This window comes from Tachypleus tridentatus, chromosome 11 (assembly GCF_004210375.1).
Source record: "Tachypleus tridentatus isolate NWPU-2018 chromosome 11, ASM421037v1, whole genome shotgun sequence".
NCBI lineage: Eukaryota > Metazoa > Arthropoda > Merostomata > Xiphosura > Limulidae > Tachypleus > Tachypleus tridentatus.
In genome coordinates, this window is record NC_134835.1 from 74,968,933 (window position 1) to 76,059,798 (window position 1,090,866).

Here is a 1,090,866-nt window from a genome sequence, read left to right on the forward strand (position 1 = left end):
ATTCATATATTTGGTATTTTGAAAGTCTATTACTTACCTTGAAAGCAAACCACCCCAACCCTTCTTTGTCAATCTGGTTGACAATGATAAAATGAAAGCTGTTCTTTGGTTTTTGTCTTTTTTAATTGTTCCATTTATACACTACTTGCCTACAAGTTTTTGAGGCAACAGGTTAACTTATTTTATTTACCATTTTTACTTAATCTACAATCATATGGTTAGGTATACCGTTTATTTTGAAGTTCAGAAATCATATATTTTTGACAATTTCAAACACTATTAAGATAAAGATTTTTTAGATTGTTAATCGAAGATCAGATATATGCAGTAATCACAATATGCCTTTCTGATTATAAAATGGGAAGTCTTCATCTATCAAATAACTTAAACAGAAATTCAACAACTGCAAACCAAACTGTAAATAAAACTGAAAACCAAGTTGTATATAGTTTTTATTGATGTAAACCATGATTCAGGAAAATGCAAAGAAAATCTCTAAAAACACTTTATTCAAACTTCTCCACAATAAGATAGAGGAGCTTTCACAGAGTAAATGTACATCTTTTTCCATGGAAGAGGCCAATATCATAACTCCACGTGACTATGACTTGTTTCTAGAATAACAAAATTATAAATAATCAAAACTAATGTAAAAAAGATTAAACATTATATCAAACCAGTTCATCATTAGATTGATATCCATGGTAAAAATTAACGAAATAATATTCAATTTTACTGGGTAATTCACACTAGCGAAAATGATCCATTTGTTAGGAAGTTTTTGATAATTAACCTAAATGCAGTTTAAGGTTTACTGAAGAATCTATTAAACAAATAATCAGGAACCTCCCTGATAAACATCCCTGGCTATATATCCATTTTAAACCTACCCGTTTTATGAAGTAGTTGTGTTTCATTTAGTTGCTTTTCCTCTAGGTAGGCTTCAAATAATTGTTTAATTTCATCATCATAGTCAGACCATTCTGGAATAATTCTTCTTGCACTCACTAATTTTGATTCTTTTGTTTTGGGATTATTACACTGGAGAATAAATAAGAACAGCTGGTATTCAGAGAGGATAACAACACTAAAATGGCTGTGTTACAGCTGTAATGCAGAGTAATATCAATGGAAAACATATATAAATAATGATGAAATATAATTAACACTACTACAAAATTTCTGGACAACAGTTTCTCATTGTTCAGGGCTTCATCTGTCTGTGATATGGCTGAACTAGTTAACTACACTGTTTTCCACCAAAACAAACAGCAGCAACTAATAATACAATAGAAATTATAAACTGTGGCACTAAGAGTTAGGTAATGATGTAATATTTATAAATATTACACTATGTAACACAAATTTTGTTCCTGGGTAGTAAGTGTTATTTCTTAATTGCTTATGTTGTAAAAGTACAGAAAATGTACAGAAATTTAGAAATTAACCTATTTTCTATGTAAAAACAAGCAAATTTGCACATTTTCATTTAGATAAGGTCTGAATTAAACAATATATGAATCAAAATTTACATGTATTTATACTAAAGTTATACAAAAATGTTTAGAAGTGAGCAGTTTCTCGAGATTTGCAACTATAATATAAATTGCTTTCACATATCAGCCCCCAAATATAGTCTCCCATCATGTTTTTGTTATATGCTCCCAGGTCACAAAAGTAAAATTTCAAGAGAAAAATTGGTCTTTTCCATTTACTTTAGACATAAGCAATTGGGAAATAACACTTTCTACCCAGGAACAAGAAAAAGTAAAAATTTTGTTACATGGTATTATTGTTAAATGACTGAAAGCTACAAGATGTTACTCATAAAAAAACATACTAAAATAAAGTTGTCAAATGTGTTTATAAACACGTTTGATAACTTGAATACGTATTTATAAAGAATACTAATATGGGATGGATGATGTCAATAAGGAATTATTTATAATATTATTTATATGGGAGAAAATATGCTAATAACAAAACATTTATAAATAGTAACATCTAACCTAACCTAACTATTTATAACATCTTTAAGCTACCAAACCTTTAATATAATAGTTACATTTGAGAGATCATGGTTGAAACTGACTGAAACACAGGCTGCTCTTAGTGCACTCTTTATCGTGTGGAGATGCTATATTATAAATGATTAATTCCTATAGGACCAAATATGAGTACATATTTTGAAAACATTTGTTTTTGAATCTTCTTCGGAATAATCTTTCTTACCTTGTAATCGAGAATATTCATTTCAAAACTCACTATCTAAACTCCCGCACATCTCTCAATCAGATAGTCATGGATCCCTCTGTGACACTTACCTTCACTTAACTTGCAAAGTTCACATATCAATCTTTCAGATGACATCATCAGACAGATAGCCGAAAGTGAAATGTAAGGATATGTGTAGTTATCTGTAGTGTATCCCAAAGTTTTACTTCCACAGTGCATGTGTCACTGACCACAATAAAGGTCATATGTATGACAGTTATAACCATAAACTGAATTTTATATTTTGAATGAAGAGAAAAAAATTATATCTCTGTAAATATAAATATTACAAGCTTCTGAAAAGCAAGTTTAATAGGTTTGCTACGAGGTCTTCAACTTGATGTGGTGTTGCACAAACAGAAGATGTCTTAAATGTAAAGTCATTTAAAAGTTTATTATACTTATCAAGTATGCAATTTGTATGACTTGTTTGAAACACATTCAATTTATAAGACAAATCATTAAAATATTATATAAATCATCATTAAATAAAAATTATTTTAGGAGACTATTTAGATTTTCATAGTATCGTTATATCAATCAAGAACAAAATAAATAATGTCTTTTTCAGTTTAGTATACCAGATGATCCAGAAGGCCACTGACAGATAGATAAGTCAGAAATGGAGAAATGTATGAAAATATTGCCAAGTACAGATTGGTGTGTTGTGAGTATACTCTATAAAAAGGTTAGTGAGGTAACTGAAGGTCAATTTCAAGGTCATGACCTTTGAAACTAATTAATATGCATCATATGCCAAAAATATCAACTGCTAATGTATGAACAATAACAAATTAAACCAAAAACTGCCACAAAAAACAACAGTTACAAGAATAAGTGAAGGTGAAAATATCATAACATAATAGCTTTTTTGTCAATACTGGTTGGTGTTCTTGTTCTGTCTACATAGTAAATGAATCTGTACTATGAGGTCTGTTCAAAAAAATACGTGGACTGTTTGAATTGAACGGCTCCAGTTGGTTCCAAGGGAATCCGCTTGGTGTCGCTAGATTCGCACAGATCAGCTGATTACGACATCATTTCCCGATTGCAGATATCTTCATTTGTGTATTAGCTACGCGATTTTAAGTGAAGTGCGATTTTTTCGTTTGGCGGATTTCAGAATGAATGACCTGAAGAACAACGACTTGCTGTGAAATTTTGTGTTAAACTTGGAAAATCTGCGAGTCCTTAGGTTTGTCAGTTTCAAGAACTGCTTGATCGTTCAGAAGAAGATGAAAACTTCAAAATTGTCAAGGATCATAATCAGGTGATGAATCATGGGCTTATGGTTATGACATTGAATAACAGGTGATGAATCATGGTCCAAGGTCCAATCCCAATGGATGGGTGAAACATCCCCAGACCCAAAAAAGCTCGCCAAGTTCGATCCAAGATCAAGGTGATGCTGACAGTTTTCTTCGATGCTAAGGGTGTTATTCACCACGAGTAACTCCCTGAAGGCTCCACAGTGAACCAGACTTACTACACTGAAGTTCTGAAACGTCTGAGGGACGCTATCTGTCGCAAAAGGCCAGAAATGTGGAGGAGTGGCGACTGGTTTTTCCGTCATGACAACGCTCCAGCCCATTCAGCCCTCAGAACTCATGAGTTTTTGGCCAAACACTCGATCACTGTTCTTCCCCACCCCCCTACTCACCTGACCTTGCTCCTCGCGATTTTTTCTTGTTCCCCAAACTCAAAAGATCCTTGAAAGGAAGAAGATTTGAGACGATTCCCGAGATTAATACAAATGCGACGAAGGAGCTGGAGGACATTACAAAGAAGCGTGGACTGTTTCAGTGACTGTTTCCACAAAGGCTAACAAGTGGAAACACCATTGGGATAAGTGTGTGCATTGGGGAGGAGAGTACTTTGAAGGGGTCCCAGACCTGTAACTTCTAAATAAAGTATGTTTTGTTTTATGATGTCAGTCCGCGTATTTTTTGAACAGACCTCGTATTTAGTCACTGATACACATTTCCTATCACTGAACATGAAGGATTAGAGTCATTTAAGAACTGTTCTACATACAATCTGACAGCAACCTGGATACTTTCCATGCAATCGGACCAAATCTCTGCCTCCCTAAACTGTTGCAAGTCACTAAAATGCAAGTACTATGAACAACTACTATGATTTACATATAAACATTCTGCCACATTTTGTTTCCATGAAATCTTATGGACTTGTCGTTGTGACGGACTACTGGTTAAAAACCAGTCTTAAGTTACTCTGTAGCATAATATTTTTTTTTTTTTTTTTTAACTTTTAATTTTTCCAACCTTTTGGGCCTTTCAAAGGTGCAATAATTTGTTTATGTAATATAATTTATCTTGTACCTCAAACTTAGGTTTGTGTAACAGACTTTGCAACAGTGAGATTTAAATTTTATGTGGTACAACTATGTATGCATGGAAAGGGTTCCCTTATGACTGTTATTCTTGGAAAGCAATTTTGATAATATTTGGTTTACAATGTTAAATTTAATATTGACATTTTGGGTGTATGATGCATACTAATAATGTTTCAAGGATGTTATTTGAATGACCCTTCATCATACTGTCACATGTTAGACCCACTTGTGTAACACATAATTATTTTCCTACACCTTCCCTATTCTTGAATTATTTATGTGTGAACATCTGAATAACCTTCCACATGTAAATATTTCTTTATTACACCTTGTTAAGCTCTTTCATAAAAGTATTTATTGACAGCCTTACCAAATCAATTGTCTTTGCATACTGTTTTGACTCATCATCACACCAGGTTTCACACCACAGCCACTCCTGTGGTAGAGATTTAATGTTGACTTGATGGATCATGTTGTTGGGCAAGTCCTTTGGAATAATCATCACATGTATGTTATAGTTATAAAATATTTTGTCACTTTTAACATACAATAATAATTCAACTTTAATACACTATAGGATCTCAGCATTTATTCATCCTCCTATATTAACAAACAAACAAAAAAAAAAGAACAGTAAAAACTATAAGGTATGGTTCAGAGGCATCATCAGACCAACAGAGGGAACAAAGGCACAATGTTTACACAAAATGTGTTAAAACAACTGGCATGTTACACTCCTACTGCAAAAAATGCTAAAACATGCAAAATATATAATGTAAATGCAAACTTGTTTTTTACTTTTCATGTACTCATTTATGTTCATATTGTTGTTTTACAATATGTTAGAAAACACAAGAAATGGTATTTCTAATAGTTTTCATTTTTAAAACTTCTCAGATCAGCCTTAAAGGCAAGATGTTGGCTTAAGCTCTGCCCCACACTAACAGGATTACATGCCAATTTCAGTAATATCATCCACATACTTTTAAAGATAATGAAAACCTTCAATGAAACTACATAAAACATTATCCCCTTGGAGATCTTTAATGTATTTATTATCAACCATATCTCTGGCCAATCTATTTCAGTTAATTTGGTTGGATTCTAGTCTAAAATTTAGAACTAGTCATGTTTAAACAGTGAGACAGTTACATTCCAGGATATAAAAGTACCACACAAACAAAGCAATGAAACAAACAATTTGAAACCATCTTTAATATGATCACAGAATATAGTTAACTATTATATCTACAAACATGTTTAATAATCATTGATGAACTTTGCATAAAATTAGCAAAATCTATAGAATATTACACCAAACACTATTTTACAAAATGTTCTAAGCAGCATCTTTCTATGAATGTAAAGCTGAAAAAAATGTAATTATTTTGAAGAAGGATATCTTCAATAGTTCAAAAAATTACTTTTGAACAATTTCAAAACCTTCTGTGCTTCAGTAATCAGACTGTTTAAGTTACCCCTGAGTTTAGCTTACAATCAAATGTAGCTTCAGTTAATTCTATTTAAGTAAGACTTTGTATCAGTCATATTTATATTAACACCTTAAGAAAGATAACATTTGAACTCAAATGCAGCTTTACCTGATCCAAATTAGACAAACTGTTTGGATCCTGACTTAAACCTTGGTACTGGCCACGGAGTCTATCTCCAGCTGCAATCCTTCTGAATTTTTTTAAGTCTACCACATAAAGAGCACTGTTAAAAAAACAAAACAAATATTTTTTTTTCTATGCAAAATAAAAAGAGCTGATATGAAATTAATCATACTGGTGTAAAATGAATTAAAAATAATTACACATTTTTAAATGAGTTTGTGTGAAGAACATCTATATGAAATTACACATGAAGACACCAAACAACTTGAAGAAAAATTACTAAAATAAAGATTTAAGGAATTAATATTTATACCATAAAGGAAAGGTAGTAAAAAATTATATCTACAAGGGATGACATTAATATTAACCCTTTTATTACTATGTTTTTGCTTTCCTAAAAATTAGGAAATCTGATGAAATATCAAGAGTATTATATTCAATTTATTTATTGTAAATATTTTTTTAATAAAAGTTCACAAAATCACATATTACTGGATTTAGTCTAAAGACCATTTCACAGTATGCCCATATAGTTCTTTGGGAACAGAAATAGCTGAATCAGGGGCCACATTTCTTCTTTCAACTTACTTATTTTCAATCATATTTGTTTGACTGTATTAATCTGATGTATTATTTCCTTTATTTTTAGAAACAACCCTGATGAGTAGTGCAGAGAAATCATGACATATGCACCTTGTAATATGTAGTTAATAGAAACATCTTTTAACTGTTTTTCTTGTTGTTCATGGTTATTACACTTCAAGAAGTTCTGCATTACAAAGCAGGTTGAGCTACTCATTCAAAAATGATGAGAAAACTATTCTCATAACAGTATTCTCCAATTCTGAACAAATTTTTAGTAAAAAAATAATTCAACAGTTTGATTTTTGTGGGCAAAAAAAAAAAGAGTTGTAATTTTAACTAAAATCTTGCCAAATTTTGTGATGATACATTTACTACAATAAAAGTTATAGTATATACAGTTTTATGGTTACATGATATTTACAAGGTTGACAAAAATGATCAAGCCTGTGTGTGGAGATTTGTTTGTAAAAAAAAAATCTAAAAAGTACAAGCAGTCTTAAAAATATGTTATTCTTACAAATCATTTTACTATTACTATAATAAAGTTATGATACAATTATCACTAAATTTGATGACTAGATATGGTTTGAATAGCCTTGAAAATGTTCTGAAAATTACCTTTATCTATGAGATTATTCCTATGAAACACATCCTACACTTTTCATTTCAAACATACCTAATATGATATTTTCGATTTCCTAGGTGACTAGCCCAATATCCACTCTTCCAAAATCTACAGTTTTATAAAACATGTTGATATTATATACATTACCTTTGGTAAAATACAATAAATATGTTTATGACAACACTAATTCTAAATAGTATTTGAATTTGTATGTAGCTGTTAACCTAATGACTTCTACTTTTTAGGTAAAAAGCCTTTTTTTCATCTAGTGCCTTGTAACAGTAAAAAGACAGATAAGAAAATAAACTTCCTAAAATGGTATGCTACAAAACATTAGTATTATATTCAGATTTTTAACTTTCATGTACTCTTCTCTACATGTATTAATCACATGATGTTTAAAATTCATGTAATTATTCTTCTCTATACGTAACAAACTTTTGAGTCTATTCACTCAGAAATAAAGTTGATCTTTGGTTTCTAACTTCTGAAATCCTAGTTTCTGTCAGATATGCACTGTCACAAAGTGTCTATAAAATTACAATACCTTTAAGCAACAGCAAGTTTATGAAAGAGTGTTTCACATCTCACACTCATACAATTTTTATAATTTCAGTGTTTTCTGTCATGAAACATTTTTGTTCTTACCAGGCAAGTAAATATGGTTCTTCTAAATTATGCACATTTTTACAACATAAACATTCACAGACTTTTAAACAAATTATTTAATATTTAATGCAAATTTGGTTATGGTAGTTATCTAACAGCTATTTAAAACAAACTTGACAAAAATACTGTTATAATATAATACACTCTAAATAAATTTTTCATAAAGGCTTCTTCCTCCATAAAAAGGATATATATAACTTGTTATTTTGTCCAATAATCCATCATAACCAAAGCTAAATACATATGTATGAAGAACTGTATAACTGTCATGAATCAGTACAAGTTCCTAAATTCATTACTTATATTTTTAACATTTTGACATTTTTCATTGTCATTTGAAAACTAATTAGAAATATGTATATACACATTCTTAAACTTACAGGAAGCACACAAACAAAACCTACCTGTATCCATCCATGTCCCTTCTACTCTCACAGAAAGGGGTATAGCCATATGGAGCTCTTCCAAGATCCAAATCCCGGAGTTCTTTCAAATCAGCTCTTACAACCTGAAATATTGCAGTCAGGTTTTATGCAATGAAGTTTTAAAGATCCCAATTTACAAGTGAAAAAAACTTGAGCATATATGTTATATTTCAAATTAAAATTTCTATTCCATAAACAATAACATTATCTAATCATGCAGTACAACTTATAAAATATTCTACAAAAACCACAAATGCTGGATCTAATTTTTAACACTGAAAAATATAGTTTTCACTGTACAATTCCCCTTTCATTTAGATAAACATCAGTTGTTAAATCTTACCAAGTTCTACTGCTTGTTTCTTCTAAATATATAATTTGCAAACAGAATAGCACAGTTTTAGGTTGTAGTTAAAATGAGCAAATTTGACATAATTTCAAAACCTCAAAAGCTAAAAACAAATACAGATAACTTCTATGAACTCTAATTACAAGCTTTCTTATAAATATGAATTTGAGGCAACTACTGTGTTGTCTCAATCTGTACATGGTTATTTCTGAAACATTTTAATCTTTCACCATGGAAAATGAATATAACTGATGGAAGGTAAAATTGTTATTGACAGTGAAAATTGACTTTTCTCAAGGGACATCAAAACCTTTTCTGCTTACAACAGAAAGTGACAAACCTCCATGAGTCTGAATCAATTGCTAGACACTAGAAGTGCTGCAATTTGGAAGCATGATTTGAAAGTGCAAGTATAAATAATTTCTCAATGAAAATAAAGTATAGAACAACATTTCAACCTTCACAGGTCATCTTCAGATGACTTCAAGATGACCGAAGAAGGTTAAAATTTTGTTCTGTACTTTATTTTAATTAATGTTTTATACCCATACCAGCTGTTTTTAGAATAGATTTTTACTTCAAGCGGGTTTCTTGTCACCATGAAACAATTCTTCAGCCAGGACCCCAGCCCCCAGATGATGCAAGGCTCCAACACACAAATATCAGCTTACTACTGTTGTATGTTTCCTATCATTTTATCCAATTATCTCATAAACAGTCCAACACGGTAATGTACTTTTTTGAGGTGCTACACATTCAATTAAGGTGTGTGTAATGAACAATGTATGAACCAGCATGTGAAAAAATTTAAATGAGAATTTAATTTCTTGTGTTGTATTATTTTTAGTGACTATAACTTTACAAAAATCAAAATTACGGAAAGAAAAAGATTAGTTCTAAGGATGAATAAGAAGTTCATAAATGTTCACAAATGAACAATGTTGTGTCCAACAAAAAATTATAAAAGATTAAAATCTAATAGTGCTTATGGGTCATTTAAAACATTGTAGAGAACTAGCATCATCTCCACTCTGAGTACTTTTAGTAAAGATTTACATAAGGCTGAACATATGGCTCTATGTAATAACAGTTCCTTTGATGTTTTGTATATAACCTCTATTACAGATTTCAATTGTATGAAAGTGTTCTGAATGAATTCTACTAGTTGTCTTTTTTACTCACCTGGTCAGCATCTACAAATATTATTTTCTTCACATCAAGAGGAAAAAGTACATCTAAGAACAGAATCTTGTATCTGGAGAAAAGAAAGAAACAAGCTTACATTCTGGGCAGAAGCAGGAGTACTAACTTCTACTGATATGTAGTTCCATTATTAGCTGTCAGTAAGAAAAGAGACATTATATTTGTTTATTGTCATGTGACACTGGACAGGTTCCTACAAGTGTCCTTATATACAAGTAGATACTTACCTTGTGACACATATACTTTTATACAAGTAAATAACTACCTAGTAATATGTGTCCTTTTATACAAGTAGATAATCACCTAGTAATTATTCCTTTGTAAAAGAAGAACAAGTGAATATCTAGATAACAAATGACTACTTACTTTTTAGACATATTTAAAATGAAACAAATTACTAATGTAACAGATTTAAAACCTATTTAACTTGTATCTCTCGATGAACTCCACCCAGAATAAAACCAACCTTATTCTTACATACTGCAACAATTATCTTACATAAAGTAACATTATTATATCCAACTTTTTTGTAGTTGAAGACGAGCAACAATTAAATAATAAATACCCAGTACTTCCATTTATTTTCACATAAGGTTATTCCATGTTACTTACATTGATTTTCTTTCTAACATTACTGGGTCTTAATATCTTATGTTCATACATAAATCAATAAATGTTCAAGAAAAACTTTACAGAATGTTCAAAAAAGGAATAACCTTATTCAACAAATTTCATATGGAACATACTTTAAAAATGAAAGAATGCACGATACTCACCCCCAAATAATACGCTGTTTTTCAGTTTGCTGATTCAACCAGCGAGGCCACTTATACTGAACCAGTTCATATTCAAATCCATACTTTTTAGACATGTAGGGCAAGAAATCCTTAGAAACAAAGAAAAAAGAATAGCAACTTTTAACATTTATCTTACAAAACCACTATATTTTATGGAAACTCAATTTATGACTTTGTTTAGGGAAGTATAGCCACAGTTTTTCATTATGTAATAAACATATATTGATTTGTTAGACAAGTTACCATTTATTTTCTCTTTCTAGTAAGAAACCCAAACTAGACACAGCATATTTATATGGCTAAGCTTGATTATTTCAGAAATAGAGCTAACCACAAAATAAACAAAGTTAATAAATCTTATGACTGTTACCAAGAAGCATTGTTCTTTATTCAACATACTAAACATGTTGAGTAATGTAGGATATAATTCAATCTGCCCAGAAATAAGTCATAGGTGAAAGGTCAATATTCTAAAGCATTTTTACCATAATTAAGTAAAATTTATTAAATAAAATTCATCCATCATTATAAAATTAACTTTAGTACAAACTGTTATAGAAGACTAAAGTTTTGGTTTAAATGGTTATGCAAGATTAGAAACATTACACTCATTACACTAAGAATAATTACACAGTTTATGAACTTTTCCATGTGCATATTTATAATATCACTAGTAGAATAACATGCTACACACACATTTTAAAAATGGAAAAGTACTCAGAAATGCACTGATGCATGACTGCTATAAAAAAACACAATATTTATTAGTTTCTACTATTGATTTCTGTTTACAAAACAGTCAAGCAGATGTACTCCAGTACTTACTTTAATATTTGGAGAGAGATAGTTTTTTAAGAACCAGAACTTCACTGGAGTTTTTGTGTTCTTTATTACACTCAACATCATAATTCTGTAAACAAATAAAATATATATATACTGTCATAAGTCAGTATTTTTTGTCTTTGAATGCTATTTATAAATGACATTTAAAATAAAAACTTTAATTGAACAGTTGGTAGTTTTGGTCATTGTGAGAAGTAGAAAGAGGGTGTTCCTCAATATTAATAAAATGCAAACAAATTTAATAATTATATTTAAACAACACATATTTCTATGAGCACAGACTTTTAACTGGGAATAAAACCTAGTATTTTCATTAGATAAACATTATTGTACAACTAAGAATGGTAATGCAAGTAGTTGGTACCAAGATTTCTTGAAAAAACTTGTTTTATTAGTTAGTACTCATAACAACATATTGGCACAGTGGAATCAGAAGAACCAAAGTTCTGTAAGTTTAAAACATCACACTTATCTGCACAATCTATTTTATAAAGTTTTCATGTTAAAATTTAAGTGTGCAACACACTTTAATAACCTTTCATACAAATGTCCAGAAGTCAGGGAAAAGATGTTAAGTTAATCCATGTTAACATTTAAGTGTGTAAACACCTTAACAACCTTTCATACAAATATCCAGAGCCAGGGAAAAGAGGTTAAGTTAATCTGTGTTAAATTTTAAGTGTGTAACATACCTTAACAACCTTTCACACAAATGTCCAGAAGCCAGTGAAAATGTTAAGTTAATCTGTGTTAAAATTTGTGTTACCTTAACAACCTTTCATACAAATGTCCAGAAGCCAGTGAAAAGATGTTAAGTTAATCTGTGTTAAATTTTAAGTGTGTAACACACCTTAACAACCTTTCATACAAATGTCCAGAAGCCAGTGAAAAGATGTTAAGTTAATCTGTGTTAAATTTTAAGTGTGTAACATACCTTAACAACCTTTCATACAAATGTCCAGAAGCCAGTGAAAAGATGTTAAGTTAATCTGTGTTAAATTTTAAGTGTGTAACACACCTTAACAACCTTTCATACAAATGTCCAGAAGCCAGGGAAAAGATGTTAAGTTTGTCTTCCTCCTCTTCATCTTTATCTTTCTTTTCTCCAGAAAACTTACTGAAATAAAATACATAATCACAACGTTTAACTTATATAACTTTCTTTTACTTTTGAACAATAATATTTAGACTTTAGTGTGCTAATCAAACAACTTAAACTACATGAATGTAAACAGTTGAGAAGTCTGGAAAAAACTAGCTGATGAAAAGAAAGTTATGTAAATGTTAGATAATGTCAATAGAGTAACATATGTCTTTTACATTAGATATAAGCTTTGTCTTTGAAAATACATGATGCATGAACTCTAGTAACTATTATTATAAATTTCATGTAGTATTTCTCTAAAATTCCATAAACATTTTTCAGACTTTCTCGAAATATTTTCATATATTACTTCAACAGCAATGTGTGGAAAGACTGTATACTCTTGTTAAATAGAGATTCTATTGTTTTAGAGAAAAACACATTTCACATAACAAGGAAGTGTACATTAATTTTCTTTAAAAATTCTGGTTTTTAATAAAAACCAGAGATTAATCAAGAATAATTTATCCCCACATGTATCTTGTAAACTAACATTTAATAAAAAATTTAAAATGAATGTTCATTTATCTACTGCAAGCCATGCTCATAAAGTTTATCATAATTTCATCTTGATAAATGTCCTTACAATTACAAAGAAAAAGATCTTTAAAAACCTGTCAGTAATACTTTAACAAACACAAAAACTCTAACATTACTTTAGGAGAACAATCAGTTTATACAAGACTTATTGTATTATTATATAAATAACATGGAAAGAAGCTACATGCACCTCTGATACAAAATGGTTTTTAACCCTTTTGGAAAAAACTAATATTTTTCAACATTTTTAACTTACATTAAAAAAAATCTTGAATTAGGCTTTTCAATCTTAATAACCAATCACATTGAATTAGTAAAAGAAATATCATAAATATAAAGTAATTATTACTGCACAAACAATGCAGGGTAATAGTTAAATAATCTGTACCTGACTGAAAATGGTTGACTATTTCTTGTACATCGTATGTACGTTATCCTTTCACGAGCAACCATTACTTGAAACACATACATAAGTAAGAAATAAATAGTTTCCTGTTTCTATGGGATACAGTTCACATTTTGTCATGTTTTCTCTATAACTCACCTATATAAATGGTCTGTTGAAACGTATGTTGGAAACTTCCAATTTATTATTTTACTTTTACAGATACCTACATATACCTTATATGGATGTTAATCCCACCATGTTTATGCAATCAATTTACAAAATGAACTTATGTAAATGTTAGTCCACTTCTTGTTAACTGTTCAACTATTTTGTTTAGCTTAGAATTATGTTTTTAAATTTTCTTTGTTTTTTACTCATGTGCACATTAGCAATAAAATGATAAAAGAACAAATAACTAAACATTACACATAAATAAGCAACAGTGAATCAATTACTGAAAGAAACAAAGATAGAAGTGAAGGAAATATACATAACAATTTTCTTACAAAAATTAATGAATATTATAACTCTAATTTTACACATCAAAACAGTAACATTGCTACTACATGTTAATATAAAAGAACAACACTGATAGCAGTAGATATAATCAAAAAGTAATAATTCACATTAGTGTACAGTCAATGTAAACAGCAAAAAGGGAAACATTTCCTCTATATCAAAGCTGTTACTATATAGTATATTAATGTCAATACCTTGTATGGATTAAACTTTCAATAAAGACATTTATATACAAATGAGATTAATATGCTGAATTATTAAATGCAAAGACAAAATAACTTAAATCAAAACTTTTGAATTATTAGGTAAATAACTACTCATTTTGGCAATAATCATAGTGAAAAAAATGTATTTTAAAGGTCTGGTATATTTAATATATGGCAATATGATTAAAATAATCACTTCCACATTAAAAAAAAATACAAAGAATTGAATTACAGGATTAACATAATACATTATGAATAAAATATTTAAAGAAATTATAAGACAATGAGGTAACTGTGGTTAAGAAATTCTATTAAATATTTGTGACATAAACAACCATGCAATCACTGAGGGTCTAATTAAAATATACAGAAACTATTTATGTTAAGAATAAAAAGTATTAAAAGATGTTAATCACAAAGACTGAGTTAAATATAACACAGTTATATACAGCAGTTTTCTACAACACAAATCCCAATCTATGGCAAGGTTAGTAAATATACAGACTATTTATTTAACAAAAAAACAAATGAAGTTCTTAAATCGAATAGATCTCAGCTGCATTTACTTCTACATCACACAATTCACCTACTTAACATTACAATAAAATTATAGTTTGCTATGGAAATAGTCTTCTGTTGCTATCTCTTTATATACTAAAACAATTAGCCAGGTGGTAATATTTGTATTCTCAAAGTAACATACAGCAAGTAGAGAAAAAAACAAAGGCCACACATGATACTTAATATTATTCTCCAGATGTAAAAACATAAACACAAATAAATGTAAAATCACAGAAATGACTACTATCTGCTCTTAAAGATACCTCAATAATTAAACACTCAAACCAATACAAAAACCATACACATGGCAGACCACCAAAAGAGAAGTTTATATCCTCCTGAAGTAAATCACAATAATGAGGAGAGTTAACACAACTATAAATTTATAATTCATATAGATAAAAATGTCTAATGAATGCATATTCTCAAAGCAATTTTCACAAACAAACAACAAATCCATCTTATAAGATGGATGCAAAACTGGTTAATCCATTTCACAATATAGGTTTCTTGATGTAAACCCTATTTGAACCTTGTTTTTTTCATCATTGATATTTCAAGTTAGTCCAAGGTTATGATAGCTGACATTGCTTGAAGCTATACATATTTTTTTCACTATATAAGAAGTATGTTTATTTTAATGAGATGTGTACTTAACATTGCCTGACTTGAAAGTTCCCCTCCTCCCAATAAAAATCTAATTTGAAAATGGCATGATACTGACTGAAACATGAGCCAACACAGAACGTAGCATTACACTTGTATCGAAGCACAGACCTTAAAAATGAATAGAATGGTACAAGTTTGTTCAATCAAGTAAAAACACAAACAATACTTCTATTTTGTAAATAGTGAGGAACAGGATTGAAAAGGAAATGATGGTGGAATGATTAGCATCATTGTGGTTCTGAAAGAAGCCTAGTGATAACATCCAGATGTTACTAGTTCCTTAAATAAATATCAATTACAAGTAAATTCTGAGTTACATGTAGTCTAACAATGACTTGTTTATTTGTAATTAAGCATACAGCTACACAATGAGCTATCAGTACATGTGCACACCATGGATATCAAAACACAATTTGTAGCATTACAAGTTCACAAACTTACCACTGTTCAAATGGGGAGGGCAGGCTGATAACAAATTGAAATATATATTTTTAAGCCTACACCCATCTGTAGCAGATATCTTGGAGACAATGGACAGAGTACACAATAAACAATGATTTGCTTAGTGTAACTCAATACTTGAAGCTAATCAGCATAACTTCTTACAAATTAAGCACATTTAATTACAAAGACATTTTTAAAATAACAGTCTAGAAATAAAATAATATATTAGTAATATATCACTGTTTACTATACAAATGGGAAATTAAGATATATCAGATCAAAACAGTCCCATTCTCAATATTAAATAAGAAATATTCTTGATGTTGCCAGTTTTTAATTCTCATAGAATACTGTTATATGACTAAAACATGTTACTCAACAAAGGTTTTTCCTAAAACATTTAACAGTAAATATTATACAACAGCACTAAAACAGGGTTTATACAGATGATGTCACAATCACATGACAGCAATGCTAGAGTATTCATTACGTAGTATTTTTTTGGGGTATACCTAGACTGGCTCCTAATGGAAAGTTTTTAATATCTTTCATTAATTATACAAACCTGCTAAATTATTAGCTCTTGTTAGTAAAGCTACACATATTCTTTTGAAATGACTTCTTTAAAAGTATGGTACCCATAAAATAGCCACCATGTCTGCTGAGACAGATCAAAGAAGTTGAACCAGACATTAATCCTTACTGGATTGGAGAGGTGTTACGTGTAACCTCTAACAATTTACCAAATTATATGTTACTAATTACAAATTTCATATAATTTGATTCAGTGTTTCAAAACATTCTCAATTTCTGATTTTCACAAGTCTTTGTTGTGAGACACTATCTTAAACAAAAAAAAATTCTTGTTGATAAGAATGTTCCAATTTATATATATCCAGTCAGTTTGACAATCAGAAATTTCATTTAGTACTTTATTTTACTGATTGCAGTTATCATCACAAATAAAAAGAGGGTAAAACTGATAAAAATTTGTAAGTGACCTACGATCTCACCTTCCAAAATGGTAATATCAGTTTTGCTGAAGTACAAATACTACTGTTTGAAATCAAGTTATATCTAATAAATATAGCTTGTTTTTAATTAATAGGCCCCTCATGAGCCAGTGGGAGAGATTCCTATGGAAAAAAAATAATTATCCAATCTGATTTTTCTTAATTTGAATAGAAATTAATAGGCATTTTATTGACTAAAAAAAAGGTATTTCCCATGATCTTTTAGCATTGGGGCTGCAAAATGTAATCTAAAGTGGTAAAGAAACTGAAATCTGTCAGTGCCTTAGTAGCTTAATGGTCAAGCACAAGAAGCACAGAAGTCTCCAAATCACAGACAGAGGTATTAATTTGTTGACTGCCAAGTATTTCAGCTGCTACAATACAACTCTAATGCTTCTTCACTTTATAACTTTTTCTGTGACACCATTTTGGATTGAAAGTGAAACAACTTGTAAGTAGGTCAAATGCATGTATTGTGCTGAGACCTAGCATTGAAGTTAGGTATTATTGAGAACAAATTAACTCATCCGTGGCACTGTGTTACCGATCGCCACTGAACAGGTTAAAGAACTGTTTAGAACCACTTTGGTAGATATTATGCAGCAAGCCAAGTGCAATATTATACCTGTTGCTACTTCCAAAGTGTTCCTGTATGCTTATCTTACTGTCGACTATCATGATACTTCAACCTTCCCTACTGCAGGTGAAATCAATCGTGTCTCAGTTGAAAGCTAAACATTAAAACAAAAGTTGGCAATTGCTTGATTGATGATGCTGAAAATTTGGTTTTATTGATATATATTGAATTCCCTACCACGGGTACCAGCTAGTACAGAAACTTGAGGATGCTGTATTTCACTTAAACATTTACAATTAACAAAAACTTATCTCAAAAATATATGTCCAAAACAACTATTTTTGGAAGTTTCTGGATTGAACAACTTTTAATATTCAACTAACTGTAGCGTAAAGACACCTCTTGGTTCCAGATGTACATGTTAATAATACATTTCTTTATGTGTATCATTTGAATATGATAATCTTTACAATATTCAAAAAAAATAACTACTTTAGTAACCTGAATATTTTGACATTGCCTGGCATGATTGCTTTTCAATCTTACTATAATGGACATAGCATGTACATATGTATCTAGGTATGTGCCCAAAACAATAAATACAATGTGGCACCATCTACTGAATGGCATCACCAACAAAAATCAATAAAAAAACTTTGGGATAAAGGTCCAGTGCTGAAATCAAAGCTGCACAAACACACTAGTGAACTGAAGAAAATTACTGGTGAAAGAGGTTACAGTCCAAAACAAATCTTCAAAGTGGATGAAATGGGGCTTTTCTGGAAATACATGCTAAATGGAACATTTACTTTTAGGGAAGAGAAGTCTGCATGAGGCTTTAAAAGGTCATCTGATTACCTGTGAGTGGCAATGCTGCAAATTTTGAATGAAAGCCCTTACTAGCATACAATTTCAACACTCCAAAGAGTCTAAAGGGATATGTGAAGCCTAATATGCTAGAGGTTTGAAAATCAAATAAGTAGGATTGGATGAAGTATTTTTCAAGATTCTGTCCCACTGTTGAAAAGAACTGTGACAAACATAATACTGCCAATAAAACATTGCTCGTCTTAGAGTAGTGATTCTTAATCTGTGTCTCGCGAGAGATTGGCAGGTGTGCCATGGTGTTTTTGAAACACATTCAACTTTCTTGGGATTTTACAAGCAAGTTGAACACATCAGTTAATAAAAGCTACTATAGAGACACTCTGAAACCTTCCAAAACATTTGATGGTTTTCATTGAACTTGAGCACTGAGAAGTTCATACCTAAATTTCATTCTCGACTGCAACAGTTCGACTGTTAATTTAATTGTGGTGCAACAAGCGCTTCGTACGTCATAAATGATGCATCAAACAATCAAACTGCTTTCTGGAACACGTTCTCATTCTGCAGTAAGTTACAGCTACTAAGCTGTAGGTAAGAATTTTATATCAACTGCAGAACTTCATGCTTATCATGTATGAATTAGCTTTATCATTTATCCATGGAAAAATATTTAAGTAAGTCTGATGCTGCAAAGGAGAATGTGTTGAATCAAACGAAAGTACAAAAACAAATACATCGAATATGGTTTTATTGCTTTGGAATCAGAACATTCTCAATTACCATTCTGCCTACTCTGCAATGCAGCTATATCAAACGAGGTGCTTGTTCCTAGCAAACTGAAGGAACACTTGGAAACAAAACATTCAGCTGTGAAGGATAAACCAAAAGAATACTTTGAGAATTTTGCAGCTCAATAACATGAACAATCAAGGAAGCTTGTAAAATACATGAAGCTGCTCGAAAAAAGATTGATTGCAAGTTAAAGGTTGCTCAATTGTTGGCAAAATGCAAGAAAGTGTATACAGGGGCTGAATCAATCATTACGCCAGCATTAGCAATCATCATTGAATCTATGCTTCGAACAGATGCTACCAAAAAGATTAAGCAAGTTCCACTGTACAATGACATGATTTCACACAGAATTGTAGACTTGTCATCAGATTTGAAGGATCAAGTTTGCGAACACTTCAAAGCACCTGACGATGAATTGTCTCTGCTATGGTCTCTTCAAGTTGATGAATCTACTGACGTAGTAAAAAGGCTCAAGTTCTGGCTTTTGTTTGATTCATAAAAGATGGAAAAATCATAAACAAATACTTATTTTGCAAAGATTAAAAAAGTACAATGAAAGGCCAAGACATTTTTGATTGGCAGTCTGTTATGAATCAAGTTATTCATGTGGTGAATTTCATCAAGTCTCGGCCACTTCAATCTTGACTTTTCTCTCTTCTCTGTGAGGCAATGGATTAAGACTACAAAAAGCTACTGTATCACACTGAAATCCGATGGCTTCTGAAAGGAAATGTGTCCAACTAAAAACTGAAGTTATTTCTTTCTTGGAGGTTAAGGAAGCAGGTTTTGAATTTTTTTTCATGATGAGATCTGATGGCTGAAGGTTCAGTTTCTCTCTGACTTGTTTGACCAATTATATTCTCTGAACTTAAGTCTCCAAGGACCATCTGAAAACATTATTATTGCAACGTCCAAATTGAAGGCCTTCACTGAAGAGGTGACGCTGTGGAAGAATAAGATCTCAAAAGGAGTCCTTGATCGTTTTCCTTCTGTTAACAAATGTCCATCAAAGAAGAAAATTGTCCCTCACATTTTGAACACATCAAACGACCTATAGTCTGCACTAAAACATTACTTCCTGTCACTTGCTGTCAACAAATATAACTGGGTGACCTATCCATTCGGAATCAACGAGACAACAAATCTTACAACTGAGGAAGAAGAACAGCTCATTGATTTACGAAATGACAAATTTTATTAGTCATTGTTTCCTGAAAAGAGCTTGGATGAGTTTTGGATCTCCATTAAAAATTCACATCCTGCAATCAGTTCAAAAGCAGTTGAAGTTCTGCTTTCATTTGCATCTTCGTGGTTTTGTGAAATTGGATTTTAGCATTGACTGAAATTAAAGCCAGAAAGAGAGAGAAGCTTCTTACAGTCGATGATGAAATGCAAGTTTGTTTGTCTACGTTAGAGCCTTGCTTCAATTTGATTTGCTCTCGGAAATGGGCACAAGCCGTCACATTGAAAACATATGTAAAAATAAAAAGTTTTGATTTTTCTGCTATACCACAAAATTGTTAAAAAGCCTTAGAATGACACTCATGGCAAAAGCAAGTGATAGTATTGTCAATGTGCAGGTGACATTAATATCGCTTGCTCTGGCCGTAATTTTTGTTCTAAGACTTTTTAAGTTAACTCTTCTGTGTTACGTGTATCTAAACATGATGCACAATGACATTATTTTCGCTTGCTTTGGCCATGATTTTCATTCTAAGGCTTTTAATGCCAGCTGTATAACATGTACCTAAAAAAATCGTTAAGACTTTCCAGGTGTGCGTGAAAATTTTCTGATTGTCGCAAGTGTGCCGCAAGTCAGAAAAGGTTGAGAACCACTGTCTTAGACAATGCACCAAGATACTCAGCGAACTTGAATAACATACTCATAAGGTAAGAGTTGAGTACATTTCCAAGAACACAACTGTATTGCTCCAGCCATTGAATCAAAGGGTTATCTTCAATTTCAAGAGATACTACTCATGGAGAACTTGGAAATAATTGATTAAAGCTACTGATGAAGAGGATAAGTCTACAGCTTGTGATTTCTGGAAGAAATACAACATTATGGATGCAGTATGCATCATCATCAACCAGTGAGATGAAGTGAAAGAGTTAACTATGAATGGCATGTGAAAACATATGGCCAGAGGGATCCTCCGAGCAAAAAGTAATGGTAAATTCACCAAGACATTGTAGTCCCTGCAAGACAAGTTAGTTTTGAAACTATTATTGTGTTTAAAAATATATTTTTATGTTCATATGGGTGTTTTTTATTACTTTTGTAGATCAAAACAACTTCCATAAGAACAGATCTACATTTAACATGGGAGTCAATGGAAGATAAGGTTCAAGTTACAGAAGCATTTATAAGAATACATCCCTTCTGTAAAGCAGGGATTAAACATAATTGTTCAGACCACATGCTGTGGTATTATATATAAAACCATGGCAACAAATGGCCATAGTAATTAACTACTGACAAAGAAAGACAATCATGCAAAACAGAAAACATGAATCATCATATTTCAAAGAGACAACACTGTTTTAGGAAATATAAACCCACAATAAAGTACAGGAAGAAAAATACTATAATAGTAATTACAAACTACGACAGGTGCACTATTTACAGGTGAGCTCACAGATGGAAAAATCTAAAAGTTGTGCATTTTTCTATTCTCACCAATTACGATATTGTTAAATATCTTGGACTATGTACTGATTTCTACAAGTTTTATGAAATACACATAACATTTCTGTATTTAAAAAGGAAACAATTTCCACATGTATGTCCCAATTCAGAAACAAAGACTTCACCTATTGTTACATCTGAATAAAAGAGAATCTCTTGATGTCCTCATCACATGTTTCAATATTTCATAAACACCACACTTTTTCTAAACCAAACACCTTCTTCATGGTTTATATGACAAGGTTTATGTCACAACATAGAAGTGTAAGATTTATGGATGTAGAACAAAAAAATTATTTTACTCAAGGCAGTGAAACAAATATTCAGTAAACAATGGTGCAAGTGCTATAATGGCCAATGGTAAATAATTCTGATGCAAGAACTCCTATTAAAGTCAATATTTAAGATGTAATATGGGGCTGCTTTAGACACAAAGCATGACTACATACTGTTAGTTCAACATACATAAGTATGCTTCCAAAGTTAAAAAAGCACAGCAGCAAAAACATTATAGCTTGTTCAGGTGTCACACATAAAATTTTATATGAGAATTATTTTAGTGCAGTGTCCAGCATTACACTTGGTTTATGTAACATATGCAACTACTCTACCATAAATTATCAGATTTATTGATTGTCACATTTGTAAGAATTTCTACTAAATATTATATATAAGTACATACTTTTACATTTACTATAAATTAACTTAGATAGGTGGTACTTTATGAAATTCCAGTTAATTCAAACTGAAACACAGCATAAAAACTGCAAATTTTACTTAATGCTGCATAATTATTTTACATATTAATTAAAAAAACAAACTTTGTTTAACATAACCACCCTTCAAATTATCAGAAATATAACTACTGTGAATATAATATGTAACAAAGCTGTTTCTTAACTTTTAGAACCCATGGAAAGTCACATAATTTGGTAGTTAATTAAAAAAATTATACGAAATGTGAATTTATACATTAATTTTCCTGAAGATTTTACTGTAAGCTCTGTGTTATTATCTTTCATCCCTCATTTCATATCTGAAATGAGCTCCCAAAAGTTCAAGAAATAAATCTGCAATGCAGTCAAAACAAAAATCAAAGTGTTCTTTTTAATAACCTCAATAGCCATGCAGATTAGAAAGCTATAATTTCATTTTCACATTCATGCAGTTGTGTTCCAAGCTAACTTGAAACAATTACATGCAGAACACATGCAGCCTCAACTCTTGGTTACATTAGAACATAAGAGAGCAGAAACATATACCTGTAAATTTCGTTCCAAATATTTCTCCACTCTGCTACAATTCCACCAATTACTGGCATGCTGCTTGCAAATTAATGATAAAACAAGTAAGAATAAAAGTCTACCCTAAAGAGAAATAAACAAAACTACCATCACAAACTTAAATCACACACGCATGCTCACACTAGGTTTCCTCAAAGCATATATTTTTTACCATAAACAGAAATGTTACCAAGTATGCAAAATATTTCTCCTTTTTAAATGTTGCTTAGTGTTCACATTTTTTTATTAGTTTTTCCCAGAGCCATTTAGAGAGAAACATCCAAGAAAATACATACAAAAATCCACCTTTTTATAAGTAAGAATCCATTTTGCATGAAGGGGTTGGGCCAAATACCTGGATTAATTGAAAGGAAGTTGTTTGTTTCAAAAATTAAATAAAGTTGCTTAAAAACAATTAAAACACACCTACAAATAATACTGAAGATATAGAAAGAGCTACCAAAAGTACAGAATAAGAAAATTAAAGTAGGTACAACATCTGCATGCATATATATAGTGTTTTAATAAGGTTATAGGAAACTATGTTATAATACATAATTTTTGACACATTTACTAATTTCCTTCTTTTCAAACTTCAGCTCGATGAGTTATTTTTTTAACAAGAAAACTGAACATAATAATATTCTGGAAAATGAAATTATACATAGCACTGTTTATGTATTTAGTTAGTTTACAAAATATATTTCTCACTTATTAAATCAAGATATTAACCACAACATTTTATGATTTTTTACACATATTTTTTCACTGACAATTTTATAATACATGATGGGAAACCAAGTTCTGGAGAAACTTAAACTATTGGACAAATCTTTGAAGTTACTGTTATGAATAATCAATATCAGCTAATTATTATAAGTGAACAAAAATATTTGTAACCATTTATATATTTAAGCTTAAAAAAGTTAAATTCTTTTAATTCAATGTCCCTTCTCATGTTATTATTTTCTAAGTTACAGGGTGTCCATATTATTTTTATCCCCACCCCTCAATTTCCTACACCTACAAACTTTGCCTCATAATCCTTCCTAACTAACACCACTTTACCTTACAATCTGATTACTAAGAATAATAAAAAATCCTGAACTTCCTTTGCACAATGGTACAACAGAAAATCCTTCAAACAAGGACAGTTCAATTAAATGGTAAGCAATAAAACATAGAATGTTTACACATACAGGATTATTCAAGCTAACCCACAATCAAATATAATGAAACACATAATTATCACCTCATAAAGTAGCACTGAGTGACTGGCCAAGATTATATTAATATATACCTCATGTAGCCAAGCAGCATGGTTTGCAGGTTCCAAAGATAAAAAGAGCCAAAGAAAGAAACACATGTTCAAAAGATGAAAACCTTAATATGAAGAGACATGAGCAAGCAAGGAGAGTATTTGTGATACTAGTTCACTAGTATTTTTCAACCTTGGGTATTACAGAAATGCTGTACTTTAACATTTTGGGTACAAAGTACACTTAATGCAAAAAATTCCAGTCTTCCCTTGTTACCATTCTAATAAATTTTCTTAAATAAAAAAAAGCTTTGTTTAGCATAACAAAATGAATCTAAAAACACTTGTACATGAATGATATCCTCAAATCTTTCACTACTACTTCATTTATAATAAAACAAATCAAATATCACACAAAAATTTTTAAAAGGGTGGGTTAAGACATTCACTTTACCTTGTTATCGAGTTCCATATGCCCCCATTATCACTATCATCATCGTCATTCAATAAATCTTGATGTAGTTTTCCCGATTTCTTGTTCACCTGTATAAACAAGTCTTTAATAAACATTTGAATTAACTATATATATAGCTGGGTCAAAGTGCATGTTACAACCATGTTTTTAGAGTTATATATATGACATGTAAATAAAAAACTATCTTCAACTCAAGTTAACAAACATGACATCAAAATATAACCTGAATTATAAATAATCAATAAATTTCTTAATTTTAAAAGAAAATATCTAAATAAATTCTTAATCTTCAGTTCTCTCTAACAAGTGACTCTTCTTTAATCCAAACTGACCATTCTCGATTTGTTCTTCTTCCCTTATAAAATTATTTGGGTGTAAAACCAATAACACACTTACACCATAGATATTGTTAAACCATAACAAAAAGTTGTAGTTCCTGATATTCATTCTTAAAGAAAATATAGACAAAAAAATTCACATTTGCATGTACTGCCCCTTTTTTCCAAAAAGGTCAATAACTTTTCTCTTACATTTGCTGTTTGATTAGGTATACCAAATAGAAAGAACTTTACAAGATCCATTAAAAGGACAATTTGCTTAGTTGCTAGATTAGGAAATATTTAGTTTCAGTATTTACTTTGCAGTATTCTGCTTAGACTGGGCTAATGGAATTTTTTAACCTGTTTATATATTAGTTAGAAAGTCTGTTAAATTGTAATAGGTTTAGAACATTCTAATTTTAGTTAATGATAATGCTTTATGTTCTAAGATGAATATTTAAAAGAAGTGGACCATCAACACTTACAAAAATGTATGGTTAAGAGTACTTTGTCTATCCATGCTAAAAGAAAGGTCCAAGCCCAGACATAAGTATTAAGTTTCTTGTTTTTATTTATTGTTATAGCAGTAACTAAAATATAAAAATTAAAATAATACAATTTATATGAGGAAAATTAAATGAAATAATTTATCATGATACTCAATATCCTAGCACGTGCACAGTGTGGGTTAATTGTAATTCAGTTGTAAAATGCATGTTACCCATCTGTTTGTTTACACAAAGCTGTGTACTGTTATAAATGGTTTTCAGCATATTATGTGATGAGAGTAACTGAAACTATAACATAGTAAAACTAAATAGTTTTATGGTCTACTACACTGTGCAGTCATTCTAAAAAAATAAAGGGTAAGTTAGGTATATTTATTTTTCAACTTTTCATACTCCACACTGCTGATCTTGCTTCAGTTAGTGTTAAAGTAAATACATAAAATACATAATTTTACTGAATTTGTTTTATTTATACAGAAGGTTCTATAGGGTATCTAAAAGAAATATAAATACTCAGAAAAGAAAAAAATAATTTCTATTTTTAATATCAAAATCATTTTGCACTCAAGATAGTAAAAGACAGATAGACTGATATAGTAAACTCTAAGACAAATCTTTAGTAAAATATCTTAATAAAAATTATGATTTTTTGTGCACAATCTACTTGTAATATTTATTGAGAGATTACTAAACTTCCTGGTCCAGCATGGCCAGGTGATTAATTCACTCAACTAATAATCCGAGGGTCGTGGGTTTGAATCCCCATTATGCAAAAAATGCTCATCCTTACAGCCGTGGGGGCATTATAATGTGACGGTCAATCCAACTATTCGTTGGTAGAAGAGTAGCTTAAGAGTTGGCAGTGGTTGGTGACGACTAGTTACCTTCCCTCTAGTCTTATGCTGCAAAATTAGGGATGGCTAGTGCAGATAGTCTTTGTGTAGCTTTATGTGAAATTCAAAACAAACCAAATTTCCAAAAGATACACAAAATAAATTTGACATTACAGTTACTATTGCTATGTATACACAGCTTCACAAAAATTGGGATGGTGCAAAGCACAAATGTTTTTCACATACAGTTAATTCAATATATATGGGAAGAAACAGATATATTTTCTCCAACTTAAAGTATACTTTGACGTAAAGAAAGACAAAAATATTTCAATTCAAATTGAAATCAATATTTTCCTAATCTAAAAGTGTACTTCTACAAATATATCCTCACACAGAATAGCTGTCTTCCTACAAGATTTGCATACCATTAGCCTTGGGGCAACCCTAAAAGAGAAAGAATATCTTGTGCAGGAGAAGGAAAATTGCAAAGCATCATGACTAGACATTCCATACCTTCAAGCAAGGAGAAGGCTGAGGTGAAAGTTGAAGAAAACTCCCAAGTGGATAAGATACTGGAGTGGGTGAAAAAAAATACTTTGATAGCTACTTGACTAGCTACCCCAAACAAGTAGTCTCCTGAAGAAAGAGTTCCTCCTGGAAATGGGCTAAGAGAAGTCAATAATCCATGTAAAAGTAGAATCATAGATCCAGTCTTTAAAGATAAAACAAATGCACTCATAATGAGGTTGAATACATAAGGAATCAACACAATGCTGAAAGAACACATACCTGGAATACAAAATTTTTGTTGATGAAGCAACAAAACATCTGGAAGACATGGCAATCAGTATGCAAAGGAATGCATACAAAATATCAACCTTGGTCATCCACAATTTGGGTAAAAAGGACCAATAGAGAGGAGGAAATTTTCCACCTTAAAGTGTGGAACAATATGAAAGTGATTGAGAAAGGATGAATTAATTACTAGATGCCAGCCCCTACTTTTCTTGGGAACCACAAAGAGACAAGAGTAAGATCCTGGAGAAGGATAACATACCATTTGTGACATGTTTGTCCAAAAGACCCGATACTACTTCCAAAGACATTGAAGACAGGATTTGTGGAAGGAAAAAATTAAATAGGATGAGAATTGGAGCCTCAGTCTGTGGGGAAGGTCTTTGAGAATCCATATCTGAGCACAAAATAGTAATCAGAATCCTGCAACCACAACAAATGAATTTTCAATGTCTTCCTAAGGTTTGATTTAAAATTGAGAAGGAACAGTTGAAGAACAGATGGTAACAGAAGGTGCAACATGCATAATGGACATAACCAAATTGCACAGTGGCTGTCACTGTGTGCCCAAGTTAACAATCCTTCTGAAGCCATAGATGAAATAAGCCCCAAGAGTGAAATTTATTCACTCACATGGAGTAGATAGTAGAAGTTACACTAACTTGTGCAAAGTATAACAAAAAACAAAATTTTATTAACTTGTGCAAATGTTAGCAAATTAAAATTAAACAAATTTCAAAAATATCTGTTTCATTCAGTGCCAAGGAAAAGAAAAGTAATCACCACAAGGGCAAGTACCCACAAAATCAGTGATGTCGAGAAACCCACTTGTTGAGAAATTTATATGCAAAAACGGCTCGTTTGGGTTGAGAAAATATTTTACATAGAAGAGCGAACAACGTTTCGACCTTCTTCAGTCATCGTCAGGTTCACAAAGAAAGAGGTAACTGACCGGAAGCTGACCACATGTTTGAAAGGGGTTGTGTAACTGAATGTCAGAATGTAGAGGGCTCTTCTATGTAAAATATTTTCTCAGCTCAAACGAGCCGTTTTTGCATATAAATATAAAAGTACCCACAAAGAGTTAATGCACATGCAAGTTGTGTAGTGCTCCTATTGGTAGAGGGTTTTCATTACCTATAATTCACCAGCACAGTTCCCACTGAAATAAGTGAAATCAGGTGGGAGCTTCATTGAGCAGAGTTGTTATTATCTCGAAAATATTAAATCACACATACACAAAAGTGCTTATCATAAGATTTTAATTTTTAACAATTAAAAATTACTTTTTCAAGACTAAAATACAATTCTAAGAAGCAAAGTTTTATGTAAAACTGAATAAACTTTTGTAAAGTCATGCAAGTGTGGAAATTAGATGTTATATCTACTATAAAGAAAATCAACACAATACTTGGTGAACAATCCAAATTCTCACTTTTGAATGATGTTATACTTTGTTAAAACTCTTTTCAATGAGTTTTTTTTTATATTACATTATTCAGCTTAAACACATAATAAACTCTAATACTTGGAATACATATTCAAGTTTGTAGGAAAAGCAAGCAGAGTATTTCAACCTACCCGCACTTTAATCACATGACTCCTGAAATTACTAATGATAACTGCAACATCTTTTGAGCCTGGTGGAGAATCTGTGCCTTCATGGCTGAAACACAAAGTTCGATTTCAGACGATTCAGTTAAATCATATATTTAAACACCACTTCTTCTAAGAAAATAACTTGTAACACCAAGTGTTTGTTAGGGAGTAATCAATATACATATATTATGACTGAATTTATAATGATATCATATAATCTTAAAATATATCTTTTAATTAATTTAAGTTTCTGTGTATTCCACTACTCACTCACAACATAAGCAACCACCCACTCAACTACACATGGCATGTTTTAGTAAATATAAAACCTATGAAACACATTGATGATAAAATAACTAAAATAACATCTGAAAGCCACTGAATCACAAGACTAGTAGACAATCTTAACAACAGAAGCATCTAAAGAAACTTATGTTGGATAATACAGTATAATGACTACTGACAGAATGGAAACTCTACCTTAATGCAGGAGTATAAAAAACATGTACTAACTTAATGTTAACTTTACCTGAACTTGATTCACAGATAAATGTCTGTGTTGCTTCTTTTTACCAGATAAACATTTGTAGTTTCAGCAGTTACAAAAGGCAGTGTAACATGAATTTATATACTAACCTAAATAAAAGTGTAGAAATTTTGAAAATACTTTTTGTACAAGGAACAAAATGCTTGAAAAATGTTTCTTCTTTATTATTAAAAAATCTATTTGCCCTCTCTCTGTCCCACAAAACACATACAAAGAAAGTAAATGATAAAGTTTAGACATTTGCTTTTATTTATATTCATACACTTAGGTGCATAATAAAAATGTTTTATTTTGGACTGACCAAAAATCACCATAAGCTAAACGTTTTGAGACTAGTCTTCAAATCTCCTGATCACAAGAACACACATGATTGGAAACACTTAAATTTAAGAAAAATATAATGTATTAAACAAAAATGAGGGTTTGGAAGAGCGGAATGTATGAATATGCCAGGATATCCTATAAAACACGTTCAAATTAAGATATGATTAAAAGTATAAAAAATGGAATGTTTCTGTGATCTACACTCTGAAGATGTGTTAGGGTATCAAAACATGTTGAGCATACTGGTGACAGTAGATCAGTCTCAAACAAAAAATTATTTTTAACTGTAACGTTTAGTTTCTTGTCATTTTATACAAGTATCCAAAAAACATTTTGAAAAAAATGCTCTATATTCAGTTTTGCCATTTTGAGGAAAATGCTTATTTGTTGATTTCACAAAAGATACTGTGAAGTTAAAGTTGTTTCACATCAAATAAAAACCATTACAAATTACTATACAAAAACTCAAAAAATGTTCTGTTATTTACTTGAAACAGTTTTACATGATTTTGTTATTTGTGAATGGATCACTTGATATACATGAATCTTTTGAGTCAAAATACAATATCATAGGTAGCTCAATTTCATGGAGTTGCTCATATAAAGTATTTCATATTGAAACTCTTCACATATATTCAATCACATATTTTGTGGTTTTCAACTTTTAGTCATTAAGTTTTTACAGCACAGCATGAAGAATATCCCAAAAATAAACTGACAAACCATGATTAAAACTAATGCCACTGTGAATGAAAATGGTGTTTAATATAAACATACATGTATATATATATTTAGGCTTACACTAGCAACCTTGATTCTTCCAAAAGACAACATTTACAATAAAAGCATCCAGCTGATGTATTAACCCAGTCTACTCACTACAACTTATCTGATTTTTTTCTATTGAAAACTGTATTTTGATTTTAACCCTTCTCCTACAGGTCACAGGTCAAAGGCCATGTCATTTCTTTTGTTGACTTGCATTCAAACTTTTGTTGAACTACTATTTTATAAACTTATGTCAATAACTTTGGAATCAAATTGTGAATTACAATTTAAGCTTTAATATTATATATACCAGTTAATTTCTTAATTTAAAAGTAAATAGGAAAAGAACACACCTAAATATAGATTTTAATGAGTCATGTGGTATGTTGAATGCAGTACTGTTTAAAATTAGATATTTGTGATGTAAAAAGTCCATAGTTTTGTACTAATTAGGAACTGAAATTACTAATATTAACAAGCTATAATATAAAATAAGAACCATATACCTCTTTATTTTGTTGAGATATGATTTATATATTGAATCAAACACAGTGGCCTCATTCACCTGCTTCCATTTTTAGAACAGTCACTGATTTCAAGATTTCGTGATGTATGTTGTGTGTTTAAGTACACTCAAAGTTTCACATTTTTATAAAAATCTAAAAACATCTTAGTTACTAAGCTTCATAAATTATAGTGGAATCCTATGGTATCATTATAGTTATTTATGATTTTTTGGTTATTCAACTGCATATATAAAACCTAAAAAAAAAAAAAGTTTAATATCCTATACATGTGAAATTTTAAAAGCCTTAGCAACCTATGTCCAGCAGCAACCAAGTTGAAAGGTCATACATAGCAAGAGATACTTGTTGGCTTTACTTCTTGATTTATTGTTCCATATTTTACAAAAAACAAGTTGAATAATTTATTTCCAAATAGTAATTATCTATATACACATATAATGTATAATTGAAACGTGACTGTACATTACAAAATAACAGCCCACTAAAACTCAGCTAAGACAGGAAAGACTAAAGATCAGTCTTATATTATTGGATTCATAACATAAGTGTGTGTACACATAAGAGAGTTTCATGAACTTTTCTTACCTAACAATCTCATAGATATCAGAAGAGCGACCCTGCCTAAGACGTAACAGCCAAGCACCTGGTTCTGCTTTCAATTGGAAATATCCCTGTAAAAATAAGCATTTACATTAGTTGACAGAGAAAGCAAATAAAATCACATCTTATTCCCAGAATTAGGTTTAACTAATAAAAACACTAACCTTTATCAACAAGTGTGGACATAATTGTATGAATGAAAATTCAATTTAGGACTTCTTAAAATATTAAATACAAAAATTGTATATACGAAAGCTTAAAATTAAAGAAGAGAATGCATCATAAGGAAGGACATCATAAATTTTACACAATATATTTACAAAGTTTTGATGAAATACAACTAAATATAAATTCATGTGAAAAAAGAAACATTGGGACATAAATTATTAGGTGGGTCATCATGTAATGTGCCCTGGTTTTTTTAAAGAGGTACTAGAGAAAATAAGATTCAAATTGTATATTGGGTACATCATCTATCCAGTTTAACCTTAGCTCCACTCACTTTTAAATGTGAAAACCACTTTGTTTAGCTACAAGATTGATGTTATAAGTATTGTTTAAATAAGAAATATAGTCATTTTTCTTGCATTTCTGCTACATAGTATTTGAAAACTATGCATATCCAATCTTGTTCTGGTTTTTAAAATCTTTTCAGTATTGAAGCATTATCAATATTTCATTAAAAAAATTGAATTAACAATCAAAATCTTAAGTTGTAACAAGAGAATAATTTAGCTAATAATTAAGGTAAAATATTAATAAAAAGCAAATACTAAAAAACAACAACATAAATGCAGTGGTGCTTAACTTACCAAATTTGCCATTACAATTGTGTCCACCATTACTGGTGTACTGTTTGTTCCAAGAGTAAATTGAAGTCCACGAGGTGGGTTACCGGAAGATTGTTCAAAACAGTGGCCTGTATTGAACATATAAAAATAGACAGATATAAGATGATTTCTTTTTTTTTGTACTACCTTTGGCTGACTATTTTAAATTATTATTCTATCTATCTGTTTCATGCTGTGATACCATTGGTAAAACATCTGGCATACTCTCATTTTATTTTTTCAGGACACAAAAATTCTTTATTATGAACATTAATATTTCTTTCAAATGCTTTGGTAATAAATGACTTTAACTAAATTTCTTTAATATTTTAAACTACTGGATACCAAATACTGGCATTCTAAAACAAAAGATCACCAATAATTTTAATGTTTAATAAACCACTGAAATAATAACAAGAAGATTTGAACATAACAAAGAATAATATGTGTTGTTTTGTTTTTTATTATATTAATACTAATGTAATAAAACATGCATTGTACCTTCTAGTAACAAATGTTCAAGTTCAAACTCTGCATACACATGGCTTTCAACCTGAAATAAGGTCAAATAAATATTTTAAATTGTAAATATGATTTCATGATCCAATTAACAAAGTGTACAGTAAGCTTCTACTATATATTTAATTTAAAACTTTTGCTACAGGCATCCTTTTCTACAAGTCACAAGGTTTAAATGAATTACATTCACAATCTAATAAACTAATTTCTAATCATAATACATGATTAAAGTAGGAAGAAAAATGTAGTTAACACAAATTTTAATATTATATGTTTTAACTTTTTAATATTACAAAATAATATAAAAAAAATCCTAGTTTGAGAATTGTTACATTTGTTATCCACATATATCCTCTCCTCTAATGTACTTACCACACATCCAAGAAGTACAAAATTTAATGTAAATTACTCCTTATAATATTATAATCTCTCAGGCTAAAATAATTTTTATAGCTTTCAATCTTTTTTGATTACAGAACAATAAAACAGAGAATGGCATGCCCACCTGTTAGCTCCTTACAGAAATTACCAACACTTCTCTATGATGTTTGAAACTGTATTACTTGTAATCATTAGAAAGCGATGATTTTATTCTATCAAAAAACATATTACACTACATTGTCATCTATACAGAGAATCGTCTGTTTCACTTCCAGTTTAGACTTCATTCCAATGAGAAACACCTAAACAAGATTAGCTGAATTTTTAATAACTCTTGTCACATAGTTAGAAAGCCACAAAACTGTAATAGTTATGGAGCATTGTCTGCCTTTTGTATGTTACTATTCTGTGTTTTTCAATGCATCATTTAGGTACACAAAAAAGTATTTAGTGCAGTAGTACTGTTAACAAAGCAGGGTTAAGAATCACAATTACAAATTTTTAATGTTAGATTAGACAAAATAAATAATAATAACTTTTTATCAGGAGTAGTTCATGTAATATGTAATTCAATAAGATAATGTGGACTACATGTTCACCATGCGATTTACAAATTATATGATGCAAATTTGTTTTAGTGGTTACAAGGTTGAACAAATTGGCCAACCTCACATACAGTAAAGGCACAAAAAACGACAAACTCATGAAATACTTACGAAATACATAATCAATTTAATCTATCTCAAACACAATGTCTTCAAAACAAACCATTTTTTCTTTGTCTTCTAGCTCTTATTGTAAAAGTGAAACTAAAGGTTACACTACACAGTTATTAATTAATTATTTGTTAGTCCAAGGAAGAGCCTAGGGAGGTGACAAAAGCTATTAATAATACAAATTTTATTTTGTTGGAAATTCACACTTTCCAGCTAAGTTGGTATCAGACAATGTTTTTAAATGCTACTAATCTGAATAAAGAAATACAAAAATCACATAAAGCTCTGATTCTAATTTAAATACACCTAAATCATAAACACTGTAAATTAATGTCTAACAATATAATTAAAACTAACCAAATGACATATATATTTATATTAGAGTATTACCAGTAGAGCTAACAGTCCTGAATCTAACCCTGAAAGGAAAAACCAGTACTTGAACAATAACAATGCAAAGTTGTATAAAGTTTCATACTCATAGTGCAAGACTTATGAGAAAAGAGAGGTGAGGATGGCTTGTAGTCTTGGATAGTTCAGTGGGATAGAGCAGTAGACCTGATAATCAGTGATGACGAGAAACCCACTTGTTGAGAAATTTATATGCAAAACCGGCTCGTTTGGGCTGAGAAAACACTTTACATAGAAGAGCGAACAACGTTTCGACCTTCTTCGGTCATCGTCAGGTTCACAAAGAAGACCTGATAGCCAAAACTCTAGGGTTCAAGCCCCAATCCTGAAGTTTCTTTTCACTTATCAACCTTCTTGCTTATAAAAATGTTTCTTCAGAAGTGCACTCATTAATTCATATATTCCACTATGGTTTACAGGTATATTAATGGTTGCTCTAAAAGTAAAATAGAAAGAGAAACAACTACAGCTTTGTACCTGTTCTAAGTGAATGTTATCCAGATCATACGGTGACCTAATTACTTCTACCAACCAATTCTCAGGTGTTACCATAGCCAAGGTTAGTAGTGGAGAAGTTGGCATGTTAGAGAAAATGGCTACAGGTCCTTCCCCTAATTCTTCTTCAGGACTAAACACTGGCTCTGGCTCCAACACCAAACGGAAAAAACTATATGGATTGTAAAACCTTGATTTATAATATCAGTAATTATCAGCAACAATAATATTATATAATACATATATATTGATGCATGCCACATACTGATTACTCTATAAATCTGTAAATGTTTTGCAAAAGAGTAAAAATTGAGACTGACCAGGCTTTGATATATTCAATGTTGAAAGACTCATTCTTCACTGTTTTTGTTTTGTCAATATTAAAACTGGCAAAATTTTAATCCTTTGAGTGTGTAATTAAATTCCAGGTGGGTTCTTGAAAAGTGTCAACTATCCACTAAAATATGAAATTTAAGAATTTGAATTTTTAGTACTTTTTTCAATATCAAAATCTACTAGATGTGGTTTTGCTCAGTGATCTACACACAGATTCTTGTACTATGAGGAAAACATTTTGTGATACTGTGGGTAAATCTGCTTGTAAGAAATACCAGAAACTCATAATCAACAAATAAACAAATTAAAATTGTACTCTTTTTCAGTTTTTATATTTCTAGAAAATGTACACAAGCTCACAGCAAAATGTGGCACATTTTAAACTTATGATGGTTAAGTTAAAGTACACAATGTGGTAAAACAGCTTTTCTGGTTAATAACATCTGTGTTCCTACAGTATTATTTATAGTCTACCAAAATTACACTCAAACCTATGATGTTGAATTTCCACAAATAAACATATTAATGATGCATTTGAAAACATGTTGTAATACTTGAAGTACAATCAAACACCAAGTACCTTTTTAAAGGCATATTAGAATGTTTTTCCACACAGTTCATGAATATACGGAACTTAGCATTAATCACACGCTTCAAGACCATAAGCAAGGGAGCTAGCTTCTGTGCTCCTCGGGAGACTGGATCAACAACAGCCAATACCTCATGAGCAGGTTCTGTTGAATCTGCTGCAGGTATTGTGATAACACTAATAAAGAAATAAAGAAAAATAGAAAAATTGTACTCACATAAATAGCAAAAGCATAACTCTAAAACATAAGATTACACAGTTTTAAATAAAAAAATTATTCCATGAAATCCTATCTTAAAATGCAGTATTTATTCAATTACTAAACACGATAAATAGTGCTGCATGAGAAAATTTATGCCATTTAAATATTTATAAGAAAATTCTCTACTCCAAATGCATTTACTTTTTTTTCACCTTCTTGAAAACTTATTTTAGAAAAATGTCAAAAGTGAAAATGTCTTTAAATTGTCTAGGCTGTCAACTAAAATAGCCATTATTTTTAATTCCAGATAGCACTGAGACATATCATACCTTTGCTTATCACTGTAAAATTTAACATCATGTCTGACACGATTTGGGGGATTGGCTAGTAATAACGATGCAGCTTTCATCAGCAGCTCACTACAAAAATAACATCATAATATTTTACAATTCAGACACATTTCAAAATCAAAAAAAAGGAAAATAAGAGACAGTAGCATACCAATTACAGTAAAAGAATAAAAATAAATAAAGGTGAAATTATTTTCAAAATTTTCATTCTTATAAAAATTTGTAATTTATTTCCACATATTCATGATCCATAAATGTTATGAACAACCTCTACAAGGTAAAATTCAGCCATTACTTTTGTGGGTATAATTTCTTAGTTTTGACAAGTAAAAAAATCAGTTTTTTTCCTAATAAAAAAAATGTTCACTTCACACTTACAATACATATAGTAACAAAAGTTTACAACTTAGAGCAATAATCTCTTCATAAATTCTAATATTTTCACTTCACATCACAAAATTATCTCCGATATATTACACAATCCACACAAAAACACTGGCAACATCCCAAAGTAGTTTCAAACAAGGCTTGCACAGAATTATAAAAAAATTGAAGTTAATTTTCTTTTAATATAAGAATGAAATAACAAAGCAAAAAAGAAAAAATATAATTAAATGTTTTTTCCAAAGTTAATGAATAGAATGCATTGCACTCATACCCAATATTTATTTGTTTCTGATTTTCACACTCAATTTTCAAAGTTTTTGATTTTGTAAATGTTCTTATTTTTACTTTAAAATTTTTAAACTGAAATCTGAGCATTCTCCTTGTTCTAAATTTGATTGTTATTTAACAGTGTTGCAGAGGTGGATAATTATTTGTCCAATGTCTTCAGGAAACTCAATATCAACAGGTGCACCCATACAATTTCAATGTACCTGAGAATTGTTCATTTTAATAGTTATGTCATATTGTAAAATTACTAAAAAGACATACTTTAAGTGACAAATATTGCACAAACTTAAGAACTTCAAACTTGAAAATCCAAAATTATAAGGAGAATGATTTGATAACTTGACCAAGTCATAACTTCTTCATATCTAGCTGAGAACAAGCTATAGTTTTAACCTCATGACTTCAGGTAATCTAAAAACAAGTTAAAAATTCAACCTACAGTTTGGAATGAGAAAAGCTAACAAATTTACCATAATATCATTTTTAACTTCCAGTTAACAAAGAAATACACAACTACTATTCAAACAATATGTCATATTCTTAAGCTTTTAAATTCCAATTAAATTTATTTGAAACATCTAGTAGACCAATATAGTGCAAATGAAAAATAATGATAATCCAAACATTTTTAGTAGGTACACCTTTCTTGTTTATGTGAGTTGATAACCATACTATCAAAAATAATGTATTTCTTGCCTTACAAATTTTTGTTATACTCTCCACCAACTTAAAATCTTATTACTATTTTTTAAAATATTTTTTTAACACATTGTTTGTTTTAAAAAGCTAAAGCATATTAAACTTGTTTATTTAATAAGGAATTATATAAAATATTAATCAAAAGTTTAGGGAGAGGAGTACGTCTATAACTGAAAACTTTTGTGGACTGCATCTGTTTGCTGAGGACAACTTTCAAACTATCAGCTAAGAAAAACATGGTGAGTTATAGATTTTAATTTCTTTCTTCTATAATATATCCTATAGTTCTCCATGTTGGATCTGATAAAGACTTGTAATTGTTGTTTCAAACATCATTCTGAACATAAAAGGCAGATGTAACCCATAAAAGTTCTAAGCCAGTACATCAAGTTATTTTTAACTTGCATCTGCAGCATAAAGTAAAAGAAAACTGAGTTAATCAAGTTCTATGCAATGTCTGGAAAAAAACAGCAAGCCAAAAAATAAACAAACCCCTCATACATCTCAAAACATACATAAACACAAAAACAGATGTTTTAGAAAATATAACAAAAAATGTTTATATTTTGCCTTACATGCAATATTGTCAAATAATTAGCATATTTCAAAAAAAGCAGCTATTGTTGATTTTTATCACAAACAACTAAAAATATAAATTGTCAAACACAAGTATACTTTCTAGGACAATTAAGTTTAATCTGTAAGCAACTTTAAGCCTTAAATACTGCAATAAAAAGACTTTTATCCAGTTTACCATTATGCTATTAACTTTCAATCACAAAACTAAAAAATGAATATAAGCAGTTATACTTTTCTTACTTATAAAGATTAGAATGTATTGTTTTGATTAGGTCAGCACTATTTATACTTCAGCCATAAACACAATAATATCTCATAATGTTAAACCAGCTTAGGAGTTATGAAAAAAATTAAACTTTATAAAATTAAATAAATTAAACATTCTAATTAATACTAGTTACAAAAGTAATGATAAAGAATTAACCCTTTAGGTGCTTTTTTTTAAAAGTACATTGATGTTTATATAAAATGTTCAGTTAGATCGAGTTTATCCTCTAATAAAACATTTGATATGGTCAAAGACACACATGAAAACAGCTGCTCAGTACAACTTGAATATTCAAATTATGTACTTAATTTAACATAACTTGCATATCTGATTTAATGTTTGTTTGGAATTAAGCACAAAGCTACATAATGGGCTATCTGTGCTCTGCTCATCATGGGTATCGAAATCTGATTTCTAGCAGTGCTGCTAGTGGGCTTTATATCTGAAGATATAAGAAGTCCAATATAGACACCATATCTGATTTGACACAAATCACTTAATTTCACAAAAAAAGTTGAGTTATTATTTACCTTTCACATGTTGTACTTATTGTTAAGAACCCTTTCAAATAAGCAAGTTATTTCATATTTAGGCCAGTTTTAGGAGGTGATTTGCAAATAGAGAAAAATAACAAAAAAACATGAGCAGTTACTCTTTCCTTGTGAACACAGGACTATCACCTTTTTTTGAGAGGTAAGACAGTAGGTTTGAAAACTAACAGAATGCCACAGTGGTCCATATTCACAGTACCACACAGTCCTGTGTGCTGGTTAGACAGTCCTCAGCAAAGCATACACTTGTCTAATAACTGTCTATGTATGGTGCCATATTATAAAATAAACTTATAAGTGACTGGAACATTATCACCATCCTCATTTGCAACATTTTCAATTTTACCTGCAGAGTGTAGCCATTCAAAAACATACCTACTATTTTGACTCAGATAATACAAAAGCCTTGAATCACCATTTATACAATTTCTTAGGGTTGTACTGGTTTAAAACCATTCATCCTTTGAATGCCACTGTCATTTCTTCCAACACCAATTCCTTTTTTGGACCAAAAGGTTTTGTGAATTTGGGAATTATCATGTCAGTGTGGATGCACACTGAATAACCTGTAATGATAAGAAGCACTTCTATCAACTTGATAATTACTGTTTGCAAAATGTAGGAAGCTCACAATCAATTCATCTCTATCCTTAGTAAGGACGTGGCAGAAATCAAGAGTGTCAGTTAAACAAAATGTGTCTCAGTGATCCTATATCTTGGGTTAATTCACTAAGCCCACTGTGTTGTGAAAAGCAAAGAATGCTTTCACCTGTTGAGAGTTTACAGGTATCTGTTAACTAAATTGTGAATGTGGTTTCAAATCATTATATTCCTTTTATACAAACTGATCAGTATAAGTTTGTTTCTGTTACAATGTGGTCAAACACAGCATCATCCAGGAATAATCTCTAACAAAACTAATAGGGTCTGCATAATTTATATTCTAGTCACCTCTTTGTTTCTTATTATCAAAGTTGTAAATCCAAGGCCAAAAGTGTTCATCACCCACCTCCAATCATTATTTGCACCAATAAGTCCATAGATAGTTTGACTGCCATAAGTTGATCACATAAATGTGAAGGTTGGTGTCTCTTACAAAGCCTAGTCATGGGAGGACGTTTATTTGTAGTTGTAGACGCACCTGTATGAGCAATGACAACATGTATATATTACATCCTGCACCATGTTCCCATGATCTGAACTTGAAATTTGATCCTTTCAGAAACAAGAACCTTGTAATCACTTTCAATGTCACTATTATTAATAGTCTCCATGGACTCAGCATTGTCATTTCTGCTAGAATTGTCTGCATCAGTATCAGTCATAGTACCAATCACATCATGCTAAAAAACCATCATCAAGTAACTTGGTAACGAACCCAAATCACTGCCAGCTTTTACATCTTCAAATATGAAAACACTGAAGAAATTTGATGCCATTTTTGGTTTGTTTTTTCACAAAAATTAAACAATTTCAATAGCAAATAGTTTTGATTTTTTGAATAGTAACAAACACAATGTTGGATATGAATCAAAAGTTGAGATTATCATCTGTACAGATTAGGCTTTTCCTATTAATTTTGTGTGTTCAATTTGCATTTCTAGCTGGAAATTCAAATATTATTATGCGGCCATCAAATTGCAACAAGTGTGCTTAAAGGATTAGGGTTAGTAAAGTATACTTTACAACACAAACACAAAGTGCAAAGAAAAAAGTTAAAAATAATTTTAAACTATTTTTATTGGACAGTTTTTGACTCAATTTGTTTTAAAACATTTTCTGAACAACCACCATTTTTTAAATTAAGATCCCTTACTCTTTTAGTGTCTAGTTTTTCTTACATGTTTATAAAATGCTAATTTTTCATATATATTTATAATAATAAGAAAGTGTATCAATTTCTTTTTTCAATTATAAAATTTCATTACTTAAATGTGGTTTCACAAACAAGTTTCTTAGTTTAACAAGTCCACAATTATGCTACTAAATATTTTGCAAGGCAATCTTCTAATGTTAAGAAGAGTGCAAATATTTTTTTCAGATAATTCAAAACACTGTTAAGTCACAACCATTTTTTTTTTTACAGATTATTTCAAGATTAATAATATAAATTTAAGAGAAAATGTTTAACTTTTTCAACTGTGTAATAACTTAGTTTGTTCATACTCAATTATCAATATGACCACAAATTAATTTCCAACTAACCTGTCTTGTCTTCCCATTTCCGGAGAACTCTTCAGTTCCTTACCAAGTTTTGTGCCATACGTATTCATTGAGTATTTTTCTAGGAGACTGAAGTCATCTTCACTGAATTTCTCTTCTTCATCAAAAGGACCATAAACCTGTGATACAAGTTTTTAACTGTTGAAAGAATGGGTAAAATAATACATATCATAATAACTACCTGACTTGTGAAATTATGAAAGTATTAATCATAAGTTGTAAAAATTCTGTTAAATGACTCTCTTCAATTTTTCTCATTATCAGACACTGATATATCAATTTATTACTTAAATACTTTTCTTTTTTTAATTAGATGTTAAGAGGTTTATCCATATAAAATCAACCTCATTTTTATATATATAAAGATTACATGTGTGTGTGTATCACAGCAGACACCCATCTTTGACTTTTTTTATGCTTATAAATTTTCATGATAAAAAGGGTAATGATACTTATACAACATTGTTTATTATAACAGAAGGGGACACAGTAAAAATATTTTGCTCTATACCTAGAAATTTAAATCAATAGCTCCTTTATAAATCTTCATTTTACTTTCACTCACTCTGCCATTAGCAACAACTGCACGTCTTCCAGATGATAGCCCAAGAACATTTTTACTGAAGGTAGAGTGTCGAGCAAATGTCTCTGTCACATCACTTTCTAATACTTCCAAGAATGTTTCTGTATTCATATTCTATTGGACAAAAAATGTTTTAGTGTAAATATCAAATTTTTACCATTAATTTCTACTATAAATGTTATTAGCATTTCAGAAATGATCATTATTTCAAGGAAGAATAATAGAAAATGCTTATAATAATTAGACAGCATTATGATTACTAGAATTACACAAAAATAAGCAAAAACTTGTAATATTAATTACATAAAGAATAAACATCCATTATCATACCAAATACTTTCATACAGCTCTCATTTGATATTTTAAATATAACTTTTGAATTCTAAATTCCTCTTAATATTCGAGTACATTTATAACCTTGAGTGGTTTTTCAATAAAGGTAAACTAAAATGAAAAACTGAGTTTTATATATTAAAATGAAAAAAGGAAAGATGCTGTCAGTGGCAGTAAAAGAAACTTGAAACTTAAATATGATTATTAATTCTGGACAATAAATAAACACTGTGAAGAATATTTTAAAGTTTATCAAAGTGTAGTTTAGTATTGTAATGAACAATGTTACAACTTACACTAACTGCAAAATCTAGTAACGTCTTATTTCCTGCCTCAATGGCTTTAATATTTGCTTCCTTCAATAATTTGTTGATGAAAAGCTTAGCAGTGTTCTGCTCCAGGCTGGAGAGTGCCGAATGAATGGCTTTACTTATAACACCTGGCTTTAATGGTATGGTTGGGTTAAAGATGACTCCCAAGCGAACTTCTTGAGAAGTTTTCTAAAAATTAAAAGTAGATAATACTTGTCATTTTCTTTTAATTACAGTAATTACAAAAAAAATAGATTTTTGACCAATACATTATAGGTAAGAGTGCAATTTCATAAGCTTGGTTAGTTGATTGGTTGGTTTGGTGTTTTATTGCACAGAGCAACTAGGCTATCTGCACCAAACATCCAGTAAAAAGTTAAAATAAATTTAGTAAAACTTATAAAAGGAAATTAAGGTAAAAACAAATCAAAGTTAAAGAAAAAGCATTAAAACAAATATTTACATCTAATCTACAGTGGTAAGAGAAAACCTATAGTAATACAAGTTGTAAAGGACTTTCTGTAGCATAATTGTAATTATCATAACTCGCCAGGAAAACTAACAGGTAAGTTCAAAAACTACCACCAGTCACCTGAAGTTGGTCTTTCCAGTCCTGGTTTTGAGTTATTTGACCTTACAGCCATCTTCTAATTTCAAATCGAACTGGATGGACTTTTGATTCTTAAAAGGAAATCACATTAAGAAAGGTCTAGTGTACAAATTAAAAAATCTTAAATAGCATTAAAAAGATGAATGCCTTGAAAAAAACTAAAAACATTTCCAAGGTGGACAGTACCACCATCACCAATAACACTGTCTAATGTTATGAATAAGCCTTGGAACATATGTTTAAAATGGTGCCGTTGTTGAGAGTCATAACAATAGCAAGACAGTATAATGTGGCTTATTGTGACCTAAGTGTTACACAGACAACACACTGGTGCATCAGTCCCAGATAAAAGAAAACAATGAGTTAAAAAACTGTAACCAATGTGTAGTCTAGTTAGAACAACTTACTCTTTCTGATCCTTACGAAAGCAAGATGGCCAAAGTCCAATATAGGATTTTATTAAGAAAAGCTTGTTTTCAAATTGCTCACTCCAAGTCAGCTGCCAACTGGCACAGAGACAAGCCTTGAATACAGGACCATAGTTCATGTATGGAACAGGCACAGTGGTGATAGTGCCAGAGCAGATAGATTTATCTGCAGTATCAATGAGCTCATTCCCACAAATACCAACGAGGCCTGATATCCAGAAAAACTGGATAGAAGTAGATGTTAAAGAGAAGTGGGCCAGTTGGTTTTGAATATTGGCAAGAACAAGGTGTGAACTAACATGAAGCAATTCCAGGGCCAGTAGAGAACTAAGCGAGTCAGTATAAATAGTGCAGTTTGAGTAATGCTTAGCTTCTATGTGATCTAGAGTAAAATAAATGGTGTACAGTTCAGCAGTGAACACAGAAGCTGTAGAGGGGATTCTGCAAGGCACCACCAAAACCAAAACAAACCATGGCAGACCTCACACAGTCACCTGATTTCAAACCATTTGTATAAATAAGAATGGAAGGATAGTTTGAAAGATGTTCAGCAAATAACACAGTATTTCCAATTGGGAATGTCTACTTTTCTCAGATGACTTAAAGATAGGTCACATTTGGGGACTGGAAGAAGCCATGATGGGATGGATTGACCAGTGGATACAGCAATATTATCAAAGGACAGATCCAATTCATCCAACTACACCTGAATACAAAGGCCAAAAGGAGCAATGGCAGATCGTCTGTTCTGAAAAACTATGACTCACCAAGAAAGGAAAACACAACCCCAGGTGGGATGTTTTGGAGAGGAACAAAGTTTCAAAGCATACAGAAAGACAGTTGCAAACAACAGAGATGCAAAGAAAGTTCATGAAACTCCATGTATAAGTTCTGAACTGGGGAAGTGCGGAAAGCCTCAGTGCAGAGCCGAAGTCCTTGATAATGAATAGGATCCAGCACCTTTAAGGCCAAGGTCCTAGCAGAGCCATAGACCAGTGATCCATACTCTAGTTTTGATCAAGTAAGAGCACAATATATCTTTAGCAATAAACATTGATCTACTCCCCAACTGGTGGAAGAGAGGACACGGAAGATTTTCAGTGCTCTTGTAAATTGTAAATTTGAACCATAGCTGCTTGATGTGTGGTATAAAAGTCACCTTATGGTCAAAGATAAGCCCCAAGAACTTTGTCTCAGGGACAACAGGCAGCAAAACTTCACCAATCAGGGCAAATACCCTATTGGCAGCAAAAGTGCATGCAAATGGTTTTATAGAGAAAGAAGTTAAAGCCGTTTGCTGTGGTCCACTTCAGTAAATGATTGATTTAGTGTTTTATGGCACAAAGCAGCGAGGCTATCTGCGCCAGACATTCGGTAAAAATGTAAAAATAAAAATAAATAAATAAATGTAGTAATAGACATAAATGGAAATGAAGGTAAAACAAAAAAGTATAAAACCAATGTTGACACCTAGTCTACAATGTTAAGATAGAAGGCAGAGTATAAGAAGTTGTAAGGTATTTACTCTAGCAGAAAGGTAATGATCATAACCCGCCAGGAAGATTAACAGGTAAGTTCAAGAACAACCGTCAATCACCTGAAGTTGGCCTTTCCAGTCCTGGTTCCAGGTTATGTGTCATAGCAGCTATTATCAAAATGTAAAAGAATAAACGTTTTAAAAGACACTCCGCAAAATCGTAATAATGAGTAGCCAAATGTCCAGTAAAAAGATAAAAGTCAAGTAAATGGAGTAAAATTTGCAAAAGTAATTGAAGATAAAAGCAAAACAGCAATTAAAACAGAAAATGGCGTAAAAACCAATGCTGACATCCAGTCAACAAAGTTGTAAAGAACTACCTGTAGCAGAATGGTAATGATCGTAACCCGCCAGGAAGACTAACAGGTAAGTATAAAAACCACCGTCAGTCACCTGAAGTTGGTCTTTCCAGTCCTGGTTCCGGGTTATGAGTCAATATGGCCAGTACTAAAAAGTTAAGTAGTAAAAGTGTGAAATAACATGCAGCAAAAGTATAATAACAACTCGCCAGGATGACTTATGAGTTGTTCAAACGGATAGTTCAAACAGGAGCGTTAGTCACCTGAAGTTGGCCTTTCCAGTCCTGGTGTCGAGTTATTTAATGTTCTGGCCATTGTCCAATGTCAAATTGAAGGAGAGAGATTAAAACTGTAAAAAAGGAACCACAATTAAAAGGTGTAATGAATAAATATGCAACACTTAAATGAGATTAAAAGGTTAATGGCCATTAAAAATTAAAAACATTATCAAGGTGGACAGAGTCACCATCACCAATAACTCTGTCCAATGTTACAGATTGACCCTGGGAAAAATATGTTTAAAATATTGCCGTCGTTGAGAATTGTAACGAAGGCAAGAAAGTAAAACGGGCTGATAGTGATTTGAGTGTTACACAAACTACACATTGGTGCATCAGTTCCAGATAAAAGAAAATGATGAGTTAAAAACTGTGACCAATGCGTAGCCTAGTGAGAACAACTTCCTCCTTCCGAACTTTACGGAAGCTAGATGGCCAAAGTCCAATTTTGGGTTTGATTTGAAAAAGTTTGTTGTCACGTTGCTCATTCCAAGTGGACTGCCAGCTGGCACGGAGTCGAGCCTTGAAGACAACACCATAGTCCATGTACGGAATAGGCATAGGAGTGATGGTGCTGAAGCAGACATATTTAGCTGCCATGTCTGCAAGCTCGTTCCCCGCCAATACCAACATGGCCTGGTATCCAGAAAAACTGGATTGAAGTAGCTGCTAATGAGAAATGGGCCAGTTGGTTTCGAATATCAGCGAGAATAGGATGTGAGCTAACGTGTAGCGATTCCAAGGCAAGTATAGAACTAAGCAAATCAGTATAAATAGTGCAGTTGGAGTACTGCTCGGCTGCAATATGATCCAGGGCAAGAGATATGGCATACAGTTCAGCAGTGAACACAGAAGCTGTAGAAGGGATTCTGCACGCAACTACTGACCCATAGCAAACCATAGCAGAGCCCACTGAATTACCCGATTTGGAACCATCTGTATAAATGGGAACTGAATGACAGTTTGAAAGATATTCATTGAATAAAAGACGGTACTTCCAATCTGGAGTATCTGCCTTTTTTAGGTGACTGAAAGAAAGGTCACATTTGGGGGCTGTAATAAGCCATGGTGGGATGGGCCGACCTGTGGAATCTGCAATGTTATCCAAGGACAGACCCAATTCATCCAATTGCTGCTGGATACGAAGGCCAAACGGAGCAATGACAGATCGTCCGTTCTGAAAAAGTACTGCCCACCGAGGAAGGAAAACACATTTCCAGGTGGGATGCTTTGGTAAGGAATGAAGTTTCGAAGTATATTGTAAAGATAGTTGCAAACGGCTAAGGTGTAGAGAAGGTTCATGAGATTCAACGTATAAGCTTTGAACTGGAGAGGTGCGGAAAGCCCCAGTGCAGAGTCGAAGTCCTTGGTGATGAACGGGGTCCAGCATCTTAAGGTCGAGGAATGGCAGAGCCAAAGACCAATGATCCATAATCGAAGTTTCGATCTAATAAGAGCACGATATACCTTTAACATTGAACAGCGATCTGCCCCCAACTGGTAGAAGAGAGAACACGGAGGACGTTCAGTGCTCTTGTGCATTTGACCCGAAACTGCTTTAAGTGTGGTATAAAGGTCAGTTTACGATCAAAGATAAGCCCCAAGAACTTGGTCTCCGGGACCACTGGCAGCAAAACTTCACCGATATGAAGTTCAGGATCAGGGTGAATACCCCGTCGACGGCAAAAGTGCAGGCATACAGTTTTGGAGAGAGAGAAATTAAAGCCGTTCGCCAGAGTTCACTTCCGTACACAATTGAGGGCGGTTTGTAGTTGCCGCTCAATATATCTCATGTTTGACGACTGACATGAGATGTGAAAGTCGTCGACATACAGCCCATTCGCAACAGTGAGAGGGAGTTGTTCAGTGATGGCATTTATCTTTATATTGAAGAGTGTAACACTCAATACACAGCCTTGAGGGTCTCCAAGTTCCTGTACAAAAGAACGGGAAAGTGTCGAACCCACATGAACTTGGAATCTCCTGTCCATTAAAAAATTTTTAATAAACAAGGGTAGATGGCCACGTAACCCATATGTATGGAGGTCTCAAAAAACGCCATACCTCCATGTTGTGTCGTAAGCCTTCTCTATGTCAAAGAATATTGATACAAGATGTTGCCGGTTGAGAAAGGCTTCTCTGATAGATGTTTCAAGACGAATTAGGTGGTCTGTGGTGGAGTGCTGTCGACGGAACCACACTGGGTGGGCGAGAGGAAGTTGTTTGATTCAAGGAACCAAACAAGACGAGCATTAACCATCCTTTCTAATGTCTTACAGAGACAGCTCGTCAAAGCAATTGGACGGTAGTTTGAAGGAATCTTGGGATCTTTCCCTGGCTTAGAGAAAGGTAAAATAATAGCCTGGCACCAGGCATCAGGAAAAACATTCTCCTGCCAGATCCGGTTGAAAACAATCAGAAGGACATCAAGAGAAGCAGGAGATAGATGGTGCAGCATGTCATAATGAATATCATCAGGTCCAACAGACATACTGGCAGACCGATGAAGGGCCATTTTTAGTTCCACCAGGGTAAAGGGACAATTATAGTCAAAGAAACAGTCAGTTCGAAAGGAAAGAGGTGATCGCTCTGCCCGAGTCTTGATGGCCAGGAAGGTGGAGGAACAAGCAGAAGTGCTAGATACCCGGCAAAAGCTTTCACCTAGAGTGTTAGCGATGTTCCGAACATCAGTCACCTCCTGACCATCACAGAGTAAGATCGAGAGGGGGATAGAATTGTAGTGTCCATTAACCTTTCGAATCCTGTCCCACATGATCTTGGAACTGGTGGTAGAAGATATACTGGTTGTGAACTTAATCCATGATATCTTCTGGCTTTGATGTCTCACCCACCTAGCATGTGCACGGGCCCGTTGGAAAGCAACCCGGTTTGAAAGTGTGGGATATCTACGAAAAGTATCCCAGGCCCGCTTTTGAGCCTTCCGTGCTAAGTGGCAAGCAGGATTCCACCACGGACGAGGATATCATGGAAAACGTGTCGAAGTTTTAGGAATACACTGAGCAGCTGCATGTGTAATACAGTCAGTTACCGCTGCTACACAGTCGTCTATTGATGGCTGATTTACGATGGCAGGATCAAGTTCTGCGAGAGCAGTGAAAGTGGACCAGTCTGCCTGATCCAGCTTCCACCGGGGGCACGCAGGTAGGGTGGCATCGACCACGGCCAGTCTCTCTCAAAAGGATCGGAAAATGATCACTGCCTAGTGGATTACTGTCAACCCTCCATGAAAAATGGGAGAATAATGAAGGGGAGCAAACTGAGAGATCAATAGCGGTAAAGGACTGACTAGGTGCATGAAAGTAAGTGGAAGAACCAGTATTGAAAAGAGAAAGATTGTGATCAGAGAGCATCCGCTCTACAGATCGGCCCCTCCCATCAATAATAGCACTTCCCCAGAGGGGATGATGTCCATTAAAATCCCCTAGGATTAGAAATGGAGATGGCAATTGTTCAACGAGAGCATCAAGATCTGATTGATCATATGTCTTTCCAGGGGACAGGTACAGAGAACAAACAGTAATGGTATGACCCAAGGAAACACGAATGGCTACAGCCTCCAAGGGTGTGTTGAGTGACAAAGACAGGGTGGGTATGTGTTGATCAACCAACAGTGCCACCCCTCCATGTACTCGACCATCACACAACCTGTTATTTCTGTACAGAGAAAACTGCCGAATGGAGAGAGTATCAGCAGTTTTGAGAAATGTTTCTTGTAAAGAAAGACAAACAGGATGGTAGGAAGCAATCAGCATTTTGATATCATCCAGATTAGAACGTAAACCTCGACAGTTCCATTGTATCAAGGTGGCCATTTTTTAAGAACGGGTAGGTGAAGTGGCTGGAGAACCCTTCGGTTTACGACCACATCTTTTTTCTTTACTGTCTTTAGTCGGAGGAGGTCTATCAACCTCCATGGATCCTGCTCTGTGTCGGGTGGGCAGGTTTTTGTTATTGGAAGGGGAATCCAGTGACTGAGGACGCAAACGAATAATTGTTTTGTCTCTTGTGGTGGGAGAAAAAGATGTATCAGAAGAAATGCCTGTATTTGAAACTGAAGGACGTGGATCTTGAGGTTTGTTGGAAGGTATGGGAGGAACAGAGATAGGTGTGGAAGTCGATTCATCAACCTTTTTAACCACGGAGGTCAAAAGGCTTTTCATTTGTTTTGAAAACGATTCTCTTGGAGGCACAGAGAGATCTGTCTGCACTCCCACTGTAGTTGTGGAATGAAGTGCAGCAGCATATGTCCGAGATGGAGTTGTGGACAGCAATTTCCGAGCCTCAGGATAACTAATGTTATGTGTTGTTTTCAAACGCTGCACCTCTTTTTCCTCCAACCATTTTGGGCAAGAATGAAAGTAAGAGGGGTGAGAACCATTGCAGTTTACGCAATGTGGGTTCATGTCACAGTCATAGGCATCGTGGTCCTTGCCTCCACAATGAGCACATGTCAGGGAACCACGACAGGATGTCTTTGAGTGGCGAATCTCTGACATTGGAAACATCAAGAGGGTTTGGTATGTATGGCGAACCCTGCAAATGAGATAACCTGCCTTGATGGTGGCAGGTGCACGTGGTGAAGTAAATGTTAAAACGAGGGTATTTGTTGGCAGTGTAATTCCATCTTTGCAGTGGAGATGCCTCACCCAGAAACTCCTTGAGTGGAGAGACCAGCGAGAATCTCTGACTGGAACGTTCTTCAAATCCCTTTCAACAATAACTCCTCGTGAAGAATTCAAGGTAGCATGGGTGTAACCTCAATAGGTATATCCCCAATTGCCTTTGAATTCAAGAGGAGTTCACTGTGTTGGGATGTGGATGTTTCAACCAATATGTCACCAGATCAAGTTTCTTTACTGATTTTGGAGAGCCAGCAAGTCCCTCTAGTCCCTTTTAAATAAAAAAAGGGGACATTTGCCCTAAAGGTTTTTCGAAAGAGAATGTAATATAAGAAAATGAGGTACATGTGTTACTGATGTTGAAGATTGCTGTTCTGAGTATTCAAGACGTGGTCGCTACCCATTGACTGTTTTTTACAATTTTATTTAAATTTTTAGAGGATCCATAGGAAAAGAAAAATTTCGGTACCCACTGACTCCACCCACCATAGAGCCCTACAAGGGGATGCACTACAAAGTCACGCAAGGACAATGCAGCAACGCCAGGGTTTCGTGAGCACTATACCCAAACACCAGCATCAGGCACAATGTCCACAACACCCGTTGAGAACTTCCAACACTGGTACTTGGTTGACTCTAGCCCAAGTGGACCAGCCGATTGACCCAAGGGGGGCCACCCAAAGGCCTCCCGTCTGCAGGAATTCGAGGCCAAAGTGGTGTGTTAGGGTTGGACCCCTCAACCACCAGGATCCTCTCCTCCCCTTCACGGGTTGCCACGCACGGCAAACACGTGGGTGGATGTTTAGATCCCAGAGAAGGTAACCTGATAGAACAGAACCTTCCTGGGAGATCCCCTCACCAGGTACAGGAATCCACACTGAGGGGCATTTTGTTTGAGAACAATTGTTTTGAGGCACAGAGAGATCCATCTGCACCAACACTGTAGTAGTGGAACAAAGTGCAGCAGCGTATGTCCAAGAAGAAGTGGTGGACAGCAACTTCTGAGCCTTAGGGTAAGTAATGTTATGAATCGTTTTCAAATGCTTCACCTATTTTTCTGCCAACCATTTAGGGCAAAAACGAAAGTAGGATGGGTGAGAGCCATTGCAATTGATGCAATGAAGGTCTGTTTCACACTTATAGTAATTGTGGTCCTTGACACTACAACGAGCACACGTCAAGGAACCACAACATGACGTCTTCGAGTGACCAAACCATTGACACTAGAAAAATGTGAGAATGTATGGCTATACCCTGCAATTAAGATAACCTGTCATGATGGTGGCAGGTTGATGTGGTGATGTAAGTGTCAGAATGAGGAAATTGGTCAGCATCATAATTCCATCTTTGCGAGTGGAGATAAGCCTCAATGCAGAAACTCCTTGGGTGGAGAAATCAGTGAGAATCTCCAACTCAGGGATGTTCTTCAAAGCCCTCTCAACAATAACTCCTCATGATGAATTCAAAGTAGCATGAGGTGTAACCTCAATAGGTACAACCCCAATTGCCTTTGAATGCAAGAGGTGTTTACTGTGTTGAGATGTGGATATTTCTGCCAATATGTTACCAGATTGAAGCTTCTTTACTGACTTTGGAGAGTCAGCAAGTCCCTCCAGTCCCTTCTGAATGAAAAAGGGAGACATTTGCTCTAAAGGTTTGTGTGAAAGAGAATGTAGGATAAGAAAATGAGGTACAACAGGTTGAAGATTGCTGCTCAGAATCTTCAAGATGTGGTCATTTATCTATGGACTGTTTTTCACTATTTAAGTTTTTATTTGGAGGATCCATAATAAAAAAGGGACATTTCAGTGCCCACTGACCCCACCCACCATGAAGCCCTATGAGGGGATGCACTACAGTGTCAAAAAAGGATACTGCAGCAATGCCAGGGTTTCATGAGCACTATACCCAACCACCAGCATCAGATACAATGTCCACAACACCTGTTGAGAATAACCAACACTGTACGTGTGTTTGGTTGACTCTAACTCAAGTGGACCAGTCAATCCACCCAAGTGGGGCCACCAGTCTACAGGAATTCAAGGCTAAATTGTTGTGTTAGGGTTAGACCCCTCAACCACCAGGATCCTCTCTTCCCCTTCATGGATCACCACACATGGTAAACACATGGGTGAATGTTTAGATCCCAGAGGAATTTCATAAGAATAGTACTCAAAAGTTTTATCAGTCATTAAATAGTTTAAAAGTAGTTAGTTTTTCATCCAAGTATTGTAATTACATTTAAACACTTCTAACACCAGTATGCTATCTTCACTTCTAAAACTGTATGTATCACAGTTTATATTTATTTTACTTACTTTGTTGTTTGTTCATAATCTCATAAAAACTCTCACCCACACTGAATAGACACTAGAGTTCAAATCCGTATATCAAAGCCTTCTTTAAACTTAATCTAAAAGCAAAGTTTTTTACCAAGTGAGCTAGTGCAGAAGCAAACAGAGCTCGACCTTCTGGCAGGTCATAATCAGCAGCTATCCAAACAGTTAATGGATGAAAATAAACTCCCTCCACTATAAAAATGAAAGAAAATATTTTCAGTATTCTTCAAACAAATTAGTAATAAGAAAAACTCATTAGTAGACTAAAAATTTGTTTTCACTGATGCTAATAATGGCAATAAGACATCTTATGTAAGACATGCATCCAGTACAGGTCACTGATTAAAATATTTTTTCTGCAAGAAACCACAAAGAGTCAATCTCAATCTCATATTAAGGATGACAAAAAACAGTACAATATTATTTTAAAACAAAAACACTATACTACAGGAAACAGAGAAAACACTAATTATATGTAAAATAACAGCTTTAGGCATACAGCTGAAACATTAATTTTTGCTACTGATCAAAATAAATACCTCTACTGATTAACCCACACAGTCAACAACAATCAGTGAGGTAAAAGCCAGCATTTAAGTACATTTTCCTATCTTACCTCGTTTTGTAATATACTTCAGCTGTGCAGAAAATGTTGTGGCCATGTCTGCTACATTTAGGGAACTAAAATCCTCTACTGTAAGATCTTCAACTGAAAAAATAATTCATCATCTACTTGCCTTATATAGCAATATTTTTATATATAAAAAAATAAATCATAACCTCACTTTCTTAAGATTAAAGTTCTGGTTAAAATATTATCTGAAAATTAATGAATTTAATATAAAGAGCTCCATAGATGATATAAGTAAAACAGTTAATTTAAAGGATATTAAATTGTCAAATATGAAAGTTTTCATGCAATCCAGTTGTATACAATAAATACACATGCAATAATTAACATAATTATTTTATGATGTGGAAAGAACAGAACTTTAAGGTCATAATTTGCCACTTAGAGAGACTATTGCCAGATAAAAAATAAATTTTAATCCTATTTAAATAGAAATTACAAAAAAACCAACTGAAGTAGTGATATTACCTGTTGCTTTAAGTACTATATAATAAAACTTTGTTTTAAACCCACCTCTTAATATTTTCATAATTTTAACATATTTTCGTTTTGTTTTTTTATAACTTACCAACTCTCCCAGTTAAATCAAGGTAAGTACCATCTGATGAAAGGATTTTCTGATTAAGTCGAGGCATAACATTTTTCTGGGCCATTAAAAAGTCTATGACCTGTTCATGGTCTGATAAATCTCCCTATAAATATACAAAACATAATACAATAATTATTATAATATTCTGATTGTTTCATACACCATATCACTTTCAAATTTCTTTGTTCTGAAAATCTCTTTAAAAGTGATGTGCATTTTAAATTTAATGATAATTAGAAAGGAGTGAATATGTTTTAAAAGAGTTTATTAAAAAATCAAACATGTTAGTGTATGTAAAATGAACTATAATAAAAATGTATAAAATATACAGAAAATTTAAAATTTTCATCTCAATAATGTTTCTTCCTGCTTTCTTTTCTTAATCAGAAAGCTACTCCAAAGTTTCTTCTGACTCACTATTACATTCTGAAGTTGAAGCATTGTCATCACTTGATTCACTTTGTCCCAAAGAATATCATTTTGCATTCCATATTCCACATTGAATAAACAACATTTTAAAAACGATTTTCTAATAATATTGTCTGGCACTTCTTTCCAAGATTTTGAAATCCACTCAACTTCTGTTGATGATGATGCCTTTTTAATTTTTCCACTTGATGTCACAGAAAGATTGTCTTTTTCAGCCAAGCTCCATAATGCTTACGGATACAATTTTCAAAGACTTTTTAATGTACACATCAAGAGGTTGTAAATGACCTGTCAGGTATTATCACTAGATCACCGGTTTTGTTCCTTAACCTACTCTTGATTTTATCAGAAAATGGCCATGAAAAGCATCCATTACAAGCATGATCCACTGCTTTAATAATGCACCATGCCAATGTTCCTATACACATCTCAATCTCTCTTCATTTAACTTTAATATGATCCATGAATTTTATTACACCTTTGCAAAAATTTTCTTTTGGCAATGTTTTTATGGTGGTAATTTATTTCCATCTGCAGTTACACATGGAATGACACTATCTCTTAACTTTCATAACCAGTGGATTTGACTGTCACCTGTTTTTCTCCTTTGCCATTTACAGTGTAGTTGCATGGCATGTCCAAAAAACTGCCATTTCATCTGCATTACCAGTTTGGTTTAAGGAATATTGATTCCTTTAGCACAGACCAATAATGTAACATTGATATTCATTAAGTTTTGTTTCAAAATCTGATGGTATTTTGTGACTAACTGTTGTCCTTCACTGTAACGATAAACCTTCTCTTTTCACAAATTTCTTACACCAGCCATGACTAGCCTTGAAAGAAATACCGTTATTTCCTGCACCTTCTTTTGCTTTTAATATTAAGACTTTTCTTGTTACAGACAGTCCTTTATTTCATAACTCTCTGAAATACTTTAAAACAGCAGCATCAGTTTCAGAATGTCTTCCATTTCTTGGGTCAGAAAATGACTTTGCATTTTTCTTGCAAGAAAACAATTTAGTTTTCATACCATGCCAATGTTGTACATTTGCCTCACTCGTTGTATACTTTTTACAGGCTGCATGATTCCCAATCTATTTGATGAACAAACTAACTTTTCAATTTAGCATTGTACATAAAATGCTTTTCCATGGGACAAAAATGCAATAAAATAGCATCTAAACAACAGAAAAGTCAAACAAATACTGAAGATGGTGATATCCAACTATACCACTAAAATGGCTGACATTGGCAAATTTGATATTTTGTATGTGATTTTAGTCTTTCTAAGCTATATAGTCCAAATTGTTACTTGAGACAAATAAACTTACCAAAATTATTCAATAAGTAACATTTCTGCAGAATGTAGGTAAAGCATGCCACAGAGTTCAGAAAAAAACTTTCCTACATATTCTGTCTGGGCCTGTTTAAGAATAATCTTGACTGTTAAATACACTAATGATGCACACAAACCTTTTCAAAACAGATTTTGTGTATATTTAGAATTTTCCTCAGCCATTATCAAGATCAACAGAAAACTAAATCTATAAAAATAATTTTGGGTTTCAACATAAACACAAATCCATACTTATGTTCTTTCTCTCACCTTGTAGACACTCTTCTGTATAAATGGAGTTTGTCTCATGATTTCAGAAAGAACTGCTTCTTCAAACATATCTCCATTTAGCTAAAATAATTAAATATGGTTTAGAGAAAATTTTCAAAAAATAATGATTTAACAGATGTTAAATGATGTTAAACACTACTTTATATGATATACAACTTTATATTTTTATAAGGACAATTTTTAAGTCCTGTTGTTATTACACAATACCTTCTAGCCTCTGAAACAGTTCTATTGGACAAAATTTGTTAATACTCCATTTGAAGTACTATAAACGAAATACTAATGATTGGTAAGTAGCTACTTTATAAAAATGTGATATATAAGATAAGATGAATGTGCATTAATCATCTTGTTATGAGTATCTTTTAAGTATATGAAACAAGAATATAATAATAATCTTTTCTGTAGAAAAATAAATCTTATAACTTAGGAACCATAATTTTAACCTTTGCTTTTAATCCTTTTGCCCCAAATACCATTTACTGAGCATAACAAAGTTTTAGTGTCTGATATTCAAAATTTTATTAAAACTACTTTTAGTTGACATTATACCAATTATCATAGTATTAAATTTTAGCTAACAATCTACATTTTAATAGTATAGACGTTTTATGTTCTTAATGTTATTAGGCAATATTTAAAACTCTTGGATTTTCTCTAGTGTAACTCATGACACATTTTCTCAAGGTATTTTCTTATCTCTATTTTATCAACCCCTACCTCACAAGAAACTACAAAATTAAACATAAAAGTGAATTGTACTTCATATGTATTACATATCATTATTTCTGGTTTAATTTTCATTCATTTTGTAAAACTGAAAACTTGCTAACAATTAAATGGGTGGTGTTAAGCAAAATTGTTACAGTTTTACTGATCTGCTCAATGCTACTTCAAGTTTAATGATTTAATAATCTCTACATAATTTTATATAAAAATCTTCTCTACACATTCATTTTTTTAAGTTCAAAAAACTAATAATCCATTCTTGTCAACATTAAAAGAACAAATAGCTTCTTCTTGTGTCCAATCAACAGGGCAAGAGGGAAAGTTACTATAACAATCTGTGTTTGAAATGTGACATTTTATGTTATTAAAGGTACAGTTTTAAAATTTAACACACCTGGTGGTATTCATTAACTATTTTTTATTGAAGTTAGGCTGCCACTTTAAATTAAATTAACAAATATATATGCATACATATATAAATATATATACATTATTAAAGGGAAAACATTCAACTACTTTGATCTAAGTATTTTCTTTTCAGAATATTTATACCTATTTTACTTTCATCTGTTTAGACGTACTCACAATTTCAAAAAGGTATCACATATTATAAAATTGTTTTTTTAATTTTGATCAGTAAAGAGCTTCTTACATATTTCTTTTTCAGTGGTACTCCATTGATTAAAACTTGAGGAGGAGAACCAATTCCTGTTCTTTCAATAAAATCCCAAGCAAGCTGTCATAACAATAATTAGAGAAATATTACAGAAACAAATTAATAATGAATTCTGCAGTTCTTCACAAAATAGTATGCAAAAAATATTAAATGTGTTTGAAATGCTTTTCTTGGAGTTCTGATGACATGTCAAATGAGTTACAATACAATATAAACTCTGCTTGCTTTACTAGTTTTGTCTCAAAAATTAAACAACGTAAGTCATACTAAATTTTTATTTACCTGAGTTAGTATATTTTTGTCATTTGTGACATGAAATAATGAAACAAAAACCCTCCATATTTTTATATCAATACAAAATAAGTAAATACTGAAATATGTTTCAGCCACTTCAAACATGTAAAATTAACTACAGTAAGAACTCAATAAAGGATATTTGCTATTGAAGTTGCACTTTAATATGTGATGAATAAAAGAAGACATGCAGAATGATGTTACTTTGTACAACTATCATTTCTTATTCATTTTTAGAAAAAATAACTATTTTCCTTTTTGAAAAAGTGCTTTTTCAAATCATGGAAATGGGTATGACATTTTACACTTACAAACAGACTTTATCTCTAGCTATTTCATAAAACTTTTACTATAGGATTTATGAAAACAAACTTATAGATTACTTTAGCAGTTTTTTATATCTTTATTGATAACTAATCTCATTAGTTGGTGATTAACTAAAACATTTTAATTAGTTTTTTAAATGTTAAAAATGCTCTTTAGACACATCAACTGCAAATAAAACTCATGCATCAGCAACAAAACTACTGAGACAAATTTTAGATGAATATTATATGATTTCAAGCATATAAGCTTTGACCTAGGCTTAGTGAAATTTTGAAAATGAAATAAAAAGTTTACTTCTCCACTGTTCTTAAACCATTTAGTTATCAAATAAAATACTGTGATTCTACTTTGCTGTATTAATTTTGAGCTTAATTTGGATGTTTGATTTGAACTATTTTTATATTATAGAACAAGACATCTCCACCAAAATACCTTTCTTCCAGTATCATAGTCAGAATCTATTCCAAAAACTATGTCCATATCTTCAGATGGATATCGTGACTTGAACAAACCTGTTACATCTTCCACAGTTATATCTTTGTCTCCGATGGCAACATAAACCTACAAAATAATTTACGCAATATCATAAGATATGATGGTTACAAGTAATATCAGAACCAATTTATTTAAGAATTATACTCATTTTAATACCAACAAGGAAAAACAATTGAAGGTATAATAATAATAATATTCATCATAATACTGCAGTTACGATTCTGATTGTCCTGTAAAACCAGAAGATTGCAGCTGAAATATTTAGTATATTTCAGTATATACTATCCCAGTCTAGAGCAAGGATTGTATAAATAGGTGACATAATGAAGTATAAGCTGATGATTTATCTTTAACAGCAAATATTTGACTATTACATGCATGACAATTATGTCTATGGCACTCATTCTATTATAATGCTCCCAGTTGGATTTGCATTTCTCTCTCCCTTTAATTTATTGATGAATTTTAACTGAAAACAAACTTAAGCTAAAAATGTGTTAATTATTTTTGAAGTGTTCATGCTGAAGATGAAATTAGAAAATTTCTGAAATGTCTATGGAAAATTTTATAATTTTGGATTAACAATTTCATTAACACTCCTACGAAAAAACGTTTCTAGTCCTGATTTCTCCAAGCCCGTTCCCCTGGCTATGGTTTCGCTAGATAGTAGATAGGGACAGTGGGAATCTCATTAATCCATTCCTTAATGGATTTAAATAGCAATTTCATTTAAATACAAAATTATTAGCCTAATATTAATAACCTTTCAAGTTGCTCTGGGGCCTATTAGGCCCCACTTTTCGTAGGAGTGTTAAAACAACAGTGAAATGGAATGTGCTTGTTTGCAAACCAAATTACATCATTCAAAACATATCATTGTTTAGTGTTCCCAAGTAAATATATTTACCACTTTCCAGTGATAATTGTTTGAGAAAATGAGATAAACATAATGGTTGAGACAGTTTGTTCCAATAAAAATGGGTGATGTCGAAGCAGTGAAGTTAGACTTTTAAGGACTTTTTATGACCTACACATAAAAACCATTGATTTTCCATAATTTCCAGTACTGAGAAACATGCTTACAATCTTCCACAACTTTCTTGAACTATGCAAACCTTAATAACTAATGAAAGTATCCTGAAGATATTTTGCTAAAATTTCAAAATAAGTATGAAAAGATGAGCAGATTTGGTTTTTGAAATATGTTAAAAAACTTGCAAGTCTATACAACATTAATGCAATAATTATTTTCAATGTAGTATAATACCAAACACCTAAAACTTTTTAACAATCATGCATAAATTATCCAATCACACATTCACAATAATCCTTCAAAAGATAATCTTACTGAAGTGTTATGAAACATTACTGGATTTTAAAATTAAATATTAAACATTCAATTCTTCTTAATTACATAAATGTGCACTTTACATATAAAACTTTCCAATTCATTACTGTTAAACTTAAAGAATTAACATTTGTACAGCACATACACAGTTATACTTAAAATAATTTTAACTCTTTCAGTACAGGCTTTGTTTTTTGGGACTGACTTGTAACCATTTTGTGCTTATTACAGTTTTCATTCTATTATTTTTAAATTAGTAACCATACGTTCATCAAATTTTACAGATTACTAGTAACCATTATGAGGCCTTTATACAGAAAATATCAGGTTTTTATTAAGTCTTAAGATTCGTTAATCACTATTTTTCTTGTGCCTTTTTAAAAAATTTTTGCACAGTATTTTTCTTTTGCCTCATTTTTTCTTCAAAGTGGCCTCTCTAACATGTAAAGTAATTTTCATTTTGCATGTGAAAGATGTGAAATTAAATTTCTTTTATGTTTTATATATACATCCAAATAACCAAAATATCACAAATTATACCATTGATACCACAAAATTCTATTGTAATTTATCAAATTTAATACTAAACTACATTTGTATCAAAAAAACACAAAATCACACAGAGACTAAAAATTCTGTTTACCAGCTTGAAGGTTTGTCTTGAAAAAAAGGAAAAATGTCTGAGAAAATCACTGAGAGAACATTCTGAAATTCCAATTGGTTATTGTCAACTCATATGTAGAAGTATATATAAGAGACCATTTCCAACAAATGGAAAGAGGCGAATGGGGCCACTCTGTTTGATTCACTCAGTGATTGCTCAGCAAATAGAAAAGATAAAAGATTTTTATTTTATGTTCTATCTTGTCAATATTGGTGATTTAAGTTCCTAACTTATACAAAACTATCTATACACTTTGTTTTGATGTCACAAATATATGATTTTAATCAGTGCTGCATTCAACATATGTCAAACACACAAACACACAGAAATCAATGTTTAGGTGTTTTGTTTAATATTTTTTTAAATTAAGAAATTAAATAATGTATAAAATGAAAATTTGAATTATAATCTACAGTTTGATACCAAACTTAAGGATGTAAACTTGTAAAATAGTAGTTCATTAAAATTTTGAATGCAAGTCAATAAACATGATGTCATGGCTTTTGACCCGTGATTTGTCTGGAAAGGGTTCAAAACTATCCGTGAAAGAAAAATATTTGTTTCAAAATTTTATGCAAAGTTACATAAGGACTATATGCTCATGGCTATCCCTAATTTTAAATTGAGACTAGATGGAGAAAAGCTTACTCAACAGCAACCAACATCAACTTTTGGGCTACTCTTCATCTGATTAAACAGAAGAATCCAAAAGCCACTCTTATGGCAAACCAATGGCTCCAAATCATAACTCCTTGAATTCAGGTTAATGATAGAAAATAAAAATAAAGATTTTTATGTTAACTATTGTAAACATGTTGACTGCAGTAAATAAATTAAATTTAAGCAAAGATAAGATTCGATAACAATACAACACCTTGAATAACAAACATTTTATCACACACAAAAATAAAACAAAGGTCAGGTAAAAACAAAAGTATTTATAAAGTTCACAGTATAATAATGAATCATACAATTAACTAAAAGGGAAAATAAATTTATAAAATCAAACTAAGAAAATGAAGGTAAAATAACATACATCAGTGATAAAAGACAGTCCTTCATATGCTGTTTTGTCCTGGGCAATGAAATTGTATGAATTCAATAATGCTACCCCAGGGTCACTGAAGCCATCAACTGATGCATTGGAATTCACAGCAAACACCAATCCTATCCTAAAAAATATATTAAGATATTTGTAGTAATATTAAAAACACAGGATAGACATACATTTGTGTATATAACAGAAGCATGTTATAAATATTTCAAGCTACATGTGTAGAACTTCCTGAAGATCTCAGTATTTTTTTAGATTAAATTACTTTTTTACCTGACGGGAGCCTTGTGCACATAAAATGATTCTGCGAGCCTGTAGATGTCTCTCACATCACTCTGTGAAGGATCAGCCACTATCACCTGAAAATGTAAGATGTTTTATGTTTATATTTTTAAAATTTTATCAAATACATGGTTTATTCTAGCCCACACACAGAAAAAGCATTCTAGTTAAAATTCCAGATGGTTTAAAGTTTTTACACATAATGACATATAACCTCTAATACAAATTTAATATAAGTTAAAGTTCAATTACATATAGTAAGTTGTATACGAGCATAAATGTTTAAAAATGATTGATCTTAAATGTTTTGGCCATAAAATTAATAACTTGCTAATTTTACTAATAATTCTTTAAAATATGGATACTCTTTGATATCTATTTGCATCACTGCTACATTTAGGTTTGTAATTGTTCTGGCAAACAACTTTACTTGTCAAAGTTTTTTTTTTTTGACAGAAACAATTTCAAAGATTCTGACACCTATAGAACTTTTAGTATCAGCAACTGCATGACTGCTGAAAAAGCAACGTTTTGAGAAAGTTTTCCCCAATGAATGTTAAACATTTAGTAGGTTGAATAATGAATGTAACTACAATGGAAACTAAAATTAAAAAAAAAATTACCAAATGATATATGTTCTTTCTAACATTTCGCAGCATTCCTGGGTATGATGGTCGAAGCAAATCGTGTATGCTACTAGGCCAATTCCTATACTGTTTGTCTGATTCTATATCATTCACATACTGTAACATGAAAAAAAACATGTTTTAAATCAATCGTAATATTAAAACCATAACAGTTTGTTTCATAAAAGTTTTCTCTGACCTGTTTTCATTTCAATATAAACTGTATATTTCAGATATAAGTGATAAATAAATTACCATACATTCAAGTATTCCTTCTGTCAGAACATGTTTTATAACTAGTTCACAGTGAAAATACTGTTTTGTTTTCATTACATAATTCAAATTGAAAAGCCAAAATAAACATTGAGAGAATATATAGATTAAAATCAATAGGTAATAAATGTTGTGCTTAACCATTTGTTTCACCAATTTCAATTGAAAATCACAGGATATTTGTAAATCTTAAAGTAAGAAATGTTCTTTCAATTTATTAATTGCAGACAGAATATGTTATAATACAGATTAAAAATTTTAAAGTTAAATGTGTGTTCAAATAACCAATAAAGACTGTTACATTTTGTATACAATTTATTTTAATCAATAACAGTTAACATTAAAAAAAATCTTTGATCAAAATAATTTCAAATGACTTTGGTTCAAGTAATTCTATGCAACCAATACAATGATCAATCATTTTTCCCAACTAACCATAACAGCAGAATCTCTGATGTCCACAGCATAATCCACTTTGTCTTCTGTCATGTCAAGCTTTAAAAGTTTTGAAACAGCTACTTCCTAAAATACACACAAATAATAAAAGATACAGTTCACTACATGTCTGGATCATTTGTAGAGTCAGAGATGTTCATTAGGCTAATATGAGTTAGGGTTAAATAATACCCTGGATTGATTAGGCACATTTGTTCAAAAAGTAAATTCTGAAACCTACTAAAAAACCTTTAACTAATAATAATTATTACCTTATACATTTCATGTTTACCAGAAGTCAAGCAGTTTTGCATAACAAACTGGGTAAAAACCTTTCTGAATGATCCACAATCCTTTACTATCATTAACTGTGAATAAGCATACCCAATGTTACACAAACTAGATATCTACTTTGAAGTGAGATACTGCACAGGTTTTATGGTCCACCATGTTTTTACAATATTTACGAACTATTAGAATAGCGTACAATTATAATTAATCTCAACTGGACCAGAGATTACCTTCCAGTATTGTGTACACACCTGTAAAATAAACTTTAAAATTAAAGTAAAACTAATAATTCTAACCATAACCACTTCAAATATAATTTATTACTCAAACTTTTGTTTTATTTAAATATTGATGTGTTGTCACTTTGTAACATTTTCCATAATTTGCAAAAAAGAATGAAAATAATTTAAATTTACATTATGCATAACTCTGGTGAATCTTGTCTGTAAACAATATACTTATAGATATTTTCTGCCAATCAGATAGTTTTCCTTCTATTTATCCAAGTTTACTAGTACAGTATTTTGTTCACAACCTTTTATGACCATACAGCTCATGGTCTAAAAAAAAAACCACTAGTGAAGAACAAACACATAGCATGCGTGTGTATAGTAACTAACATTTAATTCTTGAACATTATGGAATACACATTATATTTTCAGCAAGCTATACTGAACAACATAAAATATTACATACAAAAATATAAAAATTCCAATATTTTGTAAAGAGTTATTAAAATACAGAGTAGAAGGATAAAGTCAACTAAAAATACAAAACAAAAAAAGATCATGATAAGCAATTTATTCTTTTTTCAGTTTCAATTTCACCTGTAAAATAAATATTAGGGTGTCTTTTCTTGACATCTAATTTAGCAAGTTAGATAACCAGTTTACAACAGCTTTTTATCATAAGAAAACACACAGGCTTACCTAGCTGTTTCAATAGTTTTATTCTAGACTCCTCAAAATGTAGCCTAAAATTCAGACTTCTCAACAGAGCAGATTACATCTACTCTGATTATCCCTCTACTTCTACCAAAAAAAAAAAAGAGCTTACAGAATATTTTTAAAAACAAAGGCTATCCTATCTCTTGCATTTTATTCAAGCCCTAACATGTTTGTTCATTTCTAACAAAATTGACCCCCCAAAGAAACCATATACTGTAGACAAATACCTATCATGACCAATCATCCCCTTTTTTACATAAAGTTTCATACTGAAGTCTTTTATCCATAGGTTCAACTTTGAATGATATTTAAATCATCTTTCAAAATTTAAAATCCATTTAGGTTTAAAACCTGTCACCTACCCCTATGCATTCTATCACACACACACACACACACGCGTGTATATATACATGTATGTAACCTCTATAATGCCACTTATATTTCATTACAGTTATTCATAAAATATAAACAGTTACTTTTAAAAACGTTTGATATTCATTGAGACGCTTTACAGATCTTGCAAATGAAATGTAAAAACTGAAAGATAATAAATAATTTTATACTGAACATAAAAAAATCACCTTGTGGGTTAACTATTAAGACTCCAAGTGCAAATAACTACATAATTTTTTATTTAGAAATAATAGTACATTTTTTTTTCTTTTCTAAAACTACAAACTTTTAGGAATGTTCCTCTCAGATTTGAAACAATTTCACCAACAAATTTTATTTTTTGAATAAAATATGAAGAGAGTTATGTTAGCTGTGAGTCAAATCCAAAGATAGGCCTGAGAGGATTACATTACACAAATTTCCTACACTTATGTCTGTTTTGAATAATTTTTATGATACTGTTACAACTATCACACTATCCTAGCCTTTCTTATTTTAATTGACTTTATTCCTTTATTTTAGTTACTCTATAAAAACACGTTGAAACTTTTGAAATTTTTATCTTTTTTTAATATCTTATCTTCCATATAACTTGCTGAAGATAAAACGTATATTCTGAAGTGTTCGAGAACTGTTTGTTAACATGCATGTATCAAATGTTTATTGTTGTTGTTGGCATTCTACTGCTCAACATTAAATTTTGATCCTTGCTGAATGAATATGTATCCACTCATGAAACTTTGCTCTAGAAAAACGACAGGAAAAGTTCAAATACCACTGGACAAAGTAGATTATAAACTATTTACATCATTTGAATGAATAAAGAGGTTTGAGAAGTAACAGTAATTTCTAATTTAATGGTAAAGTAATTAGGCTTAACTTGTGTAGAAAACAACAGAATTTAATAGGATATTAAGAGAATCTAAAAATGAACCACAAATATTGGTTCCTTTACAGCTTCTTTACATTCCATACATTCTTTGAGTCTTTGAAAATTTTCTTCTGGGACTAAAACGTCAGGAATGGCCAGTTGGAGAGTACAGTTGGTGAAGGCAAAATATTTCAGTAACTCAAATGACTCGGATCTTTATTTACTGAATATCACAGTTAACTTTGTCATATTCAAACAACATATGCAAGTAAAATAACTTATCACTTATGGAAAATAAATACTTAATAGATTTAAACTTATCTAAACCCACAATATTGTTACTAACATGATCAATGGAGCTGTGATAGGTCAGGCTGTAAAACAGTGATACATATCTTAAGTTAGTTTTCTCCGTTTTTTATGATTTACAGCTATAACTAGTAATATGTTAATGGTCGCCAATCAAGATAAAAGTAATATACATAAAACTGAACTCTTAAAACAACAAAAAAATGAAATTCTAAAGCAAAAAGGAGTATTTTTCATTTTTTTTCAAAACATTCTGTACAAGTTTGAAAATTTCAAAATGCAAAATAATAGAAAAGTAGATAAAACTGGGTGATTCTTAAAAGTAAAACCATGCACTATTCATAAGTTTTATTAAGTTGCATGTAATTTGAAAAATTATTCATCCTGCAAAAAAGGGAAAAAAGAAATTAGTGTATGTCAATTAATGAACAAAAGACAGCTTTCCAGCAAAAATAAAAATCTCAAGCACAGAATTTAACACGTACAGGTATACCAATGTTATGTAGACCCTCTAGAAGTTTGGTTTCCTGCTTCAGTACTTGCACGAGTGAGAAAACATCCGTGATTTCCATGTCAAAGTACATGCCATTGATAAAAAGAGCCACATCAGAAGGTGCCAAATTATGATGCTGCATAAACATCTGGAAATACATAAAAATAATAAAAAGCACACAACAATTAATATACATTTTCACTATTAAATTTTTTTGTAAGCCAAAAAAAACACTTTTCACAAAAAATGTCTGATTAATACTGAAGAACATAAAAAGCATGACATAAATGAGATTTTTTATGTATTACATTCACTGAATAGTTTTCCTGTCACACCATACTGGAAATCATTGCAAGATTTTAGCTATAATTCCTAAAGTTTTAATCTGATAACAAATACTTCAAAAGTCTAAAAATGTATACAACAGGTACACTTTTTGATTGTAAAAATTTTAAAACTGAAATTCATAAAACAAATACTCTAATAAAATGAAACTTTTCTGCTGCCACTCAAAATAATGCACATGCCTCCATACCAGATACAATAAAATGCTTATTAAAAAGTGATGGAAAACAAGTATACCTTACTTTAAGAATTTCATTTTATTTATAACATTAATTGATGAAAAACAGCAAATACATTAAAACTATTTTCACTGCAACTTAAGTAAAAAATTGTATGACAATTATATTTTAAATTTAGTATTTAATACAATGTTAAGAACCACAATCTGTAATAATCTTCCTTTCAAATGGTTTCTAATATAATTTGTCAAATCTTTATGATACATAAAAACAGTATTTTCAATATAACTATCTGTTAAAACATTAAAGACTGAACAAACCTGCTGGTTTTTATCAATTTCTTTTTTTATCTCAGGCTTAACACTTATGTGGACAAGGGAACGAGCTTGGGTTGGAAAGTTTTGGGCAATATCTTGCATCACTTTTAAACTTTCCTCCACAGGTGAACTGATGATCTTCTGGGCAGCTTGTAAACTAAGTTCTGTTCATACAGAAAAGGTTAAATCTTACATCTATAATGAGACTAAAGTCTAAACAAAATGTTTTTCATAGAATAATACACAAGCGTCACTCACTCAAAAGTTTGGCACGTTATTACGATTTCTCTAATTATCTTTTCCTTTAACAGTTTTCTGTTGAAAAATGCCTTTTTGGTTTCAGTTACTTTGAATTATCTATCACTTTACTGGTTTGGATTTCTTTGAAATTTAATAAAAAAAGCAATAAGCACCCTTACTTTTTTATCCTAAATTTTAATTTTTAAGAAAGGATCATCAAATTAACAAAAAGATCACAAAATATAACAATACTTTCTAAATTCTGAAGCTATACACTTTTATTCTCGATTTCATTTCATAAAAAGAAATTTTCAGGTTGCCAGAAATGTTCTAAAATGAGATGCACATAAGAAAATAATTGCATTTTTTCCACTTAATTCATACAAGTGTCCAATACTCTGATGCCAAGTCTATCTACTGCATACCTTGCAATTCCCAAACTTTCAGTGTTGCTACCTCTTTTGTGCTATCAAGTACAAAGTTTTTGAAGTTTTCAAGTTCAGTCTTTTTCTCAGGATACAGGTCACTGTGAATAACATTACAAATAAAGATGCATATACCATTATTATTCTCAATGTTAACATCCTATACTATATTATGGTACATTATTTAGTTACTCAAAATTTTTTTCTACATATAACAGCAGCAATTTTGAAAAATACATTTCTAATTATGTAATGATATAAGTAAATTGCTCAAGAGTAATATTTTAGAAGGATCATAACCTTTTAAAAAGACTTATTAATTGCAAAAAAAGCATTTGATAGAAAAGAAACTTATTGAATTTTCATAGCTTACAAGAACATAAAAATTGGTAGCAATTATTACTAAACATTATGCATTTAGATTTCAAAAACATTTATTACTGCAAAAAGTAAATTGTGATCAGTGATGTGATTTTTTTATATTTTTTTTCCATAAAAGACAGGAACTTTTGTATTCATATGTCCTATAATGAATTACAAAGCAACATAATTTCTGAACAAACAATGGTAAAGCTGTGATAAAACAAATTCATTTGAAAAATTTCTAGTTGTAATGTGGGTATTCTACATGAAAGATGGGCATCATTACTTGTTCTTCTGTATGAAACCAACTAGTGTTACTAATTTATTACAGCTTTTCTACATTGAAGACCAGTGTCACTGCTGGTGCATCTGCGTGAAATATGTTAGTGTTACTAGTTGTATTATTACAAATTTTATGATTTTGCACAATGAAAGGCTAGTATTGCAATATGATCATCTATTTGAAAACTTCCAATGTTACTACTTTTATTGCAGCTTTTCTAAGAGAAAGATCAGTATCAGTACTTGTACATATATGTGAAACCTGCTCGTGTTACTTATTTTATTCAAGTTTTTCTATATGAAAGACAAGTATCACTACTTTTACATCTGTGTAAAATCTGCTAGTATTACTAATTTTATTATGACTTTTCTATGTGAAAGACTGGTGTTACTATTTATATACCTGTGTGAAACCTGTTAGTGTTATGAGCAAGTTATGTCCTTGAATGCAAAGTTTACCTTAATTTGTGAAGACTGTGAGTACAAGATATTTCAAGTTAAGAGGCACTTAAATGAAAGACAATTAAACAGTGACATTAAAAGTTTATTTATAGTGGTACCACAGGTACCACCTAGTAATTTTAATACATTTTACAATTGGCATATAAAAATGGAAGACAGGCACAACAATAAATATAATGCTGCATAAGTACAAAACTTATCATATGAAAGTAATGGATGAGGAGAATATGTCAAAGAATTATGACCATCTTCTACACAAATAACTCATATACCTTCAACTTGCAGTTAGTACAAGTGTTTCTTTGAGACTGTCAACTGATAAGTAACAATAGAAATTTATAAACTTTCTGAATATGCATTTAACTTACCGACACAGCCTCGGCCAATCAGACCAAACTTGTAACAACTTGTACTTGTTACAATTTACATACTAGTAACTTCTCATATATTAAGTGTATCTTCATAAAATTGGGTAGATTTTTAGTAAAAATTACAAAGCTTTTGCACATGAAAAGTCAAACTTTTTAATAAAGTATATTTTATTAACATTTGTTCGTGAAATTGTCAATTATTTTTAACTAGTGCAAAAGCAAAGTGATTTTCATTCTGAGATTAAAAATACTTTTTTTTGTCTCAAGACTCATATTTTACTTACATAACCTATGGAACCTCCTAATTACGAGGTTTCAAAGTACGTAACCTGAGAGTTAACTGTTAAACATATCCTATAAGTTTTCTGTGTTTATTTTACTTTCAACATCTAAAGTTAAACCCACTATAAATAAAGCTGACATCACAGACTGTCTCAGCATATGTTTTGGCCCATCACTGCACATAGCACCTGTGATACAACACCCTCAACAGCAAGAATGCAATGGGAAACAGAAATATGTGATTCATACATGCCCTCCCTCCATGAACACAGTATTGGACTAAGTGGCTTATGTTTCCTACAACACTTACAAAAGAAACATCCAAGGGTAATAAAATTACAATTAGAATGTGTGAAAACATTAATAATATGGTTCAAAGTTGAGCTTGTCCAATAAACATTGTAGGTTCTGAGCATCACTGATCCATTTACATAGCAGGTGTTTCTGTACTAATGCTTATCTATTTGATGTCTGCTGAATTTCACAACATTATGCATGGTGTTATTTAGATACATACTTATAAAATTTACTACCTCCTTGTGTTAAAGTTGTCAAGTTTTGAATGTGGTTTTAGATTTACCTCAATTTAGACAATCAGAATAACACATGCAGTAAGGATAACTATGTATTGGCCTACAAAAGTATACTATTTTGGCTACCATACATTACATATGTACATATACTTATTACCATTTACTCATAAATGTTTAAATTTTAGTTATATTTCTTAAAACATAGAAAATAAGAAATATATTGAAAAACAGTGATTTTGTGTACACACCCATGTTATGAAATTATGCACTCGAGCATATGTACTATCCTAAGCCCTGTTTAAATTGTGATTGGGGTATGTAGAAATAATTTTTTTTAGGCTTCAAACATTAACTTTTGAAAAATAAAAAAATATCAAATAAAATTACTAGTATACTCAAAATCCCTGTAATTTAATAGAGTTTATAAATGAAGTATATGTGGGCTGAAAAATACCATTCCTATTCAGAGAAACAACTTATTGATCACACACCTACAGGTTCAGCAAAATTTTGTCACACATTTTCAAGTCACTCAAAAACAACTGTCAAAATTATGTACAGGGGAGAATTCTCTTTCTATTGGTTATAAACTTGAGCTTATAATTGGCCTGCTTAAAAGCAGGTGGTATATGAGAACTTTCAAATGATTGGTTTGAAGGGTGGAGCCACTCTAGTAGATTTGCTAAATATATTGATGTCTTGGCAAATCATAGAGATGGGAGGTTCTTATTTTATAGTTAACTTGTCTGTATCTCAAAATTCAAGTTTCTAATCCATTAGATACTTGTACATGTTGTATGATTGGTGTAATGAAACAGAAACTGAGCAATAAGACAACGGACATGTTATGTGACACAGAAAAACTGATAAACATTTTTTCTTTACATTTCCTTTTAAATTAGGTAATTAAAACATATATAATTTTAAGATTTAAATTATAAACTATGTTTTGATACCAATCTCATTGACCTAAGTAGCAAAAATGTTATTTAATAAATACTTTGAAAATAACACTCCAAACACCATGACAGAGGTGAAAGTGTTAATGATGTTCTCAACATTTCATGTTGACTAAACTGATATATTGAAAAGCAAGTTCAAACTTAAATTACTAAAATAAGTAATTCTAAAGTTAACATTTTCTTACTCTGAAAATGTATTTCTGCTAAGTACTTACCTTGCTCACCAAAAGCTATCTCGAATCTAGACTGCTCTCTAAGCATTGCCTTTTTTTTTTAAGTAACAGCACAGCAGTCTTTTATACCCCATCAGTTCTGCACCATTTCAGAATGTGACTACTCTCCACACTAGTGCAGCTAGCTCTCTCTGCCATTTCAGAACATGCTTCACTTTTGAGAACTGTCAGGTATAAACCAGAAACACTGGTATATTAGTTTGGAGAAAGGGAGGGAAAGTGGATGAGAAGAGGTAAGTTTCTGTCAAAAATACATTTTCATTGTAAACAAAGGTTAATTTCCAAAACAGTGTCACACCTTCACTCACCTGAATCTAGAGTCTCATACTGCAAAGGTAGAGAGGCTGGTGAATACACATAACATCTAATCAAGTGAAAAGTGATCTCACTGAGAGAGTTGATGCACACGAATATAAAAAGAAATCACACACCTGAGGGGTATTAGCACTACTTTTGGAACAGGTACACTCTTCACTCAGTAATTAACAAAAAGAGAGATGGAACTGAACTGGCAGGCACCGATGCATTCAGGAAAGAACAGCATCATATCAGTGGAAAAGCACTTTATAACCCTGACTTGAAACAGCAAGGCATCATGGTGGAAGTGACATTGAGCCTGTATAAGTATGTAAATAAAACTGCAGACAAGTGTGATCTTCTAGGTGAAACATCCTGTGGAAATTCCTCGTATAAGATATTGTAACCAATAAGTACAATTCTTCTAAGTTAAAAAATATCCAAGAGAAGAGATTTTAGTCAAGTATAGTCCACTTGGACAAACATTTCTAAGGTAAGCATCTTGAAATACATTGGATTATGTTGTATACAGTCCAATCAGGCAGAAAACATCAAATGGAAGTGACCTGCATAATAAATTTTTGATCAAAAAGTTCAGTCTGCCAGGTCAAAAACATCTTGGAAAGTACCTTCATTGCTGAATAATACTGTACAATTCACTGTTTGGTGCTGTAATAATTATGACAACTATAATCCTCTTCTTGCCTAGTTGGACATGTGGCTAGAAAGTATTATTTTGTTTTTCAAAACCCACTCAGGAGGAAACATCTAAGATCCACCATTTCAGTGACTGGCAAACAAGCGTGTGTTCCATTAAAAAAAGAGAAAAAGAAAAAAGGAGGGTTACACACTGGGGAGTCTAGAGGAGCACTACACCAAAAACATTACAATGAGCAGCTGCAATTCTTTATTTCCAAAAGCATATAGATCCCGACTGTACAAATCATTGATTAGTTGGAATAGCCAAAAATCACCACCTGTTTTACTCACGAGATCCATGACTAATGGTCCTTCATAAATGAAACAAGTAATTATTAGTGAAAATATACATATATATATATATATATATGTATATATATATATATATGATTCACACACTACTGGACAACTACTGCCAGTGATCTTATGGAATTATTCATAACTAGTGTAAATATAATATGAAATATACTTGACCAGGCAACACCCACCACTAGGTAGGATCATGAACCAAGATAGGTATCAACTAAAATGATAAAGTAATATACCAATTTGCTCTACATAAAGGTAAACATACATGCATAGAATCACCACAGGAGTAAGGGGATACCTGTCCAAGGAAGACATGACCATGTTGTGCAGTTATGTGTAACGACATATCAGTTGTACACACCCCAGCCTGAATGATCTCTTCCAAAATCAGGAGATAGTAAGCAGCTAAAAATACAATTAGGTGACAAATTGGGTGCAAAGACACACTGTGCTGATGGTGGCTTCCCATGGACAAATCAGAATACACTAGTCATACAAGTTGATGAAGCCAACCAGCAGTGCAATAGGGAACAGATTATAGATCACTCAGGGAATTTTTGGAATAAATACTTAGATGGAAACAATAACATGAAAAGAGGCAATATGAGCTCCATGATATCTCAGATAAAAAACTGGACAAAGAAGTCTATCCAGAACTGAATGGGAGTACAGGCAGGAAATGAAAAGTATAGAAATAGAAGAAAAAAACCAAACCACCTTCCTGGGCAACAACAGATCTTTGGGGAATGAAGGCCTGATCAGGATAGAGTATGACATAAACACTGGAACACTAATTGCAAACAAGGAAAGAGAGGAAGAGGAATTAAGCAAAAGGTGGTAACAAGGAACATGTAGCAATGGGTTGAAATGGAGAATTGGACAGGACATGAAAGACAAAACTGAGATACAACATGGCAAAACAAAGGGTTATGGATGATGGAAGTTGAAAGGAACAGAAAAGGAAGGAAATAACAGGAGGAGAAAGGTTTCTGGAAACAGGAGAACCAGGTGTTCAACAGAGCAGCCTTATAACTAAAAATAGTTGACATGGACAAACCCTGAGCAAACAAACACAACTCGGCAAAGAACTGTGAAAGATGAAGTACTAAAAGACAGGAAGGGCAGAAACCACGGCAAATGAACCAAGGTTTGAAGACAGACCACTGCCGACTAAAACAGGAAAGGAAAGATGCTAAAAAAGAGGTGAGTCCCTGAACTAAAACAAAGGACCAGACATAAGCCATACATAAAGATGGAGTTTGGTGATGTCAAAGATGAACTATATCCAACTGTAGTTGTCAAAGAAGAGACTGGAAAAGATGTAAGGGCAGGAGATGACAATCCAGTGAGGGCCAGAACAGAGGGAACCACATCCAAGCAGAATGCAAGAAGGAATGGTTTGAATAAGGGAAAAGATTCTGGAGAGAAGTCTGATCTAAATGTAGGCATATAGGTAAAAACTCCTTCAATCCTAAATGAATGCAACTACTCACACAACTGAAGGGTGTGGAATCAGAGACTAAAATAAAGGAATTGTGGCATTTCAACGTGAGTAGCAAACACATCCACATGTGATGTTTACAGTTTATAATACAAAAACCAAAATAATCTTAGAAGAATGGACCCACTAGATTCATAATACCAGAATATGATGTGCCGAGATCACCACATAATGGGCACAGGCCCTGTGAAGAAGATTCAGAGACAGAAAATACAGAGATCTGGATTTGGTTTCCCCCCTTGTCTGGTGTTATAATCGATGACAGTGGAATAGTTATAATAAACCACAACCATCCATTCATCAGGAGTGGGAAGAAATGATACAGAGCCAAACAAACTGCCAAAAGTTCCAGGATATTGAAAGTGGAGAGTAGCCTCCTCAACAGATTATAGACCGGAAATCTCTTAGTATTTGAGGAGAGTTCCCTAACCCATCAAGGAAGCATTCATAAGCAGATGAAACTCCAGAAAAGGTGGAGGAAGGGGAGCCCGCACCACCAATTCCTCGTTGAGCTAACAATCTAGGTTAGCCCTGATCCCAGGGGCATAGATAATGAGATGGTCTAAGGGATTGTTGTAAAAGTTCTACTGAAGGAAACATGTGTAAACTCAGTCCAAAAAAATGAGAGCTTCCAAGGAAGCCATATCCTCAAAAAGGAAAGAACAGTCATGCAGTGAGAATAGAAGAGGGTAGAACCATTGAAATTGCCCATTTCATTTTCCTGAGCCAAACTGGAGAAGGTTTGACTCAACAAAGATGAGAGTTGAAGAAAACACTCCAGTGGAATAAAAAATTGTATAGAATTAAAAATGGCTGTCTCCAACTGAATTAGAAAACCCTACCTGATTAGCTTCTCACAGAAATATACAAGTGTGATTGATCAATGGGTATGAGAAGGGGTAATAGGAGCCAGTCATTCATGAAAAGAGGAGTCTGAAGACCCAATGAGCAAAAATGAGGGATAAAAGAGCATATCACTCAATGAAACACAGATTTGATAAAGTACTGAACAGCAGCACAAAGAACCAGAAAAAACAAGTTTCATAGACAAACCAAAGAAATCTATGTGGCACTGAAGCAAATGGAATGCAAAAACAGGTATCCATCATAATGATCTGGTCATCCAGAGTCCCAGGAAAAAGCCCCTGAAGTGAGAGGTAGGTCTTAATAGAGAAGCTAGGTGGTTCCAAATAAGAGTTCAATCAGAACAGGTCTCCAATCTTATCTTTCAAGAAACAACAATTAAACAGGAATAAAACTAACTGATTGGTTAAACTTAAGACCCAAACTCCCTGTGAACTAAAGCCTGTACTTCCACAACAGACATAACTGACTCCAAGACTTAAGGACTTGTGTCAGTACCATTCTTTAAATTTTGTGGGAATTTATTATCTGTCATATGTTAAATCTCAGATTCATATGAGCAAATTAGAATTTGGAAAGCAGAAATATTTCAAAAACAAAACAAGTAAAAACAACAGAAATCAAAAAGGAAAAATTGAAACTTGGTGTTCAAAATTGATATAAATTTGTGATCAAGTACAATCAACATTTTTAGTAATACAGAGAATGAGTTAAAACACGTCTACGCACTAGACTGCCAATTGAAAATGTAAGGAATGTTCTGGAATGGTAGAGGGAGCTAGCTGTACTGGTGTGAATGGTGCAGTATCATTGGTGAAAGGTAGTTACATGATCAGCATACTCTGAAACGGCATGAAACTGATAAGGTATAAAAGACTGGTGTGCAGTTATAAAAATAAAATAAATTCTTAGAGGGTAAGACAGAAACAAGATTGGTATGGGTGATAAGAAGTAATAATGTTTCAGAAATACTTTACTACTGACATTTGTACATAATGCAACACTTATTTTTGCAATTTTAAAAATCAGAAAAAATCCAATTTTCATTTTTACACAGCACTGAGTTTTATTTTGAAACAATGCATTTATCTTTTCTTTTGCCCATCCTAAGTTAATGAGAAAGTATCATCTTTTAAAAATATAATGATTCATGTCTTGTTTCTCATGTAATTTCTTTACTTTATTAGTAATTACTACAGTCTTCTAATACTAATATTTTATAGTATCACAATGTGATCCAAATAATTATTAATGAAGCTCATCTCTGAAAACAACCTGAGCTAAAAGCCAAATCCAATCAGATAGAAATAATTAAATTACACCTATGTCACTGTAAAGTTAATAAAACATTCTGAGCAGGAATTGCAATAACTTGAGATATTAACTACATGGAGGAGTATTGTGGGGTGAAAAAAGATTCTAATGAAAAGTTTACAGTACTTAATAATATCTGACAGAACTAGAAGCTTTCTTACACTTTCTCAAGGCTGTTCCTTTTATTCCTGAGCATACTTTCATGAATTATATTTGTTTGAAAGCTACAAAAATCTTGGATGACAACACTTCAAGTAAGCTTATTTACATTCATCAGTATGGTAAGCAAAAATAAAATGTTTCAGTGTCACAACACCTTATTAACTACCTATTAAGTTTATATATTCAAATATCATAATTAATATAAGAACTTAATGTTTGGGTGAAAATAGATCCCATTTATTGGATATAAGTTGATTTCAAACAAGAATATTGTTAGCAAAAATCATTATAACTAGCCTAAGATGAAAAATAGGGCACTGATAAATCTTTGTTTTTCACCATGTTGTTTTTTTACTTATAGCTTAAGTAGTGACTATTTCAATCAGACATTTCTTAATGCAAGATCAATAAAGTTGACACTAATGGGATATATAATATAAAACTTCTAATTAAGAACAAACAAATTTAAGTTCTAAGATGATAAATGAAAGGAAATATTTTTAATGTTTCAAAAGAGTCCCAATAAAATTTTGGAAATTTCACAACCCCCAAAAATATACAATTAATTAAAATATATGATTACTTTTCAGCATATACTATTTAAAATATTTGTAGCAAGTTTCAGTATGAGAAGGAAAGAAAAAAGATGAGTGACACTATTTTATTTTAGAAGTGAATAAAATCTTATTTTTTCTATTTGAATTAATATACAACATTAAAGTATTATGAAACATTCTGCTACTTACTGAAGTTTTGTAAAAATAAAACCTTCAACTTCATCTGGTTTGTCTTGTTCTTCTTCATTTTCATCTATTTGTTTCTCATCTGCAAATATGTCATTTCAGAAAGAGTAATTAAACATACAATACAAACTCTGCATATTTGTATTTAGCAGCCTATAACTGAGACCACTGGTATTTAATATTTCTTAATACTTGTCACTATTTCAACACAACCTTGCCATTTCCTTATACAAAAAGTACCTGTTGTAACTATCTTACAATAAACTCATTTTTTTGAATAATGAGTTTCTTACAAGATAATTAGAAGAGGTGCTTTTTTAAATATTTCTGACTGACCAATTACAGCAACTTTTAAACCATGGGTCACAACACTGTAAGGGAAGGAGGATAACATGCAACTAATATCCTTGTTATTAAACAAATTTGAGGTGAAAATAAAATTAAGAGTGGGCTACTTGTAAATGTAAAGTGCAATATATTTCTTAATTTAATATCACCTAAAAGCTAAGCTGTTTTATGAAGAAAATCAATTATTTTTAAATGCAATAGTATTCATATCTATAAAAACAGACACATTTTATTGGTTAACTAACAAGTTCTATCAGAAAGATTGGCAGACTTTCTAGTGTTACAATGACAGCAAGTTTGTTATACGAATGTTAATATAATACAGGCAAAAAAATTAACTTATTTTTGTGATGGATTAATTTATTAATTTATTTATTTAATGGTAAGAAAGGTTGAGAGAGAACTTGTGTAGAGAAGCAGATGGATAGAAGTATAACAAATGAAGCAGAAAAAAATGAAAATGCTGCTTTTCATATATGGTATCTGAATGTTTGTTTTGGTTCAGTAGAGGAACTAAAGCTTCAATATCTTCCATGTAATGGAGTTTGGGTCAATGATGGCCTAAAATCCAATAAACTTAAGAAACAAACAAAATATGGCACAGGAAAAATTAACATACTGTCTCACTGCAGATTGCAAAGATCAAAAAAAAATGTTGCTAACCAGCTTATCTGCCTTTCACTATCACAATTCCACAGTAAGCCATGTGCTGGTTGAGAACCAACCCAAGTTTAAAACCAAAATTCCACACTAACACCTGACATAGTGGTAAAAAATATTGTAAAAAACAATTAGAACAAACAAAAGAAAAACATATTTCTTTTATGTTTTTTGCTGTGTTTCTATCTATAATGCGTGTACTGTGCTTGCTGTACAAGTCAACTCGCACAGTATCACCGTACCATATGTACTAATTTATATTGTTATAGTGATGAGCTGCTTCAATCTCAATATTTTTCTGAACAAGGCTTAGGGCAAAAAGTTTGAAAATCATCAATTTAGATTTTAACCAATAAAAGTGTAATACCTCAACCTAAATTAAAATGCAGAGCCTTGCAAATTTTATAAATAATCATATTCCAAACACTCTTGCTGAGATTATCACCTTTACCATTTAACCTGAGATTAGCAACATTTTTTTCCTGGTCCTGGCAGTGAAACAGTATGTCAATCATTTTTCCAATGCTATATTTAAATTGTGTTTATGAAGTTATTAAATTTTAGGCCATCATTGACCAAAACTTTATTATTTTTTACATTTACAGATAAATCAGTAATTGAAAATAAAAAGTTTTCCATTAGTAAATCTGAATATTATATTTTATCAAGTCATAAAAAAACAACTTGTGTACAAATTAAACTACTATTTTTGTCTAACTGTTTCAATTAAGAAAGAAAAGCCAAACAAATTCTTCATTTTAGACAATAATTAACTGTTATCAACATTACAAAGTATTTTTATGTACTTCAAAAATGATCTTTAATTTGTTTGTTTCCAATAATGAAAGATTAGTGTACAATTTTTTTACTTTGTTCTCACACCAGAACAAAAAATTAAAGATGAACAGAGAAAAAAGCACAGCTACTATAACAATACCTGAACAGAATTTTGTCTAATATTATTTTGAACTAGAGGATGGTGTATAATTGTATGGTTATGTCTTATTTTGATACTTTTCTGATGTAAATTACTTTAGTCTAACACAAGTGTATCATAAATACTCTTAAAACTCTAACAGTTGTAAAACTATTATATTTTTGACTTGGAAAATAAAATATCCTCATTTAGATATATTCATGTAAATTTCTTCAGCAATCAGGAACCATTCTTGTGACCAGGATGTAAATAGTTTCAAACTTGCATTATTCCTTATCTCAGATTTAAGTTACATGAAGTAAATGGCATGTGCACTTTGTATGGATGGAGGGAGGGGGTCACAATCAGAAAACAAAGCACTTTTGTTATCAGTAATGGATTGTTAATAATAATAATAATACAAAGAATAAGTAAGGTGCTTTTTACTTTTCATATTATTGATCTCCCATTGTTATTCTAATTAACTTATTACCTTTCAATACAGACATATTATGAGTTAAAAGTGAAGGAGTGGAACAACAATTTATATAAGACAGTGTGACTAGAAGTTAAGTTAATATCACGTTGAATGCGTATAAAGAGAATTTTTTTCAGTTTAATACTTATCTAATACATTAAGTTTTAAATGGAAACATCAACAGTAACATGTTTATGATTTGAAATTGTATTTGGTCTTTTTCATTGTAATCATAGTTCACTTTCTATTGATATTACTATTTTATACAAACACAGTTTATAAATACTATTAAATTAAAAACTTTAGTTGATTATAGCCTATACCAACTTCCTTACCAATTGTTTTCATTACAAACCTTTTCTTTCTTACACGAACTACACTTGTGTTTTCCAAGACACACAAAAGCATAATATTAAAAAAGAATTACTCTGATAACTTACTTCAATCAATTATTGGTAATTAAGATTCACTAAATCTTTTAAGTACATACACAGTTCAAAGTAAGAACTTGTTAAAATTCATACCTTTAACTTGAGTGTCATCCTGAGCTTTGTACTCTGTACTCTTTATTGCCAGCTCTACTCCATAACCAGAAAGCTTTACTTTTTTGTTTGAACGTCTCTTTTTTATATTAAAAATAATAAATACAATAAATTATGATTCTGTAGATCATTTTCATAAGAAAACTTTTCATTTGTTTTTTGTTTTTACAATTCATTCCTGATAAGCAAGAATATTTCAAAATACTTGATTTTCTTTAAATTTTTGTACATTCTTCACATAATGCTAGTATCACAAATGTCTTCTCACAGGTAAACTAGTGAATTATGTCAAAGTAAACACACTAAGAATAATAATAAAAAATGTATTTAAAAATTGAAATAAAAGTTCTTATTCAACTTCAATAAACTAAATTGCAAATAATCTGAAATAATACTAATAACTAGATACATTTAGTTTCTTGTTTTAACATGCAGTTGATAAGCTACAGATGGACATTTAGACTTTTGGTGTTCAAGTTAGAATTAAATAACAAACAAACACTAATAAAGTATTTTTGTACCAAAAAAACTTGCCTCTAAATAATGTTTGACCAAGCAAATGTTGAGATAAGGGGTTAGCCAGACTCTGTTCCTATTACACAAAATATTAGATGCACTCACATTTTCTCAGGTACCACATTCAGCTACTTTATGGATAGCAACTGAGCATCATTGAGCCTTCCTTTGTCGTTTTATTGACAAAATTTGTGAGAACTACAAAATATATGGCCTTATACAGCTGAGAAACCAGATATAGGTTTCATTCTATCATAGTCCGGAAACTAGTGCAAATTTGGCTACACTGGTGGGTAATTATATATATATACACATTACTGCAAGTTCAAATTTCTATTGAAAATAAAATACATAGAGCACCAGAAAGCTTTGTTTACAAACCAACTCACCAAACACATTTGCTTAACTTGCATACTATGCATTAATTTTAAAAATCACGTTATGTTACCAGACAAGCAAAAAATATAATACTTTTGTTTTAGTATGCAGAGTCTGTGTATTACATATGAAAAACTTTGTTCACTGTGGCTTACTTTTAAAAAAAACAACTAATCACTCACCCTAATATAGTGACGTAACACATAATCAACTTCTTTTTTTTCAGCTTTGGACTTCAGATACTGATGAAGCTCTATAAAGGATGGAGTGCCTATTTCACTATATAAAATTACTGTAACAGGAGCTGATGTGGAACCTGGGTAATGGTGATCAACTTGATAAGTATCAGCATGAGATCTAGAAAAACATAAAATAGTCCTGGGTAACTTACTTTGTCAAGTATCAATTTATGTTTGAAAAGAAAATATACTAAGCTTATTCCATCTAAAACTACTTTTTAAAGACATTACTATGAAAAATCAGTGACCTATATTTGATTGTCATTCTAATGGAAGACAAGTTGTATTTAATTCTGACTTATTAGCTTTCTAAGCAACTGATTATGCACATCAAACTCAAATTTGTCATTCACCTCACATTCACCAATTCTTAAGGCTATGAAAAGCATATACAGAGATTTAAAACTTATGGAAGTAAATATATATTTTCCTTTCAATTAGATGGTTCTAAAAACCACAAACAAATAATAGAGAAGCATTTTTCCCAAATGTAAGAGCAGAGTATGCTAACCAAGTTTCTAAAATCCTGTTAAAAGCTTGCCTGGTGGTTAGAGTGGTGTATGATCATTCTTTACAAAAAGAAGTATTCATACAATAAGATTTTTAAATACCATAGGATCAAAGAACCTAACATTTTAAAGAGGAAAACTTAAAAGTTTTTTATGTATGTGAGAAAATGTGCTTGAGATGGCATTTAGCATAATAAACAAGTGAATACAGATGGTGATAAAGAAAGTGAGCATTTCTAAGTGAAAGAGGATATATCAGGAAAGTGATTCCTATTAGACAAACAAAGAGCTCAAATTCCACAGAAAGAAAATGGGTAAAGGAGAATGAATCCCATGGTGTAAATGACTAGGACAAGATGGACTGCACTTGGTAAGTCATCTATATCCTAAACCTCCTTGCTGGGTACTGACATCTGTGTGAGGGTAGGATGAGGATCATACCATTTTCACGTTAAGCCTGAAATAAGGGGTGGGAAGAAGAGGGTCAGATAACAAGAACTGAACCCACACTTGGCTCCAACAGGAACAAATGAATCACCAGATGAAAAAGAGTGGATTGTCATTGGACCAAAACTACCCTCAACCCCAAAGACTTCAGGATCGTATCAAACGCAAAATTTTGCAAAAATGGGGCCATCCAAAAGCCCCATGTATATAATGAGTCAGGAGATGGGCCCTTGACAATATGGCAAAACAACTCAAAAGGTCCAAACAATAAAGAAACCATGTTTGCACAGCCAAAGCCAAACATAACAAGTGGGGCAACATGGAAGTAAGGAGGGAGAAGATGCCGAGAAAAACCCTTAGGGCTCTTTTGAAGAGTCTCAGGCAGGAATTGGATCAAGGGGAGGTACTTTAAAGAGTAGTCAGAGTAAGACAGAATACTGGGCCTTGGTAAGATGAATAATAAATATGGAACCAGCCCACAAAACAGGTAAAACTAAACCCTAACATTTGTTTGTCTCGTTATGGACAATCTGCCCTAATAAGAAAGAGTGGACTGATCCAAAGCCCATAATGATTGAGGCATATTAACACTGTCACCCAACTGAGAGGCAAAAATGATTCACCCAATTTTGCTTTCAATGAAATCTCCAATCTTAGAATTCAGTTACAAGATGCTATACTTGGTGATTTGTCTGACTTACTCTTAGCTTCTCAAGTACTAGATATTATGGTCACAGAAACAAACTGATAGGCAATAGCTGAAATCAACAAACAGTGACCATCACAAAGAGAATTATGTCTAAAATACTGGAAGAATACAGATGCAGCAGAAAAGAAAACATTTTCAGCCTTGTTGATTCATATGGGCCCCAACAGTTCACTTACTTTGGAGCACTACTCAAATACTGACATTTTGTACATTGTTTTAGAGTGGTGTTATGAACTACAACTGGTTTTAAATGCTCTTATGGTTTTGGCATGTTGCACACTATTCCCAACCTCATGATGGTCACTTGTAAAAGATACAACCTCTCAATAACAAAATGATTTATATTTATTATATAAAAGAAAGAAAGATTTACATCAACAAGTCCATGGTAGTTTGACATGGAAAGATTTTGTCTTGATAGTATAAAAAATTAAAAACCACAAATATGGAATCAGATTCTATAAGCTATATGAATCTCAAAGTTTGGTGCTGAAAGTTCACATATACTTTGGAACTGGTCTTGATTATGATGCCAGCTTGGGACAGGCTGTGGCTGTTGTATTTGATCTGTTGGCTGATTGCTTGGACAAGGATAATGTTGTATGTACAGATAAGTATTAGAATTCTGTGAGTCTGGTGAAAAAAAACTGACTATACACTGACATAATTATTTTTAACTAATCTCAAGAGGTTATATTTCATTTTATTTTGTCTTAATACCTATTCTTGTCATGGACAATATAAAAAGCTACCAACTAAGGAAACATATGAATGCTAAAACAAAAACAAAAAACCTACTTTTTTGATTCTGAAGCCAATGCTGTTTTTAACTCTTCTGGATCACAGATAAATAAATCTCCTCCTACTTGTGCCACACTATCACAGTCGGAAGGAAAGTGAGTACTCTTAGCTATCTAGAAAATCATTTAACATTTCCTGCTGAATAATACAATCATTAATTAAATAAAAATGGAACACTGAGTATTTCTAAAACAGATTCCATAGAAATCATTTTCAAAAAATCACGGTACTTAAAAATATCCATTCTAAAATTAAAAGTTAGCTGAATACAAACACCAGTTTCAAATAAAATTTAATTCTAGAAATAGCAATCTGTTAACAAAGAAAACATTTACATGCTCTCTTACAACTTGTAATATTTAATATTAATAAAAAGAAACTAATAAATATAGACAAGTACATTTTCAGATCATGTGTACCTAAAATAAGATTAAGAAGTTCTGAATTATAAAGGGGAGAGTGTGAAAAAAAACAAACCCACTTTAAGTCACAAAGTTATCTTCACATTTCTCCCATATTTGTTTTTGTTATTGTGGGCTGGGAATTAGTAGACATGTCTCCGACTTTTGTTAGTTTAAATACAAACAAGTTTAGAATGCTTTTTATCATTTATAGGCAAACAATTTTATAAAAGATGTGTATTCCTCAAAATCATTTAAAAGTTCGGAATGCTTTTTATCATTTATGAGAAAATTAATTTTATAAAAGATGTGTATTTCTCAAACTCATTTAAAAGTGATATATAACTACTTTTCTGCAACCCTTCCTAAAAATAATTGTTTTCATAAACTCAAAATATTTACCTGATGAAACATTTCTATTGTGGGAGAATACACTCTTAGAGCAAAAGAGAACTTCAAAAAGGCCAGTTTGGGAGGGGACAAAAGCTTACTGGCAATGTCAATTACTACCTCATACTGTTGTTTAGCTGTTTCTAAAAATAACAAACACAAAGAGTATTAAAACAACTTTTGAATAGTAGGTGGTAGTACATTTTGTACAAATATATACATGCTTTTCAAACCATATATATAAAACCATAATACTTTAATTCAAAATTTGCATTCCCTCAGTCATATGTTTTCTTGAGAATAAAATAAGTCCCAATCTTCACTAGTGTGAAATTTACTTTGGTATCTTATAATGCAAACTATTTGAATATAACTACCAAATTTATAAAAAATAAATTATCACTATTCAGTAAAACTCAAATTAACAGTACACAACTGTAGCAATTTATAATCATAACTTGAAAGTATTCTATACAATGTAATTTCTAAATTATGACAAAGTTACTAATTCAATATGTACTACAGATATGCTACAAGGTTAATAATATATCTTTTACTAAAATAGCTCGCTCAGCATCAAAGTAACCATATTAATAAACCTATAAAGTATGTATGTGTGTTTTCTTTTAGTAAAGCCACATCAGGCTATCTGCTGAACCCACTGAAGGGAATTGAACCCCTGATGTTAGCATTGTAACTCCGTAGACTTACCACTGTACTAGTGGGGGGGCACACCTATAAAGAGCTTGATACATATTCTAAAATATTTTAAATGTTTTTGTATGATAAATATCAATACTATCTACAGGGTTGTTGCTATGGTGGGCTGCACAGAAATCATTCTGCTCACCCAACATTCATGTGCAATGTGTCTACTGCAACCCAACACCAAATATCACCGAGAAAAATGTTCACCACAAGCAGGCAGTACAATTTGCTTAGCAGTTAGTTTGTTAGAAACAAACTTTTCCTGAAAAGTCACAGAGCAAACAACCTTTTACAATTCAATAAAAAATTACTTGTTTTGCAAAGTAACTGTGTCAATAAACCTCAAATTAGCTTGGTACATATGCTAAAATGTTTTAAAGGTTTTTAACTGCTAAATACCAATGATATCTACAGGGTTGTAGTTATGGAGGGCAGGGCTGCCCACCCAACACTCTTGTTTAGAGTAACAACTGCCACATGGCACTAAATATCAGAGAAAACGTTCACCATAATGAAGTGTATAGTTTCTTTCATAATTAGCTCACTGGACACAAACACTTTTCCTGAAAAATCAGATAGCAAATTACCCCTGTGCTAGAAAACTTTTCAAGAGAAGTCACAAGTAAAAAAAAACCTACATGTAAAACTAAACAAATGATCCATGACTTGCTAATTCACTTGACCTTAGCAATGGAACTTCAAACAATACAAAAAGCCTATTTTATGTGTTGGATAAAAATATCTTCAAAATTTTACAAACATATAAAACATAAAAGTATATCAATGTGTTGTTTGCCTAAAAATGTTTTTAATCTCACTGAGTCTAATTTGTGTCAATTACCTGCTGTTATTGTTAGATCAATCATAAAAAAAAACAACAAAAAACTTGGCTCAAAATAAATTTTGTCTGTGTCTTTAATTTTTGATGCTCATTGTTTATCTTATGATGCATTTGCTTAGTGACCACTTGTATGGAGTGTTTTATTGGACTTTCTAAAGGAATTCACAAACTTTCAAAGTAATTGAAATCATAAACATGAAAATAATACCCTTTTTTTTGTTTGCCCAAAGAGGGGGATATGATGATGGCAGCAGCCCCAAAGTTGTGCATCTATTGGCTGGACATATTTTATCATCAACCACTCAAACCATCTGAGCTACAACCCTGCATACACTGTGCAAAATACCTTTGCACTCCTTAACTCTCTCTATAATGCTTGGTTGAAATGACCAACCACGTGACTTCTTTGTACTCATTTAAAGTGGTTACAGTTTTGATACTACTAACATTTAATATAGTACATGTATCTTCACAAAATTTGGTAGACTTTCAGTAAACATTGAAAATCTTTCACATGCAAAACAACATCAGATTTTACTAGTTACACATTTTTAAATATTACATATTTTTAAGAAACTAAAAAATGATTTGTCCATGAATATACTGAGTTTCTTTTACTAGTCCAAGTGCAAAGTGATTTTTATGTTATGATTAAAAAAAAAACTTTTCTTCATCTCAAAAATTAAGTTTCATTTGCATAATCCACAAAATATTCTAAACATGTTTTAAATGTTTGTTTTCAGTAAAACTGAGCTGTTACTTTCTCTACTTTCACTAGTCATAATAAATGTACTCTGCTGTAATTGTACTTTGATGGGTAAAGTGACAGAAATCAATTGCTTTATCATTCATTTCAACCTTTTTTTCAAGCTTTCAGATTGACTTTGTACAAGATTAACTCTACTGCTTACAGCAATGCTGGACATATTGTATTGTAGTTCTTTATTCCATGAAAGTACCATCTAGCTGTTTCAAAAGCTTGTTCTCTAATTTTCAAACTCTCTTTCGCTTCTTTGAATGTCATACACTGATATTGCAATGCAAGTATAACTTTTCTTTGGTAGAGTTTGTTGTACTTTGTTAGCAGATGAGAACAGTTTTTGTATCATCATATTTCTCATATCATTTCCAACTGTGTTAAAAGACCATCAGGATCTCTCAGTTGTAACACTGTGCACATAATCCTTAATACAGTCATGCAGAATGACTGTTCTTGACAAGAGCATTGAAACATCATATCTTCCATCAAACATTTTCATTTGGAGAATTTGATGTAACAATGGACTTAATACCAAAAAACTGCTGAATTAAATATACACTGTTCCTGTGCTCTGTTGAAGTAGTTTGACAATGCTTTGGTTTCACACTTAGAGATCTTGGATAATCTGTGTTTTATCTTCTGTGTCACAAAATCCAAGTGATCCTCAGAAGTATCATTAGAATTTCCATCTTTATCACTCACCAATGGAACAGAGTAATCAGTTCTTCCTTGTTTCTTTCGTTGTGCCTTTAATTTGACCTACAACTGCTTCCCAACTGCTTTGTGTGCTATTTTAACCTCTTGATCTGAGCTGTTGCATTCACACCGATATTGAGGGCATTTCTTACAAGTTCTAACATATGTACTTTGAACTTACCAGTCATTTTCTTCTTTTTCTTTATTAACATTGCCTTATCAATAGAAGATCAGTACACTTTCACACTAAATGTCAAAAGTATGTCCATATGTGTTTTGCAGCCAGTAATGGATCCAGTTTTCAAAGGGTGTCACCTATATTTGTTCAATTAGGTTTTTGCAAAAATGTTAGCCAATAAACAAACAATCCAGTATAGCTTGAAAATTTTGGTTCTGCAAACTCCTAGGTGCCTCATCAGTAGAAGCATTGTTAATGTTGCATTATAAAATTAAGAGTTTAAAACTTATATAATATTAAAATATGGATAATTAGCCAACATTTTTTGCTGTGTTAATTGATATAACAAACAAAAAGTAGTTTAATGAAATTTTGAATACAAATCATTAAAAATTTCATCGTATGTGCAGTAAAGAATGGTGTGCAGAAAGAATTAAGCAGCAAGTCTAACCAAATCAGCAGTGGTTTCACTGCTTATCTTTATCATTTTGAATACTTATAAAGTAGAAATAAAATAAGCATTTAAAGGAAACCCAGTAAAATAATACATCTAAAAATATGCAATGCAATTGTCTTAAAAGTTATTATAAACAATCTCAACAAATATTTTATCTTTAAACAAATGTGTTAATGTAATTTAAATACTTATAAATATATGTAAATATAAACTTGTAAATAACAAACCTTCTCTGTTAGAAACTTTATGTACAACTATGTAAATATATATGGGCAAACAAGAGATAACCTTTCTCATACAAATTACAAATTTTTAGTTAAACAATAGACATATTAATTTTAAAAGGATAAACAAGCAATAAAAAGAAGGGCACACATGTATACAAGTTACATTTTTCAAATCAGTAATTAAATACAACTTACTTTGCTGTAATGCTCCAGGACCAAGCCTAACAATGCTTTCTACATATTTCCAGAAATAATCTGGACTATCTTCAGCTAAATACTCACTGAAAAAAGCAAAACAAGTACTTTTAACTGTGCAATTGCAAATCCAAATTTATCATCACATACTACATACATTATAATACAAGGATTCAAAATAATTTTTGATATTCATTGAAAACTAACCTAGCTTCCAGATATAAAGGAGTATCCAACCATTTTGCATCAAGTTGCACTGTAATTGATTTCTGACTTTTTGCTCTAACATAGCTGAAGACAATTAGAAAGATACACACCTTCAGTCCTGTTATTTCCATGACCTATAAAACAAATACAACTTACTTTAAGACTAAGTTAAGAAATCATATTGTAACATTTTACTTTTATAGCACCAGATAAGATTAAAAGAACATGCCACAGTAACAAGTTAATAACATGCATATTTTTCATGAAAATGAAGATGAGCAAAATTATCCATTATAAAGACATTACTCCTTATTTTGGCATTTCTTTAAAAAAAAACACACAGAATGACAAAATGATTTACAAGGTAAACATGACTAAATATGTTTTTAAGAGGGTTTAAACATCTACATGTATAAATCTGTTGCAACAGAAATTGTTGAATTCATTCGAATGTCTTGATTAGTAGCCTATACAATTAACAACACTAAATGTTAATTTACTTTTTAAAATTAATAAATATTAAATACACACTAGATTATATAATATGTTTTGGCTGCTAATCTACTTCAGTCTTGATGCAAGTCCCAAGAAGAGCTGTTTCTGGCTGGTATTCAATCTTAAGTCTTCTTGATAGACTAGTTCTAAATACATTTCTCTTCAGAACTTACTGAAGGCAGTACCATATTAGCAGCCAAAATGTAGAAAATAAACTGATCTATAATTAGTATCCAGGAATAAGAAACATATTAGTAGCTCATAAGCAGACTTAGATGATAGTATATATTACTAATGATTGTTACCTGAACACCACAACCTTACTGTAAGTAGTTATAAACCAGTATAACAGTATAAAAAAACATCATATGCCCTTCTATTCGAGCCAATGTCCTCATCGTGTTCTTATCAAAAGGATCAGCATGAACAAATCCTTATATTTCATCTTCTTAGTTTCTTTTGAAGCAAATCCAGCTAAGCTTTCTAAAACTTTCTTCCAAAGGATTGATAGTATAAACATCTTTCTCAATAGATTATCTTTGTATTTCACATATTCCCAAATAATGTAATTTTACTGATCCAAATTATGGAAAAATTTAAAGATGCAACATCAAATTGCTAAGAAAACATTCTGTTGCCTGTTCTCTCTTTAAATGTTACAAAGCTGCTTATACCACTAAACCCTGAATAGGTAGGTGTGCATATCCATTACACACCAACATCAAGCCCCCTGAGAACCTGAAATCCAGGTAACAGTAGAAAGAGAGCATAAAAATGTGATGGGACAACTCCAGTCCAAACTTGTATCACATGAAATCTGTTGTACAGTCCACAGTTGGAGTTGGGCCCTTAGCAACCACTTGTGTGAAGACTTATGATAGTTGGTCCTGCACTGATCCAACACCAGTCCACCTTGGAACTGACATACAGACAGATATTGTATGGAGGAAAATTGCATGTATGGAGGAAATAGTCATCTACGCCAACAGAACACCACTTCCCAACTCTCAACTGAGTGAAATGTAACCTGAAAACAAATAAATGACAAGGACTCCCACATTCCAGGAATAATGCAGCAGAGTAGTCTGGAGAAATATAGCACCATAAGACAATGCAATGAGTGACCGCAAAACCCAAATTTGAAAAGCAGGCCAGTGCCAGTTTATTCAACTAAAACTGGAAGGATGAATGGCAATCTTTAATCATGACAGTTCATTCATGAATTGGAATAGTCTGGTGTGGGCATTATTTATGAAGCAAGATGCCATGAGCCAGCCATCAGTGGCCTTGTGGAACACTCCATCTCTTCAGTGTGTGTTATGAGACCTGTAAAGCTATTGGATGTAAACTGCCAAATGATCCAAACAATTAAGGAACCATGTATGAAGAGAGAAGGCTGGAGAAGATAAGCTCACCAATGTGGAAAAAAGAAGGAAAATTGTGAATGTAAATGAGAGAATCAAAGCTAGTGATGAGTGAAAACTATACGTATAGAGGTAAGCTCAAGTCAAGAAAAATCTATTACGTGTGAGAGGTTAAAGTACTGTATAAAAATATTTGTCATCAAAAACTCTAATTAACTAGTTGATTATTTTTGTGGCAAGCAAAATAATTGAAATTTTGATTAAGCAATGGCGAACTAAAATAATCATAGATGTCAAGCACCCTAGCAAATTGACTAAACTTTGCCTTTAATTTTCCAATCTCACAAAAACATTGGTGTGATTAGAAACTTGTCTTCTAGTTATTATGGTCCAACTCAAGGTCAAGAAAACTTTCAGGTATGACTTACCAACTGAAAAGAGTATTTCACCTGGAATATATTGTGTTACTAATACTTTACCATGTGATACACAGAAATATTCTGATATCAAAGATGGTCTTATTTGTGAACATTCTGAAGAGGGTATAGTTGATCAATCTTTGCTCTCAGATTTTAACAGATTTGTTTGATCAAAAGTGTCTTAATCACAGTTTGCTACACGGATCTGATGATTTTTCCAAAGCTTCAACTAATATAGCACTAATTTATCATATTTTTCTCACTTGGATGAAGAAGTAACTTTGCTTCTTATGTTGCCAACATATGATCATCTTTAGTCATCTCCACCATCTAATTGTGATGTTTATTATCTTAACCCTTGCAGCTACCTTCCAATTACAAATGAATGATCCTCCCACACCCTTTCCATCCTAACTGATTGTATTCAACTACAGTGGACAAGTCTTCTTGGTAAGGGGACTATGTGAAAAATTACGTTAATATTATATCTTCCTTCAGATGCAGGTGTTGTTTAATATATATAGTTATTATAAGAAATACAGATATCATCATACCACTATGTACTTATTACACTTCTATTAATAATAACTTCCTTCTTTCATTCTGTACAATCATCTTATCTAAGTTTAACCTACAGTGTGTAATGTAACTAAACAGTCACATGGTGTTTATGTTTGACCTTTTCACTGTTAATTAATATAAACATATTACACCACTGCATGCTAAGATGCAATACATAAACAAAAAAAACAAGTGAGTCATTACAGGTCATTACAAAAGTGACAAGTTTATTGTATATATGGTTAATTATTATTTGCACTTTGGTATTATTCTTGGGAAGTGATTAGTACTGTTAATCATTCTTTTGTATAATATTACAAATAAAGCTTTTAAATGTGCAAAATAAAACAAGTCTGGAAAAACTAAAAGAAGGCTTGACAAGTACATTGAGAGGTTGAGGCTGGATATAAGTGGATAGATGTTTGTTGAAAGGGTTGGCCACAAATGGAGTAAAGGGCCCCATCACGTATGCCAGATGTTATGAATCTTATAAATCTAGTTGCAAGAGTGGGATTTTTTTTCTTCAAAAACAAATATCAAAGCTACAGTATATGGAATTACTAGCTTTTCCACCATGAACTGCCACTATTAATTCACTGATAATGATTTTGTTGAAAGTTTCAAGCTTTATATATAATATTAAGAGTACATGTGTGGGGATAACAAGAAACTGTTGGTCTATCTTAGCATCTCAGCTCTCTCATCATCTAAATTCTAAACTAAAACTATTAGAATTAATTAATAAACCCTTCAAAGCCAGTCCTTATCATTTATATATTTATCAAGCTTTATCTTAAAAGTTAAAAATCTTAAACTTCGTCACTTCGTAGAGTGACTATCAATGTAAATAAGTTAAAACTGTAATTTACCGTTCACCTGCAACATGAATTTTTAAATTTAGATCTAACTTATTTACTGTCCTCAGAACTTATGATTATGAGTGAAACTAGGCCAGGAAACCAAGTATTACTATATAATATAGATATAATATAGTTATCAGCAAATTTTTATCATTGCTAATACTACTAGTATTACAATTAGTGAATTACTGAATTAGTATTACCGGTACTACCTTTTCCAAACTATTCTATTTCCAGAGCATCTCTTTATAATCTTTAATACTGCATATTATTTAAATATTAAGTATACATTATAAAATTTAAACTTATTTCCATAAAATATATATTATTACCATTGCCAAACGTATACCATATAAAATCAGAAACTTAACAGTATATAATTACTAAACCGCCATTCAAAAACAGGCTCGCATTCCAAAAGCCGTGGAGACTTCTGATTAGTTATATTCATTGATAAAAGCTAAACCTTAATACAGGATATATAAAAGTTTAACAATGAAAAATGTTATTAAAATTATCATTTATTTAATAAAACCTTCAACTACAGTCCTTTAGATAAATTAAAAATGTACTAAAATATAAATGGGAAACCCAGTCTGTCATTAGATTTACCACTTACCACCCAGTCATACCGGTTTTTCATAAAGATTTTTTTCAGCCGCAGAATTATATTTTAACTTCCTCATTTTTAAATACATCATGCCTTAATGCATCCCCTATATACAGGCCGAGTAAGAAATGATTCAAAAAATGAAGAATGTTTTGATAAATACATTTATTTGTCAACTCTCTTTCTCTCTATATCCAGGTGTTTGGGTATATATATTTGTATACCCAGGAGGGTCAGATACACTAGACCTCTTCCTCCTTCCATTACTTAGTTGGAATGGACTGTTTAATATGTTTAGAGTAAATACAAAATGGCGATGTTTATTTATATTCTTCTTTCATTTTTTATTTATTTTAATAAGTATAGAACGTAGGTGGCCTGTTTTATTTTAGCACTATTTTATTATTATTATTTTAAATTTGATTTTATCTTAAAGATCTGATGTACAAGTTTAACGGGGAGAGGTGTTTAGGTCTCTCTTCATCATATATGCAATATCTGTCTAGTTCGCATAACAACTCATTATTTTCGCCAATTTTTATCAAAATATTTTATTCTACTGTAAAGAAGTCTATTTGGTATCGTTGGTGTATTTGAGTAATTGTGCATGAACTTTGAGGAAGTGGTTTTAGGTACTCTATATGCTGATGTAATTAGTGTATTCTGTAATGCTTGGAATTTGGTTTGTATTTGTTTTTCACTTACATTGATCCATGCAGGAGCTGCATAGTCTATTACTGGTCTGTTTGTCAACTGTGTTTGTTTTGTTTGTTTGTTTGAATTTCGCGCAAAGCTACTCGAGGACAATCTGCGCTAGCCGTCCCTAATTTTGCAGTGTAAGACTAGAGGGAAGGCAGCTAGTCATCACCACCCACCGCCAACTCTTGGGCTTTTCTTTTACCAACGGATAGTGGAATTGACCATCACATTATAACGTCCCCACGGCTGAAAGGGCGAGCATGTTTGGTGCGACCGGGATTCGAATCCGTGACCCTCATATTACGAGGGTTTGCATCCCCGTCGCGCTAAACATGCTCGCCCTTTCAGTCGTGGGGGCGTTATAATGTGACGGTCAATCCCCCTCTTCGTTGGCTAGCACAGATAGCCCTCGGGTAGCTTTGTGCGAATTTTAAAAACAAACAAGCAAACTAATATATACGAATACGCCTTACTAATTGTATTGTTTAGCTACTAAGCGGGGGCCCGGCATGGCCAAGCGTGTTAAGGCGTGCGATTCGTAATCTGAGGGTCGCGGGTTCGCATCCCCGTCGCGCCAACATGCTCGCCCTTTCAGTCGTGGGGGCATTATTATGGTACGGTCAATCCCACTATTTGTTGGTAAAAGAGTAGCCCAAGAGTTGGCGGTGGGTGGTGATCACTAGCTGCTTCCCTCTAGTCTTACACTGCTCAATTAGGGACGACTAGCACAGATAGCCCTCGAGTAGCTTTGTGCGAAATTCAAAAACAAACAAAACAAACTTTATTTGATTTTGTCGACATGATTCGCAGTGTGAATAGCAAGCACTTCACCAGTGGCTCAACAGTGGGTTTAAGAGCTTACAGCGCTAATTATCAGGTTTCGATACTCACAACTGATAGAGAAAAATAACCCATTGTGTGACTTTGTGCTTAATAACAAAATTACAAATAAGTGTTCATTATTTCAAAAGTAAACCATAAAACGTTAACCAAATATATGCATTATGTTAATTATTCGCAATTCAAGTTTTCTAATAGATTTAAACTTAATTCAAAATAAGACAAAAGGAGTTTTGAATCCTTATGGTTACCTATATAATGAATATAGGTTAGAATAATTCCTCTCTATGTATAAAATGCGCAATCACTTTGTTTATTGTGGTTCTGTACATAAGATTCTTTGTTTTACCATAAAACTACGCAATAGTCAATCTGCGCTGAACCTGTACATTAGAAAGATATATTTAGTCAGTTTTGTATATTTCTGCGTACGCATTTCCCGAATAGTAGTTAGATAGAACCTACTAACTGGAGGTTCGAAAGATGTCATATCTTATGACATAAATTGTGTGTCTCCTTCTCTGAGCTCTGACATAGGTTTGTCAGTAAGTTTGTTTAGAATTATGTACAAAGTTACACAGTGGGCTACCTGTGCTCTGCCTACCACAAATATCGAAATATGTTTTTTAGCGTTGCGAGTCCGCAGACATACCACTATGTCACTGAGGGTTATTGTCAATAAGAGAGATAAAAAAATGCACAAATCTTTAACACAATAATTTTTTATTTAAAAACATATAGTCAAAGAACAAGCACAATAAACAGCTTCAACACAAGAGTAAATGTTTGTTATGAGTAAAATGAACACGTGAAAGTAATATGAAGAAACACATGCAAAATCTGTCTTACCAGTTCAGCGTAAGACATTCCCTATAGTTCTCCCCCAGTATAGTGGTAAGTCTACGGATCTACCATGCTAAAATCAGGGGTTCGATTCCCCTCGCTGGACTCAGCAGATAGCCCCATATGGCTTTGCCGTAAGAAAACATACACACACATTCCTTGTAGGCTAAAATAAATTTACTTTTAATGTCAAGGTTGGTATTACAAAAAGATTTACTCTACAGTTAAACAAAACGAAATGCTTAGTCGGGTATGCGAAGAAAAAAAAATCTCTACACAGCAAACCTCAGTGAAAATAACTTGTAAAATAATTTAAATCTCAGTGTTCGTAACAGGGAAGAACCTGGCTTTAGGTAATAATATAAGACAACTTAAAAATCCGCATTTTTTTCACATACTGAACTTTCACACTAGGCCAAGAGCTACATTCACTCCAGTCTATCTTAAAACATTACAATGAAGTAAAATCACATCACCTGGTAACTCCGATGTGAGAAAAAAACTCCTACTGGCCAATCAGGAGATCTGACTGTCATATTGAATTATGTATTTGAAGATCCCTTGGCACTAAAATGAACTGAAAGTTTTGTTTGTTTTTAATTTCGCGCAAAGCTACGCGAGGGATATCTGCGCTAGCCGTCCCTAATTTAATAGTGTAAGTTTAGAGGGAAGGCAGCTAATCATCACAACCCACCGCCAACTCATAGGCTACCATTTTACCAACGAATAGTGGGATTGATTGTCACATTATAACGACCTCACGGCTGAAAGGGCGAGCACGTGTGGTGTGATGGGGATTCGAACTCTCGACTCTCGGATTACGAGTCGAGTGCCTTAATCACCTGGCCGTGACGGTCCTGAACTGAGAGAGAGGGAGAGAAATAAATTTTGAAAAATGTACTTATTATCTAGGAGGTAATTAACGAATGGTACATTCATGTGCTACAACAACATTATTTAAGAACAATTCTGAAATAACGATCCTATCGTGATGATGAAGTGCAATTAATAATATTTTACATTTAAAAATTATTCAATAAGTATTATCCTATTGTAACGTGACGACGACTCGCTTCCATACTCAGAATTTTTGTTCTACACGTTATTAAAACAGAAAAAACAAGAAAATTGGTTATAATTATGGGGGCCTACAAAAATATTTTCAGGGAAGGAGCGAAACATGTATGTAGGAGATCAGATTTTACAGTGTAAGTCAATAGACTAAAACAATATGTGTTACGTAAGTTCGCAAATTCGCATGTTTTAAAAAAATTACTAAAAATATTTAGTTTAACTACAATGTTGAGTTTACATAATAAACATAATAATACGTGCATTGTTTGTGTGAAATGTAGGGAGAGCAAATGCCTTTCTTGTTCTTTCCTGTGGACGCCCATCTTTATAACTTGCGAAAGTTTTATGTATTTATTCTATATTATCGACAAGATTAGTCCTTCTCATAAGTAATAATTTTTTTAGTGGTGGTATGTGCGAGATAATACGCCATATTACGACTAAGTGATAATTTAATTTAAATATAGTCATTCTTTACTTGTCTAGTAAGTTCTCAATCAAAAAGTGTTGTCTAAACTTATTTCCAGCTTACCGTTTTGGTTGTATGATATTACCGACTGATTGAATGAGGCCTTTCGCATAACACCACATTTCACCAAACCAGCTGGGATAGTATGTCGGAAGGAATGATTGAAACACTTATTTCTATCAGTAATAAAAAAAAATGGTTCCCTACGTTCTCTAAAATTACGGGACTGCTATGCTTGTGTTCGTAGAAACCTTTTATAATGTAAATAAAGGACAAAGATCTGTAAGCAAGGTAACCTATATATCTAGACTTTTATACCGTAACGATAACAGGTTGTATTAAAAGAGCCTTTACTTTGTTGACAAACATAAATATCACCGGTTTTTATGTGCTATGGTCACCACAGATATCCAAACACGATTTTCTGCGTAATAAGTTTTCAGACTTCCACTGAAACAAAGAATTTGTTTGTTTTTTTAATTTTGCGTAAAGCTACTCGGGGCTATCTGCGTTAGCCGTCCCTAATTTAGCAGTGTAAGACAAGAGGGAAGGTAGCTAGTTATCACCACCCACCACCAACTCTTGGACTACTCTTTTATTAACGAATAGAGGGATTGACCGTCACATTATAACGCCCCCACGGCTGGGAGGGCGAGCATGTTTGGTGCGACCGGGATTCGAACCCGCGACCCTCGGATTACGAGTCAAACACCTTAACACGAAACAAAGAGTGAGCCACCCAATTTGGTGTATGTGTTTAATTATGATTATCTGTCTGTCTCATTACGTATTTGGGTTGAACGACCATTAGGATTATATGGCTAGTAACCTTTGTAAAATATGTTCATTATTGTTGTAATATTGTTATTTTGCTTGGTAGATTCTTGTAATTTATTTGGTGAAAATATTTCGAAGACAAGTCTACCTAACAATAACAGTTTATTCCTTCTTTCACTACTTTCATCTTATATACACAGTCTTGTAGGCCTAAGTTTACAAATAGTGTTTGAACAGAAATAACTCACTAATGGTACTCTAACTAATGTACAAATAAACGTACTTGTTTAATTTCATGACTAATCGCTACCCAGTGGCACAGCGGAATGTCTGCAGACCTACAACCTAGAAACTAAGTTTCTATATCTGTGGTTGGCAGAGCACAGATAGTCCTTTGTGTAACTTTGTGCTTGGTTCAGGACAACAATAACATTCGTGACTAATCAACCAAGAAACTGGATATATGCGAAAACTATCATTGATACTAATACTTCAGTGCAATTAAATATTTCAGTGTATGCCTGACACTCTACCATCTGAAAACTGACTAATGTAACGTTTCACTAATTCTAATATTTGTAATATAACCTTACTCCTGAACACTTTCTAAAGTCTTTGGGATACTAATAAACCAGAATATTGTAGGTATTCTGAAACTCACTAGTTCTTAGCGCAATGCACCCTGTATTTAACGTCTAATATAAAACATAAAAATATATCTTACAACAATATAGTAAGCCAGCTAGAGTGAATTAAAAATTCTATTTTTCCCCTAATGTAATGAATAAAGCAAAAAAAAAAAAAAAAAAAACACACACATAAAGGTATCAATACTGAAAAAAAAAAGACGAGCTGTTTTCAACTATTCTAACGATAGTTGTTATATAATTCATTCTAATGATGACGGATATACAACATTGGTAGTTTTACAAAAGTAGATATGAAATTAAATGGAGGGGTTCAACCCCCATGACTTTCTTTATGCCATCCTATCACTGACTGATCAATATATGTAAAAAACATATAAGGAACACATATATACACGTGCTTAAACAGAAGATGACGATGTGAGTGTCACTTTCTAACATGAATTGGGTACTTCTGACAACAAATATGTCATTTGACATAACTATTAACACTTCTGACTACAGATATGTCATTTGACATATAACTATTAGAACTTCTGACTACAGATATGTCATTTGGCATATAACTTTTTGAAAGGTGCTCTTTCATTTAAGAGAACACACATTCTCTGACCATTAATGTAACATGGTATCTTGGCATATCCATGGTAATTATTGTAAAAAATATAGTATTGAAAAATGATATTGTGCATTATCAGATGTAGTTCACATTTGATGCGTAAAGTTTTTCTGACTCTAAGGACAGAATTTTGTACTGAAAATATCTCTAAACAAATATTTATTATATTTTGTTTTATTTGATTGTGGTACAAACAGTTACTAGTTTGAGACAAAGATGTTTCTGAATGTTGATATTTAAAGTATGTTTTTTTCTCCAAAAAATGTCTATTCTGCAGTCTAGTTAAGTCACGTGCCTCGTAACAACGTCACAATTAAATCAGACAACAGGCTAATCGAATAAATTTTTACAGCACAAAATCGTACTAAACTTTTCAAAATTATTGCGGACCAACTGCACCAATGACGTATGATGGTACGTGTCACATCTGATTTATTTGCTTATTTTTTAATTTCGCGCAAATCTATACGATGGCTATCTGCGCTAGCTGTCCATAATTTAGCAGTGTACCACTAGAGGGAAGGCAGCTAGCCATTACCACCCACTACCATCTCTTGAGCTACTCTTTTACCAACTAATAGCGGAATTGACCGTACATTATAACGCCCTCAAAGGGCAAGCGTGTTTGATGTGACTGGGATTCAATCCTGCGGTCCCCAGATTGCGAGTCGAGCGCCTGGCCATAACATCTTATATACTGTATTGTATTACTCAAGTACTGCCCAGAAAGAAGCGTGCGTATGGAGTGGTAGATTTTAGTTCTCGCTCTTAATTTGAAAATAAAAAGTGTAGAAAAAAAGAAAGAAAATATTTTATTGTAAATATAATTCTATCGTAATTCATAATATAACAGAAATATTCAGTGTTATATTATTTTAGTTATGATTATACTATGACTGGAGAAACATGTATAATGTACAAAGACCTAATTGAAGCCTAGTAGCAGAAACAGTACGTTATAATACTAACTTGGGCATCTCTGTTCTATGTCAAAAAGTTACAAACGGAAAACTCATAAAATCATGTAAAAATTGCAAAATGGACACACAAAAGTCTAGTTCAGGGTATACTATTGTTGCTGAAAACCTCAAAAATGTAGAAAACTAGACAGACCAAATAGTGGATGTGAAATAGAAGAGATTCTTGTCATTCACAATACACAGAGACAGTAAAAGTGTTTATGATAAATGAATAACCAGAAATTTTCTTAAATCTTAAAAGAAACAAGTTATTTCAAATGAATATCCACTTAGCCCTACAAAGAGATATTCAGAAGCCCTGTGTTTTCTGTGGACGTAACAGAAATTTTGACACATACCATGCTTTGCCAGTGTTCCATGCTAAGGCTGGTTGTCACACAACATCATTTTTTTTATGGTAAAAGTTCAGCATGGGAAACATGGCAGACCTGCATAGCAGTGATAGAAACATTTATAGGACTATTAAACAAGACAGCGTATGCTCAAATGCAGACATTAGAAATGTTTGTCATTATGATGCATAAGTAAGCCTATGAAGAGACAAGAATAAGTAAATCAAGCCAGAAATTATTTAAAGGAGACCAAAATATAGATAGCATCTTTCCCAACCACTTATGCCCTCTTACAACACAGTAAGCATACAACATTAAAAAATGGATAGAAGAATCAGTTGTAACCTATCCCTGATATGCTTGTGTGATAAACATTTATATAAAGAAACAAACATAAACAAAACGCAAAAATTAAAGAAGCCTTACTTATACAACAACTTAAACCCAAAATAAACCAATACAAAAGAACATATCTATCTGATAATACTTATATAGATTTGTTTGTTTTTTTGAATTTCGCACAAAGCTACTCGAGGGCTATCTGTGCTAGCCGTCCCTAATTTAGTAGTGTAGGACTAGAGGGAAGACAGCTAGTCATCACCACCCACCGCCAACTCTTGGGTTACTATTTCACCAACAAATAGTGGGATTGACCGTAACATTATAACGCCCCCACGGCTGAAAGGGCAAGCATGTTTGGCGCGACGGGGATGCGAACCCGCGACTCTCAGATTACGAGTCGCACACCTTAACACGCTTGGCCATGCCGGGCCCCTTATATAGAAATAAGTTCTTCTGAAAATACCATACCCTATCCCGCAGATTCAAACTGAAAACATGACGACTCAAGTATTTGGTATCCCCTATGACTAACAATATCTTAGGCTACAAAGGATAAAAATAAACGATTTGGTACTCCTGCAGTAACATATGTGTTATTTGGTGTGTATGTCAAGCCAAATTAAAAATGCATTAATTTATTCATATACAAGTAGAAATATATATCACTTATTTTGTTTTTTATTTTCATATTTCTCTAGCAAATGCTTATTTTTAAAACATGAATAAATAGTTTAATATAAATTATGTAAACGTCATAGTAGATTCATTTTTTGGCTAATTTTGTTGTTAATAAACATGTGAAATGTTTACAATTGTACTTATTTGCTTAACGTGATCAATGGTTGTTTCAATTGTATTTCTAGCTTGTGTTGTTGATTCCAGTAAATGATGATAATTGTTCTAATTTGAATTTTGCTGCAAATCTTATGATAGCAATAACAGTAATAATAAAAGTAATAGTATATTACAAGATTGCCTGGAATGTGCTTAGTAGTTTGTCTTTTTTTTTTAATGGACGGGTAGTGTACTACGTAAATTGAACTGAAACTACCTCTAATCAGATGAGATCTAGGAGTTACGAAAAAATACCTAAAGTAATTACAGGCCTCTGATAATAAAAACACAACAAAAATAATCGTTTTTTCTGCGTTTAATAACACTTGATCTCTTCTGGTCCAATTATTTCTTTTTACAATTTTGCCTCCACCATAAAATTCATAAAAACGTGGTATCACCTGGTGAACAGATTTATCACTGAAGATTAAAGAACATCAAGTTATGTTTCCAGTGTAAATATTCTGTGATAACAGCTAAAGAGACGTGAAAGACAGAGTTACAGTATGCACGTATTACGACTGTAAGTCATTCATTACTTTGCAAAATGAATATATATTTTTACTCGTACATATTTTGTATAATGTTCTCGGAACAGAACACGAATAATTTCGAAAACATCAGATTCACACAACAGTTACACTAATAAATAATTACACGCACATTAGAAGAAATCCTGCACACTAGCGAAATTATACACAGCCGTCCTTTGATTTTTTTTTTCTGACTGTTTGTAGATAACGTACTTTTTATTATCTATGTTTACTTTCTGTTGCTGCAAATTATCTAGATGTATACGAATACGTTTTACATCCGTTCTGTTTTTGCTGAGGAAGGTAGATACCTCGTCATATCAGAAATAAAATGGGCGAAGTTTGCGACAGTAAAGTAACAAAAAGATATGAAATTCCCTTTCATAAGTCCTGTGAAGAGATGGCTGTTGTTTAGTAGTACTACATAAGAATTTCTTGGGGTATCTATACTTGAACTAGATATGAGGCTTATAAATATGTTTGTCCTTTTTTTTAAAATCAATTTGTAATTTATTGGTTTATCGCGTCTTAAGTGATTAAAATTAAACATATCTGATTCTTAGTTATAATGATCTAACGGGAGCGTTGTGAATTAGATATATTTATCATATCTGTTCGTATCTAGGAAACAAAACCTAGATTCGGTCATAAAATAGAAATAGTACAAGTCAAACACTCCAAAGTCCTGTAGAAACATACTGTGTTTCAAAAAAAAGAAAAAAAAAGGGAATGTTTATAAGTCGTTGTGATTGGTCCAAGTTCAGCTAAGATGAATTAATTGTAATCGTTAATCTTCACATTGATTGTGTTTTTACTAAGGGTGGGTGGGCACAGTGGTATGTCTATGGACTTATAATGTTAGAGACAAGCTTGCGATACCCGTGGTGAGCAGAGCATTCATAGCTCACTGTGTAGCTTTGTGCTTAAAGTACAAATAAACACTAAACAAACTAATGTTGGTCAATGTTTGTTACTGAAATATAATGTGAATCCATGATAAACTATATTTAAATACCAAAATACTGAGGTCGTGTTTGTTCTGCGTCTAAACTCATTCTCGTATCAAAAATAAAAAAATAATACAATATAATTTTAGGATAAACTGATCTAAAAATTTTAGATTCAACATAAGAGTTGTTTCAGTGACGAATGTCACGCACAATATGTTTGTGCTTGTTATAAAGGCATATTAAGCTTGAGTTTCTGCAAATTTAATTGAACCGGATTCAATAATGCATACACGTTTTTTAAAAGATTTTTCATGCACTAAAATTACAACATCTCTAACGACTAATATACTTTAATATTGCTTGTTGTTCATGGGAAGCCATATCTACATAGTATTGAAACGATTGGATTTCGTATACAGTTTGATTATTTCCATTAACGTTTCGCTACGGAGACTTTTTATGTTTTGCAAAGAAGAACGTAAAACGTGACACCAGTTATTCAGCCATTGAGATCAGTCCCTTCTCAACAAGCTTCAACTTCTCAAGCCAAAACGTCCCTCGGTAGGTTAGTGGTAAGTTTACAGACTTAAAATGCTATAATTCATGATTCGATTCCACATAGTGAACAGAAAGTAGATAGCCTATTCTGTGACTTCGGACTAAAACAAACAATCTTTGCTATTAATAAGGTACCTGGAACACGTTATACTTCTCTTATTAAAACAAACAAAATTTAAGAAAACTAAATAACAGATTTATGGACCATTAGTTTAAATAAATTCACTAAACATGATGAGACCTCGAAAGAGGGGTGTTGCTGGCTATTAGAAAGATTGGAGGCTTGAACTTCAAGAGGTGGCTACAACTCATAATTAGTGAAATATAATCGCATCGCGATGTAACATATTACAAGATAAATTAAAAATTGTAGTTTAAAAACATGCAAATCTTAAAAAACTAAGGAAAGAAAACATAGCTGGTTTTGGCTGAATTTTGCGCAAAGCTACACGAGGGCTTCTGCGCTAGCCGTCCATAATTTTACAGTGTAAGACTAGAGGGAAGTCAGCTAGTCATCACCACCCACTGCCAACTCTTGGGCTACTCTTTTACCAACAAATAGTGGGATTGATCGTCACATAATAACGCTTTCGCGGCTGAAAGGGCGAGCATGTTTGGTGTGATGGGGATTCGAACCCACAATCCTCAGATTGCAAGTCGAGTGCCTTAATCACCTGGCCGGAAAGAAAGCTGGAGATACTATCTACATTATTAACTTAAAGTCCAAACATCTATTTTGGGGGCCCGACATGGTCAGGTGGTTCAGGCACTCCACTCGTAATCTGAGAGTCGCAGGTTTGAATCCCTGTCAAACCAAACATGCTCGCCATTTCAACCATAGGGTGTTATAATGTGACGTTCAATCCCACTATTCGTTGGTAAAAGAGTAGACCAAGAGTTTGACGGTGGGTGGTGATGACTAGCTGACATGATAGCCCTCGAGTACCTTTGCGCGAAATTCAAACCAAACCAAACCTATTTTGGGCCCATACTATTACCTAAAATTACATTTGATGGAGCCAAATAGAGATTTATAGTTTGAGTAAATAACGTCGACAGTATCTCCAGCCTTGTTTCCTTACCTTTTTACGATTCCTATTTACAGGTTTTATATTCCCAATTTTTTGCTGGCTTTTTTCACGCTGAACTATGGGCAAAAGATTACTATATATCCTAACTAACTCTATACATTGTAATGAAAATAAACATAAGTGGTAGGTATCTGTTACAGTTCTTGATGATTTGCTGTAGCTATTGACTATTTGATCGCATTAGTTCATGATCTAAAACGTTAAGCAGTAGCTGGCGATTGTCATGGAGATTTGTTTGAGAATACGGTTAGCATTTATAGTTTTTGTATACTAATTCCTCTATATATAATGCATAACAATGAGCAAATATATGCCTAGACTAGCGCTTAACACTCCACTAAGCACGTATAAAATTTTACCAGTAGAAGAATAGCCTTCTTTTAATCAAACTTGTACATTTAAAACATGCTTTAAATTCACCTTCGCGTCTTTTAAAATAATTATGGTACATTATTGTTTGAATTCATTTTTACTACTATTTCTATATCATTTAGGTTAAGAAAAGTTTTTGTTATTATTAACTGTTTTGTGACTTTTTTCCTGACCGAATGTTGGTTAATTTATGAACGTCTGTAACAGAATTTACTCTTATGTGTAAATATTATTTTTAATCCTACACTTCCTGCATAGTATAGGGGTTGACGCCTTAAAGATACCGATTGTATAGTGTACAAAGCAAAGAGTGGTCTGCATGCTACTGGCATCTAATGTTATTCTTTTTGCCCGAACTTTCTATGAGGGATTTGTGCAATTTCTTGCGACCTATATTACAAACCACTATCGTGGTTCATGATAGTTTAAGTAATATAGATTTAGTTGCATGTTTAAAAGATTCTAACTGTTAAACTAACAGAAGTTCTCAGATACTATATATATATATAACTGCCTTTAACGTGAAAGATGTACTTTATAGAATAATTAATTCTGATGTCAACAAGAAGAAAATATTTTCTTTTAGCATTTCCTACTATTTCTTTGATGGAGTTCACCTAATAATGTGTTTGGAAAGATACGACATTGCACGTTATAATAATTGCATTGGCGTTGTTGTTTTTGTCATTGTAGCTCCTAATTACAATCTTTACAATTTCCATGGGAAGTCTGTTCTTCAGTACCATTGCTTATTGTGATAGTACATACTATTACTGTACAACTGCAGATAAGAGTATATAATACGTCATTGATACTTGAGTATGGGAGCAGTTTATGCTAATATAATAATGAGATGTCAAACAACAATTTATAAGCCTTATGGTTTGGTTTGAATTTGGCGCAAAGCTACATGAAGGCTATCTGCGCTAGCCATCCCTAATTTAGCAGTGTAAGACTAGAAGGAAGACAGTTAGTCATCACCACCCACCGCCAATTCTTGGGCTACTCTTTTACTAACGAATAGTGGGATTGATCGTCACATTATAATATTATTTCCTGTTCATGGAAAGAAATGGCTGTAGTGTAATGCTTACTTTACACAAGAATGTAGACAGCAATGTCCTTCAATGTAAATCAAGCGGCATCTTGGTATTAAGCTTTACCCTGTCTCTGAATGAAAATGAAAGTCACATGTGTACTGCTAGTTGCTCTGAAAACGGCTATGCAGGTAACATATGCTGTACAATAATTTCACAAATCTTACGAACGTGATTACAAAGAGAAATATCAAGAACATAAGTCTGACTTTTCTAACTGAGAACGATACATTGCAGTCAGGGCACAATAGGAATAGTGCCTAGGGCCTACGAAAACTATGGATCTATGAAAATTTTCCTTAAAAGTTAATTTTAGAGAACCAAAAATAATGAGCATAAAAACATGAAATACACATTTTTCTGTAAAAAAATTATTGAATTTTTAAGCTATGCGATATATTTTTGTATATACGCATTAGTTTTGTACTCACATTCACATAAATATACAGCCGATATTTAACTATTGTGTATCCACACACATAAACAGCAAGTATACATTATATGCATATAAATACTTATATTTCAAACCAGAATTTATAACTTATATATCTACAATTTATCTAACTTTTGGTTTAACTTATACGGGTGGTGGGTCCTTCGAACAGAAGGTGCCTAAGATTGATAGAGGTTTGGAGTCAATAAATTCAGATGCTATTTTCATAAGAATTTCTATATGAGACAGTAATACTGGAGGACATGAGTTTAACACTTATGTAGATGAACCTCGACACAACTCCAGCTAAGGCAGCGTAATTCAAAAGAGTGTTTGGCTTATGGAATGCTTTATTTTCTGGCATGGGAGAAGATGCTAGAATTGATGAAGGTTAAGAGAAGATTGGGTGAGTATTTTGGAGATTAGAATTAGATATATGAAAATGGGTTTATATATGTAATTTGAAATGCCCCCTTCTTACCCCTCAAGAATGAAATGAGGCCTTCCCTCACATTACTTCTTCTGTTTTTAAATTCCAAACTTGTGTAGTGGAACAAATGAATTGGCCTTTTACATCTGTCTTAACACTCAGAAAATTAAAGCTTTAGTGGCTTACTAACATTGGCTATCACACAAGAAATCCATCTCATTTTATACAATAGGGTTCTTTTGGATACAAAAGATATGTCTTTTCCAAAGTTGTGCACTCCAAATATTGAAATTCATTGCTCATGTTGTTGCTTTTCCCACCATCTTAGTGTCATCAGTAGTTTTAAAAATGTTAATATCCCAGACATTATGAAAATCATTAACATAAATAATGAACAACAAATGTCTGAAAACAGACTTCTTAGAAAGTCCATTATATATTTCTTCCAACTGCAAAATTTCTCATTTACTGGCATTCTTTGCTTTAAATAAATTGTTGATTTTAACACCAACTTCACAAGTATCCATTTAATAATTCGTCTTTTGTGAGGCATCTAACAAAAGGCTTTTTGAAGATTGGAATACCAACACCATCCAGCGTACACTCATCCTTAATACTGGAAATGCTAAACAAAAAAAAACAAAATATTCAGAATGTAAAATAATTATTTATTTTATTTTTTTGATGGTAATATATAACTAATTAAGTGCTGACTTCCAAAATATTTTGTAAAGGGCTTATAGTTGATAGTTATCAATACTTTGTAAATAATAAACTGATAGTGTATAGAAAGACTTTAGATGTTCCTCAAGTGAGTCAGTCATAAATTTATGGACTTTAAACACTAAAATCTGAGATTTGATCCCCTCAGACAGAGTAGAAAATAACTCCTTGTGAAGCTTTGTGCTAAAATAACTATTTTTTACACTCTTTGAGTTCAGTACAATATGTAAAAGTAACCAATTTACCATTTTACTCTGCATTCATTTTTACATCTTGTTATTAAACAATGCAGTGCAATTGTAGGTTGATATGATTTTCTCACAATGATTAGATGTAAGTTTTCATTATCAAAAGAACATTTATATATGATATTAGTTTTTGTGTAGCTTTGGTTTGTTGTTTTGTTAAGGTGTAAAATAGCACAATAACAACTGACATTGAGGAGTAGGATGTGTAAACTAATATTTTGAAACCATCTTTCATGTTATAAGCTTTTTTAGTTATTTTAATGAAATGAAACTTTATTGTTTTAAAACTTGTTTTATTGAATATTTTTAAGGCTTTATATTAAAAGGAAGCACATGAAAGAATACTTCAAATTCAATATAATTTTGAAACAAAGGTTTTATGATACTGTTTTCAAAAGTTAGTACTAAGAAAATGTTTTTGCATTTATCCTGCTTTCAGTACAAAACATTTTACAAAGACAATATGAGCATGTCTGCATAGATACAAAATGGAGGGATTAGCAAGAAATTTCATGCAAGTCTAATAATTTTATTCTAGTAGAACCATTAGTAGCTAAGAGAAAGGCTGTGCTCTTATACTATAATAATAGAAGAACTTTAACACATGCTGTAAACTTCAAACATGGGCCCATTTTCCATATAAAAGAAGTAGAAAATTTCCTGTAGCAAGAAGTTCCTGTTATTTATGTATTGTTTAGAAAATGTTTAACTGCTGTCCAAAGTAATCCTGTTTGTAATCATGAGTAGCCATATTATAAAATTTTATTACTTTATTTCGAAGTAAACTGCAAACAAAGATAATATTTTTGTCAATTCAACCCTTTCACAGTATTTTCATTTTTTAATGCATAAAAGAATATAAAATGAAATAATTAGAAAAAAACAATTGTATGTATGTGTGACTAGGATGCTCAAAGTATATTACTGATGGAAGTGTATTCAGATAGCTTACCCAACCAATCCTACACTTTGGATTACAACATATCATTGAGTTACTTGATCTCACTTTCTATGTTGATGTAAATCAAATCTAGTATGATGGATACAGAAAATTCATGGATTAATACTCATGTTGCATAGGACAGGAAATACTGTACATGTATTTTTTAGCTGCATGGAAGCATGAGCCACATACTGCTTCCTATTTCCTGTAGTAAACCTAGATAAAAGAAATATGTCAGAATTTATATGTTTTGTGAAATTGTGACCTTCAAATGCTTGGGAAGAGAACATTTATACTCTCTGTATGTAAAATATTAATATTTGATGTTTAACATGAACAAGGTTTATAGCGTAGTGCATGCCACCTATATATTTGATTGTGACTGAAAGAAAAAATTAAGTTGTAACCTGCTGAGATGTTCTGTTAGTTATGTTATAAAATGTTTTAGGTATTTATTTAGTTTAACAAAAATCAGTTAGGGGTCTGTTTATACTAGCTTTTTTATGTATATACTTATCAGAACAATTATTCATAACATTTCTTATTTCTGTGATTTATATAAATAAACCAAAAAAATTATTGTGGACACTTTCTAAAGTGTAAGATTATGAACTTCTTTTTATAAAAGAGATTAACTTAGGATAAGTTTAGTGTAATGTATGACATTTGAAGAGTAAATACATTTTTGTATTTGCACAGATCTACCTTGTGCTACATAACAACAAAGTTGAAAAGCTAGAAAAATAAAGGAAACATGGGATTCATAGCAGGCATTGCTTCTAACACAGCTACATGTGTGATAAAAGTTCTAGTATATCTCTACGATGTATGTTCTTTACCTGTTTATATTCTTCTTCAGCATCCTTGGACCAGATGGAGAAAAGCATCAACTGTTTGGGTATGCTCCTTTTTTTTCATACATTATCATTTATCTTGCTTTTTTACTTTGATCAAGTGTATGATCTACATATGATTTTTAAATATTTGTAACAAAGCAAAGAACTGAACTGTTATAGGGCCAATCTTTTTTTGTTGTCATTGGTGGCAGATCAGGGTTGGACAACTATGACTTCAGATCTTGTTGAGCTTCCAACATTTTAAACATACCTAATATTAAATTTATTTACAGCAGTCACAATACAACAGTACAATTATTCTAAATATGTGAGATTTACAGTTTTAACACAACAATTTTGCTGCCAAAATAACTTCTTAGTTCACACAAAAATGCATTAAGATATTCAGTGTCCAGTATTATTTACAATCTTCTCCATTATAAGACATGTCTAGTTATACAGACCTAGAAGCCCTCTAATGTTCATAATTTCTAAATCAAAGTAAGTTATAGTTTGCACTACAATAACATTCATTTTACAGAATGAAATAGGAAACCCTGCACTTTATTGAGTAGATCCTCCACAGTGAATACTGCATTTAGGATATAATGGCTCTATTTCATTTTCAGTCTCCACACGTTCTTGGAATTTGCTTAACTACTCTAAGAAGTTAAATATTTTCTGAGTATAACCCTCACAATGGGCACTTTTTCCTAATAAACTGTTGCCCTACTCACAAAATCATAAAACTCAAACTTGCCAAAACTATACTATACACACTACAACAATGCTGTACCACCATGATATAACATATCTATATTTCTTCTAGGTTAGAGAAGCTCATTTCTTAGCAACCCAACTTTTTATAACTCTGTTTAATTTACATTTACTTGTGGAACACAGCAACCACTAAATATGAAATGTAACTATCACATATTATTATAACAGTAATAATAACAACACAAAAGAGATACTATAATATTGTAACATTTTAAGTGTAGGTTCCATCACATGTGAATGTGCCGAGCAGTGCATTTTTTTTTTACAGGATCTGCCAAAAAAGCACATCAGTACTTTCTATGACCAGGCAGGAAAAATAAATAAGATATTATGCAAATATCATTTTTTTCTAATATAATCAAATAGTTTTATTTATGTAATATACTGTACATATAGTGCTTATATAATCAAATGTGTTACCACCATCTGTAAGCATTGTTAAAAGAGTAAAACAATTTCTGTTGCTATTTTGTTGTTTATTTGTTATATTAAAAAGTTTTAAACATCATAAAATGGACTCTTGGATGAGATGAAGTAACAACTAGAAAAGGTTGTAGAAAATATAGGAGAGTTCCAGAACCATCTTATCCCAAAGAGAAAAACACTGCTGCTAAGTATATGTACACATATGTGAGCAGATTAGTTTTGCATAAAAAATACATTTACCATAGGTGTTGTTATAGATCTATAAAACACCTTTTACTTTCTGTGAAATGAAGTGCAAAATCAAGCATTGTTTTCCCTTTGAGAATTATATCAGTCTTATACTAAATAATCTGGCCTGGCATGGTCAGGTTGTTTGGGTGCTCAACTTGTAATTTGAGGGTTATGGGTTCAAATCTCCATCACACTGAACATGCTTTCCCTTTTGGCCATGGCAGCATTATAGTGTGACGTTGTTAAAAGAGTAGCCCAAGAGTTGGCAGTGGGTGGTGATGATTAGCTGCGTTACCTCTAGTATTGCACTGCTAACTCAAGGATGGCTAGTGCAGGTAGTCTTTGTGTAGCTTTATGTGAAATTCAAAACAAACAAACAAACTAATGGAATAATCTAAATTGGAAGTACACTTTTTCTGTAGGTGAGGTTTGGCTGTTTAAAGTTAATAGCTTCTAATTTTTTAACAGTTGTATTTCTTGATCACAAAGTAGTAACATGTTTCCTCTGTTCACTGATAAGTAATTTCAAAACAGCAAAATTTAGATGCTTTAAATGGGTATTTTTGTTCATACTTATATGTTTAGCTATTAATATGTTTCAGCAATTTATAAAATAAATTACTGATTAGTGAGTAATTATTGGAAAGTGAATTCATTGTTGAACATTTAATCATTTTGAAAATTCTTTATCTTTACAAACCTATTTTTTCATACACATATTCTAGGCCAAATTTCAAAAAGAAGATGATCCATCCAGTCCTATTGTTAAAATTTCTACAGGAAAACGTTTTATAGCAAAAGATTATACAGTGGATAGTCTTTTTAAGTTTGCTGTAGAGAATTATGCATCAGCTAAGGGATTTGGTGTTAGAGAAGTTTTTGGAGAAGAAGAAGAAAAACAAAAAGATGGAAAAGTGTTTAGAAAGGTTCTTAAAAATTTAAGCTTTTTTCACATTGTTGTGGTTTTAGTAATTTTGTCAGATAAATGCAAGATATTTTGGTTTGAAGGAACTAGTCAGGTAAATATCTTACTTAATACTTAAAGGACAGTGAATGTTTCAAATACAAAATCCAGAGTAAAAAAAATGGTAGAAGTAAACAGTAAATTCACCAATTAATAAGTAAATTGTAAAATTTTCAACATATACTGTATTAAATTAAAGAATCTTTGTTTGGTATCTTTCTGTTCTTCACTGATTAAAGTTTTAGCAAATGTATTTGATTAAATATTTAATTAAACATTATAACTATTTGTATGTGTTACACATATTTTCAATATGGTAGTCAGCTCAGTTGACTAGTGTAATGTTCTACAATTTCTAATTTGTGGTAAAACCTGTTAGTAGATCAGAAAATATTAATGATATGATGTCTCTTAAAATATTCATATTTTCAGATTTGAGAAACATAAATTGAGTTGGAAGAAATATTGTTTACTTAGGACATCATGAGAATTATTTTGAGATGCTCCCTTAGAATTTCACATATTCTTTTGGTGTCACTGAATTTACACAGTCAAGTTTCAAGTACTGGAGAAAAAGAAGTTTTTAATTGTATATTCACTTGAGTAGGCTTGAAACATAAAATAAAATATTCCATGATTCCTTACAATCAAACATTTCTAAGTATCAGTTACTAAATGCTATTATTAACAGTCTACTTTATTATGTATTTTACTCACTGGGCCTAGGATTACAAAACTGTTTTTTATATTGTGAAACATAATATAAAATGTTTGTTTTTTCTTTAAAATGACTAATAGCTAAGCTTGGGGGACTACAAGTGGTATTCTTATGAGGAAATTGATGAAATGGTGGAGAACTGCAGTAAAGGTATCCTTCATTTAGGGCTAAAATTCAAACAGAATGCTGTGATATTAGCTGAGACATGTCTTGAATGGTTTATTACTGCACTAGCTTGCTTTCGAATTTCTGTCCCAGGCATGTGTAATTTGTATATTACTATTATATGTAAAAAAATAATGAATTATGTAAGGTATCAACTGTTGCAAAAAATTGAAAACAGAAATTGCAGGTTTTACAGTAAGATAGTATTACAGAGGTAATTATATAATTTACATGTAAACGTTTTTCATATTTATATGGTCAAATGTTTTTGATTATTAATTTAAAACCATGTACAACTTATTCAAGTATGTTTCATTATAGTTTTAGTTTGTAATCTGTGTTATTCATTTTTATTTTTTTATCTGTACTAATATTTAGTACTCATTATGTATAGTTGTAGAAAGTTATTTTTCTTATTCATGAGGTTTTGTATAAAATAATTAAAAATTGTTACTTGAAAAAAGGAGAATAGGGATTGTTAGAAAAGTACAGGGACAAGCAGAATCAAAATGGAAGGATTACAGTTTCAATCTTACAACTAATCACTCTAAAAAGTAAATAAACTAAGCTGGAAATAATGTGTAGATAATTTTCTTAAGCTACAAATCTTTATTTTGACTCAATGTCTATAGTAATTATCAATTTTAGTGGAGTCAAAATAGGGATTTGTATCTTGAAAAATCCTTGCATTTTAATTTGACTTGTTTCTGTATTTTTTGACAATCCATATTTCCCTTTTGAAATTAACAGTTTTTGATTATCATGTTTAAGATTTTTATGTCCATTTTTTTTGAATAAATTTTAAATATATGCATATATTTGTATGCATTTAATTGAAAGTTATATGTTTTTTAATACTTTACTGCTAGATTGGTTTTCTTTTTCATGCAACCATTATATTTATTGAGCCAGGTGGTTTTGTGTGTATACATCCATTTAACTAGTGTTGAATACAGAAGAAACATTGACGACAACACTGTGTATATTATGTATTTATAGCTGTGTAAATCAACTTTAAAAAACAAACAAATGACTTTTTAAATATGTCATGAGCACTTGCAGTGTTTCATAAAGTATATATTTCTTAGCAAACTAAGAAGACCAATAGATTAAATAACTACTCACAAGAGTAGAGAAATCTGCTATGATAATTGTTTAATGTTATAAAACTTGCTGAAATATTGCAGAAAACCATATAGAAACAAAATACAATTGTGAATTTGAGAAACAATAAAGAACAGTCAAATTGAGGAATGGCGAATCCTCAACATGCCATTTTCGAATCAATATACTATAAGTTTCACAAATTATTTTCCAATTCATGCTCATTAGTAAAACACACCAGATTTTTCTGATGGTAGGAAGTGAAGGACTTAGATAAATCCTTCAGAGTGAAAAAATGAGGGTGCTTGAATGAATTTTAAAACTATCCTATGAGATGCTCATTACAGCATTTACTACTACTGTCCAGGTTTCAGTACAATAACCATAGCCATATTTTTTGTAGTGGCCTGTAAATAAGGCTGGAGACACTGTTATAAACGTATACAATGTTTATTCTAATAAAATAAAGCACTTCCATCTGTTACAAAAATGGAGCATTTGCAAGTAGTATAATGGTGCTTAAATGGCTTCTACATTTCTGTTATTTTTTAATTGCTTTCAAAAATTTTATTGATAGTGAAGAAGAAACTAGAAAATTTTAGAGGGTGGAAATTTTGACTTTCAAGAAACAACTTAAGAAATAACCTAACAACCTTCTCAGAAGTGCATTTACTAGCTGTGCATATATTTTTATACCATATAACTAGCTGTTTCTGCTGTAGGCTTTGGTACTTGAATGGCTTTGAAAAGAAATTTTCCAGTAGCAATGAAAAACTGATAAAATTTCTCAAGATACAAATAGTGCTATGGCCTGTACAGGAGTTTTTTTTATTTAGTTGGCTTGCCCAAACGTGAATAGAATATTCATAGCCATTTTTTTAGTAGGCTTTTGAAATAAAAGTAATAGTAATAAGATGAATTTTGTCTAACAATTACAAAATCAATTTTTTTTGCTATTATATATATTTTAGCATCCTTAGTCATTGAGTGTTGCTTCAAGAACAACTCTGGTTTTTAAGATGGTTTTTATCTGTATGTTCTGTTAGAATTTTTGTGAAATTCCTATTTATGAACCACTTTTGTTGTGCATGATTAAAGCTATAACATAAAATAACCTTCTGAAAGTTTCAGTTCAAAAGCTCATCATTTTAAAGTTTTATGGATTAATGTTTGCATGATCTGTATAGCTATATTTCACTAGCTTTTGTCCTGTTCTGTGATTATAATTTTAATTTTATAATATTTTACTGTTATCTTTTGGTTTGGCTTTAAATAGCTTTACATTATATGAATATGTGTGTGTGTTGTAAAAGTGTAATTTTATAAATATTTCAGTTGTTACACTTTATGCTTCCTTGGGGGAAGAAGGGATTGTGCATGCTGTCAATGAAACTGAGGCCAGTCTTTTAATCACCTCACTAGACCTAATTCCAAAAATTAAGGTACCCTTTTGTATATATATATATATATGTATGTGTGTGTGCATGAATTGAGAGGAATTATGTTAGCATTATTTCTTCCCTCAGATGTTGGCATCTGTTGGCACAAAATACATGTATTAACATACTGTTTTTATATTTTTATTATATTACGTGTCCACAATTTCTGTAGATAAAAACTTGCAAGTTTCCTATTTACATTTTGTGCAATTACCTTGTCTAAGCTTAAACGAGTGTATGATGCAGCTGAACACTGTTGTATGACAATGGATTTACAGTTATGTTATACAAACATCTGTTGAGCAATGGTGTGTAAATACTTTACTTCCAAGTTACATAGTGTTTTCTTAATACAGGGTTTTTTTGTAACACTTGCATACAGACATTATTACCATATATAAGGCAAACTTATTTTGTCCGATCATATTTACTGCTTGAAATGTGAATGCCACAAGTTCAAAGTTTATGAATTGTCTTGGGTAATGTGCATTTATTGGTCTTATCAAGACTGTTGTAGATGATCTGGTTACCATGTTACACTTACAGACAAAATCACCACTTTGATACCTGAAAAGGAACCCTCTTAAGCAATGCCTCTTTCATCTTTACTTTATACTTATCCTTGAAAATTCTCTCTTTTTCTGTTTGTTTTTCCCTTATGATATCACAACAACCTAATTCAATGTAGGATTTGCACTTGCTTCTTTGTATTTATTGTTCAACATTCTTTTACCTTTCAGTTGGACTTTGTTTAATGATAGTTATGTTAACTAAAATAATATTATTCGCATAGAGCTTTGATTGCCTTGTTGTGCAATTTATTTATTTACCAGAATATTCATGATGCTGAGGATAAAATATTGACATAACCATTCAAGAAATGACAGTTGCACCTGGAGTTAAACTGTTTATTCACCTCTGCAGAACAACAACTGTTACCTTGCACACTATTACAAAAAAGTTTTGTGAATGCTTCAAGCCTTGAATGATGCTCTTATTCCTACATGTCTTAATGTGCACATGTGTCATCCTATTATATAATCATCATTACATTATATCCCCCCACCAATTGGAGAATATGAAATTTTGAATTTATATGTTCCAATATAAGTATGATTTGAACTTTCTTCAGTTTGATTTTCTTTTAAGCAAAATGTATACTTTCTGTTTTCTGTTCTTGTTGTTTTATTTAACATGAGTTTTTATTTGTTGCTCTTCAACTTTGTCATTAGGTCTATGCAATGTTGTGATGCCAAACTCATTTTAATTATTTGAACTTGTTCTCAGAAACAATCAGACATAAAAGAAATGTCATTAAAAGAAGCCAAGTTTATAATGTGCACATTTTTTATTACAAAAGGTTGAGAAACACTGTTTTGCATAAAATAACACTGAACATTACTGCTCTCAAAAAACAATTACCATATTTTTTATATTTTAATGTTCCAGAATGCAGCCAGTGTTGAAAAGTTGAAAACAAGTACTTAATTTCTTTGAAAAGGGACTGAAGGCTGTCTGAAGGGATACCTGTTTTAACCACTTACACCACAACACAGTAGTGTGACATCTAAAATGATGTCACATAAGGGGCGCTTAACATTGCGATTTGTGCTGTTGTAATTTCAGTAAAATGTGTGCATGCTATAAGTCATGAGAAATATTATGCACACTCTAGGCTACAACACAGCATGATGTATGAACTTCAAAAGAAGAAACAGAAATATTTGTTACTTTTAATTTTGTTTTTATTTATTCTTAAAGTAGTACACTTTTAAGGAACCTGCAAAAGTACATCTAGTCACACATGAAATTTTATATGTAACCATATATAAATAATTGATCAATCTCTCTTATGAATGAGTCCAGATTTCTCTAGAAATGTCACATTCTCTCTGTTTTGTTGTTTAAATCTCTATTTTAATATTTATGTGAATGCACCAGTTTTAATTAGCTGATATATATGTACATATTGTACCTACTTATTAGCAAGTCTTCTTTGTTTTTATTAATTTAAGTTATAGTTCAGTGTTTTATTGTTTTATTTTTGGTTTGTTTACTAACTATTTAATTTTAATTTTACATTTATATAAACACTGTAATAACTAGTACTGGTTTATAGTCAGAAAATGTATGTGTGTATACTTGATTTTAGAAAACACTTTCTCAGTTACCAAGCATCAAAAACATGGTGTTCATAGAAGGACAACATAAGCCTAATTTAGAAGGAGTCCCAGAGTCCTTGAGAGTTCTTTCATTCTCACAGTTAAAGCTCATGGGACAAAATGATGACAAAGGTTTGTTATTATTATAAATATTACTCTTAGTGTATATTAATTTTAAGTCATCATTGCTCAGAAATTAATTGTACAACCATAATAATCTTGACGTTGTTTATAGTGTACCATTTTTATGTTGTTCTTTGATCAATGAAGCAGAATATCTTTTTTGATATGTGATAGATTTTTTTTGGTGTGAAGACATTAAGAATCTGCAAAGGAAATACTATTTTAATACATGATGAAGAGATATTATTAGTAGTGTTGCTATAGAGGAACATTTGGATCATCACTCTCAAAAACTTTATTCATTTGATGTTGATGTGTCCAATATGAATTAAATAAGTACAGTATTTGATTTTAAAAAAAGATAAAATTAGAAATTCCAACATAATTTGTAACACTAGAAAATTAGAAATTCCAACCTAATTTGTGATACTGGAATATTGACCTTAATATAAAAATATAAAAATGGTCTGGAAAAGTTGAATTGTGTATTTGAATGTTCTTAAAAAAAGATGCACTCCTTCATGGGCATTCACAGAATTTCTCCTGGGAGAAGGAGCAAAGTAGTGTAAAATTGTGAATTGAATACAAATTTATATATGTGTGTTGAATGAATAAAGAAAAAATTGTTATCATTTTCCAGGCAGATGTAAGTGCCCCTCTTGACTCCTTCTGTAGATGCCTATGAATTCCTTTTAAACCCTACATTGTAACCAAAAGTTCTATTCAAGATGGAATGCATAAGAAACTTTAAATAATGAATAAATGATAAAAGTTTTCAATAATGGAGTACTGAGACTTATTAAAAAAGGTCAAGACATTCATTATTAAGGATAAGAGGGGCTAACAAAATTTCTTAGATGAAGACATAAAAAAATGACTTTAAGAGCCTTAAGCTTCTATGAAGTATAGAAGTGAAGTTAATGATAATATTGAATATTTATAATATTTACAAATAGAAACATTTTTGACATGAGAAAGAGAAACCTCAAATGTTTAAGAATGCTCAAGTAGTGTTTTAATAAATGAAGAGAAAAAGATAAGGTAAGGAAGAGAGTTCTTAGCATTTTATTTTAATCAAAAGAAAGTTGTTTTCATAAAATATTCAGGAGACTTGAGAAGGAATTCTGAGGAACTTTCAACACATTGAAACATTGTTGGACACTAGGAAAATTTCTTATGATTCAACAAAAGGTACTCAGGGGAATATGAGAAATTTGAATGCTAATAGTTTCTTAATTAAGTCATAAATAAGGTATTGAAATTGATTGACAGAATTGATTTAGAAAAGTATTTTAGAAACTGAAATATACTAGAAAATGCTGAATATGTTTTTGAAAGGAGTTTTATGTTTTGTTAGTATTACAAACATCTATCTTCTGATAACTGGGAGCAAATAGTTAATAAAAGAATAAATATGGAATGTTGTAGGCTTGAGCACACTCACATCTTCTCCTGTTTTTCAAATTTCTAATTTAGATTTACTTATTAGGCTTGGTAACAGAGGTTATATGTAATAGAAAACATAACCTCTCTGTTTTATGTGTTCAAGTTACTGCAATTGCCAGTTTGTCTTGCACCCTTATTTTATTTGCTTGTGATATTTGGTAGTGGCAATTTTTTGACCTACATTTATATATGTATATGTGTGTGTATGCAACTGTGTGTTTATGCTACATATATATACACACACATTTTACATCTATAAAAGTATCACAGAACATTTTAACGAATTGATTTGGGTTTTAGCACTTCAAGGTAAAAGTCCAGCCCCAATGATTTAGCCATAATTATGTACACTAGTGGATCTACAGGCAAACCCAAAGGTATGAAATTCCATTTCCTATTTCTATCACACTAGATTTTTCTGTTAAAGGTTTATATTATATGTCCAGAAAAATAAAAAAAGATAAACAAATCTTACTGACATTTCTTCATAAATCATAATACTAACTTTCAAGATACATTTATAAAAGTTTCATCCAGATTGGAACCTTTGCATACTTGGTTTGCAACAGTATTATGTTTTGTTGTATATTCTGGCTATTTTATTTTTAATATATTAGTGAATCTGTACAATGATTTAGTCCACTGTTGGTACAGTGGTAAGTCTAAGGACTTACAATGCTCAAATCAGGGGTTTGATTCCTCTTGGTGGACTCAGCAGATAGCCCAACGTGGCTTTACTATAAGAAAACACACACACACACACACACACAATGACATATTCCACAGACTTTTTACCAGCAATTATCAAACTTGCACTTACAAAGTTGGAGGGAAACTGCTGAAAGCTTTGGTACTGTTAAAATTTTCTGCCCCTATCTATGTTCATGTTTGTAGAGGCTATGATCAAAGAAATCCTAACTATGTAACAACTACACTGTAAAATTCAGTAGTTGTAAGTGATTAAGGCAATAGAAATACATAAACAAAATTTTATTGTTAAGATTTCTTTCTTTTCGTTTTAAAGCTGAAATATATCATTTTATTTTGTCTTTGAAACAAATTATTCCTGATAATAAATTTTTATTACAAAAACTAAATCATTCTTTTGTTTTTGCACTTTTAAGTTTCATAAAATGAATATTTATATAGGTGTGATGATTACTCATAAGAACATTATCAGTACCTGCAATGGGTTCATGGAGGTTGCTGAAGATTTAAGGTAAATATTATATATATATAACATTTAGTTAAACAATTCTCATTTGTCTAAGTTATATAAAATGTTCCAGAGGGCCAAAGTCAGAAGTGAATCAAGCTTATCAGAAATTATGCCTGCTAAGAATGAAAATTGTAGCAATGTAGGCTTATTTTTATGCAATGTCTAAGATATTAACGATTTTGTTTCTTTCTAAGAAGAATTATCTTTAAACAATTTATAACTACTCCATAAGTCCCCTGCTGGTCCAGCAGTAAGTCTATGGATTTACAACACTAAAATCAGGAGTTTGATTCCTCTCAGTGGATTCAGCAGATAGCCCAATGTGGATTTGCTATAAGAAAACATAAATACACACTACTTTATCATTGTGTTTATTATTCTTCATGTAGTTCATACTCTGATTCGTGATATCTTTTCATTTAGAAAATTCTTGAATCAAAGAACTCACATGCTCCCAGAAATTTTGTTCTTATGTAACAATATTTTTAGTGAAAATATTTCACTACGTAAGTCATAGTGTCAGAAATAATTTGGTGTTTGTTTTATGGCATGCTCTTTCTAAAATGGTCTGACATGTCCTGATGTTCAGAATGCTTGACTTGCAACCTGAAAGTTGTGGGCTAAAATTCGTGTCATACCAAATGTTATTTTTCTTTTAATCCCACTATTCATTGGTAAAGAAGTAGCTGAAGAGTTGGCAGTGGGTGGTGTTGCCTAGCTACCTTCCCTTTACTCTGTCAGTGCTAAATTAGGGACATGTAGTGTAGATAGTCCTTGTGTAGCTTTATATAAAACTCAAACCAAATTAAAACAAACTTTCTAGAACAATGTTATCAATTTTTTTTTGCTTTATGGAAAGTTGCAGACCAAATGTTTGGATCCTAATTTTTTTTTTAAATAATGTTAAGTACATATTTTTATAGTTTCTCTATTCGTATTTTGAGATAATTTCAGCTCATGTGCTGTGACTTTTTCAGACCAGGAGATGTTTATATGGCATATCTACCCCTAGCTCATGTACTGGAGTTAGCTGCAGGTTAGTTTCATGTACTTCTGTGTTACCTGTAATTTATTGGAAGTCGACATGTTGTACAGTTAGTCATTATGATATCTTGAAAATACTCTAGAAAAAAACATATATCACAAGTCTTGTCATTAAAACATAAATAAAGTGTATAAAAAGAAGGGTCTTGGGAAGAATAACAAAAACATTTGTTTCTTATAAGCTTTCAACCTTCAAAGAAGTATTTTAATACAAAATTAAAGTAGGCTGTATATTAATTATATCATAGACAAGCCTATAAGTTTGAAACACAGTTGTTGCAAAATGCACAAATAATGTTGTTTACATAGTTAGGAAATCTTGATAAGCACTAAATCAGTTAATTTGTACATCAGTATGTGTATTATGTCTCTTTTGTGTAATTGAAAAGCTCCATGAATTTTAATACAGTCTTGTGAGTGAAATAAGTTAATACTTATCATCAGTGATATTTAATTGGAGACATACAATTAAATTTTCTATGAAAATAAAGATATTCTGTTCTCATTATTGCACCAGAGTTTTATGTTTAGTTGAGAGGAAGGATGACTTCTAAGTGAAAGAACTTGTTATCCTTTTTAACTAAAGGGTAATATTTGTGATAACAGTACAGTATATCTTATTAATATCTGATACTTCAACATGCTATCAGTATGTAATATGGAGTCAAGAGTACTGGCTTTGTTGTGCTGGTCTCAATCAGTAAGTACCTACATGAAAATGAGGCAATGCTATCATATTTCGACACAATTATAATCAGTGGAGAGTTTTTTTAACCTTCAAGTCTCATGTTTTTTTGTATATATAGGAACAAAATATCTATCTATTATGCTCTGTATCTCTTGAATCATAAAAAACATCATATAAAATGCTTCTTTTCAAGAGTACATTACAGGAAAATTATTCACTTTTGTAATTCCTAAAATTTCATAGTAATATCCACATTTATTTGCCAGTCTTCATATGTGCTGAACAGTCAATCTGAGAGAAAACCTACTAAGAAGAAAAATTGTTTTTTTGTGAGGGGAATTTGATGAAAAAAACGTTATTTCCTCCATTTATTGATTGACAGAAATATTTCAAAGATAGAAGCAGAAATGTAAAAAATGCAGAAAGAGAGGAACATGTTTGAGTATACATTTATTGTTTGTTTTTTGTGTTATCTTTTTTTCGTATTAGTATTGCAAACATGCATGATTTTATTGTACCATGTCGAATAAATTGATTTGATTCGTTATCTCACTTTTGATGCCTCTTATAGCAATCACACAATTAGTGCTTACTTAGGTAGTGTTCTTTTCATACACCCAGTGAAATGACACAGAAGGTGATATTTAGTGTAAACAATTGCTGTAGCTACTTATCATATCTGAGTGCTCTGTTATGCTGGATGCACCAACTGGATGAAAAACCCAAACATTTTTGCCAGCAGTGTGTTGCAGTTAGTCTTCTTTGGCTAAAAACATGTGCAGTGCAACGTTTCTTACTGAAGTGACACATGGAATGGCAAAATATTATTGTAAACAACCCAAAAGATCAGTAATTTCCAAACTGTGTGTCATGACAAATTGTTAGGGGTGTTTTGAGAGTCTTACCATACGGAGAATAATACAGAACTTAAAAAGCTGCAAAACAAATATTGCATATGAAAGTAAGGGTGTCATGCAAATCAAGGTAACCATATTAGAGTGTGGTGAGTGAAAGATGTTTGGAAACCACTGGATTAGACAATCATATTGAATATATGCTGTGTTCCAAACCATTGGGTTCACTGCAAATTTTTTAGTTATTCATTACAATTTTTAGGAAATTTCCTATTGTGTCAGTTTGATATACATGTTTCTCGTTTGCTTTAACAGTTAATATATTTATTAAAATTAAAATGTGTAAAGTAATTTATTTCTTTGTAAGTGTGAAGAGTAATCTTCATAATTGGTCATAGTTATCGTATATTAAAGTACATTATCATAATCTTCAAAATGTATTTTGGAGAACTTGTAAACATACCTAGCAGCAGTTTATCTACACTTAGAAATCTAGCTCAGTATAAAGTTTTCAATATATGTAAGGATAGACAACCATCATATCCATGATTTTCAAGTATCTTATTATTATTAACACTTTCAAAAAACTTAAGACATCATTTATCCATATTATGCACATGCTATTTTAATAAAAACAATTTTAACTTTTTAATAACTATTTGTAGCATAGATGGATACTTTTCAAAACTTTTCTAAGCAAAAAAAGTAAAATGTCTAGAAAAATGTATGAATATGGTGTTAAAGGAAATTATTCCTAGGAATAAGAATGGAAGAGGATTTTAATATATTTAAATGTCTTTTTTTCTTCAATAGAATGTTGCTTCTTAGCAGTTGGAGTTCCTCTTGGTTATTCCTCTCCTTTAACAATGACAGATAAGGTAAAGAAATTTGATTTTATTTTTCCTATAATCAAAGAGTTGAACAGGAAAAGAACTCATCTTTTTTATTATATTTTCAGCAACCATATAAGGCTTAGAAACTATAAGAATATCCATGCAGAGCAGTAACAAATTTACATTACTATAGAAAGATTCTGTGGGATAAACATTTTAATTCAGAACATTTACTTATTGTTTAGAAAATACATCATTTGAAAATTTTATTTTAAGTAGGATATGCTCAATTTTTTTTAGAAATTTTGAAAACCTAATAAATATTTTAAAAAAGAAGATTTATAATTATTTTACTGCATATAATTTTATCTTGTGTAGTGAATTCTAAGGAACAAATATGTTTGGAAAATTGAATTTTAATGAAATTCAACTTTTTTGTAGTCCACTGCTGTAAAGAAAGGCTGTAAGGGTGATGCTTCAGTTTTGAAACCAACGGTTATCTCAGCTGTTCCTGTGAGTGAAAGATAAATTTCTTATAGAATTTATTTAGTCATTTGAAGGCACAGTTTGTGTTTTAAGCTTAGAATTATAAACTAGGCATTTTCTTTTACACAGAAGAAATATAGATTTATAGTCACTGTAGTTTATATCAACATTACAAATTCTGCTTTAACTAGAAATCACTGCATTCAGTATTGTATATTGTTTTCTGTAATTGAAAAAAAATCCTTGTATTATATGCATAAAATTAAAAACATTAAAGTTTCCTTTAATAATTAAAATTCATAGTGTTGATATCCATACAAATTTTGATTTATTTTACTTTTTTTATCAGTACAGAACATTTTAATGTAAGACGTTTCCAAGAAGTACCTAAAATGTTTATTTTAAAGCAATTAACTGCTGTACATTTTACAACTAATAAAGCAATTTAAAATCGAGTCTGTTTAGTAACAGTATGATATTCATTTATTGATATATTAATTAATTTGGAAAGATAACAGTGCAATATTATTACTAATGGTATATCATTTATTTTGAAAGAAAATGATGAATAGTGCACTCTTATTTTTATTTTCGTTATTCTTAGGTTTTATATTTAACCCATTCATTAGATGATATTTGAAATTTAATCTTGTCTTCTATAATTTGTAATTTGCTTTTCATTTGTAACATTGTTACATAAAAATAATTTCTTTTAGTTAATACTAGAGAGGATTCAGAAAGGAATAACAGAGGTTATCCAATGTGAGGGAAACTTCATCAGAAAATTTTTTGATTTTGCATTGAAGTACAAACAGAGATGGAAGAAGTGGGGGTTTGAGACACCCATCCTAAATTGGCAAGTTAATGATAACCAACTGTAGAATAGTTCAAGAACTAATACATTAATTATTAATACCTTTTTTTTTATTTTCTTAGCTTGTACATTTCATGAAAAACATATTAAAACACCAAAGTTTATTCATGTAAGCAGAAATTGTAATACATTATACGCCAACTACTTTTAAGTAAAAAGGTATGGTTTTGTGTAATTTATTTTAATCATTTAAAATATGTCAGATTTGTAGGTAAAAGTCTTATGTGCACATTAACATTTTAAATGTACTATATTTTTACAAATGCTTAGTATTATATTTGAATGTTAATACTAAAAGAAGGTATTTTCAAGTGTTAAAATAAATTAAAATTGTTATCCACAAAGTTTCATTATCATCAGATTTTTGGCATTTCTTACTAATCTTAAGAAATCACTAAAGAAATACCAAACTTTTCTTTGGTTTATTAACCTTGAAGGTTTCTGTTCAGAAGTATCAAGGACTTAGTTGGTGGGCGACTCCGTGTTATTGTCTCAGGTGGTGCTCCACTTTCTCCAGACACACATACTTTTATCAGCACTTGTTTAGATGTGTACTTACTTCAGGGCTATGGACTCACAGAAACCACAGCTGCAGCAACTTTAATGGAAAGTGAGTTTCAACACGAAAATAGCGTTTCTCTGTGTTATGTAAATTAAACTGCTTAAAACTGAGTTTCTTAGTAAACCTTACATGTAAGTTTGATTCTAGCATTTGTTTCAGTAATGTTAGATAGCAGTTCATTACATGCTGTTTGGTATTAAAAGCCATTGTTAGATTATATTTTCCTGTGGTTCTAAGTGACAGAAAACATTATGTATTCAAGCATTATTGGATAATTTCCATAATTTATTTTGGATGGCAACATAACATTATTTTGATTTAGCCATTATTAAAATGAAGTAAATTTTTATCTGATATTACTACGTTACTTTTTATTATTATTTCTATTTTTTTAGTGTCCTAATGAAAGCTTGAATGTACTTTTTAAAAAACAAAATCCTTTCTAATTAATATTAAAATGTTTGTTCATAGTGTAAAAAAATCAAGTAGATATTTCTGAAATATTAAAAACTTCTTTTGAGTTGTTATATTTGTAAACAGAAATGTAATTTTGAGACTTAGATGTCATTAATTTATGCAATGCTGAGTATGCACCATCTTATCCTGTATACCATGTGACTTATTTCATCAGTGTTAGAAGAACGTATAAACCCTGCTTTTTCATCATAGCCAGATTTTATTAATGAAAATTCATGATTTTAACTTCACTATAAATTCTGAAGTGAATGTTATATCTGGTGATAGTACTTCTTAAAATATCATGAATTTTTCTATTATTTGAAGCCTTATGCATGCAGTCAAGATGTGTGCAAAGAGATCCTGCAGTTCCAATATTAAACACTTATTGATAAATGCATTTGAGCTATATTAATGCCTCTTTTGGTTTTATCAGTAGAATGTAGAGAGTTAATCTGTTCATTGCACTTTTGGGCTTTTTTTTTATACTTTATTTTGAGTAACCAAAACATTTGTTGGTCTTCTCCATTCACTCAATTTCAGATTTCGGTTGTACATGGATAGTTGGCTTATTTTTAGCTTTTATTCTTCCCAGTTTGTTCATCAAGCTCAGTTGAACATAAAGGCAGCCACATTGCTTGGGTGGATGATCCACAAATTGCAAGCCTTCATACATTTCTGTGTTGTACACTGAGTACCTAAAGCATGATTGTTTCCAAATACACAGTAGTTTTATTAGTGGTAGGTGCAGAAAACAAAAATGTTATCCCCCCTTGAGGTATGCCCATTTATGACACTTTTAGTGGAACTCTGCTTCTTGGTGGTATCTCAATTCAGACCCATTTTCAGGTAGGATAATTATTTGTATCATTTGTGAACCCCTCCAGATTTGTTTGAATCAAAGTTGCACCAGGTTTAGCTAACTTGTTTTTAAGTTATCAGGAAAAATAGTGGCTATAAAATTGTCTTGAACAGATGAAACCTTAATACTGCAGAAGACATGTTGATGACACATTTCTTGGCAGAAGACACCTTGATGATACATTTCTTGGCAGAAGACACCTTGATGATACATTTCTTGGCAGAAGACACATTTCTTGTTTTTAAAAACAAATCTGATGCTTCTGAATTTCAAAATTGCTCAAACAATCAACCCAGAAATATTAAATTAATAATAGAATAACAAACTATTAATATTTCACCTTTTCATTTTTAGATATCAAAATAATTATCATTGGAAGAAGCTTAAGACTAAGTGTCACCTAAACTGGCATTAACTGAGCAATATTTTCATTTTTGAGATGATACTACTTTTTCTCACCCAAAGCCACTTAAAATCACTTTGATTTTGATTTACTCTCTAAGTATTCCTGAAATTTTTTAACAGCACACCAGTCTTTTATACCCCTTCATTTTTGCACCATTAAATGCTAATCATATGATTACTCTTCACCAATCATACCATACCACCTGTACTAGTACAGGTAGTTTCCTCTACCATTGCATCACAATTCTCACTTTCTTAATTGGTGTTTTAATGTAGAGATGTTGATTTTTAACTCATTCCCTATCTGACTACAAGATTTTGATTGTGGTTGATCATAATTTCATATCAATTTCAACTTTTTCTGTTTGACTTCTATTGTTTTAGAAATGTTTCTGTTTCCAAATATTACTTTGTTCACATGAATTTGAGATTTAACATGACAAATGTTGAAATTCCCACCAAAAGTGGAATACTAGTACCCAGGTCCCAGGGTGAGTGATATCTGCTGGGGAAGTACAGGCTTTATTTCACGTCTTATATTTGGCTGATGATTCTCCTTTCATGTTGTGATTTTTGTGAAGAGGGTTATAACACCTACATATGCTCACACCATAAGCTATATGAAACTTTTATGCTGTATTTGGGCTTTCTATGGTGGGGTTTTCCATTCCTTCATCTTGTACTGAGTGTCATCTATTTACAGACACTTTCCTGGTGGGCTTTTCTCAATACTCCAGATATTTTGGGTTGATAGTTAGATTACTCCAACTTCGTGGTTCTGTCTTCCTGTTCTTGATGTTGCCATTTGGGTTTTCTTTAGCTCTATATGCTTTATCAAGTGGTATATGTGTGTGACTAGAGTATAGTTCAATTGTGCAAACAGTCAGTACCTGTTGCTCCATTGCCACCTTTTCCCTGTGTCTTTATAGGTTTTGGTAAGGCTTTGTGCTGCTTTTCATTTTTTGTTCTAGGTAGAATTTCATAGTTTTGCAGGTTTGTTAATTTTCTGTACTTTGAAGACTTTATACATTACTACATTTTATCAATTTGTTACTAATGAGTACTTTCTCTCAGTATGTTTAGTTTGTCTTTGGCTACACTTTGTGACAATTCTGTGGGTTTCTGTCTTCTGTTTTGGTCTCTCTCTATCCATTTCCTTGGAATTGCACCTTGTCCAGTTTTCTTCCTAGGTCTGTTCAAGACTCACTACACAAAATATTTTACTCACATTTATTTGTTTTCTCCAAAATACATGGGAGATTGAAGTTCTATCATAAGTCTTTTCCAGGTGTATTCTTATCTGGAGACGTTGTGCTTCACTCTGGAGTCCTGCCTCTCACTTAGTTGGGTTTTTTGCCTCATTGTCATGCCATTTATCTTCAGTTCATCCATTTGGGTTCTGTCTTTCAGTTTTGGATGTTGCCATTTGGTTTTTCTTCAGCTCTGTATATGTTTTATTGAGAGGTATGCTTTTGCATGTCATCTTCACTCACTACCTCTTTGGATTCCCTACTACATGGATGATTGGCTGCTACTTGCCTCTTCTCATGCCAGTCAGTCATTCATACTTGCTTGCTTCTTTGAGAACATACTTAGCTGGGGTTTATCATCAAGTTAAAGAAACCTTTTACCATCCCATCCCAGTATCCTATTAATTTAGGGTTTCTCTTTACTTCCCATCTCAATCAAGCTTACTTTTCTCCACTTCGGTTCTAGGATATAGAACAGGCAGTCACAAAAGTCCTACTTTCTTCTTCTCTCTCCCTGCATGAAAGGTTACTTTTCTTCTGAGGTTGTAGGCTTCCTTGGAACCTCTCATTCTCTTATGTCAGGTGCATATGTATTCCCTTCATTAGATACTTCTTGCTCAGTGGAATTTCCTCAAAGAACTCTTGGAAAATTCCATCCTTCTTCCATCTGGTTCCCTCTGCTCTGGCTCTTACTGAAGTTACTGCCCATGTCCTTATCATCCTTACCCCTCTCCTGACCACTTGTTAAAAAGCTGCAAATGGACATTTATCATCCCATTGTTACCACACTCCAACCTCATATGTAATTTTTATTCAGTCCAGAGTCTGAAGTAATATCAATGCCTTTGGTCTATTGGCCATGGCTTATGATCATCCTACCTTTCTATTCCTCACTTGTCCCAGTTCTGCATCTGGTTGGTTGTTCAAGGTTTGTTTGGTTTTAACTGTTGCTGTTTTTAGGGCTGTCTTGTCAAACACCTTCCTTTCTTATACTTCCAGTGCCTTCTTTTCTCCAGTTATTTCCCTCTTATTCACATTCTTTACTCTGGTCCATGTTTCCTTGATGGAGTGTTTCTGTAATACCACCAGCCACTTATTCAGTGGTATGTATATATCTATATATATATATATTCTTTTATCACTACATCTTATATAAAAGATCATTATTCATGGATTTAATCGGTGAAGCAGATGGGATATTTTTATGATCTTTACTGACCTTTGATTCTTACAATTAGGTTTTTTCTGCTGTTCAAGATAGATATTGCAGGCATGCAGTCTCTAGTGTGTCATTCCTCTGGACTCTCCAGTGTGTACCTCCCCTCTTTTTTTTCCAGTGGAGCATGAGAATTCTTGCCACATCCAGTCCCAAGTTGCTGGAGTGGTGAGCCATGGAGGTTTCCCTTGGAGTGGGATTTCTACAATAAAACAAATTCCATAGTTATATTTACACACTTTGTGAGAATAGGGCCACTGTTGCTATATTTCATATCATAAAATAAAATATTCCAAATCCAAGGTGCTTCTCCCATATGTGTTTTGCCAGAGTAGACTGCACTTGTTGATTTTGAAATACAAATATTATGGAAGGTGCTTCCACTGAATATTTTCTGCCCAGGTGAACTGCACTTAACATATCTGATAAAACACAAGGCACTTCTCCTGGATGTTTTGCCTGGGCTGACTGCACTTGTTGTTTACAAATTAATTTTTTTTATGCAAGGTGCTTCCCTGGATGTTTTGTGCCTGGACATAGTGCACTTCTTGATTTCTCAAAATATTACACTCAAGATCTAAATCAATCAGTCTTATACAAAGTTCTTCTTTTTGCCTGGGCTGACTCCACTTGTTGATCACACAATCTGTTACATACAACATGTAACATGAAAATAATATTATGCAAGATGTTTCCACTAGATGTTTTCTGCCCAGGTGGACTGCATTTGACATATAACATGTTTCCCTCAGATGTTTTGCTGGGGCTAATCACTCTTGGCTTTCTTAATGTAAGTTGAAGTTTCTTCCCCTGGATGTGTTTTGCTTGGGCAGACTGCACTTGTTTATCTTACCTTATTTATGCAATGGGCTTCCACTGTTGTTTCTGACAAGATAGATCACACTTAGCATAATCTGATGTGTCCCAAGGCACTTTCTGTTGATTGTTTTGCCCAAACAGACCACACTTGGGCTATTCATATACATTTGTAGTCCTTTATCCATAACCATGTGTTCTTATATCTGATTTCAGGCACCTTCATCAAATGTGACCATGATTGTGTAACATACTCATGCTTGTTACACATGTGAATATCATCTGTATTACATGACATGGTGCCTGTCTATTAAGTTTTGTATTATGTTTCCTTACTTGTGACATGGTGCCTGTCTATTAAGTTCTGTATTATGTTTCCTTACTTGTTTTTTTTTTTAATGGGCAAAGAGCATACCTGTTTCAAAAGTAGTGCTATATCCCACGGGTATGCCTTCTTTTATATTTTTGGCAAACCTGTTCTTTCATGGTGGTTGCTCTCTGCTTATTTGATTACTTTTACACCTTTACCAGCCTCTCTACCTTTGTAATGTGGAATTCTAGTTTTGGGTGATAAGTACTTACTTTCACTTAATTTTTAAGGACTACAGTATGCTCTACTCTGTTGTTTAAGATTGCAGCATGTTGCACTCAATTATTTAAGGAAGACTGCAATATATCGTACTCAGTTGCTTAGTATACTGCATGAAAAATCTTTCCATGTTAACAGAAGCTGATGGAAAGGCCAGTTTTTATGTACTATTCTGTCAACTTTTATACATATTTCCCCAAAGCAGATTATTGTTTTACATTTCTTTTGGTGCCTCAAAATATTCAAATGGCACACTTGCTTGCACTAAAAGATGTTCAAAATATAAGCTTTCCATCCAGTAAAAGAGTGAAAAAAAACAATAATATAAATATTACTGGAATCCAAAAGACATGTAAGTAGGTTACAAAAAATGAATGTTTGTTGAAAAAAAGATGCAAATGGGCAACAAACATTTAATTCCTGTAAATAAAAAAAAACTCTAGGTAACAAAAGTTGAACTTCTGCATATCAAAATATACTAATATACAAAAAGTGGTCTTTTTAGGAAACAAAAGAAGCAAAAGAGACCCATATATGAACTTTTAAGGAATAACAGATGCAAACAGATCAAAATTCAAGTATTGGTTTTCAAGTGATACAAACAAGTAGTGAAAACCATTTTTTTATTGTAAAAATTAATAAAAGTCAACTTTTGATTACAAAAAATATGCAAGTAGGTAAAAAAAAATTTGGTTGCAAAATAATACAAGTGATAAAAGGCCAGTTTTTGATTGTCAAAAGATAAAACACGTAACAAAAGGCAGATCTTATGTTATCAAAATGTGCAAACCAAGTATAAAAAGGCCAGCTTTTAAATGTAAATAAATGAGAAAAGATAATAATTAGTTCATTTTGGCTATAAGAAGGATACATATTGGTAATAAAAGATCAAAGTATGGATGCAAAGAGGTACAAAATAAATTATGTTTATTCTAAGAGACTTTAACTATGTGAACACTCTGAAAATATAACTTAAACATTATAACGAGCATTATAAAGTATCATATTATAGTGCTAAGACACTTTTTGTGTTATGCCTTATTATTTTGTGTTGTAAAATGCATGTTTAAAATAAATAAAATTTCAGTAAGGTGCTAAACACCTTTACAAAAAGACTTTCATTGAAACTTCAAGACCAAAAAAGTAAAATACCCACACATGGATACTAAATTTCATGTTTTTTATTGTTGTAAAAGTAATGAAAATATAAAAATTATAAGTAAGTTAGATAAGAAAAACTTGACAAATATGAACACATTTTACAAGCTCAAAATTTGATTATTTGTGTAAAGTTACTATGCTGTGATAATTCACATTGTTATTAATGTAAATGGTAGTAAAACAATAAATGATGGAGATGCTTAAATTGTAGTAGTTTTGGATGTATAATTCAATAGTGTGTACTTTTCTGTAATATTTAACAATTATTCTAGGAAGAAAAAGGATAAATTATGTTTATTTTATACTTTTTATGGTGGTAACAAGACCAGTCAAATAGATTGAGTCTGTAATAATAGAGAAACATAGGATGTTCTAGAGATGATGCAAATGAAATCTGAAAATGAAGAAAGCGTTTTTGATTATAACATTACGATTACCTTGCACTGAGACTTGTAAAACTCTGGCTTTATAAATTTGTAGATAATTCTTAGTAAAAAATACTTAAAAATTACATAGTGGTTTCACGGCTGATTTGTCAAAATGATTAAGTCCATATAAAGTGGGCCAAGATTGTAATATAATAAATTCATTTGTTTAAAATCAGATTTCAAGATATTACGTCCAGTTGCTCAAGAACTTAATGTACTGAACTCAGTTGTTCAAGATTGCAATATATAATATATTGCAGCAAATCTAAGTTCTTTGTGATTTTTGTTTTTCAGTAAATGATCTAAGCATTGGAAGAGTGGGAGCTCCAGTCGCTGACTGTTTCATTCAACTTAAAGACTGGGAGGAAGGTAAGGTGAAGTAATATAGGAGATAATGAAATACAAATAACATGCTCTTGGTTTTGTAAACTATTGTTCCTTCTAAGTTTCTTTTGTCACAAATAAATTATTTTAAGTCAAACTTTCACAGTGTATTATACTTTATTCAGGGTGATTTTAGTAAATTTTAGGTTTTAAAAGACCAGTTAGCAAACTTTATCACCTCTGTGGTATTGTATTTGCCAGTGAAATAGGAAATATTTTGTTGGCACTTCTTTGTTAAAGAGCAAATTGAATTATATCACTTTTATAGGAAGTTTACTGTGTAAGAGAATAAACAGACGTGAAGATTCCCAAAACTTAACAGAATTAATTTATGTACAATATTTTCAGTAAAATCTTGATGAAAAGAGTATAAAATTGCTTGGTTTTGATCCACATTCAGTCTTATTAAAATTAACGTATTTTTAATCATATCACATACAAACTTATATATCTTATGTCTGTGAAACCTTTGCTGTATTACGATAATTTCCACATAAGACTATTAGAAATTTCCATGTGCCTCAGTTGACCCAATCAGAAAAGGTGGTCACAAGTTTTCTTGTTTACTGAAAGTTTAGTTCTCTTCTTGTACAATTATTAATGAAGTTTGTATTGTTACTTTTAATAGTGAGAATCATTTCACTCACCCTTAATAATGAAGTCAATTAGTTGACTCTTGATAGTGAAACTTGTATTTGAGTCCTGATAATATAATTCACTCCTTAAACCCTGATAGTGGAGTATCCTTCTTACTTTCAACAAAGAGGTTCCTTGATTGTGGTTGTGGACTTCATCTGTTATATCCATGTCAGAGAAGCTCATTACTTGTCTGTTAATAGTAGAATTCACTTCTTCTATCCTCAGTTCAGAAGTTTCATGAATATGATGATAAATAAAATCAAGAGTACTTTTTCTAATAGAAACAATACAATTTTTTTTTTTATTTTCAATTTATAGTTTCTTATTATAGCTGGTAATGTTTAGCCTTACTATTTTTATTCCTAAGGTTTGTTAACTTATAACCATGTGCAAAGTGTTAGTGTATAAAAATAATATTTCTGAAAAGTATGTTGTAGCTATTCCCATTTATGAAGCACAGATAATTCCCTTGTTTTTAAGGATTGTTAACTAATATCCTTGATTATCTTTATGAGGTGGATATTCTGTATGGGACAAACCTCATCCTCGGGGAGAAGTTATTGTAGGTGGGGACAGTGTGGCACAAGGCTATTACAAAAATGAAGAATTGACCAATGAAGCATTTTTTGAGAAAGATGGAATTCGCTGGTTTTTTACTGGTGACATTGCTGAACTGTATCCTGATGGTACCATCAAAATTATTGGTAAGAAATTTAGATTGAGTTATTCAGGATTTTTGGCAAAGACATTTAACCTCTCACCCAGTCATTGATAATTTGTTTTCTTCTCCAGATCGCAAAAAAGACTTGGTAAAGCTCCAGATGGGTGAATATGTTTCTTTGGGAAAGGTAGAGACTGAGCTGAAGAGATTTCCACCTGTGAATAACATCTGTGTCTATGGAAATAGCTTTGAATCATATGTGGTAGCATTGGTCGTACCCAATCAAAAACATTTGCATTTTCTATCTGTTAGCTTGGGCAAAGAGGACCTTTGTTTTGAAGAAATGTGTAAGGACAAGGATGTTATTGCAGAGTTTCTAAAATCTCTAACAGAGCACTGCAAGAAAGGTATAGGTTTTGTTTTAGCTAGAGAGAGTATTTTGTAGTGTGTCATTTTAAGTAACATAAATTAAAATTGTAAGCCAGGAAAAAGAATAAATGGAACTGTATATCAGACTTACAAAACCAAAAAAAACACATATAAAGAAACACCAACAAGTTTTGGCTGCATATCTTGTTTCTGAAGATAAATTCTAATATGTCCAATGTCTGAAAATTTTAAGTTTAGCTGTGCATTGCACATATCAGCCCTTGGAATAAAAAAATAATACATTATCAAGACAAGTGCAAAAAGTGAATACAAAAATACGTTTTGCACTACTAAGTGTGGTAAGATTAACTTCTTCATTTGAAAGTAATTAATTTACAGAAAAATCAGAAAAACTCCTTACATAGATACACATTACTTCTGACTTTTATATCTTAGTAATTGTTCTCTTATTTTTTCTTAAGGTGTGGACTATACGGTATAAACTACATTTCAACAGATAAGACTGTGCTAAACCATAAAATATGCATTTCTTTATTGTTTGATTTAAAATGTAAGAAATATGCATTTCTTGGTTTAGTAAAATCATATCTATTGAATGTACTTGTAACTGATAGTCCACACCTGTAGAACATAATAAAAGTGATATGTATGTTTCTAAAGAGTTTTAGATTTTTCAACAAATTACTTACCTTCCCTCTCCAAGATGATGTGTGACATGATATACTGATCTTAGATCAAGTCTAGTAATTTATTCAGTAAATGGCACTAAATATAAGAACATACTTTCATATAAATCATTGAAATTTAATGAATAAAGTTTTATTACTTTAAATTCAAGTTTTCATTACACATTTAGAACAATTTATGTTGATTTCTTTTTGCATGTAAAGACACATTAACCTCAGTGGGTTCCATAAGTACAAATATAATGAAAATATTACATATTTTAAGGACTTTCTGAATACTCCGTATTTTTCAGCATCTCATAGCTTCAGTTTTAATAGCCAGTGACCCCTAAAAGACACATGAAACTGCAAAATGGCATCTCATGCTATTTTTCAAAGAAATTTAAATTTTTTTTAGCCCTATGTTTGGTTTCTCCAAGTTTCTTATCTTTGACTTTTATGAGTTGATGAGAGCTGGCATTGTTTAAAACTGAAATTTTTATTGGCTGTTATAGGCTAATGGAAGCTGCCATTGTTCAAAACTGAACTTATTATTAATATTTAGTGGTTGATAGGAGATGAAATTCTTTAAAACTGAAGTTTGTTATTGACATTTATGAGCAAATAATAGCTGAAATTATTCGAAAATAAATAATTAATTGTATTTTCTTCTGAAGCTCAAGAAGATTTGTTTTTTACTAAGATTAGTGGCCTGGCATGGCCAAGCGCTTAAGGCGTGCGACTCGTAATCCGAGGGTCGCGGGTTCGCGCCCGCGTCGCGCCAAACATGCTCGCCCTCCCAGCCGTGGGGGTGTATAATGTGACGGTCAATCCCCCTATTCGTTGGTAAAAGAGTAGCCCAAGAGTTGGCGGTGGGTGGTGATGACTAGCTGTCTTCCCTCTTGTCTTACACTGCTAAATTAGGGACGGCTAGCACAGATAGCCCTTGAGTAGCTTTGTGCGAAATTCCAAAACAAACAAACTAAGATTAGTTATTATGAAACATTTTGTTTGTTGGCAAACACTGTTTTATAACAAAAGACAATATTTGATGGGAGATGGTTGAAAGTATTTACAATTAATTTTCCATTATATATATATATATATATATCTTAGTTTCCTAAAGGTTAAAGTAAATAAAAAATCTATTATAAACTTTTCAAATACATTAATAATCATTTTTATTTTTAAAGAAAGTTTTATAAATGTAAGAAAATGTTTCCTTTTTGTTTCAGCAAAACTTGGACGAAATGAAATTCCCAAGAAGATAAAGCTGTGTTGTGAACTATGGACTCCAGAATCAGGGCTTGTAACTGCTACATATAAACTTTGTAGGAATGCCATAAAACAATACTACAAAGATGATATTACTGCTCTTTATACTTCTAATTGACATCATTTGAACATTATCATCATATTCTTTCCCTTTTAACTTGTTCAGAAGTGAAATCAACTTTTTAGTTTGATTACATGTTTCTAGACTGTTGTTAAATTCCTTAGATTTTGTTAGCACAAATTTAGACTACTTGTGCAGTTTAAAAGAAATAAAATGTTGAAATTTTAAATACATTTAAGTTTAGCTGGGTTTTACTTATTACTTCATATAACTAATTTTTTGAGAATTCATTTTCTGAAAAGAAAATATAGATTTTTATCAAAAGTACATGTTCATGAAAGTTGTTAGAAATGTTAAATCAATTTCTTTTTCCATTCTAAACAAGAATATAATATTTTGAGCTTCCTGTACAAGTATCAAGTGATATTCTACACAGATATGCAGTATGAATTAATTTATGTTGTGCACAATAATAAGTTCTATCATTTTTTTCTGTTTGGGGTAGAAACTGCTAATCTCGTTTGCTTGTGCTAACAAATACTTGTGCATCTGCACATTCTGTTATCTTAGAGTTTTGTTGCTGTAAGTCAACCGCCATTAATGCAAATGACTAAAATCTAAAAATGGTCTGTTTTTACTCTTGTGTAAAGCTGCAGTGAAAATGTTAAACGATAGCTCAGGTGACGTTTTGCGCACTCATTCGAAAAATGTTTCGTTAAATTTGAGAGGTTTTGTTAAACAGCTTTGCACATGTAGTTTATATTCACACCAAATGGAACTCCTAACTGTAGGTTGTAAAAGTCAATTTGTGTAACCAATTTGGAAAAAAAATCCATAAAAAGGTATGTATTTTTAATCAAATAACATTTTTGTGCTATTTTTACGAAACAAAATAGGATGAAATTCAATTAAAATTGGAGACTTTATATCTCAGATATTTCTTAATGGATTATCTTGAAATTGTGAAGTAAGATTCCAGTAGAATACATCCATTGAAAATATCGTTTAGGTGATTACAGATTGAGCTTCAGAACGTGGAAAATCGTTAAACTATCACTCCTGTAAATAACACACGGTGTGTCCTGCAAATTGTTTTGGCCACACGTCACAGTGTTACGTGTGTGTTTTCTTATAGCAAAGCCACATCGGGCTATCTGTTGAGTCCACCGAGACGAATCGAACACCTGATTTTTGCGTTGTAAATCCATAGACTTATCGCTGTACCAGCGGGAGACCGCGTGTCTTGATAAAGAGTAATGTATTATTAATCCTTACCTTAAACTTAATTTGTGAATGACTTAAGTAAGAGTGGTAATAATTGTAATACAAACTCCTGCATATAGCTCATACCATAACAGTTTTTAAATGTATTTAATAATAATAAACACAGCTTTATCATCAGAAGTTTGTCGAACCTGGTCATCGCTGGAAAGGCGAAAAGTTTGGTAACGAAAGCGTTTCTTTTACAATATTTTACTGGAAATGCTTGACATCTTGTTAATGTTCTAAAGTACAGCACACAGAATGTTTGAAAGAGGGATTCTATATTACCCGAAGCACAATCAATATGCAAAGCATTCTAATAATAAGGTTTTTTTTTGTTTGTTTGTTTTTTTGAATTTCGCACAAAGCTACTCGAGGGCTATCTGTGCTAGCCGTCCCTAATTTAGCAGTGTAAGACTAGAGGGAAGGCAGCTAGTCATCACCACCCACCGCCAACTCTTGGGCTACTCTTTTACCAACGAATAGTGGGATTGACTGCACATTATGAAACACCCACGGCTGAAAGGACGAGCATGTTTGGCGCGACTCGGGCGCGAACCCGCGACCCTCAGATTACGAAGCGCACGCCTTAATGCGCTAGGCCATGCCGGGCCCTCTAATAATAAGGGGACCTAGAGGCATCCCCACACAGAAGATGTGTAGAAAAAAATAGGTTTTATGAGATTAAATCCGGAAGTAGTTTTGCTTAAAATATATTTTAAACAGTTGCATGGCTGTTCACGTGAAATCCACAAACATCTTGAACGTTAAATACCACAGTTAGTTGCATTATAGCTGTATAAATATATATTTTTTTACATTACAAAAATAGGGGTTCTGTTGAACACTCTACCCTCCCTCCGTACTTGTGTGAAATCCAATAGTTTAAATACAGTATAGGAGCTTTATAAATTAAGCCCGCCAGTGGGAAAGAGCACAAACAAAGCTGCACTAGCGCCACTAAATTACGACAGTATTTGTATTTGGAGATGTTAAAATTTCCAGGAAAATCTTTCAGGATGCGAAGGTTTTCCGCACAATTTTTTCCTTTTTTTTTCTGTACAGCGCCTCTACCTTCTAGAACATCCTTCTATTCCAGACAGCCTAATTAACCGACACATAGGGTGAAATATTTCGGCAGCGCTGGATATAGTATATATGGTGTGGTGAACACATTATTATTATTATTATTTCATATCACTCACAAGTTATTGTAATTACAAAAATAAAATTTTCGATAAAGACGGAAAATAAAAGTTTACAAGATAATTAACGATGAGCTGTCGAATGGTTAACATGGTTAACGAATGTAATATTAACGTTAAATAATATATATATAACCTTTAACTCTTCCCCCCCCCGTCACACCAAACATGCTCGCCCTTTCAGCTATGGGAGCGTTATAAGCGACGGTCAATCTCACTATTCGTTGATAAAAGAGTTGCCCAAGAGTTGGCGGTGGGTGTTGATGTCTAACTGCCTTCCCTCTAGTTTTCCACTGCTAAATTAGGGACGGCTAACGCAGATAGCCCTCGTGTAACTTTGCGCGAAATTAAAAAAACAAAACAAACAAACATTTAAAGATTTTTTATTTTTATGTCTAAAATTTTAATGGCTTAGTTGCTTTTCACCATAAAACAACAAACCAACCAACCAATATTTCATTACTTATCTGAAAGTTAAAAATGATAAATCTTGAGAATTTAGTAGGTTTGTTTGTTTTGAATTTTGCGCAAAGATACACGAGGGCTATCTGCGCTAACCGTCCCTAATTTAGCAGTGTGAGACTAGAGAGAAGGCAACTAGTCATCACCACTCATCGCCAACTCTTGGGCCACTCTTTTACCATCGAATAGCGGGATTGGCTGTCACATTATAACGCCCCACAGCTGAAAGGGCGAGCATGTTTAGTGTGACCGGGATTCGAACCCACGACCATTAGATTACGAGTCGAACGCCTTAACTCACCTGCCCATGCCGGGCCCAAGAGTTTGATAAGAGGAATACTCTTCTTGTTTTTTTTATGGCGATACACAGGGTTCAACTGACATGTATTTAATGTCACACATTTCAAGGTTAAAGCGAGAGCTATATAGACGTTCCCGTGGTAGTGCTGTGGAGAGCACATGTGTATCATGGCTCTGAATGAGTTGATAAAATACAATATTCACGAAGCATAAAATTATACGAGCTTTGGTGTGAACTGGCTGTTACTAGAAGATCAGGGTCTATGTTGAAGACGAAGAAAAATATATGATGTAAAGCGAACGTGTAAAAAAATTTAGTCTTAATTAACGAACAATACTGAACGTTCATACATTATTCCACTTCTTAGAACTTCATACGAATCAAGGAGATGTAAAGAAGTTCTTGAGCTTATCAAGAGGTGTTCACTTCATTTGAACATTTTCACAAAACAAGCTGACAGATTTTTTATGATTTTGTACATAGTCTACTATAGGTTTTCTCTCCTCAAATTTGAAATAAAGTATAAAAATAAACTAAAACAAGCGGTGTGTGTTTGTGTATAGTTGTATTCTCACGCGAAATTTATGGATTGCACAATCTTAATAAAAAGCGTGGGTTCGCGCCCGCATTGCGCCAAACATGCTCGCCCTCCCAGCCGTGGGGGCGTTATAATGTGACGGTCAATCCCACTATTCGTTGGTAAAAGAGTAGCCCAAGAGTTGGCGGTGGGTGGTGATGACTAGCTGCCTTCCCTCTAGTCTTACACTGCTAAATTAGGGACGGCTAGTGCAGATAGCCCTCTAGTAGCTTTGTGCGAAATTCCAAAACAATCCAAACAATAAAAAGCGTCCCCCGCTAGTACAGCGGTGTGTCTACGGATTTCCAACGCAAAATCAGGGGTGCGATTCCCCTCGGTGGGCTCAGCAGATAGCCCGTTGTGGCTTTGCTATAAAAAAATACACACATACACACTTAATAAAAAGTAGGCTTGCATGTTACACTTGTAGAACCATCCTATAAACATTTCCTACAAAGTTTACATTCAACAAGACAAACATACGCTATATTATAATCCTCTAAAACGTTTACATTTATCAACTTCCTCCAAGTTTATACAGATTCCATAAAGGTAAGTTTGTTCCTTGCTTATATAAAATGTATATAGTTTTGGTTCGTGCAGTAGACCCCTTCCATTCTATATAAGCCGAGCAGGGTTTACGTAAAAAAGAACCGAAACTCTGACAAATGTATATGCTTATGTAATAATAAATTTAGTTATTGAAATAAACTATTATTTAACCAGTAATTTAAACATTTTAAGTAAAATATAATGTTAAATTATTATATTTGGAAATCTTTTTAACCACTAATTTAAGCCCCTTGCTAGTACAGCGGTATGTCTCTGTATTTGTAACGCTGAAATCAGCAGTTCGATTCACCTCTGTGAGCTAAGCAGAAAAACACACACCTAATAATTTAAACATTTAAAAAATATATGGAGTTAAATTATTATTTTTGTAAAGTTCTTAATCGATAATTTAAACGATATTTTAAATAAAGTCAAATTACTATATTTCTTAAAGTTTTTATTCTTAGTGGATATTATTTCACTATTTCTCTTTCACGAAGAAACTTCTGTATATTACTCAATTCCTTGGATATAAAATCTAGAAAAGTTCAAGAAACTCTTTTGTAAGAACAACATTGTCAAAGTATGTTTAGTTCTCATGTCACATCATATTTCATAACCAAATGGTGCATATGGTGACCTGATTTTTGTTGTTGGAAGAAGGAGGGGGTGTTAAGGTTACAGCAGCGCGGTGAACATGGATGGGAATTATGCTTCGAACCTGGCGCCTGCTTGGAGTGAGTGAACAGCTGTTTCAGCCTAAAGACAAACACAGACGAAAATCAAGAGAGAAAGAAGATTAAGGACAACCGGTTTAAGTCCAAAGTTATTAGAGCGTGTGTGGATTTTTTAAAATACTTTTTACTTGTGTTACTGAAAACAGTTGCATAACAAGTGAAAGAAATATGTACGGACAAAATTTCTTTATTTTGCATATAAAAGAAGATTTAAATTTCCCATTACTTTGTTTTTTAAAAAAAAGAGAGAGAGAAAAATAATATAAGCATCCTTTTCTTTTTAATATTTATTACATATGGTTCCAGTTGCCTGTTGTAGAATTTTTGCGCAAAATTACGTAAAGGGGTCTCCCCTTGGTACAGCGGTAAGTCTACGGATTTACAACGCTAAAATCAGGGGTTTGATTCCCCTCGGTGGACTAAGCAGATAGCTCGATGTGGCTTTGCCATAAGAAAACGCACACACACACATACGTAAAGGGCTATATGCGCATTGGCGTCTAATTTTAATTATATTAAATTCTGAGTGAAAGTAAGATTATTTGTTTTGAATTTCGTGGAAAGCTACACGAGGGCTATCTGCGCTGGCCGTCCCTGATTTAGCATTGTAAGCCTAGAGGGAGACGGCAACTAATCATCATCACCTACCACCAGCTCTTGGGCTATCCTTTTACCAAGGAATAATGGTATTGACCCTTACTTTATAACGCCCCCACGGCTGAAAGGGAGAGTATCTTTGATGTGACGGTGATTCGAATTCCTGATCCTCAGATTACAAACTACATGGCTATGCCGTATCTAAGTTTGAAAGAATCTAATAACATGTAAGCTACACTATTCTGGTATATCTTGTCTCGACGAGGCCTTTTGCTCTAAATTAAGGCTCGTCAGGTAGTGGTCAAGAAGTTTATTATGTCATCAAACTGCTTAAACAACAACAATTTCGTTGTGAACTAAATTAAGTTGAAGAAATTTAATTTTATTCAAAATATTACACATTACAACTAAGTATCTGAAAGACAAAGGGAAAGAAAACTCGTCGACAGCACCCATCGTAAACTCTCATGTAACTTTAATCGAACAGTGGGATTGATTGTTACTGTTCCGTAAAAGTGTACTCAAAGTCCTAAAATGCGAGTCTAGTTCTACCAACGTTACACGAGCGTCAAATGTTAGGACTCACAACAACAGCTGTTCCGATTAATGGATTGTCTTTGTATTATATTAGCTTGGCTATTTTATATTCAGTTTAGTTAAACAAAACTATACGGTATAATTTAAATCGTATGTATTTTTATAGGACGTAACATGTTTGAATGAGCTTGTGTTATGTACAGTAAACATGCAAACAGAAATGCCTATAATATTATAAAGTAATCTGCACCAAAAATAATAAAAACTAATATATATCAAACATGCTCGCCCTTTCAGCCGTGGGGGCGTTATAATGGTACGGTCAATCCCACTATTCGATGGTAAAAGAATAGCACAAGAGTTGGCGGTGGGTGGTGATGACTAGCTGCCTTCCCTCTAGTCTTACACTGCAAAATTAGGAACGGCTAGCGAGTAGCTTTGCGCGAAATTCAAAAACAATATAATAAACGCTTCATTAAGTCTTAAGTCTATGTAATGCAATAAAGACATATCACAACATAGAAGGTTGTTGCGCAGGTGAGAAGTAAATTGCAAACGGCTTTCAATATAAACAAATAATCAACAGATTATATAAACATGTAACGACAGACATTGAGTCTTTCTTGTGATGAACATGTTACGAAGAACATTAAAACTAATATTAAGTCTAAAACCGGGTTTCGATATCCGTGGTGGGCAAAAAACCGATAGTCTATTGTATAGTTATACACTTAACAATAACCAAATTAGTCAAACAACTTAACATGTTAACTACTCGGTGACTAAGCGGTAACTTTGAGGGCTTATAACACAAAATCTGGTTTCGATACTCGCAGTGAGCAGATCACAAGTAGCTCGCTGTGTAGGTTTGTGATTAACAACAAGTATTGTTTGTTTGTTTTGGAATTTCGCACAAAGCTACTCGAGGGCTATCTGTGCTAGCCGTCCCTAATTTAGTAGTGTAAGACTAGAGGGAAGGCAGCTAGTCATCACCACCCACCGCCAATTCTGGGGCTACTCTTTCACCAACGAAAGGGGATTGACCGTCACATTATAACGCCCCCACGGCTGGGAGGGCGAGCATGTTTGGCGCGACTCGGGCGCGAACCCGCGACCCTCAGATTACGAAGCGCACGCCTTAACGCGATAGGCCATGCCGGGCTCTAACAACAAGTAAGCAGACTGTTTTGTTATACTTCTTTAATATAACGTCTATTCACACCACTTTATCTTTTCACACTCTTTTGCTTCCTTGTTTTTCACACAACTCTTCGCTCTGCTGTTTCATTCTGCGACGTTGCTTCACTGTTTTATAATATTGCATCACTGTTTTCGTCCAGATTTTTTCTCTGCTGTTTCATCACACCAACTTGCTTCACTCTTTTACAATATCTCTTCATTCTACTGTTTCGTCAAACGTTTTGTAATTTACTATTTTATGAAATAACTCTCTTAATATTTATAAATATTTAGCCACAGTATTCAACTGTTTTTCTCATCGTTTTCTCAAGTGTTTCTTCACACCTTGGCATGGCCAAGTGTGTTAAGGTGTGCGACTCGTAATCTGAGGGTCGCGGGTTCGCATCCCCGTCGCGTCAAACATGTTCGCCCTTTCAGCCGTGTGGGCGTTATAATGTAACGGTCAATCACATTATTCGTTGGTAAAAAGTACCCCAAGAGTTGGCGGTGGGTGGTGATGACTAGCTGCCTTCCCTCTAGTCTTACACTGCTAAATTAGGGACGGCTAGCGCAGATAGCCCTCGTGTAGCTTTACGCGAAATTCAAAAACAAAAAATACAATCCTCTGTAATAATATGATACCAATAGCGTTATTTTGACGCTATTATTTTGGTTTTATACTGAAAAGAAAGAAGAGGAAACTATCTTTGTAAATTTATGCAGTTTATTTCACTTTTTATACATTTTATCTTTATATTGGTTGATTATTGATTCATTTATTGTAAATCTTTATCGTGGATAGGCTTTTATCGCTCAGGCTTTCTCATTATATTGATTTACATATTTATATATTAGAACATAATGAATAGATACGTTTCGGGAATAGACGTTAGGCATACAGAACATATGTTTGTATATTTATACATTTTTGCATTGTTATATTTTTTGTTGTTTTAACAATGCACATGGGTGGCAATTATGCATATATGTAGACATTACAAGAACATCATGATCATGTTGTATAGAATATAAACATCTTAGACTCACGCATAATTACAAGTTAGACCTACCGTAGCTAAAATATTTTCAACTGTTGCATGTTTGGAGCTGTTAGAGTGTACACTATTAAAGAAGTCGTAAAACAAAACGTAATACAATAAATAACATAATTTATTTGTCACTATATTATCGTTATTATCAATTTAATGTTTTTTTCTCTCTCGTACAAGATAAAATGCATAGTTAAATATGGACCTAAAGAGGCGACTAGGTGTAGTACATTTTTTAGAATATAGTCTGGTTGAAGAAATGGGTTTTGTTGAGCAGTTAGTTTCCTAGCAACGAAAGTAGCAGAGAATCAGTAGTTGGTTGGGGTGGTAGATGGGGCCATTTTCACTGCGTACGTCAAGTCGGTGTCAACTGTAGATGGCAGGTATTTGGTTATTTGTCATAAATAACTTTTCTCAGCATCTGCTTCCCCAGCATTGAACGTCACAGACTGCGAGAACGAGGTTATGGATAATTGTAAACACTTTAATAAGTTATCAAAGCTTTGTATCGAAGAAATATTCTGCAGGCTATAATTCATCTAATTTAATTTACCACTCTCCCCCCAAAACCAAAACCAAAACCAAACGCGTTGCTTGGAAAAGCTATTATAAGATTATATTTTACGCAATTACTTTCATTTTCTACGTGGACATAGTTTCTTTACTTACTCAAAGCATTAAGTAACTTAAAGTACCGTATTTTCCGGTTAATAAGCCGAGGCCGAATAAGCCGAGGCCAATTTTCAGCTCTGAAAATGAGGGTTTTTGCTTATTACCGCCCATTAAGCCGAGGCCATTTTTAAGAAGTGACAAGTTTCTTCAAAATGATTTCTTAGTCTCGTTTCAGCGTCAGCATGCATGTTGTGTGTGATCATTGGCGTTCTGTAGTAAAGCAGAACGTGTCGTATTGAGACAGAGATGGAATCAATATGTCATTCGTTATTGGCTCCACTCACTGTAATTAGGTAACCAATGAAATTCCAGAATTTTTACTCAGTAATTAAAATCACTAACCCACGGTATAAATACCCGGGGTATGTAGTGGGAGTTTATCATTGTACCGTCAAAAGCCAAAGATGTCTACACCTGCAAAAAAAAGAATGCGTTGTGATGCTGCTTTTAAACTGAAAGTAGTAGAGCTAGCCTTAAAAACCTCAAATATGAATGCCGCTCGCCATTACTGTGTGAATGAAAAACAGGTCCGTGAATGGAAGAAAGCAGAATGTGTGCTAAAAGAAATGTCGAAAACAAGTAAATGTAACCAGAAAAATCAACCGAAGTGGCCAAAACTGGAAGAAGATGTAGCGACATGGGTGAATGAAAACCGGCAGAGTGGCCTGACTGTTACGCGTGCCCAGATCCGTATTTTTGCATTAAAGTGGGCTGGTCGAAATAAAGAAAATTCAAGAGACTTTAAGGCAACCAACAGCTGGTGTACCCGCTTCATGAAGCGACACAGCCTTGTACTTCGAGAGAAAACGAAGATCGCGCAGAAACTGCCAAGTGACTTGGATGATAAAATCACCTCGTTCCAGAAATTTATCATTCATCATCGCCAAAAACACAACTATCCTCTACAAATGATTGGGAATATGGACGAGACTCCGATTGTTTTCGATATGGTTGGAAACAAAACCGTTAACAAAGCTGGCGAGAAAACCGTTTGGGTTAAGACAACGGGCCACGAGAAACAACGTTTCACTGTAGTCTTAACGTGCTTTGCTGATGGGACAAAATTACCGCCTATGGTAATTTTCAAAAGAAAAACATTTCCCTAAGAAGAAGAAATTTCCGAAAGCAGTGATCATCCATGTACAAGAAAACGGATGGATGGATGACGAAGGATGCATCAAGTGGATTAACGAAGTGTGGGCGCGTCGTCCTGGCGGACTGATGAAATCTAGATCTCTGCTCGTTTGGGATATGTTTAAGTCCCACCTGTGTGAAAACGTTAAAGCCGCGATCAAAAGATGCAATACCGATATTGCAGTTATTCCCGGTGGGCTGACATCTGTGATACAGCCCTTAGATGTGTGTTTAAATAAACCTTTTAAAGACAGGCTCCGTCAATGCTGGAATGAGTGGATGGTTTCCGGCAATCAAAGTGTTACTGCTGCCGGAAATATGCGCGCTGCATCACTCGCTACCGTCTGTGAGTGGGTCGTGAAATCGTGGGACGATATTAGTGTTGAAACTGTAGAGAAGTCATTTAAAAAATGCAGCATCTCAAATGGAACGGAAGATGATATGTTGTGGTTGGACAACGACGAGGAAGACAACATTCCACTCACTCAGCTAATAACACCAGAGAATGACCCGTACGACGACCAGGTCTCTGCCGAGGATTGGAATCTATTATTTGGTGCTTCTGACGATGAAGATGATGAATTTGATGGATTTTAATAAATTTCTGAGATTAAAGTGTGTATTTTTTTATGAATTTTGTTATTTCTATGAATACATGTCATTCGTAATGTATAGACCTTTTTTCTATTAATAAATAAAGTTTATTCAACTGAAATAACTCTGTCGTATCTGTGAGATCAAAGGTATGATTTTGGGGCCGATTTTGGTCTTCGGTATTTTTTGGTCCAAAGCTATTAATGATCGGCCAATAAGCCGACCCCCAAAAATCAGGTCCAAAATTTAGGGCCAGAAATTCGGCTTATTAGGCGGAAAATACGGTATTGTTTTGGAATTCGCACAAAGCTACTCGAGGGCTATCTGTGCTAGCCGTCCCTAATTTAGCAGTGTAAGACTAGAGGGAAGGCAGCTAGTCATCACCACCCACCGCCAACTCTTGGGCTACTCTTTTACCAACGAATAGTGGGATTGATCGTAACATTATAACGTCCCCACGGCTGGGAGGGCGAGCATGTTTGGCGCGACTCGGGCGCGAACCCGCGACCCTCAGATTACGAAGCGCACGCCTTAACGCGCTAGGCCATGCCAGGCCCGAAAATACGGTAATAAAAAATAATCCACATCGTGTCAGTTCTTAGGCGTATTGATTTTCGCCAAGTATCTTGGCAGAAGTATTCAAATATTCAGCTTCTTTAATTGTATAGTAACGTAAGAACCGTTATTTTCAATATAAAGTGCAACGTGATTGTGATACGAAAACAAGTTCATAGCGAGAGTGGTAGAACATTAACATTTACTTTTCATAGAAGACGCGCTCGAAGTTACATTAATCTAGATATATGATCTTAGAAGTGCTTTATACTGTAGTGTATTCTCATTTCTACATGGTTTTAAACTTGGCTGAAACTAATTTAAGCATTAGAATAGTTTCTAAACATGTCCTGCACAGTATTATTAGTAATAAAAGTTTGTAATGATAGCAAAGCAGTTGAAGGGCACGTTCAATGACTGTTTTTAGCCAAAATAATAGAAAAAAAACCTTTGACTTTAGAGTAATTTTCAGAAGATATATCTTACTGATAACAAAAAACTGCGTTGTACTTATAGTTAGACGTACATGGGAAAATTACGCTTAAAAAAACATGGGAGTGTAACGGAAGCTAAAAGGCCTATTAAGGAAAAGCTACTGCAAAGTTTTAGCTAAACGGCAAACCTACCGGAGGAATAGAAACAGGATATTTTGGGTGTTTAATACCGTGCATTTGATCAGCGTTAACGAGGTGTCATGAGTGTTAAAGTATTACCATGACAGTTCCCTCGAACTTGAGGCCCGGCATGGCCAGGTGGTTAAGGCATTTGTTTCGTAATACGAGGGTCGCGGGTTCGAATCCCCGCCGCACCAAACATGCTCGTCCTTTCAGCCGTGGGAGCGTTATAATGTGGCAGTCAATCCCACTATTTGTTGGTAAAAGAGTAGCCCAAGATTTGGCGGTGGGGGTGATGACTTTTCTCTAGTCTTACACTGTTAAATTAGGGACTACTAGCGCAGATAGTCCTCGAGTAGCTTTGCGCGAAATTCAAAAACAAACAAACTTTCGAGCTTGATGTATTATTAGTATCTCTGCCACGTGATCTGCTAATAAACCAATCAGTAAATATTAAAGCTGTTATAAAGTTTCTCCATTAGTTTAAAATGGACCTATTTTTTGTCCTTGATCACATTGTAATTAAGCAGGTAAATTTACTGAAAGGACTTTATACACAAGATTAGCAAGTAATCCTATGATGAGGAGCAGGTGACAATAGGTACATTAGTTGTGGATGGAATTAACAGTTACACTTTATCTTATGACAAATTCCCAAACAATTGTTACCATAATTATAATATTTAGAGCTAAGATAATGTACCTTAATCGCGCCCCACATCGGGGCTACATACAGCCACGAACTTTACAGCGTGTACTGTATTAGAGAAAAGAGGGAATGCGAGAAAAAATGTTGACACCCACTTTTATCACCCAACTTCGTTATATAGAGTGTGATGTAGCTGATGAAAATGTATTGTACAGGTACGCTATAGGAAAACAAACTGGCTGATATACACATCGTAACAAACGTTTTTATGTGTATCCGATATAAACAGGTGAATATAGCTCTCACATACAACAACAAAAGTTCCTATGTTTGTCTACCATTAAAATGTGAATATACCTGTCATATACAACAACAAAAGTTCCTGTGTTTGTCTTCTATTAAAATGTGAATATACCTGTCACATACAACAACAAAAGTTCATGTGTTTGTCTACCATTAAAATGTGAATATAGCTGCCATACACAACAACAAAAGTTCCTATGTTTGTCTACCATTAAAATGTGAATATAGCTGTCGTACACAACAACAAAAGTTCCTATGTTTGTCTACCATTAAAATGTGAATATAGCTGCCATACACAACAACAAAAGTTCCTACGTTTGCGTGATATTAAAATGTGAATATAATTACCACGTAAAAGCTCCTCTGTGTGTCTACTATTAAAATCTGACTACAGCTGTCACATACAATGACAAGCGTTCCCATGTGTATCCACTGTAAGTAAGTTAATATAGGTGTGACGTGCAATAAGAAACGTTTTCGTGTGTCTGTTGTACATAGGTGTATTTACTGAGAAACTTTCTTATTTGGATCTACTGTAAATATTCAGAGGAAAATTAGCTGATAGAAATGATAGAAAAGTTTCTTCACTTTAAGGAAGACGAGGTAGCTGAAATTCTATGGCAACAAAAACAAGACAACCTAAGGTTTACTTGGAGGTCTACAGTAATGAACATTTGTTATATCACATAAAACACCAGTAACTACGTAAGTAGAACTGTTAAGAAATTTGTCTGTTTCTGTTTCTTTATTTTATAGCAGCATGGTAAAGCAATTAAATCTACATTAAGCTGAGCTCAAGAAATATAAGGTTTAGTGTTTATAGATAATTATTGTATATAATGAATACTTCAGTATTTTTGTTTATCTATTACCAACACAAATGGATAATTTTGGTAAATGTCCTAAACGTATTGGTGTAAAAAATATAGCTACCTTCTAAAATATAGTAAAAAGTGTTGATTGAATTTAATATGCTGACATAACGCTCAAGACAAAGGATGTCTTCTACGAAAGAATATTTAACAATTGGTTATGTTGTTAAGATGAAATATAGTTACTAGTTTAGTTTTGATGACGTATTGATTAAAAATGAGTTACCGGTTTAAGTGTTCCCTAGTGGCACAGCGGTATGTCTGCGAACTCCCACCGCTAAAAATCGGTTTTCGATACCCGAGGCGGTCAGAGCAAAGATAGCCCATTGTGTAGCTTTGTGCTTAATTACAAACAAACAAATCGTTTTTCGTAAAGCATATTACAAGCAGAATTACAAATTAAAGTATTGTCAAAATACGCTTCTTGAGACAATAATTGGTTGCGAAAGACAGCATTAAGGGATTTATAGTAGTATTGCATTAAATTTCCATATATATTCTATATGAAAGATTACACTCCAAGATGTGTTTTCTTATACGAATGTAAACACATGGAAACGTGTCGTTTTGGCATTTGCTTCTTGCGATGTTATTAGAGGTTAGTTTTTCACAATAATAGAACAACAGAATTGTGGCCAGTAAGCTTTTTAATAATGCTATGGAATAAAACAGTAGACGTTTGTAACGTCCAATTAAATAATTCGTCTAATGATTGCTATTCATGCTCAACTAATGAGCAGACCAAAACTAGGGCTAATGAACTTCTTGAATTACTATATGCTCTAATTGTTTCAGATAAATTCAAAACGAAAGACAGCTTTATAGTTTCGAAATAACAAACACAAAAATCATTTTTACTCCCCATAATATGAAATACTGTAACATTCATTCCAGAGCTTTTGTTGTATGAAGTAAGAATTCTAATTAATGGAAAACGAAGCTCGTGATTACTTAGATTTCTACTTTTTAACATAAGTTTGTCTTATTGAACTTCATCATATTTTCATGTCCACTTTCTACGTCTAAAATGTTAATAAGCTACGCTAGAATAGTAATATCTTAATAAGCTACATCATACGAAGGTATATAGTTGAGATAAGACTCGTTTCTACGTACTTGTTTGTCGTTTCACATTGGATTTTGTAATGCGAATAAGAGTAGAAACTTCTTCTATTTTCTGTGTAGAAAATCAAAGCAAGAGGATTATTACCGCTATTTTTGTGGTTGAAGAATAATCATAGAATAGCAGAGGTTTATGCAAATCATCAGAAAGCAAGACTGTATCGATCATTTGAATTTAATACATTTTTAAGAATAATATCTCAGTTTACCTTCCAGACGAGAGATATTAATACCTTTGTTATTTATTCTTTAAATTATATATTGAATCTTCTCTATCAGATATAATAATATTCCACTACACGATCTTGAATCTCTATCAGTTGACTAATAACTTGCACACTTGCCAGTATAATTAAACCTTTCAATATAGAAACTTGAGGTTTTATCGTTTTTATTCGGTAAGTTGCAATAATTTATGCGTCAATACTTTATACAATTAAATCTGAAATTTAAAATGTTAAGTCTAGGAGTTATGAAGGAAATACGTTGTGCTAGAGACATACTGATTAACTTTGTCCTGGTAAGATATAAGTTTGTGGTCTTAAGATGATGAGGGAAAAATTTGAAATAGAAAGATCATATTCAATGTTGTACAAAAGGAGGGTCAGGGGCTATTTTAAGGAATGTTCAGAGTTACGCAAACGGTAGGTTAAAATGTTTACCACACTGCAATGTCCCTTGGAGGTTGCTGATCATTAGTTTACATGTTTATTTATTTTTTGTAGATTCGTTTTTTTGGAAACGCAAAAGTCGAATTTTGCTCATAATGAAAATGCTTGTTTATTTGTTTTCTGAATTTCGCACAAAGCTACTTGAGGGCTATCTGTGCTAGCCGTCCCTAATTTAGCAGTGTAAGACTAGAGGCAGCTAGTGATCACCACCCACCGCCAACACTTGGGCTACTCTTTTACCAACAAATAGTGGGATTGACCGTACCATAATAACGCCCCCACGGCTGAAAGAGCGAGCATGTTTGGCGCGACGGGGATGCGAACCCGCGACCCTCAGATTACGAGTAGCACGTCTTAACACGTTTGGCTATGCTAGGCCTATGAAAATGCTAGTAAGATCACACATGTTCTGTTATATAAGATGTTTATGACAGTTTTTTTCAAAGTTTATCTAATGATGCTAGATTCTACACCATAGTATAACGTTTGTTATTATACGTAAAATGGGATGTATGTGTTTAGAGGAAAGTTTGTGGTTGTGTAACTGTCCAGTATGTACATGCAAAAATGCAAATACGCAAAATTAATTCTCCAACTGCACATTGAACTGTTAGAATTACACAAAGATGTCTGAGGTGCACGTTAAAATAGCCCCATAAAGGTGTTACCATGGCCTCCAAACCTTTGTGTTAATTATATATATTCTATGGATTTTCAGTTTTTAGCGTGTACAAAAAAACAAATTGGTTTCATTGTTGTTAAAACAAAGCTACACAATGTAGCCAAGGGTTTGGAAAACCAATTACTCAAGTCTACGAATTTAAACTTCAAAAAAGTCGTTTTGGTTTTAATAGCGAATTTTCCATAATTCAACTAAGAAATTTAGAAAATAGTATTCATTTTTCTCCATCATGTAAGATTTTTTTTTTTTACAAATAAGGAAGAAAACAAAAACAACATTAAAAGACAATTAAAATTTTATTAAACTTGTGTCTGAGGTACATTCTCTAAAAACGTCGTAACTTTTAATTGCTTAAATATCCTACCCATAAGTCCTTGTAATTTTCATCTCCAACTCCTACACATTAAAATCTAAAGTTAACATTGAGTTAAAACATTATAATTTCTATTATCCACATCTTACGATTAAAAGACAACTAAAGCAAAACTATCGTATAACACTATGTAACAATATTTTTACGTTTTATTGTAGGCATGGCCAAGCGTGTTAAGGCGTTCGACTCCTAATCCGAAGGTCACGGGATCGAATCCCGGTCGCACCAAACATGCCCGCCCTTTCAGCCGTTGGGACGTTATAATGTGACGATCAATCCCACTATTCGTTGATAAAAGAGTAGCCCAAGAGTTGGTGGTGATAACTAGCTGCCTTCCCTCTTCTAGTCTTACACTGCTGAATTAGGGACGGCTAGCACAGATAGCCCTCGAGTAGCTTTGCGCGAAATTCAAAACTTTTTCTTGTTCCTGGGTAGAAAGTGTTATTTCCTAATTGCTTATGCCTAAAGTAAATGAAAAAGACCTATTTTTTCTTCCAACTTATTTTTGTGACCTGGGAGCGTATAACGAAAACATGATGGGAGACTATATTTGGAGGCTGATACGTGAAAATGATTTACGTTATAGTCGCAAATCTTGTAAAACTACTCACTTCTAAACATTGTTGTTCATTTTTGTATAACTTTAGTATAAATACATGTAAATCTTGATTCATATGTTGCTTTATTCGGACCTTATGTGAATGAAAATGTGCAAATTTGCCTGTTTTTACATAGAAAATAGGTTAATTTCTATATTTCATTATTCAGGTCACAAAAACAAAGTTTGAAGGGAATAATGGCCATTTTCTGTACTTTACAACATAATCAATTAACAAATAACACATACTGTTCAGAAATAAAATATGTGTAGCATAGTATAAACAAATGTGAAGTTATCCCTTATTATTCCTGTAAGCTCTTCAAAAGTTATTGATAAATATAAGTACAATTTTCTTCCTGATTTGTTTATAAAGAAAGCTCTGGTTATAAGATTTTGTGCTTTTCTTAATCGTTGTGAGACCATCAGAATAACATGTCAGTTAAATTTCAAGTTTTATCGCGAAGTTTATTTCCGTAAACTACACAGAATAACTATCCTATAGTTTATTTTATCAAATTTTCCCTTAAGCAAATATGCAAAAAAAACTTTCAATAATTTACACTAAAAACCGAATTACTTTACTCAGTTCGCTACAATGAAATAAAGCTTTCCATATTTTTTGTATGCCTTTTAATATCAGTATAATTTATCTAGGTTAATGCTATTGGGATATTTATTTTACCATAAAAACCAAACTATTTAGCCGAATAAAAATACAGTTTCTCATGTTTTAAAACCAAAATCCATCGTATTTTCTTGAAAATAATAATATCAAATTTAATTTACGATTAAATTACAAACGATGAAAGCTAATTAAATCTATTAAATCCTTTTGTTTGTTGAATTTTGTGCAAAATAACTCGAAGACTTTTTACTATAGCCGTTCCTAATTTTGAAGTGACGGACTAGAGGGAAGGCAGTTAATCAACAGTACATACCGTTAATTGTTTACAACGAATAGTGGGATTGACTATCTTATTATAACGTTCCCATAGCTGAAAGGGCGAGCATTTTCAGTGACAAGTTTTGATCCCGCGACTCACACATTGAGAATCGAACCGAAAACCCTCTCTACAAATTGATCGAACGTGTTATCCAAAGAGACATACCCAGCCAAGATATTTACGAAGGAACCTAAATCTTACAATACCAGATAAAACATTTTGGCTCAGATTAAAACATGTCAGCTTTCACTAGTTTCGTTGTCTGCAACCGTAATTTGGTTATCTCTTTTATTTCATGTTTCACATGGTTTTTATACATGAATCTGCTGCCGAATGGAATAAGCTGTAACAAAAAATCGTTTGTTTGATTTTTTGTTTCCTTGTGTTTTATACTGTAAATATGAGTCTGGTGCCAAATGACTTACTTTATGAAAACTGTATGTTTTATTTACTGGTTACACAGATTTAGACTGCAGATAAACCTGCTTCCAGATAATTTAATTATTAGTAAAAAAATGATTGTCTGATTTATGTCTTGGTGCTCTTCACTTGGTGCTCAGCGGTAAGTGTGAGGATTTGTAACTGTAAAAACCGGTTGTTGCCGATTTTAAAACAAATATCCAGATTTTACAATGTAAACACGAATTTACTATCAGTTAGTTTGTAAGGTAAAAATATTATACTGTTTTAAACTACATATCATTTTATATTTTTTGCTTTATTTTGTGAGCGTTTTCTTATTGTTAAAACAGAAGAAGCATTGTGAGTTATTACTCTAATCTTTTAGTAATTTGATTTACCACCAAAATAATCCCCAGTTTGGATAACCTCTCCATTTTTCTAGTTTAATCCATATTTATTTGATTTTTGGTAAGCGTGGCTCGGTAACTTCGTGCTTTGTACTCGTAGTTTAACCAGATGCTAGCTGGGATTAACTTGCGAGAGACTAGTAAGGGTTATTGGTTACCATTCTTATCCTCTTGTGTCATTAGAACCGAACTTCGCAAATAATTGTCTTAAGTAACTTGTGAAAGGTCGCTGAGGGACTTTATTTCATTGTAATTTATTAGTTTATAATCATGGTGATTTGTTTGCCGCTAACTTTCCCTAATGTAAGCCAAAAAGAAAATGGCAATTAATCATCATCACCCACCACCAACTCTTAGGCTACTATTTTACTAACGAATAGTGGGATTGACCGTCACATTCTAACACCCTCACGGCTGAAAGGGCGAGCATGTTTGGTGTGACGGGGATTCGAACCCGCGACCCTCGGATTACGAGTCGAGCGCCTTAACCAAGTGGTCATGCCACGCCCAATTATGATTATTATTTTAAATTGTTTGTGTTTGTTACTAACAGCACGAGCTACAATGGTCAGTTTGGAATATTATATCACAAACCACATTTTTATATGTGTATACTTGAACTTCTTAAATGTTATTCAGTGTTTATAAATACATTCAGTGTACACCACTGCACGTGTCTTGCATATGTTTTATTACACAGATGCGTATACTCGCGTACATATACAACCGTACACATTTACATATATGCCTTTCCGTTTACAATTTGCTGATTTGACAGAAATGTACTTATTAGTTTCTGCTTACGTCTAAAACTTTTGTAGCTCATTTTACCCGGATGTCATAATTGGTTTGCCTTCCTCTCTTATTAGCCTGTCTTTATGGTTTCGAACTACAGCTTTACGTCAACCCAATCAGAAAAGCGCCGGGCTTTATACAGCCCTTAAGTGTAAGAAAATAGTCGAAATATGATACATTCGATTTGTTTTCTCGTGCATCGGTTTTCACCTTGAACCCCGCTAACGTTTACACACAGGGTTGCCTACCTCACGTTTGGTACACTCCGCTAATGTTCACACACAGGGTTGATTACGTTTGTTACATTCGTGCTCATACAAATGGGAATTTTATCTCTGTACTTTTTGTTCCTGCTGGCAAAGAGTCAAAATGGAATGTGATACAATTTTGCTGAATAATTTGAGAGTGAAGACTTTCGACTATACAATCTCGCAGAACATCAAATAAGCAGTATTTTAGATTCAGTTTTATGAAAATTGTAACAACAGGGTTGAATAATAAAATTTTAAATTAATTCAAAATAACATGTTTTTTTCACTTTTTCGTTTGCTAAAAGATTACACAGCTTGAGAACCTCGCAATTCTCCTGATTCTAACCGAAAATTATTGAAGGACATGAAGATAAAAATACATCATTCCTTCTTCCCAGAAAACTATGCGAAACTTGACAAATAAAAAAAAACAAACTCTTAATATTGTTCCAGCCAGTAGTGAGAAGCTTCAATTAGATGTAATTTAAATTCGATCTCTCTAAGGAGATTTATCGTGAGTGAAGGAATCGGAGAAGTAAAAGTCCTTAATAAAGATCCAGTTTTTGTACGATACCGAGTTGGGTTTAATTCTAATCCTTTCCTTACAGATAAATAAAAAGTTAGATAGACATAGTTTAAGTTTGCGTTAAAAAAACACACTAAACCATATCAAAGTTTTAATTTTATATCACTGAAGCGTTCAATTATATATATGTTTTAGATATATGCTCAAATCTCTCCACTATGAACATAACGATGGTTCCCGAGATGAGAATAAAAAACATTAAACAAACAAGATGGTTGTGCCAATAATGTGTATCGTTATTCATACCTGGGTGTTACTGATGTTACCACATATTAAAGCTGGTACTTCACTTGAGCGTTATGAAATTACACGATATAAAACTTATAGTTCACTTGAGCGTCGCGGATTTAAACGTTATATAAATTAGTATCTTCTTGCGTTTTACGATGCTGAATAAAGTGAGTAATAAATATATGTGTGTTTTCTTATAGCAAAGCCACATCGGGCTCTCTGCTGAGCCCACCGAGGTGAATCGAGCCCGTTATTTTAGTGTATATATTTATCGCCCACCACGAGTACTGTATTTGATTATATTGGAATTCTTGTGTAAAACTATACAAATAGTTGTCCTTCCACAAACTGGTTAAATTTTGAGCTGGTAAACTGGAGGAAAGGCAAATATTCAACACACCCACCGTAAACTGTTTGCTCTTTTTGCTTGACCACTCGGCTCATATTTTGATGGTGACGTGGTTTTTTTTAAGTGCTTCATCATACAATACAGCTAAAGCAGAAATGATAAAACACGACTATTTAACATTATGGAGACGACTTTTGGATAGAATTCTGATATTGTGTTTTTAGAGTCCGAAGAACAAGTTGTTTGTTTATAGAGTGAAGCTACATTGGGTTGTCTGCTGTGTCCACAGCTAGGAATGGAAGTCCGAACTTTAGTGCTGTAACTCCATAGGTTAATCGCTGTCTCACTGGAAGACCTTTTGTACTTAAAGCATCATTATAATCTTATGTTGAATTTTGGAACATAAATTATTTTGTGCGATCACGCCACTTCACACGCGGAACATATAATTAAATATTTCTTCACATAATCATATAACCACGTTTCTATAACATATTTAAATTAAATTAACTGTTATGACTGGCTGATTTATATCCTTCACTAATTTATGTCAATGGAAAAAAAACTTGTAAAGGCCTAATTATATATATATATATATTTCTTGCCTGAATATATATATATTTATACACACAAATGTACATTTATTTCTTTTATTAGAAACTGTAACGAAACTTGGATTTCTGCTTGTCTTTTAGATTCTTATAGCAGCGTTGAACATATGGCTATGAAGAATTATAAAAAAAATATTTATTATGAATAATATGAGTCGTTTAGCATTTAATTATAGATTTTTTCTTTTATAAAAATATAGAAGAATATAAGTATTGTTGTTGTTATCTAACTGACAACATTTGTATGAATAATATGCACTACTATTTTCATTTAAGTGTTGCGAATTTGTAAAACAATACATATTAGGGATCTGATACTTATATATCATTTCCACTTTTCATATGGTTTTAGCATAAAGTTTTTAAAAGTAAAGGACTGCATTAATTCTGATTGTCTAGCTAACTGCTTTTGATAAGAAACACTTAGGCTAATATTCTATAATGTACTTAAAAATTCGGGACTTTTTCTTATTTCTTTGCCACACGTTTCTGTTAATGTGAAAGGTCACAAATAATTTCAATTTTCAATATATGTTGTCTTAGCTGTGAACATAATGTGAAATTATATAGACCCCTTTGAACTGTCCTCAAAAGTTTAAAACTTTTTTGTTTACTCAACAGGATAAAGAAAGAAAAGCATTATGCTATTCATCTCAAAATAACTTGGTGAAACGGTCTTACTTTCTATTTTTCAAGTAAAGTTTGAAACCTAATTATATGAACAGAAGCATGTTTCAGTTTTCGTTTCGTTCGTTTTTAACGTAAAATCCTATCTTGGTACGAATCAATAGTTCGTGATGTGTGTGGAGTTCTAAAGTATGATATGTTTCAATACTATGTGTCACATTGCGGTGACTGTTAGATTACTCTGGCGATGATGAATCGAGGGTAAAAAAAATATGCTGGTTTATATGCTTCAATCCTGGGCATTCTAGGAGAAGTATGAATCATATCAACTAATGGAGTGAATTATGTTATCACTCCTTTTTGTTAGACTACATGTATGTGTCTACACATTTACTTTTTTTTGACATCGTAAGGGCAGGTGTGCCATAAACTGATCTCAAAAACCTGTCGTGTAGATACTGCAACATAACTAAGACGTTAATCTTAAAACTGGAAAAAAGCAGTTCTTTTATTTGAAATAAACGCTTACGACGTTCAAAATCTGGATTCAGTAAGGAGCGGGAAGAGCAAAAACAGGTTTGTGCTTAATAACAACAAAATAAAACCTAAAAAAATAAACATATAAGTTTTAGCTTTTCAATCGCTCTTGTATAATTTTAGCGTCTAAAATATTTTCAAGATAATACTTTTGTACCGTAATCTATACGAAGTTCCAGGAATCCTAAAGATTTTATCAAATTTGATTTTACTCTATTCACAATATCAAAACAACTTAAAATGATTTTAGCTTTTACTTCATTTAGTCAGGGAGTCAATTATAAATTTATTTTTTCGCTAGAATACAGCACATTCAGACTTGTTTTTATAACCATGTAACCGTAAGATTGTCTGTGAAATACTAATTTCAATTCACTTCCTCTCATACACAGGAAGAAAGACTAGTCTTGTTAGTTATTCACGCCACGAAAGAGAGAATTTTTCTTCTAAATTGAAAACCACGATGTGAAAGAATTTGAAGTGTAATAGAGCTCAGAGCAATGATGATGTTTTACAGATACCATACCTTAGTTTAATAATAATTTTAATAACAATATCAATTATTCTTTTTCTCAATATAATAGACTACCTTTGATATTTAGCTAGTCCTCAGGCTCAGCCATCAAGGAACTATTTCTACCACTGACTTACACCTTTACATAAAGTGTTGTTCTTCCACGCATGATTTTCTTTCATTTAGAACATTTTTGAAGTTAACCTACTTGTTTAACATTTCAAGTGCTTTGACTGGCTTTATTATGGTTTCCATGAATCGAAACACTGAAGTAACTTAGGATTCATAGACTTTTATGGATATTAGTTCAGTCACTTCGAATTTAGATTCAAAATGGAGAAAGCGAAGTACATAATAAAGACAAAGAAGGTGACGAGGACAAAAAAAAATATTTCAATTTATGAATGTCGAACGTTTCAGAAGACATTTATTATGTCATTAGGCCCAGCACGGCCAGGTGGGTAAGGCACTCGACTCGTAATCCGAGGGTTGCGGGTTCGAATCCCCATCACACCAAACATGCTCGCCCTTTCAGCCGTGGGGGCGTTATAAAGTGACGGTCTATTCCACTATTCGTTGGTGAAAGAGTAGCTTAAGAGTTGACAGTGGATGGTGATGACTATTTGCCTTTTCTTTAGTCTTACACTGCTAAATAGGGGCGATTAGTGCAGATAGCCCTCGTGTAGCTTTGCGCAAAGTTCAAAAACAAATAAACAAACAAACATTATATCATCAGTGAGGTTTGTATACAAGATGTTTCAAGACTGTTCGTTTGGAATTACATAAAGGTAATGCGTGCTAGCCATTCACGAAAACAAACTGATACATTAGAGAGAAGGTAGATGGTAAACAAGCTTGTCACATATGCTTATACATTTTGTAGTATTTCAAAGGGTAAAGATCGTGTTCTGGTTTGAAGAACTTCTATAACACTCTTGGAAGGATGATAGCTAACTCTTACTCTTTTAACGCAACTATCACTTCGACGTGCAGAGCACAATTTTAAGGCAATCTAACGCGAACCAGGTGTGTGATGGTAACTCAGCGCGGATGAAGTAGAGTACAAAAAACACTTGAAGGTTAATACGTAGATAAAAATGACACTTGACCTAACCATCATCTTTACCTTAACTGACTGGTAGCTTATAATAATTTGTCTTTCCCTTCCATAACAAACACAGTAAATTTTACTTAATAACTTCAAGCTTATATAATATCTGCACTAGTTTTTATTTTTGAGGAGTATGGCTGAGAGAACGTATAAAAATAACATGGACAGGTATACAGTGTCCGAATTCACGCATACCGCCTGTTCATATTTCATTAGATTAGTTATCCAGGATAATTGTTTTATAAACCATCACTAACATATCTGACCAAGAGGACCAACATTGCTAAACAGCGCAGAATTTCGATTAAGCTTCACATTAATCAAACTTATGCTGAATTTTTGATAGATCCTTATTTTGGTAGAAACATTTTGTTTTCAAAAACTATGTCCAAAGTGGCAAAAATACTGTGTCCTTTGATTAATACTTACAGGAGGATTTTGACTCTAATACTATCATAATTGTGTAATAATACTGAGCTGTTATTTGTATGTAGACATAAGTAAGTGTAATGGCACGTAAGTTGTGCCTTAGATGTTAACAACTTTTGAAACATAAAGGGTTAATATCAATGGTAAAATTACTTATTGTTATAGTAACATTCAAGACATACCTCAGGGTTGATATATATATATATTTATATATACAGTTAAGCTGGCATGATATCACCTGAAAATCAAGATATTTGCACTTGTTTCGAAATTATAATCGTTCGATCATTGGATGCATTTGCTGGTAGTCTACTTCTACGGAGAATTGCAGTAGAATAGAAATATATACATAATTAACTCCGGTTAAGTATAGCGTACATTATCTTATTTACATTACGCTCACATTTATAAGTTTTGTTTTGTTTTATTTTTTTAATTTCGCGTAAACCTACACAACGGCTGTCTGCGCTAGCCAGCCCTAATTTAGCAGACTAGAGGGAAGACAGCTAGTCATCAACATCCATCACCAACTCTTTGATTACTCTTTTACCAACAAATAGTGGGATTGATCGTTACATTATAGCGCCCCTACGGGTGAAAAGGCAAGCATGTTTGGTGTAACGGAGATTTGAACCTGTGATCCTCAGATTACGAGCCTAGCGCCCTAGCCATCTGGCCATGCCGGGCCCATATTTATAAAAAATCTATGATTAAAAGAAAGGAAAAATTAAATAGTGTATGAAACATACTATACCTGCTTTATTCAGTACTGACGAAGCTTTTAGCTCAGTATGAGATCGGATACTACAGAAACATGCTATTTTTATCATTAATCACTTCTTGATGTGTTTGTTTTGAATTTCGCGCAAAGCTACGAAAAGGCTATCTGCACTAGCCATTCATAATTTAGTAGTGTAAGACTGGAGGGAAGGCAGCTAGTCATCACCACCCACTGCCAACTCTTATAATGGGATTGATGGAAACATTATAACGACCCAACGCCTAAAAGGATGAGCATGTTTGGTGTGACAGGGATTCGAACCCTCGACCCTCGGATTACGAGTGCTTTAACCACCTGCCCATGCTGGTCATTTTGATGTGAATCAGATAAGTTGGTGAACAGTAATTATCATGAATTTAACTTAAGTCATCGCACATCAGAGTAAGGTTTATGATTTTTATGAAAATCGAATTACTTATTTATCAAAATACCAAATTCTTAATTATAAATATTATTTATTTTATTAGAAATAACGCTACTCATTATATTAAAAAACAAAACAAAAGAAAGAAAACTGACGAACCAGTAAGCTTAAGTCCTAGAGCGGGAAAATGAGCACGGTGACAACGGGAGAAAACTATGTTAATAATTACTAGAAGTTACGACCATTCTGGCAACATTGGTCACGTGATCTATTTTATCGCTTGTGTAGCAGATGCATTGTACCTAACTTTACGTTTGTAATCAGAGAAGCGTAATCTAGCAGATTTTATGCTTCTAATTACAGAACGAAGGATCCACTATTATCGGTAACTAACATAACTCCAAAGCACTTATAACATTTATTCGACGACAGTAATTTGAAAGGTTGCCAAAACAGGTAGGTGAATGTTCATATACTTTATACCTGTCGACTAAAAATATTGTTGAATATTCTCGTTAGAGAATGTAGTATTAACATAACTTAGTGTCTCATACTTGCCAAAGTAGAACCTCTAGCAGAGGAAGTCAAGCCAGTATGTTGGTTCTGTTGTTATCCACTTAAAAAGCGAACAGATTTTAAATTCTACTCGCTACAGTTGCTGTGGTAAATGGAATTTATAAAATGTTTTACATGCTTTGACTCACTGAATGTAGGAAAGCAACCTGGGGAGTATTTCATGAAAGAATAATCTTCTAGTATTAGTGTGTGGAAGTTTACTATGTTAACAGAAAGAGGAATTCTCTAGTGCTTAACATTGTAACGATTTTCTTCTGGAGTGTTTTTCTTAACTTTATTGAACTTCTGACAGTGGAAAATACTCAAGCTGAGGAGGCCTAAAACCCCCTTTTGTTGGCTTTACAGCAAAGTAACGTGATTGAAACGACACCTGTGCACATTTTGGATTAAACAACTTGGAATAACAGGAAAAGTGTATACTATTTATGAAAATCAATTTTGATGCAATGTTCCATAAAATTCTGTAGGACAAATAGAAAATTTTGTTGTTATTCGTAGTTTATTTATTGGGCTTAAATATTTCAGTTATTGTTTCAGGTACCATTTTATTGTGAAAAAATAAATTGATTTGCTCAATATTAAGTACTGTGCGACTAAAAATATTATGGATCGTTAAAGTATTGTTTGGTTTTTGAATTTCACGCAAAGCTACTCGAGCGCTACCTCCGCTAGCCATCTCTAATTTTTCAGTGTAAGACTAGACAGAAGGAAGCTAGTCATCACCACTCACCGCCAACTCTTGGGCTACTCTTTTACCAACCAATAGTGGGATTTACGATCACATTATAACGCCCCCACGGCTGAAAAGACGAGCATGTTTGGTGCAACAGGGATTCGAACCCGCGACCCGCGGATTACAAGTCTAACGACTTAACACACTAGGCCATGCCGAGCCTCGCTGAAGTAAAGATAGTCTAAATCAAGTTATACAATAATATATGAAAGCTTGTAATATACATAACAATAAAATGATAGCAGTGCAAGCAGTACTACCAAATAATTGTGTATACGAGAAAAATAACACCAAATAATAATATCAAAGAGAGGAATTACCACTAAAAGTGATATCAAACGAAGTAGTATCACCGAACAATAATTTCAAGGCGTACTAGAATTGTCTAATAATTTCGAGAAAAACAAAACAAAAACACCAAACAATCAAGTTCAGCTAAATTATAACATCGAGCATAACATTGTTGCTCGGTATTGTTATCATTATAATACTCTTTCTAGCATTATTAACAATAATGACAGAAAGGGTATTATTACCAAATATATTATAAATAGTACCAAATTAAACAGTATTACAGAACAACAACCAAGTGTAAAATCCATATTTTCTAATTATTAAAAAACATTGTAAAAATAGAAAGGTTTACAGTGGATGAGCGGTAATTATGCGGGGATTTAACGTGTAGCTTTGAGCTTAACAATATACAAACAGACAAAAACAAACAAAAATCTGAAAGTATTAGGTTCCGCTGTTTACGATCATGTTTCCTTAGTTGGTGATTTTATAAAACGAAAAACATTCATGAATGAAATTGCGATAAACGTGGACTTCAGCTCACAACTTTAGTATATAGTATTAAACTACGACTCAGACTGTTTCATCCTCCATTCTACGTAGAAACTTAAATTTATTATTCATGTAATTTTAGGACCCGCCATTAGGTAGACATGGGAGTTATTACAATAAAGTTAACCATTGAACTCAATATTGGTAAGCCCTTGAAAATGACAAAAGTGCTTGTTAAACGTCGAGCTGTTTCATTTTATGTATTTTTTGATGGCGTATACATTTTAGAAGAAGATTCGAAAAGTTTTATTGTCCCAGCATTTTCTTTCCTTCTTATTATTTGATTGCAAAAATTGCCGCTAAGCGGTTGAAGAGGTACCAAACTACAATTTTGTTGCGGTCTTCGAAAGAAGAACATGTTACCATTATTGTGAAACTCTTTTTTTGGTTTCAAATATTGCCCATAAAATACTTGACGACGCTGTCTACATTTGAAGTTTTCTCATCGGTGGTTACAAGATTCAATTCTTATTGTATTTTGAAAATGATTGAAGCGGGAAAAGAATCGTGCTTCTATTCATTAACTCCAGAATTCAAATGTCATCAGTAAATGAAGTTAATGTTACAGGAACGATAGTAAAAATTTAAAATAGTTTTTGGGCTTGACATGGCCTGGAGGTAGGTAGTTCAAATTTCAATCTTTCAGTCGTGTGGGTGTTATAATGTGACTATCAAATCCACAATTTGTTGATAAAGGGTATCTAAAATGTTTGCTGAGGGTGATGTTAACTAGCTGCCTCTCATTTAATTTATTACTTAAACATCAAGAAGAGATGGTGCAGATAGTCACGGGTAGCTTTGCGCATACTTGAACTAACAAACAAGTAACAGGATTTTGTGTTTTTCAAGTTTTGACCTTATTGTTGATTCAAGGAAACAAAGACCCAAAACCCATTGAAATGTTACAAAATCTCAATTGAATTTTGCTTTCAGAGAGTGATAAATCTATTTTCTTGTAAGTTAAACAGTTTCAAGTGAAGTTTCTTGTTCCAGGTCACACACTTAAAAATTGCCCTAATATTGTACTTGCGGCTGGTGATGTTGTTCTTGCATGTTTATCATACAAAACTTCCGTTAGACATAATATTTAGGAAAAAAGGAAATCCAACTGTGTAATGTTACGTGCTTATGAGATAATCGTATCTGGCCTGGTTAAAAGTATCGATTACAAAGCTATAGTATTGAATTGTTTAGTTGAAAATCTAATATAAAAATCCTAGTTTCGTAAATTGAAAAAACTTTCAGCTTCTCTTTAGGATGCCTTCAGGAGTTCTCATTTTGTCTACTTCAGAAAATTTGTTAGTCTCTGTCTAGAAGTAATGTTCAGATTTCATTATTTTGTGACTTCGTAAGTCACCAGTTTTCTTCAGCTAGTTACGCTATTTATTGGTGTATCCACTAACTCACTATTCAAATACTTATTTAAGTATTTCAGTATGTTGATTTGATACTCAGTTCTTCAAAAATAAAACTTTGAATATATTGTAATTTGGTTTGGTTTGAATTTTGCTTACCGCGACACGAGGGTTGTCTACACTACTCGTCCCTATTTTAGCAGTAAAAGACTAGAATAAAAGCAGCTATTCAACATCAACAACCGCCAATCCTTGGGCTCTTCTTTTACTAACGAATAGCGGGATTGATCTTCACATTATAACGCTTCTATGATTGAAAAGGCGAGCATATTCGGTGACGGGTATTAGAATCCATGATCCTCTGATTGCGATTCGAGTTCCTTAACTACCAAGCCCTGATTGTAAAGGAACTCTAAGGCTTAACAGGTTTATTGCCATGTTGCTAGAATATTTATTTATATTTCTATTAAAATCATAAAGAAGGATACTTAATCAAGATTTTCATTTAAGAAAAAAAGTTTTGAATTTTTAAATTTTGCAGTAAGTAAAAGTTTTGATTGAAAACAACTTTTTCTCACCAAAAAATAATTGATTTCGTGGTACTGAAATTGATTCTATACTATTCCTACCTGTAGTCCTATTCTGGTATGAAACACATTGACACAGCTGCTCCTAAACGTTGACATGTTTTGAATAATTAATATAAACTAGTGTCGAATACACTTCAAAATATTTTTTACCCATTTTATTTATTTCAATGTTGAAGTGTTTTCCGTAAAATCTACTAACTCTGAAATTTACCTCAATTTTAATTCTAATTATTTTAAGTTTCTAAACAATTTGCTATTCAAACCTTGGCTAACAAAGTAAAAATGTAAAGAAATGTGAATAATTTAATGATATTAATAATGTTTTAAAAGTGAATATAGGAGTTTGTTTAATAAGGTGTGTGAATAATCAACATATATATTCAAAATAATGGAAGGAAATGTACTGTTACACAGTGGCCAGGCATGGCCAAGCGCGTTAAGGCGTGCGACTCCTAATCTGAGGGTCGCGGGTTCGCATCCCCGTCGCACCAGACATGCTCGCCCTTTCAGCCGTAGGGACGTTATAAGTAACGGTCAATCCCCTATTCGTTGGTAAAAGAGTAGCCCAAGAGTTGGCGGTGGGTGGTGATGACTAGCTGCCTTCCCTCTAGTCTTACACTACTAAATTAGGGACGGCTAGCACAGATAGCCCTTGAGTAGTTTTGTGCGAAATTCAAAAAACAAAAAAAACAAACTATTACACAGCAGAAATATCATAATAACAGAATATTAATTTACATAGTATATAACGCCCATGCTGTCGAAAGGATATATATATGTATATAGCAGTAGGCTAGGTGACACTATACCATAATAACACGGATAATCATTTTTTAGCAAATATTTCTTCATTAATTCTATAGGGTACTGCACTATTGCACCCCCTTAAATTGTACCCATATATGTATAAGACATATTTAATAAATGTAAAAACAGGCTCAGATGTCACAAAAATAGACATTTTCAGAGATAATTACAAGCATTTTACTAGATGGCAAGCCTCTAGAACACCAACTATGATTTCACACATATTTTCTTTCCTCCCTGAAACAGCGAGCTCAGCATGACCATGTGGGTAGGGCCCTCGACTCGACTAGTAATATTAGGCTCTCGGGTTTGAATCCCTGCCGCACCAAACATGTTTGCCCTTTCAGCTATGGGGGTGTTATAGTGTTACGGTCAATCTCACTATTCGTTGGCAAAAGAATAGTCCAAGAGTTGACAGTGGGTGATGGTGACTAGCTGCATTTCCTCTAGTCTTTTACTGCGAAAATAGGGCGGCTAGCGCAGACAACTCTCTGTAGCTTTGCGCGAAAATTCAAAACAAACAAACCAAAGCAGTGCCCCATTTATAAAACTATACTTATACCCCTGCACTTTATATGCAGAAAGTGCTGGCAACGAGGTCCTTCTCAGGGTTTATCAGATGAGACTGGATGTTTAGACCAAGGCATTGTGTGTTGCCTTTGTGTTATATTCAAAATGAGCCAGTATCTCGTAAATATTATAAGTACATTTAAACCAAGTATTTAGTATGTGTTTCGTTCCCAGCTGACCTTACAATATCAGTATCCTTGAAATGCAATATAACTTACAAGAAACTAAAGACTAACATAAAAGTTAACCCTAAAATTTAACCATAAAACTTAATAGAAATAAAGTAATAGTGAACAAATAAATAATTTTAAGTAATGTATTTAATATGAATGTAGATGCAGAAAAATAGCTATAACTGAATAATGTAACTACTATTAAAACATTAACGGAAGAAATAAATACCTTTTGTGTAATAAAGCTCTATAAACTAAAAGTTGTAACAAAGTTTTCATTGGTGTAATGTGGTAATATTAGAAATTAATGTATGTATAAGGCTTCTGCTAATGTGTATTTGTAGCAGTGTCTCTGTATATAGAAAACTTGCTTTAAAGTTTGTGTGTATACGAAGCTTGTTTTAACGTCCATGTGCTGTTAATTTCATTTTTAAGGAAACTGAAATTATTATTTAACATTTATGGGTTTTTGAGACTTTATTTTTCAACTCAATGTTTAATTGAAATACTCTTGTTGTTAAATATGTTTTTAAGTTCTGATAACATGCTACTTTGTAAATATCAGTTTAGTACTGTAGATGCTAACGATTCCTGGGCGTGTCTAGATGAAATCTTAGCGATTTTGCAGGTATTAGATCTAGAATTTTTAGTATGGATGACACTTTATGCGCACTTGGGTTAAATGGTTAGATCACAGACCTCCTGGAAATTCGGTTGTAGCCATTTATAACTCTGAAGTACTAACGAAAAGGTTAGGGAGCAGAACCAGCCGTTATAAGAGCTACGTGTAACTTCGTTAACGGAATAATGGTATTAACTGTTACTCTGATATTATGCCAAAGGCTGAAAGTGTGAAACGTGTTCAGAGACTTCATGTATCGAACCTTAGACTCTTCGATGTTTAGACCAGCAGTTTAATCTTTAAGCCACTTATGGGTGTAACTGCTCAATTGTAAAAAGAACCAAGTTATTTAGAAATGACAGCGCTATTTTTTATGCGATTTCAAAATTACAAGGAGTTACGTTCTTACAATTAGTTTGACGATAGTTCTGACGTCAACACATTCACCATAAACTATGTTAGATAAGCTAGAAGTATATTGCCGTATTTAAAGAAGCTAGAAAAAGGACAAAGACATTTATTCAAGTTCATTATACTTTCCATTGCCCCACAATAAATTCAACATAACACCATAGACGTCTCACAATAGGTCATCATTCTATTGTCTTCTTTAAAGTGCATATAAACTAAAGAAAGCAAAATCAGCTACTAGTTCAATGCAGAAATGAGAAATTAAATTACAAAAACAAGAAAGAAAAAATCCTATAATGTTTTCGTTTTGAAAAGTGTTAGTGATTTGCTGTCTAATATTGTTGACTATTGTAAACATTAAGAATGTTATTGGTCTTTTGTCTAATACTGTTGACTATTGTAAACATGAAGAATGTTATTAGTCTTTTGTCTGATTTTGTTGACTATTGTAAATAAACAAGCAAAGCAACAACAAAATAAAATAAAATAACTGTTTCCAAAAAGCAATTATTATAGAGTCGGTAGAGTCTGTAAGGTAGGAATAGACAACGTACTCATTAAGCATAACATAAATATAGAAGCTAAAAATATAAAAAATGACAGAAATTTTTAATTTAAAAGATGGTTGCCACTCGTTTTTCTCTGTTTCTCTACTCAAAAGCCCTCAAACAAGGCAAGGAATTATCGCTATGATACCAAAATAGAAAGTGAACAACAACCAAATCGTTCACGTTTCTTCTCGCTTTGTTCGAGATAACTCAAAAAGTACTTTATCATTAACATCAGTTTAAACTAGCAGTAATTTAAATAATTATAATTCTAGTTATGGGGGTCCACAGAAAAGTTTTTGAGGGTCAAAGTGTGTAAAATTAAGAATTGAATAAAAATTTCCTATACATATGCTGGATGAATAAAGAAAGAATTATGTTTTATATTTCCCAGCGAAGAACAGGCCCCCTTAAGGACGTCATTGATTCCAATGTGAATGATATTATCACTATCCCTTGAAGCTGGTTTGTTTTTTGTTTTGTTTTACAAATATTTGTTGCTCCTTTACAAAGCTTAAGTATAGGATGAAACAGAAGTTACCAGCCTATAACAGACGAACATTAGATGGCTGTAGCAAGTAGAATACTTAATGCTTTGTACATTATACACTAGGTGTATTTATGGAGCAAACCTGTGTACTGTGCACGAAGTGAAGGAGTAATAAAAATGAAAACATAATATTATAGTTTATTACACACTTTCGTAGAATACATTAAATGTCAGTCAGAGAAAATATCACAATAAGTAATAAAAACATTTTGTAAATGAAAAATGATGTAAGGACTGCAGTGCAAAAATAATTATAGTAATATTGTATATAGTGAAATATACTCAACAAAATAACCAGTTTCATCAACTCTTTCGGTTCAAATACCTTAACAAATACATTAAGTGAGGAGCTATAACTGTAATTATTACATTACAGTCACTGAAGAGCTATAACTGTAATTATTACATTACAGTCACTGAGGAGCTATAACTGTAATTATTACATTACAGTCACTGAGGAGCTATAACTGTAATTATTACATTACAGTCACTGAGGAGCTATATGTAATTATTACATTATAGTCACTGAGGAGCTATATGTAATTATTACATTACAGTCACTGAGGAGCTATATGTAATTATTACATTACAGTCACATAGTTTGCAAAGTTATTTTATTTCCTATTTTGATCTGAAAGCTTCTGTTTATTTAATATGAATTATGCAATGTTTTAACAAAACACGTGTTTTGTTGTCAGTTGCTTATTTTATATGACTAAAGTTAAACGAGATTCTATTACGGTTGGCTTCTGTTTGTTCACGATAATGTAAGTATAGAACATAATCCTGAAATACTTGTAGAGAGACAGAAAAAATACTTGGTAGGATCATAGTGGTCATTCGTTTTTGTTTTGTTTTAACCTCAGGGGAATCTTTTTTCCTTCTACCAATGTTACTTAATTTTTTTCCAAAGGGGCCATCTCTGTTTCAAAGATAGAAATTTTTATCATGTTTTTTAACAACAGAACAGTTAAAGGATTTTCAATTATTTACGTACTGTGATATCTCATGAATTTGTATTTTTTTTACTTTAGAGGAAATGATGTTTCCGGAATTCAGGCGGTTTCTCACTAGGAATATAATCTTTCATAAAAATCCTTTAGAAACAGGGATAACCCAGCGGGCTTCACGTGTTCTGACGTTGAACAAAACCCCTGTCATTAGCCATATAGTTACAGATAACGGGAGGTGGAAATGCTTCTATTCACGTCTCTCGCTGAAAGCCTACAGAAGGCTCGGTATGTTTTGTTAAATTCGAGTTCTTTTATCCTTGTTATGCTAAAGGGGATCTTGCTTCGTCAACGTATACATTACCTACTGTTACACTAATAAAAAATGAATGTATGAAGTATCTTCAAGATCACAGAATGTCATTACAGCTTACTATAAATGTCAAAACATTCAAGTTCAACTAAGAATGGTATTATGAGCTCACTGTAGTGACACACAATGTAATAACAACAAACAGTGCTAAATAATGTAATATCAACGATTAGTATATAGCAGTTTCACGAGCTATGTTTTACAGAATTACCTTAATCGTTTTTCTACAAACTAAAACGTGGAAATCTTATTCTACACTTTATGCATTATGTAAATTATTATTATTTTGAATGATTATTATTAACAACAAATGAAATCTATTATTTCACTCGCATCACAAATAAAACGATTGACAATGGAATTACAAATTAGTGGATTAATTTTTTTGAACGGTTTGTTTAGAATTTTGCGCAAAGCTACACAAGGGCTATCTGCGCTAGCCGTCCCTAATTTTCTAGTGTACGATTACAGGGAAGGCAGCTAGTCATCACCATTCATCGCCAACGCTTGGGCTACTCATTTACCATCTAATAGTGGGATTGGCTGACACATTATAACGCCCCCACGGCTGGGAGGGCGAAGCATATTTGGCGCGACGCGGGCGCGAACCCGCGACTTTCGGATTACGAGTCGCACGTCAAACTCTGTAGTGAATGCTTTTTATGTAATGCAGTAACATATGTAAAACAAATAATACAGCAAAGATTTCGTTGGTGTAATGTAGTAAAATGGAAAAAAAATCGTTGTACTGCGATGGTATATAAATCAAAAGCACGAATACAAAACCACAAAATTGGATGTGCTGTGCCCACGTCGGTTGTGGAAACCCGACTGATATAGACACACGCAAAACAGTACAACAGTAATACCTTTATTCTCTGGTCCGGCATGGGCAAGTGGTTAAGGCACTCGACTCGTAGTGTGAAGGTTGCGTGTGTGTGTGTGTTTTTCGTATAGCAAAGCCACAAAGGGCTATCTGCTCAGCCCACCGAGGGGAATCGAACCCCTGATTTTAGCGTTGTGAATCCTGAGACATACCGCTGTACTAGCGATGGGCATGTGAAGGTTGCGAGTTCGAATCTTCGTCACACCAAACATGCTCGCCCTTTCAGTCGTCAATCCCACTATTCGTTGGTAAAAGAGTAGCTCAAGAGTTACTCGTGGGTGGTGCTGACTAGCTGCCTTTGCTCTAATATTACCAGCAAATTAGGGACGGCTAGAGCAGATAGCCCTTGTGTAGCTTTGCGCGAAATTCAAAAACAAATCAAACCTTTATTTCATAGAATTGAACTTTAGAAAAGAGTTTAAAACAAACAAAATATGTATAAAAATTCTGAGTACATGTTACACAGTGAGTAAGTCAGCATAATTTTATGTCATATTTATCGTTCATGGAACAAACGAGCAAACATAAATTAAATTAAAGGAAAAACTTATAACACGGAAATTAAATTTCAGATTATGTTTGATAATTCCGTCGTATTAGCCTGACGGCGCTGGATAAACCTAGAGAAATACAGTGTTTTTTTAATACTAGAAATGTTATAAAATACACTATTTGTTTTATACACAAACAAATCTTTAAATGAGTAATATGCCAAAAAAAGATTGAAAATTGAGAAGCTAGATATCTTACATAATGCATTGATAAAAAGCTAGCCATTAAAGCTTTCGTAATCTTCAAAGCCTCAAATTCAATATATAAAGCTATTGCAGTGTTCGAAGTAAGCGATCAGATAATAAAGAAAAGCACACGGATAATTAAGTTGGAAAGGTGAGTGTTAATTATATTTTCACTTAAATTAAGATAACTTTCTTAAACTTTTAGGTGAAGTGTAAAATTTCTGTAAGGAATATCATGTGGAATGGGTTTAACACACACTATACTGTGATAAAATGGTAAAACACGATCATATTACAAAGAGGAAATGAACAAAGTTCATTAGTTGAAAAATACTTATTTACGTAGTTAACTCACAAATGTATAATAATTTTTACTAAAACAAATATTGTAATTTTATCCTTCATTTAAAACGTGTTTGAGCGTTTCTTTTTTGCAGGCTATACATTAAATGGAAAGTGATATCATGAAACACGTTTTTATATCAAGAATACACTTCACAAACAGTGAAAAGCCATGTCAAAATGGAGTTCGAGTTTCGAGTATCGACATGTCAGATAGATCGTCCCTCAGGAAAATGAGCTTAATGGGAAACGTTTTCTAACGAGCGTCACTACGGAAGAAAAGGAAAGAGTTGTAGTTCGTGAATGGAAGTGAGGCTGAATTTGTTCCAGAATTAGGGCATGACTCAGAATCAAAAACAACAAACAAGAATGTGTTGAGACGAACGTCAGTGTTATACAAAACTTCAGTACATAGAATACTATTAAACACGGTTTTATGAGTCAAATTTACTGTGATATTATTGAATAAAGCACGTTCACATCTTCCTGTATTTCATAGCACGTAACCATTAAGAACACATTTCATCACCTTTGAATTTTATGCATGACTGAAAAGTTTAGGCAAGGGCCTAAGGAGAAAGTAAATCGTACACACACACACACACACACACACACACATATATATATATATATAGCTTAATATCTGTGATAAGAAGAACCTAAATTACAGACTAATTACAAATCTTAATTATAGGTTTAAAAAATCCCAAAAATTATAGTATTCGTTGTCGTCAGATGGAGCAGGCAAATAAGGTTTTTATGTTTTTAGAACAAAGACACGATGGGTTACATGCTGTGTCCATCACGAGGAATCCATCCCTAGTATCTAGTGTTTTAAATCTGTGAACTTACTTTGACTGTCTCATCGAGGACGATTGAATATGATAGTCAATATCCATTTTATAATTTAAGAAAATGAATAACTATTGCATCCAAGAATGGACGACATTTTCACTTAACATAATTTCCATAATTGCTTTGCCTAATATAAAGTGTAAAATAGTAAGACAAAAGAGAATGGAAATGCACTCTGGTTATGATCTTCAACATTATTTCCCAGTAAGAGGGCCGAAGACCGCCTGGAGGAAAAACCTGTTTTAACAACTTGCACCATTACACAGTAGTGTGTTGTTTGTCAATCAGTTAGTAGATACTAAAATAACGTCGCATAAGAGAAGCTTAACGTCGCAATTTGTAACGTAAGTAAAACATGCGCAGACAATGAATCACGAGAAGAGTTGTGCATTCTGTAGGCTATAACACAGGATAACATATGAACTTCAAAAGCAAAATATAAAAATATTTATTACTCTTAATTTTGATTTTATTTACTCTTGAAACAGAAAACACGGGATTCCTGTGGAACTACATCTGGTATCAGTAGGGCATGTGTATTCTTCTTTTTAAAAATAAGAAAAAAATATGTTTTGAAATTCGTAATTTTTATAAATTGTTGATTAGATGATACACATAGTTTTAGGTTAGAGTACAACAGAAGACCCTTGATTAGGTGATGTAGACTGTTCTAGGTTAGAATACTTTCATGTTGATCCACAGCGCAGTATCAAAGCATTTTCACTTCAGCAGGTTCACAGATCCATCTGTTACTCTTATCACGTATTTATGATTCTCACCATTATAAGTATCACTGTAAGAAGGTGTTAAATGTGTCTGTGATTCTTCTCAATGGGCAGAGCAAACGTATAACGGAAACATTCTTAGAAACAAGATTTGTTCAATTTCCATTAAAAAATCTTTTGTTGGGAAACATGTTAACACTGAAAACCAAACTGAATTTGCTTACCTACACTTTCTATATCTTCGTACGACATCTCATTTTGACGTGCAGGTATAACTACTTAAATGGTTACTTTCTGTATTGTGCAGACATGGAAAATTTAATTTGAAACACTTGATTTTAAAATCCTACGTTTTCTTCCGGTGACACAACAGCAAGTTTGGCGACTTGTAATGCTAGACTTCGGGGAAGGCACAGCCCAGATAACTAATTAATTAGACAAAGAAATAGAAATTCCGAAGACAGACAGTAATTATCCGTTTGCTGAAAGAGAAGGAACTGAGAAGAAAAAACAATAATGTTTCAGCCATTTAAATAAATAATAGTTTGGATAAAAATAAGGAGAAGGAAACAAGCTAAGTAATTTCTAGGGTAGTAAAACTGTACAGGAAATTTACTGATGTACAAATTGGAAAATGCTAAAATAATTAATTTTTGAAGCAAAGTTTGAATAATGGTTGAAAGCGGTATCTTAGAACAATGCTAACTGTAGAATACTTGGTGAATTAGATCAAACAAAAATGTATAGAAAGGAGGAGATATGTTAAACTATCAACACTTAAATCATTAAAAATGATTATAAACATAGTGTTTTCTTGATGATAAGAAACCCACTTAAAGCAAAAATGTATCTCAGAACGGCTGGTACGCGTATTAACACTCTTACTAATAACGCAGAGTTCTGTGCTTTATTAGTATAAGTATTACTACCCGTATCACATGTTCTGAGATACATTACAGCATTGTGTTTCGAGTGTGTGTATTTTCTTATAGCAAAGCCACATCAGGCTATCTGCTGATCCCACCGAGGGGAATTAAACCCCTGATTTTAGCGTTGCAAATCCGTAGACATACCGCTGTACTAGCGGGGGGTATGGTGTTTTGAAATTTTTCGTTTGTTGATTAACAAAATATAGTTTCAGGTTTTAAATAATTTCTCTGAATCTCTTTGTAAGGACTTTTGTTGCTAAAACTGTATTTAGTCGCAAGAAAAATATGTAGCTTTTGAACAAGTTTGCAAGTTAATTTTCGCACAGTGCACTGTCATTAATAAGAACTAATAAATTTTGACAGTATATAGAGGGAAAATAATTTTGTAGGTGGATGTGACAGTGTATTAACGCATTTGTCTTCATTATGAGAACATTAACATATTTAACCACAAAAACTACAATATGATATGACTATAATGATGTTCAGAAGTTAAAGTACGTGTTACTATACGTGCATAGAAGTTAACGTACATCTATTACTCTCTTATGAATTTTTGGAAGTTAAAGGACGTGTATAACTGTGTGTGTGCGTAGAAGATAAAACGCATCCACAACTGTGTTTTTGAAGAGAATTTAAGGTAAATTTAGTGTGTCTCTTTGCAATTTAAGCTAGTTTCAATGGCTATGTGCCCCCCTCTTGTTGATCAGTGTAGAGTCTAAAATCTTATGACATTAAAGATCAGGGTTCGATACTCGTGGTGGTCACAGAACTGATAGTCCAACTGTGTAGCTTTGTACTTATACAGCATAGTAGAACGTCTACGTGTAAAACATGATTTATTTCTGTGTATGTAAAGTATGATTTATGTCTGTGTACGTAAGGCTTGTTCTAATTAAACTTGATACAGACCTTGTTTGAACATCTACGTGCATCTAAAGTTTATTTTATTGTCTCTGTGTATATAAAGTTATTTTAATGTCTCTGTGTACATAAAGTTCATTTTAATATCTGTATGTATATAAAATTTATTTTAATGTCTGCGTGTATATAAAGCTTGTTTTAATGTATGTGTGTATATAAAGCTTGTTTTAATGTATATGCATGTATGAAGCTTGTTTAAATGTCTAGGTGTACGCAAAGTTTATTTTAATGTTTGTATGTACATAACATTTATTTTAATGTATCTATGTATATAAAGCTTGTTTTAATGTCTGTATGTATATAAAGTTTATTTTAATGTCTGTGTGTATATAAAGTTTATTTTAATGTTTGTGTGTAGATAAAGCTTGTTTTAACGTATCTGTGTTTATAAAGCTTGTTGAAATGTCTAGGTGTACGCAAAGTTTATTTTAATGTTTGTGTGTATATAAAGTTCATTTTAATATTTGTATGTATATAAAGTTTATTTTAATGTCTGTGTATATATAAAGTTTTTTTAACGTCTCTGTGTGTATAAAGTTTATTTTAATGTCTGTGTGTGTATATAGTTTATTTTAATGTCTGTATGTAAATAAAGTTTATTTTAATGTTTGTGTGTATATAAAGTTCATTTTAATATTTGTATGTATATAAAGTTTATTTTAATGTCTGTGTATATATAAAGTTTTTTTTAACGTCTCTGTGTGTATAAAGTTTATTTTAATGTCTGTGTGTGTATATAGTTTATTTTAATGTCTGTATGTAAATAAAGTTTATTTTAATGTTTAAAGCTTGTTTTAACGTATCTGTGTTTATAAAGTGTGTATATAAAGTTCATTTTAATATTTGTATGTATATAAAGTTTATTTTAATGTCTGTGTATATATAAAGTTTTTTTAACGTCTCTGTGTGTATAAAGTTTATTTTAATGTCTGTGTGTGTATATAGTTTATTTTAATGTCTGTATGTAAATAAAGTTTATTTTAATGTATGTTTGTACATATAGTTTATTTTAACGTCTCTGTGTGTATAAAGTTTATTTTAATGTCTGTATGTATATATAATTTATTTTAACGTCTCTTTGTGTATAAAGTTTATTTTAATATGTGTATGTGTATAAAGTTTATTTTAACGTCTCTGTGTGTATAAAGTTTATTTTAATGTCTGTGTGTATATATAGTTTATTTAAATGTTTGTGTGTATATATAGTTTATTTTAATGTCTGTATGTATATAAAGCTTATTTTAATGTATGTGTGTATATAAAGTTTATTTTAATGTATATAAAGCTTATTTTAATGTCTGTGTATATATAAAGTTTATTTTAATGTATATAAAGCTTATTTTAATGTCTGTGTATATATAAAGTTTATTTTAATGTCTATGTATATATAAAGTTTATTTTAATGTATATAAAGCTTATTTTAATGTCTGTGTATATATAAAGTTTATTTTAATGTATATGTGTGTATGAATGTTGTATAAATGTCTAGATGTTTGTGTGTATATAAAGTTTATTTTATTGTCTCTGTGTGTGAAGCTTGTTTCAATGTCTAGGTGTATGTAAAACTTATTTAAATGTCTAGGTGCATGCACCGCTTGTTTTAATATCTCTGTGTGTATGCAAAGCTTGTATACACAGAGATACATTAAAAAAGCTTTGCAAACGCCGAGACTTTAAAACAAGTTTTGTATAAAGCTTGTTTTAATGTCTCTGTGTATGCAAAGATTGCTAGAATACAGGGTCTCTCCCTCAATAAGCGGAAATTTTGCATCAGGGATCATATGAGAAAAGTTCGATGAAAATTATACAGGATATAGTATCTGATGAGATATGAGATTACATTTTACAGTCTTCAAATCAGACAAACCTTAAAGAGTTTTCACTGGCCACAACATCAGAAGAAACCTATAGTTAAAGTCTTGTTGTGTAATCGATAGGTCTGCTGTGTGAGCCTTCTTCCTCTTTCACCGTTGTTGCATCTCTTTTTCAGACCAAAGCCCAGTAAATCTTCAGAAGCTTGTTTTCAATCCTGGTGACCGTGACTATAGTTTTGCTACTCTTTGGCATGTCAGCATAAACTACCATCTTTACATCAATTATCTACATGTGCAAGGCTCCTAGATGTTCGAGTTACGACTCGTGTTGCCTTGTGGATGCGATTACGATGGAATTTTTGACAGTCCCTAAGACAAAACTGTCCGTCAAGCCCAGAAATGCTGTGGTGGTACTGAACAAAATAGGTTTAGTGCTGACTAGTAATGGCAGTACCCTTGGGCTCGATCAGAAGGTCAAGAACAAGGTCTTCAGCCTCGAACAAGGTCAGAAAAAGAGACAATTCATGTGTTTGACCATTGCTGGTGAAGCAATGATATAACTTGGAAATTGTGTGTCTTTCTCTTTGACCACTCATAGTTCTTGATTGAAATAGGTAACCATAATATAAATAACATATATGATTACAACCAGCTCCGGACTTACCAACGGTATGTACAACACCTCCAAAAAGTTATTATCAGAATTTATTATTTCTCTCTCTATCGGCACCCCAGTGGCACAGTGGTATGTCTGCGAGCTCCTACCGATAAAAACCGAGTTTCGATACCCGCGATGAACAGAATGCAGATAGCCTATTGTGCAGCTTTGCGCTTAATTTCTAACAAACTACCACTGAAAAGACAACTTCGTCTCTGGATGGGGAAGAGCTCCTTTATTACTGTTTGTGTAAATATTGTTTTAAATCTATGTGTTAAAAAAAAGATTTTAATATGCGACTGTGCGTAAAGCTTGTTTAAACATACATACATATATAAAATTTGATGTAATGTCTATATAAATTTAAGAAAACAGACCAATGTTCTGTTGATACATACAGTATGTTCCACCAACAATACAACTATCCCTTATTCTTACAAATAGTTGTTTGCCTACCAATTATTCTATGTGCACATAGAACTTGTTTTAACGGCTATATGTGTATAAAGCTAGTTTTAATGTCTGAGTGTGGATATACGGCTTATTTTAATGTCTATATGTATGTAAAGCTCATTCTGATATATATATATATATATGCAGAAACTGTCTTGCCGTCTATACCTATATGGATCTTGTTTTGATGTCTGGGTGTATGTACATCTTGTTTGAATGTCTGTATATATGTAAAGCTTGTTTTAATGTTTGTCTCACCTAAAACTTGTTTTAACGCGTTTGTGAAGCCCATAGTTAATGTGGCATTACGAAACTGGGTAGCATTGGCCATTTCTTTGTACGAATTTTAGTATTCTTCTGTGAATGATTGCATTAGTCCAGTTGTTAGGAACTCCTTGATACTACAGTCTTTGTAACCACTTTTACGGAGTTATTGTGCCTCCATGTTTACATGCCGCCAGAAAGAACAGAAGTGCATGCACTAAGAATATTTGCTAAGGGTCCATTCCTTTCACGTGCATGATAACAGTATTTCTTGTGTTTATATCAACAAGTATTAGAAACAGCTTGTAAGTTGACCTTCATTAGGACTGAACTTCGCAAAGATTTCATTCTCCACGGAATGTTCCAAGACTCATTTAGTTATTCAACATTTATTTAAGCACCTTGTTAGGCTTGTCTCACAGCTATAGCCAACTTATCTTCTTCTTTTACTTCTGTAATTTACTGCAAAATCAACTTCTGTCGATCTTTGTCACTGGAGAAAACCTACAATGTTTAGTTATGCAGTATATACCGTGGTGCTCCACATTTCTATACTTCAGTATTGACTCACCTCTTCCACTAATGCATGAACGAATTACTTTTGTCCTGGTGAGACATCTGGCTAGCATTCTTGATCACTGGGTCTTTAGAGTCTCTCAGGGTCTTAAAAGATCTGGCTTTAGTCACATTGAACTCCTCGACAATAAACCTTACCAGTAACGGTAATATTGTACAGATATTGTAGATGGTAACATAAGTGCGACTATTACGAAATTCAAGCCATCTGTCGACACACTTATCTTTTTTACACACCATTGTCTATTTGTGACTCATAGCTATCGCTTGTATGACAAGAGGCCACATTATTCGTAGTATGAGACCATACTGCAATAACTAAAATTTAAGCTTCCTAGATAAACCAAACTGAATAAATTATTTAAACCTTTCATGATTATGTATCGCTGTCTCTAGAGGTTTCTTGATGTATTTCAACTCCTCTGTGTACCAGTGTCCTAGAATCTTTACTAGTCGCCCATGAATACATGAAATCACTACTCTACACAACATAAAATGGAAATCGACTAATTTTCTTCTTTTCAAAACAAGGCTTTTCGACTTTCTGGTTTTAAGCTTTATTCTATCCTAATCCATGAACTTCTCAAGTTTACCCAGGATTGATTTTACTAGATGATTGCTCTTGCTGAGAATGGTGTGGTCATCCATGTTTGTACTGATGGCAGCTCTTCTGCAACGTCCTACCACCAGATCTGGCCCTGGTTAAAATTTACGTTGCCAGTAAAAACAAGATTGGAGAAATGCCACAGCTTACCACTATTTAAACTACCAGACTTTGCAGTTTTATTGCGCATTTCTTGGTTGAAAACCACATATGGAAGTTTTTGTAACATTTCATAAAAAAATTCTTCATCTCTCTGGTATTCACAAGTATGGTATTCACATAGCAAAATAAATCACTGTAGTGGAACAAGCCCATTAATATTGGCAAGGTTGATCTAAACAATTTTTATTAGTATTTATTCAGATAATAGTAGAATGTTCTAAAAGTTCTGGAAACCTTAGTATTCCAGCTTTTTGAACAGATGTGTTGATCAGGCTAATCACTGTTAGAAATGATGAAATATTCTTGAGTATGATTCCAAACATTATCTTTACTTCTACATTCAATAGCGATATTAAACGGAACTGACTCAATGCGCTAGAATCGTAATCGTCTTATTTAAGAATGTACAAGCCATTAGATAAGTTCCAGGAAAAGGAAACTACGTCTCCTAGAAAAACAAACAAACAAAAAATTTCAGTCAACAGTCTCCAGAAGACCTTTCTAAGCCTTTCAAATTTCTTACAGGCTTTGTATGTAACTCCGTTTGGCCCTTGTATTGAAACTGCTTCCGTTTTATCTTACAAGTTTCTTCAACTCAACAAGTCTTAGAGTCTCGTCAAGTTGGCCTCACTAAACATGCAATGTCAGGTATTGGTATTTTACATCGCTGGTTTGAAGAGATGTTCTTCAAATGATCCTCAAAATCTTGCTGTAGTACATTCAGTTCATTACTACTGTTCTGATCCTAAAGCGTCTTTGTAACATGAAGGGTATTCTCAACGATAGCTCTTTTTGATGGTTCGATTTATTTTTTCTTTCATTACGATAAAAAGAAGTTCGTTTAGTTATAACATGCTCTTAAAGCTCTGCAACTCAACTTTTTCTTCTGGGCTGAAGATTTCATCTTTTGTATTAGCTTATCTATTTCTCCAATGTCTGCTTGGTGTTGGAGCAAAAAAGCCACTTCCTCAGCTTAATAATTTCAACGCTCACTTTCTGATAATCATAAGTCAAGTAACTCATCACTTCGAACTTCCTATTCGATGTCCTAATAAAAGTGTTTTCCAGCATCATGTTGATATCTACAACATGGTCATTTCAAACCTTCTCTTCTGCAATTACTGACCACTCCAAGTTGTCCTTCCTCCCAAGCACCTCTTCACTTGTCCATATATTTAGGATATTAACAAAGATTTTTAAACCTGATTTTACGTTTCAGGAGTATGAAGAACATTACTGAATCTATGTACTATGTATGAGAGTAAATAACATTAAAATATGTTCATATGTGTAGGCGTATGAAGAACATTACTGAATCTACGTACGTATGTATGAGAGTAAATAAGATTAAAAAATATGTTATTATGTGTAGGAGTATGAAGAATATTACTGAATCTATGTACACATGTATGAGAGTAAATAACACTAAAAATATGTTTATATGTGTAGGAGTATGAAGAATATTACTGAATCTATGTACACATGTATGAGAGTAAATAACACTAAAAATATGTTTATATGTGTAGGAGTATGAAGAATATTAATGAATTTGAGCACGGGTGTAGGAGTATATAATCTGAGCACGGGTGTAGAAGTATATAATCTGATCACGGGTGTAGGAGTATATAATCTGAGCACGGGTGTAGAAGTATATAATCTGATCACGGGTGTAGGAGTATATAATCTGAGCACGGGTGTAGGAGTATATAATCTGAGCACGGGTGTAGGAGTATATAATCTGAGCACGGGTGTAGAAGTATATAATCTGATCACGGGTGTAGGAGTATATAATCTGAGCACGGGTGTAGAAGTATATAATCTGATCACGGGTGTAGGAGTATATAATCTGAGCACGGGTGTAGGAGTTTAAGGAACATTAAATAATCTGAGCACTGGTCTAGGAGTTTAAGGAACATTAAAGAATCTGAGCACGAGTGTAGGAGTGTAAAGAGGATTAAACAATCCGTGAAGGTATATAGGAGTATATATTTGTGTACTTATGAAGGAGATAAAGAACGTTTATGAACCTATGTACGTATATAGGAGCTATCATGGATTGACACTGTTTGTAATCTGTTTCCATTTCTGATGATTCACAAATGTTGTTTTTTGAGTTACTTGGTTAATATATGTAAAGTAATTGCTCTTTTGAAAACATAACTTAGCAGTTGATAATTGTAAAAAATAGCTATTTACTCTTGATTGTTAAAATGTACAAACAAAGATATATATACAAAATTATTTATGTATTATGTGTATCTAAAAATTTGTTTTAATGTCTACCGTCCTTACGAAGCTATGCTTTCTCCGGTGGGTCTGCGGTAATCTAGAGGGCTTGAATTGTTAAATTTCAGGGTTCATACTCTATCTTTGATCCAGTACAGATAACTTATCTCGTAATTTCGTATGTATAACAGAAACGAGAAAGTCTATCTTCCATATGTAAGTATAACAGCCTTCATTCATTGTTATCGTAAATTAGATTTTCACCACAATAAATTGGTCACTCTCAACTATCAGAATTTGAGACAAAAATCAAATTTACGCCATAAAAATTTGTTGTACAAATATTCTGCATGGTACTTAAGTGGTGTGAAAGCGGCATATTTGATACTCTAAATGTAACCTACGAGCACACCCCAAAGAAAAAAAAACACTTTAATATTGTCCTATTAGACATTACTATACGTTATAGATATATCTGCGGTTGGATGAATCATAGATAGGGGTTTATTTAAATATTTGTAATGTCTTATTGTTCTTGGTTATTGTACTGGATGACCAGATTTGTTTCGATTCAAGTGAAGAAACTTTAATTTATGAACATTGTGTTCGTACGTATATCTGACAGTCTGCTGTTAATTAAAGTTTTCAACGTTCTTTTCGGGCTGTTATAGACTGATGCAACCAGTGGCCGCAAGTTTTCGAACAGATACTCCACGCTGTGAGAAAGCGGGGAGATAAGTGGTGTACGCTTGCGCGCGAACAGCCGCTATTTTAGTATATATCTGTTGTAGCAGGATTTTCGGAAGGCTTCCGAGAGACAAGAAGAAGTAACGGCTTTATAGGCGTGTCAAAGACAACACTTCTCGCCAGTTGTAAAGTTTGAGGAACAATTCAGTAGTAGCTTCATATGACCTATATAAGTATGGCACTCTTACGGTTATTGTTTACTGTTACTGTGGTTGTTGTTCAGTCTGTCGATGGACACAGAATTAATTCGATAAAACCACGACCAGAACTACATTCGACGTTACCAGTAGCTCAACAATACCGTAGCCAATGTAATCGACAACCTCTAGGTTACAACACCCCTAAAACACCAGGAGACAACGGATTTCAAATAAATATTTCAGGAGAACCCAAGAAGTACGTTCCAGGAAAAGTTTATACAAGTAAGTAAATCACACATGCAGTTGTTTTATTTTAAATTTGTTACGTGTTATATGCCAGTTCACAACTTTTACGTAGTTAAATGTATTGGAACACAAAGTCATTAAAATTAACGTATTGATTTTAGGGAACGGCTTCCTTAAATCACAGAAAGAACGTAATACAATATTAAAATAAAAATATCACCTGCAGGACACTTTACAAAAATCACTTTGAAAACATTGGAGTTTTGTGAGAAATGGCTGTTGCTTAAGCACAAAGCTGCGCTATCTGTGCTCTGCCCCCACAGGTATCGAAACCCGGTTTCTAGCAGTTTAAGTTCGCAGACATGCCGCTGTGCCACTGGAGGGCATTGTGAGACGCACATCAACGTCGAAAATTATTGTATTGTTGTTGTTTTTTTAATTAAGCACAAAGCACAATGGGCTATCTGTGCTCTGCCCACCACGGGTATCGAAACCCGGTTTTTAGCGTTACAACCCCGCAGACATACCGCTGAGCCACTGGAGGGCAAATTTTTGTGACTTTAATGAACATCTGGAAAGACAATCAAATCAAATAAATTATAGTGCAAATTGTTATTCTAAAATTGGTGATTGAATCCATATTAATATTAAAATTATTTTTTTACAAAAATAAAAAAACCTTCATTCATATTAGTTTAATTAATAAAGGTATTTAATAATGCAAGTAATCAATAAAACTGAAAGATAAGCAATTCAGATTAATTATCTTAATCTATTAAAATATTAATTTTTTAATATGTTAATAACGCCAGTAAGGAGAATCACGCTAAAACATCGCTTGAAAACGTCAACCCGATCAGGTTAGTGTTGTTCGTCGTATCAAACAGTACAGGTGAAATGAACTTAGTTAAACCTAACTTTTAGAACATGAAATGCAAAAACTGCTAATAACATTTAAAAAAAAAAACACATTGTGAGCAATAATGTGTAGTAAACAAAATATATTCAATGCATAAACGAAATCTCAAAGTTATATTATTGTAGTAATTATTCAGTTGGGTACTTGCACAATAGTGTTATTATATAAATATATATACACGATAAGACTTGCTCCGGGTTCAAATTCCCGTCACACCAAACATGCTCGTCCTTTCAGCCGTGAGGGCGTTATAATATTATGGTCAATCCAATTATTTGTTGCTAAAAGAGTAGCCCAAGAGTTGGCAATGGGTGATGATAATTAGCTGTCTTCTATCTAGTCTTACACAGCTTAACTAGGGGCAGTTTGCACAGATAGCCCCGTGTAGTTTTGCGCGAAATAAAAAAAACAACAACAAACACAACAATAAAACTACTATCGCATGTCCTGAAAAAAAAAGTTTATGATGATTACGTAATTTCATATTTTTAGGTAGGAACTATAGTACCTTTCACAAAATCTAGGAGCTCGGAAGAATTTGTTTTTCCTTCAATAGCATTTAGGTGATGAGTGTCGTCAGTGTGGATCAGCATTCAATGTCAGGCTTTTAATTCATGAGTCATACTGCTCGATGACAATTACATTTACACTAGGTAGAGTGTCATCCTATCAATACACTACCTAAGTTACACCAAATCACAAACAGCAATTGCTGCCAAAGTCGTACTAACAATATACCATCTCTCAAAATTCTGTCTTGACATAACAAAGCCATTATCAGCTTTACTGGATTGACAAGCCAAGAAAGTCCCTAAGAACCAGGACAACGTTTTAAGTGCTTTGGTAGATCTAGAGTATAGCTAATTCGACCTGGTTTGGAAGAAATGAGTTGCCTTTTGTCACTTTTAGTGATAATAATAAAATCAAATATTTTGACAGCGGAATTCAAATTTGTGTAATCTAAACTTAAGGAAGTAGAAACAAAAACTGAAACGGTATGCGATAACGCATGTTTCAAGTCACTATTAGACATCTTGCCTAACAACTTATTATAACACTTTGCATTAACACGTGAAGCACAGTTTTTGTGATCCATGGGCCAGGTGTGGTCACCATGCGCAATTTTAGTTAGTGGTGTAAATGAAGCAGTTAAGTTGTAGAAATATTAAAGCACAGGAAAGGAATACGACGAACAGATCCTTTCCATCTTAGCCAAAGAGGTTATCATTAACGTTCTTTGTATGGTAGCCTAGTATTACGTAACATTTACTTGACTCTGAGAGGAGAGAAAGTTTGTTTGTTTTTAATTTTGCGCAAAGCTACACGAGAGCTATCTGCGCTAACCGTCCTTAATTTAGCAGTGTAAGATTAGAGAGAAGGCAGTTAGTTGTCACCGCCTATAGCTGTCTCTTGGGGTACTTTATAGCGCCCCAACGACTAAAAGGGCGAGCATGTTTGGTGCGACCGGGATTCGAACCCGCGACCCTCAGATTACGAGTCGAGTGCCTTAACCACTTGGCCATGTCGGGCTAGGACAGAAAGTAATAGTACATGGGACTGTGCAACTATTCCCCCATAACAGTACAAGACCGATATTGTTTTTGCTCTTTGGAGTTCATTTAACAAGAAAAAAAAATGTTGTATTGGGTTTCCTGTTATACATTTATTTTAATATATATGTTTGTTTCAGTTTAATGCATGCAACGTATATTGTTAAGTATGTTTGCGAAAGTCCCACCTGTTCCCTAAATTTATAGAAGATTCTCGAGCGTAAGAATCAATGTTGTACGATGTATGTAAAATACTAGTGTTATTGCCAGCTGAACGTTCAAGAATCTCGCTTAATGAGTATGAAAGGTAGCTTACGTGACACGCGGTGAGACAGTTTAATATTGTTGGTGTGCTACAGTTGGTATACTATAAACCTCGGAAGGTATAATCGGGAAGCCATATATATTTGATCAGGAACGTTTATAGATTTCGAATATTATAAACTGTTAACTTCGGTGAATTCACTTCCAACGTTAGTATTTCTGCGAAGGCATCGCATAAATTCAGCGAAAACAAAACAAAACTTACGTGTGAAGGGATAGTTAGCTTCGCGTTAAGTGAAGTGTACCTGTCCATCAGTACAGACTTAATTCGCTCACAGTGAATTGTCGATAAAAGATTCAGTTTCATACCAGATAGAAGACGCGGTATTGTTTGTAAGTTTAGAAAACTGTTGTATATAAATCAGTATTTGTAATGACTATTATTATTGATTGTATATTAAAATATATTTGTGTTAAGAAAGAAAACTGTTTGTATCAGTCTTGTTAGCAGATATCATAAATTTCATACATATCGAAGTTCAAAAAACTTTTAAATTAAAATTAAAATTTCTGGCTGTTTGAAAGCGTAATACGTAACGTACATAACTAATAAGTCGAAGACTTATGGAGGATAAACTTCCCCCCAGTGGCACAGCGGTGTGTCTGCGGACTCACACTGTTAAAAACCGTGCTTCGATACCAGTGGTGGGCAAAGCACAGATACCCCATTGTGCTTAATTCAAAATAGTCACCCAATCAAAACCGAGATAAGTTATAATACGTAAAATGTTAACAGTAAACATCTTGGGATGAACCATCTGTTTATATCATATGTTGATAAGAGGGATCATGCAACCTGCAACAATTTTTGGCACAAAACAAAAAAATGAAATTTCCACATTATATGTTATATTATTTATCATACTGATTACATTTCAGTTAAAATAGTGATTTAATTTTCATATTACGTTATTATTATCTTTATTTTTTCTTATACAATTTCTCTGTTATTTTTGATACATTCCAGTGAAGATCTTTCATTCACATTTAGCTTTGATTTCTTGTTCGAATGGTTGTTTCTTTTATTAATCTGTTGAAATGGGTACTTTTTGTGTATTGAGAAATTACATAAATTCTCAACCCATATTTATGATATAGCTACCAATACGTGGAGACATTCATGTATTTGCTTTACATTTATAGTGTTTATTATAATCAGGTTTTAATTCCCGCTCACTAAATACATGTTTATTAGTTGAAATTATGGTTTTTAACGAAAATGGACATGAACGATATTGTAGTATATCATGCAGGGGCGTAGATTTTTTACACCTTATGAAAGGAGGGGGGGGGGTGATTTTTGCAACCACTTATGTTTACAGACAATTTGCAAATTGGTAATCTCTGATTACGTGAACCTGAGAGCTGTAAACATGCAGTCACAGAGTAATCTTGTTGCCACGATACTTGCATGTATACTTAGGACTACTGATTGACACTTACGAACTATCGCTTAGATCAAAAAGCTTAGAACCTGAGAGCTGTAAACATGCAGTCACAGCGTAATCCTGTTGCCACGATACTTGCATGTATACTTAGGGCTACTGATTGACACTTACGAACTATTGCTTAGATCAAAAAGCTAAGAATCTATATCAAAGATGTATATTTCGGCTACTGAAAAAGCCTACATCTAGGCCTAATTATGTACTTCGATTGGTAAGAACACGAGAATCACAAGAACAAACACACTATTTGTAGGCCTGTGATGCAATAAAACAATTTAACAGACCAAACTATAGGGGGATGATTGTATGCACCATACCCCCCATTTCCCCAGGATCTACGCCCCTGAGTATATGCTTATAGAAGCTGCTCTGTAGTGACGAGTTATCACATATGGACAGATAATAAATGTTCCCTCTTTCAAGTTATATTAATTATTAACAGTCACATTTAAATAACATTGAAAAATAGGTCCCAAAGCTATGACACCCCTTGTTTTATAAAATGCCAAATCACTGTCGCCGGTTTCACGACCCCTCCTATAAAAACATGGTCTAAAAAGATCCTAAGATATTGACTGTTAATATCTCTTCTCTTGATAAATAAACTTTAAGAAACAAAAACAATACTGTCATGGGAGTGGTGGTGCACGGTAACCACATCTGGCCCATGGACTATTATATTACATTTTGTCCTTTCAGAGCCAAATAAACGTTACGTAGACTAGACTACCATACAAAAAATGTTACTGATAATTTCTTTGGCTAAACTGGAAATATTTCGTGTTCCAGTTCTGTACTTTCATCTTATTACAACTTAATCACTTCATTTCCACTTTCTTTTTTATCCCTTTCGTTAACTTTTTTTTTCTGACTACTTTCTCTATGAATATTAGTATATCTGATAAACTGTTCTCTATCTTTGAGTTGAATCTCATGTTTTTGTCAAAATTTGGCGGATGGGTAGTCTTAACGTCTGTAAAGAATGTTTCACTAAGTAACCTTAGAGCAAAAGTAGGACACTGGTGCAAAGACTGTTTATTGTGTTGCTGTTGTAGTAACGCTTAGAGTGGCTATAGCTTATTAGATTATTCAAATGGAGGACTAGGATACAGATATATTGGTTAGTTAGTGTATGGTGCCGTTTACTGACGTCTCGTGTGGATCCAGTTCATTAGGTTATTTGAGTACAAGACTAGGATGTTCTTTGATTGGCTGTTTATTGTGTATTACCATTATGAAGACAGCTGAAGACACTACTTTATTAGGTTATTTTAGTGAAAGACTAGGATACTTATACAAGTTACTTTATTACATGACTAGGATACCGGAATATTGGCTGTTTATTGTGTATTACCATTATGAAGACAGCTGAAGACACTACTTTATCAGGTTATTTTAGTGAAAGACTAGGATACTTATACAAGTTACTTTATTACATGACTAGGATACCGGAATATTGGCTGTTTAACGTGTCGCTGTCATACCGATATCTGAAGTTGGTATAGTTCATTAGGTTCTTCTAATCAATCTAATGCAAGACAAAGATACTAGCCCAAGGGCTGTATAATGTTTTGCCATTTTACTAAGTAGCTCTTGGCTGTTATATTATTTTAGCGCAAGGCTAAGATACTGATGCATTAGCTTGATAATGTGTCTTTACAATTGATATATTGACTTTGCAACTGATATATTGACTTTACAACTGATATATTGACTTTAAAACTGATATATTGTCTTTACAACTGATATATTGACTTTCACTACATATGTACTCGGACGAAAAAATGCTTTACAGACTGAACAGATCACAGGATGAGAGTTGTATGTTTTTACAGCTAATGTATGAAAGTTCAAGAAATTTCGGAGGTATCCGCCAGTGGAGCAACGGTGTGCTGCAATTTTTTTGCAACTCAATCATTTGCCAGTCATACCTGTGACCTATAATATAAGTGACTGACAATTCATATGAGCATTGTGCAGTACAAGACATTTCACTTTAATATAGAGAAACACACATACGAATCAGGCTGCGTTCGACATTAGTTGCTTAAATTTGGAATGATAATAAAGATCTTTCCATTTTCTCATGAAAGAACCATTTTCAGTGTTTGAAGTCACTTAATGTTATACAAAGTGCTACATCGGAGAAACTGGAAGAAAATTGAAAACCACAATTTTCGAACATAATAAAAACATTCCCATGTTTACTATCATTGCAACTAAAAACAACAACAACAAACAAACAAAGTTTATCCATACAAAACACTAATTTAAACAAGGAACCAAACATTAACAAACACAAAATAAAGTATCTTAATTAAACAGAACAGTTCTACCCCAAGCTATCATCTCAGAGTAGATCGGTTTAGTTTGTTTGAAAGTTCGCATAAAGTTACACGAAGGTTATCTGCGCTAGCTTTCCCTGATTTAACACTAACTATTGGACTATTGTGGGATTGGCCGTTGCTTTAACACTCCAACTGCTGAAAGGGCGAGCATGTTTGGTGGGATGGATATCTGAACCCGCGACCCGTAGATTGCGAGACGAGCGCCCTAATCCTCTCAGCGTACCAAGATACCTTTACTAAGCTGTTAAGCAATCTTCATTCGTGTGATCTTTTTGTTCCATATTGTACAGTAAAACCCGTCTAAGGCGGAATGGCCGAGTAAAACTTCTGGCTTTAGCAGGTTTTCCGGCTAAGACAGTGAACATGCATTTCCTTGATTATATATAACTTTTGAGCGGAACGTTATACTTGCTTGACTCAAGGGAATTAAGACGTTTGTGAATAAAGTTATTGTACTGTTTGTGCTATATTTATTAGTATAAGAACAAAAATAGACATTCAAAATATACATAAGTACACAAAATATTAATTAAATTTATTTGAAGAAAGTGTCCAATTTCAACGGTTTCGTTGTTTTAATGGGATTTCACATGTGGTTAAAAAGAGAACGCTAATTCTACAGCCTTTTTGTGAAGTTCATTTTCCCCCTTCATTTTTGCATATAATTTGATAGCGTTAATATAACTTAACACTTGTGATGAAGTAGGAATTTCTATTTCCTTACTATCTTTTCCATTTTGTTCATCTTCTGAATCTCTCACACTGTTACCATCCTGCGATTCTATTATAGATTTTAAATCAATTTCATCAGTTTCTGTTAAGACATACTTGTCAACGTTCACAAAACTTTCCGCGTTCACAGAATTATCTGCATCAATCTTCACAATCAGTGTTTGGATTTTACTAGAATCGTCATAACAAACAACTTCTCCACAATCTCTGCCATCATCAAGAATAAATACACAGTTTTGAAAGCACTTTATTACGCATTTGACTGAATGACTTAAAAAGCAATTGCATTTAACATGTCAGTTTTCACGGTCATTTCAGATGCTCTCTTACAATCGTCCATGTTTACAATAATATGCTGAAGCATCAATTTTCTATATTTCAATTTTATACACTGTATAATTCTATTATCTAGTGGCTGTAGAACTGATGTTGTACATGGAGGTAGAAAGACTAAACGAACATTTGAAAGTTGAACTTTTGGGTGACAAGTTGCATTATCTAGAAAAAGTAGAATATTCCTCTTTTCTTGTTCCATTCTTTTGTTTAACTTTTTTCAAAAATTCCTCGAATTTTGCACTTGTCATCCACGTTTTAGTATTCGCTTTTCATTCCACAGGAAGTGGATTCTTCCTCAACATTTTTCACTTTTACCTATAACCCATGGTTTCTCTAATTTTCCGTCAGCAAATGCGACCAAAAGTACAGTCAATCGTTCTCCAAAATAATGACGGCAGAAAAAAACAGCCAGAATATATTTAACCAATACTTACTGTAACAAAATGTCCGACAATTTATTAATAATTAAACAAATTATTAATTTAACAATAATTTATTAACATTTAAAGAAATTATTAATTAAATAACAAATGTATATTTAATTAAACACAATTTTTCCGCCTTGCTCAGGTTTTAATTCTACTTGTTGATAGATGAAGTAGGTGAAAGATGGTTTTCCAAACATGCTTGCCCTTTCAGCCGTGGGGGCGTTATATTGTGATGGTCAATCCCACTATTCGTTAGTAAAAGAGTAGCTCAAGAGTTGGCGGTGGGTGGTGATAACTAGTTGCCTTCTCTCTAGTCTTACACTGCTAAATTAGGGACAGCAGGCGCAGATAGCCCTCGAGTAGTTTTGCGCGAAATTCAAAAAGAAATAAACAAACAAATAAGCCATCTCTAAACTTTTATTGTGTCAACCAGTTTAACATTGTGGGAACGAGCGTTATTATCTGTTACACTCAAATAAATGTCAGAAAGACCAGAAGAACAATAAAAACAGTGGTAGGATGTGGTTTATATAATACGTAGCATTATTAGTATTATTCTGCATGATATAAAAGTTGTTTCCCTCACCATGATTTATACCTGCCTATAGCTCATGACTATTTATCAGTTGCCTTATTTGTATAAGAGTAATTTATATTATTTTATAAACTGGACTTTTCGGGACTATGTTACAAGTTTCGATTAGCTCTGTCTTATGTGTGCATGTATGTTCTTCAACTGAAAGGCCTTACAATCTAAGTCAGTGCTATACTGACCTGATCGCTGTATTAGAAGCACTTAAACAGTTCAATTTAGCGACCATTAGCTCTGGATAGTCTATAGTTAATTATATACTATGATTCAGTATATAATAGTATACTGAATTACTTCTAAATACACAGTGAGTTCTTAAAGCTTATACTAAACTTCCCGTGAGATAACAATGAATATTGTAATAATATGCTACAAAATAAATTGTTTGTAAGTTAGAATTTTTATGTTATTTATTATAATATCCACATCAGATTTATTTTCAAGTTCATAACCCCGACAAAGGACACCTCAGTTGCAGAATAGAAAATAAGATATACAAGCTTGAGGGTAAAACAGCAAAACATAGGGGTTGAAGGGTACAAGCTATAACAACACTTGTGGTCACTCACAAGGATTTGTTTTTTAATTTTGCGCAAAGCTACTCGAGGGCTATCTGCGCTAGCCGTTCCTAATTTAGCAGAGTAAGACTAGAGGGAACGTAGCTATTCATCCCCACCCACCGCCAACTCTTTTACCAACGAAAAGAGGTATTAACCAAAACATTATAACGCCCCCACGGCTGAAAGGGCGAGCACGTTTGGCGCGAGGGGGATGCGAACCCGCGACCCTCAAATTACGAGTCGCACGCCTTAACCCACCTGGCCATGCCGGGCCCCAGTCACAAGGTATTTAATTCGGATTATTTTGAACTTTAGAAAATTTTCAAGTTGTAAAGAAAATAATAAAAGCTTTCCAATTACAGAGTGTTAAAACGTTATATTAAAATGATTTTTAGTATACAAATCACCAAGAAATGTGACAACTACAAATGACGTACAGTCGCGGTGGAATATTTTGACATTGCTTGGCATGATAAGTAATATAAAGGCACTGAGAACAGAACGCTTTGTTGGTTGTTTTATAGCGAAAAACAACTGTGCTGTCTTCGCCAAAGTTCATGCAGACAAAAATACACGCAACAAGTCATATCCCGTCATGGTAGACGAAGTGTGATGTTTTGTAACAAGAATGAATCTACCAATACAAAGTAACTGGCAAAAGATGTTCACATGCCTCAGACTGGGGTACGCTACACAACCAAGCAGGACCTCCGTCCGGAAAAGAGTTTGTTTGTTTTTTTGAATTTCGCACAAAGCTACTCGAGGGCTATCTGTGCTAGCCGTCCCTAATTTAGCAGTGTAAGACTAGAGGGAAGGCAGCTAGTCATCACCACCCACCGCCAACTCTTGGGCTACTCTTTTACCAACGAATAGTGGGATTGACTGTCACATTATAACGCCCCCATGGCTGAAAGGGCGAGCATGTTTGGTGCGACCGGGATGCGAAAACGCGACCCTCAGATTACGAGTCGCACGCCTTAACACGCTTGGCCATACCGGGCCCCGGAAAAGAGACACGAGTTTCGCGTACACGAATTGTTTCTATGACATATCCGTTTAACCATCACTTATCTCAAGAACTTGAAGAAGTTGTTTATGCTGTTCCCAATGAAGACATACTTGAAAAGTCTTAATCCATAACTTTGTTATGTGTCTGCTGCATTACTTTGTTGTCCTTATGTACTTTCATTCCGAAATATTGTTTGAAACTCGTGTAACTGCTCTGTTACTAAATTTCTCTTGACTTTGCAGCTGTGTAGGTTTTGTACGAAGCCTACTGAGTTCATATTAGATAGAAAAATCTATTTTCTCTAAAAATAAAACCTAACTTGTGAAACCTCTACATTTATTGTTGTATGAAGTTTACGTTGTGCGTCATTCTCGACCGTTAACTAAGCTGGCCTGATGAGAGCTGAAATAACTTATGTTGCAGTTTGTTTGTGTTTGTTTTTGAATTTCGCGCAAAGCTACACGAGGGCTATCTGCGCTAGCCGTTCCTAAATTAGCAGTGTAAGTCTAGAGGGAAGGCAGCCAGTTATCACTATCCACTGCCAACTCTGGGGCTACTATTTTACCAACGAATAGTGGGATTGACCGTTACATTATAACGCCCCCACGGCTGAAAGGGCGAGCATGTTTGGTGTGAAGGGGATTGGATCCCGGGACTCTCAGGTTACGAGTCTAGTGCCTTAACCATCTGGCCATGTCGGGTTTAGGTTGCAGTGCTCATCTTATCTTGGACGGTTTGTTACATCGTTTGAATTTAATGTTTCTTGTTAGTTTTGAACCATAAACTGCGGATGAGTTTATTGGTTTAATAGTAATTCAGACATATTAAGATCATGTACTGTGACACCAAAAGAAGGAATGTTTTAGGTTTCTTCGGTGACATCTCTGTATGTTAAGAGAAATAACAAACCTAAGGAGATGTATTTATAAATAACATAATCACTACTCGAACAAACTAGATCAAGAGGTTTCATAAGATGATTCTGAGTTATGACTTACGTTAAGGATCTGGACAATTAATGAAAGAAAGGTAATGGATTGTTTGAAATATTTCACGTCCTTGACTGAAGATTTATAAAAAAATATAAATACTATTAATCAAGAATTTTTAGAAAAGGATTATTCTTTCCACAACAAGTTAGGTTTTTAAGGACGTTTTAATTGTTCAAATGAATGAACTGCATCAAAAGTTTTTACTCATTCTCGTTGATAAAACCATAAATAATCTTCTCGACGCACCTCACGTTGCTGGAAGTAGTTGTTCTATTCAAGTGTAAAAGTCTAGACAAATCTCATGAGTATCTACATACAGCTTCAAGTAATTCTGATACTGGCATTACCCAGAATAAATTATTTGTTTAATTTTCTTCTACAGAATTCCTCACAATTGGTTCGATGTTGTAAGTGAAGCAAGTGTTGCACAACTTAGTTGTCAATTAATGCTAAGCTGTTTTTGTCCATGCGTACTTCTGTGACATGATATAGGTTATAAAAGTATTGAATATACACGCACAAGGAGTATCTTTTTCGCTATGTACCAAATATATGAGTTGCAACAGAATAAAGCTGAAATTAGTGGGTCACAATGATTTCCATCTACTATTTAAACAATAGCATAGATGGTACTCATAGTACACATACTCTGAACTTGATATATTACACATTATATATCTATCTATCTTTGAATAACAATACAATTTTAAAAGTATTTAGCTCACTTATATACTTGTACCACAATTAGATCCGCAGATTATACACATTTTTTTTTTTTAAGTTGGTCAACTGTTTTTCAAATCCAAGTTAAATGATAGCCAAGACACTTATTTATCTCCCATTAATTTTGTGCTGAAATGTTGAATTATGGTATGGAATGAATTATTTGAGTATTCAAGTATTAACGAACGAACGAATAATATTTCCAGTTCAATGATTGTTGATTGCTGATGACCTCCATGCGTGGTAAAAATTATCAAATGAATTTGATAAACTGGGAAAATCGCCACTTTTATTCCTTAAGATGGACAACTTAATTCGAAATCATACATAGGCTCCAGATATATAGGCTTACTGTAAATAACCAATAAGCTACCGTGGTCCAACTAGTGGTGGTCGCATAGGGCGAGGCAAGATAATCATGTGGTGTATTTATTCTTAAACATACCTCAACAGGCCCAAAGATGGGACTATTATGAGTATACCACTGGTATTCAATAACCTTGAACTCCCACTGTGAGTTAGATAGGAGACTAAAGGAAAAAAACCCGAACAAAAATACCCACAAACAATACGCCTTGACAGAGCGTCAGTAGTAGCAAACACTGGTCCTGAATACGATGGAAGGTTATAACGTTCAAGACCATATGGAGGAAAAATATCTTAGACGTTCCAAGATTAAACCTTATAGGTAGTTAATGGACCAACAGAAGGAAGACAGGCAAAATCAAAATCAACATAAACATTTGCACACATAATATCAGAATGCTCATAACATATGAGGGCCTAAACAAGTTACCTGAAAAATTAAATGATTTCAACTTAGGTACCATCGGTCTCAGCAAAAGAAAACGAAGAGGAGTAGAAGTCATCCAAACCGAACAAGAGATCTGATTATATGACGTGAGGAAAACAGAGGAAAATTCAAATGTTATAGGATTAGGTTTCCTAATTCATCCAAAAGTAAAATAATGTACTGAAGGATTTCACAAATATTTAAATAATTACCTAATTTAATTTATATTTTCAAGACGAATAAACCATAATATTAGCTTAAATCTGCACAACAACACAGAACCACGATAATGAGAAAATAAAGTTAATAAACAAAGAAGTAAATGAAGTACTGAAACACAGGATACAAGATTGTAATGGGAGACTTCAATGTTAAACTCTGATTGAAAGAACCAGGAGAACCATTTACATGCACAGTTGGATTCGGTATGGGAGAGAGAAATGAAAGCGTTAACAGAATGTTGGAACTTGTCAAGAAAGGAAATGCATCACCTTGTTCAAGAAAGCAACAGAACAAAAAAAAATAATAACTGACATTAGAGAGTCCTAATATCACAACTGAAAACAAATCAGATTTCGCATTAACAACCAAAGAGGTACCATGAAAAACTGTAATGTTATCACAACAATAGATGTTGTAAGTGGCCATAGAATGGTACAAGTAAACATCAGCACATGTTGAAAACTAGGCATACTTAAAATACGAATACTAAAAACAATAATAATGAGCTCATAAGTACTCAAAGAGTACAAGGGCGCTATTTAGAAAACCCCAACAACAGATTTATAGCACTTAGGAACATAGAAATGGAAATAGACGACAGATGTGAAGAACTCTGTAATATCATCTAGGAAGAGGCACTTAAACTGGACGAAAAAAGATAAAGCTACGAAAACATAAAAACGAAACATAAAAAACGAAATGAAACCAAAAATAAGCTAAATGAGGAAGAAGAACGAATACATAACAAACAATAGATTATTGATTCTAGAAATATACGCAACAAATGTAAAGGATATACAGGAAATAAAGGAAAATAATGTAAGTAACTAACACAGAGGTATCACCAACTGGAATTAGAAAAGTGGAAAAGATCATGAAGTATCTGAAAATGAACAAATAACAATGGGCAAACTTGAGCCGAGAATAAATAATTCTTGCAAGTATTTAATATGCTTTTTAATGAAATTCTGAAAATAAAGCGAATTTACTAAAAGTGGAAGGAAACCAAGATTGTTATACTTTACAATAAAGGAGGAAGGAAAGAAAATGAGAAATCACAGATGAATTAGTTTTCCATCGCACTGGTATACGATTTTCATGAGAATAATTTTCATAAAAATAATGGAAAAAAAGTGCTTGATGAGAATCAGCCCAGGGATAAATCAGATTTCGGACAAGAATATCAACATCAGAGCATCTACAAGTAATGAATCAACTACCAAGACAAATGAGTGCAACCTTCCCCTTTGCACTTCCTTTGTCGACTACAGTAAAGAACTACGAAACACCGGAATAAATGAAACATACATTAATATATTAAAAGGCACATATACTGGCGCAACAGAACAAATATATCTTGATCAGGAAGTATTATCAAAGATAAAGATAATGCGCGTCTTTCGGCAGAGAGACTTCGTATCATCAAAGCTCTTCAGTGCTATCTTAGAAATAGAGAACAAATATTCAAACATACAGAATTAGAAAATGATGGAATCAACATAGATGGAGAAATGTTATCCAATCTGGTGTTTGTAAATGGAGACTTCACTTTTAATGGATTTTGTATCAAAAAGAGAAAACTACTTGAGTGTAATGTTTTTTGAAAGTAATAGAAAAGGACTTTCAATGTACAAAGGTAAGACAAAATACATGATAAATTTTGACAATGAAAAACGATATAGGAAAGAATGGCTGTAATAGGAGTAACAGGAATATTTGGACCAAAATTTAAAATGAGAGATACGATCAAGAAGCAGGATGAAACTTTCTTGGAAGATACGGTAAAATATTTTAGTATTAAACAAAACCAATATCATTAAAGACGAAAGTATTTGACCCATGCAGCGTGCCAGGGGCGTAGATTTTTTACACCCGATGGGGGGATGATTTTTGCAACCACTTATGTGGACTGTTCAATTTGCAAATTGGTAATCTCTGATTACGTGAACCTGAAAGCTGTAAACATGCAGTCACAGAGTAATTTTGCTACGATACTTGCATGTAACTTAGGCCTACTGACTAATACTTACGAACTATCACTTAGATCGAAAAGCTTAGAAGCACGCCTATATTAAAGATGTACATTTCGGCTACTGTAAAAGCCTACATCTAGGCCTAATTATGTACTTCGATTGGTAAGAACACGAGAATCACAAGAACAAACACACAATTTGTAGGCCTGTGATGCAATATAATAATTCAACAGACCAAACTGTAGGGGGGATGATGGTATGCACCATACCCCAACCTAAAATGAAGGGGGGATGTATACCCCCATCCTCCCAGGATCTACGCCCCTGCAGCGTGCTAACAATGGCTGTCAAATCTGTTCGAGCACGGGACCACGAAGGATGATCGAAATAAAAATGCTTAATATTAAATTAAAAGACAAGACAGTTGGAGAAGAAATTAAGATGAAAGATATCATAAAGTTTATTGGTAGAAGGAAATAGAAATCGTGTCTCCTTATTAACAGAAAGGCTTAAGCTAGATCCTCACCCGAGAGATTAGCATCTGTAACATAGAATAAAACCAGGTAGTAATGAGTATCTACAATAACCATGACAACAAAAGCAATAACTAATGAAGAATTGGAATTAAGTGATTTTGTAAGCTCTAAACCATGGTAACAGAAGCTGTTGCAAGAAAATTGTCTACCTATAAAACAACAGAACTAAAAAACCTAACTATTTCACGCCGAGATATTTATAAAAAATCACAACAACTAAGAAATAAGGCAGTTTCCTCAAACTAATTAAGGAATATTAGAACTATCTTTATCATACCTATTACAAGGCACAATTACTGTTGTTATGTAGGCGGTATCAGTGCGTTTATTGTTATACAAAACAAGCGTCAGGTGACTAAGCACGTGAATTGATATGTAAATGTCTGCTGTTGGGTTTTGCGTTTATAAATATCCATTCGGTACTACAGACTTTATAGTCCAATAAACTACCAGAAAACGTGTGTTAATGAGGTATATAATCATCTCGGAACTAAAACGCTGGTCGTTCGTTTCATGGCAACAATAATGGTTGCAAGACAAGATTGCTTCCCTATATCGTATAATATTCATGTTGTCATTTCATAGCAGCGCATAAAGACTGACATGGGTATAATAATGATCTCCTCCAAGACCAATGTGTCACCCATCCGCCACATGCGTAACTTTCTTACATGAAATTGAGGTTGGATCTGGTCCCGGAAATTTTCCAAATGTTTGTCTCGTATCTGGTTGTAACATGAAGCGTGACTCACTCTGTAGGAAAAACATCTGTCCACATATTGTTTGACCAATCCACGTGTTCTTAGTAGTACTGAAGAGGGTCTGTTTTGTGGCGGTGGGTTACAAGAACTACGTCACTGATCGTTTGACATAAAGGTCCATACCTGTACAACTTGTGTGTGTTGACTGGCTTCTTGCCAATTTAATTGTACCTATATCAAGTGAATATCCAAATGGCTTTCTAATGTCCTAACACGATTCACCTTTAGTCTGAATTTCTTCGTACACTCTATTTTGTTCAACTTTCATATACCGCTGTAATACTTATGTTTTTTCAGTATAAAAGAACATTCATTACGCCTTAACTACTTTGAGTTGTATGCAGATTCTATGAAAACTGGCCCGGTATGGCCAAGTAAAGCGTGTGACTCGTAATCTGAGGGAGGGTCGCGGGTTCGCATCCCTGTCGCGCCAAACATGCCCGCCATTTCAGCCGTGAGGGCGTTATAATGTGATGGTCAATCCTACTATTCATTGGTAAAAGAGTAACCCAAAAGTTGGCGGTGGGTGGTGATGACTAGCTGCCTTCCCTCTAGTCTTGCATTGCTAAATTAGGGACGGCTAGCACAGATAGCCCTCGAGTAGCTTTGTGTGAAATTCAGAAAATAAACAAACTATGAAAACTTTAACTATTTTGAGTCGTGTGCAAAATTCTAGGAATGCTTTAACTATTTTGAGATACGTATAAAAATCTATGAATTTCTTAAGGCGTCAATGAAAGCTATGAATGTCTTAACTATTTTACGTTGTGTATAAAATCTATGAAATATTCACTGAAAGCCTCGATTTTGATTCAATTAAAAATGTTGTGGCGATAATTAGGAATCAATTTCCTGAAAGAAACTTGGGTATTCTTCCGCATTTTTAGGAGCGTCAGTTGATAAGATAATAACGAATAAACTTGGGTATTCTACCGCATCTTTAGGAGCGTCAGTTGATAAGATAATAACAAATAAACAAAAATTGGTAATATCAAGCCAGATCGACAGATTGATTGATCGATAATTAAAGAACTTTGTTTTCCTAATATTATAATACTGAGTTTAAACATAACGTATAAACAAAAACACAACACATTTATTTTGCAGTCTTCCTTGAACGTTTTTGTGTTGATACCTTGTACTCAAACATCTACTACGTGGCTTCTGCACATTCAGGAGTAACAAACAGTTTTTATTTATATGCTTAATTTTGCGCAAAACTTGTATCTTGGATTCAAACTGGTGATCAGTTTTATATGTACGTCACAGATTCATACGTGCACACAGTGACAAGTGAAATACATTTTCAAGTGGGAGGGAAGAGGAATGATTGCTTAACTAACAACAGATAAAACGTATAGTGAGTTTCTATACAATGTTCAATATTTTGAAGTAAGAAAACAAATTATGGTTCATTCATTTTTTTCTTGTTGTAGGCGTACAATTGTTCTTTATTTTAGTTACTAATCTTTTTTCAGTTGTATCGCATGTTCTTATCTGTCATCAGATCAAATAGAAGACAAATACATATTTATACACTTATAAAGGTAACTTAGTTTAAAAATATATATATTTTGGGGCAGTTATGAATCTCACATTACAGAGTACGTGTTACAAATTACGTTTATATATAAAGCATACTTTTGAAACTCCCTCTTTAAGCTTCCTGTAACCGACATTCGAAATTCCACTCCTGGTCAAATGGTTCGTAGAAGAGTCAGTCGCTAGCGTATGAACGTGTTGTGTGCGAATTCCGTGCAACAGATAGTGAGAAGTGAATGCTCCAGTTGTAGAAACAAATCGCTATATTACCGTAATACGGCTTTGCTACGCTCATTGACGTTTAATGAGTACAAGTGAGAGGGCGACACTGTAAGTATTCAGAGCACGTGTGCTTCGGAAGTAGTTATGCTAATAACCTCTTTTCTTTCACTTTCTGCTTGATATGTTTGGAAAGCAATACTCAGGAAAGTGAGGAAAATCTTTCATGATTTCACTGTTAGAGGAAGTCACGCGAAGCATATCTTATGAGCGTTGTGCAGCATTTGGTCGCATTAATCTTTGATATTCGAATAAAACCCAATATACATTTGAAATACCCATCTACATTATACTACACGATAAGAATATGATGAGAGACTTGAAATTTATTTTGTCTATAGAGTATCCAAGGAAATGATGAATTTAGATTTTGATAACTTGAAACATTGTCTTTGAATTGTTTTGTTTTATTACTTGTTTACCTATTTCGAATGCTTGAAGGTTTATATTTCATGTAAATCAAACAAGATGCGCAATAATGCGCTAAGCCTCAAAAGTGAGTGTATTCAAAATATATTTTATAATGCGTTGTGAATGCAATGAAATGTTTGAAGAATTTCCGTCCAGTAGTTTTGAAGTACAAAGCACTTTACATTAACGACACCAGGAACATAACCTTTTGTGTACTTTATCTTTTATAAGAATTTATTAAAAAAACGTTGCCTGTTTTACTGAAATAAAACCATAAAAGTTACCTTAAAACTTATTTCTGTTCTAATAATCGTTATTGTAATTAATTCCACAAGCAGGAATTGTCAAAAGAAGTTAATTCTGATGGGTGGTGTGCCCCCATCGTTGTTTTGGAATTCCAAAGTGTATGGTAACTTTCTCCAGGTGGCGCATAATCGTTACTACTTTGTACCTCTTCGGCTATTTTTTGTTTTTATTAATTCTGTCATATACATAAGATGCCCTTAATTTTCATCGTCTAATTTAAAATAATCTGCCATCATATTAGGGAATAAATATGGTGTTTCCCTCAAGATATGTCAATCAAATAATCGTTTAAAATTAAATAAATGTCCATATGCACATAAACCAGGATACCTCCTATTCACCTAGTGTTTTATATGTTGCATTAAGGAAGGTAATATATGCTTTAGCTTTTGATGTATAGCTTTTGCATATTCAAATTTAACTTAATGCGAATAACACGCATTTTTACAGTTATATAAAAACAATATTTGTGTTATCAGTCGAAAAGCTACATCTACCACGTGGATCCTGCACATTCAAGTGCAACACACGATGTTAGTTTGTTTGTTGAATTTCGTGCAAAACTAGTCGAGAGCCATTTACGCTAACCGTCTGTAACTTAGAACTGATAATTTGGAGGACCAATTAGTAAACACAATCTACAGCCAACTCTTCGACAACGCTTTCTACTAAGGAAAAGTGGGATTGACCATTATATTATGATGCCCCAATGGCTGAAATGCTGAACATCTTCGACGATGAGATTCGAAAACGCGACCCGCAGATTGTGAGTCGAACTCCCTTTAACCACACAAGATTCATCTTAGCGAAAATTAGAATTACATTTCAGATGTAACATACCATATTTTCTCCCGCATATTCTAGCAATAATTTTCAGATGTTACATATAAGATGGTTCTATGCGATATATGATGCAGGGTATTTCCAGATGCGGGCCCGGCATGACCAGGTGGTTTGGGTGTGGGTTCGAATCCCCGTCGCACCAAACATGTTCGCTCTTTCAGCTGTGGGCGCGTTATAAGGTGATGGTCAATCTCATTATTCGTTGGTAAAAGAGTATTCCAATAGTTGGCGGTGGATGGTAATGACTAGCTGCCTTTTCTCTAGTCTTACATTACTAAATTAGGGACGGTTAACGCAGATAGCCCTCGTGTAGGTTTGCGCGAAATGCAAAACAAACAATTTTTCCAAATGCTACACGTAAGTTGGTTCTATGTTAATTGTACTAGAAGTGTTCTCCAGATGTAAGAAACAAGATGGTTCTATTTATTTTTATGCATGAACTGCTTTTCAAGTGAAACCTGAAACCGGAGGTATCTCGGTATGAACCAACTTTGTGTTTTGGAATTTCATTTAATTTTGTTATCTTTTATCAGTCAGTTAAGGATCAACTCTAAGTTATCGGCTGTTCATCAGAACCTGTAATTATTGTTTATTTCATTTTTTATCACGTAGATTACACAACTATCTGTTACTTATTTGAATATTTACAAAGGGTGATTTTAGTACCACATATTGTACTTGAATAGCAGAAACATATGAACACAGAGGCTGAAAACGTTATATTAAAACGATTTTCGAAGATCACCCCGTAGGTCCAGTTAGTGTTGTCACGTGTGATTACGGTGTTTATGACGAGCATTGCAAAATCCCTATTCGTCAAAAACTGAAGTTTCATTTTATTAAACTTGTTAAATGTTTCAACAACATTTTAATCAAATACTGAAGGATTAAGTGAACATTTATCATCCAGTTTATATAAAATAATACTTAATACTATTTGCCTATATATTTCTGACCCAGTTTCAATCTTATGCTAGTGTCTGCAATACATAAGTTAGGTATTTTTATCCTATGTAATCATAACACGTAACGCTTGGAATTTATTGTCATAAAATACAATGTGAAAGTGGACTATGGGTATAAGAAACGTAATTTAAAATTATGACATATTAACTTGATGTTGGTTGAAATATCACTTACAGAACATTCACACGTTTTTTACTTTAAACGCACATGCACATCTGCGTTTAAATTTCTTCTTTGCACTTCAAAATTGCTGTACTTCTAAACTTTCCTTGACACATAAAAATGATGTATGTGTGTATGCTTCTTCTTTGAAGATCATGAATACTGGAAACTGAATCCTTGAATGACGTGTAGCGACTGCACTTCAAGTCATTCGGCAGACGTCTTACCAAAACCCTCTAAAAAACCGAAAGAGCGTATTCAAATAAACAAGCAAGCGGTTACGTTTATTTTAGAGTGTTTGCGTTTCTTACGCAATGCTGTATTTCAGTATGAATCACGTACATATTTTCTCATGCCATGTACACAGTGCACTTGTAACATGCTAGTTGATGTCTGTTTTACTAAAGGAAAATAAGAAAACAAAGTACTGACTAATAAAAACACATTAGTTCCTAAAAGTGTTGTTTATTATCATTCAGATAAGTCCTCTCGTTCATGGAGAGAACAAGGTTAAAAATACTTAACGACACTTAAATTAAGTCAAATCAAACTGCTTAGGCTTCGACCTGTTGATTTTATCTTTATTGTGTCTCATTACTTCACGGTAAGATTGATGAAAAGTTTCAACAAACCTTTTTTTACTGGCCATATACGAGTTTCCATTAAAAAGAATATAACAATATCTTTACCATACACCTTGAATGTCAAACGCCATTAATTAAAGGCCTCTTTCTCTTTGTATTACTGCTCGTCAACTCGGGAGGACATGCAACACATAAAAAGCCTCGGTCGTAACTCTATTGGTAATAACCTGGTAGGAAAATGATTAGCGGTGAATCCATATAAATAAAATAGTATTGTCTGTTTATGTTAATGTCACTAATTCGCAGAGTTTGGATGAGATCTTCATCAAAATTGGTATCGAAGTTTATTAAGTCCATACAGGGATACGTACAAATATTCAATTTTGCAATTTGCGTTTTACCGTTTTTATAGCAATTTTATTGCGTTTTATTTACTAATATTTGCCTCCTTAAAAATGGTCCTTTACCAAAATTGGTATGGAAGTTTGTTGAGTCTATGTAGAGACACGTGCAAATTTGATATTTCACATTTTGTGTTTCGCAGTCTTTATGAGTATTTATGTTTTTTTTACAATTACTTATAAGGGAAGCAATTTTTTACGTCTTAAAATTTGGTTTGGTTTGCTTTGAATTTCGCGCAAAGCTACTCGAGGGCTATCTACGCTAGCCATCCCTAATTTAGTAGTGTAAGACTAGAGGGAAGGCAGCTCGTCATCACCGCCCACCGCCAACTTTTGAGCTACTCTTATACCAACTAATAGTGGGATTGACCATCACATTATAACGCCCTCACGGCTGAAATGGCGAGCATGTTTGGCGCGACGGGGATGCGAATTCGCGACCCTCGGATTACGAGTCGAGTGCTTTAACCACCTGGCTATGCCGAGCCGTACATTCTGAGATAACCCTTCATTAATCACGAATTTACATGAAACCTGTCCAGGGTACGGGTTCTCCAGCTAGTTATAAATGTGGTCTTTTGTATGTAACTTGTATCAGTGCTTTTGAAAATAATCTGATAAGTTCGACGGTGTATGCCAGGGTATTTGCTGTAATCTAAATTTATTTTTTTTAAACATTAATTGATGAAAGATTTTTGATGTATTAGTAATATACCTAAGCCTAACCGCAAAACATTCTCTTTTTAGTGTTTTGATGAAAGTTAAATCAATTTTCTATTACCTATTGGTGTAAATGTATTTTTTTTCACAAACGTCCTAAAGAACATACACACTTTTCAGTTAATATATGGCAATTAATTAGAAAACAATTTTAAAAGGAAATAAAACTTGCAGGTTTGAGATACAACAGTAAAATATATATATACTGTATATACAGAGTTTAAAGTTCATTTGGAATAAGTTCTGTGTAGTAGTGATTTTTAGCTGTCAGTGAATAAACTACAGTAAATGATCTGAAACTTTATATCTGATAATACTCTCTTATTTTCTGCTGCGTAAGCATTTAAACATGTTATGTGAGTATATGTACTTACACCACACGTCAACAGTTTCGTGTTCATTCTAAATATTGCATAACATCAAAAAGGAAAATACTTCAAAGAAATATTATTTATTTATGGAATTTTACAGTGAAATAATGCATTGTTTATAGTTTATTTTTTCTTATTGTAACTTTTTGGCTGAGTGCTTCAAGAACAAATAAGTCTTAAAATAAGACTTGCATAGCACGTTCGCTCATAACATAAATGCGCAAGGAAAATATTATGTGTATATATGTATACACAGTTAAGTAAGCTACAAGTTTCTTCTTGAACATATAATATAAAAAGAAAGAATAGCATGCATTTTACACAGAATATCAAAATCTTAGATAAAATATAATTAGATTTAATTATGTATAGAAGATTTGTTTGTTTTTGAATTTCGTGCAAAGCAGCACGAGGGCTATTTGCTGAGGGAAGGCAGCTAGTCATCACCACTCACCGCCAACTCTTGGGCTACTCTTTTATCAACAAATATGGAGATTGGCCGTCGCATTATAACGCCCCCATGGCTGAAAGGGCGAGCATGTTTGGTGTGACAGGGGGGAAGAGTTAAAGGTTGTATACGAGGGCTGTTCAAAAAATACGCGGACTGTTTGAATTGCGCGGCTCCAGTTGATTCCAGGGAAATCCGCTTGGTGTCGCTAGGTTTGTACAGATCAGCTGATTACGACGCCATTTCCCGATTGCAGATATCTTCATTTGTGTATTAGCTACGCGGTTTTAAGTGAAGTGCGATTTTTTCGTTTGGCGGATTTCAGAATGAATGACCTGAAGGAGCAACGACTTGCTGTGAAATTTTGTGTTAAACTTGGAAAATCTTTTCCAAAACTGAAAACTTTTGCTATGCTTAACACGGCTTACGGTGATGTTGCTATGAAGCGTACGGCATGTTTCAAGTGGCATGAACGTTTTAAGGATGGTCGACAGCCCATTGAAGATGATGAGCATCCTGGACGTCCTTCCACGTCAACTGACGACCCACACGTCGACAAAATCAACACCCTGGTGCGGGCAAATCGACGTCTGACTGTCAGGGAGCTTGCTGAAGAGTGTGGGATATCAGTTGGATCTTGTTACGAGATTTTGACCGAAAAATTGAAGATGCACCGCGTTGCTGCGAAATGCAGCCCTCAGAACTCGTGAGTTTTTGGCCAAACACTCGATCACTGTTCTTCCCCACCCCCCTACTCACCTGATCTTGTTCCTTGCAATTTTTTTTGTTCCCCAAACTCAAAAGACCCTTGTAAGGAAGAAGATTTGAGATTATGGCAAATGCGACGAAGGAGCTGGAGGACATTACAAAAGAAGCGTACCAGGACTGTTTCAACAAGTGGAAACACCGTTGGGATAAGTGTGTGCGTTGGGGAGGAGAGTACTTTGAAGGGGTCCCAGACCTGTAACTTCTAAATAAAGTACATTTTGTTTTATGACGTCAGTCCGCGTATTTTTTGAACAGACCTCGTATATATTATTTAACGGTAATATTACATTCGGTAACCATTCGACAGCTCACTGTTAATCATCTCGTAAACTTTTATTTTCCGTCTTTATTGAAAATTTTATTTTTGTAATTACAATCACTTATGAGTAATATCAAAGAAAAATAAATAATAATGTATTCACCACACCATATATACTATATCTAGCGCAACCGACCCTCAGATTATGAGACGAGGGCCTTAACCACCTGGCCATGTAGAGAAGGTAAAAAGAAAGTAAATAAATAAGTGAGAAAAAATGTACCAAAAGAAATAGAAACGAAGCCACGAAACAAATATCCAACATCGTGGCACAAACGTAGAGTAGGTAATAAAAAGCAACAACAAACAAAAAATAACAAAGTTGAATAAATAAGGCCATATCGTAATATAACATATTTTGTAAACGATAGTCTGCGACACCAGGCAAAACTAGGAAAACATATAAGAAAGATATTAAAATTTCATATTATTTGTGTTTTGATATTCATTGGATACATTGGATTGTATGGTGTTTTTACGGTAGAACAATTTTATCTGTTATATATATGAAGCCGGGTGAGAGTTTTTCCAAGCAAGAGAGAACTACTAGTGGAAAAGTAAAAATGTATTACAATTTCTCGGTTTATTTATTTTGAATTTTGCGTAAAGTTACACCAGGACTGTCTGCGCTATTTGATTTTATAGCGGTGACGTAATACTAACCATATAAATACGACTGATTGAACGAAAGAGATTTGAACATCTGATAAGGAAAAACAAGAATTTTAAACAGTTTTTATGAGAGGCTGTTTTGCACGTTTATCTTTCATAGTCTATTGAATATCGAATATCTCATTTATTTTATTGACAATAAATATTTTTGTTTCTCTATTTACTCTCTATGAGTCTTATGCTTAAATACATTTAACGCTTTCTACATGCCAACCTAATATAGAAAAAAAAAAAATCATTCCGGAAGGTGTCGGTTGTCTTGATTAGATGGAAAGAAGACGTTTGCCACTGTTTTCGAGGTCTAACTCGCTGAACCGGACCCGTGACCTGGCCTGAGACCATGAAAGCCAACAGGAGAAGTTAACTTGTAAGTAAAAAGTAAAGCTATCCCATGGGTCCAAGACAGATGAGGAAAGAATTTATTCAAAGATATCCCAATCAAGTTGACATACCAGCTGAATCAAAATTCTTCAATTGAGTAATTAATTGATTACTGCATGAAAAATGAAAAAAATGGACAATTTAGTATCGTTATCCTTAAAAATGGGAGAATTGTAGCCACGTATAAGAAATAATTGGTTTCAGTATTTTGTGGAACTGACAGCACAGTAAAACCCCGAGATGTAATGTTGAGTCATGACAAGATGGTTTCCTTTGCAATTCTCAAATTGAAAATTCCATACGGAATTTAAAATTTTTCCATACGGAAAAAAATACGGGGACAGTATAATGCCCAGGATGGTATCCCCATAGTGTAAGCTATACAGATTTCATCATGTCGTACTTTCGTTAATTTGGTTTTATTCGTTTCAGGAGTTGTGCCAAGCTTCACTCATCAAGATCTATTAAAATAACATTAAATCGCCGGTTTCCGTCATGACTCCTTTGTTTAGGGCCCTCCAGTGGCTCAGCGGTATGTCTGCGAACTTACAACGCTATAAACAGGGTTTCGATATCCGTGGTGGGCAGAGTACAGATAGCTCATTGAATAGCTTTGTGCTTAATTCAAAACAACAACAACCTTTGTTTAGCATCATAGACTTATTACTAAATGATGCTAAGCTGGCTCGTGTGGCAGTTGTTACAATGAAATCACAGTGTAAGGTAATTGAATTGGTTGCTTCGCCAAACCTCGAGCACGTCGTGTTTCATACGCTGTTTGTAAGAATGCACAAAGTGCATATTGTCGTAAACATAACCAACAAATAACTTAATGAAACCAAAACGGTAAATCGAAGCATTCTACTGAAACACGAAAAATAAAATTATTGTAATTTGTGAAAACGAGATGAGATAAAAAATCATTTTCCCTAATAATTTATAAACGCTACGTAAACGTAGCGTATTAAGGTTTGATCGTCCGTGTTAGGATTATTCACTCAGGTATTTATGTCAAAGGTCACCTGATAATCAAAACTTTGAAAGTTTCAGTTGGGAAGTGACTAGAAGCAACATGGAATGCCCAAGTTTTTATTATAAAGTACATTAGTTTATAAAATATACACATATATTTTATAAAATCGCCAGAGAAAATATTAAAAACTACGTGCAAGTTCAAATTAAAACAGATCTTTGACAATTATATTAAAACGTACATGCTAGTCAGCTATGTTATAAAAAAAATACCATAAATGACACGATGGTAGACAGACAGATTCGTCTAAAAAACTATAAAGCCAACCCGTCAAAAGACATAACTATATTAAAACTTTAATTAAAATAAAGTACAGAACGACGCTTCGACCTTCTTAGGTCACCTTCAGGTACATTTCTACTTTACGTGAGTTCCTAGTCATCACGAAAAAACAGAGCTGAGCAGAGTAACGAATCTGTTCCAAAAAATAACAAATTAAGTCATCCTGTCTGTCTTTTAGAATCAAAAGAAATTACTTTTTTCTCCATATAATTCTATAAAAATATGAAGTGACACTCGTGAAGGACAAGCTCTTATTCCTATGATAAGTACCGAATTTAGTTTTCATTTATTTATTCATAGTATTACTGCCGTAATAGACAAGTAACTGTAGAAAAACAAACAAACAAAAAAAGAGACAAAAATAACTACATAAATAAGTATCTATATTTTAAACCAAACACAGAGAGATTAAAAGATATACAACTGGTCATTTTTATTTTAAATAACTTGAAGTTAACCAGTCATATTGTGGAATTATATAAAAAAACTTTTCGGTTTGTTTTGGAATTTCGCACAAAGCTACTCGAGGGCTATCTGTGCTAGCCGACCCTAATTTAGCAGTGTAAGACTAGAGGGAAGGCAGCTAGTCATCACCACCCATCGTCAACTCTCGGGATACTCTTTTACCAACAAATAGTAGAATTGACCGTATATTACAACGTCCTCACGGCGGAAAGGGCGAGCATGTTTGGCGCGACAAGAATTCAAACCCTTGATCCTCGGATTATGAGTGGAGCGTCTTTTTAATTTTATAAACGACACGCAGAATGTTGGATTTAATAACATTAAGTAACATAATCTTTCAGTTTTTAAATTGTTTAGTTAAACATGCCAGGTATGATGTTTTATTTTAATTTAAATATCAAGATTAGTTTGTTGGTTGGTGTCCCTTGCGCGTGCAATCTATGCGAATGAAATAATAAAGGCCATATCAGCGATACGGGACCTTGATATTTACTATAATACTCGTTCACTTTAGTGTGAGTGTATACATATATACAGTGCTGGCCAAAACCTTAAGGCCAATGAACATAAAGAAAAAATATGCATTTTGCCTTGTTAGACTCAACCACTTATTTAAGTATAGCTTCGAAAAATGAAAATAAGAAAAAGGAAAATATAAATAAAAAACATTTTTAGCATTTAATAGGGAAAATGTGAACACTATGAAATTAGCCTAAATACTAGCTGGTCAAAAGTTTAAGACCATACTGAAACGAAACGTTAATCGGTAAACACATAAACGAAATTTAGTCATTTGTGTTCAGGCATTAGCGTTGTCAACATCTCCCACTGACATTTCCTGTGTTACATTGGGTAAAAACCTGGCAAAGGCTAAAAATTTGACAGAGTTTGAACGTGGCAGAATTGTCGAGCTGCAAAAGCAAGGTCACTCTCAATGTGCCATCGCTGGTGAGACTAAGCATAGTAAAACTGCTGTTGCAAATATCTTTAAAAAATCCTTAGGGTTACGGAATTAAAATTTCAAGTGGTCGGCCCAAGGAAATTTCGCCGGCGTTGAGCAGGAGGATTCGACGAGTTGTCTGACAAGACACCAGCAATCGTCGAACCAGGCGCAGAATGCAGCTCAAGAACAAAAAGACGGCATCTACAAGAGAAAGGCTTTAAAAACCGTAAACGTCTTCAAAGACAACGCCTCTTTCTACACCACGAAACAGCTTGGTTAAACTTTGCTGAGAAGCACCAAACATGGGACGTAGAAAAGTAGACGAGGGTTTTGTTCTCTGATGAGAGAAAAATTTAACCTGGATGGTCCAGATGGCTTCCAACGTTACTGGCACGATAAGGATATCCCACTGGAGACATTTTCTACACGACACAATGAAGGAGGTTCCATCATAATTTGGGGTGCTTTCTCCTTCCATGGAACAATGGAGCTTCAGGTTATACAGGGGCGTCAAACAGCAGCTAGCTACATTGGCATGTTGGAGAGAGCTTTCTTATTGACTGAAGGCCCTCGCTTGTGGTGAAATGACTGGATCTTTCAACAAGACAACGCTGCAATCCATAATGCCCGCAGGACAAAGGACTTTTTCATGGCCAATAACGTGATTCTTTTGGATCATCCAGCGTGTTCGCCCGAACTGAACCCCATTGAAAATGTTTGGGGGTGGATGGCAATTAAGTCTATAGAAATGGACGCCAATTCCGAACAGTGCATGATCTTCGTGAAGCCATCTTCACCACTTGGAATAACATTTCAGCCAGCCTTCTGCAAACGCTTACATCGACCATGTCAAAGCGAATATTTGAAGTTATTCGTAATGACGGCCGTGCAACTTATGTACTACTGCGATCTCTTGTAGAACATTTCCTACCCTGTTTGCAACTACTTTTTGGTATGGTCTTAAACTTTTGGCCAGTTAGTATTTAAGCTAATTTCATAGCGTTTACATTTTCCCTATTAAATGCTATAAAAGGTTTTTTATTTTAATTTTCTCTTTATTTTCATCTTTTGAAGCTCTACTCAAATAAGTGGTCGAGTCTAACAACGCAAAATGCATATTTTTCCTTCATGTTCATTGGCCTTAAGATTTTGGCCAGCAGTGTATATATACACACATACATATTACACGTGATACACGTTGAAGTTGTTTCTACACATGAATAGGTTTTATCTGAAAACTGGAAGTACAATGCTGTACAAACTGTAGATTCAGGAATTCAGCACTTGTGTATGATTAAACATTGCATTTACTTGATATTTTATATACCCATATGGAAGTCTTTATTTTGAAGTTAGATCAGTTTTTCTTTTTTACTGTTGTTGCTCAGACCTTACAATTCAAATATAATATGCATTGTGTTATAATAACAAGTTGATAAACTGTCAACTTCCAGAAAAATATTGTTAAAAATCTATTTTTTAATGTTTCAAAGGTAGGATTAACGTGGATTACATGTAGAACTACGTATGAAGTAACATAGTGTTATAGTTAGTTTTATTTCTCCGACGTTTTACTTGTTTGAACAGAAAGTCGGGAAACATAGGATTTAAATTTCTATCAAACTCTTAATTCAGTCTGTAAACACAAGTTTCCAGAAAGATCTTCTCGATGGTCATCAACCCTATTTGCTTCAGATGTGACTCGTCTCACTGAGAAGAAAGACACTTTGTTAAATTAATACACGATGTCTTATTTTCAACTAAGGAGCTTTAAAGTACAATAACATTTTTGTTACGGTTTTCTTATACTGAAGAGAAGAGTGCGATTTATAATTTTTTCTAACTCTGATGAGGAAATCATAACAAGATCTAGAAAGTTTAACACTTCTTTAAAAATGTAAATTCCAAATTAATTTCCAATGAAATATCGTCAACTGGTTCACCAGTATATCTGAGGGCTTATAACGCTAAATATCACATCAAACATTTCGCCCTTTTAGCCGTATGGGCGTTATAAGTTATGGTCAATCCCACTATTCATTGGTAAAAGAGTAGCCCAAGAGTTGGCGGTGGGTGGTGATGACTAGCTGCCTTCCCTCTAGTCTTACACTGCTAAATTAGGGACGGCTAGCACAGATAGCTCTCGAGTATCTTTGTGCGAAATTCCAAAACAAACAAACAAACACTTTCTTTCGTAAGAGAAACATTTATTGTCAAATACCAAAAACAACTGAATTTAACTGTTTTATGATGCACAAAATATTTCAACTACAATTTCGAAATTAGTTGCTATAATTAACATCAAGCAGATTACAAAACTTAGGTTTAGTTTCATAGTAGGGTTAACATTCAATTTTCGTCTGTTTGACAGTCTTTGTACGAAAACACTCTTAAAAAGACAACGGTTAATAACGTTAGGTTCGACACAAATTATTAATTTGTGCTTTTGTCACACTTCTGTAAAGTTTTTAAATAATGGTGACACATTTTTGATACCGCTAAACAATTAAATACCCCTCATTGTATCTCATATTTCAATTGATTAGCCCCCCGCTAGTACAGCGGTATGTCTTCGATTTACACCCCTAAAATTAGGGGTTCGATTTCCCTCGGTGAGCTGAGCGGATAGCCCGATGTGGCTTTGCTATAAGAAAAACAAACAAATCAATTGATTAAAATATTATAGAATATCAAAACACAACGTAAAAAAATGAACTGTTCGATTACGTATAGTTTTAGATTAAGCAGTATTTTGAAGATTAAAAGTTATTCGTAGTAACCACAAGGACTTAAAATATTTTGTAATTTTATATTTATGGACTATTTTATAATTAATAAATATGCAATAATAGCAATTGCACAACATCTAAAGAAAAGCTTTTATCACCTTACCTTGATGTAAGGAAGAGGGTTATTTCAAGATAAGCTTTCTTCCCCATTCTTTGGACATTAGTAAATTGTACCCGAACATCAATCGAGTTCATAGGTCAGTATTCGTCCGTTAACAGAAGTTGTTATCCAGTAATGTGATTATCAAATAATTCTTGTACTTTGAGTGCAATCAAAGAATTCGGAGAGACAATCTTTCCTCATTCAACAGTCCTGGCTTAGTATTCCGTTCCTTCTACTCTTTATTATCAGATTTATTGACAATTGGACTCATAAAATTGGACTTCAAACCGATGAAGTCGTTCGCATTGCTTAATGGGAATTATACTGCGCTTTAAACGATGTATGTACAAATGCACGTCACTATGGATGTATGTACGTTCGTGAGTTATAATCTGATATGACGGACCCAAAGAAATAAAATCACATTTAATTATAAACAAAAATCGTACAAGAGAAACAATAAAATAGTGTTTTATAACACTAGAGGGTAAACTCGTATTTCGTGTTAGATGTATGAACAATATTTATTTGACTACTGAAACAATGTTTAAAAAATAGGAAAGGATTGTTTTGGAATTTCGCACAAAGATACTCGAGAGCTATCTGTGCTAGCCGTCCCTAATTTAGCAGTGTAAGACTAGAGGGAAGGCAGCTAGTCATCACCACCCACCGCCAACTCTTGGGCTACTCTTTTACCAACGAAAAGTGGGATTGACCGTTACATTATAACGTCCCCACGGCTGGGAGGGCGAGCATGTTTGGCGCGACTCGGGCGCGAACCCGCGACCCTCAGATTACGAAGCGCACGCCTTAACGCGCTAGGCCATGCCAGGCCTAATAAGAAAGGAAACACGTGTGGTATTATACGAGTTGAAGCCGGAAGATTTTATTTCATATATACATATTAGGAGATAAATTCTACAAATACTGCTGTTGTATTATGTAGATAGGCATGAATGGAAAACATCTACTTAACAGAATATGGAGTTCTTGTTTTTATACTTGATGTAAACAAGTGTAAAATTCAGAATGACTGTAAGCGAAATGTCTCTATGCACGACATCGTGTTTGTCTAAATGACTTGTCTTTGAATTTTATCACCCTCTTAGATTAAGATACTGATTTTTTTTTCTTGGCCAGTTTCGTAATAGGCCCAGCATAGCCAGGTGGTTAAGATACTCGATTCGTAATCTGAGGGTCACGGGTCCAAATCCCCGTTGCACCAAACATGCTCGCCCTTTCAGCTGTGAGGGCGTTATAATGTGACAGTCAATCTCACTATTCGTTGCTAAAATAGTAGCCCAAAAGTTGACAGTGGGTAGTGATGAGTAGCTGTCTTCCCTCTAGTCTTACACTGCCCAATTAGGGACAGCTAGCGCAGATAGCCCTCGAGTAACTTTGCGCGAAATTCAAAACCAAACCAATTTCTTGATAATGCGACGCTACAAAATAGTGAATTTTTAAAATTACGGTGTCCGATGATGTATGATAAAAATAATTTGTCTTGTTTGGCACTTTTTTTATTATGTTTTTCTTTTCCTTCTATAATGGTATCAGCTCTTTTTATACTTTCCTCTAAAGTAATAACAAAGTATCAAATGTGTTACACACTAATACCGTTAGGCTTAATTGTCGATTTGTAGAAGCTTGTATTGAGATAGTTGAAAATGTATAATAGCTAAAAATAATCTCTTTTTAAAACTACTGTATCAAGACGTTGGAAATATAAACTCTCCTGTCTCCACTTCACTTAGTAATCTTTCCCTTCATTATGGTATCAACTCTTTTCTAAGCGCCTGCAGTGGGCAGAGCACAGATAGCTCGTTGAGTAGTTTTGTGCTTAATTCCAAACAAGCAATCAAAAACTATCTTTTAAACTATAACACAAGCAAAATTACTAACTATCTAAATAACTATCACTAACCACGGAAATATTTCACATACAAGATGCTCTTCCGCAAGTTCCTGTAGCCTACAGAGTAAATAATTCTTCTCGTGATTCATGGTATGCACATGTTTTAGTACCGTAATGACAGTACAAACTGTAAAGTTAAGATTCCTTTATGTGACGTAATTTTAACGTCTACTAAATGACTCATAGAAAAACACTACCGTACAGTTGTGCGATCAGTTAATATAGATTGCCTCTAGGCAGTCTTCGTTTCCATTTCGAAGAAACATCGTCATTCCTTTCAGTAATAGTAACAGACAATTATATTTAAGTAGTAAATTGTCACATTTTTGCAGATGTATTTCACTCCCCTAGCGGGTGAACCTGTTCTTCACATGCGAAATATGTTTAAACTTTAGACCTGTCAATTTTAGGCAACGGTATTAATCTGTTCAGAAGCGTATAATAGTTATAAAATAGTGAAATTTTAAAATGATAGCACTAAAAATATAAAAATGAACTGTCGTAATACTTTTGTTTGTTTGTAATTTTTGTTTGTATATAATTTAAAACCTGTAATTATTTTCTTTCTCGCAATGTGTAATCTATAAAGCATCAACGTCACACCAAATATACTCGCCCTTTCAGACGTAGGGGCATTATTAGTTGGTGAAAGAGTACCCCAAGAGTTGGCGGTGGGTGGTGACGACTAGCTTCATTCCCTCTAGTCTTACACTGCTATATTAGGGACGGCTAGCGCAGATAACCCTCGTGTAGCTTTGCGCGAAATTCAAAACAAACCAAACCTAATTTCCGATTTTTAAGCGCCTGTTGGATTTTGTATTGAAATGTAATGGTACTGCATTATTTATAAACCACGTAAACGTAAAGAGTTAACTTCATGTGTTTCCTTGTGCATTTATTTGTTACTGAAATAACTTTTTTTAAAGTTAATTTTATAAACGCTGCAGCTTTGTACTTGTATAGAACAATGAACGACACGCGAAATCCACTTTTGCACTCGTACAAACATAAAAATACAACTTTACAATGTTTGTTTGTTTTGGAATTTCGCACAAAGCTGCTCGAGGGCTATCTGTGCTAGCCGTCCCTAATTTAGCAGTGTAAGACTAGAGGGAAGGCAGCTAGTCATCACCACCCACCGCCAACTCTTGGGCTACTCTTTTACTAACGAACAGTGGGATTAACCGTCACTTTATAACGCCCCCACGGCTGAAAGGGCGAGCATGTTTGGCGCGACTGGGATGCGAACCCGCGACCCTCAGATTACGAGTCGCACGCTTTAACACGCTTGGCTATGCCGGGCCGCTTTACAATGAACCATTAACAATACTGGGTTTTGAAGTGAGCTAGTATGCGCGAACTGAGTTTCTTTCTTTTAACTGCACGGATGAGCGCAAGTTTAAGTAGCGATTTAAGTAAGATGCTAGAAAGTGCTCTTGAATACACGTGTATGATACTTTGTTTTTTACGATTTGCTTTTCCGAATATTTTGTATCGGGCCTTTCAACGGCAAGACAAAAGATAACTCGAGAAAGTTTAGCATAATTTAATACCTGACAAACAGGCTGTTTAAAATAAAGAAGGCAAAAGAACAGCAAACTAGATGGCGAATACTTAAATGATAGTGTAAAACTTGGTAGAATTTAAAGTGAAAAGAGTTTAGCGAAGCTTATCTCTACTAATTTAAATACTTCTTTTCTTTTGCTTAAGCCCCTCTCCAGTGGCTAAGCGTCTGCGGACTTACAACGCTAAATCCGGTTTTCGATACCCGTGGTACGCAGAGCACAGATAGCCCATTGTGTAGCTTTGTGCTTAATTCAAAACAACAACTCTTACTTAATTTTCAAATGATAGTTCATATATTTTTAATTTTCGCGCAAAGCTACACGAGGGTTATCTGCGCTAGCCGTCTCTGATTTAGCATTGTAAGACTAGAGGAAAGGCAGCTAGTCATCATCACCCACCACCAACTCTTGGGCTACTCTTTTTAGCAACGAATGGTGGGATTGATCGTTACCTTATAACGCCTTCAAGGCTGAAAGGGCGTTCATGTTTGGTGCAACGGAAATTCGAACCCACGAACCTCAGATTGCGAGTCGAACGTTTTTACCCACCTGGCCATGCCGGGCCTGATAGTCCAGAGGGAAGACATCAAGCCAACACCACTAACCGCCAATTCTTTGACTATTCTTGTAACACCGATTAGTTAGATTTGATGCACTCGTTTCCCCTAAAGTAGGCCCGTCAAGGCCAGGTGGTTAAGACACTCAACTCGTAAATCGAAGGTCGCGGGTTCGAATCCCCGTCACGCCTAACGTGTTCGCCTTTTCAGCCGTGGGTGCGTTATATGTGAGGGGCAATTCCACTATTCGTTGGTAAAAGAGTAGCCGAAGAGTTGGCGGTTGGTGGTGATGACTAACTGCCTTTCGTCTAGTCTTACATTTCTAAATTAGGGACGGTTAACGCAGATAGTTTTCGTGTAGCTTGCGCGAAATTCAAAACAAATCAAACCAATGCCTCAAAGTGCAGAAAGCGAAGAAAACTTCAGAATGTCATTTGCATATTTCGATGTCTTAATCACTGGACCGCTCTCACAGCAAGAAGTATACTTTATACACAAACATCATTTAGTTTTTCATCAGTGATGTTATGATTGTTTGTAAGTATTTTCTTCTTAAAGTAAACTTATTAAAAAAAAACAAAACGGAACAATAAGTTTGTTTAGGTGAGTTTCTTTACGTTTTAGCATGGTTAGATTTATGCTCGGTCAAATATAAAAAATAGCAAATGAATATTCTATTCAAACCTACTAAAACATTTGCACAGGTCTTAGGACTTTTTTCTTATTTTTGAAGGAGAATGAGAGGTTTTATCAATGTTCTCATAGTTGCTGGACAAGTTATTTTTGAAGTCATTTAAACACGAAAGCCTACAGCAAAAATGGCTAGGTATGCTGTGCCAAAATATATGCACAGTTACTAAAACAACTTCTACGAAGGTTGTAAGACTATTTTTAAGGTGATTCTTGAAATTTAATATTCCACCCTCTAAAATGTTTGAACTTATTCTTCCCTGTCAACATTAGTCCTCCAAAACCATTAAACAATCGCAAAAAGGTGAGAGCAACTTAAGCATTGTTATACTTGTCGAACATGTTTCATTTTCTACTAGTTGGAAACATTTTGTTTTGTTAGAGTAAATAATGCTTGTATTCATAACGGTTATTGTTATGAATGTATGTTTTCAAACCGCTACATAGAAAAGGCTAGAATATGTTACTGGAACCCGGACAATAGTAATGGATGCAGTAATGAGCATATCATGGAGGAGTTACAAAATTAATTCAAGCGTTTTTGTTTTTACGACAAGAAGAATTTCTTTAAGTCTTTCTCTTTCACCATTGAAAAAAATTCATTGTTTTACTAATGCGCAGGAACTGGGAACTAAAATCTGCAATTTATAGCACATTACTTGGAAAGTGTCACATTGCCAGTTCATTATTTCTGGAGTTCGCTGTTGTACTTTGTCACTTCATGGTTTTCTGCGACAATTAAATGAGTTTTCTCACAGCAAACGATTATATTTCTCTACTCTTGTGAGTGTTGATTCATTCTATTGATTTTCCTACTTGATGAAATTGTGAATGCATATTTTATTATTAACTTATACATCCACATACATATATTGCAAGCCGCGATATTTGTCCGATCGTTTGTGTCTTTCTTTTTAAAAGCTTTGCACGCAAGAAAAGCTCAATATTCACTTTGAAATGGCGGGAGAACAGGTACGAAATATGTTGGTACAGAATTTTGTTTCTAAAGCAGGATATTTTACACTAACTTGTTAGGAATTAATCACTCTATTTTTCACATTTCAAAACGTGACGTAAATTAAAAATAAAGTGTAGGTTTACTGCATGTTATTGTTGAGTAACTCATGAGTGAAATGCTTAAACAAATGCATTTTGTAGTGGGCGATATAAGTAGATAAGAACTTGAACTCTGAGTGACACCAAGAGTGCAACATAATTAACGTTTTTAAAGTCCATGAAATAATTTAAATTAATAGATTAATTTAGACTTTTTCTGCCACTGGGGACGCTTACATTTTGCTTGTTATTCATATTTTTTGTTTCACAAGCTTACAGCATAATCGGCTGGGTAGACTGCAACAAAACATAGACAGATATACTTACTATATGGCAGTGGCTTTCAAATAGTGCGTCTCGGCGAACTCACAGGGGCAACGTCGAATATTTCAAATTTTCGAGGGAAACATAGCGGTATTGACATTTGTACGAACTATTAACTCGAGGTAGTTCACAATTTTAACATTAAATCGTGTTTCATTCCTTTCGATGACGTTCTCGAATGTTTGAGATGTGTTTTTGTTTACTTGTACTTTCGGCTACGCCCGTAACTTCTCGAACTTTCTTCTATTTTGTATACAAATACTTGTCGACTCTCCGGGTCCGTCAGCTATAGGAATAACTGAAGGATGTTATGATCAAGTATCTGGTGGTGTAGCGAAGTTTAGTAAATTATTTTGTTGATATTTTTAGTCCTTGTGCACAAAAATGGAAAGATTTTTTTAACATTAATAAGAAGTGTGGGAGTGAGGAAAAAAATGGTGAACCACAAACCAGTGGAAAAGTTGTGAAGAAACAGAAATATCGGAAATATGGCGATAGTTATCTAGATCTTGGTTTAACTTTGGTAGACGTCATGAAGAATGTCCGCAATGTGTATCATGTCTAAACGTTTTGGCTCCAGAGTACATGCTTCCAAGTAAACTAAAATGCCACTTAGAGACCAATCATCTTAACATGGCTAGTAAATCCCGTGATTATTTTACCAGAAATTTAAAAGAATTGAATGAACAAAAAGGTACATTTTTGAAACAAGCAGATAAAGTCGCGAAAGGTAAAAAAAGCAAACCTCATATCATTACAGAAGAATTGATTTTACTGGCTGCAGTGGATATTATGAACATTATGGTCGGTGAATTTGCGGGAAGACTGCTTTCAAAGGTGCCTTTATCCAACAATACTATCAGTCGTAGAATCCCACAATTAGCCGAAGACTTCAACAATAAGCTAATTTAAAAAAAACAAAAAACACGAAAGCGAAGGAATTCAGGTTACTGCTAGAAGAGGCTGTTATGCAGGATTGCAGGCATTTATACGAAGCAAAACTCTTGATGCACTGTGAACCCACTGCATAATTCACAGGGAAGCCCTTGCGTAAAAGCACCTGAGTCCTCCACTGAACTTAGTCCTGGATTGTGTGTTGAAAGTAGAGAACTTTATAAAAAAATCGGCCACAGAAGGCGAGGTTTTTAAAAACCTTTCTGAGGATATGGGATCTGAGCACACATCTTTGTTGTACTACTGTAGCTCGCAATAGCTCTCCTGTGGGAATGTACTGACTCGTGAGTTCGAATTACGACAGAAACTCTACTCTTATCTCGAAAAAGAAGAACACGAATGTGTTAAAAATTCTTGGATACTGATTTTTTTTGTCAAAATTAGCATACCTGTGTGATCTTTTCGAAAATCTGAATGTATTGAATCTCTCTCTGCAGGGAAGCAAGCAACACGCATCTTCTGAAACTCGCAGAGAAGGTTTCAGCTTTCATAAAATGTTATTACTACGGAGAATAAAAATGAATGAAGATGATGGAAAAGACTGTTTTCCCTTGTTGCAGCAATTTGTTACATCTAATAAAGTTGATTTGACCCACAAACTAAAATATGTTTTTGAGAAGCACCTAACACAGCTCAGTGATTGGTTTGAAAATTAATTTCCAGGAGAAACGAAGAAGTTTACATGGATCCAAGACCCATTTAAGGCTAAAGCCCCGTCTGTATTTACCTCTGCGGAAGAAGAAAATCTTATTGAGCTGTCTTGTGACAAAACTTTAAAAACAAAATTTGGCAGCATGAAACTAACTGAGTTTTGTACATCAGTAAAATATGAATATCTGTTACTAAATGCTAAATCTCAGCGAATCCTAATTTTATTTGCGACATCATATCTCTGAGAAGCTGGGTTTTCGGCGGTTGCTGTGATATAAAATAAGTACCGCGCGAAAATCAATGTGGAACAGAAAATGAGGGAAGCGGTGTCCAATCTGATTCCAAGTAACAGGCGCAGACATCCCCTTAGTAATTGTGTTTATTTAAATATGAGATAAAAATATTATTTTTACTTTCAATTTACGTGTAATATTCTTTCAAAGTTACTACGTTGTTAGGACATGAATACTTAAAAAACGGAACTGTTAGATTTTTCTTTTTCTCTCTCTTCTGGCGCCTTTAAATGCTGATACACTAAGAGCGCCATGAACCGAGAAAGTTTGGAATTCGCTGCTATATGGGATGCTCTGAATTTCGGTGATGAATTTCAAAAGTAGATTATATTTCGTTGAAAGTCGATTTACAAGGCTATAAATACATAATATATGTGATATTGTTGTGAGCAGTTTCTTTTGTACTCGACGCTTGTTACACGCGTGTTTACACGAAATCTCATCGAACAAAACTACCTGGCTTATTAAATAATAGTGGGTGGAAAAAACGCTGATGCAATACTAAACTGTTCAACTGAATGAATATGCATGTATACAGCTTAAAATGTATTCTCCATAAATGGACATAAAACAACTATGAATTTAAAAGCGAGATAAGGACGATAGAAAAGTACAGAAACAAGTCGAATCAAATGCAAAAATTATATTTTCAACTCTACAACTATGTTGAAAATAAATAGTGTTTACATTATTTACCCAAGTTAGAAATCCGTGTTTTGAATTCTGTGTTGAACTTGTCTACAGTAATTATCAATTTTAGTAGATAAATATGGGATTTGTAGTTTGAGAAAATATTGTAGACATAGTTTCCAGGCTAGTTTGCTTACCTTGTTATAGCCAAAATAATCTTTGCATTTTGTTTGAATCTCTTCTGTAGTTTTTTTTTACGATCCCTAGTTCTCTTTTTAAATTAACGGCTTTTTAATTATCTTGTATTTGTATTATCTACTGGCTACGCAGCTTTTGAGTACGGTCACTTTCTGATATTAAATTTTATTTAAAGTAAAAAAAAAAGTAAACTAATCACGTATAAGTAAGAAAATACCTTATTCAGAAAAATAAACCCAACTGTGCACGGCGGCATGTCTGCGGACTTACAATGCTAGAAACGGGGTTTTGATACCCATGGTGAACAAAGCGCAGATAGATCATTGTGCAGCTTTCTGCTTCACTTCAGAACAGAAAAATAAAGGTACACTGAAATAATCTTGGAGTAATTTGAAATTATAATAAATTCACAATATTTTGGATACGAGTTTAAAAACAATATCGGTACATTCATGGTATTATAATCACGTTTCTGTACCATTGGTCACCACGTGAAAACTAAGAAATACGTTGCAAACTTGAGGCCTTAACGTTAAATATTTATCATTATATCTTCCTCTTTTCAGTACCCAATTTGAAACATAATACAGTTTCTTGTATATCGAAAATATGCTTCGTGTTATCAGTTTTCCATTGAAAAAAAAAAGCGTAAATTAATCATGAAAACAAATGCAATAACTGTTTTTACTGGTTTTCAGGCTCATCGTGCTACTATATTAAGAGAAAAAAACAACACAAAAACTGACGTTTTTTGACACAATGAAAGACAAAATCATTGTTATTAATTACAGCTTGCCAAGTTCGATAATAATTTTATACACAACAATTTTATTTTGTGAAAGAACGATACTTTGTAATACTTTAATCGAAATATCTTAGAATTTGTTTCCGAAGTTCCAGGAAAAATACTATATTAATAAACTTCTATTGATGTTTTTAATAGAGTTAATTGAAAATGTTTCGCACAGTTTTTGAAAAATTCTATCAACACTTATAGGGTCATAGCTTCTATCACTGCTACTGCTTTTAATTAAATACATTTTTTTCGTTGTTTTTATCTGTGATATCATATATTAATAGCACGCCAAGCACTTGTGTAAAAAAGTGCCTGGTTTATAACGTTAGAGATGGTTAGAGTTGTAATGTACATTCACGTATTTGTATAATTAAAAGCATGCAGGTTTGTATGAACAGAGACAACGGACCAATACCTCATTTATGATTTACTTTCGATCACTTGTTTCTTGACTTGATTTTTAAAAATGAATTCACCCATTAACAGTTGTAGCTCACTATATGCTAAGCTAACTTTGCAGATACTAGCTATAACGATGGTAACTATGCTATAGAAACTAGCAAGCTGTAACCAGTAATAAAGATTTTGTCTTTTATTGTGTTCCTTCGCTAGAACTTCAATAAGTCTTCGGATATACAACGTTACAATTCTGGGTTTGATTCCACTTGGTAGACACAACAGATAACTCGACGTGACTTTGCTATAAAAAAAAGCTTTCATTGTGGTTTTTAACACTTTCAATGTAACTGAGTTACTTTTAATATAAAAAAAATATCGATTAAAACAATCTTCTAGAAACACCACAAGTAAGAGAACTGTGCTTAATTTTTATGAACTGTTACTTGGATATGTTTTCCGTGATATTATCTAATGAAGAATTCCTGTATCGCAGAATAATCATTTTGAATGTCGCTACAGACGCCATAAAAATATATATAGTGTTTATATGATATATCTTTGGGGGGGATTCATGGGACTGGCTGTCCTTAATGGTTTACTTTTGTTTTAAGTACAAAGAACAGTAATATTTATATCAACATTCTAGTGTACAGCTCAATGCATTGGCTCAGCGTCAATATAATTTTACCGACTGGAAAATGCCAAGAGCCGGGAATATAACTCTCTCTCACAGCACAATGGAATGAGAATCTCGAATGTCTGTACTCTAATAAGACCAGATTCTCAGGTCCAATTATTATGCGTAAAAATTTGGGCTCTGTGGCTAACGCTGTACATGTATAGAAGACAATGACGTTAATGAAATTAAGATAAACATTATCCGTCCATTAATGATGCAACCTAATGGCCCAGCGGACTTACAACGCTAGAAACCGAGTTCGATACCGTGGTAGTCAGAGCACAGATAGCACATTGCGTAGCTTTGTGCTTAATTCAAAACAACAGTAACAACCATTCATTCTTTGACAGATTGTTTAGAGAGAGTATTCATGATTAAACGTTGTAGAATGTACGGCAACTGGCTGTTGTGGAGACAGCGGAAAGGTGGAAGACTTTCGAAACGTCATCCTCTACACTTGTGTCTCCACAACGGGCAGTTGTCGTTCATTCTACAAAGTTTCAACAACCATTCGTGATAAATTTCAACCCTTTAGGCAATATCCTGTAGTATTTGTGACATAAAAATTACACTTCTACTAAAAAGAAGGCCAATTTAATATTTTAACATTTAAGAAAATCAACCCATATCGTCGAACTATCGGGCCCTCAAAGTAATGGGCTCTGGGACTAACGAACCGTTATAATACACACGACTTAAAATGGCCTATGTACAGCAAGCGCCTTTTTAGACAATCTATTCGTCCGAGTTCCTGGCATCCGTATACTTAGTTACATTTTATGTTTCATCTTTCAGTCTGACTGGTGGTATTAAGTTAGTTTTAAAAACGATCTCTTTGTCTCTTCTACTTGATTAACTGACCACCAGGGTGCATTAGTCAAAGAGCTCAGTCTAACTGAGATGAATAATATTTTATCATAATCTGTGCATGACTGTGTACTGTGAACATGACTGTGTACTGTGAAATATAATAAGAAACATCGATGAGTTGTTTAATTAGGTGGAAAAAAAGCTTAAACATTGGGTAGTGTGTGTTAAGTAATTTTATAAAGCACTAAATGCATCTTCGTATTATGTTTAAAATTAATATATATATACATACACCTATACAATACATTCATTGTTCACAGGCGATTAAATTGAACGCTGTAAAACAATAATGAACTTAATATAAAGGCAACACAAATGTAATAAAGTTGGAATACAAAATTATGCCACTCATGTCACCATTAGTTCATATTGGATAACGTCTGTTATCATAGTGTCCAAATGAACTGGGAACATTACCTCTATCAGACAAAACCCAAACGCTAGTGTAAAACACGCCGGCAATTTAAGAGAACCAGTCAAAAGTTAGGGGTTGAGTGCTTGAACCCACAGCGTCTCACCTACAACTGTCATTTGCAGGTGAGAAACCAGTTGTGGGAAAGTCACCTTTAATATTTAGAAACATCTTTAATGTAGAATTAAACCAAGAGCAAAATTCTACAAAGTAAAATTTCCGACCTCCACCGTTTTACTTGATATTAATACATATAGTAATGACATTCTTATAGCAGAAATGAACCACGCTAAATTTTTACAGATCCCCCAATCTGCACCATTTTATTTAATAATTAATGACGTTAATTAAACAAGAAGAAATACTCTTACCGTTCAAGACTAAGCCGGGTGAGCTGGGACCTAGCCATCAATATAAGTAATATATATTGCAACTTTTGGAATTACCGAAAACTTAAAATTCAACTGAAGGACAAATTCGCTAGACTGGATATTTTACTTCTGCGTATCACTCCCCGGTTCGGCATGGCCAGGTGGATAAGGCACTCGACTCGTAAATTGAGGGTCGCGGGTTCGATTCCCCGACATACCAAACATGTTCGCCCTTTCAGTCGTGGGGACGTTATAATGTGATGGTAAATCCTGCTATGCGTTGGTAAAAGAGTAGCACAAGTGTTGGCGGTGGGTGGGGATGAGTAGCTGCCTTCCCTGTAGTCCATGGGTGGACAAAGTTGTTTGACGTAAGAGCCACAAACGATAAACTTCAGATGTTTGAGAACATGAATAAATATTACACACGCGTGTTTATTGTTACATGTGCTTTTTGTTACATAAATATTAATAAATACATGTACGTAATAATATTTATTTACGTGTGCAGTTTTTAAACTGTTAATTTATATTAGTTTCAATAACCACAAAGTACACATATGTATATATCAAATGTTTTCAAAATCCTGACTGATTATTGTTTTAACTATATTGAGCGTATTTAATACGGTAATGAACTCCGAAAACATCTAAGAAAATTATGCAAATTTGCATTTCATTAACAGTAAATGAGACTGCCAAAAATAAAAGGGGTAAAAACAGATATTTTTAATGATATTTATTTGTCTTAGTAAATACCTGGTCAAAACATGGAGGAAAATATGTAAAACAATAAAATTAGAGATATTTTAATCCGATACAACCTTACAAAATATTAATTTTATCATAATATTTTTCTGACACAAACAGACATTGATACAAGTACCAGGTCTTGTGAGTTTTCATCTTCGTTGTGAGTCGTTGAAACTCCGGCTGAAATATTGTCAAGGCTGTACGAATTAACTCTGTCAGGTGTTGATTTGTAAGGACTACACGATGCTTCGACTTCATAAACTTCATTATAGAGTACAGTAATTCACATCAGTATGTTGTGCTGAAAATTAAAATGAATCGCACACTGGTTTTCTTCAGTTCAGGATATTTTATTTCTTGAACTTGCTTCCAGAACTCAATTGTAGAATGGGATTAATGGATCATTTTTAGACCGAGGTCTTCCTGTAGTTCTCTTAGTTACATTTCCACAGCAGATGATTCTGTAACCAGAGGTTCAAGAATTGGACAACCATCATTGATCACATGAACCATGAATGGACTTACAAGAAAGGCAAAGCAGGGCTTCAGCTTCTGCAAGTCCTTAAATCTGTCTGGGAAATTATCAAGCAGTCCTTGTAATTTATATTTGTATTCTTCCAGTTTCTGGTCTTTTATTTCAATATCAGGGAATGTATTTACTCTCCTTTTGAGATTAGGAAAGTAACAGAAGTTTCTTGAGAATATGTCTCTTTGAAAAAGTCTTATTTTATTTATTGAGTAAAATCAGAACAATCTTATCTTTATCCCCTGGAATGCCAAGTTGAGAGTTTGTAGATGATTCATTATATCAGTAAGGATATCTTGGTTCCATTCATCATTTCCCATTGAGGATAGAATCTTTTCTTTTCTTTAAGAAAAGTAGTTATAGGTTCCAACAGATTCACAAACCTACTTAAGACATTGCTGATTGACAGCTACCTCACAATGCAGTAGAAAGAGACATCACTGGGTTTACCTTCAAGCTCCAGTTCTTCAATAAAATTTTTGAATTGTCTTCCCACTTAAGCGTATGAAATTGACAATTTAAAGAACAAATTTCACAACATCTCTATATTTGAAATATCTGGCTGCCAGATGTTCACAATGAATAATGCAATGAACAGAGAGAAACTCTGAAAAGCTGGGATCACTTTTCATAAGTGCAATTAACCCTGCATTTTTCCCCATCATTGCAGGTGCTCCATCTGTTGCAACACTGACGAGTTTACCCAGTGGAATATCAGCATTTATGAAGGCTCTGTCAAGCGCATTTTTAATGTTAACACGAGTTGTTTCTTTTAGTACCACTAAGTCCAACATCTCTTCTTTCACAGTAACATAAGAGGAAACATAAAGAACAAATACAACTATTTGTCATGAGCTAAGTTGAATGTAAGGGAATTCTTTAAATCATTTTGCATTTTGTCTGCAACATCAACACTGGTCTGAGAGATACGTCTCTCTGTAGTGTGGCGTGAAGCTGCTGTTAGTGCTATTAATCGCTGAAGTTTTGTGTTATTTGGATCTGACACTGCATCAACTTCTTAACAAATTCACCATCAGAATATAAGCGTTTAGCATGAGCAATATTCCATGATATAACAAAACTAGCTTCAGTCATCATAACACCTTTCTTATTGAATGTTGTAAACAGTGTCTGCTGGCTATTTAGTGATGATTTTAACACAACTAACTTGTTTATCCGTAATTCTGGTTTCGGTGGATAATCAGACGAAAGGTTTTTGTGATTTGTTTCAGAATGGCGTTTCAAGTTACTGGCTTTCTAATGACTGAGTAACACATTGAAAATAAGACACAAAGGTTTACCTCCTCTAACGGTGAATGCAAAATCTTCCTCCCATTCTGGCTCAAAATTTCTGTTTTCATCTTCATACTTTCGCTTCTTACAATTTGATGACACCATCTTCCTTCACAAAAGTTTCACAGACACTTCTAAAAAATTAAAGTGAAAATAAATAAATTCTTCCAACACGCGCAGCGCAACTAAATTCTACAGCGCCCAGTATCACACTAGCACTGTTAATATCGCTGCCCGCAGCACTGCCACATACGCCACAATTACGCGATCGTAAGCCACGCCCACTAAAACCTACACTGTCAGCACCGGTTTGTATGATTACTGATTTTCCAGCACAATTCCTCTGTAATCCTTGCTGATCCGAAATTTCTTTAATCCCTGATGCAAACCTTGCATTAAAATTAGGATTTAAATTCTTAACTACATTTATTCACCATGAACATTAAACTTACGTTTTAATCCAGTGGACTCTCAGTTTATACCCGGTAAATAATTATAAAACTTGATTTTTTTATTTACCTTTTATATTAATTGTGATGCAAAAAGGAGCTCAGTCAATATATTTCCGCGAACCGCACACAAAATGTCAAAGAGTCGCGGTTTGGCCACTCCTACTCTATCTAGTCCTACACTGCAAAATTAGGGATGGCTAACGCAGACATTAGTTTTACGCTAATTTCAGACTAAACAAGATCAAACGTATCAACCTCCAAGTAGTACAGCGGGGTGTCTGCGGACCTAAAGTGCTAGACACTGGGTTTCTGTACCCATGGTGGGGAGAACACATATAACCCTTTGTGCTTAAGAGCAACTTATGTACTATACTATATTCATATTTATTGTAAAGTTGGTTTTCGTCATCGAGGGTTATTTTGGACAATACGTTTTGTTTTACCGCATATAAAATTGTTTTAAAATATATGTTCAGTTTTGTTCCTTTTGAAATTCAGAGTGTAGAAAAGCGCTTGATTAAGCAGTTTTTCTTAAGAATTACTTGTTGGCTTTTTCGCTAACATGGGCACCCCGCTAGTACAGCGGTAAGTCTACGGAGTTACAACGCTAAAATCAGGGGTTCGATTACCCTCGATGGGCTCAGAAGATAGCCCAATGTGGCTTTGCTATAAGAAAAACACAAATACACACACGCTAACATGTTGTTGTTCTGATTTATGTAGTGCTAATTTACCAACTCTTTTCTATCACGCTAACGATGGATATATATTTTTTATACCTTTGTCACTGTTAGTAGTATTTTGAAAGATGTAGATTATCTTTATTTAATATGTGAGTATGTATAACCCTCATGAGAGTAAAAATAAACGGATTCCTAACAGAAAGTTTTGTTTTGAATTTCGCGCAAAGATACACGAGGGCTATCTGCGCTGGCCGTCCCTAATTTAGCAGTGTAAGACTGGAGGGAAAGCAGCCAGTCATCACCGCCCACCGCCAGCTCTTGGGCTACTCTTTTACCAACGAATAATGGGATTGACCGTTACATTCTAATGCCCCCATGGTTGTATGAGCAAGCATGCTTGATGTGACTGGGATTTGAACTCGCGACCCTCAGATTACGAGTCGAGCGCCTTAACAACCTGCAACCTGGCCATGTCGGGCCAGGACAGAAAGTACGTAAGCGCAAAAGCATTAAAGAGTCGTGCTTATGAAATACATGGGTTTATATAGGAAGGAAAACTACGTTTAGTTGTATAGTTGTCCCGGCATGGCTAGGTCCTTAGGTCGCTCGACTAGCAATCTACGGATCGCGAGATTGAATTTCTGTTTCACCAAACATGCTCGCCCTTTCAGTCGTGGGCGAGTTATAAGGTGATGTTTAATCTCACTATTCATTGGTAATTTAGCAGCCTATGAGTTACTGTTGGTAATGACAACTAGTCTTACGCTACTAAATTAGAGACGGCTAGCGTAGATAACCCTCGTGTATCTTTGTGCGAAAAAAAAAAAAAAAGCTGCTTAGTTGAATTGGAAAAACTAACGTTTAAATCATTATAAAGAACGTGAAAGCAGTGAACCCGTGAACTTTCTGTTACTTCTGGGCTTCTTTAACAGAAGAGAAAATAAAGAAAAGTGAAAATAATGCCAACATGTTTTATATACAACTTTCATGATGGGCGTTGTCTTGATAAATTGAAGAGCTGTTGCACACCATCTCAAAATTTTAGGTTGGAGGAGAGTGGATTGCCAGGTGTGAGGGGAATGTTTTGGTGGATATAGTGATATCTTAACCATTAGGAATAGTGTTCTGAATTTTAGATGTTATAGGAATGAAACCCAAACAACCACTGTCGGTCCTACCATTGGTGTCATTAGACCTATTTATAATTTAATTGACAATAACACTCAGTCCCACAGTACAATATGAAACTATTGTTGCAGGACCTCACACCCCTAGAAACTTATAAGACCATCACGGATTTAAGGTATACAACAACTAGATTCAACAGTTAACAAAGATGGAAAAGGCCTTGGTGAAGGAGCGAGAAAAAAAAATCACCCGAACTCCAACTGAGATTCATTGGATGTATGTAGCGACGTTGTCGGGATGTGTTTGGCCACTTGAGTAATGTGTGTGTGTGTGTTTTCATATAGCAAAGCCACACGGAGGGGAATCGAATCTTTGATTTTAGCGTTGTAAATCTGTAGACTTTCCTGTGTACTAGCGGAGAACATCAGTTGGAGAGGATAAATTTGTCATTAAGAATAGAATAAGCATTTTGAAAATACTAATATTTTGTATTTTATATTCGTGATTCATTGTGTAGCAGCACATGCCACAAACTATTAGTATCAGTTGCGAAGCAGTTCTACTCGGCTTGCAATTTTATGTTGTGTGTCTTCTTTAAAATAGGTTTTAATTTTCATCAACATTTTACTAGTTATAATAAAGTTTTAACTACGCGCTAAACACGTGTAAATAATTGATTAATCTCAACTCCTTTCTGCCCATAGTATTTATTATCAATCAATGTGGGTTGGATTTTATTTTTCTAATTTCAAAACCACGCAAACAATAAAAGCTTGATTTAATTAAAGTCAAAATTGTTTATACTTTAATTTAAAATAGTAAAAAATATCTAGTTTGTTTACACTGGTTGGAATAATATAGATTGTAGTGTTCTTTGAAAAGGTTTTTACAAGGGTAATAAAATATGTTATTTTTTATTATTTAAAAGAGACACATTGATGGTAATTCTTGTTCTTCCTCATACCTCTGGAAAGACTAGAAGAACCATGACTCGCTATTGAAACAGCTTTGATGTATTGTAATCATTACTGTCAAATTACAACATCATCTCATTCTTGTAGGCATTGTGCAAAGTCACTCAAGCAGAACATTTTGGTAAATATATTAATATTAATGTAAGGACTAGTTCCTAAAGAGCAAAGATTAACATGGAAAACCAACTAAATTCGGAAAATATATAATGGTAAATACCTGTTTTGATCTTCAATTATTGAAACGCAGTGTATCATATATCATGAGAAAAATATCGAGTATTTCTTAGAGTTAGAGTATTTAGACTTTCTACTTTTTCTTTTCTAAAATAAATGGTTATTAACTCTTTCAGTTTTCCTTTAATATCACAGTTTCCCTTCAAGGAAACAAAAAACAGCACAGCATCCAAAAATTTACCGGTTTTACATTGGTGGTCGAGCCCGAAGTGCTGGAAAACGACTTTGACATCAGCAGCAAACTTTCCCCAAATCCAGGGTTTTTTCAGGTATCTAACCAGTTTTTTTACATTTAATGTTTTTTGAAAGCATTTTGGACAGAAGTTTAAAATTCCAATTCACATCAGTTGTAAACATGATTCACATCATGATTGACATCAGATGTAAACATGATTTACATAATGATTGACACCAGATGTAAACATGATTTACATAATGATTGACATCAGATGTAAACATGGTTCACATCCTGACATCATTTGTAAACATGATTCACATAATGATTGATATCAACTGTAAACATGATTCACAGTGGTATTTAACATGAAAAGCATCAAGTGAGATTGATTGTAATTAGAAAAGTAACAGGTTTTATATGTTAATGGTCTTACAGTTGTTTGGAGATGCTCTGTCTAAGTTCTCAGAAGAATGCCCACATGCTATTGTCCATACTTCAATCATTCCAAAATCAGAGATTCAGGTGATGTGGACAGCACCCCCTTCATCATCTGGCTGCGTTGTTTTTAAGTAAGTTGTGTTTTTCATTCACAAATCCACAGCTGCGATAAATTTTAAAATCTGAATGATAAACCTTTTTCGCTAACTCTCTTACCGCGAAACTCACACGTAGACCATTTATCTCAACCTTCCATACTCCTGGTGGATGATAGGTAAATTTATTAACGGCTTATAATGATAATAAGAGGGCAAGTACAAATCTCTCCTGCAGCAGTATGTGTTTCTTTTCATAAATTTTCGCTACCTTTACCTCATTTTAAAATCATGATTATATGTAAATCTCGACCTTTTGCATTCGTAGTTTGCTAACACTGAACGAAAAACAACAACATTGCTTTTAACTTTGTTTTAAAGATTTATCTTTTTTGACGATTGAATCGCAATTCGATGGTGGTGGGTTTGAATCCACGACACCGAAAACACTCCTCTTTTTCATTTATAAAATCGTAGCTCAAGTGTTAGCTGTGGTTGGTGATTTGTTGCTGTTCTACTAGTCTCTTACTGCTAAATTAGAGACGGCCAGCGTAGATTGTAGCTTCCTTATAGCTTTGCGCGAAATTCAAACCCAACCATTTTTTTCTTTTGAAAACCCAGTGATATGTATGACGCATAAAATTTGGTGATTTACTGTACCTTATATTATACATGGGAATATTTAGCTTCCCATTTTTCAGTGTTTCTTTGAAATGCTGTCACTTCTCCTGAACGAGTCTTACGTTTTGGGTAATTAGTTTCATATCTAAGCAACTTGAAACCGTCTTGCGTAATGTAATTGAATCAGTATCGATTTAAAGTAACGTTTCTTACGTTAGAGCATAGATGCTGCAGAAAGATCAACACATTTTTATATACTTATCAAGTGTATTATTTCCGTCACTCTTATGCAAATCTGGTAAAGCACTGTGATTTGAAAAAGCTAAGAAGGTGAAAAACCGCCACTTTCTCAAATATAAAAACTGTAGAAATATGACTTATTAAAACATGCAAAGTGTAGAACTGTAACATTTTATTAGGCAATAGGCAACAAAATGTTACTTCTTAAAAACATAGATTTAAAAGATATGATATGTTTAAAACACACTGAGAGAAAAACAGTGACTTATTTTAAATTAGAGGCATATTGTTGTATAGTACAAAACTGCTAGTGTGAGATAGGTACCTTAACCTTGGATTTTTCTAAGTAGAAAACAGCTGTTGTGTGAATGTTGCTTTCTTTCAAAAATATTTTTTTATTTAGTAATGCTTTTATTCATACAGTGATTTCTTGTTTCACTTCAAAACATGGACATAACTAATTGAAATATACAGCATTAACCCGTTTACAGTTTAAAAAGCTGTGCACGCAGACAAAACTCAACATTCACTTTTAAATAATACTGATGTCAAATTTCATTTCAAAAGCAGGATATTCCATACTAAATTGTTAAGAATTAATCACGCTATCCATCACATTTCAAAATGCGACATAGCATAAAGAATAGAACTGTAGATTTACTGTATGTTATATATGAGTGACTCTTAGCATCATGAGTGAAATGCTTGAACAAATACATTTTGTAGTGGGCAATATAAGTAGACCAGAACTTGAACTCTAAGTGACACTAAGAGTGCAACACAATTAACGTTTTTAAAGTCCATGAAATAATTTAAATTAATAGATTAATTTATACATTTTCTGCCACTGGGGACGGGTACTTTTGCTTGTGAATGTCAAAGCAAAGTGTTGGGTAACTATTGGGTGTCATGTTTAACCATGACACGTGGATAATAAGTTTTGATAAGAAGAGTATTTTGACGAAGAAAACTGGGAGAATATAAAATGTGTATATATATTTAAGTGCATTAGCTGGAGAAAAATATGTTGGAAATTATCGTTAGATTTACTAAATCTCTTCTGTGCTCTCAATGAAACATTAGTTATATTAAGTAACAAAAATTCATTTGATACACTGATTTGACACATTATTAACCTCCTTTCCCAGTAATGACGAGAAAACCCACTTGTAGAGAAAAATATATTTGTAAAAACGGCTGGTTTGGGTTGGGAAAATTTTTTCAACCCAAACTAGCCGTTTCTACATATATATTTTTAACTTCCCTTTTAGCCCAGCATTTTTAGAACATTTCATTTATTTGCACATAAAGATAGGTTTACCATGGGAACACTGTATTCACCGTTATAACCCATTCAATGACTGTGCTATAATTAAACGAGACTCCTTTCGAATCTTGCGCAGTTTTGTCACAACACTCAGCGATTCCACTAGAATCAAACAAGAATTCCTCGAGCATCGTGTAGACTCTTAACCATGTTGACTCTAAATTGTTTTTGCAGACAAAAGCTAGTCCAATCGGTAGTAGATAAGAGTTCCATGAAGTCGCGAGTCAGATATGAAGAAAACAACAAGAAAAATATCGGGCTTAGTAGACCTAACTTTTGCTAGAATTATTTTTGAGAGATGTTTGATGTTTTTAGGTGTGTGACGGTTCAAAATATTTCCAATTTTACCAACCTTTTGATTATGTGTGCTATCCTTGCTAATTTCTAACTTTAAAAATATTTATTACTTTAACTACAACTGAAAACGTTTTTGTAAATCTTAAATATTGTCAGATTTCACTTGTTTCAGAGCTCTATGTATCTTTCAGAGCAACGATTCTGGAATTCAGAGACGTGTGGTATATGGATGATGGAGGACTGACCAAAGAGCTCTGTGAAGAAGGTGAAACTTCTAAAATTTTCACTGTTTATACTGTAGAATGTTCATCAAAATATCTGGTTTTTCTTTCTGATTTCTCAAGTGTGTATTTAATTCCGTACCATTATCGTAAAATATGTAAAGTTAGAACCCTCAAGTCAAGGTTACAATATATTTCTGTAAGGTATACATGTATACAAGAAAAGAGTCATACTTGAAATATGTAATTTATAGCTTTTTAAACTTAATATTATATATATATATGTAATTTAATTATTGATGATGCTTGTTTGACGTCTTCACTCTTTAATCCAATAAAATTTATGCTTTCTTTCCAGCAAAATTCACTTAGTTTATTTCGCTGGCCTATATATTGTAACCTGTACATGAATTTCTTTTCTGGAATATAATATTACTTCACTTTATGGTTATTAACTTTATTCACTTAAACCTTTAGATGTATAAACCTGATGCTGAGTAATTTTTTTTTTAAGAATATAATATAATTTTAAGAATGTATTCCGCCAAAGGGTACCGGAGATAAGTCTGTTCAGGAAGCGATAGTTTGATTCGGTCGCTAAGTACCATTACTTAATGGCTATTTTTCTATACGAAGATTCAAATGTTTCAAGTAATTCAAAACAGAATACGACTGATTATTATTAAAATTTTCTTAATTAGTTGAAATTAGAAAGCAACTGAACATGGTGAGCGATAAGATAAACCTTTGTGCATGAAATAAACTCTGTTTATATTGATATTCCATTTTTACAAGTATTTTATGAATCGTAAAAAAAGAAACACGCCAGAAAAGGAAACCGTAGATGAAAATAAAAGTTATTTATAGGTTTTTATAAAATAATATTCCGACGAACGACGTGTTTACAGTTAAACGTAGCTACCAATATTTGCACGGTACTTTAAAGTTCATAAATGAGAGGGAAAACTCTGACTGATACACGGTAGCATGCTTGCATTAAAGCCACATGGAAAATAAACTGGCACACAGTAATGCTGAAAACCTTTGAAAAGAGCTGATAACTAATTATTCATAACACATCATCACCAGAACGGAAGTAGAGCACGAGAGAGTACGATAAATTTGTCACGTGCCTTTCTGTCTATTTTGTTTTTATATTATTTTATTTTATATAAAAGTATCATATTTGAAAAATATTTACCGAAACTTCATTTTCATCTCGTGTTCTTACACGATTCCAAATACACTACTTTATATTACAAGTATAAAAATGCATTCTGGAACATGAACTGGATTTTCTCATGCATGATATCGACCAAGCTGCTGGAAAGAAGACTCAAGGTTCGAATCGCGATGCGCTGCGCTTACAGCTATAGGAACCTTATATTTGTGACAGTTAAGGTAGAAGCACTAATGCTTTATGGGCTTTTTCTTTTCATACATACTTTATTGGATAACATTTTACATTAAATTCGATTTACTTTTAATAAATAAATTTATGCCAGAGTGGTCTAGTGGTTAGTCTGTCGGGATGCAGAAAAAAATGTTCAAGGCTTGAGCAACGATATCTCGTACTTTCAACTGTGGGGACATTGTAACTATGGCAATCAATCCTGTTATTCGGTTAAGATTATTCAAATAAGCTGTTCTTCAGTGGCACGGCTGCATGTCTTCGGACTTACAACGGTAGAAACCGGGTTTCGATACTCGTGGTGGGCATAGTACAAATAGCCCATTGTGTAGCTTTGTGCTTAACTAGAATCAAACGTATAAAATACGGTGCTGTTAACTGGTTATCTTTTTTCTTATTAGGCTTGATAACATGAACTTTAAAGAATCTGTTTTATTTGCCACAGAATGTGCTGTTCAGGTTGAAAATATCCAGTTGTCGCCACGTCATAATACATCATAAGTAACAGTCAGAACACAGTGATGATGTTAGACAACAACATTCACAATTTTCAAATATTTTTGTCACAACAAATTGTTTAATCACAACACAATTTAATAAATGCATGAGACGAAAAGCTATACAAGTTTAGTTTTGTAACATATATATATTAGGCAGACTGACAAATCATTTAACAATAAGTTTAGAATGAAGATCTACATGCATAAGATCTACTGTATCGAAAAGTTCTTGCCTGTGTTAGTAAGATGTAACTTTGAACTTTCAAGCTCTGCGTAAGATATACTATATTTGAAAATTGGCACTTATACCAGTCAGACACGTAACATTTAACAATACGATTATAATTTTCCAGCTAAGCATTAGATGTATTACAACTGAAATATTGTGCGTGAAGCTTGTATTGCTTTCGTGACATAATGCGTTTCAATTTTTTTTTCCTGATACTGTCTGTACTTAACGTAGGGAAACACGACATTAAAAAAAAAAATGTCTGTAATAGGTAACACAACAAACAAACGTTCTTGTGCACGTGGAACGTGATCATTACGTTCTACCATTGTACAGTTTACTATACTGTCACGTGTGCGTGTACACGACTTGAGATGTTTAGAAAGTTATGTTTTCTATGCCTGAATATAGTTCAAAGTACGAACCTTACTTCGCCTAAATATTTTATGAATTCCTGAGTGCTTCTCTTGGTACTAGAACTTAGCATTATTAGATTGATACAGTCAACAAAAAATCAAAATTCTTTAGGAAACTCCATTGGATCCAGATTGGATAACACTTTCCTGGAATAAAGTGTTTAAGAAAAAAATTGTAATATTCATGAAGGATCTGAAATCTTCTACATAGGAATTAATCTAGGAGAGATCTTATAGGTTTATCGTGAAGGGAAAGCTTTCGGCTACCATCTGTGAGATATTTAAAATTGATATAATCTAGGTTCACGTCTATGGGTGCTTGCCAACGATTCGTTAAAAGTTATATCTCTTTATTAAATAAGAACTACATGACTTCATATTGATGACGTATGGTGCTGTCACATATTTTAATAATAATTATGAAAAGTTATATTACGTGTATGGTATAACAGTAAAGAGAAAATATCCGAGATTCCTGAAAAGTGTGAAATGTATGAAGGATCCATAAAGTCGTTCTTAAATAATCTACATAAGAACGTAAGTTTTACACATTTATGAAATGTTCAAGAGTTTCGACCAGAATTTACAACGTGAAACATTTCATGTAGTAAAGAAGATAAAAAGAGAATACAACTTTCAGCTCCTTACTAAAAGAACAGATTAATATGTACTATACTGATAATAAAGGTGTGAGGACTTAGTTTTAAACTAATGTAGTATCTTGACCTTATTTGAAAGAAGAATGTTATAAGGTTTATATGTATATCTGTATTGTTAGGTACTGAACAGTTTAGGTATAATTGAATATCCTCCAGTAATGTTTCCCGCTGGTACAGCGGTAAGTCTTCGGATATACAACGTTAAAATCAGGTTCGATTCCCCTAGGTGGACGCAGCAAATAGCCAGACATAGCTTCAATTTAAGGAAAACACACAAACTTTTCAAATGCTTTAATATAAGTAATAATTCTGGGATTGTAAGATGTTATTAACCGTGGCTGAGAGGCTCTGGATTTTTTGTTTTGTTTTTTCCAAGTATAAAATTTCAGCTCATAGCTCCGTCATCTCCTAATGGACTTGAGATACAGTTACAATTTTGGGCTCATGCCGATAAACCCATTTGATTGATATATTTATCTGTGCCCAAGGTCTCGTAGATTAATTTACTCTAATCCTGCCTAAAAGAATTTCAAGTGCTGCAGCTACTGAGGATTCCTACTCGTAATTTTTGAATCAAGAGCATGTAGACCATTAATGTATATGTTTTAAACGTATCTAACTTTTACCCACATTAAAGAATGACAAACCTAGAAAATGTTCTTTGGGGTTTGATAGATGTAGTCGAGCTTCTGTTATAGTATAGAGCTACTTTATTTCGATGTTTCGACAATCAATACTATGTAACATTGATGTGATTACACATTTCAACAGTTCATACGTAGGAAACTGTATCATAACACTGATGTGATTACACATTTCAACAGTTCATACGTAGGAAACTGTATCATTCGAATATATAAACGATTACTTAGCTGAACTAACATTTATGAATTACCAGGAAATAAATTATGTAATACTTTTTGCAGAACAGGAAATTCGAAACGGGCAGTCAGAGGTCATTGATGATTGTTGCGCATGTGACGAAGCTAAATATGAGGTTGTATTTGAAGGTTTGTGGTCCCGACACACTCACCCTAAAGAATTTCCTTCTAGTAAGTGTATATTTACCAGATTTACTATATATTAAAAGGGTTTTGTTTGGAGAACAAATGTTTGAATGTTTACGATTATTATTAATATCAGAAAATAAAATTAACCCAGTAATAAATAGTTAATTTAATATACTTTTCTTACTAGGATTACACATACAAAGCCACAACACCAAAAAGGTGTAAAATTTATAAGCACTAGCTTATTGCTATTAACAAGTGTTTCGGCCGTGTGGCCCGGCATGGTCAGGTGGTTAGGGACGATTGATTCCTAATCTGAGGGTTGCAGGCTCAAATTCCTGTCACATCCTCCAAGCCGTGGGGGCATTATATTGTGACAGTTAATCCCAGTATTCGTTGGTAAAATAGTAGACCAAGAAATGGCGGTGGGTGATGATGACTAGCTGCCTTTCCTCTTGTTTTACACTGCTACCTTAAGGATGGGTAGCGCAGATAACCCTCGTGCGCGAAATTCAAATAACAAACAGCTTTGGTCGTAAGTAGGTAAGGGCATATCATGACAGTACACATTTAAAACACATAGGTAAATTTACTATTAGAATTTCTCTTCAGTAAACATAAAGTAAAATCCTGATTCGCGACACACATTTAAATCACTTTATGTACGAAATGCTTTGGAATTATAAACATTTAATGTTATTTTGTACAAGTTAAACCTACATGAAAAATGTGTGTCACATTCTCAAAATTTAGCGGGATTTCTTTGTTAGAGTCTCCCATATAAAGTTGACAAAAGGTTTTCACGAATTTTTAGGATATTTATCAATTATTTAACGTTGTAACTTTGTCAGAATTTCCCTAAATTATCTTGGGACACGTTTAAGGAATCCGTATTAAAATTGTATTTTGCCTTCTGGTCTTTACGGCTGGAAAACTCACAATATACATGTTCTATAATAGTTCTTTATATTCTTACTTCCAATAAAATTGACTATCGACTCAAGGAAGCAACCACATTTTTACCTTTACGAGAAAGACCAAGTTTTAAAAACATCTAAACAGTTCTAAGTGAGGTACAGATATAGCGCTTGAAAGACGTTATCTAATTTAAAGTAAACCTTAATATGTAATGTTTAAGTAAGTACAACCTACTTTCTTAAAAAGACATTCGTTAAATCTGTTACAATAGCTTATCATATATTTATTTAAAGATGTATTTTAATCATTATGCGTTTAATTTTCTACGATACCGCAGTAGTTTGAATGGCGTAATTTAAATACTTTTCTCAATTTCTTCAGTAACGCTTCTATAAGTTAGTGGTTTCTTATATATATAGATTTTCATATATTTTTTAAATGCTATATTCTATAAAAACCTCTCGTGACTCAAAAATATATTAGTTTCTTGTTATAAAACCGAATGAAATTAGTTAGAAAAAATTATATGATTATTAAACTAACTGGCTGACTAGAAAATAAGTTACCGGTTAAAAAAACTACTGGCTGACTAGAAAATAAGTTACCGGTTAAAAAAACTACTGGCTGACTAGAAAATAAGTTACGGACCATTTGGTTCTTCAGAAAATACAAGACCCCTGTCCTTGAAATCAGAATTTAAGCCTATCCTTTATTTTTAAGGAAATCAATTATTTTGCCTCTTAAAGCCTTATAAAGTGCTAACTTCCACTACTGCCACTACTCATTTCTTAACCGTGTTAAATGAAGTTTATCTCGTCTTTTCTAAATCACAAACTTTCTTTCTCTCATCATGTTATACTTAAGGCACAGCACAAAGAAATAAGAAGCCTATATCGAATCCCAAGTTTCCTTGATTTTTGCTTTTAATCTGCCGTTCCTCTTCTATCAATTGTCCTCAAAACTATCTGCAAATTATACCCAAGAAAGTAAAATCTCCAAGTGCAACGCACTGTGTATTTCTAAGTATCTTATAATGTTACCTCACTTACCCCTGAGCTATCTCACTCCTTCTAACCAACTGAAGCTATTATTTCTTTTAATTACATATGCTACCAATATAATCATTCCATAATTTCTTATTTTACTAAAACTAATAAACTAAAACTTTCCCTTTCCTAACACCACTAAAAATCGGGTTTTCAAACTCTTCTTGGGCACAGCACAGATAGCACATGGTGCAGCTTTATGCTCAACAATAAACAAACAAACATCATGTACGCTACAAAAGTTGAAATTAATAAATGTTTTTCTTATTTCTGTGTAGACAAGTAAGTGAATAATATCTGTCACCCCGTGGGTCAGAGTTGAATTTACACACTTACAGATTCTCAATCTTAAGTTAGATTCCCCGCAGTGGTTGGAGTGCAAATTGCCCAATATGGAGCATTAAGAAAGTAACATTAATATCTGAAATAAAAGTGTAAACGATTTTTTTCAGGTAGACATAATAATAATTAATAAAATAAAGGAATACTTCCTCACAAACTATTTTACTGAACAGAACTAAAATGTGTAAAAAATTGTAAAAATTAGAGATACAGGTCGATTTTTTATGAATTCTTCCGTATTTATGCTAGTCACCTTGTTTGGTACTAACATATCTTTACCATATCGCTTTTTCAGTCAAGAACGTAATCAAAACAGCAAAAACCTATATTGTTGCTTTTGACTAGTTATACAAGATTCAAACATGACGGAAATTAAACGTTTAGATGATAAGGTGAAACCATTGTGTTCAATAGTACTTTTATATCAAAAAAGTTTAATGAAATGAGATTTATTTGTGTAAACGTACGAAGCCATATTTGTATAGCATAAGTCACGTAATTCTCAGAATTAGATGAAAGCCTTTAGTTCTATTCCTTATTCACATAGAAAAGAAACTAAAACGTTTCGTTGTTGTTGTTTTATCGTATATTAAATTAATCTATTGGAGCTTCTTGCTTATATAAAGTATTTCCAATACTTTTCATTTGTCGCTATTCTTCAGTACGAGGTTTTTTGCTCTACTAAGAAAACAATTGTAGAAGATACAAACTAGCTTATTGATGAAGTAGTGAAAAGAACATCTTGTCTATACCAAACCACATCAAAAGAAAAGTAGTAAACATAATTCTGAGGACCGTTGTTGAAATGAATATTTGTACTAAAAATAACAACCAGGAAAGAAATGCTGTCATGTTTCAGATGCCATTTAAACAAATTTCAAGACGTCTAGATAATAATTAATCTTATAAACGAATTTCAACGTCAAATTGCTGTTCAAAGGAAATCTTCTGTAGCATTACACGTTTATTTTACTATGTACATATGTTTCAGTTTGATGTATTTGACGTATATTGTTGGATGTGTATTGCGCAAGTCTTGCTTGTTCTATAAATTTGTAGAAGATTCTCGAAAGCAAGAATCAATAATGTGTGGTTTGTGTGTTTTCGAACATTGTTGAACGTTCTAGAACCTTACCTTAATATATATAACCAATCCACTAAGACAATTATTAATATTGGTCAGTTATAGTCAGTATATTATAAGCTTCGGAACCTATAACTGTGATTAACACTTATTAATCAGAAAACTACAGAATTTGACTAGGAACGTTTATAGATTTCGAACATTATAAACTGTTCAATTTCAGTGAATTAACTTCGAACGTTAGTATTTTCACGAGGATAATAAATATCTTCATTGGTAAAATGTCAGTGACGTGAGGCCAGCCAAGCTAATTAGCTTAAGCGAGGTGTAATAGTATCAACTCAGAATTAATTTGCTCGTCATGGACGTTGATCGTTGATAAAATATTCAGTTCCAGAACGGATATAATATTCAGTATTATATGTAAGTTTGTAAAACTTTTGTATATAAATCATTATTTGTAATAACCATTATTATAAATTGTATTATTGTTTGTATATTAAAAGATATTTGTGTTAAGAAAGAAAACAGTATGTGTCAGTCGTGTTGGCAAATATCATAAATTTGATAGTATCGAAATTCAAAAAACTTCTAAATTAAAATTAAAATTTCTGGCTGTTTGACATCATAAAGGCCCGGCATTGCCAGGTGAGTTAAGGCGTTTGACTCGTAATCCGAGGGTGGCGGGTTCGAATCTCCGTAACACCACATATGCTTGCCCTTTCAGCCGTGAGAGCGATATAATGTGACAGTCAATCCCACTTTTCGTAATACCAAAAGTTCGCAATTTAATGAATCTGAGATTCGTCCTGTATAAATTATAATATGTAATACTTCAAATAACTTGTAAAGTACAATGCGCGTCACTTCTTTATTAAAATTGTGTTTTAAGCTTAGAATTAAGTTTTTCTTCTGTATAGAATCATAAGTCTTTTAACAAAACAGTATCAACCTAACCGATGCCTATAGCTTTGTAACTTCTACGAGGTTTCTATAGTTATTTATTCAGGTGTAGTGACAAATTAGAAGCATTTGTTCTTCAATTGTTGTTGCATATAAAACCAAATGTGTTTGTGTGTGTTTTTCTTATAGCAAAGCCACATCGGGCTATCTGCTCAGCCCACCGAGGGGACTCGAACCCCTGATTTTAGCGTTGTAAATCCGGAGACATACCGCTGTACTAGCGGGGGGCATAAAACAAAACGTTATTTAAATTTCCATTATAAAACACGTGTATCGGGTTTATTTATCGCTCATGGTAATGATAAAATAACGAAGATTATTTCTACACCAAACATTATGATACTGGTACAGTGGTAAGTCTATGAATTTACAACGTTAAAATCAGGGGTTTGATTCCCCTCGATAAACCCAGCAGATAGCTCGATGTGACTTTAATATAAGAAAACACACACATAGTAAAGTCCTTTCAATGTTTGTTCAGGCCGTGTTTTGATCGTGTCGATTATGTTTTTTGGACTTTTGTATTTCTGTTTATTGTTACTTTTTCTATTCATAAACCTGAAACATACTTTCTATAATTTATATAGAAACATACTTTACGTATAAACAGTTTATATCCAAATATATCTTACACGTGAACACTGTTTATTAAAACTATAAGTCTGTATTCAAATATTTAACCGGTTAAGATGTTTGCATATAAGATGATTTTTGACATTAACAATAACAATAGTTATCAGAAAATAAAGAAGATAACAAAACCATTGTGTATCCTCCTTTAACCCTAATTAGTTCAATTTATGGCTGTGTTTCAGATGAATGGCTGACAGAATTCTTGGATATCATTGGTTCTTCACACACAGCTGACTTCCGTATGTGGGAATACGGCGGTTATGCTACTGAGGGTGTACGTCAATTAGTGGAACTGGGGTCAGCCAAGAAGCTTGAATCTGAACTCAAAACTGAGGTATTTGTTTCTTTATACCACGAGACAGATGTTAGATATATTAGCCCCTCAAGTTATGTTGTAATTACATGTAAAATTGCAACATAAAACATTGCAATGAAAAGTACGACCGGTTATGGGAGCGTCAGGGTTTTCTTGTCTGTGAAAGTGATGATAATTTACCAAATTGTATCTGTTTGTCAGGAAGAGACCAGGCAAGGCCTAGTAGTTTGGTGTCCTTAAGTTTATCGCCTGTCTACTATTATAGGTAACGGTACAATATCACGACAACTTCCTTTGATTGTATATCTAGTTTTAGAGTCTGTATCATCTGTGATTGGCTCAGGTCTCGCAAGTTCTGCCCACGTGATGCACATGTTTCCTAATTATTGGTCTAGCTACTGGCTGCTAGGGAGTTCCAGAAAGTCATAGAAAGGTTACTCTGAGTTAATAAGATCATTAGTAGTTATTATTCTGGTCTTTTCTTCAAGCAAAATTCGTGATGAGTGAGGCTGCAAAGAATATAAGCTCCAATAAATATTATGCTACACAAAAGGAACCGTTATGAAAATTCTCACATTAAGATAAATTGTGGGTTTATTCTATTGTATGGTTTATTTTATTATGGTATCAATGAACAATAAAAATATGTCTGGCTATCGATATTTCTCAATTTTTTTGATAAAGCTCACTATCTCTCTCTCTGTATATATGAACTGAATGGACGTGCACGAACCGTAAATCTTAGCATTCACGATTTCAATCCCGTTGCCCAAAACACGTTCCACGCTTTGTAACTATAGCTTCAGTGTGAGAATGACGATCTGTCCAAGAAATAGAAACTGACGCTGTAAGATAAAACACTCTCTAATTTATCAGTTCAACATCAAACACTACTTGTCTAGCTTTGAGGGATAACTCTAAAACAACAACAACAAATACTTGTCGTGTAGATTATATGTTGGTTTTTTTCTTTCTAAATTAGTACCAGTAGTTACGAATAGAAATCTGTATAAAATAGATTCAATTGTAGTATAAAAATATTCTAATAATATAATTTTGTCCATAGGAAAACCACCTGTGTGTTTTATATCATAAAAAGTGTAAAGTTTTAATGATACTTTAGTTAAATGTAGTCACATATATATTATATCTTGCTTACTACCTATTCATCATGTTTCTCTGCATAGTCAGAAAAAATCCGAACCATCATCAAAGCAAGGGGGCTACGGTATCCAAATTTAAACGGGAAAACGTTTGCTGTATTTCGAGTAGACAAAAGACACCACCTGATGTCACTACTGAGTAAGCTAAGCCCGAGTCCTGATTGGCTAGTCGGGGTGAGTGCTCTGGAGTTGTGCTTGAAGAACTGTTCCTGGGTGGCCAACAAAATTATGAATCTTTATCCTTGGGATGCCGGAATAAACGACGGATTATCCTATTTAGTAAGTTTAAAATTGTATCACTATTTCATAAAAGGAAAATGAATGACTCTCATTTAATTTTCAAATTTCTTAAGCATTTCAAATGTAAATACTCAATGTATTTTACTGTTTCTAATGCATTTCATAAGTTAACAATAAATTGAGTTGTATTTTAACAATTTCTCAATACCACGATTTTTTACTTGACAATGGTTTCATAGCAACTTCATTCTACGGATAAAAAATATTTTAAAAATTTAATTTCAAAATCAAAACAGAAACAGTTTTGAAGTTTGAAACTGCCAGTATTATTTACAAATTGGAAAGTGATAAATAAATAAATAATTTCATGTATTTTTCTGAATACGTGTTTCTAAATGCGAACAATATTGCATTAATCTGAGAAGTGGGATCAGTGCTTCTGACTCAATGTAAGTGTGTCAGAGCGGGAATCGAACCAAAACTCTGTAGCATCGATAACAAAGGGCTGGATCTTGCTCGGATTTTACTTTTATTTCTTTGCAAATTTTAAAACGAAAATTAAAGAGTATATTATCCGAGTACTATTAATTATTTTAGTTTTATTTTTCTTAAATATTAACTTTAATTAAACACATAAGCTGAATACATTTAAACTTAAATAATATTTATATATTACAGAATTGAAGAAAAAACAAAGATAACTATACGTTTCACAAAAACTTCGTATATTCACGACTCTGGTTTTTCCAGTAAAATCATCATCTGATAATTTACTGGCGGAACCAGGGACGTGAATATATGAAGATTTTGTGAAACATGCAATTGCATTTTTTCTAAAATTCTGTGATCGTGTAGTTTCATTAAGTACCGACGATTTCAAGTAATTATATATATGTGTAGTTTGACTAGTTTCGAGGGCTAGAGGTGCTTAATTAGCTTTTCTTAATTTTGAACTGATATTCAAGAAGGATAGCAGCTATCAAGAACACTCATCGGCAACTCCTGGACCACACTTATATCTGATCAAGTAGTGAGATTTAACTATCACTGTTATAGCTCACCCTCAGTACCACAGTGCAGAATGTGTTTTGGGGATAAGGAGACGCGAACCCGTAACTTTATGGTCTACAGTTCTAGAAACGTTTATCAGATGGCCACGCCTGGAATATAAATATATATTCATATCAAGAGAGAGCTTTACTGGGAAATTCGAAAAATAGCAATAGCAGGTACGTTCTCGTTAATTCCAGACAACATAATAACTTAATCGACACGGCCTATATTCCTTACAGTCTGATTCATCTCCAACATTACCTCAAGAGAGAATCAAGAGAATCACTTCTAGTGACCCTAGTAGCCCAGAGTCACCTTTCTATGACCCTTCTGGAGTTCCCATGAAACCTGTTGCAAGGTTAATAATTACGCGACAAAGGATTTATGAAAAACCATGTGTTGAAACTTCGAGTCCTGAATCAAGCACATATGAGACTAATACCGAAACTGAATATGAACAGGGTAAGTTGAAGTATTGAGCTATTAGGTAGAAATGATTTTATTTCTTGATTGAGTCATGAAACGTATGATATACACACTTGTCTGTTACTAATGGAACTCATGGTACATATATCTTTCTGTTATCAAGCCATGGAGGCCATGATATACATACCTGTCTGTTACGAGATTTTCTATATGTGTATGTTTTTCACGTTTTTTAAATATTTATTGTTAACTTAGAGAAAAACTGTACAATGTTTTTCGGTAATTATTAAAGTAAATTATTTCCATTTTTTGAAATACAAGTATATATATATATATATATATGATTTGGTAAAACGCAACAGACAGCAGGTGTGTCATATTTTGCAGTATTTATTTATGACTAAAGTTTACAGTTTCTCTGTCTAATTATCTACGATCTTTTTCTAGAAAATACACAGGGAAGCATTTTGTTAACGATTTTTCAAATAGATTAGTTACCGTGTAATATATAGAGTTACATTCTCGGTCTTATCGTGAAAGATGTTTCTAATCAGTGTTCTTACTTTCTCTACATTTGTCTTTACCACAGAGGTAATACTCTGGTTTAATAGTCCAGAACATAGTCTCGCGTCTTTAGGATTCGGGCTATTAGCGTTCCTGGTCTTCTGTTGGGAACATAAAAATGAGTCAAAAAGAAAGTTCCAACTCTTTCAAAACCTTAGTTTAACCACTGTTTTAATCCAAACGTTCTCAAACCACTACTGAAAGTGCTTTGAAAGTAGTTGCTCATTACAAACATATGTTTTGTCATTCGATAAAAAGAATGACTTGAACCAAGTGCCAGTTCCCTTTAAAAGTTTCGGTTGGACTTCGAACATTAGTCATTTCAACATTTTCTCTTACGTCATTAATACTGGTGTGAGCTCTGAAGCTGTTGGTAAATATCAACATTTTATATTTTTTACTGAAAGTTACAACTTTAGGATTTTAATGTTACTATTCTATTTGTTATTGAATAATAGATTGTCTTTTATTGTCTCACAATAACTTTAGGAGAAACGATAAACAAAATCCTACAAAATAGTAGTTACTCCTATCGCATTTTATGTACCGACGAAAATGAACCGAGTGTTGCGTTGTTGAAAGTTCGTGATGAACAGAGTTGCGCATTGTTGAATGCTTGCTTAAGAAAATAAACCACATGTTGCATTGTTGAATGCGTGCTTGAAAATGAACCGAGTGTCGCATTGTTGAATGTGTATTTGAAAGTGGACCGAGTGTTGTTTATTCCATTGTTACACATGTGCATAAGAAAACGTGTAAATAATATTTCTAATACAGTGACTTGCTTTCCTACCTTTTTATTTTTTAGCTGTGTAAGATTTGTATATATATATATATTTTTACAACCAAGATTTTGTAATTATATTTTCGTATTAATGAAGCATTTTGTTTCGATAAAAATAACACAGATTGTAGTTTTTAAAGAATTAGAGTTTCGACCTGTGAAACTTATATTGTTTCATTCGTTGTTAAGGCAGTAAAAGATTTTGTAGATCTTGTATACACAACAAAAATGTTGTTTAGCATACTTAAAGTGCACCATTATTATTTTACTGATTGTACGTAAAAGCACTATTACTGTCCTACTGATTGTACGTAAAAGCACTATTACTGTCCTACTGATTGTATTGAAAACATATCAATACTGTTCTATCAATTGTACTTAATATGCACCGTTACTGTTCATACTGAGAGTTAACTATTTTGTACTCAAAAGCACTTAGAACGCAAACAAGTTCTAAATTACTTCATAAAACAAGTTTATGAAATAAACGTGTATGTTGTAAATGACGCATTTCTTGACACAATCAAAACTGCTTTGTTGTATTTATTAAACTACTTGAAAGTGTGTGCTTTAGTCTTGATTATTTACATTAGCACTGAACGCTAAAATATTTTGGTGATGAACATACACATGTGCTTTTAAAATTAACACTTTTAATGTCTTCGTCTCGAGTTTTACTTCGGGAATAAAACTGAAGTTCTGGTCTTTGGAGGCGCCATCCAATGAGTTCAGATGGAACAATAACATAAGGATCACAGACTCTTACTCCCCTTTGTCATTTTTAAAAACTACATCTTTACATGCGTAAAGATAGGATTTGTTTTTGTTTCACCGCTAAATCTCTAACTTCTGTGTAAAAGAATGTTAAACATTTTACCATATCTTGAAACTAAAGAAGTTTCAAAGATGATTAAAACGTCTTAATATAGTAAGTATTAACAACAGCTTACTCACAGTGATGTAAGTATTAAACACAGGTTACTCATTGTTATGTAAGTATTAACAACAGGTTACTCATAATAATGAAAGTATTAACAACAGGATACTCATAGTGATGTAAGTATTAAACACAGGTTACTCATAGTAATGAAAGTATTAACAACAGGTTACTTATAGTAATGTAAGTGAAATTGTATTTAGTTGCCTTTCGAGAAGATCCGCTCTACCCTAACCTGACTGAATGTATGGTATCACAGTGGACAGAATATACTCCGTGTAGTGTTTCGTGTGGACATGGATCACAGCTGAGAACCAGAACCTACATAAATGAACAAAATGCCCGGAAAATGGAATGTGTTACGAAACTAGTAGAAAATAAAGTTTGTAATATTGTTTGTGAAGGGTAAGCTACTGAGTTAACATAAATATAGCGACATTAGGTTAAAGTTTATAAATATATTTAACTAGTGGAATAGAGTTTTCTTTAATTTACCATGCTTTTCTAAAATATTTTAGAATCAAATTAGTTAGCTGTAGCATAAGATACATAGTTTTAGACTATTTTTTAAAACTCAAGTACTTGCATTGTTTTCGCTCGATTCTTTTTAATACCAGTTGATATTTGGTGTCAATGTGAGAAAGTAATGTTTTCATGGTGGTCTTTTTTTCTTCCTCTATTATAAGGAAATTAAATGGTGGCATTTCCTTTGCTCTTTTTATGCATGTTTGTTCTTTAAGGAATATTTTAACAAAGTAGTTACAGAAAACTCAGCCGTTATTAACAGTTCATGGCTTCGCTAAATGTTGGAAATACATCTATTACCAAACATTGCTCAGTTTTCTTATCATACCATTTGAGCTTAAGCTGCAACATCTATGGTAGGTAATTCATTAAGTTAGTTTCTGCTAACCAGATGTCTTTAATGAGCTAACGTGTCAATTTGAGCTGTTATCAGTGGGAATGTAAAGCAACCCATCCTCTGTGAAAAGTGATCACGTTGCTTCTGTGAATGTATAATCCTAAATTATCTGATAGATCTATCATATCTGGTTTGACTTTGTGCACTAACATAAATCGTGTAAGCAATGCACTTTCTTCCCTTAAATCAATAACCCAATAACCTGGTTGCCCAGTTTTCTTTTGGTTTATGTTGTCACGTAAGGGTACATTTTCAGCTTCATTTTCTTCAATGGGTCAGATATGGATAATGGAATCTTTGGAAGAAACTGCTGGGTTCCAATTTTTTTACTTCACCAGAGAATTAACATCTCTGGCAAGTATATCACACTGTATTTCTCCATCTAACATTTTATTGGAATACCTATTGATGAAGCATTATAAGTGAAATGACTTCCTGAGTAATACAGTATCCTTCTTTTATTTTGTGTGAATTGGTGAATATTTTGTTCATTGCCAAAAGTATTTTGATCAAAACATTGATTTCAAAGATTTATGGTACACTGAGAAACTACTATTAATATTCATTGAAACCAAAATGGGAGATAATACTGAAATGTTGTTTCTAAGCATCTTAAAACTGAAGATAAATAGAAAAATAGATAACACCTATTGATCAGTTTGGATTTCAAAATGGCCACTACACATGCCTTAAAAAAAGATTAAGAACACATTTCGAAATTTCATTTTTTAAAACTTGTGAAATGAATCTCAGTATTGGTTTTAACAAAAAATATAGTCAGATCCTAATTTCCTACCTCTAGCATAATACTACAAAGAATTAAAATTACTATCCAGATAGTATGGGATCGTCAGAACAAATAATATACGAACATCATCTTTTACTGATGGAAGTATAGTAAAATATAAAAAATGAATTAAACATCTGCTCTCAGAATTAACAATGTAAACGATGTACTATCCTCAGTTGATGAATTATTTTGATCCAGTACTCAACTAAAAATTCCCAGTAAAAGAAAAAAACAACAATAAATAAAACATTATGTGAAGCAGAGATGATTCAGAAGTATTTTCGTATCAGATGGTGATTCAGTACAGCACAAAGACAAAACTAAAGAGGATACAGTAAGATTATTTGTAGGTAAAAGAAGTAAACCTGTTATATCAAAAATGGGAATATATAAGTAAACAAAGAGTTGTTACTTTAGTTGATATTTCCACATTAACTACAAAAATAATCACTCCATCACATTCAGGTTACTCAAATGTTAAGAAGGTAACGTGGAGAATAAGAGAACAGTTGGTTTAATAACAAAAATGTTTACAAGCATAAAAGCTAGTCATTTTGTTAATTTATTTCAAGATTTGGAACTTTTTCACATCAGAAGCAGAACACTGTATCAGTGTTGTTTGCAGAATGTGTCAAATATTAAAATCAAAGAGACCAGAACAGCAACCTTCATCCATCTTCTGAGGAAATGGTAGAAAGGCATAACTGTACAAATTAGTTAGACAGTTATGTGGATGAACATTACAAAGATTTGGGTTATTGAACAGTGATAACTAAAGCTAAAAGCAACGCATTAGCATAACTTGTTTGTAAAAAAAACAACTTAAGGTGTTATTGGAATTTCTGCACTCACGACCTGAGAACCGTCACTTAACAGAGTATGCAATGAGACTAGGGAAACTCATTGATGCTATACATGACTTTAATCAATAAAAACGTAAATCAGCCAGTGATACGATTAAATATCGTTATGGTGTAAATTCTAAAAATACTGTATTTCACATTTCTGTCATTTTATTGCTGTATATTCCACGTTATAAGAGCGGATGATCTCTGAATATGAGTAGAAGCTGGAAGGGTTCTGTGATGTTGTATATAGAATGAAAAGGAAAATTTGTCCAAGTTAAAGTCATCTCTCATTATGGTCTTTGGAAATATATCGACGAGAGAACGTACAACTGGCGAGTTTCAAAGAAGATTTCCCATATGGTAAGTCAACATGTTGATAAGCCACAGGTTTCTCTTGAGACCATTTTCAAGGGATCAACAGACATGAAATTCGTCTGTTGAAATGGCAAAGAGAATCGACATTAACTTTAGACGAATTTCCTTTGACAGCAAGTTTAGATAAAAGGGTAGAGGTAATCCAATCCTCGTCTCAAAAATACAAAAAATGGTTGAGGATTAGACAGTTTAGGAATATTAGAGGAATAAAGAAAGAACATTTTGTTTCTTTATTTAATTAACGATTGGCATGTTTGAAGTTGGAAGACATTGGAAAAGTAATCACTTTAACCTTTTAATTTTTTTTATTAAAACCCTTCTGCTACATATATAAGGCAACTGGCATCCGTTTTCACCTTTGTTTTATCTTGAATACACTGTCTAAATCGTTGATTAAAGAACACTTAATCCATATTTGAACTGTTTAACATGTTATTCATGAAAGTATTTCTGAACTGGTAGTAACGTGAGTTGTCAAACAAGTGACTGGAGTGAGTGGACACCGTGTAACATAAGTTGTGGGACTGGTGCACGAACTCGTCGCAGACACTACATGAATATAGTTGCTCGCAAGGTTTGTCGGGAAAATTTAGTGGAAAAGGGAACATGCATGGAAGTTAACAGTTGTAAGGTAAGGCTTAAAAATGAGTACTTCTTTTAATGTTTGTAACTGAGATCCACTAGAATAAAATGTTGTTCTTAATTAACTTATTAAACGTAAATCAAGCTATTTTGTGAACGTGGAAGAGCAGCATGATAAAGGAATTAATTTTACTCCTGAAAAACAGTAGTCAACTATTCGAAAACTCTCAAGTCTCTGAGACTTTGAAAGTTACCCAATTTATTTGATGATTATTTGTGCTAGTTCTTTCATTATGGGTTATTGTACTGGAATATTTATTTTATGAAGTTCGTACTCAATCAACGTACATTTACAAGTTATCTAACAGCAGATGCAACTGCTTTTCACGAATCATCCAACAATAAAAGCAGTCTTTGACATTAACTTAAAGTATTTTTAACTGCTCATCTGATACTGTCCCATGGGGAATCTTGAGAGGAACTACGTGTGATGGAAGGAACGGGGATCCGAACCCGTGTTTTCTTTTTTAGAAAGGCAATGTGCAGCCACCCAGGCCTTTTCAGGTCTCCCATGAAGTAAAACATTAGGTTAGTAGCCGAAAAGTAGATTAAAAGATTTTAAAATAAATAGAAATTAATTAGTGATTAGACGTTTGCAAAGATGTTGCTAAACATGGCGGTGAATATTTTAATATATTTTTCACAAGCGTCGCCACAATAGGCGAAAGTTATATGTTGAAATAACTTTCACGACTGACTTACTAATAAGCACAAAGACAATTTAAATATGTGATGTAGCATAATACAGAACTGTAGAAAATATTCTGTACATTCAGATAAACACCAAGTGTGCTGTGACCCAGTGGTCTGGGTGGTCCCCCTGCACAGTCACCTGCGGGAGGGGTATGAAGTTTCGCACTCGACTTTACTTGATCCCCTCGGCACTCGCTTTCTGTAACACAGAACTCATGCAGAAAACAACATGCGAAGCAGAAAACCCGACATGTATCTCTCATCTTCTTGATGCAAAGGGTGAGTACTGGTATTCACTAGTAAATATTCAGTAAATAACTTAAAAAACGACACTCGTATCTATTTACCAGTAAAATGAATACAATGTTAAGATATTACAAATAAATAGTTGTTAAAAACACATGTAGAGTATTTTTAGGGCAAGTCCCTGTTTTTGATAAATATTATATATTGTGTAAAGTTTTAGCGTCGTGTTCAGTACTGGTAACTATGATATACATTCAGTGGCCACTTTATTAGGTACATCTGCTCTTTAACGCAAACAGCCAAACAGCAAATCATGTGGCTGGAACTCAGTATATGCAGCATGCAGACACGATCAAGAGGTTCAGTTGTTGTTCGACCAAACATTAGAACGGGGAAGATTCGTGATTTAAGCGACTTTGACCGTGGAATGATTGTTAGTGCCAGACGTGGCGGTTCCAGCATCTCAAAAACTGCTGACCTCCTGGAATTTTCACATACTACAGTCGCTAGAGTTTACAGAGAATGATGCAAAAAAACAGAAAAAAAAAACATTCAGTGAGTGGCAGTTTTGTGTGCAAAACATCTTGTTAATGAGAGAGGTAAGAGGAGAATGGTCAGTCTCGTTCAAGCTGACAAGAAGACGACAAATACTGAAGTAACCACTCTTTACAACAGTGGTGTGCAGAAGGGCATCTCTGAACGAATAACGCGTCGAACTCTAAAGCGGATGGGCTACAGCAGCAGAAGACCACGCCTACTTTCACTCATGTCAGCTAATAACAGGAAGATTAGGCTACAGTGGACACCGGATCATCAAAACTGGACAACTGAGGATTGGAAAAACATCACCTGGTCTGATGAATCTCGATTTCTGCTGCATACAGGTGGTAGGATCAGAATTTGGCGTAAACAGCATGAATCCATGGCTCCATCGTCCCTTGTGTTAACAGTATAGGCTGCTGGTAGTGGTGTAATGGCGTGGGGAATATTTTCTTAGCACACATTAGGCTCCTTAATACCAATTTAGCATGATTTGAATGCCACAGCGTACTTGAGCATTGTTGCTTACCATGCGCATCCCTTTATGGCTACAGTCTACCTGTTTTCCAATAGCTACTTTCAGCAGGATAATGCGCCATGTCACAAAGCACGCATCATCTCAAGCTGGTCCCACAAACATGGCAGATTTCAGTGTATTCCAATATCCTTCACATTCCCCAGATCTGAATCCAATAGAGCACCTTTCGGATGAGGTGGAACTGGAGGTTCGCAGGACGGATGTGTGTCCGACATATCTACAGGAACTGCGTGATGTTATCGAGTCGTCATGGACTAAAATCCCCAAGGAATGTTTCCAGCACTTCGCTGTATCCATGCCACGAAGAATTCAGGCTGTTCTGGAGGCAAAAGTGGGCTCTATTCGGTGCTATGTAGATGTACCTAATAAAGTGGCCACTGAGTGTATGTTAATATCTTGTATCATATCTAATTGTAATGTCCGTAAAATTCAGCATGTCATAATTTTTACTCTATTATGTTACACGTTGAATTATAAACATGTAAACAAGCTTTTGTGTCAAATATTTTCAGTGATCATACCTCTGATGTTATTATATTTAATATAATTTATGGATATTAATTAACTGTGTGGAACCTTGTAACTGTAAGCCTAGCTACAAAATTCTAGTAGATTATAACTTACCTTTAGTAGCATTGTATATGTTAATTACCTCGTAGCACAATGACATATATACATACATATATGCCCACTTTTAAAAAGACATACTTAAAAATTCCCCTTTCAATAGGACTAATATTAGTTGACATTATAAAACGCTCATATGTCCAACAGCGTCGCTGAGAAGTGATACTTTACCTATTGTTTAGAAATTTTATAAGTAGCCTAACATTTCGGGACAAGAACTGTTTCGTTACTTACATCTTGAAAACTGTTCTTATCAGATGTTAATTACATTCCCTGATTTGTGGAAAGCAACAACTGATTCAGTTAACTGAGTAAGCACTTGTGTCTTTAAGTTCAAGTTAAAAAATCTATTAAACTGTAAAATGTACTCTATTTCAGGGTCTCTTTTTATTATTCTTTTCTAATAGAAAATTTTACAATTAGATAGATCACGTTTACTGTCAGACAGTTTCCAGTTACCACACTAAAATTATGGTAATCTAACCAGTTAGCTTGAGTGATTGGTACTAACACACCTACATAATGCATCATATTTATAGAAATATGTATATTCTTTTGTTTTACATGTAACACGGCAAGCAAAAAGTTAAGAATTAGGAATATATTAGATCGTATGGGTGAATATATATACATAATGCAAATTTCAGATCATTTTCCATTTTCTCTGCACAAATTTTTCATGAGCAGTTTCTTGATTAAATTTTAAATTGATCAACATTTTGAGTATTTATAAATTTATGAATATTAAAATGTATAGTGTTTCAAGTTTTATTAGAATATATAGACAGTGGCATTAAGATATAACCATGATTCATGCCCCCCGCTAGTACAGCGGTATGTCTTCAGATTTACAACGCTAAAATCAGGGGTTCGATTCCCCTCGGTGGGCTGAGCAGATAGCCCGATGTGGCTTTGCTATAAGAAAAACACACACACACCATGATTCATTTTAGTTAGTTAGGTTTTGTGTATTTGTTCTGGTGACTTGTTCTAACCTTAAAGATAGAGTTTGAAAAGCAGACGATACAGATATTTGTACGATGTTCCAAGGCAAAACTTCAACTATTCTACCTTGATTTTGTTATAGAAGCTCTATAAGTGAGATGATCTGTTTTTTTCTTTGAAGTTGTTATTGAGACTACACAATTTTTTTTATATCAACTTTATTTTCGTTTATGTTTTCTTCACTTTTCAGAAATCTGCACGATGCAGAAAGATATGGGCCCTTGTCGAGGTTTGTTTAAACGGTGGTATTACGATACAAATAAGCAGTCTTGCGTTCAATTTGTCTACGGTGGTTGTCGTGGCAACAAGAACAATTTCAACAGCTATGTTGATTGTAGAAGAACATGCGAAGACATGCTAAGAGGTATGTTATAAAACTTACATTTATATATCTTGAAGTAATGGTGTACTCGAATGTTGTACTTGCTGCTGTTACATCTTATATTCTACTATTTAAACTTTGCTTGATTATTACTCCTTTCCGAGAAAGTCGATAGTAAATAATTTTTATACTGAAGTAAACGTAAATAGAACTCAGCAAATATTTTAAAGGTGTAAAACGTAGAAACTAGACTTATTTTTAACTTAAAAAAATCATTTTCTAATTGTATTAACTAGTTGCTTTATTAACTACTAACTTTACTTCTGAAACTCCAGAATAAAAATACTCATGAAAGTCACAACACACCTTCATCAATGAGAGCAAACAGACTAGTGTTTAGTAGATACCAATTTAACGTTACGTTTTGGCTGTACTTCATTGAACATCCGGCATATTAATTTCAGTCTAGTTTGTGAAATTGGCTTGTAAAAAAGAACAAAACAAACAACAACAAATCAGCCTGTAGTGCCGAATGGTTCTTATGTTGAGAAGTTTAGGGATAATAAAAAGTAAAGTGAACTCACAACTATAACTTTCAAACAGTTTTGATTCGATTATATATTTATTGAGAATTCTGGTGTTTTTAATCTCTTTAATAATTAGGGGGTACAAATTCTTTCATGATTCTGATGGAAAATGAAATATTTTCTAGCGAGGTTTCAAAGTACATTCTCTTTTAAATCAATTGTATTCGAAGTTATTTTATATTTAATTTTTTCTATAGTTGCACTTACACAAACAAACAAACTAAAAAACCCGAGAGAAAACTTACCGTATTAGCCAAAGATTAAAGTTTGCGCCTCTTTTTTCTCCAATTTTTTAGACTTTCTTCACTCCTTCAGGTCAAAGTTCACATACAAAATAGACAATATCCTCATTCAACTGGAAAACGGAGAAATGTGTGGTGTGTGAGAACTCTTCTTATTTCTAATTGTGGTGCATACAACACGGGCATGCTTAGTTGCTTGGTAGACAGTGCATCCGGGATTGCTCGCATGTTGTTATGACATTTCTATGCATACTTTTCATTAAGTTTATTTTATAGTGAAATAATAATCACAAGTGTTAGTTACTGGAATTACCAATACACTCTTGAACAAAAACGTGTAATAGACACGTAATCACATTCTTACGAGTGTAGTCAAACGTTTGTGTTTCGTTGTTTATGACACTTGTAGTCTCTTCTGTTGACATCTGTGGACGTTACAAGCATGTTTTCTTTTAAAGACGTTGACATAGTTTTCACTTTCTTCCTATTATTGTTTTGCATGAATTGTATTATGAACTAAGATTTGTTAAGATTATACGTATATTGTAAGTTATTGTAGATTTTTTGTTTGTTATTCTTTCAGGATAAAGAAAAATGATTGTAGTTTTTATCTCATATTTATTAATATGATATCACGAGTGAAGTTCTGGCTTTTTTATAGGTTCTACAAGATGACTACACACTCGTTAGAGTTGTTAAGATATTCATTGTTAATTATAATTAATTGAATTATTTCAAAATTTATAATAAACTACAGTTGTTTAATTTCTGTTTATTGTTTAAGTTAACAATATATTTATTCCCAAATAAATCAACACTTTATGCTGGTTTCTCTCTCAAAGGTTATTTTAATAATAATAAATAAATATATTTATTATTGTATATAAATCACCTTAATCTAATAACTAAATATTTTGGAAAAGTATGAATCTATTACAACTGGTTTTCCTTTTGTCTAAGAAATTTTAAGAACTATTATATATTTTCAAAGCAAATGACTTTTAACTAAGTATGAATAGAACATTTATTGTTCGATGTTTTATGTCTGCATTCCTAAACGAAATTTTTTTTGGAATATTTCATTCTTAGATAAAAAACAAAACAAAAATCATCAAAACGGTCTATACACAGTATTTCTTAACACTATATGCGTTACCCATAATACCACTGAAATCTCTCAGCTCTGAAGTATCTTGTGGCTTATTGGCGAAGACCTTCACCTGCAATCGAAGGTAGATGCAGTGCATACAATATGTAAAAAACCAACAACAGTTCATTCTACTGTATTCTGCTCACAACGTTTCTAGAACGAGATACATATCTCTGTGTTATAGTTTATAGCTGTTCGTTTTTTTTTATATTTGAGTACTTTGTTTTGACAGAAGATACTGTTTGAATACTTATTCACAGAATGTCTCTCTGAATAATTATTCACAGAAGGTCTGTTTGAATATTTATTCACAGAAAATGTGCTTGAATACTTATTCACAGAAGATGTGTTTGAATACTTATTCACAGAATGTCTGAGGAAATTTTACTTCTACATTTTTCATTCTCAGAAATTAGAAGAATTGTTTATATCAGTGGGTCATCGACAATATCTTCGAAATACTTTGTATTTCGTTATATATCAATTATATTGATTCTGAATAACATTAATATTTCAATGAATCATCTATGTTATTTTCAACTAACACTGTTTATTAACACATCGTATGTACTATATAAGACAAATATTTATTAATACATCATCTATATTATATATGACCTACATAGTTTATAAATATACCATCTATAATGCTTCAAAATAAGAATTATTTCCAATATTTCACTTCCAGTTCCTCTAAATACGCTGGCGACGTCACCGAGCAGAGGTTATAGCCAAAACAGTATGCAAGTAATTGACTGCCAGGTTTCTGAATGGTCAGAATTTAGTTCGTGCAGCGCTACCTGTGGTAAAGCACGGAAAAGACGTTACAGAAGAATTGAGGTTTATCCTCAAAACGGAGGCGCTGAGTGTCCTAAGAAACTTGTACAACGGCGGAAGTGCAAGAACAACCCTAAATGTCGTATGTATATATTGTTAATTAATTACTACTGAATAAAAATGTTACGATAGTGAACAATGTAAACTAAACATGAGAAACTATATGTATACAGAAGTTTAACGACACATTTTAAGTACAACTTACATATTCTTATATAGTGTACCGTCGCTACAAATACAAACTGTGGCACAACGGCGACATGTTTAATACCAAGATATTTGGTTCGCGACGTATTTCAACATTCAACAGTTCAATGCGGCGTGTGTTTTTTCTTATAGCAAAGCCACATCGGGCTATCTGCTTAGCCCACCGAGGGGAATCGAATCCCTGATTTTAGCGTTGTAATCCGGAGACATACCTCAATGCGGCACAAGATAAACTTATGACTGTAGGATTATGTCACAGCTTTTATTGAAGAAGAATGTTTGTATAGTAAGATTGATAAACACTGTGGAGCCAAAAAGAAAGAACCCTCTGACACAAACTTTCATTCAAAAAACAACAAACAAGGATTTGAAGTTGAGAAAAACACACAATCAAGATCTCACGGTTTTCCAGTAAGTCCTCGAAATCAACGACTGTTTTCACGAGAAAGATAATGGAAGAAACTGGAATTACGATAGCCTTTGTCGATGATGTAACAGCAATATCTTTATTTGAAATTCAAATGGCTTTTGTAAGCTTAAAGGTGATTTATAAACCGACGTGTTCCTATAGTGGAGGCTCGGCGGAAAGTTTGTCGAAATATGTGGTGTAAGACTATCTTCACTGAACCTTATTACAATGGTGATTGTGCTGTCGGGCGAGAAATAGTGCATAATTAAGACCATAAAACTAAGCACGATCTACGATATCGGAAGTAGTTATGGATACATTACAGGATCTGGAACATCGTTCTCTTAATGTGTCACGAGTATCTGATATGTATCTTTCTGATGCATTGAAGTAGTTAAGAATTAAAGGATATCATATATAAGTTATTTTATTATTAACAGTAAAACTGGTCAGACAGGTTAACGGCCGATGCGCATAATACTTATCTTTTTATAGAAACATAATGGGTAAAGAGGATGGTCAATTAATAAAGTAAACAGTATATCAAAATCTAGATGGGTCTTTCCAAATGCCAGTTAATATTATGTATAGTAGAGTGGGTCCAGAAACAAACAACCCAAAACAAGGATTGGAGTTTCATTGTGATATCACATGTGATATATAGATATATTTGGTTTTGCTTGTTATCTAGCATGACAACCTCTTTTACGAATTATATTTCAGTGCTGATTTTACATTTTTTTTTTTTTTACTTGAATGTAATCTTTACCTTGAACAAAACATTGACAGTTCTCTGTTTCCAACTGCCAGGTATCTAATACTATTACCAGTTTGAGTGTAGCGTCTATGATATGACGTGTAGGTGATTTTTTAAAATGCACTGCGGTGTCATCACAAGAAGAAAATAATGAAATTGGTGACTTTTACACATTCGCCTCTAGAAGTGCAGTCCTTTCAGGATGTATTTTTAATGGTAGATAATTATGGTACAACATTAATGGCTCACAAAGCACTCACTCTCTATTAAACAGAAGTTGTCAATACAGAAACCCTCTCAGTAATGATGTATAATATTGACATATTGTACTTTTCTAACTTGTTTCTAACCAGACTCAACCACTACCCTGATTCCTGATCAATCATTCATTACACTATGTAACAACATTTTTACTTTTTCTTGTTCCTGGGCAGAAAGTGCTATTTCCCAATTACTTATGCCTAAAGTAAATGGAAAAAGACCTATTTTTCCCTCAAACTTTGCTTTTGTTACCTGGTATAGTATAAAGAAAACACGATGGGAGACTATATTTGGGGGCTGATACGTGAAAGTGATTTACATTATAGTCGCAAATCTTGTAAAACTACTCACTTCTAAACATTTTTGTTCATTTTGGTATAACTTTAGTATAAATACATGTAAATCTTGATCCATATGTTGTTTAATTCAGACCTTATGTAAATGAAAATGTGCAAATTTGCCCGTTTTTACATAGAAAATAGGTTAATTTCTAAATTTCTGTACATTTTCTGTACTTTTACAACATAAGCAATTAAAAAACAACACATACTACCCTGGAATAACATTTGTGTTACAGAGTGTTATCAGTTCGTAGCTGTGAAGGTTAGTACTCAATTGTAACTTGTAACAATAAAATGTATCGGTTTGTATGTTTAAACAATTGTCAAATCACTTAGTACGAACCAAATCTACGATAGTGAACCTGATTGTAAACTCTAAATGGTTGAATAAAAGACCTTTAGTGCTGTGTATAATGAAAGCGGTTGTTGTATTCTGTTTTGTGTGCTTATGTTGTAATTACATTTGTTTTCTTATGCAGCCAAGAATGCAGAACAGGAAGATGCGGGTAGGAAAATATATTTACTTATATCAATAAAGAAAGTTATGGCCCGGAATGGCCAGGTGGTTAAGGCACTCGACTCGTAACCTGAGGGTCGCGGGTTCGAATCCTCGTCACACCAAACATGTTTGCCCTTTCAGCCGTGGGGGCGTTGTAATGTGACAATCAGTCCCACTTTTCCTTGTTAAGAGAGTAGCCCAAGAGTTGGCAGTGGGTGGTGATGACTAGCTGCCTTTCCCTTAGTCTTACACTGCTAAATTAGGGATGGCTAGCGCAGATAGCTGTCGTGTAGCCTTGCGCAAAATTAGAAAAAAACAACATTCAAAGAAACTTATATTGTGGGCTTCACAAAGATAAAGTTAACTGCCTAGGATCTCTTAATGAAATAAATCGTACAGTAAAGAAAAATAAAGAGATATAAATACGGCTGATTTCTTTAGTTTTTTCCAAAATATTTGAGTAATTATTTAATATTACATGTATACTTGTACAGTGTCGAATCAGAAACCAGATTATATGAAAATATTTGAATATTGGTCTATTACATCATTTATAATACATACTGTTCTTAGAAGAAGAAAAACTGCACACACTTATATGTTTACTTTACATTCAGCAAAACTAATAGTTAAACACACTTTCAGTCATCACTCGGCAAGCTGAGGACTTTTTATGAAATATGGGATGCTACAACTCTTTGTTGAAATAAGACCCATTCATGAAAACTGTAGATTTGCTGTCACTTATTAACATTGTTACCGATACAATATTTTAAACATTTTTTCATGAAAATTCATAATTATTGTAACTATTTCTAAAATTATTAGATAATATCACTCTGTGTTAAACTATCTGTAATTAAATTTTGTGCCATATTTCAATACACTTCTGTAGCTGTGGATTGCAAGATGACCTCTTGGAGTCAATGGTCCTCCTGTTCAGTGAGTTGTGGCCCAGGTGGCTTTCAGAAGAGAGTTAGACATATAAAAAGAGAACCAAAACGTGGAGGTTTTCCTTGTAAACCTTTATTAGAACAACAACCTTGCAATCAGGAAATGTGTCATTATTGATGGTAAGTTTATGTATGTCCTAGATAACTGAAGATAAAGAATGATGGCTTTATTTACATTTCTACTTCGGCTAGATAGCTTTATATGATGTTTTAAAGAGAAAACTGTTTCTATTTCTTATACAGTTGTATACGTCTATGCACCTAACGGATGGTTCTGGTGTATAATCTTAGCAAATATTGCTAGGTAACAAAATTCCAGAAATCAGTATTAAAGTTTGCTTTGTTTTTCAGATTTTACGTAAGTGTCATTATGTTAAAATTATCTTAGACTTTACATGTAAACAACATGAGAACTCCAGATAATGTCTGCTCAACCCATAAGTCATGGCAGGATTAGAGGAAAGTATCACAGGCATTTTCTAGTGGAAAACTATCTAGAACCAAGTACTTTTAAAAAACGGTAATAGTGAGGTTATAGTAATATAGGGCTATTATGATGATGAACGTATATGCTACACATTCTTTCAACAAATTTGATTCTACTCCCTTAAAACAGCCGAGGTTTTAATTAATGTATTATCTGTCTATCTATATATATATACACAAAACTCTGTAAACATATAACACGACATGATTTCCAAGGAAACTGAAATATAAGTAGATTGTTAACAAAACAGTAGGTACAATGTAACATAACATCCTGAATTACGTTAATTGAAAAGAAGGAATGCTAGGAGCTTCCAGAAATATAGAAAACAAATAAATATAATAGACACACCATACGTTTAAGTGCCATTTTAGGGCCCATTCAGTAATATTAAGGTCTGGTAGAGATACATATAAACTCCATTGAGGAGCGCCGAAAATGACAAACATTCAGTTTATTAAGAAGTCTTGGAACGCTGAATAAAGTATTTGTAAAAATTACACAGTGACCTTCCCGTATCCACACGTAAACGAGCATCATTTGTATTATTATATATATATATGTTCAAATACGTATAAATCATTTTTAACTAAAGTTTCTGTCGTGTTTCTTTTTTCAGGTTGATTAACGTGTCAACTGTGGACAAATATTTATAAACATTGTTTGTTCACTAGCATTGTACATAGTGTATCATTGTATGGCATTCATACTGTGTAATCGTATTAGAAGAATTTCCCGAGCTGTAGACCCTGTGGATTGTAGAAAGATACATATCCACAGTAATAAAACATTCAGAATTATAAACCTTTATCGCTTTTTACGATTTTTTTATTTAGACTTAATGCCTTCAGAGCGAAACTTCATAAATGAACCATAACATTTAATACTAGTAGTTCATGATTTTATGGTATTATGTACACTAAGAGTTTCAAATGTATTTAAGGTTAATGGTAATAACACTTCACAACAAAGTTTTTGCTTCTTGAACACTGTTGAGTGTTCTTTATAGATTTTGGCTGCTGATAACGAAAATCACATCCAAATTTGCCCATCACGTATCGTTTCATCGAAATCTTCACTTTCACCAGGACATTGCTACAATGGAAAAACGATATCAGGGTAACTGGAATCCGTCAATGCTTGCTGACTACTGTTGGATACTGCAACGTGATGCACCGGACATTGAATACAAACGAAAATCATGAGCAAAACACTTTTAATTACGTTGAACTTAATAGCGTATTAGAAACATAAACGAAATTAAATACATTATTGTCGGTAAACAGTTAACTGTCTCTTTCTCAGAGTTCCTACGTGATGAAGCAAAACCAAAACTATATTTGTGCATATCCACCAGATACCTGTCACAATCAGCAAAAACTTTTCAGGAAGCAAAACTTTAAAAAAAATTGTTGTGCAGTGTAATATCAGAAAGGAATACGATGAACCGTCCAAAACGTTTAACACTATTAATTAAGGAGGTGTATCTCACCATAGTCGATACGATGCATATCTAGATATTGATACCATGATAGAATACATATTTAGATATAAAAGTTTTACAACAGTTTGATACAAACTCTGTCGGTCTTGTCTGTATTTTATTATCTATATTATTAACATTGTCTTATTTAAATAGTTCACACATTACAGTTTTTAAATTATCAGGATTGATCAATTAAATGGCAGCTGGCAAGAAAAGTAAAATAAAGTTAATACCTGTTCATCCATTTTGTTATAGTTAATTTGTTATGTTACTTTGTATGTAATGTTTTTGATAATAGAAAGGACGACAACATGTACTACTTAACACTAATCATCCTTCATCAAATCATTAATTTTGAGTAAAAATAGTTTATTAGAAATTCTTTTTTTTATGTACAAAAGACTTATAATGTCCACTGAAAGCTTGTCAAATTTCGTAAAGAAACATAAATCATGTCGAATCGGACGATGTATCGATACAACCGTATCACGACTTCACGATACGACACTTGTATCTTATCACTGTATTGTTATGCCTTTACAATTAATAGTCGTTTCACGGTATTATGATACTGAAAGATATTTAAGACAAGTAATAATAATCTGGAAGAAACATGATAAATCAACCACGACGTTTACTACTAGTAGCCGATGTTTCGCAGTATTATTAAATACAATGAAATCGTTCAAAATATTTAATGATATAAATTTTGTTTCGAATATTTGGTATGGTATTTTGTGATTGGTTACAGATATTAATGTAATTAATTTTAATATTTTATTTAAATTTATTATTTGAGAAAAAACCCAAATTAGACTTGATACAGAAATCACCTTATGCTAGATTTCTCAGTTTATAGTAAGTAAATGAACAAACATCACTAATACTTGACATATGATTTATTAAAACTAAAGTTTGTTTAACTTACAGCATTGCATGTTTATGAACTTGCAAAGCTAGTACCTTGCACGGTATGGCGAGATGTCTAGGGCGCTTGACTCGAAATATGAAGGCTGCGAGTCTGAAGCCCCCGTACCTACGAACATGCTCGCCCTTTCAGCCGTGGGTGCGTCATAATTAACAGTCAGTCCCACTGTCTGTTAGTAAAAGAGTAGCCCAAGAGTTGGCGGTGAATGGTAATGAGTATTTACCTTTTCTCTAGTGTTTCACTGCTTAAGTAGAGACGACTAGCGCAGATAACCCTCGTGTAGTTTTGGGCAAAATTCGAAACAAGCCACAACCTACTTTACACCAATTATCTAATTTTATAGATGTTTGAAAATAGTGAGGTCATATTAAGAAATAGAATAGTGTTTATGAAAAACAAGTGCCTAGCGGTTAGAGTGCTCAATTCGTAATTTGAGGGTCTCGGGTTCGAATCACCGTTACTTCCACAGTGATCACTCTTTTAGCCTTGAGGTGGTTGTAATGTAACGGTCAATACCACTATTCGTTAATGAAAGAATAATCCAAGGGTTGGATAGTGTGTGGTGATGTCTAGCTACCTTCCTTCTAGTTTTTCATCGCTAAATTAGAGATAACTAGCGCAGATAACACTGGTGTAGCTTTAAGCGAATTTCAAATGCAAATAAATAGGTCAGACATAAGTAAGTCTTCGGGAACCGAAATACTAATTTAAAATTTTAATCTAAGATGTTACGCTGTATGCTAAAATGAAACACGTTTGTTATTTCTTGATAACAATTAATAACTTCTTTAAAAAAATTTAAATTTAAAACTTTTTCACGTACAAGTAATGTATCTGCGCTTTTCTACCTGGAGGTTCTTTTTCTAATTTCACTACATCCAGGAAATACTGAATATTACAAGTTAAGAATACGAAACGAGTAAATTAACACTTCATTATGAAATTCACAAGGAAAGGCAAAGATAAAATAAAGAGACAAATTGATTTGATATTTTGTTTGTTTAGTAAACATTTTTCATGGTTAAATGTACAAAAATAAGTTTCATGATAGTACATATCTGAGCATTGAAGAAGTTTTGTCCTACTAGCCATTCATGACATCAGCATAGAAAGAAATTGTAAGAAAATAAACTTTATGTCGAATATAACGCTCAAATTAGATATATTCTATTTCATATTAAATGGGCCCGGCATGGCCAAGCGTGTTAAGGCGTGCGACTCGTAATCTGAGGGTCGCGGGTTCGCATCCCCATCGCGCCAAACATGCTCGCCCTTTCAGCCGTGGGGGCGCTATAATGTGACGGTCAATCCCACTATTCGTTGGTAAAAGAGTAGCCCAACAGTTGGCGGTGGGTGGTGACGACTAGCTGCCTTCCCTCTAGTCTTACACTGCTAAATTAGGGACGGCTAGCACAGATAGCCCTCGAGTAGCTTTGTGCGAAATTCCAAAAACAAATAAACAAAACACACTTCATATTAAACGCATCTCGCGTTTTAAACACGTAGACAACATTATGTTAATTATGCTAATCATTGTGGCATGACATGCAATTTACTAAGTAACAGAAGGTATCTTGTTCGGTTGTAACTGATTCATCGACAAGTGTGGTTTACAAGTGGTTCACGTGTGGTGGCGAATGCGATGTTCATGTTTATCCAAGATTTTTTAAGCGGGTTAATACATGTGATTTTCTTGACAATGTTTTTCAAATTAATTTCATACAATAATGCATAGTGTATTGTTGCATTACTTTTTCGTAACAGACAACGTATACTCGGGTGAAAATGCAGTATAGGTAGCAATATTCAGGTGTTCTCAAGGCGTTCTTTTGCCTCATAAAAGGAATCAACACACACATTTAACAGACACCCTTCAGTATAAACACAACCAATCACACCACGAAACTTTCAGCCATTCATTTTACCCCCTCTGTTCTCTAAGCACAACATGTTGTAAACCATGTTGCTCTTGTTTTCTATCTTTGCATCTGAAATGAAACTTCTAGAGCGAGTTATGGTCATTTTTGCAATGACTTGGAGAGAGGTAGCCAAAACCATCTGACCACTGACGGAACTGGTCATTCTGGAATACACTCTTCCATCAGTGGTTAGTGGGCAGTTTTTGTTTTGTTTCCTGGTGAAGACACATTCTCTTTCGATTGCCGCAGATGAGAAGCTGTGATGTTAAATGTCTATAGAAATACATCACCATAATGCCATTATACTATCACCATAATGCCATTATACTATCACCATAATGCCATTATACTATCACCATAATGCCATTATACTATCACCATAATGCCATTATACTATCACCATAATGCCATTATACTATCACCATAATGCCATTATACTATCACCATAATGCCATTATACTATCACCATAATGCCATTATACTATCATGCTTCTTTGAAAGCTGAAAATAAACTTACTCTTACTGGTTGTCACGCAGACTAATCGTAACATGAAGACATTTCTGTGTTTATAGCAAACATCTGACTTAACATGTAGTCAAATGATTTTTTCATATCCTAGTCCATATCATTATCATTGATATGTGGGGCCAATAACGTGATAAGTTGATGTTTAAGAAAGTTATTTCTTTTGGAGTAATTTCTTTCACTGCATATGTGTAGTTTAAGCTGTAAACACTTTTATTCAGATAGCTTTTATCATTATAATATAGAAACAAAAGAACAATAAATAATATGATTTATATTTTGTTATAAGACCCGGCAAGGCCAGGTGGTTAGGGCGTTTGATTGACAATCTGAATTTTGCGGGTTTGAATCCTTGTCCCACTAAACACAATTGTTCCTTAAATCGTGACAGACAATCCCATCATTCGTTGGTAAAATAGTAGTTCAAGAGTTGGTGACAGATGGTGATGACTAGCTGCCTTTCCTCTAGTCTTAAAATGGTAAATTAAGGACGGCTAGCGCAGAAAGCCCTACTGTAGCTTGGAGCGAAATTCAAAACAAACAAACAAATCAACCGTGGGCGCGTTGTATTGTGACGGATAATCCATTGGTAAAAAAGTAGCCCAAAATTTGGCATTTACTGTCATGAAAACCTTTTCGACATCATTAAACCATTTCCAGTAGGTTGAACTGTTGTATCAACACAAACAGGTCTAATTTCACTGCTAATAGCCGCCTTCTAGTATTGCGCAAAAGTCAAAATAAGCCAAATGAAATACGTAGGAACCCTTTATTTTTCTCTTCCAGCCTATCTAATTACCCAAGGATCTCACTGTCTTCTATTTTCCTGAAACAAAATATTATGTGATGTAATCGAAGTCGCTCTTTAGATAATATCTTTCAATACGTCGTAAAAATTTTAAAAGATGTGGATAGCATTGATGTGAATAGTGCGTGAATATGTTGAAGAGTTTTATGTATAACATAATCTTTTCTTAGGTAGACATAGAATTCTAATGCCAGAAAACCTTTATTTACACAAAATATACGGATAACTTAATATGTAAGTAGAACCATTGTCAAAAAATCTGAATAACATTACCTCTTTCATCGAAATGTACGTGTAACTGAACCAGTGCTCTGTGTTTGGATGAACTTAAAGAAAAATCTATGAAAAGATTGAACAAAGAGGAAGGAACAACGGAAACAGAACTGGTTAAGTTTCGTCTTGAGAACAACGTAGTTCTAAGACTGGTTCTACTTCGTGTGTTATAACTTTTTGTTACACAAACCACACGTAACAAAGAAAACTTGATACTTCGTGTATGGAATTATAATAATAAAAGATAGATAACTTACATTTATATATGTTTATGGAAAATACAGTATTGTTATTATAGGTGTACGTGCCAAAAAATACATGATTTGTGTAACAAAACAATGTAAAATGTGACCATTTACACAAAGTATAAATGGTATCGCTTTAAAATATAAAAAATGGTTGCGGTTATGGCACACCAAAACATCGAGAATATTCTGATTACTAGGTGTAACAGATGCAAAACTAGAAATCAAGTTACAGATTAAAAACAATTGTTAGGGTCTGGGTTCTTGAACCCTAACAATCCCCATTATCACTAACACTCACGTTTTATAGCAGGTTGTAGGCGTGATAGTTATCACTAAACACATAAAAAAATATAAATTTTAATCACCATCACCCTCCGTTATTTAAAAAAATAATTCAACCTCCACTCTTTTTCATAGCTTTAATAGTACATGATGTTGTAAAACTGTGGTGCTATAGTAATATATATATATATATACGAAGTTACAAACTGTAAACTCACTTTTCTTGCTATCTTAACAATAATATAATCTTTCAAGAAACTTGGGTAAACTGAGTTAAGTTAGAGAGAGAGCAAATGTGGAAATCTTAGATACATACAGGTGTGTAGATGTTATGTATACAAGAAGCTAAAGATTAGGTTTATATATATCTATGTAATAAACTATAAAAGTACCATATTGAACCACTAATATGGGGGACTGCAGCTAACCAGCAACAATATGCCATCATTGAACCAAACTGATTGATATTTTATGATTAACCATAGCTGAAAGTGTTCAGAGGCGTCACATCGTGAACCGTAGACCCTTCGATCATTATATATGTAACACGTTAGAGTTGAATTTTAGCAAGCTCGAGATTTCGTAGAACTCTAAGATAAAGTATATTTTAAACAGCTCCAGTGTTGCTGTTAGAAGAATCTATTAACAATGACATTACATGGAAAGCAATTAAAACTTGTTTACTACTTTTTTTATCATTATATTTCTGAAGTTTGAGATAGTAATACCAGTGGTTGATAGTAGCACACTATACACACACATATACATACGAAAATTAGTTTTATATTTAAGTATTAGAAACATAAGATTTGTTTGTTTGTTTGTTTTTTGAATTTCGCACAAAGCTACTCGAGGGCTATCTGTGCTAGCCGTCCCTAATTTAGTAATGTAAGACTAGAGGGAAGGCAGCTAGTCATCATCACCCGCCGCCAACTCTTGGGCTACTCTTTTACCAACGAATAGTGGGATTGACCGTCACATTATAACGCCCCCACGGCTGAAAGGGCGAGCATGTTTGGCGCGACGGGGATGCGAATCCGCGACCCTCGGATTACGAGTCGCACGCCTTAACACGCTTGGCCATGCCGAGCCCATAAGATTTGTAAAAAATAAAATAATGACAGCATTTCGAAATATGAACATTCCTCGAAGATCCTGATGAAATCATAAAAAAATTATGTATATTCCGGAAGATTCTAATTATATATAGCACTTCGCGCATTAATGAACTTTACTGACGAATAAAGCATCTTTTCATAAAAAAAATCAGATGCTCAATGCTATCTCATATAAACACATAAGTTAAACAAGTTTATTTTTATGTTTTGATTTAAATCTATGTACAGAAGCTTTAATACTTACATAAGCGTGCTGACAACCCGAAACATGCTTGTCAGTGGACGCTTTGGAGGCCCATCTTTCTTACCATTTTTGTCCTTTCAACCTTAGACACGACATGGAATTTCCCTGTCAGTTGTTTTCTTCTCATTTTTTCCATTCATCTGTATCGAAACTTCAAAGATATCTTTGAAGAAGAGTCAGCAATATTCGATTGAAGTTTATTTTGTATTTCTCTTTCTGAAGGTGAATGGCATGACCAGGTGGTTAGGGCGATAGAATCACAATCTGAGGGTCGCGGGCTCGAATCCCTGTCTCACCAAACATGCTCGTTCTTCTAGTCGTGAAGGCTTAATAAAGGGACTACCAATTTCGCTATTTGTTGGTAAAAGAGTTTGTTTTTTTTTTGGAATTTCGCACAAAGCTACTCGAGGGCTATCTGTGCTAGCCGTTCCTAATTTAGTAGTGTAAGACTAGAGGGAAGGCAGCTAGTCATCACCACCCACCGCCAACTCTTGGGCTACTCTTTTACCAACGAATAGTGGGATTGACCTACATTATAACGCCCCCACGGCTGGGAGGGTGAGCATGTTTGGCGCGACTCGGGCGCGAACCCGCGAGCCTCAGATTACGAAGCGCACGCCTTAACGCGCTAGGCCATGCCGGGCTCAGGTAAAAGAGTAGCCTATGAGTTGGCAGTGCCTTCCCTCTAGTCTTACGCTGCTAAATTAGGGATGACTAGCGCAGATAGCTCTCGTGTAGCTTTGCACAAAATTCAAAACAATATTTTCTAAAGGCACAGTACGTAACACACATCTCAATGTTCTTCGGTTAAGGATTGCCTTGTTTATATTTTGCGGAAGCTTAGCCATGTTGAAGTTACTCACTAAGAGGTCATATTAGAAATATAGCCTTGAAATTACATAAAAATAGTCCTAACAGACACGTAGCTTAAAAGTTGTACAGTAACAGGACATGCTCTGAACCTGGTCTTAAAGCTGCACAAATGGGGGTTGTGCTATAATCCTAGTCTTAGAGTTGCACAGATGGAGATTTTGCTAAAAACCTAGACTTGATGCTGCAAGGACGTGGTACGTGCTGGAAACCTAAACATGACGTTACAGGGATGTAGGTCGTGCTAAAAACCTAGCTTAAAGTTGCAAAGATGGTGACCATGTTAGAAACTTAGCTTTAAAGTTGCACAGATAGAGATCTTGCTAGAAACCTAGACTTGAAGCTGCACGGATCTAGTACGTGCTGGATACCTAAACATGACGTTACACGGATGTAGGTCGTGCTAGAAATCTAGCTTAAAGTTCTACCGATGGGGATCATGCTAGAAACCTAGTCTTAAAGTTGCACGGATGTAGTATGTATTGGAAACCTAGACATGAAGTTACACAGGTGTAGGTCGTGCTAGAAATGTAGACAAGAAGAGCAACAATATATTTTTTTCTACATCTGGGATATCTTTTTCTTTAAGTTTCAAAATCTTTTAGATGTGAAACTATATTGATTTAATTCTTATAATAAAATTGAATAAACATTTGCATAAGTGTTACAAAAAATATATTGTATAATATATTTTCTAAAATAAGGCGTCGTAGAAGGAACAGTTAAAACCTTTTAATTGAATAAACATATCTAAGAATTCATTAAAATTGGTAGATAATGTCAAGATTAAGCCGTGTCCGTAAATAAAGAAAACTTCATTTACCTTTCTACATGCGATTACTTCGAAGTTTTTTAGCCTAAATTATGCTTAATAAAATAATAGTGATTTCAAAGAGTTAGTGGTCTGCTAACGTAAAGTAATCTTCGCTCTGTTCACTATTGGGGACTCGAATTCTAGACTTGAATATTGTAAAAACAATTTCAAAGCGAGAAAGTTAAGTAATCTCAATCAGCGTAGACGTAAATTAGTGCTACTTTGTCGATGTTTTAAATGCAGTAGGGTTTATTCTAGCGAAACACATCGTAATATGTATCTTGTATGCATTTTCAAATGCACTGTCAGCCTGAATACCGTTTTATTGTTTTATTGAAAAACAAATTTGATTCCAGAGCTGTGCTTACTAAGAAAAGGTTTGGGGTATTTCTATGTGTGAGGTAAATTATATCTTAAAGCCAACAGGTAAAATAAGAAGAATCTGTTTCCAGTTTTTGTATTAAATATAATTCGATAATTACTTTATTAGTAGTGTCCTCTAGTGGAGCAGCTGTAAATTACAACTTTGATATTTGACGTTCGATTCCCCACGGTAAACATTAAACGTTTAAAAACGTGCTAAGTGAATGAATTCAACTTATGTACTTGTATGAAAAAGTATAAGCAATTTAGTGTTACAGCAAAGCATTTTAATAGCTTGGAATTACATTATTCAAGGTGAATGGGGGATCATTCTTTATGTTTAACAGTTGGCTGCTATAGAAACCCCCTCATTGAAAAAGATACAGTTTGGGACTATAAATGAAAAGAAAGAAAGAAAGATTTCTGTGAAGGTAACTTTTAAATAAGGATTTTTTTATAATTAATTGGCACCATTGTATAACCTTATTATTACATACATTAATACAAGGTAACAGCACGTTGACTAGAAGTTTCAGTAGTATTACCCTAAAATATAAAATTTGTAATAAAATTCCAAAAGAAAACTCTTCACAATAAAAAACTATTTACAGTGGTACCTCGGTTTTTGAACGACTCCCTTCTTGAACAATTCGGTTTTCGAACATATTGTTTGAGAAAAAAATGTTTCGGTTGTTGAACATAAACTCGGTTCTCGAATCAAGCTGTCGTGGTCCGAACCCCCAAAATAACCCGACTGATGACCCGAACGACCCTTTGACCATTTTTGGCTCACGCCAAGCTTGCCCAAAACTTTTACCCGCACCTGTCGCTCAGTCCACACCCCCGCTGAAATCTGCTGAGAACGTTCTCGTTTTTCTTTTTTTTTTTTTTCTGAATATTCTGATTAAATAAGCCACCATGGGGTCAAAGAAGGATAATGAAAGCAGCAAACCAAAAAGAAAAGTTGTTAGAGCCACAACAGAGGTGAAAAAAGATCTCATAGCGAAGTGTGAGAGTGGTGTTTGCATGTCTAACCTTACTAAACAGTTTGGTACGGCGAAGTCTACAGTCTGCACCATACTGAAAAATAAAGAGGTCATCAAAAGAGCTGATGTTGCAGAAGGAGTGACAGTGCTTACGAAACAAAGATCACAAACAATGGAAGAGGTAGAAAAACTGTTGTTGATTTGGGTAAACGAAAAACAGTTAGCTGGTGATAGCATTTCTGAGACCATCATTTGTGAGAAAGCAAAGCAGTTACATGCTGACTTCCTGAAAAACACCCTGGAACGAGTGCTGATATAAATGATGCCTTTAAGACTAGTCGGGGGTGGTTTGAAAAATTTAGGAAGAGAAGTGGCATACATAGTGTGGTGAGACATGGGAAGGGTGCCAGTTCTAACAAAGATGCTGCTAATAAATTTGTTAGGGAATTTAAAGACTATGTAGAAGCTGGGGGTTTTATTCCCCAACAAGTGTTCAGCTGTGATGAGACAGGCCTATTTTTGAAAAAATTCCAAAGAGGACCTACATCACCAAGGAGGAGAAGTCACTGCTAGGACACAAGCCAATGAAGGACAGGCTAACTCTATTGTTATGCTGTAATGCAAGTGGGATCTTAAAACTTAAACCTTTACTTGTGTACCTTTCTGAGAACCTGAGGGTTTTTAAGAAAAATAATGTCCTGAAAAGTAAACTAAATGTCATGTGGAGGGCTAATAGTAAAACATGGGTAACCAGGCAATTTTGTATGGAGTGGGTCCATGAAGTGTTTGCCCCAAGTGTAAAGAATTACCTTACGGAAAAACAGTTGTCAATCAAGGCCCTTCTTGTGATGGACAATGCACCTGCTCACCCATCAGACTTGGAGGACGGATTAGTGGAGGAGTACAGTTTCATTATGGTGAAGCTCTTGCCCCCTAACACGACTCCTCTTATTCAACCCATGGACTAGCAGGTCATATCGAATTTTAAGAAACTCTACACCAAAGCACTGTTTCAAAGGTGCTTTGAAGTGACTTCTGACACAGAGTTAAACTTCAGAGAGTTTTGGAAAAAATCGCTTTAATATCTTCCATTGCTTGAGGATAATAGACAAAGCCTGGAGGGAAGTGTCTTTGAGGACCATGAACTCAGCCTGGAAGAAATTGTGACCAGACTCAGTAGCAGAGAGAAATTTTGAAGGCTTTAAGACTGAGCCTGTTGTCGAGGATATTGTCTCACTAGGCAAGTGTATGGGCTTGAATGTGAGTGGTGATGATGTGGAAGAGTTGGTGGAAGACCACAACATTGAGCTCACCACGGAAGAACTCCAAGACCTTCAGAAGGAGCAGCAACAGAAGGCAACTGAGGAAGTGTCTTCGGATGAGGAGGAGGGAAGGGAGGATATTCCTCGTTTACTAATCAAGGAAATGTGTAGAAAATGGGGAGAGTTACAAAGTTTTGTGGAAAATGTTTACCCTGACAAAGCTGTAGCAAACATGACAATGCCATGTCTTACTTCAGAAACATTTTAAAATGCAGGCAGAAACAAACCTCATTAGACAAGTTTTTAGTGAGAAACAGGTCCAGTGAGTCTCAAGCAGGTTGTAGCAGTGCAAAGAGACAGAAAAGAGAAAGAACCCCAGAAGGAGAGTTACCTGGCGTTTTTATGGAAGGTGGCTCCCCTTCCAAAGAATAATAACCCTCCTACTCTCCACGTTTCTCATCACCTTTCACTGACGCCATTAACTCTCCTCAGCATAGGTAAAGTACAGTTAAATTTTCATTTATTTTTTTATTGTGTTTATAGTTTTTTGTGGTTGACTTTATGCATGTAAGTATTATTATACAGATATAAATAAGTAATATTTTTACTTCAAATGCTTCATAATGCGTAATTTTTGGAGGTCTGTAACGGATTAATTTAATTTACAGTATTTCGTATGGGAAAAATTGATTCGGTTTTTGAACAGCCTTCTAGAACGGATTAAGTTAGAGAACCGAGGTACCACTGTATTATTATTAACGTTTAATATGAAACAATAAACATATATTATAAAGTAAGTACCAGTGAAAAAGTCAGAACATACAAACATTTCACAAGTAATTATACACCTCAAAGGCAGGGATATCTATAACGAAGCGGCAGTAAAACTAAAACGTCATATTTTTTTGTAAAATGAAATTGTTTGTCCATTTTACTTCCATTTACAACATCACGTGTGAGCTGAACAAATTGTGCATAGAACAATTGTGAGAAAATCAAAACTTTCGAAGATGCATTATGATTGTTTAGAACAAAACTTATTGGTTCATGAAAATGTTTTTTGAATGTTTAAGAGTAATTAGTAAGATACATTTTGAAACCGCCTGAGAACTAAATCTATTATAAACTTTTGGCAAATGTTATTCTCATTTCAAATACAGTTTACATACAATTTTTAGTAGTAAAGACAGCTAATCAATCTTTCCACTAATGACTGGAAGTGATGGTTTTACACCATCTTCCATAACTCATTAGACAACGACCCTTCTTGGAATATAAACATACTTGAATACCAGATTAGAAAGGAACCGCAAAGCTTTTATGGATAAAGTATATATAATCTGGTAGATATACTAAAGCATTAATTTAAGTGAAATAGTACTCAGGATTTAATAGTTTTACGAAACCTTTTAATAAGTTGTAACAGTTTAAAACTACTTTATTCATCAGTATTGCGTATAACATAGAGTGTATTTCAATAATCATAAAACGAAGGTTTTAACCTGATCATTAGCATTAAGAATATTGCGAATTTTACATGTTTCAAAAGTGGAGGGATATTTATCTTTAAAATAATTAAATATGCCAGCTAATAGTTCAAAAGATCTGTAATAAATCATCATTGTGCAATATGAATTATCGAGATTTTTATGTCAAGATTCTTAAAAAAACAGTATTTACTTGAACTTTATCAAGTAAAAGAAAATAAACTCATTTATGAAATGCGAAGCACGAGTTTTTTTGTTTACAAAGGACACATTAAAACTTCAAAGAACCTCTAAACTTGTGGTATAATCTTTACAACTTCAGAACTTTTAATTTAACAACACGATATAATTTGATACAAGGAGTTAGGAAAAAAATCGGAATGAAAGCTAAATTTATCACAAACATCAGCGTGACAATACAATAATTACAAATTATATTTAACCATAACTTACAAGTGAGATCAAGAAATATCCAGTTTATTTTCTACATACTCATATAAGCTTTCTTATTCTAGAATCGTGGTGTGTATGAAATCATGAAGTGCGATAAAAAGCACAAAGCATTTATCTTCTAGCAGGGAATGTTATAGGTAATCAGTAAGATAAGTGACTTTAAGAGAAAATAACATAGAATTATCAACCTTCAGAGCAACTAAATAAGACAAATGTAAGTTAGACCATCTAGTGAAGAAATAAAAGTAAAACAAGCTTCAAAAGAACCAAAGAATTGCATAGACACTAAATTGCATTTTTATTATGGGGATACACATATAAAACGTGCACTACAGTTTTCACAGAGATTTAACAATACGAATACTATTGGTAAAATCCACACTAATTTTATATCCGTATTAATATCCCAGAAGTTCAATTTCAGTAAGAAGCGGAGTCTGTGAAAGAAAAGTAGGACACTGCATCTATCGTAGTCTCAAGGTAGCAACTGTACACATTAACCAACTGTAATAGTGACATAAAACAAAACTAGACGAACACGACAAAGTTTTCGAAACTTCTTCCAAACAAGAGGTAGAGGAAAAAACCTTTTAAAACATAAACAAGAAATTCTCCAACAATATATATTTTTCGATTTGAGATGAATCTTTGTGTTTTGGCATTTAATGCGTTATATATAGTTTCACTGCATTTTGAGTAAAGGCACGGTAAACAGTTCTATAGGACAATCGTCTTTAACTAGAACTCGACCTTTCTACCCTACCAAGGGAACTGAGCACAGCGAGCAGTCTCAACAAGGACAGAACCAGATAACAGTCAGCATTAAAAACATAGGGTAAGAAACTAAAGTGGTAAGACTGAATATTTTGTGAGAAAATGTTCTACTTAATGAAGTAACTTTTAGGTACAGTAGAAGAGTTACAGGGAAAGTAACACTTACTTAGACCGTCAGCACTTGTCAAGTGCTTCTGCTACTAAACTCTACGGAAGTAAAAATATGAGCCAGTTCCAGTATCAAGACTTGAAGGTCAGCCTCTTGAATAAAGTTGAGAACTGCTTTCTCTAGTGAGCTCCCCATAAAGGATAGTAAGTGTTGAAGTCCTCCAGCATAATAGTTGACAACATCACGAATTAGCCATAACAAAAGTTCAACACTAAAAACAGTACAAAGATTACACTATGTAACAACATTTTTACTTTTTCTTCTTCCTGGGCAGGAAGTGTTATTTCCCAATTGCTTATGCCTAAAATAAATGGAAAAGACCTATTTTTCTCTTCAAACTGGGAGCGTATAACGAAAACATGATGAGAGACTATATTTCGGGGCTGATACGTGAAAGTGATTTACATTTAGCCGTAAATCTCGAAAAACTACTCATTTCTAAACATTTTTGATTAACTTTAGTATAAATACATGAAAATCTTGATTCATATGCTGTTTTATTCAGACCTTATGTAAATGAAAATAGGTTAATTTCTAAATTTCGTTGTCCAGGTGACAAAAGCAAAGTTTAAAGGGAATTATGGCCATTTTCTGTACTTTTATTACATAAGCAATTAAGAAACAACACATTCTATCCAGAAACAAAATTTCTGTTACATAGTGTTATATATACAACAAAGGAGCTAAGCCTGCGGTTAACTTTTAAACCATCAAGAGGAGAATAGTGGGACTGACCGTCACATTATAACGCCCACACGACTGAAAGGGCGAGCATATTTAGTGCGACGGGAATTCGCACTAAACATGATCGCCTTTTCAGCCGTGAGGGCGTTGTGATGTTACGGTCAATCCCACTATTCGTTGGTAAAAGAGTAGCCCAAGAGTCGGCAGTCGGTGGTAATGACTAGCTGCCTTCCCTCTAGTCTTACACTGTTAAATTAGGGACGGCTAGCGCAGATAGCCCTCGAGTAGCTTTGCGTGAAATTCAAACACAAACATCCATGAGGATTTAACTCTTCAATTTTACTTTCTTTTATATTTGCTTCAATATGACAATATTACATTTCATCGAGAAACGGTTAATGGCTATATTGCCAAAACCTGACCAAATCTGCACATAGAGTGATACATTAATTTGCATACAGCAATGTATACAGCTATTGCGACAAAAGACTCAGTGCCGCCTAGTGTCAGGCGCTTTGTCTAATTGTGAAAATAGTAGTACTTAATTATCTTTAAGGAATTGTGAGCCAAAGCTATACATTAGAAACTCAAAAGAAAGATTAACTAAACAAAAAAAGGAAGTGTGTAAGTAAGAACAAAATAACAATTAACAGAAATGGTAAAATACCAACTCATATGTATAGAATGTACTTCTGCTCGAATGAATTGAATAATTCAGATTTAGTGAACATAACTGACCTGATCTTTGGAGGTCAGAGGTTGGGATCAAGTGAAAAAAATGGTAATGGTATAATGAACCTAATGATTTTTATAGAGCGAACGTAATTGTTCCTGATCTAATAAGGTTAGTGGTTCGGATCTAATGTCTCTTATTTGGTAAGATCAGTGGTTGAAACCTGGTGAACAGAATGGTTATGATCTAACGCACAAAATGGTTCTGATCTACTGAGTGTAGTTGTTAGAAGCGGGGATTTAGTGAACAGAATGGTTCAGATTTAAAGAACAAAAGAGTTGTGATTTAGTGGACAATATAGTTGTTATTTAGTGAGATAAGTGGTTGAGATATGGTAAATAGAATAAAGTGAAGTCAGTGGTAAACAACAACCAGAGCCAGTGAACAAAAGTGTTCTAATCTAGTGACGTCAGTCATTGTAATTTAGTAAACAGAATGGTTTTATATAATGAGATAAGTATTTGGAATATGATTAAGAGAATAGTTATTGTCCAGTGAATCCAGTCGTTCGGTTCTAGTAAATAAAACAGTTCTAATCTAACGAACTCAGTGATCCGAATTTTATGAACAGAATGACTTGTATTTAGATAGATCAGTGATTGAAATTTGTTGAATGGAATGGCTCTGGCCTATTAAATACAGAAATTCTATTTTATTAAACAAATGAGATTCTGCTCTAGCTAACATAGTGGCCTTAATCCAGTGAATAAAACAGATCTGATTTAGGAAATACAACAGTTCTAGTTAACATAATAAGTATATTTTAATAAAATCAATATTTATGATTTAGCAAACTAAATTCTTTTAACCCGGTATATGCAATGACTGTAATTTTTGAAATTTTCAATTAATTGGGAAAGCAAAAGTATTACTTCAATTGCTTTAAATGACAAATCCCATTTTATATGTTTACTCTAAGGTTTGTTCTTGAATTTCGCGTAAAGCTATACGAGGGCTATCTGCACTAGCCGTCCCTAATTTATCAGTGTAAGACTAGAGGGAAGGCAGTTAGTCATCACCACCCACCGCCAACTCTTGGGCTAATCTTTTACCAATGTATAATGGAATTGATCATCACATTATAACGCTCCTACTGCTGAAAGCATGTTTGATGTGAGGGGGATTTAAACCAGCGGCCCTCAGATTACAAGTCGAGTGTCTTAGCCACCTGGCTAACTGCCTTTCCTCTAGTCTTACACTACTAAATTAGGGACGGCTAACACAGATATCCCTCGTGTAGCTTTGCGCGAAATTAGAAACAATTCTAGTTGAAAAAAACACCTGACAAAACTTTTTTTTTCAGTTTAGAAAATATAAAGAAACATAAGCCCTTCAGTGACTTATTACACTAAAAACCGGGTTTCGATAACCGGTAGATATAGCACAGATAGTCAATTTTGTAGCTTTGTGGTTAAATATAAATAAACAGAAAAGCAGGTGTTTAAAGTAACATAAAAAAGGTTTAGACAATCAATTTAGAGCAAGTTCCAATCACATTAGACTGGACGTTTTGACCTGCACGTTATTCTTGCACGTCAGTCTGATTGATGTGTTAAACTTGCTTGTTCTATCATTAAAATGTGCTTAAAATATGTATTTAAATTATTTTTTTAGAAAGACAAATAATTATATCGTCGAAGTTAATGTACGGCTGAAAACGTAATGAATTTGACTTAACTTATTGTATGTACATGATTGTTACTTCAAATGGGAACAATAATACACATATTCACACGTGTATGAGTGTTTTCCTATAGCAAAGCCACATCGGGCTATCTGCTTAATCCACCAAGGGAAATCTAACCCCCGATTTTAGCGTTGTAAATCCGTAGTCTTAACGTTGTCCTAGTGGATGACACACGTGTATGATAATTGACGACTTTTAGAATTCTAGAAGGTAAGATGTTTCATATCTCAGTTTAACATGTTCAACAAACTACTTCTAAAACATGTTGCTCATTTGTTTTAAGCTAGTTTAGTGTTGTTTATTGTGAAAAACATTTTACATTTCGAATTGAATCATCTAAGGAATGTTGTATACCATGAGTACGGAGAAAATAGTTTAAGTTAACCATAGATGTCGCCAGGGTAAATATTTGCACCCAACGACACACCTTTTGAACCTCAATTGTGGAATATTAAGTCTGTCAGAAACAGAGTTACGATTTCATGTTCATAACTTCTTTCTTTCAATAATACATTTAGTCAATCCAACATGAACTTTGCTATGGATCATCTTCTGGACTGCTGATGGCTTAAGCTCACTTAGGTCTACATAATTTCATAATCAATCGTGTAAAGTCACTTAGATTTTTAGGGTGCAAACGTAGAAACCGACGAAACTAACAAGCTTTTTAGTTTTTTATCGTTGTAGTTTGAAGTTAATCAAAAACTGATTTAAAAAAAATATTATGGAAATCATATTCATTCGTTAAAGCTGTCATTATTTTAAGATTAAAAATAAGGTAAATTAGATGTTTTGAAAGACGAAACGAAATTAAAGTTATTTAGATATACATATTTCTATTTTTACATAAGTAAGTAAAATTCGAAAAGTTTTTAACTCAGGTCATAAGTCTCTAGTAAATTAACTGTGATATTACATGTTATATTATTAGATTGTTTATATAAATCTTAGACCAAATTTTTGTGTTGGAATTAGAATTTTTTTTTCATTACTGACGTTTTTCACCTTTTAATAAACATTTAATGATTAGTAGAAATAGAAGTTAAAACTGGATTATATTTATAATTTACTAAGATCAGTTTTTACTATCTTGTCAGAAATAAGTTGAAAACCATCACAAGCAAGAAGACAAGATAAACCTTTGGAATTAATTTGTACCTAAAATTCTTTCAAAATAGTAGGTATATGACATAACACAGACAGTGTTCATTATTGAGATAATCTCATAGCTTGTTTGTTTCCAGTCAAGCACAAACCTACTCAATGGAGTATCCATGCTCTGCCCACAACGGGTATCCTAACCCGGTTTCTAGCTGTGTCACTGGGGACAATCTCATAGCAAACCAACAGATACCCTAAAGAGCTGGAAGGAAATGGATTCATTCTGCCTTAAAATAAATCGCAATAGGCATATTAGTTTATAAAACTCAACATTTTCTGTGATAAAATTGGAATGAAACCATAGCGTGTTACTAGATGTCCATCTTTAGTGACTGGCGCATACTTTATCTAACGTTATTCTCAGTCAGAGATAATTTTAATTTTAAAAGGTGAAATGTCTTATGTCACTACAAACATGATTTTAAAGCTGACTGGATTTGACTCTAAAACCAGAGATTTGGATGTACCGATATCTCTTCGTTAGATCAGAATTATCTTGACTAAGCATTTCAAAGGCTAAGATGTAAATGTACTTTGTAGACCGACAGCAAACTGAACACTTAGATATTCTTTTTATTTAAAGCATTAGTTACTGCTTGTTTATAATTATTTAGAACGCTACACAATGGGCTACTTTACGGATATAGAAAAACATTTTTTAGCGTTGTAATCCGAAGAAGTTGGGAGAAACTTTGCGGTTTCTTTTTATGATAATACGTTTTTCTTTATCGAACTTTTTACTTGCTTTTTTTGGAACCACTTCTCACACGAAACCTGGTATATAGCAGTGTAAATCCGCAAACGTATCGCTATGCTATGGGGGGTTATTAATTAGCGTGTGACTGTAAGTTTCTGATATTGTACATACTTTATTCTAGGGCTCTAGCATGGCCAGATGGTTATGGCACTCAACTCGTAATCTGAGGGTCGCGGGTTCGCATCCCCATCACACCAAACATGCTTGCCCTTTCAGCCGTGGGGGTGTTATAATGTGACAGTCAATCTCACTTTTCGTTGGGAAGAGAGTAGCCCAAGAGTTGGCAGTAGGTGGTGATGACTAGCTGCCTTTCTTCTAGTTTCACACTGCTAAATTTGGAAATTCTATAAACAAAGAAAACCTTCCTTTTGATTTAAAAAAAAAATCCTGCTTTCTAAACAATTAACATATATATATGATTAACATATACGGTGCTATGAAATGTAGTATATATATATGTATAGATAAAGTGTGACACAAGCATGTTCAATGATATAAGGGTTAAGGCTCTTTTATTAAGTCGTTTTAATCTTCTGTTTCATTTTACTAGTTCGTGATGAATAAAGTAGACTAGAGCTAAGAATAAAAGTCAGGGTGGTCAGACATGGTCAGGAGGTTTGAGCTCTTGACTCTCAATTTGAGGGTGACGGGATCAAATCTATATCCCACCAAAGATGCTCGCCCTTTCAACCGTGAGGGTTTTATAATGTGTTAGTCAATCCCACTATTCGTTGGTAAAAGAGTTGACGAAGAATTGGCGATTGGTGTTGTGACTAACTGCCTTCCCTCTAGTTTTACACTGCTAAATTAGGGACGGCTAGCACAGATAGCCCTCGTGTAGCTTTACACAAAATTGAAAAGAAAAAAATGGTACAGGTATTATTCACAGATGTGCTGCACATAGAAAGACATATCGATGTTGTAACTATCTAATACCAAGGAAAGCTATCTGTCTGTCTGTGTCTCCTTCTAAATTATTTGATTGACCCAGACCGAACTTGTCTTGCTAACTTATTATTCTAAAAGCAATATAAATTTATATCAAACTTTTCTATGTGTTTAAAAATAATAAAAATTTTTTTTAGAATAACTAGTATATCATTATTGTACCATCTATTGTAAATAATTCAGTTTGATCAAAAATTACACCACAAAATATTCTAGAAGTCAAAGATTGTAAGTGAAATATTTAGCATTTTGACGGTTTTCCATGATAACCAAAATTTACAATATTGAATCTGCCGTCTTGTTTTTGTCAAGGTTTGAGTGACGGGTGCAATCCAGATCTTGTTCTCCCTTCTTTCTCTTCCCCGCTAGTACAGCGGTAAGTCTATGGATTTACAACGTAAAAATCAAGGGTTCGAATTCCCTCGCGAGACTCAGTCGACAGACCAATGTGACTTTGCTGTAAAAAATCACGCACCTTTCTTTATGTTTTCTATTTTTACTGATAAATGGTGGAAGAGAACTTCACAAAATCAGGGTAAAACATTGATTCCACTTCCCTCTTCACGGCCATTTCCACGAGTGTTATGTTATAGGACTTTGCGCTTCATTGCCACTTCCCTCAACTGGTTATGTAATAACACTGCGCAAACAATTCACTGGTAAGTCGTAATTTTTCACTAGATCTGTTTATCAGATGCGTATTTCACATGAGTGTTCTATGAATATACTTCTAATATTTTTGTATGTTTGTTTGGAATTTTGCGCAAAGCTACTCGAGGGTTATCTGCGCTAGCCACCCACCGCCAACTCTTGGGCTACTCTTGTACCAACGAATAGTGGGATTGACTGTAACATTATAACGCCCCCACGGCTGAAAGGGAGAGCTGGTTGGTGCGACCGGGATTCGAATCCGCGACCCTCGGATTACGAGTCGAACGCCTAAACACACTTGGCCATGCCGGACGATGTTTGTTTGGAATTAAGCATAAAGATAGCTACCAATTAGGCTATTTGTGCTCTGCTTACCACTAGTATCGAAACTCACATAGCAGTGTGAGTCAGCGGATATACCTCTGTGCCACTGGGAGCCACACTTCTGATATGTTAATCTAGGTTATATTGTAAGATCTGGTTATACGTGGCCTGTTTAGTATGGATATTGTTGTATTGTGCCTTCATTTTTTAGGTGGGGGAAAAAAAAAGAGTTCATTATCAAGTGAATTATGTAACGAATTATTGGTTTTAAATATTTCTTAGCTGTTTCAAAAGTAGAGTAATGCTGTCTCGCTGATTTATAAAGTTTTGATATTCTCTGTTGAAATCGATAAACGTGTTTTTGACTGCTTCCATTACAGAGTTCTTTTTTGTATACATGAGTAACGCTACTGGTGTGTTTTGCATATGTAGTTGCGGAATATTTGTTGTTTGAGCATTCGTTTGGTTTGTATTTATATTGCATTGCCGTTCATTGGTTCTTTACAAATGTGGATGCGTTTGTTTGTTTGTATGAAATTTTTTTTTTATTGGTTGTGAACGAACTGTTGCTGCACAGGTGTACGAGGGTTGTGGGCTAGTTAGATGAAGTCATGGGTTGTGTTATTGGAAGTAGTGGTGTTTTTCTAGTTGAATTCTGTTTTTAGTTTATTTTTATGTATTGTTTCTGTGGTTGTGGTGTTATGATGTATCGTGTAGGTTCTTTTTTTATAGGCGGAAAATCTTCATCTTCTTCTGGATTTAGTCCGTGTTTTAGACTAGAGAAGGTCAGTGTTGACCTCTTCCCCTTTTGTAGAAATTGTTATTTTGTTTGCACTGTTACTGAATCCTAGGTAATAACCCTTGTTGTATTATTTACAATATGTTAAATGTTGTTCATTGTCCGCAGTTTTAATTAATTTTCCATTTACGTGCCACGTTCAACTCATCGGGTAATATTAACATGTATATTTTACGAGGTTAACTTATGTATGTTCGCACTATTAGTCTGTCTTCACAATACAGTTCCACACATCCACTGTTATACACATACAAAACCATTTCAAAGTAGAGCTGGGATTCAGCTAGCCTAACACAGTTTAACCTGTAACTTTTTTATTTATGATGTTTATAGGGGAGAGGTACTTAGGACTTGGTTCATCATGTGTTATGTAACTCCCTATTTTGCTTATCAGCTCAATATATTTTAATATTTTTTGTATCTTGCGTCCTGCATAATAGAATAATTTTTCATCATACAGGAAGCATGAGACTGGACATGGTTTTATTATTATTATTATTAAAACAGTGTATTATTTCTTCCGTTAATGTTATATGATATGTTGTTTGTCTCGTTTCTTGGAAGCCATTTTGCATTTCCGGGACTGTTTATTTAGTTTCAAGGTAATTTATGAGTCCGTTATTTATGTTGTTTTTTTCAAGTTGTCTTCTAAAACTGCTTGTTAAGCTTATGATAATTTATGAGTCTGTTATTTATGTTGTTTTTTTCAAGTTGTCTTCTAAGACTGCTTGTTAAGCTTATGATAATTTATGAGTCTGTTATTTATGTGTTTTTTCAAGCAGTTTTCTAAGACTGCTTGTTAAGGTTATGATAATTTATGAGTCTGTTATTTATGTTGTTTTTCTCAAGTTGTCTTCTAAGACTGCTTGTTAAGCTTATGATAATTTATGAGTCTGTTATTTATGTGTTTTTTTTCAAGTAGTTTTCTAAAACTGCTTGCTAGACTTGTGATAATATATTTTTGTTTGTGGGTCACCGGTTATCGTATTTTTTTGTTTGTGGGTCACCCGTTATTGTATATTTTTGTTTGTGGATCATCGGTTATTACATATTTTTTGTGTGGGTCACCTATTATCATATATTTTTGGGTGGATTACCTGTTATCGTATATTTTTGTTTCTGAGTCACCGGTTATCATCTTCCTTCCTTTATTTTGTTGATTATGGCAGTGTTTGGTTGGTAGTAAGCTTGGGTATTGTTTACTGATATATTGGTGTACCTCTGTCAGTTGTTTTTATAAGGATCTCTTAGATTACTGAAGAATACCCGTTTATATCCAGGCTCTTAGTGGCTGTTGTGATGGGTTCATGTTCGAGAAGCTATACTAATACCTCTTCATATTTCTTCCAATTTTCTTTTTATAGTTAAAATTTTGTGTATGTGTACGTGGTTTGTTTGATTTTGGTATTGTGAGAGGTCAAATACATACACAGTTCTGGTATATGTTGAATCGTTTAGTACGTAGGTATCTGAATTTTGCAGAAATGATAATAGACGTATTCCATTAACATCTGTGGTTCTAGAACTGAAAAATGTGTTGCTTTTTCTATCAAAGACGCCTATAATAATATATTTGTTGTTGTGAGAGATGATGAGAATAAAGATATTGCTGCTATTTTGTTTTCCCGCCCTTTTCTGATTCACACTACTTAACTTCTGGTTTATATTAGGGCTAGAGTAAGCGTTTAAGCCTGAATTGGAGAAATTATTTCATAATTAAAATACTTGAGGATATTTTTATGTAAAATTCTGTTTTCCATAGAGAAAAGATTTTAAGATTATTATAAAATTTAATGCATTAAAAGCATTAAATTCAGACAATAGAAATCTTAACCACATCTCAACTGTGAAACGAACTGCTTTGAACATAAAGTACAGCAACTTCTTTGCTATTTTTGCCAGGTTTCTCGACTTGATTCGTCACTTCCGATCCACTTCTCTTGTCTTACAACTATTTTATTATAAAACTTACATTAGTAAAAGTCCTTGCAGAGACTTTACTATTTTTAGAGAATATTTCGGTGTTTTCGTGCTTTCAAGAGAAAAAATGGAGGATTGCAGTTTCTTAAAATAACCTGCAAAACTTTTAAGGAAAGACATTTAATATGCATTACAAGATATTCAAACATAAAGCCCAGTAAGGACTTTGATTTCACCATTGCTTGTAAACTTTCATCAAATCTGCTAGGCTTTCACCAAGGGTAGAGCTGGGTATGAATGCAATTTGCCTATCACAAAATTTGTGAAATTGCACACCTACTTAATTGGTAATGATATGATGTCCAAAAATGTGCTAAGGGCAAATATATTCTTTGAATCAAATTTCTACATTTCTTTTATTGTAGACTCACGAGTATTTTTATAGTTACTTAAATATAAATTCCATCATTCTTCTCTCTTTTATTATAAGTTCTACAGTATTGGTATAGTTACTTAAAGATACATTCTAACATTTTGTCTTCTATTGAAAGTTCTACAGCATTGTTATATTTACTTAAATATAAATTCCAACATTCTTGTCCTTTATTATAAGTTCTGCAGTATTGGTATAGTTACTTAAAGATACATTCCAACATTTTGTCTTCTATTGAAAGTTCTACAGCATTGTTATATTTACTTGAAGATAAATTACAACATTATTTTCTTTCATTGTAAGTTCTATAGTATTGCTATAGTTACTTAAAGATACGTTCGAACTATCAAACTTGTCTTTTATTGAAAGTTCTACAGTCTTGTTACAGTTACATGACAATGAATTTCATTATTCTTTTAAAAAAAGCAACAAACACATGTTCTTTAAAACTTTTACATTGCAATAAGGTTCGACTTACTTGCTCAGTAACTGGAGTATAATTTTTTTTTAAATGAGAGTTATTATTAATATTTTTTTATTTTTGTGTTACTTCCCTCTTCTAAACGTGAATTTAATTGAAGTAAATTGATTTATTATAATTCTCAATTGTGATCGATATTAGTGAAATATGTCATGAAAAAGATATTTCTAAAATTTACACATCTATAAGTGCTTAATTTTTGAACTTCAATTGTAAATTTTGATAAATCAATTTAAAATTTTGCCCATAGTTTCTTTACCCTCGTAGAATAAAAAAGAAGAGAAAAATTTTCGAGAGTCTCAAGGGGAGCCTCAATGCTAGAGTGAGGGTCAATGGGTAACGGGGTCTCTTAAGCGTTGACTGAGTCGATTCAACTGAAAATTTATATTAATTTGGAAATTTTTAATTTGAGTTCCTATAGGTTGACCAAAATGGTTTCTAGTAGCCCTAAGAAGTGTATACTGATTTACCTGTAACTTAGCACAGACATGTAAGGGATCAATCAGTTAGAACAAGTTGTGTATGTAGGTATTCAAGATTTTGATACTGGGATCTTTTGATAAGGAATCGGGGATTATGCAGATTGATTCAAGGCTGTTCGGACTTTCTGAAAAGTGTGAAGAAAATCTAAATGGTCGCTCAAAACAACGTGTTTAAAATATTTTGCGTAATTGTTTTTTTTTTACGAATTATTAACTATTTCTAGTTAGTGGAAATTTAAAAACATCACAGCAGTTTTTTAGACCCCCAACAGAAAAAAACCCATAAGAAGCACGTACAATCTTTATAATATAATTTTTGTGTCGTAAAATAGTACTAAAGTAAATATATATGCTGAGGAATGAACAATTCACATGACATTTCAGACATTTCACATGACTTAAACGAAGCTCAAATGATAGTTTGCAAGCTACTCTACAGAGGACGCTAGGCTCAATAGGTTTAACTGGAATTATGCTCTAGAATAGTTTTTGAGAAAAAGATGTGCTACCGTGAAGCTGCATCTCCTTCTGTGCTCCAGAGTTAACACTGATAACGTGTAAATAGTGCTAGAAGGCACGATCTTTAAGTTAACGGTAAGTGTTTATTGATATCGAGTTCCAGGGTAAATACTTCTTCCCTTTTTTTTGTTCAGTAACATCATCAGAGTTATTTCTTGCGTTGCTAAAGCCAGGCATGTCCGAGTGTAACCCAGCGAGTCTGATATTCAAACAGTTTTGACCAGTTTAAAATAAAACAACTTTCCGCTCCTCAAAATATAAATTGTAAAATGTAATCAGTTAGGAAATTGAAATCCAATCCAGAAATTTAACTTCTTATAAACGATGCTCTTAAGCTGGTATACTTAAAGTTTTGTGATTTTTTTTTTCCAGGTTATGCTTCATCTCAAATGTTTAGTAACATTTTTTAGGTACGTACAAACATCCAGTCCGTATATTACTTTCTATTCATTGACGTTTCTCTTCAAGAAATTCTTATTTCTTAGCCAGGTAAAAACTGATCAATAGATTGATTGTATACAGCATAAAGAGGATAAGGCATTGATCAATATTAACTGTGTACAGCATAAAGAACAGAAACTGATAAATAGTATGACTGTATAGAGCACAAAGAACAGAAACTGATAAATAGTATGACTGTATACAGCATAAAGAACAGAAATTTATCAATAGTATGAGTGTGTGCAGCATATAGCAGAAAACTTGATCAATAGTATGATTGTATACAGCGTAATGAAGAAAACTTGATCAATAGTATAACTGTTTACAGAAACGAAACTGAGTAATAGTACGACAGAACATAACAGTGAGAACAGAAACTAAGCAATGAGTGTATAAAACATAAGAAACAGAGAAAAAATATTTCGAGTAATATAACTGTATGTAGCATAAGGAACAAACATTTATCAATGATATAATTGTATATAGCATAAGGAACAAATCTTTATCAATAATATAGCTGTAAGCAGCATAAGGAACAAACATTTATCAATAATATAACTGTACGTAGCACAAGGAACAAATATTTATCAATAATATAACTGTACGTAGCATAAGGAACAAACATTTATCAATAATATAATTGTACATAGCATAAGGAACAAATATTTTTGACAAAAAAGTCAGAACAAGCGCACATGGTTGAAGAACATTGAGCACACTTTCACCTGGTGTCTGAATTAGCTAATTTTAACTGTTCGTAACGCTTTCGATCAACTTCGCAAATGTTTTTTGACACAAGCTACAACACGTTCAAACACTGAAGGTAGCGTGTCTAATGGTACCTATTGATTTTGCATTCCAGTTCTTGGTAAGAGTTGAAACCAATGACCTATGACCTGCCAATGTCGTATGAACTGATAAAGCATATTTAATTTTTTCTTCACTTCTTATCATACTAAACTATATTCTATTGTTGGAGCCTAATTCACACGTAATGTTTCCTGGACATCTCCATGAACTTAAGGTAATTGTGTGAACTCATGGCCGTCTTCATCACTGGACTGTACTCTGTTAAGATGTTGGAGCAAAGGGACTGGAAACCTGCACAGTCATTACCAGATTGTACCATACTAAGCTTAACACCAGTGCGATTCCCTTGTTGCAGCAACGAAACCTAATAAACTGCAGTTTTCATGCAGGATTGTCCCTTTCCCTTCATTAGTTACCGTTGAATCGTATCTTGCTGGTGGAACACTTTCGGAAAAGAAATTCTTTTCCTCGTGAATATTTGGCCCTGCATGGCCAGGTTGGTTAAGGCGTGCGACTCGTAATCCGAGGGTCGCAGGTTCGCATCCCTGCCGCACCAAACATGATCGCCTTTTCAGCCGTGGGGATGTTATAATGTGACGGTCAATCCCAGTATTCGTTGGTAAAAGAGTAGCCCAAGATGACTAGCTGCCTTCCCTCTAGTCTTACACTACTAAATGAGGGACGGCTAGAGCAGATATCCCTCGAGTAGCTTTGCGCGAAATTCAAAAACAAACAAAAAATTTCTCGTGAATGACCATGCCGTTCACATTAACAGTCGATTTATGGCTGTGGGTGAAACGAAGTCATATGCATGCCGTGAAAAGCCTTACAAAATTTCCTACCTTAAAGATGTAACTGTCCAGCATACCAGATGAGATTGTTGTTTCCACATGGAAGCAATGCGTTCTGGACGCTGGAGCAGCACCTTATGAACAGATGCTATGCTTGACCAGACATTGGGTCACAATAATGTCTCTGGTGGTAACATGTAACAGCTGTGTCACTTGCATCTGTATTGTACCATCAACGTTGTTCCATGGAATTTCATATTCCTATTCCAGATTGTTTGTAAAGGAAAAACACAGAAGTAAACTGCTCTTTGCTAAATCTTCACAACTTTTATATTCCAGTTACATTTTTGACCACAGTTCCTTTACTGAAATTACTTGAAAGATGTATATGTAGAATACATTAATTAAATGCATTATATACAAAGGGTGATTTTTTCCTTCAATAAACATTTTTATTTCTAAACATTTTTTTTCTATTAATTCCTATAAATATTTTCAAAATTAGGTAAAAATTTGCATTCATAAAGAAAAAGTGTTGTCCATGTCATAGTGCTGCAGTGTTGTCCATGTCATGGTGCTGAAACGCTGAATTGCGCTGGAAATGTAAACATTAGCTATAAAACAATACCACAATACCACAGACAATACCACAGGTGACCTGTTTCAAAATTAAGTTATGTTCTCCTGTTTGTTGCGTACATTAGGCGACGTTTTTTAATTGTGTTTATTTAATTGTCAAACGTCAATTTTACTTTTTATGTATTTATTATTAACAAACAACAATGAAATTAAAGGTGTCAGCTCCTAGGTCCCATTGTCATGACACTACTGGTTTGTGTAATGCACGGGTTAACTATAGTAACTTCACGTGTAATAATTACTACGACGTCTAAGATTACACACTACATATGCACTAGCTTAAGTCGCCACTAGTTGCAAGACATGCAGTGTTTAACACTGTGTTAAGAATATTCACTATAAATCCACGGATAAGGAGACTGAAATAATGTACAGATGATTGATGGTTAGTTGTGTTTTGTAAGAACGCTGTGCCAGAAGAATTTTTCCTATCACTGATCGAGCTATTGTAATAAGCTTCTGAAAGAACAGACTGGACAATATTATATCATAACAAATGTTTTCCAGACCTTGGATAATGGCTTTCATGACCAAATACCCAAACATTCACTTTAACAGTATCAAGGAACTTGACAAATATGTGGTCGAATATATGTTTTAATTCCAGTTTCTTCAGCTTTCTGTCCTTGTTTATTATACTTATAACGGTAGAAAGGAATGTGCACAACTTCATTATAACAGCATTCAGAGTATCAGAGTTCTCTTTCGTAACCACAACCTTTACATTTGTAATGGAGGAACTGCTCTGCTCTGAAATTTTTGGAGTGTGATTTTGGAACCCTTCATTGTCTTAAATTCTTTGATGTGCGCTATATTTCCACTTCGTATTATTTAATTAAAATATTGTGTTCTTTGTCTCTACACTGTTTAAAAAATTCGTCATACGAATATCTTTCATCAGAAAGGACTGTGACATGCTGCTATTATAGTATATGCCTTTATGTCAGCGTTACATTGACGAAAATTCACCGTTAGCAAAATATATAGGTGTTACAATGTGTCCCTGTGGCATATACGTGCAAGGATCTTTCTTATAAAAGATTAATAATTCCTTATGACACTTATCGCTATAAATACATTAATGAATGCTAAGATAACACTGGCTACTATAAAATTGGCACTAATGCTATATTAATATCTGCTAAAACAAATTTTCATTATCTTCAGGTGAACGCTAGTCTCTGCACAATATTAATGAATGCTATCTTTACACAATAGTTACAAAGCTGTTTCTGTACTGAAATTAGTAACTTTACCTTTCTCATAAGAGAAACGAAACATTTAGATTACAAGTTAACTTCTTTCGTTTGGTAAAACATTTCGCCCAGGTTTATTTGTTACTATTACAAATGGTACAAAAAATATATTATTGCGTGTGGAAAATTAAAAACAGCAGTTTAAATTGAGAAAACCTATTTTCAGTTCTAACATCAGTAACAAAAGACACAGTTCATTGTTCTCTGTGCTAATATAAAAGTTTTTACTGTGAACGACTTTGTAATGTATCAAGAGAGAAAAAGGAATTCTTTTGCCAGCTTTATAAATTTGCGTTGTTTGTGTAGTGTAACTAAAGTTACCTTTCGAGAAACAAAAAATGTAAGGTCAATAAGCTTTCAGAGTCGCTTATCAATTTTATGATAAAAATAAAATAAAGCTAAATATTTATTAAAGACCCATTGCTTTAGCGCCAATACTTATGATGTATGAGTTTTATTTGTTTCAACAAAATAGCTTTTTTGAAATCATATTTAAAACAACTCCAATAAGAAGTTGTGTTTATATATGTTGAATTTTATGGCATAAACAATACATATTATTGTAACAACTGGCGGTAATTTTATATTTTCAAAAGTAATTAAGGTGCAATATATAGAGCGGTGTTATAAGCCTTAATTTTTACTTTTTCAAATACATCCTAAGCCAAAGTTCTTGTTGAAAAGTGCGTGGATATAAAAACGATTGAACTGAATAAGGTAAATAAATTGGTTATTTTGAATTTCGCGCAAAGCTACGCAAAGGCTACGTTCGCTAGCCATCGCTAATTTAGCAGTGTAAGACTAGAGGGAAGGCAGCTAGTCATCACCACCCACCGCCAACTCTTGGGCTACTCTTTTACCAACGAATAGTGGGATTGACCGTAACATTATAACGCCCCTACGGCTGAAAGGGCGAGTATGGTTGGTGTGATCGGGATTCGAACCCGCAACCCTCGGATTACGAGTCGAGTGCCTTAACCACCTGGCCATGCCAGGACGGTTAAAAAAAATGAAAATAAACGACGCGTAAGAAAAATTACCTAAGTTTACTAAAACGTTTGTGACTTAATATGACCTTTACTATGCAGTTAGCTGCTACTCTTCGTTTCCCTACTTACAGTTGAAATATATTTTATGCTAATATACAAAAAAAAGAAAGGACAAAAATTTGTTAAACGACACTTCTTGGTTTAAATATCTTCCTGAAAGTGGCTTCACTGAATACATTTAAACATTCTAATACCAGACTGTTGAGAAGTTCTTACGTATACCGCGTTACAGACATCTCACGCACATAAAGATTTTCATATCTGGTTTTGTTCTTATGTAGCAGACAATATGTCTGGTTCACTGTAGCTTTTTATTTACTCTATAGTCAAAATTTAAGCAGGGGAGTTTCAAACCTAGTTTCAATGCTTTCAAGGTTTTATCAGGTTATATATGGTAATTGGAAAAACCCTTTCACACCTAACGTTTCTTAAATCGATTCTAGAAACTAAATGCCTTTTAAAGCTTATATTGAGAAAATACGGATTTCAAATATTCTTTTTGGAGCAACCCAACGAAATTCAATTTATTACCGACTTTTGTAACTGATTAGTGTAAATTCTACAAAACTTACGTAACTGAGAATTTATATATATCTCCAGTCTTGATGCTGTTTAGTTGACACTCATGCCACCAGGTGTGTAACCGATTATTCTGTTGTCTTTGTTTGTAATTAAGCACAAAGCTACATAATGGACTATCTGTCCCTTGACTAACTTGCTACTGCGGTACAATGCATTATGTATTACACTTCTTTATTTGTATCCAGTTTCCTCTAGTTGATATTTACTGCTCTCTTATCACCACTCTCATGCCTCTAAAATACGTTCAGTGTTTGAGTATCTATTGCCTTCATTACTTTCCTATAATCAACATTTTAATTATCCATTTCTATAACAGTTAATATTATTTGAAGACCGCTGGAATCGTAGCGTAAGAAAGTTTCTTATAAATGTATAAAGTTTTGTCATACATGAAGGCTACTGAAACATTGTACGTTTACAATAACGTTTTTTTCACAACCTCTTAAAGCCGTCTCCAAATTTATTTTGTAAACAAATGGGTTCCTTATCATCAAATTGCTTTTTGGTTTTGGTAGCGTTTACCTATTGGACCTGTGACAAACTTATTAAAAGCTTACTTAGGGTAGCTTTATTGAAGGGGCTATTATACCTCATCTGAATAATACGAGTTAGAGGCGTTAACCCCATAACAAACGTTCTGTTGCCGGAATAAAATGTACTTATAGTTACACAATTTGAATTCTGTTTGTCGTGTAAGGAGCTTATTCAGTCTGATTGGTTTTATATCTGTCCTATTGTTATATGAAGGTTCTCTAGTCTAATTGCTTCTGTACTAATACCGTCATCCCATTGAATTTTAATACTTGAGATCGATACCAAGGTTTTGGAAGTGCCACTAAACCTGGTGTTTCTTATCAGATAAGTCGATCGGTTTGTCAGTTTTTTATTTCACTATTTGACTCAAAGTGTCATTTGTACTAGAGATGTTTGGTATCACTCGTTGTGTAATAGGTTTAACCTCACAGTCATTGAGACAACCTTTACGGTGATCAGATGCGTTCAGAGCTCTACATATCAAATCTCATACGTGAGTGATCTAGGTTGATCACTTGACAGTTTTAATTACATGAAATACAGGATATTGCTTTTGTGTTTCATTAATTTTGTAAATTTAAGTACAAATTATTACAACCAAAAATATGTTTAGTATGCGAAGCACGAGCTGTCTCCTCCTATAGTTGGTAATTATCAGAATTTATGATTCAGAGAAAAGGATATGTTATAGCCAGTTCATTTGTTTAGCACCTTTTGTTTTTTCTTTCCTTCCATTAAACCTCAGATTATTTTGCGGAAGTCTAAAAATGATGTAAAATATCACAAAAGTAAACCATGACAAGACAGTATCAGCTAACGAGCTTATGGTTTGTGATGAATGAAAGGACGGCTAAGGCTGACAGCTCTTGTATAATTTTGCACGAATACCCAAAACAAACAAGTAAATCATTTTCTTTATATTTATTTGGCGAGGATTCTTTTCTGGTATTAGATAAAATGTTTTTTTTAAACCAAAGACTAGTTGGAAACTCTAGAGTTTAGACATATGCTGAAATTTAGTTTCTTTGAATTCTTATATACCTTTGTCGCAAAGCTCACTGAGTACACAATAGCTTATCTCTAATAACTAATACATACTTTGTGAAGTCTGTTTCTTGAATAACAGCTTTTATAGTTAAACAGTGAGGATTCAGTAAAGAAAACTCGTCAAAAGTTTTTCATAATGTGTGTGAAAATCGTCACAGGTTGCGCGAAGACGCTTAGTCCCTGGACTATCGTTTGTCTTTCAATGTCTGATATACTGACTATGACATTACCGTCTGGCTGGTAAGACGAGATAACAGGGGAGGTCTCTCTTTTGCAATTTTATGAAACTGAAGATGGACTTGTTTTGTAAAGTAGTTTGTTGCGTTTGGTTTTTATTGTTTTTTTGAATTTCGCACAAAGCTACACGAGGGCTAACTGCGCTAGTGTGCTGCGTATTGAAAATTGTTTGTGTTGATAAAATCATATCCCACAAAGAAATGTCAAAATATAAAATATATAATGACTGATTTATGATGCAAGAGAGAGTATTATATGCAGCATTATTTTATGCCTTTTAAGAGTTAGCGTAAATGTAAAAAAAAACTTAAAAACAATGCTAATTCTCAAACAGTGAAATTACCTTGCAAGATAAGAGATATAAATATTTGCATGTTAGCATTTTCAGTATATTAGGTATGCATATTATATTTAAAAATGTTATATTGGTTTGGTTTGAATTTCGCGCAAAGCTACACGAGGGCTACCTGCGCTAGCCGTCTCTTATTTAGCCGTGTAAGACTAGAGGGAAGGCAGCTATTAATCACCACCCATCGCCTATTCTTGGGCTACTCTTTTATCAACGAATAGTAGGATTGACTGTCACATTATAACGCCCTCACGGCTGAAAGGGCGAGCATATTTGGCGCGACGGGTATGCGAACCCGCGACCCTCAGATTACGAGTGAAGTGCCTTAACCACCTGGCCATGCCGGGCCCATCCAGCTGCACTAAGAACATTTAAACCTTTCACAGATGTGAAGCTAATACTACAAACTTCATATACATTGGATGAATCAAAGTATCGTAGTTGTTGTTTTAGTGCAAATTTACATAAAACGCTACCTGTACTCTTTTCAACACGTTATCAAACACAACTTTTAAAATTTTAAGCCCATAAATTTACCGGGAGCTTCAGAACTTTAGATATCATTTGAAAGATGATTAGTTTCCTGTCTCGCTTCGATTATTCAATTAATTATCTTTTTAAGAATATGATCGTTAGAGTTTAAAGTTAGTGAAAGTTTTAGTACCTGATTCTCAGTGCACTTTTCTTTGTTTTATTATATTTTACTCTCAAAGATACGAAAAAAAATTATTTTATTAAGAAAATGTTTGCATTTTTACTTTCACTAAATCTCTTTTTATAATGTTTTTATTATTAGAAAATCAACTTCTTTGTAATTTGTGTGTGGAAATTATTAAGTTTGTCAAAAATGTTCAAAATTTCCAATTGCAGACTGTCAGGCTAGTGTATTTGTAATTTTATGGGGGGGTTAACATATCTAATCTACTAATGAATTTATCACATATCTTATCTATATATATGTATACATTGAGTAGACAATGGTTAAAAGTATGCATGAGTTTGTACGCTAAGCAGCTTGAGCACGGACTAATGGTTAGGGTGACTAATTCAGGCGCTGTGATTTCGCAGCACGTATTCGGTTCCCGTTAAAATATAAGTAATAAATAAATGGCGCTTAAAGAAGAATCTGTTTCTTTACAGTAAAAGAACAACGCCACCTGCTATGATCCATCCACACTGTTTTATATATACACAGCTGTTTATTTTAATTTTAATACGAAAGTATTATTTAGTTTATATAGTGCAAATTTTAAAGTAAGTTATTTTTAGAAGCGATAGTTACAGTAAGTTTGCTTACATAATGTTTTCGAATTATTTGTTGTGTAGTTCAAGATTTGTGAAATGATGTCATGATGCTTGAATCTTCTGAATACTTCTGGTTCCTTTAACCAAGTATTGTTGAATCATACAATATTTAGTAATGCGGAGAAAGTTCCAGATTGCTGTCGAGAATATATATATGTGTGTGTCGAAGAATTAATTTAAAAAAGAAAAAATAAATAAATATAGATTGGCTGATCGTGAGTTTAGCCACAAAGAGTATATAATGGCAACTTTTAAAGTGTGATATAATAATCACAGATTGTATTGTAACAGCAAAGCAGAGAAAATAATTGTCTCGTTAGTTGGTTGTGTTCTAAAGTAGTTGTACCAGCTTGTGTAACCTTTTCAGGTAAAAGAGAAATATTTTAAGCTCTGGATTCTACTGTGTAACAAACATTTGTACATACATTTCACTTGTTTCAATATACGATTTTCAAACAAGTGGGCTTTGTGCCGTTTCTTTATTATTAAACTTTATCGCTAATAAGTCACAGACACTTACTGCAAAGAATTGCAATCCCATAAAGACCTGGCACAGAGAAAAAAAAAAAAAAAACCAACAACAAAACAATATTAAGTTACTGTTACCAACAAAGTTATGCTATTTTAAATAATACTTCAGTTGATAAAATTCGAACTTCAACGTGTACTCCCGTTTTAAAAAATTACATGAAAATCATATAGTAGAGTCTCTTTTTGTTAAATTATTATCTTTGTCAAATCTTACCAAAAACTATGAGTAAATAACAAACTACAACTGATAATTATTTGTCGCAAAAATTATTAGAATTAACACTGGTTTTCATTCTGAACAAATACACACAAAAATAATCATACCCATATGGTCTTAGAGTCTGCTCCCCAGTTGCACAGTGATTTGTCTGTGGACTTAGAGCGCTAGAAACCGAGTTTCGATACTCGTAGTGAGCAGAGCACAGGTGATTAATTATGTTGCTTTGTGCTTACTTTCAAAAAAATAAAATATAGAGTCAGATGCAATTTGCTCATTAAATTTATATCCGTTAGAAAACTTACAGACAGCCTGAGAGTCTAATAATCAAAAGCTTTTTTTTGTTGTTAAACGCAAAGCTACATGTGTTTGTATGTGTGTTATTCTTTTAGTAAAGTAGTTGTTTGTAAATGAGCACAAAGTTACACAATGGGCTATCTGTGTTCTGCCCACCACGGATACCGAAACCCAGATTTTAGCGTTGTAACTCCGCAGACATACCACTGTGCCTCTGGTGGGTATTTTAGTAAAGCCATCTCGGGCTATCTGCTGTGTCTACCAAACAGAATCGAGCCCCTGATTTTAGCATTGTAAATCTTAGGGTTATCGCTATCCCAGTTGGATACAAAACCTAATTAATGGACTATCTCTGCTGTGCCGACCAAGGATATTAAAATCTTTACTTTAGTGTTATAAGTCTTCAAATTTATCGCTGAGCTAATAGAGAGATGTCAGAACTACTCATTTTTCTTGCTCGTGTAATTCTGGTTGTACATAGTACTAGAATAGATGAAGTATAAATTTGTTAATACTCGTTGTTCTGCCAGGATGCGGCGAAGAGATCCGTTCACGTGACACTTGTTTACGAATGAACTCGAAGCTCATAATACACTTAACTGGCTGTACTCCAACTGTATGTGGATATACAAATAGTTAAAATCCCCTGCTTCCTTCCCTGGAGATGCGTAAAATGAGAGATAAAACTATCATCTCAGCGAAAATGATCGAACGTTTTAGTACAGGTGTAGAGTTTTTAGGGAGTCTGTAGGTCATGCTTTTATCAGTATTATGACAATAAACAGCCTAACATGAAGGTCAATGTCATATACTCTATACTTTGCTAGCCTTCAAGGTAGAGAACTGAACATTAGTTATTGCATGACTTTACAATGTCTGTAACAAAAAAACTCGTAAAACGTGTTTGTGAACTCTGTCATAGTTTTCATGCATCACGTCGTCTCGAGCATCTTACTTCAGTAATATTAAATATTAAACATCTTACATCAGTAACATTAAATATTAAACATCTTACACCAGTAATATTAAACATCTTACACCAGTAATATTAAACATCTTACATCAGTAATATTAAATATCAAACATCTTACATCAGTAATATTAAATATTAAACATCTTACACCAGTAATATTAAATATCAAACATCTTACATCAGTAATATTAAATATTAAACATTTTACACCAGTAATATTAAATATTAAACATCTTACATCAGTAATATTAAATATTAAACATCTTACACCAGTAATAATAAATATTAAACATCTTACATCAGTAATATTAAATATTAAACATCATACACCAGTAATATTAAACATCTTACATCTGTAATATTAAATATTAAACATCTTTTGGTTTATTCTGAACTGCTTGCAGCTTTATCACTTAAGTATCAGGTCAACCCATAAGTAATGTCTGAAAATTTAACACAGAAAGTGCATAATCATTTCTTTATTTGTAGAAGGCTTTAATGACTAAAATATGTAGTAGGACATGTATAAACATGTTCAGACAAATAAAACAAACTAACCCAACTTCACTTTTTCAGAACATTAATCAAATAAACCCTTATGAAGATGGATGTGTCTAAGGAGCACATTAGACATATGATGCTTTATGAATTAAACAAGGCAATAGTGCAGCAAAAACCACTAGAAACATTCAGGGTGTTTATGGTGCAGAGTCTCTCAGTGAAAGAAAATGTTAAGGTTGTTTCAGAAGTTCAGATCAGGTGACTTCAGGTTAAGTGATGCACCACGTTTAGGTCGTCCTGTTGAGTTTAATGATGACTTTCTGCTGGCTGCACTTGATGAAGATTGTGCTGTAACGGTTGAAGAACTAGCACAGAAGCTTAATTCAACCCATTCAACAGTTTACCATCATCTGCAACAGCTTGGAAAGGCATCAAATCTTGAAAATGGGTCTTCCGTGATTTGACAGAAGCCAACCTTAGAGCAAGAGTGGACATTTGCAATTCTCTGCACTCGTGAATGCAACTCTTTGTTTTATGGACAGATTAATTACTGGAGCTGAGAAATGGATGTAATATAAAAATGTTAAGTGCCAATGATAATAGCTCATTGCAGGTAAACTAACTAAAGCACAGCCCAAAATGGATCTCCACACAAGGAAAATCTTGTTAAGCTTTTGGTGGAATAGTGTTGGTGTAATCCACTTTGAGTTGTTGCCACTCAATATAACAACTACATCAGACTTCTATTGTCAATAGTTAGAGCACTTGAATGTTGCATTGAAAGAAAAGAGGCCCCCTTTGATCAATCATGAAGGTGTTGTGTTACACCAAGATAATGCACTGCCTCATACAGCAAGGATCACATCTGCAAAGACTGAAAAACTAGACTGTGAAAAACTTTCACGCCCTCCTTATTCTCCAGATCTTGCCCTATCTGATTATCATCTATTCTAAAGTTTGCAGAACCATCTTGATGGAAAAGATCTTGGAACACATGAAGATGTCAAAATTATCCTCTCTACATTTTTTCCTTCAAACCCCAAGAATTTTATAGATGTGGCATTCAGAAGCTTGTGAATCGTTGGCAGGAAGTAATTAATAATAATGGAACATACATTATTGATTAAATAACATCAAAAGCATTTGAAATCCTTTCTCTTTTTTAAACTTAAAATCGGTCATTACTTAAGGAATGGCCTGATAGTTGCAATACGTTGGTTCAGAGAGTACAAAGAGACAACAGCAATATGTACAGATCCATTATAGAGTAATACTTTCAATTTTAAACGAGTTTTCTATCTACGCATACTTCATACAAAATGGTGGTTTACACACTTTTCATGTCATAAACTAAAAATATTTGATATTTTCAACCTAAATAGTATTTAATACAACACAAGGAAAGGTCAAGGACTACAAGGTTATCGTACTGCCACTCGTAATTTAGAACCTCTGATTAGAGTGAGAGCAAAAGTCACAACATCCACTGCTTCTAGGTTATTCGTATTGGAATAGCGGGATTAGCTATCGATTTTTTGAATTATTTTATCGTTGAATGGTTTAGTTATGTCTTAAAAAGAAATATTAGTTATTACCCAGGGACTATTTCAACGCTGTTACTTTGTATGGTGAAAATGATCACGGTTAAGGTATTTCATACATCATACATTAGAATTTTTAGTAGAACTATAGAAAGTTACAGTACCAAATGGAAATTTAGATGTGACATTTGTGATTTTCCTTGCAACTCACTTTTGAAAGACTCTCATAACTCATCAACAAAGAAGATTTATTTATTCATTTGCTAAGATAAAAATACATTCGGTAATTGAATCATGTTTTAATGGTTCAGCTGAATTTAAGGTGCAAGTCTTTATAAAAGAGTAAAATAATATATTATTGCTTACGTATTACAAATTTAAGAAGAGTTTTTCTGCATAATGACCAATGAAAAGCAATCTAAATATACGTATAGTCATGGTTTCCATTGTTTAGTAGTTTTATTGTCTATTCAGATAAGGAAATTGTTTTGTTTACGATGTATTTATTGCAAGAAGCGATGTGATGTTCTCTTGTTTGTTCCATATTTAGTCTTTAAACTTATATGTTTTTTTTTCAGGATTCCTCTATAAATACATTAAAAGATACACATGGGTATGTTTAATACGGCGGCTTAGCGAAAAAAAATCGTTAAACGAGTGACAAAAGTGCCATATTTTTTTCGTACGTACTTATTGGTATACAGAGGAAAACCTTCTAACGCTCCAGAACATTAGGCCGTATTAGGAGTGTTAAATCCTGTAAAATGCGAGACGGCGTCCATGGAGTTTTGAAAACTTACTTCACGTTATATGTCTCTTAATAATTAAGATACAAGCTGATATAAGACCTCGTGTAGCACATTTTCAGGGACAAGGAATTAATTGCTAACATTATTTTCATGAAGAAATGTAAAGAAAATTTTTACGAACATAATGTATAAAAAATACTGGCACGGAGTACACGTGTTAACCTGTAGATGACCTAAGAAGGTCGAAACATTGTTCTCTACTTTATTTTAATAAAAGTTTTAATACCAATACCAGTCGTCTTGAAATTAATTTTTATTTCAAGTAGGTCTCTCGTTATTACGGAAAGCGGTTGAATCACACATTTTTGTGATGTATGCAGTAAAAATATTGAATTACACATTTTTATGATGTATGCAATAAAAGTATTGAATTACACATTTTTGTGATGTATGCAGTAAAAATATTGAATTACACATTTTTATGATGTACGCAGTAAAAATATTGAATTACACATTTTTGTGATGCATGCAGTAAAAATATTGACCCCTCGTCACTTTTCTAAATAATTTAGAAAGAAGACAAGTTTGTAATACTTCTGTTTTTCACATATACAGCTACACAGATCTGTATATGATAAACCAAGTTTAACACATTTGCAATTTCGATAGTCACATTTCATTCTTGCAACAACACTTGATCAGCTCTATACAGGACTTGATGGCTTCTGTATTGTTATTCAGATTGGTCTCCAACGGTCTTCGTGAATCGTCTAATCCTAGCCCTCTGGTATCAGAAGGAACGGCTGATCTTGGAGACTAGCTGTCCAAATTCTGGCTAGCAGGATTGCTTTTTTGGTGTGTTGCAGCATCTTGTTGAGTATCCAGTTAAGTCATGAATAATAAGAGTCACAATAAAAAAAACGGTGATAGCTGTCAACATTCAATGCTAGTGAAACAATAATAAAGCAAAACAAATGGGGAAACACGCATACCTATTTGCTCTGGGGAAAGATTTTGAAGATGCTTGTTTTTCATTGAGAATAAGTTATTTCAAGTAATATTCATCTTTCCTTGTTTTGTAAAAAACGACAATGGTAAAATGTTTCATAGTCTTGAAATTTTGAGAATTTGGATGGATTGTCTCGGATGAAGAGGAAGGCTTCTGTGATTGGAGAATAACTCTACTATGCTTACTTAGCACTTTGCTTACCCTTTTTGAAGAATGAGGAGGTAGTTTTCGTACACAGTGAATGTATGTAAAACTAGCAGTACCTATAATGTTTTCTTCCCGATATTAGCAACTATGGAATTAATGGAATTAGTAATGGAAAAAGTCCTTGCCAACCCTAAATCTCACCCAAAACTTCATGTCTTTTTAAAGCTGCTGTGTCTCCAGAAACTAACCAATAAGATTAAGAAAACATCAGTGGCCATGGTCCTCATTAACATTTTCTTGAACATGAAGTACAAGGACGATGATTCAAGTGTTTTCTTCCTTGAGTATAGAATTTGGTACTGTCTGGCCAATACCACATGCAGTGAAAGCCTTCCCTTCGATGATGAAAATGGATTTATCGTCTATTCATTCTCTATTTCATACTATCTCGGTCAGGTAAACAAATAGTTCAAACTTATTAGTAGTATAAAGAAGGAAATCCTTCTATTTGGATGGCATTTTTTGTATGAAGATTGACCTTGAGGCGACGCCACTGCCTCTCTTCTCCTTTGTTGATGCCCTGATACTTTCTGCCAGGTACTTGTCCCATATAACATCGGTCCTATTAGTGTAGTAATATAGTTTATGTTCGAAGAATGCCAAAAACAATTTCAGAATGCTCCCTGGAATATGATGCTATGGTCCTTGGGAGTATGTGTATTAATGCTTCACCATCAGATACCTCGAAATCAAACATTAAAAATACCCTCTCTTCCCAGATCTGTCAAAGCATTTGATTAGATCTGACATAGATCTGCCTGAAGTTTACTACAGTCAGGTATGCAAGGAGGAGACAAATGATTCTCATGAGAAAAGAACGCATACAAAAGGAGACAAATGATTCTCATGAGAAAAGAACGCATACAAATCACCATCTCGGCGATGACTGGCAAGGTATTGCCAACCCAGCAAGCTTTTTTCATTCTTAATGGCTGCAAGTTTATTTGATCTCGAAAGGGTTATGTTTAGTTGTCTTGAACAAAACTAGTTTGTTTTTCTTGCTTGGGTCACAGAAAGATCTAGTTTTATTTAGAAAAACGTCTTTTTTTAATTTCTGGTGTTCAGATGATCAAAGACACTCATATCTGCGAACAGTAAACACCAATTTTGATCATAGCATTCTCTGGTATTGAGAATTAAATTTCGTTACAATCCTTGCAAAACGGATTATCATATCCATTTATTGTGCCAGTTAGGCTATTTGCTTGATGTTGGAGAACTTTCTTTACAAAGAGCCTCTCTTTATAATAGTGATTGTTTATGTCTTGGTCTTCAGAGAGGAGGTATTCGTTCTCAAATCCAGTTCATTGTCATTCTTATTCTAGATCAGCAATCATCCACCATCTAAAACTACTTGGATTTTCTGTAAGGCCAATCGCATCTCCTTTATCTTTCACTGTCTAATTTTCTTGTTCATGCGTTAGGGCAATTGGAAAAGCTGAAAACATGTGACTACTATCATGACAACCCAGTTCTTCTGTTGGCAGAGTTTTCATATTTGTAAGATGAACACTAACCATTCTGCTGTAGTTGGAGTGGTCAAGAACGAAGAACAAAAACATGTGATTCTAATTCCTCCACATAGAGTTAGAAGTTTTGTTTCCATCAAAGATAAAAATGAGTATCTCTATTCTTAGTACTATATCCAAATATTGAAAAAAGGGCATTTTACAATGATGGAGAATCTTCAACTTTCAAAGGTTTCCTCGTTACCTTTTTTTTGATTTGCTCATATACTATTTTGTCGTAGTTTACCAGGTTTATGTGGAAGACTTTCAGGAATGATTGTCAGTGATGACGAGAAAATCCACTTGTAGAGAAACGTTGTTCGCTCCTCTACATAAAAATGTTCTCAACCCAAACCAGCCGTTTTTACATATGTAGAAATGATTGTGTTATTTAAGAAGTTGCAAGACTGGTTTTTGTTAATGCCTTACTCCGAACATATGCATCCAGGAAACCCCGAAGCGGTGTTCTGCAAACATTATAACTATCAAATCCTCTTATCGTGTTGTGAGATATTTCTGTTGTGCATATTTACGCATATCGAATAGTGGGCAGTCATGATAGGAATTTGTACTGGATTTAGAAATGTATTTATTTTTTGAGTAATACTCGTGCTGTATTTGATGCTGGTGGACGAGTCAGCTTTCTTGATGACTAGTGCCAATAAAGCAGCAATCAATGGCAAATTTTCAGGTTGTATTTTAAAGTAAAGCATAGACGCTGCCCAAGGTGTTGCATGCTTTTTATCAAGTTTAGTCCACCAAGCAGTTTAACAGCATGTTTAATCCAATTTTCTCTATACTGGCCTGAGTTATATGACCAATGCTATGTAGTGCTATGGTTCTTTGGAACAGCTATCAGATGCCTTTATATATGCAGCCGGCATAATAGCATAGATTTATCTGTAAGTGGTGGCTTTTGTATCAAATTGCAAATTTTTCAAGGGAAGTTAATCTTTGAACAACACCAGGTCTCTCATGCGATGGCTGTTGAATTATCATTGTGTCTGTTCCCTGGAATAATCAATGTTGTGTGGTTAACGACGGGTTGTGGTAAAAAATGCCTATAGCGCCTACAGTAAAGAACTTCTTTCTCAGTTGTGGTGGAAAAAAAAATTCCATCTTCCTCACATTGCAAACAAATTGGTAAAGCCGAGGTATTTTCTACTTGTACAAATCACTCATAGGAACAGGTGAGCTTAAGTTTTGCTATTTGGTGAGCGAGTACTTTGCTCAGAGTTTGCGTGTGGATATTCATGCCAATGTACAGTGGTAGAGGCGGTGTTCGGTTTCCACATCTACTTTCTTTCTGCAGTTGTGCAGCAATAACTGTGCCAGTATTAAACAGAGATACGAGTCTTTCACGGGGATTGCCAAACTTGATACTTATAGGATCATTGAGAGAAGAAGCCTTCTGTTGGGTATAACTTCTTCCTGATAAACTGGCTCAAAATTACCTGAAAACGTAACAAATTCTTTGAAAATTCCTCTGTATAATTTTGCAAATTTAACTTTAGCTTGTTCATTATAATCATGGAGGAGGAATGGATGTTTCAACAAACCAGTGGGTTAAAATTATTTAAGTAGCTTTCTTTTAGATGTGTTTTGTTGAAAGACGTATCGATGTCAAACTCACTGAGAAGCTTTTCGTCCATTTCACGAATACTAGAAAGCTTATAGAGGTGAAAACTTCCTTCAGAAGAAACGTCCATATGAGACAAAAGCCCTGCAGAAGCTCTTTCTTTGATCATTTTAACCTTTCCAGCTGACCATCTTCGTTTGGCATGCGTCGAACTGCAGTCAAATTGAAAGGATAAATAATGATTCTCGTATATCATCAAACACAACAGATGATACCTGGCGTCATAATTTGTTACCAAGTCACCACATATTATTTTGGAAAGAACAGCAGTGTCTTCCAAATCAATAGCCATGGCTCTGAGATTTCCCTCTGTAATGTCTGTGGCATACTGATGAAAATTTCTTATTTTATCACAGAAGATACAACTATTGGTCCTGTTGGTGTTCATTCTGTGATTGTTTTCTTTTCCTATTGATTTTTCTTCCTAATTTTGATTTGTCGAATTTTTGGTGACATGTATATGCCACATTTTCGATGAAACATCCTGGCGTGCCTTGCTTGCCATGTCTACAAGACAAGTAATGCATTAAGATCTCTGGATTGTTACACGTTTTCCAGAAAGTTTCTGTAGAATTCTCTGGTATCTCGAGTTGTACGATACTGAGTACACCATAAAGGTAATGTGTCTTTTTTTTTCTCTGATATAAAACATAATAAGATCAATCCATGATCAGGCAGTTATGTGATCATTATCTGTAATGACAATAAATACAACATGTAATTTATTTATTGAATTAAGCTTGTACTTACCTATTTTGCTATAAAACTTATAATTATTTCTTTTAATAAATTATAACTTCTTAACTAACTAAAGCTGAAATGGAAATCTTAAGCCTACATAATAATTAATCTGATTCAGCATGAAAACAAATAAACAAAGGTAAATAATGCTCGAGAACAAATATTAGTACACAGGAAAATTCAATCTATTTAGGGACAACATTTTAAATCAGTTGTATACCTTATGTATCGATATAAATTTAGTTTAACAAACCATTATACTTAGAAAGTACAAAATATTACTTTTTCAATTCAACCAATATTATAAATTTTATTCTAGTAATTGTTAATAAATTATGGTCAAAATAGATCTTCTCTTCATTTCTTTCATATAAATAGTGGTAACTATAGTTCCTCATCACTGAAACTATACAAAACGATATATCATATTAGTTTGTATCTTAATAATGAGAAAGTATGACATAAAATAAATTTTCAAAAATCTATGACGATCATCTTGGACTCTTAGAGATTTTTTGTCTCGTAATACGAAAAACTGATACTTTTGTCATTGGCGTAAAGATAACGCCTTTTTATGTCTCTGAGTTACGTCATTAGTTTGGATAGTAAAAATTCAAGATTACGATTTTATCTTTTCTTAAATGAAAGATTGCATTATGGACCCTCCTTCTCCATGAAATGGGTCTGTTGTAAAGTTTTATTTGAATAAGCACAGTTTAGAGACATCAGTACTTTCCTGAAACCTAAAAAAAAAACGTTCTAAACACACCATGAACCAGACATGAACAGATACCTCTATAATAAAGTCAATAACTTCATTGAACAGAACAAAACCATATTCATGGCAAAATTCCCAGTAAACACATCAATAAAACAATAGACTGGAGCACTCATCAACTGATGAAAGATATTTTTTGTTTGTTTGTTTTTGAATTTCGCACAAAGCCACTCGAGGGCTATCTGTGCTAGCCGTCCCTAATTTAGCAGTGTAAGACTAGAGGGAAGGCAGCTAGTCATCATCACCCACCACCAACTCTTAGGCTGCTCTTTTTAATCAACGAATAGTGGGATTGATCGTGCCATTATAGCGCCCCCACGGCTGAAAGGACGAGCATGTTTGGTGCAACGGGGATTCGAACCCGCGACCATCAGATTACGAGTCGCACGCCTTAACACGCTTGGCCATACCGGGCCAACAGTAGCGGAAGTATTAATAGCCATCAAAAACACAAAAAACAAAGCACCTGGAAAAGGTGGAATACAACCCATCCTCCTAAAAGATGGTACTCAGAAATTATACGAACACCTAATAGCTCTATTTAACTTTTCATTTTCAGCTGGATATATCCTTGTTTCTTGGAAGGAAGCTGTAATTTTAATGTTCCAAAAAGAAGGAAAGCCAAAAAATAAACCAAACAATCACCGCCCAATTAGCCTAATCAGTTGCATCGGCAAAATATTAGAAAGAATAATTAGTAACCGACTATCAATATACTTATAAGCAAATTCAAAATTACCCGGAATTCAAAATGGCTTTAGGAAATATAGACAAACTACAGACCCCCTAACCAGAATAACTGAAACAATTACAAACAGTTTTAACAAATACGAATGCACTGTAGCTTGCTTTCTCGACATTGAGAAAGCATTCGACACGGTCTGGCATAACAGATTACGTTCCCGGTTAATAGAAATGGATTTACACCAGGGAATTATTCGCTGGCTATCTAACTTTCTAGACAATAGAACGTGTAAAATAGATGTGAATGGGGCCCAGTCAGGGTCTTTTTCGCCTGAGGCAGGAGTCCCACAGGGAGGGGTAGTTAGCCCTATATTATTTATCATGTATGTGAGTAAGGTGCCACTGTCGGACCTAAACTTAGGTTTGCATCACAATTTGCTGACGATGTAGCGGTCTGGAAAAGCGCCCCTACTCCTTCAATAGCAGCAACAAATCTCCTAACAGTCCTGAATAATTTAGAAGAATACTTCCAGAAATATAGAATAAATATTCCGAAAAACCAAGCAATACTATTCACCAGATTAAATAAACTAAAAAAAAGATCCACCAAAGCTATACATGAACGGATCACTTTTACAGATTCCTACCTCGGCTAAAGTTTTAGGATTAACTTACGATACCAAACTAAAGTGAATACAGCATACTATCCTGACTAGAATCTGTAAAAAAGCAAATTATGCAAGAAGCCTATCGGGTAAAAATCAAGACACATCACCAGATAATATAATAAAAATCTACAAAACATACATTAACTCCTTTATAGAATACGCATGTCCAACCTGGATAAACACAAAAACAACTACAAAAATACAAATTTCAATCCTTACCTCAGCTTATAAAGTACCCCGAAGTACTTCATCCACATTTATGCACAAGTATGCAAACTTAGAGACAGTATCTGACTACTTAACAGTATCTAACTACTTAACAAAGGACTCAACTTCGCAATAGCACCTAGGTACATTCCAACCATAGAAATCAAAACATGTTTAGAAGACCTAGCCAGGAGACTTGTGATACTTTCTACAGAGAAGAAAAACAAGGAAACAACCAAACACAACCAACAGAAAGAAGACAACTTAGATAATTTTATTGACATCCAACAGCTAAACTTCCCAGGTAAAATTACAAATTTATATTTTCCAGAAACACCTATAAACAACATCTTAAACGATTTTTTCAAAGAATTTTCTCACAAAACCATCAACATAATTTCACAAAACAGAAAACAAAAAAACAACCTTACAAAAAGAGACATTAATTCCATTAAAAACCTAAAACAAGACAAAAACATAAAAATTCTAAAAGCAGATAAAGGTAACGCTATAGTCATAATGAACACGAATGAATACATCCAAAAAATGAATAACATCTTATCAGACACGAACAAATTTAAACAAATAAACACAAATCCAACAAAGACACACGAGACACAACTGAACAAATTACTACTACAAATGAAAAAGCCAACACAATTTCACAAACACTTTATTCCTACCTACGTAAAACCGACTCACGCACACCGCAAATATACGGCATCCCCAAACCTCATAAACCAGATTGTCCATTACGACCAATAATGTCCACATATGAATCGTTTAATTACAATCTTGGTAAATACATAGCATGGGCATTCTCCAAATATGTAACATCAGCCAGCTCATTCATCAAAGACTCTTTTAATTTCAAGTCTAATCTAAATCAACTTAATCATAAAGCCTTAATGGCCAGTTTCGATGTTATATCCCTCTTTACAGAAGTTCCAACCACTGAAGCCTGCAAGATAGCCTTAGAACTCTATATCCGAGACCCTAACCCAACTATAGAAATTCCCAGTAACCAGTTAGCAACCCTCATAGAATTCACCACGATAAAGACAAACTTCATGTTCAACAACCAAAACTATATACAAACAAATGGCCTAAACATGGGCAACCCAGTATCACCAGTTCTAGCCAATATTTTTATGACACAAGTTGAAACACAAGCAATTAACACAGCATTACATCCACCACTATACTGGTACAGATATGTAGATGACACGGTTGCGGATTCAAATCTACAGAACACATACTTAATTTTTCAATCACATTAACTCTATACATCCCAACATTAACTTCACATGTGAACAGGAAGAAAGCAATCAAATATCATTTCTTAACCTCAAAATTACAAGAACTGACACACAATTCAAAACAGAAATCCACCGAAAAATCACCCATACTGGACTATACATTCCTTGGGACTCAGCACATGAAACAAAACAAAAACTCAACATACTAAGAAACCAAATAAACACAGCCATAAAACTATGCTCACCAGATAAAATTAACGATGAATTAGACAAAATAAAACAATACTTCATCAACATCAATAAGTTTCCTCCACAAACCGTAGAAAACATTATACGCACACACCTAGACAGAAAGCAAAATCAACCAACTAAAGTAAATACAGCTCACGAATCAAAACCACGAAACCATATACTGCTGTATACCATATATTCCTGACATCAGCAAACAAATAACCAACATTTGGCAAAATTAGTAACAAAATATGACATTCCAGTTAATACCAAATTTATTCAAAACCCGGCACAAAACTGAGGTCTATACTATGTAAAACTACACTGACAAACACCACACCAACATTATTTATAAAATACAATGTGATAACTGCCACGACTTCTATATTGGAGAAACAAGTAGAAAATGGAAACCAGATTCAAAGAACATAAAAGTCACCTTCACACGTTTTCGAACACTGCAAGTCAAATAAACACAACATAACCATAGAAAACACTCAAATACTAAATAAAAACAAACAAACATAATCAAACGCAAAATCAAAAAGCCTTACTTTATATGCAACAACTTAAACCCAAAATAAACCAATATAAAGGAACGCCTTTATACCTATATTAATATAATAAATAAATAAAATTATATATTCAAACATCTAATACCGCCCTCTACATTTCGACACACAGTTACACAACCCCTTTCAAACATGTGGTCAGCTTCCGGTCAGTTACCTCTTTTTTTGTGAACCTGACGATGACCGAAGAAGGTCGAAACGTTGTTCGCTCTTCTATGTAAAATATTTTCTCAACCCAAACGAGCCGTTTTTGCATATAAATTTCTCAACAAGTGGGTTTCTCGACATCACTGAGTATCTGATAGACTCTTGCATAATGCACTAAATTATTTTAATAAAATATGGCATAAAAATTATTTAATGTGTGATCTACGTACATGATGAACATAGTCCTATGTTCCTCTCTCCAATGAATATATATTTAAGAAATATAAATCAAGCTGGCCACCAGGCACTAAACTTTTAGAATTACTATAATATTCATAGTTTTTTGTTAAATATGTATACAAATAGATTTAAAAAATAATAATAGTAATGAAAAAATAAAAGAAGAAAAATGAAAAAAGGCAACTCAAGGCAATATATAAACATTACTCTGAAAAGAGCTGGAATACTTTGGGTTACTCTGGCCCTAAAGCAATACAAAATAGTAGAAGCTGAAATGTAAGTTAAAGATGGAGGAAGAGGTCTTTTGCACCAGACCTTCCTGAGTATCTAAAACCCAACATTCCCAAATACCCACAAAGAAGAAGCAAGCAGTGCTTTCCTACGTACCAACCTGACAGGAAAGCTCAAAATAAATCTTATTTATTCGTTTTGAATTTCGCGCACAGCTACACGAACCATTCGTAAATTACCAGAATAAGACTAATGGATATTTTAATTCACCGTCACATTATAATATCCTCACGACTGAAAGGGCGAGTATGTTTGGTGAAACGGAGAATCCGTGACCCTAAAATTGCGAGTTATATGCTCTAGCTACCTGGTTCTCATTGGTTCAAAACCAATGAACATAAAAAATTAGAGTTCTGTAATACGACTGTTTGGTTTTCTTTTAGCAAAACCACGACGAACTGAGTCCACCGAGGGGAATCTAACCCCTGATTTTAGCGTTTTAAATCTGTAGATTTACCACTGTACCAGCTGGGGAACCTGTGATACGAACCATGACATACGTTGAATCACATCTTGTTTCCAACAGTGACCTTATTTTTCTGAAAGGGTAGAAAAAAAAGACGCTGAGTAACATAACCCAGACAAAATAGGAACAAATCTAAGACATTAAATAATTACAACTGGAAGTATCATGCAATTATTTTTCTGGTTATATTTTAACTGAATATGTAAAAAGAATATTAATAGTCTAGCTTTTTACACTTTTTTCTGGTTATGTTTTAACTGAATATGTAAAAAATTATTAATAGTCTAGTTTTTTACACTTTTTTCTGGTTATATTTTAACTGAATATGTAAAAAAATATTAATAGTCTAGCTTTTTACACTTTTTTCTGGTTATGTTTTAACTGAATATGTAAAAATTATTAATAGTCTAGTTTTTTACACTTTTTTCTGGTTATGTTTTAACTGAATATGTAAAAAAATTGTTAATAGTCCAAATTTTTACACTTTTTTGTGAGATAAAATAAAATGTTTTTCTGTCCTTGAGCCTCTTTTAATATTACGATCACACTCTTGTAAGCTTTGGTAATAGAGAGAATCTTTAAAATCTATTCACACGCACGAGTGATACAGACAGGAAGAGCTCCTTTAGTTACAACTCTGTAAACAAGATACTGAGTTCTAAAGACTCGACAGTTGTTAAACATCTCAGAAAATAACAAATTCATGCGCATACTAAACCAGGAAAATTAGTTGATATAGTTCTACTTAAGAGAAAATATTACTTCAAGTAAATATACTATACGATATTAACAGCTTTGTTAATATTCATAAACAAAGCAAATACAGGAAAGTAAGCTGAAGGTTTACATGATGCCATATCTATCAGACACCTAAGGTATGCCAGTTAGTTGTCAGATAAAACAGATTTTATGAAGCATTACTCTAGCGGAAATTAAGACAGTTGCTTACAAAACTTTCGCGAAGAATGATTAAGATTTTAATTATAAATTTAGAATAACTAAACACAAGCCACCAAATTTTTCAATGTTACTATTAGCAGCGTATTACTGCTACTGTTATCTCATGATTACTTTTCAAAAGTTACTGTTACTTGCTACAAAAAAAATAGTTGTGTAGGATGCAGACGTGCTAAATGTTTCTTCCTTTCTTTATTTAGTGAAGTAAACTCCTAAACTTCACCCGAAGTTTTTCAAAATTACATGTGTAGGTTAACAAAGAACTTTGATCAAGGAAGTGATAACTGTGTTCATTCTGTGTTTTGGATCTTTCATTACAGAAGTACGAACGCTTTCACGATATAAAGACTTCTATAACACAGAACATATTAAGAAAACACAAGCAGCGATCTTTTCCATAAGTCAGTCAAGTGCTACCTTTATGATCACCACTCCACTGGTTTTGATGGGAAATAACACTACTGTAGAACAATGTGTATAATGTTATGTTTTCTCAATCTACAGCATAATTAAACAGTTCTTCACACAGATTTCAAGTTGATGTTTAAGACCTCTGAAAACTTCACTAAAGGTATCATCCTTTGTTTACACAGACTAGTTATTTTTATTGAATTGTTTTCGTTCTGTTTCACAATGTTTCCAGTGCCTTTTTTACTCCACATTCAGTCTACTAGAGTACAAGTTTATCCTGTATAACATTTTCTATCGAGCTTCTCGTTATTTGAGGCGTCTAGCAAATGTGATTTATCTGGAGGTACCACAGGTAGCATCAGTATGAAGTCACCGTTACCACATTTTCTTATGGTGTTTATAAAAAAAGGCATGAATGATGTACTGTCGAATTTAAATTACCCCAGAAAATATTGAATATGTTAAATTCACTGAAAACTTTTATCTATGTACAATAAGAGTTAATATCAACTGATGCCAATTCACAACTGATGCCCAATGTAAACTTCATCAGTTTAAGGGAACCAAAGTAGCAGCATCAGCCAAACATAACTGATGAGCTTCCAGTATCTGTCTCATTATCAGCAAAACTGGAACCTACATTCATCAGTCTGATTTAAACATTAGGATAAAGACAATCCTCAATCTAGTTTTATATCAAATCACTACTAATTTGGTGATGTAGCCATGACAAATGAGTTAGATAGCTCTATTGTTCCATTAAGAGCTGTTATGTAAGCACCATGCCATCAGGCAATATCTGTTTCATTATGGATGTTGGTCAATATCTCTTTTGCTCCATTTGAAATAGTACTATTTCCTTGGTATTTTAATCAAATTAGCCCACAACAGCAAATATGTGGTTGACGCCAGCATGTCATTTGATGTGATATCTTAAAACGAAAAGATAGTCTCTAAGGGAAACTAATCCCTCTAACGCCAGTCTAGTGTTACCAGGAGCTCCTGTGTGAGCTTGTTGATGAAAATATTCTTTCAATTTTCAGAGTACAAGTCAGTGTTTACCATCCCATGTAGTTCTCACAGAGCGTTTACACATACTTGGCTAAGTTTTCATGAGCTTTTTGCTTCTAAATTTTGAAGTTGGTCCTTTTTTAGCTCAATTTGACACTAGATCAAAATGTTAGCATACTTTGGTTATAATTGATAATGTTCTAGTTGCCAAACTGTTCATCTCATGTGTTTAGGTAGCTATTCATCATGGTGAAAAACTGCTCTTAATATCGTCCAGGAAAACGTCAATGGCGCCTGCTACAGGCATCACATGGAGATGATCTTTCTGCCACATGATAGAGCAAGCGTTGGCAGCAACTTTGTGTTCCAGAGTGACAAAGCCACTGCCCACAGTGGCGTTACTGCACAAGTTTATTTCGACCATGAGAACATTACAAGATTGTCATGGCTTGCAAAGTTCCTCGATTGTGATCTCATTGAGAACTGCTGGGCAGAACTGAATTTGAGAATTGCTAACCAGCTACTGTAGTTGCGTTGCAGTGCGTTCTCGTAGCAAATTGGGATAAAATCACAGTAGATTACATCAATAACCTTACTAACAGCATGCTAGTTTGCTTTGCGGAGATTATTAGAGTACGATGAGAACAAAACGAGTACTGAATTATTAATATGAACTAATATAAGAGTAGAGATGCTATTTATAGTAATTTGATGTTATATTTTGTCATTATGTATATATATATATATATGTTTCCTTAGGTTTTTGTGATAGGTGAAATGCTGAATTATACAACTTTCAACAAGTATCTGATAAAATTGTTTGTTGTTCTAATAAATCGTTCACTGTGTCCATAGAACCTGTATTACATATGTAAATGTTTAATATGTATAACATACAATTTTCAATTTGCCAATGTTAAATGTATGTGTATTTCATCTTAATAAAAATGATCTTATTTATTACAAACTATCCAAATATTTTGGACAAGTCTGTATTTATACCGCTCTGAATAAAATAGCATTTGTTGTAGCTATTTCATGAGATCTTAAACTACTTTTACATTTTTTTATTGAGGATTTATATTAAATAATGCGTTATATGGATAATCTAAGGTACATTTGGTATTGATTAGGTGTTTCCTATGCAACAAACTCTTTAGTCTTAAGCTAAATAACGCCAGAGCTACTAGTAATAGTTAAATGAAGTCCTTCATGACTCGAAGTCCATCAGAGATCTATCTGATATTTTATTGTTTAGTTTAAATCTTTCCTTAGAACAGGGTGATTATTGCTTGCTAAATGATAAGATTTCAGTTTTATCTATTCTTTGTTTTAACCAAACTATAAAAGTGAACTTTTGCTCCCTTACGATAAAATTAACATTAATCATTATTTCATATCAGTGTAGAAAATGTACGAAGTGCTATTCATTATCTGTGGTAAAAATTTGCATCACCATTCACCTGTCATTTTGAAGGTGTGTGGCTCCGCAAACTAAAATCCCGACTTTGTGTTGAAAATAAATTAAAATGTGGTGATTTTTAAGTATAAGTTGTGCCGATCATTGAAAGACTCCATCTCGAACGGTTGTATTACATGAATTTTTGATACAAATTTCACCTCGGTAGTGAAGAGCATTGCACAGTTTGCTTCTAAAAATAATTTAAGAGAATATAATCCATTGTGACTATAATAGAAATTTCACTCGGTAGTAGTGATATGAGAGCAATATTCACAAGTTATACGAGCAGTATATGGTATGCGAGAAACAGAAATAAGTCATCACATCTGACAAAGACAAACGGATTTATTGCCATCGTTTAGTGACAAAACATTTCAGTAATAGCAGAAAGCATGTTTGTGAAGGAACGTATTGCTAACTTTTCTTCTGACAGCTTATGTGCTAACATCATTATCCCACAATAAAATGCCATTGTTTACTGACTTGATGACCACTTCAGGATAAAGCATCCATCCACATATTTACCTCAACATGACTGTTTCTCTGTGAACATTTATGTTATATATTCATAAGCTGCATCTTTTTTGGACATCTGTGCCTTTGATTTGTTTGAACCTCAGATGTCATTGTCTGTACAGAGCTAATGGACTTTGGAAAGCATGTAAAGAGGCGTGATATAACAGTAAATTCAGTTTCTTGACTAAAACTCTCATTCAATGGAGAGTGTGGTACAGCACTAGTGTATAAGTAGCTCCATTACTGTAAGCCTAAACATTCATCTTATGTCTCATAATGTATCATTACCTTAGAAGTTCGTGTGGTAATCAGCCCACTTTCTCCTTTTGTGCTTTCTTTCCTTCATTGAAAGACAGAGAGATTATGAACACACTTAAGCCTTGCTTCTATTGCTTTAGTTAATACATGTTTCTAGTTTAGTCTTATGTTCTGCTTCTATCTTCCAACTTAAACATACATCAAACTGAACGAACTGTTATAACCAACAGCTTAAACTGGTTGTTGTAAATATTTTGATTAGCTAGAAAGTAGTTTCTTTACTATTGAAATATTTATTTGACATCCATCTTCTTGTTTATCTACAGTTCTTTCTTACAATTTTTAAAACATAAATCGTAAAAAATTAAAATATTTGATGATATTAATGAATTTGATAAATTATGTGAGTTTATTCGAAACTCAAGTTACTCCTTCTAGTTTATTTTATTTTTTCAGTTCGTGACGATTTGCTTGCTGTTCAGAAGATTCTGACCTGGACGTTTTTTAAAACCGTATATTTTGGTCAACGTGAGAATGTTGAGTGGTGTTGATCGGAAGAGGATACCGTCCCTTCAGAAAGTCCTACAAATTCTTCTGTTTTTTACATTTTTTTCTCGTGGTTTCACAAGTGGCCTTGACTTCGAAAGTTCTGAGATTTTCAAAATTGGTGCAGTACTGAGTGTCGGTGATAATACTGCTTACTTTAATCAAGTCGTAGAAAATATCTCACACGAACGTATTTTGCCGAAAGGATATACTTTGAATGCCACAACTGTACCTACGAACCCTAATCCGATTCGTACAGCCCAAAAAGTATGCGCAGTTTTGATAAATGCGACGGTAGGTCACAATTTGATTTAACTTGCATCATCGTAAATATAGTAATTTTATTTCTATTTCGTTCTTTTATTTATTGATTAAGAATAGAAGGCACCCAGATTAAAAAACAAACATAGTTTTAAAGAAGTAGTTATAACAGTTTCGTTTTTATTCAGCAGAATTTTTGAACAAAGGGTAGAAAAGGGTGTGAAACTTGATTTCGTTCTTATTGGCCAGGTGGTTAAGGCGTTCGACTCGTAATCCGAGGGTCTCGGGTTCGAATCCCCATCCCACCTAATATGCACGCCCTTTGAGCCGTGGGAGTTATAACGTGTCGATCAATGCCATTATTCGTTGGTAAAAGAGTAGCCCAAGAATTGGCGGTGGGTGGTGGTGACTAGCTGTCTTTCTTCTAGTCTTACTTTGCTAAATTTGGGACTGCTAGCGCAGATAACCCTGGTGTAGCTTCGCGCGAAATTAAAAAAAAACAATTGAAGTTGAATTTAAATAAGAGATTCTAAAAGTGATTTTATATCATAAATGTATGTCAAAAACAATTTCTTGTTTTCTGATCAGTATAATAGAAATTTAAAACACAAAAATTTACAAACATGATAAATCGTTCTACGTTTTTGCTGTATCTATGGTTACCACACACATACCGTATAAAAAAGTAATAATTTTCATGATCACTTGCGTAATGTCGATAAATAAAAAAATGGAAGTCTTCAGTTTCTGTGAAAATAAATTGGAACCTCAGATGACCATTTCAGGACAATAGCACGATTAGTGTAGTTTATCAGGAACTGAATAATTAAGTTAAGAAGAGAGAGGACGATGCACAAGATATCACTTCACACTATTTTAGTTTTCAAAGATAATATAGTTTTAAGTGAAGCTGTTTGCGTAAGTTTTAACCGACTTCAATGTTGCTAAGTAACTAGTACACTTCGATAACCTGTGTAAAAACTGACAAGTGCAGCTCATAACCCAACACACTTTGTTTCACTTTGTTTTTCTGTTTCACTTTGTTTTTCTCGTTTTCAAGATTAGTGTTAGTAAAAATATATGACATAGTTTTTGACTGAGCAGGCTTGAGAAGACCGCGCTTGAATTTACACTTTGTGCACTGTGAAAGAGAAACCTCAGAGAAGAGCATGACTGATTTTATAGTTAGTGTAATAACACAGAGAACCTCAGAGACGATCATGATTGATTTTATAATTAGTATTCTGTAGACAAAAAACTGCTAGGTTATTTCCTTAATACTTCATACAAAATAAGTAATGTATGAATAAAGTGAAATATCAGGAAATGGTTGGTTCTTAATCACGTCGCTCTTATAATAAGCTATGTTAATTAATTCATAATTCGATATAAATTATCTACAAGTAGAAAACGTCGTTAGTTTTTTCAAAAGTCAAATAGACGTGAATCTGTAAGGTAACCCTTGAAGAAACGTTGCTAAGCTAAGTGTTTTACAATATCTTATAACTGGAAGAGAGGAATACATAATTGTCATTATATAGTTTATTGAATGTAACAAAAGTATGATACATAATCACATTATGTATCCCTCTCTAAAAATTGCTTTAAAAAAAGCCATTGTATAGCTAGCGAAAACTATATGTTGTGCAGTGATTCATATTTTGTATAATTAGAATCTGCGTGGTTTGGATTAAGGCCTTAAAAGTGCTTCTGCAGCAAATGTAAATTAAGTTCGGGTTTAAGAGCAGATCGCTTGTGATTTACGCTACACACCGTATTTACATTGAAGCTCACGAAGTTATTGATTTTAGAAAGTGATGGTCTTTTTGGTTTTTTTTTTAATTTCGCGCAAAGCTACACGAGGGCTACCTACGCTAGCCGTCCCTAATTTAACAGTGTAAGACAAAAGGGAAGGCAGCTAGTCATCACCTCCCACCACCAACTCTTGGGCTACACTTTTACCAAAGAGTTGTGGGATTGGCCGTAAAATTATAACGCCCCCATGGCTAAAAGGGCGAGTATGTTTGGTGTGACGGGGATTCAAACCCGCGATCCAGAAAGTCGTGTATAATCTACTGAACTATTTAGATATCAGTTTTGTATTCCCGCATTTCTCAAGTTTTGTTTCTCATTATTGGTATTCGTTAGCAGAAGACGCATTTTGCACGAAGGTTAGGAGAAAACAACAACAACTGACGGAAATTAGTTACTTAAAATAATTAAATCTGTTGTTTTTTTGTCACGATTAAAATTGATAATAATTATAGTTTTGAGTTGCCAAAGGAGGTTAATTAGTATCCACTTGAAATTAATAGAAATTATAATTAGATTTCTAAATAAATTGGCTTATAGTTTAAGAATGCCACAATACGTCGGGAAATTATATTTATGTTTTTCAACTTAAAAAAATTAACAAATACTAGAAAGAAAACACCAAACTGGCCGATCTGGACATATAATGTTCTTAAGGTAAGCTACATATCAGAATTACTTTTCCTAACGTTAACACTAAAGAGAGAGTAATCCAAACCAAACAACCAATTGATTGTGATGCTCTACACAAATATTGGTTTAATTGAGCTACAAAATCTTATATGCTAAATCACGCTAGTACATCAGTTTATTGGATCGAGAGACTCTGTTGTATTTATATATCATGTTAATCTGATTTGAGATTTTAGAACTTTAGATAAATAAATAAGAAAACAATAGCATCATTAAACGAACAGTCCCAAAATCGCTCTATATTTACATGGTATCGTTTCTCAAAATGAGATGAAACTGTGTAACTTCTATAATGGTTATTTGTGAAATTTGTATTAGTTTTCCATGAAACGTAGTGTCTCAACGACAAAATAAATAACAAAAACCTTCCGTCCTGTACTTACAAACGTTCTCGGGTGCCAAAATCTTCGATGAACACAGAAATAAATACAGCGGTATGTCAACGGATTTACAACAAAAATCAGGGGTTCGATTTCCCTCGGTAGGCTCAGCAGATAGCCCGATATGGCTTTGCTATAAGAAAACACATACACCTAATAATAAACTTTAACAAATTTCACAGGGCTTTCGAAAATGTAAGAGTTGATGCTTCTATTCTTTTACGCTACAAAGTTATTATTTAGATCGAGACATGAGAAACATTCTGCTTGTTTTTGTACAGAGCATTTCAAGAAATATCGGATGTTCATGGATGTGTCATTTAAGTATATGTGTTTTAATCGAGATAGATATTTGAATGTTAAATAGAATTATGATCACAAAAAAAGTGAGCTGATTCAATATTACATTAAAATTTCTAATAAAATTTGAATGCGACCAAGTAATTTAATTAAATGTTTTAATCATACCATAACCAGATGAGAGTCGAACTCTTCGAAGTTTGGTTTGTTTTGAATTTTGCGCAAAGTTGCACGTGGGCTATCTGCGCTAGCCGTCTGTAATTGAGTAGTGCAATACTAGAGAGAAGGGAGCTAGCCATCACCACCCACCGTCAACTCTTGGGCTACTCTTTCACCAACGAATAGTGGGATTGGCAGTAACATTATAACGCCCCCCACAGCTGAAAAGACGAGCATGTTTGGTGTGACTGGAATTCGAACCCGCGACCCTTGGATTACGAGTCAAGTGCCTAAACCACCTGGCCATGCTGAGCGTAGTATTTGTAGTACAAATAAAAAAGTTTTGCTTCATCCACTAAACTGTGTTGTCAATACATTCAATAAATGTTATTTGTAAATGTATACAAGCTAGTTACAGTTTTGCTCTTCGAAAATGTTTTTTGCGAAGCATTTATTTCATTCAGTATTAAAAACAAAGCAAATGTATTTTGAAGGTGACCTTTAAAGTTGAATATTTCGTGTCAGTGCATTACGTAAAATGATCATAAGCTTACGAAATGTGTCTTACACCTCAGAACACAAGCTACGGCAGACTAGCGTCTAATATACAAAAACTAGTAAAACAAGAAATATACCAAACTGGCATGATTACTTTTAAGAGTTTTGTCATTTTCTCGATAGGTGTTCTCAGTTCTCATCTGTCTGTTTTTGAATTTCGCGCAAAGCTGCACGAGGGCTATCTGCGTTAGCCGCCCCTAAACTCTTGGGTTACTCTTTTACCAACGAATAGTGGGATTGACCGTAACATTATATCGTCCCCACGGCTGAAAGAACGAGCATGTTTGGCGCGACGGGGATGCGAACCCGCGACCCACAGATTACGAGTCGCACGCCTTAACACGCTTGGTCCTGCTGGGCCATTTTCAAATGTTCACGATAATAGCACCTCGCTCTTAATATTGAAGGTGAAGACGGTGACGTATTAACTCTACCCCCACCCCCAATTGAAATAAGTAAACAAAAAAGTACTTATTTATAATATCCACATTTATTTTATCATTAATTTTTGTCATTAATATTTCATACCTGCAAACATGTTGGTAACTTCGTTGTACTAGACAAACCATTACTACTATTCGAAGAATAAAACTCCGAATAACCTCCAAGTCAAGGTAAACCTCACATTTTTAAACACTCATTTAATGAAACTCACTCTTATCTTTTTAACCTGAAAAATATTTCTCAGATGATTATTAAACTTATTCCTGAATTAATGTGACCTTCTTTCCCCTTTTGGATGCAAACGTTTCTTAAAATTATATTTATTTACTTCACTAACCATGCGGCCGACATCGTAATATTTGCTGACTTTTTAAGCGTCTTTCAGCTGTTTCGTCTCAGAAAAAAAAGTACAAATATAAAAAAGGACAAGAGATCCGAGAGGCACAACCATTTTTTTTGCCTCACACCACGAGGAGCCCAGCATGACGAGGTGGGTTAAGACGTTCGACTCGTAATCTGAGGGTCGCGGGTTCGAATCAACGTCGCAGCAAACATGCTCGCCCTTTCAGCCCTGTGACGGTCAATCCCACTATTCGTTGGTAAAAGAGTAACCCAAGAGTTGACGGTGGGTGGTGATGAATAGCGGTCTTCCCTCTAGTCTTACACTGCTAAATTAGGGACGGTTAGCGCAGATAGCCTCGTGTAGCTTTGCGCGAACTTTCAAAAACAAACAAACAAACACACCACGAAATGTCACCGCGACGAATGGTATAGAGCAAAACTGGAATATATTTGAATGTTTGGGAGTTTCGATGTAAAATATACACTGGACGGTGACGTAACTTATTCAGGACTTTTTGTTTCCCTTAGAAACAAAGCATCCTGGTGGTGGAGAAAGTCTTAACATCAAATATATCTCAGAAAACCTTCTCAATCTCATTCATATTCATTATACTTTGAGACAAAATCCCCTTTTCTGACTATTAGACAATTTTTAAAACTATTTATATTCACAGTTTATGGACTTATTCCAACTTCTCTTCATAATCACCAATAACATATCAGTCATTATCACTACTATATTCCAGTCAAGTCCGGACAATAAGAATAGCTAACCTGATCTGTCTTTTACAAATCGTTTCTTGCACGATCGGGTAATCACTTCAGACCAATGAAAAACAGCTCTTCTAACCACCATAAACTGCAAGCCTTGCCAACATGAAGCTTAACTGACCAATCACAGTTATTCTGACTGATACAGATTTATTTTTTTGTCTAGTATGAAAGAGTTTCCTCAGCTGAAGACAGTTCATGAAAAAATTCTCTGTGATACTCTCTGAGTGCTAAAGGAAAATAAATTAAAATCTCATCGCCATGTCAAAACGTTCTACTTTGCTATAGTCTTTCCACTTTTGTTTTCTTTTCTATCGGTTCACAAGAGAGGGAATTTTGTAAGTAAAGTAATGCCAAATCTTAAAGGAAACCTAATTCATCATACCATGAGGCTAACGAAACTTTCCACCTACCTGAAATCCAGATTTAATGCTTAAGAGGTCTCCATCTGAACACACTTACCTGACTTTTTTCCAAGTTTTACAATTTTATTGCTTATTTTGTATTTTTCTTATCTAGTTTTTATTCTTTATGACATACACATACTTAAGACAATAATATCTTGCATCTTTTACTTTTATGTGTTTTTTATTGAAAATGTGGCATACTTTATGGTTTGTTTATTTTTATTTGTATTTTTTTAATTTATTAAATTTGTTACACGATGAGTAACCATCATTCATTGAATCTTTGGTCGATTCAACAACTGCTTGTTTGTTTATCTTATCCACTTGAATAATTTGTAACAAATTGGAGCAATATTCCATAATGATGCATTTCTAAATTAATAGTATAAAATTAACTACTTTGTTTAAAATAAATAAGACTATACTGATCAACTGTACAACTTATTCGTTTATGTTTTCCGAAATAATCTGTTGTACTAATGATAGATTTATCATTTAACTGTAACAAATACTGATATTTTATACATATTGCCCGTGTATTTCAATAATTATTTTTAATAGCGTATATCGCATTATTGGTTATTTTGGTAACAGTCCATAAAACAATAGCTATTTTTCGTTTGCCTTTCTGAAAGTCGTAATATTTTTCAAAGCTATCACGTTCTTTGATGCTGATATCACTCATAGCTTATTCACCATCACTGGCATCTATCTCAGAATAGATCTCTCTTCTACTGTAACTTTTTCGTTCTCAGTGAATATTTTATTTTCTACTTCCATTTTGCTAATCAGTTTTGTATGTATTCTATAACTTTGATAACTGTAAATGTTTAAAGAAATACATGCCATGCCTAGTACATCACATTTTATGCATATTTCAGTACACGTGTGTGTGTTTGAAATTTATTTTATTTTCACAGTAATTCTGTACTTATGCAGGAATGTCAATAGTATGCAGTACTGATAATAATAATAGTAATAATAATAATTATTATATACATATATATAAGTGTTTGTTTACTAACATCATAGTCCTATTCCAAAATAACTATGCTTAGAGAAGTATGCCAAAGTAAGGTCAGAAAGTAAGGTATCACTACTGCTTATTATTTGTTGTCTTCACGCTTTAGATAGGAAGTACCTCATCTCTTCTCTTATACCTTTCATATCGCAGTTCTTCAGAAAATTAGCTCTTACCATCTGCTTTTCATTACAGGTCATTAATAACCTCAGTAACCTCCTTCTAGCCCCTTATCTTTCATAACACAGATCAACAAAACTTCATCCTTTGCCTCATATAATTAGTATTGTGGGTTACATTCTTGTCAATACTGTATATGTGTAATTACAATATATATATATATATATATGAACCATAAAACTCTCCAGCTCCAAATTGTAGATTATAAGTGATCCACACCTTGCCCCATGTGTTTCGTACCCAAGTTCACATCTATCTTATGTTCTATATCGTCGTGGATTGTATGAGCTAAACTTAATTCTAAAACGTGGTAAATACAATTATTGTTTTAAGTTGATCTTCGTTTCTTTCTTATAGGTATACGCTGTGATCATAAGTCATCCAAGCTCGGGAGAACTGTCTCCAGCTGCTGTGTCTTATACCTGTGGATTCTATAACATTCCTGTGATTGGTATTAGTTCCAGGGACAGCTCACTGTCTGACAAGGTCGGCCTCTAGCGTTCTCTTTCTTAAACAATAAATGATCAGTTTTATACGATCTGAAACAGTAAGCCTCTAGCTTGATGTTTTAGAGCAGTAAACCGTCAGCTTTATCTGATCTTAAACAATGAATTCATAGCTTTGTGTATTATTAAACAGTAAACCCGTAGTGTTTTTATGAGTTTAAGTTGCAAACTTTTAGTTTCATGTGTTTTTAAAAGCACTTCATATACTCTTAAAGTGTTTTTAGATTCAAATGCTCTTAAACATTAAATCATTTGCTTTATATTTTTTAAGCAGTAAAACACTCGCTTTATGTGTTCTTAGAGAGTAAACTACTAATTTCATGTGTTCGTAGAAGTAAACCACGAAGATTATATGTTCTCAAGTACTCTTTGTTTAAAATGTCTGTAAATAATGCTTATAATTAAATCGAATAATTTTGCATCCTGTGGAAGATTTGACTTGCATATCTATAAATCCATTTCATCCTGCAGAATTAGTAAAAGACTGGGTAATTACTAAATTTACTTATATTATAAATCTATAATTCTAATCTTGAAATAAACGGTTTGTTTTGAGTTTCACGCAAAGCTGCACATGGGTTATTTGAGTTAGCCGTCTCTAATTTAACAGTGTAAGACTAGATGGAAGGCAGCTAGTCATCACCACCCACCGTCAACTCTTGGGCTACTCTTTTATCAACGAATAGTTGGATTGACCATAACATTATAACGCTCCCACGGCTGAAAAAGTGAGTATGTTTGGTGTGACAGGGATTCGAACTTGCGACCCTAAGATTACGAATCGTGTGCCTTAACCACCTGGCCATGACGGGCTTGAAGTAAATGTGCAGTAAATAACCATAAGTCTACGGACTTATGACTCTTAAAATCAGGGGTTCGATTTCCCTCGGTGGACTCAGCAGATAGCCCAATGTGGCTTTGTTATAAGAAACCACACACTCTTTAAATTAAAATTAACTGTTCTTTTAAGTCTAGTGATTTTCGTTCATAAGCATCATTTAATGCTTTATCTTTTTTAAATTAAAACTAACTCTTCTCTTAAGTCTGGTGATTTTCGTTCATAAGCATCATTTAATGCTTTATCTTTTTTAAATTAAAACTAATTCTTCTCTTAAGTCTAGTGACTTTAGTTTCAGTAGCTCATGCATACTGGAAGTTAACAAATACAACTTATTGTACTTCCAAACATATTTAAAACTTGTAAAACAAGTTACAATCATTTTCGCTTTTTGATCGCCTGTATTTTATGTTTTCCAACAGAGGGCATTCATTTCCAATATGTTTATCGAGTTTGTAAAATAACAAGAATGAAGGTTCCTTGGTAGGTAATAGATATGTCATTTAAAGTTAATGTATCAGAAGCTACCGCTAAATATTCTCCAAAGGAACTGCATGTTGATATCGGCAGTTGCTACGATATACCCGACAATATTTGTATCCAGAGAGATTTTTACAATTAAAATAATTTTGAAGAAAAATGTAAAATTCGAAAATTGGTTACATGTAGATTTAACTTTAGGATCGAGTTTCTACATGGGAGATCGGAAGTTTAACAAGCAACATCAGCTTTAATTAGTACTTTTACCATGCTATCGGTATAATTTGAGAAGGAATGTTTGAGGCTATACATCTAGATACATGGACATCTACAACCAGTCAAGCATTCTGCCTTTACTTGATTTAATTTTCATTTGTGTTTTACGAACTTGTATGTGTTGTCTTTCACTATGGAACACAGCTTAATGTTGTACATTAACCCAGTTATACAGCCAACAGCAGAAAATAATAAAAAATAAACCTTTAATGAATAATTTATTATCACTCTAAGTGAGAGTTATCATAGTTTTAACAGCATGAAGGTCATGGTATGAACTTTATTGCTTGGTATACTTATGTTTATAACATATTTAATTATTTTTAAGGAAATAGAGGTTGTGTAACTGCAGCAATTATTTATTTACACACAGTCTGAAAGTTGTGGTGTTACAAGTTTCTATGCTACGTATTTACCTGTACTAGCTTCATATTGATCTCGAGAAGCTTACTTTAACTAAACTTTGTAATCTTAAAATAGTAATGACATTGAAGATTGTTCCTTACCCGAATAATTTCAGGAAGAACTAAGTCTTGTCCAGTATAAATTGATGAGCAAAGCTTTTCAACTATTTACCATATGTTTTGTTCCTTTCAACGATAAAATAGAATATATATCAATGGAAGGAAGTTGTTCATCGGTTTTTAACCAACCTTTTACGACTTGACTTTATCCAGTTTTAGTAAACAATCAGCAGTATGGGATTTATAGGTGTTTACGTTTTAAATTTACATAAGTTCAACCATTTTCAGTAAATACCACCTCAAGCCAAAATTTGTGGGTTTAAAGAAATTACATTGAGGAAGAAGTATATTGTAAGGCAGTATTATATCAACAATCGAAAGAAAAGTAATATCATTACATAAAGTAAGAAACTGGTATTTCATCTGTATCAACACAGCACAACTTTAAACATAAAAAAGCTACTAGAGCCCTCTAGTGGAAGTATATTAAAAAAAGCAAAGTATGCGAAGAAATGACTAAAATCCATATTTATTGTTTACATTTCTTTTTACACCTAGAAATATGTAAATGGATCAAAACACTGTTATTTTATAGGATATTCGAATACGTCTCTCATATATTTCATTTAATTTTCCTAAAGTAGCAAGTAATATAGACCCCCGGGGAATGTTACACATTATGTATGTATTAATGTAGTATTTAAATGTAGTGTCACATGATGTAATTTGAAAATATTTCAACATTTTACTTGACATTAGTTGTTACATCAGTATCTTCGCCTTTATGTTCTTTAGTTCGTATATATTCAATGTAATAGTTCTCCTATTCGTATATTTATAATTTCTATATCAGGTAAGGCTTAGCTTTCATGGTCTATCTTTGTTTTTGTTAAATGCAGTGAACATTTGTTGAATTTCGTAGAAAATGAAATTATATGTTTATTACTGCGGTATGTTTTTACAGAGAAATATATATTTCAGTTTGCTGTTAGCAGCAACTTCTTTACGGTTTTTACTCTTCATGTAAAACCTTATTATTTAATGTATATCTTGAATGTTAAGACAGTTTATAATAATAAGCATTAATTTATAAACCAAACTGATTAGTTTGACTTCAGTTTATGAATAAGTTAGTTGGTTTGTTTCATAGCAAAGTTACATAAAGCGTATGATCCACCACAGGGAATTGAACCCTAGGTCTTAGCATTGTAAGTCTATAAGCCCACAACTTTTTTACTGATGCACTTATAAATGAGTAAGCTATTTTTTTATATGGAGGTTTTGTTTGTCATTAGCCAATGTTAATATTGTAAGTTAATTTGAATGGATGATTACGTCACACACACACTTAAGATGTGCTCCAATAAACTTGATTTTTTTGTCGTTCTTAATTTTTCATGTTCTCCCATTCGTGGAAGCAGCATTTTCATTTTCACTAGCATTTGTATTGTACAAATTTTTTAAAGTAAATATTTAATTGTACGTAGAATAAATTCATCATAGAGTAAGTCAGATATGAAGATAATATTTGCCTAAAAACAGATTATCATGTCATAAATATTTTAACGTGTTTTTTGGTTAAAAACAAGCACTGTCAACTTTAAACATAACTAGCGGAATATATTTGAATTTATCGTTATTGTTTATGTTTACTTGTTAAGTTAACGGAAATTATTCAGCTTAAAATTCAAACAACGACTTTATGATAGTTACATACAAGTTTTTTTTTTTTCTGGGTTATTACTGGGTTCATAGTAATATATTAATCACGCAAAACATTTCAATAAAAACACCATCAGTATTGCAGTTAATTTCATTACTTACTACTGATATCCCCTGTCGGTTATTTTAAGACTAATATATGTAAAAGAAAACATAAACAGAGAATAAAAAGATTTTCAAGAGTTCAATTACCTAATTATTGACGAGCACAAGTCCTGTCGTCAACATAAACATTTGAATACGTCTAAACAAAAAAAATCACTAAAAGTTTTTTTTTGTCGTTCAGTGAGTAAACTAGAAAATCTAAGTCTGAAATCTGGCAGTTCCTGTTTGTAATTATTACATTTTTGATTATTAGCTTTAACAATCAATTAGTGCATATTTATCCGAATCAAGCCATTATATTGTTTGTGGGTGAATATTGACAAATTATTTTCTTCCTTCACTAAAACAATATCTTTGAATGAGGTATTTTAGGTTTCTCTACTGTTTGTTCATGATATCTTCAATCGATACCACTCAGCCAAAGACATATTTACATCTCTTGCTTTAGAAACAATGGAAAGACAGTTGTATTGGCAAAGTGCCCAGAAGATGGTAACACTGAAATCAATAAAAGAGAATGTTGAATATATACATATATATATATAGAGAGAAAGAAATGGAGAGGAAGGAGAAAATATTAATACTGAAGAGTTAAGTAAAAATAAAATAAAACAACATCAAAAGAAAGGACCGTGTGAAATAATATCAAATCCAAAACTCTGACAAATAGTAGTTTGTTATAAACAAAAACAAACCTAAGCGAAAATAAGAAACGCCGCACCGGATGAAAGGATCCCCAAGGCACAGGATATAATCTGAAATACAAAAGTCATGTGGGATATAATTTGGTACTACTTTATACGGATGAACACCTTATAGTATATAAAGGCTTGTTCAGAGTCTGAAAAATTGGTAGTTACACTGGACGTAAGTGGTGATGGTTGAAAGTTATACCAGTTAGTTTAGATAACTCGTTGGGACTTTTCATACTAGTATAATTCGTCTGCTGGATACCATAATGAAGGCTGGAATAATTAACTTCAGTTGGAAAGTTTATTTAACTTGCTTACCATGAAGTGGTAGTACCTTATTATTAATATTCCTTTCCCGCTAGGACAGCAGTAAATCTAGGGACTTACGTTGCTAAAATTATGGGTTTGATTCCCCTCGATGGACCTAGCAGATAGTCAGATATGACTTTGCTGAAAAAAAACAACACACATTATTAATATGTTTTATTTCTTTTTCTTTACTTTGGAAAGCAGTTACATATACCAAGCTTAACCAACATTATAGGTATGGCTTTCATCCTACTATCTGAATTTTCAATAGTTCTAAAGAGGTCCACACGGTAGCAGGTCTTATATAGGGAAGATAATACAACTAAAGTTACACTAATTTACTTATACAAGATATGAAATGCCCAATAAGTAACTCCAATTGTTTACTTAATAGTAATCTAAGAAATTATTCTATTATGCATATTATAATTTTGTCGTACTCGTTAATTTCATATTTGTATAAATACGTTTTTATATTTGTTATAAAATAAATTAAAATATTTCATTAAGGTTTTCTCACGAGACCTATTATAAATCAATGTGTACTAACGTACTTACATCTGCTCTTTTTATGTTTTTTTTGTTTCTCAATCATGTGAGGTTAAACTGGATATATATTGTACCCACTACGCAATTTGGATCACAAACACCTCTGAAAAAGCAGGGAACATAACATGATGACACATCTCATGATTTGTGCCCTGGTGCTGGATATTTGTACTGCGGCTGCGAATTTTTATTATTTATTTATTTATCTATTTATTTATTCATGGTTTTCCCCATAAAACTATATTTAATTATATTTCATCTTAGGTTTGCATATGAAGTGTAAATTTAGCGCTATTCTTTCTGTTGATTATTTTATTTATTTTAATCTTCCTTAAATATATATTTATATTATTGAATACAACAGGTCCAAGCAACACAAAAACTGCATTAAAGACGCTGTATAGAATAAAAGGGTCACCAGGGTATAGGCTATAATGTGAGATATAAAATGTCTCCTGGGTTTTGGATGTGAGTGAAAAGGTAGGACTCACATCACTGTGGGAATACGCTGTCCACTGTCTTCACTGACTGCAGAAATCTGTGGGAAGGAGACCGCTTTTCAAAGAAATAAAAAAGTAGCAATTTCCTATAGACATAAAAGATGTGGGTGCTCAACCTAACAATTCATCACTACATCTATATCACTCTTCACTACCTGTAAATAGTTGGGGGCAGTATAGTTCCTCCCCTCCCTATATATATATATATATATATATTAATTTAAGGAATAAAGCCTTATTTTTCTATAGCAAAATATACACAAATCATAACAATAGGATGAAAATAATACAAATAGACAGGGATACATACATATACACACATATATGTATATGTATTAATTCCAAGCTAATATGCAACGTACGACTAGATTAGTTGCTTCTAAGCACAATGCACGATCTGTGCTTTACCCAGGAAGTGTATCAAAACCTGATTTTCAGTATCGTGAGTCCTAATAAGGGACTTAACGTACATCATAGGAATGTTTAAAAGCAGATATACATAGTAATATATGCTATACATTGTAAATCTAAACAAGGAACAAATATATGCATATGTATTTCAACACGTAAGATATTTGAGTGAAAGTTTCGACAACACCCTTCAGATATAGTGCTAAATAAAAATGTGAAAAACGTAATTTTATACGTCGTCATTTTATACAAGAGTGTGTTTATTTTTAGTTTATTTAATAGAATACCTTTGAAAGATTCACCTCTTATTTTGCAGACAAAACTACAGTTTTAATATTACCATAAGCTACAAGCTTACTAACAAGGCACCTCTCGAAAAAGTTTTAAAATCACCATAAGCTACAAGTTTACTAACAAGAGACCTCTCGAAACAGTTTTAAAATCACCATAAGCTACTAGCTTACTAAATCTCTAGAAATGGTCTTGAAATCACTATATAAAATTTAAATTTGGATATTCAGTAAAACACTTTTACATGAACTCGTGCTGTTCGTACTCATTAGGATTTATTATGTCATTTCCGACATTTTGAAGTATTGGGTGTTTCCCAGCGCTGACTTCCCTGATAGACACATTACTCCCCTCTGCATGCTTTCTATGATCCAAGTAATGTATGAGGAAGACAGTTTCCCAACGTTTGTTTCATCAATCCAATAGCATAGAAATAGATATGCGATGCATCCGGTGTTATAGCAAGAATATATCTCTATTTGTATAGAACAACATTAAGACTCTTTTCATTCTCCATCTGCTTGGAGTATGCGATGGCTAAACGGATATGTCTAAAAGGCATCTTCTGTTTACGTAACTTGTGTTGCATATCCAGCTGGAGAACCATTTTGTTTATGATGCGTGCTTTCGCTTAAGACACGTGGACGATACTTGACCTTTGTGTTCATGGATTTCACCTGATAGAAGACGACGCATTTTGATTACCACAGCTTGGGTAAGACTTCCTACTGGTCATCTTTTTGATGTCTCTGTTCCATAGATCATTCTATATTTTTTCTAATGCCATTATGTACAAGGGATATCCATGTCTTGGAAATACTAACCCCCAATCTGAACACATTTTTATAATCTGATTGTACGAATATTTTGCGTCAGAAAGGGCTATTACATATCTTTCCTCAAAGCGATCAATTTTCGGTATCATCACATCATTTACGAACGCAAAATGTTAACTTGATATACACTATTTCACCGTGAATATATATCGGCTGTGATTATTATATGACACATTAATATGAATATTCAAAACCAATTTAATATACTGCACTCAACATTCTGTACAGAAGCAATTAATCATGTCTTCGGGTGATATACCAGATGAAGTTCTATTCATCTATATGATTGGTAGTATTATAATAACAAGTTTAGTTTTTTCCTAAGGAAGAGAAAATAGTTGAATTTTGATCTTTTTTTTAAATATAAATTATATCATATTTCATACATCAGATGCTATATGCAACCTGAAAGACATCAACCGAAAAATGCGACATTCAATCTTTTTTAGAGTTAGGATTTTTTTCAAATTTTATTATTGCAATATCTCACATGATTCTATATACCTTTGTTCAAACAATGTACTTGGACTAATGCATTTTAAAAACAGCAATAACAATGGTAAAAAATGCAAAGAATGGGGATAAGTAAGGGTTTTCAAATGCTCCTGTTAGATTTAGGTGAAAATGCGTGTAAATATAGTGATGGATATAATAAAGGTTTTATAATATGTTATATCTTTACTAATCACAGCTTCTAAAATGATGACCGATACGTTTGTTTGTTTGTTTTTGAATTTCGCACAAAGCTACTCGAGGGCTATCTGTGCTAGCCGTCCCTAATTTAGCAGTGTAAGACTAGAGGGAAGGTAGCTAGTCATCATCACACACCGCCAACTCGTGGGCTACTCTTTTACCAACGAATAGTGGGATTGACCGTTACATTATAACGCCCCCACGGCTGAAAGGGTAAGCATGTTTGGCGCGACGGGGATGCGAACCCGCGACCCTTAACACGCTTGGCCATGCCGGGCCCAACCCATACGTACAGACTTGCTTATTAACAAGTGTCTATTGTCTGTGTTAATTTCTTAGGAAATCCTCATAGCATAAAAAACAATAACAATGGCATCATATTTATTATTTGATCCGTTAACATGTATCAGCTCATATACTGAACGACTGAAGTATTTACGTCCTAATATGGATAATAAGATTGAATGTGCAGGCACATATTAAATGTGTTACCAATGCGTTGTGCGATTTAATTTTAAACAAGTTAGTTTTAACACTCGAACGAAGGTTTGTAAATTTAATTTATTTCTGTTTATTACTCTTTCTAGAAGAATCCCAGGCATGTTCACAACACCTCTGTCTTTTCCTCTAAGCGGGATTGATAATAGCTGCCATATATTGGGCCAACTGGCGTTATGTTGTAAGAAATCCATATGATAATGTTAGAAAGAGGAAAATATATACATACAAATATTTAATTATGGAGTTCTGGAAATTATTTAAAACTTTGAAAATGTCAAAAACTCGAAGAGTTAGTTCACAGTTTTCTAACTACAAAAAATAACAACATTATCTATTAAGCCAGTTTAGAAGGAACACAAATTTAAATGTCAAAAACATAATCGAATTACGATAAAACGTGCGACATATACATGTTTAATAACATTATTAATAGAAAACATTACAAGGGCTATATAACCATAAACAGCCGTATATTCTAATAGTGATGAAATAAAAACACGGGAAGCTGGAAATACAAAGAATAGTGATAAGAAGAACCAGTGAATATTAAATGTTGAGCGACCGTTGATAATAGAAAGTATTTAATAAGGAACTTGTAATTCGTTATTCTGGAGTTTTAAATTGTAAAGTTTTTTTTTACTGTTATTTTCTCTAAGAATCTTTAATTATGGAAGTTTCTGAACTGTTTGAAATTCCATCAACATCGTTAAAACCTCGAAAACATATTGTACTTAGAATATTGTTTATTAACTGATTAAACAATTGTAAATACTATGAGATTCGTACGGAATTAACGTTAGAAGTAACATAACTATGCAACAGGACTTGTATGTGATCTTACATCACACCGTGAAACTACCTTTTTATGCCTGATTATTTCGTGTTTGTAATGGAACAACTTGCTTGTTTTTAATTTCGCGCAGAGCTACACGAGGGCCATGTGCGCTAGCCATCCCTAATTTAGCAGTGTAGGACTACAGGAAAGGCAGCTATTCATCACCACCCACCGCCAACTGTTGGGCTACTGTTTTACTAACGAATAGTGGGATCAACCGTCCCTTATAACGCCTCCACGGCTGAAAGGGAGAGCATGTTTGGTTTGACGGGGATTCAAACTCGACCCTCAGATTTCGATTCGAGTGCCTTAACCACTTGGTCATGCCGGGCCACTAATGGCACAGGACGTAACTGTCTATACCTGAAAAGTGTTCTTAAGTATTCAACATTTTCTTATTTAAGTTATAAGTAATGAACAATTAAATTCATGAAGACAATTGTTAGAAAGGTGGAGAAATAGGTAATACATGTTCGGTAGTATGTAACTGATGATAAAACCAACTTACTTTTCTTACCTGTCTTACTTTACATGACTGGAAAGAAACGCTAGTTTGTATTCTCTGTGGAGGCAACACAGGTCACGAAAATATTTTTACATAACTCAACATCTTCCATATGTCTATAGCTAACAGTGTAAAACGTTTTTCTTTGTTTTAGTTTTTGTCACTGGCACCGTTTGACATCACTCCAGATGTATAGTAGATCCTAAAATCCATGAAATAAACAGCCATGAAACAAACAGTATCGATCACAAGGAAAAAGACGAGACAGACTCTATAACCCATAGATTGAAATGCAACCTAGAACATTAACTTATTCTACAAGGGTTTATCTCCTTAAGTGTGTTAATTAATGTATCTTAATGTTCGATATTTTTCACCAAACCTTCACACTTCCAGACATGTTCTACGTCTCACGAGGTTAGTCACAAAGGTCAAACTTACAGCATATGGTTTTCTATTCTGAATTTTTAAGACCCCAGGTCACGTGACAAGTAAACATATTTTCGTACGTAATAAATATTAAACTTTTTAACGTGCCTCTGATATTTGAAATCCACCGGTGGGAAAGCGTTAAACTTACGGATTTACAACGCTAAAATCAAATGGTTCCATTCCCTTTAGTGTATAAGATGATAGTCCGATGCTGAGGTACATACAGATTTTCAGTGTTTCGGTTTTTATAGGCTTTTTCTTAACCACTACTTCGCCCCATATAGATGAAACTTCACAACATTAGGTATAGAGGTTTATTGGTACAATGTGGAGATACTTATAAATTTTAACTTTTGCATTTTCTGTTGTTTTTTTTCTTTAGTGTTTTTTACCAATGCTTCACCCCTGTTGATGGACTTTCATCAAATTTGACAAGAGGAGTTCGCTGGGTCTTTGGGGAGGGACATGCAAATTTTCGGTTCCACACTATGTGTTTTGCAGTTCCATGTAATCCGAGGGTCGCGGGATCGAACCCCCGTCACACCAAACATGCTCGCCCTTTTGGACGTGGGGGCGTTATAATTCGATGGTTAATCCTACTATTCGTTGGTGGAGGAGAAGCTCAAGAGTTGACGGTTGGTAGTGATGACTAGTTGCCTTTCCTCTACTCTTATGCTGCTAAAGTCAATGTCATAGAAAGTTAAGAGGAAAAAAATCCGTAGTTGTTAACATTTGACCTAAGTTTTCACAATACTTTTGCTCTATAACTCAGTGAAAAATAAACGGATTTTAATGAAATTTTGTATACTTATCTAGAATATCATTCCTCAGTGTACTGACAAAAATGATTTGTATCCGTTGATAGTGACGGACATACGGACACATTTTCGTGTTCTCAAGAGATTACTGTAATAGACGCTACGCGTTGGGGGTATTTGCTCTAGTTTAACATGTTTTTCTTCTTAGCCCCTCAGTGGCTCAGCGGTATGTCTGTGGACTTACAACGCTAAAATCCGAGTTTCGACACCCGTGGTGGGCAGAGCGCAGATAGCGCATTGTGTAGCTTTGTGCTTAATTCAAAACATCAACAACAACTTTCTTGTTGAAAACGATCCACCTTCTTTCTAGTCGACCTTTTCCAGTTATAGATAGCACCTGTGTAGCTTTATGAAACAAACAGTGTTTTTGAAGAACGAACAATAAGTGTGGTCTGTTTTCAAATTTACGGTAAGACTGTTTTGTCAAAATCAAGGACTAATAAGGATATTCATTTTATCTCAGAGTTTTACCTTTTTATAGGAAGAAAATTGTGAGACGTAGAGGTGCTCGAGAACCAACAATTCAAGTGTTGAATAAAAATTACAGCTTATATTTCTGAAATAAAGAAACATTATTATACCGTCATTTAGTTGATAGCTATTTAAATACGACTGTTCATAATAAACTATATTTCAACATTTAGTTATAGTTCTGACACGCATTATAATTTGATTAAGACATGCTAGCTTAGAATGTCAAACTGTTTTTGACAAACCATTCACTTGAAGAACTGTAGTGTATGTTATTATATCACGTATAAACTAAGCAGCAACATGAGCTAAAGAAATAAAGTTTCAATACGCCCGAATTCGTTTGCTGGTGCTACAGATTAACATTCAGCGTTACGTAAGGTCCTATGATTCTCCTTCGATCACCGGTACTTCTCCAAACCTAAGGTTAATTCATGTTTTCACATTGATCGGACCTTTTTGTGTTTTATCTGTTATCAGAGTTCAGATCCACGATGTCTTTGAAACACAGTTAGATAGTGGTTATTTGGTGCAAAGAGGCATCAACTATCTGTGCCAACCTGTTTTTGTTTATTTAAAGTTAGGCCTGACATGGCCAGATGGCTACGTCATCGACTCATAATTTGAGAGTCGCGGGTTAAAATCCCCGTCACGCAAAACATGCTTGCTCTTTCAGCTGTGGGTGCGTTATAATGTAAATGTCAATCCCACTATTCGTTGGTGAAAAGAGTAGCCCAAGAGTTGGCGGCGGATGGTGATGACTAGCTGCCTTCCGTCTTGTCTTACTCTGCTAAATTAGGGATGGCTAGCGCAGTGGCTCTCGTGTAGCTTTGCACAAAATTCAAAACAAACCAAACCAATTACTTAAAGTTAACAAAAGAAGTTTATATAACAAAAAAGACAATAAATGAAATGTATCAATATGATATCAAATTACAGGACCAGTTACTATGTATCTGCCCATACAACCTAAAAATATGGTAATTCTAAACAGCTTAAAAGTCTCCATTATCAAAGTAAAACATGATTAACTGTGACTTGAGTGTCATATCACTTGTGTGTTTGTGGATTTATTATGTGACGGGTTATAAAACTTCAGCCTTGAGAAATTGTGACTTTAGTGTTGCATTGTTAGTGTATTAGAGGGCCAATTCTTTGTAGAATATTTATTAAGACCGAAGCAAATAAACGTTTTCTCCAGACAATTGAGTAAACTAAAGGGCCAATCATTGATTTTAGAATTCATCTAGAACTCAAATTCCCTGCCAGTGTCAAACTCATTTGAATCAACTTTGCTTGGATATAAAAGCCAGGGCTAGGGTAAACGGTTTATCTATTCACTGAAAGCATAATCCATTGAGGTATAAAGTCACACTGCTAGGTGGAATACTACGATTGTAAATATAACTCTGTAGCAAGTAACTTTGATTGAGATATAGTCCAGTTTAATTAAACGATGGTGTGAGAGATTCTGAGCATAGAACATCCATTTGCTCCTTATGAGATATTGAAGAGTGGATGGGAAAAGTGTTTAATGTCTTTGTACGCTTGACTAAAAAATGATTATGAGTAGATTAAAAGTCTGCCTGCTATCAAAGAAAAGTCTTAAGACGTTTTCCCTCTACTACATCTTTCAGATGGCGCTCTGGATCATACTGTCATCTCCATCGTAGCAGAAGTACGTGTAAATATTTTAGCTTGTAAATATATAATATATATACATACTTCATACTAATCCATATTCTAAGTCAGTTACGTTGGTATATCCCACTTTCATGCTTCACACTAGCCATCTTCTAAGTCAGTTATGTCAGTTGACATTTAGGTATTCACTCACAATCATCTTTAGAAAGTTTATTTGTTTGTTAAATTTTGTATGGGCTATATTTGGAAGTCCGCAGACCTTCCACTGTGCCTTTAAGGGGCTAGAATGTCCAAGAACAACAACAACAAAAGCCAGCCAGCCAGCCAACATCATTCACCGCCAACTCCTGATTTACTTTTGTTTAAGGAGACGTGAACCACGGAATCTCAATTTCACAGTAGGTAAACTAGCTATTGAGCCACGCCCGCTCATATTTATAGAATAATCTATGAAAATGTTTTTTACGCTGTTGCATGACTTTAAGGATGAATTAATTATTATGTTGCGAATATTTTTCCCAGGAAATTTCCAATGGGATCGAGGATTATACAGCAGTAATTTGGATTTATATATGTGAATGCAAGCATATACCATTGTGGATAGTAACTTTTAAACTGTAAGAACAAAGTAGTATTTCATATCTGCAGCATACACATGAAAAGCAAAATTAGTAAAACTTATCTGACATATTTCAGCCTTTATCCTGCTTTTAAAGTTTGCAGGAATGTTTTTAAATTTTAATTATACACATTCATAACTGTAAAATATCCGTTTCCTTTATGTACCTACATAAGACATACCTCATAATAAACAACGAACTTCATCATGTTTTTTTTTGTGTGTATGCCCGAAAGTGACGTATGATGAAAACCACTTTATAAAACAAAAATTTACATGAAGCTATCCTTAGATACAGTTCGTGTTTTTTTCAAGTTGTTTATGGTGAAGGATTATCTTTAATTCATTTTGCTATAGCAAGTTATTTAAGCATGAACAGCTCCAAAAATGTATAAATTAAATCGCCGAAAGTAATATTTAAGCGTGATTACGGTTTTCATAGATTGTACGCAAAACGCAATATGCCAAATACAAAAAACAAACAAACAAGCAATACTGAGGAAAATTTAAAGCGTTAATTATACAGATAGAGCTGTAATGAATTCCGTGGTTCAAGTGTGCAGCTGAGCTTATGCTAATTGTTGCTAAGTAACTGTGAAGATCGTGTGTGTAAGCTAGTAATAGTTTACGATTAATGCTGATGATAAAAATAGTATATCCACTGCAGGATAATTACAATTTTTAAGCGAGTTCCGTTTGCTCATAAATTTTATAAACGAAATTTAGAGGTATCTTTTGAACATTTGCTGCAGTTTTACAAACATGCTATGATGTTTTACAGCGTTATTTCATAGCGTTAATGTGTTGTAGAAATTACAGTTATTTGTTTTTGTTAACTTTAATAACATACATTCATGCACGTGTTGTGAATCTTTCCTTTCATTGTGACTGTCAAGTTGCATGTATTGTGAATATTTCCCCTCATTCTAACTGTCAAGTTGCATGTATTGTGAATCTTTCCTTTCATCGCGACTGTCGAGTTATTTCTTCTATTCGAGTGAAGCCTGTAAGTATACCATTTTTCAGCTTTAACAAGAAGAAACTTTAATATTTCATAAAACTATACGATATCAATTGTGAAGTCGTCTATCTAAGCTTGGTGATACTTGTTTTGTGTTTTGCTGTTTATTCAGTTGATACGTTTGTGAATTTGACGCTTTTACATACGTTTATTTTCTGGATTATTTCCTTTCCAACGGATCTCCACACACACATTAGTTCGGCAATAAGTTTACGTACTTACATCAGCAGTCATATTCCCCGCGGTGAACAGAGCGCAGATGTCTGATTATAATACTTGTTCTAAAACAACAACTATCACATTTCCCAATGGATTTAATCTAAAATCTCTATGCCATCCTTGGTGATCCTTGCTTCACCTGTTCTCTAGATGTGCTATTGATGTAGCTTGCTTGGTTTGGTTTGTTTTGAAATTCAAAACAAACAAAATTATGTAATTATTAGAGTGCTACGTCATCAACATTTTATGTACTTTATAAAAATTACGGCTCAACTTTAGTCCCTCTTCTCTCCTCAAAATCTTGCTGAAATGACGCCACAACGAAAGATAGTTAATAGAAATATGACGTTATAGATTTTCATAGACCTGGCATGGCCAAGCGTGTTGAAGCGTGCGACTCGTAATCTGAGGGTCGCGGGTTCGCATCCCCGTTGCGCCAAACATGCTCGCCCTTTCAGCCGTGGGGGCGTTATAATGTGACAGTCAATCCCACTATTCGTTGGTAAAAGAGTAGCCAAAGAGTTGGCGGTGGGTGGTGATGACTAACTGCCTTCCCTCTTGTCTTACACTGCTAAATTAGGGACAGCAACACGAGTAAAACTAGAATACTAAAAGTAACCGAAAAGGTATTGTAAACTTAAACATTATTAAAATAAACCGCATATGAATAGAAACTATATCATTATCTTTAATTGCCTGAGGATGTTTATATAAGATAGGTTTGTTTGTTTCTCAGCACAAAGTTTGTGCTACACAATGGACTTTCTGGGTTCTGCTCACCGCGAATATTGCGATTCAAATTCTAGTGTTATAAGACTTCGCTTATGGGGGTGGGGAGAATATGACACAGGAAATCTAAAGAAAAAGTTGTTGTTGTTGTGAATTCAACTCGTATAACTTACAATTTAGTTGTTCCAGTATACATTTATAATTTTGAACAATAAGATGTGTGTTTTCAATGGATTATCAGAAATTTCGCATTTGTTTAGAAAATGTGTATTGGAATATGTTTAAATAGAAACAGAAAAAATATAGTCTGTTGTGAGGATTTCAATAATAAGTTCCCATTCCATCATTGTTGCTTGTTTGCGACTTTTTAATTTAGTCATCCAGCTTAAGTATAACTTATTAAAATTCATTGCCATGCTCTATTGAAAATACAAAAAAAGAGTGAACACATGGTTGACTTCAAGACTAAGAGATTCATTTGTGTCTTTTACTCTCAGCTAGAAGTCAAATAAAATATTTTTCTTAGATCTTCAACAAAAAATTAAAAATATCAAATCACAAGTCATGCATATTTTGGTTCTTAGAAATTTGTGTAACCGTTTAATGTTGAACAAATAATTCATTTTGAAATTTTCATTAAGCAAACAACTGAAACGTGAATTGGAACTTTTGTTGAAAAAAATCAAAGTTTTATGTGGATGATTTTAAAACTATATCAGTACTTGCGTGTTTCATATCGTGCTACATATGAAATAAAAAGATGAAATGCATTATTTCACAATACCGTGAAGCCTATAAATAAATAACGATACGTTGAAATAAAAAAAAAACAATAGAAAAAACACTTTAAAACCAGAATGAAATACTCTGTATCAGATACGCCACGTTGCTTTTATAACAACCTTTAACAATCTGTGTTACTTTGCAACGAGTTTCAGACGAGAATCCTACGGCTCTGCAAGTTACATACGAAACAGCACAAAAGCGTTTTTCTACTGTCTCTGATAAATCTTACTTGAGCCTCAGCTGGGACTTGATGAAATTGTGTTAGATAAAAGTTCGTGCAGCTTGACCCATATAATTTCAGCATGTCAATAAATCCTGAAGAAATTCTGCATTAAAAGCCACATTACTCCATTAGTTCGTGGAAATCACTTAAAGTAAAGCTTGATCTGTTATTAAACATTATTTGTGTAGAATTAAAATCAGTATCACCAATTGTACATTTTATTACAGTGTTATTACATGTTAAACATAATGTGTAGCCGTTTGATTTCATATTTTATCTAGAACTTTTTATAGCGTGTTTTTTTAAAATTGTACATTGTTGTTTTCCAAACTGTGTTCATGAACACGTTTCTGATATTGGGCTACATACGAAATAAAAAGACGAAATAATTTTTGTTTGTTTGTTGTTTAGCACAAAGCTACAAAATGAACTATCTGTTCTTTTCCAACCACGAGTATCGAAATCCAGTTTTTAGGGTTACAAATCTTCAGCTTTACTGTTGAACCAGCGGGGAGGTAACGTGACGTCACTATAAATAAACACCGTAACGTGACGTCACTATAAACCTCATTTTATTCTCTCGATACATTAAACTTCCAAGACTACGCCGAAAACTTTTTCTTTACCTCGTGAATTTAACATTAACTTTGATAACAGAGCGTTTAGTCAACATTTTCTTTCTTCTCTGAATTTTCCTTATATTCATTAGCTAATACGTTTTTACCTAACCTGTTTAGAACTTTACTAAAATGATAATTAGCCTAATTTACCAGGATATAACCACCTGCCAAACTTCCTTATGTACTTCCAAGGACGAATTACTGTTGAAAATATGTGGTACTTCTTACAAATCAGTAGGTAAAATACAAAAACCTATCTACTTGGAAAAAAAAACAAAGTAATGATTAATAATTTTTCTAGCTTATGTAATACAAATGACGTATTTTTTCGCCATAGACTCCTAAATGTACAGGCTCGGCATGGCCAGGTGGATAAGGCACTCGACTCATAATTTGAGGGGCGCGGGTTCGAATCTCCGTCACACCAACCATATAGAGGGCGTTATTAATAATTCCACTATTCATTGGTGAAAGGTTAGCCTAAGAATTGGCGGTGGGTGGTAGTGACGAGCTTCTTTTCATTTTGTCTTACACTGCAAAATTAGGGACGGCTCGCATAGATAGCCCTCGTGTAGTTTTGCGCGAAATTCAAACCAAACCTAAATGCATAAGTCTCTCTCTCTCTTCTCTCAGACGCTGTCACTGACGCCAGCTTTGGTAGCAGTGTCTACATTACCAATATGCATAATCTAAGGAGAACCCCCCCAAAAAAAAAAACAATAACAACATCGAAGTGTGTTATTTCGTACATGTTCTTGCAGGATCGTTTTTATTTTGTGCTATCCTAAAAAAAGTCTTAATCGAGCTTTATAACTGATTTGAATTTCGTAACCATGTAGACATAAATATTGTACATGTTTTGTTGTTGTGATAAAGTTTTACTATTTTTGTTAAATTTAAACTGTTTTATTATTTTGAATACCTTTTGGATGGATTTTTTTTTTTTTTGCTGTTTCAAATTAATTTATTCGTTTTAATTTTGTTTTTCACACAGGTAAGTTTGTTGATTATTTATACATGTAAGTCCAAACGGATCTGATAGGGTTGGGAGCAGCCCATCCGGTTTTTGGGCTGAAGAGTCCGTGCTTGGTTAATCTGGCAGCGACAATAAGGAAAAAACATCGAAGTTCGAGCGAAACACTCATTGAATATTACTAGCAGCATTCATACATTTAACTTTAAACCCATTGTAATTTATCGGGTGTCTTCATTAACTGTGAAATAAAATGTGTAAAATAATTAAGTCCTCGATATATTATTTTATATTGTTTCTTTCTTTTGTTTGTTTTTGAATTTCGCACAAAGCTACTCGAGGGCTATCTGTGCTAGCCGTCCCTAATTTAGCAGTGTAAGACTAGAGGGAAGGCAGCTAGTCATCACTACCCACCGCCAACTCTTGGGCTACTCTTTTACCAACGAATATAGTGGGATTGAACGTCACATTATAACGCTCCCACGGCTGAAAGGGCGAGTCTGTTTGGCGCGAAGGGGATACGAATTATATAGCGCTTTAAGACGTTCGATATGATTTTAATAAAAAAGTAGAGAATGCTCATGTTACATATAAACTAGCCTTAATAATTATGAGTGCATTAATACAGTCCAGGTAACAGTTTTTTAGCTTCATGACAAAAACACAACAACAATACCCATTAAAAGAATCTAAAAAAAATATATCCATCATTTTAAATAGCTGTATTCATTAACAGATCAAATATTTCCTAATTTAATGTATTGTGCCAAAAATATCCTGATATTTTTATCAAAAATTCTATTGCATTATCAACCAATCTGCTCCACATTTCAATAGCATTTCGCACATTCATTTTTAGAAGTTGAAAGTCGATGTTTTGGACTAAAGCTTTATTAGAAAAATTAAGGTTCTTCGTGCCCTTTAATTTATACAGTTGATTTATATGTTTCCCTTTGGTAGGCTTCGAGAAAGCATCATCAGTAAGATTTTACCACTTAGTTGTAGCATACGACAGTGATATTAAATAAAGTAAGCAGACAAACCAGATATTTGATGAAATAATTTACTGTCTGCAATACTGTCAGAAGTTCCGGTGTTGCATCCAAGTATTTGCATTGTTTTAAAGTAGGAGGAAGAAACACCATCACCATTTACTATTAAGACATTAATGTTGTTGTTACTTAATACAGATAGAAGGAAAGATATAAAGCTTGCTAAATTATTGCCAACAACTTTGTCTGATAAAACATGACCAGCAGGGTACTTATAATTTCCTCTAAGGCCTACATCTAGTGGCCTCCAAGGTCTCAGAAGCAATTATATGTAAATTCATTAATATTAAATTAGGGCCATAATTCACGAAACATTCATAATGTTAGTTGCTTTATTAAATAGTTTCTTTATACTTATAACAACAACAATTAAAATACAATCTGTTGTTCCCTTCTTTATTACTTAAAAATATCTTCAAAAAATCTAGGTTCAGAATGTGCTGTTTGAGGCCTCTTAGACAATGAGGATAAAGAGGGAATGGTAGGAGTGGGTCTGATAATTCCATAAGCACATGGTAAATAACAACATAAAGTTAGAGCAAATTTCATTACTTTATCAGAATATCTACATTTACGAAAGTTTCTTGTATGAGAATGTGTGTTTCATTAATAAGTAATGCCTTAGCCAATCCAAGGAAAAGGTTTTCGTTCAGTACTTCAACTGTTTCTGTACTTATAAGGGTCTGATTACAAAGTGATATCGTAATATTTTATTTTTATTTCCTTAGTTTTGTAACGAATTTCCTGCCGCAATGTTTTACTTTTTTTAGAGATCGAAAACTGTACTAATGCAGTTGAAACTTTAGATTTACTGTTTAACTGTGGAGTTGGTTTAAAATAGGTATTCGTTAGCAGACATGTTCAGAATTCCTAAACTTGGCGTTTCGACTAATTTTGTGATATTCGTGTTTGTTGCAAATATTTGGGAAAATTAAAAACTGGTGGTGACGCTTGATTTCATAATTTTATTTGAAAATTTTAGGAAGAAGAGTAATGACTGTTGTTAAAAATTACTCACTACAAATATAAGAATATTTGATGCACCTTAAGCCTTTTCAACCTACTGCAAGGTAATTAAATTACCTTTCTTTTCTGAAATGTATTTATACACGTATGCACAAGATAAGACTATTCTACAAACTTCGTCTGCAGTACAAATTTCTAGTATAAGTGGTACTTATTCTGACCATTTCTAACAAAACACTACAAACTGCAGTAATTGAACTCTTGAGATAAAAAAACACTTTGAAATCAATAATATTAAAAACATCAAGATGATAAATTATTTTTAGTATAGGAAAGTCTAAATTATAAACAATGTTCAATATCTGTTAATTAAAGTTTTGTGTTGAGCTCCAATATCCCAAATAAGTGTTATAAAATCCTATTAAGATGTAGTAGTTTCTTCTCTTACTGGAAGTATTCATAACCATAATGTACGTCATCGGATATATTATTTGATTTAAGGGATAATCATAATAAAATTACATTAGTTTTTGTACTTATTAGGAATAAACACGGCCACCATCCACATGCATGTCTGTTTGTTTTTTGGAATTTCACGCAAAGCTACTCGAGGGCTATCTGCGCTAACCATCCCTAATTTAGCAGTGTAAGACTAGAGGAAAGGCAGCTAGTCATCACCACCCAACGCCAACTCTTGGGCTTCTCTTTTACCAACGAAGAGTGGGATTGACCGTCACATTATAACGCCCTCACGACTGAAAGGGCGAGCATGTTTGGTGCGACCGGGATTCAAACCTACGACCCTCAGATTACGAGTCGAATGCCTTAACACGCCTGGCCATCCCAGGCCATCCACGTGCATGTCACTGATTCTATTAATATCATAATAGTTAACATTTAAAATTTTTTAAAATAGATGTTTATTTTTTATTTTTACTTCACTTATTTTACATAATACAACAAACCGTATTAACGTGTTCATATTAGAAAACGAAACATTCTTGATTTTGCCATATTGATAACATGGCAGAACTCTAAATATTTGGCTTCAAATACTGAGAATTGAGTAGTCTTCTACGAGCGCCCGATGAGACAAAAAATTGGAAAGTGGTATTTAAAAGTATTTTTGACAACCAATATGAAAACAAAGAAAAAATTAATTTCTTTTATCACCTTTCAATCATTTAATTCTTTCATTCTATGAGACAATTAATTCATTTCAACGGCATTTTCAAGCATTTGGCACTTTAACAATTCATGAATGTTGTTTCATTTAGAGTTAATACACACACATTTATTTGGGTGGGACATCATCTCATTGTTTGAACCCTATAGATGGAAAGAGTGCGTTGTCATTTGATGTTGATTCTGATAAACAATGGATAAGAGGAAAACCTTTCGCATAACTAGGACCAGAAGTGGTCTAAGGACGGGCGTGTTCAGACTGTTAACCTGAAGTTTAATTGTGTTTGTGCGTTTTTGCCGCAAAAACGAGCTCCAAATTTTAAGGTGATACTTGCTCCATGACAGTGGTGGTCAAGTTTCACCGTTCAATCAGACAAAAAGATCCAAAGAGTTGACGGATGGTTACTTTTTCTTCAATCTATCAATTTAAAATTAAAGACGCTTATTCAGAGGTAGTTCTTGTGTAGTTTCGAGAAAATTCTAAACAAAAACGAACAGGATTCCTCTTAACCCTGAAGGACAGATTAAGATCACTTCTTTTTCTCTCAAACAGTAACGAGTAGCAAACATCTTTTGGAACATATAACACGTAACACACATCTTTTGGAACATACAACGAGTAGTAAATATTTTTGGAACATATAACAAGTAATACACATCTTTTTGAACATACAACAATTAGTACACATCTTTTGGAACAAACAACTAGTAACAAACATCTTTTGGAATATATAACAAGTAACACACATCTTTTGGAACACTTAACGAGTAACAAACATCTTTTGAAACATATAACAAGTAACACACATCTTTTGGAACATACAACGAGTAGTAAACATCTTTTGGAACATATAACAAGTAACACACATCTTGTGGAACGTATAACGAGTAACAAACATCTTTTGGAACATATAACAAGTAACACACATCTTTTGGAACATACAACGAGTAGTAAACATCTTTTAGAACATATAACAAGTAACACACATCTTTTGGAACATATAACAAGTAGTACACATCTTTTGAAACATACAACGAGCAACAAACATCTTTTGGAACATACAACCAGTAACAAACATCTTTTGGAATATATAACAAGTAACAAACATCTTTTGGAACATATAACGAGTAACAAACATCTTTTAGAACATATAACAAGTAGTACACATCTTTTGAAACATACAACGTGCAACAAACATCTTTTGGAACATACAACCAGTAACAAACATCTTTTGGAACATATAACACGTAACACACATCTTTTGGAACATACAACGAGTAGTAAATATTTTTTGGAACATATAACAAGTAATACACATCTTTTTGAACATACAACAATTAGTACACATCTTTTGGAACAAACAACTAGTAACAAACATCTTTTGGAATATATAACAAGTAACACACATCTTTTGGAACACTTAACGAGTAACAAACATCTTTTGAAACATATAACAAGTAACACACATCTTTTGGAACATACAACGAGCAGTAAACATCTTTTGGAACATATAACAAGTAACACACATCTTGTGGAACGTATAACGAGTAACAAACATCTTTTGGAACATATAACAAGTAACACACATCTTGTGGAACGTATAACGAGTAACAAACATCTTTTGGAACATATAACAAGTAACACACATCTTTTGGAACATACAACGAGTAGTAAACATCTTTTAGAACATATAACAAGTAACACACATCTTTTGGAACATATAACAAGTAGTACACATCTTTTGAAACATACAACGAGCAACAAACATCTTTTGGAACATACAACCAGTAACAAACATCTTTTGGAATATATAACAAGTAACAAACATCTTTTGGAACATATAACGAGTAACAAACATCTTTTAGAACATATAACAAGTAGTACACATCTTTTGAAACATACAACGTGCAACAAACATCTTTTGGAACATACAACCAGTAACAAACATCTTTTGGAATATATAACAAGTAACAAACATCTTTTGGAACATATAACGAGTAACAAACATCTTTCGGAACAAATAACGAGTAACGAGCACTTTTAGAATATAGTAGCAGGTACTAAATATCTTTTGGAATGCAGCAACAAATAACAAGCATATTTGGGAACACATAACGCGTAATAAGCATAACTTGATATACAATAACGAGTAACAAGAATTTTTTGGAACACAGTAACAAGTAACAAGCATCTTTTAAAACACATAACGAGCAACAAGCTTCTTTTAAAATACAATAGCAAGTGACAAGCATATTTTTGAATATAGGAGCGAGTAACAAGTATATTTTGGACCCATAGTAACTATAACAAGCATCTTTTTAGAATGACTCCCTTATCACGCTTCTCAATGTTTCAACAGTTCAATGAAATATAAGCGTTAGAAAAAAACAGTATAGTTGATAATTAATTAATTTAATACGAACCATTCTTCATTTTCTTAAACTAAATGCATAAGTTTAGTTTTATAGCAATAACATAAAAACCAATTATCACATTATTTATTTTTTACGCAACGTTTTTGTAACATCAGCGACATAGATAATATTTCAGTATTTAATGATTAAAAGCATTGGTGGAAAATATTTTGAGAACTTATTAAGCTTTTCAAAATGGCTTTATCGTTCGACTTAAGTAACGTTATCAAAACGATTTTTAGTTATCGATTTATTTAGTGTATCAAAATTAAAAGCTTGAAGTTTTCTATCAGAATTGTTTGCATTTTATCTACACAATATAAAATGTAATATTGTATTTTTAAATTTTTTATGTGAAATACCTGTTTGTTTCAAGTTGAGCGCAAAGCTACACAATAGATTATCTGTGCTCTATCCACTACTGGTATCGATACCCGGTTTCGAACGTTGTAAGCTCTCAAACAACATATCTGTGCCACAGGGGGATGGCCCAGCATGGTCAGGTGGGTTAAGGCGTTCGACTCGTAATCTGAGGGTCGTGGGTTCAAATCCCGGTCGCACTAAACATGCTCGCCCTTTCAGCCATTGGGGTATTATAATGTGACGGTCAATCCCAATATTCGTTGGTAAAAGAGTAGCCCAAGAGTTGGCGGTAAGTGGTGATGACTAGCTGCCTTCCCTCTAGTCTTACATTGCTAAATTAGGGATGGCTAGTACAAATAGCCTTCGTGTTGCTTTGCGCCGAATTCAAAAACAAACAAACAACTCTTTATCAAATGAACTACTGCCATCTAGTGGCTAAATGCTGATCTGTATGATTCTTTCAGATTTGTTTTTGTCAAGCAAGTACTAAAACCAAACGAAGGAATCACGCTGGTACTACTTGCTTTGTTGTTTTTTATAACACTAGATATCAATTAAGTCACTAAAGTATTACATTTTAGTCGTTAAAATTTGTAATCTGACAAAGAAGGAATCTATAATTTTTGTCCACTTTCTTACGACAGGCTGAACAATCTGCCAGAGAAATAATAACCTAGGACTGGCGTGGCTTATACTCCGCAAAATATTCAGTTGTAGCTCATTCAGTGAAGAACATGGCCAAGAATGTGGTTAGAAATCTAAAAAAAGCTTAATGGATGAGCGTGATGTTAAAGTTCATCCCAAAGACTGGAATCAGATAACTGTGCTGATCATGAAAGACTGTGAAAGCTACTGTCGTGTTCTTCCAAAATGATATTTCAACAAGTTTCTACTCATCTATTGTCCTAAGTTGGCTTGTTGAAATATCATCTTGGAAGTACAATTGACCGTTAAGATGAGAACATAAGATTGTGTGGCGGAATCTGGTTATTGCTCAACTATCTAAAGGAACGAAAGGCCTCAATTTTAACCATGAAGACGCTCCAAACATCATTGAACTAGCTCTGGGAACTTACATTGTTGTAACAATACATGATGTGTCGAATCCCGTGTAGATTTCTTCATATCTTTATTTTACTCAACAGTCAATACAGAAATAGCTGAAAAGCCTCCAATCATTACTCATTGTCCCAAGTTAGCTATTGAAACTATGCTTTCTTGTTTTTATCTAAAATAAACAGCTTTCAGATTAACAAACTGTTTAATGATATCTTCGTTGTTTGGTTGATAACAGTGGAATCTTGACCATTGAAAAGAACCAGACACTTGAGTTATTGTCTTTTGTTTGTTGCATTTACAAGAATGTCTTACTGTCTTCTTCCTCAGTCAGTCACCAGATACACCTCACTGCTGTATTTCTTTCTTATTACAGACGTATCCTTGTAGACTGACACAGGTGATAAACTTTGATAACAGATAATTTTGAAAAGTCGGTTAAAGAAATCATCACTAATGGTGTCATTCCTTCTAATATGGCCACCCGAAATCCTGATTGGTTATTGCTCTTCACCGTTCTTACAGGTTAAACATCAGGTTAAACGATATTTAATGAAACAATGGATGATCTATGTAGATAGATTGCTTTAATCACCAATTAATTTTCCTGAAAGGGACCAAAGACCGTCTGAAGGGGTCACCTATTTTAACTACTCGCACCACTTTACAGTAGTGTGCTGTCTGTCAGTCAGTCAGTCATTTGACATTAAAATAACGTTATTTAAGTGACGCTCAACGTTATTGTTTGTATTCTCGTTAGTAAAACGTGTATAAGCCATTAATCATGAGAAAAATTAAGCGCTCTGTAGAATACAATACAACGTGTCATATGAACTTCAAAAGTAACAATAAAAAATTCGTTACTCTTAATTCTATCGTATTTACTCTTGAAAGAAAACACTTTCGGGAACCGTATTGAAATATTAATAAGTACAAGGAACTTCATCTGGGCACGTCTTTTGTTGGTTGTTATTAAATACGTAATTACATTATACTCTTAATAGTTGCTGTACACATGATAAGAAACATGATTAATAGTACCCAGTTCCTAAATATTAACTCAGTCAAACGTTTGTTAAGTGAAATTTAGAAAAGTATAGTCCTAAAATAAAACTTGTCGTGCGATAAATGAATAATGACCTTAGATATATTTTAAGCGTGAATCATTTCTGCTGAAAATACACGCGAGTTCCTTACCACCTGGCCCCACGTGACCAAGTAGAGAGGGACGCTTGACTCGTAATCTGAGAGTTACGAGTACGAATCTCCTTCACATCAAACATGTTCGCCCTTTCAGCTGTGGAAGCGTTGGAATCTGACTGTCACCCACATTATTTGTTGGTCAAATAATAGTTGATGGGGGTGATGACTACCTGTCTTTCCTCTAATCATCCACTACTAAATTAGAAACAGCTAACGTAGGTAGTCCTCCTATAGCTTTGCGAGAAATTCAAACCTTACCAACTAGTGACTAAGATAAAATAACATATATTTACTATATTGTAATAAAATAAATAATCTGTTAGAGATTTTTGATTACTTTAATCAGTGTTAAAAGACGCTATTATTTGAAAAAATAAGTATTGGGATTTTTTTATATCAGCTCTTTCGTGTCATTTATCTACGTAATACCATTGTTTTCTTATTAGGTTTATTTGTTGTTGTTTTTTTAATAGAACCTCCACGCGTCGTTTCTTCGGACAGTGCCCCCTTACTCCCATCAAGCAGATGTGTGGATAGAGCTTCTGAAATATCTTCATTACAAATGCGTCGTTTTTATTCACAGCTCAGACAATAACGGCAGATACACCCTAGGCAGGTTCCAGAACTTAGCAGATAAAGCCAAGATTAAGGTTTGTACACAAAATCTACAATGCAAAGGGCAAGTTTAAGTTCTGTACATGGAATCCTCAACTCAAAGGTCAATATAATGTTGCATAATGTTCAGGGAAAACAAGGAACCTGTTGATCCATCTCGGTTGTCACATCATCCAAATCAAATTAAAACAAAGGAAATAAAAAAAACGATAAAATCTTTTAAAACCAGTCCTTATCGTTCATATATTTATTTAGCTTTCTTTTGAACATACTCAAATTTACTGCCTTCACAACATCTGAAATCAACCAATTCCACAGGTCAACCATCATATTTGAAAAAATAGTGTTAGCTGAAGAAGACTTCTACCTTGCTTAAATCTATATTTGTGTTACTAGTTCTATAATTCTTGGTTTTAAGTATAAAAATTGTATATGCATTAACAGTTCCTTTTACAGTCTAAAACACTTCAATCAGATACTCCTTTAACTCTTCTTTTTTCTAGAGAAAACAGTTATAAGTATTTTAATCTCTCCTCGTATCACAACTCTTTCATCCCAGGTTCCTTTTTATTAACCTTCCTCTGAACCCTTTCCAATGGTTCAATGTCTTTTGTTTCGGTAAGTAGCCAAAGAATTAACACTATACTTCAAATTTGGCCTAAGCAGTGTCCTATACAATAAAATTATAATATCTTTAGATTTTTATTCAACATTTCTGTAGATGCAACCTAAGATCCTTTTACTTTACTGCTAGCAATAGCATACTGCTTAAATGGCTTGAAGAAATTGATCAACCATTATACCAAGATCATTTTTTTATGATACTGTTAAGGTTATTCCCATTCAAATCATACTTATAACTCAAATTATGACAGCCAACATGCATAATTTTGCATCTATTATAATTAAAACTCATCTGCCATATATATAGTAACTCACTAAATGATCTAAATCCTTTCCTAAAGCAGCAGCATCCTTTTTACAGCTAGCAACACTCAAAACCTTAATATTATCTGCACATTTAAATAATATATTGACAATTCCTTCATCTATGTCATTAATGTAAATCAACTAATTATTTGGAATTAAGCACAAAGCTATATTATGGGCTTTCTGTTCTTTGCTCACCACGAGTATCGAAACCCGAATTCTAGCGTTGTGAGTACGCAGACATATAACTGTGACACTGGGGAGCAATGTGAATAAAAAAAGCGATGGTTCTTTTTCTGAACCATGATGTACACTACTTGCAACATTAATCCAGTTTGACTGAACTCCATTCATAACAACACTCTGTTTTCTTACATCAAGGCACTCTTCTATCCAATTAGTTAACTTATCCCCACACCTATAAAGATATGTTTACAACATTTTATATGATATCTTGTTAAAGGTTTTTTGGAAATCCAGATATACCAAGCCTACACCCTCACCCTCATCTGTTTAAGCAGTAACATTTTCAAAGCATCTAAAAATATTTGTAAAGCATGATTCTCCCTTAGTTGACTATGTGATGAAATTCTAAGTTTGTTAAATTATTTTGCAAAATATCATTTATAAGATTTTCCAAAACGTTTTATGCAACTGATGTAAGACTAATAAGCCTATAATAACTGAGACAACTTGTATTTCTTCCCTTGAAAGTAGAAGTGACATTAGCTAATTTTCAATCCATTGGTACTTGTCCACTATTCAAGAACCTACAAAAAAAATTGTAGCAAATGACTCATATGTCCAATCCTTAAACCCCTTTAAAAGCCTCAGGGAAATATTATCTGGCCCAGGAACCTTATCATTATTAAATTTTTGCAATTTTGTTTTGACAAGCTCAAAATTTATGCAGTGTCAAGATGAGGAATACTGTTTAAGTTTTAATTAGTAAAAACTGAGAAAAAGAATAATTTAATAGTCTAGCCATTTCATAACCATCAAATACAACCCTTCCTTCATCATCTCTCAAGGGACCTATCCTCATCCTAATATTTATCATCTCTTAAGGGTCCTACCCCATCCTAACATTTTATTTACTCCTAATATACTTTACAAAAACCCTTACTGTTAATATTTATGTTTTCTGTCATTTTTTCATACATCATTTTGGATGTCCTAATTTCCTGCTTGGACAATTTTCTTGATACTCTGTAATCTTCTATAGTACCCTTATTAAGCCTACATGATTTTTTTACTTGTATCTACCATTTTCTTTCTGTAAGAAATATCTATTTTGAATTTTGAAAACTTTTTCTTTAAAATATTTTTACTTTTGCTCAGTTTCTCCAAATAACTCAGCTACTCAATTCACAACACATAATTCTTTTTGCATCCCTTCAAAATTTGCTTGTTTTGAAATTTGGAATCAAAATATCAGTTTTCCTGATTTCCATATACAGCGAAATATCAAACCCAATACAGCAGTGATTATTTGTACTTAGATGAATTCCATTTTCCACCATCTCAACCATTTATTTCTACATTAAAAGTTAATGATAAATCTAAAATACTATTATTTTTGTAGGCTCTTTGACTAACTGGTGAAAATGTCCACCTCGGACAGTTTTCAGTTTGACTAGCATTTCCTAATCAATATGTCTGAAATTAAATTATCACATAATTATGACTTTATTAACAGCTGATATCTTAATCTCACTTTAACGTTTCTCAATAATTTCATCATTTTCTTCTGGTGGTCCATAACAAATTCCTACTAATAGCTCTTCCCCTTGATATTTACTCATAGAACCCAAATGGAGTCAGTCTCTCTGCTATTATTCTTAGTATTTCTAACTTCAACAGGATGTAACTTCCACTTTACATACAGAGCCACTCCTCACCCTTTGTAATACTCTACCTATTAATTAATCTACAACCATGTATTTCAAAGAAAGTTCTGTCATCAAAATCATATACATTTAACCATGTTTCAGTTATTAACATTAAATTAAAACCTTGTTTCTTTTAATGCCCTAAAGTTATCAATTTCATTTCTTATATTTTTGGTATTACAACAGTAATAATTACGCCTATCCTTATAACTACTTTTACACTGATTTCCTATGTTAAACTTTCCTCTACATCTCAGTTTTTTTTCATTTAGTTTATCTTTGCCCTCACCACTATCTACTTCTAGTTTAAAATTGTCCTTACAGTTGAGTTAATAGCTTTTGCAAGCATGCCGGATTCTTTCCAACTAAACCGTACACCCTCCATTCCACAAAGTTCCCTCCTTCCACTGAACTAATCCCACGAGTCTAACCAACTAACCTGTTCAACCTCACATGTTTATTTCAGCCTAACATTTAGCTATATAATCCACAATTTCATCTCCACGATCAATACTTGGCACTGTCCCTGACACCATTAATTTAAGGTGTTTTTACTTAAAGGTTTTTATGAACCCATTATACTTATTAATTAGCTTTTTTGATTTACTTGTCCTTATATCGTTTACCTCTACGTTTACAACAAAACCTACACCGTTAACTTCATTATATCTCTTGTTCGATATTATGATTAAGTACAGGTAGCCTGTGTTAACACTGTTAAGTTTAAGTTTAAAAATTAACTAATTTTATACTGTATTTATTAAATAAAACTATGTATTTAATTTCCCTCACAATCTCGTATAAATTAATTTATAACTAAACCTAAAGAACCGTTAGCGTACCAAGTCTAATCTAACGTTATACTACGTGTACTAAAGTCTAAATTAAAAGCTTATACCTATTATTTTATTCCCCATCTAATCAAATCTAGCTGTTTCTTTGTTATTCAATTCTAATATCTAAGGATAAAAATGATAAAATCAAATAGCATTCAAAACTCCACAAAATTATAAAAACTCAGCTTTCTAACGTCTTCTCTTTTAAAATATCGTTCTCTATTAAGGTTTGTGCACGGAATCAAATAAAAGATAACTTAGATAATTGTTTATACACAAAATATAGCAGATAATTCTATATTTGTAACTTTACTCAAAATATAGCAATAAAAACAATATAATGGTTGATTCAAGATACAATAACAGTAACATTTATAGCAGATAAATTTCGATTTTAATGACTACAATTTGTTAACCTAATGAAGATTTTTTATTCAGTAAATATGTTCTGACTTTAATTATTAGAACGTTTCGACCTGATGACTTGGTACAGCAGAGAAATTCTTTTTGAAATTATCATAGTAGCTTGACCTGATGATGAGTCGAAATGATGTAATTACTAAAACGTTTCTACCTGATAATGACTTGGTATAGCAGATAAACTTCTTTTGAAATTATTACAATAGTTCGACCTGATGATGAGTCAAAACGATGTAATTACTGTAAACGTTGTTATTGTATTATAAATTATTATACAGTTCAGTAGGTTCCTCACTAAACTTTAATACAGTGGTTGGTCTATGAAATACTAAACATATAAAGTTAATTTTGTAATTTATTATGAAATAGGTAACATGAATGATTTTGAGAAACAAGCATGTTAAAATTAGAGGTACTTGAAATGTTTAATTATCCTTCAATACAGTAAATATCTTAATAATTTTTATTTATTTGAAAATTCGTTTTCTGTTAATTTTAGAACATGAAAGTAAAGATTAATTTGTCAACAATTTGAAACAACAATATAATGTAACATTGAGTTAAATGTCAGTTTTCACCTCAGATTCGAGTCTAAAATTCTGAAAACTAATTGTATAAGCTTCTCTAATATTGTATAGCTGCTGTCTATCATTTACACACTCGCAGAATATACTTTTTATCATTACTGCTGAGTTGGTGTCATTCCGCACTTTATAATACAGTCAAATTGATACTTTGGAATAACATATACTAAAAATTAACTTTCTTAACTCCTGGGAACCAGATATCTTGAACGTTTCGATAAATTTGGAATAATGTAAAGCATAAGAGGCTATAAATACCTGTTTAATAATTTATATTTCGTCTTTATGCTTAAGTTTCCAACAAAAACATATAATTCGTTGACGAAATTTTAAAATTACTGAGACATTTTTACAGTAGATTAAACCCGTTGTTGTTGGTCGTGTTTTGGTTTTTATCAGCTTGATGATGTCATCGAATATGAGCCTGGATTTACAGACATTATCCAACAACTGGAGAAGACGAAAGAATATTATTGTAGGGTTTTTATTTTGTATGCAGAGTAAGTTAATTATTTGTTATTTAAAAGGGATCTTTGATTAATTTAAAATTTAGGTCAGCAATGCTACATTAATAAGATTTTAAACTGGTAAAGCTGTGTTTATTTAAATAAATGTGGGTTTTAAATAAATATTTAGCAGTTTATGTACTTTTAAAAGACGATAGGGTGAACATTGTTCAGACAGCAGATTATAAATGAGTGAACATGTTAAATTTCTTCTTCATTATTTGTATGCAAAACCTTCGTTATAATGTTTTCGTGCTAAAAATATTTCTTAAAGTATCATTGAATTCTTAGAACGATGAAAACAAAGAAGAATTGTCAATAGCCGCGGCATTTGAAATTATTTTAGGCAGCATTAGAGAAAGATCATTTAGGAGAAATTTTTATTAGCTATATCTAGTTTTAAAGGCAGGATCAGAGGAAACCAATCTATAAGATCTTGAGCTTGGTCAAATACATCAGTGGAAGTGAGACGACCTCCTGATTCCAAAACTGTAATTAGATCTTAAATTGGTAAATAGATGACATATCTATGAGCTAAAAATTTGTACTTGAAAAACAACAAAACTTAAAGTCGTTCTATAAGCCGCTATGCAGAGGCTAAAATCAGAACAACTTTATAAACATTTTCTCTAAATACCAGGAGTCATTATCAAGTAAACAGATTGGAAGTTATTAAAAATCACTACAAGATTAGTTAGTTTAGTAAATTGACACTGGAGCGAAAAAAACAATGACTTGTGAAACAAAAGAAAACATTAAAAAAATTGGGTTTTTGTTCACTAATATTTACACTATATTCCGAGTTTGATCCAAATACAATTTTTATTACCTTGTGTTTTATTTGTTTGTTTTATTTTTGAATTTCGCGCAAAGCTACACGAGGGCTTTCTGTATAGTCGTCCCTAATTTAGTAGTGCAAGACTAGAGGTAAGGCAGTTATTCATCACCACCCACCGCCAACTCTTGAGCTATTCCTTTACCAAAGAATAGAGGGATCAACCGTTACATTATAACGCCCCCATGGCTGAAAGGGCGAGCATATTTGGTGTGACGGAGATTCGATCTCGCGACCCTCAGATTACGAGTCGAACGCCTTAACCCACCTGACCATGCCGGGCCCATGTGTTTTATATATATCATCAATATTAAATTTCTTGTAGCATGCACACTCAAGAATCTGATCAAACTAAAGAATATCGTTGTATTTTTATATTTCTGAGTCGTGTATACAATATCTGTGCGTGCTTCTTGAACGTAGGCCTTCTTAATTCACATTTTATAATGTTTTGTGGCTGTTTTTTAATTACTTAAAACAAATCTTCAATTAAAGTGTTTTCACATAACGAACAGATTTTTAACATCTTTCTGTAAAAAGAGTTTGTTTGTTTTCGAATTTCGAGCAAAGCTACTCGAGAGCTATCTACGCTAGCCGTCCCTCATTTAGCAGTGTAAGACTAGAAGGAAAGCAGCTAGTCATCAACACCCACCGCCAACTCTTGGGCTACTTTTTTACTATTAACTTGTAGGATTGACCATAACATTTTAACGCTCCCACGGCTGGGAGGGCGAGTATGTGTGGTGCGACCGGGATTCGAACCCGCGACCCTCGGATTACGAGTCGAACGCCTTAACACGCTTGGCCATGCCGAGCTTTGTAAAAAGAGATTAGTCATAATTTAACCGAAATTACAGACGAAATAACAATGTTTTAATGGGTGTTATTAAGTGTCAATAGATTTTCTAACATTAAATAATTATGAAAGGATTAAATATTTAGCATTATTCTATGTTTTGTATCAAAGTTAGCATCATTTGAAATATATTTCCAGGGGTAAATTATGAATGATTCATCATTTTGTAAAAATGTTTGGATATTTGTACTCTATATCATAAAATTATTCCATACACCAATGATAAGGATGACCATTATTAAGCTTTGTAACTTTAAACATCCATATTTTTTTCTTACTAAGATAAAATTCTTACATTCAGTTTTATATCTTCTTGTACGTCACGTACACAGACTTTATATTTTATTTATATAATCTAAATTCTAATTAGTTTTATTCTTATGCAAATATAGTGCCAGAGACGCAGAATCAATATTCCGTGAAGTGAAGCAACTGAAAATGACAAGCCCAGGTTATGTGTGGATAGTCTCTGAACAGGCTTTGATGGCAGCCAATAGACCCGATGGCAAGTTTATACAGTTTTAGTTGTTAATTTCTTCAGTGATTAATATTAAATTCTGATCAAAACAATCTACGTACGAAGAAAATAAGAAAATAAGTCGTGAGCTAAATAAACTGTTGTCACTTTCTTACATAAGAGGAAAATATTAAAATAAATTGTTTCATCAGTCGGATACCCTCACTTTTACCTGTATATTCAACCGTAATCCCAACAATATTTCATCAGGTTCGGTCATCATGTTAATCCTAAATCCGCACATTAAGTTAATAGTGTAAAATAACCTTCATGATAAAAGTATAATAATAAACTATTAAAAGTAATGGATATATTATAGGTTGTAAGTAGTACTTTTAATAAAAGTACTATTAACGAAATATTAAATTATGTCTCATTTAGGAACACATAAATTCCAGTGGTTTGCTTCATGTAGACAACTGAAAGAATCTGTATAATGTTCAACACAGCTACATGCCATCAGGAATTTCCAACAGCATGTAGCTGATAACTAAAGTTAGTTGTGCGTCTTGCAGTGTCTACTGGGACTTAACGGGACTATTAACAGATATCAGCTCTGTCACGTTATCCTATTATTATATACCATCGTTAGCTTGAATATTCAATGCATTTAGCGCCCTCTGGTGTTAACTGACTCGTGTTTAGCATGTATTTTTTTTGTATGTATTCACGAAGAATTGTTACTATATAACGAATAGTATCAATTTTATTAATGTTCAAACACGTAATAATCTTTATTAAGAAACATACTTGTTTCGTTTTTGGTATTAAGCACAAAGCTACACATTGGGCTATCAGTGCTATGTCCATCACGAGTACCGAAACCTGATTTCTAGCGGCGTGAGTCTGCAGACACGTCGCTGTGCCACTGGGGGGTCTCAGAAAGATGTGTATTTACATTTCTTGAGAATCGACCATTTTTCATCGAAAGAAATGCATTACCTTTGATTCTAACAGGCACCTTAATATCGTTTGAAAAAGTTACATAGCTTTTTGTGGGATATAGCCAGGAACTATGAAAGCTCGAATATTCTCTATTTTTTTAGGCATATTGGCGCTGACATTACTAAACGCTTCAGATGCGGCGGGTCACATCTGGGACAGTGTCAAGATCATTGGATTAGGCCTTCGAGACCTGATCCGCAACGAAAATATAACAAAGGCCCCTGATAGCTGCGATTCTTCTGATAGAGCTTGGGAAACAGGAAAACAATTTGTAAAGTAAGTTTTCTGTCGAGTCATGTGGGTAAAAATTTAAGCCAAAAGAATTTTATATATATTATAATAATAATAAGTATAATTAGCATATGATTTTAATTTATAAAGTATAATAGTTGATTTTATGTATTTTTAAACATTCGTAATATACTTAATTTATACACGGACTGTATTATGTGCTTATACACTTTGAAAGTACATGTATTTAAGTTAGGTTATTTTCTTTTAGTTGAAGAACTGTATTTGTATGTATTTTATTATAGACTTTTAGCAAAACTATTTCCTGAAGAGTGACCTTTGAAGTCCCGAAACAGTAGAAGAAATTAATAAAAGAAAAAAAGCCTAATGTTAACACCAGTGTGTTCTTATATACATACACATATAAATTTGAAATAAACATTAAAAATGTTCAGGAAAATTCATGGTTAATCCAAGTCGTTACTTTGAAATCATAGCGGTTTTACTTGTGGTAATAGCACCTAAATTCCATCTAGCAGACAAAACTGAAACGTCGATATTAGACTAACCAGCAAGCATGGAAAATCAATTAAGGGGCTTGAGTTGAGTGCTTACATTCATAATGTCTTAACTCCTACTGCCTCTCAATGTCAACAGCTAGTTGTGGGAAGGCAGTTACGGTTAACAGTTATTATACTCTTGAAGTGGAAATGAAACCATCTTAATATTTCAAATATATACAACTCTTAACCTCCTGTTTTAGGTATAGAGTCTGAAGTTAGATCATTCTGTTGGACGTACGGGTACAGTTCTGAAAATACACGAGCAATATATTTAGGTTCACTGTTTTATTTATTTTAAGTTTTGTAAGTTATAATAGTAGGAAACATACACCGTTATCAAATTATAAATCTGTTATAAAGCTTTCGTGTAGAGCATAATAGAAACGACAGTAGAAATAAAGAATGTTACCAAAGCTAAACCACTACATGTGGTAAATAAACATATGCATAACTTCTATTCACACAATAAATACAGCCACAACAAACAGCATAAAACAACAGAAACCTAATATATACAATAAAGTAAAGAAAATGTGACACTTGTTTTTTTTTATTTTGCGCAAAGCTACTCGAGAGCTATCTGCGCTAGTCGTCCCTAATTTAACAGTGTAAGACAAAAAGGAAAGCAGCTAGTCATCACCACCCACCGCCAACTCTTGGGCTACTCCTTTAACAACAAATAGTGGGACTGACCGTCACATTATAATGCCTCTACAGTTGAAAATGCAAGCATGTTTGGTGTGACGGGGATTCGAACCCGCGACCCTCGGAATACGAGTCGAGTACCTTAACCACTTAGCCATGTCGGGGCAAAATGACTCTCTATCACTATTTTTATTATTTGAGTTAATCTCTGTTACGTATTATAATTTATCTCGGACAAGTCGCCAATTTATTATGTTACGTACGTTATGTATTACGATTTCAAGTAGCTGGAAATTTCAGTTTTAAGTTAGATGGTAATTAAATGTCGATATGTATTAAATTTATGATATTTACCAACAAGATTGATACATACAATTTTTTCTAAACATAAATATATTTTAATATAAAAACAACAATACAATTTACAATAACGGTTATTATAAATAATGAAAAATATATACAGTGATACCTCAGTTCTCGAACAACTCCCTTCTCGAACAATTCGGTTTTCGAATATATTGTTTGAGAAAAAAAAATGTCTCGGTTCCCGAATCAAGCTGTCGTGGCCCGAACCCAGGAAATAACCCAACTGATGATCCAAACGACACTTCGACTATTTTTGGCCCACGCCAAGCTTGCCCAAAATTTTACCCGCACCTGTCGCTCAGTCCACACCCCCGCTAAAATTTGCTGTGAACGTTCTTGTTTTTCTTTTTGTTTTTGTTGTTGTTTTTCTCAATTTTCTGATTAAATAAGCCACCATGGGGTCAAAGAAGGATAATTAAAGCAGCAAACCAAAAAGAAAAGTTGTTAGAGCCACAATAGAGGTAAAAAAAGATCTCATAGCGAAGTATGAGAGTGGTGTTCGCGTGTCTAACTTTGCTACACAGTTTGGTATGACGAAGTCTACAGTCTGCACCATACTGAAAAATAAAGAGGTCATCAAAGGAGCTGATGTTGCAAAAGGAGTGACAGTGCTTAGGAAATAAAGATCACAAACAGTGAAAGAGTTAGAAAAACTGTTGTTGATTTGGATAAATGAAAAACAGTTAGCCAGTGATATAGAATTTCTGAGACCATCATTTGTGAGAAAGCAAAGCAGTTGCATGCTGACCTCCTGAAAAACACCCCTGAGTGCTGATACAAGTGATGCCTTTAAGGCTAGTAGGGAGTGGTTTGAAAAATTTAGAAAGAGAATTGGCATACATAGTGTGGTGAGACATGGGAAGGGTGCCAGTTCTAACAAAGACGCTGCTGATAAATTTGTTAGAGAATTTAAAGACTATGTAGAAGCTGAGGGTTTTATTCCCCAACAAGTGTTCAACTGTGATGAGACAGGCATCTTTTGGAAGAAAATGCCAAAGAGAACCTGCATCACCAAGGAGGAGAAGTCATTGCTAGGACACAAGCCAATGAAGGACAGGCTAACTCTATTGTTATGTAGTAATGCAAGCGAGGACTTAAAACTTAAACCTTTGCTTGTGTACCATTCTGAGAACCTGAGGGTTTTTAAGAAAAACAATGTAATGAAAAGTAAACTAAATGTCATGTGGAGGGCTAATAGTAAAGCATGGGTAAGCAGGCAATTTTGTATGGAGTGGGTCCATGAAGTGTTTGCCCCAAGTGTAAAGAATTACCTTATGGAAAAACAGTTGTCACTCAAGGCCCTTCTTGTGATGGATAATGCACCTGCTCACCCATCAGACTTGGAGGACGGATTGGTGGAGGAGTACAGTTTCATTACGGTGAAGCTCTTGCCCTCTAACACGACTCCTCTCATTCAGCCCATGGACCAGCAGGTCATATCGAACTTTAAGAAACTCTACACAAAAGCACTGTTTCAAAGGTGCTTTGAAGTGACTTCTGACACAGAGTTAACCCTCAGAGAGTTCTGGAAAAATCACTTTAATATCCTCCATTGCTTGAGGATCATAGACAAAGCCTGGAGGGATATGTCTTTGAGGACCATAAACTCAGCTTGGAAAAAATTGTGGCCAGACTCAGTAGCAGATAGAGACTTTGAAGGCTTTGAGGCTGAGCCTGTTGTCGAGGATATTATCTCACTAGGCAAGTGTATGGGCTTGAATGTGAGTGGTGATGATGTGGAGGAGTTGATGGAAGACCACAACACTGAGCTCACCACGGAAGAACTCCAAGACCTTCAGAAGGAGCAGCAACAGAAGGCAACTACGAGGTGTCTTCAGATGATAAGGAGGGAAGGAAGGATGTACCTAGTTCACTAATCAAGGAAATGTGTGAAAAATGGGGAGAGTTACAAATTTTTGTGGAAAAATTTCACCCTGACAAAGCTGTAGCAAACCGCAGCATAAACCTTTTCAATGACAATGCCATCTCTTACTTCAGAATCATATTAAATTGCAGGCAGAAACAAACCTCATTAGACAAGTTTTTAGTGAAAAATAGGCCCAGTGAGTCTCAAGCAGGTTTAGCGGTGCAAAGAGACAGAAAAGAGAAAGAACCCCGGAAGGAGAGTTACCTGACGTTTTTATGGAAGGTGGCTCCCCTTCCAAACAATAATAACCCTCCTACTCTCTTCACTTACGCTATCAGCTCTCCTCAGCACAGGTAAAGTGCAGTTAAATTTTCATTTATTGTTTTCCTATTGTGTTTATAGTTTTTGTGGTTGACTTTATGCACGAACGTATTATTATACAGATATAAATAATAAATATTTTTACTTCAAATGCTTCATAATGCGTAATTTCTGAAGGTCTGTAACGGATTAATTCAATTTACAGTATTTCTTATGGGAAAAATTGATTCGGTTTTCGAACAGCCATCTGGAACGGATTAAGTTCGAGAACCGAGGTATCACTGTATATACAAAAACTTCACGAACTCACAAACAATAGTCAGTCTTCTATTTAGTCTGGAACTAAATATTTTATCGATGATCCAGATCCACGACAAGCAAATTAATTCTGAGTTGATATTGTTACACTTCTCTTGACGAAAAGGCTAGCTAGCTCTATTCTCTCTTGTCTTCAAGCCGATAAGATATCCGATGCCCTCGTACCTATACTAACGTTATTGAATTGAGCACAAAGCTACACAATGGGCTATCTGTGTCTTGCCCACCTCGGGTATCGAACCCGGTTTTTAGCATAGTAAGTCCGCAGACATACCGCTGAGCCACTGGGGGCTGCTGACGTCCGAAGTTAATTCTGTGAAGTTGAACGGTTTACAATGTTCGAAATCTATAATAAATGTTTCTTTCAAATTATATGGTTTTCCGATTAATAAGCGTTAATCACAGTTACAACTTCCGAGGCTTATAGTATAGTGACTGTTGCTGATCAACAATGTTATTCTGTCTTTTGGCGCGTTGATTTATTATCTTTAGGCGAAGTTCTCGAAATTTCATTAAATAACAACGCAAAACATATATTGCTGACTCTTGTTCTCGAAAATTTTCTATTAATTTAGAGGACATGCTGAACTTGCTTAATATAAATTTAACAATATAAGGTGCATATATTTCTGAATATATATTAAACTGAAACAAACACAAATACTAAAATCATAGTAAATATGTTACAATTCTCAATAATTTAGCTAATTATAACGTAAATAAAGAGAACATAAAGCTTCTTTATGGTATTTTAATGTCAAAAGCATTTTGACTGAACAGCTCATCTTATCATGTGACAGCCACAGCCAATATAAAATTGCAGTGGAACGGTATGTAACAGAAATACAATCTGATGACCCTTTTCGACGCAAAATATGCGTATATTCAATTCATAGAAAAAATATGTTCATTTTAGAGATTTATGATATCTGATACAAGGATATCCCTTGTGCTTAATGATATTACAAAAAAAGGAATCTAGGTCATCCAGAAAGAAACCTACAACAAGTCGTACTCTAATCATAGTAAGAATCCACGTACACAAAGGTCATTGGTAAAAATCATTCATATGTTCAAGGGTACATTTCATAACACAGTTAAGGACTTCCATCTGGAAACAAGACAAGCAGGATGTGAATTCACCACGGTAATGGTTTAAGACAGGTTTCCAGTTTGTTCGTTCCATACCTTCAATAGCTGGAGAAGGAGATGGGTTTTCAAACTATTTTATACAAAAGCATACCAGTCAAGCCAACGGATAAAGTACCAATAGGTTTCTGTGCGACTGAACTGTTGAAACCGACATCCTCGTATAATAGTTGGATTATGGAAAGTGTTTATAAACATGTGTATGCTTTGGGTATAACAGATATACAACAAAGCCTTTTGTATTTGAAACTGCATGTAGGACTATTGTAAGAGCAAATGTGGTCGCATGGATTGTAACAACGTCATGAAGCTCCAAAATCGTTCCAAAATAACGCACTTCATTAGACATGTGTATTAATGACGGCGACAGTTGATTGATTGATTTGAATTAACCTGCAACAAAATGGACTATCTCTGCTCTGCCCACCACGGGTATCGAAGGCTGGTTTCTAGTGGTGGGAGTCCGCAGACATACTGCTCTGTCACTGGGAAGTAGGCAGCAAGAAACGTTTTAATACATGTATAACATTTCTTTAGAAATGTTCTACTTTAATGTAATTTATCTAAACAATAAAGTTTTTTCTTTATATTTTTTAGGAAAAACAAGTTAAAATAAGCAAACATAAAAAAGATTATGGAATTCATATCAGTGTGAATTTATTTAAAATGAAAGGAAAATAAAAATCGGAAAATAATCCTTAAACAATAAATTGCATTGGTTCTTTGTTTTGAAGCACAAAGGTACATATTGGGCAAAATGTGATCTGCCCATCAGGGGTATCAAAACCAGAATTTTAGCATTAAATCCCTTAAAGCCTAAGACTGAGTATTTGGGGCTTGAAATAATAAAATTTCTGGTTTTAAGAAATGGCATATCGTAATTCAGTTACGCATTGTATTTAATCTGCTTCAAGTGTCGCTATTAGAAGTAGCTTTATTTGACATTGTCAAAACCGTATTTATAAATTACTAATTTTAGGTACACTTTTAAGAAATAATACAGCAATTGAATATTCATTACAGTGAACGTCTAAGCTTAGAAACCAAGCGAAATGAAAATAAAATAAACATTTAGGGCAACGTCTATTTTCTACTATTGCTTGCTAACACAATTCACGTTTAATCTATGTTTCAGTACAAATATTATATAAGGAAGCTAATTTTAATTCAAATACCTAAAACTGTGTTTTACTGGTGTCTCTTGTGTTTACTTTTAATGAAAAGATCACATCATCATTTTTACGTGTTTCCTGAACATAGACACTGCTTATGTTTCAGGTACTTAAAGGCTCAAAGTTTACTGTATGGAAGAACTGGTAGAGTAGCTTTCGACGAGAAGGGTGATCGTCTTAACAGTGAGTACGACATTGTAAATATTGTAGACGGGCAGACCGTAAAGGTTGGACAATACACATTTTCCAAGGTAAGGCCACCTATCGGTATAGAATAAAGAGTACCCTTAGAATTTGTGCACTTAACCCTCTTTTTTAAAAATTATTAGACAAAAAAAATGTTTTTCTTGAATTGAGTAATACAAAAAATTTTTTCATACTATTTAGGTTTAATCATGTACGATTTTTTATACGTTCAGTCCAAAATAACAAGTCCTTATCCATTATTAGATAGAATATATGTTTAATATAATCACGTAAATAACTGTATGCTATCTGTGTACTTATTAATTCGATCATTAATATTGTCGTTACATGTTTTATATTACCTGGGTTTAAATATGTCACCATGTAAATTTCCTTTTAAGGCTCAGATGAAAATGAACCTCAAACTCAACATCAACAGCATCAAATGGCCTGGCGGCCACACAACAAAGCCCCAAGGATATGTTGTCCCCACTCGTTTACAGGTTTAAGTTTTTGTTTATCTTTCGTGTAAGTTGCAATAAATAAAACCCAATGGAGGATCAGCTGACACTTTCAAATTTAGAAATTATTTGCAGTAAGTTTGATTCAGGTTTAGCTAAAGACTCTTTTAGTGGAAATATGGATCTAATAAATGTTTTATTGGCGTTCCTAAATATTAGTTACACAATCTATCAATGAAAAATTTGAATCGAATGTTCTAATTCTACGAAAATTTGATAACAAAACTATTGAAAGAAAATTTGTATAGCCAATGAGAATGATTTATATTTACCTTAATATATTCTCTGTTTAATAACAAACAGTTTCAACTTATTCTAGTTTGAGTTTTCAATACGGTAGTTCGGTATATTATTAGTTTCAAATTCTTTAGTGTTTTTAAAGTATAACTTTTTATTAGTCATAATCAAACCTTTGGAAAACATTAAAAAATCAAATTTTAAGTTTTGTAATGTGTTGATATAAATATATTTTTCATAAGGTGGTTACCCTGGTGGAAAAACCGTTTGTTTGGGCAAGACCTGTGGATAGCAAGGAAGACTGTAAAAAAGATGAAATCCTATGTCCACGAGCCAACAGTTCACTAAGTAAGTGTTACTTTAACGTAAAGGAAGGCAAAGCGAAATACTTACAGTACTTTAATGGATACTGTTAGATTTTAAAATAGCCTAACGCTGAATTAGGTTATGATTTAGATTTAGAAGTTTATTATTTGTCGATATGTATCCAATTTATAATAGCTGCTAACAAGATTGATGAACATGGCTTTCTTTCTTAATGTATTTTGATATACAAACAATAACCCAATTTAAAATAACAGTTATTATAAATCGCGATTCATGTTTAGAAGTTTAGCAAACTTACCAACAGAGTCTTCTATTTGATCCGAAACGTCCCTCATATCTTATCGAGGGTTCACGATAAGCATATTAATTTTAAATTAATGTATGATGCAATTCACCTAACCGGGATTTACCTAGCTATGTATTCTTCTTTCTTTGCCAGTCACATATTGAGTTTTTTCACTGATGAAGTTATGTAATATTTTAGTGAAAATACTAATGTCCAATGTGAATCCACTGGAATTAAATGGTTGGTAATGCTCGAAATGAATAAATGTTCCTGGTTAAATATCTGAAGTTCACGATTATTAAGCATTAATCACAGCTATAGCTTCCGAGGTTTATAATATACCAACTGCAACAAACCAACAATGTATACTGTCTCTTAGCGCGTCGCGTTGTTTACATTTGTAGGCGTGAAGAGAAGGTTCTTAGAAATTTCTGTCTCCACAACAATATAGACGATATACTACTGATTACGTACACATATATATATTGTTAATTCTTACACACGATAATGTACAATTTTACTGAAAGGCAGGAATTTTAGAATACAGATTTAACAGTATAAGTCATGTACATTTATAAATATAAAATTAACTTAAACCTCAATATTTAAACAAATATATAACAGTAAATCAGTCACAATACCAAGCAAGTATAACTAGGTAACATGCGTTGTTTTTTGGGCTGAGCGGGTTGACATTATGGGCCTGACGTTATTAGATTATACTGGTACTACAAGCTTTGAATATAAGTTGATAGAAATAAGTAAAAACATTTTTCAAAATTCATAATGTGTATTATCTTGAAAGCTGTTACTTCCAACATATAAAAATAGGAGGAAAATCCCACTCTTCGTTGTAATAACTACGTTGTATGGTTGGGGATGAAGTGTAACTCGAAAGAGAGAAACACTAAAAAAGAAACAAATACAAATTGAACATAGATCTACAACACAGAAATTGGAAACCAGTAAGAAAGAAAAAAGATTTTATTTCTTTTTAAACAAAAAACATTTCGAGCTTTGCATACTACAAATTTAATTTTAATTGCAACAAATATTACATATATATACACACACACACATAAAATTATATAAGTTACGCCAACATAGTAACGACTGTTCAGTTTGAGCTGTTGTCTCTTTTAGAATAAGTCATAAATAATATTTTAACGTGTGATCTCCAAGATATCTTCTGCTAGTGAAGGACATTAAAATCACCAAATATGGCCTCTCAACGAAAGGTAAGAAACCAAACTCATCGAACTATCATACTTATGTTCTTATTTAAACTACGCTTACATTTTTTCTAACATTTTCATATTTGTGCTCGATAATAATAAGAAAAGAACAAAATGTGAAATAAAACACAGTATGGTTGCTTGTTCGTTTTTAAGAGGAAAGCTACACAGTGGATTGTCTGTGCTGTGTCCAACACCGATACTGAATCCATAATTTTAGCATTATAAGCCCTTAAGCTTACTGATGAGCCACGAAGAGACAATATGACCGCAAATCGTGAATTTTCGGCAATTTTTACACATGTAGAAAAGTTTATACTTCGTTTTTGCTTCTTTTTTTTTTCAAACTGGAGCGACTGAAGTGAACTCGCATCATATGTTACTTAATAATTAAATTATAAATTGGAAATGAAAATAACATGATTGACTGCGCCGATATTTCATTTTGCGATTTGTTTTCTTTGTTTGTTTCTATAATAAATTATACTAAGAAATGCGTTCAATAAATTTCTGTCGCAAATTACATGATATTTAAAATTTCACAGCAAATTAACATGGATTGACTTCAGAAACGAAACAAAATTTCTCAACGTGGATAATGGTGTAGTTTAAGATATGTCAGAAAAGAAATTGTTTCTTTTTTGTAGTTAAGCGCAAAGCTATACAGTGGTTAGCTGTGTTCTGCCCACCAGGGGCACCCAAAGCTTGTTTCTAACGTTGTAAGTCCGCAGACATATCGCTGTACTACTAGGGAGTTAGAAAACGAAAGCACAATTTAAATGAGTGTGTACAATATTCAGCACATCGCCAGTCGAGTGTGTGTGTTTTCTTATTGCAAACCTTCACTGAACTATCTGCTGAGTCCACCGAGTGAGTACAACAAAGAAAATCTAAGAAAAACTTAGATTTGACAGAGTAATGTACAAACTCGACTAACAACTTAATTAAGCCTTATTTGAAAGTCCACATTTAACGTCCGCTTTAAAATAATTCAGGTAACTAAATGTATTTTGGATTACAAAACTATATTTTAATGTTAAGCCTAAAAGCTGTTTGTGTTATTTTTCAGTTTTATTTTGTTATTTAGATTAAAACATCACAGCTTTTTAATTTTTTTCATTTTTAGAACATTTTAGATATATAGACTTTCAACAAGAAATACAAACACAAATTACAAAATACGGGAAGTTCTTGATAAATTTGTTTGTTACGGGTATATGATGTATCTGCAGTTTGTATATATATATATATAACATATATTTATTATAATAGCGGTCTCTCAACAATGGGAAGGTAAATTTAAGTACGTTGTATTAATTACCACAGTGACCATCATTCTTAATGAGTTGAGAATCATAAGCATGATAATATACTTTTCTAGCACCATCCTATTGTTGCCGTGGTTACTGTATAGACCTGCTGCAGAAGTTAGGGTATGACCTGAACTTCACGTACAATCTTTACCAAGTGGAAGACGGCCAGTATGGCAACTTAGAATATGTAAGGAACTTTTACAGCTAAGTAATATACATGATTCCCACGTAAAAGCCAAGATATTTATTATTTATTTAAATACGACCATCCTATCGTATTAATTTCGATTTTTTAAAGAAATTTCCAAGTTTCTACACAGGCAGAGTAGTGTAAAAGTTGTGGAATATTAGTTATATTATAATTTATGCACGCCATACATGAAACAATGCAACGAAAACTTGCGTTAGGCAATATTTCATTGGTGACATTCATAAACTGTAATAAAGAAAAACCAGTACTTTATATGCTTGTAATGTTGAATGGGCCACTAAAGTGCTTATATTACAATAAATGAAACAAGCCTGCCATATAATATTGGATGCTTAAAGAATCATGTTCTACCGTTATTGAGCCCAGAAAATGACATAGTGAATCTTAGTATATCATTCCTTATTTTACTGAACATATATACAACAAATTATGTCTGGATGCCATCTCATAATCTATGTGTCAGCCTTAAATAAAAAGCTCATCTTAACCGCCATGTGCACATTACACTACAAGAGGAACGAATCTGTGTAAGCACTTTAAAAAATAATAGTAGCTATTTAGACCAGTGTTTCCAAAAGAGTGAACCACGACCCTCCTGGGGGCCGTGAAACGTTCCGGTAAGATGTAAAAGAAAAATTGGACCGAAAACAAAGATGTTCAATTAATTTTAATTCTAAACAAATAATAAGCCTGTAAAATTATGTTGAGTTAATCAAATGATACAGTAAGTCGCAAGGAGATGTTAGTTTTTATTATGGAACTGTTTTTCAATCACTATGCTAGAGTTACAGGTTGGGGGAGCTTAAACTTTTTTTATTCACATCAAGGGAAACTCAGACTGAAAGCGTTTGCGAACCACTGACCTAGATTAAAACTACAAAATGTTATTGCTTCATATTTTTCAGCAAGGTTTCTTGACATTCAAATGGAAAAGCCCTTTTTAATGATAATGCAACTACCCAGAAAATTAGCCGTTTATACGTTTTCCTGGCCTCCAGAATCTTATGATGTACCATGTCTTAACTAGTCGTTTAAATGGATGTTTTTCTTGCATCTAGAACCTTATCACGTACCAGCAACAACAATACTTGGCAGGAGTATCGGTTTGAGATCTTCCAAAGTGAAACCTTGGGGGATTACTGGGGATACTCGAAAACTTTACTTTCTTTTCACCCCTTTCGTGGTGGTGATGTGGGCTGTACTTGAATTTTTATGGTTTAGGCTTACATAAAGAAGATTTTGTTGACATAGCAGATTTGAAGATGCCTCAAGCAGTCAGGAAGAGTCCAAAAGCCATGAGCAAAGGACGCACTGACTTCATCAATCAAATGGCTCTGGTGGGACAAAGGATTTTTCATAGCGATATGAATCTATAAACCCAAAACAAGAGAATTTTGCTGTGGAATAAAATGGGAGTGTTCCGAGAAACCCTACTTTCATGGTCCAGGCGCCGAAATAAAAAGTATTCCCATGCTGTACCCGAGAAAAGTCCTAAACGGAAAAGAACGTCAGTGGTTGAGAAGACAAAGGTTAGTTTCTCAGAAGATGGTTGGGGTTGGAACATTGTTAGCTTGGGAAGCCCAGAACGTAATCGTCGTCTTATCTGTGATCATGGTAGGTTAAGTCAAAGTGATAGAAGTCTACAAATAGTGTAGGTTCAACGGGTATAGGCGTGTGGGGCCGGAGTAGTTGTAGCAAGTTGTTCTTTAAAGTTTGACAGTATCTGTGTGGGTTTTCCTCTCGCGTGCAGCTTGGATTGTGTGCACTGTTTGTCAGAGGTACAAATATCTGTTGATAACGTTGCATCTTTCATTTCCAAGAAGTCAGTCTGAGTGGTTTGGTTAGTTGCGGAAGTTTTTTGGCTTATTTGCGTAAATTGGTGGGCACTGGACAAAGTAGTGTGTTTTGGCACTTGTGTCGGAGGGTTGAATAATTGTCGATTATGTTATGCGGTTGTAAGTGATAAGGCTTTTCGACTTTGAAGTGAAAGTATTGGAAATAGTACCCGTGATTGAGGATAGGATCTGCTGTTGTTTTATATAGTGTGAGTATCTTCATAAACTGGATAGTTTTGTTAATTACGATAGTGTGAAGATCTCCATGAACAGGGTAGTTTTGTTAGTTAGGAAACTGAGAAGATCTTCTTGAACTGGGTAGTTTTATTAGATAGGATAGATAGTGTGAAGATCTTCATGAATTATGTAGTTTTGTTAGTTAAAATAGTGTGAAGAAATTTATGAACTAGGTTGTTTTGTTAGCTAGGATAGATAGTGTGAAGATCTTTATGAACTAGGTAGTTTTCTTAGTTAGGATAGTGGGAAGATCTTCATGAAGTGGGTAGATTTATCAATTAGTTGGGAGCGGATACAGTAAACTGTGTTTAACTTTGTGTTGGCTGATTGTTCTAGAGAATGTCTGATTTATTCAGGTGTAATGGCAAGGTCGACGCCTCTGAGAAAAACTGTGAAAGGTGAGGTTTACTTTTATGGGCCAAGCAGGTCACATGTGGAAAGGATATCCACGAACGACAAACACATGTTAAGTCAGCATGGCCTGAGGGCTGGATAAAAATTCCTCCCCGTCATAGGATTCTCGTCTTCGTGAGATCGATGGATGCTCTAGATCTGTAATGGTCGATGAAGGCGCTGATTTGACACAGAGAGAAATCACTGGGATATCAGGCACCACTTGTTAATTAGCTGTTTATATGAATGGTTCCCTTGCTTCTAGAACCCTAACATGTACCTTGTTTTCTTGACATCTAGAACCTTACTATGTACCATGTGTTTCTAACATATATCTTCATTCTAATGTAGGTGAATGACTCTAACAAGAAATACTGGACAGGAATGATGGGAGATCTAGTTTATGAAAAAGCAGACATGGCTGTTGCTCCTCTCACTATCAATCCGGAAAGATCTCAAGTCATCGAGTTTACTAAACCTTTCAAATACCAAGGAATTACCATACTGGAGAAAAAGGTAGTAAAAATCCGTTGAACATTGAAAATATTACCTGACCTGAATGTATAGTATGAGGAATAAATGCTGAAGTGATAATTAAAAGTCTATGACAAAAATCAGTGATTGAAACTTGGTCTTGAATACATAATTTAAAAACTGCAAAAATATTTTTATATTTATTTCAGTTAGCTATTGGTGGACAAAATTTTAAGTAAATTAATAGTAGATATTGTATTATGTGTGATATTCTTGAATGCTATGTGATTTATTATATTATTAATCTACTACTTGATTTATATAATCTTAATTAATGTTGCATAACGAATATCATAGATAGATACTTCAAAACATATTGTTATTCATTAATGATATGTTATGGATACTAGTGACTACTATATGGCGTATAGAATTAGTAAATGTTGCGTTACGTATGGTACTGGTGTATAGAATTAGTGAATGTTACATTATGTATATAGTACTGATGACTACAGTTTAATTTTACACTATTAGTGAAACAGTGTAGTTTGTAACATTAGCGAATCTTAAGTTTGTAAATTGTTTGAGAACAAAACAGTCATTGAGACGTGTTATTGAAGTAAACACATTTATCTCACGTGTAACAACTCATAAAGAATATATACATATAAGTATATGCACCATTGTTGTTTTTTTCTTAGCAACCTAAAAGTTCAACCCTAGCTTCCTTCCTTCAACCTTTCGAACAGACCCTTTGGATTTTGGTGATGATTTCCGTTCACGTTGTTGCATTAGCTTTGTATCTTTTAGACAGATTTAGTCCATTTGGACGCTACAAACTACCAAACAGTGATGTCACAGAAGAAGACGCCTTAAATATGTCTAGTGCCATCTGGTTTGCTTGGGGAGTGTTACTCAACAGTGGGATTGGAGAAGGTAGAAAAGAAATCATAAACGCTAATGGATAACATATTGGCAAAAAAAAAAAAAAAAATATCTAACTTGTTTTATTTCATTATTTAATTAAACTCGTAGGTTTAAGTTGAAATAAAGTTCCATACTTTGTTTGAGAGATATTTAAAGTAAAGGTCTGAGGTTTTGTTTTTAGTAATGTTGACTTATGTTATTCATATAACAGTCTTCTATTTCTGTTTTCGTATGTGAAATATGACTAATTTGTTACAGGTACCCCTCGCAGCTTTAGTGCCAGGGTATTAGGAATGGTATGGGCAGGATTCGCTATGATTGTTGTTGCGTCGTATACAGCCAATTTGGCTGCATTTCTTGTTTTAGATCGTCCTGAGACATCGCTTACTGGGATAAACGATGCCAGGGTAAGTATTTATATACGTATACATATATCTATATTACTGTTTTTAACGATACTCGAGTAAGTATATATAGATATATTACTGGGATAAATGATGCACGGATATCATTGTTTGTTTTTCTAATTTCGCGCAAAATTACACAGGGCTATCTGCGCTAGGCGTCTCTTATTTAGCAGTACAAGACCAGAGGGAAGACAGTTAGTCATCATCACCCACCGCCAACTCTCGAGCTACTCTTTTACCAACGAATAGTGGGATTGACCGGAACATTATAACGCCCCCACGACTATCATGCTTGGTGTGATAGGGATTCGAAACCGCGACCCTTTGTCAACATTACAGTTTAAAGTCTTATTGAGATACTTTCCTTTTATCATGTCTACTGAATTTAAGCTATTGCGGGTTCACCCATACAATTTCTCAAGCATACTTTACTAGTTGAAATAGTATTTATAACATGTATTTTTCCCGCTAACATGAAACGTTCGGTAAAACTTAAGCTAGAGATAAGTTGCTTAAGTTTTACCGAAAGTTTGATGTTAGCGAGGACAATGCATGTTATAAATATTATTTCAATATTTATATTCAATGTATTAGTTTAATCACTCAATTTAACCAAAGTATTGTTTTCAATATATTAAGAAAATTGCAGTGTTTGTTTGTTTATGAATTTCGCACAAAGCTACTCGAGGGCTATCTGTGCTAGCCGTCCCTAATTTAGCAGTGTAAGACTAGAGGGAAGGCAGCTAGTCATCACCACCCACCGGCAACTCTTGGGCTACTTTTTTACCAGCGAATAGTGGGATTGACCGTCACATTATAACGCCCCCACGGCTGAAAGGGCGAGCATGTTTGGCGCGACCGGGATGCGAACCCGCGACCCTCAGATTACGAGTCGCACGCCTTAACACACTTGGCCATGCCGGGCCTTTAAGAACCTTGAGCTAAGTGTTTAGACATTTATAATTTCACATATGGATGCTGTATCATTTTACACCACTTGGAGATTAAATATGACGTTGTCGTTTGCAAAAAAAAAGTTCTTTATTTTGTTTACTTCGTTGTTATTTTTACACGAAATGTTGTTTTTTTGCGTTCTCGCATTTGTCAGATTTCGAACTTATTAAATTACTACTAATGTTTTAATGACATAAGGGAAACTATAAGATAATTTACACATACATGAAGCACTGAGTACCATATAAATCGCAAAAAAATTATTTTACAAAACCAAAATTTCATCATGAAAATATATTTAATACGCTCATTGTTTGTGGTTTACAGCTTCGTAATCCTTTAGAGAACTTCACCTATGCTACAGTAAAAGGAAGTGCAGTTGATATGTATTTTCGACGCCAAGTGGAACTTTCAAACATGTATCGAACTATGGAAGGTAAAAATTATGACTCAGCAGAAGCGGCCATCGATGCTGTGAAATCTGGGTAAGATTATTATTGTCTTTTTGTGTGTTGATGTCCTTTTGAAGGCAGAGATATCCAAGTGGTCAAGAATATATATTTATACAACCATAAGTAAAGAATCTCAACTGATCCAATATCTCCAGATTTCTAACTTCCTCAAAAAGTGGTGACTCTCTTCAGAATGTTTATTTACTGTAGAATTTTATGTAAAGGTACACAACGTCTATCTGTGCATAGCAATCCTTAAATTTGAATTGTTAGACTAAAAGGGGGCAAGTTAGTCACCGACACCAACCCCCAATTCTTGGGATATTTGATTTTTTCTTTTCGTAAAAAAGGAAATTCGACTGTTATATTTAGAACATATCCATGACACCAAAGTGTGGAATGTGAGAACAGGACTCAATGTCTGATCATGCTAACGTCTAGACTACCCTATCTCTTTCCGAATGTGTTTTTTTTTTATACTATACAAAACCTATTTATATTTACACTAATAGATATGAAACCATATCAAAACTATGTCAGACTTGAAAAGTCCCCCAGTGGGACAGCGGTAAACATAATTCAAACAATAAATAAAATTATTATCATTTTGCCATAAGTGTTAAAATTAAGTAACAAATAATTAAAGAATCAACAGCAGAGGTTAAAAGTGAGTTTTCAAACACAGGAATGCAGCTTAGCAAACATAAATCTTCCATAATCATATAAAGACGTTAGAAGAAAATCACATTAAATAAAAACAAATGTCAACCAGAAACTCTGGAACGTTATTTATTTGTATCCGATATCTTACAATGAAAGTTTCGTTAAGAAATCAAGCAAAGCATATACACATGTCAATTTAGAGATTTCAAATAGAACAGTGTATTTCTAACATTACTTACTTCTGTGAAGAAGAGAAGTTTATCTCATACAATGTATTCTTGCTCAAAACACGCATAGCAGTGAAGATATATTAAAATTGCCGAATTCAAAGTCGTTTTATTGTTTCAAAAATTTCGCTTAAAGCTACAAAAAAGAAGAAATATTCACATAGCTGTTACTATTTTGTTAAATGATACACTAATCTTATTTATTTTAGTTCACTTTTACCTGATTTCACCAATATTGTTATTTCTAGGATTAAATTTAGTCTCAACATATCTAATTATTCTTCTTGTGTAGAGTTTATTGCATTCACTTTGTAATAATAAGACTATTGATAAATACAGCACGAGTTTAAGCACTGAAGGAAATTTAAGACAAATTAGAACTATAATCACACCACACTTCATAACAGAGGAATGATGAGATTTTTAGTGGAAATAGGCTTGGCGTAAGATTTTCTATAAATGGTTAAGTCATCCACTCATTTTTTATACCCCTCGTAGTGTCTGTAAAGGTAGTTCTTTATATTAAGCTGAGTAATCAAGCGTAAATTTCATGATTTGATGCAACAGGTAACTTTAAGAATAAGTGAAACTCAACTAAAGACAAGATATTGATTTCAAACTTCAAAGATTCCATCAGCAAACCGATACGATGTCGTTAGTTGTTTTTTGTCGTATTGTAACCACAACTAGTTGACTTTACACTTCAATGCATCCATAAAAATAGAAAAACCATCCTATTCTCCTAAAGAGAAAGCTCTGTCATGTTTGTACTCGTCTTTCTCAAATATAAGTTAAATAATTTAAAAATTACTATCAGACTAAATTTTATAATGTAAATAAATGACGTAAAAACCTCAGAGAAACTTTTCGAGGGTATGTAAAGGATATAAAGAAAGGTGTGCAACCGACAGTTTGATAACCGAATAAACAAAAATTATGTGTTATACAATACATGTCCTAAGATGTCAGTTCAATGGCTGTACATCGTTCTCATTCCCCCCCCCCAGATTATCCAGAGTCTGTATTAAGGAATAACAAATGGTGTTAATCTCATCTCATGATATAATAAAGTCTTAATGATGTATTATTGACTAATGATCATTTCGATGTTAACACAGAGAACTTAATGCTTTTATCTGGGATTCCTCTCGGCTGGAGTATGAAGCCGTTCAATCCTGTGATCTGGTGACAGCAAGAGAACAATTCGGCCGTTCCGGATACGGAATAGGACTGCAGAAAAACAGCTTCTGGGCTGACCAAGTTACTTTAGCCTTGTTACAGATGCATGAAAGTAAGCAAAACCATTCTCTTCTTAATATAGTTTAAGAATAATTACTTCACTACAGTGAAATGTAGTAGGGTTACAAAATATACAGAGTGTTGTTTGGTAAGACCATTAAAACTTGTTTCTTGTAGCGAATCGCTTGTCGTCAATGAATATCTGATATTGTAATATCCGTTGGATGATCATTGGTTAAGGCGTTAATAAGTAGGCTTTTAATCACCTCGGTATAAAACTTCATAAAACAAAATTTGTACATAAAGCCTTAAAGATATAGTTCTAAGATAATTATACACACCAAGGATAAACTTTTTTCTGTAAAGTAATAAGTCTCTCTTTAACGTTAAGCAGAGAAGTGTGATTAGACACTAAAATTATGTTCATGTGTTTAAGATATCCAGCATTTGTTCATTGAATGCACACTATCCTAATTTTCATCAAATAACGTCATTTAGTTTTATCGTTTTACATGAATAAAACATAATATTTTTTAACTTTATTATTCACCTAAAATACTTGAAAGTTTTTTTTAACACTACAGAGGTAAATATTCGTTCCTGTTAAGGTTAAACATTGAAGATTTAATTTTTCTCACTTACAAAAACAATGTATTTACCTGAAACATTCAGGACTGAAATGTCAATATTTTTTCCTGCTAGAGAAGTGTTGTTTTACGGTAGTGTTGAGGTCTCACGCAAGTTTTGTTTCATTATTCTGATACATGATTTTAGTAAACTGATTTCTTAAGGTGGCTACATGGAGAAGTTGGACAACAAGTGGATATTATCTGGAGATGGTAAATGTGAGAATAGGAATGAAAAGTTTCCTGCTACTCTGGGATTAAAGAACATGGCGGGTAGGAGAACATTGAACACAAATACAATCACAAAGTACTGAAACAAGTGTACAGACACCTTAATACAGACTACTTATTTATTTTATTGTGGCAGAATAGGCTATTTGTTGAAGGTATTTATTTTGAAGGCTTATATATTAGTGTTACAAGCTCGTAAACTAACCGCTGTCCCATGGGAGACAAATGAAAGGTAAATTAACGATAGTGTATTTAAATTAAAAGATTGTAGGGTTGAGTTATTAATATACTATCGACTGTACCAATATAGCAATTATTTAGTGTTGGCGATGCTTTGGATATAATATAAGCCCTACTAAGTCAGTGTCTGTCTTTATACTGAGAGTTTAATCTATAATTATTACACACACAAAATTTTTGGTAGCTAAGAAATAAAGTTCTGAAATTTGGCATTGAACACAATTTCTACATCTTGACTTTAAAATGGAGTAAATCGATCATATAATGTTTTCACACTGATTCAGTATGCATCTTTCACTCTGGTGAGAGAGATAAATGTTTCAATAGACGTTTTTACATTTTCTATCTCTTCTTTTCTCTTATAGGAGTATTTATTTTAGTCGGAGCAGGAATTGTTGGAGGAATAGGCCTAATAATAATTGAGATAATCTACAAAAATCACCAAATTCGTAAACAACACAGGAGGAAAGTGGCTCGGTATGCTGCTGATAAGTGGAGAGGAACAGTAGAGGTAAGGCACCTTCAACAACAATAAGAAGAAGGAATCCTCAATAGCAGCGGCACTTGAAATTCTTTTAGGAAGGAATAGAATAAATTAATCTATGAGATATTTGCTTTCCCTTTTATAAGTCAGATTTTTGTGTGCCAGCAATACCAAGTGTGGGATGCACGTATACTTCCATTTTGTACCTCATCAGGATCTCTACCAGCAGCCTACCCTTGAAATTAGTTTAGCAGCATTAAAATGAGTTAAAAGTGAGGCCTTGAACGCGATCGAATATCGAAAGGGTTTGACTTCTTGAGTCCAAAACTGTAATTAGATCTGAAATCGATCAAAAGATGACTGAGTTATAAGCTAAAACTTTGTACTTAAAATATTCAAACTCAGAGTCGTCCTATGAGCCGCTGAAAACAAACAAACAGAAAGAGTAGACCTAAGTTTCTGATAGTGAGCTTTTGTTCGAATGAAGATGGTGGAAGTAAATTCAAAATATAACATTTTTTTTTTACGAAAATACAGAAAGGTTTGGTTCTTGTTAAGTACAAAGCCACACAGTGGGCTATATGTTTTCTGCCCACCAAGGGTATCGAAAGTCAGTTTTTAGCGTCGTAAGCCTGTAGATTTATTGTTGAGCCGCTAGGGGGGCTAAAGAAAGATTTGTTTATTTCGGAAGAAAACCACTTTGAGCTATCTGCTGTATCCATTCCTGGTAAACGAGCCTCGGATTTTAACGTTATATGCCCGTAAACTTACTGCTGTCTTACTGGGACAAAAACAGAGAAGTAAGATAATGATAGTTCATTTCCAGTAAAGGATAGTAGGTTTAAGTTTTTGATAACCTACTCTCGAATGGGGCCCGGCATGGCCAAGCGTGTTAAGGCGTGCGACTCATAATCTGAGGTTTGCGGGTTTGAAATCCCGTCGCGCCAAACATGCTCACCCTTTCAACCGTGGGGGCGTTATAGTGGGATTGACCGTCACACATTCGTTGGTAAAAGAGTAGCCCAAGAGTTGGTGGAGGGTGGTGCTAAATTAGGGACGGCTAGCACAGATAGCCTTCGAGTAGCTTTGTTCGAAATTCAGAAAACAAACAACCAAACTCTCAAATGGAGGCACATAAAAAGTATTTACTGATGATGATGCTTCGATACAAATAGAATTGAAGGACGTTAGAGATGTATAATATCGATAAAGAAAAGGCTGGCGAGATGACCAGTAGATACTTGATTATTGACCAAGAATTAATTTACTACTAGTACGCTCATGACCGAAACTTTTCATTTTAATATTGCGTCATTTTAAATACACACGTGCTTCAGATATCAGCCAAATGTATTTGTTGAATTTTATTTTTAATGGCTGAATAGGTTTTAATATGCTTTGTGTTTACATGTTTTATTTCATTTATCATATGATAGAATTTCATTACTATTTATTATAATAAATATTATCTCATGTTGGTAGAAAATCTCATGCCAACAAAAAGGGACATTTTTCATGGGTACTTTATCGAAATCCTTTACCATAAGTTATATTCTGACCAACTTGTTCCCCTTTAACAAGTACTGTAATTTTTACTACGACTGTATATTGTACATTCAATAATGATGTATTTCAAAATAGACCAGATGTAACCTAGAGTCGCAGTCTGGTCACGTGTTCAAATTCCAGTCAACGGACATACTTGCCTTTTCAGCCGTGGAAGCGTTGTAATATAACGGTCAATCCCAAAGTGCATTCATAAAAGAAAAGCCCAAAATTTGATGATGAGTGATATTGACGAGCTGCCTTCCTTTTAGGCCATCATCACTAAACCGAAGAATTTTCAAAGTCTCTCTGAGATGTTGTAATTTGTGCCACATCGTTAAATCTGAACCACGTTTAAAACCTGACATGATAGTTTCCTCTACTCGACTTATCGTAGCAACCCCTACCCAACTACATTAAGATTTGTAGCTCCTTCACCGCAGAACTTACACTTATGTTTGCTTGGTTTGGAGCAAAGCCTCACTGAGCTATCCACTCTTTCTAACAGATTAATCGAACCTTTGATTTTAGCGTCCATAAGCTGACCTTTGTCCCAAAGGGGGACACACACACTTAGAGTCAGTTTAGGAGAAAACATCTCTCTTTTAACAGTAGTCAGAGGTGTGGAAACATTCGACTAAATAGTAGTTATTATATTATTTTCTTTCTTTATCCGCAGTCTCTTGTCTTGCGAACGTGAGTTTCTGGACTTACAACGCTAAAATTGGAGGTTTGATTTCCAAGGAAGACAGAATGAAAACACCAGTGTGTTTAAATGTAATTTTCGTTTTATATCATTTTATCGCTCTCACATCATTATTTTTAATTTTCATAATTGTTTACTTTATTTATTCATTTTAATCGTCTAATACACATATAGCGTCACCACATACACTCCTGGCCAAAATCTTAAGGCCAATGAACACAAAGAAAAAAATATGCATTTTGCGTTGTTAGACTCAACCAATTATTTGAGTAGAGCTTGGAAGTATGAAAATAAGAAAAGGGAAAATAAAAATAAAAAACGTTTTTAGCATTTAATAGGGAAAATGTGAACACTGTGAAATTAGCCTAAATACAAGCTGGTCAAAAGTTTAAGACCATACCGAAACGAAGCGTTAATCGGTAAACACGTAACGAAATTTAGTCATTTGTGTTCAAGCATTAGCTGTGTCAACATCTCCCACTGACGTCTCCTGTGTTACATTGGGTAAAAACATGGCAAAGGCTAGAAAGTTGACAGAGTTTGAACGTGACAGAATTGTCGAGTGGCAAAAAGCAAGGTATCTCTCAACGTGTCATCGCTGGTGAGATTAGGCGTAGTAAAACTTCTGTTGCAAATTTCTTAAAAGATCCTGAGGGATACGGAACGAGAATTTCAAGTGGTCGGTCCAAGAAAATTTCGCCGGCGTTGAGCAGGAGGATTCGACAGGTTGTCCGGCAAGACAGCAGCCGATCGTCGAACCAGATTAAGACCCTTACGGACGCAGAATGCAGCTCAAAAACAATAAGACGGCATTTACGAGAGAAAGGCTTTAAAAACCGTAAACGTCTTTAAAGGCCACGCCTCCTTCCACACCACGAAACAGCTCGGTTAAACTTTGCTGAAAAGCACCAAACATGGTACGCAGAAACGTGGACGAAAGTTTTGTTCTCTGATGAGTTATCTTTTCAAGTCCTATCTCATTAATCTTGTGAAAACGTATACGATTATACGGTCGAATCTGTCCAACAAAATGCGTCGCATTGTACAGTTCTATGGATCAGCCCGCAAAAGGTTATTGTGGTAAAAAGTATAGACGACCTTGATCTAAATTTCAAAATATAGAAGACCGTGATGCAAATTTCGTTTTCAAAACTCTGTGAAAATGGCCTTTTGTTTTACCGTACTTTTTTTTTCAACCTTTAATGCTTATCAACTACTTCAAGCGATCATGTTTCTGAAATTGGACTGTATGATATTTGGTACAACAAGGAATATGATACTTTATACTCGTAAAAATCCAATCGATGCATCTATCCAATATAAATTATAACTGTGGGTAGAATACTCTTCGAATTCACAGCATGGTGTTGCCATTGCAGGGCTGATGCAAGAAATTTGGAGTGCAAGGCTTAGGTAGCATCTGCAACAAGGTTTCTTAGAAATTCCTTTCATGACAAAAACTATGATTTTCTATAGACTTACATGATGCAGCAGATGTTATTGATGACAACCGATGACTCGGACTGAGGATGTTGATGGAATATGTGCAACGTTGTTGAATTTAAAAACAATTGCGAAGCGTTATTTCTGTTGGATAAATGTAGCATTGGGGCGGTATCTATTGTATTGTTTTTTTAATTAATGTATTGAACAAATTCAGTTAAAACTCTAGAAATCCACTTGTAGGAACTTTACCCATACTATACTATTTAGTGCTTTATGGTGTTTTTCTGCTTTAATTTCTCGTTTTAAGGTTTTATTTTCGAATAAACTTTTTTCTTAAAGTTAGCTTCTTGCAGTGTATAACTGGAATGAGCATTGATCCTTTCACATGAAGTAGCTGGAAGTTATAACGTGGTTATCTTGTTAACCTCTTTTTACAAGATAGCGTAGTCTGAAGAGTTTTCAAGCTGTAGCCTGTATCTTATGTAAAAGTGCAATGTGTGTGTTGTATGGGATTACAACGCTAGAATCCGGGTTTCAATACTTGCGGTGAGTAGAGCACAGATAACCCATTGTGTTGCTTTGCACTTAATTACAAACATAAAACTAACAAACGATAACAATTACAATAGTCAATCGAAAAGCAGCTTGCTTATCTTTGAAGCTTTTATTAAAAAGAGGAAAAGAAATGACTTTTTAAATTATTTATCCAATGATATATCGTGATTTATTTGGAATTTACCATAAAGGGAACATCAGTACGAAAAGTACATTAATTCACGAACATTTGACAATAATGTTTCAGATTTAATTACCTAAAGTAAAAAATGTCTGGTTATTTGTGTGAAGCAACGTTAAACATCATGTAGTTCTACACTCTAGCTACTCTGTAAATTATGTTCCTGCAACAAAAAACGAAAAAAACAGACAGTTTTCTTTTGACTCCAGATGGAAGAAAAATAAGTTTTCCCAAAAACAACTGGTGTTTGAAACGAACTATTATTTCATTAAAAGTGGTTTGTCAGTTTCGAAAAAAAAAGTAATATTCATCAGTGGTTTTGACAAGCCGAATAGCATTTTTTTTTATTCCCTTTAAAAATCTTTAAAAGAGCAGTGCTTATTAACAGAAGAAAAAATTCACCCCGCAAGCTTATTTACCACTTTACCAAACTCGACAAATTTGTAAAACATTTTTAATCTTGTTGTACTAAATTCGTCTTTGTATTCAAAAGTGGTATCAAAGTGATAAATTAATTAATCTGACTTTACATAATCTGCCATAACTGCATTAACATGAAGGAAAAAAACGAATCGATAAAGATATTTTTGCTTTCATACCAGATGTAATAACCGTAAAAACATGGGGCCCGGCATGGCCTAGCGCGTTAAGGCGTGCGCTTCGTAATCTGAGGGTCGCGGGTTCGCGCTCGAGTCGCGCCAAACATGCTCGCCCTCCCAGCCGTGGGGGCGTTATAATGTGATGGTCAATCCCACTATTCGTTGGTAAAAGAGTAGCCCAAGAGTTGGCGGTGGGTGGTGATGACTAGCTGCCTTCCCTCTAGTCTTACACTACTAAATTAGGGACGGCTAGCACAGATAGCCCTCGAGTAGCTTTGTGCGAAATTCCCAAACAAACAAACAAACAAACAAACAAAAAACATGTGGAGTAAGATGCAGAGAAATTCCTTGACTGTATTGGTGTTAGCGGAGACATAGAAGAAAATGAAAGAACTGGGAATCAGTATGTTGCTAGAAAATTAACAGCCATGTAATTTTCCACCATAGTAATGAAAAATACTTAATTTATGTCATATTTCATATGTGCTACCTGCTAAAACACATTCGAAACACCTTTGCACGTTAGAAAAGTTTAAGTAAATATATTTAATGATAATTTATTACTGTTTTGCACAAACTGCAAGAAGATGCTTTAAACTTTAGGAATGAATCACGATGAGTTCATATTCTATAGTAGATTCAAAAAACGAAAGTTAATTTGCACAAAATTTAAGAGTGTGTCGTGATTTCCTATAGCAAAGCCACATCGAGGTATCTGTTGTGTCCACCAAGAGTAATCGAACATAGATTTTTGTAATAAAGATTTGAACTTGTCTATGTTTAAGGGAAATGAGTTGAAACGGTTGAGCTTATAATAATAACATTTGATAGACCTTTTTATTTGTTCAGCTCCAGAAACCCGCTGGCTAAGATTTAAAAAACCCAAAACGAAGTTGCAAAGAGTCATTTTCTAGTAGAAAAAAAAAAGGATTTATGTTTTCTTTTAACAGACATCCTTGAGAAAAGAAAGTATAAAACTCGTCATGAAATACTATTAAAGTATCTTTTGACATACAGCTTAAGCCAAGATTACATGGAGCCACTTTATATGCTGTTAGGCTATCCTTCAGTTGTTAAAACAACCATATAGCTGAATATAATACATTTTCCATGTGTTAGAAAACTGCATTGCCGTCAAGTGTACATGTCATAAACAACCACATCACACTTTCTATTGGTTCCACACATGCATCAGACATGTGTTTGATAAGAAGGTATGATCTTGAAGTCCGTGAATCTGCACAGGAAGTCCATGATCAGGTAAATGCATTAAACTGCACTCTACTTTATTCCTGTAATGAAACAGCTGTAGGTTAAATGTCTGGTTATTCAGTTAAAAACGACGAAAGGTATTGCACTGTACAAACTGGGGGAGTGGGTATTTAGACATTTGAAATTTCTAGAAACGTCATTATTATGACGAAGAAAAGATAGAGGTAGTTCGATAACGGTACTAGCAAGCGTAATTGGTGAATATCCTCAAGCATTTACGATTAACCTTGGAATACAGATTGATGTTTTGAAAGAAGTAGTTTTGAATACCTTTTTCTGATTTAGACATTTGATTATACCCAAAAAGAAAACTATGATAAAATATTTCATTATAGACAAAAATAAAGCTATGTTCGCAATTTTATAAAATGTTAGATTATGTGTTGTATAAGATTACAAACGCATCATCTTGTTAAAGAATAACTTACAAAAGTTGTAGGTGATAAAGTTAAGACTTCCAAAGTTAATTTTATTTAATCATCAGTTGTTTTAAACTGTCTGGAACCTGAAATGTCTGGACAACATTTACAGTATACAGAGAGCTACTTTACAATTGAATATCCGAATGTATATAGCACATTTATCAACTAATTATCTTGAAAATAAATGTAATAAATGAATATAAGTATTGTAGTATCAGTTAACCTAATTCAATACTGCATGTACTTTATTCATTCACTCGTGTAATTTATATAGCATTCAAAATAACAATTATGCTGTATTGATAAATAACCATCAACAATACTTAAGAATTTTGTGCTGTTTCAGTACTAATACTGCCATTCTCTCAATACCACACATTATATTTTACTACAGACTTGTATAAGGTTTTACCCAAGTTTGTTACTTTATCATTAATAGTATAGCAGATTACAATACAATCAGTTTAGACTAACACAATTGTGTCAGTTATTAATCTCTTTATTTTTACAATGTAATTTATACAAACAAGACTTTTCTAAATTTGTATAGCCGGTTTATTTTCCTAGTTATTATTGCTTGTTTGTTTATAATTAAAAATAAAACTATACAAGGGGTTATCTGTGCTTTGCCCACTACGGATATTGAAACTTATTTTCTAACGTACTAAATCTACAGTCATACCGCTATGCTACTGGGATCAAGTCGCTATTAACACTAAAATGGTAATATTAAAAAAAATTAAAATATACACACTGAAGTAACACGAAATATATTTGAAACTTGGATAATCAAAACTAAAGGAGTGAAAAGATCACAAAATATTCAGCCACCATCTGGATATCCTTTCCATTAACTTTATTATATTTCACCATTTCGAGACTAACCTAACAAAATGGTTCCCACTTGACGCTAAGTGTCGAAACAGTTATACTAGAAAATACAAAAATACATTTCAGTGTAGAGATTATTTCTAATAGCAAAGATTTAAGTAGTATTCCTCATTGAACAAGATAATTTAATTAATACTGAACTTGTTAAACAAATTTGGGAAGTTTAAATAAGATAAAACTCTTGGATCAGATATTATTTTCCCAAGGGTTTTGCAAGAGATTAAGGATTGGATATGTGAACCACTTGCAAGTATTTTTTTGTAAGCCGTCGAATAGTGGGTAGGTATCAGAGGACTGGAAGTTGTCTAATATCACATTTCTTTTCAAGTGAGGTGATAAAACACTTCGAGTAAATATAGGCTTATTATTATTACATCAGTTATGAGAAATGGTTTAGAAAGTTTGATAAAAGACGCTTAGAAAAGTCATTCAACAAAGTTTAAAACTATCTGGTAGTCAACATGGTTTCACTTATGGAAAATCTTGCTTTGCAAATCTCTTGGGCTTTTTTGGAAAGGTTAATGTTTAAATCGACGAGGGTAAAGGTGTAGGTTTGATGTATTTGGATTTTTAGAAAGCATTTGACAAGATAACACATAAAGAACTTGTTACAATGATCTCTGTAGATGTGGGGGTTAAGTTAACTATTGGATAGAAGAGTGGCTTGATGGAACAAAGTAGAGGGTTGTTATAAATGAAGTTCAGTTAAACGGAATTAATGTCATAAGTAGGATACCTCAAGGCTCAGTCTTAGGACTTTTACTCTTTTTGACTTACATCAATGACATAATGAAGAAATGGTCAATAAATTACTTAAGTTTGCAGATGACATTAAGGTCTTCGATGTTGCTAGCTGTTAAGAGAATTTTACTGATTTACAAAAGGATTTAGATCATTTAATGAGTAAATAAATGGCAGGCCCGGCATGGCCAGGTAGATAATGCCCTCGACTCGTAATCTCAGGGTCGCGGGTTCGACTCCCCGTCACACCAAACATGCTCGCCATTACAGCCGTGGAGGCGTTATAATGTGACGGTCAATTCCACTATTCGTTGGTAAAAGAGAAGCCCAAAAGTTGGTGGTGGGTGGTGATAACTAGCTACCTTCCCTCTAGTTTTATACTGCAAAATTAGGGACAGCTGGAGCAGATAGCTCTCGTGTAGCTTTGCGCGAAATTCAAAACAAACCAAACCAAAATAAATAGCAAATGAATTTTAATTGTAATAAGTGCGAGATAATGCATGTGGTTTATGATGATTTGAATTATAAGTATGATTTGAATAGGAACAACTTTAAAAATGTCATGAAAGAAGGGAATCTTAGTGTAATGGTTGATCAGTCTTTAAAGTCATCCAAATAGTGTGCTGTTGCTAATGGCAAGGCAAATAGGATTTTAGGTTAAATCTAGAGAAATATTGAATACACGTCTAAAGACGTTATAATTTTTTTCTATAGATTATTGATTAGGCCACATTTGGGGTATTGTGTTCAGTCTTGGGCTCCTTACGTTAGGAAGGTCATCGACTTGTTGAAAGGGTTCCAGAGGAAGATTACCAGAAGGTTAGATTTTTTTTTTTGAGATAGAAGTATAAGAGGGGATTTGAATGACGGGTTTAAAACTGTAAAGGGAATTAATAGTGTTCATACGTCACCTTTTTTTATACTTAACAGCGAGAAGAGTAGAACTGGGACACAGAAATATAAATTTTGGCAGGGTATGACTCATCTTCAGCTAAGACAGTTTTGTTTTCTAACAGGACAGTTGACCTTTGGAATGGGTTGCCTTCGGATGTTGTGAAGGCAGCATATTGAAGTGAGTTTAAGAGAAAGTATGATAAGAAAATGAATGATAAGCGTGGCATTGAGAATTTTTAAACAATTTATTCATTTAGTAGTTTTAGATGAGTTTAGAGGGTAGGAAATCCGAGATGAACCAATAGATCCCAGGTTGATCCAAGACATTACGTTATGTTAGTGTGTCTAACACTAGAGTAAGTGTTGTTGCAGTAGTTTATATTCTGAGATTACACACCTAAAAGTGCTGAAAAACAACCTATAACTTTCTTTCTCTTTATGCGATGTCTCAATATCTGTGGTATTAAATACTTTAAACTTTTAGTACACAGTAGTTCGCCTAAACTTTTGATTTCTTTGGCCATTACTTTCGATAAGCGTAAGCATTTTGCTTTAATGGTGTTAGATAATTTGTGAATATTTTCTTCAGCATAAATAACTACTTGTGTAAACTGTCTTATAAGATTCAAAACCATAACCATCATTCAGTAGATGAATCAGTTTAATGACAAACGGTCAGGTAATTGCAAAATAAGCATTATTAGTGAGGTAAATTTGTGATCTTTTTTTTACCTTTACCTAAATCTTCTTTATTTATAAGGATAATATCTGAATGTATTTTTAATTTTAACTGGTGAAAACGTTTTCTTACTTTACTTAAAATCTGTAAAAGCTCATTTGTCCTCCTTAAACACAAAACTAAACGTGGGCTCTCTGTGCTCTGCCCTTTACTGGTATTGAAACCCGATTTCTAACAATATAAAGTCATACCGCTCTGTCACTATAAGGGGACACTGAATGAAGAACTATAAGTAGCGTTATTATGCTTGCTAATAGTACTACGTCTAATAAACTGCTGAATACAATAATTATAGTTATGTGAATAAAAATGTATTAAAATAGCTTATTCAGAAGATGTTTAGTCAGATAACCTCTTTGAACACGCTGAGATATTGGAAAAAGGTAAACAAAGACACATGTGTTTCTTTTAAGGGTTTTTTTGCGCAAAACAACACAGAAAACTATCAGTATGTGGACGTACAGTTACGACAGAAAGTGTTTGTACCCCTGCGTCGTCACTAGTTTTTTCTTCATAATATAAAAATTATCACGATTAGGATAATGAAAATACAGTATATTATAAATATTATACAAACACCTATCTACATGAGTTTGTATGTAAATTGAACGACAAATAAACTGTTTATAAACAAATAACCAAACATAGGAAGGGCAGAAAGTGTTTGTGCGTCGACTTTAATGGTTAGTTGTGTAGCCTTTCACGTGAATTACTTGGCGCAATATCTCCTCATAGCCCTCCATGATCGTTTGACAGTACTCGAGTTGTATTTTTTTCATTCTTCTTTACAGAAAACCTACAATTCTTGCAAGTTTTTCGGATGACGCTGATGAACCCGGGTCTTCAACTCATGCCAAACGTTTTCAATTGGGTTGAGATCGGGTGACTGCGATGGCCACTCCAGAACGCTTATATGGTTCCTCTGCAACCAGGATTGCACATATTTCGATGTGTACTTAAGATGATTGTCGTGCTGGAAGATCCAACGACGCCCAAGCCGCAAGTTCCGACTATCATTCTTCATATAAGTGTCTAATATATCAACGTACTCTTCTTTTTTCATGATTCCGTTGGCGCGGTGAAGGCTGCTTACACCAGAAGAGCTGAAGGAACCCCATAGTATGATCGAGCTACCTCCGTGTTTAACTGTAGGGACGGTGTTCTTTGGAAGATTTCGTTCACCCTTCTTACGGAAAATATTGCGAACATCATTGTGGCCGAAAAGCTCAATTTTAGTCTCGTCTGACCAAAGAATACTCTTTCAATAGGCAAAGGGTTTATCTACATGCTTTCTCGTATACCTCAATCGTGCTTTTAAATGAACAGGCTTAAATATGGAGTTCTACGAGGACGGCATGCTTTGAACCCAGAAGAGCGTAACATGTTCGTAACTGTAGAGGTGCTTACTTAAACCCCAGTTTCCCTTACCAGTTTCTGTATGTCATTACGTGTTAAACGAGGGTTCCTACTAACTTCTCTGAGAATCTTCCTCTTGGTTCTCTCTGGAATTTTAGTGAGGCGTCCGGAACGAGGGAGGTTAGTAGTTGATCCTGTAAGCTTAAACTTGGCAATTATGCTTTGAACAGTAGATTTCGGCACATTAAGTTGTGTAGCAATACCGGAAAGAGACACACGAGACTTGTATTTTACAATAATTCGGTTTCTTAAATCACTGGACAGTTCTTTCCTGTTCGCCATGATGACCAAGCAGATAATGACGGAGACGGCGCTAAGTTGCCAGAAGTAAATTTTTTGCTGGCTAAATTACAATAATTATGAACCCAGTGTCTAGTTCTGGAATGGTATAATGTAGTTTATTCACCAAACTAAACAAAAGTTTTACGAGAATATCAGTTTTTTCACACGTTCTGAAATGTAGGAACACTTTCTGCTCCTCCAATTTTTGGTTATTTGTTTATAAACAGTTTATTTGTCGTTTAATTTACATAAAAATTTATGTAGATATGTGTTTGTATAATATTTATAATATGTCTTACTTCTATTAGTCTAATCGTGATATATTTTATGTTATGAGGAAAAACCACTCGGGACGCAGAGGTACGAACACTTTCTGTCGTAACTGTAGCTGTTACTAATTATGAACCAACAGACTAGACAAAGTGCAATAATCAACAACAGCTACTCTCAAATTTTCAGATAATCTTGCCTGAACAAATACTGGGATCGTTTTTTGTTTTTTTTTATATACCGCAACAGGCCACGAGATATGAACTCCTGGATTCACAGTCCAAGCATGTCAGACCCCATAGCCCTGGTCACGTCCGTTTATTTAATGGATTTTGCACAAACCTACACAAGGATTTGTTTATTTTGTTTGTTTTTTGAATTTCGCACAAAGCTACTCGAGGGCTATCTGTGCTAGCCGTCCCTAATTTAGCAGTGTAAGACTAGAGGGAAGGCAGCTAGTCATCACCACCCACCGCCAACTCTTGGGCTACTCTTTTACCAACGAATAGTTGGATTGACCGTCACATTATAACGCCCCCACGGCTGGGAGGGCGAGCATGTTCAGCGCGACGGGGATGCGAACCCGCGACCCTCAGATTACGAGTCACACGCCTTAACACGCTTGATGTATGGTCTTCAGGTTCTGTTCACAGTGTTAAACTGATGCTGAGGTTTTATACAATCAGGCTTGGGACTGAGTGTTCAAGCGAACCGTGAATATCCGGTTTTTCTTTCCATTAATAGCAGTTAATATGCTAGGTTTTATTGTTTCATGATAAAATTTCTATGCCAAGACAATCTACCTGCTTTTTTGTTTGTTTTTGAATTTGAATTTGACGGCTATCTGTGTTAGCCGTCCATAATTTAGCAGTGTAAGACTAGAAGGAAGGCAGCTAGTCATCACCACCCACCGCCAACGTTTGGGCTTCTCTTTTACCAACTAATAGTGGGATTGACCGTAACAATATAACGCCCCCACGGCTGAAAGGGCGAGCATGTTTGGTGCGACGGGGATTTGAACCTGCAACCCTCAGATCACGAGTTAAGTGTCTTAACCCACCTGGCCATGTCAGAGACCTATCTACCTGCAAATTAATTATTGTTCACAATCTCTTTAAAACAAATCCAAAACATATTCATATACGTTTTAATGTTCATTTAATTTCATGACATGTCATCTAGATTCACGAAATCTTTGTAAAATAGTTAACTTATTTTCACCCATAAAAGTCTTTATCTTTCTTTGAATATATATATATATATACAAGTTAATCCTTTTCTTTTGTCTTTTATTTGACAGAAACGTAAGACGCTTCGCGAAACAATGCATGCACAGGAACGATATAATGCTAATGGCATGGAAGATATTACTAGAAATGTGGAAGTAGTAGGATACAGTGATGATCCATCCCCACATGGAAGGATTGCATCCATCAGTTCTTATGTTGATTCTCTACCTCCGCCTCCTCCTCCACGAGTCATGCCTCCCATGGACGCCCATTCTATGTTACCTACACTTGTGGACTCCGGCACAGATTCTGACTTCCACAACATGCTTGCTCAAGTAAGAATACAAGGATCCAGAGTAGCTTACCCTCAACGTGGAGATACGATGGTCATGAGTAGTGGCACCACTTCTTACGACATTTCAGTGTAATAAGAAAAACGTATTTTTAGAAATCACTTTTCTTGAGAAAACAAACAAATGGAATTTGATTGAACATTTCTAAATAATTTTACCAACATCAGTTCAATAGGCATCACTAGCTGGGTAGTAGCTATATATAGAATAATCTAGTAACACAGTTTTGTTTACTGCTGCAGTTCAGTTGATGCTCCAAACCTTCCCGAGTGAAGTTATCACTTGATGTTCGAGTATACTGGGTGTGCTTTTGGACCATGAGTGTTTCAAATCATGAAATATGAAGTGTACAAGGTCTGGTAACATATTACTACAGAAGAACTGTTTCATGCAAATCCAACACACACACAGAAAATGCGATTAGCACAGCAATTAGTTGGTAAATTTAAACCACTTGAAAATGGTTGTTTTATATTTGAAGTATTCACTGTTGACATAAAATTTGAATGATATGTCAATTTTGAAGTGATACGTTTTGGGGTCATAAAATAGTAATTATCATTTCAGCTTGAAGCACTTGACGCTCAGCCATTTAAAAATAAAATTCAAATTTATTTCAACTTGATCGAGTCGTCATACGTAAAGCACTTTAAAATACTTGTAAAGTGAGTACTTTGTTCAAGTGGCTTTTTATATGTTGTACTTTCTGACTTCAGTATTCGAACAACATTTACAGATTTATCAGTTCACTTGTTCATCCTCCACGTCTGCTGTCCCTTCACGAGTTATACCACTAATGTCTAAAAGCATATAATGGTAGAACTCAGATTTTGATACTTGCTGTGGACATATCACAGAAAGCCCATGTAGCTTTCTACTTTAAAAAAAAAACAACTTCCTCCTACCCCAGCACTTGATTGTGGACCTGATGTACTGTGCTTTAGAACATTTTTTACGTTTTTGCTACCATCAACGCCGTTGTGGTGTCCTTTAATTCTGGAAGCTACATTACAGAAAGTCTATGAATGATTTATCTCCTAACGATATCGGCAGTAAATTGAAATTTTAGACAATGAATATATTTACATGATTAAATCTCGTTCAATTGCTAAATTATTTTAAGACCACAGTAAAGAATCGTTTTAATGTACAACGTAGATCTTTTTAATTATAATGAAAAAACTTATTTGTCACTGATATTCTAAACATTACAATTAAAATGTTTGTAGTTATAACTACGCTCAGCTAACCACACTTTCAACATCTCTCATAATCTGCACAGTATCGTGGTCTCAGTGTTATCGACAATCTAGTGAGATTTTAGAACGAGTAATCAGAAGAAATAGTCATTTATTGTCAACGACTATCAGAACTAGTGGCAGAATTGATTGAGAAATAGTCAAAGACTGAAGTAGGTACCTTCCAGATACTAGTGGGGTCAATACCATGTCTTACCTAGGTTGTTATCAAGGAATATGGCAGCCAAATACGTTATAAAGCTTCTTCTGTTTTCTTTTTTACATATTGGCAAGTGAGTGCATATTAGTAAGACAAAAAAGGTGCAATTCCAGAGGAGCAAATATAGACTACTTGTCTCACACTTGAGGTAGTAAATAAATAGTACACACTTTAACCATTACAGCTGATGTAGAAACTTCCCTTAGAATTAATTATGATGTAAGAAATATATAATAACCAAGACTACCACATCAAACACCATTGGTAGTGGAAGACGGGGCTGTGGTCCCTAGCTACCTATGGTAGTGGTAGATGGGGCTGTGAACCATAGCCACCCATTCTTCTATCATTACCACAGATTGTGATCCTCCCCGGATTATACAACATGAGCATGAAATTTTCTGTTCTATAACAAAATTTAACCTAAATCTGTCAATTGTAGGTTTTTAGTTGTTATTTTACATATAACCAAACAGACATTATCAACAGCAGTATTGAATTGTGTAGAATGTAGTTATCTTAAGACACTTTTGAAACTGTTTACCTTTATATTCCTATTTTATGTGATAGAGTGACGGTAATGAGTTGCTTTGTGTATGTGTGATGGTTAATTTCTGAATATCTTTTCTTGATAACAGTGATAATTCAAGTACAAAACTTACATTCATGCAAGCCATATGTAGTTAACCTGATCAAGTTAACATACAAATACATTTTTCTATATTCAATTTTTAAGTACAGTCTTTCATATGTTATGCCCTCACCCAGTGACACAATGGTATGTCTGTTGACTTACAACACTAGAAATTAGGTTTCGATACCTGTGCTGTGCAGAGCACAGATAGCCCACTGTGTAGCTTTGTGCTTAACTTGAAACAAACTAAAAAATACACCTGCGTGTGTCTGTCTATATATATATAAAAACCAGTTACAAATATTTAATTTGAGATTTAACACAAGATTTACCTAGATAATTGCTGAATGTAAATTTGTGATATCTGAAATGGATAAGAAACAGTACACACAAATAAACATTGCATCACATTTGTTCATACCTACAGATAAATGTTTTGTGGAAGATGCTTCCTATTTTTATTTCAAACCACAGTCTCCATCATTTACATTATTTCCTCCTTATACTATTTTTATGACATAACATATAAATAGATAGTATTTAGCTATTAAAAATTTGGGTATGTGCAGCATCACAACAGTTTGCTGTATTACACCTTGCAAAACTTCTATAGTGGATATTAATAAACTTTATATTTATTAATTACTTATACTTTGAGAAATAAGATGTAAATTGATTAGAATTTTCGACTTTAACAGCATTTGATGTTCACATGGGATAAATAATTAGGTAGAAACTTCAGAATTTCAAATATAGTTGTCTCTCATTTCTAACTGACCAGTAAGAAAGGGCTAATTCAGAGACCCCTGAGGTTCATGTATAGTTCCTGATTTTGAACTATTGAACAGAATGAAGGAGATATAAATTAGAGTCCCTTAAGGTTCATATATAGTTGTTTCTAATTACAAACTACTGAACAGGAAGAAGGAAGCCAGCAGTATCTATCTTCTGAGAACCATTTCTGGTTCTTTGAAATGAAAGAGATTGACTGTTATTTTTGTAATGTGACCACAGCTGAAAGTACAGAACGTGCCTTGTGACAAACTCTGGTCCCTTCACAATGCAGCCCAACATGTGAAATACTGGGCCATGCCAGACTAAGATACAATTTAAAAATCTGTGAACTCTATTGCACAAACTTTATATATCATAATGTTTAGTGATAATTTAAAATGAACATGTTGCTACAGATAATCTAGAATGAATGTGTTACTACTGAGAATTTCTTTTTTCATAATGAAAAACAACTTTCACTAACACAGTTCTTCTCCACATAAACAGGTTTATTTGTACACCAAATAACATTACAACAGAAAACAACCACCAAATTAGAAATATATTATTTAAGATATAGAAATTCAGTTCAACCAAAATAAGAATATACTTAAAATATTTATGTATAAGTATCATTGACTTTGAACAATTATAGAAGATGTACTGATAACAAATTTAAATTCACAGCAGTCCAAAGAACAATAAACTACAAAATAAATATATGCATGCATATGCAAAAACTGAAAATTTTGCCTTACACCCACACATATAGGCTGGTCAATGTTTTAAATTTTTTTACTTTTAAAATAAGGAATTAAATAAAAGACAAATATAACTTACAATATCCTTGATGATGAGAAACCAACTTGAAATAAAAATGTATCTCAGGCATTCTGAGATATACAACTTACAATATATAATTCTACCACATACAACAAAAGCTTTTACTAATAGGAGCTTATATCCTCTATTTAATTGGTTGTAGGACAACTGCCCTCCCCAGACATTGCCCCTCCCACAACTATATATTCTTATATAATTGACTATAATAAGTAAAAAATAACACACATTTTTTTGTATTTCATTGAATAATTAATTATAATAATATACTTATTAAAAACATAGGGATTTTTATCCTTAATCTGGTTTAAACAAGTTAAATATAAATATGTATAAATGTTGGAGTGTTTGGAAGGAAATATATTCATCCTGATACTTTCAGTTATTGAAAGTTACATTAATAAAAATGAAATTAAAATATTTCTTACTCATCAATGCACATGTCATAACAAGGCAAATAAAATATCAAATATATTACAATATACACTCAAAAACAATATTACATTCACTCACATTGCAAATAAAATATCAAATATATTACAATATACACTCAAAAACAATACACATTTTCACATCATTTGCAATGTGAGTGAATGTAATAAGATTTGTAGATTTAGCTATCATATCCATATTAGCATAAAAACGTAATGTTTATGAATTATATTATATAAGAAAAATAAAACAAAAAGTAGGAATATAACATTCTTGAGTTTTATAACAAATGAATAAAAATCAGACATTTACTGAAACATAATACAAGGATTACTAACATATTTGGCACTTATTTACTTAATCTTTTTTGACTCAATTTGTATTAGAGTAAATAAAATCAAATAACTTTATATTCCAACATACTGCAAAAGTATAATGCAACAAGAGTTAACATCTTGTTCACTAAAAAGTAGCATATAAATTTAATAAGCTCTTTCATACTATTCACATTTTATTTTCTCTATAGCAAAGTATGGTAATATAGTTAAACAACTAAGCTGTCTTTTAATTAACTGATGTATCAGAAGGATATGTATGAATCATCCCACTAAGTTGTCTTTTCATTAATTAATGTATTAGAAAGATAGTTATACAATATAATACTTCTACAAAGCTGCCTTTTAGTTAATGTATTAGAGGGATAGCTATGCTAATCACTATCACACTAAGTTGTCTTTTCATTAATTAATGTATTAGAAAGATAGTTATACAATATAATACTTCTACAAAACTGCCTTTTAGTTAATGTATTAGAGGGATAGCTATGCTAATCACTATCCCACTAAGTTGTCTTTTCATTAATTAATGTATTAGAAAGATAGTTATACAATATAATCCTTCTGCAAAGCTTCCTTTTAGTTAATGTAGTCGTACTTTAATGCAATGTGCTCATTTTTCTCAAAGTAGATAGACTGTTCTAATACTAGAAATGCTTTTAATAAGAAAATTTACTTTGAATATTTTTAACAGCCTAAATTACCAGTTTACTGTTCAACTTTTATGTCAACTCCTACTTAGACTTTATTGTCCTAAAATATATAAAATAAATACATAATAATTTAGCTATAAACAGAGCAGTATTGTGTTTGTGTGTAGAACATGAATCAGATATATTTTCAAATCTTTATACACTTTTTCACATGTAGTACTTAGATGTCTTGGCAGTGAAAAGAAACATTAGATTCACATCAGATGGCTATCAGTTATACTATCTTCATACCTCATGCTGAAGTATGAATTCTACTACAGCTAGCTAGACGTATTAAGTCAGTCTGTAGTTCAAACTGAATCTAACATGAGATTTGAGAAAAATCCTTAGTGAATGTTCATTTGAAGCCACATCTAACTCAGTTCAGGAAACCAATTAAGTCATCTGAAATTGTAAGCTTGTCTTGTTTTATATTTTGATGTTGGCTTAAAATTTAGAGTTTACTGAATATTACCCATTTATGAGATTCAGAAAGAAAAATGATTACTCAAAATGTTGTCAAGTTTCTATAATAAATATGTTAACAAAAATGGATAAAACTTTCAAACATAGGCATACTTCCCTAAAAGTTCATCTTTCCTTTTAACTAAAAACACCTACATAAGATATCTAGGCAAATAGCTTACAGATACAAGGCCTTTGGTACAATGGCACTTACACACACCCATACCCACTTAAGCTGAAATTTTAGCATAGAATGATAAACTGGTTAGCCGAACAGATATACTTTTTTACCGACATCTATGGAGTATTTATTATACTCTCACAAAATGATACAAATATATTTGCTTTCCTAGAGAAAGAGCCTAGCTGTATTCAGCTAATATTTTTTCATGAAATTCTTTTAGTCGTATGGCCATAGCTTTCATATTTTTCACTGGAGCCAAAAATGTCATCCTGTGAGAAACAACCGAGTAATTTGACACTGATGAAAAAAAGTTTATTACTATAACATGACTTCTTTCAAAACTTGAAAATATCAATATTTTGCAACTTTTGTGGCATACAGAGAGATGTAGTTGTTACACTTATCTATTAACAAACTAGAAAGTATAAATTATACAAAAATTGGTGTGAAAGGAAAAATAGATAATATTTCACATTAAAGGACACAAATATAAAGTTAAACTGTCAATCTAATGCAAAAATTAAAATTACAATGAAATGCTAAATACTAAGTTTAGTCAGCCACCAGATACTTCCTTAAATCAACACCTTTATGCATGTATAGACACCAATCTCATCACTTAACAATTTTACACATCAGTCTAGACTGAAAGTTAGTGTAATAAAAGAGCGTTTTTTTACACAAATCATATGCCTATTTTTCAATTTCAAATTAAAAAATAAAAGAGGGGTAATACAGATAAAAAATAAGATCATATAGACTTAGAAACAAATAAAAATCATGCATGTGATGTTACCCCCATGGTATATTCATTTGGTAGAGTTTTAATATAATTTTTAACTCTTGAAAACAAAACCAAAACTAGTACTTGTCATAAAACAAAATTCTGTTTCTTTTTTTTTATTAGTATCTGCCACATGATACACCCTGGCAACTTGATATAGACCAAAAAAATTAATCATTCCAGAAGAGTTTGGATTGTTTTCATTACATAAAAAAAAGACATTTTTCAGCGTTTTACAGTCCTAGGTCACTAGACAAGACTCACGACCTCATGTGAGACCATAAAAGCCAACATGAAAAAGTTAATTAGTAAATATAGAGTATAACTTTGTAGCAATGAAACATGATTGAAATGTTCTAGACTTGGTTGTGAATATGATGGCTTAAGTGTAGCAATGAAACTAACCCGTGGGTCCAGCATAGATGAGGAAAGATAAACTTATTCAAAAGTATTTCAGTTGATTTCATCTGCCAAATAAATTGGCAGATTCATCAGTGTATTACTGCACTGACAGCAAAATATAAATAAAATAGGCAATACAGTATGATTAATTTCAAAAAGGGGAATTAAAACCATGTACAAGAAGTCATTAGTTTCAATATTTTGTGAACCTAATGGACAGTAAAGTCCAAAGATGCAGTGTTAGAGTTGAAGCAGATGCACAATGTTTTATAAGATGATTTCCCCAGCAATTCTCAAATTAAAAATTCCACTCCTGCATGGAAAAGTATGTATAAAAAACAAAATATAAGACCCAGTATAGTACCACCATAGTATAATCTATAAAGATTTAATCATGTCATAGTTTCATTGACATTAAGTGTTTTTTCTTATTTTAGAAATTATGCTGACCTTCATTCAGTGAGAGATCAATTGAAGCAAACTTAAATCGCTAGTTGTTGGAATGATGCCTTTGTTTTTCATCTGAGGCTCACTACTAAAAGATGCTGGACTGGCTCATGAGGCAGGTGTTAATTATGTGGGCAGTTGAAATATTCCTAGCATAATGAATATTACTTTTAGATGCCTACTGTTCCAAATTTTTTTCAGCTTGCCAAAATAATGTAGATACATTATGAAAATATTGTAATAGAACTATAAATGTTTCATTAATATGATTTCATTTGAGCAATTGAAAACCTCAAATTCAGATTCAAATTTGAGTTTAAAATGCTTAGAAAATTTGTTATTGTACAGCAGAATCATGAGCTTGGACTAAATATTAAAAGGTGAAGTTTTCCTATGAAATCTGGGCTAAAAACTAATATAAAAAAGCATGACTTGGCTAGCATGAAATTTAGTGTATAAATTACATCTTGGACTAACAACTACTGATTTTTACAGTGCAAAGTATGTCTGGGTTATTAAAGTGAATGTATGCACAAACAATTAACTGCACAATATAAATAATGGTATAGTAGGTGGAAATAGTATAGTACAAATCAACTATTTTCAATTATTCTGTTTTCTTAGTTAATTTTCTAGGAATTACCTAAATTATCATATGTTACTACAGGAATTATTTCTCCAGAAAATTAACTAAGACTTTCATTACAAGACAATTATCAAGTCTTAAAAATCTATAATCCAATATCAAATTAATGAAGAAATAAATTTCAGTATGTTAATCAACAAGTTTAAGAAAAAAACAAAACAAACTTACCCTTATTAACCCTTTCAATATGAGATAGGCTCGGTATAATATACACAACTCTATCTACACATTTACACCTGTTAAGTATTTGCACTGTAACTTTTGATACAACAAGTCTATTTTTACAAAATTTTGTTAATTTTAGTAAAGGTTACAAGTATTTTGTATACAAAAAATCAAACTTTTTAATGAAATACTTTTACTAAAAATTTGTTTCCGAAAAAAACAAACAAACTATTCTTTGTCACAAAAATCTCAAATGTTATTTGCATAGTCTCTTGGACTTCCTGAATACATTTCAAACGTTTGTTTTCATTAAGACTTTACATTTTATGTTATCTTCTATACTCTAACTATGTTAGACCTGTCACTTGACCAACCTCACAACAATCATAAAAAAAATTAAGAAATAAATATAATTTTTTTTGTACTAGAATGACTACATATTATAACACAAAAAACTACTTAGACTAAACATTTGTATGAGTCTCATAATGCTATATATTTACATGTATATTTATTATTTTTTATTATACTGACCTTCCATATACTGACATTACATAAGTTGCATTGATGTGATGCATGTTACATATCCAGTAATATAAAACTAACCTTTAGTCTTCCCTTGATTTTAGTGGAATAGTATTTTGTATTGTACAGTCACATTTCAATTATTATACATTATATATATGCATGAAGATTATTACTATTTAGAAATAAATTAAACTTATTTTTCTTAAAATACAGAACAATAAATCAAGAAGTAAAACAAACAATTATCTTTTCTTCCTATGAATGACCTTTCAAATTGGTTGCTGCTTGATGTAGGTTGCTAAGCCTTTTAAAATTTTGCATGTAGAGGATATCAAACAATTTTTTTTAGGTTTTATATATACAGTTGATAGCCAAAAGAAATCATTAATTACACTGATACCATACAATTCCACTATAATGTATTAAGCTCAGTAATTAAGATGTATTTAGATTTTTAAAATGAAGAAACTTTGAGCAGACTAACTACTTCCTTGAAAATATGGATCAAAAAACATGGTAGCCTTTTCACAGATTAAAATGGCTGAGAAAACCACTCTGGGGACATACTATGCTTTTCACTGGTTATTCACATATGAGAAACTGTATCAAAAAATGGAAGGAGTTGAATGGGACCACCATGTTTGATTCAATACATAAGCCATATCTCAGCAAATTAAAAAGATACGAGATTCTTATTTTATAATCTAGCTTGTCAATATTGGTAACTTGAGTCCCTAATTTGTACAAAATTAAAGACTTAATAGTCTGACATTGCAAACATCTAAATTTAAACAGTGCTGCATCCAACATACTATTTGGCTCACTAAAATCTATATTTAGGAGTGTTCTTTTAATATTTACTTATAACTTAAGAAATTAGCTTATTTATAATATTAAAATTTGAATTATGATCTTCAATTTGATTTCAAGCTTACTCACGTAAATTCATAAAATAGCAGTTCAATAAAATTTTAAATGCAAGTCAACAAATGAGATGACATGGCCTTTGACCCATGACCCATCATTAAAGGGTTAATCAAATCTAGTTATCCTACAGCTAATATTATGTTTTAATGAAAAATACCAGAATGCTCACATTCTCACTACAGGCTTGATGAATTACAATAACCTTATAATACCAGAGTTACCATCAGTTTCTAAACATTATGTTCATACAAGTAATAAAAAATATTTTGTGGATGTGAAATAATGTAAGGACAGCAGTGCCATAAAGAATGCAAACAAAAATATAGGGTTTATACAGCTATACATAAATCATCCCTTCATAACTTTCAGTATGATATTCACAATATTATAGTCATTTCAAAATAGTGTAACAGAAGGCCTAGGGTTTTGTTAACAATGAAAAGTAAGTTGACTCAAAACATGTCTTTATTATTACAGACTCTTAATGCAAAGTCAGTCAAATTAATGGACCTCATAACACTTTTGTACTCTTGCATTACATACTGTAACAATGAATTTTAATATTGACAGTCATGTTGGGTGATCTATTTATGGCTGAATCATCCTTATATTCTTGTTTATATTCTAGATCATTTTACATTCACTAGACGTTTTTTATTATTATTTATTTTGTGATATTTTATTCTCCAATTAAAAGCTAGTGTATTCTATGAATGTGTGTAAGAAAATTGAATACTACGTGTATTCATTTTTTTTCTTACTCCATCACTTCATACAAAAGGGTTGGCTTCTTAAACAAGTTGATTACATAGTGTACAAAGCACTGAGTATTATATAAGTCACAGTTATCTAATGCTCATCTACTATTGGCTGGTAATTACCATTTCATCCTGTACTTAAATTTTTTAAAGGAATTTACATATTTCCTGAAAAAACTAACTTCCAGGGCTAATGATAACAGAATTAATGTTTTTTTGTTTTTAAAGTACTATTAGTTATTACAACTAAACAATGACATAGCTGAATTTAGGTATAAACTGACTTTAGTGATAACCTAATTGTAGAGTTATTCCAAAACTGATTTTTTTCAAATTTGAATGAACTTAAAACCTTTCCTGTTAATAGCAGATTTCTGAAAACAGACTTAATCATAAGTTCAGCATCCTATGGATTTTTTTTTTTTTTAAGTTTAATGAATCAAGGTATTCAAAAAGTCTCCTTTTTCAAAACTTGAATGGGTAACTCTTACCTTATATGATAAGTGCCAGGTTTGTTTAGAAATTGACTTCCTGGTAAGCTGCAGATTCCAGTTTTTTCTACTAGTTCCATACAATAGAAAAAATCAGGCTCTTGACCTAAAGACTGAATAAATTATAAAGATTTATTTAATAACAAAACTGATTTAAGGTCTATACCCAAAAACGTCTTATTTACTTTTACCATTTTACGTTTCTGAAATGCTACTTTTAAAAGAAATATACATTCTGTTCTGGCATAATGTATATTATTTAAAGTAAATTCTTTATGATGCCAAAAAAATTTAAAAAGTAATAATACATAGGTAGAAAGAAAGATTTCTTGAAATGCTAGAACACGGTTGTAAATGTTCAGAAAATTAACATGAATCTTCAGTGTTTAAGAATTGTTGCAATTTTGTATTTTTAGTATCTATTTAATATTTCATGATAGCAATTCAATAATATAAAAAACAACACTACAGGAATTGATTACAATAAATAACTTACAGCAGTAAAGTGTTAACCTAACCTAAGCTGGATGATTAATAAAATATAATAATATTGAAATATTTAAATACATATATATTACAAAAGGTCTTGGGTCTGTTTTGTTGTCCACGAAGAAGAATTTTCAACTTCCTGACAATGAAGCTTATGGGTTATGATTATGCCCTGGTGACATTATAATATTTCTTAATTTATATTTATATTTATTCCCACTTTTATGATTCTAACAGTCATTTCAACTTTCCCTCTTGTTACTTCTATAGTGCAAACTTCCCAAACTTTGATCACTATGAAACTTTGAGTGATTTTTGGTTGTTGGTATCAGTTATCCAGGACAACTAAAATTACAAGCTGACATATTAGATATATTATACTAAAAATGATTATACTGACACAAAGAAGTTGTGAATTTCTAGGAAACTGTGTATTAGTATTTAGTAAAATTGCATAGTAGATGATGCACAAACAATCATTCCCATGAGGCCAAAAAATAAATGCAACATGTTGTGCAAGGACCTTTGTACATGCAAATTAAATATTTTATTACAATTAATTCTGTGGCAAATCATTTCCTTCAACATGACAGTCATTTAAGATTTATATATTTACTATTCTCAAGGAAATCTCAAACTGAGAAAAACATTAAACATTTATTTTGGTATGGCTTTAAACTGATAATCAAACTTCAAATTGTTTATATAATACAGTAGAAGATACTTTGTTTCAAAAAAAAAAAAACATGAATAGAGTTGGTTTGACGTGTTTAAGTACAGATGTGAAAATACACACAAGAAAAAGGTTTGTTTTTATGTTTTTTGAATTTCATGCAAAGCTACTCGAGGGTTATCTGCACTAGCCATCCCTAATTTAGAAGTGTAAGACTAGATGGAATGCAGCTAGTCATCACTACTCACCACCAACTCTTGGGCTACTCTTTTACCAACAAATAGTGGGATTGACCATCACATTATAACACCCCATGACTGAAAGTATGTTTGGTGTGATGGGATTTGAACCTGAGACCCTCAGATTACGAGTCAAGTGCCTTAACCACCTGGCAATGCTGGGCCCAGGAAAAAGGAATGACTTATGTTAATCATCTCAATATTGAATAATTTAACCACTGCTTTTAATCAAAGTTTATGAATAAATTAAGTTTTTGCCACTGACATAAAATTTCTACAGAAAGGAAAATATGATATGTCTAGAAATTTTCAGAATATATTTTGATATTTGCTAAAGACCACCATTAGAATTAGTGTGGTAACTTTAACATGAGAAGATATATATTTTGATGGTAGGATATTAAATTAAAATATAATGAAATAAATACATATTAGTGATTATATAAACTTTCTAAGATGGCAAAGTAACAACAAAACTTTTAGCTGTTTGCAAATGTAATGAAAATAATATTCGTATATATATGTTGTTTTTCAATTACATTTCTATTTCTCACCTCTGACAAGACAATTTGAAGTGTTTGTTCATTAGTGCAACCCCTATGCTGTGCTCAATGCAGGTATCAAACTCTAATATTTTTGCTTTATAAACTTTCAAATTTACCCATCGAGTCATCAAGAGCCAGACATAAAAAAATGCTGATAAAAGCCATTTGTATCTCATTTTAATAACATATTTAATTTTAACACAAGTAATATTTCCATGTGTTGATTTTCATTCATCAAACTTATACAAGTTACATACATAGTAGTTACGTATTTGTTCCTGTTTATTGTTGTACAAAGGAACCAAATGTATTTGAGAATGGCTGGTATGGGTATTAACACTTTACTGACAAGCAGAGAACAACGTTTCGACCTTCTTGGGTCATCTTCAGGTTAACAGAAAGAGTTTGTAAGCGACTGTTGCCAGACATGTCTTAGAAACAAGAGTATAAAGAGTCCCTAAGATGCATCTGGCAACAGTCACTTAACAGCTGTTCTGAGATATGATTTTATTTCAAATGGGTTTCTCATCATCAAGAAAGCAAACAAGTGTCGAGCTGTACCGTTGGCTACAGTTAATGTGATGCGTGTCTAATTACCTTTGCTTTTTCAATGAACTTAGGTGGCAATAGAAGCTGAGGAAAAGCATACATGGCTCCAGCAACTTTATTGCATTTCATTCCTTTAATATTGTTCAAGGCTTCAGTTAGAAAAGTTGCATTTTCTTTCATGTTTTGTAAAATTGCACCTCTTTCCTAGAAATAAGATAATGAAAATATTTTAAAAACTGATATTAATGCATTAATATAAGGTGAGAAACTCAAATACAAGATCTTTAATTTGTAATAAAATTAGAAATGGTACACCAAGTAATAAAGTTTTACCTTTCACAATTTTGGCACCAATCACCAAAACTGTATCAGTTACACTACCCACCCTCTCATCTAATTTCATACCTAATTTAAGAAAAGCTACAAATGTTGTATATCCCTCAACATTAGAATGAACTATGTAACAGTACATCTTTCTTTTCAGCATTGGCACCTTTATGTACTTTTGTTAAAAATGAGTTTTTATTTCATCTGTCCAATGGACAGGTACTCCTCAAATAATTAATTATAGTTATCATAAGATAGTATTATATTTGTTAACAATACATCTTTATGCAGCTCCTTAGGGTTTTTGCCAGAAGACTGAAAAGTAGTATTTCAACTATTATGGATAACATGTTTCACTCAACACAGAGCTCATAAAGCCAGCTGGGATAGAACATAGTAGTTTTGGAAAACAATTTATATAAAGCATTTGTTGCCACAACAATTGTTATAGTTTGAATGTCTTTTCTAAGCTGGTAATGCATGATCATAATTATTATGATTAAGTTGTTATAAAGTATTAATATCTACATCTTATAATTCTAACAATATATTCTTTATTCAGTTCCTCAGAGCTTTTTCAAGCAGAAGAGTGAACAAAAGTATTTCCAACCACACTATGTTGGCCATATCCATTACTATTGATGAGTACAAATTCATTCAGTACAAATATCATTAGGCCAGCTGGTATACAGTAGATATCACAGTGACATCAGAAGGGTGCACATGAAATAAAACAATTACACTAGCGAGTTCTGTATTGAGCAAAATGTGCCATTAGAAACAGATACAATAGAAATAGAATGACTAGAATAGTATCACTCACTCTTGAAAAATCCATAATAAATTAAAATAAAAATGTGCTGTTAAAAAATATAATAAGCCAATGCTTATTCTTCTGACAAGTGAAATTAACTTATTTACATTTCTAGAAGCAAAACTCTTGAGTAATGAGCTGTGAGATAGGCAACTACAGAATTATAATTAATAAATAAACATTATAATTCGTTTGTTTGTTTATGAATTTCGCACAAAGCTACTCGAGAGCTATCTGTGCTAGCCATCACTAATTTAGCAGTGTAAGACTAGAGGGAAGGCAGCTAGTCATTACCACCCACTGCCAACTCTTTGGCTACTCTTTTACCAATGAATAGTGGGATCGACCATCACATTAAAACACCTCCATGGCTGAAACTGCGAGCATGTTTGGTGCGATGGGAATTCGAACCCGTGACCCTTGGATTACGAGTCGAACACCTTAAACCACCTGGCCGTGCTGGGCTAAACATTCATAATAGATACCAAACTATAAAACAAGGGCTATGGCTTTAGTTCTTAGGTCAGTCTGAATGAATAAACAAGCAAAGTGTGTGTGTGTGTGTGTGTGTGTGTGTATATTCACATTTTTATACACATGCACATGACAGTCACATTTGGCAGATGGTAAACATACAGTAACTAAAAACCTCACAGGTATCAGATATATAAAGAGGTTACATTATGACATCTAAATCTGACACCAGACATATAAATTACAGTTTAATCGCATGATCATTATACATTAATGCATCCTTCATGCCATAAATGGCATAGCTCATAATGATACCACATTTTCTTATACATATATACAAGTGTTTGTAATTATATGTAATTTTTTTAAAAAACTCCAAAATACTATCAGTATAGTTCAGTTTTTCTATTTGATACCTACTTTTTCAAATAAAAGGAATGAAGGATCTCCTGGTTTGGGTTGTGATGAAAGCAAGTACATCATGATCTTTAAAAAAGTAAAGACAAGTGTCTAATTACAACTTATGTTACCCAAATCTGTCACATTCCTAACTCTACTAAAAACAAAACTTAATCTTTATCAATCTAATCAACTGAAGACAAACTGGAATAACTTAATCACATCAACTTCAGTCCAATGAAACTAGTGAAGTGAGCTGAACTTTATGATGTTAAAGAGCAGTAGCTTAACCAGTTAGGGCATTGTTTGGAAAACAGGTCAAAATCTAATTCAATCTTAACTTTATACGATGAGAAAACAGTACCTTTCCTAGTTGTTTTGCAAAATAAAAAGCTGTACACCACACAAAATATTTAACAGAAAACATGTAATAATAGTCAAACATTCATTTCTTGAACTTAGTGAACATTTTCTACTAAAGTTAACATTTAGTTTTAACATGATGGCTGCCACATTGTTATAAATATGCTATTACAGCTGTGCTGTTAGCATTATAAAGCAATTAGGATTACATAATTTTATTTTGTGGTCTTATATGATAATATCTGACTACCCTAGACTGTTACTATCTATACTTATACTGTGACATACTGGCAGGTAACGTGACATGGTAATAATATAATATTTCCTGTGTGCCGCATGACCTGCTGGCAGGTCTCACTGAAATTCATAATATATTTTCTATAGCAGTTTCACTAACTCACTGTTCTTTTCTTTTTAAACGGCAATATCTAACTGAATATGCAAAAATCAAATTCTAAACGAATTCACAATAAACCTCATTTACATCTGAATCACTTTATGGATTATCATCTCAACAAGATTCAGATAGTGATGAACCATTTAGTTCTTTTTCTGATCCAGATAGTTATGTGCCATGTAACCATGACTCTAATAAATCCACTATGCCAGATGGCTATAGTCAACTGGAATCTCTCAGTCAAAGTGACAATACTGACAATGAAAGTAACGATGCCACACTCCAAACCAATGCTTGGCACAAAGTCGATGAAACACATTCCAAAAGCTTTCCTTTCATTAGCAGCCCAAGCATACCAAGAATAAATCATTGAAAAGATATGAGCAGAAAATTATAAGTTGTGAAAAATGAGATATTCTTGATGTGTCATATGGTATTGGAAACGATTTTACACTTCATGCCAAAAAGAAAATTACAATGGAAATTAAAAAGTGGTGTGGCCCGTGAGTGGGTCACGTGGCACATTAATACAAATTAGATATGATCTGCTGGCCAGTCACAAAAAGAAAAGAAAAAAAGAGAGGAGTATTTACACTGATCTACTTAAAGATTTTGGCAACTCTCACAATAAGCTTTATATAGGGTGTTTGGAAAGTCACTGTACAGTTTTGTATGTTAATAAATATATAAGTGCACAGTGACTTTCCAAACACCCTGTATTACACAGAGAAGTTGACACACTACGTTTCACAGCTTGTAAGTCTGTCAATCAATCAAACACAATATTACTCTACCTCTTTTCTAAATATTTAATGCTGAATATGAAAATGTTATACACTTTACTTTGAAACAAAATCATTACTATACACTTGTGCAATGACACTGTTTGAACATTGTACATGCTGTAACTACTTTAACTTGTAAAATAATGATGTTTTTAAACTAACCTAGCAATTGGCATGCCATACAAAGACTTTATGCATTCTGAATTTTCAGCTGTGAATGCATTATAATTATGACAATGTAATGTTCTGTTGAGAGTTTTGCAGCACAGTAGATAACAGACTTGACTGTTAAGTGTCATTCAATTTTAAGATAACAAATACCACAAAATGGTTCTTAAATATTTTTAAACCCCCTGGTCAGTCACACAGGGATTGAAAAGTGATATCTTTTATGAAACTGCTTTTTACATTTAACTATTATAACTTACAATACCTGGCCAAGAATAGAAGGGCAGAGATGAGCAGACACAGCTTTGAATAACATTTTTTGAACATCTGGGTCCAAGTTAAAAACCTCCAAACAACCACCCCGCATGCCACATCTATGATGGAAATTTATAATATTGTATTAATTATGAAATAGTTTAAGAGTAAAATGCAAATTAAAATGTTACATATGTCATATGTAAAGCAATTATCTATTGTAATCTATGTACATACATACCTAAGATGAAAAGAAGTTGATACTGCTTTTACTTTCAGAGAGAAATATATCTCCCATCAGTGAGTCATGTCATTAATTTTTTCACAAAAATACTTGCACAATTTAATATTATAAAATTGTGGAACTGTCCAAGCTGTCAAAAATGGCTCTGATTTAAACTGTTTCCACTCAGTCACATTTTTAGGGATATATAGCTAACTTTACATTTCTTTCTTTGTTTGACAAAATGGACAATTCTGAAAGTTTCATGCCAAATTGTTTTCATCATAATTTATATTTACAGGTCACAAATTATTACCAAGTTATAACAATAGACTTACATGCAGACATTTTTTTATTGTTTGGTAGTTTGCTAAACACTACAAAATTATTGTATTTGATTTTATAATGAACAGTTCACTCAATGATAATTCCTTGTTGATATGCCAATTTGACATTGAAAAGGTGAAACTTTTCTCTGGGAAGCAATATATAAACATGAATTGATAAGCTTCCTTTACAACCTAAAATATTTTCAAGTTCAGGATTTTTCACACATGTAAATTTACATGTTAATTTTGTAATGTTTTGTTAAAGTTAAGTATAGAGGTCCAAAGTTAATGAATAAAATTGAACATTCTCTATCATCAATGAAAGAAAAAAAGTAAATACTTTAAAACTATGATGAAGTGAAAGAATGTTATTAAAGGATTCAATTATATAGAAACTTGGGTTATCTCCATCATCCACAGTAACCTTTAAATGATGTTTCCTCTAAGTTATAACCTTCAGATATTACTCTCATGCATTAATTCTTAGTAGTTTTAAACATGTTAATTACAGAAGTATTACACAAAATATCTATTGACCTATCCTTACATTGGAAATGCCAAATGAACTAATAATTAATAATGTTATAAAGTTGTATATTTTTAGAATTGCAACTCTAAACTATCACAAAAAGTCAGTTATAATTCTTACAAGGGTTAATGTGATTCATTACTTAATTTAATTCTACATCCATAAATCATTCATATACATTTACTAGAAATCTTTTATGTGTGATTAATTATCTATATGTAAAAAAACAGTGAAACAATGTTTCAATTCCAGACCTTAAACTGAAACCTGTATAGCATATTCATGTTAGTTAAATGCAACAGTGGAACAATTAGAATACCAAACATTTACTTCAACAGAACACTCACACACAATATTATTTCATTCAGTATATTTGGAATTCCATAAGTCAGTGTGGTAATTGCTAATATATGTAATTTTAACATGTTTTCACTGTATGTCAATAGTAATGAAAAAAGGTGTGATGAAAAACTGGCATCAACCTAACAAAATACACCTGCATCATCTTTTATTTTTAAAGATAAATAAAAATTTAGAAATTTAAAAGACCTGCAAATAGAAACTAAAAAAAAGAGAAAGGAAATAAAGCTGTAGATACTGTAGTCATTATTTACTTAAACTACAAACTACCTATTCTGGCTCCATGCTGTTGCATAGTATTACATTTAGTGTAGTCCAAATAGGGACTTGAAGTTTGTGTAAATAACACTATGTAACAAAATTTTTACTTTTTCTTGTTCCTGGGCAGAAAGTGTTATTTCCCAATTACTTATGCCTAAAGTAAATGGAAAAGATCTATTTTTGTCTTCAAACTTTGCTTTTGTGACCTTGGAATGTATAATGAAAACATGATGGGAGACTGTATTTGGGGACTGATAAATAAAAGTGATTTACATTACAGCTGCAAATATCAAAAAACTACTCACTTCTAAATATTTTTGTTCATTTTTGTATAACTTTAGTATAAATAAATGCAAATTTTGATTCATATGTTGTTTTATTCAAACCTTATGTAAATGAAAATGTACAAATTTGCTCGTTTTTACATAGAAAATAGGTTAATTTCTAAATTTCATTATCCAGGTCACAAAAGCAAAGTTTGAAGGTAATAATGGCTATTTTCTGTACTTTTACAACATAAGCAATTAAGAAATAACACATACTATCCAGGAACAAAATTTGTGTTACATATTTTAATATATACAGTATATCCAGCTTTGTTTCCTTACAATTTTTATGAAACCTATTTGCACGTTTTTAAATTCTCAATTTTTGTATTTATCTTTTTTGCAAACTATTTTTATGCACAACTATGGACAAAAAATTACTTGATATGATGACTAACTTTATACATTGTAGTGATAATAAATGTAGTTTGTAGCTATAGTCTATTTGATTGTATTAGTTCAAGCTGTAAAACATTAAGCTGCAGCTAGAGATTTGTTGTAGAATATAGTGAATATTTATAGTTTCTGGGTAACTAATTTCTTTCTCTCTCTCTACACCCACACCCAAATACACATATAATGCATAGCAATGAGCACATATATATCTAGACTAAGATACAACCTCAACTACATGCAAATAAAATTTTAACAGTAGAAAAGTAGCCTTTTCAACCAAAACATATATGTCTAAAACACTGCTTTAAATAAACCTTTGTGCCTTTCAAAGTAATCATTATGTGTGTAGTAAAATTTAATAATATGTTTCAATTAATTTTTTATTCCACTTAATAAAGGGGTTTGCTCCTTAAAGACACTGATTGTAGAGTGTACAAAGCATTGAGTAAGAATTTCCTGCAGTCATCTGATGTTCATCTATTATTGGTTGGTAATTCCTGTTTCACTCTGTACTCAAGTTTCTTACAGAAACACTAGATATCTAAGAAATAAAACTAGTAGGGGTAATGATAACATCATTTCACTAGAATTTTGATGTTGTTTTAGCTTATTTAATGTACAGAAGAAACAAACAGACTTTTCAATAACCCTGCTACATTTGCAGTATCATATTTAGCACTCTACAAAAAAGTTTAGGTGCAATATACCAAATATTTTTGTTGAAGGCTAGCAAGAGAATAATAGTAATTAAGAAGAAAAATTAAACATGGGCCATTCTGAGTGAATTTTCTTTTTCCTTTTAAGTTTAATATGTGTGCTTTTTGTTAATTTTTATATGTACACAGCTTTAGCAGTCAATAATAAAGCTTTTAAATACACTACTTTTGAACTGTTTCACTCATCAGTAGCTGAATATCAACCAAAAGGTAATATGTACATTACACATCAATTATTATCTTAATTGCCTTTTTTGTGTCTCTTCTTGTTAACTCTTAAAGCAACAAAACAATTCTGAAGTCACTGTTAAATAATAAAATTAATCCATCCAAAAAAGTCATTCTGTCTCCATTCTTACAGATAAACAATACTTGTCAATTATATTAAGGCCATCTTGTGAAAGCAAAATCCATTCTTATAGCATTTCTTGAAAAGCTGAGTATCTGTGGTGTTAATCTAACTTGAAGATTGATTCCTTGCAAGGCTAAAGACATTTAATTTTGTCTCATGTACAATACGAAAACAGACCAATACCATTATACTGTAAGAGCTGCCACTTATTTTTAAAAATAATAAAACTCATATTTCTCAACAATCCTTTAATATTTTTAAAAAAGTGAAGTTAACTTGCAATGATCCTCAAACTGCTATATGTGGCACCTGCTGATCTATTTTATCAGTGCAGTAAATCTTAACTAAAAGAGCTAAATATTTTTCCTATTGTTTATTTATGGATTTAAAAAACAATATTAATGACTTTCCCTTGTGTTAAAAATGAGAATATATTTACTTACTCTCCAATATACCCTTTGGAAGCAGACATTACAGATGCAAGCTCCATTTCTGAATATGGTGTTCCCATCTTGCTCATGACTTTGTGGAAAGAGTGAAAATTCATATCTTCAACAAAAACATTATCTTGATACACCTAATAAAATAATTATTAAACATGTACACCCTTCCAACAACTTAACTATCTTGATTTTCATTTCAAACCTAACTTGAGAAGATTATAAAGTTTTGAAAAGTACGTATGTATAAACTTGCATATATACAAAAATATATATATTAAAGAATAAAACTTACTTTATAATAATCAAAAACATTCAGAGAAACAATGAAACTAGTAAGACAATCTGAAAGCATATGTTCCCCAATTGCTGATTGTTAGTTTCCCAAGGTTTTGTCATTGCGGTTTAAAGACCATGTACATTTCTCTCATTCTGTACCTTGAGAAGGATGTTGAGTTGTTGTTTGTTCATATGTCTATTATTACAGTTCAGTATTTTGCTACTTGTGTTGGGTTAACTCTTTTCAGGTGTAAGTGTTTGTTGATTCATTCTTCTAGTCTCCTGGTTATGGAGACTGAAAGAAAGAGTTAATGAGTACTAAAACTCCAGTAGTGTTAATCTGAAACAAGTAGCAAAACTCGTACAGTAGTGAAATAATAGCCCAAAGAAAAACATTTGCTAAAAATGAAAAAAAATCTACGTATCTCTGAAAATAGCACAATAAAACTAAGAAAATCAGTGAGCAACAATTGAGAACAGGCGTTTTCAGTTCTGCTATAACTGTAAGTGACCTTCAGCAAGATAATGTTTATAAAAATCCACTAGCTCAATATACCAATAAAACAATTCAATCAAACTTTAACCACACACACACACACACACACAGTCACACACAATTAAGTCCATTTTTGTGAAAATAGTCTTCACTAGAGTTAACCTGGTTCCTGATTAAGTCTGACAAAATTGTACACATACAGCAAAAAAGTGCAATTTCATACATACTAAAAATTTGTGTAAAAAAACAAAAGGGTGTGGTTTGTTTTGAATTTCGCGCAAAGCTACTCGAGAGCTATCTATGCTAACCATCCCTAAATTAGCAGTGTAAGACTAGAGGGAAGGCAGTTAGTCATCACCACCCACTGCCAACTCTTAGGCTACTATTTTACCAATGAATGGTGGGATTGACTGTCACATTATAAAGGCCCCATGGCTGGAAGGGTGAGCACGTTTCAAATTGTTGGGATTTGAACCCACTACCCTCAGATTATGAGCTGAGTGCCTTAACTACCTGGCCATGTGAGTCCAAAACCAAAGGGAGGAATTAATGGGGGTTTTACACACACACACTGCTGGCCAAAATCTTAAGGCCAATGAACATAAAGAAAAATTTGCATTTTGCATTGTTGGACTCAACCACTTATTTGAATAGAGCTTCAAAGGATGAAAATAAGAAAAGGGAAAATAAAACTAAAACCTTTTTTAGCATTTAAGAGGGAAAATATGAACACTGTGAAATTAGCCTAAATACTAGCTGGTCAAAAGTTTAAGACCATACCAAAAAAAAGTCCTAAACAAGGTAGGAAATGGCCAACAAAAGGTCTCAGTAGTGAGTTGCACTGCCGTCATTGAGAATAACTGCAAACATTCGTTTTGGCATGGTCAATATAAGTATTTGCAGAAGGCTGGATGGAATGTTATTCCAAGTGGTGAATATGGCTTCACAAAGATCATGCACTGTTTGGAATTGACATCCATTTCTACAGACTAACCTTGCCATCCACCCCCAGACATTTTCAATGGGGTTCTGTTCAGGTGAGCATGCTGGATGGTCCAAGTGAATCACGTTATTCACCATGAAAAAGTCCTTTGTCCTGCAGGCATTGTGGATTGCAGCACTGTCCTGCTGAAAGATCCAGTCATTTCCATACAAGCCAGGGCCTTCACTCAATAAGGATGCTCTCTCCAACATGTCAATGTAGCCAGCTGCTGTTTGACACCCCTGTATAACCTGAAGCTCCATTGTTCCATGAAAGGAGAAAGCATCCCAGATCATGATGGAACCCCCTCCATTGTATTGTGTAGAAAATGTCTCCGGTGGGATATCCTTATCGTGCCAGTAACATTGGAAGCCATTTGGACCATCCAGGTTAACTTTTTTTCATCAGAGAACAAAACCTTCATCTACTCTTCTACATCCCATGTTTGGTGCTTCTCAGCAAAGTTTAACTGAGCTGTTTCATGGTGTGAAGGGAGGCGTGGCCTTTGAAGACATTTACGGTTTTTAAAGCCTTTCTCTCTTAAATGCTGTCTTATTGTTCTTGAGGTGCATTCTGTGTCCGTAAGGGCCTTAATCTGGTTCGACGATTGGCTGCTGTCTTGCTGGACAACCCATTGAATCCTCCTGCTCAACGTCGGTGCAATTTTCTTAAGCCGACCACTTGAAATTCTTGTTCCGTATCCCTTAATTTCTTTTAAGAAATTTGCAACAGCAGTTTTACTATGCCCCATCTCACCAGCGATGGCATGTTGAGAGAGACCTTGCTTTTGCAGCTCAACAATTCTGCTATGCTCAAACCTGTTAACTTTTTAGCCTTTGCCATGTTTTTACCCAAAGTAGCACAGAAGATATCAGTGTGAGATGTTGGCAATGCTAATGCTTGAACACAAATGATTAAATTTCATTACGTGTTTACCGATTAATTCCATTTCAGTATGGTCTTAAACTTTTGCCAGCTAGTATTTAGGCTAATTTCATAGTGTTCACATTTTCCCTATTAAATGCTAAAAATGTTTTATTTTCACTTTTCTTATTTTCATCTTTTGAAGTGCTACTCAAATAAGTCTAACAATGCAAAATGTATATTTTTTCTTTATGTTCATTGGCCTTAAGATTTTGGCTAGCAGTGTATATAACAGTGATATCAAAAGCTTCTGTTTCACATGACTTTTAACATAATTCTTTCAAAACAATTAGCATAGAAATTGTAAAATCATATATCAAATAATGATTACCTCATCAGCTACAATAAATATTCTCTCTTCATGTGCAAATTTCACAATATCTTCAATGTTCTTATAGGTGAGTACAGAGCCTAGAAAAATGCTAGACAATTTTAACCATATATATAGTAACAACAGTTAATATGCAATTGCAAAATGAGAACATATGTGTGAATGAGTGAAAATATCTTAAAATGTAATACAAAAGTGCAAAGACAAGACATGCCAAAAACCTGTATTGTTATGAGTTATTCAGTTATGTGCTAACATCAGTAAAACTCTGCTGTGCAATAAAAGGTAAACACACCTGTAATAACTGAAGAGCTTTGTTCAAGTGCCTGAACCCATAATGCTCTGAACCAAACTATACATTCACTTTATACATAGCTACTTATGGTGACAATGTAGTTTGGTTCAAGCATGTAAACCAGGCCCACTAATAATTTAAAATGTGTTGATCTACTGTTGCACAGCAGAAATTTACTCATGTTAGCACATGACTTAAAAGAAGGACTCTCTTAAACACAATTTGAATGCTAGTATGCAGTTATACATAATTCATGACTGTATAGATTTTTAGCATGCCTTGTCTTTACATATTTGTATTACATAATATATCATTTTGCTTTTAGCACATTTCCTAAAGTACTCTACATGTAACTTAAGAATGGAAATTAACTTTCATAATACATAAATAAAAAATATTTTTAAAAGTTGTTTCAAAATTTAGTATGATTGAAGCTTTTCAATAACGTTTATAAAATATCATGTTTTTAGAATCATTATACAGGAATATTCTACACGCAAAAATGCCAATCACATTTATTGGTTCAGTATGTAAGATGGAAACTTCAGTATTGAAATATCTTAAGTACAAACCTGTTGGGTTTCCTGGATTGATCACTGCTAAAGCCCTTGGTTCACAGTAAGCTCTAGCTTCATTAATTGCTCGTTTTAGTTCTTGTATACTCAGAGCCCATTCATTATCCTCATCAAGAAAATAATAAATCTGTGAGAAAATTATATTTAAAATATTTATTATTAAACTCTACAGACATATCTAGTACCATACAGGCTATATAGCTTACATTAGTGTAAATTGTGTGCATAGCATGTAATTCAAATTTATCATATTCATTATAGTTAAAAGGTCAATCAATTTACAATATAATTGTCCCACTTTTGAAAGTAAACATCAGTTTGACCCATAAATATGTTAAGTAAACCATAACTAACACATTACCTCATACATTCCATATTCTTTAGCAATGGCACTGTACAAAGGGTATTGAGGAAGAGGGATCATTATTCCAGGAGGCTTTTCTGACTTGGAATGGTTCAGTATCATTAAAATTGACTAAAAAATAAATACAAGTAACTAAATAATATGAATTTATTATCAATAATTATCTTGGTAAATTTAAAGTATTATGTTTTACAGCACTAAAAATATATTTTCCTAAGAATTTGTAAAAGTCTACATTTGTAATTACAAGCTAGAAAATACTTAAATGTACAATATACTATTATTACAATGGTATGAAAACACCACTCACAGCTAATTTTTACTATATATTCTTTCTAAGCTATGAATTATAAGAACACACTTTTATACACAACATATGTCGGTGTACTATCTACAATTCGAATTTATTTACTTGTCAAGTTCTTTAATTTATATGAATTTCTAACTTTTCATGTCTAATGATTTGAGTTACTCGATTACCTGTTAACAAAATATTTCTTCATATAATTAATTGGTTTTAGCTGAGGTAGGTTAAAATGTTTTATAAATGTTTATGTACACTAACTTTTTAATTGCTTGTGCATTTTAACATTACTTTTACATACATTTTACTATGGAATGACCTAGTTTCAATACAAATTATTACTTATTAGATAAATCATTATTTTAAAACTTTATTTATTTTTACTTGCAAAGCTACTCAATGGGCTACCTACAATGTCCCTCTCCATGGGTATCAAACCCCAATTTTTATCATTACATGTCCATAACCTTACTGCTGAACCAGTGGGGTATTTTAAATATTTCAAACATATATTTGTACATATTTGTATTGTAATAGTTTGTTAACTGAAAATACTTTTAAAAAAATGGATTAGTACACTATTTCTAGCCTGGAATTCTTACTTGGACAAGAGGAAGCCATCAATATATTAAATTTTCTTACTTCAGATACACTTTGTATAAACTCATTGTTTAATTGTAAAACAGTAAAAATAACTAAATTCAAATGTGTTGTCATTACACTATACATTTAATTATTATTACTATTTTAAAACAGACAAATTTATAAATATTAATTTTTGGGTAATATGTTTAATTGAAATTAATAAAATTCGTGCTGTGTAATTAAAAATCCATGACTGTTATGGGCAAGTTAGTAAAATTGTTTACTATTTTGTAGGTAGTTTTAACATAAACAGAAATATTCTATGTGATGCAAACATCTCAAACTCTTACTGTGCGTGCATTGTCCAAACAAGCCAGTAATGCAATGCTAGTCAGAATACATGCAATCTAATATGGTGGATACTGATTTTTTTCTGCAGAAATGTTGATTCAATACATCATAATAACCATTAACAAGGTCTATCTATATAACTATAGAGTGTACATCATTTAGCACGTTTTACAAAGGAGAACCTTTGTATCACTATAAAAGAAATTTCATAAAAATACTAATATATCAAATTAACTGTTAGAAAATATGTATTTAAGTATGTAATAAATACCAACTTTGATACCATCAGTAGCTCCAGATGACAAAATAATGTTATTATAGTCTCTTGGGATACCATCTCTCTCTCCTAGAAACTTAGCCACTTCTTGCCTGAAAATCTCAATCCCTGGACTATCACTGTAAGCACCTAAGTAAAAACAACACACACACACACATACGAAATGTAATGAACCTTTGAAACACTTATATTTATTATAAAACATAAAAAATACCAATAATATCAGTTTCATGCATAATAACAAAAGACTATCTGACATTTTATGTTTTATACGGTTTTCTTTGATTTTTAAATAATTCTGTTTGTGTACTTTAAAGTTGACTTGAATTCCTACTGAATCTACACATTAAGTTGATCACATTTTCCAGATTATATGTATGTTGCTATAGTTTCATGCAAGTGTTGGTTTATTCTTCAAACAAGAAACTATGCAAGCTGTAACTTTAGGGCTATTTTTACCAGTCGACTAGCATTCTGCTTCCAACATTGCATTGCAAAAAAATTGAAATTTTCTGAATTTATAGAAAAGTCATCGCAATAATGTTAAAAAAAATGAAGTTTCACCACTGTTATAATTTTTTGTCAGTGATATAATACACATAAGCAGCTATAATTTTTTATTTTTTCATATCAGAAAATCAACTATATGTACTATGATGCCTCTTAACTGGTTTTTCTTATACAGACAATTCATAGATTTCAAATGTACATCAGACTAGGGGATTTTTAGTCAGGAAATGTGAAATGTTCTATACTAATAAAAAAAATTCTTATAAAAATGTAGAATCATAGATATAGTTTTGGTTAACTGGTAGTTTTTAAGTTAGATTTTTATGTCTATAAGTAAGCAGAAAAACATGTGTGATTAAACTTCCTTAATATAACTCAAATTTAGAAGTATTTGCACATGTTATGACAGTAAATTCACTTCCAGACACATATTGTCTATAAACAAGGAAAGACAGAAAGAGGAATTTTAAATTGTAAATAAGAAATGAAAGTTGTAGATCTAAACACAACAAACACAATCTCAGCTTTGGTGTAAATAAATTTACTTTATTTCACATACCTTATTTGTTATAAATGTTATCACATTATTGTAAAAATGTACCAATGCAGTAAAGTTAAGTATATCATGTTCTCTTATATTTATCACTCAATTCATAGTTAATACTATTACTAATTCCTCATATATCTTACATCTTGTTCTTATTTAAAATGTATCATTATCCACATTTTCATTACTCTTAAATTGTAACAATGTCAGCAAACATAATAATGTTTAGGAACAAAAAAAGATCTACTGGTATATCTAGGCTATTTCATCGTTTAAACTAAACTAACACTAATACATAAAACACAAAATAATAATAAAAAATCTCAATGCTATCCCTTATTATTTAAATACTTATCAAGCTTTTGCTTAAATTCACTTAAAATGTATTACCTCCACAACAATCAAAAGCCAACCATCCTGTTAAAAACAATAAAACTAAAGATGACTCCTACCTTAACAGAGTCCATATTTGTGTCCCCTAGTCCTTGTGTCCATTATGTATTAAAAAGGATAATTCATTAAAATTATAAATTCCCTTCACAACCTTAAACACCTCAATCAGACCCCTCTAACTCTTCCTTTTTACGAAGGAAAACAATTTCAGAGATCTTAACTTCTCCTATATGACAACCCCTCTGAATCCTTTCCAATAGTTCAATGTCCTTCCTAAGGTAAAGAACATAATATTCAATGCAATATTTCAAAATTAGCCTAACCAGTGACTTATGCAATTATTATAGCTTAATTAAACTTATATTCAGAATTTCTGTAGATATAGCCTAAAATTTATTTGCTCTACCACTACAAACAGCACACTGCTATGATGACTCAAGAGACTGATCAACCACTTCACCAAGATATCCTTTTCTTTTATAACACTGTTAAGGTCTTTAGGTTATTCTCATCCCAGATTAAACCTATAATTCAAATTATGTAACCCACATGAATTACCTTGCACTAATTATAATTATAAACTATTTGCTATTTATTTGCTCAGTTCACTAAATGATCTAAATCCTTTTGTAAAGGCAGCAACTCTTCACAGCTAGCAATACCCAAAACCTTTACATCATTGGCAAATTTAAGTAACTTATTGATTATTCTTTTATCTACATTATTGATATAAAACAAAATGAACAAATTCCTAAGACAGAGCCCTGAGATACATCAGTGGTTACAGTAATCCAGTTTGACTAAACTCCATTTATAATCCTCCGTTTCTTCTATCCAACCACTCTCATATCCAGTTACCTAACTTACCCCTCACACTTATAAAAATAATTTGTTTAATAAGCCTTTTATTTGAAACCTTGTAAAATGCTTTCAAACAATCCAGAAATTTTTACCTAAAATATCATTATTTCTTATATCTTTGTGTAGCAAAATATCACTTTATTGAACAATTATCACTTGCTTCCAGATATTCCCTAATTTTCATTCTATCAACCACTTCTATATTAGAAGTTAACAACAAATCTTAAAATAATATTGTAAGTTCCTTGGTCAATTAATTAAGAAAATCATCTTGAACAGTTTGCAAAAATCTTTCTCCCTCAAGTTTCAACTCTACCATTCCCAAATATATAAGCCTGAAATGAAAATTACCCATAATATTGATCTCATTAACAGCTGAAATCTTAATATCACTGTAAAATTTATCATTAATTTTATCGGTATCATTCTGAGATCTGTAATAATTACCTACTAGAAACATTTTCCCTTTATCTTCCCTGCTAAAACAAACCCAAAAGTCTGTTTGTTGTTGCCTTTGACAAGTTCAACTTTAACAGATTGTAAGCCACATTTTACACAAAAAGCCACACTCCCTCTTCACTTTATTACTCTATCCATATTAAATAACCTAAAATCCTATATTTCAAAGAAATGTCTGTCATAAAAATCATCTACATTTCACCATGTTTCAGTTACTCCCATTATAAAAACATTTTCCATTCCTATTAGTGCCCAAAAGTTACCTATTTTATTTTTATACTTCTAGCATTACATTAGTAAAAATTTAAAGCTATCCTTAAAATTACTTCGATTACTTCTGTATTCATTTCCTATGCTACTCTTTTGCCATCTTTTTTTTTTTTACATTTATTTTTTTCTTACCATCATCACTCCAATACTAGTTTAAAACTTCCCTTACAACTGAGTTAATAGTCATTGAAAATAAGCCAAACCCTACCAATTTACATGTAAACCATCCATTCTAAAAAACTCTCTTTTCCCATTAAACTGATCCCACAAGTCCAATCAGCCAACCTAAACTTTTTCTTACATATCAACATTAGTTTAGCATTTAGTCCTAGTGACCTACAATTAATTCTCAACAATATCCCTAACATATGCAACATATTTAAAAAAATATTGTTAATTTGTTTTGTATACTTGTTATAAGGTATTTTAGCATACTTCTTAATTACTAGAAACTCAAAAGTAAACCCATGACACCATCATATTTACTTGTATTCATTTTTATAAATTGTAATACACACTGACAATCTATGTAAGATTTTCAACTTACACCAATATAATGAAAGGGAAAATAAATAAATCTTAAGATAGTCATTCTAATAAAAAACAAAGATATCAAATCTGGTTTCTTTATCACAAACAAACTGTTACTTAATAAGCTAAACAAAATATCTTTCATCTGTGTTGTGTTTTTTAAAAGTTCAAAGTGTATAATGACTATGCAAATTTTTTGGCAAATTATATAAAAGAATTAAATCTGTTTGCATTATGTTTGTTTTTAATTGTTAATAAGCTTTTCAAAGGTAGTGTTTATTTAAATGTTTAAAATAAAACTATGAAAAACTTTCAGAATATACTTACCAACACTATGTCCTCTGCAATTGCGTAAAATAAGTTTAGCTTTCTCTCTTACATCAGATGGTAGATTTAAATCTTCCATTAGGTCAGGGTACAGGCATGCTGAAATCACCTATAACCATAAAAGAGAGAAACAAAATCAAAGCATGTCAATCATAAAACTTTAATACTTATAAACGTTAAGTGTATGTGGGATATTATCTATTAGTTGAATCCAATCTTTAAAATAAAAGATAAATGAAACTAAGTTTGCATAAATCAGAAAAAGTGTTGAGAAAAATAAGTTGAAATTTACATAAACTAATTATTGCATTTATTTGGTCAAAGTGTACTAATCAACAGAATTTCTTTTACTTACAGTTCTTGTTCATTTTTAACCCTATAAAGACTTTAACAGTCCTCTATTTATATATTCATTCAGCACTAGTCTTCTAATACTTGAAAATGACATATATCTAAAATTTGCATGTTTTTTTCTATACAAGCTGTTACTCACCAAACAGTAGAACTGATATACAATAAAAGAAAACAACTAATAACATTTATATATATTCATGTACTGCATTATTAGTTCTGAATGGTAGATATATAATTCTAACATCTGAAAAACATTAATCTGCATATAGGCTTAAAAATAGATCTTAACTGGACTAGACTTTAAGTTTCATTCAATAGCAGAGATTTCATAACCAATTTCTAATCAGAAGATATCTAACCTTGTTTCTTGGATGAAATGTTCACATTTTGCCCATCCCAGATACAACGAGTTGATCACAGTGTGTGATACAGTGACACAGCTTGTTGATTTGTGGTAGTTAGAACTTAGTTTTGAACCTGTTGTTGCAGTTGATGACTTTTAGATTTAAAAATGGCAGCTGAGATTCCTTTTGCTCTTTATCTGTGAACTCAATATTCTTGCATCTTGAATTTATATAATATTTAAACTTTTTGAGATGGTTTTGCTTTCTGAATACAATAAAAGTGTCATCATTGTATCTCATAAACTAAAGGTTTAAATCTGTGTGAACATGACTGCAAATAATTGGTTTCATGACAATACAAGAACAAATTAGCTAGTATGGGAGTGTGGCCTTGACTACATCATCAATTTGATTATTATTAAACAAAAAATGAGATTATTTGGTCATAATTTCAGGTAACTTCATAAAGTGAATTTTAGTTAAGTCATTGACTTTAGGGCCCGGCATGGCCAAGCGTGTTATGGCGTGCGACTCGTAATCTGAGAGTCTCAGGTTCGCATCTCGGTTGCGCCAAACATGCTCGCCCTTTCAGCTGTGAGGCGTTATAATGTAACGGTCAATCCAACTATTCGTTAGTAAAAGAGTAGCCCAAGAGTTGGTGGTGATGACTAGCTGTCTTCCCTCTCGTCTTACACTGCTAAATTAGGGACGGCTAGCACAGATAGCCCTCGAGTAGCTTTGTGCGAAATTCAAAAACAAACAAACAAAAACAAACATTGACTTTAGTGTTATCAGGAAACACTAAATCACTACTTAATTTCATTACTTCATCAAGCAAAATGTTAGTGTATAGCTGAAGAATCAACAAACTATATCACTGCATCAAACCATGATAAACACATCATGCCCAAATGGGCAAAAAAGTGAAAACTTCGTCCAACAAAGTAATCAGAATAGCTCATCTTCCAGTATACAAATTTGCTTTTTTTTTTGGTTTTTCTATATTTCAGTTAGATAATGTCGAATGCCATGTATTATTTATATAGTTTTGAATTATTTAATTTGTAACAACTACTGGAAACGAATGTCTGTATTGAAAATCACTTTACATAATCAGTCTATTTGTAAAAAAAATTCATATTATTGATTTACTCATATGCTTTATGAACTAGTCAGATATTTCTTAAAAGACAATGGTATATAATTATCAAAGTTGAAATATAAGCTTATGAAAGCTTTGTTACAGAAAATCTCACATTTAAATTTACCATTCCTATTATAAAAAAAGAGGTCTAACAATTAAAGTTAGTCATTATATTAATGTTCAACTATGAAATTCATAGTGGGATGTCTACTGTTAAGTTGTTTTAAAAATTCACAATGTCTTCTGCAGCTCTGAGGATAAATGAATTATTTACAAAACTGGCTGAAATTGTGAAGGGCATTCTTATATCCAACATTTTACATGGTGACTTAGAAATAAACTCGTTAGTAATGAGGCTAATGTTCGTCTTACTACTAGACCATCTGTAAGAAATAAATATCACTGTGAAAAAAAGGAAACTAAAATATTTGGTAGAAAATCTCTAAAAAGACCCACAAACAGTTGTTTGGGAAATCTAATTTTATTATTGTCATTTTGATACAAAGGTTCAGTGTATAAATTCATGTTTTCTGTTAGTAGTATGTTGGTATAAAGGAACTTCACATCAAAGTTTAAGGTTTAGTTCAGTATATGTGATGGTCTAGATGTATCAATAATCATTTCACTGTTGTCCTTAAATTATATGTATAAACTACCACAACAAACTTCATTTTTAAAATTAAAATTTTGTTTATTTCATGAGAAAACTCAGCTGTTTTTTTATAGTGTATTCATTTCTAATTAGAGTTTTTAACAACTTAGCTAGTTCATGATTACACATGCTTATTTTAAATACTACTAACCTAATAGAAAGTTCACATTTATGAATTTTATGAACTTCATAAATGATACCTGGATGGCAATCAATTTTATAATATTAATTGTCTATTAATAAATTATCATTTTTTAATTTTAATAATTATTCTTGTAATATACTTTCCTTAGTTTTAATTGGATTTTTATATAGTTTCACAAATATAGCATTCTTATTTAGGATTTCTTTAACTTTATTAAAATAATCAGTTTGACTTATAAGAATGAAACTGACTTATTTATCTAATTTTATAGCAGTTATAACTTCATTAAAACTTAATATGTTTCCTGACCAAAAATTTCTACTTGTTTATATTTGTAACTAATACTCTTACAAAGTTGTAATCATTAAAAGAAGTTAAAGCAGTACAACTTACTTGAATTCTTATGTTGTTGAGATGCATTACCTTCCTGACATAGTTTACTTAGATAACTGTTGCAGCACCTACTCAAAATTAAACAAACATTGCTCATACTTAAAGACATTTTAGTGGAATGCTAAATTTTAAATCAATGGCTAAAGACCCATTTTGTGTTTTAGTTATGTTTAGCTTTTATGATATACCATATGAGGTTGGTGATTTATAGTTATTGTAAAGATTTTTTAATATAGAGTTAATTTATACCAACAAATCATTGAAATAGATCATAAATGTATGTACTAAAAGTTTGTATCAAAATGGCAATAATGGTATTAAATTTCTTAAACAACTGTTTGTGATCCTCAAAAGGGTTTTGCTACCAAAGAATCTGATTTCCATCTTCATGACAATGTTTTATAACTAAACTTATGGCATTGGTAGATAACATAAATTAGCTACATTAATAACTAATTTGTTCCTTTATCAACATGGGAAAAAAATGTTGGCTTAAAGAATACTTTTGACAGTTTAACTCAGTATATTATATATGTAGATGGTACCTCTAATATACTTAGACACACTGAGCATGTTGACACTTTTGTAAGCTATTGTAACAGTGGACATTGTAATGATATAAAATCACTTCTGAGCACCATCATAACCACCCATTTCCTCTGTTAGACCTCTCTATTCATGTCAAAGGTAGTAAATTTGTATGCAAAATTTTCTAAAAGAAGACTTTTACAGGTTTATTATTTAACTGATAGTTGCATATCACTATCTTTTAAGAGTATTCTGGTTAAGATACTGATTCATTGAGCATTTGAGGTAACCAGTAAATATACAAGTTGTTTTTCACTGAGAGATAGATAATCATCAAATATTCTTAATAAACAATACTTTAAAAAAAAGTATTATAAATCAAGTAACTCAAAAGTATTTAAACAATGTGCATCTTTATACATTACCCAGAATAAAGAAAAGAAAAAAAAACGAATAAAGAAAACAAAATCCCCCCATTAGACTGTAATACAGGCTATATTAATAAGAAAATAGCTAGTAAAACTGTCAATGAGCATACCTTCAAAAGGAGATTTATTTTTAAGACTGTGAGTCAAAAACCAAAAAGTTGTGACACTCGGTCACTCGCTTATAATTTGATTCCATTTAATGAAAAAAATATGCTAGCGTAAAAATCAATCCAATACATTAATATTTAGGGGTTGCGCAATGTGCACAAAATAACAACGTGCTTCCGGAACCAAACGAAAAGTTGGCATTAGTGAAAGGCTAGCTTCGGCTTTAGACAGAACTCAGATCAGTGACCGAAAAGCCGTGCAAATATTGCTTCCTTTTGCAGCTCATATTGGACATAATATCGAGGATCTTGCCATTAGCCCAAGTTCCATAAGGAGGAAACAAATTACTAACCGTACTCTTCTAGCAGCTGAACTGAAGGAAAGTTTTTCTCCAAACGTTCCTTTGACATTACATTGAGATGGTAAGCTGATGCCTGACTTGGTTGGCAGAAAGAAGATCGAACGTTTGGCAATTTTAGAGTCATATGAAGGTGTAGAGAAGATTCTTTCAGTGCCCAAGATTGATAGTGGGGATGCAAATTCAGTAGCTTCTGAGATCAGATCAGTTTTAATAGAATGGAATGTAAAAGACAGAATTAAATCGCTTTAATTTGACACCACGGTGACCAATACAGGATCCAAATCTGGCGTCTGTCTGAGGATTGAAATGTTACTTGAACGTGAGCTCTTGCACCTTGCCTGTAGACATCACATTTTGGAGATTCTTCTGAGCGCTGTATTCTCTAATTTCGTGATAGAGACATCAAAAAGTCCAGATATTACTTTGTTTTTAAACTTTAGAGATTGTTGGCCTAAAATTAATAAAACTAAGTACATAACAGCAGTAGAAGCAATGCCACTCTGAATACAGCCTTGGAAGAATGATATTATTCAATTTTGTCAGAATCTCCTTCAATCTCATCAACCACGGGACGATTATAAAGAGCTCTTGGAATTAGCTGTCATTTTTCTTGGATCTCTTCCACATGGACGTTCTTCAGTTTCTTTCCGTACTTCTGCAAGATGGATAGCTCGAGCAATATATTCTCTAAAAATTTGGATGTTCCAAGAGGAGTTTGGTAGACTGCAACCATGGCCTGCTTCATCTCGTGTTTCATTTGACGCATATTTCTGCAGCAAACTTGGCGATTTGTGTGTCTTTATAACTAAACATTACGTGCTCTCATGGTTTACAGCTAAGGATGCTTCCGTGGCAGCTCGAAGGGACCTTACACTACTCAAGGAAATTGCATTGCATGAAAATCATATGATTAAGGAAGTTGGTACAAAGGCAATGAATCAGCATTTATGGTATTTATCTGGGGTTGCAGTTGGGCTTGCACTCTTTGATGACGGTGTAACGAATAGCGACAAACTCAAGATGGTCTCAAATATGAATACTGTGAAAGGATCTCCTAGGCCAACTTCACATTTAACAGTTGATGCTGCAAGCAACGCTGTTTCCAGAAAACTTCCAGATTTTTTCACCTCGGCAATGAAGAAAATTTTCCACCATCTGGATATTAGTAGAGCATTTTTATCATTACCACCAAAAGAGTGAAGCGCCTCCGAAGAGTGCAAACAAGGAAAGGACAGAGTAAAGAAACTTTTTGTGACAAATAACGCAGCTGAAAAAGGAGTAGCTTTAATTCAACAGTTTACGGCAAAGGGCTGCACCAAGAACGAAGATCAATTTCAGTATATGATTCAGGTGGCAGAAGAACATCGGCGAACATAATGCGAAGGGGGCAGGCAAGATAAAACTTCAATGAAATAAATTTTTCTTTCAAGTTTTATGTTTTTGCTCATTGTATAATCAATTAATATTAAATAATTTCTTTAAATAATTTAATTACCATTAACAATGTAATGTAGGGTAAATTTAAGGAAAATAGTGAACTTTGCGAGGGATGCACGACCCCTAAATACTTCGCGATTGAAATGAAACTTTGTCTATGTACTTTTCTCATGCAGTGGCACAACTGAGCAACTGAGCAAAAAAATTGGGACATTTTAATTTTTATCCTTTATCCGCTGACGCACCCTAATGCATACTATAGAATGTTTCTAAGGTATTAACACTGTATACCTACCTTCAAAACTTCTAATGTGATGTACAATTATAAATAAACTTTTTCTTTCAGTTATATTGTTCCACCTCTAGTTGATTAACATTCCACATACAAAAAGATGCTAATTTAGGTCTATGATATCTTCAAATACTAAGAAACACATGCTATATGACTGTAATGAAACTATAAATAGAAGAAAGTTGGGACTAACAGTGAACAAAAACTGTAAATAAAGGAAAGTATTTATTAACAGACTGAAATGAAAGTTGAACAAGAAAAACAATGTTGTCCTTTTCTAACTGAATCAGTGGATGGTAGAAATTTGTTCATTAAAAACTATACTTGTTATATGTTACAATTTGTATGTCACTGTTCTCAAATTTTAATGTATGTTCTCACCAGCCATTGATCCCCAGACCACTGAATGTTCACAAGCTCTTTTCAAATAGTCTATGAAAAGGTTTCACAATTAGATACAGGAAGAAGCTGTAAATTTAATAGAATAATCACACACTAGAGATCTTAAAAATTTAACTATATAAGCAGGACAAATATCTACAAATTAAGTGGAAAGGTATAAAACTATGTTATATGCTTTTTAAGTTAAGTACAAAAATCTTATTTTCTAAAGCTATTTACTATCATATATCTGTATAAGAAAGAGTTAATATTAGTGTCTCTTAGAAGCTTACTTTGTTTTGTTTACTTATACTGCTAATATGTGGTTCACCAACAAAAACAATTGGGAATTATTGTTCCACACTAATATAAAAAAAAGCATAATATGGTTTTAAAAATAACACATAGAACTGATGTAATAACATTTTATTCATTTTTGGAAGTTACCTATAACTTAAAGTTGAATTAAGTAGTTTTATTAATGTGTTCACAGTTGCTAAACATGCTATATATAAAAAATTTATCCAATAAATGTTTAAGTATCAAGATTAACATACTTCAGTTCTTAAAAGTTTGCTTGTCATAATGTTATACTAAGAAATTTTAATTTTACTAATGTTGTTTTTAGCTTTTCGGTCTGAAAAATATATTTGTTTAAAAACCTAACCTGTCGAAAAAATGTGAGTGGCTTTTGGCCAACTTCTTGAGGATTTCCAGCATGAAGCAATAAAACTTCTGGAAATTCTCTTGTTCCACCCTAAGGAATAAAGAAGCAGCTCCTCAAAATGAGACCTTTGCCTGTACAGTTTCCAATTCTATATTATGAACATACATGATTATGAAAACTAATCAAAATTTCAACCATACAGAATATAATGTAATGTTAGTATTCCATATTTAATTCTATTTTTCACATATTAACAAAAATTAAGCATTATCAATTTGCAATCAATACAAATGGAAAATAAATATGTCAAAAAGCAATTTTTTACTTCTTTCAATAACAATGGATGAGCATAAATAATAACATTAAAAGCTTTTAATAAAATGAATGAAAATAAACAGAAAATTATAATAATAAATTCAAAATACATATCCATAGAATAATAAATTTATTATTACTTTTATAGAACTTTCACTTACATGGCTAGAATTTCTGAAAGAAAAATCACAAGCTCAGAAAAATGAAAAAAAGACAACAAAAATAGAAGTTTACATTTAACAGTTTATATTATGAATATAACTCGAGATATTCCAATACATGTATCAGGTGTGGATTTAATATATCTGGAACTTCCAAAATCTTTTAAAAGGCTTATCAGAAAAAATATCCCTGTAGATTTGAAGGATAAGTTGGCTTATTGGATGATAAAAATGGATGGATGGATGAAAGCAGAAGTTTGTGTTAAATGGAATTATGTCAAACTAGATTAATGTCTTAAGTGGGATACCTCAATATCACTGTTAGAACCTTTGCTATATGATTCATATTAATGACAGAGATGAAGAAATAGTTAATAAATTGTTTATATTTGCTGATAATATTATGGTTTTGGTTGTTGCTGGCTGTGAGGAGGATACTGTTGTTTCAAAAAATATTTAGATTATGTGGTGAGTTGGATAAATAAATGTAGAATGGCTTTTAATTATAACACATGCAAAATAATGCAAGTGGGTTATCATAATTTAAATTGTAATCACACTTTTGTAGGAGTAACCTTTACTATGTTATAGAAGAAAACAACACTGACGTTTTTAATTGAACAGTGTCTTAACCCATTTAAGCAGCACACAGTTTCTAGTAGTAAGACATATAGGATTTTAGGCTGTATTTACTGAAATAGTGAATGCACAAAAACATCAGGGCAAGACACATAACTGGTCAATAATTAAACTGCAGAGACCCAGCTAAATATTACTGAAACCCCTCCCCAGTATTTGACTAATAATTTATTTTTTTTTGTACATTGAACTCACTTTACCAGCTCAAAGAAAAGGAAACAAAAGTTCTTTGGCAAATTCTAAACATTATACTGTGACTTCTAGTTATCCTATAATATGTATGTTTGCTATAAAAATGTGTATTTTGGTAATCATCTGAAATATTTTTATTTCTATACTTTTGATTTTATAGTATACAGCAAACAATGACATTTGTATATTGTATGTACATACAGTACCTTTTACTGTGCAAAATTATTTAATAATATATTAAAGCACTTTTATTGATTGTTAGACAATTTTTATTTATTTTTGTATGCTCTGATGTGATCAATACAAGTTTAAATAGTATAATTTGGCTCTAGACCTCATATGAAGTACTGTATTTAACCTTGGATCCTTAATTTGAAAAGGAGACTGAACTGTCAAAAAGGATACAAAAAAAGGTTACTATAATGATACATAGAATGCAAAGGTTGTCATGTTATTCTCACATGACAATAACTTGAGATCTCTGAAATTGTTTTGTCTGAAAAAATATATAGTGACAGCACCCAAGTTATAAAACATAAAAATGGAAGTTCCTTAAATTTACTTATAGACTCCACATTCTCACAACTTGACACTCCGAGTTTCAGTTTTTTCTTTCTGTTAACCAGAGGAACAGCATTTCTCTCTTTTCACCCTCAAGCTGGGCATTGATTAGAGGGTTTTATTCAAATTGTTTAAGATTATTAAGAAATTTGATGATGTTGATGCATCATTCTTTTTTTACACAGTCAGTAGTGAGAACAGTATGAAAAGGGAACATAAATATAAATGTTAGCAGAATATGAGTCATTTTCCATTAAAATAGTTGGTGGTTAGCTTATGGATTGGATTGCCTTCAATTATAAATAATGTAATAAATTTCTGAAACTTTTGAAGGAAGAACTTGATAAATATCAGGTTATCCTATAAGTAATGTCCAAAAATTTAATACAGAAAGTGCATAATCATTTCTGTCTTTGCAGAAGGCTTTAATACATAGTAGGATGTGTACAAAAATGTTCAGACAAATAAAAGAAACTAACCCAACTCCACTTTTTCAAATCATTAATCAAATACAATCTTATGAAGATGGATGTGGCTGAGGAGCACAATAGACATATAATGCTTTACGAGTTTAAAAAAGGCAACAGTGCTGCAGAAACTACACAAAATATTCAAGGTGTTTATGGTGTAGAGTCTCTCAATGCTAGAAAGATGTCAAAGGTGGTTTCAGAAGTTCAAATTAGGTGATTACAGCTCGAGTGATGCACCATATTCAGGTTGTCCTGTTGAGTTTTATGATGAGTTCCTGCTGGCTGCACTTGATGAAGATTCTGCTATAATAGTTGAAGAACTTGCACAGAAGCTTAATTAACCCATTCAACAGTTTGCTATGATCTGCAACAACTTGGAAAGGTATCAAAATTTGGAAAATGGGTCCCTCATAATTAGACATAAGCCAATCTCAGAGCAAAAGTGGACATTTGCACTTCTCTACACTCTCATGAACGTAACTCACCTGTGTTGGGCAGATTAGTGACTGGAGATGAAAAATGGATATCTTATAAAAATATTAAGCACCACAGACAATGACTCAGTGCAGGTAAACTGGCTAAAGTACAGCCCAAAATGGACCTCCACCCTTGGAAGTCTTGTTAAACATTTGTTGGTGTGATCCACTTTGAGTTGCTGCCACTCAATGTAATGATTACATCAGACTTCTATTGTCAACAGTTAGAGGGCTTGAATGTTGCACTGAAAGAAAAGGAGCCTGCTTTGCTCAATAATAAAGGTGTTGTGTTACACCAGGATAATTCATGGCCCATACAGTGAGGATCACATCTGCAAAGATTGAAGAGCTAGACTGGGAAAAACTTCCACATTCTCCTTATTCTCCAGACCTTGTCCCATCTGATTATCATCTGTTCCAAAGTCTGCAGAACTATCTTGATGGAAAAGAGCTTGGAACACATGAAGATGTCAAAACTACCCACTCTACATTCTTTTCCTCCAAACTCCAAGAATTTTATAGAAGTGGCAATATTCAGAAGCTTGTGAATCATTGGCAGGAAGTAATTAATAATAATGGAGCATACATTATTGGTTAAATAACATTAAAAGCATTTGAAATCCTTTTTCTTTTCCTGAACCTAAAATTGGACAATACTTAAGGGATGACCTGGTATATTCAAATGATTCAGGCTAGCTTTGAGCTTTTTTTTTTTTAACAGTTTAGTTCAATGGATGGGACTGCCTTAGTGGACCAACAGGCACCTTGTTGCCCTCAAACAGTATGTTCTGTACAGTGGCAGAATAAGCAGTTTAATGACCCCAGGGACAAAGAAATAATCATAGCCCATTTTTCAGAAGATAAGACCCCCAGGCATCATAGATTCTGCAACATTGTCCCATCAACCCTGTACTATTTCTGTATAATTTTCTTCTATGAAAAATGTAGTGTTTTCTACTTTAGAGGTGTGAATGTCAGAAACTTACACACATATTACCCTTCCACATTATATTCACATCACTACTGTCATTAACAATCAACTAATTCAATATAATGGTTACAGCAGCAGTTACAAAAAAACTTTCACTGAGCATACAGTGAATACTAGCTAGAAAACCAATGATAACATAATACTTCCTGATGCATGATGAATGTGCTAACATGATCATAAATAGATAATATACTAACATGTATTCCTTCTATTAACCATGTAGATGCATAAGTCTCCTCAACTGCTGACCTGAACAGCAGTATGATAGATACACATATGTGTGAACAGCTGCATTTAGCCTAGATTGGTTAGTGACTTTGTTTAATTGCTCAGAAACAGATTATATTGATGAGTAATTGAGCTATAGTTACCTTGTTTAATCTTATTTTTTTAATTGCATTTGACTTCCAAAAATGGATGTTTTTAAAAGTGAACCTGATAAATGTGTTTTATTTATTCTCATTTACACTTTGTAAAATATGTGTTGCAGACATACAATATTTTATGATAGCTTATTATAACTCTCAGTGTGCTCAGTTCCATCAATTATAATAATATAATTTAATATGCTTATTTCTATCATACATTTTAATTTCTGTTTTCTATAACTGAACCTGTATTTTATGTTTTCCTTACTTAATCTAGCAAGAAACAAAAGTTTTTCAAATTGATGTTTCCGTTTCATCCTTCTGTTGGGTTATTTGTCAGCTTTTACTTTCTTTTTAGTTCCAGAAAAAAACAATATTTTATCAACATTTAATATACTTACTACACCAATAAAACTGATTTGTGAATATTATTTACCAATCATAAATAATAATGAAAGAAATAAGATAGAGTGAGGATAACTGATATTTGATCCAGTATTATACTACAGTTTATGTACTAACTAAAGTTTAGACTCAACGTAAAAGTAAACACTTCACTGTTACTACATTATTTCACGCATTGGTAGTAAGTATAACTCATTCTGAATTTAGTATCTGACTTGACTCGAGTAGCAGCAGGTGTAGAAGTGACGGCTCAACTGCTTTGCTTCTACATAACTGTCGGGTGAACTAACCATAACCAATTAAGGTACGGTAAAATCACCAGCAAACCTACAGTATTACTGTCATTGCTAGTACTATGATTCATTGTTTATGGCATTAACTTATATTACAGTATGCTTATGTTAAATTTGGAATTATGAATACTTCCATTATACGGTAACTCTTAAAAAAATACGTCTTGAGAATGAAAGAAACGTTTAACAATACTGTACTACCACTATGTAATCTTGTGACGAACATGATCGTGCCTCATGTTTTAGTTTCATAACAACAGTAAACGTAAACATGCATTTCCTTTGAGAAAACTAACTTTTCCTCATTACGAAATTTTGGTACAATACGTGTTATTTTCCACTAACACGGTTAGTGTTTGGTTTGAATTTCACGCAAAGGAACATGAGGGCTATCTGCGCTAGTCGTCTCTAATTTAACAGCGTAAGACGAAAGGGAAGGCAGCTAGTAAAAACCACCCACCGCCAATTCTTGGGCTACTATTTTATCAACGAATAGTGGGATTTGCCGTAACATTATAACGCTCCCACGGCTGAAAGAGCGAGCATGTTTGGTGTGACGGGAATTCGAACCCGTCACCCTCGGATTACGGGTCGAGTGCCTTAACCATCCGGCCATTCCGGGCTCTTGGTGTTTGGCCTGTGGAATGGATTGCCTTTAAATATAGATAATGCAATAAATTTTTTAAAAGTTTAGAGGGAAATCTTGATAAATATTCAAATGATACATGCTAACTTTGAGTGTAGTTGTTTTTTCAAACAGTTTAAATTTAAATTCAAATATATGCAAGGTAATACATGTGGGTTATCATTATTTAAATTATAATCACACTTTTGTAGGAGTAACCTTTATTATGTTATAGAAGAAAACAACACTAATGTTTCAACTGAACAGTGTCTTAAGCCCCATCTAAGCAGCACACAATTTCTAGTAGTAAGACATATAGGATTTTAGGCTGTATTTACTGAAATAGTAAATGCAGGGCAGGGCATATAACTGGTCAATAATTAAACTGTGGGGGACCAAGCCAATTATTACTGAAACCCCTCCCCAGTATTTGATTAATTTTTTTTTTCTGTACATTGAACTCACTTTACCAGCTCAGAGGAAAGGAGACAAAAATTCTTAGGTAAATTTTAAATATTATACTGCAACTTCTAGTGTGTCATATAATATGTATATAGGTTAATATAATATTTGTTTTGATGCATAAACATTCCTCAGGACCCGTTTTCAGTACAACATGTTTTAAATTAATAGTGACGACCGTGATCTGAATGCGGTAGTTTTGTAGTGAAGCCTCACCCGTTGTACCTCTATACAACTATCGGGTAAACTAACTGTAACCAATGGAGTCCAATAATCTAGAATATCACGCAAAAGTAAAGATAATTAATGCATTTTAGTCCAATAGCAACAATAAAAGCAAATATGTATCTCCTTTTAATAAATATTGATATGATAGAAATATATTACACCGATTTATAACTGAAATTAACTCATAAAATTATTAAAAGGGCATGAAATACCTGTTCAATTTCACGCAAAATTTCATACGACCGAGTCAAGATTGGAGACGGCCAGGGAAATTCAAGTTTTGTTATATTTTGATTAACAGACTTCCTTGTTATCACCCTTTCAGTCATTTCCTCCGTTTTCCAATTCGATTTATCTTCTTGCATCTTAGTAGACGCCCTTTATTAACTTCAACCCATTTGCTCTTACGAAACGTTATGTAGTTCCACAATTCTCAGGGTATGAGCATGCGCTCACGTATTATCCATCTCAGCTGCATTAATCCTGCAGCAGAAGTGTTTGTAAAGAGTTGAAAACCTATCAAAGAGGCCTGATATTATCCACGATACTTATTTAAATACACTCGTGTAATTCATGTTACAGAACTTAAGCTAAATTTAAAAAAAGAACTATTAGAGGAACTCTAAATGTTTACTTTTCAGCAGATATTTGCAGACTTGGTGTAGGGAAATAACCAGTAATTTTCTTAAATCTATTACCTAGCACAGTTGAGTAGTCGTGATACTTTTAACACTTCCAGGGTTAATATCACTGCTTATGGATGTAACGTTCTGTACGTCAACAAATTCAGGTACCCGCCCTTTTACAGGATTTTGAACTGAAATAAATGTGGGGTGGATGCTGTGATAAATAATACAAAAATCCCAACTTTCAAACAATTTATTTACAACATAACATATTATATAATTTTTATTATTATTTCACCAAACGTTTTATTCAAGCTTTATTACAAACGTCTAATTTTAAACAGTGCTGCACATACCACATGACTCACTAAAATCTGTATGTTAATGTATTCTTTTAATATTTACTTTTAAATCAGGGCCTGGCATAGCTCAGCGCGTAAGGCGTGCGATTCGTAATCCAAGGGTTACGGGTTCGCGCCCGCATCGCGCCAAACATGTTCGCCCTCCTAGCCGTGGGGGCGTTATAATGTGACGGTCAATCCCACTATTCGTTGGTAAAAGAATAGCCCAAGAGTTGGCGGTGGGTGGTGATGACTAGCTGCCTTCCCACTAGTCTTACACTGCTAAATTGGGGACGGCTAGCACAGATAGCCCTCCAGTAGCTTTGTGCGAAATTAAAAAAAACAAAAAAACTTTTAAATTAAGAAATTATAATATTAAAGTTTGAATTATATTCTAAAATGTTATTCCAAACTTACTGACATAATTTTGAATGCAAGTCAACATACGCCATGACGTGGCCTTTGAACCCTTAACCGATGCAAAAGGGCTATATATCCATATTCTTAAGACATGGTACACGCTGTTTGTTTTCTTTTTCTGAATTTCGCGCAAAGCTACACGAGGGTTATCTGCGCTAGCCGTCCTTAATTCAGCAGTGTAAGACTAGAGGGAAGGCAGCTAGTTATCACCACTCACCCCAACTCTTGGGCTACTCTTTTACCAATTAATAGTGGGATTGACCGTAACATTATAACGCTCCCAAGGCTGAAAGGGCGAGCATGTTTGGTGCGAACGGGATTCGAACCCGCGACCCTCAGATTATGAGTGGTACACACTGTGCGAGGGTCATAATAACATTGTAGGAAAAGATAACAGCAAAGCTAGTGGCGGTAAGTGTGTTTTCTGTTATTCGCTTTTAACACTCATCACTTAATATTCTTATACAGTGTATTACGTGATTTGATTAAATGGTTGACAGTCACTGGTCGTAGAAGGTCTTACGAATCGAAATTGAAAGGTCACGGGTCAAAGAAGGAAGTGGGTATAATTCAAGAAAGAGCTCTTCATAGTAACCTTCTTGTGGTTTTTGGAGTAGAAATTTCAGCTAAGCTTATGTATTATTGCAATAGCAGCAGACTCTTTTTCACTGCATACCTCCATATTGAGTGTTAACCCTCACACTGTGAAATGAAATGAACCAGAAATGAAAAGAAAAAGTTTAATTGCACAGAAGATTAAAAGAAGGTCGATAAGAAATTTAATGAAAACCGAAACATCATCAATAAAAAAGGGAATGAAAGTTAAAATAGATGCAAGGAGAAAGGGACTTAATATTTAAAACAATATACAAAATCAAATCTGATAGAAAAACAAGTAGAGGAAACTATTGGAAATATACAGATGGATTATAAAAATAAGATAGAGGAAGAAGACACAGTATGATTATAACAACAAGACTGATAAGACAAAATAAATTCATAGAACATAAAATGAATTGGCAAATCCAAAGATCAAGCAGACCTTTTTCAGTATCTCTTAAGAATTCTAATTTAAAATACCAATGAGTATAAAACATGGAGTAAGAAAATCTATTTCATCCAAACTTGTTATCATAACTGCTGTTACATCTCTAACCGCGTGCGGCCTGATATGGCCAGGTGGGTTAAGGCGTTCGACTCGTAATCTGAGGGTTGCGGGTTCGAATCCCCGTCGCACCAAACATGCTCACCCTTTCAGCAGTGGGGTGTTATAATGTGACGGTCAATCTCACTCTTCGTTGGTAAAAGAGTAGCCCAAGAGTTGGATAGCTGTCTTCCCTCTAGTCTTACACTGCTAAATTCGGGACGGCTAGCGCAAATAGCCCTTGTGTAGCTTTGCGCGAAAATTCAAAATTCAAACAATTCATCTATAACCGCTTGACCGCCGATTACAGTTCCAGTATTTCGCTGGTCAGTTCAAGAATATCACCCAACTAATAAACTATCAGAATATCATGGAAAAATACATTGGAAATCATGTAAAGTTCTGTTCAAAATAATATCCAGAGTGAACAGTGGAATTGTGAGAAACAAGTTAGTAATCATGCCACCTGGTTAAACCAGCTTTAACAACATCATCAAGTAACTTTTCAGCTGAGAGACATAACAATGATAAAGCATTAATAGCAGCTTTATCCAACAGGTTTAGAGTGGCACACAAAGAATGAAGTATTTAAAACAGTGTACAGAGGGCAGAAGAGACCTTAGCAACAACTGCTGAATATTAAAAAAGTCTTACCTAATTATACATTATTATTATCTTACCTAGATGTTCCAGATGAAGTAATGTATTCATTGACAGGTTAGCAATTTATAAATTCTATAACAGTTGAGGGTATGAGAATTAGGCTGAAGCAAAGTAGGAACTTGTCCTTTATGATGCAGATAAACAACTGAAAGTTCTGTATGGAAGTTACACTACAACCACATTGAATATTAATAAAACATTCCTTTCCCCTACCCACCAACTGAGCAACAGTTTAAAATAACTCAAGATATTATTTGTACAACTAGGCAAAAGATGAAGAAAACAAACCATAGTTAAATAGGTGTTTCAATTATAAATTGGAAAAACATATTACCACGAACTGCAGAAAAAGCTTGTAGGGAATAATAACTACTCTCGAAGGATGTCATTAAAAGGAAAATGTTTTAAAAGTCAGAACCACGGCTATTACAACTGAGACTGTGAGAACTCAACAGCTCTAAATAAACTAAGGAGGCAATGCCCTAACCATTGTGTAAGAGCCCAACTCGATCAAAAGAAAAACAAAGAGCTAAATGAAAATTAGAAAACAGTTATTAGCTGAATTTATGGGGCAAAGCTCAGCTGAGAGTACTCAGTTTATTTAATGAATACTCCAGCTCATGGTTTCATTTACCATAAGCTTTGTAGCATATTGATCGACACTTGTTCTCCAACTACAATTGTTTGAACAGATTTATTAATAAAAGGTGGATTGGGTTAAGCACAAAGTTCCAACAAGAGGACAGATGGAGGTTACTGGAAATGTAGGAAGTTTCTCCACTCTCATGACGTGTGGGTGTTTGACATTAAGAAAAATTGCATACTGGGCACTGGCTTCTTGCGAAAAGATGAACGTAGGGTTAGGCTGGCTACAAATAGTACATAGTCTATAACTAGAAAACGCATGTGCACTACATGACAATTACAATATCACAAATTGAATAAGAAGGGTAATCATTGAAACTTCAAGAAAGAAAATACTTATGTCAAAATTTGTTAGAAATACGTTTACATCCAGTGACCGGAGCACAGTACAGTCAAAATTATACCAGTTGTTCCTGAAAGTTTAATGGCTGTAAAAAACTCTCGTGGATCTGAAGAATAAAGATGTAATAATTAGTCCCATGAACATGAAAAACAACTTAAATTTGAGTCAAGTCTGGATAGGACATTGCAAGATGTGAAGTTGTGTAAGTAGTACTTCCACATCAAAGTGGCCACCCGCTAGTACAGCTGTATGTCTCCGGATTTACAACGCTAAAATCAGGGGTTCGATTCTCCTCGGTGGGCTCCGCAGATAGCCCGATGTGGCTTTGCTATAAGAAAACACACACACACATTTATCCCCTACTAGTACAGCGGTAAAGTCTACGGATTCACAACGCTAATATCAGGCACATACAAACAAACATACTCAGTTACTTTATAACAAAACGTTGATGAAACAAATGATTTTTCTATAACTTCTATAGCATTTAATTTCACGCCGATCTTTTCCTTGACTCTAACTTTAATCTCTTGTGCTGCTTGTTTTAGTCTTCTGCTGTTTCCCGCTCATATCATACTATTTATACGTTTATAATTTAATAGTCTGTTCACTAAATTCTCTTTATCAATGAGTTACAAACGCGTCGTTTCCTTTTAAAGCTCTTATAATAAAAACTAAACAATAACAAAATATTCACTCACAAAATAAATTAATTAATAATGTTTAAGTAAACAGTCTTTTATATCATGACAAACAGTTTTCTCCGAATACAAAGTTCAAGAATGGGTCTATCATCACATCACATAAAAATGGTTATCATCATTTACTTGAATGTCAAGCAGATCATAAAGTGCTTCTTATGATAAGATCTTTAAAGTGAAGTAAACACGTAACGCAGTTTGGAGACTTTATAAGAAAGATTAAAAAATGATGTAAGAATGGAATTTACTAAGATGTTTTATTTATTTACTTTTTACGTTTTTTGTTAGTAGTAATCTTGTGAATTTCATGTTTTACCAGGATGTTAAGTATTATAATTTATGTAGGACGAGTCTCCGATTTGTTATGTTACGTACGTTACATATTACTATTCCAAATAACCAGAAACTTTACTGTTGTTATTTTGAATTAAGCACGAAGCTATACAATGGGCTATCTATGCTTTACCCACCACGGGTATCGAGACCCAGTTTTTAGTGTTGTAAGTCCGCTGGAGGCAACCGGAAATTTTAATTGAGAAGTTAATTAAATGTTAATATGTTTCATATTTATGAAATTTGCGAATAAGATTGATACACAGAATTTTCTTTTTCAACACATATATTTTGATGTAGGAGCGATAATAAAGTTTATAACAGTTGTTACAAATAATTTATGTAAAACAGTTTTACAAACTTACAGACAATACTGAATTTTATATCCGGTGTAGAATTGAATGTTTTATCGACGATCCAGATCCGCGACAAGCAAATTAATTCCAAGTTGATATTTTCACACTTCGCTTAAGCTAGCTAGCTCGGTTGTTCTAACGCCGTTTATAAGCTGACATTTACCGACGAAGATATTTAATGTCGTTATAGAAATACTGACGTCCGAAGTTAATTCACTGAAGTTAAACGAGTTGTAATGTTCGAAATCTATAAATGTTCCTTGTCAAATTCTGCAGTTTACCAAATAATAAGGGTTACCCACAGTTATAGCTTCTGAGGTTTATACAATACTGGATGCAGCTGACAAATAATATTAACCGTCTCTCGACATCTTTTTATGCCTTGCTTTTATATATTCACGCGAGATTCTCAAATGACCAGCAATGTTCGAAAACACGTAAACCACATGTTCTTGATTCTTCCTCTCGAGAATCTTCTACAAATTTAGAGAACAGATGGGGCTTGCATAATACACACCCAACAATTTACGCCACATGCATTAAACTGACACACGCATAGGTATTAAAATAAACGTATTGCAGTAAATCTGTTACACAAGGAATCCTCAAAATTGAACAGTATTTTACATAGAACATACTAATTTTTAGACATAAACAAAATAAAATCAGCCGAGGAATATAAAATGCCTGATTACTAAAAGTTACATTTATGGAACATCGTCAATTTAATTAAATTCTAAAAAAATCTTTATGTTTTTGAAAAGAGTAGCTTCACATTTTAATTAATCTAGTGTCTTACGAACAATAACACCAATATCTTCTTATATTTTTTTTCAGGTCAGCTAATCCTGCAAAAGTAGAAGATCTATATGTCTTTCTTATATCATATTATATTTATACAAAATATTGCTTATATGGGTTTGCCATCTTTAAGCAATTTAAATAACCAATTTATTGTAAAATATGCGGTCTAACGCTGGCTGGTCGATAAGTTTCAGAACCATAATGTTAAAATTCGTGGTTCAATTCCCATCTAGTAGACGCTGCAGATAGTTAATGGTGTATCTTTGTGCTAAAACCAAGTTAAACATGCAAAAAGTATAAAAAATATTCATAGTATATTAATGAGAGTATAGTGAAACTTTGAAATATGAAGCTTAAATGAATGTAATAAAGAATGAAATTAAAACCTAAAGTTACATATGTAAAAACGGTTGGTATGGATAGAAAAAGCGTTATGTAGAGGAGCGAACAACGTGAACCTGACGATGACCGAAGAAGGTCGAAACGTTGTTCACTCCTTTACATAGTACTTTCTCTGTCCATACCAGCCGTTTTTACATATATAATTTTCTCTACAAGTGGGTTTTCTCGTCATCACGGATTAAAGCTTAGTATATTTGTAGATAAACGAATAACTTTAATTGTAGTACTTAGGTATCCTGATTTCCGACAGAAACTTGTAAGTATCTATAATGAACAATAGATGAAGAAATTTTAAATAGAGAATAAAAAGAACATTTATAGGAAAACAAAAGTGCAGAATGGGTTATCAGTTGTATCCGCTGCGGGAAATCAAATCCGGGATTTTAGCCATGTAATCCGTTAACTTATCGATATTCCACTGGGGACAAAACACAATTACTTGGTCGACTTAAAGTTCTGTTATATGTCTTCTGGCTACTAAGGCAGAAAGAAATTAGATCTACGTGAGGTGAGGACAGTAACAGAAATCATAATGATGTCAGATTTTTCAAGTTAAACAAAATGAAAATGTCCCAATTAAAAAAGAAATCGTAGAGATCATAAACTGGCCAACAACAAGACCTTTTGTGAATTTCATAAATTATTTTGGGGACATCTTAGGAAACTGTATATATCAATGTCGTAACTCGCCTGATGATGTTTGCAAGAAATGGAACATAATCCTACATAATGTCGTAAAATATCTAATGTGAAATATGTCTGGCAGATTCAGAGAATGTGCTAATGCCAATGCTGAGAAGTAGAGGAATTCTCGATATCATGTATCTCTTTTTTTTTTTCCACCAAAGGTTAATTTTTCAAACGCGTTAAATTAGTTAGATCTCACTTTGACTACCTCGAATCTGTATATGTTTTACAAGTTGTAATCTGTAGTGATGCATTATTACTGACTTCACTCAGTGATTGTATAATGTGAATAAGCAGCGTTCCGAAAATACACTCTAATTTTAATTCTATTTCTAATGTGTTTGAAAAACAATCATATTTTAAAAAAACTGTTTCATAATTTTTTGGAGCAGCCTAGTGTGTAGATCAGTAATGAAGCAAATGTTATTGTTCAGAACCATAACATTTTTATTAGTTTAAAATAAAATAAAACACGTGAACAATATTTTATTTTAGGTAGTCTAGTTGAATATATTTAACATTTTATAGACTAAAAAAAGAACAAAAGTGAACAAAAAGGATGTGTCAGGTCTTACCATAAGTAATGTCCGAAATTTAATACAGAAAGTGCATAATCATTTCTGTCTTTGTAGAAGGATTTAGTGACTAAAATGTGTTGTAGGACATGTATACAAATGTTCAGAGAAATAAAAGAACCTAACCCAACTCCACTATTTCAAATAATTAATCAAATAAACCCTTATGAAAATGGATGTGTCTGAGGAGCACATTAGGCTTATAATGCTTAATGAGTTTACAAAAGGCAATAGTGCAGCAGAAAGCACACGACACAATCAAGGTGTTTATGGTGCGGAGTCTCTCAATGAAATAAAATGTCGAAGGTAGTTTCAGAAGTTCAGATCAGGTGATTATAGCTTAAGTGATGCGCCAAATTCAGATCGTCTTGTTGAATATAATGATGACTTGCTGCTGGCTGCATTTGATGAAGACTGTGCTGTAACAGTTAAAGAACTATCACAGAACCTTATTTAAACCCATTAGACGGTTCACCGTTATCTGTAACAGCTTGGAAAGGTATCACAACGTGGAAACTGGGTTCCCCATGAGTTGACATAAGCCAGCCTTAGAGCAAGAGTAGACATTTCTACTTCTATGCACTCGCGTGAGCTTAATTTACCTTTTTGGAGAAGTTAGTGACTCCAAATGAAAAAGGGATATTTTATAAAAATGTTAAGCGTCACAGCGCAGGCAAACTGGCCTAAAATGTACCTCCACCCTAGGAAAGTCTTGTTAAACGTTTGGTGAGATATTGTTAGTGTGATCCACTTTAAGTTGCTGCCACTCAATGTAACAATTGCATCAGACTTCTATTGTCAACAGTTAGAGCGCTTGAATGTTGCACTGAAAGAAAAGGGGCCTTTTTTGATCAATAGTAAAGGTGTTGTATTACACCAAGATAATTGACGGCCCCACACAGTAAGGATCACATCTGCAGAGATTGAAGAGCTAGACTGGGAAGAACTTCCACATCTTTCTTATTCTCCAGATCTTGCCCCATCTGATTATAATCTATTCCGAAGTTTGCAAAACTATCTTGGTGGAAAAGAGCTTGGAACACATGAAGATGGAAAAACTACCCTCTCTACATTCTTTTTATCTAAACGCCAATAATTTTATAGAAGTGGCATTCAGAAGCTTGTGAATCGCTGGCAAGAAGTAATTAATAATAATGGAGCATACATTATTGATTAAATAACATTAAAAACGTTTGAAATCCTTTTTCTGAACTTAAAATCGGACATTACTTAAGGGATGACCTGATAGTTGCTTATTTGCTGTTGTGGCGTAGAGGGAGAAGAGACAATACAGGTTTTCAAAATTTATAAATTTAACTTAATTTAAGGTTTCAATAAGTTATCTTTTTGGAAATATTTCCTGGATTGATTAGTGTTGTTAACTTGAAATATGGTAGTATTAAAAGTCAGTGTAAACATAGATCTGAGTTTTCTTAGATACATTAATTTTTCTGTTAGAGCTATTATACTGTGTAGCAGTTGCAATGCATTTATCTTGAAGAAATTAAATGGCATATGCAAAGTATCACTTCAAATTTTGTTTCAACCAAAATGTAACATTGCTATTTAACTGACTTTGTTGTTGTTTTATAAAAGTGTGTATCAAATTTATTAAGGCTATGGTGGCTCAGCGAAAAGCTTAAAAGGTCATAAAATGAATGTTTGGGATTCAATCCAAATTATGCGCTAATGATAACAAATAAATAAATATACATAAAACATTAATTGTTTATTTGATAGTTAGCACAAAGGTACATCACAAGCTATTTGTGCCGTGCCCAACACGGGTATCAAAAGCCAGTTTTTAGCGTCGTAAACCTTCATACTTACTGTTGAGCCGCTGGAAAGAAAGAAAAAAACATAAAACAAAAGGCACCATTTTAAAGCAGAAATAAAATTAATAAAAACAATGTATAGTTTGAATTTCAATATATTTACTTGCGCTTAGTAATGTTGCTCTCACCCAGTAGGAGAGCGCTAAGTCTTCGGATTTATAATGCTGTGATCAAAGGGTTTGATTCATTTTATTGGACATACCACGTACCCCGGTGTGTCTTTGCTATAAGAAAACACACAGTAAAGTTGTTTTATTGAGGTTTAGAAATATTTTCCACATAATTAATAAATATATGAAATAAACTTTTCTCAGTTCATTCTTAACTTGATTCTATACACTATTGAATATCTCACTAATTCTATTATTATTCTCATAGTGGTACAGTGGTATATCTGTGGGTGTAGGACACCAGAAACCTGATTTAATGACCTACGATGGGCGGAGCACAGATAGTCCATTGTGTATATTTGTGACTGACTTCAAAACAAACTTTTAAGTAAAAAAAAATAATATGTTTTTCACATGTCTAAGTAGTAGTGGATGTTATCCAAATAAAGTTTACATTTTTTTTATACAGTGATTATGATATTTCAAAAGATATCATCATCAGTGTTTTAAATAAATTTTTATTAGTTTGAGAAAGCAATTTTATAATGATTCCATTCAATACGCAGCCCTCTATTGGCACAGCGAGATGTTTGCGGATTCACAGCGCGAGAAACCAGTTTTCGTTTTTTCAACCTGTGACGGGTAGAGCACATAGAAGTCATTGTGTAGCTTTGTGTTAATTCCAAGCAAACAAAAGAATTCAATATGCGTATATTACATGTCTGCATATTTTACATAAAGATTTAAGGGTCAAACGCAAAAACACAAACTAACGTGGCTGGGGTTTAGTTTAGAGAGAGAGAAATCAGAAGAGTTCTCTCTGCAACTGGGGTGTTCAGGAACGTTGTGGTTCCTCTTCGTCCCCTTACATGAGAAATGTTTTAAAATACCCGTGGAATTTTTACTTTATTTTTACCATTTCAAAAATGGAGTGGGGGTATTTGTGAGTGAGAGGAAGGACGGGAGAACTGGACGAGAGCAGCGAAAGTGAAGTGAGCCAGGCCTTGGCTCGAGGACGGAGTACACTGGCGGCTGGCGAATTGATTTTAAAATTTACTATGATTGATTAGATACCCTGTGACTAGGTAAATGGCCCTTTCTTAAGGGTCAATGTAACTCAGTAGCTTTATATTTTGGACTCATAATCGGATGATTACGAGGTAAAGGCTAGTTCATATATGTTCATTGAGTGAGATTTATATCAGTTTATCCAGCTGTTATATAGAGCAGTGCTTCTCGACCTTTTCAATTATCAGTCACCTTTATAAGTTTTCATAACAACTACAACTAGAATAAATAACAATAACTATGACCTTTTTGGTATTGAATTTGTTGTATAATTGATGATACTTATTCATTGTACCATTCATATTCACCCTGATTCTGATTTCATTTACCTACTGGGTGAACCCCTTTCAAGAACCATTCTTAACCAATTGTGTCATTTGAAATCAAGCTCGAAAGTGCCGTCCATAGTATTAAAAGGTTGTACTTTTATTTATGACAAAGCTACTAGACTGTCGGAAACTATTCGTAAGTTTGAACTACTGATGATGAGATGTAGTAAAGGATTGACTGTCACTGTTATAACGCACATACAGTTCAAAATATCCCTACTATTATGCGTATTTTTATATGAATATAAATATATATATATAACAAAATTTAATATATTCAATAAAAGTGTCGAATCCCATTATATTATACACAGATTAAATATATCTAATATATGCAATCGATTTCTGGGAGATGATGTATTCATAAATAATATTTCGAAGTTTATTTAGCAAAGAATTGGAATTTAAAATATCATGTCTGGAGTGAGAAATACCAGAACTATGCCAAAAATTTATGATCATTTAATGAGTTTCACTTAATTTCATGATAAAACTAGTCAGAACATATCCTTTCATCGTTCCTGTTTTAAAAGTATGTGTTTATTTTTGTAAGAGGGTTTGCTGTTATTTGTGATTAAGCACAAAACTACACAATAGGCTGTCTGTGCTTTGCCCACTACGGGTATTGAAACGCCTATTCTAGTGTTGTAAGTCCGCTGATTTGAAGCTGTGCTACTGGGGGGCTCGTAAGAAGAAATTTGTAGCTATTACCACAGACTAGATAAAACACACACAAAACCTCATGTATTTGATAAGTTTACCTTGATATACCTCTCTCTATATATATATATATTAATTTTCCCGATTTTTTATAAACGTTATTATTAAACCAAGATAAAATAAATATAATTACTCCATTAAAATTTCATTTATACCTCGCTAAATTTTACACGGAAAAACAAAATTCAATATATTCGATAAAACAGTTAAATTTCATATGTATAGAAAATAAATTTAGTATATATATAATAGATTCAGCCTTTTTATCGAATATAATGAATCTCGTTAAATTATATATAGAGAATAATTAATTTATTACAATTTAATAGATTAACCCTCTGATAAATCATACCCACTATCTTTAACGAGAAGTACGCATGTAGCTACAAAACAGGAGTGACGAGAAGTTGTTTATGCACTCATTCTGTCTCGAAGTTAAGTGAAACGATCGAAATGAATATAAATTTCTGGTATAGTTTATTTTCTCAGTCCAGACGTGGTTTTCTGAGCCCCACTTCAGTGCTAAATAAACTTCGAAACATCTCGTCAGGAGTAGTTTCTCTTGGAAATCATTGTAATAGTATGCAAGGCCCAGGTATTATACCAGGTAAATACGTAACTTGCAAAGTTAAGTTCTGTATTTAAATTCTGTTATAAATACAAATATTAACACCAGATATAATGTTACAAGCTCGAACTTATTATCTCAATACCTGTAATAAGAATAATAACATTTTAATTGAAAAGGTTGTTCTTATTTTACTGGTACCGGCATGGCCAGCTATTTAAGATTCAAGGGTCGCGGTTTCAAATCCCCTTCACACCAAACATGCTCGCCCTTTCAACCGTAGGGGCATTATAATATTACAATAAATCCCACTATTCGATGGTAAAATAGTAGTCCAAGAGTTGGCGATGGGTGGTGATGACTAGCTGCCTTTCCTCTTGTCTTACATTGCTAAATTAAGGACGGCTAGCGCAGATAGCCCTCGTGTAGCTTTGCGCGAAATTCAAAACAAACTTATTTTACTGTTGTGTAAATTGGAGGAAGAGGTCTCGATGTACCTGAACCTCCTGGGTATAAAAATTGTATAAACCCAAATATCAGAGAGAGAGTTGTGTAAACTGATTTATGGTAATTAAAATTAATACTTGTTGAATACCTTAAAAATAATTTAATATTAAAATACAGAAGTAAAGGCCTTATAATTTTATTATTATAATCTGAAATTAGGTAGCTGTTTCTAGGTCTGTTCTTAAAATTTGTGTCACTCGATCTAGAGTTCTGATATATCCCTAAATAAATTTAAAAAAAAATCCAATTTATGTGTGAGGTTTGATTACTGAACTATTATTAATGTTAATTAACTTAAGTCTAAATCCTATCGCTGTCAGACTAAGCAGAAGATTACATTACAGAAAAAAATAATATTTTTTTAAAACTTATTATTATTAACGTACTTTGTTACAAGGTTAACAATATAAAATTATTTAATCACTGAAACTTTGAAGTTATTTGGAATTTCAAATTCAAGCTAATATAAGAATCAGAGGTTTGGGTGTGCAAATTTCTTGAAATGTGGAAAATTGTCAAAATTCAGTAAATCATCTAAATGATAAAATGTTCCAGTATTTAGTATGATTGTAAAATGCCATGTACAAAAATGGCAATATTTTAATATAGTAAATGTATTTACACTGTATAATTATACTTGTCAAAAGTACATTAACAAGTTGATACTCATCAAGTTAAGCAAAAAAAATTGGACTGAAAAGATTCATTTTTGAAATTAATATTTTTTTTCTGCTTTTGTCATATTTGAATTGGTACTTAAAATTAATATATTATTCTTTTAGAGTGTGAATAAATTATTTGTTATAAGTAGAAAGGTTTACACTTTAGATTGTAAAACTTTAAAAACTTTGCATATTAATGGAGAATTTTGCTTTGTTCATGAATATAAAAAATCAAGATGATGGAAAACCATTCAGCTAATGAGATCACACACTGTTTATAACTAAAACAAGTTATCAGAACATCAGTACATAATTAAATGTAGCTCTTACAAGTATATTTGACTGACACTAAATCCATTTTATCTATAGTTTTAAAGATTACTCATAGTCCATATTATCTCCAGGCCAATTCAACATTAAAATAGTAGAGACTATTTATTTTCTTTTAGCTAAAACAAATGATTAAATAATTAAATGTAGCTCTTACATGTCTACTTGTCCAAAAGCTAATTTGTTTTAATTGTGGCTATACATATTTAATTGTTCTATACAATTTAAAGAGTGCTCTCAGCCCATATCATTTGCAGGACATTTCACAAGTTTATTATTGAAGAACAAGCTACTGCTTTTTCAGAACGTGCAGTGAAAATATATTGTCCAATTATTTGTATTTATATTTTTGGTCTTCTAATTTTACAACCCAAATGAATGAAATTACTTTTAAGTCTTGAATATTATATGGAAAACATTTCCAAAATCATGAGCTTTCTGTCTCATCTGTATTTCCTTTAACTAATTTATTTGTAAATTATTATGATTATTATTTGCTCTTTTCAAATATAGAGTAGAAGGATTTTGCAAGAATCTTGCAAAAATCTGTAACTTTTTTTTTTCTCCATTGTATTAATATTCTTCTCTTGCCCTTTCTAAAATATATATAAATTTCAAATAAATAAAGAATGAAATATTTTTGTTGTTTGAAATAGAAATTGGAGGTTGTTTTAAATAGGGTAGAAGTGTTTGAAAAGGGAAATGGTAAATTGCAGGCAGTGGAAGCAGGACTGAATTGACAAAATTAATGTTTTGTATGCAAGATATCCAAGGGCTGGTGGAGTCTTTTGGGAAGTTGGAAGCAGTAATAATAGATCTGGTGGTGATAGATTTAATTATAAAGAGTAAACTTGGGTAAAGAACAGATTTCAGCCTTTAGTTTGTGAAGATGATGAACTTGATGTAAGAATGACAAAGGGGTTTGATAGGGATTGAAAAGAAAAATACAACTTAGGATGTTATTGTTATAGGAGATTCTCTAGTACATCACATGGATAGACAGTCTAAGAAAAAAAGGAATAGATTATGCTATCAAGGAACTGACAGAGCATGTAAGGGTTAAGGAGATAGGAGCTAATTGTTAAGTATAATGCTTTAATAAATACATTCAAAGAAAGAACCATAGTAACTTAATTCTGTTAGAGATACTGCCAAGAGTTAACTATGGGGATGAAATTATAAGTGTCAATAGGGAAAAGGATTAGGCTTAGGTTAACATATAAGGAAGAGTAAGTGGCTAGTTGGATATATGGGATCAGTTCAATTGGAAAAGAGAACTTTATGGAATGGAGTGTTTACATTTAAATAGGGTAGGGGCTAGCTTAGCTTGTTTGTAAGGACTATTAATTCAACCATAAAGGCAAATCTTAAACGAGGATTAAACAGTAGGGAGGGACAGAATAATGAGAGAAAGATATATAGAGAGGTTTGGAGTAAGAAAAGGATACAGAGTTAGTTTTAATGGTAGGCTAAACTGTTATTATTGTAATGCTAGAAGGATAAGAAATAAAATGATTTACTTTATAGCACTGGTCAGAACAAAGGATTTTGATATAATGTGAATAACTGAAACCTGATTAACTTTAGATACATATTATGAAAGAAGTTTCTTTGAACTACAGGGTTATAGGTTGTTTAATCAGGATGGAGTAGTAGAAGGAAAGGAGGAGGAAGTGATTTTACATGTAAGATGTGAATTACATCCTGTTGAAGTTGAATATATACAAAACTAACAATGGGTTGAATTTATTTGGTTTATGTTAGTGATTATAAGGGGAGAATTTGTTACAGACTACTAGATGAACTGGTGAAATTAATGAGAAACTATAGAAATAAATTATTCAACTGAATAAACTGAATATTTGAGAATAACTGAATAAATATAAAGTAGCTTTCCTCTTAGCAGGTTTCCTAATCAATTATTGAAATAAACATCCTAAACAAAGTCTAAAAACCTACCTCTCTCATGATTTGACTTTAATATTTTCCTATCTATATACCTGAAATTAAAATTTCCTACAATTATAACCTCAGGTATATAGATTGGAAAATATTAATGTCAAATCATGAGAGAGGTAGGTTTTTAGACTTTGTTTAGGATGTTTATTTCAATAATTGATTAGGAAACCTGCTAAGAGGAAAGCTACTTTATATTTATTCAGTTATTCTCAAATTCTTATAAAAAAATGGTTGATAAGGTAGAAGTTTGGGAACATCTGGTACAAGTAATCATTGGTCAATTAAATTTTGTTTTGTCTGCACATGGGGATGAGGAATAACAAGATTTGGTTCACAATTTAAGAGAGATTTTTTATAAAGAGATGAGACAAGAATTATATACTGTGAATTGGATAGATACTGGTCAAATATAGGAAATTCTTGAAATTAAATACTGTATGAAACAATGTATGAAAAACAAATTTCTGAAAATGTAAAAATAAATAGTATGGATTACTTCAATTATTTTAAGTATAAGCAAAGTGTTAAGATGATAATAGAACCTTTGAAGGATGATATTAGAAGTCATATATCAGATGATTATGGAATAGCTGAATTATTGAATTCTGCTTTTCAATAGTTTTTGTAATGAAGATTTATGCAGTATCCCTAAATCTGAACACTTGCAGATAGAAACAAGTTTGAACAAGATGATCACGTTAATCATGAAATCAAGAAAAAATTGTGAAGATTAAAAAAGGATAAAGCCAGATAATATTTACCCAACAGTTTTGAAAGAAGTTGAGAATTTGATATGTGAGCTAAATGCTATTACTTTTTCAAAGTCCATGAATAATGGTCAGGTGCTAGAAGAGTGGTAATTGGCTCATATTACTATTCTTTTCAAGATAGGAAATGCAAATGGTCCCAGCAATTAGAGATCTGTTGGTCTTGCATCAGTAGTGGGAAAGGTTTTTGAAATTCTGATAAAAGATGTTATGTAAAGTCATTTAACAAAATATAGAATTTTGTTGGATTGCATTACTTCATTAAGAGAAAATTTCATCTTATTAATATTTTGACATTATATGAAGGGATTAATGTTGATGTAAGTGAGGGTACATGTGTGGATGTAGTTAGTGTACTTGGAGTTTTAGAATGCATTTGAAAACTTACTGCATAAAAAAGCATGTTAAAAAGTTATTTCTGTAGGTGTGGAGGATGAGTTGGTTCATTCAACAGAAAACTTGCTATGCAGAAGAAAGCAGAAGGTTGTTGTAAATGGAGTTCAATCAAATTGGATTAAAGTGATGAATGCCCTCCACACAACTCAGTGTTAGGACCTTTGTTTGTTGATTTACATCACTGACTTAGGTAGATGAATTATAAATAATTTATTTAAACTTTTTGATGACATTAAATATATGAGTGTTGCTAGCTGTGAGAAAAATGATACTGCCTTATAAAAGGATTTGGTGAGTTGGGAAAAATAAATGGCAGATGGCTTTTGTTAGTAATAAATGCAAGGTAATGTATATAGGATACCACAGTTTGAATTATAAGTATAATTGTGATGGGAATAACTTTAACAGTGCTCTGGAAGGAAATATTCTTGATGTTCTGGTTCATCAGTCTTTTAAACCATCATTGTGTTGTTAATGGCAGGGCAAATAGGATTTCAGGTTATATTAACAGAAATATTGAAAACATATCTAACAAGGTTTTAATGTCATTGTATTGATTGTTGGTTAGGCCACAGTTTGATTACTGTATTCAGTCTTGGATTCTTTACCCCAGTAAAGACATTGAAAAGTTGGAAGAGGCTCAGAGGAGGGCTACTAGTATGATACCTGTGTTATTATATGAGGAAAATGTTTACTCTTGAAGAAAAGAAGAGTGAGAGGAGATATGTTTGAGGCATTAAATAATGTTAATGGAAATGATAGTGTTAATGTATCATCATTTTTATATTTAGTAATGAGAGCAATGAGTTCTGATATAATACTTTACCTCTTTTCACATATCTTTTTCTAGATTTGTGTTGCTTTATATATGTTTCCACCTATTTTTACTTAATACCAAATGAACATGTAAAAACTATCCACCAATAACATTGCAACAGATCATGGGCTTTGGGCAGCCTTTTGCTTTTCCCTGCTCCCATTACATTTTTCCCCTCCCATCCTTTCCCTTCTATTCTGCTCCTTTTTGCCTGATTTTTAGCCTTGTCTGATCCCTCTAACTAATTACAATTTCAGTGTGGCTTTTCATGCCACTACCCTTCCTTCCTTTGAGTCTCTGCTCACTGCTCCCTCAAGACATATTTCTTTTTCTTCTTCACATATAGTCATTGTTGGTCCATTTTCTTTGCTGTCAATGTCTCTTATATCCTTTATATTCATATCTATGTTCTACTTTATCTTGATCGTAGATTTTTCTTCATGATGTCAGCAGCACAGGAAGGAAACATCACCATTCCAACTCTGATTGTCTTCTTCATCCATTACATTGATATGTTGCTCATGATGCTTCCTTTGTAGATACCATTCCTGTCTTTTTATACCATGGAATATTTCCTCTTCCTGTGATCTTTCTCTTATCACCCTTACCAGATGGATTCATCAGTTATTTGTCTTGCTTTTATGTTGTTATCTGAGTTTCCTCGTCACATTTCTTTCTACCAGATATGTCATTTCACATTTTATTCTGGCTGTTCATCTCCATTGTTTATTAGAAGAGATTGTATAGACTGGCATGTGGATCTTACATCACAAAAATTTAGCTCCCTACCTACATAATTTTTGCCATTTTCTCCTCATCTGGTTGTCTCTTGCTGCCCATCACCATTCTTCTTACTTCATTTTGACTCTGAAAGAGAATATTATTCTTTTTATTTATTTCCTTTTCAGTGGTCCTTTCTCCTTTTGTGGATATTGCTCTGTGGTGAGTGGTGTCTGTCAGGCATATTTAAATGTAAATCTGCACCATATGGTTGCATATGTCTGTAACATTTCACAAAAAAGATAGAGTATGCCAACAGATCACTGAAGGTTGCCTTGTGGTATCTTGCTTCTTAATTCACCTGCACTAGACCATACCAATCCACGGAGTATTGTGAGTGGTGTTGAATCACTGTCCATTCATTTGGTCCTTTTTGTATCTTTCAAATACACTGGAATCACCTGCTTTCAAAGTAGGGCTTGCATCATCACCTGTTGCACTATCTTATGGTGTGGTGCTCATTCAGACTTCCCACTACTTTGTTCCCTCTTCTCTCTTTCAGTGTAATTTGGGAATCCTTGCCACTTATTTACTAGCTGCTAGGGTGGTATACCATGGAGACTTCATCCTGAATGTAACCCATTCCACTCAGGCAAGAGCAAAGTGTGGTGATCTGTTGGTTTAGATGGTGAATACTCTCCTTCTACCACAGACTAGAAGAAACCAGATGTTCTCTGGTTTTGGACTGAATAAATCCATCACTTGAATTTCATCCTTCTAGATGGTCTTCCCCATCCTTTTGCTATCTGAACGTCTGTTCATAGACTGTCTGTGTTGGATTGGTACATGACCAGACAAAGTAAGTCCTCACACATGTAGTTGTTAGGGACTCTCTTCCTACTGTGGATCAGATGATAAATTCCTGATGTTGTCTGGGTTTGAACTGGAGTTGAACTACCATGCTTGCATGCTCCCTTCCTTACATATCTAAATGTTTAGTTCCCAGGAGGTCTAGTGTTGGTTGTGTATTGGGTATGCATAAGTATACTCTATCTGGATTGTCATAACTGGAGCTGTTTTGTTCTTCCCCATCCTGATAAAAACAAATTCTAAGTGTCTCCTTATTTTGAACTAGAGTTGATCACCAATTACAGTGGAGCGCCTTTAAGCCACGGTATTTGGGGGGTTAACCTGCTTAACCGCGGCTTAGGTGGTCCACAGTTTAAACCTTTGTGAGTGAAAAGCCGAAGTCGCCAACAGCTCCGCTTCTCTGCTTGTGCTTGAATAACTGGTCCAGATATGGGAATTCCATTGTTTCTGGCTTCACAAAATGCATTGAACGTTGCCTTGTCTAACTCAGGATCTTGTGCTGTTCTAGCTCTCTTGCGTTTCAAACCACCCTCATCAAGTTCATCATGAAATGCTCTTAATTTATTCTCATCTTTAATCCACCCACACAATGTAGACTCAGGTATGCCTAACTCTCTACTAACTTTCGCGCGAGTTTCGCCGTTTCGTATTCTTTCTATGACATTCAACTTTTGCTGAAGTCATACGATGTATGTTTGGTACTCATGGGGTAGGAATTTGTCAATATGATATGCTCACTATTAATTCAGAAACTGAAGTGATTTCTATCGGGTTTGTGGCCAATATTTATACAATTCCATAAAAATATCGGATTATCGAATTAAAAATAATACTTTAATTATTGATCACTTTTTTCATGGATTTACCACGGATTAACTTTAATGTATGTAGAGGTGTGATTCGGTAACAATGGCGGCCTCCATAAAGCTGACATAGAGAGCGGATAAGGTAGATTAACGGTCGATTTCTATTGTAATATATTTTATTTATTTCCCAAATTAGAGCAAATCCTTTTTTAGATATCCCCTTGCCGCTGTGGCATGTCTTGTGAGCGAGGATTATCGCGGCCCACCCCTAATTTAAGAACGTGTAAAAACGCGGCTTAAGCGATTTCGCGGTTTACAGGTCCGTGGCTTATTGGTGCTCCACTGTATTATCTGATGCATTCTAGCCACTTTACAGCTTCTGGTGCATCTAATTATGGATTGAATGCATGTTTTTTTTTTCCACCCAGTTTAGCAGTGCATGCTTTACAACAATCAAAGAATTCTGGGTACAGATGAGACACAGTCTCCCATGGTTGCAACTTTGTATTGGGGTATCACACTTCATGGTTTTTTTTTTTGAGCACCTTCCAAAGAGTGATTACCTTGGTAATTTTTGTACCAGTCCCTTCGCTACTGCAATGTGGGATTCCAGTTATGTGAGCAGTAGTAAATTATCATATCAAAAGTTAACATTTTCTTACACTGAAAGTGTATTTGCAAAATATACCCCCTTTTACACTTTCCACCAGTCCTTCTCACTTCCAGTGTGTGTTTTATGCTAATCTGAAAGTAATGTTAGTATTCTACAGTATAGATGGTATCGGCTTCACTAGGAGGGTATGTCACTCCTATTGATGGAGGGTTGTTGCTAGTTTATTTACATGCTACACTGCAGTTATACCATGTAAAATTATCTGGGGGGTAGGTTAGAGCATCAAGACTAGCAATGAGCAACAACTGTGCATATAGAATGCAGCAAAAGTTGAGAAAAGGTTTTGTTTGAGAGAAGGTAAATACCTATCAGAAGGGCCTGACATGTCTGGTGATTAGGGCACTTGACTTGCAATCTGAGGGTTGCTGGTTTGAAACCTCATTTCATTAAACATGCTAGTCTTTTCAGGCATGGTGCCATTATTAATGTGATTGTCAATTCTACTATTTGTTAATAAAAGAGTAGCCCATGAGTTGGCAGTGGGTGGTGACAAATAGTTTACTTCCCTCTTGTCTTGCACTGTTAAAGTAGGTATGGTGGGGCAGATAGCCCTGTGAGACAATATTAGATAGTCTTATTTGGTTGCTTGTTTGTCTAGTAAACCATTCCCTCTCTGATAACCATTTATCTTCCTGCATCTGCCCATGTTTTACCAGTTCTTACCACATTTTGTCATGTTTCTTGATGTCAGATTTATTGTCTTCAGTAGTTCTGATAACTGTCAGTTTCTGGATCATTAGGGTGCATTTGGCCAAATTTGTTCCCCTTTAGAGGGAATTCACTACTGATCCTTATGGATCCAAGTTTTGTGAGAAGAACTTTCCACCAATTTTTCTTTCCCTGCACTCATGTTTCCTGTTTTAATATTGTTTTTACAGTTGTGTGACCCTAAAAGTCCATATCTATTTGAGGCTAAAAAGAATGTTTTTATCACAGAAAGCTTTTGAGCTTATCAACCAGCCTTCCTCAGCTTTTTATTTCATCTCTAAGAAAACCGGAGACTGGTGTTCTGTGATTGATTATCCTTCTTCAACAAATATTTGAAACTTCCCTTGCCTTATCATGGAGTTCTTTCTCTCACTAATGTGAGCTTTTCTCCAGGACTGTGTAAGACTAAGATAGATGTCTTAAAAGCTTATCTCCATATTTCTAATCAGTCCAGACACTATCTTTGATTTTTTCACTGTGGGTTGTGTGTTTGTTTTGTGCCTTACTATTCAGTCATGTTTTTGTACTTGTTGAATGGTTAAAGCCTTTAGTGAACTTCTGTATACCTGAGACTTGTGTTTACACCAGTATGTTGGTAACTGGTTTCAGTTAGTTCATTCTGAACTTGAGTCTTTTGAACAAGTACATCTGCTACTGACAGAAGCAGCTCATGTTGATTGGATTCTCAGTTTGGAAAAGTCTTTTCTTTTGCATACCTAATATTTTATTAACTTGGGTTCACACACAACAAATTCATCTCCTTTTATGTCATGTTTTGTATGCTTTCAACCTCATGGCAGATCACCTTTCCAGACCCATTAAATTTTATTTCTTGAAGTGGTATCTTGACTGTTAGGGTTTCAGGTGGCTATGCTATTGTTGGGTTACTTCTCACCTATATGCTTTTGTCACTTTTGTCAAGAAGTCCCCTCTTTTATGGTATCTGGTTTCTCATGTTCAGGCCTTGAATATAGATGCTTTCAGTTAAGACAGGACCAACTGGTATCACTATCCGTCCATCTGACTCCTTCACTGGTTATTTCAGTCATTCTTGGTACTTTATGTCAGGCCCTTCTAATTGTTTCTTACAAAAAAAACGTGGTTTCTTTTTATTGTATATCTCCAGACAACACCCCTATTTCCTCTTCTCACTTCATCTGTATTTTGTCAATATCAGTCACGAGTCCTACATCCAACCATTGACACTGTCCAACTTAACTCCTGGCATTTATCAGATTTGTCACAAGATGTTCCAGATTGGTTAGGTTTGTCACCATCTCCCTTTTAGTTCAGACTATTCGACCTTCCTCTCTTGAGATTTATCAACATCAGTGGATTGTCTTTTGTCATTGGTCTTTGAGTTGGAGTTTTATCCCTTGTCAGTCTATGGTTCCTCATATTAAGGATTTCCTTACCTGGCTGTTCAGTGATTGGGTATCATTGGTCTGATGTTTGTGCAATTGAAGTTTCACCTACTCTTTTCTATGCCATATATATTCTCTTTTATCCGGTTTGATATTTCCTACCTGAAACTTTGGTGGCTTATGAGAGATATTCTTCCTTCTCAACAATTTCACTTCCATCCATTTTACATCTTCAAGGGCAGTCTGATTCAAAGAGACGTCTTTATCACATTCAGGCTTTTTGTTGTTACATTGTTTCCTGTTCCTGTCTCTTCACTTTTCATATCCTGGCAGTAATTCTCTGTACGTGACTTTTCTCTTTTTACCCTTACAAGTGGGTTTAAAACTGATTCATTTAGAGTATTCCTTCTTGTCTCCTTTTTCCAAAAATCTGTTTCAGGTTTAGTCACATCATATAAAGCACCTTACCTTTTCCCTAGCATCTCACCTCTTTTGTCCATTTGAGGAACTTCTTCAGTCAGGCATGTGGGCTACACCACGTATGCTTATCACCCACTATCTTCATTGGGTGGCTGTTTATTCTTTGTTGGGTTACTGCCTTCCACCTGTCACCATCTGTTAAACGTTGGTGGGGCTGTGACTTGATAAATCATTCTTTCTCTATATTTTTCTTCCTTACAGTGGCATGTCTCATTTACTTTAGGATCCAGCTCAGTGGTGAGCATTTTCTGTCCAGGTTTGCTTTCTGTTTCTCAAGCCTACATTGTACAGCCAACATTTCGTTGGTCTTATGAAAGTATACCAGTAATGCATAATTTAGAGATGGGGTGTTCCACAAGATTGCTAGGTTTTCCTTATTATATATCTGCTTCTTAAGTATGTCATTTCTGGACTTTGTTGACCCATGGACTTAAGGGGCATAAGGGGATAACTGCCCATCCTTGCCATATCTCTGATTGAATAAATCAGGAACAGTCTGCTTTTCAAAATAGGGTTTTCATGGCCACCTGTTACATGAAATTTGGGAATGGCATTCCTCCTGACTGTCCACCTCATTTTGTAGAACATGGGATTCCTTGCCACTTTTTGTTCTGAGTTGCTGGAGTGATGGATCATGGATGAGTCATCTGGAATGTGATTACTTACATTCAGTAGAGAGTAGAGAAGTGGTATTCTCTTGGTGCTGATGGTGTTCACTCTTCCATTCATGTGCTCTACCTCTGTATTATGGGTCTTGTAGATTGATGTTGTGTCTAGTTTCTGTGCAGTTTTATCATAAGGGTGAGGTTGCATTTCTTTTATAGAGGCAATCCACTTCTGTGTGGCCTTACCCAGGAAGTGGTGTTGTACATATTTCGCACATAGGCACTCCACTTCTGTTCTGTATGTCTTGGAGGTTGATGTTGCATCCAGCTTCTGTGTGATTCTACCAGGAGGATAAGATTGTCTGTCTTTTACAGTAGAAATCCATTTCTGTGTGATGGGACCTCCAGCTTTTGTGCAGTTCTATACAGAGGAATGATGTAGATTTGAAGTAGATCCATCACATTACAGTTCACTCATTTGATTGGAATCCCTTGAACTACCATCACCTGGATTCTTGTTCCAGTGAGTGGCTTTCAGTTAGAGCTGGACCAATCGTTATAATTACTCACATGTATTGGCTGTTTGCTCTTCAGTTTAGTTATCTTACCTCATCACCTCCACTTCTATGCAGTGGGTCCCAGAGATTTGTTACATGCAAGTGTGCTTTAGTTTCTGTGCAGTAATGTCTGGACGATCATGTTCAGGTAAAGGTTCTCTCTCTCATGCCCTACCTCAAGAGAGTTTTTACTACCTGAGGCTGATGTTGGCAGTGGGGTCATTCTGATTAAGTTTAGTTTGATGACACTGGCACATTCTCTTATGCCATCATTTGGATGTTTGGTTTCCAGATGTATTGGATTTGCACACATGAGCCCTGTTTTATGGCTTTTCCTCCTACTTTGGCTTGGAAGTTGTGTTCTTGATCGCTGTTTAGGTTTAGACTGGAACTTACTGGTTACATACAACCTGTCATACCCTAACTACTCTACACTTTGGAGCACATTCATTCTTGTGTTCCTTATGTCCAGTCTCCAGATAGTTCTTTTAGAGTCTTTCTTTACAGGGATTGAGATTTTGGTGTAGTGTTGTTCAGATTCAAACTCATCTGTTTTTCCCTTTTGGTTGTGCTCCTCTCATTTTCTTCCAGTGTATGTGACACTTATTTCCACACTGGATGCAGAGTTTACTGGTAGAGAAGTAGCGAAGTCTCCCAAGCATGTTCCTCTCCTAACAGGGATTAGACTTCATGGATGTTTTCCAAATGCTTTTGAAGGATACTTCTTTTTATCTTTTGCACTGACCTTTCCATCTATTCAGTGTGGGACTCTAGCTATATGCATAAGTAGAGGTAAGATACTGTGGCAGAAGTTATTATTTTCCTGCACTAAAATATATTTTCCTCCTTTCATCCTTTCTTCCCACTAAAATCTAATGCTTTATTTTCTGTCTAATATTGAAATGTTAGTTTAGTAGAATTGATTAAAGGGAGTGACATATCAGGAGGGTGTGTCACAAACCTGTTGATGAAGGGTTGTTGGATCATTATTTACATATAAAATGCACTGAATCACATTCATCATGGGGCATGTGGGAGTTCAGTCCTTGTGCTGCTCAAAAAATATATTCATATAGAGACAGCACTGAACAAGAATAGCTATACATGTGCATGGAGTTAAGTACATGTAAAAATATATGTTCAGTATAAGAAAATAACTTTAGGCTAAAGAATAATATTGTAGCTTTCTATAAGACTGTCTGTGCTGAGTTCTCATTTAGAGCATGTACTATGTACAGTTTTGGGAGGAATATAAAAACATACTGAAATGTGTTTAGGAAAGAGTTACTGTAATAATATTTGACTGACTTAATGTAACCATTTTGTGCTTGTTATAGTTTTCTTGCTACAACATTTAAATTAGTAAGCATATGTCAACAAAATTTGGTAGAGTATCAGTAAACATTACAATGCTTTTATATGCCAAATATTATATATATATTTTTATTATTATTAAGTCTTGAAGTTTGTCAAGCAGTTTTCCTATGCCTTTTTTCTTTTTGCATGTTGCCTATTCAAAGATATGTTACTTTTACTGACAAATCTCTTTATGGGTTTGGCAATTTGACCAATCTTGTAACCAGATTAAAAAATTAAGAAATAAATATAAATTATGCTTTTTAAATTCTAGAATGACTACAGATTATAACATGAAAACATAAATGTTTAGACTAAATAGCTTAAATCTCATAACATTATACAGTAATATATATATTATTTTTATTATATTAACCTTTTAGCCTAATCTGGCTAACGTTATGGAAGTTGCAATGACTCAGAGTATGTGCACTAATGTTATTGAATCTACATGGACGATGTAAAAATGAAATATTTTTTTTTTAAGGTTTATGTATACATTTGAATAACCAAAAATTTATAAATTACTACATCAATAAAATAGAATTCAATTATAATTTATCCAGGTTAGTAACTAAGCCATATTTGGGTCTAATATATTATGAAATTTCAAACAGACTAAAGACTCGACTTACCAGCATGAAGATTTGTCTCTAGAGAAAGAGGTGACACTGATGCACTTTAAAATGGCTGAGAAAGCCACTAGGGTACATTCTGAACTTTTGGTTGGTCACTCACATGTCATATAGAGAAGTGTGTATAAGGGAGGGTTTTCAAAAATGTACAGAGGTAAGCAGGGTTATTGTTTTTGATTCAGTACATAAGTGATATCTCAGCAAATAGAAAAGATAAGACATTCTTATTTTATAAAATAAACTTTGTATTTTGACATTGCAAACATTTAATTTGAACCAGTGCTGCATTCAGCCTACAAAGTGATATGCAAAAAATTGATGTATAATGTATAATAGTGAAATTTGAAATATACTTTATAATATGTTACCAACTTAGACATAACTTCATAAAGTAATACATCAATAAAATTTTGAATGCAAGTCAATAAATACGATGACATGGCCTTTGACCCATGACCTCTGTAAAGGGTTAAAGTAGTTAAGCTGATAGAAAGAGAGACTTTGTAATTCATATTTGTTCTCTAGAGCATTTAAAGACTAGAGATAAGTTTCCTTTGGCGATGTTGTTGAAAAGTGTTTGAGACATTGATAATTTGCTTATGTGTGGTCTATTTCACTGAATAAAATGAAAAATTTGGAAATGTATATCTATATATTTTGAGTAGTGATTATATGTTTAGAATTCTTGACTCAATCTTACATTGTTCTATAGCAAAGAAATGTTTTAGTTATAGATTGGTGGAATAATAAATTACAGTATGTCAAAGAGTTTTTTGTTACATATTTCTTACAAGCAGAAAACAAATCACTACATCCAATCTTATACCTCAAAATGTTCACTGACTTCTTTAATAAACTACTGTAAAGTTAAGACTTCTGCCATTCTAGATAATAATTTGTTCCACAGATTTGCCACACCAGTGAAGAAAGAAATTGTAGTGTTAGTCAGAATTATTTCAGATACCTGTTGTTTAAGTACATTATGAAATAGAATGTATTTACTGTATTTTTCATTTTACTGCTTTAACTAGTTGTTTTGATAAATGGATGGATAATTGGCTAATATTCCTGAGAAAGCAAGTTTTCCTTAATGCAGATAAATCTGGATAGTCTTAGTGAGTGGGAAGGAACTACAAGTGGTAGTTACAATAATGAGAAGTGTAGAGTATTGCACATGGAGATTATGAACGAAGTTAGTTTTCTTGTTAGAGTAAGAGAACAAAAAGCAAGGTGAAAGAAGGGAATCCAACATTTTGAAGTCACAATCTCTCATCTATGAAAAAGACTAGAACTTCTTAAATAATCTAATTGTGATGCAGGTCTTCATATTTTTATATCTATCCAACAAAATTTAAAATAGTTTAAAATCAGTTCTTTTTTAACCATAATTTTAAGAAAGATATTTATGCATATGAAAAGATGTGTATAAAAAATTATTACTATTATATCTATCCAAATAATTTAAATAAGTTCAAATCACTTTCTTTTTAACACTCCTATGAAAAGACGTTTCTAGTCCTGATTTCTCCAAGCCCGATCCCCTGGCTGTGGTTTCGCTAGATAGTAGATAGGGACAGTGGGAATCTCGTTAATCCATTCATTAATGGATTTAAATGGCAATTTCATTTAAATACAAAATTATTAGCCTAATATTAATAACCTTTCAAGTTGCTCTGGGGCCTATTATACCCCACTTTTTGTAGGAGTGTTAATCATAACCTTAAGAAAGATATTTGTTTCAGAAAAGATGTACATAAAAAGTTATTAGAATGATAGTATTTTTAAAAAGTTTGAGCTAGGAAGAAAGACATGTTTTTGGTGGAGCATAGAAAACTATATAACTGATTCTTGTTTGAAAAACAAGAGTTTAAAATAACTAGATATGTTATAGTTTTTGAATAAAGAAGTTGAAACTACAAATATGACTAATCAGTGTAAGATTAGGATGTCAAATGTCAAATCTAGATGTTTTTTTTAATTATTATAATGTTAGAGCTACAGTCTTATGAAGTGATTTAACTAATGCTATAAATGTATGTTATTAATCTGAATTTGTTTTAAAATGATTAAATGTTTGGATTTGAAAAGCTGACTTTAACTTGAATTATTGATATTTCTGTTTGTACAGGAAGTAAAGTTGTCTTGATGAATTGAAATGTTTCTATCATTTGCTTGTCTTTATTTGTTAATAATGAATTAATGAGAACCCATTTCCCAAAACTGCTGCTAATTTTGACTAACTTGTGCAGATATACCAGCCATCCTGAGATACAGATATACTGAATAACTGTTTTCGTATTACCTTGTATAATTAACCCTAATTATTCTTTATGAGTTTTAAAATAAGCCAAACATTATATCACAAGTATAATAAATTTTATATGCTTTTAAAAAAATTAGTTTTCTGTTGATATATTCACAAATGTATGTAAATCTTTGCTTAATAATTTTGTATACATTTCTGTATTTTTTATGCATACTTATACCCTTATAGAATTGTATTTTACTTAGATCTGAGATTCTTTATGTGTAGCAAGAGAGAAATAAACTTTATAATGTTTTGTATTTCCACTGCATGAGAATGACAGTTATTTTCATTACCATGATGTTTTCTTTGCACTTGTTATGCCTAGCAGTGTTGTTATTTTTCAAAATCTGTTGAAAAATTGTAGATATCACTTAAAGCATTTCATTATAATATTTTCCTTTTTATAAGGAGAAACGTATTATCCACGATCAGAATACAAATCTACACGATGTTACCAAGGCCAAGTGAAAGCAGTTATCTTTGATTGGGCAGGTATGATTATTTGAAACTTGTAATTCTGGTATGACACTACAGAAGGTATAATATTGAAATGAGTGGATGAATGATTGTGACATTGTACTTAATTTTTACTTACAAATCTCGCATTAAAAATGGGTTGGTTCTTTAAAACCAAATTTTTATTGCTCTGCTTGTTGCCATTTATGACTTTTGAATGTTCTACTTTTTTTTACAATTTACATGAACATATTTGATTAAAATTAAACATGATTCTGCAGTGTAAGATTTTTTTGAAGTAAAGTTAAATATTTTTAACCTGACTTAAATGTTACACTTTAAGTTGTGAGAAATCAGTGAAATTGCTTTGCACTCAAACTTAATTGCTCAGCACAGCAAATAATACTTTGCACAAAATATTTAATGCACAGTGTTTTATCTTACATCCTGAATGATGAATTTTACAGTATAGTTTAGTAATTTCCAGTTTATAAATTCAGTGGATAAAATTACCTGTTCTTCAGTGCACCTATGTAGTGTCTCATGTCCACTCACTGATTTCAACATGCAGAATAATATCTATCCAGTTATGTTGTAGATAGCTATCTTTTGGTAATTTTGAGAAGTCAATTTAAGTAGATGTCATTATACATTTTGTATATTAATCAAATCTATTTGCTAATAATGGATTGAAATAATAAATTCCAAAATGGTATTACCTCTTTCTCACCCAAAGTTATATTGACCTGTATGTTTCCTCAAAACATTGCTAAAATTTCCAACAACAACACAAGTATTTCATACTTCTTCACTTTTGCACCATTGCAGTAATGTGCTGATCATGTGATTACTTTCCAACTTTCATTCTGTGCCAACTATATTAGTGCAGTGCAATCTTCACTTTCTTGATTGGAATTTTAGTGTTAGTGTGTGAACGTGAGTTTTAACACATTTCCCATGTGACGACAAGGTTTTACAGTATTTGATTACTATATCAGTTTCAACTTTAAGCTTTGATTTCTTGTGTTAATTGTTTACTATTGTTTTTACTTGTTATATGAGTAATGTTTCTGTTTTTAAATTCTATTTTGTTCACAAGAATTTGAGAGTTAGTATGGTGCAGGTTCAAATTCTGGCTATAAGTAGAATACTAGTCACCAGGTCTCAGGGTCAAAAATGTCTGCAGGGAAGCACAAGCTTTTGGCTGATGGATTTTTCCTTTTATGTTATGATATTGGTGAATAATATAACTATTGTGGAAATTGTCTTTCCACCTGTAACTGTGCCTACATGTAATCTTCTTTATTAGGTTTTTTATTTTTATTTTTGGTTGAATTTCACAGTTTTTCAGATTTATTATTTTTCTGTACTTTGCAGAACTACACATTATAATTTAATGTCAGTTTGTTAGTCCTTTCATTAAGTACATTTAGTTTGTGTCTTTTTGGCAATATTTCATGACAATTTTGTGGTTATGTTAGTTCTCTCTAAAAGTTTTTGTCTTCTGTTTTGCTTCCCCTCTATCCACTTCCCACATCACATTCCATTCTCCTAGGGTTCATACCTTGTCCAGTTATCCTGCTAAATCTGTTTAAGACCTACTACACACAGGAGCTATTCAGATGGTGGTGCCTGTTTGGTTGTCTATTTGTTATCTCCAAAAAGGAGACACCTAGCTTCACTCTGCAGCCTTATCTCTCAGTTTGGTGGGTTTTATGCCCCAATGTCAAATTGTTTTTCTTTGATGTCCATGAAATTTCTGTCTTCCAGTTCTGGGTGCTGCCCTTTGGTATTTCTTAATCTTGAACTTATGCTCTTTTGCACATCATCTTCCTTGCTAGGTCTTTGGACTACCTACTACATGAATGACTGGCTTCTGCTTGCTTCTTCATAAGCTTTTTTAAATTTATATGGTGTTAAATGTTTATACCATGAGCAATTTGAGTGCATTTTACATTGAACAAGAAAAAAGATTGTTCACTATCGTAATTTCTGTACAAAGTAGTGTATATCACTTGGAAATGTGTGGTATACAGATTAATGCTTTCCTCTCAGTGGCACACAGTGTAGTTGTTGTTTACTGAGTGTAGTGTAGGGTTTTTGGAATGCATTAATAGGCAATAATAAGATAATCATCTCTGTGTCACAGCTTCATTATGACATATACTATGCTATGATCTGTTATGGATACATTACAGTTCAAGATGAATTCAAAGCATGTGAAATAAAATTAATTATGTACACAACATGTATATGGCTTAAACCAGCTTAAATATTAAGTTGCATAATGTGCAGGCATTGTTGATGGCTGTGGTTGTACTCAATAAATTCTGGGTGCATTAGTGGATTTTTGCATCTAAAGTTTTGAATCATAAGTATCAACATCTAAATTTGTAAATATGTAGAACATACATATAAGTTAACTTGGAATTGAAAATATCCTGCATTCTGTACTAAAATTGGTTTCAGTTTCAAGATAATTTAACATTTGAATTGAGAAGAATTGGAAGGAATATGAATGAAAACTAAAGAAGTAAAATGTTTATGCTGTGATTTATGTGGACATTCAGGTAATTTATTTGATATCTATTTGATATTCTGTGACTTCTGATCAATAAACAAAGATTATTTTCATAGGTCTTGTTGTGACATGCATAAATATGAAAGTATATTTACTATAATTTTCAGGAACTGTTGTGGATTGTGGTGTTTTGGCTCCTGCACTGACTTTCTGTGAGCTTTTCAAGAATGAAGGTGTTTGTATCACAGAGGAGGAGGCCAGGGGACCAATGGGAACTCACAAGCGTGTAAGCAACAAAGTTTTTATTATGTGTGTTACATCTGTAGGAAGTATGTGATTTGATACATTTTTCTATGCCTAACCTTAAGTTAATGGTTGAAAATTCTGCCCTTCTCCAATTCTCTATTGTATTTTGATCTACATTTTTAACTGATTTATCCTCAAGGTCATTACTTAAGATAACAGATGATGTGTCTTCTGGACATGCTACCACATAGAATCCTTATTACAATTGGTTTTCAGCCATAGTTATTTAGATGGAGCACAAACTTCCATTTCAAAATGTTTATTATGGATTACAGGATTGAGTGTGCTATATTAAATGGATTTTGAATATGCAAATCAACAAGTTACATGAAAACTACAGCTTAAATACATTCACACTGAAAAGGCATCTACATTTTGAGATTGTTAGTCATTTTGTAGGTAGTGTAAAGCTACTAAAAACTTGATTGTTTTTGAAAGGGTATATAATAGTAATTCAAAAGTTAAGAGATGGTTAAAGATGTTTTTAGATTAATGATTTAAAAATTTTTAGATGGATATATTCCTTGCACTTAATGGTACTGAGAAACAAAAACAAAGGGATTTAAATCAATTTGGAGTGCCAAGCTCATCCAGAAAGAGACCTACAGTGTCTTACCCTAAGCATTGTAACCAATGTGCATCATCTTCAAATGGATGACAATCCACAGCATAAAAGTCAAAGGCCAAAGCTCTGTTTCCAAGGCAATAGTATGCAGTGTAGGTAGTCAAGTACGATCTGTCTGGAAATAAGTCAACAACATATGGATTCACCAAGATAAGTGTTCTAGTCATACCTCTTCAATTATTACATACCTAAAGCAGTTGAATAATGAATTGGGTATTTACATTATTTCATACAAAGGTATAGAAGCCAAGTCATCAGATGCAGTGCCTGTTGATTTCTGTGCAATCAGACTATTGAAATGGTTCTGGGAAACAATTTTCCTTGTATATTACATAGACTAGGAAAAGTACCTTGTGAGAAGATTTTGGATGTAGTGGACTAACTGAGTATGGTCCCTCATACTCTAGCTACATTACACTATAGAACACCCACTCCTTCACCCACTTTTTTATTTTGGGATTGAGTTACGATATCTTTTTTCAGTAGGACCATTTTCCTACCTCAGTTTCTTCCACCTGGATGTGCTCATCTGATTTTCTTCCCTGATATTTTATACATTACACAAGTGGATGAAGAATAGACCTGGATCACAAATGATGTGGTTTCCCTCTTCAGGTCTGATTCTCTCAAGTACAGAGGTGTTCTTTAAATGCTTTGATGGGGGGCACATCAGTTCTTTCCTTGCACTTGTCCTTCCTCCTACTTAAGGTAGGATTGTAACTAGTCTTGTGAGAAAAGAGAAATTATAGGTTTTCTATATGAAAATGTATTTCTGGAACACACTTCTCTCCATCCACACCTCTCACTGTTCATCCCCATTTCATCTGGTGCTCACATTTGCCTAACTTCAAAGTGATAGTTTGTAGATAATGGTGGAGGTGTATAAAGGATGAAACTTGATGAATGGTGAATAAATTGTACAATACATACCAAACCATATGGTCTGATTATTGCTCTAGTCAAACTATATCTCATGTCTGTTTAACTTGTGTGCAAAAACTAGGTTGATAATGTATTGTTTCTACTCATTCACATGACACATTGGTTCATTTGTGCTCAAATTTTTTCATACTTCAATCTGGGTAAAGATTATATTCTGCCTACAAAAGATGAGGTTTCCCATGAGCATTGCCCCTCTAGTAAGCTCTGACTATTAGATGTCACATTCCACATGTTTTCTCTTTCTAAAATATTCTTTGAAGGAAATTCATCTACATTTTTTCTGCTGCACCAGCTCCTTCCTCACATCTTTTTATCATTTTTCTCTACTACTAATGCACATTACTTACGTGTTTTGAGAATGAACTTAATTTTGAGTGGGAATGCTCATGGGTATCTACTGTGCCTGGAAGGCGTGTTGTGTTGCCCTTCTGTTGGTGAAAAGCTGTTGATGAAGTACAATTGCATTATGTGCTACCACAGTTCATGTCAAAATGATTTATGTGTTAGTTCAAGGCAGGTATGCATAAAATGAGTGTTGTGTAAAGAGAGGTATTTCTTGGAAATACATTTTTAGGTTAGGACTGATTTTCAGTTTGTTGTGTTTCTGTTTCATAAGAAGATGTAAATATATATTTCTCATTGACTGTATTCGAAATATCATTTTCACATTTTTAAATTTGGCTAATTAACAGCATACAACAACATGTATTTTACAACTGTCAATAAATTATGCAATATTTTGTGTGATTTTATGTAGCTGTAGTGCATTACTTACTAATTTTTTGTTACAACCATGATCTTGACACTTCAAGACTTGACTTTCAAGGGACTCTCCATATTGGCTGGAGTGGTTCAAGTGTGCATGTTTGGCCTTTTTTTTTTTTTAACAGAGTTAACTTCAAAATTTAGTTCAAATATCTTATTCTCAGTGTTAATGAACTTGGCATAAAAATATGCTTTATAATTAAAAAATTTATATTATTTAAGTTTTAATTTCAAAAGGAAGCATTTAGATAAATCCTCAGTTTGTACATCTGAGTCAGTTGATGCAGTAGCACTCTGACTTCTCATTTATAGATGTTTCTCTCTTCCCTTATAAGCAAATGATAAATGTGTGATACGTATACTGACAAACCAGAAATAAAATTTCAACTTCATCTATTTTTACTGAGATATTTATTTTTGTTTGACCCACATATGAAACACCCATCTCAAGTATTGTTTTTTATGATACTTATATTGTTTTTAGTAACATTGTTATTGGACCTGTTAATATGCAATAAAAAGAATATATTCTAATCCATGTAAATCAGACAGGTGTCTGTTTTTTTTTTAGCAGTCAAAACTTAGTTCTTTAAGAGAGCATGATGTGTGCAGACTAAAGGTGATGTTTTAAGCAATAATGGAATATTTTTAATATATGTATGGGTTAGTTAGAAAACCAAATAAGTTTTAGTAGTTTTGAGATATTCTATTCTAGTGTGTGATGTAAATATTTTATTCTAAACTGGATATTTGAAAGGTACATGAATTAGTTTTGGATTACTAATATAATGACAAAAATAGGCTTGCATAATGACACGCTTGAGTGCAAAAGGCATTAAGGCTGGAGTAAATGCTAAATTTCTTGTTTTCTTGTGTAAATTTTTTACTTGTACATCTTTAAAATAACTAAGATTTAAAGGGTACAAACATAGTAGATAAGAACATTTAAATTAAAAAAGTAAATTAAATTTTTTTATGAATAATAAATGTGCTGCCATCTAGTCAGCACTGGATATAAGAAACATATTTCCTTTCACTCATACTTTCTGGGATTATATTGTACAAGAGAGTAAGCTGTTTTAGATGAATGACCCACATATTTCAGCCAACTCGTATTCTCTCGAAAGACAACCATAAAGTGATTCATAACAAAATGTGCACAGTGTTAGAGTAGGTCTTATTGAACAGGGTCACTCACTCACGGTAATTGAAATAAAACTAAGAAATTGTACAAAAACTGTATAGTTTGTTCATACCCTGAAATATTGCCCAGTGAGTTATTGCTTTGTTGAAAAATTGGAAATAGTGTAATGAACGATAGAACGTTATAATCAAATAAAAGCAGTTGTGAAAAAGATTAAGAGGCCAAAATTTTTAGGTTAAATAATTGTAAATATCTTACAGTGTATACTCATTCTATAAGAAAAAAAGATATATTTTATTTCATATTTTTTAATTTTTATTGTACATTGATGATTCTGCTACAGTTGTTGTTAAAGTAGAGGAAGTAACAGATGAAATATAGAGTTTATGAAAAAACTTTTTCATTAATGTATGAGGTCCTAGAGATTTTCAACTGAATGCTGGAAACTGTAAGATGAAAAGAAATATTTTTATTCTTATTATGATAATCACTTTCACTGATACTGACTCAGTAAAGGCTTTGTACATTCACAGAGAAAGTTTTAGTAAAAAATACTTTGTTTGTTTGTGTACAACATACTTATTTACTAAAAGTTTGTCAAATTTTGTAAAGATGTACTCAATGCATGCAGAATTATACTATAAATAATTTTGTGGTTACATGGTGGTCTTAAAAGGATTATTATTATTATTAAATATTTTGTAGATACATTTGCTGTATGAACTCTAACTTATAACTTTGTATTAGTCCATTTATTAATGTTTTGGAATCCCAGTTTCACTTTGAAAATTTTCTGTGTCGTTTGTACGTAAAGTCCCTAAAATTTTGAGACGTATTTTTGTTTCTTTTGCCCTTGTTTTTTTCACTTGACCTCAGTCAAAAAATATTCTAATAACTAGAAATTATTACATATGAGGAAATTTTCAGAACTTTAAATTTTAAAGAAAATTTCCATTTTTATGCTGAGACACTTCAGCAAAAACAAAAGTTGTGACTTAAGATTTTTTTAAAGTTCTAAGCATGGTTTTGTAACTGATTTGTCAGTAGTGTACACACATGTGTTTGTATTTTAATGTTCCTTGATTTTTATGATATTTCTCATAAAGTTTCTACTTGGTTGAAGCTTACGTCAATCAGGCATTTATAGTGACCATAATTACAGGTACATATTAAAAAAATTTTGGAGAATGCTTCTGTTCAGCAGCAATGGGTAAAAGTCCATGGGAAAACTGTGACTGAAGAAGATATTGATAGAATGTACAAAGAGTTTTCTCCAACTATCTTGTCCTGTCTTCACAAGTATTCTAATATTATTGATGGTAAGTCTTCTTCTTCTTCTTCTAGTTTTCATATAAGAACTATTTTCTCAGATTTTTAATTCTCAAACCACTGTGATTTATCCAAGTAAGTATTAATTTAGTAATGTTTGTCAACTTTGTGTTTCAGCTTAGTATTTAACACTTTTTCATCTGCACTGTAGTGTTCCTGCAGATACAAGTTTTGGGAACAGATATATTTCTATTAAAATAACTTTCAATAACTGCCATTTTAAATTACAGTTTTCTAATTGATGAATGTAAGTTATAACCAGTGTGCTAAGTTTGACCTACTCATTGGCATTAACCAAAGTTGAATTATTTTTTATCATATCTTAAAGTATGTGTGGTTAAATATAAATATTTTGAATCAAAGTTTTTAATGATTTTTGTCAAATTTAACCTGATCCATAGTAGCTAGGCTTCATAACTCTACCTGTGCATGAAGTTAGTTTGACACTGCTTTTTATGCACCTATACTGTCAATGTTTATTGATAGCAGCCACCATTCTGTCATATAGTTTTCTTATGATTCAAGTGAATTAGTTTTCTGCTAGGGCTCCTAAATGAACATTAGTGAAATTTTAATTTTTCTTTTGTACAGTAAGCTTATTCCTTAAATTTGGAATCATATCTGGGCTGTAACCTAAGTTTTGAACTAGCATTCTTTCTCTTTTTTTTTAAATCTTTAATTTTTCTTTTTTACTTTATCTTAGTTAATGGCTTCTGTCAAGATTCAGACAGAAAAGCTTTAATCTTTGAAAGTGATTTCAACTTTAGTTTTTTTTTTAATGTATTTGAGTTATTGATTTCATTGTTTGTTAACTTTGTTAATCTTGTAAGGATAATTAATCTTTTGTTAGAGTTTCGTGGAGACTTTCTGACTTTAAAACTGAGTTTTTTGAACTGCAGCTTTAAATTTCTTTCTCTTAAATCTGATTTTTCATTTTGCACTTATGTTTTTCACATGTTTTCAAACCTTATTTTGTAATTGTTATTCACAAGCTTTCTGTTTCTTTGTAGGAGTGGACCTAATGTTTTTTTGTGAATGTGTCTACATTTGGAATTGGGAGAGCACCTTTCCCATGATTTTTATTTCCAAGCTCCCAGTTTTTTAGCTCCATATTTAGGATGCATGAGGGGAGTCAATAGGTTCCAAAAAGATAAAAATTAGCTTATTCATATATCCTTATGGTTAGAGACTTTTGTTGTGATGTTTTGTGGATTACCCTTTAGTCTATAGTCTAGTTGTTTTTATTGGCTGTGCTAAAGCTAACAGGAGAGCTATGGGTAAATTGTGTGAAAAGCCTTAGAGAGCTAAGTTATTTTAATGTGACTTCTGTAAACAGATTTTGCAATACTGTAATTTGTTTGTTAGTTAGAAAGAACTGAGTTTTTGAAACAATATGGTGTTAAGTTTGCATTAGTCCTATAACACTCCAGAAGAAGCTTTAGTTATATATATATAAAGGATCAGTGAAACCTCATAACAGTGGTGAGTTTAGATAAAACAGCTATTTCATAATAGAGGGTTGTTTTCACCATTTGCTGTCTCACTATGTTATACTAGTAAGCTTTTTTTTATTTACATTATGGAGTGCAGTTAACATAGCTGTAAATTTAGGTCTACAAGTTACAACATTGCCCAATCTTTTAATAATGTGAAAAAGAAAATGAACAAGTTTGTGACTTGCAAAACTGGATGTTTTCATCACATAATGTGTCAAAAAACTCATTACAACACAGTTACACTGCAGGATGGGAACCAAAATCACTTCATTACTCCTTTATAACTGAGAAAGTTTGAGAATATTAAAGATTGCTTTGTAAGTTTGTTTTAGCAAAGTTGGCATAAGATGTTAGTATTGTGTACTTGTTGAATATACCTTTTACTTGAAACCTGTATGTTTCTGAAACTTAGTTATAATTTGGCAAATTTGACTTTTAGTAATTTTTCTGCAACAAACTCATAAATAGTGTGAATTACAATAGTTTTAATGATTCTATTAATTTCAAGCTATTTCCCATATTTCCCAATTAGCTTATAAAACTGAGTTATTAAAACTCTGTCTATGTTTATATACAAGTAAATTATATTGCTAGCTTCGACTTTTCTCTTCAGAGATTATTTTATACTGGAGGGTTGAAGAGGGAAATTATTCTGGTGTCTTTATTATTCTTGAAGGTTCTAAGTATCAGTTGAGAAATGATACTCACCTCTCTTGATAATAGAAAGCTATTAACTTGCATGCACTGCTGTGAAAGATCTTGTGCATATCACAATCCTTGAATGAAGCTCCCACACCACAGATGTTAATATGTATTGTGCTAGTATATGATGTAGTCATCATAAGACCACCAAATGGAAGGTGACATATCCTTTATGTGCACTAATTCCTATGAGGACTAGCATTTTAACGAAAACTTCTTTCTTTGAATTAGTTTTGCTTTCTAATATCTTTATTTTTTTATTACCATTATGTTTTCACTTCTTTTAAATTTCATTCCATTCACCACACCATAATTTATTGTTTTTTTTTTTTACGAGAAAGAAAGATACACAATTTTAAACCTTTTATTTAAATCTTTCCTTTTTCTTTTCATCACTTGTGTATTTTTTGGACACAAGTCCTCATTGTCTGTGTTAAAACTTATGTAAGCAGTACTGGTTGTTCACCCAATATATGGATTTCCGCCAGTATTCTTCTATGTTGTCATTGTGCCTCTGCCCCATCAGCATAATTCTGGCTTAGTTTTAACTTCGTTGATAAAAGTAAATAAACTTCCAGGGTTCTGCAATGTGTTTGAGCCTAAGATTTTGATGATCCTTACCAGAAGTTGCCTAATACTTTATTGGTGACTGGAAGTTCTCTGACAGTCGTTAATATTAATGCCATTGTCCACCAGGTGGTTGGTTCCATTATAATGTCACATCCAGGATTCCTGACCTCCTGCTTCTCTTAATTCAGCTGATACTGCACCACATTGTGATCTGTTTCACTACTTTTGTTTCCATGTCTGATTTTGCTTCATGTTACTGATGACAATCAGGTCATCTTATCTTCTTACTTTATCTTCCACACTATGAATTCCTAAGGTTTGTGTCTCTTGTTTTGTTTTTCAGTTATATTTAGCTAATTCTCAGGTTCACTTGTTGTCCAATTCTTCATTCCTTGTTTCTCTTTTTTTTTTATTTGAGGATCTCTACTTTTCTCCTTTTTCATTTTCTACATATACATGTTTTCCTCTCTTATTTTCTCAAATACTTTGCTACTTATCAGGTTCCACATTTATTTTAAAACTTTACTTTGCAGCTTTATTGAGACAACTTGCACATAGTCATTTTTTATCTTGCTCTCAATTTTTCATTATTTGTTTCATTTATTTTTGTTTCTAGCACAATCTTTGCTGGATTGCCTTATTTTCTAACAGTTACTTCTATTATTTTTCTCTTGAAGATTTCTGTTTTACACATTTTCTTTGTTGTGTTTTTTTGGGGGATGTTTCTTTTTACTTTGATAGCTTGAGCTGTGCAACTTGTATGTAGACAATTGTGTTCGTTTTTGTTTCTTTTTATGGGACCATGGGGACTCTTCAGGTTTTTTGTGTCAATATTAGCCTTGTGGAGTCACCACTTTTCCTTTTCCTTGTCCTTTTTTAACTTTTCTAGGTCTTCTCTTTCCTATTTTTGAGTGTTGATCACATGTTTTGTAGGATATTTGTTTGTGAGCTATTCCTTTGCTTTTGTCCAGTGAGAGCTCTGCTATCACTGTGAATTTCCTTTGCTGTCTGCTAGAAACCTAGTTTAAATACCTGTGGTGTTTTGAGTACAGACAGCCCTTTATGTAGCTTTGTGCTTAATTCTAAATAACTAACCATGTCAACCATATGGTAAATTTCCAAATTTGAAAAAACCTGGGGTTTGGTTTCCTTTGTTTTACAAGTTGGAGATGTTTCAGTTCAACTCTACTATAACTCTACTGCCCATTTCTTCTTTGGTTTTTATGTCTACTCATCCAGAGGATAATTAGTACTTCTAATGCAGTAACCCATGATGCCCATACTGTACACATACCACCTAGATGGAAAGACTCAGTGGACTGGGTATCTTCTCATTGTAGGTACCTTTGAGGGAATTGGATGTTTTCTTCTTTAAGTTCCTTCCCTTTCTTCTCTGTACAGTTGTTCTAAACCAGTAATCTTTTTCTTGTATGCTTTATACACCTCATTTCACATTTCTCTTCTTGCAGCTTCTCTTGACTCTAGCTGTTGTTATCTCCTGTGTTAGACATAGTAGGCAGGGATGTGGATGACTCCAAACATATTTGTATTATAGTCCATACATCATAAGTGAGTTTCACCTACTCTGGATTTAGTCTTTTACCAGTTGCCACTCTCTACTATTCACAGTAGGTTTCCAACTTTAATTGTTGAAATACACACAAAACTTTGTAAAAATAATTTGTATATATAGCTTCTTGTGTTATAAATGGGACTCTTTACTATTGCAGAGAGTATGTTAAACAGGAGTAATCGAATGATGTAAGTACAGGAAGGTTATGTTTTCTTTGTAGTTTGCACTTATAAAATACATTGGTGATCATTTGGCAAATGCTAATTAAGTCCTTGGTTTGTATTAAGACCTTACGTTTATTATCATTATAATTGTTTTTGCATCTAAGCCACCAAAGTAGTGAAACATGACATTGATAAAATGCTGTTAAAACCAAAGTTGTAACTTTGATAAGAATAATTAGGATTTATTTCACACATTTTAAATAATTTTTGTTTTTCTTATTTTACATCTTAAACATGAATGGAGCATTATACTAAAAAAAAAAGAAAGAAAGAAAGATCATGCATTTCACATGTGCTTTCACAAAGTTATACTATTATTTGTTTTTGTAAATTTTGCTTTCATAACATATATTACTTCAAATAACTTACTAAAACAAATTTTGTAGGATAATGCATAATGTAATGAGCACTGTGTATTTAAATTAGAGAGATCTGTTTGTAATGGTATCAATGATGCTTCACTTTGATATAGGCTTATGAAATATATGTTTTCAGGAACAGTGTAGTAGAAAACAAAAGAGCTAGAAAATAGTTGACAATTTCCCAGCATTTGGCATCTACAAGAGTATCATTTAATGTAATTGAACATTCCCAGATGAATGTTGTTTGGTTAACAAACTACTGTTAATTAATTGTTATAAAGTGGTTATGTTTATAGGTAGACTTAACCAACATAATGTTTAGGGATGACATTGGACCTATTGGTTCATTTCAGCTGTTTCACATTCTAAATCAACTTAAAAAAACAACAACTAAGAACTTGAATTCAGCTCATATCGTTCATATACTTATCAAACCTTTTTTAAACTTGTATAAATTTACTGCTGCTACAACATATGAAGGCAACCAATTCCACAGGTTAGCCACTCTGAAAATTAAACCTTTTTCAGCTGAAGATGGCTCTTACCCTACCAAAATTTATATTATTGTCCACTAGTTTAACTATTTCCATTGTTAAAAATGGAAAAAGATGTTGCATCAACATTACCAATTTCCTTTACAATTTTAAACACCTCAATCAGATCCACCCCTCACTATTATTTGTTTCAAGAGAAAACAATTTCAACCTCTCTTTGTATAATGACCCCTCAATCCCACACACCATACTAGTAACACTACTCTGAACCCATTCCAACAATTTGAAGATTTTGCCTGTACAAGGAAATTATATTCTACTGTCAATTTGCTAATTTATTTCCCACTCCTATAAAGAATTTTTTTAAGCTTTTTATGTAGCACCATGTCAGATACCTTCTGAAAATTCAGAGACATCAAATATACATCCTTACCCTTATCTACATGAGCAGTAACATTTTCAAAGAATATTAAAAGATTTGTAAGGCAAGATTTTCCCTTAGGGAAACCATGTCGATTATACAATGATATTCTAAACTTTATCTCGAGATGGCTGGTATGGGTACTAACACTTGTTGATAAGCAGACCTTTCCAAGTCATCTTTGTTAACCTGAAGATGATCTATAAAAGTCGAAACACTGTTCTATGATTATCAATAAGTGTTAATACCCATACCAGTCATTCTGAGATACATTTCTACTTCATGCAGGTCATCAAGAATCTAAACTGTTTTAAATTACTTTGCTAAGCATATTTTAACAGACTTTCCAAAATATTTCCACAACTGATGTAAGATTAATGGGTCTGTAATAACTGGAACAATTTTTATCATCTTCCTTGAAAAGAGGAGTTTCATTAGTTATCTTACAATCCTCAGGTTTGAGGCTTGTGATCCAAGACTGCATGTTTATGTATCCTTAACTGAACATGTTACAAATTGACTTCCACTTGCAACATTTAAAAACCATTTTTTAAATCTTGCCTTAGGTGTATAAATTGTACACCAAAATAATAACTTTATATTGTATATTACTATGTAGTACTATCAATATTACTCTCTAAATCCCTGTATTTACAGGTCAGCTAGTTTTGGTTTAAAAAGTGGCCACCATGACACTATTGTTTTTTTTAAAGTAATAGGTTATAAAATCATTATCTGTTGATTTTCTGTTTATAATATTATTTATAAATGTGTTTTTCATATTTCATTGCACCTACATTAATCTGTATATAAACCACAAAAAAAGAAAGAAGACTGTTGCTTCTGTTGTTTTTTTGTGTGCATATTTTTAGGAGTTGTAGATACTGTAAAGGAGCTTAGAAGAGCTTATGGGATAAAGATTGGATCAACCACAGGCTTCCCAAAGGAGATCCTACAGACATTACTGAGAATTTCAGAAAGTCAAGGATATGTACCAGAAGCTAATGTTGCTGCTGATGAAGTACCAGAAGCAAGACCTTGTCCTTATATGGTCTGGACATGTGCTATGAGGTTAGGAGTACATCCAATAGAGGCTGTCATCAAAGTAAGATACTACAAGTTGTTTATTTAATAAATCAAGGTTATTACAAAATAAATTTGGGCCTTTGATAGCTTAGGTGAAATAAAAAGAAATGCATATATAGAATGGACAAAAATTGAAGTTACAACTTTAATGTTGGAAGTTTTGTTAAAAAAATCCAGGAAATAAAATATTAATGAAGCAAAGTAACTACACAATGTAAAATAATGAAAGTTAGGTCACTGTGTTATTAGAACTGGTGAGAATAGAAAATAAAGCCAGAATGTGCCTGCTTAGAATTCTCTTTTTAACTGTTTAGGGAAAATTCAGGCTGTGCAAATATTTAACATAACAGACCAAGCTCATATACTGCAAATTCATCAACAGAGAACACTGTCTCACAAACACTTGACAAAAAGAGTAATGATAATTGAAGGGCACCTAGATGTGGCAATCAACACGTATAACAATTATGCATAAGTTACATAAAAGTTGACAAAGTGTTTGATCATAAAAAAGATTTCTGAAAGTCATAAAATTTGATCAATTACCATAACTTTGAAGGAAATTGTTTTTACAACTATGCTGAGATGGATTAAGGATACTTAAGGGTGCTAGAGGCAAGAAAATATGGTTAGAACTATACATTTAAACATAAAAGCAATATTTTAGCAAAATATCCAGATAAAACTGAACCATTGTGACTTATTGGTAAAAGACAAAAGTTACCTTTGGAAGGGGAGAAATAACTATTACTACAAATATTCTAAAACTTTATTATCCTGTGTTCATTTATGTACAGAGTATTCATAGATGTGACAATGAATATCTGTTATTTAAAATATAAGCTAAAATACCCATCAGCTGATGGGGGAATTTTTAACTTAATTAAAAGAGTGTAAGTTTATCGGCAACAATATATTTTAAATTCATGATTTTAACAAACATTTTCTCAAAATTTAAAATTATAGCGAAGCATATTCAAAGATAACACTTACAGTTTGCTTTCCATCTACCAACAAATAAAGATTTTGAGGTGATCCCAACCTTGAACACCCTACGCCTCATTGACAATGTGAGAAGCAAAGTTGTTTGAATCCAACATCTTTCATACTTTGACCTTGAATCCTATTGGCATATTCAACATTGTTTAAAGCATCAACCTACCAAGATTGTTTGAGATTGACTCAATATGATGAAAGTAATTAACAAAATAGGAATATAGTTAAGTTCAATTTTGACCCCATTAAAACATTCATCATAGTTGTAGTGTTGACATACAAATTCTGGTTGAGATTGGCCCAATAGGCTTGGAGGAGTTAGGGTGCAAACAAACACGTTTCATCTTTATATGTAAAGATTATTTGTTACATTTTGAAATATCCCTCACTGATACAGAGGTAAATCTACAGATTTACAATGCTAAATTCAGGTGTTTGATTCTCACTCTGTGGACTCAGCAGATAGCCTGATGTGGCTTTGCTATAAGAAAACACACACACACACACACACACACATTTTAAAATAGTTTTTAACTTCAGTTTAACATGTTAAATAAGTAATATAAAGTAATGACATGCACTGAATGTAAGCTTGTTAATTAATTGTGGGAGAAATGTGCATTATTCAGATTTTTTTTAATTATTAGGTTGTGGGTTTAACTATCTGAGCATCAAGAATTCTTGAATCATTTAACACTTAATTCAAGTAACATAGCTTAACTCTTTATTAACCAGAGGACATGTGTGCAAATTATTTTTTTCACTTGGTAGTAGTGGAAAAAATTAATTGTATTGTAGTTATTTTTTTCTCTCATTTCTGTCAGTTATTTGTTTCATTCTGTGTGTTATATTCTCTACTTTGGGACTTCAGTGACTACTTACCTTTTATCATTTCTAGTTCTCTTATACATTTTTATATGGACATGTGTTATCTTGATTTAAAAAACAAATCTGCTTATTTTCATTGTTTATATTTCTTATTATGTTAATAACTTTAGTACTAAAAAATTGTTGATATTCAGCTCATTAAGCTTATATGTGATTTTTTTTTCATTCTTTGTATTTTACAGTTTAGATAGTTTACCTATATATATGTGCTTGCTACCTCTTCAGCTGAGCACTGCTATTGCTACTGCTGAGGCAAGAAAAAAATACAGCAGTGCTACTGTTGTCTGTACATATTTATAAATACAATGGTATTATCGCTACTACTACTTTTGATACTGACATTTTTAATGGTAATTATGTTTTTTCAGTGGATAATGTGAGAGTGAAAAATGCAAAGTTAATGGCAAATAGTTGTGTTTTATTGCTTTATTAACATAATTCAGACATCTCAGATCATATTGTACATGTTTGTGAATGATAAGAGGAAAACAGCTAACAATCATACAACCTTTGAATGTGCCAATGATATTACTTAAAGAACACAACATCAAAGAGTAAAGAAATGTGATGATAATAATAATGATAATAAATGAGCTAATAAACTAAAATGAAATAATAGATCATTTTATATCAGAAGATGTGGCATTCCTTATTATTGATTCAATTTTATTATTATTTTAATTAATTTCAATAGCATCAGCTTCTCAAAACTGTCGTCTTTCAATCCAGGTCTTTTTGGCTCCAAAATTTCTCTCCCTGTTGAGGAAATGTTCACTACAACTGCACTCAATGGAATGAATGTATTGAAGAAAATGAAGAGAGATTTAACAGCTGGTGAAGGGATCAGCTTGGTTTTGTACCTTTCCAAGTAGATGGTTCTTTGTTTAGGAAGAGTGTTATTTGATTGTTGCTACTTTGTGACAAATTACTTGCAAATTTTACTTGTTTAAAACTTCTGAAGAGGTCTTGTTTGTAATTGCCCTTGGTACTCAAAAAGTCACTTAGTCAGCATTTGCTGAACTTTTGATAACCATTGCCTTTCATCCTTTCTGAAAGTTGTTTAATTATAGTTTGTTTTATAGGTTTCTTCCTAGTGTTTGAGATAATCCAAATCATTTTAAACCATGGGTGAAACACAACTGCAAGAATATATCCTCATTGACAAAAGGGGTTTCAACGTGTTTCTCAGTTCCTGAAATTAAAGTATTAACAAATGGTTTGCAATTCTGGAGTGGACTATCACAAAGATTTTTCAGTTGTCTCAAACTTGTGGTAAATGTTGACAGAAGTTCCCATAGATAGTTTCACTTTGAAGTAAATCCAGTATACATGATACAGATTGCATGATGATTATGCTTTTTGATGAAGTTTATATCTGAAATATTGAAATTAGTAATGCCCAGCTCATCAAACACTTTACTGACTGAATGCTCATAGCACATGGAACAACAGAACATTTGCTCAGTTCTTGTAAAAGGTCAGATACTGCAGGTCTTTTTGTCCTAGAGTGTATAGGCCTTCTCAAGTGCTGATAGAGATACTTTATTAAACATACCATGACTAAAAGACTTTTTTGGTATCACTGGTTGCTATTAGATTAAGTGTATGTGTCACATATTGAAGATGCTCAGGAAGAAAACAAACCTCAGTAGACTCTGTTTCACTGCTGATGATATTAGAAATGTTGTAGAAGTTTATTTTATTTTTTTGCTCTTTGTCACTTGACTCGAGCATGCTTTTCTCTGCATTGGAATCACCTGCACTACTATGTACAAGTTCAGCCCTAAATTCAGTGGATAAGATCCTGCAAAGTCAAATAGTGAAATATAAAAGCATATATGATGCATGGCATGGCATAGTAGTGCAACCTTTGTATGATATAATGATAACAATAATTTTATTTCTTATATAGTGCTTCTCTAGTCATTGCAAGTCATTCAAGGTGCCTGTCAAAGACCAAGTTCTACATTGGTAAAAAGCGAGGTGAAAGTGATATGACTTCAAAAGTCTTTTAAAAGAACTGACAGACTTTGCACTTAGGATCTTGATAGGGAGAGTATTCCAAAGCATAGGAGCATAGACAGAAAAAGCATTATAAATAATTTTGAGAAAGAAACAGTACTGATATTAATATATATTAGCCTCAACTTGCAAATTATGTATGGTAATATTCATGCTTTTGCATAAACTTTCCTTATTATATCATTTTCACACAGCATTTAAGCTGTGTAGCATTCTATTTGAAAACTGTTACGAGATCATGCAAACAAACTCCCATAGACTAACCTTTATTTAACTCTTTCATTAGAGGCATTGCATTTTTTTGTGCATATCATGAGGTTTTAGTGAGCTAGAGTCAAAATGTAAACTACTTTATAATATATACTTTATTATATGAATAAATATAGTATAAACATATAGCCAGTAATCCATATTTTATAATCTATTTGTTTTAAGTCTTAAATTTAGAATTTACAAGGCAATATTTAAAATAAAATCCTGAATATTCCCTAGTGTGAGTTTCTCACAAAGCATCCCTGTTCTGTAATTTATTTACCACCATTCTAGGATGTATAAAATTCAGTATAAATTACTCATTGTAACTTTCTCAAGTGAATGTACAATCCCTGGTCCTCAGAGAAAGCTCTTTTAATGGTACAATATTTATAGTGTGTGATTGAGAATAGATTTTTTTAAGTTTCAGAAAAAAATTGTAATATCTATCAAATGGAAAATGCTAACAAATTGCTGACAATGTAACTGTTGCAACAGTCAGCTGCGGTCACAAGTCACTGCATTGTACTAAGCTTTTCTTTCAATTCATATTTTTTCTGAGCAAATTTATTGTTAATAAAGCATGTTTGGGCTTTCCTACCAAAAACTGCTTTATTTGTTTTTAAAAAAAAATCTTATTCAGACATTACAGTTTGCCATTCAACAAATTTGAAAAGAGGCATTTTCTCAATGACCAAATCAGTTACAAGTGCATTTATTTTACACTGGCTAACCCTCCTGGCACTAGTATCAATGAAGTCAATAATTTATTGTTCTGTTTCATTTTTTCAGATTTTTCTTTAACTAGAAGTGAAAGCCCCTATCTCTGCTGCTTCAACAGACCATTTACTTGATCTATTTACCTTCATTCTTCTCTTGATACTAGATTCAAAATCTTCGAGTTTATGAAAATGTTTGTAACTAATGTGTTTCTTCAGATTACAATGTAATTTTTTATTGGCACTGTAAGTATTCTTTTTCTTAGGGCAATCACAACTTTACACTGCAATAAAACCCTTTGGGATTGGAATCCACTTGCACTTTCACTTCGAACAAATTCAAAATAATCTTTTATGTAAGGCCAAGGATTGCTGCTTCCATGATTAAATACATTGTTAAAAGCTTCTATACCAGAAACATTGTTGTTGCTATCAGATTCCATTCTTTGAGAGTAACTAATGCACATGGTGATGCAACCACTTACTAAATGTTATTTTGACAGAAGGATAAATGAAAATAAGAAATGATGAATGGCATCTGATTGCTGCAGAGAACAAGCTAATTTTGATGCAACAAGTAGTTCACAAGAAAACTGCATCACATAGCATGTTTGTAAATATAATGATATATAATATACTATAAAAATACAATATACAAAATAATATAATGGTCTCATAATATAAATATATAATAATATTAATAATATATATTATAGATTACAAATTCTGATAACACATGTCTGGGATTTTAAAAATAATCCTACATGAAATATAAACTAGCTGGTGCATATGAATATATTGTGTTTATTAAAGTGTGTTAGCCAAGAAAAGTTTCTTTTACAATTGTCCAGCTCAGGAATTTAATACAGTATTTAATAATGTTTCTGAAATAAAATTTTATATAAAAATAATGAATCATTTAAATTAGTATTAAATTAAACTGAACATGCAAACAGTAATATTACATATAAGAAAAATATAAACAAATATGAAGAGTGCTCTCTCTGTCTCTCTCTTTACACACACATACCATGCTGCAGATAGCTGGCAAGCCATTGCTGATGTATATTTATATCTGTGTATTTATATTAGAGAAAATTAATACTGATAAAGTTAAGTAAACAAAATCAAAAGGGAGGACTTAAATACAGCAAGTCCAAACCTCTGACTAATTATTTTAGTTTGTTATAACCTAAAAACAAGCTAAAACTCAAAAATGCATTAATTAAAAAGATCCCAAGATACAGGCTATAATGTGGGGTATAAAATGTACCCCATGTGTTGGAGTTGACTGTTTAAGTAGGACCCATGTTGCAGAGGGTTCCACTGTAAATCAGTCTTAACTTCTATTTGCCAGTCTCACATAAAGAAATAGAATAAAGGAGTAGCAATAGATACAGAAATTAAGAGAACAAGATGTAGGTGCACAAGCCCACAATGTATCAACCTCTACTGCCTGCAGACAGTTGTGGGAAGGTGACTGCTCTCCAGTGTGATTTCTATGCTGTAGGAACAAATTGTGATCAATATTACAATTTTTGTGTACAGTGGTACTCTCTCTTATATTGGTAACCACATGAAATGTATCTTGTGAGAGAACTTTTATACCAGAATCGTTTCACGTCATTTTTCAGGTAAAGAAGCACCTCAATCAGCAAATCTAATAGTAGTTGACTTCCAATATGACTACATGCCTTCTTTCCCAGTTGCAGCTATTCTTGATATGACAGGGCAGTCATATAGGGCAATAATGCACAAATATTTTGCTTGCCCACTAGCCTTTAAGTCCCACCTAATTCCTACCCCATTCTTTTGTTGTACAGCTACATTGTTAACCTAATGAAGCACATAGACCTTAGTCACCATTTCTACGTTTGATGTTGTAAGTATATTGTATTTTGTCACATGCATTATTTGAACTCTTCTCTTTATTAACTGCTGCAGTTCTGAGTTTTTGAATTTCTTCCTTTACCTCCTTTATTGGGGTCCATGCTGAACATTTTGCTAATCAATTATGTATAGGGGTTAGTATGCTGCACCTTTGCACTCTGCAGAGGTTCAGGAACTTGCAGATCATCATTCAGCAAATCATGGACAAAAGTTGGATCTTCTTCCCCTTTGGGGTCTAGATTCAATACTTCAGTGCATTTTTTCAAAGCTTTCTGTTGTTCTTTTGAGGGTTTTTCAGGGGAAACTCAAACTTATCCAGATTGTCTTCATCTTCCCTTTCCTTCCAAACTTCTTTATTGCTGGTGTCTCTTGGGTCAGGATGCTTTGCTGACTTGTGCATTTCCCCTGACTTTTTCACAAGATCTTTGATTGGCCACTTTTCTGAGATTTTTGATATTTGGGGGGCTTCCAGGTAACTTGGTGTCTCATGTTCAGTCCACTAGATTGCACACTTTCCTTACTTCCCATTGTCCCAACCTTCTTTTCCTCTAGTTACATTTCCAATTCTTCTTTTCCTTTACTGGTTTCTTCCTCCCAGGCCATATCCACACATCATACTATTGTTAACCAATATCTTATATGACATCAACATTATCATTGACTACCCTGTTGATTTGGGTGTCCTGTAGCAACTACGTTCACTTATTTTTCAAGAACATAGGAGACTTTAATCACTGATATATTGGTCATTTCAGTTGTTTTCAAAAAGTACCATCTCTCTTTTTTCTCCTACCTTATCATCTGTTCCAGTTTATTTCCTCACTTACTATCCTTTTTCCTGTCAAGTGTCTCATAGAAGTAGTTCAAACCCTTTTTATTAAGGGCTTGATCAGATAGGTTTCTTCTGTGCTTCCAGCATTCTCTTCCTGGCTTTTTGTTGTCCCTAAGAAGACTAGAGTTTGGCATCCCATAATTGATCTCTTCCATCTGAATCACTTTCTCGATGTGCCTCAGTTCACCATGGAATCATAACTATCTCCCAGAAGGGTCTTTTTTTTCCGGGACTTTGAATTAAGAGATTTATTGTGTTCAATGATTATCTTCACATGTGTATTGCTTGAGCTTTACATCATTTTCTACATTTTATCCATGAGGATCACATCAATTCTGAACTCTTTTATTTCGGCTGGAATTGGCACTGTGTGTTTTCTGTTGAATGGTCAAGTTGTTTGACTATTTCTTTCCTAAACTTCCATCATTTTATGGATGACTGGCTCCATTCTTTGCAGAGTATTTCTCATATAACCAACCTTTTCAGAGAAGCTGATCCAGTGGGTTGATTTATCAAGGTGGAGAAATACATTATCCACACTAATCAATGTCTTGTTTTTGTGAGTGTTTTTAAACCCACATCTCAGGTTAACCTGAGGATGACCTAAGAAAGTTGAAATGTTGTTCTCTGCTTTAGTAGTAAAAATGTTAATACCCACACCAGCTATCCAGAGATACATATTTATGTATCTGATGTAAAACATTGCCATTCTATGATAAATAAACTTAGTACTTATTTTAATCTTAATTCATCATACTTATAATATTTTTAAGAATGGTAAACAAATTTAATTTATCATTCAATATTCAGTGTAAAAAATTTTAATAAAAAAAACTGTACACCTTTAGGGTCTGATTAAATGTTTGTACATGACCATCACAATTGTCTTTTTGTTTTTAGTCTGTTCTTCATTTTGTAGCCTTTTATACATTTTTTAGGTTGATGATACTGTTGATGGGATTAGGGAGGGTCTCTCTGCTGGTTGCTGGACCATTGCAGTAGCTAAAACTGTAAGTATTGCACTTCATGATGTGAGTATTACTAAAAATATACGTGATGCAATTATTAAAATAATTATTCTTGATGTAGATAAAAGTACAGTTAAAATGGCTAAGAGTACAATTTTTAATGTAAATACTTCTAGCCTTGCTAAAAATGTTTTAATACATGTCAGAATTGCAGAAATGTGTAATTTTGATGTTGCTGAAAATACTATTGGAGAAGTGAAATGTGAAAGTACTGCTGGTTTAGATTCTTCTTTTAGCGTTGTTGTTCCTCTGAGTATTGTTTTATTGCTAAACTGTATCTATTGTTGATGCAATTACATCTATTAGTGTTTGTCAGTGCAGGATAAGTGTAAGGTAGCATACATTTTCAGCTTGTCAATGTAACCCACCATAAATAGTAAGTACAGTCAAAAGTGATCAGAAGTGTTACTGTTATTACAGAGTAATTATATGGGACTAACTGAACAACAACTAGATGACCTCTCACAGTTGGAGCTGAAACAGAAACTAGGCCATGCCTATGAGATACTGATAAACTCTGGAGCCCACTATGTAGTAAACACAGTTGTAGAACTCCCTCTGGTGATAAAAGACATTAATCGGAGGCTTGCTGGAGGTGAAAAACCTTAGACTGAAGAACGGGATTGTTTTATTGTTTTTTTTTTAAATAAAAAAGTATAAATGAGTTATTGATAATAGAAGTTATCACTGTTTTATGCATTGTACTCCATAAGAATTGCTTCCCAAAGTAATACATTCAGCTATATGAAACTTCATATTTTAACTAATTGGCCCAGAATTGCAGATGTTTTTGTTTTTCTTACATTCCTTTTATTAGTTTAACAAAATCAACCTGCAATGTATGTGATTTTATCACAAAGTTTTGTCCAGCTGGTTTCTAATGCTTTGCCAATGTTAGGCTGTTGAACTGTAACTTTTAGTGTATTCAAACTGTTTATAATTATCAATGATGTTAAGAAAAAGGTCAGAAATAACCTGAGGTATTTTCACTTCAGATTTGTATTGTCTTTGAAATGTATAGTATTGAATTTGATATATTAATACATATAAACATATATATTTTTTCAGATGTTATTTTTTATCCTTCACTAATTGATGTTTTTATAATGTCCAAAGAAGTGCAATTATTTTTATTATGTTTAAAAATTCGTAGCAAAATACTAGTAGTGTTTTGTTATAAGTTCTTTATAATGTAACTTTATAATATTTTTCAGGTAGATAACCTGGTTTTGTCAAAATTTATAAAAGGGAAAACCAGATAATTTTTATTACTACAGGATAGGGAAATTCTTATCTAATATTAATCTATTTAGACAATTATTTGGTTTCTTCTGTACTTTGTTAGTTAAATTTTTTTATTTGTTGATATTTCATTGAATTTTTGTTACTTTCTATTACTTAAAATATGAATTAAATTCCTAAGATTTTCCACTTTTCCACATGGTATCTAGAATATTTTTTGTTCATTTAAAAACTCATAGTAAGAGGTCTCATGTAGTGAATAAACATTCATTCCTAGTTGTACTAGGACAGACTTTGTATTTTTGACAATCATGTTTCAAATTCTCGTAATTTAGAAAAACTAAAATTATATTAATGTAATAGAGAGGGTTTAGTGCATTGATTAAATCAATTTTGTAGTCTCTCCATGTCACCACATCAAGACTTGCTTTATGTGATTGTCCATTATAATAATAGCTATGCAGTGTCATTCCCATTGCAAAAGGCTCCTTTGTTGTGAGGCTGCATTGCTCAAAGCACACTATTCCTTCACATGTTTTACATAATTATGAGGTTTAGAAGAATAACTGTTACAGTTACGACAGAAAGTGTTTGTATCCCTGCATCCTGAGTAGTTTTTTGCTCACAGCTTAAAAAGTATCACGATTAGGCTAATAGAAGTATAGTATATTATAAATATTATACTAACACACATCTACATAAATTTACAAGATGCCCATCTTGGTTTAGTATGGCTGAGACATGACTTGTTTAAGGCTTGTTTCATAATGGTTCTGGTGCTCGAAGTTGCTCCACATTTCTTTATTTTCCAGTTCTTTTAAGTACATGGATACCCATTCTTGAAAGTTCTAAAAGTCTGAACATTTAAATATTTTGCATCAGTTTTCAGTGGCATATTAATAACCCCACAATTTCAGCTATGGTTGTCATTTAACTTGCTGTTATATATATTCAGAATTGTTTTAATATAATGTACTCAACCTCATATTATTCCTGGCTTACAACTTTGTAGCGACACAATCTCAAATACAAGAAATGCACCACTGCTGTGAGTCAGTCTCTCATACAGGAAATTCACCAGTATGGTAAGACAGTTCAACTACAGGAAACATATAACTAATGTGACATTATTGATGTTATATTAAAATGTTGGTTCTTTTAAAATGACACACAAGATTTATTTCAAGAAATTAAGATTTAATTTAACTTCCTCATACATAACATCTTAAGAATGAAGTGATTTGATATAATTTGGCAATAAATACATGCACTGTTGATTTTACAGTTTGACAGGTTTTAAATAATGTGTCTAGTATGCCTTTAAAAAAACAAACAGCATTATGAAAAAAAAGTTGGAAATAATCATGTTTTATTTATATTTATATTTTAAAACATCATTATCTTGTGAATAGTGAAACACGTTGAGTATTTAGTAACTGTGTAAGTTATTTGTGAGAAATGCTCAATGTGATAAGATTGAAATATATGTGCATATTTTCAAATTGTCTCAACATGCTAAAAACACTGTCTTTATACTTTGGAACTTTTGTTCATTTCAAAATAATTTATCTTCAACTACATTAATCAGAACAGTTTTATTCTAACAGAATTCTGTCTTTACCTTTGGAATCTACAGTGGCCAAAACCTTGATGAATTTCCATATAGTGTTAAAAATTATATGAAATGCTTATACACTGGACAGGTTAAGCTTCTGAGTGGTTTTGTGTGAAATTCGACAAATCAAACAAACAGAATCATTTCACATCTCACTCTAATGAGGACTAAAGAGAACTTGAGTGTTGATTAGAAATTCAAATACATCATTATCTTTCTTGGAATAAAAGTAAAGATTGGTGTGTATCAAGCTTCACTAAGATGATGAATTTTTTTTATTGTACAAAGTTACACTACAAAAGGCTGTTTACATGTAACTGCCTCATAGTTTAAGCTGATGTGATGTTTAGTCAGCATCACCCACTGCTGGTACTTGGGTTACTTTTGTCTGGTCGAATGGTGGTTGTCACTGTTATTACATATTTGTAACTCCAAAGTGTACAGCAAGTTTTTAAGGCTGTGAGATGTGAACTATAAATTTGGTTTTACACTCCTAGCATCCTGTTCATTAAGTCATGCCTAATCCTGTGTGATAATTAAGTGAAAGCTTTAGTCAGGCAAGGTGTTTTAACAAAATACTTCAAAATATTAAAGGGATGAGTTTTTATGGATAATTACACTTTGACTAAAGAAACAATACAGCTGAAATTATATTTCGGTGTTCCTATGAATTCTGTGAGCATAGTTAATTAATTTGATTCATTATTAGGATACCTCTAATTACAGTTTATGGAACACTAGTACTTTCAAATTTACAGTGAAGCAGTCTCTGTAGCTGCAGGATATAGCTACGATTAACTGTTAGTGAGGCCTGACGTGGCCAAGTGTGTTAAGGCGTTCAACTTGTAATCCGAGGGTTGCGGGTTCAAATCCCGGTAGCACCAAACATGCTCATTCTTTCAGTGGTGGGGGCGTTATAATGCTACAGTCAATCCCACTATTCGTTGGTAAAAGAGTAGCCCAAGAGTTGGTGGTGGGTGGTGATGACTAGCTGCCTTCCCTCTAGTCTTACACTGCTAAATTAGGGATGGCTAGCACAGATAGCCCTCGAGTAGCTTTGTGCAAAATTTAGAAAACAAACAAACAAGCTGTTAGTGAACGACATTATGTGCAACACCAAAGCTTCTGAGTCAGGGGATTTTAAACGCAATGTTTTGCTAGATAATTTGTGACCTCCATGGCTTCTTGTTCAAAGTAAGTCTTGGTAGTATGCCTTCTGGTATTAATTTATATCAAGACCAAAGATGGTTCGTTTAAACATATAAAAGTTCTTTCATTTGTGTCTAATTTATCATTGATCGATATTACTTCCCATTTTCACTCAACAGATAAACAACTGCCAACACACTAAGGGCCGTATTAAACAATGTTAAAGTGAGCGTGTTCTCACATTTGGATCTCTAAACATGAATTTCCTTGTCGTTAGTAGAAACATGAACTTTAACTTACCTCTGAAGAATGCTCATTGGTGTTGATATTAGTATTGATTACCTAAGGGAAAAAAAAAGTGCCCAAATAAGTTATGTTGTCAACTGCAGGGCAGAAGCAGAGTTTATGTGTCGTTTGGTCGCAAATATTATCACCGATTGCTTTTCCAAACGTCATAGCGAGCTTGTGAGCATTAAACTAGAGATGTGTAATGAAACTTTTGTGCAGGTAACAGGGGCGAATGAGTTAAATGGTACAGTTGAGTTTCTATGAACTTGCCAGTTACCTAATAAAATGTCAACAATTTCCGCTCTATGAAGCTGGAATCACTGAAATGATCAGTAGTAAATATATGTCTCCAGCATCTGAACAATTCTGACAGCTCGTCTTTCCATTGTTATCCTGTAATCGTCACTAGCTGGAGTATTGTTACGTGGTCATATAGAAATAACAGCCGTAAGAGAAAATCAACAAATGATCAGGTCTGGGTACGGTCTTTTTAGTGTGGAAACCACGTGCAAATTATGCTGAAACAGGCATGAATGAATCTTACAAGAGGACGCGTAAAATTTATATCGATTTTAGAAATTGCATTAAGGTGTAATTTTTTTTTAAGACTGTAATAAAAGTTCTTTCTTTGGTTTTTCAACCAGCAACGGTAATTATGAACTGTAGACCTACATATTTATGTTAATTAGATCGAAAAATTACAACAACTTTGGAGCTGGTAACTTAAATAGCAAATACACAGTACCCAGCTGAAATACTTGCACGTTTAATACATATTTGGCTCGGAAGATACAAGTGTCAAACACGTAATTCAACACTTGCAAGCTGAAATATCCAATGCACAACTTGGGCTTGTACTTAAAGATATGCATCCAGAAAACACTTGCTGGTTAATTAAAATTTTATTTCAGTGTATAATATACAATTCCGAGTTGGAGACAAGTATATAATGCTTAGTTTCAGTTAGGAAAGTGAAATGTGTATTTCACAAACCGTTTTAATACATGGCCACAATAATCGTGATGGTAGAAAACAGTAGGATACTTCAAACCCAGGTAAAATATGTATTTCTCCCTCCTAAGTTACGAGGTATATGCAATCGAAATACTTGTTCAATTTTTTCTTCACAAATGAATTTCTCTAAGAGCTTTCGCACTTATCACGAGCCACAGGAATGATCATCACTTAATTAGAAAATATTTTGATTTCTTTAGCTCAAAATCAAATATTCCTTTACCTCTACAAATGGGAAGATCTATCTTGAGAGCATAGCGTGTTTTAATGATATTTTAACCTAAGCATATTCACTCGTGAGCTGAAGTAACCTCACTTCATGCGAAAAACGCAAAGATTTTCCCCTGCTAAGCTTCTGTTAGAATAAAAGTAATGAACCCTTCAGTTATCTTTGTCTTCATGGATAAGGTTAAATAAAAAACGTTAACATAGCTTCACAAAGTGTTTATAAATAGCTCAAATTTTGTATTGTTTTCTAACCTTTCTTCTTCGTTGGGTCCCGCATAGCCGGGCGGTAAAGGCATTCGACTCTCAAAGTCGTGGGTTCGAATCTCCGTCACACCAAACATACTCACCCTTTCAACCGTGGGGGCGTTATAAGTGACGGTCAATCCCACTATTCGTTAGTAAAAGAGTTGGCGAGTGGATGATGAAGACTAGCTACCTTCTTTCTAGTCTTACAATTATAAATTAGGGACGGATAGCGCAGGTAACCCTCGTGTAGCTGTGTGCAAAATTCATAAACAGACAATCTTTTTTGTTGAAGAAAAAAAAAGATATATGGTTACGCAAAAGGCACTGTTGTTTAGTGACAAAGGATGCGTTAACCTTTCGAACTCAAAATGTTTTTCTTTTGGTGTACTGTTCTGTGTTTTTCAGATTTGTTAAACAACATTTGTACTTTGGTGGCCCTTCACAGTTGGGTGTCTTTCTTCCTAACCGACGTTCAGTTATCGAATAATAAGTGTAGTAAGATTGGCGATCCCACTCGTAACTGTTATTAAACAGACCGTGTGCGAAGTTTGGAGATCTTACTCGTAACTAGCTATAAGTAATGTCCGAAAATTTAATAAAGAATGTGCATCATCATTTCTGTCTTTGTAGAAGGTTTAATGACGAAAATATATAGTAGGACATGTATACAAATGATTAGGAAAATCTAGGAAACTCACCCAACACCACTTTTTCAGATCATTAATCAAATAAACGCTTATGAAGATGGATGTGTCTGAGGAACACATTAGGTTATATAATGTTTTATGAGTTTAAAAAAAGGCAATAGTGCAACAGAAACTACACTCAATGAAAGAAAATGTCGAAGGTGGTTTCAGACGTTCAGGTGACTACAGCTTAAGTGATGCGCCTCGTTTAGGTAGTCCTGTTGAGTTTAGTGATGGCTGCACATGATGAAGATTGCGTTGTAACAGTTGAAGAACTGGCATAGAAGCTCAATTCAACCTATTTGACAGTTCATCGCCATCTGCAACAGCTTGGAAAGGTGTCAAAACTTGGAAAATGGGTCCTCCATGATTTGACAAAAGTCAACCATAGAGCAAGAGCGGACATTTGCACTTTTCTGCACTCTCGTGAACGTAACTCACCTGTTTTGACAGGTTAGTGACTGAAATGAAAAATTGATGTATTATAAAAATGTTAAGCATCGCATACAATGGCTCAGTACAGGTAAACTAAAGCACAACCCAAAATGGACCTCACCCTAGGAAAGTCTTGTTAAACATTTGGTGGGATATTGTTGGTGTGATCCACTTAGAATTGCTGCCACTTAATTTGATGAGTGCATCAGAATTGTATTATCAACAGTTAGAGCGTTTGAATGTTGCACAGAAAGAAAAGAGCCTGCTTTGATCAAGCATAAAGGTGTTGTGCTACACCAGGATAATTGACGGCTCCATACAGTAAGGATGACATCTACAAAAATTGAAGAGCTAGACTGGGAAGAAACTTCCACTTAATCCTTATTCTCCAGACCTTACCCCATCTGAAGATGTCAAAACTACATTAACTTCCACTTAATCCTTATTCTCCAGACCTTACCCCATCTGAAGATGTCAAAACTACATTAACTTCCACTTAATCCTTATTCTCCAGACCTTACCCCATCCGAAGATGTCAAAACTACATTAACTTCCACTTAATCTTTATTCTCCAGACCTTACCCCATCCGAAGATGTCAAAACTACATTAACTTCCACTTAATCCTTATTCTCCAGACCTTACCCCATTTGAAGATGTCAAAACTACATTCTGTGCGTTCTTTTCCTTCAAACCCCAATAATTTTATAGAAGTGGCATTCAGAAGATTGTAAATCGTCGGCGGAAAGTAATTAATAATCATGGAACATACTTCATTGTTCAGACAACATTAAAAGCGTTTGAAATCCTTTATCTTTTTCTCAACCTAAAATCTGACAGTACTTAAGGAACGACCTTATATTTTAGTTATTAAACAGTCAGTGTACGAAGTTTGGTGACGCTACTGCTAACTTAATTACCTGATTGTTAATTGCTCCTTTGTAACTAAACAACACGTGCAATATGTTTGGTGACGTTACCCTTAACCATTCTTTAATTTTTAAACAGTCTGTACCCGAAGTTTGATTAGCCTACTTCTAATTGTCCCTTAGTAACTAAACAGTACAGGTACTAAGTTTGGTGACATTATCCTTAACCCGTCCTTTAATTATTAAATAATCATATTAAGGAATATAATGATATGCTCTTAAATGTGCTCTAATTATTACAGGTACTGTTCTATGTTTGTTAACCTCACTGATAACTTTTGTCATTAAACAATCAATGAACAACTCAACCCCCAACTGTTCTCTGGTTACTAAATAATCAGTGTACGAAGTTTAAAAGCCATACTCCTGTTATGACGTTATTAAACAGACCTTTAGTAACATAGTCACTTCTATTCTCCTAATCGTATATTCCTTACTAAACAGCCAGTGTACTTAGTTTAGTGATCTTACTGCTTCTGTTTTTGTAGTTATTGTAAATCCAGTGTACGAAGTTTTAGAATATTCTTATCTTAACTGTTTTACTTACGACCTTGGTAATCCTGCCCCTAACTGTTCTCTAGTTATTAAGCAGTACAATACGAAGCTTGATGATTCCAATCGTAACTCTTACGTAGTTTTTAGAAAGTAGGTGTGTTAAGTGTGGCTATCTTATCCCTAACCATTCATTCGTTACTAAAAATCAATGCAATAAGTTTCGTTACTCTATTCTTTACTGTTCTTTAGTTACTAAACATTCGGTATATGCATTTTGGTAGCAATCAAAGTTTGAAGTTTAGTTACCCTACCTCTAAATGTCATTTAGTTATTAAAAACACTGCTAATACTTTATTTTACGCTACTACTAATCAATCTCTCGTAATTAAACGATACATCTATTAAGTTTAGTGAGCCTTCTCCTAACCTTTCTTCAGTTATCAAAAATCAATGTATGAAGTTTGGTGGATCTGGTTGTAATTGTTCTTTAGTTAAGCAACAATTAGTGTACGAATTTATTGACTTTATTCCTAATCGTTCATCTGTTACTGTGTTATAATACCTTTTGTACTGACTTTTGAAATATATGCGGATTTCATGTGTATATATTTATATATTTACAGCAGTTAACAAGTGCAATCTATGTACCAGTCTGTTGTGTTTTTGCCCCAGGTTTTGCTTAGTAACCCCTGTTGTATTTTTAGCATTGAAGTATTTATTTTCCAGTAGATATTAAGAAGGATGCAAACAGAGAGAATCTGATAATTTTACGATTTCTTATTGGCGACTGACGTTGTGATTAGTCAACACAAGATACTTTTCCCTCAAAAGACCCGACTTTTTTGTTAACGTGGGTAAAGAAAAATTAGTAAAGGTTGTTATTACTCTCCCATCTTTTCCGCTGGCTTTTTGGTAAGCTTTAAGAATTCGATTCCCCGTTGTGCACACAACGCAGATAGTCCCACACTATAGCTTTACGTTTAAGTAAAAACAAAGACTGCCTGATCAAAAGTTCAAAGAGATAGTAAGAAGTAAAAACAAAAATGTCTGGATATCTCCGTTTTGAATCTTATATTAAGTAAAGTCAACTTTTTCTGTTTGCTGTTATTAAAATATATGGTATTGGAATAATTATAGAAATGCTCTGGGTGATGATACATGTACACTAGTCACAGAAATTAGAAAGTACTTCTAGATAGTGAACTTGGTAATAGTTAAATACTTATGTTATTACAGAAATATAAAATAAAAGTGAAAAAGTTGTTCATTGTAGTAATATTTTGTGTTTGTCTTAAACAGGGTACTATACCTTGCTTTTTATCTACTACAACCCCACTTCGTTGGTAAAAGAGTAACTCAAGAGTTGGCGGAGGGTGATGTTGGCTAGCTTTCTTCCCTATATTTTAGTACTGCTAAATTAACGACTTCTAGCAGAGATGGCCTTCGTGTAACTTTGCACGAGATTCGAAATAAATAATTTACTCTGCCACACGTTTGTTAGTGTATTTTTGTGTAACAATGTTTCAAATGTTACAAATCATTGTAAGTTATTTGGTAACCGTTTTGTTTTTTCAATTTTCATATGAGCTGATACAATCTTAATAAAATTCATACCGAGACCTTGTGCAGGCCTAGTCATGGTTGTAAATGATTTATCAGCATTTTACCCCTTCTTTTCTGTATAATGTTGCCAAACATTTGAATTTAGAATCACCTATAAATACAACCTTCCTATTTCTTCCTCCATCCCATTGCTCTTAATTAGGTGTCCATTTTTGTCCTTATAGTTTGAATAGCTCTCTTAAACCATAGTTTTGAGCAGCTACACATAAATGGATCCCAGTTTATTCAAATGTGTATATTACTTATCTGGTGGTGACGTTCACACTTTTCTCTTTGCTTTTTTTAAATGAACAATACTAATTTAACTTAACCTTTTTTTGGTTTTAAACATCTGGTGCTGAAACATAAAAATTTAGCCTCAACTTTGATTTTTGTAACTTTTTTGTTTCGTATGTTAGTTCTTTTCTGAGAGCGATGAGTGCACCACCGTACTACTGCTGGGAACGGTGTGACAGTGTGACTACCTGTAAATGTATGGGAATTATACCAATATAACACTGCCTGAATGGCTGGATGACTGTCAACCACAGTGTAACCAAAAACACGTGTACGTACTCTTTTGATGTTCCTTTTCATGTAATATTTATTTCGTACCAAATTTATTCACTATTTTCGTATTATTTTCAAGATTATATACCACTTATTTTGTCAGATTTATTTATATTATGCAATGGAACAAGAAGTTCTATCCACTCAATATTTCTTTTGCTTGGATTAATAATATTATTAAACTGGTTTTGAAGAAACTACGCTTTAAATGGATTCGAATTCCATACTTTATCTCCTGATAAATGCATATATCTTAAATTTGACTTCTATGCTCCAGTCTTGAATTTTTAAATAATAACAAATATTTATTTCGTCTCGATTCATTCAAATTGTATAAAACTACAGTAAAAAAATACAGTTTTATATTAATTAAATAACTCTTGTCATTTTAACCTTTGACTTTAAACGCCGTATTTTATTCTCCGGTACTTCAAATAACCTGTTTCTTACACAAACAGAGTGATTGCGCTAAATGTTCCATTATGTCATAACTAAAGTAAAAAAGACAGAAAACATAATGTTTGAAATTGTGTTTAAAATACGTCAGAGTTTAACTCATAATTTTAAAAACAACTTTAATAAGTGTTAAGGCACCACAGCATTATATTATTGTAAGCCTTTGTTGTTTCTTTTAATAACTGTCGTGTATATTTGTCATTGCTTTCCAGCTTTTACTGATTTGCATTGACGTGATTGGCCCTGCAGTAACACGTCACTGATATCCAATAATAGTTAAGCAAAAGCAACCAATAAGAAACAGATTATTTAGATCCGCTAATTAAAGGAAAATGCCAATTCGTCCCAATTTGTCCATGTTGTTATTACTTTCAAAGAAACATATAGTGCTGAAGCGAATTTAATAACATCTTAAAATTGATAAGTAATGTTTTTCAATAGGAACATCACCGTTACTTTAGATATTATATTTTACAAGTCTGTCTCCGATTAAAGGGTTAATCTAGCTTGCAGAAAAGATGTCTATAGAAGAAAGTTTTCCGTATTTGAAAAAGAGGTTAGTTTATTGTTTAAATGCCAAGTTTCAATACGTTTTGAAAAACAAAATATGCAATAAACATTTAAGTTATTTAAACACAATCCCGAAGTTATAGATTTTTTCTAAAGTTTATGCTTTTATATATTCAGCGGAAAATATTTGATAATTACGTGGGTTCGTAATTATTGTGGATTTAATCATTCAGTAAAACCTTATTTTCTAGAATCGCTGTATTGCAAGTATCGTAGTGTAGCTAGGTTTTATGTGCTTGTTGATTATATAACTTGCTATATCTCTTGTAATTGATATATTGTCTAGATAAAACTCCTTACTATTCAGTATTTTGTTTAAAATGGGTCATATTATTAGTTGATAAATTTTAAATGACTCGTTTAAGTGAGGTTAAGTAGGTACGTATAAACAACACAAGAAATGGGCTGTTTCAACTAAAACAATGTTGTAATTGGTCTGTTTGTTTTCGTCAGAGTGTGTTTAGACATATTCAGTTTCAAAGCCTCATTATCTGTACACTTCTTACAGGTTTATCGTTACCCAGGAAAATAATAATTCTGGCACAAGAAGTTCAACGAATTTTAATGAAAGTTATCCAAATTCAATACTAAGCGTTTCTAAGGTTCGCGATAATTCAGAACTTTGCAGATCAGTTGAATGTGAACAAGAAATATTTTCGGTGGACACCAGTAGCCCTAATAACAATTTTCTAGGCGCTGTAGGATGCCCAGTCCTCACACAGTCGGTTAAAACACAGACTCTCTATACAGGTATTTTACACAATACTTTAAGTCTTTCTTCAAGTACTTGTAAAATGCACAAGAGTTGTCAATCGGAAACTAAAGCGCAAAAAGACGGAATCAAAAGTTTGAAAGAGAATAAGAGAGCTGTAGAGAAACGGCACAAAAACGGACCTGAAAGTTATGTATGTTCGTCAAATCTACACACTGAACCTCAAAGTCAAACATTAAATAAAGGTGTTAATACAGCCGAAGTAACATTAGTTACGCCTGACCAATTACCTGACACAAAGGTTGCCAGCTGTTCGTCCACAGTTTTACCAGGTAAGAAGATTCAAGTCTGTAAGTGGGAAGACTGTGACGAGAGGCTTTCCTCAGACCAGATTTTGGAACATATTTGGAATATTCATATTGAACTCCAAAAAAAACAAAAGGCGTTTGTTTGTTTATGGAAGGACTGCAAGGTATCAAAGCAGTACCAAGTAACGTATCCTAATATAATAGATAAAGTGATTTAAAAGTTACGCAAAAAATTAAATAAATTAATGTTTTCAAAATCAGTGTGATAAACAAAGATTTCAAAAGATAATTCAGTCTTTGCAGTGTTTGTATTGTAAAAGTTAAAGAGAAATTACTATTGTATTCCAGAAGTGTACTTGTTCTATGAATACTGTGAAAAACAAATTATAATTTGCTTCTTTTTTTTTTATCCAAGTAGCGTTTCTAAAACTTGAAACAAAGTAATAAGAAGTGACAAATTAAATAGTTCCTTTTTATTACACCCCAGTCCCCACTATGTTAGCGGGTAATATGTAGGTTTATAACGCTAAAAACCAGGTTTGAATAACCTTAATGGATACAGCACAGATTTTTTTCCATTTAGAGCTTTGTGCTTAGGAACAAAGATATTTATTAAGGATTTGTATAAACTTTTAGTAAATTGAGTTATATTTGTTTTATTTCTGTACAGATATTTAGTGCATGAGAGCACAAACTGGAGTAAACAATGAAAGTGAAGGGTAAGTAGTAGTAGGTTAGTTACGAGCTATAAATCACACAAATTTGTCTTGATTTGAATGGTCTGGCATACCTTAACCAGGTGGTTAAGGCGCTCGACTCACAATCTAATAGTCTGGGGTTCATATCATGCACGGATAGACGTTATGTGACAGTCAGTCCCACTATTCGTTGGCAAAATAGTAGCTCAAGAGTTGGCGGTGGGTGGTGATGACTAGCTGTCTTTCCTCCAGTCTTCTACTAACTACCAAACTACGGACGGCTAGCGCATATAGTCCTCGTGAGGCTGCGCGCGAAATTCAAACCGAACAAAACAAAGTGGGCAAAATAAATAACTGTTACATAAGAGATTATTAATTACTATTTATTGTTAATTATTATTAACTCTATTTTCAGTATATTTCAATGGAATAAAAAAACACTGTGGGATAAACAATTATTCCCAAGCAATGACAAATTGAAAATCTCAAGACAGAGAACTTGCTATATTTAAGATAGGCCTAACGCGGTTATCGTGTTGGACTGGGCAGCTGAAGAACTAGGATTGGGCTCCCATTAATTCGGAGCTGTGGGTGCATCATAAGAATAACGGGCAAATTCCCCTCTTTGATCATATGAGAGTAGCCTGAGAGGCTAGGTTATGCTAACTAACGACTTACTTTCTTTACTATCGCTTTACAAGTAGGGACCGCCAGCGCAAGCGTACCTCGTCGTACCCTGTGAGCTTTGTACGAAACAGTTTGTTTTGTTTTTGTTTTTTTTGGAATTTCGCACAAAGCTACTCGAGGGCTATCTGTGCTAGCCGTCCCTAATTTAGCAGTGTAAGACTAGAGGGAAGGCAGCTAGTCATCACCACCCACCGCCAACTCTTGGGCTACTCTTTTACCAACGAATAGTGGGATTGACCGTCACATTATACGCCCCCACGGCTGGGAGGGCGAGCATGTTTAGCGCGACGCGGGCGCGAACCCGCGACCCTCGGATTACGAGTCGCACGCCTTACGCGCTTGGCCATACCAGGCCGTACGAAACAGAACAAACTCTTTAAGACAGTAATACGACGATACTGATCTATATTGTCTCTCTGTCTGCCCATGTACTTACCGTAATTCTTTCTCGAAATCCTTATATTGTACATTTTTTGAAAACGTGTAATATTATTTAATAAGATTTTATCTTATTATAAATTTAGATGTTTAATCATCATTCATCCTCCGAGAAATGGCTAAATCGTCACGTGCTGATTCACGCTGGAAAAAGACCGTTTGCATGTATTTTTCCCGGTTGTGATAAGAGATTTGGTTCTACAGTAGTAATGGAGAAACACATTAACATACATTTGAGAAATGATTTGTCTAACAAGCCTGTCAGAAAAGTTATGAAAATACCGAGGTACCGCAGTCTTAAGAAACGTCAATCCGGTAAGAGGTATTGTCTTTCCATCTGTATAGATTTATTTTTGTTTATCTACCTTTATCTGTATAGATGGGTTTCTGTCTATGTACTTGTGTCTGTATAGATGTATTTCTGCCTATTTACTTGTGTCTGTATAGATGTGTTCTGTCTATTTACTTGTGTCTGTATAAATGTGTTTCTATTTACCTATCTGTATCTGCATTGATGTGTTTCTATTTACCTACCTGTATCTGTAGTGATGCCTTTCTATTTATCTACCTGTATCTGCATCGATATGTTTCCATTTACCTACCTGTATCTGCATCGATGTGTTTCTTTTTATCTACCTTTATCTGTATTGATGTGTTTCTATTTACCTACCTGTATTTGTATTGATATGTTTCTATTTACCTACCTGTATCTGCATCAATGTGTTTCTATTTACTTACCTGCATCTGCATTTATGTGTTTCTATCTACCTACCTGTATCTGAATCGATGTCTCTCTATTTAACTACCTGTATCTGTATTGATGTGTTTCTATTTACTTACCTGCATCTGTATTGATGCATTTCTATTTAGCTACCTTTATCTGCATCGATGTGTTTCTATTTACTTACCTGCATCTGTATTGATGTGTTTCTATTTACCTACCTGCATCTGTATGGATATAATTCTATTTATCTACCTGTATCAGTATTGAGTTCTTTCTATTTACCTACCTGTATATGCATTAATGTGTTTCTATTTACCTACCTGCATCTGTATAGATGTAATTCTATTTACCTACCTTTATCTGTTTTGATGTGTTTCTATTTATCTACCTGTATTTGTATGGATATGTTTCTATTTACCTACCTGTATCTGTATTGATGTGTTTCTATTTACCTACCTGTATTTGTATTGATATGTTTCTATTTACCTACCTGTATCTGCATCAATGTGTTTCTATTTACTTACCTGCATCTGCATTTATGTGTTTCTATCTACCTACCTGTATCTGAATCGATGTCTCTCTATTTAACTACCTGTATCTGTATTGATGTGTTTCTATTTACTTACCTGCATCTGTATTGATGCATTTCTATTTAGCTACCTTTATCTGCATCGATGTGTTTCTATTTACTTACCTGCATCTGTATTGATGTGTTTCTATTTACCTACCTGCATCTGTATTGATGTGTTTCTATTTACCTACCTGCATCTGTATGGATATAATTCTATTTATCTACCTGTATCAGTATTGAGTTCTTTCTATTTACCTACCTGTATATGCATTAATGTGTTTCTATTTACCTACCTGCATCTGTATAGATGTAATTCTATTTACCTACCTTTATCTGTTTTGATGTGTTTCTATTTATCTACCTGTATTTGTATGGATATGTTTCTATTTACCTACCTGTATCTGCATCGATGTTTTTCTATTTACCTACATGTATCTGTATCTGTATCGATGTGTTTCTTTTTACCTACCTTTATATGTATTGATGTGTTTCTATTTACCTACGTGTATCGGTATTGATGTATTTCTATTTACCTACCTGTATCGGTATTGATGTCTTTCTATTTACCTACCTGTATCGGTTTTGATGTATTTCTATTTACCTACCTGTTTCTGCATCGATGTGTTTCTTAATTTATATGATTAACAATACAAATGAAAATCTTGAAAGCCCCCTAATGGCACAACAGTACGTCTGTATATTTATAACGTAAAACACCAGGTTTTTATACCTGTGGTGGGCAGAGCACAGATAGCCCATAGCGGATTTTTGTACTTATTACAAACATATTCTAAAATAAAATATATATAATAGTAACTTCCTTAAAGTTGTATTTTATTTTCACTCTGCAAACAGTTGCTTTCCATGGATTTTAAGACAGGAAAGCCAATTGCACTGAAGTTATGACTATGCAGTATAATTTATTAAGTTTCAGAAGTAATTTTCTTCACAGAAAACTAATGTTTTTAGTATAAAAATGTGTTTAAGACGCGTATATATAATACAGTTGAACATTTTTTTCGTTTTGTTGTGAACTCTAATTTACTCGTTGAGAGAGAAAGTAGGAAATGCATTCTTTTCTTACTTCAATTTTAAAAATTAATTTGCTCGTTTATGTTTAACTAATATGAATGCTCTATTAAATGACCACGCTACAATACTGCACAGTTTGCACTTCCTTGTATGTATAACTAATAAAATGGGCTACAAAGTCACCCTTTATTCTTGAAATAAGCGACAAGTTCAGGTTATTGGAACTGCCATTTTGGAAAATGAAGATAAATTATTGAAATTTCATTAAAGTACATTGTTTGTTTAGGATATTTGATGAACTAAACACGAGGATAGAGGGATAGAACTGAAATTCTAGAAAGCAGCTAGTCAACAGCACCCACCATCAACTACTGGGTTACTCTAATCCAAAAGTAAGATTTTACTGTCACTTTTATAACGCATCCACAGCCTCATAGTGCTGAGCGTGACTTTGCGACAACGGGATGCGAACCATAAACCTATACACTTACAATCCGGCAAACTTATCACTAGACCACGCCCAATTCTTTCATTAAAGATACCCCTCTCTCAATTGTACAGTGGGATGTATGCAGGATTACAACGCCAGAAATCGGGTTTCGATGCTCGTGGTGAGCAGAGCACAGCTAGCCCACCGTGTATCTTTGTGCTTGATTTTAAACATAAAAGAAACTGTTACAAAAAATTCAGAGAATCTACAAATTTCATCAAAACACACACACACTTCACTAACAAATAAATAAATGATGTTTTATTTATTTGTCAAGGAAGTGTGTGTGTGTTTTCTTATAGCAAAGCCACATTGGGTTGTCTGCTGAGTCTACCGAAGGGAATCCAACCCCTGATTTTAGCGTTGTAAATCCGTAAACTTACCACTGTACTGTATCTTGGGAACGAAATAAGAACAACCATTTATTATACTCAGCTTACCTTCTTCAGCTCTTTAAATTATACCCATCACACCAAACATGCTTGCCATTTCAGACGTAGAGCGTTATAACGTGACGGTTAATCCCACTGTTCGTTAGTAAAAGTGTAACCCAAAGTTGGCAATGGGTGGTGATGACTAACTGCCCCGTCCCGGCATGGTCAGGTGGGTTAAGGCGTTTGACTCCTAATCCGAGGGTAGCGAGTTCGAATCTCGGTCGCACCAAACATACTCGCCCTTTCCGCCGTGGGAGGGTTATAATGTTACGGTCAATCCCACTATTTGTTGGTAAAAGAGTAGCCCAAGAGTTGGCGGTGGGTGGTGATGACTAGCTGTCTTCCCTTTAGTCTTACACTACTAAATTAGGGACAGCTAGCGCAGATACCCCTCGAGCAGCTTTACGCAAAATTAAAAACACACAAACCTTTAAATTATGGATTTTGGAAGAATTAATTCTCATTTTGATAAATGCATCATAGTTTTAAGCTAGCGGGTAAAATTTAAAAAATTATTAAGAACATAAAATATTGGTGATGTTGAGTAGCCATGCTACTTTCGAATACTTTTAAAAACAAAATAGATATAATATAAAGATGTTTATTTGTTAAAACTTCAGAATCTGTATATCATTTTAAAGATATTTTTATCTGAAGTACATCACCAATGATATCATTTTGGCCATTGTAATTAATGGCACAATGATCAGAGTGTTGTTTTCTGTGATAAATCTTCTTGAGTAAATTTTCAAATCAAGGTTTTTTTTTTTATTAGTTTCACATAAACTAAAAGCATTGTAAAACTATTGTGTTTACATTACGCCCAAATAATAAATTACGTGATTGGAAGTTTAACCTGCTTTCATAACAGGGTCTAAAAATATGGACATTTAATCAAAATTATACGATTGGTAGTTTCACCTAACTTAGTAACGGGGTGGAAAAGTGTTTAACGAATAACAGTAGATTGTAAGTTTATCTTATGCTGAAATCTAAGGTTTGAAGTTAGGCAGTACGTTTGAGAACGTTCAATGCTATTTAAGCCTTGAAATTCTCGTTATGGTTCATGTAATACAACACTCCATGGGGAAAGTAATCAGATTATATATATATATAATTCTAAAGGTTTCCTGTTTATATTAACACAGAACAAAACACACGTGGCTTTGTTTTTCTAATACTTATATATATGTGTATTCTATTTTTGTCAATTTTATGTCGTAAGTTTTGAAATCTATCTCGGATAAATTAAACTGTGCCCACATTTAATTATCTAGCTAAATAACCACAGCCTATTACAAATATAATTAATAATTGATTTGTGACTACCGTAAAGGTAACAAAACACGGTGTGTACGACACTAAAGACACTGTTTTAATTTCACATGAAATATAAACAGTACACAAGTTGATCATTAGAGAAGGCACGAATTTCATAAACTTTATATTTGATGATAATGATGTTAAAAAAATTAATTTGAGAGCTGCATAGATGCTGACATCTATCAATAGCTTATAAGTTAATTAAACAGTTGTGTAATAAACTTGTGTTTCTAAACTGTAAAGTTTGTGTTCAAAATAGATTTTGTGCATGAAAAATATTCTAAACATTCAGAAGAAATTAATATATCATTACTACCATCATTTAAAATTGTAAAAGTAAATTTCAAATTATCATTAAAAAGATATTTTGTCCTTTTATTTAAATTACAAGTTAATAAATAAATGCTCAGATCGTTTGTACTGTATGTCTACTATTCTGATATACTGTAGTGTTTGAAATACATTATTTTGGTTAAGGAGAGACTATCGTACATTGCTATGTCCCCCAATGACATATCGGTATGTCTGCGAATGCACACTGCGAGAAACCGGATTTCGATACCCGTAGAGGGCAGAGTCGTGATTATGTAGCTTTGTGCTTAATTCCAAACAAACAAACAAACGTTCTGCTACGTACAGGTAACGAATTTATATTTGTACATAATATACAAACAAATTTATCAGTTATGTTTTTGACTACTTATGTTTCCAGGTATGAAGTTAAAGAATACACATAGATTTAAGCACAAAAAACACGAAAACTAAATTGTAGATACTTCATATTCATTAATCAACATTACATCATAATTTAAATTTTAAAGTAAAAATCAAAATAGTTTAGAGAGTTTAGAGCTGTTTGCAATACTTAGCAAAGGTGTTATACACAGCATGATAACTAGGTTTTACAATCTAAAATAGTTGATCTTCTTTAAAGTGGAAAGTATGAGGGTTGTCTGTGCTCTGTTCACTACGATTCCTCGTGTTAGACAGATTTTTGACACTGTGAATAAAGATTCCGTATTTGATAAAACAGTGGGACCTGACCGTCACTTTTAGGGTATTCCTACATAGCTATACCACGCTAATCATTAGTTAAGACTCGGCACATTCTTAACAAAACAGTAAAGTGTGTTTGTTAATATTTTCACCGTCGTTGAAAGTTCTTTAAGTATTTTATCTGTCTATGTATCAATCGATTAATCAATGAATCTCTCTCTCTATATATATATATACACACATTGATGTAAGTTTATTAAAATTCAGGACCTTAGTAGGGTTGAATGTACTAGTAATTATTGTGAACATTATGTTTATCTGTCTTTTTCAATTTTTAGGTGACACATCAATTTTTGACAGTGGAATAATGGAACGAATTAAGTACGGTTTAATGAAGTTTAGCGATGAGACAAATATGAAAATAAAGGGTCAACCATCTTTATTATCATTTCGAAGTTTTGTACGTCCAGCCATTATGCTCTATAAATATATAGGATTAAACAAGAGTTAGGCTTATAAGTGACCCGGTATAGCCAGGTACGTTAAGTCGTTCGATTTGTAATCTGAGGGTCGCGGGTTTGAATCCTTGTCGTACCAAACATGCTTGCCTTTTCAGCCGTGAGGGCGTTATAATGTGACGGTCAATCCCACTATTGCTGGTAAAAGAGTGGCCCAAAAGTTGGCGGTGGGTGGTGATGACTAGCTGTCCCAATCCCACTATTCATTGGTAAAAGAGTACTATAGGAGTTGGTGGTGGGTAGTGATGACTAGCTGTCTTCCGTCTAGTCTTGCCCGGCATGGCCAAGCGCGTTGAGGCGTGCGACTCGTAATCTGAGGGTCGCGGGTTTGCATCCGCGTTGCGCCAAACATGCTCGCCCTCCCAGCCGTGGGGGCGTTATAATGTGACGGTGAATCCCACTATTCGTTGGTAAAAGAGTAGCCCAAGAGTTGGCGGTGGGTGGTGATGACTAGCTGCCTTCCCTCTAGTCTTACACTGCTAAATTAGGGACGGCTAGCACAGATAGCCCTCGAGTAGCTTTGTGCGAAATTCCAAAACAAACAAACAAACAAACCGTCTAGTCTTACATTGCTAAATTAGGGACGGCCAGCGCAGGTAGCTCCTTGTGATTTTGCTTATTTAACTTAATTAAAATGTATTCATTCTCTCTAAAATTATATTTATACATATAAACAAGTGAATATATTTTTGCTGTGGGATTAGTTTGTTTTGAACCTCGCGCAAAGGTACACGAGGGCTATCTGCGCTAACCGTCTCTAATCGTGCAGTGTAAAAATAGAGGGAACGAAGCTGGACATCACCATCCTCCGCCTACTCTTTTACCAACGAATAGTGGTATTGGCCGTTGCATTATAACGTCCTAACGACTGAAAAGGCGAGCATGTTTGGTGTGACGGGGATTCTAACCCGACCCTGGGATTATAAGTTGAGTGCCTTAAGCACCCAGCCATGCTGGACTTCTTGTAGGAAGTAATTAATAAAAATGATAAGTTGAGTGCTTTAAGCACCCAGCCATGCTGGACTTCTTGTAAGAAGTGATTAATAAAAATGATAAGTTGAGTGCCTTAAGCACCCAGCCATGCTGGACTTCTTGTAAGAAGTGATTAATAAAAATGAAACTATATATATATATATCTATGTACCAGTGATGTGAAAACTTATCCTTAATAATTAGGAAATTATCGTTACAGTTTGTGTATGCATATATATATATATATATAACTACATAATGAGCAACATCTCTAGGTTTAGTTATACGACCACATTTTAATCAAATTATATTGTTAAATATATTTATTTCCAAAAAATCTCAATTTTCTGGGTTAAAGGATTTTTGAGCTACTTATTACGGACATTAATTAGTAAACAACATAATATTCTTCTGGGTTCAAGAAGCTAGAGCCCTTAACTTGCAAGCAAAATGTAATCTGAACTATAATAATTAAACTTAGCCATACGAAGTCGGTTTCCGCTAAAAAATAACAGTAACAGGATGTGGTGAGACGATATTGGCTGGTGAAATAAACAAAAACTGATGACTGATGCACCATCTACCTATTCATCTACTTTAATGTTTAGAAAGAAACAGGAGTACTTTTTAAGGTTGTTAATGGCTTTATGTTGCTCTGTACTTGAAGTTATGCTATAATAGATATATGAAAACAGCATCTTTTAACAGCAACTAGAGAGAGATAATCGTTAGTGATTTTTTGAAAGTTGAAGTGTTAGAATCTCTAGGTAAAACACCTAATCAACACAGTTCATCGTTAGATACTTTAAGCCACTGTTGTCAGACTGTTATAACTCACCTACGGTCTTGAAGAGCGGGCCGACTGGAATGATCTGATGGCTAGGTCGTTGATTCGCAGTCCACGGTTTGCGGGTTCACATTAAAGTTCCTTGTGGGGGCGTTATAAAGTGACGATTATTCCCACTTTTCTTTGGATAAAGAGTCGGCAGTGAGTTATGTTTGCTAGTTGCCTTCCTTGTAGTCTATTACCGCTAAACTAAGGACAGCTAGTGTACATAGTCCTCGTGTGGCTTTGCGTGAAATTCAAGGAAGCAAACCCGAGATCGATTTCATCGCAATAATGTGGCATAAAACACGAAACATCAGCCTCAAACTGATCCTAGAAGTATCCATTTTTTGTTTAAAATAAAACTGATGAATTTAATTAATTATTTTCCTTTTGTAAACTTTTTAAACGTATTTGTTTATTTGTAGGATTTTAGCCTCTCGAAAATATTGTTTAAAATGCCATTTATTTTGGTGACCTTACATAGTATTAAATGTAATATAGTATATAGAGCCAAAAGTAACATTTTAAGTAATCAGAAATGTCATTTTAAGGATCAACTAAGGTCTTTTAAGATGCCAAAGCTGTCGACAAAACAGGCTAGTTATTTCTTTATTATTTAATTCTATTTTTAGGTTCTTGGTCGTCGAGTTGATGCGAAAAAAGATACCATGTTCCTGTTACATTGGGTACCTGAAAATATGTAAATATGTAGTTATTAAAAAAAATAGAATATTAAGGTATTTATCTTCCTCTATAATTATTGCCTGTTTGTCCACTTACACAGCCTTCCCGCATACATACATGTATGTTTTGATTATATCCATTTTCAAAACGATTTTGTATGTTTTAATATTTAATAGGAAAAAATAATTTTACACAAATATTATCTCATATAGTATTTAATTATCTGTTATAATGCTACAAAAAATCATGTTAACAATTGGTTAACTGGGATCCCAGTAAAAGTTAGGGGAAAAAATACATTTTAAAAATGTTTTACACGATGTGATCCAAATTGTGATAATTAAACCAAATCATAAGAAATCATTGTTACATTTCACACATTTGATGACTTAATCAGATATAAAACAGTTAAAAACACGTATACAAGTTTAGACAAGTCGATCTGTACTTATCGTAACAAAGATTAACACCTTGATTTTAAGTTTTAGGTTTCTTCAATAAAGGTATGTGGACACCCGCCCATCGCACCCATAAGTGCTTGTTGAACACATTATTTCAAAACCATGGGCATTAACACGGAGTTAGTCCTACATTTTGCTTCTATAAAAGCCTCCACTCTTCTGGGAAGGCTTTTCACTCGATTTTGGAATATGGCTGCTGGGATTTGCTCCTATTCAGCCATAAGAGCATTAGTGAGGTCGGGCACTGATGTCGAGTGAGAAGGCTTGGCGAGCAGTAGGCCTTCCAATTCATCTCAAAGGTGTTCGATGGGGTTGAGGTTAGAGCTCTGTGCAGGCCAGTTATATTCTTCCACGCCAACCTCGGAAAACCATGTTTTTATGGACCTCGCTTTGTGCACAGGACATGGTCATGCTGAAACAAAAATGGGTCTTCCTTAAAGTGTTGCCACAAAGCTAGAAGCACACAATTCTCTAGAATGCCACTGTATGCTGTAGCATTAAGATTTCCCTTCACTGAAACAAAAGAGTCTTGCCAAAACCATAAAAAACAGTTCCAGACCATTATTCCTCCTCCAGAAAACTTCACAGTTGGCACTATGCATTCAGGTTGGTAGCGTTGTCTTGGCATCTGGAAAACTACGATTCGTCTGTCAGGCTGTCAGATAGTGAAGCATGATTTATCACTCCAGAGAACGCGTTTCCACTACTACATAGTCCAATTGTGACGACCACTCCAGCCGACTCTTGGCATTGAGCATGGTGGTCTTAGGCTTGTGTGTGGCTGCTTGGCCATGGAATCCCAGTTCATGTAGCTCCTGACAAACAGTTCTTGTGTTGACGTTGCTTCCAGAGGCAGTTTGGAACTCGGTAGTGAGCGTTGCAACTGTGGACAGTCAATTTTTACGCGCTACGCGCTTCAGCACTCGGCGGTTTTGTACTGTAAGCTTGTGTGGTCTACCGCTTCGTGGCTGAGTTGTTGTTGCTTCTAGACGTTTCCACTTCACAATAACAGCACTTACAGTTGACCGGAGCAGCTCTAGCAGGGCAGAACTTTGACTAACTGACTTATTGGAAAGGTGGCATCCTATGACAGTGGCACGTTGAAAATCGTTGAGCTCTTCAGTATAACCCATTCTACTGCCAATGTTTGTCTATGAAGATTGCACGGCTGTATGCTTGATTTTATGCACATGTTAGCAATGGGTGTGGCTGAAATAGCCGAACCCAATAATTTGGAGTGTCCACATATTTTTGGCCATGTAATGTATATATGTTATTTTTGTTTTGTTGCCTGATAAATCTAAATTGTGATAATTTTTTAGAATATAACTAATGAAGGACTGAAATTTGTTTATTTTTTAGAATATAACTAATGAAGGACTGAAATTTGTTTACTTTTCATTTTGCTTATTAGGTACATTGGAGCAATTCTAAATAATGTTTAGATTCTAAAGTAGCGAGACAAATCGCGGGGGGTGTTAAGTTAGGGACAGTAAACATCAACATAGCATTCAATATCAGAGTTATTTAGTTATCATGAGCATCAAAGGAACGTATCAATTAGAGTTGGTTTGTTTTGTTTTCAATTTAGCGTAAAGCTACTCGAGGGTTATCAGCGCTAGCTGTCCCTAATTTAGCTGTGTAGGGCTAGAGGGAAGGTAGCTAGTCATCAGCACCTACTGCTAACTGTTGGGTCACTCTTTTATCAACGAATAATGGGATTGACCGTCACGTTATTACGCCCTCATGGCTGAAAGGGCGAGCATGTTTGGTGTTACGGGGATTCGAACCCGCGACCCTCAGATTATGAGTCGAGTGCCTTAACCACCTGACCATGCTGGACCTAGTTAGAGTTTCCTTAGAAACAAGGACCTGGGTACACGATGTTGTGAAAATAAAAGCGCTTATAATGTCCGAGTACCAACTGTAAATGATGCTTCGCAGTGTAAACTAATAACTTTCTTCTATCCCTTTGTTTTATTTGCTATATTTGGGAAGGTTTTGCTCAGAAATTTGGAAATCTTTTTTTATGAGCATTTATAATATTTTGATTTCTTTTTCTGTTTTTTCATCCAATTTAAGACTAGTTTTCATCCGCAGTCAAATCAGATTTTTATGTTGGGGACCATTCTCGTTACGCTTTGTTTTAAAAGGTATTTAACTGGCAAATGGATAGAAATGCTGTGTTAAAATTAATATAAACCATTTCATGTTAAATGAAGTCTCTATACTTCTGAAGCAAAGCCATAAGGATTAACTCATGTAACCAGATTTACTTCGATGTGAGTTACATAAAGCTGCCCTCACGAAAGCATCACATGTTATGCAGAGAAATTCATATTAGTATTTTCAGCCTGAACTTCATCTTCTCATGATACGCGGGCTGAACGACTAGATACAGGTTTCGTCAGGCTCTTTGAATCGATTAACAGGATTAACTGTCATTTTTATAACGCATCTACAGTTACCGTATGAGGTGCGTTTAGCAATATTACTTCTCGGATCCTACAGTTTCCAATACACAGCCCAACATACTAAATACTAGGCTACATAAACCTTCATGTATATATTTAAAAAAAAAACAAGTCAAAGACGAGGACTTTCTGTTCAATGTACAATTAGGACACATTTAAAACTTGCATTTAATTTATGGACGAAATTACTCAGCATTCTAAGGAGTAAGTAACCGAATTGAAAACCATTATTCTTTGTAAAATTTTGTTAATTTGATAATATTATTTCAGCTTTCCTGATGAATGGGTGTCCGAGGACAAAGTTCCATATTCGTCTTCTCGTAAAGTTCATTTGTCTCGATTACCACGTGGAGCTATAACTGAGTTTGACCCTTTGATTCCCAAATCTGTAAATTGTGGACGCAAGTAACAGTATGACTTAAATGAATCAACTGATTTTTGTTATAAGTAACACATACAGTTCATTTTATTTTGGATTTCAATGTAGTGGTATTATACTAAGAAGTGTTATTGTTTTTGTCAATAACTTATTTCCTGCTCCTGTGTGCTGTTGACGGAAACGACGTGGCAGTTGAAGTTCTATCAGTCAAACGTGTCGTGTTCTGTATGTCTTTACACATTCGTTATAACAAGAACTAGGCACGAGTGATGCTGTAGTTCAGCTGGTCTTGCAGTTCCAGTAATACGGAAGTTAAATGCTTTATAATACAACGATTATGGAGCCTCACTACGTCGTTCCAGTCTGCGTCACTACATCTTATCATGTTCAAACTGATGACTGTGCAGTTTGAAGATAGTCTTGCAGCGTTCTTTTCAGTAAAAAAGGCTCCATTTTAAGTCTGATGTTTTCAAAGACCACCCCCTTCCCCTACTTGCTCTTTATAATCCAGTCTGTGTGCGAGATACAGGGTTTCCCAACATCTATTTCAGCTCTCTGTTTACACAGAAACCTGTAAGTGCTGCGTCTGGTGACCTAAACAGTATCTGTTTTCTTACGAAATGTGTTCCATTTTCTAGTTGCTTGTTGGACTATTGGACAGATATGCTGCGTACACGCCACTTGTACTGTTTTTCCAAATGGAGGCCATCCTTGATTATGTTGGGAGTTGTTTTCTTTGACACGAGAGCGTTTTTTACCACTGATACATGTGTTATGAAACGTAAAATAATATGATAATGTTGTTCTGATATATTTTGTTCTATCGCGACTTTAACAGACTGTGGTTGTCACGTGGATTGTTGAATTGCATATTCAAAATCGTTTTGTAATACAACATAAACAATTATATGTATACCAGAAAACACTTCAATGTCATTCCCATATGCGTGTGTCGTAACCTAAAATTAATGTTTTATGTGTGTTTAAGCTAGACATTCAGATGATACGTAAAGCCGTTTAAAAAATATTGAAACACTCTTTAAAAATTATGTTAGAGATATGTATAAAGATGTAAACCTATGTATTTTTCAATTAATATCAAGATATTACGTTTGATACCGAATGTAACAAGAGTGCAGAAAACAAATAAAAATGTGTTTTTATGTTACACAGAAATTTTGTATTTAAACTTTAAAAATATATAAAGAAATTTAAGAATAAGATTTCAATAGAAATGCCATTTGTGTAACATCATAAGAATTAGGTTTGTGTAATGTTTCACTGTGGAAGATAGTGTAGAGCTTGTATTTGTTCGGATCGTGCTATATCATATGAAGTATGTCTGTATAAAGTTGTAACATCATAAGAATTAGGTTTGTGTAATGTTTCACTGTGGAAGATAATGTAGAGCTTGTATTTGTTCGGGACGTGCTATATCATATGAAGTATGTCTGTATAAAGTTGTAACATCATAAGAATTAGGTTTGTGTAATGTTTCACTGTGGAAGATAATGTAGAGCTTCTATTTGTTTGGGTCGTGCTATATCATATGAAGTATGTCTGTATAAAGTTGTAACATCATAAGAATTAGGTTTGTGTAATGTTTCACTGTGGAAGATAATGTAGGGCTTGTATTTGTTCGGGACGTGCTATATCATATGAAGTATGTCTGTATAAAGTTGTAACATCATAAGAATTAGGTTTGTGTAATGTTTCACTGTGGAAGATAATGTAGGGCTTGTATTTGTTCGGGACGTGCTATATCATATGAAGTATGTCTGTATAAAGTTGTAACATCATAAGAATTAGGTTTGTGTAATGTTTCACTGTGGAAGATAATGTAGGGCTTGTATTTGTTCGGGACGTGCTATATCATATGAAGTATGTCTGTATAAAGTTGTAACATCATAAGAATTAGGTTTGTGTAATGTTTCACTGTGGAAGATAATGTAGGGCTTGTATTTGTTCGGGATGTGCCATATCATATGAAGTATGTCTGTATAAAGTTGTAACATCATAAGAATTAGGTTTGTGTAATGTTTCACTGTGGAAGATAATGTAGGGCTTGTATTTGTTCGGGACGTGCTATATCATATGAAGTATGTCTGTATAAAGTTGTAACATCATAAGAATTAGGTTTGTGTAATGTTTCACTGTGGAAGATAATGTAGGGCTTGTATTTGTTCGGGACGTGCTATATCATATGAAGTGTGTCTCTATATAGTTGTAACATCATAAGAATTAGGTTTGTGTAATGTTTCACTGTGGAAGATAATGTAGGGCTTGTATTTGTTCGGGATGTGCCATATCATATGAAGTATGTCTGTATAAAGTTGTAACATCATAAGAATTAGGTTTGTGTAATGTTTCACTGTGGAAGATAATGTAGGGCTTGTATTTGTTCGGGACGTGCTATATCATATGAAGTATGTCTGTATAAAGTTGTAACATCATAAGAATTAGGTTTGTGTAATGTTTCACTGTGGAAGATAATGTAGGGCTTGCATTTGTTTGGGTTGTGCTACATCATATGATCTATATAATATTGACTTTAGAAGGTGATGTAACTTTTTTAAGCGATATTGTTTTATAGAACTTCATTATCTTAACATAACTTTCTCCAGCGTGGTATTAAAACCAATATGGGCCTGCTAGTACCACCATCGTTTAATTAATTACGAATATAAAATTTCTGGAACTGACCTGTTTATTTCTGATGATGTAGTATTTTGATTTGCCCAATAATCTGTGTAGAAAACTCTGTTAAAATTTAAGTAAAAACTTCGGAAGCATACAGTTTAATGTTTCATATTACAAAACTAGTTTCTATGCCTATGACGTTGTAAAATAATTCCTAAGGCCCGCCAGGTCAACTAAAGCTTTCAAAATACATGGGGTGCCCTTTTCTCCATGGAACATAGTGATATTAACATCAACAAACTATTTCACAACTGCATCTTAAATTCCAAGGTTAGTGATATATATATATATATAATTAATTATTTTACCAGAGTTAGATTGTCAAGACCTTCGTTCACATTCATTTATTAAATTTTTCCTATTATAAATTATATTTCGAGTGAAGAAAACGTTCTGAAATAAATCTAGAGTAGTCAAGCTCCATATTGTGTCATAAGAGTACTTCTGTTATTGTTTGACATTAATTATATTTAAATTTGTTCGTGTCTTCGTATTAAATAAATAATCATTTATTTGCGAAGAATAAAATGAAACACGAATGACGTCATATTTTTATTTCAATTTTTAGAAAGTAGAGTTTGTTTTTTGTTTTTGAATTTCGCACAAAGCTACTCGAGGGCTATCTGTGCTAGCCGACCGTAATTTTGCAGTGTAAGACTAGAGGGAAGGCAGCTAGTCATCACCACCCGCCGCAAACTCTTGGGCTACTCTTTTACCAACGAATAGTGGGATTGACCGTCACTTATAACGCACTCACGGCTGAAAGGGCGAGCATGTTTGGCGCGACGGGGATGCGAACCCGCGACCCTCGGATTATAAGTCGTACGCCTTAACGCGCTTGGCCATGCCGGGCCTTAGAAAGTAGAGAAAGACCATAAACGGATTTATATGCTAATATTAGTGACGTGACGCGTTGTTATATGTTAAATATCACACATATGACCTGGTGTAATATTTTAATATCACGGATGTAACCTGATGTCTTATGCCATATTGTTAACATTTAATATCACATGTAACTGTTGAATTAGTATGCGCACGTGTGGACTGAAGTTACTAGATGTGGTGACATAGCGAACCTGCCATTCACGTGTTAGCTAGCATCACGTAAAAACCTCTGCACAAACCTTATGTTTATACCATCACAAAATGATGTCCACTTGCAGAATTAATGTTTGTAGTGTGTGTAAGAGGCGGGTCGTTATGGTCTACGCTGTATTCATCAAAGAATAATGTAAGAAGCAATCAAGATTTCAAGTAAAACATAGCGATTGTATTTCTCATAACCTGCATTGTCATTAGGCACTTATAGTGCAACACATCATGGCCAGGTAGTTAAGGCACTCGAATCGTAATCTGAGGGTCGCGGATTTGAATATCCGTCACATCAAACATGTTCACCCTTTCAGTCGTGGAAGCGTTATAATGTGACCGTCAAACCCACTATTCGTTAGTAAAAGAGTAGTCCAAGAGTTGGCGGTAAGTGGTGTTGACTAGCTGTCTTCCCTTTAATCTTACAATACTAAATTAGGGACAGCTAGCGCAGATAGCCCTTGTGTAGCTTTGCGCGAAATTAAAAAAAGAAACAAACAAGCAACTTATCACGGTTTTGATGGTTGTCCAGTGGTCATCCCATCAAGGTGAGCATAATTAATTAAAGTATTTGTGGAGTCACCATTTCTGATGAATTATTCTCAGCTTAATCAAAGAAAGTTGAGTATTACAGTCAATACGTTATACACTACATAACGGTTGGAATACGTACACTTAATCTTACTGATCGCACGTTTATTTTTTTATTATAGAAAGCAAGACTCACCTTTGTCTCCTTATTGCTAGAGGGGGACTAACGTTAATTATTTGCATTTAACATCAGTTTATATGATAAGATAGAGTTACGATGATTGTAAGCTGTACTGCAAGCAAAATCAGTTTCATATTAATAACATAGTATAGAACTGATAAGATCAAATAGTTCTGACGTCATGACATTGAACTATAGTGTCATGATTATATATTTAACTGCATTGAGCTTTCTCGACCACGGAGTATTCAAAGCGGTTGAACACATTTTGAACAATATAAAATTATTTATATCAATTATAAATTAAAAGTAATATTTTTTTTTTGTAAATTCATACAAGTTGCAATCGATTATTATGACCACAACATTATCACCAGTTCACCTGACACCATCAGGGAAGACGTGATTCATATCAATGCTTTGGAGTTAATTTTGTTGTTTTATAATTTAATTTTTATAAGAGAAAGGCAAAATAAAACTTTCAGTAAACTAATTTCTATCATTTGTTTGTAGATAAGCGCAAAGCTACACAATGGGCTATCTGTACTTTGCCCACTACGGGTATTAAAATTCGGTTTCTAGCGTTGTAAGTCCGCAGACATACCGGTGTGCCCCTGGGAAGAGGTAATATATATATCATGGAAAGTGATACGATGGTTAAAATAATATTAACCTTAAAAGCACGAAGTTATTACTATGTGGTGATATGGTGAGCGTGAAAAAGGTAGCGTTAGGATTTTTCACATAGACAGGTTCAAAGGAATAATATACTCAAAATGCTATTCTATTAAAATGTACATACGTGGTGCAGAAATCCAAATAATTTTGAGGAAAGAGATGTGGAAAAGGCAAGTGATATTTGTCACTCAAGCATAAATTACAGAAGTAAACAGAAACCGTGGAAGATCAGGTGAAAACACTCCAACAAATAATAAGGAAACAAAGAAAGAAAAAGACATCATTTAAAAAAAAATTGTCTTCTAAGTATTTCCATCGGATTGGAAAGAACGGAGTGACTCTGTAAGACATGAAAGAGAACCACGTCATAACATTTGATTTGTCTCAAAATCCACGACGTAAACCGGTTTTAACTCAAAACTGCTTCTCAATTCTTTGTGTATGTAAAGGATGCGTTTATTTTTCAACATAACCTACCTGTTTTCTTAATGTGTTTTATTTTATATAGATATTCGTTTTGTGGATAAACCTCAATAATCTTTTCTCTAATAGTATATATTAATAACCGACATTAGAAAATACTTTCCCACAATGCACTATATGTAGATGGTGAACAATAGGCTTAGAAATGGGAAGCTGTTGGCTCGAGCACTCATATTTGCTTCAATTTCTTATTCATTATTTTATTCTCATATGAAACTTACGAATAGAAAATAAATCAAATACAAGATGTATCCCTATCAATATGTGAGTTCTACATTTTCAGATACCTATTTGAATAGATATTTACTTTACTTTTCGTGGATTGTAGTTTTATTTTTATGCCTTTTGTGGGCGAAGGTGTTTTTGAGGTGGGTGGAAAGGAGTTACGTGTTATTATGTATTACAGGTTTGTAACGCCCGAGCCAGAAAAGCATGACCAATGTAAAGGTACTTTTCTCGATACCACCTGGCACTGAATAAAATCACTTTTACAAGTGTTCAAGTGCACGCGAGTTTGCTTCACTAATCGAAACTAACATTCGCTGCTTTTGCTTACCCCAACCAGATATAACACACACGCATAATATACTCACAATTCACCTTGCGCAAAACTGAACGTGTACATTTGTTTGGTATAAAAGAGTTGTGGATTTTATGAATTTATGTTTCTTTATATCGAAAGTAGAGGAAATAAATTAGGAACTATGAAAACTGCAAATAAAATGTAACTTTTGGCTTAGAAGTATAGAATGATTTCAAAGCTAAAATATTTGGCTAAAAATTCTCTGTTGTTAAAGTGTTACACGAGTTTTACTGTTGATGTTTATCTCAATGAAATGAACTGGGATTTAGTTGAAAAACAAGCTTAGATTACTATTATTAAACACATTTGTTCATGTAAGGTTAGTGTTTATTTTTATGCTTGGTAGCTTCAACATTTATCGTTCTTTTAATTTTTTAATTTTTTTAGAAACAAAAAGTGCCTTCAAAAATAGACACAAATATCTGGTCGGTATATAACTGCGTTTTGGTATGATTATGTAAAACCAGGGCCGGTATGGTCAGGTGGTTAAGGTGTTCGACTCGTAATGTGAGTGGCGCGGGTTCGAAAACCTGTCGCACCACACATGCTTGCCCTTTCAGCCGGGGGGCGTTATAATATGACGGTCAATCCCACTATTCGTTGGTAAAAGAGTAGCCAAAAGTTGGCGGTGAGTGGTGATGATTAGTTGCCTTCCCTCTAGTCTTACACTGCTAAATTGGAGACGGCTGTTGCAGATAGCCCTCGTACAGCTTTGCGCGCAATTCAAAACAAACAATTATAGGCTACCAGGAAAAACTATTTATTTTTAACACAAAAGCAATGTATCTGTGGATTACATTATCAAGAAACGAGCCAGATGAACAGGTAAATCCACAAAACCTTAATAATTTTCGCGGTTTATTAAAATGACAAAACATAAATATATTTACCTAAAAACGGACTTCAAACTTTTGTTTTGTTAGGTCAGAGTGTGTATAGAGACTTCGGTAACAATGAAACCTTTAATTCTAATAACAAGAAAAGAAATAAAAGAAAACTTTAAAGTGTTTGCTCTTTAGTTTTATTTCTCGCTCCTCTACAAATCTAATAACCTGTGTCCCCAGTGGCACAGTGATATGTCTGTGGAGTCAACGCTAGACATCGGAATTCGATATTCGTGATGGGCAGAGTCCTGAAAGCCCATTGTGCAGATTTGTGCTTAACTACAAACTGTCAGAAATTGCGGTTAGAGAATGCGACATTTTTCTGTAAGCCTAATAATAATAATATAGTCGTCTTTGTTCTTCGTATAGATGAAGGGGGAGAAGGTCGAAAAGCCCGAAGTCTCATTTACTTTTATTGGACAATATTTCAGTTATTAAACAGGCAGTTAAGGAACCTGACTTGTAATATAAGGGTCGAGGGTTCGAATTCCCGTCACACCAAACCTGCTCGCCCTTTTAGCAGTGAAGGCATTATAATGTGATTGTCATTTTTATTATTCGCTTGTAAAAGAGTAGTCCTAGAGTTGGCGGTGGGTGGTGATAACTAGCTGCCTTTCCTCTAGTCTTAGACTGCCAAATTAGGGACAGCCATTTCAGATAGCCTTCGTGTATCGTTATGCAAAGTTCAAAACAAATTAATAGCTGAACACGAATTAAAGAACTGGTGCGAGTGTTGTTACAAGTATGAAATATATAAAAACTAACACTAAATTTGATACATATATATGTATGTACTTATGTAGGTTCCCCGAATGTGTTCTGTTTTAAGAATAAATAAAATCAAAAGTAAGAGCAACAAATATTTCCATTTGTTGCTTTCAAAGTTTATATGTTACTTTGTGTTGGATTCATGGCATGTATGGCAGTACTAATTCCAATCTTAAGCGTTCCTTACATGATGTTATTTTAGTGTCTACTGACTGAATTACAGACAACACACTACTGTAAGTTAAAACAAGTGACCCCTTCAGGCGGCCTTTGGCACTTTTTCTAGGAGATAACATGCAGATAAATGTCATGTGATTGAGTTCAGCTTACTTTTACCGTCTGAGTTGGCAAATAATCTCTTAATCAGAAAAACAATAAAGCATTATTAGAAAGGCCGTTATCAAATGCACATAATAAAGAATTAATCCATCATATACACGTTATGTTTAATGCGCAGTAACTATGCAAAACATAGAAAAAATTGTTAAGTGAATTATATCTTCGCATACGATTTGTTTTCATCGTGGCTTGGGGTTGTTTAGTGTACAACATATTATACATACACTACGTGTTTTTTCTTATAGCAAAGCCACATCAGGCTATCTGCTGAGCCCACCGAGGCGAATCGAACCGCTGAATTTAGCGTTGTAAATCCGGAGACTTACCGCTGTACTAGCGGGGAAGAATACACTACTTTCTAGTAACAGTTCATTTATTCCAAGTTATACGACCATTGCAGTGGTACTGTTTTCTTAATTCCAAATTACAGAATTTCTTGATATATATGCCACTCGATCTAGGACTATATATAAATATATCTTATACAAATTCAACTTGTACCTTTATATCTACGTATGTCTAGCAACTTCCACCTCAGTTTTGGAGCTAACGTAACTGAACTTGTCCTTATTTATATGAGATGCTAATAACGGGGCTAAAACGTGTCCTAAATTCCACCCAATCATGATTGGAGACCAGGTGTATGTTTTTATTTTTCTTAGGATTTTGTGTTCCTTACTCTTCTTGGTATCTAGGGGGCGCTATGTTTCAGACTGTATTCATACCCAACTCGCATGCTAGCGGGACAAAACTAGACGAACATCATCGGACACTGCGGATAGATATTACAACGGTTGTTTTTTCAAGTTGAGACTACCCTCACTTTTCCTTGGGATGCCTATAAAAGTAATAAGGAATAATGGATTAACTTGATTAATACATCGGGACTTTTGTGATTCATCAGATGATTTTGAACACCGCGACGAAGCTCTGGTATTTTAAGCTACTCTTATTCTAATGAACTCGTGCCTCTTATACTAATCTACAACTGTATTATTTGTATGTTCCCAACAGTACGGGAACTATTCACTTACTTTGATATGCAATCAAAAACTTAGTAGAGAAGAAGAAGTGAACTATTTAGTTTTTATGATATGCTTATTATATCCATAGTGCAAAGAAATTGTTTAACATACGTTTAACTTGGTTCGAATATATACATATTATTTTGAAAACAAGTAGAGTGACTGCAGTTAGTTGATTTTTTTTTAAATTTATCGCCAACAAGTCACAGACACCTACTGTAGAAGAATATTTAGTTCAACGCATCCATACATATTTGATTTACTCTACAGATGTATATGGTGGGATAATTAGACCTTTCAGAAATGAAAGTATTTTTTATGAATGTGATCCAAACTGGTTTCTTTTCGGTACAGCTAAGCGCAACTGGCGAATTTATTATTAATTATTTGGTGAAACATTGTGCACTTGTCATATTTTACTGTTTCACGCGATGTAACCCGTTTATTACTTTTACCATATTTTATTTCATGCCAGTTATTTACGAAACAAAGTTCGTTTGGAATTTCGCGCAAAGCTACACGTCCCTAATTTAGCAGTGTAAGAATAGAGGGAAGGCAGCTAGTCATCACCACCCACCGCCAACTCTTGGACTACTCTTTTATCAACGAAGAGTGTGATTGACCGTCACATTATATAACGCTCCCACGGCTGAAAAGGCGAGCATGTTTGGTGCGACGGGGATGCGAACCCGCGACCCTCGGATTAAGAGTCGTACTCCTTTACCCACCTGGCCATCCCGGGCCTTTATAAAACAAAGGAAAGACTTTAGTTCAATGAATAAAGAAATAACATTAGCGCATCTTTCAAAAACCTAACAAAATAATTTATAGTAGGTCATCTTATGAAAATAATCATTAAATACGAAGGTTTAAAAGTTGAGCAACATTATAACGAAAGATGTTTCAAGTATATTTTATCACATCACAAACTAACTCATTAAGTCAATAAAAATTATAAAAAATAAAATTAAAAAAGGCTCAATAAAATCTGTCTAATCAGCTAACAGATGCATGGGTTTAAATCATAGCTGGACTGGTTAACCACGTTTTTAGACACTTATAGTTAAAACGCAATTGAGGTCATGCCTAACCTGTATTCCAGAACATGATTAATTTTTTTCCTCAGCTTCACTATAGTACTTTCTATGTAAAAATATTGAAGAAAATGATGAACGTTCTCTCGTGAGCTCATTTACTATAATTTCAAAGTTTTTAAACTTTTGAGTGTTTAAAAATTGTCTCTTAAAATCTCAGCTTGTCCTTGTTTTCCACGTATTTAATATTTTACACTTACATGGATCTGGTTATTTTGCCTGTAGGTGTAATGTCCAAGGACACCAATGGATGAGGGTCGGTCTTTAAAACAGTCTTTTAGATGGCATGTATAGTTCAGGCATTTTATTAGTTAACGTATCAAGCAAGGATGTTTACTTTGTAAGTCAAACTATTAAATGAAGATCCCTTGACTTCAATGTGATGGACAGACATGGTTAGTGTGCTGAGAAGCGGACGGGATACTCGAGCTACGATATGTTGCTCAACGCGTCTTTCTGTCTTTCAGAACTAGAGAATTATAAATTTAATAATCAGGCTGGCTACTCGGTTAAGAGTTTCCTCACACATGGTTGTCATTAGTTTTAAAGATATGATGGGTATGTCCAGACAGTAACACTTTTTAATTTGGCTGACTAACCCTATGTGTTGCGTAAAGTGCTGTTCAGATTATATATCAAATTTAAGTACGAAAGAGTCCATTAAATTGAATAGCAAGTTAAACTAATAAATATGAGTTATACACTAATTAAGCTTGATGATGGTAGGTGAACTTGTTGTGAAAATGGATATAAGATGTAGTTATTTTCATGCTTTCGAATTTTACGAAAATTTCGAATGTTTACGTTACTAATCTAATAAAAATAGCTAGCCAGATAACTAAAATAGTGAAAAAACTGTTCAAATAGACAATTTAAATTTTAATTGTATAACCACGAATTAAACCGAGATAAATATTACTTGAAACTGATATACAATTACACTTTCTTCTTGTATTTTTTAATGACGAATGAAATTATAATGTCCAATCACTACACCATCTTAAACGTAAAATACGTACATAGGTGTCTGCAATTTTAAAATTGCAATAAAAGTTAAATGAAGAAGATCATTACTTGTTTTCGTATTTAACACAAAGCTACACGAGAACTATCTGCGATAGCCGTCCCTAATTTAGCAGTGTAAGACTAGAGGAAGGCAGCTAGTCATCACCACCCCCTGCCAACTCTTGGACTACTCTTTTATCAACAAAGAGTGACGTTGACCGTCACATTATAACGTCTCCACGGCTGAAAGAGTGAGCATGTTTGGTGCGACCGGGATTCGAACCCGCAACCCTCAGATTACGATTCGTACACCTTAACCCACCTAACCATGCCGGGCCAAAACAAACAGAAAAATTAAAAACTCTATTTAGATAAAAAATACACACAAAAACACCGATAGTGAAGAAAAATCTAAAAATCTTTGCTGGAATTAATATTAGTTGAAGTTTCAAAAAATATTAATCGTAATAATATATACAGAAAATAACACCATAAATAAACAACAACGGGAAATACATAAAGATTAATGCACTTTAATTTTTGACAATTATTTTTATCAAGATGATCTTATTAGCAGTTTACTGTTAGAGCAAAAAGTGTAAGATATTTGATCAAAGAGCGACGTAACATCTAACGCTATAATTCGTGTTTGTTTATAGTACTTGGTATACCAAGATTCGTATTGCCATTTTGTTTCGACTGTATAGCTGTGATTGGCTTATTAGTAACTCAAAGTTGATTCGTACTAAATAGCATTTTATAAACAACTAGAAATAAACAATCCTATGTTTAATTCAAGATTTTTATCGAATGATTCCTCTGTTTTTGTTCACCATATGGTTCTTCAGATGGATGCATGGAATTATCTTTAAAATTACACTTCCAATCTTTCTACTTACGTTAAGTAGTGTTAATAAAAAACTTACACCGTACATAATTTTAACTTGTGCTTTTAGCGATGTTTTAAAACGGAAGAACATAATTTGAGAATTTTCACGCAACGCTACACGAAGGCTATCAGCTCGTGATCGTTCATATTTTGTAGTGATAGACAAAAATGAAGTCAGCAGCACTCACTGCGGGTCAAACACACGAAGAAACAATTTATTATACATGGGCTATTGTTAAATAACTTTGTTAAATAACTTTTGGTTTAATTTTTATCTTTAATTTATTCAGATTTATTTTCAAGCCTTGACCTAATTTCATATGAATGTTTCAGTAAAGAAGCATCTCTATCAAACATAATTTTGATGAATCAAACTGATTAATTCGACAGGTTTTTAAATGTAATAATGTAGATAAGTTTGGATTCTGCAAACAAAACTTTACAAAGTCAGTAAAAATCGCGCTTGATTTATTGCTCTTTAAGTTCTTGTTTACGTCATAATCACATCTTATATATATTTGAAACGACTTAAAACCGGACTACCAAGTTGTAATGGAGTCCTTCAGATACGAGGCTACATACCAACATGATTTTATTCAAGGATTTTTTTTTTTTCATTAAGCTGTTGCGTCAGACGCTGAAGATTTAATTGTTCGGTGTACGAGTATACGATACGCTCGCAAAAGTGTGGATACTTAAAAGATGCTCAAGGTTGAAATACTGTAAAGATACTAAAGATTGAAAAACCATCTGGTCATCTTTCTCGCAGAATGTATCTTTTACAGTTTTTGTAGTTACATTTAATTAACCATATATTTAATCAAGAGTGTGATTTTGTGTGAGTATGAGCGATTTATTTTAATCGTTGTGAAACGATATTATTCGTACTTTGTTCAAAAACGGTTCACTCATTATGCTACGTAAAAAAAACTTCCTATAAACCAGAGTTGCCTGTCATTTTACGTTTGAGACGCACTGACGTTGCCCTGTTTTCTACATGAACAACATTCGTGTTATCTGGTTCTCTTTTCATAAACAATTTAATTGGTTGTCGAGCTGAAATCTTACGAACCCCTGATTGGTTTGATCGTCAGAAAATAAGTGAAACAAACTGCTTACTTCAAAACCCCAAAATCAACACTGTGCTTGAAAATAGTCGAATCTAAGTGAGAGGTTTTGTTGTAAACTCCAAAATATTTCAGAAATGATACTTTCTTGAAAGAAATATATCAAACTTCTTCAACATTTTTTTCTATAACATTGAAATGTTCTATAAAACTTTATTAACTCAGATTTTCTTCTATTCTTTCCCAAACGAACGTGCGATATTAACCAGATTATCTATTGGGCTAAGGCTGGAGATTTCATTTCTTAAGAGGAGTTCGGCCCAGCATGGCCAGATGGTTAGAGCTCTCGACTCGTAATCTGGGGTGCGCAGGTTCGAATCCCCGTCGCGCTAAACATGCTCGCTCTTTCAGCCGTGAGGCGTTTTATGTGACGGTCAATCCCACTATTCGTTGATAAAGGGGTAGCCCAAGAGTTGGCGGTGGGTGATGATGACTAACTGCCTTCCCTCTAGTCTTACACTGTAAAATTAGGGACGGCTAGCACAGATAGCCCTCGTGTAGCTTTGCGCAAGATTTCAAAATCAAAACAAAGAATAAGAGGACCTAGATGATTTTGTTTCGTCTTTTTTGTGAAAGGTTTAAGTTCCGTATTTAAGAATGTGCTGCTTTAAAAGTGCTTCTTTGTGGCCGCTTAACATCTGTTTCGTTGCTTTTAATGGTTTCCTATGGGTGAGTTTTGCTATAAATTTGGTGTTTACAGAAGATTGTAATTTAAGAAATATGTACCAGTTTTAGGAGCCGATTTTGTTTTGTTTTGAAGCCGATATTCCATGCTTGGTTAATCTGGTACTGCCTACGATACATACACATATATCAACCTACTCTAACTTCAGATCTCATCTGTTTGGAGAGTAAATTTGCTCCAGAATGTTGTATGAATATATTTTTGATACGCCATCGTTTTAAAATGTTGTATTTGTTGAACTGCTTGCAAAATAAGTTTGTTATAAATATATATATATATATCTCCATATTTTCACATGAGAAAATTATTAAGATATGAACTATTAAACTTACTAAAATCATTATAAGGCCCCCCGCTAGTACAGCGGTATGTCTTCGGATTTACAACGCTAAAGTCAGGGGTTCGATTCCTCTCGGTGGGCTCAGCAGATAGCCCGATGTGGCTTTGCTCTAAAAAAATACACACACAAAAATATTCATTACAAGAAATATACAAGCTACTTTTTGTTTTGTTTTTCCTGGCGCTTTTCCAAGAATGTTTCTTTTCTTGAGGCCTCAACAAACTTCACTTTAAGGTCATTTCTGTTTCCGCTTGTCAACAACATATCGTGACGTTTCCACAACTGAAGGTGTGCCCTCAGTCCCATGCTCCAATTGGTTGTTTCTGAGGGGCTTGTCCCTGTCTCTAGGTATAAAATGACATTTGCATCTACACACCAACTTCTTCGATCCTTCTTGAAAGGTAAGATATAAATATGTTTATTTGAATCGATTTTAGCAGAACAGTTTGGGTCACTACATAATGTTAAATGTTTTAATAGTTTTGTTTAGTTTCGATGTGTGGAAAATGCATATTACTTTCATACTTTTGGAAATGTATTAATGCTTTATATATAGCAGGTTTAATGAATATAACATTAACACGAAAGATGCTTTTGTTATGGAAATATACAGGTTATTATCTCATGCTTCTTTTGGAGACTTGTAGAGAAATACATTAAACACACAGGAAATATATTCACTGTTTTCTCATAAACAGAAACATACATATCTGATTTCAAGTTCTATTCCAGTCTATTTTAAATCAGAAACACTTATATTTGGGTTCTAGATCAAGTACAGTCTATTTTAAAAGGACATTACATCGTGTTTCAAAGTGTGTTATAATGTTTTAAAAGAGAAACATGAAGATATATATGTACAATATCTTGAAGAATCTTAATTTTTATATATAAAAACACATATACCTGTGTATAAACACACATATACTTATGTATAAATACACACATACCTATGTATAAACACACACACACATACCTATGTATAACTGTATAAACGCACAGATAAACATGTATAACTTCAAGATATCTTTAAGTGTTTTTATGTTCCAAGATCTGATATAATTTCTGTTTAAATATAAACGGATCAGAGTTCCAAGATCAAGTACAGTCTTCTACTGATAAAAAAAATACGATTTTGTGATCTCATAGAAATATTGCATCCAGGAAAAACTTGTACAAGTATCGCATTATATAATCCATAAAATATAGCGTATCGCGTTTCCTAAGGGAATAAATTATGTTTGACCACCATTCATTTAAGGATGATGCAATTGTGCCATTAGTTTCTATAAGATGCATGGTTAACGTTTTGTTGTGTATGTGTTTGATGCCAAGTAAAGTAATGGGTTTGATGGTGATAATTATTTAGTAGAAGCGAAAGAAACGTTATGGTTTATAAGGAAAAGTAACAAGATACCATGGGTCAAGTAACAAACAGTCCTAGTGAGCCAAAATGGCCTACAGTCACAATGGGACGAAGTAACCTGCAGCCCCATTGGACCATAGAGAATATTAAACCTGTTATATTGGAGTAAGATAAAATAAACTACCATCTCTGACGTGGACGAAGATGTATCGTTGCTGAGAAACTGACTTTATATATTAAATTTGATTCAAATTCACTCAGCTCGCTATTAGGTTTTTATTAACTTTGAAAGCGTAGTTTGCCTTGCGGTGCCTAAAGGGTACGACTGAGGGCTTATAACATTTGGGGTTTGATCCATACGTTGGGCTCTGTACAGACTGGCCATCGTGCAGCTGTAAGCTTAAACGAAACATACGTATAAAAATTAAATATGACATAATGTATCTCACTCATTTACACAGTAACTATAGCGATAACAGTTCTTACTAATTCTAAACAATGTATTATGAAATTATATTAAAACGACTGTGACAAGATATGGCGATCAATATTTTTAAACAGCTGTATGCGTTTTCTCTAGATTTTTCCAGTTACTTGTACTCGCATGTGACAGCTGGAACTGGTTAAAACTTGTTGTCATGGTCTATTAGCTTTAGTATTTTCATAAATGTGTGTTTATTTTCCCTAGACATTTGTGACTTTTTCAGTTTGTCTTTAGTCTCAAGTGAAAGTTAGTTTATCTTGACTGGACCTAACTGCAAGGCTGTGGAAACGTACTGCATATAAGACTGAGGTAATATAGTGCACTAATGTAAAGTAAACTATTCTAGCTTAGGAAGAAGTAAGACATGAACTGAAAATAGTAGTTGATGAATACCAAAAATAACTATTTTGTTGTTTTATTTTCACTCGGTTTTGTTGTCAGCTGATGACAATAGGAGAGCATTCACGTGACCAAATATTGAGAAATTGACGTTTGGGCATCGAGCTCTAATCCCCCCCCCAAAAACCAAAAAAAAACAAATGTCGTCAAATGTGAATAAAGTTTGAGATAAACTGGCCACGAAACAGTATATACAGTGCATCGACACATTTCTTACTATTACTTGACCAGGAATGAAAAATATTCAGAGTTTTTAAGTTTGGTTAGGTTTATTTAAAAGTGTGTGTGCATTTTCTTATAACAAAGCCATATCGGGCTATCTGCTGAGCCTACCGCGGGGAATCGAACCCCTAGTTTTTAGCGTTGTAAATTCGTAGACTCTACTAGCGGGGGCTATATAGCAGTGAAAACTTTTTCCCTGATATCTTACTGAAATAAATTATCTGAAAAACAAAATAAAACATTTAATTGGGAAGAAAGTAAAAGACAGGAGGTGAGGTGAATCAATCATTTTATCTCTGTGGTCATATTTTCAACAGTTGAAAACGCTAACTAGCTTGAACTTCCTTATTTTAAATTTATAAATGTTAAACCACAAGCATCGTTGACGGAATAATGAAACTAATCACATGGCATGGTGGTTCTTTTACTTACCAACTTTTCTTCGAACATTTTCAGAGTACCCAATATTATGAAATTACAAGTTCAACGGCAATCTGACCAGAAACGAAACGTTGGTCGTGGGGTAGAAACCCCCGTGCACAAGGAGTGTATTTACTCCAACATCAAAGTTTTCTCCACACCGCCCGAACTTAGTGGAACTTAATAATATAACTTTACGCAGTGAAAACGAGGTAAGCTATTAACTTCTTTTTTGTGGACCTGGTAAACTGTTCCATTTCAGTTGTACTGCAACTTAATTAATATTTATATATTTTAATTAGTTTTTTTACCCTTGAAACTACGCTTCTCCCGAGATTTTAATTGCTCAGAAACTCCTATTGAATTTAATGTAAAGAATTTGTTGTTTTTTTAATTTCGCACAAAGCTACTCGAGGACTATCTGTGCTAGCCGTCCCTAATTTAGCAGTGTAAGACTAGAGGGAATGCAGCTAGTCATCACCACCCACCGCCAACTCTTGGGCTACTCTTTTACCAACGAAAAGTGGGATTGACCGTCACATAATAACGCCCCCACGGCTGAAAGGGCACGCCTTAACACGCTTGGCCATGCCGGGCCTAAATGTAAAAAAAAAGATATTAGGTTTTGTTCATGAGAATTTGCCTACTGTAGAATTTCTTTAACATTTATGTATGGAACGAATAAGGAACTGTGGAATCCTTCTTGTTGAAGTTTTAACATATAACTTAGATGCTAGATGGGTAATTTATTTATTCTCTGGAAAGGTATATATGAAAAAATCGAAAGAAAATCATAAAAAGTTGGTAAAGATAGGATTTAAATATCATCTTATAGATTGTTGTGCGTTTTTCGTACGATAAAAGCTAGCCCTGTAAGATCAACACATGATGGAAGTTGTACGTTTATGTAAGAATAGTTAGATATTCAATATTTTACTTTTTTTAGAAAGTCTGCACCTTGGAAAGTATAGACAAACTTGCATTAATAGCAAACTGGTGTTTGACTTATAATCGTCATTACAATGGTTGGAATCAGCGCTTCTACGCGGGAACCCACAGTGTTGATAAAGTTTTTCAGCGCGGGAACCGCCGCGTGTGTTGCTGATGTCATCACTTTTCCTTTAGATGTCGCAAAAGTGCGACTACAAGTAAGTTTTCTTATTATTTTTACGTTTTTTAATACTTAATCTTTATTAACAAAGATGGAACAAGTTAGTCTCACGCCATCTGTTAATAACATGTTCTGTTCGTTCTGATCAGACGTTTTTACGGAACGAGGTTTATGTACTAAGCTGTCGGCAGTTTCATACCATCTGCTTGTTTTGGTTTTTGAAGTTTTAAGAGAAAATTGAACTTATGCACTCTTATTATTTCTAGATTCAAGGAGAAAGGACAACTATCGGAAATTCATTCCTGAAAACTGGTAATAATACCCCTAGGTACCGAGGTATGCTAGGCACACTCATGACTATTGCCCGCCAGGAAGGCCCAAAAGCCTTTATAATGGACTGTGTGCTGGTCTTCAACGACAGATGGCGTTCGCATCTGTACGAATTGGGTTATACGACTCCATCAGGTCATTCTACCAGAACATCATAAATGGTACAATTAATACGGCTGCTAATCACCTAACAAATAAATTTAAGAAAATAATCATTTCGAAAATGGCTTTCGAAATTAGTTTTATGAAGAAACATTAAACATAATTGTGTTAATATTTACTTTTATACACAAAATTGTTACAGTAATTTCTGAACACTGTATAGAAATAATAATATATTTTTGTATTGGATTTCTTTGTCAGTCTCATACAATAATTTATTAGATTTAATGAAAATCTGTGAAACAGATTTTTATAGCAGTCTAAAACACCTTTTTTAATCTTCAAATAAATATGTCAAAAAGGGTAAATAATTTGGGAAATACTTTGAGAGTAACTTGTTTTGAAATCAACCATAATTCATAGTTATTCAAACACTCAGAAACCCTTGCTAGTGGTCGAAAACGCTTGACTGATAGAATGAATTAATGGCTTTGAGCAGGAACCTGGTAGAAACAATCTGTTATCGTTCTTAGGGTCCAACTCCCAAGCTGGAGTAGGAATCCGTATTCTGGCTGGAATCACTTCAGGTGGCATGGCTGTTGTTTGTGCTCAGCCCACGGATGTAGTCAAAGTCCGAATGCAAGCACAGGTGTCCGGTCAGCCCAAGCGCTATACTGGAGCATTGCAGGCTTACCGTGTGATTGGTAGAGAAGAAGGAATGAAAGGATTGTGGAAAGGTACAAATGGTTTATGACAATTTATTAGACCATATGAGAGAAGAGAAGATAGTGACAAAAGGTTATCGTAAATGTTGAAGCTGTAATTCTTTATGTGTGTCTGAAATAGAGGTTTATGTTATATATTAGGTTGAGGAATAATTCGTGAGCGTCTTTAAATAATTTCATTCAAGCATTACATGCAAGACTATACAATACTTCAATGCATGAACACATTACACCCAAAACATTTATTATGATACTTTATTTCATGTAATACATAGGTATATAGTATGCATTGTTTTAAACGAAATTGCAAGAAATTAAATGCGAAAAGCAGATGGTGTCGAAAATGCTCGATTTTGTCCACTTGACATTCCATTTAATGAGCTGAAAATGAAAGCAAAAATTAAAGACATATGAAAATCAAACACACCATCTATTAGAGCAAACAATTATCTACCAAATGACATGAAATATTTTGCGAAAGCTGTCATTTATGAATATATTTTTTTAACTTGAAAAAACGCTCACGAATTATTCCTCAACCCAATATATATACTATTCATGTGTAAGCTAATATTTTTATCCTTCATAAATAGAAGGTTTATCTCTGTTACCATGTATGTTTCGTAGATACAGATTAAGAATGGATGCAAGGTATTAATATAAGGTGCATCTTGAACCACTTTGTGTTTCGTATCTTTTCAATCTTGATATATTGAGTATCTTTGTTTCAGGTACACTTCCAAACGTGACGCGTAATGCTGTAGTGAATGCCTCTGAACTGGTGGCTTACGACTTGATCAAAGAATTTATCATTGAACGTAAATTGATGACAGATAATGCTCCTTGTCATTTTGTGTCAGCTTTTGGGGCAGGCTTTGTGCAACAGTGGTAGCCTCTCCTGTTGATGTGGTAAAGACCAGGTACATGAACTCCTGGCAGGGCCAGTACACTGGAGCACTAGACTGTGCAGTGAAAATGTTCAAGGAAGGCGGTTTTATGTCTTTCTATAAAGGGTAAGGACTAATTTAAAGTATTTAATTGAGGAGCACAACTTAAGAAAACAGTAACACAAAACTGCTAATTAATGCACAAACATATCATTTTCCTTTGGAACTGAGATGTGAAAACTGTTTCATTTATTTTCACATAACTTCTCTCGCTAGTTACCACTACATATTGTGTGGTTTTGTTTCCTATGATTTTCGTTCTGTTCATAAATTTAAGATACCGTAAGCTTATTTAAAGTAGTTTAGGTTCACTGTATTTTAGACACCTATAGAACACGTATATGTCCTTAATGAATACTTATCTCATTATAATTATATTCTCATCCTGAAATGGGAAACAAAACAGCAGTTGTAAAACTTGGTTTCGTGTTATGTGTTTGTGTTGAACCAGAATTTTTGGTTTCTCATAGATTCCTTCCCTCTTTTACCCGACTTGGTTCATGGAATATCTGTATGTTTGTCACATTCGAGCAGTTAAAACGCCTATGTTGTCTGATGAGTGACAAAGATCTCTCCTCTTATGGCTCAATTCCCGCTCCTGGATATGCTCCTGTTCTTCAGTTCTTAGTGGAGCCTCCCTCCTCCACAGCAAAGGTAGAAGGGTTTTACAAGAAAAGGGTTAATCAGTGGGATATTTAAGAGACGGAACAAGCAACACGTGGCTTTATCTGAATACTAACATTGTACAACTTTAGAATAAAATAATTCGTGCGTGTGTGATAGACTATTACAGTCACAGGTAGTGTGATGCACTATTTTTCAATATTTGGGTTAACTTCAACGAAACTACACGTCACCTACCTAAAACATCCCATGCCTCGAGATTATTTAAAGTGACTGAGGCCTTAAACTTGGTGAGAAAAAGGGTAAATCATAAATAATACCTGATTGACTGAAATGTTTTATCATTAAATTCGCTTCCAGTGCCTAGAGGAAGATTCTGATTTGTATCATCTGTAGGGCTGATTTAGAGAAGCCCACAGAAGTTAACTGTCGCTGTGTTATAAACAATGTGTGTATATGGGCTGTTTCTTCATTTAAAGGATATTCTAGCTCACTCAAGGTTAAAAGTGTGAGTACCATCATTGGAATTTATATTTACACAGACATTTTTTGTTGTTTTCATCTGTAAAACCATCTTCAAAATAATGTTTTATCTGTTTTATCTAGTGACGATGGTTAATTTTATTTAGTAAATCAATTAACGCGAGTTTATTGTGCAAATCTAATTATTTAGTCATCGTATGAACTAATTAGAAAATTGACAAATAAACTGTTCTCAGTTATAGTGGCTCATAGCGTCGAATTACTAAATCTGTGAACAATAAACGTGTTTCAACATTCAGTTAACTATTACGTAATATACATAACATATCAATACGCAAACTTGCTTTATTTCATGAAAGTACTATCAGTAAACGTTCAAATAAACGTATTCAATAAACTGACGTATGTAATGATTCTGTTTATTCCATTCTGATCCAACAGACTGTTTACAACCTTTAACACAGCAATAATTAAGATTACTAATGCGTATATTCATGGAAGTATGTGGCTACAATAGCAATTTTGGGAATGTTGCATTGTCGTGTAGGATACATTATATTAAACAGTTTGGTAATGTTCATAATCGCATTGTTTAGTTAATGTTTTGGTTTTTCAAAGTATGTGTAACACTTACGAAATTTAATGTAAGTTATCATATGAAGAAAATAAAATTATATCGTTTACTCTTTCCCATGCAGAGTTCTTTTTAAAAAATCCTTATTCTGGGTAGATCATACATTTATAACGGAAACCTGATTAAGCTCTTCTGACCGCATCCCACGTTTTATTATTATATAAGTATAATTAAGCTCTTCTAAACAGACCACACATTATCTTATTTTGCAAATATAATTCAGTTGGTCTGAGGAAATCACACTTTATTTAATATAAGAGGTTTGATTAATCTCTTGTGAGCACTTACTTCTTTATAGGAGTTACTATAAATGAACATTTACATTGTGATTAATCTTATAATTATATAATATACTAATCGAAGTAAACTGTGGTAATTGTTTGTTTCTGTTTAATCTCGAAGCTGCACGATGAGCTATCCTGTTGTCCATCGCAGGCATTGAACACATAATTTAAGCGTTACAAGACCTTAAGCTTACCGCTAATCCACCGGGAAACTAACTATTTTGAGCTACCAACATGATTTCAGGCATAATAAAAATGTTCCTTCAGAGGAAACACTATCTATAACCAATCTTTTTATACTGTTTTCTCTGCAGACTAAATGTTGTTCAAATTATAAAGAAAGTGGCTTTCATCTTGTATGATTTGATATCCGACACCGTGATTCATCTTTTCCCTGGAACTTTGAACAAAATAAAACATATTTTTCTTGTTGAGCATATAAGCGTTACATCTAACATTAAAAATCTGATTCACATTTATGTGAAAACCACATTCTACTTAATATTGCATTCTATGAACTAGTTCTTTTTTAGAAGACCACATATTGAATTAATGATACTTATTAGTCAATTTAGATCTTGTAATAACGCGAACAAATGTTAAAGATTCAATTTTTTGTTCTGAGTAGTACATCACAATCTGCTGAATGCTAGAAAGTTAATGAATGTTTAATGCTTAAAAGTACAAGTTTTCTGAGCAGATGAAAGGCTATTTATCTGCACATTTGATTTAGTTTCTCTAGGTAGATGCTAGGCTGTTTAATACCTAAATGTATAGGTATTCTCAGTAGATTAAAGGCTCTTTACCACTCAAGTCTAATTCAGTTCTTCTGGACAGATGCCACGCTGTTAGTAACTAAAAGTAAGTTTATTCACGCAGATAAAAGACTGTTTACCATCAAGCCCTGAATCAGCTCTTCTGCACAAACAACATTATATCTGAAAATAAATTGAGTGGAAAGTAAGTGTTTATTTTTTCACATGATGTTCATGAGGATATTTGAAACTAAAGTTTATTATTTTTTATATCAATTAATTTTTTAACACTTGTTTTATGTGTGTTTGACTAATGTCGATCACATATGAATAATTGAGATTACATTTTTATTGATAAATAAAGCTTTAAGTATTTGTTTTTGTTTGTTGTCGTAGTGCTTGTGATTTCTGTTTACATTTTATAGTATTCTTGGTATTATCTACAAGCTCGTTAAACACGTGTAAAGACTTGTATCAAACTCCATCTTGATGAACAAAAGGCAGCTGAGCTCGGCCTTCTTTCGTACTTAAAGTTCAAGAACCGATCAAAGATTTATTTGCTTGAGCTAGGACTTTGATAATAGCTGATAGCAAGAACTCCCCTAATTTTGTCAGTGACCTACTTATATATATATATAGACACGTGTGAGCCCTCTTGCGTAAACAAGAACAGTGATAATAATATCAAATGCAATTGTTTACAAGTTGAAAGCAAGAATTTTTAGGTTACAAGAGCCAGGATATTTGAAATTAACAGCTAATCCATACGTTGTAAGAGAACACCAATAATATAAGAAAATAATAATATTGTCTCTAGCTCTCAGTCAAACTTTCCTTAATCAGAACGGAGTTTTGTTGTTATAAGTTATTACCGAGAAAAGCAAAAATGGTATATGTAGAACATTATTCAGTGTAGTAGTTAGATCACTATTCCAACACGACCTCAGATAAGACTACAGTAAGTTTACATATTTATGACGCTAAAATTCACGGTTCGATTGCCTGTGGTGCGCACAGCACACAGCAATGTTGTTTAGCCCTAAAATAAAACAACAAACAACAAATACGTTTTCGAACACTTCTTTGTTTGGCTGTCAAATATCATTAAGAAATATGATGATCAGAGATCCTAGTTGAAATTTCAATACATTGATTGAGCTATTTTTTTATAGAAACGCAACTACTGTTATTTATAAAATCATCCAAAATGGAAAAAAAAAATCCTCCAATACTATACCTACAAGGAACTCGCCTCCAGAATGACACATCATCAAAATTCCTGGGAATGTACATATGATTCCACATTAAACTGAAAAAAACAATAACAACACGTAATGGATGTAGCAAACAGAGTATGTAAGCGCGTTGATTACACTATGTAACACAAATTTTATTCCTGGATAGTATGTGTTATTTCCTAATTGATTATGTTGTAAAAATACAGAAAATTGCCATTATTTCCTTCAAACCATCTTTCAACCATATAGCTGCGCATTGTACGGTTAGGTTAAACAGTTTATTGTTTGAGTTTATTTATAGTTTTGTGTGTTGTGCAATAGAATGTATATTTTTTATTCAGCTAAAATGCGGCCCGGCATGGCCAAGCATGTTAAGGCGTGCGACTCGTAATCTGAGGGTCGCGGGTTCGCATCCCCGTCGCGCCAAACATGCTCGCCCTTTCAGCCGTGGGGGCGTTATAATGTGACGATCAATCCCACTATGCGTTGGTAAAAGAGTAACCCAAGAGTTGGCGGTGGGTGGTGATAACTAGCTGCCTTCCCTCTGGTCTTACACTACTAAATTAGGGACGGCTAGCACAGATAGCCCTCGAGTAGCTTTGTGCGAAATTTAAAACAAACAATCAGTTAAAATGCATTGTAACTGTTAAGAGTATTGAGATAAGTGCTGCCACCTGTAGTTAGGTTATTTGTTTTTGTTTTACACATGTGTACTCGATGAATAAACACATATCAACAGGTTATGGGCCTAGGAATGCTCTAATAGTGCTTAAACAGATGAAACTGTTTTATAATTGTTAGTACAAGTAATCCAGGAGATACTGAGGATTACTGTAGAACAGTTTTGGATGAAATTTTTGTTGGATGGCACATGATTTACATGGATACTTTATCATAAACGCTGGGTGATTAGTTTCCTTTGTCTGGAAGCCATTGTGAAATACCAAGATAAACTGTAAGTAAAATATTGATTGACACTATTTTCTCAAGTCATATAAAGGGAGAAATAGATCTAAATCAAAGAAAGGAATATTACAGTTGTGGTTAAAATAGTTTGACAATGGAAGATAAAATATCAATTGATAAGTTGGGAGAAAATAATTCGGCCACATGGAAATTTCAAATGGAACATTTATTGAGAAGAAAAGGCCTATGGGGCCATGTGACTGAAACAGAAGTATTGGGAGAGGCAGCCAACAATCAAACAAGGGCAGATTTCAACAGGAAAAAGGAAAGAACATTTTCAACAATTGTTCTGAATATTCAAGGTGCACAACTCTATCTTATCACCTCATGCACAACTCCTAAGAAAGCATGGAATGTACTGCGTGCTCACTTTGATAGGAACACACTAGCCAATAAACTATTCCTGAAAAAGAAATATTTTCGATGTGAGATGAAAGAAAGCATGACGGTCCATGAACATTTGAAACAAATGAAGGAATTAACGGATCAGCTTGCTGCGGTTGGGGCGGAAATAGCAGAAGAAGATCAGATTGTTACCTTACTTGGTTTTCTGCCAGCTAGTTATGATATAATTGTAACAGCCCTGGAAAGCAAAATTGATGATATCTCATTAGAATTTGTGCAACAGGCACTGATTAATGAAGAACAAAAGAAAAAAAACCCACATCGAATGAAACATCATCAACTGCATTAGCCACTCGCAGCAACTTGAAACCACATGGAACATAAGAAACAAAGAATAGGGGTAACAGCTTCAAGTGTTACAAGTGTGACAGAGAGGGACATATAAAACGCAATTGCCCATCCAACACTGAAGGAAATGGTCCACAAAGCTAAGATTGTGGGTATTAATGTGGCGGAAAATTATACTGATGGAAGCAATGGTGTCGCCTTTGTAACAAACCAGAAAAAGGGAATAGGAAATGGAGAATGGTTGGTGGATTCTGGTGCGTCTAGGCATATGGCACACCAGAGGAACATATTATCAAATTATCACAAGTTAGGATTGGTGATGGAAGAACTGTTGAAGCTCTTGGAGTTGGAAACTGTAAACTAGAAATGACACTTAAAGTCAGTAATTCAAAGCATGTCACAATGCAGAGTGTCCTTCATATACCAAAATTAGCTAGCAATCTATTTTCAGTAGGAGCTGCTACTGAAAAAGGAAATATTGTGCAGTTTGGAGTTAATCGCTGTTACATCCGAGGTAAATCAGGACGACTCCATGGCATGGGTACAAGAAAGAATGATGGTCTATACCAACTGGACTGTAAGACCAGTGTTATTGAGAATGCCTCAGTAGTCTCAAACAGCAGCATGAATGGCTTGGATATATGGCATCAACGACTAGGGCATGTCAGTGTTTCACAGTTACAGAAGCTTGTCAGGAGTGGAAATGTAAATGGAATCAAATTTCAGAAGTCTGATGAAGCCAGTTTCTGTGAGGGATGCACTGAAGGTAAGATGTACAGGAAGCCATTTAAGTCAGCTGGAGAAATCAGATCAAAGGGAAGACTGCAACTGGCACACAGTGATGTCTGTGGTCCCATGCAAACTCCATCTATTTGAGGTAGCAATTACTTTGTTACATTTATTGATGATTACTCAATATGCTGCAGAGTGTATTTCTTGAAACAGAAGTCAGAAGTCTTTGAGAAATTCAAGAAATTTGAGAAGTTGTACTCAAATGAATCTGGAGAGCGCATAAAAACCCTGCGCTCAGATAATGGCGGAGAATATACGTCAAATAAGTTCCAGGAATATTTGAAGTCAAGAGGCATTCATTATGAGATGTCAGTAGCATATTATCCAGAACAAAATGGTGTTGCTGAGAGAAGGAACATAACTCTTGTGGAATCAGCAAGAAGCATGCTGTTAAATGCTAAGTTACCAAGAATGTACTGGGCGGAAGCTGTAGCTACTGCAGCGTATGTGGGTAACAGAGTATCTACATCGGCAATAAAAGATGGTAGTACGCCATATGAGAGATGGTATGAGAAGAAACCAGATGTAGAACACATGAGTGTGTTCGGATGTCTTGCATATGCACATGTGCCAGATGCGTCAAGACAGAAATTAGACATGAAGTCTATGAAGCATTGGATATGAAAACTGCACCAAGGGATATCGACTGTACGATGAAAAAATCCAGGAAGCTTTTCATACAGCGAGATGTTATCTTTAATGAAACAGAATTTGGTCAAGAGCCTGTAACAAATGAGTATATCTTATCAAGTGAACAGATAGTGGACCAATAAACAGAAGTTAAAGCTAAAGAAAAAGCTGAACGATCAGCAAGAAACAGGAAACCCCCATCTGCTATGGATATGATGAGTATACTGATATGGCAGCAGCAAATGAATCAGTTTGTCACACTGCAAACTTATGCAATATGTTAGAGCCAAGCACATTAAGTGAAGCAATGTCAAGTGACAATGCAAAGGAGTGGAAGTCAGCCACAGATCTGGAATTTGAGTCTTTACAAGAAAATGACACCTGGGATATGGTGAAATTACCAGTTGGAAGAAAACCTATAGGTTGTAAGTGGTTATTCAAAGTTAAGTATGGAAATACTGGAGAGGTTCAAGAGTAGGCTGGTAGCCAAAGGTTACTCGCAGAATTATGGTATGGACTAGGAGGAAACCTTCTCTCCAGTGGTGCGCTATGCGTCAATTCGCTCCTTGATTGCATTTGGTGTGCAGAACAACTTGAAAAAATTCACCAGATGGATGTCATAACTGCATTTCTGAATGGAAATCTGGATGAAGAGATATACATGGAACAACCGGAAGGCTACGCTGTTCCAAGGAAGGAAAACCTTGTGTGTAAACTGAAAAAAATTACTGTATGGATTAAAACAGTCACCATGCTGTTGGAACAAATCATTTCATGAACAGATGATGGAACTGGAATTGGTTCAGAGTTTAGCAGATCCATGTGTTTACATACGGAAAGGTAAAAATCTAGCAATAGTTGCAGTATATGTGGATGATATTATTTTGGTTGCTGATAGTGATGATGAAATGATCTCTATAATGGAAGCACTGAAGGAAAAATTCCGCATAAAAGACCTTGGAAAGCTCCATTACATCCTTGGACTCAGTGTTGTTTAGGATGAAAAGAATGGCTGTGTATGGTTAAATCAAAGACAGTATATCCAAACTATGCTGGTGAAATTTGGAATAACTAAGTGTAAGGCAGTTGCAACTCCATCAGATGTAAACGTGAAACTGCAGAATGATGATGGTGTTAGCACTCAGGTTGACCGCAGTTTGTACCAGTCGTTGGTAGGCAGACTTCTGTATGCTTCAATGGGAACAAGACCAGATATTGCATATGCAGTGGGAGCAATATCGAAATATTGTGCTCATTTGACAACAGCAAAGAGAATCCCACGTTACTTGAAAGGAACATTTGATCTTAGTCTTAAGTTTGAAAAGGTACCAGGAGACATCATTACTGGTTACTCAGTTGCAGATTTTGCTGGAGACCTGGATGATAGGATGACCACATCAGGAAATATCTTCATTTAAGCAGGAGCAGCTGTAAGTTGGATTAGCAAAAAGCAATCCACGGTGGCCCTGTCCACCTCAGAGGCAGAGTATATAGCCTTGAGTCTTGCAGCACAGGAAACAGTATGGTTGAGAAGACTACTGCAAGAAATAGGTTTCGAAGTTGATAACCCTGTTCGTATCATGGAAGATAACCAAGGAACAATCGCAATGGCACAGAATCCAGTGGGTCATGCAAGAACAAAATACATTGATATTCGTTACCATTTCATTCGCCAATGTGTGCAGAACGAATCAGCAAAACTGGAATATTGTCCCACAAACAGTATGACTGCTGATGTTCTTACAAAGTCACTTGCTAGAAATGCATTTGAAAGGTTCAGAGATAATGTTGGACTGGCACCAATGGATAAATTAACCAGATAAAGTGACGATTATAATAACAGATTGAAAGTAATTGTAAAACATTTAGAATAACTTTAAGATTATTGACAGTAATTGTAAGTTTGTGTAAAACTTAAAATTAAGTGGGAGTGTTAAGAATATTGAGATAAGCGCTGCCACCTGTAGTTAATTTTTTTTGTACATGTGTACTTGATGAATAAACACATGTCAACAGTTATGTATTGCGTGGCTTAAAACCTGGTTTTATTGATAATCAAATGTATAATTTCAGTGAAGAAAAGAAATAATCCATGAATAAAAAAGAGGCTTAATCTAATCTTTGGTCCTGTCGGAGAGAAAAAGAAGTATAGTAGACCCTTTATAGCAGTTAGTGACAGAATGCAAACAAATACGAGTACAAAACTGTACATAAAACTCTGAAAACTTATTTGTAATATTATATATTGTATGGTTAGACTGCATGTTTTATTTCTTAGTTCAAACATATTGTTAAATATTGTATTATATGCTGCTTGATATTAACTATAACACTATGTAACACAAATTTTGTTCCTGGATGGTATTGTTATTTCTTAATTTCTTATGTTGTAAAAGTACAGAAAATGGCCATTATTCCCTTCAAACTTTGCTTTTGTGATCTGGATAATGAAATTTAGAAATTAACCTATTTTCTACGTAAAAACAGGCACATTTGCATATTTTTATTCACATAAGATCTGAATAAAACAACATATGAATCAAGATTTACATGTATTTATACTAAGGTTACACAAAAATGAACAAAAATGTTTAAAAGTGAGTAGTTATTTGAGATTTGCAACTGTAATGTAAATAACTTTCACGGATCAGCCCCCAAATATGGTATCGGTATTCGACTTTGTTAGACCAAGATCTCTGATCAAGTCATTGAGGTATCTTTGGTTGGGGTAGTATGAGTTTCTCTCACCAGCTGTAATCTGGAACTTCAACGTCTACCTCCTCTTCTGATTTGCTGCTCTCTTCTGAGAATGGTTGCTATCTCTCTGGCGGAGTGGGTACAGGGAGCTCAGGGCAGTGTGGCAATGGGGCGATGGATGATGGAAGGTCCGGATACATGATAGTAGACGCATTCTTGCCAGCCTGACGTTTGGAAGGGTCCACTATGCAGAAGCAGCCATTGCTTGACTGGTCAGTGGAATCACGCCAAATTCTTGGAATGACGAACTTCATGGCTTCCTTTTCCCTCTGTACCATCCTGCAAAAGAACAAAATAAAATTGTTATTATGAAGAATAAATTTATATCATCCTCAACTAATGTGTAAGAGATTCATGCAAAATATCTTATATGTGTGTTTGTTTTTTTGAAATTCGCGGAAAGCTACTCGAGGGCTATCTGCGCTAGCTGTCTCTAATTTAGCAGTGTAAAGCAGCTAGTCATCACTACCCACCGCCATTCTTGGGCTACTCTTTTACCAACGAATAGTGGGATTGACTGTCACATTATAACGCTTCCACGGCTGAAAGGGCAAGCATGTTTGGCGCGACGGGAATTCGAACCCGCGACCCTGAGATTACGAATTGAACGCCTTAACCCATCTGGCCATGCTGGGTCTATTTTATATGTGATATTTTTTATACACTACTGGAAGTTAAAAAAAAGAAATTAAAGATATATAAATTTTGAAAGGTCTAAAATTTCTATAATATAAAATCTTACTATTTAAGCAAGCAAACATTGTCCGTGTTACCTTCTAGAGTTTTTATGCAGTGCTCGCAGGTGAAATGAGGTCTATGTGTTCACTTAGGCAGCTAGAACTAAACTGAAGTGGTGAGTGGTTGTATATATTTTACTATGGAAAGTTCTAGCAAATTCTAAAATGTTCTTGAAAATTCTCGTAAGTTTTACAACATTCTAGAAAATGCATGTAAGATCTACAACATTCTTGTAAATTTTGTAAGTTTGATAAAATTCTCTATCAGCTACTCAACACTGAACCTACCTGAAATGTTCTAGAAAATGGGTAAATTTGAAAATTTCACTACTCAGGTCACAAAAGCAATGTTTGAAGAGAAAACTAGGTTCTTTCCATTTACTTTAGGCATAAGCAATTGGGAAATAGCACTTTCTGCCCAGGAACAAGAAAAAGTAAAAATTTTGTTACATAGTGTTATGTCAAGGGTCTGTCAGGTAGAAACAAAGACACGTTGCTTAAAAACATTATCAAACTCTACACAACATATATCACACCAGTACTAGAATATACACACCCATCCTGATACAAAACACAAAAAATAAAATACAAGCTATCCAAAACCAAATACTGCTGCTTACAGAGTACCAAGAAGTACACCAGCTAAATAGAAGACGCACCAATCATCAAAATAGCCACTGAACACCTTATTTCTTCAAATAACTCAATTACCAATTATTCCACCAACACCACAAAATAGAACCACGCTGTAAATTTAGTCTAAAAACAGATATAACCAGATAACATAAACGAACCTGGTAATGAAAAGGAAAGTGAAAATCCGAAACTAGTAGACATTCATCTAAACCATCTTATTAAATGCAAGTATGAAACACATAACAATACCAGTACAGAAAGAAGAAAAAATCATATATAGTATCTGACCGTCCAAGGTCTTCAAGATTTAAATACCGATGTAAAAGTTTGATTTAATTTAACGATTAGAAAATGAACACTTCCAAGAATGTAGTCTTAGATAAAAGTTTGTAATCAGTCTTGCGATCATCTCTATTGGTGTTATTAGGCATCGCATATCTACCCGAAATATCTAAAATGAAAGTGTTTTAAGACTTAAATGTTTATTTCATTATTAAATCCAGGCGTTTTCATTTAATTTGTTATTATTTTCACTCATATTTTTGAATTAAGTCTTCCCAAATTCATGCCAAATTTTGTTAATTATTTTCTGAACACATTGGAGCTTTATTGTACAAAAGAACCAAATTTCCAGTATTAACGGAAATAATCTTATTTATATATGAAGGTGAAATCAGTTAATTCTAAGGTGAGAAATGAAATTCTTCCTCATCACTTTTATTTCAGGTTTTTAGTAACGGTATAAACAGAATGACAATAAATTATTGCGTTCAAATTGAAAACGATTTTTGAGAATGTATGCCAAAATTCTGAAACGAAATAGATTTAAGATTGATCACCATATGGCAATACAAATGAATCAAATTTTGTGAAATATGGTTTTATAAACTTGTTAAAAGAGTAAAATAGGATAGTTACACTTGGTGATCGTAATATATTCTTCAAACCTTCTAAATAACCATAAAACAAAATATTTTAAAACGGACTATTATATTATTTCTGTGTCTTCATTCATTACGTTACAATGATAAAATTCTATGCTTGAATCCTCGCGGTGGACAGAACGCGGACAGCACGTTAGGTGATTTTGGGCTAAAAACAGTAACAACACTATTTATTAAGAATAGCCGAATGTATCAATAGTGACGATAAAGCAAGTGTATTCCTGCCATTAAGAATAAATTAGATATTATTACAACTGTTGTACTAGTGGTAGAGTTCTTGCAATAAGAATAAGTGAGTGTGCCAGTATCAATTATCAACAGTGAAGTTTATTAACTTAGTTCTGTAACTACGCTAGTATCAACTGTTAGGTCAGAGGTGTTCTGTATACTTATAACAACTATCATTGTATTGTGGTTCTTACACTAGGAATAACTGAATATGTCAGTAACTATTACACTTGTAAGGTTTTTATATTGAGTTGTCACACTATGATACTTCTAGTTAGACTAGTGACGTTATTATACTGGAAATAATTGGTTACATCTGGCACTGTTATTATACTTGTCGAATACTTGCAATATTAGCAATATTTGTTATACTATTTCTCTAAATGCACCAATAACAACAATTAAATGTTTAGTAAATGAATAGATCAATAAAAATTATTTTACTATTTTTCACAAGGTGTTTTAAAGTACTTCATAAAGAAGTACTTCATTAGACAACATTTTGTTGACTTCAATTGGTAGGAGTACGGGGGATACGGAAAGGAATGTTGTTTGCATTGTTAAAATAAATAACAATTTCGTACCACTTGTAAACAATAACGAGCAAGTGGAACGTTCTGAGAATGTTTTAATGAATACACTTGTGTAGAGTCACAGTCATACTGTAAATAAAAATTAAATTTTTTATTATTATGTAATAAAAATTTATGATATGTGAACAACAACGTACGCCATAGTTGAGTATAATATAATGTTTTCAGAGTGCTTTTATCATTCTGCTTCGTCCTATGACAAATGCTATCTTCATCAATCATTGGTGAAGTTGGTTTTTAATTTGCTGTTAATATTTGTTTTAAGCAAAACTATTGGTAACTTTCAATTTAGATTAAATTAGTGACCAATCAGTGGGACAACTGAATTCTAAGTAAGTTTATACATACACACACACACACACATATATATATATATAATGTACACTTCGTTCATTTTATTTAGAATTCCTCTTGTTAAAGACGTTACAAGTCGAGCACTGTTTTCGTTCTTTTATCGTAAAGTATAAACAATTGATTGTTTTCCTACTTACGAATCACTAAACCAGACATACATTTTAAAATAAGACTTTATTCATAGGAAATACCAGTTTCCACACTTATCACTGTTACGACGAATAAATTAATATTGAAACATTTGTTTCTAAATTCTGCTTACATCTTTATATTTTGCTATATATTCAAAACATTTCTGATAGCTGTCTTTTTCAATAAGTTATGGAAGTTACTAATATTAACAATAAGGTAGCTTCGTAGTTTTCTTTGCCCACTGCAATAAACGTCACTTTATCATTTAGATAATTTCCGGCTAGTTTCGTATTCTTCTGTTAAGAGGACAATATTCTGCATATTCTTCCCAGGAACAGCCCACGGAGCTATGACAACATTCATTCATGATTCCTCGCTTCGTGACTCGATAGTTCTTACTAGGTTCAACATTTCTTAGTAAACTGTGTGCCACAGTTCCTGGCAAAAATGATCCAGGATCACCTTTAGGAATAAAGAGTGAAATAAATGATAGATGTTTGGAAAAGGTTTTTTTTCTAAATACTTTAACATAACTTGAACTGAATTACAGTTGTTTCGAAAGGACCATAAGTTCAACTCACGTTGTTACACTGCATGTAAGTATTGCTAGTTGTTCACAATTACTTTGTCTGAAACCAGTAATGTCTTAAAGATTAAAAAAGATGTAAAACACATCACTATATATAATTCATTGTTTATATTTTACACTTAATTAAAATAAATGTTATTAATTTCAAGAAGAGAATGGGAAGTTGTAATTCTCTAATATTGTTTTTTATAGAGTTAATAGTTTCTATTTATGCGGACCGGATGGCCAGGTGGTTATGGTACCTCAACTGGTAACTCGCAGGTTCGAATAACCCGTCATACCAAACATGCCCACCCTTTAAGCCGTAGTTTTTACATTTGACTATTTATTTCTAAAGACTTGATTGTTTCTTTTATATTATTATTTATTAAATTTTAAGTGGTTTGTTTATACTTGACTACTATATTTACAAATATGATTACACAGGCCTGCGATGATTTTATAGGCTTGAAAGTTTTACATGTTCTACAGTAAATTCTGTACGGTGAATCCGAAAAGCATATCCATTTTTCTCCATCACGTACGGAATTTTCACAAAACGTTATATTTTCCTTTACTTAAGTGAATCTTTTTTATTGAAATAGGATCATATCTGTTATGTTTTAAATGTTGACTATACTAGCTATAGATTTCTTTAGATCAATCGCGACGTGGGAGCCTTATCAATCGTTCTAGAACCCAAGCTAAACACACCGTTGGTATGTAAAAGGTTAACAATTCGCATGACGTATCATTTGTGGGTATTATTTGTTTGTGCTTGCACTTTAACATTATTTTGTTCTTTTTTAATATTACTTATTCGTCGTTATGCCAACGTATGTGGCAGCAAATTTATTGTAAAGAAACAAAGGCAAAACATTACAGAATTCATTAGAAAAGCATATTACGCGTTTTTTTGAAATAAAACTTGAGAACCAAAACAAGTCCTTTCTTCCACACAAAGTTTGCATCGTTTATGTCGAAGACAATAGACTAAAGGTAAACAAAAAAAGTCTTTGTCTTTTGGAATTCCAGTGATCTAATATGACCCAAAAAACCACAGAGATGATTGAAATTTTTATTCGTGTAATGTGCAAGACTACAACACTCGGAAAAAAGGAAATTTCTTATTCGAACCTTCAATATCCTATTACACCTGATGTATCTGTACCTACTCCATCAGAGACATTTGATATAGCTTCATATGATTCTGAACCTGATGCCTATATAAATGATGATAAGGACTTTTTCAATTTGAAATATCTGTTAAACCACAAGTTTTCAACATGGCGAAATTAATGATTTGGTGAAAGATTTGGGCCTTTTAAAGGATTTTTCAGAGATTCTGGGGTCCAGACTTCGCTCGAGCTGAGAATTTACTTCCTCAAGGGACATCATTTTACTGGTACATAAATCGTGAGGAAAAGTGTATACTATGCTTTTCACAAGGAGATTTACCGGTTTATTGCAACAATATTATTGAATTAATACAAATGTCAGGTTCTGAAGTCTATGTAATAAGTGAGTGTGACGGTTGTTCATTGATTCCTCTAAAAGAAGTCTAAAAGCTCTTTTATTTCACAATAGTTAACACATAATATGTGCAGTTATTCCTATTGTTCATTCGATTCACTTGAAGGAAGTGTATGAAAATCTCGAAAGGTTTTCTTAATCAAATCAAATACAAAGAACATAGTTGTCTACTTTGTGGAGACTTAGAAGTCCGTTATATGTTGATGGGTTAGCAATCCGGTTATACAATGTCTCCAGGTTGTTTGTGTGAATGGAACAGCAAATCATGAAATTAGCATCAGATAAAGAAGCAATGGCCACACAGAGTCAGCCTGGTACCAAGATCGAAAAACATTGAACCTTAAAGTTTACTTGACTGGACTTGAGGAAGCAGTAAAAACATTAGATAAAAGTAGTGGTTGGTTGTTTCAAGTTTCTATGCAGACAATTCCTATCTCGATCAGAAGCAAAACTTAAAGATAGGATTTCTGTTGGGCCTCAGACTAGGAGATTGACATCGGATGAACAGTGAGAAAGGACAATGAGAAAAGATGAAAAAATAAGCGTGGATTGCCTTTAAAGATGTTATTGACAATTTTTTTTTGAAAGAACAAGGACCCAAATTATGAAACTATTGTCAGTAACATGTTCAATAAATTCAGAGAGTTGAGCTGTAATATTAACTTTAAAGTTCGTTTCTTAAACTCACATGTTGACTATTTCCCTAAAATATTTAATGCTGTCAGTGAAGGAAAAGGGTGAAAGATTCCATCAAGACATAAAAAAAATGGAAAAGAAATATTAGGGAAGGTGAAACATCAACATGATGTTTGATTACTGCTGGTCATTGAAAACGGATGTTACAGACACAATACTTAAAAACAAAAAGACCACGATACGTAATTTTGGGACCAGAAGAAGTAGATTTCACACGCAAAATCAGGATATTTGTTTGCCATCAATATTCTTCCATTTTCTTCAATTTGTTGGCTCAACTGAACTTTCTAGAAATTCGTCTAAAGATTATTCATCGGAAAACTGCAAAAATGTGACTAGAAACGTTGAAATACTTTGAACATTCCAAACTGTTTAACTTCAGTGAATTAACTTCGGACGTTAGTATTTCTGCGAGGAAATTAGATATCTTCCTTCGTAAAAGCCTCCCGCTAGTACAGCGATAACTCTACTGATTTATAACGCTAAAATCAGGAGGTTTGATTCACCTCGGTGGGCTCAGTAGGTAGCCCGCTGTGGCTTTGCTAAAAGAAAAGAAAACACACACAGTATGTTTGTTAATAAAGATAATAATAAAAATGTTTATCGTGGTAAATAGAACAATTTGATCTAAGTAAGAGTTTTATTTCTTCATGATTTATGAAAAATCCTTACGTGATAGAAGAAAAAAAAGAACATTATTTTCAAAATCTGCGTAGATAAGTTACAGAAAATTCGTCATTAAAACCGAAACAACTTTTATGAATTTTAAATTCGCAGACCTGTGTTATTAGTAATACACTTGTTACTTCTTACAAACTTGTTTATTGATTTTATATTTGACATTGTAACACTATAAATTTGCTTACTGATACTGTAATTTTTTATGAATTTAATTAATGGTATCACATTTAATATTGTAACGTTTTATTAATTTAATTATTTATGTTACTCTTGATATTATTGTTGTTTTCACATATTTGATCTTATATTTAACGATTTCATATTATTGTTGTTTTCCTTCAGGTATATACTTGAAGTTATCGTAGTGAGTTTAATTTCAGCATTTTTTTCTGAAAAAAACAAACAAACCCAGAAAATGAATTTTTAGAAAAGTGTTACACTATGTTTTCAAAGTCATTTTACGTTAAAAGTGAAAAATAACTGCAAAAAGATTTCTTTAGTTATAAATGTATATAAAGAAATGTTCTGTTAAAACATAACTAATTCCATTTTGAACGGAAAACTAGTATGAAGAATATCAAAAATCCAGTTCTCTGTGAATGGTGTAAGTTACTCTTTTATTTAAATATAGTTTGTTTATTTGTTTTAGTGGTAATGAACAACTTGTTCAGAAAAGAATATGGAAAAAATATTATTACCAATTGGTCTTTCAATCGTTGTAACATTTCGTTTAATCCTTTCTAGTCTATAGACATCCTTTCTACAAGCCCAGTCCACGTGACTAAAGAGTTCATGAAAACACCGCTGGTGATGCTCTTCGTGCCAAACTGCTCGCCAATCAAACGTACTTCTGCATGACAACAAAACAGCTTTGCGTGAAATTCAAAAACAAACAAACACGCAAAGCTACGTTAAGCTAATAAGTAATAATAATAATACCAACATTAAACTTAATAAGTAGTTATTTGTTGAATTTAGCACAAAGGTTAATAAGTAATCATAAGAATTCATCGGTGATGTCGAGGCTAATAAGAAATCGTATCAATTAAAACTATGTCCAGCTAATACGTAGTCACACTAGCACTAGCTGTGAAAGAGATACATTATAGAAATTTAATAATTGCATGTAATACAAATTGGCATTTGGTTTAGGTAGTTTGTATATGCACTGGCTGCCATGATACAAATACAATTATTATTGTGATTCAATGTTTTTATTTGGTGATGTGTTTATTGTTATCATCTTTTGTCGTAGTTGGGATTACTTGAACAGGGTCTGCCAAAAAACGTGTGGGGATTTAAAAATGCAATAATCGACAACAAAACTGTTGGTATAATATGTTTATTATTTATAAAACTTTAGCTCAGTGAGGTTTCTTATAACTATTAAGTAAGAAAAATGATATTCGGTAGATGTCCACATGGGTGTGCGCTGAGGTTGTTATCTCTCATTTCAGAGGTCAAAGTTTCACACCTAAAGCCATTTATTTCTGTTGTAGACCCGGCATGGCCAGGCGGGTTAAGGCATTCTACTCGTAATCTGAAGGTCGCGGGTTCGAATACCTGTCACACCAAACATTCTCGCCCTTTCAGCCATGGGGGCTTTATAATGTGACGATCAATCCCGCTATTCGTTGGTGAAAGAGTAGCCCGAGAGTCGGCGGTGGGTGGTGATGACTAGCTGCCTTCCCTCTAGTCTTACACTGCTAAATTAGGGGCGGATAGCGCAGATAGCCCTCAAAAAGCTTTGCTCGAAATTCAAAACAAACAATTTTCTGTCGTTATGTCATCCTTTAGATTCGATAGTATCCGTGGTTTGTGGATATTCGGTCTGTCCTTTATGTAACCCCACATAAGAGAGTTTACTACTGATAAATTCTAGGATCGTGGGGGGCAATTTCTGTGTCCATTACGAGAAATTACCCTGTTTAGGAACAATTCACTCAACATTACCATTGTTACTAGTGCTGTATGCCTGGTGGCTCCATCTTGTTGAAACCACATTTCACGTTGATGACATGTTTAGAAAAAGCGTGTGTGTTTTTTTTTGTGTGTGTTTTTCTTATAGCAAAGCCACATCGGGCTATCTGCTCAGCCCACCGAAGGGAATCGAACCCCTGATTTTTAGCGTTGTAAATTCGAAGACATACCGCTGTACTAGCGGGGGGCTTAGAAAAAGCAAAGTCAACACCAAGTTCTCTATGGTATGTAATGATGGAACATTCGTTTCTGAAATATAGCTCAATAATAAGAGAAAACTGTTTGTTGTAATTGTCTACCTGTTCATCACTAAATTCGAACCCTTAATAATTACTCGGAATAAAACAAACAAATAATGTTTTCCATTAATATTTTGGAAATCTACCTATAGAAAAGCACTACAATTTTTTGGCATATCGTGTATTCTTTATTATACCGAAAAATGTTGTCGTTTACTTATAACACGTTTTAACAAATCACGTGGATTGAGGCAACATACCAAAAATAAATGTTCAAGTGTTGTCGTTTCTTGATACTCGTTTTAAGAATTCTTAAATGGCTTAAACTATTTTAAATGTAAGATACAAACTAATGCAGAACTAAAGCAGGTCTCGTATACTATATATATTTTAATCAAATAATATTCCAGTCTTGCATGACTGAATTACCACTGACTATTTCCAGTTTACAAGTACTTTGAAACTATAATAAACATTTTTTAATCAATTAGTGGTCGTTAAAAAATAGAAAAACAACAAAAGCCAACTAACATCGGTGTGTTATTAGTTTTTTATAAGAATGAATTTCGGAGCTTTGGCTAGTGCAGTATCGCTCCAGGTAATTAAGAGTTGAGGAAATTGTCACAGCTCTTTAGAAGGAGTTATTTTTGTGTATGGAGATTGTTAAACGATGTAATGTTAAAGTAACATCATTTCAAAGAAGAGACCTTTGAACTTTCTCACTGAAACAGAAAAATTCTCGCAGCACTTCATTACTTAATGTTTCAACCATTTAACAGGGTAGCAAATCACCTCATCAATATTGTATCAGCTTGTCTGTAAGTATCTGACAGATTCAGTGGCACAGCGGCAAGTCTGCGGACTTACACCGCTAGAAACCAGGTTTCGATAGCAGAGCACACATAGACCATTGTGTAGCTTTGTATTTAATTTTAAACAATAAATTTAAAGGGGATTTCTTTAAAGCTTTAATTTTTATCTCCCAATTATTAAAACGTAGAAACACAGATTTTGAGATAAAATATCCATTGTTAAAAGTTGGTCAATATATGGTGATGAATGTAATCGAAGAACAATCCACGTTAATAGTCTGTCAAATAGCTGGGAACTGTGAGTCACGGTCATAAACCAACCAAGTAACAGGGGCTTTTGATAATGGGGAATCACTAAATATAGCAGGAAACTGTCAGTATGAGACACGCTAATGGCTGTGGCTATTTTAATTTTCAACGAAAGTCACTTTAATGTAGCACAAAACGTGGGTGTGGGAGTCACGATTTTAATGAAGCTAGTCCCCACTGTTTAGGTTTACGGATTTAAATTCAGGGGTTCGATTCCTCTTGGTGGACACAGTAGATAGCCCGTGCGGCTTTGCTATAAGAAAATACACACTTTAATTAAACTGAAGCTAATATAATTCTTATATTACATTGTAGAAATGAAGGTTTTTCTTAAAATACATAATATTTTATCAAATAATGACATAGCAAGAAATTTGATAAGTTTAAACAATCATTGGCTTTTTTACGAACTAATACGGATAATCATACTTTAATGGGTTATCTGAAAACAAAAATAGACAAGGAAAATAAAATGAGATGATGATTACATTAATTTAATATTATTATTAATGTATTAATGAAGGTTACTGAGATCCCAGGTCTTGCTTCGGTAATATAGTTAAAGAACTTATCAATAATCAATTATGAAAAATATATATAACTGATCTTTATTGCAAAGCATTACAAGTTTATATTAATATTGATGGATATAAACAGTTAATAAAATCGTTCAAATTAAGTACAATCAACTACGAAAGACAGTATTCTGAAATATCGTTAGTGTCTCTTATACACTCCAATAGTTTCTTGGGAAATAATTTTGATTTGTCAAGTTTTTGATCTATTAAATCCCAAATTTACTCAATTGGGTTAAGATCGGGGCTCTGTAGGGGCCATTCCATCTTTTGAATGACTCCAGCAGCTTCTTCCCCAAATAAGTAATTTTCGCATAGGTTGGGTGATTGTTTGGGGTCATTATCTTATTGGTTGTAGAATTATTTATCAATAATTCGCAAATCACTGGGTATACCATGACGGATAACCATCTAATGTTACTTGTGCTGATCCTTTGTTCAGTAGAATAAGTATCTTTCACTCTTTTTTTCGCCGGACATACAACCAAGTATTTCAAATTTGGACTCATCCGTCCATAACATCCTTTTTCAATAATCAACAGTCCAGTTTTTGTACTTTTTTAGCAACTTTCAGTCTTTTGACAATATTTGGAGACAGAAGTAAAGAATTTTTAACTGCTATATGATAAAATATTCCATTTCTGTTGAGTGTTACTGATACTGTAGATCTGGACACTTTTCTGTCATTTAGTACATGGTTGTTTATCTCATGTTTAAGATCACTGGCAGTCTTTTTTCTGTTCCGAAAGCTACATAAACAAAGACACTTAACATCAGTATCATTGAGTTCAGGTGTTCTGAGTCTTCCTTTCTAATTTTCAAATTTACCTGTCTCGGTCTCACGATCTAGGATGTAGTTGACAGTGTTTCAATCAGCATCATGTAAAGTTTTTATATGGAAACTCTCTATTCTACTGATAATTCTCTACACTTTTTGAGCCGTTGCATGATAACAAAACTTATCATATAGTGTTAAACACTGTTTTTATCAAGGTTTATTTGTGGATTTGACTTCTTCTTGTATGTACCGGTACCAAATGTTAGATCTATACTAGCTTCTTTCTATATTATTAAAACGCTATCTGGGGTACTACGACCGTTATTTTAGACTCTAAATTTGATCAGTATATTAATTTTAACAGAACCTTTATGACATGACATGCTCTTGGTACAGGAATGTTAGAGTTATAAAGAATGATAAGTATTCTCACTTTGGCTCATTGAATTGTCAACGGGAATCATTGAAACATGACCATAGTGTTGAAATTTACATTCTATAATAAAATGGAAGAATTAGCCCGCTACAATGGGAAGAATGACAAAATATTTTTTTGTCCTAACACCTTTGCACAGTACTGTACAAAAAATAAACTTTAAAATGGAGCATTACATAAAACTTTTATAATTTAATTTTTAATGAGGTTTAGTTATTTTATATTAATCATGACATATAAGGACAACAAGAGATATTTCTGTCCATCTTGATCATCCCATTCACTAAATTAAAGTAAATGCTACAAAAACACAAGGTTAGATTTTATCATCCGACCGTTTATCAAGTTTTCTCTTAAAATATCTTATTCTATCATATTTGAAGGCAACTCCTTCCAAAGGCCAAACTCAATGTTAGATGGAGATTACTCTTAGTTTACCAAAATATATATTTATTTCCCCGTGTCTACCACTCTCATCATTAAATATGAAAACAAATGGATGATGTATCAACATTATAAAGTTTCTCAACAGTCTGAAATGTTTCAATTAGATTCCTTCTAACTCTTCGCTATTTTTATAAGAGAAATAAAGCTCAGAAATCTTAACCTATAATCGTGTGATACTATGACAGCTTTTGTATTCCATATATCGTCCTTGTAGCCATTTTTTGAACCCTTTCTGATAATCTAAAACCATTTTAAAGATAAAAGTTCAAGACTGAACACAATATTCCATATGTAGCCTAACCTGTGACATATACAATGAAATTACAACCTCTTTCGACTTGTTTTCAGTATTTGTTTAGATACTATGTAAAGTCCTATTAGCCCTGCCTCTAGCAACAACACATTGTTTGGACGATTAAAGTGAAAGTAATAATTATTAGATAATGGTGTTAAAAGCTGTGCTTATTGAAGAATATGCGACACTGAACATCTCTATTTTTATTGATTATTAACCTTATACATCTGAATAATTTAAGAATATTTCATTTATGACCAAGAAAAGTGCTCAAAGAAATTCAAAGTATTTTGGTACAAAACTTTAGAATCTACTGTTAATGTTTAGAAAATCCATAGATAATGATATGAAGTCTGAAAATGAAATTACTAAATAGCTAGAATCGATTCTGCTAATAAATGGTAAGATAATTTTATTAAGTTTAAGAGTATTATAAAAAAATGCTGTAGTTTTCTGTTAATCATCGCTGGTATCTATTTCTTAACTAACTATTATTACGTTTACACACAAGTACCTGTACATAGGCACTTATGTTTCAAAATGTTCTCTCTTTTATTGATTTATTTATATATTATTCTATTCTTAAAGAAAGGATAATAAGAAATCTGTGGTTTGGGAATCACGGAAATAACTCGCCAAGTAAAGGAGGGAACCTTTAAATGTAGAAATACACTAATGACTTAATTATAATAGGAAATTCGTAAATATAGAGTCACACTAGTGACTCTCTAAGTAGCAGGCGACCTGTAGTTATATAGCATCACGTTACAAACTTGTCAAGCCCAGCGCGTAACCAATGAGTACAAAATGCCCCTCTGATGTCTCGCTAAGTAACAAGAGATCTGTAGTTACAGAAGTCACTATAATAATTTGCAAATAGTAGGAAACATGTGAGTATACAAAGTTGTTTGATGATTGCTTAGCAAGCAGACTGATCAGCAAACATTTGAAACTCTAACTACCGAATCCAATGTATCTCTACGAATACCTTTCAAATGTGTCGGTAGTATCTTATACTGGTTCAAATCACTATTGCTTTAGAGTTCTTTATGTTGAGAAAACTGGTATTAAGTAACGAATGATTTTAGAATATTTTGCAAGTTGGGGTACTATAAAGTGTGGCTTAGGTCTAAATTATCAAGACTAATTTTCTGAAAACCGCATATTGATGGATAGAAGCAAAACAAATTTAGAAACTATTAATAAATTCAGTTGCAAATACAGGCAACTGTGATCTGTATTAGACCTTATGGATGAAGTACAACTACAGTTCACTACATAAAACCACCTGAATAAAAATGCACTAAATAAAGGGCTATTAGAAAGAAAAAGAACAACAGTAAGCTCTCTGAAAGAATCGAAACAAACACAGTGTTTTTGAAAAACAAATAACAAACCTAGTTAGATGTGTTTGAATATGTTTGGATATCTAACAGCCACGAATCTACCCTAAGTATAGATAATTCGTCTAATCTGAGGGTTAATTAGTCAGGCTGGGATGCCAGAGACATTGGTCTAGGCATTAATTATATTACCAGTTGCATGTTCAACGACTTTATGGTGTGAACTGGATTAAGTAAGTGTGGAGTAGTTTGTAATTATTATCAATTTTATTTATGTCACTTGCAAATGAGAATTAAGGTAAGAATTAATAACACGATATTAATTATTTATTTATTGCAGCTGTTATTTATTATATTTTTACTTTATTAAAATGTATTATCATTCAAGAGAATTAGCGAACCAGAAAACTAGACTTTTTTTCCTGGAGTGAGTCAAAACTATTATTATCAACGAGAGAAAAATGTATTAGCAATTATAAAAACGTATGAATGAAAGTGAGGAAGAATGAATGATAAATATACTCTTCAAAAAAAGAAACGCAAAAGGCAAAATATGAGACAAATTGTTAACAAGTTTATTCCGGGTAGTTCTGTATGACATGTGTGAAACTTTGAATATTCACTACTGAACATCCAAAGTCTGCAAAGGCAAAGTCCACGCTCACTAGGTGAAGTTTAACGTCACTCAACGTCAATAACGAGTATGCCATCGTGAGCACCAATAACTGCTTAGCATCTTCTGCCATGGAAGCGATGAGATGACGAATCACATCCTGTGGAATGGCTGTTCACTCAGTCTGCAAAGCTGCTGCAAGCTGAGGTAGAGTCTGCGGTTGAGGTTGTCGCCGTCGCAGACGTCGGTCCAACACGTCCCAAAGATGTTCGATGGGGTTTAAATCTGGTGATCTGGAGGGCCAGGGAAGAACGTTGATGTTGTGGTGTCTCAAAAAGACAGTGGTGAGTCGGGCTGTGTGAGGACGGGCGTTGTCATGTTGAAAAACGTCGTTGACGTTCACCATGATGGGTTGCACATGGGGCCTAAGAATCTCGTTGACGTATCGTTGAGCCATAAGATTCCCTCGAATGTGCAAAAGGTCTGTTCTGGCATTGTAGACGATGGCAGCCCACATCATGACGCTGCCACCACCAAATCTGTCAACATCCTGCACACTGTTTGCTGCAAAACGTTCACCTCGGCGACGATAATCACGGGTCCTTCCATCCTGCCTACGAAGCATAAAACGTGAATCATCGCTGAACCAAACATGCCTCTATCGTCGATGAGGCCATACCCGATTTTGCCAGACCCAGAATCGGGCCGTTTGATTTACCATGTTCGACAGGTCCGACCTTTCCTTCTTTCCACTGTCCACTGCTGTCAAGAATAATAACGATGAGGATACAAAGACGCCTCTGACTGGACGTCGAGGTCGGATTCCGCCTCTGACTGGACGTCGAGGTCGGATCTCGTAGACGGTTGCGTACGGTCTGATTGGAAATCATACGCAGCCCTGGTATGGTTGAGGCAGTAGACGTCGCAGTGGTGGTCCTATCCTGAAGGTGACGTAACCGGATGTAGCGATCTTGTGCGGGCGTGGTCACACGAGGTCTGCCAGATCGTGGACGGTCACGAGTTGATCCATGTTGTTGGTGACGATTCCATAGCCTCGTGATGGTGCTTGGGTGGACATTCACAGCTCTGGCAACATCTGATCGAGATTCGCCTGCTTCCAACGACCAATGGCGTTGTTGCGTTGTGCTGCAGTCAGTCTTGGCGTAACTGTATTGCGTGTCGGTGGCTTAACACTGAGCTATGGAAACCGAGAACCCGTCACTTTTATAGGGATTTTGCACATGTTGCACTTGCAGAACATGCAGATCTCTCAAACAAATTTATTGGACATGAATGCGTTTTGGCGAAAAATCCGATGTTTTCCTCCGTTTTCAAAGTGTACAACTTTTATTGTCATTTTGGTCTGACAGTCAGTGCCTTAACACGTGTAACATCACATACTCTGAGCTTGTAACGCTATTACATATATTTCTCTTTAAAATAACAAAAATATCCCTTTTGCGTTTCTTGTTTTGAAGAGTATAGTTCGTCAACCACATTACACTTGCTACATCTAGTGTCAATAAAGCCTTAGTTTCCAATACCAGGACTCGTCAAGTGGGTTGAGATACAACAAATTGGGTAAATTATTTAGGCCAGTGGTTCCCAACCTTTTTATGTCTCGCACCCCTAAAAAGTTTTAATATGTTCTTGCACCCCTCACAGTAATTATTTATTTAAAAATAAAGGTGAAGGTGGCCAAAACAAATTTTATCTCGCACCTCCTGGAACGCTTTCTCACACCCTCAAGGGGTGCGAGCACCCCTGGTTGGGAACCACTGATTTAGGCAATAATAGCAGCATTTCGAAGGTACTGATATTTCTCAAGCTGTTACCTTTACGATAAACTTGTGGCTGATAACCTCATTCATGTTGACTCACACTTTATATGACACATACAAATTGAATAACAAATATATTGATTCGTTTTAAAGAAAAAGGTTATTGAACATCAGGATCAGACAGCTGCTCTATGTGGTGAAATTGATGAGCAACAAGTTCTGAATGTAAAAGGATTGATAATAATGTATTAATTGATTTATTGATAATATTGTACTGATTGATTTTTTGATAAGATTGTTTTGATTGATTCATTCATAATATTACATTGAGGCAGTTAACACTTCGATACTTCAGTCGTGTATTTTTGGTTTCATTAAGCTTCTTAAAACAAAATGAGATTTCCTCCCGAGCCCTTTAGGATAGAAATTAGACATTACTATGTGCAAAGATTTTAGGAATCTTATACTGTGTTCCTCAAATCGCGTGATGATTATTGGACTCGTAAACCGAGATATTAGACCCAGATCGCAACTCGCCCTGTTCATATAAAGAGTCATTACACTCTTATAGTAACTTGATTAAAATGACTGTTTCGTCTTTCATCAAAGATGATCAGTCGTCCAACTCGTAATGATTCATGTTACGTAGATAAAGACTAGCCTGATCCATCATCCAAGTATGTTTCCTAGAGAATTAAAACACAGCCTGATCTCACTTCAACGAGCCACCTGAACCTTTGGACGAAGCAAATAAGGCACCACCAATGACTCACTTATTTGAGTCTGGGAATTAGTCTGGAGTTTTCAGTGTGTCTACTCACCTAGCTCTAAAAACAGCTTCCCAGGATGATTGATCAGAAGCACTCACGTAACTCACAATCAAGAATGTCGTCCATAAGTGAGTTGCTAAACTTTGATTTTGTTGCACTTTTTCCATATGGCGTGAAAGTGATAGAGTCTATAGTCCGAATCTGAAAAGAAATCAAAGAAAGAATGTGGCATAAAACTTAAAGAAAATAAAGGTCTAGCCTGAAGAAAGATCTTGAATATTAAGGTTTGGTTTGTTATGAATTTCACGTAATAGCTACACGAGAGCTATTAGTGCTAACTGCCCCTAATTTAGCAGAAAAAGACTAGAAGGAAAGCAGCTAGTCATTATCACTTGGGCTAATATTTTACCTACGAATAATAGGAATGATCGTTACATTATAACGCCCCCAAGACTGAGAGCTCGAACTTGTTTGGTTGGACGGAGATTCGAACCAACGACCCGAAAATTGCGAGTCGAGCGTCTCTGACCACCTGGATATGCCGAGCCCGAATATTAAGAAACTAAGTATTTAATTTTAATGAAAATAAGACAAACATTAAGAAAGGAAACTTCGGATCGAATTGGAAAAAGCTTAAACCGCAAAATGTAAACAAGAAAAGAAACAACCAGAAGAGTCATTAACGAAAAGTCTCAGAATGGTTAGGTGGTTAGGGCGCTTGACTCATAATCTGAGGGTCGCGAGTTCGAATTCCTGTCACACCAAACATGCTCGCCCTTTCAGCCGTGAAAACGTTATAATGTTTACGATAAGTCCCACTATTCGTTGGTAAAAGAGTAGCCCAAGAGTTGGCGGTGAGTGGTGATGACTAGCTGTCTTCCCTCTAGTCTTACACTGCTACATTAGGGACGGCTAGCGGAGATAGCCCTCGAGTAGCTTTGCGCGAAATTCAAAACAACTAAACAATACTTCAAGGTTATCTGTTATAAAAAATGCCCAAATTTCCCCTAACGGTAACACCTTTACCTGGCATGAGTGATCAGTAGAACTTAATGTAGATCTGAGTGAAAAGTAGAAATTAAAACGTATATCAACTTTTCAAATTTTAAATCTAAAACGTATATCAACTTTATCATGAGCTGTATCGATCCGTATATAAATGTTAAAAACTAACTAATTTCATAAGTTGTATCCATATATAAATGTTAAAAACTAACTAATTTCATCAGTTATATCCACATGTGAATGTTTAAAACTACTTCTATCAGCACAATGAAGCACTCAGAACATTCAGTTGTGAATTAATTAAGTAGCATTGGATATTTACAAAAGAATTTTAAATTAAAAATCGCAAAAAAAACGTATTTAGATTTTTTTCACTTGCATATCAGATAACTATTTATGTATTTCACGTTTGACTAATTGTAATAACAGCGACTTAAAATAGACTTTGATAACTATTTTGTGAATTAGAGTGAAAGGAAAAATCACATTGTGAAAAAACGTTATTATTGTAAGTATTGGGAACTACGAAAACAACATGCTATTACAATAAGTTACGGGGAATATGTAACACCTACAGCATAATTACTGTGTATTTTTAACACGTCTAAGAGAATCAATCAAAAATAAAGTCAATTACTATTGAGGTGACGTTGTTCTACGTGCGTTCATTGCTGAAATTAATATTCCCGCCTACAGTTATCTCTGTTCGATAAGTTAACATATCTTAGATAAGAAGAACCTGGAAAGAAAAAAATGTTTACTTAATAGCGCGTGCCATCAGAAATGACTTAGCCAATAACAATGCTTTCCTCTATATTTTGATTAGGAAGTTAAAGTAAAGTATGCTTGTGTTAAACCATTGTTTACATTAAAGTATTCAAAGGTCATTACAGGAACCAATAGGTGCATGAAGAGCTGAAGTATATCCAGGTTAATATTAATTAATATAGAGTATATGTGATACTTTATTTTAGATATTTTCTCACGATGTGATTAACCCTTAATTCAATGGTTGATGAGACAATCATCGTGTATGTTAACTCATTAATTAATATGATTATTTAAGGTGTGAGTAAGAGTTTTCATATATATATATATATATATATATATATATTGTATATATTATTGAAGGGTAATCGTTCTTTGCGAAAAGTTATTCCATGACTCATGTGCTACTCATATATTACTGAAAACTAATCGCTCTTTGTAAAAACGTTATTCCATGACCATGTGCTACTCATGTATAATTGAAGGCTAATCGTTCTTTGCGAAAAGTTATTCCATGACCCATATGTTACTCATATATTACTGAAGGCTAATCGCTCTTTGTAAAAACGTTATTCCATGACCATGTGCTACTCATGTATAATTGAAGGCTAATCGTTCTTTGCGAAAAGTTATTCCATGACCAATGTGCTACTCATATATAATTGAAGGCTAATCGTTCTTTGCGAAAAGTTATTCCATGACCCATATGTTACTCATATATTACTGAAGGCTAATCGTTCTTTGCGAAAACTTATTCCATGACACATATGTTACTCATATATTACTGAAGGCTAATCGCTCTTTGTAAAAACGTTATTCCATGACCTATGTGTTACTCATATATTATTGAAAAAAACGTTATTCCATGACCAATGTGCTACTTATATATTATTGAAGGCTAATCGCTCTTTGTAAAAATGTGATTCCATGACCCATGTGCTACTCATATATTGTTGAAGGCTAATCGCTCTTTGTAAAAACGTTATTCCATGATCCATCTGCTTCTCATGTATTATTGAAGGGTAATCGCTTTTTGTAAAAACGTTATTCCGTGACCCATGTGCTACTTATTCTGCATCGTCTGTTCCTCATTCTGATATTCTTTATTATGTGTTATTTCCCAAGTGTTAAAATTTCTATTTTAATAATCTTCTGTGAAGAATAGTAGTTCAGTTCTAGATCACACAACTGAAAGAATTTTCCACTAACTCTCCATGTGAGTGAATACCGGTTTTCAAGACCTGTTTTAAGGAATTCAAAGGAACTTGAAAGACATATAGTAGAATGCCAATACTGTGATATTACTTAAATAACAAACTATCACTAAACGTATCAAATTACTAAATAATGTAAATGTTAATTATTCAGGTATTTGTTAATGAATATATCTAATAAAAATTATATCTAAATAACTGTAGGTATATTGTAACCCGGGACCCTCAGGTTATGAGTCGCGCGCCTTACGCGCTTGGCCATGCCGGGCCTCTAAGTAAAGGACGCAACTGAAAAGGAAGGACGTTGGAGGACATGTTTCTGAAAGCTGTTTAATATTTATAATATACTTTGCAGTTATTTGGGTTAAATACCACAATAATAATTGGATATAGTAAGTTTGGTAAATAAAAGTAAGACAGCGAAAGTTTTAACATAGAGTTAATGGTGTAAATTTGACTACTACGTTAAAATAGGCTTATTACGTGTGACGGTACTTTAGGCTTAGGTATATTTCAACTAACTGCTAAACCGTAAAACATGAGAAATATATTGTTTCATTGAGTAAATACAATCTAAAAAAATAGATTATTGTCTATTGATGTATTAAATTCAGCTTATACTGTTATAACTTATACATATAGATAAATTATAAATCAGACTAAATACATTTTATCAGTAACGTTACGAATATTCTAATAAATTATTGAGTTCTGTAAGGTTTTATAAAGTATATTTAAAGATAAGCATTAATATAGAAACAACGTAGTGATCAAAATAATATTAGTTCTAAAATGTTAAGCTTAACAATAACAGCATGCACAATAGGCTAGTGATGTTTGGTATTAAATATTTATTTTCGGGTTACAAGTATAAATACAATGGTTAGCACTAGTGTAGGAGTTAAGCGTGCACAGTTTGTTAAGTGTAATGAATGGGTTTTACATGGGACTTGGGACTGAAATGTACGTTTTAGGAATTTAGTAACGAAGATGTGCAATTTTTATGTAGAATTTGTAGGTTGGAGGAGAAGTTGGAGGCTATACTAATCACAGTATAGGTAATAGATAAAGAGATTATAGTTTTTGGAAAACGGCAGCAAGATTTCAGAAGGAGCTTAAGCATTTACATGCAAAGGATACATCTGCTAACAATGAAATTGGAGTGAAAAGTACTGAATTTAGTTGTAATGAGCCATTACTGTTGACCAACAAATTTCAGCCCTTGGCTTTTGCAGATGAAGAGCTATTGGAGGGAAAGAAAACCTACCATAAAAAGGTTATAATAGCAGGTGCTTCCTTTAGAAGGCATGTGGATATAATAGCCTGTGGGGTAAATAGTGAGAAAAGAATAAGATTATTCTATCCAAGGGCACGGGATATAACTGACAGATCAGGAGATATAATAAAGGGAGGTAGCAGAAGATGCAGTTTTTATTGTGCATGTAGGAATGTGGGGAAAGCTATGTTAAAGAAACTAATTAATAAGTGCAAAGAGTTTATAAATATTTTGAAAGTAAAAAGCTATAACTTAATTTTGTCAGAAACACTACCTAGAATTAATTGAGGGGATGAATTTATAAGTTGGTCACGAGGGCTAAATGCTAGTATTAGGATAGTATGTAGGAATGAGAAAATAGGCTGATTGGACTTGTAGGATCGGTTCAGTAAAAAAAAAAATTTCGGAATGGGTAGTTTATAGTTAAATAAAGGCTATTAACTGGTTTGATCTTTTGCTGGATATAGAGATAAGTAATAGTGAATTTTGGTTACAAATTTCATCAGAACAAATTTTGAAGAGATGCAACAAAAATTATCTGTTGTGAATTGGACAGCTGAGTTAATTGTAGACACTAATCAGATGTGGAAAATGTTTAAAGATAAATGTTTAAATATTCAAGATAAACATATTCCTTATAGGAAGAAAAGGGTGGATAAGAAAAAACCAGATTGGCTCACTGAGAGTTTAAGAGATAAAATTAAAGAAAAGCATCATAAATTTACGAATTTTAAATTGGCTGGTATGAAAGAGACTTAGAAGATTATAGAATATTAAGAAAATTGGTGAAACAGGAAATTGAAACATCGGAAACGGATGTATGAGGAAAGGTTGGCTGAAAATGTAAAATTTAAAAGTAAACTTTTCTTTACGTACATTAAGGATAAACATTATGTTAAAATTCGGGTAGGACTCTTGAGGGATGAAAAAATAAGGCTAGTGTCTGATTATTATAAGATGGGTAGGTTAATCAAATTTGTTTTTTCTTTGGTTTTTTACTAAGGAATATTTAAGCAATATTTCACACCCTGAACTGTTGATAAATGCAAATGAGATCAAATAAAATAACTACATTAATTCTGAGCTAGTTAGGAGAAAATTGGGAAGTTTAAGAAAACAATTAAGCTCTTGTGCAAGATATTTTCACAGAGGTTTTGAAGGAGGTTAAACATTCTATATGTGAGCCACTTACAACTATATTTTGTCAGTCTTAAAATAGTGGACAGGTACCAGAGGATTGGAAATTAGCTAATGTAACTCCAAGGGAGGTGATAAAAATTGCCCCAGTAATTATAGGCCCATTAGTCTTACATCAGTTGTGCAAAACGTTTTGGAAAGTCTGCCAAAAGTTGCTTTGCAAAATCATTTAATACTGTTTATTATTTTAATAAATAATGAACATTGCCTCCCTAAAGGAAAACCTTGCCTTACAAATTGTTTGATATTCTTTGAAAAGGCTACTTCTTATGTAGATAAGAGTAAGGAGGGTGTATATTTGATGTATCTGGATTTTCAGAGAGCGTTTGACAAGGTGTCATATAAAAGGCTTGTAAAAATTATATGTAAATGTTGAGGATAAGTTAGCAAATTGGATAGAAGAGTGTGTTGATGGAAGAAACATAGGATTGTTACAGATGGAGTTCAGTCAAACTGGATCAATGTTATAAATGGACAAGTGGGGTACCTCAGAACTCAGTTTTAGGACCTTTGCTCTTTTTGATTTTCATCAATGATACAGATAAATGAATAGTTAATAAATGATTTAAATATGCCGATGATATTAATGTCTTGAGTGTTGCTAGCTGTGAAAAGGATGCTGTTTTTTCACAAAAGGATTTAGATCATTTAATTAGTTGGGTAAATAAAAGGGAAAATGGGTTTTAATTGTAATAAATGCAAGATAGTGCATGTGGGCTATCACAGTTTTAATTATAAGTATAATTTGGTTGGGAATAACCATGAGAATATAATGAAAGAGAGGGATCGTGGTGTAGTATTTGGTCAGTCTATACATCCATCCAAGCAGTATGCTGTTGTAGTGATGTGGCAAATAGGATTTAAGTTATATCTACAGAAATATTAAATACAAGTCTAAGGAGATTATAATTTCATTGTATAGGGCACTCGTTAGTCCGCATTTGGAATAAAGTGTTCATACTTGGGCTCCTTACCTTAAGAAAGACATCAAATTTTTCTAAAGGGTTCAGAAAAAGGTTGCTAGAAAGGTATCTTGGGTAGAGGGGTTGTCATATGAAGAAACACTGGTAATTTCTCAAACTGTTTTCTCTTGAGAGGAATATTTAGGGGGGTTTGATTGAGGTGCTCAATATTGTAAAGGAAATTGATAATGTTGTTGCATCATATTTTGTCATATTAAGGGAACACAAGTATAAATTTTGGCAGGATAGGAGTCATCTTCAGCTTGACAGGTTTATTTTTTAACAGGGTGGTTGGCCTTTTGAATGGATTGCTTTAAAATGTTCTAGAGGCAGTAAAGTTAAACTAGTTTAAGAAAAATCTTGATAAGTATGTGAATGATAAGGGCTGGCCTTAAGTTTGTTTTTGTTTTCAAGTTAATTAAGTTTAGTGTGTGGAACAGCCGAGATTGACCAATGGAACGCATACTGTTCCAAAACGTTATGTTAAGACACGTAAGGTCACTTGAATTTTTAATATTAGTTTAGTAAGACTACTGTTTGTCTGATTACACGTCTAAGGAATTTTAACAACACACATGGTCATTTCCATTTTTAATCTTAGTTTTGTAAGATTAATGTTTGGTTGCTTACATCTCTAATGACTCTGTACGACACAATCTGTGTTAAGTATTTTCTTACAGAGCAGACAATTATTTGGATGTAATTTTACATTTTAAGAGCATATGCCAACCGAAATTGTCTTGTTGGTGTATTACGACTTGATAAAATATACAAAAACATCATTGTCATCATTTATAGATTACTAGTGAAAGTACCTGACTTCTCTGGGGTTAATAGGGTGATATATTCTAGTTGAATATGTCTGTTTTTGCGTATTCTTAACCCATTTTAGCATAAAAGTGTAACATACATGTATATTTTTTGCTAAGCAACATAAAATAAAAGACATTAGAGAAACACTTTCTTACCAAAACGCACTGGGTTTTCTATATATTAGAAGATGTTATACAAAGAATAAATTCTTTGCCTCATTAAAACGATTCACAGGTGCATGAGCAAACGCACCCAGCGTTTGTCTGTGTGTCTATGATTTATATTTGTAATATAAGGAACCACTTATTTTCTATTTGCTTTTTGCTATCTTGCTTCATTAAAAGGATGCGTAGCGACTGCCTGGACGCACGTGGATAAAATAAGCAATATCCAGGTGCACACCTTCGGGGAACACTTAGTATGTTTGCAAAATTTCAGGTTTCTATGTTCTTACTCTTGGAACTATGGCACCTATACATACACAGATACCCACTTGTGAACGCGCGCACACACACACACCTGCGTAACTATCTGTTTGATTACCTATGATTTCTATTAGTGATAAAAATAACCACTTCCACTTCTTTTCTTCTTGGTTTTTCAATAACTTTCCTCATTAAAAAAGGCCCATATGCGTGTGTGCACAAACGTAAATAAAAAAGTAATACCCCAGATGTACACCCTCAGGGCCCAATTAGTATGTGTGCAAAATTTCAGGTTTCTATGTTCTTTACTCTTGGAACTATGGCGGACACACACAGACATGCACGTACGCACGCGCGCACTCATATGCGTGCATATCTGTCTGTAATATATATTTTTAATATAAGGAACCACTTCTTTTCTGTGTGATTTGTTTCCTAACTTGCCTCATTAAAAAGATGCATACACTCGCACGCACTTGGATAAGATAATAATAAACAGGTACATACTTTTAATGTCGACTTTGTATTAGTACAAAATTTCAGCTTTCTAGCTGTGAGGATCACATATGGTGGTTTTTCGCTAGCTAACCTCATATAAAGAAGCGCACGCGAATTACATGGATAAGTAATAATACCCAGTTGCATTGTCTCAGGGTCCACTTAATATGGATGCAAAATTTCAAGTTTCTAGGTTCTTTCCTCATTGGAATTTTGGCGGTCAAACCCGCACAGACCCATGGACATCCCCTATGTTATTATAAATTATGTATACATGGACTGTTGAGATAGATAGAAGTCTTCATCTCTTATAGATTATTATGGCTGAGGAAGATAGGAGTCTTCATCTTCTTTTGATTGTTACGTATGTACAGATTACTGGTACAGGAATTACTTGAATTACGATACAAAAAAATTAGTGTTTAACAGTAATCTAAAATGGTTGGTATTTGTATAATCATTCTTTTTTTTTTTAACTAGATATATCATACATCGTGATCTTTAGATAAAAATAATAAACCCTTCAAGTGTGTCTTCACTGCGTGATAGTAATGTACTGTTGGACACGTTATTATGAAATTAGCATTTTTATTACATTAAAGCAGAAATATACTACCATATGTATTAACTTTAATCTGTATAACACATTAGTATGCTCTGTGTGTGTGTGTTTTTTTCTTATCACAAAGCCACAACGGAATATCTGCTGTGTCCACTAAAGGGAATCGAATTCCTGATTTTAACGTTGTAAGTTTAAAGACAAAGGGCACACGTTCTTTTTAGGGTCTGTGTAATACCATTCAGTTAAATTAACACCTTAACACACTGAACATATTGCAGAGAACTGAAAGCATCAATATAAGACAAACTATCACCTTTAGACTATTTTCAATAGACATGTTAGTTTTTATTGGTGTAAGAATCATAGCTAATTATCCAGCCTACATGTTTTTAAGAACAACGGCTTTACTTAAACATTTGATTTTCAGTTTAACCTGTAAGTTCATTGTGCTGCTCTGCTAGAAAGAATTACAAGTTAAGTCTTGCTGAGTTTGTTTTTAATTTTATGCCTTAAGGATGAATGGGATCAAACGTATTAAAATTCATATACACAGTAGAAGGTTTGGAAGATTGCTTATCTAAACAAGTGAACTAAATTAGTGTAAACTTTCTTAGCTTTTGATTTGTTTGTGTTTAAGCACAAAGCTACACAGTGGTCTATCTGTGTTGTGCTTACTGCAGGTATCGAAACATGGTTTTAAGCGTTATAAGCTTTCAGATTTATTGCTTACACACTAGGGGTCCCTACAAAGATAGTATTTTATTATCCGACTAGACTTTTGGCGATTACCTATCTTGACAAAACAGTTAGAACAGGCTTAGAGTAGACTCAAAGCTAACAAAGGAATTTCGTAAAAGTGAAACAAAGGTTTTGTGAGTAGGTGGAAATTGTGGATTAAAAACAATGTATTCTGGACTAAATTGATTCTTTACCTTATGGGAGAAAAGCAGGCTAGATTTAGTAAAATGTCGTATTCAGTAAACGTTACTTAAACTAAACAGTAAATAGAACGACTTTTGTCTTCGGGTTAAACTTTCTTTACGTAGAAATATAAAGGATTTATTTCATGCAATCTTCTCAACAGGAGCGTCTCATAATATATTATGCTTTATATCTTGCGAACCAGTAGTTTCTATAACATAGTTTAATTATTTTAGTTTTTTAAAGTAATTTAAAAGAGTAAGCTTCATGAAGGTTATTGTAACAGATTTTGTGGTCTTCATCATTCTATTTGAATCTCTCTCCAGACGTACTGCTTATTGTTATCGACACTGTCAGAAACAAAATCACATAAAAAAATTCCTGTCTCTGATAAAGACAGGTTTATCTGTTGAAATATCTAGGCTTTTATAGTTTTTATGTATTTTACCAACTTTTTCCTCCTACGTGTTTTTTATCCAAAAAAAATGTAATTTTCAGTCATCAGTCCGCAGTGTGCTGAAAAGTGGTTAATTTACCAGAAAGGTCTTTTACATAACAACATGCATTAACACTATTACACTATCTTACGTGTTTTTTTTCAGCTAAAATTCTACTTAATATTATAATTTTGTTGCTAAATTACTATTACCTCTTATCAGATGTAAAACTTATGTTGCATAAATTGTCCAATTCTTCTTTAAATTATGAGATAATAAGTTTCATTGTATTTTTTAAAACGGTTTATTTCATCCTAACAGTGAGCTGATTATCATTAAGGCAATAGAGATTAAAGTTTCATTACGTATGGTAGTACTTAATAGTATGAATCGTGATGGAACAAAAATGATCGCCCTGATAATCGTCCATTTAAAACCACTTTTAAAATGTCTGAATATTAGTAAGGACTCTTTCACTAAAGAGTATTATATTTATAAAACTGCCTAAGTGCTATGTGTGTGTGTGTATGTTTTCTTATAGCAAAACCACATCAGGCTAGCTGCTGAGACTATCGAGGGGAATCGAACCGCTGATTTTAGCGTTGTAAACCCGTAGATTTACTGCTGTCTTAGTTGGGGACGCTATGTGCTATATACACGTTTATAGAGTGAATGAAAAAGTTCACTGTCTGAACGAATTTTATCTTAAAAAAATAAGTAATTTACTTTTTCAGACAAACGTGTACAAAAATGCCGAACCTTTCCGCTCTAATTTTTCACAGAATTCTTCCATATGTTATTCCAATGACTCCTTCCCAAGAATATATATATATAATACGGGCGTTGCACTACTTTGATCAGATAACTATATTTGAGGGTAGGTTGATAGAGATACTAATGAGTAATAAAATCAAATAGCTTATACAAATATTCCACGCTTGTTATTTTTGGTGCATAAAAACGTAGAAATGAAAACACAGGAATATAGTAAAATGTTTTTAAATTTTATAAAGAAACGTAGGAACCGATAAAAACGTAATTTATAATAACATAAAAAAGTTTTAATGCTACAAAACTTACTGATATAAGAAATTCAAAACTACAATTTAAATATATTTCACTCTTTCTTTGTTCCAGGCTAACTGATTTGATTTGGTTTGTTTTTAATTTCACGCAAAGCCACAAGACTAGGATGTTACCTCCACTAGACATCTCGAATCTGGCAGTGAAAGACTGAAGGAAAGACGACTAGTTATCACCACCCACCGCCAACTCGTAGACTATTTTACCAACGAGTAATATAATTGAATGTTACATTATAACGCCCCCACGGTTGAAAGAGCGAACATGTTTGGTGTGATGGGGAGTCCAGCCCGATAATCTCAAATTGCCAGTCGAGCTGTAGTGATTTGCCAAAGAATTTGTTATTTTTAAGTATCTCATATTTTGTAGTTTTGACTTTCTTGTTTCAACAACTTTTGTAGCATTAAAATTTTCTATGTTACTAGAGCTAGCTAGTTTATATATAAATATATATATATCGATTCCTACTTTTCATTACAAATTTAAAATTTTTTTATTATACTTGTTGATATTATAAGAGTAATAACTCAATGACCATTTTGGAGTTAATATCTGATATTTGTATTCGCTTCAAATGTTGTTTTCTAAACTTCCCTGTTTTTTTTTTTCATCGTATTGTTGTTTGGTTTGTCAAATATATTTGGCTTCTATTTATTGTTGAGGTGTTAAAATATTGGTAACATTCTTTGATAAATTGTTTAGGCAGAGTATTCATGATGAAGCTTTGTAGAATGGACAGCAACTGCTTACTGTGGAGACACAAGTGTGGAGGACGACGTTTCGAAAGTCTTCCTCTACATTTTTGTCTCCACAACAAGCAGTTGACGTTCGTTCTACAAAGTTTTATCAGTATTAGTAACAGTTTTCTTTTAAATACAGACATAGTGCTATAACATGTACCATTTCTATAATAGTTTTCATCACTTACAAAACTACTGTAAATTCTGTGGAAAACCTTGTATGAAATAACAATAGAAAAGTACGAAACGTGTTTTTAAAATACTTTCTTCTAGTTTTCCTAATCATAAATAAGGCAGAACTTACAGTAGGAATGAGACGGATACACAAAACAAACCATTCAACGACCAAACAATACATCTTCAAAAATATTTGAGAAAAACCCCTAAGTGATAAACAAACCACATACAAAATTACAAGCGATACAACAACTAGATAAAGTTAGTAGGGCAGTTACAAAGAATGTCACAAAACCACAAATTTCTTTAACTAATTATCTGCTTGACGTTCTTGATGCTTTTAGCTGTGTAACAGACAGATCTGTCGTAGTTATAAGTGCACCAAATAGAACAGCACAGGATCCACGTGCTGGTGTAGAGTGAAGTAGGTAATTAAATTAATAAATTAATTTACTATCTGTATATGCACACACCCACAACTAACACTACACGGCCAAAATGACACTTTAACACATAAAGTGTGCGCAATCACAGGTACAAGCATACTCACAATGTTCATACATACCATATGTGAAAAGAATGCATACTACACGCACCATTATTTTCACATACCATAATCTTGTAGTGCACACCCATACAGAGTGATAACACAAATAAAGGAATGACACATGTTACCTTGTGTGAAACAAGTACAGGAACAAGTGAAAAAATTAAAAAATTGAAAGCGCAGGTATTGGTGCAGCAGAAAGTGAGAAAACAAGGCAGGAATGAGCATGGTGAAATAAAATTTACTCTGTATAACCTCACAAGGGGGCGTGTCCAACATTCCGTCCATTACTTCGTTTTTCTCTGTTCACAATACTATACAACTTATTGGTTCATACAAAAGTGTTTATATGATTCTTTTATTTTGTATAGACAGTAGTGAATCCGTGGGGATTTTTTATTCTGGCATTTTGATTCTCCAATATAGTTAATGTATGAAATATTATTCCTTCTCATGCAATTGAAGACAGAGGGACAAATTGTAAAGTAAAAGAAGGTATAGGTTCACACGAATATCGATGTCGAATAAACAGAATTTAAAGTACATGTATTGTTTCCAATAATCTCATTCACAGAAGCCTTTAATTATATGATAACCATAACTAACTATCATAAGTTTAGTACACCTGGCTTATTGTATACTGGATAGAACAAATAAACCAAGTAAACATGTACAGTGTCCATTGTTACACCATGCCTATTCTTATATTGTTTCTTCAGTTTTCATTGCATCTTTTCTAATGCGTATTTTTTCCATATTTTATCCTTTGTTGACAATGTATTCTCATTTCAAAATACATGGAATCCGCATTAGAATTATGGTATCTTGAATTTGGAAGAATAACCTAATAAGTTTATATAAACATGTTGAATGGTAGCTCAGAGCTGTATGTCGCTTTATCACTTACATTACCCTGGTACTAACTGATATATATATATATATATATATCAGATATTAGGTATTGTGCAGGTTAAGTGTCAAATGTTAAGAAAAATATTAAATTTATGATGCATACTTGAACTGGAAAAAAAAAAACTAACTTTTATGATGCGTAGCTGAACATGACAAAAAAAAACTTTTAACTAGCTGATGTGCATGATGAAAATCAGAAAAAAGAGTGCATGAGATAAAATTAAATATTTAAGTAATTTTTTTTTCATTTTGCGCAGTGTTACACGAGGGTTATCTGCGCTAGCCGTCTCTAATTTAGTAGTGTAAGACTAGAAGGAAGGTAGCTAGTCATCATCACCCACAACCAACTCATGGGGCTCCTCTTTACTAAGGAATAGTGGGAGTCACCGTCACAATATAACACCTCCACGGCTGAGTGGACGAGCATATTTGTTGCGATGAGGATTCGAACCCGCGACCCTCAGATTATGAGTCGAGCGTTTTAACCACCTGGCAATGCCGAGCTAGCTATTTAATACTTTACCAACTGATCTCGTTATAAAATATGTTAGATTACGCGAATGTAGCTTTTCTAACGTAAGCAAGCAGGTTTATTTTTCTATAATAGATCTGTATAAGCCTAATATTAACAGATTTTTATATTCAGAGAGAACTCTTCAAAGAATGATTTGAGATTTTAAACGTTTTCTTCGTAAATTTTGTTAATAGAAAAGAGTCTACAGTTTCGATAACATTCAAACTTTCACTTTTGAATTAATGTTAATTAACTAGTTTACAACGTTCTAAAATAGAATACACTGGCTGTGTCAAAATATATTTATCTTTATCGGTTTATTAGTATATATAGTCAATAACAAAGACAGTAACAACAGTCGTTGAAACCTTGATTTGACATGCCCGTGTGTCGTTTTGCTTTTATTTATTTTAACCTAGTGGTTAAGATGTTCGATTTGCCTCGCTAACTTCACATCGTGGGTTCGAATCTCTGTCATCGAACATGCGCTTATTTTCTTAGCCATGAAGACGTTATAGTATTACGGTGCATGATACTATTCGTTGGTAAAGAGAGTAGTTCAAGAATTAACGGAGAGTTAACGGAAAGCTAGCACAGATGGCGCTTGAGTAACTTGGCACCAAATTCAAAACAATCTTTTTTTTTTACTTATTAAGGGTCAAACTAAAGTTTACGTTTTCTATTTTAACTAGTAGTGACCTTTGGCCTTTGCAGAAACCGTGGATGTTGACAAACTGTCATGAAAAATCTAACAAGTTGAAGATTAAATAATGGGTATTATTATTGTTAACATAGTTTGAGAATAAATAAATCCGTATTTTTTTTAAGTTTTAGTTTATGTTTTGCTTCTTTTTTATTACTGTAAAAGTTTTCATAACAAGCCTAACACTAACTGTTATTATGTTGTTTTTTTGTATACTAGTAGAAACTAAAACCTCAATTAAAGTCTGTTTAAGAAAAGATAGTTCTTGAGACTCGCAGTGCGCTCAATAACTGTATTTTAATCTCCAGCACCTGGGAAGCAGGCTTCTGGAAATTACAGGAAGTTGACTTACCAAATGAGGCTGTCGAGCTTTGACGCTGTTTACATCTTAGTCCTCGTAAATGTCGTAGGTTGGACGTAGAAGAAATTATAGTTAGGACAATACGTTTCAGTTTAGCACCAATTTGTTATATCACGAAATATCAGGCTATACCACATTATAATAATAAACATGCTAATTTCATTTCAAAACAACGTTCCTTTTGCTTCGAACAACTGCCTCAGAATGTTTTTTTAGTTTAATATAACTATCACAAGGATAAATTCAACAAATATCTTAATCTCCAATGAATGGTGATTTTCACCAAAGATAAGAAATGCTGTTTAGAATTTTTCACAAATTATAATTTAAAGTAAAAAAAACTTCAAAATATGATTGAGGTTGAGTTAGGAGCTGGTTGGTTGTTACATCTCAATAGTCTTATGATACAGTTATTAAAACCACATGCACTCTTTGAAACCGTATTTTCTTTTAACTACCTGCATTACTGATAAAAAGAATAATTGTGATAACCAACACCTGTTATAACAATACATATATCAGCTTAAAGATATGCCATTATTAATACGTCACTAGATAAAATTAATAATGATAAACGAAGATTTTATCATCTTCGTACTGTTTTCTGGTTCTATTTATTGTCGTATACTGAACCTTTATTTTAAATTAATTAACACTTTGTAGCATCATTTACAGTTAGATAGTACATCAGTAGTTTGTGCTTCATGCGTATTTATCGTCAAGAACGTATGTGTTATAGTGACGTCTATTCATTTTAAACATTTTCTTATCGTTGCTGTGTATATTCAAACTGTAAACATGAAGCTCCATTAACTTTTCATAATAAAATATACATCTGTCAGTAACGGACTAAACTTCTGATTATTTACTATCCATATTTTCTAGCATTTTTTACAACTATAAATCGTCTAATCTAATCACCACTGGTACTATGAAGGGTTATGCTCTATTTTTTACCACTTGCATTTTTACCACTAAAGTTTATCATCTTTACCTTTCCTTAACATTATCAAGTTTACTTACCCCTAAGTAGTATATTTCTATCATAAAGATTTATTGTATTTTGATTTTACTTACAAAATAGTTGCTCAGAAGAATGAAGTTCACGCTTCGTGGAGAAGATTCAATATATTCAAAAAAATATCTTTTTTTCTTTAGTCAAGCTTTTGATATTAAGATTTTAAATTCAAACAAACTTTTTTTTATCCACAATTTCAGATAAGAGTAAAATATAACCTGACATGTGTATAATTGTCTTGTTTAACAAAATATTATTATTATTATGTGAAATAAAACAAGACACCTATCGTCTTTAGCTTAAACTGAAGTTGTGAGGCACATCTTTATATAACGTATTCGTTTTCACCACGCAGGGGAGGTTACTATGTTGTTAGTGAGACATTCCATTGGCTACAATCTAGTGACGTCCTGCAGTATTGGCAGAGTTTAGGTAACAGCGTAGGTTTTACCGTAAATTAAAGCGTATCTGATGAATAAGCTTTCGAAATTAAAATAATAACTATTATGACTTTTGATTTTACCGTTTCATTTATTATGCAACGTGTGTATTTTGTGCAAAGGGTTAATCTTACTCTATGCGACCCATACGCCATTGTGTAGCAGCAGATGCAAGTGGTGACGCCACAGGTGACGTGTTGATATGTATGCTTGAGTTACGACAAATTCCATAATAATCTACATTGTAATAATACTACATGTAAACTAGTGGGTGGAGATATATATAAAAAGTTTTTCCTAAAGAGTAATATTTGTACAACGAGGGCATTACATGATGTTACAAAGAAGGACATATATTTCAGTCCAATGAGTGTTCAGTGTTTGCTATGTAAGCAGAAAACATTCACAGGAGAAAGGGCAGTAACTGGTTCGAAACCATATTTAAAACCAATGAAGAGCAACGCTCTTGTTCAAAAACTGAAAGCCATGTTTGCGAAGATAAATCTTTGAACCAAAAACTCTACTGCCATGAATTAGGACATACTTCTGATATCATTAGAAATATGTATAGAAACAATGAGTTGAAGTTTACAAAGGTTCACAGATTCCAGACTTACTTCAAAATCAACAGCTGTTTCCATGGGAATGATGAAAGATGCAGCTAAAATTACAACATTTATAATCGACGCCATTTTCTGGTGGAAAATCAACGAATATGGCTTGTTTATAAGAATGTGGTTTTGGATACTTTCTGTATACAGTGGATAGTTTGTTAAGAAATTTCTTGTCAGCCATCAAAAGAGATTGTTAGAATAGAAAGGCCACTATTGGGAAATAATGCATAATTATGACAAGACTGAGCGCGATTTACCTTGAAAGATGTAGTTCCAAGGTCAACAGGGTTGTGTGAAGCCTCTCCATAAAACATACATATTTTTTTAGTAATGGGTATATAACTTGCATTCCTTAACCATCAGCAAAAGCCTTATAAAAGTCACGTATTATAATGTGTAAGAAACCAATTAATTACATACTTATCATAGTTATAGTTATTGGTATAAGTGATAAAATTTAGGAAGTACCTTGTTACCTAAACACAGAAAGTTTTATAGTATGTAACTTGTTACCTAATCACCACAAGTGTTGTAGTATACACTTGTTACTTAATCACCACAAGTGTCGTAATAAGATAATTTGTTACTTAATCACCACAAGTGTCGTAGTATGTAACTTGTTACCTGACACCACAAGTATCGTACTATGTACCTTGTTACCCGACACCACAAGTATCGAAGTATATACTTGTTACCTAATCATTACAAGTATCGAAGTGTGTAACTTGTTACCTAATCACCATAAATGTTTTACCTAATCGTCACAGCAGTCGTAGTATATACTTGTTACCTAATCACCATAAGTGTCGTAGTATGTACCTTGTTATCTGTCACCACAAGTATCGAAGTGTCCAACTTGTTACCTAATCGCCACAGTAGTCGTAGTATGGAACTTGTTACCTAATCACCATAAGTACCGTAGTATGTATCTTGTTACCTGACACAACAAGTATCGAAGTGTGTAACTTGTTACCTAATTACCATAAGTGTCGTAGTATATACTTGCTACCTGACACCACAAGTATCGAAGTATGTAACTTGTTACCTAATCGCCACAGTAGTTGTAGTATGGAATTTGTTACCTAATCACCTTAAGTGTCGTAGTATGTATCTTGTTACCTGACACAACAAGTATCTAAGTGTGTAACTTGTTACCTAATTACCATAAGTGTCGTAGTATATACTTGCTACCTGACACCACAAGTATCGAAGTATGTAACTTGTTACCTAATCGCCACAGTAGTTGTAGTATGGAATTTGTTACCTAATCACCATAAGTGTCGTAGTATGTATCTTGTTACCTGACACCACAAGTATCGTACTATGTACCTTGTTACCTGACACCACAAGTATCGAAGTGTGTAACTTGTTACCTAATCGCCACAGCAGTCGTAGTGTATACATGATACCTAATCACCACAAGTGTCGTAGTATGTACCTTGTTACTTAATCACCACAAGTGTCGTAGTATGTAACTTGTTACCTAATCACCACAAGTGTCGTAGTATGTAACTTGTTACCTAATCACCACAAGTGTCGTAGTATGTACCTTGTTCCTTAATCACCACAAGTGTCCTAGTGTGTAACTTGATCTCAGCATGTAATAATCAAGAAGAAAATACACTGGGTACATGGGATACTATAACTAGTGCACTATCAATAATATCTGATTAACGTCTAAATACATAAACAAACTTACCATGAAAACAATTTTATTGTTTTCCAGCGTTTGTAGAGCATACCGGAGAGATTTAAACATTTAGACAATAAAGTAAGGAAAAAACTGCATTTACTCTTCGGATAGCCCCCAGTGACACAGCAATATGTCTGAGGACTTGCAATGCTAAAAGTCGGGTTTCGATACCCATTGGATTAGAACACGGTTAGTCCATTGTGTAGCTTTGTGCTCAACTTCAAACAAACTCTGAAGATAATAATAACACTTTTTGTTTCACCCAACGTTTCGTCATCACGGCTTTACCAGGACAAGTAGGTCTCGAAATTTTTAGCTGCAATGAAAAGTTGTTTGTTACTATCTGGAGAGTAGAGGTCGTTTTTTTTTTAGTTTATTGTCAGAACTAAATGAATTCAAAGCTGAAACCTGTTGTTCTGTGAAGCGCTTCAAACAAAAAATGTGAAGAACTGAAGAAAGCATCTGGATAGATAAGTTAAATTAAGTCAACGTATGTTAAACAAAAATTAATGTTTTTGAAGTAAAATAAAAACTGTAGGTTTCTTCATGTTGATGCTTTCCGCACAAAATCAAAATTCTACATGAAAAGGTTATATTGAATGATAGTACAGTCAACATTTTGTTGAAACCAAATTTTATAGGCACAAACCTGTTGATTATGAGGAGCTTTCATGGAATTAAGATATATTTGTGAACTGTATACTGCCATATAGGTCAGTTACAGAGCTGAAGCAGGTCTTCTTGACGTCTGGTCAGACTCATGAAGCACTATCTTTATTATTTGGTCAATGACAGTCACTTTACTTGATTTCTTAACATACATCTATGGATACTTGTATCTGTATTTATCCAGTTTAAAAGTTGAATCACTGTGACATGAAAAGCAGAAAACAGAGCCACACAGTCATACGAATACAAAAACTAAAACAGAAACTATTACCAAATAAACAAAGTTGGAGTATCATCTTTCCAGGGTGGGTAGCACACACAAAATGCAATGAAACACCTGTGTAATTTCACAATACTCATTAGGAAACATGCACATAACTTATGTTTTTTAAGGTATAATCATTAGAACCTTATTGAAAAGTTTCAGCTCTAATCGTTTCGTTTTTATGTGATTATACGCGAAAAATATGATATTATATGTATATTTAATATGATTAAATGAGGAAAGAGTTAATATATTTAACTGGAAGACTTTCACAGTTGTTTGAAGAATAGAACTGGTTTCTTATTAAAATCAAGAGGAGGACATATCTATTGTTTTGTCCATAGTGATAAGATGGCTAAATTAAACATTTCTATCTCTTCTACCTTCGTTCCTTGCAGTTAGATTTTTAATGTTAAAATATAGGAAGTACAGCATTTTGTCGACCTTACGTTCAAATAAACATTACTTTGTGTTAAAAATACTTGTTTTCAAAATCGTTCAGAACGAGATTAAAAGAGATCAGTTATTTAACTTTAACTGGACCAGCACGTGTTAAATATTTACAGTAATATGGGTTCGATATTCACTATGTATCTTATCTATTTACAAACAGCCATTATAAAAACGATTTTAACTTGCTAGTTTGATGAATTACGGTATTGAGCAAAATGTCTCTCCTGCATTGACAAACGGCTTGTAGAAAACTGTAAGGTATACGTGGATTGTTTATAGTAATGAATCGTATGTGATCCTATGCAGTAAATATAAACTAAATCAATCACATGTAGCTTCTATATTTAATACATATTTTCCATAGGAGTTTGACCTATAGCTAATGATGAAAGAACTACTGTATTCATTATGCAAGCAAGAGAGTGAGATTGGATTTATTACCATTTCATTATATATATATATATATAAATAGCTTCTATAAAACTATTTACTACTTTAACCTTAGTCTTCATTACTTTAGTCAAAATTAAAGTGAAGATGAATTTAAGGTTTATCAAAGTCGCAAGGGTACACAACAGATAACATTTAAACTATTTGATTTATATACTAGAAAAACAGACAGTTAAAACATGAGGTTAAATTCTGTCATAACTTTCAACACCTCTACTGGTGCCTTCCTCAATAGTTAGACTCTTGCATACGTTTTGTCAGTTATTAGTGTTGTTATTCAGTGGTTAAACACTTTCATACGTGTTGTCACCTCTTAGTGTTGTTTCAGTGGTTAAACACTTTCATACGTTTTGTCAGTTATTAGTGTTGTTTCTCAGTGGTTAAACACTTTCATACGTTTTGTCAGTTATTAGTGTTGTTTCTCAGTGGTTAAACACTTTCATACGTTTTGTCAGTTATTAGTGTTGTTCTTCAGTGGTTAAACACTAAGTTTTGTCATTTATTAGTGTTGTTTTTCAGTAATTAAACAGTTTCATACGTTTGTCAGTTATTAGTGTTGTTCTTCAGTGGTTAAACACTTAGTGTCAGTTGTTGGTGTTGTTTCAGTGGTTAAACAGTTTCATACGTTTGTCAGTTATTAGTGTTGTTTCTCAGTGGTTAAACACTTTCATACGTTTTGTCAGTTATTAGTGTTGTTTCAGTGGTTAAACACTTTCATACGTTTTGTCAGTTATTAGTGTTGTTCTTCAGTGGTTAAGCACTTTCATACGTTTTATCAGTTATTAGTGTTGTTCTTCAGTGGTTAAACACTTTCATACGTTTTGTCAGTTGTTGGTGTTGTTCTTCAGTGGTTAAACACTTTTATACATTTTGTCAGCTATTATTCGGTGGTTAGACTCTTTCATACGTTTTAAAAACCTGTTGGTGTCTTCCTCAGTGGTTAAACAGTGTCATATTACCTTATAATATTTTTCTCTGTGGTTAAACTGAGTCATGTTACTTGTCAGTGTTTTTTTTCAGTCTCTTAACTTTGCTATATGTTTCGTCACCTAAGGGTGTTTTCCTCAATGGTTAAACTCTGTCACCACACCCATTAGAGTTTTCCTAAATGGTTAAAGTATGTCGTATGTTTTATTACCTGTTAGTGTTTTTCAAATCATTAATCATTATATAATACCAACTAGTGTTTTCCTCATTGGTTACATTCTTTCATGACACAAACTAGTGTTTTCCTCATTGGTTACATTCTTTCATGACACAAACTAGTGTTTTCGTTGGTTTGAAGCTATATTTCATACTCTTAAAGCTGTAATGTTTAAAAAGATAAAAGTTGACGCTCAACCTCTTTCACATTTTACTACGTATAATTAGGTTATTAGAATTAGATAACTGAACTATTATATATAATTAGATTATTAAGATATTACATAATAGTCTTACCGTTTATTACTAAACTGTTTCTTTTCAATTAATAAAACAAATTTCCTAGCAGATAAAGCTTAATGTAACAGAAAAGTAGGTTTTATTGTGGTTTTGTATATAACAATTGTTAATATGTATCGATAGATAGTTGGCTGTAAACAAGGATATAATGTTTACTGAGCAGCTCTCTGGCACCTGAAATTCACAAAGGGAAATTACCTTTTCAGTATGAATTCTTTAATCTGATTGTGACATCACACGAATGGGCAGAAAATTTGGCGTGGCTTCGACACTATAAAATGTAACATTACATCATTGACTGTGAAAGTCTCAAAGCTTCAATCGGAATTGTTAACCAATAACAATGCTTCATTTGAGTTAAGAAAGTTTTCATTGATTATTCTTGTTACCAACAGCATGTAATTAAGTGTTTAATCTTACGAAGGAAGACTAATCAAACTGGAGTGATCTAACTGTAAAAACACCAACATCTGATTGTCTGAGTATTGTCGAAGGGTGATGTAACAGGAAGATAGAATTAGTGATAGTGCAAAAGTTTCATTAACATGATTGATTAAATGTTTAACAGCTTATGTCCATACATATTGTTATGTTGATTATTATTTTGCACAGTTAGTTTACCATATAGGTTTAATTTTAGCTCTGAAAAATGAAAAAAAAATAATTACGGTAAAATAATGAATCTATGTATTTTAATAATCTAAATTTTTCTTTCCTGACATTGCATATTTTTAGCTAGACCTAAACATTAGCTTTATTGTTTAGAAAGTTAATTGTTAGTTTTGTTTTTGTAGATATTTATCTTTGATCAGAATTTGGTGATGAGCATTAAAAACATCGTATATTCTTGTTAGGCCTAGTTAAATCTACATCAGTTCAGAAGCAATCCTTTAGTAATCACGAAAAACTCAAACCTTAGGTGTACATGCTACACACACATGGAAAATTTCGCTAGTATGCCTCACAAGTATATGTCGTAGGACGTGTGATAGGTGAATGGGTCACGCGTGAGCTGTGTCTCTTGGTTATACTCACTATAGCAATACTATACTGTTACTGATTGGCTCAAAGAAGGTTTCACACTACTGTCCGAAAGTTTTAGCAGTAATAATTATCAATAAAAGACAATAAAATATGTTTAATTAATAACTATGTACTGAAAACAATAGGTTCTAGTTGTAGATAATACACTTAATAAAAGTAAAATGATTTCATATCATATGAATCTTTATCTCATTCAGTCTATATAAAAGTATTAGTACAAATCTTCATCTAGTTAAGTTTATATAGTTACTTATACTGAAAACAATAGTCTCTACCTTTGAATAATATGCTTCATAAAAGCAAGGTATAACTTTGCGTATTTTATAAATTTGTATCTTATCCACTACATATATAAAAGTCGATGTGAAAATCTCTATCTAGTCCAGTTTATATGGTAATCAAATAATGGAAACAATAGCCTCTAGCTCTGAAGAGTACGCTTAATATAGGTAAAATATTAACTATTTTAAATGTTACAGTTTATATGGTTGCTGTTTGTTACCAAGCACAAAGCTACACAATGGGTTATCTGTGCTATGCGAACCACAGGCATCGAAACATTACTATTAGTCCACAGATATGCTGCTGTGCCACTGAATGGTCAGTTTATATGAACAAACACATTTGTTAACCTGAGATTCACGTTTTAGCGGGGAAAAGAAATTCGTAAGTTTATTAAATTCACACGTTGAAAGTAAAAGAAAGCGTAACATCATAAAATCCAATGTTCATTTGATTTTTCAAATCCTCTTTCAGAACAACTTAATAGATTCAAGTGGTTTTGAAGCTCTCAAAAATTGATCCAGAAATTTGAGTAAAAAACTGTCGTTTACAGGATTATTTAAAACAAGTATCAACGCTCAGGTTTATGAAATTCTCATACTGAGACCTAGAAACTGGAAATCAAGAGGAGGGGTGACGTTCTCAGATTTGACTGCATGAATCTGCTTGAAAATACACGAAAAATGTAAATGGTGTACGAAAGCAGACGAGAACTTGTTACTCAGTTGTTTGACGTTATGTTTTAAGGAGAATTATTATCGCTTTTATTACTATAGGTCTAATAATTTGTTTCATTTATTAACAACGTACACAATAACACTTTTTTAGTGAGATTCTAAATACAACAGTAGCAGACAAACATATTTTTTATTGAAAGTATTTATTTTGGCACTTAACAAGTAAAAGGTCTGTACGCATCAAAAGGTCTTTCGTCACAAGAATAAAATTAAAAGCAGTTTTAACAATGCACATATAACAATAATTGGAGCATGCTGAATATTTGTTGGCTCTTTCTTGAAAGTCATACCAAAAGTTATCAAAAGATGGTATTACCATATGTGGAATATTTATGACAAGTCGTTGCGTGTTTTTCAAGTACAAAGCTACACAACAGGCTGCTTGTGCTCTACTTAACAAGTGTATCAAAAACTGATATGTGGTGTTATAAACCGATAGACTTACCACGCTGTACCACCAGGAAACTCTGCAAAATCACATGTTAGAAAGGTGGAACTTCTCTGTGACATATTAACTAATTACACTAATGTGTTGATTTTCAAATTATTTTATTGAAATAAAATATAAACTATTAAAGCATGGTTTAACAACTGAAGTACTTCAGTCATAAAGTTGGGAAATTTTTACTAACGAATTTGTAAATTAAATTAATTGAATTTCTAAAGTATATCCCGAGATTCGGATGATACTATTATATTCTCACGCATCATCTACACATTTAGTAGTTTTAAGGTTTTCTCTAACATCAATATGACGAGTCTGAGAATACCAAATATAATTATGATATTTATTTAAGTATTTTTAACATTACAAATTACTAATATTTTTAAAGTAATGATATACTTGACAAACGTTTCAGCGGAACCAAAATTTTTAATTTTCGCTGAAGTTGACTGTATATCTGTTTTAGAATAAAGTCGTACAATGGGATATCTGCGTTCTATACATCGGGGTAAATCGAACTTTTGATTCCAGTGTTGTTAGTTTGTAAACTTTATGTTGATCCACAAAAAGTGAGTGACTTTGTGTACTTCAATGAAATACATAAGAAAGTGATTTTAATGACTAAAATATTTGATCCTATGTCATATATTACCTTTAAAGTTATTTAAATAAAATTACTATCTATACAAGAGTTATATTAGACATTAGGTCTAATAAATTCAAAGTATATAAAAACTGAATAATAATTCTTAAGAAAAAAAAAACATGTACAAGGCAGCTTAGTTTCCTTATACATCACAAAGAAGGAAATATCATAATGTGCTTTACTTTAGCTGTTGTTGCCCAACAGTAGACCTATATTATTTCTTTTTCATTTCGGTATATTCCCTTGTAGACGATTGTTATAGTGAATTCCTGAAAATCCTCGCACGCCTTACTATCTAAGTGCGCATGTCCTTCTTTCAACGGTTGTGTACAAAATGCAGATAAAAATATATTTAAGTAAATATTTCGCTTATCAAAGTCTAGTGTATGGGTTACGTACTATAATGATAATGTATCTCGTACGAATCTCCGATTTATTATGTTTCGTGCGTTACATATTACGATTTCAAACAGCCGGAATTTTTTTATTTAATTTAGAGGTTAATTAAATTTCGATATGTATTCAATTCATGGTATTTGCCAGCAATATTGATACATACCAATTTCTTTTTAAACTCAAATATATTGTAATGTGCAAACAACAAATAATGATTTATATATAAAAGGTTTACAAACTCATAACCAATATTCAGTCTTCTATTTTCGATGTTCCAGCCCTACGACGAACGAATATTAATTCTTAGCTGACGGTATTACACTTCGCTGGCTGTCTGTTTTTTGCTGGCCTCACGCCGCTTACAGGATAATCTTTACCAAGGAGTGTGTGTTTTACTTGTAGCAAAGCCACAGCGGGCTATCTGCTGAGCCCACCGAGATGAATCAAACCTCCTGATTTTAGCGTTATAAATCAGTAGACTTACCGCTGTACCAGCGGGAGGCTTTTACGAAGGAAGATATCTAATTTCCTCGCACAAATACTGATGTCCGAAGTTAATTCACTAAAGTTAAACAGTTTGGAATGTTCAAAGTATTTCAACGTTTCTAGTCAAATTTTTGCAGTTTTCCGATTAATAATCTTTAGGCGAAGTTCTAGAAAGTTCAGTTGGGCCAACAATATTCGAAGATACGCTAGTATTTTCGTAAAACATATATTGTTCATTCTTACTCTCGAGAATCTTCTACAAGTGTTAAAGAACAGGCAGAATTTGCGCAATACACACTTAACAATACAAATTACACACATTTCTAAAGTTATATTAAACTGAAACATTAAAATAAATATATAACAGTAAATCCCTTACATAGTTCTAATGCAGGTCCGGTATGGCCAGGTGATCAGGGCAATCGACTCGTAATCTGAGTTTTACAGGTTCGAACCTCTATCGCAACAAACATGTTCGCCGTCTCAGCTGTATGGGTGTTATAATGTGACGGTCAATCCTCCAATATTCGTTGGTAAAAGAGTATCCCAATAGTTGGTAGTAGGTGGTAATGACTAGCTGCCTTCCCTCTAGTCTTTCACTGCTAAATAAGGGACGGCTAGCGCAGATAGGCCTCGTGTAGCTTTGCGCGAAATTAAACAAGCAAACAAACAAAAAGTTCTAACGCTAGGCTGTAGAATAATATTATACGTTTATTTATTGATAGCATCAATTACAATAAAGTATATTCCTAACTAAACTAAACGCAAAATCCCACGTAAGTTACAATATTAATTTAGTTCTTTCATTGAAAGAAAAAGACATACTTGATAAAGATTTAACCAATATTAGGCCTAAGACTGTGTGTGTGTTTTCTTACCGCAAAACCACATTGGGCTCTCTGCTGAGTCCACTGAGGGGAATCAAACCGCTGATTTTAACGTTATAAACCCGTAGACTTACTGCTGTACTAGCGGGAGACAGGCCTGAGAGAACTAGACTTGAGATTCGGTTCCTGCGAGTCTATTTCTTGTGTATTATTCTAAAATTCTGTATTTAAAGAAGTACTGTTGGAATAAAGATATTAACTTGATCGCAAAAATTTAACTGGTTTTTGTTATTAATTTATAACCTGGTTTGATAATTAAAAAATACTTTCAAACTCTTCGACTAAAACGCTGGTTATTTTTTCATGTTTTTTTTTTTTTTTAGAATTTCAATAAGAACTTTCAATTTGCGACGTGAAATATTCTTTGTTCTAGAGCGCTTGTTAAAATGAAGATTTATTGTAGATATTTCTCTGAAATTTCAATTTTTTTTTCACAAAATGAAATAATTTGTGAAATAAGATATAAACTGTTTCTAAAATGCTCTTTTTTTTCATGGAATAAACTCGGTAATTGAAATCAGCGTAACAAGACAATATAAGAAAAATAACTTACTCATTTCGATGTTTTCTTACAGTAATAAAACAGTACAGTGACTAAATTATTAAAGTTCCAAATCTAACAGAACTTCTGCTAGGGTTCCAATTAAATGTTAAGAGGAACAATATTTTATTGTTAAATAAGGAGTTAATTTTTTTTCTTTTAAGTAGTCATCTGAATATTCTGTAAAATGTCCCTAGATTTCTGGATCAGTATCTTTTAGGGTATTTCATTAAAGTTTTAGATCCAGGTCTTCCACAGTATGCCATAGAAATTTTACAACTGAACCTTCTACAGAATGTCATCAGACTTCCGACCTGAACCTTCTACAGAATGTCATCAGACTTCCGACCTGAACCTTCTACAGAATGTCATCAGACTTCCGACCTGAACCTTCTACAGAATGCCATCAGACTTCCGACCTGAACCTTCTACAGAATGTCATCAGACTTCCGACCTGAACCTTCTACAGAATGTCATCAGACTTTCGACCTGAACCTTCTACAGAGTATTGTCAGAGCTTCAGATCCAAATCTTCTATAATAATCCATTTCAGCTTTATATCTGGATATTGTATAGAATATAATTTGAGCTTTATATATGGATATTGAAAATAATATAACTTGAGCTTTTCATCTGGATCTTCTATAGAATATCATGAAAATTTTAGAACTGAATCTTCTATAGATTGTTATTATACCTTTAGAACATGAGCATTTTAAATACATATTTGCTATGCTCTCTTTAGAATCTAAATTTATTTCTAGTACAAAATATTTTGCAGAAACATTCAAAACATAAGATAGATTTTTGTTTCATACTTTCAATCAATAACTTTTGTATGATCTGAGAGTTTATTAGTTGTTCAGCACTAAAACTCAATACTGAATCTCTAAGTTGTACTTTACTAATACTTGAGAAACAAATTATATAGCACATATAATGGTAAATCTTACTATAAATATACTTCACTGGCTATCGAAATCATGATTTTAACGTCGTATTCCATTAATTACTGATACCGTGATTTTTAATGGTACTTTTCACTGGTTACCGACATCAGAATTTTTAAAGGTACCTTTCACTAGCTGTTGACACCTGCATTTTTTATGTTATATTTTACTGGCTACTGACATTAGAAGTTTAAATGATATATTTCACTGGTTACTGACATTAGATGTTTTAATTATATATTTCTCTAGTTACCAACATCAGAAGTTACAATGATGTATTTCACTGGTTACTTGTATGACAAATGCGATTATCTTGTAGTTTTCTAGTAATCTCAGCTATAATTATTGCAAAATTTATCAAATGACTCTTATGTATAGATAATTTTGTATCCTCTTTAAAATATTTAAGATAGTTATAGCAGATAAAAAGCTTAAATAAAACAACTAATATCGCTCCGAAGAAACATAAAAAATATCAAGTAATTTTAAAATAAACAGAGAAATGATATCTTTACGAAGTTACTAGAGGCACTCTTCATAGGTGCTCTCATCTAGCGAAAAATATTTTGATTTAGATCTTTCTTTTCAAAATTTTCGATTGAGATACAATCTATATACCAAAGGTCTAGCGGACTTTTTCTTTTTTGTAAGCTCGAGCGGCACTCCAAAGATGTTGCCATGGTAATGAGAACGAGTATCCCTTGTATTCTCGTAACCTTAAAGCTTTGCCTCTTCGACTATAAAGAAAATATTGATTGTGTAAGTAATGTTAAAATAACTGAGATTAATCATTATGTGTTAAACTATACAAAGAATTATTTGAGAACAATAAAATAACACACAAGTTTCTATGGTATTTTTTCTGTTTCTTTAGACTGTGTGTGTTGATTGAATAGAAGTGGTTGGAATATAGAACGAGTGAACTAGTTTCTTCACCACCAACAGCGTTATATATAATATTTTAAAGGCTGGCACAGAATAATTATAATTCGAAAGATTTATTAACCCAACTCAAGACAGCCAATTCAATATACTGATATTCACAACTAACGATGTTACATTTTATATGGTTGAACTTGTTTTTATGAGGTGAAAAAATAACATTTGATAAATGAACTAACGTACAATCAAATGTTTTTTCTTCGTTATCGATTAGGGTTTAAACATCTTAAACACAATATATCTTCAGTTGTTTTTAAGCAACGTTCTTATTAGTGTCAGTTACGTAACTTTCACACAGTTAGAAAATAATTTTTTCAATGTAAGAAAAAAATATTTATTTTCAGTCTCAGTATTCATTCTATTCATAAAGTTTCTTTTTCTGTTCTATTTCTACTTTGAATGTTTTTTAACATAAAATTTACCATTTATGAAGTATTAAAGGCTTACAATTGCAAAAATCAAAGACATCTGTGTTTGCTACATTTATTACGACCGAATATTTGTCGTAAATATATCAGAACTGTTGTGCACTGAATGTGGTAAATGAAGTGTGGTTGACACATTATTAAACAATGTTCTGTTCTTACACTTGTACGTTTTTAAGAGTAATTTAAACGAAGTTTAGCGTAATGTTTTACTTTTTTTTAACAAAAATGCTTTTCCAACACAGGCTGAATAAGTAACAATATATTTGGATTTTCAAGATTTGATGTTAATTTCTAAGTTTTATTTCGTACAGAAAAGTACCAAATGTCTGCTTTGTTTTTCATGAACTATTTTGGTCAAGCACCTTGAACTGTTGATTTTGTATATCAAGTTCAGGCCGTATAAAAATAATCTAGAGAAAGGATTTTTTACTAAAAATATTCATCTACATTACATCTTCTTTCAAAATTAATATAAAGTTTGAACTAAGGAAAAGTTCAAGTTTATAGTATGCTAATTTCAAACTATTTCTGCTGGTTAACTTCTGATGAAATATTTGAATTATTTAGTTGTTAAGTGACAGAGAACAAAAACACAGACAAGCTAATCTTGTTGATTTTCCCTTGTCATTACTATAACTAAATGTGAAGTAATAAGTCTGTGCTTTTACAAGAATTACAAAGGCGACAACTGAATATAGAATTTTTCTTTAAGTGAATTTGTTTGTTTTGAATTTCGAGCAAAGCTACATAAGGACATTCTGCATTAGCAGTCTCTAATTTAGCAGTGAAAGACTAGAGGGACTAGTCATCACACTGTAATCTGTGAGACTACTCTTTTACGATTGAATAATAGATTGACTGCCACTTTATATCGTTCTCACGGCTGAAAGGACGAGCATGTTTGATGGAATGGATATTTAACCTGCGGCCCTTTAAGTGAGAAGTGTTAGGTACTTATTTTTATAAATATTAACAGATCATGCTAAATACAAAATTTTTGCGTTACCTCAGGGAACTCCTGATTTCAGAGGTTGTATTACAACATATTATTTTGTATTTGAATGTAATTTAAAAAGAAAAGAAATGTTAACAGCTTTATTTTGTAATATCAAGTTATGAATCTAGTTACTTCTTTGAGTTTTTGTGACATTAAAATATGGGAGGAATTAGGTACTACTTGTCTCTTAAACATTTTTATTCTATTGTTGATGAAATGACCTCGACACGTGGAAACAGCTTAGCAGGATATTGTAAGAAAAATAAAATTTTAAAGCAAGTTAACAAGAATTATTCTATGACTTTGAAAATGTCCAGACACAAGAGACTTTCTAAGTCAAGCACGTACAGGATCAATATTTCATTTCTAGATAAAGACTTATAAAAAAATAACTTTCTAAATAAACAAACATCGTGTGAAGATATAGAAAGCACAGAGGTTTCAAACACTTGTATACTTCTGTTTTAATATGTATTATTCACTGCCACACTTACACATCGTCTTTCGCTGGTACAGCGGCAAGTCTATGGATTTACATCGCTAAAAGCCGTGCTTCAGTTCCCCTCGGTGGACTCAGCATATAGTTGGATGTGGCTTTACTACAAAAAAACACCAGTTACAGAATAAAATATTTTTAAAGTAATAAATTTAAATATTCCACAAGCAGAAAAGATTTTAAACGATCTTTATACACATCATGATAAAATTTATCGTATCATCAAAATTATGGGTCAGACATTGCGTATTGGTTGTTATTATTTTATTAGTCAAACAATAGCGATGTATACTGTTTATTAGCTCAGGAGTTTCCCAACTGAATGTCACAGGAAACTGTCGTGAAGAGGGAGTCGCATAGCAAGTTAACCTGGTATACAGTACTGTTAGTGTACTCAATAGCTATGGGTTTATTAGGTATGGAGAGAATATTTCATTGTTCGAGTCAAATTAACTAAAACATGTTAATAATAGCTCCGAAACCCATCCTTTTATAGGCTTAGTGGTTAAAGTAACTAGACTGTGAACCTGAGGATTCGTTGTTAGCGCACTTTTGTTGTAAAAATGTGCTCGGTCTCTTGTGGCCATGATTGTGCTATATGAGCAACGGATAAATTGCGGTAGTTGGACAAGACTACCTAAAAGTTGGAGGTGGTGCTATTGACGCTGTTCTTACTTTGACCAAACAGTTATACGAAGTGTAGTTGCCTTTTATGTAGCTTTGTGCGAAAATTCTAAAATGAAAAATCATATTCTGTTTTATTTCAAATAAAGCTTCTCCTCTGTGGTTAATAAAACATCTACAGTTTCCTGTTGGTTATAGTTATGGTTTTACACGAGAGGAATTTCGAGCTTACACTATCCATCCTCCAACTATACAGGCCTCTCGTAGTATATTTGTTCAGATAAGATTGTTTTGTTGATGCTCAGTTCAGATAAGATTGTTTTGTTGATGCTCAGTTCAGATAAGATTGTTTTGTTGATGCTTAGCTCAGATAAGATTGTTTTGTTGATGCTCAGTTCAGATAACGTTGTTTTGTTGATGCTCAGTTCAGATAACGTTGTTTTGTTGATGCTCAGTTCAGATAAGATTGTTTTGTTGATGCTCAGTTCAGATAAGATTGTTTTGTTGATGCTCAGTTCAGATAACGTTGTCAGAGTGATAATTTGTTCTATTAGTTCGGTTGATTTTACTCTTTCAAGTGTTAAACAATATGTAATATAAAAAGACTTCCTTATGGTTATTCCTTTGACAGTTGAGAACAAGCTATATACTTCGTGAGGTTTTTTCAGTAAATGTTTGTCCTACAAGATACATATTTACTTATTGCTCAATGAATTGCAGTTTTTGTCACCTTAGAGTACCGCGTTTTATAAAAACAACAAAATATTATCAACTGTAAACTTTGAAAATAAAAACTAAAAGAGAGTGATAATTTGCACCGTTGATTTTACCATTTTAAGATATGTTCACTAATGTGTTTTGGTTTTCTGCTCTCTAATATAAAGTGGTCTTCGTGTAGTGTTATTTTAACATCTACAATGTTATACGTAATGTAGTTCTCTCTCTATGTATATATACATATAACTTTATTGCAAAACCAAAAATCAAGCCTAATAACAAAGCTCTTTTTTATCACAATTTAGGTTAAAAATAAGTTATTGAACTACGAACAGCCAATTAATGTCCCAGATCACCATAATAATAAGTTATCGAGAGAAACAAGGAAACAGGTAACGTTTCTAATTCGTGACAGGTATATTGTTATAGTGAGAGGTGTTAACTTCTTATGCTGTTATATTTTTTCTTCAAGTTGTGTCTTCTTCATATGCGGTTAATTAAACTGACAATCATTTGTCTCTTCAGGAGACTCATGTAGAGGAATCGTATCGCCATCTAGTAGTAGCTTTGATTAATGAACAACAGAACGAGAATTTAAATGTGGAAATATACATGTGTAAACTAACTAATATGTGATCAATTCTATCATCACTGATTTTATCTTTTAAACTCTTTTAAAACCACAACGAGATTTTGTTTTCATTTGCAAATGAAAGTAGCTAAACCTGTGTGGAGAATTAAGACGTAAAAAACCTACGCATAAGCTTAAAGAAATGTTTTTAATATTTGTTTAAAATATTCACGCAAGAGCTACACAATGGGTTTCCATGTGAGTCGTCAGTAATTTCCAGCTCATAGACTAGATGGAAGGCAGTCAGTAAACAGATCCACATCCAATTCTAAAGTTGTTATAAATGATGTTGCTGTGTTTATTTTAATTTTCTCACAAAGCTATACGAAGGCTATCTGCGTTATCCGTCCCTAATGTAAATTAGAGGGAAGACAGCTAGTCATCAACACCTATGCTAATTCTTGGGTCACTCTTTTGTCAATGAAGACTGGAATTTACCGTCACAGTACAATTCTTCTACGGCTTAAAGGGTGAACATGTTTAGTGTGACGGGGATTCGAATCCGTGACACTCAAGTTACGAGTCAAACTCCCAAACCACTAGGCCATGTTATAATCAAATACTGAGATTTGATTGTTACTCTTAAAACGCAACAATAGTTTCGAAGTGTGATACTTTAGGGTGAATCAAAAGTTTCTGAACACCTCGTGTTGTCTTTCAAGTCCCATTGTTTTTTAGGCTTGAAAAATATTTAAACCTGAGTTCCTGTTAAGAATTGGAGAAAGTGCGATGCACAGTTTTATGGTAACGGGGCGAGAGCCATGGTATCTCAGATCGAAATCCTTTACATTAATTAGCATATAATGTTCGGTCCTGAATAAAGAAAATGAGTGTTTTAAGATAATGACTGTTGTCTTCCTAATTCAATAGTCTACAATAAGCTTTCTCCACTCAGTTTATTATAGGAATCGATCTTCGAATTTTAGTGTCAGAAAGTCCGTAAATATACCGTTCATCATTGAAGGACAAAGTTAGTTGGAAATTGTTAAATCTGAGCTGAACATGAGTGTGACTAAACTACGAAACTTTAAAATATTTCATCTTTATTATGTGTAAAGTATAAACATATTTATTTTGTTTTGTTGTTGATTTTAAACCTGTATAAGGTAGTTGATATGCATATGTGTTATTTTTATAAAAACAAAATCTTAATATAATTCTGCTGATTTTTTTAGTTGTAAAACCTATAACTTTGATTCCTGTATACCTTACCTTTTTTACCATGCAACAAGTTGAAATCATAAGATTTTATATTTGTCTTTTCCATACTACCTCTTGAATAACTTAGTAGGTCGATTTGTGTAAAAAAGTTATCTACATAAACACTGCTGGCCAAAATCTTAAGGCCAATGAACATAAAGAAAAAAATATGCATTTTGCGATGTTAGACTCAACCACTTATTTGAGTAGAGCTTCAAAAGATGAAAATAAGAAAAGGGAGAATAAAAAAAATTTAGCATTTAATAGAGAAATGTAAACACTATAAAATTAGTGGTTTCTGAATTTTCTTTGGTTACTCTTCAGCCCCTTAGGATTGAAGAACATTTCACTTTTATTTTATATTTTTCATGGGTTTATCAAAAAATCCACAAGAGAAGATGACACAAAAACAAATATTCAAATTCTCACACTTCTCACACTGGAGAATATTGACGTTATTTTTAAATACTCCTTTATAAAATAAAGAAATTAAAACTATAATTTTCTTTATTATCTGTGGTTTGATGTCAATATCATCTGCATAGAATGATAATTAAATAATTTAATTAAATGTTTGAATATAACTCATTAAAACGTTGTGGCATACGCAGTTTGACTTGCTTGCATACTGAGGATTAATCACACACGCACCTATCTAACATGCAGTTAGTCAAGTAAGCTCATTCACGTTCTCACCAGTTTCCCATATTTCATGCTATTGCTGATTTTCACGGCAAGATTCGCTTATTGAAGGAAGTATGAACTCAAAACAACCATATCAAACACTTATAATTCTGTGAAAATCAAAGCTGAAATACTAGAGGAGACAATTAGTCAAAACTCTAAAGATGGGACGTGTAATAATAGATATTGTTCTCAACATATGATATAGTATAAACTAATACCAGTACTAACAGTATCAGAGTATCGACTGTACCATATTGATACTGATTACAAACCCTGAAAACAATGATATTACTTCAGAATACTTACTTGTTTATTGGGATTTGTCTACTGAGATCATTAATCATGACAGATAAAAAGTGGTCACTAATATATCTGGATATTCTACATCGGTAGTAGCTTAAGAAATCCTAATTCTAGATCACAGCAATAGGAAAATCAGTATTTCTGATTCACCTGCTATATAAATATATATACATACGAGATGTAGTTGTACAGGATCTGAAAGTGTTATGTTTCAAGAATAAATAAAGCCAGAATTAGGACTAACAAATATTTTTCATTTCTTACTTCTGAAGTTCGTATGTTATTCTGTGTTGTAACCTGCGGAGTGCATTATTCTTCTCGCGATTCATACATAACATGCGCACGTTTTACTGGTATCGCGATAGTACCAATTGCAGCGTTAAGCGTCCTTTACGTTGTGACATCATTTTGGTGTTTACTGACTGACTTGTAAACAATAGTAATGTCTTGTGGTGCTAGTTGCTAAAATAGATAATCTCTTCAAGTGACCTTTGGCTCCATTTCGGGGAAATTAATTTTTGTTATCAACGTGGACATCACAAAACTACAGAAAAAAATAAAGAAACTTAGTTGAATCCTGTCGTACTACATTTAATTTAGTTAACAAAAGTGTATGGAAGAGCCATATATTTCGTTTTTTATTCAAACCTTACTGTAGCAAGGAAGAAACACATTTACAGGAGTGCGAATTTTTATTGTACAATTATAAGCAATTACATCTTTATGGATATAGGCAAGTTTTAATAACTTCACGACGGTACAATATGCAAAATAAGCGTGCCCTATGTGACATCATTTTAGTGTCAACTGTTAGTACTGATTAACTAACAGACAACATAGTACTGTTTAGTGCTATGGTGTGAACTATTAAAACAGGTGACTCCTCCAGGGGGTCTGTTGCCCCTTTTCTGGGAAATTATGTATTTATTATTTAAGATGATTCAAGTATACCATATCTGTTTGGGAGAGGAATATCTTGGTGTTTAATACATGTTAGTCGTAAGTGTCTCTATCTGTTCATGCTTGTTAGATGTCAATATTTAAGTGTCATGAATGTTAGACGTGGGTGTTTAATTCTGTTTATGCATGTTACATATGACTATTTAAACTGTTCATGCATGTTAGGCGACGTGGGTGTTTAAGTCTGTTTATGCATGTTACGTATAGCTGTTCAAAACTGTTCATTCATGTTAGACGTGGGTATTTAAGTGTCTTAATTCATGTTAGATGTTTATATCTAAGCCTGTTCATGTATTTGACCTCTTACTTTAACAAAATATGTTCATTTGTGGGAGTTCCATGACGTCTTTTTATTGCTATCCTTTCGGAGTTTCGAAGTAAAAACTCCAATATTCAATTATATAAAAACGGTAGTTTTTTTACTCGGACATCACGTGTTTCATTATGCTGTTCATGTGGTTAATTAACTGGGGCAAGTTTGTATACTGTAATTATAATAAGGCTTACTCATTTGCCTTATTTTTATGTTTAGTGAAAAGCAATTTTTTGTTTATGGTGAATGGTAGTTTTAGGTTTAGGACAACGTGCTTTTTATATTAATTTTTCTTACGTATAAATAGAGATTAAACCCGTTAGACCTCGTGTCCCTAACGTTCTACTAGTTTTATCTGATTCCTCATCTGCTTGTGCAAGTATTTACTTTTGTTACTTGAAAAATTGTGTTAAAATGAAATGATCTATATTTTGAATATTAAAAAGTATACTTCTCTCTCTACACACAAGCTGAGTGGTAAGTCAGTGATCTTATAGTGGTAAGAATCGGGTTTCGATGCGAGCAATAGACAGGTCACAAAGAGTTTAATCAGCATATGTAAACTAATTATAAATAATCAAAGAAGCTCTCTCTTCCCACCAAACATGCTCGTCCTTTCAGCCGTGGGGGCTTTATAACGTTACGTTCAATCCCACTATTCGCTGGTAAAAGAGTGGCCCAAGAGTTGGAGGTGGGTGATGATGACTAGCTGATTTCCCTCTGCACTGCTAAATTAGGGACGGCTTGCGCAGATAGTCCTCGTGTAGCTTTGCGCGAAATTCAAAACAAACCAAGTTAAACTCTCTCTCTCTCTATATATATATATATATATATACTGCTGGCCAAAATATTAAGGCTAATGAACATAAAGAAAAATATGCATTTTGCGTTGTTAGACTCAACCACTTATTTGAGTAGAGCTTCGAAAGATGGTTATAATAATATAATAATAATAATAATAAATTTATTAAGCAATAAATTAGACACAAAAAATCAAATATCAATATAAAACCATCAACAAAGAGTTAACTCGTCCTGTGATGGTTAAACACATAATAAAGTAAAATCAAAACTTACAAAATCAATATAAAGTTCCCAGAATATTATCATCAGTATTTAAGATCCATTGTTTTAAGTATTTCTTTTGATTAACACGATTAATAGAAGATCTTATACTATAAGGAATAAAATTATGAATACGAGGTGCCAAATAAAGATATTGATGAAGTGTAACTGTTTTACGTGGTGTGGGTACATTAATTGGAAAAAAAGATTGAAGTCGTGTAAAATATGAAGTGACTTTAAAAGGCCTATTAAAAGAAACATGCAATGTAGATAAAGCTAAAAAATATAAATAAAGTTTATCATATGAAAGAGGGAGTTAAATTTACTGAAATCGGTATCAAGCCTATGAGTAAAAATAAGAGAGAAAACACTTTTTTTGCAACTTGTGAATAGGAATTAAAAAAGTCTTATATGTGCCACCCCAAATTGAAATACAATATTGTAAGAAAGATTGAAAGAGAGCATAATATACACTTAACAAAATATGATAAGGAGCACAATGACTAAGTTCAAAATTAGCATAGAACTATATTTTAATTTATTAACTAAAGAATTAATATGAAATTGCCAATTTAATTTTCGATCTAAAATAATTCCTAAATATTTAACAGAGGAAACTTGAGTCAATTTGGGACACTTACAATTAGAGTAAGTATAACAATCACTAGAATGATAAAAATAGAAGGAAAAGCTGGAATGACACCATAAAGGTTAAACTGAAGAAGAAAAGATTTAGATATATTTAAGGATAAGTCATTACAGAAAAGCCAATTTTAATTTTATTAAGATCACTAGAAATAATGGCTTCATTAATTAGATTTGGCTTACTATAAACAACAGCAATATCATCGGCATAGGCTTGGATATCTCCAAAAAACTGTTGGTAAAGAATATCATTTATATAAATGAGAAATAATAAAGGGCCCAGAACAGAACCTTGTGGTACTCCAACATTAATTGTAAGCCAATCACTATAATTATTATGGATACAAACCGATTGCTTTCTATTGTGAAAGTAAGAAAAAACCAATCAAAAACAATGCCTCTAAAACCATAATAAGATAATTTATTTAACAATATTTTATGATTAACAGAATCAAAAGCTTTGGCTAAGTCAAGAAAAACAGCAATTGGATGAAGATCAGAATCCAAAGCTTCTGTAATACTTCCCACAAGTTTAGCAACAGCAACCTCCGTTCCAAGCCCAGGCCGAAAGCCAAATTGAGAAGGAGACAAAACTGAATGTCTATCAAGAAATGATAAAATTCTAATCTTCATAGATTTTTCAAATAGTTTAGAGAAATGTATTAATAAGGAAATAGGTCTATAATTCGTAAAATCAGAAATATTACCAGATTTATAAATAGGAATGACCAATGATAACTTTAAAGCATTAGGAAACTTCCCTTGAGTAAAGATAAATTAATTAAAAAGTCAAAATTGGTGCAAAAGATTAGCATTAGCTTTCAAAATCTTAACCGAAACACCATCTACACCATTAGAAGCTGAATTTGATAAGGAGAAAATATTATTCATAGTTTCAGATACAGTAACAGGATATAGATAACAAGAAGAAGAAGGAGCAGGAGGCATGCCCTGAGAACAAAATTTAGGATTGGAGCAAGTAGATTTAGCAACATTAACAAAAAAATAATTCAAATCAGATAAATCAGTAGTACCAAAATTACAAAATTTCTTTTTTTTTTTTTAACATCAATAATAGAGTTAACAATATTCCAATTCTGTTTAATAGTTTTAGCATTCTTAAACAGGTTATGATAATAAGTCCATTTAGTCTTACGGGTCAAGCTAACAATATAATTCCTTAAACACTTAAATCTAATCTTTAGATAAATATCATCAGGAAATTGATGTACTTTCTTTTTTTAACTTATCTCTTTTAATCATTAACAAAACCAATTCACTGGTAATCCATGGCTTAATTTTTCTAAACTTTCGTGACACAGAAACAGTAGTAGTACAACTTTGAATACAATCAGTTAACACTTCAGCAAAATTATCATAAGCAACATTAACATCAGAACAATTCATAACACAGGACCAATCTGAAAAATTCAAACAAGAACTCAATTCATTAAACTTAATCTTTTGAACATTTGAGACATGTTTTAGATCCGATAAAATGTCTATACATAAAACAATTGGAAAATGATCGGTCAAAAAACTCTCAACAATATAAGAATAACAATTTTAACAGTATTTCCACTAATTAAAAAATGATCAATACAAGAATTAGTAACATTGGTTATCCGTGTAGGAGAAGAAATAATAATACGAAGATTGTTCTCAGACAAAAACTTAAAATATGCATTCTTATAACAAACATCATCAAATGCCAAAACATCTATATTAAAATCACCAACAAGTATATTAATATCATATTTGTATAAATTCAATTCTAATGAAAGCTCATCAATAAATTTCAATACAGGCAATCTAGGAGATCGATAAACAACAAAGAGATTAAATTTCTTATTTTGAATCATACAAAATAAAATTAAAGCATCAGACTTAATGTACTGTACTTCTTTTATCATAGTCAGTATCTCAAATTTAACAAAACTGCCACTCCACTAGCCTTATTTAGACTAGAAGATGAAGAATAAAAGGAGTAACCTGGAATCGAAAAGGAAACAAATCCATCCTCAACAAACCAAGTTTCAGAAAAAGCTATTATATGAAATTTAACAACGCTTGATTGTAAAAAACAAGAAATTGGTCAAAATTTTGAGTAAGACTTCGAATATTAACATGTATTAAATTTAAATGACCAACAGAAAAACATTTGGTAAATCAGAAAGAGAAGACAAAGTTGGTGTAACACCAACAATATCATCAAAATCATCAGCCATTGCAGTATTTATAAATTATTAAGATCAATCAAGCAACGTAAAACAATGGGCTGAGTAGTTTCTGATTTCCTAATAAGAATATTACCATTCGATACCCAAAGAAATTTATAGCCAAGATCTTTCTGTTTTCGTTTTGCTTGCATGAAAATATCACGATAATATGGGAGAGATGTTCGTTAACATAAACTGGATAAGATTCATTACAGACCTTAATATCATTAGTATTAAGAGAGCGAAATTTAGTTTTCTTAAGTTTAAGCAGATCAAATTTAATTTGCTTACGACAAAACTTAACAACAATCTGTCTCGGACTCTTATTTTCAGTTGTTTTCTTTCCTATACGATGAACAGTGTCAATATCTGTAGGAGCACAGTCAACCCCAAAAGTAGTTGTAATCTTCTCAACAACTTCTTGCAAATTCTCATTAGGCTTCTCTGGAATACCTCCAATCAAAACATTATAGTTATAAGAATATTGTTCCGCTTCACACATCTTCCTCCGAAAACTTGCCATCTCCTTCCACAATTCTTCATTTTCATGCTTTAATGTTTTATTTTCCTGTTTACACTCCTTAACTTCAGCTCTCAAAGTTGTGATATCCTCACTCATAGTTTCTACCTTCTCTGAATAATATTGAAAGGAAGTCACTAATTCTTCGACCTTTACTTTAATTAAGTGAAAGTCATCAAGTCTTGACAAAATTCCAGTAACTTTTGTCTTAAGCCACTTCATATCTGCCTCCCCCCATATTTAAATCAAGCTCACTATTCTCAACAAGATTCACTGTCTCCCCCTCTAACGAAATGGACACAGTCCTTCTTAATGGAGTTTCACTATTTAGGCTTAACTTTCTTTTTCTCATACAAAAATCACATTCATAACTTTTCCCAATTTCATTTAAATATTCCAAATCCTGTTCAGTTAAGTTCTTACATCTTAAATGATACCATTTTTGACACTCACCAGAGCAATGAAGGGCTTTATCACCAACTTTAATATAAACTTTACATTGAGCACAAAATCTACGTGGCATACTAGTCAGCCATTTGTAACCTAATGTTATAAGAAAAGATTAAATAAAAATCTTTTTTAGCATTTGTTAGGGAAAATGTAAACACTATGAAATTAGCCTAAATACTAGCTAGTCAAAAGTTTAAGGCCTACCAAAAAATAAGTCCTAAACAAGGTAGGAAATGCCCAACAAGAGGTTTCAATAGTGAGTTGCACGGCTGTCACTGGGAATAACTTCAAATATTTTATGTGGAATGGTCGTTATAAGCGTTTGCAGAAGGCTGACTGGAATGTTATTCCAAGTGGTGAAGATGACTTCACGAAGATCATGCACTGTTTGGAATTGACGTCCATTTCTATAGACTTCCCTTGCCATCCACCCCCCAAACATTTTCAATGGGGTTCAGTTCGGGCGAACACGCTGGATGGTCCAAAAGAATCACGTTATTCGCCATGACAAAGTCCTTTATCCTGCGGGTATTGTGGAATGCAGCATTGTCCTGCTGAAAGATCCAGTCATTTCTACATAAGCGAGGGCCTTCAGTCAATACGAATGCTCTCTCCAACATGACAATGTGGCCAGCCGCTGTTTGATGCCCCTGTATAACCTGAAGCTCCATTGTTACATGGAAGGAGAAAGCACCCCAGATCATGATGGAACCTCCTCCACTGTATCGTGTAGAAAATGTCTCCGGTGGGATATCCTTATCGTGCGAGTAACGTCAGAAGCCATCTGGACCATGCAGGTTAATTTTTTTTCTCATCAGAGAACAAAACCTTCTTCTACTTTTCTATGTTCCATGTTTGGTGCTTTTCAGCAAAGTTTAACCGAGTAGTTTTGTGGTGTGGAAGGATGCGTGGCTTTTGAAGACGTTTACAGTTTTTAAAGCCTTTCTCTCGTAGATGCCGTCTTATTGTTCTTGAGCTGCATTCTGCGTCAGCAAGGGCCTTAATCTGATTCGACGATCGGTTGGTGTCTTGTCCAACAACCTGTCGAATCCTCCTGCTTAACGGCGGCAAAATTTTCTTGGGCCGACCACTTGAAATTCTCGTTCCGTATCCCTCAGGGTCTTTTAAGAAATTTGCAACAGCCCAATCTCACCAGTGATAGCACGTTGAGAGATACCTTGCTTTTTCAGCTCGACAATTCTGCCACGTTCAAACTATGTCAACGTTTTAGCCTTTGCCATGTTTTTACCCAATGTAACACAGGAGATGTTAGTGGGAGATGTTGACAACGCTCATGCTTGAACACAAATGACTAAATTTCGTTACGCGTTTACCGATTGACGTTTTGTTTCGGTACGGTCTTAAACTTTTGACAAGTTAGTATTTAGGCTAATTTCACAGTGTTCACATTTTCCCTATTAAATGCTAAAATATTTTTATTTTCCTTTTTTCTTATTTTTATCTTTCGAAGCTATACTCAAATAAATAGTTGAGTCTAACAATGCAAAATGCATATTTTGTCTTTATGTTCATTAGCCTTAAGATTTTGGTCAGCTGTGTATATACACACACAATACTTTCACTGAAATTAAAATAATACCCTTTTTAAATAACTATTTTGTAAATAAATTAAATTCTGTATTGACGGAATTTTAAGCTGTGGCCTTTATTAAGAGTTGTCAGTGTTATTTTTTGGTAAAAAATGTTTTAATAAAGGGTTCTATGGGTGTGTTCTTGTTTTTATAAACATGAATATTTGGTTAGAGTTTTTTTTTTTTTTTTGCTTTTATGAGAGTATTTTTAACCGTGATTTCTATGTTTGGTTGTTATTGTTTTGATAAACACAGATTTTAGGTTTTAGTTTCTTTGATAAACATTTATGCATCAATACTTATACGACATATTGTTGTTATTTTGATAGAGTTTTTAATCAAACGTTGTATAACTGGTTGTTATTACTTTGTTAAACAGAATTTTTAAACAAGAGTAATATGTTGGGCTTTTGTTATACTGAGAAATGAAATTTTAACCAAGAGTTCTGTAGTAGAATAATGTTGCTTTGACAAACAATTTTTAACCAAGAGTTTTATATCAAGTTTGTTATTTTTGTTAAAATGTGGCTGTATCTGAATGTTTTTATTTGGACAAACCATATGAACTAAGGTGACTAATTATTTATTTTTTAAAGATTTAATTAATTTCGAAGAACTTTTTATTAACGTATTTCAGGAAAAAAATCATTCTGAATTTGAATTCATACTACAATGATTTAATTACTTACATATTTTATCAATATTAAAACAGAAACAGCCTTTACTCAAACAATAAATCATGCAATTTTATTCTCACTTTTCTGTTTATGTGGTTTAAGTTTGTACCCCCTACTCCAATAAAAGCCAGGAATCGTGGCACTGGTAAGCACGTGAAATAAGGTATGTTATTTAAGAATTTTCGTAATTTATTCTTAATGACGTTTCTCTTTAACAAGGCTCTGTAATCTAGAATAGATACCATATAAGGTATCACTCTCATTAGAATGAGTTCCTGCCAGTGATATGTCCCCTGATTGATTTTTAATTAACAGTGCTTTCATGGACCACGCACCCAGGGTTTTCAGAACCTAATTTTTCAAGCCATTTCTGATTGTGTGTTTATTAACTAATACTTTTACCAAAAACAGATATCGAAATACAGTCGACATTTAGTGAGTAAGTGTACTGATCTTGTATTGATAAAGCAACGTTAATATAGAAAATTAAGAAAATGGCTTGTATACAAAGTGTGTATATGTGGTACTTGTGGGAAATGACTTTGATGTCAGTGTAGATGCAACGGTTTAGAACCAGAGGTCAAAATGGCACGAGAAGCAGGTGTGAAAGAACCGCAGTAAAATTAATGGCACGTAGGAAGAAAACAAAGGAATGATTGATTACACTGTTCTTTTAGAGAGTGACGAAGATGAAATGGCTAGTGATAGTTCTGAGGGTTTTTTGGGTTTCGTAACACCGAAGAAGCGACACAGATCATCCAAGAACTCAAACGTGAAAGGAAGACGTTCAAAATATGGTTGTAGTGCTCCAACAAGGTGTGGAGACGATGTCTATTGAATTCAGTAATTCTTTGGTATCGAATCCACAGCGACATCAAACTTTCCAAATGTAGAAGCTGGACGGAAGGCATCAAGTTTCAGAGTTATTGACATGAACAATCGATTGCTAGTATTAAAGATTCTGTGCACCTTGCTACTCCCAGGAGACACAGATGATCTCATGAACGTGATAGGAAATTATATCTGTAAGAATCTTGATGGTAAAAACTATTCTCATCTGTTAGTAATGTGCAACAAGCTCTGCCAGAGAAATGTATTCAGAAAAAAGTTGTGTTGTGTTAGTCGATATCGTTCAAAGAAGTGAAAGAGAGATTGAAGACTGTAAAACAAACTTTTGAATCAGCTAGATGGCACTTTCATCGGTTGAAGTCTGGATTTAATCTAGAACTTACAGAACTGTCTGTCCAACTTTAATGTAATCAATCTTCACTGCAAGGTAATGAGAATTATGTCACTGACGCCTTTGTATCCGCTCTTAAAACAAAGAACGAGAACTAATTACCAGGAACACAACAAACTATGCTTGATCTCACTATAGTGGGCCCGGCATGGCCAAGCGTGTTAAGGCGTGCGACTCGTAATCTGAGGGTCGCGGGTTCACATCCCCGTCGCGCCAAACATGCTCGCCCTCCCAGCCGTGGGGGCGTTATAATGTGACGGTCAGTCCCACTATTTGTTGGTGAAATAGTAGCCCAAGAGTTGGCGGTAGGTGGTGATGACTAGCTGCCTTCCCTCTAGTCTTACACTACTAAATTAGGGACGGCTAGCACAGATAGCCCTCGAGTAGCTTTGTGCGAAATTCAAAAACCAAAACAAACAAACAAACCTTACTATAGTGTATTATGAGAGTCAGTAAATTTGACAAATATTTCATTCAACTTTGTGTGAAAGTTTAGTTCAACTTGAAACCTAGAAATAGAGTTTCATTCCGGAATGATGTTATGTATTAAGGTCTGCCATAGAGTCAAACTCCTGGGAGTAAACGGAATATTTCATTTTCGTATTCAACCATATAGCTGCGCATTGTATGGTTAGGTTAAACAGTTTATTGTTTGAGTTTATTTATAGTTTTGTGTGTTGTACAATAGAACGTATATTTTTTTATTCAGTTAAAATGCATTGTTACGTATTGTGTGGCTTAACACCTGGTTTTATTGATAATCAAATGTATAATTTCAGTGAAGAAAAGAAATAATCCATGAATAAAAAAGAGGCTTAATCTAACCTTTGGTCCTGTCGGAGAGAAAAAGAAGTATAGTAGACCCTTTATAGCAGTTAGTGACAGAATGCAAACAAATACGAGTACAAAACTGTACATAAAACTCTGAAAACTTACTTGTTATGTTATATATTGTATGGTTAAACCGTATGTTTTATTTCTTAGTTCAAACATATTGTTAAATATTGTATTATATGCCGCTTGAAATTAACTATAACGCTATGCAACACAAATTTTGTTCCTGGATAGTATTGTTATTTCTTAATTGCTTATGTTGTAAAAGTACAGAAAATGGCCAGAAAATATTCCCTTCAAACTTTGCTTTTGTGACCTGGATAATGAAATTTAGAAATTAACCTATTTTCTACGTAAAAACAAGCACATTTGCACATTTTTATTCACATAAGATCTGAATAAAACAACATATGAATCAAGATTTACATATATTTATACTAAGGTTACACAAAACTGAACAAAAATGTTTAGAAATGATAGTTTTTCGTAGTTTACGAATTTAATGTAAATCACTATCACGTATGAGCCCCCCAAGTATAGTCTCCCATCAGGTTTTCGTTGTACTCCTTGGTAGCAGCGTTCAAATCCAGTATATCTTTGTGGAAGCGCTCGACTTGCTCCTTTGAATATGCTCCCATGTTATCCTTGAATTTATCAAGATGAGAGTCAAGAATATAGACTTTCAGGGACATCCTGCACCCCATTTTGCCGTAGTTCTTCACCAGAGCCTCAACCAGTTTCACATAATTTTTGGGTTTGTAATTGCCTGAAAAGTCCCGAACCATTGCGACAAAACTTCCCCAAGCTTTTTCTTCCTTCCTACTGAGCTTCTTGGGGAATTCTGTGCACTTCAGGATCTTCTTTATTTGTGGTCCAACTAAGACACCAGGTTTGACTTATTCCTCAGACAGCTTAGGGAAGAAGTCTCGAAGGTACTTGGAGGCTGCAGATTCCTTTTCAAGAGTTGTGACAAATTGTTTCATAAGATTTAATTTTATGTGCAAAGGTGGGAACAACACCTTCTGGAGGTCCACTAGTGGCTCACGCTTGACGTTGTGCTTCCCCACAGAGAACTCGGTCCGTTGTAGCCAGTGCCTCCTGTTGAAGTGCACTGCAGTGTCCCTACTGTCCCAAAGGCAAAGATAACAGAGGACCTTGGTAAAGCATCCTTGGAAACCCATCAGGAATGATACCATTTTGAAGTCTCCAATAACCTCCTAGCCATACTCATCATACTTCAAGGCTTCTAGCAAGGTCTTGACGCTGTTGTATTCCTCTTTGAGGTGCACTAAATGAGCCAGGGGAAGAGACGAATATTGATTCCCGTTATGGAACAGCACAGCTTTGAGGTTTCTACAACATTCTGGAAAATTCTTGTAAGTTCGAGAAAATTCTCTATCAGCTACTCTGCACTGAATCTACCTGGAATATTCCGGAAAATGGGTAAATTTGAAAATTTCATTAAGCAGGTCACAAAAGCAAAGTTTGAAGAGAAAAATAGGTCTTTTCCATTTACTTTAGACATAAGCAATTGAGAAATAACAGTTTCTGCCCAGGAACGAGAAAAAGTAAAAATTGTATTACATAGTGTAATTGTTATTGTATAGCTCTATGTCACATTATTTAATTCAATTACCGTCGTATATTGTGTGACTAAGGTGTTTGTTTTATTACCTATGTACATTATAATGTACCACTGTAAATTGTATGGTTAGTTAATGTAATTCTGTTTTCAGCGTTTGTAAATATTATATGTATATATTTACACATAAGGTTACATCAAATATCTGGACACAGTTAAAATTCTGCATGGACAAAGATAAAACTAGCAATTCGGTACATGATCTATAAACCATCAAGTTTATTTTATCTCGTCAGTTCTATCCTAAACTACGAGTTTATCAACTCATAGTGTTTGTTTTTTTAATTTCGCGTAAAGCTACACGAGGGATATCTGCGCTAGCCGTCCCTAATTTAGCAGTGTAAGAATAGAGGGAAGGCAACTAGTCATCACCACCCACCGCCAACTCTTGGACCCCTCTTTTACCAACGAATAGTGGGATGTGCGTCACATTATAACGCCCACACATCTGAAAGAGCGAGCATGTTTGTTGTTACGGAGATTCATCCCCGCGACGATCAAACTATAAGCCGAGGGCTCTAACCACCTAGCCACGCCGGAGTTGTTTTTGTTTTTTTTCAGGTTGTTACGTCTCCCAAATATGTACAGCCATTCGTAGGTATTTGACCCGGCATGGCCAGGTGGTTAGGGCACTAGACTCGTAGTCTGAGGGTCGCAGATTCGATTCCCTGTCGCACCAAATATACTTCCCTTTCAGCCGTGTAGGGGTTGTAATGAGACGGTCAATTCCACTATTCGTTGTTGAAACGTAACGCAAGAGTTGGCGGTGGATGATAATGACTAGATGCCTTCTCTCTAGTCTTACACTGCTAAATTATGGACGGTAGTGCAATTAGCTCCTGTGTAACTTTGCGAGAAATTCTAAACACAAACAAACAATCATAGGTACTCTCTACATCAATGTCATTTTATTAATAATTAAGGGAATTTAAACTATCTTAAAAAATACTAGTTTAAATTATCTATATTCCTTTTTGTCATTAACATGTGCTACAGTTTCTATGATTCCGCAGTTTTGGTTTAAGGAAAAGTGCTAAAAAGGTTCACGTAAATATTAAACTAGTTTTAAGTATTCGATAAAAGATTTTCAGTTGAATACAATTTCTGTGAAGGTATGAGAATAGAGTGTTTGTTCATTACTTCTTAAACTCATTTAGATTAAGAAAAACATGATACGACAAACATTTAACAAAGTCATTTTTATTATAGAGACAGCCCCATTTCTGTTCTATGGATTCTCACTTACGATGCTTTCAGCTAGAATAATAACATACTACTCTTTACTCATCAATTTTAACAGTCCTTCTATTCCTTCTTGTGGTCATATGAGATTCTTTGATTTGTTTGCTTGTTTTTTGAATTTCGCACAAAGCTACACGAGGGCTACATGTGCTGGCCATCCATAATTTAGCAATGTAAGACTAGAGGAAAGGCAGCTAGTCATCACCACCCAACGCCAACTCTTGGGCTTCTCTTTTACCAACGAATAGTTGGATTGACCGTTACATTATAACACCCCCATGGTTGAAAGGGCGAGCATGTTTGATGTGACGGGGATTCGAACCCGCGATTCTCAGATTACGAGTCGAACGCCTTAACCCACCTGGCCATGCCGGGCCTTGAGATGCTTTGAAATAACATGTTACAGCATTCTAATATGCTGGTGGTGTAAACGCGCTTTGTTATGAGTGTTTCACACAACTGATTATTTTAAGCACTACTTCAGTATTGTTTTATTAATTAATAAATGTATTTAGACACCTAAGATTATTCAAGCTACGTAATCAAAGTATCTAAATACACACAGAATTTCATATATTATCTTTCTTATTCGAAACAGAAGAACTGGTTTAAGCTGTTTAGCTAACTATAACTGCACACCATCGACAATTTCACAGCTATCATTTAAAACTATCTTACTAGCGATTTCAGAATTCTATTGACAGCAAATAATTTAAAATGGAAAGGTTTATAGCAGTAATTATCAGTGGTGTGAAATGAGACATCTTTGATCTTCTATGCGACAACATTGATCAGTTAGTGATGTCGAGAAAACCCAGTTGTAGAGAAAAATATATATGTAAAAACGGCTCGTTTGAGTTGAGATTTTTTTTTACGTAGAGGAGCGAACAACGTTTCGATCTTCTTCGGTCATCGTCAGGTTCACAAAGAAAAAAAAAACACATCACTGACTTTTTAACAAAGAAAAATCGTTTCACAACAACAACAGTTATAAGTGTAAATGTATTATGAAACTGTAACAAACAGTCAATAGCTGTGTTCATTGTGCTGCTCGAATATGATAAATATCCACTAAGGATTCGTCGTTATTATTATTAATTGTTGTTTTTAGTTTGCTCATGTCTATGTCTATCCTCCGATGCGATGGATGACATTTGACATATAATCTAAAGGTGAGTAGATATTCAGGCAATGTTCTTCATACAGTGGGTTAGTGTTAACTGTTATTCAGATGAATGCTGTACCCTTGTTCGGATGCCATGATATGAGGTACAGTACAATTGGATGTTATGAGAGGAGGTACAGTACAATTGGATGTCATGAGAGGAGGTACAGTGCAATTGGTTGTCATGAGAGGAGGTACAGTGCAATTGGATGTCATGAGAGGAGGTACAGTACAATTGGATATCATGAGAGAAGGTACAGTGCAATTGGTTGTCATGAGAGGAGGTACAGTGCAATTGGATGTTATGAGAGGAGGTACAGTACAATTCGATGTCATAAGAGGAGGTACAGTACAATTGGATGTCATGAGATGAGGTACAGTACAACTGGATGTTATGAGAGGAGGTAGAGTAGAATGTTCATTTGGTACCTTATTCAAGAGTCTTATACTTTAACACTTGTTATGCTTTGACATATTCAAAGATCTAACATTCCACTTACGAAACATTCCGAAATTGCATCTGAATACGGGTCAAACTGGTGAATTTAATGTCCATAATTGCTGATTCTTAGGAACAATTTTGTTAATTTTTTAGTTCAAAATGTTTAATTAATTCTTGTCGTTGACACTTTATGTATTAATAAAAGTTCGTAAGGTTGTTTTATTTGTTATTAAACACAAATCTACACAGTGAACTATCTGTGCTTTGTCCATCGCCGGTATCGGAATTCGGTTTTACGCGTTAAAAACTTGCAGACTTATAGGTGTTTTAAAGGATGTGATCTTAATGATGACATTGAATGACCTCAATGATATTATCCTAAGTTAAGAGTATATCTCATTTCGTACCATTGACAATTATGTTTCTACACCTCGTTATTAGGGACTTTCAAATCATTCTGAATAATTTTATTAAAAACAAGTTTACATCTTCAGTATAAAACACTTTTAATTAAATATGGAATCTGGTCAATGACTCCACTGTGTAAGTAAGACAACATTATGTTACTCGTCGATTATATCTTGACTATAACTCTTTCACTTGCCTCAAGAAGACTGGTAAAAAAACAATTCTTTTCCAGCAACAAAAGTATGCAAACTTTAATACATAAGCATAAGAACACAAAGATAAGAAACTAATAGGAATATCAAGCATTATCTTAACAGTGATTAATTTTTCTAGATTTTAAGTTTTCTACTATTTAAAAGTAAATACAATTCATAACATATAAACTTATTCTATTAGAATGAGAAAGGGAGCGAAGATGCTTTGATTCATATTGATGTATAAAATATCGTGTTTACCTCTTATGGAGCTCAAATGATTTATTGACTCAAATAACAATATCGTCGTAAAATATATCACAGACGTAAAGAATTTCATATCTTTGTATTTTATAATATAGAAAATTGTTTTTAGGGTTTCACACTACAGCAAAAACCCATTAAGTTTACGATCCTATTAGATTAAATTCAATATTTTATTTACAGGCAAGTTAAATGTTTGTTAAAATTGTCCAAAGTTTTGTAAGAAAGTTTTAAAAGGTACTACTGTGAAGCTTTATTCTTCTTTTTTTGTGGTACTGTAGTGAGAGAAGGTCACGCAGAGCCCCCTGACGACGGTTTACTGTAGTTAGCAAAGACTTTAACTCATTAGTTTGTTTGGATAAAAAGACAATCACCGAAGACTGGAATACATTGGTTTGTTTGGATAGAATATAATTAGTGAAGACTTGAAATCAGCAGTTTGTTTGGATACCAAGTAATTAATGAATACCTTTTTTTTTCATAAAGTTATCATCGAAGACATGAACACTTTGGTTCGTTTGGATAGACGATATATGGATAGTTAACAACGGAAAAAAGTGTGGAATTTTTTTTTTCAGGAATAACACAACACTAACCATGATGTGAAGAATTCAGGCTGTTCTACCCATGAGTATAGGGATGAACCTCTCAGGTCAACAGTCTTCGTACTGAAAGTAAATGGATGGCTGAGAATATTACCATTATGTTATTCTGTACTGATGACCTAAATAGTTAACATTAAAGAACGTAACAGTATATATTGCAAGGGAATTTGAGATAAAACTAAAATATTGGTACAATTTAATTTAGTATCGATCTATGATGATTCTTATTAATAACTATCAGAAATTATCTTTGGTTATATAACTCGCACGATATTGTGTTGTGAGGATGGATAATAAAGACAGTGTTGTTCGAGTTGAGACGTTCTCCAATGGAACAACGATATGTCTGCGGACTTACAACGTTAGAAACTGGATTTAAACACTCATGGTGGGCAGAGTACATATAGCCCTTTGTGTAAATTCGTGCTAACTTAAAACAAACAAACCTGTTGAAGTCAGTTTTTTCCACAAGTCAACAGGAAAGTTTACTTTGAAGTGTTGCTAATCATTCCTGCTTATATAACTGAAAAGTGTGTTGTCAAACTAAATGTATTTATTTTTATTTTATTTACGTTAAGCAGTTATGAGGCCCGGCATGGCCAGGTGGGTTAAGGCGTGCGACTCGTAATCTGAGGGTCGCGGGTTCGCATCCCTGTCGCCCCAAACATGCTCGCCTTTTCAGCCGTGGGGGTGTTATAATGTGACGGTCAATCCCACTATTCGTTGATAAAAGAGTAGCCCAAGAGTGGTGATGACTAGCTGCCTTCCCTCTAGTCTTACACTACTAAATTAGGCACGTCTAGCGCAGATAGCTCTCGAATAGCTTTGCGCGAAATTCATAAAACAAACAAGCAGTTCTGAAATAAATGAATCTAATGTAAGATTAGTTTTGTGTGAAATGAACGTTATATCCCTATAGATAACAGCATGGCCTACTGAGATCCTTCAACATAGTTTTCTTCACTATTTATACACTATTTATCAGCTAACGGATCTATTTGAAATACACTATAATCTCACTTTTCTTTTGTTTAAGATTGCTACCACTGTATTATATCAAGTGAGTACACCATTCTTTTTCTCCTGTACATCCGTTTACTTCAATGACGTTTATTTCACAGAAGAAATAAAGGACCGGTCTTAGACAGTGAACTATCGACTGAAACGTTGGGTCCACCAAACTTTTACATCAGGTTAATTATGTGTGTGTATTTGATTTGGGATACAGGGTTCAAATTAGTTTAATGATGTGTTGTATTTGAAATTGGATACAGGGTTCACATTGGTTTAATGATCTGTTGTATTTGAGTTGGAACACAGGTTCAAATTAGTTCAACGATGTGTTGTATTTGAGCTGGGATACAGGGTTTACATTAGCTTATTGATGTGTGTATTTGAGTTAGGATGCAGGGTTCACATTAGTTTAAAGATGTGTCGTATTTCAGTTGGGATACAGGGCAGTTGCAACTACTCTCATATTATACGTTGTAAATACAACTGATGTAACTGTATTACTGTTTATTTTCAAGCATATAAGACTACAAGCTTTTCATTATGTTTCTGTTATTCAAAGAACGTAATAAGTATATTAGGATTATCTGCAATTGATATATCACTGGTAGTAATCTATTTTAATGGAATAAAGGGTAAATAAGCGTTCACATATGACAAGGACAAGTCTGTTTCATATTGATTCGGATATAGAAGTACTGCATTTCAATCAAATAGAATAGGATTCTTCAGGCACGACTGGGCCAAATATATGTGTCATTGATTCGCCATTAGCAATACTGCATCTGAAAGAAATAAACGTATAGAGCTGAGCACCTACACCATGAAGATAAAACTAGTTTGTTTTTGAATTTCGCGCAAAGCTACACGAGGGATATCTGCGCTAGCCGTCCCTAATTTAGCAGTGTAAGACTAGAGGGAAGGCAGCTAGTCATCACCATCCACCGCCAACTCTTGGGCTACTCTTTTACCAACGAATAGTTGTATTGACCATCACATTATAACACCCTCACGGCTGAAAGAGCGAGCATGTTTGGTGTGACCGGGATTCGAACCCTCGAATTACGAGTCGAACGCCTTATCGTTGTGCTGAGTCATTCCATGACGGTATTTGATCATGTTAATCTGGTTTTGACTGTACAAATTCATAAATCTTAGATAAATCATTCGTTTCAAAAGTTATTCGGTAAACCGAAGCAAGCACACCACGAGAAATAAATACACGACTAATGAACGTTAAATAGAAGTATATGTGAATCTCTAAATCAACTTAATGCAAAAACTTGCTACGCTGAATCATCCTGGAAAGTGTGATGTACCTGTGTGTGCACTTCTAATAATCTGAATTATATAGTGATGTTTAGTATCAGAGTATCTTAAATGACCTGCGTTTTAATGAAAAACGTTATTAAAAATGTGTAACTATACTTATGAAGATATATGTTGTTGCTCTATTCACCAGGTATAATAATTTAAGCTAAAAAAAGTTCTAGAACTGTACATGTTTTTTGTTAGATCGACATCAAAGGACAGTAGGAAATTTAACCGCTAGAGCTAATTTGGAAAAGACATACAATTTACCAAGATATATTCAAATACACTATATATTTACATAAAACAGCACAGAATATGCAAGATAAAGTTTAAGTAAGAGAAAAAAAAAGTATACATGCAATGGTAACAAAATCTAGGAACATTTTAATTTCAAACAACTTTTCTGGCCTAAATTCTTCTTCAGGTGATGGCCTGGCATGGCCAAGTGTGTTAAGGCGTGCGAGTCGTAATCTGAGGGTCGCGGGTTCGCATCCCCGTCGCGCCAAACATGCTCGCCCTTACAGCCGTAGGGGCGATATAATGTGTCGGTCAATCCCACTATTCGTTGGTAAAGAGTAGCTCAAGAGTTGGCGGTGGGTAGTGATGAGTAAGTGCCTTCCCTCTAGTCTTACACTGCTAAATTAGGGACGGATAGCACAGATAGCCCTCGAGTATCTTTGTGTGAAATTCAAAAAAACAAACAATCTTCAGGTGATGAATCAGGGTTTAAGCCCGAAACGTTGTGTCAAATTAAAATCTCCCAAATTTTATTATCATTTTATTTTTTTCATTTCTTAAACTATACCGTTTATGACGGTCTACTTTATAGTGATTTTCCTTGAAGTGTCGCGAGCTCGGTACCATTGACGAAATAACAAAATACACATTAATGTTTTACATCATTTTAGGTGTGATTTGCCTGTAAACTTCCACCTGTATTACGTGCTTGTTTTACTCGATATCTATCTGTCTTACTCCTAGCATGGTCAGATAAATAGACTCTAAAGGCCCGCCTGTATGATATTTTTGTCTTAATCGTTATCAAACTTACTTCTTCTCCTAACGAGATAATCGGGATGTAAACTTCCGCCTGTGTTACGTGCTTGTCTCAATCTTACTCACTGATCACCTCAGCGTAAACAGATAAACTAAAAGACTATTAATGGAATAAATAATTCGATCATAATTTAAACGAAATATTGAAATGTTTTTCAAGTAATGTGGTTCATTTTGTTTTAGCAAATTCAGAATAACAACACCATTAAGTTTTGAATAAGGTTCGCCAACAGATGTCATTTCGTTTCAAAAACGAATAGGAAAATAGTTCTCGAATCTAATAAAGTGCCACCTATGTTTAGGAGTTTGTTACACATTGTCAAAACTATTATATTTTAAAGCTCACCTACTAAGCCTAACAAGGCTGTTCCAAAGTAACATAATTACATTGAAACACGTTCAGCTATACATGGTTGTTAACTTAGTCATCTATAGGATTTAATTTCGTAAGTGTCTGTAGCATAATACGCGCTACTTCCTGTAGTGTCTCCTAGCGGCATAGCGGTGTATCTACGGACTCACACTGCTAAAAACCGGGTTTCAATATCCCGTTTGTAGCTTTGCTCTTAATTCTAAACAAACAAACAAACTTTTTATAGTAAAGTAAGCCATCTAGTAGGGAAAGTTACATTTTTTCTTTACAGTTCTTTGAAGATGTTCCAGAGCTAAACCTATATTTGCTTTAAATTTTAATAGTTGTTCTCTTTTATACAGTCCTGTTATATTTCAGATTTATCTTTTTAATGACGGTGTTAATCTGATACATTACTCTTTCGTAACAGAAGATTGACCTTATGATTAATCAACGAAGACGTATACAACATACTCATACTAAGAACACAGAGCCGTTTCAAAAGTTCTCTTAGGCTATGGAAGTAGAAACGTAATTATACATCACTCGCAAAGGAAATAAATAGAGAAGAAGACGATTTAATTAACAAGTTGTTAGGCGGTTTGAAGTCAAGTCGAGTATAAACACTCGTGATGCATGTTATGTTTCATAAATCATCATTAATAATGATTAACTTAGTGTCTCAGGATGCTTTATAGTAGTACATCTGTTATTGCTTTATTTGGCCGAGAAACTTCTTTCTCTGTTATCACAGATACATTGTCTCTTCCATTTTCTTAAAGTTGCCAGTGTTACATCAATTTCTTTTAAAAGAACTGAAATTTGTTTTTTACTTTTAGTCCTTTATTCTTTCCCGAACTTCCTTTAACGTAAAAGAACCAGAAATGTTTTATTGGTTGAATCAATCATAGGTTCTTTTATTTGTCTAACTGATCATACGTAATAGCTGTGGCTTTGTTATCCACAAGCCTTACATCTCGTAGTTTTTAACAGGCACGTTTCCTTTCTAAATAAAAATCAAACAAACCCATAACCTACAAAACATTATATCACTAAACTAATACCTGCAACAATGTATGAGATACATAACTCGTTGAAACACAATTTTACACTACGAAGTTTGGATTGAAGCTTGTAACTTGCAGCCATCGTTTAGAGACCATATAATATTATATATTAAAAATTAATACTGAAGCTACAATTAATTAGAATATGTAATTTAGGGAACGAGTGAATAATTAGTTAATCAGTTTTAGACCAAAGTGTAAACTTATATTGGACAGTTTTTAATCAAATAAAATATGTTTCTTCAGTGATGTATAAAATGTTGAATGTGCCTAGTTTGGTTTCACAGCCGTTAATAATGAGAATCTGTTTACTGTGATTTTTTTTTCAATCACGGTAAACGTGTTAATCGTTTGATGTTTAACAATTCTCTTTGTTCAAGCAAATGACTGTCTCGTATAAATCTTTGGATCACCTTGAAATACGTAATATACGCATGCGTGTACTAATTAATACAGTTTTGGAACTTCGTTTTCATCACTTACTTCAATTTGTTTGTTTGTGTTTACTAATATATCATAAATCAATTTGAGAAGCGTCTATACGATTTTTTATTAAGATATCAGGTTAGGGTTTTATTGTGACAGAGTTTAAAAATATTCTTTTTTGGTAAAATTGGTGGATGTCACTGCAAAAACATCGCAACTTTTTACTAGTTCACATACAAGACGTTTCTATTTCTAAATAACTAAAGCCAAAAACTAATAAACGCAATCGATACATTTTACTAGTGTTATTTATTAAAGCTATCCTCAAATATGAAAAAAAAAGGTTGAATTCATATTTGATGACTTTGTATTTAATAAATTTGTTTAGCGTAAAACATAACCGATTTTTAATGACTTTATTTTTTGTGTTCCTTCGATAATGAGGATATTATTTCTTTTTCTGAGGAAGCGCTCCAAGGAACGCAGTAAGAAGCATCAATCTGAAACAGCTTATTGGTTTTCATTTATTTTTTAATTTCACTGTAAAATATATATAGGTTTACATCACATGATGCTATTTTTCATTACCAGCTGATATATTACTTCAGATGGTTACCTGCTATTGGAACAAAATATTTCTTGTGCCGCTAGGCAACAGTTAAAAACATTTTTTAAAAAAAGTAGGCGTTGTCATGGTAACAAATATATATTTGTGTAACATCTGTGCAACCTAGAGTGAGATCATTACGGTGTGAAATGTAAAAGAAGAATAAGAACAAGGAAAACTATAAAAATCCTTTTACTTCGTAATATTCAACAAATAAATGGTGATTTTGACAGGATCTTTAAACAGAAAACACCATATTGCTCTCTAAGCACATTTAATGAAAATTTCGAGCTTTAATAACCAAATATTTATACTGGTAGCTGAACACATGGGGACATTCATCTCAGAGGTTTCAATGTTTTCTATTGTATCCGGGAAATTGCTCAAAATAAAAATGTGTATGAAATTTATAAAATTATATATATACATTTTTCACCGTCTGATAAATTTGCGAATTGAAACAAAGTACGGAGTATCCGAAAATTATCTTTCCGATTTTAAAATTCAGTAATTAAATAACAAAAGAAAAACAGTCATACAGTTTTCAACATCTTGTCGTCCAACTCAGATAGTTTTCACTGATATGTCATAGACTTCTACGTAAACACCACTAGTGGTTCTCAGGATGTCTAACCGATATTTGATTTCAGTCCACGTTCCCTGCAACATACCCACAGTTACAATAGCAATAGCGTCCGTTATCTTGGTCTTTAGCTTGGTGATGTTTGCTATAGATGTGCGATATACGATATCGTTAACATACTCCTACACTTCTTTCCTGTACTAGCATTTGTAATTACGTTGCACCATAGCCACTGACTTGGTGTCTGCAAGCCAAACGACGCATTGAACCGTTTCTTGTACGACTGCCACTTTACTGGGTAACGATACTCGATCGGGTAAAAAACAACAAAAAACATGACAATGAAAACAGTTTAATTTAAGTTATAAGATGCTAAAACCACGTAGTTGTATTTACTTAGTTATTTAATTACTAGACATTTAAATAGAAAAGATAATTTTGGACTTCCTATAATTCATTATAGTTTCTTTTTCCAATAAGTTTGTTTTTTTTTCTTTCAGAGAAAGCCACATTTGGTTGTATACTGTGTCTAATGCGAAAAATCAAACCCAGGATTTTAGCGTTGTCAGTCTGTAAACTCATCATTGTCACAACAGGAGATTTGTCAATTAGTACAAGAGAACTCGAAACGTTTTATTGATGTAAATTAACATTAAAAGATTTGTTTCTGTTATATATATATATATATATTGTCTTGAAATAAATACGCTTATTTAAATGATTGAGATCAATGTTTAAAAATCTGAGATCGTATATTTAAAAATGAAATAAAGCTTATAAATTAATAAACGCTGCTAGTTTGTTTGTTTTGTTTTGAAATTTCGCGCAAAGCTACTCGAGGGCTATCTGCGCTAGCCGTCCCTAACTTAGCAGTGTAAGACTGGAGGGAATGCAGCTAGTCATCACCACCCACCGCCAACTCTTGGGCTACTCTTTTACCAACGAATAGTGGGATTGACCGTAACATTATAACGCCCCCACGACTGGGAGGGCGAGCATATCTGGTGCAACCGGGATTCGAAACCGCGACCCTCGTATTACGAGTCGAACGCCTTAACACGCTTGGCCATGCCGGCCGAACGCCGTTAGTACTTATTTATTATCATACTAATCATCAACAGTTTATTCATTTCAAATTAATATTAAGTGTGTGTGTTTTCTTATAGCAAAGCCACGTCGGGCTATCTGCTGAGCCCTACCGAGGGAAATCGAACCGCTGATTTTGCGTTGTAAATCCGAAGACATACCGCTGTACTAGCGGGGGGCGAAATTAATATTAAAAATTGATATTAAAAACTTGAAGTAATAACAGTATTTTCTAAACCCATTATTTAATTTCTGTAGTGAATATTACTGTACAAATAATATTTATTAATTCTAGAAATAGATGACCTTGTAACATCCAAATAGCTCGGCATAATCAGGTGGGTATGAAGCTGGATTCATAATCTGAGGGTCGCAGGTTCAAATCCCTGTTACACCAAACATGCTCGCCCTTTCAGCCGTGGGGCATTAAAATGTTCAGCCAGTCCAACTATTCGTTAATAAAAGAATAGCCTAAGCTTTGGCAGTGGGTGGTGATGACTAGTTGCCTTCCCTCTAGTCTCACACTACTAAATTAGAGACAGATAACCCTCGTGTATTTTTGCGCGAAATTTGAAACAAACCTGACTTGAATTAACAACTTATTCTATCGTTTTATTTTATTTTTCCCACTTGAGCTAACAATTATCTTCATTACACACTGTTTCTTACGACTAGGAACAACAATTGTTTTCATTAAACGTTGTTTCTTTATTTGAACTGAGGTGTTTTAATCAAGTGTAGCTAACAACGAGTTATATTAGATCTAACTTTCTTTACTTCAACTACCAACAGTTTTTTTTATTAAATCTAGCTTTCTTTACATTAATTAATAATTGTATTAATTTAAACACCATTTTTCTAATACGTTAAGCAGAGTTTATTCTCTTTTCATGTAACAGTTATTTGTTTCCTTCTAACTTTTTCTCTGTAAGAAAAGTTGATTTCTAAACAGTAATTCAAATGATACATTTATGTGAGGTACCAAAAGATTAAGGCCTGGCATGGCTAGGTGGTTAAGGCACTCGAGTCGTATTTCGAGGGTCGCGGATCCGAATCTCCGTCACACCAAACACGTTCGCACTTTCAACAATGGGGACGTTAAAACCTGACGGACAATCCTACTATTCTTTGGTAAAAGAGTAGCCCAAGAATTGGCGGTGGGTGGTGATGAGTAGATGCCTTCCCTCTAGTCTTACACTGCTAAATTAGGGACGGCTAGCGAGGATACGAATTGGAGATACCAGCACCAATGTAGGAAATCAATAAATTCGCAAGTTTTAACACAGCTGAATTGATCTATGACGCAGAGTTTTAGTGATCATGTTATGACACATACACGCACAGATTGCAAACCATAACAACGATCCATATGATTCTATATACCTCAGTCAGAAGTTTGAAACACATTAGAAGAATTAAGATCAACTAGGTAATATAAATTGAGTTTTAACCGCAGTTTTCCCTGATCTCTTTAAAACTTTTATAACCACGATATAGAAAGATTTGTTATAACGCTTATGGGTCGACTCACGAAAATAAACCTCATAAAACAACATTACATTGTGCCTGTGAATAGAATAATTCTTGGATATTAGTATATTGGATCCAATATATGTAGGGACTTGTGACACAAACAACGATCTTAGTATATCGTTGAACGCTTCTTTATTTAAGCAAATAATTTTTATCTGAGTTGGTATCAAATTTAATGATTTGATATTAATCCCACGCTTCAGAATAATAATGTTGTTTCAGAATTAAATATTAAATAAGTTAAATACTACAGGTTCGTTCCAAAGTTGAAAGAAAATTCCAAAAGTAAAGATATAATTAACTTGAGACTTAGAAAATGTAATGAATGAATAAGATATTTTTCATTCTCTTTCGTTTAGATTACCTCTGAATATGTTGAAGTAGTGTACAATTAAGAATAGTAGAGTTAATTCAAAGATGAATATTTCTATAGTTACGTTTTTCCTTTTCCTTTTATCTTGCTTATCTCAACCTGCACTTAAGCTCTTCGTTCAAGGATATTTTTGAGAAATGATAGTAGTTTAAACACACAATTATTGTCAAAAGATTACATATACCGATATGGTACTTTAGGGTATTTAGGCATTTACTCAAACAACTAACTATTAATAAACTATGTTTTTGTAGATGAGATAAAAAGTAAAAAAATAGATTTCTAAAATTATTTACTTTATCACATTTTTGCTAATTCAAACAAATTTATACCATGAGAAATAAATTAGTAATTACTTAAAGTACCTTTAATAGTAATAACGTTTTTTTAACGATAGGGATATTAGTACAGGAACTTTTAGTATGATTCTTTTGAGATTTATTTTTATCTGTCTTTAATGCATAAAATTATTTCAGTTAATTGAAATGCCAAAGATTCGTCTCATACACAACTTTCTTTAACATATCAAATATTATAAATCAGATTTAGATCAAAGCTTTCACAAGTCCATTCCAGAATTATGATGTCATGCTTTCTGAACCATTCACAAGTCCATTCCATAATTATGATGTCATGCTTTCTGAAACATTCAGAAGTCTATTCCAGAATTATGATGTTATGCTTTCCGAACCATTCACAAGTCCTTTCCAGAATTATGATGTCATGCTTTCTGAACCATTTAGAAGTCTATTCCAGAATTATGATGTCATGCTTTCTGAACCATTCAGAAGTCTATTCCAGAATTACGATGTCATGCTTTCTGAACCATTCAGAAGTCTATTCCAGAATTATGATGTTATGCTTTCTGAACCATTCACAAGTCCGTTCCAGAATTATGATGTCATGCTTTCTGAACCATTCTGAAGTCCATTCCAAAATTACGATGTCATGCTTTCTGAACCATGCTGAAGTACGTTTTTTATCTGTGTTATGGATTGTTGTCGTGCTGAAACGTCCAGTTGCACTTTAAACCAAGTTGTGTCACGAGGATTTCAGATGATAGGCCAATATTTTTAGTAGAATATGAAATACATTTTATCATATATAGGAACTAAACTTTCCATATTATTAGAGGTAAAATAGCTCTACAGAATGCTATATTACATCTCTACTTAGCAGTAGATATGATGTTTGTTTCTTTGTACTCCTCAACAGACGTTTTTCTAAACGTATAGATTATCAGCATAATCAAATAGCCTTATTCTTATTTCATCACTCCACTAAACATTTACAGACTTTAAGAGATTGTCCTTGTGTCATTTTCCTTAGAGTAGTCTTTTCCTAGGCCTGCAAGCATAAGATCTTGACCATGATTATATTCAACCGATGATTAAAGAGGAATTCTCAGTTCCACTTGTAAACATTTTGAATGTATTTGGTAGTAAACACCGTATTGTTATTAACATTTCTTACAGTTATTTTACTTGTTCTTAATGAAAGTACGTTTTTACTTCCAGATAGAAGGAGCGTTATAACAGTTTTTTGTGTTTTAATTTCGCGCAAATCTAGTCAAGGGCTATTTTTGCTAGTCGTTCCTAATTTAGCAGTGTAAGATTAGAGGAAAGGCAGCTAGTCATCACCACCCATCGCCAACTCTTGGGCTACTCTTTTACCAACGAATTGTGGGATTGACCGTCACAATATAACGCCACCACCGGTTTGCAGATACCAGGAGAACGCTACCTGCATGAATGCATAGTGCCAACTGTAAAGTTTTTGAGGAGGAATAATGGTCTGGGGCTGTTTTTCATGATTTATGCTAAGCACTTTAGTTTCAGTGAAGTGAAATCTTAATGCTACAGCATACAATGAAATTCTAGAGAATTGTGTCCTTCCATCTTTGTGGCGACAGTTTAGGAATGGCTCTAATTTGTTTCAGCTTGACAATGCCCCCCCCCTGTACAAAGCGAGGTCCATAAAGACATGGTTTGTTGAGGTTGGTGTGAAAGAACTTGACTGGCCTGCACAGAGTCCTGACCTCAACCCCATCAAACACCTTTGGGATGAACTGGAAAGCCGACTGCGAGCTAGACATTTTTTGTGATGTGACAAATATTAAAGTAAAGGAATGAGGGTATATTACTATATGAGAATCCTCTTGAAAAGTACATGAAGCGAACAATTTCAGATGATAAAATCCAGAATTGGAAGTGTACAGTACGTTTGTTGTATTAATTCAATTTCACATGATGCATTAATGAACATTACTTCTAATATTACACAGGCCTGCGAATTTAAACTTCATAAAATTTTTATTTTTTATTTTAATGACGGATTTCCCATAACTCAGATAGGGAAATTTTAAAAACAATTTTAATTTCTATCTCTATCGCGTAAGATTCTTTGTTTTGTTTTTTACAAATCATTAAAAAATCTCTTATTTAGTTCAAATTATTATTACGTTTACCACAATGAACATTTTGTATTACAATGTTTGTTAGAGTTGGATTCTAAAACGATTGATTAGGCTCACGTCGCGATTAGTATAGAGAAATCTATAGCCGGTGGTTGTCAACATTTTAAGCGTAAAAATTTCAATTAAAATGATTCACTTATATAAAATTAAATATAAAGTTTCGTTGAAAATCTGTACTTAATGGAGAAAAATGGATATCATTTTCGGATTCAGTGTGAAAGAATTACAAAAGAAAACGTAAAAATATCAAAACTATAAACTACCGCAGGCCCGTACTATTATTCTTTTACTTGTCATAAGAAAATAGCACTAGGCTTATTACATTTTCAAACACGACAGTCCTAATCTAGTCCTTCAGAAATGTTAAGAATTAGAAGAGTGTTTAATAATAGTAGTTGAGTCTCATTATATTTGTCATATCGATTGTCAACGACGCATTACGCTCACTCCAAAGTTTTTCGGGCTGCTTAGGATACAAAAGCACAGTAGAGGTTGCAACACTAGTTATATAAACTATATGAAACAACGACAACTGTTGTGAAGTGTTCGTTTTTTTTTACAAACCGAAGAACTACGATTACAATTATACTTGGCGTAAGGCATTAGTTTTGTTTTTGAATTTTGCGCAAAACTACTCGAGGGCTATCTGTGCTAATTTAGCAGTGTAAGACTAGAGGAAAGGCATCTAGTCATTATCACCCACCGCCAGCTCTTGGGCTACTCTTTTATCAACTAATAGTGGGATTGATAGTCACCTTATAACGCCCCCACGACTAAAAGGGCGAGCATATTTGGTGCGACGGGGATTCGATCCCGCGACCCTCGGATTAAGAGTCGAACGCTTTAACCCATCTGGCCATGCTGGGCCTATTAGGCCTATTAACTTTTCAAACGCTAGTAATATGTTATAACATGTATAAATGTGATCATTCTGTGATGACTTGTAAATATGATTATGGTTTGAAAGCTAATATCTTTCAATCATTTCCAAGATAATCTGAGTAAACGGTTTCGTCCATTTTCAACAATTTTATTATTGTTTATGTAGTTTAAAAATATGAGAAAATCCAAAGTTTGTAAATAAAAATAATAAAAAACAGAAACGACTACTTTTTTTACAAGTAACCATTTTTAAAACAATATTTTCCAGATTATGTGTAAACTGAATCAAATTTCTACAGAATGAACAGTTTTATACGCATTTTAACGCGATGCGTTTTTTTGTAACCGTAAAAGAGACTCACTAGTTCATGGTGTTAAGACAAATAACGACATTCTTTTGACAGTACCATGGTTAGATCTATAACAACCTTTAACATGAGAGGGAAAATGTCTAATTTGTTTAAAAATATCAATCTACTTGTAAAATGTTTTCCAACCATGAATAGGGTTACTTTAGTAAATATAATGTGAATACAACACGTGCTGATTATGGCTTTCATAACATTGATATTTATGAACAAAGAGGTAGCAACTCAGAAAATAGTAAATTCAGAAGCTCTGTATGCTCAATTCTATAAAGTAACGCAACTCTGACATGAGTTTCAGGTGTTCTATTACAAATATTCCCACAGCTTTCTATAAACGTGTATGAATAACGTAACCAAGTAAAGAAACTTTCTATGACGTTTTTACAAAGGAGAAATAATTTGCTCTGAAAATTAGGTTCACACGTTTGTATCTATTTAAGTTTAGGAAACAGTGTATGTAATTTCAAATTATTGATGATTAAGATGGTAAGCTGTATTGAAAAAGCTTTCTCGTTCAATTTAGTGTACCAAGCACGTACAACAAAAGTGAACAGTTTAATTCCACAGAAAGATAGATCTACGAAAGAAGAATATATTTGATCGTTTAGGCTATTTACAAGCCCAAAATGTTTCGAACTCTTATTTTGCCATTTGCAACTTTATAGAGTTAATGAAAATCTTATGAAATTTTATTAAGTTTTCAGACACGATTTTTTTTTCGAATCTATTCTTTGAGTAGCGTCCAAACTGTGGAAACTTTCATTTACATAGAAAAAAAGCTCAAATCCATTATTTCAAATATTTAGTTATTTTGTTTAGTCATGAAATGGGTGAGAGAGATGGCTGTGTTAGCAAATGAAGTATACCAAGATTGACATAATCACCCTTGAATAATTAGAAAAACACCATGCACAAAAACCTCGCACACTTCAGGTGTTATTGTTGAAATTGATTATTTTGAAATTCCAGATGGCAGCCTAAGACTTTTAAAAAAAATTTAGTGACCAAAAATTTAAAAGTAAGGACCAATTGCTCAGGATTAAAGTCTCGAAGTGGGGTATTGTCCTGGACTACCACTAGGTCCATTCATCCCAGCTAAATTCCATATTTTCTGAACACGTGTGCGAAGAAAAATTAAATCCACTAGGTTTCCGAATTGGAATTCGTTTTTAAACGTTTCATGAGCACTAGTAAGTTTTAGATATTTTATTATTTCACAAACCCAAAACAGTCTTCCTTCATCAGGATTATAATTATTATTTATCTAAATGGATCAGCGTTAATTTGTTTTCCTTTTTCACCTGATATAGTAATGATGACAAACGATCATTCGTTCAATGTGGAAAAACTTTCTTGAAGCTACATTGTTATGGCAACCTGTTTTTGGAAAGGAAATACGTATTTATTACCAAAGTGATGTTTGGCAACAAAACTTTGCTTGGCCAGGATTACATTTTCATTCTGTATTAAAATCTGTGGTTTATTACAAATGTTTTGAAATTCAATTTAGCTTCCAGTAAGTTTATATTAATTATTAAAGTTATTAGATAACAAGAACAATAACGTTCTTTCCTTCAATTCATTGTAATATAATTTCGGAATATGTGAAATGTGACTTGCCTGTTGTAATTTAATGAGTAAACCAAAATTACCATTGAACTACATAACTGTTGTCGAGAGTTTTGCCTACCATAATCATAGTAATTATTATTTTGACGTAAAGAAGACAACTGTATTTTATATTTAGGGTAGTAAAGTTAGATCTAATAGATTAGTTTTGATGTCCGTCAAAAGCACAAGATGTCCTTCTCACAGTTATAGATCCCATTTGATATTTGACAATGTGCATTCATGGAGAAATCTTATCTATAGCAATCTACTGATATTTTTGTATATATTATAGTTATCTATCTATTACTAGTTGTTGCTTTATTGAGTTAATTATTATTACCAAGCTTCCACTGTAGATAAAAAAAGTTCGCTCTTAATATAAGAAACTGGAGGTTAAGATTGTTAATGGCTGTTGACCCTATATCAACAGGGCAAATAAACATAAGCCTCATCTACTGTAAACAACATACTATATAACTGCACAAATCGAGCAAATTTATGCAAGTGGAGTAGTGTATTTTTAAAATAATTCGAAAGTAATTTAAATATCAATGAATAATTAAGAAGAACACTCATATTTTAACTATGTTCATTGAGTACAAAATCTATGAAAGCTTACAATGTAAATCAGATCAGAGACATAGCCCGACTAAAATTAGAGCTTTTCACGCACATCTGTATTTGGGCTTGTTAATACGATTATCAGACAACACCTGCTCCATCACACACACCATACTCATCCTTTCAGCCGTGGGGGCGTTATAATGTTACATTCAATCTGACTATTCGTTGGTAAAAGAGTAGCCCAAAATGTGGCGGTGGGTGGTGATGACTAATTGCTTTCCCTCTGGTCTTACACTGCTAAATTAGGGACGGCTAGCACAGATGGCGCTCGTGTAGCTTTGCACGAAATAAAAAAAAACAAAAAAAACAAACAAAACATAACCAGTTGACAAAATTGTTCAACGATAAACTCCCAGAAAAGTATATGTCCAGTTTGGTGACAATTGTTCCAACATTTTTCCAGTAGTAAACAGGCACATACACTCAGATGTTTGTCAAGTTACGTTTTTAATATAATGAAGACAAAGAAACAGATTTCGTCAATCACAGCTTTTATCTGCTCCAACAAAATAGTTTGTTGGTTTATTTCGAATTTCACGTAATGCTACAAAAGGGATATCTGTGCTATCCTTCCCTAATGTAGGAGTGGAAGGCTACCAGTCATCATCACTCACAGCCAACTCTTAGGCTTTTATAATGAATAAGGGGATTGACAGTCATACTGAACACCCTCCCAACGGCTTAAAAGGCAACCATGTTTTGTATGGCAGGGATTCGAACTCGATTGCGAGCGCCCTAACCACCTGGCCACCAACTAAGCATGTTTTATCTGTTACAGCTTTTTCTACTCCAACAAAGTACGTTACATGCATCATAGCGCTTTTAGCTTTTTTTAGTCAATCAGTTAAGCAGAATTTGCCAGTCATAGTTTTTACACTTTCGAAGTCACCAAATTTTGTGAGTCACAGTTTTATGTACTCCAACTTAAGACTTTTCACTAATCATAGATTTATCTATCCCAACTAAGCATATTTCCTTAATCCATTATTTAAACTGTCGCAATTAATATAAATAAAAAAGAACTATCACACAAATATCAGATTATGTCTTCTGAAAGGTTCACTAGTGGGACGTGATAAGCCTACAGGCTTTATAAAATCTGGGGTTAGAGTTCTCGTTGTGGACATAAAAGAAAGCTCAATGTAGCTTTGCTCTAAATCAAACAAATAAATTCTCCAGTCTAAATGATCTCATGTGAAGAAAGAAAAGTTATTAATTGTAATTAATAACTTTACTCTTCCAACTTAGTTGATTGCCTCAACCACTATATTTACCTGTTCCAAACAAACCTGTTCTTCACTCATAGTTTCCATTTTTAATAGCATAAAGATGGATAGGCGGCTTATACATTTTGCGACTTTAATATAAATCACTTTCACGTATCAGCCCCTAAATATAGTCTCCCATCATTTTCTCGATATACGCTACCAGGTCACAAAAACAAAATTTGAAAAAAAAAGGTCTTTTCCATTTACTTTAGGCATAAGCAATTGGTAAATAACACTTTCTGCCCAAGAACAAGAAAAAGTAAAAATTTTGTTAGAGAGATGGAAGGGCGTATTAACCAATAGACTTTTAAGGCTTGTACCTAGAACGCATCTTATGGAAAAAAATAAAAAAATAATTAATATAAATTTCATTGCGTTTTAATTTAATGGTGTTTTGGTGATGGTGGATAATTTTCCAGGTGAGTTATTCGAGAAAGATCTAAAAAGTGTGCTTTGAGCGTCAGTTAACCTAAATAAGGCACTGATTAGATGAAACACAATTCGTGAAATAATTATTTTATGTTCATTATTCAAACTGTGTCATAACCATTACTGCTATATAATATGTTTAGCTTAGATAAGGAGTGGCTGATAAATTAACAATAAAAATCTGTGATATAGTCACGCGATGGGTGTGTCACGTTTCTACTAACTAATGTCTTCAGAGACAGCCAATAAAATGCGTTTAACTGAAAAACCGAACAGAAGGGGCTCTCATTAAAACTTCGATAGTTATGAATTTGAAGAATATTCGATAAGAAAAAAACGCCTAACAATAAATAAAAATGGATCTTAACAAAGAAGTTTTTAATTTAAAATATGATATGTTGCAATGTAAAGGTGATAAGTTAATCATATTCGTTGTTCATCACAGGTGTTCAGAATCGTCTCATTTGGAATAAAGCGCCAGCATGGCCAGGTGGTTAGAGCGCTCAACTCCTTATCTGAGGATCGCGGGTTTGAATTCCCGCCATACCAAACATTCTCACCCTTTCAGCCGTAAGGTTGTTACACAATTCAAAAACAAACAAATTTTGAATAAATTATATCATCTAACAAAATATTACGCCCATGTCGGCGAAAAAACATTTATACTTTAAAAGCACGGCATACATAAATCTTCACTGTTGGTAAAATACTAATTCTAACATTAGAAGCTGTTAATAGCGTGTAGTTTCGAAGATGGCTAACTACAAGGAGAGCAACTAAAGCTAAAAACAAACAGCTTCAAATTATATCAAAAAACTATGGAATGATATCTACATTTAGTTATTGTTCTTTAAAATATCTATTCATTATAGTTTCCTGACTTATTCATCAACTATTTCTTTACATAAAACTCCATAAATATGATACTGAAGCCAGCTTAAGGTCGTGTGTCAAAGAATATTTGTAGTCACAATTTTCATTTTTTTGTGCAAGACACCTAGCGGCTCAACTATACAGGCTTAAGACGCTACAAATCTGGTTTTAATATAAGTAGTTGACAGAGTAATGATAGTCCATTGTTTAGATTTGTGCTTAACAACAACGAAAGCAAAAAAAAATAAAAATAAAGCATGAACATCAACCACTAGTATGAACATCAACCACTAGCATGAACATCAACCACTAACATGAACATCAACCACTGGAATGAACATCAACCACTAGCATGAACATCAACCACTAGTATGAACAGCAAACACTAACATGAACAGCAACCACTAATATGAACATCAACCACTAGTATGAACAGCAACCACTAACATGAACATCAACCACTAGTATGAACATCAACCACTAGTATGAACAGCAAACACTAACATGAACAGCAACCACTAACATGAACATCAACCACTAGCATGAACATCAACCACTAGTATGAACATCAACCACTAACATGAACATCAACGACTAGTATGAACAATAACAACTAGTATGAACAGCAACCACTAACATGAACAGCAAACACAAGCATGAACATCAACCACTAGTATGAACAGCAAACATCTAACATGAACATCAACCAGCAAACATCAACCACTAATGAACATGAACATCAACCACTGGAATGAACATCATGGAATGAACATCAACCACTAACATGAACATCAACCACTAGCATGATGACTAGTATGAACAGCACACTCAACAGCACTAGTATCAACCGAACATGAACATCAACCACTAACATGAACATCAACCACTAGTATGAACAGCAAACACTAACATGAACAGCAACCACTAATATGAACATCAACCACTAGTATGAACATCATGATGAACATCAACCACTAGTATGAACATCAACCACTAACATGAACAGCAAACACTAACATGAACATCAACGACTAGTATGAACATCAACCACTAGCATGAACAGCAACCACTAACATGAACAGCAAACACAAGCATGAACATCAACCACTAGTATGAACAGCAAACACTAGCATGAACATCAGCCACTAACATGAACATCAACCACTAGCATGAACATCAACCACTAGCATGAACATCAACCACTAACATGAACATCAACCACTGGAATGAACATCAACCACTGGAATGAACATCAACCACTAACATGAACATCAACCACTAGCATGAACATCAGCCACTAGTATGAACAGCAAACACTAACATGAACAGCAACCACTAGCATGAACATCAACCGCTAGTATGAACATCAACCACTAACATGAACATCAACCACTAGTATGAACATCAACCACTAGCATGAACATCAACCACTGGAATGAACATCAACCACTGGAATGAACATCAACCACTAACATGAACATCAACCACTAGCATGAACATCAACCGCTAGTATGAACATCAACCACTAACATGAACATCAACCACTAACATGAACATCAACCGCTAGCATGAACATCAACACTAGTATGAACATCAACCACTGGAATGAACATCAACCACTAACATGAACATCAACCACTAGCATGAACGTCAACCACTAGTATGAACAGCAAACACTAACATGAACAGCAACCACTAGTATGAACATCAACCGCTAGCATAAACATCAACCACTAGTATGAACATCAACGACTAGTATGAACATCAACAACTAGTATGAACAGCAACCACTAACATGAACAGCAAACACAAGCATGAACATCAACCACTAGTATGAACATCAAACACTAACATGAACATCAACCACTAGCATGAACATCAACCACTAACATGAACATCAACCACTAGCATGAACATCAACCACTAGTATGAACAGCAAACACTAACATGAACAGCAACCACTAGCATGAACATCAACCACTAGCATGAACATCAACCACTAGCATGAACATCAACCACTATGAACATAACTAACATGAACAGCAACCACTAGTATGAACATCAACCGCTAGCATAAACATCAACCACTAGTATGAACATCAACGACTAGTATGAACATCAACAACTAGTATGAACAGCAACCACTAACACGAACAGCAAACACAAGCATGAACATCAACCACTAGTATGAACAGCAAACACTAACATGAACATCAACCACTAGCACGAACATCAACCACTAACATGAACATCAATCACTAACATGAACATCAACCACTAGCACGAACATCAACCACTAGCACGAACAGCAACCACTAACATGAACATCAACCACTAACATGAACATCAATCACTAACATGAACATCAACCACTAGCACGAACATCAACCACTAGCACGAACATCAACCACTAGCACGAACAGCAACCACTAACATGAACATCAGCCACTAGCATGAACATCAACCACTAGTATGAACATCAACCACTAGTATGAACAGCAAACACTAACATGAACAGCAACCACTAGCATGAACATCAATCACTAGCATGAACATCAACCGCTAGCATAAACATCAACCACTAGTATGAACAGCAAACACTAACATGAACAGCAACCACTAGTATGAACATCAACCGCTAGCATAAACATCAACCACTAGTATGAACATCAACGACTAGTATGAACATCAACAACTAGTATGAACAGCAACCACTAACACGAACAGCAAACACAAGCATGAACATCAACCACTAGTATGAACAGCAAACACTAACATGAACATCAACCACTAGCACGAACATCAACCACTAACATGAACATCAATCACTAACATGAACATCAACCACTAACATGAACATCAATCACTAACATGAACATCAACCACTAGCACGAACATCAACCACTAGCACGAACATCAACCACTAGCACGAACAGCAACCACTAACATGAACATCAGCCACTAGCATGAACATCAACCACTAGTATGAACATCAACCACTAACATGAACATCAACGACTAGTATGAACATCAACCACTAACATGAACAGCAAACACAAGTATGAACATCAACACTAGCATGAACATCAACCACTAACATGAAAATCAACCATTGGCATGAACATCAACCACTAGGATGAACATCAACCACTAACATGAACATCAACCACCAGCACGAACATCAACCACTAGCACGAACATCAATCACTAGTATGAACAGCAAACACTAGCATGAACATCAAACACTAACATGAACAGCAACCACAAACGATAAGGGAACACCCTACCGTGTTATTCACAAGAAAAAGCACATACCAAAATGAACTTAGGAACAGAAGAGGACATAAAAAACTCGTGTTATTTCAAGCTTCGTATGATTGATACATAAATTCATTAACATGCTCAAGTAGATACATTGTCCTTATTTTAACCTTATAACATAGGGAAATAATAAAGGATGAACAATAAAAATAAGGACGATTAAACAAAAATCTTTCGTGAAATCCGAGAACAGAAGCAAGTGAATACAGAGTATTATGTTTAGTACTTACTTGCTTTTCAACAGGAAAAGAAACATGTTTAGTTCCTACATGTTCTTAATAGTTTTTATTACAGCGTATCATGGATAAAAGGTAAATCTGATAAAAACTTTGGGCCACGAATTATAAGCCATAATGCTGTTCTTTCTATCTATTAACTATTCTTACACAAGATGTATAGTGTCGTTCTTTCTATCTATTAACTGTTTTTATACAAAATGCATAGTGTCGTTCTTTCTTTCTATTAACTATTCTTACCCAGAATGTATAGTGTCGTTCTTTCTATCAACTGTTTCTATACAAGATGTATAGTGTCGTTCTTTCTATCTATTAACTGTTTTTATACAAAATGCATAGTGTCGTTCTTTCTATCTATTAACTATTCTTACACTGAATGTATAGTGTCATTCTTTCTATCAACGGTTTCTATACAAGATGTATAGTGTCGTTCTTTCTATCTATTAACTGTTTTTATACAAGATGTATAGTGTCGTTCTTTCTATCTATTAACTGTTTTTATACAAAATGCATAGTGTCGTTCTTTCTATATATTAACTGTTCTTATACAAGATGTATAGCGTCGTTCTTTTCATACACTAACTGTTCTTACACAGGATGGATACTGTCGTTCTATCCATCCACCAACTTTTCGAATTCAGTATAGATTGTACCGTTCTTTCTATCCACCAATCGTTAGACAGGATGGATAATGACGTTTATTTTCATTTACTATCTGTTCTACGCAGGATACAGAGAAAGTGAATACAGTTCTTAAAATACTAGAACTTTTTCAAATTTGTTTGTGTTTTATAAAACTCACCCTTAGAATATTTGAACAATTTACCCAACGATAGACTCTACAAGAACAAAAGTAAATTATCCTCAAAGTAACAAAAATGTCGTTTATTTTTATAAGTACAACGTTGGTATATTAATACAAATAGAATCATTAATAAAATACAGTTTGTATCTATCAGTTATTTATTTTACTCTTTCAAAGATTATTCTACATTCTTAGCTCAGTACACGGGATTAGTACTAACCTAAGTCTCGTGAGATATCATTGAAATTACTTTGAAAATGTCATAATAGCTAGAATATTTAACTGATAAGTAAAAGCACTCTAGTCATTGTAAGTTCTTGTTTTATTAAGGTTTGTTTTACGGCATTACATTCTCAAGGTTAAACTGGCATGTAGAATTTAATATGTTATTTACAATGTTAGTTTTCTTTGTATTTACCTTCCTTTATGAAGTACACAATTAATTAATATACTTAGTTACACAATGATTTCTTTTTATTCATTATACCCTTGGACGTATTAAAAGATTAAATATTTCTTCTGTTGAAAATAGTATTGTCAACAACAATAAGTCTTGGTAATTTTTTATAAAGAAACAGTTTAAGGAGCTTGTGTGCAAATGTCTTAAAATATGTTTTTTATAGTTAAAATGCCTCGATGGCTCAACTATAAGTATGGGAGCTCATAACGTTAAAGGGTCTGTTTTAATTCAAACCTATCCATTCTCTGATAATGTTTTTTTCAACAAGAACTTGATTGCTACTATTTTAAATCACAAATCAATAAATACAATTCAATCCAGTTATTTTCCATCACACACTTATTTATTACAACGTGTGTAGCAAATAGAAAACTTTTAAACATGAGTTGTTTTTCGAATGCACCAAGGAAAGAAAACGCAAGTTCTTATAATATTCAGACACTGATAACTTGTTATTGGACAATTTATTTCACGTGATCTTCTTCATACATTTTAAGTACTTGCTTCTCATAAAACTTTTATGAACATGTGTCATTTAGTTGTTTAAAAACAAATTTGAGTTTTCTTCGGTAAAAAAATCTGAAAAAGAGAGTTTATTATGACGGAACTGTTCTTATATTAATCATTATGCGAAATGAATATTATACATATATATATTATTTTCATCTCTATGAATAGTTTGGATGAGATCAAAATTATCGTTGAAACGAAGAACAGTATTTGGAATCAAAGTAATATTCCGACTGGAGCTCTCGATCTGTGATTCATATAAATTGTGTTAAATTAAAGTATGTTTGAGAAGAAGTATTCCGTTTGACGTCATGTTAAACATTTGTATTTATACGTTTTAAACAAATGTAAAATCCTAAACCTAAAGGATATACATAACTTCAAACTATATCTTGACGGAAGTCTTTTTACTTTTAGATTTCAAACACTTGTTCCTTTGTAAAAATTAAATATAAACTTGTCTCCTTGATGACAACAGTTCTTTCTATCTAGACAGTTCGAGTAATTATATTTATCTATTTGAACTACAATAGAAGGTTGAAGCTTGTTTGTTGAAGTATACATACATAACCAACAGTAACCTCACTTACTTGCTCATAAAACTGAGTAAAACTTTTCACTAAGTGCTAATATGTCCAATCAGAATTAACGCTTCGGTAAACTCGACAAAGAACGACGTGTTCTATAGCGAAGGGTCTGCCTACATCAGGTAATGAAATAAAGGGGATAAGACGATAAAACCGACGATAAACACAGCTATAAGTGTGATGGCAACAGAACTCAATCCCATCCAGGCACCGCTCTTCTTCTTGTGGTGAGAACGAGTGAAAACTGGATGATCGTACGAGTCGTCGCATTCTTCCGGCGGCGGTAAGTGCAGAGAAACGTCGTCGATGAAGCTGTGCTCGCATTCGTGATCTCTTCTGCCGATAGATTCCCTGGGGTCCATCCAGGAACGGACGTACGAATGTACAGGCATGCATACAGATGGACAAGGGTCTTGTGACGAGTCGATGTCAGAGGCCTCCCTACTAAAACCTAACAGTTTATAGTAGACAACGCAGAAACTAAAGTTATTTCCTTTTACGTTTCCTTCCTGTTTACATTTAAATGCGAATTTCGATTCGTTGTTAGATGGTGAAAGAGTGAAACGTGAAGTTTCTGTACAGATATAGCTGATTTGTTTCTGTCTCTCTAAGAAGTACTAAATTACTATTGTATTCCAGAAGATAAACACCTCTGATCTGTAGTGATCACCAGATGGTCTCACCAGAGAAAACGGCAGTTGTTGTTCCTTATAGATGTGTTATCCGCACAGTAATTTATACGCAGTCTGTTTATTCCGAGCGGCACGCTGCTGACCATAGCTTTCCCCTAGTGGTCTAAAGGCATAAGTACATTACGCCTTGAAATCCAGAAAGTACATATCATCTGTTAAACACATATAAATAATGCTGACTCGCTATGGGGAAAACGTCCTTTCCTGGAAACAACGCGATTAAATATTTTCACAATTACTAACAGTAGTTACTTTTCACTTCTACATACACCAGTCACCTTAAAGAACGCCACGAAACCTGAATATTCCTACGCCGTGAGGCACGAGTATCTAGCTCTACACACGACAACCTCGTCTGTACAACTAGCGTCACATGATGGTAATCAAAGCAAACTTCCAACTCAGGCAGCGCTACCGAAACACATTCGATTTTTCGATACTTTATCCCTGGTCAGATATCTGAATTGGACTTGTTTACGAACAGTTCCTGCTTGAACAAGAATTATCAAGAGGCTCTTGTAAACGACCACATTCCGTGGGTGCATTTGTATAACATACGAACAACATAAATCTTATAAACTGAGTATAACAATGATATTGGTTGATTGTGTCCATGTTTCCTTATAACAAAGTCATGTCGGGTTATCTGCTGTGCAGGCTATCGAGCCTCTGATTTTAGCGTTGTATATCCGGAAACTTACCGCCATCTCATGGGGGACATACTGTACAAGTCTGAAGAAGCTTCGTGGCCTTTTGATAAGTTGTGGACGTGAGGAGAACAGAAGTTTGTGATTTAATAAGGAATATAATTACATATTAAAATAGAGACAAAGAAAAATACAAATTATAAGTACATAATTTAACCTAACATTAAAAAAATAAGTAAATGTACAAAAGACAAACAAATGGAGAGACTGGAAATAAACAAGTAGAGAAAGATAAACCAAAATAAAGTTTCATGGAATACGAGAAATGTTTGAAAAATATAGAACGATAAATAGAGCTAGTTTTTTATTTGTTCGACTTTCACGCAAAGCTCCACGTAGGCTACCTGTCCTAACCGTCTCTTATTTAGCAGTGTAAGACGAGAGGGCTAACTAGCTAGCCACCTTATTACTATACTATTCTACCTTTACTTGATGGTTTGTTTTCTTTGCTCGTTTTTGAATTTCGCGCCATGCTTTACGAGGGTTATCCGCGCTAGCCATTTCTAATTTAGCAGTGTAAGACGAAAAGGAAGGCAGCTAGTCATCACCACCCACCGCCAACTCTTGGGATACCCTTTTACTAACGAATAGCGAGATTGAATAGTGTAAAATAATTTTTATTCAGCTTACAAAACACTATCAAAATAACAAGTGCACAAACGATAGATATTTTTGCTGGATCTTCCAGAAATTTCTGTGAAACTTTTTCAAAGATTATTCCAATATGAGAACATACAGCATTATATGCACAGTTCTGTAATGCCATTCATTAATACACACGTCAATGTTATATCATTATAATAGAAAAAGGAGGATGTAACTTAAATACGTCACTGGATCTGCCAATGAAAAAGATTGAAGCTTTCTTTTACATCACGTGTTAAAACTTATTCCATTCTTTCTCACAATAAGTGAGTGTGATACCATAGGTAAGAGAAATATACTTTCACATTGTGTTAGAGCCAGGATCCTTTACTGTTGGAGTCTGTGACTTGTTGGCTATATATTTCAACGATGAAAGCACAGCACACAATTAATTTATTTTAAAATAATATAAATTCGAAACAAGTCAAATGTTTGTACAAAAATCACCATTTTATCCATAGCTTTAAATAATTGTCTATTTTTCGTCAAAACGGCCTGATTAAGTTACTTTCGAACATCTTTTTACAAGATAAATTTTCCTCCTCTACTCCGTAACTATAATACCATTAGTGATAAATTATCCCTTTGGTTACTACAGTTGTATCCAAACACTTAAATAATTTTTCTTTTACACTAAAAGTCCACATAAGAAAGTTCAATTACTTTAGAACCCTAATGAGAAATGAATTATTCTTCTCTGCTCTGTTATTACATTACAATTTGTGGCTATAACACTTCAAAGGTCGCCAATAGACACTCTTTATGGTTAAACTCTAGATCATTATTTCTCTCAAACTTTGTCTTACTTTCACTAATTTTTTTACTTGAATTTATTTGGTCGCACAGATATATATATATATTGCTTGACATAGGCCTACAACTTTTTTAAAGGGATCATATGATGTAACAATATTCAATTAAAGCAACGAGCAAAATTCAATAGGTTTAAGTAACACGACCTCAATTTACAATATTTGAACTTCACAACAATTGGTTCATACACAAATACATAATCAAATCTTTGATAAATTTGGGTTTCTAAAATTAATAAATTTAAAATATGCCCTTTATAACTATGTAGATTATAATTCTTATATTGCATTTAACTGAAACAGATCAATAGGAAACTAAGGTGGGAGAATTTTAGCCACTTTTTATCAAAGTTTTAAGTTAAACCAACATACAACTTTTTATAAATGTACAAGATTTAACTAGAATGAAAGAAACTACTTCGTGCATTCACATACTAAACGATTCATTCTTTTAGTTGCTTTCTCTACCATCCTTAAGTTTAAGATTCCAAACACAGTTAAAATACGTTATGCATTAAGTAGCGTAACTAACTCTCGCTCTGTTAACAAATAAGTAAAACAGAAACTTAAGTTATAATTAAACCAATAAATAAAGTGCAGTGACATAAAACTACACTGTATATAAAAGCAAGAATACAAAATAAAGGAAAATTAATCTGAAGTTATAAAGTACAACTCTATATTAATAATAATTCAATGTATACAAAAATAATAAATGTCAAAACAAAATGTTGAAAATATAACTTAGTTAAAATAGGAAGTGAAATACATCAACACAAACATACCAACACTGGCATACAGAACAAAATGCTTATTAGTGCTAATATATTTATATATAAATAAAATATATTATACAAATATTCTTCATCGTAAAACAGTTATAGACACGTGAAAAATAATAATCTATGTAGCAAGAGCTATTTAACACAATTCCCATTCAGTACATTAAAAGTAAGCCTTTTATCTTTGAGAAAACAACTGTAAGATAATGAGTCATGAAATACAATATGAAGTTACTGCCGCTTATTTGTTTTATCACGCACTCTGGACTGACATTTAATCATTAAGTAGCAGTTTTAAATGCTGAGTAGTACACAGTCTCAGGTGTAGAGGGACAGCAGGGATAAACAGTGTTTCTACACCCATTAACGGTCGAACAACAGGATAGTATCTCACAGGATACTATTCCTCACAAGTTCATTGTCATTTGCATTCAAGCCAAACGTTTCGCACAGTTTTTGTCACTTTAGAGTATTTCCGACGTGAATGAATACAAATATCTGAGCGAGCAAATGAAGCAGTGTGAGTGACTTCTGTCTTATATAATCACATGTTCAACTGAAAATGTAGGCTTGAATGTTACCGTAGTATGGTAACAATTACTATTAATTTGGTCAAGTGACATTATTATAAACTTCAAATTAACTACAGTTTTTTATTGTGTTCTTTTTAATTTGTCCGTTGTGGGTCAAAGTCTGAGGCATAAGGACAATAGCATTTAAGAGTTTTTTTTTTGCTTCCCACAAATCATTGCTTAAGAACCATTGTATTCAATACCAGAACTTATCAGCTGGGCTGGACTATGAGAAACTAAAAGACTGTATAAAATAATATTTAAGTATCATACTTTAAAAATTATGGACTGAACGCCAAAATTTTGTGAATTATTGAAAATCAGTTAACTTGACTTTAATAACAGTTTTAGGCTTAATGGTTTGAAATTGTCCGTCATCTTTCAATGTTCGAATCGTGGTGTTGTTATAGGTTCACTTGTTTGTTGCTTGTATACAATCTATCCTTTGTACACTTGATTCACAAGGATTCATTGGATCTCATGCTTGACCGTTTCTCAGCTGTGCTGCTTATTGTCAGTGTTTCCATAACAACAGCTAACATACCTATTCTCTAATCTGCTAACATTATCTTTGCTGCTGTCTGGTTGTTATAAAAACAGATATTGGATATATTTAGAAATGAAGAAGTAACATTACAATTACCGATTATATATTTAAGTAAATAAAACAGTTTATTCACAATACAAATACCAACCTCTATACTCCTTTCATGGGAGTCCATTACCACCAACATCTCACTTCTGTCACGACCCAGCATGGCCACGGAGTTAAAGCGCTCGACTCGTAATCTGGGAGTCTCGAGCTTGAATCCCAATCACATCAAAGATGTTCGTCCTTTCAGCCGTAGGGACGTTACAATATGACGATCAATTCTACTATTCATTGGTAAAAGATTAGCCCAAGAGTTGGCTTCCCTCTAGTTTTACACTACTAAATTAGGGACGACTTGCGCAGATAACCCTTGTGTATCTTTGCGCAAAAGTTCAAAACAAACAAATAATTCTGTTAGACACCTTTCAGTTACAAATTAAGTATAGGTCAGAGGTGACTTTAAAAAAAACGGTAATGTGGATATTACTCCCTACTTCTGGTTGAACACTCACAGTGTGCACTATCAACCGTTTCCAACTGTAACATGTAATGAAACAATATTAATAACATATTCAGTAAACTTCTGTATTTACGAAATATTGCAATCTGTACAATTAAAAATATTCAATCATAATCATGTATAACATTAAATTTTAATTTGTTATGAAATTTAAGCTACTTTTCGCAGATTTCACCTTACTTCAACTGTTCCTGTACATTGTGACATCATCCATTCAAAAACGTTCTTCACTAGGTCAAATTATGTTCAGCTTGACACACAGTGTGAGCTCACTCATCACTCTTATCTCATCGTATAAAATATACTATTTGTTGAATATCTAAATGTAAACTGAAAACATTTTCAACTGTTAATATTAGCATTTTACTTTTTACTCAAGTTTTAACACTCAGTTCAAAACCTTTGCCTCCCAGTGGCTCAGCGGTATGTCTGCGGATTTACAACGCTAAAAACCGGGTTTCGATACCCGTGGTGGGCAGAGCACAGATAGCGCAGTGTGTAGCTTTGTGCTTAATTCGAAACAACATCAAAACCTATATTTTCATTTATTTATTTTGTTTGAAGTTAAGCACAAAGCAACACAATGTTCAACATTTCTACCCACCACGGTTATCGAAACCCGGTTTCTAGTAATACTAGTTTGCAAAGATATTGCTGTGCTTCTGGAGGGCTTCATTTATATGTTTTTTGACAGTTGTATTCTCTGTGTTATTGTAATTCAACTCTCACGAATGCTACATGTGTACAACACCACACAAATATCTTTACATTCAGAGCATTGAGTAAGTTATACTAAAATGATTTTAGAACCCAATCACATCACTGAAGTCCATGTCACCACATAGCAGTCATGTCCTATATGATTACTATGTATCTTGAAAAATCTCTTGCAGTGTAGTTTCCATTACGAAAGGAGCAGTTACAAGACTGCCATTACCAAAACATACTATTCCTCCATTCATTATTTCCAAAATTCACCTACTTTAAGAGCACAATGGTTTTTCACTCCATTTCAACATTCCAATCACACTGGAATCTATACACACTGTACTTGGCGACTTGACTGGTACGCATTCACATAGGCTGGGTGAATATCCATTTCGTTCTCCGGCATTTTAAGCCATGTGATGGTTGAATTTGAGGCATGAATGGTAGCCTTGTACTGATGAGCTTATACCATGTTGGCTTCGTTTCTATACAAAATCAGCATTTCTATGTATATCAAGGGTTCAGCACATTGTCATAATAAACAGAGCTCACCCTGACCATTTTAGTGATGACAAACTTGCTTCTGTTGTAATATTCAGTGACAGTTGTGAATATCTTTGTAAATGTATCACAAGGGGTGTATCACCTTATTTCAACCATTTACCTGTGGTAAATGATATGAAACTTGTTATTGTTATTAGGATACAGTTGTGGTTTATCATATGCTGCTATTCAACCCCACACATATATCTAGGTTTGTGCAGTTTTCTACAGTTAGTTTTTCTTGAATATATTGTAGGAAAACTTGTGTATACATGACTTGTGTCACTTGTCCAGATACAAATATTTCTTGACAATATTGCATACCATTGTCTGGGGCGCATGGATAGCTGTTGTCACTAGCTTTTGTCTTCATGTATTCTCTCTATTAACAGAGTGCAACTTTTTCAAGTATTTCTAGTTCTCAATTTCAGCCATATTTATTTGTTTGTTAATGCTATTAAGTACAAGGAATATCTCCATTAAAAGTTATAAGACCATGAACGGACAAAGTTTAGATTGTAAATGTAAAAATATTTTGCATGAAAAAGGCTGTTACATACTTTTCTTAAAAAGCTATTAATTTTCAGTAGCATCACACCACCTATGAGATGTAAAACAATATAAAAACATAGCCATGATGCATTCTGTTCTACCATAACTTTATATCAGAAGTGATTTTAATATGACTTGCTGTTATGGATATTAAAATAGTTTTAATATAATGTGTTCAACAAACTGGATTAATAAATGTTTATCAACCGATATAGACACCTCAACATTAGATATTGTCATATATACCTATAACATTAGACAGCCCCTTCCAGTTTGCGTTTCATTACCATGGCAATTTACATGTTAACATGTCAGTTTTGTCTCAATAGGTGCTGTACAATAGCAATCGGCCATTTATGAGAAGATAAACTCATTATATATTAGCCAGCAGTATTCAGACGAACTAAGGTCACTTAATCTAACTAGGATTAATATTCACGTTCTCATTGTAATGTATACCAAATGTATTCAGATGAACATAAATTAAATACAAAACTCTGCAGTAAAGTACACTTACTGACCTGGAGAATATTTGAACGATAATGTATGGCAATTTGTGAGTCAAGTCGTTCCACTCTATACAGTTTGCATAAGTGAAATGTAAATACAGGCAAAATCTACTAAAGCAAGGACTTTTCCGCTTGAATTTGTAACAATCTGATTTATATTTTGTGTTAAGATAGTTTACGAACTTCCTCCTTGCAATTATATGCCCACTAAGTATCATGTAGTCTGTTCCACGGAAGTTCTGCTGATAATTAACTCGATAGTGTTAATATCAAACAAATATTTCACCTTAAAACTACTTTATAACCTGGAAAGTAGGAGTCACAAAACTTTTAGCCAAGTTTTCAAACTCCTGATGATCAGCTTTATTTGTACACAGTGTTGATGTTCTAGTCATTACATCTATAAACACTTGCCATCCGAACTTGGTGATAACCGAGTAGCTATTTTCTGATATCCTGTACAAATTCGTTATTGAAATTCTGATAATAATGTTTGTTCAGATGGTCTGCTTAAGTGGCAAAAAGTCTCTGGGAAATCACTCTTGAATCCATCCTGAAATATAAGTTGGTGTGACACAGGCTGGTAAAATGCTATCACAACTTGGCCATAACTGTTTCCCAATTAAAAAGCTGGTCCTCACATATGTTTTTAGTACCGTTAGGCACATTCCAAACTGAAGATCAAGTAATGCACTAGTTGCTTCCAGATCTGGCTACCCCTCCTCACCCCTCAGCAGTTAGTAACATTCTTTAAAGGCTTCAGGAGATGAACTAATTCTTTTTCGCTGCACTATTAGACATTGATAAAAAGAGGTGTTTAGTCTTAAACTCAGGGAGGGACCTGTGCTTGTTGTATAAACATTTCCCTCGTGAACTCTCAACCAACATCAGACTTTGGTGTTTAAAATATCAAGAATACAATGTATTAGCCATAATTATGGGTTTCTACAGTCTAACAGTCTGACGGTAATTAGTGGTTGAATGAGGAATTGTATACAACGCATTCATAAACTCTGTGTAATTCCAGATCTCTAGGTGGTGCATAGATCGGTAGCAGCGCACTGTTATCATGGCGAAGCGAATAACACCCAATATATTACAATTTTTACTAGTCTGTATTTGCCATCAAACCTTGTGGTAACAAAGGTTATGATAGTGAACATCATTCACATAGTAACACTTATTTTGCTCATGTGTATTATGATTGCAATACTGCACACTGAGGTCAAGAGAAATGTCTTCTAATGGTATGTCAGGTTATATCTTGATGTTACAACTTTCTTTGTGTTTCCATAGGATTGACAAACAGTGATATAAGTGGTACATATATCCTGAAGATATAGTAGTATAAAATTTACCATTTAATGTTATAACATTTTAGTTATTTGTCTCTCTCTCTGGCTCATGCCTTCAGTTTGGTAACCGAAGTCAAGTCTTTTCTTGTGAATAGCAGCACTCTCCTAAATTTTAACATGTAATGTTAATTAATTCTTAATAACACAATTTCTTAAATTGTTAAACAAAGTTTAGAGAAATAACTATAAAGCGAAGGTGTTTTCCAATACATACATTATTTTAACTCTGTTTGTGAGTTTTAATAAACATAGTTTTCCAATACATACATTATATTAACTGTTTGTGAGTTTTAATAAACATAGTTTTCCAATACATACATTGTATTAACTGTTTGTGAGTTTTAATAAACATAGTTTCATTGTGCTTTATCTCATTTTTGTCCAATCTCTTTCTTTCTTATACTTTGTAAAAATTCGCAGAACTCAGAATTACTCCATGATTTATTTCCTAATTTAATCTCCTGTTATTCTACAGATTTATAGTATTTCTCTGTTGGAAATCAATACCGCCTGAAAATAACACAAAGTGTGTGTATGTTTTCTTATAGCAAAGTCACATTAGGCTATCTGCTGAGTCCACCGAGGGGAATCGAACCCCTGATTTTAGCGTTGTAAATCCGAAGACTTACTGCTGTACCAATGGGGGACTAACACAGGGAAGCAAGGAAGGATTAAAATTTTGTTACTGTGACCACAGGATATCTAATCTTATAGCATTCTGTTTTTGCTGATATTTGTATTACCTTTCACATTAACTTTTGTGTTATTGAGTTTGAGAGGTTTAATGTTTGAAGAAATGGCATTTTATATTATTAAAAGGCCTTAGATTCGAGGAGAAAAGTTAGCCACTGAAGGCAGATGGTTGTATGAGAAGATTATTGTGTATAGAAAAGTCCTATACAATGCTGTTATAGTACATTTAATTTTGTCGTTGTTGTTGCAGGGTCAGAATGAATAGCTGCTAAATTATGGTGCACCCAAAATTTGTAAATGAATTCTCTCATTCATGATAAGCTTTAGTGTAAGAAAAGAACAAATAACTAAAGGTGATCGAGGTAGGATTGTATTTGACAAGTCTGAAGCTGTATGAAGAATTAGTAAGTCTTAGCCAGCCAGAGTAATTCAAATCCATCTGTAGTTGAAGCGACATGAGGCTAACCAATATATATTAGAGGTACCATTGGTAGTTGACATTTGTTAACAGGAGCTATTGTACTAGTAGGTGAGATGGCGAATACTGATTAGTAACGAAGGTGAATTGTGGGTAATGATGAGCATCTCCGTGCTAATAGATATATAACCAAGAAAACCATAGTTCGCAATGAAGACTGGAGTTCAGTAGTCAATAGACAAACTGCTGAGAGTTCCTTATCATTTTGCAGCCTTAGAACAGGGGCATACTGCTTGTCAAAGTCCCCGAGTACTTCCATTACAATGTACCACCATCGTATAGGTCATCTAACCTGATTATAGCCAAAAGTCTATAGGGAAATGGATTTTGGTGCGCTTACAGGTTCCTGAGATTTTGAGACAGGGAATAAGCAACTGAAAGACAGACAGTACAATCTCTGGTTCAAAATATGTGTGGTTTAATGCATGGCTTGATTAACCTCTGGGAAAAGAAGAAAAGAACTGAGGTAATCCGTATGAGAAAGTAGCAGATTCAAGAGGTGAGAGACAACTCTGACATTCATCTCACGTGCTGCTAAAGAGCTCCCAATCAATATAGCTGGAAGTAAACCCAATTATGCAAAACTAGGATATTCACTGATCTACTAACTCAAAGAAAATGGTTCCTGCTTTTTAAGTTATCAAGTTATGTTGTTTACCATATAATGTGTTCACAACACTTTATGATATTCATTTAATTACTATAAAGCTAAGGATGGTTTGTTTGGTTTGTTTTAAATCTCGCACAAAACTAAACGAGGTTTATCTGCACTAGCCGTCCATAATTTAGCAGTGTAAGACTAGATGGAAGGTAGCTAGTCATCACCACCCACCGCCAACTCTTGGGCTACTCTTTTACCAACAAATAGTGGGATCGACCGAAACATTATAACGCCCCCACGGTTGAAAGGGCGAGCATGTTTGGTGTAATGAGGATTCGAACCTTTGACCCTCGGATAGAGAGTCGAGTGCCTTATCTACCTGGCCATGTCGGGCCTCATAAAAAGAAATGGTTTCTTATATAACACGTTCTAATAAATAGAAAAACCAGTGCGTTTTGGAAACAGTGCATTCCAACACTGTCTTTTATACGATGTTGCTTTGCAACAAAAATATAACTTAATATTGTTGTTAGTCTGTATATTGAAAATAGAAAATGAAATGTACAAATAACAAAACTGGAAGAATATTTGTTGATTTCTCGTTTTGGAGTCTCCGTTTATTAAAGAGGTTAGTTTTTTGCTGAAAATGTTGGTGATATAACAAAAAATACCTTAATTCAGAAATGATGCGAGCTTCAAATTGAATCGATAGTTTTACATTCATTTCTTATGTATTTCTAAAATATATAAACCTAATAATAATACACCAACCTAATAAGCCGTGTGAAACCGGGTACTTTTTCTACTACATATATATATATAAAACTTATCGTCTACATTTACAAACGACTCAAATTTCTCTGTGTATCTTACATTCATACACCCAGTCGCACCAAACATGCTCGCCCTTTCAGCCGTGGGGGCGTTATAATGTGACGGTCAATCCCACTATTCGTTGGTAAAAGAGTAGCCCAAGGGTTGGCGGTGGGTGCTGATAATTAGCTGCCTTCCCTCTAGTCTTACAGTGCTGAACTAGGGGCAGTTTGCGCAGATAGCCCTCGAGTAGCTTTGCGCGAAATTAAAGAAAAAAAAACACACAAACCTTCATACATTTGTAGTGCCCTTAATTCAACAATGAAATTGAGTTAGAAAATTCAGATTGAACATTTTCTGTTTAATACAAACTTAAACTATATTTAGAAACACATGTGATGGATTTATTATCATATCTGTTTTAATATCGATGTTTGCTCAAGTTAAATTTATATTTATAAATCTACATAATTTATACTCTTAAATCTGTACTGCGAAACTTCCGCTTATTCACTAAAGTTGTAGAAGGTTCTCGAATATAAGAATTAACAATATATATGTGTACGTAAACACTAACGTATCGTCTATATGGTTGTGCAGGCAGAACTTTCTACAAACTCTATTTCTAGGTAGCTCTCGGTTAGTTGAATTGTACCTAGATTTATTCAAAATTAATTCGCTCATTGTTAACCCTCGTTAAGATATCAAAGAAGTTTCGAATCAGATAGAAGACTGTTTGTTTGTAAGTTTATAAAACGCTTGTTTATAGATCATTGTTCGTAATAACCGCTATTTTAAATTGATTATTATTTGTATCTTAAACAAAATTTGTATTAAAAAAGAATATTCTATATATCAATCTTGTAGACAAGTATCATAAATTGGATATATATCGACATTTATATAACTTCTAAATTTTAATTATCGCATAACTCAGTTTCAGGTGGGCAGAGCAGAGATAGCCCATTGTGTCGTTGTGTGCTAATTTAAAAACAACAGTTTCAGATTAGTTGAAATTTTAATATGTAACAATGATATATGTATATTTATTTATATACATAATTTTTCATTGACGGCACAATGTAGAAAGAAAACAAGAACAAACAGCAACAACAAAGAACTACCAAAAAACTCTTTAATTAGCGTTATTATTTTATATCGTAAATACTGACAAACTTTATTTGTCTTAAATAATTTCCTGTTTATTATAAATAACTACAATCTCGTGCCATGGGGTGGGTGTTGTGTACTCGAGAAAAAAATCAAATTTTGTTGGACAAAAAAAATATCTAAAATCCTAATTGCTGACTCTTCAGAGGTAAATCTAAAGCTTACGACGCTAAAATTCTTATTTCTATGTCCGTGGTGGGCAAAACAGATATTGCATACAGTGTAGCTTCGGACAAAACTACGACCAAACCCAAGTGATGAAAGTTGTAAATATTTAAATTAATTTATGTTCATTTACTCTAAAAGTCTTCTGTATGTAATTTTTTCCCTAAAATAGCTACAAACATGGACTCTTAATTTATATTTATGTTAAGTTCATCTTCTTTCCAGCATTTTGCCCAGTAATTCTCAAAGATACTCCATGTAATATGTCGACCAAAGGCTACAGAAGCTTGAGTTACGCAAAAGTATTATGGTTTGTCTGCAACACAAAAGCGAAATGTGTAGCAAGCGGTTGAGTGCTTTATCAGATTTTGCGATGTTTGGGATTTTTCCAGCATTTAGAAATGTCTTTTTTTATATACACAAAATTCTTATCTTGAAGAGCAATCTCAGAGGTTTATCTTCATTTTTTAACAGCGAATTTCAAAAGGGCTAACAACAGCTTGTGAATCAATACCGAAAACACGTCACAAAAATACCACAAAAAACATTACTGGTAAAATCTCCTGTGATGTATAGAAAATATTCATTCTTCTGGTAAATATTTCTTACTAGCAGTAGAGACAAACAATTGAGAATCTAACCTGATATAGTATTCTGTTAATTTAGTAAAAACCGTTTTTATTCTTGTTTGTACATAAAGAGTGTTTCAATAATATTGTTTGTTTGCTGTTAACTTATATCCCAGAACAATATAGATTACAATGTTTTCTCTTCTGCCCTAAACCGTTAATATTTATAATAATATTTTAATTGAGAAATTACTTTATTATAAACATATATATTCCTTTCCCTCAACGACTCCGTGATGCAAAACGAGAAAGATAAAGTTTATTTATTGAAATTTAACATTCGAAAACTGTGCAGAAAAGGTATATTAAAATTTAAAAACATCATTTTACTGTGATATTTCTCTGTTGCTGAAACTCAGAGTTTTCACTTGCAATAGAAAGATGTTTGTAGGGCAAATTCAAGTGTGAACTGTGAACATACTAATCGAACCTGTTCTTTAAGGTCAAGATAACAACGGTAAATTTTAATATTGTTATAGGAAAAGATACCTTGATATCCAAAGTTCTCAGTGAATTGTAGAGTGTGGCCAAACCCTCAGAAAAATCTTAGTATGAAGGTTAAGATTTTTTCCTTGTTTATTTCTTAAGTAACTCAAACATATGTCACATGTCTCACAAATATTTAACTCTGTTGGACTTTGCTGTTATAATCGTTCCAACAAAAAATACAATATTTTTGTTAAGTTAAAAACAAAAGGCTAAATCTACGAATTTCTTTTAAAGAAACGAATTAAAGAGACAATTTTTAGATATCAGCCAAAGTAAAGCAGACGAAAGTAAATAGAATAAACATTCAAAAGAGATTCTTTTGCATCATAATCTTTACGAAACTGTGGTTCTTAATCTGGGAGTTCGGCAGCAGGCGTGGTTGTTGATACGATTAAGAAATATTGGACGAAATTGTGAACGACTGGTTGTTATATCAGTACATTTAAAAGTAAATAGTTACGATTTCTTGTTTTTTGTTAAGTGAAAAGCTACGGCTGCTACGCAAATGCCCACCAAATATAAGGACTTTCAATATTTAGTGTTATAATCTTTCAGAACTGCCGCTGATTTGCTGAGGAGCAAATAGACATGAATGGACAGAGTTGCACTCGGTGACAGTTATATATCGTTCATCAGTGAACAACAAAATATAGAAGAAATTAAAAAGCAACTGAAAAGTGAGGCCACCTAGCTACAATAGTAACCCTCCTGTCTAAAGATTACTTACAGAAACGTAGCATTAAAGGTAATTCGTGAAACTTGATTAGGCATCCTTAGCCTTATCACCCAAAATCCAATTTAAAAATTAAACCCACATTTACTAGTATTATTACATCACTGGATAATAGTAAAATATTGATTTAGTTCTTCATACACTCGGCTATAGTTTAATCATCAAGCATATAGTCCTAAATTACATTAAAACGAAATTCCGAATTTTGATTTTTGGGTTATAGTACTGATCAAGTTTCGTCTCTTAAGTACTAAACTTCTTATGGAATTAAACCCACAATTTTAAGTAATTTCTATTTCGCTGTAACTGAAGTTTATTCATGCAAGAAAAAATCTTCGGTATAAAGAACCGTCAGAGAAAATTTTAGAAAGAAGAACATCTTAATAAAACTGCGTTTTTTGCTTCTATTACATTAACAATTAACATCAGATGTAACGTATTGAAATAATGTTAATCTAATTAATCAGGTTTAGTTTTCTGAAATATGGCCTGGCATGGCCTAGCGCGTTAAGGCGTGCGCTTCGTAAACTGAGGGTCGCGGATTTGCGCCCAAGTCGCGCCAAACATGCTTGCCCTCCCAGCCGTGGGGGCGTTATAATGTTACTCAATCCCACTTTTCGTTGGTAAAAGAGTAGCCCAAGAGTTGGCGGTGGGTGGTGATGACTAGCTGCCTTCCTCTAGTCTTACACTGCTAAATTAGGGACGGCTAGCACAGATAGCTCTCGAGTAGCTTTGTGCGAAATTCCAAAACAAACAAACAAAAACAATTCTGAAATATATTTTTTTCACATTTCGTGAATTCTAAAATACTTTATGAATTATATCATGTTATCTGATAGATTAAATTGAATCTCACACAAAGATAATTTACAGAATTACAGCCTTATTTGGTTATAAGCTCTAATTCTAGAGAATGAAATGTACAACAGCAACTGTGTATATTCTTGGACTTCAGTTTAGATCACGATATGAGATGTTTGACTATTTAATATCAGTGGGCGTTACAGACATGGTACAAGAGATATATCCCCACGAGTCACGCGAACCTTTTTTACTTATTTTTTTGTAACAAATAGTTTAATGCGATTAAACCTTTTGAACAATGTGACCTACTTTTGAACCTATATATTGATTAAAAACATGCTAAATCACATTCTTTCATTTCAAAACAACGAATGTAATATCACACCCAGAGAGAGCTCGTGTATTAATGTATCGTTAATGTGATGTTTTTCACAAAGTTTTGTTGTTTTTTATCTTTTATTCATAGACAAAATTAACTTTATTCTTTATGCAATCATATAGTTAATCTATACGTACTACCAAAATACACAGGACCTCTATGGCTTATCGTATATAATAATATACTGTCAAGGCAAAATTAAGCTAAGACAAATAGTAGCTCTCACTTTCGAAATAAATATTACATTTTTTACGTAGCACATAACAATGCCTGATAGTTAAGGTGTTCGACTAGTAACCTAAAGGTTGCTGGTGACCAAATATTTTTCTCCTATCATCCAAGAAGACATTATAACAGTGTATCAGGTAATCTCACTATTCGTTGATAAAAGAGTAGCCCAACAGTTAGCAGTGGGTGGTGTGACTACATGCCTCACTACTAGCTTATCACTGCTAAATAATGCAGATAAGCTTCGTATAGCTTTGCACAAAAACCCAAACAAACAATTATTTATGTAGTAGAATATAAAACGAATATAAAAAAATTCTAAAATTTGAGTGTTTTTTAATTTAGCGCAAAGTCACACGAGAGCTATCTGCACTAGCCATCTAGTAAGACTAGAGGGAGGGCAGATAGCCATCACCACCCACGACCAATCTTGAATTACTATTTTACCAACAAATAGTGGGATTGACCGTCGCGTATAACGCCCCCACGGTTGAAAAGGCTAGCATGTTTAGTGCGACCGGGATTCGAACCCGATCCCTTGGATTACACGTCGAACGCCTTAACACACTTGACCATGCCGGGCCTACCTCAGATTATGAATCGAGTGCCTTAACCACCTGGCCATGCTGGGTCATTCTACAGGTTGAAATATCGCATTTTTATAACGTATTGATAATTAATTCATATCACTTTTGACTAACAAACAAATTTAAATATTAAGCACATATTGCTTTCAAAATGGCCCTGCGTGACCAAGCGGTTAGTGCGCTCGACTCGCGATCTGAGTCACGGTTTCGAATCCCAATCCCCAAACATGCTCTCCCTTTCAGCTGTGGGGACGTCATACTGCTACGATAAATTCCACTATTCGTTGGTAGAATGAGTTAGTGGTGTCTTACATTACTAAATTAGGGATAGCTAATGCATAAAGCTCTCATTTAGTTTTGCGCAAAATTCAAAACAAACAAGCTTCTAAAACAACGTAGAAAGTATTTTTGTATATACACAAAGCATCCGGAAAGCTGAGATACGGTCTCACAAGTAGAACAGATGGAAGTGTCTGCTTACTTGTACATAACTACCTTACCATTAGTTAAACACGTAATATTACTCTCCCTTAAAATATTGGGCGGTATAATTTATTCTTTTATTCACGTTTCAGTTTATTAGTTCTTTAATCAACGTGCTGAATATTTTCTCGTCTAAAATAAGAAACAAATGAATTTGTTATTTGTGCATGGCCACCTGGTGGATCAGCGATAAATCTGTGAGCTTATTCTAATAAAAAACCGAATTTCGATATTATGGTGGACAGATTTATGTTTAACAAGAAACAAACGGTCTTTGTTCGTGTTTAACATTTTTGTTATAAACCTACAGATAGATAAATTTTTGTTCCATGAAATAGAAAAGCAAAGCAAATGTCTTCCACGTTTCTAGTGTAACGATTAACGTAAGTAGAGTGTGCAAGCTTACTTCTCACAAGGAAGATGTCCCCGATGTGCACGTTTCTGAAAGTGTGTCTAACATCTTTATCTGTCACTAAGAAACTATTGGTTGATTAATAACCTAGGAATATATATCATTGCATAGAGCGTGAGCGCGCGGTAACTGTGTTATTCATCACAATATTTAAGTTATATGTGCGATCAAATCAGGCTTTGTTACTGACATTTGATTGTGTGTTTTTTACATGACATTGGCTTGTATACCGATATATCTTTATATGTATGCATGATATTGACTTGTGTACCGACGTTTCTTTATGTGTATATATGATAATGGCTTGTGTATCGACGTTTGTTTATGTATATACATGATAGTGACTTGTGTATCGACATTTCTCTCATGATAAATTATCATTACTTTAACTTCCCTTTAATGTTAGCTCTAACACACACAGCAATGTAGTATTTAACTAAAATTTAATTTCACACGTACGGCTGACTTTTAGTCTACAGATGGGCGAGCAGCAAGCTTATGGACTTGTAACTCTAAAATTCTAGGTTCGATACCCCGCAGCAGACGTAGCAGATGGTGCAATGTGGTTTTACTCTAGAATTAACAAACCTAAGTGAACTATTAATAACGAATAGTTCTATACAAAATAGTTTATATTGGTTTAGTTTGAATTATAATTTTTCACATTTTTTTTTTTTACTTTGAAATTAATGCTAATTAGAACCAAATATCAAAAAGCTAAATCTGATGAAAGTTTATAGAAACCGTTCTGTTCTTTCGCCCATCAATTGATCTGGAAGTTGCTATGGTGAACCGAGTAGTTGATTTATGGAAAAATTTTTATGTTGTTTTTTTGAATTTCGCGCAAAGCTACACGAGAGCTGTATCTGCGCTAGCCGTCCCTAATTTTACAGTGTAAGCCTAGAGAAAAGGCAGCTAGTTGTCACCACCCACCGCCAACTCTTGAGATACTCTTTCACCAACGAATTGTGGGATTGACCGTCACGTTATAACGGCTGAAAAGGCGAGCATATTTGGTGCGACAGGAATTCGAACCCACGACTCTCAGATTACGAGTCGAACGCCTTAACTCACATGGTTATGTCGGGCCTTCATGGAAGAGAAATCTGAAACAAAGAATAAAAAATTTGATGTGAAAGAAAACAAAGGAAATACATTTATTCAGGTATGTAGGGTAGGAAAACATTATTCAGGTATGTAGGGTAGGAAAACATTAAAACAAGGGTGCGATCTCGAGATGAAAAGATACTAAGTCAGGGATGCAATGTAGGCCTAGAAAGATGCTAGGACAGAAATACAAAGTTGAAAGTGGAAATACATTAAGTCAGGAACGAACGTCAAGAGTAAAAATACACTAAGTTATGAATGTAATGTCGGAATGAAATGGTCTGGATCGAAAAGAAGCGAATCCACTTTCCTTTTTCCACACCAATGCACAGTACTACAACTCTGTTCGTAACATCTTAAGTGGTCCGTTAAATTCTCCTGTGTTAAAATTTCCAAGCCTGCTAGAAATATATTGATATTGTGCCAGTAGCGTATATGACTTTAAGTCTAATTCTCTTACTAAAGAAATAGTTAAACTGAACTATTTGACATAATGAAGTTCACTGAACTTTAACTGAGTACAGTTAATATATAAATGTAAATTAAGTGTGAGACTTACTGAATACGAAGTAGTAAAGCAAAAAACGTTTTACGTCAATAAAAGACAAATAATAAAATAACTATAAAATAAGTATAATGTGTCAAAGTATAATGTGGTAAAATTAACCTTCATAATTGAAGTATGCGTTAAAAAAAACCATACAGTACCAGAGAGACATTGTTTATATGACGTCATCTGTTGTCTCAATCCCCGTATGTAGAAGGGAATAAAAATAAAAGATGAAATTATAAACGAATAGGAGTGCAAAAGCTCATAATTTCTTGCATCTATGTCTACTATTTACGAATTGCATCCGGTTGTGAAGAGATAATTGCTTTTGATGACACAGAAATATGAAATACTGGAACAGGTTAGTACAACAATGTAGTTTGGGTTGGAAATATTATCTCTTGGTGTCAGTATTTCACACTTTTAATTTTTACATAACTTTACAAACAATATAACAACATCTAAAATGTCTAGGTTACTAACTATTAGTATGAAACGAACAAATATTATTTTTTCTTACTCAGCCGTCCACAGAATACTTCACTGTTAAAGTAAATATAGCAACTTTATCCACGGCATCCCCGTCTGTTCTTAATCGTTCCTTGAAGTATGATAATTTTCAAGTTATTTATATTAATAAAAATTTATAATAAAAAATAATGGATGACAGTGGACGAAGTGCAGACAGCCCATTGTGCATTTTTGTGCTAAAACAAACAAACGAATCTTAAAGAACAGAGCGTGCTAATAATACTTTCAAGTGTTCTTATTGACTAAAGTTAATGTACAGGACTTCTAGAAAATCACTTAATATCTAATGCCCCTCTATTTTTCTGTTTGTTTATATATTTATCTATCAACTGTAGTCTCCATATATTGTTGTTGTTCTTTGTAGTGTGAGCACAAAACCACACAATGAGTTATCTGTGCACTGACCACTACGGATTTTGGAATTCAATTTACATCATTGTAAGTCCGCAGACATTCATGTATTTAGGTTCCTTCTCATTTCTTGTGGACTTCGGATAAATACAACAGTTGACAGCGTTTAATTCTTTTGACTGCCGAATGCACAAGCAGTTTTATATTTCTACCAATTGATAAAATGCTTAGCTGTTACTAATATTTTCAGAAAGGTTCCTGATTGATCAAAAGCCAAGGTTTCATATATAATAAAACTAAAGATCTCTGTATAGACAATCGTCGTAATATTTCTTGGAGAACGAATGAACGAAACACTTCATATGTCCTTGTATAATTGTCTGAAGAGAATAATGTTCACTGTATGATTTAGTGCTGCTTTTGCAAACTACTTATACCAGAAAATAAATAAATGTAGTAGTCGTATATTTACCCTCTAAACAAGTTTGTAAAGTGAAAGTATTCTCAGAGTTCATATTACAATATGAATGTAATGTAATGTCCAAACAGGATAACTCATTAACTCTATTACTGCCACGTTTATTGACAAATAACCCTTTAAGCATGAGTTTTGTTATTAGATACATATAGAAATACGCATAATGAGGAGTACTTATGATTTGTCATATATACATATTTGTTTTCAAAAATAATTGCCTGAAGTATTTTGCAGATCACTTTGTTCACAGATTTCAAAAAGTGTGAAGTAAAATAATTATCCATGCGCTTGTTTCCAAAATGTATTAATTTACATGCAATGTTTAGATTTTTAACCTCTTACCCACTAGTGCCTGAGCGATAAGTTTCATGGCTTATAATTGCTTGTTTGTTTTGAATTTTCGCGAAAAGCTACACAAGGGCTGTCTGCGCTAGCCTTCCTTAATTTAGCAATGTAAGACTAAATGGAAGGCAGCTAGTCATCACCACTCACTGCCAACTCTTGGGCTACTCTTTTACCAACGAATAGTGTGACTGATCGTGACTTTATAACGTCCCCAAGGCTGAAAGGACAAGCATGTTTGGTGTGACAAAGATTCGAACCCGCGACCCTTAGATTACGAGTCGAGTACCTTAGCCACCTGGCCATGCCTCGCCTTCATGTCTTATAACGACAAAAAATAGGTTTTCGACAATGGTGATTGGCACAGCACCCGTATCCCAGTATGTATCCTTATGCTTCATTACAAATCAATTTATTGGATATCTTTTTCTTGGAACTTTTACTCAAATTATGTAGTGTGTCACATACCTATAATCATTACAATGAACGCATTAAGTACTAATGATAAAATATGGTGCGCACCTAATACACCAAATGTGAATGGAGAAACCTCAATCAAATGAGACATCGCACCAACCTCTATATTAAGAATATCCGGGATTATATACTGGCTACTACAACCACAGACACAGGACTTACACTTATCTTAAAATAGCAGCAGATTAGCCACCAAAACGTAGGATATAAATAAGTTATAAATATGTATCTTATAATAAAAGTAAGTAATTAATAATTACATTTTGGCGAGCGTGTAAATTAGTAACCATAACAGTTATAAACATTCATTTACCTATTGACTGTATTATGTAATTCTAATATAAATAAATAAAATACTTATAAAGCCATCGGTAGTTTAGTTACTGCCTTCATTATAATGAAACATCGTAAGTACTCTTGGCATATGATAGAACATCACAAATATTATTGCCATATAATAGAACATCAACAGCACTCTTATCATATGATGGAACATCACAAGTATTCTTGTCATATGATGGAACATCACAAGTTCTCTTATCATATGATGGAATATTATATGTACTGTTGTCATATTATTGTCATATAATAAAACATCAACAGTACTTTTATCACATGATGGAATATCACAAATGCTCTTGTTATGGTATTTCGTGTTAAAAAGGTACATCTAACTCAAGTTTATACAATTGTTTTCCGTGTCAGTATGAGGTTTAACTACTATATCATGAGCGTATTTACTCTGTTACAGTATTTTTCAAAATAGTGTGACTTAAGGTCATACTTCACCCATGTAATAATATACCCTAGGACAGATCCTGAGTTATATTCATATCTCTTCTATTGCTTTTGAAGAATTTTCCTAGATAATCAGGATGAAAATAAAGTTCATATCTTATTTTTGTGACAACAATGATGTATGGAGATTATAAACCTTACTTTCACATCCACACAGAACATGGGAATGCGATCCTTGTTTCAGCTGCTAAAGCACAAATTCACAGAAAACATGGAAATTTGTCTCTTAATTCAGCTACAAATCCAAATATATACAACGCATGTGAACGTGATCAGCCCCCCGCTAGTTCAGTAGTAAGTCTACGGATTTACAACGCTAAAATCAAGGGTTCGATTCCCCTCGGAGAGCTCAGCAGATAGCCCGATGTGGCGTTGCTATAAGAAAAGCACACACACAGAACGTGACCACGTATCCACCCACACGCATTCACACAGAACTTGGTAGTGTTACTTTAACCTCAGCTGCAAAAATACAAACACAATAAGAAATGTTTTATGGGGTACCTCACTGTAGACAATACCGACTGCAAGTCTAATGTGAACACAGAATTTAATCCAGATACAGGCGGTCTTCGTTATGCGTTGGTATTAAGGACCAGTAAGTTGAAACTTATAACGAAACGATGAATAACAAAGAATTTCCCCCATAAGAATAATGGGAAATGAGGAAAGAATAGGGACCGTAAGAGCGTAAAAACTATCTATATGATCCAAAGCAGAGCAAGTTCTCCTATAAGAAATAATGAAATGTAGTATTGAACAGAGAAAATGTTCTGTTTTACAACTAGCACTCAAAATGCGCACTGTACATGTATAGTATCCGTACAATACTAAACAATACAACTTATAGTGTACACTTATTTATAACTAATTCTAAGTTCAAAGACTTATAAACAGCATTTTTATTTGCTAAACACTTGGGTGCCAGAAGGTCCTGCTTTTGGTTCCTTGAGTGTTTTTTAATAAAGAGCCCAGGGTTTTCTGTTGTCCGATTTGCAATTGTGCATTTAAAACTTCGTGGTACCATGACAGAGAGCCTATAACAATCTGTGTCAACTTTACAAATCAATCCAAAAGGGTGCCACGTTTTTGAATAATATTAATTGCATCTCTGATATGCTGAAACATATCTCTTAGCACTTGGACTGTGAAGCATCTTTGTTGGAGAGAATCTTCATTATCATTACCCATAGTTTCTTCTTCAAAAGTCTGTTTATCTAATTCAGGATGATCTTCATTGTTTAGATGAATACCATGTGGCTTCAACGGCTCTACAACATCATTTTTCTACTTCTATGAAGTTCCCTTTTGTGCTAGTTGCATTACTTCATTACATATATACAGATAATAAATAATTATACAAGACAGAATAGCAACTTGAAAACAATACTTCAGTAGTAAAGCTTGGCAAGTAAACTATATGAAATCGTTACTTCAATGGTAGATCTTAACATACAGCTCGAAGACATGAACCAGTACTTCAAGAGAGAGGATTAAGATTCATAGCACGGCAGGTTTAAACCAGAACAGCAGCCGAATCGAATAATTGTTAAATTTATCTTGTGATAACAAATACAGGGAAATTATCGTTCTAATGATATTTAGTTCAATCTGTAGCTGTTGTTGTTACGTCGGAATAATTGTTGATTAATAGGTAAAAATTTTATGTTTTTTCTAGTGGAATGTCTAGCTTATAATATAGTGGCTATTAATGTATAGTGGGTTAACGTTGGTCTAAATGAGAGTTAGTCGATTCAAACTCAAAAGCCTACTTACTACATACTATTGTTGACTGAAACTTAAAAATCCCTGATTTTTGTTAATAATTTTCATTCCAAGTGAAATATATCAGTAAAACATAAGATTTTTGTAAAGCTTTTTTGATTTTTAAATACAATTATAATACACAGAATTCAAAAATATAAGTAAAAAAAAAAAGTCACGACATCAGTAGAATCTGTGATAAATTAAAATATTGCCACCTGATTTACATTTCGTAGTGTTAGTTTCAATAGTTTTCTTAAAATTCTTTAGAAAAACATTTTTATAAAATGGTAAAATATATATTTCTTAAAATGACAGAAAGACTTTTTGGGAGAAACGTGCCCAGTTTATGGACTGGTCTGTTTTAACGATGTTCTAGTTTGTTCCAAGATGTTCCAAGATCCATAGTTGAGACCCAATACAGAGAAACATTGTCATGTTTTCGACTGCTGACGTAAAATCCACATGATGGTTTTCGTTTTGTTTTTTATTGTAGCTAAAACGTTCACAGATACTATTCCCAAGCTGACATTAGTCCTATAAACAGCGGTCCAAAACGTTTTCATATTATACGATACACGAGGCTGTACAATGTACTGCAGAAAAACTGTATGAACCGTAACTGTATTCAAATCCTCGTATTAAGGTAGTATTCTTTATCAAGTGATGGATCTGGGTCATTCACAAAGTTGGGCGTCAAGCGAGTATTGGGTATGGTTACTAGGTGTTAACATGTTTACACACGTGCTCTATTTTCTTTTTAAAGAGCTACTTGTTGGCTGGGACACAATGGCTATATATACAGATAAGTGTGAGACATCAGGACAACATTTCTTTTCTGGACCCTGGAAAGTATCGGCAAAATAGTCTTGAGAGGTAACGTGTTAAAGCACTGTGTACCATAAGTTTGCGAATAGTAGTGTCGTATCTGTAGGTTATTAAATGTTGATCACTAAGAACCATGTGGATTGTGATCTTTGGTGAAGATCCATGTTGATTGTTAGATTTTGGTGAAAAAGCATAGGGTTGTTGGATCTTTGGTGAGAATTTTGTAATTCATTTTGGTTACGTTATTGGCTGTTATGTTAACATGAAGATATGTCTGGATTGGATGAATGTACTTATTCACCAAAAGGATGATTCACAAAGTTTATTAACTGCCTTCGAAACACACTGAATATTAAAGAATTGGGTTGGCATCTACTATTGACGCCTGGCATGGCCAAGCGTGTTAAGGCGTGCGACTCGTAATCTGAGGGTCGCGGGTTTGTATCCCCGTCGCACCAAACATGCTCGCCCTTTCAGCCGTGGGGGCGTTATAATGTGACGGAAAATCCCACTATTCGTTGGTAAAAGAGTAGCCCAAGAGTTGGCGGTGGGTGGTGATGACTAGCTGCCTTCCCTCTAGTCTTTCATTGCTAAATTAGGGACGGCTAGCACAGATAACCTTCGAGTGTCTTTGTGCGAAATTCAAAAACAAAACAAACAAACAAGCATCTACTATTGAAAAAATTAGTTATTTCTTCTGTTTTGGTATTAAAATAGTCAACAGTGTAAGGGATGAAGATATTTTTTTCAAGTGTTGTGTGGATGAGAAGACATACACATTTGACGTTTTGTATCAGAATACGTAAACTTAAGATTTCCAAATCAAGTTTTCAAAAATTATCTGGACTAACAGAAACATCTGGTGGCTGTACGTACCTTACTGACGGCTGTTTGTGTTGTTAATTACTTACATTAGTACTCATTTAAAAATAAGAAGAAAGTGAACATTTTATTTTAAAAAAATATCTGACAAATGCTGATGGGAGAAAATATTCTGATTCTACTTTTCATGGTCTTACACATATCATTGCATCAAAATGATTCAATTATAAAGTCAAAATTTTCAGAAAAGTTTACTCATAAAGTTCTATGTTATTATATGTATTAAAAGTACTACCCTTTAATGGAAAAATGATAGTTTTTAAGAATTTAATTTTTTTTAGCATTACATCAATGGAGCTATAACCAAACTTTCACGTACAGTCCTAATGAAACTCATATTGTTGTTGTGAGAGGACTCTTACTTAAAACTGTGTTATGCTGTAAAGAAATGGTTGTTGCACATTCCACAGTTATTTTTATAATTGTCTAAATCTTGAATACCCAAAGTGTAAAATTTCTTTATGGATTTATGTTTGAAGTGTTATTTAAGAGATACCTCTATCTTTTATAAATCTGGTTCACATCTTGAGGCATTAATATTTTGTTTATTACAAAAGATAGCATTGTTGTATTCATTATTTCAGTTACATACATAGATACATAGACGACCACGTTATGCTCCATTACAGGAAGTTTGTCTCAGAGGAATAGAATTTTTATTTAGTGCGAATCCATATAATCAAAATGATAGAAGGGTAATAGGATCGTCCCAGTAGGAGAGCAGTATATTTACAACCTTCTAGCGTTAAAATCGTGGATTCTATTCTCTGTGCTGAGTGCAGCGGATAGCTCAATGAGGCTTTGTTCTAAAAACAAATCACTTTCGTAAACGTTTTTTAGAAGATATCCACAAATTGCATTTAGACTAGTTTTCCAACTTTAGAATAGAATAGAATATCTTTTCGCTATAAAAATCGAATTTCATAATTTCATACTTAAAAACTACAGAGTTTAATAGGCTGAAGTGCGCATCATATAACATTCCTATAAACTATTCTTTTCCTTACGTGCTATCTTAATTAATGTTAGAAGAGTAGATCTAGCTGTTAGGCTTATAGCTATTTTTTAACACTCTTTTCGTATCCTCAAGACGGCTGGTATAGGTATTAAGACATTAATTAAAATAAAATACAGAACAACGTTTTGACCTTCTCAGCTCATCTTCAGGTTAACAAGGAAGGAGTTTGCAACTGACCATTTCTTAGGAACGAGAGTGTAAACGGGTTCGAGTTTATCAACTATAGAAGTCATGGAAGTTGTTACATTTTATAAATAATGGTGCTGTTGTGTTTGTCAGTGTAGTTTTTACATAGTATGGACTTTAGTTTTGTACCTGGTTTTTGAATAAATTTGGTGTTTACTGGAATATTATGTTTTGTTATTAGTTTTTTTTCCAAATGTTGGTTAATTTTTCGCTGATGTCGAGAACATATGGCATACAGAAGTATAAGGTTTTGTAGTTTGTTGTATCTTGAGATTTATTGTTGTTTATTTGTTGTTGATCTAGGTGTGTGTGTATAATTTTTTCCACGGTTTTTTGAAGAAATTTGTTGATGTTGATGAAGTGTTGTTTTATTTTGTTGATTTTATCGTTAATTTTATCAGGTGAACATAAATTTGTGGCTGTGTTTATTTGGTTTCTTAATATGTTGAGTTTTTGTTTTGTTTCATGTGCTGAGTCCCAGGGAATGTAATAATTCAGTATTGGTGATTTTTCTATGGATTTCTGTTTTGAATTGTGTATCAGTTCTAGTGATTTTGAGGTTAAGAAATGCTATTTGGTTAGTTTTTCTTCCTGTTCACAGGTGAACTTAATGTTGGGGTGTATCGAGTTTACGTGATTGAAAAAACTAAGTGTGTGTTCTGTATATGTGAATTCAGCAATTGTATCATCAACATACCTGTACCAGTATAGTGGAGGGTGTAAGACTGAATTGATAGCTTGTAATTCAATCTGTGTCATAAAAATGTTGGCTAGAACTGGTGACATGAAATTATATAATTCACTACCACCAAAACTAACATTATGTTCAATGACCAAAACTAACTACAAATAAATGGCCTAAGTACAGGCAATCCCAGTTCATGATGTATTTATGTATTTTACTGTTTTTGTTTCAGAAAAATGCTTTCCGGATGACATCTCGAGATCAGGCATCATACACTAAAAGAGTATTTGCACTAATTTTTTCACCGTTTTCAAGGCCTTTTCCACAGCTCTAAAGTTAGTGGCATTTGGTGCTCTTTTTACCTCTTCTTTTAATTTAATAAAAATATCAAAGCAGTGTTTGTCTTTACTTCAAATATGGGGCTCAAGAACCCTGAAGATGTCGTCACGTGCACTCCATCCTATATAACTTCTGTGTTAAAAATATTTAAGATGATATATGAACTTGGGTGTCTTAGATTTAAGTTTAAGTGTATAGTTTTAACCATTAGGCGGACTGGCACACGCATTAAATAACATACATGCAAATTTAATGATGAATCACGTGCTTGACGAATGTCATGAGCCACATATAACGGTGCATCTAATCTTCTCGATAGAGAACGAAGCGAGAAATTTTCATATAAATGAAACATTGTTGGATAACCAAATATGAATATTGTCGACTTCAACTGTCTTTATGTTAATAATGATATCAGGATTATATTTTTTCCGTAGAAGTGTTAGAATCATGACGAATGTTTTTGAAGATAATTTCTTGGGAGTAAATGATATTCATGACATTCACATCTATATTTAACGATCAGTTACCGTAGTTATTGTAGTTATTTGAATGAATTTCTCTGCCTCGTAAGTCGTGCGTACTTACAATAGTATTTTGGCAATAGGATACTACAGTGTGTGTTTTGGTTTGCTAATTATTTCAGTAAGCGACATCTACTGGTGATAAAGTTTATATTCTTTATTATATTTAGAGTAATCTGATAGTAAGATGAATGCTTATGTATGCTTTTTCTTTTATCGTAGTGACACATACTGCTCAAATAACGTTTATTTTACTAATCATACATACTTTACAAATAAATTACTAAAACATTCTATTACAAAAACGAATAAAAAAAGAAACTCAATGAGATCATGTTGTATTGTAATTATGGTTTGGGTTGTACACACCCAGACATGTTGAAAAGTAAATAGATAACCTCCAAGCTTCCTAGAACAATACTATTAGTCCATTTCTTACTTGGATCAAATAGGTTTATTGTTGGCAGAGACATATATCAATTTTAAATAAACGTAAATTGGTACAATTGTTTTCTCCGCTTGTCTACACCTCAATTGATAGTTAAACATAAAAAAATATCACCCCGATAAGTTTTTTTTCTGGTGATTTTAAACATACTTCTTTATAGCATCGGTAATATGATTCTAAACAACCACTTTCTTTGTGGATGTTTTGTTACTAAATTAGTAGGCAAGTTAAAACGTTACATTTAAACTATCTAAACAGTAATCAATTTCATTTTCATGATTTCTACGAAAACAATATTTTCACAAAGGAAACTAACTCCCTAAATAATGTAAAAAAAACCAGACAATAGAGGAAAAAGTATAGCAACAAATGTCTCATTTCATTATATCATAATGTTTATCGTAAACAGGTAGAAATTAATGTAATTATGAGACCTAAAGTAACCACTCGTGAACAGAGTCTTATTTATAAATTGTATTCTGTCATACGTTAACATTTGTTGAATTACATTTTTTCTAACATATTTAATATAAAATTTAATAAGTGTTAAAACATAAAACTACAGCTGAAATTTGCATTAAATTAACTTCTGGGGTTAAAATACACTTTCAGTTTCAAGTTATCAGTTTCAGGTGTGTATATATTTACGTACACGTATTTTAATCACAGCTATGAAAAGCTGTTGAATAAAATGTAACATTGGCTGAAAACCTAAACAATTGCTTAATACGTACAATAGTGTTTATAAGGTAATCTAACAACTACTTCGCTAATGACTTCTTGAAAAAATAAAATCACAGAATGTGCAGCTAACCAAAAACGAAGACTTTCAATTACTCGCTGTTACTGAGTTAGAAACCAATTCCATAACAAATGACTTTTGAAAAAACAAAATCTCAGAATGTAAAGCTAATCAAAAAAGAAGACTTTCAATTACTCGCTGTTACTGAGCTAGAAAACATAGTAATATGAAGTAGCCATAGTAATTATAAATCTATTACTAGCGGTTATAGCGAGTGAGCTGTTTACGTCATTTGGTACTTCACACTTCTAGAATGGAACAGGTCTAACACGTCGCAAGGAAATAAATAGCATGAAAAATTAAACTTACCACACTGATCACTAAGGTGGGGCCGTCCCACGCCCCCGAAGTGTTATATCTGGGACAGGAAGAATGTGGTAGTTAAATGTGCCTTGCAAAGTGGTGCTGGTAGCTATGTCTGTTGATGAAACATTCGTTTAGCAAGCGACAGATGTGTGAATCAAATCGTAGACAATGTCATGAATATTATATAAGGTGTAATTCACTTCATCTTAAGAAAGATGCGGTAATTGTACCTGTTATGGCACTAGTACATTAATGTACAGGACGACACATCCATTTGATATAGGTTCACATCCGAGTAAATTATCACAATAAATTTACACGTGTAAGAAACGAAGCAACCAGTCGACCAGTAACAAACATGAGCTACACAATTTACACTTACTTTAGATACATTCACTATTTGAAATTGAATTTCAATCACACTGACTTAGAACTTGTATTAGACATGATTATAAACGTGCAATAGCTTGAACATTAATATAACAATTTTTATACTATATGAAATATCCAATAAAACACGGCACAACGATATGTTTTAAATGATTAATACGTCAACAGCTTGTTTTAGAGATTTAATAACAACGAGGGTATACGAGGTTTTTCTTCCTCAAACAGTATACCATAGAAATGTTAGAAAGTGGTTTCCGTCCACTTGTAAACGAACAACACCAATCGTATTGAAGTAATGTGAATATTTAATTGAACATGTGTCAAAAATGACAAACAAAGAAGCTCGTATAAACTTAATACATAGTGTAACAATGATTATTTAGAATTAAAATACATTATTCTTATATTCAGATCAGAACTTTGTTGTTCATTCAAATTTAGCATATCACACCCATATCCTGGATTGGTTCGCTTAGTTAAATGCCTTTTACAAATATTAATAACTTGGCCTTAGGTGGCTATTGATGTGTTGTAAGGTTTAATGCACGTCTGTAAAATAAACTATAAATATACTTTCTGTATAACTGAAGTAAGCAATGTAAAACAGGAACCAGTAATCTTAACTTCGGCGTTTATATACGTTATTTATATTATCCAACGTTCGTTGGTTATTACAGTCTTGGTTAGTTGGTTGTTTTGAATTTCACGCAAAGCTATACGAGGGCTATCTGTGCTAGCCGTCACAAATTTAGCAGTGTAAGACTAGAGGGAAGACAGCTAGTCATCACCACCCACCGCCAGCTCTTGAGCTGCTCTTTCACCAACAAATAGTGGGACTGACTGTCACATTTTAACGCCCCCCTGTTGAAATGGCAAGCATGTTTAGTGTGACGAGGATTCGAACCTGCGATCCTCAGAGTACGAGTCGAGTGCCTTAAGCATCTGGCCATGCTGGGCCTAGGTACAATCTTAACGCGAAGAGCATGTTAAGTCTGTTACGAACTGTTATAAGGATTAACTTTATCTTCACATAGTTTAAACGAACACCGGGTGTAGTTCGCTAACTAAGATTATATGTTGTTGTTGGTTTATATGATTTAATTTGTGAAATATCCAAAGTATATGCTTATGTTCGTTAGTAAAGTTAAACTAAGTCAATGAACATAATTTGACTTGCATATTTTAATATATAACGTAATTGTAGATCAAACCAAGTTTTATCAATTTGTATTTATGACAAAGATTCTCAGACTATCTGCTGTTGTCCCTAATTTTGAAATATTGACTACAGGGAAAGCAACCAATCAGCAGCAATATACCATTCATTATCAGTGGTATGAGATTGACTTTCAATTTTATAATACACTCACAGCCTAGAGTGTGGTGAACATTTTCTAACATCACAAGTACTGAAATCCTGGGTTAGTCTGGGTTAGTCCTTTATGTAGCAAGGTTACATACTGACTACAGGGAAAGCAACCAATCAGCAGCAATATACCATTCATTATCAGTGGTATGAGATTGACTTTCAATTTTATAATACACTCACAGCCTAGAGTGTGGTGAACATTTTGTAACATCACAAGTACTGAAATCCTGGGTTAGTCTGGGTTAGTCCTTTATGTAGCAAGGTTACCTATTAAACAAGGAAAACATATTTCATATTTCTACATCATCCACTGTATAAGATACACATAGTATTGGACTTATACAAAAAGGTTGTTTTTCTTTAAAGAAAAATGGGAGGGCTGGTTTCCTGAACTGGTTCTGATAAAGTATATCATAAACATTTACGAATAAATGTGTGAACTCTTAGGATTTTGGGGTTACTTTTATGTTCATAAATTTGTTTGTATAAATATCACAATACATAATAAATTATGTTGACTGATATAACAGCATGATGTTTAAAACTGCGAAGATATATTTAAAAAACCGTGTGCTCTACGAAATTTCATCTAATTAATGAGTACAGTGCTGAATGCTTTTCGCTACTAGTTGAAGTTCAACCACGCCCTTACACAGGAAACCAGTCTTGTAGAATTCAACAGTGAAAATCAAATGGATCTCACCAGGCTAATTAATACATGCGTTTACATTGGAGAAAACATGAGAACCAAGTTTTCATGTTAGGACTAGTACAAACATGTTATTAGACTTGCCACTGAAAAACACCATTTTTGATGTGGTCTACATCACAATACTTTTTCATAAAAGAAAAGTTATTAATGTTGCTGCAAGACATTACAACCCTTAAAGTCACAGTGAAACTCTGAGTAAAAAATAATAAAACGTGAGAAAAAATATTAACTAGGAATGCTTTTACCTTATTAAATCACAATGAAACTCTGAGTAAAGAATACTTAAACTTGAGAAAAATATTAGCTAGGGATGATTTTACCTTATAAAGTCACAGTGAAACTCTACTCTGAGTAAGGAATTCTTAAACGTGAGAAAAATATTAACTAGGGATGATTTTACCTTATAAAGTCACAGTGAAACTCTGAGTAAGGAATTCTAAACGTGAGAAAAATATTACCTAGGAATGCCTTTACCTTATAAAGTCACAGTGAAACTCTGAGTAAAGAATAGTTAAGTTATAACTATTGAAATAACTTACTAGGATTGATTTTACCTTATTAGGTCACAGTGTTTGTTTGTAGTTAAACACAAGAGGCTGCCTGTACTCTTCTCACAACAGATATTGAAACCCGGTTTCAAGCGTAGAATTGCATACAAACTGTGTAGAAATATGTTAAAAACCGGCATGCTACAAATGATTACTCTGATTTGGAGACTTCAAACTCACTTACCTAATGCAAAGTAACGTTTCACCGGTGTACTCACACGGAACTACTTTCTTGAATAGCACACTTAAGTACCAGACAAAAAATAATAAAAACTCATTCAATAAGTATAGTGGTTAAAGATATTACTGATAACGCTGGAAAAAGCAGCAAATTATTAATTCGGGAAATCAAGGAGTGTGGATAAAAGTATATTAATCCATTTATCATTCTGAATTCTAAAAATTGTGGCATTCTCGTTTTATAAATTTACCAAAGAGGAACGAATAGCAAGCAAAAATTCAAATTTTGTTATTTGAAAAGCTTGTGCGTTTTATATAAAGTTATAGGAATACCTACGTGAACTGCTGGTTTTGATAACGTTCTTTTGTTTTTCTGAATAATTGTAATTTGATGTTTACAACATCTCCTGATGTTACTGGAGAGACATTGGTACAATCCTAGGTAGTTCTTTTGTAAAATACACCAATTCTTACATGGTTATGACAAATATTAAATATTATCCTGTGTTTTTTATACTAAACCTTAACGACAAAAATGCTATATCTCGAATTATGCATTATAATGCAGAAGTATCTATAATATCCTCTGAGGGTTCCTTTTTATAACAAAATATTTTCAAAAGATAAAATAGCCAGCTATTTGAAAGTTTTAACGCATGGAACAGGGACGATAAAAATTTCATACTTAGTTAATTTACAAACTAACTTCCTTCTTGCTAGTTTAAATTGTTGAATAAGGTTATTTTTCATATAGCATCTTTAAATCTGAGTTTCATTGTTATCTACACACTCGCTTGTGCTGCCACCTGGATTATTCATTTTGCTGTTAGCTTTCTCCAGACTTCCTTGGCGAACGACACTCCTCCTAGCGGGACCAGATAACCTTCTCTCTGCCATTTCCATTTCTATCCGAGCGTGTTCAGCGTCGATTTTGTCCAACTCAGCTTTGGATAGATGATGGACTATTCCAGCACCAAAAGCATCTCCAAGAACATTGATGGAAGTTCGAAGGCGGTCTCTAAATAAAAAAACCCAACAAAAATCAGTTAATTCCTTGGAAAGCAAGAACAATAATTAACGATAAAGATGAACAATATCCAGTCAACAGCAGCAGTTATGGTAATATCTTTAGTTGAAAGTACTTACAGTAACCAGTCAACAGCGACAATCATGGTTATATCTTTAGTTGGTAATCCAACAGCTGACAACACCAACAGCATAGTCACCAGACCAGCACTTGGGACACTTGCTGCTCCTATGCTGGCGGCTGTAGCCGTCAAACTAGGATGAAATACGAAAACAAATATAATCAAAGTGGCATGAGAACATTGGTAAATCCAATAAATAAATTGGCACATACTTCAAACTTGTAACCTCATTGAGTTTCAAACCCGGGACTTTATATCACGACATAAAGCAACTTTACAGACTGTGGTAATATTCAACACATTTCTGTCAGATAAATGCTTATCATACAATTATATCAATGTAAAACGTTCTCACGATGAGGAGCGTATTCGCTTAATTAAATCTAGTTATTAATTACTTAGCAATTTGTCTTCATTAATACTAAATATTAATTAGTTTTTTTTTTTAGATTCAGACAACTAATTTACCGTTGTCTTTAAGGAGCTTGTGTTAAGAGCTCTGTGTGATTATTAGCGTTGGGATTTGATCCTGGATCTTTTACTGAGAAAGGATAGTGGGATATCCAATCCTCTATGTTAATGGTGATGTTTTATCTAGAATATATCTATATAGAGACTGACAATTAATTACGAGATGATAATGGCAGCTTCATGAAACGTGTCAGATTTTAGCACCCAAGTTCTTTGGTACCATCATCTCAATAAAGCGCAACTTGCGCATGATGGGTAGACTTTCTTATCTCCTACAAGGTCATCTTATAACATCTTCGTGATCCATTTTATCTAACCTTACAAGTAAAGCGGCAAATAACCACAAGAACTGAATTTTTTAAAATAAATAAAAAAGTCTATGACCAATTTCTTTTATAAAGAGAACTGACATTTTTAATACAAATGTTGTTAAGTTTAGAACCTGTTACTTTCTCACAATATTAACTTTAATTAACGAAAAGTGCTAAGTTCTAAAAGTGTTGGGGTTTGCATGTCATGTCTTTCTGAAATACTGATTTTAATTTTCATCCGAAGTTTTCCTTTTTATTTTCGGTAGGCTTTAAAGTGTGCCCTCTGTGGTTATAACTATAACTAGACTGGATATTTTGCTTTACGTAAGAACAAAGTATAGTCATTTACATAATAAATACAAACACATATACCCTTAATAAGGAAATTCACATAAAAACTAACTAATTTAACTCATTAATTTTCTTGAACAAGTAACACATGTTTCATAAGCTTAGTTTGAAACAGTATTGTGTTTAATTATAATACAAAATATATTAACCCTGCTGAAGTAAAAAAACAAAAGGATCATAACCATTCGACAGCTGGATTTTCGAGGTAGGTGGACTTTTACGAAACTAATTATATCTATATTATTATCTTCCAAGAAACAAAACTTTATAAAACTCTGATGTGATCCGACGAATGTATTTTATTTTATAAATCCACTTGTTTCTCTAGCTTTTTTGCTACATCCTCTTAAAAAAATAGAGCAATATCAATAAATAATTTTCTCACCAGTTAAGATCTTTAATAAAAGAAAGAGCAGCGTGGAGTTTTCTAGTAGCTAGTAATTAATATATATATTTTAACACATACTCATATCGATGGTAACGTTTACTTGTACAATAGAACCAGTAATGAAATACAATGAAAAAGTAGGCATTGTTAGGTTTCAGCCTTTTTCGTTTTTATTAATAGTAATACAAAGCAAAATTAACTAAAATACGTCATCGAGCTCAATACGAAGGTACAGAATTAATCCACGTTTCTGTATTTTACAACACTTTAAAGATAAGACGACAAAAGTTGATAAGACTTAATACTTTAGGACTAAATTATCTGTGATACCATTTCTTTATAAAATCAGCTTAGATCAATTTCCGATATTAAAAAAGTTCCTTTTAAAGAAAGCAATTTATAAATTTATAACTTCTCTTCATGAATATTCAGTTTTTGCTTATTTGTATTACTTTCGCAACAATTAATTTTATTTGAACAATTATCAAACAATAAAGACGTTATCGGATTAATTACATTAATAGCTTAAGCTGTGTACATAATACAGCATTTGTACAACTTGTAACTTTCAAAATTTATCTTGTAATAAAAAGTAAACGTAAAAAACATATCGTAAGATTTTATTGAAATAAACACCTGGTCAAAAACACTCAAGTTCTTCAAAGAGTTCAATGGATCTACATGGCATGACGCGGAGTAAAGAGGTGTGTTTAATTTCCTCACTGCAATGAATTGTCCAGCTGCCAGTTAAATGGGTCTATATGGCATGACGCGGAGTAAAGAGGTGTGTTTAATTACCTCACTGCAATGAATTGTCCAGCTGCCAGTTCAATGGGTCTATATGGCATGACGCGGAGTAAAGAGGTGTGTTTAATTACCTTACTGCAATGACTTGTCCAGCTGACAGTTCTATTCCATTCATCTGAGCTATAAATATTGCTGCTACTGCCTCGTATAGAGCTGTACCATCCATGTTGACCGTGGCGCCCACTGGTAGTACAAATCGCGTGACTCGTTTGTCAATGTCATTATTTTCTTCTAGGCATCGAAAAGTGATTGGAAGAGTAGCAGCGCTGTAAAATAAAAATAAACTTATTAAGGGTTAAACAGCCTGTATAAAGCGAAGAAAATTAATGAGAGTTAAAGAACAAAGTGAATAAGAAATCATAGAAGGTTAAGCTTTTCCTAAATAAGAACGAACATAATATGTGTGCTATAGTATTCAGTTATAGAACAGGTACGTATTAAACTTCATTTCAACCATTAAACATTTAAAACAAGAATTTCATGACCAAGACAAAAACTTGAAATTTTTAAGACTAACTTGTTATACAACAGGCATTATAATATTTTTGAACTTCTACAAAGGTATGGTTTGTTTTGAATTTCACGCAAAGCTACTCGAGGACTATCTGCACTTGCAGTACATAATTTAGAAGTGTAAGACTTAGTACAATACTGTTGGGCTACTCTTTTACCAACGAATAGTGGGATTGACCTTTACATTATAACGCCCCCACGGCTAAAAAAGCGAGCATGTTTGGTGTGGCGAGATCTTCTACAAAGAGTTAACTCGAAGCTAAAACTCGTCAAATTTGCACAAATATGATGATATAACAGTGCACAGATCAATACCTATAATAAAAAATGGCGTGTCTGTTAGTCTATGTGTTTATTGTGTGATGGTCATAGCTCCAAGAGGAAAGAATTTATAAACTTGAAATTTTGCACACATACTAAGTGGACACTGGGGGTGTGCACTTGGGTATAATTACTTATCTATGCACGTGTGCGTTTTTTTGAGGCAAATTAGCAAACACCACTTTAAAAAATTGTGACAAGAAACTAGAAACCTGGAATTTTTCTTCAATACTGAGTGGACCCTGAGAGTGTGCACCTTGATGTTATTATTTATCTGCGTTTGTACCCGTATGCGTGTGTGCATTCTTTTATGCAAAAAACATGTGCACACATGCTTGTCTATTTGATTGCCATAGCTCCAAGATCATATAAGCTAGAAACCTGAAATGTTGCACCCACATTAAGTGGACCATAAGGGGGTATACCTGGGTATTATTACTTATCCACATCTGTGCGCGCAGACACATGCGCATCTTTTTAATCAGGCAAGCTGGCAAAACCACATAGGAAAGTGTGTGTGTGTGTGTGTGTGTTTTTACTAGAACAAATCCACACTGGGCCATCTGTTGTGTCCATTAGTAGTAATCGAACTCTTGATTTTAGCATTGTAAATTCAAGGACTTACCGCTGTCCCAGTAGGAAACTCAGAGAAAAGAAGCGGTTCTTTATATAACAATTTCTAATATATAGAAAGGTCAATGCGTTTTGGTAGCATTGCGTTTCAATAACGTATTCTCAAAATGGCTGGTATGGATATTAAAATTTTATTTAAAATAAAGTGCAGAAAAACGTTTCGACCTTCTTAGGTAATCTTCGAAAAGTCGAAACGTTGCTCTCTACTTTATTTTAATTTTAAGGTTTTAATATCCATACCAGCCATCTTAAGAACACATTTCTACTTCAAGTGGGTTTCTTGTCATCATGAATTAGCAACAAAAGTATATAGGTTAATACTTTTATGCTAAAATAGATTCAGAATACAAACACTAAAATCTCATAACCCAAGCGAAGCCCGATACGTTCGCTAGTTATTATACATATATAATGTCCATTCAGAGCATTGCTAGAAAATAATGCTTTTATATACATAAAAATGAAATTATATGTTTGTCTGTCCGCTAAATCCTCACGCATTATCTAACAAACTATCACCAAATTTGGTATAGTAACTCATATGATCCCCAGAAATAGCAAAGTGGGGCAGAATTCCCTCCAGGTTTCTTACAAAAAAAGATTATTTAGCAACTAAAACTGAATTTTGGATTTTGATTCTGTTTCACGCTCATTTTGGTTATATTCAACAATATGCATCATTGGTTAGCAACGAAACTATCAAGAAATTGTCGTTAGACCAAAAGCGTCATTTATGGTGAACGTGTAATACACACGTTCTTGAATAACTTATTTTTATGTTCTTTATATTTAGTAACTTCGATCATATGAAATCAAACTGTTCAACTCAGAAACTTCTTCTTGAGTTCGTGTTGGAAAGTTTTTAATGAATAAAACAACTGCATTACTTTTCCAGACAAATGTGGTAAAGTAGTTAAAGATACAAAAGAGCTAAAGGAAAAGGTGTTCCCTAGTTTGTCAAAATTATTAATGGTTGTGTAACAAAAGCAATTATAGCAACTCAAAGTGATATTGTTCATAGCACAAAAAATCAATCATTGCAAAATATTTCTGGACAGGAATTATCTACAGATAGTCAGTGTTACAATTACAGATGATGCTGTATCATGCTGTACAGATGATACACAACAGACAATAGACAATACAATTAAATTTGCATACATATGATATTGTAGTGATTGTACACATAAGAATAATAATTGTTGCATATTATAATTTCAAATAGCCTGAAATTTCAATTTCTATTTAGAAGTTAATTGAATGTTGATGTGTATCAAATTTATGATATTTATATACAAACGTTTTATAAACTTACAAACAATACTGTGTCTTCTGTCTGGTCTGGAAGTGAATATTTTATCGACAGTTCACAATGAGCGACTTACTTCTATGTTGATGCACAAGTATACTTCACTTAACGGAAAGCTAGCTATCCATTGATGTATGAGTTCTTTTCCGTTGAAATAATGTGGTGTTTTTATTAAAATACTAACATTCGAAGCTAGTTATCTGAAGTTAAACGGTTTGTGATGATAGAAATCTATAAACGTTCCTGGTCAAATATCTGTAGTTTTCTGATTAATAAGTGTTTATTAAAGTTATAGCTTCCGAACTTTATAGTATACTAATTGCAGCAAACGAACAATATATAACTGTTTTTTGGAGCGTTGATTTATATAAACTTTTACGGCAAGGTTGTCGAAAGCTCAGTTTGCAACAATATTCGAAGACACACTAGTGCTTTCGTAAAACGCATTGTTGATTCTTGCATTCGATAATATTTTACAAGTTTAGAGAATAGGCGGGTCTTTCACAATACACATTTAACAACATACGTTACATGCATTTCGAAATACGTGTTAAACTGAAACAAACCTAGATATTAAGATAAATATATAATAGTAAACCAGCTACATAATGAACAAACACAAACACACCTTGAGGCAGTTCCTAAAGCAGTGATCCACGCCTGTAGCATCCCCTTCAGGAAAGTCAGGGGGCTCTTTCTGGTGATAGCAAAGAAGATTAACGGTAGAGTAATGCCAGCATGAATGATGAGGCCAGTTATTACCGTCAACATGTACAATCCCAGCTGTTGTGCCGTTCGAGCCAAATCTTTGATGTCCATTATTTTCCCAATTATCAGGGACATGATACCGAATGGTGAGTACCTAACATGTGGAGGATAACATTTAGTTTCCAATCTATTACATCAACTTAGATCGAGCATTATGGAGGATTGTGATGTACCTTGGTGTTTCAGTTAAATAATAATTAGGCTTTGCAAGAAAAAAACTATTAAACTAACAAAAATGTTAGGTATACTGCTTCAAAAAGCATTATCCTTAACGAAAGTCTTGATAGAAGAGAACATTTTCAATTAGAATAACATAATATAAAAATATGAAACCGGATGATATGAGCAATATTTTGGTTACTTTCTATTCTCCAAATAGAAATTTATCTTTAGTTGATATAGGGTTTAAAAGAGAGAAAACGTAATATTTGTTCAAAGACAAGAAATAAATAGTGCAATGTTTTGGTAAAAGTCGTTTGGCCTTTCTAAGCCAATAGCAGCGGTAGAGGTAAAGAAATGTAAACATTTTTTTTTCTAAAAGAATGTGGAAGAACATTTTAATATTTGCTATATGCGTAGGTTCACAAATGCATGCTTTTTATGGTTTCGTCTACTACTGGTTACGTTACATGACCTTTCTTATATACTGCGGTTTTATCGATTTTATTTTTGTGTTTATGTATATGCGTTCTGAAATACATGTTTATCAGCTGATTTTGTAAAAGACATTTTAAACATTAGAAGCAAAAAATTTGAAGATCTTTACGAATGAAGTTTGTTTGTTTCCACTCAGTGAATTAAACAGGTATGTCAGATGCTTTTACATTTCAAGAATAGCTGTTCCTAATTTTTAGCTGTGAACAAGAGGGAAGGCAATCAGTCATTAGCATCCACCGTTTGAAGATACTACTCGTCAACATGTCAGCGGGATTGTAACACTAAAAGTAAACATCATGTTCAATAACATCATGCCCCAAACTCCAGCCCTATACACTAACTATACACCAAGACTCAGTCTATTATTGAAGAAAAACTACTTCTGTTTGAAACAAATGTTCCATTTTATAGGACTAAATCAGAAGATGATAAATGAATCAAGTATAGTATTGTTGGCGAAAAAATTACTATTGTTTAAAACAAATATTCTATTTAATAGGCCTAACTGAGAAAATGATAAATGAATAAAGTGTACTATTGTTGACGGAAAACTACTATTGTTTAAAACAAATATTCTAGTTAATAGGCCTAACTGAGAAAATAATAAATGAATCAAGTATACTGTTGTCACAGAAAAACTACTATTTTTTGAAATAAATATTCCATTTAATACGACTAATTCAGAAAATAATAAATAAATAATTTCCAACAGAAACTTCGTTATTCCCTTTTATGAAAAATTATAAATGATTTCATAAAAAAGTACCTTTTAATGTATTTTAACTGTATCTATACACAATTTTATTACTACAGTCACTGTAAGATAAAATATATATGCATGGATTAAATATAATTGAAGATTGTACTTACCACATTACTAGGACAACGATCTTCATTATTATGTTGTTTAAAATTACGAAAAAATTCACCATCATTTCGCCTTCTTCACCAAGTTGACCACAGATGACACCGAAAGCAATGCAAAATATGATTAAGCCTGAAATTAAATGCGGTTGTTAATGAACGGTAACTATGGTAGCCTAAGTGCCTAATAAAGTCCAGTTCTCTGAAATACATTGTGATATCATAATATTTAAATGAAAGTAAATTTCAAGAACCAATTAAGTAATTCTACTTATTTCATCGTCACTTAATAAAAATAAAACTCTGTTTTATTGTGAATGCTTATAAAATTTTCGTTAGAATTTAGTTTTAAACATATTAATTACACACTACTATGCTTCATATTTTTAAAACCTTTGAATAATTCTATTAAAATATCAATAAATCTGTGTGTTTGTCTATTTGTTCGTTATCTAACTACTTGGTCGCTAAGTTAATTTCAACTGAACTTCATAGGATGATAGTGTGGAACAAGGGACATGTTATTGGGGTTTATATCCCTTTCGTTATTGCTATTATTCAGCATTTATTATCTTTGACGTAAGCTAAAGTTAACTACATTCGTAGACAGCGTCACGATCTTACACCAGAAAAGAAAAAGCAAACGTTATTATATTTTCTACACATGATGTCGGGAGTGAGAACAAACTAACACGCTCTCTTGGGAATGCAACAAAAAAAAAAAGATAGCTAATATTGCAATAATATACATAAATTGTTTCTTTTTTAATTTCGCGCAAAGCAACACGAGGGCTATCTGCGCTAACCGTCCAAAATTTAGCAGTTTAAGACTAGAGGGAAAGCAGCTAGTCATCACAACCAACCGCTAACTCTTGAGCTACTCTTTTACTAACGAATAGTGGGATTGACCGTAACAATATAACGCCCCCACCGTTGAAAGGGTGAACATGCTTGGTGCGACGAAGATTCGAACCCGCGACTCTCAGATTACGACTCGAACGCCTTAATCCACCTAGCCAATACGTAAACGCAGCTGAAGCGTTTACTTCAACAGCCACTGATATGAATATCCGTTTCTTCAGTTATACTTACTTCTTACTTTGACCGTGACCCATTAACTTCGGCCCACAAGGTACTTTTGCTGTGAAAAGATATTATGAACTGGGTATTGAAAGTAGGGTAACATAAAGAGCCCTACCGCCACTACTTTGGACGTTACCTCTTCCTACAAAGTGGCACTAACCATCACGAAGCGTATAGCATGTTCTAAGTATATATATATATATATTGAGTTCTTATAACTTATATAAAACTTCTATTGATTTAATGATGAATACTTTAATATTATATTATAAATACATTCTGTGAAAGTTTATATTTTTGTGTTAAGTATCATAGCATCCACCCTAAGTTCATAATCCGGGTAAAAGACGGGTACCTTAATTTATAGAATGTAATTTTAATTAACGCAGTCTTCATAATTTTGTTTACACACCTAGTACATTAGTCCCGTCTTTGTAAACGAGACCTCTCTTCTGGGTGTACTGTGTGACATTTTCAAACTCTGACAGGTTGGTCAAGTTCGTTCCAATTCGGCTAATGTTCGGTTTGGCCTTCACTTTAGTGTATGTTGTTTCAACTTGTTGAAAACAGGCCTGAAGAAGATTTTCGGGAAACATGTTTCTGAAATTAAAAAAAAAAAACAGTAAGAAGATGGTTGATATTATCAACTTCAACCAGTTGTACTTCAACTTGTATACTGACAACATCATCGAAACACATATGGTAAATACCGAGTAAAATTACCTTACCAATATTCTAATGAAGAAACTGGGTAGTAGGGAAAAATCGGAATTGCAAAAAAAAAAAAACAATTCTGGTGATACAATATCTTCAGCTCTAAAATACAACTGGGAGTCACTTGTATGTCTTCATTATCAGATATATTAGGAAGATTTAAGAAGGAGAGTGACATGTAATATTAAATGTGGTAGCCTTTGGTGTTAACCACAAAATAGATCCTGTTACTGAAATTTGATACCTGTCCCTGGTAAATACTTTATGTGTTAGAATTTTCTTCTCTTGCAAAGCAACTCTGACAATAGTTTAAGCATTTTTTTTATCTTTCCCTTCTGTTTCCCTCGTTGGAAACAATACATAGCTCGATGTGGCTGTGCAATAAGAAAACACACACAGTCTGTTTTCTTCCCTCTCCAGTGGGTTTGCTGTACGTTTATGGAATCATAACGATAAATTCCGGTACGCGATTCCCCTTATTGTGAAGTTCTGCACTAAACAAACACATTCTTCCATTTCTCAGCCAATTTCTAACACTTTATAAAATGAGTTCGTGAGATTTAGATCAAAGTTTAGGACATTATTTGTTTCATATGACTGTTAGATAGAGTGAGTAGCATTTCATGGTATGTTATCCTGCTGAAATATTCCTGTCCCAATAAATTTCCATCAACTAGTATAGGACTCTCCAAAATGTCACACATGAATAAGATTTTCATATCTATCTGAACTATCCCTCTCTGTTTTGTGTTTGGGAAACAGTATTATATCTTATGCATTATTCAAGTTGCTATCAAAGACTCTTCCGTTTAAAAAAAACAATGATTAGCGGCATTCATATGCCATACGATTCTGTTCAATCTTACCCCAAATTCGATTCTCAAGACAAAATAAAAGCTGATGTGTTTCATTCAAAGATGTGATTGACAATTTATATACCGTAGCTGCTCTTACAGAGAAATCGGCATCATGAAACTTTCTTTACGTTGTACAAGTATTGTAAAGGTCGTTTTGCTTCAAATATGTTTACTACAACTGGTCGCCAAAGACAGCTGCTAAAGTTTTCAAACTCTATGTGATAATACCAGTGATATTCGCATACAAAACAATCCTTAAGACTTGCTGTTCCAAATAGTTTATCCATTTATTTATTTACACACTAGAAGAAACCCATTGCAGTCCAGGTAGCAGTGACGCCTTCCCTAATTTCGAAAACAAAAAGAAATCTTCTGACTGCAATAGTTTTTATTTTTACTATTAATTATTAATTATTCTGTTTATTTTTAATCGCTCCTAAACATTCACTCTCATTCTTCTTTCTTCAATTAGGCTTCTATTCCACCTTTTTTGTTCCCCCAGTTTACACGATATTTCATTGATGACATCATAAAGAGATTTTGCCCGCTAGGTGGTCCACTTTTTGTTCGGTGATACGCCGCTATGGCCTAGGTTATAGGTCGTTATCAAGTGAGCCTAGAAATATTCTAAAAGTTCTGATAATTTTTTTTGTACAAAATATATCTCTAATATTGTGATGATGTTTAGGGAGTCTGTAAGGAATATAGTCCGGTCATGCTTTTTACTACTATTGGCCAAACAGACAAGTGCATTATCGTATGGCTAAAATTCCATTGTGAATAACCGGAACGCTCGACCCGACATGGTCAAGTGGTTTTGGGCATCGACTAGCAATCTGAAATTCACAGATTCGACTCCCCGTCCCACCAAACATGCTCGCTTCTTCAGTCGTGGGTAGTGATGACTAGCTGCCTTCTTTCTAGTCTTGCACTGCTAAATTAGGGATGTCTACCGCAGATAGTCCTTGTGTAGCTTTGCACAAAACAAACTAAACTAATCCATGCAGCTCCTGCCTATGCAGTCTTGTCTTTCCTGACTGAGCCATCTTGTGTTATTTTGAGTGTCAAATCCTAACCTTTTCCTCCATTTCCTGTTGCCAATCTTTAATGTGTTTCACTTACACTCATGATAAACTAGTTTTAACTAACTTGTTTCACGCTATAATTCAACTTCTGCTGCTTAACCTTTGCAGCTTTACATTATCCTGTTCTATAGAAATAAAATAACAAATAATTTAATGCTGACAGGCTAGTGTTGGTCACAAAAATTCTTCAAAAATCCTTATTGAATGTGATTTAGCAATAGTATTTTGAAAGCCATTTTGTAAAGGGTATTCTGATATATACGTGTCGAAACTTGTTTTGTGATATAAATACAAAGCTTACAACTAAAACTGTTTTTATTACTGATGACGAAATATCCACTTGAAATAAAAATGTATCTCATAATGGCTGGTATGGGTATTAACACTTTTATTGATAAGCAGAGAACAACGTTTCGACCTTCTTTGATCATCTTCAGGTTAACAAATATGGACAAGGAAGATCTCTGCTTATTAGTAAAAGTGTTCATACCCATACCAGCCGTTCTGAGATACAAAACTACTGTTAGTTTTACAAAATGTGACTGTTTGACTGACACTGTGTTGTCATTTAATTTTGCTGTGAACAGTATGTTAGAAACTTTTAACAGGAAAAATATATTTATTTTGAAATAAGTACAAATTTCTACTTAATATTTTTCTCCCATATCAAACCTTTAAAGATTACATAGATAGAAACATTAGATCTACAATTGACTTTGAAATACACTGCAAAGATTATAAGTCTCTGAAGTTTGATAATTTATAAACAACACTGGATTTCGTAAGCTCAACCAGGACAGCAAACTTCCTTACTATTCCAATATTTCTGTGTTTAAATGCTGAGAAACAATTGGAAACAATCAGTTTAAATTGTAATCATAATAAGTTAATAAGTCTTGTGTTAATTTATGTAATACAATTGATCTATATTTACAATACTGTCAGTGTGTATGCTTCTATCTTATATTTCCAGAGTAGTTCCCCGCTAGGGCACTGCTAACTCTTCGTATTTATAGCGCGAAAATCAAGGGCTAGATTTCCCTCGGTGGACACAGCAGATAGCCCGATGTGACTTGTCTATAAAAAAAGATACGCACACATTTCCAGAGCACTTTTTATAACTAATAAACTAACTTCATACTTTATATTACCAAGATATTTGTTATACCAAGCAATTAAGCGTACTAGAATTAGCCATGTTCATATTTATACTTTCAAGGTATTTTATACCAAATATACTAGCACTGTGCATGCTCCTACCTTATGAGGTCCAGAAAAGCGTCCAGAGTATATACATTCTTATCTTCGGTACCTGTTTCAGCCCCTTCTTTGATAGACGGATCACCAGGGTGGATTGCTGTAACTAGAGTTATTCCAAGTACTGCAGCTAGCATGGTTGTAGCAAAATAGTAAATCAAAGCTCTAGAGCCCATCCGTCCGCTTGACTTAGCATCTAGCTGAGCAAGTCCTAGAGAAAACATACATGTGTTGTTTACTTACTTTATCTTGATATTAGAGGTAAAATAAGTACATTGCAATGTGCTTTAACAAACACCATCGACAACTTCTTTAACTGACCACTCAACTTATTTTTATTGTTAAATGTATCTGTGTACATGTAACGTGTATTAGTTAAAACGTAAGCTCTATCTACTACGCTGGATAAAAGTCAAAGGATCTACATCTTAGCAGTACGTGTTTTGCAGGTAGCTAAAATAATAATTCTGAAACAGAATTCTGCATACGTTGTATAACTCTTTGTGTGTAGCTCTAGAAAATGTCTCTCCCTTCATTTCTACATAAAAACTTTCTCCAGATGATTCAGTCTACTTATGTTTGGGGTAAATGTGAGATAAATCCCTGCGACACATCCTAAGCACATGTTTTGTGTTTTATATCTGGAATTCGGAAAACTTTTCCCCATTTCTCATCAAAATGCTTTCGTTCCCCAATTGAGTCAGTATTGTTGGTAGCAGTTTTATGCGTTATTTATTCCAGAGGAAGGTCCTAGACGTGTTCTTTGAATTTGCGGTCTTTGTTCAGTTTATTTCTCTACGGAGCTTTTCTGCTCAGGATTTATAATGATGTTGCACGCCCATTCTAAACGCACCGTTAGCATTCAAATACCTTTCCTTATAATACAATTTTTTCCGACTATACAGTTCTTATTTCGTCAGAGAGAGCGCAGTCTATTATCTTGTGCTTAATGCAATCGGCATAACATTGCACGTGTTCTGTTGTGACTTCCTTTACCGTTTGCAGTTTATAATAAAGTTACCAGTAGGATATTTATATAGATAGATATACTGATCCTCTATTGAGTATGTACACATAATTTGAGATTAAATGCGTTGGCTTGTCTAAGTTTTATATATATACTACAGATAATGGACTGGTCTCCATACTTTAGGTTTCGTAAAGTACTCTGACTACCACAGACTTGGTGTTACTTGGTTCAATAATATCTCTTAATTATACAGTCTTTACACTGATAAATGCAAGTATAAATAAGCTTAAAGCCTTTTAAATGTTACTGTAATTCCATTTGCAAAAAGCCAAGTTTATTTCAGTGCGTTGAAACTGAGCGTCGCACACGTTTTTTTATTGTAACTCCACGTTTTAAATTAGTAATTCAAGTAAATGTTTGTGAATTTAAAAAAAGAACAACAAATGTTAGTATCACATCAGTTAAATGATGTACAGAAATAACATTATTTTCAATAGAATAAAGCATTAAACACCACCTACCAGTAAACATCTGAAACAGTATATTTTTGTTTAATGTAGTTGCATTCGGAATACGACTGGTATAAAACCTTGTAGTATGCTAGGATAGGAATACTGCAAAACCTTTCGTTGGCCCGGCATGGCTAAGCGTGTTAAGGCGCGCGACTCGTAATCTGAGGGTCGCGGGTTCACATCCCGTCACGCCAAACATACTCGCCCTTTCAGCCGTGGGGGCGTTATAATGTGACGATCAATCCCACTATTCGTTGGTAAAAGAGTAGCCCAGGAGTTGGCGGTGGGTGATGATGACTAGCTGCCTTCCCTCTAGTCTTACACTGCTAAATTAGGGACGGCTAGCGCAGATAGCCCTCGAGTAGCTTTGTGCGAAATTCAAAAACAAGCAAACCTTTCGTTACGTCAGAACTTGAATACTATAAAACCTCGTATTTTTCAGGATATAACTCTAACAAAATTTTCTGGCATGTCAGAATAGCGTTTCTAATACAACTTCATGTTATATCAGAAAATGACACCAGAAATCGAGTACGTTATATTGAAACGACTTTGAAGATTCTACAGATTTGATCATGCTTTATCTGGCAACCGTATACTTTGGCAGTAAACCCTACAACAAAATTTCTATTGCAACGGTTCTGTTGTAAGGCTGTCATGTCCTAAGCACACCAGCCTTTCTGCAGTGTTTCCGTAGTCCATTTAATGTACCAAGACGATGGTTTCATAGTGCTTGTCTCAAAAATCTATGTGCACTACGTCTGACAACTTCACTGGTTTGTTTTCAAATGAAATAGCATGAATAATTATTTCACTCTTCAGCATCTTCAGGAATGTGAAGGTTGAATGAATATGTCCTAGAGGCAACTCAAGTCGCTTTTCCATTCGAACATCTTTATTGATTATGTTGCATACTGTTGCCTGGGGCACGTGGGAGTATTTTGCCACTGACTTTCAAGTTCATCAATTCTCAATTGTTACAAGACGCCGCATTTTGCTTACAATTGCGACTTGTTATACGTCACTTTCTTGATGGTCCTAGTGCCAAGTTGATCCATTTCGTTTGTTTTCCTATGCTATTACGTTCAATGAATATGCTCTATTTGGAAATTCTAAACTCCTACGATATAAGAGCACGAATATTTTGGGTCAGAAGTGGTTTTTACACATCTTCTTCAAAAGTGAATGGTTTTCGGGGGCATTGTGCTGAATATGTAATGCCAAAGTGTGTCAAAATGTAATAATTTTCACGTTACCTGCTGCTCTGCATATCAAACTTTGTTCTAATATAACTACTCAACCTTCTGTATTATAAAGAACCACTAGGTTTACACCAGGATACGATGCCTGTAAAAAAGCTGGTGGGATAACTGTTATAGACCAATTTGTATGCTTGGATGTTACAATTCGAATCACCTGGTGAAATGCAAACAGTTGCTTATATCAAACCATATGTGATTTGTATTCGTTTCCCCTAAAATCCATTGCTGTTCTAGTATCCAAGACGGCCTGATTAATCCTGGTATTAAGCAAAAGGCCTCGTCTGCACTGGATATAACAGAGATATTATGGTTGACATATTACATATAACAAATTTTCATTTGCTTTGACTCATTAGTTCTTAAAAACACACATAGCTCTTACAAAACCTGGTGGTACGCAAAGATTATTAATTTGTATATATACATATGTATATATTTATGTACAGAGATAAATTATTATTTCTTATTAAATAATACATATATTGATCTTACACGTAAGTGCACGTTAGATTTCAAGACCATGTTTCAGCCAAAACACAAACATCCACCAGGGTACTTAACAAATACGTTTTCAAGTGATATTGCTATGAATCTAATTCCTTCAGTCATATTTCCATGAAACAGCCATGATTATGAACTGTGGTTGAAAGCATATGAAACATCGTTTAACTAAAATTCTTGTTAACTGTACCAGAAGATATGCACAACATCGTCACAAGGGCTTTTGGGGTTAAAAGGTTCTCTATCGTAATAATTAATTCAGATTCCGAGTTCTTTCTCTTCTATGAAGATCAGTAAAAACTGATTTTTCTCGAAATGTTGTACTTTATGGTTTTAAATAGCTTAAGAATGTCGCTTCATAAGTATGTGTTTTCTGAAATACTAGTTGTATATATTTTATTACAACAAGTTGTCCTCAGCATTTTTGCACTGTAAAATATTAAAATTATCGATTGGCGCCAATTCTCATATGTGCTGCAACACATTACTGCGTTAACATATGCAAACATATTCCTGAGTAGGAATGGTAAAATATTCCACAGCAAGACAAATGTTTACAAGCTCATACAGAAATGGAGCCTTTCACCTTTAGTATTTTTTACAAGATCAAGCTGTGGAATGAAACTAACACCTAAGCAATTAGGAGTTGAAGTTCATGTGGGTCCTATCTATAAAACTACTTCTATTGTTTACAGCAGGTATTTGGGAATGAAACAAAAAACAAGCTTAAAATGTAAACACGAACACAAATTAGTAACCAAAAACAAACACTAGGGACGTGAAAACAAAAACAAAACACTTATATCCTGCAGAAATTGGTATATCAGTCTCAATTAGTGGTAAAATACTCGTATAATTAGAATTTCATTAAGTTTGTTTCTTGTTTTTTTTTTAATTTCGCGCAAAGCTACTCGAGGACTATCTGCGCTAGTCGTCCCTAATTTAACAGTGTATGACTAGAGGGAAGGCAACTAGTCATCACCACCCACAGACCAACTCTTGGGTTACTCTTTTACCAACGAATAGTGGAATTGACCGTAACATTATAACGCCCCCCCCCACGGCTGAAAGGGCGAGCATGTTTGGTGCGACCGAAATTCGAACCCGCGAATCACGAGTCGAACGCCTTAACACGCTTGGTCATGTCGGGCCTATGTCATTAAGTAATGTGATGTTTGGATACATGATATAAGAAAAGAAATTTTTGATTTAGTTTTTTACACGTAACACTTAGAGAATTATTAATTGAAATCCATTTTATATTTTTAAAATATTTAATTCCATCTTCGAGTTTACTTTCTTATTATGGTGCACGTTTTAATAATTGAAAAGTTTTGAGATTGCACACTTTCCGATTCCGTTTTTTTTGCTGGAGTATAAATTCACAAAAAGAGTCATATTTTTGTATAAGTTCACAACCTTGTGTTTGTGCGCTTACTACATACTCTGCTTATGACAGTTAAAGAGTTTAAGTTTTATTGTACTACAACTGTTTAAATAAACAGACAGACAGGGAGATAGTTAAACATTGTAGAATGTTATAACAAACATGTCTACTTACCTGATATCATGGAAGAAATTATGAGTGGCAAAATCAACATCTTTAACATCCTCATCAGAATATCGCCGGGAAAGGAAACCATCATGATCACGTCTTCTCCATAATTACCAAATCTTGCCAGAAAACCAAGCAAAACGCCCAAGAACACACCAAATACCGTCAAAACTAATAGCAAGTTCGTCTTGATCCACTTCAAAAACTTGAAGAATAAAAATAAACGAGGTATTAATGTTATAAGGAAATTAGAGAAATCGTATAAGTACAGTGATTTTTTCTTCAGAAGATACTTGTATCTTATTAATATGAATAATTATTAATATTATTCAATTAATTATTCAATCAACGTCTTTGCAAAGTTGTATTTCTTTAATTTGAGTTTCAACCGAAAACGATTTTAACTTTTTTATTAATTTTAATGCTAACATCAGAATGTTACTCATATAAAACTTTAATAAACAGTATGCCGATAGAACGCTGTTAAACAATATATCAATAAAACATTGATAAAAGTTATGTCCATAGAATATAGTTTCAACTTGAGAAGGTATCTTGGACTTGAATGCTTTTGGGTGAAGATAAAATATTTTGTCACTTGGAAACTTTCTTTCAGGTTGGGGAGCTTAAACTGCTTTTATGCTCTTACATCTAGAAATTATATATTTTATCAGTTATAAAATTTGTCCAGAAGTATTTAAAGACATCTTCGATTCCACTTCTTACTAGCTACAAGTTATAGAGGGGATGTCCATTTTTAATGGATAATGCACAGGGACTTGTACACCTCTACAACAAAATAGTTGTATTGATACCCAAGAATCAACTGTTTAGGGTTGGATCTTAATAAGTACATATAAGATAAAAACAGCTGTTTACTTCTTATTGCTTTTTCTTTCTTTCTTTCAGAAACAACGAACGCTCCCCAAAGACTTCCCTAACACAATTCCCTTTAAAATAAAATCTTATCTTACGATGGCTAAAACGTGCCTTTAAAAAAAAATGCTTCTACTTTTCTCAATGTCTTTTGCGCGTTACTGATGTTTAATTAAGAGCCGTCAAAAACACACAAAAATAAAACACGTATTTGTATTATTGATGCTTTGAACTGTCGGTATTTGGTGAAACAAAATTACGGAATTGAGAAAAAAAACAAGTCAATTGTACGTTTCACAAACACACTATTTATTGTAATAAATACGCTATTTATTATGACTGTAGGTATTACAAAAACATGGTTGTAATAAATGGCGTGTTTGTGAAACGTTCATTTTCCCTCAGTTCTGTGAAACAAATTCGTATTTCTGTACCGAATTGTAAATATTTTTCGTTATTTCCTAGTAAAAACTGTACTTTTAAAATTAAAGTTTCAGATTTTTGCAATGAAAGATTGTCTTGTTTAGTTTCTCAAATTAAAATATTTATCGTGAAATTTCAATGTAATGTTACAATCTTGTCCCTTGTTCCCAAACTGTTGGTTTTTAAAGATTTTTTCAGGCTAAAGCAACAATATGAAGGTTGATGTAACAATATTTTCCGTAGCTAATTGTTTCAAATAAACCATCACCTTGTTTTGTTTGTTTGTTTTTTTTTTTGAATTTCGCCTAAAGCTACTCGAGGGCTATCTGCGCTAACCGTCCCTAATTTAGCAGTGTAAGAATAGAGGGAAGGCAGCTAGTCATCACCGCCAACTCTTGGGCTACTCTTTTACCAACGAATAGTGGGATTGACCGTTACATTATAACGCCCTCACGGCTAAAATGGCGAGCATGTTTCGTGTGACGAGTATTCGAACCAGCGACCCTCAGATTACGAGTCGAATGCCTTAACCCACCTGATCATGCCGGGCTAACCATAACATTACGAACAAAGTTCAAGTCAATGTAATCGTCTTCCTATTTTCCCTTTAGTTTATTAAAATGTATCTTTACAAATGAGATTTCAAGATAATGCAATAATGTTTTGAACAATATTTTATTAAACTGAGATCAAACGAGTAGAGTCTTATACTAATGAGTTTCTTTTTTTCCTGAAACTAAATGGTAACCCTAAGATGTTTAGGTTTAATGGAATATTTGGAATATTGCATTAAGTAACACAAGAGCTATTTGCGCTAGTCATCACTGATGTTTAAGTGATCCATTGCTAACGTCACTCATATAATGTGTTCATACCCCGAAATTCGAAGTTGTATTTTTTGTTGTTGTTGTAACGAGACTCGAACCACAGAACCTCAGAATCAGAGTTCGGCACACTGACTTTTGCAACACAACGAAGTCGGAGGTTTCAAAAGTTAGACAAAGCCGTTGCTTCAAGCTACTTTTAACTGAGTAAAAAATTGACTGTTTTAGCTATATAATAGTTGGGACTGGCTAAGTGATTAGTACAATCGTTTGTAAACTTAAAGATTTATGCTTCGTGACCTGCTGCTGCTGAAACGTAATCCGCACTTCGGGGTTGTGGGTGTACTAAAAGTATTACTGTTAACTCCCACAATTCGGTCACACAAGCTAAAAAGTGCGTTTCGATACTGGTGATGGGCATGGGGCAGGTAGCCAAATGTGTAGCTCTGTGCTCAACGGCAAAGAACGAAAACAGAAATATGTGAGATAAGAGCAGCCTAAGGGTTGGTGGTTGGTGTTTTTACTAGAAGCATCCTCTAGTCTATCGGATCAAATTTAGAAACGACTATGGAGAGATAGCTCATTGTTGTTTCAGTTAATATAGAAAAACATTCATGGGCACTGGACTCGCAGTCTTTGAATCGCAAGTTCAAGTCCTGTTCCCCATTTTAGACTTGTGGCATTATAAAGTGATGGTCGGTTCCATTATTCGCTGGTTGAAGAGTAGCCCAAGAGTTGATAGTGGGTGATGTTGACTAGCTGTCTTCTTTCTAGCTGATAAATTATGGACGGCTAACGTAAGTAGCCATCGAGTAGTTTTTCGAAAAGTTAAAAAAAAAAGAACGACAAAACTCTGAACAAATGTAGTGTTTCTGTTAGGCCTTATCTGAATATTTTAGTTATTATAGATTGCATTTTTAAACTTAATTCCAACAGTGTTGACGAAAGCAGTTTTTATTTATTTGCATTTTTCAAATTTAATTACGGATGAATTTTACATCTACATTGTTTCTTTTCTAATAAAATATAATAATATTTTAAACTTCTCGGTTTCATTTATTTTGTTTGTTGTTAAGCGAAAGGCTCTATAATGATATAACTGTGCTATGCCTACCACGGGTATCAAAATTCGGTTGTAAGCATTAGAAATGTTCTAACTTATCGGTAAACCACTGTGGACTTTTTATAACAAACTGAAGAAAAAAATTACTATTCGAATAAAACCATACAATATTGCTTCCATAGGCCTGTCTTAACTTTTGCTCTTGAATCCCATGGTTCACTGCTGCATAAGGTATACGATGGCTAGAGAAGATACCACAGACAGTGAAGATGCCGTGAGCTATACAAGTTGTATAACTTCAAACACAAGACATTATCGAAGTGAAGTTAGGATAACACGTGTCCAAGATGTATCATCCCACCTATTCCTATTCGAATTCACATGGGTAATGTCGTAATAAAATGGAAACAGAAAGAAATTATAATGTGGGGAAGCAATCCTGCTGTCTAAAGTTAAGTTATTGTGTTTTAAAACGTATTTCTGTCATGTTACCCATCACTCAGGATTTTAATACGTGGCCAGAACTGCGAGTCAGCATAGTCATAGTGGCTTGAGAGCTCTATGTTTGTTATGTTCACAGATATGTTGCAGCAAATAAACTTAACAAAAGGAAATGAAAGTTGTTGATTCCTTTAGTATTTTGAGAGGCCAAACTGGATTATAAAGTGGTGAGAACAACTGTGCTACTTGTTTGATGGTGTGGTGGTAAGAACCCTACTACTTGTTTGATGATGTGGTAGTAAAATCCTTACTACATGTTTGATTATATTGTGGGAAGAATCCCACTACTTGTTTGGTGATGTGGTGGGAAGAACCCCACTACTTGTTTGATGATGTGGTGGTAAGAACCCCACTACTTGTTTGATGATGTGGTGGTAAGAACCCCACTACTTGTTTGATGATGTGGTGGTAAGAACCCCACTACTTGTTTCGTGATGTGGTGGGAAGAACCCCACTACTTGTTTGATGATGTGGTGGGAAGAACCCCACTACTTGTTTGATGATGTGGTGGTAAGAACCCCACTACTTGTTTGATGATGTGGTGGTAAGAACCCCACTACTTGTTTGGTGATGTGGTGGGAAGAACCCCACTACTTGTTTGATGATGTGGTGGTAAGAACCCCACTACTTCTTTCATGATTTGGTGGGATAGCTTCACTACTCGTTTGTTGATGTTCTGGGAATAATCACTTCCTATAAATGGGTCCAGATTTAATGAAAAACTGATAATATTGTGTCGTCCTAGCGGTTAAGAATTGTGGAGGTAAGTAATGACATGGTTTAGGCATTTTGTCTTTTAATTGTTTTATCGAGTTTCGCTGGTAATAATCACGGGAGAGATTGATAATTTGTTGTACTATGAAGTCCTGTAGACAATTTCGTGTTGATGTAATTTTAAGGGAAAGCACCATGCCCGTTTCACACACACTTTCTGACGTATGTATTAGACTTGATTAATTGCCTATGTTATTACTAGCTGGGGTACCCGTACACTAGACTGAAGCTATGTAAATTCCTGATTAATGAAAGATTATCTTAGGACATGAAAAGTTGTTTCTTTTAAATATAATTTATAGAAAGCAAACCAAAATGCCCATAAAAACAGCAAAACACAAAATGTAAAACCATTAATTTACATGTATCTCCTCATGGACCCAATAAACCTTCATGCCAAATTTGGTGAAAATTCATCAAGAGTGGCAATGTGATGGTAAAGCGAAACACCCTCATAAAAACCTTAAGAACGCAAAATTGAAATTTCTGTGTATTTCCCCATGGATCTAATGAAGCTCCATACCAATTTTCGTGAAGGTCCAACTTCAACCTGCGAAGTATTTACATGAAAATACAACATACAGTACTATTATTTTTATATAGATGACACCAGTACATTACATCCGCTTATGACTTTATTCATGACATCATATCTGCACCCTGATAATAGAAAAAATAAAGTTATCTATGACAGGAAACGAAAGCGAAACGGAAAAATCATGACCTCTATTGCAAATCTACATGTATACAGAATAAAAGTTTCGCAGAGATGGGGTTTGCACATCGCGCAATACAAAGGTTTCTCCGGTATCATATAAGCAAGAGTTCCATTACAGTATGATGCTCTTACACGATGAGACTTACTTGGCTTCTATCATTGATCTAATAAGCTGACAAGAGCTGATGAACTTCAAAATTGCAAAGCTCGGTTATTGTTGTGTAAAACTTGTTATTCAAAAACATGTTTAAAATATTATTACTGCAAGGGGAACAAATTCAGAGTATTGATATATATATATATATATACATATACGTAATTTTCTAAAACGTTTTACAGCTTTTTATTTGAATATATAGATAAAGTGTTTTCGTTAAATCACAAAACTGAACATAGTATCTAATTAAAGAGCATCAGGAAGAGCGGTATTTCTGCGGACTTACTATACTAGAAACTTTGTTTTATACCCGTGGTGGGCAGAGCACAGATAGCCCATTGTATAGCTTTGTACTTAAAAAAACCAAAAACAACAAAAAGTATCATGAATGCCAAAGACATATGGACAATACATAAGCAGCCATAAATATCAAATATATCTGTTTAGTGAAATACATATTTATACTGCATCAGTTTTTCATTGCTTACCTTTTTACCACAACTATTAGATGGCTCAGTCATCCGGACCACATTTGTCGAGTCGTGCAGCATGGGGGTCTTTGGGTTAGTTTCAGGAGACCTTTGTTCCCTCATGATGACAAGTATCCCGGTTGGTGAAGGTGTCTTCAGTTATCCTTTGTAAAATAAAATAAAAACACATCAGAAAACTTCCTTTTTAAAAGTTCTTAACATATTTGATAGTTTTACTTCATTTGTAGGTTGTGTTTTAAAAAGTTGGATTTTCTATTCGTTTTTTTTATATCATTGACCATCACTGTGGCGCAAATAGTGTAAAAATAAGTTAGTCACTTAGTTACCAATGAAACCTTTAGCGAATTCCATGGGATAATCAGTAGTAGCTTACTTCAGTAAAATCACATCATAATATAATGATTCTGGATTTCGTTACATCTGATCTTGTCCTAATAAATAATTATTTATATTCGCAAAACGTTTGTTGCCAGAAGTAAACCTACAAAAATTAAGAACTTACTCATTTGCACTTTCAGTTGAAACGGACAGAAACTAATCATAGAACATTAATGGCACGTGACAAACAAGGTCTCTTTACTCACCCTTATAAGCAGAGCCCGGCATGGCCAGGTGGGATACGGCGTTAGACTAATAATCTAAGGGTCGTGGGTTCGAATCCCAGTCACACAAAACATGCTTGCCCTTTCAGCCGTAGGAGCGTTATAATGTGATCTTCAATCCCACTATTCGTTGGTAAAAGAGTAGCCCAAGAGTTGGCGGTGATGACTAGCTGCCTTCCCTCTATTCTTACACTGCTAAATTATGGACGGCTAGCACAGATAGCCCTCGTGTAGCTTTGTGCGAAATTCAAAAACAAACAAACTTATGAAACCATTTACTCAATAGATACGATCCACTCCGATCATATCTAAACGTGGATGTTTACTTTTTCTAAATAACTTTTATCGGAAACACTTTTATTGAGTTTTACTTTATGTTCTTGTAAAACTAGAAAAGTATTAAAAGTTCATTAACTGACACGTTAAAATATTCAAACTATTAAACTCATCTTGAAAGATATGTTAATGTGAATTCCAAAGTGTAGCGCCGTGATGTCGCTATTTCTAAACTATGTTCATCTGGTAAAAATAGCTTTTTCACTTCTTCAAAATATGTATGTACATCATAATATGAACTGAATATACCATGGTTGAAAAATGGTTTTGAAACATTAATATGATTGTTTCTTTTTAAGGTGATTCGTGTTAGAACATAAAATAACCTGTATAATATTTGTAAATTTTGAGTTAAGTGTAACGATATAGCTAATATTTGTATTATAGAAAGCCCTTCGTTGAACGTACATACGTATATCAAACAAGAAATAATTAATATATATACATGTATATATATACTAAGCATAAAATATATAAACTTGTTCAATTAAAGAACGTTCCCTGAAAAAGAGGAATTTTTAGTAAATCTCTTAAGGAGACGAAACACAGTAAAAATTTTTTAATTATGGAACAAAACAAACCAAAGCTTTTTGTTACAGGAATAATTTTTTAATTGTTTGTTGTACGCTTAAAACGGGGTGTTGGTAACTTTTAAAGAAAGAAAATCATTGTCTTTGACCCGTTACATGTGTGCTGGCTTAACATGTATGTATGTATGCCAAGAACGAAAATCGTAGAGCTAAACAAGTAGACAAATAAAATTATGACACAGATATAGATGTGGGAATTGCAAAGAGTATTCTAGACTAGGAGAAGCATCAGTGAAGTAGGACTAACAAGTATTACATGTGAAGCGTAACTAGAACTGTAATCCTACAGCAGTCAGCGAAGTAGGACTATCAAACATAAGGTGTGAAATAATGCTAGGACTAATTCTACAGAAGTCTATGAAGTAGGACCAACAAACATTACGTGTGAAGTGAGACTAGAACTCTAAAATATAATTCAAACCTGATGATCGGGTATAGGTGTTAAATCCTATAACGTCCCATTTGGGTAAGTAGTTTTTTCTTATGACACAGACAATCTACTAAAGGAAAGAAGCAAATAACGGGGGTTGGTAAGCACGACATATTTGGAAAAGTTGGCAATTTCAGACTCCAAACTGATTATCTTTCCATGTGAAGAGCAAAAAAACAAAACAAAAGTGTGTAGGTCAATAAATATCTTAATCAGAAGAATTAAAGATGAACGTTTCCTTTCGAATTGTAAGAATGCAGTTATATATCCAACCTCCATTCTGGCAAGTGTTTTGATAAAATGAGTGTTCAGTTGTATAAAGGATAAATAAACACGTGTATATTCTCTAGCCTGTACCTACAAGTCACTTAACTAATGGTAAGATACATAATATCAGTAATTAATTGTATTTTTAACTTTATTATTTTAACACAATTTATTTCAAGGAAAATTATTTAAAATTACTATTTTTGAACTTTAGAAACATTTTATATCCACTGTTATCAATTATTATAGAATCTATGAGACCACATTCAAGGTATTGGGAGTTACATAGAAGTCTCAGAGCTTCCGGTATGCAAGATAGAACAGAAAAATATATATACTCTTATAAAGGGCTCGACGTAATAACATAAAATAGCACACTTTACTGTCGAAATAACTCACATACCAATGTCGCTCAACCACGAAGATGGTTTAAGGATGATTGGACTGTATTTTTCTTGCACAAAATCGGGTGATTTCACACCATTGTCAACCACTTTACAACATAATGCTTTCCTTGTTCATGTCTATCAAGATAACGTGTGAAAACTATGGAAAAAACAAAGTTTTATAAAGCGGAAGATCCAGGTCTTGTACTGTCAACACGCATGCTCAATACCCAATGTTATGTAGAAGTTTGGATATAGATCGGGTTTTAGTTTCTCATAACTTGTGAGAATTTAGCCTTGTATGTGAGTAACTGAGAATCCAACTATGACAAAGAGTTTACACACAACTAGAAACTCAGGTTTGGCAAAGAATTTACACACAACTAGGAACATAGGTCTGACAAAGAGTTTACACATAACTAAGAACTCAGGTTAGGCAAAGAGTTTATAGAGAACTGGGAACTTATAGTCTAGCAAAGAGATTACATACAACTTGGAACTCAGGTCTGACAAAAAGTTTATACGCAACTAGGAACTTATGTCTAGCAAAGAGTTTACACACAACTTGGAACTCAGGTCTGACAAAAAGTTTATACACAACTAGGAACTTATGTCTAGCAAAGAGTTTACACATAACTAGGAACTTATGTCTAGCAAAGAGTGTACACATAACTAGGAACTCAGTTCTGGAAAATAGTTTACACACAACAAAAGGAGGAAGAGTACCGGAAAGTTTTGCTTGAGAATTAAAGAACAAAAATGCTTTTCTAGCTCGTTGTGTGAGTACCAAATATTTTACTCTAAGAAAACGCACGTTTCACAGTTTATTTATTGGGAACTTTTATAGTATTAACAATCATGCAACTATTATATGTCGAGATGACATGCAAATTGAAAGTATTACAGCATCTGACATTAAAATTGTTATTTAAATTTAAAAGTTCAAAACAGAAGTTATCTTTTCGTATAAATATAGTTTCATGAACACCTAGTACCTTTTACTTAGATCCCTGGGCAATCTTTAGTTAACAGAAACATACCTTCATATTCATTAAAAATAAAATGTTTCCAATTTCTAATTAATGCAAGGTATATAATAAACAGGAATATATTATTTCCAATCTGGATTTTTATTTTTTACTTACATGTTCCTAAGATGTTTCAGTAATATGGATTCTTGAAAATAGTCAATATTATATAACAAGTATCACAGACATAATTAAAATTCCAAGTAAGTAATATCAGAGTAGTTTTATACAAAATTAGTTAAAAGCATTACACTTCAAATAGATTTTGTTAATGGTGATTGCTTCTATTACACAGTTTATTTTGGTTCTTACCACGTGCCTGCTAAATGGTATGCGTAGTTATTTCAGATTGTTCCTATAGTCAAGGAAGTACTTTTGGCTCCCACGTATTTAAAAAAACACTTAATTCTAGTGGAAGATATTGCTTAGCCCACAAGTCAGAGAGCTGGATGAGTGTATTAATAAAGTTTTGAAATTTAGAATAAAAATGTTCAATATTTCCTCTACACTTGTGCTAGTTATTGAGATAAAGACATCAGGTTTTTATTGTGTTGTTTTTTGAGGTATGTGACTATCATGGTGAAGTGGGTTTTGTTAATCCGCCTCCCACCTCAGTGATCCAGTTGTAGTGACATGTTTTAATTGTGTTTCTGTTTTTTAAGAAACATCTATTTTATATAACTGGCTACAGACTGTATGAAAGATTTAGATGTAGAACATTGTAAGATTAAGTACCCATATCTGCTCCTAATTTTGAAGTTCAATTTTGTTGTTATAGTATTTTTCTTTTATTGCTGGTTTCATAGGTAGGTTTTAAGTATCATGGAAGATATACAACGACCATTATGCAGCTCCTACTTCTGCAAGTATCTCTTTTAATGAGCTACAGTTAAAAATTACCTTATTGTTGAGTTCATACTATTTATTTGTCTCTCTATTATCCTGCTTGATGTTGTTCTTTTAACTGAATTGTTTGAGGGTTTTGACCAAGTTTATAGAACTTTAATAAGTCAGTTATGTTATTAAGGTGTTGTTATGTTTTATTTGTTTATTTTAGAATAATACGACTGTTTGTTATATTGAGGAATATGTGTGCATTTCTATTTATGTATGCATGTGTGTGAGAGAGAAGAAAAGCATATTTTGAACGTATGTATCTGTATGAGTTTGTATATTTATGCATAGTTTTTCCTAGTGATGGTATTTTCCGAAAACAATAAGCAATTACGGATAAATAGTAATCTCAGTTATACCAAACACGCTTGAGTGTTAAATTGGTATGATTCCTGGAGATTTAGTTTATCATACTTGCTGCATGTTTAAAGGTAAGTAATGCTGGAAAATGAATTCCTGTCCAACATATTTTGTTCTTGAGGAAATAACACAAAGACAAACAAGAATTTACTGACAGACGTCAGCAGTTAGGGTGTCATCAATTTTGTACAGACATCCAAACACCATTTTTCAGAGTTGGATCCCACTCTTGTACTGCCTTCTCAAGATGCTTCAGTTTGCATGTTATACATTGGCAATGGTACGATTCTCCTCCTTTTCATATAGGAACAGGAGTGAAGATGTTATTTATTTCTCAGGAGTATACTTGAAATCACTCCAAACGTCTTTCACACCATAACATAGAACGTCTCACAAAATTAATGTTGTTTTGTTTTCATTTTTTACTTTTTCTATGTTATTGAACAACAATAATAATTTTACTGTGATAAAAAGTTTGACATAAAAGCTTTAATTATTTTGGCTAGTATAAAATTTTGAAATATTTGCAATGGAAAACAAAATAAGTTTAATGGTTCGTATAATAAAGAACAAAAATAGTACGTTATACCTGTAAACATTAAGATACATACCGAACTTCAAGCATGTTATTTATAAGTTCCCAAGCATTTTAGAATACAAAGTTTTCTTATAATAAAAACGTTTACCTTATATTAGTCCTCAGGGATTATAAGTGTATGTATGACGGAAAACACAAAATATTAAAACTTTAAGATATTGGAGCAGCTTAAGTAATACCAGTTAGAATAATCCACAAAAAAAAAAACACGAACAGTCTGTTTCTGTAGATTGTTCATAGTAAATTACTAAAGGGAAATGTACTGTCATTTATTATGAAGACAAAAGATAGTGGGGAAATGTCGGGGGAAGGGAGAAATATGATTGATGCAGAACAAGGTCATTGCGTCAGCTAAGATTCATTTTAATCGAACAAGAAAATCAGCCAGCTGATTCAAAAATAAAGTAAGTATTTAAACCCAAAACGAGGTGTGTCGTGAAGCAGCTTTTAAGTTTAGCTCCGAAACGAGTGTATCATAGAGCATCGTTAAAGTTTAAACTGAAAACTATGTGTGTCGTAAAGCGGCCCATAAGTTTAAACCAAAAACGAGTGTATCATGAAAGCAACGTTTAAAGTGAGACCAAAAACTAATGAATCATAAAAGATGGTTTAAACCTAATTCCAAAACGATGTGCACTACAAATAAACACTTAAGTTTACACACCAAAATTAAGTTTAGTGACATCTACTGCATCTCTACCTATCACGAAATACGAAAATAAACAGAAAAAAAACGAACAAAGATTAAAGAAACTGGAGCTACTGTGTATATATTTCAGAAAATGATTAAATTGAATAATCGAAGCATGTTACTGAGACAAATATAGACACAAGCAAAAACACTTATGTAAAGAAAAACATTGAGTTTCAGACTCATGATGCAAAGTGTTACATTCGATTACAAGTGTTGATTTTTTGCATGAGGCTATATTATACTATCCTGCCTTCGTGTATACATGAATATAACATATTGTCATCTGGTGACAGCCACTTTACTTGTACATAATTGATTATAATAACTCAGAACTTGTATATCACATCCTCTTTGGGGATACGGATCGAAGCTAGTTGTATAAGGTTAGACGCCATTACTAATTTATTCAGTTTGTGATTATACAGAAGACGGCCATCAAAGCACTAGAAAAATTATTCTTTCAATTAATGACGACATGTCATGTAGACAGAGATGTTGACAGCATTTCTCTTTATAATTATAAATAGAAATATTATATTTTTAGTGAACAAGACGCATTTCTGTCAACTTGAGGTATGATGGTGGTTAAAACAAAACACACACGTCTGGATAACTAATGAATAAACAAAACACACGCGTCTGGATAACTAATGAATAAATATTTGCTGTAACATATTTATCAACGCTATAGCTGCCCGGCATGGCCAGGTGGGTTAAAGTTTTCTACTCGTAATCCGAGGGTCATGGATTCGAATCTCCGTGGCACCAAATATGCTCACCCTTTCAGCCGTGGGGGCGTTATAAAGTTAAGTACAATCCCACTATTCGTTGGTAAAAGAGTAGCCCATGAGTTGGCGGTGGGTGGTAATGACTAGGTGCCCTCCCTCTAGTCATACACTGCTAAATTAGGGACGGCTAGCGCAGATAGCCCTCGTGTAGCTTTGCGCTAAATTGAAAAACAAAACAAACAATGCTGTAACTGTAGCTATCAGGTTATTTGCCAGTTTTGATTTCATTTCTTTAACTCGCACATTCAGTCCTTATTTAGCCACACCTTTGTTGTTTTTTACACACAAAGTGTTTTTGAATAGGTATGCCTTATTGTCAATACAACCCAAGAAACCACAGCCAGTAAGAAATTGGCACTCGGTAATAACCAACATTAACTTTAGGATCGCAACCTTATTATTCGAAACAGACCTTTAATGTACTAAACCAACCAGATTCTTTTAAATATATGATTGTAGTTTTCCTCTCTAAAACAGTGTTAATAACTTCCTTTATAGTAACGCCATGTAAGTTACTCTCGTGTAAAGTATCTCTATTTATGCTAGTTGCTTAAGCTAATATCACGTGAGGATAAATGCTCTTTTGTTGGAATACAACTTAGTAAATTTGTGCTGAAAATTGACAATGAATAATCAGTTATAATCGTCCACCTGTTTGATTCTTTTGAAAATTTGAGCTAGAAACTACTTGTCTAGTTTGCTTAGCCTGACCAATAGTTAAGGATCTGCACGTCCTTTCACCTTATATATTTTTTTCTGCTCTAAGTCAGCCATTTTCAATCCAAATGGCAAAAAAAAACTAAATAAGGTCTACTTGTAGGCGAAGCTGTGGTATATGTGATAGCTCACGTGACTTTTTGCAGAGGCGTTCGTAAAAATGTTCGTTAAATTTCAGCAATTTTTTTTGTTGAACATCTTTTCACCTGTGGTTTATATTTAGACCACATTCGACTTCTAATTGTAGATTGAAATGATATATAAATGTACCAAATTCCGACTAAATCGAGTTAAGTATGTTTTTCTCTCAAGTACAGGGTACACACTTTTGGAACAAAGAAACAGAAAAAAACTCAATGAAAATTAGATTTATTTTATCTCGGGTATTTTTCAGTGCATTAGCTTGAAATTTAGCATGCAAAGTAAAAGTTCAGTATAGCACATTGGCTGAAAATATGGATAGTTTGAACTGCCACAGTCCGAGAAACAAAAGGCAAAAAAATCGCTATACTATCACTTCTGTTTGTAACACACATTGTATGCTGCAGCATACAAATAGTTCCTGTTTATATTTTATATTTTCTATATTTGTGTGAATGTGATTATGCTACTCTCACTAGAACTTAAAATATTATTAAACTGGAAAATAAGTAAGACGAGGAAAGACAGGCTCCATCGCTAAGTTAAGCATTCATTGTAGATTTTTTGGAAAAAAAAATCTTTCGAATCTAACATTACAAAAAATTAAACAGTAGACGAATTTTGTAGAGTAATGAAAATAGACGTCTGTGATATAAACAATTTGAAATAATAATACATGCATGTCTGCTTAAACAGTTTAATCTTGTCTGTTTGCATTTAGTTCCAATTTTCTTTATATATATTACCGGGTGAAGTATACCTTACTGCGCAGACTCGTGCCATTTTGAAATCTTTCGTGTAAGCTCAAATCAATTAGCAAGTGTCTTGTTTGCCCTGACGAAACCGTAGTGGTGAAATGTTGGCTTAAACAGGACCAGTTTTGTTTTCTGAAATAATAGATCGACTTTTACTTCTCCTCTTAACAACGAATCACTTATTATACTTTTGAAGAAGAGCTGATTCTTCAACAGCTAAGTTGTTCGTTCTTTTGAAATTTACTCCATTGTCGTTTACTTTTTGTGTGTGATCATGTTCTAATTTGTGTGCTGACGAGAAGGAAAAGAAAAAACCTAAATACGAATTAGCTCCCAATAAAATGTCACCTATTCCAGTTTTTGTTAGCTTTTTTTGTTTTAACTCTGCATTGTGAAAGGAAATGAAATACAAAAAAAAGTTTGTACTTTAAGCACAAAGCTAAACAATATCCGCCAGTTTCGAATATGTCGTCTAGCGTGGTAACTCTAAAAACATACTGCTGTGCCACTGGGAATTGTTTGTTTGTTTGAATTTCACGCAAAACTATTCGTTGGCTATCTGCACTAGCCGTCCCTAATTTAGCAGTGTAAGACCAGAGAGGAAGGCAGCTAGTCATCACCACCAACCGCCAATTCTTGGGCTACTCTTTTACCAACAAATATGGGATTGACCGTACATTATAATACCCCCACGGCTGGGAGGGCGAGCATGTTTGGTGTGATGGGGATTCGAACCCGCGACCCTCGGATTACTGCTCGAACGCCTTAACACGCTTGGCCATGCCGGGCCATCACTGGGGATTCAAACAATTGTTTGAAATGTCGTCAGCTAATATGTTTAGTGAGAAGCTTAAGTAATAAACGTTGTAATAAAAACGGTAAATAGTTCCTGTTAAAAACGGTAAATAGTTCCTGTTAAAAACGGTAAATAGTTCCTGTTAAAAACGATAAATAGTTCCTGTTAAACACGGTAAATAATTCCTGTAAAAACGGTAAATAGTTCCTGTTAGAAACGGTAAATAGTTCCTGTAAAAACGGTAAATAGTTCCTGTTAAAAACGGTAAATAGTTCCTGTTTATATTTTATATTTTCTATATTTATTTTTTAACCGGAGGTCAAATAAGACATGCAATGTGGCCAAATCTAAAATAAGTCTAAAGTTAAATTAATGGACGGCATTATGTTTGGGGATTCGCTCCCCTTCCCCTCGCTAGTGCCGGTCCTGTTGCTAAAAACCATTAGTTTGGTGACTTGAAAATCGTTGCGAAATTCACGTTAAATGTGTAGGAAACAATGTTCAGGGACAAACGAACAAAAGGATATAAAAAGTGCAGTAAGAGATAAAAAAACAGAAAAAACAACAACCAAATTTCAAACTTTGTAAGAACTTGGTTCATGATTTGTTATCACAGCTAACCATTTCGGTATATGTTTACGTGATATTCAGAGATAGATGTACATGTATAACCACTCTAAAATAATCACATTTGTTCCACAATAGTAGTTTTTCTAAGATATGGCATTATAATCAACATCATAATTGCCCACCATGGCCACCTTTCCTCAGTTCGCGAGTCTATCCCCACTGATAACATACGTCTTTCCATAGAATTCACATATGAAACTTAACTCCATATAATTGGTCGTTTCTACAGCAAAACCACATGATAACCCACTTGCTTCGTGAAAATAGTTACCATCTCAAGAACTATTGTCAAATCCATCTTTAGCTCCGGATGAAATACCACCTGTTTCACTCTTCAGCCGAATCACCACGTTGTAAACAACCTCTTTCTCGACCCAACCAACAAATTCCATTCTTAAGTTCTAACATCCATACTATAATCTACAGCCAGCTTCTCCACGTTAACAACCCAGATTCCTTCCCCAAAGTCAACCTCCGTTTAGGACAAAACTACTCAAACTGAAGCACCAACGACCTCAGACGCCTATATCCTCGTCACGCAAACCTCACAGACCAAATCTTACCGTCTGAAAAATCCACTAAGACTGTCGAATCCTTGAACTCCAGCCTCCGTCTTCTTCCACTCTAAAATCCCCAACTATTCTTCCCTCATCAACCAACATTTTGCAACAGTTAAACCCGTTCCCACCACTACAACCTCTGTTAACTTCCAGCAACTCAACGGAACATCCAATTCTCCTACTTCTATCAACTCACGTCCTCTAATAATGAAAATTACAACATACCACCTAATCCTACACCTAGCCTTAGAGACTTGTACACCACGGTTAATTTAAAAAACAATAATTACACTCATTGAATCTTCCTTTCCTCTCCAGGGCACCACCTGACACTGGTGGCACCAGCTAGTGAAAGTGGGTTTTCTCGGAGTCCTCCACCCCGACACACACACACATTCAATTCTTAGCATAGGGTCTATGGATCTCCCCTGTCCTGAAAGACCCTAAGTTCCACATCATCTGTTCATTTTGTGCTGACTATCGTTTGGTTTTTCAACCTTTGATTTGCTTCAAGTTAATTTCAATTTTATCTCTGACGTCAACTTTATTTTATCTTTTTTTTCTGAATTAAATTTTTTTTTCCATGTTGTTTCTTAACATTAAGCCCACCAGAGCATTTAAAACGAAAGCGGGACGAAGAGAAAGGTAATTCTTGAAAGCCCTAGGTTATTTTTGCCCTTAAGGTACGGTTTGGAGTCATATAAATGTAAATCGAAATACCAATCATGATTTTTACTAAAGCACGCAGTTGTTTATTGTTTTAAAAAAGATAAACTGCTACTGAATGTTGATCAGGAAAGGCTTAGTTCGCGAACTGATTTAAATACATTATTGCTAAACACAAACATTAAATTTTAATAAAATCGAATATTAGCTTTCTATAATTGTTAAATGCTTCTAATATATTTTCTAATCTTCTGAATACATTAAAACACTTTAAGAAATATTAACAAATATTTACAGACACAATAACAATTAAGCTCGATATTCTTGCATGAATAACTCAATTGGCTGCCGTTAGATGGCAGCACAATTGGATACTTTACTCATAAACTACGATTACTATTGCAGATATATTTATTTGTGTTATAAAATACAAATACATCGAATCTCAATACATTTGGTGGTTTAGCGTGATGATAGTGTATAAAGATGGAACAGGACAGAGAAATAAACATATATCTCCTATTCTAAATAATAAATTATTATAAACAGTTGTACGTCTTCCTTTGTCTCCCCGTTAATGTTAGTTTGGTTTTAATTTCGCGCAAAGTTATACCAAAGTTGTCTAGCCATCTCTAATTTATCAGTTAAAGACTTGAGGGAAGACAAATAGCCATCAGCACCAAACGCCAACTCTTAGGCTACTATTTTATCAACGAATAGTGGGAATGACCGTTATATTTGAGCCCACGAGCCTCGAGTTTCGAGGTTCGGTTACTGCTGATAGTAAATATCTCATTTTGCGAAGAACAAACAAATAAGCTGATAAATTTTTCAAATTAACCTAAACTGGTACATAATGAAAATAAATAACTGTCCTATTTATATTTCATATGTATGTACATTTTCTGTTGAAACAATACCTGAACAATGTAAATATAAACAAGTGCTAAAACTATTTCTGAGTTTGGTTACTTATTTATTCTGACCTCAGAAATGCTAATCTAATATTTTCTTTTTACTGTATTTGTCTAATCTTTGAAGTATTTGATATTAGAATTCTAATTCGGAGAAAGCTACATGAAGGATATCTGCGCCAGTCGTCTATACTTTGAACTGATAGACTAGAGGGAAGGAGGATATTCAACAGCACCTACTACGAACAGAATAATTGGATTTTACCATCACTCCTATAACTCATCCACAGTTCCAAGGAAGGTGCGGAGCGCGATTTTTGCGCACATGAAACGAGAACCATTGAATTAGTAGCCCAGAACGGCATTACTGAACCACGCCTAACCCGAAAACCGTAGTGGTTAAAATATATTTGCTAAAACTTTGTTGAAACTAAAACCACTTTATCGATATTTGTAGCATATATAACAAACGTAATAAAACACTTTACTGACATTAATTGAACATCAGTAAAATACGATCATTTAGATTACCAATATTATTCACCACTTTATCAATTTTTTTTTCACTTTCCAACTGTCAGATTCAGTAACTACTCAAATTTATGATTCAAAGGAAAGCAGCTACTACATTCAGTGGAAGTCATTGTTATAAAACGGTGATTGACTAATCACACTTATTTTTTATCGAAGATCTATCACTAAAATTACAGCCTAACATGTGCTGCTAGGTGACATTAAAAATTTACTAATTATTCTTTCCTTGACCAGGAAGTTCTTCGTTATTTAAACTTGAGGAAAGCATTTGTCATTGGACGGACACCGACATATTTATATTACTACCACATATTATGTAAAGGTACTTATATATATATAGCACATAAAATACTGAAAATTTAAAGATTAGCCTAGTTTACAGTGGTTAAGTATTTCATTAAGGTTAAACTTCAAATCCAGACAATGTCTTCTGAAAATAGTTGACATCCGATTTGTGAAAATGCCATTGGTCAAATATTTCAATGCTTTTTAACCTTAAACCAATATAATGTTCTTTGATGACAATTCATATTCAACTTTTGACCACATGATTGGTCAAGCGGAAAGTCTTCGGAAAAATACAGATTTGAAATATAAATTCTGGATTTAAATAGCTTCAACATTTGCTGTGATATGAAACACTGAAATCCGAGGTTGTGCGGGAATTTGTTGAAATATATTATGTTTTCATGAAATTAAAAGATCTAAACTGTTTAATTGGGGGCCTGGCATGGCCTAGCGCGTTGAGGTGTGCGACTCGTAATCCGAGGGTCGCGGGTTCGCGCTCGCGTCGCGCCAAACATGCTCGCCCTCCCAGCCGTGGGTGCGTTGTAATGTGACAGTCAATCCCACTATTCGTTGGTAAAAGAGTAGCCCAAGAGTTGGCGGTGGGTGGTGATGACTAGCTGCCTTCCCTCTAGTCTTACAATGCTAAATTAGGGACGGCTAGCACAGACAGCCCTTAAGTAGCTTTGTGCGAAATTCCAAAAAAACAAACTGTTTGATTGTTTAGAATTAAGTATAAGGCTACACAATGAGCTGTCTGTGCTCTGCCCACCATGGATATGAACACCCAATATGTAACATCGTAAGTTTGTAGACCTCCCGCTGAGCAATTGGAAAGCAAAACAAGTAGCCGGTATTATACACGAGGAATCCGGATCGATATGAGATCGAACTTCCCAAATGTTCAGTGTGAACACGCACAGAAAATAAGTTTGGATCTACCAACAGGTGATTCTTATGAATTGAAAACTAACTCTTCAAGTATTGAATTATATTGAAATTTAAATTAAAACAGAAAGGGATTCTGCTTTTGTCTTCTGACAATTGAATCTGATCAATATGGTTCACCTTCCTTAGAATGAATGTTTTATCTCTGGTTCTTCTGCTTAAAGTTGCCAGGAAGCCAGTGCAATATTAGGGTGCAGTTTACAGAATGTCACTCTCACGGTTTTAACTATGTTGTCTTATATCTGGATCTAGATTATTCTAGTATCAGTTGAACTAAATATAGCTATTTAAAACCGGCTTCAGATGATCTTATGTTTGTTTGTTTGTATTTTGATTTCGTGCAAAGCTACTCGAGGGCTATCCACACTAGCCGTCCCTGATTTAGCATTGTAAGACTAGAAGGAAGGCAGCTAGTCATCACCACCCACCGTCAATTCTTAGGCTACTCTTTTACCAACGAATAGTGGGATTGACCGTCACATTATAACGCTCCCGTAGCCGAAAGGGCGGGCGTGGTTGATGGAAGGGGAATTCGAACTCACGACCTTCAGATTGCGAGTCTAGTGTCCTAAGCTTCTGGTCATTTGTTATGTTACAGACAAACGTCGTTATGTCTGTTTAATAGTCGCACTGTTAAAAATATCCTGATATTAACACAGAAAAACATGTAATCAGGTGTTAAGTTTCAGATCAATGAAATTAACACGTATAGGTTTTTCACAATCCTAGCTCCAATTCTGTATTGAGATTATACAATTTAAAATAAGTCAACAGGAGCCCAAGGCTCGAGTCATATAAATGATGACGGAAAAGTATTTAACTCTTTGCATTCGAACCACAATGAAACTGTACTTAAACACTACCCTTTCAAACATTTCTTAGCTCTGTTATCGACAAATGTAATTATTAAACTACTGTACTAAGTTTGATATATACATTTTTAAATTCATGTTATATAATGAAAAAAATCGAAATGTGATTTAAGTAATATTTTTTTTCAAATACTGCTGAAGTAATACTGAAAGTTAATATTACCTGTACTTACTCTCTTCACTGAGCTCAGCCGTATGCAATAAAACTTTTAGAACAGAACAGTTCTTTCCTTCCCTTACTGAATACAGTCATTACGATAAATTACAAGACTTTTAAATAATACGTTACGAGATCAACTCGCTCTAGGCGTAGAGACACCATAACCCAACGTTTCATCGCCGGTAAGAGAACATCGTAGCTGAGTCTCGTCGGACCTTGCTCCCAGAACGAAGCTAAGTCACGTGATCAACATGCTCCTGTGAAAAGGCGCGAATCATATTATCTAGAATATCTACCTTCTCTTCGCGATAAACTTGCTTGGTCCTAACACAACGCATTATCTGAAGAACACGATCCAGTTACATGTTCTTGTAAATGTTTCGTTCTGTTAAAATTAAAAAGTGTAAGAAAAAACAATAAAAACACCAGAATTTATAGACGTTTTAGATTAAATGTGTAAAAACTAATAACTCTTTACATTGTAAAACATTCATTATTAGTATTTTTAAATGTATAATTTATAAATTTACTCCTCTGTATTTAAATTCATAAACCTATCCACGTATGAAGAAAAAATACACATTCACATTGTATTCAATACTCACTTTTTACTAAATGCTCATAAGCCTAGAAGACATAGTGAGACGAACTTAAACCGACTTTCAGCTAGACATTCAAAAGCCTACATAACGTAGTGAGATGAAGTTACACTGATTTTCTGCTAATTATTTATAAACATACGAAACCTAAAAAATGTACTTACGTTTTACGAAACACTAAAAAATATAATGTAATATTATTACATAAGAAGTATTTTAACATAACTTGATACCACCACTATAACATACCTAAGCCTACGAGTTTATATGCATTTTCTATGAAACTTTCGTTAACATATGGAACGTTTAGTTAATATTTATATTTTTTTCGAATCTTTCTTCCTAAACATGTTATGAATCGTGGTACACGGTCACTAATGTCCATTTCTCTGTGCATGTTAAGATAGGGTTAATCACACTTTGTTTGAAAGATTTCAAATTTGTATATTTGATTCAATTCACATAAAATTGTAATATCGCTGTAGTTATCTTATCACTGCCCTTCCATCCTCACAGTAGCACATTCTACAGACTTACAATGCAAGATATCGGGTTTCGATACCCGTGGTGAGAAGAGCACATATGGTCCATTGTGTAGGTTTACTCTTAGCTACAAACAAGCATAATCTTTTCACTTGAGAGTCTGAGGGATGGGCCACACAGCAGAATTTTTAAACAGTGTAGAGCAATAAACACGCCATTAGAAATACAAGAAAGCGTTCAAAGTTCTCTAATTAAACACACAAAAAAACACGACGTAACTCCGAAGCCACACTATGAGCCAGTCCAGAATGACGCTTTAATTTGCAAGGTGAGGATTGGCTACGAAAGAAAACCTTCTTTCAAAAAAATCAGTGAAGCTGGATACATGCATGTATTATGTTTCTTGGTATCACATGAAGGTAACAAGAGTCTCAAACAAAAGCTCACAAACCGTTGGTCATACTTATAAAATAGCAGCTGAACGTACGAGAAAAATATCAGAACTTAGAATATTAAGCAGTGCTATTTGACTTGACATCTGGTAAGTCTACGATGCAACATTAACTTTTGTACATTTCGTTTACTTTAACATAAAGCTAGCATACGCTAAGATGTGTGAAACGTTATCAAATATGCTTGGTCTGAGAATAATCTTATCGGGCTAACATTCACTTAGTGTGGAAAATCTGTGGAATATTTGAAAAATATGCGTGAGCTGTATTTGCTTGTTTTAAATATTGTACAAAGCTACACGAGGGAAAATCTGCACTAGCCGTCCCTAATTTAGCAGTTTAAGACTAAAGAGAAGGCAACTATTCACCATTATCCACCGCCAACTCTTGGACTACTCTTTTACCAACAGATAATGGAATTGACCGTAACATTATAACGCTACCTCGGCTGGAAGGACGAGCATGTTTGGTGTGACGGGAAGTTGATCTCACGATTATTATATTGCGAGTCGAGTGCTCTATCCATCTGGCTATGCCGGGCATATGTACGTTTTAAGAACGACTTCACCGGACTGACCTTCACTCATCGTGAAAAAAAAAATTCAAATCTTGTGTGTATAAGAATTACCTTACCGGCAGCTTCTTACAGAATGGAAGTTACGATGTCGGGCAATATTGCAGAATCATGACTATCAGAATGACTATGATCAGCTGTATAGAAGGAGTTTTACACATATAGGACAAGATATAGAACATCCTTCTGATTACACACAATTAACCTCAGTATTTGATTTCTCCAAGTTCCTTCCCTTGGTTGTAATTCTGCCATAGATAGAAGAAGACATGGGACAACTCGAATCTCTCAGCTCATTCATGCGTGGAATTAACTAGATGACGAGGCACTTTGCTACCCCCTACCAGAAGGAAAAAAATATAAAATATAAAGTTTAGACTATACTATAAAGGAATAATTTCTCATGATAAATGATGGAAATAAGTCAGCAATACGTGACCCGTTACATCTTTAGATTCACGCACGTGTAATTACAAGTTATCTCAACTTGGGCGTTACAAGATTAAGTTCTTAAAAATCTTTGAGCTCCACCCAATTTTAAGGTATTAACACCTCTTCTACTTAAAGTTAATGATTACTCGATGCATCTTTTTTTCAGCGTACAGTTTTTGTAAGTGTTAGTTTTTTTAATAATAAGAAAATCGCCAGTAAATCTTACACCATTGACTTTTTACTTATCTATTAGTTACGTGTGAATATTTGATCTAAAATGTGGAAATTATCTAATGGTTATTACTTTTTAAATGAGAGGAAAAGATGCTTAAAAAGTAATCACTAATTCGAAATGTTTTCTTTACTGAACGGAATGTTATAGAGTTAAAACATTGGTAGAGTTAAAACATTGGTAATGCAACGATGTTTTTGTTGGTTTTTTTCTCGCTGTGTCATTTTTTTGCTAGAAACAAGAAATCTTCACACTTCACAATCCTGGTGCACATCATTGTGTTTCTGTTAGTTTTTGTAGTTCAAGAGTGAAGTGTTTTCGCTTTGTTCACGACGGGGCTCGAATTCCGAATTATAGTGTTATTGGTCATTACATATGCTGCTGATCTATCGAGAAACAGATTAGATTCGTGAATCCTCATGAAATCAGAAATTTTAGGCTAAATTTTAGCAGCTAGTTATGACGCGTATATGTAGAAGTGGAGAAGTGGGTGGAATTTGCTCACGATTAACCTATGTGAAAAGTTAGCAGCATGTGTTAAATAGAAATGTTTAACTCTTCTGTTCATGTAAAGAGGCTTGTGAATGTGTGATTAGAAGTATAATCAGATAATTTAAGGTACAAAGTAAGCAACTTAAGTTTACTAACTGTTGTACAACTCTGAATAACGAGACAGTTTTATTCATTACGTTATAAACACATTAGCATGACTTCTAGGATATACAACTCACATACAACTATTAATTTCATAGAACGCCTATTCCAGGGCAATAACTCCAGAACTCGGTGTTCGATTAACACAGCCTGTGCATCGCATGTCGTTCAATGTGCAGCTTTGTTATTACACACAAATAAACAAACCAGAGTGATAAAAAGGAACGTGTCCTAATATAGGTTATTTTGTGTTTTCAGTACCATCACGAGAACTTTTCGATGCAAGAAATCCACGTGCATTTACTTTGTAAATGAAGAAATCCACGTGCACTTACTTTGTAAATGATTTAATAGTACATATTTACTTTAATGTCTATGTTTGTTTCAATTTAATACATATTTAGAAATGCACATAGCTTATATTGTCAAATTTGTATTGCTAAAGTTCTGCCTGTTCTCTAAATGTGTATGAGATTTTTGAGTATAAGGATCAGCAATATATGTTGCGAACTTTCGAGAATTTCGCCTGATGATTATAAAAGGCACCCATTACAAAACGCGGACAGTTTAATATTGTTGGTTTGCTACAGTTAATATATTAGAATCCTCGGAAACTATAATTGTGATTAACTTTTATTAATCAAGGAAAGTGCAGATAGTTTACCAGAAACGTTTAAATATTTCGAACTTTACAAACTCTTTAACTTCAGTGAATTAACTTCTGAAATTAATATTTCTACAATGACATTAGATCTTTTTGTCTGTGAAAAACTCAAGTGTGAGCAGCAAGAAATAGCTTATCCGTTAAATGTCAAAGGTTAAACATATGAGAAATATTTGTTTTGACCTTTAGATTAATGTAAATAAAAATGGTGTTTCATAATGCGATACATTATTTATGGTTTAACGTATACCGATCTCTCTGTCATCATTTTATTTTGACCTCAGTAAAGTCATGCCTCAAAACGAGTGACACGTAACTAAAATATAGTCACCTGTGTCGGTAATCCTGACAGTTTATGCAATACATAAAAAAACAACAGTTTTTTTTACATAACAATGTTATATTTTTTCTTATCTTACAATAATAGTCTTAGCGTGTATGTAACCTTAGCTCTTCGGTCATCTATTGAGTGGCACCACAAACATATTTCCATAAAAAAATTCACATTTCGGGTATTCAAGGTTCAGACGGCCGGTCAAATTTGATCAGAGCTCTGCATGCCTAATCTCATAGTGAGTAATCTAGGCAGCTCACTTCACAGTTTTACTGCATTAATTACACGGCATTGTTTATACTTTTTATAAATTTGTGTACTGAAATACAAAAGGCAAAAAAAGTTAGAACACAAAGCATAAATGTTCACCCTTGTAATTATTAAACTACCAAATATGAAAATGCAGTGACTGCCAAAAGTGGAAAATGAATTTACATTTTTATGTTTTTATGACAATCGAAGCTAATTAACACAATTAAACACAATGTGGGAAACTCGTATAAGACAGTTTCGTCCAAATGGCACAGCGGGATGTCTACGGACATACAACGCTAAAAACTGAGTTTCGATACCCGTGGTGAGCAGAACACAGATAGCCCATTGTGTAGCTTCGTGCTTAATTCGAAACAACAACACTAACAGATGAATCGGCTTGTCTTGTTTGAGATAAGGCTTAGGAGAGTAGGCATTGCTAATGAATTGCATCTGTGTAGGAAGTTTCGGTCAATAGTTCGAGTTGTTAGAACTGATTTTTTTCTTATCACATCTTGTGACAGATAAAACGACGATTGCAGCGATGGTTTAGTTTATAAATCCTAAGAGCATACACTGAAGGGGTACATTGTCAAAATCCAACTTACCATCGGATTGTTCTCCTTTTCACAACGATTATAGAAAGACGAGTAGTATGGTTTGTAATTAATTAACAGGTGTCTCCAAATACTCACAACAAACATCTTAGAAATATTCAGACGCACTGAGATCGAGTTATTGCGTTGTCACAGGTAGAGACTGAAACATTGTTTCTACAACCTGAGTACCGTGGATTGTGGCTTTATTGTCCACCACACGCAGCGTTGTGAGGTAGAAATTATCGCGCACAACGTTCTGGTACAACATAGTGATTATTTACAATTTCAAAGAAGTCAAAAGACTCAGGTCTTATCAAAAGAACATTTTTTTTCACCTCCAGAGGTTTGAACAGAGCCTAATGCCTTAAGTCATTTCTGTACATCTTTTACTCTATCATTGGAACAAAATGAAGCGAAATACTATTAATCAGACCACACTACACACTTTCAATTAACCAATACTTACAGCCCAAGCATCATTAAATCCTTACTTTTGTATTTGCATTTGATATAAGTGAGCATTACACTGGCTGTCTGTCATGTTGTTTACATGGTTTAATTGTAGACAGGTGAGTCCTGACTATTATAGAAGTTATCGGCCACCTAACATACATCGTGACGTTTTTTGACCTTTAAAAGTCTGTTCATTATTCTTGGTCTCTCACTAACATTTTTATCCACTATTACTTTAGTCTCAGACCTGTGCCTTTTCGACTAACATAGCTGACGAACGTTGAAGAAAGATGTTTTTGAAAAGCGTGCTAAAAAGTGGTGTTTAGCATCGACTCTTTCGTTAGCTAAGGATCTATGATAGCGACGTTCTTGCTAGAGATACACCCAATATCGACGTTCTTGCTAGAGATACACCCAATATCGTACCCCATTAAACATCTTTCATTCTACACTTTGTGTTACAGGCTAAGCATGATATTATCACATTTCTACATTCACATAGCTGAGGAATATACTAACACAGTACATGGTCCTAGTTATTTAGTTATACACGTATATTGGCTCTGAATAGCTAGATGGTTATAGCGCTCGATTCGTAATTCCAGTTACATCAACCATGATCGACCTTTCACCCGTGATGGCTTTATGATATGACGATCAATCCCACTATTCGTTGGTAAAAGAAAAGCCCAAGAGTTGGCGGTGTATGATAATGACTAGCTGCCTTTACTCTGGTCTTACATTGCTAAATTAGAAATGGCTAATGCGGATAACCCTCGTAAAGCATGACGCGAAATTCAATAACGAGCAAAGAAAACAAACCATCAAGTAAAGGTAGAATAGTATAGTAATAAGGTGACTAGCTAGTTAGTTCAAAAGTTCCTTTCCTCAGAACAATACAGTAATAAGGTGGTTAGCTAGTGAGTTTAAAAGTCCCTTTCCTCAGAACAGTACACTGATGAAGTGTTTACCTCGTGAGTTCAAAAGTCCCTATCCTCAGAACAATACAGTAAGTAATAAGGTGGTTAGCTAATGAATTCAAAAGTTCCTTTCCTCAGAACACTACACAAATAAGGTGGTTAGCTAGTGAGTTTAAAAGTCCCTTTCCTCAGAACAGTACACTGATGAAGTGTTTACCTCGTGAGTTCAAAAGTCCCTATCCTCAGAACAATACAGTAAGTAATAAGGTGGTTAGCTAATAAATTCAAAAGTTCCTTTCCTCAGAACACTACACAAATAAGATGGTTAGCTTGTGAGTTTAAAAGTTCCTTTCCTCAGAACACTACACTAATAAGATGGTTAGCTTGTGAGTTTAAAAGTTCCTTTCCTCAGAACACTACACTAATAAGATGGTTAGCTTGTGAGTTTAAAAGTTCCTTTCCTCAGAACACTACACTAATAAGATGGTTAGCTTGTGAGTTCAAAAGTTCCTTTCCTCAGAACACTACACTAATAAGATGGTTAGCTTGTGAGTTTAAAAGTTCCTTTCCTTAAAAATGAACAATTTTTGTTAACACGATAGTTTCGACATATGTTTAAAGTAGTGCTTCTAGCAACAGACTGATATTTATATGTGTTTTATCTTATCATGTGTTTTATCATTTTTATATCATTCTTCACATTTCATGCTGTTCAAATAATATCTCTCATGATGACGTGTTTTGTTTTGGAATTATTAATTGGTCAGGTAAAAAGTTTGTGATTTTTTACTCTAAAAGAATATTAAATTCTGAAAATGTCATAAAATTAGTTGCGTCCTTTCAAAGGCAATGATTATATTGGTTTATTTTATAAAATTTAAATAGTTTTATTCACGAGTTTTAACGCTATAAAAATATGTTGATCTTTGTTAATTATCTAATTAGCAAGTTATGTTCTGAGTGACTTATGACCTGAACAGAGAGTAAATAAAACACAATAAACAGAAATGCTTTTTATTTCTGTTAGTTTATTTTGTAGCAATAGATGATACACGACATCGTGGTAAAAATATTGTCTGTATCAGTAGATGATAGACACTAACCAGGAAAAAATATTGTCTGTATCAGTAGATGATACACGTTAACCAGATAAAAATACTGTGTGCAATAGTAGGTGATACTCACTAAACTGATAATAACACCGTGAGTATCACTATATCATACACACTAACCAGGTAAAAATGCGGTGTGTAACAAAAGATGATACACATTAATCAGGGAAAGTATTGTATGTAACAATAGATTATTATATATACCATCGGCTAATGTGAGATATTTTTAGTAAGCTATTTTTTATGGCTTAAAAGTCCAGAGATGATAAAATTCGATTTTTGCAAAACTACTACTGAAACTGAAACTCACGAACAAAAGCAAAAATCGAACATATAAACTCATATTCTTTAACTTAGAATTACTGATCCAGGTGCTTTCAATACCAGACCTAAGATATGTAACCAGTTCTGAAGGTTAAATATATACGTCTTACATGAATTCATGGTATACAACTTACAAAACATCTTTATATGCTAGAATAATTTTGAATATGAGTTTAAAGACAGTTACATAATAATATTTGTGTTGTAGAAGTTTGTTTGTTAGTTATAATTATCGCAAAGTCTTGTAATTATGGTCGTTTAAATCACTGATTACCACTTACCTCAATATTAGAAATTTAGTCTTCTAGACTAAACACTTAACTAAACAATTCTATCCTCTTTCTACAAACGTCCGGCATGGCCAGGTGGGTTAAGGCGTTCGACTCGTAATCCGAGTGTCGCGGGTTCGAATCCTCCGTCACACCAAACATGCTCGTCTTTTCAGCCGTGGGGGCGTTATATGTTACGGTCAATCGCACTATTCGTTGGTAAAAGAATAGCCCAAGAGTTGGCGGTGGGTGGTGATGACTAGCTTCTTTCTAGTCTTACACTGCAAAATTAAGGACGGCTAGCGCAGATAACCCTCGTGTAGCTTTGCGCGAAATTCAAAAGACAAACAGACTTTCTATAAAAAGATTATACCGGCAATAAACACCTCCAGGTGATGAGTTTTTGTCTCATTGTGTTTTAAGTAACAGTGGCAGATGTTTTACAAGTTTTTAAGTTCCTGTAAACACTCGTAATTATTTGTTTTTTATACTTGAGGTGTATATTTTAAGACAGGTATTTATAGTAGTCGTTATTGTTTGTTACTAAGCATAAAGTTACGCAACGGGCTATCAGTTTTCTGCCTACCACGAGTATCGAAACTCGGTTTCTTGCGGTATAAGTCCACAGACATACCGCTGTGCCACTGGGAGGCTGCTTACAATAGAAATGAAACTCATTTTGTGATAATAAGTTTTTTCAATGTGATTCAGGTTTTGCTAAGTGTCACAAAACAAACAAATACATACCAAACATTACATATTCTAAAAATGTAACATTTGAAGAATTAAACACGCGTGTAATTTAATGATAATCTAAAAAAATACAAATTCAGCAAATATACAGTTACGTCAAGCAAAACCAACACACGAGTAAGTCATTGTATAAGGAACATCCACACACAGTATAAGCCAAGCATCATTAATACGCAGCCAATAAAGTTTTTACTGTTACGATCGATGAATGTTTTGTCTGCAGTCACTGATCTCTTACAGCATTGTTGATGTCGTTGTTCTGAACAGAAAGTCGTCTTAGACATCCATTTCCACTTCTGGTACTTCTAGTAAATTCTCAGGAGTCTGTCCGTTTTCTTTAAAAACAAAAACAAGATATTTTAAAGTCCTTTCAAACTTGCACGTAGTTAGAAAAAAATAACAGGTTGTTATAATAAAAACAAGAAAAATGAGAGATTTGGTTTCGTAGAAAAAATTTAAAAGTTAAGAAATGTATTTGTAAAGCATTTAAGCCAAACAAACTCAAGTATTGACAGTCACGAGCAAACTTTCTAGAGATCATTTAATGATTTTAATGTTATTAGTTTTTAGGTACTTGAAGTATTTAATCATACATTTTAAACTAACTTATGCTTTATTTTAATTTTTTGTCCAAACAGAACTAAGAAAATAGGCCCGACGTCGCTGTCATTGTCACTATTACTTACTTATACATCTTATATACACTTAGGTCTATGACTAATACTAATAGTAGTATATACAAATGAATGTATTAAGGGTGGAAGAGTTTCTCAACGTTCCATAGCAGATATGATTCTACCAATTTTATCACTAGGATGTCAGAAACATATATACATATATATATCTTATTTAGTTTCATGAAATAATTTGTTCTTCAAGTTTAAAATTTCAATGCAGTTTTTTTTCACACAACACACTGTAATTTTAGGGCACATAAAATATCTAATTTAAATTTAAAACCAATTTTGTGATATATCTTATACTTACATGCTGAATTAATGACATTATAAATAAAATTTTAAGGCTGATAATTAACAATTCAGTGAATTATGAAAATATCAAGCTGTGCTCTGAAACTATATGACTTATGAAATTTTCAAATTATGACTTGAAATGTCATTAATAAGTTTCAGATAATGACATTTTTATTTGCTGGATTCATTAGATTTTCCATGGATTAGAAATATATAGGTTATACGAAAAACTATTTTAACATAAAAAAGCAAATAAAAATGGCTTAAATTCTGCGTTTTAGAGCTGATTTATTAAGAACTTTTAAAAGTTAATTTAACATGTCCTGATAATTAGTATTACTAAAATACAGATAAAGTTTAAACCTCATTACTCGACTCACAATCTGCTTGTCGCAGGTTCAAATCCTCTCACTGAACATGTTCGTCCTTTCAGCCGTAGGAACGTTATAAAGGTTCGATCAATCCTACTATTTGTTGGTAAACAGTAACCGAAGAGCTTCATCCTACAGATCTTTTCTGCTATCAGTTGAGAGTAACGTGTTGACTGTTGTGATCGCTGTATTAAGAAGATATGTAACAATAACAAAATTCGAAGTTCTAAAACTATTGTTGTCGACTTGTGTTTTTAATCGGATAAAAAGTCATATCGGGTTTCTATACTTTGAGTTTTATGTATCTTTACATAATATTCTCTTTCTGATATCGCATGAAAAACACTGGAAATTGTGGTCGTAGATTTGAAAATCTATCCCAATGTCACGTAATAAATCAAGATTTCAATCTTCATGAGAACCAGCTGTGTTACTATATAGACATTATTTTATTTCATACATGTATATGAACAGTTAATTTTCTTTTCTCTCTATGCATACCTTCGTCTAAAGAAAAATTTGATTAAAGATACAGAGAATTGTATTAATCCATGAACGTTGCTTGTTTACATTATTTACGCTTCGCTAAACATGCCAGATTACATTTCTCCATATTGGCAAATAAGCATCTAAAACAATAGTCGGTTAATGTATTTTTTAAGTCAGTTAGTGGAGTTAGTTTGTCTTAACTGTATACTACTTTCTGAGATGTAGGCAGACATTCATTGACTTCACCAATAAAATGTGTTTTACTGTACAAAGTTCGCATCTTTTACTTCTTTTTTCAACGTAAATAGAATACTGAAGTATTGTAATTCATCTAACTTACATTTTAAACATTCTATTGTGAAGAAACATTTTCAAATTAACCAATCACTTTCATGCTTTCAACGAGACCTACACCAGATATTTCGGAACGGCGACAAAGTGTTGCATTATATGTACGAAACCAAAGTGAAGCGTTTTACCCAGTTAATGATAATCCAAGTCGGTAAACATAGGCAGCAATACTAGATTCACTTGCCTAAGATCCTCTAAAGTATTCTGTTCCTCAAGTAAATAAGACAAAAATTAATAAGTATCTTTATTTCTTGCTTTTAGAACTCATATGTCATGTTGTGTAGTGACCTACAGAGTGCATAATTCTTCTTTGATTAATGAGAGATAACCTGAATACTGTCTTATCTAAATACTAAATACGCTTATAGTATAAGTGAAATATTTACTTTCAAATAATTATGAAGTTACGTCATTCTTTTCTCTAATTCCGTTCTTATAACCCCTTTCTTCAGACACGTTATCTTACTACTGGTTAACCTTTCCTTTTTAACCTTTCCTATATAAAATCCTTTTCCTTCCAATAATTATTTCACTGGGCTATTATTATTTTACAAATTTATGTTTATTGCTTTCCTGAGTTTACTTGGGGAATTCAGTTTTAGTTCTTCTAATTACTTGTTTTCCATATTTCTGGTAGTTTTAGTAATAATTATATTACGTAAAGGATGTATTTATCAGTACTTTTTGTCGCTGTGCTTTATGTTCAACGCGTCTACTTAGAACATTTGTATTGTTCTGCCTTTTAACGATTATTTCTGAACCTAATTCCATTATAAAACAGTCTCTATTGCTTAACGAATAGCATCCTCTGGAAACGTCGCAGAAAATAAACAAGAAAACTCTTTCATTTAGACGTGTCAATTTATTCTACATAAACACATGTTCAAAGACGAAAAGTTACTATGGAAACTGGAAATATTTGTACCTCAAGTTTATAAAGGAAGATGAAAACCTGTGAGATGGCGGTCACTAGCCTGAAGTGAGCTTCAAATCAACATATCTTAGCTTCTGCACTTTTCCTTACATTATAAGCTTGTTCTTATTGTGGTAACTTGTATGTTTTCCCCTTAATATTATTACAAGTAGTCTTACGCCAACCTGACTTTGGATAGAATGCAATGACAGTCAACCTTTTAAATCTGACTGTTGCTAAGCAATAGATGAAGTGCAATAGGACGTTTTCTCTCCTAATCTCTGAAACTTGAAATTCTACAAATTTGGAAGTAAAAGCAACATAAACACCTACTCACACCTTCACTAATCCTAAACTAATAGACAAAAGGGAAGGCAACCAGTAAATATTTGGATAACCTTTCATTGCGACTTGAGCTAGCTCGTTGGTATGACGGATAATAACGCTTAATAATATTGTATTTCATCGTTATGATGTTTGTTTCTTATAGTAAAGCCACATCGTACTGTCGGCCTAGTCCATCGAGAGAAATCGAACCCCTTATTTTAGCGTTGTAAATCCGCACATTTACCGCTGTACCAGCGGGGTACCGTCTTTGTAATTTTAATGATTATTTCTACAACCTCGAGACATTTCAGACTAAACTGTAACATCACTAATTACACATCTACTAACTAGGTAGCTTCAGACACAAACATTTAATTTAAATTATAAGTTAATAAATTCATATTTCGTTCACTTTATTTGTATTCTCGCTTTTAAACTATAATAATATTGATATTTTAATAAAAACTTTTACGTACAATTTTCATTTATTTCTAGTTGTTGAACCCAAGAAAATGTTAACTTGTTTTATCTTAAAAAGTCACACGGATTTATCTTATACAATAACTAACAACGTCAAGTAGGGCATTTTTGTTCGACAGTTGGACTTAGCTAATTTCCGCCAACTTCCGGAAGTCTATAGAACTGTTACTAGGCAACCATGTTTTACGTTTTCTTTTACACTGCTGGAATTCCTGGTAGCTCAGTTCTGAAGTTGAGGTCTTAGAACGTGAAAATGTGTTTCGATAATTTAGATAAACTTTGCACAAACAACTCATTGTGCAACTTTGTACCTAAAAATATACAAAAATATTTATATTGTTAAAAATTCAGTGAAATATTGATTAAAGAGAGCCGCATGTTCATGGCAGTACTTATGTTAGAAATCGATACGGTACATATATATATATATATATATATATAGACACACGGTATACACACACAGAGAAACACATATATATACATCCAGAACAGGTAATTCTCTATAATATCAACTCTAATACAATATTTTTCAAATTATTGTGCACTGTATTCAGTATTTCGGATCTTTATTTCTACAAATTATTCATTGCATTGTAGGCTTCAGAACTGTCACTTATATGAGTAGATAATTATATTTTACACTGTAACTTTCATGACTGTCTTTTATATGTATTTCACTCCAGTGGCAGGGCGGTATTTCTGTGCACTAACATCGCTAGAAACTGAATTTCGAAACCCGTGGTTAGCAAAACACAGAAAAACCATTGTGTGGCTTCGTACGTAACTTCAACCAAACCAAAACGTGTATGTGTGTAGTTCTAAACATTATCTTTTGCACTGTGACTTTCAGAACTGTCCTTTATATCTGTACTTCTAAACATTATGTTTTACACTGTGATTTTGAGAACTGTTTTTTCTACGTGTGTATATTACTACAGTTACGACAGAAAGTGTTCGTACTCCTGCGTCGTGAATAGTTTTTTCCTCATAACTTAAAAGGTATCAAGATTATAATAATGAAAGTAGAGTATATCATAAATATTATACTAACACACATCTACATAATTTTTTTATGTAAGTTGAATGACAAATAAACTGTTTATAAACAAATAACCAAATATAGGAGGGGCAGAAAGTGTTCGTGTGTCTACTTTAATGGTCAGTTGTGTAGCCTTTCAGGTGAATTACTTGGCGCAATCTCTCCTCATAGCCCTCCATGATCGTTTGACAGTACTCGACTGGTATTTTCTTCCATTCTTTTTTACAGAAGGCTTCCAACTCTTGCAAGTTTTTCAGATGACGCTGATGAATCCTGGTCTTCAACTCATTTTCAACTACGTTTTCAATTGGGTTGAGATCGGTTGACTGCGATGGCCACTCCAGAACGCTTATATGGTTCCTCTGCAACCAGGATTGCACATACTTCGATGTGTGCTTAGGGTCATTGTCGTGCTGGAAGATCCAACGACGCCCAAGCCGCAAGTTCCGAGCATCATTCTTGATATAAGTGCCTAATATATCAACGTACTCTTCTTTTTTCATGATTCCGTTGACGGGGTGAAGGCTGCCTACACCAGAAGAGCTGAAGGAACCCCATAGCATGATCGAGCCACCTCCGTGTTTAACTGTAGGGACGGTGTTCTTTGGAAAATTTCGTTCCCCTTCTTACGGAAAATATTGCGAACATCACTGTGACCGAAAAGCTCGATTTTAGTCTCGTCTGACCAAAGAATACTCTTCCAATAGGTAAAGGGTTTATCTATATGCTTTATTGAATACCTCAATCGTGCTTCTGAATAAACAGGCTTTAAACATGGAGTCCTACGAGAACGGCATGCTTTGAAACCAGAAGAGCGTAACATGTTCGTATCTGTAGAGGTGCTTACTTCAACCCCAGTTTCCCTTACCAGTTTCTGTATGTCATTACGTGTTAAACGAGGGTTTCTACTAACTTCTCTGAGAACCTTCCTCTTGGTTCTCTCTGGAATTTTGGTGGGGCGTCCGGAACGAGGGAGGTTAGCAGTTGATCCTGTAAGCTTAAACTTGGCAATTATGCTTTGAACAGTAGATTTCGGCACATTAAGTTGTGTAGCAATAACGGAAAGAGACACACGAGACTTGTATTTTACAATAATTCGGTTTTTTAAATCACTGGACAGTTGTTTCCTGTTCGCCATGATGACCAAGCAGATAATTTCTGGCTAAATTCCAATAATTATGAACCCAGTGTCTAGCTCCGGAATGGTATAATGTAGTTTATTCGCCAAACTAAACAAAATTTTTACGGGAATATCAGATTTTCACACGTTCTGAACTGTACGAACACTTTCTGCTCCTCTTATTTTGGTTATTTGTTTATAAACAGTTTATTTGTCTTTTAATTTATATAAAAAATGTAGGTAGATGTGTGTTAGTATAATATATATTATACGTCTATTAGTCTAATCTTGATACTTTTTAAGTTATGAGCATAGTACCACTCGGGACGCAGGTGTACGAACACTTTCTGTCGTAACTGTATCATTCTCTGCAGCTTGATATTTTCACACATATGAATCTCATATTTAGTACCATATCTTATATTCCCAGAATATAGAAATTCAACATCATTTTCCTATCTAAGTGTCTCAGAGCAGAAAGATGAGGTGGGTACTAGTCACTTAATCAGTACAACTTTTAAGATCTGCATTTTGTTATTGAAACGTAACAGCAGTAAAACAACTAATACATACTTTCTGTTAAGTATTAGAAGGGCTTTCACTCTGAACATTCAGTTGTCCTTTATTAATTTATAATCATTAGAAATTTGAATTACATGAAATAGTAGTAAAATCTGGCCATACTTAAGCATTTTAGAGTTAATAATTGAATATTAATTCCGTTCTCGTAAATAGGTAACTGTAGTTTTGTTTTTACTCATTTGATATCCAAGTCAGCAAGTTATGAACTTCACACACCAATAGTTCCTGAAGTTTCATTTTATTGTAAGTAAAGCTGTCAGTGTTTAGTTCCTGCTTTGAAATATATATGTATTTAATATAATTATTGACGAATCAATAGTTATACAATAATACACTTCGATAATCCCTTTAAAATGGTATAATTTTGTTTAAAATATCGAAAATCCGAGTATTACACTGTCATCACTGAATAAGTTCCATTCGTTAGGTAGTCTTTTGAATGAAGACTTAATTTTATGAAACTAATGCTCAATTTACATAAATGTATGAGAAAAATAAAAATGAAATGATTTTAAATAAATAACTAAGTTAATCTAATTCGTGCATCAGGTTGAAGCTTAACTCCGGTTTCTTCTGTCATAAATAGAGGATAAGAATCGTGACACAACTTCTCTCTATAGGATTCCATTCTGTTGTAAGTTAAACCCCTATCTACTCGGTGATAAACTGGGACGTTTAGGTTAAAGAACACAGTAGTATGTTCCGAACTAGTCTCAAACTCGAAACCCTTCAGCTATAAGTTCAAAACAATAAGTAAGCGAAGTAAACGTATATATTGATATTAAATTAAAATATCTTATTATGATATAGGACAGTAGTATGTTCCGAACTAGTCTCAAACTCGAAACCCTTCAGCTATAAGTTCAAAACAATAAATAAGCGAAGTAAACGTATATATTGATATTAAATTAAAATATCTCATTGTGATATAGGAAGCCATGAATTTATTATAATAAGAATAGTTTATTTATAAATTTATAACTCAGTGAGAGATCACATTTCGTAAACCTCAGTAGATCACATTATGATCTCAGTACAGGAGGTCAAAAGTTCAGTAAGAAGGATTTGCACTGTGTCGTCAGTATTTATTCTGAATCATTTTAATGTGAACTTACCCAGACAGAAGCAAAATTTGTAAAATTAATACTCATTGGTATCTCCAAACGAATGTTAACTTGTAATTTTTAATATTAGATATTCAAATTTCCAACGTTCGTTAATCTAATGATTAAAAGCAGTAGGCTCGAGAACATCAAAACCTACAATTACAAATTCGTTCGTAAACTGTATTTCTTGTAGAGGCAATTGAAATAGAATAATTAAGGAAGTGTTCGTGTTTTATCAAGCACTCATAAGCGCTGTTTGTTGTGTTTAATGCGGACAGTATCTGTATAAATATTATAGTTACACTAGTGCACAAAATATTTGAGGAATGGAACGCTAGGAAATATTAACGAATGGCATTTCCAGTTTCAACCATAATTATAATTAGGTTGTTTTGTGAAATCTTAATATAAGTCATCGTTTCTGAACTAAACTTTAAAGCATTTCTATAATGTGACGAGAATGAAATAATGAAGTTCGAAACTTACAAACATATTTTAATGTCGTTTATGACAATTATTTTTTGTGATTAATTTATTGTATCTCTGATGAAAGACTCGTTGTTTTACTATTGTTTTTTCTTCATCCAAATACCTTTACAGTGGGAAATTGACTGGAAACTTGATCCAATATACTCAGAAATTTTTCATTTTTTGACTTTGGCCCTTTACAAGATTTTGTGGGATCAAAATTCAAACAACCAAAAGATGTATATTTTGAGCTCCTGTGCAGTCATATTTACAGAAATCAAGATGACAATTGGTACAAATATAATTTTCATGTGACAAACACAGTGACATACAGAAAGGTTAGGTTTACCAATTTTAAGCCTTGTTAGGATCAGAACTCACAAAAGCATAATTCTAAATCTTTTTAACAACTACTTCACCATATTAAGACCAATATACATGGTATTTGGAACAAAGATACTTTTGTACAAGTTTCATACACATATATATATAAATGTGAAATGTGTTCATCTTAGGGATTTTGGTCAATCACTTTTTCTTATTTCAACCAGTTTACATGGAATTTGGTAAAAAAATACTTTTATACATGAAACACACATTTACAAACAAAACTGTTGTACGTGTTAATTTCCAGTAATTATAGGGGGTTTGGTTTGTTTTGAATTTAGTGCAAAGATACACGAAGGCTATCTGCGCTAATTATAGGGGGTTCAAAATGTCACACAAAGCATAATCTTAAAGTTTATTTTTAATTAATCCGCCGTATTTTGGCCAGTTTACATGGGATTTGGTCCATTACTTTTACACATTCCAAAGGGAGATAGAGACAATTTTGGATATTTTGTCTGTTGCTCAATTTTTCAGCGAGAAAAGCAAATTTCGAAATTTAATAGACAATTTTTATTTATATCAACCAATTTGCATGGGTTTTGGTACTAAAAGGCCTTCTTACAGCTCTTAAGCACCGAAATAGACAGTGTTCGATTGTTCTGTGTTTTTTATGATTTTTGTGCTGTCAGAATTCTCCATGTTGGTATTGCGTGGCAGAAACATGTTGCATTCCTCCATGAATGTTGGTCTCTTTTAATTTTGTTTTAATTCCAACAAATCTTCAAATTCCAAATTATAATACCGTGAATAATTTACTTCTCTTTGATAAAAATAAATTTAGAAATATTCTCTAAAAATAGTGAAATAAGTAAATAAATATAATATTATTAGTAGTCGAGATAGAACGCTTTTTCGTGAACTTTCCTTGAGGAATTATAGAAAAAAGAAGTAACACCTAACGACATAAAGTGGGCAGAAACACCGATCTTTTATCAAATGTTCTTAAGCGTTAATTTTATATTTTCATATTTTGTACTGACGAATTAGGAATATTTCGAAGGTTAATTATATATTTTTATATTTTGTGCTGACGAATTAAGGAATATTTCGAAGGTTAATTATATATTTTTATATTTTTTACTGACGAATTAAGGAATATTTCGAAGATTAATTATGTATTTTTATATTTTGTACTGAAGAATTAATGAATATTTCAAAGGTTAATTATATATTTTTTATTTTGTACTGATGAATTAAGGAATATTTCGAAGGTTAATTCTATATTTTAATTTTTTGCACTGACGAATTAAGGAATAGTTCCTAGATTCAGATACACACTTCTCCTTGAGGTTATGTGCTACAAAAAACAGATGAAGACTTACAATTAACGAATGATTTATTCTGATTAACTGAATGCTAGTTGGAACTGAATACAGCTATTTTAAATAGTTTTAAAATAATCTAAGATTAGGTAAAACGTACAGTTAGGGCTTCTCTTAGGCCATTAATTTAAAGTGCAAAAAACATCCTGTTTTACATTGTAGTCTGTTCCTTCATAGTATCAGATTCCTCTTTCAGACTTTAATCTGTGTGTTACGAGCGCGAGGGGTTTTATTTTTAGTTTACAATATTAATAAGTTAGTGTTTCACAATAAATCGTAATTTCTTGCACAAAGCCTAATCTCGTTCAGTGGCTACATTGACTTAAGTTACGATAAAAATATCGCTCGATATGTGTAATACAGTTCTATTTTTATATGGTTAACATAATTGTGGTATTAAGAATAAGTGTTTCTGTTTCGGGTTACACGGATTCTACAGAACTGTATATATTTATATGCACTTATTTATGTGGGTTGTTTAATATCGTAATGTACTTTTAAAACTCTATAAAGAAAACATTTGATATACTTTTTTACTGATAGACATGAATTAGATTTTCAAATAATGCTACTATGTGCAGAATATGTGTACGTTTTATATCATATCCCTCAGCTTTAGATGCTTCTCTTTAAAAGGATTGAGCTGTAAATTATCTCTTCGAAACGAAACTATCTTGAAATTTTGTTGACGTAAAAACAGAAAATTCTTAATCGTATTAAAATAAGTTAGGGTCAACCTTGCATGACAAAGTTGAGATTATTTCGCTGTTTATTTTGTTTTAAAGATATTTAACACTGACGTTTCTCATTTCGAATTGTAAATTTTGTTTCTGCTTTCACCGTTTTTAAAGTTAAGGTATTGTTTGTTCTATATTTACAAAATCTGTATTTTAAAATTTTGTTTTTTCACAGACTCGTTTTATTTATTTGTGTGCTGAATATAGTAGTTTTAGTTTTGATTCGAGCAAGTTTCCCTTATTAACTTAATACAAGAAATCTTTTAGATTAAAATACTTTCACCGAAAAAAGAGAAAAGACAAATGAAGTCAGTTTTATGATAAATAGACATGTTTTATTAGTTTATGTATTAAGGTAGGATATCAACGTAAGGTATATGTCTGGTGTAAACTAATACTGAAGAAAATTGTGATAAGTGTACTGTAAACCCATCTTACTTCTGACAGTATCCTGTATTATATTACTACTAAAGCTATTTTATTGGTTTACTTATTAAGGGTCGCGGGTTCGAATCCCCCTCGCACCAAACATGCTTCCCCTTTTAGCCGTGAGGGCGTTATAACGTTACGATCAATCCCACTATTCGTTGGTAAAAGAGTAGCCCAAGAGTTGGCAGTCGGTGGTGATGACTAGCTGCCTTCCCTCTACTTTTACACTGTTAAATTAGGGACAGCTAGCCCAGGTAGACCTCGTGTAACTTTGCGCGAAATTAAAAAAAAACAACAAACAATTTAAGGTAGGATATCAACTTAGGGTATATGTATGGTGTAAACACATACTGAAGAAAATTGTAATCAGTGTACTACAAACCCATCTTACTTCTAATAGCATGCCGTATTACATTACTATTAAAGCTATTTTGAAGTATAGCTGTCATCAGGACAAAGATAAAACTTAAAGCTAGGTTTTTGTAGGTTTGGAATCCTTATAAAAGAATAAATAAATACAAAGGAATTGACGAATACAAAACTTGGGAGACAGACTAGAAAAAAATTTATATGAAAGATAGATAAACCAAGTTATTCTTTTTTTCCTACAAACTTACCTGATTATTTAGTTAGTGATTACTTCCTCATTTCATGCAAAGTATTAATTTATTTTGATTGTTTTGTTTGGAATTAAACACGAAGCTACCCAATGGTCTACCTGAGGTCTGTCCAACAAGGATATCGAAACCCAGTTTCTAGCGTTGTATTTGTATGTGTTTTCTTATAGCAAAGCTACATCGAGCTATCTGCTGAGTTCACCGAGGGTAACCGAACCCCTGATTTTAGCCTTGTAAATCCGTAAATTTACTGCTAGACCAGCGGGGGACTCCAGCGTTATAATTCTGGAGACATACTACCTATTGTGCCAGTGGAAAGGGACGTTTTATTTTGATGAATGTAAGTTGTATTTTTCTCTCTTAACAATATAATATTGTCCTCATAGTTTTCACGTAATGTATAAGATCACTTTGATGATCTAGGATGACAAAGAACTGTTGAGGAGAACAAGTCTCTACTAAATAACAGTTTATTTGAAAACCATCATTGTTTTAATATATCAAATTAATTTTCAGATCATAGCTTAAAAATTGATTCTAAGAACAATTCTAATTCTTGAAATAATTACATTGGATCCGAACCAAAAATTGTATGAAATTGTGACATATACATTCGATTGGCTATTATATAACTGTTTTTAATTCATAGTGTGGGTAGACCGAAATTTGATGCAGATCAAATTAATCTAAAGGAAAAGAACGGTAACTGCCAGAGGTTGAAAGTTGGTTCAGAATATAGACTTCGTTAGATGTAATTAATTAATAACCACGATTAATGGATCAAAACTTATGGAGAAATCAAGCGGTATAGTATAAGTAGTATGCAGTCATACAGCACATTCTAGAACTATCCAGTAGTATGCAGTCATACAGCACATTTTAGAACTATTCAGTAGTATGCAGTCATACAGCACATTCTAGAACTGTCCAGTAGTATGCAGTCATACAGCACATTTTAGAACTGTCCAGTAATATGCAGTCATACAGCACATTCTAGAACTATCCAGTAGTATGCAGTCATACAGCACATTCTAGAACTGTCCAGTAGTATGCAGCCATACAGCACATTCTAGAACTGTCCAGTAGTATGCAGTCATACAGCACATTCTAGAACTGTCCAGTAGTATACAGTCATACAGCACATTCTAGAACTGTCCAGCTTCTCTTACTGAACTTTCTCTTGCAGCTCATTTGTTGAACTTCTAAATAGCAGCAGTTTTGGTTCTACTCCTTACTCTCTATCTTGTGTGTTGATTGCGCAGTGATGGCCAACATGCATTGCACAATGCGCAAACAGTCTTCACGCAATCAGCAACGTAAGAAATTTGTGTACAATGATTACGGAAGCCTTGATGTTTAAACAACGTACGTGTTACGAGTTTTTCTCCACTTTCGCTATTTCCAAGCAGGTGTTGTGACTTCGAAGTTTCAAAAAGCAAACTCCTCCAAGAACCATGGAGTTGAAACTTGTTACAAAATAACGTTTCTATGTTTCCTGCTAATACCAGATTTCTAAACTATAAATGGCAGTTTGAAATAAGTTCATGACGTCTTTTTCTTATAATTTCGATGTTTAAGCACAATGAGACACCTACTAAGTCACTTTTGCTGTTGTTTATGACATATTTAAGAGTTCCTACACTCGTCTAAATTACATCTAAGTTTCTCTTTTTCATACATTAGGTCATGTGAAGCGGTTCATGATTCCTTCTTCCACAAAAAGTATCAAAATATTGATTTGTTTTATTATATAGAAGATATATGTTGTGGTTGATGTTGTCCAGCTGAATTAACCTGTACCTATAAGATGAACATTTTCCACGAGTGTCGTGATGAATTACCAGAGTTTTCTCCACAGTTAAGCCTTAAAATTAGTTTTCATCAAACCATCATACTTTATTGTTTTCTTATGAAACTTATATTCAACCCCTTCCCCAGTGGCCCAGCGTTATGTTTGCTGACTTGCAATACCAGAAACTGGATTTCGATACCCGTGGTGGGCAGAGCGCAGATAACTCACTGTGCGATTAAGCACTTAACTACAAACAAACAATCAGTCTTGTAGAATTTCACCTCTAACAACCACTCATAAAAGACAATAAAAAGTTGTTTCTTTCTTTAGTTCTTTGTTCAAGAAAACTTTAAATCTAGGTCTTATAGACGTTGAAGAAGTTCCTTTATAATTTCCAGTTTCTTGAGAGGAGACTCTAGAATCTTGATGCTAATAGCTTTCTTCAACGGTAACCTCTGCTCACTACAAACCAAAACTATTCAGATTACTTGCAACTATGAAGATTATCAATTTATTTTAACTCTACTGTAGTTTCGATAAGTCTAACAGTTGTTCCTATCGTATATATACAACTACATGGCTATATGTACAACCACACGAGTAAGCTTATCCTCTTTGTGTGTAATGGAACCATCCCAGAAATCTGGCTACAGATTTTAAATGCAAATAAAATTCAGGTATAACGTTGCTGAAGTTATATATGTTGACTTCCGCATATTGTGCTCACTTTGAAAACTAGTCAGAGATATTTTGAAAAGTGAATAGAATAGCTGCTGGACAAATAATCCAGATAAAGTTAACGAGTTTATTTATGTAGGTTGGTGTAGGTTAACCCTAACTTGTCTGTTTCTTTGTTCTTCCCGAACAACAAAACATAACTAATCAAACTATACATTTACATCTATATCTTTTGTTTTTGTCACATAAATCTAATTATTAGACAGGTAGTTAAGAAACAATTTACCAATAACCGTTGTGTTACTGGTTTTGTTTCTTCTGATTGCGAAAATACTGTTTTATCTTATAACTAGTGACTATAATGTGTCTACCTTCAAAACTGGTGATTACAGCGTGGTTTGCTTTATATTCCTCAGGACTTTAATATGTTTCACCACACTTACTGCTTGTCAATACTGTGTGTTACATTTCAGACTGGTTGAGGTTACAACATATTTGACTGCGCAGTACAATGTATTTTACTATACATTTATTGAGACTATGCTTTGTTCTACCATACTTAAGGTTATATTTTATTTCATCAAACGTGTCTCATGGCTATAGTGTGCTTTATCTGCAGTATTTATACCTCACATTCCTCGGACGGTTTTCCTCATTGCATTATTTATTATAAGTACACTTTATTATATCACACGTGGTTGTACCCATACTGCGTGATATTACATGTTACGTGTAATCACATCGTGTTTGATCGTACGTTGCTTGTAACTATGTCGTGTTTTATCACATATTGCTTGTCACTATATTGTATTTTACCAACTGTTGCTTCTTTCTGTAGTGTATTTTACATCAAAATTATTGTGAATTCAATGCAATTTACTTCACTTTTCTTAACTTATACTATATTTTATTTTATCACATCTGCTTAGGGTTACAATACACAGTTTGGTTTACCATGCATTATAAGGGATTACAGCAAGTTTACCACACACTGCATGGTATTATAAAGGGTTTACCATGTACACCGTGGGTCTTTAATGCGCTTAGCCAAACATTGATTGAAACTGAGGTTTAAAAGTATTGTGCGTGAACACACGTTATATAAGCCCTCATTTAAGCTAGCATAGTATGATAAACGTATTCATAAAATCCAGTTAGCATCAACAGAAAGAAAAGTCTGAACTTTATAATATTGATCTAAACTTAGCTATTGGGAATACCACACAGTAGATTCATGGCACAATGGGTAGGGATTATGGGCGTGCTGTGTTACATCGTTGCAAAATCATTTACACTCTGCACAATTTTTTTTTACTGACCGACGTTTCCTGTAGTGATTAGGGGTATATGTCTTTACACACACAAGCATTCAGTCATCTCCTCTTGTGCTCTCCCTCCCATAGAATTATGATATGATCCGCATTAAACGGCTAGTTTTGGAACAATTTTTGTTCGTACACATCAGTCATTTCCCAGTGAATATCCTCCTAACTACAGATTATGCTTACCAAAATCACATGTAACATTTTGACATTAAAACAACCAGAGCAATCACCGTTTTGGCATCAAAATCAAACCAGAGCTATCAAATTTCTAGCATAAAAATCACATCAGAGTATTCCAAATTTTTACATCAATATAAAATCAGAGCTATCACACTTCTAGCATTAAATAAAAACGCTTTAACAGTCAAAGTTTTGACATCAATAACAAACCAGAGCTGGCATGAGAAGTATTTGCTCAAAGTCAACATCCTAATATAAAGTTTATTTGATATATGTAGCTCTGTGCTTATTTTCTGAATATTGTTGTAATTAAAGGGTATGTAATAAGAAAGAATGTATAATCAACGCTTTTACATGGATTTTACTTAAGTGTGTGTGTTTTTAATAGCAAAGCCACATCGTAATATTTGTTATGTCCACCGAGAGGAATTAAACCACTAATTTTGCAACATCTCAAGAAGTAACAATCGCTCGTTTCATCAAAGAAAATCTCTAGAAGATTAATAGGTTTACACAGAAGATTCACGTGAGTTGCTAGGCCTACATCACTATGTACTACACACGGACATGGTCGAGCTTAATATAATTGGCCAACCACTACTAAATCAACAACGAAGATCCCTCTTTCGTATCGAAAAACAAAACAAAACGGGTCTCGCTTGAACTCCGTGGACATTCAATGTCGGACTTGGTTAGTAATTTGAAGGGTGACCATCTACTTTCTTATCCCCATCCCCAACGGTCTGCGGATTTACCTCTCTACAAATCGGTTTCAATACCCAATCGTGGACAGAGCACACATAAGCCCATTCGTTGTGTAGCTTTGTGGTTAATTTCAAACAAAATGGCAATGAAGTGGTCATCTTCTTTTCTGCAGCGTTTACTGGTTATAGACACTCTGTAAATGAGCTAATTATAGAACAAAATTACACAATTTCTTATTTTGTTTAAATTAGTCAACGAAGGTCAGAGAAAAAAATGTATATTTTAGAATTAGAAATTAGGTGTGAGGTCTATGCTAAGACAGTAATTAAAATATATAAGGGTAAAAATCAAGCATACTGGCTGATCTTTAATTTTGGGTTATCTCAAATACAAAACCAGACGAATTCTGATACAGATTTCTAGTCATCAGTATAGTTGTTCCCGAATACATTATTCAGAATACACGAGCATAGATCGTAATCGGTTCGGTGTTGTTTTTTTCTTTTTTTCAGTTTCTCGGGAGCTGGTGACAATCGTTACTACACAACAATCATTCTTATAATAGCATGACTCTAATAACAGATAAAAACTGTAACGTGCCGAGCCAACCTTCCCAAAACGCCTCCAATAAATGATGTATACATATATGTAAGATTTTAGTACACAGGTTCGATATCTAAGATACGCTATAGTGTACATATATAAATATATAGTCACTTGAATGACATTACGTAAATTAGACTGTCGCTAACAAAAAGTCCAATGAAATGTTTGTATCTATTATAGTAACCATTTTATAACTCAGCATACTTATCGTGCACTTTTATCTATTAAAGATTCATAACAACTACAGCTCACGTCAATATATTGGATCCTTGAGGGACATACTCCGGTTGATATCGTGCGATGGTGCTAGAGCAGACTTGGATTTATATTTTTATTATTTTCTAACAAAGGCTTGTTTAAAAAACGACAGAATTGGAAATGAGGTGTGAAGTCTACGCTAAGACAGTAAAACTAAGTTCAATCAAGCACCTCTTATTACAGATTCTTGTAGACGTTTTATACCAATATACTTGTATATTCGACTTTCACGGTTAGGAAATATTATTTAGCTTTCAGAACTATCAAGTATGAATTTGAATCGGTTTTTAAACATGATAAGATTACAGTAAAAAGTCTTGAAAGGATCACTAGTTTCATCGCGTAGTCTTGAAATACAAAACTGAAATAAAATATCATTAAAGCTTGTTTCTCAAATATTCCTGATTAAAACAAATTGAAAACTGAATGTTAAAAACACGATAGTTAAAATGGTTTAGAATTTCGTACTTCAACTACACAAGTAGCCACTATCGTGATCACTTCGGTAGGTCAGCGATAGGTTCCTGGACTTACAACACGAAAATATGAGTTTCGAATCCCTCCAATGAATATAGTATGGATATGTCATTGCCATATAAACATATTATTTTCATATTTTTTCTCTGTACTTTGTATAAATCATCTGTACGTCTGATTTATACAGTTTGTAACAATAAGATTGTTCACTGTAGTTCTAAATATTTCTCGCCAGCACTTTTATCATTATAAAATGAAAAAGCACTTCCACATAATTGTTTGTTTTTTTTAATTTTGCACAAAGCTACTCGAGGGCTATCTGCGCTAACCGTCCATAATTTAGTAGTATAGGACTAGAGGAAAGACAGCTAGTCATCACCCCCCAACTCTTGTATTATTCTTTACAAACGAATAGTGGGATTGATCGTCACATTATAATGCCCCACGGCTGAAAGAGCGAGAATGTTTGGTGTGATGGTGATTCGAACCCACGACCCTTAGAGAGCGAGTCGTACGCCTTAACCCACCTGTAAAAATAATTAAATTACACTTTAAATAAAATAACCGTACACGAAAATTTAGCAGTCTTATTAAAAATACTTAAATATCTGTAGTTCAACAGTAAGAAAATGTTTAAAAAATACATAAAACCTTTATAAGTTTCTGTAATAAAATTAATAAATTCGGCTTTGCTCTGGTTTATACAAATTAAATTATTAGAAAAACAACCGGCTTAATATTTCATTCGTATAATTGTTGAGATATATCGTTGATTGTGCATGAAACTAAACACTAGTTTTGGTGAATGCAATTTTTTTATCAATTTAGAGAATAATGTATTTTAGACACCTGTAAGTATGACTTTAATTTAAAAGTTATTAGCTTGCGTATATGTTTTTGCATCCTTTATTTAGTTTATATGATAATCAATAATTTTTACCATTATAGCTAAAAAACTGTATAAAATAAGATCATATTTTACCATACAGAAAACTGAATATTTTATAACTTTAAAGGATAAAGTGCTGTTGTATATAGAATTTGCAATTTTATTATCTGCAACTCGGTCTCCGTGTACTTGTATATTAGCTGTACCACCCAGCCTTATTTGATTTTTCAAAATGATAAAGTTATTGGGAATATCCTAATAACATTTGGATTACGTGATACTAAAGTTCACTTCCAACCATTTTGAAAATATCCTTTATCTGGTGGTTAACGATTTTATGTATCAATAAGCCACAACTTTGTGGACGATACTCACATGTTATGATAGTATTAGCATAGTATGACGTTAGTACCCACCACTGATCAGTGGTATGATAAAGCCTGTTGCATATATAATTTGTTTGCTTACAGATATGTTTCGTAATCCCGAAAGATCAATACGTCTACATTTGAAATTAACTGGTTTATACGATGAATAAATACGTCTAACTGTTTTGAAATCAGTTTTGTTTTATTTTATTCTGTAAATGCACATCCATGAGCACTGAGCACTTATTAAAAAGTGTTAACATTTCTGATAATAATCAGTCCTATAAGAGAAAGTCAGAAACTTTCTCTGATATTACCAAACTATTTTCCCGCTAGTCGGTTACCGACAGGTTTACAGACTTATAAACAACGCTAAAATCCGGGATTCGATTCTCCACGACAGACATAGTCCAATGCTTTCGCTCTAAAGCAAACAATCATCGAATATATTATTGTATAATTTAAAAACCTTTGAAAAATCTGCAGATGTTTTTGGGTTCCACGTATTTAGTTAAAGGGAATAAAACCTTGTTTCTTATTTAATTCTCAGGGGAATGTTACATAAAATAACTCTTTTATAACCCTTCGTCAATTTAAGTCCGTTTGACGTAATTATTTCTTTATCCCAACATGAATTTGACTCTTTTACCAGTCGTTCCTCTAATCATAATCACATTAATAACCTTACGTTAAAACTTATGTCAGGAAGATGACGTTTTTACAATCCCTTGTTAACCATTCCTTGTATACCTTTTTCATACACCTAGAGAGTGTAGAATAACTTATATTAAAATTATTTCTAATATTCGAATCAGCAAGTCATGTGACCACCAATACACATACAAAGTTTCAGTGGAACGGTATGTATTAGAACTACGTTTTAGCATTGTTTGATGCTGCGTAAGTAATGTGGTGTCATCCAAAATTAATCGCGTTTGGAAACAGTATGTAGGGGCTTTATCCGATGCAAAATATTCATTTATTCAAATCAGAAAAAGTATTTAAATCGGAGGTTTCAAATTTTCAGAACTGGACAATGTTTTGTACTTAATTACATTAGGAATGTGGGTCAAATGCATGAATTAGGACTGTCAAGTAAAGGAGTTGCAATAAGTGTAAGCAGAATGTGGCTCCTGTAACAAGTAAAAATCCTTGAACATGGATGTTAATGGCAAAAGCCGTTCACAATTCCCAGGTAACAATACGCAACGAAATAAAGAAGGGTGGATTTGTTTTGTATTTCACGCAGAGCAACACGTGGGCTATATGCACTAGCCGTCCCTAGTTTAGCAGTGTAAGACTAGAGAAAAGGCAACTAGTCATCACCACCCACTGTCAGCTATTGGAATACTCTCTTACCAAAGAACAGTGGGATTGACCGTAACCATACAATGCCCCCATGAAAGAAAATGTGAACGTGTTTGGCAGGACGGGGAATCGAACCCGCGTCTGTCATTTTGCGATTCGAGTGCCCTAACCACCAGACCATGACGGGTCATCGATAAGGATCTCCACCTGGAAAAGTGATACAAATCACTTGTACACAAGTTGCTGAAAAGGTCATATCTGTTGAACCTTTATATACCTTGTATGTAAAGTAAGACAGGTATTCTTACTTTTCCACACGATGACGTGTCGGTCAAGTGATCATTGCAGCGTATGAATTGAAAATGAGCGCTGGGAAACGAAAGTCAACAGACAGTTGACGGGTTATGGAAAGTAGCAGGAAGGAAAGGTTTGCTGTGTACGTTACATCCTTCAGGGGAATCTTTTGTCAAGATATTGGTTCCAGATTGAACATGATCACACATGACGACATGAATTGTAGCGACAGAATAAGGATCTCAAATCGTTTTAATCTAACGTACTAAATGTCTATATGTAAAGACACAACCCCTTTGCAATTTTTTAACAACAGCTTTTTAATCACAAGTTCTCGTTATGTCTTTACTCATAGATCCAAACGTGATTGTGGCCTTCATAATATTTTTCGATAATTTTAGTTCACCTGATTTTCATTATGTATAGCTCCTAAATTGAATGGGTCCAACATTCTCTCATTAACCATAAGTCACGTTTTTATCCTATATTTAGATTGTATACTGAATGGGATCTTTCAATAACCCTCAATAAATGCATCTTCAGTTAGTTTTTGAATACATATTTTCAAATGCTTCTTAAATTCTACCAATTAACAGTAGAAACTGAGAACAGTACTACAAGAGAACAATAGAAAGATCACAATCATAGAAAATTATGTCACTTTATCCGTACCAACAGAATTGTGGGAAAGAGGGAAAATATCTTCAAAGAACCTTGGCGGAACGTTCTTATTTCGTTTACAGAATTTTGTTTTTCTTTAAAACCAAGCAAAGATGGCAATAGACATACTATTATATTTTCAAAAAAAAATGATTCAAATAAATATAAACTAGAGTAAGCTTAGTTCCATAGAAGTACAAAAGTTACTTAAGTTCTGAAGGTACTGTTTAATTAGAAGACACTTTTACACGTAATTAATCCCATGTTTGTGTAGTCTGAAAATATGGTGGTAAAACTGAATTAGCTTGCTGGTCGTGTGCGTTAATTTTCAATGGGTGTTTGAGGTTCACGTTGGTGTTTTCTCTAAGATAAATATTGGTAAATCGAGAAGTAATGTCGAAACTAAGCATAGAGTATTGGTTTGAAAAGGTTGTGGAGGAACGAGTTACATTAATTGTAAGAAAGAGAGATAAGTAATTGTAATATGAGAAAACAAAATGCTAAGAAGTCTATATATATAAAAAGCTTGGCCGAAACTCAAAGGAGTAAATGTAATCAAAGATGGCTTGATGGTTGTTTTTCAAGTTTCTAAAGAGGAATTAAACTTATTTCGCTTAACAGAAAAAAAAACTGAATATATCAATGTGTAGTTTGGTACAGTTCAATAACGTAAGTTCACTTTTCTCTGTGTATGTTTGTGTGTATTATAATCACAAAAAATTGCGTTTTCAATTTCACTGTCCATATGATCCTTCAGCTGAGCAAGCTCTTAAATAGCGGAGGTTAAAATAGCGAATTCCTTTGACACTCTCTGAATTCGTTTAAAAAGAGAGAATTTTCAGGCATATAAAATTTCGACAGGATATAAGAGACAGTAAAACTCTGAGCAAGGGCTCATTTATATGTATTACTTATGTTACTAGAACTAAAATTAAATATGAGTTAGTTCGACATCAGTTGAGGCACCCAAGTCCTCGGTTTTATACACTATTTGTAAAGTTGCATTACTTGTAATATTTACCATTGTTGTTATTTCCTTCTCTATGCCCCCCCGCTAGTACAGCGGTATGTCTCCGGATTTACAACGCTAAAATCAGGGTTCGATTCCCCTCGGTGGGCTGAGCAGATAGCCCTTTGTGGCTTTGCTATATGAAACACACTCCTTCTCTATGTCTGATTATTAATATCAATATTTTATCTTTCGCGAAGTTTATCACGCTTGCTTTTCAGCTATTATTTAGTATCTAAGTTCATTTATTACTTTCGGCTGTTATATAGTTGCAAGAGGTAAAGACAGGTTATTTGTATCTCACCTTCATAGAGTTCGTTGTATATTGTTTTTATATTCATTTCATTCAGCTCGTTTATATTTTAACGAGAGTATTAATATCCCTATTATTATACCACATCATTAGATCATCTATTAAACTATTATTATTTATGTTTTCATAAACAGTAGTGTGTTGTTTTTTTTTTGGGTTTTTTTGCTGCACTGTCTGTCCTGCCATGCTATCCGATTCTGGACTTAAGCAGAAACATGTAGTAGTAATATATCTGAGATGTCAAACGACTCTAATGTTACACTACTGGAATCTTTAATGGGTTTTACTAGTGATAATACCTAGTTAAAAAGGATTATCTGGAAAGATTATACTGGTTTCAAGTTCTGAAAACAGTATTTAGTCAACGATAGTACGTGAAACAAGCTGTTTTTATTTAATATTTATTCATTAACAGTTATTTAGAATATTTCAAATACATATATATATTTGTTATTTTTTGAAGGCATTTTTATTTCGATAGATTGGTTTTCATTGTTAGTTTAGTATATAGATTTATGGCTAACCTAAATTGGCTAAATGTAATAAAGTATTATTTGTATTATGACTGAAAATACCGCTAATAGCAAGGGCAACCAACAGATGAAACCCTAATATTAAATTTACACTTTACCAACTTAATCTATTTCACATCATAATAGTTGTTGTTCATACACTTGGATAACTCAAATAGCGTCTTAGCCGTCACTGTGTCTGTCGTATCCCAGCTGGTTTGACGAGTTCTGGTATTGAGCCAAATGCGTAGTCGGCACTAAATAGAGCAGATATAGTGTGTTTGACATACACTCTTCTTCATGTCAACTCTTAGAATCACTAAATAGTCTTCCCTCGTTGACGCTGTGGCTGCTTGACTGGATCTTGCGAATGGCAAGTGAAGTTAGTTCAAGTAAAATTAAGTACCAACATTAATTAATTAATTCTAAAATAAATCTATAATATTGTGTTGTTTATCGCCACCTTAATTGAGATTTAGGAATGACTTTTAAATTTCTTAAATTAGAAGTAAAAACGTAAGCTAGTTTCATTGCTGGGTTAAAATTTAATTCAGACATAAGTAGTTCATTTTGTCCTGTCTTTATCGGGGTTTGGTTAGTTGAAAGGGTCAGGCTTACTCAGACCTCTTCCTCCGTTCTCTAGAGTTGTTTACGGACTTGTAAACCCTGTATGGTTATTCAAGAAATCAGAGTTTGAAAATTAGTGCAAAATACTGTATTTGAACTCTGGTGTTATACCCATGAATTAACTACCTGTAGAAGTTAATACCATATCAATATTTTTCTTAATTTGGTTGTATATACTCGCAAATAGTTACAAACAAAATATAACTTTTTCACTTGATCATTTTGCGTATTTCACATTTATAAGCCCTTTAAAATACACAAGTGATACTCAATTCTAAACGATATGTTAATGTCTAGCATAGATACATAGATAATCTTTTTTTTATATAGTAAACGTTAAGTGGGGGCAGGTCTAACGTACTTTGTACACATTTTTATTAATTTTTTCTGGTGTGTCTCTTGTATTTTTACCTGTTAATCTTTTAAGGTAGTTTGCTCGTTGCTGTATCTCATCCCTAATGTGGGTAATTTGTTTATTCCACGTTAATTTTGAATTTCAAATTATACCAAGAAATTATGACTAGGTACGACATTTAAAAGTACTCTGTTTAAGTATATTTCAGGAGGATTTCTTAATGTTTTAATCGATATTTCAAATAGAACAAGGTTCATTATTTGTGTTTTAGACAGTGTTCAACGGTCTGATTCAGAACAGACTGTAACTCTGTAACTGCAGTCGGGGGAGTCATAGAGTTCATCCATATCGTCACATCGTCTGCAAATGTTGATGTTAAACTAAAATGTTGATCATTTAATAGCATGTCGCTTACATTTATCATAAACAAAGATATGGCTAATTACCCCTCTCTGTGGAACCTATCTCTGAAATGAAATACTCCACTTACAATTAACCTAACCAAATGATCTGTTGTTTGCAGAAATTTTCTGAAACCATCGTGAGCTTTCGTGTAATTTTGATGTATCTTTAGAAAAGTTGAAGATTCTATTGATGATAATTCTATCTAACATTTTGCCAACACGACTAGTCAGACTGGTTGGTCGATAACTTCTTGATTTATTCGTTGGTTCGACTTCCTAGAGAAATATAAGAGCATATGCTTGCTCCAAGAGACTGGGGTGTAACCAGAATTAGGTGATAAATTATATAACGCTGTTAAATGATCAAATAATTTATGAGTAAGTTTTTTTTAGAAAAATGGTTTGTATTCCGTTCTCACCTGGATCGTTATTTTTGGTTTGGTTTACAGTTATAGTTACTTTTGTTTTTGTTATTGTCTCTATTATTTTGCTTGTATAATCATTGTTACTGAAATTTTGTAGATCTGTCGTCCTTACTGGGAAATTGATGTTTGTATTTGTTCGTTTTGTTCCATATACTCGTTTACTGTTAAAATAGTGCGTGTACGTGTCTGATTCATTGTATATATCTTGCTTTGATCATAAGTTATAATTAATTAAAAATCTCGCCCCATGAATCGATCGATATGTCGATCTGATATGATATATATATATATATACATGAGTCCATTATATGACTGACTTAAAGTTGACATTTTTATCTTAATTTGTCCCAAATTAAGTTGTTAATAATTTGTCTTAATGAACAAAATAACTGATATAATTATATTTTAGCCATTATGAGAAGTTATTATACGGAACTAAAATACTTTAACATCAGTTTATAATAAAAGAATTTCTTTAATTTTTATAAAGATATAATAAAATCAAAGGTTACTTATTTACAATGCACCTGAAATCTATTCCAACGTTACAGGTTATATCTACGTTATATTTCTATACTGATGAAACAATGCATTTTAAGCCTTATAAGTAATATTGTAAGCAGCTGTGTAGTTAATCAGTTATACTCCTGAAAAGGTTAATTTTGATTTTCATTTTTTTTATATAAGTATGGAGCACTCTGGAAGGAATTTAACATGAATATAGATATAATTTTGAAGAACTAGATCAGAAACGAGTAACTTAATGCGTTTTGGATAGATATATAACACCAACGCTAAAGAGGGCATTTGCTGGTGTAAGATTCACAGGGCCCGGTATGGTCAGGTAAGTTAAGGTGTTCGACTCGTAAGCTGAGGGTCGCGGCTTCGAATCCCTGTCGCACCAAACGTGTTCGCCCTTTCAGCCGTGGGGGCGTTATAATGTAACGGTCAATCCCACTATTCATTGGTAAAAGAGTAGCCCAAGAGTTGGCGGTAAGTGGTAATGACTAGCTGCCTTCCCTCTAGCCTTACACTGCTAAGTTAGGGACGGCTAGTGAAGATAGCCCTCGTGTAGCTTTGCGCGAAATTCAAAAGCAAACTCTTTATCATACTTACGCCTAACATTAGTTAAGATTTTATAAAGTATGACCTAACTAGAAGTAGACTTGCACATTTCGCTGTCTACGATTACATTTCGTTTGTATTACTCTACAAATACTATTATACTAAAGATACTGCCAATAAACGTTTTGTGGGTATCAACCAGTACATGAATATATTTATTAAAATACGGCTGAAAATTACATCTTATAATGAAATTTCTAAAGATAACATTTTACTCGCAAATAAACAGTTGTTGGGTTAGATGCATATTTAAACAAACCATATTTACGACACAGACCTGATTTCATAAAATATTTTAGAGCAGACATCTGTATATAAAGTTCAAACTTTAGTTTATAATCTTCAAGTATCAATAGATACTTCAAGTACTGTAAAAATCAGGAAGGAATTAAAGTGTATTTTCAAGTGAAAATATTTCTTCTAACTTGTATAATTTGAAATTAGTAGCTTGGAAGTACAAAACCAATTACAAACATTTAATATTTTATGATATTTATTAAAAATTTGTACTTAAACTCGTTTTTATTTTATTATGTAAAGTCATGTAAAGTCTATAATATAATACAAAAATATTTTTGAGTTGAGTATTGTCTTGGAAAATTCTCTTAATTTTAGATTCTTAAGAATACATTTTCTCAAACTTTTATAAAAATAGATTGTTTGATTTTTAACTATAAGTTTATTTCCCATGATTTCACTCTGACTTCAGATAAACTTTATTTATAGTGTTTGATACGCTTAAGCTAATACGGCATTATTGGTGAGCACCACTTTTTACTCTTTATTACTATGTTCAGATACAATCTGCTGACAGGATCGTTAAATACATATTTAGATGTGTTATTTAAAATTATCCTACATTTTCAGAACTGCAAGTCCCAGGTGCGACAATGGTAAGTTTACGAACTTATAATGCTAAAATCTTGTGTTCGATTCTTCACGGTGGACACAGTACATACACCATTGTGGTTTTGCGCTAAAACGACCAACCAACCGGAACTGTAAATAATGTATATTAGACGACCTAGCAATTAAATAACATTTTTTTATTATTTATAAGTTTCTTTGAACATCTAATTGTTGGCGCTATTTTAAAAAAAATGAAATGAATGATATTGCTACACAAGTAAATCGCCTATTACTTAGCTCTAAATTAGGCTAAAATAAATCTAACTTTAGCCTTAAAGCACAATGCATAAATACTTTTAATTACAATCGTTAAACTTTGAGACATTACTTTAACAAGCTGTTTGCTTTGAGCATCGGGTGTGCGAATTATAAAAAGGGTCTACTTAAATTGTGAATGTTAAATTTTCAGTACTTTTTGCTTCGTTATTCGTCGATGTATAAAGGTCAACACAGTAGCTGGACTGTGCTGTTACAAACAAGAATGTGTAAGTTTCCACCATTTTCGCTTTCTTTCCTAAAGTAGTGTGAACACGAGTTTGTTGTAACACGGCTGAAGTGATGTAATGATTTTGTTTGAAGGAACACGATGTTAGGAAACACTAAACAACTGTTTAACATGACAATTGTTACATGTTAAATGTTTTGAATAAAAAGTGCAAAGATATAGGAACATTTATCGTTACAAGTCGATTTTATTAAATGAAGATTCACATCAATACGTCAGAGGACAGTGCCACGTTTCTATGACTACGTTTACTATTTTCTTACACACGAACAGTAATATTTGCTCATTTGTTTGTAATTAAGCACAAAGCTACACAAAGGGCTATGTGCGCTCTGCTCACCCCGAGTACTGAAACCCGGTTTTAGCGGTGTGAGACCCGCAGACATACCGTTGTGTCACTGCAGGATATTTGTTCATTACATCTATTACATTTCGTGTATATATAGTATTATTGTTGTTTTTCCATTATGTTTCATGTATATATAGTATTATTGTTGTTTTTCTATTATCTTTCATGTATAAATAGTATTATTGTTGTTTTTCTATTATGTTTCATGTATATAATAGTATTATTGTTGTTTTTCTATTATGTTTCATGTATATACAGCATTATTGTTGTTTTCTATTATGCTTCATGTATATATGGCATTATTGTTGTTTTTCTATTATGTTTCATGTATACATAGCATTATTGTGGTTTTTCTATTATGTTTCATGTATATATAGCATTATTGTTTTTTTTTCTTCTCTCCTTTAAATGTAACTAATCCGTTTCCCTCTATTTTCTTTGGAAGATAAAAAAGGCTGAAAATTATTATGAGTACAAAAGCTCCACTCATTTAATTCAGATATAATAAAATTTATAAGTAATAGTTCTTTACGTATAGTCACAAAGCGCCAAGTTATTCTCAAACCCTATCTCTGCTTCAATAAATGCTGTCTGAGCTCCACCCTGTACAAAGTCACCTATCATACATCGATATCGTTCTTCACCGAACATACTAACAGCTACCAATAAATCCTCCACGTGCCTCCTAGCTCACGCCCTAGTAATGGGGACAGAGCAAAGATCATAGTATTCTTCTCACTATTATATCTCCGTAACGTGTCGAAGAAAACTAAAGGAATTGGGGCGTAACAGTTAACTTTACCAGACTAGAGCAGTTATCTTCGATATATTTCGATGTGTTTTTTTATTTTAATTTATTATCTACAACTTATATTTTCAGTAATTACGAAGCATGTAACACATCACTAGAGACATCAGGTAGCTAACACCCATCTTTTACACTTTATGCAAATTCACATACCCTATTAACTGATGTCCATTACATGACATACATGCTGGAGAATTGTATGTTTCAGAATTTTCGCGAAAATCTACACAAAGGGCTATGGACGCATAGCCGTTTCTCATTTTGAAGTTATAGATTAAAGGTAAGACAGCTAGTCAACAACACTCACTGCTGAACTTTGAGCTGTTTCTAGCTTACTGAATAGCAAAATTTGATGGCCAATCTTACAACATAAATACAGTCTTTATTTGGTTTGGTTTCTTACAAATTTCGCGCAAAGCTACACGAGAGCTATCTGCGCTAGCCGTCCCTAATTTTGCAGTGTAAGACTAGAGGGAAAGCAGCTAGTGAGCACCACCCACCGCCAACTCTTGGGCTACTCTTTTACCAACGAATAGTGGGATTGGCCCTCAGATTACGAGTCAAATGCCTTAACCACTTGGCCATGCCGGGCCCTCTAGATACGAAGCGCGCTTTTGCGGCAACGGCCTACATACTATAAGTCCTTGGATCCACAGTCCGAGCACACTAGCTGGTTAAAATCTGATATTTAATCAGTTTCATTTTGAGCAGTTGTATATTTTAGAAAAACCTGGCATGGCCTGGTGACTAGGGTGCTAGACTCTTAACTTGCTTTTTCTCGGTTCGATTCCCCATAGTCGTACATGTTTGTCCTTTCAGCTGTAGAGGCGTTATAATGTGACTATCAATTCCGCTATTTGTTGGTAAAAGAGTAGCCCAAGAGTTGGCGGTGGATAGTGTTGATTAGCTGCCTTTCCTCTTGTCTATTACTTTCAAATTAGGGAATGTTAGAGCAGATAACTCTCGTGCAGCTATGGGCGAAATTCCAAACGCTTAAGTATGTAAGGTTTCGTAAATAAAGTATTCTTCAGTTTAAATATTTATGATAATATGTAAAAAACCAAAATTGAAACAACTCTTTCTGGTTATAAAAAAAAAAGAATGTACTACGTATATAGTAAGAGCTGCTGAAATTAAAAGATTTTTAATGTTCGAAATATATAAACCTTCCTGGTCAAACATCTGAAGTTCACGATTAATAAGTGTTAGTTACAGTTATAACTTCGATTTTTATAGTATACCAACTATAACGAACCAATAATATATACTCTCTATTGGATTACTGCATTGGTTACGTTTATAAGCGTGAAGAGAGTTTCTAGAAATTTCAGTGTGCACAACAATATAAACGATACACTAGAATTTATATACATACATATATTGTTGATTCTTAAATTTGAGAATCTTCTACAATTTTAGAGAATAAGCGGGAATTTTATAATATAGATTTAACAGTATAACATATGTATGTTTCTAAATATAAATTTAGCTTAAACATACATCGATTTTGAAATAGATATGTAGTTGTAAATCCGTTACAAACATGCAAGTTTTGCACTAAATTTATTTTCAGTGAAAATGTTTAAAAAATATAAAACCATTGATATATTTTCAATATTTTGGTATTAGGTATGTCAACTTAAAACTCACTGACATTCAATTGTTTTGCAGGGTGTGGTACTGACATTTCAAAAATCAAAATAATGTATATTATTTGATACAACCCTAAAAAAAACTGAAATGATTTATGTCACACGGTACGAAATGGACTCTTTAAGAACTGAATTATTAAAAATACGAAGTTTTTTACCTGTTTTTTAATCGAAATGAGTTATACCAAAGAGTTTGGTTCTGGTTCTTCGAAAACCAAAAGGTTTCTACGAAGTTAAACACTGAGACATTTCGTCGCTATTATTTATTATTTATAATTTATTACTATTATTTACTAGTTATTTATAACTATTATTTTTTCTATATTATTTGTTATTTATTACTATTATTTACTAGTTATTTATAACTATCATTTATTCCTATTATTTGTTATTTATTACTATTATTTACTAGTTATTTATAACTATTATTTATTCCTATTATTTGTTATTTATTACTATTATTTATTATTTATGCATATTATTTGTTATTTATCACTATTATTTATTATTTATTCTGTGAAAAGAATATTTTCTTGAAAGTTTCATCCTTTTTAGTGAGATATGGAATGAATGTTCAGTATTCTACAAAGAAAAACCGACGAGAACATTTAAAAGATGTCACTATGCCATGGAGAGAATGTTAGTAAACTGTATATCAAAGATTTATTAGAACATTTTATTTTTTGTAATTTGTGAAATAAATACGTACTAGAACATGCTATCAAGTTATAAAACAAATAGCGATATATAAGTAAGCTGCGAAACGAATATCTATTGGAATATTTGATAATTGTCAGTAAACGGTGGGAAGATTATTTACGAAAATATATTTTAGTAAGTGGTGAAAGAATACAATACTTTATTATTGTTAAAAAACTCTGAAACAATATTTACTGAAACAATTATCACCGTTAGCGAATGGCGAAAAGTATATTTGCTGGAGCATTTCATCATTGTTGGTATACTGTAAACAAAAATTCAAAAATTGACGAAACGTCTCTTCACTGTTAGTAACCTGTTAAGCAAATATGTACCAGAATATATTAGCATTATTGATATCAAAGGAATACTGACGAAACAGTAAGTGTGAAAACAGAACTTTATAATTATTAATAACCTGTGAAAGCAATATTAATCAGGGCATTTTTGTATTGTTAAAAAACTATGAACAAATATTATCTGGAGCATTTTGTCATTAGTAATGTGCTATGAAAACAAATAATTGTGGAATATGTCATTCTTTTAAATTAGCCACGAAAGAAAATTTCCTTTGAACGTTCCATCATTGTTATTTTATATAAAACAAATACTAACCAGAATATTTTTATCACTATTATTGAGCTGTAAAACTATTGTTTACTTGAACAAATTTACAATTTTTATGAAATAAAAGATACTTAGTGAAACATTGTATTATTGTAAGTAAGCATTGAAAGTATTGTCTACAGAAACATGTTACCTTTGTTGGCAAACTGTGAAACGTAGTTAACACAGCATATCCTTATTGTTAGTATGTTGTAAACAAAAACAGATTGCAACAATATTTACTGAGATGTTTCCTCATTTTTAGTAAGCTGGTAAACGAATGTTTGGTCCTTTAGAGGAACACGTTCGTTTCGTCAACATGCTACGAAATTCATATTTAATGAAACATTTTACCATTATTACTATGTTGAAAAGAACTGGCTATAAAATTGAATCATTGTGAATATACTGTAAAATGAATAATTACTGGAATATGTTACTGCCGTTAATGATTTGTTTGTTTTGGTATTTCGCACAAAGCTACTCGAGGGCTATCTGTGCTAGCCGTCCCTAATTTTGCAGTGTAAGACTAGAGGGAAGGCAGCTAGTCATCACCACCCACCGCCAACTCTTGGGCTACTCTTTTACCAACGAATAGTGGGATTGACCGTCACATTATACGCCCCCACGGCTGGGAAGGCGAGCATGTTTAGTGCGACGCGGGCGCGAACTCGCGACCCTGGGATTACGAGTCGCACGCCTTACGCGCTTGGCCATGCCAGGCCTGCCGTTAATTAGCTGTCACGCGAATGTTTATTCCAACTGTTTGTAAGCAATAATGACGTACCAATAAGATAGAAAAACAGTATTTTATGAAATATTTTATCTTTGCTAGTAAGAGGTAAAATGAATACAGAAAACATTTTATCAATATTAGCAAGATGTGAAATTATGACAGACTGGATTATTTTATTGTTATTAGTGGACTCTGGAACGAATTTATTCTGTAACATGTTACATTTGGTAGTAAACAGTGATATATAAATTACTAGCATTTTTAACCATTTTTAGTAAATTGCGAGACAAACATTTACTGAAAAATATTGTTACTGTTAGTAAGGCGTCAAACGAATGTTTACTAATACATTTCATTTATTACTAGTGGGATATTTTATCATAGCTACTAAGATATGAAACAAATATTTTCAGAGGAATTGTAAACAGTGTAACTAATCCCTAAATTCGCAAAAAAAATTCTCCTATTTTATACACAAAACTGTAGATCGAAGCAGAAGATGGAGAGCATTATTTCTTCTATCATATATGTATAAAGGGAAAACCAATAGCGGAGATAAGTAGTGCCACCTATCAACGCTGTATGTTGTGTTTCAGGATTGCAATAAAACCACATTTTGTGGGATAATATGCTCAATATCGCGAGTATTAGCTAAATTAACTGGAAAAAACACACAAAATATGCACTAGGGGACTAGAATAATTCATTAACATTTTGTTCCAGAAGTTTTTAGTCGTTAATTTCACGTTATAATACTTTATAAACTTGTAAACTACTATATAACTATATAAAGAAAAATAAATTTCACATATTGTTTATTTCCCTTTTCACAAGTAAATAAAATATATTTTTAATTAGAATAGGGTTTGTTTGTTTGAAAACAAGCACAAAGCTACACAATGCGCTATCTGTGCTCTGCCCACAACGGCTACCGAAAGCCGGTTTCTAGCACTGTGAGTCCTGGAGATATATCACTATGCTATTAGAGGTATTAAATGTAGGGATAAGTGGTGCAAAAACAAAAGAAACAGGAAAGAGATATTAATGAAAATAATATAAAATATTAAACATAGCATACGTACAAGTAAGTAAAACTATTTTAAATTAGATATAGGATATGAATGTTGTAAAAAAAACAACAGGAAAGAGATATACAGAGAACTACCAGATAATATAAAGTTTATGGGTTTGCAAGGAAAACTTTCATAATTATAAACAACCTTATTATGACGTAATGCTACGTTCTCGGTCAAAATGCTGTACTCTTTACCATGAAGGGTTCTCTTGAAAGATGACCATCAAAGAGGGAATTTAATGATACAAAAAAACTCATTCCACAGCTGATGCAACTTCAAACGTCTTATTTGTGTTCACGTAAACTCATATTACTGTATTTTCAAGAGCGCAGTTTACATCTTTACTGATTTAATGCCCATGTACATATGAAAGTTGGATTTTTTTTTCATAAAAGCTGTATATAAGCTAACTTGTGACCTGTTAAGCAATTATAATATAAAACCAGCATGGATCAAACTGCTTTCACTCTTTTAACGTTCCGCAACATTTATTATTAGTTTTCAAACAAGATGTTGTCTGTTTTTAAATCGCAAATCCTTCAATAAACCATGTAAAATAATCTACTGGGGATTATCCACGATTATCTCTGTTTATCATTTCATCATTGATTTATCTCACTTTCTGCTATTCTTTCTGGAACATCACGTGCTAGATTTGACATAATAGTTCATAAACACACACACACACACGTTAGACACCATTATATATGTCAAATACATAAACCTCTTAACACTAATCCTTTCCTTTCTAAAGGTTTTTCTAGGATTGAAACTAAAATGTGATATCCACTGAAGATCCCTGATTTTAAGCTACAAAATAACCACAGTGAAAAATTGAAAAAAAAAAAAAATTCACTTCATCACAAGATATGCCAACCGTAAGATAATATAGTTCAAAATGATGTTTCATTCTACTTTCATTGCATCATTATGGGAGAACTTACTGATGCTTCTTATGTTTGCTTCTGAAATTGGGATTGAAAATCCATGCCATGAACTGTACTTGTAAGGAGAAACAATTAATTTTTCGTCCACAGGTCTCATAAGTTTGTTTTTAAAATATAATAAAGTTAACTAAGCTGATATGCTGAAGAATGCGTATGGGTCCGGCATGGCCAAGCGTGTTAAGGCGTTCGACTCATAATTTGAGGGTCGCGGGTTCGAATCTCGGTCGCACCAAACATCCTCGCCCTTTCAGCCGTGGGGGCGTTATTAAGTGCAGTCAATCCCACTATTCGTTGGTAAAAGAGTAGCCCAAGAGTTGGCGGCGGGTGGTGATGACTAACTGTCTTCCCTCTAGTCTCACACTGGTAAATTAGGGACGGCTAGCGCAGATAGCCCTCGTGTAGCTTTGCGCGAAATTAAAAAAAAAGAATGTAAATTTTTAAAATTGTAATTTAATTAATTTTTTTAATGTTAAGGAATTTAGTTAAAATTTTTTAAATGTAAATATCAAGTTACATTTTCATTTTAAGTAAACAGATCTCACTGTAAAAACTGTCCTCCGGTGATACATCGGTAAGTCTTCGAATTCACAACGCTAAAATCAGGGTTGGATTACCCTTGGTGGACACAGCAGGTAGCGATGCGAAATATTATAAGTTCCAAAGCCATGGTCTAACTTCTCAAATACATAGAATTCTTGTGAGGGTGTTATAACTGTAATAGTCAATCCTGTTATTTGATTAAGAGTTGTCGCTCTAAAACTGGTGGGTTTTGTTTACTTATTTTTCTCCATCATATCAACAATCCTAAATTAACATATCTCTGATTGCTCAGTCTAGTCCTTAATAAAGATGTCCTTCAGACTAAGAATCCCAGTATCATACATAGATAGTATAGATAATAAGAATTTTTGACTGCTTGATTAAACTGGATCAATAGAATATCTTAAGACTTTATTTCGCAATATATACACCGAATATTATTATGGCAAAATATTTTATGTTTTTTAAAGTTAAACTATGTCTTTGGAACCTACAATTTTCACATCGTGTTGTGCTGTTTACAGTTATAGAAAAAAAAACACAACAGTTTCCATAACCAAATCCATCTGAACAGTTAATAGTCATGTTTAATAATATTTGGCTAAGCTCTTTAACATATTAAACACAAGTTTTTCCAGTCAAGTGACATCATTCTCGTCGCTTCTGTAACTCAGAAATGAAATTACATGTGAAACATTAACACTCAAACATAAAACATTTGATTTTGTTTGTAAATTTACAAATTGCAACGAAATGAAAACCCATTATATAACGCAGCTGTATTTTGTTGTAGGCTATTTTTAAATTTAGATTTTTGTAATGTTTTTGCTGAAGGGAATTTTTGATATCATATCATGAGCTCTTCGCTATAACTATCTTGAAAGTTCAGAGAACGATTTGAACGATATAAAATACGAGTTATTCGAGGGTAGCTTATATTATTGATTAATTAATTAATCTCTTAAAATGGATGATTACTGGGCTTACTTAGCAGGTTTGTGTTAGGGATGACTACTGGGCTTACTTAGCAGGTTTGTGTTGAACTGTTTATTTGTGTCAATTGTAAACATCAGTAAAATGAACTTTAATTTCAAGAAATAAAACATTTTTATCGCCATTAAATCGACTGAGCTTTCTATAATGTTTTTACCGAATAATCTAAATGATTTTTGTTTAGTTGGTTTTGAATTTCGCGTAAAGCTACACACGGGCTATCTGCGCTAGCTGTCCCTAATTTAGTGGTGTAAGACTAGAAGGAAGGTAGTTAGTCATCACGCCCCCCAACTCTCGGACTACTCTTTTATCAACGAAGGATTGACCGTCATATTATAACGCCCCCACGGCTGAAAGGGCGAGCATGTTTGGTGTGACGGGGATTCGAACTCGCACCCCTCGGATTACATGTCTAGTGCCTTAACCACCTAACCATGCTGGGGCAACCCAAATTAATACACTTGATAACAAAACCGTTACCGCAATGCTATGCTGTTACGAAATATACTCTTCAAAAAAAGAAACGCAAAAGGCAAAATATGAGACAAATTGTTAACAAGTTTGTTCCGGGTAGTTCTGTATTACATGTGTGAAACTTTGCACATTCACTGCTGAACATCCAAAGTCTGCAAAGGCGAAGTCCACGCTCACTAGTTGAAGTTTGACGTCACTCAACGTCAATAACGAGTATGCCCCCCGTGAGCATCAATGACTGCTTGGCATCTCCTGCCCATGGAAGCGATGAGATGACGAATCACATCCTGTGGAATAGCTGTTCATTCAGCCTGCAAAGCTGCTGCAAGCTGAGGTAGAGTCTGCGGTTGAGGTTGTCGCCATCGCAGACGCCGGTCCAACTCGTCCCAAAGATGTTCGATGGGGTTTAAATCTGGTGATCTGGAGGACCAGGGAAGAACGTTGATGTTGTGGTGTCTCAAGAAGACAGTGGTGAGTCGGGCTGTGTGAGGACGGGCGTTGTCTTGTTGAAAAACGTCGTTGACGTTCACCATGATGGGTTGCACATGGAGCCTAAGAATCTCGTTGACGGTTGCGTACGGTTTGATCGGAAATCCTACGCAGCCCTGGTATGGTTGAGGCAGTAGACGTCGCAGTGGTGGTCCTATCCTGAAGGTGACGTAACCGGATGTAGCGATCTTGTGCGGGCGTGGTCACACGAGGTCTGCCAATTCGTGGACGGTCACGAGTTGATCCATGTTGTTGGTGACGATTCCATAGCCTTGTGATGGTGCTTGGGTAGACATTCACAGCTCTGGCAACATCTGATCGAGATTCGCCTGCTTCCAAGCGACCAATGGCGTTGTTGCGTTGTGCTTCAGTCAGTCTTGGCATAACTGTATTGCGTGTCGGTGACTTAACACTGAGCTATGGAAACCGAGAACCCGTCACTTTTTATAGGGATTTTGCACATGTTGCATTTGCAGAACATGCAGATCTCTCAAACAAATTTATTGGACACGAATGCGTTTCAGCGAAAAATCCGATGTTTTCCTCCGTTTTCAAAGTGCACAACTTTTATTGTCATTTTGGTCTGACAATCAGTGCCTTAACACGTGTAACATCACATACTCTGAGCTTGTAACGTTATTACATATATTTCTCTTTAAAATAACAAAAATATCCCTTTTGCGTTTCTTTTTTTGAAGAGTATGTATATGTAAACATTAATCTGAAAGCCAAGGTTTCACATACTTAATAACAATAATAAGATTACAAGTCTAATGTCATCATGCTCGAACTCACTTTGATGAAATATAATTATGGATAAAGTGTGTTGTTTATTGTTAAATCTGATATTAATAGCTAGTACGCATTATATTTTATCTGATTTATAAAAGTTACCCAAGTAATCATTTTATAAATTATGTATCACTGTTTTAAAATTTTCTCTACAAGTGGGTTTTCTCGTCATCACGGAGAAGAACCAACGAGTGTTTGTTTTTCGTATAGCAAAGCCACAAAGGGCTATCTGCTCAGCCCACCGAGGGGAATCGAACCCCTGATTTTAGCATTGTAAATCCGGAGACATATTGCTGTACTAGCGGGGGGCGAGAATCACCGAAATTAATTGATTAAAATTAATGTATAAAAATGTATGTATGTATGTGTTTCCTTGTAGCAACGCCACATTGGGTTATTTGCTGAGTCCACCGATGAATGAAAATAAAAATTAAAAACCAAGAAATAATTGGATCATTTGAAAACGTGAAATAACGAGTTACTTCTGTTATAATAAATAAAAATTTAGAAAATTGAAATATATATAAAAAAACAAAGAACAGTTCTATGGTAAATAGATTGTAAAGAAGAAAATAGTCCTAGGTTTTAGACGATATATTTATGATGTTGCTTAGCAGCTAGTTGAATTATACTGTTTTGATACAATCAAATTAAAAAAAAACTCACTGTTTTAAAGTTGTTGAGCTAGAAATAAGCAGCAAAAATATGTATAATTGTCATTAACTTGTAGCTTGTTTTGTGTGTTGACAAAACTTTTATGTACGAAGGCGAGAACTATATGTAAAACTGCCCCTAAAATAAATTTATATGTACGTAATTAATCACAAAGATACAAAATGAGCTAGCTGAATTCTGCCCTTCACTGGTTTTGAAATCCGGTTTCTAGGATTGTAAGTCTGAAGGCATACTGTTGTGTCACTGAGGGGTCCCTCAACTAAAAATTAATATCGAGGAAAGATAAATCGAAATTAGGTTTAGCAGTTTAAATTTCTTATTACTTTATCCTAGCCCCCCACTAGTACAGCGGTATGTCTCCGGATTTACAACGCTAAAATCAAAGGTTCGATTCCCCTCGGTGGGCTCCGTAGATAGCCCACGGTGGCTTTGCTGTACGAAAACAAACAAAGAAACAAACTTTATCATAAGGAAATATTAATAAAATAAAAATCAAAACTTAAAATTTGGGCATTTCAGTTATAGATTTATTTGTTAAGTGATTTGACGGAAAAGATCAGTTAAGTATTTTTAATTATTACTTTCGTTAAAAACACGAGATATCGAACTGGAAAAGGGTATGTCGTTTGTGAGTAATAAACTAAAACTTGAAATGTTACTTTCAGTGAATCGTATGACAGGAAAACATTGGTTTATAAATTATTTAGTGTTTTAGCATTATAATTTTTAAAATGGATGTAAGATAGACACGAAACTGTAATAATGAATGTCTCTTATTTCTTTTACCAATTAAAGGTTTAATATATGTTAAGAATATAAACACTTGAAACAATTATTTATATTATAATAAAAGACACAATTTTACAAAAAGCAGAAGCAACGCTTTACTTTCAAGCAAAGAAATATTCTGAGACCATGTGCAATCGATACCCATTACTGCTGTTTGTTTTTTGTCAAGCGCAAAGCTACATAATTGGTCATCTTTGCTGTGTTCATCACATGTATTTATCCGCCAATAAGAATGTTTTCTAAATGTATTTCAACTTCAAATAAGCTGTAAAAAAATTTCTATTTGCAACATTTATGCACATTATTTCCGCGAAAGGGGAAAGCGAAGGTTTTCTGGAGGTGGGTCACATGTTTTCACCAATCCCATCACTATACAGTAGTGTGTTGTCTGTCAGTCGGTAGACACTAAAATGCCATCCCATATGAGACACTTAACGGGAATTCGTGCTGTCGTGACGTCAGTGAAACGTGCGCATGCCATGAATCACGGTTGAAAGGGCAAGCTTATGTGATGCGACTGTGACTCGAACGTGCGACCCTCAGATTACGAGTCTAGGTAGCCTTAGCCGCCTAGACATGCCGAGCTAACTTGAGAGATATAAAAGTTTTTAATATTTACTAAAAAAACATGTTTGCTTTATATATGTATAATTTCTCACTTACGCAACCATACGAATCAGTTACCCACTTAAGCTCTTCGAATGTCGAATTATAAGAAGAGTAATTTTCCACCTACAAAATAGCATAAAACGTGATCTATTAGAAATAACAAAAACATAATATAGAATTAACATAAACTTATATATGTTTACGCCTATGTATACTTATACTTTTATGTTACTTAAATAATCCTGCTTTACTAAATCTATGACAAGATGCGTTTTTAGCTTCAAACTCAATGAAAGAAAGAGTACTTGAACTAAGCCTGCCTATGGTTGTTTCCGTTCTTAACGCGGTGTGGTGCGTTTTGTACGTTACAATGTAGATGAAATAATGAACATATATATGCATATACTATCGTTATTACCTGTATGCATAAAAACACATAACACGTACTTGTAACAGGCAGGTAAACTTCCAACTTATATTGTCACAGAAGACACATATTGGTTTTTTGATATATCGTTAAATATTCTGTTTTTTTATGAGACATTGGAGTATGTAGTAAGCTAGGACTTGTAGTAACTACCAGATGAAACAACTACAAAGCATATAGTTGATTATATGTTTGAAGTGCTTTGTAAATATACGTTATATAAAACTCAGACTTCTGTCTATAACCAACAACTGAATACAAATAAATATATTGCATTTTCTTGTAAATTTGGGGCAAGATTTTTCTTTCTTCATTTCACTTTCATTTTTAGTAATTTTTCATCGATATTTCTTCTGGCAGTGGTTCGATCTATAAAGATATACACACCTACCTGGTATCGAATTGAACTTGAGATATAACAATGTCACTATTCTCAGAACATATTATATTATTCCACTGTAGTTGTTTAACCTGTTGACTGCCAAGTATTTCAGCTGCTACGGCAGCTCCTTTTAATGCTTCTTCATTTTGTAACTTTTTTCGTGACGCCATTTTGGATCGAAAGTGAAACAATTTGTAAGTAGGTCAAATGCATGTATAGTGCTGACCTCTAGTGTTGAAGTTAGATACTATTGAGAACAAATTAACTCGTCCGTGGCACTGTGTTACCGATCGGCTTGGACGAGTTATCCTGTCTACGGCACTGAACAGGTTAATATTTTAATATGTTATACATTTAATGCATTCCCACGTTTCGTTCAAAGGTGATAATTCAACTTGCAGTGCCTGAAACACATTTTTGATCATTTATTGTGAAATTGTTTTTGTTTTCTGAGTAAGATTGATTCATTACACTATGCAACACAAATTTTGTTCCTGGATAGTATGTGTTGTTTCTTAATTGCTTATGTAGTAAAAATACAGAAAATGGCCCGGCATGGCCAAGCGTGTTAAGGCGTTCGACTCGTAATCCGAGGGTCGCGGGTTCGAATCCCGGTCACACCAAACATGCTCGCCCTTCCAGCCGTGGGGGCGCTATAATGTGATGGTCAATCCCACTATTCGTTGTTAAAAGAGTAGCCAAAAAGTTGGCAGTGGGTGGTGATGACTAGCTGCCTTCCCTTTAGTCTTACCTTGCTAAATTAGGGACAGCTAGCGCAGATAGCCCTCGAGTAGCTTTGCAGGAAATTCAAAACAAACAAGTACAGAAAATGGCCATTATTCCCTTCAAACTTTGCTTCTGTAACCTGGATAAAAATGTTTAGAAGTGAGTAGTTTTTCGAGATTTACGACTGTAATGTGAATCATTTTTACGTATCAGTCCCCAATATAATATCCCATCATGTTTTTGTTATACCCTCCCAGGTCACAAAAGCAAAGTTTGAAGAGAAAAATAGGTCTTTTCCATTTGCTTTAGGCATAAGTAATTAGGAAATAACACTTTATAGCCAAGAACAAGAAAAAGTAAAATTTTTGTTACATAATGTTATTTGGAATTAAGCACAAAGATACACAATGATGTATCTGTTTTTTTTGCCCACCACGGGTCTCAAAACCCAGTTTCTATTACTGTGAGTTTATAAACACACCGTTGTACCACTGGAGAATTCTGGGTAAAAACATTCTGAAGGCATTAACTACAAAAAATACAAACCGTTCCCGAGCTTATTACGAGTATTTTCTGAATTTTTTTGCGAGTAACCAGTTTATTTGAACACGTTTTCTCAATACGCTTATTAAACAACCCGTCTAATACTCAGATTGGATTTTACTTGAAGTTTTGTTAGTTTATCTTGGAAACAACACGATTGTGTTAATTGTGAGTAATAAGAGGAAAAAATAGAGTTGACGTTCCTCTTTTGAACTTAAAAACTGGTTTCTACTACTTGAATAAATACTATTTCAATAAGAAAGATGCCTATAAATAAAAGATAGCGTGTGTTTGTATTTTCTTACGGCAAAGCCACATCGTGATGTCTGCTCAGTCCACCGAAGGGAATCGAACCCATGATTTCAGGGGTGTAAATCCATAGACTTACCGCTACACTAGCGGAGGGCGTACGATATCATCATCACAAAAACAAACAGATATAAACAAAATTCATTCTGTTCGGAAATCATAACATCGAAAGTGCAGTTTCAGTACTTTTTAAACACTAAATTAGGACAATGATATAGTGTACATACATATTCATATAAGTATAGCAATACTGTCTCTTGTCTGTCAATGTGACTATTTCGCAGCGTGTGGATGGAACTTTACTAAAATTGTTAAAGTACACTATGTCCACTATATTTGTTTTTGAATTTCGCACAAAGCTACATGAGGGCTATCTGCGCTAGCCGTCTCTAATTTAGCAGTGTAAAACTAGAGGGAAGACAGCTAGCCATCATAACCCACCGCTAACTCTTTGGCTACTCTTTTACCAACGAATAGTGGGATTGAACATTACATTATAACGCCCCCACGGCTGAAAGGGCGAACATGTGTGGTGCAACGGGGATTTGAACCCGCGACCCTCAGGTTACGAGTCAAACGCCTTACCCAATCGGGCCATGCAGGGCCCGAGATCATACATCAGTTTTGCATGTAGTCAGTATGATTGATAGGATGAGCGATGTAAAAACAGAAGTCTTGAATCAGCAAAGCAAGAGCAACCTCATATCTGACTTTGAGAAACATCTGAAACTTCAAAAAATTAAGAATTGCCACAAAAATTAATATTTTCAATTCCAGTGTAGCATTTGAGCCCCTTTATGGCATAGAGTTGAACAGTCATTCTCAAACTGCAGACATGTTCTAACAACATAGAATTCTAAACAAACTATGGCATAACAAATTCAGGAATAAAGATCTATGGGACAGGATTAATAAAAAAACCTATGAGTCAGCAGTGACACTACAGAAAGTGTGGTTGGATGGGTCATGCCCTAAGGAATGAAACAGCCAATATCATCCAGCAATGTCTGAGGAAGAACACACAAGCGATGAATAATTGGATTAATCATTAGTCCCGACGACCATGTTAAGGACAGGTTTCGAATCCACCACCCCAGAGTGGGTCGAGTGTCCTAACCACTAAACATGGCAGATAGCGATATGTACAAAAGAGGTGCTGATAAAAGAAATGAAAAAGGAAAATCGCCTGTTGTTTGTTCTTGTCATGAGAAAGAACTCCCAGCCACTAAAAATGGATTTGGAGATGAGTAACAGGCTAACTTGAAAACCATAAAAATTATGCAAATAGATTTAAAGGTAAAATAAACAGTGTTTGCTGTTCAATATATACAGATTTCTTCTGTGTATTATTCAATTGTTTGTTACCCTACTAATATCCACTGATGTTAAAATATGTCAGTCTCATGGAGCAGAGCAATAACGAATGGATTTAACTTTATCTGTGAGTGGATTGTTCTGTTTTCTAACTTCCAGAAAGTTTCACAAAGCTACTTAAGGGCTGCATGTACTAGCTGTTCTTATTCTTTAAGTGAGAGACGAAAAAAAATTAATGTCAGACAGCACCCACAACCCACGCTTTGGCTACTCCTATCTGACCGAATAGAGATTTGACTGTCAACCTGACTACACCCAAAGCTTAATACGAGAAGATCGCTTTTTTAACTTTGTTTTGTTGTAACTATAATCGAACGGCAGGCAAGCAAACCATTTGGCCGGTGTAGAGAGAGAAATCTTCTTCCACGCTACACCGTTCGTTCTGGCACGTAGGCTTAAAGTTAATCTTCGTTAACTAATATTTATTATGTCCTTTCTATCTAATAGGATGCAGTTAATGCTTTGGAACTTTTATATCAGGCAATCCATCACGATCCTCCATTCTTTCTTAATGCACTCTGAATACAAAGACTATTGTCTCTACAAACTCAAAATGACAAATTTTGAATATATAGAGAAAAATATTTACTAAGCTTCTGATTATGATAATATTTCATTTCTTTTCCGTGTTTCTTTACTTATAATTTTTTTTACCATTGCTCATTTCTTAGTAAAAGTTATAATTTAGTTAATGTATTATGTATCTTAGACTTTTAATTTTTCTCTCTGTCTCTTTTTCCAGTTTAATAATTTCAAGTATTGTTCTGTTGTTGTCTTAAAATTTTCTTCACGTTTCCCTTTAGGACTTCGTTCAAGATGAAAATTCTTTCATCCTAGTCACCATATTTCTCCTCATTTCTAAACCTTATTTTTCTCACGAGGCAAAAATAATTACTTGAATTATCATTCTACAAACTACAGAATTTGTTTTTGTTTCTTTAGAATTTTCGAGCAAAGCTACACGTAGGCTATCTGCGCTAACCCATCCTAATTTAGCAGAATAAGACTAGGGAGAAGGCAGCTAGTCATCATCATTCACTATCAACTTTTGTGCTATTCTTCTACCAATAAATTGTTGGATTGACAGTAGCATTATAAAACCCCCACGGCCGAAATGGAGAGCATGTTTGGTGGAAGGGGGATTCGAACCCCCGACCTACAGATCGCGAGTCGACCGTCCTAACCTCATGATCATTTGTTATGTTACAAACATCGTTAAAATTGGTTTACGGTCCTGTGACAAAATTAGGACACCCTATGAAAGCCTGTGTATTTTTGTAACATTTTTGGATATATAGATATTTAATCTCAATTTTAACAATACTGAGAGATAAAAGGAATATAACTAAACAATTAAAATTGAAGAAAAAACTTTTAAAGATCTTCTGTAAATGTAGTTCTACAAAAATGCATATTCTAACTGAGGAAAAGTTAGGACACCCTACCCTACCCCCTAATAGCTAGTGTTACCCCCTTTGGCTGAAATAACTGCAGTGAGACGCTTCTTGTAGCCATCTACCAGTCTCTGACATCGGTCTGAAGAAAGTTTGTCCCACTCCTCAATACAGAATTCTTTTAGCTGTGAGATGTTTGAGGGGTTTCTTGTATGTACAGCCCGTTTCAAGTCACCCCACAGCAGCTCAATGGGATTATGATCTGGGCTTTGACTCGGCCATTCCAGGACTCGCCATTTCTTAGTTTTCAGCCAGTCCTTGGTGGATTTACTGGTATGTTTTAGGTCATTGTCGTGTTTCAGGGTCCAGTTCCGCTTCAGCTTTAATTTTCTTACAGATGGTCTCACATGTTCCTCAAGCACCCTCTGATACACAGTGAAATTCATGGTGGATTCTATGATTCTGAGCTGTCCAGTTCCTGCTGCAGCAAAGCAGCGCAAAACCATGACACTTCCACCTCCATGCTTCACAGTTGATATGAGGTTCTTTTCCTGGAATGCTGTATTTGGTTTACGCCAAACATGTCCTCTGTTCTTGTGTCCAAATAATTCAGTTTTGGACTCATCTGTCCAAAGAACATTATTCCAGAAGTCCTGGTCTTTGTCTACATTCTCTCTGGCAAACGTCAGTTTGGCCTTGATGTTTTTCTTAGAGAGCAAAGGTTTCCTCCTTGCACACCTCCTATGCAAGTTAAACTTGTGCAGTCTCTTTCTGATTGTAGAGACATGCACTTTCACATCAACAGTAGTCAGAGCCTGCTGTAGGTCCCGTGATGACATTTTAGGGTTTTTGGAGACCTCTTTTAGAATCTTGCGGTCTGCTATCGGGGTGAACTTGCTTGGACGACCAGACCTGAGCATGTTGGCAGTTGTTTCGAAATCCATCCACTTGTTGACTATTTTCCGGACAGTGGAATGGCTGATTTCAAAATATTTTGAGATCTTTTTAAATCCCTTATCACACTCATAAGCTGCTACAATTTTCTTTCTGAAGGCCTCAGACAGTTCTTTTGCTCTCACCATGGTGCTCACTCTCACTTCAACAGTTAGAAGCACACCAAACTAAATGTCTGAAGTTTAAATTGTGCAAGCCTCATTCACAATGCTGAATAACGATTTTCTAATCATGTGCACCTGGTGGGAGTTGAGCCATTTTAAGTGGGAATAAGTGTGGGGGTGTCCTAACTTTTCCTCAGTTAGAATATTCATTTTTGTAGAATTACATTTTACAGAAGATCTTGAAGAGTCTTTTCTACAGTTTTAACTGTTTAGTTATATTACTTTAATCTCTCAGTATTGTTACAATTGAAATTAAATATCCATTTATCCAAAATTGTTACAAAAATACACAGGCTTTCATTGTTTCACATGACTGTACACCATGCTTTAATTCTTTTTTCTATTTCGTTATACAAATATCCTTACTTGGAAGCGACTATAAAATAAACTTCCAATCATAAGTTCATCTCTGGTGGAACTACATTGTCAGATATTTTTAGTGTAGTTTGGGGTGAAATTTAAAACAAACTAAATCAAAGGATTTTTGTTCAGTGGAATTATTGTTTGCTTGTTTTGAATTTCGCGCAAAGCAACTAGAGGGCTAGCTGCGTTAGCCGTCCCTAATTTAGTAGTGTAAGACTAGAGGGAAGGCAGCTACTCATCAACACCCACCGCCAACTCTTGGGCTACTCTTTTACCGACGAATAGTGGTATTGTCCGTCACATTATAACGCCCCCACGGCTGAAAGGGCGAGCATGTTTGGCGCGACGGGGATGCGAACTCGCGACCCTCAGATTACGAGTCGCACGCCTTAACACGCTTGGCCATGCCGGACCTTAAGTGAAATTAAACATGAAATTTGAAACATTTTATATCAGTAATAAAAATAAAAAGAACAAAAATCTACTATTTGTTGAGAAGGTTTTGGTTTGAATTTTCCGCCATTAATGTGTACCTGACCCTCCTAGTTCCAACAAAATAGAACCCGAAAATGCGATACAGCAAATGATTCATGAAAATAATTCTAAAACACGTGATAGTAGTTATGTATACGTTTCACGTGTCCTGTCGTGATAATGGAAATAGTTGTTTTTTTCGTACTACAAATATTTCATCTTCACATTTGGTCATTTGCCGATTTACTATTTTGGAACTTTATTTTAATTTTGGATTTTTTTTCTGTTTAATTAGGAGACAGTGTTACCTACTATTGACTAATCAATCTTTTAACACAAAAATGAAATGTCGTAGTCAATCAAATAATAGGAACTTAAACGGCACGTTGATAAATAACAGTTCATTATTTCCACATCTGCAATAGAAAAGCTGTGGACGTGATTCTAGAGCAGATGTTTACACCAGACAACCTGAAGAAAATGTGGGAAGTTTAAAAAGCTTCATCAATAACTGGTTTCTTGATGAACTAAATATAGATTAACGTAATCATCTGTGAACAAACGGTAAAGAACAAACTCATTAATGAGGCTTTGGAGGTTAATTTTCAACGAATTTAATAATTGCCTCAGAAACTGTACTTTGGTTAGGTATAATTTCTGTGTGGTTGCCATATTCTTAAACACTTTAGTTTTTGAGTAAAAAATGAAACAAAATATGCGCGTCCTCGAACTCAAGTTCCTCTCGGTCGTTCGGCTGAGGCCCGGCATGGCCTAGCGCGTTAAGGCGTGCGCTTCGTAATCTGAGGGTCGCGGGTTTGCGCCCGAATCGCGCCAAACATGCTCGCCCTTCCAGCCGTGGGGGCGTTATAATGTGACGGTCAATCCCACTATTCGTTGGTAAAAGAGTAGCCCAAGAGTTGGCGGTGGGTGGTGATGACTAGCTGCCTTCCCTCTAGTCTTACACTGCAAAATTAGGGAAGGCTAGCACAGATAGCCCTCGAGTAGCTTTGTGCGAAATTTCAAAACAAACGAAACCAAAACAAAATCGTTCGGTTGTTTCCGTGACGTTTTACAACTATGACGTAATAATTGCCAAACACGGTTTGTTGCGCGCCGATAATTTTGTTCCTTTCAGTGCTGGTGTTTTATGTAAATCTTTCGTTGCTTTAATTTAGATTACATACTTTGTAAGACTATTTTTATCGTGATATTGCCACTTTATGTTTGTTTAATGATAACATGGTTTACTGCGTTGCTTATGCTTGTAAAAACGGTTGGGCATCGGGCAAAAGCTTCTTTCCGTTTCCGTGCAAGGAGAAGGAACAACAAACGCACTCTCTCCTGGTTGGCATCTGCTCGCATAAACCACACCTACACCTTGCACAAACATACGAAATATGTCATATAAATTATACATTTATGGTACATATTAAATCAACTATTCAGACTGCAACATCTAGTTTGATTTTATAGACAGAATTATGTCGTATAATTGAAATTCATTTTGTTACGAGTCATAAATACCCGGTACAATGACTGTGGAAGCACCGAGTATTAGTTACCATAGTCGGCAAAGTATAAACAAATAAAACCCAGTCTGTGATACCAATAATTGATAAACACCAGACAGGTTTCGAGATGCTTAAAATTGCACGTGAAATAATACAGACCATATTTGTTGTCATAAATTAGGCTTACCATTCTTCCACTGGAGGTATGACCGACTCGCAACCGGCCTGGGCGCTATCAGTATCACTCACAGTTCCTCTGCTCTAGCTCGTGGAACTGTCCTCATCACTAGAACTTGTCAGATCTGTGTCAAAAGTAACTATTCTAGGTTCGTTCAGAGTAGGTTCGAATTGATATAGTGCTGCTCGACACTGTTCAGAACACAAAGTCAAAACAGACTCCGCCTCTGTTTCTCCGTATGCACTGGCTATGTTTATGTACATTCAACGTACTGGCGTTGGTGGTTTGTTTGGCAACTATTACGTCACAGTAGTTTTCTTAGCGGCAAACGTAAAAACTAAAACGTTTGGATTACTGCTCGGAAAGGGCTCTTTCTGCACCAAATTCTATGTTTCATTTATTAGCATATATTTTTTATAAAAAATGTGAACCTGCAAAATTAATCAGTATGGGTAGTTCTTCTAACTACAAAGTTTTCTTTTTTCTGTAAAATTCACCTTTAAGGTTCAGAAGACCTGCTTAAGATCCTCATTTGACCACACACATTCTTCATTTAAAATTCTTTCAAAATCACCAAAATCGGAAATAACGCAACTGGACAACTTTTTCCAAACATGAATGTTAAGACTTTTGTCTGAAGAGTCACAGGTAATTTCACTGAACATTAATGCTTTGATGGTGGTTCATTTATGGTGTGAGGAGACAACGGTAAAATGTACATACAGAATTTATTCTTCTGAGGAGTTATGTAAACGTAGTATTAGGTCTAATTGTGCAACTTCTTTCAAGTGCTGAATAATATCAAACTTCACACTGATAGGACTAGCCAACAAACAGGAAAGATCTGAAACAAAGTCGTCCTCAGACCGATCAGAGGTATTTCCAAAAATATAAACTCCGCAGTAACATTAGAGACACTTTTTTTATTTAGTATATTTTTGTCACTCTTTCAGGAAAATTAATTTAGTTAAGTCTACATTACAACTATTTGAAATTTGAAGGTATTGGTAATCAACAGGTTGTAACTAGTTGTACAATCCTAATAAAACTGTATTCGATAAACATTACGATTAAAACACTTCCTTTTTAGCTCAGATCATCTGGAGAAAATTTAACAATAAAAACTTTACCTTTAACGTTTCAACGTTGAGATTATACTTACAATTACTGAATATAATTTTTAGGTTGTTTACCTAAAATTATTGTTTTCAGTATTGTATATTCCGAAGTGACGTGTAATAGAACAATATAAGTATATGTTTATAACAATTAAAACGATAGCCTCATATTACTGATTGGAAATTATGCACAAAGTTACACTAAGGGCTATCTGTGCTCTGTCCAACACGGGTATTGAAACCTGATTACCAGCGGTGCGAGTGTGCAGACATGCCGCTGTTCCACTAGGAAGCAGCCACATATGAATATGATCGATACTTTCATTTTTTATACATATAAAATATATGATTTAATACGTATGTATTATATACAATGTTTTACTATGGCAGTGTGAGGTACGACAATTAAATATATTTCACTAAATGTAATAATTATATTATATTACTTGACCGATAAATATAAAAGATATAGAATGAAACATTCACATTATCCACAGGGCACCAGACTGCTATAACATATTTAAGTGATTATACAAAAATACCTATTACATTCTATTGTATGAAGACTACATGAGCAACAAAATATATTATCTACTAAGTTCAAATACACGCTCTCTGAATGAACTGTTGACATACTACGCAACAGAAGGAATTGGATAAGCCTAGCTAAACATGATAAAATTAAAAACAATTCAGTATTTTTCCTATAATCATAAACATTACACTTACAACTGTACGTGCATGTACAGTTCCTTCTGTTTTTAAGGATGGAGGATATTCACGTCAAACACAGCAAAATAAGCGAACAAAGAGAAACCTTTATCAAAATCTAGTTTATTTATATACTTTAAAGTACTACATGAAACCGTTTTTCTGCCACAACATTCGTTACGACCAATCAGCGTTCATCATAAAAACACCAAATAATTTTGCTTTATACAAAGTGGCCTTTGTTTATATATGTTTATTCATTTCAAGAAAACATCGAAAAAAAACCCGCTGCATTGAAAGTGATACACACAACTATTTCCTCCAAATATCCAACGTTTTCTGAATCAAGAAATAATTCATTTTGCAAAGATCGACAATTTGTTGACTACAATAGAACCCAACGAGTGGGCCGGTCCAATCGCATAAAATCAGTATCAGAATACTTTATTCACCAGGAATTAATATTAATAGCATCACTCTAACAATAATTGGAAAAAGTATTAAAATTTATATGTACATCGACTTTTTAATGTATAGTTTCTGAAAACTTTAAATCTGATTACGAAACATATATATATATAATCTTGGGTGGATATTAACACCAAATTTGTTTACTACTTTATAGCTGCATTTTAATTAAGGTTAAACATCAAATCGAATTAAACTGTCATAAAAATCTTTTTTTTTTATTAATAAATCATACATTTTAACAGTTCAGACAATAAAAAAGGGCATTTTTTATTTACTTACTGATTCTATGATAATAGATACAAATATACTGATATGTTATATATTCTACATAACTATCAAGAAACTAGTCTTGTCAGTGCTATGACCTGTAGCTTTAGAAACAAAAAGGTATCAATAAGATAAAAAAATTGAATTGGGCTATGGTCAATATTCTTTTAAACATATAAATATATAGTAAATGGTGCTTTACTAAAAATTAAATTATATAATGTATACACTATTATATATATAAGTTGTTTATATAATTATTGACTTTACGTACCATATATTTTGAAGTAACTTGTGATCAGATAAAATAACTATTATTAAATAATTAAAAAACACAAAAACCCCAACTAATTTTTAAAAGTTAAGATTTTCATTCTCAAAGGACAGTGTACAACTTTAATCCTTTAGGCATAGATATACTGGTGTGTTATTATTGTTGTTTTTATAAGTTTGCAAAAAATACTTCTTTAAACAATGAAATGCATTTTATTGGAAGGAAACAGTCTAAAGCAGTTTAACAATTTTGATACAAAATTTGAAAGACACTAACATTAACTAGTCACTCGCTTCTACAGTATCTTATCAGTACATAATTATAAACCATACCCGAATCACTAAAAAGTATTCTATCTTTGAAAATGGTGGGGGTGACATGCTATTAGCATGACCAGTGTTAATTTTGTTTATATGTAGGAGCAATATGAAAACCATTATATATCAATATAAACTTCTATTGTAGTCATCTTTAGCAAAATAATATTTAAAATAAATATTAACATAAGCTTTGTTCAAATATTTATGTATGGGTAGAGAAACCTCTATTTAGAGGAGTGAACAAGTTTCGACCTTCTTTGGTCATTGTCAGTTTTACACTTTTTTTCCATTTGAAACTTGAAAAAGCTGAAAACTTGTTAAAACATACTCTATTATAACCTAACTCAAGAGGTTGTAATTTTAAAAAATACTGTATGTTAACAAATAAATACCAGCTAAAAATATATTTTTAAAAATATTGTTTTGCAGAGAAGTTTTAATCTCATTATAAAAATGTTCAAGTATCTAATGTACCTAGTTTACATAGCTTCTGTGTATTTAAATTTAAAACCTCCAGAATATACACATTTTATTCTACATCATAAACATTTAAGGCTAAAAATATTAGTGCTTTTATGAAAAAAAATCATATATTTTTTATCTCATAAAAACATCCAGCAGATTTATCACAACCATTATCAGACTTTAGAAGCTAATATCCTTTCTTCTTCACTGTTTAGACTAATTTTTACAAATGGAACTATAATCTGTTTTAGGTGTAAAGAAACAATACTAACAGGCAATTTTTCTTTCACTTTTACTTTTCTGAAGAGTTCATTAACTGTTTCAAGTATAAAAATATAATAGTACCAGGCATAAACCATAAACTAACTCTGAGTATCCTCTCAAGGGAATTCTATGTGAAACAAAAATAAAAACATTACTTGCAATGATTATTGTAGAAACAACACTCCACAATGCCAATGTTAGAACAGCTCATTTGAAACTTTCATCCAGTAATTCCTCCTGTTTATGTTCTGTATGACTTTTTATGAGGTAGCCTAGGTTATGAGCAAGTATATGACTTGCATGGACTATGTATATATGGTAGCTGTGAGAAATGCCATGACTTTCAGTGGCCTAAAAATTTTTTCTCATATAATTTTCTCTGAGGCATCAGTAATGTTAACTTAAAGTATCTATAATTTGTTTTGTTTACACCAGGGTTAATATGTATAATACTTAATTTTTATAAACATATAAATAATCATGTGCAACCAATGTTTAAATTCAAACCATGAAGGAGTAGTATACGAGACATTTTTAATTACAATAATTAATGAAGATTCCTTTGGTTTTTCTGTATTCAATGTATATATGTTATACTTCCAAGATTAATCTATTGTCTAACAGTAGCACACTTGAATGTGCATCAGACTAATTTATTTTACAATTTTGATAATTTTTAACTCAAATTTCAACATATTTCCTAGTTTTCAACTTAGATCAACAAATTCACTGCATTGAGTTACTCAATGGTTATAGACTAGGCTTAGCTTAATATGCAAAGATAAACAGATTGTGTGGTTGGACTTATGGGATCAGTTTAATGGAAAGGAATGTTTTCAAGAGCTATTCACTCAATTAAAAGGGAAGTTTTAAAGTAGGACTAGAAGTGGTGGGGGTCAGGATAAATGAAAAAAAAATACAGAAATGTTTAGCATAGGAAATGAGTACAAAATTAACTCTAAGGGTTGACTTTATTGTACTAATGTAATATTAGAAGTATAAGAAACAAAACAGATGACTTTAAAGCACTGATATAAATGGAGTTTAGTATAATTGAAATAATTAACTACAAATGATTTTAATGAGCCAGATTTCTTTGAAATACAGGGTTAGAGGTCATTTAATAGGGTGTGTATTTGTGTGTTTTTCTTATAGCAAAGCCTCATCGGGCTATTTTCTCAGCCCACCGAGGGAAATTGAACTCCTGATTTTAGCGTTGTAAATCTGGAGACATAACGCTGTACTAGCAGGGGGCTATTTAATAGGGATAAACTATTAAAAGAGAGGGGTAAGAGTAGCTTTATATGTAAAATGTGGGTTACATCCTCTTGAATTTATCAAATATAATAACAAAGGGACTGAATCTACCTGGGTTTCTATTAGCAGGTATAAAGAGAAAAGGACTTTTTGTAGGAACTTGCAACACATTACCAGATATTACTAATGCAATTAGTGAAAAACTTTACAGTGAGATTAAGATTTCAGCTGTTAATGAAGTCATAATTATGAGTGACTTTAATTTTAGCCTTACAGATTGTTAAATGCTAGAATCAAACTGTAAGGGATAAAGATTTTTAGAAATTGTTCAAAATGGCTTTCTTCACCATTTAGTCAAGAAACTAATGGAAACAATGCTATTTTAGATTTATTGTTAACTTCTAATACAAAAATGGTTGATAGGGTGGAAATTGTAGAACATTTGGGTACAAGTGATCATTCCTCTATTATATTCAATGCTTTGCCACATATGGAGATAAGGAATGATGAAATTTGTGTTACAGATTTGAAAAAGCTAATTTGGAAGAGGTACAACAACAATTATCTCTTATGAATTGGACAACTAAGTTATTTATAGATACTGATCAGATGTGTAAAAGTTATAAAGAAAAATTATTAAATATTCAGTACAAACCTATTCCTTAAAGAAAGAAAAGGGTAAATGCAAGTAAAAACCAGGTTAACTCACTAAGAGTTTAAAAGATAAAATTAAAAAAAAACATAATAAATTTAAGTAATTTAAGTTTACTGGTATGACAGGAGATTTGAAATATTTATTATAAAAGTTCAAGAAAATTGGGGGCACGAAAAATTAGGGCATCGAAAATGATGTATGAAAAAAGATGGGTTGAAAATTTTAAAATTAACAGTAATAGTTTCTTTAAATTCATTAAGAGTAAACAAAATGTTAGAATTAGAGTAGGATCCTTGAGGGATGATACAGAAAAGCTAGTATCAAAAGATTATGAGATGATTGGGTTATTAAATTTTTACTGACAAAGACTTAGGCAATATTCTATATCTTGAACAATTGATAAATAGAAATGAGATCAAAGAAGATGACTGTATTTCTTCTGGGCTGGTTAGGAAAAAAAGTGGGAAGTTTAAAAAATGATAAATCTCCTAAACCACAAAATGTTTTCTCAAGGATTTTGAGGGAGATTAAAGATTGGATATGTTAGCCATTTACTATTATTTTTTATCTCTCCTTGAATAGTGGAGAATATATCAAAGAACAGGAAGCTAGCTTATGTAACCCATCATTTAACCCTTAAAGGCATCCATCATCAATTGATGCTGCCACCTACATTACCACTGTTCAAGGATTAAATGGATGTGAAAAAAATTGTCTCAGTAGTTATAGGCTCATTAGTTTTACATCAGTTGTGCAAAAAACATCGGAAAGTTTCTTAAAAGATGCTTTACAAAGTCATTTAACAAAATTTAGAATGTTATTGGACAATCAACACGGTTTCATTGTAGGAAAATTTTGTCTTTCAAATCTTTTGATATTATTTCAAAAGTTACTGTTTATGTATATCTGGATTTTCAGAAAAAATCTGACATGGTGCCACATAAAAGGCTTGTTAAAAATTATATTTAAAGGTGTAGAAGATAAGAAGAGTGGTTGGATGAAAGAAAGAAGAGAATTGTTACAAATGGATTTCAATCTAACTGGATTAATATCATAACTGGGGTACCTCAGGACTCAGAATTAGGACCTTTGCTCTGTTTGATTTACATAAATGACACAAATGAAGGGATAATCAGTAAATTACTTAAATTTACAGATGATATTAAGAGTTTTGGTGTTTTAGCTATGAAGAGAATGGTCCTGATTTACAAAAGGATTTAGATCATTTAGTGAGTTGGGCAGATGGGTTTCAATTATAATAAATGCAAGATAATGCATATCAGTTATCATAATTTGAATAAGTACAGTTTGGATAAGAATAACTTTAACAGTGTAATGAAGGAACAGAATCTTGGTGTAACAGACGATAAGTTTCTAAAGCTATCAAGGCTATGGGATGTTGGTAATATAAAGACCTAGAGAAAATAAATATTTTTTTCTAATGCATTAAAATGAGTAAATAAACAAAATTGGTTTAATGGACAATTAAATTATTATACTTTTATCAACAAAGTAAAAAAGCTTAAACTTCTTAACAAATGTCTTACAGTAGAAGCACCATTAGATATACATCAGAATTTGAAAATATAGGATCTCTTTGACCATTCTTTTCAACACCTGAGTAATGTGTTTGAACATGAGGTTACAGCAACATTAGTAGTTGATGTAGCATTTTTAGGAGATTGCTAGAAATAGGTTGCCAAGATAGTTGTAAAGACATTAGGTGTGCTTTAGTAAGAAGTGAGACACAAATTGTTGTACAAGCTGTAAGAAGTCCTAATGTGTTTTAGCATATAGTTAGAAACAAGTTGAAATAATGGTAAAGACATTAAGTGTGCTTTATTATTTAGTGAGACTCAAGTTGGTATGAAAGTAACAAGGTGAAGATAGTTTTATGGGTGCTGAAAAACAAGTTATGGTAATAGCTTTATGGATAATATATTGCCTGATGGTAGGAGAAACATTGTAAAGACAGTTGTTTGAATAGAAACATGTTAGTAAATTGATATAAAGCATAACAGTTATGATTGTTTGGATGGTAGACAAGTGATGATACCATTTGAATGGAATGGAAGACAAACAGTAATGACTATTTGAAAGGTAGTGTTGACAAGTGTTAATGGCATATTTGTTGGAAGAGAAGCAGTAATTACATTTCAATGAAAGACAAGTCACCATAACTCGTGCTGACGAGAAACCCACTTGAAGTAAAAATATATCTCAGAATCACTGGAATGGATATTAACACTTTTACTAATAAAATAGAGAACAATGTTTCAACTTCCTTAGGTCATCTTCAGGTTAACTGCTTTATTAGTAAGAGTGTTAATATCCATACCAACCTTCCTGAGATATAAGTTATCATAATTGTTTGAATGGAAGAGAAGTGGTTATAGCTGTTTGGATGGAAGACAAACATTAATGACTGTTTAAATATTACACAAGTGATTACAACTGTTTGGATGAAAGACAATTTGCTTTGATAGTTTGGATTGCAGACAACGATTTGACTTTTGATAGTTTGGATTGCAGACAACGATTATGAATGTTTGGATGAAAATCAAGTTGGTATGACTGTTTGTATGGAAGACAAGTGGTTATTAATACCATATGTTGCATGGATTAAAGAAACTACATCACTGATTTAATTCTCTATGCAGTTAAATCTTTACCATACATTGGATGGATTAATGAAACTACATCATTCTTTGAATCCTTTGAGTTGTCAATCTATGCAACAAATTGCATAGATTAAAGAATCTACATCATTTGCTTTTTTAAGCTGTTAAACATCTAGTAATAATTGAATAATTTAATGAAAATGTCATTAATTACTGATCATAAAAAAAATGTGATAAATGCATCTAGGGCTAAAAGAAAACAATTACCAATTTTATAAGTCAGTCAAATTTTTCTATTAGTTTCATCATTTTTGGTTAGACCATATTAATCCTACAAACTAGCAGAAGTGATACCCTATGTGTTACTCTTTGTCCTTGTAATAAATAATCAAAGTACTCATACCTCATTAAAATTTTTTAAAAAGTAAACATTTTTCTAAAAAAGGATTTTTCTGGTAAATAATATACAGGAAAAGTGTTTGGATTGTTCTAATAAAAACTATAATATTTTTGCATATTAAAAGTGCTTCCCTTTATTGAAAAAAAACACAACAGTTTTTGTTAAGAACTGCATTTGCTTAGTACTATATTTACGTATTATATCAGCAAAGATATGATCAAACCTTCGAGTACAGTTTTAGTGAAAATTGTGTTCCTGTTGTGTGTAGTGTACTTTTATTTCAAATTGTGTCCTGTGAAAAAGAAATGGTTGTTGTACATCGTGTAATATTCTTAAAATTGTCTAAAACCTGAATACTCAAAGCGTTAAATTTTTTATGGATTTCTATTTCTGATACTTTCCAACAGGTGGTGCAACCTTATATTCATCATTCCAATCAGGTACATATTTGCATACATATATACATCCTACCTCCATTATAGAAAGATGATCCTGTAAATTTTAACATTGGTAATGTGAAATTAAAGACTCAGAAAATAAATCCCATCTCCACAAGTGGCTAGCTAATTTGAACTAAAATTAGTCCATTAGATATTTGGGTTGAAATAAAGAATTAATATCAATTAAAAATGTTGAACATCTAACTACTGATCACAAATATGAAAATAATCTTTCATAGTACACCTTGTAAAGACCTAATTCATACCTACATGCATAAAGACAGGATAAATTCAATATTAAGTTAAAATAATTTTCATTTCCTAATATATTGCTATAACATAGCAGGGTATTATGAAATATGCATATTAGTCACTTCAGCTAACAAGATAAAAAAAAAACTTGTCACCTAGACATTAAACTTCTAATTACTGACCAATAAGTTTAAATTATATGTTTAAAGGTTCACATGTTAAAAGTTTTCAAAATGAATTGGATTGGTTATATTCTTATTTACAGCTAATTCTTTAAAATGTTTGAAATTATAACTCTTACAACATGGAGTTAATAATATTACTGGACTTCTCTTGCTGAATGCCTCAATAAAATAGAGCACTGAAAATACTAAGACATTCAGTATGCACTTAGGCACTTTTCACAATGTTAGTTGTTTGAGGTAAAATTTTTTATTTTATCACACAAATCAAATATAAAATTTGAAAATTAATGTTACAAAACCAACATCTTCTCATTGTTTCTTGAATTCTAAAAAAAAAAAAGAAGAAAGGTTGGTGACAAACTCATAAACATCTTGTTTGGACAAAACTCAACTAACCGTGAAAGTCACAGATCCTGTTTGGAATTTTTGAATTTATGACTCCGAAAAGACTACCTCGATTTATCTGTAAAATAAAATGGATTCAATATTTATCCAATTTACAGTTGCATTACTTTACTCTATTCATCCTATCTAAACATAGAACAGGAAGAGTGACCTTAATTACATAATTCTGTGAAATAAATTTTGCACCTTTTCAAATGTTTCAAACAATACTATCTAGATAACTATGAAAGGTCCATGAAAACAGATACTACTTGAATTTACTCGTATTAACTTCAAAAAGATGTACTGACTTTGTTTTGCTTGAGTAAAATTTTAATGTCGTTTTGGTGACTGAAAGTTTTGTACACACATATTTCAGTCTTCTGATACAAATGTAAAAAAATACTTTCAAAGTTAGAATTTCTCTGAAAGTAAGGGGTGGCCAAAAATTCCAAGTGTATGACATTTAGTCAATATTTTTGTTAAATGTATTGCTTTTTGTGGTATTTGTAAGTGTGCATGTTTTTGTGAAAATCACAAATAAGAATTTTATTCATGAAAGCCAGTGTTACAACATGGATTAATGACAACTTAATGCTGAGCTCAGATTTTACAAAAAACTCATCAGAATTTGTTCTGCTGTTTCAAAGGTTCCTGTTTTTACCTTAAGGAAGAATTTTTGAAACTATGTGATTGGTCACTCACTTACTTACAGTCTTTAAACAAGTATTTCACATAATTATCACAAAACTTTTTGGTAACTTTTATACTTTCTTTCCAGAATATTAATGACTATATATGCTAGTATTACCCCTACAAATACAAACTTGCATATAATTTTTTGCACTATTTTGGCTTTATATGAGATTTTACAAAACTAAAAATCACACACAAAATATGAAATTTCTAACCAATGTCTATGTGCTAAAAACAGCTTTATTCCATGAAATTAAAATGAGGAGTCTTCTCATTAATGACTGAAGGAGATGAAAGGCATCCTTGAATGTGCATAATGTCTTCAGAAATTAAAATAGCATAATTTAAACCATCACATCAATCACATATACAATAAAATGCCTAAAAAGTAATATATTTCTTTATGAACTGTTGCCTAGTGTTTAATATAAGAACTTACTGCTGTCATAACACAAGTAGTAACCCTTATCAACCTTGCTCTAAACTGATTAAATGGTTGTTGGATAAAACCTATAAATACAAAGAAATAGTATAGTTGATATAAAGGAGATATAGTTGAGTGGACATAGTTTTGACCAGACATCCTTTGTACCAACATGATGAAAGTCATCTGGCTGAAGCGATAATCATTTATTTACTTCCTTACAGCTGCTTCTTTACAGCTTTTTATTAACTTGTTGCTATATTTGTCTGTTAGGTATAAAAAGCTGAAGTAAATTTCACGATATAGGATGAAAAAAAAAAACAATAACACATATATATACATATTTGTTCCCAACTGAAATAAATACTGAATTCAGTAATTGCTATGACTAAAAACAGTTTTATTTTTACCTTTATTTCATGACAAATTTCAGTGGCAGTAGTTTTTTCTAATATAAGTCTTGTCAAGTAAAGGTTCTAACTTTTTAAATTGTAAGACCAGATATTTATAGAAAAAAAAAAACAATAACACATATATATACATATTTGTTCCCAACTGAAATAAATACTGAATTCAGTAATTGCTATGACTAAAAACAGTTTTATTTTTACCTTTATTTCATGACAAATTTCAGTGGCAGTAGTTTTTTCTAATATAAGTCTTGTCAAGTAAAGGTTCTAACTTTTTAAATTGTAAGACCAGATATTTATAGAAAAAAAAAAAACCTTAATGAAGTACATGAAGTTGTAAACATATTTTGAAAATTTATTTAGCTTAATTATAGATAGAAATTCAAAACAAAGCTCAGTATATTACCGTTTTTCTATAATCTTTGGCAAAAATATACAATTTGGGCCAAACATAATCAAGTATAAATTGGAAAAACCTAAATGTAATCCATCTTTAAAGTAGGTTCATTCAACAGCATTTGACTGTTCGCTATGTTTGTGTGTTTTTCGTACAGCAAAGCCACATCGGGCTATCTGCTCAGCCCACCGAGAGAAATCGAACCCCTGATTTTAGCGTTGTAAATCCGGAGACATACCGCTGTACTAGCGGGGGGCAACTGTTCACTAAAATACATATATTTCAGAAGAGTAATAATAAAACTGCTAAAATCATGAAAACCTCTGATTTAAATGAAATATATCAATAAACCCCTATTTATCATATACATAAATTCTTATCCAAATGTTTTATAGTGTAAAACCAAAATTTCTTATGATGAAATCTGAAAAAAAGCATGAAGTTTAAATCAATTTTTGTAATGAGTTAAATATTTTAACACTTAGAATATCATACATCTTCACATTTTAATTTATCTGACTTAATTTATATGTAAGAACGTTTTACTTTCGAAGACATACTATCGGGATTTGTGTATTCGCTTCAACAGGGCCTGGCATGGCCAGGTGGTTAAGGCGTTCAACTCGTAATCTGAGGGTAGCGCGTTCGAATCCCCGTCGCACTAAACATCCTGCTCCCTTCAGGCTAGGAGGCGTTATAAAGTGACGGTCAATCCCACTATTCGTTGGTAAAAGAGTAGCCCTAAATTTGGCGGTGGATGGTAATGACTAGCTGCTTTCCCTCTAGTCTTACACTCCTAAATTAGGGACGGTTAGCGCAGATAGCCCTTAAGTAGCTTTGCGCGAAATTCAAAACAAACAAACAAAGACTCAAATGGGTATCATTGTAATTTTCTTTTTGTTTTGAAATAATTATTGAAATTGTATCATTTCGATTAATAATTATTTTCTCTTCTAAATAATTTTACTAGAATTAATGACATTAAGAATTACGAAAGATATCATATGGTAGAACAATTATCGTTAATATGTAACTATTATTCGAGGATTGTAGAATTTGGATTACGTTTCCTGTAAACATGAAGCGTTGTATTACTGATTTATCACTAAGACGGTAATAATGTTCCAGCTGTTAGAGCAATGATTATTTAAAAGAAACCTTGACAAGCCGGTATATTGATGTTTGGGAATTTTTTAACCTGTTGATTGGTAATGGTTCTATAGCTACCATTATTCGATCTGAAGTCGTTACGAAAGCGGACGAATTACAAAGAACATGAATTGATTTAAATAGCAATTGGGCATAAGATGCCAGAAAGAGTAAAGTTGTAAGTTCCCTCCTCGTTGTACCCAACATAACATGGATTGATAACTAATGATCATTCGAGCATTATTTATTGAAATAAATAATTACTTAGTGCAATAGTACCATTAATATAGAAAAGTAGTGTTGAATAGAATACATATTATTGCAGAATATATCTGGTTTAAAAGAAGAAGAAAAAAAATTCGGAAATATTACTGTGCACGTGCTAATTTGTTTTCTTCTTATCTATATTACATTTGCTCAAACGTATAAGATTAAATTTAGAGGGTGCTAGGGGGCAAGAAAAATACCACTCTTAGTACCGCTACTGTATGTAGGACATTCATATCGAGTGAAAAAAGGGTGTTTAGAGTTGACTTCATGCAAGAATACACATATGAAATAAAACACAGTTCAAATAGTTTCACACTCTATAATCTAGAAACACCTGGCTTTTATATGCTTATTACAACATCAAAGGAAGACCAGCATGGCTAGGTGGGTTAAAGGGTTCGACTTGTAATCTGAGGGTCGCGGATTCGAATTCCCGTCGCACCAAACATGCTCGCCTTTACAGCCGTGGGGGCGTTATAATGTGACGGTCAATCACTCTATTCGTTGGCAAAAGAGTAGCGCAAAAGTTGGCGGTGGGTGGTGATGACTAACTGCCTTCCCTTTAGTCTTACACTGCTAAATTAGGGACGGCTAACGCAGATAGCCCTCTTGTAGCTTTGCGCGAAATTAAGAAAAACAAAACAAACAAAGCATCAACGGATAAATTTCCAGAAATAGAGATTAAGGATGAAAGCACAAGACTCTAATGAAACATTGCCCAGAAAGATCGGTTGTTCCCGCCAAAAGCCATTCACTGTTGTCATCTTTAGTAATATATTGGTGAGAGAATGATTGACTTCAGGGGATATTTTGTCAGACATAAATATCTATTGAAGAACCTGACATACTCGTTAATACGATTTCCAATGAACCACAAGTGAGAGAACCGCCAATGATTTTTTCTATCTGAAATTACATACATACACGCATAGACTTACTCGTGGCAAGATGGCAGACGAAGATAAAGCAAGGTCACCAAATGTTTGTATCATGAGCCATGGAAAATAAACTTGTCAAATATTTGGTAAATAGACTGTTTGTGAGCAATAAATAAGTAAAATTACAGTAACACTTTATTTTCTGAATAAAACTATAATTTCACTTTGAATATTATATATTTCAGTAATAATGGAGCAGTATTGTAACTGCGTTTTTCATTCAAATGTTTCTAAAAATTTATATTGTTGTTTAACCAGAAAAAAGTTTAACATAATTTGATTGGCAGGCCTAGGAATTTTTCAAAAATTTATGAAATAATTTCAGTCACATATAAAAGTACACTACATGGCCAAAACTATGCGGGCACCCGACCATCACAACCGTATGTATTTGTTGAACATCTCATTCCAAAACCATGGGCATTAAAATAGAGTTGGTCTCCCCTTTGCAACCTCCGTTCTGCTGGGAAGGCTTTTCACTGTATTTTGGCTGTGGGGATTCTCTTATATTCAGCCACAAAAGCATCAGTAAGGTCGAGCACTGATGTTGGGCTAGAAGGCCGGGCTCGCAATCGGAGTTCCAGTTCATCCCATAGGTGTTTAATTGGGTTGAGGCTAGGGCTCTGTGCAGGCCAGCCATGTTCTACCACACCAACCTCAACAAACCATGTCTTTATGGACCTCACTTTGTGCACAGGTGGCATGGCCATGCTGAAACAAAAAAGTGTCTTCCCCAAACTGTTCCCACGAGTTAGAAGCAAACAATTCTCTATAATGCCATTGTGTGCTATAGTATTAAGATTTCTCTTCACTGGAACTAACGAGCCTTGTCCAAACAATGAAAAACAGCCCCAAACCATTATTCCTCCTCCACAAAACTACAGTTGGCACTATGCATTCAAGCAGATAGCGTTGTCTTGGCATCTGCCAAACCCAGATTCGTCCGTCAGACAGCCAGATAGTGAAGCATAATTCATCACTACAGTGAACGTGTTTCCACAGCTCCAGAGTCCAATAGCAGTGTGCTTTACACCATTCCAACCGACGCTTGTCATTGCACATAGTGATCTTAGGCTTGTGTGTGGCTGCTCGGTCATGGAAACACATTTCATGAAGATCCCAACGAACAGTTCTTGTGCTGACATTGCTTCCAGAAGCAGTTTGGAACTCGATAGTGAGTGTTGCAACTATGGACAGACGACTTTTACGCGCTACGCGATTCAGCACTTGGTGGTCCCATTCTGTGATCTTCTGTGGCATATTGCTTCGTAGCTGAGCTGTTGTTGGTCCTAAACGTTTCCACTTCACAATAACAGCACTTACAGTTGATCGGGGCAGCTCTAGCTGGACAGAAATTAGCAATGGGTGTGGCTGAAATAGCCAAACCCACTAATTAGAAGGGTGTCCACATACTTTTGACCATATAGTGTAAGTTAGCCTAGTGTTAGTTAACGAGTCTGTTGAAATGGACTATTGAGTTAGTGAGTTTATCAATTAACACGTAATTAGCGTATGATTTAACGTGTTTGCATATTACCATCAGCCAGTTAGTCAGTGCAGTGCTGCCGTTAGTATTGGGTTTATATTTTACAAACGAAACAGAGATATGAAATTACGTATTAAGTAGAATCCTAGCCTAAATAACCCAGTCATTATATTCCACCACTATCCGATTGTTACACAAATGTTGCACTCATCTTAACAACTTTCTCTTTTGATTTGATTCACACTGCACAATCGGATTATTGGTGTGATTACATTTGTGCAGCCCTTTCCTTCTTAATATAACCTATAGACAACAAGGAAAAGAGTTAGTCTTTCAAGCCTGTTCTTGATTACCGATTTTAGGGAAAAGTAAAACAAAATCAAACTTATCCTTTACATTTCAAAAGAATCACTAATGTACTTCCTTCTTTTATTTCAGTAACCTGCTGGTCTTCACTATTGCCGACAACAAGTCATTTTATGAGCCAATCTTTCCGTCTTAATTATAGCCTAATCTATCTCCTCCAAATCTTAAGCTTGTTTCATCTCATACTGTTATCTTCAGGATACAATACTAAAAATTCAGAAAACTAATTTCATCGACCCCATAGACAACCTTGTAAGTTTAAAAAAGACCATCATTTACCCTTCCTTTTTTTAAGAGAATAAAATTAAAATTTGTTTCTATGTTCAATAAAACTTCTAATATTTGTGTAAGAGGGACACAATATAATCAACCATAAACTTTGAATTTTAGTGGCCGAACACTTTTGACAGATAAGTACTTTTGGAAGTAAATGTAGTTCTTTTAGGCTAGCAGATTGCGACATTTATTGGAGTGATTTGTTTAATTCTAACTTACCTAAGCCATGAAAACGCTCTGCAGCCCACCCAATCCTCCGAATTTGGTCTCATTAAGTGGAGAACCAAATTATTTATATCAATCTGTAATACCTCAACGTCGTAATTACAACTAGTTTATTGTCATCAGCAAACTTGCGAATAATGCCCATACCAATATTTTTCATGTGAAGAAGAAAAACAGCCACACCTTTTCCCTTGTTCAGACAACAAGAGATCTCCTAGAAAACGAATAATAAGAAAGTAGTTAGGCTAGACTTCCCTTTGATTAATTCATGTTATCTTTCATTTATATGTAGTATTTTATTTTATCAAATTATTTTGCAAAGCTGCTTTTATCAGACTCTAGAATTTCTTCACCACAAAGGTACGACCAACTGACATATAATATCCAGTGTAATCACATCTTCCCCTTCAAGAAGGGGAGTAGGAACTCTTTTATCATTAAACATAAGAGAAAGAAGCTCACATACCTGATTCATCCTTCCTTTAAAACATTAGTGTAAACCTTGTCTGGCCCAAGTGCTTCATCTAATTTTAATCTCTTAGTCTTTCCACTTCCCACAAAGGAATTAATATCTGCATGTTCCAATTTTTCACATAAAATGCTCAAGATCGGGAACACTGACAATCTCTTATGTTTTAATAAAGCAAAATATTTAATTTACTTGCTCAAAGCTACTACACAATGAGCTATCTGTGCAATGACCACCACAGGTATAAAAAAACAAGATTTTTACCGTTATAAGCCTTCAGACTTACAACTGAATCACTGGATGGCAAAACAGAAGAGCAAAATATAGCCGCCTCATATAGATAAACCACGGAATTATTTTTATTGGTACCTTAACCGAAAAGCACTACTTATATAACTTGCCACAGCATATTTTACGGCGAAATTATTATTACAATATATAGATATATTTTATTACTGAATTCAAATATTTTTACCATGTTTTCATAATGTATTCGATAGAATGTTAAAGACAAAATCCATATTCCAACCTTTTGTTCACTTATAATCCGTAGATTCATAGTCCTAATCCACGATCAATCCATGAGAATTTTAAGGTTTAATACATTCAAATAACAATGAAGCGATCGAAACGCGGGGGAATATAACAAATAGGTTATTAGGGTTGGCGGAATTTCTGTTATACGCAGTTTATTTGTTAATTTTAGCCTATTAGAGAATAGTGGTTCCAATAGGTATGGAATTTGAAATTCAAAAAATAAAATGTTCTTATTACCGTTAAATTAAGTTAGCTTTCTGTTATCCTTTCCCCAAAGAATAATCTTAAAGAATCTAGCTAACACATACATGTAACCCAGTGGTTCTCAACCTTTTGTGACTTGCGGCACACAACGACAATCTGAAAAATTTCGCGGCACACCTGGAAAGCCTTAACGATTTTTTTAGGTACACGTTATACGGCAAGCGTTAAAAGCCTTAGAATGAAAATCACGGCCAAAGCAAGCGATAGTATTGTCAATGTGCAGATGACATTAATATCGCTTGCTTTGGCCGTGAGAGCCGTTCTGAGGCTTTTTAACGATTTTGTGGTATAGCAGAAAAATTAAAACTTTTTATTTTTACATATGTTTTCAATGTGACGCTTGTGCCTGCTTCCGAGAGCAAATCAAATTGAAGCAAGGCTCTAACGTAGATAAACAAGCTCACATTTCGTCATCGACTGTAAGAAGCCTCTCTTTCTGGCTTTAATTTCAGTCAATGCTGAAAATCCAGTTTCGCAAAACCACGAAGATCAAATGAAAGCAGAACTTCAACTGCTTTTGAACTGATTGCAGGATATGAATTTTTAATGGAGATCCAAAACTCACCCAAGCTCTTTTCGGGAAACAATGACTGATAACATTTGTCGTTTTGTAAATCAATGAGCTGTTCTTCCTCCTCAGTTGTAAGATTTGTTGTTTCGTTGATTCCGAATGGATAGGTCACCCAGTTATATTCGTCGACAGCAAGTGACGGGAAGTAATGTTTTGTGCGGAATGTAGGTCGCTTAATGTGTTCAAAATTTACGGGGCAATTTTCTTCTTTGACGGACATTCGTTAACAGAAGGAAAACAATCAAGAACTCCTTTCGAGATCTTATTCTTCCACAGCGTCACCTTTTCATCGAAGACCTTCAGTTTGGACGTTGCAGTAATAATGTTTTCAGATGGTTCTTCGAGACTTAAGTTCAGAGAATTTAATGTGTCAAACAAGTCGGAGAGAAATAGAACCTTCAGCCACCAGATCTCATCATGAAAAGTAAATTCAAAACTTGTTTCCTCAACCTCCATTTGGCCCAGCATTGCCAAGCGTGTTAAGGCGTGCGACTCTTAATCTGAGGATTGCGGGTTTGCATTCCGGTCGCGCCAGACATGCTCGCCCTTTCAGCCGTGGGGGCGTTATAATGTAACGGTCAATCCTACTATTCGTTGGTAAAAGAGTAGCCCAAGAATTGGCGGTGGGTGGAGATGACTAACTGCCTTCCCTCTAGTCTTACACTGCTAAATTAGGGACGGCTAGCGCAGATAGCCCTCGAGTAGCTTTGTGCGAAATTCCAAAAAAAACAAACAAACTCAACCTCCAAGAAAGAAATTACTTCAGTTTTTAGTTGGACAACCTTTCCTTTCAAAAGCCGTCGAACTTCAGTGTGATACAGTAGCTTTTTGTAGTCTGAATCCATCGCCTCACAAAGAAGAGAGAAAAGTCGATATTGAAGTGGCCGAGACTTGATGAAATTCGCTACTTGAATAACTGGATTCTTAACAGACTGCAAATCTTTCGGCGAAGATTTGAAGGCGAGCGACACTCTGTGAATCATGCAGTGAACAATCCTAATGTTTGGATTTTGTTTATTTAATAAACCAGAGTGACGAAACCCTTCTTTTTTCTTTGCATTGAAGGACAGCCATCGGTGCAAACTCTGACACAATTATTCCAATGCAATTTGAAAAGCAAAATATTTTCATTCACCAACTCGAAAATGACTTGGCCTTTCGTTGTACTTTTTTAAATATTTGCAAAATAGGTATTCGCTTGCAATAAATCCTTTATCGGGCAGCTTTATATCGTTCACAAGCTTCCTTGATTGTTCATGTTGTTGAGTCATGATATTCTCGAATATTGTTTTGGTTTATCCTTCACAGCTTAATGTTTTGTTTCCAAGTGTTTCTTCAGTTTGCTAGGAACAAACGCCTCGTTCGATAAAGCTACATTGCAGAGTAGAGAGAATGGTAATTGATAATGTTTCGATTTCAAAGCGATAAAACCGTATTCGATGTATTCGTTTTTGTACTTTTGTTTGATTCTTTGCTTTTGATTCAACACATTCTCCTTTGCAGCACCAGACTTACTTTAATATTTTTTCTAAGGATAAATGATAAGCTAATTCATACACGATAAGCACGAAGTTCTGCAGTTGATATAAAATTCCTACCTACAGCGTAGTAGCTGTAGCTTACTGCATAATGAGAACGTGTTCCAGAAAGTAGTTTGATTGTTTGATGCATCATTTATGATGTACGAAACGCTTGTTGCGCCACAATTAAACTAATAGTCGAACCGTTGCAGTCTAGAATGAAATTTAAGTATGAACTTCTCAGTGCTCGAGTTCAGTGAAAACCATCGAATGTTTTGGGAGGTTTCAAAGTGTCTCTATAGTAGCTTCTATTAACTGGTGTGTTCGACTTGCTTGTAAAATCCCAATAAAGTTGAATGTGTTTCAAAAACATCGCGGCACACCTGCCAATCTCACGCGGCTCACCAGTGTGCCGCGGCACACAGGCTGATAATCACTGATTATTGTAACCCATTACAATAATATTACTTAATTGTGAACAATTTATTAAAATAAGCAAGATTGTAAAAATGTATTTGTGTACGATAAAGGCCCAGCATGGCCAGGTGGTTAAGGAAATCGACTCGTAATCCGAGGGTCGCGGGTTCGCGCCCGCGCCGCGCTAAACATGCTCGCCCTCCCAACCGTGGGGGTGTATAATGTGACGGTCAATCCCACTATTCATTGGTAAAGAGTAGCCCAAGAGTTGGCGGTGGGTGGTGATGACTAGCTGCCTTCCCTCTAGTCTTACACTGCTAAATTAGGGACGGTTAGCACAGATAGTCTTCGCGTAGCTTTGTGCGAAATTCCCAAACAAACGGTTTGAACAGCTCCCAGAGGCACAGACTTACAATGCTGAAAACTAGATTTCGGTACCCGTGGTGAGTAGAACACCGATAATTTATCATATGATTTTGTTAGAACACCGATAATTTATCATATGATTTTGTTAGAACACCGATAATTTATCATATGATTTTGTGCTTAAACTTCAAAGAACAACAACAATACAGGGAGACTACAATGGATAGATAAATAGAAATAAATAGATAAACAAACAGAAAGCCCTTAGCATAGCTTTGTGCTTAATTAGCAAGTGTATACAAAGTTATTTTTAATTATATGTATATTTTATTTTGTATGGAGTTTAAATCTTAAATATTTTTAAAAATAAAGTCACTTCACTTACAGAAAAACTTTATGTAGTATAAAATGCTATATGAGTATAAGAACAAGTCGCCTGACACACCTTGTCTCAGAGCGAGAGTTAGAAATCTATTTCATATCCAAACACACCTTGTCTCAGAGCGAGAGTTAGAAATCTATTTCATATCCAAACACACCTTGTCTCAGAGCGAGAGTTAGAAATCTATTTCATATCCAAACACACCTTGTCTCAGAGCGAGAGTTAGAAATCTATTTCACATCCAAACACACCTTGTCTCAGAGCGAGAGTTAGAAATCTATTTCACATCCAAACACACCTTGTCTCAGAGCGAGAGTTAGAAATCTATTTCATATCCAAACACACCTTGTCTCAGAGCGAGAGTTAGAAATCTATTTCACATCCAAACACACCTTGTCTCAGAGCGAGAGTTAGAAATCTATTTCATATCCAAACACACCTTGTCTCAGAGCGAGAGTTAGAAATCTATTTCATATCCAATTCATAACTTTCTTCAGATTCCTTGAGGATATGTTATCCAGCTCAGAAGCTTTATCATTTCTTAAACTTTCCAATTTTTTTTCTCTTAACATGAAGTTTTAAGAATTAATGCAGTCATATTTTCCTACTTTATTTCCATCTATCAACTCTTCAAGATGAGGAATACTACTTAAACGTTCATTAGCTAAAAATGAAGAAAAACAAAAACAAAATTTAATAACCCAGCTATCTCATTATCATCGCTATATTTTTCCTCAAGGATAATATCCCACATCTTGACATTTTGTTTACTATTGATGTATTAAATAAATCATTATTGTTAATTTTAATATCTTCAGCCAACCTTTGTCATATATTTGTTTTGATGTCCTAATTTTCTGTTTGACTAGCTTTATCCTATATAATATTTTAAATCTTCATTCATACCAGTCAATTTAAATTTCTTAAATTTACGACGCATCTCTTTAATTTTATCTCAAACGTTTAGTCAGTCAACCTGGTTTTTACTTGCAGATACTCATTTCTTCTATAAAGAATAAGTTTAGCTTGAATATTTACAAATTTATCATTAAACATTTTACATATTTGATCAGTGTCTCCAAATAACTCAAATGTCCAATTCTCAATGGGTAACTCTTGTCGCATCCCTTCAAAATTTGTTTTTTGAAATTTGTAACCAAAATATCATTGTTTCTTAATTCCATATGCAGCAAAACATCAAACCTAATGGAGTAATGATCACTTGCACGCAGATATTCCGCAGTTTCCATAATTTTAACAACAAAAAAACTATAATTACAAAACCAGACAAAATATAATTATATAAAATATACAGTGATTATAATTTATACTTTATTTGTAATTGCTGTGAACCCTACTGACACGGGTCTAGTTTTAATTATTGGTCAAAAGCCATGACATCGCGTTTGTAGACTCATATTAAAATTTTATTGAACTACTATTTTATTAATGTATGTCAATAAGTTTGGTATCAAATTGTAAATTATAATCCAAATTTAGTATTATACAATAGTCATTTTTTTTAAATTTAAAAGTAGATATTTAAATAAGCCTAAATATAGATTTTTGTGTGTCATATGGAAAAGTTGAATGAAGCGTTGGTTCATATCAAATGTTTGTGATGCTCCAACACAAAGTCTGTAGTTTCTTACGAATTAGATATTCAAATTACCGATACTGACAAACTAGAATATAAAATAAGATATTTATATTTTTTTAATTTTTGAGATATTAATAAATTTATTGAATCAATAAAGGTAGCCATAACAACCTTTCAAGTATTTTGAAAATACTTGCTTATTAACAGATACTTCGCCAAATAACATCTGTATAACAAATTGAAAACACAAAATGTTTACTTAGCAGTTTCATCAGCTTGAGTGAAGTATTTTCACGGTATACTCTTTCTTTTCATGTTTGATTCCAAGATATAAGATAAGAACTTAGTGAGGTCAAAGACCCAAATACAACTTAGTTACAAGCTTGATAAATTATAGTAGAATTCTGTGGTATTTATATAATAATTTATTATGTTTGTTACTTTAAAATGCGCATATAAAAGCATAAAAGATGTTTTGTTTTACATCTTCCAAGTGTGAAATTTGGTAAAGTTTAGCAACTTATGATAAACAGCAATGGAATACAAAATTCGTTACTAAAAGGGATAATTGTTTCTTATACTTCTTTATTTTTTATTCTATGTTTAAGAAACACAACTAAAACTTAAAAACTTATTTATAAATAGTAATAATGTATATAAATATATAAGTTATTGTGTGTTGTAGTCAAAATGTGACTGTATGTTACATTAGAAAACAGCCGAGACAGGTCAATTAGTAAAGGCCAGACTTATAATCTTGGATACGCGATTCTTGATGACGAGAAACTCGCTTGAAATAAAAATGCATCTCAGAACGGCTGGTATGGGTATTAACACTTTTATTGATAAACAGATAACAACGTTTCGACTTTCCTGGGTCATCTTCAGGTTAGCAAAGAGAGTTTACAACGATTAGTCAATAATAACTGTCCACCCATATGATTCTTTTGAAAACTTGAGCTAAAAAAGTGCTAACCTTGTTTGCTTGGCCTAATCAATACTTATGTATTTGCATGTGCTTTCATTCTATTGATGCTACAAATCAGTTGTCTTTAATCCGAGTGATAAAAAGCTAAGATCGATCCACATTTACTCCTAGGTAAAGCTGTAGTAAGAACTTTAGACCGATAGCTTACGTGATTTTTTTTTTCCTAAGCGTGGGCAAAATGTTTTGTTAAATTTGGGCAGTTTTTGTTGAATAACTTTGCACATGTGGTTTGTATGTAGACCAAATTTATAAAGTAGCTCAAGGTTGTAAAGACCTATCAGTGCACTAGTTGTGAAGATAATCAATAGAAGTTAAGTGTGTTTTACCATCAGATACAGTTTCCATATGTTTGGTGCGAAAACATAAAATAGACAAAGATAGGAGGAAGCTCAATCAAAACGGAGATGTTATATTTCAAATATTTCTTAACAGATTGCTTTTAAATTTGGTATGTTAAGTACGTGTTCAATAGAGCAGATCCAATAAAGATATGTGATAGTTTGGATTACCACAGTCTGAGCCACAGAGGGTGGAAAAATCATTAAACTACCACACCTGTTAATATTACACACTGTGTTCTTCAGGTTATTTTTTGGCTGAAAGACACTGTGACGTGTGTTTTGATATATTAATGTAAATACGATTATTTTGTGCCTATACGGGAATATCGTAATAGTTTCAAGATAGAAATGGAAACCTAGAACTTTATCAGCTTGTGGATAAAAAAAATAACAAATCGGCAATGCTTAATATTATGAACTGCACGTTTTAATCTCAAAATGGCTAAATATGAAATTCACAACATACACATTATAGATCAAGATAAGTACTTGGATAAGCATTAAATAAACCGGCTGACCAGTGACATTTCATATGTAGGGGACAATGTTTTGAAGCATTCTAGAAATTAATAGACAAACAACACATGTTTAAAGCGTATACAGGAAACTTTTTCATGCAAAACAGATACAGAAAAATTTAAAAATTAGTTTCATGAAGTATTTTGTAAATTATTCTAAAATAAAGAAATCTAATGAATACATCTTTCAAGGGAAAAAAACTGCCAAAATACCTGTTTTAGTCAAAAATTGTAACTGACAAATACGACGGAAGGAAATGAAAGTTCTCAATATGGCTGTTTCAATATAGAGGGCAGAATGATGGATAACTAGACATCTGAAGGATATTTAATCTGATATAAATATCAAGTTATTTTAAGTTCTGATGCTATTAAACTTCACAAGATTACTTTCATCTTTCTCTATGGCTTTTTATGTGGAAATTTACAAACTAAACCAGAAAATTTGGAAGTTATTATTGACTGGAATATTATTCCAGCATAAAAGCTTAGAAGAAGTAATAGTTTCAAAAATACGCATCTCGTTGTGTTGTTGAACTTGTAGAACATAAAGAAAGATGTACGTACAACAGTTTCAATATCATACAAGAGTATTTCTAGTAATTCTGGTGAGTTTTAAATATGATAATATCTTCATTAAGTTATGAGAGCCCGACATGGCCAGGTGGGTAAAGGCGTTCGACTCGTAATCTGAGGGTCACGGGTTTGAATCCTCGTCGCACCAAACATGCTCGCCCTTTCAGCCGTGTGGGTGTTATAATGTTACGATCAATCCCACTATTCGTTGGTAAAAGAGTAGCCCAAGAGTTTGCGGTGGGCGGTGATGACTAGTTGCCTTCCCTTTAGTCTTACACTGCTAAATTAGGGACGGCTAGCGCAGATAACCCTTAAGTAGCTTTGCGCTAAATTCAAAAACAAACAAACATTAAGTTATGTAACTATAAAAAAGAACTCAACTTCAACCAAAATACTTTGAAGTTGAATCTTAATTCTTTTATGTTTTAACAATAAACACCTGACAAAACTATTGTTATCAGTGTTTTGTACATGTTAAAGTGTATCAAATCAAGCGTGTTGATACTAATATCTGATGATATGTCTGAAAAGCAAAAAGGAACGACGTAAAAAAAACACACCAGACATTCTACCGAAATGATATTAAATAATTAGACTATTGTGATCAACAACACAAAACATTAGCAAAAAATTCACACAAAATTCAATAAACATGTTAAGCCCATAGAGTTATAAACAGAGAGAGAGAGCACTCTCGTACATTGACCAATCACAGACTGTGACATAATGAAGGTTTCAAAGTGACTGCCAAAACAGGAACAATGTCACCAACACATTAGCACAAGTGAGTTTCACCAGAGCCAATGGTGGTGTGCTTTACACCATTCCAACCGACGCTTGTCATTGCACATAGTGATCTTAGGCTTGTGTGTAGCTGTTCGGCCATGGAAACACATTTCATAAAGCTCCCGACGAACAGTTCTTGTGTTGACGTTGCTTCCAGAAGCAGTTTGGAACTCAGTAGTGAGTGTTGCAACTGTTGACAAACGATATTTACGCGCTTCAGCACTCGGTGGTCCCGTTGTGTGAGCTTGTGTGGCCTATTGCTTCGTAGCTGAGCTGTTGTTGTTCGTAGACGATTCCACTTCACAATAACAGCTCTAGTTTGGCAGAAATTTGACGAACTGACTTGTTGAAAAGGTGGTATCCTATGACAGTGCCACGTTGAAAGTTACTGAGCTCTTCATTTTGACCCATTCTACTGTCAATGTTTGTCTAGGAAAATTGCATGGCTGTATGCTTGATTTTATGCACCTGTTAGCAATGGGTGTGGCTGAAATAGACAAACCCGCTGATTAGAAGGGTGTCTACATACTTTTGGCTATATAGTGTAGGCTAGCCTAGTGTTAGTTAACGAGTCTGTTAAAATGGACTATTGAGTTAGTGAGTTTATCAATTAACACGTAATTAGCGTATGATTTAACGTGTTTGCATATTAGTTAGTCAGTGCAGTGCTGCCGTTAGTATTGGGTTTATATTTTACAAACGAAACAGAGATATGAAATTACGTATTAAGTAGAATCCTAGCCTAAATAACCCAGTCATTATATTCCACCACTCTCCGATTGTTACACAAATGTTGCACTCATCTTAACAACTTTCTCTTTTGATTTGATTCACACTGCACAATCGGATTATTGGTGTGATTACATTTGTGCAGCCCTTTCCTTCTTAATATAACCTATAGACAACAAGGAAAAGAGTTAGTCTTTCAAGCCTGTTCTTGATTACCGATTTTAGGGAAAAGTAAAACAAAATCAAACTTATCCTTTACATTTCAAAAGAATCACTAATGTACTTCCTTCTTTTATTTCAGTAACCTGCTGGTCTTCACTATTGCCGACAACAAGTCATTTTATGAGCCAATCTTTCCGTCTTAATTATAGCCTAATCTATCTCCTCCAAATCTTAAGCTTGTTTCATCTTATACTGTTATCTTCAGGATACAATACTAAAAATTCAGAAAACTAATTTCATCGACCCCATAGACAACCTTGTAAGTTTAAAAAAGACCATCATTTACCCTTTCTTTTCTTAAGAGAATAAAATTAAAATTTGTTTCTATGTTCAATAAAACTTCTAATATTTGTGTAAGAGGGACACAATATAGTCAACCATAAACTTTGAATTTTAGTGGCCGAACACTATTGACAGATTAGTACTTTTGGAAGTAAATGTAGTTCTTTCAGGCTAACTGATTACGTCATCTGTTGGAGTGATTTGTTTTAGTTCATTGTCTTATTCCGTAGAAATTTAGTTTCTGTGGTTACGTATTAGTACGAGCCATACTGTTTTAAATTCACCGGCTTCCTAAGTTAATTAACGAAGTTATATATATTTCAACAAATAAATTTCCATTACTTTTCTTACTGAAAAGCATTATAGGCAGCCTGGAATATAAAAATCTTCAAATTCCACATTGAAAGCTCCCATCTGCAGAGTTTTATAAGCCCAGTAGCGAATTTATGAACCCTGCCAATTTCGGTCCTATGGCTCGTAAGCTTGAAAGTGTGCGATTGAGCGCTAATTCCGTTCATTGCGCGCTCATTCCCATTCATCTTGTAGAAACCGATATTAAATGGACATGAAGATAGAAAATTATAAAGACTAGTATGCTGCCAGTGGCTGTTTCAGTCCTCGCGGTTATGACCCGGAAATCCATTTTGGAAATCTTGTTCGGACTGAAAACCTGCTATGTCTGGTATATCGTAACACGATGCAAAGCGTAATTTTGACTTGTGATCAGTCGGGATATTTAGTATATAATAGTTCTTACTTTTTAAATTGCCAATCACTTTTTGAGTTATATATTCAATTTATTACGTCTCATACATTTCGTGAGATAACAGTGAACAATACATAATCAGACCTACATGTACATTTCTGAAAAATATAATAAAGTATAATATATAAAATAAGTACTGTTATTAGGAAGGTATGCCAATCAGCAAGTCGTTTTCTTCTTCTTGGCAAGTACTGGGCATATTTCCTGGATTTCAGGAGCTCGTTTTCTTGGAGGTGATCTACTTTGTGAATGTACAACTTGCTTGTGTCGATGATGACCTGGAAAGATGGTAGCCACTGCTTCAGTTCATACTTCAAGATGTCATCTTCTTTTATGTCTTTTGGGTTCACTTCTGAAAATAAATGAAAACCACTTTTTTAAGTTTTGTGATTGCAGCAGGTTTTCAGAAGTAAAGCCACTGGTAGTTTGTTGTTATCTCATTTATTAAACAGACCCAAAATTAAAGATACATGTCCCATGAACAGTAACAAACATAGGCAGTCATTATTTCATATTTTACATCTGTTATAAAGTCATTGATTGTATTTTTCAAAAATAAAAATATGAGTTTTCTTTTCTAAAATATTAATAAGTATTGACAATATTTTCCAAATGGTTGCATACCTCTCATATAATACTTACTAAAAGGTGTTCACTGCACACCCTGTGATGCCTGAAATCCTTCACGACTTACATTTTCCAACCATTGTTGACGAACTGCTTTATCAGAAGGAAACCCGAAAATGAATTGTACTGTAACTTATTTTGAGGATACACTTTCTGACATCTCTCCGCTACATCTGTCTAAAATCATCTTTTCAAATTTTAAAATCGGACAAGAAAAAATAGCATTGGGACCAAAAGCGTATTTAGTCTGCATTTAATTTTTACCAGCGGCCATTGCCATTCATGATTTGGCTGCATGATCGCTTATTCAAACCTAAATACTGGTATATTTAATACCTCAGTCTAAATCAGTACCATATCAAACTTAATTGTGACGTCCAACATCTTAATTGGGCCTATAGTGTATAGCCTAATAGATCTTGTAGAAATAAGTACATTACAATACGGTTTGGACCTTTGGACCTTGAAAGACGCAAAGCAGACGACAGTTTACAATTGCTCGAGCTTCAAGGCCTCCATTTTGAAAGAAAAGTTCATAAATGTGAATACTTACTTATGGAAGAAGATTTCCGAGGTCTTTTTACGCTTATTTGTGCAATTAAAACAAGCACAGCTCTCTGGCATTGTTTGAGGAGTTGGCGTTATCCGTCAGTGATATTCGGACGTCTATTCCCGTTTTTACTAAGTGAATCTTAGCTCTTTCTCTATTTATAACTCTACGGTTAAATCTTATCTGTCCACATTTTCATATCAGAGACATTTATTGTGGAATAAATATGCACAAATACAACCATGATAATCCGAATACATTGTTTTACACCTACAATTGAGACATCAGGAAGTATTTACAGCAATCCCACGCTTTTCTCGGATATAAACACATAAACATACAAAAGTATGGAAGTGTCTATTCAAGCATCATGTTCTTTAATAATCAGAAACATTCATAGAGTTTTTTTTCCACAAACAGCTTAAAATGTTCAAAATACAAGTGCAATCGGCTTAGACTAACACTAAAATGCTGTTGTAAGTGTTTGCTGATGTTTTTGTTTTTTGGAACCTCTTTTGATCTACCATCATTAGTTATCAAATGTACTTCCCTCATATTTTATTTTACAAAACAAAACAAACCCAGAAAACTCGCAATACCGTGTCGTAACGTTTATCAATAAACATTTAAGGTAAAGATTTGCAGTTGTACTGTTTGAGCTACGTATATAAAACATAAATCTGTTTAAAAAGGACAGAAGGAAAACGTTTGAATATTCTGACGCTCTAAAATCCGTAAACAATAACAATGAATATTATTGTATTAAAATAGATACTTTGAACGAAATAATATTGAGTAATATAAAAGAAAGGAAACAACATTCAAAATTAATTTAATTTCAAACTAATCTTTAAACTCTTTAATGGAGAATGGCTCAGCGGTATGTCTGTGGACTTACTATGCTAAAATTCGGGTTTCGATACCCGTGGTGTGCAGAGCACAGATAGCCCATCGAGTGGCTTTGTGCTTAATTCAAAAAACAAATAAACTCTAATGGAGAGCCAAAACTATGTGAACACTTTTTCGCTTGACTTTCATTTTAAAAATGAAACTATTATTAAATGAACTATTATTTTAAAATATACGAGAGATAAGAATATACCAGTAGTAGATTTCAAATAAGTAATTGCTCTAATTTTATCATATTTGAATAATGTGAACATTAAAAATAAATTGGTAGTCATAAACAACTTCGCAAACATCAGTCTAATTTCATAAGCCACAGTAGTGCAATCCCCTATTAATCATCTTTCAGATGCCCGTATGACTGACGTTAAATTTAAGGCAGAAAGGATTCAGAAACCATTACTGTAATAATGTTACTTGTCTGGATTTCAGACGTCCTTAAAATCATTTATAAGAAAACAAATCTTACAAATTTTCGTAAATGTCCAAAGCCATTTTCAGGGCTCTTTTCCAGGTTCAGTGAATCTTAGGGTATATAAAACATATGTGATGACGCTTTCAATTAACACTTGCCAATGTCAAGAAAACAAATCCTATACTCAAACCAAAGTGTACTTAAAGCAGGAAACGGAAATGACCGCATCACTTATTACCAAGATTAAAATATTCTGGTAAATCTGCGTCTTACTAACAGGAGATATAAAACTCTAAATTTATGTATAAAAAAGTAACAAATACCCAGCTTATTCACAAGCAAAATTTAATATCGTATTTCCATAAAATGATGGATTTAATCAAGCCAACAAGTGTTAAGCACAACGTGGGCTGCTCCATCTCTCTTAAACTCAGTGGAATAGAGTACAATGATCAAACACACATTTTAACTACTTACTATTTCACTTAGTTTTTTTTAATTGTTTGTTTTAAGTCTCGACTGTTGGGACACTTCAGGTGCTGATACATCGTCGGTGATTCTTGAATATATTTTACCTGGTAGCCCTTACTTTCTATCCAGCTAATCGTCCCTAATTTTGCAGTAAAAACTGGAGAGAAGACAGCTAATCAACATCACTCACTGGCAATTCTTTGGCTACATTTTTACCAATGAACAATGGGATTAACAGTCATGTTATAACGCCCCTAGGGCTGAAAGGATGAGCATAATCGACGACGAGGTTTAGAACCCAAGATATATATGTTGCAAGTCGAGCATCCTAATTGCTTAGCCGTGCCAGCAATGAGAGATGATTTTGAATTCATGACAGAGTGTGTGTGTTTTTCGTTATAGCAAAACCACATTGGGCTATCTGCTAAGTCCATTTAAAGGAACCGAACACCTGATTTTAACCTTGTAGATTTGTAGACTTATCGCTGTACCAACGGGGGACTTATGACAGTTAATCATAGACCACGCACAATAAGATCTACTTTTAAGACAACGCAGTTTCTTTTCTTTTCTTTTTTTTGGAGGTAGAAGGGGTATGGTCTTGTTTATCGTTCATTTATTATTTGTTCTGTCATTTAATTTATCTATGAAACTTATAGCTAATCATATTTGAGTAAATATGTATGTATTATGAAATTGACATCAACCTTTCTAGCCGTGATGTACAGATATTATTTATGTAGCAAAATACTATGTAAATTTGTTATCATATGAGATGTACTCTAGCGACATAGAAGAGCGAATAAATATTCTGTCATGAGTTTCATAACTTGAATCACGAAATAGTTATAGAACAACACAGATAGTGATTTATTGCTATCCGTCACTTGATATTGTCATTAATGTAGAAAGGTGATTTTGGAATATTGTGTTTTGTTATTTTTTGGAATCGGGATTTTTCTTCTGGTTATTTTTCCAGATTCCGTTACTTGAAATAATTAATACTGACATTTATGTTTCACAATTCATTAGCATTAGTATCAAATAGTGACCGGGCACGTGTTTATTAACTGTGTTTTTGGTAAGTGCTAAATTTTATTCCAAGTGTTGTAACACTTTAATAAATTGTCTGTTGTTGAATCCTGTTTGTAATGGTGCGTTATTTTAGAACTTTACATTTTTTACTGTGCATTCTCACTATAAACATATAAATCAATTTTTACATTCAAAGTCCAGTTATCTAGATATAGTGGACAATACAGTAATAATGTGGTCGCTGGAGATAAAGATTGTACTTAAACCACACAGTGACTCTTGTTTGGTATTCATCGCCATTGTAAACAGTCTATACATGAGTCAACGTGATCTATTTCTTAAATTGTTGTATCTTTAAAAACTAGTAGATGGAAGATTATTTTATTGTTTTCTGTTTCAAAAGCCATACAAATAGCTATATGGACATAGCCATTCCTAATTTTGAGCTGATACCGACTTTGGAGAAAAAAGCCAACCAAAAACACCTGTCGCACTAACACTGCAAAAAATTGAAAACCGTGTCCGTATGTCCGTCATCACCAACAGACATAAACCATTTTTAACAGAGCAATGAAGTATATTGTTTTCCATAAGTTTACCAAAATTCATCAAAATCAGATCATCTTTGACTGAGTTATACAGCAAAAGTAGTGTGAAAAATAAATTTCAAAGTTAACAAATACCAATTGTTTCGTGACCTTAACTCTCTACAAATTATTCACTTCTAACGTAGGTCACAGTACAAGTGTATACTAAATTCGTCAAAATCCGTTTATCTATTATCTAGAAATGTTGAAAAACAAACACATACAAGAGCTAAAACATAACCTCTCTTATCTTCGGCAGCAGAGGTAACTAAGATGCTGTAGAAATAGTGGGAATAATCATACATATAATAAATCAGTACAACGTAGAAAGGACAGGATAGGTCGTGATTATGAAAAACACAGAAAATGTACAAGTAGAGGAAGATATATGTTTATTATAAACAAAGTAATCTAGAAAAAAAAAGAGGAAAATAGGTATTAATAAACTAAACCAAGACAATGTAGGAAACAATAGGAAATAGATACGCATGTTTTAAGCCAAAACAATGAATAGAGGACAAGAATGGTTGTGAACGTAATAAACAAAGACACTGTAAAAAATAGTACCGAATACTATAACAATATAGAAAATAATTTATGTGTTGTTTTAGAGCAAAGCCACATTGGACATTGTCGATAGGAGAATAGTTGAGGATATAATGAATCAGTACAATGTAGATAGGAGAATAGTTGAGGATATAATGAATCAATACAATGTAGATAGGAGAATAGTTGAGGATATAATGAACCAATATAATGCAGAGAAAAGGACAGCTTAGGATATAATAACCCAAGGCAATGTAGAGAGAAGAATAGCTGAGGATATAATAACCCAAGCCAACATAGAGAGAAGAATAGTTGAGAATATAATAATGCATGACAGTGAAAAGAGGATACGTAGAGTTCTAAGTATAAGAAATTAAAATTATATAATAAGCGATTACAAAGCAGAAATGTATAATTGTATGTTTGTTTGTTTGTATTGTTATTATGCACAAAGGGCTGTCTGTCTCCCATCACGAGTATTAAAACCCAATTTCCAGCACAAGTCTGCAGAAGGAAGAAAACACCAAGAAAAATGTATTTTGACTTACAGAATTTGAGGTTAGAGAACATCTATGCTAAGTCAACGTTTCTAAATCCTAGCATAGCTAGGACTAGAGTTGGCATCGCTATTTTGTTTGTTTGCTAAATTTCGCGCAAAGATACACGAGGGCAATATGCGCTAACCGTCTCAACTTTAGCAGTGATAGACTAGAGAGAAGGCATCTACTCAACACCATTCATCGTCAACTCTTGAAATAGTGGGATTGACCATCACATTATCACGCTTCCCCGATTAAAAGGGCGAGCATATTTGGTGTGACCAGGATTCGAATCCATGATTCTCAGGTTGCGAATAGAGTGTTTTAAACACCAGTCACTATGCAGAGAAAGGAAAGAAACACTTGTGAATGTAATAAACGAAGATATTCTAGAGAGAAAAATAGCAAATAATATGAAAATTAAGACAATGTGGAGAGAAGAGAAATAGTTGTAAATTTAAATTAAATAAGTCAATATTGAAAACACAGGAATAGTTGTGACTAAATATAAGGAACAATGATAATGTAAGTAGCAAAGAGAATGCTATGAATATATATAAAAAGGCTATGTAGAGGAGAGGACTTTATGCGAACATGATAAACTTGCAATGTAGAGATAGAAGGACTTTATGTAAGTATGATAAAATTACAATGTAGTGATTGGAGAACTTTATGCAAACATCATAAACTTACAATGTAGAGGTAGAAGGACTTTATGTGAAAATGATAAAATTACAATGTAGAGATAGGAGAACTTTATGCAAACATCATAAACGTACAATGTAGAGGTAGGAGGACTTTATGTGAACATGATAAAATTACAATGTAGAGATAGGAGGTCTTTTTTAAACATGATAAAACGTACAATATAAAGTTAAGAAGACATTTTGTGAACATAATAAACAAATAATTTGGAGAATAAATAAACATTTGTAAGATTTAAGACAACAGAACAATGTAGAAAGCTTTGAATAGGCTAAGGTAGAACTTGTTTTGGAACGTTCGCTTAAAAGCTACACAAGTGTTTCCTGCTTATATCTGTATGTAAATTTGGAAGTGATATGGTACAGGTATGGCAGCTAGTTTATAGAGTCTACTGTTTGCTATTGTGTGGATCGTCATTCTTTGAGTGCATTCACTATTTCAAATTGTATAAATCGATGTTATGGCATCGGGTGTTGAACCGTAAACTATTAGATTCCCTGTCCAGCATAATATGCAATAGGCCATACCTTATTCCTTGAAGAAGAACAGCTCAGAATATTTGAATGTGAAGAGGAAAGAAATAAGAATGAATATAATAATCCAGTAACGTGAAGAGTAAACTGGGAAATGACTGTGAACCTAAAACGCCAGACAATGTAGAGTGGAGAGAATTTTGTTAAAAATATAGAAAATTAGACTAACATACCTTATAAAAGAAAGCCGACTAAATGAGATATCAAAAAAATGTGAAAAGCCAACGATATGGATAACCAAGAGGATGTAAAGATGCAAGAAAGATGATCATTTAAATATGAAGACACTGGAGAAAAATGAGGAGATCTAACTTTACAAGAAATCAAAATATTGCAGAGAGCCATAGAAGAAACCAATACAACGTAGAGAGAGGTAGAAACTTAACTACATAAGAATTCAAGGGAATGAAGGATAGCGACGAATACGTGAATGTATGACACTATGAAAATGTTGTAACAGGAAAATTCAATATGTGACATCAATGGTATTATATTGAGGAATGAACAGTCGTGAACGCGAATCTGTAACATCAGATGTGAATTACTTTGTGACGAAAAGACACGAACGTGAATCTGTGACATCAGTGGTATTACTGTGAGGAGATGAATAGTCGTGAACGTAAATCAGAGACATGAATGGTGTTACTGTGAATACATGAACAGTCGTGAGCCTGTTGTGTTAGTAGTATTCCTGTTAGGAAAGTAGCATTAGTGTACTTGTGATGGTAATAAGGACAGTAGTTCTCAAACTATAGAATCAGAGAAACTGTGGCCAATGGAAGAGCAGTCTTGTAAAAACGACATTACGGTCATTTTTATGATGTTAAGAGTAGTCGTAAATGAATGTCATTACACTTTTTGTGATTGTGATAAAAGTAGTTGCGAAGCTATTAATTTAGTATGGTTCTGATTATGAGTGAGTACTGGTGAAACAATTACTCCAGTGTAGTAATGTTCAAGTTGTGAAAGCGTAGCAGCACTTCTGATGATAATAAAATCAGCTGGAAATTGCGCAATATGTTCAAGCGACGAACAGTCATGAACGAAGTATACCTGTATGATATCAAAGATAATAATGTAACCGTGAAGCCATCACTTCAATGGTTTGTTTGGTTGGGTTTGTTTTAAATTTTGCCTAAATCTACACGTGGCCTATCTTCGCTAGACGTCTCTAATTTGTAAGACCAGAGGGAACGTAGCTATTCATCCCCACTCACCGACAATTCGTGAGCTACTTTATTATTAAAAACAGTGGGATTGACTGAAATATTATAACTTCCCAACAGCTGAAAGGGTGAGCATGTTTCAAGGGAAGATTATTCAAACCTGTGGCCCTCAAGTTATGATTCGAGCGCCTTAACTACGTGGCCATGACAGGCCTTCAGTTCAGCATAATTGTAATGATGTAACTAGCAACTTTAAAGCTACGCTATTAGTATATCTAAAACAGTATTAAACATTAAGCATAACAGATAACTCAGTATGTATAAATACCAAACAAACATTGATAATAACAAATAGCCTAGTAAGTATATACAAATACCAAACAAACATTGAGAAGAACAGATAACTCAGCATGTATAAATACCAAACAAACAATTAGCATAACAGATAACTCAGTATGTACATATTAATACCAAACAAACATTGAGAAGAACAGGTAACCTAGTAAGTATGTACAAATGCAAACATTAAGCAGAGCGAATAAACTAATAAGTATATCCAAATAAAGTAAACATTAAAAGAGAAAGTAAAAACAAACAACCCTGTAAGTATGTGTAAACTCAAAACAAATATGGAACAGAATAGATAACGTAGTGAAAATCTATAAATACAAAACAAACATTGAGCAGAAGAAACAACCTAGTATATATAAATGTAAAACAAACATTTAGAAGAACAGATAAACTAGTACATACAAATACAAAACATACGTTAAGAAGAGATAGCCTATTACGTATGTGCAATGTAAATCAAACTTTCAATAAAAGAGATAACCTAATAAATACGGACAAACATTAAACAGAATAGTTAACTTAGTAAATATGTATGAGAACAGTACAAACATTGAACAGAACAGATAAGCTAGTAAATATGTTCAAAATAAATTCTGAGAAAACAAGTGAGATACATGGGTTTGGAAACAAGTGGTATTTTCTTTCACTGAACATGAGTCAATTACATTGGTCGAATGGTTCTGACAAATATCAATTTTGGTTTATTGTTAGATCTAATCCTGCAACATAAAGTCAAGTTCCGTGTTGTTCGTTTGATAACGATTGCAATAAAGAAATTCAAATAAACATTCTGTCCTCAGCTCGCATGCAGTCCTAGCCCAGATAATTTCCGCTAATTTATCTTTTCAAGAATGATTTGTGCAGTAGGAATTTCGGTGTCAGGGCAAGGAAAAAGAAATTCCGACAATTGATCCTTGGAGTTATTACATACACCGTTGAGGCTTGTTTGTTTGTTTTTAATTTCGCGTAAAGCTACACGATCTATATCCGCGTTAGCCTTCCTTAATCTAGTGGTGTACGAGTAGAGAGAAGGCAGCTAGTCATCACCACCCACCGCCATATCTTGGACTACTCTTTTACCAACTAATAATTGGATTGACCGTAACTTTATAACGCCCCCACGGCTGAAAAGGCGAGCATGTTCGGTGTGATGGGAATTCGAACCCGCGACCCTCAGATTACGAGTGCAGAGTCCTAACCACATAGACGTGGTGGGCCTACACTGTTGAAAAAGCCAGAATTTTCTGTATTCGAAATACGAATTCGATAAGATGTTTACGCATTTCAGTCAGGAGCAGTCAAAGAGAGAGAGGATTTCTGAGTGGCCATGGGACCACAAACAGCATCACACACGCTCATGAATTATTTCTTTTTTACTTCTCACACCAAATTCTACCACATTTCTTCATTGTCTATTTTTGATCTTATGATCTGACAGAAAGCAACTATAACTCTCACTCCTATCTGTTGATGAATGTGCCTCAATAAGGGCTGTCAAAAAATTCATTGCGAACATTTCACGCACAAGTAATCGATAGAATAATGATGACTGATGGTGACATGATAAACAGTATTTAAGCTCCAACACTATCACTGGTGCCTGAAGATGTTTAATGCATATCTGTTGGACACGAGTTTTAAAAAACAGATGTCACAAGAAGTGAACAATAAGAAGAACAGCGTAGCGAACTCATTGATTAAACAACATATAAGGAGCGCCTCCATTAACTATGGGGTTTCTACTGACGATGTAGCAAGTTTCAGCTAAGTCAGTTTTTGTCGATTTAGAAGCAGTAAAGAGTAAGCAACATATCTCTTCTCATGCTACGTCACTGAAGTTGAGGAAAAAAACTTGTTTTAACTAATAGATCAGACTGCACTAAGATTACGCCTATAGAAAGAACAAATTCGACAGTTTTGTTTCAAACAAGCTACACAAACAGCTTAACAGTCGCTCTTAAATAATTCCTGTTCAAAGACATGGCATTGAAGAATTGTACTTGAATACTTTATGCTTTGGAAAGTATAAACATATTTTAAGGACGTATCAATATATTTAAAAATATAATTCATATTTCTCACAAAAAATATATTACAGTGACTTTCTAGTAACCTTAGTATTTCCAAAAGATCTCTCTTTCTGTCTATGTACCTTTTACAAACAAGGCATTGGTGGCCATGATCTTCCAAAGATCTCTTATCCTTGAAGCACAAATAATTTCCAATGTTGATAAATTCATTCCTTTAGATCGGCACTTGACATAGGTCAGTATATGTCTTCCACGGCCTTTCCTTCCTCCAGTCTTTCCAGTCACAAATATACTTTCAACTTCTTTCCTTATAACGAGTCCTAGAAACTCAACTGTCTCTTTCTGATATTAATCAGCAACTTTCTCTTGCATCCTGTTCCTCATTTGAGGTGGCTTGTCCAACATACATTCAAGACATGTCTTAAGGACAACAACTCAGTTGCTTCAATTCTCTTTTTCCATTCTTGCCAACATTGGCCAACATTATGATACATAATGAGAATTGTTTTAACATAGCAAACCAAACTTCTTACCATAGTTCTTACACAAGTGTTGGTATTTGCCAGTATATATTTTTCATTCTCCGTTTTATTTCATGATTGACGTATAGCCAGTCAAAAATGACGTGGCAAGTGCTATCACCTTCACCCCATCTCAGAATGTACTTTAACCTCATATTTCATACCTAACTGAAATAAATAAGTTTTACGAACTAAAACTTGTTCAGTAAAGAGGCAGAATAGTGCAGATCATTCATTAAATGAATTTTTTGTGTACTTTTTGAATAATTGTTGGTGAAAATCAGTTAAATTACATCTAATATTTAAAAAAGCCGTTGCATTTTGGCAAGACTATGCTCTAACAATGTCTTTTATTTTATGCTACTTGTTAGTCTCTGTAGTGAAAGTATAAAACGAAATGTGTAGACACCAAAACTGGAATAGTATTTCTTGATTTCTTTATTTAGAGTCTCCGTTGATTAAAGAGGTTTGTTTTAATCTGAAAAGTTGATAATGTAACAAAAATTAGTTAAATTCAGAAACAATTTACGTTTATAATTTAATTGATATTTTTACTTTCATGATAAATTTTATACACTTGGCTCTAGACTACATTGTCCTACACAACATTTTAATTTAGGCTTATTACACCAATACTCACAACACCTATAAGGTTTCACGTCACACCCCAAACTTCCAGCTAATTAAATCGTGATGGACAGACAGTAATTGAACTATTATATGTAGACAAATGCATTTTGGCTTTTATATCTCCCCCTATTTCGAGAAATCAAGCGTGATGTGACGTACCCTTGCTTTTATATCGTTTAGATTACGTTCACCATTTAACGTTATCCAGTTTTCCATGTAATTGAATTAATTAACCTGCTTTATCTGCTCTTTATCTACTTTAACACTGTCCTGTTTTCCTACAGTTCATATTTGAACCCTTTATTTCTCTTAATTTTTTTTTCATAATGTCTCCTTAAATAGACTGTTCTACGTCAAGAAATTCGCCTTTTCTAGCGGTAATCCTAGATTGCTCATGGATTTGACCCCTCAACAAATCATTGATATCCGTCGACCGGACGAAAACTAGAATCCTGCGACGAGGCAGAGATTTTCTCCAATCATCAATCCTGACCGATTTTCCCTATCTATGGAAATCATGGAACGCCGACGTTAATGCCAGGTGTTCCATCACTAAAAGATCTTCTAACCTCTTTTCTGTCATTTTCAGGAATGTTGATCCGTCAGTCTATGCCATCCATCTCATCCGCTTCAGGTTAACAGGCTTCACTATACAGTTTGAGAAGGTAAACTAACACTAAAATATTAGCGGACTACATACTAGCTGAGGGACGTTTTTGTATTTATTTTACTTTATAGCCGGACACTGACAAAGTTGAAGAGGACCAGCAAACTCTCGACACCGCTTATAGTTCAACCTTCATCTATTCCATGGGTCGTAGATAACACTATCCAAACTAGACGCGCAAACACCTACGAGGACGACAATTCACTCTTCCCCCTCTATTATAACAGATAATATAGATAATTGAACATTTACAGCCTTTTGGGTACTAGCCCTGATTTCCTTCCTTACAACCTTCACTTGACACGGTCAAGGTATTTTATTCGGCACCCTGGCCGTGAAAGTGGGTTTTCTCGAGGTACTCCCGTTTAACTTTGTTCCTTTCATAGAACGTTTGGATCCCGTTATCGTAGACCTGAATATATGTTAATGTAATGTTAATCTTAATGTCAAAAGTCATATTAAAGTGAGTACATGATTTCCCATGGTATCAGTGCATTAGATCTGCGTGTGACATATTCATGACGTCATATTTGCAACCTTAGAACAGAGAAAAATGAAGTTCTCGTGACGGAAAACGTGGACAAAACATGAAAATTGTGGCCCTATTGCAAATCTACATGAACGCAGGATAAAAATTTCGCAAAGTTGAGGGTTGTACATCGCGTAATAAAAAAGTATTTCTAATATCATATAAGCAAGAGTTTGATTATAGTATGATATCAAAACCTATCTCAATATCTACTTATAAACCATTATCAAGTGAGTTTAATACCACTGAAGCTATAGAGTATAGACCCTTCTTCCTTTCATAGCTTACTCTTAACTGCCATGAACACGTTACATGATCACATCCTTGGTCTTTGCTGCCTTTCCAGAAACACTTGGCCCTCACCCTTTCTGTTGACGTGTGGCCTAAGTCTTTACCGTCAATCTGAAGCTTCATCATAGGTATGCATCACCTGTCATGTAGTTTCATATATCTTTATCCTCACTATGTTTGTTTTTCAATTTCGCGCAAAGCTACAAAAGGGCTATCTGCGCTAGCCGTTCCTAATTTAGCAGTGTAAGACTAGAGGGAAGGGAGCTAGTCACCACCACCCACCGCCAACTCTTGGGCTTCTCTTTTACCAACGAACAGTGGGATTGACCGTCACATTATAACGCCCCCACGGATGAAAGGGCGAGCATGTTTGGCGCGACAGGGATGCGAACCCGCGACCCTCAGATTACGAGTCGCACGCCTTAACACGCTTGGCCATGTCGGGCCTCCCCGTCGCACCAAACATGCTCTCCTTTTCAGCCGTGGGGGCGTTATAATGTGACAGTTAATACAACTATTCGTTGGTAAAAAAGTAGCCCGATTTGGCGGTAGGTGGTGATGACTAGCTGTCTTCTCTCTAGTCTTACACTGCAAAATTAGGAACGGCTAGCGCAGATAGCCCTTGTGTAGCTTTGCGCGAAATTAAAAAACAAACATAGTGAGGATAGAGAGATATGAAACTACATAGCAGGTGATGCATACCTACGATGATGCAAGATATATATATTTTTGAGAAGCTCAGATTTATTAATTATTACTTGTTATGGTGGGTAAAAAACAAACAAACAAGGGATGGGGATGCGAATCGGCGACCCTCAGATTACGAGTCGCACGCTTTAACCCACGTGGCCATCCTCACTATGATCTAACCTTAATCTCATGTAGTGGGACTGAAGAGAAACAGAAGTTTCTGAACGCCCCTGGTTGTTCCTCAAGCCCTTTCGAGGCCTGCCAACTACTGCCAAGTTATTTACTTCACTAAGTTATCTAAACTTTCTGCAGGTTCTCTGCTGAATCAGCTAATTAAATTGTCATCAGCATAAGGCAAGTTGTCTCAATTTTGTCCATCAATGATCAGCCCTGGTAAACTTCAAAGTGTTCTCGCTGCACAAGTTAAACACTTTAGGTTAAAAGACACAGCCTTACCTCACACCTTATAAGTTAAAGTGAAGAAACATATATAATAGAATATCACTTGCACTATACCTGTTATATACCAGTGCTATTGTCCAATATCAGAACCCATTAGGGTACGGGGAGAGATATTTTAAGTAGATGGCTTACTCTAATCAGAGGTTAATAATAATAAAATGTCGTTCTTGGCTGTTATCGGAAATTATACTTCGATTCTTGTAGCGACATTCTTCTTGCTTAATTAATATGAGCTTTCCGTGTATTCAAAACTTTTCGATTCGTTTGTATCTAAAAGTTAGGGTTAAAAAAGCTTTTAACAAAGCTTAGATACATTAAAAATACGTTATCGTAAAAAGTTTTTAAATAAATGTTTTCTATAGAAACAATGTTTTAAAATGTTTTATTCCAACACTTCGTTTTAAGAGGAAATTGCTTGACTTACTAGATATTTTTCTTCTTAATACCTTAATAACTTTATAAAGTAGACTAAGACACTTCATGAGAAAATAATAAAAACAAAAATATTTATAAAACTTCACGAGTTTCTTCTGAGACATTTTTGTAACAGTTGCAATATTGGTTGCAATAATTCGATTATTGGTTTTTCCACATTCGATAACTAAGAAAAATACTAGATTAATTAATGTTCCATAAGTTATAGCCTACTATATTCTGCTATTAACTCTTGCCAGTTACACTCCTGATTTAATTTGTATGTAAAACAAGTATAAGGTGACGAGTTACGTAATCCGATATGCAAATATTGAGGTTCATGTCCACAAATGCTTATTTGAAATACAGATTATGCAGCATAAAAAATGATCAAAAAGCCACGTAATAATATGTGGGCCATCTTAGACACTAAATAATTCGAACATCATACCTGAAAACGTACAAACGTAATTATTCAACTACATAATTCACTTTTCCATCAGAAGAGCTTCCTGCTCATCAAAGCTCCTTGGAGGTGAATCATGTGCAGGGTAGCGTCTACTCTCAGTGTTCCTTAAATACTCAAGCACATTCCATATGGTGAGCGTGCTGGCTTATCCATTCACTCAATACCCTTTGGTTCTAGTATAGTGTATGATATCATATTTTAGCAATGTTTCTTTTCTTTTATTGTTATTTCAATGCAAGTTGGTTCACGTGAAGGTTAAATAAAAGGATAAGAATATCAGCCATTTTTAATTTTCTGGGATTTGACTGAAAAATTGAGGTTAAAATAAAAATGAAGTTTTCACCGATTATATTGTATAACAATCCTCTGTCATTGTACTAGTCATCCTGTAATCGGTGTCACCTTGAGTCGAAAGTTCTCAGACTTATCGTTGAGGAGGGTTTACTGCAAAACAACAAATAAACACTTCACATTATCTCATGCTTGCGATGGTATCTGTTATTCCTTAGTATGGAAAGCTCTAATCTTGTTAAATACAAAGATGAGTAAGTTGGACTAAAATGATTTTGAATACGAAAGGCTGTAAGTCACGTAGCACCCATAATCGGTTTAACGTTACGGAGAATGAAATGTATCGAACTGTTTGTTGTTTGTTTGTTTTTTTTAATTTCGCTCAAAGCTACTCCAGGGCTATCTGCGCTAGCCGTCCCTAATTTAGCAGTGTAAGACCAGAGGGAAGGCATATAGCCATCACCACCCACAACCAAATCTTGAATTACTATTTTACCAACGAATAGTGAGATTGACCGTCACATTATAACGCCCCCACGGCTGGGAGGGCGAGCATGTTTGGTGCAACCAGGATTCGAACCCGCAACTCTCGGATTACGAGTCGAAAGCCTTAACATGCTTGGTCATGCCGGGCCCGTATCAGAACTGACATTGCTTCATGCCGGGCCCGTATCAGAACTGACATTGCTTCATGCCGGGCCCGTATCAGAACTGACATTGCTTCATGCCGGGCTCGTATCAGAACTGACATTGCTTCATGCCGGGCCCGTATCAGAACTGACATTGCTTCATGCCGGGCCCGTATCAGAACTGACATTGCTTCATGCCGGGCCCGTATCAGAACTGACATTGCTTCATGCCGGGCCCGTATCAGAACTGACATTGCTTCATGCTGGGCCCGTATCAGAACTGACATTGCTTCATGCCGGGCCCGTATCAGAACTGACATTGCTTCATGCCGGGCCCGTATCAGAACTGACATTGCTTCATGCCGGGCCCGTATCAGAACTGACATTGCTTCATGCCGGGCTCGTATCAGAACTGACATTGCTTCATGCCGGGCCCGTATCAGAACTGACATTGCTTCATGCCGGGCTCGTATCAGAACTGACATTGCTTCATGCCGGGCCCGTATCAGAACTGACATTGCTTCATGCCGGGCCCGTATCAGAACTGACATTGCTTCATGCCGGGCCCGTATCAGAACTGACATTGCTTCATGCCGGGCCCGTATCAGAACTGACATTGCTTCATGCCGGGCCCGTATCAGAACTGACATTGCTTCATGCCGGGCCCGTATCAGAACTGACATTGCTTCATGCCGGGCTCGTATCAGAACTGACATTGCTTCATGCCGGGCCCGTATCAGAACTGACATTGCTTCATGCCGGGCTCGTATCAGAACTGACATTGCTTCATGCCGGGCCCGTATCAGAACTGACATTGCTTCATGCCGGGCTCGTATCAGAACTGACATTGCTTCATGCCGGGCCCGTATCAGAACTGACATTGCTTTTCTGTATTTAGATATGTGATGATACCGAAAAATTGATCGTTATTTCTAAAAGCGTGTAAAAGCCACTTCTGGTGCAAAAACTTTATAGGCTCAAATCATAAATGTGTCCTCAGACCAGGGATTCGGAATTTTAAAAGCAGAGATGCTCTATATACTTAATGAAACATAGAAAACAAACGAATATACGGACACATTTGTTCTTTTTTAAATACTGCATGTTTTAGTGTATTTTACGTTAAACTGGACAGTTTCAAAAGTTTTTTTATGCCACCAATTCATCCAAAACGTTTGTTTAATTATTCATAATATCACGCAGAGCTACACAAGGGTTAATTTTACCTAGTTGTTCCTAATTTGAAACTTATAAGCCTGTGCCAACATTTGGACATTCTTGAATGGTACAATCTGACAGACACTCTTATAACACATCCACAGTCCCTAAGTATGAGAATGTTTTTTGCAGCACTGGGACGTGAGTCAAGAATCCATGGATTTACAGTCTTGGCACCTTAATTATTAACCACATTCGGTTCATAAATAATAGAATAAATATAAACATACATATTTGTGAATTAACAATAAAAATCATTAAATGATTAACTTCTAAAAGACATTTGTTCACTCAGGAAACATAATTTAATTAAGCCATACAATTATTCAAGGATATGTTTTGCTTTTATAATGAATTACACCGAGTTGTCTTCCCCCGCAGTGCAGCGGCATGTATAAGGACTTACAACACATGAACCTGCGTTTCGATACCCATGGTAGGCAGAGCGAAGATAGTACTTCGTGGAGTTTTGTGCTTAACTGCAACTAATCAAGTCAACTGAGATCCTCCATCCATGGAGGTCGACACAAAATAAAATATTGAAAAAACAAACACATCGAAGAAAATAAACAAAAAAACTAGTATTTTAATATAAATTTTAGGTTAAGAATAAAAAATGTAGGAATAGATGTATAGTTATTATAGTTAATGTAATTTATTATCTACTTTTTTACTTAGGATACTTTCAGTAAACTAAAAGCATAAAAAGCAACGCGAATGTGCAATAAATAATAGCAAAATGAAAAATTTTCTGGAGACAAGAGTAGGTTCTGTTTAGTGGTATATACTTTCTTGTGAAGCTAGAAATTTCCCGAAAACAAAAAAATTAAAAATAGAGAGAATTGAAATCCGTCTGTTTGTTGCACATTTGTTTTTGCCAATTCATCTTCACGAATGGTGTACATCTCATTTTTCACTACGATAAGTTTTGTTTTTTGAATTCACGAATGGTGTACATCTCAGTTTTCACTGCAATCAATTTTGTTGTGTGTTTTTTTTTAATTTCGCGCAAAGCTACACGAGGGCTATCTGCGCTAGCCGTCCTTAATTTAGCAGTGTAAGAATAGAGAGAAAGTAGCTAGTCATCACCACCCACCACCATCTCTTGGGCTACTCTTTTACCAACAAATAGTGGGATTGACCGAAATATTATAATGCCTCTACGGCTGAAAAGGCGAGCATGTTAAGCGTGACGAGAATTCGAACACGCGACCCTTAGGTTACGAGTCGAGTGCCTTAACCACTTGACTATGCTGGGCCTTACTACAATCAGACTTAGGGTAATAAACAAAATTGCATTTATATTTTAAAATGTGTTATTTTCATTTGATATTATTATATCAGTCATATAACTATGTATAGTTAATCAGCTCTTAATTCATTATAATTTTAATATGAAACTTGTTATTTTCATTCCGTTTTTAAAACTCAATTGCGTTGGTTGCACTTTAATAATGTGATTTTATGGATTAATAAGAATAGCTTTATATGATAAGTAGTAAAAATATGATTAATTAAGCACGTGTTGATAAGAGCAACATACTCTTACTGTAAGCTCACAGAGTTGAATTATACGCCATTTTGAATTTTGATCCAACATTTCCAGGATGAACTTAGTTTTGCTTGTTTTATGAACTTTAAGTTCGGACGTTATTATTTCTATGAGGACTTTAACAGGTGCTTAGCCAGTCGTCAAAAGAAGTGTATCTATATATCAACAATTAATTTGATCCCATTATCATCGATAAAATATTCAGTTCCAGACCAGATATAAGACTGAGTATTGTTTGTAAGTCTGTAAAACTCTTGTATTTAAACCGTCATTTGTAATAACTATTAGTAATATACGTTAATATAAATTGTATTTTTTTATATATTAAAATATATTTGTGTTAAAAAATAATATTGTGTGTATCAGTTTTGTTGCCAAATATCATAAGTCTGATATACATTAAAATTTAACTAACTACTAAATTAAAATTAAAATTTGCTTTTATTTGAAATAGTAATATATAACGTATAAAACAAAAACTCGTCCGAAATAAATCATATTTACAGTCATGACTCAACTTTTTTGCTTATGTAGTGTGATCTGTGAAATATTTACATATGGGTTCATACGTGTTTTTAACATATAGTTAAATTTTGTTTGCCTAATTAGCCAAAAAGTATGTTTCTACTCATATGGAAGTAAATAATATAGTTCAGATGGCGTTAGCATCGTGAAGTTAAATTGTTAGTCACCATCTTCTCCCTCCGTCTCCATATCTAATGTCTTCCTGCATCCAGAACTACCTTCCTGTTTAAACAACGTCGTTTTCCTCCGAGACGAATCTCCTCACTCTCAACCATAACCAGTATTTTGTAAACAATTAACATTATATTACACCCAGAGTTTATAAATCATCATCACTTTGTTTATTTAATTAGTTTTTCATTTCTTTTAATAGTGTATCCACCAGCTCTTTTTTTATGTATATGTATCATGTTGTGTAAATTATTATAAGGTGTGTAACCTATATGGCGCATCACAATCAATATTTGTTAAAATTGTTGTTCTATGCTATTCTGTAAAATGTAAGGTCGCACATGGCCAGTAAAATTATACATCGATCTTTTCACAAAGCAACACGTCCAACCATTGATGCGAGCATGCACAGTGCATCACTCTCATTTGTTAGGTTTTTGCTTCACTGTGCCAAACGATAATTTGTGACGTGATACACTGTTCAGTTATGCCACCAACAAAACTTTCCAACATCTCTTCTCTTCTTACCTCAAAACAAGTAACTCAGAATAACCTGACCGACATCTCTTCACTCAAAGAAAATAGCATCATGTCCAAGAGGTTTCTGATTAAATTTATATATATATATATATGTCACCAACGAAACCTGAAAGAGTTTAAATCAAAACTACTGTCATATATTGGTATTGGTAGCCATTACAATCTTAAACACCTGAATCAGATTCCCTCTAACTATTTTAGTGAAAAGAAAGAGATTTCAGCTTCTACTCGTTTGACAACCCCTCCATCCCAGACACCATTTTAGTAATCCTTCCCACCCCTCCATCCCAGACACCATTCTCGTAACCCTTCCCTGATTTCTTTCCAACAATTCAAAGTTCTTCCTGAGTTAAAGAACCCAAGACTGAACACAATACTACAAATGTGGCCTAACCTGTGATCTATACAATTAAATTATAACCTCTTTAGACTTCTATTCAATGTTTCTGTACATACATCCTAAAACATACTTTCCCTACCACTAGCATCAGCACACTTTTGGATGGCTTCAGAGACTGAAGGGCTATTACACCAAAATCCATCTCTTTCGTGACATCGTTAGGGTTATTCTCATCCAGTTTATATTTATAATTCAAATAATGATAACCGACATGCATTATGTTGCATTTATTGTAATCAAACCCTATCTGTCATTTATTTGCCTAACGTACTGAATGATCTAAATTTCTTAGCAGATAAATATGAATTGGCAGATGTAAATGGAAATATGTCCAGAATCCTCATGAACAAATGCTCGCTAGCAAATTAGGAAGATATCATATTAAGTAGTACTAAAACATTAGCGGCTCAAATTATGAGTACATTTTCTGCGAAAGGATTGCTATTTCGAAAGTACGATTTTGAAACTTCCTGCTTTTCAAAGGTATTGGAGATAAATTTACCTTTCTGGCTAATTTAGTTTCAAAATCCTGTACCTGAGTTCTATAAAACATGCCATAGGCAATGCAATAGTGTCTTATATGGCTGTGAGAGCTGGACACTGAACAAAGATACAGAGAAGAGATTAGAAGCTGCTGAAATGTGATTCCTTAGAAGGATGCTAAAAATATCATGGACTGAAAGAAAAACAAATGTGGAAGTCATGGAACTGGCAGGATACAAAAGGTTCCTCATGAAAACTATAAGAAAGAGACAAATGGAATATCTAGGACATATCTGTAGGAAGAATGGGATAGAGAAACAGATGCTATGTGGAAAAATAGAAGGGAGGAAAAGCAGAGGGTGTCAAAGAACTAAATATATCGACAGCCTCAATAACTATGTCACCAAGAACTCAATGAGCAACATCGAGTTGATAAGGAGGATTGACAACAGAGAAGTCTGGCATGCCATGGTCGTCGATGTCTGCCGCAGATTTGACACATGAAGAAGAAGAGAAGTGTTTTGGAAATATAAGCTGGGTAAAGATACATAAAACTACATTACTTGAAGCGACTGATGATTGTAAATGATAAATAGGTTGTTTACTGTATTATTAAATAACAAGTGTTCCTAGTTTCGTATGCAGCATCGTTGTGATAAGAAGTGTGTTTTTGACACAAGCTTCTGAACTTATAATTTATGTGTCAATCTACAAATTGTGCCATGATTGTCTAGAACAGTTTTTCACTAATTGGTTTAAATAATAATCTAATAGCAGGATTAATTATATCTTCTTATTCACAATGAGTTAAGCACGAAAACCTTCGGAAACTGCGTAATAAGTGTTAACACCAAACTGCTAACTTTCAGTAAGCCAGAGGTATCATATGGTATAAAAAGCCTTCGTACGCTGTAATACACATTGTTCGTTTCAGTTTTTGTTTAACAGTCTCATAAGGGGTTTATGTAATATTGTTCTTTATACAGCTACTTATGCTAAGAAATACGTACAGAAGAGTTCATTCTACTATAATTTTTCAAATTTTTTCGTGTCAGCATTACTCTTCATTTCAATCTGAAAATAGAATGTTCAATTATTAAATGTTTAGATGTGAGAACTTTCTTTATTTCGCTTGACAAACATCTAGTTCATCAAGATACTTTAGAAAAATACCTGTATCAAGTTAATGAGAATTTAAATGAAAAAAATATTTGAAAGTGAAGTTTCATCATCATTGAAAATCTATTACATCTAAAACTTTTATCTCTAAGTTCGTTCTTTATCCATCTTAGTAATATATTCAGAATTATGGTACTCATTTTTAAAATGCAGAGCTGTAAACGTGAACGTGTTTTTCGTCTTTAGAATTATATGTCATTATATGTATAGTGACATTTTACTTGAAATATAGTCACAATTTATAAACGAAACATAATATATTTTCATAATTGTTAGTTGGGCTTTTTGTTTTAGTGAACTGTGGTTCCTTTATCTGTATGGTGTTTATGTTTACACATACATACTCCATATGTATTTTTATCTGTGCTAACTAATTATATATCTGTAGTAGTTATTTACATAAAATAAAAATGTTTTAAAGTATTTCAAGTATTATATGTGAAAAAGATACAGTAAAAAATTGCATTACATGCCTTCAGTTATCCAAATTTCTGTCCATTCTGCAGAAATCCAAAATATTAACCTCAATAACATATCTACACTACATGAATCCAACAATACCTACTTCAATAAAATACATGTACTGTAGGAATCGAACAATATCGACTTCAATAACATACTTTTACAGTAGGAATCCAACAATACCTACCTCAATGAAATATCCATATTGTGAGAGTCGAACAATACCAACCTCAATAAGATATTTATAAAGTAGGAATCCAACAATACCAACCCTAATAAAATACCTTAACTATAGGAATCCAACAATATCGACCTAAACAAAATACGCATACTGCTGTAATCCGGGAATACCAACCTCAGTGAAATATGCATACTGCGTGAGGTCAACAATACCAACCTCAATAACATTCAAGTTATATTGACTCATCAAATAATACGGTGTTTTTACTAATGCTTGGCAATTCCTTTATATTCTAATTTTACATACAATAACTGAACAAGTGATATTAAACGAATATTTATAGATATATATATCTTTAATTGTAAAACGATAAATACAATAACTGTACAAGTGATATTAAACGAATATTTATAGATATATATATCTTTAATTGTAAAACGATAAATACAATAACTGTACAAGTGATATCAAACGAATATTTATAGATATATATATCTTTAATTGTAAAACGATAAATACAATAACTATACAAGTGATATCAAACGAATATTTATAGATATATATATCTTTAATTGTAAAACGATAAATACAATAACTGTACAAGTGATATCAAACGAATATTTATAGATATATATATCTTTAATTGTAAAACGATAAATACAATAACTGTACAAGTGATATCAAACGAATATTTATAGATATATATATCTTTAATTGTAAAACGATAAATACAATAGCTGTACAAGTGATATCAAACGAATATTTATAGATATATATATCTTTAATTGTAAAACGATAAATACAATAACTGTACAAGTGATATCAAACGAATATTTATAGATATATATATCTTTAATTGTAAAACGATAAATACAATAGCTGTACAAGTGATATCAAACGAATATTTATAGATATATATATCCTTAATTGTAAAACGATATTATTTTCTTTTTCTCAAACATTGACTCGTGTTGTGACTTCAGTGGATTTGTTTCAGTTATATTTTGTTCCTTAATGGTGAAACCAACAAATTCCGAAAAATAACAATACACTTTGCAAGTATGATAGTACAATAAAAACACGTGCTATTTATTAGAACATTAATATATATGTATATATCACCTTAAAACAAATAATATAAATGACAAGAGTGTAAAATTTAAATGCAACCGCTATTTTAAAAAGTTCTCTATCTTAAACAGTTATTTCATTGCAAGCCTTAATATTACATTTAGATTAATTTATTATCACGACAATGCGAATATATAATTTTATAAATTCAGTATGGTTATTAACAGCTAAATTCGATTTACAGAGGCATTAATCTTAAGTTATTGATTAATTGATTTACCATTATATTTACAATGATATCTGAAACAGGTGAAGAATGTTTATTCAGTACATAGATAAATGTATTCCTTACTTTCATTCGTGTAATACACGAAGAAAAGTCTTTTAATTTTAATTGTTGTTTGAAAGAAACGAACAGTAATTGCAGTTTTTCTGTTTTGCATACAAATTGCCAAAATAAGGCAAATATTTGTTTAGAAAGAAACAATTACTATGTTACTTTGGTAAGAGCAGTTTTAAAAATCATTTTAATTCCAAAGACTTTGTGGCCAGGTGACTAGAGCGTTTGAATCGTAAGATGAGGGTCGCGGGTTGGCATCTTCATGAGTTCTCTTTCATGAAAACGTTAATAATGTATACTTATGTAAGTTAGCGATGTTTGAAATGAATTCAAACGTCAGAACAATTTTAATTTTTCTACGAAGAGTTAATATTTAAAATGTCAGAAGGCTACAAACAAGATTAACTTTTCTAATTCTCAACTGCAGCTTCGAATTCAAGTGTATTGATAAATATATATATATATATATATACACACACATATATATATATATATATATATACGTATAGCTCGTTCACATCATGCTGTATAACTACTCGTGATTTTAATAAGCTCTATTTGCTAATAAAGAGTTATTTCTCTTCTCGTGATGTCAGAAGTGTTACGCAGCAAAATTATTGTTTTGATTAACAGGTTTCTAAGTAAATAATCCCAAATGTTAAGTTGCAGTGGAACTCCAGTTTTTTTCTCATGAAAACTCGAAAATCTAAATATGTTCGAAGCAAGACGGTAAAACTGCATGTAGAAAACCTTATTCTTAATTTGTACTTTAGCTGATGAGTCAACACTTGAAACGAGTAAAGTAACAAACGCGCACCCGAACCCATACACATGCATATTATATATTCTAGAAAAAATAAAATATAATAACTGAGTTCGATATATGAATAAATCGGTTAAGACTAAGTGAACAGATAAGTTGCATTGCTCTAGCTAGTTAAAACATATTTTTCTTCTTTCGAACACCCTAGTAGCACAACGACACGTCTACAGACTCACAACGCTAGCAACCCTATTTCGATATCCCCGGGAAGCAGAACGCAGATATCCCTTTGTGTAGCTTTGTGCTTAACTATAAACAAATAAGTATTTCTTTCGAAAATATTAAATTGTCCAGAAATAAATGTCGTTTTTAAACTCTGAAGTTTGAAAAAAGTATAAACCAGTGTTGTAAAACGTGCTTTAATCAAAGTAAGTACCATTTGCTTCAACACACTTTTGCCAACATGTATCGATGCTGTTTATGCCCCTGCTGTAGAAATCAGAGTTTTTATGGTCAGTAAACTCCCTGAAAGCTTCTTCTTCAGTTCTCTGGTTTTGAAAGCGTTTATTGTTCAAAAAGTTGTCAAAGTGCTTGAAAAAATAAAAATTGGTAGGAGAAAGGTCTGAGAAATAAGGTGGATAAGGCAGAACCTCGATTTCCAATTTGTTCATTTTCTGGAGCATCATCCTTGACAGGTCTCACAATGCTGATTTTGTTGATCTTCAGTCAGCTCATGCGGAACTCACTTATCCAACTTTTTCATCTTTCCAATCGCACTCAGGTGGTTGGCAATGCTTGATTTGCTTGTGTCCAGCTTTTCTGCAAGGTCATGTACTGATGTACTGTTGTGTAAGGGTCTGTCTCAACTGCTTCTTTTAATGTGTTTTCATCTAAGGATGGCTTCCTACCACAATGTTTGTGGTCTTCAAGACTTTCATCTACGTGTCGAAACCTTTGGAACCAACGCTGAACTGTACGATTAGCAACAGGTCCATGGCCAAATGCCTGGCTGATGTTCCGTATAGTTTTGGCAGCTTTTCGTCCAAGTTTGAAGTCGTAGAGGAAAATCCTTCTTGTCCATGTTACCTAGGGGGTTGAGAAACTTACTTTGAGTAGAATTGAAACAGCAGACAATTAGACACCTTGTAAGCGACAAACGTTGGAGGAAACCAACTAACCAACGATAAGCTACTCAATATTCAGCTTCTAAATGTCATCGTGAAAATTCCGACATTTATTTCTAAACAACCTAACAGATGTTATTGGTACAGAAACCGTAATAACATTTTCTTACTTTCAGTCTGGTGAGTTAGTGGACGAATAAAAATAATGAAACAGGAACCATAATTGCAGATAACTAAAATCTGATAGTCCATTACTTTCCAAAAGGTTTAGTATTTTAGTTTATCACTGTAGTTTTTGTTGAATCCAGTCACTTTTCATGAAGCTGAACGCATATATATTAAGTATGCATGGCTAGGTGGATAGGCACTTGACTCGTAATATGAGGGTTGCGGATTCGAATCTCTGTTACACCAAATATGGTCGCCCTTTCAGCCGTGGGGGGATTATAAGGTGACTGTCAATACCACTATCATTTGGTAAAAGAGTAGTCCAAGACTAGGTGGTAGGTGGTGATGACTAGCTGCCTTCTCTAGTCTTACACTGCTAAATTAGGGACGGCTAGCACAGATAGCCATCGTGTAGCTTTGTGCGAAATTCAAAAACAAACAAAGAAATAAGTATACATATATGTTTTTACTTAGCGTGAAATGTAAGAATGTAAATTTTCAATTTGAAGTGACAAATAAAATCCAACTAGAATCTGCACAAAACAAAGTGTTAAAGTATTTTATGAAATAAACAAATTCTCTGTAGCATATGTATGACATAAAATGTATCATTCTGGCTTTGATGTTTTAGTAAATTATAATTTACTTTTCATGGAGGATTCTTCAAAATATATCAAATCGACCAAGAACGTTTTCATTACATGCAGTAACAATATAAAAACACGACAACATAAAAATCCGATATGACAGGAAATTAGAAATGCCAAAACAAAAACTACAGGCCTGTGAAACAGTAGAAATGTTGAGTAATTCGTAGACTGTTAATTCTTTATCCTTCTGTAAAAAATAGATGTGCAATTCTTTCCATATTCATAAAAGCCCTAAGGCCCAACAAAACTAAACCTATTCCTATTCAGCCATCTTTGTGTAAATAATAAAATAAAACATTTTAAGTAGAGTGCTTAATATTTCAAGAGATGTGTTTTCTTATAGCAAAACTACATCGAGGTATCTGCTGAGACCACAGAGGGGAATCAAACCCCTCATTTTAGCGTTGTAAATCCGTAGATTTACCGCTGTACTAGCGGGGTGTATTTCGAGAAGAAAGAATTGTTAGGCTTCCAAATGATGCTTTTTCTCGCATTTCCTTTACCACAAAAATCTTCAATTTCAACCTTTCTTTCCTTTGTCTCGTGACCTGAACAGTGGTTTCGCATCAAACCACAGAACAAACTCGATCTTTCTGCCATGAGTGCGATATAATGTGATAATCAATTCCACTATTTAATTTGTGACCGAGGGTTGGCAATTCTGTGGTATTGGATGGCTGCCTTCACTCCAGTCTATCACATAAATTCGAACCCACGACCTGCAGATTGCCTCTGGACTTTCGGTTCAAAATTAGGGACGACTAGTAAAAACTAACTTCATGTATCAACTTTGATCCATTGTATAAATCAAACGAACAAATACAACAATACAAACCTGATAAAGTAGCTCAAAAGGTTTATTACTCCGTATTTAAAACAAATATTGTCAAACCACATCATACTTCTAGGTACTTATTGTATACAGTTTGCGCCCTATGCATCACTAAAACGACATTTTGTTTATACATGTGAGATAAGCGGGTTTTTTAGTGGCATCTACCACACATCTTTTGCAATGTTCGTCACATACTATTACCAAAGTAGGTTCGTCCTGACCCTCTCGAAAAAATCAGATAATTGGAGTGTAGTTTGATGTCTGTTACACATAACAAACCTGTTCAGTTGTAATTTTTCTTCGATATGTCACCAGATCTTTTAATAACCGTTTTTTTAGCGAAATACGTATTTCCTTTATATCGCCAACATATCTTTAAACAACTCATAAACGAACTTTAATAATTATGGTGTTTCTCAATGAAAATTCGAGAGATCTTTTTCTTCTTTTTTTTGCAAGCAAAAAAATGACACAACTTCGTCTTGATATTATTGTGTTCGTGATAAATTTATTTAACATATGCAGAATAATCTTTGGTAAGCCAGTCAGTGTACCTATTACCATAATAAAACAAATATAAAACTGATATATACATGAAGTATTAAGTTTTATTGGAAAGGTTCGTAATGAAATGTTATAACATTAATAGTGTTACAAACAGAGACTTGCAATGTCGTTTTGTTAGAAGTAGTTTAACATGGCCAGGTGGGTTAAGGCGTTCGACTCGTAATCTGAGGGTCTTGGGTTCGAATCCCCATCACACAGAACATCTTTACCCTTTTAGTAGTGGGGGCATTATTTAATCTTCTCTTAAGACGTTTGTGGTTTGTTTTCAGAATTAAAACATAAAATATAACAATAATGTTTGAGCTTCAGCAGTTACGAAATTTCGACCACACAAAAACACCAAGGATAATTTATTTCATCAAAATCAATATTTGGAGAAATACGAGCATAAACTGTTCATAACTGCGTTGTTAGACTAAAAACAAACTGTATGAAACTCATAATGATATTGTGGCGATCAAGATATGGATAACAAATTGCCAGCATATTTCTAGCTGTATTTGTAGCATATTTCTAGCTGTGTTCGTGCTAAAAGTTTTACAAGATTTAATGTAACAGTAGTAAGATCATAGACTAATAAATAATTGTAGAGATGTAAACTTCATTATAATTACGTGATTCGTACGCATGAAAAAATAAAGTGTCACAGAATATAATATAAGGTACTAATACACATTCTAACTCACATACGGTAATACGGTTTCTATGTCTGACAAAAAAAATAAAACCAAAAATATCATTGTTTTCACAAAGAATGATCTGTACTGGGAAATCATAAATAGAGAAAATAATAACACTTTCAAAAATTCCTCATACTTTAGGGCCTAACATTGTCAAGTGGGTTAAGGCCCTCGACTCATAGTTCAAGCATGGAGGGTTCGAATCCCCGCCACACCAAACATTTTCGCTCTTTCAGCAGTGGGGGAGTTATAACGTGACGGTCAATCAACTATTCGTTGGCAAAAGAGTAACCCAAGAATTGGCAGTGGGTGGTGATCATTAGCTGCCTTCCCTCTAGTCTTACACTGCTAAATTAGATACGGCTAGCGAAGATAGTCTTCCTGTTGATATGCGCGAGATTCAAAACAAGCTCTTTTAAAAAGGTTTGCTGGCTTTTTATCAGCATCTTCAATTGCATATAAAGATAATTATATGTTGACATGAAACTGTCGGTAAACGCTACTCGTGGCATTAATATTAACACTTTTATGAAATAAAATAATCACACGTTCCGTTTAGCATATATGTTATTAGCTGGTATCAGGAAACTGAAAATAGTTCCGTTTTTAGAATTCTCACATCAAAGATGAAGTAAAATATCCTAATTTTTATGTTGGCTAATGAGCATCTTTGTATTAGAGTTTTAAGAAAATCGTGTTGTTGCTTTCAAATGCTATACAATAACCAATCTTCACAGTCTTACGATATATATAATTTCATCTCTTAAAACCAGTTTTCATCACCACATACTGAATTACTGACTGTTTGTGGTAAGTATTTTGCCTATACACATTATACCGTATTTTTCCCAATTATAATTCCCTCCCCCGGTGTTTTTATACAACTCTCTCGTGCAATTTCGATTAGAGACAAAAACATACTTACTTGCATTAAACTCAGCAAATCATATAATTAGCGCCCTCCGCTAGTACAGTGGTAAGCCTACGGATTTACAACGCTAAAATCATGGGTTCGATTCCCTTCAATGGGCTCAGCAGATAGCCCAATGTGGCCTTGCTATAAGAAAAACACACACTATAATTAGCGCCTCTCTTCACTGTGTGCAGTGCCCTCTAGGACGTTAATTAGGCGTAGTATGGTACTTTTTCTTCGTTTATATTTAGGGGTCGACCGGTTATTTTGTAAGCCGAGAATGAGTACATCCGGGTAGTCGACCACGACTACAATCATATAAAACAAGATTGTTCGGTACGGGATTCGAATTCGCAAGTTGAGCGATCTAATCACCAGGCATTTCTATTTACGCTACAAGTGCGTTAAAAAATAAACACAATTCTCTTAACACACACTTAACAAAATCAGTTTACTTTTATAACCATATAAGTGAACATTTTCTGTACACTTCTAATTACACAAACACATGCTATTAAAGTATTTTTTATTTAACAAAAGTACCTTTGACTCGATCATTTGGATGAATATTTTTTAAACCTACAAGCCTCTGTAAGATGTATCTTCATTCAACACAGCCCTGAGAAAAACACCGAGGTTCGTGGGTTCGAATCTCCATCACACCACACATGCTCGCCCTTTCAGCTGTGAGGGCATTATAACGTGACGGTCAATCCCACTATTCGTTGGTAAAAGAGTAGCTCAACAGTTGGCGGTTGGTGGTAATGACTAGCTGCCTTCCCTCTGGTCTTACACTGCTAAATTAGGGACGACTATCGCAGATAGCCCTCGTGTGGCTTTGCGTGAAATTCAAAAGCAAATCAAACAAAAAACATCTTTCAACAAAATATTCTAACTTCAAGTACAACATTATCTCAAAGTAAACGTGTACTTACCAGAAAGCTATGATGTTATTAAGTTTCACCTACAAAATATTCTACAATCAGAAAATTGGTATCAAGATAAATACATAAGCACATAAGAAATTAAAACTCTGACTAGTATGGATTTATTTGCCTATGTAGTTCTGAAGGACTGGCTTTAGCAAACCAAGTTGTGTTACAACTCTCATTAATGAACTATGCCAATTTGAACGCATTTCGATTTCCCTCACTTTGTGAGTGGAAGAGTTGACTTGAAGTGTTTTAATTATAGAAGTTTTACAAGTGTCACTCAGTTATCTAATGTTAGATTTTTTTCTGAAGAACTGAATGTTAGTCGAATCCGCAACTTTGCTGGCTTCGATCCCTTTTTGTCTCAGTTTCCACTTCTTTATAGAGAGAAGAAAACGCCAAAGCTGAAAATCTACTTGAACGCTCAGATATGTAGCTCCTCAAACTCGAGCTATAAATATATGCTTAAGAAGAAAATCCTTATCACTTTTCTAATGTACATCGTAACGCATTTAAAACAAATTGTTTATACTTGTATGCAGTTCGTTTTTTAAATTTTGGTGGTTCTAAAAATTTAACACTGATATATCGCGATACATCATAATGACCACGCCAATTTTACTTTTTACTGTAAGAATAATGTTAAGACTTCATAACTAAATGTTCCTTCTGATTCCTAATAGGATCCGAAAAATCCTGACAACTTGTTGCTTAGGAAACTGAGACGCGAAATCACTTAATGACGAAAACTACGGACGTTATTCTTATAGGTTGAAATTTTTAGCGTCACACTCTCCGCCCAGAAATTCTCTTGTTAGGTTTCGAAAGCAAACCGTTATTTTTCCCTCGACTTTGAAAAGAATCGAAGATACTGATTTTGCTCCGGTACGTATTTTAAAATATTTTTATATACAGTTTGGTCACTTTTAGTTAAATAGAGAGTTCGTTTTTTATTGAATACAATCATCTCTTCGTACACAAAATTATTTGAGATTAATATATTAAGTCTTATCATGTGTCGCCTCATGTTATTGTTTTGAATTAAGCACAAAGCTACACAATGGGCTAACTGTCCTCTGCCCACCACGGGTATCGAAAACCAGTTTTTAGCAATGTAAGTCTATGGACATACCGCTGAGCCACTGGGAGGCCGTCACCTAATGTCATCCATCTAATTAGGCCCAAAAGGCTTAGTGTTGCTTCAAAGAACTTGTGATATGCTCCTTTTTCGTGTTCTCATATGTGAATTTAAGTGTTTCAACGTAACGTGCAAGTAAAAGGTTTTATTTGACGTTATAAATATTAAATCCATTCTGAAGACGATCAATCAAACCGTGTTCTTTTTCTAACAAAATAAACAAACTTATTTGGTCTATTTTTTCTAACCAATGTTTCTTTAGGATTGTTGTTTGTTTGAAAATAGCACAATGAGCTATCTGTGCTCTGCCCACCACGGGTATCGAAATCCAGATTTTAGTGTTGTAAGTCCGCAGACATACTGCTGTGGCACTGGGGGCGTCTCTGTAGGACTCAAAGATGATTTAATTGAATGTAGCAAAAACATTTAATGAGCGTTAGGACTTATAGCGACAAAATTCGGGTATCAATCTCAGAAAGTCAGGTAGTCTATTGCACAGCTTTGCACTAAAATGAACAAGAAACAGGCAGCTCGTATCTATAAAACTGAAACTACAAAACAGTGGAGAAAGGCAGAGCCTCACACCCTTTCATAAGAACTAACGGTTACTCTCTCCTTTTATTTCTTGTGTCAGTGACGAGCACTAAAAAGCGAGAACGGCATTACCAGGTGATTAGAGCACTTCACTCGCAAACTGAAGGTTGCGGGTTCGAATCCCCATCCCATCAAACATAATCGTCCTTTCAGCCTTGGATGCATTATAATGTTACAGTCAATCCTACTATTCATTGAAAAAAGAGTTACCCAAGAGTTGACGGAGGATGATGATGACTAGCTTCCTTCACCCTGCTACACGGATAGCCCTCATGTAGATTTGCGCGAAATCTAAACACCAATTTACACAAGTAAGCGACATCCAGTAGGCAAAGCCTTTGTGAGATAATTGTTTCCTTTTCTCAGATAATAAACATCATACCGTTACGTTTAAATAGTAGTAAAACAACTGAAGCCATATTTGTTTGGAAACAACAGCGGACGTTAACACACTGGTATTCTCTTTAGATAAAGTAAAATATGACGTCATGGAAACATTTGAAACAAACAGAATCGATCAACAAACGACTTATCTTCAGTCTAGCGCGACTGAAAATGTTTGTAGACTTGCATTTTCTGAGGTAGAATTACGTATCTCGTTCAAATATGAAGTTATTAATGTTTAACGAGTCCACATGTGAGCACCACAGAATAAGGTGAATGAGTCGTGAAGATGCCCTCTGGCGGATCCAGAATCTTATTGCTGGTAGAGTTTAACAGCTTTGTTTTAAAGATATTTAGAGAGATTAAACGTGCAGGTGGGAGGTGTAGTCCTCTTCCCATTGCTGATAGATTTTCTAGCTACCATACTTTTCACATTTAGAATCCCTATAAGAAACAGCAAACAACAATTTTTGCTTAAATTAGATCGTAATTAATCTTCATTACTTATGAATTACACAAAAGCACTTTAATCATGCAAAACAATATACAAACCCCTCTTTTCTTTATTCTTTTGCTATACAAAACAAAACTTACATGTGTTTTTCACAATCAACATCAACACCTTATGCTAACAAAATCAGGTGCGCTATAAGTAGCATTGCCTACATTTTTACACACTCAACCATTTACAGTGAGTTTTACATTCATAAGTGGCTGACCTAATGTATAAATGGTCGTTTTAAAGCGCGCATCATCGCTTTAATAATATGAAACTATAATAAAAAAAGGTATTTGCGGGCCTGTATATGTGTGTGAACGCCATAGCTCAAAGAAGAAGAAAAAAACAAGAAAAATTTTACACAGGTAATAAGTAGACCCGGAGAGTTTCCACCTGGGTATTATTACTTATCCACGTGTATGAGCACGCACACTTTTTGTGAGGCAATCAAGCGAAAACCTTATACACAAGAACAGTTGCACATCCTGAACGTCTACTTACTATGGGTGAAAATATTTCAGATTCCAAGTTATTTCTTCTGTGTGTTGATTACACATGTATAGACACGTGCACACATGGGTGTAGATCTTTAATTCTATTCTGCTCTCGGAATGTTTATTTTTCTTTCTGAGTTTGTACCAATGATTGCCCCAAATGTCAAATTATATATAATTTATTGTTATCATGTACGTCGTCAATCATAATATAAATACATTACTTGCTAGCTAACATTATGTCTCTTCATTACACTTATTTGCGGATGAAAATATCCAACGTTTACACCACGATATCGTTGATAATACTTCACGTGTTCAGATCTTGGTGTGTTTAAAGTGACAGTCACTTCTGTTATTCGGTTCACAGCTGTACAAATCCTTTATGCCCCGAATACCGGTGCTGGTTTCCTCCCTTTTGGCCAGCAGTTCAAAATTAGGAGCGGCTGTACCAGAATCTAGTAGGTTTTTTGTAGTGTTTGATTATTATATGTGCACGTAACGTGATGTTCATGTTGAAAATACCGACACTAGGGCACTTGAATCATGGATCGGTTTTCACTCATTATTTCTTTTTTATAAATGCTATTCTAAATCGAGTACAACTGGAGTTTTTACACTTAATTTCTTGTATATTAATTACAAATTTTTATCACTTTGGATATAAAATCATGATTCAATTTTCCTAGTCACTTACACATCCAAGGACCACTTCGCATCTTTTTTAACAGTTTTAAATAGTTGACCAGATTAAGTACTCATTATTCTAGATTTTGTATATCAGTCGCTGTTTCTGGATCCAAGTGCCATATCAAGTAGTGAGGTACAGAATATGAGTATGGTCTTGGATCCAGAAAGAGCGAGTGATATACAAGAAACTCACAGCAGTCACCTTTGTCTGTATATAGCAAAACAGAATTTTCTGATGATTCGATACATTTCGAATACTCAAGCTAAGTTACCTGTGCTAGCCATCCGTGAACCCGAACTGATAGACTACAGGAGCAAAGCCCACTACCACCAAGTCCTTGGCTATTCTAATCAAACAGTGAGATTTGACTGTCTTTCTTATAACTCATCCATAGTCCTAAAGTGTGTTTTCTTCACGTCAAAGATGACGTAAAACTTAAACTTTCAGAACTATAGCCGGTACACTAACCACCAGTACACGCTTGGCACCATGTTTCTAAGCAATGTGTAACAGGTAATAATCCCATGAAAAGTTAGAATACACTTCTTACCCTTACGTAATTAAATAAAAAAAAAACATTGTTTCATAAAATTAATAAGTTGTAAAAGTCAAATATGCTGTAAAAGGTCGGCCCGTCATGGCCAGGTGGGTTAAGGCGTTTGACTCACAATCTGAGGGTCGCGGGATCGAATCCCAAACGTGTTCGCCCTTTCAACCGTAAGGGCGTTATAAGTTACGGCCAATCCCACTATTCGTTGGTAAAAAGAGTAACACAAGAGCTGGTAATGGGTGGTGATGACTAGCTGACTTTCCCTCTAGTCTTACACTGCTAAATTAAGGACGGTTATTGCAGATAGCCCTCGAGTAGCTTTGCGCGAAATTCAAACACACACACACACAGCAAGTATAAAATAAAATGTGTCAACTATAAAACTGGAGTAATATTTGTTGATTTATTAATTTAAAGTTTCCATCTTTTATTAAAAACATTTGTGATATAACAGAAAATACCTTAATTTAAAAACGATTTACGTTTAAAATCAAGCGTAACATGACACACATTGGCTATATATTGGTTAAGTAAAGTGACGTATAATGGTATCAAAAATTGTCTATAAATAACAGTAATCTAAAATATATCAAAGCCGGATACTTTTAATAATTAGTTAGAAATATTATTATTTCATATAATCATTTCTCTAGAATTACATAGAGAGTTTACTTAGTATGGGTGAAAATACTTCAGGTTCCAGGTTCTTTCTTCTGCGGGGTGGTTACATATGAATTGACACGTGCGTTTCTGTTTGTGATTTCCATTGGTAATATAAGGAGCAATTTCTTTTCAATATAGTTTGTCACTTGCTTGAAAAGTTATAATACCCAAATTCACATTCTCAGGGTTTACTAAATTCAGGTGCAAGATATCAGCTTTCTGGGATCTTTGTTGTTAGAATTATTGCAATCACATAATCCTTTCTATGTATTTTTTACTTGCTTATCCCACAAAAAGATGCGTACGCACATGGATATATAATAGTACCCAGATGCACATATATCCTCATGGTCCGCTTAGTATGTGTGCAAAATTTCTGGTTTCTAGGTTCTTTGTTTTTAGAAAATATGGTGGTCACACACATACAAACACGCCCTTTTATTATTGGAGATAATGACTTCCCATTGGCTGCTCTGGTATGAATAGTTATAATTAACATATTCCAAGTTTCAGATTGTAGAAATAATACAAATGTAGTATCAGAGTATTTCAAAGTTCACACGCCACCTACTGTTCAAAATAGTATATACATGAAAGAATACTTACCATACGAAAATTCATGCTTTTACTACGTGCTATTATAGGTTTACTAATATCTATTATTCATTAAGTATTATATACATATGTTATGCATGAAATATCGTGTTTTATGTATTAAATATATTATGTTATAAAACATTATAAATTTAAATGTTATGCTATTTATTGAAGATATTTGGCATTAAATCTTACAATAACAAATCAATACTATATGTTACATATTGAAAAAATACCAAGTGTTTAGTAGACATATTTGTTAAAGCAACTATTATTCAGGAAGCTAAAAATATAAAATGTGGAAGTATGTTACTACTACAGTAGGACTAATTTTACCATTTTAGACCTAATTATATCTGTAGCATTAATATCTTTAAACACTTGAAAATATATGTTCTCTGAACTGATCTTTTTAAATGTATTGTTAATTACCGACTCCACTCTTTAATGATAAATGTACAATAATACTTACCTCTAACTATTGTTGTGATTATCTACTCCAGACTTTAGTAATAGTAAGAGAGATAAATAAACAAAGAGAATGCTTTTGTATTATAATAGTACTTTTCATTTCATATATTTTTTGGTACTTTCATCTTTAAAAAATCCATAATTTGACGACAGCTAAATAAAAGTTTTAGGCATTACATTTAATCAGCATGCAGCATTTAAAAGGTTTGTTAAAAAAGCATTAGGACGACTAAGATATTCAAACCAATGGTGTTGTGTTGTTGCTTTTGAATAAAGCACAAAGCTACACAATGGGCTATGGGCGCTCTGCCCACCACGGGTATTGAAACCCGGATTTTAGCGTTGTAAGTCCGCAGACATACCGCTGAGCCACATGGTGTTCTCTTAACATCAGTAATAAATAGAAACGTTTCATTTTCTATATAATTTTTTATTCTAAATTTTAAACTGGTAAATACAGGTTGTTTTGTTAAAACCTAATTGACAAACCTACAAATGAAATGCACGAAGTGGTTTATCTGTCACTGAATAGATTTCTCGGATAATAAAAGAGTGTATAAATGCTAATTATTATGTTCATTTAATAACAAAGAGGATTAAGACACTATCAAACGCCAGACTTAATGCTGAGTTTTTGTTGTTTTTGTTTTTCAGTGCCGAGGTCAGCTTCAAACAGAAGGCTAACATGTAACTTTAAAATTATACGTCATTACTAAGCATATGTGTGCTTTGTGTCAATTAACGAAAACACCTTTAAAAATAGTTTGATTTTCTATTGCCTTATTCTTCCATTTCGTTCCACAAGTTCCAGTAATGAAGAAAGACAAGGATGTTATGGATTTACCCAACAAAATCTTATCTCAGCCTGATTTTCTTAATGAGCTGCTCTCTTTTATAAACAACACTTATGATGAGATAAACAGTTCGCTCCCTTTGTGGTTATTTTACAACTACGATCATGATTATTTGAGAAACCAGACGACGAACGCTGAAAACAGTTCTGACTCATTGCGGCTTTTGTCCCACGACGAAGTGAGCATCAAAATTCTAAGATATTTCAACATAATATACGTCCCGTTTATCGTCATTTTTGGAATGTTAGGTAACATTCTTTCTTTCAAAGCATTCTTTTTCAGTCGACTTAAGCTGCGACCATCCAGTCAATATTTGGGCTGCTTAGCGATATCAGACTTTGGTTATTTGTCTATGGTTCTGCTTACATACTTTCAAAGCCAACAATATCCGGTAAGTTTGATATTTGATATTAACATTGTATTCTTTACAGTGATAACACTATGTAACGCAAATTTTGTTCCTGGATAGTATGTGTTGTTTTTTAATTTCTTATGTTGTAAAAGTACAGAAAATGGCCATTGTTTCCTTCAAACTTTGCTTTTGTAACCTGGATAATGAAATTTAGAAATTAACCTATTTTCGTTGTAAAAACGGACAAATTTGCACATTTTCATTTACATAAGGTGTGAATAAAACAACATATGAATCAAGATTTACATGTATTTATACTAAAGTTATACAAAAATGTTTAGAAGTGAGTGGTTTTTCGACATTTGCAACTGTAACGTAAATCAATTTCACATATCAGCACCAAATTAGTTTCCCAGCGTGTTTTCGTTATACGCTCCCATGTCACAAAAGCAAAGTTTGAAGAAATAAATAGGTATTTTCCATTTACCTTAGGCATAAGCAATTGGAAAATAACACCTTCTGCCTAGGAACAAGAAAAAGTAAAAATGTTGTTACACAGTGTAATCATATGTAATCTGATTTAAAGTTCCACCTTCAGATGTTCGACATTATATAAAACAGTAATGTTGTTAAAAAACATGCTGTAATACAATTCTAAAACTAGCCTAAAGTATAAGCAGGTTTCCCAAACAACATTGTTACAGGTAAACACTTTTTGTGAGCCGTTAGCTCATCGAGTTTCTCTACGCCATCTAATCATCAGTTAACAACTTCGTTTCAAGGATTTATAAAAACTGAAAACATTAGCCTGTATAATAGGGAACTGCAGATTAGATGTGTTTTGCAATCTCTGCTAAATCAAACACCATTGTTTGGAGATTAATATCACTAATAACTTCTGTCAATTTACCAAGTCTAAACTTATGTACAGCACCTTAAGCTGGTACAACAGTAAGGTCATCAACAACGATTCATAAGCATAGATATCCCTTCTTAACTAAAGAAGGTATTATGTGATCCAACATAGCATTAGACAGTGTCCTCCGGATAAGAAGACAGACCAATGTTTTACTGGAATATGTAGTACTGTTTTACACATTTAAAAAATGTCGTTATGCTCACGAATCGTTGATGGTTCATTTTACTATCGTTACGTCTAACGATAATTTAGTAAACCATCGTTTGAAGACAATGCTTTTAGTATACTTAAACATGTGTTTAAAACTATTTATGTACGATACACATCTTTCCCCTTGATAATATATAACTTTAAACTTTTGTTAATTTACATTTTCACGGTAACGAAAGTTTTCTGGCTAAACCAGAGTTACATAGAGTTACATTCATCTAAAACACATGCATGAATGACTTCTGCTTTTTACAGGCTCTTAACGTCGATTCAGTTTGCAAGTTTGTCCAGTACATGTCTTGTATCTTCAGTTGTTGGTCCGTATGGTTAATCGTGTCTTTTACCGTGGAGCGGTTTCTGGCTGTAAAATTCCCGCTTCTAAGACCCCGGCTGTTAAATCCTTCTCGGGCACGACTTGTTATTTCACTGACAGCTTTAATGAGTGCATTATTTAATTCTTACATCATACTTTTCGCTGGAATCACACGGATGGAGGGAACAAACCTGTTCCAGTGTGACGTTCTTCAACAGTACGAAAGGTAAGATTGTTTAGATATATACATATACTGGATTGGGAAGGAGCTTTGTAAAACTGAATGTGAGTTCAAAGTGAATTTTAGGGAAGGAACCGACAGAAGAATCAAATAAGAGGAATCATAATATTACATGTAAGATAATTCTTTTTTTTTAGTACTCAGTATTGTGATTGAAATTAATATCAAAAATAGTTGTTATAAGCCTGATTCTATTTGTCTTGAAGTAATAATAATGTGCTTAGTATATATATATATGTACCTAACCTCACCTTACAGTAACTCTTACTATTATTATTGAGACCACCATAAACACAGATATAGGTAAATATATATAGAGTTTTATATTTTAGTATTAAGTTAATCTTTAGAGCCTACATAGTTTCTTATCATCATACCTTAATCACTTTATTACTTTGGACCTAATTATCTACACATACATAAAGTAGAGTTGTCCGTCTATCTGTCTGGTGTCTTAACGTCACAAGTTTGTGTAAGGAACTAGTTGAATCAGTTCACGTGGACCATAATAGATCAAATCTAAACAAAGAAACAATCGGGCGAACGCTTCGAGAACTGCGGTCTCTTCAATTTTTCTTTATTAGTGCCTACTTTATAAACTTCGATCGCTTGTATTCAATAGACATGAAAGGCGCATAACGCACACCGTCGCGTTTTTCCATGCGTGGTAGGGTACGCTTTTGCTCTCTATCTTTCTGTCTGGCTGGCTGTTGGCCCGGCATGGCCAAGCGTGTTAAGGCGTTCGACTCGTAATCCGAGGGTCGCGGGTTCGAATCCCGGTCGCACCAAATATGCCCGCCCTTTCAGCCGTGGGGGGGTTATAATGTGACGGTCAATCCCACTATTCACTATTCATTGGTAAAAGATTAGCCCAAGAATTGGCGGTGGGTGGTGATGACTAGTTGCCTTCCCTCTAGTCTTACACTGCTAAATTAAGGACGGCTAGCGCAGCTAGCCCTCGAATAGCTTTGCGCGAAATTCAAAACAAACAAACTGTCTGGCTATCTGGTATATTGACATTACAAATACTTCTGAGAAATTGGCGTAGTCAATTTCGATTACACTTGGTAGAGAAACTCAGGTGGATTTCCCAAAAATCAAGTTTAAATGAACAGGCGACTGGGCAGAGGATTCGAGAATGAAAGCTGTTGTTTTTTTTTTGTTTTGTTTTGACTACGTGAACACGGGACTAAACGAACGTAACGTTTAATGAAAGACATGTGTGGCAAGGGTGCTTTTCCTGATTGGCCATATTCAGTCAAATAATAAATGTAACGCGAATACTTTTCCTAGTATATACATCTATATGTTCTAATGCTTTTTAATGACTCTCAAAACTAGTATCCATAATGAATGATATGTTAAATTAATTATACTTGTAGAAGTGCATTGTTGTTAGGCCCATTAATTTTAACACTACATTTGTTATGTAGTTCCTTTGGAATTTTCAAAAAACTAGAAGTATGTATAATACAGTATTTGCACCACACTGTGGTCACCATGTCCATTACTGAATGAGAGAAACTAGAACTTGAAACAGCATTTAAAACTTGTCTGAATAATTTTTCACTGTCCAGTCTTTGTTGTATGTGTAATTATATCGTTAGCCTTTCCATTTAATCCACCGCTGGTACAACGATAACTCTACGGATCTACAAGGCTAAAATCAGGGGTTCGATTTCCTTCGGTGGACTCAGCAGACAGCCCAATGTGGCTCTGCTATAAGAAAACGCACATTTTCCATTTAAATCTAATTAAATTCAGTATTAATTCATTTTATGAGTAAATTTGTTTGTTTGTTTTCATTTAAAGTAATTGTGTAATACTTCTAAAAGCACTAAAATTAATGTTATTAATGTTATTATTTGTCAAACTTGATAATGGGAGAGAAAACATGATATGATAATATGAAAGCTGAGTTCACAATACTCTTAGTTATTTTTCAAATGATTCAACAAAACATGAAACAAACACTAGGAATGTGATACAGTAATTCTATCCTGGTTTGATAGTTGATGTAGCTTTGGCATGTAACTTGTTTCGTAACAACATATCTCGCCTATAACCTGAATGTACATTTAACTATCACGAAAACATGAAAATGATGCATCTGAAATTGAATATTTAACATTGATCAAACTAATAAACTAACCAATCTAAAATGTCCTTCACATATGTTTACTCTAGATTCTTTCTTCCTTATTTACTCCAAAACTTGAGTCCAAATTGCAACTTGAAAATTAGTTTTCTTTTAATAAATATATATATTAAAATATCATAAGCACGATCATGTTAGAAATATCACATATTTTTATTTATATTTCGATAGGTTGGACACCGCTTTTGCAGATTTAACACAGATAATCAGCCAGTTACAGTACACTATACATAAAACATAAATATTTAATAAAGTCGAAATATATATATATATAAATGCATATATAAAATCCGTTAAAAATGTATTTACTTGTTTTTGAACAAAACTACACAGGCGTAACTGCGATATACGTCCTACTTTAGTAGTGTAAGACTAGAGGGAAGGCAGCCAGTCATCACCACCGACCGCTAATTCTTGGCAACTTTTTACCAACGAATAGTAGGATTGATCGCACATTGTAATGTTCCCACGGCTGAAAGGGCGAACATGTTTGGTGCGACTGGGATTCGAACCCGCGACCCTGAGATTACAAGTCGAGCGCCTTAACCACCTGGCGATACCGTACCGGGTGCCCGCTCAAAGATATTCTATACGTTAATGTAAACATTAGTACATTTTGTATAAAATCCATAAACAATAAAAATTTGTAAATAGCAAATATTAAAACGTGTACAAAAATCTAACATATATAGGAACGCTATGATGTTTTCATGTTTTACATATTTCTGAAATATCAAATAATTATACATTACGACCTCGTAATGTCTATTTCATGTCAAGCTCACATCTATACATGCACCTTGTAGTTGGATAAATTGAGGAAATATAAAAGTTATTTTTTTATTCTTGAGCTTTCTTATCATCTACTGTCATAAAATGGAGCTAACTATGGAGCTTTCAAAATGTTCATAATTTTATCTTTTTGATATTTTTCTCTTTAACTTAAGCCAGAAATCCCAAGTATATCGTTCACAGTTTTGGGTGGAGTTAGTTGCTGTCATTTTCAACTGATTTTGGTCAATTAAAGCTTAATTTGTTTTCATTTATAAGCTCAAAATAATACATCAAGCTATTACACTCTTTCCACATCAGGTACTGAGCAAAACTTTTATCGGTGTAAGCTCTCAAGCTTTCCACTGATTCATTTTGTCATTTAACGTAGAGAATAAGGCACAGCGGAATGAATGATTCACCATATCGTTTACTCGTCTATAAAAGGCCGTTAACAAACTGACTTGCAACACACATAAAATTGTTTTCATTAAAGCAGATACAATTCGACATATCCATATTCATCTTCCTACTTGAGTAAGGTCACACTAATCAAGTCTTTTCAGATTCACAGTAGCAATGTTTAGGAAGTAAAACTTAAACATGACTAATTTTCACATAATGAACGTGTGCTTTAAGAACTGTTCTCCATCTTAGAAACATAAAAGCTAAGGTGAACTACAGGATTTATTTTCAAACAGAACACTCTCTAAAAGTATTCGAGGGAAACGGGAGTCATCACCTACACAGTAATGTTAACAAATATATAAATTAATGTTTATATTTTCATCACTAGCTAAAATATCTTGGTAAATCATTGGAGTTCCATACATTTTAAGTTAATGATTCTTTGGCGGAAGTGAAACACATTTAATGAATTGAAACATGCGCTTTATATCACATGATATGTACTTGGTTTTGTCTACATAACTTATACATGTGTAACTTTTTTAAACACTTCCTGATGTCAGTATAATATTTAGCCTTATCATTTTGATCTAAAAGTTTAAAAATAAGATTCCATTAAATAGTGTGGTGAGTTGAAATTACGCGCTTGCGCAAAACGTATTTTCATCAGTTTGTCTATTGTTATATTACAAGGTGATTATCTCAATTTCTAGGTTCGAGTATTCGAGAATATTAAAACTGAGTAGGACAGATTTACATTGATGTTACAACGACAATAACAACTGAGCAATAATGTACTCACAACAATACCAGCCTTACGATAATGTAGTTACCGCAATAACAACTTAACAATAATGTACTCACAACAATACAAACATGAAAATAATGTACTCACATTATTGTACTGAAAATAATACCAGCCTGATAATAATGTACTCACAATGATAACCACTTGATAATAACACTGCACAACAATTTTTTTTTTAAAGTTTTGCTTCCTGAAAAGTTTTTGCTGATTGTGACAGGTATCTGGTGAGTATGACAAATATAGTTTTGATTTTGCTTCATCACGTAGGAACTCTGACAGTTAATTGTTTACCGGCAAAAACGTATTTAATTGCGTTTATGTTTCTAATACGCTAATAAGTTCAACATAATTAAAAGTGTTTTGCTCCTGATTTTCGTTTGTATTCAATGTCCGGTGCATCACGTTGCAGTGCCCAACAGTAGTCAGCAAGCATTGACGGATTCCAGTTGCTCTGATATCGTTTTTTCATTGTAGCAATGTTCTGGTGAAACCAATATTTCGATGAAACGGTACGTGATGGGCAAATTTAAATGTGATTTTCGTGATCAGCAGCCAAAAATCTATAAGAAACACCCAACAATATTCAAGAAACAAAAACTTTGTTGTGCAGTGTTATGTATTCACAACAATAACACCTTAACAATGATGTAACCAGAACGATAACAACTTTACCATAATGTACTCACAACAATACCAGTTTCACAATAATGTACTCACAACAATACCAGCTTTACAATAATTTGCTCACAACAATAACAACTTGACAATAATGTACTCACAACAACAGCACCTTGATCATAATGTAGCAACAACAATGCCAGCTTGACAATAATGTTCTCACTACAATACCTGTTTAACAATAACATATTTACAATAGAATAAGCTTGATAATGATGTACCTACAATGATATTCAGTTTTAATAACGAGATATTTGTAATATGCTTTACATCCGTATGCTTTATGATGTTGAGTTCTTTTCTGTAAAGTAAGAAGCGAGTTTTTTTTTTATCTATATTTGTACTTAGGAACTAAACTTAAAAACGACGTAAAAGTGAATTCCTACATTCAAATACTTGAAGAGCAAGGAAACTGAAGTTAGATAATGAAAAATCAGGATATTAAATTACACACTTGGTGAGGTTTCAGGGCTTGAAGATAGATCAACAAAAACTGAGTTGCTTAGAGTAGAAACATAGTTATGTTATTAGTGTTTGAGGAAAAGCCAACGTGAGGAAAAAACATGGTCTTAGGGTACATACTAGGGTAGGACCTCAAGTCTGTGTTTCGACCAACATGATCAAAACATAAAATATTGCTAGTAAACAATTACAAAAAGTGCATTCGACTCATGCTTGTCTTTGTTCATTTCTAGTTTGTGGATATATACAAATTTGGTAGACATGATTCTCACCCTGCTGATTCCAGTTATCCTGATTGTATCGATGAATTTCATGATTGGTTATATTCTGTACACGTTTCATGTTGATCACAATGAAGCTAAAGAGGCAACTTTTCGACATTCTTTTTCCCTTCAGAAAACAAGTAAGCTTATTAAATAAATCTTGTGTTAATAGTATCAATAAAACAGCTATAAAGAAACATATTGTAAAGTAAACTATAAGCTCAATATATATATATGTGCTTCGATTAATAATTTGCACATCACAAAGAATTTTGTTAGCTATTGAAAGGTTCCATTCGTTGTCTTAGATAATATAATCATAGTGCACTGCTATACACAGTAGACATTGAAGAAAGTAATACTTCACTTACTTGACCGTTTTTCTCTTTAGCTTGGTTGTCCATGCATATAGGCAGGTGAATTTATTTTAGAGGAATTTAATTTTGCATTTAGAAGGAAAAATTACAAACAGGTTTTGATTGGCATTGTTTATCAGCTTCAGAATGTATTGTTACCAGCAATATACAGTCACTATTAACCTTCTTATCTTTATTGTGCAGGCGTATCTCAAATCAGCGAATCTTCCAGACACTCGCCTTTCGCTGACATCAACCAAGTAAAGGTTACTCGTATCATCCTGCTGATTTCATCAGTTTTTGTTATACTTAACATTCCCAGCTATACCAACAGAGTGTACGTATCCGTTATGCTCCTGAGAGAGAGCGACTCGTCTCAAAATATCTTCGTTTTTCACCAATGGTCAATGTTGCTGTTTTACACTAATTTCGCTATCAATTTCCTTCTTTACAATTTCAGTAGTCGATTGTTTCGACGAATTATAAAAGATGATTTTGTTAATTTATTTCGGAAAATGAAGTCCTTGTTAACAGTTTCTCAACAATTTTCTGGTGTTGTATAAAGAAACTCCACGTGAAACTTGATTTAACTTACAAATTGTAAACATAATCCCTATTTCACAGAACAACCTAAACGACGTGTTTTACAAAGTCAAACAACTTAAGTTATGTGTCCTAAATAAAGTTGTAAACATCAAAGTACCAACCAACGTAAAATTATTTCTATACAGAAAGCACATAATTAACTTTGCCGTTTTTAAGAATAACTATCAGTAGCGCTTCAGAAATTACTGGAACAGCTGAGTTTGTTAGATGCATGTTTTCTCATAAAAGTAAACAGTAAGTTGTCTGCGGTTCCTGTAATCTAATAGAAGGTCAGAACGCTCCTCTGAAGCATCTTCAAGATTCGATGTGTAACTGTAACATTTTATGTGGTTTTTATTGACAGTACGTGTAGTTTGTAATATAGGTATTGTCAAATACAAGTGTAACTGTAACATTTTGTGTTGTTTCTGTTGACAATACATGTAGTTTGTAATATAGCTATTGTCAAACACAAGTGTAACTGTAACATTTTGTGTGGCTTCTGTTCACAATACATGTAGTTGGTAATATAGCTATCGTCAAACACAAGTGTAACTGTTACATTTAGTGTTGTTTCTGTTGACAATACATGTATTTAGTAATGTAGCTACTGTCAAACACAAATGTAACTGTAACATTTTGTGTAGTTTCTGTTGACAATACATGTAGCTATTGTCAAACACAAGTGTAACTGTAACATTTTGTGTGGTTTCTGTTGACAATGCATGTAGTTAGTAATATAGCTATTGTCAAACACAAGTGTAACTCTAACATTTTGTGTATTGACAATACATGTAGCTAGTAATGTAGCTATTGTCAAAAACGAGTGTCACTGTAACATTTTGTGTGGTTTCTGTTGCAATACATGTAGCTTGTAATATAGCTATTGTCAAACACAAGTGCAACTGTAACATTTTGTGTGGTTTCTGATGACAATACATGTAGCTAGTAATGTAACTATTGTCAAACACAAGTGTAGCTGTAGCATTTTGTGTGGTTTCTGTTGACAGTACGTGTAGCTTGTAATATAGGTATTGTCAAATACAAGTGTAACTGTAACATTTTGTGTGGGTTCTGTTGACAATACATGTAGTTAGTAATGTAGCTATTGTCAAACACAAGTGTAACTGTAACATTTTGTGTTGTTTCTGTTGACAATACATGTAGTTGGTAATGTAGCTACTGTCAAACACAAGTGTAACTGTAACATTTTGTGTTATTTCTGTTGACAATACATGTAGTTAGTAATGTAGCTATTGTCAAACACAAGTGTAGCTGTTAATATAGTTACTTTATTGGATTAAATAATATTGTAACAGTAACATTTTGTAAGGGTTTATATCTACATGTACTTGGTAACATAGCTATTACAATACATGTACATAAAATGTTAATTTTCAATGGTTGTGTAACAGTAACATTTTGTGATGGTTTATATTTATACTACATATACTCAGTAATATAGCTATTGTTCAATGGTTTTGGAACAGTAACATTTTTGACGATTTATACCTTCACTACATGTACTTCGTAATTAACTATTGTTTAGTAGCAGTAGAATAGTAATATTTTATCAGGTTTTATATTTATAATTGCATGTATTTCGTTGTATAGCTACTGTTCAACACTTGTGTAAAAATAACATTTTGTAAGAGTTAATATTTACAATGCTAGGTACATATAGCTATTGTATTGTAACAGTAACATTTTGTGGCGGTACATGTTCTTGGAAATTTAAATATTGTTTAAAGGTAGTTTAATATTTTGAGAATGTTTATATCTACAATAAATATACTTAGTACTATATACTTTTCAATAATTAACTAAAATAACATTTTATGAGAGCTTGTATATATAGCACACGCACTTATTAATATGTCTATTGTTCAATGGTCGTTTAACACTAACATTATGTAAAGGCTAATGTTTACAGTACAAGGGCTTGGTAACAATGTGTTTTGTATTCAACCAAAAGATAAGCGAATTTTCCTTCAATATACAAGAAAATGACTAAAATGCTTTGGATTATAGAAATAACTGTATATATATATATATATACATATGAGGACTACTAAAGAAAAAATAGGGAAGGAAACCATACACTGTAATAGTGCTTGACAAAAACCTTGTCATTGTCAAGTTCGAGCGAGCTTCATGTTGGAGGGCTTTCCCTCAACAATTTTTTGTTTTTATTATTCTCTATATACCTAATTGTATTTTGTGTAATTTTTATGTACAAATAGTGTTTCATATAACGTAGTAGCTTACTACAAAATGCAGTTTCATTTGCACTTAAGCAAACTAAATTACAGATACTTTCAAAGATGTTGAAATTCAAGTATAATTTTTAAGGCTTAAGAATCACCAGAACTATAGCGAAGTGTATTGTCACGAAATGCTCAAGCAACATTTTCCAGCAAGCTGCTGTACATGTGCTCACGATCTTAGTAAAAAGGATAGGTTCTAACCATAGAGTTTTTAAACAGTACTTCTGACTTAAAACTAACTGGAGGTACAAATGAAACTTTCTTGAGTCTTCGGTTGTGTAAAAGACTTTGGCAACCATTAGAATATCCAGCGCGTCAGTTCGCTCCCAGTGACAATACAAGAGTAACATTTGTAAGTCTGCTAGCTTAAAATACTAAAATTCTGGATTCGATTCTGTGCGATGAACACAGCAGATAGCATAATGTTGTTTTGCTCTAAAACAAACAGAATCATTATTGTTTGATAAATGTTACAATGAGAAGAACTATTAAATGTTTCCTGTAACTTCATAATTTGACAATATGTACTGATATATCGTAGCCATACGAAATAAAATGTTGTGATGCATTTAAGAAAATGGCTGGACTTCTTATAAAGGTGTTTTTACCTTTAATTCTCCTCTCGGAATGTTTATTTTTCTTTCTGAGTTTGTACCAATGATTGCCCCAAATGTCAAATTATATATAATTTATTGTTATCATGTACGTCGTCAATCATAATATAAATACATTACTTGCTAGCTAACATTATGTCTCTTCATTACACTTATTTGCGGATGAAAATATCCAACGTTTACACCACGATATCGTTGATAATACTTCACGTGTTCAGATCTTGGTGTGTTTAAAGTGACAGTCACTTCTGTTATTCGGTTCACAGCTGTACAAATCCTTCATGCCCCGAATACCGGTGCTGGTTTCCTCCCTTTAGGGCAGCAGTTCAAAATTAGGAGCGGCTGTACCAGAATCTAGTAGGTTTTTGTATTGTTTGATTATTATATGTGCACGTAACGTGATGTTCATGTTGAAAATACCGACACTAGGGCACTTGAATCATGGATCGGTTTTCACTCATTATTTCTTTTTTTAAAATGCTATTCTAAATCGAGTACAACTGGAATTTTTACACTTAATTTCTTGTATATTAATTACAAATTTTTATCACTTTGGATATAAAATCATGAATCAATTTTCCTAGTCCAAGGACCACTTCTCATCTTTTTAACAGTTTTAAATAGTTGACCAGATTAAGTACTCATTATTCTAGATTTTGTATATGAATCGCTCTTTCTGGATCCACGAACATACTCATATTCTGTACCTCACTACTTGATATGGCACTTGGAGTGGCCTAATAATAATTTTATCTTACCTCACTTGAAATAATACAGTGTTCACTTTGTCTAAGTAAATCGAACTGAAGTTTACATCACCAGAAAATTCTGTTTTGCTATATACAGACAAAGGCGACTGCTGTGAGTTTCTTGTGATTCGATTCATTTTGAATACTCAAGCTAAGTTACCTGTGCTAGCCATCCCGGAACTCGAACTGATGGACTACAGGAGCAAAGCCCAATTTACAAGTCAAGTCCTTGGCTATTCTAATCAAACAGTGAGATTTGACTGTCTTTCTTATAACTCATCCATAGTCCTATAGTGTTTTCTTTACATCAAAGATGACGTAAAACTTAAACATTCAGAACTTTAGACCAGTACACTAACCACAAGTATACGCTAGGCACCATGTTTCTTCTTAATTTGTTAGAGGTAATAATCTCATGAAAAGTTAAAATAAACTTGTTACTATTACGTAATTAAATACGAAAAAAAAATTATTCATAAGATTAATAGGCTGTAAAAGTTAAAAATCCTGATTCAAGGTAAATAGTGACACATGAACATATATCATAGACAGTCATAACCTTAGACCCCTGTGTGTCAGCAGTATGTCTAAGGGTTTATAACGATAAAATTGTGTATTAGATTCTTGCCATAGGTGCTGCTCATCGTTTATCTTGATGGTTAGCAACAAATAAACAAAATTTTTTTTACTCTAGTAGAACAGTTGTAAGTCTGCTGGCTTAAAACACTAAATTCTGGATTCGATTCGCCGCGATGGACACAGCAGATAGTGCAATGTTGCTTTGCTCTAAAACAAACAGAAACGCTATCGTTTGATAAATGTTACAATGAGAAGAACTCATTGTGCTTCTTTGTTTTATTGTTTAAGCGCACAGCTCCACAATGGGTCATCTGTGCTGTACCTATCATAGGTATCAAAGCTAATTTACCATTATTAGCCTTCACATTTACAGCTGAATTAATGGGACAGAAACCATTAAGCACCGAGAGTTGAAATCTTGGACAATTTGTATGTGTGTGTGTGTGTGTGCATGTGTAATGAAAGCCACAAGTTTGTGATTGTTTCTTAAAGTCTGGAAGAACACATTGAATTTCAAGACTAAATATTCTAGTATTATAATTTTACAAAAATGAAATAAAGTCCTTCAAGAGACAGTTTATTTATCAAAGCAATCAATAGTTCCGTTTTCTTTTCATCCCGTATCTTTATTTTTTAACAAATGTCACGTGGAGGTTGCAACCAGTAGCTTGTGTCTAATTGAGCTGTTTATGGCAGGTTGTAGCCCACGTTAGTATTAATCCAGTAGAATGATGAAAATGAATGGGTTTTACCGCCATGCTCCAAGAGGAAAGAACCTACAAACCTAAAATTTTATACTCCTTCTAAGCTAACCCTGTGGGTGTGAACCTGATTATTACTACTTATCCATGTGCGTGTGGGCATGCGCAACTTTTTATAAGTCAAGCGAGCAAAATACCACATAGAAAATAAGTTGCGCCCTTATATTACTGCATCAAATATGCAGAAAAGTCAGTGCATTTTAGTAATGATGCTTCCCAACACTGGCTTTTACGTCATATTGCTTAGCAACGAAAGAATAACCAAATATTGTTGTCACTCTATATAATACAAGTAGTGCCTGGTATGGCCAGGTGGGTTAAGGCGTGCGACTCGTAATCTGAGGGTCGCGGATTCGAATCCCGGTCGCACCAAACATGCTCGCCCTTTCAGCCGTGGGTGCACTATAATTTACGGTCAATCCCACTATTCGTCGGTAAAAGAGTAGCCCTAGAGTTAGCAGTGGGTGGTGATGACTAGCTACCTTCCCTCCAGTCTTGCACTGCTTAATTAGGGACAGCAAGCGCAGATAGCCCTCGAGTAGCTTTGCGCGAAATTCAAAAACACGCACACACTGCAAGTTTAAAATAAAATGTGTCAACTATAAAACTGGAATAATATTTGTTGATTTATTAATTTAAAATTTCCATCTTTTATTAAAAACATTAGTGATATAACAGAAAATACCTTAATCTGAAAACGATTTAGGTTTAAAATCAAGCGTGACGTGACACACACTGGCTTTACATGGGTTTAATAATGTTACTTACAGTGGTATCAAAAATTGTCTATAAATAACAGTCACCTGGAATATTTTAAAGCCGGATACTTTTAATAATTAGGAAGAAATATTAATATTTCATATAATAATTTCTCTAGAATTACACAGAGAGTAAATGAAGAAGTTACAGTTTTATTTTTTTCTACCTTGTAAGTGTGTGAGAATTTTTCTTATGGCAAAGGCACATTGGACTATATGCTGTGTCAACCGAGGAAAATCGAATCCCTGATTTTAGCCTTGTAAATCCGATGACTTACCGCTGTCCAAGCGAGAGACCATTTCACTCTAACTTTTTTTTAATTTCAAAACATCACTTACAAATCCTATGGTAATTATCTTAGGATTTCTTACCCCTTACATTTTGACAAAATTCGTGTACTTGGCTAACCATTGTGATTGACTGAAAAACAGTATTTTTATTGGGAAAGATAGTTTTCTTTATGTATAACAGTTCAATTGTATTTCTAGAATTCTGTGTTTTGTTCTTCCAGTATTTATTCGCATTCACAGATTACTCGACATCTGCACAAACCTGTATGTCACGTTTCTACTCTCACACATTTACGGTACTCTACACTCCTTATCGACATTAAAAGCTAGAGGCCCGGCATGGCCATGTGGTTTAGGCACTCGACTCGTAATCCGAGGATCACGAGTTCGAATTCCCGTCACACCAAACATGCTCGCCCTTTCAGCCGTGGGGATGTTATAATGTGACGGTTAATCCCAATATTCGTTGGTAAAAGAGTAGTCCAAGAGTTGGGGGTGGGTGGTGATGGCTAACTTCCTTCCCTCTAATGTTACACTGCTAAATTAGGGATGGCTAGCGCAGATAGCTCTCGTGTAGTTTTGCCCGAAATTCAAAAACAAAGAAATAAAAGTTAGAGTAAGAATTCGCAGAATTTCTGTTTTCTTCAGTGCGCATCTGTTCTGGTGTATTATAGTAAAGCTACACCGGTTGGAGGGTTTTGTATTAATTGGTCTGCTTCTGCTTTCTGGGGAATTTCTTGTGGGCCTCATTTACACGTTTATATATGAATCCTCTGTCATACATTAGTATTAAATACCTCTCTAGCTGAGAAATTGCCTACTTTATGGTCCCTTGATAAGGTGCATAGTTTACAGCTTTAAAAAGATGTATTATCTTCAAATACTTTTCATATCCCCTTGCAGTCTTTTTCCATCTGTTAGAGAAGATATAAAATCATCAGACAAAGAGCCTTGTCTCCAGATCCGAAATGTCTGTTTTTCCTAGTTGTGCATCACCTTCGAGTAATTCAATTTCTCAGAAACTCCATTCTAGTTTTAAAAATAAGGGAATCATCCAGTTTACACTGTATTGCACAGCAGTAAACCAAAAACAAGATATTGGACGGCTTAAATTGAACCTCTAACAACCTCTGTGTTGGCATATTATTCACAAAAGCCAAAGAATACATTTTAAATATTAGTAACCGAGAAACAAGATGTGTTACAACAGAAACAGGTATGGGACAGAAATCCTGAAAATAAATGAAATAAACTGTAAGACACATTATAAAGTCACCACTTCAATTTGATATACAAGATCAACAAATGGAAGACATATCAGAAACAAATGATGGACGGGATGAGAGCAGTTACTAAGTCTCAAAGAAAATCGATTATTTTTTAAAACATATATATTTATAGAGTTCCAACATCCCTTTGGTCAGACATATTTCTTTTTGAAAAATGTTGGCACAGAAATTCTGATTATAATTATAAAAAAATAACATAATGAAAGGTGTCAATCCTGTCTGAGGAATGACGAATTACAAGAGGGCAGTAAAACTAGTTGTTTGTACAACATTTGTCTCAGGGACAATTTTCTATACTTTGTGAGATTTCTCATAAAATAATTCCGATATACTACAATGGATGGAAGATAGATCCAATGACATGACGTTTCTGAGTATTGCTTACTGTGAATCAACTCTTAGTGAAAGAAATGTTTAACTGACAGAGAACATAGGGAATGTGTGGGAGAAAGAAAATGAAATGTTTTTATCATACGTTGGGCCAAATCAATAATTGTCCAGATGTCCATTCAATACATCTGTGAACTAAAGAGTAATCAGCAAACAAATTTCATTAAACTATAATGTTGCACGTTTCTACCTATTCCTGACCCGCAATAAGCTGTGGTTTGTACAGTACACTCAAACTCAAACAAAAAAGTATTTACTGTACATATTTCGTTATCATTAATATTATTCTTACTTTTTTAATTTTGTAAGGACGAATCATGGAAAGCCTACAGTTCAGAAAAACCTTAAACTATGGGAAGAAGAAATACTTAGTGTATATAACAGAAAGATGGAATAAATCTTCATGGTTAGCAACATGAACTGTCGGTATGCAAGATAGTTTAAATTATAAAACTAACATTGCTTCAATAATTAATTAATATAATAAGCATTTCTAATATAAACTTAAAACTGTGCAATGTACTGAAGATTGAATATGTTACATTAAAATTATTTTAATTTCCAAATCATTGAGTCACGTAACAACCACAACCATCATGAAGTTGCAATGACATGTATCAGAAATAAACCTTGACACTGTTTGACATTTCATGTCTAGTATGATGCCATCAAATATAAATATTGGTCGCTTTTATAATAATAGGCCCGGTATAGCCAGGTGAGTTAAGGGGTTCGACTCGTAATCCGAGGGTCGCGGGTTAAAATCCCCGTCACACCAAACATGTTCGCCCTTTCAGCCGTGTGGGCATTATAATGTTACGGTTAATCTCACTATTCGTTGGTAAAAGATAGCCCAAGAGTTGGCCGTGCATGGTGATGAATAGCTGCCTTCCCTCTAGTCTTACACTGCTAAATTAGGGACGGCTAGCGTACATAGCCATCTTGTAGCTTTGCGCGAAATTCAAAACCAACTTTTATAATATCACTGTCAAACAAAATAATACCAATGAGATTGTGGCATCAAGACCATCGAAAGAGACCTGCAACAGGTTATTACTTACCTATTAAAAGACACAAACTTATTTGCTTATAATAAATTTAACTTAAACAAACATCGACATTAACATAGAAAAGTGTATATTTAGAAATGTACCTAACTTACACTGTTAAATCTGCATTGCGATATTTTCGCCTATCCACTAAAATTGTAAAAAATTCTCGAGCGCAAGAAACAGCAATATAAGTTTTTACGTAAATCTCTGGAAACTCTCCTCATGCATCAAGAGACAGTATATATAAATAATTGGGCACCATAACGCTAATTAATCGGAAAGTTTCAGATATTTGACCAAGAATGTTTGGAAAGTTCAAACATTACAAACCAATTAACTTCAAAGGATTCACATTAGACATAAGTATTTTAAAGAAAACCTTATATAACTTCAGCGGTAGAAAACTCTGCGTGTGGCTGGCGAAGAATATAGAGCTAGCTACTTCCCTTTTAAATGAATTGTACCAACATTAATACAAAATTAATTCGTTCACCCTCCTGAACCCTCAATAAAATATCAAGAACGTTTCAGACCAGATAAGAGACTCAATATTATTTGTATGACTTTTGTATATAGATCATTATTTGTAATAACCATTATTGTAAATTGTGTTATTGCTTGTACATCAATATACATTTATATTAAAAAAAAACTGTGTGTATCAATCTTACTGACAATTACCATAGATTGGTTATACATTGACATTTATTTATATTCTAAATTTAAATTATCATTATTATTTCACTCAGTTTCAAAATGTTCGAAATTATAATATTATATGTAATACTACAAATACAAAGTTCAATGCTGAAAGCTAACCATCTGACCTAGGCAACAGTATGCAACATAATCAAGAAAGATTACTGTCTGAAAAATCAACATAAGTCACTTGCAAAAAAATTGCTTTCATGACATATCTAGGAAAAAGAAAGAAGAGTTGCAGAAAACTGTATGAACGGTGCGTATGTTAAGAAAATGGAACTATGCTCCTGACATTCAGAGGAAAAGTATGTGTAGCTGTAATAACACTTGGGTCATTTGATACAAGGCAATGGATAAAAAGAATTCCAAAATTGGCATAGGACACGTTGCATAATTTTTGCGTAATATTTCATCATTATAATTTGACACCATTTCAGGAAAAAATAAAGATCAGGAGGAGGGCAGATAGGTTCGCTAAGCTTTTCATACAGTCAAATCAATATCATGGTTCCTTTGCAGACAAGCGAGGTCGATATGGTGTGGATTGACAAAGATTAGGCTTCTAGTCTCACCTTCTGTTTGTTTTTGAATTTTAGGCAAAACTACACGAGGGCTATCTGTGATAACCGCCCCACAGCTGACTTTAGCAGTGTAAATCTCGGACTAGAGGTATAACTGCTGTATACTTCAAGCAACTGGAAAGCAGCTAGTCGTCACCACCCACCGCCAGCTCTTGGGCTACTCTTTTACCAACGAATAGTGGGATTGACCATCACATTATAACGCTCCTGCGGCTGAATATTACAGGTTTGGTTTTAGATTGTGATGAATTTACGTGCATATTTGGTGTGACGACTAGGAATAGTGGGATTGACCATCACATTATAACGCTCCTGCGGCTGAAAGAGCGTGCATATTTGGTGTGACGGGGATTCGAACCTGCGACCCTCAGATTACGTGTCGAGTGCCTTGGCCATGCCAGGCCATTCATTACAGGTAAAACGCATTTAGTCTTGTTTGTTTGTATTTTCTTATAACAAAGCCACAGGGGGCTATCTGCTGAGCCCACCAAGGGGAATCGAACCCCTGATTTTAGCGTTGTAAACCCGTAGACATACCGCTGTACTAGCTAGGGGCACATTTAGTCAAAATACGATACTATATCACTGGTGTTAAATACACTGCTGGCAAAATCTTAAGGCCAATGAACATAAAGAAATGATATGCATTTTGCGTTGTTAGATTCAACCACTTATTTGAATAGAGCTTTGAAAGATGACAATAAGAAAAGGGTAAATATAAATATAAAACTTTTTAGCATTTAATAGGGAAAATGTAAACACTATGAAATTAGCCTTAATACTAGCTGGTCAAAAGTTTAAGACCATACCAAAAAGAAGTCCTAAACAGGGTAGGAAATGCCCAACAAGAGGTCTCAGTAGTGAGTTGCACAGCCGTCATTGCGAATAACTGCGAACATTCACTTTGGCATGATCGATATAAGCGTTTGCAGAAGGCTGGCTGGAATATTATTCCAAGTGGTGAAGATGGCTTCACGAAGATCATGCACTGTTTGGAATTGATGTCCATTTCTATAGACTTCCCTTGCCATCCACCCCCAAACATTTTCAATGGGGTTCAGTTCGAGCGAACACGCTGGATGGTCCAAAAGAATCACGTTATTCGCCATGAAAAAGTCCTTTGGCCTGCGGGCATTGTGGATTGCAGCGTTGTCCCGTTGAAAGATCCAGTCATGTCCACACAAGCGAGGGCCTTCAGTCAATAAGGATGCTCTCTCCAATATGCCAATGTAGTCAGCTGCTGTTTGACGCCCCTGTATAACTCCATTGTTCCATGGAAGGAGAAAGCACATCATATTATGATGGAACCTCTTCCATTGTGTCGTATAGATAATGTCTCCTGTGGGATATCCTTATCGTGCCAGTAACGTTGGAAACCATATGGACCATTCAGGTTATTTTGTTCTCATCAGAGAACAAAACCTTCGTCCACTTTTCTACGTCCCATGTTTGGTGCTTCTCAGCAAGTTCTCGTGGTATGGAAGAAAGCGTGGTCCTTGAAGACATTTACGGTTTTTAAAGCCTTTTTCTCGTAGATTCCGTCTTATTGTTCTTGGGTAGCATTCTGCATCCGTAAGGGCCTTAATCTGGTTCGACGATCGGCTGGCGTCTTGCCGGATAACCCGTCGAATCCTCCTGCTCAACGCCGCCGATATTTTCTTTGGCCTACCACTTGAAATTCTCGTTCCGTATCCCTCAGGGTCTTTTAAGAAATTTGCAACAGCAGTTTTTCTAAGCCCAATCTCACTGGCGATGGTACGTTGAGAGAGGCCTTGCTTTTGCAGCTTGACAATTCTGCCACGTTCAAACTTTGTCAACTTTTTAGCCTTAGCAATGTTTTTACCCAAAGTAACACAGGAGATGTCAGTGGGAGATGTTGACAATGCTTATGCTTGAACACAAATGACTAAATTTCGTTACGTGTTTACCGATTAACGCTTAGTTTCTGTATGGTCTTAAACTTTTGACCAGCTAATATTAAGGCTAATTTCAGTGTTAACATTTCCCAATTAAATGCTAAAAAAGTTTATTATTTTTATTTTCCCTTTTCTTATTTTCATCTTTCGAAGCTCTACTCAAATAAGTGGAAGTGGTTGAGTCTGACAACACAAAATGCGTATTTTTTCTTTATGTTCATTAGCCTTAAGATTTTGGCCAACAGTGTATAGATACTATGTCATTGGAATCTTCACTTTAATAATTTTGAGCAAGATATTTTGTGTTGATTATTAGAGTAATAGCCCCACTCTGTCGTCAAATAGTTGCTTTAACATAATGTTCTCAACTAGAAAATACATTAGTCTTACACTTTTAAAGCATTTAAAAATATATCACAGTTGTCTTGTAATGACCAACACAATTTTTTTTTCCAGAAAATGTGAAAGAAACGGAATGAAAAGCAGAAAACAAGAGACCATACTGGTCATTTCAGTGCCTTCGCTTAGCAAAAAACTTAGAACATGCGGGAAAAGATATCCCAGTTAGCATAACGGTTATTGAAAATCAGTACTTATACTTTTAGATATACACTGATAATGTAATTATACTCATGACAGCAAACAGCTATGTGTATCACTATAATGGGAAACTGGCTATTCGGTAGTCCTTTCCCATATCACAAAAGAAACTGTGCATTACAGCCAAAATTGAGGCTGTTTTATAAAGTGTTGCGTGCGAAGTATGAACAGCTGATGTTCGGGACCGATATTTGTGCGTGAGATGTCTTCCAATGCATCGCCTGGGCCACCTCGTCTGATAAGATCCTGATAAAAATAATGGCATGCACTTTAAAAATCAGGGAAGGTGTTTCACTCTTTAGATGTTTTCTGTCTATTTTGAAAGAGTTAAAACCAAGCATCATTTTGTCGTGTAGACGTTGGTTTATGAGATGAAACGTTTCGTACTAGATAAACATACATCGTCTACAAAACGTAAAATGTGCAATTTTCATTAATTTATATTTATTTTAATTTGAAATGTACGAGGTAATTTTAATTTCAAGGAGATGCGATATAATTTTCAAAAGATAGCTCGTGAACATTGAGTACATGTGCTCACTTTCACTGTATCAATTGAATACCATATGGATGGGTGGGTATGGCGTTTTATGGCGCAAAGTAACTAGGCTATCTGTGCCAAACACCGGGTAAAAACTTAAAAGTATCAAAATTCGTAAAAAAAGGAATATGGTATACGTAGTTTATATTATATAATTTAATATTCTAAGATTATTTACTTTCACATTCGCCTGGCATGGCCAGATTATTAGGGCGCTCGTCAAGGGCCGCGGGTTCGAACCGTCGTCACAATAAACATGCTAGCCCTAACAGGCGTGGGGATGTTATAATGTTACACTCAATCCTAATATTCGTCGGTAAAAGCTGGTGATGATTAGCTGCCTTCCCTCTAGTCTTACACTGCTAAATTAAGGACGGCTAGCGCAGATGGTCTTAGTGTAGCTTTGTACGAATTCGAAAACAACCAGTTTACTTTCACTCGAAAGTTCGTAGAATTACAAATGTGATCTTCTCCTGTCGATTCTGTGGTTGTTTAGTTAGCTCTAACAAGACGATGACTAGCTTGATGGATAACAGTTTGGGTAAATAAAATAAATTAATGAAAGTCAATAGATAATAGTGATATTACCAAATACCCTCTGTAAGTCTGCCTGCCCCAAAAAGCGATCCCTGCGTGATTTTCAAAATAAAGATAAATAGGCGCCCTCTTTAACAATAAATTTAATTCTTTTGAAAAAGAAATGCGATTTACTAATATTATCTAAACTTTATTGGCGAATAATTATTTTTATGTATAGGATGGCCCGTAAATTCCTACCCATCCATATGTTATGTTATATTCAATTACGCATGTATTATAAATTTGTTTCTTTTTTCAGAGAAATATGGCAGATGTAAACCCATGTTGAGGAAAATGTCTCACAGAACATGGCGTCGTATATTATGCAGCGAGAATGAAGGACAGCACAAAGATACACTGGATACACAAGATATACGAATGGGTAGGGACTTACGAGCCACCCTGTAGAGTGCAGGTTTTGGTGATGCTTGGATCAATATTTTACCTATTCCTATTACCCCTGTACCACCCATCAAGTCTTTATCTAATCAAGCACATAAACTAAAGGCCCTGTTTAGTGGGTGACTGCAGCGATTATTGAGAAAAACTTAAAGGTGTGTTCTTTATTATTAGCGTCCCTTTATTAAAACTTGTGATATTTTGATTTTAATACAAATATTTCAATATCTATTTAGTACACTTGTAAAATAAACTAAACAAAAAGTCATTGGGTGAAAATGCATTATGAAAATAATTTTTAAAGTTTTAATTCGTTTGACTGATTAAGTAAAGATGGCTCCGTTTTTTAACTCCTCATTCAATTTCCATTATTTTTATCGTTATCAGTTATGAACGAACATCTCCAGAATTGTTTATTGTTCTTATTCGCTCTTTTACACTTATAATTTAAAGTCTTCTTCTTTCCAGCAAATTAATATTCATCTTATAACGTTCTATCTATAACTGAGTATTTGTCCATTGAAGGAAAATCAGCCTGTACGTTTCCTCAGAAATCGAAAAGCTAACTAGCATTCAGTTTGCTACTTACAGTCGGAATGACTGACAAGCAATAGTCTTGTTGAATGTCTAGTGTTTCGTATTGAAAATCCAAATTGCTAACTGACAGCCAGTCTCCGGTTAGTCATTAAAAAAAAAAAATTTTAATTTAATACTGACCGTCCGAACGGATAGTTTAAGTAACGAATTTATCAACTATAATTCCTGAAACATGAGAAAGAATATTCCAAGAACTCTTGAAATAAAAAGTTGCAAAATCGTAAAGTTTGAATAGTTCTAGTTAACCTATTAAAATTCCAGATTTTTAAGTCATGCGAAATAATTTCATTTATTATAATCCAGAAACGACAGTTATCTTTTAACTCTATCCAAAAACTCAAGTAGTTAATTAACGCCATTGCAGTTGTCCCAATTACACATTTTTTAACAGAAATACAAATCTAAATTTTAAAAAAGGAACAGCGTGCAAACAAATAATCATTATAATAATTTCGAATAAAGTTTTGTCCGAGATCAAATTTTTTGATGTTTTACTAACTAAATGATAGGTATCTGTGGAATTATTTCATTAACAATAATTTCAGCAACACATCTTTCACAGATAAATCCAAAATTAAAAGCTTCTTTGCCAACTGGTATCGTTACAGTCTTTCACTGAAATGTTAGGGCCCGGTATAGTCAGGTGGGTTAAGGCGTTCGAATCCCCGTCGCACCAAACATGTTTACCCTTTCAGCCGTAGGTGCGTTATAATGTTAAGGTCAATCCCACTATTCGTTGGTAAAAGAATAGCCCAAGAGTTGGCAGTGGGTGGTGATGACTACCCTCTTCCCTCTAGTCTTACACTGCGAAATTAGGGACGGCTAGCGCAGATAGCCCTCGTGTAGCTTTGCGCGAAATTAAAAAAAACTGAAATGTTAATTAAAAATTGATTAAAGGCTAGGTAAAACTGATTCACTTCTAAACTATTGTGATAGCTTATTTCAATGAAAATCTCATTAAAAATACCAATGTCCACTTTTAGAAAACTTTGTTTACCCACTGATATTAAGTTTTAGAATGAGGCAACCTTTTTATTTATCATCAGAATTTATACGTTCTTTGCAACAGGGCGTGACAGTGGTAACTCTATGGTTTATAATGTTAAAATCAGGGGTTCAATTCCCTTCGGTGGATACTGCAAATAGTCCAATGTGTCTTTGTTCTAAAACACACGTCTGAGTTAGAAGTTACTACTCATTCCATCATATTATTCTATATTTAAAAAATTTCCAAAGTGTTTTACATAATTCTTAATAATAAACGTCAATTTGGTAACGATATGCTTATTAATATCTTAGGTATTTGTACATTTATGCTCAAAACTAGTATTTCTAAGAGCTCTAACCAGTAAATGTATCACACACACTCATCTAGTTTTGTACTGGTTGTATAAATAGATATTTTACATTGTTATACACTGGGTGCACTCATCTTCTTTTACAACTAGTCAGATTTATTCTTTGATACGTTTTCTGTCAAACTTTATCTTATTCTGTGAAACCTACATAATTATCCTTGAAGGAAATCAATGCATTTGAGAATATCACAAAAGTTTGCTGCCAGCCATTTTGACACAAGTTATCTAAATGGTAGAAATTCATTGTACTAGTGTGTCTTCTAAACAAAAACCTTTGTTAATTCTGTCCAACTTGCATGAAGATTAAATTGCTAACTTTGTGTCTAGGTTAGGCCTAATTTAAATTTTCCAAGGTGGCCAACTCTTGGGACACATTATTGGAATTGACAACCAAAACACTGTTAAAATTGGAAAGTATTCAACTAATGATTCAGCACTTGTTTGTTTGAAGCACAAACCTACACAATGGGCTACCTGCGTTCGGTCTACCACAAGTATCAAAACCCACTTTTTAGCATTGTAAGTCTACAGATATACTGCTGTGTCAAATATAATGCAATCAAATTAATCAACATAAAATTCATTCCTTTAACTATACATTGCAAACTGTATTTACTACAAAAAAATATTAATTTCAACTTGGATTAAATCATTTATATAATTCTAAAACAAACTCTATTAAAAACTACAATACCAATGTAAAGTATGTTTTATTTTCATTAATTAGAATGTTCATACTGTGTTCAGATATTTATCTTAAAGACTTAACTGATTTCATTTAGAAATACACTGTATGGCTATACTAGTACAGATTTTAATGTTTGATTAGAAACACATTTGAGTCTGCATCTTTGGTTATTTGTTCTGTTTTGTTGTGTTTGTTTTCATCAGTAAATAACATTATTTGAATAGCATTAATATCTTTGTATTTACCTATTTTTGTGAGAAGTGGTGTGTATTTTCTCTACATTCAGAACGTGCGTTAAATAATAGAGTAAATGGATAATTGTTGCTGACTTATAAAACATGAAATTCATTAATATTTTCATTTTTAGTAACTTATTAAGTATTTTTATTAAACTTTACACCTTTAACAATGAATTTGGTTTTTATAACAGGTATGATCATTACCAGGTATAGAAGTTTCAAGATCCACAATGTACTTTTGAATGTTGGTTTAAAATACTTAAACTTTTTTTACTGTAAAAACATGTATACTTGGATCAGTGATCATATGTCATACCTGTTCTAAAAACTAATCTCACTTAGTGTACATTTTTTTGTTTTTAATTTCACGCAAAGCTATGCTAATGCTATCTGTGCTGGTCCTTCCTAATTTAATAGTGTAAATCTAGAGGGAGAGCAATTTATCATTATCACCCACAGCCAACTCTTCAGCTGCTCTTTTAACAATAAATAGTGGAATTTACCAAACGTTATGATGCCCCCATGGCTGATAGAGTTAATATGTTTGGTGTGTGATGGGGATTCAAGCCCGCGATCCTCAGATTACGAGTTGAACATCATAACTGCCCAGCCAAGACTGATTTGCATGTTTCGGTGTTAGGTCTCGAAACAGTTTGGTTTGTTTTGAATTTCATGCAAAGCTACATGAGGGCTATCTACACTAGCCATTCCCAATTTAGCAGTATAAGACTAGAGGGAAGGGAACTAGTCATCACCGCTCACTGCCAACTCTTGGGCTACTCTTTTGTCAAAAAATAGTGGGATTGACCATCACATTATAGCACCCCCATGACTGAAAGGGCAAGCATGTTTAGTGTGACAAGGATTCGAACCCACTCAAAACAGTTAATAAAAACTACATAAATAATTATTAACACAATTATAGTTTTTAAAATTTTCAGGAAAAAAATTAGAACCTTTCATTTTCTCCAATATTTCTTGTTCTACTCGTTATCCTAAAAAAGAACATTTAAAACAAACTGAGATAAATACTTTATGTTGAACATATTTTACAGAACTTTATCAATCAATTTTTGTGCTACATGCAGGAATTCTGAAGAGATTATAGATAAAACTTATATTTCAAACAAAATTAAAGAATTCATACTTTTATCATTTTTTGTGCTACACACACACACATTCTGCAGAGATGATAGATACACTTTACATATGAAAGACATTAAAAAAGAACATCAATAACTTATATTTTTATACATTAATTTTTGTGCTACACATACACATTTTGTAGAGATGGATAAAATTCACATAAATTCAAATAGAGAATCATGAATAATGTATGCAGAAGTAATTTAAACAAAGTTTTAAAACATCTACAAATAATAATGAGAATGAGTTCTTGTACTGAAAGAAAAACCATATTCACTATATTACAATACTGTTTAATAAAAAATTACCAATGGTCACTATTAAAAACTAACCATGTTATAACTTGATGATTATAAATGTGCATACAGACTTAAGAACATACTTCTTGCAGCTAAGTAATAAATAAATGCTTAGATATATTTCAGCACTTTTCGAAGAGCTTAATAACAATAAATAATGTAAATATTAGAAACAAACAAGTTTAAACATTTTCATATTTTAATGAATATACAACACAAATATATGCATTATTTATCAAGGAGAAACACCTAAACAAGCATTTTATTTAAATCAGGTACCGCTTTCTACTATACACTTCTTCAATAATTATATCTTGTTTTAAAACCACCTTAAAACACAAATCTAAGAATAAATCATAAATTAATCTTGTTTGGTAGTCATTGCCTGTCTAGAAAAAATAAATATACATCAATTGTGTATTACAAGGAGCTTCTGGAATGTCAACATTGAATTTATTATCTAGTCAACATTAAAAAGAAAAAAAGGAGAGAGAGATATAACACTACCTTTGATAGTATTTCTATGATGGAGGGCTTCCTGATGTCTGTAAAGAGCCAGTGCATCTATTACAAATATACTCATAAAGAGTGACTTTTGATATTTGTAGTGTGAGTCACAAACAGTTTGTGTGTTACTGTTTGGACAAAAATAGAAACATAACTCACACTGAAATTTAGGGCATGATTTTTTTATATGTATTCTGCATGTGTGTGTGTGTGCGTGTATGGAGAGAATGACAGGCTTACAAACACTGATAAATTGAAACTGTCTTCACAAACACAGATCACAATTGGTCTCTTTGTCAGTATCTTATCTAAAAATCACACATGGTTATAAACAACTGTCTACAGACATGAAAACCTCACAAAAATAAGGGAATTTATTGTTTCTTTCAACCATGTAGTAACATTTATTAATTTTATTTGAACATATAATTAATATCTTTCTTTTCACTAAATATCTTTACTATCTTCGTTCCCTTCAGATATTACTGTCTAGTTGCATTTTAATGTTTCCCTTTTAATGCTTAAACTCAGATAAAATTTTGAATATAAAATCTTTTACATATTTTTTATTTGGTTTAAAAATTAATCTTAACTACCAAAACAAGACATTTTTCACTTCTAATCCTAAAAAAAATACAGAATAATACAATTATATTATACCTAAAAGATTTTTAATAAGTAGAAAATAATCACAATAAATTAACTTCTGCTCATCTGTAACTGGAAATGTGCTTATGTATACATATTTTATGTTGACTAGTGATACATCAGTAGTGGTCCCATACTTGCAATTCTCAAAATGCAGGCACAAATACATGTATTCAAAAGTCAAGACACAAAAACTATTCGTCAGCAAGAAATTGAACACATGGATACAGAATTCCTGACAGAAAACGTGACACTGTAGCCCCAAAAGGCACTAGAAAGTGATATCACACTGCTAGACTTTTATAAACCATTTACTGATTACCCGGTTGACTTGCTTCATCTTCTTGATCAAATTCACTGCTCTCAAAATTCTACAAAAATCACATATTATGCCATTTCAAAATTGCTCTTTTCTTTCATGAAATTATTATAGTACATCACAGCAATGTGATGGTAAAAGTGCATGTTATTTCTACACAATAATTCAACAATACCTGGCACTACACTAAGCTTAATCTTTCCTTACAAAATATTAGAATGTAGAACAACAGGAAATTAATACACAGTAAACCATCATATTTTAGTTCAATCCTCAATTGTGACTGCTCCTCTTTTTGGAGGAAAGTATTCATGCTTAGAAATAAAAAAAAATATCTTTCATAGAGATCAAAATACCAAAATGTATTTATTCATTACACGAAACATACATATTTGCCAGAAAATACAGTAATTTGCATTTTTTGTATGCTTAAATCCTCAAACAATCACTTAGTAATGAGTGGAACTCATAGGACTCCCTCTGTTCACAAGGCTGTGCATAATTTATAGATTCATAGTAGTAATGCCTTGAAATAATTTCTGAAAATCTGAATCCTGTCTCCAAATGCCATTTTAGTAATTAATTTTACTTGCAATGAACACACAATTCATGACAAATATATTTAAGGGGTGAGGATCACAAACATAAGACTAGTAATTTAACTGTTAGTAAATTATGTAAACAAAAATTACACTGAGTTACAACATACAGGTAAGCTGTCTTTCTGGTGCACAAACACAGTTCACAAAAACTATAGTACAAAATAATTGATAAAACCTAGTCATAAAGTACCCTCTGAGACATTTCCTGTTTACTGAAACAATTAAAGAATGTAATTGAAAAAGAAAAAACAAACTTCAGCATCCATCACCAGAGTTGTTCCACAATAGTCAGCAGTGCTCTGCAATTTAACTTATTTTATCCATTTCACCTTGGTTCTAATCACTCAGATTAGTTGGTATTCTCGAGTGATCACAATTCATAACCTGTTTTTTTATTAAACACAGAAAATGATGATCACAAGAGTATGAATTATTTGGTAAAGTCAATTTGATTTGATAGAGGAGAGAGAAACATTCAAACTAAACTGAACTAGGCTGCACACCACCATATGCAAGTACATCAAGTGGACATTGGTTAAAATGCCCAAACTCCTAAAGAGAAAGCAGTGTATTTTTGGGAATGAGGCAATCAACATTCAAATCATCCATGTAAAAACTAAACAGATGGATAAAAGCATCAAATCTGCAGTGTCTGATTTAACTAAGCAATCCAATGACTAAGGTAATGGTAATACACCTGTCAGCTTCAGATTCACTATCTCAAAAGAAAATAAAAAAGAACTTTGTATAAATCAATTACATTGGTACACGATCATTTTTATATCACGTTTGAGATTAGTGGCAGTCTTTCTTCTGTCCAGAATGGTGCATAAACAAAGATACTTGACACCAATATCAGAGTTTAGGTGCTCTGCTTTTTTCCTGTTTTCAAATTTACCTTTCTTGGTCTCATGATCTAGGGTGTACTTAAGTGTTTAAGGAGCATTTCAAGTCAGGAGCATTTCAAGTCTGGAGCAATTTGTCAGACATCAATTAGCATCATGCAAACTCTCTACTCTACTGACAATTCTCTACATTTTTTTGGACCATGATATGACAACAAAACTTAATATATAGTATTAAATATTGTTTTTGCCAAGGTTTTCTGGTGGAGTGATATTAAATTGATTTCTTCTAGCATACGAGGTCTGTTCAAAAAATACGCGGACAGTTTGAATTGCTCGGCTCCAGTTGGTTCCAGGGGAATCCCCTTGGTGTCGCTAGGTTCGCACAGATCAGCTGATTACGACACCATTTCCCAATTGCAGATATCTTCATTTGTGTATTAGCTACACGGTTTTAAGTGAAGTGCAATTTTTTCGTTTTGGCTGAATTCAGAATAAATGACCAGAAGAAGCAACGACTTGCTGTAAAATTTTGTGTTAAACTTGGAAAATCTGCGACTGAAACTTTTGCTTTGCTTAACACGACTTACGGTGATGTTGCTATGAAGCGTTCGGCATGTTTCAAGTGGCATGAACGTTTTAAGGATGGTCGACAGTCCATTGAAGATGATGAAGCGTCCTAGACGTCCTTCCACGTCAACTGACGACCCACACGTCGACAAAATCAACACCCTGGTGCGGGCAAATCGACGTCTAACTGTCAGGGAGCTTGCTGAAGAGTGTGGGATATCAGTTGGATCTTGTTATGAGATTTTTACCGAAAAATTGAAGATGCACCTCGTTGCTGCGAAATTTGTGCCACGCATGATGACGGACGAACAAAAAGCCCATCGCATCCAGGTTTGTCAGGAACTGCTTGATCATTCAGAAGAAGATGAAAACTTCTTGTCAAGCAGCATAACAGGTGATGAATCATGGGTTTATGGTTATGACATTGAAATGAAAGTCCAATCGTCCCAGTGGATGGGTGAAACATACCCCAGACACAAAAAATCTCACCAAGTTTGATCCAAGGTCAAGGTGATGCTGACCATTTTCTTCGATGCTAAGGGTGTTGTTCACCATGAGTACCTCCTCGAAGGCTCCACAGTGAACCAGACTTACCACATTGAAGTTCTGAAACGTCTGAGGGACGCCATCCGTCGCAAAAGGCCAGAAATGTGGAGGAGTGGCGATTGGTTTTTCCATCACGACAACGCTCCAGCCCATTCAGCCCTCAGAACTCGTGAGTTTTTGGCCAAACACTCGATCAATGTTCTTCCCCACCCCCCTACTCACCTGACCTTGCTCCTTGTGATTTTTTTCTTGTTCCCCAACTCAAAAGACCCTTGAAAGGAAGAAGATTTGAGACGATTCCAGAGATTAAGGCAAATGCAACGAAGGAGCTGGAGGACATTACAAAAGAAGCGTACCAGGACTGTTTCAACAAGTGGAAACACCGTTGGGATAAGTGTGTGCATTGGGAAGGAGAGTACTTTGAAGGGGTCCCAGACCTGTAACTTCTAAATAAAGTACATTTTGTTTTATGACATCAGTCCACATATTTTTTGAACAGACCTCGTACACCACTACCATATGCTAGCTGGTTGCTAGTTTTTTTTCTATAAAGTTAAGACACTGCATGGGGCACCATGACAATTATTTCAGACCCTAAATTTGATCACTATGTTCATTCAAGTAGAACTCATAAGACATACCTTTGGTACAAGTATATGGGCTAATTCAATTGTGAACAGGTATCAATGAAGCATTGCCAGTGTTGAAATTTACATTCTGCAATGGCATGGAAGAATTAACCCCATAAAATGGAAAGAATAGAATATTCTCTTGTCCTAACAGTTTCAAACAGCACTGTACCTTACAAGCTGCTTGCATGTGTACCTCATGAAACATTTTAACTATATTATTGTTTATTTTACCTAACCTAACCTTAACTAACCTATAGATATCTATTTTTACTTTTTAATTACCTGTATAATAATAAATAAAGAATAATGATGAAATACAAGGAATAAAGTACTTTCCTGGGTCAATGACATTTAACCCAATTTCTTTTCTTTGATAATAATGGTAGTAATGCACTAAATTTTTATTTAACTAAATAATGCACAAAAGAACATAATAATATGCAAAAATCAGACAATTTTTCTCACCTATCAAAATCTTTATGTCTTTCTAACTATGCAACAAAAGCCATTAAAAAGTTATCCAAGTTAGTCATTGTCTTCCCATGAGAACAAAACTTATACTAAAAAAGAAATTGAAAATTCTCCATTCATAAAACAACATATGTAATCCGATAGATGAAAACTTTGGCTTTCTATTGATTATATATAATACTGAATTAAACATGAGAGAGAGAACTATTAACAAATTCTAAAAGAGAACATGACAGGAAGGGCCTTTTCTATTTGATAGCTCTGTAACCAAACAAAATTGAGGGCTATAAAGATTATGGTTCATCTGAGTACTAACGATTATATATCAAGTAAATTACATTAAATTTCGTACTTATTGGAGGGGTGGTAGATAAAACTAAGGAGACACCTATATAAAACGTGTCACATATGTCACACTAGGGGAAATTCAAGATTTGAAATATTGCCTTACAAAGTTAAGAACTTAAAACTTACATTCTATTGAAATATGGATTATTAACTACACTTTCATGCTATACTAACTGATATAACATAAACAAAAAGTAGTTTAATAACAGTTTGAATGTAAGTCACCAAAACCTTGTGATGTATATCTTGTAAGCTACTTGATAATATAGGCAGTTTATGTTGTGATACCACAGAAAGAGAATTACTAGGTGAAAAGCACCCAGTGTCTTCTTTACAGAATGACTCTTTTTGTTTCCTAATTCACTGGTGAATGTGGCACTGAGAGACCATCACCATAAGGTACTAGTTTTATTGTAGATGCAGTATACAGATGTTTATATTGCTGAATATCAGAAATGTTAGACAAGCAAAAATAACAGTTACAGTCAATGTTCTTTTGGCTAATGTCATATCATGGAACTGTAAATAGTGTAACTGCCTCTTATTATTCAGTGACTATGTCAAGCTACATGTGCAAACTGTGCAACACACATGGTGTCATGTTTTTCTTGATCCACAATTTTACATCCAAAATAGTGGTAATAAGCTACCTTATCTTGTGTAATAAACGTTTTTTGTTTGTGAAATTGTAATATATTTTCTACAAATGTAGCAGAAACTTTTTGAATGATTTTTTAACTTTACCAGCATTTCAAATGATTTTCTAAAAAATATAATATAATTCATGTTTATGATAAAATGCTGAGATATTATTATAACTCAAAATGTAAAGATAATTGACTTACTCTGAGATTTTATCAAGTCAGCACCATCAAATTACCCTAAATTACTTGAGTTTTATCCAGTTGCAATTTGCTGTCCAGTGTCATGGGACACCACAAAAGAGCAGAGGTAAAGAATTTACAATTTCAAGTTTACAATATTTGCACATTGCCTGAGCTTGGATTTCAATGAAATGAATATCACAAATATCTTTAAAAATTCAATCAATTATAATAATCACATCAAGACACCAAAACATATGTTGAATAAAAAATCATAGATAAAAAGGCTTAGAACGGTTTTACAAATATGGCAACTGCACCTAACATTCTGAGATGTTTTTATAGAAATTACTGGATTACATTTAGTTGACATTCAACAGACTTTGGAATCTGCTAGATTTAATATTGAAAAGTAAGAATTTAAATGAAATTATACTATATCTGGGCTACTTTAGGTATGCAAGGATAAAATGATTTTCTTACATTTTATGAAGATGAGCAAAACAAAAAATTAACAACCACAAGAGCTAGACTTACAAAACTGTGTGTTCATACTCAACCTGCTAAAAGAATACTTAAATGTGTGCAGGTGTGATAAAATAGTTGTATATTTCATGTCATACAACTTGTACATGCAACATATATTTAGATTTTCTGCAATTTTGCAGCAAAGCCAAATGTAGTTGTTTGAAAACTTGCTGTTAATTAATGAACATAATTTGCAAATACCTTAAAAATGTCTAATGAAAATTACCTCTAATTCCTGCATAACTTCATCAATAAAATCTGTTGGGTTTTTCTTGTATTGTACAGCACAACGAATAGCTTCTTGAAACATCTATAAAAAAGAAATGCTTTTTGCTCAAATTATAACCAATTAATTTTGATTCTCAACATTCAGAATAAATAACTTGTACACTAATCTCATTGTTTGTTTTAGAAGATTTGTTTGATGTCAGATTCCAGTCCTTAAGATAAGACATTAGTTAGTTCAAATAAAATCAGTTTTGTTACCCAAATACAGCTGAGTTACATTTATAGTGGAATTTTATGATACTCATAGTAATTTATGACTTTTTGTTATTTGAAAATGCACATATAAAACCTAAAAAAAATTATTTTGTCTTACATTCTCCATGTGTGAAATTTGACAAGTCATTAGAGCAAGCAACAAACAAGTACAAAGGTTGTAACTAGAAGAGATAAATATTTTCTATACTTCTTTATTTAATGTTCTATGTTTTAAAGAAAAAATAACTGAAATTGAAAAACTTATGTAAATGATATTAATGTATTTATACAAATACAATGTATTATAACTGAAACATTACTGTATTTTATAAAATCCTGCACTACTGGAACACAGCCAAGAGAGGTCACTTTGTAAAAACTAGTTTTGTATCCTCAAATGTAATAATGTAAGTGCACATGCAGTGTCATTGCAACTTTTGGTGTCTTGTTTGATTTGATACTACATGATACTGGGTAAGTTTAGTAAGTACTTATTTTTTACACTTATTTTTGTCGGTGTGGAAGATGTTATTGCATTTTCAGATTTCTATAACAAACCTAAGAATAACATCTATAGTTTATAATAATTAACTTACCTACACAAACACAAAATCTCACCTTAACAACATTTGTTCCATCTGATGCAGAAACATAATAGAAAGGCATGCCAAACTTCTTTGAAAAATTAAAGCTCTTCTTAGTTACTTTAATATCCACTAAAACAAAAACAAAATAAATATTAGTACCTACGTAACAGTTGCACAAATTTTGTATTGTTTAGGTTACATCCCAACAAAACATTTTATTAATATTCACTTTTTTCTCAAGGTATATTGTGGAGGTGCAGCATTTAGAAATAAATATACATTACAGTAAACGTAAGTTGACTGAGTAAGTTAAAAATAGGAATAATTCAATATTCAGTCAGTGACTATTACTTGATTTTATCTATTCCATTATTTACTAATTTTCATTAATTTTACCTATGATTATAGATCAAAGGCCATGCCATTGCATTAGAACACTCGCATTCAAATTTTAATGAACTACTATTTTATCAATCTATGTCAATAAGTTTGGTATCAAATCATATAATTCATAATTTAGTACTATAGCTAATTTCTTAATTTAAAAGTAAAAATCCTAAATATTGATTTTTTCCATGTCATACTGAATGTAACATTGATTCAAATCAGACGTTTGTCATGTCCAAATAAAAAATCTATAATTTCTTACAAATTAGATAATTAAATTACCAATATTGGCAACCTTGAATCTAAGATAAGAAACTTCTCATATTTTTTGACACATTAATGCATTTATTGAATCAACTAAGGTGGCCCCACCCACATCTTCCATTTTTTGAAAATACTTACATACACCTACTACCCCAATGACGTGTATAACCAATCAAAAGCTCAGAATGTTTTCCTAGTGGTTTTCTTAGCTTCTATAAAGTATTTGCACAGAAAATTTTTCTTCTGATGCTAGATTCCAAGCAGTAAGGTAAGACATTAGTGAGCTTAAAAAAATATTTCTGTAGACCCAAAAACAGTTTAGATGCAAGCTTGATAAATTATGGTAGAATTATATGGTACTGATATAGCAATTTATGACTTTTTGACATTTCAAAATTCATATACAAAAACCAAAAAAATTACTTTGTTTAAATCCTCCACATGCAAAACTTGATAAGACATAGCAACTTAAGGCAAGCAGCAAATGAGTACAAAGTGCATAACTAGAAGAAATAACTGTTTTCTATAATTCTTTATATTTTGTTCTAAGTTTTAAGAAAAATTACTGAAATTTAAGAGCTTATTTGTAAATAGTAATAATTGGCATGGCATCACCAGATAGTTAAGGCACTCAACTCATAATCGAAGGGTCACAGGTTCAAATCCTCATCACACCAAACACGCTCGCCCTTTCAGTCGTGGGGCTGTTATAATGTGATGGTCAATCCCACTATCCATTGGTAAAAGAGTAGCCCAGGAGTTGGCAGTGGGTGGTAATGACTAGTTGCCTTCCCTCTAGTCTTACACTGCTAAATTAGGGATGTCTAGCACAGATAGCCCTTGTGTAGTTTTGCACGATATTCAAAACAAATAGTAATAATGTAAATTCATATATAATCCATTATAACCAAAATGAGACTATTTTACAAAACACTGATATACTAGAACACAGCCAAGACACTTTACTTCATAAAAGCCAGATGCACATTCTTGGATATGGTAACACGAGTGCACATACTGCACCATTGCAACTTCTGTAATATTAGTAATACACAGCTGAAAGATAATGCAATAAGAAGTAATGTGTATGTGCATGTATTTCAGTAAAAATTAATTCTGATAAAGCTAAGTAAATAAAATCACAAGGAAGGACTGTGCTAAAAGCAACAAATCCAAACCTCTAACTAACTATATTTAGTTTGTTATATCTTAATAAACAAGCCAAAACAAGAATAAACTAAAGATCCTGCACTAACTGAAAAGATCCCAGGGTACAAGCTATAATGTGGGATTATAAAATGTATTCTAGATGTTAGAGGAAACTGCAAGACAGGAACTATATTGTGGTGGGGATACACAGTCTATCAGTCTTAACCTCCATTCACAGTCTCACATAAGAAATAAAGAGTAGCAATAGATATAGAAACAGAAATTAGGAGAGTGAGACATGGGTGCTCAAGCTCACAATGTCCCACATCTATATCACCTTTCACAGCCTGCAAGTGATATGCTAAAGGTACCCCAGTCAACCAGAGTACCTATTAGTCAGTTAATCTCCTTACAATACTGATCTCCCAAGCTTCAGCTTGATGGAAGTGGTACACCAGGGGATAGTCCAATTAACTAGGTCACCATGTCCACAGTAGGGTAAGGGCTCCCAACCAACACATGCATGAGGACTTATTTTGGCTGGTACAGCTCTAATACAAAATACATTACACTGAAACTTACAACTAAGTGATGGTAGAATCTCTATCCAAACTGCAAGGGTGAATTGCATTAAGGTGGATTTACTCCAATTTTTAATTCCAAGGAATGATCTACACCAGCAAAACACCACTGCCCTATTCTCTAATGCTCTGATTGAGAGCAATCAGGAGAAACCTCCATGGTCCACCACTCAAAGAGCAAGGAACTGGTAAGTGGTAGGATGTACCATAACCCAATTGAAGAAGCCAAAAAATGCATTTGGAAAGATGGAGAAATGCTGACTTCAAGGACAATACATACAGTGGTCACCCTATTTCAAAAAACAGATCACTCCTGATTTATTGACAGGAAGGACAGAGATGTGCACAACTATCCCTTCTGTTGTACTTGTGATAGTCGACAAATCAGCATGGCCTGGTACAGGCATAATTATAAAGCAATATATCATGAGGAGAATATACTAACAGTCTTCTTATGGAACATTCCATCTTAAAAGGCTGTGTTACAAGCCTGGATATGTATGAGCTAGCAAGAACATTCTCTGGCTGTTTGATGATGAGGCATTCCAGTCAACCACTTGCCTAGTCCAACTACTTGCAACACCATTCTTCAGGACTTGACTCACTGGAAACAACACACCAGGGGAACCTGGACAGTTTACACACATATGACACGTACATATAATATTATGGTTAAAGGTCATAGAGTAAACATTTTATAAAATAAATTTACAGATACAGAGTTGAATTGTTGTGTGGAGAACAGTAAAAGGTGGAATGCAATAACTGGATGAGAAAGGTGGATGGTTGATTTGGTGTTTTATGGCACAAAGCAGCTAGGCTATCTGTGCCAAACATCCTGCAAAAAGTTAAAATTAAAGTAAATTTAGTAAAATTCATAAAAGGAAATTAAGGTAAAACAAAACAAAGTTAAAAAAAACAACAAATAACATAAAACCAATATTTACATCTAGTCTACAATGTTAAGAGAAAACCTAAAGTGATATAAGGTGTAAAGGGCTTTATGTAGCATAATTGTAATTATCATAACTCCCCAGGAAGACTAACAGGTAAGTACAAAAATCACTGTCAGTCACCTGAAGTTGGCCTTTCCAGTCCTGGTTCAAAGTTATTTGACGTTATGGCCATTTTCAAAAAGTAATAAAAGTTTTAGAAGACTTGTAGCAGAATTTTAATAATAACTCACCAGGATGACTAACAGGTAGTTCAAACAGCAACGTTAGTCACCAGAAGTTAGCCTTTCCAGTCCTGGTTTTGAGTTATTTGACGTTACGGCCATTTTCTAATTTCAAATTGAACCATCTGTATAATTAGGAATAGAAGGATGGTTCGAAAGATGTTCAGCAAATAGCAGACAGTATTTGCAATCAGAAGTGTCTACTTTACTCAGATGACTTAAAGATAGGTCACAATTGGGGACTGTAAGAAGCCATGGTGGGATGGTCTGACCATTGGATACAGAAATGTTATCCAAGGACAGACCCAATTTATCCAAAAGTGCCTGGATACAAAGGCCAAAAGGAGCAATGGCAGATCGTCTCTTCTGAAAAAGTATGGCCCACCAAGGAAGGAAAACATAACCCCAAGTGGGATGCTTTAGTAAAGAACGAAGTTTCGAAGCATATACTAAAGACAGTTGCAAATGGCAGAAGTGCAAAGGAGGTTCATGAGACTATGTATAAGCTCTGAACTGGGGAAGTGCAGAAAGCCTCAGTGCAGAGCCAAAGTCCTTGATGATGAATGGGGTCCAGCATCTTTAAGGCCAAGGTTCTGGCAGAGCCATAGACCAGATTCCAATATTCGGGTTTCGATCGAATAAGAGCACAATATATCTTTAACATAGAACATTGATCTGCTCCCCAAGTAGTGGAAGAGAGGACATGGAGGATGTTCAGTATTCTTGTATATTTGACCCATAGCTGCTTGATGTGTGGTATAAAAGTTGGCTTATGGTCAAAGATAAGCCCCAAGAACTTTGTCTCGGGGACCACAGGCAGCACAACTCCACTGATACAAAGTTCAGGATCAGGATGAATACTCCATTGGCAGCAAAAATGCATGAAAACAGTTTTAGAGAGAGAGAAAAGTTAAAGCCATTTGCTGTGGTCCACTGCAGTAAATGATTAAAGGCAGTCTGTAGCTGCCCTTCAATATACCTCATGCTTGACAACTGACATGAGATGTGAAAGTTGTCAACATACAGCCCGTTGGAACAGTGAGAGGGAGTTGTTCAGTGATGGCATTAATCTTTATACTGAAAAGTGTGACACTCAAAACACAGTCCTGAGGGATTCCAAGTTCCTTCTGTGCCATATGGCAGGTAGGATTCCACCACAGATGAGGATATTGTGAGAAACATGTTGAGGTTTTAGGAATACAGTCAGTTACTGCTGCCACATAGTTGTCTGTTCATGGCTTACAGAGGCAGGATCAAGTTCTGTGAGAGCAGTGAAAAAGAGCCAATTTGCCTGATCCAGCTTCCACCAGGGCACGCAAGTCAGGTGGCATCGACCATGGCCAGTCTATCTCAAGATTATAGGAACAATGAATTATTGTCAACCCTCCATGAAAAATGGGAGAATAGTGAAGGGGAGCAAACTGAGAGATCAATAGGAGTAAAGGACTAACTAGGTGCATGAAAATAAATGTAAGAACCAATATTAAAAAGAGAAAGTTTGTGATCAGAGAGCATACACTCTACAGAGCAACCCCTCCTATCAATATCAGTACTTCCCCAGATGGGATAATGTCTATTAAAGTCCCCCAGGATTAAAAATGGAGACGGTAACAGTTCAATGAGAACATCAAGGTCTGACTGATCATGTGTCTCTCCAGGCAACAAGTAGAGAGAACAAACAGTGATGGTACAACCCAAGGAAAGACAGATGGCTATGGCCTCCAAGGGTGTGCTGAGTGGCAAAGATAGGGTGGGAACATGCTGATCAAACAACAGTGCCACCCATCCATGCACTCGTCCATCACACAGCCTATAATTTCTGTACAAAGAAAACTGCCAAAAGGTGACTGCATCGGCAGGTTTCAGATATGTTTCCTGTAAGGATGGTAGGAAGCAATCAGTGTTATGATGTTATCCAGATTAAAATGTAAGCCTCAACAGTTCCATTGGATCAAGATGGCCATTTTTATTTATGTGTAGAAAAACTGGGTGGAGAATCCTTCTGTTTACGACCATGTCTTTTTCTTTACTGTCTTTATTTGAAGGAGGTCTATCGACCTCCATGGATCCTGCGCTGGGTTGATTGGGCAGTTCTTTGCTCTTGGAAAAGGATTCCAGCGACTGAGGACATGAACGAATGATCATTCTGCATCTTGGGGTAGAAGAAGAAGATGTACGTGAGGAAATGCTAGTACCCAGAACCAAAGGAAGTTGATCTTGGGACTTGCTGGAATGTATGTAAGAGACAAAGATGGGTGTTAAAGTTGATTCATAAACGTTTTTAACCATGGAGGTCAAAAGACTTTTCATTTGTTTTGAGAATGATTCTTTTGAAGGCACAGAGAGATCCGTCTGCACTCCCACTGTAGTAGTGGAACAAAGTGCAGCAGCATGCGTCTGAGAAGAAGTGGTGGACAACAACTTTTGAGCCTCAGGATAAGTAATGATTCATTTTCAAATGCTGTACCTCTTTTTTTTCCAACCATTTAGGGAAAAAGCAAAAGTATGACGGGTGAGAACCATTGCAACTGATGCTATGAAGGTCCGTTTCACACTTATAGGCATCAGTGTCCTTGCCACAGCAGAGAGCATATATCAAGGTACCATGACATGATGTCTTGAGTGACCAAACCACTGACACTGGATACATCTGAGAGAGTTTGGAATGTATGGCCATACCCTGCAATTAAGATAACCTGCCTTGTAGGTGGCAGATGGACGTGGTGATGTAAATGTCAGAATGAGAATATTGGTCACCATCGTAATTCCATCTTTGCGAGTAAGATACGCCTCACTGCAGAAACTCCTTGAGTGGAGAAACCAGCAAGAATCTCCGACTCAGGGATGTTCTTCAAATCCCTCTCAACAACAACTCCTCATGATGAATTCAAAGTAGCATGAGGTGTAACCTCAATAGGTATATCCCTAATTGCCTTTAAATGCAACAGGAGTTCACTGTGTTGAAATGTGGATGGTTCCACCAATATGTCCCCAGATCGAAGCTTCTTTACTGACTTTGGAGAGCTAGCAAGTCCCTCTAGTCCCTTCTGAATGAAAAAGGAAAATGTTTACCCTAAAGGTTTATCTGAAAGAGAATGTAGGATAATAAAATGAGATACAACAGGTGTTATAGATGTCGAAGATTGTTGCTCAGAATTTTCTAGGCATGGACATTTACCTATGGACTGTTTTTCACTAGTTTATTTAAGTTTTTATTTGAAGGATCCATAATAAAAAAAGGAAATTTCAGTGCTCACTGACCCCAGCCACCATGGAGCCCTACAAAGGGATGCACTACAATGTCAAGCAAGGACACTGCAGCAATGCCAGGGTTTCGTTAGCACTATACTCAAACACTAGTACTTATTTGTTAATTGTCCGTCTGCAGGAATTCAAGGCCAAAGTGTTGTGTTAGGGTTGGACCCCTCAGCCACCAGGATCTTATCCTCCCCTTCACGGGTTGCCACTCACGGCAAGCACATGGGTGGATGTTTAGATCCACAAGGAGGTAAACTGAAAGAACAGAACCTTCCCTGGGAGGTCCCCTCACCACATACAGGAATCCATACCAAGGGGTGATGAGAAGGAAACAGCAACTTGATAAAGATAGGGGGAGATAAACATGTAAGAAGTAGTCCATATACCAGACAGGACAACCAAAGGAAAATGGAGATAAGTTTCTAGGGAAAAGGTAAGGTGTAATATCTGGTGAGACAACAAATGGAAATGTTGAAAATTAGGAAAGAAGGGTTTACATATAATAGTGCAATATGTTGATGAATCCAACCCATGAGAGTAGGAAATGAAAGGGTTCATTTGATAGGATGGTTTTCAGAGAATTAATAAGCTGGAACAAGAATTATAGAAGGAAGCCATGCAGGCAACATTGTAAAGGAGAGCACAAAGAGGACACAGAAGTCTGTCCAGATTGGGACAAAAGTAAAGATGGGAAAGTGAAGGGAGAAAAATAGTTTAAAAAAAAAGTTCCCTCATCACAAATCACAGATGTCTTAGAAAACTGTGATCTAGATAAAGGAAAATATAAGTGAGGTAGTAAAGAACACATGAAATGTCAATGTCAAAGATGTCCAACCTCTCATAATCACAGACCAAAAGGAGTAGAAAAAAGGGTTTAAGGGATAGGTGGTAGAAGAAACAAGTTGCCAAGGGTACACACAGGAGGATAGGTAAGGGTGTAATAACAATCCTACCATCTCGTAATATTGTAGTGCGAGAAGGATGACAGATGCAGAAGGAACATAACAAAATGGAAAAAGAGAGAAGGGAAAACATTGTGCAGTACCATGTAAAATGAAATATCTTGTAAAAGGCTGCTCGATATCCTACTATGGCAAATACTGAGGAATTATGATCAAACAGTCACGTAAAATTTTGCAATGTGAGGTATGGTTGGTCAGGAAGAAAGGAATCCATGGAGCAGTGACCAGTAATGGAAAGTCCACTATTCTTCCTTAAAAACCATGAACAAAAGAATGAACTGAATTGGACAAAAAAATACCATACCTGTGAATAGCTCAGATGTCCTTGCAAAAGACTGAACAAATGTCACACATAAAAATAAAGAGTGGGAAGTGCTGGATGAAACTATTGTGACATCTGAATACAATTGTGCCTAAACAAAATGTGAAGGTTAGGCTGAATAATAAAGAAAATCAGGAAAGTGTGTCAGACTCCTATTAGCAAAGGGTTGCTGCATGCTTATTTACATACAAGGATGCAATAGAACCACACTGAATGTGTGGTTATTAGGAGATTCGTGGTTAATGGTGAACAAAAATGTGCATGTATATAAAAGGTAGCACTGAATAAAAGAAGCTGTCATGTGACATTAGATAGAATACCATGCTGTAATTACCTTTTCATATGCCTTCTTTCTTCTTCCAGTACTTTTCGAATATTGGTTTGTTTGTTTTTTAATACTGATTATTTATTTAACCATAAATTCTAAATAAGTATAAATATCTGATGAAAATTAATAAAACAAATCTTACCATCTATTTTATTTGCAGCACAAAGACAAGGTATCTCTGGTCTGTACTCTCTAAGTTCCTTGTACCAATTTGGCAAATTTTTATAGGTAATCTTTCTAGTTACATCAAAAACCTAAAATATTTAACATAAGCATTTATCTATTAATAAATAACAACAACAAAAAACTGTCAGTAAGTTTAAGAAACCAAACATTTCATTAGTTCAGTGTTACAATTATTAACTGAAATGAGGTATTTCAAATAGAGAAATCACTCTAGAAATAAGCCAACATAAATCAATTTCTAAAACCATAAATTATCAGTTTCTAAACTTGAAATTAAAGCAACTAATAAAATATTAATAACTTCATTGAAACAACGTGGCAGTAATCTTAAAATGCAAAATAATACGTTTTCAGCAGATTATCATTAGGTTCTACAAGTTATCACAAACTATCATTTCTTATAAATGGCTAGTTTTTAAACTCATTACTTGTATTGTACAGTTGCCAGTCTAAAGCACAAGTAGACAAGACTTAATTAGATTCACACATAATCCTCATCACTCCAAGAGCTTATGAGCATTATATAAATCTGAATGCAAAATCTGTAGAATGGAAGTTACAATTTATTAATTAAATTACAATGCAAATAACAATTTTTCTAAAAATGCTGAATTACTAAGATTAATCTGTGACCCTCACCTGAGGATGCATGTCTCCACAAAACTTGTAAATTTGTCATGACTTACAAGCCCAATCTTCTTCACAAATGTTGCAAGTTTTACTTTATTATTTAAATTAGTTTATTTTAGTTCTGCAATTCTTAGGTCTTCAGTTTATTCTACTTGAGAAATTCTCAACTGAAAATTATTTTTATAAAGTTTCTTATCAAAATGATAATCAGTGATCAGCTATAGGTTAACTTTTTTTACTCTGATCATACTTGCATAAGGCCAGCCATATTAATGAATATCTAAAATACTATGGCTACATTATTAACATAAGCCACTTTTTTATGTATTAACTATATACTTTTATTACTTAAGTTGTGATAATTAATCAAAACAATACTAAAACTAGCTTTAAAAGTTGTAAGAAATTAAGACATCATACATATGTGTATTTATCAATCATGTATATGTAGCACATCTTCCCAGTTAAAGTGTAACTGGGAATATAAAGTTTGCAACAACAATGCCTAAAAGGAAAATATTTATTATGTAATGTTTTGAAGATTCAGCCCAACAACAAGGTTGCCAATGTTGAGTGTAACATCTTTTCTAATCTAAAACCAACAATTTTACTCTTCAATTAAACTGTTAGTAACCACATTATTTATCAAAACATTTGACTAAAATAGAACCTAACAAAACTAAGACAAAAAATAATTTCTCACTATGTTTCATGTATTGGTTCATTTAAGAGGTTTAGTGGTGTGAAATATGCCTGTTTATTTGTGTTTGGTACCTTTCCAACTAAAGCATCTAGTTTTCTCCTGTATGTTTATAAATATGGCCATTCTTTTTAAGCAAACAGAAATCAAGTTACATTGTATAGTCAGAGCATTACATCTATAAACTTTTAGAATACAAATACGTATAATATAGAAAATGTCATTTCTAGAGACATATTTATTATGAATTACTTGTTTGTGTAAAACAAACACACACTAACTGGTTACTTTATTATACAGGCTTGGCCTCCTTTTCCTTGAATAAGAGCCATAACAGGGCAGGGTATAGAATCCACTAGGTGGTAAAAGTTGTTGTGAGAGTTGTCTCATCCAATTACTATCATGCAAGCAATTCATGGAGAGTGGTAAGCAGAGAATCATGATGGTGAGCTTGCCTTTTAAACCCCTCTTACAGATGCTCCATTAGATAAACATCAGGAGATTGTGATGGCCATGGCAGACACTTCAGGGCTCCTTTCATTTTTTCTCAAACCATGTTAAAACAATTTGAGAAGAGTGAATGGGAGCAGCCATGTTTTCATCAGGATATATCAGAAGCACTGTTAGATGTACTCAGAAATTTTGTCAAGATAAGTAGTGACATTCATTTTTCTTTATAGAGACCAAGGAGCTTAAGCTATGTCAGGAAAACATGCCCTAAACCATAACTCCACCACCAGAACCAGAAACAATTGAAACCAAACACAAGAGTTTGTGATTCATGTAGTTTTCTCTAATCTGTACAAAATATGGTAAAGCACAATTGCTAAATCATATTTTTTTAAAAAAGTCCTCCTTACCCCAACATCTGTACGCCTTACACCTCTCAAGACATTGTTCCTTGCTGGTAACTGATAACAGTGGTTTACATAATGGTATTCTATTACTATTATCTATTCATTGCAACAACCTCACCAAATAACCTTCAAAAAATGCTAATAGTCATATTGTTTTTCAAATAACTCTTGCTCAAATACTCTCTACATTTTTCTAAACTTAGTACTGCTACATTTTTCATAATTGTTCAGTTCACATATCAAAAACAAATTCAATTTACTTCTAGTGTGAACATGGTTGCTACTAAGAATATTAAAAACTCATAAAATGTCATCTTCATAACCTTCATTTAACTATACCAAAACATCATTTAACCAGTCTATTTACATGTCCTCTGAACTATAGCTCACTTCCTCAGAGTCAGGGAATTAACCTCACCACTATCCTTGGTTTAAACAGTTCCTAATAAAGACAACTAGAATTTCCATAATCAACTATTTAACAACCTGCACATGCCTTCATTCCACTTTTAACCTTGTTTAACAGGTCTAATCAGTTTATATGTTGATTTAGATATAACCATTTTACCATGGTTAATAATTTTTTTTAGAAACCTAACGTTACTATTACCAAACTTATACCTACTTTCTTAAACCTGAATCTCCTACCATCATACATTTTTTTAAACTTTCCATCTTCCCCTTCCAAGAGCAATTTGGACTAAGGTTATATATGTATATACATACACAAATATATATTCACAGGTATTTTCTCACTTTTATAATTCCTCACCAAAGCTGTTACTCTTACTCTCTAACTCTACAATTTTCTCAAAACAAATCCAGTTTTTCCTACATGCAAGTTCTATGAAGAACTTCCACCAATAAGACTCTTAAAAACTCAGATACAGTACAAGTTCTTGATGTCTTATGATGTTTTGCTTTGTCTAAGTTAATACTTTACAAATAAGCTATGTAATGGAATTATTTATTTATAATAAATGTTTGTTTCAAGGATTCTGTTTGATAAACCTAAACTATACATGTATAAACAAGTAAGAAGAGTTTAACTTATAATGTTGTACTGTTCTTCAATGTTTTAGTGAATGACTGATAATTTACATGCATTAAATGGCATTCTATATTAAGCAGTAAAAAACAAATTTCAGTACTTAGATTTTATCTTTCAGAGTACCAAAAAAATAACAAAATAAATATTTAACATTTGAACACAAATAATGTAATTTTTATTACTTACTAATATACAGGCATGGGCTTGATGATAATAAGAGGGATGCATACTGCTGAATCTTTCTTGACCTGCTGTATCCCAGAAGTCTAATTATAAGAGAGAAAAAATTACCATGTTGTAAGCACAGAAAGTTTACATAACTAGAATACAGTGAAATATTTCTGAAACTTCACTACAAATTTTAATATTTTATACTAAAACCTGTCATTACATAGTTGAATTCAGAAACTTGATTTTGTAGCTTTTCAGCCATAAAAGTTGGATCACACTGTTCCTACTTTATTGTAATTATAATTTGGTTGAATAATTTTATTTTCTATGAGCTTATGAATGACTTTAAAGTAGCTATCATCAACAAATAATATTCTGAAACAGTTATAACTGAAGACAACTGATTAGATTTGAAAACAATACATTTCAAGAAAACCAACTTACCAACAACAACAGATTCACCATCAACATCAGTTGTGTATCTAAAAAGGGTTAATGCATATGTGGATAACTGATGAGGCTGACTGGTAAGTGGACATATAGGAACTTTTAATCCTTTTCACACAAATATAAAACTTATTTACACCTTCATACTTAAATAAACATATTTCCAACGTAGACCACATAACTGACCATAAAACTACACAAAACATTTGAGACCTACAACTGTAACTAGTAATGTCACAAGACCTATAACATTATTGAAATACTAAACACAAAATCACATTTGATAGTCCAACCAAACAAACTATTGACACACTTTGCAATTCATTAATATTTATTTTTATTCATAACTGTGTTAGCTTGGGAAGAAAAGCTGTCAGTGAACAAGTCTTGTAACATCTTTTAAGTTTACAGAAGAACAATCAAGATCTATTTGAGAAATTTTGTGCAAAGCTACTCAAGAGCTGTCTGCTCTAGTTGTCAAAAATTTTGAAGTAAAAAACTAGAGGGCCAGCAGCTAGTCAAAACCATCCAATACCAACTCTTGAGTCACTCTTTATCAATGAATAATGGGATAAAAATTTGCATTATAGAGCCCCCATAGCTGAAAGGGTGAGTATGTTAAGTAATGAGATTCAAACACATGACCCATAAATTGCATATTGACTTCCCTAATCACCAGACCATGCCAGGCCTAAACAGCCGTTGGAATCTCCAGTAATCAGTACTCCTACAAAATCAATCATTTCCTTTGGTTTTTGAAATAAACTTTGCTTAGTTGATACAAGTTTCAACATTGACAGAAATGTTTAACATGCTTTTTTCAACAAAAATTAAAATATTCATCACCAAATTGCAGATTTTAATTTTAGAAAGTTTTGATGTCAATACTCACTAACATTTCACTGAAAGACACTGAAAATTTTTCTCAAAACTATTTCAAGAAGGTCAGGTAAAGAATTTAACTGAGAATCTACTTTTGATGACTCTTGCTGTCAAAAGCAACCACTCTGGTTTTATCTGAAATTAATATAACAGATTAATTTTGTTATATTTTCTCTCTGTGAAGAAACCTTGTTAAACAACTGAATTCTGAGTTCAAACAGTATGTCGATGATGCTTTTCCTAGTTTCACTGAAACGACTATGTTCAACTTTTCCTAAAATGTTTTAACTTGAAACATCCAAGCTTTAAATATTTATATTTATTTAACATGCAATATATACATAAGGGTGAAAAACTTCCTGATATATTGTTGATTTCTGTAGCACGTGTAGTGCAGAATTTGAACATTGAAATAGAGAAATTAATACTAATATAGAACAAAAAATATTTTCAAGTGTTTTTTAAGTTTTTCTTCATGAATAAATTATTGAAATTTTATGATAAGTAAAAAATTGCAATTTTGGGTACATTTTCCAAAAAAGTGTATACAAGCAGTTACTCTATTTTCTTGTTCTTTTGTTTTTTTTCTCTTCTTTCATGAAAATAAATGACAACAATGATGGATCTTTTACAGTTTCATTGTTTTTTGGATGAATAATTATGTTGGCCTTCAAAATATGTATAATTCATAATGTAACACCTCTTTGGACTCCTTCAGTTGTTTGTCTTTCTTCACTTTCTGCTTGATTTGACTGATCTTGAACTTCTCATAAGGGAACTCTGATGGAGTTTGCCTCCTTTATTATCTCATATCTTTCTTATAGAACATTGGTAAAATATGGTAGAAATTCAGCAAGTTCAGGTAAGCCCTGGATTGGTCTCTGTTACATTAAGAGAGAATCAATGCAAAAACATTTAGCCAATTCCACTTTTTCAAACTTAAATATCCTCTTGGTACTGAGAACATATTTGTTCCCCATGTTAAAATACTGTAAAAACAATCCCTTTCTTTTTTGTAAAATTGTTTGTACTCATTATTCAAGACTTCATGAGGAATTTCTACATTGGTTTACCAAAAGAAAACTAAATACCATAACTTCTTACTCAGTTTGATACCTTCAAACTATAAACTTAACCTAATCACATTTATCACTACCCTTAATCATTGAGATTCTCACTCAAAAATAATTTCTCAGCAAAAATGCTAAAGCATAATAAAAAAAATAAATAGTCATTTAAGAAATGTGACATGAAACAAAATAATTCAACTAATTTTTGTGCATGCACATGTATAAATATACACAAGTATCCTTTTAAATTTTTCATAGCAAACTTCAATTCAATAAATCTGACATACTTTATAGGGTTTCTGATATCAGAGAGTACTATTTCACTAGTACAACTTTTACAAATATTTGTGATACTGTTAATCAATATATACATGTAATGCTTTTTACTGTTTACAAAAGGATACTATCCATCCATTAAAAACCTTTCCACGAGTCTGAAAAAATAAAAAGTTTTTATCATAAATACCTACATGTACAAAAATTTACAAATAAAATGAGCTTAAACTTTTATTGTAGTTACTTTTGGTTTTCACAAATAGCCTACTTTCCTTAATTAGCAATAAATGAAAAAAATCAGTGAAACATACACATGAATATCTCATGCACAGACTGGAGAATAAAACATTAAACAAGCCAAAATAACTCCATTTTTTATCTCTATGAAATTATTAACACATCAATGCTTTGTCAGTTACTAATGGCTAAATTTGACCAATATCTCAGATTGCACAGCTTAGAAACTCCAGTTATATACAACATTCACTTACCATCTGTTACTCGTCACTGGTGGCTGTTTTTAACATACAGCAACAAACAAACCTAATTTTGTATCTTAAATTTTGAGAAATAGTGTCAATGCTTATGGAAAGGAAACTCCAGGTTTAAGATGATCTCAAAAATGACGATAACTCTGAATTCCATATTTTTAATACAAATAGATAACTACTTCATGCTCATATTTTCATATTGAACTTCTTAGAATGTATTTAATGTTTACAGAAAAAGCTTTTATGAATTTATAGTTCCATTTATATTTAACGACTACAACACAGTTAATTTTACTTAGGAACTCTTATCTTTAGACAAAGGAAAAACAAAGGAATTTTAATAATAGACATTAAGTAGACATACTATGTATTTAATTACCATATGCTACTAATTCAAATGATAACAAAGTTAACATTTTCATGTAATGAAAAATTACTTTTGATGAACACCTCTTTACACAATTTAGCTATATTCTTCAGCACATCTACCAGAGAGAATTGTATACCACTCGTCTTGAGGTAACTTCCACCTAATTCCACGTCTTGTGACATTGCATGATAATATCATCACGTGACAAAAGCCTTCCACCAATAGGAGGACAACATACCTCAATATTCACTAACTCTTGCTATGCATTTGCACTGATGATTCCTCATTTTTTAATAAAGCAAGTACCAAAATGAGCATCAGAAGTGGAAAGATAGATTGAAATGTACGTGTGTGGAAGTATCTATTGGAAATACATTTTCAGGTAAGGAAAATGTTAACTTCTAAAACAACTCACCTTTACGCACAAATTAGCTAGTATCCCATACTGATATGGTGGAAGGAACAGTGCTAAATATATCTAGGTGAACACCCTTCAGAAAGCATCAATTAGCAGGAGGTTTCATTGGAGCACATAGGTGGAGAACATCTTGCCTCATCCATGGTATACTCTGTCCTCATATAGTAAAAGGGGCATAGAAGCCAAATTTGTGTTGCAGAGATGGGCAGAATTAAAATATAACCATACAAGTAATTGGGCAGCCTACATGTGCAGTATGGCTGGTGCACATTCAGTCCATACCCCGTATGCTCACCTCAACTGTATGGTTAGGCTCTTAAAAGAATAACATCAACTGTGGAAGGAAGTCATGTGACAAGCATCTGTGCTCACTTTAACTCTACCTTCAGACTCTATTGGACAGGATCTAGCTGCAGGGGAAGAATATAACAAAGATACATAACAGATTCGTAAAGAGTTCTTGCCTAACTCTACCACCACAGTCTACGGAAAGAAGGTAAATTGTTCAGGTAGTAAGGACCAATATAGAGCCAAGTCCCCTCAATCCTACGAACAGACAAATGCTACAGAAAAAAAATGTGATATATAGATAGATAGATAGAGAGCTCATCTCAATAACTGGCCAGATATTATGGAACATATTTTATCTGCCAGAAAAATGCACTGTTATGAGGTATTAGTCCTTTTTCTTTTTTATTGCATGCTTATCTCAACTCTTCTTGACAGACTTAAGCTGTATAAGAAGGATGCAGATACCATGAGCGATATATCTGATTTATATGGCGGGTGAGCTTCATTACATTAATTGTGTCACCATTGCTCCACTTTCTGCTGTATTTGTAGGTTTTCCTTGTTATAGTCACAAAGGTTGAGTTTCAACCAGTGAAGGTTCTCTATGTTCCACCACCCCAATAGTTAAGAACTAATGAGTGGCAAGAATCTCTCATACTCTACTCAATGAAGGTAGAGACAAATTTGAAAAGAGAAGACACAGAGAAGTTTGGATGCCCATTGGTTTTTTCAGTCCTAAAAGGTATTTTACTGGAAACAGTGAAATAGGCAACCATGAAGCCCTATTTTTAAGTCAGCAAGCATGAACCAGAGAAGTGGGAGGCACACACACCTCCCTACTGCTGGCTTTTTCATTATTAGTCCACAGAATAGGTACATATTTACCACAAGGATACTCCAAGATATCTTGCAAAACACTCCATCTCTAAAAGAGTTGATGAAAAGCCAGAATGGATGATACGAGCACTCTCAATTATCCTGGTTTGTTAGAGATTTTGGTTAACAATACCCTTAGAAACAACACCAACTACCTGGTGGAATCCTATGTAATCAAAGAATAGCTGTAAAAGTAAAGTAATACATACTCTTTTCAAAGATGACAGAGTGTCAGAAAAATGATAACATGTGAAAACCTAAACCATCACGATAAAACAGGAAGTATGATGAGGCCTAGCTGAGAAATTCACATCCATAGCCTAAGAATGAGAAACAGAGGACCGGAGATGAAACCCAGAGTGCAAAAGAGTGACAAAACTGTCCAAGATAAATGTGTCCAACCATTGGTAAGTCTCACAGAAGATTCAAGGGTATAGAGGCTATTTCATCAATAGAATATAGACTGACTAAGAGAGGCAGTCTCACAACCCAAGACTGAAGCTCATAGTGAAGGATACGAATAGGTCAAGTCAATGTTTAATGCCCAGAACAAAAGGCCCATGAACACAAACCACAATGACAACTGTAGCAGGAAAAGACCTTGAAATAGGCTAAATGGAACATGAAAAAGAGAACCATTATCAGGGACAGGAATGGGAATATGCCGAATTAAGAATGAGAAGGTCAAGCATATTGATGTAGGGTGAACTCTTGTCCAGCATCTAAACACCAGAAGTCTTATCCAAATCAAAAAATGTATCCCAACCAGAGATGGAAGCACCAAAGAAGAGAAAAGTGGTAAGGGAATGCAGGGTCCAGTTATCATAACAATTCCTTGAGAAGCTCATAACAGAAAACAAATGGCCCCAAGAAAAAAAAATCTTTGGCCCACAAAGTCCACTGTAGGAGATATAGGAGAGCATGCCCTAAAGGAATGAAGAGTTTTATGAAAGCCAGAGTCTCCAAGAGTAAAATAACCTTTTATTCAGGGAAAGAACAACAAGTACAAAACCTGGTGACCAGATAAAGAAGACAGGCTAAAGTATGTGGTTATGAAAAAATAAAATGCCCAAAATACTCAACAGTAACTAATACTGGGATTTAGATCCCAAGATTAGTTCCCCTCTCTCAACTGAATAGAAACCATAAAAGGGAGATAGGAGAAGAGGAAATATCCAAGAATAAACTAACAGATATAAATAGTCAAAGAAAAGGGATGCTAGCCCCAGTTCCTAAATATGGCAAGTGAAGGCCCTCTACAATGCCAACAAATATAAGAAAAGCCAACACTAAGTCAAAGGAAAGAGCAAGGAATGGGAAGATGCAAATAACATGAACAGAACAAGAAAGCAAAAGAAGGACAGGCCAAAAGATGTATCTGACACATCAACCATGATCAACCACAGACTGGATGACGAAAAGTGAAAAGGAATAAGAAAAATTAATTTAATTGTAGAAATGGCAAATGACTGTTGTCAGAAAATGGGACCAACAGCAGGAAAAAGAGTAAGGTGCCCAAAAAGGTGTATATGTGATAGTCACTGTCAAGAAAAGTGGCAAATGAGAATTCTAGTAGGTGGAAGATCAGAAAAAAAAAGGAAGGCTTGGAATTGAGAATGGAAATGCAGAAAGGAAACTAATCTAAATGAAAAATAGGAAAAAAGGACAAAGTTGAGAAAGTGGAAAACTCGGAAAGATAACACGGACTGAAGTCATATAATATCAGACCAGGTCACCATGTAGAAAGGAACAACCCTGAAGACATCTGAGTAATGGAGCAGAGCCAGACAAGTAGTAAGTATGCAAGGAAAAGGAAGAGATGTACAGTAAAAAGGAATGTAACCCAATCCAAGCAGTTCTGACTGCAGAGTGACAAAGTGCAGAGGAATGAAGCAGAAGAAGAGGTCAAACAGAAAAAGAGAACAAATGTCTACAGAAGCCATCAGAATCATTAAGTGCCTCAGGTAAAGGGTGGAGTTAGAAGGAATATAGAAGGACAGAGAGAAAAAAGACAAAACACAAATATGGAAAACTAGAAAATGAAAAGAAGGTAAAAGGCTTAATTTCCAAGACAATCAGATAGATACCAATAACAATAACTCAGGAAAAATTATAAGGATATCTAAAAATCAAATGCAGTAAAAATTTGAGGGGAACAAGGCATTTGAGCAAGGGAAAGGAACCATTACATGAAGGAAATAATAAAAATAAGCTAAGCAAGGAGAAAAGACAGATAAACCAAGAATCTTGAGACAAAGTGAGAAAATGAAAAATAAAAAAAACACAAACAAAAGGGATCTGAAGGAACATACCTGGGAGGGGTATCCTGGAAGACTAAGTATAAATCACTTTCACTTAAGTATTCATGAAAAAAAAATACAGCTTTTAAAACAAAAGATAAAGAAAACAAATATCAAAGTTTCATTAATTAAGCATATCTCAATAACTTGAACACATACAACAGCTTTAAACACATCTGTACAATACAATGCAGAGGATAATAAAGATTCTTGAGTGTAAATGCATAGGGGAATTATTGCTCATATTATGTCACCCTTCTGTTGGTAGGTAGGTAGATATTTCACGTTCTTTGGCACAAAGCTACTAGGCTATCTGTGCCAAACAAGATGTAGTACACTATAATGGTATATGGAAATTAGGGTAAAAATATGTAAAATTAAGACCTGCCAGGAATACTGAAGCATTAAGTTCAAACTTGCTGTCAGTCACCTGAAGTTGGCCTTTCCAGTCCTGGGTTCAGGTCAAAATGAAAATGAAAACATGTAAAATAAATCATGCTAAAACAGTATATAGTCCAATAAAAGCCTTAAATTAAGTTGAAAAACCAATGGCTCTTAAAAATGTAAAATCACGAGTGGGAAAGATGTCAAGGTTTTGGGGATGCACTGAGCAGTTGTTTGGACAATACAGTTAGTTACTTCTGCTACATAATCATCTATCGATGATTTACATAAAATGGCAGGATCAAGTTCCAAGAGAACAGTGAAAGAGGGCCAGTTGACCTGGTCCAACTTCCACCGAGGCACACGGGTCAGGTGGCATTGACCACGGCCAATTTCTCTTAATATGATAGGAAAATGATCACTTCCCCCATGGATTGATGTCAACCTTCCAAGAAAAGCAAGTGAAAAGTGAAGGGGAGCATATAAAAAGATCTATAGCAGTAAATGAATGACTGGGTGCATGAAAATAAATGTAAGATCCAGTGCTGAAGAGAGACAGGTTGTGATTCAAGAGCATATGCTCTATAGCATGTTTCCTCACACCAATACTAGAACCAACCCAGAGAGGATTATGCCCTTTATGATCCCCCAAAATTAAAAAGGGGGTTAGCATTTGCTCATTGAGGGTATCAAGGCCTGATTGATTGTAATGTTTACTGGCGGTAAGGTACAGAGAGTAAACAGTGATAGTACAACCCAAGGAGATATAGATGGCTACAGCCCCCAAGAGCATGTTCAATGACAAGGACCAGCTGGGCATATACTGATCAACCAGCAGTGCTTCTCCCCCATGTCTTTGTCCTACAAATGACCTGTCATTTCTGTATAAGGAGTATTGTTGAATTGTGACTGTATTAGTATGTTTTAAAAAGTTTCCTGCAAAGAAAGACATTTGGGATGATAAAAGTCAATCAAATCCTTGATGTCATTCACATTTGATTGAAAACCTTGACAGTTCCATTGGATTAGTGTGGCCATTTTTATTTATTTTGGAGGAGAATATGGCAAAGAGGCCTTCTGCTTGCAACCTTGTTTTTTTTCTTTACTGGATGTGGGTCCGTCACCCTCTACTGATCCTGCTCTCGATCAATGTCAGTGTTTGTTGGCATACGTTCTAGTAAATGAGGGCATGAATGAATGATTTGTTTAATTTTTGGAGTGTAAAGAGAGGAAGACCCCATGGAAACACCTGAACTTGAACAAGGTAAGGTTGGGCAATAACTGGAAGATGTGGCAGTGACAGAGATAGAAGTAGATACTGATTCGTTAACTCTTGATTTTGGGTAGTACTAGATTAAAATGCACTGTTAAGGATTCTGTATGAGGCACAGAAAGGTCTTTTTGGACTTCTACTGTAGAGGTGGAACAGATTACAGCAGCATAAGTCTAAGACAGAATTGAGAATAGTAATTTCTGAGCCTCTGGGTTAGTAATATTGCAAACTGTCTTTAGACATACTTCTTTCACTTCTACCCATTTAGGGCAAGAAGTAAAATAGGAAGGATGTGGACCATTGCAGTTAATACAATGCAGTTCTAGTTGGCATTCAAAAGCATCATGGTCTTTACTAGCACAACAGGTACATGTCAAGGAAACACTGCAAGATGTTTTCGAATGACCAAATCATTGACAATGGAAACATCTAACAGGGTTAGGAATATAAGGCCGTACTTTACAATTCAGATACCCTGCCTTGATTGTGATGGGAGGACGTGATGTTATAAATGTTAATATTAGAACATTTGTCAGCTCCATAATCCCATCTTTACAAGTAAAAATTCAGCACACAGCTGTAACACCTTGGCTAGTGAAACCTGTGAGGATCTCTGACTCAGGAATGGTCTTTAAATCCTTTCAACACTAACTTTGCTGGAAGAATTCAAAGTAGAATGAGGAGTAACCTCAATGGGTATATCCCCAATGGCCTTTGATTTCAAGTGGAGTTTGGAATGTTGTGATGAAAGTGTTTCCACTAAAAGGTCCCCAGACTACTGCAACTTTTTCACTGATTTAGGAGAACCAGCAAGCCCTTCCAAACCTTTATGAATAAAAAATGGAGACATTTGCCCTAAAGGTTTTTCAGTTAAAGAATATATAATTAAAAATCGCGGGACAGATTCAAGTTGCAAGTTCGACTATACATAGTCATCAATGCATGGTCGTTTGCCAGTAGTCGGATTTTTCTCTACGTTGTCATGCTTGGCTACTTTTTTTATTTGAGGGGTAGCCATAATAAAAAAAAAAAGAATATTTTAGTGCCCACTGACTTCACCCACCATGGAGCCCTATGAGAGGATGAACTACAGTACCATATAAGGTCACTGCAATGATGCCAAGGTGTTGTGAGCACTGTACCCAAAAACCAGTATCAGACATAATGTCCATAACTCCCCTTGAGGACGTTCAATGCTGGCACTCAGTTGACCCTGGCCCAAATGAACTAGCCAACTGATCTGGGGGAGGGGCACCCAAATACTGCCCTTCTACAGGAATTCAAGGTCAAAGTGGTGTGTTGGAGTTGGACCCCTCAACCACCAGGATCCTCTCCTCCCCTTCACAGGTCACCAGGCCCAGCAAACCTGTAGGTGGATATTTAGATCCCAGAAGAAGTAAAATGAAGTACAGAACCTCCTCTGGGAGGTCCTGTCACCATGTACAGGAATCCACATCGAGGGAGCCTTCTGTTGGTGGAGTGCTTTTGTTGTTTATGGAAATAATCATGTAGTAGCACAGTTTACATACAACTGTTTAAAATTATATGGGAGTTATCTCAAAGCGAGAGTCATGCAAATCTCTTTGGGAAATATGCTAAGGAAGACAGTTAATTTATGTGTAGAGGTAAGTTAATTTGGAACGTAATTTTTGGTTTCTTTCAATTTGGTAATGAGATTTCACCAAGTTGCTTTTTATTATGTTTTAAATATACATAATTTGTTTGGTGTTTGAAAATTTTCATTAATTGCACTTTTTACTTGCATTTCTTAAACACTTTAAAGATCAATGCAGGTAAAGAGTGAGTCCCTTAAAAAGCTTACTTAATGTATTTTGATATTAATAATTTATTTTGTTCAAACATTTTTTAAAATTGGGATAAAATAATACTCTGCCAAATCTTTACCTACTACTATAGGAGTATTTTTGAAGGAGCCTCTGTTATGAATAGCAAAAATAATTGCATCCAATTATATAATATTCAAACTGAGAGCTGAATTTTAGAATTTTGTAAAAATTGGTCAAAACTTACAGCTGAGAGTCGGAACTTTGAAATCATATTATTACTGCAGTTTGCAACTAATTACAGAATACATCTTTATTCAGGTATTTTCACATAATTGTTTAATATTTTCCTATAGTTTCTGTATGAACTTCATCATATCAACAATCACCAGATGTGACAAGAATGTAAACATGTGCCAACCCTTTTACACACTATAACCTTTGTTCTTAAGTTTCAGCTAGCAAGTATCTGTTTCTGTATAGACTAGTGAAGGGTAGTCTATTCAAACGGGTGATATAAAAACTTGTAAAAAAAAAAAAAAAGTGACTTTGAAAGGCTTAGGATCGTATGTAAACTACTAATTGCAGTTTACAAGTTAATGACTTTTGAGATACCAGACTAAAACCTTTAGTTTAAGTACAAATGTATGATATTTCCATAACTCTTTCAGTTAGGTTGTCATTTATTTCTTGTCAGCTTTTGTGTTCTTGCCATTATCACAGTAACAAGACAGCAATCATAAACAATAGAAGTCTGGCCAGTTTAGTAACAAATACTGCACTATAAATAAAGAACACTGTGTTTCTATGCTCACTTGCATTTATTTTATTCTGCTGACCACAGTTTGTTTTTTACTAACAGTCCTCAAACTGCATTTTGCAGATACTTAAAACTTTTCTATCAGACAAAAGCATTCATGAATACTATATATAACATACTATTAGCATGCTTAACTAGCTGCTCATAATACTCTAACTTTTGTTCATTGTAATTGCTTAGCTTTGTATTATTATCTTGTTAGTTTTTTCAACATATTTGTTGGTTTTTAGTCTTGTATCTGTATGCAGTAGAATGAACAAATTAAACTTTGTATCAGAGAATGTATTTCACATCTTGTTTCTCCTAGCTTCTTTATTATTCACATTAAAATAAGTTCAGTGCTCAACTAAAGTTGTACTAATAACTAAAAATTTCAAATATAATATTTTCATTTGATATAATCCAGTTTTCAATTGCTCTGTGCTTCATCTGGCATAGTATTATAAATTATCATCTTTCAAATGGAAAGTAATATTTTAATAGCATGATTTTACAATTAATCTTTAACAATATTTGGTTAATTGTGATTACCATACATTGTCTTTCAAGAATGTAATTCCTTGAAATTATAGTAAATGATTGAATCACTAACTGAAATATTAATTCTGAATAAACGTGTCTGTCATTTAATGCCTACTACCTGATTTTTCTCACATTTATATAATGCAAAAGTGAGTTTTAAGTCTTTTACTCAAGGCAATATCAAGTATTTTTTCAACTAATCTTACAATTTAACAATATTATAAGTTAAAATAAGTTGATAAAAATTAACATCTTTAAGAATCTGCCTTACATAATAACCTATCTAAAATATTAGTATCAAGTCTGGATACATTGTACAAAATATTTTTTGGGGTGGGGGAATAATCCTAATACCCATTTGCTCCAACTTTTTTTCTATTTTATAATTATTTTCAGAAACATACACTGAGAATTTAAAGAAAAACATTTTCTCCTCTCCACCATTAAACTAGTTTTAGTTTCACTAATAGAAAAAGACATTAAAAATTATTCACAATCACTCAACAACACATTGTGAAGGATGAATGTGAATAATACAGCTTATAAACAAGTTTTAAACACACTTCATATTCATTTATACAGTTTTTGAAATTTTGTTTTCATGATATTCTTCACATGTTCAAGAAATCACTTCAGCCAATAAGGCCTAGTATAACAATCTTACAAACATCACCTGAGTCAATTCTGAGATATAATCAATTATATCACACCACGACAACCAAAACTGAGAAATACTGATTGACTAAAACTGATAAAACTACACCTGAAGTTCAAAGGTTTAAATTGACATTATTTTGTTCAAAACTATTTTACTTTCCTCCTAGATGGCTATAGGTGCCACATAATGCTCTGTTATATTCCATAAATTTACAAACACTAATGTTTTTGTTCAGAATTAGTTGATATCAACCCAAGATACAAATTTACAAAATGTTTATGTATAAGATTATAAATAAAATTTTACAAAATGAATTTCAACTCTAAAAGTCTATTTTATATTTGTTTGTTAAATCAACAGAGTAATTTTACCCTTTGATGATTGTGATACTCAATACTGCCTAAGAATCATAATGATACATAACAAAGTAATGAAAGTTTCAAACATGTACAATGTACAAGACAAATTACAGTACCTTCACAGATGTTTATTACATCTACTATTCTATAAAATTTGTACAATTAGTCTACTTTGCAATTTAAACCAGACAGTTAGAGGTGACATTACAAATATCTTATATGACTCATGCTTGGTACTGATGAGACACAAAAATATAGTTAATAAAAATGAAACAAAAAGTACAATAAGTTTTAATTTTATAAATATATATAAGGGTCAACATATACTTAGCCCAACAGCCATAGTAATATAAATATTTATTGTTAAAAAATGTATTGAAAGTCAAAATTATAATAATAAAGTAACTTAAAATCTAAAATATTTTCCTCTCATGCTATGGGTAAGTTACATTTTAAACAGGATCATAAATTTATTACACCCAAGATGTTTCAATGAATAATAATTAATGTTAAACTTGTAACAAGTATAATGATCTGCAATTTCACATTATTTTGTTAACATTGTGATAATGCAAGAAGCAAAGTGTCATATACTTTTGCACAGAAGTTGTTAGCTGGTAAATTTTAGTCAACAAGGTAAAATGTTTTATTAAAAAGCAAAGTCTAAGATCATATTTCTTATTTAATCACTCCCCTGTCAATGGTAGTTTTATACACATCTTCAAATTATGGAAATAAAAAAAGTTAATTTGCAAACATCTGTTCAAAACTCTTGATGAGTTTATATTCCATTTATGGCCTACTTTCACTTATTCAGTTATTGTATTTAACTTTTGAAATTTAACAAAATACAAAACATTCAGGATTCAGTCTTAAGACAAATTACGTACATTTATTACACATAAAACATTAAATATTTAAATGATTACACCAATACATTTTTCACTTGCAAAGCATTAACTTCTTCCAACTGTTACTGTACTAGTTTGCTTTGAAAATGTTAATTCAATATTAATATAATTAGGAGTCAAATTCAAATGAAGCCACAGACCTATCACAGTATCAGTACCATAATATTAAGTTAACAGTATTACTTAGTAATACTGAGGTAATTTAGTGCTAATATAATATTAATATTAGCAATATTTATTATATGTTTTACCTTATAGGCTATAGTGTTAACATATAAGACACTGCAAGCGATACTGATACTATAGTAGAAAGTTTACAAATTACATTACACAAGTACTCGTAGTTGCAATACTGATACTATATTAGTACTAATATTATAGACTCGTTGGTGAAATACAGTTAAGCTTTCACCAAGATATGTTAATTAATAAACAAAAAAATTTCTGCACAACCTACTTGGATTTCCCGACAGCGCTGTCTCCTAAACAAATAACTTTCACTCTGTTGCTTCCATCAGAAGTTGGGGTAGAATAATCAGGTTGTTCAGAAACCGAACCATTTGCAGCCATTTTCACCTCAAGCATGCGAGAGGTGGTTCATGGGAAGTAATTCGTCTGCTAGGATAATTATAAAAAGTGAAATTATTATTTCTGTCTGAGACACTAAACTCCATATAATACTGCTGAGTGATATAAACGGGGAAAAAAATGCTTATCCAATTAACCGTACACTAAATCGCTTTGAATTAAGACTGAACATATTCAACTAGAATAAAATACAATCTTATGAACAGCAAATCTTATACGATATTTCTGTATCATATTCTTATGCACTTGCTAATTGTTCTTCTTTAGAAATAATAATCACTCGACTCGTAATATGAGAGTCGCGGGTTCGGATCCCCGTCACACCAAAACATTCTCGCCCTTTCAGCTGTGGAGGCGTTATAATATGACGGTCAATCCCACTATTCGTTGGTAAAAGAGTAAGCCCAAGAATTGGTGGTGGGTGGTGATGACTAGCTGCCTCCCCTCTAGTCTTACACTGCTAAATTAGGGACGACTAGCGCAGATAGCTCTCGAGTAGCTTTGCGCGAAATTCAAAAAACAAACAAACACAAAAAAATAATATTTTTAGGTAATGTACACTATATGGTTTTGTTTGTTGTTTTTTTTAATTTCTCGCAAAGCTACATGACTCAACACAAGCAGTCCCTAATTTAGCAGTGTAAGACTAGAGGGAAAGCAACGAGCTATCACCGCCCACAGCCAACCTTTGGGCTCCTCTTTTACCAATAAATAATGGCATTGATCGACACATTATAACATTCTCACGGCTGAAAAGGCGAGCGTGTTTCGTGCGGCATGAATACTAATCCGCAACCCTCATATTACAAATCGAGCTCCCTAATCACCTGACCATGCCGAGCCCCGATACATACAAAATGTATATCTTATTTTGTGCAAGTCGTCAAAAATGCAATATATCTTAGATGTTCCAAGATGTGTTCAAATTATTCAAAGTTCATCATGCGGAGACAAAATTAAGTTTCACGTAGATTTTTTACGATATGTTAAAAATGTATTGCCCTGAAAGGAAAAATATGACCAACAATTTAATGATTAATATTCAAAATAATCACCGATTATTTATCGGTAGAGTTACATGCACCTTTAGTATCTAATATCAGTATGTGTGATATTAGACTCTTTCTTGAGGTATAGGCTCATTAAACGTCACATGGAGCTCAATATTTCTATGCTATATTATGGTAACCCTATTACTAATGATTACTGCTATTATTCTTATTGCATGTTAAGACGCTTAATTTTGATGATAAATTAGTGTAAGGTAAAATGAAATTAAATGTGATATAGTTTCGTGTGATCGTTATCTTTGTAAATAAAGATAAGTTTAAACTCATTGCAAAATACATTCATCATTAAGGTTGATACAGGAACATGTGTTACTCAGTATTGCAAGAAAATTAATATAATCTCGCTGTTTGTGTGTAATAATGCAATATATGTTTTCCGCGTTTATTTAAATATAAACATATGAGGTTCTAATTTCTAACGTAAAACAGTTATGTGATTTGGCAGCTATGTTTTTGAGGGTAAAATGCGTGAAAATGCATTGTATCTTAACGTAAGGTCTCAAGATATCAGGTAAATATATGTTATGTCTGTAAAATAGTTTTAAAATCTGGTTAGCTGGCATGTTCAACCGTATGTTTGATGGATTCTGTAACCTATTCAGCCATACTGTTGATGAGAGGATGATACAATGACGTGTGAGTCATCGCCACACTTATCATGCAACATAATTTTGCAAATTGGATATTGATGTTGACTCATTTATGTAAAGGTATTTGTGCAAGTTCTTTGAAGCCCCCCGCTAGTACAGCGGTATGCTCCGGATTTACAACGCTAAAATCAGGGGTTCGATCCCCTCGGTGGGCTGAGCAGATAGCCCTTTGTGGCTTTGCTATATGAAAAACACACAAACACACACGCAAGTTCTTTGAATCATGTTCATCTACTCTTTGGCTAAAGTATCAATGGCGCAATCTGTTGAAGTGTTAATCATACTATTGGGTAAAATAATTAATAATGCCCAACAATAGTGATTATTGCTTTTAGTTTTTGAGATGGACCAACTATAGTCAAGACTCTTCTCAACAAGGAAGGGTAAATGTATTTCTGGTTGAGTTGTTCATGGTACGAATGGTTTTACTTTGAGAAACAATCTGATTTCAGTTCTTACACCACCTCTCAATGTCTCAATATGACTATGACGAGAGAAGCTGCTTCCGTCATTAACAGAAGTGTGAGACACTCTCTACGGTTTCATTCCTTTTGTGGTATGTAGGCATACCGTACATTTTCTATCTTATTATATCAATGTAGGAATTACACAGTTTTTGCTTACTCTGATTCTATGTAGCTTTGCATAACAAGTGATCGAGAATATCGTTGAGCTATTTTGCTGCAGTTATTTTTTGTTTCTTTGTGGTTCTCTAATAGATAACACCTGTTTTACAAAAGAAATATTGCTGTAACTTCTCATATTGTGTTAGCACATCAACAACAGAATACCCTTCACTGACTGATAAACATCAAAAACCACAAATTCATAGGTTCTAAAAATGTTATATAAAAATAATTTAAAGCATGAACATAAAAAAGAAAGAAGCAGAAATTAGTGAATTTGTAGAACAGAATCATTATTATTATGTAAATTTAAATCTTTAACGTAACTCGCAAGCTTCTACTCTGAAGTAAAGACGAGAACTGGATGATGGGTTAAATGCCATGGGAAAAAAAGCATAAATAAATAAAACATGAAACCGGATTAACGTTTGCACAGGGAACTTAAGGGTGCCATACCCCATGTTCACATTATCGTAACTCTCAGTCACGTGAATGGTTCATGTACCTGAGGAGAAAGAATAATGTATATATCATTTGGCTTTTCATTGTTTGAAACATATTACCAGATATAAACTGTCAAACAGACTTTCACTTTTGCTAGGTTCCAAGTATAAATTGGTTTGTTTGAGATGTAGATGTTGTGATACAGATTATTTGTTTTCTAGATTTGAGGTTGTATTTGTCATAGATTTTAACTTTAGCAAAAAAAAAAAAGTTAAAATTGAAAATAAGTTAAATAAATCTCTCTTTCTCTTTCGTGGGTGTGTAAATCGACTACATAAGTATTTGTTAGTGTATTTGTATATAAGTTTATAATAATTGTGATTGTTTACAAACCTGTGTCCAGTATTTTCCTTTCCTGCTGACTCAATGAGAGGCAGAGAAAATACAGGTATTACTCTATAATGCAGTATCTGATAAATTATCCTGTTTTTTGTGGCTTCCGCAGGCTACTCGATAAGGACAACTTTAGAATTCCACATATTATATAAGAAGGGAAAACTTTCTGACAAGAGTTTGATACTGATACAGAAGAGATAGATTTTCTGTGTATGAGAGTGTTGTTTCCTATTAATAGTGAGAAAGACACTATTGACTTAGACATGTGACGTCATAAGTAATTAATATGCAAATAATATATTAATTTATAATCAATCCTTTACTAGTTAGATGTAAATTAACAATTAGCATAACGACGACTAAGAATATTTTGTACAAAGGTGTAAGACCATACCTTTAAGTATGGACAACTTGTTCAAAGTGTTCATTTTTTTACGATGTTTTTCATGATTAAAGACATTAACCTTAATTTGGAGAGAAATAAAAACAGTTAGCTTTATGGCCATTTATTTGGTCCGGCATGGCCAAGAGTGTTAAGTCGTTTGTTTGTTTGTATTTGAATTTCGCACAAAGCTACTCGAGGGCTATCTGTGCTAGCCGTCCCGAATTTAGAAGTGTAAGACTAAAGGGAAGGCAGCTATTCATCACCACCCACCGCCAACTCTTGGGTTACTCTTTTACTAATGAATAGTGGGTTTGACCGTCACATTATAACGCCCCCACGGCTGAAAGGGCCAGCATGTTTGGCGCGACGGGGATGTGAACCCGCGACCCTCAGATAACGAGTCGCACGCCTTAACACGCTTGGCCATGCCGGGCCTTTGTTCTTTTGTTTTATTACAAGTACGCTCTTGCTCGTGACAACATCTTTTAGTAATTTCACACCAACAGTTATATGTTTGTTTTAAATAGGAGTTTATTTCCTTTTATTTCTACACAAAGTTTTATTTGTTTGCTGTTTAATTTAAACATAGTTTATTTTAGTTTCCAGACTTAACACCACGCAATAATCATTACCATCAGACGGTCAGCAAGGCTTACGTTTATTTTCAAAAATTAAATATTATTTCATTTCGACCTCACACTATGTCGTGTCTCTTTTATCACACCACAAACCAATTACTAAGTCTGTCCTTCCACATACTACTAAAGGCTAAATATAGTGTATTAAATAGACTTTTTTTGATAAATTAGCAAGTTATGTATTAACCACTGCCATTTTAAAATCCTTGTGGAACGGTATTTATCAGAACTACATTTCGAAATTTTTTGGTGTTGGGTATACAATGTGATGGAACTGAAAAGTGACTGCTTTGGGTATGGTATGTTACAGCTCTTTTCACATTTATTCATACTCTCCAACGATCATATAGATGGGTTCAGGCTGGAGGTTTAGAACTTATAAGACGAAGATATACCTTGTAGTTACTGTCATTAGAAAACAAAGGAACATTGGTCAATTAAGAGAAACAGGACAGTGCAGAAAGAGACCTGCAACAAATCATTTCTCAGCTGTGGCCCGGCATGGCTAGGTGGGTTAAGGCGTTTGACTCGTAATCTGAGGGCCGTGGGTTCGAATCCCGGTCGCACCAAACGTGCTTGCCCTTTCAGCCGTGGAGGCGTTATAATGTGACGGTCAACCCCACTATTCGTTGGTATAAGAGTAGCCCAAGAGTTGGCGGTGGGTGGTGATGACTAGCTGCCTTCCCTCTAGTCTTACACTGTTAAATTAGGGACGGCTAGCATAGAGAGCTCTCGAGTAGCTTTGCGCGAAATTCAAAAAACAAACAAAACAAACAAACAATTCTCAGCTGTGGCATAAAAAAGAGTGGCTTCTTTTAACATGTGCAAATTCATAAACACAATAACTAGAGGCAAATCGCGTACACACGTTTCAAACATCAGTACGGAATGTAGCTAAAATGGATCGTCATCTAGAAAAGTGACACAAGTACGAATACACAAGTATCTTCTGCAACGCATTTGTTCAACCATCGCATAGAATGAAATTGGTTTTCATGTCTTCTATGAGACATGCAAGTCCAAAAAGCTGGATGCAGTATTTATGGATCAGACTGCTGAACGGGTGCTGGAAAACTGTCGTTCTCATACTCTAAATGTATTACGGAAGTCAAACAGGGAAGAGTGGTGTACTTTAGAGATGACAGCCTTACGACGGATCTTTCTGTAATGGAAACTACACTACTGCAAAGCTATTATCAAGATGAATTAGTGCCAGTTAAAAGATTAATGGATATTAGGACTTGGATTGTAACGACGTAGCAAGGCTTCAAAAGTATTTTCATATAACGTATTTAACCTCTATAAGTACATGAACATCTTGTTATTGGTAAAGTCAGATCACTCTATACTTGGTAAACCTTGAAATAAATTATAAATGCACTCTTTTCTACCTTAACATGACCAGTTATAAGTTATGTTACCACTTGAATCTCAGTGAAAAGTATTTATTTCTTGTAATTACACAAAAGTTGGAATAATATATTCCATAAAAGCAATAAACGAGCTTTTCTATGTGTAGTTAAAACAGCACCATTTTTTCCTATTTGTAATCATTATTGATAATGTTTTTCTCAATTCCCAAACCCAAGCTGATACATTTTGGTTTATAATTTGTTGTTATTAGTCATAAAAATAAGCATCCGTTTATTTATTTGTTTATTGTCGGTATATGTTGCATTTTAAAATTTAGATGGATAAACTTATTTCATTCTAGTGTGGCGTATAACATGAGAAATAATAACGACTGTATAAACATTTTTAACCTAAATAAGTATTTTTATATTCTCACTATAGTTGGTATTATTTCATTGTTTGGGTTACTAACTAGTTATAAAGGATAACATAAATACTTATTTATATATACCATTAAATTTCCTTAATGTTTCGTAAATAGCGTACGTAGGTAGCGTTGCTAAGGATATGCCATGGAAGATGGCGATGATATCAACTAGTGATGTCAGGGTTGAGGAATGCTTGAAAATTAAAATAGGTAATTAAATGTATATAGGTTTAAAATATATTTTTTAGATTAATAAAATTAGTTGAAGAACTAAGGATTGTTAAGTAACGTAAGCCGAAAGAAAATGTGAATTGCAAAATGAATGTGTTGTTTTGTATTTGAATTTTCATTAAGTAAATGAGTTTAACAATTAATATTACATATAATATGTATTAAGCTATTATTTAGTCATTTCTCATGACCATTCCTCATGTAGCCTTCGTTGATGAACTAGACCTTCTTTTGCAGACTTTGAATACTAAACTTATTATTAAACTTACACTGAACGCAAAAATGCATACGAATTACACCTTAATTATGCTTAACTTCCTACATGCCGTGTAAGTTTAATAATAAGTTTAGTATTCAAAGTCTGCAAAAGAAGGTCTAGTTCATCAACGAAGGCTTATAAGGTATAGGGTTATATTTTAACCCTATATTATAGGGTTATAATTATAAGGTATAGGGTTATATTTTAAACTTGAAAAAAGTTAGACCTGTGTATACTTCCAATACTTGTAAAGGTTACTTTAAGTACAAAAAAGCAAAGAAATAGAAGCTTCAGTTTGATAGTAGACACTAATTTTTCTGTTCAACATACGTGTTGCTTGGTTTATTTATAAATTGTACTTATTTATTGAATAAAAAACTATTTCAGTGCACTTCAGGTTTTACTGCTGGCCAGCTGGTATATAGTGAATGTTGAAAGAAAAATGCAAATGTTGACATTTTATGTTTTTTGACAGTTTGATAATTGTATAAATTTAAATGAATATTACTCAGTTTATTACAGTGATTATATTTTATGTTCTTTCTAAAAGAAATTGACAAGTGAAAAGCCTTGTATTCATACATGTATGGTAATAGCAGCTTTATAAAATATAGATCAGTTTATTGCTGTAATTATTTTTGCACTTATATTTGTTGCATTCATATACAAACTTATTAGTGCCAACTTTGTATTCATACTTGTATGTAAATAATCATATCTTCTATAGGGATTTTACAAAAATTCCACATTTATAAGATCATAAAGTCTGTACAGTACATTTATGACTTTTTTATGAAACAAATTGCAAATGTTATTGTGAAATTCAATGTTGTATTATATGACATTGATCTTTTTGGCTTTTGTAAAATTTCATCTGTATGATAGCAGCAATGTTGTTTATATCTAAAAATGAAATGTTATAGGAGTTTATACTTGACAGTCACAAACATTACAAGTTTTTTATTGAAATTATATTATGTAAGCTCTTATACTAACAAGAAACTAATTTATCACTGTTTGCAAACAGACTAACATATATGTGGTTAAACAGTGTTTAAACTTGTAGTGATTGTCTGACTTTGTGATTCATTGTGTGCTATTATTGTATTTGTAAAATATTAATGGATTCACATTCTTTGTCACTATCAAGAATTTTAACACGATTGAGAAATCTATTTAAATATCATCAAAACTGTAACCAACATAATATTATGTGAAGAACTGGTTATTATGGCTATTTAAGAAGTTACTAATAACTATAAAAAGACTGTTCAGCAGCATATAGGAAAAGATGTTATTGACTGTAAAATGGAACATGATGAATTGATAACTTTGTAAAGGATCAGAAAAAATCCAGCTAAGAGTTATTAGATTAATTATCAGATTCATCAGGAGTGCAAATGTGTATTTCTTTGTACAAAAGTCCTTAGTAAGACATATTTTAAACAGATAAGTGGATGTCAAAAAATCTTTTTTATGTAAAGGCACTGAAACAACAAAATGGAAACATGCTAACAGGTATAAGGAAAGATCAAATCAGCAAATGAAACAAGTCTTTTCAACTGCTGAGTTTAAGTTTGAAATATTTGGGTTTAAAAGAAGACTATGTAAGGAGAAACGTTGGAGAAGAATACAAGTATATATGCTTAAAACAACTATGAAGCATGGAGATAGGTCATTTTGGGGCTTCGTTTCAGCAACTGAATGGGAGATAACTGATAGAAGGATGTATGCAGCAAAATATAAGCAGTTATTGGTACATTACACTATACCTTTTTAAAGATGATATGGATAAATTTTTTAGTATGTTAATGATCTTAAATGTACAGTCAGTGCAGTCAAACTGAACTTTCAAATAGGAATGGAGTACTTGACATCACTATTCATTCTATAAGTTATTGAACTGGAATAACATGGCCAAAGAATAAAATAAAAAGCAACCAACCTGCACAAATTAACTTTTGGATATGCTTCCTGATGCTTGCAATAAGAGTTCAGTGAAGTTTTTATGGAGATTACAAAAAGTTGTATATGAAACATTGAAGCAGTTTTGAGAGGAGGACAAATGAAATATACAAAATATATGGTAATTGTGTGATAATTTTATTTACTGTTGTATGAGAAATGTAGTTCTTTACTTTCAAATAATTTATTTATTTAATACATTTCAAAGAATTCAAAGGGCTTAAAACCTTTACTCAATACTGCATGTACTTAAATTTAATGTCATAAGGAAGGAAAGCATACAGACAGTGCTTTCAAACCTGTGATGGTTATAATTCTATAATGTGTTAGCAATGATTTGTCTATTCCAATAGCCATTTAAATGCTATCAGGTGGATCAAGACAAAAGTATATAAGCTATAAGATTAACCTGATCTTATCTCAATAAAGCAACAGGTGAAAGTGTTAATAAATAGATTAGTGCAATACATTTTTTCAACCTGCCAGTCATATAAAATCAACAGTTTAATACATAAATCAACAAGTCTGGCAAAGATCTAAATATTTAGATTTTTTAAATGCCTGTGCTGTATTTATTAAATCAGCATATTTGTTTTGCCCATATGGTAATGTAGGATCCAGGACAATGTTTTACCAGAGGAAAAAAAATTGCAGAAATACATTAGATATTTATATTGCTTTATTTATTTCTTAAGTTTTACATTGCAACAAGTAATCATTATATAATGTTACAGGATGACATATTTAGTAGCACGTTACAATGTATAACAATGCATAGTTTATCACTAATATATTTAGTTGATAATTCATTTCAGTGTTAATTTAGAATCTAATACTGTGTCTTACACCATGAAGGAATTCTTCCATTGTTTTTATCCAGAACTGTAATCTTGGCAAAGTGGATTGAATCATCATATTTTTTTGTTCTGTGTTCATACAGATTTTTTTTTTGTATGTCTTTTGTGTTTTCCAATCATTACTTGAAAATTTTTAGTTTCTGGTATTTGACTGAAAAATGTGTTTGACAATTGTTATATTGAAATAGAACCATGTCTTTCTAATGAGATGCCAATTTTATGCAACAAAGTGCTGAATATTTTGCAATTGTAGTTTCTCGTCTTGAAACATACAAGCTATAATTTCCAAATTACCAACCTAATTAGATTCTCACTTGCAAACAAACTCTTTTGAAAGTAATTTTCCTGACATAATGAAGTTCTCACTTTGAAACAAACAAACCAAAAATTGCAAACAAACAATCAAGATGTCTTAAAAAATGAATAAAATAGTAGACTATGTAAAAAATATTTGGAATAGACATGGTTATTTTTTTCCAAAACCTTGTCTGTATCACTGTAATGTATCTCTCTCTTTATATAACATAACCTTGCTGGTTCAAGGTTGTTCTTGCACATCCACTCATGAAAAACATTAACCATTAAAATCCTTCCTTTACTTCTCAGGAAATCATTGATTCTCCTCTTAACTAAATATATGTGAAGTACTGGCTTCCATTACTGCCTATATCAGTTTGTTTCATAAGTCAGTCATTTCATTAGAAAAATAAAACTGTCTTAACTGGAGCCTACCTTCCACTTTTAAAATCTTAATTTTATGTCCTCTGATACTATTATATAAGAATATACCTTATCAGTCTCTCAGCAAATCGTGTAATCTGTGACAAGTTTACCCTTCATTTTCAAGAAAAAAAATTACCTATTTATGATGTAACTCTATTATCCATAGAATCATTTTAGTATCTCTACTGTAAACCCTGTTTAGTAAGTGAATATTATTTCTTAAATATATAAAAATTCTCAACAGTATTCCAATGTAGATCTAATAACTTGTATATAAATAATTACCTCTTTTGCCTTGTCATCAGTATATCTATAGATTATACCCTAAACTGATATTGGCTTTATTATTAGCAACAGAGTGCTGCTTAGGTGGGTTGAGTGATGTGTTGATCACAATGCCAAGATTGCTTTAATTTTGTTGAGTTAGTCCCAATCTGAATTAAAGGTGTGATAAAAATTATAGTAATTTGAATACATTATCTTGTACTAAGTATGATAAAAAGCCATATGCAAAATGTCTGTCCAACTTACTAGTTGATTTAACCCACACTATGATACTTCAACATTCCTAATACAACTTGACATACTAAAGAGCTTAATGTCACCAGAAAAACTATTAATTATGCCCCTATCAATATCATAACTGTATATAATAAAGGGCAAAGGCCAAGACATTGACCACAAGTAACTTTTTTTGTTTCTATAATCCAATCACCATACAGTTCATTTAATTAATCCTTTTGAACTTAATCTCTGTTCATGTGATTTTCTTAGCTAATCTTTAGTGTAGTATGTTTCCAAAAGCTTTTTGAAAATCTTAAGTACATTTAAACCTCAACCTTTTCATTAACCATGTAATAAGTAACATTCTGTAAAACAACTCAAAGATAACAGATTAGTAAACCAAGGTTTTCTATAAAATTTCACTATTTGGGTTCAGCATGTATCATTGTATATAAAATATCATAAGGTTTTGTACTTGGTTGAAAGTACAAGCTTGTGTTTAAATATTTTCTTTATGCATAGAAAAGGGATGTATCAATGTATAAAAGCTGAGCAGCTCCTGAATTATGATATTTAATTCATTGTAGTTTATTAGTCTGTTACATTTAGTTAATCAGTTATTCTCATATTAATAATTGAAACTATATTAACAACCTAAAACATTTAATTATTCAATTAACTGCTGTTTGACAAATTTCTGTTTGTGAGCTCACTTATAACTAGCAAACTATTGGATCAGTTGTCATCAAATGTGGCATTTATCCTAACTCATCTTCTCTCTGTATATACACAATAGTACTATCTTTTGTATGTCTGTCTAATTACTCTACAGGGTGTAGATGGATTGTAATTCATTATGTCTATGCAGGGTACATACACATTTTCAGCTTTGCATTTTTTAATGGGCATTTTTTACCACTAAAAGGTAAAAGGTACACTTTGCCCTTTACACCCATCGATAGATTTTTTTTATCAAATTTGGCATCAAGGTTTTTTGGAAGGATGTGGAGATCTATGAGTACTTGTGGTTACACATTTTATGTTTTGCAATTTTTATGGGCATTTTTTTTCATTTTTTACTACTAATTTTCTCCCTGTTGATGGATTGCCACCAACTTTGGCATAATGGTATGTTGGTTTGTTGTGGAGATACGTGCAAACTTGCACTTTCATATTTTGTGTTTTGCATTTTTATGGGTATTTGTTACATTTACATTTTAGAAAAGCAACTTTTCAAGTCTAAGATAACCTTTCCTTAATAATGAAGTTGCATAAATTTTGTCCAATAGACTGGTACTTCAGCTGGTATATAATGTATACATCAGTATGTATGTATATCATTCACCATGAGTGATTCACTTGACTTCATTTGAAAATGATAAAGTAACAGATACTTACAAAATTATACATTCTGTAAAAACTCTTACTTGAATACTGTTCATATACACATAAAAAGTAACAAATTTTTTTGCTAAACAATCTTATGATCTTAAGAATTACATAAATTTTACTGGTGGTTTTTAACACCTTTGCTTTTATGAAATAATGTTTCACCTGTATTATTAAAATACAGCAGTTTATGAATAAATGAACACCTGATAGATGAGTACTGAATTTAGTGATACAAAATTTTACACACAATTCCATATGATGGTACTCTGCAGTGTAGGGCCAAATTCTATGTGTCAAAATTTATTGAAGAAAGGATTTGAAAATAGTGTGCTTTCTAGTTTTTACTATTCTGAAATATATACAACATTGATACAGTTTCTTTATATATAAATTGAAAAATTCATGCTAAAATTTCCTGTAGTAAATATTTTAAGACTTGTATTTCATATTTAGTAGAAATAAATGATTTTTTTAAATAAAAATCCAACTGACACTTTATTTGACCTATATTTCATGTTGTATAAAGACAAGAAAAGATACAAAAGTGTTAATCATTGATAAAAGTCTTAGTTATTATGTATAATCTGTTATTAAGTGGTTTACTAATAAGAAATGTATTTTCTGAGACCTTTCAATTATTCAGTGTATTATCTAATATCATGTGAACTTTACTGTTACTTGTTTTAGATTTGAATGTGAGGTAAGGTGTTTTCTCCTATGCCTGACAGAAACAAGCCTCAAAATGGTTCCAATAACAAAACATATATATATATTCACAAAGAAACATTATTACAACAAGTTTTTTTCACCAACTTCTTTGGTAAAATTATTTTCATAACTTCAACCTTCACTGATCATCTTATGGAGTATGAATTTTAAAATACTATTCTTATATACATTTTGTGCTTTTATTTTCAGAAATAAGTATTTTAAGACATTTTGACACACCAGTAAAATAGTTTTCTTATCCTACATGCATTTGATCTTTATTGATTTAAACTCTAATGTTAAGGTTAGACAAGATTGAAAGGACTGATATTCAGGTACATGTATTGTAAATGAAACTCAGCAGTGTGTTGTAAGTTCAGGAAAAGGAAGGGACTACCTCAGGAAGAAGTAGAATGGTGCAATCATTACCACTTCTAATTATTTGTGGAAAATCATTTTCTGAGTAAAAAAAAGTTATATATACATATATATATATATTACAATGTATATGATAATTTTCTCAATAAAGATGTGTAGACACATAATGTTAACTGTGTATGTACTGTGAATGAAACTACATTTTATAAATTTTAAGTAAAACAAACTACATAGTTTCTTAAAATAAAATTGAGTTGAAGTATGGTGTTTATGTGTATGTGTAATATATACAAGTATCATGAATTTCTTTCATATTACTGTTTCTTAAGGTTCGTGATATATACTGATTTGCATTTTCAAATTTTACAGTATCAAGCAGTGCTAAATATGTATATTTTTATTATTACAAACTTCATATTGTTTGGGAATATTTTCATCTTTAGCTTGTATGTTTAAATAATAAAGTGAAAAAAATTAACAAAATTTGTTATTGTTAAATAGTTAATACATTGTTACCATTTTTTCAAAGACATTGTTTATTACATGGAAAAAGGAAGGAATGTGTTTTTAACACACTTAGATTTTCAAAAAGCTTTTGATAAAGCACTACACAAAAGATTAGCTAAGAAATCAAATAAGGTTAGAGAAAGAGTAGCTAATAAGATTGTAGGGTAGTTGTTTTTAATGGAGTTGAGTAAGATTTAACCCTTGTAACTTGCGGAGTACTTCAGGGGTCTGTGCTTTTGCCTTTGCTCTTACTTATTTATATTAGTTGTATAGATAGGGTGTAATTAGCATTAATGAAGTTTGAACACAAACTTAAGTATTTCTATCTAAATTGAAGCTCTTATAAGGATAGGTTAAGATATTGTATTTTTCTTGGAAAAACAGAAGTACAAGAGATAATCTTATTGAAGTGTACAAGGCAGAGTATTTACAAGATAACTTGATTTCTTTGTGCTATATCCTGAGAATAACAGAATGAGAGATTTCAAGTTTAAAACTTAGAAACGAGAGACTACATTCTAATAAAGCATTTTTGTAATTGTGATTGATGTAAGAAATGTGTTGCCATTAGCTGTAATGTAGAGCAATTTAACAAGGGAATTAATTTCCTGGAAAATTACAGATGGGGTTGAATTTTTACTTTTCTGAAGAGTCGGTGTACATGGATGCTCTTGAAAGACTAAATGTTTCTTTTTTGTCCCTAGGTTGTGTTAAGATTTTAAAAGATAAATGTAGTTGTAAAGTTTGATATTTCTTGTTATGTTTATAGAGTTGTACTCAATGTACTCTGTTGTCTAATTCTCCTGACTGGCATGTGTACCACGTCATGCACTTTTGTCACACACTATTTACATCAACTGACTGTCTCTTCTCTGGAAGGATTTAAACTTCTGTCCATAACCATTCTTGAATCTACCTTTATACTTTAAAAATATTAGTGAACTTATATTTTTCCTACTCATCACTTATTTCACATAAAATCCTAGTAGGTGGATAGTATTTCCTCTTAGGGTATGTTTACCCAAAATATCCATTAAGCCTAGGTAACAGAAAGTGCTTGTACCATCTACCCTGGCTAGAGCCACTGTGTGAGATGAGGTTTCCTTGTGGTATTTTTATACATATTTGTATTACATTTAATGTTCTGTCCTGACTATACCGATTTCATGGACTAGTTCTTGCTGGCTTTTAAAAAGAGGATTTTGCATTCATCCATTTCACTGTCTGCAGTAAAAGATCTTTCTGGTCAATGTGATCCAAGTGCAGTCTCTGGGCCTCCCCTCTTTGAATTTTCCTCTTATTTGTATTACATTTAATGTTCTGTCCTACTCATATAATGTGGAGTGTGAGAAACCTTTGTCATTCACCATTTCCTAGCTGCTGGGGTGGTGGACCATGGATAATCCTTATTAGTTGAGATCTAGAAAAAAACAACACACCCATACCTTGGTTTAGCACAGGTTCCATATTCTATCCATAATTCCAAGGCAAACAGAATATTATTTGTCTGCTTGGTTAAAGAATGAGAATGAATAATTTCAGACTGGATGAGTTTTATTTTCTTGGTTGAGTATGGCATACACAATCCCATCACTCCAAACCTGGGGTGTTGCCTTTTCGACTTCTTCAGGTGAAGGAGAAAGTTGTTCAGTTAGATGTTGCTTACTTTCTTCTTGTGATTCTAGTGGTGTGAAAAGCATCACTCAATGATTAGAGGTGAGACTCAATCAAGGTGTATATACATATATTTATATAATATTGCAGCCCTAGCCACCAATGTGTGATGTAGGTATCACAACTTCTTAATTTCAACCCCAAGTTGTGGAAAGTCAGCTATCTGCTTGGTGTATACTGAAGATTATTTACATTCTATTCCACTTTTGATATAGGAACTAAGTTCAAGGTGAAGGGAATATCTGTTTTGTATGTAGTATGGTTCTTTCACTCTTGTACCATCTTTATGTTGCTACACTCCTCTTGTATACAGATGCTTTCTGTATTTATCATGTCTGCACTGGCCTCTCCACCTTCTTGATGTAGGATTCTAGCTATAGTGTCAACAGATGGTAAGTATGTTTTAACATTTTTCTAAACTAAAAATGTATTTCCAATAATTCCTTCTTTCATTGACACTCTCCTGCCTTACCTCTCCATTAAAAGCCAGTTTGTCTCAAAAAAGTGATTACATTTTGTGGGATGAGGTGCTTCTATACAGTTCCTTCAATCACAAACATTGAAATTGAGGCAAAATACTTACCTTGGACAACAAATGAAATAATTAAGGAATGTTGTAAAAGTTTCTTTCTGTTGGTCATAAATCTAATTGAAAGTTTGAAAGAGAGCACGAGAGGAATAGTGTTGTGTGTGTTTGACTTCTCTTTATCTCTGTACAGCAAGAAGATTAGATGTTCTGATTTTGTTTTTATAGTATCTGTATAATGTGTTTTGAACTGGTTGGCATTACAAAAATCATATAATGGGAGAAATAAAATCTAATATAGGTAATTTGGAGCTCAGATGCATCTTATGAAACTGAGAAATGAAGGTTGAGAATTGTTTTAATATTTTCTTTAGAAGAACAGTGCATGTTTTGTAATTTTGTGATTTATCAAACATTGAAATAAGAGTATTTCTCAAATAATGATACATGTGAAGATTTGTATAAATTATGTATTCAGTAACTTCATAATTCTTTAATAGAAATACAATAAGTAAACAGTGATGAAAGCTAGCAATTAGTAGGTAATAATAAAACATTTGTAACTAATTAATAATTACAGATATAGGTGATCATATAGTGTTTTTGCACAAAGAACTAAATTATGTATATGTGGATATTTATTTACCATAATTGTTGTTATGTATAATAAAATCAGAAAGTCTAAGAATCTTGAAATACCTGTATGTTATTGCTTAAGAAATACTTTTAATTTTAAAGCACTTTTTGTTGATTATTCTAAGATAAGATTTTAAACTTGTTTTGAGCTCTTTTTGTGTAGATTATAAATGTTTGATCAGTAAAATTACCACGTGTGTATGTATATTTCTTTGCATGAAATATTAAGCTGTAGGTGCATGCTTAAAATTTGAACAAACAAACAACAGAATTTTTTTATGAAATAAACACCAGAATGAATTTGCACTGAAAGAAAAAAATTTCCATAAGCATTGTCAACAGTTCAGAAATAAATTCTTATGACTGATATCTTATGTTTATTATATTGACATATAGGCCAGGCAAAAAATCTCCCTCCTCGTAGTCATGGCTCAGTTGGCTGGAGAGACATTTACTGTAGAATCAGTCTAGACCAAGAAGAAATTTTTCGTACTGCTACTGTAGAGAAAACATTAGAGTATGTGCCATCTTATTTGTTTGAAATGTTTAGAAATTGAAGTTCATGGGAAATTTTATATATGAAGGTGAATAATATTTGTAGTACTTAATATCACAATTTTCCAATTTTATTTCATGTTAATTAGCACCATTAATTTTTGAATCCTGTTCTGATATCTTTTGGAATAAAATAATAAAAGGTTTTGTTCTGCATGAAGTTATGGACTACAGATGCTCATTTGTTATAACTTTTCAGTTTACTTGTAAACACCTTGACTTCAGACATATAAACTAATTCAGCAAATTTATTTTTAAGTGATAATTTTGGAAATTGATTGTGGATAATACATATTTACTTATAGACCTTTTTTTGGGGAAGAATATGAATGTGAGATTCCCAGAAAATTTCGCTTTCTTTCAATCTACCTTTGTGATAAAGAACGAGTTGTAAATACATGTAAAGAGAAAGTGCTTGGTAAAGTTGCAATCAAGCGAGAAGAACTCCATAATTATCATGGGAAAGATCACTGGTTTCCATTACTTCCAGTTGATGCAAATTCTGAAGTACAGGTAGTTTTTTGTTGTTTTTTTAATTGTCATTTAACTATGTGCTTGTGTGTGTTCTGGAAAATATGTCATTGTTAGTTTGCTACCTAATCTTCAGCTGATTATTTTATTAAGGTTTACATGTTTTGTAATTCAGGTAGAATTATTATAATTTTCTTTTATGGAATTACTACTTAAATGAAATATTAAAAATGTATATTCAGTTTAAAAAATAGCATATACAAATAAGTATGTATAATTAATGAATTACATTTTTTTCACATTGAACTGCAATGCAGTGGTGTGATTAACCATCAAATAATTAAAATTATTTTGATACTTTCAGCTATTTAAATTTTAGTTAGAGTAAAAAGCATCAAATGTACTTCAAAAATATTGGTAATAAAATATAATTAAATTACAAGTTCTATCAGAGTTAGTCTGATAGTTCAGCTATTTAAATTTTAGTTAGAGTAAAAAGCATCAAATGTACTTCAAAAATATTGGTAATAAAATATAATTAAATTACAAGTTCTATCAGAGTTATTCGTAGTTTCCAGGGAAGTTCTGTATGCCAGTAATCAAAATGCTAAATGCTGGTGCTGAATGAAATGTATTCACTGCTACCATTTTGTTTTTTAGCAATATTGTTTTAGTTTCATGCAAGTCTTGCATTAAAATACATTTTTGTTAATTGTATTCTAACCACAGGTATATATTTTGAATAAGATAATTGTCTATATGACAACAAAAATTTTATATTTTTTATATCCAGTGCACATAAACTGCAGTTTCCATATCACTAGAAAATATTACAGGCAATGTAGGCATCATATATCAATTCATTTAATGCAAGTTAATTATAGCAAAAGTTCTTAGGAGTGCCAGTAGTTAGAAACAGTCTGTTCAAAACTGTCACTGGAGTGGCCATAAAGCAACTAAATAATACTCAGTATCTTTGATTTAATGTTTAACATGGTCACTGTAAAAGTACTGTTTATATTTAGTAAAACTAAGAAAAAACTGGTTAACTGAAGCTGCTGGAGGCATTTGTGTAATTGACAAATCCAAGCAAGCTTCTTCATATCATAAGTGTAGTCTGATTTATGCTTCAAGGATAATGTCAGTGTCTGAAAAAGTGATTCAGAACTTAAATAAAGACTGAAAAAGAATTCAATATTCATTAACATGTTTATATTTAGGGCAAGGTTCACATCCATGTTAAACTTAATCAGTTCATGAAACCATCGGGAAGTGGGTCATTTTCTCACAGATTATGTGTGCGGTAAGTATTCAGACACTTATTTTGATAAGAATGTGTATTATTAAATATGTTTTTCATTTTTGAAAATTACCAAAGTGAATAAGTCACTAATAGATTAGACTTTAAGTAAGTATTTAAACTGTTTACTTTAAAAGCATGTAAAACATGAGATTATTCTCTTGCACTTAATGGTTAAGTAATAGCTAATTTTTACCCAAATTTGATGTGTAGTAATTATTGAATTTGGGATTTTTTTAGGCAGGTATGTCAATTTGAGACTTAAATAAGATTTTATTTTTAAGGAAATTTTTAGAATTTTGTGTTTTAAAAAAAAGTTAAAATTAAATTAAAAGTTTAGTATTCAGACTTTACTGATATAAAGCTGTGGAATCTCTTCGTGGTTGGCTTAATATAGAATACACGAGTTTGTATACACGTTTACACACATTAAGTATTTATAATATAATTATAAATGTAGTATGTGTATCTTACAAAATTTGGTAGTATTATAATAAACAGTACAAGGGTTTATACACAAAAAATAATTTTTAACAAAGCATTTTTACTGAAGATTTTGTTAATATATCACCTTTTCTTACTAGTCTGAAAGCAAAGTGATTTACATGTTATGATTGGAAAACTATTCTTCATCCCCAAAATCTCACTTATCTGTGATCTGTAAAACATTCTAAATACATTTCAAACATTTGTTTTCAGTAAAACTTTATATTTCATCTATTATCTTCACCATCATAATTCTATATGGGGTCAAATTGACCAACTTCATAACCATCAAAAATCTAAATGGTCCTTTTTTTTTTTTTTTGCAGAGTGACTTCTTATTGTAACATGAAACAACTTTCATTTAGCCCAAGTAGCTTTAAGCTCATAACAATATACATCTTTTTATCCTTAAAGTTTATTGATTTATTGTTCTGTGATTATCCTTTAAACAAGTGTCTAGTGCTATTCATACCATTATAAGCTGTAAATTACTTGGAGAATGCAGAACTCATTGTACTATCAAATTACATTACCCACATGCAACTCCAAGTCTGAATTGTTTGTATGCATGCTTCATGAAACATTTTTATTATATTTATTTTACCTAATCTAATCTTAACTAACCTAAAGTTATCCGTAACTATACATTTTAATTACTATAGTAATAATAATACTAAAAATATGAAAAATAATAGATATAGTACTTATCTGGGTCTTTTTTTTTCTTTTCTGTGAACTGTTGATGACACTTAACCCTACTTTGTTATATACTAATGGTAGTAATACACAACATAATATGATATATCATTTAATAGGTGAATACCTTAGCTTTCTATTGGTTATACATAACGTAGAATTAAATCTAAGAGTGAACTGCAAATAAATCCTTAAAGGGTGTGACAGATGGGTCTTTTACGAGGGAGTCTGATTTTCTGTTTGATGGCTGTGTGATCAAACAGAATTGAAAACTATAAAAAATAGTTTTGTCTGAACAATGACAGTTTTATAGTTAGTAATTCATATTAAATGTTGTACTTATTGGAGGTGTGGTGAATAAGATAGTGTGTATCTATAGAAAATGCCACATTTTTCACATTACAGGGAAATTCAGGATTTTGTAAATATGGCTTTATGTAATTAAAAACTTAAAACTTGTGTATTATTAAAGTATGGATTATTAGCTACAATTTTTTGCTATACCAAAAAAGTAGTTTAATTAAATTTTGAAAATAACTTGCTGAAAGATCATGACTTGCACAGTTAGACCCATTCATCCCAAAATTGTTATGTTATTGATACAAAAAACTTGATCATGAAATTTGGTGATTTTCTTAAATTTGTTTCTCATTCACTACTTTACTTACACTCGCATCTTAGCTTTTATCAAATTTTTGTTAATCATTAGTCTTGAGGTTGTTACCTAAACTCATATTCCATGTGGTATTTCTGTGCTGTAGCATATGACAGCTCTTCACTAATATCTGTGCAACTGACTTCCTCAATACTGATTGCTCATTCGTCACTTCTCAATCTAGCACCTGCATGTATAGTCACATAGATATCTTCTGACCTGGGGACAGATATTTCTTTCTTTGAGGACACTGTTCAAGAGGACACCAATTTTGACAACCTGTTTCCTCCATCTGGTTTTCTTACACCTCAGTCCACTCTCATTGATTTACCCCATCCTTCTTGAATATGGTTTCTCATGTTTGTTAGTTTTTGTCTCTTTCTACTGTGTCTTGTGATTCTTCCCTGCTCCATTCTGACCCAGTATGTGGTTATTTTACTTTACCCTCTTCTCCAGATATTCAGGTCCTTCTAGATCAGTTTCTCTCTCAACTTCATGCTGGACTGAGATTCACTTTATAGACACTCAAATTTTGTAGTCTCTTATTCAGGCATGGGGATCTACTCCCCCTACTTTGCCTTTCCACAGCCCAATCTCTTGTCTCCAGCTCACTCTTACACTCTGCTTTTTGAGGCTATCCACTGTTTCCTTGAATTATTTTTAATGGATATTCATTCTCATGTTTTTTTCGAGTTGGTAAATTTATCTTTGTCTGCTTTTCTCTCCATATGTGATTGCTTTGTTGTTTGGGATTTATTAAACAGGGACACCCTACTTTTTCAAGTATGTTTGCCAACCTTGTATGTATGAGATTGTATTCTGGCTGTTTTCATTTGCTAGTCTGTTTGTAGGGGTGATTCTAATTACTTTAAATCTCTTGTGAAGGCTAAATACCAACACTTCTTTTTTTTTTCTGTTTCATATCTGGATTTTCTTCTTTTTCAGTCCATCTGCTTTCCAAGTTTCTACACTAACCTATCAATATCCCAACTCTCACTTTCAACAATGTCAGAATTGATGGTAACCATCTCTGATTTGGCACAGTAGGGACATGGTTGGTTCTCTTGGCTCACCTCTGTTATACATTTGCAGCCAATTGTTGGTCCTTTGAGTGTTGTCAGATATACTGAGTTTTTGTTTTCCTCCCTTCCCCCATTGTTTTCAGTGCCAGATTCTTCTCTCCAACTCAGGAACCAGTATGCTGCCAGCATGTGCCAGAGACAGTTTTGGATCTCTTGCAGATACTATTGAACAGATTTTTATTCCTTTCTGTTTGTTGCCCCCAAACAAACAGAGGATTGGTGTCCTGTTATTGATTTTTAGAGCTTCAGCTGCTTTATTGACTTTACTTGTTTTACCATAAAATCCATTCTCACCTTCAGATAGTCTTTTACTCCAGTTCTATAGATGACCAAGTTTGACATCTCACATTCCAATCTTTGTATTCCTATTTCCTGTGCTTCCAGGCATTGTCTTTAGTGTGTTCATCAAGGTCAGATGTTTCAATTTGATGCTTTCTCCTTTGACCTTGCTGTGGGTCTATATATTTTCTGTCAAGTAATCAGAGCTTTTGCTTATCATATTAATGGCCTGGGACTGTAATTTCATCATTAAAAGGATAATGGGTTTTTGTGGCTCTCTCCCAACAAGCCTTTTGTAATCATACCATTCTCTTCCTTTGTTTATCTGGATTGGCTGGTTAAACCTTTGAAGATTTGAAATTTGAACAAGTCATATTTAAAGCTCATTTTGCATTCAACATAATTTTTTTATATTCCACAGCATTGAATGCACATAAATATTTTGTGTAAATTTAAAAAAATCCAATCATTTTTTGTTTTTTTCATGGACTTTAAATTAATGGCTTATTAGTTTTAATGAAATGGAAAGTGTCTGTTGTTACTGTGTATATATATGAAAAAACAAGCATTTGATTATAATTATTTGCAGTAATTAAAATGCATAAATAGAGAATAATCCTAGTTTTACTAAGCTTTCTCAAAATCATATTAATATATAATTTATTCATCAACAAAGTCTTTTATTACACTTACAGTGTTATTGAATGCAATGATCTCACCATAATCAATGGTGCCTGTGACCCATATGCTGCTGTCAGTATTTTTTACAGTTCTAGTAAACAAGAAACTAAAAGAACAAAAGTTCGAAAGAAAACAATTTGTCCACAGTTTGATGAAGTTTTTTATTTTGATGTAAGTATTACAAAACGAATTATATCAACCGAATTGTTTCCTTTGTTTATAATGGATCATTTGTTTTATTTAAATGGAAAATATATTTTAAAATAATGTATGAATTGTTTTAACTGCAAATAAGAAACTATAAAATTTCACTGTTAATTGGTTATTTTTTACTTGTAAATATGCTAGATGTTTAAAGAAATTTTAATGATTTAAAAACGAGTTTTTTATTGTGTTGTTTCATAGTGTAATAATCTTACTCAATGCATTTTTCATGCTCATGCCTCATATAGTTTAATCATTTAGAAAGCAAACTATTGTAAAATTAGACATATAGATGCATTTATAGCAAAATATTTTCTGAGTTTTGTAAACATTGCAGTTCTCACATATGAATATAGGTTTAAAGAGAAGTTTTTGGTATTAAAATGAGAAGCTGTTTTGGATAATTATATTTCAGTTACACATATCTATTGCAATTATGAGTAGATAATTGCCAAGCAATCATTTCTAGCAAAGTTTTTATAATTATTATTATTTTCCTTTGCTATTGGTTATATGTAGATTCCATCAAAAAGCCATAACCAGGAAAAAGATGTTTTCAAAATTCTGGAAGAAGATATTGGCAGTGTAGAATTAAGGTAAGTTGAATTTTATAAATTCAAGGTTAATAAATGAATAATAATGTTACATTTTAAGTGAAATTGATAATAGTAGGCAATAAAAATTGATACTAAATAGAACAAGAATTTTTATTTTTTCAATTATAGATAATGGCCAATAATTATCTTCACAGTTATGTGGGTGTGAAATGGATTTTTATGACATATTTATTTGCATTGTTTTAAGCTTTCAGTGCTTACTTAGAGAAAGCTTAGTATCTTATTAAGTTTCATGAGAATTTAAAAAAAATATATTTCAAACTTTGATGAAGAAAAGTTTACCATCATGATTTATATGGAAGTGAAATGATAACTTGAAAGATTTAGAAGGAGATATTTATTGTTTTGGGACATGAAATGTGGAAGTCAATTGCCCAAATCACCTTCATTCATGTGCATCATTTACTAAGTTGGTAGATCAGAAGTTCTTTTTGTTTACTTATATTGTGCAAACATCATTTAACAATCAAAATACAAATATTATATTAAAATTACTCTTACAAATTGTGATAACTAAACTAAATTATTTTATCACAGATTATTAGATATATTTATTGATAAAACTTTAATATTTCTGTTATTGTGCATATATGCATGCAAAATACAATCAACCAGTATTTCATTTATTATTTTTATACATTTTCTTTAAAATGTATTATACTTTATCATAAATTGTTTTGCATTACTTAAAAATATTGCATAGTTAATTAGAATAAAAGCACATTGATCAGTCACAACCAAAACTTAACATCCAAGAAAACTGTTTTTGTCTTGTTTCATATCAGTTGACTTGGAAATAAGTTATTATAAGTTAGAATATTTGTGATGTGTAACACTTTAATAATCTAGATTTTGTATACATGAACAGTATTACCAATAGACCTAGCTGATTGGTGGACTTGAGTTAAGAAGTTTCACATACACACACATGTGCAAGTAAAAAAAAAAAGGGGGGCATTTGCTTTAACTTTGTGACTCATTCAGATGTCTTAAGTTATTGTAACATGGTGTTAATCTTCTACTTTACCAAGTTGTAATAAATTAAAGGAATAAAAAGTGACATGACTCTTTTTGAGCTTCTAACTGGAGAGAAGATAACTTGCTGGCAGTATCTGCCACCAGCATTTTTTATTTTTGTCTTGTATATACAATGGTTTATGAAACATTGTACCAATCAGTGAATTAAATCTAATGATTCAAGGGTCCTCTGATTAATCAGTTAGAAAGGACTACTAATTGCCTAGCTATTCTGGTATCTTTGTTACACAATTGCATTAACATTATGAGCAGTATAATGATGTAAACATTGTTACAACTTAGCACTTGTGCTGTGATACAGTTACTGTTAATTGGCAGTGTTTTATTTAATGTGCAACTGTATTTGATCTGGTATTATTTTTGATATTGTCTGTCATTCAGTTTATATTGCTGATAAGCATGTCATTGTTGGAACAATTTTGAGAAGCTACATGTGTCTTATTAAACTCGAACTTTTGATAAGTAAGCCTGCAGGTCAGGTCATTAGCATGAATCATATGAAATAAAAAGGTAACCCAGCTTGATGTTCAGTTTGATTTTGATAATTTTCAAAATGTGAATATAATATTCTGCCTGATATCTAGTAAATTTCATATGCTTATCTATGAATAAATTGTTTAAAATTTGTTAAAAAAATACTGAGTAAACATTTATTGGTATGTACGTCACTCAATAACACTAGATTTTGCTGTATACAAGGTATAGTTGATTTTAATATCACCATCTTAAAGTGAATCATTTCCTGTGACCCATATGAAGTTTTCATCCTTACATTTAAACTGATACCACTTAAGAATATTCTGGCCATAAGGCAAACAATAGTATTATGTCTATAAATGACAACATAAGGATGCTAGACAGCACTACATAAATTAATTATCAAATAGCATTACCTGAAAGTAACAGATAGGATAAAATCCCTGTCACAAATAATTGAAATTTTATAATTTGATTTAAAACAATTAGGAAATATTTAACATATAGTTCTGTTCAAGAGAAAAAACTGTTATACATGTTTGAACTTTCTCATCTTTTCATTTATCTGTTCATATAGTAACCAAATTCTTGTTTTATAAACACTTATCTTGTTACTGATCGATGATCATTTAAACAAATGTGAATATAAATCTCTGTGTCAAATTTTGTATCTCGGGATGGCTCGCCATCACAAACTTTTATGTTTGTGATGTATAGCAAGAACATTTGTTTGTTTGAAGCAGTACATTCAGTCTTATTAAATTAAAAAACAATTTTTAGATCAGCAACATGCTTCAAGCCATATATTTTAAGGTTTGTTGAAAAAAAATTTTCAAACAAGAAATAGCTTGTGCATATTTCAAGAGTTCTTGATTTAAATGAGTACAGTTGTATTGTATCAACTTTTTTTCATAATTTGTTACTAACTGTTACTTAATGAAAGATACTGTTAGTTTAAATTAACTCATGGAAAGTTTTGCCATGTTTATGCTAACCAATAATAAAGCATGTCTGGTAGTTTTGAGCATTTCTTATAAACTCTGCTACCAATAAAATTATAATCAGTCTCATTGTCAATGAGTTGAAAATGTGGTATTTAGAATCCCTCAATTACTAAAATTAGGTATCATAAAAACACTAGCAGAATTGTTAGATGTTAAAACTAAAGCAATTAGAGTATTCTAAGGCAAAAGTTGAACATGCTGTTTATTCTTGGAGTTCAAGAAAGCATTTGTTTGAATTTAATATATGATTAATTGTTAAAATAATGTTTATTTTGTTTAAACCATACACCCACGTGTTTGTATTATATGTACACACACACACACACATATATCATTTAAATACAGTATAATGTGCCTACATATTTCTTTAATGAATTTATAGCACAGCTTTTGTTCCCATGAATCTTTTCATTATAAAATCATATGTTAAGGTGCGAAAGTTGGTTAAAAGCCTGTTGCTATCATTTCATAATTGTAGTTTATTCATGAAGTAAAATTCATTATCTTTTTGTGGTTAGTGATTCATTATATGTTTCAAAGAAGCATAGCTTTAAAGCTCATTGTTTTAAAACTCGGAAGGGAAACACTTTTAGGTAATATACACCCTTGTGCAAATTAATTGAAACAAGTGGTCATTTTACAATACATTCAGCATGGCGGCTGGTGTAGGCTCGCTGGACTCACTGATTTCCTTTAATAGTCATATTTTCATACAGACGGCATCATTAGCTGTGTTTTACAGTACGGTCAATCTATTTTTGGGATATATGACAAAGTTTTGAGGAATATTATGTCATTTGAAATTGAGTTAGAAGGGAAAGGAGACCAGTCAAAAAACATCTTACCAACTCAATGAAGAAAAAACGGTATCAATAGGGTCTGAAATACAAGAACTGGACCCATGAACAATGGAGGAAGGTGTTATTCAGTGACGAGACTCATTTCTTTGTACATGGTCAAAGAAGTCTGCAGGTTTGCAGATCTCCAGGTTAGAAACTTCGAGAATCTAACATCAATCAATTTTTAAAACATCCCTTGAAGAAGCTGTTTTGGGGCTTTTTCAGCTACTATGGTATTGGAGGCTTACATATCGTAGAAGGTATGATGCGAGGACCACAGTACATCAAAGTATTGCAGAGAAGAGTCGTTCTAGAATTGAAATAGGTTTCCAGATGGATCTGGCATTTGTCAGCAAGATTTGGCTTCATGCCACATATTGAAACTTGTGAAGAATTTTATGACTGCAACGTGAATAAAGGTGCTGGACTGGCCTGGAAACTCTCCTGACTTAAATCCTATTGAAAATCTTTGGGGGATTTGTAAAGAAATGCTTTGGGGAAAAGACTGTACTATGGAAGATAAGCTAATTGAGGTGTGGTACCACAATCCAAAAATTAGTAAAGATTGCAGTCAACTCGTGGACTCGATGCCAAAGCGGATTAATGATCTTCTGAAAAATAAAGCCTGTCATATCATGTATTAATTTGTAATTTTTCGATTCTCAGAAATAAAAGGCAAAAAATTGAAAAAATCGTAATTTTCCGTCTTGTTTCAATTAATTGGCACAAGGGTGTATTTGTGTTAAGTAGTGGAAGCTCTAGTGAGACTCCTGGTTGTTTTGAAGATAATTCATTATCTGTAAAAAATTAATTTAATAGCTACTCAGTTGATTGGTGTCAAGAAAAGAACAAACAGGATAAATTCACTGACTGTTTCTATAGTAACATTGGTAATTAAATATTAACCAAATATCTGATTATATTTCTGTGAGCAATAGTTTTTTATAGGATTCCTCCCCAGTATACATTAGATAAAGACATGCATACACAGTTCTAGGATATGAAGTCATTATCATAAAGTTTAAAGTACTAGTTCACTGACTGTAGTGTATGTACTTCCTATACTTGTTGGTTCCAGAGTTTCAGTAATGCATGATTCCAGTGGACTGTTTGGAAGTGTGTTTCTCGGTGAAGTTAAAATTCCTCTTCATGGTCTGGACATTATTAAAGGTCATAATGCTTGGTAAGTCAGTTTTTGCTAAATTTATCTTCAAGTCTAAAGTCTGAAACTCTGTTCTGGAATGAAATTTTATGAAGATGTACATGTTTCTCTCTTTAAAAAAAACTACTCTAGTAATTCATGAGTAGTAAAAATGATCACAGCTTAGTTTAAACATTACATATTTTTAATTTACAATATTTTTTCTCTTTTTTGGTTACATGCAGATTCTTGAACATATTATTGTTGAAATTATTATCAGTTAGACATTTATCAACATTGTACGCATATGATAAAGCATAGTAATGTTTATTGTTTTAACTGAGGGCATCACTATTCCCGTGTCTGTATAAATAAGAATATCAGCTTCTTTAGCTGTATTATTAATGAACTTATTTTGTTTCAACCCTGTTTTCTGATTTATGTAAAAGGTCCAGCATACAATATATTATGATTTTCTTTATAAACTTTAAAGGTGTTTTTATATTTGTACTTTTAATTCTTTGTCAAGCTGTTAAATAAATGTTTCATTTAATAGTATAAAATAATTTGTGTTATAAATAGAATGGTAATAAAAAGTTAATGAGCATAATTTAGTTGTATGTCATCTCACCTTTTATTATAGAAAGGTGGAAAACTTACAAGTATTGTAAATAATGCTTCCAATAAGGTACTTCCCTCCTTTCACAAGATAAGCTATTCCCATTTGTTGCTCCCTTCTGTATGCAACCCTATTATTATGCATGCCATAAGCCTTCAGCCCCTGACTGGAATCATCTTGCATAATTTCTTGACCAATAGGAGCATAGTACATTCATGTGATGCATGTGCTTCTACCAAGCTGTCACTCCTTGTTTGGCAGCTCTTGAACTCTGACATTTTTCTCTTTCATCTTGATTTGTGTTTGTTATTGAAGTGCTTTCATTTAACATATTCAGTTTTGTTTTATTGTTTAAACATTCAGATTCCATTGCTTTTATTTCAGTTGCACTTATTTCTTACTACAAATGCTTTTGTGAACTGATACAACATGAATTCCAAAGTTAATGTCACCACTTCTAATACCTTGCATTCAAATGGTACTTTGCTGCAGGCTTCCATTGTGTGGTTTATTCACAAGGAGATTGAATACTATATGGATCAGCCTTATCTCCAAATGTTGCTCCACTTCTTTCTGAATTTTCCATGCCTTCCCTTACTCTTCCTGAGGATTCTGTTCAAGGTTTCCATGTTTTGGAGTTTATTTCTCAGGTATGTCTTGTTTTACCCCTTGCTCCTATATCTTATATTCATTCATTATTGCAAAAATATACTTCCCAACCTTTAGAACTCTTTTGCTGTACCAGCTAAGCCATGCTTGTAGGATGTCTTAGGTCATTATCCTATCTTATCTCAAACCCCTTCACCTGTTTCTTTTTTCAGTGATCTGCCTATGGGTCCAAGTTGGTACTGATTCCTGTGTCCCTTTCTTCCCCTTCCCAGCTCTTACATGTCCTTCCTTCTTGCAGTGCCATGATTCATCATTTTTCTCAGTAATGACTGATATCCCAATAACAGTTTTGGTGACTACCCACGGATAATCTCATTTCCATTCCTCCTCCTTTTGTAGATGATCTCTTGTGGTGGCTGGACAAAACTCGCACATTGGCAAGTGTATTGCTTTTTCGTCCTTGTACAGATTTACATCTCTTTACAAAACCCATCTTCTCGGAGCTTGGGTGCATTGGTTGAACACCAGGAGGCTTCTGGTCATTGGTCTGCTGATTAAAAATCTTTAGTTATCAATGTCCAAGTGTTTCTTGCTATTTTTTGGGATTTGTTTCACTTTCTTTCCATTGCTAATATTGTCCAGTAATAATCCATACCTAAAAATTAGACAGGAGTGGCTTATATCAGTCACTAAAGAGGCACCCAGTCAATATCACTCTGATTTCATACATTGGTATCATATATTGGGCCTATAAGCAACCGATTTATTTCATTGCATGTCAATGTCAATTCCTGAATGCTTTCAACCTCATGGTAGATCATCTTTTCTGACACAATTTACCTGATGAAGTGATCACTTTATCTTATTTTGAGGTGGCTTTACAATATGTGAGTTTTTCTCCTCACATTGATGCATTTACCACCTCCCTTAGTAACCAGCTTCCTCTCTTTTGGTTCCTAGTACCTTATCCTCAGGCTTTGTTACACAACTTTCTATATTTTTATCTTTCTATGTGACTGATCCATTGGGTAGTTTCACTTATCCATGTTGGGTCCTCCTGATTTCTTCCTACTAATCTGCTCAACCAGGGTTTCCTCATTTCCTCTAATTACAGTTATCTCGTGTACCACAATCCTTATTGCTCGACTTTCATGAATGCCAGTCACTGGTTCTGCATTCTGCACCTCACTTCCTCCATCTTCACACCTAGCTTTTGTTTGATGCTTGACAAGGTGATTTGATTTTTCCTGTCATGTAGATTTTCATTTAGCTCAATCCATCTGTCCTTCCTCCATAAAAGTGTATCAGTGAAAATGGAATGAGTGAGCCAGTCAACATAACTCCTCACAAAGGTATCAGGCTATCTATCTTCCTCCCTCAATTTCTCCTTCTGTGCTGTGGGTCAGAGCAGGGGTGTGTGGGATTGTTCTAATTTTATCCTTGACTCTTTCTTGTTCTGCTATTATCTGGATGTTATTGTCTTTTGCAGGGTTCCAACCAAGTTCACAGCCACAGAAGTTGATTGCATGCATTAGAAATCCTTTGGATACTGGATGCCACATTCCCAAATTGATAACTCAGAACTAAACCTGTGTTATACCCAGGTATCAGAACAGTTTTCACTTCACTGGTTCCTAGGTTTGAGGTGAAGGTGGTATGATTTTCATCCTTCCTTTGCTTGGATATCAGTGCCTTGCAAGGAAGTTTTGGATGTAGTTGACTTACCAAGAGTGTATTTGCCATGTCCTAGCTACTCTACACTCTCGAATGCATCCTAGTTTATCACTTTTCTTATTGTGGGATTGAGTTGCTATATATTTCTGTGGTTTGGATCACTTTCCCACTGCATTTTCTCCCATTCAGATGTGCTCCTTTCCTTTTCTGTCCTGATTTCTTACACGTTATATAAATTGGCAAAGAGTACAGCTTGATCAGAAGTGGTGTGTTTCCCCTCTTCAGGTCTTTGGACCTATTTCTCTGATCTACAAAAGTAAACTTTGGATGCTTTTAAGGGGCACATCTTTTTTTCTCTTGCACTGGTCCCTTCTCCTAATCAATGTGGAATTATAGCTAATTAATCTTGTGAGAAGAGGGAAGTACTGAAAATGTATTTCCACTGGGTACTTCTTTCTTCTCACACTTCCTCCCCACTCATTTCTGGTACCTCCATCATTTGCCAAACTTTAAAGTGGTAGTTCAGTAGAGGCACATAGAGGGAGTCACACATGCCATGTGAGTGCACCATGCTCCTATTGATGGATAAGTAATACATGATAATTTGCATAAGGAACACGGAATCATTTGATTCCATTAAGATGTGGAAGGTTTATGGCATGCATAATTAAAAAGTGGAGGGAAGTTCCTATCAGAGATACATTTTCAGTATAGAAGAATTATAACTTTTAAAGAAAGTATGGTTTATGAAGAGTTATAAGTATGAATAAATCATATTAAAACTTCATATGGCATGATAATCATTCTATTAGTGTTGTTTTGTCAGTAGTATACCTGAGATCATATGATCAATACAATACATTTTATTGTATTCTTTCTTACCTAAAAGTATTGGGTGTAGTATGTCTGATTATGATTAACAGTGAAGAAAACCTATGATGATTTTTATCTCAAAATCTCAAAAAAATTAACATATTTATCATAACTTATTGTTGAAGTTTTGTTTGAAGCTCAGTGTTCTTGTTTTTTTATGCAAGATCATTAATTGTTTTAATGAAAGTTTGAGCTAATTTGGAAATTTTTCAGTTTTCTTTTTTTCTTTATAAAAGGTATTTCCTCAAACCACGAGACCATCATCCTCAACAGAAAATTGAACTTGGTTCACTTAGACTTAAAATTTACTACGTCTCTGACCATGTATTTTCTAGTCAGTTTTATGATCCATTACGGAATCTTCTGCTAAATTCTTCCAAGGTGAAGGTAAGAAATAGTTGAGAACTAGAAATAATACATGATGTAATTTTGATTTAGAAAATTACATCTACCTAAGCTAACCTCATTTTTTCTTTAGTAATTAAAACATCAACCTTTAGGTTACAATAAAATAATACTTGTGTTCAACCTCCTGATTTTTGAAGATAGATTACAATTCAAACATGACTAGTCATGCTAGTTATCCAAGAGTATATTGACCAGTTGAGTATTTCAGCTTTAAGCTATTTTGTTATTTGGTAAGTGCTAAGGAATATCAGGTTGTGATTTTTTGCTCCTTGGGTTAATAATCTGTCTAGCTTGTTGTTTAATCTTAAAGTATATATGTATATATATAAATTCCTTAAATTGAAAATATTCACTGTTGACATAGTGAGCATGAAACTACTGTATTGATATTGCTAAAAATTGTAATACTTAGGTAGTTTGATAACGTTAGATCTTGAGGACCAGATGTTGTTTGAAAAAAGTTTTATGTTTTAGGTTGTGAACTAATATAATTTCCAAAGCATTTTTAGTGTGCAATTACTTTACTTTTAACATGATGAAAGTTTGTAATTGCAGCTGTAGGTAACACATGTTTTTATTACACCCTTTTAAAAATAGAACTAAACAATTGACGAGGGTGTCCCATAAAGGCAATTGCTGTCTGATATTATAAGGTAATTTCCTCATAGGAAATGTACTGTATTTATTTGGAGAGTGTGTTATATATTAATGACAACTAACTTTGTTGTATCAACTTTGAAAACCATTTGTTTCCTTGATTTAAATGTAGCACACGTGTTTATTTTTCAGTTTATTTTTCCTATGTAAAAAGGGCCTGAAAAAGCTGAGTAAAAAGAAAATATTTCTTAAAACATAAAAGGAAAACTCTTTATGTTGAATACACACATTTTAATGCTCATAGTATCTCTAATATTGTATAAATCTTTTGTTTTGACCATATTTTTTTCTTCTTTAGCCAATTACTTCAAGCACTGCTTATGTACTAGGTGAGATTGTTACCAACAAGATAGATGCTGCACAACCTCTGGTGAAAATATTTATGCATCATGGAGAAATAGTGGCATTCATAAAGGCATTGGCAGATTGGGAGATCTCAAATGTTAAGTAAGTATGTGGTATATATTATTACAATTTATGCACAAGTATACTGTAATAAAATTTTTGTTTACAGAATGTTTGGTAAGAGGTTTTTACCAACAAAATGTGGAATTCAGGACAGGAACAGAAATTTTATTGTAGATTTATGTCATTTTTGAAAATACAGAACATCTTCATAATACCACTAACTACAGACAATTGTTTTGTGAATAAATAAATGAGAATGATTTATTTTAATTAATATGTTGCTTATATCCATTTTATACACATAATAAAGTTTAATTGTAAGCATTGACAAATTAATAGGTTGTTTTAATTTAATTACCAAATATTTAGTCCTATTTTTACCAGATATATTATTGTTAAGTCCTCAAAGCAAATTTTTTGTTGAATTGTGTATAGTTTTAGTGATTCAGAGTAATTGTTTTGTGAACAGAAAATTAAACTGTACTATAAGAAAAAATATTTTATAAAAAATGAGTAGTGTATAATACTAACTGTATAAAATAAATGTGTGTATAAAATATTACTTCCAAGATAACATATTTTACAAACACTAGAATCGAGAAATGTACCCTTTATTGCAATTTTTACAAAAATTTTCAGATACAAAACATATCTAATATATATTTTGTATCTGACAAAAAAAAAAAAAAGTGTTTGTTCCAAATTGCTCATGAGTAACATGTTGGAATGTAAGTTGTGTTTGTCTCCATATTCTGATGCTACTTTGTTTGTCTTCTTATACACACCCTCCAGAATTTAGCCATTTTTATCTTTGCAATGTCTGTTCTGTTGTTTTGTTTGTAATCTCCCCTTTTTTTTTTGCATGTTTGCAGGGATCCAAACACAATTTTTCGAGGGAACACTCTGGTCTCTAAATGCATGGATGAATTTATGAAACTAACCGGCATGCATTACCTTCATGAAACACTCCAGAGCACCATTCATTATGTAGGTACACCTTATAGAACAAGTTTGTAGAAATGACACTTGATCATATTCATTTTATATGTTCTTTTAACCTTTTTTATGCCATTTCTGCAAGTAATTTCATTATTCAAAATATGTTGACTCGGAAATGAAAAAATAAATGTTTTTTTTCCCCACCCTTAAAGTTGTATGTGGATTCTGGCTTGAAACTGGAATTAAATTTTTTTAAAACTAATGCTACTGTTCATTTATACAAGTTTCTGTTTTTGCTAGTGCAAAATTGTTTTAATGTTTTTTAGGACATTATCTTGATGTAGAGTGATCACTAAAATAATTTGAAAAGATGTTAAGTGGTTTTCTTTTTCTGAGCTTAAACTTCTTTTATGTGCTTATGCAACCCAGGTTTCGTGGTACTATTTTCTTTTTATTTTCCAGATCTGTATGGACCACAAACCATGTGAAATAGATCCTACAAAACTACGAGACGGTGAAAACATTGAAACAAATATGGTACTACTATCAAATAAATTTTACTGTAAACTGTATCAGTAGTGGTAATAAACTGAAAAACATATAAAAGTTATGGACCCCAAACTAACATGTGACAAATAGCCAATATGAAGTCCAAAACTGTGATCAGTTTATTATAAATGTTTGAATTGAGTTGTAAAGAAATACACTATTGGCCAAAATTGTAAGACCAATGAACATAATGAAAAAATATGCACTTTGAGTTGTTAGACTCAACCACTTATTTGAGTAGAGCTTCAAAAGATGAAAATAAGAAAAGGGAAAATAAAAATAAACTTTTTAACATTTAAGAGGGAAAATGTGAACACTATGAAATGAGCCTAAATACTAGCTGGTCAAAATTTAAGACCATACTGAAACGAAGCATTAATCGGTAAACACATAATGAAATTTAGCCATTTGTGTTCAGGCATTAGCGATGTCAACATCTCCCACTAACATCTCCTGTATTACATTGGGTAAAAACATGGCAAAGGCTAAAAGGTTGACAGGGTTTGAACGTGGCAGAATAGTCGAGCTGCAAAGGCAAGGTCTCTCTCAATGTGCCAGTGAGTGTTTGCAGTTATTCGCAATGGTGGCTGTGCAACTCACTATTGAGACCTGTTATTAGGCATTTCCTACCCTGTTTAGGACTTCTTTTTGGTATGGTCTTAAACTATTGACCAGCTAGTATTTAGGCTAATTTCATAGGGTTCACATTTTCCCTACTAAAGGCTAAAACGTTTTTACTTTTATTTTTCCTTTTCTTATTTTCATCTTTCCAAACTCTACTGAAATAAGTGGTTGAGTCTAACAACTCAAAGTGCATGTTTTTTCTTTATGTTCATTGGTCTTAAGATTTTGGACAGCAGTGTATATGAGAAGTTAAAAAAAGCAGGTAACTGTATTTGGGTGACAGATTTGTACAAATTGAATGACCAAACATTTATTACTTTAAGACATTGAAATGTATTTCTACATGATTTATTGTTAGATTAAACTTAATACTGAATAAAACACTAAAAAGTAGTGGTAAGTAAGAGATACTTTTAAACTTATAATATCTTAAAGTTAACCATTACCTAATGATTTTAGTAATGTATCATGTTGTTTGATTTTGTTTATTATTATTGGACCACTGTAACAGGCCAATCTGAAAGACTATGTTCAAAGAACATTCCGTGCCATTACCAGCTCAGCTCTTGTGTGTCCTCAAATTATGTGTGAAGTTTTTGCTGTGCTGAAAGAATCGGCTACTCTTTGTTTCCCAAATGTCAGAGAAGTTCGCTACTCGGTGATCTCAGGATTCCTGTTCCTCAGGTTTTTTGCACCAGCAATACTTGGTCCAAAGTTGTTTGACTTAAGTACAGACCCTATAGTAAGTTTGTTACATACTACTTTGTAAAGGTGACATAATTATTGATTGGTGCTGTCTTTTGAAATATTTGTGCATTCTAAGCTTCTTTAATCATTAACCAGTAGGAATGTTGTAAGTAGGAGCATCAGTTGATGATGGTTGTCATTTAAGGGTTAATGGAGTATTAAATGAAGCTAGATTTGATATCAGAGTTTTATCTTAATCAAATTACAGAATTATTTAAAAATGTAATTAAGCAGATTTATCCATTACACTGTATAACATTGTATACATAAAGGAATTTTTTTGATAGAAGTTATCAAGAATCCAGCATGCCTATTATTTAGTAATTTCTTTTGGAGAAAAGAATAGAGAACACAAAAACTTTATATTATGCTAGTGATTGTTTTTATTTTATTAAAAATATTCCAAACATAAAATATTTTTGCTTGTTAAGAGTTCAACTTGTTTTAGTGTCCTTCACATTTTTACAACATGCTTTTTCTGCATTAGGATCCTCAAACACATAGAACTCTAACCCTTGTTTCAAAAACAATACAGAGCCTAGGTAACCGTGTGAGCTGTAAATCTGTAAGTATTTTCTGTGTTATTTTTGTTTGGGGTCTTGTTTATTAAGCAGTGGGTATATTTTCTTTCTCTCAGATGCTTTTTGTAGGAAAACATTAGTCTGAATAACTAGAACTTGTACAAAATTTACTAATATTTTAAGTAGTGTATTTTATAAAGCTGTTTCTTTTTTTTACTTTAATAATGAAAAACAAATCTTACAAAAATGAAATTTAAGTTAAAAGTAAATAAAATTCACTAGATACATTACAGCTCTCTCTGTGTGTATTTTAGTATTTTTATAATGCAGCAGAATTGTGTAGGGATTAGAAAGAAGAATCCTCATAAAACAGAGATAGCTGTAAGAGTTATGAAAATCAAGAGATGGGTTTGAAGTGATAGTAATATAGTGATACTAAAAAATGGATTGTAAAGTGTTCCTATTCACAGATAATAATTGTGGAGAGGGTGTTCAGCAAGAAACACAACTTTTTTTTTCATGTACTGAATATGAGTTAAACATGGTCAACATTTGTCTTAGTATATCAATATTCTTCTGCTAGCAGCATCATATGTAATGTGTTTCCACATAAGATGGCATGCATCACAATTATGGAACAGAAATTGCATGTGATATGCGTTTTGTTGCTGTAATCAAGTTTTTAATGAACAGTGGTAAAAATTTATGTCCAGATGATATATTTTGGTTTTTTTTTGGTCATCTCAAGGGAGTGTTTATAGGCAACAGGTATTCTTAAAGAGGTAGTTAGATCCATTACACCATATACACTGCTGGCCAAATTCTTAAGGCCAATGAACATAAAGAAAAAAATATGCATTTTGTGTTGTTAGAGCTTCAAAACATGAAAATAAGGAAAGGTATAACAAAAATAAAAAAATTTTTAGCATTTAATAGGAAAAATATGAACACTATGAAATTAGCCTAAATACTAGCTGGTCAAAAGTTTAAGACCATACTGAAATGAGGCGTTAATCAGTAAACATGTAATGAAATTTAGTCATTTGTGTTCAAGCATTAGTGTTACCAACATCTCCCACTGACATCTCCTGTATTACATTGAGTAAAAACATGGCAAAGGCTAAAAAGTTGACAGAGTTTGAACATGGCAGAATTGTCGAGCTGCAAAAGCAAGGTCTCTCTCAACGTGCCATTGAGATTGGGCGAAGTAAAACTGCTGTTGCAAATTTCTTTAAAGACCCTGAGGGATACAGAACAAGAATTTCAAGTGGTCGGATCAAAGAAAATTTTGCTGGCATTGAGCAGAAGGATTCGACGGATTATCCGGCAAGACACAAGCTGATCTAAGGCCCTTACGGACACAGAATGCTGCTCAATAACAATAAGGCGGCATATACGAGAGAAAGGCTTTAAAAACCGTAAATGTCTTCAAGGGCCACGCCTCCTTCCACACCAAGAAACAGCTCGGTTAAACATTGCTGAGAAGCACCAAACATGGGACGTAGAAAAGTGGATGAAGGTTTTGTTCTCTGATGAGAACAAATTAACCTGAATGGTCCATATGGCTTCCAACGTTACTGGCACGATAAGGATATCCCACCGGAGACATCTATACGACACAGTGAAGGAGGTTCCATCATGATCTGCGGTGCTTTTTCCTTCCATGGAACAATGGAGCTTCATGTTATACGGGGGTGTCAAACAGCAGCTGGCTACATTGGCATGTTGGAGAGAGCATCCTTATTGACTGAAGGCACCCCTTGTGTGGAAATGACTTGATGTTTCAGCAGGACAGTGCTGCAATCCACAATGCCTGCAGGACAATGGACTTTTTCATGGCAAGTAACGTGATTCTTTTGGACCATCCAGCATGTTTGCCTGAACTGAACCCCATTGAAAAAGTGTGGGGGTGGATGGCAAGGGAAGTCTATGGAAATGGACGTCAATTCCAAACAGTGCATGATCTTTGTGCAGCCATCTTCATCACTTGGAATAACATTCAAGCCATCCTTCTGCAAAAGCTTATATCAACCATGCCAAACCAAATGTTTGAAGTTATTTGCAATAATGGTTGTGCAACTCACTACTGAGACCTCTTGTTGGGCATTCCTACCCTGTTTAGGACTTCTTTTTGGTATGGTCTTAAACTTTTGACCGTATTTAAGCTAATTTCAGAGTGTTCACATTTTCCCTGTAATAATGGTTGTGCAACTCACTACTGAGACCTCTTGTTGGGCATTCCTACCCTGTTTAGGACTTCTTTTTGGTATGGTCTTAAACTTTTGACCGTATTTAAGCTAATTTCAGAGTGTTCACATTTTCCCTGTAAAATGCTAAAAAAGTTTATTTTTATTTTCCCTCTTCTTATTTTCATCTGTTGAAGCTCTACTCAAATAAGTGGTTGAATCTAACAACGCAAAATGTATATTTTTTCTTTATATTCATTAGCCTTAAGATTTTGGCCAGTTGTGTATGTATTGTATGCAACAGGAATGACAAGGATTATGTAACAACACAGGAAATACATCATTTGTAATGGAAACTGTTTAAACGTTCTCCACATTACTACAAGGATTGGTGCACAATTGTTGGCAGTAATGTGACATGGTTATCATTAGAGTTAGTAAAATCCTGTTGTTTTCTGAATACCTCTCAAATATGCTATACATTTGTAATTTTCTACATATCTGAAAATGTTTATTTTCAAAAGTATGATAAAAGTTTAAATGTTAGTATTTTCCTTCATTAAACACATAATTATTTTATATGTGTATATGTATATTACTCATTACCAGCCTCACTAAACCTTTGTTTCACCTGCAGCTGCAGCAGTTGTTTAAAGAAGATTATATGGTGTCTTTCAATAAGGGTTTTATAACTGAGCATCATGTGGAGTCTGTTCGAGTGGTTAGTATGTCTTACTCTTAGAATAGTTATATACACCATATATGTAATAACTTATGTAGACTATTAAGTGCCTTAAGCCAGTGTACATGTGGATCTTTGTTTTGTAAGTTTCCATTTTATTGCTTATGGGGAATGAATTAGAACTTGTGAAGAATATTAAAGCATGTTTTATTGATGAGAAATCTTCTAATATTTAAATAGTTTTGTGTTCACATTAACTCTGTATACAGGCAGGCCAAAGTGTACATGTCAAAACCTTTTTACAGAGTTGCATTCAAAATGGAACTACTTTTTAAAATCAATATTTGTTAAAACACTTGGCATCATAACTTATATTATCCAAGTTTTAATACCTTCATTTCTCTGTGTGTTGTAAATTTTCTTTTGCTCTGAATTGCCTATTTTAAATATTCTCTCCATCTATGTGTGAACTTCTGAATTTTAATACAGATTACACAATTGTCGTATAGATATTGCTAACACATGCAAAATCTAAATGTTACAGCCTCCATTCCACTTGTTTTCATGAGATACGAACCAAAAAGTCAAACCCACATACCACACCCTCCTATCTTTACCCTGCTCTTCAAAAAATGTCAATAATTCTCTCTGAGATTTGCTGTTAGATTATTTGTAACCAAGAGAAATATTCTAATTTTCTGAATTGTATAAGGATAGTCCATTCTGGTTATAGATTTCAAATTCATTCTTCTTTACTGCCAAGTTACCTCAATCAGTCAGTAGAATTTTTACAAATACTTATAATAATTATGAAGTCACTCAAACTAGCTATAGGACATTATATTCTTTGTGCATGTTCTGAATTTAATATTTCAAATAAATGAAAACTTGATAAATTACCAACAACAATAGTTAACTTCCATTAAGACAATGAATGCACAAAAAATATGTTTTTTACTTATTATTATTAAAAAATAACTGAAATTTATAAAATTAGAAGTGTATTTGGTTGTATACAAAAACTTAAATGAAAAAATAAATTATCCTCATGGAATACATGCAAGCTGCTTTCATGTGTTTTAATTCAGTACTTTTATAACAAGCAACTGTTTTATTAGAAATATATGCCAATAAAAATGGCATCAGAACATAGTTAATAAATGATATTTTAAACTACATAAGTTTTAACTTCTTAATTTTAAAATGAAATATTTTAAATAAATTTTCAATGTTCACTTTTGTGTATCATATGACACTTGTTTAGTCTAAATTGTCCACTTAGATATTCTTTCCACCCTATTTCATTTTCTAAATTTTAGTACAAATTAGAAATGCATAGTATAAATATTGTTGAAACAAATGTTAATCTTACAGCTTCCAATAATATCAATTTATATAAATATAAATCAGAAAGTCAAACATATTACACACCTTTCTGTCACATACTGTCTTTAAAAAAATGTGAATAATTCTTTATAATATTTGCTATTGCATTGTTTATTAATTAATAGGAAGTGAACATTTTTAATGACAAATACTGATTTTGAAATAATGTGAGATGGTTCAAATTTTAGAAATATTTTGAGGATTAGACTCTATTTCTTTTTCAAAATATTTGATTCTTACTCTGAATACATGTGTGTATGTATATCTCTATATAAGTATAATAATATTGCCTGTTGTATGTCCATGTAATTACTTTGCAGGAAGTCATTATATCCATATAGGGTATATACAAATTTTCAGTTTTGCACTTTGTGGATTTTGGATATTTTTGTATTTATCACTACTTTGTCCCCTATAGATGGATCTTTACCAAATGTAATGTGGAGGTTCATTAGATCCTTAGGGAAATACAAACTTTCTATATTGCATGACTATACTATCATGACTGGTTTTGCTTCTTCTTTTTTATGTTTTTTAACCATTCCTTTGTCCTCTGTTTATGGATCTTCACCAGATTTGGAATGAAGGTTTGTTGGGTCCATGCAGAAACACTTGCAAATTTGTGTTTTCATACTTCATGGGCATTTTTTACAATTACGTGTAAGGGAGGCAATTTTCACTTGTACTCCAGCTAGTATAACTGTACATACATACACACAAGTAATAGAATCTATTTTGCTTGTGAAAGTGATTAATAACAGTGAAACAATATAAAAATATTTTAAGAATGTTATTACTGTTGATTTAAAAGAATTAAAATTACGTATAAATGAAATTATAAATCTTGGTTTCATATTTTCCAGGATACTCATCAGTTCCTAAAATAAGGATCTCTCCAAAAAAGACCTACTTAACAATGAAAAACTTGATTTTTATTTTAATATATATGTTTTAAACTTCTGTAACATAAACTATGCAAAATATAATCTGGGTTTAAATTTATTGATAAAATAATTTCCATCAAATAATTTATTCTTTTCACAATAGTACTAAAATGGAAGTCTTTGGAGAAAAAGTTCACATATGAAGTATATTATATTTTTCTATAATATACTTATCAATGTAATTCTTAACAGGTAATGTCTTATTATTTACATTTTTTCACGTGAGTTTTATGCATATTTATTGTTAAACATAAGTTTTCTGTCTCTCCAACACCAAATATTTACAACAAATGCAAAAAATGCATTAATAACATTACGTGAATTACAAGTAAAACTAAAGTTTATGAAAATATTTTCTCTGAAGTAGGGCCTATTATATATTTAGTATATATAGTATAACATTTCCTATAAATGTACCAATGCATTGTTATGTAGGTCCTGCTAGAAACAGCCATGTGTTAGAAAATGAAAAGTATCTTGGAACATACAAAACTAGTATGTGTGATGTTATTTATTTATTTCAAATTAAGAGTATTATGAAATGTGAAATAAAACCAGATTTACATAAAACAATAAATACAGGTTTTGTATCTTCCAGAATACTTTTAAGTTTCTAAAATAAGACTTTCTAACCAGATCTACTTGATTTTAATTATATCATCATTAAAAGTTCAAGATTTATACTTTTAACAAACATTTGTATGCTGGTGTACCAACTTTAATCAACATTATTTTATGATACGTTTTAGGGTTAAAAATCATGTAAAGTTTTACATTGTTAAGTAGGTCTTGTTAGAAGTTAGAGAAAGTGTTAAAAATAAGGTACATGCATATTTACTATTCTTGTGTTTAAACAGAGTTGTCTTATTAAATTTCATAATTTCTCTTAAATTACAAGTCTAACGTTTACATTGAGGTTCTTTAATATCTGAAACTTTTTATTAATAACTGTTTTTTATGTATTGTATTCAGTTCTGTTTTACTGACTTTAAAGTTAACACATTAAGCAGTATTTACTAAATTATGGTCTGGATAGAAGTATTGGATTGGCATACAGTCCTCTGACATTTTAAATTCTGATACCAGTTTTTTTTATTGAACTTGTGATATCTGAAACAAACACCATTGAAACTGTCACCTCTGTTTGATAGTTAACCGTTCTAGCACATTGAAGTACTGAGTTTTGAATGGTGTGACCTTTACTTATATTTCTGGACAGAAAATGGCAAAATTCTTAAATTGTAACAATTCTTGAAGATTGTACTTAGCTATATTATAATTTTATATATTTATTAAATTAGGACAGAAAAATGGCACAGGTTTAAAACCTTCAAAGAAAAGTTTGTTTTTTAGTTAATCAGTGGAGAAATTTGTTATGGTATTCCTAAGATTTTGTAACACGTGAGTGATGTTATTGGTAAATTTCAGAAGTTGTGTTGTTTATGGCAACATGTGAGGTGACCAATATTACTCAAAGAGAATAGTTGAGTGCATTGTTACAAGTTATTTTTTCAGGAGGTGTATTCATACAATTTTAATTGACTTTACACTAGACATGGTTTAAAAAAAAGTTCAAATAAAATTGTAGTTTATGCTTAAGAAATTATCGAAACAGACATAGAGTAACTATCTGTTATTTACTTGTAATGCATATTTGTTTACAGCATTAAGTAGATTTACATAACTGTTGCTAATTGGTATGTTGTTGTAGAATATGATGTGATCAGCTAAAACTGCCCCTGGATTTCTTCACATTAAGGCTTTTAATGTAGCAAATTTTTAGATACATTGGAGTGATTGTTAGCTGGTTTACTTTGAAGATCATACTTAAAAATTAAAATGCTATAGACATTATGAAGGAAATATGAGGTTTTGACCTAATTTATTAGCCTTAAACAATGTATTCACTGGTTATTGATAACCATTTTACTAGACAATGACGTAACTAAGTTATGAATTTAAAATATTAAACTTTAATTACTTGTACAAGTTTTTAAAAAAGGAAAATTTGAAAAATAATAAACCAAAGAATAAAAGAGTAATTTTATATTAGATTTTCAAACAAAACTGTATGTAAGTATACTTCTGACAAACAATGGCACATTGAGACATGAAACCAGTTTGTTATAATTGTTTAAGTAAATCAGACAAAACTAATAAAATGTGTTGTGTAGAATCTTTCTGGTCTGTTAGTTTTTAAAACACAAATTTATTTCACATGGTTTTAAAGTTTGGAAATAATTTTAGTTAATATTTTTACACTTCTTTTGCAATGTTAGTTTAGTTTATAGATTAAAGACTGATCTAAATCTCTTAAGCTGAGCAAACTAGTCTGATGATTAAGGCACTTCAAATCTGTGTTCATGGGTTTGAATTTTACACCAAAATGATTGCTCTTTAAACCATGGAGGCATAATAATATTGTGGGAAATCCCACTGTTTGATTAGCTCACGAGTTTGGATTGGTGGTATTGACCAGTTGCCTTCCCTCTACTTTATCACTTTTAAATTAGAGATGGCAAGCACAAATAGCCTTCAGGTGTCTTTGCATGTAATTCAGCAACAATAACAAGAAAAGATAACTGAAATATTAGACATTACTGAATTTGTGGCTGAAAATACCATTTATATTCAAAGTAGTGACTGATGTATCAGTGCATTCTAATCATTTTATCTTTTGTGTTGAATTATTATATTATGTGCTTTTAGTCAAATGTTACATAAAAATTATTATTTTTCTTCCCCTGTGATACAGTTTACTTCTAATTCAAAGTTATTAATAAGAACATCTTAAAGATATGACCTTTGTTTTGAAACACTGTCTTAAAAGCAAGAATCAGTCTATTAAGGTATGATTTCAGTGTTTAAACCACTTTTGTAATGAATTATGTTTGCAGGTTCTAAAGAAAATTTTTTTTTAAAATCATCATTTTTAACCTTGAACTTTGTCAATCATTTTAAGATTTCATATTTTTTGTGACTTTTTTTATACTTGTATTCGTTGAAAAATTAAGTGTACTTTATTAACAGTTTTTGGAGTTGATATCATCGTCTTCTGGTTGCCCCACTCCATTTAAACGAGAGATACCGCTTATCCTCAAAGAAGGGTATGTGATAATATTGTTTAAGTTACTCTAATAGAATAAAACACACGTGCATATTTCTCAGAGTGCATTAAACTAAGATATTTGTCTTAAGATCTATCACTGAAGTAACATTCCATTATAAAATTTATCCTAATATTTCTTATCAATAACTCTAAATGAATTCAGTATTTTTACTTAACTAATTCTAATAATGATAATAAAACTATAAAAATTTGTAATGGTCCTGGAGTATCTAATATATTTTATTATAAGTAAAATATCCATTTAAAACTCATAAGATTGTAAAGTTTGCAATTAATTAAGCTCATGTTTTCATTTTTTACTTTTAATTAAATACTAATTTACATAACATACAAGCTTGTGATGGAGAATATTAAATACTGTACTTTTAACATTGTGTATAAACTGGTAACAAACAGAATGTTTATAAGCATTTCTTTGAAATTTTCACCTTTTTTTCCTTTATGCTACCAGTGACCACAATGAGGTAAGTAGAATGTCAAAGTAATTGTATAACTATTATTTTGTGTCAGTGAGACTTTAATATTTTAACTTTTCATGGATAGATATTTTAGTGCTAGGAAGAATTATCACTGTTCCACTTTATAAATTGAATAGGAATGTGACTTATCTCACCAGGATGCTAGTTACTATGAATATATTTGAGGGTATTGGTATGTTATTGTAATAGAGACATAAATAATTGTTTGTGTGCATTTTGACAAACAATGAGTAATGAATTGTCTAAACATTTTGTTTGGTTGTAAGAAAATACTATGGATCAATTAATGAAGTCATTGTAAAAACATTAGGAACTGTTTCTAATATTGAAGACAATATTCTTCAAAATTGCTTGTTTTTTTTTCATTGTCTATACTTGTCAGTTTAAAATTAAATTTGTTATTAAAGACCAGGAAAATGCTCCACATCTTGTTTGTTAACTCAGTTTCATTTATGTGTTACTTCTTACTAAAATCAGAAATTTTAGTTATATTTTGAGCAAAAAACATTATTTTTAAATACTAAATCATTTTTATTAGGTAAATTAATTTCTTTGAATTTGTTATTTGGTTCTGATTTTTAAAATACTAAGCATGTCTAGGTATAAGTTGCACCTTATGACTCTGCCCCTGGTCTTTGGTGAGAAATATGACTGCTTCAAGGAGAAAATATTAATTGATTAAATTTCTTTGTTCTGATGAAGTAAACAACTAATAGTTAATGTGAACTTTAACATAATGTCATATTTTTATGAGACAATATACAAGAACAATTATTAATATTCCTTTTTCTTTTAGGATGATGAAAAAGAGAGCACAGGGGAGAAAGAAATTTGGTATAAAAAATTTCAAAATTAGATATTTCTGTCTTACTACTACTGAACTGTTCTATGCCAAATCTAAAGGTAAGGCTTGGTTTATATTTGAATTCCAGCTTGGAATTTTCACATATTAGTAATACCTATCTATGAATACTCCTCAGGGTCTGAGTTTTGTTTTAACATTATGTCTTGAAATTCCTTCTTGTAAAAGTTGGCATATATTAAGACATTCACCTGAATGCACATTTCTGCTACATTATGCAAAACAATTGAAAAATATCCTCCAATTTTTTAAGAGTACTTGATGTGTTGTATAAAAACTGGCTATTGTAGTCACAAATGTGGTTTAAAATGATTATTTTATTTTGTATTTTGTCAAGCCTGAAGCTTATTGCAATTCCAAAACATTCTTCTATGATTAAAGTTTATGTTGAGGAATTGTTTTATCCATAATGGATTACACACTAATTATTAGTAGTTATTAAATAGTTAGTGGATAAGTTTAATTTAAATTACAACATGCAATTATATCATAAACAATGTTTGATCATTACAGTTATATTGTTAGTGATAGGTAATTCAGTAATTATTGTATAATTTGCTTTTGTCCTATAAGTTTTATAAATTGTTTTAACTTCAAAGCAAATACATTTTTCTCAATAACACAGTACATCTTTTTCACATTTAATATTTTACTAAGATTTATACTGCAATACTTTTATTTTTCTGTTAAATACAGCTGTTGCTAAACTCTGTCATATAACTTTAATCTGCAGATGGTTGATTCAGTTTATACACGCATTGTGTGTTCTATGTTCTTTAAATATTTGCTATTTTGGTTGATATTTTGTGTACTTAAATTATAATTATTTATTGATAGATATTATCTCTACTTTGTAAACTGTCAAACTGGTTTTTATTCTCTTTTTTTAAATAATTTGAGAGATCAATATTGGTGTTGTTTTAAAAAATTGTGTTATTTTGTGAGATTGTTGTTTTTAATCTTCTGACTAAAGTTTAGGTGTATTTATTTTAATATTTATTTCTAGGTGAACCTCCATTATGTCATATACCTATTGACCATATATTAGCAGTTGAGAAGTTGCAGGAGGAATCTTTTAAAATGAAAAACGTAAGTTCATTCTTTTTGATGAGATTATTATAGATTTCTTTTTACCACATTTGTATCCATGCTGCTCCTTTGTTTTAATACTGACTGCTGTCCATCTTTGTATAATATTGTGTTGTGTGGTTGTTGTTTTTTTCACAACTATCACTTGTTGGATGCCTTATTTACTTGAATCCCACCAACTTTGTGAAATTCCAAAATTAACATGAAATGCATGAAGTTATGCTACTGTGTAATAATGTATCATGCAGCAAAACCCTTCCCCAATGAGAGTACTACACACCCTCTTGAGCAAATACTCCTTCATTTGCATGTAAAAGTTTTCATTCTTTTCCTTAGCACAGTTGCAATTAGACATGTACATTTTTGCTGAGACTTCTTGTAATAAATACTTCAACAACTTTGTATTTTCAACCTCTCAATGCAAATTCAAATATCAACATGAATGTAAGTACAAATATCACTTTACAGTTGCCACCATTTTAGAAATTTAGGAAATGCTTGCCTATCAAGATAGTAATGTCCATAATATATTGTGAAAGGTGATGTTCAGGTTGAAAATGTGGTAAGAAGAGTAACATAACATTGCCCATCATTTGATGGAGCCCATGTAGCCTTTGACCCTCTTTTTCCTTCCTTACCACAAATTTCCCTCCAGAAGCTCTGAGGATGAAATGGAGCAACTTTTCCACCTGGTACTTTTCTACTTATCAGATGTCTTTTTGTTTTTCCTGCTTTACGTATATTGTTTCTGCTCATAGTTTCCTTTTCTTCTCCCATGTTAGTGCTGCACCAAGCATTAGTTTAGGGTTTCAATTCACTCCAACTGCTTTATGCTTTACCCTTTCTGTTTTACAAGGTATAGTTTACTCTTCATTAACATGTAGCTCATAGGACTCTATGGACATTGTTTATTACCTGTTAACCCTTTTGCCATAGGCATCCTTTACTGCATATGACACAAGATTTAAGTGTCTTACGTATAGCATTTTATTGATCTACATTTTGTTTATGTATATCAACTAGTATAGCATAAAACCTTGACTAATAAACCTGTATGTTAGTAGTATATAAATTTTAATTTTGTAAGACAATATTTGAAAAAAAATCTCAAATTTCTCCTAGTGTGACATGCAAACATTTTCTTTAGTCATTCCTTGTTCTAAATTTTATGCAACACCCTTTCAATAAGTGCAAAATTAAATGTATATTACTAACTATAAAATTGCCATTGCTCAGACAAACCATAAGTTTTATAGCCTTCAATTTTGTTTGATTACAGAGCTATAAAATACAAAATCAGACTTCTCTTGCACATTCACTTGTCATATCCTGTTTTTCAGGATTTCTTAAAAGTTTTCTCTTACATTTAATTCTATATTTTGTATAACAAATAGAAAGCCGAGCTTTTCATGTATCAAATAATGTATAATGTTTTCTGAATGTAGAATTGTCAACTTTGTTCTTAGTGCAAGCTTTATTCTCATGAGAAAAGTAATGACTATCTTGGATGAATTTGTAATGGATCTTGTTTAGTTAAAAATCCAGAAAAATTGGAGTGTTAGAGAAAGTTTTCTAATTTTTACATGCTATTAATGTGTGCTTTTTGTTGCATTATTTAATTAAGTAAAATTTATCATACTATCATTAGTATGAAAGTAGGCTTAGGTTTCCTTGAAAGTTGACAGCACGAAAAAAAGTTTGAGTAATTAATGTATTTCATGTTTTTCATGTTTATTCTTTATTTATTATTATAAAAATAACTAAAATTTAAAAATTATAGATCTTTTTAGGTTAATTAAGGTTATTTTAAGCAATAAAATATGCATCACAAAAAGGTTTCATGAGGCATACATGCAAATATCTTGTAGTAGTTTATGGGTAAAACAATTCAATAGCATTATGTGAGCTCCGCATTCCATGAGTGATATACATCTTGTAATGGCATGTATATTCATTAGTTATGATTCAAAGAATAATAAAACAATAAAATTTAATTATAAATAGTTGTATACAGTTATGAACTTAAAGCTGCTACAGATAAATGGATGTAGTTTCATGTTATGATTTGAAGTCCTTCTAGAAAAAAGTAATAATTTATTTTATTTTCTTTGTTGTTACATAGCCAGTGAAACTGACCAATCCCATATAGAGAAAATAACAGATAAATATAAACCTTTACTGAAAACAAATGTTTGAAAATGTATTTAGGAGGTTTTTGGGATTACACAACTTAAATTTGACATTTTTGAGGTGAAAAAAAGATGTATTTAATTTTAACATGAAAATCACTTTACCCATGAGCTGTTCAAAACAAATATTCAGTATATTCATGGACAAACCTTTGTTTTAGTTTATTAAAATACTTCACTAAAAGATATGATTTTTTGTACATGAAAGACTCATAATGTTAACTGAAAGTCTGCCAAATTTTATAGTCGTATTAAATCTAAGAAGACTTTCAACAAGTACAAAGAGGGCATGTGGTCAGAAAGTTGAAGGAGTTAACATGTCCACGTATAATATCGTTTAGTACTAGTTTTTTACTTCTTACTTTGTACAACTTAGACTATAATGCTTAATCATAGTTACTTACTTTATACCATGCACCACTTACTATACTAAGTTAAATCATAATTTATCACTTACAAATTTGCACTTTAAGTCGATGGGTATTTATTTTCACTTATTCCTTATTGTGTTAACGTAGATGGTAGTGTTCATTTATATTTCATTGTTCTTTCAACTGGAGCCCTTGCCATAGAATGTTGTACTCTGTGAACTTCCTTTTGACACTCTTTAAATGCAGCTCATCTAGATAATTTCTACATCGGTCCCTTCATAATCATTGTGGGATTCTCGGTAATCTATGCATGAAAGTGAATCATTGTATTTGAAGTTAACATTTTTCTCAGCTGAAGATGTATTTTTGATAAACTTTACCTTGGGGCATGTTCTCATCCTTCCTCCCCTCTTCCCAGTGCACTTTTCTTGTTTACCTGATTAAAGAATGAGGTCTTTTGCATGCAAATGTAGAAGTAGCATTTGCATAAAGAGGTGTGTCACACTTCTATTGGTGGAAAGTTTTGCTGCATGATGCATCATAATATAATAGTGCAAATTCACGTTTCGTATGAATTTTAGATAGGAGTTTCACAAGTCTGGTGACATCCAAGGCTCTGTGGCAGAATAGTGCAACTTCAAGAGGAATATAGCTAATCTGTACATGGAGGTGTCTATATAAGAAATACACTTTCAGATAAAGAAAATGTTAACATTTTCAAATGCTCTTTTCAAAGTTATTTGTTATTCATGCCATTGTTATATATTCTTAGCTTAGTTCTCTTAAAACTGATAGTTTTTACTCCTTGGAACAAAAAACTGTGAAGACAGAAAAGGAATTAAATATTTTTTATTTTTACAAATATAACATATTGCTGTTTTTGCAAAATAAAAAAATAGTTGTTACCCTATAATTCAACTTATAGTTTAAATCTTGGAAACAGTAACATGTTAGATAATGGTTACTTCCCTCCTAGCTGTAGTAAGTAATACATTCCTAACTTGTTCATTAATTCCTTCAGATGTTTCAAGTAATCCAACCTGAGAGAGCTTTGTACATTCAAGCCCGCAACTGTGTTGAAGAGAAAGAATGGATTGACATATTGACAAAAGTTTGTCAAAGTAACAAAAACAGACTAAGAGAGTTCCACCCTGCAGCTTTTCTCAATGGCCATTGGCTCTGGTAGGAATGTTTATGTATTTTTAACAAATAGAATAAATTCCAGATATTATGCAGAAAACATAAATATGTTTTAAGCTATCATACCTTTTAGCACTTAGGCTTAACAAGTGGTTTTACTAACAGCTTGAAATAATTAATTTTTTGAAGAAGAATTTAATTTTATCGATGGCTGTTGTCTGATATGAGGATTTCTATAATGGTAATGAGGTGGTAATTAATATGGCAAACATGTTTATTATGTGTAGAACTTTACCATCTTAGTTTTATCACTCAAAGTTTTGTGACTGCTGAAATATCTGTTTCTTTAGTGTTTCAGGGAAGTAGATATCCCAATTTAAATTTACATTCTTTTTTATTAGCCTTCTTCATAATGGTTGGGATAATGATGTTTTTTGTTGTGTTGTTTGTACAGTAACAAAATTGATTGTAAATTTTTGTGCCACTTATTTTTTTAGCATTCACTAGGTAAGTTAAATTTAATCTTGAAGTATGATAAGCCAGCTTGTAATTCTTGTAATCTGTGCTGAACTCCCTGTCAAAAAATATGTTAGTATAAATATATAATATTTAAAGAGATATTTTGTGTGCATGAAAGACAAAAAAAGGTATGTTAAATACAGTTACAGCAGTCAAAAATAAAAATATTTGAATATTTATTGTTGTTTATTTCATATGTAAAGCTTTTTTACAGTGAGTTTTTGCTTTTGAAAATCAAATTGGTCTTATTCTGGAATTTTCATTTTAAACCTAAATTCATTCTAAACCCAATTTGAGAGAAATGAATTTTTTTCAATGTCATACATTTTTAAAAAACTGAACATGACCTAATGGGTAATTTGTATAGTAGAAGTCAGTTAAACTGGTTAGCAACATTTTTGCCACTTATAAATTGATACATTTCTTTTTCTGCTGAAGGTAAAGTCTACAGTTGTGTGAGGTTTTTTGGTTCTGATAATTTGCAGTGAGACAGTATTTTAATAATTCCTTTAGTGTCTTGATTGCTATGGTTACATGTTTGTGTATGGCTACTTTTGTTGCTGCAATTTTTAAAAATTTTGCCGTGAAAAATTGCAAAAGGTTTTACGTATTTAGGGTGTTGTTATTTTTTTTCTAAGTGTTACTGTTATTTATTGCATTTAAGGCCATCATTGTTCAAGACATTATTATATAGAACACACCAAACCCTTTGGTTCCTCTTTGAAGCAAAAACAAATACAGTTAAATGTGAATTATATTTTTATTTTTTTTACATTTGGCAACTTCACCAAAAAGATAAATCAAGTCTAGAGTGTAAGGAATCTTTAAAAAAATCAAACTTGTTCACCATATTTTATTCAATATATGCCCTTTTAAGAGCACTATTGTAGCAATTCATTCAGAAATGAATTGTTGAAGGTAATACTTGTAAAATGAGAAATGTAACAACAAACCTATGTATTCATCTACTTATCTTTGTGAATGGATATTGGCAAATTATGCAAAGCTATTTAAAGCAGCAAAAGAAATAATAATAACAGTATTTTTTATAACAACAATTATTCTTTCCATGGTGAGCTATTTCATTTTTTTATTTTTTGAATATTTACAGCTGTAAAGCATCCAGTGAAAGTGCTCAAGGGTGTCATCCTGTTACTGCTAGTGTTTCAGCAAACATCAGGGTTCACATCGACTCAGACAGAGAAGTGGAAAGAATACATACAATTTTTTTCAACCACATGAATGTTCTAGAAAATTTAATTGGTTGGTTGTTTTGTTTTGTGTCAATCATATATACTGTCAGAAATGTATATTTTCACACAAGTTTTGTTACGTTACTGTAAAGAGATTATGTGAGAAAAGCAATCTTGATGTTAAAAAATCCTTCTAAATATACATAGTTGCTCTATATTATGTATTTTTTATTCTTTAAAAATTGTTGGAGAAGATTTATGTTTAGTTTTCTTAATGTTTCACTTACCCTAAGAATATTCTAGAAAGCTTGTTTGAATAACATTTTTTGTACTATCTAGCTTATATAGTTTCTTTCTAGTAATAAACATGATGCAATTATTTTGTGTATTAAATACTGTATTCTTCATTAACTTTTGTAAACAACAGAATGTATATTTCACTATTTTTCTTCAATAGAATCATATAAATAAGCATTTCTTGAACCTGTTTTTATCCATGCCCTTCTTTAATAAATATGGTTTCTTGTATTCTCCGTTATTTCTTTTTAATGAGTTAGAGCATGTGACAAGATGTATACAGATAGATATTAAAATGCTTTTTATGTTATAGCAATTATTTTATATTTTCATTAATAAATAATACATTAATACAATTTTGCATTATTGCACTGTATTGCGAGATCCTAATTGCTAATGCCTCCGCAAGAGATCAGTTCTGCTTCCTAGAGAGTGCCCCACATTTTGAAAAAAAAAAAAAAAGATTTAACAGTAAATTGTATTAAATAATGTATCGTTCATAGAATTGTGTGAATCAAAATATATCTTCAATTCATTGTTCTTGATAGTCATATAAACAGTATTAAATAGTTACCCTTCATAAAATTGTGTGAACCAAGATGTATTTTTAATTTATTGTTCTTGATAGTCATATAAACAGTATTAAATAGTCTATCCTTCATAGAATTGTGTGATCAACAGGATGCATGTTTAATTCTTTGTTCTTCATAGAAACATATAAACAATGTTATATTTTAAATGCAGTGTTCTTCATAGAAACATATAAACAATATGTTATATTTTAAATGCAGTGTTCTTCATAGAAACGTATAAACAATATGTTATATTTTAAATGCAGTGTTCTTCATAGAAACGTATAAACAATATGTTATATTTTAAATGCAGTGTTCTTCATAGAAACATATAAACAATGTTATATTTTAAATGCAGTGTTCTTCATAGAAACATATAAACAATGTTATATTTTAAATGCAGTGTTCTTCATAGAAACATATAAACAATGTTATATTTTAAATGCAGTGTTCTTCATAGAAACATATAAACAATATGTTATATTTTAAATGCAGTGTTCTTCATAGAATCATATAAACAATGTTATATTTTAAATGCAGTGTTCTTCATAGAATCATATGAATAATGAGCTTTCTGCTAAATATCTTATTCTTCACAGAATAATGTAAACAATAAGCTATTTAGTAATTCAGTGTGTGTGTGGATTCAGTACATCGGTTCAAATCCTTATTTGAGAAGAAATACTGACTGTAATTCAAGATTTACTATCTTCATGAAACATGGCAAGCTTTTAGTAAAATGTACAAGCCTGTTGTACAAAAAGAAATCAGATATGTTACAAAAGTATTTAAACACAAGATATGTCTGAGAATTGATGACAGGTTCAAGGTGATATTCATGTGAAGAATAATGATATTTTGTCTGTTGTACAGTTTGCATATTATAAACCTTGAAATGTGTAACTTTTTTTTTTCCTGTAATATCCATGTGTGTTATATCTGGTATTTACTCTCCTCTACCATTAAATGTTGCAAAGTCAGCAGTACGCTATCAATAACTATGATATCAGTTATATAATACTGTATTGAATGGCACTCTGTAAAAGGTCATGGTTCATTTTATAAAGAGCAAATTATTAACAACATGTTATCCATTAAAATAATTTCCTCTTCACAGAATCTTGTGAGCAACAGGCTGTCTACACAGGAGAACAGGGTATGTCTCTTCCACCAGGGTTTGTTATTGAAGACATTCAGTCTCTGTGGAAAACTCTGAAAGCTGTGAAGAGTTGTGTCATTACTTTAGAACAAGACCATAAGCAGCATCTGAGTAATATGTATCGTGAAACACAATATGGATCAGAGTAAGAAAAATTTATTTCTGAAATTGCTGAAATACCAGTGTTGAATAGTTACAGTAGAGTTCATTGAATGAGATAAGCTTCTTTATAGAATGTTTTTATTTTGGTTCTCTGAAATTTATATAAAGGTTCGTTTGTGTATGTTTGATTTTATAGACTTTCATAAAGTATTACGTTGTCCAGAAATAAATGTTGGAAATCTCACGATGACATTTAGAAGCTGAATATTGAGTAACTTATCGTTTGTTGGTTGGTTTAATCTGACGTTTGTCACTTGTAAGGTGTCTTAATTGTCTGCTGTTTCTACTCGACTCAGAGTACAATTTGCAACCCACAAGATAGCATGGACAGGAAGGACTTACTGATTTTTGTCTACAACTTCAAATTTGGATGAAAAACTGCTGAAATTGTACAGAACATCAGCCAGGCATTTAGCCACTGATCTGGTACTAAACGTACAATTTAACTTTGATTCCAACATAGAGACAAACATCTTGACTACAAAGGTTATGGAAGGAAGCCATACTTGGATGAAAACACATTAAGGGAAGCAGTTGAGACAGATCCTTGCACAACAGTGCATGATCTTGCAGAAAAGTTAGACACAAGCAAATCGAGCATTGCCAACCACCTGAGTGTGATTGGAAAGATGAAAAAGTTGGATAAGTTGGTTCTGCATGAGCTGACTGAAGATCAACAAAATCAGCATTGTGAGACCTGTCAAGGATGATGCTCAAAAAATTGAATGAATTGGGAATTGAGGTTCTGCCTCATCCACCTTATTCCCAAAACCTTTCCTCTATAGATTTTCATTTTTTCAAGCACTGACATATTTTTGAACAATAAATGCTTTCAAAACCTGGCAGTTACAGAAGCAGTTATCATAGAATTCATTGACCATAAAAACTCTGATTTCTACAGCAGGGGCATAAACAGCATCATTACGTGTTGGCAAAAATGTGTTGAAGTAAATGGTGCTTACTTTGATTAAAGCATGTTTTACAACCTTGGTTTATGCTTTTCTAAACTTTGCAGTTCAAAACCATCATATATCTAATAAAAATATTTAAGTGTTTTAAATGTGTAGTCTTTATGTAACAATGACCATATATCATTTTTTTAGTATCTGTCCAACTAGTTACATGAGTTGTATTTGGGAAACTTTAAAACTTTCAGACATTTTTATTTTCTCACATAAACATATTTAAAATTAAATTTGTATGTTAGAATTTTTAAACTAAGATTTGTTAAAATATCTATAGGTAACAACTGTTAATTACTGTAAATTGTTAGGAATAGGACTAACCATTTTCACAAAAAATTAGATATATTTATCTAATAATCTTACATATTTGTTGAGGCATCTGTATTGAATTATAGCACTGAATAAAATGTTTAGTATGACCTTTTTAAATACAGTGAATTACTTGACTTGTTTAGACAAGCTCCAATTGGAGATGATAACTATCTGGTTATGATGGCCCAGCATTGCTGCCCAGAAAGTAATCATCGGTGAAGATGAAGACATGTAGGTTTACTGTTAGTGTGAAAATTATTATTGATCTCATGATTTGTGTTTCCTATGCCAGTGAATTTTTTTCCGTATTGTGTTTCCATGTTTTTTCACCTAAAAGAACCAAGTATCTTGAACTCATTCACTCATCCATACTCTTGTGTATAAGTCATTGTATAAATTTCCTTTAAAGCTGTATAATATCTTTTAATAATGAGCATTTAATATATCCTCTCATAAAAGGAAAGTTTTTTGTTATTTTATTTTGTTTTTTGAATTTAAATGATGTTAATAGTTAATAACTGTTTTCGTGTTCATTTTTAAAAGGTAAAAATAATTAACAGTCTACGTAGGAATATAGAAGTAATTGAAATTAAAGTTGTTTTAGAATAATTGTAAGGAAATTATAATTAATATAACTGATAAAATCCAATGTGAAATTGTTGAGCATAATATTTTACTTAATTTCAAGTGTAAAAATACTGTATCAGAATTTATTGTTTACATTTTTTCAGAATCACAACTGTCTTAAATCACTGAATGTTAAAAAATGACAAATGTTTATGTTTATTTAGTGTTCAATATTTTTGTCATATATTGTGTGATGCTATTATGTAAAAAACAATAAGTACAGACTTATACAAAATGTTTATTTTAGCTTTTATATTCATGAATATTTCTGTTTCTTCCCTGTGAAAGCAACTTTAACCATACCAGTGATTATTCTACATTGAAGCTTGTGTGATATATAGTTGTAAAATGTTTTAATGTATATAAGAGAAAAATTTGTTTCTAGGTATCTTGAAGTTTGGTTAGCAGTTCAATATTTCATAACTTGTTTGAATATTGAGATCCTGAAGTTGACTGTTGCATTAAAGATGTGATGTTTTCTGTACATGTACTAAACTTTTTTTTATCAAAAAGGTGGACAGAAGAACCTAAAACTAAATCAGTTTGAACAGTGAAATGCTTACAATCATATTTAATAAAATACTTGTGTTATAATAGATTAGGAGAATCCCAAACTAAGATATCAGAATACACGCACACACAAATATTGGTCGTCTTACGTTGCATAACGTTTGTGTAATGAAAGAGGAAAAACATTAGTCTGATTAGCATGTGTAGACTTCCAAGTGGGTTCCACATTTAATAACACTAAAATTATGTGAATATTTGTAACTTTATTTTTGTTGATATATTTTACTCTAGCACTAACTGGTCATTCTTAAAAAGTGGTTCCTTGGTAGCACAATGTGTATTTACCCCCAAAAACAACTTGACAATTTTATGCAACAGGATATATGTATTAGATTAATACATACAGTGTCAACATCACTTAATATGTTAACAGGGTACTTACTACCTGTTTACTTTTCTTTGTTTTTAATGCCAAAACTTGTAGAATTCAGTACATTCTATTTTTTCTTTTCTTTTTTTTGTTAAGGTCGAATATAAAGTCAATAGCCCATACTTTTCATGTTGAGGCTTAAACTGATTTTTTTAAATCAATTATTGTGTGCTTTTGTTTTATTTATATACAGAACATTCTGTGGATGTTTGACATGCTTTGTATATACACAAGGCATTGTGATGTTGGTGTATTATACTAAATTTACATTGTTAATCAGACATTTTAAGGTTGTGCTTGTTTCAGTTTCAGTTAAAGTAAAACCTAGTATCACTGTCTGCAACTGAAACTTAATACTTATATCATCATAGCTGGGACAGTGTGTAAAGACAGGTATTTCAAGGTTGTTTATGAAAGTTAGTTTATAAAGAAAACAAATGACTAGGAATTCTGTGCTCTAAATAAAATTAAATAATTTATTTGAATATGTTAGAAATTGGAACTGTATTCCAAGGCCAGTTTAGCCTATACATCCATGTCTTATGGGTTTTCTTTATGAAAAGTGATTTCCATGTCTTCTTATAACTGATACAGTACAAGTTAAAATTTTGGAGTAAATAATTATCGAGTTTAGGATTTGATATGAATCAAACCTTGCAAGCTTTGCTCATTTGTTGTTTAAAAAAAATTAAAAACTTCAAAACAAAACTGTAAACAACCAACCGAGGTTCATTCGTGACTGACATGACAAAATTTACGTATAAAATATTAGATATGTTTTTTTGGATACAAGTCAAGTGTGTTTATAAACATATGGAATGTTTCTCTTGTTTACTTAATCAGTAGCACTCTGTTTTTATTTAGTTTATGCTTTAATTGTAAGATCTTGTCATTCTCCTACTTAATATAATTTATTATTCTCTTGTGTCTTAATCTTATTGTAGTTTTGACATAATTTTTGTGAGCAAGAAAAATCAATTATAATTTTGCTATACCAGTTAGCAGTGGTAACATTGAGAAAGTTAATTAACATGTGAACTTACACATGAGACAGTTTATTTTATTTTTTAAAAATTAAACTCCAATACCATAGCTTTTTGTTGCCAAAGGCTTGCTCTGTCTGTGGCTTAGTTTTTATTATAATGTAAAGTAAGCCTCAACAGTTGTTTTGCTTTTAAAAGAATAAATCACTGCTTCTAAGATTTACTGAAAAAAGGTAAATGTTGAATTTTGTAAAAGCTTTGAGTCCGTCATATAGTATGTTTCTTTCTGCCAACTATTTTTAATGGAATGTAAAAATATAGCTAAATTTTTTTAGTGACATTATGTAACTAATTGTGTTCTAGATGCAATATTAACATTTAGTTTTGTTATTGTTTCTTTAATACTGTTTTAAAAAATCTTAAGTTAGTTTATTGCTTCTGCAAAAATTCCACTTCATCGGTTAGAAATTAATATTTAATATCATTCAGAGGTTTATATCAAATGACACATCCCATAGAAGACAAGGCCTGTCAAATGCATATAGTCATACTGAATAACAATATAACCATTTTTATTTAGTGGACTCATTCTCACTTCCCAGTTAATATGAACTGTACCCCTTCTTAGCAGAAATAATACATTAAATATATATTTCATTACTGTTTGGGAAGAAATCATTTCATTTGTGCATATTACTGATTTTAATTATTTCATCAGTTTGTCTTATCACAGTGGCCAAATATCCAACCAGTTGTGTACATTCCTGATTTTAACTATTTTTTCAGTTTATCTTATCCGAGTGGCCAAATATCATACCAGTTGTGCAAATTTCTTATTTTAACTATTTCTTCAATTTATTTTATCAGTCTGTTTCAAATCTGATTGGTCAAAAATCATACCAGTTGTGTACACACTGATAAAATAGATTGAATAGTGTTTTCTCATATCACTCAGTTATAAAGAAACTTTTTAATTTATTCTTTAAACTGTAAAATATGCTATTAATATGCATGAATTTCTCTAATATTTACTGAATAATTGTTTTGCTTACCAATATACATATGTAAGTTTTGTTGAAACTTGTTTAATAATGCCATTCTTATTGCTGGCTGCATATTTTGTCAATTGTGTAGGAATCTACATGTGTTTAGTATACGTTCTTTAACATAAAAGAAGTTATTCTGTGTCAAAATACAATGTTGTCTGCTATTCGTGATTTTCATGGTTGTTGTTAGCTAACCTGTATCAGTAGATCAACCATTACATTTGTACACTACTTTTATATTATTCACACTGTTAAATTATTACTACAGTAAAGCTCAAGATTTAAAACTTTTAAACAATGTGTATTCACAAACTAGTTTAACAGATTTGTTGTATGGTTAACCATATACTTTTACTGCTTTTGTCAGTATAGCTAAAAGATAGAGATGCCTTGTTTTTTACTGGGTTTTTGTGTTCTTTGGAATTGTTTGATAGTTGTTTTAAATTTATTTCTATGTTTTGTTCCAGAAAAGGTAGTTGAATGTTGTGTCTATTTTTCACATTGTATGTTTGTGTATAGATGTTGTGTAAGGATGATCGTTCTTACATTCTTTATTATCTGTTTTAATTCTTTGGAGAATGTGTTAATATGGTCCATAATTTTAAATATTTTCCTTAAAAGTCTTATTAAGTAAAAAGGACTATTCATATAAAGAACTTGGAAGTTTCACAGTTATTTTTGGTAATCATATAAACTCATTAAAGTTGTTTTTAGTTAACCATACTAACCAGTAAATGTCATTTTAACAGGTAACATAGTCATTAACATTATTTTAAATGGTTACTTGAACTCATCAAGGTTACGAAAAAATCGCATTCAGCAATGTTACCCAAACTCATCAGTGTTACTTTCAGTGGTTACACAAACTAATAAAGGTTACATAAAAATCATGACTTACTCTAACATTACTCAAACTGATCAATGCTATGTTCAGTGGTTACATGAACTAATTAAGGTTTCAAAAATTACATTCACTAACATTACTCAAATTGATCAGTGCTATGTTCAGTGGTTACATAAACTAATTAAGGTTTCAAAAATTACATTCACTAACATTACTCAAATTGATCAGTGCTATGTTCAGTGGTTGCATGAACTAATTAAGGTTTCAAAAATTACATTCACTAACATTACTCAAATTGATCAGTGCTATGTTCAGTGGTTGCATGAACTAATTAAGGTTTCAAAAATTACATTCACTAACATTACTCAAATTGATCAGTACTATGTTCAGTGGTTGCATGAACTAATTAAGGTTTCAAAAAATCAATTCAAAAAATCAATTCACTAACATTACTCAAATTGGTGAGTGCTACTTTCAGTTTTTACACAAACTAATAAAGGTTACATAAAAATCATGACATATGCTAACATTACTCAAACTGATCAGTGCTATGTTCAGTGGTTACATGAACTAATTAAGGTTTCAAAAATTACATTCACTAACATTACCCAAACTCATCAATGTTACTTTCAGTGGTTACATATACTAATAAAGGTTAGAAAGAAAATCACCACATTTGCTAACATTACCCAAACTGATCAGTGCTACTTTTAATGGTTACATGAACTAATCAAGGTTACAAAAAATCATCACATTCACTAACATCACCCACCCTTATCAGTGTTAGTTTCAGTGGTTACACAAACTAATAAAGGTTAAAAAATTGCCACATTCATTAATATTACCCAGTCATGTGAGTGTTACCTTCAGTGGTTAGATGGATTAATGAAGCTCACTTTTAGAGGTTGAATAGAATTATGTAGTTTTTCTATAGCGTGTTAGCATGCTGTAGGTCTCAGGCATGCCCTATCTTTAAGTACATTAATGATGTTCAACATGTTTATAATGTATTGTTAGCAGTTATCATCATCCTAAAATTCAGGGTTCATATAGTATTGCACTCTGTATGTGTGTGAATAACATTTGTTCCTGTCATTATAATTTTAACCTCATTTCCAATCAGTGAGAAAAGTAAAAGAAGGTTGTCCAATAAAGCTAGCGTATTAGCCATTAGAATGCTCAAAATCATGATTTTGTTTATATAGTCTCTAAACATAAGACAACAGATTGGGGCTCATGCAACGTACTTTTAACATTCCTGTTTTGTTCTTTTGTGGAATAGCATGGAAAATCTCTATTAATTTTCAGTAACAATGTTGAACCTATGAAAAATATCAGTAATTTGTTTGGTTTTGATTGATGGTTTAATGAAAACAGTGTAGATTTAAAACACATAAACAAGTTTTATGCACTCAATTTATATTAAATGACTACAGAGCTGCACATCACAGTTTGTTTTCACTAAAGTTGGAATTTTTTTGGTTTTAAAATATTCTGTTTCAGGGATGTCGAAAAACATTAAAAATATAGTTGACACTAAAGTTACCATGATGACAGTTGTGTGACATCATCCAATTTTATGTCAGCTCAATCTTTAATAAATGTATGAAACCAAAGTTTTAGACTGAATTTAGTTTTCTAGGAACAGGTGAAGTTAATTAGTAAAAGACCTAAGTTACTTTCAAGCTCAAAAAATAAAATGTATTAAAGTTTTTAGCCTGAATTGTTGGCAAATCCAGTGTATCCAAAACCCAGAAATGCTTGGAGCTAGTATGTAGAAACTTTTGGCTTCCAATTATAGGAATTCAGTGATGTTGGTGAGTAAGGTTTTGAACTGATGTAAAAGAAACTTGATAAACTTGAAATAAAAGTAAGTAAAATAATGTTTTTGGGTATTCATAGCTTTATTAGTGTTAATACATGAGATGTCTGAAAAAACGAAGGAACATAGAGAAAGATTTAGCAAATCCTAAATATTTTATTCTGGTTTCGTCAGTATTTAAGATGATTAAAAGTCAAGTTTATGAATTTTGAAGATAGCTGTTTAAAACTTCTAGAACTAAGAAATCTTGTTGTGTAGGTATCTGGTACAAAACAGAAAAAAAGATTGCAAATATATGTAAAAGTAACTTTTGGATATTTGAAATTTTAGCTTTGTTATTTGTTATATGTGACAAATATTTCTATGCTTAGTGTCTGTAGGTCACATTTTGATAACTAGGTATGTATACAGTACCTGGAACAAGACAGTTTATGAAGTAAATCAGTAACTTTTTCTGTTTCCTAGATTTGAGCTCAATGTTAATTTAAGTGTGAAACAATCCTCTGTAAGAAATCAAGCTTTAGTAAACAATTTGTTATTGTGCCTTATTAGTACACATGTGTATAATAATGTAGTAAAATAAATTTAGCGATATTCATTCTAGTTAATGAGTAAATATTTACTACTTATCAGCTTTAAATCAAAGACTTGCTCACTCTAATTTTGAATATACATATGTTTAGAAACATTTAAAATTCAGATGCATACTCCAGTGGCTATTGTTCTTCAAATTATCTGAAATATGAACATATGCTTATTTTTGTAGGTGTAGAATATGAAAACTTTTAACACAGGTTATTTAGTGGTTGTTTGAAATTATTTAGCCAAACTTTGTTTCAAAACTACTAAGGTACTTGGAACACACGTTTGTTATTTCAGTAATGTCTGCTTCAAAAGTGATTCATTTTTCCCCTTTGTAATTATACATAAGTATATATATATATATAAAATAAATATTTCAAAGCTTACATGACCATTTCATGCTTTGCATGTGAAAGACCATTATTATTATTAGTATATATTTTCTGTTATTCAAAGCTTATTTTAAAATGCTCATTTTTAATAATATAATTACAAATCCTGTGGCAATGTAATTCTCCTGTTTTTGTGCATATAGCTACTTTTTATGCTGTATAGATATATATATATATATGTATATTGTTTACTGTTGTAAAACTTTCAACACTGTGTACTAATTTTTGTACAGTAAAATGGACATGTCTATTTTCATTCTTGTAGATAGTTTATTGTATGTTCTAATTTTCTACAATAAAATATTCTTTTACTTTACTTACCATACTTGTTGTATTTTTCTTACAAAATGTCAATAAAACTCTAGCCAAGTCCTTATAAAGAGAATATAAACCTCACTCTATAATCCCGTTATTCAGTTTTTTCAACAATATTATTTATGAAACCTGTAATTTTAGGTTAACGAATGTGTGTGTGTGTATATATATTTTTTTTCTAAGTTTTACAATTGACAAGAAACATGTATAGTTTTAGTGGCTCCTTTTTTGTTCACACAGCCACAATTATTATCAAGATATCATTATAATCTCTCTGAACCAATAAACCTACTAGTTAGTGTACCAAGTAATAGGCCTGAGGGCCTATCTCCTGTTACCATAAAATGTTATAAACTGCACTGAATTCTTTAGGGCTGTGTGTACATTTTAGATGTGACAGTTAAATCTTGCTATTCGATTTGAGTGGCTCAAAAATGGGTAGTTTGTGCTGTTGATGAACTGCATCGTAATTTTAAGTCTTCAAATAATTGTTTGTCAAAAATGATTTTTATTATACCAATTTATGTCGTTTTAGCACACCATTTCGTGAAATTATTAATGAAATAACTTTACTACCATCATTCGTGAAAAGTTAAAGTACATCTGTTTGCAGCTATTTTTCATTTATATAAACTTCAGCTCATTTTGCTATAACCTTAAAACGTGTAAGAACTAAGCCTAAATAATAAATTATATACCCACAACAATGTTGGCCCGGCATGGCCATGTGGTTAAAGGGATGGACTCGTAATCCGAGGGTCTCGGGTTCAAATTTCAGTCACACCAAAAGCTGTGGGGGCGCAATAATGTCACGGTCAATCCCACAATTTATTGGTAAAATAGTCCAAGAGTTGGCGGTGGGTGGTGATGATTAGCTGCCTTCCCTCTTAGTCTTATACTGCTAAATTAGAGACGGCTAGCGCAGATAGCCCTCGTGTAGCTTTGCACGAAATTCAAAACAAACCAAATATTATTTTTAACGCATTTATTATTGTAAAAGAGAAAAATTATACGATACACCATGTAATACTTATTGCTATCTGCAAAGTCGTTATAATTTGAACTTTCGTATTAATCCAGATATTGTATTTTCGGTGAGAGGGATCGAATCCAACGTATTCAAGATATTTAAAGATTATTAGATGTTTTGTAACTCTTAAAATTTCTATACTGTCTAAATTCAGCGTTCTTAGCCAGTTGGCACCGTTAAAGACCTCTGTTACCCTATCTTTATTATTAGTAAAATGAGAAGTTAAAACGTAAACAATTATAAACTCACGAATTATGTAATTTTCTTATTTAACTCCTGTTTCGAATATTAACCCAGTTGAGTTTCATGTCTTCAGAAAAACATTTAATGCGAAGATAAACAAAAACTATCGAGGAAAGAAAAAGTTGCATCTTACAAAAAACTGTCATTTCTTATTTACATAAAAAATAAACTTTGTTTGCCCTGGATACCTGTTTTAGTGAATAATCAATTATATTTTGATTCTGTGTTGGAGATTTGCAGATAAACGTACTTTTTATGTGAATGTAATCATGCCATTTAAATTTACCATACCATTTGTTGCCATGATGTTGCATAGTTGATAACGTTTTCTAAACATCATTTAAAAGTGAAAGAACTTTAACTCCATTTTCACAAGACAGTGAACTTCTGTACAAATATAACGTATATAGTTGTCTGAATAAGGTGCTCACTCATGCTATTTGAAATCAGCCGATCGGAGTTCTCAGTCACTGTGATGCTACAAGTCTCGAAATTGTGGTTAGTTTCGATGGACCAATATATTATTCCTAATGTTTTATGTTTGTTAAAACTGTATCTATTACGGCAACTGAGTCAGTAAACTCTAGATGGTATAAGCCAAAAGTCTAAAATGTACTTTATTTCAGTCTTTTTTGTTGTTGTTTTTAGTGTGTTTAATTCATGCAAAAATCCTAAATCAAAATAGCACATGAACACCATCATAGGATCCAGTTACTTTATCAAATATTATGGTAATTAAACCAACTAACTCTGAGTGATCGATGGTGACACATACACGCACACACATATTGGATTGTTTTGATAGTAAGTTAATAACCCCCCAGTGGCTCAGCGGTATGTCTGCGGATTTACAAGCTGAAAACCGCGTTTCGATACCCGTGCTAGGCAGAGCAAAGATAGCTCATTGTGTAGCTCTGTGTTTAATTGAAAACAACAACAACAAGTAAGTTAATAAATATAAATTAAACAAACATAATGTGTTATAAGTTGTATATTTATAATAATAACAGATATGGATAAAACGAACATAGAGCGTCATAAGTTGAATTTGTTTGCTAATAACAGATACAGTTACGACAAAAAGTGTTCGTACCACTGCGTCCCGAGTGCTTATAACTTAAAATGTATCACGATTAGGCTAATAGAAGTACAGGCCTGGCATGGCCAAACGCGTAAGGCGTGCGACTTGTAATTCGCGGGTTTGCGCCCGCGTCGCGCTAAACATGCTCGCCCTCCCAGCCGTGGGGGTGTTATAATGTGACGGTCAACCCAATTATTAAGTCTGTCCTTCCACATACTACTGAAGGCTAAATATAGTGTATTAAATATACTTTTTTTTTGATAAATTAGCAAGTTATGTATTAATCACTGCCATTTTAAAACCCTTGTGGAACGGTATTTATTAGAACTACATTTCGAAATTTTTTGGTGTTGGGTATACAATGTGATGGAACTGAAAAGTGACTGCTTTGGGTATGGTATGTTACAGCTCTTTTCACATTTATTCATACTCTCCAACGATCATATAGATGGGTTCAGGCTGGAGGTTTAGAACTTATAAGACGAAGATATACCTTGTAGTTACTGTCATTAGAAAACAAAGGAACATTGATCAATTAAGAGAAACAGGACAGTGCAGAAAGAGACCTGCAACAAATCATTTCTCAGCTGTGGCCCGGCATGGCTAGGTGGGTTAAGGCGTTTGACTCGTAATCTGAAGGTTCGTGGGTTCGAATCCCAGTCGCACCAAACGTGCTTGCCCTTTCAGCCGTGGGGGCGTTATAAGTGACGGTCAATCCCACTATTCGTTGGTAAAAGAGTAGCCCAAGAGTTGGCGGTGGGTGGTGATGACTAGCTGCCTTCCCTCTCGTCTTACACTGCTAAATTAGGGACGGCTAGCACAGATAGCCCTCGAGTAGCTTTGTGCGAAATTCCAAAACAAAAACTATAATAGAAGTACAATATATTATAAATATTATACTAACACACATCTACATAAATTTTTATATAAATTAAATGATAAATGAACTGTTTATTAACAAATAACCAAAAATAGGAAGAGCAGAAATTGTTCGTACAGTTCAGAACGTGTGAAAAAACTGATATTCCGGTAAAAACATTGTTTAGTTTGGCGAATAAACTACATTATACCGTTCCAGAACTAGACACTGGGTTCATAATTATTGGAATTTAGCCAGCAAAAAAATGTACTTCCGGCAATTTAGCAGTGTCTTCGTCATTATCTGCTTGGTCAAATGGCAAACAGGAAACAACTGTCCAGTGATTTAAAAAACCGAATTCTTGTAAAATACAAGTCTCCTATGTCTCTTTCCGGTATTGCTACACAACTTAATGTGCCAAAATCTACTGTTCAAAGCATAATTGCCAAGTTTAAACTTACAAGATCAACTGCTAACCTCCCTCGTGCTGGACGCCCCACCAAAATTCCAGAGAGAACCAAGAGGAAGGTTTTCAGAGAAGTTAGTATAAACCCTCGTTTAACACGTAATGACATACAGAAACTGGTAAGGGAAACTGGAGTTGAAGTAAGCACCTCTACAATTACGAACATGTTACGCTCTTCTGGGTTCAAAGCATGCCGTTCTCGTAAAACTCCATATTTAAAGTCTGTTCATTTAAAAGCACGATTGAGATATGCAAGAAAGCATGCAGATGAACCCTTTACCTATTGGAAGAGTATTCTTTGGTCAGACGAGACTAAAATCGAGCTTTTCGGCCACAGTGATGTTCGCAATATTTTCCGTAAGAAGGGGAACGAAATCTTCCAAAGAACACCGTCCCTACAGTTAAACACGGAGGTGGCTCGATCATGCTATGGGGATCTTTCAGCTCTTCTGGTGTAAGCAGCCTTCATCGCGTCAACGGAATCATAAAAAAAGAAGAGTACGTTGATGCATTAGGCACTTATGTCAAGAATGATCCTCGGAACTTGCGGCTTGGGCGTCGTTGGATCTTCCAGAACGACATTGACCCTAAGCACACATTGCAATATGTGCAATTCTGATTGCAGAGGAACCATATAAGCGTTCTGGAGTGGCCATCGCAGTCATCCGATCTCAACCCAATTGAAAACGTTTGAAATGAGTTGAAGACCAGGGTTCATCAGCGTCATTCGAAAAACTTGCAAGAGTTGGAAGCCTTCTGTAAAAAAGAATGGAAGAAAATACCAGTCGAGTACTGTCAAACGATCATGGAGGGCTATGAGGAGAGATTGCGCCAAGTAATTCACCTGAAAGGCTACACAACTGACCATTAAAGTAAACGCACGAACACTTTGTGTCCCTCCTATGTTTGGTTATTTGTTTATAAACAGTTTATTTGTCATTCAATTTACATAAAAAATTTATGTAGATGTGTGTTAGTATAATATTTATGATATACTCTACTTTCATTAAAATAATCATGATACCTTTTAAGTTATGAGGAAAAAACTACTCACGACGCAGGAGTACGAACACTTTCTGTCGTAACTGTATAGATTACAGAAACACAGTGCTTCATAAATTGTATATTTATCATTAGTGGTTCATAATAACGATCGCACGAAACTGCACAAAATCCGAATGGAATGTTCAGACAAAACGCACCTTTTAACAGTAAATGCTTTTTATGCTTTACACACTATACAGTCGGTGACTTTATGGAGCTAACATTACACACATTCTTAGAATAATTACTTTAAAAGACACAAAATTGTATTCAAAGTGATGTTTTAGATGTATATGTTCCATTTGAAAGGGTTTCTTTTCTACTAGTAAAATTTTTCACGCACTTAGCAGATGTGTCTAACTTAGTCAAGGCAGTGCTATGCATTATACACAGAGAGTTTAGTTACACAGAAACTATAACTTCTCACCATATTCACAAACCTCCATGACAACCTCTAGCTGCAGCTTAACATTTTACATCTCGAACTAATGCAATCAAATAGTCAATAGCTACAGTAAATCATCATGAACTGTATCAGCTAGCTGTTAGCTATGTTCATTATCATATTATAATTACAATATATAAAGTTAGCTACCATTTCTAATAATCATTTGTTTATAGTTGAGTATACAAAAAACTAGCAATTAAGATAGATAAATAATTGGGAATTTAAAAACTTGCAACTAGGGTCATAAAATAACAAGTCTGGAGATACTGTAAACGTTATTTACTCAAAGTGTAAATCGCTATTTTGACTCCACTAAAGATAATTCTGGATAACATTGTGGAACCAAAAAAGGATGTGTGTTTTCTCACTGCAGAGTCGTATTGACTACCTGCTGTGTCCACCCAGGGGAATCGAAACACTGATTTTAGTTTTGTAAATCCGAAATCTTACCGCTGACCCACTAGGGTACCGTCAAAACTACTTTGTAGTTTGAGTAAATAATGTTTACAATTTCTCCAGCTTTGTTTCCTCACTTTTTCACAATCTCTATTTGCAGTTTTTAAATTAGTATATTTTTTTATTTATCTAGTAATAATAACATATAGTTTAAACGAATATAGTATGTTATAAGTTCTATATTTATAATAATAACAGAAATGGATACAACAAACACAGTGCATCATTAGTTCTATCACTAACTACAAAGAGACATATTCCTCATCAAAATGTGTCGAGAATGCTTTCATTCTCCCTTATTTGGTAATGCTGAACAGTATAAATCCTCGCTTAACAACAAAACTATCATCTGACATTTTCTTAGGCTAACTATAGTGTTTATGTTGAATGCTCAGTTTTTATATTTATGCTTAGAAATATTTGTTTCTATTCTTTATTTTTTATAATTTCGGTAACTTAAATAATAGCAAAATAGATTAATTCAAAAATTTTATCATATTAAGTTGCAGCCAAGTAATATTCCAGTTAAGCCTTACATTACGTTTATGTATCAGGTTTAATGTTTAAATTATAGTGCACATAAGCCTACTGTTACTAACGTTATACAACCAGTGTTTAAAAAGTCTTAAATGGTGAATAAACTTTAATTAATTGTTGTTTTTTGTATTTCGCGCAAAGCTATTCCAGGGCAATCTGTGCTAGCCGTCACAAATTTAGCAGGGTAAGATTAGAGGAAAGGCAGCTAGTCATTACCACGCACCGCCAACTCTTGGGCTACTTTTTTACCAACAAATAGTGGGATTTACCGTAACATTATAACGCCCCCACGGCTGAAAGAGCGAGCATGTTGGGTGCGACGGGGATTCGAACCCCGCGACTCTCAGATTACGAGTCGAACGTCTTAACCCACCTGGCCATGCCGGGCCGTACATTAGTTAATAAATATTTACTTAGTATTTTAACACATGTATTACCTACCTGTCTTTTAAACATAAAAATTAAACTTTTGTTACCATCAAATGTATGTTATCCTACAGTTGAAGATTTGTGTTAGTGTTTAAAACGTTTTAAGGGCTGAATAAATATTAATTGATATTTTTTTTTGATATTTTAATTCACAAACTATCTAGTTGGTCTACCCTTTGTGATTTTAGTGACAGGGGTGCAAAAGAGCCGTGAGGAGAAGAGTTACCTTGAAACCTTAGAAATTGATATAATAAGCCTAAAGTATTGTTTGTTTGATTGCTTGAATTTTGCTCAAAGCTACACGAGAGTTATCCGCAGTAGCTGCTCCTAATTTAGCAGTGCAAGACTAGAGGAAAGGCAGCTAGTTATCACCACCCATCGCTAACTCTTGAGCTACTTTTTTTACCAACGAATAATGGGAGTGACTTACATTAGAACAATCCCACGGCTGAAAGGGCGAGCATAATTGGTGAGATTTGGATTCGAACCCGATACTCTCAGATTACGAGTCAAACACCCTAACCATCTGTCATGCCTAACTTGCTTCCAAGTAAAGATATAGTGTGAGATCGCCTAGAGCCAAGTGCATAAATGTTATCATGAAAGTAAAGATGACGATTCAATTTTAATGTTAAATTGTTTCTGAGTTAAACTACTCTCTGCTGTTTCACCAACGTTTATAACAAAAACTTTTTAACGAACGGAGACTCTAAATTAAGAAACACACAAATATGATTCTAGAACTGTTGTCTATACATTTCATTTTAGACTTTCATTACATGGCCTAAAAACAGTAGGCTAATCGACATAACATGAAAGCCATTGTTGAACGTGGTGTTACCAAAACGCACTAGCTTTTCTATACATTAGAAGTTGTTAATCTAACTGATTAATTCATCTATGAATACGTTACGAATTCATTTCATAAATTATTTTAATTTTGATTGGCTCACAAAGGACTATCTCGATTGCACTTATCTTGTCTCCCAGGTCAAGCTTGATTTCGCAAAATTTATTTATTTCACTTAGCTATGAAATGTCATGTTTGGGGTAGAGGTGAAGGTGATAGTACTTACCCCTTCATTCCTGGCAGGCTATACGTTAGGTTTTAATAACAACAGATGAAGATTTAACGAACATAGAGTGTCATAAGTAGTATATTATTATAAGGTATATTTCTAACGTAATTTAGCTGTTTAGACTGAAACCACATAACGATAACATCCGAACGTTTAGTAATGCAAATCCAGAAGTCCTAGCATTTTTTTACATTATATTTTTAGTAAGTTCAAGAAATAGATTATATGTACGAGAGGCAGTGAATCATTCAGTATATTTACTATTGTAAATTGCGTATTTGTTTCAGCTAGCAGTGAATTAATTTTGTTGTTTCGTTGCTAGATCAATCAACCGTAAAATTATTCAAGTATATTTGTTTTCATGAAAACTAAGTACGATTAGGACTATGTGTTACGAAATATATAAGCCTGTAAAAACGTTAAGAGAAAAAATAAATTATTTTTCCATCGATAAGTGTGTGTGTGTTTTCTTACAACAAAGTCATTTCGGGCTATCTGCTGAATCCACCGAGAGGAATGAAACGCCTGATTTTAGCATGTAAATACGTAGACTTACCGTTATACCAGCGGAAAACTTATCGTTAAGTGGATTGGATTTTGAGCTACTTTTACCAGACAATTTAAAATAACCCGAAGATGAAAGAACAGTTTTACAAGAAGTATTATGTTTGTGAATAATTTAATAAAAGTATAGATCCAACGAACATAGTACGCCGTAAATGATATATTTATAATAATAATTATTATAGATTTAACAAACATTGTCTTATAACAAATATACTTTCAAGAATAATCAACTCAGATTTAACGAACATACTGCGTTAATTTCTTCGTTTGTAATTAAGAACAAAGGTGCACAATAGACTATCTGTACTTTGCTCATCACGGGTATCGAAACCCGCCTTCTCGGGTTGTAAGTTTGTAGATATGCCGCTGTGCCACTGGATGGCCATTGCACCATAAGTAGTGTATTTGTAACAGTTATAAACATGGATTTAACGAGCATGTTGAATCATGAGTATTATACTTGTAACAATAATAAACATAGACTTGACGAATATATTGCGTCATAAGTAGTGTGCTTATAACAGTAATAAACGTAGATTTAACGAAATGTTGCATTGTAAAAAGTGTATTGAGTATCATATTTATAATAATAATAAATACAGAGTTAACGAACATACTGTCAACATGTGTAGAATAATCGCGCATGTATAAGGGATTAGCAGTCCCTTCGTAACTGCCCAGATCGTCTGGTGCATAATTTATTCTAACTACCTTGCCGTATTGCTGTTGGCATTGTCGCCTGAAAAATATAGAACAAACTATGGTAAACTATTTAAAAATATATATAAAAAAGCTTGTTTATCACATTTAGGTTACTTATGCTTCCCAGCTTTTTGCATGCTCCTAATTTCCTGTTTACACACTACGTGACTACAATAAACAACTAAAGGACTGTGAATACTTGATTTTTATTACCGATTCAGTTAACACTGGCTGATGTTACATCGCGTACGTATAAACCGTATATAGAATGCGCAAATTGTAGTTGTGCTGCGTCTTATTTCTATGCATATACTTTCCACTTTCTTTAATATATTGATACATACCATAGAAATATATAAATAACATAAAATAAACAAACAAACCCATGCTTTATCTTGTAATTATCGACATTCAGTTTCTATTATTTTTGTTATTGCTTAAGTACGTGAATAACTTTCTACAAGCCATCATCTAGCAAACAATTTTCTGTTTAGTATAGTTTACCTGATAAAATAGGCCCGGTATGGCCAGGTGGTTAAAACACTCGACTCATAATCTGAGGGTCACGGGTTCGAGTCCCCGTCACACTAAACATACTCGCTCTTTCAGCCGTGGGGGCGTTATAACGTTACGCTTAATTCCACTTTTAATTGGTAAAAGAGTAGCCTAAGACTTGGCGGTGGGTGGTGATGACTAGTGGTCTTACACTGCTAAATTAGGGACGGCTACGGCAGATAGCCCTCGTGTAACTTTGCGGAAATTCAAACCAAACTTGATAAAAAAAAAAACAGTTGGGGATGAATACTGTTAAATAACTACCTTCCATTCAGTCCTTGTGTAACTTTGAGCAAAAATTCTCAATAAAAACTTTGTATCAAAGTTAGTAAGCTACACACACACACAAACAACGTAACTGGATTACTTTCTGTTCGTTCCAGAAGTTCTCTCTTTTACCTGTTTCGTAACACTTCCAAAAAGGTAAAATAAGGATCAGTTTGAAACAACAACATAATTCAAGCTTTGTTATGCATATACATCTGGAAATAAAATATTGAACTGAAGTTTATTTACACCCCCACATATATATGTAAACTTACTGCATATTTTACGTTTGTTTTAAGCAAATAGCTATACAACGAGCTATCAGTGATATGTTTAATGTGGGTATCGTTACCCGAATTTCCCATTAAAAGTTTTCAGAATTAAACATTGTATTGTTTGCCTTAATAACTTAATGATGCTATAGTTAATAGCTTAATGATGCTATAGCTTGTATAGTGTGTGATGATTATGTTTAAATTTAATTCAATATATTTGTTTAATTATTTGAACTACATATACGACATTTGTAGTTCTTATAACACCTAGTGTAATCAATTTGTAAGCATTCAAGTGCAGAGGCGTCGGAACCGGAGTGCTGTAGCACCCTTATTTTTACATATATGTCATATACAGCAACTGTAAATTATACTAATTTTCTGGGGGACATGTTCCCAGTGCTCTCTAGATCGAGTTGCCTTAGGTAGCATGGGAGCAACAAAAAGCCTCCTTTGTTATCTTATAATAAAATATGTAATAATTAGCCAGGCATCTCCACGTTCCAACGCCTTCCTAAAGCACTGAAGTGCATAATTCTTAAACAATTTATTTATAAGATGTGACTGTAACAATTTATAAACTTTATAGAACGAAAATACAGAAAACTATTCATGATGGTTTTAACTTAAGAGTTTAATAAAACTGACAATCTAACACGCAGAGGAATGGCAAATTTAACTTTCATACCACGGATTTCATGCTATTGACATTGTAATATAAGGAAATTCACTCTAACTGTTTATAATATACACACATATATAATTTACTTAAGTTAATTCGGTATTAGAGGATAAATTTGATATATAAAATCACTAATTCTTTAAATTATTTTTCTGTACGTTAATCGACTTGGTTTTTGGGTAAAAGAAAATCGTGAAAAATCAAAGTTAATATTAATACCTTAAACGTATAGCGAACACACACACATATGGCATAACAATACAAAGTGGAACTGTTGAAAGTATCTAATTGATATAAAGTATTTAGACTATGTGATATATATTATAAAGAATTAAAATGTTATAAGTATTCTCATGGAAGATATTTAAAATAATAGAATTTGTGTTATATATAGCTAACAATAGTTAAGTGCACTGTAACATAAAGAAAATATCTCTTTCGTTCTATCCCACGCCGGACCAGCAGTAACTTTACAGAATTACATTTTAAAATTCAGAATGTAATTATCTACAGTGGACAGTGTACAAATAGCCCGTTGCGTGCGTTTCACTAAAAGAACAAACAACCTCTTTATTCTTAAATCACATTGAAAAATTACTGAATAAAATAATCCCATAGAAACAACAACGCGATAAAGTTTAGAAGGGCCTCGTTAATTGTTTTTCTCGAATGACCAGTTTAGCAATTAAAAACAAATTCTTACTAGAAAGGAACGGGCTGAGATCGCAATTACTGATGTGGTGAAATGAAAGTTTATACTTAAACGTTTTCAGTTTTCCAACATAAAACTGGTTGGAATGAGTGTTAGCCTCCTTTTCCCCTTCAACAGAGACTCAGCCGTAAGCCAACGGGCTTATAACGCAAAATTCAGGTGTTGATACCTCTTGGTAGGTGCAGTACAGTTAGCCAATTATGGAGCTTTATGCTCAACAGTAACTAATGAAATTAATTACGAACTTATCCTTCGTTTCACATATTCAGAATAAATACACAGAAACTATTCTACGCCAGGTTACACGTAATTTTTATGGGGAACATTATATAAAAAATAAAAGCATCGATCACTTATACCAGGCAACTAACATGAGAGGGAGCAATAAGCACATTCTGTTGGTAACATTAACAAAGTAACACAGGACCCACGTAGCAGTGAAAATACAGGACCCACGTAACAGTGAAAATACAGGCCCCACGTAGCAGTGAAAATATATTCCATATGTGAAATTGATTTGGTATTAAGATTATGAGAGCTCTATCACACAATCTTCGACAGCTATACCACCGATCCATTCTCTATAAACAGCTGTGAGAAGACAGTTTCACCTAACGAAACAAGAAAAGAGAAATGAAAAAGCTATTAAAGGCAGATGGCTGAAGTTCTGGTCCTCGTAATTAGAACTTGTACCAACAGGAAGTATAAACGTTGATTGGATATTATGGTAATGGCTCCTGCCACAAAAACCAAAAAAATTGAAAACTGCATACATTATTTAAAATCCGAAGTAGAATTCCATTTGTTTTGATTGTTCTCTAATATGTTGCGATACCTAATGGTTTATATTGTTTATATACATACATATAGTGATCTAATAATAACAGTCGATTCCTATTTTAAAGACTTAATTGCTACATGCTATAGATTAAGTTGCAAAAATAGGTTTTCTGTTTGCAGTGAAGACGTGACAACAATAAACTTTATTTTTACTTAAGAATTAAATTACTTATTAATAATGACTTAATAATAGAAAACCCTGAATATATTAGAAGTTAAGATACTATAAATGGTTGGGTGTATTGTATTAAGACTATTTTAAATATGAAAATCAATAAGTTACGTGACAACCATAACGATATAAAATCGTAATTTTTTTTTTTTTTAATTTCGCGCAAAGCTTCTCGAGAGCTATCTGCGCTAGCCGTCCCTAATTTAATAGTGTGAGACTAGAGGGAAAGCAGCTAGTCATCACCATTCACCACCAACTCTTGGACTACTCTTTTACCAATTAAAAGTAGAATTAACCGTCACGTTATAATGCCCCCACGGCTGAAAGAGCGAGCATGTTTAGTGTGACGAGGAAATCGTAATGGATTGAGGTGTATCAGAAGTACGTTTTGACATTGTTTGGTGTTTTGTGGATAGTGTGACATCACCGGAAGTTGATCAATTTTGGGGGAGGTTTTGTAAGAACCCGTTCAACATAAAATATTCATAGGTAAAAAAGATGTATTCAGATGGAGGATTTAAAATTTCAAAGACAGCGATATCTCTTGTACTTAATAGCATTGAAAAACAAAAAATGTAGATCGAGTTTTATTACCATTAGAAAACATCCAGAAAGAAACCTGCAAACAAAAATTAAATCTCAACCAAGGTAAACAAAGTGCTGCATCTTGTAACAGGTGAGAATTCACGAGCACGCAAATCAGTGACAAAAACCGTCCATTTGCCTTAGGCAACAGTAAAGAGCATAATAAAAAGGATTTCTGCTTGGAAAAGAGAAATAAGTCAAGTGTAACCAAGTTGCTTCCGATTTATTGGTTCAACCGTCGAATACTTCAAAGAGTTGTAGAATGAAACAGATATTACTTTAATCCATATGAGGGCATGATAGTCAGCCGTCAGACGTAGTACTCATGAATTTATGCACAACTGAACTGTTAAAACACTCGTTAGAGCATTGTAGTCCCTGTACATAAGATGGATTGTGGAAAACAATCGAGAAAGATTGGTATGTTTAGGACATGACAATCTTACGATTGAGACTTTTGCAATTAAAACTACCATACAGTTTTGTTGTCTTCCGATAAAGCGTGACGGGATATAACGACATGGACTACTACGACCTGATAAGACTTCAAAACTGTTTTTATATAACGTCCTGAACATATTACATACTTTAAATATTTATATGATAAAACTGTTACATTCAGACCAGGTTTGTCACCGACGACGTTAAAATAACTCATTTCGTTGTTCGTCTATTTACAAAAAAAAAGAAACTCCATTTTCTAATAGTGTCACGCTTTTGCTTTCTTCCTGGTGTCGAGTATGTGTCTACCTCCGTGACAAATTTTATTATCTGGAGACCGGTTTAGATACTTTACACAGTACAACAAATGTTTTTTATCATTGTTTTTATGATTAACTGAAAGTAAAATTACTTCTTCGGAATTTATTACACTCGTAATTTGCTAACACACACATTATAAACAAAAGGATTTACCTAATTATTACTACACTGTGTTATAACTGTACTATAATTTAAGCTTCAATAGCAACAGCTTAGAAACCAGCATAAAAATCTGAATATCATATATACTGATTATAATCGCTCAGGATTTTGTCTTTTGGTTTTTAAAAGTAAACCAAACGATATAGACACTAGGAGTTTTTATGTATAAAAAATACACTAAATAAATTGATTTATTGGCAATCTTTCATTTCTTTTGTTATTACATATATTCACTGATGCATATTTGCAGAAATGTATATAGTTTTTATTGTAAGGTTGTATATGAGCTGTGATTCTTTAACATCAAGTGTCTGTGACTTGTTGGCGATAAATTCAAATGATAAATGGAAAACACATAATTCACTTCTTAAAAATAATATATTCAAAACTCGTCAAACGTATGTACAAAAATTCATTACACTGTAGAGTATCATACTTGTATCTAAACCTCTAGCTAATTATTTTTTTTGTCAAAAGTTTGTTTGTTTTTTGAATTTCGTGGAAAGCTACACGAGGGCTATCTGCGCTAGCCATCTGTAATTTAGTAGTTTAAGACTAGAAGGAAGGTAGCTAGTCCTTACCACCTATCGCCAACTCTTGGGCTACTCCTTTACTAACAAATAATGGGATTGACCGTCACATAATAACGATCCCACGGCTAAAAGGGTGAGCATGTTTAGGATGACAGGGATTCGAACCCGCGACCCTCGAATTACAAGTCGAGCACCTTAATCATCTGGCCATAGCTTGTCAAAAGCCCATATAAACTGCTTCAATTACTTTAGATCACCCTTTAACAAGACATTTTTTTTTTCTGTGTTAAACTGCGAATCACACTTTAAGATATTACCTGTTACGGCTGAACTAACATTGACGTAGTATAACTTTCACAAACTTAACTTTCTCTGACTAAACTTCACATTCGCTCACCTGGTTGTCTATACACATTGCCCAACTGAGGCCTAGAACTTTGTACAAACTACGGAATCTATGATCTAACAATACTTAAGGCAACGAAAATGAATACACAAGGTTCGAGTAATACGATGACAAATTAGAGCAGTTGAGTTACCAACAGAAACATACGACTCTTACCGAGTTTCGCAACGGAATTTGTCATAATTATCACCTTTAAAATAATTACTTATAACATTTTCGTTATGAAAACCTAATAATCTTTAAATATTAAGTCACTAAATAAACTGTATAACAACTCTTAAACTAAACAATCTTGTATATTCAACACGTATAAAAATACGTTTATCATTCTGATACAAACCTGAATGTTTGACTTCGGTGTGAAATTATCATTTTATTTGAAAAAGTTTAAAAGGGAAATTTTTTATTTTATGTGTTGAAAAATTATAAAAGCAAGTTTCAATGTATTCGGAATATGTTAGAAAGCCTCAGTATTTACTCACCGAATTTAAATGTAAATGCTGTAAATTTAACTTTGTTTAATGGTTTTCTAGCAACTGTATAATACCTTTCATCACCCTCCAAAAGACGAAAAAAAAAATTATTGTTCGAAGATGCAATAGAAACATTGGCATCAAGAAGTTACGTAAATAACTACAACATATAAACTTAAAGTTTAATATGTTAATAGTTGAAGAATTTATTTAAAAAACCTTCATGTTCTAGAAGTGAACGAAGTGAGAACATTCATCTTCCACTCAGGTGCCTATGGTTTAATATACAACATTATTTTCACTGCTCAGTGCCCACTGTAAAGGTGCGAGAGCTGTAGATGTGTGGATAGAACATTAGTTTCCACAAACTTACATTTCAACATTACAGAACAGGAACGACGAACAAGAGTGTGTTTTTTTATCTATAGCGAAATGAGAGTTAACAGAATAGATATATTTAATTGTTTGTATTTTTTTGCCACTGAAAGTGAGAAACTCCGTTAAGACTTTCAAGCAATTAGCAATTTAGTAAAGCTGTTATAAACAATAACTCGAGAGAGAAAGACAGTGGGGGTTTAAGGTTGTGTGGGTCCAGAGACTAATAATTTTTGTGGGTCCTACATTTCACGTAATTTTACATAGAATAAAATTATTAATGGCCCCTGGGGATAAGCCTCCTCCACCCCTACTTAAGTACGCCACTGAGGAGAGGTATGCCCCTTCATCAAAATACTACATAATATAATGTATTTCCTGCTAAATGAAAGATAGAATAATAAAACGTTTCAACGTAAAAAGTTGATTTAAAGAATTAATGTAAAAAGAGATTTTGTTTTATGAAGTTTAGAACCGGTTTCTTTTAAAGCAACATCAAATTTATTTTATTATTTTAATCTTTAAAACACTTAAACATAGACAAGGTCGTTTCTAGCTACAATATTCATGACAACTGGACATTGAATTTTTTTTCACTCAACGCAGATATTTTATCAACAGTTTTCTTTTTCGTTTTAAAGAAGCTGAATGTTCAAACAGTCGGTTCGTCACCAAAAAACGTACTCCGCACAATGGAACCATATATCAGTTCTAAAACTAACAGTAAATCTCACTTTTTGGTCAAACAAGAGTTGGTTTCCCTCTAATCTATAAGCTCAAAATTAAAAATGTTTAGTCGCAGTTGCTACTGTGTGTTGTTAGGATCGAGAATTCTGAAACACAGAATCTTTGGGTTCAAGAAGTTTGTAACGAAGGTGTCCTTTTGTAGAAAGGAATTAATACACCCATTTCCTAAATAAATAAAAAAGTCCTTTTATTCATTTTCAATTAGAAAGTAATTCAATTTTAAACCATAAAAGCAACTACAAGTATATATATTCTTTTTCCAACAAAACTTCGCTTATTATATTTTTATTTGAATATAATAATTATTTTTACTCTAAACATAACTACAAGCGAAGCTAAATTCATCAGGCAGATAAAATAAATTATAAATAAGATATCGTTAATTGGCTTTTCTGAATGACAAACTTACTTTAAGTTGCATTATATGTCATAGTCTAATATACTAAAATATTGAAAGAATCTGTTACTTTTCAATAATATCCAGTTTTTCGTGCGTAAGCTTTATTTCAAACTTGTAAAATAGGCCTCTGGGTAAATTTAAACAGGAAGAATGCGGAACACTTATCTCTTTCAATTTCTCACTTTCTTTTTTCGTTGGCTTCGCGATGCTCTATTTTGCGATATGTCATCAACACGTGCTATTTGTAGGGTGGAGTTTGGGAGAAAGGAAATGTTTGATGTTGACTCTTTATCACGGGGATATAACGGTCAATGTCCTCCAAGCTAACGAAGAATTTGAATGCACCCTTATTATGCGTTTTAAAATCAATTTAATTTTTTTATTATTATTCGATACCTAATCATATTGCATGCTTACCATACACACAACGAAAATATTACGCGGTTTTTATTCAAACTGTTACATTCAGCTTTTATTATTATTATAAGTACTAGAATAAATGCTAGCCAAATACGATAGGAAACCACTGTTAAATGATTACAGAGCTTAACTTAAACAAATTTGTCTTTACCTCCAAGGTACACCTACTCTTCACTTATTTTATCAGTCTTGATTTGTTTGTTTGTTTGTTTTTGAATTTCACGCAAAACTACACGAGGACTATCTGCGCTAGCCGTCCCTAATTTAGCAGTGTAAAACTAGAGGGGAGGCAGCTAGTCATCACCACCCACCGCCAACTCTTGGGCTACTCGTTTACCAACGAATAGTGGGATTGACAGTAACATTATAATGCCCCCACGACTGAAAGGGCGAGCATGTTTGGTGTGACGGGGATTCGAACTCGCGACCCTCAAATTACGAGTCGAACGCCTTAACCCACCAGGCCATGCTGGGCATCATCAGTTTTGAAGTAACTCTTTAACCACCACATTTTTAGTAGAAACTATACAGAAAAATGAAATGTTGTCGTGAACAAAAGAACATGTGTACTCTGAAAGACTTAAATAGCATTCTTGGACCTTTTTTTATGTATTCTAGATTAGGAAGTAGAAAATGTTGTGTGGACATTTCGACACAAATTTACAACTCTCTCGACTGTACAGAGACTGAAATATATTTGATAGTAATTAACGCTTATTTTTCTTTATGCTTTAAGATCAAGTAGGTAATATATATTTTTCAAATTACCAAAAATAATATTTATCAGTTAAAATTTATTCACCACATAAAACGTTCTAAACACTAAACACAGTTAATAAGAGACAACACATATAGATTTTGTTAAGATCATAATCCCTCTTGGCTTAGCGGTAAGTCTGGGAACTTACAAGACTTGAAATTTGGTTCAGATAGTTCGGTGGTTACGGCACAGGTAGGCCACTGTGTAGGTTTGTGCTTAATAACAAACAAATATTTACGGACTTTAAATTTTCAGTGAACCACATAGTTATAAAGTTGATTCTGTTTGTATATATATATAAAACCTCGAACCACTTAATTATACATAACATACCTTTAGGAGGATCATAATAAATAAAACTAAATCTGTCACTCGTGGCCTTTTAAAGCCGTATTTTCAAAACAAACAAGTGTTTGTTCTATTGTTTTGGTAACAGACCTTGACAACAAACGGCTGAGTAACCTATATAGTTCAAGTTTTATTAGAATTACTGTCGAGATATCTGTCTTGATAACACATTTATCAGATTGACATTCATGGTTTCAGTTGTTATTTCTCTGAAACAATACGTATGTCCTGAAGTAATATTACTCAGCAACTACAAAACTAGACAGTTAAAACGTTACGAAAAAGAGACAACATTTTAATTTTGTGAAACTCTACTCATCAGGATAAGAAACCAAGAGTTATAACTAATAAGGAAACAGTTTTTCTGTTTAAGCGGTTTTGAATTTTATTTTAAATCGCTCTCTGTTTTGTATGTTGTGAAAATTGCAAATTAGTTTCAAAACTAAAATATTAATTAAATTAAAAAGTTCAAACACGAAATTTCATGAAACATATTTGGCTTCGCTCGGTTTTTACAGTTTTTAGTGAAAATACTGCTGGACGGTAGCACACATACACAGTTTTACAAATATATATGTAATAAGAAGAACACAGTAACTGACACTAGCTAAGAGTCAGGGGTTTTATTAGTGTGCAGTTGATCTCAAATTGTGCACCTGTAAAAAATATTTGTGCAGTTGAAAATTCATCTATATAAACATATATATAAATAAGTTCAAGTGGATTAGTATTAAAACATATTTATGATTGTAGAATTTCATTCTAGTGTTGATAAATAAATGTATTTTCTAGAATATTCTTCACTTTGTGGATCGTTTGTTACTAGGCTTGTATATAAGAGATGCAATAAGGTGTTATGTATTATAAAGTGATAAAGCTAAAATATAATTGTGCAGTTGGAGAAAAATATCATTCGGAAAATTTTTGTTAAGATTATGAATGAGAGAGAGCTCTTGAGCTGTATAAATGTTATATGTGTCATAACATTCCACAAAACAGTTCATTCTCTTTATATGTTCAAATATACAGTATGTCAGTTATTACCTCAACCTGCTAATGAGAGACAAAGTGTTAGTTATTCTACCCTAAGGAATTCAGAAATATATAAAAGGACGGTTCACTTTTATTTTTACTCATTAATCGCAGAAATGCTGTGTGATATATTGGGTTGAGGAATAATTCGTGAGCGTTTTTTCAAGTTAACAAAATATATTCATAAATGAAACGCTTTCGCAAAATATTTCATGTCATTTGGTAGATAATTTTTTGTTCTAATAGATGGTGTGTTTGATTTTCATATGTCTTTAATTTTTGCTTTCATTTTCAGCTCATTAAATGGACTGTCAAGTGGACAAAATCGAGCGTTTTCGACACCATCTGCTTTTCGCATTTAATTTCTTGCAATTTCGTTTACAACAATGCATACTATATACCTAGGTATTACATGAAATAAAGTATCATAATAAATGTTTTGGGTGTAATGTGTTCATGCATTGAAGTATTGTATAGTCTTACATGTAATGCTTGAATGAAATTATTTAAAAACGCTCACGAATTATTCCTCAACCTAATATTATATCATTTGTCTTCATTTTTAACAAAAAGTAAGCCAATGCAGCAACTATTATATCCATCCAGTGAAATGCGTACCAGTGTACAAAACATTCTCTCGTCAATTAATTAGAGATATGTTAGTGTAACTCATTTCATTATAACTGTTAACAAAATACACCTAAGTGTAACAATTAACTCTCCTTTTCTGTTGATTAGAGAGAAGCCATTATAAAATATGACTCTACCCATATTACTTATTTTACTTATTCGGTTATCAGAGATCGATAATATCCATTCATCTCCAAGACTTATTTCAGGTTAACAGCTTGTTTTCCTTTTATAAAAGCACTCATTCTGTCCTCTCGTTATTTTGTTCTCTCCTAATTTAGAGACGTGTGCTGGAGTAGATATATACAAGTGCAATATTGTATCCACTTGTTGATCAAAGACATGTAAGAGAAAGCCGTTATGTTCATTATTTTATAAATAGTGCAATAACTTTTTTAAGTGTAATCAGAGATATATCAGTGTATTTTTCTTTACATGATGCATGCTTCTGTATCAATCATATACCCAGTTTCGCCATTATAATAATACAACAATTCATTATTTTCGTTGTTTAATCATATTTAAGTTATAACAATCATTTTGCTACTTGTTAGTCAGATATGTCATTGTAAAGCTACGCGTGGGATATCTGCTCTAGCAGTTCCTAATTTAGCAATGTAAAACTAGAGGGAAGGCAGCTAGTAATCACCACCCACCTCCAACTCTTGGGCTACTCTTTTACCAATGAATAGTGAGATTTACCGTCACATAAAAACGCCTCCACGGCTGAAAGGGTAAGCATGGATTCGAACCCATTACCCTCAAATTATGAGTCGAACGCCCTAACAACCTAGATATGCCGGGCCCATGTTAGTGTAATAACACTATGTAACACAAATTTTGTTCCTGAATAGTACGTGTTATTTCTTAATTGCTTACGTTGTAAATGTACAGAAAATGGCCATTATTCCCTTCAAACTTTGCTTTTGTGACCAGGATAATGAAATTTAGAAATTAACCTATTTTCGTTGTAAAAACGGGCAAATTAGCACATTTTCATTTACATAAGGTCTGAATGAAACAACATATGAATCAAGATTTACATGTATTTATACTAAAGTTATACAAAAATGAACAAAAATGTTTAGAAGTGAGTAGTTTCTTGAGATTTGCGACTGTAACGTAAATCACTTTCAAGTATCAGTCCCCAAATATAGTCTCCCACTACGTTTTCGTTATGCGCTTCTTGATAGCGGCGTTCAAAGTCCAGTATATCTTAGTGGAAGCGCTCGCCTTGCTCCTCTGAGTATGCTCCCATGTTCTCCTTGAATTTATCAAGATGAGCATCAAGGATATGGACTTTCATGGACATTCTGCAGCCCATTTTGCCGTAGTTCTTCACCAGAACCTCAACCAGTTCCACATAATTTTCGGCCTTGTGATTGCCCAAGAAGCTCCGAATCACTGCAACAAAGCTGCCCCAAGCTTTTTTTTTTCCTTCCTATTGAACTTCTTGGGGAATTCTATGCACTCCAGAATCTTCTTTATTTGTGGTCCAACGAAGACACCAGCTTTGACCTTTGCCTCAGACAGCTTGTGGAAGAAGTCTCGAAGATACTTGAAGGATGCAGACTCCTTATTAACAGCTGTGACAAATTGTTTCATTTCATAAGACCCAATTTGATGTGCAATGGTAGAAACAACATCTTCTGGAGGTCCACTAGTGGCTCACACTTAACATTGTGTCTCCCCACAGAAAACTCGGTCCGTTGTGGCCAGTGCTTTCTGTTGTAGTGCGCTGTAATGTCCCTGCTGTCCCAAAGACAAAGATAACAGAGAACTTGGTAAATCATTCTTGGAGACCCATCAGGAATGCCACCATTTTGAGGTCTCCGATAACCGCCCAGCCATACTAATCATACTTCAAAGGCTTCTAGCAAGGTCTTGACGCTCTTGTATTCCGCTTTGAGGTGTGCCAAATGAGCCAGGGGAAGAGACGGATACTTATTTCTATTATAGAACAGCACAGTTTTGAGGTTTCTACAACATTCTAGAAAGTTTTTGAAAATTCTTGTAAGTTCGAGAAAATTCTCCATCAGCTACTTAGCACCGAATGCACGTGAAATGTTCTGGAAAATGAGTAACTTTGAAAATTTCGTTACCCAGGTTCACGAAAGCAAAGTTAAAGAGAAAATTAGGTCTTTTCCATTTACTTTAGGCATAAGCAATTGAGAAATAACACTTTCTGCCCAGGAACAAGAAAAAGTAAGTATTTTGTTACATAGTGTTGTTTATTATCTCCGACAGTTAATCAGAAATATGTTGATTTATGAAGTAATATGTCCACTTTTGAATAAAGACATATCAGTATCGCAGGTTGTTTTTTTTTTTAATAGTAAATCAGAAACACGCCATTGTTTCAACAGTTTTGTTCACTTTGTTCGAGTCACGCTTATGCAACACTCATCTTTTCACTCATTAATCATAAGGAAGCAAATTTAATTTTCATTCTCTTTACTCATTAGTCACAGATATTCAAATATTACAGGCTTATTCTGTTAATTAGAGATAAGATAATAAGATATCCATTCAACCAAATTATCTAGAGGTACGCTTTTCACAGTTCTCTCTATTCTTTAGTCTATCAAAGATGTTATGGTATAACATACACGTGATATGTGGTTATCCTATTTGCTTCTAACTTGCAGCTATCCAAATTATAACAGCCTTTTTATTCATTAAATTATTTAAATAGGAAAATTTGTGCAGTCTTACTAGGGTAACAACTCATTCTGGCCACATGTTGTGTGGTTATTACAAATGCATATCACTAACATTTTATCTAGTTGTCAATCAGGGATATATTATTCTCTAGCAATCCGTTTCGCTGTCACACAGAAATAAACCAGTGTAATAATCTGTCTCGCTGTCGGTATAGTTCTGATTCTGTCTAGTTGTGAGTCAGTGATACACTATTATAACATTCTGTCCAGCTGAAAAGCAGGAACATGTCTGTGTAAAAGTCGTTTTTATAGCTGTAAATCAGCTATATACTAGTGTAATATTCTGTCTAGTTGTTAGTCAAAGATACGCCAGTGTAACATTCTGTCTAGTTATTGGAGGTATACCACTGTGATATTTTGTCTAACTGACAATCAGATATATAATCGGTGTAAGATTCTATCTAGTTACCAGAAATATACCGGTATAACATTCTGTCTATTTATTGGAAATATCCCAGTGACAATCAGACATATAACCGGTGTAACATTCTGTCTACTTGCCATAGATATACCAGTGTAACATTCTGTTCATCTAATAACCAGAGATATATCAGTATAACAGTAGTTCTAACCACCCACTTATTAGAAAAGATAGGCTTGGCATATTAAATATACAAATATTTTAATTATAGAAGGCAATCGTTATGTTTGCCTTTGAGTGTCTTTGTCTTATAAATATGATCAGTCAATACTGGATATCAAGTAATATTATATATATATATAATTTTAATACAAGATAAGTAACATGATTTTATATCTCTAGAAATGTTCATACTTGAATATCAGGAGTTAATGATTAATTGGTTTAAGATGGACTTCTTTCAAACACACTCAATTTCACAATTATTCATTGAACAAGGTAAGATATTATTAGTGTGTGTTTTCTTATAGCAAAGCCACATCGGGCTCTGTGCTGAGCCCACCGATGGGAATCAAACCCCTGATTTTAGCGTTGTAAATCCGTAGACTTACCGCTGTACTAGCGGGGGGCAGATATTATTAGTAAACTTTTTATTTCATCTGTTTCTAGAAGTAGCTAGTTTTTCTATAGAATAAATAACACCCGAACACTTGCTAGTAGGATGAAAATACAAGACATGCACTTATAGTTGTCTATCAAATATTTTTCTTTAATACTTTAGTATAAACTACTCTCATAGTTGCTCGTTCTCTCTGTTTTTTCAAGGAGACCCTCATAAAAAGTACAAAGACCTCTTCAAAACAGGAAGTTTAAAAATTTGCTTATGAAGCAATCTGTAAATGCACATGTCATTCCATACCGAGGATGACATAAGCGATTTACACAATCGTTTCGGCGTTTCATTTTTGTGGCCCCAATTTTGTGGTAGCAAAAAAGAAAGATACTTTGGTTGAGTATAAAATCCTTAAATTTGGAAGATGTTGTCAAACTTCAGATCACTAAGTGAACCCTCCATTTTTCTCTAAACAGTATGATCAGGGTAAGTTAATTCTGATGTTTCAATGTAAGTAATAGATTTGCTCCCAACCTAGGGAAAAACTAGATCAATTTAATTACAGAAAATTTCCGAGTAAAATAGTTTAATATAACATAAACGTGCTGAACAAATTAGAAAGATGAATCTTAAATGAACCAAAAAACTAATTTATGTATTTGGTCATTTTGGTCTTCCAAACAAAGACGAATAAGATTATATTATTTCAAACGTAGTTGATCGTAGACAGCGGAACCGGAGGGAGGTGGGACACTGGGGATAGGTGCCTTTAATTTTGAGTCGATAATGAAGTACTCTTTTGAATGGGGAATAGAGACTTTGATGTAACTGTCATGAGATGCCACTGTTTCAATTTGAATTTATTGGTCACTGTTAACATAGGAAATAACGTGTCCCCAAATCTAAATATATTCGACCACCCTCAGGGATGAACAAACACCTTAAAACACACGCTATTCTAAAGCTGTAACATGTTAAGTGTTTCATATTACAAAAAGGGAGAAAATTATATTAACAATCGTTTTCCACCAGTTCTAGTCAGTATCAAAAACTAAGACCTTCGCGTTTCTCTAATAGTGTATACGAACCAGTCACCATTGTAGTATTTCTCTGTAAAATGTTCAGTACCATCTACCATGGAACTAGATTACAACGTTTTACCTTTGAAATTCAGTTTATATAATTTAAACGTTTGTTCCTCTCATTAATCGGATTAGTGGTACTATAGTATCAGTTTTATATTATTTTTACATTTTCCAATCAGAAATATAAAGAAGTAACATTTCATTCTGATTGGATAGTCAAGTGAGTCCTGTTTTCACATTTCACACTTCTCAACTATGAACGGACTTTACAGATTGTCCTCTGCTGTTTCGTCACACTATGTGCCACCGCCGAACAATACATACCTCAATTTGGATACGATCCAGTGAAAGTTTTTGCTAAACCGACTTATGGAAAACCTTACCAACTCGACCCTTACGTAAGTCCTGAGTGTATATATATTTCGTGCTCTTTCGCTATCGCCTAAAATTACAGAAATAAACAAACAATATGGTATTAACTCAAAAGGGTGTGTATATATATGTGTTTTCTTATAGCAAAACCACGTTTTGCTATCTGCTAAGACCACCGAGTGTAGTTAAACCCTTGATTTTAACGTTGTAAATTCGAAGACTTACCGCTGTACAAATTAAAAGGGTAACAAAATAACTAATTCAGCACATGAAAACTTAGTTTTCACTTACTGTAAAAATTAAATAGTAACAGTAAAAGCAAATAAGACCAGGGAAACAGGCTAAAGCTTTATAAACAAAGATATTTAAGAACTTGTTACGAAAAACTTTAATTTTTATGTAACTAATAAACAAGTTTGTAACGGATGTTGACTGAAGAAAAATTGTCTAACGTTTTAAAATTTAAATATTAGGTTATATTTATATTCATATGCTATGGTTATGGAATAAACGTTTAGCAAATTATTTGTGATGTTTTCTTTTTGTTTTCTATGTAGGTGAAACCCCATCCTTACAAGTTTAATTACGAAATTAAAAACGATTACGGCGGTCGCCAGTGGCAACAAGAGCAAGGTGACGAATACGGCAACAAGCAAGGTTCCTATGGTTACACGGATGATTACGGTATTGGCCGCCAGGTGGACTATGTTGCTGACGAGAATGGATTCCGAGCCAACATCAAGACTAACGAGCCTGGTACTGCGAATCAGAACCCTGCCGACGTTCATATCTATTCCGATGCCGTCCCAGTAAAATACGAACCTTCCCCTAAAGTCTACGCTAAGCCTTCCCACGTTGTCCTCGACCCTAAACCACCTACTCATCCGTTTGTCTACGATTCTGTTGCTCCTGCTCCAACTTACGGCCACAATTAACAAAAGCATTAACAACTAAAGTCTACCTTCACTTTACTAAATCAAAACAAAGTCATTGGTGTTTGTTATTATCATTTTAGCTTCACGTAAGCATAGATTTGATGTAGCTTATTACAAGATGATGGTTAACAAAGTCATTTCTTTAATAGCACTCATGGCTAACTACGAATCACGCACGGTTCGTGAAGTTTAGCTGCCCTTGGAAATATGTCTTTTTAGTGCTTTCTCTATTCATATCAGATGTTTTTACACACATATAATTTTTCTCTGCAAGTGGGTTTTCTCGTCATCACAAGTTTTAATTAACACCAAGCTCTTTTCAGTTGACAATCCAACCTAATGTGGTCCAATAACCTCTTTTGTTGTAGTTGAATTTCATGTAAATCCACTCGAGTTTGAGTCGCTATAGCCACGTTTAATTTTGAAGCGATAGATTTTTTATTTTACCTAAAGATTTATCTTAGTAAGAAAGAAGTAGAACAATGCACAAAAATTAACAACGTCTATTCAGAAGTTACATTAAGCAAGAAACGTGAAAAGAAGAAATCGGAATATTTCGGTCACTGTTTATTTTATTTAAAACTCCATAAATGGTAAGAACAATTCTGCTAAAAAGTACAAAGTCTGAGCAAAGTTAGAGAAACGGCGAGAAAACAACTGATAGCAGTATTTTACTACAAACTGAAGTGAAACTTAGTTGGCCATGGTGAAGTTATTTAGAATCGTACTGAAAAAAAAAAGTTTATTTGTAATTAAGCTACGCAATGGGCTATCTGTGCTCTGCCTACCACGGGTATTGAAACCTAGTTTCTAGCAGTTGATTGAGAAGTGATTAACTCTTTCGTTGTTTCCAAATATCAGTAATGCACAAGCATAACGTATAACTTCGAGATGATATCCAGAGTCGTGTATATCGCTGTGTACGTCGTTGTCTGTGTTGTTGGGCATTACGTGTAGTAGGCAACGCATTATCGTTTGCTTGTTTAATTAACTAAGTTAATTTGAAATAATTAGCTATTTTAATACTATATGTAAAAGAAAAAATTGCTGGCGCTATGGCAGAAAATGCAGAATTTTATAAGGCATATGTCTAAAAAGTAAATTTTGTAAAGGCTAGCGTGACCTCTGACCCGAAGAGAATATAACGATTGAAATACAAAATTCAAATGGTTTGAGTAAATTTACTAGTAAGCGAATTTTAAGTGTAAAAATATAGAAGACGTAATTTAAATTTAGGCCCTGAATGGCTAAGTAGTAAGAGATTGAAAGCTTGTAACATTAAAAGTAGGGTTTTGACACCTGTGCTAGGCAAAGCACAAATAGCTTATTGTGTAACATTGTGTTTAAGAAGCAAACGAAAGTTAAATGTAATTAAATGCCTCCCAGTGGCACAACGGTATGTCGGCGGACTTACAACGCTAAAAGTCGGGTTTCGATACCCATGGTAAGCAGAGCACAGATAGCTCATTGTGTAGCTTCGTGCTTAACTTCAAACAACGTGATTAAATAAAGTACTGAATAATCAATTTATTAGCCCGGATAACCTAGTAACTCTTGGATTAATGTAATTTGTATTAAATGTTTATTAAAATGTACAGTCGTATTAAAATACTGAACATTTAAAAAAATAAAGTTTATTAACTAAAACCAATCGTGTTGCCTTAATCACAAGAGCTTCGTTCAAAACAAAGTGGAAGAAAACTGAGACGATAAGTTATCGTTACGTACAACACATAAGTAAAAAATAATCTCAATTACCATAAACAATACATTTATTGGTCATTTTATTAGAACCTTACTTAATATGTGGTTCTTCCACTTTTCGTCACGTTAATAGCCTATTCTCAGAGTTATACAGACTTCACAAAATGTTCTAATGTACTTCACTCATTGAGAAGTATGGTTTATAATTCATTCAGAAATATCAACAGAATAATATGGTGTTAAACGCAGCGTTGAAGTTTATTCCATTAAGGTCTAATAAAATTCATATCTGATGATTGTGCTACCTAAAGAAAATACCTGAAACTACTTATATATACTCTTTAAGTTGATTAGGATAATAAGAGTGTAGTGAAACACTGTGTTGTTATTTGTCAATTAAATAACAGATAGCTGTAATATTGTTAAGAACCAATAGTAAAGTAGACGTTTTGACAACGCTGGATGAAAGGTGTTCAAATCTTGAAAGAGTTTCGTCTAAATATTGAATTTGTATCAACCATAATGTTACATCAGAAGTTCAAAACACACTCACACAGATTTGCTTGTTCACAATGTTTGAGCACACTATCACAGGGCTATCTGTGCTTAGACGTACACAATTTTGAAGTAATAAACTACACTAGGGGCTACTCTTTTCTGTCCAGAACGAGGCATCAATTCTTAACGTACAGAATGCGTTCATGTGGCAGCGGAACTTGAACCATGAGCCCTTGGATTAACACGAATCATTATGCTACGCCCAGCTCTTTCTCATTCAAAAAGTAGATCTTACAAACGTTTTCCAGAGAAACTGTTAAGAAAACAAACTACAGGAGCAGTATCTACACGTAAGACAAACCAAAGTTGTTTGCATTGTTGTTCCAAAACTGAAGAAATCACCAAACTTTGGATGATGTTAAAAATTAGAATTTAAAAATAAATGTCGGCATTATAAACAACAAATCATTGCAGGTAAGTTAAGATATTAGGATTAAGTTACGTTTAAAGTTACACAAACTAAAATGGGAAACTATGATCTATGTAAAGACACACACACATTTTATTGTGCTATTTGTTTTTAATTCTGTGTTATTTTATTAGGGTTTGGTTTGTTTTGAATTTTGGGCAAAGCTACTCGAGAGCTATCTGCGCTAGCCGTCCTCAATTTAGCAATGTAAGACTAGAGGGAAGGCAGCTAGCCATCACCACCCACCGCCAACTCTTGGGCTACTCTTTTACCAACAAATAGTGGGATTGACCGTATATTATAACGCCCCACGGCTAAAAGGACGAGCGTGTTTGGTGTGACGGGGATTCGAACCTGCGCCCCTTGGATTACGGGTCGAGTACCTTAACCACCTGGCCATTTTATTAGGAAAACCTGCTTTAAGATATATAAACCAAATAGTTACAAGAAATAGTAGGCTTTTTGTTATTAAATTGTTATTTGTGTTTACTACTTACTGTATGTCAGTAAATTGTCATATGTAAAGAGACACCTGTTACATTTGAACCAGTTCAGTAAAACTAAAACAATTACTTTATTGTCAAAATCTACACAGATTTTGTTGACTCAAATTTTGAACTGCCTATTTTAGTGACAATTTATACAGACTGACTGATCTGTTCTGCCATAATTCATTATACATTCCTTTAAAATGAATTCTTACTTTGTTTTCTTCCACGAACACCTCAAGAAACTTCATTGCGTTAATGACTACCGGCGTTCAACAAAAACACCTTTTTCAATGTATCAAAATTATATCGAATCCAAATTTTAAAAACTGTGAATCAGAACGTTTCATTCAATATATGTGATAGGTTATATTGGTTTGATGTTGTACTTTTGCTTGTGGGTTCTTGTAAGTTATCAAGTGAAAATAATTCAAAATCCAGTTAACAGAAACTATAACACATGAGTTTTTTTTTTCACTCTTCACTATTACTACATGTTTGGATACCTTCATGATGTCGTAGATTGTTGTAGACCTACATTACAATGACTTCAACTAATGTCACATGGCTGAACTTTCTTGTACAATATAATTCGGTAAGCGCGATCGCTAACGCAGAGGCCCGACATGGCCAAGCGTGTTAAGGCGTGCGACTCGTAATCTGAGGGTCGCGGGTTCGCATCCCCGTCGCGCCAAACATGCTCGCCCTTTCAACCGTGGGGGCGTTATAATGTAACGGTCAATCCCACTATTCGTTGGTAAAAGAGTAGCCCAAGAGTTGGCGGTGGGTGGTGATGGCTAGCTGCCTTCCCTCTAGTCTTACACTGCTAAATTATGGACGGCTAGCGCAGATAGCCCTCGAGTAGCTTTGTGCGAAATTCAAAACAAATAAACAAATCGCTAACGCAGATCCATGTACACAAACGCACTAACTAATTCATTTTATAAGCTAACTAATTTGCTTCCTACTTTTTCAACAGTATCTTTACCTAACTTTCGACTGTTTTTTTAACTAATCTCTCACAGCTTCATGGAACTTCGTGTTTACAATTTACACTTGTTCTGGATGTTTCTAGGACTTGCTCTACCTTAAAGGCATGCACCATACATTAAACAAATTACAAATAAATAAAGCTTATAATAGTACCCACTTTTCTGAATTGTGAAATACCCTAAACAGTCCTAATACAAGGATTTTTCGTAACGAAACAAGAAAAGAGAAATGAAAAAGGTTTTAAAGGCAGACGGCTAAAATGTCGGATCTCGTAATTAGAACTTGTATCAACAGAAAATAAAAAATGAGAGTCAGAGTATTAAATAATACAATGAAGTATTCATTCATTAAGTCCGTTTTGTATTAAGATTTCAAATAGCATAAAACTGAGATAAATTGTAATTTAGATTTAGAGGTTAAATAAATATTGATATGTATCATATTTATGATATTTGCCAACAAGATTGATACACACATTTTCTTTCTTAACACAAATATATTTTAATATGCGAACAGTAATACAATTTATAATAACGCTTATTACAAATAATTATTTATATACAAATATTTTACAAGCATATAAAAATATGGAGTCTTATATCTTATCCGGAACTTCCTTGATATTCTGTCGAGAGTTCACGATGAGCAAATCAATTTCTGGTTGATATAGGTACAATGCACATGACGGGAAGCTAGCCAGCTCTTCGCTCATTACACGTGAGTTTTTCACAGCTGAAGTTACATAATGCCTTCTTAAGAATACTGACGTGCGATATTAATCAGTTGAAGTTAAACGGTTTGTAATGTTCGAAATCTATTAACTTTCCTGCTCAAGTATCTGTAGTTTCCCGAATAATAAATGTTAATTACGTTAATCACAGTTATAACTTCCGAGATGTATAGTATACCAACTATAGAAAACCAATAATATATACCGTTTCTTGGTGCATCGCATTTGTTAGATATATAAACATAAAGCGAGTTTCTAGAAATTTTAGCTTGCACAACAATACATACACACACAGTACATTGTTGATTCTTACACTGAAAAATCTTTCACAACTTTAGCAAGTAAGAGAGAATTTTACAATAACTATTTAACAGTATAAGTTATGCACATTTTTAATTACAAATTTAACTTAAACAAAAAGGCCTTTCATTGCTGTGTGGTTCGGACGCTTGACTTGTAAATTGAGGATCGCTGGTTTGAATCACTGTCACACCAAACATGCTCGCCCTTTCAGCTCTTTCTATATATCTTAATAATGTAGATATTTATTTTACATACCAGAATATAAACTTTATTGTTTGTTTGAACTTCACCCAAAGCCACACGAGGGCAATCTGCGCTAGTCGGCTTTAATTTGGCAATGTAAGTGTAAGACTAGAGGGAAGGTAAGCTAGTCATCACCACCATCCGTCAACTCTTGGGCTACTCTTTTACCAACGAATAGTGGGATTGACCGTAACATTATAACGCCCCCACGGCTGAAAGAGCAAACATATTTGGTGTGACGGGGATTAGAACCTGCGATAATCAAATTACAAGGCCTTAACCATCTGGCCCTGCCGGGCTATACATTTTTTTGAAGAAGAGATGACGTATAGGCCTGGTATATTCTCTGGGTCATTATTTTAGTTGCAGTAGACGAGTTTTGCTGAATTCACAGCTCATCAGTTATTCTTGAAACAGCGAAGCACGTAAGCAAAATAGGCTTTGTATAGTAACTGAATGCAAGAACTTTGTTCGGCTCCTATGTATAGTAATTTATTAACCACTAATATTTTAAAATATTATAGAAAATTAGTGCTAAGCAAAGGACAACACATTGGAGCTAAAAATATAAATTGTTTATAATACTGCACAGCCTATATGCACTGTATTCAATTATAACATGAAATTATCGAATTGAACGATCTTTATATATATATATACATGTACATCAGGTGCGTCAAGTTCTGATTTTCCTTGTTGTTGTTAAGTAAGTTTGTAATATCGAAAACTTGCTGACGTAGATATTTTAGGTATATTGTAGGCCACTTGCTAGTAGCCTGACATGACGTTTTGATATAAAGAACAAATCAACGTCAATCAAACACTATTTTTGAAACTGCTTGTCTGGACTAAAATGTATCAATATCGAAGTTCTAGCACATATCAATATTACCAGGGAAATATTTGTTGCTCTCTCGATGGGTTTCGCCAAAATTTGCATAAACTGAAAATATTTAGCTGTAGCAAGGAATAAGTAGTAAAATTTTGCAGGCCTGGCATGGCCAAGAGTGTTACGGCGTTCGACTCGTAATCCGAGGGTTGCGGGTTCGAATCCCGGTCGCACCAAACATGCTTGCCCTTTCAGTCGTGGGTATGTTATAATGTGACGGTCAATCCCACTATTCGTTGGTAAAAAAGTAGCGCAAGAGTTGGCGGTGAGTGGTGATGACTAGCTGCCTTCTCTCTAGTCTTACACTGCTAAATTAGGGACGGTAGCACAGATAGCCCTCGAGTAGCTTTGCGCGAAATTCAAAAAAAAAAAAAAAAACAAGTTTATTTAACTGGATAACTTTAATTTCTTTATAACCATGACATCAAGTAAGGAAAGAAAGGACTCCAACATGCTACAAAAAACCTTTAGCAGCACGTTCTATATATTCCACACCTGTTTCAAAATAATGAGAAACATAAGCAAACTATTAGCAAACTAAAAATAATGGTTTTATTTTTAAAAAATAATTTACTAAGCACGTTACTTGAATTATCTCAAGGACAAAAAATACTATATAGTTTTATTTATTTCTATAAAACAAAGCGATTCTATCGATACAAATGATAATAACACTTTGTATGAGGTTCTATAGACATTCTACATCACAGAAAATCGTTTCTGTAGATTTCTATGAAACCATAGCAAAGCTTGTTTGTTCGTCTGCTTGTTTGTTGTTCTTAAGTACAAAGCTACACAATGGGCTATTCGTGGGGGACAGTTAAGTTTTGCAAAATTTCTACATAAACCAAATATTCTATAGAATTCTATAGCAATAACTAAAAAGTTGTACAGAATATTTTTGTGAGGGCGAAAATACAAGTTCTATATACAAACTTTACTCAACAGAAGCCATCAAACTTAATGCCAATAAAAACATATTAGGTAAGTTACTTGAGATAGAATGGTAAAAAGCATACAAAATTATACGGTTCAGGCTAGATCCCACTCTCGTATTAGAAGCTGAATCTACGGAAGGTAAAATATTATTTTTGTGTTTTATAGTAAGCTTGACAGTAATAAAATCAGGGTGAATATTAGTGATGCGAACTTGTTCGAGAGCTAAAGAAGTAGTAATAAGCTATGTCATGGAGGTTATTAGACTATTTATTTTTAAGATAGGAAACTAACCTGTGAATTAAATCTTATTACTATTTTGATATATTTGATAGTTTGTGTGTGTGCGAATGTGCTAATTTGAAGGTATTTCTTATAACCATAATATTTGAAATTAACTCTTTGAATATTTAATTTGGTATTTTTTATCTGTTCATTTATTATGCTGGTAAATATATTAAAGCTACTAAGTATACAAAAACATTGACAGATTCGTTCCTGATCTTGGTTTGATAAGGTTAAGCGTAATAAAGCGCCATCGTACTATTAGCTTGGGGGCAAGGCGCGGCTAGACAATGCTTATCAGCGTGTGTCAAATGAGAATGAAATTCCTATCAACAGTATCAGGCTTTCGGCTCAAGTTCATACCAGCCCCCACTTAACCCAGAATCACGGACACCAGGAAGGAAAATAACAGTGATAATTGATATAAAAATGACCGAGCTCTGGAGCTACACAACAGATCAGACACCTTGAGTCAACTGTTAACTGTCGGGTAACATTCTCTTTCTATAAACCATGATTAAGGTAAGGAAACCTACATACACGTAATATTCTATAAACTGTTCGAATAACACAGAGCTGCTTGGAAATTGCGATTGCTGACTTATTCTTATTCGAATTTTCCAATTCATAGCTTTATCATCATAACTGACATTAAAACTGATATATATAAATTAGACATAATAGTTTACTAAATTATATTATGGAGGGAGATATGTACGACCACACTATGAACGATATAAAGGGGTTACACTCTTGTCCATATTTATGACATTAAGATAAACAGGTTTAAGTATTTCCTTGATACATCTGCATATTTTTTTCAATCAATCGTACTGAAGTTAGGAAGGTGAGAGTGAAAGTCAGTATTACAATATACACCCACTATATGTGTCTGTGTTATTAAGAAATGGATTATTTTATTTCCACTGGTTCTTTCACTTTGTTTTCTCATTCTAACATCAGATTGACACTAGTGTGTTAGGCCTCAATGTTGATGTGTGCTAATTATTCAATTTCCAGATTGCAGTTCTCGCCATGTGTGTGGTGTCAGCCACTTGTGGATACGTGTCACCGTATTCTTACGCTCCAGCCAGATACGCCTATCAACCAGATGTATATGTAAGTAACAATTCCCAGTCATTATTATTATTGATATTTTTTAGTTTTGGTAACGATATTAGCTGCTTTGATATTGTACCTCTCCATGTATCAGTGATTCACTTTAGCTCTGTATTAATCAATTCGTATTTTTTATTTTTCAGTTACTAAGGTGTTATAACGAATCGTTGTTGATTGCAGTGAAAATTAGTATCACTACAGTTTTTGGTCATTATTACTTGAATGATAAAATCAATAATTAATGCATTATTATTTAGCTTTAGTATCCTAATAAAACTGTTTAATGATCAGGTACAATCTTATACATTTTCTCCCTGTGTGTTCTCTGTGAAGATTTGTTTATTGGATAAGTATTAAAATGTAAATTTCACAAGTAAGAACTTAATAAAATACGTTCTCCACAGGCCAAACCACAGCCATATAACACCGGCTACGACATCCAAAACGAGTACGGTGACCGCCAGTGGCAACAGGAGCAAGGTGACGAGTACGGCAACAAGCAAGGTTCCTATGGTTACAGGGATGCTTATGGTATTAGTCGCCAGGTGGATTATGTTGCTGACAAAGGTGGTTACCGAGCTAACATTAAAACCAATGAACCTGGTACCGCCAATCAGAACCCTGCTGACGTCAACATCTACTCCGACGCTGCACCTGTGAAATATGACGCACATCCTTATGGCTACGCTCGTCCTGCTGCCTACGCCTATGCTCGTCCTGCTTACGGCTTTGCCCGTCGTGGCTACGGCTACGCTAGACCAGTCTACAAGTACGCTAAACCTGCCTATGGTTACGTTCGTCCTGCTTATGGCTACGGTCATCGTCGTGTCGCTTATTAAAGCCAGAGAAAGTCTACCAGTCATACATACTAAGTACAACTATACATGGAAGAACACTACTGATTTATGTTTGTCAACTGAAGCCCGGGTTAAGCGGTATTCTTCTTGTCGTAAAAGAAGTTAGCGGTTTATATAAGTTTGTGCTTTATACGTGTCTAACGAAGGAAGAAGTCCTGCCTGCAGTTGGAAAATGATAAAATATATTATCCACTGTAAGCATGTCCTGTTGTAAAATGATGAACATTTCTTTCTGTAGCTGTTGCATGCTTGCTCATTGAAAAATTATATTATAGTAATAAACGTTTTTATTTTGTTCTTCATATCTTGTTGTGATTATTAGAACTAGATTATAATCGAAAATATCCCTGAATTATGTTTTGTTGTTAAAAAACGATTATTTCGCTCGTATATTCATTAAAAACGAAACGCAAGTTTTTTCCCCAGTTACAATAATAACATAATACAATAATTTCATATGGAAACAATGCTTGCACCTTTAAAAGTTATGGTTTCAAAGCAGAAAGTTTAGAAACCAACAGACCTAAAATTTGTAATGAAAACACGTTGACTGTAAATGTTTGTTTTTATATTTCTATTCGAAATCAGAGGCATGTAAAAATTTTCCTGTAACTAATTTGAACTTTTAGGCTTATATATATTTATCGGGTTAATTCTAAGATTTTAGAACATATATCATAATATGGTAGTATCAAGAGAGTGTGTTTTCTTACAGTAAAGCTACATCGGCCTATCTACTGAGTCCACCGGGGGAATGAACCATTCGTTTTAGCATTGTAAATTCGTAAACTTACCTCTGTACCAGCAGGGGGACAATGAATATTTATTTGTTTTGAATTAGGCACAAAGCTACACAATGGGCTATCTGTGCTCTGCCCACCACAGGTATCGAAACCAGGTTTTTAGCGTTGTAAGTCTGCAGACATACCGCTGAGCCACTGGGGGGCAGGGGACAATGAAAAACACGCGTCGTCCGCAGGTAATAGAATGGTTAATTGTACAACACGTGCTTAATATTTAGTGAAAGGTTCATTCAGTTTTGCTGGTTTCAAGACACAAAGCAGCCTGTCAAATATATTACAATGTGCTGGTGCACACAGCGGGATAAATTCAGAGAGACTCTTCCGACCCACCTGAGGGGCCTCATACTCTGCAACAAAAGGGCCAGGAGAGGACTTTTATTTGCAACTGTTAGACAAACAGAGTTTATAGTGAACAAATAAATATTACAACTAATAATTGTGGTTAGTTAAACAGAACAATATTCGTTTTAGTAAATAATTATAACAACTGAAATTAAAGTAACTGAATAAAGTTTGAACACAATAAATAGAATAGTTAAACTTCAACAAGGTTTTCTTTTTTCTATATTACTTACAATGTTTATATCGTACACAACAATATCCGTATAATTAAAGTTATAACAACTGAAATTAAAGTAACTGAATATAGTTTGAACACAATAAATAGAATAGTTAAACTTCAACAAGGTTTTCTTTTTTTCTATATTACTTACAATGTTTATATCGTACACAACAATATCCGTATAATTAAAAGTTATAACAACTGAAATTAAAGTAACAGAATATAGTTTGAACACAATAACTAAAATAGTTAAACTTCAACAGTGTTTACTTTTTATTTTACTTACAATGTTTATACTGTACAGAACAAGATCCGTTTAATTAGTTATAACAACTAAAGTTAAAGTAACAGAATATAGTTTGAACTCAATAAATAGAATAGTTAAACTTCAACAATGTTTGCTTTTTCTATATCACTTATAATGAATTGATTCAACCTTTGCATTCACCTTATTAAAAGTAGACACCAATTTGATAAAAAAAACTATAAAACTTTACATATCTATGAAAAAGGTAAAAACTAGACAGTCTCAATATTTTACAAATAAACAGATGTCTAAAGGGAAAGTTCTAAATAAACAGATGTCTAAAGGGAAAGTTCTAAATAAACAAATGTCTAAAGAGAAAGTTCTAAATAAACAGATGTCTAAAGGGAAAGTTCTAAATAAACAGATGTCTAAAGGGAAAGTTCTAAATAAACAGATGTCTAAAGGGAAAGTTCTAAATAAACAGATGTCTAAAGGGAAAGTTCTAAATAAACAGATGTTTAAAGGGAAAGTTCTAAACGACCAAAACAACTTAAGCTCCTTCCCACCTCTTACGTCATTTGCTCCTTGGCGAATGTCAGTCATTTTCGGTTTTTTATTTAAATACAAACCCTACTAAAAACCTACTTACAATCTACCACAAGATTCTGTATCGTTCGTATGTTTTGTTTCTCGACTTCTGTAAAGCTTTAACTTTGGTAAAAAGTCTTTATCAGCACTACGTTCATATGCTACTACCTACAAAAACAAGGTTTTTCATAAAGCAAGTATCCAGATCTAAAGCAAGAAATAAATACCACTGATATTGATGTAAACTCAGTTACAGTTATTTAACTTGTGACTATCCGGAAGTAGACCCTAAATACCTCCATTCGTTCCTCGGGTGAACCATTGTAAACGGCTAACAAATACCAACTTTTGGTCGAAGCCCAAGAACGCTTTTCGATTAGTGAACACGAATCGACGAAAGTCTCTACTTTCTCCAGTGTCCATTACCGAACTCTCCAAAGCTGCATGCCTGGTTTGTGACCAACTAGACAATAATCCTGATCTAAACTCTGACACCACCGCTCTCAAGATGACCCCAGCCGTCACTGTTGAATGCACTCCAAACTCAGTAAGACAACTGTAGGTAACGAGAGAACTTCGTCGTTTCTTCCCCACGACGATCTTCATCCACTTATACCGTCTACCAAGAGGAGGGGAGAACACCAAGTGTTAACACCCTTCAGGGTATGCTACACGCCGTAGCCCAGCTTAGCCTTCAGTGGAGTCAAGCTGACCACTCACGTAGCTGGAGAGTGATCACCTAGTGAAGACCTCGTTATTCGAAGTGTACCATTCAATATCTTCATCAATAAACTCTCAGGGAGGGGTAGTTAGCCCTATACTCTTCATCATGTATGTAAACAATATGCCACTGAAGGATCCGAATCATGGATTCTCTTCACAGTTCGCAGATGATGTGGCAGTCTGGAAAAGTGCCGCAACACCCACGATAGCAGCCACTAACATACAATCGCAACTAAATAGGATAAGTGAATACTGTCAAAAATATAGAATAAAAATAAACACAGCAAAAACACAACTCGTAGTCTTTACGAAATTGACAAAACACAAAAAACAACAGCCAGAATTATATATGAATGGCACACTAGTCTAGATTGCCCCATCGGCAAAATTTTTAGGTCTGACCTATGATTCAAAACTAACTTGGATCAATCATATAAACGAAATTAAAAATAAAGTCTGGCGAAGAACTAACTATGCTAGGAGTCTAACTGGTAAAAACAATGGAACATCTACAGATAACATACTAAAAATCTACAAAACATATATTAGACCAGTAATAGATTATGCAGCTCCAGCATGGATAACTGTAACCAATAAAATAATTAAAACCAAACTACAAACAATCCAAAACACACTCCTCACAACTGCATACAGAGTTTGAAGAACTACATAATCTTAATTCATACACAAATATTCGAACATACCAACCATACCAGATATACTCCTACATATTACAATAATGTACTTTAATAAGAATTGGATGAAAAACGAATTACTATGCGAACTAGACAGGTACCTCATACATGATGAAGCTAGTCCTAAATATCTCTCCCCAGTTAATTTATATTTTAAATATAAAAATAAATAAAAATATATATTAAATAATAATAATAATAATAATAATAATAAAATAATAAAATATATATACATATATATATATATATATGTATTAAACAATAAAAAAATGCCACCAACAAACTTGACATTCTGCTGATAGAATAAAATAATCACTATATATGAGCCACAATACATGGACATTGCCCTGAAAAGGATCAAAATAATATTCAGTTCTACAATTATAAATACCAATCCGACAAGAACATAAGTACGCGGAGGAGGAAGAGGTCATAGAGAACCTGACCCTCCAGGGTATGAACTTTTTTTACCCAAACATCGACAGAGATTCGATCAATAAACTACGCACACATGGAAACAATAGCAGAGATAGGCTCCTACATGGTACAATAAACTATTTTGACAAAAATTGGATAAAAATGAACTAGTAAGCAAACTTGACAGGTATTGTTTAACATGATGATGATAAACCTAAGCAGCTTTCCCCAGTGGATATATATTTTCTAAATAAATAAATACAATAAAAAAAAATAAAAAAAGTAATAAAAGGCCACCTATTAACTAGACTCCACATTAGATTAGGGATTAATTACAAAACATTGAAAGGTGTTTTTTTATGTAAAAGTTTTAGAGTTAATACTCTGATAAAAGTGCAAATACCCTATGGAACTATAAGAAAAATGTTTTATTTGCACCAAGTGTATGTGTAGATTGTGCATGGACATTGCCCTGAAAGGGGCCTAAGTAAGTGCGGGTTACTCTGACCGTACCATATATTAATACACTTGACAGTTGTAAAACCAAAATTTGAAGGAAAAGAAGGAGGAAGAGGTTAACGAAACCTGACCCTCCAGGGTAGCTTGACCCTCCTGGGTAGATAAACATCAATACCCAAATACCCATACAGAGAGAGAGCGATCAATAAAGTAAAGAAGGAACTGGAAACTCAGGTCATTAATCCAATCAAGCTTGACCGCATCAACTCTTCAAGCACTGGACTCCCCACACCACTTGTCAAATTCACAATCACCGATATGAAGAAGGCCGACGAAATTCTCACCTCCGGTATTTCACTTTTCTTGACACACCATCAATTATAAACAGCAAAACTCCGTGAACCAAGAGTAATACAATGCTTCAAGTGTTAAAAGCTTGGCCACACTACAATGGCCTGTACCACAACGGTTTGATGTATCAAGTGTGTTGGGCCACACCCAGTAAACGAGTGTAAATGCCCTCCAACTACAGAACACGTCACAACACTATCTTCAAAATAGGTTAAGTTTGAAACATCTGGCTGGTACAGTGTTATAGTGAGACTGCAGGGTAATACTGTAGAGTTTTTTTTTGGAATTTGTCGCAAAGCTACACGAGGGCTATCTGCGTTAGCCGCCCCTAATTTAGTAGTGTGAGACTAGAGGGAAGGCAGCTAGTCATCACCACCCACCACCAACTCTTGGGCTTCTCTTTTACCAACGAACAGTGGGATTGACCATCACATTATAACGCCCCCACGGCTGAAAGGGCGAGCATGCTTGTTGCGACTGGGACTCGAACTCGCGACCTTCGAATTACTAGTCGAACGCCTTAACCCACCTAACCATGCCAAGCCTTGTAATACTGTGGGAAAAAACGCCCTTTGTAATAAAGTTGAACGAAGCGTATTTTAAGCATAGCACAACAACAAATAGATGTGACGAGTGAATGATCTGCTAGCTACGTAGCATCGCCATGCACAGTGTGAATGATTGTTCTTTTGGACAATGTAGAAAATTATGGCATTATGTAGCTTTTCGACTCACTTGTAGCCTGTTCTTTTTAGTTTGTTTCTGGCAAATATTTTACATAAGTAGTAATTTCAGTAATTAAGCAGAATAGTTTCAATTGAATCCAAGATAAATGGGAAGTAAGAATACTTACAAAGGTAAGTATAGTTGTAAGAAAAGGATTGTAGAAAAATATACATATATAAATGTATACTTTATTGACGCGACTGTAGATTATTGCATAGTGCTAAAATATACAATAAGTCTGAAGTTTACTTTATTCACAGGATTGCTGCTTACTAATAACTGGAGTCTTTACAGCGCTATAAAAATTATTATTTGCTATGCTTTCTCAGAATGTTATAAAACAGAATGTATATATAGCAATATCTTGAAGTCTATTATTTCATATTTCAAGTAGAAGTAGTTAGTATTGAAAGGTTTTGCACTTCATACTGTCGTCACGTCCCTTTAGTTGTATTATTATACGACGTCATGATACAAACATTGATTTTAACACCTTTGGTGTAGTAAACAGACTAACTGAAAAGAAATTAGTTTTCATTTTTTATGCAGTGCAGTCCGCCAGATTCAGCTTGTTTATGTCTGTATCTCTAGACGTATAAATAGCATAATAATCTTTATATTTTCAGATTTTACTTTAACCCTGGTTGCGAGTATTTAAGCTACGAACAATGTAAGCACGTGATTTACTTCTAATATGATGTATACACATATGATTTTACTTCATAAACATGCTCAAAATTATTTTTTATTAAGTAAAAATGTTCAAAATATAAAATTAAATTGCATTACATTTTAATTTCGTTTCTCATGTTTATTACTATGCCACATATTATTTTCGACAGAGAAAAAATGGACACACTTTTAAGAACAAATACGGAGATAGCCGTTGCATTGCTGACAGAAGCAGAGTATTAATTATTATCAATTACATCTAATTGTGGGTAAGTTGTATCCTTATACTGTAATACATTTTAGATGGTAATTGGTAGGCCATAGCTGTTCAGTATTACAGCAAAAGCGGTTTCGGTAAAATTATTTTATATTCTTGTAACTGTAATAATTAAACTGATACTGCTGTGTTTTTATTTTAATATAAATTATGTTGAGTAAAGTCGAAAGTTTTATACTTAGGCTTAAAGACATATCTAGCACATATTTCGTACTTTTTTATCTAGCGTACAAGACCAGTCCAGTGACTAACTCGGATACTGATTAATTTAGTTGTAAAAAATCAGTTCTTATCTTCATATGATATAAATTGGTAATAGTTAGTAAAAATGTTGCCATTGTTATATGAATTAGTAATATAGGGGTATTAATTTTGGTTTTGTCTTAATTGTCGTCAGATAACATCGAAATGATTCCATTGAAAACAGGGATGAACTTATAACAAACATGGCTTAATGTCTTTCTTATTAATAAAAACAATGTTTTGGAAAATTACACCTGTCACTGTCAAATTGTGTTAGTAACAACGCAACGTAAGACACCTTATTAATTTGCATTATAACTGTAAGTAGAAATATTACTTTAAGCTATAGGCCTGGCATGGCCAAGTAGATTAAGGCGTTCGACTCGTAATCCGAGGGTTGCGGGTTCGAATTCCCGTCGCGCCAAATATGCTCGCCCTTTCAGCCGTGGGGGCGTTATAATGTGACGTTCAATCCCTCTATTCGTTGGTAAAACAGTAGCTCCAGAGTTGGCGGTAGGTGGTGATGACTAGTGGCCTTCCCTCTAGTCTTACACTGCTAAATTAGAGACGGCTAGCACAGATAGCCCTCGAGTAGCTTTGTGCGAAATTCAAAAACAAACTTTAAGCTATTTTATAAAATCTTGACTTATGGTAACCACAATGACAAAGATGATTATTTTCCAAAATTAAGATAAAAGTTTTATTGGCCAATCTTACCGGAGGATTGAAATTAAAAAAAAAAGAAAGAAAATGCTACATGAATGTGTTGTTGGTGAGCGGTGATGAACGTTCGTGCCTGCATGCGCTTCTGAATATCAAAATGTGATACAATGTTACGGCTATTATCACATCCGAACCTAAATACGTACGAGGGCTGTTCAAAAAATACGCGGACTGACGTCATAAAACAAAATGTACCTTATTTAGAAGTTACAGGTCTGGGACCCCTTCAAAGTACTCTCCTCCCCAACACACACACTTATCCCAACGGTGTTTCCTCTTGTTGAAACAGTCCTGGTACGCTTCTTTTGTAATGTCCTCCAGCTCCATCGTCGCATTTGCCTTAATCTCGGGAATCGTCTCAAATCTTCTTCCTTTCAAGGGTCTTTTGAGTTTGGGGAACAAGAAAAAATCGCAAGGAGCAAGGCCAGGTGAGTAAGGGGGGTGGGGAAGAACAGTGATCGAGTGTTTGGCCAAAAACTCACGAGTTCTGAGAGCTGAATTTCGCAGCAACCCGATGCATCTTCAATTTTTCGGTCAAAATCTCGTAACAAGATCCAACTGATATCCCACACTCTTCAGCAAGCTCCCTGACAGTTAGACGTCGATTTGCCCGCACTAGGGTGTTGATTTTGTCGACGTGTGGGTCGTCAGTTGACGTGGAAGGACGTCCAGGACGCTCATCATCTTCAATGGACTGTCGACCATCCTTAAAACGTTCATGCCACTTGAAACATGCCGTACGCTTCATAGCAACATCACCGTAAGCCGTGTTAAGCATAGCAAAAGTTTCAGTCACAGAGGTTCCAAGTTTAACACAAAATTTCACAGCAAGTCGTTGCTCCTTCAGGCCATTCATTCTGAAATCCGCCAAACGAAAAAATCGCACTTCACTTAAAACCACGTAGCTAATACACAAATGAAGATATCTGCAATCGGGAAATGGCGTCGTAATCAGCTGATCTGTGCAAACCTAGCGACACCAAGGGAATTCCTCTGGAACCAACTGGAGCCGCGCAATTCAAACAGTCCGCGTATTTTTTTAACAGACCTCGTATATACTTTATAGCTTTGTATACTACCTGTGAGGAAACGGTAAGATTACAGATTTACAATGCTAGAATTCGGGGTTCGATTTTTACAGTGAACAGAGCGCAAATATCTGATTATGCAGCTTTGCACTGAGAAAGCAACAACACAAATCTTTCCATAGACTTATGACATTCGTTAATAAGTATTTACTTCAATCCTGAGAAAACTGAAAAAAATGTGAAAGCAAAGTTGTAGCTTTTAAAACGAATGGGGCCCGGCATGGCCAGGTGGTTTTGGGTGGTGATGATTAGCTGCCTTCCCTTTAGTCTTACACTGCTAAATTAGGAACGGCTAGCGCAGATAGCCCTCGTGTAGCTTTGCGCGAAATTCAAACCAATTCAGTTCAATAAAACGAATGGGGAGAAACATTCTGCTCATACATATTGTTTAGTGTGGAAGGTACAGTTTGGAGGTAGATTCCGAAACTCGTATAACCACGCATATTTATGTTATCAAATACTTAGCATAACTGTTCCAAAAAAGTGTTATAAAAATTGCTCGATTACTTAATATTAATCATAAATTAAAAAATAACACATAACAGCCTTAACTTTTCATTTCCAATATATCAGGCTCATAATGTTTAGTCACAATAAAATTATTATACAGAAGTTCATACTAACTCCAGCAAATATATTTTATCCGTGTTTTCTTTCAATACTAACCTAGTCATTAATTAGTGCTACCATTTTTGCGATATCAAATGATTGTTAGAGTATAAAATTATTATTACCTCTTTCAGAAGAAACAACAATATAGGATGACAGTGGTAAAAGTTAAACTACCCAAAGATCCAATGCAGAAGAAATCCATCACTTACGATATCTTCTGTGGGTGTGAATTCCAATAAATTGAAGAAAGAAATAGACTAACAGAAAAATAACAGACGTTCAAAACTAAATAATACTGATCTATCTTCAATAAAATAATACTGATAGTGAAATAATAAAATAAGATTAATAAATTCATTTTGTCACTTGTCTTACTTGGACTCACAAACTTCTAATTTTTTAACGACACTATATCTTTAGTTATGTCATTTAGTCACATTGTTTTTGAACTAAAGTCGTCTTTGTATTCACTAAATATTAACGATCGACAGTTTTCTTTTTTCGGTTGGAAACCATTTTTCAAAGAACATATTAATTTTATTTCAGAGATATGTATTACGTCACTTAAAAGAAAATCTTTATGTTTGTCCAGAAAATCATGAGTTATCCAAAAAATAAAATACAATTTTAACTTCCCAGATATTTGAAAACAAACTCCATAAATAAGTCTGGATAATATTACTTCTACATTTTTTATAGATGTTGAATGAAATACACATCGTGGCCATCGCATCTGTGATTAGAATTGTTAACAGGTTTATCATATATCTTGTCTTCACTTTTATGTTTAAGAAAGTTTCGCACACACCACTGATGTCTGGAACGAGAAGGGTGTTTTTCATTATGAAACATTTAACATTTTTAAAGTTCAATTCAATCTTCAAACTACTGTCCCTCAGCTGGAAAACACCTTCTTCAGTGTAAATTAAGTGAAATGATGTCACCTTTAAATGTCAAAAATTACTTATTCGACCGGTTAACTCTCAGTAAAAACGTTTAATTAATGACTCTTAGCAAAGTAGACATTCGATGCTTAACCTTGTTGTGCTAATTTTAAATGTTATTAATTAGTTTTTCCCATTAAACCGTGGTAACTGTTCAGCCTTATATGTATGGCCAGTTCGTATTATTAAATGATCTTCGGGGATTATATATTTATGGTTTTATTTTTATTCAATTTCGCGTAAAACTACATGAGGGCTATCTGAGGGTCGCGGGTTCGAATCCCTGTCACATCAAACATGCTCGCCCTTTCAGCCGTGGGGCGTTATAAATTTACGGTCAATCCCACTATTCGTTGGTAAAAGAATAGCCCAAGAGTTGGCGGTAGGTGGTGATGACTAGCTGCCTTCCCTCTATATTCACCAACGTCTTGTTTGAATAAGGTACATATATATAGAGAGAGTGAAATAACTGAAAGCCACATGTACTACAAATTGCTCTTTTTTTTCGTATAAATTTGCGCGTGCCTTCTTTTAACTGCACTTAATAAGTTGATAGCACTACTCTCTAAAATTTGACCTGCAAATAGTTTGTGTTAATATCTAAATGGTTTATTTAATCCTTTTATTAAACCCTTAGGATAACATTTCGTATTTAGCGAATACTAAAAATTTAAGGTTTTAGAAAAATACCAAATAAAAATCATTTTAAAAGAATTTCATAATTTTCATATTGAAAGCAAAAAAATGCATTTTTAGAGTAAAGCTTCCTAGGGGACATCTGGTCTTTATGCAGCAGGAGTAATCCAGCTCTAAATTTTAAAGCAAAACATGTGAGAGAACCACAATTATAATAAATATTAGTTAAAGTTTTTCAATTACTTCAAATATTGAATTCATCGGAAGGTCAAAGGTTAGTTTACAGATCTATAATTCTAAAATGTAAGCTCAATTTCCCACAATAGACAGAGCACAAATAGTCCATTGTGTAGCTTTGCCATAAAAACAACAACAGTAAGCAAATGTTGATATGTAATAAATATAAATAGTTGTATTAATTTATTGTTTTTGTATTGTGAACTATATCAGTTTCTAAAGTGTTACTGGATTTTGTTTCTTGATCTTTCAGATCTAGTATGGTCTAATGATTAGATTGTTTGATTCGTTATTTGTAGTTACGTTCGCTGTTGCTGTATTATAGTGAATTTATTATTATTAAGTTTAATTCCTCTCGGTGGGCTGAGCAGATAGCCCGATGTGGCTTTGCTATAAGAAACACACACAAACACACAAAATAAGTTCAATAATAAATTACGTTCGATTGGAGTTAAAACCTTTAAAGTATGATTATAAAAAAATATATTTAAACCACTTTAAAGCTATATGATTATTGATAATACAGTGAACTATCTATATAAATATAGTTAATGAAATGAACAGTATTAAATTTTATGAAGTAGATAAGAATCAATTACCACCACTTAAAACATTTAGATTTCTAAGGATGATGAAAGTGAAAAAAAGGCGGAATACAAAGAATAAATATTTTTAAGTTAGATAAAATTATTGTTTTCAATTCATATTTTAAAACAAATACTGAGCTAAAGTCAAGCACGATTTTGCTATTTGTCTTTGAAACCTGTATAAGATCTTTTTTAATCGTCACTTTATGAAGAATCTTTCTTAGAGCAATTTTTTTGCAACAATAAGTTACTCGGTGGTTCACTCGTAAGTTTAAAGACTTATCAAGCTCAGGCTTCAAGCCCTGCAGTTGTCAGAACGTAGATTGTGTAGCCTTTTTTCAAAAATAAATGACAAAAATAAGAACACCTGGTGGTGAAAGTCTTAAATGAAAATTTCTCATTTTTGTATTTACTAAACGAATGGAGAGCTTACAGTGTTCTTACTATTATTATTATTATTCATCTTATTAGATTACACCACAAACAGTAGTTTAATATTTTTTTTACTTTCGAATATTTACATAGTTATTGATAATGGAGAACTATAAAACTACTTCTTCTTCAGGTAATGTTGATAAATATTAACAGATGGCAGCACACAAAGTAAATTAATTGTATGATTCTAAGTATTTGTGAAATACAAACATGTCAAAATCAAATAAATGTGTCATAGACTTTTGTTGTTATCGCTTACTCATTTCGTTGGATCAAACAATTAAGTTTTACACATGGTTTCGAGTTGAACACTTAAAACATATAATCACATATATAAGAATGAACAAGTTCTAAAATAATATACTCAACTTTGGGAAGAAAGAAATGTCAATAAAAAAAAACAAAAAACAACCTCTACAACGCAGTAAAAGGATAAATAAAATTATTAATATTATATTTGTTTCAAGGAAAACCACTGTAGCAAAATAATGTCACTCACACCTTCAGTTTATTATATAAATTATGATCAGTCATGAGTTCTGAAATGAAAATTATTTCTTCTTCTTCAACACCCTACGTCATATTTAGATGACCTACCCAGTATTGTCTTAGTTATCACTTTTAAGTGAATCATAGAACTAAGGTTTTAAAACTGTTTACGAACTATAGCTAGAACTCAAATCAAAATGTTTCACTCGTGCAGAGCCAATGGTACGTTTGCTCGAACATCTAGACAAGGCAGGCCATCAGCCACAACACAATAAGAAAATCGCTTTCTGTCGATTCTGAATTGCCACAAAATTAGAGTACATATTTTAAGACTGACTCCAATGTTTGCAGCCGCAACTGATCATGGAAATAAACAATAAAAAGATATTACGTAAGATCAGAAAATATGACAGAAGCCCAATGAGGTGCGATTTATTTGCAACAAGGAACAAACATTTCCCTTGTAAAGGTGTCAACAACATATAAGATTGGTTTTATTTCCCGATAAGCTTTACTTCACCCTGCGGTTAAGGCGTATGTTTATTTAAAAAGAAACTGGAACCAGATCCACCACTATTTTCATAAAAGAACGAGGGTAAATGACAGTGATGTAAGTAGGATGTGAACATACATACTTGGGGATCTACTGACTTCTGCACCTTGAAGAATGGTACCATTAATAACAGCTGTTGTAAGGACCACATTCTACTATCCTTTGTGCTACCATATACACTTACAATTACTCCTAACTTCAACCAAACCGATGATAGGGCACACCTTACTTGCTGCGCTTGGAGAAGAAAGTATTGACTGAATAGCGTTATGTGCTTGCTCAATTACACTTCAGTCCTATTTTGGATACGTGGCTTATCCAATCAAATGACTCCAAACTCTAAACAAGCCCTTTTTTCAAAAGTATGGTTAAGAATATCTCAGGGCTTTATCAAAATACTGGCTTTATTTTATACCAGTTGGTCTTAGGTTCATATTTCATCTTTATTTTGTTACCATACCTAGTTTTGTGAAAGGTAATACCTGATTCATTGAACTGATCAGGTAGTTGTGTCTTTAAATTCAAGATCAAAGGTCTACAAAAAAAAGTAGAAATGTGTTTTATTTTAGGATGATTTTTAATCATCCTTCTCGACAAAAATACAGAAACAAGGTAGCCCTCGTATACCATTCACAGTTTCCTGTTATCGCGCGAAAAACAAACAAACGATATTCCAGTCAGTAAACTTCAGGCGATGGAAACCAAGAGTCTATAAATAATGGAAATGTGCTGTATTTTAGGGACTTTTGTTTTAATTTCTCTTTGAGCAGTCGAAAGAAGTACTTTGGTCTAAGCCTATAGAATATTTTTGCAATATTAGAACTTATGTTAGTGGAATATTTGATGACGAGAAATCTAGCTGTCAAATTTAAATGTGATGAAAGAACTAGTCTAGTTGTTTCGAAAAAGTGGGATACGTAAATAAAATTGATAATATTTTAAGGATTTAACCAAATTGTTGAATCGTATTCAAAACCCTTCTGACATTAGAGAAATAAAATCACAAAGATATATATGTGGGAAAGGTGTTCGGTCCAAATCAGAAAGTATTACCTAATACATTCTGTCAACTGTTTTGTTTTTGGAGCGCTGAACCATAAGGAAATCGTTTATTTACATTAATTAACGAAACATATGGAAAGAGACACATGCTAGATTTCTGATTATTTTTGAGTATGTTTAATTTACATTCAAGACGTTACGTAGAAAAGAATGTATAGTAAGTAAAGAGAATATGTAACATGTAGGCATAACTAGTAGAAGTGATTAAAATGGTGTATATTATGTCTTATAAAAACTACCAAAGTAAGAAAAAATCGAATTTAATACGTATATGTAATTTTATGTGTGTATTAACATAACATTCATATTTGCGTTAAAATATCACGACATAGCAAACTTACAAATATTCTAAATAACTGTTCTTATGGAATTTAAACGTTAAAAACTTTTGTTTTCTGAAATGAAATCAAGAACAGAATAAAATCATTTTATAAATAATAGATCTATATATATATACCATATAAATATCATAGTACCATTAGTACAGTGATAGTATCAAGAAGTATAATATTGGTATTACATAATGTTACTGCTTGTTAAAACTAAATGTAAGTTAAATAAAATAAAACTAAACTAACCCATCTATGAATGTTTTGCACAATAACTCTTTATTGTCCTAAAAATAAAGTAATTATTACCTGCAAAAGTGTAATTTGATAGTTGAAGTGTTTTGAACACACTGCCATTACTTAGAGAACACGTGCATCAACTTATCAAAACTCAGATCCTTTGCTTTCCGAACCTCTATGTTTTAACTTTGTAAACTTCATCTCTAGACTAAGTCAACTGAAATAGAATCCCAAGTACTCGGGTTCCTTTTGAAAAAAACACACCAAAAACAATAAGTTAAATACAAATTCCATTTTTAATGATAATTAAAAAAGCTGAATTTTCCGACGTTAATGAATTTTGAAACTAAACAATCACATTTTTTTATCTCAGAAGTAAAATTTATGATGAGGATCATTGTGCAGCCATGGTTCCCAGATTGACTATTTTTCTTTACTTATTATTATTACTATTTCTTGTTTTAATGAAAACAGCCCGCTATGCCAGATAGTCAGTATGCCTGACTCGCAATCTGAGAGTAGCGAGTTTGAATTCCCGTCCTATCAAACACGCTTTTCTTTTCAGCCGTGAGGGCGCTTTTCATGTGAAGGTCATCTCCACTGTTGTTGGTGAAAGAATAGAACAAGAGTTGGCGGTGGGTGGTGATGACAAGCTGCCTTCCCTCTAGCCTTACACAGTTATTGAAGACAGTTCTCGGGTAGCTTTGCGTGAAATTCATAACAAAACCTTTCATGACGGTTGTTGTTGTTTTTGTTTTGAATTAAGCTCAAAGCTACACAATGGGCTATCTGTGCTCTGCCCACCACGGGTATCGAAACCCGGTTTTTAGCGTTGTAAGTCCACAAATATACTGCTGAGCCACTGGGAGGCCCTCATAAAGCAGAATAGTTGGAGTAATATCAACGATATTTAAAACCATTTCTCTCTTCTGACAGTTTTAAGAACTCAAACGAAGTTTCTCGTTGTTTGGAGCACGAGCAATAATAATAAATTTATTTTTGAATATCAGATTATAAACTTTTATTTCTAAACAAAACTTAAAATACTGATTATTATGATTATAATTTTGAGTTTCAAGCATATTATTATAAAAGAACAATAACAAGTACAGATCTTTATTTCAAGCTTATAATTTACGTAACATCTGTATGAAAACAAAATTTGAGAAAGATTTTATTTTATCATACATATAAAATCACAAGTACTTTTAAAGTTTTACGTAAATAGTTTGGCCACATCCAAAAATGATTTTCTTATTTATTTCTTTGATAGAAAGTTGTAACTGTTCCTAATTTATCAAACTATTTAATTTCGTTATATATCAATCAATGTAGAAGATTCCTCATGACATATCGGTGAATGTTCCTTCCACGTTAAAAATCGACTTCGTTGACCGTCCAGATACGTACAACTTGAGATTAATTTTAAAAACAGGATATCGTCTGCAGTATTTCTTCAGATATGAAGATCACATTTCATCATTAAAAATAACAAATATAATTTATTAATTTACTCGTATTTGCTGCAAGCAAGGTACATAGATTCTACTACAAGGAAGTTCCTGATATGAGTTAAAGAGATTCCAAATTTAAGAACAACGGATAAATCAATTCTATTGGTGTACTATCCCAATAGTAGTGATGTAACTGACCGTTCTTATTGTTTTAAGATCATAACAGCGGTGAACGTTGAACAAATCTTCAGTATACATACACAAAAAATACATACATACATTCATTGGCCACTTTATTAGGTACACTTGCTCTTTAACGTAAATAGCCAAACAGCGAATCATGCGGTTCCAACTAATTATATAAAGCATGCAGACATGGTCAAGAGATCCAGTTGTTGTTCGACCAAACATTAGAATGGGAAAATGTGTGGCCTAAGTGACTTTGACCGTGGAATGATTGTTGGTACCAGACGTGGTGGTTCCAGCATCTCAAAAACTGCTTACCTACTGGGATTTTCACGTACTACAGTCTCTAGGGTTTACAGAGAATAGTGCAAACAACTGAAAAAAAAAACATTCAGTGAGCGCCAGTTCTGTGTGGTGTGCGAAAACACCTTGTTAATGTGAGAGGTCAGAGGGGAATGGTCAAACTCGTTCAAGCTGACAGAAATACCACAAATATTAAAGTAACCACTTTTTACAACAGTGGTGTGTAGAAAGGTGTTTATGAACACGTCGAACCTTGAAGTGGATGGGCTACAGCAGCAGAAGACCACTCCGGGTTTTACTCCTGTCAGCTAAGAACAGGAAGATGAGGCTACAGTAGGCACGGAATCACCAAAAATGAAATATTGAAAATTGGTTAAACGTCACCTGATCTGATGAATCTCGATTTCTGCTGCGAAATGCAGATGGTAGGGTCAGAATCTGGCGTAAACAGCATGGATCCATGGATTCATCCTGCCTTGTGTGAACGATATAGGTGGCGGTAGTGGTTTCATGGTGTGGGAAATGTTTTTATGGCGCACATTAGGCCCCTTAATACTATTTTAGCATCATCTGAACGCAAAAGTGTACCTGAGCATTGTTGCTAATCATGTACATTCCTTTACGGCCACAGTTTACCCGTTTTCCAATAACTACTTCCAACAGGATAATGCACCATGTAACAAATCACGCATCATCTCAAGTTGGTTCCACGAACGTGACAGTGACTTCATTGTACTTCAATGGACTGCACAGTCCCCAGGCCTCAATCTAATAGAACACATTTGAGATGAGGTGGAACAGGAGATTCGCAGCATGAATGTGTGGCCGATAAATCTACAGGAACTACGTGATGCTATCGAGTCGTCATGAACCAAAATCGCTAAGGAATGTTTCTAGCACCTCGTTGTGTTCATGCTGCGAAGAATACAGGCTGTTCTGGTGGTAAAATGGGGTTCTACCCGGTACTCGATACGTAATCCTTATAAAGTGGCCGCCGAGTGTATAAAGACACTAAAAAGTTACCAATTCCAAGGTTTACGCCAAAATTAACCAGGTTAGTCCTTTTTATAAATTGCTATTTCATTCATAACTGTTATACCTTACCCATGGCCCAAGAATGCGAAGATAGATTTTGATATAAAGAGAGGCCAATAATGGTTCCTCGGATCCACAGCCAGGCACTTTAACAACTGAATCATATCCGGGCTGAAGGTCCATGAAATAATGATTTGATATTTTTAATTTTGAAACATTTGATAGTTCTTGTGGTGAAATTCGCATATAATAATGAAATGGACTTATCATTATTTGGACTTTTTTATGGTTGCTTTATCTTGTTTGCGTCGTAAGTTGACATATATCTCCCAAAATCCGTTTACGACAGCTGTAAATGAATTGACAGAGTAGAATGTTAGTCAACATCACTGACCATCGCCTTTTGGAATATTCTAATTGAATTGTTAGTTTTATAACGCTCCCACTGATTTAGCGTGGTTTGAATGATTGGTCGTTTAATTGGAAGTTAGCACAAAGCTACAGATAGGCTATCTGTTCTATGCCAACCAGTAGTATAGTGGTGTGAGTCCGCAGACATATCGCTGTGCCACTGGGAGACTTAAATGTGGAGAACAATATTTCTGTAATGAAACGCGAAACACAGTCCAGCACATTAGTCATGCCCGACCCTAATTTTAAAATAATATGTTATTGTGCTAGGTTAGGTTCTACAACTGTCGAATATTCTCAAGAAACAGGTTTATAATCGATTTGGCCTGAAGTAAGTTATTAGTTTGCTTATTTCTTCTAGACATTAAATTGAAATACACTTCTACAATGTTCAAGACGTGTGCGAAGCTAACTTTAAAAATACTTTTCAAATAGATCACGATTGTAGGCCTGACATACGTAACGAAGTCCAAGATCGTTAAGTTACAATAGTAATTAGTCTTTTGGCATTACTGTCGTAACTCACGTTAGTGTCAAAATTATAAAACTGAATGCACTATGTTTCCTGTCTTCTCAATAAATTTTGTTCAGCATTTTCAGACAACTCAGTAAAAATGAAGAGCTAGATTTTTTTATCGGATGAATACAAAATGGAACTGAACAATTTCAATATGTAATATGTTAAACTGCTCGACCTAAAACAAAGTGATCTGTTTTGAGTTATTCGCTGGCGACCTTGAAATGCTCTCTCCTCTCCTTTATTTTCACAAGACAACATTCATGAATTGTTTTAACGCTAAGAAAACCTACTCCGTCTGCAAACTCTACTTTTGTTTTGAGTTAGGATAAGGAATGCTCTCAAACTAATGAACTGCAAAAGGATAGATTATCGAAGATTTCCCTGAAAACACTCCAATAATTTTGTCTGATTTAACATAAAATAAAAAAAAATCAAACAGTCAGAGATAGGACCACTACTGTACCACATGAACAGCAACTAATCTTTGGGATTCTTATCAAAATAAGTTAACTACAAGAGAGGTTTAGAAGATAAAGGATAGAATATTTCTTATTACTTGTTTAAGAATTAAGCTACTCCAGAGCAATTTGCGCTAACTGTTCTTAATTGTGAAGTGAGAAATCAGGGAAAGGCAACTAGTGAACATAACCCACCGCCAACTCGGGGGGGGTTACTCTATACCAGTGAATAGTGAATTAAATGTCACGTTATAACGCCCACACGCAGAAAGGGCGAGCATGTTCGGTAACGAGATTCAAACTCGTATGTTCTCTGTGACCTATTGACAACTGACATGATACCAACATATATAACATTTGTGAAAGTGATTAATCAACAACTTAATGTTCTATAGATAAAGAATAATTAGTATAGTACAATGTAATACAGTAATTCTATATAAAAAATGTTCGATAGCGCTCCCATGTGGAGAATGATTGGTTCAGCACTACCGTCAATTACTTTTCCTCTTGTATCTCTACAGATGAAAAGTAATTAGAAGATGGTTGATTCATCAAATCTTCTAGATAATGGATGACGATTTAATTCCAGTAGATGAAAAACAACTTTATGTTTGTCTGAAGAACCGCTGATGTGATGTTCTTAACTCACTATACAAGAAAAAAATTATTTAAGATAGAATTAAGGAAGTTGCTATGATACACTTAGAAATATAAAATGTAACAAATACATGCCTCACTTTCCTCAGTTGAGATAATCATTGACATTATGTTATCTCAAGTGAAAAAATAGATGATATGCCAGATTTAAAATATAATATCATTAATATGATTTCCTTCTTAGTGAAATAAGATGTATATTTGATATAAACGTTCAATTGTAATAAAAATATCTTTGTATAGAGATTTGAATAAAAACTTAGAAATAATTAATATGATAAATTAATGATGATTTCTATTACCATTACATTTTATTAAAAATAAGCTACGAACATAGAACTAAAAAAGTTAACAAGTTCATAATAAAGGTAGTTTAATATAGTGTTTTAAGTAAAATATACAGTATTATAAAACAAAAAGTACACAGTATTATAAAACAAAAATATACAGTATTATAAAGCAAAAATACACAGTATTATAAACAAAAATATACAGTATTATAAAACAAAAATACACAGTATTATGAAACAAAAATACACATTATTATAAAATAAAAATGTACAGTATTATAAAACAAAAAATATACAGTATTACAAACAAAAATATACAGTATTATAAAACAAAAATTTATCGTATTATAAAACAAGCATATACAGTATTATAAAAGAAAAAATATAGTTTTATAAAAGAAGAATATGCAGTATCACAAAATAAAAATATATAGTATTATAAAACAAAAAATATGATAATTGAAATACATTAATTCAGCAGTTAGATTTTGGATTTACAACCATAATTCTAGTAATATCTAAAAAAATTCGGCCACCTTAGAGGATCAAGGTCAGTCTTAAATTCATACACTAAACTACGTACAAAATAATCGTCATAATAATGAATATCTAACAAAGTATGTAAATAATGATATTTTATGCAGAACATTTTTATTAATTTTGCTAATGAAATAACTATTCATAAAATGCACAAAGTACTTATATAAATTTATAAGAACTGAATTGTTGCTTTATGCACTATCGCTGATTTCTGTACCTTGAATAGAAGTGACAAATATTATCATTATATTTACGTAACGTTATAGACGTTTTAAGACAAAGAAGAGGAAAGGTTTGATATTACACATCAGTCAGTGCTTCAAAGGCAATTGATATCCACACCTTTATTTTCCTCTTTTATTAGAAGTTTTTCATTAAAATATTCATACATGTAAAATATAACCTGAGGGAAAACAACAATGTTGGAGTCCGTTTTACTAAACATTTGCTTTTCCTCTTTTTGTTATTAATTTAGTAAAGTGTAGTAAAAACAAGTTTATAATAGAATATCTTAAGTAGTTGGTTCTTGAAAATCTGAAACAATGCTTGGGGTGTGTTCTTGACGTGTGCTAAAAGTTAGTAATGTTAAAGTAGGAAAATTATACATTTCTTCAAAACTAAATATCTTAAACACTTTTCTGTGGTTAACAATGTGCCCCACTTTACAGTAAAAAGACTCAGCACAATTCATTTTAACAATTCAATACACGATAAATATTTAAATGCCAAGCCAAAAGTCGTTTTAATGTTTCACCAGTTCACGAGATTTGTTTCTAAGGCAGGTCGTGAGTTGCATAATAATGAGAAATTATACTTTAAAACAACAAGAATTACCAGAGACTTTTCATTGTTAAGTTCGAATACTGAACTATATTTTAGAATGTCACGACATCCAGCAATGACAGGAACGGTGAACTGCTTTGTAACATATTTGTGTTTTTGATAAGATATAGAAAAACGTATATGTAGAACAAACTAAAAAATCGTTACAGTTTCAGCGATTTACACGTTATTTAACAAATGCTATAATCGCTGCATGAAAATTCTTTAACTAAGTTTCAATAAAATCCTTATCACTTTGTGATATACATTAACATAAAGTTTGTTTTTATAATTAGTTTCTATAAAGATAACGCCATTCTCTCATATACATTATCATTCAACTTTAAGTTGGTACTAATAGCGTCTTTATCACTCTCTAATATCCATTAAAATAAAGGATTTAATTGGTACTAATAGCGTCTTCATCACTCTCTAATATCCATTAAAATAAAGGATTTAATTGGTACTAATAGCGTCTTCATCACTCTCTAATATCCATTAAAATAAAGGATTTAATTGGTACTAATAGCGTCTTCATCACTCTCTAATATCCATTAAAATAAAAAATTTAATTGGTACTAATAGCGTCTTCATCACTCGCTAATATCCATTAAAATAAAGGAATTAATTGGTACTAATAGCGTCTTCATCACTCTCTAATATCCATTAAAATAAAGGATTTAATTGGTACTAATAGCGTCTTCATCACTCTCTAATATCCATTAAAATAAAGGATTTAATTGGTACTAATAGCGTCTTCATCACTCTCTAATATCCATTAAAATAAAGGATTTAATTGGTACTAATAGCGTCTTCATCACTCTCTAATATCCATTAAAATAAAGGATTTAAATGGTACTAATAGCGTCTTCATCACTCTCTAATATCCATTAAAATAAAGGATTTAATTAGTACTAATAGCGTCTTCATCACTCTCTAATATCCATTAAAATAAAGGATTTAATTGGTACTAATAGCGTCTTCATCACTCTCTAATATCCATTAAAATAAAGGAATTAATTGGTACTAATAGCGTCTTCATCACTCTCTAATATCCATTAAAATAAAGGATTTAATTGGTACTAATTGCGTCTTCATCACTCTCTAATATCCATTAAAATAAAGGATTTAATTGGTACTAATAGCGTCTTCATCACTCTCTAATATCCATTAAAATAAAGGATTTAATTGGTACTAATAGCGTCTTCATCACTCTCTAATATCCATTAAAATAAAGGATTTAATTGGTACTAATAGCGTCTTCATCACTCTCTAATATCCATTAAAATAAAGGATTTAATTGGTGCTAATAACGTATTCATCACTTTCTAATATCCATTAAAATAAAGGATTTAATTGGTACTAATAGCGTATTCATCACTCTCTAATATCCATTAAAATAAAGGAGTTAATTGGTACTAATAGCGTCTTCTTCACTCTCTAATATCCATTAAAATAAAGGATTTAATTGGTACTAATAGCGTCTTCATCACTCTCTAATATCCATTAAAATAAAGGATTTAATTGGTACTAATAGCGTCTTCATCAATCTCTAATATCCATTAAAATAAAGGATTTAATTGGTACTAATAGCGTCTTCATCACTCTCTAATATCCATTAAAATAAAGGATTTAATTGGTACTAATAGCGTCTTCATCACTCTCTAATATCCATTAAAATAAAGGATTTAATTGGTACTAATAGCGTCTTCATCACTCTCTAATATCCATTAAAATAAAGGATTTAATTGGTACTAATAGCGTCTTCATCACTCTCTAATATCCATTAAAATAAAGGATTTAATTGGTACTAATAGCGTCTTCATCACTCTCTAATATCCATTAAAATAAAGGATTTAATTGGTACTAATAGCGTCTTCATCACTCTCTAATATCCATTAAAATAAAGGATTTAATTGGTACTAATAGCGTCTTCATCACTTTCTAATATCCATTAAAATAAAGGATTTAATTGGTACTAATAGCGTCTTCATCACTCTCTAATATCCATTAAAATAAAGGATTTAATTGGTATTAATAGCGTCTTCTTCACTCTCTAATATCCATTAAAATAAAGGATTTAATTGGTACTAATAGCGTCTTCATCACTCTCTAATATCCATTAAAATAAAGGATTTAATTGGTACTAATAGCGTCTTCATCACTCTCTAATATCCATTAAAATAAAGGATTTAATTGGTACTAATAGCGTCTTCATCACTTTCTAATATCCATTAAATATAGGATTTAATTGGTACTAATAGCGTCTTCATCACTCTCTAATATCCATTAAAATAAAGGATTTAATTGGTACTAATAGCGTATTCATCACTTTCTAATATCCATTAAAATAAAGGATTTAATTGGTACTAATAGCGTCTTCATCACTCTCTAATATCCATTAAAATAAAGGATTTAATTGGTACTAATAGCGTCTTCTTCACTCTCTAATATCCATTAAAATAAAGGATTTAATTGGTACTAATAGCGTCTTCATCACTCTCTAATATCCATTAAAATAAAGGATTTAATTGGTACTAATAGCGTCTTCATCACTCTCTAATATCCATTAAAATAAAGGATTTAATTGGTACTAATAGCGTCTTCATCACTTTCTAATATCCATTAAATATAGGATTTAATTGGTACTAATAGCGTCTTCATCACTCTCTAATATCCATTAAAATAAAGGATTTAATTAGTACTAATAGCGTCTTCATCACTCTCTAATATACATTAAAACAAAGGATTTAATTAGTACTAATAGCGTCTCCATCACTCTCTAATATACATTAAAATGAAGGATTTAATTAGTACTAATAGTGTCTTCATCACTTTCTAATATCCATTAAAACAAAGGATTTAATTAGTACTAATAGCGTCTCCATCACCTTCTGATCAACATTAAAATAAAGGTTTTAGTTAGCACTGATAGCGTCTTCTTCACTCTCTGATATCCATTAAAATAAAGGATTAATTAGTACTAATAGCGTCTCCATAATCTTCTGATCAACATTAAAATAAAGGTTTTAGTTAGCACTAATAGCGTCTTCTTCACTCTCTGATATACATTAAAATAATGGTTTTTAGTTAAAGTTATTAGCGTCTTCTTGGCCCTCTGAAATACATTAAAATAAAGGTTTTTGTTAGCAGTAGTAGCATATTCTTCACTCTCTGATATACATTAAAATAAATGTTTTAGTTACCACTAACAGCGTCTTCTTCACTCTCTGATATACATTAAAATAAATGTTTTAGTTACCACTAACAGCGTCTTCTTCACTCTCTGATATACTTTAAATAGAGATTTTTGTTAGCACTAATAGCGTCCTCTTCACTCTCTGATATACATTAAAATAAATCATTTAATTATCTTCAATTTCGTCTTCATCACTTTATTACAATAAACGTGTACACTACAATAAAGTTTTTAATTAGCTTTAATATTGTTTTCACCAGAAAGTGTTCTGGTTAGTTATGTTTTAACGTTTAATGGCATCTTCAGTTTCTGTATAATTTGTATATATAGATTTTGATTGGTCAACACATTATAAATTCATAAGAGAATGCTTTCAAATAAAAAAAAGCCAATTAAATGTACTTTGTTTACGGTTTTGAATACCTTGAATGTGAAACTAATAAATAGGATTTGGTCAGCTTAACTTCCTATAATATGCTGCACGAGGCATTCCAAAGATTAGTAATTAAAATAATACAGCTCATAATATTTTAAAATCAACTTCACCCACCTTGATTTAGGCTAGTTAAAAAGCATAAAACTAATAATCTCACCTACTGCGATGTTCATTCAATATTTTCTCAGTTCGTGAATTTCTGACTTTACTGATTTGTGTAAACAAAACTAGAACTGTGCATTTTTCTTATAGCAAAGCCATAACGTACTATCTCGTGAGCTCACGGAATCGAACCGCTGATTCTAACATTTTAAATCCGAAGACTTACCGCTGTACTAGCGGGAGTCTGATGTAGAAGAGATAATCCAAATTAAACAAGGATAAAGAAATATTAGTTTTAACATTAACGAGTAGTTTTTTGTTTGTTATTTTCTTCTGTTCTATTTGCTGAGCTCGGGCTTCAATGAAGTTTTTAGTTACTCAACGTTTTTTTTAAAACACTAATTGAATCACATTGAAAAAAGAGATCAAAACGACAAAATTCTTGTACCTAATATTTGTTTTCTGATTCTCAACAAATAGCTTCATTCTTGGTTTAAAATAACTTGTTTTCTCGATATAATGTGATGTGAACCACTCGAACTAGGTGTTTCAAAGTTATCAAAAATTATTGTTTTGCTAACACTTAATTAGTGTTTTCTGGATATTCTTAAAATAAATTACGAGTGTGTTTTCTTATAGCAAAGCCATATCGGGCTATGTGCTGGAATCGAGGGAAATCGAACCGTTGACTTTAGCGTTGTGAATCCGTTGACTTTCCGCTGTACTAGCGGGGGTGATAAATTACGCGTCATACAACAGTGATCTATCATATGGACTATAAATCATGACAACAATAGGCTATGATACGGACTAATAATTATGACACATACAACAATGAGCTATCACATGGACTATGCGTGTAAAAGAGAACTTTAGACGTCTAGATACAAAGAAAATTGAACATTTGATTATGTTACTCAAATATCTCTAAATATAAGGACTGAAATTTTTAAAATGGCTGGTTTGGCTTTGGTTTAAAAAGTTAACACATTTGGCTAGGTGCTGTGTCCACCACAGGAACTGAACCCTAGATCTTAGAGTTACAAGTATGCAGAATTACCGTTGCCTCATGAGGAAACTTTACCAATTGAAAGGCACCTTATGAACCCATATATATATATATATATATAGCTGATGCTGTCTTGATTTTATGAATATGTAAAGCTCCATAGGAAAAGTAAATTCTCCAGTTTTTCCCTCCTTCTGCTACCAAAAATTAAAGACATCAAAAAACACTAGCTATCTCTACCCGAAAACGTTAATACAGGTAAGTGCTTAAACTTTACTTGATTGTATTATGTATTTCTATTGATATAAATTATCGTATAAAACTTGAGACTTTTTGACACTCCAGATTGATCGAATTTTTTACATATTAAAAACAGCTCATATATCAAAGGCTGGGTGTGGTAGTTTTAAGTAGGCTATACTTCCAATGGGTGGTTCTGGTGTAAGGATATCACATTGTCCTTTCAAATGGGTTAACAAGGAAGTATAATAACAAACAGAGATAAAAAGTAAACTCGTTCCAAAATTATTACCGATTTTAGTTAAATTAAAACTTGACAATAAAGATGAAATTTGTCTTTTAATCTGAATATGTCAACGTGGTGACACAGGTTGTGTTGGACTTTTTATAAATAATACTATAATAAATATTTTCCACATACTTTAAAACATTAGAAATAACACAGTATATAGCTCATTATGGATTTTGGAAATGCTACTTTAAATACATAGTTTGACGTTGACTTTAGATATACTACTGTAAGTACATAGCTTGATTCTGACTTCAGATATCATGTAAGTACATAGCTTAACACTGACTTTAGATATACCACTGTAAATATGTAGTTTAAGATAAAGTTTAGAGTTACTGTTGTACAAGGTTTCGTGATTTTGATGACGTGATACTATTTATATTTGGTTCTTCCATGAATCATATGAAATGGTGTTTGAGTGTCCGAATCACCTTTCACAGCCTCTTATGTTCATGTTTCATTTTCTCTTTCAACCGTACTTTTTCGTTACAAGACGAAAAACCAACCAGGCTGACTTCTTTAAAACAAAGCTTGTGTTAACCGTCAATATCCAATGAGTGACTAACGTGACAAATAACAACTTAAATCTACTGAACACCCAGACGATACACAAGTTTCTTCAAATAAAAATATTCCCTATATAAATGTGATGACTCAAACATTGTACGTAAATAATAAACGTGGTTCATTAACTTAAGCTAAAATCACGATATTGCAAGTATAAGTTAAAATGTGAATGTTGTGAAACGAAACTATATTTCACTGTCATTTGTAGCCTTGGGGCGTGAAATGATGGTGGCTAAGGCGCTGGACTTGCAGTGTGAGGATCAAAGGTTCGAATATCATTATCGGACATACTCGACCATTGAGTCGTGTGTGTGTTATTATATGATGGTCTATTCCATTATTTGTCGGTAAAGAGTGACCTAAGAGTTGACGGTGAGTTGACTAGCTGCACTCCTCTCTTTCTTATTATGCTAAAATTAAGGACACCTAGTAAAGATAGCCCTCTAATATTTTTACGCAAAATTCCACAAACAAACAAACATGGCCTCGGCATCACACGTGTTGGTAACATATTTAGTTTTTGTATGGCAGACTAACTGTTTTTAAAAACTACATACCGCAACCTCTCAGTGTCTACAAGACTAACGAGTTCTTAAAACTTTAAAAATATATAAAGAACTTTTGTTGTAGAAAATGTAATTTTTAATTAAACGTGAGTTATGTGAATACTGTTTTAAGAAATTAGTTTCTTCTGTTTACCTCAGGATTACTGGGTATTCTTGAAAACCTGTTTAACTCAAAAACTTAGGAGGAATAAAAGACAAATAAGTTATTTTATAATAATTTTATAAATTGTTGAGGAAAGTACCAGCTCAGTTTGTAATTATTTATAAACATGATACTAGAAAAACAATAAGCACATAAATCGGTTTAATTCAAATACAAACGCTTTCAAAAGGAAGATGTTCCTTCAACAGGGAAACTGGGAATTATTAATAACCAGTAATGAAGGACTGAAAAGTAGCAGTATTGCTGTTTGCTTCATGAAAAGTGTAGGATACGTACATAATAAAAGATATTATAAACATATTTTACTTCAGGAGATTACTATTACAACACTGATGACAAGTGCTCACTACAGAAATTTCTATTAAAAAACTCTGTTTGTTCCTTCTTTTCTGGCGACATTTCCAATTAACAAAGCGAAATATTTCCCAGTTGTAACGGAAAATGAAATTTAAGTGACATTAAAAACCCATCTTAGCATTAGAAATAAAGCATGCTTAATCCATGACTAAACACTCATATTAGTTTCAAGAATACACCACGATTAATCCATGATACTACTACATTGTCAAATGTTAAAAGGAACACCAATGTTACTGCAATTCTAGATGTAATATAGTGATGCTATTATTTCATAAGTAATTGTTTGTTTGTTTTGGAATTTTGCGCAAAGCTACACGAGGGCTATCTGCGCTAGCCGTCCCTAATTTAACAGTGTAAGACTAGAGGGAAGACAGCTAGCCAACTATTGGGCTACTATTTTACCAAGTAATAGTGGAATTGACGGTCACATTATAGCGCCCCCACAGCTGAAAGGATGAGCACGTTTGGGGTGACGGGGATTTGAACCCGCGACCCTCACATTGCGAGTCGAGTGCCTTAACCATCTGCCCTTCATAAGTAATAGTAGTATTTATAATACTCTTATTTTTAATGTAATCCTAGTATTCATTATGATATGATTTTAGCTTTAGATCTAAATTTGTGATATTACAGTTTCAATTATAACAGAAGCATCAGTGAAGTTTGTCTTAGAATATTCGGTATCATTTATTATAGAGTAGGTTTAGAAATAATAATAAAATTCTAAGGTTATATTGCGACGTATAGTGGATGAAATTGACATTTTATTCGTTTTACACAAAAGGCAAAATTATTGCTTCTACCTGGTGAGGCTTAAAAACCCAGTTTCTTGTTCATTTTGCGTTACTAAACATACATAAGTACACATTATTTAACAAAGGAACTTGAAAACAAGAAAGAAAGATTTATGTGTAAACTTAACCTACAACAAAGACGAAAGTTCTCTCAAAACAATAACTCGAGGGTTATGCAAACTTTAAGAACACTTTGGAAGTTAGCTCCAGTTTTTCAAGCTATCCTGAAGTAAATTTTCAAGAAGCGAACGGTGGTCCCAGAGAAAGGACGAGAAACTAGTGTTTTTCCTTGAGTTCATTCCTTTACTTTATCATTAATGTTATCAGTGAAAGTAAAAATAGCTAAAGTGGGGATGTAGGTTATAGATCATAATTTAGAGGGACTAACACAAGTGGTTCGACCACTTCACTGGCTACCACGCTTACAAGTCAGCTAATCTAAGGTTCTGATTCAGTTTGATATAGGAGAGTTTTCAACTAAAAGTATGCTAAGAAAGGTATGTTTTAATAAACTAAAGAGCTGACAAATACAACCGTATTTAAATGTAGTTTAGAAACTATTTTCTTTCTTTCACAAATATTGAAGGTATGAATCCTTTTCTACCATAATTTATTATGGTAGTTATGGCTGTAGCCTACAAAATGTACTTCAGACAGATCATATGTACTTCAGACAGATCATATGTAATTTTCTTATACATTAGGATGTGACTTCCAGTTAAACTATACAGTGTTATATAAGATGTGCTATAATCGTGTGGTAAGATAGAAATAGCCTGATAAATATCTAACAATGTTAACTAAATACGATTTTACTTCATATTTTGTACTTTATATACGTACAGATTTTAAGAAATAAGCTTATTTTCATATATACAATATATGTAATTTAATAGTGAGAAACTGTAAATCGAGATACGTGTGGATAACATGTGTCTTATTACAGGGAATGCTGAATATTTTCACGGCACTGGTTTTAATTCCTGCCCTGTGTCCCGAGTCTAGTTACGGTTATCGTCTGTTCCCATACGTTCTACCAAGATTCGACCCAAAAATACAAGTAAGTTTTATTTTTATAATAAAATAAACGATTCTGTTGGGAAACGGACATTATAAGATACGTTATATATATATGTTTTTAGGGTCTTGTTTTATGATCTGAATTTTTATTGAAGATAAAGCTTCTTCAGTCTCATGTGAGTCCTGTCTTCATTGGTCTTTTAATGTAAAGCAATTTGTGACTGTAGTGTTACTTGCTACGTAAAACGTGTTGTTACCGCTTGAAATGTAAAGCAACTCCAGACTGTAGTGTTACTTGTTACGTAATGTTGTATGTATGTATGCTTTTCTTATAGCAAAGCCACATTGGGCTATACTGTGTCCACCGAGGGGAATAGAACTTTCTAATTTTAGCGTTGTAAATCCGTAGACTTCTAGCTATCCTATCGGGGGACACGTAAAATTGAATGTTATTGATTTCTTTTGTTAGATATATGCAAATTAAAACAGATGTATGTTTTAGTGTTTTACCTGTGTGACAACAAATGCTTATCATTGAAGTAGTGTTGAAGTTGTGTCAATAATTCAGTTTCCACTCAGTGAACACCTGATAAAAAGTGTGATAATACTGTTTATAGCTAGCTACGTAACAATACTAATGTTGTCAAATCCGTAGCATTTCCATCTTTCTAAACGTGTAGAAAATGTTAACATGTTAATTATGCAACCTAAGTAGCGTGTTAAACAGGTCGTGATCCAAAAGTTTCACATAACTCATGTTCTGTGTGCATAAATCCAATGGATAAATAGAGCAGAAAAAAAACAGTTGAAAAGTTTTGTTGTTGTAAAAATATAGCTGTTTATCAGGTTATTACATAATGTGAACTATGACTATGTGATTACATGAAATGATTCAAACTCTACAAAGTTTTCAGTAATATTTTATTTTCATTTCAAGTATAAAGAAAACTGATTAATATAGTCATCTTAATTTAATAGGAATGGTGAGTTTAACAGGTACTGTCATTAAATAAAAGACTAATTAATCCTTTCATGCATAATTATTTAAGAAAAGTAAAACTTTAAGATCCTTTCAAACATTTACTTCAATATTTTTATCCCTCTAACTTCACATTGCACTTACGTTCTTGCAAATTTTCTTCAGACATCGGATTTATCTGCTTCCTTTTAGCGCTACAAAACTACCCACAAAATGATTATAATTCTTCATTTCATTCTCACGGCCCGACATGGCCAGGTGGGTTAAAGTTTTCAACTCCTAATCTGAGGGTCACGGGTTCGAATCCCTGTCGCACCAAACATGCTCGCGCTTTGACTCGTGGAGGCATTATAATGTGACGTACAATCCCACTATTCGTTAGTAAAAGAGTAGCCCAAGAGTTGGCGATGGGCGGTAATGACTAGCTGCCTTCCCTTTAGTTTTACAATGCTAAATTAGGGAAGGCTAGCACAGATAGCCTTCGTGTAGCTTTGCGTGAAATTCAAAAACAAATATTTTATCTTCACCCCAGATTCCCAGTAGGTTCAAGGATTTATTGAAAACCAAGTATAAAACATTTACTCGTTAATAACGTTTCTTAGAATGATCTTCATACGTCAGATTGCAAGCACTCTTTCACTCTGCGAAATTTACCCACAAGAACGATTTTGAGCTTTTTTCAGTAACCTTGACAGGATCTCAGTTGTAACCAAAAAAACAAACTACATTCAGAACAACCACATGATCATTGATTATTAATTTCTGGTACTTCACTCATTTGGAAGGTTCCCTTTACTCTGCAGTGTACATTTATATACACTCACCATAAATAATTCCAACCCTTTCTTCACTAAAGTATTCAGCTTTATGAGTTTTAGAATGGATAAATCTTAAACAAAGACTTAATAATAAATGAATAACTTCCTTATAAATACCATTAAGACACAAAATATGGGTGATTTCTTTTATTCCACAAAACATTTTTTCAGCAATAACTTCAACACTTCCCATTCTTATCCTTATGTTTCATAGGATCTGGATTTTAGAGAGAAAATCTAAAATATAAACTTAGTGATATTTCTAGATGCTAAATTTGAGTTTTATTTTTTTTTAAATTTGCAACATATAACCTTAAGAACAATTTCTTCATCAGTATATTTTTCACAGGTTGAGTTGGAAACAGTCTCATTAATGTCTTTTCATTTATATTGTTTAGCGGATCGTTTTGGATTATTTAGTACAAAGAATAATTGGAAGTCCAAACCATTCAATGATAATACACACCTTTTAAACACCCATACTTCAAGTTTCAACTTTAATACGACCAACTTTCACTGATAAGCTAATTTTATAAATAAACAACATCCAACATAAGTTAGATTCGTTAGCATGTTTGTTTATTGGATTTCTCGCATAGCTAATCGAGTGTTATCTGCGCTAGCTGTCCCTAATTTCAGAGTGATAAACTAGAAGAAAGGCAGCTAGTTACCACCACCCACCGCCAACACCTTGGACTTCTCTTTACCAACGAATAGTGGGGATAACCGTCAAATTATAAACTGCCAGCGGCTGGCAGATTGAGCACGTGTGAGGATGAGATTTGAACCTAAAATTATACTTGTTAGTTTTATATACCCATTTCTTCATTGAAAAATAAAACTAACTAACTGGTTGACAGTAATACATAAACTGACTAAATAATGCACTAATGCTAGTCTAGTTCTTTTTTTTTCACACTAACTGTTTTGCAGATTTGTAAAGCTATAGATATTAATACCAGAGACATCATGTTGTGTCAACTTTTTCTTACTAAACGCTAACTTCTAGAAATGCCTAGATTAAAAACGTAGGGTATAAGAGTTTCTCTTTAGATGTAAAATTTTGGGATTCTATTTTACTATATAATCATTACTAATTTTGAACTGTGAATCCGAGGGCTCGTGGTTCGCGGCTCAATCCGTAAAAACGTGCTCCGCACTTTGGAGTTATGGCCATGCTATGAGAATAATGGTCAAATTCCACTAATTAGTTAAAAAAAAGTGAAGCTTACGAGTTAGTGGTGAGTACTATTGACTAGCTAACGTTTCTGTAGACTATCAGTTCATAACAATGAATGGCTATGTGCGTTAACTATTTATGTAGGTTTCCTTTAAAATTATAAACCAAACAAAAATTTCTTACTCCTTGCAGATTCAGATAAGGAAAATGTTATACATTATATTAAAAAACTACTGTTTCTGTGAGTAACATCACAATGTCGGACTGGAGGAATTTCTACCATACTGTTGAAGGGCAAGACATCAAAACCTTGCTATTAGTTTGTTTTTGAATTTCGCACAAATCTACTCGAGGGCTATCTGTGCTAGCCGTCCCTAATTTAGTAGTGTAAGACTAGAGGGAAGGCAGCTAGTTATCACCACCCACCGCGAACTCTTGGGCTACTCCTTTACCAACGAATAGTGGGATTGACCGTCACATTTTAACGCCCCCACGGCTAAAAGGGCGAGGATGTTTGGTGCGAACCGGGATTCGAACCCGCGACCCTCGGATTACGAGTCGAACGCCTTAACACACTTGGCCATGCCTGCTATTAATAAACACTAATATTAATATAATTTTACATAAAGTAGAAGGTTAACTAGTTAGAATCTGTTTTACATAACTTGTTAAAAAAGAAACTGAAACCAAATTCGGAAGCTCAAAAAAAAAGAAACAAAAATTACGAAAATTGCAATCTGAACAAATTGTGTTCCTGCCTCCTTTTAGCTTTTCCCTTTCAAGACTGTTTCTAAACAAACGTTGTGGCCCATTGTTTTATTTTATAACGTTTATTACGGTTTTCCTTTCTACATGTTTTCTATTTAACAACAGTATCATTTGAATGATCATTATTTACAGAATTCAATCCAACGTTACGTTTATGGATACCAAATTAAAGACGAGTATGGTACGATTCAGTTTCGCAAAGAAGAAACTACAGGTGATAGAGCTGTCAAAGGATCTTATGGGTATACAGATGCTTCTGGTATGTACCGCAAGGTGGAATACGTCGCTGATGCCGACGGTTTCCGAGCTATTATAAAAACTAACGAGCCTGGAACTGCCAGTAGGAATTCCGCTGACGTGAAAATAACCAGTGAATATGGACGGCGGCTAACAGCGTCTGCACTGAAAGAGAACAATGGTTCCAACGTGAAAAGAGGTCCACTTATTGGCTATCAGCTGCTTCCTTATCGTCTTTCCGCATACAATTCTCCTTACGAGCCCGACTCTGCATCCTTGCTCACCACAACAGAAACGCCATCTACAACTACAGAAGAATCAGAGGAACGCACAGAAAAATCAAAATAATAATAATAATAATACAAGGCGTTTCTTTTACAAACTGTTCTGTAATAAGATTTTGCTTTTGGGATTAATTACTGCGAAGCAATTTGGGTAAGCGCAAATTATCCGGATGTGAGCAATTTTTGATCGTAAAATTTGAGTTTATAATCACAATCTCTTTTCAAAATTTGTTACAAAAATATTCTCACGAGCATCAAAAGTCTAAACCGTAACTCATGTTTTCAAGTTTTAAAAGTTAAAGCCTAAATTGGACTAGAGGATATAATAAAAATACTAAAGCGGTTACAACGTTAGGTTACTTAACTTTCTGTAATTAATAAAGGGAAACGTCCTAGAATAGAAATGGTGGAAGGGTTAAGATAAGATAATATTCACAACTGAAAAATTCCTGTGAAGAGCTAATATGATGTTCACACAGAAATAGTTGTTTAAATTTATTAACCTTTTGGCTGAAATGCGTTTGATGGATAATACTTTCTTAACGCACTAAAGTGATTGTTTTGTTGAGTGCATTTCATTGGTTGTTACTTATGTCAACCGATGTTGTAATTTATGATTATATTTAAAATAAAACACATATTAAAATAATCATTTGTATTTATCATTAAATAATATAAAAATGTTATTCTTTAGTCCAGCAGAGACCCGCAAAACATTTATGGTCAAACTATTGTCTTTATTGTAAGAGTATTTTTTTAAAATGCAGGATTTCTATTATAAAGCGAAATAATTCGAATTACAAACAATGAAATTTATAGTCTATTTGTCATTGTCTTAACATTAGGTAAACTTCTATTAAGTACGACCAGGGCCGAACGAAACGGTGACTGCTTCCAGTAATGTCCCTCCCCTGGTACAGCGGTAAGTCTATGGATTTACAAAGCTAAAATCAGGGGATCGATTCCTCTAGGTGGACTCAGCAGATAGCCCGTTGTGGCTTTGCTATATGAAAACACACACACACTTCCAATAAACATTATCGATTACATGAATACAGTATTTAGGGTATGCTAGTAGTGTCCATTAGCGTCTATATGATTCTTTAATTCCTTTTCCTTACATATATTGCGCACACACATGCCATTCTATGAGTATCATACTTGAAGTAGTGTGAAAAATACTGAGAATCTGGTACGTGAAGTCAATGAAGAAAAGAAGTGAAGTGTAATAAATCTATAGGATGATAAAAAGATATAAGTTAGCTCTACTGTATTCTTTGTTTGTTGACTTTCGCGAAAAGCTACACGAGGGCTATCTTCAAACGGCTGGTATGAGTATTAATACTTTTATTGATAAAGTGAGAATAACGTTTCAACCTTCCCAGGTCATCTTCAGGTTAAGAAAGAGAGAGTTTGAATGTGACCGTTGACGAACACATGTCTTAAGGATGAGAGTATAAACAGGTATGGGATTTTTACACTAAACTATCAACATAATTTCACAGAAAAAAATAAAAAAATAACCTCACACAAAAAGGACATTAATTCTATAAACAATTTAAAACAAGACAACAACATCAAAATTCTACAAGCAGATAAAGACAATGCTATAGTTATAATTAACACAAATGAATACATTAAAAAAATGAACAACATATTGTCAGATACAAACAAATTTAATAAACACAAATCTAACAAAAACACATGAAAATCAATTAAACAAAATACTACTACAAATGACAAAAAAACAACACAATCTCAGAAAAAATTTATTATTACCTACGAAAGACCGACTCACGCACAACACAACTATACGGCACCCCCAAAACTCACAGACCTGATTGCCCACTACGATCCATAATGTCAACAGATGAATGATTCAACTACAACCTCGATAAATATACAAACTACCCACAAATAAGTCGTCTAAGTCTGAGTGTCACCAGTTCTAGCCAACATTTTTATGACACAGATTGAATCACAAGCGATCAATTCAGCCTTACACCCACCACTATACTGGTACAGGTATGTTGATGATACAATTGCTGAATTCACATCTACAGAACACACACTTAGGTTTTTCAATCACGTTAACTTAATACACCTCAACATTAAGTTCACCTATGAACAGGAAAAAAAAGTAACCAAATAGCATTTCTTAACCTCAAAATCACTAGAACTGATACACAATTCAAAACAGAAATCCATAGAAAAATCACCAATACTGAATTATACATTCCCTGGGACTCAGCACATGAAACAAAACAAAAACTCAACATATTAAGAAACCAAATAAACACAGCCACAAATTTATGTTCACCTGATAAAATTAACGATAAAATCAACAAAATAAAACAACACTTCATCAACATCAACAAATTTCCTCCAAAACCTGTTGAAAAAATTATACGTACACACCTAAATCAACAACACAATGAACAACAAACAAACAACATTAAATATCAAGACACAATAAACTACAAAACCTTATACTGCTGCATACCACATGTTCGCGACATCAGCGAAAAAATAACCAACAATTGGAAAAAACTTATAACAAAACGTAACATTCCAGTAAACATCAAATTTATTTACAAACTAGGTACAAAACTATGTCCATACTATGTAAAAACTGCATTGACAAATACAACATCACCATTATTTATAAAATACAATGCAACAACTGCCACGACTTCTATATGGAAGAAGCAAGCAGAAAAATGTAAACTAGATTCAAGACTCGGACAGGCATGGCCAGGTGGGTTAAGGCGTTCGACTTGTAATCTGAGGGTCGCGGGTTCGAATCCCGCTTGACCAAACATGCTCACCCTTTCATCCGTGGAGGCGTTATAATGTTACGGTCAATTCCACTATTCCTTGATAAAAGAGTAGCTGAGGAGTTGGAGATGGATAGTGATTGCTAGCTGCCTTCCCTCTAGTCTTACACTGCTAAATTAGGGACGGCTAGCACAGATAGCCCTCGTGTAGCTTTCCGCGAAATTAAAAACAATATTCAAAGAACACAAAAAGAACACCTTTACACGTTTTTTGAACACTGCAAATCAAATAAGCACAACATAACCATAGAAAACACCTAGATATTAAGAAAACAAATATATATATAAACACAAAATCATAGAAGTCCTACTTATACAGCAACTAAAACCAACATTAAACCAATATAAAGGAACACCTTTCTACCTATACTAATTAATAACGTAACATCCACCTGCAACACCCCCTACAATCCCGTACCCGTTTATACTCTCGTCCCTAAGACATGTGTCCGTCAAGATCACATTCAAACTCTCTCTTTCTTAACCTGAAGACGACCTATGAAGATCAAAATGTTGCTCTCTCCTTATCAATAGTAGTGTTAATACCTATATCAGCCGTTCTGAGATACATTTTTATTTCAAATGGGTTTCTCGTCATCAAAAGGGCTATCTTCGCTAGCCGTCCCTAATTTAGCAGTGTAAGAGTAGAGAGAAGGCAACCAGTCATCATAACCTACCGCCAACTCTTGGGCTAGTCTTTTACCAACGAATAGTGGAATTGACCGTAACGTTATAATGAGCCCACGGCTGAAAAGACGAGCATGTGTGATATGACGGAGAAGCTCTACTTAACTTGTGTGCGTTTTTTTCTTTCGTTATTGTCATTTAATAGAGTTAGGGCTAAACTTTACTGTGCTGTCAATAAATAAACTTATATTGTTATATTCTACGACGTCAAGCTAGACCCTTTTAAAAATTATGAGAAATGTGTAACACGTTGTTGTACAAATGTTTACTAGAGTATATTTACTTCCGTCTTTTGTTTATATCCTTTGAAATAAGTTCGCGCGCATTTAGATTGTTAGGTGCGAGAGCAATGTCAGGACAGTTTGTTTTGTTTGTTTGTTTTTTGAATTTTGCACAAAGCTACTCGAGGGCTATCTGTGCTAGCCGTCTCTAATTTAGCAGTATAAGACTAGAGGGAAGGCAGCTAGTCATCACCACCCACCGCCAACTCTTGGGCTACTCTTTTACCAACGAATAGTGGGATTGACCGAAACATTATAACGTCCCCACGGCTGAAAGGGCGGGCATGTTTAGCGCGACGGGGATGCGAACCCGCGACCCTCAGATTACGAGTCGCACGTCTTAACACGCTTGGCCTTGCTCGGTTTTCAGGACAGACAGAAACAGAGTATTATTATAGTAAATCGTGAAAAAGGGAAAAACAAACATTGTATGCGTTTCGCTTCACTTTACAGATTATTTCTTTAATACAAGTATTGTTAACCAACAAGCCAACTAAAACTAACACAGGTTTTTTTTTATCTGGGTAATTACACAGGCTCTTATCCAGCTATATAATATGTTAATTCCACGTTTTGCTAGATAAATATATTTTTATTACACATGTTAATTCACTGCTAATTTAGTTATGTAATTGTAAATTTAAATATTTCTGGCAACCCGGCAGGGTCAGGTGGTTAAGGCACTCGACTCGTAATCCGAGGGTAGCGAGTTCGAATCCCCGCCACACCAAACACGCTCCCCCTAATGATGCGACGGTCAATCCAACTATTCGTTGGTAAAAAAGTAGTTCAAGAGTTGGCGGTGGGTGGTGATGAGTAGCTACCTTATCTCTAGCCTTAAACTGCTAAATTAGGGACGGCTTGCGCACATAGCCCTCGTTTTGCTTTACGCGAAATTCAACCAATAAAGAATACAGTAGAGCTAATTTATCTTTTTTTGTTATCCTATAGATTTATTACATTTTACTTCTTCTTACTCTACATTGACTTCACGTGCCAGATTCTCAACATTTTTCACATCGCTTCAAGTATGATACTCAAAGAATGGCAGATCAATTTTACTATATGTATGTCTCTCGGCGGGTAGATTTATAAATTTTAAGGCGACATTCTCAAAAGTTCTCTTGGCAATAATATTCGAAAATACGCTAGTGCTTTCCTGAAACATATATTGTTGATTCTCACGTTCAAGATCACTTGCTGGTACAGTGGTAGGTCTACGGATTTACAACGCTAAAATCAGAGGTTCGATTCCTCTCGGTGGACTCAGCAGATAGCTCGATGTGGCTTTGCTACAAGAAAACACCCACACACAGCTCCACTTAAGATTTTTATCTGAATTTAGAGAAAAGCTGGGACTTGCACAATACACATTTAACACACAAGTTGCACATAATTCATATAAATATATATTAAACGAAACAAATATAGATATTAAAATAATATATCCGTTGCGAATTGGGATTAAATACATTAATGTTTGTCCAGAATTAGATTGTTGCCAACACAATAGGACTATACATCCATTCCTGAGGAGTATCTGCCCGAGTGATAAAATATTCTGAATTGTACTGTCCAAAACGTGGAAAATTCATCGGATAATACAACTCAGTACTTCTACTTAGAACATTTGGAATCGAACGTTGTTACTTCCTATACTGTGAAATGTTTCTTCGACATCGAGGAAGCATGCTACTATGCAATGTTCTTTATTAAGACTTTTTATAATTGTTTCAGTAAATCAAATTATACGATCAGTAGTTTGCCTAAACTTCTTGGACCTGTGTAGTATTTCGAAGGATTTAATGTGCAATTCGAGTGGTGAATAGTCCTTCAGCAGTTATTTATATATAAAATTTGTCTAAACAACTGGCTTATTTGCCTATAAACTTTCGGTTTATCTTCTGGTTTTCTCTTTATGAAACAGCTACCCCAAGTTTGTCTAACTAGTTTGAATCCGATAGTTCCAGAACTACAGAAAAAGTTGTTTTGAATTAAGCACAAAGCTACACAAAGGGCTATCGGTGCTCTGCCCACCATGGGTATCGGAACCCGGTTTTTAGCGTTGTAAGTCCAAAGACATACCGCTGAGTCACTGGGGGCTACGAAAAGAGGCAGCTGGAATACATACATACCAAGTTACAAACCGAATTTATAGACTTAATACATATGAAAGACAAACAAGCTGTATCATCAACAAAAGTTCACATTCTAAAAAATTGTAATTGTTAATTTGTTTTACACTAAACGTTATTTATTTCTATGATTTATTAATATATTGATACTAATGTTGTTGTTTTATATAAATTATACAGTACGGTTCAAAATCTCAAATGTTTTGATTAGCTTTGTACATTAAAATTGTACTAAAAATGCCATATTGATTTTATTTTGGTAAGAACAATCAAGGAAAAGTTAAATTTAATTGAACGAGGAAGTGTTCTGAGTTTTAACTAAATATTCAAGGTTGTGGCAAACATAAACAGAAACTTGTAATTCGCGGTTTCTTGTTGAGGAAGTTTCGTTATTAGTTCTGTAACTCAAATTTTCCAACAGCTGCTTTTTCGAGGTCAACACTGCATAACAGTGTTATAATGATGTGTCTATCCTATAATATTTAGTATTTTGTTCTCGAATTATCAATAGTTTCTTCACTGGGGTTTGAGAGTATCGACAGGGAATCATCAAGTCTTCAAGCACTGTGATCTTTAAAATTTCATGTTTTTTCTTTAAAACATTATTTAAACATTGTCATCACAACCGAATCATGCTAAGATTTTTAAACATTTTGACAATATCATTCTATGTTTGTATTCTATGAATTTACGACTGAAAGGAGAGAAGGATATGCCATAATATGTCAACTACATTATATCTGTTATGCCAATGCCCTTAAGGCCTTTTCCCAAGATACTAAGCCTGATCATGCCGGTCTAGGATACTACGGATATAACAGTTGTTTGTGTGGTATTTATATCATCAGCTCTATGAACAACTGTTATGGTGTAAACTAGATTAAGTAAGTGAAATGTAATTATTATAATTCGTTACTTAAGCCATTTACTATTCATAAATAGTGTGTATATGTTTTTCTCATATCAAAGCCACATCGGACTATCTGTTGTCCACCAAGGGGAATCGAATGGTTGATTTTAGCGTTGTAAATCCGGAGACTTATCGCTGTACCAGCGTAGGACCAGAAATAGTGTTAGGTTTAATTACACAATATTGTTTATATTTTAATATAAGTTATTTATTTATTACTACTTTTATTATTATTTACTCATTTATCTTTTACTTGAATTAACTTTACTTATTATTCAGTAGAACTGGCGAATTAGCGAGCTAAATGTTATAGTTCCCGTACTAGTCAAACAACAGTATCGAAGGAAGAAAAACTAATAACAAATAATAATAAAAACTTAATAAAGTAAAAAAGGATATGCAATGATGTGTCAATAACACTCTGTCTGAAATACCCAATGTCATAGAGACCTTTCGCCAGGTACCAGAGCTCATTAGGACGGCTAGGATGTGACATAATAATTGTCTAGTAATTGTACATATCTATATATGTCATCTATAAAATTAACAGAAATTGTTAATGTGTGAATTAGACTAAGGCAGTGAAGTTTAATTATTATTAATTTGTTAATTAAGTAAGATATATATGGCTGTTTAAGTTTAATACGACTATTATAATTTAAATAGTTTAAATAGCGTATGTGTTAAATTTAGTTACATTTTGAGACTATAGTTTATCGCAGGTTTGTTTAGGTTACAGTTTGCAAATCATACATCGTGTAATTCACTATTTAAGGATTGGCGGTCACTATATTATGACGTCACGTTATTAAAATCTTCTATGTTTTTCTCGTTGTTTTAATTGATTATTTTTGCATCATAATATCTCCTAGTGTGCCCAAAGTGTAGTTCGAGAGATAGTGACATAGATCTAAACTATGTGATTGTGAGTTTAACCATAAAGAATCTACAGTAGCGATTTCTAAAATGAAATCATCACAGACTGTGTTGTAATAACAGAGCAATAGGAATAATCCATCTTGACAGTTGTGTTCTAAAATAATTGAACTAGTCTGTGTGGACTTTGTTGAAAAAGAAACACCTATTTAAAGCTTTGAATACAACTTTGATATCCAAAAGTCTAATGAGGATTTGTATATATGTTTGACTTGTTTTTATGTATTATTTTAAAACAAGTAGAGTATTTGATGTTTGTTCATTGTTTAAATTTATCGCCAACAACTCACAGACACCTACTGTAGAGAATTCGGCCCATGCCCTAAACCTGACAGTTTAAATCATTTTCATAGGTTTATATACGTTAAGTCATCAGTATAGATGAATGTATAGAATCAAATAAAGTTAATTGGGAAACGTTTATTGAACTTATTTAAACTAACACCGTCCTTCAGTGAAACAGCGGTAAGTCTGGAGACTTAAAAGGCTAAAATTAGGCCTATTTCTCGCGGTGGATACAACAGATAGCCCAATGTGGCTTTGTCCTAAAACGAACAAACCAGTTCCATGGCGCCATCTCTCCGACTATAAAGAATTTTTTTTTAAACAATAATATCATTTTATCTCTATATTACTGTCTGGTGTACCCATACCTGTATGATAAGGACTTTCATACAGCTTACCTAGAAATATTGGTATTTAGATAAATAAAGAAATATATACTTCATTAAAAGAAAATACGCTGAATACTGTAATTATTGAACTGTCAGTATTTTGTGTGGTCGTCAAGAATTCTTCCTTAGGAGAAAAGTCACAAATGGTTTCATCGAACACTTTCTAAACGTCTGAAAAGTAAGAGCAAACTTTATTGTCTCAAGTGAACAATAACATCAGCAGACAAGACGAGTGGCTCACGACAAACAATACATTGTAAAAATAAATGTGATGCTTTGATTTTGGTATATTGTTCATGATAAACCAGGTAATACAGTTTTAATATTTTCATAATACAACATTTAAAATTATTTATTTACTATCTTCGTAAGATGTAAATGTGTTTTTAATTTTCCTGCACCGAAAAATGCTAACCCATTTTAGTGTCCTTCATAATTTTTCGAAGGTTGTTCTGTTTCGACAGCGACATGTACATGTAATTATTTTCTTCAGATTCTCTGATTAATCCAAACTAACACTTTTGAATTTCTTTTGATACTGAGACTCACATCTGTTTTAAATCAAAGATGTGCGCAAACTACTAAAAGTAAATAAATAAACTTATTCCAAAATGGGTTCGCCATCCGTATGTAGTCCAGCCTTTTATATTTAGTGTAATTATATCGCATATAATTTTGGGCCGTTTGTGACGCCACCTGTCCCTAAACCATTATCATTGATAAACATATTCCTTTTTATTGAATTAACACCTAAGTAAATGAAGTAAATTAACAGCAGTGACAAACTTTAAGCAGAAAGAAAGATTTTTAAACTAATAGTATATTGGACTCATATATAGTACACTAGATGTCACTACAAGGAAATCATGTAAACAATAATACATTTTCGTTTCATTAGTCGGCAGTGAGACAGTGAGGATAATCAAGAGAGGCAGCAACATGTTTTCCCTCCTACTTCTGATAACTTTGTTGAATGCTAGTTTTGGTTTACATTCTGCCAAGAAGTTTGCATCACAAGTAGATCCTGATATGTTCAGAAATGTGGTAAGCTATCCATTTTACAAGTAAAAAGTCATTAAAACTTATTATAACAATATCCTTTTGTATTTGCTCTGGTCACAACAAAACCTCGTTGTTTCATCATTAAAAATACATTAATTTATTGGTTTAACCACACACAGTTTCCTAGTGCGACTACATAGATAAGCATGAAAAATTCAGCTATAAAGGATAAATTAACACGTCTAGATGAAAACTTTATTTCATGAAACCGTTTCAACGATTACCGGAGCTCGTGGGGTATATAACGGAGATCTGAAATACTACTTTTACAACATTCTGCGTTTTAATCCAAGATCAACGAATTAAGAAGATTATGGGAAACAAATTTGCAGTTTACGTAATTATATTTCAAGTTTTAGGCTTATTAGTTTCTGATGCCTCGGAAGATTTTAACGTTTATGCAATAATTTATAAATTATTAGTTAGTGACTTATATTGTATGTTTTGTTTTTAAGCATAAGTTACATAATGAACCATGTATGTTGTGCTTAGAACACAAAAATGTGATTTCAATACAAATTCGCTGTATATCGTTCTAAGCCTATGTTGAGCCGCTGAAGGTAATATAGTATTAGAATTCACAAGAAAAAACTGAAGTTAAAGTAGCTAAGATTGTATTTTAAAATAATAATAATAGAACAAAACCTAATATAAAAGTTAAAAAAAATTACCTAAGGAGGGGGTTTTGACTGAAGTTTGGTTAAAAAGTAAATATGTTTGTTTGTTATTAAGCACAAAGCTACATAAAGGGTTATCAATGCTGTGCTTACCACAAGTATCGAAAACCGACAAACTTGTAGAGGTATAAGTCTAAAGAAATACCACTGTGCCACTAAGGAAGGGGAGAGTAAATTAAATTAAATGGTTTGGTTTGAATTTCGCGCAAAGCTACTTAAGGGCTACCTGCGCTTAATTTAGCAGTGTAAGACTAGAGGGAAGGCAGCTAGTCATCACCACCCACCACCAACTCTTGAGCCACTCTTTTACCAACGAATAATGGGATTGACCATCACATTATAACGCCCCCACGACTGAAAAGGTGAGCATGTTTGGTGCGATGGGGATTCAAACCCGCCACCCTCAGATTACGAGTCGAACGCCTTAACCCACCTCGTCATGGTGGGCCAATTAAATGGCAAGTAAACACCTCTTGAATGAACAAAAAAGGTGGTGGCCATTTTCAAATAAATTTTACGCTAATTCCATAAATAAACTTCATGTTTAACTTACGTGCAGATGAAAAGAAATTTCTTTTGCACAAAAATTCAAAAGCAATAATTTCTTTGTAGTATTGTATTTATAAAGCATACGTAATAAATTAGTTTTAATAATTCAATTTTCAGATTAAGTTATTTTTAATATGGGTTTAGTAAGCCTTACACGTTTAAATATATAACAAAACTTTTATCATTTGAACTTTTTGTAAAATCTTACATGATATCTTTCAAACTCGAGTGGAATAACATTGTTGCATTATTTTATATATCTATGTAGTCCCAAATAATAAGAAGCAAAGGATATCCAGTAGAAGAATACAACGTACAAACATCTGATGGTTACATCTTAGGTGTGCAGCGCATCCCTAATGGAATAAAAACTTTTAAAGATTCAGACTCTCCAAGACAAGTAGTATTTCTGCAACATGGACTGCTGAGTTCATCCACTGATTGGATTGTTAACCCAGCTACTGAAAGTTTAGGTAGTTCACTGTTCTGTGTGGTCTTGGTTAATTATAATACTATTATGTAACTTGTAAGACTGAGTCAGAGTAGGCAGTCTGTGTTAACAATAACGAATAATACCAGAGTAAATAGATACATGAAAAATATATCAGTTTATTACTACCTCTTTAGTGTCGAAGTGGGGAATATGCAATCCTTGTTTTTGCAGTGAATTTGATATCATTTTATTTCAGGAATATCTTAGAATCTCTTTGAGAAAAGAAAGGACCTCAGAGGTTTACCTCTACTGAGCCACTTTTCATCTATCATATCTTACTATTAGTAATCTGAAAAGCATCATCACTATTTTACCATGTGCTGAGTTGTCATCACTGTTTATTGTATAGTAAGGAACTGTCTTAAAACAGCTGGTGTACAGTTGTATAAATATTCTAACGAGTTTGATCTTAAGACTCACTTATGGTACAAATATCAAAATCCATGTTCTTAAATTGACATAATCTATTCAAAAAGGTCTTTCTTGTACTTTCGAACGGTAACTTGGGAATGTTTATGATCGGAAAGTTAACTACTGGCCTATGTATAAGACATAACATTACAGATGATTAAGTGCAAATTATATTACTCTTCGTTTTTGCTATGTTTATGCAAATAACTATTTTCTACGTGTTTATAAATATTTTGATAAGTACTTCTGTATATATATATTTTCAGTTTATTGATGCAACTTAAAGTCGATACTTTAGTAACATCTGTCACTACTATGATTGTACTAAACCTGAAAAAACCTGTACGCCTCAATCAATCATTGAACTTGTAATATTTGATAATACGTTTTATCAAGAGAACAGTCTAGTACAAAGAACAGAGTGCAACAAACAAACTTTTTATAATAATTAAATAACAAACATTTCAACGTTATCATTCATTATGATAAATAAAGAAATTATCACGGACTTTGAAACCTGGGCGGATTTTTGAAACCACACTGATCACAAGAGAAATATTCTAAAGACCTCAAACTTAGAGCCAATCGTTAATATTTAACAATGATTTTTAGTAATATATCATATCTCTGAGACCTCAAATTTAGGGCTAATCGTTAATATTTCACAATGAATTTTGGTAATATATCATATCGTCAAACTTAGGGTTAATCATTAATATTTAACATTGATTTTTAGTAATGTATCATATCCTTAAGACCTCAAATTTAGGGCTAATCATCAATATTTAACAATGAATATTTGGTAATATATCATATCCTAAAGACCTCAAGCTGAGAACTAATCGTTAATATTTAACAATGATTTTTGGTAATGTATTGGTTAAGATTAGAGACTAACGAAAATCATTTGTCCATATTTCAGAGTTCACACAGGTCATGAAAATCCTGGAAAGTCATAAAATATTGTTAACATAATTTTCAAACTGAACATCTTCGAAAATCAATGGTTTTTATTAGAAGGTTTTGGAAAAATCCTTGAGCTTTTAATCCATTTTTCCTACCTTCCCCTAGTTTAAGTGAAAACAAATTCCTGGAATATGTGGTTTATAAGATGAAGAATAAACGCTTACTGATCAGCAACAGGTCATGAACAATGATTTTCCGTCACGTTACTGTTGCTGAAAAAATTCTTATTTTAACGTAAAATAAGCTCAAGCCTTGTTTAGAGGAAATTTAAAATCATGAACTTGTTGATAGGGTGAAAAAAAAGATACTTACTATGTTTTTTACTTCTTTCTTTTCCACGAACACTCCAAAAATAATTAACAGCACTTCTAGCCTACGTTTGTCATCAGTTATGCCTACAATGCATTAGTAAACGGAGACAGAAATACATGCAAGTACAAATAATAATAGGATAATAGAATCAGTAAACAAGCTATCTGCTCCGTATTAAATAGACATATAGTTGTGCTGCCCTGCGAGTGGATCAGCGTTAAGTGGAGTCCGGTATGGCCCGGTGGTTAAGGCACTCGACTCGTAATCCTAGGATCGAGGATTCGAATCCCCGTCACACCAAACACTCTCGTCCTTTTAGCCGTGGGGCGCTATAATATACGGTCAATCCCACTATTCGTTGGTAAAAGAGTAGCCCAAGAGTTGGCGGTGGGTGGTGATGACTAGCTGCCTTCCCTCTAGTCTTACACTGCTAAATTAGGGATGGATAGCACAGATAACCCTCGTAGCTTTGCGAGAATTTAAAAAAAAATACTAAAACAAAAAACAGCGTTAAGTATGAAGGCTTATAACGCTAAAACACAGGTTTCAGTACCTGTGGTGGGCACAGCACAGATAAATAGCCCATTACGTTGCTTTGTGCTAAAGGTAACAACAAAAGCATTACTGTCAAATACAGTCCGTCAGCTTATATCTGATTATATCATCCATTATTTATACAGATCTATCTAGTCAGAAATATTTTGAGCTTTAATACTAAATATTTTGCAATGTTTACTTCTTATGGACAATCATGACTATAAATACAGTATTATGAGGTATTTTGTTAATCCTATTTTGGCTGTTTGTGTACTTATTAGATTTCTTTCGGTTCTAAAATGAATAAAATTCTTAAAATCTGGTTCCTAATTTTGTTTGAGATTAACATGCCACACGTGATAGAACACTTGACAACAAATCAAAGTGTTGAAAACAGTTGTTGCTTTAAATGTAATTTAAGTATGCTATCATATAAGAAAACTTACAATTTTTGGAAAAGTTCTTTGTCAACTGGAACTTCAAAAATAATTTTAAAAACAATGAAATGAAATTGTGTGAGAAACATTTTCAAATGTTTACGTGCACACTGATATAAGTGATTTCAGTAGTAATGTAGTGGTATTTGAAACATAGCATATGTTTCTGTCTTCTTGTAATATCACAGTAATGAATATGAACTTATGATATGTGTACAGGTTTCACACAACGCGTGATCGAGGAAACTGTTCATTTCATTCTAATTTTGTTCATTTATAATTTTCGGAATATATACTATTTTTATTGCTTAGACAAAATATTCTTCCAGACGACAGTTTCTATAAGGCTGCGTTTGCTAAGATGATATATAAATGTTACATCCCCACCTATGTTGTAATGAGAATTTGGTTTGTTTTGAATTTCGCACAAAACTACACGAGGGCTATCTACCCTAGCCGTTCCTAATTTAGCAGTGTAAGACTAGAGAAAAGGCAGCTAGTCATCACCACCCACCGCCAACTCTTGGACTACACTTTTAGTAACGAATAGTGGGATTGACCGTAACATTATAACACCCTCATGGCTGAAAGGACGAGCATATTTGGTGTGATGGAGATTCGAATACACGCCCCTCAGATTACGAGTGGAGTGCCTTCACCACCGGCCCGGCATTGCCAAGCATGTTAAGGCGTTCACTACATGTTCACTACAATACTTGTATTGAAGAAGTAACCTGTAAAGCGAAGTGAAACACATACAATATTTGTTTGTAAGTAGCTAGTAAATTGTTAGTTCTTTGTTTAGTCATACGTAGCCTTTTAAAATTTAGTTTAACGTCTTGTTTCATAAGGATTTTTTTTATTTAATCTTGTACATACATGTATATATTTATGGAACCTTAGGTGTTAATCATAGTATTACATAGAAGGGCAAGTTCAGTCTAGCATGGTTTTTATCGACATTTAAAAGTTTTGTACATCTATTATTGCGGTTTTGTTCTTACAGAATACAATAAAACATTAGTTACTTGTTGTTAACTTTGGTTAAGTCTACTTTCTGTTAAAATACGTAAATTATAATTTTGGAAAGCATTGTTTGGCCTTGGAAAGTCCTGAAATTTTTCTTATCAGGATCTGCAAAGATTAAGAATAAAAAAAATACTTTCAAGAAATGGAAGAAAAGTAACAATTTCTTACAACTTTACATCATACATGTAAATATAATTCGTGTATCTATGTAAAGTATGCATAGCAATACTATGTAAAGTATGTATAGCAATACTATGTAAAGTATGTAAAGCAATACTATGTAAAGTATGCATAGCAATACTATGTAAAGTATGTATAGCAATACTATGTAAAGTATGCATAGCAATACTATGTAAAGTATGTATAGCAATACTATGTAAAGTATGCATAGCAATACTATGTAAAGCATATGTAAAACAATACTATGTAAAGCATGCATAGCAATACTATGTAAAGTATGCATAGCAATACTATGTAAAATATGCATAGCAATACTATGTAAAGTATGTAAAGCAATACTATGTAAAGTATGCATAGCAATACTATGTAAAGTATGCATAGCAATACTATGTAAAATATGCATAGCAATACTATGTAAAGTATGTAAAGCAATACTATGTAAAGTATGCATAGCAATACTATGTAAAGTATGCATAGCAATACTATGTAAAGTATGTAAAGCAATGCTATGTAAAGTATGTATAGCAATACTATGTAAAGTATGCATAGCAATACTTGTTTTAGTTATAAATAATAAAAAAATAATATTCGTCTTTTAAAATTTGAATTGCTGTCAACTTTTAACAGGTTATATCTTAGCTGATGCTGGTTTTGATGTATGGCTGGGAAACTTTAGAGGAAACACTTACTCACGTAAACATGTTAAGTATTCCACTGATTCCAATGAATTTTGGGAATTCAGGTAAGTATTTGAAGGAATAAAGATTACGAATATCAGCTGGTTTTAAATACATATTGAAGTAAAATATAGAACAAATATCTTTAACATTTATTCTTTTGAAAATGTTATTTACATACATAGATTAAAATCAGGCTTACAATTGTTTATTCAGTTACCTGCTGTTTCCTTCCTTTGTTATTCTTCCTCAGGAAATATTAAAAGTGAATATTCTGTTAAAGCGAATTAAAGTATTGCATTCTGATTGTGTCTTTGTTTTATGGAAGTAGAAGTCTATAAAACGCTAAGCGTAGGTTGTTTATTATATTAATTAAAAACGTATATAAAACAGTAAAATTAAAAATGTTTAGGCTAATGTACATTCGTTACGCTGGAATTTTTACGTGTATCCGTATTTAGTTGATAACTAATCCAGAACAAAGTTTGCTAAAATTGTTATTTTGGTTTTCTAGTTTTGATGAAATGGCCCTTTATGATTTGCCAGCTATGATTGATTTTGTTTTGAACAAAACTGGAGAAAGTCAGCTTTACTATATAGGACACTCACAAGGAACCCTTACAGCATTTGCTCTTTTGTCTGAAAAGCCCGAATACAATGAAAAGGTTTTGTATGAAACTTTCATATACCGCAAAAAAAACCTACTAAGATATGTCTTTTTAATCATAATGAAATAACTGTGTGATGTACACATTTTACATGAGAAACAAAAATACACTACATGGCCACCTCTTCTGATTAGTGGGTTTGGCTATTTCAGCTACACCCATTGCTAACAGATACATAAAATCAAGCATACAGCCGGGCAATCTTTTAGACAAACATTAGCAGTAGAATGGGTTGTACTGAAAAACTCAATGACTTTCAACGTGGCACTGTCATAGGATGCCACCTTTCCAACACGTCAGTTTGTCAAAGTTCTGCCTTGATAGAGCTGCCCCTGTCAACTGTAAGTGCTGTTATTGTGAAGTGGAAACGTCTAGAAGCAACAATAACTCAGCCACGAAGCGGTAGGCCACACAAGATCACAGAACGGGACCACTGAGTGACGAAACGCGTAACGCGTGAAAATCGTCTGTCCACAGTTGCAATACTCACTACCGAGCTCCAAACTGCCTCTGAAAGCAACGTCAGCACAAAACCTGTTCGCCGGGAGCTTCATGAAATGTGTTTTCATGGCCGAGAAGCCTCACACAAACCTAATATTAAATGCTCAATGCCAAGCGTTGGCTTGAGTGGTGTAAAACACACCACCATTGGACTATGGAGTAGTGGAAACGCGTTTTCTGGAGTGTTGACTATTTGGCAGTCTGATGGACGAATCTGGGTTTTACGGATGCCAGAAGAACGCTACCTACTTGAATGCATATTGGCAGTTGTAAAATCTTTATGAGGAGGAATAATGGTATGGGGCTGTTTTTATGGTTTAGGCTAGGCTTTTTAGTTCCAGTGAAGGGAATTTTCAATGCTACAGTATACAATGGCATCCTAGAGAATTGTGTGTTTCTAACTTTGTGGCAACAGTTTGGGGAAGGACGTTTTTTGTTTTATATTGACAATGCCTCCGTGCACAAAACGAGGTCCATAAAGACGTGGTTTGCTGAGGGTGGTGTGGAAGAACTTGACTGGCCTGCACAGAGCCCTAACCTCAACCCCATCGAACACCTTTAAGATGAATTAGAACGCCGACTGCGAATCAGGCTTTCTCGCCCGCCACCATTGACGGACATCACTAATACTCTTAGGGCTGAATAGGAGCGAATCCTCGCAACCTTTTTCCAAAATCTAGCAAACAGCCTTTCCAGTAGAATGTAGGCTGTTATAGCAGCAAGGGGAGGACCACATCAATATTAATGACTACGGTTTTGGAATGAGATGTTCAACAAGAACATATGGGTGTGATGGTCGGGTGTCTGCGTACTTTTGACCATGTAGTGTACATATAATGTAAGTTCCTCAGTACGTTTTAACACCTTAATCACTTCTTTTTGTGATTAAGAAAAGTTGGCCAACAAAGATAATATCTAATAATAGTGTATTTTACACAGAAATTAAAGAGGCATCAGTTTCAGATAATTTTAGGAGGACATTTACTCGCACGTGATGTTTTTATTTATTGACTGTAGACCTTCTGAAAAAGAAAGATAAGGTAACTGGTTACATATGAAAATAATAACTAAATCTATGGTTTAAGAACTTGAGACATTACATAGAACACAATCCGTAAATTATACACCTACATATTCAGGTATTGTTTTCATTGAAGAAAACTTTAGCGCTCACATGTAGTGAATACGTTTACAAACTGAATTTTGCCCTGAAATTATAGATTAATTTGTTTAACCAGAAACTAGTTTTTCTTTCTTTTGTTATTTCTATTCATACAAGTTATTTAATGGGGTAATGTTACTGAAAACTTTATTTGCATTATATTGGGTTGAGGAATAATTCTTGAGCGTTTTTTCAAGTTAAAAAAATATATTCATAAATGAAACGCTTTCGCAAAATATTTCATGTCATTTGGTAGATAATTTTTTGCTATAATAGATGGTGTGTTTGATTTTCATATGTCTTAATTTTTGCTTTCATTTTCAGCTCATTAAATGGAATGTCAAGTGGACAAAATCGAGCATTTTCGACACCATCTGCTTTTCGCATTTAATTTCTGGCAATTTCGTTTAAAACAATGCATACTATATACCTAGGTATTACATGAAATAAAGTATCATAATAAATGTTTTGGGTGTAATGTGTTCATGCATTGAAGTATTGTATAGTCTTGCATGTAATGCTTGAATGAAATTATTTAAAAACGCTCACGAATTATTCCTCAACCTAATATAATTGAACTAGATATTTGTAAGTTGTTTTAAATACCTTGTGTGACATAAACTTAAACAATGAAATATACTGTGTCTCCTTTCTCATTTGAAGTTGTTGAACTTACAGTAACTTAAAGAAGTTAATGGTTCATCCTGATGTCCACCACTCGGACAGCGTTAAATTTACGGACTAACAACCATGTGAACGTAGTACACAGTTGAATGTAAATTTATTGTAAAACAATAAACAATTTACTCCGAGAAAGTAATTCATCTGTAAAATCGAAAGTTTAAAGTCATAATAACCATATTTTGTTATGTGAATTGCAGTTGAAAACTTTCTATGCCCTGGCTCCAGTTGCGACCGTGGGATACATAAAAAGTCCAGTTCGTTACTTAGCTCCATACACCAAGGATATCGAAGTGAGTATTCTTTCTATAATAAATAAACAATAAACTTATCTGAAGGTGCATTCTGATCACGCTCTCGTTATGATTAAAACTAAGGTAAAATTAAACTAACTACAAAATTGTTTACCACCTACCAAGCAGTTAAAGTACATGGTTTGTTTTGATCAGAAAGCTGTGATATATAAGTCAAAAAGATGAATTTTTCAAGCATAAAACAATTATGCAGTGTTTGAAGGGGGACGAGATGTCATCCCACTCCTTTTTTTAAACTTTAGTAACTGTAAAGTTCTCAGAAGGGAAAGGTTCAATGAAAATTCAATACATATTTACGGTAGCAAGGGAATGTTATGTAAGAATAAAATAGAAACGATACAATATGGTAAAAGGATGAAGCGAATGAATTCTAGCGCTACCGAATAGGTCGATGTAACCAAGTTTGTAACCACAAAGTAACCATCACAGTTTCCATACTATGATAACAATATACACCTGTTTATACTTAAGTTTGTTGTTTTATTGGCGTAATTCATCACTATGCTCCAAAAATGAACTCAGATGCTAAAAACATTGTAGATTAAAGAAATTTGAAGAACGATAGATTACATACTCTAAAAAGCATAACAATTCCAAATCTGAACCAATTACAAAGTTTTGTCATGTGTAATATACTTTACATAAGATAGTTTGGTGGTATAAAGCCAGCACTTTTAAAAGTAAAATTTTACTAAAAGTGCTATTAGAAGATGACAAACGATCACTTAGTTAAATTGTGAAAATTAGTAGAAAAAATAATTTTTCAGCAAGTGTTTAATAAAGTAGATTTGCTGCATCCAGTGTGATCACGTGCGAATTGGGGGCAAGTTCTCCTATATTTTGGAATTTTATAATTACTTGAATACATGAACGTCAATTATGGATTTGGAGATAGTGGGTGAACATTTTATGGGATATTATATTGTGCCAACTATAAAATATCCAGGTGTAAATGTTATTGTGTGAAATGCATTATTTACATTGGACGTGAAAGCAACCCGTAAAGTGTCTCTACATATAACTAAATAAACATGGATATTAGAAAATCCTAAATAATCAAGACACTGGGGTTATGTAAGTAACCACTACTTTGTTAAAGTACTTATAACCCTTGTCTGGTTTCAAAGTGGTGAAAATAATGTCTTGGAATTTCTTACTCAGATTCCATTTCTTAACCCTTTCCAAAACATTTAGAAATATTGTTGTAATTAAAAGTTTAAAGCTTTCAATTTTTTATGAATTATCTAAGGCTTTGAAATTATACGGAAAATGCATTGCATTAGGTGCTTGCTTTGCATTTGTATTTATATCTTTGTTATTATGATAAAAAATACAAAGGCAATTTACTGTCGTTCCTAATTTTGAACTACCAATCACAAGAAAGTCGGCCAGTTGTCGGTTTCCTATCACACACCTTCTACACCAAGGGATAGACACTCACACTTACAGTGCACCCACAAACTTTGCGATATTGCACAGTTTCAAACCTAACTCTAAAATCTAGAGCTTCACCACAAGGTTAACCCTACTTGTTTTAATAGTATATCCGTAGAACTGCACGATAGAGCTCCACCACAAGGTTACTCCTACTTGTTTTAATAGGATATCCGTAGAAATGCACGATAGAGCTTCACCACAAGGTTAACCCTACTTGTTTTAATAGTATATCCGTAGAAATGCACGATAGAGCTCCACCACAAGGTTAACCCTACTTGTTTTAATAGGATATCCGTAGAACTGCACTATATTATGATAGTGATCTCTTGAGTTCCCATCGTACCCACTATGGTTTCTTTATGTTGTGGTAAATTGGTACTATAATATGTATATATTTTAAACTTTACTTAGTGTCATGAAATCAACTTTTCTTCCAGATACTCTTCAAATTGTTTGGAGTTAACGAGTTTCTACCAAACAGCTGGCTAATCAAGCTGTTAAGTGACTTGGTATGCACAACAGAGATTAAAGTGTTTTGTGAAGAAATAATCTTTTTGATTGTTGGCGTTGATCCAGACCAGATGAACTCTGTAAGTAAAGCTTGAAAACACTGTTATAATATTACTTTTCAATCATTTATTGCTGAAACAGTCGTACATACAGAAGGAACCTGAATGAAACTGAATATTTCTAATTTGATAAAACACATATAACTTACCTATGATAACTTACAATGTGTCAAAATTGAAGATTTTGTTAAATGTATTGTATTATATTTTTGTTTTTTAGACACGCCTTCCAGTTTATCTTTCCCATACCCCTGCTGGAACATCCACTCAAAACATGGTTCACTTTGCTCAGGTTAGAAAACAGCTCATTTACATTTCTTAGTTCATTATTTACAAAACAAGTAGTAAGAAAATACCTACAATAAATTAACTTTGCTCATTTTCTGTTAAGATGCTACAGTTGTTATTCGGGTTCGGCATGGTCAGGTGGTTAAGGCACTGGACTCGTAATATGAGGGTCGCGGGTTCGAATCCTCATCCCACCAAACATGCTCGCTCTTTAAGCTGGGGGGCGTTATAATGTGACGGTACAGTGAAGTTTAGTCAGAGAAAGTTAAGTTTGTGAAAGTTATACTACGTCAATGTTAGTTCAGCCGTAACAGGTAATATCTTAAAGTGTGATTCGCAGTTTAACACATAAAAAAAAAAAAATTTGTCTTGTTAAAGGGTGATCTAAAGTAATTGAAGCAGTTTATATGGGCTTTTGACAAGCTATGGCCAGATGATTAAGGTGCTCGACTTGTAATTCGAGGATCGCGGGTTCGAATCCCTGTCACACTAAACATGCTCACCCTTTTAGCCGTGGGATCGTTATTATGTGACGGTCAATCCCATTATTTGTTAGTAAAGGAGTAGCCCAAGAGTTGGCAGTGAGTGGTGATGATTAGCTGCCTTCTCTCTAGTTTTACACCGCTAAATTAAGGATGACTAGCGCAGATAGCCCTCGTGTGGCGAAATTCAAAACAAGCCAAACCAACCAGTTGTTATTCTATAAAATTATGTAAAAATTGATATTTTATGTTTAAAGAAAAGTTTTAAGGTAACAATGAGAACATCTAACATAGTTCTTGTTATTATTTTCTGAAAAAGTGAAAACTGAGATCTTGTACAATGTGTAATTTATTAGTTCAATGTGCTAATGCATCTGCCTCACTAAGAGTTTTATGTAATATGTTGAAGTTAATGTCAGTGCATGAATATGTTATACCAACACGTAGCATCCCCAAAATATTGACTGATGCCTTTATAAAATATTTACCTAAGCACTTGAGTGATCGTTTTTATCTTATAGACCATCAGATTAGTGTCCCACAAAGCATCAAAGACAAGAGAAAGCTGTTACTAGAAAGTTGCTTGGTGGAAGAGAAATCTAAATCAACGCTGCTGATATATGGGAATATTTAGAATAAGTATCAGTGTAACATGTGCAAGATGGGTCGTAACTGAAATAAAACTACCATAAAATGCAATGTGAAGCATGGAAACTGGAAATTAGATTATATCACTATCAAGTATAGTCTATCTCAAAAATCACTATTCTTGTCAATCCTTTTAAACATCTACACCGTTGATATAGCTCACCTTAACAGTTTAACCAGATATCATGTGCTTAACTTTACTGACGACATCCTGATGAATAGCAAATGTTCTAGCAAAGCTAAAATAGAAAACAATAAGCAAATATCTTTACACAGGGCGAGAGAATAGTGACTGATAAATTCAATCCTTTCAAAGCCATATCTATATTCTGCACACTCAATAACAAATATACTGACAAGGACAAACCATTACTATTCTTTGTGGGCATTGTCATCCGTCTGGTAGAAACCGAAGTACCTGGACAGCTAAACCACACCAGACACATTAACACCATAATAACTAGCGTCATTAAAGGCATCAGTGCATTAAAAGCTGCAATAAGAAACAGAGCTGAAAAACGTCATCTGCTTATGTTCTTCTAATAACTTGTCCGCCCTGTCCTGGATTATGTACTGCCGTTAATCAGTGCGAATGTTATAGAAAAAGATAAGGTGGAAAATATTTAAAACAACTGTCTAGGACTGGTTGAGGGATGTATTTAAGCCACTCCAATCAATATCATATCACACCTCACAGGCCTCAATAGCATCAAAGAACATTAAATTATTCACTAGGACCTTGCAGTGAACACCATGCATTTCATCCTCAAGCCATTGTCTTTTTCAATCGGGACATATTTGTTGCTCACGATGTATGGTAGAACTAACATTTGGATGCACGTGCCGGTATATGCAAGACCAAAGCTAAATAAGGAAAATGACGACCTCGTTAGTATAGAATTAGGCGTAACTTTATTGGCAGAATATTGATACTTCTCTGCACAATTAAGGGAAAAAAAAGACATCCATAGAAGAGCGACATCAACATTCAAAAGGAATAATACTGCTGATAAACAAACTACCATGTTATGTAGCTGGGAAAAGTAAAGACATTTAGAAGACTACCGGTAAGAACAGTGCAAATTCTCTTTCACCTCTTATGAAGCAGCCACCTTCTATATGAGAGGACAGTGGCTGTTGGTGCAGTACCTGAAATTTTCGCCTGGTATTTAACTTAGTTGAGAGTATCATCAGTTTAAGTTCCAGTTAATTTCAGTTTCACGTGTTTAAAAAACTTGAAATTTGTTAGACAATATATCAAGCTCAAAATTTCTAGAATTAAGTCTTTGATTGTTAACATTGATTCATACGAAGCTTCCTAAGTCTGAAGACATTGTGGAAAAATGATAAAAGCCAGAACAATTCACGTTTTTATACCTATTTTGCATTTTAATCATTAGATAATAGTGATGTTCGCGCTACTTCATGGAGGAGACTAAGTCATTCTGATAATTTTTGTTAAATAAGTTGCTTCATTTGCTTTAATATGTATCCGTTTTGAAAACTTCTGGTTCAGCGTCATGTTATTGAAAAAACGTAATTTGAACATTAAAAACGTAAAACGTTTTAGTGGCAATAATGTGTAAAGAAACTTAAAATTCTGTATTATTTTGTAGTTACAACGATAATTGGTGAAAAGCAAAACACGAAAAGATGTTTTGTAGTTAAAATAAAAAACTGTAATATTATATGAACTCGAAATTTAAAAACTTGAACAAATATTGTAATTTTATAAACTTCTATATTCTCCAGTTTTTACGTGATGTTATTAAGTGCACTAATTATTTTGGTAATTTCATACAAGAACAACGTTAGATTATAATATTGAAATTCGTATGTTCTTGTCTGCTTAAAAGTTGTTCTCTGTGAGAATTGTAGAACTTTGAAACTTAAATATTTGATTTTTTTTCTTTCCAGTTGGTGAATTCAAAAAAACTTTTAAAATATGATTACGGGAAAAATAAGAATATGAAGAAATACAACCAGGTAACAAATTAATGTGTTTTTACTGTATTGCTTTGTTTCAAATCATCGTTACTATATTGTTAAAAATATATGACTTACGTCTGTTATTTAAAACCATAGTCAGAGTTTGTATTAAACACCATAACCTATACAATCAGAAGCTGGTAATGTTTTTATCTATTTACTTTAGACAACCCCACCAGAGTACTTCATAGAAAACATAACAACACCAGTGGCTTTGTTTTGGGGTCAAGATGACTGGTTTGCTGATCCTGATGATATTGCTATGTTACAGCCACGTTTGAAACACATGATAAAGAGTTACATGGTGGAATATGCTAAGTGGTCACATCTGGACTTCATATGGGGAATAGAAGCAAGAAAATATGTCTATAATGAATTACTCAAGATGTTACAGAAAACTCACTAAAATACTTCATAGAAATTTCTGTCTGAAGATGTAAGATAGTGCGAAAAAAATTTCTTGGGTTAATATTAAAGTCGCTTAACAGAGGTTTAATGTTTTTATTGTGACATTAAGTTTTTCATAAGTAAAACTTTCGTAAAGCTACAAGCTTCAAAGCACAATTTATTATGTGCTTAAAATGTTTTAATCCAGTTTGTTCCAGAATTTTGAATCCTTTTCTAATGTAGTAAATAATCTGTAATTATCATTATCTTAACAAGTATAATAAACCTTTTAAAATGTTATAAAGCCAATTAGGAATTGATATATACGTGACATAGCTAGCTGAAGTGAAAATGTTTAATTTTACAAAAAGTATTGGCTCGGACTAACACATTACAGTGATTTGCTTAGACGAACATAATTACAGTGATTTGTCAAAGTAGGGATAACCTTTTCGTATTTTATTTTAAGTAGCTCAGTTTCTATGTTACTATATGAAGTTAGATTATGTATATATCGATTCCTACTTGTTTTTATAAAATGCACTTATTTATTATTATACTTTTTGTTCCCTTTGCTTGATTTACAAACTATATTAGGCCCGGCGTGGCCAGGTGGGTTAAGGCGTTCGACTCGTAATTTGAAGGTTGCGGATTCGAATCCCGATCGCACCAAACATGATCGCCCTTACAGCCGTGAGGGTGTTATAATGTGACGGTCAATCCCACTATTCGTTGGTAAAAGAATAGCCCAAGAGTTGGCGGTGGGTGGTGATGACTAGCTGCCTTCCCACTAACACTGCTAAATTAGGGATGGTTAGCGCAGATAGCCCTCTTGTAGCTTTGCGCGAAATAAAAAAACTAAATATTCATATAATGTGATAATTAATCTGTATTATTCACCATAACGTGACAATTAGTCTGTATTAATTACTATCGTAATGTTCATATAATATGATGATTAATTTGTATAAATTACATGTCTTATAGATAAGACTTCAATATTATAAACAGTATGTTTTTTCACAATGGTCAAACGAACATTGTACAATTGCATCGTTTATAGATGCCATTTTATTATTTTTGTTTCAGGAACTGTTTTTAAGATTCAAGGGTTAATTGGTCTTTTGCATACAAAAAATATTATATATTCTTGAATTAAAAATAAATTAGTATGTCTAGATCTTAAAAACGAAATTTTAATACTTGGAAATTAACTTTTATTAAGAATATGTAGTTATTATAATAAATAATTTGAAAGAAGTTTAGAATTAGTGACAATATGTTCTTATTAGAACATTGTAAGCTGAATTTAGCAACATTTCTAAATATCACTGATGTCGAGAAAACCCACTTGTAGTGAAATAAATATGCAAAAACGGCTCGTTTGGGTTGAGAAAATATTTTACATTTTCTATGTAAATATTCTTTGTGGAATATAATAATTGGCTCATTTAACTGGTTAAATATATGAAACTAAAAGTTTTTTTTCCCTTCTCAGGCAACACAGCCCACGTACGCCGTTGAACATCAGTTACCGTATAAAACAATACGATAATCATAGCAGATAACCGTGGGTGGTGAAAGACAGACACCGGTAAAAAATGTCCTCTATTTCAGGGCCTTTTTTATCTACTTTTCGAGGAAAAATTCTAATACAAAATAGTCCATATACACAGCCAAACCGTTGTCAGCTACCATAAAGAAACGGCGATAATCGAGCCAGCTAACTTAGGGTGATGGAACCTAATATACACACACACAATGTATCTTATTTATTGTAAATTACACATAAATGATATTGCTGGTATTGATCTAGAATCTACATTAACCAATACATAGAATTAAGGAGAATACAATTTGAAACATCTCAGTTTAGGGTGAAAACTTTCGTGAATATTATAGTTCTAAACTTCATTAATTTATATGAAGAGAGAGAGGATTATTAAGGTGTATAGTTTATAGTATAATTGAATATGAGGACTTTGAATAAAATATAATAAATCTGGTATAGAAGACGACAAGTTTATGTAGATAATAATATCTTTATGCTTTATCAGTGTAACCAATATACGAGTAGTAGCAGTATACTCACTCTGCGTATGATTTAGACAACTGTATGACATCAGAGGCTGTCATTACTAGAAGTAAGACAACCATACGTCCCTGATTATGCCTTTACTATGGAAAGGGACACATTGTATATCCCTATGTATTACTTCTTCTTTCTAACACTTACAATGGAAAGGGACACATTGTATCTCCCTATATATTACTTCATATTTCTAACATTTACAATGGAAAGGAACACATTGTATCTCCCTATATATTACTTTTTGTTTCTAACACCTTCATCTCAGGACCAATATTTTCAAAAGTTGGCAGGTTATACATCCACTCATTTTTGTTTTTTATTTAGACTCGTATTCTAATATAATGAGGCCAAAGATTAGACACTGGAATAACAAATATTTTAACTTATATTTCCATCAATAAAAATTACACTTGACTTCAAGATAAATTGCGGCAACTAACACAATCTAAAATAGACAGATTTAGCATTCGTAACGTTAATTTTATTTTATAAGAATCAAAGGAACACAAGTTACAAAATTAGGTTATTTGGCCCACTATTTCTTTATATTTTGACAAATTCGAAAATACGTTGCAAAAAAAAGCTACCTTATGATGACTTCCATGGACTTCATCAGAGAGATATTAGATTTATACTTTCTTGAGATTTTACAATGGTTAAATGTCAAAATAATTTACAGAATTAGGGTTTCTGATCGGCCATTCCTCTATGTTTCGACCAATGTAGATGAGATTTTGTACAAAACGTGTGACATCCTTACTAAAAAAGCAATCATATTTAACAGTTATGCCTTTCTTTTCATTTCACAATGGTAAGAGATATAAGAAAATACCTAATGTATACAGTAGGGAGCTCTGAACCTATAATTTGAAACACTGTATGCTTATTTTACTGTTAAAAAAAAAAAAAGAGTTCAGAAAATTGCATAGATCGTGTTGAGAGTTTTTCATTGTGAATAGGCACGGCATGGCCTAGCGCGTAAGGCGTGCGACTCGTAATCCGAGGATCGCGGGTTCGCGCCCGCGTCGCACCAAACATGCTCGCCCTCCCAGCCGTGGGGGCGTTATAATGTGACAGTCAATCCCACTATTCGTTAGTAAAAGAGTAGCCCAAGAGTTGGCGGTGGATGGTGATGACTAGCTGCCTTCCCTCTCGTCTTACACTGCTAAATTAGGGACGGCTAGCACAGATAGCCCTCGAGTAGCTTTGTGCGAAATTAAAAAAAATAATCATTGTGAATATTCTATTTAAGCATATACTCATTGTTCTATGTACTGTGAAGACACAAATTAGTTTCCTATAATACAGCTTTCTTATAAAGAGGTCTCAAGATGGTCCTGTGTCAAGTGTTTATCTCTCCGAAATATATGTCTTGAAAATCATTCTTTCTTGAAACATACTGTATTCTAAGGATCTCATCGAACAACGAGCATATATTGGAGACATGTTGTACTCACTTGTAAGTATTATCCTTTATAGTTTAGAATATATGTTAATTTACAACTGACAACAATGTATTTTAGCAGAAAATACGGCACTAGCGAGCTTTAAATGGAACAAAAATTTAATCCACATGAAAAATAAATCTTGTGAGAACAACACATAAGACCATCTGGTGACAAATATAAATACTAGCTTCTATCTCGTAACCCGAAGACAAGACCGAGAAAATGAAGTTATGGTCTTCATTGAAAGTGTCAAAAGCTGACAAAGTATTAAAAAACCAATAGGACTAACGACTGCAGCCGTTTTTCAACGTTCTGTCAAATTTTGTCGTTTGAAATCCAACTCAGAGGAGTGTAAAACTTGCAATAAGCCTAATAAACCTTTTAGGCTGTGACTTTTGGTACTCAAAAGATATATCTGAAATGTTGTTTTTGCACATCTCTGATCTGAAATCCATAATAAACTAAATGTGAAAAGAGCATCTGCATCTGGTAAGTTTGTAAAAAATCGGCATCAACAGACACCATAGAAATACGTTATTAACTTAAAATATGTAACAATTGGTGAATGTTTCAACAAAGGCTGGTTGTTAATTTGAAAGACTTGCCAATGTAAGTGTATATCGGAAAAATAATTATTACATAGCAAACACTACAAACGCAATAGGAGCCAACAAATATTAAAAAGAGGATTCAAACTAAATCACAGTTTCAAACGTCACAGTTTTTGGCCACATGCCAGCCTCCATAAAAATAAGAACAAGAAAAACTTGTCTTCTAAGGTCGAACATATTATCAAAAACATTTAGCATTGTCCTACTTTATGACGCGTTCCATCAAAGAATCGTGTTCAGCAACAGCGGAATCTAGAAAAGTTACTTTCTGGACAGTATTTTATGTTAGAAAACACGAGTTTCAACCAAATGTACCGTTTCACCTGTATGAAATGTGGCACAGTTGTCTTATGCAACTTCTCAAATTATCTAGTGATAAGATTTTGTCTTTAGAATGGATCAGAATATACGACTGGCAGTCCTGTTGAGTTGCGTATTCTAGTTAATTTTCACAATTATCCTGAATATGGAATATGTAGTACATTCCTACTACAGAAAGTGTGTTTGTAACAAACCTCAACATTTTTGTTAGATAAGAATACGTAATAGTATAACTTTAATTATTAAGTAACGTGTTCTAATTTATCAGTTTTTTGACTGGATCCACAACGTGAGATTATTGATCGATTAATAAAAGTTATGCTCTAGCGTATGTTTATCTATATATGCATGTTTACGATTAAAACTTCAATAAGTTTATTTGTTTCTCTTCAAATTTTGCGCAAACCTACACACGGGCTGCCTGCGCTAGCCATTCCTATTTTAATAGTGTAAGACAAGAAGGAAGGTATCTTTGTTTCTTTATTTTTGAATTTCGCGCAAAGCTACTCGAGGGCTATCTACGCTAGCCGTTCCTAATTTAGCAGTGTAAGACTAGAGGGAAGGCAGCTAGTCATCACCACCCACCGCCAACTATTTTACCAACGAATAGTGGGATTGATCGTTACATTGTAACGCCCTCACGGCTGAAAGGGTGAGCATGTTTGGTGTCATGGGAATTCCATCCTGAAATTCTCAGATTGTAAGTCGAGCACCCTAACCACCCGGTAATACTGGGCCAAGATTGAGAAAACACAGATCCTAAGCTATCTGTTTAATGGGTTTATGAGACTGTCGTCTACGTCATGGTCTCCACGATATAAAGTTTACCAATCTTAATTTTAAGTATTTCACACTCGCGTCCATGCATATTTGAGCCTTTTTTACATGTGTTTTACTGATGATAAACACATGTAACATTCAAATATATACTGAAAATAAACTGGAAGGCGTAAAAGATTTACATGTACATCAAAGTAAGTCTCGAATATTTATCCAAAACAAGAAATAAAATAACATCTTTAAAATATTTTTTCCGATGCTTGAGCTAAGGGAAGAGTGAGATACTTATACACTCCACAAAAGAGTGTTTTTCTAGCATACTGTTAAGCTAGAACAAAGTACTGCAGGTTATTTGTATTTCACACTGTTAAAATCACATCATAATCTTAGTGTGGAATCCCATAATCCTAGAATGCCTACATCAATCATCATTGCGTGTAACGCAACGGTAACAACAAAACGGAAGCATTGACAAAGAATGACTTCTGTGGAATGACCACTGCAATACGCAGTATTAACGCTAGGCGAGGACTAATGTAAAGATACGATAATTAATGTCTTGTTCAAAAGGATGTCGACTAGCTGGAGAGAAACTACACGAACATTTTTGAGAAAATTTATTTCCAGTTAAGAAAGGTATAACAGTTTCCAAATGCTATATACATACACTTTACGTAATATTTCATACGAGATACACTAAGATTAGTTAAGAATTTCTGTGAGCTTACAATGCTATAAGCTGGGTTTCGATACCTGTGGTGGGCAGAGTACAGATAGCCCTTTATGTAGCTTTGTGCTTAACTAGAAATAGATAAATTGTGAATTACATGGTAATTCAATTTAAGTAATTTGTTATTGTACAATTAATTGATCAATAGATAGCAAATTTTCGTTTCCTCATTTAAGCTTAAATATGTTATAACGTATTAAATTCATATTGTATAATTAAATTACTTGTTTTTGGTTCGATTTATGCTACGCAGTTGTGAAACGGGTCGTGTTTGAGGTGTTAATAGTGTTCACCTTACTAGTTATTTTTCACAATTTTTTTCTTGCAATTAACAACAGTTAATAGTATACCTCACTTTAGATTTTTTAAGGTACTTATATATTTCCATCTTTCTTCTGGTTTTGATGCCACAACCTAAAACTTGTAAGTGTATGTAAAACCAGGAGCTGTTTTGTGTACGATTCCCATTTATCTATAGTAGTTGCTTTTGGGTTCCATTTGTTAAAATCAATATCTTTCTCAAAGCTATCGCTTTCTTTGGAACCATTACAGCTTAGGTTATCATCATCAGTAATATCTTCTGTTTTTGGGATAGTTTTCACTAGAAGCATCAATCTCAGAAGTGACATCTGTTTTCTAGAAACTATTTTCACTCAATGGATATTTTGCGTATACCTTACTATTTCATCATCGCTTGAGGTAATTTATTTATACTCCGTAATTTAACTAGGTTATCACAAGATATTACCCTGCTAAGATCAGTGTGAAATAGTTAAGTAGATAAGTACGTGTCCTCTATATACCGTTATCAATGTTGACTCATGAGTTACGTAATATCATTTTCATCCATAGAATGTCAAATGGGTACAAACTCTACAGTTGTTAAAAAAATGGATCACATGTTTTTAGTGTCAGCTATCTTCGAAGAATTATTGAGATGATTCATTAGATATTTCTTCTTACTTTATTCTAATATAAAAATTTTAGGCTGTTTTGTTGTTCTCTTTTAACTGTTTTACAACTTAAGGAAAAAAAAAGTTATCTTAATAATTAATAGATTCTAGTTATATTCCAAACATGTACAGCAGTGTTTATTTCCTTTTAAGAAACACGCTGCAGCAGATCCATAGAGATGTTAAGAACAGTCAGTATTCTTTCAAACTAAGTGGACCTTTCAGATCTCGAACAAATATACTTTATTGCTTTAAAGTTCTGCAGCTGATTTACGAAGTGTTAAGTATTCTGAAGAATACCTCATTTGCTAAAGAGCTAAAATTTTCTCACCTCACGTGTAAAGATTCGAAATATTGTAGAGAGAATAGAGATTTTGGTAACTAGATGTAGCATAGACGTTATTTTCTCAGTTAAAGTGTCGAAAAATTAGCAAATAAAAATGAGAAAAACTGTAAACTATCTTATGAATTTATATTAAAAGTTTTAGGTATTTGAAAATAAAGTTCAAGATATAGCTTTCAAAAGACTGACCTTGGGAAGATTCAGTGTCAATGTGAAACATACTCTTAAAACTCAAAGTTTACAGAATGATTTGCGGTTTCATAAGTTTAATGCTATGAAGAGAGACTTTCAATTAGAAATTTAAATTGATTTTTCTGGAGTGGAAAACTTGATTCAACTGAGTGAACATGTTAGGTATTTGAATGTTTTGAAGACAGAAGGTACATATTTTTTTACTATTTTAAATTGACAATTAAGGATGGAAACAAAAACTCAAACATTAGGAGGCCCGGCATGGCCAGGTGGGTTAAAGCGTTCGACTCGTAATCTGAGGGTCGCGGGTTCGAATCCCGGTCGCACTAAACATGTTCGCCCTTTCAGCCGTGGGGGCGTTATAATGTGACGGTCAATCCCACTATTCCTTGGTAAAAGAGTAGCCCAAGAGTTGGCGGTTGGTGGTGATGACTAGCTGCCTTCTCTCTAGTCTTACACTGCTAAATTAGAAACGGCTAGCGTAGATAGCCCTTGAGTAGCTTTGAGCAAAAAAAAAACAAATAAACAAACAAAATAATATAACGCATTCAAAGTACTCCAACATAGTTAAAATAACAATAGTCATATATCAAATATTCAATGTAAGAAACATAAACGCTAATGTTTTGAAAAGTACATGTATTTATATTTCCTTCAACTCAGTCAGATCACAAATTCACTTTAACAAAATGATATATTTTAAGCTGCTACAATTTGTTACATCTCTCACTGGTTTCTACTGAAAATTATGTTTGTTTTCTTCTTCTTATGAGTACAAGGCTGAAACAGGCACAGTTGTAGTTAATATAAAATATCCGTAAATCAGAAGCTCCCGGAATAGCTTGGGAAGACCTGTTATGGCCTATTGACTGGGGTATTTCACTCGCAATCTTCGAATCGCGAGTTCGATCCTGGTACTGAAAATGATCGCCCCTTCACCAATTAAAGCATTTTCATGTGACGGTCAATCTCACTCTCATTGGTAAAAGAATAGCCCAAGAGTTGGAGTTGGATGATGGTAACTAATTCTATTCTTCTGGTGTAACTTCGCGAGAAATTCAACAAACAAACAAGTTTCTTAGGACCATAAGCAACTGGTTATGTTTAGTGCTACAACAATACCTGCTGCCTTAATTGATACTCTTAATTTACTAGTGAGATTAACTGTCACTGTTACAATGTATTTGAAACAAAAATGTCATTTTTATTATATAAAGAGAATACTGGTAATTCATTTGATTCTGCTACATATATTTGAAATCAAATATATTCAAACTTCTAAGGTTCAAAGAATATATTCTAATAATATACTGTTTTCACTTGTTTTAAATAAAAGGAAAAGTTTGTTTGTAATATCGGACACTTTTACATAGAAGGGCATTTTATTTCGTATTTTGCATAATATTGTACTATCATTCTGAAATGTTGTGATTTTTTTTGTTAAATATGCTTAACTGTGCACACCTTTTTAACCTACGTGTTGTTAAAATATGTATCCATAATACTATAGCGAAAATCCATCTACGTTTTTTTTCTCTTATTCTCAGCTTTAAGATTTAAAGTTAACAACTGTCGAATTGGCATGACGAAAAAATAAAGAAAAGTGGGTTATTTGTTTCTGTTATTTCTCTTTTCACTTTGGAAAATTCAACAATATAATTCAGAAAATATTTGTAAAAATGTTCACACACATGCATTCTGGCACATTAAACCTTTACAGCTCAATATATAGAAAAATAGGATGTGCAATGTAACGACCTTATTGCTTGTGCTAGTCATATACTTTTATAATACTATTGAGTTTTCTCATGGAAAGTGTCATTGGAGAACTAATTTGACTTAGTGCTTCTTGTGTTTAGTAACATTGTTTGTGTACGGGGTTTAGGATCACCTGGAGATTATGTTCTACATATTTTTGATTATCAAATGACAAGTACACTTTGAAAAACTCATTCCTGTTATACAAGTATGTAGAAGTTACTTTTTCAGTCACCACATTACTGCCAAATTCATTTGACCTAAAACCTCATTTACAGGGGTTTTTCGGCATCTTTGTGCACTCATCAAATCTAAAAGTTAACAGTGCACAACCTGTTTCCCACATACAAGTCTCTTGCGTCTAAAATGCGTTTCAAATACACAGTTCACGCTTGTTGGAATTTATAATTTTTGGTTCATGATTGTCAAAGTATGTAATTCTCGAAAGTATCTGAAGGCCACACATGTTGCCTGAATATTAGTTTACGTTCTCTTACTGCCGTAGGAGGTCACTTTTATTTGTACGCAAATAGTTTCTATTTTCATATTGGACTAATTCGCCTTCATTCAACTTACTGAGGCGAGAACCTGATATTAATGCCATGATCCATTATCTACTATTCCTCTAGTTATTACTTATCTTACCTATCAGTATACCTAAAAACAGTGGTGACCACGATTGAGGACATAGAGTAGCAACTTTTTCGTTAAACTACGAAGAGTTTTATTTTTCTTGATAAAACACAACTTGATTGATAAAGATAGTATGTTTTCCTTTAATCTCCTCAATGTTTTACTAAATATTTGTCTCAAGGTTGTCTCTAACTGTAATCTTAGGGTGTGGAGTAAAATTTGCTGAAAGTATGGGGTGGAAGAAACACCAACGCATAAGCATATCACATAGTTACAAGTAAATATCTTAAGTACGTATTTGTTAAATTTTACTCACTTTTTACCTATTTATCGAAAAGTGTATGTAGAACTGTGAAACCCCTTATCTGATAAATCTATTTCATTTCAGGATATAAAAATTACAAGCACGCTTCCTACTTACAACTCGTACAATTTAGCGTAATACAGGTTTATTGAAGGTTCTTAAAATATAAACATAGAATACAGAAGTTGATGGCGACATGGTTGCTGTCAAGTTGAAAACCTTCAACGGATTAAAAAAACCCGGTTTTCTTATCATGTTAAAAAACGTTTATAAAGAGATTCATATAATGAATGGTATACATGTAGATTTCCTGGAAAACAGTCACGCTTTCCAAAGTTAATTTCAATAATAATTTGTGAAAACCAAAAAACCCAGAGGCCAGTAAAACAACTTAATATGATATATCCTATAACAGACACGGCTGTCAGTTGTCTGTGGTTTAGCAATTTTCACATTTAAATTTCAGTGAAAACGTATCGATTAGCTATTAATAAAAACGGTAAATACGTTGCTAAAAAGCAAAATATTATATTGTGAATAATAGCAATAATTATCCTTTAGATATTATCAAAGGACGTAACTACTACTGACACAAACTTTGTTAACAATAGAGGTGTTTTTTTTGTGTTTTTCTTAAATTCGCGTAAAGCTACACGAGGGCTATCTGCGCTAGTAATCCCTAATTTAGCGGTGTAAGACTAGAGGGAAGGTAGCCAACTATTGGGCTACTTTTTTACCAACAAATAGTGGGATTGACCATTACATTATAACGCTCCCACGGCTGAAAGGGCGAACATGTTTGGTGTGACGGGGATTCGAACCTACAATCCTCAGATCACCAGTCCAGTGCCTTAACCACCTGGCCATGCCAGGCCTATAAAGGAGAACTTGTCATATACATACGTATATACATGACAATAATATGGATACTATACTCTCTTCATATTATTCTACAATAGAAATGTAAGGAAATTGTATTCAAATGTTTGTTCATACATAACTTTTTAATGATGCATTTTTAGTAAATCTGCACATGTATAAACATCAGCCTAATACAATTGTAAAATAATATAGTAAAAATAAAATATATAGTACTCACAACCCATATTACAGCATAATTTCAAAACACATTTTGTACAAATAAAAAATCAGACTACATATATGCAAGAAAGAGGTATTTTTCACTCCCATATTTCAAAACAAATGGGATGATAATATAAAAAAAAATGTTTGAAATAAATATTTATATATAAATATTGCACCAGCCATCACCTAGTAGACTTTCTCACATGTTAAACATAATACAGCAAACAATATAAATGACCATCAACAAATGTGAACATATTAATAAAACGTTTAAACATTTATCACCGTTAAAAAATAAGACTGTCTCCATTCCCATCACAATAAGGATAAAAAACAATAACAAAAGAATACCTGAGACATTAAGGACTAGATATGCAACAATCATAACTGATAAGTTTTCCCTTATAAAATCCAATGTCCAAAATGATTTTCAATTAAATAACTTATATATTTAAACACTGAACAAAATATCTGAAGAAACCAAAGTATCCCTTCACATTACATTTAATCACTCAATATGCACTTTAGTACGAATTAGTATATGTATTTCAGAAAGACTACACATCATATTTGATGGTGAAATATCATGGAAGTTTCTCAAAACACAGTTTTCTGTGGTTAATTTCAGATTACAGCAAAAGCTACAAGATTTAATTAATTTCCACATAACAATGAAAAGCTTGGTTCTAACCAAACAATTTTCAATATTACCAGTTGATATTGCTGAATTTATCTTTTTTGAGAACACTGTATAGCCAATACTGCAGGAATCATAGGATTTTACATTCTAAGATATATATATATATATATATATATATAGTTAAGTTTCTAGAAATTACACACATTGATTCATGGCTTCCTTAATTTTTCTCACAATACAAGTACATAGTTTAGGATCATAGATGTGAAGAAACTTCTCTGTCTGTCCACTTCCACACAGACCTCCTAGTCTCTTCACAGGCTGCTTCAACATAAACTTGATTCCCTTCACTGTTACGTGTGGAGTTTCCACGAGATCATTCCAGGTAATCTGCCAATCCATATTCCACTGACCAAAAATATCCTCATGGTGTAAAAACATTACTCGTCTATTTGTTAGTAGTAAATAGTTTGTACCATCACTGCTAACTGGAAAGTGGGCCATGTATTCATCTGCTGTAGCAGAACATCCTTTTCTAATTTCCTGTAAAATTTCATTTCCTTCAGCTTCAAAGACATTGTATGGTTTAATAACTCTATCTGGATGAATGTAGCGAGGATACCTAACTCGTTTAATTTCATCAGAAAGATCAGTTACTTTCACTACAGCCTCCAAGCCTGAACTAGCTAAATCAACAACACCAGATGTTGGGCGTGCAACAATACCAATTAAACCTTTCCCAACACCCTTAAAAAAGCCTCCAACACCCTCTTCTTTGGCTCCCTCTATTGGTTTCATTACAACACCAGTGACTCCTTCAAAGACTCCCATGACAAAGCCTTTTCCACTCTGAGCTAAACCTTGTCTCACAGCTTCAGGCTGTCTGTTCCTCTGCTGTCGTCTTTTCTTCTGGTACTCTGGGTCCATTGTGAGAGCTGCCACACCTTTACCTAGAGTGCCAGTGATACGAGAAACAGCACCAGCTGCTCCACCAACAGTATGTCTTAATAAGCTTTTAACACCAATAGCTAGTCCTTCTACAAACTCTTCAGGACCCTGCACTGCTCCTTGAAATGGTTCATAAAATAAATCACCAACTCCTTCACTCATTCCAAGCAAGAGCCCAACAGGATTACCAATAACATCAAGGCCAAGTACTAACATGTAAAGTTGCTTAAGAGCTTGTCTTTTGTAGTGTATGATTGCATCTAATAAAATCTGTCTATGAGAAAGGAAAACATTCTGCTTCTCAAAGTAGTTTAGTTTAAATACCACATCTTGTATTTCAGTTACTGTGATTCCAACACTTTGCAAGAAAAGATTGAAGAGTTCAGAATTAATAGGATTTGGTTGATTAAGGTAATGTGTACCTCCTGTTATAGAGAAACTTAAATGAAGTTTAATCGGTGAGAAATGAAGAATGTCATAGAAACTTTTCTGATCATGGAAAGAGTAGGCTGTAACAAATGCCTTCATGTTATTTTTCAGTATTTCTTTGTCTTTCTTCAAAAGCTCTGCATAATTTCTGTTACCCATTTCTTTTGAAGAAAAGAAAGCAACCAGGGAATTTATAAAGCTCTGATCTACTTTCACATGAAACTCCTGTATCAATACTTTAAAGTACTTGAATTGATTAAGTAAACTGTGTTCTGCTTTCCTCATCATGATGCTGACCTCAGTGAAAGGTTTAGGAGTACTGTCAAAAGTAACAGACTTTGGAGGTGGTACTGGAGCAAAAACCACAGGAAAGACACAATCTGTTACCTGATTATCAATTTGTAATTTGTTTATTTTCACATGCAACTGTATATGATGAACAGATGAGCCGTACTGAACCCAAACACCTACTTGAAAGGTCCTTCGAATGTGCCTTTTATTAGGCTTATACATTAGCATCTCACTGAAGTCAATTTCAATTTTTTCATTGAGATATTTCTTGGAATTTGTCAGTTTTCCTAATTTAGTTTCATTCAAGTATTGCTGGTATCCAGTTTCTAATAATATATTTTCTTGTACATTTACAGGTTTGAAACTTAAGCTTTTAAGCTTGCACTTTTCCCACAACACTCCTGAATTAGCAAAGCTAACATACATAATCTCAGATCTATTCTCACTGTCTACAAAAGAAATTCCAACACCTAAAAGAGAAACAGTTACTTCTTGCTCGTATTGCTCTAGCTCACCAGCTACTTGAGCAGCAGTTACTAATGCAACATCTTCTGTAAAGAATAAAGTTCGTTGAAATCCATCCAAAAAAGACACCCAGTACATTTTTGTATCTTTGTCAGCAAAAAACTCACCAATACCATCTTGGATCAGATTGTTTTCATAAAGTTTCTGTCCACACAACCAGATCAATTTTTTTTCACCCATTGGATCTTCCCATGTGTAGAGAATACAGTGTTGTGGTTCTAGCTGTTGTTTATCCTTTTTACCACACTGAGAATAATTCACAGTAAAACTGTCTGTGTGATTAACAAGTCGAACTGGAGCTGACCCTTCATAGTAATCACAGAAGTTTAATACAGATGAAGATTCTCTATATTGGCAATCAACATAAATTGCTCCTTTAATGCCAGCCAATCTTAAGAGATGTGAATGTGGTTCTTTGAATGAAAAAGGTGCACTCTGGTCTTTAAAACCATAATATCTTACTACCATTCCTGATTTCTTGGTTTGATCAGGCCAAAATGGAACACACTCACCAGAAGGGACAGTAAGCCACTGTGCTGATTCTAGGTCCTCTTTAATTTGAATATCACACTTGCTCTTATTATTTAACAGATAAAACGGTGTGAACACAACAATTTTGGTCAAGCTAGATTGGCTAAGCATAATTTGTACACCAACACAGTATATTTTACCACCTTTTACTCTCGCAGCAACTGAGCCACAATTTCCAACAGCATCCAATGAAAATTCATCTGACCATTCTGAATCTTCCACTTTTAAAGATACCTTGCTTTTAGAAAAAAAGTTTTTGGTTCTAAATGAAAATAATACAGGGACATTTAAATTTCCAGGATGGCTAGTATCGTTATGTTTCTCTCCTTTGTATGCCAGTAGAAGATTTGTTTTGTTTATCATCCAAAAGGGACAGTATATTTCCATATCTAAATAACCATCACACTTTCTAGTATGCATACCTAGGTCTAAAGTCAGTTCTTTTGATGAAAATGTCCAAACAGATAATTCAGTTACAATAGGATTCAATTCTTTAGTGCATACCCATATTTGATCCAGATAATTTGGCAATTTTATCTGTAAATAAGTCTTGCCAGGATAAGCAAATGTAAGATCATGAGTGCTGCCTTCATCCAAGATATATTCTTCTTTCATTCCTTGTTTAGTATAAGTGACAATTAGAGGAAGCAAGTTTCTTAGTGATGCAGTTGGTCGTAAATGTAATGTGTAACAAGAGCTCATTCCAGTCCTTTTCATAGATTCTTCATAAAGAATTTCTTCAACCTCTCCAAATATTTTGAAAAAAAAAATGCTTTCGACATCACCATGACCAGTGCATTCAAGAGTTTTGAATGTATTTGGCTCATTTATTAGATCCTTCCAAACAAATGGCTCTGTACACATAGTAACTGAATCTTTGTTAGGCTTAAAGAAAAGTTCACTAGTAAGAGAGTATATACCATGTAATGGAACAAACCACATCTTATTAGGTTCTACAAGTCCACAGATTTGCAGTTCATTTCCACTTGGCTTCTTGTAATATAATTCAAATGGCATTGACAAATGATTAAATAAGGTGATGCAGCCATGAAAAGTAACTGTTTTTACACCATGTAATAAAGACACATCCACAACAAAAGCCCACAGACCATCTGGGTAGGTTTCAAAAGGTAGCTGATAGCACTGCTTACCAACCTGAGAAATATTGAGTCTTTGAACACAATTTATCTTATGAGTCACAATTTTCAAGCAAAGTGTTTCCTCTACTTTTACATTCTGCTTGTTTAGAACAGATATATAACTTTCTGATTCTTTAGTGGAAGAGCATTTTAAATAAAGTGTTTTACCAGACTCCAACAATACTTCTCTGAAACTAAATTGATTTTGTCCAACAATTTGTAATGTATCATTGGTCAGTATTACACGTACTGGAACACCTAAGTAGTTTTGTATAACGTATGATGCTTCTGGTTGTGTGATTTCGAATTTGTGAGTCTTTTTAACTACCTCACCAAAGGCATTGATAAGGTTATTTAAAACCTCTAGAGCAATCTTACTGACTGTCAACTCCATTATATCACTAGAAAATATAACAATATTCATAACTGGGGGGGAAAAAGGAACCTCATATGATTCTTCATTCTCACCAGGCACTTCTGGTAATTCAGGGTTCTTGGTCACTTCCACAACCAGCTCCCATGGTTTTGACTTCCCACTTGGCTGTTCAACTGGCTCAAGGAGTGGTTCCCACAAAGCCAGTTTCTCATTATAGTTGGCAATTTCTATCAATAAAACTGACTCAACATGAAGACTTGAGCTCCAGTTTTGTACCTTAGCCTGGAAAGCAGCTTCCATCAAAATCATAGGAACTGTCTGTTTCCCTCTACCTATTTCAATTGTTAATATAATAGTTTTCATAGTCAACATCAATAGTTCTGAATCAGCTTCTGCTTGCACACTTTCTTCAGTAGGCAATGTAGCATCAGATATTAAAGCATCTTCTGCAAATGCTACACTTTCTAAAAACCAAAAAGAGCATTCTTCAAGTTTTTTTGGCAACCACAAGTCAAAATGATTTTGACAACACTTTTCTTCTTCAGTCGTTTTTAAGCTTTGCTGATGGGACAAACCAGATAAAATTTTTGTCATTATAAGCATAGTATTTGGTGATATATTCAAGCAAGTTTGTGTGAATTCAATATTTATATGCTGACTTCTGATTTTGGGTGAACTAGAACAAATAATAATATCACAGGGTCTCAGAATTTCTGAACTTGTCTCTTCCCTTAATTCAGAGTTAAAACAAGCTGTAAAAGCTGAAATTTAGAAATCAGTCCAGATACTAACCGAGTATCTGGTGACACTGACACTTTAGCATTCATTTGAAAGTTCAAGATTAGAGCATTAGAATTATAATCTTCCATGTCTTCTATTAGAACTAAATCTGGCTGTTTAATATCAAGGGTTATGGTTATAAATGTTCTAGAACTAGTGTCAGAATGGTTTGAAACTGTCTCAGGGATCAAATCATTAGTAGACTGTGGTGAAATGTTTTTAACTGGCATAGCCTTACCAAAAAACTCTTTCAGTGTCATTAAATACCATAAGTTAAGAACAAGATAAAAACTTGAAATTTTGACATCCAGAAATCTCTCCTGGCTTGAATACTGAATGAAAGTAATATAAATCATATTCTGATTATCATCATTAGCTACACTGCTGCATTCCATTAGTCTGGTGATTCCTTTCTTCCTAACAGCCCGTATGTCATCCAAAATGCAGTTGTTAAGAACTATATTAGCCCAAAGAAATCCATCACTAAGAATTTCTCCCCTTACAGCTATGGTTAAAAATTCAAGCTCAGCCAGTGCACATTCCATTTTTCTTTCTGATGAATCTAAAGGCATGTTGGAATTTCCCTGAAAAAGAGAAACTTTAAAACTATCCAAGTGGAAAGTAAATGTTGCTCTTTTAAAAACAAATTCATTAAATTTAGTATCCTTTGTCTCTTTCTTTAAAATGTTTTTTACAATTACTTTTTCAGATGTGGCAGCTCTTGCCAAAAATTCTGGTGATGAGTTGCTTTGATGTACAGCACTAAAATTTTCAAGTAACACCTTCAAAATAACAGTGAAGTCTCCTTGGCTCAATGTCATTTCCATACTGTCAAGTTTACCTCTAACTACTATTTCTGGAATGTTCTTACAACACCCTATAGAGAGGTTACGAATTATTTCCAAATTCATGTTGATTGGTTTTAGTAACATGGACTCTGACAGAATATTTGCAGATGGAATGTGAACAACAGCAGAAGATAATTTTAAGTCAAAGAATTCTAAAGACAAGTTGTCAAATACTATTGGAATGTCACAATTACTAAGATCATTTACCACTTTAAAATGATTGTGCAATTTCAGTGTCCCTAAATCTGCAACTACAGCTGTATCAGAGCTAACATTCTGTGGAATTACAATAAGTGGAGCCTTTAGAAATATATCTAAAGATATTTTAGTTGCTTTTTGATATGCTTCTTCCATTCCATGTATAGCTATCTCCACTGCTGCTTTGCTTGCTTCTGATAATTTCTTCTTTGCTGTTTTAAATTCACTGATGAAGTTCAGTATCTTCCAAGCATAAAAATACAAAAAGACTATTTTCACTGCACCAAGAAATACTTTCAGTTCCACATCTACAAATGTTATGTCTGAGTATATTTCTTTCCTTTCTTTTGATTTATTGAAAACAATTTCCACTCTTAGCACTTCTTTACCAACAGTAGACAGGATTTTTGAGTATAAAATATTTGGTAAAGAGTTCATCACTAAAATTTCTTTCAAAGAACAAGCTAATACTGTCTTTGATTTCAACAGTTTCACTTCACCATCCATTTCTCTGATCTGCATGCTCATAATGTTCACATTACTTGTACAAAGTGAAATACAAAGGGAAGAAAGTTTAGCATTGACTTCAGTGTCAATAAAATTATCATTCTTATACTTTCTTTTAGAACGCTTTTTTTCATTTGATATTTGAGCAAACTGATGTTTTAACTCATTTACAGCAGTCCTACTTACTGCTGTTAATTGTGATTGCTCCTTATGTGATGTCAAGTTAGAAGCAAATGTAATTAATGATAACAAGGCATCCTGGTGCAACATTATATCCAATTGTGTAAACCTGACAAAAACCTTCCAAAAAGTGGATTCACAGTGTGTAACAAACTTAGGTCCTTTCTTAACAGCCTGCAAAATCTGTAATGTAAAGAAGTTTTCTGATACATTGGGTTTAAAAGGGGTATTCAACAGGTAAAGTACCTGTTTATCTGGTGTTAAATATTCCTTGTGCTCCAGATAAATTCCACCTAGAAAAATATTTGCACTCATACCAGATGCATGAATGCATACACAAGTACCAAGTCTGTGAAGTTCAAATCCAATAATTTGCTTTTCTATTCCATCTACTTGTTGAAAGAGGTTAACTGCCATTTTCTTTATTTCCAAATTTAGCTGAAGTTTTGTAAGCTCACTAGCTTCATCTTCTTTAGTCCCAGATGCACATTGTTTATCTTCCCTGGCAGCATCATAACTTAATTTTTCTAACTGAATGACTTGTTTTAGAGCATTCATTTGAACCTGCCTGATGTCAGTTGTAACAGTAGAACTTACTGTTTCCTTTTCTCTTGGGGTGTAATACAGTTGGCCTTCTGGAAATGGAATACTTTGAATAAGATTCATCAAGTTTTGCAGTTTTGAGTCAGAAAAAGCTAGATTCAAAAGTGGCAATTCTCCATAAATTTTTATTTTCGGCATTTGACTGTCATCTGATAAAATGGCTTTCATGAGGCTGATATCCAAAGAGACAGGATACAACAAATTAGTCGTTGACACTTCCTCTTCAGTATGTTTTCTCCAATCATTTCCAGTTTTGGTAAGCAATAAAACAAGGTTTTGTAAATGAATATCAAACTTGTCATATGCTTCAGTCATCACTGTTTCACTTTCTTCCTTCTTTGCTTGTTCTTTTTTAACAAACTTTATTCTTGATGGTGAACTTTTTGTTTCTCTTTGAACTGACTGCATTTGAAAATTTCCAAGATTAATCACCAGTACATTTTGGCTTTGTTTTAAATCTCCATATTCTGGAACAACAATATATGAAGGTTTGATGTCAATATTGAGATCCAAAGTTTTGTGTTGCTCAAAAACATCTTTTAAGTCAAGTGATGTTTGATACTTGAATTCTTCCAGTTTCTTTTTGACATGAGCCTGCAACTGACAAATTTGTAATGTGCATGGTAATGTAAACATTTCAATCAAATTGTTAACAGTAAGAGCATCAAAAATAATTTCCAGTGGCATTGTTAGTACATTTATTTTTTGATCACACATCTGATCTAATGGATTTGTTTCAACCAAAATTTGAAGTACTGGACTTTCTTTTGGTGCACTTAAATTTTCAAGTTTGATCACCTGTGGTCTTCTTAAATCTGATGAAAATGATCCATACACAGTAAAATTTTGCACTTGCATATTCAGTTTGATTGCTTCTGCAGCTGGTCTGTGCTCAATCAAACTTGAAATTTTCCTTGAATCAACCATCATTATTTCTCTGTTAAATTTTGTATCATCTATAATTGAGATGACAAATTTTCTTAACTCAAAAATCACTTTGTTTGCAATGAATTCTTTTGGATATTCTATTGGGAGAGAATTTTCTTGATAACCAATGGCTTTATACAGTTTTGCTTTCTCCGATTCTGTCATGGCTTCATTAAATTTCTTAACAATATCACCTCTGACATTACTGTTTATTTTCTTAGTTTTTAGGCTATCATGAAATAAGCTGCTAAGCCGTCTACCTGACGCTTTGCGTTTTAGTTTGTGGGAAACATCTATTTCTGCTTGCCTCCGCATGAGAGTTATGTTGAAAACATCCAGTTTATTTTCACAGTCATCAATTTGTTGCTGAATATTTTGGGAAAGTTTCTTAGATAACAATTTTTCCTTGTACAGATCTTTATACTTGCAGCAAGTCTCTTGATGCTGCTGCATGTGTATCCATGACCAGTTTCTACGTTTTCTTTGAATATTTTCAAGAACACATTTATACCCAAATTCCCACCACAGTTTTGCATTTCCTTTGTATGGTTTATCTGGCCTGTATTTTCTATAGATAGAAGCAAGTGATATTCGATCCCATGCTTCCAAGAGATTTACAATGTCTTGATATTGTGATCTGCTCATACTCATAAAAACATCATCAACTATGATGTTCAACCAAACCTTTGGAACACAAAAACTGGATCTATCAGCTTCTGGTTTGGGATTCAAGACTATCCTTGCAATAAGAGTCACTGGCTTAAGCAAAAATGAATGATTTATTGGCTTATAGTTTTCAGAAGCAATGGCTTGCAGCATTGCCCTTTTCCTATTATCAGAGTCCATCTTGCTGAAGAGTTTTGTACTACTATTCCAGTATATACCTAAATTATCTATATTTACAAGTTTATTAAACATTTTTACAGTTTCTTTGATTATGCATGGTTTCCAGCTCTCATCTGTAGTTTCAAACAATAAGTTATGAAGTGTTATTCCAGCAGCAAATGGAGAATTTACATTGATGAAATCATCTTCATATCGAATGTGAACATTCGTAACCTTTACCTGCAAATTACGAATTATCTGGGTAAGTATCTTCTCTTTGAAGGAATCTTGTTTTTTATTCCTGTGTTTGAGTTTTTTAGCTTCTTTGGTTTTTGTATTTTCAGCTTCCTGAAGTACTTTATTCTTTGTCTCTTGAAAGATTTTTTTCTCTTTTTCTTCATCATATTTTTGAACAGCACTAGGTGTGACAATAACATACAACCCATCCACTACAGCAGTGACAGGAGATGAATAAATATTTTTCCATGGAATCTTCAAAATTAGTTCACTTAAATATCCAAAAGCAATTTTTAATGGAATATCTAAATCTTCCAGTGCATTCTGCTTAATATCAAGGTTCTTCAATATGATATTTCCTCCCCATATTGCTAGTTTTAATTTTGAACGATCTAAATTTTCAACATAGTCTCCAAGAAACTTATTTAGTAAGTCTGATACAATGCTTTCAAACATCTTGTTTTCTGTTTAGGTTAGCAGTGCCACTAATGCATAGCTGCCAAAACCATATATTACTATTACATCTAATGATTTAGTGAAAAAAGTGAGACATTTGTTTTTCTCTATTTTAAATTAATTGCATTGTCTCTCTCATCCCAAGTAAAGTAGGCTTAACTTGAACATAAAACCATTTATGAATATAACACTCAAAATAATTTTTTCTTTGGAATTCCAAGAACAGTTACTTTTTTTAAGATTTAAGACAACTGTTAATCAGAACATTTTGGTACAGAAATACTTTGTTCTCGTGATTTCGGATTACTATAAAAATACTGGCACTGCATTATTTTTTCTTTCTTAAATACCACTTAAGTTACATACTTTCAAGTGAAAGTTGAAATATATTTGCACCTTTAAGATTAATGGCAATATATCTGCACTACAAATCAAATGTAAAGTAATTTGAAACCCAATACATTCTGGTAACTACATTATTCAAGGTATGGCCTACACTACTGACCGTCTCACTCAAGTTCTGTGACTGGTAGAACATACGAGTTAACTTGAACACTTATTAGTAAACATATCAAAAATAGAACACATAAATTACAAACGATAAAGTTCTAGGCCTAACTGGTACTAGTAATTTAGTGACCTCTGTCTTATTACGATCGATTTACTAGCCAGTTTAAAGATCTGAATGTTATATAAGAACTGAATTATTCATATTACTTTCAATGGAGAGAATGTGAAAACTTAGATTAATCGGTATCACCAGTAGCGGACCTAGGATTCTGGAAAGGAAAGGTGCGTTCGCCTAGACAGTCGCCATATAATTTCAGTATACATCATTTATATAGATGTAACAAGATGATAAATAAAAAAAAATTAATATAATATTATAAATTATTTGTCTGTATCCAGGAAAAGAATAAAAAATATTTTATTGAAATCATTTATTGTTAAAAGGGGCGCAAAATTATGATAAAAGAGGAAGCGACAGCGCTTCCCTCTTAATCCACTAGTGAATATCGCCATCTTTGATTACTGCATTACACAGATTCAAAGTTACCTTTTGAAAACCGCTCAGTATCACTCTATCCTAATACAGATCTTCAAAGTAAGCATTTTAAAACGATAACAGTTAGTGGTTTAGGAAAAAGTTGTAAAGTGAGGGAACAAGGCTATACATGCAGATTTTGCAATGAGAGATTGAAAGTATTAAAATGCTATTAATGGCATTTCAATATAGGGGGTCTGGGGATATATCATCCAGAAAGTTAATACAATAATATAATTCACAGTTGTTATGTAAGTTTTCTCATATTTATAAACCATACAAACATATTAAAGTAAATTAGGGCAGATGGTCTTATCACTACTCTGCTGTAATAAACTGGAGAGCGATAACGTTATATTATTTTTTCCCATTTGTTAGTTACAATTAATAAAACACATATTTAAGATAGAATGTAATTATTCATGCAAAAGCTTTTAGACTTACCACCAAATGTGTAAGGGAAGAAAATATTATGCGTATACTGAATGTCTTAAGATATATATGTAACAACATGTTTTACTGTCACTGGATTTACATGTGTGTACTCTAAAATTAATGTAACTTTGGCCATAATAATAATAAACATCGAGAAATAGTATAAGTTATTGCAATGAAAGGAAGAGGCTTGGGGTTTTAATTCTTTGTTCTTAAGCACAAAACTACACAGTGGGCTATCTGTGTTGTACCCGTCATTGGCATCGAAACCAAGTTTTTAGTGCCATATGTCTACTGAATTACAACCGAATTACTGGAAGGAAGAATTTAGTCCTCTTTTTGATCATATACGTTTGAAAGTTGTGCCAAAAAATATACTAGCAAAAATCATATATAGATAGCTTAATACTAACCTATAATCTAAACTAATTTGAAACTATAAGAAAATCACTTTTTTCTTGCTATTCGTCTAGTAACCCATTATAATATAAACAGTAGGCTTTAATCAACTGTATTATATTTTTATAAGCTATATTTTTTAATGTCATGATTTGTTTATTAGCTAGAGGAAGATGGGACCGAATGATGACATTAAGATAAGATAAGCTTAAAATACCTGACGAATTTTAAATTATTCGATATCAAATTTTCTAGTAAATTCAATGGTAAAATGTCAATACAGTGACAGAGAAATATCGATGAAAGACAAAGGAGATAACGAGTTATCTTTTAGGTTGCAGATTAAATCATTCAGTGTATTCAAGTTTTTGAATCTGCATTAGCTATGATGTATTGAGTTTGTACAAGTAAGTTTATTGCAATATTGGCACGGTACAGTTACCGTGATTGTAACTGTAGTATACAAATTATAATAGTAACCAAGCTTGTAAAAATGTTAAGAAATAAATAATCTTATTTGTTATTTATATGTGGGCTAGAGTTTGAATTATTTAACAAGATAGCTTTAAAGAACCTGCCAATTATAGAGAAATGTTACAATAGTATCCTGACTTCATCTGAGTCACATAACTTATGAACATTTCATTAACCAAAACTCGAAGATATCTATTGATCAATAACTGAATGGGTTTACTGCGTTTATTACCTGATGTGATGTAGAGTTTATTGCAACTGCTTATTTTTCTTTGTAAGAAAGTATATAAATACTAATATTCTAGTTTATGACTGTACTAGAGATATAATATATATTTTATCAGCATTAAAACAACACACAGGTCATGCAGTGTTTTGTATCTCGCTGTAATTTCAGGTGATCACTGTAGTTTTTTATCAAATGTGTCACAAATCAATAATTCAAGTAACAATTTTTTATCGACCTGAAAAATTGTACTTTAACGCATATTGCATTAAATCAGTAATTAAATGCACATAAAAAGCTTGGAAAGTAATGGTTGCAATTCTCTTTTAACCAACTACCTGTTGTAACTGAATGATAATTAAGTGAATATTTTGCGATTTACTATATATACATCTATTTGTGAAGCGAAACACCGGTTATAAGTGCAGGACAATATGCTTGAGAACCATTATAAACCACAGTATCATGGTTCTCTGACAGTGGTACAACTAGAGGTCCTAGATCCCCGCAGCAAGAAATTCTTGAAACTTTGCACACACAATACAAAAACTCTGTGGCACCAAGATACCATCCACACTTGTTCTAACATTTTTCTAGCTACATTAAGTCAAAATGTTCAGTGATGATCTGAATACTGTATATTATGCATTGCTTAGAGAAGGAACTGATTAAGACAGAGCAAACTTTAAAATTGTTGGGCCTCTTCTGTAAAGGATTTCCTGAATATTGTTTGTCCAGTCTCAGGAACTTGGAAAGATCTTTGATACTTACTCATTATTATTATCAGCTATTACATAAAGTGGAATGAGGTTTATGCATTATATAATATATTAACACAGTCCATATCTATTGCATTGGCAGAAAAGTGGAGACCATGGTGCAGAACAATAGTGGAAATCTACAGAGAGCTAATATCAACAGCCAACATTTAATGTGTTGTGTAAAGTGTTAGATGAAGTGAAAACATGTACTTATCCTTAATGGTTTGAAAGAGTGGGTAATACAGACTACCAAGGGAGTTATGTTTACAAAATTTATTAACACTCCTACGAATAGTGGGGCCTAATAGGCCCCAAAGCAACTTAAAAGGTTATTAATATTAGGCTAACAATTTTGTATTTAAATGAAATTGCCATTTAAATCCATTAATGAATGGATTAACGAGATTCCCACTGTCCCTATCTACTATCTAGCGAAACCACAGCCAGGGGAACGGGCTTGGAGAAATCAGGACTAGAAACGTCTTTTCGTAGGAGTGTTAACTCCAATAGAATGAACTTGGATAAACACTCACTGTTTTTAATCATGAGCTTTAGAGCAACTGAACAAAAGCCTATGAACTGTTACACAAACATGC

The 1,090,866-nt window shown here is 33.2% G+C and overlaps 18 protein-coding genes, 1 long non-coding RNA gene and 2 pseudogenes across 38 annotated transcripts; 15 read left to right on the forward strand and 6 right to left on the reverse strand.

The window, feature by feature from the left end:
• Window positions 1–215: 215 nt before the first annotated feature.
• Uggt (UDP-glucose-glycoprotein glucosyltransferase) lies at window positions 216–93,816 on the reverse strand. 9 transcript variants are annotated; one of them, XM_076468021.1, is made up of 43 exons: window positions 93,726–93,807; window positions 89,408–89,541; window positions 89,201–89,286; window positions 85,151–85,281; window positions 84,345–84,460; window positions 81,825–81,999; window positions 80,731–80,827; window positions 77,808–77,886; window positions 68,428–68,528; window positions 67,766–67,926; window positions 66,914–67,069; window positions 63,618–63,704; window positions 62,907–63,026; window positions 62,275–62,360; window positions 61,984–62,119; window positions 58,873–59,001; window positions 57,796–57,879; window positions 56,394–56,474; window positions 54,335–54,458; window positions 53,752–53,844; window positions 53,230–53,327; window positions 42,990–43,193; window positions 42,343–42,474; window positions 41,760–41,896; window positions 36,762–36,851; window positions 36,222–36,407; window positions 35,288–35,477; window positions 33,285–33,336; window positions 32,766–32,872; window positions 31,939–32,024; window positions 29,170–29,254; window positions 25,108–25,196; window positions 23,375–23,434; window positions 12,761–12,859; window positions 11,725–11,809; window positions 10,879–10,988; window positions 10,082–10,154; window positions 8,530–8,633; window positions 7,508–7,564; window positions 6,232–6,346; window positions 5,001–5,117; window positions 891–1,041; window positions 216–614 (listed from the first exon to the last, which is right to left on the reverse strand). In XM_076468021.1, the coding sequence occupies exons 1-43, from the start codon at window positions 93,747–93,749 to the stop codon at window positions 586–588; spliced, it is 4,656 nt and encodes a 1,551-aa protein (XP_076324136.1). In that variant the 5' UTR covers window positions 93,750–93,807; the 3' UTR covers window positions 216–585. The 9 variants fall into 9 exon arrangements, with proteins under 9 accessions (XP_076324136.1, XP_076324137.1, XP_076324138.1 ...); XM_076468022.1 differs by lacking the exon at window positions 93,726–93,807 and adding an exon at window positions 93,439–93,547; XM_076468023.1 differs by lacking the exon at window positions 93,726–93,807 and adding an exon at window positions 93,319–93,515.
• A 15,890-nt stretch (window positions 93,817–109,706) lies between these two features.
• On the forward strand, window positions 109,707–137,995 carry LOC143232486 (long-chain-fatty-acid--CoA ligase 4-like; annotated as a pseudogene). The gene is made up of 17 exons (XR_013017560.1): window positions 109,707–109,851; window positions 110,250–110,448; window positions 112,549–112,749; window positions 113,586–113,763; window positions 116,110–116,216; window positions 118,366–118,507; window positions 120,245–120,321; window positions 121,094–121,163; window positions 122,141–122,199; window positions 124,563–124,627; window positions 125,024–125,095; window positions 125,785–125,924; window positions 126,380–126,552; window positions 133,982–134,056; window positions 135,226–135,414; window positions 135,503–135,778; window positions 137,662–137,995. The product of XR_013017560.1 is annotated as a long-chain-fatty-acid--CoA ligase 4-like (transcript).
• Window positions 137,996–164,205: 26,210 nt separating this feature from the next.
• LOC143231531 (uncharacterized) lies at window positions 164,206–173,136 on the forward strand. The gene is made up of 2 exons (XR_013016967.1): window positions 164,206–164,458; window positions 172,818–173,136. It is a non-coding gene; the product is annotated as an uncharacterized LOC143231531 (long non-coding RNA).
• A 12,705-nt stretch (window positions 173,137–185,841) lies between these two features.
• Window positions 185,842–666,857, forward strand: LOC143232493 (spondin-1-like). 3 transcript variants are annotated; one of them, XM_076468040.1, is made up of 16 exons: window positions 185,842–186,430; window positions 235,964–236,097; window positions 236,442–236,575; window positions 239,216–239,289; window positions 243,387–243,512; window positions 248,639–248,790; window positions 249,960–250,214; window positions 251,468–251,690; window positions 254,143–254,344; window positions 257,337–257,505; window positions 258,293–258,488; window positions 261,356–261,529; window positions 264,155–264,385; window positions 266,758–266,784; window positions 267,673–267,850; window positions 268,837–269,027. In XM_076468040.1, the coding sequence occupies exons 1-15, from the start codon at window positions 186,169–186,171 to the stop codon at window positions 267,846–267,848; spliced, it is 2,535 nt and encodes an 844-aa protein (XP_076324155.1). In that variant the 5' UTR covers window positions 185,842–186,168; the 3' UTR covers window positions 267,849–267,850; window positions 268,837–269,027. The 3 variants fall into 3 exon arrangements, with proteins under 3 accessions (XP_076324155.1, XP_076324156.1, XP_076324154.1); XM_076468039.1 differs by lacking the exon at window positions 268,837–269,027 and adding an exon at window positions 666,848–666,857 and having other exon boundaries at window positions 185,945–186,430; window positions 267,673–267,852; XM_076468041.1 differs by lacking the exon at window positions 266,758–266,784.
• Window positions 324,389–402,957, forward strand: LOC143232487 (glutamate [NMDA] receptor subunit 1-like). Its single transcript, XM_076468030.1, has 18 exons — window positions 324,389–324,757; window positions 332,149–332,277; window positions 359,573–359,749; window positions 364,776–364,876; window positions 366,966–367,078; window positions 368,137–368,311; window positions 374,774–374,918; window positions 375,255–375,356; window positions 375,854–375,959; window positions 378,841–378,959; window positions 381,800–381,964; window positions 382,624–382,858; window positions 383,108–383,256; window positions 384,538–384,695; window positions 386,671–386,843; window positions 387,583–387,690; window positions 388,254–388,399; window positions 401,632–402,957. Exons 1-18 carry the CDS (start codon window positions 324,452–324,454, stop codon window positions 401,986–401,988), a joined length of 2,964 nt encoding a protein of 987 aa, XP_076324145.1. The 5' UTR covers window positions 324,389–324,451; the 3' UTR covers window positions 401,989–402,957.
• On the reverse strand, window positions 405,274–446,809 carry LOC143232488 (alanine aminotransferase 2-like). 3 transcript variants are annotated; one of them, XM_076468033.1, is made up of 14 exons: window positions 446,578–446,594; window positions 440,180–440,269; window positions 435,978–436,045; window positions 432,946–433,054; window positions 429,046–429,176; window positions 427,528–427,641; window positions 427,164–427,293; window positions 426,297–426,376; window positions 423,288–423,421; window positions 419,363–419,471; window positions 417,406–417,471; window positions 415,419–415,574; window positions 412,876–412,988; window positions 405,274–407,996 (listed from the first exon to the last, which is right to left on the reverse strand). In XM_076468033.1, the coding sequence occupies exons 3-14, from the start codon at window positions 436,002–436,004 to the stop codon at window positions 407,906–407,908; spliced, it is 1,260 nt and encodes a 419-aa protein (XP_076324148.1). In that variant the 5' UTR covers window positions 436,005–436,045; window positions 440,180–440,269; window positions 446,578–446,594; the 3' UTR covers window positions 405,274–407,905. The 3 variants fall into 3 exon arrangements, with proteins under 3 accessions (XP_076324148.1, XP_076324146.1, XP_076324147.1); XM_076468031.1 differs by lacking the exon at window positions 435,978–436,045 and having other exon boundaries at window positions 446,578–446,807; XM_076468032.1 differs by lacking the exons at window positions 435,978–436,045; window positions 440,180–440,269 and having other exon boundaries at window positions 446,578–446,809.
• LOC143232490 (phosphonoacetaldehyde hydrolase-like) lies at window positions 458,822–500,739 on the forward strand. 2 transcript variants are annotated; one of them, XM_076468034.1, is made up of 7 exons: window positions 458,822–459,074; window positions 475,964–476,047; window positions 478,700–478,818; window positions 483,477–483,633; window positions 490,358–490,590; window positions 499,109–499,180; window positions 499,619–500,739. In XM_076468034.1, the coding sequence occupies exons 1-7, from the start codon at window positions 458,921–458,923 to the stop codon at window positions 499,805–499,807; spliced, it is 1,008 nt and encodes a 335-aa protein (XP_076324149.1). In that variant the 5' UTR covers window positions 458,822–458,920; the 3' UTR covers window positions 499,808–500,739. The 2 variants fall into 2 exon arrangements, with proteins under 2 accessions (XP_076324149.1, XP_076324150.1); XM_076468035.1 differs by lacking the exon at window positions 458,822–459,074 and adding an exon at window positions 473,254–473,401.
• LOC143231532 (uncharacterized) lies at window positions 509,529–512,154 on the forward strand. The gene is made up of 2 exons (XM_076466054.1): window positions 509,529–509,693; window positions 511,230–512,154. Exons 1-2 carry the CDS (start codon window positions 509,617–509,619, stop codon window positions 511,957–511,959), a joined length of 807 nt encoding a protein of 268 aa, XP_076322169.1. The 5' UTR covers window positions 509,529–509,616; the 3' UTR covers window positions 511,960–512,154.
• LOC143232491 (zinc finger protein AEBP2-like) lies at window positions 519,477–526,616 on the forward strand. Of its 2 annotated transcripts, none has more exons than XM_076468037.1 (3): window positions 519,477–519,594; window positions 522,086–522,153; window positions 525,343–526,616. In XM_076468037.1, exons 1-3 carry the CDS (start codon window positions 519,502–519,504, stop codon window positions 525,479–525,481), a joined length of 300 nt encoding a protein of 99 aa, XP_076324152.1. In that variant the 5' UTR covers window positions 519,477–519,501; the 3' UTR covers window positions 525,482–526,616. The 2 variants fall into 2 exon arrangements, with proteins under 2 accessions (XP_076324152.1, XP_076324153.1); XM_076468038.1 differs by lacking the exon at window positions 519,477–519,594 and adding an exon at window positions 521,607–521,789.
• On the forward strand, window positions 540,855–549,119 carry LOC143232492 (dicarboxylate carrier UCP2-like; annotated as a pseudogene). The gene is made up of 7 exons (XR_013017561.1): window positions 540,855–542,014; window positions 542,783–542,958; window positions 543,693–543,894; window positions 544,124–544,348; window positions 544,823–545,026; window positions 545,746–546,027; window positions 546,432–549,119. The product of XR_013017561.1 is annotated as a dicarboxylate carrier UCP2-like (transcript).
• Window positions 554,110–554,478, forward strand: LOC143231379 (uncharacterized). Its single transcript, XM_076465924.1, has one exon. The coding sequence runs from the start codon at window positions 554,110–554,112 to the stop codon at window positions 554,476–554,478; it is 369 nt and encodes a 122-aa protein (XP_076322039.1).
• On the reverse strand, window positions 559,469–589,622 carry LOC143231533 (insulin-like peptide 7). Its single transcript, XM_076466055.1, has 4 exons — window positions 589,490–589,622; window positions 573,349–573,498; window positions 563,618–563,769; window positions 559,469–559,903 (listed from the first exon to the last, which is right to left on the reverse strand). The coding sequence occupies exons 2-4, from the start codon at window positions 573,462–573,464 to the stop codon at window positions 559,722–559,724; spliced, it is 450 nt and encodes a 149-aa protein (XP_076322170.1). The 5' UTR covers window positions 573,465–573,498; window positions 589,490–589,622; the 3' UTR covers window positions 559,469–559,721.
• Window positions 666,858–677,973: 11,116 nt separating the features above from the next.
• Window positions 677,974–721,812, reverse strand: LOC143232494 (excitatory amino acid transporter-like). 2 transcript variants are annotated; one of them, XM_076468043.1, is made up of 10 exons: window positions 721,628–721,812; window positions 706,661–706,806; window positions 700,843–701,041; window positions 696,040–696,247; window positions 692,536–692,723; window positions 691,047–691,173; window positions 689,380–689,613; window positions 686,047–686,241; window positions 683,646–683,780; window positions 677,974–683,517 (listed from the first exon to the last, which is right to left on the reverse strand). In XM_076468043.1, exons 2-10 carry the CDS (start codon window positions 706,763–706,765, stop codon window positions 683,259–683,261), a joined length of 1,650 nt encoding a protein of 549 aa, XP_076324158.1. In that variant the 5' UTR covers window positions 706,766–706,806; window positions 721,628–721,812; the 3' UTR covers window positions 677,974–683,258. The 2 variants fall into 2 exon arrangements, with proteins under 2 accessions (XP_076324158.1, XP_076324157.1); XM_076468042.1 differs by having other exon boundaries at window positions 721,618–721,812.
• A 32,244-nt stretch (window positions 721,813–754,056) lies between these two features.
• Window positions 754,057–856,359, forward strand: CNMaR (G-protein coupled receptor). 2 transcript variants are annotated; one of them, XM_076468045.1, is made up of 5 exons: window positions 754,057–754,191; window positions 844,791–845,381; window positions 846,727–847,010; window positions 852,544–852,713; window positions 853,134–856,359. In XM_076468045.1, exons 2-5 carry the CDS (start codon window positions 844,950–844,952, stop codon window positions 853,490–853,492), a joined length of 1,245 nt encoding a protein of 414 aa, XP_076324160.1. In that variant the 5' UTR covers window positions 754,057–754,191; window positions 844,791–844,949; the 3' UTR covers window positions 853,493–856,359. The 2 variants fall into 2 exon arrangements, with proteins under 2 accessions (XP_076324160.1, XP_076324159.1); XM_076468044.1 differs by lacking the exon at window positions 754,057–754,191 and adding an exon at window positions 838,738–838,940.
• Window positions 856,360–871,484: 15,125 nt separating this feature from the next.
• On the reverse strand, window positions 871,485–906,590 carry LOC143232497 (rab-like protein 2A). Its single transcript, XM_076468046.1, has 8 exons — window positions 906,432–906,590; window positions 894,646–894,675; window positions 892,287–892,366; window positions 891,858–891,937; window positions 888,390–888,501; window positions 879,851–879,948; window positions 878,976–879,059; window positions 871,485–873,435 (listed from the first exon to the last, which is right to left on the reverse strand). Exons 1-8 carry the CDS (start codon window positions 906,557–906,559, stop codon window positions 873,376–873,378), a joined length of 672 nt encoding a protein of 223 aa, XP_076324161.1. The 5' UTR covers window positions 906,560–906,590; the 3' UTR covers window positions 871,485–873,375.
• Window positions 906,591–912,634: 6,044 nt separating this feature from the next.
• Window positions 912,635–963,149, forward strand: RasGAP1 (Ras GTPase activating protein 1). The gene is made up of 21 exons (XM_076468048.1): window positions 912,635–912,761; window positions 923,308–923,428; window positions 923,772–923,979; window positions 925,158–925,240; window positions 929,131–929,287; window positions 929,840–929,916; window positions 934,374–934,478; window positions 938,448–938,598; window positions 939,575–939,723; window positions 940,557–940,671; window positions 941,086–941,160; window positions 942,308–942,538; window positions 943,031–943,108; window positions 945,888–945,971; window positions 951,293–951,369; window positions 952,668–952,774; window positions 953,740–953,822; window positions 957,404–957,564; window positions 959,153–959,304; window positions 961,221–961,407; window positions 962,845–963,149. Exons 1-21 carry the CDS (start codon window positions 912,692–912,694, stop codon window positions 962,918–962,920), a joined length of 2,547 nt encoding a protein of 848 aa, XP_076324163.1. The 5' UTR covers window positions 912,635–912,691; the 3' UTR covers window positions 962,921–963,149.
• A 31,240-nt stretch (window positions 963,150–994,389) lies between these two features.
• Window positions 994,390–997,966, forward strand: LOC143231534 (cuticle protein 10.9-like). Its single transcript, XM_076466056.1, has 3 exons — window positions 994,390–994,512; window positions 995,384–995,509; window positions 996,041–997,966. The coding sequence occupies exons 1-3, from the start codon at window positions 994,504–994,506 to the stop codon at window positions 996,416–996,418; spliced, it is 513 nt and encodes a 170-aa protein (XP_076322171.1). The 5' UTR covers window positions 994,390–994,503; the 3' UTR covers window positions 996,419–997,966.
• A 6,368-nt stretch (window positions 997,967–1,004,334) lies between these two features.
• LOC143231535 (uncharacterized) lies at window positions 1,004,335–1,006,203 on the forward strand. The gene is made up of 3 exons (XM_076466057.1): window positions 1,004,335–1,004,478; window positions 1,004,977–1,005,075; window positions 1,005,480–1,006,203. Exons 1-3 carry the CDS (start codon window positions 1,004,470–1,004,472, stop codon window positions 1,005,912–1,005,914), a joined length of 543 nt encoding a protein of 180 aa, XP_076322172.1. The 5' UTR covers window positions 1,004,335–1,004,469; the 3' UTR covers window positions 1,005,915–1,006,203.
• Window positions 1,006,204–1,035,349: 29,146 nt separating this feature from the next.
• Window positions 1,035,350–1,040,889, forward strand: LOC143231536 (cuticle protein 16.8-like). Its single transcript, XM_076466059.1, has 3 exons — window positions 1,035,350–1,035,534; window positions 1,035,984–1,036,097; window positions 1,039,935–1,040,889. The coding sequence occupies exons 1-3, from the start codon at window positions 1,035,523–1,035,525 to the stop codon at window positions 1,040,385–1,040,387; spliced, it is 579 nt and encodes a 192-aa protein (XP_076322174.1). The 5' UTR covers window positions 1,035,350–1,035,522; the 3' UTR covers window positions 1,040,388–1,040,889.
• An 8,792-nt stretch (window positions 1,040,890–1,049,681) lies between these two features.
• Window positions 1,049,682–1,066,877, forward strand: LOC143232500 (gastric triacylglycerol lipase-like). 2 transcript variants are annotated; one of them, XM_076468050.1, is made up of 10 exons: window positions 1,049,682–1,049,827; window positions 1,051,340–1,051,544; window positions 1,056,064–1,056,178; window positions 1,056,628–1,056,778; window positions 1,059,326–1,059,418; window positions 1,061,314–1,061,466; window positions 1,061,666–1,061,737; window positions 1,064,781–1,064,849; window positions 1,065,019–1,065,288; window positions 1,066,738–1,066,877. In XM_076468050.1, exons 1-9 carry the CDS (start codon window positions 1,049,723–1,049,725, stop codon window positions 1,065,256–1,065,258), a joined length of 1,203 nt encoding a protein of 400 aa, XP_076324165.1. In that variant the 5' UTR covers window positions 1,049,682–1,049,722; the 3' UTR covers window positions 1,065,259–1,065,288; window positions 1,066,738–1,066,877. The 2 variants fall into 2 exon arrangements, with proteins under 2 accessions (XP_076324165.1, XP_076324164.1); XM_076468049.1 differs by lacking the exon at window positions 1,066,738–1,066,877 and having other exon boundaries at window positions 1,065,019–1,065,341.
• Window positions 1,066,878–1,077,199: 10,322 nt separating this feature from the next.
• LOC143232501 (intermembrane lipid transfer protein VPS13A-like) lies at window positions 1,077,200–1,087,756 on the reverse strand. Its single transcript, XM_076468051.1, is given in 2 exon segments — window positions 1,077,200–1,082,104; window positions 1,082,107–1,087,756. Coding segments are annotated over 2 exon segments (9,603 nt in total). The 5' UTR covers window positions 1,086,931–1,087,756; the 3' UTR covers window positions 1,077,200–1,077,325.
• Window positions 1,087,757–1,090,866: the final 3,110 nt, after the last annotated feature.

What these genes read in the sequence shown, in the direction of transcription:
- Uggt (XM_076468021.1), bottom strand. Translation starts at nt 93,749, where the DNA reads ATGAAAAACCGGTATGACTGGGTG. An exon ending in TGAACATTTGTTACTAGAAG is followed by an intron (nt 32,873 to 33,284) that starts GTACAATGCATG and finishes TGTTCAATACAG; the next exon opens with GCCACTGTTTTGAACAATCT. An exon ending in GATATCTATGAGATTGTTAG is followed by an intron (nt 29,255 to 31,938) that starts GTAAGAAAAGTT and finishes TTTGTGTTTCAG; the next exon opens with CCATGAAGGCACAGATTCTC.
- LOC143232493 (XM_076468040.1), top strand. Translation starts at nt 186,169, where the DNA reads ATGACCTATATAAGTATGGCACTCTTACGGTTATTGTTTACTGTTACT. An exon ending in AATCTGAACTCAAAACTGAG is followed by an intron (nt 248,791 to 249,959) that starts GTATTTGTTTCT and finishes TTCTCTGCATAG; the next exon opens with TCAGAAAAAATCCGAACCAT. An exon ending in TGGAAGTTAACAGTTGTAAG is followed by an intron (nt 257,506 to 258,292) that starts GTAAGGCTTAAA and finishes CTGTACATTCAG; the next exon opens with ATAAACACCAAGTGTGCTGT.
- LOC143232487 (XM_076468030.1), top strand. Translation starts at nt 324,452, where the DNA reads ATGTTGAGTGGTGTTGATCGGAAGAGGATACCGTCCCTTCAGAAAGTC. An exon ending in CTGGGATAAACGATGCCAGG is followed by an intron (nt 383,257 to 384,537) that starts GTAAGTATTTAT and finishes TGTGGTTTACAG; the next exon opens with CTTCGTAATCCTTTAGAGAA. An exon ending in AGTGGAGAGGAACAGTAGAG is followed by an intron (nt 388,400 to 401,631) that starts GTAAGGCACCTT and finishes TTTATTTGACAG; the next exon opens with AAACGTAAGACGCTTCGCGA.
- LOC143232488 (XM_076468031.1), bottom strand. Translation starts at nt 446,730, where the DNA reads ATGCAAGAAGATAAATCGAATTGGAAAACGGAGGAAATGACTGAAAGG. An exon ending in AAGAATATGGAATGTATGAG is followed by an intron (nt 427,294 to 427,527) that starts GTAATGTGTTAG and finishes ATTTTCTCACAG; the next exon opens with ATTTATTATTTTCTTGATGA. An exon ending in GCCCTTCTATTCTTGGCCAG is followed by an intron (nt 417,472 to 419,362) that starts GTATTGTAAGTT and finishes ACTTTTTTAAAG; the next exon opens with ATCATGATGTACTTGCTTTC.
- LOC143232490 (XM_076468034.1), top strand. Translation starts at nt 458,921, where the DNA reads ATGAATATAAATTTCTGGTATAGTTTATTTTCTCAGTCCAGACGTGGT. An exon ending in CAATGGGAACTCACAAGCGT is followed by an intron (nt 478,819 to 483,476) that starts GTAAGCAACAAA and finishes CCATAATTACAG; the next exon opens with GTACATATTAAAAAAATTTT. An exon ending in CCATTGCAGTAGCTAAAACT is followed by an intron (nt 499,181 to 499,618) that starts GTAAGTATTGCA and finishes CTGTTATTACAG; the next exon opens with AGTAATTATATGGGACTAAC.
- LOC143231532 (XM_076466054.1), top strand. Translation starts at nt 509,617, where the DNA reads ATGTATGGGAATTATACCAATATAACACTGCCTGAATGGCTGGATGAC. An exon ending in CAGTGTAACCAAAAACACGT is followed by an intron (nt 509,694 to 511,229) that starts GTACGTACTCTT and finishes CACTTCTTACAG; the next exon opens with GTTTATCGTTACCCAGGAAA.
- LOC143232491 (XM_076468037.1), top strand. Translation starts at nt 519,502, where the DNA reads ATGGAACGAATTAAGTACGGTTTAATGAAGTTTAGCGATGAGACAAAT. An exon ending in TATTATCATTTCGAAGTTTT is followed by an intron (nt 519,595 to 522,085) that starts GTACGTCCAGCC and finishes TTCTATTTTTAG; the next exon opens with GTTCTTGGTCGTCGAGTTGA. An exon ending in CATTGGGTACCTGAAAATAT is followed by an intron (nt 522,154 to 525,342) that starts GTAAATATGTAG and finishes ATATTATTTCAG; the next exon opens with CTTTCCTGATGAATGGGTGT.
- LOC143231379 (XM_076465924.1), top strand. Translation starts at nt 554,110, where the DNA reads ATGCTGGTGAAATTTGGAATAACTAAGTGTAAGGCAGTTGCAACTCCA.
- LOC143231533 (XM_076466055.1), bottom strand. Translation starts at nt 573,464, where the DNA reads ATGGAAAAAGTGCAACAAAATCAAAGTTTAGCAACTCACTTATGGACG. An exon ending in GAAGCTGTTTTTAGAGCTAG is followed by an intron (nt 563,770 to 573,348) that starts GTGAGTAGACAC and finishes GTTGTCATGCAG; the next exon opens with AAGTACGTTTGATTGGCGAG. An exon ending in AACGATTGAAAGACCAATTG is followed by an intron (nt 559,904 to 563,617) that starts GTAATAATATTT and finishes TTATTCCTAAAG; the next exon opens with GTGATCCTGGATCATTTTTG.
- LOC143232494 (XM_076468043.1), bottom strand. Translation starts at nt 706,765, where the DNA reads ATGAGGGAACAAAGGTCTCCTGAAACTAACCCAAAGACCCCCATGCTG. An exon ending in GCTTTTCTGGACCTCATAAG is followed by an intron (nt 692,724 to 696,039) that starts GTAGGAGCATGC and finishes TTTTAATTTCAG; the next exon opens with AAACATGTTTCCCGAAAATC. An exon ending in AGACGGGACTAATGTACTAG is followed by an intron (nt 691,174 to 692,535) that starts GTGTGTAAACAA and finishes ATTTAATTTCAG; the next exon opens with GCTTAATCATATTTTGCATT.
- CNMaR (XM_076468045.1), top strand. Translation starts at nt 844,950, where the DNA reads ATGAAGAAAGACAAGGATGTTATGGATTTACCCAACAAAATCTTATCT. An exon ending in TTCAAAGCCAACAATATCCG is followed by an intron (nt 845,382 to 846,726) that starts GTAAGTTTGATA and finishes TGCTTTTTACAG; the next exon opens with GCTCTTAACGTCGATTCAGT. An exon ending in GTTCTTCAACAGTACGAAAG is followed by an intron (nt 847,011 to 852,543) that starts GTAAGATTGTTT and finishes GTTCATTTCTAG; the next exon opens with TTTGTGGATATATACAAATT.
- LOC143232497 (XM_076468046.1), bottom strand. Translation starts at nt 906,559, where the DNA reads ATGCTTGAGGTGAAAATGGCTGCAAATGGTTCGGTTTCTGAACAACCT. An exon ending in TGCTGCAAATAAAATAGATG is followed by an intron (nt 879,949 to 888,389) that starts GTAAGATTTGTT and finishes TTTTTGTTTTAG; the next exon opens with TGGATATTAAAGTAACTAAG. An exon ending in ATGGAACAAATGTTGTTAAG is followed by an intron (nt 879,060 to 879,850) that starts GTGAGATTTTGT and finishes TCTTTTTTATAG; the next exon opens with ATGTTTCAAGAAGCTATTCG.
- RasGAP1 (XM_076468048.1), top strand. Translation starts at nt 912,692, where the DNA reads ATGCCATGGAAGATGGCGATGATATCAACTAGTGATGTCAGGGTTGAG. An exon ending in ACCGTGTGAGCTGTAAATCT is followed by an intron (nt 943,109 to 945,887) that starts GTAAGTATTTTC and finishes TTTCACCTGCAG; the next exon opens with CTGCAGCAGTTGTTTAAAGA. An exon ending in ATGTGGAGTCTGTTCGAGTG is followed by an intron (nt 945,972 to 951,292) that starts GTTAGTATGTCT and finishes CTTTATTAACAG; the next exon opens with TTTTTGGAGTTGATATCATC.
- LOC143231534 (XM_076466056.1), top strand. An exon ending in CTTACCAACTCGACCCTTAC is followed by an intron (nt 995,510 to 996,040) that starts GTAAGTCCTGAG and finishes TTTTCTATGTAG; the next exon opens with GTGAAACCCCATCCTTACAA.
- LOC143231535 (XM_076466057.1), top strand. An exon ending in CCTATCAACCAGATGTATAT is followed by an intron (nt 1,005,076 to 1,005,479) that starts GTAAGTAACAAT and finishes CGTTCTCCACAG; the next exon opens with GCCAAACCACAGCCATATAA.
- LOC143231536 (XM_076466059.1), top strand. An exon ending in GATTCGACCCAAAAATACAA is followed by an intron (nt 1,036,098 to 1,039,934) that starts GTAAGTTTTATT and finishes CATTATTTACAG; the next exon opens with AATTCAATCCAACGTTACGT.
- LOC143232500 (XM_076468050.1), top strand. Translation starts at nt 1,049,723, where the DNA reads ATGTTTTCCCTCCTACTTCTGATAACTTTGTTGAATGCTAGTTTTGGT. An exon ending in CATACACCAAGGATATCGAA is followed by an intron (nt 1,059,419 to 1,061,313) that starts GTGAGTATTCTT and finishes CTTTTCTTCCAG; the next exon opens with ATACTCTTCAAATTGTTTGG. An exon ending in ACATGGTTCACTTTGCTCAG is followed by an intron (nt 1,061,738 to 1,064,780) that starts GTTAGAAAACAG and finishes TTTTCTTTCCAG; the next exon opens with TTGGTGAATTCAAAAAAACT.